We start from the raw sequence: 1,153,433 nt of genomic DNA on the forward strand, positions 1-1,153,433 counted from the left end.
ACAGCAGAGTATTATTCAGCCCTAAGAAGAAAACAAATCCTACCATTTGCAACAGCATGGACGGATCTAGAGGGTACAATGCTCAGTGAAATAAGCCAGGCAGAGAAAGACAAGTACCAAATGATTTCACTCATTTGTGGAGTATAACAACAAAGAAAAACTGAAGGAACAAAACAGCAGCAGACTCACAGACTCCAAGAAGGGACTAGTGCTTACACCAAAGGGACAGAGGTGGGGAGGGAGGGAAAAGGGGATTAAGGGGCATTGTGATTAGCACACATAATGTAGGTGGCTAATGGAGAAGGCAGTACAGCATGGAGAAGACAAGTAGTGACTCTACAGTGACTGCAGTGGGGTATGGGAGGGACTTGATAATATGGGTGAATGTTGCTCATGTGAAACCTTCATGTGAAACCTTCATCACTGATACCTTACTAAAAAATAATTTTATATATATGTAAGATATATATATAAAGGTAAGGATATTCACTGAAGCACTGTTCATTTAGAGCAAGGATTGCCAATGTGGAAAAGCATTTCAATGTCCCTCAGTATGTAACTGGTTTAAAAAATTCTAACAAAAAGACAGACAGACTTATGTGGAATAATGGTTTACATAGGAGAAGGAAAAATAATGGAGATACATATATTTATAAATAACCCCCATTTTTGTAAAATAGTGTATGTATAAACACAAAGTTGACATACAAGTATCTGTAAGATCATCAATAAAACTAACAACGGCTACCTCTGGGGGTGTTTGGTAAAAGTTGGTTTAAAGATAAGACTCTCTATACACTCTGTACTTCAAAACCAGAAAATAAAGCCACTTGCAACCATCATCCTGCCCCAAGTTTTTGTTACTTACTTTGCTTTACATAGATCTGACTGCCAAGAAAAGACCTCAATACCCTAGGTTTCCAACAATAATACATACTGATTAGTTTTATGTTATCTCAGGAACTACTTCTAACTTTACAACTAGAAGCACTGTCTAGTAATAAAATGGGTTGTGTTAATCTAATCTGCAAACCAACTGTGGAGGAAGAAAATGCAGTACTCTTTCCTTTCTCATTCTACTTTCCAACACTCTTTCCAAGCATTCTTACACAAAAAACAGGGACTTCCAAAGAGTAGACCCTTTATATTCACAGTGGATAAATACAAATAAAATTAGGTAAGCTTTTTACCTTAACAAGCGAAGAATCCATAAACTGACCAGGAGGGATAGAATCCAAGTATTTCTTGAGATCCATGGAAAGGAATTCAAAGATGAGATACAACCTGGAATCCTGCATAAGCACATCCTGAAGACTGAAGAATACAACAATTAGATGAGAAAAAAAAAAACCTAATGAAATAAACATTTTGACCTCTCAACAAAAACCTTCCATAAATTTCACAGTGGCTATCACAAAAAGTGGGGCCATAAGAAATCTTTTATGCTAACAAATATACAATGTTTTCGGAAAGAAGAGAAGGTAGCTTCACTAGTAATGAAAACCTTAGTCCTTATTAAACTAGAATCTGAACAAGCAATCTCAGGGCAACAATTGAAAATTAAGTCTTATTATACAGGAGGTGCTCTCAAACCACATGTATTCCAAAAGAATTTCTTGGTTGACAGCTTGTTGCTCAGAGCTTTCCTTTCCAATGCAACTAAATTTTAGAAATAAATGTTAAAGTACTATCTGATCTTAACAGTTGATCACTATCTCCAGCCCCTGAAAAATGGGATTTTCTCCTAACTTGGACTGTCAGGAACACAACCCCAACAACCTCACAACCAGTCCAAATACTTAAAAGAAAGAAAAATCTTTAATTTTTTATCTGACCTAGCTACCTATCTTAAAACTCTGATTAAGGGGTCTTCAAGGACCAGAGAGCTCTCAGTGAGAGAGGTGACAAAGCTCTGTGAAAAGGACTTCCTTTTCTCCCTTAGCCAGTGACTGATTTTTCAGCTCCCCAAATCTCTATCACCAAGTTCCTCTAACTCTGTTCTGCTTTAACAGCCTACTTTTCCTATGCCCAGCATTCCCACTTAATGAACACTAATCAGTGTTCTAGTCTGCTCAGCAAAGTTAGACCAGAAAGTAAACAAAATTAATTTCCACATTGAAATTCACATTTGAAATAGTTACATGAAAAAATGGTTTAAATTCAGATATTATACTATACCTGACTATATTTGGATGACGAAGTTCTTTTAAAAGAGAAATTTCCCGAATTGCAGTACTGGGAACCCCTTCCTCCTCACTTTCTAGTCTGATTTTCTTCATGGCCACCACTTGACCTGTAGTTTTGTGTCTACCCTTATATACAACTCCATAGGTACCTGAAATAGACAAAGTACATGTCTGCTATGTAACACCTTCCACAAACTAAAAAGATTTTTAAAAGTGACTGAATCCCATAGGATGTCACATGATAGAAATAAGATATGTAAGATACTTCCTATACGGAAACTTGCCATATAGGAAGTATCTTTCTCATAATTATACCCTCATCACTTCCAGAAAGAAATTGAGGGTAACTACAACCTATCACGTCTGTAGTTTAGAAATAAAATTCATGTAGTTATCACAGGTTTCTGATACATTTAAATTGCCAGCAAATTGTCAGCACAATTTAGAAAAGAAAACATATCCTTTGCAAATTGGAATATATTTCCTGTCAAATATCATACCTGACAATAAGGTAGACATAAAATATAATGTAAAGATTTGGGCTCAGGAAATAATACTAAAAGAAGTCACTGTGTGGGAATGTAAATTAGTTCAACCATTGTGGAAAGCAATATGGAGGTTCCTCAAAAAACTAAAAACAGACCATTTGACCCAGGAATTCCACTTCTAGGAATTTACCCACAGAAAACAAAATCCCAGAATCAAAAAGATATATGCACCCCTATGTGTATCACAGCACTATTTACAATAGCCAAGATAGAGAAGCAACCTAAGTGTCCACCAGTACATGCAAGAATGGATAAAGATGTGATACATATACACAGTGGAATACTACTCAGCCACAAGAAAACAAATCCTACCACTTGCAACTATGTGGATGGAGCTACAGGGTATTATGCTCAGTGAAGTAAGCCAGGCAGAGAAACACAAGTATCAAATAATTTCACTCATTTGTGGAGTATAACAATGCAAAACTGAAGGAACAAAACAGCAGTAGACTCAGATTCCAAGGTACTAGCGCTTACCAAAGGGATAGTGATTAAGGGGCATTATGATCAGCACACATAATATAGGTGGCTCATGGGGAAGGCAGTACACAGCACAGAGAAGACAAATAATGACTGTAGCATCTTATTACACTGATGGACAGTGACTGCAATGGGGTGTGGGGGAAACTTGATAATATGGGTGAATGTAATAACCACAATGTTGCTCATGTGAAACCTTCATAAAATTGTATATCAATGATACCTTAATAAAAAAAAATCACACTGTGACACTTTCAGAAAACTGTATAGAGTGTTTCATACATTCAAATATATAGTCAATAATCCTCATTCAAAAAATGGGATATTTTATTAAATATTAAAGTTCACATTATCTACTACATGGTAGCAAAGCCTTACACTTATTCAGAAGTTGATGAGAACACCATTTCTCACATATGGGCTGCAGATATGGAGTAATGTCAATTCAAGGGGTGGATACAAGCATCGGGGTAGATACAAGGAACAAAAATGTCAACGATAACGGCACTAAACTAGCTAGCTAACACAAGTTCATATACATCATACACTTTATCCCCTAGGTAAGTGCTTTTTAAATTCGTATTAGACAATGTAGGGAGATGTTGAATACCTTCACTACACATAAAAATTAAAGCTTTTGCTATTTTTCCATGACATAGTATAGAAGTTATTAAGAGTACACTTTTCTAAGGAGAGAGTCTCTTCTCTACAATAATCTTTGTCTTCTTAAATACTGGTATCATTCTAAAGATATTATGTGACATAAAGTAGGTTTTATATTATTTTGATTAAATTTGGATTAACTGACTTTTGGATAACAAAAACTATTCCAGATTAAAAAACAATAATTTTATTTTATCTCAACCATCCATGAAAGTAGGTAACCTTCTGTACCCTTAAAATCTGTACATTTTTCTAATGTATAATTTACAAAATGCAAAAGTAGGTAGTAAGCACACTCCAATCTGGCACTGTTAAGAACACTCAAGAAAATAAGTAATTTGCATAATACAGTCAAAATAAGCAGTTAATGGTAAACTCAGAACTAATTTTTTTTCTAGTATTCTTACCTCCCTCAAGTGCACAACCTCATCAGGTCCTAAAATTTACTCATATCAACTGATTTAACTTACAGCCAACACCCAATATTGAATTGAATTTCACTGTCGCAAGGACTTTATACACCTCTTTTCTTTCTAACTCTTTTTGAACCATTACTTCTCACTGAGCTACTGGAACAGAGCTTGAGTTTAACAGAGCAGTATGGTTCTACTGGTTAATATCCAAAAATTATTTATGAGATACACACATGCGCTTTACGTATATTGCACTGTTCACAAATTGAAGGTTGGTGGCAACCCTGCATGGAACAAGTCTGAATTAGCACTATTTTGCAGCAGCATGTGCTCACTTCATGTCTCTATGCCACATTTTGGTAATTCTCACAGTATTTCAAACTTTTTTATTATTATTATACTTGCTATGGCGATCTGTAATCAGTGACTAAACTGGCCAAAAGCTAAGATGATGAGCAGCATTTTTAACAATAAAGAATATATTAATTATGGTATAAACATATTTTTTAGACATAATGCTATTATTGCACACTGAATAGACTACAGTATAGTACAAACATAACTTTTATATGTACTGGAAAACCAAAATATTCATTGGAACCAAACCTGCGATATCTCTGAGGTATGTTGGTACATGGTATGTGCTCTGAAATGAACTAAACGCTATAAAATTTTTAAAATATTGCTATGTTAAGCAGAAAACCTCTAATCAACAAATGTTAGAGTGCCTGCCAAATGACAAGTAAGATTCCACATCACAGATATAGCTACTCTCTGATTCAAAAAGACATTTTCTTAAGACAGGAAAGAGTTCAAAGACTAATGTGACAACACTCAGATTTTTGTAATTCAGATGAAACCAGAGAACTTTGTAGTAATTAAATAAGCAAAGTCTGGATGTATTTAAGAAATAAAGGAACTGGGTGGTCAAAAAACTGCTAAGGGAAAAAGAAGTCAAGGGACTATTCTATATTAGAAGAAATTAAGGAGACATTGACCACCAAATGAAATACATGACCTTGGCTAGATCTTCAGAAGGTTTATGCCTAAGTATTTAGACATAAAGCACATTTCTACAAGTTATTTTAAATGGGTCAAAAGGAAAACAAAATGCTAAAACACACACACAGAAATAATAAAGTAAATGTGACACAACACTAATATCTTGATATAGGTTCCTTATATAAATCTTTTATCTGTTCTGTACATTTGGAAATGTTCAAAATAAAAAGTTCAGGGAGAAAAATATAACTTTTAAAGTCAGTACTTTAATGCTAGAATTTGACCAAGCATCCAGCAAAAGCAAAAGAAAATACTATGTGGAACTTATCTAGGCCTTAAATTATTTCTACAAGTTACTTTTTCAAAAACAATGTCCAACACATAATCCAAACAGCCAGGCATCAGAGTAGCCAAACAAAAAATAAACCAAAAACAGAAGGAACAACAGATTTCAGAAAAACACATAAAGAATAAAAACAGATAATGTTAATACTAAACATTTGAGCATCTCCTATGTGGGCGACACTACTGACAGGCCCTGGTTAAACAGTTGTGAACAAGACAAAATCCCAACCCTATTGGGGTTTACACTGTAACAAAAGAAAAAAAATATTAAGGATAATAATGAAAAGGGAGCTGCAAAATGCACTTGGACCAGAGCAAGGAGATGAAAAATGAAGCCAGTACAAGGTGGCTTTCCCAGTGAAAGAATAGCCATTGTCAAAGGCCCACAGGTCAAAGAATAGAGCATACATGCAAGGACACCAAAGAAATCCACATTTAGAGTTCTGTGGCATTAAATGAGACTAGTAAGAGGGCTACGATGTTGATAGTTATGCAAACAGTAGTCATAGAAATAATAAAGTTAACATCTGATGGCTTTCTGAGTTCAAACACTCAAATAAATGCTTTCCAAATACTATCATTTTATAGTTGACCCTTGGACCACCTGGGGATAGATTTAACAACCCCCAGGCAGTTTTAACTCCCCAAAACTTAACTATTAAGTGTCTACCGATGACTGGAAGCCTTACTGATAACACAAACACATATTTTGTATGTTATATGTATTGTATACTGTATTCTTACAATAATAAAGTAAGCTAAAGAAAAACTTTTTTCCAAATTCTTGCAAAATCTCCAAAAACTTTTCTAACATATTTATGGAAAAAAATCCTTGTATATATATATATATATAGGCCCTTGCAGTTCTGTTCTGTATTGTTCAAGGGTCAACTGTATAATCATAATTTGTGTGGCAAGCACAATTATCTCCATATGCAGAGACAGAACCTGAGATACAGAGAAGTTAAAAGGGGTACGGCCATCCCCCTGAAGAAGAATGGGGGTCTTGTGATTCCATTCTACGTACTTGAAATTATATTCTTAATTGATTCTATTTTTTGTAGCAATTAAGAGTACAGGAGTCAAATCTGTACTCTCCGATATGTCTAAAGTTTCAGAGTTTTAAAGGAAAAGGCACTTACACTTGAAGAATGCCTCTTTTTGTTCCAAACTAAAATCAACTCATTAAATTCTCTGGGGATTGAAGAAAAACTACAAAGCAGAAGACATTAGATATGCTATTAAACTTAAAATACTTAACTCACTAGCAAAATTAGCTTAGTTGAATGGGTGTGACATAGTATTTTTTTTTCCAAAAAAGAAATCATGTATAACTTGTAAATTAAAAACAAAAAAAGAATATATCTCCAACCCAACCACCACCCACAGCTGTCATTACTATCTTACTAAATTCCTTCCAGTACTCCTCCCCTGGCTTTTTAGTAGTATTCCTTGTACAAGTAGGGTTTGAAGCACACTAAAAATAAGTTGGAAATGTTCCTCAAACTGACCCTACATAAACGAGGACCCCTATAAATTGTATCATTTGTTTCTGGAGAGTTCAGAAGGATAGTATCAAGACTCCTATATGTAGAAACTTAGATACTGTTGGAAAAAACACAGAAAAGGTGCAGGGATTTTTAAACCTCATTTATGCCACTTAGATAGAAACAATCTTTTAAAACTAACGAACTTGCTGCAGAAAGAGAATGATTACATAGAAGAGTTACTAGTTTTAGACCATCTTTAACATGTATACATTGAGAGGTCATTTAAACCTAAGGTTTAACCTACTTTCTTCCCCCAACACATACAAGATATCAATAGTTTTCAAACTACAAGCATTGCTTTAAGTGTTTAGTATTAGAAGAATGTAAGACTATGGGGGTCAAAGGTTGTCAGGAAGTCTTATCAGAATAATTTCAATTCTCTTGAAATATGAATACTTTTGTATTTATTATGTAAAGAACATATATATTAATGCACATACTACTGTAAGACACCTTAAAATTTTGGATTTTAATATTTACATCTCTTCATTTCATAGACCTTTTACAACAACATTAAATCACATTTAAAAGTTTTATTAAAACCACTCACCTTCTCCAATTTTCTCTATTTTGGTATAGTCTTCCATAGTTTATCAGTATAGTAAACCCTAAAATGAGAGGAAAAATCGATCTGATTACATGCCATTAACTCAAAGGGTGGTTTTAAGTTAATGAAATACTACATGCAAAGCATTTCCAGAGTGCCTAGAGTAGTATTTATTTTCCATAAGTATTAGCTATTATATTAAAAGAACACTTGCAAGGGGAAAAAAGACACAAAAAAATTTTCCCATTTTCCTTAACTTAAAATATTGGATATATTTGTATATCCTATACTGGTTTAGTATTTAGCTTCTTCTAAATTAACCCTCAAATTCAGACATTAGGTTATTTATCTTTCCCAAACAACAGAAGAATGCACTCTTCAAACACTTCTAAGGAGCACCAGTGTGTGCCAGAGTTATACCCAAATATTCCAAAAAATGGTTTTTGACTGAATTCGTACTGCTTTATCATATTTTTATGAAGCTAATTCAAAAGAAACAACTTTTAAAGACAAGAGTAGGGAGCTAAAATGTGGTCACACTGCTCACCTATTAGAAAGATTGTTTAAAGTAGCAAAAGAATGTTGAGTGTTTAAACTTGCTTCAGTGACAGCTTTAATCTTTCTCCTGCTTTTAGCAGTCACATACACAAACATGAAGACCTTACCTTCAAGGTACTTTTTGAAAGAGCAGGAACTATCACTTAGCACCCTAAAAGAAAAGGTGAAATTCCACAGATGGAATTCTAATTAGACCCTGCACAATGTCAAGAACAAGGTAAAAAACCATATGCTGGAATCACAAAGAATATTTAAAAAGAGCTGAAATGCTGAGAACCAAATACTCAAGCCTTCCTCACCTGGTAAGTTTGCCTGTGAAACAACTTCAGAAGCCCAAAGCATAATTACCTGACTTTCTAACACACTCCTTGCTGGTAAGAAGGTCACTGAGTCACGACCTTGAAGTTCTATTTCCTACTTTCATCTTCAAAATCATTCCAGAAATAAGAAGAGATATTTTTAAATTAGCAAAATTGCACTACACCGCCAATCTTAAAAATGTTTTATTTTACTAAATGGCAATGGACGTTTAGGATGATTATCTTTTCTTCAACATCCCTATTTAATATGCCTAAAGCACAATTAAACTGTTGTGCTCACTTTGAACAAATAGCTGAAAGCTAATTCAATTTCAAAGCTGGGTTCAATTACCCTCCTTTTCATTTTCCTGTGACAAGGAATTTTAAGTAAAGGATGCAGCTTTAGAATGCCTTTGAATGCCTCTTGGGGCTCAATACTACTAGATGCGGATTAAGATACCAATGGTTTAATTAATCTGCCCACGAAAACCTCCGTAGTTTTGTAGGAAACGAGATGTGCACATTAGTACTTTAATATTAAATAAAAATTGATTAAAGTGATATTAAGACGCACACATATGTATCTGCATTTCTTAGCTTTCTACTTTTTGCCAATTCCATATATGTAAGAACCACCAAGCGTAAAATAAAAACGAGAAACAATTCAAGTTCCCTTTGACTATGACTGTTCTTTAAAAATCGCGGTGAACAAGGGCCATGGGCACTGACAGAAGCCCGAGATGGACCCCAGGTTAGTTTCATCGCATGGGTTTTCCGGGACCGCCTGGTTTGGGGATTGGCCTGGTACCTGGCCCAGCTGCAGTCTTGCTTTCCATTGCTGGAGGCGAGAGGAGAGTGCACAGGAGACAGTCCGGAGCCGCAGGGCCTAGACACTGCAGGCACTCGGAGTCAAGGCGGTGCACCCACCTGCTTCAACCACGAACGGACAGCCGCCTCTTCCCGAGCACAGACGGCCGCAACCCCCGACAGCAACTCCGCGGCCAGGCCGGGCCCAGCCCTCTCTGGAGTGAACCCTCCAAGTCTGGGCTCCCCCCAGCCTCCTTCAGCGGCCGGGCCCCGGCGTCGCTCACACGCCCAGGCCCGGGACCCAAGGGGCAGGCCCGCCTGGCCCCATGCAGACCCCTGCAGCCCAACGTGGCCTCCTAAAAATCTCTGGTTCCTAAAAACACCCCCGCCGAGGCCCCCCATACGGCCTTTGCCCCGTAGGCACGACTCTGCCTCTAGCAACTCTACCGGCTTCTTATCCCGCGGCGAAAGCAGCGCCGGCGAACCACGTCCCCGTCGCTCTCTCTAAACTTCCGAGAGCCAGCTTCGAAGCTAAGTGCGAGCAGTTTCAAACTCGCCGCGCTAAAGGGCCTTCGATCCACCAATCAGATAGCCCGTACACTTTCAAAGGATCCAATCGGAGCTCAGCCACGCTTGGGCTGGACTTCCCGAGTGGCTAGAGCGCGAAAGAAAGAGGAAACGGCGGCTGGAGAAAAAGCAGAAGAACGGGCGCCAACTGAGTCTGAGCGCAAGCGCTTTCTTTTATCTCCGGAGGGCGTCGTCCTACTGTTTCTAGTCGCCGAAAATCTACTCTTCACGGTGGGTCGGGATTTTTCCCTCCCAGCTTTGGCACAGTTAAGATTTATTGAAGTAAAATAGCTCATCACAAAAGTGATGCTACCTTTACATCCAGTTTCCATTACCTTAACTGCAAGTATTTAAAGCTAGTGTGTATTTATCTTTTCTAAATGGGTGATTTTCTGGCTGGGCCGAAGGAGCACATTTCAGTTACCTTAAGTAGATAATGGAAAACTCAACAATATGAAGAAAAATTTCCAAATATGTGTATGTATACTGCACTTTGCTTTTCTTCACTTTCTTATATTAAATTTTTTATTTAAAAATTAAAACAAAATCTTACATTTTTAAATTTTTTAATATTTCACTTCAGAATTTTAAATGTTCTTTAAAACACAAAAATGTTTGATGCATTTATGATTGTTCATGCTGTGTGACAAGTGTTTTCCTGATACAAAGGAAGTACAGGTTAGATGAGGTAATGGTATGATTTTATACATATAATAATTGGAAGGCTTTCCTGCAGGTTAGCTTCTCCTCTATTACCTAGTACTCACTCACTTGTGGTTCAGATAAGATCTCTGACCCTGTACCTTTATTTCCAGATGTCAGGAGAATCAGAGTGGGTGGAAGGAGTATTTCCAGAAGCTGTTCCTGTATTAGGAGTACTGGCGAAATATGGAAGTGCTATGAATAAATACTTAATAGATATCACTAATTCTAAACAAAATGTATCCTTGACTCAACTTCTCCAGAGCTAAATCCCAGCAATGTCATGGTCCCACCAGTACCACTGCACAGGCGGGGAAATGTGACTGGAGGAGAGTCACAGCCTCTGGAGGAGAGGGAAGAAACAGCCTTAAGAAAGTGTGGTTAATATGTCTTACTTGATGCATTTTACAAGAACATATGACCATGTGAACACACTCTCAGAGCCCTGGAAGAGGCCTTTGCAAAGGCAGGACCTTGGTACTTCATTAGGTTCATAGCAAATCTAACTCTGAAACTGCAGACAATTATAAACTTTGGAGCCAGGAGAAATAATAGGGCTGTTGAAATTATCAGGACTGTTGTCTTAGTTGAATCTCTGAAGTATTTTTTTATATTTTTTGTGGTTTTATAATGTCCCTTAAATTTTATCACAATACTGGTTATGCCTCAGATAGGCCCTTCGGCCAGAAATAAAAATTTATAGTGAGAAGTAACTCTTTAAATCTTTTTCTTTATAAAGTCAGCCAGTGAACCAGGGCAATGGATTTTAACTAGATCTCAATGTTAAATAAGTTAAGGCACCTACAGTAATTTACTTAATCAGTAAGTTAAGGAATTAACATAAAATTTCATTTGCCAGTGGTATTACACAAATGAAGTTCTAATAACTCAATAAACTGTCATCTCGAGTGATACAGGCCTGGGGTTTCCTGTTATGAAATATTATGCTTCATTTTAAATGTTTGCTATAATTGACAAATTCCAAGGAGTGAGGCTGCAATAACATCCTCCTACTGCTAAAATGATACAGAACATAATTTACTCTTTCCTCAAAAATGAAACCAGGCACTTCAGAGTCTTGTAGTTCCTGAGGGCCTCCTTGGACACATGAGTTATCTGGATCTTGTCTGTGTACCACTTTATACCAGTGATGTCATACTCAAGTATGACAGAAAAGCTCTTTTGGTTCCACTTACCAAATATGTGACTGTCTTCTGTTTGCCTTGCATTATTTGGGGGCTACTAAAGATACAGAGATAGATTAGACTATCTGTCCTCATTGAGATTGAGATGAGGGGCCAAGATAAGAAAAATACACCAAATGATTATACTTCTTTTATGCTAATTAATTTAGTATCTGCCTTCAGCTGGTACTTTAAAACAAGTATCAACTTGTAAAGTAATATCACATGCTGGTAAGACAAAAAGGGAAAGCTATCTGCTGTTCCAATGACATTTGGTAACTTCATGAGCTCTTATTATGTTCCAAGCACTAGTTTAAATAATGGGCATATGAACAAGAATCCGACACAAGCCTGCCCTCCAAAGCTTCAGAATCTAGATGGGAAAACATGTAGAAAGAAAAAAATTTCAAAGAGAAAAGCAGACCTCTTTATTCAACAAGACAAAACAAAAACTTCTTTCTAACCCAGGAATCATATTTGACTCTTTTTACAGCCACTCCCAAAGCACAGACTCAAAATGAGAAGCGAGGAAGGAGAGCCATTCAAGCAGCGAGTGCAATCCTGACCAAGAGCTCTTTGCATGGCTGTGCCATCTCAGTAGTTACAAGCTGAGGGTCCGGGGACTGTCTGGGCTCAAATCCTTTTAAATCCTGGCTCCTGCCCTTATCTGCGACTTTGAGTTAGTCACTTCATATCTCTATGCCTCTTTTCTTCAAATGACAATAATAATAGTATCCAGTTGGTGGTGTTTTGAGCATAAAATGAGGTCATCCATGCAACATTTATTTAGACCAATGCCTAGCCCACAATAAGCACATACAATTTTTCCTCATCATGTTGATCACTGTCTCTCACAGAAACAGCCCTGGTGATGGGTACTGGAACGCAGACTTGTGTAAACTGTTACGGAGTCACCGGGGAGAGAGGAAAAAAACTCTGGAGGAGGCAGATAAGGTTTCATTAATGATGCGCCCCTTGCGTTGGACTGGGAGGGAAAGCCGATGTCAATGTAAATGGAAATTGAAGGAGAGGAGCCCCCATATGAGGCGATGTATGCACTAGAACTGCAGTGTGAGAGGCAGCTGGTTTGTGTGGGGTTGACGAAGGGAGCTTCGTAAAGCTGAACAAAAGGTGCATTTGAAATAACTCTTGAAATGTGAGCACAACATTTGCAAACAGAAATGGAAGAAGGAAGCTGGTGGGGTGGATATGACTAGATGGGTGGCATTTTAGGCAGAGGAGGAAAAACAGCACAAGCTTGGAGAACATGAAGCTGGGATTTGGCTGGAGGGAGAGGGGAATAGGAGGTAAAGGGATAGAAGAGCAGAAAGGAGAGTTGGATTCCTATTGTGAAGAGTTTTGGAAGTACCTTAGGAAAGTTTACCAGCAGCACTTCAGACATCCAAATAGAGGGACTAAACGCTTTTCACTGGATTGAGCAGGGGAGTGATAGGATAACATTCTGCTTTAAACAGATAAATCCTACAGTACGTTTTAGGAAGGATTAATGTGGGAAGAGAAAGGAGCAAGAATGCCAGCTAAACAACAATTCCTTCTGGGACAACTCAATAAAAGCTGAAATTTATAAATCTCTATATACTTGTGCGTGCATTTGTTATGTGCGTATTTTTAATTGGAGGCAATGCTGTAAGGATAGTATGACTATGAATCCACTAGAGGGTAGTAGAGACAAATTGGTAGACTATAGATATCGATGTTCTCTCCACCTGCTGCAAGACAAGTAATTTTCTTGTCTGTTTTTTATAATGGTTGCATGCTTAATTCAGTTATTCCATGACTGAGAAAAATATGACAAGTACATTTAGTGGGTTGTAGCTCTAGACAAGTTAGTAAATTCAAGGAAGCCATTTTTAGAAGGCAATAAAGCTTAATTGGCAAGACTGGGAACTAATGGCCATTTAATAATTTTACCATAAGCAATAACTCATAATGGCCTTGAATGGAAGCTTTTCTTTTAAATTGAACCCTGAACATTAAAATCATGCCTCTTGATTGATTATGGTAAGGAAGGAGAGATTGGTAATAGTTAATTCTGGTGTGTATATGCTTGACTAGGTAATTAATTTAAGTTAATAAAAAGCATATCTTTAGCATATTCATTTACAGATAAAATTCTAAAATATATATTGCTATGTTTTATGCACATATATACACATACCTTTTTGGAAAGTAAAAGCAGTAAAGAGTTAAATGCCCATATCAGTTTTTTTAAACTTATTTTGTTAGTATTCCCTCTAACATTATTTTATCATAAGTAAATAATTCTACATGAATAAAATTGATATAGTTGAAAAATCTATTATAACATTTTCTACAATAACAAAAATTTAGAGTCAACCTAGAAGTCTAACAGGGAAATGATTAGGATAGGTAAATTATGGTATTTCTCTTAGCCAAATAGCACACACCCAGACACATGCACTGTGATTTCAAGTTTATAAGAGCATGAACTTATACTAGAAGGAAATAGACACAGAATTGTTCTTTTAGTGTGACGGGATCTGTGGGCATTTAAAAACACTTCCACCAACAAGTGCCATGTTGTTTTTGCAATGACCACACACCCAAAGGGAATGTGCTACTGCTAATATTTTACTTACAATTTCAAGATATTGCCATTTAACACTTTTCAGGGCTTCATAGTGAAAAATCACTGCATATTAAAACTTTAATCAGAATAATTCTCTTCAATTATCTTGTTAAAAATAGAAAGAAAAAGAGGCGGGAGCCAAGATGGCGGCGTGAGTAGAGCAGTGGAAATCTCCTCCCAAAAACACATAGAGCTATGAAAATATAACAAAGAAAAATCTTCCTAAAATAGAGACCACAGGACACAGGACAACATCCAGACCACATCCACACCTGCAAGAACCCAGCGCCTTGTGAAGGGGGTAAGATACAAGCCCCAGCCCGGCGGGACCCGAGCGCCCCTCCCCCCGGCTCCCAGCGGGTGGAGAGAAACCGGAGCAGTTTTTTTTTTTGGCGAGCGCTTTTTGGAAGCCTTAGAGGGACGGGCCCCCGTTGCTGGGGAGGCAGGGTGGCGGGACCGGTGAGGAGGTGCCTGGGAACGGCGCCGGAGGACAAAGAATATCCCGCGTTTCTCCCTGCGAGACCTGGGGGCGGGTGCCTGAGACCGGTGCCTGAGGACGGAGGAGGTCGCGCGTTTTTCCCCTTTTTTTTTTCTCTTTTTGGCAAGCGCTTTTTGGAAGCCTTGAAGGGACGGGGACCCCAGTGCTAGGGAGGCACGGTGGCGGGACTGGTGAGCGGGTGGCTGGGACCGGCGCCTGAGGACAAAGAATATCCCCCGTTTTTCCCTGCGGGACCGGTGGGCGGGTGCCTGAGACCGGCACTTGAGGACAGAGGAAATCGCGCGTTTTTCCCCTTTTTTTTTTTTCTCTTTTCTGCGAGTGCTTTTTGGAAGCCTAAAAGGGACAGGGACCCCGGTGCTAGGGAGGCAGGGCGGCGGGACTGGTGAGCGGGTGCCTGGGACCGGCACCTGAGGACAAAGAATATCCCGCATTTTTCCCTGTGGGACCGGTGGGTGGGTGCCTGAGACCAGCACCTGAGGACGGAAGAAATCGCGCGTTTTTCCCCTTTTTTTTCTCTCTTTTTGCCAAGTGCTTTTTGGAAGCCTTGAAGGGACAGGGACCCCGGTGCTAGGGAGGCAGGGCGGCGGGAGTGGTGAGCGGGTGCGTGGGACCAGTGCCTGAGGACCAAGAATATTGAGCGTTCCTTCCCTGCGGGACCGGTGGGTGGGTGCTTTTTGGAAGCCTTGAAAGGACAGGGACCCTGGTGCTAGGGAGACAGGGCAGCAGGACCAGTGCGCGGGTGCCTGGGACCGGCACCTGAGGAAAAAAAAAAAAAATCGCGTGTTTTTTCTTTTTTTTTTCCTTTCTGTTCCCTCTCTCATTGTTGCTGTTGTTGTTTTGGTTTGGAGAGTGCTTTTTGGAAATCTTAAAGGGGCAGGACAGGTCACTTAGACCAGAAGCAGGGAATCTGGGGATCTCTGGGCACTCTAACCCCCTGGGCAGCAGGGAGCACAGAGGCCCCTTACGGAGATAAATAGTCTCCTGGCTGCTCCCCCTCTAACGAGGCTCCACCATTTTGGAGGAACAGCCCCAGCCAGGCCAAGCCCACAGCAACAGTGGAGATAAACCCCAAAGCAACTGGGCAGGAAGCAGAAGCCCTGTCTGCGCACAGCTGCCCAGCACAAGCCACTAGAGGTCGCTATTCTCCCAGGAAAAGGCTACAAACCAACAAGAAGGGAAGCTCTTCCAGCGGTCACTTGTACCAGCTCTGCAGACTATCTCTATCACCATGAAAAGGCAAAACTACAGGCAGACAAAGATCACAGAGACAACACCTGAGAAGGAGACAGACCTAACTAGTCCTCCTGAAAAAGAATTCAAAATAAAAATCATGAACATGCTGACAGAGATGCAGAAAAAAATGCAAGAGCAATGGGATGAGATGCAGAGAAAAATGCAAGAGCAGTGGGATGAGATGCAGAGAAAAATGCAAGAGCAGTGGGATGAAGTCCGGAAGGAGATCACAGATGTCAGGAAAGAGATCACAGAAGTGAAACAATCCCTGGAAGGATTTATAAGCAGAATGGATAAGATGCAAGAGGCCATTGAAGGAATAGAAGCCAGAGAACAGGAACGTATAGAAGCTGACATAGAGAGAGATAAAAGGATCTCCAGGAATGAAACAACACTAAGAGAAATATGTGACCAATACAAAAGGAAAAACATTCGTATTATAGGGATACCAGAAGAGGAAGAAAGAGGAAAAGGGATAGAAAGTGTCTTTGAAGAAATAATTGCTGAAAACTTCCCCAAACTGGGGGAGGAAATAATCGAACAGACCATGGAATTATACAGAACCCCCAACAGAAAGGATCCAAGGAGGACAACACCAAGACACATAATAATTAAAATGGCAAGGATCAAGGACAAGGAAAGAGTTTTAAAGGCAGCTAGAGAGAAAAAGGTCACCTATAAAGGAAAACCAATCAGGCTAACATCAGACTTCTCAACAGAAACCCTACAGGCCAGAAGAGAATGGCATGATATACTTAATGCAATGAAACAGAAGGGCCTTGAACCAAGGATACTGTATCCAGCACGACTATCATTTAAATATGATGGTGGGATCAAACAATTCCCAGACAAGCAAAAGCTGAGGGAATTTGCTTCCCACAAACCACCTCTACAGGGCATCCTACAGGGACTGCTCTAGATGGGAGCACCCCTAAAAAGAGCACAGAACAAAGCACACAACATATGAAGAAGGGAGGAGGAGGAATAAGAAGGGAGAGAAGAAAAGACTCTCCAGACAGTGTATATAACAGCTCAATAAGCGAGCTAAGTTAGGCAGTAAGATACTAAAGAAGCTAACCTTGAACCTTTGGTAACCACGAATCTAAAGCCTGCAATGGCAATAAGTACATATCTTTCAATAGTCACCCTAAATGTAAATGGACTTAATGCACCAATCAAAAGACATAGAGTAATAGAATGGATAAAAAAGCAAGACCCATCTATATGCTGCTTACAAGAAACTCACCTTAAACCCAAAGATAAGCATAGACTAAAAGTCAAGGGATGGAAAAACATATTTCAGGCAAACAACAGTGAGAAGAAAGCAGGGGTTGCAGTACTAATATCAGACAAAATAGACTTCAAAACAAAGAAAGTAACAAGAGATAAAGAAGGCCACTACATAATGATAAAGGGCTTAGTCCAACAAGAGGATATAACCATTCTAAATATATATGCACCCAATACAGGAGCACCAGCATATGTGAAGCAAATACTAACAGAACTAAAGAGGGAAATAGACTGCAATGCATTCATTGTAGGAGACTTCAACACACCACTCACCCCAAAGGATAGATCCACCGGGCAGAAAATAAGTAAAGACACACAGGCACTGAACAACACACTAGAACAGATGGACCTAATAGACATCTATAGAACTTTACATCCAAAAGCAACAGGATATACATTCTTCTCAAGTGCACATGGAACATTCTCCAGAATAGACCACATACTAGCTCACAAAAAGAGCCTCAGTAAATTCCACAATATTGAAATTCTACCAACCAATTTTTCAGACCACAAAGGTATGAAAGTAGAAATAAATTCTACAAAGAAAACAAAAAGGCTCACAAACACATGGAGGCTTAACAACATGCTACTAAATAATCAATGGATCAATGAACAAATCAAAATAGAGATCAAGGAATATATAGAAACAAATGACAACAACAACACTAAGCCCCAACTTCTGTGGGATGCAGCGAAAGCAGTCTTAAGAGGAAAGTATATAGCAATCCAGGCACACTTGAAGAAGGAAGAACAATCCCAAATGAATAGTCTAACATCACAATTATTAAAACTGGAAAAAGAAGAACAAATGAGGCCTAAAGTCAGCAGATGGAGGGACATAATAAAGATCAGAGAAGAAATAAACAAAATTGAGAAGAATAAAACAATAGCAAAAATCAACGAAACCAAGAGCTGGTTCTTTGAGAAAATAAACAAAATAGATAAGCCTCTAGCCCAACTTATTAAGAGAAAAAGAGAGTCAACACAAATCAACATAATCAGAAATGAGAATGGAAAAATCACGACAGACTCCACAGAAATACAAAGAATTATTAAAGACTACTATGAAAACCTATATGCCAACAAGCTGGAAAACCTAGAAGAAATGGACAACTTCCTAGAAAAATACAACCTCCCAAGACTGACCAAGGAAGAAACACAAAAGTTAAACAAACCAATTACAAGCAAAGAAATTGAAACAGTAATCAAAAAACTACCCAAGAACAAAACCCCGGGGCCGGACGGATTTACCTCGGAATTTTATCAGACACACAGAGAAGACATAATACCCATTCTCCTTAAAGTGTTCCACAAAATAGAAGAAGAGGGAATACTCCCAAACTCATTCTATGAAGCCAACATCACCCTAATACCAAAACCAGGCAAAGACCCCACCAAAAAAGAAAATTACAGACCAATATCCCTGATGAACGTAGATGCAAAAATACTCAATAAAATATTAGCAAACAGAATTCAACAGTATATCAAAAGGATCATACACCATGACCAAGTGGGGTTCATCCCAGGGATGCAAGGATGGTACAACATTCGAAAATCCATCAACATCATCCACCACATCAACAAAAAGAAAGACAAAAACCACATGATCATCTCCATAGATGCTGAAAAAGCATTTGACAAAATTCAACATCCATTCATGATAAAAACTCTCAGCAAAATGGGAATAGAGGGCAAGTACCTCAACATAATAAAGGCCATATATGATAAACCCACAGCCAGCATTATACTGAACAGCGAGAAGCTGAAAGCATTTCCACTGAGATCGGGAACCAGACAGGGATGCCCACTCTCCCCACTGTTATTTAACATAGTACTGGAGGTCCTAGCCACGGCAATCAGACAAAACAAAGAAATACAAGGAATCCAGATTGGTAAAGAAGAAGTTAAACTGTCACTATTTGCAGATGATATGATACTGTACATAAAAAACCCTAAAGACTCCACTCCAAAACTACTAGAACTGATATCGGAATACAGCAAAGTTGCAGGATACAAAATCAACACACAGAAATCTGTAGCTTTCCTATACACTAACAACGAATCAATAGAAAGAGAAATCAGGAAAACAATTCCATTCACCATTGCATCAAAAAGAATAAAATACCTAGGAATAAACCTAACCAAGGAAGTGAAAGACTTATACTCTGAAAACTACAAGTCACTCTTAAGAGAAATTAAAGGGGACACTAATAAATGGAAACTCATCCCATGCTCATGGCTAGGAAGAATTAATATCGTCAAAATGGCCATCCTGCCGAAAGCAATATACAAATTTGATGCAATCCCTCTCAAATTACCAGCAACATTCTTCAATGAATTGGAACAAATAATTCAAAAATTCATATGGAAACACCAAAGACCCCGAATAGCCAAAGCAATCCTGAAAAAGAAGAATAAAGTAGGGGGGATCTCACTCCCCAACTTCAAGCTCTACTACAAAGCCATAGTAATCAAGACAATTTGGTACTGGCACAAGAACAGAGCCACAGACCAGTGGAACAGATTAGAGACCCCAGAAATTAACCCAAACATATATGGTCAATTAATATTTGATAAAGGAGCCATGGACATACAATGGCAAAATGACAATCTCTTCAACAGATGGTGCTGGCAAAACTGGACAGCTACATGTAGGAGAATGAAACTGGACCATTGTCTAACCCCATATACAAAGGTAAACTCAAAATGGATCAAAGACCTGAATGTAAGTCATGAAACCATTAAACTCTTGGAAAAAAACATAGGCAAAAACCTCTTAGACATAAACATGAGTGATCTCTTCTTGAACATATCTCCCCGGGCAAGGAAAACAACAGCAAAAATGAGCAAGTGGGACTACATTAAGCTGAAAAGCTTCTGTACAGCGAAAGACACCATCAATAGAACAAAAAGGAACCCTACAGTATGGGAGAATATATTTGAAAATGACAGATCTGATAAAGGCTTGACGTCCAGAATATATAAAGAGCTCACACGCCTCAACAAACAAAAAACAAATAACCCAATTAAAAAATGGGCAGAGGAACTGAACAGACAGTTCTCCAAAAAAGAAATACAGATGGCCAAGAGACACATGAAAAGATGCTCCACATCGCTAATTATCAGAGAAATGCAAATTAAAACTACAATGAGGTATCACCTCACACCAGTAAGGATAGCTGCCATCCAAAAGACAAAGAACAACAAATGTTGGCGAGGCTGTGGAGAAAGGGGAACCCTCCTACACTGCTGGTGGGAATGTAAATTAGTTCAACCATTGTGGAAAGCAGTATGGAGGTGCATCAAAATGCTCAAAACAGACCTACCATTTGACCCAGGAATTCCACTCCTAGGAATTTACCCTAAGAACGCAGCAATCAAGTTTGAGAAAGACAGATGCACTCCTATGTTTATCGCAGCACTATTTACAATAGCCAAGAATTGGAAGCAACCTAAATGTCCATCTGTAGATGAATGGATAAAGAAGATGTGGTACATATACACAATGGAATACTACTCAGCCATAAGAAGTGGAAAAATCCAACCATTTGCAGCAACATGGATGGAGCTGGAGAGTATTATGCTCAGTGAAATAAGCCAAGCGGAGAAAGAGAAATACCAAATGATTTCACTCATCTGAGGAGTATAGGAACAAAGGAAAAACTGAAGGAACAAAACAGCAGCAGAATTACAGAACCCAAAAATGGACTAACAGGTACCAAAGGGAAAGGAACTGGGGAGGATGGGTGGGCAGGGAGGGATAAGGGGGGGGGAAGAAGAAGGGAGGTATTAAGATTAGCATGCATGGGGGGAGGGAGAAAGGGGAGGGTGGGCTGCACAACACAGAGAGGACAAGTAGTGACTCTACAACATTTTGCTAAGCTGATGGACAGTAACCGTAATGTGGTTGTTAGGGGGGACCTGATATAGGGGAGAGCATAGTAAACATAGTATTCTTCAGGTAAGTGTAGATTAAAAATTAAAAAAAAAAAGAAAGAAAGAAAGAAAGAAAAGGGGGATTACTCCTTAACAGGATAAAACTATTGGTAAATCAAAGATCAATGCATGCTTTAAATATCCTTAATGTTGATCACTTAAAGGGTGTCAGATGATCAGCTATGGAGGTACTCTTTTCTGATAATATTCCTTTCTCTTAATTAAAAAAAAAAAAAAAAAAGCAGTTACTGTGTGCTGACCTCCAATGAGTTCTGCACAGTGGTATAGAGGGCATGTCAAAGTGTGGGCAAAGGGTCTGTTTGTTTCTACGCAGAAGATCAAGGCCTAGCTTGGATACCCAGAAAATGAACTAAGATACGATATGAGGAGGAGCTTCCGGCATCAGCACTCTCTGGAGGACTCGTGCCGGGGGATGATCATCAAAAAGCCTCCACAGGGATCCGGACGATGCTGCGGTTGTGGCTGCATCCAGCCCACCATCTCCTGGACTTGCCATAAGAAGGAGGAGGGAGATGTCTAGGCTGGCATGTGCATACAGTGAGACAACGAATTTGACTGGATCTGTACTGTTGGAACTCAACCAGGAGTTGGGAGGGGTGCAAGTTGTAGCACCCCAAAATCTCATGACTATAGACTATCTATGGTTAAAAGAACATATGGGATGTGAACAGATCCCAGAAATGGGCTGCTTTAATTTGTCTGATGGTTCAAGTACAGTTGGAAAATATCCATCATATCATAGATAAATTTTCACAAATGCCTAGGGTGCCTAAATGGTTTTCTTGGCTTCACTGGAGATGGCTGGTAATTATAGATTTGCTTTGTTTATGTCACCGTATTCCTATTATGTCAATATGTGTGTGCAAATTAGTTAGTAGTTTAAAACCTATACATACTTAAGGTACTATACAAGAAGATATGTCAAAGAAATAATCAATCCTCCCAAATCAATCCTCCCAAGTTTCCTTCATATGCTACATCTATAGCTTTTCTTCTTCCTTCCTAATTACAAACTTTAAATAGAATTCGTGCCTCATATCGAATTTACCGAGTATCATAATTCCTCCAGGTGGTAAAGATACCTCGAGACAAGTGCTGGGCATAGAAGCCACAGGGCATAAATCTGCAAAGAAGTAAAAAGCTAACCTTTGCAAACAATATGGCTTCTCTCTCACTTACCAACTTTACATTTCCCTGTATGGCCCCGGAAGATGACTGGTTAGCCAGAGACGGGTAAGATTCCTCAAGGGAGGAACAACCTAAGACAGGCACAGTCGCAGGGGGGCCATCAGGTGAGAATTTGGGGATCAACAGAGGTGAGGCTCAGAACCTCACCCCCCCTGCTTTGAGAGAAATCTTCTGCATCCGTGGATGTCTTGCTGCCCTTGTCTAGCCTGGATTAATACTTAGTCCATAGGCACACACCTGATCATCTGATCATCTACATTTGCCTTCTTACAGCACTAAACTATGTTTTCTACCTTTATCTTGCATCTACCTACCACTTCAGCATTTTATTAAAAATAAAAATAATAATAATAATAGGAGAAATGTGGGATCAACATATAAATCAAGTACAAAAATCAAATGAATATTCATATTTGACCTGATGGTTTATAGGTCATATTGCATGATCAAAACCGAAAGTTTCTGTGATGACTGCCCTTGTACTGTTCACCATGTAAGAATTTATTCACTCTGTAAGAATTCGTTCACCATGTAAGAACTTGTTCGTTATGCTTCAGAAGATTGGAGACTGACGAGAATTAGGCTTGAGATGGATTAATGATTGTACATTGAGCATTGACCCCCCTATACTGAATTTTATTGTTGTTAACAACCATTTGATCAATAAATATGAGAGATGCCCTCTCAAAAAAAAAAAAAAAAAAAAAAAATGAATAAAGTACTAATACATGCTGTAACACAAAGGAAACCTGAACACATGCTAAATGAAAGAAGACAGTCACAAATGACCACACAGTGTATGATTCCATTTATATGAAATGTCCAGAATAGACATATAGACAAAATGTCGATCTGTGGTTGCTTAGGGCCAGGTGTGGAGGAGGGGGGAGGGGTTGAGAGGACAGGGAGTGACTGCTAATGAGTACTTTCTGTTGGGGATGATGAAAATGTTCTAAAATTAGATGATGATAGTTGCACATTCTGAAATGTACTTTGAAACCATTGAATTGTACACTCCAAATGGATGGACTTTATGGTATGTAAATCATATCTTAATAAAACTGTTTAAAAATTAAAAAAAAAATAAATAAAAAATAAAAATAAAAATAATAATAATAATAGGAGAAATGTGGGATCAACATATAAATCAAGTACAAAAATCAAATGAATATTCATATTTGACCTGATGGTTTATAGGTCATATTGCATGATCAAAACCGAAAGTTTCTGTGATGAATGCCCTTGTACTGTTCACCATGTAAGAATTTATTCACTCTGTAAGAATTCGTTCACCATGTAAGAACTTGTTCGTTATGCTTCAGAAGATTGGAGACTGACGAGAATTAGGCTTGAGATGGATTAATGATTGTACATTGAGCATTGACCCCCCTATACTGAATTTTATTGTTGTTAACAACCATTTGATCAATAGATATGAGAAATGCCCTCTCAAAAAAAAAAAAAAAAGAACATTCTGAGAAAGCTGTAAAATGTATAAGTAGTAATTTTCCTGCACTAGAAGCACAATCTATGTAGCTTCACCCAAAATTAAAGGGTTATAAACTTATAGGGCTTCTAACCAAGGATTACACAGAGTTCACAGGGTTATAAGCTCTTAGTTCTAAGATGAATAAATTCTGAAGAACTAATGAACAGCATAGTAATACAGTTAATAACACTGTATTTCATATCCAAATTTTGCTGAGAGTAGATCTTAAACATTCTCACCAGGAAAAAAAAAGGTAACTATGTGAAGTGAGGGTTGTGTCAATTCACACGATTGTGGTAATCACTTCACAACGTATACATATATCATCATATTGTATGCTTTAAATATATGTATCTTTGTCAGTTGTACTTCAATTAAAAGTTAAACTTCATAGATAAAGTATATTATAGAATGCTTAAAAAAAAAAAAAAAAAAAAAAAAAAAAAAAAAAAAAAAAAAAAAAAATAGAAAGAAAAAGACAGGCAGGAAGGAAGGAAGCAAGGAAGGAAGGGAAGAAAGGAGGAAGGAATTGAGACTCTTAGAATGCATGTGCTATTGTATCTACACGCAAAACATCTCTGGAGTAAAATATAATATTTTAAAAGATTTATAAATACCTTCCTTAAGAGTAAGAAAATGCAAAAAGAATGCAAAAAGAACAGCAAAGGAAACAAATCTAAAGTGGAATTTATTCATATGCCAGTAGTACTGTGTGTTACTAAGTATCAAATAGGCATGCCCCAGTGTAGAAGCAGCAGCTTTGTAAACTTGTTCTGAAGTGAAGAAGTATAGATTGAATATACTATAGGAATATAGTATAGGAAGTATAGATTGAACTTCCTCTTCCATCTTTAAAAATATGACTCCAAAACTAAAAATAAACTGTCTAAACACTTGGAAAGGCACTGATCATTGAATTTATAGAGTAATAAAATGTTAGAGTCAATGAAGGCTTGGAGATCATCTAATGAAAAATGGAAAGGGTGTTGAGATTGTTTACATTTCCCCTATTTTCAGAGCTTCACATATTCTTTTGTTATTTAAGTTCCTGATATGTAGGAAATATTATGTATATAAATATATGTATGTGCATGGATAAATAATAAATGAAATAAATCAGTTCAAGTGTTACAGTATGGTAATAATAGCTATCTTTTTATAATATTCAGACTTATGCCGTGAACTGTGCTAATAACTTTTAAATGAGCTATTTTAAGGATGCAACAGTCCCACTGATGCAATTCAGCAGCAGATGAGGAAACCAAGATAGATCTAGAGTTTAATTAATTTGCCCACTGTTAGACAACTATTATGAGGCAGAATGGAATCTTGAACCTAGGATTTTTTGCTCCAAAACCCAGCTTCTCTACCATCACGCAGTCTTCCCACTTATGTGCAATAGAATGAATACAAAACTCTAAGATGGTAAATTATTGGAATATTATTAGCATTACTTTTGGTAAATAGGAATTATATATTTAGTCTTCTTTTACTGTGTACCTGAAAAATAACTTCATTCTCCCTATTGTCTCCTTAAAGAACAGTAGAAGTGTATCATTTTCTTTAAATAAGAATGTGATTAAACAGGGTTGAATCATTGGTTAATAGTAGAGTATTTTAAATAGTTGTTCATTATTCTTGGAACACCACAATTATTAGCTTCTGATGAAAAGGATGAAAAAATTCAGAGTTCATTGTAGGTCCAGCGTTTCTCCCATCACTAGAATTTTCCACTAAAGATAAATGGCTATTTTCAGTGTTTTTGTGGAAGTAGGCTGGGTGGTGCCTTAAGAACACAGAAATGGATTAATATATAATCCTGAGTCGATGACACACTGTCATCATTGGTGCATTTATTGCCATCTTTATTCATATAATTATTTATTTATAGTAATAATGTAATAAGCACTCATTAACCATAACCCAATATTAAAAGAGGGACCTTAACAGTATCTTACATATGCATGATCTTCTTTGCACCATCTCATTCCTCCACCACCCCAGCCTAGGTAAATGCCATCCTGAATTACCATTCCTCTGCTTGTTTTATGATTAAGTTTTGTCTTATCTGTATAGTATTAAAGAATATGTGTGTTTTACCTCAACTTTTTATTTAAAAGTTTTAAACCTACAAAAAAGTTGAGCGTAGTAACAAAAAACCCACAGAGCCTTCACCTATGTTTACCAATTGTTACCATTTTGCCAATTTGCTTTATCTTATATTTTCCTTTCTTTCATCCCTCCCTCTTTCCCTATCTCAAGTAAATTGCAGACTCCACCACAAATATTTCACCATGCATCTCTTAAGAATGACATTTTCCCAGCCACTATACAAAAGACAAAACTTAACAAGTGTTGGTGAGGATGTAGAGAAAAGGGTGCACACCTACACTGTTGGTGGGATGTAAATTGGTGCAGTCACTCTGAAAAGCAGTATGGAGGTTCCTCAAAAAACTAAAATAGCGATAATTTTAGTAATTCCATTTCTTGGAATATTTACCTGAAGAAAACAAAATCCCTGATTCGGAAAGATGTATGCACCTCTATATTTATTGCTGCATTATTTGCCGTAGTCAAGATATGGAAACAACCTATGTGTCCATCAATAGATGAACAGATAAAGAAGATGTAGTATATATACACCATGGGATGTAGTATATATACACCATGGGATATTACTGCCATAAAAAAAGAAAAAAATCCTGCCATTTGCAAAAACATGGATGGATCTAGAGGATATTATGCTAAGTGAAATAAGCCAGGAGGTGAAAGACAAATGCCATATAATTTCACTTTTTTGTGGAATATAAAAACAAAATAAAATGAGCAAAATAGCTGTAGACTCTTAGACACTGATAAATGACTGGTGGTTACCATGGGGGAGAGGTTAGGGTGGGTGGGTGAGTGACGAGGGTGAGAGGGGTAAAAGGGGTACAAAAATTCTCAATCATATTATAAATTGGTTCAGCGATGTGGTAGTACAGCATAGAAAATATAGCCAGTGGTTCTGTAACATCCTTCTATGTTGACAGATAGTAACTGTAGTAGTTGAGGGTGAGGATTTAATAATGTGAGTAGATGTTGAACCACTGTGTTGTATACTTGCAATTATATAAGATTGTATGTCAATTATACTTCAATTAAAAAAAGAGAACGCCGTTTTCCTACATAACCAAAACACCATTATGACACCTGAGGAAAGTAACACTAATTCCATAATACTCTCTAATATCCTAAACATATTCAACTATCCACTATTTTCCAAAAAATGTCTTTTCTAGATTAAAAGTACATAACATCTGAGATACACTCTGGATATAGGAATTGAATTTATGTCCATTTAGTTTATTTTAACACTCTTATGCCATTTGTTTTATTTATTTTTCATATATTTTTAAGCCAGATGTCCTGACACCGTGCCCAGATGATACATCTGAATGTTTCTTCATGGTGTCATTTACCTTGTTCCAAAATTCCCTGTATTGTATACAGCTATCTTCTGAAACTAGAAGTTATGTCTAGAGGCTTGATTACATTTAAGTTTAAACGTTTTTGGTGAGAATAGTTCATAGCAAGGTTGTGCACTTCATGTTGCATTCTGTCAAGAGGAAACTGATACAGTTTTCCCATTTTCATTTAATTGATGACTTTCAGCTCCTTCCGTTTTAAAGATACATCCACAAATTCTTTGGTACACTTCTGCTCCAGAGGTGGATCTTAATTCCCCTCATCCAGCTGCCACGCTTTAGGGGACACTCAGGCTATGGATGGAACTAAGTCTCCTGCCAAGAGCAAGCAGTGAACGATTTCTGCTTGTGTGGAAGGTTGGAAGTAGATCCTTGGCCAGGATTTGGTTATTAAGTTATATTTTTCAAAGAATTTGTCCAGTTTTCCAAATTGTTGGCTTATAGGTGGTAATGCTTTTACACTTGTGTTAGACAATTACCTACAGAATTGTGAGATAACAGATTTGTGTTGTTTTAAGCCACTGCATTTGTTACAGCAGTAGAAACTAACACATATTTTAAGATAAATTCAAACTTTACCAAGTATTTGAATATCTTTATGTATTTTGCATACTTTTTATACTTGTTTCCTTTTATTTGTGCTTTATCTAAAACTGTTCTCAGGGTGGGTCTTTGTGTTGTAAATATTCTGAGGACTTACATATCAGAATATTTTTTACCAAGCCTTTATATTTCAGGTGTATAAAAAAGTCTAGATCCTGAATCTTTTTCCTTTTTTAAAAAAATATGTTTCATCTTTCTGCAAGATTTTAGAATTTTTTATTTGATATTTTTAAAGTTCACTTAGTAGATCCAGGAAAAGTCTTTCTCTCTTTTTTTAAAATTATTTTTGTGGCTTTAATTGCCTTTTGCTTCTAGGTCTTTCATTTTACTTTAATTGAAGATTTCATCTCCTTCTGTGGGTAAAATTGCAATATTTCCAGAATCTCTAGCCCACCTTTAGTGCATCTGCATATCGACATGTGTTTCCAAGGGGTGGAGAGCTGTAGTCTATCTCCATATCAGTAGGTAATTACATGGGACAGGAGGGTTAATCTGGACCAGAGAGGTTGGGTGGAGCTCTCTTCTGCTGCAGCCAGGTCAAGAGAGAGATGGAACCACCGCTTGTAAGAAAAAAACAGGTTTCTTAAACTTTATTGCTCCTGTTGACTGATTTTGGTTTCAAAGGTATTTTGCCCTGGGGTTTCCACAGGACAGGTTCTAACATGTGGTAATCGTCCAATAGATAATTTTGTAGTGAAATAGTGATAAATTGGATAAAGGTACACAAGGAAGGTATTTATATATTGATTACAAACATATTCACTATTAAATATAGATGGAAGACAGAAGGTAAGGCTATATTGGGAATTTGAAAAAAAAGTAAGTTTGTTAAGGCATTTTACAGAAGTAAAAGTTATTCAGTTTGTTATTCATACACACAAAACATCAGACAAGAAGTTCTTATTTTTCTACATACACATGATTTTGTGTGACCTCTGTAAGGCATTGTTGGCAAAACTTTTATCTTTTGAAACTCGTTTCTAAAAGATGCATCCTTCCCAACATCAGCCTCTTTGTGGTAAGTGATTTTCCTCTTACCACTGGTTTCTGGTTGCCTTCATTCTCTGGCTGATCTCTTTCTTTCCCTCATGGTTCCCAGGAATTCATCCTGGGCACTCTCTTTTATTCTATTCTCTTTCCTTGCATAGTCTCATTGAAACCCAAGGTTACAGGTACCACCTCTATAATGGTGATGTCTGCATGCACATTTCATATCCTTACCTCACTTTTGTGTTCCGGTTTACTATCTACTGGACACCTCCAGCTAGACTTCCTACGGGCATCTTAACCTCAGATATTCTCCCCAACCAAGTATAGTCTTTCCATTTCCACCTACTCCAGAAGTTTCAGTGTTGATCTTGACTGACACTATTCCTCCCCATCCACATCTGTCTCAATATGCCCATTTTACCTTTTCCTTTATTTCCATTGTCATTGCTTCTTCATTAGTTTAGACTTTCATCAGTTGTCAAGTCTACCATTTCAATAACTGCCTAACTGATTGTCTTCCATCCTATCTCTCCTCAATTTCTGCAGCCATGAGAGCTCTTCAGGAGCTCTCCATCACAGAGATAATAAAGCCTGTGACTATTAGCATACTATTCCACTTTTTGTGCAATATAGTTCCAGTCTATATGATCTACCATATCTCCTGATCCCACACTGACTCTTCACTCAGTGCTCCTACAGGTTCAAGCAATGTGTGATTCTTCAAACACGTCATATAGCATTCTCTTTATCTGTACTTCATGTGCATTTTATGGCATGAGAAGGGTCAGCCAATGTACTGGCTAAAGGACAAAGCTCTCAAGTTTAAGTGGTAGAAGTGGAAGCAATAAATTCAGTAAATGCAATAGAAATTGAAAGTCAGCCAGAACACAAGGGGCAGAGAAAGAGAGAGAGACAGACAGACATGGAGAGAGAAGCCTTCTGGGGGTGGTGTGGGTAGCAAGAAGAGGAAATAGAACTATTAGTTCAAGTTTCATTGTCCATTATCCAGTTCTCATTGACTGACAATGGGATTGTCATCTTATGGTAATCATACCATAATTAGAAAACCTACATGCAAGTGAAAGAATAAAACATTAGGGATCTTGGACTAGTTAGCATTCCTTGGAAGAAAGTTTGGGGATGATTTTGGGAGGAGTCTGTGCTGTAAACAAAGAATGAAGTCATGAAGGGAAGAAACCGGTTTATGTATACACAGGATTAACTTGATCCTGTGCTTGGGGAAGAGCATTCTGGTACCATACACCTGTGTTTTCTCTTCTGTTTTTGGTCAGAGTCATTGTAAACTAATAAGGCATGTGGTTATGAACAGCTCTTACAGTTTATTCACATGTTTCTGTTTGGAAGGAAACCTCAGAAGTCAAAAACCTAAACTGGGGAAATGGTAGACACTCACTGCCTCCCATGGGTTTTGAACCATCTGGGCAGTTTGCTTCTAGCCAGGATTCATCCTGGGCACTCTCTTTTCATTCTATTTTCTTCCCTTGCATAGTCCTATTCCTATCCTTGACGATACAAACTGAGGAGAGAATGGTGAGGTGGAGAGGGTGAAGTCCAGTTCATCCAAACGTATCCTGGGGATTAGAGTAGGGAGCCAACTTCAAGGAACTTGTTAAATAAATGACATCTCCCCAGGAGCTGAGTGTGAAAGGGTGAGTAAGCATGAAGCTAATAAGTAAGAGGTGAAAGAAGGAAGGCAAACCAGGTACTACTTTTAGGAGCTTGATGTCAAGGCAAGTCCATTTACAATTCTGAAAAAGATTTCTCTGATAAGAATCCTAATAATTTATATGTGGATGGGTCAATTAAAGTAGTCAGTAGAGTGGCACTTTAGAAATTGTGTGCAAGGAGAAATGTGTGTGTGTGTGTGTGTGTGTGTGTGTGTGTGCATATTGGTAGGTCTGATGGTGCAAGTTCAGAGGAAAAAGGAATAGTTATATTTAATAGAAAACTTACTCTGTTTTCTTATCACATCTTTGTTTTCTGACATTCTCAACAGTCATTGGAGTAATTGTGACTGGGCCAGTCTCCTCTGCATTGGCTTAGGCATACAAATTCCTTTCCCTAACTCCGGTAGCCTGTGCGGAGTCAGAGTAATTTCCTCATTATTATTCACAACTCAGTGACCAGAAAAAAATTAACAAGCTCAAAGTATGTCTATTTTTTTATCCGGAGAAAATCTTAACCCTTTTGATTGTATCAGACCAAACAAATATATGACCAAGTATATCCATGGCATTTCTTCTTTCTAATTAAAAAAAATTTTAAAACAAGGAAAGTAAGTGGGTTCATCTTTCCTGGTCTCCAGAGGTCTGGGGATCAAAGCAAAATTTCCTCCAATGGTTCTGACAGGTGACTGGGAAACCCATGGAAAAAAAATCCTGAAAAAATATGGAGTTTATCTGGTCAAATTACCCAAGTAAAAAAAAAAGAAAAACTTACAACTGCCTTAATTCCAATTTACAGACTGAAAGCTGTACTCCAAATTTCTTTATCTCAATCACTTTGCTCACTTGTAAAGTGGAGGAATAAGTAGAGGAATTAATTGGAAGTTAATTAAATTCTGGCAATTTTAATTAAAGGGTTAAGAAACAATTAACTTAGAAGTGTTACTCAACTCTCATTAGAAGAGCAGTGAAAATCAACAAAGTAATCCAATAAATTTATATTTACTTGCAGACTTTTACATCATCACTACCTAATTAAATGAACCCCCAAAAGTGCGTTGGGGGGGAGATCATATTTCAGTATGAACAATGTGGGGAAAAGATGTCTGATATGGGTAAAATCAGATTTTTATTTCTTCTGTACCTTTAGTGTAGTGTATTCAAAACTCTCTTAATTAAACATCTGGTACCCTTGGGCAATTCTGGACAAGAAGTAGATAGAACTTCATATTTAATACACAGTGCAGCCTTGGCACATATCAAGTGAAAAACACCAGTCTCTTGGATCTCTCATCACACAAGGTCATGGAGAAATTCATTACAGGGCTCCTTTCATAATGAGTAGGTTTTATTTTCGCTAGTTAAATGATGAAGCAGTACTGGTGATTAAGGATGGGTGTAATTTGTGCTCGATGTTCAGATTGGTTTGTTAAATAGTACATGTCCCATCCCAAAGCTATATGTATCCTCTGGTACCACCCCCTTGCAAGGCTGGAATTGTTGATGTGAAGACAGCCATTGCTCTCATACTGGGACAGCACTGGGAGAAGGTGACTGGATTTTAGGACAGCTAGGTCCTTAAGATGGAGAAGATTGGGGGTTGTCTATTCAACCTGTTCACTTGATTTTCTCTTCTTCATGTCTCTCTCTCTGTCATTCCCTCCAGATCTCCCAACCACGTATAATTGTTCTCAGTCACTTTGACTCGGTCTGAATACTCAAAGGTGGGCTTTTGCTGCCTGAAAACATGAGGTTTTCACTAGGAATACTGATATTTAATGCGTGACTGCAATGGGGCTGCCAGGTCGCCTTACCCTAGAGCGGTCTTTCCCAGTCTTGTCATTGCTGACATCTGGAGCAGAATGATTCGTGTGGAGGGCTGTCCTGTGCATGGTGGCATGTTCGGCGGCATCCCAACCTCTACTTATTAGACACCAGTGGCAACCCTGCATGTTGTGAGAATGAAAAACGTCTCCAAATAATGAATAAGAAATGAAAATGAAAATAAAAATATCTCCTAACATTGTCAAATGTGCCCTGGGGGATGAATAGCACCCCCCAGTTGAGAACCACTGCCCTAGCTCCATGTCTTATTAGGAGGAGGAATGTCTGCTCTCTGGTTAAGTCTGCCGAGTGCTGTACCTATCTCTTTCCATATTTCACACCTTGTCTCAAGAGGCGAAAGGAATTCACACCCCGCCATGGCTAAACTGATCTCAAGTCAGCTACCAATAGGAGGGTACAAAATTGTTTTTCCCAGTTTAGCACGTCTCTGCCCATGTCACCCACTTAGTTGTCCATTTCTCTTGGGAATCCATCTTCTTTTCCTTACTCTTTTGCTCAAAGATAAAAATTTAAAAATGTTTTCAGGTCTCTGGGTTACTGGGAATCAAGACATTTTTGCTATATATTCCAAGTATCCCTATCATATTGTGGAAAATGTTCTCCCTGCTGTCACCCAAACACACTCCTGAACTCTCCTGAATTTTTTCCATAGTATTAGCCACACTGTGTAATCCTTGGTCACTTTTGTCCTGTCAATCATAGTGAAGGTCAGAGTTCTCCATCCCAACACACCTGAGAAGAAAACATGTCCTTAACCATAATTATTCCCATGGTCATTCTCACCCACCCCCTTCAGCCAAGAAGTCTGGCATTATCTTAAGGAAGTAGTTCTTACACTTAAGTTTACACTGAATCAAATAAGAACTTGTTGAAACACAGATTTATCATCTAAAGTCTGGTCTTCTCACCTACTGGGTGAGACCCAATAATTTGCATTTCTCACAAGGTCCAAATAATGCTGATGCTCCTTCTCCAGACACCACACCTTGAGAACCACATCCACAACATAGAATGGGAGAAAACAAGCCCTCCAAGAGAATGTGATTGGGGGAGGGTGCCCACTTACTGCAGAATAATTTCCCCCTTTTCCCAAAAGATCAATGTTTCTTGATAAATTCCATCCCATCAGCAATGCCAGCTTAGCTTAAAAAGGGCTATGAGAAAGTTCCCAGGCCTCAGGGAACAAAGGTGGCTCAAACAAAAAAATACTGTACTGCTGTTCATATGCACTTCAGTTGTTCCACCCACAGGTGAATCTACACCTGCACTGGCTTTCCAAAGGGCATTTTTAGCATATCTCTTTAGCATAAAAGAGATAACATTTGCTAGCTCAGAAAATTGTGGGTATTTATTAAGTAACTGATTACATTCAGAGTTCTCTAAAGAAATAGGAAAGAGAGCACAGACATGGAGTGTGAACACCTGGGCTTTAGTTTGGTTGAATAACCTGGGCAAATTATCTCATGGAATTTTGCAAATACTGTCTTCTCATCTCTAGGGTGAAGGACCTAGATCTATTCTCAGAGAGATCTTGCAGTGATTTGATTCTAGAAATACTTACTTAAGAAGGAAACACATGGTTTCCTGGCCTTGGAGTGGGAACAATGCCTACCTGATGTGCCAAGGGATCTGCTTGGTTTCCCTGACCAAGCTCAAATGTGTCTTCTCTATCACTCCTAAAAATGAGTCAGTTCACCACTTTTTAACATACCAACTGTGGCAGGCTGGAAATGGCCCTCAAAGTTATCCAGCTTCTAAGTGCTGGAACCTGCAAATGTTGCCTCACTTGATAATGGCAACTTTGCAGATATGATTAAGTTAATGGATTTTGAGATGGGGAGAGTATCCTGGATTATCTAGGCTGATTCTAAATGTAATTACAAACGTCCATATAAGAGGGAGGCAGAGAGAGATTTGATGACAGAGAGAAGTCCATGTGGTGCCAGAAGCAGGGGGAGAAAAGGAAATGTGATGTCAGGCCATGAACCAAGGAATAAGGCGGCTTGCACAGGTCAGAAAAAGCAAGAGACAGATTATCCCTGAGAGCCTCCAGAAGAAACCTGTCTTGCTGACACCTTGGTTTTAGCTTCATAAAACTCATTTCAAATATCTGCCCTTTGAAACTGTAAGAGTATAAATTTCTGCTCTTTACGCTATCAAGTTTGCAGTAATTTTTCTCAGCAGCCATAAAAGACTAATACACCAACCTTAGAACAGCATGATATTCTCCTAGTTTCCAGAGTGGAAGCTTTGGATGGGGCTGGTTACAAGTGGTAAATTGGAGGCTTGTTCTAATGAATTGTATTGACTGTCCTTCAACATTAGTGCTGCCTTTCTTTAGATCATAAAAAGTTTCATATTTCTTTCTTCAAATTGCAATATTTCTGACAGGCAGTCTGCCTGACAGCCAATAGGTTTAGCCCAAGGCTTGGCATATTGTGAGTGCTTCCTAAATGTGCTTCCAACTAATACTTAACTGCCAGCTTTGCAAAAGGCACTTAAGAACAAGATCTTAGCTGGTTGAAGGAGAGAGGGAACTATCTGGGAATATGTAGTGTTTGTCTAAACTTATTCACTTAGTTCTCCATGTTCCTGCCACGTGCATCCTAGGACCAGATACACACCATGTCATCAAACCCCAGAAGGACATTTTTGTTTGTTGCTATTGCAGAGGAAGCTCCATGATTATTCATTCCTGATGCCCACATTCTTCCTGCTAGCCATAGCAATACACCAACACTTCCAAATACAGCCTGTGTTTGTGACCTTGTACCTTCTTTAGCCTAGCTGTCAGTGGCAGCTCCAGGGGTTCCCTCCAAGCTCTCACCAGGAGGTCTCAGTGATAATAATCATCAGACCATCAGTACACATTTATGGAGGCCTTACTATATGACAGGGGCTTTATACACTGTCTCTAATTACTACAGTATCAGTGCAGAGCAGGTAGCATTATAATATCTTATACACAAGTTAACTGAAGTTCAGAGAGATAAACTATTTTAACCCAAATCATACAGGTGATCAGTGATGGAGCCCAGATTCAAACCACAGTCTGCCTGATGCCAAAATCTTTCCATTTTGTCACATTGCTTCTGAACATAAGAAAAGACACCCCAAGTACTTAGCACAGTGTCTGGCATATGAAAAAGCCTTAATTAATATTAGCTTTTATAATTATCATTATGTTTATGTTTATGACTATGGCTAACAGGCCAAGGGTACGTGGAGCACAGCAGCCCCACAGACACAGTGGCCTAAATCCCAGCAGATGGAGAGGGCTCCTTTGGCCTTTCCATGGCCCATGTCCCTGGAGAGCTTCAAAGCCACACAGATGCTCTTCTGCTTCTTCATCTCCCTCCTTCCATATATCCCACTGTTTCTAGAAGTGAGAAAATAAAGGAGTTGTAGCCAAAAAGTGGGAAGAATATATGCATAGAGAGGTCCTCTTAGATTGAGTCCCTTCACCTGACATCCTGCCAAATTGATTCCCTCTCTTTTTCCCTTTAAAGTTGCCTCCAAAAGGCTTCTATGACTGTGTTGACACTTTGCTGAAGCCTCCACATTCTCACATTCAAACACACATACTTTTGGCTGAGAAGCAGAGGCTCTGAGGGCAGTGAAATCTGGGGACAAAGTAAGAGAACCCTTTCCTGAAAACAAAAAGCTTTTCTTATTTTCTTCTCCCATTCAGATACTAGAACACCTTAGCATTAGAATAACTTAAGGAGAAGGTAGTTTCATGTGAAGATACATAACATTTGAACTGGGACAAAATGTTGTTATTATGATGTGGAAAAATGCATTCCTAAGAGATCTGAGCAGGGGAAACAAGCTCGCGGCTGGCACACATGGTTCCTTTCCCCCACCTCTGACATGTGGCAGACATCACCAGTTTATCATGAAACTCTTCTCCACTGAGCCCAGGACAATCAATTGGAAATTATATTTTACAGGACAATCATTTGGTATGCCCGGAATATGGTATGGCTTTGAAAATGGGGTGTTTTGTGAACTCTTCCTAAATTGTGAATTCACTTAGCAACTTCTAAATTCTATCCATCCATTAAAGCCCAAGTTCTATCCTACCCACTCAGGGGAAGTCTTTCCTAACCATACTGATGTTTGTCCTCCCTATATTCCTCTCCTTTCATACTGGTATGTTCTGGGGACTAGAAACTTGACAACAGCTTTGTCATATTTCTATACAGAAAATGGAAACATAATTCAGTTTTCCCTCTAGGTTGATCTGAATTTGTTTAAAAAAGTTTGTTTGGGTTTCATACTAATTAATGCTAATGTTATGTAAATTTTCAGGATGTTCTCTATTTTGGGAAAACTGTCAATTTTCTTTCATATATAAGTTATAGGATCTCAGAGCATTTCAAATTTTCTATACAGTGTCTAATTAAAAATAATCATAATTGATGACATTCACTGATCAGATTGTCCTCAATGTCTTCATATCATCAAATTTCATTTCTAGGAAGGATGCATCTAAATATCTAAAAGTATCACATCCTGCAAAGGAAACTGGGTGGATTCTTTGGGGCACTGAGTCAGGAATGTTCCTTTTCAAGCTCTGTGGACTAGAACCAGGTATATATACTCCAAGCCTCGTGTTCTCCTGTTTAGAGGACTCAGAATGCACTGGGTACTTGAAAAATATCCCTAAAATTCATACCTCTCATACATCTAGTAAAATATCTGTGAGAATTAAAAATGTATTCTTGAGTAAATGGATGAAAAGTGAATGAATGAAGAATGTAGTTCCAAATATCCCCAAATATTCTGGTTGCTCCTTTTTCTGTATTTCTTGTACTAATGGTGTTAATGGCTATGTGGCTTACTTAACTGAATTTTAGGTTTATCTCTTCAGCTGTTGAGATTAATGTCTTGGTAAAATCATAGAATTTTAGCATTGGAAGAGACCCTGAAGATCACCTAGTTCAATCCTTTTCTATTTTTAATGCATAAGGAAACGGAGGCTGAAAATGTTGAAGCCATTGTAAGGGCCTCCGAGTAGCTCTTCTAACTCCTGATCTTGACTTCTTACTACAACTATGTTCTTTAGTATTACAAAACAAATATTTAGAGATTCTTTTTTTTATTAAGGTATCGTTCATATGCACTCTTATGAAGGTTTCCCATGAAAAGTATTGTGGTTATTACATTCACCCATATTATCAAGTCCCCCCCAGTACTCCATTAAAGTCATTGTCCCTCAGTGTAGTAAGATGCCACAGAGTCACTACTTGTCTTCTCTGTGCTACACTGTCTTCCCCGTGACCTCCCCAACACTGTGTGTGCCAGTTATAATACCCCTCAATCCCCTTCTCCCTCCCTCCCCACCCTCCCGCTCCCACCCCTCCCCTTTGGTAACCGCTAGTCCTTTCTTGGAGTCTGTGAGTCTGCTACTGTTTTGTTCCTTTAGTTTTGTTTCATTGATATACTCCACAAATGAGGGAAATCATTTGGTGCTTGTCCTTCTCCATACAGATGCTTTATAACAGGCTCTTGAAATCAGTCACTTCTACAGTTTCCTCTTGAAGGGTCCCCACCAGTAAGATGGCGAACTTCCGGCTTCTTTTCGGGGTCCTCGGTTCCCGCCGGCGCCACCTGAAGCCCAATCACCTCTTGCCCCCCTCCCAATCCCAGCACCTAGCCAACAGCCAACAGCCCCGTAGAAGTAACACCACAATCACCCTATGCCCCATCCTATATAACCCAGCACCTTTCCCTAATAAAGCGGAACTCGCCGGTGAATTGCTGTTGTGTGTCGCTCCTTTCCTTTCATTGGTGCCGAAACCCGGGAGACGGGACACCCCAACTGGGCCCCGTCTTCCCCCAACACCAGCAGCAGCTTGCCCTCGTCCTCTTTTTCCGGCGCTGGCTCATCACACTCACCACTCCTCTCTGGCCCTTAGGTAAGTCCCCCCCACCCCCCGGGGTGGGCCACTCTTCCCTGAGCTATCGCAGTGCCATTGACCGTGATCGTCCGGCAAGGCCCTGACGCTCGGGGACGAGGAGGGAACGCTCCCCGCCTCAGGCCTTCATGGCTGCGGCGGACCCTCAGGCCCCTCCCCCGACAGCCATAAATCCCCCCCTCAGGCCTTCACGGCTGCAGCGGACCCTCAGGCCCCTCCTCCAAAAGCCATAAACCCCCACCTCAGGCCTTCACAGCTGCAGCAGACTCTCAGCCCCCTCCCCCTCCAACAGCCATAAATGAGGTGACTCCTTTGCGGATGAGAACGCTCCCTTTCCCGCCCCCTCCTCCTTCCGTTCTGTCCGCCGAAACCTGTTCGGTCTGCCGAAAACGCCTAGCGCCAGGTACCTCGTGACTCCGGCACTCTGCCTTCTTAGGGAAGTCTGGGTGACGACCCGCACTTCCCAAGAAATTCTGACTCGTATACGAGTTTCCGCAGACCACCAAGGATCATCGGGGACGCCCTTTGTCTCCTTGTGGTCTGCCTCCAGTCCGAGGATCCCCGTTCGTCTTCCCCTGTTTGTCTCCTTCTCTGTCCTTTAGCCATTTTGTCTCCTTGTGGTCTACCTCCAGTCCGAGGATCTCCGTTTGTCTTCCCCTGTTTGTCTCCTTCTCTGTCCTTTAGCCATGGGAGCCTCCTCATCCCTCCCTGAAAGTTCACCTCTTGAATGCCTGCTTAAGCATCTAGCTACCCTCTCCCTGACGCCTGATATAAAACCAAAACTTCTCCGTAAATATTGCTCGCAAGATTGGCCGACATACCCCCTAGACAATAACAACCAATGGCCCGCAGGGGGACCTCTTGATCGTAACATCACTCACAATCTCTTTAACTACTGCCAGTGCCTGAAAAAATGGAAGGAGATTCCCTATATCGAAGCTTTTCGCCTCCTAGCTCAAAATCCCAGCCTCTGCACCACCTGCTCCCCGCCCCAAGTTCTCCTAGCCTGCAAGCCGTCTCCCTCCCCTCCACACACTCCCAGTCCCTCTTCAATTACCTTTGACCCGGCCTACGAGCCTCCGCCATACAGACTTCCCCCTTCAGCCCCTCCCCCTCCTACAACCCCTCCACCCTCCGCCGCCGCTGCCGCCTCTTTACCCATGGCAGAAGCCTCAGGTCCTCTCCCTTCCCCTTCTTCTCCTACAACAACCCCTCCCCCTTCCTCTACCGCCGCCACCGCTGCCTCTTTCCCCACGGCAGAAGCTTCCCATCCTCTCCCTTCCCCTTCTTCTCCTACAACAGCCCCTCCCCCTTCCTCTATCGCCGCCGCCGCCTCCACCCCCGCAGAAGCCTCCCATCCTCTCCCTTCCCCCTCCTCCCCCATCTCCTCCTGCACCTCACCACCTCCTCCTCCGTCCCCCTCACCTTCCCCCCTCCCGCAAATCGAGCCAGAGCCTTTCAGCCCCCCTCTAACTAAGTTCCAAGAGCCTCGTCCATCTTTGCCCCCTCAGATTCGGTCCCGAGAGCCTCCCAAAATTATCGCGGCTTTGCCCCCATTACCTGTTTCCCCTGCACAGACTGAGCCAGAACCCTTCAGTCCCCCTCAGACTCGGTCCTGAGGGCCTCCCAAAATTATCTCCCCTCTCTGGGAGGTAGCAGGATCCGAAGGCATCTTGCGCGTTCACGTCCCTTTCTCCTTAGGAGATTTAGCCCAACTAGAGAAACGCCTAGGTTCCTTTTCCACTGATCCCACGACCTACATCAGGGAGTTTCAATGGACCCTCCAGTCTTACAGCCTCACGCATCATGACATTTTCATGCTCCTGGCCAATACTCTCCTCCCTAAGGAGCGTAGACGAGCTTGGGACTTCGCCCAAATGCATGCTACCGAAACCCACAGGACTGACCCCACCTGTCCCCCTGGTCCCACTGCTGTCCCCGAACAAGACCCACACTGGGATTATAACACTGCTGTGGGTCTCCACTCTCGAGATATTTTTGCCTCCTGCTTAATAGCAGGTCTAAAAAAGGCAGCTCATAAAGTAGTCAATTTTCAAAAGCTCCAAGACATAATTCAAAAGAGAGACGAAACCCCCTCCGAGTTCTTAGATAGACTCACTCAAGCCCTATTACAGTATACCAGCCTGGACCCAGAAACACCTGAAGGAAGACAGGTCCTTATGACATACTTCCTAGCTCAAAGCTACCCCAACATTAAAGCTAAACTCAAAAAGTTAGAACAGGGCCCCGCTACCCCACAGACTGAGATCCTAACAGTGGCCTTTAAAGTCTTCCATAACCGGGAGGAGGAGAAAGAACGCCGTAAACAAAAAGCTGATCAGGCCAATTTCCAGATGTTGGCCCAGCTGATAAAACCACAACCTGGGCGCCCCTCTACAGACAAGCCCCCCCCAGGAGCTTGTTTCAAGTGTGGAAAAGAGGGACATTGGTCAAGGGCGTGCCCCTCCCCCAGATCTCCTACCACCCCATGCCCCAGATGCCACAAAAAGGGCCACTGGGGGTCTGATTGCCCAACCACCCGAAGGGGAGGCTGGATGAACAACCCCCATCCTAAGCCCACCGTAGTGGGGCTGGCAGAAGAAGATTGACGGGGCCCGGGGGCTTCTCGCCCAACCATTTCCATCACCAAACAGGAGCCCAGGGTTACTTTAACAGTAGACGGTTGCCCCATCTCATTCCTCCTAGATACAGGAGCCACCTTCTCAGTCTTGCGAGAATACCGGGGCCCTACCACGCCAGCCATTACTCCTATAGTCGGGGTAGGAGGTAAACAGATTTTCCCATTAAACCCCCCCCCCTTTTATGCACGATCCTAGACAGTCCCATACCTTTCTCCCACTCCTTCCTAGTTATGCCCCAGTGTCCCATCCCTTTACTAGGACGGGACATCCTTTCCCTCCTCCATGTTTCCATAACTATATCCAATCCCACAGCCCCCAGTACTCCCTTTCTGATGGCCCTCATAGCCGACAACCCCCCTCTACCCAATGAAAGCTCCAGTTCTGCCCTTATACACCCTGTAAATCCCAAAGTTTGGGACATTACAAGCCCCTCCATGGCCCTATGTCCCCCTGCCTCTATCAAATTACGTGACCCCTCTCAGTATATTTGTCAGGCCCAATACCCCCTAACCACTTCAGCCCTCATAGGCCTCCAACCCATCATTCAAGATCTCTTAAACAAAAACTACCTCAGACCCACTCACTCCCCATTTAATACCCCCATATTAGCTGTGAAAAAAAACAACGGATCTTTCCGCCTTGTCCAAGACCTTTGCCTCATCAACATAGCCGTTGTCCCTATCCATCCCTTAGTTCCAAATCCATACACCCTTTTATTGCAGATCCCTGCTTCTGCATCCCACTCTCAGTCCTAGATCTCAAGGACGCATTTTTTTCTATTCCTCTAGACCCCTCCTCCCAAGATTTTTTTGCCTTCACCTGGACGGACCCATACACCAGACATTCTGTACAGCTTACTTGGACAGTTTTACCACAAGGCTTCCGAGATAGTCCCCATATTTTTGGACAAGTCCTAGCTCAAGACCTCAAACAGTTTCACCATGATCACCCCGAGTCCACTTTATTACAATATGTAGATGATCTTCTGCTCTGCAGTCCCTCGTGGGAACAGTCTCAACTTGACACTGCGTCTCTACTTAACCTTCTAGCTTCCAGAGGTTACCGAGTATCCCCTGTCAAAGCTCAAATCTCTTCCCCTTCTGTCACTTACCTTGGATTCCTTCTGTCTCAGCAAAGAAAGTCCATTACCTTAGACAGAAAACGACTCCTCTCTGACCTGCCCGTTCCCAAAACCAAGACAGAAATCCTTTCCTTTCTAGGCTTGGCTGGGTATTTTAGAGCGTGGATCCCTAACTTCTCCCTGTTGGCAAGACCCCTATACGACCTCAGCAAGGGCCCCCCTGAAGAACCATTATCATCCTCACCCCGACACTCCTTCATTAAGCTCCGTCAAGCCCTTGTAAAAGCTCCAGCTCTCCATCTCCCTGATTTGTCAAAACCCTTCTCATTATACATTCATGAGAGGTCCAGTCAAGCTCTAGGAGTCCTAGGCCAATATTATGGCCCATCCTTTGCCCCAGTAGCTTATCTCTCCAAGCAATTAGACCCCACAGTTCGGGGATGGGCCCCCTGCCTACGGGCATTAGCCACTGGACAGCTCTTGCAGAAAGAAGCTCATAAACTAACATTCGGAGCGCCCCTTACCATTCTGTCCCCACATCACCTAAAAGATCTCTTAACCTACAAAAGTTTACAGACTCTCCCCCCCTCCAGACTCCTGACCTTACTGTCCTCTTTCCTCCAAAATCCAAACATTTCTTTCCTCCCCTGCCCGCCCCTAAATCCGGCCACTCTTCTTCCTCTGCCCTACTCTCCTCATACTCCCTCACATGATTGCCTGGAAGCCCTTCACAACTTCCTTCCGTGCCACTCCACGATCTCCGAAGGAGCTCTCTCACACTCCGACCTCATCTGGTTTACTGATGGGTCCTCCTTTAAACATGAGGGCATCCACTACTCAGGATATGCAGTAGTCTCCCTCAAAGATGTCATTGAAGCACGAGCCCTACCCCCTGGTACAACCAATCAGCAGGCTGAACTCATTGCAGCCACCAGAGCTTGCACTCTGGCCCGGGACACGTCTCTCACATTGTACACTGACTCCAAGTACGTATTCCACATTCTCTTGTCCCACGCGGCAGTATGGAAAGAACGAGGCCTCCTCACCACAAAAGGGAATTCCATAACTAATTCAGCCTTAATTACTAAACTTTTAGAGGCTTCACAACTCCCACACTGACTAGGCATAGTCCACTGCGAATCACATCAAAAAGATGACTCCCCCATTGCAAGAGGTAACAACAAGGCCAACAGAGTAGCCCGGTCAGTTGCCCTATCAGAAAACGCACCAGACAACAATCCGTCTGCCCTTGCAGTTTTAGCCTTATCACAAGACGCCCTCTGCTCTCAGGACAAAGAGTCTCTCTTCCGCCTCTTACATGACCTGTTCCATCCCAGCCCCCAATCCTTAATCCATTTTTTACAATCTTTTTTTCCTCTCTCTCCTGAAGACAAAACCCTACTTAACCAAATCACCTGCAAGTGCACCATCTGCCAATGCTCTAACCCTAATACCCCCCTCAAAGCCCGACCCTTCCCGGCTCATCAAGCAAGGGGTAATGTCCCCGCTGCAGATTGGCAAATAGACTTCACTAACATGCCCCCTGTACGACGTACCAGATACCTACTCGTGCTAGTAGATACATTTTCAGGATGGGTCGAAGCTTTCCCCACCACTAACAAACGAGCATCCGTAGTTGCCTCTATCCTCCTCACCCAGATCTTTCCTAGGTTCGGGATGCCCACTTCCCTCCAATCAGATAACGGCCCTGAGTTCACTGCCCAAATTATCCAGAACCTCTCCAAGTCGCTCTCGCTCCCCTGGCATTTACATTGTCCTTATCGACCACAAGCTTCAGGAAAAGTAGAAAGAGCCAATAGGACTCTAAAAGACATCCTGACCAAACTATCTCTAGAACTACACCTTGACTGGGTTTGCTTACTTCCCTTAGCTCTACTCCGCATTCGAGCCCTCCCAAAGAAACCTTCCTTCTTGTCACCCTTTGAGATCATGTACGGCCGCCCGATTCTACCCCCGGGGCTCCTTTCCCACAAAGGACCAATTCCTCCCAATATAGCCCTTCCACTACTCTCTCTCCTCCGCACTGAATTGTGGAAATATCAGGATTGGCTCCTTCCTGATCCATCCGCCTCCCAAAATCCTCCTGTCTTACAGCCCGGCCAACTAGTGTTTTATAAGCCACCAGAGGATCAGCCCTCTCTCACCCCGAAATGGGAAGTTCCACACCCAGTTATTCTCTGCACCCCCTCGGCCGCCAAGCTCTCACTGCCTGATAACTCTGTCACCCCTTGGATTCATATCTCCAGGTTGAAACCAAATACCCAAGACTCACCTTCTCTGGACACCCAAGACCCATCAGTCACAATCCAGAGTCCTTCGGATACAGCCCAAGACGCTGTCTACTCTACCACGCCTCATCCCTCTGATCCCTTGAAGCTCCGCATCTCCCATGCACCCTCTTTGCCATCCATACCTGAATCATGACTTTTTCCTCCTTTACTGCTCTCTCGCTTTTTTCCCTCATTCCTATTGTCTTCCCTGCCGCCCCACCCTCCTTTGTATGGCGATTCAAAGTCAAGCAGACTTACACACAGCATCAAACAAAAGTTACTGCCCTCATTGCCACATCAGACTGCCCTCTGAAAGGCTGCTCTGAGCCTTTGTACCTCCACTTTCCTCCCTCCACTGAAGTATTCATTTACAGCTACCTTTATTCTCCCTACCTCTGCTTCCTCTATGACCAAAGACAAGCCTATTGCAGGCGATGGCAAGACACCTACGGGGGATGCCCCTACTGGTCTTGCACCATTCACTACATGGGTGACTTCCAGTACCCACAGTATTATTCCTCCAACCGTTTCATGAAATATCCCAACGGCTCATTCTCCTTATCAATCCCAGATCCCTGGGACTCTCGATGGGCTGCTGGAGTAACAGCCTCAGTTTACTACAAGGGGTCCTCGACCCCCCATGGTACCCTTCATATCTCTCGAGAGTATGTTCCCTCTCGCTCCCAGATCTCTCAAGTTGCATCAGATATCAGACATTCCGAAAAAGTCATTATCCAAACTCTTGACGGCGCCTCTTCATCTTCTTATTCCTCCTACTCTTGGTTACAGCTCATTCAAGACACCACCATCTTTCTCAACCACACCCTCAACACCGCCAATTGTTTCTTGTGCGCATCACTACAGCGCCCACTGCTGGCCGCCGTGCCCCTCAATATTTCCAACTACTCCTTCCATGCAGAAGGACAACCCCTCCGTCCCCTGGCAGACATACCCCTGTGGGAACCAGAATACCCAGATAATCTCACCATCCACCACTGTGTAGGCCCAACTCCACCCCCCTCCAGTGCACTTCACTGCCTCTCTATCTACACCCCTACCTCCGGCTCTAAGACTTTTACACAACCGGGACACTTCTTTTGGTGTAATGGCAGCCTTTTCAACTCACTACCTCTCAACTCCAATACACCCTGCATTCTCGTCACCCTAATCCCACAGCTTACACTTTACAGCATGGCAGAATTCCTTGAGCTCCAACCTCCCTTGCACTCGCGCACAAAAAAGGCTGCTTTCCTTCCCATCATGGTTGGTATCTCTTTAATCACCTCAGCCATTGGGGTGGGGTTTTCGGGAGGAGCCTTGGGTCACTCTCTATGGGCAGTTAGAGATCTCGACGCCAAACTTGAGGGAGCCCTGACATCCACTGCTGATTCCCTAGCCTCTCTCCAAAGACAGGTCACTTCGCTAGCTAAAGTCACCCTTCAAAACCGGTGGGCCCTAGATCTGCTTACAGCCGAGAAGGGCGGCACCTGCGTCTTCCTCCAGGAAGAGTGCTGCTATTACATCAACGAATCCGGCATTGTAGAAACTGACATCACCAAACTCACTGACCTTGCCTCCAGCCTCCACTCTGCTTCCAATTCCAACCCATTCTCTTCAATACTAACAAACCCCCTCCTCACCTGGCTCTGGCCCATTGCAGGCCCCATAATAGTCATTCTTCTCGTCTGTCTCTTCTTACCCTGTATAATAAAGTTCATCAAATCCCAAGTCGGAAAAATCTCTAATCAAGCTTTCAACCAGCTTTTACTCAGGAACTACCAGCTTCTGGCCACGGAAGACCCCTCACCCTCATGTGACCTCCTCACCACATGCTGAGATGGACCCCTCTCTCCGCTGGAAACTGTTCCTGGAAACAATGGCCGCAGACGCCTGGCTCCTGACACCCATATCCTCTTGGCACCATTGGAATCAACAGGTCCTCAACCTATGGTTACAGGGAACCTTCATTGATTTCCAACCTGAAGAAGTCCACATCTACTCATCCTTACTGTGGGGAGTCCTATCAACCCTTTCCTCCCAATCCTCAAACCCTCACTCCCTTCTCCGCCCCTGTTCAGCGGGAAGCAGTCAGAGAGAAAGCAACGTCCACAAACCCATAGAGGAGAAAGTGGGGAATGAAGGGTCCCCACCAGTAATATGGCGAACTTCCGGCTTCTTTTCGGGGTCCTCGGTTCCCGCCGGCGCCACCTGAAGCCCAATCACCTCTCGCCCCCCTCCCAATCCCAGCACCTAGCCAACAGCCACCAGCCCCGTAGAAGTGACACCTCAATCAATTCATGCCCCTTCCTATATAACCCAGCACCTTTCCCTAATAAAGCGGAACTCTCCGGTGAATTGCTGTTGTGTGTCGCTCCTTTCCTTTCACCTCTCCTCCCTTATTTTTTTATTTAAGACATTGAGCATTTATTAAATGACTGTGGGTTCAACACCATGAGACTACAAAGAAACATGATCCCCACTGTTAAAGAACTTATAATCTAGTTTCAAGGAAAAACATATATGACCATATTCGTGTCAGGGCATGATTATGGGGAAAAGCCCGTGGATTTCCTCTGAACTCAGCGTGAAATAAAAGTTTTTTCCCTTTTAGGCCATAATTTTTTCATTTTTTGAGACTGTTGAAGAATGGCATTCTAAGAGTGAGATCATTTCAGCAAGGCTGTTCATCTAAAGAACAGAATTTTAACCAACCACGATGTGGCCATCATTTTAAAGTTCTTTAAATGGAGCGTATCATCATCTTTGTATTGAGCTAATTGGCCAAACATAGTAGGTGTATTTTGTTTCATCTACTTATGTCCTTGGGGTTATAAATTGAGGAATGTGGAGAGAACACAAACCAACTATTTCTGCAGCCAATTGCTATGATATGTCTCATGAGAAGTGACCCCAGCCAGTCCTGGGAAGTGGTAAAGTGTGATGAAAAGAGTGGAATTTTTGTTAATAAACATCCATTCAGCAGATATTTGTAAATGTTTGAGTCCTTTGTATATGCCAAGTACTACTGAATACTCTGCTGATACAGAGTGAATAAGAGGGAAAGAGATCCCTGCTTGTGTAGAGCTTACATTCTAGTGGTTCAGACAGGCAATGAACAATAGACCAGAGAATCTGCAGAGGGAAAAGTGGTTGATGACAAAGCATAGACAGGAAGATCAGGGAAGGCTTCTGGGAGAAAAATGATCATGCAGGCAAGATCTGAATGACAAGAAGGAGGTGCCTGGGAAAGACCTGGAGGAAGTGCGGGAAGATGCTCCAGGCAGAAGGAGCACCCTGTGGAGCGGCCATAAGGCCAGGAGAGCCTGGGAACTTCTCAGAAACAGAAGTTAGGCTGGAGTAGGGGGATAGGGCAGGGGTGAGGGTAGAGACGCAGGCAGGGGCCAGGCCAGGCCAGGCCAGGCCAGGCTTTGCAGGCAGGATAAGGAGTTGGGTTTTAACTCCAAGACAGTAGAAGCCACTGGAGGGTTTTAGACAGGGCAGTCACATGGTCTAACCTATATTTTAAAAAGAACATTCTTAATGCTCTGAGATAGGAAGGAGGAAAGGAAGCAGGGAGACCAGTTAGGATGCATGGGTGGTTTTCCAGGCCAGAAGTGGGGTCCTCTGAACAAGGGTGGGGCTATCACATAGGCAGATCTGGCTACTTACTAGCTAGGTGAAGCCAGCAGAGTCAGCTTGCTATGCCCTAATTTCCTCACCCATAATAAGTAGGTAAAAAGATCCATCTTGGAGATTTGTTTTGGAGATTAAATGAGATAAATAGGTTGTTCAGCATATACTAAGTGACTTTCTACAAAGCCAAAGGAAAGCAAGCTGGCAATCCAGACCAGGAGTCAGGAAACTATGGCTCATTTGGCCCACCAGTTTTTAAAAATAAGTTTAATTGGAACATAGAAATGCCCCTTTGTTAGGTATAGTTGCTCTCATGGTACAGTAGTGAAACTGCGTAGTTGTAAAACTAACAATATGGTCTACAAGACCCAAATACTTACTCTCTGGCCCTTTGCAGAAAAAGTTGGCTGACCCCAGGTCTAGATTATAAGGAAGAGTAGCAGAAATGTAAGACAGATGTACTGTATCTATATACCTCAGAGGCAGTGCATTCACAGGAATATCAGTGGCATGTCACACACACTATTTTTTAAGTGCTTTTCGAAAAGGAAGCTGTGAAGAGGTGATTAATAAAAGGAAGCATTTGAAATAAATTTCAAATGTCATTATCACATAAACCAAGCAATAAAACATAATATTTTTATGGCACCTGTATCTTTCCACTGTTTGTCAATACTTCTGTTAAAATAGTTCATTATAGATTTATGAATTCAGTGTAAGAGAGGAAAAGTAACAGAAAATATGTGTATCAATAAATTGGAAGAGCCATACATAAAATGTAGAGTTCAGCCAGGCAATCAACAAACAACTCAGCAGAAGTAGGTACTAGGTCCTGTGCTAGGTGCTGGGATATGTAGTGGTAGACGTGGCAGTTGCCAACCCTGCTTTCATGGCCTTCAGTTTAATATTTCCTTCTGGGGACCACAGGTGGATGTCTGTGTGAATAAAGAACGACCGTCTCCTTCTTTAAGACACTTTATCTCCATCTGTCGGAAACACTTGCAAAATACTGATTTTCTTAGGGCCATCTGCCAAAAAGTTCAATACAAACAGTTGATTCTCCTGTAACTGTGATGCACATTGATGCACATGAAGCTTGGATACGGCACCCTTTTGCAGTATAGAAACTTGCTCAGTTATTAAGTGGAAGCACCAGAGGTATGTTCAGAAGAGAAACCGATGACACTATTATAAAGAAAGGATAGCACTGGGATGAAGATTGTGAAGACTTTTTCTCTAGTTCACAATTTTTACTAAGCCAGTGATCCCTAATTTTGGTTGTATCAATATCCTCACAGTGTCCACAAGAATTTCTTATGGCTCTCCAAAACTTTCAGTATGAAATTTAAGGAAGCCATATTCTATATTTGAAAAAGTGGACAAGGGGAAGAGTGGGCAAAGTGAAATTGTTAGTTATAAGATGTCTAAGTGCTCAGAAACGTTTGGTACGCTGTGAGGGTGTGGCTGGTTTGGGGCGGGCCTGGGGAGCTGTGTTGGTGTGCATCCACTTTCATCAAATCTGATATATCTATCTAGCTACCTAGCTACTTACTTACTTTTTTCTAGTTTGAACTTAACAACTCCGATTTGAAGTTCAAGATTTTATATCATCTAGTGGTATACAGTTAGAACTCCTAGGCGCAGAAGCCCCCAAATAAGGCCACTAGAAACAGCTTTACAGAACACAAAGACTGAAACAGGTAGTTCCATTGAAGCTGGGAGCTTCATGCATCTGGAGTAGGTCAGGGAACTTGATGATTATTTTTCCCCTTTGTTTGGGATGAAGATAAAACTTATGTGAATTAAGAGAGCTTGGTTCTAGTTTAGCAGAATCAAGATGGGGGAGAGTAAAGGAAACAAGAGAGAACTAAAAGGAGTGTATGGATGGGAAGAAAATATGTTAAACAAAATGTGTTCCTTTTTACTCTCCCAAATCTTGTTCTCAAGGTGTCACGTTTATTCCTTCCCTGCATCTCAGATGCCATGTCAATGAACAAAACAAAATCTCTCTTTCTTTTTCTTTCCAAAGCACCTTCAATTAGAATTAACCCAGTTCATTTCACTGGGAATTCAGGCAAAGGTCTGCTTTTCCTTATTAATCATGGCTGAAAGGTCAGTTCAATGCCCATTGCTAACTAGTTAGTTTTGCTCTATGTCAATTTTTTATATATACATTTGAGGATTGATATTGGTATTATTGATATATTATCATCCCTTTATATACAGTTTTTGAAATCACAGACCAGAATGAGTAGGAGGAATTGAGGAAAAGATATTCTAATCAAAGTATGGAGATAAAGTAAACTTAACCACACTGATCTTTTCTCTTCTGCGACTCTGCTATGAAGCTAATTAATATTATGAAGTTTATTATTACTATGAAATCTATTATCCCATTTCATAGACTTCATCCTGATGGGTTTTTTAAATCAGTAATTAGTTATCTCAGATATGTTGATTTAGATAGTGTTTCTCATTACATAGGAAATACCAGAATAATCTCTATTTCTTTCAAATATTTAATAAATTTAAGGAATTAAGTAATAGGAATCGACAGTAAGATGAATAATTTAATTATATGCTACATGGGACTGCAAAACTTAATAAACATTATACTCTTATTTCAGTTGTCCTTGATAAAAATATTGCTAACCATGATCTTTATTGTATATTTAGAAGTATGAATTCCCACCCAGTTGAGACCATAAGTGGGAGAAAGTCCCAAAAGCCACAAGACAGAAAATATTTTGGTTCAACTTTGTGCTTGGTGAGCTGTTTTCCCTCATAAAATTTACAAATTTAGGGACATATTTCTACATTCAACCATAATCCCCATTGGTAGTAGTGACCAAAGATATGTTTCTTTTATTTGAGAAATGTTTTTTTCTATTACTTGCTTATTTTATGAAATAAACACACATTCACTAACCATAATCTGAACTTAAACAATTTTTTCTCACAGGTAAAAAATTTCTGTATTAATGCTTGTTTCCTTTTTTTTACTGCAGATTCCATAGACATCATGTAAGAAATCATGTTTTTTTTCTCTTGCTAATGGCCAGGTGGGAAATTCCTACTGTTTAAACATAGTCATGAGTTAGAGTCTAATTATAGTAAAAAGTACTCTGGAAGGAATAGAGTGTCTAATTGGAGTTGTGGAGAAATACTGTGAGTGTAGAAGCAGTGAGGGAAAGAGAGGAAAGTTCACATAATCTTTCTACTGCGGTTCTGGAGATAACATTAGGTGGTTTACGGACAGCACATTAAATAATACTGAGCCATATAATAAGATACTACCTCTCAGTTCTTTTTCACTCCTTCTGTTAACAACTAGGAGACAGTTTGCATCTAGTGCCGCTGCTCATGCCCCCTTAACACTTGCTAAGTTTCCTTTTTAATAGAGAAGGCCTCAGGCAGAATACAGAATAAGACAAAAAATTAACAATATTTTGTTTTCATCATATCTGTTTAGTGCAAGTGAAAGTGGTTTTCCATTAACATCATAAGATAATATTTCTTTTAAAATAAATATGTTTAGATGAGTTAATTTAAATAAAAATATTAAGTAATAAAGGTGATGTACAATATGACAAATATCATGAAGTGATGAATTTGGAACCCACACATTGGAGTCTTCTCAAAAGAGATGAAATCATCTTTACCCAGATTTCTTCCATCCTGCTTTTTTATCTACCATTCTTCCCGCTCTCCCCTCTGTTCTTTTCTGCCCTCCGTCATTCTACAAAATGTATTGAGCCAGTATGTAATGTGTCTGACAACACGCTGGGCACTGTTAACCCAGAAATATAAAGATTAACATATTATCGTCTCCACTTTCAACTTGCTCAGTCTCAGTGGAGACATAGATATACAAAGAATTATTATACAGAGAGAAATTTGATGTGCGTGCAAAGTACAGTGTAGCCCAGAAGAGGGATAGCCATGCAGGAAGCAAGGGGAGGTATCAGGTTTCAACCTTGGGAATCAGTCCTGTGAAATACAGTCCCAGTTCATAAATATATCCTTAATTTATTCAACAAACTTCCATTGAGCAAGACATTGCATTAGATACTGGGGATTTGTAGATGAAAAAGATACAGCTGAAGCTTCAAGATTTAGATTACAAGGGGACTCAGACAAGGAAAGCAATGGTTATATAGGTCTATACCCCTTTTCTAAAACCCTTTGAAGGAGAAGTGTTTCACAATTCTGAATTTCTAGAATGTTAATATGGTGCACAAACTGTATATTATATAGCCCATACAAGGGTTTGGGGCAGTGCCCCATAGTTAAAACATATCCTATTCACATTACATGGAATAAAGACTATAAAAAACCTCACATCAGCTGAGTGTAGGTTGTTGATTTTCCTAACTTTTAAGATTTCTGAATTGCAGAAAAGTGTGGGCTTATTTTTCAAAATAATTAAAAGCATGCTGCAGGGTGTTTTGGAAAAAAAGAAAGGGCAATGAACCATATTTTAATATAAAAGTGGTCAGGGAAGGATTCCTTAAAGATGTATTTTCTAAATAGAGTCTTGCTGAATGAATAGGAGTTAAATTCACAGGGATGATGGAGAAGGCAGAGAACTGGAGGATGGGAAGAAGAGTATTCCAGGCAGTAGGGACAGTCTGCAGAAGAAAACAGGCTTGGCATTTGGAGGGGCTGCAAGTAATTCAGAATGGCTATGTGTGTGTGGTGCATCTGAGGAAGACATAGAGAGAGAAGAGCCAAGATCAGGTTGAAGCAATGGTCAGAGTTCTATTGCTAGATCTAACCTTTGTCTTGAAGGATAAAGAGAACTATTTAAATGTTTGAACAGTGTGTATGCATGAGAGCAGATGTGAACTTACAGGGAAATCATAATATTGGATGACAGAGCTGATCCTCTGAGCAAAATTGAGGAGATTGTAGTTGTCTAGGTGAGTGTTGATGAGAAACTGCAAGTTGGCAGATTTGGCACGTAGCAATTGCTCAGTAAATCTTAGCAAGTAGAAGGGCAAAGGCAGGAACATAGTGGGGATAAAGAATTATTTAGGAATTAGGATCTGATAGGAGCCAGGATCTCCAAGCTTCCTGTCCTGGCTTCAAGTTCTGTGTTGCATGGCATTCCACTTTGGACATGATGAAATTTGGGCCTGGGGCTCAGGGAAATTGTCTTAGCTGGATTTGGGAGTCAGCATGTGGTAGCTGAAGCCTCAGTGTGGATGAGATTACAGAGAGACTGAATACGGTATGAGAAGTGAGGAAGACTGAGGTCAAAATCCTAGAAAATATTTGAGAAGGGAAGGTAACCAACAACCGTGTTAAGTGCCCTTTAAAGATCAACCGAGATAAGGACTGGACAGGGAAAATAGGAGGTCAATGGTGATTTGGGAGGAGGAGTTTCAGTAGCTGAGAAGGGGCTGAGGCCCTGAAACAATGATCAAAAGAGTGTGCAAGTGAGGAAGTGGGGACACTGTGCTGACTACTGTCTTCTTAAGACACTTGGCTGTGCAGGGAGGGATAGAGAGAAGAAGGACAAATTTCCATGCAGTCAAGGGCTGTATGGAAAGGTTTTGGTTTAATTTTAGTTATTAAAGTAGGGGAGATGCTGCCTGATTCCCAGTTTTGTGTAGTCAGCTTTTTTGGTTGTGTTGCAGCCTGCCTCTGGAGAAAGTCTGTTTAACCTGCACACAAGTGTTTCTCAGAATCAGGTGGCCATCTTGAAAACCTGGGAGAATTCCACGAGAAAGCATGTCTTCCTGGGCTCATCCCCCGGGGACTGCTTCTTGTGCTCACTACCAGGGGAGTTTTTGCCCCTTCCTCCTTCTATTGTCTACCTGCTTGGCTGCTTGTCACTTGTGTGACATGGTTTTTATGGCTTTATGGGTGCCAGGCAGCTGGTGTGTATAGTACCTGTTTGTGTACGATTTACCAAGGTGATGCTTTTCCCAACCTCCACCCCACACCCTATTCTTGTGGCCTGTATTGTCTGCTTTTGATTTAGCCCAGCCAAGGTCTGTGAGCAGCTGAGCAGATAAAGGCTAGACATGTAAAGATCTAATAGGACAGGTCATTTGCCTCCATGGACCTTATAATCCACGGCATTGAAATGTCTTGTAAGTAATGGTAATAGTGGGTCTTAAACTTTTGAGGGACATATAGATCTCTTTGAAAAGTTGATGACAACTATGTACCTTCTCCTATGAAACAGCACACAGAATTTAACGTAGAATTTCAGGACGTTTGTGTACTTGCTAAATTCTTAAGTGGCTTTTAAAACTCAAGAATGTCCAAACTATAGAGTCATTGGTGCCCTATTAGTTTGTGACCTTGGCTAAAATGAAGTTTCTGAGGCTTAATTTCCAGATTGTGCAAGGACTTTGTTAGGACTAATGAGATAATATGAATAAGGTGCTTAGTACAGAGTCCTAACACAGAGCTGATACCAATAAATATTATTTCAGCTTTATGTGTTATGGAGGAAGTGAAGTAGGTGTTAAACTGGAGGCAGAGCCAAGTCACTGCTCTCTGGTTACAGAGTTATTCTGGCATTTAGCTATCAGTAGCTGATGAAAAAATTGTCAGTTTCCCACATTTCAGTCATTCCCTACCTCTAGAATTTTTGCTTTATTTCAGTCCCATCTGAACTATTACTGTCTCTACTTATTTAAATTTTAAAAACTTACATACACTTACTTGAAAATGAAACTTTGGATCCCAATGGTAAATAGAAAACCTTTTTCACTTGCCATAAATAGAAAGTAACAGTAACAATGAACAATGAAACTAAACAATGGAAACTTAACAACGCTATAAATCCCAGTTAGATATCCCAGTGCTTTCCTAGGGCATGAGCCTGGGGGGCTGCTCTTTGATACATAGGGAGGTTAGCAAGTGTTTAAAGAGAGAACACTTTCTTCATACTGTAATCAGCAGAATTGAAAGAACTGAAAAATGAGTAACTTTCTTACCAACGTGTTTGCTGTCATTTTTAATGCCCTAGCCTGCCTGGTGCACTGATTAAGTGAGAGAGGCTCTCCTGTTGGGAGGCATCATGTGCTGGGCAGTTGCCTCCCTCTGTATCCCCACCTTAATTGTAAATTCTGTGAGGGTAGCATCCTGAATCCAGCTGTCTGCCAGCCTTGGGCAGGATTGGAGTTCTGCAAAGCCTTGCCATTTGAGCTCCTAGGAATAAGGACACTCAGAGATTCTTGCTGGGTGAGGCTCAATGCCTGCCTCACACCCAGGATGGCTACAGATTTTATTTTTTAATTAGACAGGGTAGAAGAGCCAGTCTGGGTGCTGCTGGGACCTGGGTGGGGTGGGAGGCTGTGGATGTTGTTTTGAAGCTGTCGGCCTGCAAACACTGCTTTTACGTGAATTAGATACTATGGATTAATAACAACAAAGCAAACGCGAAATTGCCTAATGATTTTATTCACTTAAACTTCAATAAGCATCAATTAATAAAATAAGAGAATCTTGCCCTTTTTAAAAGTTTGTTATTATAATGGAGATGGCTAATGCAACTCGATTCAGCAGCCCTCAGGGAACAGCACTTGCTCTCCCTGACCTCCTAGAGCTGCCTCCGCTCGCCACCTCCCCAGGTAAGGCCCCCACCCCTCAGCGCCTGCTCCTGCGCCCGCGGCGGCTCGGACCCCGCGCGCCGGCCGACTGGGCATGCTCGCCGGGCGGGGCGGCCCAAAGGCAGCGGGCCCGGCCCGCCGCCGCGCCTCTACCTGAGCGGGAGCCCGCCCCCCGCACACCGGCCCGGGCGGGCACCTGGCGGGCGCCGAGGACACGGTCGGGGCGCGAGACGCCGCGCGGGGCTGACGCCGCAGGGCCGCGCTTGGCGTTGCCGCGCCGCAGCCCAACTTTCTGCTAAGAAGTCCCACATTTGGGGGCAGGAGGAGCGGGGCGGGGAGGGGAGAGCGGAGTTCCTGGAAGGAGCAGCAGTTTCAGAACCACAACATGGCCTCCTCCACCTCCTCCTCTCCAGCGGGCGCCGGGAGCACCCCTCCGGCTCAGGTGAGCTTCGCGCCGCTCCGCCCCCCTACCTGTAGCTTCCTTCGCTGCGGGGCGCACGGGGGCCCCAGGCTGGAGGCGGGGGCCCGGGAGCCGAGGCGCGCAGGGGTGCTGCCTGGAGCCCTGCCTTCTTGGGGTGGCGGGCGGCGCCGGGAAGGCCAGCGGAGGGGGCCCCGACGCCGCAGGGCGAGGGGTCCGGGGCGTCCAGGGCTAGGGACTGAAGTTGAGGCCCCGGGCAGAGGCGTGAGCTCGAATCTGCCCCAGCTCTAGAGCATCCCGAGAAAAGCAGGAGGGCGCAAGGGCAAGGACTTGGGGGCTTGTGCTTCGCAACATTTGCCTAGAAGAAAAGCGCGGCCCAGCGCTCGGGGCTCCCGCATCTCTTCGGGGTACCCGTCTTTGGGCTTCTCTGGTCTTGGCTTGTCCCTCCAGCTCACTGCCAGGCTGGACCCTTCCTCAGGACACGACCAGATAGGCTACGTGTTTGGCGCGGAGAAAATCACCTGGTTTTGAGAGTTAACCTTCGGGAAAAAGTTTTTTTTTTTCCTTAAAGATGAGTCGAGATACTTCATTTAATCCAGTGAGAATACAAAATATGCTTTAAAGATTGGACCTAGTCTAAGCGCAGACCAGTGAGGTGTCGTGCAGGGCCAGGAGGTGGTGGCTTGCCGTGGGTTTACCTTCTCCCCTAATCTTCGGGAGCTTTAATTTACATACACATGTTAAGTAAAACACACAGAAAGTAAAAACTGGTACATGATATGCAAAACTGCAGCTTCAAGTCTCCTTCTTCCCAGCCCCCAGCGGATTGCCACCTTGAAGCTCAGAAGCGTTCAGTAGCAATTTTGCAGCTGCCACTATGTGTATAATATAGGGTAATTGGTTTAAAACACTCGCGTATGTTCGTGTGTGCATACTATGTCAAGAGGGGGACTAAGAAACAGTAGTTGACCTTGGTGAGGGACCTGCGGGATGGGCAGGAGGAAGACTTATTTTCACCAACCTGTTGGGAATTCTGTTTTTGCCCTTAAACCGTGTGCATGCGTTATCTATTAAAAAAAAATACTGCCTTTTTAAAATAAGGCACATTTGAGTAGCTGTGAACACAGTAATTTACCTAGTTTCCTATTATGTATAATTGCCCTTGAAGCATACAACTCTCCTGGCCCTTACGTCTTTCCTTTAGTTGTCACTCTAGAAATCCTCAGGGAATCAAACGGAAACCTTCAAAATAAGACTCTTCGGTCTTGACAGACTTTATTGGTGGTTTTCATTGCTGCCTTGTTTCTGAGTTTTAAATCTGCTTGTTTGAGAATGTATGGCTTGTCTAATTTTGAAAGAGCCCACCTTTTCTTAAAGGCGCTGTCAGGAGTCATGCTAGGGTTATAACCAGGCCTTATTCCACCAGATTAGGCTCCTTCAGGAAGACTCTAGTAGGAAAACTGGAAGGAGAACTTCTCAGAGTGGACACAGATTGCTGCCTTTGCAGTTCTGGCATCCATATAATCTGCTGACCTGGGCTCAAACGGGTTCATCTTTAAGGAAACACATATTCAATATTGAAAGTGAATGTAGCATTAAAATCACTCACTCTGAAACAGAAACTAACCGAAATAAAGTGATCCATTGAGTTTCTTCAATACAGCTGCTAATAAGTAGAGGGCCAATTTCTCTTAGTTCTCAAATCAGTGGAGGATGAGTTGGGTTGTGAATCTGGACTATGGATGTTTATTTATGGTGAACCATTTATGATGGTTCTTTGTGTTCTGTTTGTTAAAGCATAAATAAATATCTGTTTCATAATCTGTAGAGAATGTGTGGCTCAATGTCCTCAGACAATAGAAAGACCAACGGTGTGTTTTGGGATCCAAGGAAACACTGTGGATTTTGAATTTGCATTCGTGTGGCAGTGCTGCATTAGAACTGTGGTTTTCCTTTATTCCGTATTTAATTTTTTTTTCTTTTGCAGTGTTAATGGGTTTATAGAGCAAGTGAGTCTGCCTAATTCTAGAATAATATTTTGGTAATTCAAAAGAATATACTTGTTTTGGACTCTCAGTGTTTATTCTTAGGTTGATTTCCAATTAGTAAGTTTTAAATTTAAGTTACCCATTTTTTTAAATGAGCAAGTGTATACTTTTAGAATATGTTGCTGTAGTTGTAGGGAATCATTATAATCTAAATTGGAGTTCATGTGAGATGCTAGCCTATATAAATGGTATTTATGGCATTTTTATTTTTTTGAATAAACTTAATAACTGAAATTGATGAGACCAGCTATTTGACACTTTCACTCAAGAACATTCTGAATTAATGAATTTTAATTGGAATGTTTAGCCCTCATACAAGGTCTCCAAACTTATTAGAGTCTACCCTTCTGAAAGAAATCAAGGTTACTAATGATCTAATCAGATCTGAAGTAACCTTTCCCTGTGTATATTGACTGGACTGTTCACATAACTCTACCCTTGAATTTTTCAAATGTGAATGTCATTGAGAGGTTAGGTTAATGCTAAGGTACCTGGAACAAGAGGGCCATTTAATTTTTCATATTTATCCTATGTCAATATGTGAAAACACCTTGAATTTTTAAAGTTGCCTTTTATCCATGGTATTATTGTGGTATGGCAATACAATGGTGTAACAGTTACCCATATTATTAAATTCTTACCTTCCACTAGTGCAGTTACTATCTGTCAACATAGAAAGATGTTACAGAATTGTTGGCTGTATTCTCCATGCTGTACTACCATCCCTGTGACCAACTTATATTATGATTGAGAATTTTTGTGTCCTTTTATCCCTCTCACCTCCCCCCCCTACCCAAACACCTCCCCCCATGGTAACTAACAGTCACTTCTCAGTGCCTGTGAGTCTAGTGCTATTTTGTTCATTTTGTTTTGTTTTGTTTTTATATTCCACAAATAAGTGAAATTGTATGGTATTTGTCTTTCTCCACCTGGCTTATTTCACTTAGCATAATATCCTACAGGTCCATCCATGTTGTCACAAATGGCAGGATTTCCTTCTTTTTTATAGCTGAATAATATCCCACTGTATATGTCAACCACATCTTCTTTATCCATTCATCTATTGATGGACACTTAGGTTGCTTCCATATCTCGGCTATTGTAAATAGTGTGGCAATAAACATAGGGGTTTTGTTTTCTTGGGTAAATTCCCAGAAGTGGAATTACTCAATCATATGGTATTTCTGTTTTTAGTTTTTTGAGGAACTTCCGTACTGCTTTCCACAGTGGTTGTACCACTTTACATTCCCACCAACACTGTTGGAAGGTTCACATTTCCCTACATCCTTGCCTACACTTGTTATTTACCTTTTGGATGACATAATTTTTAAAGTCATTTTAAAATTGTCTATTTTCCATTATATATGTTTTTTAAGTGTTAGAAACCCAGCTGTGGTTATAGATTGAAAGTGCTATCAAAGTTAAGTGCAGGATCTATTTTGGTATCTTCTTTCCTGATTAAATGCTAAAGGATAGCAACATCTTCAAAAGCCATAGTCATGACTGTAATACACCCTGGAGACTTGTTCTGGCATATATGAGAGTGGGCAAACTGTATCTTTCAATGGATTTGTCTATCTTTCAATGGATTTTTTCAGGAACCAATCAGGTTCCTGTTTGTCCATGCACATGAGACCAATGGCACCAAAATAATACCAATTTTTTGATGTCTTATGAAAATTACTCCAGAGTTTCCTTTCTTGGAGGAGCTCCTAGATGGATTAATTAGCAAGTATCTTATGTAGACAAGAAGAAAGTAGTTGCATGAAAGTTATATGTTTTCAGATCTGAGTAGATGATAGTATTTTTCTCAGAATACACTGTCTTTGGTACTTGATAATGTATATTAATAAACAGATTAAGTGAACTATCATTTGGAGTTAGAGCTTTAAAATGTGAAAGAAATTATTTTGATATTTCTGCCATCAGATGGTGCTTAATTACTTCCATTTTCAGATAATATTAAAAAGAGGAGAAATATTGAAAATTTGGCCTTAACGTACATCTTGTTTTCTGGGCAGGGCATGAATATTTGGATCTGACCTGGTAGAGGAAAGAGGCAGAATGGAAATGAATTTAAATGCCACTGTAAAAAAAAAGAACTGTGTGCTGCTGAATTGGAATGGTGTTTCTAAAAGTGTTTTAAAGATAACTAAGGTGATTCATTAGTAGCTATTTTGTCCCTCCAGCACTGAACTACATTTCTGCCCTGTACAGCCTCTCTGAGTAATCCCAGGGCTTAATGCCAAGGATCTGCCATACAAATGTGGGGCTTCTCTTTTTCCCTTTTCATGTCATGACATTTTACATGGAATCTGGCAAAATAAAATCTGAGTGCCACTTTGCTCTTTAGCATCAAACACAGGGCTTGACACACAGTAGGCTTTCAATTAATGTTGAATGAATGATAAAATAAATGACAACAAGGATTTGGCATTTGTATTTAGGAGCAGCTTTAACCATTTGAACAATATTTTTGAGCTCCTATCATGTGAAAAGTACTTGGTTTTTCCTCTCGTAAAATTCCGTGTCTAGATCTTTGGTATCATTTAATCATGTGTCTCAAATTTAGTCTGGGCTTTAGTGTATAATCAAGAAGGGGAAATGTTGGCAAAGTCACCTAAAATTTAAGGAGAGGTGCATCATGAAATAGACTTATACTTTATAATTTCTACACTGAAAAATGCCACAAGATGAAAACATTTGCAGAAAGGCACAGAGAACTGTTTAGAAATGTGCTGCAATTTATTCTTTTTAATGGTTGCTAAATATTCATAATATAGAGAGACCATAATTTATTTACTAATTTCCCTATTACTATTTATCTTGTTTCTGGTTTTACCCTACAGATAATGCTGCAAATAAATATCCTTATACATTAAAAAAAAAAATCCATGATAATCTGGATAGAGAAGACATATGCATCTTTAATAATAACAGTAGTGATTTCTTGTGTTTCTCTTGGTAGATAGTATATGCTTCAAAACACACCATAGGGTAGGTATTATTACCCAACTATTTTGTACACAAACAAACCGAACTTTAGGAAGGCTATGTGTGTTGTGGTTCACTATTGAACCAGTTCAGGGCTGAAACTGAATTGGAACCTCTTGAGTAGTGGTCAGAGCAATGATGGTGAAATCAGGAGCCTGGGAATGGAGGCCATGTTCTCCAACTAAATAGCTCTGTAACCTCAGAATTTTATCACCAGCTGGGCTTCAGCTTCTCCACTGGAAAAAGTAAAGAGTTGGAATAAACTGTTTCTAAGTTCTATTCCAGCTGAAATAGTTATCTATGTAATTTAAAACTATTTTAAATGTTAAAAGAGAGATGTAATTAGTAATAAAGCAATAGATTTCCTTGTTTCTCAGAAGAATTTTTTCCATCATATTTTGGCATTCCTGATGTTAGGATAATTTTACAAATGTTGGGAACTTCTTAGTTTATATTATATTGTTTGTATTTCCCAAAAAACCTGACTTTAAAGAAATTGGCTTTTCTGCCACTGATAACATCTTTTTATTTTTTATTTATTTTTTAATTTTGGTATTATTAATATACAATCACATGAGCAACATTGTGGTTACTAGATTCACCCCATTCTCAAGTCCCCACCACATACCGCATTACAGTCACTGACCATCAGCGTAGTAAGATGCTATAGAGTCACTACTTGTCTTCTCTGTGCTATACTGCCTTCCCTATGTCCCCCACTACATTATATGTGCTAATCTTAATGCCCCTTATTCCCCTTATCACTCCCTTCCCACCCACCCTCCCCAGTCCCTTTCCCTTTGGTAACTCTTAGTCCATTCTTGGGTTCTGTGAGTCTGCTGCTGTTTTGTTCCTTCAGTTTTTGCTTTGTTCTTATACTCCACAGATGAGTGAAATCATTTGGTACTTGTCTTTCTCTGTCTTGCTTATTTCACTGAGCATAATACTCTCTAGCTCCATCCATGTTGTTGCAAATGGTAGGATTTGTTTTTTTCTTATGACTGAATAATATTCTATTGTGTATATATACCACATCTTTTCATCCACTCATCTACTGATGCACACTTAGGTTGCTTCCATGTCTTGGCTATTGTAAAGAGTGCTGCAATAAACATAGGGTTGCATATGTCTTTTTCAAACTTGAAGTGGAATTCCTAGAAGTGGAATTCCTGGGTCAAAGGGTATTTCTGTTTTTGAGGAACCTCCATACTGCTTTCCACAATGGTTGAACTAATTTACATTCCCGCCGTCAGTGTAGGAGGGTTCCCCTTTCTTGACATCCTCGCCAACATTTATTGTTGTTTGTCTTTTGGATGGTGACCATCCTTACTGGAGTGAGGTGATATCTCATTGTGGTTTTAATTTTCATTTCTCTGATGCGTAGCGATGTGGAGCATCTTTCCATGTACCTGTTGGCCATCTGAATGTCTTTTTTGGAGAAGTGTCTGTTCAGCTCCTCTGCCCATTTTTTTACTTTTTGTTTGTTGAGGCATGTGAGCTCTTTATATATTTTGGATGTCAACCCCTTATCAGATATGTCATTTATGAACATATTCTCCCATACTGTAGGATGCCTTTTTGTTCTATTGATGGTGTCCTTTGCTGTACAGAAGTTTTTAGTTTGATATAGTCCCACTTGTTCATTCTTGCTTTTGTTTCCCTTGCCCAGGGAAGATATGTTCATGAAAAAGTTGCTCATGTTTATATTCAAGAGATTTTTGCCTATGTTTTCTTCTAAGAGTTTTATGGTTTCATGACTTACATTCAAGTCTTTGATCCATTTTGAGTTTACTTTTGTGTATGGAGTTAGACAGTAATTCAGTTTCATTCTCTTACATGTTTAGCTGTCCAGTTTTGCTGACACCAGCTGTTGAAGAGGCTGTCATTTCCCCATTGTATATCCATGGCTCCTTTTTGTATAGTAATTGACTATATATGCTTGGGTTAATACCTGAACTCTTTGTTCTGTTTCACTGGTTGATGGGTCTGTCCTTGTGCCAGTACCAAATTGTCTTGATTACTGTGACTTTGTAGTAGAGTTTGAAGTTGGGGAGTGTAATCCCTCCTGCTTTATTCTTCCTTCTCAGGATTGCTTTGACTATTCAGGGTCTTTTATGTTTCCATATGAATTTTAGAACTATTTGTTCCAGTTTGTTGAAGAATGCTGTCAGTATTTGATAGGGATTGCATTGAATCTGTAGATTGCTTTAGGCAGGATGGCCATTTTGACAATATAATTCTTCCTACCCAAGAGCATGAGATGAATTTCCATTTATTAGTGTTTAATTTCTCTTTAATTAGTCTTTAATTTCTCTTAGGAGTGTCTTGTAGTTTTCAGGGTATAGAGCTTTCGCTTCCTTCATTAGGTTTATTCCTAGGTATTTTATTCTTTTTGATGCAATTGTGAATGGAATTGTTTTTCTGATTTCTCTTTCTGCTAGTTCATCATTAGTGTATAGGAATGCAACAGATTTCTGTGTATTAATTTTGTTTCCTGCAACTTTGCTGAAGTCAGATATTAGTTGTAGTATTCAAGTGGATTCTTTGCCACTGATAATATCTTAAAGTATAAAAAATTTATTAGTTCCGAGGGGACTGATAGCAAGAGGACTCTCTGAATTTGGGATGGTAATTGAACACTCACCAAGACAAGGGATTCAAATGGACTGGAAAAGAGGGACAACCTAACATAGTAAATGGAGAGCATTGGGATAGCTTCTGGGCTTCTGTGAGTCCTTGAGGTTTTCATCTTTTCTTTTTTTTAAATTTGAGGTATCAATTTGGGTGCTGGTAAACTGGGTCTCCAAAAAAAAAAACACCCCTGTTTATAGCATGTATGTATTTCTTTTGTGTAAGTGCAAGAATTCTGGTCACCAATTCCAACATGAATGTTGGGGGGTAAGGTTTTCCCCAAAACAACAAGCAATTCTGTGATGCAAGCAGAGGTAGCGCCAGATCCCATAGGTTACAGGCTCAGTCCCACCACACTGCCCCCTCATCCCCTTCAGATGCCAGCTGCAAGCCCAAGTTATTACCTGGGCTTCTGGCCAACTGGCTATAGATGGGAGGTTTCAGGGACCTCCTTCTTGGGTTCTGTTTGTTAGAGCAGCTCACAAAACTGAGAAAAACATTTCACTTACAAGGTGACTGGTTTATTAGAAAAGGGTATAACTCAGGAACAGCTAGATGTATAGGCAAGGTATGTGGAAGGGTCTTGGAGCCCTCTACAAGCTTGTCATTCTCCCCAAATATCCATGTGTTCACTAACTTGTAAACTCTCTGAACCCCGTCATTTTGGGGTTTTATGGAGGCTTCATTACATAGACCAGACTGATTAAATCATTGACCTTTTGGGCATCATTCAACTTCCAGTTCTGTTCTTCTTCCTGGCAGTCTGGAGGCTGAGACTGAAAATTCCAACCCTCTGATCACATAGCTTGGCTCCACAGGCAGTCAGCCCCTGCCCTTAGGAGCTTCCCCCCATCTCATTAACATAGCAAGGCACCTTTACAACTCTTATCACTAAGGACGTTCCAAGGGTTTTAGGAGGTTTTTGCCAGGAATGGAGTTGAAGAGCAAATATAAATTTCTTATTATAAAGCACAGTATCACAAAATACTTCCATCATGGCTGATTTCAAGCTGCCAGTGGAAGGTGAAAGTGGAGTTGGGAAGAGATGGAAAGATTCGGCTCTCTTGGTAGCTGGTATCAACTAGTTCTAGCACACCACTTATAAACAGTTGAATGCACTGAATATTTTTAGCTCAATCAGTAATTTATTTATCCACAATATATTTAGCACTTTCCAGATATCAGGCACACATAGGGAAAGCATGGTTAAAAAATAATGAAATTTTTACTCTCCAGAATGTTATAATTTATCAGGTTATCTAAATGAATTTTTAAGAAAGGACTCTTGCATTCAGAACAGTTGATCAGTTCTCTTCCATTGACAACAAATTAAATATCAAGTAGACTCTCAGATGCCTGGATTAGAAATGCAAGAACTGAAGTCTGTACCTGGTTTTTTTAGACATTACAATGGGAGAACAGGATTTTAAAACCCTATTTCTATGGAGGTTAAGTTAGGCATAATAAATTTTTCTGCCCTTAGTTATGGTTGGTGTGCATGCATGTTTACTGAGGTATAATTTGTACCTCACATCTCTAAGGAATGAATGATCTCAGGTCTGAATGGGAGGGAAGTAGAAGTCTGTGGGAGAATTGTTCCTTGGCATATACTTAATCTGAGAATTTTTGAAAATATGATTTTAACTGTGGATGAAAGTTGAAAAGAGAAAACTACAAGTTTTTAAAGCAGCTTTATTGAGATATAATGTATATACATAAAATCCACCCATTTTAAGTGTACGATTTAGTAAATTTTAGAATAATTACAAAGTTGGAAAACCTCACCACAATCTAATTTTAGAACATTTCCATTGCTCTTATAGAAGTACTCATTACAATCAAAAAGCATGGTTTTAGAATTAGGAAGACCTGTGTTTTAGCCTGAGTTTTACTAGTTAACAACTGGGTGACCTTGGTAAGCTAAATCTTTGTTTCCACACCTTTGAAAGAGGATAAGAACACCTCCTTTTCAATATTTTTATAAGGATTATGAATAATGCACACAAAACACTTGGGACATAGTATTAAATAAATGGTACTGTTTATTGTTGAATTATGTCTGCATCTTTTTAATTTCTCTACTTTGTTAATATCCTGATAGCCCCTCCAATAGTCTGCCCTCTACTAAATATATCTTTGAACGTATCTTTTAAGAGAAAATATGGTGGAGCGGAAAGAGGAAGCCTGAACTCTTAGAATAATGTACTAAGGTTTTCTGGCTCTACTGTTTAATTGCTCTGTTGGGCAAATCACTTAACTTTATCTGTTTCCTTATATGAGAAAGTAGGGTAACAACATCCACATTGCAGGATTGTTCTGAATGTTTGAGGAAATATACATGACATGTTGATATAGTAGGTACTGCATAAAAGGAGCTATTATTCTGTGCTATCAGAAGCTACCATCTTTGAAGTAATTACATCTAGGAATAAAATTAATGTACAAAATTCAAGACATTGATGGAAAATTTGGTTGTGCACTGTGTGAATATTTGCTGTATTAATTTTTATATGTTAGTCCTAGTAGAGTGCCAGATACATAGTCCTTAATAAAATATTTGGTTAAAAAATACATAAATGAGTCAGTAAAGAAGAGAAAGTATTTTCCTAATTCTGTTTCAGTTTCCTCCAATATTTAGGTATCCAGGAGAAGGTTTCATTTTCCAAGCTTCAAGTTTATCTACTTATCTCCTTTCATCTGGAGGGCAGGATGGGGGAGAATGACAGTATAATTAGAAATTATAAAAATTACAACCATATTGCTTAATTTGTAGACAACTGTGTATTTTTAAGTATTTTCATGTTATTTCTTTAAATTTGTGTCTCACAGCAACCATTATCAGTAAATTGGAGTAAATAGTCTCAGGGAAAAGAAAAAGAAGGTTCAGAGGTGGACTCGTTCATTGTCCTTATGGAGCTAGTAAGAGGCAAAGCTAAATGAGAGAAGGTAAGGTTAAATAGGAGACCTTGTGTGGTGTTCCTGGCGGGAGCACAGACTGGGGCAGCTGTTCTGGAAAGCAGTCTGGCATTACTTAAGCCAATTAACTAGTTATTTACTCTGTGTTCCGGCAATTTTGTTCCTACAGGTGGACACTGAAATGTGTCCATAGGTCCTTAAAAGAACATGCCCAACATTATTCCCTGCTGGGTTATTCGTGCTTGAGGGGAGTGGGAGGTAATGTTGTGACCGTTGCTGGTTGCTAGTAGAGGGAGCATAGAATGGTGGGTGCACATCATGCAGTTATCTGCAGCAAAATGAATGGGTCTTAAGAATATAGTACTTGGTGGAAAATGTAACAGTGTGAGAGGTATATTTATCATTTATGTGGTTTAAAAATTCATAAGGATAGCATAGTACACATCCTGTAAGAACACTTATGTAAAATACTCATTAAACACATTAGAATGGCTGTAAGACCCAGTGCATGGGAGTAGGTTATGGAGATAAAAAGGAATAAATAAAGAAAATAATGATAATGTGCCATAAGCCATTAAGTCTAGGTAACTCAGCTCACTGAATGCTAAAGGTAAAACAATACATTATAACTTGTGATAATTTGAATGCTTTTTAATGTGATCAACTATGTTACCCCAGGCTTAACCAGAGACCCTCATATCGTAATGCTACATCGGATGGATGTTCCGAGTGAAATAAAATTTGGATTGGTTTCTAAAGTCAAGTGAAATTTCACATAGAAAGCAACACATTTTTCTTTTTAAAACATTTACATTATGGTGCACTTGAGTTGGTATGATTTAAAAATTAATTTCCTTTTTAATTTTTCATTTTGGATAATAGGGACCGATGTGTCATACCATTTTATTGCTTTTTACAGAGTTAGAATGTAATATACTATTTAATTCTAAAATGATACTCCAGCTATCTTTATCATTCTTCATGGATTCAGAAAATGCTCAGTATCCTATAATATCTAGCAGTAGTTGTCTGCATGTTATTCTTAAAGGATCTAAATGTGTGACTTTTTTTTTTGTGGCAGATGTAGCCTCTTCTATTGTAGTATTTGTTTTCCAAGTTAAATTTGAAGTATAAATAGATCCCTTTGTTGTTGTTGTTGTTAGCTTAAAACAATGTGGATTTATGTTGCAGTTCTGGTGGTCAGAAGTCCAAAATGGGTTGGTAGGACTTTGTTCCTTCTGGAGGCTCTAGGGGAGAATTCTTTACCTTTTCTGACTTCTAGACCCTGCCTGCTTTTCTTGGTTTTTGCCTTCACATCACTCAGACCTCTGCTTTGATCATCATTTTTAATAGATTGCTTTAAAAATTTTTTTTTAAAAACATAATGATTAATTAATTAAAGTATCATTGATACACAATGTGATGATGGTTTCACATGTACAACACTGTGGTTTCAACATTCACTCATATTATTCAAGTCCTCACCCCCTCTCTGTTGCGGTCACTGAATAGATTGCTTTTTTAACCGACCTTCCCTTTCTATTCACTGTTTGTGACCCTTGTGAAATGAGAGTTATGTAAAATGGTTGTTTTGTGTATACTGTACAATTTTATAACAACTCTTTAACAATTTAAACATCCTGTTTAAAAAAAAGTTATAGTAGTTAAAAATTCAACTCAAAATGACCAGCCTTTTAAAAAAGTTCATTGATCACGACTGTCAAGTGTTGCTGGTACTTGGTGGGCAAACTGCTAAGACAAGGTCGCCCAGTTGTTTTAATGATAGGTATGGAAGTTGGAGATAAATTGGTTACACCCTTAGGAATCTGTGTCCTTGGTGTGAGTGGTGTGCAGATGAGAATTTCAGGTTAATCCATAATATGCAGAGGAAGGCCTAGCTCTTGTGTAAGAGTTTTATCTACAGTACCATGCAATAAAATGTTGACAACAAAGAATGGATTTTAATGCTGTGTTTCATCTTTCACAACAATGTAAATGAAATAGTAAGACAGGGAAAGCATTGCTATCTGGTAGAAGGGATATAAATTCAGAGAATATGTGAAATGAGGTTCATAGATGTGATTCTAAACTGTTCTGCAACTCAGTTTTCTCATCTACAAAATGGGGATAATGGTAATGCCTACTTTATCCATCTCAGAGTTTGAAGGATCAAGTAGTATGATTATTAGGTAATATATTTAATTCAAATTGCTTAGTATTATATGAACATATTAGTATTTTTTACAGACTTTTTTCAATGTACTGCTCTTTTTCAGTTTGATAGCTTTTCCACTGAACCAGTTTAACATCTTGCCAAAGATGATAAATAGTAGCAAATAATATCTTGGTGATGATGAGACACTTTAAAGTTGATTCCTTAAGAGATCTGGAATGTTTAGCATCTCTTTGAGGTTTTGACAATTTTATAATCTTGCTTAAATCTTATTAAGTATGCCAAGAAACTGTGCTGTTTTAGTTTACTGGGTCCAACAGAGTAGATACATATGCAGTAATTAAATCTCCTTGTAGCTTTGTGCTGCATTTTGCAAAATCTAGTTGGATTGCAAAGATGTTACTGGGTATGAGATGGCATGGCTTAGATCTATGTGGATGTTCACTTAAGTCACCATTGAGTCTCTCAATGTGTGGAACTGATGAGCCTGATCCAGGTGTTTGAAGAATCAATGTAATGAATTGCTCGCCAATGTGGGAAATTTGAGTTCAGTCTAGTATTCAGAATGCATATGCACTCAGTCAAATCAGTTAACTTGTACAGAGAGTAACCTCTTAACTGGTAAGATTCCTCCCTACTCAAAGATTCTCCATGCTCTGAAATCCAAACCGTGGTGAAGTTGTCTGTCAAATCTACTTACTATATGCTGTTTTGCAGAACCTCCTAGTGAGCTTATTAGAGCTGTAGGTTTTCCCAGAAATCGATGAAGACTCCCGAGTTGCCAGATGTCTTCTGGTAATGAGTAAATACTTAATGTACATTTGCATGGATTCCTAAATGAGCCTTTTATCTGTTTGTGATCATTGCTTAAGTCAGAAATCTGAGTACTTAATGAGACATTTCTCCCCTTCTCATGTAACAAGGTACAAATTCTTTAAAGTCTATGCCATACATGGCTTTTTAAATTCAGTTTTCTCTCTGATTCTGTGCCACCCTTAACCATCTTTCACTTCAGCCATTTGAACAGTTGCCTAAATTGTCTCCTTGCTTCCACACTGTCTTCCAAGGGACAGCTGGCTGTCCAGTTATCTTTACCAAACAAAGATAGGCTGTCATTTCCCTGTTTAAAAATCATTTATGGTTACCTATTATAAGTAGGGTAAAGTCCAGACAACTTAGGGGTTACACAGAAGGTCTTTTTAAAAAAAATTTTATTAAGGTATTATTGATATATACTCTTATGAAGGTTTCACATGAAAAAACAATGTGGTTACTACATTTACCCATATTATCAAATCCCTACCCCTACCCCAATGCAGTCATTGTCCATCAGTGTAATAAGATGCCACAGATTCACTATTTGCCTTCTCTGTGCTACACTGTTTTCTCCATGATCCCCCATATCATGTCTCCTAAACATAATACCCATCAATCCCCTTCTCCCTCCCACCCCACCCGCCCTCCCACACCCCTCCCCTTTGGTAACCACTAGTTCCTTCTTGGTGTCTCTGAGTCTGCTGCTATTTTGTTCCTTCAGTTTTGCTTCATTGTTATACTCCACAAATGGGGGAAATCATTAGGCACTTGTCTTTATCTGCCTGGCTTATTTCACTGAGTATAATATCCTCCAGCTCCATCCATGTTGTTGCAAGTGGTAGGGTTTGTTTCTTTTTTATGGCTAAATAGTATTCCATTGTGTATATGTACCATATCTTCTTTATCCATTCATCTACTGATGGACACTTAGGTTGCTTCCATATCTTGGCTATTGTAAAAAGTGCTGCGATAAACATAGGGGTGCATATGTCTTTTTGAATCTGAGAAATTGTATTCTTCGGGTAAATTCCAAGGAGTGGGATTCCTGGGTCAAATGATATTTCTATTTTTAGTTTTTTGAGGAACCTCCGTATTGCTTTCCACAATGGTTGAACTAGCTTACATTCCCACAAGCAGTGTAGGAGGGTTCCCCTTTCTCCGTGTCCTCGCCAGCATTTGTTGTTCTTAGTCTTTTCGATACTGGCCATCCTTACTGGTGTGAAGTGATATCTCATAGTGGTTTTAATTTGCATTTCCCTGATGATTAGTGATGTGGAGCATCTTTTCATGCATCTGTTGACCATCTGAATTTCTTCTTCGGAGAACTGTCTCTTCATATCCTCTGCCCAGTTTTCTGATCAGGTTATTTGCTTTTTAGGTGTTGAGGTGTGTAAGTTCTTCATATGTTTTGGATGTTAATCACTTGTTGGATATGTCATTTACAAATATCTTCTCCCATACTGTAGGATGCCTCTTTGTTCTGTTGATGGTGTCCTTTGCCTTACAGAAACTTTTTAGTTTGATGTAGTCCCATGAGTTCATTTTTGCTTTTGTTTCCCTTGCTTGAGGAGATGCGCTCAGGAAGAAGTTGCTCATGCTTATATTCAGGAGATGTTTGACTATGTTGTCTTCTTAGAGTTTTATGGTTACGTGACTTACATTCACATCTTTGCTCCATTTCGAGTTTACTTTTGTGTATGGGGTTAAACAATAATCCAGTTTCATTCTCTTGCATGTAGCTGTCCAGTTTTGCCAACACCAGCTGTTGAAGAGGCTGTCATTTCCCCATTGTATGTCCATGGCTCCTTTATCATGTATTAATTGACCATATATGGTTGGGTTTATATCAGGGCTCTCTAGTCTTTTCCATTGGTCTATGGGTCTGCTTTTGTGCCAGTACCTAATTGTCTTGATTACTGTGGCTTTGTAGTAGAGCTTGAAATTGGAGAGCATAATCCCCCCTGTTTTATTTATTCTTTCTTCTCAGGATTGTTGTGGCTATTCAGGGTCTTTTGTGGTTCCATATGAATTTTAGAACAATTTTCTCTAGTTCGTTGAAGAATGCTGTTGGTATTTTGATAGAAATTGCATTGAATCTGTAGATTGCTTTAGGCAGGCTGGCCGTTTTGACAATATTAATTCTTCCTATCCATGAGCACGGGATGTGTTTCCATTTATTGGTTTCTTCTTTAATTTCTCTCATGAGTGTCTTGTAGTTTTCAGAGTATAGGTCTTTCACTTCCCTGGTTAGGTTTATTCCTAGGTATTTTACTCCACAGAAGGTCTTTTACCATCTGTCCCAATACAACTTACCATGTTCACCTTGTTTTTTCTGAAACATCTGTCCTTGTGACCATGTTATACTTAACTTCTCCAACCTTTCCCCAAATGGACTGTACCTTTGCCTGCTTCCAGGTCTTTGTACAAGTTTTCTCTCTCTTATTTTTTGCTGCTCTCCTTATTGTTTTCCTGGAAACTCCCTACAATACCTTCAGTACCTAGCTCAAATGTCCCTACTTTTAGGCAACTTTATCCTAGACTTCTGCATATAGTGACAGTCACTCTATCTTCTATAGTGTCATAGAACTACATGTACATTTGATTGTCATGGCATTTATCCCACTGTAGTGGAATTATTGATTTACTTTGTCTTCCTTAACTAGCTGGACAATGGACAGTTACAGGGCAGATTGATGTTTTCCCACCATTTTTGTGTCTGCCTTCCCCCATGTAGGGTCTCGCGCATCTGATGCTCAGTTACGGCTGTTGAACAAAAAGACACTTGGCACTTGGACAGTGCTTGCCTACATAGTCTCCTGTAGGACAGGAGGTTAAGGTTACTTTGACCTTCAAAAACCTTAAAAAATATTCAAGTCAGAAGTAGATACATGATAAGATTTTAAATATATTTCTGAAATCTGCCAAGGGTATACATAGATGATAATATCTAACAATATTTTTATCTTTTGGAAGGTGTGAGTTTGCAACCATTTTATACTAATGGTAGCACAGTGTAAGGTTTGGGTTTTGTAGTAGCCGTGTGCCTTGGACAACTGAAATTAACTTCGCAGGGACTCATTTCTTCATCTTTAAGAATCAGGTCTCACAGAGCTGTTGAGAGAATTAAATAAGATCCTCAATGGAAAGCACTTAATCCATTGCCTGGCACATGGCTACTACATGCGTGCATCTACCAATAATGTTGAGTTTACTGTGTGTGTAATATCTGTTTTAATATGTGTTAACAATATGAGTTTCCACTGTTTATTATCCTAGTAAGCAAGGGACTGTTCTCTTTTGCAAAAAAACCCAATAGATTCTTTTGCCTAAAATTCCTCTTCTCCCTTCCTCTTATTATATAATGGTGGGAATTTGTCCAACATTTTCCTTTAAAGTGATCTTTTAAAATAGAGGTTATTCATATAATCAGTTGATAATAAAATAAAACTAATCTCTGTTCTTCTTACTTATGATAGGTAACAGCTAAAGCTTATGAACATTACAGAGATCTTATGCATAAATTTAGCAAAAAGCACCATTGTCTGCTTCTTGTAGAACCCAAACCAATGCTATAATTCTTTTGATTGGTTTGTAACATTTATAACCAAATGATCTAGCAAATGGAATCATAAAGTCAGAAGAAAGGTTAGGAGAACACAATCATAGTAACATAACAAGATATTACTTATCTAGTGCGCAAAGAGCTCTTAGACATTGTGAAGAAAAGTACCAAAAGGAAATGGACAGGGGATATGAGCAGACACCTCATGAGAGAGGAAAAGCAACAGGCCAATAAATATGTAAAGAAACGTTAATGTCACAAGTCATAAGAGATTAAAATGGCTAATTTCTCTATTTGGTAATATTTTACCTTTTAGATTAGCAAAAGAACCCAAAAAGCGTCCTGTTTAGGATATTGAGGATATGGGCCTTTCCAAATGTTGCTGATTTGAGTGACAATTGTACAATTTGTTTTTTGGCTCAGGGGGAATACTTATGCGCACTATGTAAGGATATATTTACAGGGATGTTTATCACTGTGGTTTTTGTAAAGCAAAAACACTGGAAACAAACTTAATTTACCTTAATGGGACTGCTTGAATGTCTTACAGTTTCTCATAAAGATAATTTAACAATGAGTTAGAGCCACACATAGTACACTGGTAGGAGGTGCATTTTTAATTGTGAGTATACCATGTCCAGTTTTGAAAACAAGAAAGAAAAGGACATTTGTATTTGAGCATAGGTTTTCTTTTTTTTTATTTGAAGTATAGTTGATATATAGTAATATATTGGTTTTAGGTGTACATAAGCATAGATTCTTGATGGATTTGGTTACCTCCCTTGAGGAAAGAGGGGAGTTACTAGATTTTCTTTTTGCTTGATATGTTAAAATGTGCAAGTATCTTGTAGTTAAAAAAATGCAATAAAACAAAAGAAAATCAAGGAAAGAAAAATTTTAGTTAAAGGAAAAGCAAAATCTTGTTCTCTTGGACATGTTTTACTTGCACAAATTTTTATACTGTCATTTACTCTATATCTGATCATATGAATATTTCTTATTCACATAGTCACAGAATTCCACTCTCTAAAATGGCTTGGTATGTATATTTGTGGAAGTCTTCTCGGTGCTAATTAAAATTTTTGGTCCCTGTGTACAGGCCTCTGCATTTGGAACTCAGCTGGAGCAATGTAGAATGTTAATAGCTTAACCATGTTTTTATAGGGCAGAATAAAAAATGCTTCTTTCCTCTAGTTTCATGTCCAAAATTGAGGTAGTCCTTTCCTCATCCATTTTATTTCCAGTTAAGTAAATTCTTTGACTTTTTGGCTCTTCCCATTTTTCATTTTTGCTTTGCCTTTGATTAAAGTTTAGATTTTTAAAAATATCTTCTTTTATTACGAAAGCAAATGTTCATTCCTGAAAAATCAGAAAACTAGTCAAAATGCCAAATAAACCCAACTCCATCTCTTTCAAAGCAAAAAACCATGCAAATTCCACTTGTTGCCAGTCTTTCAACCCATTGGTAGCTGTCTTTCAAGCTATTCATTGCAAATATTTTCTGTTGAGTAGTAAGGAGGGTGAAGGGCTTTAATAGGGTGTATTGTAAGAAATAATTGTTACGTTCTGATCTGAAATTAAAAATTAAAAAGATTTTTTTTTCCTGATGATCAGTTGGGCTTGGGTGTGAAATGACAGCACAGGCCTGTGAAAATGAGATTGATTACATTCACAGGTCCTAGGAGAGTGGGGCATGGCATGACATGCAGAGGGACATGTGGGAGGAGCTCCAAGGGGTCAGGGTAGAATATGCATGAAGAGATTTCGCTGGTGTGACTAAATGTCATTAAGTTTCAGTTGAGGGGGGCAGGAAGAGGAACTTGTGGCAGGGACCAGCCTTATCACACTAGTATGCCTCATCACCCAGGCAGGGTATTCGTGACCTGTTCATCAGGATATTGAGGCATCAGGAAAACAGGAACTTTAAAAAATTTGCAATACACAGACAAATTGCAGTTTTCATTGCTAGAGCTGGTTGACTTGTATCTTAGTTTTCTTATCTGGAAAATGGACATAATAAATAGTACTAACCTAATAGAGGGTTGTTACCAGTACTAAATTGTAAAGCTCAGTGTTTGGTTCATAATAAGTTCTTTTTATTGCTATGGTTAGAGGTTTCATATAGTATTTTTATTATATAAGCTATACATGTTCAGTATAGAGACATCCGTCTCTGTGCTTCTGAACCTTTTTGTAGTGTGGCATATTGGGGTCCAAGGAGCAGGCTGCTCCTAGATGAAGGTGTGGCCATCAAAAGGCTGTGGCCACCCTAGGCTCTTTTTCATTGTCTTAAAGACCGAAGAATCAATAACTTCCCACTTCCAGGACCCATGTAGACCTTACAGTATGTTACCAGAAGTAGAATATGACAAGGGATGTGGACAGTTTTGTGAGGACCAAACTTCTATTTTTTTGAGGACAGCCAAATCTTCCTTCAGGTGATAGGTTATACCAGTTCATATATCACCAAAGTATACAAGAGGGCCAGAACTTCCCATAGCACCATATTACTATTTTTTTCTTTACCTTTGCCAATGTGATCATTGTTTTACTTTGTGACTATACATTTTTGATCAACGTAAAAGTAAAATATGAAATACTAGCTTTAAAGAAAGATCTTCAAGGGATAAAATACTGAGGCACTACTACCTGTCAGCCTTAAAAATCACTGTTTGGGTAAGAAGATATTGACTGATCTTCGCTTTGTAGCTCTCCTGGGAGCTCATCCGTTCACATTACTTCACTATACCTTGTGCTTCTCCCAACAGTTGTGTGATCTGTTATTAAATTGAGAATTCTACATGGAAATCTCCATTCTGAACTTTTTTTTCCCTTTAATATTGACGAACTTGAAATTGCGAGAAACTATGGAGGACAATCCATGATGTGAGAGGAAGGTTGAGACTTACTTTCCTGGCTAGGATCCAAAGAACTGTCCTTGCTATGTTTGAAATTTCTTCCTTAGCAACATTTAATCACATAGCTTACTTTGGCAATACAAAGTTTGTTTCTTCAAATGCTTGCTTTATTTATGAGAATCTACTTATACTGCAGCAATCACTTCTTTTGACTACTTTTTTTGTTTTCCCTTGATCAGTTTTTCTTGAAACAGCAAGAAAAGTAGTAAAAAAGTAAGTTTAATACTTAGAATGACATTTTCTAACTTCCTTGAATTTTGGCATTAAAATAAAATTTGTATGGGATATATGGTGTTAATGATGCTTGGTAGAGAGTATTATTTTCATGTCATATTCTTTTGTAATAGGTGCAAAAAAACTTGAATACACAAATGTATTATATATAGCAATATTGTATGATGATTCTTCAGAGGAAAATATAACATTCCTAACTCACCATCTCAAGGAAATTTCCTGATGTTGGAGCTAGGTTTATTTTATATATCTACTCTTCTAGTTTTTCTTGTACTGGGGACAATTCAGTGCTAAGGAATAGAGTCAAACTAATCCGGTCAAGATGGTCCTCAAATTTAAACCTGGGATCTTCAAATCAGAACCTTAATATCTTTTGGCCAAATGCTGTTGCAAAGCTTGAATTTAAAAAAAAATCATGAGAACAAATATAATATTCATGCTAGAACAGAGTTGCAAATATACAAAATAAGTATTTAAGAATACATTGTGCAAACTGTCAGGGCAGCTCTTTGAAATTATAGTGCCTAAAATACCTTTTATTCTGGCTTTACAAGGAAGTACAACAAAAAGCCCCCAGAATTTATTCTCTTGCTATTACCCAACCACACACCCCCTCTTTGTCTCTCTGCTTTTGTTCAAATTCTTCTCTTTGCATATTTCTTGTCCTTGTCTACCCAGGAAAGGTTTTTATATTTTACAAAACCTTTGAATATCACCTATTTTATAAAAGCTTCTTGAATTTGTGCCCCTCTCTCTCCTACCAGAGGTGTGTGTTTTAGAGCTTGCAAACCTTTATGCATTATACTTCTCATTTATCTGACATTGACACAGGGACTGGATTTACAATGGCAGAGGAAACACTGTCTTTGATCTCAAATACCAATGTATTTAAAAAAGTTAATAGATTTTTTTTCTAGAGCAGTTTTAGGTTTACAGAAAAATTGAAGTAAAAGTACTGTGACCTCCCACGTAGACCCTCCCTCCCAACCCCACACACAGTTTCTCCTAAATATCTTACATTAGCATGGTACATATTTTATGATTGATGAGTGAACACTGGTACATTTATTATTAATTAAAATCCACTGTTCACATTAGTGTTCACTTTTTGTGTTGTACAGTTCTATGGGTTTTAATGAAAGTATAATGTCTGGATTCTTTATAGCTCTATCATACTAAAGATCCCCTGTCCTCCACTTACTTACCCCTTTCCCCTCTGTCAACCCCTGGCAACCACTAATGTTTCTCCGTCTGTAGTTTTTGACTTTTGCAGAATGTCCTATACAGGCATACCTTGGGGATATTGTGGATTTGGTTTCAGACCACTGCATTAAAGTGAGTATCACAGTAAAGTGAGTCAAATGAAGTTTTTGCTTTCCCAGTGCATATAAAAGTTGTATTTACACTATGCTGTAGTCTATTAAGTGTGCAATAGCACTGTGTCTAAAGAAACAATATATATACCTTAGTTAGAAATTACTACTAAAAAATGCTAACCAGAATCTGAGCTTTCAGTGAGTCATAATCACTAATCATAGAATACCATAACAAGTATAATAATGAAAATGTTTGGAATACTATTAAGTATAGGAAGTTCCCGTCTTTTCTTAGGTTGCTGAGAGTTTTTATCATGAACGAGTGTTGGCAGTTGTCAACTGTTTTTTCTGCATCTTATTGATACCATAATTTTTCTTCTGTAGTCTATTGATGTGATGCATGTATTGTTCTTCACCTACTTTTCTGCTCCATGAGATGCATATGGCAAGTAAGTTCATGAGAAGGGTTGGCAAACTTTTTGCAAAGGGCCAGATAGTAAATATTTAGGCTTTGCAAGCCACCGGGTCTTTGACACAACTACTTAGCTATGCTGTTGTTCCTTGAAAACAGCCATAGACGATGTCCATAGACAATACATAAATGATTGAGTGTGCCTGTGTTCCAAAGATGTTTTCTTATGGACTCCGAAATTTGAATTCCAAATAATATTTGCGTGTCATGAGATAGTCTTTTTGATTTAAAAAATCATTTAATAACATAAACTTACTCTTAGTTTGTTGAGCAGTATGTACAAAGCCAGGCTGATTTGGTGCCTGCTTTGTGGTTTGGTCTGGTATCTCATCTCTGTGACAAGTGCAGTGATGGAACATGTCCATACATAATGTGTATTATTATTTGTGAGTATTTGATCCTTTAAAGTACTTTACTTTATTAATAGGTAGCAAAAGTATAAGATATGTGGTGTTCCCATTATGTATTGCTGTATAAAAAGTTATTCACAAACCTAGTAGCTTACAACATCAGTTTTTGCTGATTTCTCACAGTACTATTGGTAGACATTGTTCAGCCCTCATAGTTCCTTATGCAGACAGCCGCTGGGCTCCGGCTGGGCTGGAGTCACCTGAAGGCTCAGCTGTCTTGGATTTCCAGTAACTGGCTCTGGCGGCTGACAGTGGTGTTGGACCTTGCTCTCAGCTGACAGCTCTGTCTACCTGTGGTCTCTCCATGAGGTCCAGGCTTCTCACAGTGCCGCAGCTGAGCTTCCTGAAGGAGTCCCCTAAGAGCCGGTCAAGACCAGGTAGACTTTACAAGGCTTCTTATGACCTGTCCTCAGAAGTCACATACTATTAGTTTCACCACATTCTATTTATCAAAAGCAATAGAGTTATGGCTAATTCCAATTCAGGGGTCTGCACAAGCACACGAACACCTAAAGGTGTTTACTGGAGAGTTGTCTTTGAAGACTAGTTACCATATGTAGGCGTTATTATTTGCATTCAAAATAGTGGTGGTGTTCGGAAAAAGGTGAGGCTGCAAAACAGTTGTGTTTATTGTGGTCTTAGGGATTGCAGTCCAGTAACATGATTCGGGAGGAAACCCAAAGATACGCTCTGAGGAGAGGAAAAGGCTTAGGGTTTTTAAAGGCAAAGGGGGAGCTCCAAAGGGGCGTACATGTGTTTTGAAAGAATTACAATTGCTAGAGGTGTTGTAACCTGCATTTAGCTATATATAATTGGTTGCTAAGGCTAGTCACAGAGGTAAAAAGTCCATTTTGTTGCAGGTAGCAGATGTTTGTCCAGGATGTGTATGTTTGACAGAATACAGAATTCAAACATCTTCTGAGAACAGTTCAGAGAAGAGGATATGCATAGACCCTATTTCCTTATCTGCCCCCTGACTCTGTTTTAGTTTACTCTCATGGTCAGTGTTAACTCCATTTGTCTACATTTACAGCGGATACCTTTGGAGAGGGTAGGGAGAAGTGGGCAGAGGGGGAAAAAATAATTGGGGAAATTCTGTATTTCTGATCATTTATATTTAATAGGTGGTGGATACACAGCTCTTGGTTCTATTATTTATCATATTTTTTTAGTGTTTTTGAAATATTTCATAATAAAATCATATACTTAAAAAAAAGATGTAGCATCTTAGTTTTAAAGAAGAGCTTATACTTAGCATCAAAAGTAAATTTGTTCTTTGGAGGTAGAAAATGAAAGTTTCAGTTAGCTTTTTATTGTGGAAAATTTTAATCATATACAAAATTAGGTGGAATAGTGGAATGAATTCCTATTTACCTATCACCCAACCTTAACAAATACAGACACATGGCTAATCTGGTTTCATCTGTACTCCACCCTTTATTTGGAAGCAAGTTAAAAATGTAACATTTCAGCTCTATTATATTTCAAGTGTATCTTTGAGAGAATAGTTTTTTTCTTAAGTCTTACCTGAATCACAGTATCTAAATCTTAAATAATACCTAAAACCTCAGTCACACCTAAACTTTCAAGAGTAATTCCTTAAATATTATCAAATAACCAGGAAGTTCAATTTCTAATTGTCTTTTAAATAACATAAAATTTTTAAAAATTGTTTGCTTTTTAAAATCAAGAACTTAAAAAGATCTACACATTGTGATTGGTTGATGTGTGACATGAATCTCTTAATCTATTGGTTTCTCCTTTATTTCTCTTCAATTTATTTGTTAAAGAAACAAAGTCCTTTGTTTGCTGATTGTACCCTGATTGAATTGCTTTCAGTGATGTTGTTGAATATGTTCTTTTATTTCCCATAAATTGGTGGGTTCTTTTTGGTAGAACTTTATAGGTTGTGTGGTACATTTTTCCAGGTGGAGGCAAACTAATGAATGCTTGGTTGTCTCTTGATTGAGGAAAAATGCACAGATCCATTAAGTTTAGGAAGTGCAAAATGGTAGTATCTGATTGTTGAATTCATTCTTCTTTCTAAATATATAATTTGTTTTCTTTTGTTAGCAGAAATACTTCTGTAAAAAGAAAATCCTTACAGTCCCTAACCGCTCTTCTTTTGGTATAGTTAGTATAGGAAGTTATCAGAATAATGAGCTAGTTCCCTTGTCTGCTAGTATCTTACAGCTGTATCTCTTTGTTCCCTCACCAAGAATCAGTTTTTTAGGCCTCCAAGAATGATAGGACTAGGTTATCAAATAACTACTCTATTGATTTATTGTGTAGCATACATTTCAACAGTCTCAAGATAATATCAGTACTACTACTGACAATATGATTACTGTAAAGTGTGTTTATTCCCCCAATTCTTTTCACCTTTGTGTGTATTTCACTTGAGATATGTAAATTACTTGTTTTAAAATCATTTGATATAGTCTCTCTCGTTATGGTTAGATCTCCAAATGGCCACACATTTAAGTTTGTTTAGTTTTTGATTTTTAGGAATTTATGAATTAAAAATTAATTTTATAATTGTCTAAATTGTTTATCTTCCTTCTACCATGTTCCTTTTATTCCCCTTTAATTAACCATTTTAATTTTATAGTTTCACCTTTTCATTGTTTTTTTAACATAATAGGCCATTTTTGGTGTGTGTGTATGCATGTGTGTATGTGTGTGTGTGTGTATACATATATATATATATATATATATTTGCAACCTTCTTTTCAAAATAAATAGTAGCATGCTATACATATTTCTCCTATCTTTTTTAACTTAAGATATCCCTGAGATTCCTTCAGAGATGTAGGGTAAGAAGGTACCATAATTTTATTTAGTTTATTACTTGATGAATATTTAATTGTTCCCAGTTTTTCCTGTCGTAAATAGTCCTGCCATGAATTGCCTTGTCTTCTCATGTTGTTGTATGAGCAATATATGTCTTTTCATGTTTCTGCTAGTGTTATCTTTGAAATGAATGTCTAAAGTGAGATTGATGGGTCAGCGGGCAAATGAATATGTGATTTTGCTGAATAATTCCCATTTGTAGAGACTATACTGTCCTATAATTATGACGCTTTCTTCACAGCCTTACCTACAGAGTATGTCATCAAACATATTTTCTACTGATTTAATCGATAAAAAATCACATGTCTGCATAGTTTTAATTTCAGTTCTCTTGTGTGGAATGTTGAGCTTTTTTTTCATATGATCAAGAGTTGTTTTCACTTATTTTCAGTGAGCTGTTTCTGTAGGCCATTTTCCTATATCATTATTGGCCCTTTTCCCCTCTATTGTGAAGAAATTCTTACATATAACTGATATTCTCATCATTTGTGATAAAAATATTTTTTCCATTTTGTCATTTTACTTGTGATTTTTCTTGCCATTTGGTTTTTCTTTTTGTTTTTAGTAATCAGTTTCATCACTGCTTTTAGGGCTTGGGTCATAATTAGAAAAGTTTTCCCTATTCCTTGGTTCTACAGGAATTCACTCAGGTTTTCTTCTAGTGTTTATGAAGTTTCATTTTTTTACACTTTAATTTCTGATCAATTTGTAATTTATCTTATTGTATAGTATGACGAATGGATGCAATTTTATATTTTTTCTATTTAGTTATTAAAATGTCCTTTCCGTCTCCTGTGAGTCTGTCTTAATCAAATATTACATTTGTGTTTGTAATTGGAGTTCATTTTGGATTTAATATTTTGCTTGATTGGTTTACCTATTCATGTGTCAATGCCAAACTGTTTTAATATTAGAAGCTGTGTAATATGTTTTAATATCTCTTACAGCTCTACCCCAACTCCATCTTCTTTTGTAGGATTTTCCTGGCTTTATTGTTATGTTTGTTTTTTCAGATGAACTTTTAGAATTGATTTGTCTAATTTCAGGGGAAAAACAAGATGGGATTTTATTTGGATTGTTTTAAATTAATAAATTAACTTTATCTGACATCTTTCTGATGTTGAGTCTTCCTAACCAGGGCATGTTTCTCCATTTCTAGTTCAAGTTTATTTTAGTGACTTTAAAGTGTGTTTTATATTATTTTCTTAGTTAAATTTTGGAAGTTTTAAATTATGTGAAGACATTAAGTTAGTAAGACATTTTATTAAACAATATTAAGTAGAAAAATTGAGGATTAATCCTTTTGTGAGTTGCATTTTCTCTATATTGGAATTATTTATGCCATTGGTAGTGTCTACAGTATAACTTCTATATTTGTATTTAGTTTCTTTAAGTCATTTTTAGTGCATCTGTCTTTAAGAATCAGAAAGCTCTATACCCTGATCCAGTGAAAGAACAACAAAAAACCAAAAAACAAAAACTGACTGGGAGAGGTAGTGGACATGAGAAAGAGCTGAACAGAAACCCACCTGTGGATGTGTCTACATTTAAGTACATTTATAGGAACTCCTAAGCTTGTAGCTTTGTATCCCCTAAAAGAATTTTGAAAAGCTATTTGCGTCTTTGTACATTTTTTAATTGACATTTGATGTTTTTACCATAAATTTAAACTGTTGCAAATGATGTGATATACTGTTTATGGTGAACATTGTGACTTAAAAATGATACCATTACATCATTCTTTTGAATGTAGCCAATGAAACTGAAATAACATAGTAGATTTAAGACCTCTGGTTGGCTGTCCTTTAAAAAAATATAAATGAGATCTTTAAGAGCCCAGTTTTACATTTCTCTTTTTTTCCTCTTTAAATGTGTATTTCCTTCCCATTCCTGTACAGAATTACATTGTAATGGAATACAATTTTTTTTTTTTTTTTTTTTTGACTTTTCAATGCCCTTCTGGACATTATGCAGGTGAAAACCCTCTTTTTAGTTTTCTGTACCTAGGATTAAACTGTCTTTTACATATAAACACATGTTTTTCATTCAGTTCTAAAAGACACTGATTTATCCAGAAATTATGGAAACTATATCACCAGCATAACCTGGATCATGTTCTTTGAGCTGCAGATACAACAGCCTGAAATCAGTCTGTAGCATGAAATCTTCTGTGATTCTACTATAAATAATACAGTCCTCTGATTACATCTTGTAGACCAAAAGTCTGCAAACTATGGCCCTCAGCCAAACGTGACCCATTGCCCATTTTTTTTTTTTTTTTTTTTTTTGAGAGGGCATCTCTCATATTTATTGATCAAATGGTTGTTAACAACAATAAAATTCAGTATAGGGGGGTCAATGCTCAATGTACAATCATTAATCCATCTCAAGCCTAATTCTCGTCAGTCTCCAATCTTCTGAAGCATAACGAACAAGTTCTTACATGGTGAACGAATTCTTACAGAGTGAATAAATTCTTACATGGTGAACAGTACAAGGGCAGTCATCACAGAAACTTTCGGTTTTGATCATGCAATATGACCTATAAACCATCAGGTCAAATATGAATATTCATTTGATTTTTGTACTTGATTTATATGTTGATCCCACATTTCTCCTATTATTATTATTATTTTTATTTTTAATAAAATGCTGAAGTGGTAGGTAGATGCAAGATAAAGGTAGAAAACATAGTTTAGTGCTGTAAGAAGGCAAATATAGATGATCAGATGATCAGGTGTGTGCCTATGGACTAAGTATTAATCCAGGCTAGACAAGGGCAGCAAGACATCCACGGATGCAGAAGATTTCTCTCAAAGCAGGGGGGGTGAGGTTCTGAGCCTCACCTCTGTTGATCCCCAAATTCTCACCTGATGGCCCCCCTGCGACTGTGCCTGTCTTAGGTTGTTCCTCCCTTGAGGAATCTTACCCGTCTCTGGCTAACCAGTCATCTTCCGGGGCCATACAGGGAAATGTAAAGTTGGTAAGTGAGAGAGAAGCCATATTGTTTGCAAAGGTTAGCTTTTTACTTCTTTGCAGATTTATGCCCTGTGGCTTCTATGCCCAGCACTTGTCTCGAGGTATCTTTACCACCTGGAGGAATTATGATACTCGGTAAATTCGATATGAGGCACGAATTCTATTTAAGGTTTGTAATTAGGAAGGAAGAAGAAAAGCTATAGATGTAGCATATGAAGGAAACTTGGGAGGATTGATTATTTCTTTGACATATCTTCTTGTATAGTACCTTAAGTATGTATAGGTTTTAAACTACTAACTAATTTGCACACACATATTAACATAATAGGAATACGGTGACATAAACAAAGCAAATCTATAATTACCAGCCATCTCCAGTGAAGCCAAGAAAACCATTTAGGCACCCTAGGCATTTGTGAAAATTTATCTATGATATGATGGATATTGTCCAACTGTACTTGAACCATCAGACAAATTAAAGCAGCCCATTTCTGGGATCTGTTCACATCCCATATGTTCTTTTAACCATAGATAGTCTATAGTCATGAGATTTTGGGGTGCTACAACTTGCACCCCTCCCAACTCCTGGTTGAGTTCCAACAGTACAGATCCGGTCAAATTCGTTGTCTCACTGTATGCACATGCCAGCCTAGACATCTCCCTCCTTCTTCTTATGGCAAGTCCAGGAGACGGTGGGCTGGATGCAGCCACAACCGCAGCATCGTCCGGATCCCTGTGGAGGCTTTTTGATGATCATCCCCCGGCACGAGTCCTCCAGAGAGTGCTGATGCCGGAAGCTCCTCCTCATATCGTATCTTAGTTCATTTTCTGGGTATCCAAGCTAGGCCTTGATCTTCTGTTAGTCCATTTTTGGGTTCTGTAATTCTGCTGCTGTTTTGTTCCTTCAGTTTTTCCTTTGTTCCTATACTCCTCAGATGAGTGAAATCATTTGGTATTTCTCTTTCTCCGCTTGGCTTATTTCACTGAGCATAATACTCTCCAGCTCCATCCATGTTGCTGCAAATGGTTGGATTTTTCCACTTCTTATGGCTGAGTAGTATTCCATTGTGTATATGTACCACATCTTCTTTATCCATTCATCTACAGATGGACATTTAGGTTGCTTCCAATTCTTGGCTATTGTAAATAGTGCTGCGATAAACATAGGAGTGCATCTGTCTTTCTCAAACTTGATTGCTGCATTCTTAGGGTAAATTCCTAGGAGTGGAATTCCTGGGTCAAATGGTAGGTCTGTTTTGAGCATTTTGATGCACCTCCATACTGCTTTCCACAATGGTTGAACTAATTTACATTCCCACCAGCAGTGTAGGAGGGTTCCCCTTTCTCCACAGCCTCGCCAACATTTGTTGTTGTTTGTCTTTTGGATGGCAGCTATCCTTACTGGTGTGAGGTGATACCTCATTGTAGTTTTAATTTGCATTTCTCTGATAATTAGCAATGTGGAGCATCTTTTCATGTGTCTCTTGGCCATCTGTATTTCTTTTTTGGAGAACTGTCTGTTCAGTTCCTCTGCCCATTTTTTAATTGGGTTATTTGTTCTTTGTTTGTTGAGGCGTGTGAGCTCTTTATATATTCTGGACGTCAAGCCTTTATCGGATCTGTCATTTTCAAATATATTCTCCCATACTGTAGGGTTCCTTTTTGTTCTATTGATGGTGTCTTTCGCTGTACAGAAGCTTTTCAGCTTAATGTAGTCCCACTTGCTCATTTTTGCTGTTGTTTTCCTTGCCCGGGGAGATATGTTCAAGAAGAGATCACTCATGTTTATATCTAAGAGGTTTTTGCCTATGTTTTTTTCCAAGAGTTTAATGGTTTCGTGACTTACATTCAGGTCTTTGATCCATTTTGAGTTTACCTTTGTATATGGGGTTAGACAATGGTCCAGTTTCATTCTCCTACATGTAGCTGTCCAGTTTTGCCAGCACCATCTGTTGAAGAGACTGTCATTTTGCCATTGTATGTCCATGGCTCCTTTATCAAATATTAATTGACCATATATGTTTGGGTTAATTTCTGGGGTCTCTAATCTGTTCCACTGGTCTGTGGCTCTGTTCTTGTGCCAGTACCAAATTGTCTTGATTACTATGGCTTTGTAGTAGAGCTTGAAGTTGGGGAGTGAGATCCCCCCTACTTTATTCTTCTTTTTTAGGATTGCTTTGGCTATTCGGGGTCTTTGGTGTTTCCATATGAATTTTTGAATTATTTGTTCCAATTCATTGAAGAATGTTGCTGGTAATTTGAGAGGGATTGCATCAAATTTGTATATTGCTTTCGGCAGGATGGCCATTTTGACGATATTAATTCTTCCTAGCCATGAGCATGGGATGAGTTTCCATTTATTAGTGTCCCCTTTAATTTCTCTTAAGAGTGACTTGTAGTTTTCAGAGTATAAGTCTTTCACTTCCTTGGTTAGGTTTATTCCTAGGTATTTTATTCTTTTTGATGCAAAGGTGAATGGAATTGTTTTCCTGATTTCTCTTTCTATTGATTCGTTGCTAGTGTATAGGAAAGCTACAGATTTCTGTGTGTTGATTTTGTATCCTGCAACTTTGCTGTATTCCGATATCAGTTCTAGTAGTTTTGGAGTGGAGTCTTTAGGGTTTTTTATGTACAGTATCATATCATCTGCAAATAGTGACAGTTTAACTTCTTCTTTACCAATCTGGATTCCTTGTATTTCTTTGTTTTGTCTGATTGCCGTGGCTAGGACCTCCAGTACTATGTTAAATAACAGTGGGGAGAGTGGGCATCCCTGTCTGGTTCCCGATCTCAGTGGAAATGCTTTCAGCTTCTCGCTGTTCAGTATAATGCTGGCTGTGGGTTTATCATATATGGCCTTTATTATGTTGAGGTACTTGCCCTCTATTCCCATTTTGCTGAGAGTTTTTATCATGAATGGATGTTGAATTTTGTCAAATGCTTTTTCAGCATCTATGGAGATGATCATGTGGTTTTTGTCTTTCTTTTTGTTGATGTGGTGGATGATGTTGATGGATTTTCGAATGTTGTACCATCCTTGCATCCCTGGGATGAACCCCACTTGGTCATGGTGTATGATCCTTTTGATATACTGTTGAATTCTGTTTGCTAATATTTTATTGAGTATTTTTGCATCTACATTCATCAGGGATATTGGTCTGTAATTTTCTTTTTTGGTGGGGTCTTTTCCTGGTTTTGGTATTAGGGTGATGTTGGCTTCATAGAATGAGTTTGGGAGTATTCCCTCTTCTTCTATTTTGTGGAACACTTTAAGGAGAATGGGTATTATGTCTTCTCTGTGTGTCTGATAAAATTCCGAGGTAAATCCGTCCGGCCCCGGGGTTTTGTTCTTGGGTAGTTTTTTGATTACCGTTTCAATTTCTTTGCTTGTAATTGGTTCGTTTAACTTTTGTGTTTCTTCCTTGGTCAGTCTTGGGAGGTTGTATTTTTCTAGGAAGTTGTCCATTTCTTCTAGGTTTTCCAGCTTGTTGGCATATAGGTTTTCATAGTAGTCTTTAATAATTCTTTGTATTTCTGTGGAGTCTGTCGTGATTTTTCCATTCTCATTTCTGATTATGTTGATTTGTGTTGACTCTCTTTTTCTCTTAATAAGTTGGGCTAGAGGCTTATCTATTTTGTTTATTTTCTCAAAGAACCAGCTCTTGGTTTCGTTGATTTTTGCTATTGTTTTATTCTTCTCAATTTTGTTTATTTCTTCTCTGATCTTTATTATGTCCCTCCTTCTGCTGACTTTAGGCCTCATTTGTTCTTCTTTTTCCAGTTTTAATAGTTGTGATGTTAGACTATTCATTTGGGATTGTTCTTCCTTCTTCAAGTGTGCCTGGATTGCTATATACTTTCCTCTTAAGACTGCTTTCGCTGCATCCCACAGAAGTTGGGGCTTAGTGTTGTTGTTGTCATTTGTTTCTATATATTCCTTGATCTCTATTTTGATTTGTTCATTGATCCATTGATTATTTAGTAGCATGTTGTTAAGCCTCCATGTGTTTGTGAGCCTTTTTGTTTTCTTTGTAGAATTTATTTCTACTTTCATACCTTTGTGGTCTGAAAAATTGGTTGGTAGAATTTCAATATTGTGGAATTTACTGAGGCTCTTTTTGTGAGCTAGTATGTGGTCTATTCTGGAGAATGTTCCATGTGCACTTGAGAAGAATGTATATCCTGTTGCTTTTGGATGTAAAGTTCTATAGATGTCTATTAGGTCCATCTGTTCTAGTGTGTTGTTCAGTGCCTGTGTGTCTTTACTTATTTTCTGCCCGGTGGATCTATCCTTTGGGGTGAGTGGTGTGTTGAAGTCTCCTACAATGAATGCATTGCAGTCTATTTCCCTCTTTAGTTCTGTTAGTATTTGTTTCACAAATGCTGGTGCTCCTGTGTTGGGTGCATATATATTTAGAAAGGTTATATCCTCTTGTTGGACTGAGCCCTTTATCATTATGTAGTGTCCTTCTTTATCTCTTGTTACTTTCTTTGTTTTGAAGTCTATTTTGTCTGATATTAGTACTGCAACCCCTGCTTTCTTCTCACTGTTGTTTGCCTGAAATATGTTTTTCCATCCCTTGACTTTTAGTCTATGCTTATCTTTGGGTTTAAGGTGAGTTTCTTGTAAGCAGCATATAGATGGGTCTTGCTTTTTTATCCATTCTATTACTCTATGTCTTTTGATTGGTGCATTAAGTCCATTTACATTTAGGGTGACTATTGAAAGATATGTACTTATTGCCATTGCAGGCTTTAGATTCGTGGTTACCAAAGGTTCAAGGTTAGCTTCTTTAGTATCTTACTGCCTAACTTAGCTCGCTTATTGAGCTGTTATATACACTGTCTGGAGAGTCTTTTCTTCTCTCCCTTCTTATTCCTCCTCCTCCATTCTTCATATGTTGTGTGTTTTGTTCTGTGCTCTTTTTAGGGGTGCTCCCATCTAGAGCAGTCCCTGTAGGATGCCCTGTAGAGGTGGTTTGTGGGAAGCAAATTCCCTCAGCTTTTGCTTGTCTGGGAATTGTTTGATCCCACCATCATATTTAAATGATAGTCGTGCTGGATACAGTATCCTTGGTTCAAGGCCCTTCTGTTTCATTGCATTAAGTATATCATGCCATTCTCTTCTGGCCTGTAGGGTTTCTGTCGAGAAGTCTGATGTTAGCCTGATTGGTTTTCCTTTATAGGTGACCTTTTTCTCTCTAGCTGCCTTTAAAACTCTTTCCTTGTCCTTGATCCTTGCCATTTTAATTATTATGTGTCTTGGTGTTGTCCTCCTTGGATCCTTTCTGTTGGGGGTTCTGTATAATTCCATGGTCTGTTCGATTATTTCCTCCCCCAGTTTGGGGAAGTTTTCAGCAATTATTTCTTCAAAGACACTTTCTATCCCTTTTCCTCTTTCTTCCTCTTCTGGTATCCCTATAATACGAATGTTTTTCCTTTTGTATTGGTCACATATTTCTCTTAGTGTTGTTTCATTCCTGGAGATCCTTTTATCTCTCTCTATGTCAGCTTCTATACGTTCCTGTTCTCTGGCTTCTATTCCTTCAATGGCCTCTTGCATCTTATCCATTCTGCTTATAAATCCTTCCAGGGATTGTTTCACTTCTGTGATCTCTTTCCTGACATCTGTGATCTCCTTCCGGACTTCATCCCACTGCTCTTGCATTTTTCTCTGCATCTCATCCCATTGCTCTTGCATTTTTTTCTGCATCTCTGTCAGCATGTTCATGATTTTTATTTTGAATTCTTTTTCAGGAAGACTAGTTAGGTCTGTCTCCTTCTCAGGTGTTGTCTCTGTGATCTTTGTCTGCCTGTAGTTTTGCCTTTTCATGGTGATAGAGATAGTTTGCAGAGCTGGTACAAGTGACCGCTGGAAGAGCTTCCCTTCTTGTTGGTTTGTGGCCTTTTCCTGGGAGAATAGCGACCTCTAGTAGCTTGTGCTGGGCAGCTGTGCGCAGACAGGGCTTCTGCTTCCTGCCCAGTTGCTTTGGGGTTTATCTCCACTGTTGCTGTGGGCTTGGCCTGGCTGGGGCTGTTCCTCCAAAATGGTGGAGCCCCGTTGGAGGGGGAGCAGCCAGGAGACTATTTATCTCCGTAAGGGGCCTCTGTGCTCCCTGCTGCCCAGGGGGTTAGAGTGCCCAGAGATCCCCAGATTCCCTGCTTCTGGTCTAAGTGACCTGTCCTGCCCCTTTAAGATTTCCAAAAAGCACTCCCCTTCACAAGGCGCTGGGTTCTTGCAGGTGTGGATGTGGTCTGGATGTTGTCCTGTGTCCTGTGGTCTCTTATCTTTGTACTTGCTGTTATATCTGGAATACAATTTTATGCTAATTTTTTATTGGTCATTCTATCATAGTTCTTGACAATAAAAATATATGTACATTTAAAATAATTATTTAAAAGCTTTTTCTAACTATAAGGCTGTAAATGCTAAGAAATTTCCCAGGATTGTTGCCATTCCAATTATTAACAGTATAAAATTTACCCAAGAAGCACAAATATATTAGAATATTTAAGAAGCATTATGTTTTTGAAAAGCAAAATTTTAGGCAATTGTATTTCTTCAAGAGATGGATGGGCTTTTTAAAAATATTTTCTTGTTTGAATATTACTTATTACCAGAATAAAACAGGGTTCCAGAGCAATTCCATTCCTATTTTTGTTTTTATAGCTATAATCTTCAGAAATCTGGTTCACATGAATAGTAAATGCTAATAAAAAGTTTTATTATAACTGCGTCATTCAGTTCTTTGACCTGCTTCCACATCATATGTCAAAAGTCGCATAGCAACCTATTATCAAAAGTTACTTTTAGAAAGCACCTGATAACTGGGTTATGCCTTTGTTTGGTTTTTGTTCAAAGCAGAGAGTTGGGAATCACCTGAATTGCAAAATAATTTGATAATCAGACAATAAGGTCCTTCACTTTCTCAAATTGACTGCATTAAAACTTGAGCAGTCCTTATACTTGGAATTCCATTGATTTTTGTACCCTGGAGCTATGCGCCCTACAAAGATTGAGAGTGGGAAAGGGTTTGTCCCTTTTTTTTGTAAATTGGGGTTTATGAGAAGAGAAGAGGAAGAGGACGAGGACTGGTACTGACATATATTCAATATCAGGAAAGCATAGAAATGGAAATTGAGAATCTGGAAACTGATATATAAAAATATCCACTTTCCTGTTTGTCATCCTGAACCTCGCGGAGTACATGTAGCCCCAGTTTGAAAACGCTTATTCTGAGCAGCCCATGAGAGAAGGGAAGATAGCTGGGTTACCCTGGTCTCATCCAACAAAAAGAAGCACAATAGCTGGAGGTCAACAGAGGAAGTACAACTACGCTCAGGAAAATGTATGCTTGTATTGCTTATATAGGGGCACTCCCCAGTGTATTGATACTGGCTTCGCAGGATGTTTTCTACAAGGTAGTATGTGGTCAGTCAAAACAAAAACCCTTAGCATTTAACAGATACCCTACCAAGGATGATTTACAGATGGCAAGTAAGCATATGGAAAGATGTTCCACTTCGTATATCATTCAGGGAAATGCAAACTAAAACAGCAATGAGATCCCAGTACACATCTATTAGAATGGTCAAAGTCTGGACCACTGACACCACCAAATGCTGGTGAAGATGTGGAGCAACAGGACCCCTCATGCATTGCTGGTGGGAATGTAGAATATTATAACCAGGTTGGTGGCTTCCTATAAGACTGAACATACTCTTAGCATATGATCCATGATCAATTGCTCTCCTAGGTATTTACCCAAAGGAGTTGAAAAAATATGTCCACACCAAAACCTGCACATGGATGTTTATAGCAGTTTTATTCATAACTGCCAAAATATGGAAGCAACCTAGATGCTCTTGAGTAGGGGAATAGGTAAATAAACTAGTATATGCAGACAATTGAATATTATTCAGTGCTAAAAAGAAATGAGCTTTCAAGCCATAAAAAGACATGGAAGAACTTTAAGTGTTTATTACTAAGTAAAAGAAGCCAATCAGAGAAGGCTACATACTGTATGATTTCAAAAGCAAAGGGTGAATAAGGCAGAGTACAGAGGATTTTTAGGGCAGTAAAAATAATCTGTGTGGTAGTATAATGATGGATGTATATTATTAAACATTTGTCAGAATTCATGAAATTTATAACACAAAGAGTAAACTCCAAGGTAAACTATGGACTTTGGGTGGTTATGATTTACTGTGTAGATTAATCAGTTGTAACAAATGTTGGAGAATATTGATAATGGGAGAAACTATGCATGTGTTGGGGCAGGAGACGGGAAATGTCTGTACTTTGAATTTTACTGTGAACATAAAACTACTCTAAAAATTAAAGTCTTAAAAAAATCACACGTTGAGTTTTAATTCTGTTGAACATTGTCTATGTAGATCTTAATGTAGTTAAGGTAACTTTCATCAGTCTATTTGAAGACCACATGAATTTAGCTAGTTATGAGGAATAGAGGGCTCCTTAGCATATTCCATAAAGCTGAGGCTACTTATTCCTAATAACCCATATTAGGAATTTATATATTTCTAATAACCAAACTTATTGGGCTTAAGAGAGAGAAGTGAGCTTTTTTCCTGGTGGGAACGAGTTTGTAGTACAGGTATGTGAGTTTCTGTACTCATGTGTTCTGGCAGAAAACATTTCAGAATGCACTACCTTAAATTATTTATTCTTAAATATTTCAAAACCTCAGACAGGCTCTTGAGAGAAAGAATAGCAAATGAAGGCCTAGAGTTAGGAATTAAAGTGCAATACTATATTTGGTGTTGGTATGTTGGTAAAGCAATCTGTGTTAGCTTACAAGAGACATATGGACATTTTCTATTGAAAGGTCAAAGAGTAACTTATATTTTGGTTGTGAAAAATGGTCATCTGACATCACCTTTTGAGAACAGCAGAAACCTCCCTCTATTGGGAAAAAACATTCTTTAAAAATGTGCTCTTGGTCTGCTAACAATTTAAAGAAGTGAAAAGTGGCATGTTCCCTGTTTGCCAATACAATTCTAGGTACTTTACATTGGTCCTTTCATTTAATCCTTACAGTAACCCTATAGAGTTCATACTAGTTTTATCCCCTCCATCTCACAGGTAGGGAAACTGAGGTCTGGTGTGATTAATAGTTTACACAAGGTCACACACATACTCGTGAGTGGTAGAGTAAGGATTCAACACAGACTGTTCAACTCCTGAATCTCTACTCTTAACCTTATTATGCTGCCTTGAATATTTGGGAAAAACCTTACAGTGCAGAGCTTCCAAATCTTTGTGCCACAGCATAGTGAATGGGGTTCAGATATCTGGATCCTCTCAGCCACAGAGTTGGCAGGAGCTCCCATGCCTATTTCACTATGGCAGCGAGCAGCCTTTTCTTACTAACTGGGGTGCTAGTCTCAGTAGCATTTTCTGTATGGTCTAGAAATGGAAAAGATTTTGGGAAACTCTGCCATAGAGTTTAGAAGAGCTGACTTTTATCTGAAGTGTCTATGGCCAATGCCATACATTGGATGCCCACTAAAAATAAATTAAAAAACAACACATTGACCTGTTGAATGGACTCATTAATATAGTTTGTCTGAATGGTGGAGCAAATCTGTATGGATTTTAATCAGGGGTTATAAAGTAGTGGTTTGTGGATAGATCCGTTTGGGAGTCTCTATACACCACCCTGTGGTATAGCCCAGTACAGTATTCAAACAAAACGAGAGTTTGTGTGCTGGGAACACTAGCACATACATGGGCCAGAAACACTCCCACTCACAGTCCCTACTGCTGCTGTATATCTAGAAATTTCACACTTTACCCACCTGGCTTCAGGGGCTTTTGAATGTGCAGCTCTTGGTTAAATCACTCAAAGGAAGTGGTAGGTCATACATAGTTGGTAGGCTGTATGAATCATCTTTTGGTTATTTTCATCAGAGTCTTGGTGAGGGTCAGGGCAACAGCGCCCGACGTATCCAATAGGCAGATTGAAAACAAGCCTTGGCACCAGTCAGTTAAGAGAACCAAAACAACAACATACTCATTCCTTCATTCCTTATTGGAAAAATTTGTTTGGGGAATTTTATTTCATATCTCATAGAAAGTAACAAACTAGCTTTAGAAAACTACATTGCCTGTCATGTAAGTACTCAAATGTGTAACTTTATGTAATTGTTACAGGTAAAATCAGAACTACTTTGGATTTCTTTATGCTAATATCTCAGGAATGTTTTTAATTTGAATTGCTTATTTTACAAAGGAGGGATACTAAAATCTTGCACTGGAGAAGTAACCATCTCCCTTGGGGAGGTAGAAGAGAATATCCAGCTTATAAAATCACTTCTCAGTTCAGGTTTGTGTAACATACCTGCCTTAATTATTAAGATGGGTTGTGAATATTTAATATATCACAGTAATCCATTTCCAACTTAAAAAAACATTTTTAAAGTTCTAATATATAAAATTACTGTGAGTATTATAATGATCACCTGTGAATCAACTAATCAGCTTTATTAAATCTTACCTTTTTTTGGCCATATTTACCCCACATATTTCTTTAAAAATAACATATGAATACTGTGTATCCCTGTTTCTAATCCCTTTTTTGATTTCTTCCTCACTGTGCGCCTAGAATAACTATATTGTAAAGTTTGTGTTTGCTATTCTCAAGCATGTTTGTATACTGTTATGGCATGTTTGCATCTATAAAGAATGTATAGAATTGTTTCAAATTCCATATAAGTGATTTCATGCTCTACATATGGTTCTATACTTTTTTCCTGCTCATCATTTTGAAATTTATTTATATTTATATGTATGCTTCTAGTTCATTCATTTTTAATTGCTGTAAATGATTTCTAGAAATGCACTTTTACATATGCATCCATTCTCTGTTGATAAACATTTCATTTGTTTTTCTTTGTCTGCCTATTACATGAGATACTGAGAGTCAGCATCCTGTAGAGGCTAAAAGCAGAGACTCAGGAAATCTTTTCTGGTTCAGGTACTTGTCACACCACTAACAAAATTAACAAACTAACTACTAGGTAAAATTAGGCCCTGCATGGATCTCTGAAGACATGAACAAAGGATACTGATTAATTCAATACTGTGTACATGAGGTCCAAAAATGAAACAAAAAAGTAAGCAGGTAATAATAATGGTACCTAACTTACAGAGTAATGAGTATTAAATGAGTTAATATTTATAAAAAATTTCAGAATAGTGCCTGGCACATTGTAAGTACTTTGTAGATACTTGTTATAAAAATATAATATACAGCACTGAAAGGTCTTGAAAAATCTCTCCTTGGATACTTGAGATTGACTTTTTCTAAGATATGTAACTAGGAGGAAGTAGAATGGTGAGTCAAAGAGTATGCACATTTTTATTTTTAATTTTTTAGCTATTGAGGGTTTTTCTTCCCCAACTTTACTGAGGTGTGGTTGAAAAAAATTTTGTATCTTTAAGGTATACAATGTGATATTTTGCTGTAATAAACATTACAAGATATTGCCAGATTGGTTTTCCAACTATTGGTACTAATTAAGTTTGTATCCCCCAAATGTATATAAGAGATGACATTTCTCCACATTCATTCACCACTTGAAATTGTGAGGTTTCAAAATTTCTGTCAGTTTTTGATTGTGACATGAATCTTACTGTGGTTTTAATCACATTTCCCTAATTTCAAATGAGGTTGAACTACTTTTATATGTTTAATGGCTTCTTTATAAATTGCCTGATTATATTTGTAACTCGCTTTTTTTTTCTGTAAGGTTCTTTGTGTTTTTCTCATTATTTGCTGGCCATCTGTATATATTCAGGATCTGCATCCTTTCTCTTTTTGGCGTGCACATAAGCATTTTCAAACTGTGATATTTAGTTAAAGGTTTTTTATAGTGTTTTTTGATAAGTAGTTTAACATTTAATATGGTTGATTTAAATTGTTTTTCTTTGTTTCGTGCTTTTAAAAAAATCTAGCTTATGAAGTCATTTCTTACTTGGAGGTCACAAATATATCTGCTCTATTTCCTTTTAAAAGTATTGTAAGTTTTTCTTTTGACATTTAAGTCTTGAATCCACCAGGAATTGACTTTTATTTATAGAATAAGTTGGGATTCAATCGTGTGTGTGTGTGTGTATATATATATATATATATTTTTTTTTTTCTAGTGAGTATTACCGTGTGTTCTCTTTTCTTGTTCATTTTAATTTTTTGTTGGCATATCAGGTGTCTATGTATATGTATTTGGGTCTTTTTTTTGGGCTTTCTGTCTGGTTTTAGTAGCCTGTTTATCTCTATATCAATACCATAATTTTATAAATACTCTCTATACCTAAGGCAATTTCTCCCTCCTTATTTAAAAATAGCTAAGCTATTCATGTTTTTCCACAAAATTTGTTATTACTTTGTTAATTTTAATGAAAAATTCTATTTTGATTTTGATTGGAATTGTTTTTGAAATTACAGATTAATTTTGGTGCAAATTGATAATGGCATTAGATTTTTTCCATGAGAACATTTTGCTTAGGATATTTTTTGCTCTATTTATATTAGCCCTGGTCTATAATTTTCTTTGTTCTGTATTTTAAAAATTCTGTTTATATATTACTTTCCATTTTTATATTTTTGGAGCAGATGTGTTTAATTGGTGGGTTTATGTCTTCCCTAGATGTCTTTTGTTCTTTCTTCACATATTTTCCTCTACAGACCTCACTTGCTGGTCCCACCTCTCCCCTCTTCATAAGTAATCCTTAGTCTGTCATCATGGCTTATCTAGTCCTGCTCCTAAGGATGTAGGTCATCATTTTAGGCACTTACTTGGCATTCCCATTTTCAATTACAAGTAACATCCATTCTAAAATGTCTGCTTTTAGATGAGCTGTTTTGCCAAGCTTCTCTTCATTAGCATGGGTCCTTTCTATATAATAAATGTAGTAGATCTCTAGCCAATGCTAATAACTTAAGATTTACTATACTTCAAAGCCTCTTAGACTAAATCTGGTACAGTTACAAGGTCTTTTGTCAAAGGAAATGAAAGCAATCTGACATCAAATGTTGGCCATTTTGCTTGTATGTTGATTTTAGAAAGAGTGTTTGGCTATTATGCATCATAAACAGGTTAGACTTTCAGGTCCATTTCTGAATTTCTGCATTAATGAAAAATACAGTCTACTTAGACCATTATTTGTGTGTCCATGCTCAAGATGATAGAACTTCTTTGTGCTCTTTCTAAGGCAGCTGTGGCTTATCTAAGTGGGTGAAGTAGCTACATTTCTCCATAAGGGTTTGAGCAGTCTTGCCAAGAAAAATCTAAATGATTTAAAACACATTCTTAGTCTGGAATGTTAATAAGCATTTTCTAATAGTTGAAGGAGGGACATTAAAAGCTATGCCACATCTTTCAACATTCTGAGCTTTTTGTTGCGGCAATACTGAAAGAATGACAGTATAATAATGAGGGTGAGTATTAACCAACATGCAGATCTATCATGTTTGTCAAACTGCTTCCACCTGCCTTCCAAGAGAGTGATAGTTAATTCTCTTAAATTTAATGTGTTAGCACTTTTCCTGCTACATCTATGAGTGCATTTTTTTTAATCCCTTATAATGATTTGATAATATAGTTCTGTTGGTTAGCATTGACTAAACACACAAACAAAAATTATTGAGGACACATAACTTAAAATATTTTCTTAGACATTTAGGGGATTTCCATGAATTTTAATGAGAAAGTTTATCTGAAATAAGTATATCATGTCTTTAAAAAAAAATTAAAACAAATACCTCTTTGTGGTTAGAGCATACAGAATGGGGCATTGCTGAAGGCCTGGTGTGTAGTTTTGGCTTGGCTGCTTACTTTTTCTCTCAACCTCAATATGTTAATTTGGAAAATGAGGCTGATGCTTATGGGAACTAAATGAGTATAAAGGAGTTTAGAAAAGTATAAAATGAGAGCAATTTGCAGATTTTGCCCTCTATAAATTCAAAAATGACTTCTTATAGCTTTCTAGCTTTTACGGTGAATTTGGGAAAGGGAAACTCTTTGTTTCTAAAAGGAAACTCCACCTGTGAAATATCTTCAGAGTGAAATTGAGGAATATCTTTCTATTTCATCTTCCCCTTTGGGCAGAAGGACAGGGCACTCTTTTGTGTCAGATGGTGAGTGATATGGTCGCAGTTCGCCCTGTACTAATCAGCAAGTCAGGCGCTCTTGGTTTGGCTTCTCTTGCTGCTGCGTCCCTGCCAGAAGGGCCTGTGCCTGGCCATGGCTGACAGCCGTTCAGATACTGCTGGGTAGTGGATAGTTCAGCACTTACTGAAGGCCAAAAATTCTCATTTGTCATTTACTTAAATGTTACAAATAACCTTCAGATATCATGATCACCACTTAACTGATGTAAAAAAAAAAATAGGTCTACAGAGTTCTTGCTTACTTAAAATCTACATGTATTGAATGGCAGAATCAGGATTAGAACTCAGGGTGTCTGGTACAGAGTTACATGTGCCTTCCACTGGAAGGTGTTATGAGTTGGCCTTGGTAATATGGCTCCTTGGGTCTGTGACCTTGATCTTGGGCAAGTTATTTAGCCTTTCTAAGTCTTTTTTCTTATCGAGAACATGGAGATGGTAATGCTTTTCTCTTAAGAGCAGTTTCTAGACTCCTGTCCTTTCGCTCTTTCCTTCCAGGTGCCATCATCATTACTGAGGTTTTAACATGTCCCAGCCAGTCTGCTCTGCACTGGCTGAACAAGGCAGTCCTTCTCCCTGCATTGATGGAATTTAAAATTTAGTGAGGATACTTATAATATGGTGGTGTAAGCGATGAGGGTAAAAATAGGATATTATTGGAGGGCAAAGGAGGGGCACCTGAGACTGATGGGCTGGAGATGTAGAGAAGTTCTTGGGTTGCTGAAATTAAAGGATGATTAGGATTTAGCCAAATGAAGAGGGGGGAGAAGAATGTTCTAGGAAGAGAAAATAGTATTTGCAAAAACTGAGAGATTTGAGAGATCATGGTGTTTTCCAAGAACTGAAAGAAATTCAATTCACCCTGTGCCCCTGTAGGAAGTGGCAAGACCTGAGATGGGAATGGTAGCAGTGGGCTCTCATAAAGGGCCTTGCTAGTCATGTTCAGGGTTTTGGACTTCTGAGGGCAGTGGGAAGACACTGAAGGAATTTAAGGACATTGCCAAATGATAAAGTTTGTACTCTGGTTATTATCTGAAAAACAGATACGAGAAGGTCAAGGAGGCCAGTTTGGAGGCAAGAGATGGGGGGGCCCAAGCTAGAATAGAGGTAGTAAAAATAGGAAGAAGTAAGTATCATCAGATGGCAGACCTGGATGTGGAAAATGGAGGAGAGGAGTTGAACATGTCCAGAATTTTGGCTTGGTCAACAGCTGAGTGGGTGGTGGTACCTTTCCCTGAGTTAGAGAAGGCCAGGAGAGGAGGACTAGTATTACTGCTGACTCCCCAGATAAAACACTTCCTGTGTGCCTAGTTGCTCTAAGTGCTTTACACACACTACATTGTTGAATTCTCACAATGGCTCTATGACGTAGGCACTACTGTCAGTCCCCGTTTCATGAGGAGGCTAAGGCATGGAGAGATGAACAATCTGCCCAAGGACACGTGGTCAGAAAATGTGGGAGCCAGAATTCACCCCAGGCCATCTGGGCCCAGAACCCTGGCTCTGAACCTCTCCCCTCTGCTGTGTCTTAGGAGTGGGGAAGAAGAGTTCAGTTATGGTCCTGCTGAGTCTGAGGCACCGTCAAGACATCTAAATAGGAGATACCCAGTGGTTTGGAGTTGAGAAAAAAATTTAGCGCACAGATGTAGATTTGGTGGTGTAAGCAATGAGGGTAAAAGTAGGATATTATTGGAGGGCAACATACCTGTACATGGTAAAGGAAGAAAAGGTGGTATGGAAAGAGGAGAAGAAGGTCTCTTGGAAACACCAGCATTATAGTCATTCCTGGAAGATTGAGATTAGACAAGACTGCAGAGTCAGGAAGAGAAGCAGGAGAGTACGGGCTAGATACTCAGTGATATCACCATGGGGTAACTGGTTTTAAAAAGTTCCCAGTAACCCCTTCCTACCCCCTTGATGGCTTGGAGCCATTGGATCCTACGAGCCCTCACTGTCTTTTTCCTGACTCTGCCCTTTTTTTTCTCCTGTCTTCTATAGAGGTGGTGCCTTCTGCTCAGCCCCCAGCTGCACATTATTGGATTTTTCCATCTCTCAGACCAAGTTCTTTGTCTGCCTTGTTTCTTGACTCAGTTTGGGTATTTCAGCATGCATGAAGTCCATGGCATTTATCCAGTTTATTGCCCTCCCTGGTGATATAAGTCAAAGACCTGTGGTTTTACTCTGTATCGAACTGGGGACCCTGTGGTTCCCTTCTGGAATACTGCTCTTACCAGCCCTGCCTCCTGTTCCCCTACTCTTTGCTCTGTGATCTCCATTCTTATTTTTCAGTTCAGCCTCTTTTCTGTAGCCACCCAGCCCTTTAAAATCCAGTCTTTGACTCCTCTCCTTAGCCTACTATGTCCATGTCCAAGTCCCAGCATTAGATTAGGCTTGTTCTTATATTTTCTTCTTTTGGATCTCAGAACATTATGGAAAAAAAAATCACAGAACTGCATTGATTCCACCTTCAAAAAGCATTTTATATTTCTGAAACTTTGAAGTGCTAATCATGTCTTTTATTTTTGTCTTAATATTCAGTAATCGATAAATAATTTACACAAATACTGAATAAAGCAGAATAAAATAAATGTTTGCTAGTAGCCTGATAGCATTATCCATCATAGCTTTTATAGATTTCATTTATCAATGATGTTGGAGATATATATTGTGGTATATAAAGCTCTTTATAAATTAAATATTTTAAATATACTTTAAATTCTAAGGAGAAGAAAGCCATATTTAGTGTTTAAGCTAGACAGTAAGTCTTGTGCTTTGCTTAAATATATATCTTATGTATATTACACTTTGTAGTTTAAGGCTGCTCCAGACTTTATATGTTTTTAATTCCTCTGACCCATTTTTAAAAAAATTTTGCCCACTAAATTGTTTCTTAAGCAATAATCTGTTTCTTCATTTTTTTCCCCCCATTTTAAAGCTAGGATAACTGTCAGCATGAGAGATCCTATTTTACTAAGCTGACAATGTAATGCAAAAACTTTATCACTTTATTTTCTTGTTGGATTCTGCACTGCAACCTTAATGTACTTTGTAATACAATTTCTTCAGGGTTTTTGAAATATTTAAACTAACCCTTTGAGGTCTTATTAATACCTTTGTGTTCATGGACTGTAAGAAAAAATTATTTTGAAGTTACATTGCTTTTCCCCAGCCCATATTTTACATCATTTGTTCCCTGTCTCTGAGGATAAAACCACTAGCTCACAGATAACTACTTCATTTCCATTTCTTCCCTTAATGTACAAAGGACACTAAGACATTTCCCTACTGTCTGTAAGTAGGGCAGTCTGGGTGGCTTTGGGCAGCTGGGAAGCAACGTACTTCTGTGACAATGGATCCTTGGGAGCCTAGTTCAGTCTGGCATTTGGAAGGAGTATTGTGCTTCATCATGTAAGAAAAAGCTGGTAGTGTTTGGTGTCTTTTTTTTTAGTAGCTGGGAAAGGATTTGTTTGGGATTCTGTCTCTAGGTGAGCTTGTGAGAAACAGCTTGGAATTCAAGAGTCTCGAGAGACCAAACTTAATGCTTGATTGAAAAAGCTGGTGCTTTCATCGTTCATAAATAATTTAAAATCCTCCATAAGCATTTCCAAATCTAAGGCAATTGGACATTCCAAATACACTTATTTCTTTGAAAGCTAGGATGGTTGCAAGTGCCAGCTGCTTATTTGAGTAGGAAAACCAAATGAAATATTTAAGATGAATTATAAAAAACTATACCACTGCCATCTCCAAAAATTTTTTCTTTTTCAGTAAATTTTAAACATTTACATGATGCAGTGTATACTAATACCTTTGGACAGTAACATGTACTGATTTAAATCTAGAAGAAAAATGGTATGTTTTAATACTGTAGTTACAAACATATGTAGTCTCGCTGTTCTTTATGTGTCTTGGTTCCTCTTCTACTTAAATGCCTCACTTCTGGTGTGTGTCAGTAGTTACACTGAAATCAGTCAGTTCTTTGAAGGAACAAAAATGATTAGAATGGAGGCGGAGCCAGGATGGCGGCGTGAGTAGAGCAGTGGAAATCTCCTCCCAAAAACACATAGAGCTATGAAAATATAACAAAGAAAAATCTTCCTAAAATAGAGACCACAGGACACAGGACAACATCCAGACCACATCCACACCTGCAAGAACCCAGCGCCTTGCGAAGGGGGTAAGATACAAGCCCCGGCCCGGCGGGACCCGAGCGCCCCTCCCCCCGGCTCCCGGCGGGTGGAAAGAAACCGGAGCGGTTTTTTTTTTTGGCGAGCGCTTTTTGGAAGCCTTAAAGGGACGGGCCCCCGTTGCTAGGGAGGCAGGGTGGTGGGACCGGTGAGCAGGTGCCTGGGACCGGCGCCTGAGGACAAAGAATATCCCGCGTTTCTCCCTGCGGGACTGGCGGGCGGGTGCCTGAGACCGGTGCCTGAGGACAGAGGAAATCGCGCGTTTTCCCCTTTTTTTTTCTCTTTTTGGCGAGCGCTTTTTGGAAGCCTTAAAGGGACAGGGACCCCAGTGCTAGGGAGGCAGGGTGGCGGGACTGGTGAGCGGGTGCCTGGGACCAGCGCCTGAGGACAAAGAATATCCCACGTTTTTCCCTGCAGGACCGGTGGGCGGGTGCCTGAGACTGGCACTTGAGGACAGAGGAAATTGCACGTTTTTCCCCCTTTTTTTTTTCTCTTTTCTGCGAGTGCTTTTTGGAAGCCTAAAAGGGACAGGGACCCCGGTGCTAGGGAGGCAGGGCGGTGGGACTGGTGAGCGGGTGCCTGGGACTAGTGCCTGAGGACAAAGAATATCGAGCGTTCCTTCCCGGCGGGACCGGTGGGTGGGTGCTTTTTGGAAGCCTTGAAAGGACAGGGACCCTGGTGCTAGGGAGACAGGGCAGCAGGACCAGTGAGTGGGTGCCTGGGACCGGCACCTGAGGACAAAAAAAAGAAAAAAAAAATCGCTTGTTTTTTCCTTTTTTTTTTTTCTTTCTTTCTGTTCCCTCTCTCATTGTTGCTGTTGTTGTTTTGGTTTGGAGAGTGCTTTTTGGAAGTCTTAAAGGGGCAGGACAGGTCACTTAGACCAGAGGCAGGGAATCTGGGGATCTCTGGGCACTCTAACCCCCTGGGCAGCAGGGAGCACAGAGACCCCTTACGGAGATAAATAGCCTCCTGGCCGCTCCCCCTCCAACAGGGCTCCACCATTTTGGAGGAACAGCCCCAGCCAGGCCAAGCCCACAGCAACAGCGGAGATAAACCCCAAAGCAACTGGGCAGGAAGCAGAAGCCCTGTCTGCGCACAGCTGCCCAGCACAAGCAACTAGAGGTCGCTATTCTCCCAGGAAAAGGCTACAAACCAACAAGAAGGGAAGCTCTTCCAGTGGTCACTTGTACCAGCTCTGCAAACTATATCTATCACCATGAAAAGGCAAAACTACAGGCAGACAAAGATCACAGAGACAACACCTGAGAAGGAGACAGACCTAACTAGTCCTCCTGAAAAAGAATTCAAAATAAAAATCATGAACATGCTGACAGAGATGCAGAGAAAAATGCAAGAGCAATGGGATGAGATGCAGAGAAAAATGCAAGAGCAGTGGGATGAGATGCAGAGAAAAATGCAAGAGCAGTGGGATGAAGTCCGGAAGGAGATCACAGATGTCAGGAAAGAGATCACAGAAGTGAAACAATCCCTGGAAGGATTTATAAGCAGAATGGATAAGATGCAAGAGGCCATTGAAGGAATAGAAGCCAGAGAACAGGAACGTATAGAAGCTGACATAGAGAGAGATAAAAGGATCTCCAGGAATGAAACAACACTAAGAGAAATATGTGACCAATACAAAAGGAATAACATTCGTATTATAGGGATACCAGAAGAGGAAGAAAGAGGAAAAGGGATAGAAAGGTCTTTGAAGAAATAATTGCTGAAAACTTCCCCAAACTGGGGGAGGAAATAATCGAACAGAACATGGAAGTACACAGAACCCCCAACAGAAAGGATCCAAGGAGGACAACACCAAGACACATAGTAATTAAAATGGCAAGGATCAAGGACAAGGAAAGAGTTTTAAAGGCAGCTAGAGAGAAAAAGGTCACCTATAAAGGAAAACCAATCAGGCTAACATCAGACTTCTCAACAGAAACCCTACAGGCCAGAAGAGAATGGCATGATATACTTAATGCAATGAAACAGAAGGGCCTTGAACCAAGGATACTGTATCCAGCACGACTATCATTTAAATATGATGGTGGGATTAAACAATTCCCAGACAAGCAAAAGCTGAGGGAATTTGCTTCCCACAAACCACCTCTACAGGGCATCCTACGGGGACTGCTCTAGATGGGAGCACCCCTAAAAAGAGCACAGAACAAACCACACAACATATGAAGAATGGAGGAGGAGGAATAAGAAGGGAGAGAAGAAAAGAATCTCCAGACAGTGTATATAACAGCTCAATAAGTGAGCTAAGTTAGGCAGTAAGATACTAAAGAAGCTAACCTTGAACCTTTGGTAACCACGAATCTAAAGCCTGAAATGGCAATAAGTACATATCTCTCAATAGTCACCCTAAATGTAAATGGACTTAATGCACCAATCAAAAGACACAGAGTAATAGAATGGATAAAAAAGCAAGACCCATCTATATGCTGCTTACAAGAAACTCACCTTAAACCCAAAGATAAGCATAGACTAAAAGTCAAGGGATGGAAAAAACATATTTCAGGCAAACAACAGTGAGAAGAAAGCAGGGGTTGCAGTACGAATATCAGACAAAATAGACTTCAAAACAAAGAAAGTAACAAGAGATAAAGAAGGCCACTACATAATGATAAAGGGCTCAGTCCAACAAGAGGATATAACCATTCTAAATATATATGCACCCAATACAGGAGCACCAGCATATGTGAAGCAAATACTAACAGAACTAAAGAGGGAAATAGACTGCAATGCATTCATTGTAGGAGACATCAACACACCACTCACCCCAAAGGATAGATCCACCGGGCAGAAAATAAGTAAAGACACACAGGCACTGAACAACACACTAGAACAGATGGACCTAATAGACATCTATAGAACTCTACATCCAAAAGCAACAGGATATACATTCTTCTCAAGTGCACATGGAACATTCTTCAGAATAGACCACATACTAGCTCACAAAAAGAGCCTCAGTAAATTCCAAAATATTGAAATTATACCAACCAATTTTTCAGACCACAAAGGTATGAAAGTAGAAATAAATTCTACAAAGAAAACAAAAAGGCTCACAAACACATGGAGGCTTAACAACATGCTACTAAATAATCAATGGATCAATGAACAAATCAAAATAGAGATCAAGGAATATATAGAAACAAATGACAACAACAACACTAAGCCCCAACTTCTGTGGGATGCAGCGAAAGCAGTCTTAAGAGGAAAGTATATAGCAGTCCAGGCACACTTGAAGAAGGAAGAACAATCCCAAATGAATAGTCTAACATCACAATTATTAAAACTGGAAAAAGAAGAACAAATGAGGCCTAAAGTCAGCAGAAGGAGGGACATAATAAAGATCACAGAAGAAATAAACAAAATTGAGAAGAATAAAACAATAGCAAAAATCAACGAAACCAAGAGGTGGTTCTTTGAGAAAATAAACAAAATAGATAAGCCTCTAGCCCAACTTATTAAGAGAAAAAGAGAGTCAACACAAATCAACATAATCAGAAATGAGAATGGAAAAATCACGACAGACTCCACAGAAATACAAAGAATTATTAAAGACTACTATGAAAACCTATATGCCAACAAGCTGGAAAACCTAGAAGAAATGGACAACTTCCTAGAAAAATACAACCTCCCAAGACTGACCAAGGAAGAAACACAAAAGTTAAACAAACCAATTAGAAGCAAAGAAATTGAAACAGTAATCAAAAAACTACCGAAGAACAAAACCCCGGGGCCGGACGGATTTACCTCGGAATTTTATCAGACACACAGAGAAGACATAATACCCATTCTCCTTAAAGTGTTCCACAAAATAGAAGAAGAGGGAATACTCCCAAACTCATTCTATGAGGCCAACATCACCCTAATACCAAAACCAGGCAAAGACCCCACCAAAAAAGAAAATTACAGACCAATATCCCTGATGAATGTAGATGCAAAAATACTCAATAAAATATTAGCAAACAGAATTCAACAGTATATCAAAAGGATCATACACCATGACCAAGTGGGGTTCATCCCAGGGATGCAAGGATGGTACAACATTCGAAAATCCATCAACATCATCCACCACATCAACAAAAAGAAAGACAAAAACCACATGATCATCTCCATAGATGCTGAAAAAGCATTTGACAAAATTCAACATCCATTCATGATAAAAACTCTCAGCAAAATGGGAATAGAGGGCAAGTACCTCAACATAATAAAGGCCATATATGATAAACCCACAGCCAGCATTATACTGAACAGCGAGAAGCTGAAAGCATTTCCACTGAGATCGGGAACCAGACAGGGATGCCCACTCTCCCCACTGTTATTTAACATAGTACTGGAGGTCCTAGCCACGGCAATCAGACAAAACAAAGAAATACAAGGAATCCAGATTGGTAAAGAAGAAGTTAAACTGTCACTATTTGCAGATGATATGATACTGTACATAAAAAACCCTAAAGACTCCACTCCAAAACTACTAGAACTGATATCGGAATACAGCAAAGTTGCAGGATACAAAATTAACACACAGAAATCTGTAGCTTTCCTATACACTAACAACGAATCAATAGAAAGAGAAATCAGGAAAACAATTCCATTCACCATTGCATCAAAAAGAACAAAATACCTAGGAATAAACCTAACCAAAGAAGTGAAAGACTTATACTCTGAAAACTACAAGTCACTCTTAAGAGAAATTAAAGGGGACACTAACAAATAGAAACTCATCCCCTGCTCATGGCTAGGAAGAATTAATATCGTCAAAATGGCCATCCTGCCCAAAGCAATATACAGATTTGATGCAATCCCTCTCAAATTACCAGCAACATTCTTCAACGAACTGGAACAAATAATTCAAAAATTCCTATGGAAACACCAAAGACCCCGAATAGCCAAAGCAATCCTGAAAAAGAAGAATAAAGTAGGGGGGATCTCACTCCCCAACTTCAAGCTCTACTACAAAGCCATAGTAATCAAGACAATTTGGTACTGGCACAAGAACAGAGCCACAGACCAGTGGAACAGATTAGAGACCCCAGAAATTAACCCAAACATATATGGTCAATTAATATTTGATAAAGGAGCCATGGACATACAATGGCAAAATGACAGTCTCTTCAACAGATGGTGCTGGCAAAACTGGACAGCTACATGTAGGAGAATGAAACTGGACCATTGTCTAACCCCATATACAAAGGTAAACTCAAAATGGATCAAAAACCTGAATGTAAGTCATGAAACCATTAGACTCTTGGAAAAAAACATAGGCAAAAACCTCTTAGACATAAACATGAGTGATCTCTTCTTGAACATATCTCCCCGGGCAAGGAAAACTACAGCAAAAATGAGCAAGTGGGACTACATTAAGCTGAAAAGCTTCTGTACAGCGAAAGACACCATCAATAGAACAAAAAGGAACCCTACAGTATGGGAGAATATATTTGAAAATGACAGATCCGATAAAGGCTTGACGTCCAGAATATATAAAGAGCTCACACGCCTCAACAAACAAAAAACAAATAAATGGGCAGAGGAACTGAACAGACAGTTCTCCAAAAAAGAAATGCAGATGGCCAAGAGACACATGAAAAGATGCTCCACATCGCTAATTATCAGAGAAATGGAAATTAAAACTACAATGAGTTATCACCTCACACCAGTAAGGATAGCTGCCATTCAAAAGACAAACAACAACAAATGTTGGCGATGCTGTGGAGAAAGGGGAACCCTCCTACACTGCTGGTGGGAATGTAAATTAGTTCAACCATTGTGGAAAGCAGTATGGAGGTGCATCAAAATGCTCAAAACAGACCTACCATTTGACCCAGGAATTCCACTCCTAGGAATTTACCCTAAGAACGTAGCAATCAAGTTTGAGAAAGACAGATGCACTCCTATGTTTATCGCAGCACTATTTACAATAGCCAAGAATTGGAAGCAACCTAAATGTCCATCGGTAGATGAATGGATAAAGAAGATGTGGTACACATACAGAATGGAATACTACTCAGCCATAAGAAGTGGAAAAATCCAACCATTTGCAGCAACATGGATGGAGCTGGAGAGTATTATACTCAGTGAAATAAGCCAAGCGGAGAAAGAGAAATACCAAATGATTTCACTCATCTGAGGAGTATAGGAACAAAGGAAATACTGAAGGAACAAAACAGCAGCAGAATTACAGAACCCAAAAATGGACTAACAGGTACCAAAGGGAAAGGAACTGGGGAGGATGGGTGGGCAGGGAGGGATAAGGGGGGGGAAGAAGAAGGGGGGTATTAAGATTAGCATGCATGGGGGGAGGGAGAAAGGGGAGGGTGGGCTGCACAACACAGAGAGGACAAGTAGTGACTCTACAACATTTTGCTAAGCTGAGGGACAGTAACCGTAATGTGGTTGTTAGGGGGGACCTGATATAGGGGAGAGCATAGTAAACATAGTATTCTTCATGTAAGTGTATATTAAAAATTAAAAAAAAAAAAAAAAGAAAGAAAGAAAAGGGGGATTACTCCTTAACAGGATAAAACTATTTGTAAATCAAAGATCAACGCATGCTTTAAATATCCTTAATGTTGATCACTTAAAGGGTGTCAGATGATCAGCTATGGAGGTACTCTTTTCTGATAATATTCCTTTCTCTTAATTTAAAAAAAAAAAAAAAAAGCAGTTCCTGTGTGCTGACCTCCAATGAGTTCTGCACAGTGGTATAGAGGGCATGTCAAAGTGTGGGCAAAGGGTCTGTTTGTTTCTACGCAGAAGATCAAGGCCTAGCTTGGATACCCAGAAAATGAACTAAGATACGATATGAGGAGGAGCTTCCGGCATCAGCACTCTCTGGAGGACTTGTGCCGGGGGATGATCATCAAAAAGCCTCTACAGGGATCCGGACGATGCTGCGGTTGTGGCTGCATCCAGCCCACCGTCTCCTGGACTTGCCATAGGAATGAGGAGGGAGATGTCTAGGCTGGCATGTGCATACAGTGAGACAACGAATTTGACCGGATCTGTACTGTTGGAACTCAACCAGGAGTTGGGAGGGGTGCAAGTTGTAGCACTCCAAAATCTCATGACTATAGACTATCTATGGTTAAAAGAACATATGGGATGTGAACAGATCCCAGAAACGGGCTGCTTTAATTTGTCTGATGGTTCAAGTACAGTTGGACAATATCCATCATATCATAGATAAATTTTCACAAATGCCTAGGGTGCCTAAATGGTTTTCTTGGCTTCACTGGAGATGGCTGGTAATTATAGATTTGCTTTGTTTATGTCACCGTATTCCTATTATGTTAATATGTGTGTGCAAATTAGTTAGTAGTTTAAAACCTATACATACTTAAGGTACTATACAAGAAGATATGTCAAAGAAATAATCAATCCTCCCATGTTTCCTTCATATGCTACATCTATAACTTTTCTTCTTCCTTCCTAATTACAACCCTTAAATAGAATTCGTGCCTCATATCGAATTTACCGAGTATCATAATTCCTCCAGGTGGTAAAGATACCTCGAGACAAGTGCTGGGCATAGAAGCCACAGGGCATAAATCTGCAAAGAAGTAAAAAGCTAACCTTTGCAAACAATATGGCTTCTCTCTCACTTACCAACTTTACATTTCCCTGTATGGCCCCGGAAGATGACTGGTTAGCCAGAGACGGGTAAGATTCCTCAAGGGAGGAACAACCTAAGACAGGCACAGTCGCAGGGGGGCCATCAGGTGAGAATTTGGGGATCAACAGAGGTGAGGCTCAGAACCTCACCCCCCCTGCTTTGAGAGAAATCTTCTGCATCCGTGGATGTCTTGCTGCCCTTGTCTAGCCTGGATTAATACTTAGTCCATAGGCACACACCTGATCATCTGATCATCTACATTTGCCCTCTTACAGCACTAAACTATGTTTTCTACCTTTATCTTGCATCTACCTACCACTTCAGCATTTTATTAAAAATAAAAATAATAATAACAATAGGAGAAATGTGGGATCAACATATAAATCAAGTACAAAAATCAAACGAATATTCATATTTGACCTGATTGTTTATAGGTCATATTGCATGATCAAAACCGAAAGTTTCTGTGATGAATGCCCTTGTACTGTTCACCATGTAAGAACTTATTCACTATGTAAGAATTTGTTCACCATGTAAGCACTTGTTCGTTATGCTTCAGAAGATTGGAGACTGATGAGAATTAGGCTTGAGATGGATTAATGATTGTACAATGAGCGTTGACCCCCCTATACTGAATTTTATTGTTGTTAACAACCATTTGATCAATAAATATGAGAGATGCCCTCTCAAAAAAAGAAAATCCTCTATCTCTGGATGACACAGAATTTTACTGTGAATATCAATTCTAATACAGCCCTAAAAATGTGAAAATAAGAAATTGTTCTGAACTAAAAAAAAAAAAATGATTAGAATGTTGTTTCTTCTTTCATCCAGTTTGTTTGTTAGTATTGCTGAGCCCTCTTCTCTAGACAATAAACTTTACCTTTGCACAGGTCTCATCCAGTCTCTGCACCAGATACCTGTCCTCAGCCATGAGCAAGCAATATAGTGACCTCACTTAGCCCTCAGATACTTTTGATATGGAGAAGGCATCACTGTGCTTGTATTCTTTCATCATAGTTAGGTGCCTTTGCTTCTCAACATTTTGTACTCCATCTAGTTTCCTTTTTCAACATGACAACTGAAGGAATCTTGCTCCTTAATGATCCTGTAAACATATCATAGCCTGAGTTTTGGAACTTAATGTCAGTGTTTTACAATTAATGAGTATTATTTTTACTAAAAAAATGCAGAGATGGTTTCTTTAACAAATATAGTGACTTGCTGGTGTGTGTCATGAAAGTAGTTACTGAAAATACATAATGGAAGTTCAGTTATAATTCCATGAGCATGCACTGTATTCAGTACTATTAGTAGTGAGTTAAAATGTAGAATAAGCTTGTGTGTAAAAGTGATGATCTAATCCATATTTCAAAATTTAATAAGCATATGAACACACCCTTTTAAGTTTATATTAGTTTGTCCATTTTGTTTTATCGATAAAATGTAAAACGTTTTCTAATTGTGAGAATTATTTACTGTTAGTTAAGTGGAGCAAGTAATTTAAATTTTTTCATTTTAAAATTAGAATACTATTTTGCTTTGTTATAGGATTTTCACTTATTTTATTGACTACTTTATGATATTGTATATCAAAATTAAATAAGTCTTGCCTTTTGAGGTAGTCATATTTTTATAATTTCCAGTATATAGATGAGGTAGAAAAAGGGAATATTTTTATTTCGAGTTGAATTTGTGTTTAGATATATAAATGGTGCAATGGAACTTTTAGGTTACTGTTCCAAAAGTAGATTCTGGTTTTTGTTTTTGTTTTTCCCCAAATTATTTCATTTTCTTCATTGACAATGTTTGTGGGGAATGGTGGCCCCAGATGTGTAGAGAAATGTGAGAGCTGATTGACCTTTGCATATCCTCATGATTTCTTACCATCTTTTGGAACTAAAGTTCCATTTGAGATCAGGAGAAAGCTATGGCCCTCCCCTTGAGAAAAACACAAAGTTTAGTATACATTTCTCACCATTTTATGAACTCCCCTTTAAGAAGCCCTATCCTATAACTAGACACTATTCCTGTTTAATTTCAGAAGTACCCAAATTTAGTATATGTTATTTTCCCATTTCTACAGAACTACTTTGTATTCACTTGAAAGTATTATCAATTTTGTGCATGTTATAGAATTTATGTGTTGAGAAGAAGCCAGGAATTTTCAGGGGAGCAAATTTGTACTGTCTGATGCCCAAATTTAGAAAAAGACTGATTGTGTGAGCTGGAATATTCTTGGGCACGTGGATTGTGTTAGGCTTAAAAGAAGTCTGGGAATATTGATAAAAGAAATGGGTCATGCAAGCCTGGCCACAAAGATTTAGTGTTGGCCTCAAACCCTTGAAGTGTTGTATCTTCAAAGGGAGATAGTTAGATCCTGTCAGGATGGATACGTAAATGAAAGTAATGTCTTTCCAACTTGAGGAATGTAATGACTCCTTTTAAAAGAAAAAATAATTATTGTGGCCTGTGCTGACTTAGGTTTTTTTAATCTAATGTTACTTAAATATGTATAAACTCATACCTTGGCCTGAATACTTTATGCTTCTAACTCCTGTGCAACTGTAAAACCCAAAACTGATACCATACAAACAAAAGAACACAAATAATATAATGATATGTTGTTGCAAATAAATTGCAGCTTCAGTGCAAACACAGTATTGGCCACTGGCCTTTTCGGCATATGGCTTCTTCCAGTTTCAGCATGCCCTTGCTCCCAGGAGTTTATGCTTTCATTCCATTTTTAAAAAATCAGTTCACAATTATCTGAAATACTGCTACCTGATGTCAACTTGATAGTGAACATAAATTGGAAGAGTATTCAGTTGTAAGTTATCCACATGATTCAGAAGGTATTTGTATTAATTTTTGAGATATTTCGATTGGTGTGGTGACATAACTCAAAACAGTGGTTGCCTCTAAGAGGCAGATGGCTTTGAAATGGGCACAGGAGAAATTTCTGGGATGATAGAAACTTGTTATATATTGATTTGAGTATTTTTTCATGGGTGAATAACATTTATCAGAACTTCAAATTATATGCCTTAATTCACAATAAGTAAATTTTACCTTAAGAAAGAAAAAATTTATTATAGGTATAAAGACAGAATTTAAAACATTTATAATAAGAATTTTCATATTCTGAGAATCGATTTGAGTATTTTTAAATAAGATAATAAGAGGAGTCTAAGACTGGATTAATAATAGGAGTCTAAGACTGGATTAAAAAATACTCAAATCGATTCTCAGAATATAAAAATATATTTTAATAAGAATTTTCATATTCTGAGAATCGATTTGAGTATTTAGCTGGGACTGCAGTTGTCTGCACACTGGAGGGGTAGTTCACTCACATGTCTGGCAACTTAGTTCCAGTTGTTGGCAGGAGCCTGCAGTTCCTCACCACGTGGGAACTTTTTAGGGTGCCTGAGTGTCCTCACAATGTGGACCTCTCTGTTGAACTGCTTGAGTGTCCTCACAGCATGGCAGTGGGCTTCCCCTAAAGTGACAGAGCCAAGACAGAGTAAGAGGGGGACTGCAATGTCTTTTATGACTTGCCTCATAAGGCACATTCCTTCATTTTCATAGTATCGCGGGCTGGACTGGATACTGGGGTATAAAGGTGAGCAAGAGGCACAAAGATACACACATTCCTGGCCTTGCAGCTTACAGCCCAGCCAGAGAACGTGTACACACACATCTCTACAAGATCAATGACAAAAAAAGGGTGTTTACACTGCTGGTGGGAATGTAAATTAGTTCAACCATTGTGGAAAGCAGTATGGAGGTTCCTCAAAATGCTCAAAATAGAAATACCATTTGACCCAGGAATTCCACTTCTATGAATTTACCCCAAGAATGCAGCACTCCAGTTTGAAAAAGACAGATGCACCCCTATGTTTATCGCTGCACTATTTACAAAAGCCAAGATATGGAAGCAACCTAAATGTCCATCAGTAGATGAATGGATAAAGAAGATGTGGTACATATACACAATGGAATATTACTCAGCTATAAGAAAAAAACAGATCCTACCATTTGCAACAACATGGATGAAGCTAGAGGGTATTATGCTCAGTGAAATACACCAGGCGGAGAAAGACAAGTACCAAATGATTTCACTCATATGTGGAGTATAAGAACAAAAGAAAACTGAAGGAACAAAATAGCAGCAGAAGCACAGAACCCAAGAATGGACTAACAGTTACCAAAGGGAAAGGGACTGGGGAGGATGGGTGGGAAGGGAGGGATAAGGGCAGGAAAAAAGAAAGGGGGCATTACGATTAACATGTATAGTGTGGGGTGGGGGCACGGGGAGGGCTGTGCAACACAGAGAAGACAAGTAGTGATTTTACAGCATCATACTATGTTGGTGGACAGTGACTGTGAAGGGGTATGTGGGGGGGACTTGGTGAAGGGGGGAGCCTCGTAAACATAATGTCCTTCATGTAATTGTAGATTAATGATACCAAAATAAAACTAATTAAAAAAAAGGGTGTTTGCTAAGGCAGAAAGTGCTGCTACAAGGACAAACGGGATACTGAGTCAGAGTGTGACTGGGAGGACCCAGTTAGATGGGTGCCAGGGAAGACCTCTGTGAAAAAGTGACCTTTAAGTTGAGACCAGATAGGTAAGTGTCAGTCACGAGATGGGCTGTGGGGGTGGGAGGGACAGGAAGAGCCTGTGAGAAGGCCCCAAGGAAGGAAAGCATTTGGCCTGGAGGACTGGAGGGTAGGAGGGGTAGGCTGAAGCCCAATCTTGGAGGGTCTGGTGGATTGTAAGAAGTTGGATTTTAATATAAATGTCATGATATATTTGCATTTAGGTTCAGCTGCAGACAACTCAAAGTCCCCACAAAAGAATGGTTTATACAAGATAAAAGTTTATCCTTGCTTTCATGAAAGCAGTTTTATGGTAGAAAATCCAGGGTAATCTGGGACCCAGGCTTCTTACTGAGTCATTTATTTATTCAGCTGTTTTTGGCTCCACTGTCCTGTTGCATGACTTCCAACCAGAAGCTTCCATCATGGCCTAATATGGCTGCCACAGCTCCAGTCATTACATCCTTGATGTGGCCCAGAGGAAGGAGAGTTTAAAGAGCAAAATGGGTCCTCCTTCCAGATGATGATTTCCCTTAAGTAGCCTTCCTAGAAGTCCCACATAATACTTAAGAGTTAGTTGGACAGAATTTATTCACATGCCCTTCTTTGGGTGTAGTTTGGGTGAAGAATACCCAACTAAATGTCCTTACTCCCCTACTACTTAGGGGGAAGGGAAAATGGGTATTGGGGCAGGCAACCAGCAGCCTGTGCCACAAAAGGAAAGCCACTGAAGGGTTTCAAATCAGGAGCAACATGATGCTTTTAAAAAGGTTACTCTGGCTCTTGGTGGAAATGGCTTATGAGGGGGAAAGGGTAAAAGCAAGGGAGGTGAGAGCCTGTTGCGGTGGTTCAGGAGGTAGGTGATGGCCTACCTGGGCTAGGTGGCAGCTAGTAGTGATGGAAGTGGCTGGATTCAGGCTAAATATTGGAGCTCAGATCTCAGGTCTTGGTGACAAGATGTGAGGGATTGGGAGGAATCAAGAATGAAACCCAAATTTCCTGTTTGAATAACTATGAAGAAATAGGTGCAATTTATGGAGATGAGGAAGACCAGCCAGGGACTGAGTTTGGAGGGACAATTAGGAGGTTGGCTTTAAGTATGTTAGGACAGAGCTATCTGGGAAGGAGTGGGTGTGGGGTGTCAAGTAAGCTGTTGACTGTGTATTTCAGGAATTCATAAAGAGCATTTCAGTGGAGTGGTAGGGATGGAAGCCAGATGGGAATAGGTGAGTGGTGACCCAACAGCACACAACTGTTGCCTATGGAGTGTAAGCCTCTGAAAAACAGAGTTCATCTCTACAGGAAAATGAAAACCCTCAGTAGATTTTTGGAAAAGGCATGGTAGAGCCTGAAAAATGGGTCTTAGCTGCTGCCTGCTATGAGACAGCTGAAGAATAACTTTTGGAACAAAAGAAGAGCTTGTCAAGTGACTGAATGCTGTGATTGGCACCTTCTGTGCCAACATTTGTTAGACGTGGAAATGGTTGTGAGGAAGCTGTACCGGAAATGGGTTCTTCTATGCTTGTGGCTCACAAGTGCAGTCAATTTAAACAGGACCTGAAAGGAGAAAAACCTGTTTGATGTGCATGTGGCAACAAAACAAGTCTGATCATTTAGACCCCGTCTCGCACCAGGAGAGCATAAGGGAAAAATTGCTGGCCCCAAAAGCTAGTGCAACATCATTTCTTGTGTTAGAAGAGTTTTGTGTTTTTTTGTAAGAATCTTGGGCAAGGTTTGTTTGATAGTAACAAGCTGAGCCTGGCTGATGTGCACCTGCTTGAAACTGTTTTTTTGCAGAAAGAGAAGGTCTGCAGTGTTGCCTCCACATTTCATCTTTTCAGCAGGAATAACATCCTATGATTAATAAAATCCTGGCACTTGGCAGCAAGAAGAGCCCCCCTGGTGCCAATGATGTGAAAATGGTCCAGCAGATCTTATGTTGTAAAGCTGGTTCTTACATATCTATGGGTCAGTCGGCCTCTTTGGATTGTTGTGTCCCTTAAGTACTATAATCAAAGCCACACTCTAATCGTCCCCATTCCTATGAATGAATAGTTACTTTCCAATGTACATTTCAGGGATACCTTCTCTATTCAGAATCTCAGTTTTGTCGTGATTAATGGAGAGGAACAGAAGATCAGACCCTAAGTTAGACTCTTAATCTTATGAGTTATTTCTGGCTCCTCTTGTTAGTCTGTCCTGCTCTGGAGGAGAGGGAGATGTTTCTGAGCTTCCTTCAGCTCCCTCTCTTTAGGAAGTGAAATAGGGTTATTTGGAATAGGTGAAGGAGCAGGATTGTACATATTCCCTAATGTAGTGGTCTTCAAAGTGTGATCCCCAGACCAGCAGCATCAAAGCTACCTGGGAATCTGCAAGAAATGCAGTTTTTGCTTTTTACTCTAACCCAGATCTATTGTATCCGAAGTGGGTGGTGGTTCCCAACAATCTGTGTTTTAATGAGCCCAGATGATTCTGTTGCAAGCTGCAGGTTGAGAAACTCTTACCTAACCAAGAAGGAGAGAGATTCAAGGCAATTCCAGAATAGGGAAACATATACCAGTTCCTGGGGATAGAATTGGGCTTCAGGTTGACTGTGTTGCATAGTAGTACAAATCTACAGGTTCTGGGCCCACCCTTGGAGGCCCTAGAGACGTCCTGGTCAACCCATGTGCTTGCTGGAAGGGAAAGAAGGGAGAAGGGAGGGAGTCATGATGAGAATATGAATTGGGGTGTTAGAAATGGAGATGGCTGGAGTAAGACATCTAGGGTCATAAAGGGAAACAAAAAGGACAGGGTTGTCACATAAAAATGTACATTAAAGACGTTTCCAGAAGCTGACCCGCATTTTTATATCTAAGACTGATGTGTCTTTAGAGATTGAGAGATTTAATTTTTATGAAATTTTTGTCATTTCACTTCTTTGGTTTCCTTTTTTTAGTACTCAAAAATGGCAATAATCCTTTTTTGTTCAGTAAAAATTGTTTTGAACATGTTAATGTTTTATTCAATTCAAAAAATCTATAATTCATTTTTGGTTTTCTTTGTTGTAGTTACAAACATTCTTGTTTGACTGTGGGGACCCTTAGGAGGGGACCTTTCTACATCCCCTTAGTGGAAATGGGAATGCATTTGAATCTCTGGCATCTGCCTCATCCCTGGAGTGGAGTGCTTTCCTTCCTCCCCTCATCTACACGATGGCAGCCACATGCATGTCCTGTGTGCATGGACGCGACCAGATTTGAAACCCACTTCAGTTATGCAGGGAGCATAACAAATGGTGCTGCAACTTTTTTTTCTTTTGCAGGGAGGAGGGGCGCAGGTGGGTTATCTAACAGCATTTTCAACATGCATAGTAGTGAAATTAGATCTTTAGAGATATCAATACCATGTCAAAATATAAATTGGCCAATGTATTTGAAAACCTTTTTTTTTCTTCCTTCCCATTCTTTATTTTTATTTTTTCATTATTATTTTTATTACTTTTATTTTGATATCATTACAATTCCCATCATCAAGTCCACATCACATACCCCATTACAGTCACTGTTCATCAGTGTAGTAAGATGCTACAGAATCACTACTTGTCTTCTCTGCATTGTACAGCCCTCCCCAGGGTGCCCGCTACATTATGTCTGCTAATCGTAATACCCCTTTTTCCCTCTTGTCCCTCCCATCCCACCCATCCTCCTCAGTCCCTTTCCCTTTGGTAACGGTTAGTCCATTCTTGGGTTCTATGAGTCTGCTATTGTTTTGTTCCTTCATTTTTTTCTTTGTTCTTATACTCCACAGATGAGTGAAATCATTTGTACTTGTCTTTCTCTGCCTGGCTTACTTCACTGAACATAATACCCCCTAGCTCCATCCAGGTGGTTACAAATGGTAAGATTTGTTTTCTTCTTTTGGCTGAATAATATTCCATTGGGTATATGTACTACATCTTTATGCATTCATCTACTGATGGACACTTGGGTTGCTTCCATTTCTTGGCTATTGTAAATAGTGCTGCAATAAACATACGGGTGCACATGTCTTTTTCAAACTGGGCTCCTGCATTCTTAGGGTAAATTCCTAGGAGTGGAATTTCTGGGTTGAATGGTATTTCAGTTTTTAGTTTTTTGAGGAACCTCCATACTGCTTTCCACAATGGTTGAACTAATTTACATTCCCATCAGCAGTGTAGGAGGGTTCCCCTTTCTCAACATCCTTGCCAGCATTTGTTGTTGTTTATCTTTTGAATGGTGTCCATCCTTACTGGTGTGAGGTGATATCTCATTGTGGTTTTAATTTACATTTCTCTGATGATTAGCTATGTGGAGCATCTTTTCATGTGCCTGTTGGCCATCTGAATTTCTTCTTTGGAGAAGTGTCTGTTCAGCTCCTCTACCCATTTTTTAATTGGATTATTTGCTTTTTGTTTGTTGAGGTGCATGAGCTCTTTATATATTTTGGATGTCAGCCCTTTATCAGATCTGTCATTTATGAATATATTCTCCCATACTGTAGGATGTCTTTTTGTTCTATTGATGGTGTCTTTGCTGTACAGAAGCTTTTCAGCTTGATATAGTCCCATTTGTTCATTCTTGCTTTTGTTTCCCTTGCTTGGGGAGATATGTTCATGAAGTTGCTCATGTTATGTCTAAGAGATTTTTGCCTATGTTTTTTTCTAAGAGTTTGATGGTTTCATGACTTACATTCAGGTCTTTGATCCATTTTTAGTTTACTTTTGTGTATGGAGTTAGACAACAATCCAGTTTCATACTCTTGCATGTAGCTGTCCAGTTTTGCCAACACCAGCTGTTGAAGAGGCTGTGATTTCCCCCTTGTATATCCATGGCTCCTTTATCATATATTCTGGACTGTATATGTTTGGGTTGATATCTGGACTCTCTATTCTGTTCCACTGGTCTGTGGGTCTGTTTTTGTGCCAGTACCAAATTGTCTTGATTACTGTGGCTTTGTATTGGAGCTTGAAGTTGGGAGGTGAGATATCCCTGCTTTATTCTTCCTTCTCAGGATTGCTTTGGCTGTTCGGAGTCTTTTGTGTTTCCATATGAATTTTAGAACTATTTGTTCCAGTTTGGTATTTGAAAACTTTTAAAAATAAACTTTGAATGTACACCCAGAAATTCAATCCATAGCTAATAAAATAATGAAAAATATGCATTCTTAAATATGCATCAGTAAACTAGTGTTACTGTTAACACAGCATTTGTATATTCCCTTATTGTAATATGAGTGTTGTTGTATCATCTCTTTGCTGACTTTGATTTGCTGAGTGTTGACTGATGTGTTAAGAGCACACACATCATTTTTAGGCACAACATAGATGATTTAATTTTTAAGTCTTTTCTTATTAAAATTTTTATCCCAGGATAAAATTAAGAAGAAATTGTAGTAGGTTTGCTATCTTTAGCAAATAAAAATATAGGGTGCCTAATTAAATTTGAATTCAGATAAACAATGAATAGGTTTTTGTTGTATAAGTGTGTCCCATGCAGTATTTGGGACATATTTACATTAAAAAATCATTCATTGTTTATGTGAGATTAAGTTTGACAGGGTGCCCTGTATTTTATTTGATGACCCTAAATGAGTAATTCTAAAGTTATAGTGTCTAAGCATTATAGTCATTTGAGATTGTCCCAGTTATTAACTAAATGACTCTTGAAATAGTTATGGCCTTAGCTAAGATTGGCTGTGGGCTATGTGCAATTTCAGCCTGACTAGAGGGATCTCACTCTTTAATTCCTCAAGAAATCACATTAGAACGCAGTGAATGAGGGTGATAGATTTGTAGGGATAACTCAGAATTATAGGGATAATATTTGTTTTTTAATTGAAGTATCATTGATATACAATATTATGTTGGTTTCAAGTGTACAACACAGTGGTTCAACAGTTACCCATATTATTAAATCCTCACCCCCACTAGTGCAGTTACTATCTGTCAACAAAGGAAGATGTTACAGAATCATTGGCTATATTCTCCATGCTATACTCCTATAGGGATATCTTGAAGACCTTTTTTACAATATAATTGTTGAATAGATAATACACACACTCTTCTTTTTTTTTTCCTCTCAGGTTTTCTAATTTTATAATAAGTGACCCATTGGTGTACTTTTAAAAATTGTGATGAAATACACATAACTTAAACTTTACCATCTTAATGATTTTAAGTGTACAGTTCAGTGACATTAAGTATATTCACACTATTGGGCAATTAGTACCACCATCCAGCAGCTGCAGAATTTTTTTTTTTTCATCTTGCAAAAATGAACCTCCATACCCATTAAACAGTAACTCCCTATCCCCCTGTCCAGCCCCTGGCAGCCACCCCATTCTACTTTCTGTTTCCAGGAATTTGACTGCTCTAGGTGTTTGGGTGGCTTCCATCTTTTTGGCTATGAAGAGATAATGTGTACACATATCTCTTTGAGACCCTGCTTTCACTTCTTCTTAGTGGATACCCAGAAAGGCAATGGTTGTGTCATATGGTAATTCCATTTACCTTTTTCAAGGCACCTCTGGACTCTTTTCTGTAGCAGCTGCAACATTTTACGTTCTCACCAGCAGTGCAAAAAGGTTCTTCCACGTCCTCAACAGCACTTGTCACCTGGGTTGTTTTGGTAGTAGCCTCCTAATGCATATGAGGTAGGCACCTCTTGTTTTTAAAAAATAAATCTCTAAGAAATTTAGTACTTCATTATTGGTAGTATTATTTGATCCAGCTGCACTGGTGTGTTGTTACTTGGTTGCTGAGAACTCTTGTCCTCTCCTGTGATTTCTGGGTCGACAGGAAAATTTACTCTGGGATTAGGATAGAGAAACTGATGCCTTTTCCAGAATATCTTGATCCTTTTAAGAAAATGACTTTTTTATTCTCTTTTTCATAAATTTCCTGAATTCAACTGTCTTTATATTAAAACAAATACTAAGGACACAATCCATACTTGTGTGCAAATGAGTGTTTTGTTTGAAATATAGCCCTTCCCACTGTCACAGCATCATGGCCTCAAGAACAGGATTTAAGTCTCAAAAGATTTGTTAAAACAAAATTTAATGAGCGTCTGCTGCATGCCACACACCATGTTCGGTATTGACACAAAAAAGAGTTGACACATTTTTATTTCATTCAGTATTCATCAGGCATGAAGATGAACATGTTTTAGGTTTTCAGGAAATGATTTTGGATAGACTTGCATTTTGTTATTTTTCTTGTTTTGTGCTACCTCCAGTAGTTAATAAAATAAAAACAATACTATGTCTGTTTCTTTCAGTGTAATAAACAATGTGTTTTATAGCCTCCATTTGTCCTCAGGGAAGGACCCTCTCATTTCATTGGTGAGGAGGCAGAAGCTTGGTACTCATACGTATGTTACACAGAGACTTAACCTGAGCACCTGATTGGACTGGGAGAGCTACTAAGTCATTCTAATCAAGATTTTCACTCTTTCCTTCTGGATAGGAAACACTTTCCATTTTCCCGTTTTCTAACACAGTCCTGTAACAATTTGTCATTGGTTCTATGGTTGTCTTAAGGCTTATTCTTTTTTAAGTGAATTGCATATTGGATATAAAAGTACTTTAACTTCTTCATATTTTATTCCTCTTTCATTCTGGTAATCAACATTTGGCATCTGCAGACTTGAAAATATTTCAACTTTATTTCAAAATTAATTATTTGTGATTAAATTAAGCATTATATACACATATATATAGCACAAAGCAAATACCTCTGTAACACCTTTTGAAAATATTTTATAGGTACCTTATTCAGTGGTGATCATTACTGGAAGTTTGACTTTTATGCTTTTAAGTGGGCACTGTAGTCAATGATTTTTTTAGATTTTAGGTCTATGTGAATTCATGAGCATTCTGCTAACCATTTTGGCCTGCAGCAGTTTCTTTTAAGCTAATTTATTCTGGTTTCTCTCTGTGCTTTAAGACTTTAAATGGTTAACTTTGCATAAAACCAGTTTATACAAGGACCGTCTGATGTATCAAGGTGACCTGTTCTCAACTCATTTGATTAAGTGTTTCTTTCTCAAATGTTCTTTGCTTTCTCTGTGCACACACATGTACCTTTATCTGGATATCTTGGATTTAAAGGAAGGCCATTGCTTTTCAGTTTTTGGCTCCTTGTTTCAAAGAATGTGATGACGACTGTCATTTCAGGCACAATTATAAAATCATGCCATCCTGAAACCTCTTTTGGACTTTGCCCTAACTTGCCAGTGTTAGTACAAGTAGTTTGACACTAAACTCCTCTCATTTATTAATCCCAAATACCCAAGTTAGAAATTCTTGGAATGCCAGATTGGCATTTGGACTGAGTTACTGTCAGGGTTTATGCTGCCTCATGAGTCCTATTTCTGCCTTCCTCCCTGCCAGCCGCCGTGGGAAGCTGGTGGGTGGGCGTGCGTGAGACTGCGCTGATGTTCCCAGCATGGCTGTGTGTGTGGCCTCATGAGCCAGGCAAATCATAATGGGGGAAGACCACTACACTAGACGGCAGATGACTAGAGGAGCACTTGTTTTTGAGTAAGCCCTTTAATCTCTTTTTAGGTCCTTATTTTAAATAGTAGCATCTGCCTGTTCTAACTACCTCATTTCTTACTGATGCAAGGATAAATAAGATTTGGAAAGGCTTTGTAAATTCAAAGCCTTATAGAAAAATATTTTTTATGTATTAATTTGGGGAAATGGGTTAATGTGCAGTCTGCTGAAGACAAGAGAATTAAAATAATCTGTGTTAATCATATTTCCACAATTTCATACTGTTTTTACATACAGGTCTCATTTGAGCATTTTAACACCATTGTGAAGCAGTAAGAAATGCTGATACTGTCAGAGCTTTTCTGGGAATAAGGAAACTGAGGGGTTTGGTGCCCTGACTGAAATTCCAGGGTCAGAGACTTAGGGTTAAGACCCTGGGGGTTCTTTCCAGACCAGGACCACTGTCCCCAACCTGCTTTCCCTTCCTGCTTCTGCATAGGTAAAATAGAAAGCCATCACCTGTTGGTTGCATGCTATCTCCTTTTAGCTGAGCCCTATAATGTATGTAAATAGAGTTAGTTGCTTGAGTTGAAGCAAAGGACAAGGAATTCAGAGACCAATAGCTTCAAACCTGGAGCCATTTTCAGTAGAATTTCCTTCTCCTATGACTGCTTCAGGAACAGTAGTAACCCAGTACCCTTTCCCCATATGATGCTTACAGTAACTTAATTGAATCAGAATTTTAAACTTCCTGGTGGCCAAGGATACATACGGAAGAGGGGTTTTATGGCAGCAGTCTGATGGGGGGAATGTGTGCATTTGCATAGCAAACACACTACTTTTACATGGATTGCTTATTTATTTGGGGGTGAGTCGGCAGGAGTTACTGGAAAGAGGAAGGAGACCGAAAGGCTCACTGTCATCATGCACTCCTACATTATTTGACCTGACTTATTTCCTCATGTACATTGCTCTTCAGGGCTTTTCAAGGACCTTATGTAAGGCATATTTGTATAAACCCTCAAGGCCCTACACAGGTGTTCTGTAAATATCTGAGTGACCAAATGAATAAAACATAGAGGAAAGTCCTGGAATTGTTTAATAGTTTATCTCAAGGGCCAGTTAAGTAGTGGCTGTACTCTAAATATATCTATCCACTCAACAAATCTATGCACTCAACAAATATTTTTTTGAGTACTAGCTATGTGCTAGATATTGTTCCAGAGACAAAACAGGTTCCTATCCTCTTGGAGCTTGCATTTATGTTTTAGTTTAAAAACATAGTTATAAACATTTAGAAGGAATTCATTGGTAAAGATGTTTATTCTAATTACAACCTGCTGAGGAAATTGTCAGCACACTTTATATATTTGTCTTAATACTTAGAGTACATTTCATGAAGTGATGATAATTGTATATAAATATATATATGTATTTACTAATTAGATTGTTAGGATTTAGTTTTAGGGACCAGCTTTTACTTTTTCAATTCTCTGCAGAATTTTGTGGCAGAAAGATAAAGGTTTTGTTGTGTTTGTCTATGATCTCCATGTCCATTTATCTTTTTTTTTATCTTTTAGTGCATAACAAATACATTCATTCATATATGAATTAAGCAGAGAGTAGTTTAATTTTATAACTCAGTATATCAGTGGAACAGTTGAAAACATTTTTGCATTCCTTCTCATTGAAGAGTGATTCCACAAAATTTGCTAGCATATCATCAGTTTTCTTAATCCTTTATTTTTTCATTTTTTCTCAAACTCAAAAGACCAATAAAAAATTATGTTCATAATTTTCCTGATTTGCTTATGATTCATATTCTTTTAGAATATGTTCTGATTTCACCCAAAAATTTTACTGGATTGGTTTATGATAGTCTCTTTAACTGGGTTCTTACTCTTGACAGCCTGTGTGGTTTAGTAGTTTAGAGCTAAGACTGGGACCAGATGACCTAGTTCAAATCCCAGTCTGGCTTTGGGGGATATAAGTGCATGCTGGTGTTAGACTCAGCTCAAAAAATTGAACTTAGAAGCAATAATGCTTTTGTAGTCCGATTGAACCAGATGGAAGGTGAGGGTGAAGAGGGGCTCCCAGTGGGTGGCAGGGTGTTTGGTTTGTGTAGATACTGTTTTGAGATGCCTTTTCTTACAGCTACACTTGGAAACACACTGTTTGTCCTTCGTCTGGGAAATGGCTACTTGATTCTTTTACATCTGCAAGGTTACATAAGGTGAGCAAGTCATTACTGTGCTAGGAGTTCAGAATCCAAAGTTAAGAGACAACAGGTACAGATAAAATAGGATAAAAGTTAGAATCTCCCTGGAATTGACTGGTGTCTATAAATAGAGGTGATAGAATAGATAGGTTTTGAAAACCATGTCGTTTCATAGGTTAAGGAAAAAGAAGTTAGAAGGGTAAATTAATAGGTCCTTATAATCTGTATCTCTGGGCACAGTGCCATTTATAAACTGGAGAGGCTCCCTAAAGAGCATTACCTGGTAGAAGGAAAAAGGAATGCCAAGAAATTATAGCAGTTTTATGTCTGGCTCTTGTTCTTTCACTTTCCAAGAAACTGTGTCTTTAGTTTTATGATTAAGGACTTCAAAGTTTAAGTATACTATTTCTGTAATATTTACTTGCATAGTTACATTTTATTTTGACAGGTGAACATAAAACTGTAATCTCGACACTGGTTGCAGTTCCATTGTAGGTCATCTTCCAGAAAAAAATGCCTTCCCTCTCCCTGCCCCACTCATATCACTTCTCCCTTCATAGCCCTCCTTCACAGTGACACCAAAATCGTCTTTCTGATTATTTTATTCTTTTTCAGTAACTTTTCTTAGTGGTTTCCCATTTTCTACAGCGCTAAGCCCTCACTCCTTAGTACACTTCCCAAGATGGTTAGTTGTGTGTGGTGGGCTGTGTGTGTGTATACGGTTTTTTTAGTACTTTGAGGTGTTTGCTCATTTTCTCTCAAGATTTTGAGGAAAGACCAACTCCTGATTCCTGGGGTAACTTAAATTCTCACACTGTTCAGTTCATGCCATTTTCTTGGTCTCTAGTGCTCTCTACTTTCTGTCTAGAGGAATCTTACTTAAACATCATCTTTGCTGTGGAGTAAAGATGTTCTATTCCAGGGTGAAAATTAGTGGCTGTTCCCCTCATATAGATACCCCTATATTTATTGAAACATTATTTACAGTAGCCAAAGTATGGAAACAACCCAAGTGTCCATCAATAGATGAATGGATAAATATGATATGGTGTATATATACAATGGAATATTACTCAGCCATAAAAAGAATAAAATCTTGCCTTTTGTAACAATATGGATGGACCTAGAGGGCATTATGGTCAGGGAAATAAGTTAGAGAAAGACAAATGCCATATGATTTCACTTACATATAGAATCTAAAAAATAAAACAAATAAGCAAACAAGCAAACAACTTAAAACAGACTCATAAATACAGAGAACAAACTGGTGGTTGCCAGAGGAGAGGGTAGTTAAAGTATATATGAAATAGGTAAAGGGAATTAAGGGGTATAAATTTCCAGTTGTAAAATAAGTAGTTAAAGGGATGGAAGGTACAACATGGGGAATATAGTCAATAATATGGTAATAGTTTGGCATGGTAGCTATATTTATAGTGGTGAGCATTCTGTAATGTATATATGTGTTGAATCACTATGTTGTACACCTGAAACTATCACAATATTAAAATAAAAACATTCTCCATGGCATTTCTGCTGTAATCATCAGAGGAACACAACAAAATCTAGAGTTGCTGCAATATATAATCCACTAGGTGTGCAAAGAAATAAAAACATTTGACTTATACTCAGGCAGAAGGTAAATGACATCAGAGGCCACTTAGATCTGTAGGAAAGAATGATGAGCACCAGAGATGGTAAGTATGTGGGCAAATGTAAATATGATTACTGTTACCATAGTAAGTATGACTAAACAAGTGTTTTAGTTAGTTGTAAGTATGACAGTGTCACTCATCAGACTGAAGGGAGAGGTGTTGCTAGTTGATGAATATTTTCATCCTAGAAAAGTGTCAACATGCACATAGGTTTTGAAATATAAATTTGATATGCAGAGGTATGTGTATTCAAGAAATATTTTGGAGCCTGTATGTGGTAGGAGTGGACAGGAAGGCAAATGAAAGATAGTCCCTGTCCTGAAGCATCTCAGAGTTGAATATACAAACGACTATCATCTATTCAGAAAAATAGATGCCAGAGAAGAAACATTAACAATAAGTCCAGGGACTGCAGAAGGAGAAATACACCAACCTACCTACCTACCTACCTACATACCTACCTACTTTTCTATATGTATAACAAAAGTAATCTCTAGTATGACTAAGTTTAAGAACAAGCAGATCACTGGTTAAATTAATAAAGTAGAAACAAATCCTAAAAGTTTAGCAGAGAGATTTGGAGTAATTTTCTCTTGTTGCAAAGTCATCTGTAAATAAAAGGTGCCCAATATCAGGTTACTTTTTATCTCCTGCTCCCTTTATAAACTTTATAGCTCTTAATTTGACTGTGTGTCCACAGCATCCAGTTGTCTTTTCCTGACCATAACATTCCCCACTTATTTTGTGTATATAATAATGTGCAACAAAGCAAAGGGCAGCCTTTTTCCCCATTCACTTTAATGATTATCATTTTTTTTTGTATTTATGGAAAACTAAGGATATACTCTTTTTTGCTTAAGTTGTTTTCATCATTTTGTATCTATAGACTTTCTGGTGAGTTTTATAAGGTCAAATAGTCATCATGTACTTCTGGGTTTTAAATCTGTACTACAGCCAGCAGTTTCTAACCCAGAGGGAGAGAGGTGCTCACACAAATCCTCTTGCAGATAACAATAAGAACAGAGTAAAATAATAATTTAAAAAGAAGCAATCATAATTATCTAAAGATACTAGAAAATATCACAGAGCAGGCAGAAAGTGGGGGAAAATTTAATCTCAAAAAGCTTATTGGAGGGGGTCAGAATTGTGAGTTTGTAGCTTTCTGGCCCCATAGCCCTTTTCCCTGTCATAACTGCAGTTGGATACTACAGCCTTATTGGCTAAAGGTAACAGAGATCAGAGATCAGGGCTGAAAAATCACCTAGAAATTTAAAGGAGAATCCTGGCAACAACAGAACATTAGAGAGTGTGCAGCTAAATGCACACATGTCTGTGGGAGACTCCAGGGATCCTGGACAAAATGACTCCTCAAAAATAGGTAGAAACTAGATAGAAATGACCTTTCTCTTAAAAGATAGAGCTATGAGATGCCATATCTGTGAGTTTCCTGTTTGTTTCAACCAACTGTATTTCTGAACTGTGTTAAAGTTTATGGGCTTGAAATATCAGAGAACAAAGACCAAGCCAGCAAAGCAGTTGGAAAATTAGAGCAGATGTCATAAAAGCAAGAAAATCAGAGATGTGGGTCTTCATCTGGACATGTGCATCTCTCCTGCAAAGGAAGTGGAAAGTGTCAGATCATAAACTGACTTAAAGCATCCATCTGGAGGTGACACATTTCACTGGCTGAAATGAGTCCTATGGCCACATCTAACTTCAAAGGGAATAGGGAGATGCAATCCTATCATTAACCTGTAAGGAAGAGAAATGGAATATTTGTGAATAGCCCAAGAAATCTTATGTGGATGGTAACAGAATATAAAATAGCATGAAAACATATAAATGCAAGTTGCTTAGGTTGAAGCTTGGACAGAGTAGCTAAAAACCTTTCCCCTTAATCACCTTCAGGGGTCTCCTGAAGTTCAGTAGATTATAGTTGGAAAGCCTCTGGTTTAAAGAAAACCACCAGCCTAACAATTGGGAGAACTAGATTTCAAAGGTGTGTACTAAAACTATATTGAGCTGAATTGATTATTACATTAGATATTCTAATTTTTGGATCAATTTATTGACCTTATTGAACTTCTGTATTCTTACCCTTGGTGTTTCATCTTAAGAGCTGCACCTAGGATGTTATGAAAGTACTATTACTATAAAAATATTGATGTTATCTATGCTTTAATATATTAAATGATTACTATGGTAAAATAATTACACTATTAAAAGAACTTTAGAGATAGTGTATTAAAATTTTTTTAATTTAGTTTTTTGATAGTGTACTTTTCCCCAGCTTTTTTGAGGCCCAATAGGTATATACAATGAACATAATTAATGTATATAATTTGGTGAATTTGGGCATATGTACACACGTGTTGCCATCACCATGAATGTAATAAACATATCAGTTACCTCCAAAAGTTTCCTTGTGTCTTTGTTTTTCTTTGTTTTTCTTTTTTTATCCTATTAACACAATTTTAAGTATACAATACCTTATTGTGAAATACAGTCAGTATGTTGTACAGCAGACCTCTGGAACTTCTTCCTCTTGTATAACTGTAACTTCATATCTTTTAATTGCCTTTTTAGAGGTTGATGGTGATATGGATGGTACTTTGATGGCATGGCTCACCAATTCTCCAATCCTAGCTTGCTCTATGCTCTTCCTCCCCATGAAGCTCCTGAGACAGCATATGCCAGAAAAATGGCAATTGGACAAGTAAAATGCCATCTCTTAATAACTGGGAGGCTGTGTTAGAGTAGCCTGAATCTGTGTTTTGGGACCAGCAGGGTTAGATTGTTCTAAATAGAAAGTTAGCCAGGAATGCCCACTTCCTAAGAACACTGAGTCCCATTACACTCCCTGATGCACAGAGCCAAGAAAAAAAACATAAGAACATGCTCTGTACCTTCTTAAGGTACACTAACCTTGCCTGGTTATGATTGCTCTGGGCTCTGGCCAATAAAATTAACAAAGTCTTCTGGTTGGGGGGAGCAGGCAGAGCTTGGCCAAAGCTGGATCAGATGAATATCTGGATTGGGAAGAAGGGCAAACAGAGTACCTCCTCTGTGGGTAAAATTGCAGTATTTCCAGAATCTCTCCCCTGGCCTTAGTGCATCTCTGTATCAATAGGTATTCCTAAGTGGGGGAGAGAAATACTTCATGTCCATATCAATAGATGATTACATGGGGGAGTGAGGACATATCTAGAACAGAGAGGTTGGGTGGGGTCCCTTTTTGCAGCCAGGTCATGAGAGACAGAGTCCAGCTGAAATGGATGACTGCATGTAAGCAATAAACGGATTTCTCCCACTTTATTTCTTCCTTTGACTGATTTTGGTTTCAAAGGTAATTTTCTCCGGGCTGTGAACCTATTTTCCCCTCCAGAGCTATACCTGGTATAGTTGGCCAGATCTCTGAATCCAAAATCTGTCTTCATGGGTGTGATCCTTGGGCGGGCTGCCCCTAGAAATGGTGGGGAGATGCCCAGGACCCCCTGTAGATGGTGGGGAGGCCCCAGCAGCCGCAGCAGTAGAGGGCGCAGTTTCTCCCAGGATCCATGGGGCTCCCACTTGGGGAATTGGTCTAGGGTAAAGCACCTCGCAGATGGGTGGGCCCTTCCCCAGAGTTGGGGAAGGGTGGAGACACGGGAAGCTGTGGAATTATCCTTCCATGAGACAAAAGACTGCTTAGAGGTCCTCAGTGGCCATGTGACAGCTGGGATCTTGTTTCTCAAGGTAGTGGAAAGGGTTTGGAGGAGAGAGAAAGACTTCGGCAGGGGAGAGACACACTTCAGTATCACTTGGAGGAACTGGGCGATGACCTACAGGATGCCCTTAAGGAAGAGAGACAGTTATTGAGAAGACAGTTTGCATTCCTGGAAGATGCGTTAGCAGCAGCGAGAGAGGAGGCAGCAGGAGAAGCTGTATTGCAGGAGGCCATGGGAGGTGGGGGGAAGGAAGGAGCAGTGTCTTCAGTTCCAGAGATGGTAGAGGAGATGTTGGGGGAGAATGGGGGTGGGACCAAGGGCTGAACTGTGAAGGCCACTGCCCGAGGCACCGGCCTCTCCCGTATGGAAGGCCCATCTGGTTGTAATTAAGAAAATAAAAACACAGCAACCATGGGTTCCTCAGAGGGACAGCTGGTCCTTCTGGCACCTTGAGGAAAAGGCCTAGAAGCAGTCCTCTTGTGTGTTCCTGGAGTAACAGCCTAATGGCCCCCAAAGATCACTGTAGTCTACTCAGAACGTCCAGGAGGTAAGAGTATTTTTTTTTTTTTGAGAGGGCATCTCTCATATTTATTGATCAAACGGTTGTTAACAACAATAAAATTCTGTATAGGGGAGTCAATGCTCAATGCAATCATTAATCCATCTCAAGCCTAATTCTCGTCAGTCTCCAATCTTCTGAAGCATAACGAACAAGTTCTTACATGGTGAACAAATTCTTACATAGTGAATAAGTTCTTACATGGTGAACAGTACAAGGGCAGTCATCACAGAAACTTTCAGTTTTGATCACGCATTATGAATTATAAACAATCAGGTCAAATATGAATATTCATTTGATTTTTATACTTGATTTATATGTGGATCCCACATTTCTCCCTTTATTATTATTATTATTTTTATTTTTAATAAAATGCTGAAGTGGTAGGTAGATGCAAGATAAAGGTAGAAAACATAGTTTAGTGTTGTAAGAGAGCAATTGTAGATGATCAGGTGTGTGCCTGTAGACTATGTGTTAATCCAAGCTAGACAAGGGCGTTAAAACATCCACGGATGCAGAAGATTTCTCTCAAAACAGGGGAGTTGAGGTTCTAAGCCTCACCACTGTTGATCCCCAGTTTCTCACCTGATGGCCCCCCTGCGACTGTGCCTGTCTTAGGTTGTTCCTCCCTTGAGGAATCAGGCGGTAAGAGTATTTTACAGGGAAATTTTGTTTTATCTTTATGGCCAGTGCCCATACCTCCCAAAGCCCTATATACTGACCTATCTGTAACTCCCACAGGAAGGTGGGTGAAAGTCTGGTATATTAAACTGGGATGGTGTCCCATTCCTGTCACTATCCTATCACAGCACCACTCTCTTGCATGTATCCTACCTGATGGACAATATTTGCCTATGCTGGTGTCATGAAAACATGTCTCTTATCACTCTTAAGGTTTTCTTCTTCTACAGTCCCTATGGCCTGGACCCACCCCCTGGCTGCAATTATCCCCTTTCGTGTAATAATTGCTCTGAACTCCCTACATGTTCAGCTACTGCCTGCCTGTGGAATGGGCAAACTATGGAGTTAATCTGCACACAACTTTGAAACTATCTGAATCCTCTGGCTTGAGGATTATTATGATTTTATTGTTGTTATTGTAGGTTATTAGTCTGGTTACAGTGCTCCAGTTTTCTCTCCCAGGGTCCATTTGCAGTATTTCCAGAACTTCTCACCTGGCCTTAGTGCATCTCCATATCAGTAGGTGATTACATGGGGGAGTTAGGGCATATCTGGAACTGAGAAGTCGGGTGGGGTCCCTTTTTACAGCCAGGTCGAGAGAGCCATGGATGAGCAGAAGTGAACGATTGCTTGTAAGTAATAAATGGGTTCCTCCCACTTTATTTCTCCCTTTGACTGATTTCAGTTTTAAAGGTAATTTACTCCGGGCTGTGAACATAGTTTCCCCCCATAGTTAAATCCTGCTAACAAAAATTTTAAAGAAACTCTTCCTCAAAGGCAAACTATTTCTTTAAAATTTCTAAAACTTGTTTTCAACTGAAAGGGAAATATCCTGTGATAAATACTGAGCTTGATATATTCTTATACCATAATTTTTTATTTTGTGCAACTGATCATTATGAGCAATTGTAAAGTTATATATAACTTTCTTCCTTAGAAATGTTAAAGTCCACAGAGTACATGCTATAAAACTTAATATCACGAGGCAGTTTTTTTTACTACTTTTAAACACTATGAATTTGGGCATTTATTAAAATTGGGTTCCTTCTGTAATATTTAAGTATTTATATTATGTTTAGGTTTTATTATATGGTATTTATCAAATATTTTACTGTCCCAATTAATAGTCAATGGAGTTGTCCAATGAAATTACTGAAAACTGAAAGAAAATGTAAGGAATGGCCAGTAGATGGCAGTGTGGTATTGTACTTGAAATAGCTCCACCGATACTGTACTGCAATTTGCTATTATTAAGGCAAAGTGACTTCATATTTCGTTTGGAAAATTACATTTTAATCAACAACCAGATTTTAAGTGAGTCGAGTTCTGAACAAGCAATTTCTTCTTTGCTTTAATCTTTATTACATCATTTTGGTTGTATTTGCTTTTCCTAGTAGATAGCAAGTATCCCAAGGTTAAGAATAACATGCTGTACCTTTTATTGCTCCACAATTCTCAGCACAGCGCTAGGCACATAATTGCTTAACTACTTGGTCATGAGTGTTTGAATTAAAAAAGAATTAAAATGTTTTACTGTTATTCTTTCTATTCAAAATTTAGTCCTGTAGAGTTCTATTAGTCTGGAAAGACATACACATATGTGCGACACGCACTAATATATTCCAGTGGTCATGATGCAAACATAACATAATTTTATGTTGCAGACTAATATGTGAGCCTTTCTTGATCTGCTTCTATCCCATCTCTCTTTTGCTTTCAGCCAAATTTAATAGAACTGATGTCTGCCTACCCTTGTCTATACTCCTCATCAATTGTTGATTCTGCTATCACTTCATTTTGACTTTGTTTTCAGCACACCCCCAAACCTGCTTTTGCTAAGGTTACCAGGGATTTCCATGTAGTTAAATCCAAGGGATGCACTTCCTTGCTTTCAACAGCTGCACACACTGGGGTTCCTGGACATAAAATGTACTGTTTTACATTTTCCTCTTTGCCCTTCCTTTTCCAGCAGCAACTGCTTAGTGTTCATTGACTTCCCCGTCTTTTGTGTGAACTAAATGTTACAGTTCCTCAGGGCACAGTCACCTCTGACATGTTTCTCTTGTGTCCCTGAGTCACACCACCAACTTCTCTTCTTCACCGTGGACCCCACCCCAGGCCAAGACACAGGGCTTCACACCTGGATCAGCCAGTGGTCTCTTAATAGGTTTTCCTACGTCCAGACTTGCCCTCCACCAATCTCTTCTCCATTTCTCCAGAAAGAGCTTTTCAAAAGCAATCTAACTTCTATTAGTGAGAATGTTCTGGAAGCTCTTCATTGCTCTTAAGAATGAAGTCTCAAGTCCTAGTAACTGCACTATATGTTCTCGCTGCACCTACATTTTGTGCTCAATCTTGAGTCATCTTCCTTACCTCAGTGCACCCCAGCCACGGTAGACTTATTTTTCATCTACACCAAAGCTCTAGGCTACTTGCCTGCAGACTTCAGAGCATGTTATTCTCTGGTTCTCTTTCAGGGACCCCAGCCCAGGATCAGTTAAATACTTCTCCTTCAAGAACACCTTCCCTGTCCCCACAGACCATATTAGGAATTCCTCCTATGTTAAGTTCTCATTTCGTGTTGCATTTATTTCAGATCCTTTATCCCAGTTCTGTAAATGAAATTTTTTGTAGTCATGCATTCCTTCCTAGATTCAACTGTCACCACCTGGTTCTCTGTTGCATCCTCATTCATAACAGAATTCCTGGAACAGATCAGGCTGGTATAAACATGATAAACAGCATTTAAATAAGCCTCAGGAACTTCAGAATCATTTCATTCTCAATTTCTAAAGCTTTTAATGCTTCTAAAATAATTTCATTCTCTATTTCTAAAGCATGGATTACATATCAATTTATTAGACCAGTAACTTTGGTAAGAATATTGTTACTATAAATTTGTTTAAAATAATTCATGTCAAAGTGAACTATTTAGAATACCAAGTGTATTTTAAGAAGTGGTGTAGCGGTTTGTTTGTTTTTGGGTTAATTACTAACTTTTTTCTATAGAATACACAGCACAAATTTTAGTTTTATTTTTTATGTGTTTTTGTTTTGTGTAATAATAACCTATAACTATAGACCATATAGGTTAGATGATAAAAAAGGATTTCAAATTCTGGGCTTCAAAGAAACCTCATTAGGAATTTTTTAAAATTCAGGATATATGAGAATTATATACGTACTGGCTTACATTTCCAGATGTATTCTAAAATTAAAAAGGCATTAAGATATTGTATAAAAGCTCCATCATTTTAAAGAAAAGAAAATTTTAGTCCTAATCAACCTTGTAGACCACAATTACATCTAAAAATACACCTAAGATTTATGTCTAAATGTGAACACCAAGGAAGATCAGCAATGACTCATCATTATTTTTTTTAAACTAAAAACCAGCGATAATTCAGGCCTCAGTGTGAGAGCTTTTTTTTCCTTTTTTTTCCTAAATCAGCTGCTTTGGAGAGCTTTTCCTATTGATTTAGAAATTGTCTGTCGGCATAATAAGTATTGAATATCTCACTGCTACATGACTCATTATTACACTTTTTTTGGTAAGATAGATGATCTCTTCCATTATCTAATCTAGGAGAAGAGGAAGGGGATGGGTGGGTGAAGAGGTTCAGTGTGTGATGAGAATTATTTGCTAAGAATAGTATAATCAATCCCATAAACCAAGCTTTGATGTTTGAGAACTCTTTCCTGATGATTAGACTCATAAATCTCTTTGCTGTATTTTTCACCAATAAACATAGTACTTCTAAAGATAATTATTCTTTCATTTGGTTCAGAGAATAATTTCAAGCCTCTGGCTTTTATTCAGCAGCATATTTATTCACTTAGAAATCTATATAGCATGGACGAAAAACTCTTTGTGGCTCTGTAATGGAAATAAAAAAAATCTTGTTTCATGCTACATAAAAGCATTTTAAAAATGAGTAGAAATTTATTTTAAAAGCTGAAATAACATTTGAAGAATCTACATATTTATTGGTTGTGGTAGATGCCATGTTCTTTTTATGATACATCCCACTGTGTACATCTTAGTGGTGGTTTGTTGTCTCTGGAAGCTTCTTGCAAGAGAATGGTCATGCCTGATACCCACTTCCAGTGTGATGGGCACAGACTGACCTCATTTTTACTAAAGGGAAGTCGTTTTATAATTCATTATTCTTTTCTTGAAAGAAAATACGGGTAAGCAAAATGGAAGCTAGGTAAGTAACCCTTTTACACTATTTTGTATGGGGGTTTTTTTGGTTTCCGTTGACAGAAACCACCCTCAGATTAGCTCGATTATCATTTTGCTGTTTGTTTAGTATTTGACTCATATATTCTTTGTTTTTTTCTTTTTTCCTTTCTTTTTTGGGAGTATTTGAGTATTTCTTAAGATTGTGTTTCATCTATTAGCTTATTAGAAATACCTCTTTATTTTGTCTTACCTTATTTTATTGGTTTATTTTAGTGATCATAATCTAGGGATTATTGTATGCATATTTAATATATAATAGTATATTGTCAAAAAATAATTTGTTGCCAGTGTAGAAACTTACAACAGTAGAAGTTCATTTAATCTTCTCATTTTTCGGTGTTCTTGTTATTACGCATTTTAGTACTACCTATGGTATAAGCCGCACACTATATCATTTTTATTTTTATGTTAAACTGTCACTTATATTTTAAAATATATTGAAATATTTAAGAACAATCTCTTATATTTCCTCACATATTTACAACTTTGTACACTCTTCATTCATTTGGTTAGATATAAATTCTCACCTTTTAGGAAAGATCTGATGGTGTTAGATTCTCTCAACCTTTTATCTTTGTCTAAGAATATCTTTATTTCATCTTCATTTTTGAAAGATATTTCGCTGGATATAGGCTTCTGTGTTGATAGTTTTCTTTTCTTGGAACTTTGAGGCTAGTATTCCCCTGTCTTCTGTTTGCCTAGTTTGTGACAAGAAGTCCATTGCCATTCCTATTCTTCTGTCTCTGAACTTAATGTTTGTGTTTTTTTTTTTTTAACCTCTGGCTGCCTTCAGAATTTTCTCTATCACTTTATCATTCTTTATCAGCAGTTTGATTGTAATGTGCCCCTGTGTGCTTTCCTTAATGTTATTTCTCTTTGCGATTCATTGAACTGCTAAAACCTGTAGACTTAATAGTTTCAACAATTCTGGAAAATCTTCAGCCAGTGTTTCTTCAAATATGTTTGTACTTCTCCCCTTTACCTGAGACTCTAGTTACACATATGCTAGACTACTTGATATGGTCCCGCTGGTTGCTGCTGGACTGTTCACTTTTTCAGTCTTTTCTCTCTCTGCTTCACTTTGGAAGTTTCCATTTCTGTCTTCAAGTTCATTGATCTTTTCTTCTTCAGTGTCTATTTTGTTCTTAATCTCATCTAGTATATTTTTGACTTTAGAAATCATCTAGCATATTTTCATCTGTATAAATTCTATCTGCCTATTACATACTTTTCCATTTCTCTCTTTATTGTTACATTTTATCTTATGTCCTTGGAATATTAATAATATTTATAATAGCTTTGTTAACATTTTTGTCTGCTAATTTCTTCATCTCTGTCATTTCTGGGTCTGTTGCTTTTGATTGATTTTTGCTCCCCTGATAAGGGGTCATATTTTTGTGCTTCTTTGTGTGCCTGGTAATTTTTGACTAGATACTAGGTACCAAGAATTTCACATTGTTGAGTGTTGGATTTTGTTGTATTTATTTAAAAGGGATTGGTCCTTCTGTCTATCATGTAATTAGGTAACTTGCAAATCACTGTAATCTTTTGAGGTTGCTGTTAAGCTTTGTTAGGGTGGGTCCTGAGTAGCCTTTATTGCAGTTGTCTGTTTCCTCTAGTCAGTAAATCTGCTCTGCTGTGTTTGTGTTCTCTCTTCCTGTACTGTGGCCTGAAACTACACCCAGAGAGTGAGTTGGGCAATCTCAGGGCTGACCTCATTTCCCCTGCCTTTACTCAGGGATCATATTTCAGCACTGCTTATTTTCCAACATCTGAAAAGCATTATTCCATGTATTTTATCCAGTTTAAAGCATAAAGGAAATTCCTATAGCATTTAATCCCATAAGGGTGGAAGCAGAAATTCAAAAAAAATTATATAACTGTGCTCATTTTATAAACATTAATTTAATTTAATATTATAAAATTTCCCTCATGTCATCAAGTTTGATTTCCTATTATTCCATTTTGAGAATGATCCACAATTTAAATATTGCCCTGTTTTAGTATATTATACTTGTTTCCAGTTTTCCACTACTTCAAAGAAAGCTATGTTAAAAATACTTGGATATGAATCTTTGTTTTATTATGTCCAGCTTTGTCTTTGTGATATAGTTCTTAAAGTGGAATATTAGGTTGAAGGAGTTGAGTGTTAATGCACTACAGATGTATTGCTAAGTACTTTCTGGAAAGATTGTACCAATTTCCCATTGGCATTGTATGAGAATACTTACTTTGCCACATTCTTTAAATGAACACATATTGAATGAAATTACAGTTTGAGGTCCATTGCCAGGAAGAATAAAGTAAAGCCTATTTCTCCAGAGGGCTTATAGGTGAGTGATGGAGAGAGATAGTAAACCAGTCACCAGATTATGATAAATTTTGGAAGGAGTGATCAAATTCTGTCTAAGAAAACCCCACAAAGGAAGTTTCCATTAAGTATTTGAGGATAAACAGTTTATAATGAAGTCAGAGAGAATAATGTCAGAAGGGTTAGGAGGACATTTAAGGTGACTGAAATGTGAAGCAGCATGGCATATTAATTGAATAATTCCCTGATGCTAAAGGTGTGTTTGAGAATGTAGCAGGAAATAAAGCAGGGTTTGGAGGCAAAAAGCAGACTCTGTCTGGTCTTGAGCAAGTGAAATACACACTCCAGTCTTCTACATTTCATGGGTGTACTGAATCCTTGTATGTAGTAAAATTCAACTTCTTGCCATTAGCTTTGTTTTTCTTACTCCGTACAAAGGTTTCCAAAGTCTTTTCATACCATGGGTCCTGTTGGGTCTGAGAGTTAACACACAGCATCCAGATACTGCAGCAACTCTTTCTTGTTGTTTGTTTGTTTTTTAAGAGAATAGCTTGAGGCCTTGTCTGCTCAGTAGGCTTAATTCTTTCTTCTAAATAGCATACATTGCACTCTGTGCAGGCATGGCCCTGCCTGGAGCAGTCTTCCTTGAGCTGAACATAAGATTTGCTTTTTTTCCTTGACAAGCATGCTCACTCTGTTACCTCTTACTGACTCAGGCTTTCTCGGGGTGAAGGTCTCTTCTTGAATTTCTGCCCATTAGCACGTTAGAAAACTGTAGATATTTTGTACTTCAAAATCAATGTACTTCATGCAAAATTTAGCCATCACCCAAAAAGGAGAAAGTGGAAAAATGTCAAAAACAGACTTGAGCTTAGACTTCTTTGGAGAAAGGCCTAGTTTACAGCCTGCTGAGTGACTAATAGGTTTAATGATCTTGGGCAAGTATAGCTCTTTGGGCCTCTGCTTCTTGATTAAAGAAATGACTTGTACATTCTCTACTAGTTCTAAACTCTGAATAAATAATCAAGTGTTAAAAAGATGTTTAAAAGGATAGATGTTCATTGTGGATATAGAAATTAAGTTTGTGTTTTTTACTAAAAGCAGTGGTTAGCTATATTCTATGATGATAGGAGTTTCCAGATTACCAAAGAACTTAATAAACACAATTCTAATTTTTTAACTAATTATATTCTCACCATGATGTGTCAACTTATTTCCTGAGCAAAATATTTGGGTTGCTTTTCATTTATCTTAGACATGTAGCAGATGTTTCACTAGGAATAAACTAAAGCAGATGTTTAACGAAGTAGTTAAAGTGCTTAAATGGGTGTTAGATACTTCCTTAAGATACTTCAAGTTACAAGAGTTAAAATCAGAATAGCTGTCTGGTCGTGGATATTCATGGCCTCTTCGCATTTCTACTTCTGCCATAATTCTAAGGCTTTTCCTTGCCTTGCAGTGTGAGATAGGAGAAAGGGCTCTCCACAGCTGTGTATTTTAATTTTTGTTTAAAGTACTATTAATCTGATACTTCAGTTATTTTTGCTTAAAGAAGCTTTTTTGTGTGCCGTTTTGGGCATAAACTAAAAGAATTTTTTTAATGACTAGGAATATTTTGAGTCCTAAATAAATGATTGTGCTTGGGTGTGGGCAAATATCTCTTCATAATTTGGAGAATCCTGGTATAGAAATGTTTTCAAATTTCCTACAGATGATTTGGAGCCACTGGTATGAAAGCACTTATAAACTGATGAGTGTTCAGAAACAATTGATGAGGTTAGATTTATCCATCCTTAAAAGGATCAGCCTTAGAGTATTATACTTCTGTGTAATTGTATAGATTTTTCCATTATGTAGTTTGCTGTTCTCATATTTTTATGGACTGCTTCTAGTATGATTTGTGCTGTTATTCTAGTTACTGGAGTTTATTCATATTATAAGGAAATCAGATGTAAAATCTGAGGGAATCTTAGACCACCCTTTACAGATAGGTGAACAGAATTTCAGTGTAACCACTGTTTTGAATGATGGGAGAGGTCTTTCCACCAAAACTGTATCTGGAGGTGTGGAGTAGAGTGAAAAGTTGGAGAAACTGCAGTATGCCTGAAGTACGATTCCTGGGTAACTAAGGTTTTAGAAATACATGAATTCCCATAATTATAGTAAAACATTGTTTAATATTCAAGTAATTAGATTTCTTACTAACCACTTTATCTACTCAGGGTGTAAATCATAAAGTTGCTTTGTGGGAGAGTTTTGGGATACTTGACAATCTTGTACTACTTCCCTCTTCTTGGTAAATTATCACGTGCCTTTAGAAATTTCAACCCAACCAAACAAAACCCAAACAGGAACAACAGGCAAAAAAACTTACAAAGTAATTTCAAATATTCTAAGATTCAAAGATTTAATTATTCTGTCATTATAAAGCTTATTATAGCTTGTTAAACAGAATAAGTGAGTAAATTGCAGCTAAACCACTCCCCTTCCCAGTGGTTATAATTGAACTCAATGCAGATTGTTTTATCATTGAAATATGTATTTCTTTTGTAGACTCAAGCACAAGAGTTTATCACGTTCTCTGAGACTTATGTCCAATTTTTTTGCTCATCCTATCTTCCCCTTTGTATTTGGCCCTTAGGCTGGAACTTTGGCCAGATTTGTTAGGCAAAAACAGCTGATATTCAGTGGAATATTGAGCATTGTCAAACTAAGAGTAAGTGAACACTTGAAGGTTAGGAAAAGGTAGAGATAGAATGAGACCTGGGTGCTTCAGGTGATGTGGACTTTTAGAATATTGGTCTGCCAGAACTACTTTTTACCATGGTGTATATTTGTAAATATCCCCTGTACTTAGCCTAGAAAATCAAAGAACTGTAACATCATTGCCATCCCCACCCCAGCTCAATTCCTTTTTCCTTGTTCTATTTCATTGGACTGTCCAACTGCAATTTAAATCAACAAGTCATGACAATCTTTTGGTCTATATCCAAATTATGTATTTGTTTAGATTTGCTCAAATGTGTCTATTGCATGTGTTTATGTGCTTTGAAATTATCTACTCACTAGTGTACTCTCTGCATTAGTGTTTTTTAAGTTTAACTTATTATACAGTAATAAAAAAAACCCCAAACTTCAGCAATCTATTGTTAGAAATAAATTATTCCTCACCATAGGGTAACATATAAAAATAATCTTAATGGAGTCTTTATGACTTACATTTTTTCAATCAGAGGAGTATATTTTCAGCATTTGTTTAATATGCAGTTATGGTGTTAGATAAAATAATATTAAGCTTGCTGTGTTTTGTTCTTTTACTAGTCATGCTAATGATTATTTTAAAAGGGTATTGTGATGACCACATTGTTTTGCATACCTGATAAAACTAGAATTTAATCTACGTAGAAATCCCATTTGATTTTTTGTTATTATTAAACCTGATGTGAATATTAAACATCTAAACATGACTTTATTTGAATATATTAAACATGGGCTTATAGAATCTACATACTCTCTTCTGTCTGGAAGTAATAGAGATGAAAACTCCAAAATAACTTACAAAATTCCCAGAGCTTTAATTTTATATAATAAAAATTGGCTATGAAAGCAGCATGTGTACTTAAATATACTGTCTTACATGTTTTTAAGCCTTTTATTTTCCTTTTGTTAATAGTCAAGGTTTTTAAAAAGCAAATGTCCTGAAGTCTTTTGAACTGTGACATAGAATCTTAAATACTATATGTAAGTGTTATAAATACATTAGAAGAGATTAGAAACATAATTGAAGGGTCAGTGTCTTGCAGCTGTACAACAGTTTGGCTTTCATCTAAATGAATATATGGTATATGAATTACAAAACAATATAACACTACATTTAAATGATGTTTAAAAGAAGAAAGCCTACCTTCTTTGAGCTGAAGGTTTAATTTGGTACATACAGAGTGTGAAGGCGGCAGTTGGTGGTGGGAACTGGTCATGGGGAAGACGGACTTCACAAAAGGGTGGCACCATCCTCTGTCTAAGGATCTGGTCCTTCATTACATCTAGAATGAGATTCATGGCCAAGCCTAGACTCTGAAGCACTTCATGATAGCTAACATGGTGTTATTCCTTGGTTCATTTAGGCAGTTTTGAAGTGTAAATTTTAATTGTCTACAGCTTTACCAAAACCAGTTAAAAACACAAAGATTAAAAAATTACTCATGTGGTCACCAAATTATTAACAGGATTTATCTCTGGATGATAGGATTAGAGATCATTGTTATTTTTTCTTAAAGTTTCCCTATTTTCCAAAATTTCTACAATGCATCTTGCATTAGCTTTACCATAGAAAAGAGTTACTTCAAAATGTATTTATTTAGATACATTTTCTTCTTTGTGTTTTTCATTATCACACAGGTATAGTTAGTCTAACTATAATTTAGACCAAATAAATTTGAAATATATGGTGTTCTATAGTTTTTAGGTATCATTTTGATGCATGTTTTGAAAGAAGAGTCTGTGTTTGGATTTTCATAAGTTTTGTAGTAATGGGCACCAATTGATGAAATAGTATTAAGTATTTTTAAGGGCATCTATGACTGTGGACTGGGAAAATGTTTAATAGGAAAATCAGTACAAAACTGAGTCCTGATTGACCTGTGCATTCCCTTCCGCTACTGCAAACCTGTTTACCCCTTCGGATTTCCCATAGTAGATGATGTTGTATCATCAGCCTCCTAGTTGTTTGTGTCAGAAACTTGGAGTCAAAATTGATGCCCTCTCTTTCCTGTACCTGAATCCATTAGCAAATCTGTGTTCTCTACCTCCGAACTGTATCTCATCAACATCCATTTCTTGTTGTTACCTCTGCACTCCCATAACACAAGTCATGCTGTCATCTCTAGCCTGGGCAGCATTGCAGCCTCCTCTCTGGTCTCCCTGTCTGGTCTCTTTTGCATAGCCATAAGAACATGTGCCTCCAGTGGGAAAGCTCGTTGTGTTAGTAGCAACATTGATATTCTTCCAGGACCTCGCTTTAGTCCTGCCTCCCTGTCAGTTTTCGTATCATTTCTCCTTTCCGCATTCTCTGCTCTTCATCCCTATTGAACTCTGTGCTGTTTTGTGAACACATTAAGCTCTTTGGTAAGGTGTTAGGATGGCTGTCCCCTCAGTCTGACTGTCGCTGCCTCTTCCTAGTGCCTCATCCCTTCCTTCAGGAGGACTGAGTTCAGCCTGATCTAAACTAGCTCACCTCTTCTCGCAAGTCCTTTCTAATCATGTCATCCCAATGATTTCCTCTGTGTCACTTTCTCAGTCCTTGTCTTCTCAGTCCTTTGTTTACTCATTGTATTTTCTGACGTTTTCATCTAGAACATAAGCTTTGTGAATGCAAGGACCCTCCCCTATCTGTCTTGTTCTTTGCTGTAACACCAACAGCTGGTAGCACAGTAGATGCTCAATAAACAATTGTACATCAAAGTAGTCTGTAATACGCATGTGTTTTTATTAATTTCAATGATTTTTAATAAAAATATAAAAAGGAGCATTTTAGTTTTTTTTCTTTAGCTAAGGCAGTAAGTTTAATTTTTTTCCCAGCATGCTCATCTATATCTAGCACATTTTGTAGCAAACTGGTAACGAAGAAGAGGCAGCTATACTGCCCTTTGACAGATAAGAAACTGACACTCAGATTAAATGACTTGTGCACATTCATTTGCTGGTAAATGATGGAATAGGAATCACAGATGCTTTAATGTCTTTTAACATCCTTTTGTGAAAGAGAACCTGAGGCTTTTAGAGGTTAAGTGATCAAGGTTACACCTCACAGACTCTTGAATAGGAACTAGGAAAAGAATAAGATTAAACAAAGTGTTTCTGAGTTGCTTCTAGGATTCACTTTACATTATAGCATGTAAGTCTTTTGCAACTAGGAAATATATCTATTTTAATAAGAAAATTATGATTATGTAGTTTTAAATATGAGTTTCATATTTTCACATTATTTCTGCATTGATTTAAGTACCATATGCATTTCTTTCAGAAAATATTTCAAATATGTCATTTATATTTTCTAGTTAATGTCTTTGAACACAAATATTATTTGTTAAATATACAAAGGCATCCATAACATTTGTAATAAATGTTACATGAGCTTTCTGGTTTCTAGACATCACCTCTTTAACTCTCTGTTGCTAAGGGTTTTCATTAGTATTCCATGGAGCCTGGGTTGCCATAGAAAATGTGTAGTTGTAGAGGAGTTACCATGGCAACAGTCGCCATTATGTGTTTTTCAGTATCAGCTAGATGGAGATGACAGTGAATTTGAGTATTTGTTTAGGAGTCCAATAAAGAAAAATAAAACAAACAATATCTTAATATCCTAGTTCTCCAACAGATATTTAAAATATGATGCCTGTTACTCTTAATTCAAATAAACTAAACAAATGAAAGCTTTAAAAGCTAGTTTTTAGCAGCCATTTAGTTTGTAATCTCTGGAGATTCTAAAAATTTTAATTGCCCTAAATGTTTGCTATGCATATAAACTCCCATGCAATAGAGCTTCTTGTCAGATAAGCATAAGTTTTCGTTTTAAGTGACTCCTTTATGACCTTGAACAATAGCTGTTCAGGTACATGTGAGAAGACAAAGAGGAGGAAGAGTAGTTTTTGTCTTTGAAATGGAACTCAGAAATAAAGAAAGGAAATCACCTGGTGACTCATTGCTCAACTGTAGTTTTTCAAAGAAAAAAAGAAGCAGAGCAACTATTTTCAATAAAATGGCAATTCCCTTGGTTGAAGACACGTTTTAAACATACTATTAAAAAACCAACCCTTTAGCAATCATTTTGAAATTCCTAACCTATGACAAATGTTAGGCATTTTATGGCCGTTGTCTACAAGTAACCTTAGGTTCACCTTGATAGAGAGACACACCACGATTTTGTTACAGGGGCCAGTAGAAAAAAAATGTTAACAATTTAGCAAATTAGATGTGTATAAGAGATTTTTAAAAGATGAGTGAATTTCAAGTTTTACAGTTTAGTTTTACAATCTGGCTTAACATTTTTTTTTTAATTGCTCCTATGGTCTGACTTTGTGTCCCTTCCAAATTCATATGTTGAAACCTAATGCCCAAATGTGAGGTGAGACTTTTAGGAGGTGATTAGGTCCCTTGAAAAAGAATGGGATTAGGTCCCTTATAAAGGAGACCCCACAGAGTCCCTTGCCCCTTCTCCCATATGAGGATCCAGAGAAAAGATGGGCATCCATAAACTAGGAGTTAGGTTCTCACCAGCTGCCGAATCTGACAGCACCATGATCTTGACCTCCCAGCCTCCAGAACAACAAGAGATAAATTTGTTGTTTAGCCTCCTAGTCTGCAGTATTCTGTTATACTGGCCTGAGTGGAGTAAGACAACTGCTAAGCCTTTCCCTGAAGTTGTGGGAAGATGTGATGTTGGGACTCCTTGTCTCTGTTTTCTTGAAGCTGGGTAGTGTTGGAGGTCTCCAACAATCTTCTCTGAAAGCTTTTTCTCAGGGGGATGTGAAGGCAGCCCTTTCTACAGCAGAGGAGAGGCTCAGCACAGAATCCTGGGGTCATAATTCAGCATTTCAGAGAATGGGTGAGCATGTGGAATGCTCCTGGATAACCAGGGGGCAGCTGAGAGACAAGTGTAAAACCAAACCGTGTTTTATCAGGTGCAGTTTGCATAAAGGAAGCTTGTAGAATTGATCATATGTAAGTATGTAGGAGGTATGTAGAGTTAGAAAGCTGATCTTCTAATTCATGATGTTGCTGAATCATGTAACCCTCTTGCAAGGATGAGCTTCAAGTAAAACTGAGAGTGAAATACTCTTGAGTTGTCAAGCTGTGGCATTCTCAAACCATGATGTTCATCTGTAAGTGTCATTGACACATAATCCTTATAGTTTTACAGATGAGGTAGTTAGTAACTTAATGGATATTATAAGTATAGGATGGAAGTATTGAGTTTAGGAATAGAATAAAATTATTAGCACTTAGTGAATTAAGGTTTTATTGTTGAGAATTTATTCAAAGTATTGTGTGCATTTATTTTCTCTGCCACATATCTCAGAGAGCAGTAGTAATAGAAAGCAGTAGTTAAAAGCATGGTCTTTGGAGTTAGAATGCCTGAGTATTAGTCCTGGCCTGATCATTTATTACCTCTATGACACTGAATGAGTAAATTAACATCTCTGGGCCTCAGTTTCTTCATTCATATAATGTGGATAATAACAGTGACTATGTTATAGGTTGTTATGATGAATAAATGGATTTACATTTGTAACCTGCCTGAAACAGGACCTGGTACACAGAAAGTGCTATGTAGGTATATGTTAATAAAGGTGGGAAAAAGTAGGAAGTTTGAGGTTCAGAGTCACCTTGCTAATGACAGCTGATGAGAGGGTGAAATCTAGACCAAATCAAAGATTAATTCATGTGAAAGAAGTCAGATAATAACACAAAAAATAAGCTTGTTAATTTTTTTCAGACTTAAAATGACGTACAAGACATAAGCATAACATTAGTAGCTTTCTACACTGTATAGCCATGTTCTGTTTGCAGCAAGCCAGCACAGACTCAAAAGGATTTATTAACCTTGATCTTCATGAACTTCAGCCCCTGTATAGAGGTTTTTGGCAGCAGAATACAGGTGCTTTTCATTTTTTTTAATGGCAGAAAAAAATGAGGTAAAATAGAATTTGTTATCATGATACCCTCCCATACCTGCCTTTTTTCCCCCTTTTGATGGTTTTTGAGTCACTACTTAACAGAAAATTAAACAGAAGATAAATATATTTCCTTTTAGAACTTGCAGTTTCATTTGATATATAATTTCTTGCTATAGTTAAATTCCTTTTATGGCAATGGATCAAAGCTGTCGTTTTAAATCAGGTAGCTAGTTCACAGCCCTGATTCAAGCTCTTAATTGTTGTTGGGTATGGCCCTGGACTGGATGAACCGTTTCCTAGTCCTCATTCACGACTTTTATCTCTGTCTTCAGTCCTTTGCCTTTTTCCATAAATTTGGTAAATCTCAAGGCTCTGATCTGCTCTCTCCTGTCTTTTCCAAATTTTTCGTTTCCCTCATCCAGTCTTATGGCTCCACTTTTCGTCTGTGTGGATATCTTGACACCTGTCCTGTCATCATCTGGGTCACTCTCCTGTTGGCCCCCAGTCTGTCTGTGCGCTAGCATTTATGTGTGAGTGCCCCGCTGTAATTTCATCTTGTTGGCCCCCAGTCTGACTGTGTGCTAGCATTTATGCATGAGGGTCCTGCTGTAATTTCATATTGTTGGCCCTCAGTCTGACTGTGTGCTAGCATTTATGCGTCAGTGTCCTGCTGTAATTTCATATTGTTGGCCGTCAGTCTGACTGTGTACTAGTATTTATGCATGAATGCCCTGCTGTAATTTCAAATGGCTGTGTGACCCCAAAGCCTTGGTGCCTTTTAGCTCTGTCCAGCTCTACCTCTTAATCCCATTTCTACTGTCTTTTGAAACCTACTCTAACCCTTGAAATTCTATCAAGGGTTCTAGCATCTCCCAGGCACCAAGCCTCAATATTTTGGAAGATCTGTGAATTCAGTATAATTAGCAATAGGCAGATGCCCAGTGCTTTACTGCAGGGGATTTTAGCCATCTGGCTGTGAGTAGAATTTACAAGGCTCCTAAATTTGGATGGGAAAGGAAATGTATTTCATCTCACTAATCTCTAAGTCAAAATTTAGCTTTTCATTTAACTGTGAATATAGGTAAGAAGCCACAGTAGTGTTAATAGTACCTGTGAATTTGTCACCATTAGTAATTATGGATATTTTCATTTTATAGTTGTTGAGGATATCTTGAAATATCATTTATACTCATCAACCACTTCAAAATTACACTTCTTACTAGACTTGTCACTAGATCAAATAGCTTAATAAATTAATAAAGAAGCACTATTTTATCATAAATTTGTTTTTAAAAAAACATTCTGATAAACTGTATTTAGCTATGTTTGCTTTCCTTTACAGTCCTGTTTTATTTTATGCTTTTACAAGCATTATTTCAAGAAAGGACTCCAGAGGCTTCATCAATTGGCTAAAGGTCGGTGAGGGTCCACAGTCCAAAAGATGGTTAAGAACTCCTGTTTTCCTGTAACATGTCCTCATACAAAATTTGATAACCACTAAAGAATGGTACTACTTATTTATTTTTCATTGATCATTTTAAAAATGCCTACTTATGTCACAGGTATTATTTTAACTAATACTTTAAGTTTTTATAACCAAAGTGCCATAATTTTATAAAAACTATGGATTCTATTGAAGAATTTTTAATGTAGCATAATAAAGATTAAGAGAAAGGTTGATTTGGGCATGCTTGTATGTGTGTGTGTTACCTTCTACTGTGATTGCAGATAACACAGAATTAATTAAGCAAACTTGCCAGCAATTTATCAACCAGGATTAGATTGAAGGTATTAATAAGGTGGAAAGTGGAGATAGGATGTCATGTGGGAGGATGAGCCAGGTATAATCAGAGATCTGATTGAGCACATTCTCCTTAGCTGCTCCTGACATATAAATTAGGTACTTTGGAAAATAAACTGATTTTTGATAATCTGTAGTCATAGAGCAACGTGTTCTCAAGCTCTTTGGGTCATCTAGAGATTTTAATTAGTTATGCTTCTTACTCCTGACCTCCATTATTTTGAAGGATCATATACCTTCTAAATAAAGCAATTAGCTAGGGAAAATGATTTAGTTGAATTGTATTTACTGTCTTGCAATTCATTTATCTGTTACTTTCTAACAAACGACCCCAAAGCATAGTGGCTTAAATAGAACTCTGTTTTTATCTCTCATGGCTCTGAGGGGCTCTTGCCTGGGGTCTTGTGTGGCTGCAGTCATCCAGAGGCCACCTGCTCTGACTGCTCCAGGTGACTTTCTCACACCTTGGGTGCCTCAGTGCATCCCCTTGTGCTCATCCTCTCAGCAGAGTGGCCTGGACCATTTTCTGGGGTGGTTCAGGAGCCAAGAGGCAGGAAATGGAGCCTTTGCCTATCCTCTTAAAGCCAGGACCATAGAGGGCACAGCACATCATTTGTACCATATTTTGTTGGCAATAAGAGATTCCAGGAGGTAAAGGAACAAACTTCACCTCTTGATGGGGGTATTAGCTCATTTGCACAGGTAAGGAAGGAATTGAAGGCACCCAACTTCTCATTTCCTGTGGTTCTCCTTGCTTTCCTCCTTAAACTAGCTCTTCCTTCTAATTCTTAATTTTTATTTATTAATGCTTTTTTGATTGCTTTCTCCAAGGCTAACTCTTTTTAAATTCTTATATCTGATCAGGTCTCTATCCATTTTTGTTTTTAATCTGTAGAGATGTAGCATCAACACTTCTTCAATGCCACTGCTGTTTTTTAGGCTAAGTACCTTTCCCATGCACTGTTATGGAGGGCTGTCTTACTGGTTTCACATTTTGAAAGCCTCCAAGACCACCCTCACTTCTGGCTCCATCTGTGAGTTTGGGTTCCTGTAGCTCTCAGGGGAAGAGTGTTCCCAGCCTGGGGCAAATCCCTTATGCAACTGGGGAAACCAAAATAAGTCAAAGGAAAGGGTAGGTTGGGAGAAACTGTTTTTATTTCTCACACCTTGCTTAAATTCTCTGGCCAGGCCCTGCTCTGTCTGTCTTCTCTGGCTGCGGCTCGCGCTGTGCAGTCATGGCATGTGCTTTCTTTCTTCCACCCACCCCTTCTGGCAGGAACTCAATGGGCAGGTCTGTGGTGACTGGCAGATGCCAGATCACTTACAGTACCAGAAACAGAGGGGAGGAGAGAATGGCCATTTCCTCCTCACCCCTTGCCCCAGAGGCTGCAAGGCTCTGCAGTGATAAACAACCATTGACAAATAAATGGACTAAGGCTAGGCGGGAGATTCTGGAAATTCTGCCATTTACCTCACAGTTCCCAAGATTGTTCTTGGGTTTGATAGTCCACTAGAAAGATTCCTAGAAACTTTGAAAGCTGTTCTATGCAGAGTTATGGAATATTAACAGTGAAAGGATGCAGATTCATATCAGTCAAGGGAAGAGGTTCACAAACCAGGGCCTTGAAGAGTTCTACGGTCTGAGCTTCCTTTGTCTTCTCTGAGTGGAACCTTTTGGACAGCGCTGACTTCTCCCAGGGATAACAGACATGGAGTATTGCCAGAGACTTCACTTGAGCTGGGGTGTCCAGGGTTTTCACTCAGGTTCAGTTGCATAGCCTTGGTTGGTCACACAGATGTTGACTACTCACATGGTTAACCTTAGTCTCCAGTCCCTCCTGAGACTGAGCTGATAGCACATGGCCACAAGCACCCACCATAAATTACATTGTTACTATACCATATAGGGTGTGGCCCAAAGCTCTAAGGTAAGCAAAGACGCTTGCTGGCCAGAGTATTCCTTGCTTTAGATGCCACTTCCCAGGAGCAGGGCAAAGGCTAAGCCTCTCTTCATGCGAAGTTAATCCTTTTTTGCAGAGGTACTTTATCTCTTTCCAGCTCCACTGCACTGAACATGCTATTGTCAGATAAATCTTTCTAATGAGTTGTCTTGATCATGTGATTTTCCTGCTCAACAATTCATGATGTCTTCTTATTATACTTTGGTCCCTATGTTCCAGATTTTTAAGGTGATTTTGATAATAAATATTTTGTTTTTCTGGTCCCATAAACCAGTAAAATACCAAAGTGGTACCAAATTATTTAATCACCCTATGTTTGGCTAGCTTGTCTATACCCTTGCTGTCTTCTCAACCTGTAATGCCCTTGCTCATGCAAAATTCTTACAGTCTCACTCATGTGTCCCACTATCATAAAGCCTTCATTGCTTAAAGTGGGTTTATTTGATTCCTCTTTGGATGCCTTTCCTTGACATCACCATGACATTTGCTAAGATCTGCCTTGCATTGAAGTTATTTTTGTATCTGTCTAATTTTCTTCATTAAACAATATTCTCTTTATTACTCCTTCAGAGTAAGGATTGTGCCTTATTTCTCTTTATATTCCCTGTAGAGGCTAAGATAGTGCCTGGAACCTGAAAGGGACAGAATATGTGCAGAATTTAATTCATGTCTTTTGGAGAAGATCCAAAAAACACTTAATGTCACTGGAACAAATGCCTTAAAATGGTGGCTTCTCTATTAAGTGCCAAATGAACATTACAGATAATAGGCAATCTTAAAGTCCTAGTGGGCTGAAGTAGTTAGGGACCTTTTTTTGAGGATTTGGCAGTGTTTTAAAGAACTGAATTCACATGAGCTGATAAACACTAGCATTGTGTTCCCTGGTTAGTCTGCAGCGTTTGTCACTATTGGTAGATCAGTATTTGGGGAATCTAATTTACAGGATCTGATTGGGTTCTGTTGGTCCCAGTGTGAAAAATAATCTTAGAGAATTCATATAACTTCAGTTCTAAGCCCTCTTCTCTCTTCCCTATTAAACCCTCTCCCTCTCTCCTGCCAGAATTTCAGTATGCCTTACACTGAGAGAGACAACTCTTCTATTTTTTATTTGCATTTATTTATTTTATTTTATATCATTAATATACATGAGCAACATTATGGTTACTAGATTTCCCCCATTATCAAGTCCCCACCACATACCCTATTACAGTCATTGTCCATCAGCATAGTAAGATGCTATAGAGTCACTACATGTCTTCTCTGTGCTATATTGTCTTCCCCATGCCCCACCCTACATTATGTGTGCTAATCATAATGCCCTTTTTCCCCTTATCCCTCCCTTTCCACCCATCCTCTCCAGTCCCTTTCCCTTTGGTAATGGCCAGTCCATTCTTGGGTTCTGTGAGTCTCTGCTGTTTTGTTCCTTCAGTTTTTGCTTTGTTCTTTGTTATATCCACAGATGAGTGAACTCATTTGGTACTAGTCTTTTTCCACCTGGCTTATTTCACTGAACATAATACCCTCTAGCTCCATCCATGTTGTTGCAAATGGTAGGATTTGTTTTCTTCTTATGGCTGAATAATATTCCATTCTGTATATGTATCACATCTTCTTTATCCATTCATCTGCTGATGGACACTTAGATTGCTTCCATTTCTTGGCTATTGTAAATAGTACTGCGATAAACATAGGGGTGCATATTGTCGCGCGCCCCGTCCTCGCCGGCAAGAACAGCACGCAACAACAGCAGGATTCTTCTGCAGAAAGCTTTATTCTTCAGCTCTTTGTGAAACAAATGAGTTGGGCAGGACCCAGAGGGGAAGGAGAGGCTTGCTTATATAGTTCTCATGCTCTGACCTGGTTGGTGCGGCTCCATATGCCTTATTAGCATAACCATTTGGTGGGTCTCATTGGTCCTTATGCCAAGGCGCAATTAGCATGTAGTTTAGTGGTGTGGGATGATTTGTCATTAGGAAGTTCGGGGCCTTCCGGCTGCCCTGCATTGGGCGCTATTTTCTGGGCGCGGCTGCCAACATCTCCCCCTTTTTTGTCTAACAGAAGCTCAAGGCGGAACTTGCCAGCAGAGGCGGAGACAGAGGCCTGACCTCCATCATACTTCTTGATGCCCCCTTTTTGGAGAGGGGTTCTGGGCATCTACCCCTATGCAGTCAGGCATGCCTCTCAGAGGGGTCCAAGACCTCTTGCAGTGCTTTGCCTCGCATCCTCTGGCTGGCGTTGGGACCGCTTGGTACAAAGGGTTTGGACCTTTTTTCTCAACCCTCTTGCACCATGAGCTTCTTAAAGAAAGCTGTGATTAAGCATTGAGGTACTCGGGCCTGGTGCAGTGCCACATGGGCTCAGGGTGCAAGAGCTACCTCAAGCTAAAGCTGAGCTTCCTTCTTAAGCATATTGAGCCACACTTGGGGAGAGGCGCCAACGTCTATCACCATTAGGGCTTGAGCAAGGATCACCTTGTCCTGCTTATGTTGGTTGCGCAGTCTGCATAACAACCAGAGTAAGAGCATGAGACCTCCAAGCAGGAACACGCCCATCCCAGCCATGCCCGCCCACTCCTTGACGTGGGAGAGAGCTCTGAGGAACCAGGAAGAGAGTCCTTCCGCTACGGAGATATCTAGACGGGTGGAGTTGATGTGGATAATTTCTCGCCGCAGCTCTTCTAGTGTCCCATCGAAGTCTTGGGACCTGTTTCCTGAAAGATACTGGGACAGGTCTCGTGACAGATTAGTGAAAGCATTTAATACTTCTGTTAGTGATCCTGGCTTGTTTGTGGCTCTGTAATATGGCTGCGGCTAGGCCCACGTTGGTGAGTGGTCCTCCTATTTCTCTACAGGCTTTCAACCAAGCGTGTATCCCTTTCTGTTTCCAGGGTGTTATCGCCTGTCTGCATTCCTTGGTACATTGTTCAAACACTAATTGCTCCACTAGGGGCATTGCTTGTTCCTGATCTCCAAATATTCTGCCTGCGGCCTCCATCATACGAGCGACAAAGTCAGAAAATGGCTCGCTCAGCCCCTGAATAATTTTTGTCAAATTGCCTGATACTTCTCCTTTGTTGGTGAGGGCTTTCCATGCCTTGGCGGCGCACGTGTTTATTTGTGCGTATACCTGTAAGGGGAAGGCGGTCTGGTCGGCTACCCACTGTCCTTGGCCCGTCAGCATATCATATGACCACGCAGGCTGTCCTTCGGCCGCGTTTGCGCGTGCCTGGGTCATGCTGATATCATGCCACAATGCCTTCCATTCTATGTATTGCCCCATACTAGAAAGGCATGCCTTAGTTACATATTGCCAGTCTGCGGGTGTCATGGCTGTCTCTGTTAATCTCTCAACTTGTGCTATGGTATAGTTAGCACTGACTCCATAAGCCCGAACGGATTCTGCTAACTCCTTAACTTGTTTATGGCTCAGGGGCTGGTGAGAGCGTACACCGTTATCCTCAAATACAGGAAACATTTGTCTAATTGCCTGAAGAGTATCTGGGTGGCAAAAGGAGAGTGCGCCACTCACGTAAGGTGGCGGGGCAACGGGCGTCGGGGGACACCCTGCTTTCATTTTTTCCTTGGTCCGCTTTTCAACTTTGCTGGTTCCCTTACTTCTACACTCTGCGGTTTTATTTTCTTCCCCTTCCTCTGCGGACGTTAATTCCTCCTCAGATTCCCTATTGGAGAGTTGGAGGTCCCTCAACTCTTTCCAGGGGTATTTACTATTTTCTCCGAGGCGATCGTCACTCGCTTCTCGGGGCTCTTTCGCTTTTGCCCTAGGCGGGCTTTCTCCCTCACTCTGAGGTTTCTTTACCTTCGTTTTTGTGGCCTTTTTTCGGCCGCGCGCGCTCTCTGTTTCCCGTTCCGTTTCTGACATGCTCTCTTGGATATCTGTCAATGCTCTCTGACCTTCTTTTATTACCTTTTCACATCTCTCATCTTGCAGACAAGCTCTAATCAGTTTCCAGAGGGGCCTGGTGCCTCCCCTCAGGCTACCCTCCTCCTCCTCTCTATCAAGATCTTTCCCCAGTTTGTCCCAGCTCGGGATTGAGAGGGACCCTGAACAAATGAACCAGGGGGCCACACGGTCTATCTCCTTCACAAAAGATCCTAAGACTTTGCTGGAGACCTTCAAGTTTCGCTCTTTGAGAGCTGTCTGCAGCGCCGTGACTAATGACGGTGCATTCCCCATGGTGCCTCCTTATTTACAGAGAACCATCAACCATCATCCTAAAAAGCAGGGGCCTCTCGGAACTTACCCCTCCGGGCTTTCTTCTGACCTGCAGTTCTGAATCCTCTCCAGATGTCTGAAGGGTCCTCCCTGTGCCGGTGATGTTCTGGTTCCCGGGATTCGGCACCACTTGTCGCGCGCCCCGTCCTCGCCGGCAAGAACAGCACGCAACAACAGCAGGATTCTTCTGCAGAAAGCTTTATTCTTCAGCTCTTTGTGAAACAAATGAGTTGGGCAGGACCCAGAGGGGAAGGAGAGGCTTGCTTATATAGTTCTCATGCTCTGACCTGGTTGGTGCGGCTCCATATGCCTTATTAGCATAACCATTTGGTGGGTCTCATTGGTCCTTATGCCAAGGCGCAATTAGCATGTAGTTTAGTGGTGTGGGATGATTTGTCATTAGGAAGTTCGGGGCCTTCCGGCTGCCCTGCATTGGGCGCTATTTTCTGGGCGCGGCTGCCAACAGCATATGTCTTTTTGCATCTGGGATCTTGAATTCTTAGGGTAAATTCCTAGGAGTCAAATGGTATTTCTATTTTTAGTTTTTTGAGAAACCTCGATACTGCTTTCCACAGTGGTTGAACTAATTTACATTCCCACCAGTAGTGCAGGAGGGTTCCCCTTTCTCCACATCCTCACCAACATTTGTTATTGTTTGTCTTTTGGGTGTTGGCCATCCTAACTGGTGTAAGATGATATCTCATTGTGGTTTTAATTTGCATTTCTCTGATGATTAGTGATGTGGAACATCTTTTCATGTGCCTATTGGCCATCTGAATTTCTTCTTTGGAGAATTGTTGGTTCATATCCTCTGCCCATTTTTTAATCAGGTTATTTGCTTTTTGTTTGTTGAGACAGGTGAGCTCTTTATATATTTTGGATGTCAAGCCCTTATTAGATATGTCATTTATGAATATATTCTCCCATACTATAGGATGCCTTTTTGTTCTGCTGATGGTGTCCTTTGCTGTACAGAAGCTTTTTAGTTTAATATAGTCCCCCTTGCTCATTTTTGCTTTTGTTTCCCTTGTTCAGGGAGATATGTTCAATGAAAAAGTTGCTCATGTTTATATTCAAGAGAGTTTTGCCTATGTTTTCTTCTAAGAGTTTTATGGATTCATGACTTCATTCAGGTCTTTGATCCATTTTGAGTTTACTTTTGTGTATAGATTGGACAGTAATCTAGTTTCATTCTCTTACATGTTCCATTGTGTATATGTACCACATCTTCTTTATCCATTCATCTACTGATGGACACTTAGGTTGCTTCCATTTCTTGGCTATTGTAAATAGTGCTGCAATAAACATAGGGGTGCATATGTCTTTTTGAATGTCCAGTTTTGCCAACACCAGCTGTTGAAGAGGCTGTCATTTCCCCATTGTTATCCATGGCTCCTTTGTCGTATATTAATTGACGATATATGCTTGGGTTAGTATCTGGACTCTATTTTGTTCCACTAGTCTATAGGTCTGTTCTTGTGCCAGTACCAAATTGTCTTGATTACTGTGGCTTTGCAGTAGAGCTTGAAGTTGGGGAGCAACATCCCACCTCCCCCCACTTTATTCTTCCTTCTCAGGATTGCTTTGGCTATTCGGGGTCTTTTGTGGTTCCATATGAATTTTAGAACTACTTCCTCTAGTTCGTTGAAGAATGTTGTTGGTATTTTGATAGGAATTGCATTGACTCTGTAGATTGCTTTAGGCAAGATGGCCATTTTAACAATATTAATTCTTCCTACCTAAGTGCATGGGATGAATTTCCATTTATTAGTGTCCTCTTTAATTTCTCTTAATAGTGTCTTATAGTTTACAGGGTATAGGTCTTTCACTTCCTTGGTTAAATTTATTCCTAGGTATTTGATTCTTTTTGATGCAATAGTGAATGGAATTGTTTTCCTGATTTCTCTTTGTGCTAGTTTGTTGTTAGTGTATAGGAATGCAACAGATTTCTGTGTATTAATTTTGTATCCTGTAACTTTGCTCTATTCTAGTAGTTTTGGAGTGGATTCTTTAGGGATTTTTATAACAATATCATTTCACCTGCAAACAGAGTTTGACTTCTTCCTTACCAATCTGGATGTCTTTTATTTCTTTGTGTTTTCTGATTGTTGTGACTAGGGCCTCCAGTACTATGTTGAATAAAAGTGGGGAGAGTGGGCATCCTTGTCTTGTTCCCGATCTTAGAGGAAAAGCTTTGAGCTTCTTGCTGTTAAGTATGATGTTTCCTGTAGGTTTGTCATATATGGCCTCTATTATGTTGAGGTACTTTCCCTCTATACCCATTTTGTTGAGAGTTTTTATCATGAGTGGATGTTGAATTTTGTCGAATACTTTTTCAATATCTATGGAGATGATCATGTGATTTTTGTCCTTTTTATTGATGTGGTGGATGATGTTTATGGATTTTTGAATATTGTACCATCCTTGCATTCCTTGGATGAATCCCACTTGATCATGATGTATGATACTCTTGATATATTTTTGAATTTGGTTTGCTAATATGTTGTTGAGTATTTTTGCATCTGTGTTCATCAGGGATATACAACTCTTTTAATGTATACATACATATAATGATTCAACATGTATTTATAAGATACTGTGTTAGATGTTGGAGATAGAGTGGTGATCAAGACAGAAATAGCTCTTGCCCTCATTTTCTCCCTTAGAAGAGATTTACAAAGCCTAAGACACATTTTCTGTTAGTTTGGTTAACCTCTAACTCATTAATTTTCCAACAGATTTGTGAAACAGGAGACCTAAATGGGCAACATCTGCAGTAGCTGATATTAATTGAGCACTTACTATGTGCTAAGCACTCTATATCCATGACCTCATTTAATCCTTACAACTGAGGAAACTGAGGTTATGTTTCAGGTTTTTCTACTGTAAAACTTGTACTTTTCTCCTCTGTGTGATAGATTACTACTATATTCAGTAAGCCTGTTGCCTTTTGCTGCAGTTGACTTTGATCTTGCATTGTTAGTCTAGCCCAGTGATCAAACATATCTTTTGTTTGTGTTAAAATTCATGTGTTGAGTTGCCACTACATTGTCAGCTGAAGGAATGAATCCAGATCCATTACCTGTTCATAGCAGTCATACTTATCTTAATTCTTTTCTTTACAGAAAGTTTTTCTATTTCTTGCCTATCATCTTGGGACAGAATGAATAGATAATATTAGAAATATTTTAAAACTAGCTACAGGTTGCTAGCAATAATTGTGCCACTTGGAAATTTCTAGTAGTTCATTCTAAGTGCATTAGTTGGGCTGAGTGCAACAAGAGAATTATGACTTTTCTCAACAAGTTGGTTGACATTAAAATCAAACCTGCAACAAATTACATGACTCCAGGAAGATTTAGAATGTTGGCTTGTCAGTAAATTGGCTACTCTTTAATGTAAGAATATTAAGATTTTTGATCTCAGTATATTTATTCAAGTATATTTGAAAGGATATATTTGGAGTTTTATAGTTTCTGAGCTTTATCACAATAACAAGCTATTTGCCAAAGGAAATAAAAATGTCAAATTCAGGACAAGAACAATCTTAAATTTTAATTATCTAAATGAGTAAGGGAGATAGTGTTGCTTTTTAAAATGTCTTACTGTTCCAGCACCCTGTCCTCTGAAGGTCTCTAGGGTGCTCCGTTCCAGCAGGCACTTCTCTTGAACATATTGGCAGGTACATTTGTGGATGTCAGTGAACACATTTCATTGTGTTGGAGATATATTTGCTCAAACTGCTCTCTAATTTAGCCAATATTATTTCAATAGAATAGATTGAATGGCTAAAAGTAGGGCACTGAAGATGGAATTGGGTTTGAATGTTGCCTTCACTACATATAAGCTGGTAACTGGGTAATTTAATCTCTCTAAGTGTCAGATTCTTCATCTGTAAAATAGGAACAATCATAACTCCTACCTTATTTTGTTTAAAGAATTAAATGTGTTTTATGCTGAGCATATATTAAAAGCCCACTAGCTCGTGAGGGCTAGTCATTGTTTATTTTTGTTGGAGAAACTGTTTTCTTTCTTTTTATTTCTTAAAAAAAACAACCCCTCTTAAATAATAAATGATCTCAGTGATTAGCATTATGGCTAAACAAAACAACCACTGCAAAGAAGATCAAAAAGCGACAAACTAAATAATGGTCTCTTAACAGGGTTGTTTTCAAGATATCTTAGTTGATTCTAGTGTCAACATATGAATTTTGAACTCATATCTAATTCTTAGTGTCAAATGAAAATCTTTTGGAAACTACAAGTTACTGAAATTCTGTGGAATGTGGAGCCACACAACCTGGGTTCAAACCTAAGCTCTACTACTAATTTACTGTGTAACTTTAAGTATGTTACTTATTTCTCTGTGCCTCATTTCCTTAGTAAGATGGAGATAATAAAAATACCTAACTTATTGGGTGGTTAGGTGAGAATAAAATAATACTAGTAAAGCCTTTAGAACAGCATGTGGCACATAGAAAGAACCATATAAGGATTAACTCTTATTATTTTATACTGATGGTGCTAACACAGCCAAACTTGGTTTTCATACAGCTGTACTGATGGACATGCATTTTGGATCATAGATGGAATAATTTTTTATTGTAACATTGACTAGCTGAAATATACATAAAAATATGTCAAACATGGAAATTTTACAAATTTAAGATCTTGGAAATAGAGTCACTATGTAAAATTGTGTATAGTTATTGTATATTATGTTTAATCTTTGTCATTTAGCATTTGTAGCACTATAATAACCTCCAATCCTGCCTTTATAAATTCAGACATATTTGGCCTGTATTTTCCTGCTTGTTACCTTAGGAGCTTATTCAGTGAAAAAAGAAACAAGAATTGTGTAGGACAGTCTCAAAGTAATTACTATGGGCTTTAGACTAGTCTTGTTGAACAATTGCTGAGAAACAAACTTTGACTGCCTCTGTGGCTTTAATAGAAACAACAGAAATTTAATAACCAGTGGTTCTAGACACTGTGGGAATCAGTTTCAGAAAGCAGGAAGACTTAGATTTGACAACAGAAGTCCTGGGTTTAAGGTCTATTGATGCCATGTATTGAGCATATAAACCTAGCAATCCACTTGTTTCTTTGCTCCTCAGTTTCCTCCTTTATAAAATAATGGTGATAGTGTCTACCCTGCTGTTGTCATGGGAGTGTTTTGTAGCCCAAGTAATACCACATGTGAAATTCCTGGAAATGTGATTGTGCCTTACATTTTTATTAATGTCAAGACAAAGGTGAAAAAGTAAGCATTTTGTTTCTCAATGAACTGTGGATCCCTGGCTTGGGCTATGTGTAGAGAAAGCAGAAGGCATATTTTCTATTTAAATTCCATTATTCTAAATCAATTATAATTAATTTAATTCTATTTGATTTATTTTAATCGGTTTAAGCAGATCATTTTTCCTCACTGTGTACAATTCTGACCTGTTTGGCAGAATGAGAACAGGGGCAGCCTCCTTAACTGAGAGGGGGCTGAGTTAAGGGAGATGAGAAGGTCTTGGTGTGAAGCTGGTTACCAGGAAAAGGTGGGTGTGGATGAGTCTTTCAAGGCTTTGCCTTATAGATGAAGTTTTAACAAGACTCTCAGACCTCCTCTGGGGGGGAATAAGGGATAAGTTGCTAGGACCAGTATATTTTCGTGTACAGGGAGGTTTAGAAGGGGCAGCACCCAGGGTCGCTGTCTAGGAGAAGGAAGCAAGCCTAGCCAGTAGAGGAGCTCTCACCCAAGGGGGCAGAACCAACCAACAGAGAGTTTGGCCTGTCTAATTACCTACTAGGAAAAGCGAGGGTCAACTTTGATTGAGGTTTCTTGAAACTGCAAATTTGTCTGCAGTTTTAATTTCCTGTAGATTTATTAGTAATTGCTAAAGTTAAACTATTCTAGAGCAGCACAGAAAGACATGTGTTTATTTTGGATCGGCCTATTAGAAGGAAAACTTTCCTTTCCAAAATGCTGTGGGTCAAAGGGAGGGGAAAAGTTCAAATGCCAGCTTGGCAAGTGGCCTTGAAAGGGAAAGCAGGTGGGCCAGATCTTATTCATGTTTGGCATTTGCTTGAACAGGCATCCTCAATTTTAATGGCCTACAGATGAGGAGGAGGTATGGGGGTGCCACTCAAACCCTCTACTCTGGCTCTCTCCTTCTACTCTCCTTTCTACTACCATCCCCATTTCACCTTTTAACTCCCAATTTCTTCCTTCAAGAGTTTCTGTTTTTCTTCACAGTCCTACCCTTTTCTACCTCAGTGTTTGTGCCCTCAGAGGCCCAAAGCTAGCGAAATTCTTTGTTCTGTCTGCCTAGACGATGACCTTGGAGGAGTCGGGTCTGGTATCTCCTACTAAATTCTCTTTATGAACATTAATGAATATTGAAATATTTCTGCAGATAATAACAGATGATCTGCATTTCTTCATATCAGCCGAGAAGTGAGCCACCTTTTAGTGTATTACTTTTATAAGAATAGGTTTTATAAAGTCTAAACAAATATATATGGGTAAGTTTGTACAAAAACATGTTGCTGGGTTGGAGACTCACCATGATAAGATATCATGTTCGCAATGGAAAAGAAAAGCATTGAAACTAAACAACTTAAGTGTGCATTCAGGCCCCACCTTGTACTGGCTGTGCAACTTTGGGCAACTCATGTTACCCTTTAAAACTCAGTTTTCTCTGTGGAATGGACGTAAAAATGCTTAGTCTCAAAAAGCCAGGAGTAGAAGTATGCTTCTTTAGTGTTATAAAGAATACCTGTTTTTTAACCCTTAACCAATATCAAACTCACTTATGAGACCCTAGAACCTTTAATACAGTTGACCCTTGAAAAAAATGGTTTTGAATGGTGTGGGTCCATTTATACAAAGATTTTTTTTCAATAAAAATATTGGAAAAGTTTTTGGGCATTTGTGATAATTTGAAAAAATGTGCAAACAGTGTAGCCTAGAAATACTGAAAAATTTTAAGAAAAAGGTATGTCATGAGTACATAAAATATATGTAGATACTGGTCTATTTTTTTATTTGCTACCATGAAAGCAGCAGTAGACTATTGGTAGTAAGCTTTCAGGGAGCCAAAAGTTATATGCAGATTTTGAACTTCATGGTGGGGAGGGGTGGTCCATACCTCTAACCCTCAAGTTGTTTAAGGTTCAACTGTATTTTAACTAGTTAAAACACAAGGATATCTGTGTTTGCCATTACTTTTAAATATTATTTGGGAAGTTTTGGCCTATGTGATATGGCATGCCAAAAAAAAAGAGATAACTGTGGGAAGAAAAAGCATCCTAAGAATAATTGAAATGAAAAGTGAGTTGATATACATAAAGAACAAACAGGTGAGAATAGCCAAGAAAATCTTGAAAAAGTGATTGGAGATATTTCTCCTGTCAAATATTATATGTTCTATAAAGTTTACACTGAGTTCAAAAAATCTCTGATGGATCAGAGGAAGAGAAATAGCACTGAATCTGGTGTCTAGCCATTGACTTATTGAGCATGTATGCTGTGCTAGGCACCAAAGTAAATGCTTTCTGTACATTATCTAGTTTAATCTTTACAACAAAACTATAACATAGGTGTATAATTATCCCCATTTTACAAATAAGGAAACTAAGATTTAGAGAAGTTAAAAAAAAATACCCAAGGGTCAAAACTGACATTAGAGTTAGAATTGTACTTTAAAGCAACTACTCTCAAAGTGAAATCTTTACAAATGAACCACAAGAGTGAGTGATTTTACCAATGGTATTGGGAAAGAGGCTGAGAGAGGACCTTAGCAGAAATCACATCAAGTGCTTGCTTCACAATGTAACTCCAACAAATTCTACATGGATTGAAAAGGAGCAGAGGATAAAAGATGGTGAACTGGGGAAGAACTTTCTAAGCAGAAACCATGGAAGAAACCAGAAAAGAAATGATTGATATGTTTGCTTACATAAAATGTAAATTTCTGTGCATCAAAATCCATTATAAACCGAACCTAAATGCAAATAACAACTGGGAAGGCAAGTGAAAATATTTATACAATTATGATATACAAATGATTAATATCTGCATTGTATGAAGAGCTCTTACAAACCAATAAGAAAGCCACAAATTTCCTAAGTCAAAATAGTCAAAGGTAATAAACAGCAGAATTAACCATAAAATTTTTAAATTGCTCAGAAGTAACAATGAAGAAAAACCCTAAAATTAAAAGTAGAACTATGTTCACTATGAAATAAAAAGTATTTTATGAAAATGTTAAAGTACGTTTGTGAACCTTTTGAGAAACAGTAACTGAGCAACACCGAGCTCAGCGGTGTGATCTATAGATTCTGTGCTTTGGGTGTACAAACTATAGGCAAGTGCCTTGGGAAAAGTGTATGCCTTTTCTTCAGAAATTCCATTTTGATGAGTTTCACTTAAGGTAATTTAGCAGATATAGAATCAAAATTTTTCTGCAAGGATATCACTGTAATGTCAGATTAATAAATACCAACAAATGTCTGAACAAGTTTTGCCATGTGATTAATAAGATTGTGTTTTCAGAGACTATTACGTAAAAATTCAATATTAAGGGACAAAAGCAATATATAATGTATTTGTGGTATAATTCCTAATCTTACCTAAATGCGGTGTGTGTGTGTGTGTGTATGTATATTAAAATGGAACAACAATACGATATTATCCTAAGTGGTGAGATCATGATTGGTTTTTATTTTCTCTATTTTGCATATTTTCTACAATGAATACATAATACTTTTATGATTATAGAAAGTTATTAAAGTTACTGTTTAAGAAGGTGTTATGAAGATTAAATAAGATGTAGCTGAGAATAAAGTGAGATTTTAGAAGTGTTAATTCCTTCTATTTTCCTTTATTGGAACTGCAGAAGGAAACCTCAAATTTCAGATTTAAATTTTATGATTTGATAGAGGATTTTTAAAAATTGACAAAGTCAAATAACTTTTGTGGCATCAATTTGGATAGCTTTTGATAGAGTTGAATAAACTCATGTAAGCATCATTAGAGCTGAAGGTACAAAGTAGACTGTTCCTTTCTTCACATTCTGCATATTTACTCCCTGATACCAGTTAGAATAATTAGTATCTTGCACATATTATTCTATCATAATAGGAAATTAGCTAAATGCATTTCTTTTCCTTTGAGTACAGTTAGCATTTTGTAAAAGCAGAAAGTCAGCCCTTTGGAGTGCCTATTCTCAGAGTGGGCCCTTAGTTTTCTCTTTTGAGGTTGTAATAATATTATAGGAGTCATGTCATCTCTTGCATAAGGAGGCTTTTAACTTTTACATGTCTTGTTTATTCTGGTCCCCAGTAAATGATATTTGGGATAATGAAGTTTGAAAGAGAAAATGGGCTTCTCTTAATAACCATGAAGAAAATGTGTTACTATGCCATCATTTTCACACAGAGGAACATTTTTTTATTTTGTTTTGCTTTATCTCTATTGTAACTGTTGAAGTTGTATCTCATGGGCATATCAATTTCAAGGCTATACATTTTAAGTGTTCAGCATAACTTTGTTTTTAAAAATTCTGTTCAGATTATTGATGCCATGGGTGTGATATGCATACATGAGAGGTTTTCTTTATTGCATAACTAAGCATATTCTTTGGACTTGTTCCTTTGCTATATACTTCATCAAATTTTCTGTCTTCCTTTGTGTCCCTTTTTAAGGCATTTCCTATATGTTTAAACCCATTAATAATAGGCATTTGTAAATCCTTATCATGTTAAATATATTAAATTCTTTCACATTTGCTAAATGTTTATTTCTTTGTTTTAGGGTGGCTATGGATTCGACTATTCACAAAGCTCTAGACAGGTAAAGAAAATTAGCACTGAACTCAAATATATTTGATTTCCCTTCTTTGTTATAATTTTAAACATGGTCTCAAATGATGTATATAAGATGCTACTTTTTAACTAGTTTATTATTATTTTTTAAATTAGAGAACAATTTGATGGCTTTTGTAGTTTCACCTAGCAGGGCCACCTGGTCACCTGGGCATGTGCTCATGGGAGGATGGTACCTTGAGGGTGACCACTGTGTTCCAGATGTGATCCTTGGCTGTGCAGTTTGAGGTTTAAGTTTCTGGAATCTAGGAGTGGTCATGTCCCCTGGAGACTGATAGAGCATTAATTTCTCCATTTATAATTGCCATGAAAACCAAACGCTTGGTTTAGTGTACTTGGAAATCCCATTATGATTAGCCATTTGCTTCTAGATGTGAATTAGAGCAAGGAGAGCCAGTTTGATGATTACAGTAGTGAAAAGACCCAATAACCTAACCTGATGTGTCCATCACACTTTGAACAGGTATTTCACTCACTGAGCTGTGGTAGGCCCTTTCCCCACATCGGGATGAGTAAATGCTGCAACTCCCTGCCTTACCTTCTCTTCTTCCTGGTGTCTGCCCGTTCGTCTTTTAGTATGCTCATAGCATCCATTGGTTTTTCTGCTTAGTCTGGGAGGTCTCCCGTAAACCAGCAGGCTAAGGTAAGGGTTAGGACACAGTGTATTTGAATGACAACTCCACTTGCTTCCTTGCCCTCGGACAAGCTACTGAATCACTCTATGCTTTTTTCTCATAGGAAAAGAGGTTAATAATAACACCTAACCATAGGTTTGCAGTGAGATAAAACATTTAACTCAGTGACATAAGAACTTGATAAATATCAAATCATATAATTCATATCATTATGGCTTATTGTTTTTCAAAGGTGACTTCTGCACTCAAATGAACCGATTTTGTTAGGTCAAGTTGTGTGTAACTGCCATTTTGATATGTTAAGAATATTCAAATGCCAGCTATTTCATATAGCTAAACCCAATAATAAACTTATAATTCTATTTCCTATCTATGGAACCTTTAGTTATTTTGCTTTAACACTTATCACTACCCTCAACCTTTGAAACATAGGTGCACTAGAATTATCTTCCTTAAATGATGCTTTTGTTGTTGTTGTCATTCACTGAAATGCAGTCCTACTGACTTTTTGTCATGAACTACTCATAAGAATGATAATATAGTCTGTTGACGTTTTTGTAGTGGTTCAGTAGGCTCCTCTCCTAGGACCACCAGCAGGGTCACAGCTCTCCAGGATGTTGTCATGTTGCTGATCAGTGTTATTCGTGTTGCTAGTGATAAGCAAAACCAGATTCCTCTGAGTCCTACTCTTAATTCCATCTTACCCATGTATAATGTGTCTGACCTCTTGGAGAACTTTTGCATTTTTTGATATATTTCCTTTCCCAATAATTTTGAGGACAAAAAGTGTATCTTCATTTTCTAAAATTAAAAAACTGAATTATATGTTAAATAATTGGGCCACTAGCATAGATCTAGATCTCTAGATACAGAGTTGAACAGAGGTCTTCAAAACTTCAACGCTAAGATGGGCTTTTATAGCTCTTGCCTAAAATTCTCATGTTATATAGTTGGCTAAATAAAAATCTTGAGAGGGTATCTGAAATAATAAAGGCAGAATAAAGACAGAAATGAGGATCTTCCTGCTTCCCCCATTCCTACTGTATTTCTAAGATTCTGTGGTTGCTGAAAAGCATTCTCTGACCATGTTTTAGAATTTTAAATACAGTATATTTAATAACTGATACCATTGTAGAATGAATGAAACATTTATTTCACCTATACTCTAATGAGATCAAACATATATGTCATCATATTTTAAGCCTGAAATATTTTAATTTTTCTGAAACCTTATATGAGAATGAAACAACTATTCATGTGTGGATTTAGGGTTTTCTTGTTTTGTCCTTCTTATGTATTTGTGCACAGATCAACCTCCTTTACTTAGCCTTTAGCCACTTAAAGAGCTTTGGGAATGAATGCATGGTTATGCTACCTTCTGTAGTAACCTTATTTTGCAGTTTAAAAGCTGAGTTTACAGAAGTGCTGATTCTGTACCCACAGTGCTAGAAGACAGCTATTGGGAATGCCACACTGAAATGATTTCTCTAGAGGCTCCAACACCACCAGGAATGGAGTAGGTGAATAACTGAAACTGACTGAGGCAAAAGGAGGCTGCGAATTGATGCCTTTTATCCCTAAAGTCAAGGGTTTCTTCTACTTTACATTTTTGGTGTCTTGTCTGTGTCTCTTTTGGCCTCTTGTCTGCTCTGGATATAAACTCACCTGCCTCATTGCTTTGGAACCCTGATTGGCCTGTCAGCTCCATTTGCCTTCTTTCTTGCTTGCCACCATTTCAAAGAACATATCAGAAGACAGAGGTCTGAACTGTAATGAGCTGCCTCACTGACTGGCACCCATTCTAGCTCCTCCAGCTCTGGTTACTAATCGTCTAGCCCACTTTGCCAGCAAAAATGTCTGGGATCTCAGGAGTCAACACAGAATCCTTTTTCAGAGTTCTCATTATTGAATCCTCTCACCCAGTTAAAATATTAAAGTCCTCCTGGGATTAGAGAATGAGGACATAGTACTTCCTAGTACACAAATTGAAGGGGTGGCTTGGATGAATTCTGAGTTTAATGAAGTAAGAAGAACATCAATAAAAATGAAGGAAAACCATTTATTATGTCTGGTATCTGATTCTTTCTCCAGTTTTCCCCCACTACTTTGATGATGTATTTTCATAGAATGTGAATCAGATAACATCATTTAAGAAACCAAGGTCACTTTAAATCTTGTTTATCAAAGGCAAGTGTTTGATTTAGATGTTTGTAAATGTGACTTGTCATCTACAGATAGGTGTGCTGTCAGAAAGTTTGATTTACTTAAAAGGAAGGGTGAAGGAAAGCATTAGCTTCTCTGATAGAATTCTTTTGTCTTTGAACTGTGAAATATGAGTAATCAGGAACAATGCTGCATCATGTCAAGTGAAGTCTAATCCTGATGACACAATTCTAAGAACTGTCAGAATTGACTTATGCCCATTTTAAGAGTATAAATTACAATGAAGCTGACTAAAAATACCTGGATGATTGCTGTTGCTTGCAAAAGTTGGTTTTCATTCCACATTCAGAACAAATCAGAGCTACCACAATGCAGACCTGATGCTACCCAGAAGGTCTCCATGTGAAGAGACTGACTTACATCAGGTTCAGAGGTGAGAATGTGCTGGCTGCATCTGTTGTCATGTCTCTTGGCCTCTGACTGATCTGACTGTTGAGATATATCCTTCCTCTTTGCTCCTTCAGGTGGGCCCTTCTTGAACATGTGTGGTTAGTAGGAAGAAAAGATTCCCATTTTTGTTTGGAAATAACAGTCCCTAAACACCTTTTCATGACATTCAAGGAAGACGTGTTTGCTTTGATTTCTGTTTTAAAGAGAATAGTGTTGTTGTAGGCCCTTTAAAAAATATGTTAGGGATGCAAGTAACTGTGTGTGTGCGTGCGTGTGTGCATATAAGAGATAGATTGAGATTGAGAGAGATTCTGGAAAATAATATCATTTACAATAGTTATGAAAGTATATGGTTTACCTATGTTAGAAATCATCTTATAAATGACAAATCTTTAGTTAACTAATATCTAGGTTATCACATACAAGTAACTGATTCAACCTTAGAACCCCTAAGCTTGGAATTCTGGCTCAGGACACCAAAAGATCCATAAAGAGAAATTCTTAATTTCATGCTCTCACAAAATAATGTCTAATATCCCTCTGCCCATGAGAAAAATCTGATTTTTCAGTTGACTGTGTTTTCCAATATCACTTCAAAGTTGCTAAAAATTTCAGAAATGAAGTCTGATATCACATTATTTTCTCCCAGACATCTGATGCCATCTGTTTACTGTCTCCTTGAAGGGGGAGGAATGATCTGTTTTGTTTTCTTCCTGTAGGTTTATTATGCTATCCTCAAGTCGATGATTAGGACATTATATTTTCCCTGTAAAATGACAAAAATGTGATGGTTATACAAATAGTTAGGATTAGTTACTAGATTCAATATTTTGGTAGTTGGTAAAGTTTTATCTCTAACAATACATTTAGAGACCAACAATGAAGTCCCCTTTGTGGCAGAGCTCTTTATGGATTTATTCAGATCACATCCAAACCCATGATCATGTCTGAATCTGTGATTTCATCCAAAAGGCTTAATATGTGAACATGTCTTAACCAAGTCTCTAGAACACAAATTAGTATTCTAGGACTCTTAAGGTGAATTCTTGTTCTTCAGCTCTAATGTTTATAATGAAAGGTGTGATCCTAACGGGTAATATTGTGGTTCCTGGTCACAAACCAGAGGGTGGTATATCCTAGTGGTTGGAGTCTGGCTGACTTGGTACTAGTTGGAAATTGTGAACAAGCAGTCTGACCACTTTATTCCTTAATTTTCTCATTTCTAAAGCGGAATAACAACAGGTACTTAACCTGGTAGAGTTGTTACAAAAATGCAGTGAGAATGCATCATTCTTGAAGAAGTTCCTGGTGCATTATATGTGCTTGATAAATGTGAAATATCACCACCAATCAACATGTACATACCTTCTCCTCTTCCCTTTTCATCAATCAATGACCTTCTAAAGGCCATCTTCCATGTGGTAGGTTTTAAGAGAATGGTGCTAAAACCCAGAAATTATGAGGATTTACAATTTCTAATAGTATAGCAATGAAGCGGTAGACAAGAAGTTGGCGATGGAGCCAGGAAATGATGCTTTCAAATCCAGCTTCAAAATGGCCAAAGTTTCTTCCTGTGAATGTGTCTCTTACCCACATCACATGCCTCCATACCATTCATAATATTCTAAAAGTTGGGCCAAAGTAGATGAACAGAGTTTGAGAATGCTGATCTCCTAGTGGCCTTTATCATATATATTTGTATCATCTATCTATCTCTAATATGTGTATCACTCTATGTAAAAGTATTACTGTATGTAATATGTATGCATGTACACACAAACATGTGCACACACACACACAGTGTGTGTTTGTATAATATATATAATGATGTAAGTGAGAGCTGCTAAAACATCTCCATAATTCCAGATTCCTGCTGAGCCTCTTGATGGGAGTTCCTCTGCTAATTCATCCCAGGGGGAGGACCTGGGGAGGAGCTTTACTGTGATAAATACTGTTTACTTTAAGCTAAAATGATGGGTTCTTTTCTTCACGATAGAGTATAATGCATGCCATCCACTGCTCAGTCTGTAACTTCCAACTCAAGAGGTTATTGGAATAAAAAGTGATTCTGTTTCAGGCCAGAAAGAAAATAGGACACATATGTATTCTTTCTTGGGCTCACAAAAGCAAAAATGACTCCTGATGGAGTTGATTGTAGTTTGTCTTTTGAACCTATAACCCGACTGCTGATAAGTACCTCAGATGGTGCAGGAAAAGAAAAGGAAAAGAACTAAAGCTTACTGAGTGGCCACCATGTGCCATGTGATGTGAGCTAATTTGATTCTCCAGTGACTCTCTGAGGCTGGTTTAATCACCCCAGTTTACAGATGGGACTGAGGCTTGAAGTAATTGGTAAATAGAAGAGATCTTCTCTGAACCCAGATCCAATTGATCCCCCAAAATGTTGCTCTTTCCAGGGCTATGCTGTCTGCTGATATGTCAGATTCTAAAAAGGAGACCAGTAGTTAAAGTTTTCCATGTGTAACAGACATACCAAGGATTGGCCCTGCCTGGCCCCACCCAGGGAAGGCAGAGGGTAGTGGCTGTGGAAAATAATAACTGTGTAGGCAGGTTTCCACCTCAGCCTTAAGTTCCTCCTCTCTCTGTTCTCTGGTTTTGGGGTACTGCCTCACTCTTTGCTGTTCACCTGGGCCGTCTGATGTCTAACCTGCCTCCTACCTCCCACCAAACTTTGAATGTTTGCCAAATTTGCTTTGTAACTAGTAAAGCCATATCGGTGACAGATATTTACTTCACTTATTTATTTCCACTTTGATCCAATTTTTAGAATATCCGGCTATAATTTGAGACATGTACAACCTCCTGAGAAAAAGAGTTGGCAATTAAGATGTCAGCCTTATCAGGATTCCTGAGCACTGTGATGATAGGTACATTGAAATTATATAGATACAGCATATGCTAAAACCTCCTGGCATGTAAATATGTTGCTCTTGAATGGAAAGTCTCCAGGATTCAATAGGCACCCTCTCACAATGATTTAGGTATTTTGGGCTGAATTCAGCCTTTCTTAATAAGATTTTTTTTTTTTTTAGAAAGGGAGGAAGTGAGTGGTATAAGGAAAAGTGATGAGCTTGAGAGTCTGATCGATGCAGGTCCCTCACTGTCCGAGGGTCCCGGGCAAGTCACTGTCCTTGGATCTCTGCGTACCCATTTAGGAAGCAGATGGGATACCTGCCTCCTAGGATTGTTTATAACGCCCTGTACGGTGCCTAGTGTAGAGCATCACTGAGCAAATATGGGTTCTCTGCACCAGGACCTGAAAGGTATTGCCTTCTGTGAATGCATGCATATGGGGAAACTGTATTTCCTTTACAATTCTATATCCGTTTCATTTCAAAGAACTCTTTCAGCTCTTTCGTTTCCCTGATACCTCTGCGTGAGATAAAACTCAAACTCAATGTACGACAGCTTGTTGGGTCCGTCTGTTATGTGCAAGTGTTCTTCCTGCCAGATTTGGGATACAGGGAATTGAGAGTCACATTTTACTGGTAGACTTAGCTGTGGATTATTGCAGCACATTTATTGTGATACAGGTGATAATTTTGAAGTTGTGCAGGAAGCTGGAGTGACTAATACATGACGCAGGTCAAGACTTACAGCCATAGGAGAAAACACTCCTCAGCTGGGTGAGGGCTGTGTTCCATCTCAGGCTCCTCTTCTCTTGCTGATAAGGGCTGGCCTTTTCCATCTGCCCTACCACATTACATAAACTCAGCAGTTTCTGCAAACGATGTCAAATATGTCCAAAGGTTAACAGTTTATGAGAAGCTAGCTAGGTTTCACCTTAAGTTAAGAAACTATCTGACATACTCCCCAGTACCTAGAATTAAAAATGGCAACTGTTCTTTCACCTCTAATTCAGCAGATATGAGTGCCATTTATATATTTTTAATGAAAAAGTAAATATTTTAATCACTAAATGAGGGAAGACTTTTCTCTCTACAGAAATACATGTTTTAGAAAGGATGATGTGTATTTTTCCTAAATCATCTCATGAGACCAATAATTTGATTAATCAAAAGCTTTTAAAATTATTTTTAGTGTTACACTGTTACTGGTGTTCCAAAAGAAAATGTTCCCCAGCCCAGTTTACAATTGTGTTTATTTTCAACCATTGAAAATCTAAGAGATTCCTGTTTTTTTAAAATCAGGAAATAAAGGGAATTGAAGAATGACTGCCTTTCATTTTTTATGTTCCTTTTCTAATTATCAATATTGCTGCCCATCAAAAGCTAGTACTACATTTTCTGGTGGTTTTTACTCTTAATTATAAAGCTGTATTTTTATTTCCCCAAGCACTTTTTTATAGACAGAAATAAGATGTCACTCTCTACTAATAGTTGGGAGCTCTGGAGATAATCAGGCCACCCCTACAATGTGACTTGAGAAAGCAGGAAGTGTTACATAAAGTCAGAAAGTATTTAGAAGTTTGTATATGGTCTGTTCCTTTATCTGATACTATTTGGTTTTTAGAAATCAAGTATGAAATGGGCAGACAAGCTCTTCTTAACACAACTTTATAGACAAAGAAACTAAAGCTCAAGTTATATGACATATGCAAAGTCCCACCCGTAATTGATCTTCCTGTGACCAGAGCCCAGACTTTGGTCCCGGGCTTGTTCTACTGACTCCCTCATTAATGAGACCACATGGCACCCAATCACATCATTTTCTTGTGAGAAGCAGGCAAGCCCTGTTCCTCAGTAGCCTGGACATTAAACGTTAATGGATGGAAGCTGTAACGAAGCATAGAGATACTATCACCGGTCCACCAGTGTATATGAAACCTTCTGTGTATGTGTCTGCTTTTCCCCTTCTTTAAGATGAGTCCAGACGCATCACACCTGGTAATGTGTGGTTTTATTTTTTCCTCTGCAAAACATAACTTAGATGGAGACAGACTGAAAGCTAGTCTCTGCCTGTCAGTTGTGCTGATGTCAATAGGTTTACTGATAACGTTTAACAGGCACAAGCTTTCACGATGAGCCTCTCTGGGAATGGATTGCTCATTTTAGGGACTTATCTGGTGCTGTGATCAGCCATATTCAAGGATGGTAAAAGACACTAAAGGAATAAGTTATAATAATGTGTTTATTGGAAAACTAAGGCAGCAAAAATGGAAATACATCTTGTTCTGTTCAATAGCAATCTTGGGAACAGCATAGAGATTGGACTGTGTGGATGGTGGTGTTTATAGAGTGAAGTTCACTGTCTACCTTCTAACCCTTGACCTTAGTGACTTAGTTTTGTGGGGCTTGGGTATTTTGTTTCAATAAGGTACATTTCGTGTGGGTGTTAGAGCCTCTCCACCCACCATGGGGTCGTCTACTTAGAGCATAGGTGGTGAGGAATTATTCTAGAGGGGCTCAAAGCTTGAGGGAACTTCCTTCCAGATCTTTGTTGCTAGAAATCCCAAGTACATTATTCTATCCTCCTTTTTTTTTTTTTCTTTTGCCAGTATAGGTAACCTTGAAAAATACACTGAGTTGTTAGCTTCTATTTCCATGGCTCTGGCATGGAAATTTCTTACAGGCTAGAACTGCTGCTTAGACTGGTTGCTATGCAACCAGGAGAGTTCACAAGCTTTGTCACAAACCAGCAATCAAATGAGAGACAACATTTTCTTTTGGTTATGTATTTCTTTTTTTATTGTCATCTCTTGTTTTTGGTGTTGTGTATTTACACCCTCTGGGGAGTTTTTCTTTTGTAGAAATGCCTTTTCTAGGAGAACTTTATTCTATCTGCTGAAGAAGGCATTTTGGTTTGATCTTGTAAGATAAAAAGGTCAGCCCCACCTCATAGGCAGTAGGTGTTGAAATTAGGTCTTGAAGCAGATAAAATAGTTCTTACAAAAACATGATAGAGGCAAATACTGTTTTAACTGTTCTTTTATTGAGAAAACACACATGTAGCTTTGCATTCTTCTCCTTTGAGTTTCTATTTATGGTATGTGTGCTTCTCTGACATAAATCAGTAGCTTTGAATCTGCAATACTTTCAGTTCTCTTGTCCTTGAAAAGTCACCTCTGAATGGAAGGTCATTTAAACCTTTGTAATCAGGATTTATTCTGACTGAATTCTTTGGAGTCATGTTTTATGTAAATCCTTCTTGACCTTTACAGATTTTGTGTTTCAAATACTAATGAAACAGCTATTAAACAAATGCTTGGGTAAGTGCTTGTAACCAATGTTTGCATTTTCATTTATCCATTTTTATTATCCGTTGATGGGTATTGAGTGAGACTGAGGGGTGTGCCTCAGAACTATTCACAGTACCCCTCCACATAGAGGAGAGGAGATGGGAAGACACACAATACAGACCTTCTGCCATTGTCCTGAAGGTAGAAAAGATGGATTGTAGAAACCGCATATCAATGAGCTTGATATTGATGTCTGGCAAATTGTAGTCTGGCATATTGAACTAATAGCTTGTGATGACTAAGAAGTGGTGATAATTAGGAGCCAAGATGATTTCACTAGGAAAACTCATGTGAAATTAAACCTGCTTTCTTTCTGATGATTTTACTATGCTGGTGATTCATGTAACACTATAGCCACTGTATATGGATTTTAGTAACACATTTGATGAAATTTCTTATGATAATCAACATTTCATTTCTCTAGTCCCTAGCTTCTATGCTTTGAAATAGTACTTAGCATTTTTTTTCCTGCAAATGGCTTTCTGTATAAATTGTTTGAAGAAGTTAAACAGAACATTAAAACTGATATGGTTTTGCAATTCAGGGATATAACATTTGCATGTAGATATTACCATTTGCATTTTCCCCGTGTATTTGGCCTACTGTGGCAAAAAATTTTGCTTTTTATCTTTTAAAGTCAATATTTGAAGTTTTGTTGCATGAACTCATGCTCGCGTTTTAGGATAGAGCAATTCAAAGCATTGTGGCCTCCCAAAGCAGGTGGAGTTCCAGTTCCTGTCTTTGTCACTGCTGGGGTTTTGCAGAGGGAGTGTCCATGCTATTGGAAAAAGGCTTGGTATTAACTCATATTAGTTTCTACACTCCCTTTGAATTCTTTATAGAAAAGTGGAGAGTGAGCTTTTTTAAATCAAGCCATAAAACAGTTGCTAGGAGTGCTGATTTATTTTATTTCTTCAGCCTACAAACGTGCTGAATAGAACCCTTCATTGGCTTGAAGACACGTGGGACAAATGCATTCTTGTCATGTGTTAGAATCTCACACTGGGCTTTTTTAGACCCTTTTGGTCAATTTATGAAGCCTATGAAACCCCTTCTTAGAAGGAAAAATTTAAATATGTAAAATAGAACATAACAAGTTAATTATGTTAAAAGAGTTACCAAGATTAAAAATTTTATTAAGTAATAGATAAGCAATATATATACTTATTAATACATTAGGTACTACCATCTAGCAGAGGGTTTAATATCAGCTGTATTTTTGAAATCATGATAATTTAAGCAATAACATGAGATACTGCCTAGCTATAGTATGGTTAGAAAGTATTATTTCTCTTGGTGAAATAGGTTAAGTGATAGGTACTGTTAATGCTGTGTGTCTTGTATCATGCCTATGTTTATAATACAAAGAGACGCTGTATTTCAGTTAGATGTTAGTGAAAATAAAGATAGGTTTCTCCCCATCCAAGAGTCTATCCACAGACCCATTAGTGAGGGGAGTAGCCACATACCCCAGTTAAAATACCCCTATTTACTTGTTCACCACTGTAACTGTAATATTCACAAAAGTAATTGTCTTAAAAACAAAGTATAAAATATAATATTAATATAGGATTATGGTATATACTTTCCAAATGACAAGCTCTCTGGGATTAGAATCCTTGTGGATATTCCAGCTGATATGTGTGGTGCAAGCTATATTAAGCATGTATAACAGCAAAAACAGATGAGTTTCAAATGTGTATTATCTGTGTGGCCTGATTATCAATATAATAGAACAGAAGATGCCAAAAGTTTGGGCCCTTTGCTCTTCTTCCATTATATTGTTCAAGGAGCACAAGAAATAAAGTCATAGTTTAAATGGGAAAATTTAATCTAACCCACCTGTAAGAGGCCAAGAGAAAATGCCCTGTTCATTAGTGAATAATGCCAGTAGTCATACTGACAAACTTTTGTACAAATAATAGCACTGATTTCAGGTATTTGTGAGTTAAGAACACTTAGAGTCATGCCTGACACACAGTAAATCTGTATTAGTGCTATTATTACTGTTGTAACATAAGTTACTATACTAACTCCTACAAATTTGTTGTGGAGGCCAAAAAGCTTTATTTCTTATTTCAAAGAACCGTATTTACATATATGACAGTGATAATTTAGGGCCTTATCAGCCCGTGATTGTGGAAAGATGTCAAGGACATATTTAACTTATTTTCTGAATAGGTAATACATGAACATTATATAAAATCTATAAGATATATAAAGTGTATATATAGTGAAAAGTCAATCCTTTTTGCTTCCTTTTACCTAGGTAGGTCCCCTTCCCAGAGGCAATATTTTATATATAAAAGTAATAAATTCATCATTAAAGGGAAATTTTATACGTATGTGTACAAGTTTGTGCATGCTATACACTGTACTTCAACTTGATCATTATCAATAAATAATATATCTGAGATAGTTATTTATAGAGTTGCCTTGTTTTTAAATAAAGTTTTTATTTCAGAATAATTTTAGACATACTGGAAAGTTGCAAAGATAGAATGGAATTCCCATATTCATTCTCCCTAGAATAAAAATCAGGTCTAGAGTTCTAAAAGATACCTCCCCAAATCTGTCCTCTCCCTCCATATACATTTCTTATTTTGAGATACCTGTCTTTAGCTGCCCAGAGACCTCTTTTTGTCTCTTTCTTTATAATGTCCTAGTTTTTCTTTTGTCATGCCTGTACCAAGAGCTGAAGTCAAAAATAAATAATGGTTACTTTATAGGATTTGTTGATAGTCATAGATTATGATTTCTAAGCTGCTTATCTGACAGCAAATTACTTGCTCCAGGTGTCCAAATAAGGAGATGGATCTTCATAGAGCTTTGTTTTTGAAATTATCAATGTCTAGGGATGCTGCTGTCATATCAGAAGTGACATCTAAGGTTGTAACATAAAACTTTAGTATGCACTCACATATTTGGGGGCTCTTTATTCAGTTAGCAAGGATTGAGCTTCTGCCATGTTTTAGCCATGATTTGATGGTGAGTATGACAAATCACGTGCATGATGTGAGATAGACCATGTGTCTTGTAAGAGATACAGACAATAAACACATTAAACATTCATGGAAAAGATCATTTTAGAGAGTGGTAAGTGCTTGGAAGAAAATAACCAAGATTAAGTGCTAGCAAATTACTTGGTCAGGATGACAGTTGTGTCGCGGCTGCTTTTGGTTTTGCGGCCTGTGAAGTCCTCAGGAGTTGGCAGTTGAACTGAAGCCTAAGTATGCAAGAAGCCTAGACACTTTCAAATCTAGGAGAAAAACATTACAGCAAAATGTGGAGTTGGGAGGGGTTCGGCGAGTTCCAGGAACAGGAGGAAGGCCAGAGTGGTGTAAGCGAGGACAGAGGTGGAAGGAAGGTGCTGTCGGGGGAGGCAGGGCCAGGCCGTGCAGGGCTTCACAGGCAGAGTTGCCTTTTATGGAAAGTCTCAGGATGGCTTTAAGTACGGGAGTGACATGATCTGATACATGTGTTTTAAAAGAACCTTCAACTTGTGTGGAAAATGAATGGCAGGGGAGAATAAAGGAAGCAAGAATATAGTTAGGGGCCACTGTAAGAGTTCATGGAAAAGGTGGATAATGGTTTGGACTAGCAGTGTGAAGGACAAAATATTGGGATATATCTTGGGGTTAGAGGTGCCAGGATTTGTGGATAAATTGCATTAAATTATTACAGTAGAGGTGAATCAACAAGAAAGGTAAGGTGTGATACCATATAAATGTCCTCAAATATAGATCATCTTCCGTGTGACTCTAATGCTAAAAAAAATTGGCTTAAGAAAAGGTTTGCGCACGTTGTATTTTCAATTAATGCTTTAAAAGAGACTGGTGTCAAATATCTACATTAACATACTGGGAATAAGTTAAGGAACCATGTGTACTATAACTTAATTCACACATCAGAAACAAGAGGAAACTTGGTTACCAAGTTAATGAGCTCTTAATTTTTATTATCTAATAAGTCTACTCTAACCATCAAGTCCACAACAGTAAGAATTTGTCTTTAGGGGTTACTAACAAATTAAGGGAGTTAATCATCCCATTTATTTGGTCATTACTGCTCAGGAGATTCTCATCTTAGTAATAACATTTTTGATGTAATGGTCACTGTAAATTGCTTTTATGTCACAATGGTGGTAATATTTAGCAAGGCAGAACTTGTTTCAATCATATATTGATGCTGAACTTTGAAATCACTGAGAAAACTTTTCATTTTCGTAGCATTACTTACATGCAAAAATGCCTTTTGATAAAAGGTTTTACAAAGCTTTCTCTGGCATGAATAACTAAATGTAGTCACAGTTTTGACATTTTGACTTTTATATCAAATACAAGTTCATTTTATGAGGACTTGGACTTTACTATTGTAAGAGTTGGTTTGTTTTAAAATTTCAAGGTAATAATTTATTTGCTATATGAAGACCATTATTGTTCATGTGGCTATTAGTTGAGGTCAATTTAGTATTTTTGGGTCAAGTAGGCAATATAGGGGCAATTTACTTTTGTATTCTAGACATAAAGGTTTGCTGAGAAACTGGTAAGATAAAGAGAAGGGAATTTTTTTCCTCTTTAATAAATTTTTATAAAGCATTATGTAAGTGGATGGATGCCACCACAATTAAAAAATGGGTGTTGTTGATCTTTTAACTATCTATGGATTTGTGTTTCTTGTCTGTTCTTAGGGCAGGTGTTAATCTGAATAGCATTTAGTTAACTTGTGTCACAGTGTACCAGTAATTCCTGCATCACTGGGTGCTTGATTTTTTTTTAAGAATAAGATACTATAAGTTGAAATGGGTTTCCCTATCAGAATATAAATTAGTTTAAACAAAGAATTCTGCCCAAGTGTATTATTTGTTTTGCAATTGTGTTGAATTTATCATTTGGAGTGTAATTTTGTTGTATCTGTGTGGAATATTTTTTCCTATCATCTGACTGAAAATTTTAGGAGTATCTTAATGAGTAAAGTCTGGTAATAGGAACTAAGCTTTGAAAGCTACTTTAAAATATACACTTTAAGAATTATGAAAATACAGTAGTATGAAAATTGCTTCACTTCTTCTAAGGAAAGAATGTTTTGATATGTCACCTGGTTATTCTTAAGAAAGAGTTGTGTTGTGGTTCTCAGAGCATAATGAAATTCTGTTCTCAAAGCAGCCCAGTAAAAAACCAAACCAAACCTACAGTTGCCGTTATAAATGATGTTGACCCTTCGATTAAATTTACTTGGGCAAGGAGGAAAGCTCTGCAGAAAGTGTCATGATAAATATAAAGATGACAATTCAGCAATCCTCCCATAAAGAATTTAAATCTAGTTGTGGAGTGAGGGTCCTGCTCATGTTCTGTCTGGAACACCTTCTGTGCATGCCCAGAACACGACATGCTAGGAGGACATACAGTAAGACAGATTAAGTTCAGTCAGAAGGATTCCACAGAATTTGGCATTTGAATTGATTCTCGAGGGAGGTGTAGAGTTTAAATAGGTGGAAATGACAAAGAGCTTGAGAAAAGGCACTAAGGATGGAACTGACCACACCCCCCTGGTCCCTCTGTTCAGGCAGGGATTGTGCCCGCCACTTCACTGCACAGAGTGCCCTGCAAGGAGAGGCTGTTGCACAAATACACTCTCATCTGTGGAGAACATATTTATACACTGACAGTATGCAGATCAGTCATTGAATTTAAATGAGTTAAACCAGGTTAACGTAGTCACATAAACTATATTCATATTATTATACCTTGGCAATCTGTTCTGTACCCTTCACATCACATTTGCAGTTCCTGATTTGATTGCTATAAACCGAAAGGAGAAAGAACATCTTTAATGGCAGAAAGAATTCATAAGGATTTTTCGGGATAAATGTTGATGGACGTCTCTGAGATGAGTTTTTGGTTTCTAGTCTCCTGGTCTAGGAGTCTGTAAAAAGACAATTCTTTTAATGTTTCTATTTTCCAACATTTAGGAGCTCACTTTGGTGGAGAAGCATGTTAGGAATTTTAAATGAATATATTTAAGTTGCTGTATTTTCTTAATCAGGAAAATTCCATATTCAGAGGAAATCCTTTTATATGATATGGAGTCAATTTTTTAAACTGTAAATAGTCTTTTTTATAGTTTACTGGTTTCAGAAGCTTGTTTCTTATGTATCTGATTTAAGTTTGGGGTTTCTAGTCTCATCTGCTAGGCGTCTATGAATGAACAGTTATTTTCTGCTGCCTTTTTCTTGTATTTGAGGCTTACTTTAGTGGTGGGGACCATAATAAGAGTTTTAAAGAGTACATTTAAATAGCTTTATTTTTTTTTGGTCAGAAGAATTACATATTCAGAGTGAGTGCTTTCATATGATATGGATTCTTTTTTTTTTTTACTTAAATAGTCTTCCTTTAATTTACTGGTTTCAAAATTGTCGTACTTTTGTATATTGGATTTGTGTAAAGTGGAACTTGTTCAATATGCTGTTGACTTCATATTAGACCATTATTAGATCATCCAAAGGAAAAATCTGTGGGTACCTGTCATCATTTTGTTCTAATATCCTATGAAGTTTGGAGGATAAATAATTGGGAAACTATTTTTGACCCAATGTGAAGGTACGAGTTTGTTCAAATGGAGTCCACAATAAGCTAATGACTGAAAGAGTCTAAATTTGTTTCCATGTTTGATTAGAACAAGCATTTTTGACATATATAATACTGCCCTTATAATGACCATAACAGTGGTTTTATGGGGGCAGATTTTAATTTGTGTTGGTGTTTCATTATGTTGAGTGTTCAGCCATTTCACAGCTTGTTAAAGATCTACTTTAGGCATTTGTTTTTCCTTATGAACAGTTTCCCAGTATCTCATTATTACAAGAAAACATAGTATGTAGAACAAATTCACGTGTGCAAAACTGACAGTCCTACAAGTATTAGATTCTTACTTGCTTTATGGTCTTCTTCATGTCGGATGAGATCCATGTATTTCTCTCAGATTTCTCTTCTCTTCCTCACTAAACCTCTTTGCAGGACTGCCATACATGATGTTGCAGGCCTGCTGTTAGAAATGTTACAAAGGCTAAGAACCTTACTCTGAAGAATTATGTGAAAAGAAAAGATTCAGCATGAACTGTCAATCTGTTTTCTCTTGCCTTTTAGGTTCTTTGACTTCCTTGTTGGCACTATCTTGGGGAAAATGTGGAGCTCTTTTACCTGCCATTAAAAAAAATTGATATTCAAGGATTTGTTTGAGTTGACAGGCTTAGTGCTTAATATCAAGATCTGAACATTTAATTTTTCTCTAGGCTATTCCATTCTGTCAGATGCCAAAGGTCCTTTACCTTGAGAGAAGTAGTAACAATCTAAAAGATTCTATTATGCCAGAATCAGCCTGCAGTTGCTAATGATTACCTTAAAGGGGCAATTACCATTCCTGTAAGGTGATTGCAAAGCAGCCAGAGAGCACGTATTTCTCAGACAAAATTAGACTCTCCCAAGTTCCAAAGACCTCATCATAGTCAAGTCATTGCTGTGTAATCCTACTTCAAACAAAAGTATACCTGAATAAACATAGGCTTGCTGTGAATAGAAATTTTCTGTAGATAAAATACAGGCCACAAAATGGCAAAGAGCTGCAAAAAAATTCTCTGTACTTGCATATTAGTTTTATAGATACATATGTATGTCACAGAGGGATATATTCCTGTCATTCTAGGTAAAATGCAAGTAGTGAATAAGTTAGTAATATTGTTTTGCAAAATTTGTAATAATGAATGACTTGACATTTTTGAAAGAATGAGACTAAAAAAATTAGGTGACCCATTCTCTTAGAAGTTAATGAAGTCTTTAACTGAAAAAAGATTCGTGTTTAAAGAATGTGCCTGAAGGACCTAGCAGCATATATATTGGGTCATTTAATGATTATTAAATGATTGGGAACATGATTATTAAATGTTGCCTAGTCTGATAGAACTGAAAGCTGCAGTTCAGAGATCAGCCTTAGATTGTGCCACTTTTCCTTTTCTGTAGCCACTGCTGTCACTATCTTCAGATAGAAAGATTGAGGGGGTTATAGGGCAAAGGTCAGAAAGGTAGGCAAAAAGGTTTTATATAGGTAGTGGGACAAGTTAGGGAGAGAGACAGAGAGAGGACAGACTGATTATTTTAGATTATTCTAGTGTTACTGACAAAAACTGTGGTACTTCCTTGATAAACTTGAGTTATAAATCTCCTCTCTGGGTATTGGGGCATTTAACCAATGCCAGGATGTAGGGAAGAAAGCTGCAATGGGACTATATCAACATGTAACTTATTCAAATTTGAATTTTAGAGCATGTGGAAAGTAGCTATTGGTTCCAGGAATATTAATACTAATATATAATGTAAAGCACTAAGTAAGTGCTTTCACTATAATAGCTTTTGGGTCAAAGGTTACAAACATTTTACTCACAGAAACCCAGTCAGACACCTTCATATTTGTTTCAGCATCTAGGTTTTATGTCAGCAAAGAAAAAAAATAAAATAAACGGCTTAAAATTTGAGAGGAAAATCTACAGTTCACCAGAGTTCCCTAAACAGTAGTATTTTTTCTTAGAATGCTTTCATCAAAATTACCTTTAGTACATACGTAATTTTCTTGTACTAAACCCAAGTTTGGCCAGCCAGCCATCCTTAAAGATCCTAAGGGAAATGAATAAACACAGTTTATACTTGTGAAAATATTGAGAATGCTCAGAAAGCAAGAAGAACCTAAAAAAAAATCATGGTTTTTTAAATCATTGTCTTTTTCCTGATTATGGGTTAAAGAATTTTATTTCCTAGATGAAAAAGATTTGGAGCTATTTGTCCTACAGCTGCATCTGACACCTCTATGGCATCCTCAAGTACTTGACTCTCTTTATAGTGAATTCTTAGAGATCAGGGCAAGACATTCTGAGGGAGAAATCCAGGAATAACATTTTTCATAAGGCAGTCATTTATATGTTTTGATGAAAACACATTTCTTTACTTCCTAGCTGCAGGACAGGCACAAAATGTTTTAAAAGAGTAGGAAAAAAATTGTCATCAGTTCCTTAGGTTTGGGGTACTTAGAATGGTGAGAGTTAATGAATAGGTGCATAAATCTCCTTAAGATGAATTGTTGTGTTTACTTTTGTCTTTCTAGGTACTGCGTAGCCCTTGGCAACTCTAAAGATTTCTATGTGATGTTGCTCTCAGTGAAGACATAGGGGCTCATTCATACCGCTTAACTAACGGAAGTGCTGAGTAGTTTCAAAAGAGAGGGAAGCAATGGGAAAGCCTTTTCTTTCTCCCCTTTCTCTCCACCAAGATATATGCCTTTGGAGAGTAGGTTGGGGGGCACTTCCCTTGGGTTCATTGTGGAATGTTATCTTCACATATAGCTTCCTGTAGCATTTGAGCCAGCCAACATCCCAGAAAGTCTGCCAGAATGGTTGGGAGGAATGTGTAAGGGGAACGTTCTCAAATTTTTGTCTGTCTTAAAGTAGTTCCATCTAAACTTTGAGTAACTCAGCTACTTAATTATTCACTGAGCTCTTCTCCAGTCTGTCTGTGCTTTCACATGTTAACTGATTATTGTTGGCTTAGGTACCATAATGCTCATCTTTATGCTTACCTTCTAGTTCATAGCCCTATAAATTTTACAATTAAAATCATATAAGTGTATTGTTCTTGATTACAAACAGCAACCTAATCCTGGCTAAGTTAAGCAGAAAAAGAATCTGTTGAAGGATATTGGACAGCTTGCAGAATTGAATGGGAGCCTAGAAAACAAGGCTTGGAATTATGGCAGAAGCAGGGGAATATGGGCAAGATAAGTAATATAGTCAAGTCATGCCATAGAAACTGTTCTGGTTAGGACTTTACTCATGGAACTTGCTGTGATTGCTGCTGGACATTAAACTCTGTGTGCCCTTCTGTGACTAACCTGCTACTGCGCCTATGCTTTGTATCTCTTACTCTCTGTGCACATGTGTCCTTATGAGACTCAAGGATAGCTTCTGGGTCTCCAGGAACCCTCAGTAAGATGTCCTCAAAATCATTTCCTCTTGTATATCCTTTGGTTTGGAAAGGTGATCAGCATTCCTGCAGGCTAAATTGTGGAACATGGCCAAAGTGGATGTGATCCTAAGGCAAGACACTGAGTGTATTGTACCATCCCTGCTAGGTAAAGATGACTGCGTCTCATGTTTCTGCATCTGGGGATCTAGCATTTGCAGTCAGTGGTTGCACAATGGGTTTCAGGGCCAGGATCAAGTCGTTCTGCTAAGCAGACCATGTCTAGAGTGGCAGGTGGAAGTCCATTCACCACCTGATTAAACATACGATAACCTGCTGCTCTCTTCAAGATCCGTTTGTTTTCTGTACAAATTAGGAATCACCATCTCTGCATCTCTTAGGTCTTTTAGGCTGTCATTAATCTTTGCCATTCCTTCAGGGATTGTTGTATTACTTTGATTATGATTTTGATCACAAGGAAAAGGGCTTCCCCTGGACTGTTCCCACCAAAATAATCCCTATCTCATGACTTGGTGGGTTTTCTTCTTAGGAACATCTCTATCAGCTCTGCACTTGAGAACAGAGGAAGTTAGCAGAGCATGGGTTTGCAGTACCACTGGGCTTTATGTAAGGCAGATTGGTTCAAAACTGCACTTACAACTTGATTCCCAGAAACCTCCACATTGACTGTTAAGACAGCAGTTCTATGTGCCCATTAGTTCTGGCTCAGAGTCAGTGCCCAGTAATTCCTATGAGGCCTGGATATTTTCCTTCCTCCAATGTCTGTGCCTGCTAATGGCCACAGAGTCCTTTGAGGAAGACTAGACAGCAGATTCATGAACTGTATTTATGATGTCACTGAAGATATATAAAACTTTTGTTAAGACGTTCATCATTTTAAGGTTGACCTTAAAAATATAGTAAAATAGAACCATTATATCTGAAATACATAGTTCCCAGTTATTCGTGTGAATTGGCTGCCATTTCCATTTATCTTGACCAATCTTCTTTTCAGGTAGTTTTTAACAGGGATCTATTTTCACTGTAGTCTAGGAGAGTTTAGAAATTATAGACTTAATTCTTCCCTCCCTTCTTTCACATAGATAGGTAGCTGTTATCTTCCCGGGAGGCAGTGCTCTCCATTCCTGGTAAATGGACAAGAAACTAGGAGTAAAAGAGATGGAAAACTGCCATGCTGTCTTATGATTAATTCTTTCGAGTTGCACCTGCATGATGTTGATTTATTATTATTTACTTACTTATTATCAGCATACTCTAAACCCTTAGATTTGAGAGGCAGTATTGCATATGGCTAAGAACTGGCTGCACTGCCTTTCTTTGAGCACCAGTTCTGCTGCTTACTAGCTTTGTGACTTTAGACAAATCATTTAAAAATGTCTCTAATCCTGTTTCTTCATCTATAAAATGGAGGAAATAGTGCACGTTTCAGAGGCTTATAATATGGGATATAATCAGATAATAATTGTAACATATAGCATACATTCAATAATATCAGCTAATATATTTTAAAAAGCTTTTTAAATTTTTAATTATAGCAACAAAAGTAATAATACTAAATGTAAATGCTTTTAACTTCCATACTGGATTGTTACTGCTGCTGGTTTCCATAGGAGTTCATTTATCTGGCATATATTTCTTAAATATCTACTATGAGCAAGACCCTATACTGATTTTTTAAAATTTTGGTATCATTAATCTACAATTACATGAAGAACATTATGTTTACTAGGCTCCCCCCTTCACCAAGTCTCCCCCCACATATCCCTTCACAGGCCCTATACTGATTTTTATAGAGCATGCTAACCTTGACCTCAGGTTGCTACATGGCCACTGTGAGAGGACACTGAATAGTGGAAAGCTATGTTAGTAAAACACTGGGCACATAAAAGTTGTCCCTTTTTGTCCTCCTATCTGAGTTCCCTCCTATCCTGACTTCTTCAATGTACTCAAGTTTTGCCTCCATAAAATCTTCAAACACTAAATCAACATTGTTGAACAGAAATATAATGTAAGCCATAAATATCACTATGTAATTTAAAATTTTCTAGTAGCTTCATAAAGAAAATGGGTAAGGTGAATGAGATGAAATTAATATTAATAATATGTCTATTTCATAAACATATCCAAAATAGTATGATTTCCATGTAATATAAATAATTACTGAGATATTTTACATTCTTAATTTTTCATACCATCTTAGGAGTCCAGTGTGCATTTTACATTTACACACATCTCTTTTCACATTCATTACCTTTCAAGTGATCATTTGCCACATTTAGTTAGTGTCCGCTATAGTGGACAGAACAGGGCTAAATTACTTTACCAGGTTCCAAGAATTAACCATGACTTCTTCATCAAACAACTTTGGACTATTGTCAGATCCTCACCTGGAAGGAGAAATACAGAAAGAGAAAGAATGAAATGAAGTTACCCAAAGTACATTTTCAGTATACCCTTTTTTCTAAAGTTCATCCATAGTAAACATAAAAAAAAGTTGGGGGAGCAAAGACAGTGTTGTCTATTTTCAGAAATCCAAGTAGCAGCTAACAATTGTCAGGGAAGAGATTAATTGTGGAAACTCAGAGGAAGGTTATGTCTTTTGTTATTATTAGTTGGGAAGAAAATCAATAGCTATTTAGTGATGCTGAAAGGAAGCTGGTGGAAATAGTAAATTTAAAAAAAATGAGTGTGATGTTACCCATAATAATTATAGTTCTTCCATCTGAGACCTTTGAGTCAGAACATATTTGTTCAAAGGGAGAAATTACAGGATTTTTTCTTTCTGATTAGAGGTATCAATGTCTTTTTTTTCTCAAAACTAATTGTGTGGTCCACTGTGGTATGAACTCAGTTGCGTGGAGATTAAGGCACTCTCTTCTTTCACACCATCTGTTGCCAGAGTTTTATCATGCTTCAGGCCACAGTCATCTGTGATTTCAGTTGTCATCCATGTGGTTGTGATCCAAGTCACTGTGCCATCTGAAAGTTAAAAAAAGTCTCTCAATAACTTAATTTATTACAACAGTCACATAGACCATGCTTATGTGATGTCATTACATAGAGAAGAAGAACATACATTTAATTTATTAGACATCTGAGTTTGGGATCAGAATCACTAAGGGTTTACATGAGATTAATTTTCAAATTTTGCTTAAACATTTTATTATGAAAATTTCCTGTATGTGCAAGATTAGAAAGAAAAGGATGATGGACATTGATGTAAAACCTTTAGCTCAGCTTGAACAATTATTAACTAATGGTTAACTTTTTTAAATCTATAGCTCTGTCCCTAACCACCTCAAGGCATAGTTCCAGAATCATTGACAATTCACCAGTAATTTTAGTATCTTCAATGAAACATCACATCACACCTGAAGTTTAATAATTTTAAAATAGTCAAACACTCAAGTTAATGCTTTTATTTCCACAATTGTCTTTTTTTTATAGTAAGCTTGTTTGAACAAAGATACAGTCAAGATGTACATATTGCATTTGGTTGATAGGCTCAATCCATTGGCCGCTTCCAATCCTTCCTCTCCAACCCCACCTCCAGTAACATATTTGTTGAGAGAAGTAGGTAATTTGTCCTGTAGGTTTATCACAGTCTGGATTTTGTGGATTGCATCCTTGAAATGTTGGTTATCATGTGCCTCTATCTCCTGAGTTTTTTTGTAAAATGGTACTAAGGTCAAAAGTTTTGACCAATTTTAGCTTTTATTTATTTTGGTAAGAATATAGTGTAGGTGCTCTTGTGTATTTTCATGTGGAAGCACATAATGCCTGGCTATCTGTTTGTTATGTCGACACTGATGAACATGTTCATGTGTCATCTGCCTGAACCATCCAGCCTTTGTAAAGTTCCCCATTGACTTTTCAGCAAATGATTTTAGCAGCCATTGATCATCATTGCTTTGATCCATCACTTCATTTAAGATTGCAAAATAATGATATTCAACTTCTGTCATTCCTCCATAATTTGTTAGCTAAGATATTTCTACATAGAGGAGTATTTCTTTTTCAACAGTTTTGTTAATTTGAGGTAAGTTTGTATAGTAAAGACAGGAATGATATTTGATACTTTTCCTTCATTTAGTAGTTTTCAGAATGAGTTTGTTCCCTAAGGTATCCTCCAAAGGCAAGTAGTTTTTTTTGGTATCATAATTCATGGATTTAAACATTTTTTAAATTCCAATCTAGTCTATTTACTTTTCTTTTTGGTGTTCCCTTTCTGGCTAGTGGAAGCCTTTTTGAGTCAGGCTCTGAGTCCCTTTAATGTGACCCCAGTGGACTTCTACAGCTTCTTTACTTCCTGGGGAGCCAAGATGTTCAGGCTCATCTTAATATTTCTCTGCTCCAGCTCTTGAATCAGCCACTTCTCCAAGGAATCCTGGTTTCTGTAAGTGACTAAATGGTATTTAGAGAACACACCTGGACACCTTACATTTTAAGCTTAAGGAATGTTCAATTTGGAGCTTGTGTTAGTAGAACTCTAGTGGAAGTAACCTAACTGCAGCAGCTTGATGCAATCTAAGTGTATTTCTGCCTATTTGTTGGGAAATCCTCCATGCAGTGACCCAGGGATCCAGGATCTTCTTGTAACTCCAACAAGGTGTAGTGACTCAAAATCTTTCAGCTGAAAGATGCAAAAGGAAAAGTGGAAAGGCACCTAATTTTGAACAACTTTGGCCTGGACATGATACACATTATTTCTACTCTCATTCTGTTGGTGAGAATTAGTCATATGGCCCCACCTCAGAGCATCATAATACTAAAGGTTGCTCCTGGCCAGGGAACTCTACACTGTAGCAGACCACACATCTTCATTAAATGTCAAGTCATCTTTGCCAGAGGCCAACCCTTTCGCCATACAATATCATGTGTTCTCCCCAACTTCCTCCAAAGAGACAATCCAAAGTCTCAGTCAGTTACTGCATCTGCCTTGAAGTATAGTATCTTGCCCCAACCCAAACTGATAATAGTACGGCATAGGAAAACCACAGTAAACACTCCCATTTGGCAAAGAAAAGAAGGAGATGGGGCACAGGTCACTCGCCCATAGAAAGTTTGGAATACTGTTGCGTATATATTATTAGTCTTTCTGCTCTGATATTGGATGAAATTCCTTGATTATGTTCCAATTCTACTCTCAGTTGCTTCAAGCAATTCCCTGTCCATTGCTCTCTGTGGCTCTTTCCTCCAGTCCCTGGAAGGTTCATCCTTACTCGTTTTCATACCTGTCCACATTTGAAGTGGTTATAGAAGACTGTGCCATCTAGGGAGCTATTCAGTTTTTCAGTCGGTTTCCTATTCTTTAAAGTTGGAAAGTAACTTCGGAGATTTGAAGTTTTTTTTGTTTTTGTTTTTGTTTTTAAGGCTGAAAGTCTCCTAAGTCTTTATTCAGAAGAGGCTTTGATTTCTTTAGCAATACAATTCTTTCATAACCTTGGAAGAGTCATGATCTGTATCCTTCCAGTTAGTTCCATATGCTGGTAACCTCATCTAAACATCTGTGAATGATTAGCTGTCAAATCTTGTTATCTTGGCTTCTCCATTCCTCATCCAGGAGTACCTCTTGAGAAGCCACCTAAAAAAGCAGGGAGAAGGCTATATTCTTTTTTTTTTAATTGAAGTATGGTTATAACACTATATGGTTGTAACACTGTATGGTTGAATCAGTCAAAGGGAGAAATAAAGTGGAAGAAAGCCATTTATTGCTTACAAGCAGTCATCCACTTCTGCTCACCCGAGTCTCTTGCAACCCAGCTGCAGAAAAGGAACCCCACTCAACATCTTGGGGCTAGATATGCCTTCATTCCCCATGTAATCACCTATTGATATGGAGATGGACTACTTCTCTCCACCCCTTGGAGACACCTATTGATATGGAGATGCACTAAGGCCAGGCGAAAGATTCTGGAAATGCTGCAGTTTACCCACAGCCCACCACTCCAGAAAACTCACCTCACAATCTACTCACTCCCCATCTTCTGCAATGGCCCTTTGTGAGAAAACTGAGTGCTGTGACCAGACTAATAACATACAGTAACAACAGCAATAAAATCATGATAATCCCCAAGCTGGAGGATTCAGCTAGGTTTAAAGTCCTATGCAGATTAAGTCCACAGCTCACCCATTCCACAGGCAGTCAGTAGCTGAACGGTAGGGAGTTTAAAGCAGTCATCATGCAGCAGCTGTAGCCAGGAGATGGGTCCAGGCCACAGGGACTGTAGAAGAAAATAACCTTAAGGGTGATAAGATACTGTTTTATTGACACTAGCATACGCAAATCTTGTCCATCAGGTAGGATGTATGCAAGAGAGTGGTCCTGTAATAGGACAGAGGCAGGAATGGGATCTCATCCTGGTCTAGTATACCAGACCTTCACCCCCTCCCTGTGGGAGTTACAGGTAGGTCAGTATATAGGGCTAGGGGAGGTCCATGCACTGGGCATAAAGATAAAGCAAAACTCTATAAGATGCTTTTATCTCTGAGACATTTGGGGTACACTACCATGATCTTTGGGGGCCATTCTGCTGTTACTCTAGGAACATACAAGAGGTCAGCTTCCAGGCCTTGTCCCCAAGGTGCCAGAAGTTCCAGCCATCACTGGTCCATGTACTGAGATGTCCAGGGCTAAGTCCACTCAACAAAGTCTCCAAGGTTTAATACAGTTGGGGCTGGCAGCAGGATGTTGCTCACTGGCCATGTTCTGGCTTCAATAACTCCTCTTTGGTTTATACATACAGTTGTATAGAAGAGGCAGCAATGTGTGTTAGCATGTCCACAGGGCTCAAGGCTCCTTTTCCGGGCTTCACATTCAGATACCGTAACACAGCCCATAAGTGAACTGACTGGCCTTGTAGACTACTGGTGTCTAACTTCAGGCCAGATTTCAACAAATCATTGTACCTCTCTATCATGCTTGCCCCAGTTGGATTATATGGTACATGAAACTTTCACTTTATTCCTAATTGCTACATACATTCTTGTAATGCATGTCCAGTAAAGTGGGTGCCTTGAGTGCTCTCAGTAACCTACAGCTGGCCATAGGCAGCAAAGAGGTGCTCTAGGCCCCTTTTGGTTGTTTGCTGATCTGCACGACATGCAGGGAAAGCAACCAACAGTCCAGTAGCTGAGTCCATACAAGTCATGGTATACTGGTATCCTTCTGATATGGGCAGAGGCTCAATATAGTCCATCTGCCACCTGACAAGGGGTATCGGCCCCTTTACTATTGTCTGTGTTGCTGCAGGCCTTGGAGTAAGTCCCTCTTAGAGCCTACCTTCCAGGGTATGCTGACTTCTTCAAAGGTCAATGGCAAGGCCCCACTGATGGGCTACAGCCCACATTGTCTTTTGCCTCATGTGCAGCAGTTGCTGATGTAACCATTAGATCACATCAGAGGCAGGTTTTCCTTCAGGCCAACACACCTGGGCCTATGTGTCTGCTTCATCATTCCCTGGGAATGCCAAAGGCAAATGGCCAGTCACATGATATATGGTAACTGTCTTAGTCTGACCAGAGGCCCATAGGTCTTGCCACAGCTCTTGCCCCCAAAGGGGCCACTGACCAACCATCCAGTTAGCATGGTACCATGTCAAGAGTCACAGGTTCAAGCCCCAATAAACCGCCCAGCTGTCAGTGCAGACAACGATAGGGGAGACCTACTAAGTGATCATGAGCCATACTGCCCACAATTCAGCCTATTGGCTGCTCTTCACCTCTCCATCCTCCACCCATATTGTCTCAGTCTTAGGATGTAAAGCCACAGCCCTCCACTTTGGGAACTGCCCACGACTGGAGCCATCTGTATACCAAGCATCTTTAGGTACAGGGGCTTTTCCCTTTGGATAAGGACTCTCTGCTACCAGTGGCTCAAAAGCAAGTTCTTCCTTCTTTATACTAGTATAGGCCACTGGCCCCAGTAAGCATTGCAGTTCTCCACTTAAGGGGCTAGTAACAAGGGCACTAAGCTGCTGTAAACATGTGCCCCATTTGACCAGTGTAGGTGTCTATGCTACACCACTCCATGGCCTTTGGGTCCAGTCTTACACCCACCCTGCGATGGGATAGATAGTTATTGCTTTGGTCAGAGCTGTTCTGGTGGTGGACTCTGTAGGTAGCAAGGCATGGTACACAGCAGCTAGCTGCTTCTCTGTCAAGGTGTACCATACCTCTGCTCCTTAGCATAGTTGTGACCAGAATCCCGTAGGTTGGCGTGTCCATTCAAGCCACTGCAGAATACCCCATCCATAACTACCTTCCATTGCATCTACATCTAGGTCACAGGGCCTTGCTGAGTCCATTACTTTCAAGGCCTGTACACCCTTGACTGCTTGCTTAACAGCAGTAGAAGCAGCTGCACATGTCTCATCCCAGTCCCACCTGATGCACTTTTGTACCAGCCGGTGTAAGAATTTGTGCCAAGTGCAGGATAAACACTCTTCAGTAGCCCAAAAGATCCAAAAACTCTTGTAATACTGCCACAGTGGTAGGGATAGGGAAAGCCTGGACCTTGTCTATGACTGCTTCAGGAATAACTTCAGTTTTACCTGACCGGAAAACCCCAAGAATTTTGTAGACAAACCAGGTCCCTGAACCTTGGTGCTGTTCATAGCTCATCCTTTCTTCTGTAGATGTTGCAGCAGTCTAGGAACTACCCCTTCTAAATCTGCAAGAGAATCAGATGTGAGCATAATATTATCAATATAGTGATACAGCCGCACTGTTTGCAGTTTCTTCCATGTCCATCTGTGGCTACAAGTTCATGACAAATGCTGGGACTGTGGAGGTATCCCATGGAAGGACAGTGAATGTCCACTGCTGGCTTTCCTACGTGAAGGCAAACTGTTTCTGACTTCTCTGTGCTATGTCAATAGAGAAGAAAGCATTAGCAAGGTCCACAACATAATGCTACAACCCTAGTTCATGACTGAGTGTGTCCATAAGGGCTGCTATAGAGGGGACAGCAGCATGTAAAGGGGGTGTGACTTTATTCAACTCCCTGTAGTCCACAGTCATATACTAGGAGACATCTGGCTTCACTGGCCACACTGGGGAATTAAAAGGGCTATGAATGGGCTTTATGCTGCCCACCTTCTCCAACTCCTGCAGAGTTTCTCCAATTTCCTTGTGTCCCCCAGGCAACTTATACTACTTAGTGTAAGGTGTATGGAGCACCAGATTTCTCCTTTCTATGGTAAACAACTCCACACTGGGGCCCTGGGGGTCCATATTATACATAATATTTTTCATGCCTAGCTCCCATGACACCTGCTGGAGGTCTGCTTACGTTTTCCAGTTAGTGGATAAGTATGGCAAGTCACCCTAATTAGGTCACACTGCCCTAATGGCATCTGTCAGCCAATCCAGAAGTGACTGATTCCCTGAGGTGTGCCAGGCATTTTGTAACCACTGCTGGAGGGAAGGGTAAGTCATCATGGAAGCCAGTCTTCCCATTTCAGAACCCAACATAAAATGTTTTCCACCCCCATATCCCAGAGATGCAAAAGCCATATAGGCAGAAGTAACCATGGCCTCTGCCAAAACCAGATGCTCATGTCCACCAGCTCATCCTGGGTATAGGCATGGAGCATGGAGTGCTCCACAACCTGGGGAAGGGGTGGCTTGTCCCTCTGAGGAGCCCATAGTTGCTGCATTTTTTATTTTCTTAATTACAACTGGGTGGACCTTTAATACGGGAGAGGCCTGTGCCTCGAGCTGTGGCCTCAGCCACACCCTCTCATCCTCTTGCCACATGTCCTCTACCATCTCCGGGGCTGAAGGCATTGCTCCTTCCTCCCCCTCCCCCATGACCTCCTGCAATGCAGCTTCTCCTGCTGCTTCCTCCCTCACTGCTGCACGCATCTTCCAGGAGCATGACGTGTCTTCTCAATAACTGTCTCTCTTTCTTAAGGGCATCCCATAGATCATTGTACAGCCCCTCCAAGCGATGCTGAAGTGTGTCTCTCTCCTTGATAACACTTTCCACTAACTTGGGAAAAAACATCCCACAATCACAGATGCTACATGGCCAATCAGGGTCTCTAAACAGTCTTTTGTCCATTGGAGGGCTAATTCTACAGTTTCTGGAATCTCCACCCTTCCCCAATTCTTGGGAAGGGCCCACCTCTCTGGGAGGTGCTTTACCCTAGAACAATTTCACTAGGGGCTCCTCAAGTGGAAGCCTTACAGATAGGGGGCTCCTGGATGAAGCCACATGCTCCACTGCTGCCAGAGGTAAGGGTGAGTTTTCACCTCCCATCACAGCAGCCACTGGGGCCTCCCCACCATCCACAGGGGCAGTTCCAGGTATCTTCCCACCATCTCTAGGGACAGCCTGCCCAAGCATCACACCCATGAAGACAGATTTCAGATTTGGAGGTCCTGCCGACTACTTCCAGGTGTAACTCCTGGGTTGGGGGGGAATACATTCCCAGCCTGGGACAAATTACCTATGAAGCCAAAATCAGTCAAAGGGAGAACTAAAGAGGGTGAAATGTGTTTATTGCTTGCAAGCAGTCATCCACTTCTGCTTGCCCATGTCTCTCCCTACTGGCTACAAAAAGGAACCCCACCCTAGGTCCAGATGTTCCTTCACTCCCCAGTGTAATTAACTATTGGTATGGAGATGGACTACTTCTTTCCAACCTTTGGAAACAATTTATGTGGAGATGCACTAAGGCCTGGTTAGAGAGTCTGGAAATATTGCAGTTTTATCCACAATGGTTAATATACAATCTCATATTGTTTCAAGTGTACAACACAGTGGTTCACCAGTTACCCACATTTTAAAATTCTTACCCCAATTAGTGCAGTTACTATCTGTCAACATTGATTGATGTTAGAGAATCATTGTTTATACTCTCCATGCTATACTGGAGAAGGCCATATTCTTAATCTGATTGTTGCCCCAAGACTGAGTGTTAATGGGCTTTTGTCCTTAAAGTCTTTCTCAGTCTTCTGTCTTACTCTTTGGGGTCTTGAGGCACTCAGTTTTTCTTCCCTTGCAAGTCCCCAGATTTCTGGAGTTCCTTTGTCCCATTCTTTTTTATTCATAATTTTTACCTAAGCTCATCTCTTTCTTCCAGGACCTAGCTAAATGTTACCAGTAACAACCAACACATGCAAACATAACAGGGCGGGGCAAGCACGCAGTCTGACTTCCAAGTTTTACTAAGATTTGCTAAGGGTTTCACCACTGCACTCACTAGGGATCTCCAGGTTTCCATTTCCTTGCTGCCTGCTGCCTGACTGCTAGGCCAATTTTAGATGTTTGCTACGGCAGCACCTCGTTTGAAGGCACTAATCTCTGTATATGCTAGTGTAATGCTAGCTGTGTAATAGAGACTCTCCTAGAAGTAGAAAATTTTAGAACTAAAAAAGGACTTTAGAGATCATGTAGTACATCCATGTCCTCTTTGTTCCAAGAATCAGAAACTAAGACAAAATATAGTTGAGACTTGCCTAGAGCCACAGTGACCTGGAGGCTGTACCATTACCAGCCTGACTGGGCCTTGCTGATCTGTGCGTCTTTGCTCCTTCAGCTCTTAGCTCAGCGTGGCACATATGCTTAGTAAATATCTTGAAATGAATTGAAAATGTGAAAGTCTCACTCTGTTAGGGCATCACTCAGCCTAAGGCAAAAAGAAAAAGGCAACTAAAGCTTCAGTGAAATTACCTCAAGGAAGGTATAGATTAGAAGACCTATATGACTTCCTTATATATCTGTGTATTTTCATGTTTTTAACCTTAATAAAAATGCTAAGGACATTTTGATAACATAGTTATGAGTTGTCTGTGCATTGCAATAAAATGAAGTACAACAGAAAGAGGTAAAGAGATATGCCTATTCTCTACCTTATACCACATAGATAGAGAAGACAAGCTTGAAGTCAGTTTCTTTGGGGATATTTTCCATCTTTCAAGCCTGATGGGATAGGTCAGATTCCTTGTGAAGGTGTTTGTCCACTTATTTGAGGACATTTTCACTTTTCTGATGAGCTTATCTTTCATTTTTAAGTCAAAGTCAGTGTAAAAGTTGAATCTGCTTTTGTGAAAATTTTTTACAGACTCTGTTAACAACAGAGTTGAGTAGTAAAGACTGTCTGCATGCTGAGGTTAATTGTATGGAATACTTTCTTAATAACTTTATATGATGTTGTAGTGAATATATTACAGAGAATGAATAAATTCTCATGCAGATCATACTATATAGATTGTGTCAAACTAACCCTAATTTATATGTTAAAAATCTTGTTCTTTTAAAAATCTTTATGGAGAGGGTTAAGAAGGAGCAGACTTTGTGCATGTTTATTATTGTAATGCTGGGTTTAAGTTTACTAAAGATGGCTTTCCAAAAAGTGGTGTGTGTATGGGGGCTGTTATCTGAAGAGGACTTTTTAGAAACTGATTTAGATATCAGTTGTGGTTCCCTAATCACTTACTCATTGCTCATTTGGATACAGAGTAGAGGCTGTGATTTTTCATTTCTCTGATTCTTAGGCCTATATATAAATTATCTTTACTGATTATCTTGATAGAGTTGAGTACAGTCACAAAAATAATATTAATGAAATAAGAAATCAAAGTGATTAGTAAACATGAAGAGATTCAATTTTTTATCAAAGAAGTGCATTTAAAAACCCTGCATAATAATATTTTTCTCTTGTCAGTTTCATAAATATAATAAAAGATTGATGTTAACTTATGCTGATGAAGGTGTAAGTAAACACATGTCTATATCACTGTTGAGGACTGTTTAGATTGATAATGAATGATAAACTTTGGAGGAATGTCATTCTTACTGCTTACCCTGATAATGACATGATACAAACATCATTGGCTGGAGGCTAGACCTGCCTTTAATTTCAACATCATCTTTGACCAAGGGGCTAAATGAGGCAACATCCTGGGGACACAGATGTGGGAAGGAGCGAGGCAGGAGGCTTCTGGAGCAGCTGCCATGATCTTCATTCTACAAACTCCCTGCTTCAGTAACCAATTCCTCTTTCATTGTAGCTTCTCTTTTACATTTTTATTGTTGCTGCTAGAAAAATCTCTCAATCCCATTCCTTTTCCTGTTCCCCAAACAAATGATTTCAGGCATTTGTGCCAAAAATTATGAAGCAAAATGCAGTAACAGGTAAGAGGTGTGAGATATACTCATCACTATATCATGACGGTTTTAGTCAAGGTAGCATTAACATTAGTAAAATGTTAAGGTATTATTGAGATAGGGCTTAAGTTAAAGTTTTTAAAGATCTGATTTTTTTCCTAATCCCTTTTATTTTAGCACTTGAAAGAATAAGGGACTCAGTACTACTCTGTTGGTTGGAATGTGAAGAATTAAGAAGCTGCTGTTTTCAGTGGACATTTAATGAAAAAAGACACCAGTAGAGTTGTATCTGGCCATCTTTTGCATAGCTTTCCACAGCAGTAAAAGAAGATCCAGCAGAGCTATTGACCCCGTTGGGGTGTGAACCAAAACACAGCATCCTTAGTTCTTAATCATTTGAATATTAGCATTACAGGAGATTATCTTTTCCAAAGCCAGGGAATGTTGTTAGAATCTGTGACCATCGTTCTTTTAAAATCTTTTCGGATCTCTAGTATTAAGTAAAACACATGAATTCAGGGAAGATCAAAAGAATGACTCATCATTCAGTCAGCTCACAAAAAAGATGTATGTATGGTATGTAAATATCACCTGGCCTCTAAGGAGAATTGTTAGCCTTGTAAAAGAAGATTACCCTGCCCAGCAAATCATACTAATGAAAATGCAAAGGCTCAGGGAAGAGAATAAACAAGCAAACCACCCTTTTTCAGGCCATATCTCTTGGAACATTCTGTCTTTCTGTGTTTTACTAATCCCCTTTGATTATATCATTATATTTTAATGGGAACACGACTGAATAGTCAGAAAGAAAGAACACCCAGAACAAAACAGGAAAATCCTGCTATGGTCCAGCCTGAAGGGTTCTGGTGTATTGTCAAAAATGGAATGAGTATATTAAAACTATAATTTCACAGGTAATGTTACTTAGAGCAAAGCTAGGTTTAAAAACATTAATTTTTTTAAAAAAGGTATTAGTGAGTAGTACAGATGACCATTAGATATGGTAAAAAGCATATGGGTATTTGAAAATGGACTGAAAATTGACTCACTTCATGGTTTTATCCTACTTTACTTCATTCCCACACTTCTGAAATGTTCAGTTGCTTTAAGCAGATGTAAAGATGTCATTGGGTGTTGTTTTTCAATATGAGGACTCAAGGCTAGAAACTTGAATATGCAAAGCATGGTTCTCCCGATGTTTTTACTCATATTAGAAATATCAAGACGTTGTGTGAAACATAATGACTTTGCATAGAGATAGAAAATGGAATGGTGTAGTTGCCAGGGGCTGGGGAGGAGGAAAGTGGGGAGTTGCTGTTTAATTGGTACAGAGCTTTAGTTTGAAAAAATGAAAGAAGTTCAAAGGTGGATGGTGGTAATGGTTGTACAACAATGTGAATGAATTAAATGCCACTTAACTGTACACTTAAAAATGGTTATGATGGTACATTTTATGTTATGCATATTTTACCACAATGAAAAATAATATAATAAAATTAGTATTTGCATTAAAAAAGCCATAATGAATTTGATATATAAAATTATACTATGATAATTTTCATATTTATGAGTCATCACTAGGAGTGGCCCAGAAGTTTGGGAGCTGTGGCACATTGCTTGAGGCAGTGGGTAGGCTGGAGGATTGAGCAGCAGTGGTGTGATGGTCAAGGCATTCCAAGGACCATCCTTAGGCCAAGCAGCCCCATGTCCGAAAAGAATGAGCAGCTTGGCTTATGAGACAACCACCTATTTCCTGTTATACTTTTTCTCCTGTTTCCTTGTCTCTCAGCATTCACATCAAATAGGGCAAAGTGAATACCAAAACGCCACGTGAAGGTTCCGTGAGATGCACCCGGTTACCCTTAGTTACATTTCTTTCTTAATTTAAAGTGTATGCATGACCTTTGAGGACTAGTTTGCTTACCTCTGAGTAGTCTCTTTGACCTCACTGTGGGTTCACTTTACCCTCTCTGGCAGGTCCTGGTGTAGTGGAAAGGAGGCCCTTCATCAGAGTTGTGCTTCCCGTCCCAGTTTTGCTAGTAAGTGGCTGGGTGACCTCAAGGAAGACCTGTCAGGGCTACAGGTGGATGGAGAGAGAACAGCATCTCAACATTTCAGTCAGCTCTAAAGATTCCAGAGTTTCCAAAAACTGACTATTTAGACTGCAGTCTTGTCTTTTGCTTTATAAGTATTTTGAACATTGTGGATTAATGAATTCTATCAAGAGAATGTCATTAGTAAGATTTAGCGACTACTTTAGCTTGCCAACTAACAGTGTAACTTACAGTAAGTACATGACGTCCCAGCCTTAAAAATAAAACTAGTCTATTCATATAGGCATTCCTGCTGAACGTAAATGGAAAGATTTTATTTTTTAATTTTAAATGTGATGTACTTTAATTTTAGTCAAGAAATGATATTCAGTGTTAGTGTTTTCAAATGCATTTTGTGCAGAACATAACTGAAAAAACTTGCTATCCCAGCTCCCTTCCTTCTCCTATGGTAAGCCACTTTCATTTTAAAAATAGATCTGTTCTACAAGATTTAACTTGGCCCTGGTTGTTGTCCTCTTATGCGAGTTATTCAATTTAAAAATAGAACTATCTCAGTAGATCTGTATCAACTAGTGTACGATCATGTCTATCTGGAGTAAACTCTTGTTAGGCAGTCAGTTCTGTGGAGCCATGTTTGGGAGCGTTATAATCCAATTGTGTTTTCCTTTATGGTGACCTGACAGAAGAATTTTGTTTCCAAGTTGATAATTTTGGTAAATTTAACTTGTAAGTTTTTTCGTAAGCTAAATTTAAATTCCTGAAGGGCTGAGGGAATCTTACAATTTGGATGAAAACAGATTACCATTGGAAAATAGTTAACATCTTACATTTTTGGAACAAGTAGTCCCCCCTCAACTGTTTTTTGATCAATCAAATTACTCTTGTACCCAGAGCAAATTAATTTAGAATGTTTTGGTACACTTTCAAGCATATTAAAAACAGTATTTCTGTGAATGCAAATTTCTAGAGTACAAGTGTAAGAAGCTCCATTAAACAATAATAAGGAATAAATTTTTTATTTATTAAGTCTAAGTTGTTTGAATTTTCAACCTTTAAATGAAATTTGATGGTCTGATTTTACAAAATGAAAATGTTTCATATTGTTAGAAATTAAATTTCTATTGATTTGTGATTTTTTTAAGGCCTTGACAAGAAACTTTTTCCCTTATAGACTTAGGGATTTGCTCATCTAAAAAAAACCCTGCAACTTATTAAGTAACAGAAAATGAGCATAAAACATGTTAAGCATCACATATCTTTAGTATTAAAGCATATAATGTATATATATTTTAATAGGCCTCATACTCATAATCTGGATTCTCAATAAGTAGTTGATAACTTTATTAGTCAAGTATACAATGTGACATTTTAAAATTAATTTTTGAAACTGGGCTCCCTATCAGACCTGATTATGCAGTATGACATCTTGAAATATATTGAAATAGATTTATGAGTTCCTTATAAGTAAGGATAATTCCTTTCTAACATGATTTTTTGTAGATTTTTGCTACATAATTCTGTGTTTAAGAGTCTTGTTTTTTTTTCCACCCAACCACCAGAGAGCACTTTAGCTTGTAATTTAAGCATTGTGAATGTAAGTCAATAGTTAAGATCATGTTTTAGAAAAGAAATGGGCAGTTATCTTCAGTCACAGCCTCATTCTTTCCTGTCAATTCCAGTTTATTTCATTCATTCCATCAAATATAAACTTTTCATCAATATAAACACACTTTTATAATTTAAAAAAGTTATTATAATGGCATTTTTACCAAACACATTTCCTGGATGTTTACTTGGCCAGAAATTTTCATGTTAGTTGCATTTTATTTTATAATCCTAATTAATTTGTACATTTTTACAAGAATGGACTAAATTTAGTCTCAATTGGTATACACCTTTGATTTTTTTTTTAAGAGGCCTCATACTCATAGTCTGGATACTCAGTAAATGGTTGTTGACAAATGCTTTTCTGGGGAGGTGAGTTAGACACCAGGAATCAAAACGTCAGGATTCTACTATAAATGGATACACTATCTTGATTGCTTGACCAGTGAAGACTGCAAAGATTTAGATCATCTGACTTCAGTCTACTTGCTTACATCCTTTAGCTTGTATAGAATTTGTATAAAACACTATCTCATCCTTGTCCCCCAAAATATCTGTAACAAACCCAAGCTTACATGATGAAAGTTAATGGACAGAGACAGTTAGGGTACTACCAGTTACCCACATTTGCCTGTGTTTTGAAGATGAGCAAAGGCTGAGTCACAGCACAACTTGAAAGGTTTATTCTGCCATATTATAATTTTCTACCATGTATGGCAAGAAGAACATTGAGAAATTGTAGCAGAAACTGGAAACCTGGTAGGTAGCCGTTCAAAGTCTGAGGAGAAACTTGATACATGGGGGTTAGATGCTTGACACCATTTGGAATTCTGGCCACACCAGATTGAGATGGGTATCATTGTAATTAAATAATGTGGAACCTTACAATGGAAAAGTAGCTTGAGTAGCTAGCCTACAATTTATAAAATTCAAGTTGTGCTTTGCAGGGCCACTTGTACCCCCGTCACTGGGGAAGCCATCTCAAGCATTCCTCATACTCAGGTCTTTCTGGGGGGTGGGGACGACTGCATCATTTCCTCAAATCAGTGCTAATCCTCCCCCACACATCACTGACAACTAGTCCTTGGGATGTGGTTTTCCCTGTAAGTCTGTTGTACTTTGTATTATTTTAATCCAATTTCTTCTGAGTAAAAGTGTTAGAGTTTCTGGTTTCTGGTCCCCTAAGGGTAGATCTGACCCTGCTCCCCATTTTCTTCTCCCTTTTCTACTTTTCCTCTCTTCCTGCTCTATATTCATGTCAGTTATCTGCTCAGAGAGACCCGTCTTCATGGTTACCTGTGGTAGCTTGTGGATCCTTGGTCTTTCATGAGTCCAAATATATCTGGTACTCTTCAAGAGATACTTAAAGCAGTGTGAAGGGACATGATCTGAGTGACACTGCCCTAAACGTGGTCAAGAAGCACAGAATGTTTCTGCCACATAGCAGCTTTGCTCTTAGTATCTCTGGAATATTCTGGAGGGCCTCTGGTTTGATGGTTGGTCAGTCAGCTGGTCGGTTGGTATATTCATGGAATGAAACCAATGATTAAATGTGAATGATTGCAAATTGGGTATGAGGCCTGCTGTGATTAGCCCTTCATTAGAAATCTTTATCTGAAGACTGGCAATTTGCCCATCTTTTTGCTTATCACATAAAAAAAGTAATCATGAAGGAAGTGTAGCCTCTGTTTCTCTAGTAGTAGTAGTAGGTATCTTTTGTTGTTTGAATCATTGAGTGTTTTTACGAACTGGTAACCCGATCTTTTATCACTCTGCGGACTGCCTCCTCCTCTGGTATGCCCTGATGCATTCGACACACGAGTTCACATGGGAGGCTAGCAGCACTGAGAGAGCAATTTACATTCGGCTGCCCAGCCTGTGAGGAGCAGCAAATCACCCTCTGGGAAGGCTTCAGAGACTTGTCAGCAGTCTGTAGCTTATTTCTGTGTGTGAATGTGAGTGTGTGTGTGTGTGTCTGTGTGTGTGTGTGTGTCTCTGTCTCTCTCTCACCATTTACCGGCTGGAATCACTGTGGAGGAACAAGCAACAAAGTCTTGTCAAGATTTTATCTCAGGGTAATGATTAGTTAAAAATGAAAGGCTAAAAATATTGATTTTCGTTAGCAGAATAATTGAGTGTTTGATGTAGAGAACACCCAGTTTCTTCCTGAGGAAGGCTGCACGGGGCTGCATTAGCAGCCCACGGTTCTCTGACAGCAGCAGGGGCTGGGTTTCAGCAGCGGCTGCTTGCCTGGGGAGCACCCGTAAATGGACTTTGGTTTCAATGCTTTGACTCTTTGTCGTGGTTTTGGATGTTGGAATACGGGCGGTGATCTCCTGTCTCTTACAAACTCACCTGATTTGGAGGAAAGATGAGTGAAGAACCAAAGGAGAAAAATGCAAAACCTGCTCATAGGAAAAGGAAAGGAAAAAAGGTAAGAAATGAATAAGCAACATGTTCTCTGTATTGTTCTCTGGCTCTGGGGAGGAAGTAATCTTCAGGGTGGATTTTTAAGAGATTGGGTTTTAAGAAGCTGCTAGAATCCGAGTGCTTTTGTTTTTCTGGTCTATTCATGGATATGTTCTGTGTTGGAGAAAAAACATCACAACTCGGATACATTGCTAAAATATTTAAACAGTTAAATATAGTCATTTAGATTTCACTGAAGTGGTGTGTTTTTTCATAGTGATATTCAGGATTATTAAGTAAACACATGTCCTAATTATGTGGGTGGGTGTGTTTTTTTTCCTTTAAATTTTCCAGAATGCTTGTTAATCAACAGGGTACAATTACTAATGAATATTATTATGGTATAGATGTTTAGCTTTAACACGTATTTTAGGCAAACTTAGGGAAACCTGTAGTTTTACTTTAAAATTACAGCACGGAGGTGAACTCCATTTTAATTATTGATCAGTTTATGGCTGACAAATCTCAGATTTGCAATAGACTCTGCAGTTGTATAGCTGTATGCCTGATTTGTCCATTATAATTTATAAAATTAATTTTGTTTCAGTGTAAATTGAAGAAGCTGCAAAATATCGATAGATCATTATTGCAAACCTGTAGATTCATTTTGGTTTTCTTGAATGTATAATCTTAAAATGTGCCTCTAACTTTTGAATATATTTTGAATTGGGGTTGAGGGGAGGTAATTCCCTAGCTCTGGCATTTGTTTTTGATCCATTGTGGTTTATAAACTGGATTCCACAGGGCGTGCCACTGATAGATAAGACAGTTGTGTATCTGTAACAAAGAAAAACAAATAATCTAAAATAGGATTATAATTCATAGCTATTTAAGGAAAATATGTACTATATATTTTAGTGTACAATTAAGATCTTCAGATATTATATTTTAATTACTGTATAATTAAATATAGGTCTGCTGTATATAATTGTAACTCTTTGAAGTCCTTCCTTGACCCAATGTTATGTATGCTCAGCCAATGGACACACAGTAAATGAATGGTTATAGTAGAGAAGATGAAAATTTCAATTCTCTTGAATTGTCAGGCACTTAAAATTTTTTTCATAATCTCTTTATTATTTATGAAAAGATTCATTTGAATATGGTGCTCTTAAAGCAACTATCAGCAGACTACTCTGAGGACAGACACATTTATGAGCATGCCAATATTCTAGGGCAGTGGTTCAATACCCTACAGATGGTGAAGCTTTGCAGACTGGCTTCAAGTCAGCCTTGACTTCTTGTAGATTGTCTCAGCAGGGGTTGGTGGTGTTGCAAAGGTGCTAGTCTGATTTCCCAAGGGAGCAGGTCACAGCTGCACAGCACAAATGATTTGTTTAATGCCTGGCATAGTGGTGCTGGTTTCAAGGAAAGCTGTCAGCTTTGCTCATGTTTATGAGGTATGGCCTTAGTATCTGACAGGCTCCACCATGATTCTGAACACAGAGTGTCACAGGGAGCCCAAACAGACATCTTGAGCCACGACAGTGTAATCCAGATTAAAGTGAGCAGCGGCTGGGTCTCTTATAAGTCACTGAGCTTTTATGTGGAATCCTTTAACATGGGTGTTTTTTTCTCTCTTCCTTGAAATTTTCCCATCTGTGTTCCATTTCTCCTCACACAGGGTTATCCTACTCAGAGCACAGTGTTAAGTCAGGTGCTTTGAGCCCTTTTCCCTTCCATTCTCCACTCTCCCAGCTGCTGCCAGGGTACTCTTTATGACAGCCTTCAACATCACACTGTGCCCCAGTCCCTTCCAAACGCCCCACTGACTACTTAGTGAAGTCCAAATTCCTGACCATGGAGCTTGAGGCCCTTCACAGTCTAACCTGCACCCACATCCCAGGCTTTTCCCCTCTTTACCATTAACTTAATTCATACCTGAATTCATCCAAACTGGAGTCCTTACTAGTTCCTGAATTAATCCATTTCTTCTGATGTTTGTCCTTTGTCCATGGAAAAAAGCATTTCTGTGCCAGCCTTCTTGGTGAAATCCTATCCATCCTTGAAGGTTCAACCCAGATCGTGTCCTCTTCTTGAAATTTGTCGATTCACACTGGTTAGAAGTCACCCAGTCTTCTGGTTTGACATGGTACCTTGTACTTCCAGGACACTTAAAACATGGTGCTTTTTTTTTAAACCTATTCTATTCCCTTGTCCACATTGAACCTACCAGTATTCACTTCAGGAGGCACTCAGCAAGCACCCTCTATGCAGTTGACACTAAATAGATGTCCCATTGATTGTTCTATCATTTACTGACCAGTCTTCACCAAGAATGTTCAGTGTTAAGAGAAGATACATATCAAGTAGGAGATATCTTTTAAATGAAGAGATCTTTTCTCCCCATATTTTCTAGATAAAGAATATAATTTTTATTGTTTTTTAAAAAATATATGCACATACATATATATCTTTGTATATGTGTGTGTGTCCATTTCCTTCTGATCCAGATTTTCCAGAACGTCTCTGGGTGTTCCAGGTGACCTATACTGCAGCATTGGTGGGTGTGGTCAAATGAAAGCATTTTAAGGGGGAAATATATGCAACCTGCCAAATTCTGTGGCAACAAGCTCTTCAAGTAAATATTTCCTAATTATTTATGAAATTATTTTAATATAAAATTTAATGTGGAATCATTTTGTTAGGAATGTATCTCAAAATGGCCTTAAAAATTATGTGTTTGCATTGAGTGTTTTCAGAATAAATCACATGCATAGGGCCTTTGGGTATAAAGTCTCTTCATGAGACATATTTAATATTGGAGTCAGCAAGATAAATGTGATGGAATCATTATGTTTTTCCTTTGTTAGGAATAGTAAATATTTTATATTTTGCTCAGGAATATAAGGATTCAAACTGACATTAGGAAACATCCTAATAATTTCTATACTTTGTTCTAAATGTGAGGAGGGTTGTGTGTGTGAGTGTGTGTGTGTGTGTGTGTGTGTGTGTGTGTCTATCTATCCATATCCTGTAACTACTTATCTCTTCTTTTGCTGGTCACAAAATAAGGATTTCCTGAAAGTCAGGAGATCTGAGTTCTTATGTAGTCCTGCTTCTAACTTGATAACTTAGAACAGTCAAACTCCTTATCTACAAAATGGGCTCATGTAGCTGACACAGCTATCAGAGATATTATGTAAGTAAAATAGAAATAATAAGACCATGTTTTCAAAGAGTTTGTTTTTCTTTTTGACATCTTAGTATACTTTTTTAAAAACTGAAATATGGTTGATATACAATATTATAGTGGTTTCAGGTGTGCAACATAATGATTCAACAATTCTCTACATTACTAAATGCTCACCACAATAAATGTAGTTACCGTCTGTCAACATACATAGACAATATTATAAACTATTATTATAAGCTATATTCCCTGTGCTGTGCTTTCCTCCTCATGACTAATTTATTTTATAATTGGAAGTTTGTACCTCTTATCTCCTTTACCCATTTCACCCATCCCCCGACTCTCCTCCCTTAAGTCAGCCACCAGTCAGTCGGTTCTCTATTTACCAGTCTATTTCTGTTTCATTTGTTTGTTGGTTTCAAAAGAGATTTTAAAATGATAACACCAAGACTTAAAATGGTTGTCACTGAGGAATTTCAGACTTGCTCTGGAGTGACTGATTTGGTAGAAAGAAAGACAGATGAGGACATACTGCCCCATGGGATGTTACACTGCCGGAGGGCCTGCCTAGGTTGACCATCCACCAGTGATTTAAGTGTAAAAAGTGACATTTAATTATTTTATTTATTTAGCATCTGTATTAGGTTGGGCTGCCTTAACAAAATACCATAGATGGGGTGATTAAACGAGAGAACTTCATATATCTCAGAGTTCTGGAAAAGTGAAGTTGAAGATGAGGGTGCTGGCGTGCTTGGGCCCTGGTGAGAGGGGCTCTTCCCAGCGTGTGGGTGGCAGTTCTCGTTGTGTGCTCACATAGACTTGCCTTGGTTATGCAAGAGAAGGAGAGAGGTTGTTTTCTCTTCATAAGGCCACCAACCCTGCTGGATTCGGACCCTGTGATTATGACCTCATTTCACCTTAATTACCCCCTAGAAGTCCTATCTCCAAATATGGTCACATTGGGGATTAGGGCTCAACCTATGAAATTAGGAGGATGCTATACAATCCATTGGAGCATCCAAGGAAGAGTGTATTGTCCAGGATCCCCAACCTAAATATGCTTAATAAAACATGATGGTGATTGAAGTCTTTTCAGTCAATTTAGTTATTCGGCAGATGTTATGTGGTGGAGAGCCTTCAATTACTGTGGTGAACTAATCCGGGTCAAAAGTATTAAGGGACCAAATAAAACTGAATTCAGGTTGCACTGATGGCCGAAAGGAGGGAGTGGTGTATTCCATCTGAGGATATTAGGAAAGGATAAACAGAGGAGGGCATGATTGAATTGATGTTGAGAAGATAGGTTTCCCAAGTATTCTCCAGAGGGTCAGAGTCTTCCAGATAGTGTGTGGGATAAAAGAGAAAGATTTGAAGTTGCATGATGTCTTTAGGAATCTAAACATTTGTTTGTGTGGTTGGGCTGTAGAATCTGGGGATGTGTTTTTGCAAGATATGAGAATAGAGAAAAAGATAAGGACGGTCTCAAGGAGTTTGACTAAAAAATCTCTTTTTTGTCTGGTGTTCACTGAAAGGCTTTGAGCAGATGAGTATTAATGTCAAATTTGCTTTTTAGAAAAACATCCCTAGTATTTGGCAGAAATGCTAGGTCTTTATTACACCACCTTTCCATCTGGTAGGAATAAATGTCATATAGTGTATTGCCAATGATTACTGTGGACTTGGTCCCTTCAGTGTTTCATTCAATGATTTTTTTTTTTTAGTGGCAGATTGGATAAAAATTTTTATATAGATCTTACTATGTAAAGAGTCCCATTGCAAGGAGTTTGCTTATTTTCTAGGGAACTTAAGAAAGGAATTTTCACAATTTTAGTTCAGTTGCCATTTCTGTCTTAAGAATTCAAAGTAACTTATTTTTACTTGAGTGAGTTTTATAGTTTGTGTTTCTTCTGAGCATGGACTTCATAACTTTCTTTCTCTTTTTTTCCCATGAGCTTGTCCCGTGTGTAAAAGCTGTACTTGTTTCTTCTGTGATGAAGCTTAAATTATCTAAATGTATATCCATTTTTTGAGGGAGCATCAAGGGAATGTCCATTTATGATTTTCATTCAATATTCCTAATGCTGCTGGATTCTTCATTGATTCTAGGGTGTTTAGTTAGGGTGCCTTGACTGCATGGTGCCCTCTTAACTAAGGTAATTGTGAGATGGCACACTTGAAGTCCACAGTAGCTGTGCTGACCTATAGTTTTCATTTAAAATGTGTTTGGATATTGCTCAACTTGTGCACTGCTGCTCTACAAGCAAGTAACCTCTCGAAGCTTTTTGTTGGTGAGCAGGATGAGTTTATCTGAGTTATGGATCACCGAGCATGATCACATGTCCATTGTTCTGTGACTTCTGAGGAGCTAATGATATACTTCATATCAAGTGGCTTTTGTATCTTTTTCCATTTCATTATATATATCACTGTCAAATACTTTTTTTCCTCTTTGTTTTGGATAAGTAGAATATTTTTAATGTTTTTTATTCTCTTAATATCCTTTCCCAGCACTTATTAAAATTTTCACAAATGCTGCCAGCTTTATAGTTAATAGATACTTAAAATGTTTAAATGTCTTATACATCCATATCCATGAAGCAAAAATTTTGACTCTTCTGATAATTAATTTGTAGTGGTATTTTCTTGAACTTAGCATTGGAGTTTGCTTATTTTCGTATGCAGATTCCCTGTTCTCTTTGCTTGCTCAGGGTATTTATGCATTTGGAACTTCTTTTTGTAGGGAGCAACTGAATGGATTACGAGAACCTGGGAGGCTACTTCTTGGTTTCAGAATTTCATAAAATAATAAACCCTCAATGTAATACCACCCTTTAAAAATCAAATTTATTGAGGTAGGTTACCTAGAGATTTTCTTCAATTTTTTGTTAGAAAGAGGGCAGAAGAAACTTGATATAAATTTATTTTATGCTTAGCAGCTTTGGGGCATGGAATCTGGACATGACTTTTAAAGTTAGGCACCGATATTACACAGGCTTACAATCCCTTCTCCATAATTCCAAAATTCAAAACGAAAATGGAAAATATTTGCTAACTTCTGTAGTCTCAAAAGTCTGACCTGACCTGAACTCAATTGGGCAGCAAAACCTGTTCTGACCTTATGTGAAGCTATTTATAGTTTTTATTTATCCTACCTAGTGTGAATATTCGTAGGTTTAGCTGCAGAAGTAACCATTCTTTGCTTATGGGCTGCCATTCCAAGACACTGCTGGGATGAGTCCATAATATTAGTATATGCCTTTCTAAAATCTGCCAAGGTCTGAGCGCCAAAGCTTTTTCTGGCTGCAAGGATTTCAGGTACTGGATTGTTACTCTGTGCTTAGTTCTGAGCTGGTATTGCTGATGAGCCAATATGGCCAAAGGTTAGCTTGGGATGAGGGTGGAAGGGGCTTGTTTTAGTCCTTGATAAGTTCCAGATAACGTGGTTCTGTGTAATGCTGGGCGCTGTTTCAGAGGTCCCTAATGCAGTTTCATCCTTGAAAGAAAAATCATTTCCAGGAGCATTCTAACAGAATGCTTGCTTGGCAATAAATCTGAACAGTTGGACTGGGTGGTTTTAAAGATGATATTTATAAAGCTTGGTGTTCTTTTCTTTTTTTAAGTAGTGCACTGTGGCTTCTCAATAAAAAGAAAAAAAGTCCTGATACATTGCTTAGGAAATTCTTAATTTTTGTTGTTCATGACCATGACCATTTGATGTTGTCATAAAAAATGACTGGTGTGTATTTTCTGAAACAAGAGATACAGACTTTGGGGTAAATTACCATTTGATTGAATCATTGTGCCTACTTGCCAAGAAAATAATGTTAATCATATGAGGGATAATTAATTTCCTGCAATTAGCACATAAAATGACTTTCTTGTCCATATTAAAAATTGCCACTTATGGGTATATATATATATACTTTTTATATATTTATGTTTTTATTAAGGTATCATTGACATACAACCTTGTGAAGGTTTCACCTGAGCAACATTGTGGTTACAACATGGTTATATTTTTTATCCAACTTGGTTTTAAAAACTTTTCATTCTATTTTTCCTCTCTGATACACATAATAGTAAATATAATTTGTTACGTGGCTAAGATAATAGCTTAAAATCTACAAATTTCTCTCAACTTCTTAATTCCTCTATTAATTTTATAACTTTAGTCACTGAAATCTATTGGCCCTCCCACCATTAGGGAACTAATAAAAGCAAAACATACTTGAAACATGCTGTCACAAGACATCTGATTAATATTTAGAGATAGCAGTGGATATATGGCTATAACAGTGTCCTTAAGAAAAACAAAACTCTAAATCATTTATGAAGTCTTGGTGCTTGAATGGAGTTTAGATTGTGAACCTCAGAACGTGTGTGTGTGTGTGTGTGTGTGTGTGTATGTGTGTTAAGGTATGATCATGCAAAGCTATTAAATAGATCTAGTTAATCGTTTTAGTTCTGCCCCAATACCATATCATTTATTCTTGCAATAAATATTTTTTGAGCACTTCTTATTCTAGGTACAAGGGATTCATTAGGCGACAGGATAGACAAAAAACATAAAGGGGAGGACTAGCAGTAAGTCAATATAAAAATTGTACAAGAGGCTGTTGTAATGGAGAAATACCAGAGCTCAAAGAAGGGCCAACTCCTTTAGCTAGGATGGCAGGGAAGGCCTCGCTGAGCTGTGACCCAGGAGTGGTGCATATCAGGCACTTGGTGAGCTTAGGAAGTAGGACATTTTAGGCAGTAGGAACCGCTTAGGAAAAGGCTGTATGGTACTTAGCTCTTAAGGAAAGAAAGAACATCACTTCAATAATGGATTTTCCCAGTTGGCATGAACTTTAAACATTTCTGCACACAGCTCTAAGATGTTTATTTCCTCCCAGAAGTCAATGTTTTGTGAATTTCAAGGGTAAGGATGATATTTTAGGGAGTCAGCTGGGTATACGTGGTACCTGAACAGTGAAGCACTCAGTGAACTTGTGAGAATGATGAACTTTTATTCTACTTTTCACTTTCCCTTTAATGCTATTCATTGTTAAACATGTGACTTAAGAACACCAAAGTATTAAAAAATTTCTTGAAGTAATCCATGTCTCTTAAGCCTCATATTAACAGTTATTTTCCCTCTTGGTACAGAGTCTGCTTGATAGAAATACAAATGCACACATCATAAACTCAATTTAATAGACCCTGATAGGATGTTTGTATACAATAATCTTTGGAGGTAGCATATAGGTAGCCTACAAAATATACATTGCCTTAGAATATAGGCTGCATAATTCCAAGCATTTGTGTCATGTTGGCCAGCACTTTGTGAGTATATAATGAGAAATTAAACAATAATTATGGCAAACCAAGCTAATTTATTCCTTGACACAAAGCTTAACCTCTAGATAATTTATCTGGGAACATTGCATAATTTTTGTTCGTTATTTTCATGATCCTGGCTTGTTTATTCTTTACATGCAGTTGTTTCATCACTTGATAATTTACCTTGGCATTTTTTCATAAGTGAAAAATCTTTGTAACTTTATCATGTTATGTTAAGTGATGGCTTCACCGCTTTTTAACCTAGTTCATTTTAACATAGAAGGAACATCAAAAATACATAAAGAAGTCGAACCACAGTAGTCTGAATATTGATGAAAAAGATTTCGTGTGTAAATACAGGTCTAATGAAGTGAATCATGTATTGAAATAATTATATATGAATAATTCCAAATTTCTTTTTAAAAATGAACATAACTGCATTTGTGATTTTATGGATTTTTCACCCTACTGCCCCACAGAGATGTTTATCAGAAATTTAATGGATTGCTTCCTTCTGTAAATGTGGGATTATTTCACTCAATCTGTTGTTTTGGACAAATAAGGAAGCACAGGAAACAGCTTGGTTTCAGATATTCAAAATTCCCTGTTCTGACCCATTAAGCAGGGCACACCCTCCTCAAATGTTCTTTATGTCTTAAAATTAGAAAAAAATCCACAGGGCATTTATGAAGCTAGAATAGCAATAATAGGTTCCAGGATTCCAGCCTTTCTTTTTAAGAATTTGCTGGATAAAGCTTTTGGTGAATTCAGTTATGTGACTGTGCTTGAAATAGGTGCTAGTGACTTGCAGCAACACATTAGTGCTTGAGAAATTTTCACTATCTTTCACAGAATTTTACTATTTTAAGGAGTCTTTAGACCAAAGCTCTGAAAATGAAGGAAATTCCTCTATATTACCAAAGTGTAAAAACTACAAAATATAAATTTTAATCATTAAAATTAATGACAGATTTTACCTCAGTAGTTCACCTGATGAAAGGGTTTTAACACTAATGAATCCCTTATCTTTGTAAAAGTTCCTTTGGAGATAAGTTTTTAGGCAATATGTTACAGTACTTTGTATAAATATAAATATGCCAATTATAGTTTTGTTTTTAGAAAGTAGGTGTACTAATGGGGAAGACAGTGTAGCACAGAGAAGGTAAATAGTCAATCTGTGGCATCTTACTACATTAATGGACAGTGGCTGCAATGGGGTATGGGTGGGAACTTGATAATATGGGTAAATGTAGTAACCACATTGTTTTTTCACGTGAAACCTTCATAAGATTATATATCAATAATACCTTAATAAAAAAAAGTAAAAAAAGAAATAGGTGTACTAAGGTAGCTGCATCAAATTAATGTATCAACATGTAACTTCTGTCTTCTCCTTTTGAAGCTTTTCTGTAATCTTTAAAGTGAAGGTTCTTCTAAAAATATTTTGACCATGGGCTTTTGTCCAAGGAAGCTTCTTTGCATGGTAAACCGGCAAGAACTGAGAATGGAATCATACACCAGAGTTTGTATCCTTGTTCTACCATTTAATAATTATTCAAAGTTAACCAAGTTACTTAAATTTTCTAAGCCCTTGTTCCCTAATCTGTAGAATGAGGATATTTTGATTATGTAGAGATCTAGCATGAGGATTAGACACAGTATACGCCAAGTGGCTTGCACAGCTCTTGGCCGAAGGTAGACATACAGCATAGAGCAGCTGTTGTCATTAGTATTAAAAGCATTGCTAGTATAAGATTAGTTTCGTTACTACCTATTTCTTATGAAGAAGAGCAAAATTTGAGGAATATAATTATAGTCCATTGTCTCTCCAAATCTGAATGTTTGTGTATCATTTTAATATGACTTGCTCTATTTCTTTTATTAATCAGAATAGCTTGTTCCATGATGATAAAACTCAATTGTAATGTTGACTTGCTTCCTCTTTAATAAGAAAATTAGAAATTAGTCTTTCAAATATAATAATCTGTTAAAAAATTCTTTTAAATTGTTTCAGAAACTTACATATTTACTGTCTCTAAGATTTTTATTTAGAAATAGATTTATGGAGTATACTGCATTATAATCATAAAATGTGACAGAGATAGTATTATTATGTATTTGTGCAATATTAAATTAACTTCTGATGGTCGGGGAAATGCAAATTAAAACCACAATGAGATATCATCTCACACCAGTTAGGATGGCCAACATCCAAAAGACAAGAAACAACAAATGCTGGCAAGGATGCAGACAAAGGGGAACCCTCCTACACTGCTGGTGAGAATGTAAATTAGTTCAACCATTGTGAAAAACAATATGAAGGTTCCTCCAAAAACTAAAAGTAGAAATACCATTTGACCCAGGAATTTCCCTCCTAGGAATTTACCTTAAGAAAGCAAGGTCCCTGATTCAAAAAGACCTATGCACCCCTATGTTTATTGCAGCACTATTTACTATAGCCAAGATATGAAGCAACTTAAATGTTCATCAGTAGATGAATGGATAAAAAAGATGTACCTATACACAATGGAATATTATTCAGCCAAAAGAAGAAAACATGTCCTACCATTTGCAACAACATGGATGGAGCTAGAGGGTATTATGCTCAGTGAAAGCAGCCAAGTGGAGAAAGACAAGTACCAAATGATTTCCCTCATTTGTGGAGCATAAGAACAAAGCAAAACTGAAGGAACAGAACAGCAGCAAACTCACAGACTCCAAAAAGGGACTAGTTAGTGTTTACCAAAGGAAGGGGGTTGGAGAGGATGAGTGGGGAGGGAAGGAGAAGGGGTTTAAAGGGCATTATGATTAGCACATGTAATGTAGGGGGGTCATGGGGAAGGCAGTACAGCACAGAGAAGACAAGTAGTGACTCTATAGCATCTTACTACGCTGATGGACAGTGATTGCATTGGGGTTGGGGGGGACTCGATAATATGGGTGAATGTTGAAACCACAATATTTTTCATGTGAAACCTTCATAAGAGTGTATATCAATGATACCTTAACAAAAAAATTCTGATGGTACATTTCGAGTAGGATTTGGGTTATTGACATTATTGTATGAGCATGGTAGTGTCTATTTCATTCTGTGTTTACTCTAGAAGTCATTGTACTCTGTATTTTATTTAACCATTTAGGATGAGGGAACAAGGTGGTACATAAGAAAGGATGATGTGTTGTGTTTTTTTTTTGGGTGTGGCATAGTGGCAAGAGACTGTGGTACAAGGAACAAGAGATTACAGATCAGCTGACATTCACACTGAAGACATGACAGTATATATGAAAATATAAAAATGTTCATTGAGTTTATCTGTGTGACACCCCCTCATTTTCTAATATCTGAAATGGGCTTGAACCAGATGATATCTTTGACTCGTGGGTGTTTGAGACACTACTTCCTATCAACAATATAGCACTCATATTTTCAAAGCAGTAGTGTAATAGGTGAGATTTCGGATGGTGCTGTATGTTTGCTGAAGGGAGACAAAGGCCTACAAGAACCTTTTTCTAGTTATCGTCTTCTGTTCAACATCTCTAATGTTATTTTGTCTCTCACAATGCAGCCACCTTATTTACTAATTTGCAGTCTCATTTTTTTTATTTTCACAATCGAAGTATAAAGAAGACAAGGAACGTTTCCTAATCTTTTCACCTTTTAAGTAGAATCCCAGTTGCCATTCTATTATTATATTGAACACCAGTGCCACATAAAAGTATGGGATCTAAAGTAATTTTAGAAAGAACACCCTATTTAATGGCAGAGTAAGTATTTGGAATCTTTCATTTCTGGGCCTTTCTTAGAAGTGCCCTCAGGGACGGTCCGTGCTTTGTTTACATCTGGATCACAATTTGCCACTTTGATTTTTTTTTCCTGTGGTAAAATTCTCATAAAATTTAGCATTGTAACCATTTTAAAGTGCAATTCAGTGTCTTAACTACATTCACAATGTTTGGCCACCATCACCACTGTCTAGTTCTAGAACTTTTTCCTCACCCTTAATGGAAACCTGTACCTGTGAACAGTCATCGCGTATTCTGTTCTCCTGCCAGCCCCTGACAACACTTGACTGATTTGCTTCCTTTCCTATGGATTTGCCTATGTGGGATACTTCATGTGAATGGGATTTGGCTGTAAATAGTTTGTGTCCTTTGGTGTTTGGCTTCTTTTACTTGGCAGATTCTCAGTGTTTATTCGTGTTGGGACATATATCAGTATTCTGTTCCTTTTCTTAGCTGAGCACTATTCCATTGCATGGGTATTCCTCGGTTTGTCTGTCCATTTATCTGTTGAAGGATATTTGGGCTGCTTCTACCTTCTGACTCTTGTGACAAGAGCTGCAACACATATTTGTCTGGGTTTTTGTTGAAACACCTGTTTCTAGTCCTTTGGGGGACATACCTAGGAGTGGAATTGTTTGGTCATATAGTAATTCTATAAACATTATACAGCTTATTGAGAAACTGCCAGAATGTTTTCCTTTGATGGTTTTTATAGTTTGATTTCTGTTGAATTCTTATTTATGTATCTTATTACTCATCCAGTCACATGGTAATATTCTTTGTGTAAAATATAGTGAAAATTTGTATATGTTCATCATAGAGAGATGGAGATGGTGGGAAGGGGTTTATGGAGAAAGACTGTGACACTAATGTGATGCAAAGAAAGAGAGCTTTTAATGAATGGAAGCAGCTTTGTCTTAGAGTATAGAGAAAAAGTTAAAGTATTGTGGCAACATTCCTTATGAGGACTTCAACTTGAAATATGAACTTTGAGTATGGGTAGAACTGAGAAAACTGCAATTTGTGTTATATCCAATAGCATAAATTATTGACTATCCCAGAACAGAGTGCATGGAATGGACTCTGTTCTTTACTCAAGGCCAGAGAAATAGATGGTGCATTTTGTCACATCTGGCTTAAGGTTTCTCCCAGAGAGAGGTAATTTTGAGACTTAAAATATCAGATGCTCTGTGTGGTGCATATGTTTATGGTTAACGTTAACGATGGAGCAAGTAGTTTATAATTCTCATTTCATAGTGTAGCTTCCATCATCCTCAGCTGTTTCTAATTGCAGATTAACAAGGAATGAATATGAATATCATTTTTAATATCCAGAGTGAGAAGATGCCCCTGTGCAATGTCACAAAGGGGTTTCCGAACCATGTGAGCTGTGATTGACAATTGTAGCCACTATTTTATTTCCCTTTTTTTGGGCAGAACCAGGTGAGCTACACCTAAGAGCCATTGAACATGTGATTGTAATCACATATCAAAGCAACCAAGTATTAGCCACTTTATTGCACAGTAGACACTGCAGGAAAGAAAAGTATTTGGAAGATAATTTGCTTATGAGTCCCATGATCTTTACAGAAGAAGCAGGAAAATTCCCCAGATACTAGGTTTGTAGATTTTCTTATAGGTGCAGTAGGTTTTTATTCTTTTTTATTTTTTTGGTGATACCCAACCTCATGAAAATATGCAATTAGCCAAGTTATTCCACATTCCTCATCCCATAGGGCCTTTCTAATCATGACATGTGCTGCATACTGAAGATTTAGAATGAACTATTCAAGAAGGCCATTCAAAGTCTGTTTCATGGTCTTCAGATACAAATAAAATGTGGTGGTCATACTGGAATGCTTTAAAAGTTTTTCTTGTTTTAAATTTATTTGTAACTGGAAATTTTTGTAATTTCTATTCTTCTCATTTTTCTCTTTATTTTTTACCCTCTTCTGTAAGAATTTTAGACTAAAGTTAGATTTAGCAAAATTACTCAGTTCTTTACATTTTGTTACTTCATACAGCAAATTTCTAGGATTCTGCAGCAAACTAGATTGATAAAAAAAAGTCTAAATCTCATGTATTCGGAGTTCATTACTGATAGTAGCAAGTAAATCTATTTTCACTAAAGTACTGAGGCAAATTCACAAGGTGTCCAAGATCTTAACAAAACATATGTTTGTACTCTTTCATTATATATAAAACTTTAAATCCAGTAATGTTTATATTTATAGTTAGAATAAAGGCATTTTGTTGAAAACTAACATAAGTATATTTTATTTGGTTGGGAAAGCTCAAAATGAATATTTAAAAAGTGTTATATAGTTAATCTTATTAAATATTTTGTTGAGAGCACAAAAATTAGCTTAGATTTTATAATTACAGAATTGGAGATGTATGAAGACTCCTATTTCTAATTGCAGGTTAACAAGAAATGAATATTAATATCATACTTCCTCAGTTCTAAGCAACACAGTATCTTACACATGTCAGTGTCTCTGAAATTGGGGTGTATATAGTCCATGAGTTCTTAATCCTTGTCACTGTCCATACAGCAGTCATGATGTAATTGTCATTACCTACATGTGCAAACTTGGTTGTTAGCCCCAGTGACATGACTGCAGTGCCTCAAACTTTCAGTCAACAAACTAAGGATCCTTTGAGGTAAGAATTTGCAGAAAAGGTGACAGTTGGTTGGGAGAGCATCCCAGAGACAGCTGTGGAGCACTTTAAGAAATGCTGCATCAGCCACCATTTCGGTGTCACAGAGGTTGATTTTGAGTGTGAAAACACATTGATGACTCAACCTCAAGGCTTTGATGATACAGAAGAGTAAGGCTCGGAATGTGCAGAAGTTTTAATAGTATACCTTAATCAGTTTATTTCACTGATATCTTCCTGTCAGCATGTATACGGTCATATATGATAAAAGTCTATGAATAAATGAATCCAAATAATTCTTTTCAAAACCAGTAAGTTCGAAAGTACATGTGATGTTGCATTGCATCATAGTTTAATTGACAGTAATTTTTTTCTTTATGTTATATGAAAAATGGCACATCTCATAATCAATGGTATCTAGGTTAGATGAGATCCTATACTGAATAATTAACTTTTCAAATTGAAGTGCAAAGCTTAGAAATAGTTTGTGTTTCCATGACTAAAATTAGAAACTTAGTAGAATTAAGTTTCAGCTATAGGCTATAATAATACTGTCCCACTAAATTATAATTTTTAAAGTGCTATTTAATTCTGGATGAGAAAAAATTTTTTTCAAAGTTAAGCCAAATTCAAAATAAACATAAGGACTGTACATAATCTTCTTTTCAATTTCTTTCACTTAAATTTATAAATGGCAGCCCAGGGGTCTGTAGTGTATACCAACTTAAACTTGTAAATAAGAATAAATTAAATGTAAAAACGTAATTGAACAGCCTGGAAGTTGATTGGCTTTCACTAATTTCTTCAGTAAATACAGTTTCATCAGTAATAGCCCTTATTTCAATTGTATTTTATTTTAAATGTATTTGTCCTCTTCTCTGTTATTTAATATATTGGCCATACATTTTCATCTTCATGTTTGAAAAGTATTTCAGTGCTAGATATCCTTGTATATTCAGTTTTTAAACTCATGTATTAAATATTGTTAAGTTGAAAATACAAGCAAAGAAATCCAAAGCAGCCATTTTATTGTGTGAGGCACTGACAAGAGAACCAGGATCATGATATTGGCAAAATCTATGATTGAAGAAATAGTAGATGTTTAAGTAACTTTGTGTGTAGGAAATGCCTCATAAATAAATTATTAAATCTTCTCAAACTGTGGATATGTTGAAGTGATGTGACCTCACTTCTGAGGAGACAGTCAAAAATATTTGCACTGATGTGGTTGACACACTAATCAGAAATATGAAAGGGAACAATTTTCAGAGCTATAAATGAAACATTAAAAATCTTGCCAGTTTATGAAAATGTCACAGAGTTATAAAGAAAAGGTCACTTCGCTACAGCAATGACTTCTCCAAAGGTAGATTAGCTGCTATAACATTCTCTGTTCAAAAGCAAAAACCAAAGGAACAAAACAGCAGCAGACTCACAGAACCCAAGAATGGACTAACAGTTACCAAAGGGAAAGGGACTAGGGAGGGTGGGTGGGAAGGGAGGGATAAGGGGAAAAAGGGGCATTACGATTAGCACACATAATGTAGCAAGGTTGGGGGGTCACGGGAAAGGCAGTATAGCACAAAGACAAGTAGTGACTATAGCATCTTACTACGCTGATGGACAGTGACTGTAATGGGGTATGTGGTGGAGACTTGATAATGGGGGAGTCTAGTAACCACAATGTTGCTCATGTGATTTTATATTAATGGTACCATAATAATAAGAAAAAAAGCTCTGTTAATGCTTTTCTGCTGGATATGAAAGGTAGACACATAATGGTAGAGTTTAAAATAATTTATTTTTATATTTTTATATTACTGTTTTTTAGTCTGCCACTCTATCTCATGTTTATCTTTTAGAGAACATATTTTATTGCCTTTTAAAAATACAAGTAATATGATTTGTCTTAGAAATGACAGAAAATACAAAAAAGTAAAAAAATGGAAAAAGCTGTATGAATATTTTTAAACTTCTGTTTCATGTTTTAGACTTTTTAGGAATGACTATCTTTCTAGACTATTCAGAAAACTCTAAACACACATATTTTCCCCTTTCTTCTTATAAAGTAGCACATTAGCTTGAAATTTTTAGAATACATTTTATATCAAGTAAATGCATTTTATTCTTTTACTTACAGGAAAGGAATCTGTTAATGAAATAATTAAAATCTACTTAAGAAAAAAAAAGCTGCTGTATATCTTTAATAAAACATGTTTTTCTTTAGCACACAGAATGTTTTTGTAATATGAAATTAAGTATTCAACTTATAAATATACTAACTATATTTGTATAACACATAAATATACATATAAATATGTATACATATAAGGTTTTATAACCCTGTTATTATTTTTAAAAATGTTATGGTACAAGTCACACATGATTTTACAGTCAAGATTTTTAGTTTCAATAATTTCCTTTTTTTACAAAATATGGCAGATTACCAAATAGTTCTGTTGTTTGGGTTTGAATAATCTAGTTCACATCAACACAGAGTTTCTTTATGAAAGCATACTGAAGTGCTTTTGCTTACTTCTTTGAAGGCATTCCTATCCTCTACTACTCTCCTTGATAATATGCTCCTTATAGGTACCTGTGTAGACAACCCAGAGTATTATGCCACCTAGTGATCCCATTAAGAATTCCGATTTTTCAGTCAGCAATCCAGCATGCATTGAAACCTTTCATAGTACACATCTTTATAAAAATGCTTTTGAACAACACACATATGTGTATTGTTTTGGATCTTCTCTTTAATTTATATCCCCAAATGTCAATTACGGCAGGAATAGTTAGATTGGATTTAGAAAAAACTTCAACATCAATTTCTATCCTTCTGACTTAATAAGAAATGTGATAGTCTTCAATAGATTCTAGGTTAAATGACCAAAATGTCTAGAATTCTGGGCATAATCTACTTTGTGCTTGGAATAAAATTTAAAATGAGTTTTAAAATACATTGTAAGCATTAGTTCAACTAATCGTGTATTTTAGGTGGAATTATTAGGTCTTTTCCCTGATGGAGGAAAAAGAGTTCTGGTCTTTGAACAGCATTTATATTAGTTGTAAGAGAAATGTTGCATTATAGTATTCATACTCTCAAGAGCAAGAATAAAATATAAAGCAATTGTAAATTAGTAGTAAGAACACTTTAATGACATACCAGAACACAATAACATTATTGAATCATAAGCTGTAAGCCAATGATTAATTATTGATGTTTTAAACTATAGTTTTTTAAACCTATTTCAAAATTGCTAAATATTTTAGACTCATGGTTAGTGACACCTCTTGGAAAACCATGGTGTTTCTGTGAACATGCCAGTGCTCATCATGCCATTTGAGATTTGTTGTGTGTTTCCTTTGCAGTGCTTTGTAATTTTAACTAATAATTCCTTTTCATATAAATTTTTTTTCCTAGAAATTAAATAAAACATAGGACTGTGATGTTGAGATGGTCCCACCACTCCCTACTGCACATGCGTGTGTGTGTATGTGTGTGTGTGTATTTGGAACAAGTCCTCTCTTGATCATATGCATGGCAATGTTTGATGAGATTGGTTTCCTAGAGAACTGTGTAATTTAGAAGGACTGATAATAAAAACTTGGTTTCTTACTCAATTTCTTTTGCAATTAGAATACCCATGATATTGCAGTTGTGAATTGGGCAGTGGTAATTTCTGTTATTTGTGTGATTGGGCTTTAAGTATAAAGTTGTAGATGAGGTGAGCTACTCACTCTCAGCTTCAGTTTCCTGATCCATAAAAATAGGGATAAAGTGATGTCTTGTCTGTCTTATGATATAATTTTAATAATTAAAGGAGATTGTGGATATGAATGTGTTCTGTGGTTTATAATTGTGGAACAATAATATAAGTTACATTTGTAATCCTACACTAAGGTATTTTAAGAATTACCTATATATGAAGAATGGAGTGATAAAATATTACAGCAGTGGGAACTAGTACAACATGTTTAACTACTTAAGTATTTAAGTGAAAGATGTTAATAAATCATTTTAAACCATCAAACTTAAAGTTACTTGGTAGATCTGTAACAATGGGTTTGAGACTTGGGTTTGACATTCATTGGTCATATAAAACAGATGGTTTGGTATTTTCTGAAACTATGTATCATTATTGGATGTTGTGGATATCCCTGTGAATATCTTTAAAAACTTAACTTTGGGAAGTTTTCCTCTTTGGTAGAAAAAAATGAGAACCTGTCCATAGGGCAAAGGTGCTCATTATGCCATTTGAGATTTATTGTGCGTTTCCTTTGCAGTGCTTTATAATTTTAACTAATAATTTCTGTTCATATAAATTTTTTTCTTAGAAATTAAATAAAACATAGGACTGTGATGCTGAGATGGCCCCACCACTCCCTATTGCCTGTGATTCTTAAAACAGAATTTTATATTTTTAAAAGTTTGAATAGATGAAAGCCTACCTTTTGCTCTCTGTCCTGTTCTTAAACACATTCTTAATCTACTTAATTAATAGATTAATCTTAAACTTACACACATACTTACTACTTAATAAGGGCAACTCCCTTTTCCCTTTTTTTCTAAATAATACATATTTTCTGGTTATCTAAAAAAGTTAAAAGAATCTCATTGAAGGAAACATATAGATGAGGGGGACCAAAATGCACAAACTTCCAGTTATAAGTTAAGTCCTGGGGATATAATGTATGGCATGGCGACTATCATTAATGGTACTGTACTGTGTATTTACAAGTTGATAAAAGAGTAGATCTTAAAAGTTCTCATCGTAAGAAAAGAAAACTCTGTGTGTTGATATGAACTAAACATTCTGGTAATCATTTCACAGATATATACATATGTCAAATCATTATGTTGTACACCTGAAAGTTGTACAATGTTATATATCATTAAAAATAAACTAAAAAAGGGCAGCATATGCAAATACAGTGGTTAAAAATATGTCTGGTTTCAAACCCAGGCTCTGGCATTTGCCAGCTGTGTGACCTTAAAGTAGTTCACCTCTTTGTGATTCAGTTTTATCTTCTGTAAAATGGGGAATAATATTACATACCTTATAAGGTTGTCATGAGGATTACATGAGTTAAAATATCACTCGGTATTGTTTGAAAAACGATAGTTTTTCCTGTTTGTGTGTATTCTACCACTTACCACTGCAGACCTTAGGCTCAGTTGTGTTACTGGAGGGTTAGGAAGACAGTGCAGGAATAAAGAGGCAGTTGAATAGAACAGAATGTTAGTTATTGCCAAGTTACAGTCAGTAGGGAATATATTCCAGTATTACTTTGTAAATTATAAAAAGACATCAAGATGTTAGCTATTATATCTGTTATATCGTTTGCCTTCTGTTTTCAAGAAGACATCGCAAGGCTTAGCGTGCTGGTTTGCAGAGCCTGTTCTCTCTCAGTCTCTCTGAGCTGAGGCCTCTATATGAAAACTCATTATAGCATCATCTTGTCTTATAAGTGGATAATAACACAGACCTCGGATTGTGCCAGTTTTCATATTCTAGTGGTATAAACTGAGGTAATATTGCTATTGTGCAACATCCTTAATTATGGAAATTTTAACTTGTAGTGCCCTGCCTTTGTCTATCCTGATCTCTGACCTTGTGAGATTGCACAGATACACAATTTCCTGTACTTTGACTTGATAAATGCTGTAGGTTAAATCTACTGTTTCTTTCAATCCCTTGAACATCTTACTCTGAGAATCACAAGGACATCTCTTGCCATCATACTTGCAGGCTTGATGGCTCCTGAATATTTGTTTTTCAGGTTTTGTAACCAATGTCTCTAACACTTGCTAGCACAAAATTGACCAGAAGCCCCAGTTACCTAGACCTATTTTTTTCTTGATTAGACTTAGAACCATAGAATTTCAGTCTTGAAAGTATCTAAAAAACAAAACAATACTGTTCAGTAAAGACACCAATACTCTCCAGAGAGCCAGAGTTGAAACACAAGAGAAAAAAATTGTTGTCCCTGAACAGATAATCTCTAAGGCTGCTAGTTCTCTAATCTTACTTTTCTGTCCTTTCCTGTGACATTGATCTCTTTCTTGTATCAATTCGTTTCCATTTTCTCTCATTCCCTCTGACCTTGCTGATGTCTTTCTAGGACCACAGATTTTCTTTATACTCTTCTTCCCTTCTTCCCACCCCAGTGCCATCACTATTCACCATGATACTGACTTCCTTATATATATTTTAGACTTGTGATGTGGTTGTTTAATTTTTTTTAAAGTATAGATCTTTATAGGTAAATTAAGAGAGCCTCCTGGGGAAGAATCAAGAAGGGACAGTCTTAAGCAGAAGAATGTTTCCCTCTTTGGCATTTTCAAAAACCTTATCTACTCCCTCTATTGCTGAATTCATTAGAAAATCAGATACTCTGCATCTACCACTGCATTTCTTGAGGATTTTTAAATGGATTTGTGTTAAAATATAATTTTTGAAACATGGAAGCAATACAGAAGCAACATGGAAATTTGTAAACATCTCTAATGAATATGTAGACTTCTTCAGATGTCCCAGGTTAGGCAGTAGTCTAGATTAACACAAAGAAAATGATCAAGATAGCCTTCTCAATGAGAAGAAAAGTGGTTAGAACATTAATTTTATGTTATTTTGATTGTAGCATGTATTGCTTTAGACTAAAATCTAAGTGTCATTTTTGAGAGAGTTGTCTAATAATATTTTCATATTTGTAACTGCCACTTAGAGATAGCTTGAAGTTTTTGCACAAAGTCATTATTTTTTAAAGGAAAATTGGTTAACCTGCCAGAGGTAAAGATTATTAATGGTGGTTAAACATGAGAGAAAAATGGAAAGCAGTATTTCAACTGAAGTCCTGAAAAAAGTAGGAATGCACAAGGGTAACAAATGAGACTATTATATTCTAAGTTTAATTGTTTAGGGTTTAGTTATCATCCTTTCAGTACTCTTTGTTACCTCTCAGAAATTATAATGATGTCCTAATCTTGAATTCTAATATAACTGCATCAAAATCAGATAGTCTGTGGAGTTAAAGGGTCATTTCTCAAAAAGGGTTGAAATATTACAAGCCTAATATTCCCTTGTGCTAGGACACAGTGAGTGGGCTGATAGAGTAAAGTGTGCACGGGTATTTAATGACATCATCCTATTCACTGGGTTGCTTTTCAGGTGTTGCCTCTTACCCAGTACAGTCTGCTTTCTGTCCATTTCTGGGCATAGTCCTCACATATAGCTAGAGCCTGCTGTATGTTTTGCACCATAGCAGGCCACCAATAGAGGTATAGACAAAGCCGTCTGCCTGCCCTGTCTCCTTACCCTCAAGGAATTTACCTTTTTATTGAGCGGGTGGGAGGTTAAGCAATAACAATAAACCCAGTAGCCTCTCAGGCAAAAATGGAGGGATGGACTCCATGTCCTACTGCTGTTTAGGAGAGATGGGAATGAGTCTGGGTCCAGTGGGTAGGGAAAGCTGCATGCTAGAGCTGGGATTGGAACTGAACCTTCAAGGATTTGACAGTTTTAAATACATTGGTGGGAGAAAGTAGGCATTGTGAGAAAAGAATTTGTATTAACAACGAACAATTGAAAACTGTTGAATTAACAACTGGAAATCTTAAGGTAAAATTTTAAGATAAAAAAACTTAAGAATAAGTAATATATGCACATATAAAAATCAAAATATATAAATAATGGGTATATCCACAGTGATAAGGAAATCCCTTTCCTAAGAGGCACTTTTACCAGTCCTTCCAGAAATAGTCTGTGTGTACTCTGTGTGTGTGTGTGTGTGTGTGTGTGTGTGTGTGTGTGTGTGTGTGTGTGTGTGTTTGTGTGTGTGTGTGTATTCATCTGTCTGTATTTCCTTCCTGGACCTGACTTCTCCACAGATATATACCTTGTCGCTGTAGCTCCTCCTAATGTATGGAAGTGTGTCCCGTAAGTACTTTAACCACTCACCTACCGATGACATTGGGCTTCATTTTAACCTTTAGCTTTTGCAAATACTGCTATAGTAAGTATCTTGCACATTTATTCTTGTGTGTGTGTGTCAGTGAGATACATTCCTAGAAATGGAATTCTTGGAACAAAAAAATGTACAGGTTGGGCCACATTGGCCTCCAGAGAGTACCTCCCATTTTATCCCATACTTTCCTATCAATAATGTATGGGAGTTCCTGTTTCCCCACAGCCCTGCCGTCACAGATGTTGATATTTGTCAATACTAAAGGTGAAAAATGTAGGTCACTGGAGTTAAATTTGTCCTTCTTAGTTTCATGAGACTTTAAGTAATACAAATAGTATGGCTCCTCATGGACTATTTAAAACATGACATTTTAAAAAGATTTGTTAATATTTTACTAGAAGGATTACTCATTGGATAAAGTTTCCATAAGAGCTAAAAAAGCCATTCTGAGGGCAAACTGAATCATATTGGGTATGTGGGGTACAAATTACCTGTACATTTTTCTGGTTTCCACAGTTTTAAACCCCATTAAAATCAGTAAAAGGAAATAAAGTGTTTCACACCTCAGTCTAGTGCTGAGGGGCTCTCAATTGAATGAATGACCAAGTGCATGAATGGGAATCTTAACCTTTAGAAAGGTGAGATTTCGAAGGTTGAAAAGACAAGTTCCCTATTCCAGTTTATTTTCTAATCATCTAATTATTTTAATTCTCTCTATCTGAAGATCAGTCAAGGACAGAATGCGGGAACATGCATTTTATTACCCTTGGTGTCCTGAAATCATAAATAATGTACTAGTAGATAAAATGTCTCTGTGTTTCTTTGTGTGGTTCCCACCCTCTTCTTCATATCCAGACCTGCTAGGAGGCATTTTGTAACTTAATGAAGCTGCAGGGTCTATCTGTCTAGTTGAGAAAAAGAAAAACCCTGCTTACAAGGGCAAATACACCCAACTGAAACATTTTTAGTCTTTTTTCACGTTGTAGATTCGGGTACTGCAGGGGCTGCTGTCCTCAAAGGAAGGATTAAGGCGGGAATATGCTGCTGTAATGATGATGTGGACCTCAGACACAGTAAAATAACCAGACAATTGCTGGGGGTGAGGTGGAGACTCGTATATTTTTCTAAGCAAGCAAATGAGTCCAAAATTCTTAGGAAGGGGAGAAGAGAAATTTTTTAAAAGTTACAGCCAAACAGTTGGTGATTGGTGTGTGGTGTTCACAAGTATGAGGTGAAGTGAGAGGACGGTTCTTGGCACGGCTGTCACATTCCTAAATAAACTACAAATGTATTTACAAATTAAGAGTGCACGAGTCTACGCCGCTTATTCCCAAGGAAGTGGATTTGGGGTTGCATGCTCACAAATGGAAGGCTCTCCCAGGGAGCTTTGCCTGCACTACCAGATAAAAGAATCCTCACAAAGAAGGCAGAACTCCAGTCACCTGTTTCTGAAGAAAAGTCTCTATTTTATTTTTAACCTAGGTACAGTGATTTCCCAATTTAGCCTATTGGGGGAAAGTGTGTTAGGGAGGTATGATAACCATATTTTTCTTTCCCCAAAGGAGCTCCCTCCTTTCCCAAAGCCATATTCTAGCCTAGAAAGTAGCACTACTTCCTCTCTAGCTGCACTTTCAGGAGTACTCTAGAGCTTATGGGTGTTATTCCTAAGATATTTATAGCCAAGGGAGTTAAATGAAAGCTGGGTGCTGTGCTGGAAGGAGGGGGTTATTTTTAGTACTTTCAACACTTTGTGCCTTTCTAAAACTGCCGGCTTCTGTGAGCAAGATGTAAAATCACTAGGTTTCTTTCTTTGCAGGACTGTAGTGCAGCTAAAAGAGAGAGAAACAAAGAAAATGTATATTCCCTCTCATTTCCAAACCTGAGTTTTCTTATAGCTTTCATATAGTTGAACATATCTTGTACTTTCTGCACAAGCATGAATTGAGTGTCATACCTTTACTGGTTGACTGATTAAAAGAGTGATATGTACTTGTAGAAAATGTTAACAGTGTAGAAAATGACAAATCAGATAATGCAAATCCCCCTTTAATCCTGATTTGATGAAGTCTCTTCAGTGAAGAACTTGGAAGAGAGCCTGAGAGATTTTCTTTGCATTTTCTGATTACATGTGTAAGAGTATACACAGGCATGCTTATTTATGAAACTAAGATATTATATGTTCTTTCCTGATGCTTTGCTTTCATCCTTTTGCCAATCTATTTTGATCATCATTACATGCCCCTACATGCAGGACACCTGATATTTAACTATTTCATGTTCTGTTATAACTATACCATACTTTAGTGAACCAATTGACTTTTAAAGTAGATTTATGTCATTCCCAATTTTTTACATCCGAGGCTACTGCAGCAAATATCCTTGTACATGTAAGAGTGTGTACCCAAGCGAAGGCTTCTGTGATGCGTTTGGAGTGAAATTTCGATGTGCACGTTAAAAAAAAGCTGAAGACTTTAAAATGAGCAAATTGGCACTGTCATGGCAGGCTTTTAAAGGTAGAGTTATTTTAGGAAACCAGGTAGAACTTGCAGCCAGTGGCCACATTGATGAAAGGTCCCATCAACTTTCCATTCAGAGTGCCATGGTGCCCAAGTCCACCCGATCTGCTGAGTCTCCGGGCCATTCTCAGCTATCCTTTGCGTTGCTCCTTGCAGCTCTCATCTTGCTGCCTCTTTACCTTGCTGTCATCACATCTCCATGCCATGTACCTTTCTCACCATCTGCCATACTTTCTCTTAACTGACAGTGTTCAGGATTAATTTGATAAATGGATTCATAATGTGCTTCCAGAGGGAGCTAGGCTAGCAATTTAATCCAGTTGTAATAACCATGTTTTAGAAAGATAAACCCATTCAGATTACTTCAGGCAAAAGAATGGAATTTATCAGAAGGATCTAGCCTGACCTCCTGAACCACGTGGGCTTCAAACACAGCTGGACCTCAAAAGAGACTAGAACCAGAAACTGGAAAGCCGTGCAGAATTGCGGTCATTCCATCTCCCCAGGACGGTGGGTTTCTCATCTCTACTTCTCTGTGCTCATTTCCTTCATTCTCCGGATGATCAGTGATCTTGGCTCACCAAGCAGAAACAAGCCATCCCAGGCCATCTCTATATCACTGCCACATTCAAGCAGTTTAAAAGATAACAGTTTTGGAGTCCTAACTCCAAATTCCTAGGACAGAATATGTTACTGGTTGGCTTAGTCACGTACTCACTCCTGGGGATGGGAATTAGGTGAAGGAGCATCATCAAGCTTGAAGGTTTCTTCTTTTTATTCAGTTCCTTCTTCTCAGATGTCATATATCAGAGTGCTTTCCTACGTACCCAAAGTGTGCCCCTTTCCACAACTTTCCATCTTGTGATTATGCATTATTATTTTGTGACAATTGATCTTGAGCTACTTATTTTTTGTCTTTTTTCTCCCATTAGAGTGTTAGCTTTATGGCATAAGGGAACATATTCATTGTATTCATTCTATAATCCCAGGGACTAAAATAGTGCCTGGTTCACAGTAGGCACTCAAATACATGTTGAATGAAGACACAGATGGACAGACCCAAAAGATGGTGCTCTATCTTGCAGAAGTTGTCACTGGGGGATTTTTAATGGATAGTGAAATTTTGCACTTCAGCTTCTCCGAGAGCTGTTTTCTCCTATAACACATTTGACTGTTTCTCTGATTTGGAGAACACTGTATTTCATAACCTCCCATTTTAAATAGGGTTTGCAAGCTTCAAATTGCTTTCAGCTGTATAATTTAATTTTCATAGCAACCATACTGGATGAGTAAGTCAGGTATCAGTTTGTTTGGTAGAAGCATTAACTGAGATGCTGGAGAATTGCATACTTTGTTCAAAGCCAAACACCTAATAGATAATGGATCTCATTCTAGAACACAGGGCTTCTGAGTCCTATTAAGGTTAATCTCAGTAATCCCTAGCTCCTAGGATTAATAATTTGAAGTTAACAAGGACTTTTAGTTCAGACCCAAAGGTACTATTTCTTAATAAGGTAAAACAAGGGACCATGTCACAGAAATCACTGGTATCACACCATATGCCTTTAAAAAAAATCCTATGGAATGATTTTATATGCATGAAGCTTCTTATAGTAAGAGTCATATTTTCATGAATTTCTATGTTAATATACTGCCAATATAATTGCAGCACTTCACTTGTAAATCAATGTGTTGGTTTCATGTTTGTATTGCTGGCCTGTTTTATGCTTCCTTGGTCATGGATATCTGAAGATGTACTCCCAGAGAACAAATGCTGTGGTCCTGACATCCTCTTTTCATTTAGCTTCTGCCACTACTCATTCCCTCACAGTTAGCAGAGAGAGTACTGTGTGTTGTGTATAAGGAACTTTATGAATACAGCTGGGGCCAGTGAAATGTATAGAACCAACAATAAACACCAAATTGAAGTCTATACACCAAAAGTTTGTTAGTAATTGTTTTCAGTGACCATGACATAGAAATTATAATTTTAAACATACCACTTTTTTTGAGAAAGTATAAACATGCTCATAATGGACACTCTTGGTGTGTGACTCATTAACAAAAAATGTATATTACTGTCTATAGGGAAGGAAAATCACTGCCTTTGGAAGTTTTAAATGCAGAAGGAAAAGTCACATTGAAAAATAACTGCAGAACCATCTGTATGTTACATGTATATGAACATTGCTTCTTTGTATCTGGCCCAGTATCTAGTGGATTTCATAGCATATAGAACAGACTGTAAATGTTTGTTGAATGACTAATATATTAAAGAAAAATGCCCAATGAAGCGGTAGGCTTTTAAGAGGCAATGCAGGGCCAGGAAGGTGAGTATTTCATAGGGAATTAACGTGAGTAATGATTTCCTTTTCCAAGGAAACAAAAGATAATGTATTATGGCATAAAATCTGCTGACAAACACATAGCTATGAGGAGCTGGCATTTAAGAATCTTGTGCACAAGACCACAAGACTAGTGTACCAGACTTTTCTTAAGTGGTACACAATCGGTTGTTTTAATTTGAGTTTCTGTAGAATAAATTTCCCCTTATCTCTTAGTCTTGTTCACCACTCATCTCTTTTTTTTGCCTTACTCGATTTTAATCATCATCCAGAAATATCTACTCTATTTCTAAAAGCAGCTGTCAAAGGACATGTGACCTTACTCAAATATGAGACCATGATTGGTGGCCTCATGGTTAAAGAGTAACAAAATTAAGTATAACCATGTTTGCACTGCTCAGAATGAAATGGTATTTTTCTGAAAGTTAGTTATTTTATAAAAGAGTTTTGAATTTGTCCATTATGCTGATACATTTTAACTTTATTCTAATATAAGAATGACTCATCATGAATCACACATTATAGGAGCATCTTAGTCATTATACACAAATGAAATGGTGACACAAAAGAAAATGAAATGTCACCTTGTTTGTTCCATGATGGTAAGTGTGGCTGTATTTCAGATTTTATTTGAGGTTATATCATGTGGCTCATGCAATTACAATTTCATCATATTTTTGAAAATCAAATATAGATTTTTTTATTTCTGTGAAATAAGGCTGCTCAATAATTTTTATTTACCATTTGGGCAATACTTTATTTTCATAATATAAAAAGTCATAAGTACATTTTATTTCCATAGCATATATTAATTTTCATTTTCTTCTGTAAATTTCAAAATTAAACTTCTCATTTAGGCTAGTGACTTGGGGTATTATGAATATTATACAGTAGTGTGTGTATATTCAAAGTGATGATTAATCTGGTGGTTTATGTGGTGAAGTTTGTACTCAATGTTGTCACTTCGTCTGTCTTCTGTACATGAGATATCTATGTGACAGGTTCTCAGTTGAAGATGATCTCCATTGTTCACTTTGAAAGTACTTTTATACCATAATCAAAATAATTAGTATGTTCAAGAAATACATGGAAAATCTAAAACTACATTTGCATTAAATTGCTAATTGTTTAATACATCACTTTTTAATATTTTCCCCAAATCCTAAATCAGTTGTTAAAAAGATGAATAGTATAACAATGCCATTTCAGAAAACAAGATAATTGTTTTCATTCTACAAAATGACAGTCCTGTAGTGAAAACAAAACTCTGGTTTAGTTCAATGTGGAGTTTAAGATCTTCTCCCTAGATTTTCATTTCTTACAAGTCTTTCCACTGATAGGTGATTTTTTTGTGTACCATTTTTTTCTGAATAATTTTTCTTGAAGCTGAATGTCAACATTAGCATTTTCTGGCTCTTGCTGAAGCAGACATTTAGGTTAATGCTTCTGCTGGCTTTGTTTCAGCCAACTGAAGAACTTCGATTGTAATTATTGGCATTACTTTAATTTAGAAAAGTGCCAGTCCCTTTTCGTGAACATGATTTATTCTTGCTTAAATCAAATTAAAAGATTTTATGGCCAGCAGACCTGTCTTTTTGGCTTTTTAATTCTTGGATGCACTATTTCTTCAAGAAGAAGGAACTGGAAGAAAGGAGACATGACTTATCATTACAGATGAGACAGATTCTGTTGTGGAAATCTTTGTTACTAATTGATCTGCAGCTAATTGGTTGGAAGCTTCTTGCTTACCCTTCCTTTCAATGGCATAACTGGCCTTCTATTGTTATTTATAAAATTCACCTTTTTTTGAGTGGTATAAGAAGATCCCAGAAAAGGGAATTTTGTGCATAAAGTTGTTTCGGGTATGTTTTAGGATATTCAGAAATGAATGTCACTCTCCTTGAACAGGAATGTTATAGAAGCTTACCCTATTATTAGGTTTTTTTAATGAGAGCAATCTTTTTATGTTTAGCTTATAAAAATTTTATTTGAGAGAATTTTGGGAGGAAAGCAGATGAATTGCAGGTGGCATTTGTGTCATTTTTGGTTATCATTGTAACTGTTCACAACTTGTTAAATTTTTCATGCATGCTTTTGAAATTTGTGCATTATTCTATAAAACAAACTTTCTGGGCATTAACAGAAGGGATGCAGATTATTACATCTTTAAGATAACTGTTAAAGTTTTATATAAAATGATCTGTGATTAGGATTTTGACAAAAGATAATTATGTATTTTTTATGATAAATTTGATAAGAGAGAGAAATAGTCTGTGAATTCCTGAAAGATGATGTGATCTCCTTGGTAAAAGTAGTTTTTAGTCATTCCTATCAAGATCACAGCAATTTGTAAAAATACTAGTAACCATGTAGCATTCTTTTCTGCAGTGTTAACAATTTAAAATGGCTATTTGCAAAAACAAAATAATTTGTTATTGAAAGCTTGAATTTAAATAACGAATTGGTATTTCCAGAATATTAATTGTGATTGTTTTGGCTGGAGGTTTCAAACAGGTACTTTGCTAATATCTAGAACAGTGTTTCCCTACCATTATTTCATTATTGCCCACCTAAGGAGTTGCTTCAGATACTTTTTTTTTCTCATTGCCACTTCCTGTAAAATTCTAAAATGACAAATAAATAAATAAATAAATAAACAAATAATTTGAAAAATGCCTAATGTCTAAGACTATTTCACTCTTCTTCCCTAAGAACCAGTATATTCTCTGTGGGGAGCAATATCGCCCCATGAGAATGTGTGGTCTAGAGCAGAGTCCACTCAAGCCAAGAAATCACAGCTCCTTCCCTTTATTACTAAGTAATGTGGGGAACACATAATTGTCTTACTTAAAGCATCAGGCTTCCTTGTCATGTTACTCCACTACATATAGCTAATAAGTATTTGCAGCTTATGATTCAAAGGGAAAACAAGGGTGGTCTGCTCAGATAAGGGGCTTTCAGAGCCTCCTGAAGTAAAGGGAACCTGTAGGCAGAAAGGACTAATTTGGTTGGTCATTGAATTAGAAATTTCAGATGACCTTATCTTTCTTCTACTGCTATTAAGCTAGGGACGTGAAAAGGAAGGAATTTCCCAGTCTGGATTTGGCTCATGTAACTTATTAATTTAATAACTGGGCTAAATTGGAAAGCCCAGTAATATTGTGTGATTATGCAACTGCTACCATCAGAGCCCAATAAAGCTTTGTTGTTTTTAAAACTACAAATGCTATGACTTACGGTCACCAGTCTATAGTGACCTGTATTCTTAAGGGCAATGCTCAGTGGTTTGACAAAAAGACAAATGTGTCTCAAGGTAGCAGCTGTGCAGCCCTAGCTGTGGTGAGCACTGCCAGCCTCCGGCGGTTGTGTGGGTATTTACCCAGCTGTGAGGAAATGGCGTTTGGTTTTGAGGAGCTTTGCAGGCTTAACAGTGGAGGCCGGTTGGCATAGGTTGATCCTGCTGGGGTTCTTTTCTTGAGTTTGTACTTTGCTGAAAGGCTAGGGAAGTCTTTTTCTGTCCTGCAGCATGGGGACTTTTATCACAAGCCAGTTGTTCCCAAGTGCAGTAATAAGATACATACATTTTCCCCATACTTGAAGAGAGGAAGTTGTCATTTTAACTGTTATGCCCAGCTTATGGCTATGATTTCAGACTAATTACAGTTTTCTCACATATAATAGCTCAAATGCAGAATTTTTTAATAATTACATTCCCAGGTCACACTGACAAGCTGAGAAATGGAAACTGTATACCTTAGCAGAAATTTAGGTTGTTGCAAATTTAGTGCCCTGATCTACTATAATGAGATGTATTATTTTTCTTGAGTGCTTATTTAATTTACACATAGGACTATTTGAACCAATTTCAAGTACCAAAAAAGTACATGGTAAAGACTTCTTTGACTTTTTATTGCAATTTAGACCCTTTATCTTTTATTGTATAGATGACCCTTGACCTATGCAACTTTAACAGCATAGTCCTAGCATTTCCCAAGTGGTCCGGAGTGTGATCTGTATTTTTGCTGAGACATGGATGTGTCTGGAGTCCCAGAAGGCTGTTGTACAAAAGCAAGGGACTTGGTGAGCAAGTCCATGTGTCCACTCAGGGCCAGCTGCCCATTGCACCTTAATTGTGTATATTCTTTGTTGCATCCACATGTGGAAGAAATTATATGCTCGGAAGATCTGTAAATTTGGGGAGCTATAGATGTCTCTCTAATTTTACATATCAGTACTCTATTGTAATTGTTACTATTTTGGGATATTAGGGAAAAGATTCTTAGCATTAACAGGAGAGTTTAATATGGCCCTCCAGAGAATCACTTCCATAGTGATAGGTTGTGGCATAAAACCTCAGGTACGTCAAGTAGAAAAAAGAAGTTGAGGAAAGAGACCAAGCTGAATGAGGCTTGAAATACAACAATAGAAATAAGAACCCTTAATTCTTTATTAAACATTTTCGTTTGTCCAGTGTTACCAAATCACAAGAAATCTTGTTGATATCTAAGTGGTTGACAGAATGATTTTTTTAAAATTAAGTCTTTCTTGCAATTAGGTGAAAAAAAGAAGAATGGTGTAAAGAGGCTTGAGAACAATCTATCTCCTTTCCAGTTTTCTCCTCCACCAGTTAATTAGTATTTTTACATGATAAATTTACCATTGGAATATGAAATGGCCATTTTCTAAATGTTATTCAGCCAGCTCATGACAAAAATAACATGCATTACAAATAATGGGATCAGAAACAAATTCAGTTTTGCTCTGTGCTTTGTTCCTCCTTACTTCCTGCTCCTGTTACTTTTACCAATGTCACTGAAACTTCCCCCAGAACCCACAGAAGTTTTTTCTTAACTCCTGTCATGCTACTAAATCCTTACTATTCTCTAGCTTTACCTCTTGCTCCAGAGAAGCACTTCTTGATATGTGTGAGAGTGTTTTAGTGGATGAGACAAGGAGAGTGCCCAGGCTGGGCTGCAGAAGAGCCCAGCTAGGGAGCGTGGAGCCCCTGTGCTGGAGGAGAAATGGGTTCTTCTTGACTGTGGGCAGCTGCTGAGCACCTTCCCTGCTGTGGTTCAGAGCTTCCCCAGCTGAAACATGGTGGGATTTTCCTGGATCACACATACCCGGTCCAGCTCTAAAGTTGTGAGTCGTAGTAATTCTGTCATTTGGTCACTCCAGGGAGCTGCTGCCATCTGCATCTGGTCTTGTAGCCCAGTCAAATTGGGCAGTAAGGTCATTGGACAGAACAGACAGGAGCTGTGCTGATTTTCAACCTTGAGAGTTCAATTTCACATACAAGAAATGTTGGCGGAACATCTTCAGGGATTAAATTGCAATCCTACATGTTACACTCTTTATTTTACACCTTTTCTTCTGGATGAGAAGAACTGTTTGCAGCCCTGGCCAAGCTTTCTTACACATTCCTCAGGGTAGCTGTTGGCATTTGGCTACACCCCTTATGAATTACTCTCACCAGGTGTGCCCTCCCAAACACTGCACAGCACAGCCTGCTCAGCTCAAAGTTCTGTCTCACACCTGTACACATAAAATTTTGTATCTTAAGTCAGAACATATTATTATATGTAGTGACTGTACTTAGGAGCATACTTGAAAAGGACATGCAGCCTCCTGGTTGAGAATGAGTGGACTAGAAAGAGAAGTGGTTCTCAGAGTGCTCAGACCAACAGCATGAGCAACTATAGCCCCTGGAACTTGTTAGAAATACAAATTATCAGCTTCTCATCGCCCATTAGCTGAATGAGAAACTGCAGTTGGGATAATGCAGTCTGTGTTTTAACAAGCCCTCCAGGTTATTCTGAGGCCTCCTGAAGTTTGAGATCTGCTGTACAAAGAGAATTAATACCGCGCATACACTCAACTGAGAATCTTAACCAACTGTGAGAAGTAAGCATGGGAGGGGGGGTCTCTTAAGACTGCCATATGCAAAATAATCTCAGTCCAGCATTTGTATTGATCATGTCAGACTTTGGTTTTAGGGAGTGATTATTAAATGCTGGTTGTATGTCAGATTCAGGCTTTTTAAATGATACACATCCTATGTTTCATCCAGGATATTGTAATTCAGAATAGGATGGGTCCCAGGAACCTGTTTTAAATAAACTCCTCAGGTGTGTCTACAATCTGTCTGAGAAGTGTTTGTGAATCACCGATCTGGACATTGTGCTTCTGAGTGAGCATTAGTCACCTGGAGGGCTTCTTTAAACAGATTCCTGGCCCTGCTCCCAGAGATTCCTCTTCAGTAGGTCTGGGATGGGACCAAGAATCTGCTTTTCTAACAGGCTTCCAGGTAATGCTGGCTGTTGGACCTCAGACAGCACTGATCTAGAATGCAGCGATTCCTCCTGAGCTCCCAAATAGATGTCATACTTGACTTGCATGAGCTCACTCTACGATGTAATAATCTCCAAGTCTCCTATTTATTATTATTTTCCTTATTTTTTGAAATAGCTAATATATTCACATAAATAAACATTCAAAAAGTACAAAAGAATATATACTGAAGTGTAAGCACCTCTAGCCAGCAGCCACTGATTTTTCCTCATCAGAGGTAGCTAATATTACTGGTACATTGTGTATTTTTCCAGAGATATTTATGTCTACATGGGCACACACACACACATATATATAAATAAACACATAGTGAACATCCTTTTTAATTAAAATGCTACCATTTGCTGCTCTGTACCTTGATTTTTTTCACCTAAATAATTCATTGTGTGAATCTTTCCATTTTAGTACTTGGAGGGCTCTCTGGTTCTTTACCATGGCTGTCTAGTACTCACTGTATGATTGTCTGAAATCTACTTAAACAGCCTCCTACTGATGGGGACAACTGAATTTCCTGTCATGGAGTCCACAAATAAACTAAAGAGCAGATGCCTGACATCCTGACACCTCATGTTTGAGCAAATTGCCTCATTTTCTCCATTAGCTTCTGAAGAGATCACTTTCTGGCATTGTCCTATAATTATGATCCCACTGATTCTAAATAAACAAGAACAAAGTTTGGTTTTGATCAGTGGAAAGTAGAATTTTAAAAAATTGCCATGAAAATATTGAATTAAGAGTTCTAGTGGGTAAAGAAGGTTGGAAAGTAATATTTATTGTGTGTTCCTTGGGAGCCAGGCCTTCTGACTAATGAGTTCTCAAGCTCAGTCACTAGGAGGTGACACTTTGGTAGATGTTATCATGTTTCTCCACTGAAGTGGAGCATCTGGCTTAGAGAAATTAAGGTTTACAGCTAGTAAATAGTGGAGCTAAGGTATTAACTCATGTCTTATTAACTCCAGTACTCTGTGCATACTTTCATGACTGTTCTCAGTGTGGTGGTGTGCGTAGGACTGTGTGCCCTCCTTGTCTGTGTGGCCTCCGCACCTTCCTTAGCAGGACCAGGCTCCAGCGGAGGTGAATGAGGCTCTGAGGCCCCCCAGGGAAGGAGGAGGCGCTCTCTGAGTCCCATGCTCTTGTCCTGCCTGCCTGGCTCGCTCTGTCCCAGTCAGACCCTCTACCTTAGTTTCCTTGTCTATAAAATGAGGATAAAAATTGCACCTACCTCATAGGGTGTTTGTGTGTCGGGGGTGTGGGGGGTGTGGGTGTGGGTGGGTGTGCTTGTCTTAATGGAATTGAGGATTAACGGAATTTACAAACAAAGTATTTAAATCAGTACTTGGCCTATAGTAAGTTTTAGTTATAAGTGGGACACTGAAGACTAAGAACTTTTTTTTATAAGAACAAAGGAATAGTTTTATGGCTTTCCATGAGCTTTCTTTCATGATCTAAGTTAAGTAGGAAGATCCTGACATCTCCTTTTAAGTGTTCATCGCCTAAGGATCTGCCCAACAGAAGCCACTGTCTGGGCCCTGAGGTTGGCTTCTGTCTCGGGTGGGGGCTGAATGGCAGGGTTCTCGCAAAGGCCGGCCTGCCTCAGAGGGTCAGGCCAGGGGCAGGCTTTCTTGTGACTCAAGTTTTGTTTTCTTCCCCTTCAGAGGCAGACAGTGGGATGGGGAAATCCCAAGTCCTATTTAATGCCAGCTTTGATTCAATTTCTTTTGAGAATTCCCTCCTTCCCACACTTAACTCCCACTCAATACCCAAAAATATTAATGCCTAAGAAAGAAAGCAACTTCTTTTAAGTAAGTACTTCAGAAATGTCTGTCACATATCTTTATATATTTGTAAATTATTTAAAAAATGACAAGGCTGGTGTTTGTGTATAGACTGTGACGATGTCTAAAAGCTGTATTGTCACGTCTAATTTATGCCAATACTTAGTGGAAACCAAGATGAACTGGTTCATGATTAAAAGCTGTTTGATGTTTTTAAGGCACGTTTTTTTCTTTTTTTTGGAAGAATGAATGTGCTTTCAGACCACATGAGCAGATGAACATGTGTTTGAACTTCGCCATTTTTGCTTTTGATAGGAGTCGAGTGAGCTCAGCACTTTATGAGGATTAAAAGTGCCTATCCTGGAGTGTGTGCACATGAGACCAAATGTCATCAATCTTCATTTTCAAAAGTAAATTGTATCGATTAAACCTCTATCAGTGTATGGGGGTGGTGCACGGAATATCAGTTCGTGACTAACAGCCTCTTCCATGGTGTACATCTGGGAAGACAGTCCTTTGGCTCCTGGTTGTGACTCTCGTTTTTACGACTCGTCATTTGAGAATATTTTGTGATCCAGTGTTCAGGGCCTTCTGAAAGCCTTGGCTTGGGAAAAGCATACATAGGCCTTCTGATTGCGTGCTACACTGGCCTATCTGTGACTGCGTTTCGGTGCTTTCTCTTCCCTTTATTGTCTATCCCCAGTTTATCTTGGAAGAGCAGCTGCTTCTGCATTCCCTGTGCACAGCCCTTCTGTACACAGCCTGTTGCTCTCATGGTATCCTCAGTGGGGTGGTAGATTACAGCCTTCATGATGTTGATGAACCTGTCTTATCTTTAACAGATGGCTCAAATGTGGAACTCATGAAAATGTCTGTATTGGAGCAGCAGCTTGGCATTAGTATAAATGTTAGTGGCAGCCATCTCTGTTCTCTAGGCCAGTGTGTCCACACTATTTTGGTCTACTTAATTAGTAAAAAGTCACATGCATTCAATAAATAGCAGTAGTTCCCAACAGTGGATGATTTTGCCCCCCCTGGGGAACAGTTGACTATGTCTGGAGACATTTTGTTTGTTGTAACTATGGAGGGGGTGTATTACATCTGGTGGGTAAGGCCAGGAATGCTGCTGAATGGACTGATGCAGGACAGCGCCCCACAAACTGTTCTCTGGTCTAAAATGTTGATAGTGCTTTAGTTGAGCAATGCTGGTAGATAGGTTGAACCATATGAAATTGTACACAATTTCTAATTATATATGTTAGATTGAACCATATGAAACTGCTGATATCCTATCAATTTTTATTCACAAAATGGCAGTTTTATACATTTCAACACAGTATGTATAAATATAAATAGTATGAATGCTCTACTAATAAATTATTTATATTATAAAATTAACAAAATAGCCTATTTTGAAGAGGCCATTAAAGTAAATATAGAGAGCCTTCTACTTCTTTCTTCTTATGTCCCTGTGGATCATTTGCATGTACCCCATCTTGGAGAGTACTACCCTGGACTTTTGTTTAATTTGGAATTTGATGTCTTTACCATTGATTTACTAGGCTGGAGTGTATTATATTGTGCTCTTTGGTCCAGTGAGGGTTCTTTAGGGGTTCTTTGCTGTTATCTGGTGTGACTGGCTGCTGCTTGTAGGATAGACCTTTAGGAACCTGGGCTCTGATCTTGTTTGGCACCTCGATGAGAACAACTCTCCCCAGCAAAGGCTTAGCTACTGAATTTCCATTTAGATTGCATTTGAAGGAAAGGCCTAACAGGCAGAATTACACCTTGAAAACCACTGCACCAGACAGTAACCTTCTGACGTACAGGGCCTATCTCCTTTCTGTCTCCTCAGTACATAGCACATAGTAGCTGCTCAACAGATGCTCTTTTGAATGAATTCCAGAGGACATTCTGTTTGAATTGAGGAGGACTTTGCATTGAGAAGAGGAGAATCTTTTCTCTTAATAACATCTGAAAAATCTGAATTTCCCAACGTTCTAATTCTTAGGGAGATTTATATGCTGTATTTGCTTTATGGTTTATCAGGTGTCATTTATTAAGGATTCATGTGGGTGCAGGTGTTTCTGAACCCCCTCTCTTATATTCTTGTTTTGCAGTGAATATGTATCATTAAAAACAAAAGACTTCTCCTGCATATGGTTGCATTTTGGAGATTCAGTGCTTATCACCTTAGCACTTAAGCAATGAATAAACATTAGTCATAAGTAAGGAGCTTTTAAAAATGTAGATACCTCATCTGGAGTAGATCTCTAATAAATATTTTAAATGGTTCTTAGGTGATTCTAGCTTTCAGTCAGAGCTGATAGCCACTGATGTAGAAGTTAAATACCATATGTTTCCTGCAGCTTCTTTTTTAATATAATTGCCTATCTAGCACCTTATGTAAAAGGTCTCCAGTATCTCTATATTTAAGTAGAAATAAAAGCAAGATATAGGTCTGTATTGTATGTGTATACATGTGGTTGTACACACACATACATATATACATATATATATATACACATATATATATATGAAATGGATGCACACATACCTTTATTCAGAAAAGAATTTATGAAGGGATGCACCATAATTTTTAGTATTTATCCCTTGGGTGGGATTTGGAGATTGGTGTGGAAAGGAGACTCACTAATTTAAGAAAAGATAAAATCCTAGCCTATAGAGTATACATTTCTGGTACACAGGGAAGGACATGAAAATGACACCTAATTATATGAAATGGAAAATTATGTACATTAGAATTATAATGAGATAATATTGTTACTGCTTAGATGGTATTAACATTGATTGTATCAGGGATTTGGAGTTTAGAAGGTATGATCAGCTTTCTATGTTAGTTCTGATAAGTTATAGGGAGAATGGAAGTTCCTATGGCCAGGATCCTCACCTGACCCTAAACTCTTGATGATGTAATTGTCCTACTACTAGGCTACTGCTTCCACACCTGTGGGCAATGAACTCTTACTGACTGAGTCACTATATAAAGAGCTCCGCCCAGTGCTCTGGATGGAGGCAGAGACCGAGGTGGATTAAGGACCTGCAGACTGCTGGATGCAGACGTCATTCTAGTGCCTGGCCTATTGCCTTAAGAATAAAAGCAGGTATAAACCCTTTTACCCCAGGAATGTTCCATTGCCATTTCTCAGTCTCACTGAATCCATAGTGAACTTGCCCAGAGCTGAAACCCTCAGGCAAGATATAGGGCTATCTCATTTTTAAAAATGAACTTAGAACTATTCTACAGTGTAAATACTATATATTGTTGAGCCTTGAACAATGCAGGGGCTTGTGGTACCAACCCTCCACACAGTCAAATATCCATGTATAGTATTTGCCTCCCCCAAAACTTAATTACTAATAGTCTTACTGTTGACTAGAAGCCTTACCTATGATATAAACAGTTAATTTACACATATTTTGTATGTTGTATATATTATATGATGTATTTTTCATTTGTTTTAGTATGACTGTTCTTATATTTTGCTTTTTATGTGATAGTTTTCTTTATTTCTCAATATTAATCTTTTTCTAAGTACTCCACTGTAGACCTCCCATTCCTTTTCCACTGCACTGATGTAATTTCTTTGGAAATCTGTTGAAGAAAATACTAATTTGGCATTGGGAAAAAGCTGACTAGCCTCTTTAGAAAGACTCTGATGTATTCCTATCACAAAGCCTTTTTTATTTTTTCAAATTCCTTATAGACAAGCGTATCATAAAGAGTTGTTTATCTCAATGGGCTGGAATTATCACTACTGACATTTTTATGAGTCACCACAAAATGGAAAGAACGTCTGTGTGATGGAATGCACAATAAAAGGAACTCCAGTGCATGGAATCAGGGCGTCAGGAATTCCCTCAGCTGAGTTTGATCCTGTCTGTACAGTTGCGTCTGATTTCATGACCCATAACATCAGTGTAATCATTCTAAGGATCTCACCTCACAGTATTCTTGAGGACAATTAAGTACATCTGTTGTGTAGCAAGGAAACTAAAGGTTTCAAAAGCCTGTGACTATGAAGAGTGATGATTGCACTTGATTTCAGAGAGGACTCTGATAACTAAGGTAGGTTTACAAGTGAAAAATACTATTAGGATAGGGAATTTGCTCATGCTGACTTGTTTTTTCATATTATCATAAAACAGTACGAGTTTCTGACAAATCCCATATGAGATGGGCTAGCTCATATTATGTCTTCTCTCTTTGCTCTTTAAAATTAAAATGTCCTTTTTCTGCAATCTCTGAAATAGCTCGATCATTTTGACCTGGGTTTCCTTGACCCAGCACAGGCAGTCTGGCCCAGTTCCTTTTTTTATACAATTAGTGTTACAGATTTCATAACTATGTCGAATAATTCAATGATGGTGACCAGCATTTGTGAGGTACTTGATATTTAAAAAATACATTACCCCATTTGCTCCCCACAGCAACACTAGTGATATAGGCATTCTATACTCTCCGTGTCCCTAACTCAAGGAAGTTAAATAATTGTCCAGATTCACATAGCTTATACAGATAGAGCAAAAAGACATAGTAAAGGAGGAAAAAAACCCTTTTGTTGGCTCCAATAGTTGACAAAATCTAACAGGTCACCGCTCAAACAAGGTTTGCAACTACAAAGGACAGGACCCATGTCTCAAATTTTCGTACAATATTTGCATGGCTTTCCTGAGCTGCTGAAGGATGGTGGTGGTTATTAATATAGGGAATCTAATTTGAAACTTTTACATGGTGAAAAGTGATAAATAAAAGCAGGTAAAACCCTTTTACCACAGGAATGCTCCATTGCCATTTCTTGGTCTCACTGAATCCATAGTGAACTTTCCCAGAGCTGAAACCCTCAGGCAAGATATAGGGCTATCTCATTTTTAAAAATGAACTTAGAACTATTCTACAGTGTAAATACTATATATTGCTGAGCCTTGAACAATGCAGGAGCTTGTGGTACCAACCACCCACACAGTCAAATATCCACGTATAGTATTTGCCTCCCCCAAAACTTAATTACTAGATTAAGTTTTGTTTCAAGATGTATGTTTATGTTTATAGCAGAATCTTCTGAGACTTTTGCTCAAAATGCACTTCTGTTTACATTTATAAATTGCACTGTAATTTAAACTGAACCAATTCCTCCTATAATTTCCCATTAAAGAGTTGCCCTTTGAGGTGGGGTACTGCTAATGTCAGGTGAAATTATTGTAAAATAAAGTGCTTAAATTTTATATGTTTAGGTGTTAACTATCACAATGATGTAAATGAATAAATAAAAACTGACAAAGGACAATGTGTGCTTTATTATTGATTCAGACTGTAGTGGCCAGTTACTTGACAAAACAGCTCACTTAATGGGTACAGTTAATCATGTGAACTGTAGGATCACAGACTCTTCATACCTTTGTTGTGGTTCTGCCCTTTGACCTTGAGAGAGTGGACTCACAGGAGTTTGAGGTGAATAGAATTTTGCTTGACTGTGGTCTCAGTTTTGTCTGTTTTCTGCCAAGGATGAATGGATGGCTTACTTGTCTAAGAGCTTCAGCCAAGTTTATACTCTTATGACTACCCTCTTCATTGCTAGGCTCCAAGATGCTGCCTAGTAGAGTGTTTCTCCATTTTGCCTGATCACTAAAATTACCAGGGATGCTTGATTATAGTTCCCAAGACCTTTGCTTGGAGACAGGATTTTAGTTATAGAATAGGCGATTCTTGTTACCATTAATTTGTAACCCCTTAGTTATACCATCATGCTTAGAGCAGGAGGTTAGTAGACCTCGAGATAACCAAGATCAAGATGGTAGGGGTGGGAAAAGGAAAGGGGAGGCCCAGAAAGAATTGGATTTCTCATTCCCTTGTGGATATAGTTCCATAGCATCCCTCTGATTTAATACAAGAAAAGACTGGGTCAAAACGTTATATACCTTTTGAGTAGCACATGTATGTTTGTACATATGTGTGCATTGGTACATGTTTGTTGTTTCTAAATAGCTGCCATTTGTTAAGCACCTGGTTGGGCCCATGCACTATGTCATCTAATGCTACTACATTTTTTTTTATGGTGGTAACAAAAAGAGTACATGACCACATCTTTTATCAATTGAAATATATATATATATGATAAATTACTTTTGGTAAGAAAATGTTTTAACTCACAAAGCTCTTTTGTACAAATCTACTTATGTGTACTCTGGGCAAGGTTGTGAAAGACTTTGAAATGGGCAAAATAATTACTAAGTGTCTTTTCAGTAGAACATTGCATAGTGTCTACAGTATTCTTCCAAGTTATCTAATTCTCTAGAGGTGTGTGTCTTTCATTATCTTTTACAGGTAGGTTACAGAAAACTGATAGTAAGTCAAATAAATTTTGTTTTATGGGGACTCAGTTGACACCATCTGCCTTGTGGGGGAGGCCAATTTAATATCCATTAATTCATTTCAGCATTCAGATTGCTTCTATATGTGTCTGTTCTTTGACCTGGTCATACAATCCTCCTGGTTCCTTCATTCATTTAATGACTTCCATAAGATCTTTGAAACTTGTTCATTTTATATTCGTATAAGAATCATCATTTTAACGTTTAAAAAGATTATCTTTTAATTCATTTCATCTCTATAAAGCCTTATGAGGACATATAAAATAGGCACTATTATCTTCATTTAACAGATGAGAAAAATTCAGCCAGTGGATGGGATTAGGAACCCCTAATCATCCAGATGATGTGGAGGAATCCTTAGGAACTTTTGGTTATGCTGGACCAGAGGATTTGGAACTCAGCAGTTTAGAGTGGGTGCTCAGAGAGGCCAAAGGCAGACAGTAGGCAGAAATCCAAAATCTGTATCAAGGATGGAAAGTAAAGTGTGCAAGATTTAAACAAACAGGAGTTGTAGGATACAGGATAGAGGAGCTGAAAAGTCTGAAACTCAGCAAAGGACAGTAAGGAGCCCATGATCCAAGCAGAAATCTGGCCAAAAAGCATACGTTGCTTACAAAAAACTCTTATCTTGATATGGTGCCTTTGGAATTCCTTTGTGTTAGCACCATTATATGGTCCTGTGTCAGCAGGAAACAGCCCCAGCATGGGCATTTCAACCAAGCATAAAATTGGAAACACCTGGCCCAGGGGAGGAGCTTGTGGGCTGAGATAGGCAGAGATTCCTGAAAGCTGGGTGAGGACAATGGCATTCAGCTGGGCTCAGCTGCAAGGCATTGCATTGATTTTTAAGGCATGTGGTTTATTTCAGAAAACTGCGAACATTCCCCAAATCCCTGTGGAACTGACATTTTCTCACCACTCTGGTTAATCAAACTATTTTCAAAGTGAAGAAACTTCTCTGGCCAAGCTATCCTTAGTCTCTTGATGGTAGCAATGGTTAGCTGGTACCTGGTCTTTCTTCCCCCTCACTTAAATTATCCCTCAAGTTATGTTTGCTGCCATTTTAATTAGGAGGCAAGGTAGGTATTTCCATAGCTTTCATTATCTGCTATGGAGAATCAGGAAATGGTGATGTTTTGGAAGTAATTTAGGAAATGTGGGTTTTTTTGTAATTTCTGTTTTTGGGTAGGACCATCTTCAGATTAAGGCAACCCTCTCACAGGTTAGATCAGTTACATTACAAAGGAAAAAAATGATTCCAGATCAGGCCCTGTGTCACTGTGAGGTACTGTGAAGGATGGTTTAAAATGAAAGATGTTAAAGTGACTTGGGTGCTTTATTCCATAATATAGCACCCAAGTCACTTTCCATAATGGTAATTCCATTACCCAATGGTGCAGCCACTGTTTTCATTAAACTCTAATTTTAACTACAAGATCTTGCAAAGGTAACTCATGATGATTACAAATGAACTTTAATCAGACCTGTCATGAATTAGCTAATTATTTTTTGCATGCAGACCTTAACCTCTGCTCAGAACTCCAGGCTTTATTTAAACTCCAAGATCCTTAATACAAGTATGATTTTTTCCCCCAGCCTTCTTTAATCAGCAACCAAAGTAAAAGCTAATTAGTAGAGTACTTCTTTGCTGTAGACACATTAGCTTTTCGCATTATGTAATATATAATACTTTCCTTTCTATGATGGAAGTCTCTGTACTTGATATTTTAAAAAGTTATTTGCAGTATGATATAATTCATTTTTAAAATAATACACTGTGACTTAACTCATAAGGCAGAGTCTTTAGAACTCAGGGGATATAAACACACTGGCCATCTTCTACAAAGAAGAAAAGAACCTCCCCCCCTTATAGTTGATATACAAAGAAAAGAAGTCCACGATTATTCACAGGCATGATTTTTGTTGCCCCCATATAGATGAAACTTGACTGTACTAGCCAAAGGGCTATAGCTCCTTTTATTTTTGAAGTAATGGGTTTTGTAGAAAAGAATGGTTGGTTTACTGCTGAAACAGTACTCATGATACAGTGTCGAGCTAGCTTGTGAGTCAAATTTTGAAAAACAATTCATCTCAGAATTGCAAAATGGAAAGATGATTAGGACTTTGGGGTCAGGTATGAATTCAGAGAATTTCAAACATGTCACTCTACATTTAATTGGTCTCTTAATATAGAAAAGCTGTTTTCAGTTTTTACTTTTGCCAAGGGGTCGTGTCATAGAAATTCTAGGAAGGACAAGCTTTCCGTTTGTCAATCAGTATGACTTAAGTGACAATAGTGGGCTGTAACGCTATAATAAGTACTCAGGGAGTCATAGAGGAAATAGAAATCCTGTGCTTCTACTGGGGTAGTTTCTGACCTAGATGGCAAGGCAGGATATATGAACAAAACATTCCACAGAGGAAAAATGTTTCAGGGTTGTTAGTATACTGGAATTTGCATACAGATGGGGCAGGCAGGCTTCTCAGAAGATGTTTTGTCAAAAAATTTTCTCATCTTCATTTGTTTTAGTCCTTTGAAATGAATCTTAATTACATGATTTCCTTCCATCCCTGTGCATAGTTTGGGATGGGAATAAGATTTAAAACCAATAGACTTGAGTTTGAATCTTAGGCCCACATTTTCTATCACATTATTTGATCATGTGTGTGTGCTTTTATTAACATTGCTTAAATTGAGACCCACGGTCAGAACACGATGCCTGTCGCTTCATGACAAAGACAGTTCAATGTCAAAACCAAACCTTTAACCATCTTTCTGATCCTACATACACACTGGGCTTTGATGTCATTTGTATTTCCCGGTGTTACCTCTACATTCTGTGCCTTTGTTCTTACTGTGGTGAGGTATGAAAGTAACACCCAGAATATAAGCTCTTTGAAGGCAGTGACTCAGTCTTTTTTACCCTATATCCCAGTACCTAGAATGATGCCTAGCACATGGTAAGTATTGCATACACATTTGCTGGCTTACTTGAATTAGAAAACCTGGGATGAATGCCCAGGCTTGTTCTTAGCTACTTGTCATGTCTCATCTTCTCTGAGAATCCATTTAGAAACATTTGAGAATGAGAAGTAACTTTGCCATTGGTGAAACGAAGGGCTGGAACAAGATAAATTTCTTTAAGATGTTTTGCAGCTCAATTAGTGGAAAACGTTTTCTCCCTCCTCTAAACCTCTGGAACATATTTTAATTTATCCTTCCTTTTTATTAATGTTTCAACCATGATTGAACTGCAGTGCAGGGCTTAGTGTGAACATGGATTGCGTTTCCTACAGCACCTGCCTGGAGCCTTAAATACGTAAGATACTCGGGCTTTTTTGGTGAGTTGTTTGGATAGCTGGCAGACCTTGTCTATATTGCAAAAAGTACCCTGAGGCACACAAGAGATGTCAGCCTCTTTGCTGGAGCTTGTCATTCTTTATTCTTACCCAGGGCATTGGGTCTGGGACAAGGCCCCTCTCAGCTCCTTAGATACTGCATCTTTGCTTTTCTTTATTCTCCATATGCCTACAGCTAGGAGTGAAGCAAAGGTAAGGTTCTCTCACACTATGTCTCTAGCATACCTACAGAAAAGGCTTTATATGATGAAGGGAAAAATCCCTTAATTTCCCATCCCTGAGGCAGGAGGGAACCCATAGAAAGGAGACTGGGAAGTGAGCCAAGGGTGAGACCGGGAAGCCTCCACTGCTTCCCGCACGAGCCTGGGTTCTTTGATCCTTTTGGATCAGCTGTGAATTATCAAAGTGCTACAGGCTTTGTAAACCAGATTTGTACAATGGCTTGGATAATTAAAAGCTGTTTCCATGAACAAATTTGTATTCAAGCCATTGGTAGTCTTCAGGTGACAATACTGCCTGACATTAACATTAATTAGTATGCATGTGTTTATCTGAAGGCTGAGGAGAGTGGTTTCACCAGCAATGAGATCTGGGGTTGGGAGGGAGGGGAAGGTGGTGACCAGATACTGGTTAGTCTGTAGTGCTCAGCTAGACCGCTGTGTTCAGGGTCCCAAACAGGGAGGAGCTTTAAGACTCATTTGGGGCACATATTCTAGGGGCTCTCCCCTGGAGATTCAGATTCTGCCATAGGGATGGGAATCTGGATTTTTAACAAGGGCCCCAGGTGGTTCTAATGATGGGAAGTGAGAGACAACGTGCTGAGTGCCTATCCCTGGTATTTAAAGAAGCTGGTTTGCAGGGGTTAGACCAGAGAGGGTGCAGTTCAGAGGGAGTCCTGAGCAGCAGGGATACAGCCCTTTTACATGTCACACCGAGTGCCTCATCTGGGAAACAGGAGCTTGCTATTTTTTCCCTTTTGACATTTTTTGATATGCATCGTGTTATTTAATGATGAAAAAAGTAAGTGAATTTTACATAAATTATTTGATGACTACACCAGAAATTTCTGGCAATATGGAATAAGTTCTATGATTTCTTTCTTGCCCAAAGCTTTAGATTTAGATTTGGCTCAGGGGATCTCTAGGGAAGTGTGACACTAAGGTATTTGGGCTACTCTAACAGCCAACATTTGTTAACATTTACTATGTTCCAGGACATTAGTAAGCAAACCTCCCTGAGACATAGCGCTATTCTTACTTATTATGAGACGGGAATGGAAGTCCTAGATGTTGAGCAGTTTGATTGAGGTTACACAGTCGGCTAATGTGGTTCGCAGGTTCTTGCTCCTATGTAGAATCCTCTACTCAATGCTGGGGAGGAAGTCTCCAGGGGTTGGCCCCTTGGAAGTAGTCTTGTCTTCCAGAGACTGCACCTTTCTCTGTTTCTTGTTACAAAATGTCTTATATTGATGTATATATATTACAATTCACAAAGTACTTTCAAATGCAAAAAGTGTGATCCCCACAACAATGCTGAGAGGCAAGTTTTGTAAAAGAGAAGACTGAGTCTGAAAAAGGTAATGCCTTGTCCAGGGTTGCAGTTCTTTCTTTTTTCTTTTTTCTTTTTTTTTCTTTTGGTATCATTAATCTACAATTACATGAGGAACATTGTATTTACTAGACTCCCCCTTTCACCAAGTGACCCCCACAACCCCCATTACAGTCACTGTCCATCAGTGTAGTAAGATGCTGTAGAATCACTACTTGTCTTCTCTGTGTTGCGCAGCCCTCCCTGTGCCTACCCCCACATTATACATGCTAATCGTAATACCCCCTTTCTTTTCCCCCCTCCTTATCCCTCCATTCCCACCCAACCTCCCCAGTCCCTTTCCCTTTGGTAACTGTTAGTCCATTCTTGGGTTCTGTGTTTCTGCTGCTCTTTTGTTCCTTCAGTTTTTTCTTTGTTCTTATACTGCACATATAAGTGAAATCGTTTGGTACTTGTCTTCTCCCCCTGGCTTATTTCACTGACCATAATACCCTCTAGCTCCATCCATGTTGTTGCAAATGATAGGATTTGTTTTCTTCTTATGGCTGAATAATATTCCATTGTGTATATGTACCACATCTTCTTTATCCATTTAACTACTGATGAACACTTAGGTTGCTTCCATTTCTTGGCTATTGTAAATAGTGCTCGATAAACATAGGGGTGCATCTGCCTTTTTCAAACTGGGTTGCTATATTCTTAGGGTAAATTCCTAGAAGTGGAATTCCTGGGTCAAATAGTATTTCTATTTTGAGCATTTTGAGGAACCTCCATACTGCTTTCCACAATGGTTGAACTAATTTACATTCCCACCAGCAGTGTAGAAGGGTTCCCCTTTCTCCACAACCTCGCCAACATTTGTTGTTGTTTGTCTTTTGGATGGTGGCCATCCTTACTGTTGTGAGGTGATATTTCATTGTAGTTTTAATTTGCATTTCTCTGATGACTAGCTATATGGAGCATCTTTTCATGTGTCTGTTGGCCGTCTGAATTTCTTCCTTGGAGAACTGTCTGTTCAGCTCCTCTGCCCATTTTTTAATCAGATTATTTGCTTTTTGTTTGTTGAGGTACATGAGCTCTTTATGTATATTGGATGTCAACCCTTTATCGGATCTGTCATTTATGAATATATTCTCCCATACTGTAGGGTAACTTTTTGTTCTATTGATGGTGTCCTTTGCTGTACAGAAGCTTTTTAGTTTAATATAGTCCCCCTTATTCATTTTGCTTTTGTTTCCTTTGTCCAGGGAGATATGTTCAATGAAAAAGTTGTTCATGTTTATATTCAAGAGAGTTTTGCCTATGTTTTCTTCTAAGAGTTTTATGGATTCATGACTTACATTCAGGTCTTTGATCCATTTTGAGTTTACTTTTGTGTATAGAGTTAGACAGTAATCCAGTTTCACTCTCTTACATGTTTAGCTGTCCAGTTTTGCCAACACTACCTGTTGAAGAGGCTGTCAGTTCCCCATTGTATGTCCATGGCTCCGTTATCATATATTAATTGATCATATGTGTTTGGGTTAATGTCTGGAGTCTCTAGTCTGTCCCAGTGGTCTGTGCATCTGTTCTTGTGCCAGTACCAAATTGTCTTGATTACTGTGGCTTTGTAGTAGAGCTTGAAGTTGGGGAGCGACATCCCCCCCACTTTATTCTTCCTTCTCAGGATTGCTTTGGCTATTCGGGGTCTTTGGTGGTTCCATATGAATTTTAGAACTATTTGTTCCAGTTCATTGAAGAATGTTGTTGGTAATTTGATAGGGATTGCCTTGAATCTGTAGATTGCTTTGGGCAGGATGGCCATTTTGATTATATTAATTATTCCTAGCCAAGAACATGGGATGAGTTGCCATTTGAGTTATTTCTTTTTATTTTATTTTTTTGACCATCTTCTAAGCTTAGTTAAGCTTTTGGCATAGGTAACAAATACACATGGCACAAAATCGAAATGGTATGTAAGGTGTGTGTAAAAGCCACCCTCACTTTGCCCCTCTATGTTTCCCAGTCACTGCATTTCCTTTCCTCGAGGCAAAACCAGGGCTGGAAACCAGCTTTGCTGACCGCAGTTCTGTGACTCCCCGACTGCTGTGTAGTTCAATTCCAGTAATCTTCTGTCTGCAGTTTTCCCGCAAAGTTCGAGTCAGGTTAGTCAGGCGCCTAGTGGTTTGACAGGTGGTAGCAATGTCTTCCTATATGTAAAAAAATAACGTGGTTCCTCTTGCTTTGGCAAATCTTTTCACACCGTCTCTACCCTGCCCCCACCAGGCACTGACACTCCACACTAAAGTTGATCACGGTTAGAGTTTTCCTTTCCTTGGAAATTGAAGAGGTGGATAATGCTGGTCTTACACCTCTGATAACTGCAGACCTTGTGAAAACAGCCAACTGGAGGAGGCTGGGAATAGAGCTGCTCCAGGCTTTGAGCCTGCCAGCTGTGTGGGATCTTGGGCATGTATTCTGATCTACCCTGATCCTCCATTTCCTCATGTGTGAAATGGGTAGAATTGTGAAGATTGAATGAGATTTATCCTGGCTTTCAAAAGCTGTCCTCTCAGTCTTATGAAATTGCGTTAGAAGTAGTTTTTCCTCCTGCTTAAGCAAAATGTGATATTTTCCTCTTTGTCAGAGCCACTTGTATAAACTTTTAAGACAAAGCAGTGCTCTCTACATGTTGGTCTTCTTCAGTGTTGTGTGGAATCCAGTCCATTGACTGTTGGATTGAGGCAATTTAGTACATCAGTGCTACCTCCTCGTTGGCTACCCTAAGTGGCTAGCTCCGAGGTTCTGACACATTTGATCATGTGCATCATGTTATCCCTGTCCTTGCACCTTTCCCTCCGAGCACCCGCCGTAGTTGGTACCAACTGGTTCATTTGTTGGCTTCTTCGCTTGATTCCCCCTAAGGGGAAGGCAATTACAACTGCCTGAGGTCAGAGGACACACTTTATTCCCTGGCGCTAAGGCAGTGTCGGCATGTACATGGCCCCAGAGACAGCAGTGAAATGAATCATTTTTACCCATGTAATGATATGGTATTTGGTCTCTGTGTTCAGGAACTGGTCTTCTAGTTTTCTGTTAAGCTGCTTTCTTTGACTTCTCACTCTGAGCAAAGGAATTTCTTCTGTCCCAGTGCTATAATCATGAATCCTGCCACCATTCCTTTTGAAAACAGTAGTTGGTGTTGGTAAGGGATGGTAGTGGCTCTGAAACGCCCTGCTGGCTGTGAGCACTGGGAGATACACAGCTTCATAAAAATCTCAAGCATTGCTATCTTAATAACTTACATCAAAGCATTTTACTAAAGTGAATTAAGCATCATTCTGTGCCTTATCTATCATGGACTTACTTAGAAAAATTATTTCCTTCTTTCTGGTGGGCAGAAAAAATCTATATGAACATGATCCTCCATGGATATATCACTTCTTATAAAATCTTTATTTTTTACCAAGAAAATGAGTTTATTTGGGAATAGCAAAATATTGCAATCTGGGACATGCAAGCTAATGCAAACCATAAGCATGTCCCTAAAATCTTAATTTTACCTTCATTTCAAGCCAGACCAGACTGGACCCTCCTTAATGTTCATGGGATGGAACCACTGGGGAGTATTTATTGCCTGTGCTTCCTGCAGTCGCACTTTATTCCCTAAGTAATAAGAAAAGTGAAGAGTAGTTGATAAGTTGATTTAATCATTTCTGGCCTTGTTTGGCCTATGATGTCAGCTTCTTTTTGGAAATATTCATATCTGCATCACTCCAGAATGTGTAGCATAATACATTATTATATATTATCCACTGTAGGTTCCTGGCCAGAATGTTTTGAAAAATAAATAGTATTTGTCTAGTATTTTTATTTATCACTAAGCCTATGTAGCTTTAAGTTCATATTCCTATTTAATTGAAGTAGTCTTTTTTTCTTATAAAAAAAAACTTAGCAGTCTTGTTATTTTAAAGCCTATTTAGTGATCTACTTTATCAACCAAGGATCCAACTCTTAACAGTAAACTGACATTTTACTGAAATGTCTAAGAGAAGTAGCTTATTGGATACACTTATTTGCTGGTTTTTTTAAAAATTTGATTAGGGTAGGTTGACATATTTATAAGAACTTGGAAACCAATTACTAGACTAGGGATATATTTCATGCTCTAGTGACTCTGTTTTCTTCTTGGAGAGTTTTTATGGGTGATCTCAAAGAATATAGGACCCTGTAAGTATAGTTACAGTGTAAGACTGATAGACAGTGAGGGAGAGTACAGAGAACCTAATTTGCTTTGTATTTTGTTTGTTCAATTTGGACTTGAAGGAAGATAAATCCACACAAGAAAGCGCAAATAGGAAGGACTTACCTTTAAAGCATTGAAGAAATGGATATTGGGGAATCCAACTGCAAGAAGTAGCATTATTCTGTAGCATTACTGAGGAATCTTCAGGCTGATATTATGTGTCTCCTCTTTAGTCTGAGTTTTGTGATTTTCAACTCAGCTTTCCTGTTCATCTGCCTTGGTTTTTCTTGACAGACAGACATTTTTTTGTCACTCATCTATTTCTAGTGGCCCAGCACAGCCTCCCATAATGGTCACCTCAGCCTTGATTGGCTTGCTGGCTTGGTTTCAGCATTTTTAGTTAAAACTTTAGTTGTGATTGGGCTACAATTGATCAGGTGTCTTTGTTTCCGTCAGTTTTGGGTAGGGTTTGGGGCATTTAGTACTAATATAGTTGCCTAGGCCCACTTCTCCAAGAGGGCCTGGAGGAGAGGTGGATTCTCTATGAAATGTATGAGAACAGAGAGGCAAAGATCAGCTTTCTTTTTTATTGTTGACTATCCTTGATCATTTTAGTAATTTCTAGTCTTCAAAAATGCATATCTGAATAGATCACTGCAGAATACATGGAGTGTTCCTATATCCCACGTCACTTAGTTCTTGGAGCAGTGCAGTGGGATGTGTATCCTGGTTTGGTAGGTGAGAAAACAGGATCAGTTCTGTGAAGTGCATATTTCAGGGCACTACCTCTGTAGCTGGCAGACATGGGATTCAAGTTCCCTGATCCTTGTACTGTTCCACGGCCTCTAACCCAGACTTTGATTCATATGCATGCAATTAATTAGGCAGGTGACTAAATACTCGGTTGTTGTTTTGTTTTGCATTTGTTTTTTTAAAGTGATGTTTTAAAAATTGATCTTGCCACTCATAGGCAATTTTGAGCAAAGAAGTGTTAGAAATAGGGTTGATAATCAACCAAGTGAACCCCAGGGACGCATGTTGATTGCTTAATACCTGAACCTGACAGTTTGTTTATTTTTTATTAAACCGTGAATATCACTCCTGATTATTGTGGAGTTTTTTTTCTCTTTTGGAAATTTTCATTTTTTTATCAACCTGCTGACTGATCTAGATACACTTTTAAAAAATCTAATTCTTTATTAACTACTTCTTACTATGCCTTTGTGGTACTATATTTAAGAATGTCTGTTTAAAACAACAAATATTTCCCCTCCCATGAGTTCTCTGTACTACTTAAAAAATATTATGCAAATGGGGTTTCTAATTTTGCAAAGTATGTAGAAGGCAAACAGTAAAGTATATGTAGGGAGAGGTTGTTATGTTACCGATTTGAAGCCGTTTCGCTTTCACCCTTGGACCCATGTTTCATTTTCAACCTTTATTCCTCCCCCCACCCCATTCAACACTAATCCCTCTTCTAGCCAAACATCTCTTAGCTTTCAAAGACTCCTCCCCCTTCGGGTTTCGCCTCCTGTGTTTCCCTTCCTCAAGGAAGCCTCGCTGGTTCCCTCTGCCAACTGAAAGTGGTCCCCTCCTGTCTGAACTCCCTTGGATGGTAGCACTTACAGTAGAACAAGTAGTTAACCACTTACAAAGTGGAATCCTGAAACTCTGCTTTTTAAATATCCCCAAACCTTGTTTTTTATGTTTAAATATCCCCAACTAGTTTTTAAGGTCTTGAGAGCAATAGCCACATCTATAGTCTTTGCCTGCCAGAACACCTCACAACTAGATGTATCGTATTTATTGAGCAATATTGAGCAAAATCTGTGGGTCAAGTCCTTCATTAAATACTGGAAAGACAGAGGTAAATGAGCTGCTCTCTCTTAACAATTTCCTGAGGGAGGCAGACAGAGGGTTTAGTGAGGAAAACACCAACAGAAGTGTGTACCTCTTAAATCCAGATTTCTTTGATGTTTTTATACATTATCCCATGAACTGAGATACAGTTATTGTTTTTAACATTAAAGTGGTTCATGATTAGAAAATTCCTTATTGCGGGCTTTTGGTGAAAAATTAATAAGCATGAATCATCTAAATTATGGAAATAATTGTTGGGTTTTTTTCTATTTTTAGTTTACCTTATGTGAATTCTGCAGATCTCCCCCAACACAGCCTACTAATATTATTTCCATGCTGTACTTATCTGTACTTGTTTATATATATATATATATATATATATATATATATATATATATATACACATTCATATTCCAAATAGTTTTCTTATGCCTAATACTGTTTTGCATCAAAACCATAGTCAATAATATTATATAAAATTTTATTCCTGCAAGAACAACTTCTTCAGATTTTTAAAATTTTTGTAAGAATCATCTTCCCATTAATTTAAGACAGTAGGAATGTCTAAAGCCAGGAAATTATTGATAGCATCCTATGACAGCTGCAAAATCATTTTCCTTGTGTTGCAATGAACAATTGATTTTGCTTATGAATTTTATTTTCTCCTTCAGAAATATCTTTTTGCTATTTCTGCTGCATGAAAATAATCCCTGGCATATATACAACACTTTCCCACTTGGTGGTAACTTTTAACATTTAAAAACAGTAGGGTTTTTTCACTAATTGGAGGAACATTTCCTTTCCTAATTCTTTATTCATTAGTTTAAAAAAGAATTCCAAGGAATATTAGCATTGCTTGTTATAGGGGGCAAAAAGAGTTCAAGATATGAGAGAGTGTGGGTTTTCGTTTTCTTTTTTATTGAAGTATCACTGTTATACAATCTTATATTGGTTTCAAGCATACAACACAGTGGTTCGACAGCTACCCCACATTAAATCCTCACCCCACTAGTGCAGTTATTATCTGTCAGTGTTGGTTTTCAATGACTGCCTTAAGACAACTGATGCAAAATGACCCTTTTCGACTCTGGTTTTATGGGTTTTTTGTTTCATTTACTTCCCTATCTCTAGAAAGGTTAAGGCGACCTTTTTCTATGTGGGATAAGACCCAGACTGATGTCTGCATGTTTTACTTCTTTTAATTGATGGAAAAGGTAAAACTTCTCAGGAACCAGCAGGTACGTCTGCCCATGAAAGGTGATTTCCTTCAGTGTTGCTCAGTGAAGTCGGGCACTCTCCGCTCTATGGAGAGCTGCTCATGTTTCCAGAACAGGAAATTCCAGGATGGCTGCTTCAGTCTTGACTCAATGGGCCTGTGCCAGAGATTTCTTTACATTGGGGGTTGAGATCTTTAAATGTTTCAGAAATTCTGTCACTACCAGGGACTTTTGAATCTTTGTTTAGAATGAAAAATATTCTGTATACCAGTCAATTTGGAAGTCTCTTATTTAAAAAATGTACTTTATTAATGTCCTGCTGACAGTTGTGTGAAGTGATTGGGGACTTGGTAGGTTAAGAAGCCAGGGGGCAGTCTGGTACTGGGGTGAACTGGGATTATCATCTCAATTTTCTACAGAGAGTGGAGGTCTTGTACTTGGGTGAATGTGTATAATAAGCTGGAGGCCATGTGCAGCCATCTGTAAATGCTTTGAAAATATTCTGAGACACATGGATAGCTATTTGCACAAAATAACTCCTGTATTAAATATACTCTCCATCAGATGAATTAAGCATTTTACCTCTAGCTGCTAATGGCTTTATTATGCAATTCTAGAATGGAACTTCATTAGTAGGATGAAGCATAGATGTATTAGTGCTATTCTTTTACCACAATAATTACTTATAATCTTGTGTAATTCATGAAAGACACAAGGACTTCCTAACCTGCTTTTTCTGTTCCTTAGTGTGACTCCTTTTCATGTCATATTCCCTCTGTAATTCTCTGACTAAAAGTTCTGGCCATAGAAACAGAATACCCATCCCAGACATATTTCTCATTGGCCAGCATTCTCTTGCTAACAAATTTAGGACAGAAAAGAGAAGAGACAAGACACAGTTTGGGCAACTTTGATCATTTTTATTTATGCTAAAAGCAGCCTGTGAACATACATGCTTCATTTCTCTGCAAAGAGTTCAGATGGTATTGCTTGGAAGGAAAGATTTTCTCTACCCTTCAAGATTCTTCTTGCTGGTTTAAGAATGAAATTCATGTGAGACAGATTAACAGAAAATCAAATTTGATTTTGTGTGTATGGGAACCCCAGATACATGAGAGGTTCAAAGACAAGGTAAAATGAGGTATATATGCCATCCTGAGCTAGGAATGGGATAGAGGTCTGGGTCTTCAAAGGGGAGAAGGGTAATTCACAAGGGGGTAAGAACAGCAGATGTTTGGTAATTAGATGTTTGCTCTGCCATACAGATAGGTCACTCAGATAAATTTTATCTCTGATAATAACCCTTATTTTAGGAAAGACCCCCGTTTAGACTTTTTTTGGTAGTTAAGGGAGAGGCAAAGTTTTTTTTGAGCCTTCAAGGTCTCAATTGCCTTCAGCTCAAAATTGTCTGTATGCCTAAGTGGCATATGTTAAGGAAGCTTGTTCTGAACCCCTTCAGTATCCAGAACAGTCCAGGTGTATGGAACAGAGACCTAAGGTATAGATCATACAAAAGGTGACTAGGCCTGATGAATCTTATTTTCTGCCTTTAAAGAAAAATGTTCCAACTCAGTAGACATGTATCTCATGTATAAAGAACTAGCTGGACCCGCCAGCCATGCACTTTGATGGAAGCAGGTGGTCCAAAGAATGTCTTGTGGTCTGGATACTTGGGCTGGAATCCCACTGAATAAGCCATGTTGATTTTGGGCCTCTCATGACCTGTAGAAATACTACATTTCTAAGACTCATTCCTTATCTGTAAAATAGGAATAATACCCCATTTGGAACGAATCCTAAGAGGATTTTTACTAATATAAATTCAGCTGACATGCAGAAATGCTTTGCGTTGTACTTGGCACATATTAGGTAATCAATGACTATTAATTAAATCAGATCCTTTCTGTGACTGGCTTCAATGAGAAGGATATTCGTGGATGAAGAAAACACATGCCAGAACATACATAGGAATATTTTGCTCTTCAGAGTCTTCAGTCTAGAAAGTTCTTTGCATATTCAAGAGATACTTGTCTTAATATAGATGTATATGTACAGCTATATCTAATTGTCAGAGATCTATGTGATAACCTTAATGAATGCAAATGTTATGTAAGGGTAGATTTGCTTTTTTAAAAAAATTTTGACACCACCTGAAAGGCTATTCCAACCAAGTAGTATGGTTTTTAGCCCAAAATAAAATGTTACTCTAAAGTAATGAGACCATTCTCTGAGAGAATTCATATATATGGAGAAAGGGAGAGAGAAGAGCTTTGAAAAGAGGTTTATATGTCTATAAAAGATTCTGCTATGTATATTCATTAACATTTTATATTACCAGGTATCAGTCCTAGGGAGAATCCTTGAAGGAACTAATGTGAGGCTAGTTTTGTAGAGCCAGTCTAAGGACAAATAATAATTGGATACTTGCAAACTTTGATCCATTGAAGCATTTTATTTCTATCAGGCACTTACTGTTAGTAGTTTAAGGGAATAATCTTCTATCTTACAGAAAACCACTGTAAAACCATATTGTCATTTTGATGGTGTTTGAAGTGCACAATTATAGACTACATAGTCTTTCAGTAACATGTCAAAATGAATCCCATGAGGAAAGAACTTGATGTCTTGTGAGTCTGTGAAATCTGATTTGATAATACTAAGGAAGTATATATCTTTATTCTAGCTTTGTCATTCTTGGTCATGTGTCTTTGAACATTGATGTCCCTGTTTCTTCCTGATTTACAGAAAATGAGAATAATAGTAGTTCTTTAAGGAGTTGTTTAAAAACAAAATGAGTTTGCACATGTAAAAGGCTTTGGTTCTTGGCATATGAGACAAGCTCAAATATTAGCTGTTATGGTATTAGAAGTGGTTCACTAGTGGGATTTTCTTTTGCTCATTATATGTCCTTGGTGTATCACCATTTTGGATATTTCCTATGCTTTGAGACAAAATATTTCCATGCTTAAACATACCTCTGCAGATGTGCACACTGAAGTATGTAAGGGCAAGATACTTCAGAGTGATGGCGTTTGCTCTATTTATGGCTCCATTAGCTGTCGGTTGCCTAGGAGATCATTGGCAAAATTCCAGCAATAACTAGCACCATTTTATTTCAAAAAGACAGAGCTGCAACTGATCTAGTGACAATCATAAGACACTTTCTGGGGAAACACCCTCATGATTTTAAGAGATTTCTATTTCCATTGCATGTTATATTATCACATTTGCTCCTCAACCCACTCTAGGGGATTGTTTATCAACTCATCTTAAAGAAAATGCTGACTCTACTTCTGTATCCAGTTAAGTTGTACCTTGTACCTGTTAAGAATTCACAGTTTGTTGATGGGGGAAGAGGCCTTCTGTTTCCAAACGACATTATTACAGGCCACAAGGTTATATTTGTCTTTTTCTGTATCACATAATCTGCTTTAAGTCAAAGTTAATTAGTAGAGATGTGAGGAGCTAATTGTGCGTACATGATTAGAGAGTTTTAAACAGTTGCTTTTCCTTTTACAGGTAAGTGAACATGGCATTGGGCGTTGCTCAATAGGGTTCCTGTCTGGCTTTTACTTGTGTTGCCATTTTATGGACTAAAACTCAACAAAGCAGTTAAACAACTACTGATATGCAGGGCCTGTGCCTACTGTCGGAATGTGTGTTCCAAGAGAGATGGTAAGTGTGTGTTGTCCATTTGAACTGTACCTCATGATAACAAGCTGGGCTTCCTTTCTCCCTCTTCCCAGCGAAAGTGGCTCTGTTGGTTTAGTAAGCGTCTCTTGTTGGCACAGCTGAAAGAATGAAAAATGAGACTCACTTTGCAGGCCTGTTGGATGTGTTTTCTGGAGTGCAAGTTTTACCAAAATGCTGAAATCTTCTGATGTTGTTTGTGTTTTAAATGAATCTAAACACAGCCTATTAGATTTCACATCTGGCCAGGCTGGAATGAAACTTAGAATATTGTGATACTAGTGATGTAATTGCCATGAAATGGGCTGTGTAGCTTAGGAAAGAAAAAGTCCAGGCTGAAAGAGAAGGGTCTGAAGTCCCATTTAAAGTAAAACATTTCTAAATTAATAGTTTCCTAAGGACCAGAGTATTATTAGATCTTTTTCTTTGATTTAGAACTGTAAATTCAAAGTGTAACTGGAATTCCTTTTTAAATATTAAGACTGTATTTACTATGTGAATGTTCAAATATTAGACCTATATTTAGAAGGGGATCTAAAAGCATTTTAAGCTAAATAGGAATGTAAATTCCTACTCAATTCACTATTGAAAAGATACACTATCATTAAAAGCTTTAAAGCTTTAAGTATCTTTTTAGTATTATAGGATTGTTATAATGAAATCCTTTAAATATTTCCATTGTTAATTCTCTGCAAGCTAAGTCTGGTGACACTTCTGCTTTTTTTTTTTTTTCCTTGAAATTTATTGTTGTTTGCTCCAATAAAGTTCTCAGCCAGCTTATGCTCTGACCCAATAAACTTCTTAGCAGTTCTAATGCTGTGGATTTCACTGGGGTATTCTTCATCACACAATTTTTCAGTTCAAAGTCTTGTCTTTATCACTGAACTGCTGAAATCCAAAGCCTTTTATCTTGGGGAAATAAGAGTTTTTTAAAACCCTCTGAGAAACTTAAAATACTTGGTAAATTTGTTTGGAATATATGGTTCATACCGGGTCATCTTGTTAAGTTCTAGACGATGCTCCAGTCGGGTCTTTCTCTTTAACAGAAGTTCAAAAGTAGCCGTGGTTGTTGATCTCGGGTAAGCTTTCTAGAGCTTTGGCATTTCCTCGAGTTACTTTGTTGGCAGTTTGTGTCATCTGTGCAGTCTTCTGAACCGTCCTGATGGTGACCAAGCTGCGTTCCTTGTAGGAGATGATTCATTTTGGTGGCCTTTATATCAAGACAGTGCCTTTCTTTATTAAAATAATTCCACTGGACAAGAAGGAAATAATTGTATTTGCATATTTTCCTATGTCAGTGGTTCTAATCGGTTTTATTGTTTACATTTGAAAACAAAGTAATCACCCAGTTCCTTTTCTGTTGGGTTCTTATGAGGAAATGGATTTGGGGTTTAGTATGAATATGCATTATTACCTAATTGGATGAGGAAACTTGATCAGGTGGTTATAGAAGCAGGTTGTTTTTGAGGGTTGACTGGACAAGTGATATACCCCACATGGCAATAGTCACCTTTTCACTGTTTAAACAATGATGGGTTAACTGATCAGTTTGGGATTATAATATACCTATATCTGTTATAGACAGATATAGATAGAGATTTTACTGTGTTTGGAAAACACAAAGCTGAACTTTTCTTAAAAGGAGAGTTTTTTCTAAAATTTCAAATTCATTTCAGAGTTTTCTGATATAAATACTAGAAATTTGGGGGATTCAAAAGACACTGGAAGATTGTGAGTTAATTGATTGGAGTGGGAACGTGAAGAGCCTTGCTTTAGCTCTGAACCCTGTCTCTGACAGATTTTTGTATCATGAGTAACTATGAGTATTACATAATAAATAGCTACCATTAAGTCTGGAAATGTCAGCAGATATGAGCTTTAACTCACGGTCTTAACCGGGAAGAACTTTCCAAGAAGAATTGCTAATACTTAATTGGAACAATAATTAGCCCTTGTGAATTAAAATGTATTTCCACTAGTTTGTCTTTAATATCTTGGTGGACAAAACAAGATTAACATTTAAACAAACTTTTAGTCAAATAACAAATGCATTTTTAAATTCTGTACATAAATTGTTAGCTCTTTCTAAAACATAATCTTACATTTTATTTTTCAAAGATCATGCATTTTATAATGCTGATACAAAATTTTATGTACAATGGTTTTGTACTTGTAGAGTTCTGGATTCTCTTTAAGTAGGACTTTTTCATAGTAAAACGTTTATCATATGCAAAAGAATTATCTAATAAATACCATCACCCCAGATTTATCAGTTATCAACATCTTGCCATAATTACTGTCCTTTTGTGTGGGGGGGTGGGGGGTGCTGATGTATTTTAAAACAAATTTTAGATAACATGTTATTTACTCCAAAATACTGACATGCATGTCAAAAAAAACATTTTCTTACATAACTACAATTATTATTACACCTAAATATTTCATAATCATTCCTTCATACCCTCTAATACCTAGTCTATACTCAAACAGAAATTTGTTCATTGCCTCAAAAATGACTTTCTGTAGCTAGTTTGTTTGAATCAGGGTCCAAACCAGTTTCTACTTGTGCATTTGGTTATGTCACTTAAGGTTTAAAACTTAGAACAACTGTCCATTCTCCCCTCCCTCCCATTTTTTTTTCTTGCCATTGACTTGTTACAAAACCTGGTCAGGTGTCCTGCAGAATATTCTGCATTCTTCAATTTTCTTATTCCATCTTATTAGTGTCCTTTAATTTGTTCTTCCATCACCCATACTGGTACACTAGAAGTTAAATCTAATTTTTATACTCACTTTTAGTATTTTTATTAAGAATACTTATTTAGTATTTTCAATACTAAATTTTCAATAAGAAATTTTCAATTTTCAGTTTCAAAGGTGAGGCTTTAATAGACCCTTTCAGTATCCCAACCACATTTTTTTTAGTAAGTAATTTCATTTCATTCCATTCTTCAAGTAGACTTCTTACTACAATGTTTAAAAGTAATTTTTTTCCAGAAAAAAGCTCATTAAGTCTTACTTGTAATTAAATCATATAGACTAAGTAGTCAAATTGATGCATGAAATACCAAAAGCAAAGTGGACTCTTACTCTCTCCAAGTTTGGCCATGCATAAAGAAAATTGCATTCCCCTGTATCTGTCATAAACTGTAAATGACCAGCCAGGTAAAACCCACTGCCCACATACTGCCCTCTTGGGAGCATGTATTTTCATGTTATAGAGAGCTCCTAGTGAGATAGACATGCCATTTGGTCTTTGATGTCCATCAAGGTTTTACTCACATCCCTATTTTACAAGCTCATGTTGTCAGGTTTTAGTAAACATCTAACATGTGTCACTTAGGAAGAAAATCACAAGAAATCATGATGATAAATTTTTGTTTGCAGACTTTGCTAGGTCCATTTTGTTCCCTTTGTATTTTGACATTTTAGTTAAATTTCTTACCTACTTCTAGTCATTATGTGTGAAATTCTCATTGTTAAAGTCATTCTTTCTGGAATTTCTCTAAGTGTGTTATTAGAATGCAGTTAAGGTACACATCACCTGGGAAGGATAACAAGTCTCACTGTCACCTAACCAAGATGATGGTTCCATGAGCACCATCCAAGGAATGTTTTAATCTTGGATGTATATCTCATCTGGGAAATACTGCCTGGGGCTTTGGAAACTTGGAGGGAGTAGCTTGTGAAGGTAGTCTCATTGTAGAAATGGAGAACTGCAAAAGGAGAATGTAAAATCTAATAGGATTATTGCCTCTGGTTTCTAATAAGTTTCAATTATATTGCTAGTGCCTATCCCAGGCTCTGTGTCATGTGGAAGTAAAAGTGGATTAGAAGTAAAGAGATACTGAGTTCCAATCCTGTATTTTAAACAGTATTGCTTGGTGGTCAAGAGCGCAGGCTCCAGATTTGCACTGCGTGGATTGAAATTGCTGTTCTTGCACATGTAACCTTAGGAAATTTACTTGACTTTCTGAGACACCTCAGTTTTCTAATCTGTTAAGTGGTGATAATGATTGATTTTGGTCTTAGAGTTTTTATGAGGATTTAGTGAGACACCCACAAAAGTCCTATACAGTTCTCAGATAAGGAAATGACTAATAAATATCAACATTGTTGTTCTATTGATGTTGTTCTACCCTCATAAAGAACTTAATTGTAAATCATGGCAGAGAAATATATATATAAGTTGCACTCTTAGTTTTTAGGTTGACTAATGATAGTTTCATCTTAAAAATTGCCCTCTGTATGCCAGAGTCCTACAATAATAAAAACTAAACTTAAAAAGTTTAAAGACCAGTATGTCAACAGAAGCACAAACAGCCTGTTCCCTGATTATTTATGTACTTCAGTAAAAATAGATAGTAATTTTCAAATATATATGAAAGTTACATATATAAGGCTATATACTTAAGTGTTTATGTTAAATTTTTCCTTTTTTCTGATACAGTATGATGAACCATCAAAGTTGTAGTTTTAACAGTGAACCAGAGAGCTTTCTTTGTTGCCAAATGGTCTACCAAATGTGTTATGTAGATATCTCATTAAATCTTTACAACAACTGTGTAGCTTGTCCCATTTCAAAGATGAGGAAACTGCGGCCCAAGGTCCCACTACTAGAATATGGATGATCCGGGATAACTTAGGTCTGTCTAACTCTGGAGCCATTAGTTGTCTTCTGCATGCACTCTCTCCTTTCTGGAACCCAGCATCAACTGAGGGGCTTCTTATTGGCTTCGGTTTGCCTGTGTGATTTGTTACCGTGAGGGAAGAGTAAACGCTTGCATCTGGTGGTTGGGGAGCTTTGCTTATGGCTGTGACCTCATGCATCGTCACTGCAGCTCCGGTGCTTTGGTTACAGTCAGCTCATCCCTGAGGCTTCAGTCAGCTCTGTTGCTTTAGTGAAGCCTTTTCTAGCTAGTCAGAAGTTCTAGATAGAGAAGTTCTGTTTATCTTTTGTTGAAATTAGGATATTCTATAGTCATGTAAGAGAACGTTTGAAATGTGTCCTCTTTTTAAGGGCTACTTTTCATTTCTAAGTATCTCCCCCATTCCCCACCACCACCACATGAGCAACTATATCTCCATTGGCAACTCTGGTTTATAATATGGAAAGAAAAAAGCCCTCCCCTTGGGAAAATGAGTTCCTTGTCATGTCGGCTGCATCCTAGTAAGATGTAGATAAGAATGAGCACTCCTGTCTGAACTTTGTCCTCTCCCCACCTCCTGTCTGCTCTCACCCCCCACCCTCCCCACTCCTTTAGTCCTCTTGGGGTTATTGTAAAGTTAAAAGCTCTAGAAATATATTGAATTAGACTTGGTAGAGAATCACCTATTGGTAAAGAGTATTTTTGAATACAGAAGTCTCTTTTTGATGGGGCCCTTTTTTTCTACTTCTTAATGACCCAATTTAATGATTACATAATTAAGTTGAGACTATAAAGTCCTGGAAGGCAGATATTTATATGGCTTATTTTCATCTCTCAAGGTAGATAGTATTTTCAAATAGTAATACTTATTTAATAAAGGTATAGAACTACCTAATTGAGAAGCTTTATGTATGTGACACGCTTCAAGGGGACAATTTTGCTTCTTCAAAAAAAGGTGTTAAAACCCTCTAGAGCAATGGTTCTCAACTTTGGGCACTGTAGGAATCAGCAAAGTACCTGTTACAAGATGCAGATTCCTAGATCTCACCGGCAGAGATTCTGGTTATATGGGTATGGGGCAATGCCCAGGAAACTGTTTAACCGCATCCCAGTTGCTTATGTGCTAATGATCCTCTTACCCCACTTTGAGAATCACGGCTCTAGGATTGCTTTGTTGTCTCAAAACCTTAACTCTGTTTTCAAACGTTGTTTCAGAGAGCCTGTACTTACTGTTACAGTAGGGCCTGGAAGGCGTGAAGCATTTAAATGGCTCTTGGAAGCCTCCCAACATTTCTGTATATTGTCTCGTCCCCCACAACTCTGTGTGTGTGTGTGTGTGTGTGTGTGTGTCTATATTCGCAATTCCTTCTACAAATTGAAACTTTAATTTCTTTGTCCTGCTTAGCTACCTGTCTCCAAAAAAAACCAAAGGACTAATTTGAGGTTGAATATGTGTGACTGACAGCTGCTTAATATGTCATCCATCCCTGAAGTTCAGTTTGAAAACCTATATGAATACCTAGATTTTTGCCATGAGAGTTAAGACAGATCTGGAGGATACAGATGGGGGCAGAAATTATTGGGGTCAAAAATCATTCTTCTTGGAACTACTCTAATCACACAACACTTAGGGAAGTAAGATGAATCTTATCTGTAGTATTATATTATCAGTAAATAAACCAAAACTAGATTGTACCTTTTCTGGTCAGTAACAGATATAGCAGCTGCTCAGGTAATTCGTCAAACTCTCTGGTTTCTAATAAGTGCCATAGTTGTTTGTTTTATAATGGATGGCATTGAGTTAACCTAGATGTTCCTGAATTTAAAATAATCTGGTTGGTATCTGGGTAGGAGGGATTGTGAGTAGTCTGGCTGAAATACGATAGCATTTATGTCGATAACCAGTGAAGCTAAGTAATGGGTACATGGTAGTTAATTACACAACTCTCTCTACACTGTGTTTGAGGTTTTTGAAAAATAATAAGGCAGTAAATTAAAATGAGCTCAAAATATCCATTCAACTTGGGCCAAGCTTTCAATTTTTATTGTCTTTGAACTAGTCGCTCGGAATTGTTGCATTCTGATTCTCTCAAAGTTTGTCTCCTCTGTAGGCCACGCTTGCACTTTGTAGGAGCCTAGGAAGGGGGAGAGGGACCAGCATTTGGGGGCACATTTTGTTTTGAGTAGCCTTTATTAAAGTGATGTTTTTCCTCTGTATCTCACATTTTAATCTGAACAGAAAAGGTCAAACCAAATTGATGTTATGATATTTGATTCCTTGATTGTGACATTTTATAATGTCTTACGAATTGTGTATAATTTTTAAGAGGTAAACTTCTTAGTTTTTTTAACTATTTATGAAAATACTGCATGTGTAGTTAGCACTATAAACTATGTACTTTATTGAAGACTGATAATTGCTACTCGTAGGTGCCCAAATAAAGCTGAATATGAGCTATCTGTATTTCTTTTTGCATGGTATAAGCAAGATTTCCTGTGACTTTTCAGAAATGATTTATATGGCTTTATTCATGACCTTTGAGGGGGAATGCATATTTTTGTCAAGTAACCAAAATACTAATTAATTTTTATGAACATATCTAGGCTGCTAGACCCTAGGAGGGAAGGAGCATGTTTTCATCTGTCTTCCCATGCAACATCCTGGAGGACAATATAACAGGGACTCTGGCTATAAGAATGAATGAATGAGAAGTGGTTAAAAGAATTGCCACTTTATCATACTGTGATTAAGAAGGTAATGTGACTGGATCGTTTTAACCAATCACTTGATATGACAAGCATATATCCATTGAAATCAATCATTTTCACTGGGTTAGTATGAAGTGCTTCTAATCTTTTTCTTAATCTGGCAGTATTGATGTTTGTACAAATATATTTTATTGGCCACACTGAAATTTGGTATTTTAATGGAATGCAGTACTAATTTTTTGAATGGCAGTCTATGTGGCAAAAATCAGTTAAGTCAGTTAAGGACAATGGAAGGGTATAGAACGTTGAATAAAAGAAAGTGAATGCATACATTACAAAAGTTGTTAAATGTAAAAATAACCTAACTTCAGATTTGCAATTGTATTTGTAAATATTCTCTCCTAACCAGTAACATACCCAGATTCAACATATTTAAAGAACTGCACAGCATCAAGGAACAGTGCTTTGTAAGTGGGAATTTATTCTCTTAAGAAATTCTCTTTGATCTACAAAAGCTCAGGAATGTGTGAAGGGCACTGTTGTAATCCCATATGGAAGGTGAAATACCCAGTAAAATTCAAGGACAAAGAAAGGAATAAAATGTCTGGTGGTAGAGGTGGAAATGGGCAAGAGGCCTAGGAAAAAGCTTGAGAAAAGAGGGTGAGAGGCAATTTGGAGACAGAACTGTGGGTGGACCGTCAGGAGTCTGATAGTGATAATGGATGTTCCCATGGAGGGAACACACAACTGCAGGTAAAACCTCAGAAAACATTTGCTTTTACTGAGAGATGCTGCAAGCTCTATTGCCAGAGATACAGGGGTGAAATTTTATTGGGGACTTAGAGAAACCGTATTTTTTGTCTTGCCGAGTCTGTACTTCACATGGTGTATCTTAATACCCCGTGTTATGATTTAGGATAGTGCCTTTCCATCTTTGGGAATCAGAATCACCTAAGCAGTTTGTTAGAGTTGTGGAGGGGACTTGAGCATCTGACTTAACATAGATGGCACAGTTCTATTTATTAAACATTTTTAGTAGGTGAATATTATTACGCAAATTCCCAAGCGAAAGAGCCTTCTCATTGTTCATTATGAGAACCGCCAGAGCCATGTATGCAAATACCAAAACAGAGAATAAAAGCTTAACGGATCAATCAGGCATGACTTGAGTTCCCCTCTAGGATTTTCCTTTATGGACTTTTATGTTCACTTCATATTGCAAACTCAGAGCAAAATCTGCACACATGGCTTCCTAGGACTTCAATTTGTGTGTTATATAGTGTTGGCTTTTGGAGTTGAGCACTTTAAAATGTAAGGAATTTCCAGGGCAACCCCAGCCACTCTGAGTATGCCCACTAAGAGGGCTGATACCAGCTGTACATTTATTACACTTGTGCTACTTTTTTCCCCCCCAAAGTGTGTGTTGTATTAAAAACAAAATTCTTCCTGCAACGAGTCCTTTCTCAGGGAGAACTGAACGTCAATGGTAATCTATCTGAAAGTTGGTAAATTAAAAGGAGGTAAAGACTAGATACAAATGGGTGAGATAACAGGAGACCCAGGCCTTGTTCCTCCATCTGCCTCTAAATGGCCTCCATGCTAAGCAGTTTATCCTCACCATGCCTTGTGTTTTTCTCTTTTATACATTAGGGTGATGTGTGTCTTTCTTTCACATAAATAACATTTTATCTAAAAAAAATAAAATCAAGTAATACCAAATGGGAGTTCAATCTGTCTCTTACCTTAGAAGGCTCTCTCTCACCTTATAAAGTAATTAGAGTAGACTAAATTGAGCCGTAATAATAAAAAGGAAAGCTAATGTTCATATGAAAGATTTCCTTCTTACTGTCATTTTGGAGAAAAGTGAGCAGATTACATTTACCCAGAGATGGAATACCGCACATATTTCTAATTCAAATGAAATAATAATTATAAAGATGTAAGCACAATGCATTTAATTTGCTTTGCTTGTCTTAACAATGGTTTGTTTTGAGCTTTTCTTCAGTTATTTGGTAGCAACCAAGTTGTTCAAAACAAAGGAAAGGGTTCCTTCATGATTCTGCCATTCTGAATGTAGTGAGAGTCTTCTGAGAGTATGTTGGTTTAATACACAGAGAGATGGAAGGACATGTTAATATCAATACTTGTTACAGAACCTGTAAGCACCACTTGGGATTTACTCAGAGAAACTCTTGGGGTCAATAGATGACTAGAGAGTTTGGCAGGAAGAGTTCCATGTTGAACCTCAGTGGTGTATTGGTCACTCCCCAAATAATAAATTATTCATCAGGAGAAGCAAAGACTCATTCTTGTTTGTATTTATTCATTCAATATTGAGCTTCATCATGTGCCAGTCACTCTGCTGACCCTGGGTATATAAATTAGGAGCAGGTTGTTTTGCTCTTAAAATTCAGTGTCTAGGGGAAGAGGAAGAAAGACAATAGGAACAGTGAAATGCACACACACCAGAGAGCTGTCCTTAATTTAGATTACATCAGCTATAAGAACACCTATTAAATGCCTTTTAGAATAGGGATTTGCAAAGAAAAGTTAATTATTAAAGATAAGCCTCTGGAGTCTTCTAAAGAATTCATAACTAACGGTTGCCTCTCTGCTTGATGCTTGATGTCTTTTTAACTCTTTGTCCCACTTCATATTATAATTACATAATTGAAAATACACTTTTTTCTTCTCTTAGACTGGAATTTGTAGTAAGATTATACAAATTTCCTTTCTAAAATAACTAATAAAAATTACATCCAGTGCTTTTCACAGTACTTCGTAAGAAGGCAGTGGTCATGTCATTGTTTGGTCTTGAATCAGACTGTTGGCCTTTTGCTTTTCGCTGTGTGCACAATGAATAATTGAGCCACTGCACTAGAATTTTGAGACTAGCTATCATGAGTCACGGGCTCTGAATTATTTCAGTGTAGAACTTAAGCAAGAGGTCAAATGGAAAATACTCTAGAAGAGCGCTTCTCAAACTGTGATATGTCAACCAAGCAACATGCAGATTCTGTTTCAGCAGGGCTGGGTGGAGCCCACAAATCTGCTTTTCCCACACTCCCAGTTGGTGCCAAGGTGCCAGCCCATGGGCCACACTTTGAGTAGCAAAGTTCAACAACCCTGGCATAAGTCTTAACCTTAGGGGTTTTCACATAATTTTATAGGATTTTGACCTTGAGCTATTAGTCTTGATTTATAAAGCTTTGGATGGAACTTCTGAAAATTGCCCTCTTAGTCAACACTATAAGAAAATTGTGAGTTGCTATTGATCTGAACCTTTTGCAACTTCATGGATATTTCTTGTAGGAGGTAGTGGTTTTCTTTACAAAGAATGAGGAATGAGGATTTACTTGTTTTTTCTTGTCTTGTATCAATCTGACACTTTGGTAGAAAGGGCAATTTTAGATTTCTCAGTTCTTTTAAAGTTATTGTTATCTAGGTTCATAAATGTCCTTGCTAATCCCTGTAGAATTCATCTTATTCTGCAGTGATCTTTTGGAAAGATTAAACAGTCACTTTTGCATTAGACTATATTTATCTAGCTATGCCATCAAATCTATGTTATACATAATAACTTTTAGTAATACTCTAAAAATATCAAATTGTGACATTAAAGTGTCAAGATTCCTACATTTTAAAGTATATATTTATTGAATGTTGTGGAGAAACCGTCTCCCATAGTAACTAATTAAAAATAAAACCAATCAGATTTTTATGCTTCTTCTTAAAAATTTGACATTTATGTTATTAGAACCAGCTTTGATTTATTCCACAAACATTTACTGCAAATTATATGCCAGCCATCAGATTAGGCTTTGGAGAGAAAACAGCTAAATATTTAGTAGTTTTATTCTTGTGTATTTTTTAATAATATGATGCAGGATGTCAGGAAAAGAATGCCTATGTCGAGGCTTTCAAAAACATACATCAGCGTGAAGAATGTTTCAAATATATGTACAGACACATAATTCATAGATTGGACAATGTCTTTTATGCTAGTCTTTCCATGTTGAAGTTTTTTTCTCTTGATGTCAATAATAGCATTCTCTTCCTGTTTCCCATTTAATGATTTCCTTCCAACTCCAGTGTGGACGTCTTTTATCAGTCAGGATGTTTTCTACTTCAAGGAATAGAAACCTGACTCAGTCTAGCTCACATATTAAAGACAACTATTTTTCTCACATAGTTTCTATGAATATTTTCTCACATTCACTACAAGTCCAGAAGCAGCACAAATGTTAGATCTGGTTGATACATTAGGGCAGCAATTTCATTAAAGGTCAGGTTCTTTCCTCTCCTAAAACAAGGAAACATTTCCCAGATTTCTCCCACCATACTCTCTTTGGCCTTAATTGGGTCCTTATCTATCCTGGTTACTAGCAAGAGAGATGACAATATCATGACTGATCTGATCATTTGTGGTAAAGTAGATCAGATGTGGGCCATCAGTTACAGTGTGTCCACTATCCTGTTTCTCTGCCAACATTGAAATGTTATATTCCCAAGGACTGTGTTTGAGAATCTCCTCCATTCTCACTGTATACCCTCTGTGCATAATTTCATCCACTCCCGTGGCTTAGCTCCCACTTGTGTGTGATGATGGTTCCCACATCTATATATTCAACACAAACTATTTTTAGAATTTTGTGACTGTACATCTAACTTCTTGCTGGAAAATTCATCTTGAAAAGACAACAAAGTCTCAAATCAGTATAGTCCAAAAAATAACAACTCCGGTATTCCCAACATGGCAAATTATTTAACCGAAAATCTCAGGCGTCATCTTTGACCAGTCAGTCAGTAACCAGTTTTTTTATTCTCCCTTATCTTGGTCTCCCTCCTCCTTCTGTGTCTCCGTTACCACACTTTGGGTTCTTGTCCTTTTGGGTTAGGAGTGTTGTCTTCTGGGTAGTCTCACAGTTTCCACCCCTTACTACTACCCCTTGCAATTTCTTCTTCACATCTACTGAGTCAACTTTCCAAAGTTATATCTGATCACAGTGTTTCCTGTTTACAGCCAACTGTTCTTTGTGAAGTGAAATTCCTTACCATGATATATCAGCATCTTCTGTATCCTAACCTCATCTGTGCCATGGCATTCCTTGTAACCTCGTCTTCAGAGCCTGCATTTGTTACCTCATCTTATTTTTTCCCCCAAACATGCAGTGCAATTCCTGATAGTGCCTGTGTTCATGTTGTTTCATTTCCTTATCTTTTTATATGTCAGCTCAATCATTATTCCTTCATTAAAGACTTCAAAACTCTTCTACTCCTTTCTTAATCCCCAGGAGAACAGAAGAGGAAGAGGAGGGGGAGAGGGAGGCAATGACTAATACATATTTTGCTATATAGAAGTACATACATATAGTATAAATTATATAGTATATAACACTATTTTAAGAGCTTTCTACATATGAAGCCATACAAACACTATGAGGTAGGAACTGTTATATCTCTAACTAATAGATGAGGAAACTGAGTCTCAAAGAGATGAAGCCACTGCCCAAGGACAGAGAGAGTAAGCAGTGACACTGGGATTTGACCTAGGACAGTCTGGCTCTTGGATCTGTGCTCTTAGTCACTTTACCTTACTGTCTCTCAATCATTTGATTGTTTTCTTCTTAGGCAGTATTTTACCATGTATTTTTATTCTTGCACTTAATGTATTTCATTACTCTGTCTTTCCTGTCTAATTTCTCAACCTACACCAGAAGTTCCTTGAATGCAGGAGTGATTCTTATTCACATCCAGTCCTAAACAAGGTAGGCACAAAGTGGTGTTAGGAAGGGAAAGAATGTTTGGTATAGTATTTATGGATAAAGAAATCAGTCATACATTTTTCTCACTTGAAACTGTTATTTAGCTTTGTGTTTGTAGTGGAAGGGTTTTTGATTGAACTGTTTTAGTATATTCAGGCAAGATGTCTTCCTGCATTTTGCTGAGTCTGAAACTTAGGAACAGATAACTTATTTGGGACACATAACCCAGGTTCCCTCACCATATATGTTTCTTAATCAAACATTAATCACTCTCCAAAAACACAAACACATGAATGTATGTGTATGTAGTATGTAGCCCTAGTCATAATATAAAAAAACCTGGAACCAGTCTAAAGATGCACCAACAGAAGAATGAGCAGACATAGTTCAGTGACCATGTGATGGAATACTACTCAGCAATAAAGAATAAAGAGGCGTGCACTGACATCATGCCAGATCATGGGTGAATATCAAATGCATTATACTGAGCAAAAGAAGGCAGACACAAGAGAGTACATACTGTTTGAGTTCATTTCTTTGAAGTTGTAGAATAGGCAAAATTCTTAGTCCTATATCAGATCAGTGGTGGTCTGACAAGGTGACGTGGAACCAATTGAAAAGGGGCAGAAAGGTACTTACCTGGGAAATGGAGATGCTTTCCAACTTGTTTTGGGTGGTATTTCCATGGGTTTAGATCATTATCAAAACTTACTAACCTGAACCCTTAGAATCTTTGCATGTTATTTGTATATATTAGTCATATCCCAATTTTTAACACTGGTGGAAGTAGCTAGCAAGAGGAATGGATTTTAAGATGGGGAAATAACAGCAAGTTTGTATGCTACTAAAAATGATTCAGTTGAAGAAAACATACTGATGAATAAAAGAGAATGGAGAACTAGTGACATGATGTGCCTGAGTAGGAGGAAGAATGGAATCAAGTGCACAAGTGGAGGGACTAGCATTAGAAAGGTCATGGACAAGGCAGGGTAGATAGCTGCAAATGATGGGAGATGGTTAGTTGTGTTGTTCTGAGTCTTCCCAAGTCCTCTGCTTGACTCTTCTCAGAGAAGTAGGAAGCCAGAGCAGTAGTTCACAGTGGGCGTGGAGAAGGAGGTGCAGGAGGTTTGAGGAAGTGTAGAGCAGTAGTTGGTGGAAGCATCATGCAAATTAAAACAAATTTGCTGGGCTGTGCCCCAGAGTTTTTGTTTCAGCAGGGCTGGGAGTGACTCTGAGAATGTGCCAATGTTCTTAGATGATGCTGATCCAGACAAGACTTTGGTCTTGAGAACCACTGGTGTAGAGCTTTCATTCCTAATTGCCAAGATAGGTGCGCTTTGAATAAAACATGATTCATCTAAGGTGTTAAAACTTTGGTTAACTAATGGGCGTGAGGTTTCTTTTGGCGTGAGTAAATAGGCCAGGCTCATCCTAGGCCCCCTCTGATTTCATCAAGAGAAAGCAGTGAAAAGCAATGGATGCCAGAGGTGAAGTAGAGGTGAGCACTAGGAGGAAAGGTCTGGAAAAGGAGAAGCTGGGATTACTAAAACAAACCTTGTTAGGGTCACCTTGGTTCTCTGTGTCTTGTGCCCTGGTGAATAAATGTGAGCAAGAAAATTAATTTGCCTGTTCAGCATATGTGAGCATGGCTTTGGACTACAGAAGGGCTTTGTTTTGGTTTCTACCTGTATAAGATTTGCTTTAGGAAGTTCATTATGGAGACATTACATTTTTTTTTAATGTGGGTATTTATCTCATTTGCAAGTACATGCTTTCCTTTGGACCTAGTATATTATTATATATCTTATATATTATAAATAAGATCATGTGAATGAGATTATAAAACTATTGCCCATGAAATTAATATTGGAAGAACTTTAAAATCACATATATTCATATATATAAATTCCACTGAAAAGCAATGGTGAAATGTGATTCAAACTATGCATATGGTATAGCAGTTAATAGGCCTGTTTATTATCAGAAAAGGCTAGAAGAAAATGTGTTAAATATTAGCTATGCCTTTTGTGACCAGAGACTTTTATTTAATTTTTCTGTTTCTTAATGCTTTTAAAATGAGTATAAATTATTTTCATAACATTTAAAAACCACATTCATAATAACTAATAACATATAACAACAGAACAAAACATTAAAATTAAGTTTTAGGGTACTGGCCTTGGGATATTATGTATGAACAAATAAAATGTCCCTGTCCTTTCAGAATTTATACATTGGGATGTCAATGATTAAACTCACCCCTTTGCAGTGGAAGCTATTGATTGTAGTGGATATCTCTGCATGGGGTGACTGTACATTTACATTTTGGTTTGAAATACTACTGTTCAAGTTTGTGTAATGTGCCCCATTTGGATTATAAATTTCAAGGTTTTGGAGTATGGCCATTATAAACTCATTTGTTTCAAAAACAACAACCTATAATGGAAGTGTTGTTATTTTGCTTAGAATAAATTGTGAAATGCATTTTTTAGTATAAAAATATAGTATTTACTATCTCATTGGAGTCTTCGTAAATATGAGGGAAAAATCACCAACCATGTATGGTAATGTCAGATTATATCAAATAGGATCAGCTCTTTGATTTAAACAATTTAATAGCCTTCAGCATACAGTATATTAGTCTTACATGTGAATAAATAAGGTCTTATATAAGAATTTTTTTCTAAACCTTTGGTTTAAAAATATTTTTTGGGCAATAAGAAGGAATGAGGCACATGCTACATTCTAGTGTGGATGAACCTTGAAAATTAAACATAAGTGAAAGAAGCCAGATACACGAGGCTAACATGTTATATGATTTCTTTTATACAAAATATCCAGAATAGGGAAATCACTAGAGACAGAAAATAGATTCATGGTTACCTGGGGTTGGGGTGGTGGAGGGAGAGAGTAGGAGGGGCTTACTAATGGGCATGAGGTTTTCTTTTGGGGGTAGATAAGATGTTCTAAAATTGTGACGGTTGTACAACTCTGTGAATATATTCATTATACATTATAAATGGGTGAATGGTACAGTATGTGAATTTCAATAAAACTGTTATAAAAAGTTGTTAAAATTTTCTCAACACTTTTTTAGGAGCTCTTTTTTTAAAGTGTGCTGCATCTTATCCTTCCTTGGGTGATTGATTTATGGCACTTCCACAGACTTTCCCTAAACTGTCCTTTCCTGCTGGCCTTCCCACTCCTTTCTACAGCATGTGTAAACTTGTCTCAGAGCATTTATACTTTGAAATGAAAGAGAACTTGGCCTAAGGGAGTTTCTTAAACTGAGTTACTTTTGGCAAACACTTTAATTAGCTGATAAGCAAGGAGGATCCAGATGGTCTCTATCTCATATAATTAAACACAATAAAACTTATTTTAAAGTCTCTATTCCTCCCATATGTTATTTTTTCCTATGCTTGACTTTTGGTGTAGTAGAAAGAACACTCAACCTGAATTCTGTTCCTATGTACAGTTTTTCTCATCCCGTAAGAAGAAATTTTGATCAGATGCCCAGAAATTTTGATTAGATATCTTTTTGCAAGGGTAGCCTATGAACCAGCAGCATCAGAACTTCCTGGGGAATTTATTAACAAAAGTAGATGTGGATCCAAGTTCCAGAGATTCTTGGGAGTCACCAAATGTACTTTACCAGTCAGAGTTTCTTGGTTGGCAGGTGATATGTGCATTTTACCAAGTTATTCCTCCCTCTGCCACTAAATGATTCTATGTGCATGAAAATTTGAGAATCACTGTTACTTGACTAAAGTTCCATTTATCACGTTCAGCTATTGCTCATATCTGCTCTGTCTCGTTTGGTTTATTTTTCTGGGTATTAGGAAACTCCTTTGCTTTAGTCTTTGCTTCATGAAGAGTTGGGCCAAATGCTTATCTGAGATACTTGACTTCCTCTTGAAGACTTCTAACCTGCTTTTTTTCTTTAATTTTCTTTATATGTCTACTTGTTTTCTTCTTTCAGTACATCTTGGGTGATTCTAAGTGATATGTTACATACTAGATTTTCTGGGTATTCCACGATGAATACAATATAGTTGATGCCTTCAAAGACTTCCAGGATAGACTTCTTACTACATGGTTTAGTTTTTTTCCCCCTCTAAAGAGTTATGTCTTTCAAGTTTTTCCTCCCAGCCCCCAACTGCTCATAGCTATAACTTTCAGAACAAATAACATATTTGCATAAACTTTGGGAAGAAATACATTCAACTCCTAAGCTTAAAAATTTAGCATTGAACATAGATAGCATGGAATTCTAGTAAAAAAATACTTGTTTTTGTTATTGTAAAGACTAACATTTACTATGTAACTTTTAGGGATTAAACTATTTTGAAAAGCATCTTATAAGTTGTTCTACTGTGATATTCCATGACCTGTAGTATTTTAAATACTAAATAAATTATTGATTGTGGATGGATTCCAGAATAAAATAAAGTTTGAAATTCAGTGCTTATAAAATTTGATCATACTTTTATTGCTATTAACCATAATTTTAATTGAAGCTTACTGTATTTAAAAAGGATATACAACTCTTGTTGGATATTCCTTTCATTGATTAGAGTATGAGTGAGAAGTATGCTTCCCATTGCATGTATTTATACCACTACCAGGGAATTGCTGTTCAGAAAGATTGCTTCCAGTGTGTGGGTAAAACTTTTCCGTTTGCACAACTAGCAACTGAAGTGTTGGCCTAGAAAGATAAGAGACTCCATTCTTGAGTTAAGTTTACTTTTCAATCTGAGTAGGACCCTTTTCTTCAAATCCTCTTTCCTGCTCTATGAGTTTCCTCTTTCTTTTTTCTCCTTCATTTTGCCAAGTCCTGTTTATAATCTCTTAATTAGTTTCCAAAAGCCAGTTTTTTTAATGTACTGCTAAAATTTACAGTTGATTTAGATAGAATGTTCTCAACATGCCAATTGTGCTCATATTTTCCACACCATTCTGTTACCATTACTCTCCTAGCAAGCACAAGCTGAGAATGCCAGATACTGTTCTGAATGTTAGAGATACACTATGAATCAGAAAGCCACAGGCTCTGCCTCAACAGCTCACTCAGCTAATTATAAATCAGTACAGCAAAAGCACAGAGATTTGTTCATGGGGACAATGGGAACACTAAGTGGGAACACCTAACCCACTTGGGGAGATCTGTGCTCAGGGTTGATTTATCAGCAGCATCTTTGTCACCTGCCTGCCTCCCTCCATTTCCCCTAGGAGTCCTGTGTCTCTTGTTGGTGTCCTTAGAATCCCCTTACACAAATCTGTCACAGAACTGAGCTCATTGGTGCACTATTCCCTGAGGATAATCCCTTGCACATGACTCTGAGATTCCCTGCCTATTTGCATGGCCTCATTCATATCTGATGAGAAAGGCCAGAAATAGACTTCTTTTTGCTGTTCCATCAGATTTGTTGAGATTTGAGACCTTCCTAAAATTGGAAGTGTCATAATCTATGGTGAGCACAGGTTTCCTGAACAGGTGTAGAATTGCAGAGAAACAGATTTCAGCCTGTAAGATGTTAAAACTAAGGGAACCATGGATGGCATGTACCAGAATCCAGTAACAGCACAGATGATGAAACTGGGACTCAGAAGTTGAGTGTGACTTGTCTGAATTTACATAGTATGAGTTATATCCTGCGTGATACCCTGTGTCTCCTCATTCATCACTTATTCCAGTGCTCTTCCTTCTACCATACTACTTTTCTAAAATTAGTGGCCCTTTATTATTTTTTATTATAATGGATTATATCACCAGATGTAACTTTATCAATGTTATGGTTAAATAAATTTCATTTTTACAAATGCAAAAATATATACACACACATATGTATACATATTCATTATTATTTTACTTAATACACAGGGGAAAGTAACATTGGGGTCATTTTTAATAGTTAATATAATCATGTAACTTCTGAAAAGTTTAGCTTAGAATTAGAAATTAGAAATTCTCTTTTTTTTATTGAGGTATAATTGACATGCAGTATTAGTTTCAGCTGTACAACTCATTGATTTGATATTTGTGTACATTGTGAAATGATCACCCCAAAAAGTCTAGATACCATCTGTCACCAAACAAAGTTAATACAGTATTATTGACCACATTCCCCATGCTATGCATTATATCCCCTTGACTTATTTATTTTATAACTGGCAGTTTGTACTCCTTGATCCTTTTCATCAGTTTTGCCCCATACTTGGTAACCACCAATCTGTTTTCTGTATCTATGAGTCTGGGTTTGGTTTTATTTTTTAGATTCTACATATTAGTGAAATCACATAGTATGTTTTTCTCTGACTCCACTTAGCCTAATACCTTCAAGGTCTATTCATGTTGTTGCAAATGACAAGATTTCATTCTTTTTTATGGTGAGTAGTTCCCATTGTGGAATATATATATATATATACATACATACACACACACACACACACACACACACACATAACCACATTTTCTTTATTCATTTATCCATCAGTGGACCCTTAAGTTGTTTCCATTTCTCACTCTTGTAAATAATGCTGCAGTTAGGAAAGGGATACACATATCTTTCTGAAATAGCATTTTCATTTTCTTCGAGTATATATCCAGCAGTAGAATTGTGGGATCACACAGTGGTCCTACATTTAATTTGGGGGGGGCAACTTCATACTATTTTCCATGGTGACTGCACCAATTTACATTCCCACCAACAGTGCACAAGCATTCCCTTTTCTCGACATTCATGCCAACACACTTTCTTTCTTGTCTTTTTGGTAATAGCCAATCTGAGAAGTGTGAGATAATATCTCATTGTGGTTTTGATTTGCATTTCCCTGATGCTTAGTGATTTTTTGTATGTGTGCCTGTTGGCCATCTGTATATCTTCTTTGGAAAGATGTTCATTCAGATCCTCGGTCCATTTATTAATTGATTGGATTCATTGTTAATATTATCAAGTTGTATGAATTTTTAATATATTTTGGATAGTAACCCGTTGTCAGATGTATGGTTTGCAAATATCTTCTCCTATTCAGGTCACCTTTGCATTTTGTTGATGGATCCCTTTGCTTTGCAGAAGGTTTTTACTTTGATGTGTCTGTCCCATTTGTTTGTTTTTGCTTTTGTGCCCCTTGTCTTTGGAGTCAGATGCAAAGTAATGCTAAGACTGATGTCAAGGAGCTTACCACCTCAGTTTTCTTGGAGGCACTTTGTGGTCTTAGGTTTTACAATTAAGTCTAATTGATTTTGAGTTAACTTTTGTATGTGGTGTAAGATAGCAGCTGTCCAGTTTTCCCATCACCATTTATTGAAGAAATTATTTTTTCCCCTTGTATATTCTTGCCTCATTTGTCATGAGTAAGTTTATTTTGGGGCTCTCTATTCTGTTCCATTGATCTATGTGTCTGTTTTTATGCCAATACCACACTATTTTAATTCATATAGCTTTGTAGTATGGTTTGAAACCAGGGAGTGATACCTTCAGCTTTGTTTTTCTTTAAGATCATTTGGCTGTGCGTGGAGTCTTTTGTGGTTCTTTCCAAATTTGAGAATTTTGTTTTAATTCTGTGAAAAATTCTGTTGGATTTTTAATAGCTATTACATTAAATCTGTAGATTGCTTTGGGTAGTATGGACATTTAAATAATATTCTTCCAGTCCATGAGCATGGAATATCTTTCAGTTTACTAGTGTCATCTTCAGTTTCTTTTGTCAGTGTTTTACAGTTTTCAGAGTATAGGTGTTTCACTTCTTGGCTATATTTATTTCTAGGTATTTTATTCTTCTGATGTGATTGTAAATGTAATGTTTTTGTGATTTCTCTTTCTGATAGTTATCAGTGTATAGAAGTGTGACAGATTCTTGTATATTGTTTTTATATTCTGCAACTTTACTGAATTCATTTATTCTAACAGTTTTTTTGGTGGAGTCTTAAGGATTTTCTGTATTTAGTATCATGTCATCTGCAAATAATGACAGTTTCACTTCTTCCTTTCCAACTTATATGCCTTTACTTCTTTTTCTTCTCTTTTCCCCTTCTAATATTTCCAATATTATGTTGAATAAAAATGGGGACAGGGGGCATCCTTGTCTTGTTCCTGACCTTCAAATGCTTTTTCAGTTTTTCACCAAGTATGATGTTACTGTGGTTTGTCAAATATGGCTTTTATTACATTGATGTACATTCCTTCAGTATCCACTTTGTTGAGATTTTTTATCATAAATGTATGTTGAATTTTGTCAAGTGATTTTCCTGTACCTATTGAGATGATCATATAATTTTTATCCTTCGTTTTGTAATGTGCGTATCACACTGATTGATTTGCAGATGGTGAACCATCCTTGCATCCCCCAATAAATCCCATTTGATTATGGTTATGATCCTTTTAATATGACCTTTTAATGTATTGTTGAATTTTGCTAATATTTTGTTAAGGATTTTTGCATCAACGCATGAGGGACATTGGCATGTAATTTCATCTTTTGTGGTGTTCTTACCTGGTTTTGGTAATAGGGTAATGCTGGCCTTATAAAATGAGTTTGGAAGCATTCTCTCCTCTTTAATTTTTTGGATGAATTTGAGGGTAAGTATTAAATCTTCTTTGAACATTTGGTAGAATTCACCAGTGAAGTTGTCCTGTACTGGACTTTTGTTTGTTGGGAGATTTTTAATCACTGACCCGATCTACTTACTAGTGATCAGTATATTCAGTTTTTCCCTTTCTTCCTGATTCAATCTTGGAAAATTGTAAATATCTAGGAATTTTTCCATTTCTTCTAGGTTGTCCAATTTGTTGGTGTGTAATTGTTCTTAGTAGTCTCTTGTAATCCCTTGAATTTCTGTGGTATCAGTTGTAACTTCTCTTTCATTTATGATTGTATTTATTTAATCCCTCTCTCTTTTTTCCATGGTGAGTCTAGCTAAGGGTTTGCCAATTTTGTTTATCCCTTCAAAGAACCAGTTTTTAGTTTCATTGATCTTTTATCTTTTTAGTCTCTATTTCATTATTTCCACCCTGACCTTTATAATTTCCTCCCTTCTAAAAACTTTGAGATTCATTTGTTCTTTTTTTAGTTCCCTTAGATAAAAGTAAATTGTCTACTTGAATTTTCTCTTGTTTTTGAAGTAGGCTTATATTGTTATGAATTTCACTTTAACAACTGATTTTGCTGCCTCTCATAGAATTTTGGTATGTCATATTTTTGTTTTCGTGTCTCTAGGCTTTTGTGAAATTCTCCTTTGATTCCTTCTGTGACCCAGCAGTTGTTTAGTAACATGTAATTTAATCTCCACATATTTGTAGTTTTTCCAGTGTTGTTTATATAGTTGACTTCTCATTTTGTACCATTATGGTCCAAAAAGATGCTTGATATGATTGCAATCTTCATGAAGTTAAAGTTGTTTTGTGGCCTAAAAAATTATCTGTCCTAGAGAATTTTCCATGTTTATTCTGCTGCTTCTGGATAAAATGTTCTATGTATATCTATTGAACCATGTGGTATAATGTGTCATTTAAAGCTGATGTTTTCTCATTGACTTTTCTGTCTGGAGAATCTTTTCATTGATATCAGTGGGGTATTAAAGTTCCCTACTATTACTATGTAGTTATTTCTCCCTTCAGGTCTGTTAATATATTTTGGTGCTCCTATTTTGGGTGCATATATATTTATAATTGTTATGTCTTCTTGCTGGGTTGACCCCTTTATAATTATGTAGTATCCCTCTTTGTCATTTATTACAGTCTTGGTTTTAAAGTCTCTTTTGCTTAATATGAGTATAGCTACATCAGCTTTCTTTTCATTTCCACTTGCATGGAGTATCGTTCCATTCCTTGACTTTCAGTCTGAGTGTCCTTACTTCCACAGAGTCTCTTGTAGGCAGTATATATAGATGTGTCTTGTTTTTATTTTATCTATTCAGTCACTCTTTCTTTTGATTGGCGAATTTAGTCTGCTTACATTTAAAGTAATTGATAGGTAGGTCCTTGTTGCCATTTTATTAATTGTTTTCTGGCTGTTTTTGAAGTTCTGCTCTCACTTTCTTGTGCTTTCACTGTTCCCTTACAGTTTGATGACTTTTTAAGTGTTATATTTAGGTTCCTTTCCCTTTTCCTTTTCTGTATTTACTATCATTTTTTCTTTGTAGATAACATGAAGTTCACAAATGAATTCCCATGTATATGACTGTCTATGGTAACTTGATAGCAACTTAAATTTGAACACATTCCAAAACTCAAAGTTTTTGCCTCTCCCATGTTTTCTGTTTAATGCCACATATTACATCTTTTTATTTTATATATGTAACTAATTATTGTAGTCATAGTTAATTTTATTATCTTTGTCTTTTAACCTTCATAGTTGCTTTTTAAGTGGCAAATATATTATCTTTACTATATATTTACCTTTACTACTTTAATATTTAGACTTTTATTTACCTTTACTAGTGATATTTATACTTTCACATACTTTCATACTCACACTTTCATATACTTACATTTTATACTAGTGATATTTATACTTTCATATCAGTTAGGGGCTTGTCCTTTCAGCTTAAATCCCTTTAACATTTCTTGTGAGATCAGTTTAATAGTAATGAACTTCTTTAGCTTTTGCTTGTTTATAAAATTCTTTATCTTTCCTTCAGTTCTGAGTGATAACTTTGCCAGGTAGAATATTCTTTGTTGGAAGTTTTTTTCCTTTCAGTACATTGACTATGCCATGCCTGTCTCTACTGTCCTGAAAAAAACTTCTGAGAAATCTGCTAATAGCCTTAGGGAGCTTGCCTTGTATGTAACATGTTTTCTTTTGCTGCTTTTAAGATTCTCTCTTTAACTTTTGACATTTTAGTTATAATGTGTCTTGTTGTTGATCTCTTTAGGTTCATCTTATTTGGAATTTTCTAGGCTTCCTGAACGTAATATCTCTTTCCTCTGCTAAGCTAGGGAAGTTTACAGCCATTATCTCCTCAAATAAGTTTTCTGCCCTTTATCTTTTAATCATCTTTCTGAGACCACTTTAATGTGAATTTTATTCTCCTTGATGTTGTCTTATAGGTCCCTTAAGTTATCTTCATTTTTTAAACAAACCATTTTGTCTTTTTGATGCTCTGTCTGGCTGAATTCCATTGCTCATCTACCAGCTCACTGAACTATTCTGCTTCATTCAGTCTACTGTTGAACCTCTCTAGTATATTTTTCAGTTCTGTTATTATAATCTTCACTCTGTAACTTCTGTTTGGTGCTTTCTTATGTTTTCTCTTTGTTGAAGTTCTTACTGTGATCATCCATTCTTCTCCTGAGTGTGATGAATATACTTATTACCATTCTTTTTAATTTTTTACCAGACAGACTACTTCTCTGTCTTACTAAGGTCTTTTTCTGAGGGTTTTGTTTTGTTCTTTTGTTTGGAACATATTTCTGTTTCCTCATTTTGTTTGACTCTCTGCTTGTTTCTAAGTATTGTGCAAAACAGCTACCTCTCAAGTTTGAGGGAGTGGCCTTGTGTAGGTGATGAAGCTTCTCATTCAGCCTTTCCCTAGATCTTGGTTGTCTCTTGAGTTCTTGTGGTTGTCTAAATCACCTGATTTATTTTTGATATGCCCCCATTGTTAAAGGTGTGCCAAGACCTGTAGTAATCTAAGGGGAAGAATCTCATTTGGCTCCTAGTTTCAGGGTGATTGGAAGCCAGGCCCTCAGGCAGCAGCTTTTAAAGTACACAGTCCTCTGGGGATACACTTGTAATCCCTACTGACCCCGAGACCAGGAGTTCTGGAGGTGTACCCTGGGCAACAGTTGCTAAAATCTGGACTCCAGATGAGTGTATAAATTTATTTCTAAGAAGTCTCCTTCAGCTGTAGTGAGGCCAAGGGGGTGTTTAAGGATGGTGTCTCCCTGCTTACGTTCCCTGGAAGTACCTCCTTAGCCTTTTGATGAGTGTGAAAACTGAAGCCTGTTCTTCAGTCTTTGGGGTTAGTAAATAGGCCTTTTTCATAGGAAGACTAGTTAGTTACACAGTACTGTGTTTCGGTCTGTTGTCAGCAGTGCTCTGGGAGTTGCAGCTGGCCAAGAACTTTCTTTCCACTTGTTACCTTCATGTGAAGTTCAGGAATATCAGTCCCCTTGGCTACCAGGCCCAGGCTATCAAAGGGTATACTCTGTGGTTTGTGTGTGACCCACTTGTTTTAGCTAGGCAGCTGGAGATTGTGAGGGAAGAGGCAAGTTCTTTGGCTTCAGAAAGGCAATGGGAAAATGTCTGAACTGCATGTACTCTTGGGCTTCAAGAATGCTTCAGGAGAGAGTGATTGTGCATCTGCACCAGCTGTGCACTGGGAGCAGGAGGAAGCTGTGATTGTTAGCACTTGGCAGCCAGGGAGCGGGAAAGTATGCTCCTACCGCACTCCCCCACCCCAGCAAGGCCACACAGAGCCACAGCTGCTCACCCTGCCTGTGTTGGCAAGGTCACGGGAGGTTGTGCGTCAGCGCTCATCTGCCATGCTAACAAGGTAGCGAGAGCCTGCAGAATGGCATCTGCCAGTGCCTTCTTCTCCAGGGAGAATTTCAGCTGTCCCCTGCACCTGCAGCAGGTGCTATTAAGGTAGTAAATGAATCTCCTATAACTGAGGCATGTTTCAAACTGCTGTTTTTTTTCCACTGGATCTTAGGAAGAGAGCATAGTTTCCTACAGTATTTTTGGTCCCTTGGACATTAGCCATATTGGTTTTCTAAGCCAGATGTTTTGAAGGCTCTTCTCTCTGTTGTAGATCCTGTGATCTGGGGTGCCTGATGGGGGCTACCAATCCCTTTATCCTCTTGTAGAATCACGGGACTGGTGAGGTCTCACCCCATTGTGTCCCACGCTTGGGGTGGGGCTTTGGTAAGACCTGTCTCTGCCTCTCCTACCACATTAAAAGATGTGGTCTTTTAATCCTTTGTTGTGGAGAACCAGTTCATCTACCTTTCAGATCTTTTCCAGAGGGAAATGATCCATACTTAACTATAGATTTGGTGTGTCCATGAGAGCAGGTGAGTTCAGGAGCCTCCTGTTCTGCCATCTTGTGGAAGTCCAGCCAGAGAGTCTCAGTTCTGTGGCTTAATGTGTGAGAGCTGCAAGTTGCTTGGATTTTGTGTTTTTATTTGCACAGCAATAACACTGAGTCTATCCTCAGGGGTAAAGAAATTAGTCCTTCTAACTCGTTACACATTACTGTTTCTCCTTTATGTGTGTTACCTAAGCCCTTTGCTTAATTGTGATAATGAACAGCCTAGACTTTTTCTTTTTTAAGAGAATAAAGTAATGAACCTCTACATACACATCATTCAACAGTCATCAGTTCACTGCCACTCTTAGTTCATTTGTCTCTCTCATCACATGTCATCTGCTTATTTATTGCTGGAGTATTTTAATGTGATGTCTAAACATTATTTCACCCGTACATACTTTTGTATGTATCTCTAATAGATAAGGGCTCACAGTATTTCTTGAAAACTATTATTTCATATAAGAAATAATTCTCTGATATCATCTAATACCCATCCATTCAAATTTCCTCAGTTGGATTTGAAGATTTCAATAGAGAATCCCTTTGACTGGCTTCCTGCTTTTATTAATTAACTCGATAAAGCTTCACATTGTTTTGTGCTTTGTATGCCTAGCTGTTAGAGACATCACTTGCAGTTAGTTCTCTTTATTCTCTATTCTCCTCATTGACTTTTAGTTTTCCTTGTGATCTCTTTCTGAATTGTCCCATCCAGCATCTCTGTTGAATGTCTTATACATTTTTAATAACTTCATATTTAATACCATTGGTAGTGAATTTTAGCTGTATGTTTTATTGCTTATTTAGGATGTTAGTTTAATAAAGGAAAAAAAAAGATATCTCTAGAAGCATGCATGTAGCATCAGGAGGTAAAAGCCCAGGGTCCCCATGTTAGGATTACTCTAACAGTGTGAATTTAGGCAAGTCTCCTAGTCACTTTGAGTCTCTGTCTGTGAAATGTGGAGAGTACTGCACATTGCTTTATCTTACTACATGTATTTTTTGAAATTCTACACAAGCCCTTTTTGGCCTAAGCCCTGGCATAGTTACAAATTTTCTCCTTCTAAATTCATGGTCAGGGATATAGACAAGCATTTAGAATGTACATTTGCCCTGGGTCTGTGGTGAGAGGGCGTTCATCCATAATGGTTCCTGGGAGGCTGAAGGGAGAAATGAGTAGAAAAACATTTAGACTTGAAAAGCTTGTGTCAGTAAAAGCAGAGATGTAACAAAATGTACTTTAATTTTCAAATTGCTATGGCATTTTGATACAAAAGATAACTGCCATTTCTTCTTTTTGTTTTTATAAGTATACAAGAAGAGCTGAATGGAGCCCATGAAATCAAAGCTGTGTTTTATTCCATATCTCACTATGCTGAAAGTTATCTTTAAGAAAGGAGAAGTTCAAGAAATGGCAAAGAGCATGTTATTTAGTAACTTATACTAGAGATATTATATGAGATGTGTGTAAAAATTTTTTGGAAATGTTACTTAGGTATTTTCATTTTCAGAAATAACTTTTTCTGATAGAAATATTCTAGGCAGAAGTCACTTTGCTTACCATGAATCACAATTTTTTCATAGTTCCCCTCACAGGAAGAATTCGTGCTTTAGGGTGATTGAAAGACTGGGCCCTGGAGTCAAACAGACATTGTTTCAAATCCCAGCTCTGCGACATATGAACATTTCCTGGAAGTAATAGATACACAACTTTGCTAAATTTAGGTTTTTTATGTACAAAATATAGAGAAAAATAATTACTATAAAGTGTTGCAAGGATTAAAGAGATTAGTGCTGATATCCACATCGAGCACTAGACAGGCATTGCTATATGTCTTTCCTTGACACTCAAAATTTAGGATAATCTTGTGATTCCTTCTTTAATTTTTCTTGATAAGCATGGTTCTGTTTCATAATCTCTTGTATTGTGCTTCTTTTTTCTTGGGATTGGTTTCTTGATAAAATCGTGTTTTTGTTGTCTTTCTTTAATAAATGAGACATCTGAGGTTGGTAGAGGGTAGTTTGTTTTGATTAGGTTTCTGAGAACACTTGCAAATCTGATGAAGGAGATTTTATTTTAACGTGGTTGGTGATTAAATGACGGAAAACTTTCGGCTTGGGAATTAGAAGGTCTGGGTGCTGCTGGGAACCAGTGTACTGACCTCAGGCAATTTGCGTAACTTCTAGATACCAATGTCCTCCGTTATGAAGGCGTTTGGAGTAGGTGATGGTGGAGAGCTTCAGGCTCCAGCCTTCTCTGATGATTGTGCAGGTAGAGCTTCACCGTTTGAGTTGGAAAGAGCAACACAGAAGCAAGGCTAATGGGTGGGAGTTCAGAGTGAAGGAACAACAGTAGATGACAGAAGGCATTACTTTTCAGAATGAAGGTATGGGAGTGGGAGGACATAAGAGAATTGAACAGAAAAGGAAAGTGATGCCAGGACTTTTATTTTTTAATTACAAAAAATTTTTTTTGAGCCATGCCAAGGTTTCATAGCAGTGGCTGCTAGTGCTCCTGGTACTTTTTCTCTTTCGTTTTTTTTCCTTTTCTTTAGGGAATGTCATTCAGTGAGTATGGACTATAAACCCAAGTTCTGGGGAACCCCTGTATCTCCCTCACTGGAGATACAGTGTATTTGGGTGTCTGCTAGGCTGCAAATGGGAGTATGGTGTGATTGTGATGGCTTTTGCTCTCATGTTTAATAGGAGTCTCAAATATTTGTGGCTTGTGTGTGTAGCCAGTGGAAACCATGGATTTTCACCTAATAGCCAGGCAGCAGAATATAAGACATGGTTTGGGCTAGATGCCTTATCAGTCATGTGACAGGTATGAAATCACTTTTAGAATGCTTTAAAAGCATTGTCCTTACATTGCCTGGTGCCAGTCTTTCTGCAGAATTTCCAAAAATCCTCATGATGACAACTTGAGGTTGGCATAGGTAGGTAGAAAAGCTACTTGCTACTCTGGTAAATAATATCTGTTGTTCAGGCTTATTAAGGTCACTTTGAGCAACCTTTAAAGGAAAGCTTCATAGTGATGAATAACCAGGGATACCAGATAGCTCCTCAGGCAGAGCTTCACCAGACAGCAGTATCTCAGTGAGGTTATTAGCTTCTGAAATCTGGCGCTTAGCTTGGGAGACCAGAAACGTCATTTGTTAGTATGTTAATTGACAGTGTAGTTCAGGGGAACTGCTCCTAACAAACCAAATCTACAAGATACTAAATATAAACCTATATGATACTTTATAATGAGACGTATGAATGGACTCAAGACTTCTGTCAACTGCTGCCCAAAGGAAAATTCACCAGGAAAGACCATTGTTGTCAGAGCTTGCATGGACTTTGGGGAAATAGTTGATGACCTTCTTGGCCAGTATCATCAAGTTGTAGTTATCACCTGTAGTTCAGGGACCTGTCCACCAGAATCACTGAAGATCCAAACTGGATGACCTTGGGATCACATTTCCCCTGCCTCATTCTCATGTTCATCGTCTTATAGTGTCTTGTTTATCATTGCATCTCCAATTTCTAGCAAAGCGTTTATCACATATTTGGTGAATAATTGAATGAATGGTAGGTGCAAATATATTAACTGGGATTTTCTTGAAATGGAGTTACAATCAGTTTTGTTTTAGTTTCCACATTGCTCTTTCTTTTGTCCCTTCTGATTGCAGTCGAATGGTCCCAAATCTCTGGGTGACAAATTGGGTTACTTTGTAATTGTGTCCACTAAGTATTGATCTTTCAGGTTTCATTCTCTTCTCTCCCTTCTAAACATTCTCTCTACCTGAATTCATCTGTTCCCATCACTTTGAATACCTTTAAAATGCTGATGACTCCTACTTGTAAGCCTAGAGGTCTTGAGCTCTCATGGCTATTTCAGACTGAACTCAGCGTGGTCCCTCAGATATGCTCCACTGTAGGATTCTGGTTCAGTAATGATGCAGGTGCTCATGCTGGAATCTGAGAAGCAGCCCTGTTTTCCTACACTCTCTACTCATCTAATCACAACCCATGTGGCAGTGTTCAAAGGCAGCCTCATTTTCTAAGCAACAGTCTTATTTCATCCAAGCCACGCCTACCATCTTTTTGTGTTTATGGCTAATCTCCAAATGTACTAAAGGTAATGTGGAGGAAGAAATCAAAGATAAAGAAGACAGTGCCCCTCCCCTCAAGAAACTTACAAAGGAGAAAGACATGTTATGCAAATGTTGGAAACAAGTCAATGTGTAGTAATTAAAAGCGTTGTGAGATCCTGGAGGTAGCTTTGGCTGGTATTAAAAGGTTTCAGGGAGATGATTGTATGAGAACTGAGCCTCAGAGAGCATAATTTTGATTAACATAGTTAGCAAGGTCCCCATATATGTCACCAGTCTCTAAAAAGAGATATTTAAATAGGAGTATGTCCACCTCTTTGGAGCTGTTTAGTTCCACTGCTGTCTTGTAGTATGGAAATAGATTCCACTTGATGACTGAAAAATATTTAGCTGTTGTATAATAATGTAATTTGATCTTAATGATTTCTAAAACCCTTAAAACCTGGAAAGGAAGCAGTCAGCATATCCTTTCAAAATACGCTTTTTTTTTAAAGGAGAACAGTCATTCAGTTGCTATGATCTGTTTTCATTTATTAAATGTCAAACAATTGCTAGTACAACCAATCACAATTTTAGTTCAGCTTGTTAAAAATTGATGAATAAAATAAATATTGAAAATGACCTTAGTTGCATATATCTAGAAACATTTGTTTAATACAGTTTAGGTACTGGTTGAGGAATAGCTGTGTTTTCTAAAACATCAACAATGTTAATAAGAATAAAAACAACCATTTTCATAAGCCAAGACCAGTATTATGTACTTTTCATGTGCCACCCAGAACAACCCTACAAAGTAGATATTATAATCCTTATTTTCTAAGGAAATTAAGTTTCAGACAGTTGGTAATCCCAGTCTTCTGATTCCTACCTCTTAACCGCTAACATGGCTGCTATTTGGTTTCTCAGTATTTGTGTTGATGAACTTTATTAAGTTTTGCTTCTTTTAATGAGAGTGGTTCCATTAATGACAATGATTAGCTCCAAAGCATTATTTTCTCCTCTCACCTTCCTAATACTTACCAGACTGACAATTATTTGACTGAACTTTTTTATTTGATTTGAATACTGGACTGAACATTATTATCAGGGCATGTTCAAGTATCAGAAACTTATATTTTTTCTTATGTGTTTTTTTGTCCCAGAAATAATTTGCTCATATTAAAAATTATCTGTATATACTTGAAAGAACTGCCATTTTTTCCATCATCAATTCTCCTTAAATATTGATGTCAGATTTGAAACCTAGAGCTATAATGGTAATGTCACGAAATCCTATTAGTCACTTTTATTCCATTTGGATTATGTTTTTTACCATTGTATAATAGTCTCTAACATGAAAAAGAATGATATAGCTATAGGATTTTTAAGCATTGCTGAAAATGTGTGACTCTTATGAACAGCATCAGAAAATATGAGAAAGGTCAATTTTCTGAAGTTTTGAATTTGAATTTTTAATAGGACCACCAAAAGGATCCCTTGATCAGACTAATGACATATCCAGATTCATTTGCTAAAAATGTTGAGTGTTAGACTCTTTGGAAAATGTCCTGTCATAAATGTTACAAGAGAAAAGCCCACCTCTTGGAGAATGAGCTCATTGTTAACTCCTCATCTCTTTTCCCAAATGAAGACTGCTATTTCTTTTCTCATTAAAAGAAAATCTTAATTAAGCGGGCAGTGATAGTTGATGTCTTATGTAATTATTGAGTCTAAATTTTAAATTTTACCTGTCTTGGTATTATCCTGGGGTGTCCTTCCTGTGGGATAATTATGAATGGAATGAAACTGCTTCAACTTGTCCATTTTCAACTTCTTCCTTAATCTTGTTGTTTTATACTATGGAAAGAATGGGGACATACATTAGACTTCCCTAAATGATTTTCAAAATGATTCTACCATCTTTTTTCACTTACCTGTTTTCTCAGTCATTTTGATAATTTATGTGTCAGAATTTCCTTTCTAAGAGCTTTCTACATTTGTGTGTTTTTCTTTTTGATTGAAGTGACCAAACTGGAGCCAGCACTCAAAGTCTTGCTGCCCTTTTCGGTTGTAAGAGCCCTTCATATTTTCTGCTCTTCTTCATACTACCGTGTGTGTGACGTGCATACTTAAATTGATGCTTTGCACTTACCTGCACTTTGTGTCTCAAGATCTTTTTTCTTTAGAAGCTAGAACATAATTCAGGGCCTAATAGTACAGAAAAATGGTGTCTGTGATTTTTTCATGTGTTTCCTTTGTTGCGTTTTGCTACTCATTCTATTTAATCCAGGTATTTGGTCTTGAGAGGTCTCATTCCAATTCCAGTTGAGCATTATGATCTTTCCCTTATCTGAGCACAAATTGGCCATTCCCCTTATATTTCTCATTTGTTGCCATATTATTCTCTGCAAATTAAATCCCATATTTATGAAGTATCCAGGGGGAAAAGTTTATTTTCAAAGATGGTAGAGCATCAAAGGCCCTCTCTTACGAACTCATCCCAAGTACCTGCTCATTGTTGAAATTAAAATGTGTATCTTAAATAATTTTCTGTGACATGCAGAACTGTAGAATTGCATATGCTTTTAAAAGGGAGTTCTCTCGAAGAATAGAAGTGACTTTTTTAGGTGAGTGTTGTGAAAAGAATATTTGCTGGCCTGATTTCCTTTAGTGGGCTACCTTTAGCAGTTGTGAAACTGAATGCTCATAAGCAACCTTTCACATTAACATAGGAGAAAAAAATTCTTTGCATTCATGGTAGTATTAAGTTACCAACTAGAGCTAGAAAGTGCATGGTTGTTGTTACTCATTTTGCTTTCATAACCCAAGTTAATTTTTAAGTGATGGACTCATTTTAGAGATGAAAAAACTGAATCCAGATGTTCATTGACTAGTTCAGGTTGATACAGTCTATAAATAACAGAGCTGGGATTTGCATACAGACTTTGAATATAAATCTAGCATTCTCTCCATTAGAGCAGAACAATGATTTTGGAAATTGCCACCGTAAACCTCATCAGCATATGGTAAGTGTCTATACATAATTTTTGGCATTGTATAAGATAGTTTAAGATAGCAGAGTAATTACCCTTAGGAATCTATAATTTTATATGAAGTTCTTTGTCAATTGGGACAAAACCATTTCTACTTTCATTGTTCAATGAACAAGTTAAAATAATTTAAAAAGGGATGTAATAATCAGCAATGCCTGGAGAAATTATGTCACTGTTTATCTCACAAGTAGACACTCTATGTGATGAAGTCATGTGTGGGCTGTCATATAGTTTGAATGTTGATGGGTCTTGTGGTTACTCCTTTGGTTCCTTGAACTCTGCCTATCTCCCTCTTCTATGAAAAATGTTCTGGAGAACATATTGAGAGCCCCATTGTTCTCTTTTCCTCCATTCAAATTCTTTTAAAATGTTTTGTTTATTTTGTTTGGAGATTGTTACAGTTCATAACAAACATCTAGGTATCATGTTGTTTCTCTTAGCTTCTCACAGCTGAAGACAAAATATTGGCAACAATAAACCATGAAGATGAGATTTCTGTTAAGTCCTGTTTTGAATTAAGGAAAAATTTCCTTTCAGTTACTTTCCTCTCTGTACATCTGTCAGAGATATGTGTGGGATTATAACCACTTACTTTTTTTTATTGAAGTATAGTTGGCATACAATATCCTGTTAGTTTCAGATGTATATCATGGTTATTCAGTATTTGTATATATTATGAAATGATCCCCATGATGAGTCTAGTTACCATTTGTCACCATACAAAGTTATTATGATATTGACTATATTCCCTGTGCTGTACAATATATCCCCATGACTTATTTTATAATTGGAAGTTTGTATCACTTAATCCCCCTTCACCTATTTCACCCCACCAGCCCTTCTTCCCTCTGGTTAACAGTTGACCTTACAAGTCTGTTTCTGTTTTCTTTTGTTTGTTCATTTGTTTTTGTATTTTATGTTCCACATGTAAATGAAATCATATGATATTTGTCAGGCTTTGACTGTTTTCACTTAACAAAATAACCTTCTAGATCCATCTATGTTGTTACAAGTGGCAAGATTTCTTTTTTTATGATTAATTTGTTATATAGTGTATGTGTGTATGCATATGCATGTATATGCCACATCACCTTCATTCATCTATCAATGGGCACTTAAATTGCTTTCATACCTTGGCTATTGTAAATAATGTTGCAATGAACATAGGGGTGCTTATTTCTCATCAGACTGTTGTTTTTATTTTCTTTGGATAAGTACCCGAAGTGTAATTGTGGATACAGTTTTCCATAGTGATTGCACCACTTTACTTTCCTACCACAGTGTTCACTTTTCTCCACATCTTCACCAACACTTGTTATTCTTTGTCTTTTTTGGCAGTAGTCATTCTCACAGGTGTGAGGTGACACCTCATTGTGGCATTGATTTGCATTTCCCTGATGCTTAGTGATGTTGAACATCTTTTTATGTGCCTATTGGCCATCTGTATATCTTTGGAAAAATGTCTATTCAGGTCCTCTGCCCACTTTTTAATTAAATTGTCTGGTTTTTTTGATATTAAGTTGTATTTTTTCTTTTTACATATTTTAGATATTAACTTATCAGACGTATGATTTGAAAGTATCTCCTCTCATTCACTAGGTTGCCGTTTCATTTTGTTAATGGTTTCCTTTTGCTAAAAGCTTTTCAGTTTGATGTAGTTCCATTTGTTTATTTTAGCTTTTATTGCTCTTGCCTGACAGATTGATTTGAAAAAATATTGCTGAGACTAATGTCAAAGAGCTTACTGCCTATGGTTTCTTCTCAGAGTTTTCTAGTTTATGGTCTTACATTCAAGTCTCTAAATTCGTTTGAATTTATTGTTGCATGTAGCTGTCCAACTAATGGCTTACACTTACAGCTGCTGCTTTTAGGTTGAGCTAGAGTATCTACTGGCACGCTGTGTATGTCTTCAGTGCTTCTTGGCTACAATGGAACCAGATTTTTAAAAATAACAATTGCATGCCATGAAACCAAAATAAATGTGGTGGCAAGATAGACACGTGATAGATATGGCCAGAGTCTCTGAGATATGGATCAGTGAAGATGCATCCATACATAGTTGAGAGTGATGATCACTTACTAACATTTTTTCTTCTATGAGGAGAAAAATATTCTAAACTTTATAACTGGGTTTTGTTTACAGAACTGGTAAAATTAACTATATGGCCTCCTTTTTAAAAATAGTTTTGTGATACAGTTGTTTGGGCTAAGAAAAATTATATGTAATATAAAAATAAGGATTCTTTCCCTCTTAAAAAGGTAAAATCTGAGTTCTGTCAATTCTGAAGTAGGACTAAAACAGGTCTGCAAAACAGGTATGACAAACCAAAGCCAAAATTTATGGACACAGCTAACACTAGTAAATAGCAAATGCGACTCTTACCTGTAATTGGTAACCATAGTTACTGTGTGATTATTATTTTCAACTTGGATTTATTCATTGGATTTATTTCATCTTGGATTATTTTATAGCAGAGAGATGATAAAGCTTGTCTTGCCATGTTTTATCCTGTATGAGTTTTCAAAGAAGGATTATAGTTGGTAGATATGAGTATCAGTGGGATCCATTTGCTTTTATAAAAAAAGTTAAGATTTGTTTTCAAGGTTTCATTTTCATTCAGCATTGGTATATAATGGTATGTATGCCTCAATACTTTTGAATGAGTCAATGCTACTATCAAGTTCTATGAATTTTTATTTGAATTTCTGATTGGATTTGAACAGTGGCTTCTAAATGGCACATATTTCAATAGATGAGTCAATGAAGGCTTGGAGTTATTTAACAAAATAACATTTAGATTTTATATGTGTATATATATACATACACTATATGTAAAATAAAATATACTATATGTAATATGTAAATATGTAAGACATAAGTATATATAATATATAAATATGTAAACTTATATATTTATGTATTATATTTTAAATATATGTTTATGTTTCTCTTTTAGATATTTTAGATTAAAAAATCTTGTAGAAAAATTTAAATGTAGAAAATATAAAGGAAAATCTCCCATGTTCCCTTATGTAGAAATAACTACCAGCTACATAGTAGTATATATGTACTAAACAAGTACATACACACACGTTTCTTTCAAAATAAGCATGGAATATTTCAAAACAATATAATTGCATACATTATAATTAATTTTAAATTTATACTTGAAAACCCCCTAAATCCTACGGAGCCTCTTACTAAGTCATATTCTTTCTTACCCAAAAGAAATTCAGTTCTAAGCCCTTTGAAAGCCCATAGTTGCTGGAGGCCAAAGTATGAACTCACCGATCCTGAAATCATCCAGCCCTACTGTTGTATGGCGCATCCCTGAAATTTTTAGTGTAAAGCTGGAAAATGTGTGTTTCATTTGATTACACCCACTGCTTCTGTCCTCGGCCCTCCCGCTTTCAGAGAGAGCAGAGTCACATTAGCCCGCTCTGTGTCGGTGACTGCCGTCTCCTCAAAGTAATGTAAGCAATTTAAAGAAACTTTTTCCTTCTTCTGTGACCCTGGGGTGCCTGAAAGATCTCTAACTGACTGTGTCCAGAGCCCTGGGGAGGCAGGCAGGGGGAGCGCTGGAGCCATAAAGACGTTTGCACACCATCATCCCTCTGGGTATGTAGTCATCTCCTTTTTTTGCATTCCTCAGACTTTTTGAAAAGCTCCTTTTAGACACCGAATTTATATTTGTTCCAAACTATAGAAAGTTTAAGATTCCTTTGGAAGTTTTGGAACTTTTTCTCTTATTTTAGAAGTTATGTAAACTTGGCATTCCATCTATATGTCAGCATTTGTTTTGAGAGGACGGTATGTCAGGCCATTACCACCCACTCCTTCCTAGGCTAAACATGCACTCTAGGGAGACGCCTGCCTTTATCCTTGGGCGCTCGGACTCCCATTTCTCCAGCATGGGTACTTGAGGTTAAGAAGCCACCGAAGTCAGTCATTCATTGAAATCTAGTAACAGGATGGGAAAGTGGTGCCCTTTCTCAGCAGACCTTCACGCTCACCTTCTTGCTGTTCTTGTGGTAAAGTCACATTGGAGACAAGAGCATTGTTGCCTCAATAATTTTGATTCATATTAGTAAATACAAAACCCTTAAGTTATATATTTTATATTTGAATATAGAATTAACAAGTAGACAGGGAATACATAGGCATCTGGAAATTTGAAGTACTATGAAGTAGATTTGTATACTGGTGTTTCTTTATCAAATGAATAGCTGTAGACTCTTAATGTAGTTGTTATTTGTAAAAATGTGGAAAACAGAAACATAAGGGGAAAAAAATCAGTGGCACTCCCATTACTCAGCCAAAAAATCACTTTTCTAGGTATTTCCTACCAGATTTTTTTCCTTTCCAATATATGAGTGTGAATGTCTGTGGGTGTGTATAGACATGTCTGTGGGTATTACAAAATTGAAATCATGTTTTGATTCAGTTTTGTATTCGCTTTTTGATATTTTAACATTTATTATCATTAAATATTCTTCAGTTGTGCTGAAAAATTCTCAGTTGTGCATCCTATTACTTACACATTAAATAATAACCTACATTACTGCTGTGTGTGGGCAGAGGGTAGGGGAATCTCACCCACGGTGTATTGTAGGCTTGGTAAATGGTTCTTGCTCCTATTATCAGGGTTTTCAAGTTGCTTTCCTACAGTTTTATGTGCATGGTGTAGAAGACAGAATGTACTCACTGGCAGTGAGTGCTCTGATTTTACAAATACAGGGTAAATTCGAAACCTCAGTTTTTCTCACATTATAATGATAGGTTTTTCATTCACCAACTATTTCATGAGTTTCTTCCACATGCTGGGGAGAGTGTAAACAGTAGGGACAGAATAAGATACAGTCCTATGCTCAAGGAATGTGCAGTTGCTTGCTTCAATCTTGGTTTAAAGTAACAGTTCTGTTGCTTAAGAACTAATGAGTATTTTAAGGGGAGAAATATTCATTGGTCTGATGTTTGTAAATGTTGCAACTATATCCCACTGTTGCAGACTCACAGAGCTTTTTTTTTTTTTTTTTTTGAGAGGGCATCTCTCATATTTATTGATCAAATGGTTGTTAACAACAATAAAATTCAGTATAGGGGGGTCAACGCTCAATGTACAATCATTAATCCATCTCAAGCCTAATTCTCGTCAGTCTCCAATCTTCTGAAGCATAACGAAGAAGTTCTTACATGGTGAATGAATTCTTAGATAGTGAATAAATTCTTACATGGTGAACAGTACAAGGGCATTCATCACTGAAACTTTCGGTTTTGATCATGCAATATGACCTATAAACAATCAGGTCAAATATGAATATTCGTTTGATTTTTGTACTTGATTTATATGTTGATCCCACATTTCTCCTATTATTATTATTATTTTTATTTTTAATAAAATGCTGAAGTGGTAGGTAGATGCAAGATAAAGGTAGAAAACATAGTTTAGTGCTGTAAGAAGGCAAATGTAGATGATCAGATGATCAGGTGTGTGCCTATGGACTGAGTATTAATCCAGGCTAGACAAGGGCAGCAAGACATCCACGGATGCAGAAGATTTCTCTCAAAGCAGGGGGGGTGAGGTTCTGAGCCTCACCTCTGTTGATCCCCAAATTCTCACCTGATGGCTCCCCTGCGACTGTGCCTGTCTTAGGTTGTTCCTCCCTTGAGGAATCTTACCCGTCTCTGGCTAACCAGTCATCTTCCGGGGCCATACAGGGAAATGTAAAGTTGGTAAGTGAGAGAGAAGCCATATTGTTTGCAAAGGTTAGCTTTTTACTTCTCTGCAGATTTATGCCTTGTGGCTTCTATGCCCAGCACTTGTCTCGAGGTATCTTTACCCCTGGAGGAATTATGATACTCGGTAAATTCGATATGAGGCACGAATTCCATTTAAGGGTTGTAATTAGGAAGGAAGAAGAAAAGCTATAGATGTAGCATATGAAGGAAACATGGGAGGATTGATTATTTCTTTGACATATCTTCTTGTGTAGTACCTTAAGTATGTATAGGTTTTAAACTACTAATTTGCACACACATATTAACATAATAGGAATACGGTGACATAAACAAAGCAAATCTATAATTACCATCCATCTCCAGTGAAGCCAAGAAAACCATTTAGGCACCCTAGGCATTTGTGAAAATTTATCTATGATATGATGGATATTGTCCAACTGTACTTGAACCATCAGACAAATTAAAGCAGCCCATTTCTGGGAACTGTTCACATCCCATATGTTCTTTTTTTTTTTTTTTTTTTTTTTTTTTTTTTTTTTTTTGAGAGGGCATCTCTCATATTTATTGATCAAATGGTTGTTAACAACAATAAAATTCAGTATAGGGGGGTCAATGCTCAATGTACAATCATTAATCCATCTCAAGCCTAATTCTCGTCAGTCTCCAATCTTCTGAAGCATAACGAACAAGTTCTTACATGGTGAACGAATTCTTACAGAGTGAATAAATTCTTACATGGTGAACAGTACAAGGGCAGTCATCACAGAAACTTTCGGTTTTGATCATGCAATATGACCTATAAACCATCAGGTCAAATATGAATATTCATTTGATTTTTGTACTTGATTTATATGTTGATCCCACATTTCTCCTATTATTATTATTATTTTTATTTTTAATAAAATGCTGAAGTGGTAGGTAGATGCAAGATAAAGGTAGAAAACATAGTTTAGTGCTGTAAGAAGGCAAATGTAGATGATCAGATGATCAGGTGTGTGCCTATGGACTAAGTATTAATCCAGGCTAGACAAGGGCAGCAAAACATCCACGGATGCAGAAGATTTCTCTCAAAGCAGGGGGGGTGAGGTTCTGAGCCTCACCTCTGTTGATCCCCAAATTCTCACCTGATGGCCCCCCTGCGACTGTGCCTGTCTTAGGTTGTTCCTCCCTTGAGGAATCTTACCCGTCTCTGGCTAACCAGTCATCTTCCGGGGCCATACAGGGAAATGTAAAGTTGGTAAGTGAGAGAGAAGCCATATTGTTTGCAAAGGTTAGCTTTTTACTTCTTTGCAGATTTATGCCCTGTGGCTTCTATGCCCAGCACTTGTCTCGAGGTATCTTTACCACCTGGAGGAATTATGATACTCGGTAAATTCGATATGAGGCACGAATTCTATTTAAAGTTTGTAATTAGGAAGGAAGAAGAAAAGCTATAGATGTAGCATATGAAGGAAACTTGGGAGGATTGATTATTTCTTTGACATATCTTCTTGTATAGTACCTTAAGTATGTATAGGTTTTAAACTACTAACTAATTTGCACACACATATTGACATAATAGGAATACGGTGACATAAACAAAGCAAATCTATAATTACCAGCCATCTCCAGTGAAGCCAAGAAAACCATTTAGGCACCCTAGGCATTTGTGAAAATTTATCTATGATATGATGGATATTTTCCAACTGTACTTGAACCATCAGACAAATTAAAGCAGCCCATTTCTGGGATCTGTTCACATCCCATATGTTCTTTTAACCATAGATAGTCTATAGTCATGAGATTTTGGGGTGCTACAACTTGCACCCCTCCCAACTCCTGGTTGAGTTCCAACAGTACAGATCCAGTCAAATTCGTTGTCTCACTGTATGCACATGCCAGCCTAGACATCTCCCTCCTCCTTCTCATGGCAAGTCCAGGAGATGGTGGGCTGGATGCAGCCACAACCGCAGCATCGTCCGGATCCCTGTGGAGGCTTTTTGATGATCATCCCCCGGCACGAGTCCTCCAGAGAGTGCTGATGCCGGAAGCTCCTCCTCATATTGTATCTTAGTTCATTTTCTGGGTATCCAAGCTAGGCCTTGATCTTCTGCATAGAAACAAACAGACCCTTTGCCCACACTTTGACATGCCCTCTATACCACTGTGCAGAACTCATTGGAGGTCAGCACACAGTAACTGCTTTTTTTTTTTTTTTTAAATTAAGAGAAAGGAATATTATCAGAAAAGAGTACCTCCATAGCTGATCATCTGACACCCTTTAAGTGATCAACATTAAGGATATTTAAAGCATGCGTTAATCTTTGATTTACCAATAGTTTTATCCTGTTAAGGAGTAATCCCCCTTTTCTTTCTTTCTTTCTTTTTTTTTTTTTTTTTAAATTTTTAATCTACACTTACATGAAGAATACTATGTTTACTATGCTCTCCCCTATATCAGGTCCCCCCTAACAACCACATTACGGTTACTGTCCATCAGCTTAGCAAAATGTTGTAGAGTCACTACTTGTCCTCTCTGTGTTGTGCAGCCCACCCTCACCTTTCTCCCTCCCCCCATGCATGCTAATCTTAATACCCCCCTTCTTCTTCCCCCCCCTTATCCCTCCCTGCCCACCCATCCTCCCCAGTTCCTTTCCCTTTGGTACCTGTTAGTCCATTTTTGGGTTCTGTAATTCTGCTGCTGTTTTGTTCCTTCAGTTTTTCCTTTGTTCCTATACTCCTCAGATGAGTGAAATCATTTGGTATTTCTCTTTCTCCGCTTGGCTTATTTCACTGAGCATAATACTCTCCAGCTCCATCCATGTTGCTGCAAATGGTTGGATTTTTCCACTTCTTATGGCTGAGTAGTATTCCATTGTGTATATGTACCACATCTTCTTTATCCATTCATCTACCGATGGACATTTAGGTTGCTTCCAATTCTTGGCTATTGTAAATAGTGCTGCGATAAACATAGGAGTGCATCTGTCTTTCTCAAACTTGATTGCTGCGTTCTTAGGGTAAATTCCTAGGAGTGGAATTCCTGGGTCAAATGGTAGGTCTGTTTTGAGCATTTTGATGCACCTCCATACTGCTTTCCACAATGGTTGAACTAATTTACATTCCCACCAGCAGTGTAGGAGGGTTCCCCTTTCTCCACAGCCTCGCCAACATTTGTTGTTGTTTGTCTTTTGGATGGCAGCTATCCTTACTGGTGTGAGGTGATACCTCATTGTAGTTTTAATTTGCATTTCTCTGATAATTAGCGATGTGGAGCATCTTTTCATGTGTCTCTTGGCCATCTGTATTTCTTTTTTGGAGAACTGTCTGTTCAGTTCCTCTGCCCATTTTTTAATTGGGTTATATGTTTTTTGTTTGTTGAGGCGTGTGAGCTCTTTATATATTCTGGACGTCAAGCCTTTATCGGATCTGTCATTTTCAAATATATTCTCCCATACTGTAGGATTCCTTTTTGTTCTATTGATGGTGTCTTTCGCTGTACAGAAGCTTTTCAGCTTAATGTAGTCCCACTTGCTCATTTTTGCTGCTGTTTTCCTTGCCCTTGTTCAAGAAGAGATCACTCATGTTTATGTCTAAGAGGTTTTTGCCTATGTTTTTTTCCAAGAGTTTAATGGTTTCATGACTTACATTCAGGTCTTTGATCCATTTTGAGTTTACCTTTGTATATGGGGTTAGACAATGGTCCAGTTTCATTCTCCTACATGTAGCTGTCCAGTTTTGCCAGCACCATCTGTTGAAGAGACTGTCATTTTGCCATTGTATGTCCATGGCTCCTTTATCAAATATTAATTGACCATATATGTTTGGGTTAATTTCTGGGGTCTCTAATCTGTTCCACTGGTCTGTGGCTCTGTTCTTGTGCCAGTACCAAATTGTCTTGATTACTATGGCTTTGTAGTAGAGCTTGAAGTTGGGGAGTGAGATCCCCCCTACTTTATTCTTCTTTTTCAGGATTGCTTTGGCTATTCGGGATCTTTGGTGTTTCCATATGAATTTTTGAATTATTTGTTCCAATTCATTGAAGAATGTTGCTGGTAATTTGAGAGGGATTGCATCAAATCTGTATATTGCTTTGGGCAGGATGGCCATTTTGACGATATTAATTCTTCCTAGCCATGAGCATGGGATGAGTTTCCATTTATTAGTGTCCCCTTTAATTTCTCTTAAGAGTGACTTGTAGTTTTCAGAGTATAAGTCTTTCACTTCTTTGGTTAGGTTTATTCCTAGGTATTTTATTCTTTTTGATGCAATGGTGAATGGAATTGTTTTCCTGATTTCTCTTTCTATTGATTCATTGTTAGTGTATAGGAAAGCTACAGATTTCTGTGTGTTAATTTTGTATCCTGCAACTTTGCTGTATTCCGATATCAGTTCTAGTAGTTTTGGAGTGGAGTCTTTAGGGTTTTTTATGTACAGTATCATATCATCTGCAAATAGTGACAATTTAACTTCTTCTTTACCAATCTGGATTCCTTGTATTTCTTTGTTTTGTCTGATTGCCGTGGCTAGGACCTCCAGTACTATGTTAAATAACAGTGGGGAGAGTGGGCATCTCTGTCTGGTTCCCGATCTCAGTGGAAATGCTTTCAGCTTCTCGCTGTTCAGTATAATGCTGGCTGTGGGTTTATCATATATGACCTTTATTATGTTGAGGTACTTGCCCTCTATTCCCATTTTGCTGAGAGTTTTTATCATGAATGGATGTTGAATTTTGTCAAATGCTTTTTCAGCATCTATGGAGATGATCATGTGGTTTTTGTCTTTCTTTTTGTTGATGTGGTGGATGATGTTGATGGATTTTCGAATGTTGTACCATCCTTGCATCCCTGGGATGAACCCCACTTGGTCATGGTGTATGATCCTTTTGATATACTGTTGAATTCTGTTTGCTAATATTTTATTGAGTAGTTTTGCATCTACATTCATCAGGGATATTGGTCTGTAATTTTCTTTTTTGGTGGGGTCTTTGCCTGGTTTTGGTATTAGGGTGATGTTGGCCTCATAGAATGAGTTTGGGAGTATTCCCTCTTCTTCTATTTTGTGGAACACTTTAAGGAGAATGGGTATTATGTCTTCTCTGTGTGTCTGATAAAATTCCGAGGTAAATCCGTCCGGCCCCGGGGTTTTGTTTTTGGGTAGTTTTTTGATTACTGTTTCAATTTCTTTGCTTGTAATTGGTTTGTTTAACTTTTGTGTTTCTTCCTTGGTCAGTCTTGGGAGGTTGTATTTTTCTAGGAAGTTGTCCATTTCTTCTAGGTTTTCCAGCTTGTTGGCATATAGGTTTTCATAGTAGTCTTTAATAATTCTTTGTATTTCTGTGGAGTCTGTCGTGATTTTTCCATTCTCATTTCTGATTATGTTGATTTGTGTTGACTCTCTTTTTCTCTTAATAAGTTGGGCTAGAGGCTTATCTATTTTGTTTATTTTCCCAAAGAACCAGCTCTTGGTTTCGTTGATTTTTGCTATTGTTTTATTCTTCTCAATTTTGTTTATTTCTTCTCTGATCTTTATTATGTCCCTCCTTCTGCTGACTTTAGGCCTCCTTTGTTCTTCTTTTTCCAGTTTTAATAATTGTGATGTTAGATTATTCATTTGGGATTGTTCTTCCTTCTTCAAGTGTGCCTGGATTGCTATATACTTTCCTCTTAAGACTGCTTTCGCTGCATCCCACAGAAGTTGGGGCTTAGTGTTGTTGTTGTCATTTGTTTCTATATATTCCTTGATCTCTATTTTGATTTGTTCATTGATCCATTGATTATTTAGTAGCATGTTGTTAAGCCTCCATGTGTTTGTGAGCCTTTTTGTTTTCTTTGTAGAATTTATTTCTACTTTCATACCTTTGTGGTCTGAAAAATTGGTTGGTAGAATTTCAATATTTTGAAATTTACTGAGGCTCTTTTTGTGAGCTAGTATGTGGTCTATTCTGGAGAATGTTCCATGTGCACTTGAGAAGAATGTATATCCTGTTGCTTTTGGATGTAGAGTTCTATAGATGTCTATTAGGTCCATCTGTTCTAGTGTGTTGTTCAGTGCCTGTGTGTCTTTACTTATTTTCTGCCCGGTGGATCTATCCTTTGGGGTGAGTGGTGTGTTGAAGTCTCCTACAATGAATGCATTGCAGTCTATTTCCCTCTTTAGTTCTGTTAGTATTTGCTTCACATATGCTGGTGCTCCTGTATTGGGTGCATATATATTTAGAATGGTTATATCCTCTTGTTGGACTGAGCCCTTTATCATTATGTAGTGGCCTTCTTTATCTCTTGTTACTTTCTTTGTTTTGAAGTCTATTTTGTCTGATATTAGTACTGCAACCCCAGCTTTCTTCTGACTGTTGTTTGCCTGAAATATGTTTTTCCATCCCTTGACTTTTAGTCTATGCTTATCTTTGGGTTTAAGGTGAGTTTCTTGTAAGCAGCATATAGATGGGTCTTGCTTTTTTATCCATTCTATTACTCTGTGTCTTTTGATTGGTGCATTAAGTCCATTTACATTTAGGGTGACTATTGAGAGATATGTACTTATTGCCATTGCAGGCTTTAGATTCGTGGTTACCAAAGGTTCAAGGTTAGCTTCTTTAGTATCTTACTGCCTAACTTAGCTCGCTTATTGAGCTGTTATATACACTGTCTGGAGATTCTTTTCTTCTCTCCCTTCTTATTCCTCCTCCTCCATTCTTCATATGTTGTGTGTTTTGTTCTGTGCTCTTTTTAGGGGTGCTCCCATCTAGAGCAGTCCCTGTAGGATGCCCTGTAGAGGTGGTTTGTGGGAAGCAAATTCCCTCAGCTTTTGCTTGTCTGGGAATTGTTTAATCCCACCATCATATTTAAATGATAGTCGTGCTGGATACAGTATCCTTGGTTCAAGGCCCTTCTGTTTCATTGCATTAAGTATATCATGCCATTCTCTTCTGGCCTGTAGGGTTTCTGTTGAGAAGTCTGATGTTAGCCTGATTGGTTTTCCTTTATAGGTGACCTTTTTCTCTCTAGCTGCCTTTAAAACTCTTTCCTTGTCCTTGATCCTTGCCATTTTAATTACTATGTGTCTTGGTGTTGTCCTCCTTGGATCCTTTCTGTTGGGGGTTCTGTGTACTTCCATGGTCTGTTCGATTATTTCCTCCCCCAGTTTGGGGAAGTTTTCAGCAATTATTTCTTCAAAGACACTTTCTATCCCTTTTCCTCTTTCTTCCTCTTCTGGTATCCCTATAATACGAATGTTATTCCTTTTGTATTGGTCACATATTTCTCTTAGTGTTGTTTCATTCCTGGAGATCCTTTTATCTCTCTCTATGTCAGCTTCTATACGTTGCTGTTCTCTGGCTTCTATTCCTTCAATGGCCTCTTGCATCTTATCCATTCTGCTTATAAATCCTTCCAGGGATTGTTTCACTTCTGTGATCTCTTTCCTGACATCTGTGATCTCCTTCCGGACTTCATCCCACTGCTCTTGCATTTTTCTCTGCATCTCATCCCATTGCTCTTGCAGTTTTCTCTGCATCTCTGTCAGCATGTTCATGATTTTTATTTTGAATTCTTTTTCAGGAGGACTAGTTAGGTCTGTCTCCTTCTCAGGTATTGTCTCTGTGATCTTTGTCTGCCTGTAGTTTTGCCTTTTCATGGTGATAGATAAAGTTTGCAGAGCTGGTACAAGTGACCGCTGGAAGAGCTTCCCTTCTTGTTGGTTTGTAGCCTTTTCCTGGGAGAATAGTGACCTCTAGTTGCTTGTGCTGGGCAGCTGTGCGCTGACAGGGCTTCTGCTTCCTGCCCAGTTGCTTTGGGGTTTATCTCCGCTGTTGCTGTGGGCTTGGTCTGGCTGGGGCTGTTCCTCCAAAATGGTGGAGCCCCATTTGGAGGGGGAGCAGCCAGGAGGCTATTTATCTCCGTAAGGGGTCTCTGTGCTCCCTGCTGCCCAGGGGGTTAGGGTGCCCAGAGATCCCCAGATTCCCTGCCTCTGGTCTAAGTGACCTGTCCTGCCCCTTTAAGACTTCCAAAAAGCACCCCTTCGCAAGGCGCTGGGTTCTTGCAGGTGTGGATGTGGTCTGGATGTTGTCCTGTGTCCTGTGGTCTCTCTTTTAGGAAGATTTTTCTTTGTTATATTTTCATAGCTCTATGTGTTTTTGGGAGGAGATTTCCACTGCTCTACTCACGCCGCCAGGCTCCGCCCCCTCACAGAGCTTTTTAAGTATCAAAAAGTCTTGCATTTTAAGTGTCTAGGAAAACCCCACCCTCTATTCAGCTTAATTAAATCAAGCATTTGTTGAACGTATCTACTGTCAGAATTCTTTATCCCAGCACACTAGGGTTCTCCCATATTTTTCTAGTGGGTGTAGTACATTATTTAGTGCCACTATACTTTGGATTGTTTTTATTTATGAAATCATGTATTTGTTTTAGGTCTGGGTTGGAGGTCGGGTTGTTCCTGGAGGAATAAATCAGTGTGGGTGGTGTAAAATACCAATGGACATTTTTCCTTGCTTTGAGTTAGTTTCAGTAGCATAAGGACCATCAATACCAATGTGCTCTCTTGATATTTCAGTACTACTTGATAATGGCACAGAGGGTTGCAATAGTTCTTAACCAGGCATATCTGCTCGAAGATAGGTCAGTTAGTCTCTGCCTTGCATCTCTGGAGATCTCTCTTTATAAGCCTGTCGTAAGTATGACTTGAAATGGCGAATTTGAAGCCACCTGATCTGATAAGATCTCACCTCTCCTTGTCTAAAACTTTACTTTTCTTTCTCTGAAATAAATTCTGAGAGTGCAAGGGCTTTCACTGAGAATGACTTCTTATCAAATATTAATAGTATTATTAATTTGGTTTTGGCTACTTTTTGTAACTCTGTCCTCAAGAACCTTTATTAGTAGTACAGGCAAGCTCCAGTATCCAGGGGGGCACCATTTAATGAAAACAGTATTGGCAGGTGTTTATAAGTCAGTTTTCCATTTCAGCTGACTTACTTATTTGGTTTCCCTGTGTGTTTCTGGGTATGGTGTTTCAGAATGTGTCCTGTTTCTGAAACAATGCAGGCAGTGGTTAAAAATGTATTTTGATGTATACATAGTATGGGGAAATTAGTAGTTTCTTTTCCTATTGATGGGAACTTTAAATTATCCTAATATCGTTGAAAAGCAGGTTGGCAATTTTTTTGATAGTTAAAAGGTATATAGTCTTGGAAAACCTTGACTCCTAGAAATTTATCCAGTGAATATTCTCATAAAAAGATACCCCCAAGATAGTAATCGAGGATAGTCATTTCAATTTTGTCTTCCTGCAAGACATTACATCCATGCAATTGAACACCAGACAGCTTTTAAGAAGTATAAATACCTCTGCATGGGAAGATCTCCAGCGTGTAATAGAAAGTGGATAAAAGCAAGATGCTATGAGGCTTATACAGAAAATACCTTTTATGTAAAAACAGTAGCACTAACAAAAAGGTTATACATACATATACCTGCACATATGTACATGGGTATGTATGTATATAGGTGGGTTTTCTTTTGTTCAAGTTCATGCTACATGCAACTGTTGACTCTGTTTTCCTTTGGGGATAGGCACTGGATGACTTTTATTTTGCTTTTTATGTTTTCCTGTATTTGAAATTCATAATGAATTACATTTATTACTTTTTTTTTCCTTTGGAGGTTATCTGCATGTTGTAATTTGAGGTCTTTTTTGTAAGTATTAAATGAGATTTTTTTTAAAAACCCAGAGCAGTGTTACACTGATATTATTTTTAAAACAGGTGTTTCAGAAATAATAAGGGCCAAAGGAGCTGAAAGAGAATACGCCATGGGAAGTCAGAAGAGTAGAAATCAGGGGAGAGATTTGAGATTTCTTTGGAAGTGTAAGGGGAAAAGGGTGGCTGTTCTTAACTTGATTATATTTTCTTAAAAACTATGCTTCATTCTCTCTGTAAATCTCACTTTTTAGTTGTGTTTCTGTTTACTCTTTGGTTTCTTTATTATTGAATCACTTCTGTACTCTGTGCTTTTGCATTTTCTCCCACTCCCAAGCATTGGTCCATGTAGGTCTTTACGTTTTCACTCCAGGTGAGGATTGCATTGAGGAGCAGGGATTTGGGAGGTATTACTAGGTAAACATCAGCATTTATTATGTGCTTGCTACTAGCTGACTGGATGGTTGATGCCTTCCAGCACAATAGCCTAACTTGTAAACTTCCTAAAATGTGTATACTTGTCCTTATTAAACAAAACTAATTCTGATTTATCCTTAGGTTGAGACAGTGGTTGCTGGATTTTTTTTCAAAAATTGGTTATGAAAGTGCTTAATCAAAGTATTTCATTGATATTATTGGAAAGTGTGAAGTATTGATTGTATGGTAGAAGAAAAAATTGACTTGCAAGAAATTGCTGTGTCTTATTTATTGTCATGATTATCTCACTTAATTTAACAAGCAATAGCTCCCCTACTGTGTGGTGGTATAATTGAACAGCTGAGCTGTACACAGTCACCCACACTGACTAATCCCTGTCCAGTTAAATAACACCAAGCTATGAAATGCACACTCCCCCTGTGTGATAGTGTGTGTTTCTCAATGTACAAATACTTAATATCCCACCATTTCTGTGATTTTTTTTTTTTATTTTACTTGACTGGTTGGTAAACCAAAGAAAATCCAAAGTGCTTTGCTCTCCAATAAGGAGGATTATTATAAATATTTCCTTATCTACACAAGGAAAACAGTATTCAACTCTAATTCAGGGCCCTGTTGACTTTTCTGTGTCACTAAGTCTAAAGTTAAGAGTTTAGGGAAAAGAATTGCACATGAGTAAATAGGTTATCGTAGCATTTATCTGTGTCTATTCAATCTAATTTAAAAGCTTGATGCCTAGGATGCCTCAGGTCCATATATGCATCACAGATGATTAGATGAGAGATTGGTTACACTGGCACAGATTCATTTTCCAAGCTGGTAGATGAAAGGATGGGACTCATTGATAATGTATTTATAGCTGGTTTTAAAAATACTAATAAAAGTACACACTTGTAAAATAAATACTATGTTCAGCTTATGTTCAGTGTGAGTTAAAAGTAGTATACAGGATATGGGTGAAGGTAGTAACCACAGTGTTGCTCATGTGAAACCTTTTGAAGATTGTATGATACCTTAATAAAAAAAAAAGTAGTATACAGGATGATGACCACAAAAATTATTAAAAAATATGTTGATCAAGGCAAGTCTGTCTGAGAATTTCATTTTAACATTATCTTTTATTTAATGAATGTGTGGTATGTAATTACAAATAATACTAACGAGTGTTTACTGAGCCGTATAAGGTATGTGGAAGTGCTTTACTTATGCTGCAATTGGCTCATTTTCACCTTAATATTGGCCATATCATAGCTCCATTTTAAAGGAAAATAATTCTACCAAAGTTTATCCAGCTAGTAAGTGGCAGAACTGGGATTTGAAACCAGGCCAGCATATTTTTGTGGATGAGTCAGTAACTATAGTAAATGAGATTGGTTAGGGGACTACAGGAAATGGAATAGAAGAGAGATGGTCTGATATCTATAATGTGGTTTTGCTATTTTAGAATATTTGTAGAACATCAGATATCCATACTTAGAAGAGCCAAATTGTTGCTATTCCTTTTTCTTTCAGAAACATGATATACAAAAATCTATTTTGTTAAATTCACTAATCAGAGTTTCCCCACAGCCTAATGGGTAATAACCATTTTAAGTATATCTGGTATTAGATTACCTATATATATGCAATTTTTGTATTTGTTTCCATTTTATCTATAAATATAATTGTTTTAACTTTCTTCATTACTAATTTCAACATTAGGTATATCTGAATTTAATTAGTTTATCTTTTATTAATTAGCAGCACTGTATTAGATTCCCCCCAACTTGTGTCTTCACGAATAGCTTATAAAAATTCCAAGTAATAAAATTATATTTTTGCTTCTAAACTGGTTTCCTTTTCCTTCAGTTATCTGTTGTTCTCTGCTATGAAAAACAGTCTGAGTAGATATTTTACATGACTTACTGGGAAATATTTCAGTTTAAAAAATACTACAAGATAACCATTTTTACCTTTAAATATGTAAAAATTGAATGTAAGGTATGTTTTAAATGTTTCTTATAAATATTAAGGTGAAAAATCTCATGAAAGATTGATAATACCAGATTGTGGCTAAATATACATTTGTTAGTAATTTTGGTATTTTAATGTAATAAGCACAGACTCATTTGGCAATTACTTTCAATATCTTCTGTAAGGATTGGAGCCGTACTTCTCTGTAGATGTAATGATGGTTCCCTTAGGCATCATCTGATTTCTGACTCTAGATTTGCCTTTTCTGGACATTTCATGTAAATGGAATCATACATTCTGTGACCTTTTGTGACCTGCTCGTATTACTTAGCATAATGTATTCAAGTTTCTTCCATGTTGTAACATGTATCAGTACTTCATTCTTGGGCTGAATAATATTGCACTTTAGGGGTATACCACATTTTATTTATCCATTAAACAATTGATGGACATTTGGATTGTTTCAACTTTTTGGAAACAATACTGCTGTGAACTCTCACGCACAAGTTTTGTGTGGACCTACGTTTTCAATTCTTTTGGATATATGCCTAGGAGTGGAATGGGTGGGTCCCGAGATAATGCTATATTCAACCTTTTTAGGAACTCTCAGACTATTTTCCAAAGCAGATGCTCCATTTTACATTCCTGCCAACAGTGTATAAGGATTCCCACCCATGTCTTTGCAATAGGGAATAATTAAACCTATTTCACCATTGTTTTGAAGATAAAATAAGATAACGTATGGTAAGTGGTTAGGATGGTTTTGGCACATAGTGAGGGCTCAATAAACGTTTCTTTCTTTGACTTATCAACATTAGGAAGACCTCTCTTATCCTGAGCCAATATCTTAAGGTGCTAGAATTCAAATGAAAATGAACAGAATGAATCTACTACCTTTGCCAAAACTGGCCCTTCAGATGCTGGAGACAGTTACGTCCTCTTTGTCAAAGACTGTCTTAACAAGTTCAATCTTACCCCAATTAACTTTACCTTTTACATAAGTAGACTAACATATTCTTTCTCACATAATTAAAGAACAGTTGAAGAGTGAAAGATGTGACCCTTAGTATAATGAAGGGGCAAGGGCTCTTGGCTTAGGATCTACTCCCATCTCTGCCACTGTGAGTCAATGAATTGTTCCTTTGTATCTCTGTAAAATAAAGACTCAGATGAGATAGTGTGTGCAGTCGCTTCCAGTTCTACTTAATATTTGTATTCTAATATGGCCAGAAAATACAAATATCTGGAGTATTCACAATGAAATACCCTAACCTTTTATCTAGGTCTTTTTTTTTTCCCTATTGAAAACTATGTTCCCATTAGGAACTCTTTCATCATTGTAAAGCATTTTGTCATGTATCAGTATTGAATTCTAGAATTCCAGAAGTCATTTGCAAAGGCCTATCCTTGCCTGCGAATACAGAGGGAATGTTTGGCCAAGGGAACAGAAGCAGCCTAGCTTCTCCCTCTACTTCAGCTAATTTCTACCCTTTTGCTCATTTGAGTTTGGTTTAATTATGTCCCCAAATTCTTCAAAAGAAGTGTCTTTTCTTCTACACTCAAAAGTTTCCTGCCCTGTGGGTACCATAATGATGACTAATCAAGTATATATTTTTACTGGACATTGAATGGATGTGAATTTATATGTTATTCCAAGTAACCTAGAAATTTTAAAAATTGCTCTGCAGTTTTGTGCAGGGTACATAGGAATTTTTATGGTCCACACATCCTCAAGAAATTGAGTTTCTTCCCAATTAGACCCAGGGGAAATATTCCTTCAAATGCTTCCTGGAATTTTGAAACTCACTAGTAAACCCCTCTGCAGTTCTCAGTAATAAATGAAGAACTTCTCTTGAGAATTTAGTTTACCATAAAAACATGGGAAGAAAATAGAATTCTGCACATTTACTTTGGAGGCCTAACAGATGTAGGGTGTGGCCCATTTATTTCTAGAGAGAGAATGAGCTGCAGCCAGCAAAGGAACTTTCTTATAAGTATTAATTTTTAAAATGTTTTAGGGTGGAGATTTTGCATTTTTCAGTATTGTGGGTCTAAAATTATTTTGACACATTGCAACCAAATTATAAATGACATTTGTGTTACAGTCTTGTTAAATATTTGCCATGAAGTAATTTGACATTGGGGGATACCAAGTAGAGTTAAACAAACAATATACTGAGTTTTTGAAGACAAGAAATAGAGCAAAAATGTTCCACCTTTATTATGATAAAGGAGAGAAACAAAGATACTTTGGACAGTCGCTCTTCAGTTCATGATGTTAAGGTGTTTCTTCTATGCAGCATGGATCACTTTTAGATAATGTTTAAAATGCTTTAGTCAGAGAAGACTCTGGTAAAGACTGCCTATCTCCCTGTCCTTATAAGATAAGACTTTATGAATCTTTGACAATTATGACAGAAATCTTGGAATAATTAGCAGGCTATTTCTTGGTCCACTATCATCAGTTTCCAGAAAAATTGCTAAGGAAAAAGTGCTTGTTAATTTGAAGTGCCACATTTTAAAGCAAGAAACCAACAAAAAAAATATAAACACAGAAGAAAACTCCCCAGTAATTTCCTATATAGATTTTTTTCCTGAAAAAGTAATGCATATTGTGCTCACTTCTTAATTAGCTCAATGATATAAGTTGTTCTAATTAATGGTGACAAAAGCACCTATTAGCACACCCAACCGCTAACGTTTTCATCTCCCAGCAGATTTCTAGTTGTTTCTTCCTTAATGTGTATGCTGTCCCTGCAAGGGAGAATCAAAGTTTAATGCAGTATGGAGATAAATTGTCCATGTTAAACAATGCTAATATCCTGTGTTTCTGGATCATTTCAAATTTTCAGTGGAGTGTATCTCTTGGCAAAAAAGAAGGAATCTTAAAATACTGAGCAGAGAATTACAGTGTCTTCTTGATGGAATGAAGCCACATTCCTCATGGAGACTGTACATGTAGGGCTCCTCTCCTCTGTACAAATATAAAGTCTTCCTCAAGGAGGAGGAGTCAAGTCTATTATGTTTGTTCATTAAATTTAGGCTCAGAAAAAAAATAGAAATGGAAAGTATTTGCAAAGAAACTCTATCAGCTGTCTCAAATAGAAAATTCTTGTTTTTTTTAGTGCAAGATTATAAAACAATTACAGTTGAGAATGAAGTGGAATAGTTTGGTTATGTTGACTTTCCTTTTATAGGGTTGCTAACCTGATAGATCAGGGGATTACAGTGTATGTTCAATAAGATCATTTTTGATACTCTTACAGAAAAGATGGAGAAATGCTAAGAAGACAGAACATGGCAAATAGTTGAATGATCTTACCTAAAGATGGAAGTTTATAAAAACATGCACAGTGTTCTGTCTTGGATCTTGACCTAGATGCCATTTTTGTCAGTGGCCAAGACAAAGAGCTCTGTAGTGTACATTCCCTCCAATCTGGGAGGGCAGGAAATACATTGACAAAAATATATATATAACAAGATCTGGAAAAGTAGATCAAAGAGATGAATTTTAACAGGGATGAATGTGAGATTCAATAAAATTTACGAAACAAATCTAAAAGAAGAGAGAAATTTCTTAGCTATTGAACCTAAGGTAAAGAATGTAGGGCAGTTCTTAGCTTTGGTTATACATTAGAATCACCTGGGTGGATACTTGGGGAGCTTTTAAAAAATGCCAATACCTGGGCACCATTCCAGCCAATTAAGTCAGAATCTCTGGGGGTGAGGTCTAGGTACTAGAATGTTTAAAAATCTCCCCTGGTGCTTTTATTGTGCATCTGAGGTAGAAAACCACTGAGTTTGTTTATTTTGTAGATAGATTATAAATCCAGTAAGGAATTAACAGTAAGATAATACTGTCTCTTAAAAAGTAAAATTTTTCTTGACTGATCAGGTCTCATTTAGAGTATCATATAAAAATCAGAAGAACTATACAAAAATGGTGAAATGATAAAAGGTTTTATTGAAGAACGCTTATGAAATTGTAAATGCTTAGGTGCTTAAAATAAACACATAAGGCAGTAAACATTTTTAAAGAAGATACCTCAGTGTGTATACTTTTATATTCATGGTTATCAAGGAAAAGCCTTCTGGATTACTGCTCTGGGAATGTTACAAAAAATATTAGGCTAGATTCTCTATAGAGAATCAGAATATTACAGACTTTCTTGCAAGAAATAGGAGCCTTGCTAAAATGAATCTTTTGACAGCTCGGGTTGTGCACATGCATCATCTACATCAACAGACTAGAATGTAGAAGTCTGACCTTCCAATTATGGAAAGCCACTGATTTCTGCCAGCTCTTGACCAACTCTCACAGCATGCCCCTCCTTAGTGAATAATGAAAATCTCTTCTTTCTTCTTGAAGCCAAATCAGATGGCACAGCCGTAAACCAGCACTCCCGCTGCCCTTCCTTGGACTCCCTTGGGCACCCAGACTGTGGAGGACTTCTTTCCCAGCTGAGCAGTATTCTAAAGCACCTCCTCTTTCTTGTCTGTCTTGAGGTAAACAGGCAGCTGGGACCGCCTTGGTGATGGCAGGAAAGGGAATAATGTGAGAGGAGGCTATTTTCACTTCAATCTCTTTACTCTGTCAGGACTGAAATGTGTGAATTTATATTTGATTGCATGATTCTTGACCTTGCCTAGTCTGAACTTGCAGGGGAGTCATTTCAAACACTTGTACTGATATTGAGCCACTCACACAATAGATAAACTTGCCCTGTTATTAACTGGTCCTCAAGGCATTGATTGCTTTTTTCTGAGGATAGTTTTGCTGTGATTTTTGATGGGATGTTAGAGTAAGGACACATACCTACACTAGGAAGTCTACCCAAATATATTTTAGAATTCACTTTAGACAAATCTGTATTGGACCCATCCTGACAGTCTTTATTCTTCCTGTTTTGTTGATGTGTCTCCAGTATCAGCAGGTAGAATTCTCCCTAACAGATGTTTGGACATTCCTGTCTGTTAGCAAACCATCTATGCACTGAAATTATCATTTGGATCCAGTTATTTTTATGCTGACTCTATTTTAGTAACTGTAAAGCATTATTTATTAACATGTTGGTAACTTTAATTATAATTATTATTTAGCAGGGTAAAGAAGTACCATAGGAAGTATAACATTCATTCATTTTTGTTCAGGTTTGAGAAAAGAGTTTCCTCCTTCAGACATGGTAAAGTCAGGAAGAGGATGTTCAACTCCTTGAAGGGAAGGGTCAGAAAACAGGGCCTTAATTCTAATGAATTATTAGCAGCCTATGATTGGATGTGATGCTAGGGAGAGACCATACAACAAAAGGCAGTGGGACCATTTAAGGTAGATGCATGCACTGGGAAAAACGGGCACTCACTGAGGGTCCTGTGACCTGGGCTCCGATCATGTCCTTCTTCTGACCCATCATTGAGAAGTTATGACTCTTCTGGGTTTCAGTGTCTCTCTGTAAAATGAGAGTGTTTGACCAGAATAATTCTAAAATCTCTTCTCACTCAAAACCTCTGTGGAATCATCATTATAAAGCCGTGTGCCATTTATGCATAGTATTATGCCATAGAGTTGTATTATAATAAGACTGAGCAGTAATTTTGATGTTCATCCATATTATAAACTTGCTGTTACTCTTGCATTGTGTTATTGGGAAAATGTATGAAGTAAATTATCAGGATTATGGGCAATAAGGACTCTTTTCGAGGGAGAGGTAGTATTTTCAAAATCAGGAAAACTAAAACATTTTCCCCTCAAGTTCTTAGACTCTTAAAAATATTAGTGAAAATTTATGTATCAACATAAATACAGGTATAAAATGATGCAAAATAGATAACTAGAAGAATACAGTCTGAATAGCCCCCTTCAGAAAGGCTTAGAAACACCAGCCAGCCTAACTTAAATGCCACAGGAGACAACATATCAGTTTTTATGAAATATTCAGTAGGAAAACTGAAATTATGTATCTTTTGAAACTACATGATTTCTATTATATTTGAATGTTAGGCTCCTGCCCTCCTGGGATGCCAATTTTAATTCTGTGAAAATTGGTTAAGAATTTGCATTGATTGTATCCAGCTAGGACAATTGACAAAATTACCCAGATGTTCTCTTTTTTGGGTGGTGGTGGTGATTGCTGCTGTTTCAAGAGAATTCTGAAAGATCATACCTTTTCTAGATTGGATGTGTTTGTTTCTTTGTTCTAACACAGTACTTCCTGGCAGTTACCTTTTTGTGCTTTTAAATTGCTTAGGTAAGTACCATGCAGAGTCATATTTTCTCCCTGGTTTCTAATGATTCTTGCTTTCTTAAACATTGCCTCTCAGGTTTTAGTTTGCTGAATCATTGCCTATGCCTCTGGGAGACATGTAGTTATTTCCCAGAGGGTTCAGTCCTGATGAGAAGTGATTACCTACATATTCGCAGCTTAGGTATTTCTGCTGTTTGGCTTCTTTTTAGATAAATCACGGTTGCTGCAGAGCAAGTATACAGCTAAGCCCAGGGATAGGTGATTTCATGGTACATGTGCTCAGAGGAACTGATGGCATGCTCTGCACTGGCTTTTATCTTTAGACCTATTACAGGAGTCAGAGGGCAACAGTCATAAAAATGTTCTGCCATTTGCTCTTTTGAGGTGTTGGTTTCAGTTTTCTCAGGCTTGTGTCTTAGCACTCAACTCCTCTAGTGAAGCTCCTGCCACCAGAGGCATGTATTTCAAAGACACAAGTTCAGGGAGTTTTACAAAGACTAATTGGAAACATATCTAAGAATGTCTAAGCATACTGAGAGAGTACATAGGTTTCTATAAGCAGTATATTACTGCGCATGTCCTCACCTGAACAGTCTGTTCAAGAAAGGTGACTGATCTGAAATCACTTTGATTAATTAAGGTCATATTCCATTAAAGTGACATTTTACTTTCCGTGTGATAGTCAGGGAAAGCCTTATGGAAACAGTTTGAAACATCATCATGCATCATTAAGAGTTGACAAAAGAGGTCAGAAAGAGAAAAGATCTAGAACAGTGCTTCAGCTTTGAAAGCAGATATTATCATTAGACAGAGGAGGGTCCCAGGTAAGTACAAAAACAGCTGAGGCTTCAGGATCTGGGAAAGTCCACACTATCTCACTCATCTCATCCAGGTATGTGATTGTAAGGTTGAAATTTCTAGTTAGTACAGGACCCAGTAGTGGTTTCTGAAACCTGCCAGATCATATGGGGTTTTGAAGTGAGGAAAATGGCGAAAGAGACTGGCAGATGTCCTGTTCATTACAGATGTGGACAACTTTTAGATGGAGAGACTGAAAATATTGGCAAAGACTTTTGACTCCTAGACAAGCAACTTAAAAGTCCATTAAATGTCATAGGAACAGAATCTTGTATTATTGTTCATATTTCTGACTCCTGAAATAGGTCTAAAGATAAAAGCCAGTGCAGAGCATTCCACCAGTTCCTCTGAGCACATGTACCATAATCCCGTATTATTGTTCTGTCAATAAAAGGGAATGGATTTGTTCCTTTGTAAACCAGCCCCAAGGTAATGTTGAGTACTTCTCAGTTTAGGCTCCCTCTGATATATGCACCATCACTCATTTGGATGTATTGTATTTTGTGATACCTTTTAGTTTGCTTTGATTTCATAGTTAAAAAGCCTAACCCATATTTTAAGAAGAATAGATATGTCATCTGCATTTTTTTGCCAGTAGCTTAAAGCCAATCCAAGCATCTTTGACAAATGAGATACATATCCACAAATTCCTTGTTTTTGAGGTATGAATAATGGGCTTCTTATTTTCGCTACATTATTTATAGACCCTAAAAAACATAAGCCCAATTTTCGTATCTTCATGCAGCCAAAATTCTAGTGAAATGACTGGGACCTTCATGTAACTCTAGCTGATGTTAACTTCCTTCTGCTACCATTCCCTTGGACTACCCATTGCTATGTGGCAAATATTTTTACTTAAGCTTATGTTTTTGTCATTTCCCTTTCATCTACTCTGAGTAGTATTGCAAATTCATAAGGAAGAGTAAGCTTTCTGCTTTTATCTCTCTGCTCCCAAAGGCCAGAACCAATCTTCTTCTCCCTCATGTTCTTGTTGAATTTTCTCAGTACAGCTGTTACAAAATACAACAATTGGATGTGATGTCATCATCAGCTGGCATTTGTCTGTTTCTTTCTCTAGGTTGTGAACTCTAATTTTGAGGGGTGTGGGTATCTTACCATTTTTCATCACAGTGGCCTGAGCTGTACCAAACACATAGTAGCACCCTAGTAAATGTTGAATTGTATCTTCGTTAAGGGGACGAATGGAACACAACTATGGAATATGGATCACCTGGGCTGCTAAAAAAAATTTCATTTTCTCAAGTTACTTTGATGGCAATTTGAGATCATTGGAAGAGGCTAGTTTAATGGAAGAATATGACAGAAAAGAGCACTCTTCCGTTTCCCAGCAATCTCCTTCCTTACGCAAAGGAAGCCAATTCAGAGACAACAGTTTTCGTATAGAATAGTACAACTTGCCTAGAAAATTTTTACATATGAGAACTAATAATAGGAACCTATCATTTTTTCATGCTGTGTGCTAGATATTTTCAGAGGTGCTCTCCATCTCTCTTTTAATCCTTATATAACCCTATGAAAAAGATTGAGTATTCTCCTATATAGAAAGAGCGGTTAAGTAACTTAGCCAAGATCATATTAGAAAGAGCACTACAGACCCATACTTGGGGCTATTTCTGATCCAGATCACATCTTCTCTTAACTATATCACACGGCCTCCCACCTCGTCTCACAACTGATTCCTTCTCAGATTCATCTAGTTGCTGGAAGGATACAGCAAACGAGGAAGAGTGAGGACCCAGAGATCAGGCGGACGTGAAGGGAGAGCTGCTTTCTTGTACCCTCAGAGCCCAGACCTTCAAGGAGGTCATCCTGCAGGAGGAAGCCATGAGGCCCCACCTCTTTTCCTCCCAGCTTCCCCTTCCCCGTGGGTTCCTTCCCCTCAGGCACCTCCGCCCCAAGGAGTCGCTGGTGATCCCTTTATCCAACGACTCCGGTGATGTGGGGCAATCTTCTCCTTTGGCTCTGTTAGCATAGCTATGACCACTGGAACCTGCTAATGCTGAGCAGAACAAAACTGACAGAAACAGAATTTAAAAGCACATTAACCATCTAGTCTATGAGCTCCAACCTTCTGCTTTAACTGACTTCAACTTCTGCCCATTTCCTTCAAGACTAGAAGACCCTTTTCTTTCTGCCCATTTCAATACCCATATGCATGGTAGTCCTAGGGTTTGTTTTTTTCCATTATAAAGACAACTTTTCTTTACTTTTAGTGTACAGATGATGTTTGTTACACATGTAAATTTGCTGGCCTTTTGTAATTGCTGGGCTTGTCATTTCCACTCCTTTCTGGTGTCCACAGTTTAGTTCTGATGTTTAGCTGCTTTCTGTGGCAGAGGGTACTGTCTTATCACCCTTTTCTCAGAGCCCCTCCTGAGTATTTGTCACATACCATGGTTAAGGGGAAGGTGGAGAAGGCCCTCTTTGTCTCTTCTCTAAGGCTGTTTTATAGGTCCAACCTCTTAGAGATATACCCTTTCAAGTGATTACCTCCAAGAGTGAAGGCCCAACCTGTAGCCTGTTGGCTAGAAGAGAAAAATCCCAACTAGAGTTAAGAGTTGAAGGAAAATTAGTACAAGGCCCAGGCTCAGGATAGAGAGGGCAGGAAGAGGAGTCCTATTTAGTGGTGGACAGTCAGACCATAGGCTAAGGTGGGTTAACATTAGGAACCTGACAGAGCAGGAAACAGAGAGCTAGTTTTGCAGATTGGGGTTTGGGAGTCAGACCCCAATCTCTGAGTTGACTCTCACCAGGCAAGACTTGAGTGTTGGAGGAACTTGGGTGGAGGATAAAAGCAAGGAGGCCAGCAGCTAACACTGGGGTGATGTTGGCTGCAGAGGGCCAACAGTGGTTCCAGCACCTGCAATGAGGTCATCCTGTTGGTGACCACGGTGCCTCCGATGTGGGGATCAGAACGATACATGGAAAGGAGACACATAGTCTCCTTTACAACGGTCAGTTTCAGTCTCATTATCATGTATAGTTTGATCACTGGTTAGTTCAGTTAGGTGAATAATGTCGGGAAGCAGTAGGAGGAAGGGAAAAGTGCTAGAAAGAGTACATTTCCTCTCTGTGGGATCAGGCTAGGAGTAGATAGTTTGAAAAAAATATATATCGATAACAGTTTTAATTTTGTTTACTCATTGGAAAAGCAGCCCTATTAGTATTATGTTTGTAATACAGAATATAGAAACTAAAGTTCCATGGGATCTTTTTGGCTAGTAATAGGAAATAGTGATTCACTGCAAGGAAGTGAATCAGAATTTCCGAGGGCAAGTGAGCTATTTTTGCTTATCCAAAGGGGGCACTAGTGGCTTGGCTTCTAACTGGACTTTTTTACAGCTTTCACAGGCATTTACTTCCCTGGTTAGACACAGGAAGGAAGCGTGTGCTCTTGTAAAGAACGCCTGGCAGGTATCCTCCACTAATTAGAGGGCAGTTGACTCAGGCGTTTTAATATAGATGGACCTCCAAATTATGTTGCATGCTTGACATTTTAAAAAGATGACATGCTGAGCCAAACCAGCTGTGAAGACCTGGCATTTCCTTCCAAGGCTGCTCATAAAGTAGATTCACCTTTGGACAGAAAGAATTTGGATAGATTGAGGAGGGAACTGTTTTAAAATTGTGTCACAAATGCTCTCACCCATATCATCATCAAGCCTCCCAAGAGGAGTGACTCTTAAAGGAAGTTAGAGTAGAAAAAAGATTGACGCCATTGAGAAAACCTAAGGAGGGTTTCTTCTTATACCAGCAAACAAGATTGAGTTGACAGTTGCCTCCTGAGGGCCAAGACGGGTGCCAGAGCCTGAGACAGTGTCAGTCTATTCACGCAGTCACAGTATTTCAAATGTAGGGAATTAAAAGAATCTGTAACGAGACAGGCACATAACTAAACTTACAGAGGTAGGTATTTTATTAAAATCAAAGTAATTTTCAAGTGTGAAGTGGACAAAGAGTTTAAAAGTAAAGGAAATAAATTTTAAACTGTGTTTAAACAATAAACATAATAGTTTTAAAGGGACCAATTATTAACTATTTAAAAACCATAATGAAGCACTCCTAAGTGTTAGTGCTTTGGAGCCTTCTAGCGCATTAACTTTTGTTGCCTTGTGGAATTATTTTGTATTGAATTAAATTGGATTGCATTGACTACAGGTTGTATCATCATCTGTGTTTAAACAAAGACTATTTTGACACATCAGGGTGAAAAAAATTTAAAACTATTATTCTTTGAAAAATAGACAGCTTGTTTGTAGTTGGCATTATTCAGTATTGTACAACCTAAAAGAAAATACAGACATAATTTGAATGCTGAAACAGATACTATTATCTATAATGCTCATCTGAGATTTTGGGGTAAATCCAAGTAACCTCATTATTCTCACCAATTAACTTTATAGTAATAGATAGCAAAATTACACCTTGTAAATTATTTTTAATAATTAAAAACTTCTTTTGTCCTATGCATTGAGGGCTTCATATTAAGATTTTGTTTGAAAATGGTTATATTGCTTTAAAAACATTTCAGCAATGATATTTTGGACCCACTATACCAAAGAGTGTTACTTATTGTAACATACAGAAATGTAATATTCACAATAACTTAGAACTTTTTCTAATTTCAGAATGTGGCCTTCTTTTTTCCACTTTTTCAGTTTGTTTTGGGTAACTAAAAAATTATTTGCACACTCAGACTTAGTGCTGTATAAGGTTTTATTCTCTGAACGTTAGGTTCTTTTGTGGCTGAATTTTCTCAGTAATAACTCATTCAATTAGTGCTTCAGACCCTGAAAGCTTATTTGTGAACTCAAACAACCTCAAGTAGAGAGAGAGATTATTTTATCTTTGATTTTCAGGTATAGTCAGGCAGAACAGAGGAACCCTTTTATGTGTGTGTGTAATAAAAATGTCATCCCAGGGTGTCCTACTTCTGGCAGAGCCAGAGTGGCCTGTTTTCATCCTGGTGTGTTGAATGGGGCTTCTCTTTGGCAAGGGGCACCCCGTAAACCAACCTCCCTGGCCCTCTTCCCTGTTTTAAAGGAAGTTCTCTTCCTGTCCTTATCAGTGTCGGGGTTACAGTTTCAAGGGGCTCTGAAACCATGAGACACATGAGCGATCCTAAGAGGCTGGGCATGAATAGAAACTGAAGGAACGAGCCCGAGGGCACTGTGTGGACAGGAAAAGAGAAGGAAACCTGTCATTCAGAGTGTGCCTTCTGCTGACTCTCTGTAGATTGTGCTTTTTCACCCCCTCTCATTTTCTGGCTTATATAAAACAGTACATTTTAATGACAGAGGCTGATGTTATCAAAAGATGTAGTCCTTGAGATGTTTCTACCCTGACTCAACATGACAGTTCGGTATTTATAATTCCAGCTGCTGTTAAGATTTTGTAGATGAAACAAAAATACAAAGGAAGCATCCATTTCCTTGTGATTTAAATCCACACTTCCAAAAAAGAAGGGAAGAGAATGGTGGATAAAAATGGTTTTAAAAAGACCTAATTTGCATATAAGAAAACATGCCAGCTGTTTGATTCATTGTTAGACTTAAATGATGAGAAACCAGTAAACCTGTCATGTTCTGTTGGCTGAAAATTTATATTTCCTTTGTTTTCAGTGTCTGGTTACTAACACTAACAGTAACCAGGCAACCAGATTCTCATAAATCAGTATAATAGGAATATCCCAGATAATTATGAATAGGCATAAAATTTGAAAAATTATGTTACAGCTATTTCAGAAATGATCACAATCTGGGAATTCCTATTTATATTTTCTTCAGCTGTTTCCTATTGCCGGGGTCTAGTGTCACAAAAGGTACATCTTCAGTCAGAGTAAAAGAGAAAACAGGGAAAGCTGGAAAGGACCGTTTAACTTTCTCAAACATTTGTGTAGCCATGTACTCTTGTAAATCTTTTAAATCCTGTCCAAATCCCAAGGTCATTTACTGTTTAGCTTTAAAGTCTCAACGACATGGAGAATTTGGTAGCAGCATACAGAGAGAGATATAAACTTGAGACGTATTTTAATTTCCTTTGAGAACAGAACACAGTGAGAACAATTTAAATGGCTGTAAAGTTACCAAATTAAACAGAAATCTTAACTTGAAGGAGTTGGAATGGATTATTCTAAGTAGGTCTTAGCATGTGTTCTCCAGAAAGGATCTGCAGCATAGTGGTGAAGTGTGGGATGTGGGGGAAGGGGGGATGGGGAGGGTAAAGAGTGCCTACTGTGTGCCAGTATCTTGCCAGGGTTGTTTCCATCCAATCCTCACAGCCACTTTGTAGACTCCGTATTATTACTGATACTTTATGTAGGAGTGAACAAACTCAGCGGTTAGTAATTTGCCTACATCTTCACAGCTAGCAAATGCTGGAGCCAGGATTCAAATTCATGTCTTCTTGTGTCTTAAAGCCATGCTCTTTAACCACCCTACTGTATAGCTTTTCCTAGAGATAATGGTCATTAGTTCGGTTTTCATTGAGGCAGATACCATATTTAACTTGCTGAGCTCACATGGTGAGCAGTTCCCCGGGTACCACAGGAAATGTGTGGACAATGATTTGTGTCCAGGCATATGTAATGGCACTCTTCCTCAAAAGCTACAAACACTTGAATTCAGCTTATGTGAAACTTTCCAATAGTCACAAAACAATTTTTAAAATATTTGAAAAATTTAAATATGAAATCTCATAATTGGACTGCATTTGAATTTCTCAGTATCCATATAAAGTTCTGAAGGACTTAAAATGAGAAGATTGGTTTTGTGAATGGTACTTGGCATTCATCACTCTTTGATGTTAGGCAGACTCATTACAAGGACTGTCCTTCCTGTTAAGACTTCTAAGACATTGCAGGCCAAAAGAATATTCCCTGTGGTCCCTCTCCATTTTACTGGGTTTACATTATCAGTGATGTTTCCTTTGAAAGACCATGAGAGAGTACTGGCTGGGACTTCGGCCATTCTTCAGGGTGGCTTCACCATTCCTGTGTTCCTCTTCGCAAGCTTCAGATTGCCATTCTTATTAGCGCCCCTGTCAGAAGGTGGACATCTCTAGGAGAATCCTGTCCACCAGGAGAGGATGTGCTGCACTGCCGGACGTCACTTCTGATGCTCACCAAACATTTCTCTGGGTGAACAAGATCGCCGTTGCTCTTGATGGTGAGCAGCCATTCTTACATCCTGCCAGACCTTCATCCCAAAGGAGCCACCCTGGTTGCTCTGAGGAAATCACAAAAGAAGAACCACTGGTGCTGCGGGTGTACAGAACCCTGGTGGCTACATTAAGACCAGTAAGGGTGTGTGCCTGGCAGCTTGATGGCTGCGAAACAGTTACTTGAAGACTGTTCCTGGAAAAAGGGTGGCTAAGAGTGTTTCAGAGTTTGATCAGTTCACTCTGCTGATCTGCACTGTGCTCTCTGCTAGGGGATAGAGGTCACTTCTCTTACCCCCAGGATTATCAAGATTTCTTCTGTAAGTTTAAAGGTAACATTTTCAATGAATTTACAAAAATGTATTATTCTGGTTTTGGTTTTGTTTTTCCCCTAGAAAGCAAAGTACTAGAGAGTTTATGGAGCAAGACAGTGTCTGACACCTGTGTGCTGGTAGGACACTGTTTTTAGATGTGACCTTGCCGCAGGGTGGCCACTCTCTGCTCAGTGTCCTAGAAGATGGTAGAAACCCTTGGGATACACTTGTCAAATCCTTCAGTGATGGCAAAAATCACTCAGCTCCTTAAGTGACTTTTCTATCTTGGGCAAGGCTGAAGGTTGGCGCCGCACACACCAGCAGAGTGTGAGTCCTGAGGGCAAACGGCCTGGGGACAGTGGTGCTCGGAGCTGCCCAAGGCCCCACACGACCATGAGGCCAGCCAGTCCTGGGGGTGCCCGGCAGACTGGCCAGGCTCTGTGCTCATGAACACACTCATGGGTCAGGCAGTTGGGAATATAAGGAAGAACAGGAAAAAAAAAACATGATTCCACATTCTGGGTGGGGGTGAAGTTTGTTTTGCTTTTCCCCATTGTGAGGCAGCCTTGTGCAGTTTCTATACTTTTACTGGACCCCCATATATTGCTTAAAGGCAAGGCCATGTGAAACAATAGTTTGAGCACTGGACCAGCTGCCGAAAGGGCTGGGTCTCAGCTCTAGCCCTCACCAAATTCTAGACCAGTGGTTTTGAACAAATCGCTTGCCCTCTCTGAAACTTTAGTTTAATGCCAATCTCTTTTTAGCGATTTTATGAGTTTTCTGAGGCTGCTGTAACCTCACCACAAACTGGATGGCTTAAACAACAGAAATTAATTTTCTCCCAGTTCTGGAGGCAAGCAGTCCAAAATAAAGGTGTTGATGGAGTTGGTTCCTCAAGGTGGCTGGGTGGGAGAGTCCGTTCCCTGTTGCGAGCTGTTCTCGGCTGTTGGCAGCCCTTGGCAGTCCTCCGCTTATTGTTACGTCATTCCCATCTCTGCCTCATCTTCATGTGGCCTTTCCCCTGTGTGTCTCTGTGTTTCTCCTCTGTCTTTCATAAGGGCAGTATTCATTGGCTTCAGGGCCCACCCTAACCCAGGATGATCTCATCTCAAGATCCTTAGTCCACTCTGCAAAGACCCTATTCCAAGTAAGGTCACATTCTAAAGGTCTGAGTTGGGTGTATCTTTTTTGTGCTTAGCTCACTATAGGAGTGGTAATCTCTACTCTCCCTACCAATAGGCCTGTGTTAAACAAAATTAAGATAACACACATGTAAGTGTTATGTAAAAGGTGAAATGCTACATTTTATTTTTGTAACTTTCTAACTCAGAGCCTTTAAGTGCCTCGTTTTATAGAAGAATGCCCCTCTCCTGTTCTTGTATTCCATTTCCATGATGATCTGATCCAACACTATCTTTCCAGAGTCATTTCCTGTCATATTCCCTGATGTATCTTATACTCCAACCCCAAGAGATTATTTTTGGAATAACCATGCACTTTCATCCTTTTTAATTGTTCCTACTTATTTTTCCACCTAACTTTGAGCTCTTTTCTTTCCTACTTATCTTTCAAGGCTGGGCTGATACCCACTTCTTTGGCCAGCTGTTCTTCCCCTAAGTTAAAATTTATCCAAGAGTGCTGGAGCTAGCTCACACTGAGTGGAGAGATGAATACTGATGGCTAAATATTCAGCAATACTCTGTCAGTATGAAATCAGCTATAGTGGGAGTATTTATACCAAGGAAATTGGCAAATGCTACAAATGAGAGCTTTTTTATTTTGTTTTTTTCCAGCACATGACTGAATTTTTTGTACCTCTGGACCTCCATAGAATGTTGTCTTTACCTCTATTTCTTTTCAATTTTTTTAAACTAGGGTATCATTGATATACAATCTTATAAAGGTTTCACATGAGCAACATTGTGGTTATTACATTCACCCATATTATCAAAACCCACCCCACACACCCCATTGCAGTCACTGTCCATCAGCAAAGTAAGATGCTATACAGTTACTACTTCTCTGTGCTATACTGCCTTCCCCATGGCCCCCCTACATTATATGTGCTAATCATAATGCCCCTTAATCTCCTTCTCCCTACCTCCCCAACCTCTTTCCCCACCCCCTTCCCTTTGGTAACCACTAGTCCCTTGTTGGAGTCTGTCTTTACCTCCATTTTAGCATTTTAAACATTATATATTTTACTTAGTTTTTAACTAGCCAGCACTTCTGCTAGATTATGAGTTCCTCAAGTCCAAAGGAATGTCCTGTATTCTGCAGAGCTTTTTTTTTTTATCTCATAGCACCTGCTATGCACTGAATGGTGTTCCCTGAAGTTCATATGTTAAAGCCTTCCCTTGCAATGTGGCTATATTTTGGAGATGGGACTTTTAAGGAGGTAATCAAGGAAAAATGAGGTCTTAAGAGTGGGGTCCTGACCCAGTAGTACTGGTGTCCTCATGAGAAGAGACACCAGAAAGTGAGCTCATGCTCGTCTCTGCTATGCAAGACACAGTAAGCAGGCAGCCATCTGTAAGTCAGGAGGAGAGCCCTCACCAGAAGCCTATTGGCTGGCACCTTGATCTTAGATTTCCCAGCCTCCAGAACTCTTAGAATAAAAGTCTGTTGTTTAAGCCACCCAGTCTGTGGTGGTTTGTTAGAGTAGCCCATGCAGTCTAATATAGCACCTAGCATATAGAAAATGCTCAGTAAATGTTTGTTAAATTGAGTAGGATAAATAAACAAAGAGAGAGTAATGACAACCAACATTTCTTGGCCCCTTCCTCTGTGCCAGGAGTTCTGAAAAGCAGGTACTATTTTAGACCCATTTTATAGATAGTAAGGGAGGCTTAGAAAGGTGAGTAGTTTGTCCAAAGTCATATACCTAGTAGTAGGTGATCCCAAAGTCTGATTCCATAGCCTAAGTTCTTAAATACTATGTTGAATATTTTCTTGAATAAAACGAAGTTTCCTATCCCGGACCTCTGCTATTTAATAGAGTAGCCACTAGCTACAGATGGCTATTGAGCACTTGAAATGTGCCTAGTCTGAATTGAGAAGAGCAAAGCACAGAGCAGATTTCAGAGACTTTGTATGAAAAAAATGAATGTTAGATATTGAAACAATAATATTTTGGATATTTTGGGTTAAATAAGATATATTCATTTTTACCTTTTTAATGTGGCTCCATTATATTTCTATAGAAATACAAACTGCTGTTTCCTAGGACCTGGGAACTCAAGCTGCTCTATTACTATACTAGCATTCATGTATCCAAAGAGATCAGTCTTAGTGCAGGGCCAGGAAATGATAATTCAGAGACAGTTCCACATGTCCCTAACCTCCTCTGAAATTTGCCTTTTGGTCATCTCAGTGGCCTTTGAGACCAGGTATTTGCTATAGAAAAGTGATAAAGATGAGAACTTCAGTCAAGTTGGCATTTTATGAAAAGTTCAGGCAGCCAAGGAGTCATGAACAAGGTCATAGCCGTTGCCTGGAATATTATCTCCAAATAATCTGTGAAGATCAGTTACAATAAATCTTGTGCCTGCTCACTTGGAGGGGAGCCACAACTCAAAAGAATGTATTTCAAAGGAGTTAGTAATCAGTTCCTCTCTTCCTTTGGAGGGCAGGAAGCTGCTCCCAGGAAACACAAGATAGGCCATGCGAAAATCCCACAGCTCTCCCCAGTTAGCAGTTTGAGGTCACAGAGATAGGAGTCAGTTCCAAAAAGATGAGTAGAGAGAATATACAGAGCAGGTAATTAAGACTTAGTCATTCTGTCTCCTCCGGGTTATCCCAGGAGGCAAATAGTAAGAGAAGATGTATGATTTGTACAGATAGGTCAAATCTTTGGAAAACAAAATGGAACACCAGTAAGTGAATCCACTGGCCTCCCTAATTTGTGTTTCTATGCCAGAGGAGTTCTCAAAATGCTGCAGTCTGAAAGAGGAATGATAAGATGCGGAAGCCCTAATTTTCCTGCCTTTCTAATGAAGAAATAGATTGTGAAAATGTTATCATGACATTTCGTGCCTGTCCAGAGTGCTGTAGTTTCATGTAATTATTTCGGATTTTCTTCAGTGCTCGAAGGGTCTCTGATTGTCAGCCCCCAGAAACATCATGAATCTCCCTGATTTTGCAGGCAGAGAGCCTAGGTAGACATCTGTACCCAAGCTGGACTATTTATGGCTCTCTGACTCGCAGTTGCACAATGTGCCAGGAGGTATTTTCCTGCATTGCTTGTCTGGATTTCCCCAGTGCATGGAACTGAATTCTATCTAAACTCCTGTGTGTTGAATGAGTGGGCTAAAGGATGCCAGGGAGGATTTCATTTGGTGGGATGACCCATCTGCTCCTTCTTCATTTACAGGGTGTGATGTTGATTTCAAGGGTCCCTATATGTATCGCTATCATTACTCTAAAGAGAACAAAACAACAGAGCTTTAGAGATGGTGAAGATTATTAAAATCATCTAATGTCACTCCCTAATTTTTGAAGTAAGTGACCCAGCAAAATTACATCCCTCAAGAAGGGTCACACATCCAGGTCTTCCTGCTGCCAGCCTACCACTCTCTCCACCATACTGGTCCCTCCTCTTGTACTACACAACCTCTGAGTCCACATTTTATTCACAGGAATAAACTGGAGGGCAAGAACCTGAAATCAAGGTCAGGAATAAGTGGCTGTTATTTTTTTGGCATTAAATGTAAAAATCCATGCTTGATGAATTTAGCCCAGGGAACACCTAGTCTCACAAGGACTTTGAAACTCCCTGCTGCATCTGCTTCAGAGGCTGATATCATCTGTGTCAGTTCATATGGATCACAAGAACCAAGTTGCTTTTACTGGACAACACAGGCCCTTCTCCTTTTTGTTGAAAAAAAAAATAAAGTGAACTTTAGTATCCTTGAAAAAGTATGTTTCCTTGGGGAGAATTATCCTTTCTACCTGTCATAAAAGTGCTTCTATTTTTGTCTTTCCTGAACCATCACCATCCTTTCAACGTAGTCAGTGTGGATTCTTTATCTTTATTCCCCTTTTGTCCTGTGCACAGGCTGTGACATTTTTAAACTACTTTACAGTAACATGCCTCATTTTCTTGGCGATTTTTTCCAACTGGGGTGGCGGGGGAGCCCCCTAGTCTCTGAACACACAAGTCTCCCTTTTCCCTCAAGTACAGTAACTGTGCCCAGATGCCTGGGATGTGGTTGTGTGGCAATTGGCAGGGCGGTTGATGTGGGAGAGTGCCCAGTCTCACACGCCGCTGGGATTTCCTGCCACTTGTGGAATTTGTTCCCTGTTACCTTTGCTAACCCATGAAGGCTTGTTTTTTAAGCAGCCACTTCCTGCTTCCGCAGCACTTCTCATCTACAAGACACAAAGTAATCCGAGGATCAAATAGAATGACTAAAAGGCCAAGGAAATTAATCTTAAGTGGCACTGTACTTTCAGATGCATCTTGTCATGTGAGTTTTTTCAAAGATGTGTTCATTGGTTATGGTAGTTTAGGGGCAAGGCTTAATTTGTCTTAATGATATAAAAATACCTTGCTGTATCCTAGTCTCTCTTCCTTAGATAAACCCCCAAATAAAACTTTGAAGTGGAAGCTGCTTTTAAAACAGCCTTGCCATTGCTATTTGAAAAAATAGTATCAAGCTTGATAGCCTGTACCTGTTATCCACCCTTGGTTGTACAGAAAAGCTTAAAAGAACAAATATTTTGTGGGATAAAGGGAGAATAAAATACCTTGTTTTGATAAAGCTTTGTCACTGAACATCATTCTGACCCAAAAGTAGTCACCAAAAATTCTCTAAGCCTCTAATTCATCTATAAACTGGGAACTCCTGTTAATTCATGCTAATTGTAGGAACTCAGAGATAAAGAGGGTAGGGAAGCATGCCGAGAATATTAGATGCTACCCAGAATTAATACTAATTGATCCCAAGTCAAACTGCTTAAGTGCTGGAGATGAATGAGTTCCCAGTGTGTAATGGAGCACACACCCTGATAGGCAATTTTCTCAGTCAGTTGGCCCTCGATGGATGTATCCATTCTGATGGCATTTTTGCCTCCTGGGAGTGTTTTCCTTCATGGCAGGCAAGGAAAATCACTCTTTAAAATATACCTCTCCATGGTTTAAAATTCCAAATGGCTAGCCATTGTCACAAGTACCAGGACATTAAAGCACCTAGACACTGGTTTTTCTGTGCTCCCAAGGGCCATGATTGCTTCTGCTTTCTTTTCTGTCTTGTTCCTCTGAACAAACAGAGGGTAAGAGCAGCACTATCAGAGAAAATGTTGATAAATGTCAGTGGTTGCGTCAGGCAGGTATAAAACACATGAGCTTTCTGGATTTGCATTCTCCCCTTCATATTCCATGTTCATATGAGAGAACCTTTGTCCACCCGCAATGTCTCTTTCTTGTCATTGATTAGTGTGCTAATGAAAAGCCTTGGGAAACAAGATGTAACCCTGCATCAGCCCCTGCAGCAATTTCCTTTATAACCTGGATGGACCAAAAAGCTTGAGAACTGTATGGTGCATTGTTTAGGTTACTCTGATGATTGGAAGTTATCCAAAAATTCATATTTGAAGCTGTTACTGCAGTTATTTAGAAAATTTTGTTTGCTGATGATGTGTGAAACTTGCATTTGAGAGTGAGACATGTAAGAGCATGAATTGTGTTTACATATGAAATTCTCTTCTCATTTTGTAATAAGGTAAAAAGTGGAGCAGTCCAACTAGAGACTAACCTTGAAACCCTGAATTTTTTTTAAGTGATTCCAGTTTAAAAAGCATTTATTGTGATCCTAGGATGTACCAAGCACCATGTTTCGTATTTTACCTAAATATAGAATTTCAGATTAATTTTTTCTTGTAATCTGCAGCATTGCACTAATTTGTGCTTCAAAACTGCTTTGAAGTCAAGTTTATTAAAGGATAAAACTACCTCTCAAGATACTGACTTTCTCTTATCTTACTTTTACTTGCACAGCTATCTAATTGTGATGTTAGTAAAAGGGATTCATTTTCAAAGCAGTGTAAATGCAAAAAAATATATGTGATTAGAGATTTATCAGCATCAAGATTGTGCTGGATTCAATTTAAATAGATACAAAATTGCAACCAGAACAACACAGAAAATTATGTCCTCTAGATACCACATGGCCATCCATGACCTTTATGACACATTCACATTTCAAAACTTAAATATATGTTGTTAAGCATATTAAAGAAAAAATAACATTATTTCTTATCAGTTTAAAAGCTTGCTTTAAAAGAAAAAAGAGCAACCACTCCCTCTAGTGACAAATTATAAATTAGCAATGAAATAACATTTGATTAAAATTCTGAACACTGGGATGATTGTGGCTGAAATCAACAGATTAAAATGTGGAAAAGTGGTTGATTGGAAATGTTTATTTTGTGTTTTTAAGTTTAAGCCACTGCTTATTCAGTCTGTCTCTCCTTTCATTTTATTACTAGTCTTTACCTTCTTAATAGTTACCCTTTTTTTTTTTAGAAGCATTGTGCCATGTGAATGAGTTAAAATGTATAAACTTGGCGTTTGAGTTGGAGCTATTTCATGTTGTTTTAACTTAAGTAATACTCAGTTTTACTCTTTAGGGTTAAATAGTTTAGTTCTGATACTGTAATCATTTGCCAGAATTTCCCTACTAGTGATGCACAATACATGGATAAAAGGTAGATGGAAAAAAAAATTAACTCTTATAATCCCTGTACTTAGGAATATCATTGTTAACATTTGAGAGATATATGTATATGTATGTATACATATATATATGTATGTATCTTTTCTCTTTTTATAAAAAGTTCTGATATTTTCATGCTAAATGTCAGTGCATACAAAGCATTGAGATGGCTTTCTGATGAACTGAAAATGAGTTCAAGGGCTTAAGATATCTTGGTAAAATGTAAAGTCAAGCAAATTGTGATGTAAGTACCTCTGAGATGGATGTGGACCCCAAAATTAACAATGGCTATCATCTTGCCTGACACATACCAGGGGGCTCAGTAAATGTTTGCTAACAGGATGAGAGAGATAGCCTCACTATTAAATCAGAGCTTTGCAGGGTAGGAATAAGCTAACTCCAGCAGGGCTTTTGTGATATACTAAACCAACAGAGACATCTATTTTCTGATTGCCCCCAAGCTCTGTAGGTATCACTACAGCATTCTCCTAGAAATTTCAGGGCTTTTATTTTTAAGCTTCTCTTCAGGGCACTTTTCCTCAGAAGGGATAGTTTTAACTTGGTGTTAATTGCTAAGGATAACTTTGGGGATTCTGAAATCAGGGAGCTCAGATTGAGAGTGAGCACTGAAAGATGTGACTCTGGAAATTTGTGGTTTGTTACGTTTGAAAGACGAATCTCTTTTCACTCCGATTGCAGTTTCAAGGGACCTAGCTAAGGAATCAGGTGCAGGGCATCAGACACCAATGATCCGTCCTCACCCTGCTCCCCTGCCTTACTCCACCACACACACACACACGCACACACGCACACACACACGCGCGCACGCGCGTGCACACAGACGTACGCAGTTTATCCTTTGTTTCCCTATCTATGTGTTTCCTCCAGTTAGCCACTAGGGGGAAGTAGTGTGAATAGTAAATGAACGCAAATGGTTAGGAATTAGAGATCTTGTCTCACTTACTATAAACATAAAATTATATATATTTTATTATGTTAGATATAAAATGTTATAAACCTGAGTAATTTTTTAAGCACTATACAGATTTTTTCGTTCATGTAATTGCCTTTGTATATGTGTGTGGACCCTGCATATAGCATTTCTAAGAAAAAAAATACCAAGTTTAAGAAGTAGAGATTAAGCTGCAGAAATTTCACGTATTAGCAGAAATCCAGAGGAAAAAAAGACTGTAGCTCTTAATGTGAATTGGAGGGATCACTGGTATGAATTCATCATGTGTTAATAAAAGTAACGCTTTTATTTAGATTTTTAAAAAAGTGTATTAGGATTGTAGTCCTGGGTTTTCAATTCTCAAGAAATTTTGTTTTCAGGCTATTTTTAGTGATTTTTCTCATCTCTGTAATATCAGTAATGATATTTTGATTAATGATTATAAAAAATAGCACTGTTCACTGAAAAACGAATCTAAACAATGCAAGAAGAATGATTACAGAGGGGAAATCATCCACAACCCATATTACCCCTGAGACGTGACCACTGTTAATGCTTTGGTGAATATTCTTCTGAACTTTTCCCTGTTTCCTGCTTCTCCGCTGTCTCTCTGTTGCCCACCCTCCTGCCAACAGGCAACAACGGTTAAGTCAGAATTGCCAGCTCAGATCCATCTCCTGAGGGCTACTCGAATGTCCCACAACCTCCTTAGACTCAATACTATTTTAAAACCAGTTTACGGAGAACCATCTCCTTTTATCTTTCCTTATACACTGTCTCTAATGCTAGTTACAATTGTTGAGGCAATCCACTCATACACTATACTTCCTACATAAATGTAGGTTATTGGATGAAATTAATGTATTTTTTGCTACATAAGTCTCTTAAACACTGGGACCTCTCAAACTCTGCAAAGGAGTCACCCAAAGAGCTTGGTAAAATGCCAATCCCTGTTCCCCAGTCCGGGAGATCCTGAGTCAGTGGGTCTTTGAGTAAACTTTTAGGAATCTGCTTTGTTTCCCAGATTGCACCCCCCCCTCCAACTCCCGGGCAGTTTGGTACAGCTGGTCTCAAGCCTGCAGGTTGAGAAGCTCCACACAAAGTCAAAGACAAGCAAGTGAACATTATTTAAGTTGTTGTTCTCTTTATCTTTCTCTCACTCCCACCCTTTTTCTCCCCCCCACACAGAAATTGTTGGAGTAGCCAAGCTTGTGAATACCCCCTGACAGCTTGAGTGTTCTGTATAACATGGACAGCTCAGCAGGGAAAGACATATTGAAATGTACTTTGTACAGATTGAAAAAATCCAGAATATGGAATGTGTTAATTAAATGATTTTTTTCCTGTGAAGTGAAATTTGTGGCAATTTGTTTAGGTTTTCACAGAGGTTACACAAATGCCAGAAGGAAGAATGTCCAGCTAAGGTGGGAATTTAGAAAAAAATTAAAGTATAATCATGAACTGTAGGAGCTTCAAGGACTTCAGAGGTCATTAGAACTAATATTTGTATTTCATGGAGAAGGGAACTAAAGCCCAGGGAGGTATAGTGTCTTGTCCAAGCCCACCCAGCAAGTTATGTGGTCAGAATCAGATCTAGAACTTAGTTTTTCATCCTAGAGCACCACTCTATCTAGTACTTGTTCTTACCCTAGACTGGGCAGCATTGCTGAGGCTCATAGGGTTTAATAACAAACCCCCATGGTATATGGTTTCAGTGTTTTGCAAACCTTACATTTTGCAAATATAAATTCTCAAACAAGGTCTACTATGCATTATTTGAGTAAAAGTTTTTAATGCTAATCTCTACCATAGGACTCTGTTTAGAGTAGCATTTTTGATAAATAAGATTTTCCCTTCCCTGATACTTTATAGAAATAGCTATACTAAACCACCACATTGAATTATATTTACTATAGCAATTCACTGGCTAACATGTAAAGTCAAGGCATATAAAAATTAACCTTAAAGAGCTCTTAGGTAATATATCATCTCTCAACTTTCCTTCAGTTTTGGATTATATCTTTGTTTCTTCGGTTGAACTGCTTGTATTTTCAACCCAAGAGAAAGGTCCCCACATCCCGGAGATCTGAGGTGTTTGGAGGGCGCAGTGGACTCTGCTCACTTAATCGGGGTGGGGAGGGAACATACGCTCATTCTGTGGAATGGCCAAAGATCTCTTCTACACTTTCACAGTGGGTCTCTCCCAGCAGCGGAGGACCCACTCATTTGCTCTCAGTGTGGGGGGTGGAGCAGAAGCAAAGTGTCGCCACGGGAAACAGCCCACAGCTCTGCCAGGGTTTTCTCCGTGGTGCATCACGGAGAGCAGAGTTGTTGTTCCTCCCCAGATCCTTCCTTGGGTGGTACTTGCTGGCTGCTCAGGACTCTGCAGAGGTGGTGCCCTGTTGGTCTTCCTGTCTTACAAGGTACTCCCCCCTAACCCACCTTAATCTAGCCACCAGTCAGACCCATCATTGTGTGGTCATTAAGGACCGAAAATGGCTTCTACCTTCACATTTGCCATCTTTCTCCCCCTACTTTAACTTTAAACTAGGCTTTCATTACTTTATTTCAAGAAATAGCACACCAGTTATTGGAATGTCAGGAACTAGGATAGGTGCTTAAAGGGACAGAGGAGAAGAGGAAGTTGGAATAAATTTCAGTTGGAGGCTCCCATCTTGTCCTTTAAATGTCCACGTAATGGCAGGCAGAGTTGGAGCTGCTACTTCAGAAAGTAGAGTTCCTGGAGTTTTATATTCCTGTCTCCCTGCCCACCCCAGACTCACTCCTCAGACCACACATGTGTGCATATAACTTTGGAGGAGAACGACCTGTTGCATCCAGTTATTTTTAAGCTAGGTAGGCTCACCCAGCACTAGTTAACTTAAGAATCAGAGAGTGGAAAATACACATAGTCATCATGTACGGGGGTCGCTATGAATGTCTGGCCAAGGCAGGTTTCTGTCACCTGTCAGCTTTACTAGATAATTAGGTTCTCCATTTTGAAAAGTAGTAAATAGTGTCTTGCTGTTATATAAAAATTGTCAAATTTAAAAGCAGCATGGAATCTTGGAGTTCATAAGAATCTCAGAGCTAACTCACAATAGTGTGATTAAGTGGGAAAATATGCATTCTGGAGGCAAACGGTCAAATCAAATCTCACTTTCTGTGTAGTCCTAGATAAAGATATATAATCTTTTTAAATCTGTTTCTTCTGACAGGACAATTAAGGTGAAGTGACCTAACATGTAAGCTTGTAAGCTTGTTATGAGTACTTGTTATAGGTGAAGAGATTAATAAGTTAATATCTCTGCTCCTCCCTACCCCTTATATTCAATCTAGGAATCATTTCCACCATCTCCTCCTGCTTGAATATTTCAGGGACAGAGAGTTCATTCATTCTTTCCGCAGCTGTTTGCATAGTATGAGGGCTTGCGTGTGTTCATTCACTCTTGCATTCAAAAGTAATTACTGAGCCCCTCCTTGAGCCGGGCATTGTGCTAGAAGTCTTTTCTTTATGTTGAATTCAGAATCAGTATTACTGTAACTTGTGCACTTGGACCATCCTCTGGTCCCTGCAGCAACGCAAGGTTCCCACTTGGCAGCCCTTTGGCTAAGAAAGGACCATCCTCATGTTCTCCCTGCCTCTTTTCTCCAAAGAAGTGTATCCTACTGTGGTCTCCAGCCTCTCACTAGCCTGTCCACCAGCATCTGGTTACATTTTTATTATTTATTTTCCTTAACACTTGTCACCCAGAAATCCTGCCCCATCTACAGTTTGGCTAATGTTGAGTCCTCTAGGACAATAACTTCTGATTAGGATTGTCTCCCTGGTGTGATGCATTTGAAGACTACATTTGTTTTTGGTTACTTTTAGATAATGTGAATTTTTTTTTTTTTTTTTTGAGAGGGCGTCTCTCATATTTATTGATCAAATGGTTGTTAACAACAATAAAATTCAGTATAGGGGGGTCAACACTCAATGTACAATCATTAATCCATCTCAAGCCTAATTCTCGTCAGTCTCCAATCTTCTGAAGCATAACGAACAAGTTCTTACATGGTGAACGAATTCTTACATAGTGAATAAATTCTTACATGGTGAACAGTACAAGGGCAGTCATCACAGAAACTTTCGGTTTTGATCATGCAATATGACCTATAAACAATCAGGTCAAATATGAATATTCGTTTGATTTTTGTACTTGATTTATATGTTGATCCCACATTTCTCCTATTATTATTATTATTTTTATTTTTAATAAAATGCTGAAGTGGTAGGTAGATGCAAGATAAAGGTAGAAAACATAGTTTAGTGCTGTAAGAAGGCAAATGTAGATGATCAGATGATCAGGTGTGTGCCTATGGACTAAGTATTAATCCAGGCTAGACAAGGGCAGCAAGACATCCACGGATGCAGAAGATTTCTCTCAAAGGAGGGGGGGTGAGGTTCTGAGCCTCACCTCTGTTGATCCCCAAATTCTCACCTGATGGCCCCCCTGCGACTGTGCCTGTCTTAGGTTGTTCCTCCCTTGAGGAATCTTACCCGTCTCTGGCTAACCAGTCATCTTCCGGGGCCATACAGGGAAATGTAAAGTTGGTAAGTGAGAGAGAAGCCATATTGTTTGCAAAGGTTAGCTTTTTACTTCTTTGCAGATTTATGCCCTGTGGCTTCTATGCCCAGCATTTGTCTCGAGGTATCTTTACCACCTGGAGGAATTATGATACTCGGTAAATTCGATCTGAGGCACGAATTCTATTTAAGGGTTGTAATTAGGAAGGAAGAAGAAAAGCTATAGATGTAGCATATGAAGGAAACTTGGGAGGATTGATTATTTCTTTGACATATCTTCTTGTATAGTACCTTAAGTATGTATAGGTTTTAAACTACTAACTAATTTGCACACACATATTAACATAATAGGAATACGGTGACATAAACAAAGCAAATCTATAATTACCATCCATCTCCAGTGAAGCCAAGAAAACCAGTTAGGCACCCTAGGCATTTGTGAAAATTTATCTATGATATGATGGATATTGTCCAACTGTACTTGAACCATCAGACAAATTAAAGCAGCCCATTTCTGGGATCTGTTCACATCCCATATGTTCTTTTAACCATAGATAGTCTATAGTCATGAGATTTTGGGGTGCTACAACTTGCACCCCTCCCAACTCCTGGTTGAGTTCCAACAGTACAGATCCGGTCAAATTCGTTGTCTCACTGTATGCACATGCCAGCCTAGACATCTCCCTCCTCATTCTTATGGCAAGTCCAGGAGACGGTGGGCTGGATGCAGCCACAACCGCAGCATCGTCCGGATCCCTGTGGAGGCTTTTTGATGATCATCCCCCGGCACAAGTCCTCCAGAGAGTGCTGATGCCGGAAGCTCCTCCTCATATCGTATCTTAGTTCATTTTCTGGGTATCCAAGCTAGGCCTTGATCTTCTGCATAGAAACAAAGAGACCCTTTGCCCACACTTTGACATGCCCTCTATACCACTGTGCAGAACTCATTGGAGGTCAGCACACAGTAACTGCTTTTTTTTTTTTTTTTTTTTTAAATTAAGAGAAAAGAATATTATCAGAAAAGAGTACCTCCATAGCTGATCATCTGACACCCTTTAAGTGATCAACATTAAGGATATTTAAAGCATGCGTTGATCTTTGATTTACCAATAGTTTTATCCTGTTAAGGAGTAATCCCCCTTTTCTTTCTTTCTTTCTTTCTTTTTTTTTTTTTTTTAAATTTTTAATCTACACTTACATGAAGAATACTATGTTAACTATGTTCTCCCCTATATCAGGTCCCCCCTAACAACCACATTACGGTTACTGTCCATCAGCTTAGCAAAATGTTGTAGAGTCACTACTTGTCCTCTCTGTGTTGTGCAGCCCACCCTCCCCTTGTTCCCTCCCCCCCATGCATGCTAATCTTAATACCCCGCTTCTTCTTCCCCCCCCTTATCCCTCCCTGCCCACCCATCCTCCCAGTTCCTTTCCCTTTGGTACCTGTTAGTCCATTTTTGGGTTCTGTAATTCCACTGCTGTTTTGTTCCTTCAGTTTTTCCTTTGTTCCTATACTCCTCAGATGAGTGACATCATTTGGTATTTCTCTTTCTCCGCTTGGCTTATTTCACTGAGCATAATACTCTCCAGCTCCATCCATGTTGCTGCAAATGGTTGGATTTTTCCACTTCTTATGGCTGAGTAGTATTCCATTGTGTATATGTACCACATCTTCTTTATCCATTCATCTACCGATGGACATTTAGGTTGCTTCCAATTCTTGGCTATTGTAAATAGTGCTGCGATAAACATAGGAGTGCATCTGTCTTTCTCAAACTTGATTGCTGCGTTCTTAGGGTAAATTCCTAGGAGTGGAATTCCTGGGTCAAATGGTAGGTCTGTTTTGAGCATTTTGATGCACCTCCATACTGCTTTCCACAATGGTTGAACTAATTTACATTCCCACCAGCAGTGTAGGAGGGTTCCCCTTTCTCCACAGCCTCGCCAACATTTGTTGTTGTTTGTCTTTTGGATGGCAGCTCTCCTTACTGGTGTGAGGTGATACCTCATTGTAGTTTTAATTTGCATTTCTCTGATAATTAGCGATGTGGAGCATCTTTTCATGTGTCTCTTGGCCATCTGTATTTCTTTTTTGGAGAACTGTCTGTTCAGTTCCTCTGCCCATTTTTTAATTGGGTTATTTGTTTTTTGTTTGTTGAGGCGTGTGAGCTCTTTATATATTCTGGACGTCAAGCCTTTATCGGATCTGTCATTTTCAAATATATTCTCCCATACTGTAGGGTTCCTTTTTGTTCTATTGATGGTGTCTTTCGCTGTACAGAAGCTTTTCAGCTTAATGTAGTCCCACTTGCTCATTTTTGCTGCTGTTTTCCTTGCCCGGGGAGATATGTTCAAGAAGAGATCACTCATGTTTATGTCTAAGAGGTTTTTGCCTGTTTTTTTCCAAGAGTTTAATGGTTTCATGACTTACATTCAGGTCTTTGATCCATTTTGAGTTTACCTTTGTATATGGGGTTAGACAATGGTCCAGTTTCATTCTCCTACATGTAGCTGTCCAGTTTTGCCAGCACCATCTGTTGAAGAGACTGTCATTTTGCCATTGTATGTCCATGGCTCCTTTATCAAATATTAATTGACCATATATGTTTGGGTTAATTTCTGGGGTCTCTAATCTGTTCCACTGGTCTGTGGCTCTGTTCTTGTGCCAGTACCAAATTGTCTTGATTACTATGGCTTTGTAGTAGAGCTTGAAGTTGGGGAGGGAGATCCCCCCTACTTTATTCTTCTTTTTCAGGATTGCTTTGGCTATTCGGGGTCTTTGGTGTTTCCATATGAATTTTTGAATTATTTGTTCCAATTCATTGAAGAATGTTGCTGGTAATTTGAGAGGGCTTGCATCGAATCTGTATATTGCTTTGGGCAGGATGGCCATTTTGACGATATTAATTCTTCCTAGCCATGAGCATGGGATGAGTTTCCATTTATTAGTGTCCCCTTTAATTTCTCTTAAGAGTGACTTGTAGTTTTCAGAGTATAAGTCTTTCACTTCTTTGGTTAGGTTTATTCCTAGGTATTTTATTCTTTTTGATGCAATGGTGAATGGAATTGTTTTCCTGATTTCTCTTTCTATTGATTCGTTGTTAGTGTATAGGAAAGCTACAGATTTCTGTGTGTTAATTTTGTATCCTGCAACTTTGCTGTATTCCGATATCAGTTCTAGTAGTTTTGGAGTGGAGTCTTTAGGGTGTTTTATGTACAGTATCATATCATCTGCAAATAGTGACAATTTAACTTCTTCTTTACCAATCTGGATTCCTTGTATTTCTTTGTTTTGTCTGATTGCCGTGGCTAGGACCTCCAGTACTATGTTAAATAACAGTGGGGAGAGTGGGCATCTCTGTCTGGTTCCCGATCTCAGTGGAAATGCTTTCAGCTTCTCGCTGTTCAGTATAATGCTGGCTGTGGGTTTATCATATATGGCCTTTATTATGTTGAGGTACTTGCCCTCTATTCCCATTTTGCTGAGAGTTTTTATCATGAATGGATGTTGAATTTTGTCAAATGCTTTTTCAGCATCTATGGAGATGATCATGTGGTTTTTGTCTTTCTTTTTGTTGATGTGGTGGATGATGTTGATGGATTTTCGAATGTTGTACCATCCTTGCATCCCTGGGATGAACCCCACTTGATCATGGTGTATGATCCTTTTGATATACTGTTGAATTCTGTTTGCTAATATTTTATTGAGTATTTTTGCATCTACATTCATCAGGGATATTAGTAATGTGAATTTTTAATGCCTAATAAACAAATGTCTCAGCACACTCTGAAGTCAGTTTATAGCTCTGTGAAAAGAAGTTCTGTTAGAAGGAACAGTGTTAAGGGAAGGAACCTCTGACTGTTGGGTGCTATGAGGATTGTGCACTTTGACCCCAGTCTATATTTGACTGAATCAAAATTAGACTGATGCTGTGTGGTAGCAGATTCTCTGCAATACCATGGTTATGTCTGTTGTTATGTTTCTAAGTCCAAGACAACAGTTGTGGATTACAATTGGAAAAAATAGACTAGACTTTTCAAAATTAACTTTTGCATTTCAAGAGACCCAAGAAAGTGAAAAGATAATATACAGGGGAGATATGTTTGTAAATAACTTGATGAATCATTAATAGCATATTTACAAAGCTGTACAATCATCACTGTCATCAATTGCAGAATGTTTTATTACTCCAAAAAATCATACCCTGTTCGTTAGCAGTCATTTCCCATTTCTTCCTTCCTCTATCACTTACCAACCACTAATCTACTTTCTGTATCTCTGGATTTGCCTGCTCTGGACGGTTCATATAAATGGACCATACAGTATTTATCCTTTTGTGTCTGGCTTCTTTCACTTTGCATAATGGTTCAGTATTCCTCCATGTTATAGGAGGTATGAGTGTTCTAAGGTGGCATATTACTTGTCCATTAAAAGGAATATAGATCTGTCACATACTATTTACCTATTCATCAGTTGATGGATGTTAGGATTGTTCCTACTTTTTGTTTAGTAATTTACTACAAACATTTGTGTGGAATATGTTTTGAATTCTCTTGGGAATGGAGTGGAATTGCTGAGTTATATGGTAACTCTTTGTCAGATTTTTTTGAGGAGCTGCCAAACTGCTTTCCAGAAGGGCTGTAACATTTTACATTTTCGCCAACACTGTGTGTGGCGTCCGGTTTCTCCATATCCTTGTCAACTGTTACTTTGCATATCTTTTTAATTATAGCTTAGGTCCTAGTGGTATCTAATTGCGGTTTTCATTAGATTTCTTGGATAGCTAATGATGTTGAGCATCTTTCTTATCCTTGTTGGTTATTTGTATCTATTCTTTGGAGAACTTATTCTGATCCTTTGCTTATTTTTAAATTGGATTATCTTTTTATTGAATTGTAAGAATTTTTTTGTGTGTGTATTCTAGAATTTTTAGCTGAGGAAGATCTTTGATAAAGGCAAAGATTTTGGTTACTAACAGTCATGCAGAGAAAAGATTGTATAAGGAAAGAAAATGCTTGAAGTAAGAAGAACTTAATAGGCTGACAGAACTACTCTGGTTTCAAGGTATAAAGTATGCATTTTTATGATAAATGGATCATTATTTCCAGTTGATATCAGGCCAGAAAGAAAATAAAATTTGTTTACAAACTTTCAAAAATAAACATTCCAACAACCAACACAAAAAAAGATTTAACCCACAATTCTATGTCTTGTAATATCAGAAAACAATATGTTTTTTAAAATCTTAAGCAAGGCATTATGACCTTCTGTGACAAGCCATGTTTCTTCTGCTATTTCAATTGTCACCATTACATTAATACTTATAATTCTCAGGAGTGAGGTTGGGCCGTAGGAATGGTGTCAGTCAGGTGATTCCAGCCCCTTTTCAGTAAGGTTTAACTATAGCACACTGCCTCATGCACTCCCTCTGCTACTTCTGATGGACGTTATCGCAGGGCTTTACAATAAAATCCTGTTTGGAAACACAGTGAACATGTTTGAAAGGAACCCATGTCTACATGAAACTGGAATTTGTTTTACATTAATCAAAAACAGAACATCAGTGAGTTCTTTAGTAATTTGGAGAGAGAGAAATTCTAAAGTGTAAAGTCATTGTAAATATGTAGATTCTGAACCCATTTAATTTGAGCATCTGCAAATTTGCATGTACTGTACAAAATAATGAAAGATCAAATATGGGGGGGGGGGCAGGTTCCTATTAAGTCATGCTTTTTCAAGTCTGATTGTATTCTCTGAATATTCCATAGGATGGCAGTGAAGGAAAGCCATATACTGTTAAAAATTCTAGTCAAGATAAACATTCTGGCATATAAATAGGGCCTGTCCAAGAATTTAAGACTATACCTACACGAGACTGTTTTCTGAACTAGGAGTTGATGATAAACCAGATGAGGTTTTTTAAATAAAACAAAAGTGGTTTTTTTTTTGGATGGTGATTCATCTACAATTTGGGAGAGGGGAACTTTGTTTTCTAATCCACAGATATTACTTACACAGTGAGTTCATGTATTTTATTAAATAGATGAATTGATTTATATGCCACATTCCAATATCTCCATAGTGTAATAATTGGACCATGTTGCTTCTAATATTGTATATATGGACTGTAATAATCACAGATAGGAAAATATACTTTCAAAAACCAAAGTTATGAGCTCTTCCATGTGTCTGCATGTTGAATATTCACAAGTATTTTTTTTCAATATTGAACAGTATTCAATTTGAAAACTGGAGAGAAGATGTCAGCACAAGTGCTTTTGAGAAGGTAAATCACTAGTTTATCCATTCCCATAAAAAGACAGGAGACGAAGGGGTGCATGCTCAGTTTTTGGGTGGGAGTGGCAGTAGTGGGTTGTAATCTCAGGGAGGAAGCTGGAGTGAGGCGGGAATGTAGCAGGTGGTGTGTGGCTGAGCAGGGCACAGCTCCACCTCACACATGGCTGGCTGAGCAGTTTCTGTGCCGACTCCTGCTGTTTGGAATACTCTGGCCTCTGTTAAACTAGAGTTTCATCAAATATGAGTGAGCACAGAAGTGTGTTTTGATAGTCCATAGAGATTTGGAATGTTTAACCAAGACCTTACTTACTGTACATATCTTTAAAGGCATTTTTTAATTATTTGCTTATACACTCTTATGTGCATCACTTTTATGAAACAGTTGACTGTGTTTTTAACTTAATGAACAATACATGTAGTTGACATTTCTGTGAATTATTACAAAGACCATTTGATATATGTCAGGTTTAGGAAGTTTTACCAGCTGAGAAAATGAATAATAAGATTGAGGATTATTCTGTGGCTCATGCAGTTCTTGCTGGCAGCACTTGACGAGGAGGGCAGTGCTCATCTGAGCTACATGTGATTTCTACTCAGGATTTGGAGACAGATCAAGAACCTGGATATTTTCCAGGTGATTATATCAGTGATGCTAGAATGTCTGTCTGAAACTGTCGGGAAGCATAATCAGGTAATGACACACCTTTCTCCAGGTCCCTTCTCTGCCCTCCACTCACCCTCAGGTTACTTAACGGTTTGTTACCACTCTTTTCATTTTTCTTTTTAGTGTTCCTGCTTTGTCTTTTTTTTTTTTTTAACCTTTATTTTTTACCTATGGTTCCTGGACAGTTAGGCTATGATTAGTACTTGAAAAAAAGTACCATTTAACTTTTTTTTTTTAATTCATTGTAGACTTTATTTGTTAGAGCAATTTTAGATTCATAGCAGAATTGAGCAGAATATATGGAGATTTCCCACATACTTTCTTGACCCCAGATACACACAGCCTTCCAAGTGGGGTAATTTTTTTAAGGAGCAGTGGGGTTAGTTCCTGTTGTCCAACTAAAAGAAACTCCATCTCCATGGCTAGTCATTAGCTGAAGCTAGAAAAAAAGAAGGGGATTTTTGATGGTGTAGTGGCCTGACACAGGAAGAAAAGCCCAGGGCAAATTTTTAACTTGTTCATAAGGCTGTAATAGTTTGTCCTGTAAATGACTTTCTCAGAATGGTGGTGGAGTCACACTGGGATAATTCCACTTGGCAAGAACTCACTGTGCTCTCTTTATTACTATAAGATCTTAGAATAATGCTGATGAAAACTTTATTCCCGAACTCATGCAGGGCCTCCTCCCAGGCCTCAACCTTAATAGATGAGAATTGCAATATTTGGTCTCATGCTTGTTCAGCTTTTGTAAAGGCAAATCAGAAGTTTTAAAAGTTGTCCATTATTTTTTCTTTATTAGACAAGGGAAATACCCTATTCTTCTGTGTCTAGTCAGTTCCTTTAGTTAATAAGGAATAAATCAGATGTCTTTTGATGAAGAGTGCAGTGAAGGTAGTTAGCTTTATAAGTGTTAGCAGGTGCCACCCTGAATCAAAGGAGGGCCGAGGATGTATTGGTGACAGTGTTTGGGATCCTGTCAGCCGATGCCCTTCAGAGAAGACCTTTCGGTCAATTCTGTAAGTTTATCCTCAAGAAAATACAAAATACCTTATAGGCCAACTCTTTCCCGGGCAGTTAGGACACTTAATTCTCAAGGCCCTCAAATAAAGCAAGAGAAAAGCTGGTTTGAAGAAAAATAAGCATTCATATGTTAATAGCAGTTGTAGCCCCAGAGGCCTAGCACAGAAGAACTGCCCTTCTGCCTCCTATGAACATTAGGCCTACTTGCTGTGAAGTTATCAATATGCACTTTGCAAATGGCCATCAGAACAGTGTTTAATGATGACCTCTTTAGACATAATTTGGGCTGCTTTGAGGTTCTGATTTTTTGTGTCAATATATGAGATGAGATAGGATAGAATATGACAGAGACAGTGTGTGGTCCATCCAGGTGGCTGGGGCAACAGGCTAACAGGCAGTTGGGTAGGAATAAAGTCAAAAGGGCAGAGACACATGAAGAATCACTAAATATATTGTTGGACAAGGGCATTTCTATACCCGTTATCATTCTAGAATTTTTCTAGAATCTAAATTTGTTAGGTTCTAGCACCTATGATAAATCCTTTACATGCATTAACTCATTAATCATAAAAACAAATCTATAAGGCTCACATTTCTTTCCCTGTGTTCATAGATGAGGAAACTAAGGCTCAAAGAGGTTATATTCCTTTAGTGTTGGGTCAATAGCTAGCATGGAGTAGAGTTCAAATCCACATCTTTGATTCCAAACTTAAGGTTTTGAGTTATGAAAGATGTTTTTGAAACTGTATAATACTGATACTTCCAAGAAACATGGAAACAAGAGTTCATTATATTTCTCTCATTTTCTCCAAATTGATTGACTATATATTCTATTACAATACATAAATGATCTGGGGTAAAAAAAACATGTGGTTCAGGCTATTATAATAAAGTACCATAGACTGGATGTCTTATAAACAACAAAAATTGATTTCTCTCACTTCTGGTAGCTGGAAGTCTGAGGTCAGGGCACTAGCATGGTCACACTTAGGTGAGGGCTCTCTTCCAGGTTTGACTCCTGACTTATGTCCCCATGTGGTAGAACAAGAGCTGGTTAGCATTCAGGCCACTTCTTTAGTTCCCTTAGCACTAACCCGATTCACGAGGTCTCCAAATGCCATTACATTGGGGGTTAAAGTTCAACATAGGAATTCGGGGGTGGGGTGGAAAGTACAAACATTCAATCCATAACAAAACAATAGTACCATATTTAACTAGGATGCTATACCCATAGATTCCCCAGGGCAAACTCTGTTCACTACCAGTGTTGCCCTGCAATTACTGGTAGCCCCCTCTTTACTCTCAATAGTGTTTCAATTAGGACAACAAATTACATGATTACCTTATATATAACTTCATGTCTGCTGGAGCAGATCTGAGAACAGAAAAGACCTGTTAGGTTGGAGTCTGAGCAGATAGCTACCCTTTGCTTTTGCTCTCCCATGGATGGCCTAGCCCATCCCACTTGAGGCATCTTTAGAAGAATGATGACTTAGCCTTTGGACTGTCTTGAGTACCGATGCAGTTCCGTGAATTCTGGGCTTGTATTCCCTTGCACTATTGTATCTAAACACTTCGGTTCTCCCACCTTTATTTTCTTGGTAGCCAGTCTTCTGGCCGTGTCAAACTTTCTGTCCAGACTTCGAAGCCCACAAGCCATTAACCACTCTAGGTCCAATTAAGGGCGCTGGTCAACAGTAAAACTTTAAATAATTGCTTCTCTAGTAAACATTATATTCTATGGCCCAAAGAAGATAAGTAACATTTCTAGAAATACAACGTCATATGATTGTCCACATACACATATTTGGAACCACGTAGGATAAACATATTTTACCAGTCATCACAGTCAAGTAGGACTAGCAGTTTCCAAACTTTTGTTTCGCCTTGGAGAAAAAGAGTATGAGGATCCAAGTCATGGTAGTTATTTTGTTTTGTTTTGTTTCACTTTATCTGCATTTTAACTCAAAAGGGAAGAAATATTGCATGGATACTCTTAATAGCATTTGCATATGGTCTTCATTGTTTTCAAAGGAATTTTGCATATGTTACCTTATTTGATCCTCTAACACTTTTGTGATTAAGGTAGGGCAGGAAATTTTATCTGTTTTTGTAGCAGAAGCATCTGAGGCAGGAAGAGGCCAAGTGACTTTCTGCCAGTTGCAGCTGAATCCAAGGTCCAAACTGGAAACTGCCCTTCCAGACCAAGGCTTCCACCAGACCAAGGAAAGCCTTGACTTTCCATTTCCATTTCACTAGCATGTTGAGCAAAAAGCTTAAAAAATCAGCTTACTTTAATTTTACTCTCTCCTTGCTTTTCCTACTAAAAGAAAATACTAATCTATGAACAATGTTCTCAAGAAAATTATATCCACTCTATTTGGAGTGAGGGCACCCTTTTCTATGTGGAGTAGTTACTCCCCCTTTCCCCCTTGTCTTTCCGTTCTAGTTAACATCACATTACAGAAGTCTCTTTCACATCCTCTCTTAGTTTTTCTCTTAGTTTTTCAGAGAAGCAGGTAGGAATACTGGCTGCTTGGAAGAAGAAGAATCAAAAAGCACCTCAAGTTGTGACAAGTGACTCAGTGGTTGTCGGTTAGTTGGATCTGATGGACTTCAGAGGTTCAGGATTGTAACTCTAAAACTCCATGGCTTCATACCAAAGATGGGGGCCTTGGAGCCTGTAGTCACATTAATTTTTGGCAGTGGAATTACAGCCAGATTTTAATACTACACTTTGGAGCTGCCAAATGTATTTGTTGTCACTGTTATCCAGTAAAACACACAAATTCTAAACACAAAGAGCAGAGCTTTTCCTGGGGATTGGGCAGGAATTGATACTGAATTGCCTTCCACACAACACAGAACACAAGCGAAGCCATGTCTTCCTACCAAACAGGGAAATCTCTCCTGTTAGAGTTTCTCCTTTGCCCGTGCATGTTTAGTGCAACTAGATGCTGTTTCCAAAATGCCGTAACCCATTCTGTACCCACGGAAAAGAGGTTGGAATCCACCCAAGCCCTTTCTATTGAACTTACAAAGTGGGAATAGGGGACAGTATTGATTTATTCAGGGAAGCTCATAATGTCTCATATGCAGGCCCTTCTTAAGTCTTATGATGTGATTTCCATGCTGATGGAGTTTCTGGAAACAAGTGTTACATGACACTCAGTAAGCCCGTGTTCTCAGGATTGTGTGTCATTCTTACAGTCTGGCACACAAAGAATGAGGCCACAGTACAGTGCTGAAGCAATCAAGTCACTGAAAGGTTAACTGAGGACCAGGGAAACCATGGGGAGCAGCTTGAGAATGTTTTAGATAAATGGCTTCTGAAGGCTTGTCTATCTTGGTACTGAGCCACTAAAGCAAGTAATAGTACCCTGAAAAATGCTGAGTTGTGTTTGCAGAGCTAACCGTACTTCAAGGGAATGTTGAGCCAGAATCTGGGAGCAGTTCCCCACTCTCAGGACTTGATGGAACAGTACTCCTTGTGCTTGGTTATGTTTCAGACAGCTTCATTATTTCAACTTCATTTTTCGATAGGCTTGTTCAATTCAGCGATAGTCCAAACAGGTTTTCTAGAGACTTTATAAAGCTATGAAGAGTTCATTGCCTAGACTCACTACATGAAATTGCGATTCAGTCAGTCTTAAGGATTGGGCATTGGCGGAGATGAAGCATTGGAAAAAGAGATGCATAGCTGGTCTGCCGGACTCCTGCTCTGGAGAGGCCATAGCAGTGCTGATTGCCCTCTGAACTGAGCACTGGCCACCGCCTCAAGAAAGAGACATGGGTGCCTGGCAGACTTGAGGCCCAAAGTGGTCATTAGTCGCCATGTTGTCTAAACGCTTATGCAAATGTGTTTCTCCCAGAAGGAATCTGCATGGTGCTCACCTACTCGTGGAATTTGTAGAAAATCTGGATTCTGGTGTGGCTCTACATCTCAGCCTACAGCTAACCTGGTGACCTTGGGAAAGTCACTTGGCTTCTCTGGGCGTGAAGATTTGATGCTATCAGTATTTTCCCACCTTTTTTCTTTTATTAACCCATGAATTTTTTGTAGAACATTAAAATTTCATGCCCTTGTTGTTTTTTAAAATCACAAAATGCCCATGGTGACTACGAACAGTATTGTATTAAATAAATTATTTTTGAAAGATATTTGACACACTCAGTTCTAATATGCTGTATCTTTTATTTCCCAAGTTTGAACCTCAGAGGTATCTGAGGGCTCTGAAAGCAAACATTCTGTATCGTAAGACCCAGTGATACAAAAGTGCTTTTAAAAGAACCACCCTATCTTTTCTTATCTCTGTGCCTCATCAGTAAGAATAACAAGAAAGCTCACTTTACCATTTACTTTATTTTGGGTATGAACTACCCTGAGCTTTCAGATGCCCACACACATATAGTTCAGAATCAGGGTGTGCCTCCCTGTCTCTCTCTCTCAATACTGGTTAATTTGTACCAGAAAGAATTGTTTATTGCAGTCATCTTTAATAATCTCTGATTGCTTACTTAATTTAGATGTCGCACTTGTATTGATTTGGTTATCTGCATTGGAATTTAGGTATAAATATTGCCCTTAGTCTATGAATTATTCTCAGATTGACGCTTTGTCAAATGCTGTTTTCCATGTGGTAATGCATCCTTTATCACTTATTTTGCCGGCCTGGTTGCATAGAATGTTAGAACTGGACATGAATTCAGAGTGTCAGATTCAACCCTCTCGTTTTTCTAGGTGACAAAACTGAGGCTCCAAGTTCACTACAGCTGAGCCTGTCAGAAATCAGTCATAATGATTTTGCTTAAACTGCAGCCTCTCCCTTAATATGATTATATGGCACCTACAGTTTCTCACAGATGCTATTTGCACCAGCTGTTCTTTACGTATTGGCTTCTTTACTTCATAAATGTATAACTTAGGTGAACAATCGAAGACTCTGATATTTGCTTTGCTAAAAGCTTCTAAAGCTATAAATAAATAATTGTGGGAAGATGCTTGATGGCCTTTCAGTTGAAATAATAATCTCTAGGATTGGTAGAGTTTCTTTCTTACAAGAGCTAAAAGCACCTCTTACATATTAGTACATTAATCTTTCATCCTTGTGGAATTACAGATTTGATTATCTGGATACTTCAACAAAACTTTGAACAAGCTTTTGTTGAATGACCCACTTATGCCCATAAACCAAACCTAAATTGTTGGGTTTAAAGAAATTATAAGGCAGAGTCCTGGCATTCGACTACTTGTCATAATAAGATAGATCATTATGAGACACATCAGCAGACTCTGTACAGTCACTGCAGAAGACAGTTTGGAGGTAGCCACTAAATGTGGGGACACCCAGCTGGGAGCTAGTGGGCTGTAATATAGACTCTTATACTAAAGCAAGGAGCTGGCAGAGAGAAGAGAGCCAGGTTTATGTTGGAGAACAAGGCATCAGTGGTACAGAGGGAGTTTTACTGGCCACACTGGAAGCAGCAAGCACAGGGAGACCAAGGGAGAAATTTAGAGATTGTGGTGGGCTGCAAAGATTAAAACCCTGATCACCTGAAGAGGAAGAACATTAGTTTCAAACGCATTACCACTTCAGGCTTTTCAAAGTATTTTTACCTCTCTGTATAATTTCTAAGGTTTGTTCTCAGTCTGACAATCTACTCTTTTTTTTTTTCCCTTCTTTTTCTTTTTCTTCTTTGGATGATTAGGATTGTACCCATTTAGGCAGATGGGAAAACTGAGGCTCAAAAATGGGGCATTCTCAAACTTACATGGTAAATCATAGAGTAAATAAATCTCACCTCTCCTAATCTGCTGGTAACTCACACTAATTATTCTTTCTCTTCAGACCCTTGTTATCTATAAGACTATTTGAACTGCAACACAGGACCCAGTCCTTTAAATAGCTTTTGCTGACTCACCTCAGTCATTCCCTTGCCTGATAGAGAGGCCCAACTTAACTTCATTATCTTTCAAGAGCTACTTGCTATGACAAAAACTTAAAAACATAAATACATACTCTTTGCTAGGGTTGGTTATTTAAGCAAGCGCTTTAACCACGATAAAACTAGGTCATTTACCTGCTAAAACCCTTCAGTAGTTCCCTGTTTGCCTAAAGGAACAACCCAAAGTTCTTCGCTGGACATACAAAGACCCCAACACTTGACCTCCAGCCAGCCCTCCAGGTTCCTTTGGCACTCATCTACTTTGAAATATACTGCCACCCTGCCTGTGTTTCCACCAACTCCCTATGAAACATGCCCTTTTCATATCTCTGCTTCTTCTGTTCTCTCTGCCAGGATATCTTTCATCTCTATTATTAATACGACCAACAGTTACTCATCCTTCAAGGTTCCAGCTCAGTGCCTATCGCCTCTGAGAAGTCGGCCCTGAAATGTACCTCTTTCTAGTTGGCCTAAAGGCCCCCCTTGGGGGCCATATAGCCTTTGTGTATACTCTTTTATAATTGAAACTATACACAGAATACATCAAAATAAAAACATCTTCATATCTCATTGTTCACCATGAGTCATCACTGTGTTAAAATCTCTGCAATCCTTGTAACACTTGGCATGTGGGAAGCAATCAGAAAAGGTTTATTAAATAGAATCAATGAACCTAGGATAGAGGTATTATCTAGATTTTTCATGTGATAAAATTCCTTTTCAAAGTGATTCACTGATTTCCTAAAGTTCACAACTAGGAAATGGGGGAGGGAGCTACCTGCTATACCACACTGCATACCAAAATTCTGTCTGAATTTTCTCTCTTCTGCCAAATTGTAAGGACAGAACTTAAGGTCCCCAAATACAATGATAGCTTTTGTTTTCTCATTCCCTAAAGCCCAGCCTATTAATATAGTACATGTTTAATAATGTCCAATGAAATTGACCCGAATTCTCTTCTTATACCCCTTTACATTATTTTTATTTTGGAGATAGGGCCCATCTCTGTCCTTAAAATAATGACTCTTCAGTATATATTCAAACTATTTTATAGCTGACATTCAAAAAAGACGGTTTTTTCCCTAAAATTAGTTTTCTAGTCCTCTTACTGGTGACCTTGTCCTCTATCCCCCAGTGACTAAGTATAATGAGAGTCGCCATATAATTGATCACACTTTTGAGACTGAAGGGGAGTGTTATAAATAATTACACCAAGAGAACAGGTGGGACTGAACTGCCCTGAGCAGCCCAGGACATGTGGTCGTGTGGTCACCCTCAGTATATTGAATCACAGGTAGGAGAGACTTAATCCAGTGCTTTCAGCCAAACCTGTAAATCAGATTTACGTTGTCTTCCGAGTTCCCCGAGTTGTAGAAAAGCTCCAGCAGTCTAGCACACCTTCTCAAAATGCAGAATTCCCAGAAGAAATCTGGAATGGCCAAGGAAGTAATAGGTACTTGCTAATATTAACATGCTTGCATGGAACTTGAAGTTTATTTTTTATTAAAACCACCACTAGAGGTAATTTTATGGAAGAGTTGTTTGTAAGCAGTGCTATAAAACTCAAGTTGACTGTAAGCTTTCCATAGGAAAACTGCCAAATTCGGATCGTCATGTCAAATGTATATGCTGGGTCTTCATACCTTTACTAGAATGCCTGTCTGGTGACATCCTGACTCACATAATGGGTCATGAAATGCAATGGAGAATAGGGACCAAATGATTATTAAGAGAGATAATGTTTGGTAACATGAAGCCACTGGCAAAGATCAAGTGTTTTTTTCCTGGAATATACAGGAGCTTTGCTTTGCGGGTACATGGGAGATACAGTAAGGCAGTTGTCCTCCAGTTGTCACTCAGACCTGAAGAGTATCCATGGGAAGACTAGCACAACCACAGGCACTTTTATAAATACTGTATCATTATACTTTGATTACTGCAAGTTCTGGTAGCCATACTAGAGTGTGCTGTGAAAACAAAGGGATTGAGAGGTACTATTGCAAAGTAGGAATTCCACACTACTCTGTCCAACCTTGTATTAAGATGTTTCTGACTCAGAGGGAGCTGTGGATATTCTCTTTTTTTTTAAACCACCTTTGTCAATAATGAAGGTTATGTGCAGCTCCTTGAGATGAAAATAGACCACAAACAAGTTTTTCAGACTCTCTCAACATTTATCTTCGTTGCTTATCCTCTTGGTCTACAAATAAATTTAGGCCATATACCTTTGGCGACTTTCACTAGATTGGTTTTCATGTGGACTAATCTACCTCCCTAGAGTTCTTTGGGAATTACTTGGAGGTGTCACACACCTGGAGGGGCAAAATTGACATTAGCGGGTGAAGGTCAGGGACAGTAATAACCTGCACAGACAGAATTGTCCTGCACAATAGAACAGTGCCCTTCACCACATGTTGATGGTGCCTCTTTCTGCAATGCCTTGGAGAGTATATATTCTGTATATTCTAATTTGGATACCACAAACTCTGTATGGTAAAACAAAGTCTTCAGGTTCTAAAGTCACTTTAAGTCACTCCCGGATGAGCTTTTTATTCTGTTAGTCTTTTTTTCCTCCCATTTTTTAATTGTAGTAAAATTCATTAAACAGAAAATTTGCCTAAGTAAGTATTTTTAATTGTTCAGTTTGGTGGCATTGGTTATATTCACAATGTTGTGTAACTATCTCCACAATCTATTTCCAAAGCCCTTGTATCACTCCAAAGATAAACTCTGTGCCCACTAAGCAATAACCCCACTCTTGCCCAAGCCTATGGTGACCTCTAGTCTACTTTCTGTCTTTATGAATCTGCCTGTTATAGATATTTCATGTAAGTGAAATCATACTATGTCTTTTTTCATGGGGCATAATGTTAAGGTTCATCCATGTTGTAGCATGAAGCAGAATTTTGTTCCTTTTTATGGCAGAATAGTATTCCATTGCATGTCTGTACCACATGTTTATCCATTCATCCGTTAATGGACTCTTTTGGCTATTATGAATAATGCTACAGGGAACATTTCACATGCAAGTATCTGTTTGAGTCCCTGTTGTCACTTCTTTTGGGTATATACCTAGGAGGGGAACTTCTGGGTTATATGGTAAATCTGTGGTTGAACTTCTTGAGAAAACACCAACTACAGTCTTTTGGTTCACTTTTGGGAAAGGGACCATCTCCACCTCTCCAAGTCTAGAGATGGCCAGATGCATTATTAAAGCTTGCTATGATTTTTATCTCAGAATCTGTATCTTATGTGTAAACACGGCTGGGGGCAGGGTGCAGGGAATGATGTCAGGTCTAGGTAATAGTTCATTTTGACTAGTACCTAGTCAGTACTAGGTAATAGTAACTAATACAAGGCACAGGTTGCCCTGGAAATATTTTTTTCATATTTGCTTACTTTATGGGACATACACTTTCTCGGTTCTGGGTGAGTTTGTACTGCATTCATACAATAAGCTGAGCAGTGACTGTACCTCTGGCTGTACTACCTGTGCTCTGAAGAGGAGAGGTAGTAGTAAGGCAGCAGGTCTTATTTTCTGTCTTTTGATTTTTACTCATGAAGCTCCTCTCTTCAACTCTCTCCATCCTGAGGGTACATACTTTATGTATCCCAGGCTTTTAAAAGGGTCAGACCTTGAATGTGGTGTTTGCAGAGTCAAGAACTGGTGAATAGGATGAGTGATTTGTAAAGCATTTTGTTCTGTCTTTAAATAGCCTCACATGGACATTCAATAAATTGGGTGATAAAATAAGCCTATGGTACTTGAAATCAACCCACTTAGGGCGACTATATGGGGCTACTGTTTGGGTTTCCCTGCTGTGTGTGCATGGAGTTTCCACCATCAGGAGCAGCCAGTACCTTTTGCTTAATGGTGTCAAGGCAGATATGTTAGTCAGAGATTGTCCAGAAGTTCAGTTTTTGGCAGTTAGTGAGAGGTCATTAACTGATTTACTACATCTGAGACTGAAATTCTGATGGGAAAGCAAAGGTAATGGCTGTCAGAAGATACATATTAGGATGGATGGAGAAAAGCAAGGGTCAGAGTGGTCACACAGATGAATGCTGGACTTACTGTGTTGTGCTCTGTCTTGCCAGTGGGTTTCAGCCCCAGACAAATTCACTTACGGATTCAGTATGACCAAAGAATATGACAGTAAAACATTCTTGGGGTGAAAGGGTTTATTACCTGGCTTGTTCTCCGGTGGTAGGTCGAGCACTAGCATCTCTGCCTCCACCCAGAGCACTGGGCCGAGCTCTCTATATAGTGCAATAAAAGCTTATTGCCCATGGGTGTGGAAGCAGTAGCCTAGCAACAGGCCAGTTACATCATCAGGTGGTTTAAGTTCAGTGAGGATCCTGGCCATAGGAACCCCAACTTCCCCACAGCTCTGATACTGTGATTTTACTGACATCAACCTTCAGGGACAGCTTAGTCTTACCAGAAAGTAGGTGTTCCTTCCTGAAGTCTGTTTTCTTTGAAAAAAGCAAGCAGCTGACCAAAAATCTGAAATCAGAAGGCAGGCTTTGGTAGGCAGGAGAAGGGACTCAGTTTCCCCCTGCTTGGGGCAGGCCAGGAGAGCACGCACCGTCCCGGTGGAGACTCTCCTTTCTTATGACACACTCTTGTCTTTAGAGATGCCTTATTTTAGCAAAAGTGAGATGAGTCCATGGAGGAATGTGAGGTTTCGTGGCGGAGGGACTGGGGGGTGTGGAGATTTTCTACCAGCCCTGGAGGGCAGGTGGGCTTTAGACAAGAGAGCCTCCTAACAGACTCAGGCCTCCCATGGTAGACCCAGGTCCGCTGACCCACTCATGGGCTCATTCCTTCCTGCCAGGTCCCACGGCTTTGAATTCCTCAAGGTATAGACTGTCAGAGAAGGGGGCCTGTGAGAGGATGTAAAAACCCCTCTTCATTTTATAGATGAGAAAAATGACTCACATTCCATGCTCAAGTTCACATTTCAATCTAATGACTAAGGCAGAGATGAGCTGAGGTTTCCAACTCCTGGCCCAGTACTTTTTATATTAAATGCATCTCTACGGATGTTTTAAAACTTGTGGGACATAGAAATGTTTCCAAAACCTTAAACTTCATTTGAGCACATAGATGTTTATATCCAGTAGAAGATTGATTTCAAACATTAGCCTCATTGAAATAATCAAATTGAGAATTTTTATTTTATTTAAGACTTGAACTTTATTTTTCATATTAAAAACATTTGGGAGAGAATTCTTTTCTCTTAATAGAGATTGTAAATACAGCTCTAACATTACCCTTATAAGACTTAATAAAGACATGAATTTAGACACTGAGTTTTGGTCAGTTTAAAAAAATGTAACTTTATAAGTTCTGAAAGTTTCTACTTAGAGGTGCCAGGTAAATTATGGAATGTCCATAATTTTAATGGATTTAACAGCTAAATTTTAATGTCTGATAATAAATAATTTTCTCTAGTATAAGTATGTGTGATATCTGGGACATACTTACTCTAAAAAATTTTGTTTCTCTGATATTCAGCACTAACTGGGAGTCCTGTGCATTCTTTGCTAAGTCTGGCAGCCTTATTTCTATTAAAATTTTTGACAATTATTTTATTTTTAGACTTTACTATATTTTTAGGTTTTCTTATTATATTTAGGTCAACAGTTTAGGTCCTGGGTGTTATGAAATTAAAAAACACATCTTCCCTTCAAGGAATGGTTAGAAGACCTGAATAAATGATGTTAATATTGTGCTAAGTGCACCCCTGAGGGCAAAGGGAAAGGGTGCACTGCCATCTAGTAGTTCAGAGAGGCTGCCCCAAAAAATGATACCTGGGCTTAGGCTTAACAGATGAGGGAAGGTAACTACATGATGAAACCAAGAGTTTCAGGTAAAAGCAAAGGGTGTAGTGAAAGCTGCGCAGCATGAATCAGCATGGTGTGGTGTTTGTTGAGGATCTAGTGAAAATCAAAGAGTGGATAGAGCTTGAAGCACTGTCAGAATTGTACTTCAGACAGACCATTCTGGTGTGAGCTGAGGGTGTCTCAGGAGGATGGGATTGGAGGAATGAAGGTCAATTTGGAGGCTCTTGCAATAATTTGCCTCAGAAATGATAAGTCAGAAATTGAAGGAGAAGGAACAGACCAAATCTTCCAGAAGAAAAATCGCCAGTCCCTGCTTATTAGTTTGATGTGGGCCTCACCAATAGCAGGTGATACCTGGATAGGTGTTTTCTCTTCAGGACTGCAGAATTGTGAATGTGCACATACAATTTTTAAAATATTCTTTCCATTGTTATTGATAAATGCATTCGTTTTCTTTTGGATGACTATCTTGATGGTGTGTATACATGAGTACCTGTTTACCAGGTGGTGAGAGTGGTCGAAGAGTATTCAAGAAGACACTGTACTCGTACTCATTTTCGCAATGTTCCTTCCCCCAAATTCTGTATAGGGAGTAGGATCTAATTTATTTTTTTTGGTCCTCCTTTTGGCATCGTCTGCCTGCCATTGTGTTCCCTTCTAGTGGTACCAACAAGCTTTCATGCACACCACAGATGTCCATGAGGGCTATCAGCCACTCTTTCTGCAGGATGCTGACCACGTCACAGTCGACACATCAACCTTTATATCCTTTTCTGGATCCATTGTTCAGCCTCAACCTCCTCCAAACTCAGGCATCTGTTTTTGAGTTTAAAACTATTACATAAAACGCCAACGCTGTATAGAATTCCCATGTTCCCAGGAAGCAGGCCTGCACAGTCATGCTAGCTTGACAAACAGATGAGCTTCTATATATGATTTTATTCTAGATTCCAGGCCCTGGCCAGGTTTATGACTTTCTCTAACCCTGGAGGCAGTTTTTCTTCTCTGCTGCCTCTTACACAGAGGGTCACTCAGCGCCCCCTGGAACTCCAGAAGCCTCCCAATGAAATTTGTTGACTGCCCTCTCAGTCATTGTGGGTAGGTGAGGATTCTTCAGAGCATGCTGACATCTCCGAGTGATTCCTCTCCAGTCCTCAGCGGCTCCTCTCAGCCTAACCACTTAGAGTCTGAAAGTGAGGAGGGAAGGGAAGGTTGCAAAACTGGCTGACTGATACTCCCTCTGCAAATGCTGTTGAGGCATCTGACATCTCACGCTGAAAGGTACACACAGCTGCCCCACCTTTAGAAAGGGAGATTGAGCAGTCTCATTTCAACATCCTGTTAATCGTGTGCAGTTTTGATGTGTGCAACTTTGCCAGCATTGTACCTCTGACCTTTCCCCTGTAGTCCATTGCATGGAGGAGACAAGACATACTCATTTCAACCCTACCCTCCCTCCAAAGCCCATTCTTTAATACTGGCTTCTTTCTCTCATCTCCAAAGGACATCTCCCCTAGAAACTGTTCGTCCATTTATTTGTACCACCTTTCCTTTTTGTAATTATTTATAAGATCTAGTATTTTCCTGTATTTTGGATATGCCTTGTGTTTGTTGAATTGTCTGAAGATGGATCTTTATTATATAAATAACTTTGTACACTTCTGAGGAATACAGACTTGTGTATTCCTGTTATGTTCTGGAATCTCTTCAACGTGAGAATGGGGAGTTCCTTCTATAGCCCAGCAGAAAGTAGGTTTGGGAATTTACTGAGAATAGGATTTAATCTCTACTAGCAGAACACGTCTCTTGTAAGCATGTTTTACATGATGAACATAAATGTTTCTAAATTAAAGTGCCATTATATCTGTGCTGTGAGAATAATAGAAGTCATCTTTTTCAAATGGCAAATGTTTTAAAAATTGGGGCAAAATAACCATGCCTGTATTACATATTTCCTTTTGTGCAATTTTATTATGAATTATATAGCACTTGAGAGTATATTTTAGTTTGGTGTATATTCATTAAAAACAGCATCATTATGAATAAAATCTTTCTCCTTTTCCCTCTGTAATAAAACTGCTTTTCCTCCATGCCTTTGTGGGATCACATACTCACTTCATTTTACAGAACCTCGTAGATTTCCCTAAAGTTAATGTGTTAGTTGATGGTGAATGATGCTGTTTTGGAATTCAAGAGATGGGCCTTAAAGATTTTTACACAGTCTCCAAAGAGAAGAGAAATTAGTAACTACCCTGGGAGCTAGATGAGAACCTTGTCAGTATAGTAAAGATCTTATATGTCATCTTTTCAAATCTCATTCTGCAGAGCTTTACCTCAGATACTTGATGTGGAAGTGTTACAGGTGCTAACAACATAACATGGTAGCCGCCACTTCTACATATCATGAATTCTTCACTTGTGTACTATGCGGTATAACATCAGAAGAGGAAAAAGATATCTTTTATGATGTCTTTTTAGTAAATTGGTCAAAATAAGGTTTTCATTCAAGGTCATAAAACTTTAGTGAGAAAAAAGTGGTTAGGATTGCTACAATCCTTTTTTATAAAAGGGGTCAAGATTAGTACCATAGAAAGGTGATAATTATTTTGTACTTCACATTTCAGTTTTGTTTTTTTTTGTAGATAATTATTTTTTATTGAGGGGTAGTTGACACACAGTATTACATTAGTTTCAGGTGTACAACACAGTGATTCAACATTTATATACATGATAATTCTAGCTACCAGCTATCATGATATAAAGTTGTTACAATATTCTGACTATATTCCTTACGCTATACATTACATCCCAGTTATTTATTTTACAATTGGAAGTCTGTACTTTTTTTTTTTGAGAGGGCATCTCTCATATTTATTGATCAAATGGTTGTTAACAACAATAAAATTCTGTATAGGGGAGTCAATGCTCAATGAACAATCATTAATCCACCCCAAGCCTAATTTTCGTCAGTCTCCAGTCTTCTGAAGCATAACGAGCAAGTTCTTACATGGAGAACAAATTCTTACATAGTGAATAAGTTACATGGTGAACAGTACAAGGGTTTTGATCATGCATTATGAACCATAAACAATCAGTTCAAATATGAATATTCGTTTGATTTTTATACTTGATTTATATGTGGATACCACATTTCTCTCTTTATTATTATTTTTAATAAAATGCTGCAGTGGTAGGCAGATGCAAGATAAAGGTAGAAAACATAGTTTAGTGTTGTAAGAGAGCAAATGTAGATGATCAGGTGTGTGCCTGTAGACTGTGTGTTAATCCAAGCTAGACAAGGGCAATAAAACATCCACGGATGCAGAAGATTTCTCTCAGAACAGGGGGCGTGAGGTTCTAAGCCTCACCTCTGTTGATCCCCAATTTCTCACCTGATGGCCCCCCTGTGACTGTGCCTGTCTTAGGTTGTTCCTCCCTTGAGGAATCTTACCCGTCTCTGGCTAACCAGTCATCTTCCGGGGCCATACAGGGAAATGTAAAGTTGGTAAGTGAGAGAGAAGCCATATTGTTTGAAAAGGTTAACTTTTTACTTCTTTGCAGATTTATGCCCTATGGCTTCTATGCCCAGCATTTGTCTTGAGGTATCTTTACCACTTGGAGGAATTATGATACTCAGTAAATTCGATATGAGGCACGAATTCTATTTAAGGGTTGTAATTAGGAAGGAAGAAGAAAAGCTATAGAAGTAGCAGGCGGGAGAAAACATGGGAAGATTGATTATTTCTTTGACATATCTTCTTGTAGAGTAACTTCAACATGTATAGGTTTTAACCTACTAATTAAATTGTGCACACACATTAACATAATAGGAGTATAGTTACATAACCAAAGCAGACCTATAATTACCAGCCATCTCCAGCGAAACCAAGAAAACCAGTTAAACACCTTAGGCATTTGTGAAAACTTATCTATGATATGGTGGATATTGTCCAACTGAACTTGAACAGTCTGAGAGAAATCAGACAAATTAAAACAACCCATTCCTGGGGATTGTTCACATCCCATATGTCCTTTTAACAGTAGATAGTCTGTAGTTGTAAGATTTTGGAGCACGGCAACTTGCACTTCTCCTAATTCTTGGTTGAGTTCCAACAGTATAGATCCAGTCAAATTTGTTGTTTTACTGTAAGCACAGGCCAGCTTAGATATCTCCTTCTTCATTCCCTTGGCAAGTCCAGGAACTGGTGGGATGAATGCAGCTACAGCTGTAGCAGCGCCTGGATTTTTGTTGAGGTTTTTTGATGATCATCTTCTGGTATGAGTCTTCCAGAGAGTGCTGAGTTGGAAGTTCTTCTTCATATCGTATCTTAGTTCATTTTCTGGGTAGCCAAGTTGGGCTTTGATCCTCTGATAAACACAAACAGACCCTTTGCCTACACTTTGATATGCCCTTTATACCATTGTGTAGAACTCATTGGAGGTTACCACACAGGAACTGTTTTTTTTTTTTATAAGAGAAAGGAATATTATCAGAAAAATGTACCTCCATAGCCGATCATCTGACACCCTTTAAGTGATCAAAATTAAGGATATTTAAAGCATGCATTAATCGTTGATTTACAGTTAGTTTTATCCTATCAGGGAGTAATCCCCCTTTTCTTTCTTTTTTTTTTTTTTTTTGTTATCATTAATCTACACTTACATGATGACACATTTCAGTTTTTTGCACTCCGATTTTACTCTTCCACAAACTGGGAGAAAGATTATTAATGAATAGACTTAGTGGATGATCCATCCTTATATTGATTCATTAGTTCTTTCAATTTTTTATTGAATCTTTATTATGTACAAGACACTGTACTTAAATGGGAATAAAAATAAATAAATGAAGTATAGAATCTGCCCTCCAGTGACTTTAGGGAGAGATAAGATATGAAAAGTTTTGTTTGGAATCAGAGCGTAAGCGAAAACAGTAAAGCTAAATTTCAGCATAGCGGTTTTAGCAGTTTAGGTTATGGTGATTTAGCAGAACACAGGAAAGCAAGAAAATTTGTCACACTTATACCAAATTAAGGATGTTGAGTTATGTTACTAATGAATGCAACTTTAATTTTGTTTAACACTATCTGCCAAAATAAACTTTATTCCCTATAACTTAAAATGTGTATATATATATAATAGTTTATTATGTACAGTTAATTCCACTGTTTTGGCTGCAATAAAATCGATTTTGAAATAAAAAAAAAATAGTCTGATTTTAACCTTCCAAATGACAATCAAATCGTTCAAGTATTTGTTGCATATTTTCTCTGTGTTGGGTGCAGTAACTAGCAATGAAGATACCATAATGAAAATGATAGACAATACCAGCTCTCAGGGAGCTGTTACAGCTACGCCTTCCCAACAGCTGGGGTAGTTACTGGCAAAGAGACTTAACACTTGCATAGTTTATCCACCTAGTACTTGTGCTAATCTCCGCCAAATGCTTTCTAAGTACAGCCAGTGAGGACTCCCCCTTCTCACATGCCTTATCAGTGTCACTGTAGGGCTCTTTTCTCTCTTGGTTCTTCTGGGGTGCTCATAAGCCTTTTCAATATTCAAAAGTAGTTGCTCTTCAAGAAAAGGTGTAGGACCCATTATAAGTGGGTAGTACACAGTTCTGATTAATTGCCCTGGCATGGCAGCTCTTAGTCTATTTTTTAATCAGACACTGACAAAGCACTTACTGGAATAAATGCTTTACACATACGAATTCTTATCTTCATAAAAATATTGAGTAGTTCCTTCCACATTTTGGAAGTGTGGACAATGAGGCCCAGAGAGAACAGGCCGCCTGTCTAAGGCCATTCTTCAAGTAGGTGGCAGGCAGCCCCAGGTCAAGCCGAGGCAGTCTGATCCTGGAGTCTGGGCTCGTCGCTGGTACACTGTGGTGCTTTTCTTTTATCCCCCTAGTATTTTGAGACATAATTGTTTGATAAGGACAAATATTCTTGTTTGTTTGTTTTGTTCCTCCCCTTCCTTCTTCCTGCCTTCATTCAACAAATATTTATGAGAAACTCCTATTAAGTGTCAGGCACTCTGAGCTCTGTGGAATATACTCGTGAACAAAAACAAACACTGCACCTTCCTCTCGGTGCTTCCAGCCTGGGGTCAGTAAGTCAGGCATCCATCAGATAGTCACACACAAAAACTGAAAGGTTGCCCCTGTGCCTGATGCTTTGGGGGGAGGTGTGTGGTTCTACAAAATCTGCTATGAAAGGAGTTTACTTTGTCAGGCTGTCAAGGATATGATACTTTACTGATACCTGAGGGTGAGGAGGCATCATCCGGGTGAGGAGGGGTAACAGGGGGACTGGCAGGAGGCAAGAGTAGCTAGAGCCTGAGGAGTGAGGGCAACATGTGCCAGATGAAGCGGGAAGGGAGGGAGGGGTCGGACCAGATGGTCTGTGGTGGAAGGGAGGTGGCAGAAGCCTCTGTCCTCCGGATGACGGGGTCATTCGCTAAGATGAAGAACAGTGGTAGACCTCTGAGGGCACATGATGGGTGTCCTTTGGGAAATTGTTGAGTTGGGCACATCCAAGGGAAGGTGTCAGATAGGCAGTTGAGTTTTGGGGTTGGAGATCAGAAGAGGGTCTGAGCTGTGAGTCATCTAGGTGATAACTGAAGCCGTGCGGATGGATGAGCTGGGCTGGGCAGAGCAGGAAGAGAGAGGGCCCAGGATGGAGAGCAAAGGACCCTGCTGGTCACTGGGCAAGCAGGCTGGTCTGCAAAAGAGACAGAGGGGCCAAACTCCCAAAAGTTACTTCCTAAGCTTCAGTTTCTTTTTTAAAAAAGGGGAAGTAAGTCAGCCAAAGCTTTCTGTATTCATCTTTTACTTGATCAGAAGAGCACTCACTTTAAAAAAAAAAAAAAGTAACATGCAAGTAAACATACTCTCTACAGTGTGACAGATGAGGAATGTTTGCCGTAAGTTCATTTCAGAAAGGAGTCAATGAGACAGATAAGCACTGTCATTTCTTCCTGGCCTTTCTAGAACTGGAGACGTTGCTATTTGAGAAGTTTCATAAACTAAACTTTCATACAAAACAAAGTGAGGCCACCTGGCTAGAGTAGTGAAGGGAGACTTTTCTTAAAAAATTAAACTAAGAAAAGAGGACTACGGAGAAATCAGCCATAATGCTTACTATAGTGGAAGCTATGCTTGTAGTTTCAGGAAGAAGGAATTTGATCTTAGCTGACAACTAGCAGTAAGGATTTTACTTTGCCTTCCTTCCTAGATATATTGACATTCTTTACTGCTTAATTAGGACAAGAGTGTCAGGCAGAAGCCACATGTAATAGCATTGCTCCATACCTGTCTGTTCTCTGGACTCCTTATTGTTGTTAATTAGTCAGTGCACCCAGTGTTAGTAGCTGATCTCAGAAGCACATCTGAGAAGGTGGGATCTTTATGCAGAAGGATCTGAGTGAGTGTAAAAACCTGACTAGGGAAGGGAAAGGGGAAGAAAGAAGAAACCCCAGCCATAGGAGGAATGCTCCAACATCAGGCCCAGTGACTGATGTGTTTTCTACATATGCAGTGGGAGGAAGTATCTCTTCGATTGCACATTATTCTGTAAAGGAGTTTATAGACTGGTGCTCTCTTTCCATTCAGTCCTCCGGAGTCATTCTTCCTTGTTACAATGACAAATATCATGAGCAGCATAGCTGACTGTTAAAGCTTAACAGCGAAGTTCAAAGTTAAAAGAGTGTTTCATAAGAGAGGGAGTCCCTAATTCTTTTGCCTTCCTTCCACAGATTAATTCTAGAGAATCTAGGAATAAAATGAGAAAAAAAATCATATAGTGGGTATGTTGGAAAATAAGTTGACTGACCAGATGGTGGTGGGGGTTGAGGGTGAGAATCAGCAAAAGTTATTGATCTTCCACTGTGCACAGAGTAGTGCAGGAGGTATGGGAGATAAGTTATAGGAAATGAGCCTCCTGGCTCCATCCTTCACAGAGAAGTAAGTAAGTGGCAGAGATAGGACAGATGTATGGAAAAGGCAAAGGAATACAGAAACACATGAAATAAGGGACATCAAATGTACATTCGCCCACTGATATATTAATTAAGAGATTTGGATAATTTGTACCCTCACAATTCTGCAGAAGGGAATACATTAGAATTATCACTAGCATTTTGCTGCCTCCGTTGCTTCAAGGTGTTTGGTAGAGGCCAAAGGTAAAAGAGGGTAAAGGTGCCACACACTTAAGGAAAAGTGCAATTTTCAGTGGGATTTTGGATATGACACACACAGCTTGGTGCCCAGAAGTAAGTGAACTCATGTAGATTAAAGAAGTGGCTGGAGAAAAACTCAAAAGCTGGAGTCAACCACTTTGTTTACTCAGCAGGGGAATGATGGGGAGTAACCGGTTCCTCCATGTGATAGAGTAAACATGGAGGGCTGTCAATGAATTTCTATCTGACAGGTAGTTGACGTGGGAAAGTAGCCTAAGAAGTGCAGGGACAATCATGCATTTCCATTTACAGTGCAACTGTTACAGATTTACTGAAAAAAAAGTCTACTATGGTTGAGTAATTTGATTGAATAACATTAAGCAGATTCTTTTCTTGCTATAATTCATCTAGGCCATGACATGTAGAGGCAAAAAAAGCAAATGGGAAAGAAGCAAGGTAATGAGAAAAAACAACATTTATTGAATATATGCTATAAAACAGGCACTATGCCAGTTACTTTGTAAGATTATCTAATTTAATTGACATAATCCCATGTTGTTTGTAAAGCACAGGTCAGACTGACTCAATCAGTTAGCCTGTTTTTGTAAATAAAGTTTTATTGGAACACAGCCATGTCCATTTATTTACAAATTGTCTATGACCACTTTCATGCTACAAAAACAGGGTGCAATAGTTGTGGCAGTGACTGTATGGCCCAAGATACTCACTCTAGGGCCCTTTATGAAGAAGTTTGGTGTCCCCTAAACTACTAGTTTGCCATGTACTGCTCTGACACTGGGCAAGGCCCTGTATGAAACAGTTTTTTCAGCTAAAAACTATTAATGATGCCAGCCTTGTCTATTTTACAGGGTTCTTGTGAGAAAGTAGTGAAAATTGTATGGAAACAAAAGTGGTCTACCATGTAGCATCAGTTTCTTTCTCCCAGCATGCTATCAAGAGAATTTTGAAATACATAAAAGAGCAAAAAGAATTAAACAATGAACACCCATATGCCTACCACCTAGAGTTTACATTTAATGTTTTGCTGTATTTGTTTTATTACCTATTTATCCAGGTACCAATCTCCATCCATCAATCATCTTTTTATGCATTTCAGAATTTCAGAGTAAGGTACAGACATCAATACAATTAACTGGAGGTCAGTATATGTTGGTTTTTTTTTTAGGCAAAATGTATGTACAGTGGAATCCACAAAACCTAAACCTTGATGAATTTTTACAAGTGATCCCTATTGAGATATAAAACATCACTATCCCCCCAGAGAATTCTCTCATGCTCCTTCTCAGTCAGTTCCCACCTTACCCCACTCCCAGAGACAGCCATTGTTTAGATTTTTTTTTTCACTCAGCCTAATGGTGTTTGAGATTCAGTATGCTGTTGTGTATAAGTAGTTTGCTTTTTTTGTCGTTGCACAGTAACATTAATTGTATGCATGCACCACAGTTTGTTTATCCATTCATCTGTTGATAGACACCCAGGGGGTGTCTCCAGTTTTTAGTTATTATGAATAAATTGCTGTGAATATTCTTAAACAAGTCTTTTGTATACATATGTTTTCTAATCTCTTGTGTAAACATCTGGGAGTGGGGTTGTTAGGTCACAGTAGTTTTATAAGAAATTGCCAAACCTTTTCTCTGAAGTAGTTATACAGTTTCTCACCCCCACTAGCAATGTATTAGAGTTCTGGTGGTTTCCCATTCTTGGCATTTGGTGGTATCAACCTTTTTAATTTTAGCCTTTCTGGTAGATGGTGGATCTCATGGTGGATTTAATTTGTATTTCCCTGATAATTAATAATGATGAGCAAATATTCACTTCTTGGCCATTTGTAGACATCTGGTAAGGTTGAACTACTTTTAGTACATGGTATGAAGTAGAGATAAAGATTCATTATTACCCATATAAGTATGCAGTTGTTCAGTTTGTTCAGAAGATTTTATTTTCCTTATTGAATTGCTTTGTACCTTTATTATAAATAAAGATTTAAATGTAGGTCTATTTCTGGATCTATTTATCTATCTTAACACCAGTACCATACTCTTTTAATTATGGTGGTTTTATAGTAAATCCTAAATTCAGGTAATGTATGTCTTCCAACTTAGTTTTTATTTTTCAAGATTGCTTTGGGTATTCTAGGTACTTTACAATCTCATTCAAGTTTTTAAACAAGCTTGTCTATTAAGAAAAATTGGTGGTATTCTAATTGGGATTTCAATGAACCTGTAGATCTAAAGAACACGGGTATTTTAATAATTGGGACTTTCAATCCGTGAATGTGCTACATGTCTATTTATTTAGATCTTTAATTTCTCCCAGCAATGATTTCAATATAGTTTCAATGTGGATGCCTTTCATGACTTCCACTAAATTTATTTTTAAGTATTTCATGGTTTTGATGCTTTCAAAAACAGGGTTTTTCTTTTTCTTTTTTAATTTTATTTTCCAATTGTTTGCTGCTAACATATAAAATATGGTTGATTTTTTGTATGTCATTCTCGTATTCTGAAACCAAGCTAAATTCATTTATTAGTTCTAGAAGTTGTTTGGTATATTAGGATTTTCTATGTAAACAATCATGTCATCTCTTCCTTTCCAATATTTATGACTTTCTTTTCTTTGCCTTATTACACTGGTTAATATGTCCTCTATAATGTTGAATAGCAGTAGTAAGAGTGGACATACTTACCTTGTTTTTACTCTTAGTAGGAAAACATTTGGTTTTCACTGTGCATGGTAGCTTCAAAAATAAATCTGGGGAAATTTCCTTCTATTCCTAATTTGGTGAGGTGTTTTGTTTTTCTTTTAAGTAAATGATTGAATTTTGTCAAATGAATTGTCTGCACCTGTTGAAATGATCATCATGAAATTTTTCTTCTTTTTTCTTTATGATGCATTTTCTTTGATTTTTTTTTGAATGTTAAATGTGCATTCTTGGGGTAAAGCCCATTCTATTGCTAAATTTGATTTTTGTTAATAATTTATAAAGTATTTTGGACCTATCCTGATGAGAAAAATCATTCTTTTATATTTTGTTAAGTTCTTTGTCAAGTTTTTGTGTTAAGATCATGTTGCCCTCACAAAATGAGTTGAAGTGTCTCTACTTCCCCTGTTTTCTGAAAAAGTTTGTATAATATTGATATTTCATACCTCAATATTTGATAGAAACTCACAAGTGAAACCCCATGGGTGTAGAGTTTTCCTTGTGGGGTGGTTTTCTATTTCAATTTCTTTTGAAAAATAGCCCCCTAAGATTTTCCTTTTCATCTTGTGTCAGTTTTGATAATAACTTCATTTTTTAAAGGAACTTGTCCATTTCACCTTAAATTTTCAACTTACTAGCATAAAGTCATTCATGATATTCACTTACCTTTTTAATATCTGTAAGCTTTCTAGTGATAGTCCCTAGTATTTATTCCTAGCATTTATAATTTGTATTCTCTGATCCTGTTGGTATCAGTTACTTGTGCTGAACAACAAACCATCCCAAAATTAGTGACTTAAAATAACAACCATTTATTTAGCTGTGGGTGGGCCATTTGGGCTAGGATCAGCTAGGCAGTTCTTGGGGCTGAGGTAGGTTCACATGGGGGTCTTTGGCTGCCAGTCTGCTAGATGGCTCTACTTGGGGGCTTGTGGGGCTATGGCTGAGGCATTGGGGATGATAGGCCATATGTCTCTTATCCTTTACTGGGCTAACCCAGGTGTATTTACACGGTGACTCAACCATGTTGCTAAAGAATGTAAGTGTGCATACCCTCTTGAGGCCTAGGCTTGGGATAGCATAGAATTGCTTTTTATCCCTCATATTCTTTTCACCAAAATAAGTCACAAGAACAACCTGAATTTACAGGGTGGAAAAATAGACTTCACCACCTATTCCAAATTACCGTGTATTGGGCAAGGGAGAATTAACACCATTTTTGCAATCTACCACATATTATGGTATATTATTATAGACCATTAGTTACAAATTTGGCAATTTTGTGTAGTATGATCTTACCAATAGTGTGACACAATAGTCTTCATGCTTTTGGACTCTACAGAACATTAAGTTCTTTGGCATCTCATCAAAAGTATCAACATTTCTCTCATTAATACTTGGGAAGATTCTGTATGTCATATGCAAATTAAATCTGTGAGGTACCATCACATACCTATCAAAATGGCCCAAATCCAGAACACTGACAATAGCAAATGCTGGTGAGGATGTGGAGCAACAGGAACTCTCATTCATTGCTGATAGGAATGCAAAATGGTAAGACAGTTGGACAGTTTCTTACAAAATTAAACATACTCTTACCATGTGATCCAGCAGTTATGCTCCTTGGTTTCTTCCCAAATGAGCTGATTATGTCCACACAAAAACCTGCACATGTATGTTTATGTCCACACAAAAACCTGCACATGTATGTTTATAGCAGCTTTATCCATAATTGCTAAAACAGGGAAGCAACTGAAATGTCATCAGTGCATAAATGGATAAATAAACTGTGATAAATCCAGATAACAGAATATTGTTCAGAACTAGCAGGAAATAAGCTGTCAAACCATGGGAAGCCATGGGAACTTTAAATGGATTATACCAAGTGAAAGACACCAATATCAAAAGGCTACACTGTGTGATTCCAACTATATGACAAATTTAAAAGACAAAGCAATGTAGACAGTAAAAAGATCAGTGTTTACCAGGGAGAGAGGGATGAACCATCAGAGCACAGGATTTTTAGGACCATGAAAATACTCTGTATACTATAATAATGGATAATTGTCATTACATATTTGTAACCCAAAGATTGTACAACACCAAGAGTGAACCTTAATGCAGGCTATAGACATTGGATGGTTATGATGTGTCAATGCAGGTTCATCATCTTAACAAACAAATGTACCATTCTGGGGGATGGGGGGATGATAATGGGGGAGTCTATGCATATGTGGGGGCAGGGGGCATCCGGGAGCTCTCTCTACTTCCTCCTCAATTTTACTATAAACTTTTAGCAACTTCCCTAAAAAATAGTTATAAACTTCTCTAAAAAATAAAGTATACTTAGAAAAAAAAATAAAAAGATTCTGATTAATGTTTTTGTTTTATAAATCATTATGTATTTTGGTTATCTACACAATTCCAAAGCAGTAAAGATTCAAGCCTTTTTTTGGGGGGGGTTCCTTAATACTTTAAAAATTTATAATGTGACACTGTAAAAAATGTGACTTTGGGCTTAAAATACAGCTTGAGTCTTAAATAATTCTTAGCTATGAATCAGGTAAATTGTAGGTAAAATAAAAGGCAAGCTATTTACCTTAGCATAGGTATATATTTCTCTAGGGTTCTCATCCTGTTTGTTGACAGAACAATTCTTGGGCACAGAAAATGTAAGTAGAGTTGAGAATAGGATGTTAGAAATGGTAGTTTAATACCCTAAGTATATATTTAAGTGCCTACCTATTAGGTCAAATTTGTTTCACCTTTACGAAAACCTATGTATAGAAATATATTCTAAGTTACGTTATGGATGTGTGAACTCATGGTGACGAGTAGTCATTTACAGTATTGCTTCTCTCACAGAAAAATCGGAGTCAATCTAAATATCTCATAAGAGGGGTTTGATGTTTTAAAAATACAGCATATTCATCACCTGTAACATTATGCAATCATTTAAAAGTTATAGAAGAGTATTTAGTGACCTGCACTAGATGGTAATTTTATATATATATATATATATATTTATATTTAATATATAATCTATAAATATATAATATATAAGTAAATATATTTATATATTTAATATATAATACATATTTAAAAGCATATTGTGATGCTACTTGTAAGGTTATATTTTTGGTAAGATAGTTATATGTAAATATGTATATATATAAAAAATTCTTGGAAGAATATACCAAAAAATTTTAATGGTGGTTATTTCTGAATGATGGAAATATGACTTTTTTACAGTTTTATTGAGATATAATTGACGTACAGTGTTTTATTTTGGGTATACAACATGATGATTGGGTATATGTACATACTACAAAATGATTTCCATAATAAATTTAGTTAATAACCAGTATCTCCCATATTAAACATTTTTTTTCTTGTGATGAGAAATTTTTAAGATCTACTTTCAGCAACTTTTAAATATATGACACACTGTTGTCAACTTTGGTCACCATGCTGTCCATTAGATCCCCAAAAGTTATCTTATAACTGGAAGTTTGTACCTTCTGACCACTTTCACTCATCTCACTCAGCCCATTTCTGAGTTCTGAATTTGTTTTATTAGATTTCACATATAAGTGAGATCATATAAGTCTTCTTCTGCCTGACTTATTTCACTTGGATAAACCTTGAGGGCATTATGGTATGTTGTCACAAATGGCAGCATTTCCTTCTTTTTCTATGGCTGAGCTGAATAATATTCCATTGTATATATACACCATGTTTTCCTTATCTATTCATCCCTTGATGGATACTTAAGTTATTTCCATGTCTTGACTGCTGTAAATAATGCTGCAGTGGACTCAGGAGTGTAGGTATCTTTTCAAGAGACTAATTTAATTTTCTTCAGATATAGACCCAGAAGTGGAACTGCTGGATCGTGTGGTAGCTGCGGAAACTGCAGGCTGTTTTCCACTGGTTGCCCCAGTGTACATTCTCACCAGCAGTGCACAGGGGTTCACTTGTCTCTACTTTCTCACTTGCTATCTGTTGTCTTTTTGATAATAGCCATTCTAACAGACATGAGGTGATGGAAATATGATTTTTTTCTGTTTTTAATCTGTGATTTGAAATTTTTAGGATGAATACACGTTGAAGACATAGGGAAAATAAAATGACTTTTTTGAAAAAGGTCTATGCAGCTACAGTTCTCAGAATTATTTGTATTTTTTTTATATTTTCCAGATAATAAGAGCTATTATACTTTATAAAATCTACAGTTACCTAAAACCTGAGATGATCTACTTAGGCAGCAGACTGGTTTTATGGCCACTCTAGTAGAACATGGCATTCTGAAATGCAGTAGTTAGTTCAGGATTTTTGTTTTTGCTATTAACATTCACCAGTATTCATCAACACTGGGGAAATTCTTTTCTAATAAGCATTATGTTTTATTTCAAAACATCACGGTTGAGAAAAAGACTTGTGAAAGGTTGGATTGGAAGCAGAATCAGCATTCCTACTCCTTCCAGACACAGGTATTGTATCTGTGATAAACTACTGCCATAATTCTGTGCTCATCTTGTCAGTCTAACTGAACTCCCTGGCAGGGTGACACACATTACATGTATGTAGTTAAGTGGTATTTCTATTTAGCAAATCCCATTATTTTCACTATTGTCATGTAGTGGAATGGTGGAATGTAGACTTTGGCCAATTTCACTAGATTTTAGTACCATGGCTGCAAAACAAAACCCTGGATTGGAGATGTTGATGTACATTTTATTCCCCTTGAACAGACTATTCAGACCAGTTTCCATCTAGGAAATAGTGAATGTAGCATGCAATCTGTAATGCAGAAGCATGTCCATGAGGGCATATTGAAACTTTCTGGGGCCCATATTAACTTAGATTTAAATTAGGCTGGAGAGAATTTTTAACATGGGACAAAATGTTAAAAGTCACCATATCTGCCAAATAAACCGCAATTTAAACATTTTTACTGAATTATTCGGTTTGCTTCCGGAAGACACAAAGCCTGCCTGGGCATGCAGAGGTGAGTGCACCATTTCTTGGGGTAAAAGGAAGCCCTGGGAAGATTCCACACACCTTGCTAACTGTAGCTGCCCCAGGCCTGCACCGTTTCCTAGGCAGCCTTTTTCCATGTCAACACCTGCTCATTAGGAACTGGACCAAGACTCCCGAAGAGCTCTCAGATGGCCTGAATTTTGTCTCTCTGCCAACGTGCACTAGAATTTAATAACAACCTTGAGGTGAAACTTGGGACTTTTCTCATTGCTAATCCCCAAAACAATCTGGCTTTCCCCTTTCTCTGAATGACAGTTAAGTGGGCTAGGGGCTGGGGATGGGGGCAGAAGAAGGGGAGCAAACCTATCTTACGTTCCTTTAAAGGACAATCCAGTCTCCTTCAGATCATTTCTTTTAGATCATAGGCATAAGTGTGTCCTTTCCATAGTTTCCACATCTTAAAAGCAAGATAGTTGTTTGAAATTTGCACCATTCATTAACTATTGACAGACATCCAAGTTTTGTTCTTTTAATGAAATAATGCCAAAAGAAAGCATTTAAGTCTGTAATCATGATTCTGATATTTTTAAAAGTTATTCATTTTCTCTTTAATTTTCCATTAGGTTTAGTACAGTATTAGAAATACATGAGATACTCCATAAATATGTGTTTATTCTGGTCCTTTGCTATACAAAGGAACTGAAGTCATTTATTAGGAAATAAAAACAATATAATAGTAAATTACAAATAAAGTATAAAGGATCAGAACTTCTTCTGCCATGCCCCCACCCCAGGGGAAGAAATAGAACATACATAGTAAACTAGATATCCTATTCATTGCATAGAGAGTATCATATTTATCATATAAATATGCTGTTGGAGGCTCACTCCAGGGCAGATGCCGATCAAATGGAATGGCACATGCAATTAGCTGTGCTACTTAAAATTGTTTTTGTACTCGCTCTCACTTCACTGAGTACTTGCTGAATTTGGGTGTCTTAAAAAATGTGTAAGACTATGCTACTTCAATAAAGGCCCAATAAATATTTGTCAATGAGAGAATTAATTTTAAAAATTGACTTGTCTGTACATATTATAGAAAATGCCCCCATAGAAACATACATCTTTTCATCACTCAAATGACAAGTATGTTCAAATCAGAGGATAGATTTCCATGGGTATTATCCAAATATGCACACATTCACACAGTACTTACATGTATGCACACATATGCATGTGTGAATATACATGTATGTGTATATACATGTAAATATTCCAAGTATCAGGTTTGATCTTACTGTCCACTCACTCACTTTAACCTGAGACTCTCAGAACAATACGTCACCAACAACCTTAGAGAGGTGAGCAAACTATGGATCTCGGGTCAAATCCTCCCCTGTTTTTTGTGTAGCTAAGCTAAGAATGGTATTTAGATTTTTAAATGGTTGAAAATAAATCAAAAGAAGGATAATATTTGATGATGTGTGAAAATTACATGAAATTCTAATTAAAGTATCCATAGATAAAGTTTTATGGGATCATAACCACATTCACTCGGCTACAAGCTATCTCGGGCTGCTTTTGCACTACAAGAGCAAAGTCAGGCAGGTGCCACAGATCAGTTGGCTTTCTGTCTGGCCCTTTACAAAAATGTTTGTTGACCTCTACCTTAGAAAATCCAAAAAATGAGTAAGACGAAATCTTCCTGAGTCAAGCCACACCTCACAATATTTGAAAGGCCTTCTCCCCACTCTATCCTTTTCTTTAAAGAAAAATTGGAAAAGAATGAGATAGGTCTCAACTTTCCCCCTTTTTTAAAGGGCCTTATAACTTTTTTTCCCAAACATAAAACCTTGTATCCCAAATAGGATGTTTTGACTATTCAAACTTGACTAACTCCTGTGATTATATCCTGCCATGATAAAATAGAAGGACAAATAAATAGGTGCAAATTTGTGGACACATAATAGAAAGTTTATAGTTAGTCTAATTGATAGTTGGCCTTCTGAAGCAACATGAAAGAGAAAACCTACCAAAATTTAACAAATTGTAGGACAAGTAGGAAGAAGAGGAATCCTAAATGCGCCTGAGTGCCCGTCTATGGGACAGCCAGCACCAAGTTGATAATGCCCCATGTTTACATGTTTTTGTCTTTTGTAGGGATTACATTGTTTCATAATCATTAGCTTTTTAAACATACTGGTAAGAAGCAGGTGTTGGTATTCCCATTTTACAGAAAGAAGAGGTGATAAACTCTGCGTGTAGCTCTTCCTATGGCAGTAAGTCAGTGCCAAATACAAAAAAATCAGTGTTTTTTTTCTTTTCTGACAGGCATGAATCTGTATCTGTGCATGATTGATATGGTGCCCAATATGATTAGAAAACTGTGGCCTGAGTTTTAGTGTGAATAGCTTACGGATTTCCTTTACAGTATCTGGCATAGTGTTTAGTTGTTAACCTATCCTTGGCCACTTTAATATGACCTCGTGAGTCAACTAATCAGATACTTCATTCTCTTGAAATAAAAACCTTTGCTTTCTTGTATGTGCCACTCTATCCCTTATAAACAGGGTCAGCAAATGATCTGAGTAGGAGAGCAGTTTCCTGAATTTTCAGATCTTATCTCCTTAACACCTTTAACTTTTCGTTACCCTCTTAAAAGAAATGTTGTGAAAGTGAACTTTCTTCCCTTCCATCTTGATCAGACACACACTAACCCAAGAGGTATGCTTACATCAGTCATTGCATCCTTACTGTAACTGCATTTCAGCATCACAGAGTGTATTCTGGGAGAGATGCTTTATAATTCCTTTCCTTTTACACATAGGGAACCAAGGACTGAGGAAGCAGAGTGACGTCTCTAAGGTCTGAGAGCTGTTTGTAGCAAAGTTGGAGTAAGAGCTCTTTTGTCTTGCTTGATATCATTGTCTTTCCTTTGGACCATCTTAAATATGATTAGTATATAAACATTAGATAACAAGGGTTTAATGAACCATCTAAAAATGTCATTTTATAAAGTATGTAATGTTATGTTTGGCTATGAAACAATGAGAAGTATCCCCACAAAGATGCTTAGGAAAATTTATCCCATTCCTTGGTGGTCTTACTCCATTAAGCTTATTGGAATAGTTATTGAATTATCTATTAATAAAAGGTGATGGAAGCTACAATTATCCAGATAGTTTAGGAGGTAAGTGATGCAAAAACATTGCCTGTCATCTATCTTCTATAATAATGCATTTGAAATAAGTGTATTACTTGAGAATTCACACTTACTATCAGCTACTGCAATCTGCGTCTTGGTTTAGAGAGCCATTTGGGGGAAATCCACCCTAATAGAGTGGGAGACTCAACTCAATTGGCTCCTCACTATCTTTGATGTATTTTTCCTGGATAATCTAAAAATGGAAAGAAGAAGGGAGTCCATGAACAGTTGTTCCCCATCTACTCACTTTCAGTTCAGTCATACTGCTTGGTTTCCTTCATAACTTGGTAGTATCTGAAACTGACCTCTTCATTTATTTATCTTGTTTACTCCCTCCATCCCATACTCACAAGAATGAAGCTGCAGAATAGGGCCTCATCCGTCTTACTATTGTATCACCAGCACCCATCAGAGTACCTGGGCCATAAAGGGAATTCCATGTCATCAGTTCAGTGCATAAGCAGTTGGTCAGCTGGGCTAGAGTGTGAGGGGTTGACTTGTGAAATTGTAAATTCTGTGGGTGGTGAACAAGACTCCCTACCTGCCCGAGAAAGCATTGTTCTGAGTGCTGATCTCCCCATTCTATTTTAGATGCCATGTCCCTGCTTCCACAGCACCCATGCATGTGTTGGAACTGTTGGTTTATTTTTCTCTCCTTCCCACTGATGACCTGAGGGCAGGGACCAAGTCTCATTACCTCTGTGGCCCAGTACCGAACACAGCAGAGGGAGTGAGCGAGCCCATGCGGGCCTGAGTGCGTATGGCTTTGGTGCTTCGCCTCTTCCAGTAAAAGGGAAGTGTGACAAGGGACAGTGAAGTGTCTCCCAGTGCTTGTCTGGAGAAATACCTGCCTTCAGGATGATAATTTCTGGAAAATTAGACTGTCTTGCTGTTAATATAAGCTCTTTATATAGACAGTCACTGTCCAACAGAAGTATAGTGTGAACCACACATATAATTTGAAATTTCTGATAGCCACATTTAGAAAGGTTTTTAGAAAGTGAAATTTAATATATTTTAATTAATTGAACATAGCCAAAATGGCCTCATTTCAACATGACTCAATATATAAAAGTATTACAGATGTTTTACATTGCTTTTTTTCATACAAAGTCTTGAAATCCAGTGTTATTTTATATCTCAGTTTGGATGCTTAATTATCATATCACTGGAAAAACTGAATCTGCATTTTTTAAAATAAAATTTAAAGTTAAGGGTAGATTCCTATATCCAAATTGTTCCAAACACACTTAAATGAGTTCCAATATCTAAATTCATTACAGTTTTAAATTTATTTTTTAAATTAAATAACATTTAAAACTCCCTTCTCTGGACATACTAGTCACATTTCAGTGCCCAGTAGCTAAATGTGACCAGTGGCTACTGTATTGGCCGACACAGATTATAACTCTTCTTAAACCTTTTCTGTGTATCTTTCTTTATATCCAAATACCTACAACCATCTGTCACCTCAGATCACAGCATTTTGGGCTCATGAGAAGATGGCTTCCAAGTCAGTCGGCCTAGCTACCTCCTCCCATAGGAACAGGAGCCCAGAGGGAAAGTGGCTTGTCCGGTGCATTGCGTTTGCCTACCACTCTTGGCGCTGACTCTGCTCCCAGTGCTCTGCCTGGCTCTACCGGCCTCCTCCTTGGGGTCAGACAAAGATCAGGGACTTCGGGGGCTTCCATGTACAGTGAGAGACTCCTCTCTCTGCTGGCCAGTGTGGGTGTGATGAAGAGACTTGGGGAAGCTGTCCTGTGTGCCTGTGCCCAGCTGCACATGTGAGGTGCCAGAAGCAGCTGGCTCCCAGCACTGAGATCAGGCCTGTTAGTTGGACAGCCAGTGTGCTCTAGGGATGGAGGCACATGGAGAGCTGAGACAGATGGAGCTGCGGGCAGGGCTTGTTTATCCGAAGGTGCCACCCCTACGAGGAATATGGGAAGGACCAACAGTCCCTCAGTGTTGTCCAGCCAGTCTGGCTTTTTTTTTTTTTTTAATGGATTTCATGTTGTCTGAAAATGAAGAATACTGTGCGACTATGAATTGAGAGTTACCCAGGGCACTTTTTTGTCATTTACAGCCACTGACAGGTTTAGTGCTTGCTTGTTCCCCATGTTGTTCAGCACCTCCTCAAGGTCTCTTGACATCATCTTTATCTAGAATGCCAAAATTAATGAAATGATGATAGATCCATTTTTCTTTGTGAAGGAAAAATATTTTGACTCCCTTATGGTGAGGCTGCTCTGCTCTGAGAAAACTGAAGTGGGTGCAGCACGAATAGTTTTCATTACATCAAAACACACTTTGCTCATTTCCAAGAGCCAGGGGTTAGGGTTGGGGAAGTGCAGCCTCCCTGGCAGGCAGAAACCATTTTTCTTTTTCTTTTCATTCCTGCCTACTAGTTTCCACTTCTCTACATCACTAATATATTTTCAAAATGTGCAGCTATCGTAACCTCAAATGAACCAGGCGGCAGTATCATCTCCATAGAGATCATGTATGCTGTGTGTCGACTCAGCTCAACAATGTGGAGACACAGTATAAAATGACAGCTGAGAGTAGTCAGGTTATTAATTGGATGAAGTAATAGTCCAGGTTTGCCTTGGAATCCTGGCAAGGTGTATGCCAAAATTGGGGAGAAAAATTTCCCAGGCGTGATATCTTAAAACATCCCAGTGAATTGATGTGGTTTTGTTTGCAATGCAATATTTAATCACAGGTTTTTGATTCATGAATTGGAAATCATTTAGGGTATAAATGTTATTCCAGTGATTTTTGCTTGCTTTGTGCTAGCTTTTATGCTGTAGTAATGCATGGACAGGAAGTATTCTAAATGAAATATGTCAGTTCTGGTAAAAAAAAAAAATCAAAGAATTTTTAACAAAATCATGAGGCAGCTTTTAACAGGAGGAGACATATTGTTGACATGACTTCTGGTAACAGAGGTATAAGCAAGGAAAGACCAGGGCCCCTCCTTGCCACAGTGTGATGGTTTTCAAATTGTGCTCACTCAATCTGCCTTCTGGAGTAAGGGTCAGGGGGCCAAAGAGCCAGGGCTCTAGGATGCCATTCCTTCAGTTCAGTCAAGGAGCTCCACTGTTATATTTATTGTAACTGCCTTTCCTATAGGGCTTACTCAGAGAAAGATTTCTGCAGCTAATGAAAGTTTTGAAGATCACTCTTTTAGGGACAATCTTTTGCATTGCTGGTTTAGGAATTCTTATACATGGGACTTTTTATAAAACCAGAACAGATTTTTTTTTTCCTTGAGAGAAGTAGCTTGAGAATTACTTTTCCTTAAGCTTTCAATAGCTTTGACATTCCATGCACAGGCCAGCCTATCCTGTGTAAGTCCTGACCATTACACCCTCATGGCCAAGGTCTGGGAGTAGGACTGGAGAAGTCCCCTGTATCGGAGTGACCCTTTGCATTACTGTTTCAGATGGGGTGTCTGCGAGAATGTTACTTCTGTATCTCCCTCTTGCGGTCAGAGACCTGCCACTTAGCTCAGATACAGGCGTTTGTACTAGCTTTGCAACCAGTTTTACTTTGCAGATTCGTACTAATTGTGTAATCTCCCAGAAGAGAGCAAATCTTGAGACCTTATTTGGGAAAGTGTTATAAGTCTTCAACCAAAGAATAAAGTTGTTAAAGGTTGTTTTCATGTTCGGCTGAAAAGGACTCGGCTGAAAAGGACATGTTTTCTAGAATTACTGAAAGAAGTGTTAATTCCGTTTGGGAGGGATGAAGCCCTAATACTTGTGGCTACCTTTAGTTGAGAGTAAGTACACAAGAAGCTTGGTAGTTACCCATCAGGTGTGCACTGGGTATGGAGAGAGGGACTAAGACTTTAGTAATTTAAAAATCACAGTCTCAGACCCACAGGGCTTCCTGACTTGGCAGTGTTAGCATTGTTAAAAGTTCTTCTAGTTTAGAAATGGACAACAAAAGCCCACCTTTGCTGTAAGAAACAAAATCTAAACTAGTCCTGCTGTAGAATTTATTTTTGATGGGTTAACCACTTTATGGCAAAACCCAAATTGACAAAAAAATTATATTATGGCAGCACAAAAGTCATGATGAATTCTCGACTTTGGAACATTTTTGGGAAGCAAAAAGTTGTTCTAGAGAGAAATGCGTTGAGAAACACGAATGGCCTGTTTTCCTAATTTCCAACTCTGCTCTTGCTGATAAAGATCAACGGGCAAGTATACCTTTGCCAGCCTTGGACAGAGAAGGTTACCTTGATCAAGTGTACTTACATAAATACATTTTCAAGTATCATTAGCGCCTATAAAGAAAGGGGAAAAACAAAAAAGGTCCAGGAGCCAGTGGGAAACCAGCCAGTTTTTCAGCTGGCTGTCCTCTTCAACTTGCTGAGAATAAACGAAGGAAACTTATGAATGTTCCTCAAAAGTCCTGGATGGTTTATAGGAGAGAGCATACAAAAGTTCTGATTTTTGTTCTTTTCTCCACCACCTATTACAATAAAAATTCTTCTGGTAGAAAACACTTAATTTTATTACTGATCCAAATATGATTTATCGCTTTTGGAACAGTTGCAGTTAATTGGCCTCCTTTCTGTCAGATGATGGTTTCGCGGGCAGCGGAGACCCTTTCCGGAACTCCTCCTCAAGAAGATGGTCTGTGGGAAAGCAGGCGCATGCGCATCCGAGTACGCGGGAGGCTCTAGGGAGGTGTTTGGCCGGAGCATGTTTCACGTGGTTCACGGTGAGGCCGAGAGGAGTGGGCGTCTTCCTGTGGTAGGACCGGAAGTCTCTGGCGGGGCCTTCCTCTTCTATTGTCTGTCACTTTCTGACAGAGACCTGTAAGGCTCCCTAGGACGGGAGGAGGGGGAAGGTCTTTGGTTTCCAAATCAGAAACATGGTGAGTGAATGTCCTTTGCAGCAGCTCACAGTTAGGGGCTTTTATGAGGCAGGAGGACGGCAGCACCAGAGACCCCACCTAAATCAGTGGGTGCCCACTGTGGACTTTCTGAACCTGCCTTCACATGTTTCATCAGTCAGTCCTGCAAAGCCAAATGCATGGATCTCCGAAGTTACGGACTTTTGTCTTGGAAGCATATGTACTAAGTCTTCTCAAGAGAATGTGGTCTTTCTTTTTTCTCCTCATTTTCTTTGTGAATTTAGAATTTCTTATGAGGGCCCGACTGTTATACTGACTGTTTTAGGCCCAGTCTAACATCTTAGCCATTTCTTACTAAAGCTGCGTGACTACCACCTGCGTATAAGTGTTCCTGACTTAGTAAATTTCTTCCAGTGCGTTCATCCTCACAGAAGATAGCCCAGCAGGCTTTGGGCACTGCCGCTTCACTTCACATCATGAATATTCAGAGGCTGCAGTCAGAGGACCCAGGTGGCAAAAATAGTAAGGTGATTGAAGCAAACTCTAATATGAAAGCCCAAGTGTACATTTCAGCAGGACAGAAACCCTGATAACAGCCCAGATTCCCCGTGCTCTGGCCATTGGACCACATGAGAGGAGAGTCCTGGGGAACTCCTATGAATCAGGCATCTGTTCCGTACGCCAGCGTGCTCACGTCTTTCTGTACAATGTGTTGTAATGAGCGTGTTGTTTTTAAGAGACAACAGGCCCTTCTGTAGTCCTCTCCCACAAAATGCATTTAGGCTGATAGTTCAGCATAAAGGACCCACTGTTGAGACCGGCAATGCGTGCATTGTCTTCCCCATAATGCAGTCAGGATCTCTACAGCAAAATTTAGGGTATTTTGTGAAAACTTATTTTATATATTTTTGTCACCATCTGCAGTTAAACTACAGTAGGAGCTGCTCCATTCTCTTAGGGGTTAAATTATGCTCTGTGCAGATCTAGTGGCGATGTATAAATTGCAGTCCTGTCTTTTTTTTTTTGAAGGATTCTAAAATAGGTTTTCAGAATTAGTGCTGGATTTTTGCTCCTGCCTGTGTGGTGACTCTTGATTTTTTCCCTTCAGAGAAGCATCCTTTGCAGCATTCCCCCTTCTGAGGAATCACTTAGACACTTCCAGCTGGTGGCCGGGGATACAGCCATAATACAGCTTCCTCTGTCCCAGCTGTCTTTTTCACTACGGTAAATGCATTACGATGGCTGCACTCTCATGTAAAGGTTCAGGTAGAGGAAGGTATAGGATGAAGTCTCGACACCATCATTTGGGTTTTTAAAGCTTCAGCTTCTACAGCCTCTTTGCCTTTTGAATGTCCTCTTGCTTCTAGTCCAAGGTTTCTCCAGTGATTGGAATGCTGCCGTAAGCCTGATTAAAGGTGCCTGAGGATATCACCTTTTACAAGGAAGCCCTGCGTGCTTGAGAGGATCTTTTTAAATGCATTATGGCTCATGCAGCCTCACAATTAAAGAAAAACAGGGATTTAGAAATCAATGCTGAAGAAGAGACTGAGAAAAAAAGGAAGCACCGCAAACGGTCCCGGGATCGGAAGAAAAAGGTAGCTATGTATGCCAGAGCATATATCTTGCCTGGATTCCTTTTGTTTTAATCTTCTCTTGGCATCTGGTAGAAGAATGAAGGGGCTATTTTTACAGGACACATGGGGTGTAAGTGGGGTGTGTGAATTAGGAACAGATGATAAAAACCCTATGGCAGAGCATGGCCATCGGATGGGCTAGGCAAGGGGATGTGTCCTGTGGGGTGATTGCAGTGCCGATGCGGAAGGGCTGCTTTTACTTTGCACAGGCGTGGGCAGGTTTCCATGACACAGAAAGGTGTTGCAAGGGAGTCAAAAGTAGTTTCTTCCCAGCCCAGTCAAGGTTAAATGGACTGCGGTGACTTAGGTTTGAGGGAAGAGGTCAGAGAGCCAGATTTTGTACTTCTGAGAGGTCTGTCTTGTGGAAAAGGAGCTTTTGTGCTAGAACTGTGTCACATGTGTGCATTTCTCAGGCAGATCTGTGACCTTAAAGACATAGCAGAAAAGTCCTTTCCTGCTTAGCTCTTTTTTCCCTCTTTCTCTCCTTTTGCCTCTTATCTCGATGAGATGCTTTTACTTAGGTTGTGCCATGGAAATAAGCTGCTAGACATAACTTTCTTTTGTTAAATAAAGCTAAAATCACAGAGGTTTGTTTTTTTCTCTGTTGGGTGAGTGGTGATCCTGAATGCCGGAATTCCCATGACATAGCAGGGACTTGCAGCCTTCAGCACTGATTGCTTCTGAGCAAAGCATGAGCATTGACTATCTCTTACTGATACTCTAATGCTGGGGAAACAAAAAGAGGAATATTCTAGGTCAGTTGTGTTTTATTACCGCCTGAAAGTACTTACTATGTGTTTGGTGGCTGTGCCCTTAAATATGACTCCTAGGTACCCACATGGGAGTGAGGCCCCAAAACACTTTGCCTCCATGACAATTAATAAAAATTGACTAAAACTCCATGATCTGAGTACAGAAGTCAGGTCACAAAGCATTTTTATGTCTCTTTGTGTGAATTCCCAAGGGAAAGATATTCTTAATTTGCTCTGAGCAGTGAGGCATGTGCTTTGTAAATGGCATGCAGATCTCATCCACACATGTACCTCTCCTCAGGAGTGATCACTAATATTTTGGGTGCCTTTGCCCTTTTCTTCAGAGTTTAGGCATACAAGGGAAGCCTCACTGCCTTTTGTTGCATGGTAGACTTTATGAGATTGACCGAGTCTGGAGGGCTACTGTTATTTTGCAGCATGATGTTAAATATAAATAGTTCTCACTTCAGTATTCTTATAAATCAACCTCTTGAATATATTTTCCCAAAAGTAAAAATTTAAGGTTAGAAAATTCTATGCAAGCACATTTCAAAGTCTTGCACAGCAGAGTTGTCATGAAATTGCTATATTCTGCTTCTGGTCTAATGGTATTAAGTCTGTCTGTGGGTAGGTCACTATTGACTGCCCCCTCTCCCTCTCCACACATCTTTACCCACCCCACCACAGTAAACTGGCTTCCCAGAAACAAGGGTAAAGGTACATAAATTTGTACAAAGACACAATGTCCTCATTGCTGTCCATACCCTATCTAGGAGTTGTAAGCTGAGCTGGGCTTACCCACAGCATTTTGTATGGCAGCAATGACAGCCTGCTGCGTTGGGACCAGGGCCCTTGTTTGACTTGGAACCCAAATAGGGAAGGGGTGAGGCAAAGGGAGCTTCTGGACTCACTGAGCTGAAGCAAATGCTTTATTATGAGTACAACAGAGTCTGTCCAATGTAAATCTCTTAGCAACCTGAAGGGAACATAGAGAAATATCAATATCACTATGTCATTGTGCAAGCAGAGTTAAACGTTTTGTTCTCAGGACACTCACAGAGTAGACTCAAAAAGTGGCTCATGTTGTACTTGTTAGTTCCTAACACAGTATAATATGTATATTCCCTATTAAAAGAGACTTAATATTCATAGAGTGATTTCATGAACTACTTTTCATGGGCAAAGTTAAGATTAAATTACTTTGAAGGCACAATCTAGATTTCTTTCAGTGGTATAGCATATGTAACACTGTCTGCAAAGTGAATTGATTCAACTTCGAGTTTCTCTTTCTGCCTTTTTCAGAGGTCCGAATTAAGGCTTGTGGGTTACTTTGCTCCATTTTGTAGGGTCCATGTCATTTGGAAAAGCTCCCTTTAACAATTTTGTGGATTCTTATGGAGATTGTTGCCCTTGGTCATATGCAAAAATATCCTCCAGGATCTTTTAATTATATAAAAGTAATGCTGAGTACTCTCATGAAATCAAATCGCAATATAGAAAAGCTTGAAAAAAAAAACTTAAGGTGTTTCTAGTTTATAAACTAGGGAATTTGGTTCACGCTACCCCTGCAGTTTGGGTTTGAACAAGCCCAAGGTGAACCTTTCCTGAGTATATCAATATGACACAGCATTGACAGTGTGGACTATTGTTAAGTCGTATTATCAAATCATAATATGTAAAAATAACATCAGATTCACATTTCATCAGTTTTTAAAAAAATCCAATGAGGTATACATTTGGTCTATTAGGAATATTGATAACCATGAATAAGTGATTACCAGCCCAAAAAAAAAAAGAAACTTCTAGGAATTTATAATTAGTTGAATTTTAATAATGATGTGTCTTTTTCTTGGCACAACAACATTAGTGTCAAGAAAAGGGAAATCTTCCTATTTGTTAAAAAGGAATACATCTACATGGATGAACCTTTAATCTTTTATCACCAATTTTTCTAGATGAAGTAAAAAAATGTTTTTTTTCAATGAGTATCTAGTTTTAAACTTTCTTACTTCTGCATTTCCAAATCTCCCTTATTCACACCTTCTCATTGCTTTCCTATGATGTATTTTTCCCCTTGACTCTCCTGTCCTGATGGCAGCCTTGGTTGGCTGTAAGTGGAAGACATGCCAAGGGTAGACAGAGTGCCTTTGGGCAGGTTAATATTGGATCCATGCCCTGACTGAGCAACTTAAAGAGAGGAACTCTTTATATCTCCTGTGCCCAGCAGGGTCCCTGGCCCACAGGTGGCAGTTGGTAGGTGGCCCCAGCTACCATGAACCCATAAGGGCTAGAAGTCACAAATGCTCTTCAGCCTGACACTTTCCTTGGACACTGGCTTGTGGTATTGAGCCTCAGGAGCCTACAGAAGTTACCCAGTTCAACTCAGGTGGGCTCAGAGAAGAGTCAGTGAAGCTGAGTCTTGAAGAAGGAGTGACTGGGATAGAAAAGCAAGACAGTAATTACATGCCCAAATGTTACCTATGTCGTTTTGTACTCTCTCTGCATAAACTACAAAATACAATCCAACAGTGAGGAACATTAGGAGAAATGACCCTAATTTATTCAATAAATGTTTTTTTGATGTATGCATGTATACTTGTATGTATTCACTATCTCTAGTCAAAAAATTTGATATAACCTAAGGAAATTTATATTAAAAAGAAATGTATATGTGAGACTGTCACAGGAATATACTGGGATAAAGGGGTAATTCTATCTATGATTAATACTTTTTCTGATTATTGATGTCAAACTCATAGAGCTCTTCATTGGCAGTACAGGAATGAATATTCATTGCTTCATTTTTGCATTCGTACATTCATTCAGCAAGCATTCATTGAGTGACTTCTGTGGATCAGGCATTGCATTCAATGTTGCAAACAAAGGTAAACAAGGCATACTGGGAACAGTGCAGTAATTTCCTGCACAGGGATCAGAAAGATAAGAGCACCGTTAATCAGGTAAAGTATGAATAGGGAGCCTCAGGAGCCTACAGAAGTTACCCAGTTCAACTCAGGTAGGCTCAGAGAAGAGTCGGTGAAGCTGAGTCTTGAAGAAGGAGTGACTGGGATAGAAAAGCAAGACAGGAATCACATGCCCAAATGATGGAAGTAGGGAACACTGGAGTGTATGAGAAACATTATTTGGGCACAAAGGGGACATGACTGTATGTCAGAAAAAATGTCTTGGAAAAACGTATGCCATCATTCAGGACTGGCAATTATCCTGCTCAAAGGAGAGAGGAACTTGAAGGACTTTAATGGTGGTAGTAGAAAGAGGGCACTGAGTGGCTTTATGGTTAAAGCCATTAGCCAAGCCTCAGTGTTACAGACAACAGCTGAGAGAACAATCAGGAAGCACTAATAGTGATGTAAGCATGAGAGATGGTGAGGGTCTGAACTAGGATGGAGACTGTGCCAGTAGAGAGCGGGGGTTACATACAAAAGATATTTAAAGAAAGACTCAATAGAACTTGGCAATGGATTGTATGTAGGATGTGAGAGGGAGAGATCAGATTCTAGGGTGACTGCCAAGTTCCTGGCATGAAACGGAAGATGAAGAATTAAATTTCCAGATTCATGTCTTTTCTCCCAGGAAATTTACTGACCATTTAAAATGCGCCAGAAAGGGTTTATAGGGGGAGGCTCATTAAATTTTCACAACTGCCCCACAAAGAATTTTTATTATCCCCATTGTACAGATGAGGAAACTGAGGTGTGAGCCTTTAAACTGTTCCCTCAATGTTCCTACACTAATTAGTAGTAGAGCTGAAATTCCAATTTGGATAGTCTAACTCTCTAGCTTGTGCTTTTAACTATTGCACTATACGTAGGTAGTTAATATTTTCACAGCTACACAGCAAAGTGGACTTAATTCAGAGATTCTTCTAAATGATAAGCTATTTCTTAGACATCTGGAACCTTAAATAACAAGTTTTATGTCTCTGAGTAACCCAGTACTGTAGTATGTCTGCTTTTCTTACCCTGTGCAGTTGATTTTGATGTTTTACCTTAAGGATTTTTTTTTTTAATTTGGAAAATGAAAATTCACCAACACCAGGATTTCAAACTCTCAAAGACACGTTGCTGTAATAACACAACCATCTTAGGTGCTCGCTCTGTACCAAGCAGTGTGCAGAGTGGTTCCCGAGGATGATTCCATTTTTTTCTCACTTCTTTATGAGGCAGCTGTTATTTTCATGCCCATTTTTCATAGCTAAAGCCGAAACTTAAGGAAAATAAGTAACTTGCCTGAGGTCATACTGCTTGTGAGAGGTGGGCCTAGACTTAAATTTGGGTCATAGGACTTTGGAATCTATTTAATTACTGGGTTATTGTCATGCAAATAGAGCTGTCTCTTTAGGGGTTAAAAACCACTGGCAGATTTGAGGATTTTAGGAGGCAGGAACTATTGAGGACTACCTCTTGCTGTACAAAGCTTGGTGCTTCCTGAGGGTTTCCCCTGGCCTTGTTACCTAGGTTCCTCTGGCACCCGTGACGTAAGATGGCAGGGAGAGTGAGGATTTGTAGTGCAGCAACTGGACTTTTCAGGGAGGGGATTGTGTGGACCCTAATTAGGTAAAGGGAACCTGCCCTGTTTGCTGCTCTGTGTACATAGATCCCAGATGTCTAGGGAGCCTGGCCTCTCTGTCAGCATCCTGGATAGTTTGCACTGTAGTTATGTATTTACCTATGTGTCTCATTCTGGGGACTGTGAGCTCCTTGAGGACAGAGGTGTTGTCTTAAGCACCTACCGCCAGACTGGGGCTTGCAGAGTAGGTGGGTGGTCTGGAAGGAGGCAGGAAGGTTGCTGGATAAGAGGCAGTGTCATGGAATGGCAGGAATGTGGCCTGTAGAGTAAGCCTGAGTTCAGCATTGGCAATACCCCTTAGCTGGGCTAACCATGGGAGAGGTATTTAACCTCTCAGGTCTTCCGTCTTTTTACCTGCAAAATGACTACAGTACTAGTGTGTACTTGGTCACAGGGCTGTAATGAGATTTCAGTGAATTAGTATTAGGATAGTGCTTGGCACAAAGACCCACATAGTGGTAGTTGGTGTGGTGGTGGTGGTTTTAATAGTGAACAGACAGATGAACAGAAGCATGAATAGACTGTTTCCAACCTGAGCCTTCAGAGATTTTTGCCAACCCTTCAGTCGCTAAAGCCGCCAGGCAGGTGAGCTCCCTAGGGGCCTGACCGGCTGCTGCCCAGTCTCCACCCTCCCACCATTTGGAAAGTGGATGGAAGAAGGCTTAGTGTACTCATAGGAAAAGTTGTAAACCTTTGTCCTTTGATGGTTTCATGGTATTTAGGAGTAGAGAAGCAAGTAAATCAAATTGTCAGTTGATTGGTTTCTGTGTTCTCTGTTACTGTTGTGGTGCATCTTTTTTCTCAATAAAGTCATCTGTTCATTAAAAAAAATTAAAACTTTCCTGCTCTTGATCAATTAATTACCATTATAACCAGTGCATGATCATGTTAGATATAGATTATGCATTTATTAATGTATGAATATGTTATTTTAGAATTTTTATTTTCATCACCAATGTACTATAGCTGTTGAACTGTTTCTCCATTACTCTTCAAACCCCTAATCTTCTCTGTCTCTTAATTTTCCTTTGGCAAGAGGATATATTATTGGGTGTGTATGTATGTTTTATTGAATCCCAGTGTGGAAAAATGTTAGCTTTTCAAAGCTATGCTTTAGGAAAAAGAATATGGCAATGTTTTATTTTATTTCTAGTTAAATTATTAGAAAAGTTTACATTAATCATATCACATTTTATTTGCATCTATTCACTTAATAAAAATGTATTGTGCCCCTACATAGTGCCTGTCACCATGCTGGAGACTGGTAATATAAAGGATGGGACCCGTGGGCCCATCCACCTGCTCTCTTTTAGATTCTTTTAGTAACTCTACACAGGTAGAGGTGAATAACTGAAGGGAAAATATGAATATTTTTTGGTGGGACACCTATGTATGGGATGCCTTTTGCATTCCTTGTTTTATTTGAATTTATTTTAACACTATGCCATAGTTTTACCTGCAGTGTACAGAGGCATTAGCTTAAGCTTAAGTTTGGTATGTAACTTGCTTCAGTCATAGAAATAGCTGGGTTTGGAACCAGTGTCTGTAGTTCTGAGTGCCTTACTTGGACTATCAGAACCTCTGCAGGAGAGGCTTTTTAAGGGAAGTTCTTATTAATAGACATCTCTGGTGAATTCTTACATCAAGAGAAGAATTATCACTTTTGCAATGTTAAAAGTTAAGTTCTTTTATAATTGGAGTTTTTATAAATTTAAAGTTAACTGTAAAAGCTAAATATTGTATATCATTGTACTTCTACATTTCAAATAATGAAAAGGAATCTAGTCACTCAAAAGCAATAGAATCACTAGCTATATCTGTTGCTTTATTAATAAATGAAATATTGAAGAAAAATGTCAAAACAATGTTACACTATCAGTTACATAATCCAAATATTCTAAAGAAATACTTGTATGGAAAGGTAGCATTTAAAAACAAGCAATCTGCAACAATCTTACGCAAATTGATGCTTCTAGTTTGTGTGAATTAGAGGAGTTGAAAGCAAAGCAGTGGACTTGAATCTTTTGCATAAAATGCAGTTATTCTGGTAATTATCCCATTCATTCAAGATTATGCTGTCCTGGACCCAAGTGGCATGATGAAATGAGATGGCCCATCATTGTCAAATAGAGGAGCTGCCTTTAAAATGTATAGATTTCAATTTAGATTTAATTGGTTCCATTAAATTATTTCTGACATAGGTGACCTTCTACTAAATAGGATCATATCAGTTCTGTTTGAATTTAAATGAAGCCCATTAGAATGGGTAGAGTAGAGAGACTAGCATTTATGTCTGCCAGGCCTGTAGATTGCCTTTTGACAGAACAAAAGCCAACTAGTACCATCACCATGCAGAGGAAGCATATATGGACTGCAAGGAAAAGAATGGGGAGACTGAACTTGGCCAGAGAGGCTTGGCAGGGGGGAAGTTCAAGATTATCTAGCAATTGGGAGCCAGTGACACTGAAACATTTATAATCTGCAGGTAGGTAGCCCTAAAAACTTTGTGACTTCACCAATATGAGCAGCATTATTTTATCCTAATGAAATACCAGTTCTCTAATAGGTCTGTACAGTTGAAGAGGGTAAAACATGGTAGATTTTGGTTAGTAGAAGGTTTAAAACATTTATAAAGCAGGCAAGCAAGAAGAGAAAATTGTGTGTTAGGGTGGAGGGGGAAGCTAAATATTATAATCCATGGAATTGGAAAGAATAGTCTTTGGGTCTGGATGTGAATGAGTTCATATTGTGGCTGCTACTAATTAGCTGTGTGGATTTGAACTAAATTTCTTTGGGCCTCAGTTTCCACACTGGTCATATGGGAAGATTAATCCTTGCACTGATATTGTAAGGAATAGAAATAATATAAAGGCATTTTGCCAGATTCCTGGCATAAAGGGAGTGCTTAGCAAGGGCTTCCAGCTTCCCTTCTGAGTCTGGGCTCTAAATGTTATCAACTGACTGTAGCTGAGAAGGAGGTAGAGAAACTGAGATTCTTCTAATAACTTTTATACCTAGTAAGCATTCAGAAAATTATTTGATGAATGAAACAGCCATTTGAGTTCTGTAGTTCAGCTCTTTGCAAACTTTGCCACAGACCTCAGGGAATTAAGTCTGTCATTTTGAGAAATACAAAGACTCACATGTTAAATACATTTTCCATTCATGAACTCTATTATTAATTAGTTTCTCTCAGTAGTTAAATGATATCTTAGGTAGATATTAAAGCCTAAGGTCCGTATGTACAGATAGCAGAAGTATAATTCTTTTACCAAATTTTATTTTGCAGATTTTGGCATAGATGTTGAAATACTTGTAAGAGAAAAAGTACTTACTTTGGCTGAATGAAACAATCTTCAACAGAAACTTTATTATAATTACTGAAAAGAAACAAATATTACCTGTACAGAATGTCTATTATATATATATTACCAACCAATTTATCACCCCCTTGAGGTGATATCACCACTGAAGAGGTGTTATTAATTTACAGAGTAGTTGGGGACTGAGGAAAGAATGAATAATCTGACCACTATAGAGTTATCACCGTTATACCTGGTTTTAGAGCCCACATGGGCTTATTGAATATCTTTCTTTACCAGCACCCTTCTCCCTTCTTCTTCAGACTGCTGTTTGTAAGGTTCTCTACAAAAATTTCGGTCAGATACAGCAAGTTACCCTGCTCCAGACTAATTTGGCCTACTTCAATAACTGCCATGTAGGATTATCAGTGTCTCTAAACATTTCCGTTCACCCTAAACCAAATAGACTGAATCTGAAACTTGGACATCTCTCCTTAGACATTTTGATTATAGAATCTATGTGATTTTTCACTTTACCAAGAAGGATAGTGTAGTGGGGTACCTAACAGCAGAAATATATGGAGCTGAATTTACCTTTCTTTCATTGTATGAGCTATATTTCATTGAGGAACTACAGTGGTTCAGGAACTCTATTGAGAGCTTGAAATAGATTATTGTCTCCTATGCATGAGTGTCTTTGTGAAGTGATACTCTCTTCTTTCCCTTGACAATTAGAACAATGAGTGAAAAACCTTAACTTGGGGAGGAAAGTGGGCAAAAATTGGAGTCTCAAAAAATTATTATTCAGAATAACTTTAGACCTTACTAGCAAGCCTCAGTTTGAGTCAGTAGGAAACCCGCTTCCAAAACTTCGGTTCCATTTTCAACAAAATAATTGGTAGATGCCAAAGGCTGTTATCTGAGTTAATACTTCAATGAACCCTCGGAGTTAGACCATGTTACTCTTATTCTACAGATAGGAGACTAAGGCTTAGAAATTGAGTTTATCAGTAACAGCAAAAAGCAGAGTAGAATTTGAAACCATGGCTATTAGACCAAGGCCTTTCACCCCATTGTATTATTCTGCTTGCAGATTATTCACTGGTCATATAAATTTCTTGCATTTGGAGAAGGTTTTTACTTTCATTATTTTCTGACCAGTTTTTAAAACATTTTTATGCCTCTCTCTTCATTACCAATGTTACCGTTCATTCATTTTATGTGATAAATACTAGATAAGAAGTGCTTTTTAATAATGATGCATGACTTAAGCTCTATATTTTTATCTTCACATGTTTCATGGGGATGTTAAGTAGCACTGCAAAATAGAGAAATTTTGAATCAAGTGAAAAAAGATAATGACTGACTTTGGTACTGTGAATTTACAGTAACCTAGGGAGGCAACATTTGTCAAAGCCTTAACCTTGAGTAATACATTTTGTTTTCAATTAGTAAATCCCCCAAATGTCCAGTATCATAATTCCTAGCCACATTCGTATTACTTGGCTGGTTCAGTGTGGAAGAGGGGGAATGTGCTGGAAGGTTCTTAGGTCACTGAATCCCCCACATTACTGCTCTTCCCTTTTCTATAAAAACCTGCTGCCCCTCTGTGCAATGGGTTGACCACTGCAATCTGGTTCAGTAACATAATGAGTGTATTTACTTAGTTCTGTCAACACTCAAAATACATTTGCTTGGCCTTAAGTAACAGGAAGATAACCATATTGATGTTTAAGAATGCTGAATGTAATTAATTTTTTCCTTTGAAAAATAGCCAGTGTTAATGATCCCTGCTTTACTGTGTTTCTTCAGCAGAAGTCATTCTTTGCCATCTAAAAATAAATGGCTTCATTATGCACATTTATTCCATCCCCATTTGTACCAAATAGGAGTACTATATTAATACTGGTATTTCAGGCATGTGAAACTCACACATTCACTTACCTTCATTAGTATAAAATTAGTGCTCCTGATAATCCTTCTTAATTCCAATCTGTGGTTTGTTTCAAAGGTTTTGATTGTGCCTCATCTTAGCTGAAATTGGATCTTTGAGGATGACTATGAACACATTTAAATCATATATGTTTTTTCTCTGTTGACTGTGCTATTAACTGGCTAAGGTGAGCCTTGGTCTTGATTTTCCATGGATGTTCAGCATGGTTGAGGTAGCCTGGCTTTCTCTTGTTCCACTGTGTGTGGGTCCAGATCCTGGTCTTTCTATAGGTTCTCCATAGAAGAGCCTTGTCTTCACTGGCCAGTTGAAATTTGATTTTACATAATGTGTTTCAGTGGCTTTTCCATGGGATAAGATTAAAATAGCTATATAGCCATCCTCTTGACATCTGATGAGCTTTATCTTTAAGTTGGATTTTTTTTTGCAACATCAGGAAGGGAAAGTGTTCTTAGGTGCAATTTGGCATCCTTGGTTTTTGACCTGCTTTCCTAGTGCTTCATTTCAGCTTTAGTAGAAACTAAATTATTAATATGATCTGTGCTGTATCTGAACATAGAGTTTAATCTAGCCTTTTTTTTTTAAGTGATGATGGGGATCTCTGAAATAATAGGAAAAATGGATTTTTGGAGGCTCTGTGGAATAAGCAAATGGTCCAGGGTGTGCACTGTAGAGTCACATAGGCTGGGAGTTTGAGTCTTGTCACTGTCACTTTGCTGCACAGTTTCAAGTTGGTTACTTTAACCTTTCTGAGCCTCTGTGCTTTGGTCCACAATAATGCCGATTGCAAAGAGATGTTAGGAAGACAAAATTAAACTGAAGTGTCCAGTACAGAACAGTGATTCAACACATGTTAATTCCTCCCCCTTCCTGACTCCTTTCCTCTTTCTCTCTTCTATTTGGAAGAAATGAATTTGTTTTATGCAAAGCTTACATAGTGAGAACTGTCAGATAAAATGGGAGAAGTAGATTTGCTAAAGTTAATTATAAGCTGGGAGTAAAAAAATAAATGTATATGCATATGTGTGAGTAAAATATATACTTATATAAAATATAATTATATATACATATGTATTCAAATATTTATTCATATATATATATTTCTTATTTGTTTAATTATATTCCACATAGGATAGTTAAACCCAGAGCCAAATTTCTGTTAATATCTGTTAGGAAGAAATGTGTTTTCTGGAGACAGCAATGAACATGCTTGGGATGTAGGAACACTTGGGTCCTGTGGAGGAGCAAGTGGTCTTCCCAGGACCTCTCAGTACAGCTGTAGCTTACTCTGCCGTCACTGCATCCATGGCAGCTGCCTGGGTCTGCTTCGTAGGCTCTCTCAGCTGAGTGATAAGCCAGTCCTCTTTCCCTGGGTAGGCCCAAGTGAATTTACCTTTGCCTTCAGGTAAAGGTCCCCCACTGCAAGCTGCTCCTTGATGCCCAGAGCGAAATCCACTTGGAGGAAACTAGTCAGCAAGAGTCCAGTTTCAGTGACCCTGCTAAGCGTGCTTCCAAGGCTGTCCCTCATAGGCATTTCCCAGGGATGTGTAAAGAGAAGTAGGCAAACCATGGGCAGACAGGTTTTCTTGCTAAATACTGCTGTCCAATCAAAGAAGGCGTCTTTCAGAGCTTTTGATGGCATTTACTATACCTGTTTTGCCTCTTTTACTGCCTGCTTGATAACATGTAATATACTAGGGCCCTCTGTGAGTTCTTTTACCTTAGTTTTTCTCACCATGTAAATAATTGATGTCCATTGTATACACAGTGTTCAGCACAGAGAAGCTAAGATCACCCAGAGAAAGCATTACTGTTACCATTTTGAAATATGCTTTCCCAATATTTTTCCATGCATATATATTTTCTTCTCTCTTTTTCCCTTCTCTTCCTTTCCTTCTTTGACCTTTTCTTTCCCCTTTTCTCCCCAAATTAATGGAGGTGAGATAATAGCAATACCTTCGGTTTTGTAACCTCATTTTTTCCCACTCAAATATGTGAGCATATGTCCATGTCAATAAATATATTTCTGTAATATCTTTAATGGATCTATTATATTCTTCTTTGTGTACCAAAATGTATCCACCTAATCTCTTATTTTTGTATATTTAGTTCATTTCCATTTTTGTTATAATGAAATTATAACAAATTTTGGTTTTAGTGCAATGAATCATTCAGTGCAATGAACAGTTCAGTTTCACCTTTTACTGAAACCACAGTATTCTCATTTTCTGCTCTCCTTCTTTCTGCTGATTCCTTAGCATAGCACTCAAGGTCTTCCTCTTGAGCCAGAGCCATCAGTTACAACCTCATTTTCCACAAATCCGCTAGTTGATCTTATTTCTCATTGTAATGACTCTCCCTTCCATTGTCCCCAGAGCTCACTCCACGGGCCCACCACTGGCCTGCGTGACTCTGCCTGCAGTTACCTCCTTCCCTGTTCTCCCTCCCACTGTCAGGGCTCACCTCCAATCTCATCTTTTTCCTGAGACACCAGTTTACCCAGGTGGAAATAATCTCTTTCCTCCTAACTATTACAACTGTTTGTACCTCTTAGGAAGCTTAAGACACTCTACATGGATTTAGAGTCTTTGTATATGAAGACTTATAGATGCAAAAAGTCCCAAGTTTTGATTTGGAATCTTGGCAAGGAGCTAAGTTTGTGACTTCAGCTGCTTTCTCCTTGTCTGTTTCCTGTTGAGGCACCTGATTCAGTGGCATGGGGAGTCCTTCCTAGCTCCAGGAGTTCTCTCAGGCTCATATGGACTACAGATTCTTTGGAGCAGGAACGCTGCCGATTCCGGTGTGTTTGCTTCTAGGCCCCCTGGGTTCTGTCCTGTTAAATGAATTAATGAGAGTGGCTACACACCTCTCTGCCCAGGACTCCAGGCTTTTCCTCCAGCCTTCGTTAGCTCATCTGAGATTTTTTGAAGTGTGTGGCTCTCAACCAGCAAGAGAAGAGGTGGTGTCATTCTCACCTGATGGTAGTGTGACCAACCAGCCTGCTTTTGTCCAAATGGGTTTCCCAGGATGTGAGACTTTCTGGGCTAAAATCAGCAATCTTGCCCCTCTCCGCAAGGGTATATTAAAATGGGTGGAATGTGTTGGTGGAGGGGAGCAAAGAAGAGGTCCTCTGCCATCTGTCTCTAAAACTGTCAGCTTTGCTTTGAGGGTCTTTGAAGGTTTTCCCTCCATCTGTGATTACAGTACCCCTCTTTCTCCTGTAGAAGTCCATTTCACATTTTTTCATGTCCGGTGTCATCAGTGGACATTATTTCTTCCTGAATTTTCTGTCATCTCCTGATTGTTTAAGCACAGTAGGACCCTCCCATATGCCATGGCATAGCATGTATAGGAAGGTGCATAATATTTAGCTTTGGACAACTCCTCATTTCATTGTATAGGGTCCCATCTAAGATCTGATTTCTTTTGCTTTGTTTTTATCTCACTGACCCTTTAACTCCCTGAATTGTGTGTTATATTCACCTTCTCGTGTTGATTATTCCCAGCTTTGACTTGCCAGAACGGCCTCCCCTCCTCCTCCTGCTCCTTCCTGCGCCACCTGAGCCAACGGAAGGACACGTCAACCTTCTTCCAGTCTCATCCCTGGGGAGGCCCCCTGGCCTGTTTGCCACTTTCCATCAGGCAATGGGGGTTCTGACATATGCATAAAGAACTTTATTGTTTTCCAATTTAATTCTACTTTATTTTCTCATGTCCTAGTCAGAGGGAATTTGCTGTTGTTTTATTAGGAAACATTTTGATGCAGGCCACTAAAAAGCTGCATGACTAAAATGTTTTGTGCATGAGAGAATCAAATTTTACTCATGTACATGACTGAGAAAACAATTTCAAATTGTTTTACAATGAATGATATAAAAAATATATATATTATGCCTCCATTTTCATACCAACACTCAAATCATATTTGATACATTAGTAATGACTTTCCTGGATTACAGATTAAAATATATGACTCAATCACTTCACTAGAGTGAGTGAATGATTTCATTTCATTTAAATGAAAAGAGCTCTAGAAATCTGAAGCTAAACCTGTAAGACTTCTGTAAAGGACAAATATATCAGTTTTGAAGGGCAGGGCTGTGTGGAAAATTCCCCGAGAATGTCTAGAGCCATGGAATCTTAGAGGTGGAAGGGACCTTTGAGGTCACTAGCCAAGGCCTCTGCAGAACCTTCCTGTCCTTGACAATAGCTCTATGAATTGCTTGTCCGTCTCTGCTTATGAATTGCCTGTGACTGGAATGTCCTGCCTCTAAACATAGTCCACCTGTTTTTGCACAGTTCTAATTGTTAGAGTATAGCCTCTTATTTGAGACAAAATCTGGCACCCATGGGTGTTATGCCCTCCCATACACTCATGTGTTGGTGTTGCATCTTCTCCAAGCTGCATCATGTCTCCGGCTTCCTGTTTCTTTAGCCAATGCCCATCAGACATGGTTGCAAGTCCCCTTAATTCCCCCTTTAGCCATCATGTGGTGTCCTGAGTTGACATGGTATTTCATGTGTGGATTTTCCAGCTCATAATATATTGACATAGCACAGCCTCAGCTGTTGTCACAATATGTAAAAGGGACCAAGGTCACAGTCATGTAATGGGGAAGACAGTTGAGAGCGTGTTCAGTCCCTTTTTGCAGGAACTTTCTATTTTGCATGTGGATTTTATCCTTCTTTAACTTTTAGCATTGTCTCTAGGTTAGCATTGAAATATGTGCATTTGACTGATTTGTAAATACTTTGGAACATTTATAAACAGCAGCTAAGTATAGGTTTATAAAGTTGCAAAAGTGTTGTGCCTTCTAAAACATTATTTTCTGTATTTTCCATTGTAATGTCCCCCATTACTTTGTTCTTCATACTTAGAAATTATTTTCTCAGTAATTATTAAGTACCAGCCATGTTTCCTGAATTGTTCTTTCTTTTCCTACTTGGCTTCTGCCCTTCTATTTTTGGTTCTACTTTCTTTGCTTCTATATCATAAAAGTATTCACTAGAATTCACTAGAACAGATGGGAATACTTCAATATCAGTTGCATACCAGGCAGGAACAAATCATGTAATGTGTTAAGCTTTATCAAAGGTTGATTTTTCATGTCTCAACCAAATTAATGGATAAACAGTTGGCTTCTTAAAAACTTTTCTGGACTGAATCCTTAGAAACTAAAGTACGTGGAACTATGTTGACAGGAAAATTAGCCAATAATAAGGGCATAAAAACAAAATTCTGAAAAATTTTTTGTGCTGTGAATATGAAACACATTGTTTTGATTTGACAACATTTCATTTCAACAAATATTTATATGTCTTATATAAATAAGACATGCTTATAGTCCTCTGGGAACTGGTAGTTTTAGTAAGGGAGACAGATAAGTTTGAAAGAATTGAAATAGGTTTATAGTTGATACAGAGAATGTGTAAAGTGACAGAGGCCATATGAAGGGGCATATCTACCAGGGTAGAGGGCAGGGAAATGTGCACATTGAAACACGTTGAAGACTGAGAAGTATGGGCAGATGGCGTAGAGAGCACAGTTAGACGGACTTCTAGGAGGTCAGAAATGATGGCTCAGTGTGGGTTGGAAGAGAAAAGAAGGAGCCAAGAAGGATATGTCAGAGATGTCCATTGTGAGTTTAGTTATACCTTGTATTAAGGAAGGAATACAGAGGGATTGGCTTAATCTTTGTGTAAGAAACATTGTTTCCTTCCTCCTGTTTTCCCTTATTCCTGTCAACTCTTAATAGTATTTCTACAAAGTAAAAAATGTTATGTTGATTTGACTTTTAACTTGGATTTTCAGTACTAGTTCAGAAATGCCAAAGTTCTATACTTGGAACACCCAAGAGACCAGGAATACACTGAGCTGATAAATTAAAAACCTGGAGAATAATTACCAAATTATTTTGAGAATTGCTGTAATCATTGCTTTTGACTAGACTGTCATTCATTGGGCATGATGAATTTAGAAACCCTAGTTAAAAGGCTTCTCAGATTTAGATTATGACAATCTCATGACAAGAACTGTGATATTATATTCATGCTCTCTCATATACTTTAAGTATTTGATATATTCACAATAAACCTTTTAAAACAGTGACATGTTTTAATGTGTTCCATTTTTTGAGCAATGTATTCATACTGATTTTAAAGAGAAGTAAAAAAATAGAAAATCATCCATTATAAATTGCATGATCAATTTATTATCCATTTCTTTTATATAACATCTTTAAGTGTTTAATTTTAAGAAGTTAAGAGATATGAAAAAATATGTTGAAAAACAATTTAATAGAGTCATTTTTTCTTACAAATATGTTCATTAACAAAAGTAGGCATAATTACACTTGAGATAAAATAATGTTTTGAGAGTTTGCAAAACTGATTCTAATAACATGTACTAGATGCTTTTTTATTGAAGAACCATTCATATGTAATCTTGTATTGCCTTCAAATATAAAATACAGTTCAGTAGTTATCCTTATTAATAAATCCTCACCCCCACTAATGCAGTTACTGTCTGTCAACATAGCAAGATATTATAGAATCATTGGCTGTATTCTCTATGCTCTACTAGTATCCCCATGACCAACATATTATGATTGAGAATTTTTGTGCCCCTTTATCCCCTTTACCTTCACCCACCCCAGCCCCTCCCCAGCCCAACCCTTTCCCTGTGGTAACTACCAGTCACTTCTCAGTGTCTGTGAGTCTACTGCTGTTTTAACATGCATTAGATATAACTCTTCTTAAATTGCTATTTTAACTGAAAAAATAGTTCAAGTTTGAAGCTGCATCTAAAAGACTTATGCAAAAATATTAAAATGCACTCAGTTGACTTTCTATAAAACAGTTTTGGGAAGTATACATAGTATTTTGATGAAAAATGTTGTTTTAATATTAAAGCCCAAATAATCAGGAAAGAGTGTCATTACCCCAGAATTTTAGATTAATTTTTTTCTAATTCTTATATGTGCCTGTTCATGTGTGTTTGCATTTTTTATTTCATTAGCCTGACAGCTGTATATGAGTATTTGCAGTTATTAGTTCTCTCAGAAATAAACAGATATATAATCTAATAAAACAATTTAGCTTAGTTAAGAGTCAAAGTAGACAAAATGAGAGAAAACAATCTATAGCTTGTAGATTTTTAAAAGATAAAACAGATATCTACTGCTCAATGTAATATATAGTTTTGTTACGCAGAAGTTCCCTGGATAGTATGATGTAAAATACATGATAACACTTGACAATTTAAAAGAATCCTTTTATATCAGAATAATTGTGTTTTAATGTGTCTGTCTTTGATGTCTGCTATCCAATTACTGTAAAATGAGGAACACACGTATTCTATGGGGAGAGGTCTTCCTACACTCAATGTTTTGTGCTGTGGACCACAGCTGGAACATTTACTTCAGGTATGATTCGAAAGTCCCAAAGTCCCTTGTGTCATAATGGAGAATGTGGCAGGAATGCCTAACCCAGAATTTTAGCTTGAACTTGCAATTTAATGTAGGGTTTTTAATTGCATTCTCAGTGGTATTTCCTTTCATCTCTTAACTATAAACTGTTCACAGTCATGTTTTAGCCAAGTGTGGCACCAGGAATCCCTAGGCTTTCATATAAATATTGAGCAAAAAGTGTCCTTTTTATTTGCCTTACAATTATATTTCCAGAAAATTCTGAAAGGAACTTTGTGCTTAGAATCTTAGTGTGGCTTAATGCTTTCAGGGAGAATTTTTTAAACTGACTTACAATTTGCTTGAATAAAATGTAATGATTCTAAGTGTACATCTAATCAGTCTTGACAAATGCATAGTTTAACCCATTCTCTCAACAAGATATATGACATTTCACGGCCCCTGGAAGTTCCTCTGTGCCATTTCTCAGTCAGTATCCCTCCTCCCCTTGAAGCAGCCAGTGTTAGGATTTCCAGCACCATTGTTGAATCTTAATGTTAATTCGTAAAGAAGGATCTTTAAAACTATTTTCCTTTTAATGGGTTTTTCCCTCTTGGGTAATCATTGAGAAGTACAAGGATAAGCCAGGAACAGGGATCTGAAATTTGGCCATGTAGAATTTCAGCACATTGCTTCTGAAGCACATGAGAGTGCTCTGTGTCAGATTGTTACTGAAAGAGGAGAGGGCCATTACCAGCCTGTCAAAAAGATTTCAAGTAATTTTATTTCTTGTTGTATTTTAATTTGGCTTTATTGTAATTCCCACTTCTGGTGATAATTTCCAGCAGTGTTTTGTGCTTATACCTTAACTTTGTGAGGTGTGTCCAACCTTGTGCAGAGTGAAATGAGTGATCAATTAATGAAAATTTAGTGAGAATGACCAAGAGATGTCATGGATGAAGCAGAAAAGCCCAGTAAATGAGCTTTTCCCCTAAATGTAGAGAAGCAAATGTTTGCCTTGGTATCCTCTAGGCCTCGTGGGGTGATAGGAGAAAAAATCAAATATTCTTTGCGTCTATTTCTTCTCCATGAATTTGTGCCATTGCCTCCAAGGTGAGGCACTAGCCTTTGGTTCTCATAGTAACCAGACAAAGAGTACTTCTGTTCTGTCTTTGGAGAGAAAGGGACGGAGCGGGGAGTGTGTGTGGCATTCTGTATTGCCCCTAGAGGTTTTCCCTTCCCTCCTTTTAGCTAATGTGCTCTTCCTGATAAATAAAATTCAGAGTCAGGGTGGAGTAAACTGAACAATGCAGAGGGTGAAAAGATTCCAGGATAGAGGACTACCATTATTTCAATATTGTAGCACATGGAGTATAGAATGAAATTGTGCTGCTGTTGTAATTTACTCTCTTTATTAAAACAGACAAGCATTAGGCAAGCCATAAAATTTCCATCTGCATTCACAGCAGGCTCCCACTGTCCAAGATACAGAATCCCCACACCCCAGCCCAAACACCCAGGACTGAAACATTTTAATATTGGAGACTGACAGGGTCATATTTAATTTCTAAAAGTGATGGATCTCATCTGCTCTTTGGATTGCTGCATCCCTTTTAAAGGGGAAGCTCGCCTTCTGTACTTAAATGTCACTGAGGACATGGGACTTGGGCCGGAAAGGCTCTGCAGTGCAGCAGAGGGAAATAAATGCACAGGCTCCCGGCTCAGTAGTTCGCTTTCTTCACCTCACCAGTCTGATCACCTTGAGAAGGAAAACAGAAGGCATTTTTTTCCACAGTGTGTTGATGCTTAGTCCAGAAGTGAGGCGCCCATTGTCATTTTAGCACATTTTTCTCCATTGCCAGAAGGGACAAAAGCTTTTAATAATGGGGAATTGCCATTCCACGGTATGTAAAAGGGAAAACCTCCTTCTCGGGCTAGAGGAAGAATTCATCTTTTCTTTCCCTAATTTCAAAGCCAAAAACTTGCTTGACATTTTAGGCATAGAAAGCATGAAGTCTGAAAAAGATGTTTAAAAATGTAAGTTCTAATCTTCTTTTTTAGCAAACTGTTACCCCACTTGGAGCATATTCTGTTTTCAATTTTTTATAAAGGCAGACTAATGAAAAATTTAAATACACTCTTTTAGGAGCAAGTCTCAGTCAGCTGTCACGCCAAGCTCCCCTTTGGAAGGAACAGTTATATAAGGCAGTATGTGCCATCTTTCTAAATAATAGACATCTATCGTTGAGTCCAGAGCTCTAATGCTTGCTCGTCTCTCCCCGAAGACTTCATGATTATGGTTTTTCTGCCTCAGTTAACTTGAGTATAATGGAAAATTTTAATAATGTTACTGTCTCAGAACAACATTGGCCAGGGTGAGGGGTGGGGTGTAGGGGGTTGTCCTTACCCTGGAGGGTAAAATACTGTGTCCATACAGTGACATAAATATGTGAATTTAATAAGAGTAAAAATGATGTTAGAGCACATTAATCCACGAGATGAAGTGATAGGATGCTAGAGTGCTTTGAGAGGGATATCTGAGGACACTGAAGAGGGAAATGATGGAAAAATAAAGGTTTTGAGATCTCAAAAGATGTGTATTGATTTATTTACAAAAGACTTTCAAATACATTATCACATTTGGTCCTTGTAACTGTGAAAAAGGATACTCTGATTTCCAAGAAGTTACATTACTTGTTCAAGGTCAGTTAAGCTACCAGGTTATTCTGAATCCTGAGTGATAGTCTCCCTCCCTCCCTCCTTCCCTCTACATGTTGGAGCATAGAAAATCCTCATCAGAATGTGGCCATCCTGGGCTAGGCAAGCTTGAGTCCTTAGGGTCCTGTGTTTCTCCAGAGAACAGTTTAAGCCTTGAGACAAAGGAGTGGTATTTGGGCCCATATTTAAAGTATAAATATTGTGTGTGCATGTGTGTCTGTGTCTGTGGATATCTCCTATATGGGACTAAAACTAGAGATTAAAGGAAATTTTCGTGCCTTGATGATTACCATACCATCAACTTGCTTTCTATACCAGTTGAACCAGTTTACACTTCTGCAATGTGTTGACCCCATTACAGCCTCTCCAGCAGTGAACATTAACGTTTTCTTTTCTTTGCTAACTTCACAGTTGAACAGTGTTCATGTCATTCTTGTTTCATTTTGCAACGCATGATTAGTGCAAATGAGCTTTTTTTTCATGTTTGTTAGGCATTTGCATTTTTCAATTGTGGATTGCCTGCTCACATAACTCACATGTCTCCTACAGTTGTCTTTTATTTATTTATTTTTAACAATTCTTGTCTTTCAGTTCAGCAGTAACTAGGAAGTCCAGTTCACATGGTTATAATATTACCGTAACATGCCATGAACATGAAGAGATTGAGTCGGTATCAACATAAGACATTAAAACTAAGATCTATTTTTAAATAACCGATTTCCTAATTAGTGAACTACAATTGTAGAAACCCAGAAGGTACTGATATTTAATATTTCAAATACAATACACAAGACCAAGTTAGGGCCAGAGTATGACCTGCTTTGAATAACTGTTCCCAGAATTTCTTTAAGCCAAGTGAATGAACACATCTATTTTGTTGGTTCCATCTAATTTATATTAGAAAACCAAGATGATATCTCTGAACTATACACTCAGAATACAGTTACAGTAGCTATTCATTTTTTCTCTGGCACCAAATGAGTGAAATAGTTCAATAACTACTCTCCTATGTTATCAGAGGAACAACTTTGGGCATATGGCTATTTCAGGCATGTAACTGTGGTGAAAGCAGGGATGAAAGATCTAGCCCTGCCCAGATAGTCCCTGCAGGCCTGGAGGAGATGCTGAAAGTGTCCCCTCTTGTGGCAGAATCCCTAGCATTAAGGTAGAAAGGGGGAGACAACAGTTGGTTTTTGATAAAGAATTTCCAAGTACAGTGATACAATCCTTTGGTCTTATAAATTAAGTATTTCGCCTTTGACAGGAGATGGACAGCTGAGGTTTGGTGCTTCTTAACAGAGATTAAGTGTGTATGAAGTTGTTCCAGCAGCTGTGTGTTTGAAATTAGTAGCATCATCAGTTATATTATCACCCTCACTGCTGTTAAGGGTCAGCTCTGAAGTCGGAGTCCTACATTTCCTTATTTCCATTGCTTACTAACTTGTGTGACCTTGGGTTCATTAATTAACTTCATGAAGCCTGTTTGCTCATCTGTAAAAAACATGGACACTAGTAATCCCTCTTGCAAGGTGATTGTTGGTAAAATTTCCTGGATGGTCAATGTAAAGTGTTTCAGAAGTGCTAAGTAAATCTCTGATGCTTTCTTACAGTTCCATTAAAGAGAGTACTTCAGATTAAATCTTGGTTGAGAGTTTCATACCTAAGCTTTTTATTATTAGCCAACAGAAAGTATCTCTTAAATATTAGGCAACCAAGAGAGAAATGTTCCTAACAGGTGGTAAATGCTTATAACCTCATTCAGTATGGCATAATACAATCTTCCCTTCTAGGAGAAGATTGCCCTATGTCTTAAAGATTTATTCTACAACAAATAGTTGAAAATTGTTCCGTGAAAATGATGATAGATATCGGTTTTGATTAATTGAATAGAGAATGGAATTTGAGTGATTTGAGTGATCTTCAAATGCTTTCATCTACAATCTACTTCCTAAGAATGTATCCTCTATTGTTTTGTAGCTCATTAGTATCATTTTGCAATTTACATGTGTTTTATATTGAATGATACCTATGATTTGAAAAAGCTAAGTCCTTTATAAAGAACATCTTGTTTATACAAAAGGTTTTCCATTTTCTTTTTTCTTTCTTTTCTTTCCCTTTTTTAAACAAATATTTTAGCTCCTACTTGTCAAGCAATGTACTGACAGATTCTGGGATGTAGTGGTAAATATCAATCGACCCATTGTTTTCTTAGGTTGTAAAGTCTGCTTCTCATACCTTGAAATTTACACATTTATTTCACACTCAAATATGTAATGATTTTTGGTTATTTGCTGTTAGAGAAATAAAGCCACAAAATAGCACCTGCTGGGATATTGTTCCTCATTCTTTGAGAGTATAGAAAATGTCCCTGTATTTGTGTTTCATTGTTTTTGTTATATTCCTCAAAATACATGGTCCCTCCCCATTTGTTTATGATTTTATAAATTGTCCATTTTAAAAATGATTGCCTTATTTTCTCATTACCTTGAGAAACAGTTTACTGGACCATTTGATTTGTTAGATGATAGTGTGCACATTCGTTGTCTTATTTTTCTAACAAATTATATGCATATTTTACCATTAGTTCTTCTCATGAGACACCTTTTTATATCATTTCTAGATCACTTGAGTAGCCTTGAATACCTTTACTTTTTGACTATTCAGTTGGCCAAGATACATAATCTAGGTGCTGTTGTTTTATTTTCTCTTAAATTAAAAAAAAAAACTTCCTTCCTTTTAACTCCAGTGGGCTGATAGCACTTTGGCTAGTTAGCTTTAAAAAAAATTGGTCTTATATTTTCATATAAACTTCTGATATTTCTGTCACAAGGACACAGGTTATAGAAAGGACATTAGATGCATACAGTCCCCTTGCCTGGTTGTGCTGCCTTCTTCACTCTCACGTTTGGTTCCTACAGTATCTTTGGTTCTGCAATTCCTGCTTGGGTTTGTTTGTTTTGTTTTTGGTACTTTGAAGTTGGTGCATCTTAAAGAAATCATAGTGTTTCAAATTCATTATCAGATAGTGCCAACATATTTTATTAATAAGAACGCACTCATGTGCCCTGTCCAGCCTTTACGCATTGGAGAGCTTTGCCCTGTATACCTCGCCATGCCTCCTGAGCTTTCAAGGCCATATGTTGAGAGCATAAGGGAGTTGTTGAAGTCTGACGTTCTAAACCTGTGCAGGCCTTCCTATGTGGCCCTATCTCGGTCCCTTATTCTCCATGAATAGTCTTGCCTCTACCCAGAGACCATCTTGGCTGGAGGAGTGATGCATTGTTAGGAATGCCTTCAGCAACAGATAGTGGTATGTCTGGCTAACAGTGGAGTAAGTGAAGAGAGGCTTCTTTTTCCCACAAAGCAAGCAGCCTGAAGGTTAGCTGCTGGAGCTCATTCACAGGTGCAGGGATATCACTCACGCTGTGGTTGCATAGTGCTGAGCCTTCCATCTGCCTTCAGTATAAAAAGAAGGCATTTGGGGGGACCAGCTTCTTCAGTGCCCTTACCAGAAAAAGGATTTGCAGAAGCACCTTGCCAACTTCTGTCTGACCGGCCAGAACTGCATCTTCTAGACTTCACCGGCTGCAAGGGAGGTTAGAAAAGGGAGTAGTTAGCCTTTCTACTATGGAGGTAGCAAAAGAAGGGGAGATGGGCTACTCTGTGGTGACCAGAGAACAAATCCACTTCTGCCCAAGGTAACCCCATGCATTCACCCTCCCAGGACCAGCTCTCGTGTCTCTTGTGTGAAGACTTTCCTGAATTTCTTAGAGCTTTTTCCTTTGAACCCACCTGCTCCTGTAGTTGTCTTCAGCTAGACTGAGTGTGCTCCCTGGGCAAGGACCAGAGACCACTCATGGCACCTGACAGAGAGTGCTCAGTGAGGTTTGCTGGAAGAATGAATGAATGTGTGGGCTATGCGGATCCCCTGGACATTGCCTACAGCCAGCTGCTGCTGGAGGTGAGCAGAAATTGCTGAATGAGGAAATCTTGCTTCCACCTGATATTCCATCCTCGTCCGTGGGCATCCCCTGACGAAATGGGAAACCACAACTCTGGCCGCTTGTATTCATTAAGGTACAATGGGGAGCTTTGTGCCAAAGCCCTGCTGGCTCACAGGTGATAGGAACGTTCTAGTTTGGGACACTAGGCTTCCTGCCTTCCTAGAATTTTTATGTACAGTTTTAAGTTTCATCTCTTGATCACCTAAATCTTAGCTCAACGTAACAATTGAAATGAAAAATTGCACAGAATATCTATTTGGAGAAAGTATTCTGGGTTGTGCTTCAGTAGACATATACTTAAGATATAGTTTATACTTACTGGAATTTATCCTAAGACAATATCCAAGACTTTTTGGGGTTTTTAAAAATTCAAGTACACTTAACATGGTATTAATAGTTTCAGGTGTACAGCATAATGATTTGATATTTATATACATTACAAAATGCTTACCACAGTAAGTACAGTTATCTGTCACCCTCTTAAATTAACACAATATTATTGATTATATTCCCCAAGCTGTATCCTCCTTTCATCCCCATGTCTTATTTATTTTATAAGTGGAAGTTTGTACCTTTTGATTGCCATCAGCCGATTTTGCTCATCTCCCCACCCTTCTCCTCTTTGGTAATCCCCAGTTCTCTGTATTTATGAGTCTGTTTCTGGATTGTTGTTTATTTGCTCATTTGTTTTGGTTTTATCGCATTCCACATATAAGTGAAATCATACGGTATTTGTCTTTTTCTTCATGATTTATTTCACTTAGCTTAACACCCTTTAGGTCTATCCATATTGTCACAAATGACAAGATGCGTTCTTTTTTTGTGGCTAATATTCCAGTGTACATGTATATATGCCACATCTTCTTTATCTGTTCATCTATTGATGGACGTAAATAATGCTGCAGTGAACATGGGAGGCTGCATATATCTTTTTTTCATTAGTGTTTTTGTTTTCTTCAGGTAAATATCCAGAAGTGGAGTTACTAGATCATGTAGTATTTCTATTTTTAATATTTTGAGGAACTTTCATATTGTTTTCCATATTTTCTGTACCCGTTTACAATCCCACCAACAGTATAGGAGATTTTCCTTTTTCCCACATCTTCACCAATGCTTATTACTTCTTGTCTTTTTGATATTGGCCATTCTGACAGGTGTGATGTGATATGTCGTTGTGGTTTTGATTTGCATTTCCCTGATGATCAGTAATGTTGAATATCTTTTCATGTGTCCATTGGACATTTTTATGTCACCTGTGGAAATACGTCTGCTAAGTTCCTCTGTCCATTTTTTAATTGGATTCTTTTTGTTATAAAGTTGAATGAGCTCTTTATGTATTTTGGATATCAGCCCCTTATCGACTATGTCGTTTGCAAACATTCTCCCATTCAGTTCATTACCTTTTTGTTTTGTTGATGTTTTCCTTCGTTGTACAGAAGTTTTGTTTTATTTTTACAGCTGCATTTTATAGTATAATTTGGAAGCATTCCAACTCATCATTAGGAGTTGGGTTAAACAGATAAGAACACTATGAAAGCATGAAAAATTATCACATAGGATATCCTAATAGCATAGAAATGTTGCTGAGTATATCAAGTAGGTTATTTGTATGTGAGGCATAATCCTCTCTGTTTTCAAAGCTGTTTTATGCATGCATAAATGTTTTTCACCAGAATGGTAGACAATGATTATCTCTATGTGGTGACTGTGTTTAAGTTTTTGGACAATGCTGTGTGTTTGTATTATAATCAGGAAATACAGTTTTTGCAAAAATTTCACAAAAATATGCTTTTGGTTGATAGAAAAAATAATATGAGGTACCTAGCATACATGGAACCTCTACTGACTAGAACCAGATATTTAACAACAAACCTGAATTAACAGACCCTTTTCTCTTTATCTTCACAAGAATGGAAAGTCAGGACAAAATGAACTATAATTAGGAACATATCTTAAATAGAGTTTTCAGAATAATGTCTTGAAATATATCTCAATTTCCCCCAATACCTTATTCTACTACAATGAATAATATCCATGTCTCTGAACTACTGCCATTTCCTTTCTTACTGAATAAGGTGGCTGAACTATATTTACACAAGTGGGCTAATGTATTTATGAAATGTCTTCAACATCAAGGACAAAACAAAAGACTATATGCTGGGAAGTCTTGAGTTAAACCAAAAATTAAATTCATAATTCCATTCCCTGAGTATTCCAATTAATAAGGCATTCATCATAGAAACTTTGAAGAAGTGATTTAAAAATTCCAATATATCATGTTACTATTACTAAGGATCACAAATATATGTGAAAACTTCCAAGAGCAGTTCATTTATGTTATTATATTATTCTACTTTTTTTAGAAAAGATAAGGCCACATATCAGTTCTGTGAAATACTGAATAACTCTCTTAGGTAGTTGAGAAAGAAAAGAAGGTTCCAGAAGAAAGAGTTCAAAAACCAGAATTGATCCAGTATTTTGGATTCTAGATTATGTCTGGTATCACTCATCTTCTTGTTGATAAAAGCCTGCATGTGAATGTAGAGTTTTCAGACTAAAGACTTGTGGGTAAAATTGAAACATTTCCAGAATATCTCACCTGGCTTTAGTATATCTGCATATCAATAGGCGTTCAGAGGTGGAAAGAAGTATGGCTTTAGTGCATTTGCATCTTTCCTCAGGGGTGGAGAAGTTCATCTCCATATCAATGGGTGATTACCTTGGCAACAGAGGGCTTATCTGTACCTGAGAGGTGAGAGGGAGGGCCGGTGTGGTTGCTGCTGGAGTAGGAGAGAGAGATGGGCCAGAGGGAAGTTTTATAAGACCCTTTCACCCCAAAGAGCATTTTGCGGTCAATTTCTTTGGTCTCACTGAATCAATAGTGAACTTGCCCAGGCTGAAACCCACTAGCAAGACAATTGGCGCAGTCGGTAGGGTTCCTCTGAACCCGAAATCTGTTATAATGGGTGCCCAAATCTGTTATAATGGGTGCAACGTTTGGGAGGGCCGCCCCTAGAAATGATGGGGAGAAGTGGCACTTGCGTCGAGGGACATGTGTCTACACTCGTGTGGTCGTGGAGGCGCCACCACAGCTGATGGCCACGCTGACCCTCGCCTGTGGCCCGAGCCTAAGGCTACTGCTTCTGCCACTGCTGCTGTTCTTGCTGCCGGCCAGAGCCTGGCCACACCATGAAAAAGAGCAGAGGTCTGGGTCACCTTGATAGAGAAGCAACTGGCTGCTGTGTACCATGCTTTGCTGGCTACAGAGACCATCACTGGAACAGCTCCGACCAAGGTAATAACCACCTATCCGATCATGGGGTGGGTGCGAGACTGGACCCAAAGGCCACGGAGTGGCGTGGCACAGACACCTCAAAAGACAATGTGGGCTCATTGGTGTGGCTTGTCTTTCACCTTTGAAGAAGTCAACTGAGCCCGGAAGGAGTGCCGTGCATATTGTGCATATCAGCAAACCATCAAGAGGGGCCTAGAGCGTCTCTGCAGCCTATGGTCGGTCGCTGGTTACTGAGAGCAATCAAGGTACCCACTTTATTGGACATGTGTTGCAAGGATGGGTGCAGCAATTAGGAGTAAAATGGACGTGGCCCTGGACATTTCAACACATGAATCGGCGATGGCTGGCTCTTCTGGCACCTTGGGGAAAAGGCCTGGAAGCTGTCCCTCTGTGTATTTCTGTAATAACAGCAGATTGGCCCCCGACAATCATGGTTATTTGCTTCTACAGTCTTTGTGTCCTGGATGCGTCCCCTGGCTGCAGCTGCTGCATGATGGCTGGAATGGACAAGCTTTGGACTTAATCTGCATAGTCTGAATCCTCTGATTTGAGGATTATCAAGATTTTATTGCTGTTGCTATTACATGTTACTAGATTGGTTGGAAGAGGGGGATCGAGTAAATTGTAAGGTGAGATTTCTAGAAGGGTGGGTTGTGGGTAAAACTGAAACATTTCCAGAATATCTCACCTGGCTTTAGTATATCTGCATATCAATAGGCGTTCAGAGGTGGAAAGAAGTATGGCTTTAGTGCATTTGCATCTTTCCTCAGAGGTGGAGAAGTTCATCTCCATATCAGTGGCTGATTACCTGGACAACAGAGGGCTTATCTGTACCTGAGAGGTGAGGGGGAGGGCCAGTGTGGTTGCTGCTGGAGTAGGAGTGAGAGAGATGGGCTGGACAGCAGTTTTGTAAGACCCTTTCACCCCAAAGAGTGTTTTGTAGTCAATTTCTTTGGTCTCACTGAATCCATAGCGAACTTGCCCAGGCTGAAACCCATTAGCAAGACAAGGCTAAAGGTTTAAAAATGTATTAATTGATAATGTAAATCTACCTGGACTTTTGTTTTTAATTAATTTGTTTTTAATAGTTTGTCTTTAATAGTTTAAACAGATGTGATATTTTTCATTATCATTAATCTTCCTTAGAAAGTATCTTAGTAAGTATCTCTCTGTAAATGTCAACTTCCTTTTTCTTTTGTGGATAGATCATTGGAGAAACCAATAAAAGTAATTCTGAGTTTCTCTTTTTAGTAGTGTTTTGAAAAATTAGATTCAGTTACTTTTCTTCCAAAAGATTTCTTTTAGCTTCTATAAATCCAGCTACCTACCTCCCTGGATTTCCTGACAGTAAAAAGGAAAGGAATATTTTAGATAGTACCCTTCATTTGCTCCTTACATGGTACAACTCCAGGGGAAAATGAGTTTCCAGCCTAGGGCAAATTACCTTTGAAGCTGAAATCAATCAAGAGGAGAACTAAACTAGGAGAAACCCATTCATTGCTTACAAGCAGTCATCCACTTCTGCTTACCTGTGTCTTTTGCAACCTGGCTGTAAAAAGGCACCCCACCTAACCTCTCCATATGCCCTTACTCCCCCTACCCTTGTAATCACCCATTGATATGGAGATGGACTACATCTCTCCACCCCTTGGAAACACCTATTGATCTGGAGATGCACTAAGGCCAGGCAAGAGATTCTGGAAATATTGCAGTATTACCCACACATGGTAATAAATATTTTATGTCTGCTTTATTAAAATGAAATAAATAGCACACTCCAAGTTTCTTGACCTCTTAGCTGAGTACTCCTATTTGTTCAGCTCCCTGGAATAAACCAGTTGTTGCTACTAAAAGTAGATCTGCACTTAATTCCTTAAGTTCTTGGTCAAAACAGGTGAATGGAGTAAGCCCAAAGCTGCAATTGTCTCTTGCCCTGCCCCCACTCCATGGGAATGCAGGCACAGAGTGCCAGACACACTGAGATTTAAACTTGAGGTTTTAAAACTCTGTAATTATCAGAACTGTTTTCTTGGATTCTGAAAAAAACTAGGTGTTTTGGACTTTTTTCAGAGTTGGTTAATTTATTATTTCTGCTTTACATAGTTCCAGGAGTTAAGTCAACCAAAAAGAGTGGTAGAGGGTGAAGTTAAATTGAACCTTGATATGCCTGCTCCACAGCTAATTGAGCTACATCAGCAAGACAGTAAGACATGCATGCATGTATGATGGTCACAGGTCCAAATTTGAGACATGAAACAGTCATCTTTAAGTGTCTGAGTGATTTCTAACCAATGGAACTCAACTAGGGGGTAACTAGAGAACAGAGGATGACCAAGCACAGGGCTCTAGAGCACCCCAATATTTAGAGATCTAGAAGAGGAGGAGTGTAACTCCAGGGGAAAAATCCTAGGGCAAAATATCTCTAAAACCAAAATCAGTCAAAGGCAGAAATAAAGTTAAGAAACCTGTTTATTTCTTACCAGCAGTCATCCTGTCTCTTGACCAGGCTGCAGCAGGAGAGAGCTCCACCCAACCTCTCTGGTCCGGATAAGCCTTCAGTTCGCTCATGTAATTACCTATTGATATGTAGATGGACCACTACTCTCCACCCCTTGAAATACCTATTGATATGCAGATTCACTAAAGCCAGGCCAGAGATTCTGGAAATACCATAGTTTTACCCACGAGGAGAAACCAATGAGACTGAGAAGCAACACATAGGTTAGAAGCCCCAGTAAACTCGAATGATTGTCTAGCAAGGAAAGTGGTTTATGAAGGAGGGTGTTGCCACCCATGCTAGGTGTAGATTCCTGGAGATCTTACTAAGTGAGTTAAAGAGAGAAGAGATAAGGAAGTGAAAGGACATTATATTGAGGCATTTTATGGTGAAGGGGATTAGAGATATGAGGTAATAGCTTAAGGAAAAGTGAGGCCAACGGAGAATATTTTGTTTTGAAGAATGGTAGGCATGGGAAAAGCATCTTATTGATAAAAGGGGGATTGTAGAGATGAAGATTGGCAAGGCAAAACAGAGAGAGTATAATAATAGTAGCTTAGAAATCAAGAGAAGCTCTGAATGATAAAGGGGAGCCAGTGTCCATATGGTAGGGTTGACCCCCTCCACCAGTACTGTTGCAGAAATAGAAAAAGCAGAGTACCTGGAATGGATTCAGGAAGGTTGCTGGGAGTGGTGACCAGAAGATGATGTGGTACTCATCCCATTTCATCTGTTTTCTCCATGAAGTAAGAGACAACTGAGAATGTGGGATGAAGGAGGTTTTGGAGAATGGACAGGTGATTGAGAGTGAAATTATCGTTTTTTTTCAATAGGAAAGCAAATTTGCTAAGAAAGTTTTATAAGCCCATCTGTCACTATGGAGAGTTTGTTCAGGATTTTGGCAACAAATCTGAAGTGAAATCAGTTTGTAAGGTCAGGTGGTTTTCTCTGGGATTGTTCAGTTGGTCAGATCCAGGTGCAACTGGATTTGCTTAAACATGTCCAGAGGGTTTTCCAGAAAGATATGGTTGAAATCCTGAGGGCATAATATATAAAGGGAGTGGTTGCAATGCCTGGAAATGGAATATAAGCTGGTAAAGAAATTGAAGACAAAATAGGGGTGATGGATTGTGAAAAAATGAGAATGTCTGTGAATCTGGAGGCCCATATGGAGTGGAGTACTGCAGCAAGTGAGCCAAGAGAGACAGGGTGGAGGTGGATGACTGAGAGGCTTACAGTGTTTACTTTGGAGGCCATGCAGTGTTGGTCATATGGTGCAGTGTGTGACCTCATGAATGTATGCCTGAAGAGGACTGGAGAGTGCGGGAGGTCAAGGAGATGAGAGGCCAGAGCCTTGAAGTAAGTGCATGAATATTGATGCTGCTAAGACAACTGCCAGGAACACTAATGAGAGAAAGATGTTGGGCTATGGGATGCCATCCTCAGAGATGAAGGGGATGTGATCAGGATGCCAGTAGATGAATGCAACAAGGAAGGCTAGTGGGAGATAGGCTGAGGCCTCGGAGGGTCTGGGTTTTTGAAGGAGGAAGGAGGAGAAATATTTGGAAAGCTGCAAAAGTGAGCAAGGACACCTACTTCCTCTACCAAGCTCTGAAGTGTGTGAAATTTAGAAGTAAAACAGACCCCATGTGAAAGGATTGCAGAAGTAGCGAAGGGAGACAGCCCATTTCTGTTAGAATAATAGAGCCATCAATGACTTCACTCATTTGTGGAGTATAACAAGAAAGCAAAACTGAAGGAACAAAACAGCAGCCGACTCACAGACTCTGAGAAGGGACTAGTGATTACCAAAGGAAAGGGGTTGGGGAAGGGTGGGAGGGGAGGAGGGAGAAGGGGATTAAGGGGCATTATAATTTGCAATCATAACATAGGTAGGTCATGGGGAAGGCAGTATAGCACGGAGAAGACAAGTAGTGACTCTTACTACGCTGATGAACAGTGACTGCAATAGAGGGGGTGAGTACTTGATAATATGAGTGAATGTTGAAACCATAATGTTGTTTATGTGAAACCATCATGAGATTGTATATTACTGATACTTTAATAAAAAAAAAGAATAGGGCAATCAGAAAATGCAATGAGTAGGAGTCTTGGATTTCAGAGTCACCAAGGTGACTGGGGATATTAGGCTGGATGGGATTGCACTTGGGGGTCTCCCAGTGGAAAATTGGTAGTCCAGTAGCGCTCAGAGCATTTAGCTGGGGCTGCTACACAGATGTTCTGTCCGCCAGCCCCTGGACATGGGGGTAAATGGGCTTCTTCAGGGAACTGTTCTAGTAGGCAGGTAACTGAGCTGGGGTACCCAAGAGAGGAACTGGGGTGGTTATTCTCCTCAAGCCAGTAGATGCCTTGCCCACTGGGAACATGCAGCCAGAGGGTATCTCTGGACATATGATCTTTCTGTTGACAGTAGAAATACCACTGACTGCATGTATGCTGGATATAAATACATGGACAGCATATAAATACATGCTCAGAAGCATGAATACTGAACTCCCAAATGACTTCAGTGAACTATAAATTATATACGTGAACTAAGAATGTATTTCCTTATTTTTCATTAAGGATTTACCAAACAATGTCAAATTCAATTTTCTATTGAATTTGAAAATAGTATCTGACTTTTTTTGTATAATGAATTTTAAGAGAGGCATAAAATTCTCAGGGGAGTCTGTGAATTTGGGGTAACACTCAAGATGGGCAAGCCAGAATTCTAAGGAGACTGTAGTGCTCACCATCCATTAGGTCATTTCTGTTGGAAAAGTGCATTCTGTTCAGTGCTATTTCCTTGGGCTCCCATATAAGCTGCCCAGCATGTATTTCATTCTTGCCTGTGAACTGTTTTTGTATCTGTTGCTGTTACTAGACTGTAAGGTATTTGAAGGCAGGCAATGCCAGAATCATTTATATGATCATCTCCACAGTGCACTGCCTGACAAGCCCTCTGAAATGCCTCATTTCTGCTCTTGTTCTTTCTGGGAGTGCATGAAAGGCATCATGGGAAGACAGGAAGGAGAAATGGAAAAGGAAGAGGAACCTATAGGTCACATATTCCCCCCAAATGTTTTAACTTGCTTAAAGTTATCAGAGGGCAAGATGGCCCTGACTAAATGTAGGCATCTGAAGGAAAGGAGCCTGGAAGGTGATCTTGGAAATGGTCTTAAAATGCATCTGTAATTTGTGAGGAAAGAAATATTATAGTATTACTGCTTTGTGGTCTTTTGTGAGCATGTTGGAGATAAGCCTTCAGGGAGTTGTTTAGCCGCTTGTCCTGCCCCTCGATTAGAGTGATATTTTCTGAACTACCTTTAGCGTCAAATGCCTCACAGGCACCAAATGGGATGCAGTTGTAGGAAAATCCCTTGCCCATTGCAGTCTTACACCCGAGAGCATGGACGGTAATAACCCACATATGAACTAGTTATGCCAGGAAAGGCCCCTGAGGGAACGTGCTATCAAGACATGATTCGACATGCTGTTGCAGTGTTGGCAAAAGCCAAACTTGGATAAAAATACCTGATCACTGATTTCTTCCTCTTTAATGTCTTTGGGGGGAAAACAAAGTTACTGCCTTCTTGACCAGATTTGTTTTCAGTTAAACTTTTTGGAGAGATAGTTGGTTTTGTTTTTATTGTTTTGTTTGCAAAATAATTATTTAAACTTTTAAAGAGTACAGATTGTTAAAAGAAAAAACTACTAATTGTGAACAGTCTCAACACCCAAAATTAACTTTTTTTAGTATGTAGTGTATTCTCTTTTATTTATACAGTCTTCTTTTCTTTGTCCCACTTTTTTAAGTGAACACTTTTTTTTCTAAAAACTGTCCTTAATAGGTTAATTTGAAATCTGTTCTTAGATCAAGCCACAAAATACAAGATCTTACAGTTCTAAAATTTCGAAGATTATCAGATTCAGGGCTATTTCTTTAGTAGAAATATTGAATGTGGAATTCTCCCTTTGGAGAATGTGAAGTTATAAGTATCTCAAAATTAATATAAAAGGAAGGGTATCTTTTTAATTTAAAAATCCATAAGCATAAAATAAACTTGTATTATAATAAAAGTTTCCACTTTTTATACAATAGCATTTTGCCCGGGGTGGGTGTGGGGAAGACCCCTTTAAAATAAGATAAAAGCAAAGAATTAACATTTAACACCCAACTTGTATCACATCCCTTCTCTTAATCAGTATCTAGGCAAGAGCCAAGAAGAACTGGGGCAAGGATCTATTTTTATGTTTCATGTTCTTTATTTCTGGTATTTGCAGGAGAAATGATGGCAAAGAATTTCCTAACTGCTGTTCTTAACCCCAGTTTATTTGGAAAGTGTTATTAAAAAATAATACTGCTTCTAATTTTTCATTAAGGATTTACCAAACAATGTCAAATTCAATTTTCTACTGAATTTGAAAATTGTATCTGACTTTTTTTGTACAATGAAGTGGTAATGAAGGCAGTTTATGAGTGAGAACAATTTTTCAAGCAAGTTAAGGCATATTCCGTCTCTCATTTTAAAGAAACCTATAATTCTTGGATAACCATTTAGTAATCTAAAATGCTTGAAGCACTGTCACTTATCTCAAAAAAAAAAAAGTTTCTCACATCTTCTCTCACATAACTTCTAGCAAATATGTCATCAGGCTGGGGAGGGGAAGAATGGCTTAAATCCCAATGCTTTGTTTTTGCAATCATTGAACAATTCACAATTCACAAAGAATTCAGTGGATAAGTCTAGCTGATTGTAGACAGTTCAATAGAACTGAAAAACGGGCTGATTATTAGATTGTGTTAGATCATATACAGTGCTCTTCAGGAAACAACGCAGGCTCCATGACATCATGGAGTGCATGTGGGTGTGGAGATGCAGAAGCCAAGCACCGCCACTCCGTGCCTGGTGACAGGCTGAGTGGAGGATGGCCACGACGTGCGTGGCTCTCCTGGCCCTGCCTGCTGACTTCTACTGGGAGGAATTAAAGGCTGGGGTCCCCCCGGAAAATCCTGAGAGACGATTGCAAAGATTCATGGGATGAAACAGTAGGTTTCTGAGGCAGCTTTTGTTTTAGAATTGGTCTTCATTCTAAAAATCGCCCCTGTGGTCTTGTATTCTTTCAGTGGTTGTTGAGTATTCCCGATTTCCATCTTCCCCCAGATGATGCAGGGGCATAGAGGCTAGAATGGGTGCTGGTCAATTTCTGCCCATGCTGCTCAGCTGGGTGCAGTGGGCCAAAGGTGCCAGGGACACATAGCATCTTCAAAACAGCTCCCTCACACACAAGTAGTCTCAGTTTGTATTAATCAATCTGCAAAATTAGTGATAAAAGGAAGATTGTGGGGCACGAAATCCTATACACAGTAAGTATTATGAGACTCCAAGGAGCTATGCTGGGCAAAGGAAATCAAAACATTTTTACAAAGGAGTTTATATGTAAAGAAATTGAAATAAATAGAAATGTAATTAGATGATGTTCCAACCCTGGCTTATTACACTTCATACTATAATAGTCATGTGGACTAAATAATTGAAGGATTTAAGATTCACAGTGCCTGTTTTTCATTATTCATATTCTCTTTTTTCTCTCTCCTCATCCTTTTCACCTTCTTTTCCTTCTTCCCTCTACCAAGAGAATCCAGTACAATTTAAGTTAAATATGAGCCTAATTCAATGGCACTGTGCATGTATACCTATAACAACACCGTACTTCCCTTCCCCAAGTCTTGGAAATTTTACTTGAATGAAAAAGTAAATTGTTTATAAACTTACCTTTTCTGTTAGCTGACAATCCCACACTCTCTCTTTTAGGAAGAGAAAGAAGGAGGTTAGATAAGTATAGAAAGAATTGAAGGTGATCCAGAGGATGCAGGGTTATTCCATGAGCACATTATAGGAAGAAGGTTCTCACCTGGGCTCTCAGGACCATTATTTTATCACTCAATGTCGGACCATAGTTTCCTGGGATCTGGTGCCTTACTGGCACAGGTGCTTGCTAAGTTGAACTTCCAAGTCCTGCAGTTACTGTGTAATTAGAGAATCTGCACTTGTCTAAATGTGGATTCTTCCTTCAGCCAGGTCACTCACCTCTGTTTGTGTAGGTGTGTAAATGAAGTCCAAAGGCGACTTTCAGTGTAGCCATTATTATTATTATCAAAAGTGGGAGGCCTTTTTACTCGGGCTCAGTTTTTTCAGTTTGCTACTTATTTTAATCCATAACTCAAATGCATATGAGAAATAAATTGCCATTGTGCCCCTATGAAGTATTATTATTATTATTTTTCATTTTAAATGCATTTCTGGCTGCCTTTAAAACATTGGCATCTGAGCTTTTTGTTTTATAATCCTCATTAGAAAGCAGTTTTTAAAGCAATAGGGATGTACCTTTTCATTCCTATGCTCGCTATGCTGTTCTGTGGGACCCTGCCTAACTCTGAATCTCCATTCCCCCTTGTTTCCTTGACTCACCTTGATCTCTACAGAACTGTAGTTCGCCGCCTCTTTATTTTATCAGCCATACAGTTTTCTACTAAAACCTCAAGATAATAAGGCTCAAATTAAAAACCAACACCTTGACATGGTCTATATAGTTTTTGCATATTTTAGCAGGATTACCTGGACTACAAAATGCAAATGGATCTTTTATGGCCTCTCTTCAAATAGGGAACTTCCTAAATGCTCCTGCCCTTGGGTAAAGCAGTCTGTGATAGCACTGAAGTGAATAATTCTATATTTGGCAGTTACATGTCAAAGCAAGTCTGGGAAACGCAACAGATGTACGTTCTGGGTGACTGCCATTAGTGTGCATCTGGGAGTTATTTACTGGTTATTGGCAGATTTGAGGGTGGGGGATGTTGAAAGAAGGGAAACTGAGGACTTTCTCCCTCATTCCTCTATCTCCTGAGTGATTGTCCCCAAAGAAAAATCTTCTGAGTCTGAATCTTTAAACAAACGTTTATCGTTAATGTTTGTGGTCCTGTTTACTGCAGGAAGCTTTTGGATTGGAGGTCTCCACTGAAGAGAAAAAAGTAAGCCTGGTCTTTTTCACTGTTTAAAGTCTAATTGTTTCTAAAAGAAAAGCATTTGGGGAAGTAACTTTTGTGCCCTCTGAATGGCATTGTCTGCTTTTGTGAAAGTCAATTTAGGGGATTTTCTATGTGAAGCCAATAAAGCAGCTTCAGTAATTGGAGCTAAACTATTCTCCTTGGAGAACAGCCAGGTCAATGGCCTGGGAAGTAGAGAAGGGCACAGGGACCAGGGACTCACAGGTTGGGCAGCAGCATTGTTATCTTCTCCCATCTGGTGAGGAAGGGGCTTCTGCAACTACAAGGACCCTGAGGAACCCAGCTCAGCTTTTCTAGCACTTCCATCCACGAGACACTTCTTAATCACTGACCTCAATTGCTTACACTGTAATGTTTCTCCTCTTCCTGTTCCTCCAACATTCTTTCCCTCTCCATTTTCTTGTGATAATAGTTATATTTGTAACATTCCACAGCTGCTTTTCCTTCAGAGATAGGAGCTGTGGCTTTAGATAGCCTGGGTTAGATTCCTAAATTCTCTTTCCTGGAGAAGTAGGATTGAGAGGATTGGCCTGAACATCCTAAGGGTCCTGCTTCATCTACTCAGAGACACGTTTAGAATAGATTCTACAAATTACTTAATATCTTCCTGTCTTCCCTCCTTTGTAACATACCAAGAGTTAGAAGGCCCAATATTGTTTGCTCATGGTATAGTGAAGATCTTTTCATCCTCTAACATTTTTCTAAAACATTCATCTAAAGCTTTAGCTCCTTCTATGCTCTGTTCCTTTAAACTGAGCCCTCCCTAATCCACTCCCTCCATACCTATTCAGTCTCTTCTTAAAGCCAGAACCTTTAGCTACCACCTAAGCTCCATAATTAATTAGCCTACATTTATTGGATATTTACTGTGTGCTCTACTGTGCATATTATATTACAGATACTTGTGTGCATTGTTTTATCTCCCCTACTGTATTATAAATTACTTAAAATCAAAGACAAGGCACTATCAGTCTTTGACTCTCCCCAGTGTAGTGGCTGCACATAGTGAATGCTGAATAAATGTGGCCAGCAAGATGGTTTTCAATCAATCTGAAAAAATGTAAATAATAGACAATGTTAGTTATTAGGAATGTTCTGTGAGCACTATTGTGCCCTACTCCATTTGTTCCAAGAAAATACATATAAACTGTATTGGTTTCTTGTGTTTTTTTTTTTTACTTGTGCTATTTTCTTGTCTTATCACTTTTTCCCTCCACTTAACCCTGAGAGATGTGACTTGTCCAGAGACCCATGTTGCTTATTTTTTTTAATTTTATTTTCCCTGATTATTTATGCCTATTAGAAAGGAGAATAGAGATGGTGGGAGTCCCTACTTCTAAAATCATTCTAGCTCCTTTTCTAATGATTGCTGCAATTTTTATATTTTCTGCTTTTTTTTGTACTTAGAAAGAAATAAGGTTTACATGAGCTTTTAGCAGATAATGTGAATTGTTTGTATCCAAAGAATCTGAGTTATTTTGAGTCCATATTTATGTGAAGAACTGATTGCATGTGAAGAGGATTAAATTTTTCATATATTTTGGAGTATTTTGGTATGTTTAAAAAAATGTTTGTGGGGGGGTGGATTTTAGATGCACTAAATATTTCACGAATTTGTTTATTAAACACCCATCTTCCTCAGCATCAAACAGTTATCCCTACCTAATCTTTGCTTACTGTTTTCATGAGAACTGAAAGATATTTCCTTTAGTTTTGAATTGCCCCTGTCAGAGCTGTAACACATGAAGTCTTTGTACTTCTTTCTCCAGAAGCTGATGAAATCCAGCATTCAGAGTGTGTATATAGATGTCTTGCAGAAAGAGATCTTTTTCTGATTTCTTTGATTGAATTCATGAGATCACAAGTTAAATGAAAGGTTAAAGTTCAACTAGCAAATAAAAGGCCAAGTGTAACTCCAAACAGTTTGTACCAAAAATGTTCTGCGTTTCTCTCCTTAAGGCAACTGTTGCTCAGCTAAGTTGTACTGGTGTTATCTCCCTTCTTGTGTTTCTCTCATGAGCCCATATTGTCATCACTTACTCAGTCCTGGAGTAAGGCTTCTTCAGAAACCAGTTCATGCTAGGGAGACTGAAATGGCAGTAGAGAGCTGTAAATGTGTGTGGGAGATGTGCACTTTGCTCTGGCATCCCTTCTGTCTTTAAAATAATAGTCAAGGATCTTTTAGCTGATCTTTTAGCATTATCCATGTTCCTTTTTACTCACCATACAATTATTGAGAATTTATTGTATGCCTGTTACACTGTACCAGGCATTGTGGGTCATCAAATGCCAATACTACCTGAAGCAGCCAGGTGCTCTTTTGGCTAGTTCTCGGACTTTCATACAGCAGGTAAGACAAGTACATGAATGATTAAAACCAGAGGATCCAGTATTCTTGTACTACCCAGACTCAGAATGAACTAGCTGGGGTGATGAAGACTTAATATGTGAGAGTTTGCTTAGGGAATACCAGAAAGCAAAATGGAGGAGTCCTCTTTTGCCCTTTATAGAATTTGTAGTCCATCCTTGCTCTGTTGCCAATGAGGCTAAAAAGAATATAAGAACCTAAATCATTGTAGGAAACAAAGTTTTTTCCTGACTGACACGTGTAGTGCAGGGGAAACAGCACAGCACAGCTCAGTGTTCAGGAAGGGGCTGAAGGAAGAGAACTTGCTTACAAGTTTAAAGTCACACCTGAAACCTCAGAGCCCATTGTTCACTTAGGTTAAAAGAAGCTGGGTTTCAAAGCAGTCACACATTAAATGTTTAAGGCAATCGTTCTCAAAGTTTGGTCCCCAAGCCAGCAGGATCATCATCACCTGGGACCTGATGAAAATAAGAATTTTTAGCTCCACACCGACTAAATCAGAAATTTAGGGGTGAGTCTCAGCAATCTATGTTTTAACAAGAAAATTCTGATGCACAGTAAAGTGTGACAATCACGGTTTAAGCTATACCTTTTTTCAACATTGCAAATCTTGTGAAGCAAAAGGAGTTGATTTGTAATAGTACCAATTCTCCTATGTGGTAATTTAATCATTCATTTATTCACTATTTATTGTCAAGCACTTTGACAGATTTCAATAATTTTATCCTTACAAGAACCCTGTGGAATGTTTTTACTTCTGCCTTACAGATGAGGGAATAGGGGCTCAGAGATGTTAGGTAACTTGTCCAACACCACACAGCACATACCTGTCTTGGGATTTGACCCAGGTTTCTGGACACATACTCTGAAAATTAGACAAGATATCCCACTCTGAGGAGTTCATGGTCAAGGAGGAAGACAAATACAAAAGCAGAAGATAGAAAACCCCATTACCTCTGTGTCTTTTCATGGTAGTAAAATTAACCTTTTCAGCATACAGAGTTAACCAAAGCTAATGTTCTCTTAAAAAACAAAAATTCACAAAAAACCTTCTCAACAAGAGGTAAGGTAAAAAGATAAAGTATATAGTCTTTTTGTCTACAGTTTATAATCATAGAACACTATATAAATGGCCATATTTTAACTCCATGAAGCTTTTGAACACCTGCTAGTAGGCAAATTCATTCAGTAAACACATGTCTAGCATGTACAGTACTGCATTAGGCACTGGATAGAAACTAAAAAAAAAAAATAATAGATGGTCCCAAGTCACTTAAAAGATTCTTTGTATGAAATCATTAGAAAAATAGAATGTCAGGGCCTAAGTGATATGGTGTAATAGTGATTGGGTAAAGAGTGAGATCAGCGAGGGTCAGAACATAACATTTTCTCTAATTTAACCTGCTAGTGTTTTCTAGGAGAATAAATGTTACATAATCAGCAACTTGAAGCCTGTCACTATAAGCATAGGGCAAAGAGGCATGCGTAGCTTACTCTCAGTAAATGAGAGACAGAAAGTGTTTGTTTGTATGTATGCATATTTGCATACATATTTTCCATTTGTGAGAGTAGTTATTTACATGTAAAATTGGAACAATAATTGCAAAATTCCTCCCTAAATAGATGTATCTATACATTGTCTAACAATGTATGATAATATTCCTCCTTTTCTTCCTCAACAATGGGTGTTTACCCATATTCTTTATTTCTACCAATTTTGTAGGCAAAATAAAATTATTTTTGCTTATTTAAATATAAATTTGGGTCATTTTTCATATGCTTATTTTGTCTTTATGTCCTTTGCCTATTATCTTTCATTGGTTTCCTTATTTGTAAGAATTTTTTGTGCTATATGGATGACAGCCCTTTGTTGTATGAGTTGCATGTATTTCTTCCTTATGTTTTTTTCAACCTTAAATTTTTTGTGTGCTGTATAGAAATGTTAGATTTTATAAAATTAAAAGTTTGTACACTAGTGTATAAAGTTTGGTGCCTGTGACTTTTGGATTTTGTTTTCTCCTTAGAAAATCCTTCTTCACAACTATTAAAATAACCACATAAGTTTTCAACTAGTTGTCTTTTAGTTTTATTTCATACACATATTTTTAAGAAGTCTGAATTTTCTGGGTGGAAAGAATGAGGAAGGGACCTGCCTTCATTTTTTTTTTTCTTCTAATGGCCAACCAAATACTCTAGATCCAATCAGTATAAATAATCCACTGAATTCAAATCCAAGACACTCTAAGACAACAAGTTGAAAACATGTGACCATTTTAATAGTTTTGAAGTAGGACATTCTAAGGAGGGAACAAAATCCAAGGACATACATGTATATTATATAGTAAGCTTCCAAATTTGCTTGAGTGATTTTATTATTTTTTAAATCAGTTTATCAGACTTTCTAATGTCTTTCTCAATTTAGGCTGTGCTCCTAGAGTGAATTGCTACTTAATAAGGGAGAGTAGTTTGTGAAAACGCTTTCCATGAACGTGCTTGCAATGTATTTTATGGAGAAAGGGTGAGATGGAAAAGTAGTAAAGGGCATTTTCAGCAAGAATATGAGGTTTATGTTTTTTAAAGACAGATTCTCCAAGAATGTAAGGCCTGTGAAGGCCCAGAGCAATGCCTAGAAAAGTATACATTCTCCATAAAAATTTTGTGAGTGTATGAATTGGAACTCTAATATTATCATATTATGACTGTTCTTCACTTTCTGAAAGATTAACATACTTCATCCAGATAAAGAAGTAATGTACCTAAATGGATATGTTCCAGCTCTTTTGGGTTTGGTACAATGTGTCAAAAGCCGTAGAAGTTTTAATAGTCTTTAACCAAGTAAAACTTGTTTCTAAGCTTCTAACTAAAGGAAAGAAATCAGAAAGGAAGAGGAAAATTACATGTATAAAAATTGTTTATAGTACTACTCTGTATATTAGTAAACTATTGATTGCAAGTAACCAAAATGGCCAATAACAGAAATTGCTGAAAAAATAATACAAAAGCAAAATCAGGATATGGTATACCAACTAAAAAAAAAATACGTGTATGCATTTATGGTAAAAGTGTTGAATGAGCAACATCAAAATGATTGGTTGTACTGGGAATGACATATGGGACTCTATTCCCCTATTTTTCAAAATGTTTATAATGCCAGCTTTTACTTGTGTAGTAATAAAATAAATGGCATCGTAAATCTAATTTAATGCTTGATTGAGGCACAGGCACACATACAACACCCTTAACTGGGTATTGTTTCACAATACTGGCTGCTGATTCAACATGTTGAGCTTTACGTAAAGAGAAATGGATAAAACAAAGTGACATCTGTAAGCATAAGCAGGATACTTTATTGAAGACACACCTATACAGAGGTCAAAAGTTCTAACCTTTTGAGAATGAGGAAGTCCAAAGTGATGTCTACTTTCTATGCTTTGTTTGCACACCAAACCTCTTTCTTGAAATCCCTTTGTTCTTCCAGTTAGCCAAACATTTAACTTGAATTTACAGATTAGACAAATTGTGTGCCCTTACCTATAGATTCTTTCTTGGCTATGAAATAAGAAAGCGTGAACTGCCTCCTGCTAATTATCCATTTCTTTTCTGGGGAGGCTTCAAGTAAGCTTTATTTCTTAAAAAAAAAGGAAAGTAAATAAATATAACAAATAGCTCATAATTTTAAAAACAGATGCTTAAAAACTAGTCTCCTTGAGTTCTCCTCCTCAGTGATAACCATCCTTACATCTTTTGTGTATCTTTCCAGATATTTTATGCACGTGAAAGGACATACATGTATATGTATTCCACTATGCCCCTTCTTTTTTTTTATTTAATTAAGTTATCGTTGATATACAGTCTTATGAAGGTTTCACATGAAAAACATTGTGGTTACTACCTTCACCCACATTATCAAGTCCCCCCCTCCATACTCCACTGAAGTCATTGTCCCTCAGTGTACTAAGATGCCACAGAGTCACTACTTGTCTTCTCTGTGCTACACTGTCTTCCCCGTGACTCCATGCACACCATGTGCACTAATCATAATACCCCTCAATCCTCTTCCCCCACCCCTCCCTTTTAGTAACCACTAGTCCCTTCTTGGAGTCTGAGTCTGCTGCTGTTTTGTTCCTTCAGTTTTGCTTCATTGTTATACTCCACAAATGAGGGAAATCGTTTGGTCCTTGTCTTTCTCCGCCTGGTTCATTTCACTGAGCATAATACCTTCTAGCTCTATCCATGTTGTTGCGAATGATAGGATTTGTTTTCTTCTTATGGCTGAATAGTATTCCATTGTGTATATGTACCACCTCTTCTTTATCTATTCATCTACTGATGGACACTTAGGTTGATTCTGTATCTTGGTTATTGTAAATAGTGCTGCAGTAAACATAGGGGTACACATGTCTTTTTGAGTCTGAGAACTTGTTTTCTATGGGTAAATTCCTAGGAGTGGAATTCCCAGGTCAAATGGTATTTCTATTTTTAGTTTTTTGAGGAACCTCCATATTGGCTTTCCACACTGGTTGAACTAATTTACATTCCCACCAGCAGTGTAGGAGGATTCCCCCTTTCTCCGCATCGTTGCCAGCTTTGTTGTTCCTAGTCGTTTCTATGGTGGCCATCCTAACTGGTGTGAGGTAATAATCTCATTGTGGTTTTAATTTGCATTTCCCTGATGATCAGCAGTGTGGGGCATCTTTTCATGTGCCTGTTGGCCATCTGAATTTCTTCTTTAGAGAAGTATCTGTTTATATCCTCTGCCCATTTTTTAATAGGGTGATTTGCTTTTTGGGTGTTGAGGTGTATGAGTATCCCCTTGCCGGATACATCATTTACAAATATATTCTCCCATACTGTAGGATGATTATCCATTTCTGAACTGTGTTTTTTAAGTTGGATATGCGTAGTAAAATCCTATTTTTGGTCAAATATCTTAGCTATATACTTGTGATCTAAAATTTGTTCAGAGTTTTAAAGTTCTGTATTTAGTACTGATAGCAAATGTGAAAGATATAATATATTTTTGGGGGTAAGTGGGGAGTGATGACATTTTTAAGAGGAGCATTCTTTGTGATGGACTGCATCCATGTGATTCCCGTGGGCACACAGACCACTCTAGCCTCCTTCCCATGTGTCCTTGTGGTGCTCCTCAAACCATGCCTGTTGCACTGCTACTTTAATTGCTCACATCCCCCATCAAATCCAGGTCATCTCTGGCATCAGGACAAGCTGGCTTACTAGCTGTATTAGCTATATTTCAGTTTTATTCTTCATTTTCTGCTCCCACAGGAGAGCCTTTATGGATGACATTTGACTTGGCTTCCATGTGGAATATGAAGCTGTGGACATGATATCAGACACCTGAAATCAGTTTAGTTGCTTTGAATGCTTTCTTTCCATCTGTTCAAATCATTACCTGTTGGGTTTTGGATGTTGAAAGCAGATAAATCTAGGTGGAAATGGCAGTAAAGAGCAAGCAGGATTGGCTTTTACGGGGTTGGTTTAGAGCAAGTGGGTGTTTGGATCTGCCTTTACCTCTGTCTTATATTATCCCATGACAACAACATTTCCCAAAGTGTCTTCTCTAAGTGTTAAACAAAAATGTGGCATAGTGAGCCTGGGAAACAGCTAAACTTACTGTAGTTCTCTCCAAAGCCCTTCATTTCTAATGAAAATCATTCATCTTCAAGAGAGAGATTGGTATGTAGCATTTCTCTACGGGAACCCCTTTTTTCATAAGGCATCTCAAGGAATTAGTCTGATTTGGAATATACTGTGGACAGTGCTGCCTTATTAGACCCACAGGTCTCCTGATCCAGAAGACCTCCTTTCTGCCTAGATTCAGCACCCTGCCTATTACGTAAGTCGTCCAGTTTGATTTTCAGTCTTAGCAAACCATTATTCACCAAGTTCCTAGTCCTGACTTGGACCCAAGAAAGCACTTTCTCCTCAGCTTGTGCACTAGCTTGTAAGAGCTCCATGTGTATGACCAATGGTGTAGGCCAGCACTGCCAGTACCATTTTGCCTCTGCAGAGAGCTTGTTTACTCACTGTCCCAATAATATGATTGTGATTTTCATGCTTCCTAAATGCTTGGTTTCTCTTGTTCTTCTCCAGCTTACCCTAGAGATAGTGACCACAACCAACCCACTCCTCAGAAGGTATTTTCTCTCTGGAAAACAGGGACATCTAACAATAAAACAATTGACTCAGTATTTCATGATTCAATATCTGAATTCTTACCTGCTTCAATAAAAAGTCCTTTTTTTGGAAAGGACTGTTTTAGAATATGGCAATGTAGGAGAACATTTCAGTCTGATTCATGTTTTAAGGACAAATTATACCATTCTTGGGGACAAAAGCCTTGTCATATTGCAGAATCTAGTCAAGCACAGTATATTGACAAAGAGTGTATATTTAATAAAAATATTTACTAATCAATTTTGAATATGAAAGCTTCCTTCCTTTGTTCCTACCAATTCAATTCCTTTTTTTCCCCTTTCTCATGAATATGTAATTTGTCACTCAGAAAGAAACAAGTTTATATTTATCTTTCTGGAGGTGTCCTCAGCTAACCCACCTTTGAGACTCTTTATTTTGTAAAACTGACCACAGTACCCTAGAGCCTGACATTCTCAAAGGAAGCCTGTGCCTCTTGTGATTAACCCAGTAATGGGATACTTAAAAACCAATCTGGATATTTTTAACCTAAAATTAGTACTTCCTGTTTCCTTTAACTAAACTGAGTATTTTGCTTAACTGTTCATTCAGCAAACAATCAGTTGATGCCTATTCCTTTTAAAGCACTGTGTCAAGCACAGAGCAGAACACAAAGATGAGAGAGCATTACTCTTACCCTTAGGTGCCCACTCTTTAATTGGGAACACTGAATATACACATTGGTACATAAAATGCAAAGCAGAGGCATTACATATAACAGAACCACAGATACAGTCCTTTTGGAGGTGGGTAGTTCTCTTAATATAATAATCATATTTAGGTTATTTTCATGGAATCTCTGATATTATCCAGTGCATTAATGATGCATCCCAACTGGTGTTGCTGGGAGGAATATAAAGAAACATGAAACCAGGTCTGTGTCCTTGAAACACTTGATCAGGAGACAAGCCATGAATGCAAAAATTTAGGTAATAATAGAAGAGGTAACCAATGTAAGAAAGATATATGAGCTGTCATAAAGCAGAAAATGATAATTACCAGATGAATCAATTTGCACTTCAAAAACCCTCCCTACTGGCTTCCCATTGGTCTTACATACTTCCTCAAGAAAGCAGAATGTCCCAGATGTTTAATAATAAAAGTAAGAAAAGTGTATTACTGAGCAGCCCATGTCAAGGCTGGAGAGAGAAGGTCAGAATTCTCAGGAGCAGAGCTACTGGTTTGGAGCAGATGCTAGAAGGAATAAGAAGCAGACAGGACAGAATAATGATTTACAGTTTCTTTCTAAATCTCGAGTTTGAGTCCCAGGTCTACTACTTCACACATTTTGAAGGCTTGGGCTAGTTTCTTAATCTCATTTTCCCTATTAATAAAATGGGAATAACAATAGAATTTATAGAGTCATTGTGAGGATCAAGTGAAATACTGCACAGGAAGTGTGTTCAACAGGGTTTACACAGACTAAGTGCTTAGTTAATGTTGACTGCTCAGTGCCGCTTCCATTTTTACCATTATCTCTTCTGTCTTCCATCTGTGAAAAGGATAGTAATAATACCTTCACATAGCTTTTTTGGTGAAAATTAAATGACATAAACATGCAAATGCTTACCTAGGACTACAGCTTACTGTCATACAATTTATGCATTGCATATCTCCAAAGGGAACTAATCCCCTCTTAACAGAGAGAGGTCTAGTTATCAGTACGTTTTCTTGAGGTGGGAGCGAATCTTTCCAATTTGCGTAAAGTCATCATATTTGTTAGCAGTGGGCTGGTAAACAGTGAGTGCTTATTAAATACTTGCTAGTCCTAACACTGCTACTACTGGGGCCACTTTGAGAACCCCTAGTATTTTTACATCTATTACTGCTTATGTTCCCCACTCCCAAAGCTTCAACTCTGTCTAGGAAGAAGAAAGTTGTCTGGACAAATCAGAAAGACTGCTCTGATTTTATTATTTCATTTAATATTTTCAAGAACTGTGTAGGCTTAATACTGTGTTTTGCATCTTATAGAAGAAGAAAATGTTCTGCTTTTTGCTGAAAGGCCTATGGCCCCCAAGTGGTAGAGTGATAACCCTGATCTGATTTTTTTTTTTCCATTAACAGATAGAGCCTGTTCAAATGAAATGGCCATCTTTGCTTTAAATGACAGAGAACTGTCTCCCAACACCATGTGAGAAGATTTTGGCTAAATAAGTATCTGAATGTGAAATGGTGACATGTTCATAATCTAAGTTGGGCTGCAGAGAAATTCCCATCAACGTGAGCAGGTAGAAGCCATAGGTAGTAGTCTCCCAAGAGAGAGATCCTGGGACTCAAAGAAGGCTCGCTGATGTTTTATTTCTCTGCTAGTGTTTTCATTTTGCTCCACAGCCCAGAAATATTCTTGGCCTCTGAGTAGATTGCGTTTTCATAGCGATGCGGAGGATTTAACTCCCACAGATGTTAATGGAAGCCATAAAGCTGTGCAGCACTTTCAAAATGTACCACTTAATGTCTGAACCTTTTAATCATGCTAGAAATTTTTTTCTAGCAAATAAACACAAATCTATTTTTGTGCTAACAAAGAAAAGAAACAAGCACACATTCTGTTTCACTCAGCTTTTGGAGTATATACTAATTCTCTCTTTGGAAATTCACCAAACATCTGTGAAGCTTTTCCCCCAAACTCGATGGCTTCCAGACTTAAATACAACTCCAGTTTATTTGGAGACAACAAACGAAACAAATAGAACCTTCAACATTTTCTACGTTAAACTCCTATGGGGAAAACTTTTCTAGGAAGGGTCAGAGGCCAAGCCTATATCAGGGATTTAGAAAATAAACAAAGATTTTAACAAAGGATGTGGAATTCTACCTTATAGATTCACCATAGTAGACAGTAAAAATTGGCAGTAGATCCTGCGAGGGCTGGGGACACACCATGTATGCCCATTGCTTCGCATAAGTTGATATTTCGTGGATGTGTCCTGATGCCGTTGACAATACAGAAAAACAACAGAAAGATACTATATGTTGCTCAATTTGAGAAATTAGTTTATTGTATATCTTTCTTTCAATATCCCTGGATCAGAAGCATCACATCACCTGGGAACTTGATAAAAATGCATGTTCTTAAGCCCTGATTCAAAGTTACTGAATTAGAACCTCTGAGACAGGTGTCCAATAACCTGTTTTTTATAATTTTTTTTAACCCATCCAGGTGAGTCTGATGCACATGGACATTTGAGAACTATTGGTCTAAGTCAGACCAAAGTATTGAATTACCTGAGTACTATTTGTGTGCCTCCTGGGTGGGTGGAGTTAATTATAACCTACTGCCCCTTCTTTACACTAGTTACCTGTGTTCCCTTGTACTTTGTCAGATAGCCCTCTGTTTGATGCTGTACTGAACCTTATTGTGCAGAGAAGTGAAACCCAAGACTCAGGAAGAAATTAGAAATGGAGAGAGAAAGAAGGGAACAGGTACCTGGATCTTAGTACAGAGGTGAAAGAGGTCGGACACCAGCCTTCTTCCCAACATCTCACAGCAGCAGTTGAAGCATTTTTAACTATGGGATTGAGATTAAAAAATGGGGCTCGGCAAAATATCATATGGAATGTCAAATATAAAAGCAGGTACTAGGTTAAATCCAGTGCTACTTTATTGACAGTTATGTGCAATCTGCTTTTAGCTTCTGTACCACTGCAAGAATACATATACCTGCTGTCACCCTTACCATGCTTCATGGGAATTGCTTGTTAACCTATGTCCATAACTCTGTGAAGGTTGTCATTAGTCATTTTTGATATCCCTTAATACATGCTTAATATATATTAGGTGCTCGATGAATTTCTGTTGAACTGGGGCAAGCACCTCTGGTTCGGGGCAGCTGCATGCTTACCAAGTGTGATGTCACTGAGAGCTGAAGGGAAACAACACAAACTAGGCAAAAGCTTGAGATTGTGGGATCAGAGGGGCAGCCTGCAACTTAACAGGGAGAAGAGTGGGAGCCTGATAAGAGAAAATGCTGTGATTGGGAGTATGAAACTGGATTTGAAAAAGGAAAAGAAAGGAAATGGTGGGAAAATGTGGTGTTTAGAGGAAAACAGAGAGGGTTGTGTATGAAGAGGAGAACTCAGATTGTAGTGTTTAACAAGAATAGAATGTTCAAAAACAGAATGGAGCAGGACGGGGGTGGTAAAGGCAAGATGGGATGGAAGATATGAAATACCAGGAGTGGTAGGAGAGGATATAAACAGCATGGGGGAGGAGGTGGGAGTGAAAATTTTATATTTTATTTAATCAGCTAGACTTCAGGACTTTAAAGTTCATTGTTGTCTTATGGCTTCATCATCGAAGGATAGTCCAAGCCACACAAGAAAGCCATTTGTCAGTGTCCCCACAACTGCCTTCTCTTCTTCCCTGAGAACCTCCACTGGATATTTTTGTCCATGGCAACAAATACTGTTTCTCTTCACCTGGTTTTAGCAGCTTTCTCTTGATGATGAGCCTCTGAGCAGCAATCTGTTTCTTCGGGCTTGTTAAGTAGGTCCCTGAAAACCAAAGGTGAAGGGCCCGTGGGCTTCATTCAGGAGCCATCTCCCATTTCCTGGACTGACAGTAAGGAGATTGGATGTGTGCCAAACTGGTCCAAGGAAGGATTCCTTCTGTTTATTTCAGCCTGGGGTACTTTGTGCAATGCATACCTTCTTCCTGCTTTGGAGGTGCTCTCTGCCCGTTCCCATGGTGCAGAGGCACCTGAGCTAGGGGATCAAAAGCATCAGTTGCTATCAATAGATAAGCAAGCTATTCATTTTAAATTGTCTTAAACAAAATGCATTGTAAATTTTAAAAATATTTTATTGTTATTTTTTTCCCCTTAAAACACATGTTAATTTTAGAAAATGTAGGTAAGCAAAGTGTACATAAAAATTTCTCTTAAGTTCCACCAAATTAGAAATAACCATCATGGCACTGCTGTTTGTATGTATGTGTGTGTGTGTGTGTCCTAAACAAGTAAATGTGCTCCTTGAGAAGAATGCATTGAGATAGCATATTGGCCCTACTGTTCGTATTCTGCATTGTGAGCTATCAGCTGCTGTGAAGTTATTGAATGAAGGATCCATTATGAGGAAGTGAGATTCCGGGTTTTCATGTGCTCCCTCTTTTGTATCTTTTTTCTCCTCTCAAGTTCCTTCATGTCCGACTGCAAATATGCCCAATTCTTTTGCAATCTAAATTAAGCCTGGGTTGCTGAAGGACCTTATCCAATGCCTCCTGCCCCCATTTTAACATAACTTTTTGCAAGAGTTCTCTGGAAACAGCCCTCCCCCCAAACCTGCCCAATGTGACTTTTGCCTATCTATGCCCTCAGGCACCCTGCCCCACAGAACTGTTAAAAATATCATCCACAATACACCAGTGATGATCAAACTTCAAAATCCAAAAGAAATTTTCTGCTCCTTTGCTAACTGTGCTTCTCTGTTGCAGTGGGCATTTAGGGTCACTGTATCCTTTTTTTTTTTCAATTTGGCAATATATTATTGTTTTATTGAAGTGTAGTTGATACACAATCTTATATTGGTTTATATCAGGGCTCTCTATTCTGTTCCACTGATCTATGGGTCTGGTCTTGCGCCTTTACCATACTGTTTCGATTACTACATCTTTGTAGTATAGATTGAAGTCAGGAAATATAATACCCCCAGCTTTGTTCTTTCTCAGGATTGCCTTGGCTATTTGGGATTTTTTGTGGTTCCGTATGAATTTTAGGATTATTTGCTCTAGTTAATTGAAAAATGCTGTTGGTATTTTGATAGGGATTGTACTGAATCTGTAAATTGCATCTTAAAATTATAGTCTTGTGCTGTCTGTGGCTGAGCCTAAGTTTACATTCCATTTCTGCCACCTAGAGATAGCTGTGCAGCTTTGAGCAAGTGTCTTAACCTCTGTGATTTTTTTCCCTTGTTTGTAAACTAGGGATAATAATAGAACCCACTGCATAGGATTTTTATAAGGTTTAAATGAACTAAAACTTACAAATTAGAATACTACCTCAAGAAATAATAATGATGTCCTCCCTTGTTCATTTCATACTGATGAGTTTCTTAATCAAGACTAATGGGTTCATTAAAATTCTTATCATTCCATACACAATTGCTCAAAATTCTAGATTCCAAGAACTGTCTTTATTGCCTGGATTTACACAGCTTTGGCTTTTGTCCTTATTTGCTATTTTATACCTGTTTGTACAGGCTGATATTTTGATGGGCTGACTTTCTTCACCCTCTCTGCCAAACAGCAGATATGGGCCAAGTTGACTTTTATCATTTGCAGGGAATAGAATTTTATAGATTACCCGGAAGAGTATAACTCAGATTAAGTGCTGCTAAAAAATATTCCCTCCATTATACAGAAATAATTTGTTCTATAGAGTGTGTACATAAATATATAAACTTTATATATTTATTCATTATTTATATTTATAATTTAAGCATATTTTATATACAAATATAGTTTATATTAAATATATATTTGTATCTTTATCATTCCTCTGAGAGTATAAAAACTCTGCTCCCACCAAAGTATATTTTTGAGCTGCTGCCCAAAAGCTTCATTCCTCTGTACAGAAAAAAATTTTTTTTGTGTGTGTGTGTGTGTGTTTGCATTTCATAGTCCTATAGTAGCATCATCTTTTGAGAAAACAAAAACTTTCTTTTTTTAGCTGCTTAAAGGTTGGATGTGAAGTAGACAACTTTGTCTTTAAAACCTCATGCTTGGTCCTGGCTGCTTAAGGACCCCTAATGCCAACTTAAGAAACATCCTGTGCTCTGGAATGTGCTCTTTTTCCTTAACAATGCTCAAACAGACACACACACACACCCTTTCCTAAAGTTCCATTTTCTCTTGGTGACATAAGTTTTAATAGATGACCAATCTCCAGGACTTAATCTTTCATAAAAATCCAAGTGTTGCCTTGAAAATGGCACTAACAGTGGAAATTTAAGGCCTTAGAAGATCAGTATTTCAAACCTCTGAGAACCTGAGGGAAGTGTAAGAGTCTGTCTTCCATCTGCAGATGTACCTTAACACCTAATAGACACATAATTTGGAGGGTTCTTGAAACTCCTGACTGGCCCATGGAGTCCAACTTAATAAATACAAAATTTTGACTTCAGGTGATTATTTTTCTATACCCATAAAATGCTAACTTCTACACATCTTCATCACTAGAGGGGATGGTCCTTGGCCCTCTTTCCAATTTTAGGATAAAGCACTTACTGTTTTCCCTAGTTAATTTAGATAAGTAAATTTTACTTTACTGATCTCAAAAGACTTCTGAAATTCATCATCTGATATAAAAAACTTGTGGCAAAGTTAAAAGATGTGGTTACTTTCCCTTTCCCCTGCTGGAGCAAGGGGCGTCCCTGTCCCAGAAACCTTTGCACCAATTAGAGAACTTGCCAGGGATAGGAAGCAGTATTGCCATTCCTGCCGCTTCTCTGACTAGCATATATCTAATGAAGAAAGGGGATGCAGGATTGCTAAGAATAAAAATTTAACTACACAAGTAAATATTTTCTGAAGGTATAGGGGAAGGGAGGAGAATTACAGTGGCTATGGGATGCTATATTGTGTAGAGCGTTTTTATCAGGGGATGTAGTTTTCACTGAAGTACACTTTCAAATTAAATAACAAATATTATTTAATGTGGTCAAATGATAAATATGTGAAGCCATGTTAATTTTATTAAGTGTGGGTAAATATCTTTATTAGGTGACAAAGTACAATAATTGGTACCCAGCATGCCCAAGACCGCAAACATTGTGTAAAAGCTATGAATACTAATAGAAATTAACCTAATTGCTGTCACCTGTTTTATTAACCTTTTATAGATTAGTGCTAATTTCTGCTTTTTTGAAATTCCAATGAGCATTTAGCCAGGAAGCGAAAACAAAACACAGCTAAATAATACATCTTCTATATCATTGGTGCACAATTAATAGGAATAAAGAAAATAAAATACAATTAGAAATTAAATAGTATCCAAGATTCAGAATAGCAGAATATGTGTGGTATTTGGCCCCTTCTGGAGAAAAGAGAAGAAAATTTAAATATTCTATGGCAATTTGGGGACTGTAAATGTATATCCACATGAGCCATTTTAGAGTTCTTCATCAGAATCAAAAGATTAAAGAGACTTTAAAGAAATCTTTAGCTGTATACTTTTTAATATTTCAACTCCTGAAAAGGACACATATGTATATTTTAACTGTATATAACACCCTGCCAAATAAGCCTACAACTTGCTCAGTTAAAACACTGGAATGATATAGGTTATTCTTATGTCTGTTTATCCCCCCAGCACATCCATTTTCTTTGTGTTGTAATCACTTTTCACAGCTCAGTGATTTCTCTGATCATATCTTAGCACACTGATTCTCAGAAGAGTGGAAATGAAACAGCATTTCAGAAACCCCAGAGGCAGCACACAGCCACCCATCTCAAACGTGCTCTTGTAGAAGGCAATTATCAAAATAGAATGAAGCCTTCATCTAATATGGTTTAGAATTTAGAATAGGGTGCTTTTATTTATATATTTGTTTTTGGTCTTTCCTGAGTGTCTGCCTGTGTTCCTTTTTTTTCCCCTCAGTAGCTACTGCCAAGCAAATGTGGCAATACTGACAGTTGCCACTTTATGCAGCCTTTCTATTCCCTTCTGTTCCCCCTCCATGTGTCCCTCTAGCTGGGCCAACTATGAGGCAACTACAAAGACGTACAACTGGCAGAAATTAGTAAATATTGTTCCAAAAGTTAGAAAGTAAGATTCATTATATGATGCCTACGTTAGAGCGATGGAGCCAACATCTGCAGAAAGAGCTTTTGCAAAAATCGTAGTTGCAATTAGGTGAATATGTACTTGATTTAAGGTAAGCTTCTAAAGGAAAGCACTGTGTACCATTTTCTCTCCAATTGTATTGAAGTATTTTGCATATAATTAAGCTGCATATGTCTTCAGCAGGAAATCTCTAGTTGCTCTGAATAAAGCCCTGAATTGTTGCTTTCTGCTTTTCTCAATTTAGGAACAGCACATTAAGGAAACATGTCATTTGTGTGTGCTTGTAATGGTGGAGATAGAGGAGTCTTAATTAGTTTTAATCATGAGGAGAATGGTAACTAGATGATTTCCATTTCTGCTTAGCTTAGCACAGTAGAAGAGCTTGGACTGCAACAAAAAGAAATCAAGTTACATACATGGTAAAATCTCCTGATGCAGTGAGTTGTTCAAATGAGTTAAGAGACTAGATCTGTAATTCATTAAAAAATAGAAGGTAATGACCCTGAGGTGACAGGAAAGATGAATCAACAACTTCTTTTTTTGATTTACTCTTTAGGATAGTTTCTCTGCAGAAGTAAGCTATAACTAATATTCGTATCTGAGTGGAGTCAGGTCACCTTTCAATTTTAATTGATTGCTTCTCATGATAAAATGGTATATCTTTAATTTAGAATGTTAACTCTTGTTAAATCTCCTGGAAAAATTAATTTGGCTTATTTATTAGCCTGTGGTAACTCAAGGACAAGCTAATGTATTTATTGAAAAGAATGACCTGTGTGGGTTCACAGTGGAAGAGAGGTAAGCAAAACACAGATTCTGAATCACAAGCAAGACTGATGAATGACCTGTATGGGGGCTCCAGTGACCGTCTTTTTTTTTTCTCTTACTCTTTTTCTTTTTAAATGAAGCTGGTTTAAGTTAATGGTAGGGTTTTTGTCTACTTTTTTGACATCTTATTTACAAAACTTATAGAAGTAATCATTCCCATTTTGTAAATACTTAGTGCCTGCACTGTATTCTACAACAGAGATATATAATCCTTTTATTTAACCACACTCTGTTATTAGACATTGCTTTTAATTGTTCCTTTTTACAGATAATGTTGCAATGAACATTTACTGGTAAATCTTTGTCCACATTTAATATATATTCTTGTCACAATAACATTTCTAACTCCATCTTTGTCCGTTGATCTAAAATTGATACCACCCAATAACTGATTTCATAAGCCTACATATGTCTATGGAAGCAATATGTGGTGATAAAAATGTCACTGTATTTTTTTATTAAGGTGTCATTGATATACAATCTTATGAAGGTTTCACATGAGCAACATTGTGGTTTCAACATTCACCCATATTATCAAGTCCCCCCCACACACACCCCATTGCAGTTACTGTCCATCAGCATAAGAGATGCCATAGAGTTACTGCTTGTGTTCTCCATGCTATAACCTTCCCCATGACCTACCTATATTGTGAATGCTAATTACAATACCCCATCAATCCCCTTCTCCCTCCCTCCCCACCTGCCCTCACTAACCCATCCCCTTTGGTAACTGCTAGTCCCTTCTTGGAGTCTGTGAGTCTGCTACTGTTTTGTTCCTTCAGTTTTGCTTTGCTGTTATACTCCACAAATAAAGTGAAATCATTTGGTACTTGTCTTTCTCTGCCTGGCTTATTTCACTGAGCATAATACCCTCTAGCTCCATCCATGTTATTTTCTTCTTATTGCTGAATAATACACCATTGAAAAATGTCACTGTTTTTATTTCTTATATTCCTTTACATTGTTTCATTAACTGTTCTCTTTCCAAAGTATCACAGCTACATAGACTTCAGTTTCTTATCTCGGAAATATCTACTTTAAATGAATCAAGCCTCAATTTGAATAGACAAAACAGACAAATTTAACAATGATTGCACACCTTTTAGAAAAGATTCTTTTTAAAGAAAGTCACTAAACAGTTCATTGATATAAACCCAAGTATATTTAAAATATAATTGAATTCACCAAATTTCAGTGTATGTATACCTTCTTCAGTATACAATTATTTGAAATAGTTGTTTACAAACCTGATTGAGGATCTAGGTTGCCTGAAGAGTGCTTTAACAATACAGTTTACCAGACCGACTAAATCAGGATACCCATGGGGTGGTCCTAGAGAATTGGTATTTTAAAAGTCTAACCAGTTGATTCTGATGATCAGCCAGGGTGGAGACCTATAGAGCCATCTTTTAGCCCATATACTATAATGTTTTTTAGATTAAAAAAGGCATTAAGCAAAAAGGAGGTAGGTAAGTGCCATGAGATTCCATGAATTAAGACACACAGTCTTTGAGCCTCTCTTCTACTTCCAAGAAATCTTACAAACTCTCCCATATCCTCACCCATACTCTCTTTTGGATCATTAGAGGGTGCAATGAGGGATTCCAGATCTAGAAGATTGTGTAACTCTTACAGATTATTTTTACTTCACTTATGAAGTGAAGAAAAGATTAGTAGAATGTGGGAGTCAGTACAAAAAAAAACAGAAAGGATTTTGCACAAGGCAGTATTTACCAACCATCCTATTGTTCTAAATTTACACACTAATATGTATTATATCTATCTCCTTACAAAGAAAAAAAACAGAGCTTGTTGTCTTACCCAAGAAAAAATTATTTGCTCCCTGCATATCACAAAAGAGAGGACAATCTCCCTAAATATTTATTTACTAAACCCAATTGCATGCACTAAATATCAGCAGCCCCGGGCACCTATTAAACAATGGCATAGACGTGAGAGCGATCATAACTTGACATCTTACACTCCATTAATCACACAATTAAACCAATTGATCTGGCTTCTCCCTTTATCCTTCGCCATTCCATAAACATTTATTTGAAAGCCACATACTCAGATAAAAATTAATATATTCAATCCCAGCCATAGTGACACTTACTTTTTAATATGGGAGAGGACAGTCAAGCTATCCACACCTACAGGTATACTTTGGAGAATTGTAGATTCGGTTCCAGACCACCAAAATAAAGCGAGACAGATGAATGTTTTGTTTTCCTGGTATATATAAAAGTTATGTTTAAACTACGTAATAGTCTATTAAGTATACAATATAGCATTATATCTAAAGAAGGTGCACACCTTAATTTAAAAATACTTCTAAATAATGCTGACCATCATCTGCACTTTCAGCAAGTCATCATCTTTTTGCTGTTGGAGGGTCTTGCCTCAATGTTGATGGCTGCTGACTGGTCAGGGTGCTGGTTACTCAAACTCTGGGTGGCTGTAGCAGCTTCTTAAAATAAGAAAACAATGAAGCTCACCACATCAAGTGACTCTTCATGAATGCTTTCTCTGTAGCATGTAATACTGTTTGGTAGCATTTTTCCCCCAGTAGAACTTTCTTTCCTAATTGCAGTCAGTCCTCTCAAACCCTGCTACTTCTTTATCAACTAAGTTTATGTAATATTAAAAAGCCCTTTGTTGTCATTTCAGCGATCTTCATAGCATCTTCACCAGGAGTAGATAACATCTCAGGAAACCACTTTCTTTGTTTATCCATATGAAGCAACTCTTCATGCATTAGTTTTAGCATGAGATTGCAGTAATTCAGACACATCTTAGGATCCACTTCTAATTCTACCACATCTGTAGCTACTTTCTCCACTGAAGGCTTGAGCCCTTCAAACTCATGCACGAGGTTTGGAATCAACTTCTTCCAAACTCATGTTCATGTTGATATTTTGACTACTTCCCAGGAATCATGAATATTCTGACTGGCATCTAGATTAGTGAATCCTTTCCAGAAGGTTTTCAATTTATTTTGCCCAGATCCATCAGAGGAATCACTATCTGGCAACTTTTGGCCTCATGAAACATGTTTCTCCAATAAGACTTAAAAGTTGAAATAACTCCTTTATCCATGGGCTGCAGAATGGATATTGTGTTACCCAGCTTGAAAACAATATTAATCTTATTGTACGTCTCCATTAGAGCTCTTGGGAGACCAGGTGTATTGTGAATGAGCAGCAATATTTTGAAAGGAATCTTCCTTTTCTGAGCAATGGGTCTCAACAGTGGGCTTAAAATATTCAGTAAACCATGTTGTAAACAGATGTGCTGTCATCCAGGCTTTGTTATTCTTTTTATTCTGCACAGGCAGAGTGGAGTTTGTATAATTCTTTAAGATTTTCTAAGTGGTAAATAAGCATTGGCTTCAACTAAAAGTCACCACGTGCATTTGCCTCTGTCAAGAGAGTCAGCCTGTCCTTGGAAACTTTGAAGCCAGACATTGACTTCTCCTCTCCAGCTATGAAAGTCCTAGATGGCATCTTCTTCCAAATAAGGCTTTTTTGTCTACATTGAAAATCTGTTTAGTGCAGCCACCTTCATTACTGATCTTAGCTAGACCTCCTGGATAACTTGCTGCAGCTTCTATATCAGCACTGGATACCTTACCTGCACTTTTATGTTAGGGAGATGGCTTCTTTCCTTGTATCTCATGAATAAACTTCTGCTCTGCTAAACTTTAAACTCTTCTTCTGCATCTTCCTCACCTCTGTCAGCCTTCACAGAATAGAAGAGTTAGGGTCTTGCCCCAGTTCCGGCTTTTGCTTAAGGGAATATTGTGGCTGGTTTGATGTATCCAGACTACTAAAACTTTATCCAATAAGACTGTTCTGCTTTTTTATCATTCATGTGCTCACCAGAGTAGTACTTTTAATTTCCTTCAAGAGCTTTTTCTTTGCTTTCACAACTTGTCTAGCTGGCACAAGAAGCCTAGCTTTCAGCATATCTCAGCTTTTGACATGCCTTCCTCACTAAGCTTAATCATTTCTCGCTTTTGATTTAAAGTGAGCCATGCAACTCTTTCCACTTGAACACTTAGAGACCATTATAGGGTTATTAATCTGCCTGATTTCAGTATTGTTTGTCTCAGGGAGTAGAGTGGCCCAAGGAGAGAGAGAGAGAGAGAGAGAGAGAGAGAGAGAGAGAGAGGAATAGCCAGTCAGTGGAGCAGTCAGAACACACACAACATTTATCAACAAAGTTTACTGTCTTATAAGGGTGTGGTTCATGTTGCCCCAAAACAATTACAATATAACATTGAGGATCACAGAGCACCATAAAAATATAATAGTGATTAAAAAGTTTGAAATATTGAGAGGATTACCAAAATGTGACATAAAGATGCAAAGTGAGCAAATGCTGTTGAAAAAACTTAGCCTGTAGACTTGCTTGAAGCAGGGTTGCCACAAACCTTCAATCTGTGAAAAACACAGTATCTGTGAAGCACAGTGAAACAAGGTTTCCCTGTTCCTGTTCATGTGAACAACTAAACAGCATCAACAAGAGGGTCAAGGGAGGGGAGGTAGTTCTGTGATTTGGCTGATCCTCAGAGCACAGGTGGTGATGTTAGGAGACTGCTTCTAGGGCTCTCTCTGTGGGATTGAAAGGAGAAGAGAAGGGTGTGGTAATAGAAAATGGAGGAAAAAAATTCCTTTATGAAGTCCAGATACTTAGACATGATAGACAAAGGATCTAAAATTAAAAGTAGGTGGAGTACAGACTCCTGGTGGAAACTTCTCAAGGTGATAATCAGAATGTCATCCTCAATCTTGAATGAGATGAAGTGTGGAAGCTTTGGCCATGCAACAGCCTGACACCAACTTGGGCTTTCTGAAGCAAAAGAAAGATCCTGGAGCTCTCTTCTAGAAGAGAACTGGAGAACCAGGCTTGGAGAACAGAATCAGTGAAACTGTATTGTCCTGCTACATGTCAGCAGTGACCAGTGTGAAAATCCTCAGATTTATCTCAAAACAAGTTACCAATGATTATGGTTCACTGTAGCAAGGAAAGAAAGCTTTGGAGGGTCGTATCCTGGTGATTAAGTGCCCCAGCCAGAAAATAATGTGTAATTTTCACCCACAATCCATTGGCCAAAATTAGTCTTGTGTCCTTCAAAGGCTACAAGGAGATGCTATCCTCCCACAAGCACAGAAAAACAAGAAAACCAGCACTATTTACAATAGCCAAGAAATGGAAGCAACCTAAGGGTCCATCAGTAGATAAATGGATAAAGAAGAGATGGTACATATATACAATGAAGTATTATTCAGCCATAAGAAGAAAACAAATCCTACCATTTGCAACAATATGGATGGAGCTAGAAGGTATTATGCTCAGTGAAATAAGCCAGGCAGAGAAAGACAAATACCAAATGATTTCACTCATCTATGGAGTATAAGAACAAAAGAATACTGAAGGAACAAAACAGCAGCAGACTCACAGAACCCAAGAATGTACTAACAGTTACCAAAGGGAAAGGAACTGGGAAGGATGGGTGGAAAGGGAGGGGTAAGGGGAAAAAAGGACATTGAGATTAGCACACACAATGTAGGGGTTGGGGCATGGGGAAGGCAGTATAGCACAGAGAAGACAAGTAGTGATTCTATAGCATCTTACTACACTGATGGACACTGACTGTAATGGGATATGCTGTGAGGACTTGATAATGAGAGGAATCTAGTAACCATGGTGTTGCTCATGTAATTGTATATTAATGATACCAACATAAAAATAAATAGATAAATAAATAAAATTTAAAAAAGAAGAAAACCAGATCCAGGTGTGTGTTTGATGCTCTGTGGTGACCAGAAGCAAGGCCCAGGAGTCTTGTCTTGGTTGGTCTTCTTTTGGTACTTCTGCTGGAAGAGGTGCAGCTTAACATACCCAAGACTCTGTCACTGTCTATGAGGTTTTCACATGCCAGGGAGGAGATGTCCGATTGGCCTAGCTAGTTTGAAGTGCTTAACATTTCACCTGTGTAAGCAGGGTACATCATGGACAGTAACAATGGTAAACAAAGTTAAACCAAAAGGGAATCAAGATACTATTAGAAAGCAGCCCAGCATATGACTGTGAGGTGTTTGTTAGACAGTAAAAATATCCATCTCAGTTGAGAAGCCACTCGGTTCAGTGTTCATTGAATATTTATGGACAACCTACTGTGTGCTCTTCTAAGAACAATGACTCTTGTAGGGAGCACAATAGGCAAAAAGTCCCTCTCACTGAGCTTATGTAATGGCCAAATAATCATGGGTGGTGGATTGTTGGGGGGTGTGGAGAATATTCTGCTATTGTGAGGACAGGAAAATATTATATGGTCTAGGCAGCCAAAGTGAAGGCAAAAAAATCAAACAGGTTTTATAAGGCTTAAGGGTCTTTGTTTTCCTCATTCCTGGAAGATTTCTAACTGCAGCTGACTGGCCATTTATTGCAAGTATTGTTAAGTCGTTCTTGGGAAACAGATGTGGAATGAGAGAATTTGAACAACACTGTCATCAGGAAGGAGACATTTCATCTTGGTAAGAGAGGACTCCATAGGCCATCTGGAATAGAATCCTAAACTGGAGAGCCATAGGGCACTCTGAGGTCATGACGTCCTCAGGGATCCCTGCCAGCACATCTCCTCACCCACTGCCAGCACTTTGTCCCAGCGAGAACTGTCCGTACTCCTGTCCGAGGTCATGCACTAGATCCTTCTGCTCTTGCCAACTCTGAGTCCTCACTCCAGCATTTTTCCCTTCTCTTTGTGTTACAGTTTTTCTCTGCTTTGCGGGTAGTCCAGTTAGCATTCTCATGTGTAATTTCTCCTTTCATTAAAAAAAAAAAAAAAAACTCTCTTTGCCCGTCTTCCACTAGCTACCATCTCACTTCTGTCTCCCTCTGTGATTCAATTCCCTAATGAGTTGTTCATGTTCACCTGCCACCAAGCCTCCACCACCTCCCTCACGAGCCCTCTGTGAACACATGCTCCCTTGCCACTCCACCAGCACTGCTCTCACCAAAGATGCACAAGGCCTCTACATGGCCAAAGCCGATGGTCAATTCTCAGTCTTCATCGTGCTTGACCTGGCATTTGACACACAATCACTTCCTTTTCTTTGGAACACTTTCTTCACTTCTAGAACATCTCTCTCCCAAAATTCCTCCTACCTTGCTAGCTGCTTTTACTCATTCTCCTGACTTATCCTTCATTCTCTCCAGCTTCTAAATGTTGGCATATCCTCAAGCTCCATCTGTAGATGACATTCCTTTTCCATTTTTCTTTCTTTTTTGGTCATCTTATCCAGTCTCATGGCTTCAAAACACAAAACCTTTGTCAATATATTAATAACTCCCTAATTTAATATTCCACTCTAAAACCCAAGTAGCCTACTCAGACTCTCCATATGCATGTTGGGATAGATATATATTGCCCCCATATATATTACCTCAGAACTCATGATTTCCATGCATTTGGCCTGACTTCCAATTGCAAATATCTGTGACTGCTGCAAGATATTCTCTGTCTGCTAGAGTCTACATAGCCTGCTTCGCCCATGGATAGGACTGAGTTAACTTTAAGAGTGCTCTTGAGCCAGTGACTAATGGAGGTTGGTAAATGCTCCAGCTCCCTCACTCCTAGGGACCTCTCTGCCCCTGCATAGAGATACGTTCTGTTTCCCAGAGAGTTCTCCAGAGAGACTGAGTTCCATTTTCCAAGCTTCCAGCTGGCTTGGTAATATACTCTATATGGAATCCTTCCTATACCTGTCTCTTCTCTCCAGTCCCCTCTTTTGTGTTTCCTGAGGTTATCAACCTAATAACCTATTTGAGGCTTAGGGTCTGCTTGTAGAGAAATCCCAAATTAAGGCAGACAACTCTAATATGTCCCAAACTAAAGCTCAGTATCTTCATTCCAAACCTGCTCTTCCCATAGTTTTGCCTGTCTCAGTAATCAAGTAGTTCTCCCAGGTACAGTTCAAAAACTTTGACATTTGTCTTCCTCTTACACCTCATACCCAATCAGCCCATCTACCTTCAAAATTCAAACACTTGTATTTCTCAGTAGGATTTCACTCTCTGGCATAGCATAATATTCTACCTTCTAAAAGTGTTTGTCTCCAGACAATTAAATGTAATTCCATGAGGAAAGAAATGTGCATTTGTATTGTTACCTGTTATACCCTTAGTGCCTAGGAGAGAGTCTGAAACACAGTAAACGCTCAAAAAATACTTGCTGAATGAGTTGCATGGATGCTGAAAAAAACAGTTAGTGAGAAAAGGCTTTTGGGATGAAAGGGTAAAAAGACACTACACAGAATGCTTGAAAACCAGTTTTTTCTAAACCAGACATCTTTGTTGTTAAAATATTTGTACAAATAGAAAAAAAGTCCTCTGGGGAATCTCAGGTACCCATGGTTTACACTATAGGGATCTTATGACAGTAAGGTGCTATGTTCCAAAGGCAGGGATATCAAATGACTAATGAATCCTTTTTAATGAAGTTTGCCTCCTCCCACCTCCATCACCCAAGCAGGTTTACATTTTTGTTCAGCTCCACAGAAACACCCCTATTCATGGGGGTATTTTGAGAACAAATTTGCAATCACCAGGATTACTTTAAGTAAGCGAATTACTCCCAGGGTCAGTAAATGAACTGTCCTCATGACCCTGATGATCAGTAAGGGTCGATTGAGGCACAGTGGCATAGAGGTTAGGGCCCTGGGCTCTAAAGTCAGCCTGCCGGTTTCAGTTCCATCTTTGTAGCTCACTAGTGGCATGACTGTGAGAGGTTATGTGACCTCTTTAGCTTCAGCTTCTGTACTTGCAAAATGGGGGCTAACAGCAGTGCCTACCTAATGAGGCCCCCGAGAGTGAGGGAGCTGGAGCATTTATCCACCTCCTTTAGTCGGTGGTTGAAGGGTACTCCTAGACAGAGTTGGCTCAGCCCTGTGCTTGCAGAGTTTGGAGCAGAGTGCCTGGCACAAAGTAAGTCCTGAGTAAGTGTGAAATGTCCTTCTCTGGTGTATGTATTTACCTGTTATATGTCCCAGTCCATGCTGTAAGTTCCAAGATATAAGCTGAGCTTTCACATCGCATCATTATTATGTTTTTATAATGCTTTCCATATTTTTTAGTACTTTCCACATTTAATGTTCAAAATATCATCTCTGTTATCAGAAGAGTATGTACTATTATCTTGACTTAGGAATTGCAGCAAGTTTCCCTGTAGTTTATTATAGTATGGCTGGGGACATTGCAGAGGAGCTTGCTAGGAGGAGTTTGTCACTCTATACATACCAGAGATTCCGACTCCCTGCCACACCAGGCCACTCTTACAAATGGGGGTGGAGGGTAGAGAAATGGAGACAGATTGTGTCCAAAGACTGAATACACCCTGTTCAGTGGTATTTCACAGTTGTGTGCAACAAATAAACCTTTTCTCTCAACTCACATTGCCCCAAGAGTGGACAGGTTTTGTCACATCCTGTCTGTTCCCTTCAGATCTTTGTAACCACTGAGACTCTGCAATGCTGTGCACAAAGCAGCCTTCAGGCAGGTTGGTGCTTGGAGTACTAGCCCAGGGAGGGCTGGGTTGTGAGCTTCTGTCCCTTAGCCAGCCTATGTTTCTCTGCTTAAAGAGTTGACTCAGACAATGGGGAGCATGTGGGACAGACTTAGGATGCAGTCATACAAACAGTTCTAGGCCTCTCCAGAGGGAAATTACAGATGGTGGTAGGGCCATTGTCAAAAAGGCAGGTACAGAGCTGGCTGCTTTACTAGTCTAGGAAAGAAAGCAACTGGAACTGGAGAGAAATTCACTTGAAGGCATTTACACAAGGAGAGCCTTGCTTAGATAGGCGTGATCTGTGTGAAGAGGAAGCAGTGAAGGCTGAGGAAAAATAATGTCCATTTTCTTTAGGAATTCCTCTAAAGCTTGGGAAGTTAGAGCAAATAGGGGGAATATAGAAGATTTAGGTTATTAGTAATCATCTACAATAATGAATAGGCATGATTCATAGACAAGATGGAAGTAGTAATCTCAGGCTACTCTGTATACTATCTCTCTCTCGAATATATAATTTTTTTAATTGAAGATAATAGTTTTTTGTAGCCAAATAGAGAAAAATTTCTTCATAGCATAGCTATGTCTGCAAATGCTTCACTAGTTAACCGAGTGTAGAACATATTCAAGAATATAAGCTCCTTGGGAGCAAGGCTTCACTCACTGGCTAGCCCAGCACTGAGCACAGTGCCTGCCATCTGGTAAGTGTTCGTTATGAACTTGTTGAACCATTAAATGAATACACTTTAAAGCAAGCTAAGGCTTAAATAAAATGTACATTAATATTCTACATATTAGGTATGGAATAGAAAACAGATTTCATTATAAAAACCTACAGTGCCATTCAATTGTTTTTCCCCATCTGGCATTCATTGCATTGTTTCCTTTGTAATAATAGGAGATTATTAACATGCAGATGTTAGAAATTCAGAGACCTAGTTCTAGTCCACCCAGATCCAGTCCAACCACCTGATCTGGGGAGAGGTTTTTAATCTGTCTCTGAGCATTAGTTTCCTCATCTGTTAAAGAAGGATTATAGCACATGCATAGTGTACATCATACCTAAAGTCCTAGTGATAATCAAATGAAACAATAAATGTAACAAAGACTCGAACTATAAACATCCTTTTGCAAATGTGTAACTTCTAACAGTCTATGTTTTTTTCCCAAAGGTAGGATAGGAATTTTCTAAAGAGTCTGGTAATATTTTGCAATAATCAGTAATCATTTGTATTAAGATCTCGGCTCACCACTCTTACTTTCCCTCATAGTGAAGGAGGGAGAGCGCAGTCTTTGATTACCAAGTGCCTAAGGCTCTGTGAGGCCCTGTTGCTGGTGAGTAAAGTGTTCTTCAGAACTTGGAGGCATTAAATGGCATTGTACTTAGGATCATGCTGATCTTAAATACCACAGGCACTTGGGGGAAATTGTCAGTCTTTGTTAGGTTGAGAAAATTTTCTTCCATAAATTATCAGTATTTGGTAATTTTCTAAACCAGATATTTAAGTATCAGATCACTATTGGCATTAAGAGAGAGTGTTTTGAAAGGGGGCTGGAGCGGAGTGTGTTGGGGTTGGGGGTGGGGTACCAGCCATGCAACCTTTTCTTCTTCCTGGCATTCTGGCATGGTGGTTCTTCAGTTATTCAGTCTGAACTCCTTCCCAATGCCCATATGCAAAAGCAGAATCTGCATTTTATTTTCCAGCATTCAGAGTTCCACAAAAGCCTGTAAGGTTAAGACTTCCTGGTCTGGTATATTACCCTAGAATTTTTCTCTGAGCCAACTTGCATATTGCCATAAAAGGTGTACAGTAACTCAGGGCTGTGTTGGCTTATGCTTTTAAAGTCAATCTCATTATCTATTATCATTGACTTGAGAATCTGATTTTAGAAATGCAAATTTTAAACTGTTAAATTTGTAAAAGGATATAATTCAATATAAATTTGTAAAGACAGGTACTTTTGAAAACTATTTTAAAACTGGGTGTTTAGTAGATCACTTGAAAACTAGGATTTAAAAATATGAAATAGGTTCAGATGATCCAAGGCAAATTATTTGCATAAGTTTCACGTGGTAAATGATATTTCTTTGAGGATTTTGTGTATTGATTCTATGACCTTATGACTATGTCAAAATTCTTTTATGAGCTGATGTTTGGAGCCATAACTACGGCCCATTATGTAGCTGATAATGGTATTTCAGGCAGCCTTTCTCACTTCAGTTTACTTATTTATCAGATAGGGATAATAATACTTTATAGAAATGCTGTGAGTATGAAATCAAATTTCTTTTATCCAGTGAATGGGTTTTTTTAGTAGACATATTATAAAGTAAGTTATATAACATGATAGAAGGTCATAAGTGCCCTGGAAAAAAATTAAGCAGGCTAAGGAGGATGGGAGATGCTAGGCAGGGGGTGGTTATGAAGGTTGTTTGGTTAGGACTGTCTGACTATGCAAAGAATCTAGCACATACAAGGTATTTAGTAAAGGTTGGCATGCACATATATGGATAAAATTTGCCCCTGTCATGTGAAAACCCTTGTAATACATGGAGATGGATGGATGGATAGATAAGCAATATATATGATACAGATGTATGTGAGACAGGGCTGTATGGTTTTTTTTTTTGGTTTTTTTTATGGCTGATTTGTTTTTTCTTTTTTTTATTATTTTGCTATCATTAATGTACAATTACATGAACAACATCATGATTACTAGACCCCCCTCTATTATCAAGTCCCCACCATATACCCCATTGCAGTCACTGTCCATCAGCATAGTAAAATGCTATAGAATCACTACTTATCTTCTCTGTTATACTGCCTTCCCCATGTCCCCGCCCCCTACATTATACATGCTAATCGTGATGTCCCTTTTTCCCCCTTATCCCTCCCTTCCCACCCATCCTCCCCAATCCCTTTCCCTTTGGTAACTGTTAGTCTGTTCTTGGGTTCTATTAGTCTGCCGCTGTTTTGCTCCTTCAGTTTCTTCTTTGTTCTTATACTGCACAAATGAGTGAAATCATTTGATACTTGTCTTTCTCTGCCTGGCTTATTTCACTGAGCGTAATACCCTCTAGTTCCAGAAATGTTGTTGCAAATGGTAGGATTTGTTTTCTTCTTATAGCTGAGTAGTATTCCATTGTGTATATGTACCACCTCTTCTTTATCCATTCATCTACTGATGGACACTTAGGTTGCTTCCATTTCTTGGCTATTGTAAATAGTGCTGTGATAAACATAGGTGTGCATATGTCTTTTTCAAACTGGGCTATTGCATTCTTAGGGTAAATTCCTAGAAGTGAAATTCCTGGGTCAAATGGTATTTCTATTTTGAGCTTTTTGAGGAACCTCCATACTGCTTTCCACAGTGGTTGAACTAATTTACATTCCCACCAGCAGTGTAGGAGGGTTCCCCTTTCTCCACAACCTCACCAACATTTGTTGTTGTTTGTGTTTTGGATGGTGGCCATCCTTACTGGTGTGAGGTGATATCTCATTGTGGTTTTAATTTGCCTTTCTCTGCTGACTAGTGATGTGGAGCATCTTTCAATGTCTCTGTTGGCCATCTGAATTTCTCCTTTGGAGAACTGTCTGTTCAGCTCCTCTGACCATTTTTTTATTGGATTATTTGCTTTTTGTTTGTTGAGGTGCATGAGCTCTTTATATATTTTGGATGTCAACCCTTTATCAGATCTGTCATTTATGAATATACTCTCCCATAGTGTAGGATGCCTTTTGTTTCTATTGGTGATGTCCTTTGCTGTACAGATGCTTTTCAGCTTGATATAGTCCCATTTGTTCATTTTTCCTTTTGTTTCTCTTGCCTGGCGAGATATGTTCATGAAGAAGTTGTTCATGTTTATGTCCAAGAGATTTTTGCCTATGTTGTTTTTTTCTAAGAGTTTTATGGTTTCATGACTTACATTCAGGTCTTTGATCCATTTTGAATTTACTTTTGTGTATGGGGTTAGGCAATGATCCAGTTTCATTCTCTTAGATGGAGCTGTCCAGTTTTGCCAACACCAACTGTTGAAGAGGCTATCACTTCCCCACTGTATGTCCATGGCTCCTTTATCATATATTAATTGACCATATATGTTTGGGTTAATATCTGGACTCTCTATCCTGTCCACTGGTCTGTGGGTCTGTTCTTGTCCCAGTACCACATTATCTTGATTACTGTGGCGTTGTAGTAGAGTTTGAAGTTGGGAAGCCCCCTGCTTTATTCTTCCTTCTCAGTATTGCTTTGGCTATTCAGGGTCTTTTGTGGTTCCATATGAATTTTAGAACCTCCAGTACTATGTTAATAACAGTTGGGAGAGTGGGCATCCCTGCCTTGTTCCCAATCTTAGAGGAAAAGCTTTCAGCTTCTCGCTGCTAAGTATAATGTTTGCAGTGGGTTTGTCATATATGACTTTTATTATGTTGAGGTCCTTGCCCTCTATACCCATTTTGTTGAGAGTATTTATCATGAGTGGATGTTGAATTTTGTTGAATGCTTTTTCAGCGTTTATGGAAATGATCATGTGGTTTTTGTCCTTCTTTTTGTTCATGTGGTGGATGATGTTGATGGATTTTCGAATGTTGTACCATCCTTGCATCCCTGGGATGAATCCCACTTGATCATGGTGTATGATCTTCTTAATGTATTTTTGAATTTGGTTTGCTAATATTTTGTTGAGTATTTTTGCATCTGTGTTCATCAGGGATATTTGTCTGTAATTTTCTTTTTTGGTGGGGTCTTTGCCTGGTTTTGGTATTAGAGTGATGCTGGCCTCATAGAATGAGTTTGGAAGTATTTGCTCCTCATCTATATTTTGGAAAATGTTAAGGAGAATTGGTATTATATTTTCTCTGTATGTCTTATAAAATTCCCCAGTAAATCCATCTGGCCCGGGCGTTTTGCTCCTGGGTAGTTTTTTGATTACTGATTCAGTTTTGTTGCTGGTAATTGGTCTGTTTAGATTTTCTGTTTCTTTCTTGGTCAGTCTTGGAAGGTTGTATTTTTCTAGGAGGTGTGACATTTTCAACTTTTCTGCATCCTCCCCCAGCCCTCACCATCATATATATTGTTAGGCCATGCAAGGAAATAAGAAAAGCATAGATAATGGGTTTTGAAAACTGGAAATTGTGCATTAATGTAAGAAACCATTAGTACATGAATCATATCACTTTCTTTACATTTTTATAATTGTGTGGTATTGGAAGTCAAACCTAGCAGGGGAGGTTTACCTTTAGACTTAAAGTCATGAACCTTTTTGACATGCCCTTCAGATCTGGAATGTAAGTGTTTTCCTTTCAGATCTGTCCTTCATCATGTACTTCCAACTTCTAAATTAGTTTTCAACAGAAAAAAGATTCACAGTCTTTTGTGAACTGCTAGATGTGTGGCTCCATGGTGGTCTCTCAGACACCACCTGTCAGCTCGAGTCAGATGGGGACTTCATGTTCAGGTGCAGCCTGTGCCTTCTGTCAGCAGGACCTACACTTCTGCATGAGATGTTATTCTCCCAAGGAAAGTACGGCTCATGTTTTCAGGCCTGATTATGCTTTTACAGTTTTATATTCATGTGACGTTCCACAGAAATGAGCTTATTCCTTTTCTGGTGAGCCACATATCACTCATATGACACATATTCCCAGGACTGTGCCCACTTTTACAATTCTTGCCTGGCCCAGACCAGGTTCTTTTTATGTAACACAATTGAAAAATTGCTATTTTTAAGGGTTAATTCAGGTAACTCCTTTTGGGGTTAGTGTTCTGCAGATTCTCTCTAGGATACCACAGGGATAGAGAACTTGCATAATGTACTTGCAGAATGAATAATGGCAACTATTTACAGTGTTACAAAGTTGAGAAAATGAACAATTTTTCACAGTGCTTACACAGTGCCTGGAATACAAGTGTTCAGTTAATATTTACTAGCATTACATATGTCTGCCTGTATTGAATATACTTACTTGATGACAAGTATATAATTAGAAAAATTTGGCTTTTTACTTGATTCTCTCAAGATAGCCTCTAAACCAGAATCTCCTCCAAAGTAGTTGTTACTTATTATTCAAGAACTATTTCCTGAAGAGCAAACATTGTTCTAGATATGAGGGATACTGCAGTAACCAGCAGGCAGCTTCTTGTCCTGGAGGAGCTCACACATGGCAGGGAGAAAGACAATAAACTAATAGAGTTACATATTAATTCACATAGAGATAAGAACCAGTAAGAAAAGTATAACAGAGTCAGGGCCCAGAGAAATGGGTGGGGTGGGCTGGAGGTACTGAGACAGGGACCATGGACCTAGACAGAATAGAGTGAGGGCCTCTGGGAAAAAGCAAGGCAGGATATTTGCAGTCAGAGCAATGTAACTCCATGCAAGGAAACCCCCCTAGCAAAACTCTGTGTTAAACATTAAGCTCTAGAGTCATTCTTCAGTGAGACCAGTTAATATTCCCCAGATAAAGAAGAGTAGCACATGTTTTATTATGCTACTCATTTGTAATCATATGTAAGATTCACTTTAGCATGCTAAAAGGCCCAGGCCTATGTACTGTCTTTCCTCCTTCAGATCTGATGAGGTGATATTGCAAACTGGGCAAGTAATTTAGCATGCAGACCCAGCTGTAAACAACATAGTAAAAGGCAAGAAGGATTCCACCTTAAAGATGAGATTGCATTTTAACACCCAGGAAGTTTAAGAAGTAAGATTCTTAACTTACTCTTTAGCAAGCAGACAATACCTCAGCCCACCTTGGGGGCTGGACAGACAGCCTTTTGATATGCTCCTAGACCAAGATGCCAGTATCCCCAGGAGAAATCAGAGCAGTAAATTTCTTGTGTTAAGTTAATTTTTGATATTCAGGGATCACTTAACAAGTCCACACTCCTCAGCCTTTTATTCAGTTCCCTAAAATCCTCAACTACCCATAAAACCCCTAGACAACACACCGCTACAGGCTTTCTTATCCCCTCCTGGCATGAGCCAGGAGCTCTGTCTGTCCTCTCACTGTTTCTCTCAATAAAAGTCTCCCTGGCTCTCCTACCTTGACTGTTGGCTAAGTTCATTCTTCGACTCTGCAAACAAGAACCCCGGCAGCAGTACTACTATTTTATAGCTAAAATGTTGAGGATAGATGTCTCTGACAAGGTGACATCTGAGATGCTGTGATCAATTAGAAGTGATTTATAAACTGTGTTCAGTGTCATCTGTTGAATTATTTATTCTTGGGTTTATTTGAGACTTTTTCTTTTTGTAGAAATATTTCTGTAAATATGGAACATGTTATAATACCTGAGTTTAAAGAGCACAGTTTGAAACTAGAGGAAGGAATATTTTTATGGAGGTGCTGGGTTGCCGGGGGAGGCCATGGTCAAAGAAAGAGCAATTGAATATTCAAGAAAATCATGTGATTGCTCATTAAAGAAGTTCAGGAGAAAATGAATGGCCCCAGAGGACAGGAGAAGAGATAAGCTTTGCACAGCAGGAGAAAACCTATATATCCCAGCTTACCCTTTACTGTGGTAAAGACAGCTAATGATAAAGGGAAGTCAGCACTTTTCCCTCCTCTTTGCCCCAAATGTTATCCACCTAAGTGAGACTCTCCTTTTTCAGTCCTATGTTTTAGGATATTACTGTATACACATGGTCCCACCAAAATACACTTATTCCTTTTCCTGTGACTCACATTTTACTCAAGGTCATTGGCTTCCTGTAACTTTGAGACTCCAAAATCTCTTGAGGATATTTTTCCAACAGTAGTGTTGACTGAGCGTGTCATTGCCAGGCCCAGGGAGGGAGTGCCATTTCCAAACTGGGCATGCTCGGTTCTGTTCTGGCCAGTTCAGCAAACAGATTTAGGCATTGTGCTACAGGAAAGAGGTACAAAGGGCAGTTGGCTGACTGTCCCTGGAGATTAACCCCTATGAGGCTGATCTTCCCTGCAGGAGCCCAACAGGGGCTATTCTAAAGCTTGGGGAGGACAGGTACTTTCAGTGGGGCCTCATTGAGGGCTCTCAGTCACAGACCTGACTGTCTGCAAAGTCCACTGTCTGCTGAGGGCAGGCGAGGGAACTGGAGCAAACTGCAGAGGAAGGGCCCAGCTAAAGGTCACAGCTTTGGCTCAGCTGCAGCCAGTTATTGCCACATGGAAATAAGGGGTTAGTTTTGCCAAAGCATCCAGTTTTTAAAAAGGCAGAAATCAGGCTTTTTATGTGAAATCTCCTTATTTGTAAATATCAACAATAAATTGGAATTTAAAAAATTTTTTAATTAAAAATTTTTTGAATGAGGGTGTTAATGAAGGAAAACGAGGAACCCATTAACAAGCAATGTAACTTTGGACAGGCCATTTTCGTGTACAGATTTGCTCTCTCAGGAAAATTGGGGCCCATGGTCTGAGACTCCTTCCAGGTCTAAGATTCAGTGTTTGCCTCTTGGAGACCACAACTGAACTGCTGGACATGACAAGGTCAATAGGTAATGAAACTGTGCCCACCAGCATTCAACAGACATTCATGGAGGGGCTTTGTGCCAAGCCCTGTGCCACACACCATCCTTTAGGCCTCTTTATGTGGATAAAGAAATCTGTTCTTTCCACCCCTGAAATGCAGGGTACTTAGCCCCTGGCTGGGCTCAGAATAATGATTCAATAATTGTTAGCTTTCCTCTCCTCCTTCTTTGAGGCAATCCCATGGAGGATAATTCCAGAAGTCATTTTGCTTGACTTTTTCTCTCTGCCTAGGATATGCTCATCTTCTGTTAGCAATTTTAAGTCCCTTCAAAAGCTAGCTCAAGTCTGTCCTTTTTCATTCCTGCCCACAAATTCTGAACTCTGGTTGTTTCATTCACTTAAAAATATTAATTGAGCATCTGCTATATTCCTGGTCTTGTTCTACCAGTGAAAAAGACAGACAAAGCCCTACTTTCACAATATAAAATTGGTGGCTTGAGGGGAAAGGAAGAAACAAACTATGAACTAGTAAATGAGAAACTTATCAAATAGTGCTATATAAAAAATAATGGTGACATGGTAGTTATTTTAGATTGAGTGACCAGGGAAGACCAATCTGAGAAGATGCTGTTTATTCTTTGGCCTCATTGACAAGAAGGAATCAGCCATGGGAGACCTAGAGGAAGGGAGCATTCCAGGCAGAGGAAGCAGCAAGTACAAAGGCCCTGGGACAGGAATGAAATTAGCATTTAGAGGGATATAAAAGAAGTCTGCATGGCCAGAGTGTAAATTGGGAGGAGGAGGAAGAGGTAATAGGCAATATCAAATAATTTGTTTAAGTGTAGGTTATTTAAAACTGTTTTATGCAAATAAGTTTTCTTTTCCCCGAATTGGAGTATAATTTCTTTAAAGAAGGGAACTAGGACTAATCTTTTTTTTGGACTTTGCAGTACCTACTTGCTTAGTTAATATTTACTTAATTGCCTGAATATGAAGAACTGACATGTCATTTAGTGTGGCAAAGAAGAGTCACATTTCATTTATGTGGCCTGATTTAGGAATATTCAAAGTAGGTGCATCTAATAGCTTAGAGGTTAGAAGGGGTGCATTCTTGTCCAGTTGCTGTGTTCAGCAGTACGCACATGAGGACAAATGATCTTCTCTTTCTTCCTCATCCATCCATGTTCTGTTTTGACTGCATGTTGCTTTTGAGCCAGTAGCCAGCAGTTTAAGAGATAAAGAAGCGGGGATATTTCCACAAGTCTTTGATATTCTACCTCCACCACCACCACAAGGTGGCCTTTCTCTACCGCGTCTGGCAGTGTGATGAGAGTTCTTACTCCCATCTCTGCTGACTTACTGCTGCTTCCCAGCCCCCTTTGCCCTCTGCTGCCTGAGAGATTAAAGATGGTTGGAATGCAGGCTGGGTCATTAAGTGTTCCCACCCCTTAGGACAGAGGCCATGACACAATGCCAGTCGTTTCTGCAGAGCAGCGGACCAGCATGTGGCTGGTTCCCTTGACCTTTTGAATTCCAGAGCTGAGGAAAAGAACACTGCAGATAGGATGCTGTGTGAAAATATTTAGTTCTACCCCCTTTTTCAGTTTCTGTGGAAAAAATACTTTCAGTAGAAAGGAGATAATGTTGGTAATTCTATCATTTCTACATGTTTTAGACAGTGGGCATTCCTTGTGTTAGAATCTGGGACTCAACATGATAGCAGATTGCACATCTGTCAGGGACAGGCACTGGGGCTCCTGAGTCCGGAGTGGCTTCTTGGTAACTTACTGTCACACTGATTTATGAAATTGTTCACTTCCTATATCTCTTGGACTTTTATCGATGAATGCATTTTTGCTTCCCCAATATTAAACTACTATTTAATCTACTATTTAATCTTTACCCTAACATATCCAAACCTACATAATTTCTTCCAAAGAATAATTTCTAGAATATAGTTAGTGTTTTCCATTCATAAAAGACAGCCAGTTGTCTTTAAAGAATTATCCACATTTAACATGTCTCATGTGATGTGTGTGTGTGTTTATTACAAAAAGCAATGCCTGGAAAAAGGATCTTAGTTTCTTCCTTTTGCTTGTAGATGAAAATCTGTCGTCCCAAAGTCAAACCCAGGAGGGGAGCTTTGCAATTATAGAGTAGAAGATTCCTGGAAACCCAGATCATTTTGTGTGTGTGTGTCACACACATGTGCATTTTAACTCTCTGCTATAGATTTTTAGAGAAATTGGGTACACTGATTTCTGTCAGATAAAACACAATTTAGGAAGCTGCTAAATGCTGGATTGTGGGGGTGATTGATTTCGCACACCTAGCGCTAATCCCCCTTTTTATCTTTGGTCTTCCTTTCTCATGGTTTAAATATTGTAAAGGGTTAGTATATTTCCACAAGTGTTTTTCTTTACTTCAAGTATTAAAAAAAAGAGTATGTCAGTGTTTGAAATGCAGAGAAAACTACATATGCCTGTTATTCCAGCCTTCTAATTCATCTTCAGAAATGTGCGTGGGCATCACCTTTTCTGAACACCTGCTGGGAGTCATGTGTCAGTGTCCAGATGTACAGCTGTACGCTCATCACCTTTAAAGATGTTGTTCTTACACAGTTAAACGCCGTCAGAGTTCATTATATTTTCAAATCAAGCCCAAATTATGCATGGCAGTGAAACATAGTCAATTTCATCTAGCTAAGAATATTTACATTCAAGGGAGACCCTCAGAGAAGGGGAAGAAAAAAAGTAGTCATTTCCTAATCAGGTCTGAATCGTACCTGCTCCATGTTTACTGTCTGAGAGCATAGAAAATAATGCAGAAATACCTTACTGGTCTGCTTCTTCAGGCTATCCTGAACACAACTCTGGTAGTCTAGAAATAACTTGCCTTTCCTAATGTGATTCGGGCTTGCAAAATCCAGTGTGCCTTTATCATTAATAGGCAGCACTTTTTATAATCTGTCATATGTAAAGTATGCAGGTGTTGAGAATGCACATTGATATGAAGTGCTAATAACAAGACATTACCACACATCATTCATTCTCTTGTGTTTTGGCTGAGGAGCCCTTTTTATTCTACTGCCTCATTTGCATATAAAGCCATTTGCAAAAGGAATGAAGGGAGGGCATGTTGGGTCCATCTATGTTATTTCTCCTGGAGTACAGATTTTAAGGGAGTGTGGTATTGGGGCTTGGGGAGTCGGGTATGTGTGGATGAGAGTAGGAAGCTGTGAACTCATTGGCAGGAGCAGCCCCTGAAGGAAAATTCTCCCAGACATCCAATGCGAGAGAAATTTGTAGCTACTTTCAGTAGCTATAAGCCTATCAAGGGTTCAGTGAATTGGTCATGACCACCATAGAGTCTCTTGTTTTAGTAAAGGTAACCCCCAAGACAGCTGGGGTGTGTCCCAGCCTAGATAGGGTATCACTGGGTTTTGGACGGTGGAGGCTTGAGGCCCTGGGTATGAGGACAAAGGGGAGGTGGAAGCACCCCCTTCACCACTTTGCTGCCTCTTCAAGTTGAGTTCCTGACCCCAAGGTCCCACAGGGGTCATCCAGAACCAGGCTCCTCCAAAGTCAAGGGTCTCCTGTGCAATCTGGGTCTTTAAACTTTTCTTTCTTCCTTTGTTTTGTCTGTTTCTCTACTGATAAAGGGAGAGTAGACTATGCCCTGATGAAGATATGGAAAATATTGAATACAGCCCATCCAGATTACTTTGCTGTTTAAAAGCTCCCTTGTAGATTAGATCATTGGCCTTCTTAAAAGCTCAATGAGCTGCTTTTTCCATGTGTTCTGTGAATAATGTCTATGTCATGGTCTCAGTTTGAAAGAAAGGGGAAAACAAGAAAAAGAGCACACTTTGTTACTACAAGTTTTTGGGGTCATATTGGTGATGTAAATGCTGTCATTATTGTTTTCTTTTTAAAAACATTTTATGTGTTTGCCAAATATTAAACAGAAAATTACGTAGAATCTAGGTCCTATGCTCAATATTTTGTGTGTGACACACAGAGGATAGAGAGCATATTAATCCTTTAAATTATTGCATGGAAAGCTAATGTCTAAATGCGTTCTGGGGTTTTGTGGGGTTTCTGCCATGTTTCAATCTCAAAGATAGGACAGCATACTAGGTATGCGGGTATCTTGCCAATGGGTTTTAGCCCCGGGCAAGTTCACTTTGGATTCAATGAGACCAAAAAATGACAATGGAATATCCTTGGGATGAAAGGGTTATACCCAACTTTATTCCCACTGTGGCAGGTTAATCACTAGAATCCCATCCACTCAAAATGAGTCTGTATGCAGCAAGCCTGTCTCTGCCCCTGGGCCTCTCTGCCCTCATAGCCATCTCAGTCTCTGTCCTCAGTGCTGCCACCACTCAAGTCTTGTCTCTGCTCTCCTGCAGCCATGCAGCCGTGCCACTGTGTCACTTTGAGCACTGCATGGAGCTCTTTTTATAGAGTCAATAGCAACATATTGCCCACGTGTGTAGTGAGCTAGCTGACCAGGGCCCGGTGAGAATCCTGACCATAGGAACCTTCACTTTATCCACAGTGGGATACATCACTGCCTTTCAAAAATGTGTCATAGGGATACAGCCTCCAAACCCTTGGCTCTAGATTAGAGGTTAGCAAACTTTCTCTGAGGACAGATCATAACTATTTTAGAATTTAGTATTTGTGTGCCATACAGTCTCCCACATATTCTAGTAAAATTTGGTTTGTGAACACTGAAATTTGAATTGCATATTACCTCCACATGTCATGGAATGTCATTATTCTTTTTTTTAGTGCTTAAAACAATACCCACTTATTTCCTCATGGTACTTAGGTCAGAAGTCTTGATACAACGTGGCTCAACTGGGTCCTCTGCTTAGTTTTATAAGGCTGAAAGCAAGGTATTGGACATCAGGCTCTGTGGGGAGAGCCATTTGCATTTGTTTCCTTGAGGTCTCATTTCCTTGCTTGCTCCCAGCCCACACCAGCCTATTGTCTTAGATTCTGCCCTCTGGTCCTTGCACAGGGCCACCTACCTCAAAGCGGCAAAGATACTTTAAACCTTTCTTAATGCTCAGAATCTGACTTCTCTCCTGCTGCATCTCTTCTGCCCCCAGCTGGAGGGAGTTCTCTGCTTTTAATGGCTTGTATGATTGGATTTGGACCACCTGTCTGATACAGGGTAGTCTCCCTTAATTACATCTTCAGCCACCCCCCTCAAGCCCTGAGCCCCCCACCCGCTTGGCATTTTCACAGGTTCCAGGGATTAGGGTGTGAATATCTGTGAAGGCCATTCTGCCCACCGTAGTGTATGTATTCTAAATTTTCTTGGAAAATTTTCTTGATAAACACCCAAAGTGGAATGTCTGGGTTGTATGGAAGTGAGTGCTTAGTTTGGAATGTTATTATTTTTTTAAATTAATTCAACCACTTAAAAAGGCAAAAGTCTGTTTTCATTCATGAGCTGTACAGAAACAGGTGATGTCTCAGTTATGGCTCTTGGATTATAGTTGGAAGACTCCTCCTGGTCTAGGTATCAGTGACACTCATGACAAACAAACCTTCATAATTAAGAAGTTGGTTTGTGGGCTCCCCATTTTCAGAATGGACACAGTAGGAAGGGGGCCACCTCTCCAGGCATTTGTCTTCTAGGTCTTGAAAGGGTTAAGGCAGAAATGAGACTTTAGGAATTTCTGGTGCACTCACAAAAATCCTCTTGCCCTTGCCTGAAATGGTTTTTGACACTGGAATTATCCCTGAAATCCACTAAATATGCAGATATCGCCAGTCTCTCCCTTGGTTCCTCTCTGCCCCATCCCACCTTCCTGAACATCTCCTGGGTACATTCTGAATATTTGGTTAGAGGTTGGTGACACAAAGATGCAGACAGTGCGTGAGCATTCACAGCCTGCCGGCCGAGCCAGCAAAGTGCATGGAGGATCTCACACACAGGGAAGGTCTACACCAGCCAGACCTCATCCTCTGCTCACTGGCCAGCCCCAGCCAAATGACTCATGATTCAGGGTGGCTTGACATAAGCAGATACTGGATTCTTGGCTCCTAGTTGGGAATATGGATTGACGGGAAAGGCCATAAATTCAAAGCTGCACGGTTTTAAAATACCCATCCAGAAAAGTGTTACCAGGCTTCGCTTTGAGCTGGTGGCTCTTCTTACACTGCCTGATGCAAGTTTCTGTCCCTTAGTCTGAGCCCCCACATGATAAATACCTGAAGTGACACTCATACCATCATTCTTTGTGAGCATTACGTCCTTCACTGAGCAGTATTAGTTCACAAGTTGAATCTCATTTTGTAAATTACACCCTAAGTCTTTATGCTTATTAAAGGAATCCTGTTGTGAATTCTAGGCCCAGCATATCATTGTTGTGTACCTTCATGGAACCTCTCTGCTCTTCCATTTCTTCATCTTTAAAATGATCTTTGAGATTATGTGATTTACTGTACTCTTTATCTTTTGTGTAAAAAAGTGTGTTTTTAAATATTGGGTTTCCTTAACATATGACACAATTGATCTCATAAAATGAGGTAGAAGGTGGTAACATCATAACCCACTATGGAGCATTTAGTGTTCTCAGTAGACCCGCCAGAGCCCCAGTTCAGGCTACACCAGCCTCCCACATCACATCAGCCCATGCTTACCATTTGGGGATCTTAACTTCTGTCCCTGCTTCTCCTTTTGCAGCTGCAGTATCTGTGACATGAGCAACGATAGCTTGGGAGACAAAATGTCCTGGCCAGAGGGTGGGTTGAAATACACAATTATGGGAATTATTACTCTTTTTATTCAGTATAATTATAGAGTGTTTTTCTCTGAAGAGCTCCACAGAAAGGTTGAATCAGTTGGGATTATTTATGCTAGGGAAGAGAAGATTGGACTAGAGGGGAATAACTCAGTAGTAGTTTAGAATATTTGGATAGGGAGCTTTGATGCCCTACCCAGATCTGGACATCTTACTCTCTGATTTCCACTGTGGATGCTAAGGACCCCCTATAGGACCTGAAGGACAGATCCACAGGCCTGCACTTCCAGGCACCCAGTGTTCTGATAGACCAGGTGTGACCTTGCCTTTAGAATGAGACAGATTCAAGTCCCAGCTACTTAACTAGCTGGTTACTTTGGCCAGTTACTTAAACTTTCTGAGCTCTAGTTTGTTTCTCACAAATGTAGAAAGAATGATTGCTTCATAACATAGCTATGATGACTAAAAGAACATATGCAAGAAATTAATATAGTGCCTTGCATGCAGAGTGCTTAGTAACTATTAAATAATAATAATGGCAATGGCTATGATTGTATTATTATTAAATTGAACCATATGAAATTCCTGACACACACATGGATTTGACCTATAAAATGGCAGTTTCATGTGGCTCAACATAATATTAGTATAAAATCCTACCCTGTATATATTATTGTTATTTTAGCATTATTAATATTAAGCTTACCTACCCACTCCCTTATCTATTTTTCCCACAGCAGTTATCCTAATTGTTGGTATTCAGTAACTTTTTATATTCATTGCTTATGTCTGTCAGCCCCATCCCTGCTGATATATAAGCTTCATTAAGGTAGGGATTTTCTCTATTTTGTTCTTGCTCTTTTTCTGCCCATCCCACCCTAGCACCTTAGATGACCGTTAGGCTCTCAGTAAATATATGTTGAATGAATAGAGATTGGCCTTCCTAAAGTTGAATTCAGCCACTGCGGACACTTTCTTTCAAACCTTACAGGTTCAAGGGAGCTGTTGACTAGAACTGTTATAAATAAAACATAAATGTAAGTTCTTATGCTGATAGGTGCTTTAGGGCTTTGACTTTGAGTTCAAGTATAAGAATAGTAAAAAGTTGCTTAAGTATATTATGTACCCCAAATCTGTAAAACTACAATCAGCTAGTTAAAAAACACAATTCAAAAAAATACCCTAAATTGAAAAATAATAACCAGAAGCATTCAGTGAATTCATTTGTTTTTTTTTCCTGGTTGTACACGAGCTTTGTATCATACTGTATTTTTACAGAACTCATTGATTGTATTTCTCAGATGGAAGGAAATTAGGTTTGTAAGATAACTCCCCTTGGCAGTACAATATGTATGCTTTCACTGTGTGTGTGTGTGTGTGTACACATGCATATGCATACATATATCCAGTAGTAGAGCTAGCATAGCAAAAGAAATTCAAAGTTTGAGAAGCCCAATAGTGAAGAGCAGGCCTGACTGAATTCCAGAGACAGAGGAGAAAATGGTGGCATTGTCTTTGGAAGGAGTCACAGTAGCTCTGCTTACGGAGGAAAGTGCTGATAAGCAGAAGGACAAAAGCTGGTTTCATGAGCGATTCCACACAGCCAGGGTTCACTCCCAGCTGATTGCTCTGCTATTTTCGGTATTCACATATCATGACTAAATACACAGAGCCTGACTGGAGACCACAAATATGGTAAGTCTGTGGGGAGTTCTGGGAGGTACTGTGTTATTTGTAAGGACCCAGACACCTTCCATACTCTGCCCCCCACCCACCCTCTGCTTCAAAAGTTAAGAAAATTCTGACCAGTTCCTATCCTGTTCCTAGGAGGTTGGGGAAACATTTACGTTTCCCAAGGCAGATATTTTTAGACTCAATGCTCTGTCCAAAGTGTTAACTAATTGAGTTATCAGGTTTCATACTTGGCCCCAGAGAATGGCAGTGGAAGAGGGAGAAAGCTTCCCAGAACAAGTAAGCGTTTAGTTACTGAATGAAATGCATTTTCTTATAGGAGTGTTGTTTTGGCTGAATAATTTTTCCTTTCACAAAGTGTGTGTTGCCAGATAGGAGGGAAGCTAGTCTTTCTGTACCATGGATTTCCTGAGTTCAGTGTGTGTAGGATAGTGGGCTATCCTTTCTGTATTTTGCTCGGATCTGGACTCTAGGTACGTTTGGCCTCTGATGTAATTTGGAGTGTACTCGGCTTAGGTCTGCTTTAAGAGGATGCTTAATGAAATGCAAAAAGATAGTGGGCAATTTGGTGTGCAGGAAGGGCCCAGTGGACCCAAGAATGTAAGAATATTTGAATGTTCACACTTTTCTCAAGGGAAATCTGAGGGGTTCTAAAACTCAGCCTTTTCTGGTTTATTAATCACAAAGGGAATGTGAAATGTTATAGTTGGGGGAGAAAACATCATAGAGTTAAAATTCATTTTTGAAACTCATGTAAATAGTAGATGGGGGATGTAATTGGATGTTAAAAGTTAATTTTATTTGTTTCAGTAGAATTGTACATAAATATAACTATGTCATCTCATTTAATCATTTGAAGGAATTAGCATAGTAAGCTATTTTCCCCTTAAGGGATACTGTATGGGAAAAGGAGGTAAGTATTTGCTTTATGTTTATAAAATTTTGAAGTATTTTGATTCTGAGGGTTTCATAAAATATTATTTCAATAATGGCATAGTTCAACATTTCATGTGATCTCTTGTTTCTACCAGTGTCTTTTCAATTAGTAGCAGTTTATCTGTGAACACATGTGTACTAGGAATTAAAGGGAGTAGTATTTTCTATTACTATATTAAATCTTGAGTATAAGATGAACGCTTTGTATGAAATGGTCATAATGACTAGAAGACATTTGAAATAAAATGTCTTCTACATTTATTTAGTGCTATTTCAAACAGGTAGACAAACATGCTAATGGTTTTGGGAAAAGAGCTGTCATTTCATAGTGTTACAGAAGGCAATTTGGAGAACTCTCACAATTTTGAACTTCACTTTAAATGGAATCAGTTTTAATTTTTGTGTTCTTAGAAATAGGTTAATCTTTTATCAAAGAGTATTATTTCATGAACTTTATGGAATGTTGCTATATGCTAGTGTAGACATTTATGAGAATGTAATCTGAGTGAGACTTTGCAAACATTCTGTGTGCCTCAGAGAAAGGCTTTTTCAGATTGAACTGAGATTCATAATAAGATATAAGTATTGTTCATGCATTCCAAGCATTAATTGTAATTTTCTAGTAATAAGCATATTGGCATATAAGTCCTAAAAATCAGGTTACATCACTCTAAAAATAATCAACTCAGCCATCAACATTTAGGAACTGTATTAAAGGTTGAATTTCCAACATACATTCTATTCTGGTAGTTGTGAAACTGAAAACTTCACATATATATCATCATAATGACACTCACTCATTACCTAGTGAGATTTAGCCTTGAGAAACACTAATTACTAGGAAGTTCTGAGCAAAGTGGAAATATAATAAATCTTAGAGAATGTACTTGAAAAACTTTGGCCTTTTATGAACTGAGTTAATTTTTTTAAAAAAAGATCTGAGATCCAAAAGGAAGCTCAGAAAGCAGACCATCTTGTTTCTGCCTCATGTCAGAATATATCAACTAAATGGTGAAAACATTTGATCTCAGCCCATATGTGCAGTGTTTACTAGTTTGGTGGGCATGCTGTTTAAAAAACGTGTAATAAAATGACAGCCTGAATTTGAAGGCATCCTGCCCTAAGCAGTGACTCTGGAAGGGTACTGACCCAGTACAGGTCACACAGAAGTCCCATCACATAGAGTAGCAGATACAATTACTGTACTGGGTTTAATAAGAATTGGAATAATTTAATAAGAATGGAATAATAAGAATTATTCATCTCCTGGTTTCATCTGTGGCTTGAATGGAAGACTGAACAGTTTATCTGCATGAGCTGAACTATGGATAAAATCCTTGCAAAGAGGGTATAGTAGATAATTACATTTTCACAAATGATCATTAATACCTTCTTCTATTTCTGTTTGGCTTGTTGTTTCTATAGTATTGTTTAGAGATTTTCTACAGGATGGCTTGGTCTGTGTTTTGGGAGAATCTTTGATTTTACAACTTGTCCTTGTGAAACAATCATGGCACAAACCTTTTAGAAAGGTAGATGTGTGTGTGCTTTTGCCAAGTTTAGAGACTTTCATGGGTCACTAATAAGGGTTTATGGAAGAACTAGTTTTGCCATAAATTATGAAAAATTAAGTCTTAAACTTTTAAATAATGCTCATAAAGACTTGAACTCTAATATTGAACAGTGCTCAGATTTAGTACAATTTTAATGTGCATTTTAGAGTCAGCTTAATAAGATCTTTCAGTAGCTGTTTTTTTCTTAAATCCTATAAAAGAACTCTGTAATATCAGACAGAAATTCTTGGTATTATTTCATTTTCTATCTTTTAACTCAGATGTGTTCTATTTTATATATCTGGTTTTCAATAATCCATTAATAAGTACCTAATTCATCTGTTAAAAGGATCCCTAATTTCAGTGTTGATGATTTTCACCTTAGGGCAAGTGGGAAAATTTATATAGTCAAACTCAAAAAAAAGAATTACAAGACATATCTTTTTGCTGCTGAGACTATCTATACAGTTTCTTGTTTTGAAATGGAAACTTTTAATTATGTAGTAAATATATTTACTTATCAATTACATTTGTTTTCTGATGAAAATACACAGATACTACCACCTCTCAGTTATAAATTTGGACAAAAATCAAGTTGAAGTGATAAATAAAAGACAGAAGGAACTTAAAATACAAGTGTCATGTCTTTTTGAACAGTCATTATCTTTGTAATGTTAAGGCATATTTAGTCACAAGATAAAAATATATTTGCCAGCTCTTAATCCTAATATAAATATGTATTTGCTATATGTATTTTTTGCTATGGTCCGCAGAATATATTGCAGAAGCTCATACTAAAAATTAAACTACGTCTTCTAATTAAATTACTGATAAATTTATTATTAGGTTACATAACAAGATTTCAGAGAATATTAGGCACATATCTATAGTTACTTATTAATTATTTCTTAAGCACAAAAATCTATAAAGAATTTAATTCTTTAATTTTAGGTGTCCCTTTTTCCTCTTATATGAAAGATCTGCATAGGTATTCAAGATAGATAATCATTTCCAGAGACTAATGTTGGGAAGTTAATTCCATTTTTCTTTGGTTGAGTGATGAGTGATGTGACCAAATTAAAAAGTAGAAAAACTCAATAATGTTAAAAATTACCCTGTAAAATCTGGATATGCATCAGTGTTATTTAGTCTTTAATTCTTGAATATATGGTGTTCTAACTCAGCATCATTCTAATATTATTGATTTACATGTTTCTGTAATTCAGTGATAATTCTGATATATTTTGAAAAGACTTGCATCAGTAAGATAAACTATACTTTGAGTACTATAGCTTTTTAAATACTGATGTACCTTATTCATGTTTTGATTCCCAGAGTCTGGCACATATTAAGCACTCATGAATACACGTGTTAGAATTTAATTTAACAAATCCTCATCTTTGAAGAGCATAGCATCTCGTCTGAATGAAATTGGTATTGCTTATATAGCTGAAAAGTAGCCAAAACTGGTTAGTGGATCAGGTTTAAAATAATGTTTGCGCTTCTAGCCACTGTTTAGTCTTATAATAGATACTATTTTAAAATACTTTAAACAGGAAAAACTGTATGAGTTAATAGTCCATTTTAGTGACCAAAATGAGACTTATTTCCAGCCTAGAAATTTCCCAGAATACAGGATTTGTATCTATAGTTGTGTTTACACAACAGTGACAAGTTGTCTGTAAAGAATTTCCATGCTATCTTTCTGATACGGAGGCACCACTTGCAATGGGATGTGTTGTTTATTTCTCACATGTCATTTCCAAGAACATTAAGTTAACATTCTGAAGACAGAATTATCCACTGGAAAAGTGTGGTAGAGTCAAAGGGTTTGGAGTGTGTGGATATGGCAAATGGGAAAGATCCTATCTAGGAAGAGGACTGAAGCAAGGAAGCGAAAAGACAATAACCAGATGGTGACTAGAATGATCCTGGTCTTTACTTTGCAAAAATAACAGCAGTGGACTTATTCATACTTTGTCATCCTATTCAGTCTTGACTCTGCCTAAATTATTCTGGTACAAGGTGGTAGGCCTTGGTACCATAAAATATGTCTTTGACACCTTTGCTGTGGACCAGCCACTCTCAAAGTGTGGCCCAAGAACCCATGGATGTCCCTGAGGCCTTTCCAGAGTCCCTATGAGATCCTTCTTTTTTTAACTACATTATCTATTTGAGGCTGAATTTCCTTCACATACTTCAGCCAAAACAACACATGGCCAAAGACTAGATGCAAAAGTAGATGTGAGAATTTGTCTTCTGTTGTCAGACATTGAAGAGATTTGCGAAACTGTAAAACAATACCAGTCTTCTCACCATTACTGTTTGTTTTTGAAAATTCATTTTTCATAAGATACATACTTTATGTTACCATGTAATGAGTGCTTTATTATCTTAAAACAAATATTTGTTTAATTCTCAGCTTTATCTTCTAAATGGTAAGTAGGAATAATTATAACTCTCGTAATCAAAAGCTCTTTGGGGATCCTCAGTAATACTTAAGAGTATAAGCAAACAAGTTCGAGAACCACTATTCTAGACAGAATGCAATGTGAACATTCTCTGGCCTGGTCTGTATGCTTAGTGTAGTTGCTGAAAACATCGGTCAAAGTCAAATTCATGAGTTCAGTCCCGGTGTGACCAGTTATGTGCCACACAGTCATACCTTAGCCAAGCAAGCTAAAAATAAAAATAAAAAATATTTTTAAGTGATAATTGAGGGCCGACTATGTGCTAGGCCATTTTTAACTGCTTTGTATATATTATCTCCCCTTAATCTTATCAAAGGCCCTACAAGTTAAATTGTACTGCTATTCTCATTTTACAGAAGAGGAAACTGAGCTACAGTGTGTTTAAGTGTCTTGTCCAAAGTCACATGGTTTGTAAATTGTAGAGCCAGGTTTTGAACTTCTGAAGCATTTTGGCTCCATAGTCTGAACTCTGCAATTGTCAAATATATTGTCCTGCTGATAGATAGAAACTGATTCATCACTTACTCTGTACATTTAAAAAAACACATATGACATGCTAACCCTGAGTTAGCACTTATGTTCATACATGAAGGGCAGCTTCTTACATCTGAGTGTTCACTCTCAATATGCTCATGGTCTTAGTTGTTACACTGTAATTGAGCTGAACATTTCAAAGTTACCACCATGCTGTAACTGCTTAAAACTGTGCATTCTGATGGTTACCTTAACTTCAGTATAAAGTCTGCTGTTAAATGTTTCACATTAGGTAATAAAAAATAACATCCTTCTTTATCTTTACTGGATATTTTCATTGTACTTTTTAAATGACCTCTCCCACATCTGGGCACTATTTGCTCTTTCTCTCTTCCATTTTATTGCATTCAGTGTAAAAATGTTAAATCTTTTAATTACAAATCTTGCCCTCGAAAAATTAAATGTCACTTGAAGATTATTTAAGATTCCCCAGTCAGTCTATCTGTATGCCTGTCTGTCTCTGACTTTCCCAGTGACCTAACCTTATTTTAAAATACATTTTTTATTCATTCAAATGACTCGTTTAGCTATATATTTTTTTCACCAAGGTCCCCTAAGATCCCTTTGTTGATAATAGACAGAAATAAAAATGAAAAAGCTATAGCTTTAGCACTTTGAAAGAGCTATAGCACTTTGGTTTATTGGTTTTAAAAAGAGTCAGTATGAAATCACCCTCCCCACACCCCCCCAAGAAAGGCAGATAGTTTCATATACAGCCAGGCCCCAGCAGCACCAGCTGGCACACATTTTAGGATGATAAATTCAAGAACCCTTCCTCTCGCCAGCTACCACCTCCTCTCCCTCTGGTGCTGTGGGCCTCACCCTTCAGTTCCTCTGGGCTTTCAGCCCCAGGCCTCTATCTGACCAGGAAGCTAAGTCCAGCATACTGTGATTTCCTGGCTCATCCCCACCAGATGAAGTATATTTATTCACTGGAAGAAAATAGATATGTTTGCAGTATTAAGTCTGTCCACATTAAGAACTATTTATTTCCTGATCTTAAAAAAAAAAACTGTTGGGGAAGTGTTCATCTACTCAAGTAAATACTCTCTTTTCTCCTGATACCTAGAACAATTTTAGCTTATCACTGTTTTCAGTTGCTATATTTAAGATGTGAATAGTTCCCTGGATTAAATATTTTAGGACTCATGCCAATACCTCCTACATAATAAGGATCTTTAGGCATGAAGCCCTGACATTCTTGTTCTGATTCATAACATACCAAATAAATGGAAAAATCCCAAATGGCTGATGTGTTTTACATAATCTACCATGCATATAATGCTAGAAGTAACTGTGGTATATATATTTCCTAAGTTATAAATAGCAAGATCTTAGTATTACAAGGTCCATTTCTAAGGGATTGTACAATTTGTTGTTTAACCAAGCTATGCAACAACCTGGTATTTGTTTTATAAACAAAGGTGCCCACAGGCTCCCAAATTTTGACTGTGTAATACTATCCCACTGGAATCTCAGAGTCACTTTATTTGATGTCTAAAGAGACAAAACTGTCATTTTTAGCCTTCTTCACCTGTGAGGCATGGGTCACAGGGTTTAGATGCATTATGACACACAGGATCCATGGGTAGCTATGTAGAGTCACAACATGGGTGGTAGTCTGGGGAAAGAGGTTGGACCAGTTGTCTCTGGAGATCCCAACCATCTTAGGAGTCTGTCATGGAAATCTTCATCAAACTCCTTTTTCTAGTTCAAACCCTAACATTGTGGACTAATCCGTTCTTGTTCTTGTAACATGAGGTAATGGGAAAAACATTAAATTCAGGAATCCCATATTCTATTTTCAGCAATTTCCTAACTAGTTAAGCAAATCATACCTGTCTTTGCTTACTGTTTATACAATTTACCTGCCTCAAAAAATGTGCAAAAAAAGAAATGTACATTTTTTGTTAATACAAAGCAAAGCTTTTTATTAAGACTTAAGATTTGACTATTTACCAGTTTACTAGTTCAAGGCTATGTATCCTGGGATTATTTAGTACATACTGTTGAGGTAAGCCTAGGGCTTGTATATAAATGAGTCTCATGCTCTAACACAATGTAAATGAAGGTGCGATGAGGCATATGTGGGTGATCTTTCCAGGGGTGGGAGAACCTGATGGCTTAGGATAAGCTGCTTCCTCAGGCAAATAATGTAGTCCGGAACGTTCATCAAGTATTTTATAGACAGACTTGCTCATGGGAGAGCAAAAGAGAATATCTTAAAACACAGTGGGAAATAATGGAGACAGATGAATTAGACGGAGCACAGCAGAAGAAGAGAAAGGAATGATTGATAATGAGGTAGTTTAGGACCCCAGTGGCTCTACATTTTTTTGTTCAGCACTCGCCCCTTCTACCTAACAAAAGGAAAAAAGCTTTCTTGTTTTGGAGAGGCCGTCATCCACGAAATGTATACCTTACAAACCAACGTTCACTGCTATGTTACTTTGTTTGCATTCTTGTCTTAACTCAATGGGGAAACTAGTTCCCTGAAATAAGGATGATTAAAACTTCCAAAAACACTAAATCTTCCTCATTATTAATATACCATCTTGTGGATTAAGATAGAAAAAAATAATAGAAAATTCTCCAGGACTGTCATATGTTCTGAATTGCTGAGCACAGAGTGGGCTGCAGAGAGACTTGTTTTTTTCCCAAAGTGGTGTATTACCATTTCTTTCATGTGTCTTTGTCCCAAGAGATAACCAGAAACATGTCTGAACACAGCAGAGGTTTCAGACATGCCTGGTAATGAATACACTTGCTAAACAAGTGGCTTAGAAATGGTGGCTCCATCTATGACTACTTTCCAGGCTTACTTATTTGGGTCTTTATGTTTCAGAATAAGCGAAGATAAATACTAGATGAATTTTGAGGTCAGCATGTCCTTGTTGCACAATTTCACAAACACACCCTGTCCTGAAATGTCCTCGAATGGAATAAAGAGTTCATTTTGTTTTCATTTTAAACTTGAAAAATATTTTGGATAAAGAGCTACACCTCTTTGTACAGCCTTTTAGGCACCCTGGCTGCAACAGAACTATTATTAACCATTTTCCATTTTTGCTAAGTTGGGAAGCAAACCATTTACCATTAGCTGTAAAAGTACTCTGCCCTTGCGCAATAACGGAGTTTTTAGGGAGGGAGGAGCTCACCTGTCATTTATTCAAATCACTGTAGTCCCTCAGTTTCTAGTATCATTTACAACTTTCTAACTAACATGTGATAGTGTCAGGACATAAGCTGTGTCCAAGACACACTAAGATACCCTGAAATGTCTATGGTGTCAGCAAAGCTCTTAAAATTTAAATCAAAATGATTTGAAATTCTGCCCCATGCTAATACGAATCAAAACAAAAGATGCCTATATTGACTTCATATCATTAAGACATACAAAACTCTTCTGCCCTGATACATATGGTTTTATTTTCCCGAGAAGCAGGTAAAACTGGTTCTTTAAAATCAAACTGTATGTTTTCAGAAAATTTCAGACAAACTCAAATCCTGTTGTGGAGCTGAACAGAATCAACTTTGAGGAATATTGGACATACCTACTCACCACTAACACCCGACATGCACTTTCTTGGGATGGGATGGGATGGGATGGGATGGGATGGGCATCTTTCTTCTATTTATTTTTATTTCCAACCAGTCTTCAGTAGAGTTTGGGGGGCTCTGAATTCTGGGTGAGGGAAGACATTGCAAGGGGCCTGGATTCTGGATCTTCCTTTTGATGCAAACCAGATCATAGTAGACCGACTTGATGACAGTGGGTTTTATCAGCATGACAAGGTAAATCTCTTAAAAACAATGCCTTTAATAAAACAAAGGCCTGCCAGCACTGTTTATTTTTTTAATGGATTCCCGCTCTCCTCTACTTGAAGATAAAAATGGGAATGTTGTTTTGCCTTCAGCTCTAGAGGGTCCACTGTGCAGACTCTGGCAGGTTTGAAATGTGCAACAGCAGGCGCCTTCTGGTGCAAGTCCCAGGGCACAGTTTCGAACCATGCCTAACATGTGTTAGGGGACGGTGACCTCATTTTCAGGGATGAACCGAGGTTACTTCCAAACAAAGTCCTTACAAACAAAGGCAGCCTTGTTGCAACTGGAAAGAATCTGTGGAGGCAGCCCCTTGTACTTGGAGTGGTTTTGACAGTGATGATTACAGATAAAGACAGCAGAGAAGCATTTTTCTTACTGGTTAAGTCCCCACCTGCCTCTTCTCCTTCTCTTACTGGTTTATAGATGGGGAAACACTGGTTTCTTTCCAATAACTATGTAGCAAATAAGAAAAGAATGGAATCTTTTTAATTCAAGATCTTTTCTCACTAAAAGGGTTCAAGTATTTTCAAGTACTTGCTATGCTAAAGATGCACACACACACACACACACACAAAATAAAGTGATTTATTTACTAAAATAAAGACCCAATCTGCCTTTGAGGAAATGCAAAAGAGAAAAGCCCAGTCCCTTAAAGATCTGAGGTTTTTATTGACAGGAGGCAGATTGTTGCATGAATGTCACAGTTGTTTAGGTTGTGCAGTTGGTCTCATTCTTTTGAAATTGGTCAGAAGTTAGATCACTGTGCAAGACATCTATAAAATAGCGGCACGTAATATCTTACTCAAAAATATCTGGAAACACTGAGCTGGCACTGTCTAAATAGCCATGTCCCAGGGTATAAGCAATGATTCTGGTGGGAAAAAACATCCCTCCTTTGTCGCTGTTTACCCCCTCATAGGCTTGGGCAGCACTTGGCCCCATGTCCTATCTCAAAGCCTAAACTGAGAAGAATGTGACTCTAATGTCACTTGACTTTTTTATTGAAAATTGTTTTATTCCAGATAACCACAACAGTCTTGGATTTTGAGAAGTTCTGCAAAGAAGCTCCATTTATATTTTTAAAACTTTGTTTGAAATCACTAATTAAGGAGCAATGTCATAGAGGACTTTGGGATTTTGATAAGGAGGCTCCTATAAATGTAAGTCCCCTTCCTGATGGAGAATAATTTATAAATCTGTTCTACTTCCCTAAAAAATACTGCCTGGTATTACCAAGAAAAGCCTCATATCTTTAGTTTCTGGCTATAAGAGTTTTCTTTAAAAAGCGGGGTCATGGAAGAGTAAGAGAAAGTGGGAAGAGGTGGTTCACCTAATTCAGTGGCTCTCAGCCCTGACATGCACACTAGCATCGCTTGAGTTGTGTTCACCCAAATGTTCCATCTCAGACTCACTGAATCTCTCTGAGGCTGGGGCCTGGGTGTTTGTCTTTTTTTTCTTTTTTAATCTTGCCCTGGAGATCCTTGAGACATAGCGGATTGACAACCATTGACTTCCAGATCTTTTTGTTTCCATTTTCTCCACATAAATCTGCTGTCAATTAATTGGCCTAAAATATAGGTTAATGATTTTTTCCCACTCCTCGAAACCCTCACTGTCTCCTGGTATCCTTATGATGAAGTTAAATCAGATTAACCTGCCATTCCAAACCTTCTGTGGTCCTCTCCATTACTAACCCTTTCTGCCTCCTCCCCCCCACCCCCACCCCCCACTGCCCCTGGGTTCTCTTTTCCAGTGGAGATTATCTTTGCCGTTCCTCAACACTTTCCATTTCTACGTCTCTGCCACACTTTCCCTTCTCTCTTCTTTCCACTGACCAAGTCCCTTCTTTAAGTCCTGCCTCTTCCTCTTAGCCGTTTCCTCAGCTGTATCCAGGATGCAGAAATGACTTTTCTCACTGAGCACCTATGGGCTTTGCCATGCCAGGGGTTCTTGTACTATGAATTCTCATCCCTCATGCTGGCTCCAGTCTGCACAGCTAGGTGATAAAGTCATTCATTGAAAGCCATAACTGCATGCTCAGAGTCGAGGCCAGGAGCGCACTGCTGCTTAGGGGCTAAATAGTGAAGCTATAATCCTGGTGATGGAATACATAATGTAACATCTGTTTGGAAGATTTGTTTTAATTTAATAGTTAGAAAAGATATTTATTACTTCAAGACCCAGACTTGTGATTTCATCTTCAGCACACCCCACAGTGAAGTGAAGAATGTAGATCTAAGAGCACAGATTTATTTGCTTTCTGGATATATCAGCAGAGATACCTTGGTTCTCACACAGAGAAAACAGTACCCTTTCTCTATGTGCCATTTTAGAGTTTAAATGATACCTAATTAAAGTGCGTAATCACAACAACCTGAACCACTGGCATGACTATGTCATGGCAAAAGCTCGGCTGACCTTTCACAATTACATTAGTACATCTGATGCAAAGTTGGAAAATCAGTGCTCTTCCGGGGCCATATTTTATGAACTGTGACCTGAAAACCGGGCCATGTGGTGTGTTCTTTTGGGCTACACAGATAATGCTTTTGGAGACTTTTATTAGAAGCTTTATTTGAGGTGTCTTAGAATCTTCTTTAAATTAACTTCTTAAAAAGTAGAAAGCATGGTTAATAGAAAATCTTTTATATAGCAAAATTTATATCATCAATTCATTAATTTTTTAAATGGTTAACAGCCAGGAGTCATAATAGGGACATAAATTCATTAAATATCTGAGTTTTACCTTAAGTCACATAAATGTGCATCCATTTGCCAAACAAGGAATGTAAAGATGAGACCTTTTCTCTGAGTGTGGATTCCTCTTACTGTGATTTTTGTCGTTCCACACCATAAATGCTTTTTTCTGAGAGTTCTAGTTTCAGTATCTTTAAAGGAAAGTTAGAAAGTAATCATGACGTATTCTGAGTATAGAATTGTTCTGGATTTTTCTGATTTTTAGTCCTTTCTAGTCATCTCATCCTTTTCTGATTCAGCAGCAACATTTTTAGGAACTTCTTTAACAGGTCTTTCCAAAGCATTTAATTTAGTTTGCAAAACAGTACCCTTTCTCTATGTGCCATTTCAGAGTTTAAATGATACCTAAAGTGTGTAATCACAACAACCTAAACCACTGGCATGACTATGTCAGGGCAAAAGCTCGGCTGACTGCTAGCAGGAGCAGGTGGGTGTAGGAATGCTGGGAAAACATCGTCTGCATTTGGTCATCATCCTGTCAGCAGTGGTGAGTGAGGGGAGAGATTGGTTAAAGAGCAGTGACCATATCCAGTGGTGTGTGTAAAGTACTAGCAAGCTACCTGCCATTCTGGTGACTCTAAACAAATGTTGCTGCTGTTTCTTTCCTTCTTTACTCAACAAATACAAGTCATTTTTCTTCCTTTATGTGACTTTATGTGTTAAGTGGAACATTTAGCCAAGGGAGGCTTTAGAGAGTGGGGATTAGGGGTAGAGGTCTAAAACCGATATGAATTCTAATCCTGGCTCTGCCAGTTTCTAGGAAAATGCCCTTGGGCAAGTTACAGAACCTGACTTTTCTGATCTGTAAGATGCAGATGGTAATAAAATAGACTTCTCAGATCTGTGAAAGTGAGTTTGTGGCAATCTATGGGAAAATGCCTCATATTAGAAGTGTTCAATAATTATTAGTTATGTTGACATAGTATTAGATAGCAGGGCTCTTAAGTGCCTTATGGCTCATTAAATGCAACAGAATGCAGGCCATACCTGCTTATTCTCTTTGATAGTTACCACTAAAGCAAGTGTGTGCTCTATAGGTGATCCTAGTAGGTGTAACAGAAATCAGGCAGTGTGCCCAAGGTGAATTAGAAAACCGAAATAAACCCAGACCCACTGAGCCCCTCCTTTGTCTTCTCTTGAGGTTTGAAAGAACCTCTTGAGTCTGTCACTAGACACTCATCTTTCTTTGGTGAAATGAAGAGACTGGGGAAAATACAAAGCAGGTTTTCTTGTTCCCATTTAAGTTGGTGTAGGTTTTGGCTTCTCTCAGGAATGGTTAGAACATTGAGCTAGCAAAAGGCTCAGCATTTCTTTGTTCAGCGCTTACTGAGAGTCTGTTCAATAGAACTAAGCCCCGAACAGGACATGGACCTACCCTGAAAGAGGCCAGTTCATCTTGATGGAACAGCTGGCACATAAGCAGAACAACCCAAGTATCATAGGAGTCCAGAGGGGGAAGGGCTCATGTCTAGTGTTCACCAGGGAATATAGCAGAGATGGATGACATTTGAGCTGGACGTAGGATTGAGTAGGTGAATCTTTTGATACGAGAAGGGGGAGCGAGAGGTGGCGGTGAGCATTACTGGCAAAGGAATATACTGGGTGAAGTCACAGTATCAGGAAATTATGGGGCCTGTCAAGAAATAATAAGCCTTTGGGAAATAAAAGTTGTCTGTATTGCCTTCAATATCAGCATTTGTGTTTTGCTTCAGGCTGAAAGTGTATGTTGGGGCAGGATTTAAAGAGCCTCAGAGGCTATGCCATAGAAATTGATTGATTATTACTGTTTAAAAACAGACATTTTTTATAAATGAAGTATGTCATCAAACATCAATACAAAAAAATGGATAAAATAGATCTCTTTGGGGTGAAACCAAAGACAAGCGTATGGAACTCTGCTTCATCAACCTCACTCTCCCTGTCAGTATTCTTGAACCCTTGGGCTCCACCGGTGTCGAGGAAAAAGCCTTGGCTTGTTATCAAGCAGTTATAGGGATCACCCCTACTGCTTGCTTATTAGCTCTGTGACCTCAAGCAAGCCATTTAACTTCCATGACACCCAGTGAATAATGAAGGTTCCTATCCTGATTGAATTTTTAAGAAAGGAACACAAGTGCCTTTCTAATAATATGTAATAATATACATAAAGGGCCTCTTAGTGAGGGCCGTGACTTATGTGTAGCAGGCACTCACTACATTGCAGCTGTTGTCCTGGTCCTGATTTTCTCAGGACCCTCAGTGGTCCCTCATGAGTTCCTAAACAGTACTCAGTGCTTCTGCAATACTCAGCCAGGGACAGTGTGCTGACTTCAACCTCCTGGAGGTTTTCAGAACATGGCTAGGGCCTGAGCTGGGCCAGTAAGATAGAGGGAAACTTTTTTTTAAAGATTAAGCATATTTCCAGCTATAAGAGAAGCTAAGATGTTAGGATCTTGACCAGCTTTCCAAAGAAGGGCTCATTGTCAGTCTGCAGAGCTACCTGTAACTTCCATTCTTGAGCTGACTGGATGTGTGGGTGTTTCTTTTATGATTTTTCTTTAAACTGTTCATATATGTTCTATGTACTCTTTTGTACATATTGTATGCATTATAATAAATACTTTTTAAAAAGATGGGAGTTATTAAAAGCCCCCAGAGATAGGATATTTGATAGGATATATACATGTAACTTTCCAGAGGATGGTTTGAGGGAAAGAATGAAGATGAAAGAAGTAATCCATGACTCTCACCTCTCATCACATGAAAAAAATCTGTGACTGTGTATGTAACAGAGGTTAACTAGACTTAGTGTGGTGATCACTTTGCAGTATATACAAACACCAAATCATGTAGTATACATGAAGCTAACGCAATGTTCTATAATTATAATGACTTACTCCTCAATAAAAGGAAAAAAGGTTCACACCAATGCCTGAGTGGCTAGGAAATGTTAAATCCAAATAAGAAAAACAAGGGAATTTGTTGTTCACATCCCTCGCATTAGTACATCCCAGTCCTAGTTGCAGTGGCAGACACGTTACATGTTCTCAGGAAATGTTCTTTGTCGCTGTTGAGGTGCGGGGATTGTGGGACGCAGAAGTGGCCGTGTTGTGGGACACAGGTAGGACTGGCGCTGTAGAGTGACAGACTGAGAGAGTAGTGGAAAACATATGTAGTGGTGCGGTCACTTTGGGAATGAGGACAGGAAGGAAAGAAATGTGAGGTCTGAAAGTGGGAAAGGCCCATTTTTCAGTGATGGAACAAAAAGGAGTGAGCAGATGAGAGAAGTGAAAGGGTCTTCAAGAAAGAGGTCATCAGTGATATCAGACAGTGCAGCGTTAGGAGGGGACAGAATTAAGTGATGGGGTTTGGTGGAGGGTCATCAGTGATTTTGTACAGGGAGGCTTTACTCATTTGTGAGAAAGGCCATATTCATATTACCAGGGGCCCAAACGTGAATTAGTATTAAGAATATAGAAGCAGTGAGACTAACCTAAACCAGTCCTTCAAAATGTTTACTTTTTACAAGGTAATTTTTAAAAATAATAATAAACATTTATTGACTGCTTGCAGTGCACTCACAGATAAGCACCTTCAATGAACTATTTAATATCATCCTAATAGTATATTATTTTGTGCCCATTTGACAGCTGAGAAAACTGAGGCATGTCATGTTAAGGTACTTGCCAAAGGTTACAGTTGCATAACTGGGATACGGACCAATTTACCAGTTCAGTACACTGAAAAATAGAGATCATCATTTGCAAACAGGGCTAGTTTAAAAAGTGGAAGAAAAGTTGGAGCCGGGAGCAGATGGGAGGTGGTTGTTTTGTTCTCATTTGTTTTGTTTTTTTCTCATTTGTTTTTTTATGTTTAAGAAACACCTGAGTATATTGGTAGACAGAAAAAGGAACCTGCAGCTTTTAGGAAGGATCATCTTATCCTTCATGGGGTTCCCAGATAGTCAGGAAGATGAAATAAAGGAATTGGTAGATAAGTATGAATAGGCCCTAGAGATTGTTTCCGGAGGCTTGGGAGCAATGGAGCAAAGCTCTGTTACTCACTGTCTTCAATCTGCATTTCTCCTGGAAATCCATTGTTATAGCCTGATCGTGAGCCTTGAAATAAACTCAGTGAAGGACTTGTGGCCCAGAAAGGATATATCTGAAAGTACATAAATGGTTAATTCAGTGGTTTGGCAGATTGACAAATGGGTAAATAAATGGATGGAATGATCAATGGAAGATGAATGAATGAATGAACCAACAGTTACTGAGCATAAACTATAGGACAAACACTTAATGAACCCTTTCTTAAAGTAGTGATTAACAGCCTAGACTCTGGAGTCAGACTGTCTGGGTTTATATCCCTGCCACTCACAAGCTATGTGTCCCTGGGAAAGTCATTCATCCCTTCTGTAGCTCAGTTTCCTCATCTATGAAATAGAACTTGCAATAGTGCTTCACATGTATCACTTTCCAAGGGCTGCCATAAGTGGTGTGGCTTAAAAACAATAGAAATTTATTCTCTCATGAGTCTGGAGGCCAGAAGTCCTAAATGAAGGTGTCCCCAGTGTCACATTCCTTTCAGAGGGCCCAGGGGGTCATTCTTCCTTTCTGCTTCCACCTTCTGGTGGCTCCCAACATTCCTTGTCTTGTGGCAATGTAACTGCATTCTCTTCCTCCATCTTTACACATTCTCTCTCATGTGTCTAGGTGTCCCTTTTTTTTTCAAATTCAGATATGATTGACATATAACATTAGGTTCAAGTGTATAACATACTGATTTGATATTTATATGTCTTCTCATCCTTTTATAAAGACATTATGCATTGGATTTAGGGCCCATTCTAATCCACTTTGACTTCAGTTAATATCTACAAAGGTTTTATTTCCAAATAAGGTTATGTTCTAAGGTCCCAAGAGGACTTGAATTCTTGGGGGGGGGCACTATCAACCCCCTTAACTGCTTCATGGAAATATTATAAGGACAAGGTTAATTTTAGGACTTACACAATTAATAGATATTATATTAAGTGACTGATATTATTAATATAAGTACTTGTAGTAGTGTCTAACATATGATCAGGGGTATGAAGCATTAGTTATTACTGAGGATGGCACTCAGGAAATGATTCTTTCTAATCACTGCTTTCTGCTGCATAGTATCCATATTCCAGTACAGGTGGAAATGCTGAGTTATTAGATTAATCCATAATAATGCTTGACTGTGCCCTTGAAGCTATTTCACATGGTTCATATTTCTTTCCTGTCTAGTAAAATGACTAAGTAGACAAAACATTAAATAGTGATGAAAGAAACCTTCATTTTCCAAATTCTTCCTTCAGATTTTGATCATCTAGGGGGAAAAAAACACTGGCCAACCTACATGCTTTAATTTTGTGCCAACCAGCTTCTGAGGCAGTGACCTCTTCTGTATAACTCTCCACTGGGCAGAGCTCAGCTTTTTGTGGGACCTAATTCCCTTTCTTAGTAATTTGCCTACAGCTGGCTTTAAAAAGACATTGTTTAGACAGAATGCTCAAGATTTACAAAACAGGCTGTAGCCTGTAGCAAGAGTAGCCCCTAGGTATTTGATGAAAAGACAGCCAAGAAATGCAGCACATTGATATGGAGCCTAATACAAAATGTTATATATATATATACATATTTAATATTAAGGAAATAAACAATAACATATAGATTCTCTAGGCAGAATTTGAAAACAAATAGTGAAGACTTCATTATTCACCCTACCACTTATGCAACATGATTTGAAAAAGTGTAAAAGTTAAGACAAAGGCTAGTGAGTCTTATATTAGACCACATCTGTTTGGTTCACCTCCATCCAGCCAGGTGTCAATATTCACAACGAGCACATGGTCAGTACTCAGCAGCTGTCTGTGGAAGAAAGATGGGGCTGCGTTTCTTGCAGGTGGTTGAAAAATAAAAGGAGGGACTTCTTGGTTCTTCTTCTGTGGTCATTAATAACTTCACTTCCTAAGCTGTTTTTCTGCAAGGCAGTCTTCATTCCCCTCTTCTTGCTTTTCCTTTGTATTTTCCTCACCCTTTTCCCCCCTTGCTTTTCTTTGTGGTATAAAGTGACCTATGTCTTGTTGTATTAGTCATGTCAGTATGTAATACAGCACTGAGAAAAGTGAAGAAAATAAGTTTTTGCCCCTTCTCTTCCTTCTAAAGTTCTTGGGTGATAAACTGGATAAAATAGGTGATAAACCACCTCAGAGAATTATTTGATGCCAGGGTAATTGGGTGAAGTAGATATAGTGAAGGCATTCACCAGAGAATGCTCTACCATTAGAGTAGCTGTTCTTAGATATGAATCTATGAGCAGGTTTTGCATTCCTGAGCCATATGAAATAGTGCTCAAATTATGTGTGCATAAGCATATTTGATGTGTCTGTGCAGATTTGGGGTGCAGTTGCTGAAGGAAAATAATTTATTCTCAATTTTTGTATGCCTCAAAAGAATCTGAACTCCAAATAGAGAACCACTGTAATAGAACATTTGGTTTATACTGTTTACATTCTGTTTTGTTTTAGAGTTTCTGGTGGAAAAATTATTAGATTTTGGAGGAAAATGAACAGTATATAAAATTTCCACCTTTCCAGATCTGGAATCAATACAGGGGCTTTCCTTGAATTATGTCACCTCTTTTTCAACTTATTTAGCTGCTGTTTTATGTACTCAAAGTTAGAGTTTGGGATCCTTAACTCACAGTTATTATATCTGGCAGTTGAAATATCCAGTCAGTCTGATGTCACTTGTTCAAAGCAGATCAGAGCCCCTCTGGGCAAGCTCACCGATAAGTCACTGCACAGGCACAAAGATGATGTTTTATGGTACAATGAGCCATCCTTGCACAGCTAATTTATTTCTAATGTACTAACCAAATAAAAAACTAACCTTTTCAAAGTAGTAAACCTCTATAAAGACTTTATTTCTCTTTAAATTCCTGGAAATGAGTTTGTCCTTAGATTTTAAACTGTATCTCTTTTCCTCCTCTTACTTAATCCTATGCACCTATTAAATGATTTGCATGCTTGACTCAAATCCCAATTTTATTTTAGCAATGCCTACATATGTTTCCAGATACCTGACTCAATGGCTTAGTTTATGATCTGTCGTATTTAGCTTTGCATCTTAGTCGATTCTCAAGTTAAATAGCTGTTGTCCTTAATAAAACTTCCTGTTATTGTTCCAGGTAATATGTTAATTAATACAGTAATTTCCACACGATTTACTTATTTATTGATTCATTCATAGAACAATTATAGGTACCTGCTGTGTGCTAAAGATGCTTCCAGTTGCAGGGGAAACAGAAAGGTGAATGTTATAAATGTAGTCACTGCCTGTGCTAGGTCAAGGCATGTGGCAAGTCAGGCAGGCCAAAGATGTATGCCTACTCAAGCCTACAATCTTTAAATGAATTGGTTTGCTATTTATTTAGAGCAGTGGTTCTCAACTTTTGCCCCCACCCCAAGGGAAATTTGGCAATTCTGGAGACATTTTTGGTTGTCAGAAATTGGGGGATACTGCTGGTACCTAGTTAGTAGAAGCCAGGGATGCTGGCATATATTTACACTGAACAGGACCATTCCCCATATCAAAGAATTAGCAGGATCAGAATGCTGATAGAGCTGAGATTGAGAAGCCCTGGTTTAGAGGAAGGAATATTCCTTCAGAGAGGCATATTGCAGTGCCTGGGAGGGTGGAGACCCTAGAGGCAGTGCTCTTTCCTTTGAGTTTGAGCAAGTCAGCTCTTAACCAAAATGACCCACCCTAGAACCAAAGACCCTTCTGAGGGATGGGATTTCCTTCCTCTCAATTACGTGTCCAGAGATGAATTAGCATTCCTCAAAGACTGGCATCTTGGCAGCTTCCCAGTGGCCTACTCCTTAATCTGCTTCTGTTTGTTTGTTCTTAAGGGGCTTATCATTTAGGGAGGAAGAAGGACAGGTAGATGGAAACTGTGATGTGTGTAATAAATACCGAGAGAGCTCAAGGATGGAATTAATGCTTTGGGAGTGTGAAGGAATTAATCTCTGCTTGGGAGGTCAGGAAGGCCTTATACACGAGGGAGCATGTGAACAGGGGCTTTGAGGGAGGTATTTGCAAAGTGGTTGAAAGAAGACACTTTCCTCTTTTAAGCCATACCCTGCATGATTGCACTTACAACTAGAGAAGAGATGTTTTGGGCTGCCCTTTGAGGAAAACCTGCTTCTGTATTGTTCTAAACTGAGTGAGCCTCCTTTACAAATTGTGCAGACCTAACTTTGCAGTCTTTCATCTCTCTTCTTTCTATTAAAGATTTCAATAGGGGGTGGTTTCAACTATGCAACTGTAGGCATTAGAGTTTAGCAGTAGGTCAGCTTTCAGTGAATGAATTACAGATTTGGTATTTCTTGTTTTAAAATTTATGTGTATACATTTATTTGCTCCTGCAGTTGACCCTAAGGTTGTGGCCTTAGCTGGAATATATGGAAAGCACACTTCACAATCTGTGTGGACATTTATAAATGCTTTTCAAATGCAGTTTGTGTTCTAACCCATAACTGTTTTTTAGGAAAATCTAAAAGAATATTATGACCCACGAATTCCTGTTAAACTAGCATAACAACAGTAAATGTTTTTGTGAAGCTATTAACTGAAAAATTGGTCATGATAGTTAAATACAAAAGAATGCAGTAGACGTTACATTTCTGGTAAAATAGAAGAGTGAACTTTTCATAATATAACCAGCAGGAAGTTGTGGCATTTCTCTTTACTCTTAGGAAATTGTATGTTGACTTAGGGTGCCAAAACATTTTGGGAAATTCTCTCTTTCAGTTCAGAACCAGTTATGACATCACATAAGGGGTAATTTTGTATACTTAAAACTAACTTTTAAAGAGTTTCTCCATTTCCTGGTGACTTTACAAAGACCTTTTATTAGTATTTTCATGTTAGAAATACAAGAGTTCAATTTTAAAATCTCAGTTTTACTTTCATTCCAGTTTGGACTATAAACTGAGTAGTTAGAAACTACATATTAGTTTCATTGATCATCAAAACATTTTTCTTTTTTTCTTTCAGTCTGATGCCAATGCAAGTTACTTAAGAGCAGCTCGAGCTGGACATTTAGAAAAGGCTCTTGACTACATAAAAAATGGAGTTGACATCAACATTTGCAATCAGGTTAGTTGTGGTTATCGTTGTTCAATTCTGTAGTTAAAAGTTTTAAAATCCAGACTTTAAACTCATGAAATCTTTTGTTAGATATTACTAAGACTTTTCCTGGACTGCCAGTTTTTTTTTTCTGTTAAATTTCACCAGCTTAAATTATCAAATTATTTTCTACTTTGTCAGAGAAGCATCTATAAATGGAGGTATGCATCTTTTAATGAGTCCTAAAACTTAGTAGGTAATGATAGCAGAACAACCCACCTGATTTTTCAAGTACTTTTATTCCTAATTCAAATTCCTGCACTGCACACATGCAAGTGACTGTTGGTGGGATATTATCTGCAGAATCCTAGATAGGCTGTTTATTGCTCTATTTTCAACCTGATTAGTAAAGCTTTCCCTTTACTTTTCATCAGAATGGGTTGAACGCTCTCCATCTTGCTTCCAAAGAAGGCCATGTAGAAGTTGTTTCTGAACTGCTACAAAGAGAAGCCAATGTGGATGCAGCAACAAAGGCCAGTATCACACAGTTCAATGCCTTTTATATCACTTGACAAATTTGAGGAGTTTTCAGGCCTCAATAAGAATCAGGACATGCTTCTCATGAGATACTTATCAATGTGGTTTTCTTTGGGGAACTTAAAAACATAAAAGGATTTGATGTTTGGAAAATGTGGAAATGGAGAAAGATGGGTGAGTTGATGTATCTTGTTTTTCACTTTATAGAAAGGAAACACAGCATTGCATATAGCGTCTTTGGCTGGGCAAGCAGAGGTGGTCAAGGTCTTGGTTACCAATGGAGCCAATGTCAATGCACAATCTCAGGTAAACTACCAATTCTGTTGCAAAGAAGTTTTGTTTTTATTCTTTACAAATAATGTTCTTTGGGTCAGGTGCTTTCTTTGTTCATATATCCTCTAAGAATATAATACTTAAGAGCTATATTCAATTAATACTTCCATTGTTGTAGATTATTTAAATTCACAGAGCTCCTTATTTGCAATGTATGTGTGGGAGAGGTAGAGATTTGCTAGTTGTCCATCTATGAAAGTGTCTGACTGGTAGTTGTAAACACAGATGTCTAGGGGATATCTGTCATGCAGAATCTTACACTATTTTATGATGCTGGGTCAGGTCTAGTCTCAGTATTTGTTAACCTATAAAAGAACTGGGAATGCCTGGAAATGAGGAAATGCTCTTTGAAGTTCACAATATACAGTGCTTTTATCTGTTTGAAAAGGGAAGACACTGCGTTCCTGCTTAGTAAAATGTCATTGTTCCATGAAACAGATTAATAAGGAAAAAGCCAAGTAGAATAAACTTTAAAAGTCCCCAAACTTTAAAATTTCCATGTTCTTTATAATAGATATACACTAATTATTCATTCAGTGGGTCCTCCTGTAAGTTTTCAGAGTCTTGCATGAAGTTCTAAGGGCACCCGTAGATTATCATTTGGTAGAATCTGAATCTAAAAGCACTAACTTCACTTTAGTGGCTTAAAAATATAGGTCCTCCTTATCTAAACTTTTTATTATTTGAGTCCCTACAGAATGAGGTTGTATAGGGAAGCCAATATCATCATAACATACAAAAATCCGCTATGGACCCAACCACATTTAAAACTGGCCCCTCTGCAAACATTTCTCCTGATTGGGTGCTTTCACCCACCCCTGTTCACCAGTGTCTACCCCCATGGTGTTGGTTATTGAACAAATTGATCATAGAACAAAACTGCAAGTTTTCCAAAAGAAACAGGATTTCATGAAGTCAGAGAACGTGATGTTGGAGAACCGCTGGGCACACAGCTAAGCCGTGGGTATGTGGCTTTCTGGCCTCATTAGACCAGACAGTGTATGAAGAATTAGGATGATTTCCTGATTAGTGTTTCAAATGAGAATGATTTAAAAATCAAAAGATTAAATGAGCCAAAAAAAAAAATTAGGTGAGGCCTTGGGTTCTCAAATACTTTTTTTTGCAAAGGAGATTGTGTTTTTGCTGATGCCATAAAAATAAAAGGTGAAGTGAAGGATGTCAAGCTATTACGTGCTTTTGTTGAAAAAGTTTACTTTTCCTCCACAAAAATCATATTTGGTGTAGTCGTTCATTCTGAGAACTCATATATGAATGCAGTTATAACCTTCATTTAGTTAAATAATATCAACTTGCTTCTGCACTTTCTATTTTTGCCTTCCAAGGTGAAGTCTTAGCCTAACGTTTTGCGTTATTGACTATTGCCTTTTGATCTCCATTCTAAGTGCATTTGATTTCCTCAGCCTTTTTAGAACTGGTTAGCTTTGGATAACAGGAGCCTCCTAATGTTATGGGTCCACAGAATTGCAGTGATTTCTCTCTCATTACTACAGCCATAGCAATGATCCCTCTGATGCCATTAAATTTCAGAGTCATGGAAAAGAGACTGAACAGTGTTTCCAACCATATGATTTCTTGTATATCTGTTCTAATTTTTTCCAGTTCTCTGTGTTTGGACCTTTGTTACATTCTGGTTCCCTATGAGAGTTCACTTGGAGTAATAATGCTTTTCCAGAAAGGAATAATATAAGGTTGGATATTGACAAGTATAGTCCTTTGAGAGAGTTACACACCAGCTGACTATAAGAGAAGTATCACACTTTAAACCAATTTTTTAAAGCCCCTGTGACTTTTTACTGGAAAATGACTAGTGTTAAGCTCTGATATAGTGGGAAAACTCTTTAATCCATTTTCATTTCTATTTCTTTTCCGCCCAAGGGAGAAAAAAATAAACCCCCTTCTCTTAAATGTTGCACACATTCTTGACTAACGTATGGAGCAGCCATGGTTTTAGACCTTGTTGGCAGTGTCTGGGAGAAGCTGAATTGAAATACACCCCTAATTAGATATGATGTCCATTATACACATTCCCTCCTGACAGTGAAGTGAGGAAGAAGAACACAGGCAGTGGGAGTCCCTGTCTGTCATAGCTGTGCACAGCATGCCCTGCCACACGGTTCACAGTAAAGCGTGTCCTGGACATCAGGATGCCTGCCTCCTGAGCCTCCTCATTCCGTGGTAGAATGAGTCTGAGGTAGCCCTGCAGCAGCATGGAGTTTCCATGCCAACTCCCGATGGCAGCTTTGAATAGGAACTCTTACAAAGGACAACAAACAAAATGCCGTGAGATGAGTTTATATTCCATTTAGACATCAGCACATATAATATCACAGAAATAACAACAATCAGGAAGGGTAGCATCCCTATCTAAGTGAAATTTTAGCCTATAGGCAATATTTTAGCCAATAGCCAATCAAGAGAGTGTAGAGAGAGTCCCTTACCTTCCTTAAATATAAAAATTCTCCTTATCTTGAAAATAAAAATGACGTGGGACAATACCAAATTCTAATCTTATAAACTGAGGGTCTGTAAGCTATGAATTTGTAGATGTTATTTTAAATTGATTCATGTCACTGCCTTGATCTTATATCTTCCTAAGTTAGTAACTCTTTCTTTTATTATTTAACCTTCCAGGAATCGTTTAGGCCTACCCTGGGAAAGAAATCAGGTTCAATAATTAAATTGTGATATTAAAGAACTCTACTAAGATTAAGTCCTTAATCCTTTGCGCTAAATACAGCAACAATAATTAACAGTGTTTCCAATTGGAAAATCTCAAAATGCCACATCAAATGATAACACTCTTTCTCCTTCTCTGTCTTTATAATATAAGACACCAACTATGTTTACAAAGAAGCAAAGTATGTTTTGAATAATATTTTTATTATCAAAGTATCCTAAATGGACAGGTTTTCATAGTGGTGTTAACAAATACAAGACCCTTTGATTAACAACCAGTGTCTCCTTGGTCTTTCTGTATGTTTAATGTTTATTGTGGTGGGAAGCTCAGGCCCTGATGAAGTCAAACAGCAGGTTTGGGATGTGATCCAGATAAAGTCTCTCTGATCTTTGACCTTACAGCATACCCTCTAATCTAAGAGACCTTCACAGAAATTAATATTTTATGTAAATCAGTGCAAATCTATCACCATGCTCTTAACAGTTTAATTAAGGGCAGCTGTACTAAAGCTGGCCATAGGACACTAGGATGGATAAAAAAATTTCCTGGATGAAATTTAAGCCCTTTAATGAAGCAACAGGAGGACTTATTTTATTTTGTTTTAATTTATTTTCATGGGTATTAGCATGCCTCAGTACTATGTGTAAAATTCTAAGTCTGCAGATTTGCATTCTTATAATAACACTACAATAAACATTCAGAGCAAGGTACTGAGTATTTTGGATAAAACCAGACATCAAAGAGCATACTGGCTCAATCTTGAGCTGCTCTGCCTTTGGAGAATTGGGTCTATTGTTGCTACAGAGAAGAAAATGTAAACTGGGTACACACATACATTCCTTTTGGCCAGGTATTTGTTTTGGAAATTTCCTAAGTTAGAAAATTAATACAAAAACAGTGGTATCCTTTTTTACTCTTAAGAGAAATATAACATTCTGAAATCTGAACATTCTCCCAATCCAGGTAGTTTTTCATAGAAAATCATTCCAGCTGGTGACAGTACATTGAATTACTTGTGCTTTTAACCTCTTTGTGCTGAGAATAATTTTGAATGATGACACTGTTCTGGAATTAGAAAGTGGGGATAGTTGCCCGACTTTGTGAATATACTGAAAAAAACCTCTAAATTGCTCACTTTAAAAGGTTGAGTTTTATGGCATGTAAATTACATATCAATAAAAATAAAAGTGAAAAAAAAATGAAAGAATATCACTTAAGAAAATCTCTACTTTCAGGTTATAGTCAGAGGATAGCAAGCACTCAAAAAAAAAAAAAAAAGAAGAAGAAGAGCCATGTGGAAAACAACTAGATATGCTCCATCTTGCTGTGACTATTGTCTACATGTTATTTCTGACTAATTGCAGTTATGCACTTTTCACTCTCTGCCATTGTGGAATGATTTAAAAGTTGTACTTCTACGCATCATTCTTTGGAAGCTTCAGATCTATAAAAACAGCATCCTCTATATCTCAGGGCCTGATTTTTGTATTTTCTTCCTGGGTCATGAACTCTGATTTTGGAAAGCAACCTTAGGAACAGTGGACATACATGGGATAGAAGGTAGACATTTGTAGGTAAACCAGTGTTTCACAGGTAATCAAACTATAGCACACTTCTTCCCTGAGGTTTAGAGAATCCACTGACATAAACTGTCTAGTTGATATTTATGTTTGAGGGAATAACATCTTTTCTGGAATTTTTCCTTAAGAAATTCTAAAATCTGAACCTTCCATCTGGAAATTTGGGCTGATGAGGAAAGATGGATACGTCTGGTTCACTAAGCTATAAGAAAGTCCACACTGGTTTTCACCTTTCTTTTCTAATATGTTTGATTGTTGTTTTTTCTTCTGTCTTGGTTTTTAAGGCATATTTAAATAAACCAATGATTAAACTATCTTTTATTTTGGTCAAATGAGAAAATAGCAATACAATAGGGCCATTCTGAACTACCTTTCTGTTTCTCTAGGAAGAGTGACAAAGAGGAAACACACAGGCACATGCACAGACACATGCACACACACACACACACACACACGCATACACAAATTGTGTTGCAGTTATTCCATTTTTAATGTTGATAAAACCTTTCATGATAGAACAGTAACAGTGAACTTCAGGGATGTTACTAAGTAGATAAAATAAAAGGAAAAGGCTAAAATGTTGTGTCGTATTCTACTCCCTCTAATTTTGTGTCTCTAATCTTGAGCTTGGCAACTAGATACCCTAGGTTGTTACAATTATGTGTAAAATAGCGTAAGTAAATAGGACAAATCTCTGATGGCTAAAGTATATACACTATGTAGATTTGTTACATGACATCACTTTTATCTGCTCAAGGCTCTTTTAATTTTCTTTCTGATTATCACCTTTAAGCCAAAAATGTGAGGTCATCAGAGTCTGAATTATGAATGATTAAGGTAATCATATGCTAATTAATATTTATAATGATGAAGCTAAACCTCTTGAATCATAAAAGTTTGAGTAATATTTGGTAATAATTTATTTAGAATATATTTACACTTTCATTCTTTGAAAGTATGTAATGCCTACAATAAAATTTCCAGAACATGCAGTTAAACAGAACTGCATTCTGAAAAATATTTTCACAGAAAATTTGTTATATTTTGAAAATTACCTGTTTTGATGTATATATTGTGCAATAAAATTTAAAGTACTACAGTATTTCATAGATATGAAATGCATTGTTCTAGAGAGCGAAGATATATATACAACGTAAGAAGCTTAAGATGTAATATACACATTCATTTGCTTAAATCCAAGTTCTTTGGCATCTGGACACATTTCAGACAAACCCAGAATGTGTGCATGCATGTATATTATGTATGTATAAGTATGTGTGTGTATTCTGAATATCAAAACACCATGTTTTTGAAAAAAAAAACGCAAGGAAGGAAACTAACAAAAAAGAGACCGCTAAGTGAATTCTACTTTGAAATTGAAGTATACTCTTTTATAAATTGGTGTTTATAAATTATAAACTGTAAGTCACCCAATTTGTGATGTATCTGAAGTTATTTGAAATTAATATAAATTCTTTCTTAAGTCAGACCTATTTCAGATGCTTGATTTTATGTGAAAGTATTACATCTTTTGTTTAAAATAGATAGTTACTGCTTCGGATAAAAAAATTCACTGGACAATGACCAAATGTATTTTTCTTCATATCCTCATATCATCTAGTAAAATCCTTTATTCATGAAAGGTAATCAATAAATGGCCAATGACTAAATGAGTATGCTTATCTAAAGTGTATATATTGGTATGAATTATACTTAGACCATTAACAGGCATTACGCTCAAACTAAGAAGTTTAATTGTGCATTACACTTAAAAATTCTGCTTAAACTATTGTACATTAATTTTCAAATAAATATGAACATCTACATTATAATATTATTAAAATTATGTATGAGCATTTTCTGAAACATGCAATATCAGTACAATGGAAAAATATTCTCTAAAGCTACACGCAAACATTTTACTTATTTTGCAGAATGGGTTCACACCACTGTATATGGCAGCCCAGGAAAACCACCTGGAAGTTGTCAAGTTTCTTCTTGACAATGGTGCAAGCCAGAGCCTAGCCACAGAGGTAAGACACTGGTTCTTTCTATGGGGAAGTTCACGTTTATAAGGGCATTTTGTAAATCTGGAATAGTGACGTTAAAAATTTGTCTGATTGGTCAGTTGCAATCGTATATTAATGTGGGGGTTAATAAGTTTTTATAAAATACGTTAAAAAGTCTATTTTTAAAAAATCTTCCATTGCAGATATCTTGTGCTCTTAAATGTCTAGCTGTACCCTATAATTGAGCTGTTTATTTAATATTTACATGTTTGCTTGAGAACACTTTTCTGTTTCTTATAATTTTGCCTCAAAGACACACACTCTTGAAATATTTTTGTGGTAAAACATAAATTTCAAATATTTCTTTCCAAATATGTTAGCATAATTATAATGATTGTATTTATCTATTTCTCAAGTTAACTAATTAAATTTATTTCACACTTTAAGCAAAACCTAGTATATATTTTTCTTTCCAAAGAGTTTCTTTATTTTTTTAACATACTGATTAAGATATAATTCACATAACACAAGGTTTACACATTTAAAGTGAAATTCAATGGCTGTTATGTATCTGCAGAGTTGTGCAACCATCAGCATAATCTAATTTTAGAACATTTTATCGTCTCCAAAGAACCTTACCCCCTCCTTCATTAGCAGTCATTCCCCTTCCTCCTCAGCCCCTGGCAACCACTAATCTACTTTCTGTATCTATAAACTTCCCTATTCTGGAACTTACTGTAAATAAGACCATAAAATATATGGTCTTCTTTGCTGGCTTCTTTCACACTGCATAATATTTTCAAGGTTCATCTGTGCTATAGCATATATCAGTATTTCATTCCTTTTTCTTAATTTTTTTTATTTTGGTATCATTAATCTAAAATAATATGAGGAACATAATGTTTACTAGACTCCCCCCCACATCAAGTCCCCCCCACATAACCCATTAGTCACTTTTCATCAGCATAGTAAGATGCTATAGAATCACTACTTGTCTTCTCTGTGTTGCACAGCCCTCCCCGTACCCCCCACACATTATATACATATTAATCATAAGGCCCCCTTTCTTCTTCCCCCCGCTTCTCCCTCCATTCCCACCCAACCTCCCCAGTCCCTTTCCCTTTAGTAACTGCTAGTCCATTCTTGGGTTCTGTGATTCTGCTGCTGTTTTGTTCCTTCCGTTTTTCCTTTGTTCTTATACTCCACATATGAGTGAAATCATTTGGTACTTGTCTTTCTCCACCTGGCTTATTTCACCAAGTAAAATACCCTAATACCCTCTAGCTCCATCCATGTTGTTGCAAATGGTAGGATTTGTTTTCTTCTTATGGCCAAATAATATGGCATTGTGTATATGTACCACATCTTCTTTATCCATTCATCTACTGATGGACACATAGGTTGCGTCCATTTCTTGGCTATTGTAAATAGTGCTGCGATAAACATAGGGGTGCATCTGTCTTTTTGAAATTGGGCTGCTGCATTCTTAGGGTAAATTCTTATAAGTGGAATTCCTGGGTCAAATGGTATTTCTATTTTGAGCTTTTTGAGGAACCTCCATATTGCTTTCCACAATGGTTGAACTAATTTACATTCCCAGCAGCAGTGTAGGAGGGTTCCCCTTTTTCCACAACCTTGCCAACGTTTGTTGTTGTTTGCCTTTTGGATGGTGGCGATCCTTACTGGTATGAGGTGATATCTCATTGTGGTTTTAATTTGCATTTCTCTGATGGCTAGCAATGTGGAGCATCTTTCAATGTGTCTGTTGGCCATCTGAATTTCTTGTTGGAGAACTGTCTGTTCAATTCCTCTACCCATTTTTTTTTTTGAGAGGGCGTCTCTCATATTTATTGATCAAATGGTTGTTAACAACAACAAAATTCTGTATAGGGGGGTCAATGCTCAATGCACAATCATTAATCCATCTCAAGCCTACTACTCGTCATTCTCCAATCTTCTGAAGCATAATGAACAAGTTCTTACATAGTGAACGAATTCTTACATAGTGAATAAGTTCTTACATGGTGAACAGTACAAGGGCATTCATCACAGAAACTTTCAGTTCTGATCACGCATCATCAACTATAAACAATCAGGTCAAATATGAATATTCGTTTGATTTTTATACTTGATTTATATGTGGATCCCACATTTCTCCCTTATTATTGTTATTATTTTTATTTTTAATAAACTGCTGAAGTGGTAGATAGATGCAAGATAAAGGTAGAAAACATAGTTTAGTGTTGTAAGAGAGCAATTGTAGATGATCAGGTGTGTGCCTGTAGACTATGTGCTAATCCGAGCTAGACAAGGGCAATAAAACATCCATGGATGCAGAAGCTTTCTCTCAACACGGGGGGGGGGGGGGCGGGTGAGGTGCTGAGCTTCACCACTGTTCTTCCCCAATTTCTCACCTGATGGGCCCTCTGCGACTGTGCCTGTCTTAGGTTGTTCCTCCCTTGAGGAATCTTACCTGTCTCTGGCTAACCAGTCATCTTCTGGGGCCATATAGGGAAATGTAAAGTTGGTAAGTGAGAGAGAAGCCATATTGTTTGAAAAGGTTAGCTTTTTACTTCTTTACAGATTTATGCCCTGTGGCTTCTATGCCCAGCACTTATCTCAAGGTATCTTTACCACCTGGAGGAATTATGATATTCGGTAAATTCGATATGAGGCACAAATTCTATTTAAGGGTTGTACTTAGGAAGGAAGAAGAAAAGCTATAGAGGTAGCATATGGAAGAAAACATGGGAGGATTGATTATTTCTTTGACATATCTTCTTGTATAGTACCTTAAGTATGTATAGGTTTTAAACTACTAACTAACTTGCGCACACATATTAACATGATAGGAATACGGTGACATAAACAAAGCAAATCTATAATTACCAACCATCTCCAGTGAAGCCAAGAAAACCATTTAGGCACCCTAGGCATTTGGGAAAATTAGTCTATGATATGATGGATATTGTCCAACTGTACTAGAACAGTCTGAGAGAAATCAGACAAATTAAAGCAACCCATTTCTGGGATCTGTTCACATCCCATATGTTCTTTTAACCGTAGATAGTCTATAGTCGTAAGATTTTGGAACGCTACAACTTGCACCCCTCCCAACTCCTGGTTGAGTTCCAACAGTACAGATACACTCAAATTCGTTGTCTCACTGTATGCACATGCCAGCCTAGACATCTCCCTCCTCATTCCTATGGCAAGTCCAGGAAACGGTGGGATGGACGCAGCCACAACCGCACCATCGCCCGGATCCCTGTGAAGGCTTTTTGATGATCATCCCCCTGTACGAGTCCTCCAGAGAGTGCTGGTGCTGGAAGCTCCTCCTCATATCATATCTTAGTTCATTTTCTGGGAAGCCAAGCTAGTCCTTGATCTTCTGCATAAAAACAAACAGACCCTTTGCCCACACTTTGACATGCCCTCTATACCACTGTGCAGAACTCATTGGAGGTCAGCACACAGTAACTGCTTTTTTTTTTTTTTTTTAATTAAGAGAAAGGAATATTATCAGAAAAGAGTACCTCCATAGCTGATCATCTGACACCCTTTAAGTGATCAACATTAAGGATATTTAAAGCATGCGTTGATCTTTGATTTACCAATAGTTTTATCCTGTTAAGGAGTAATCCCCCTTTTCTTTCTTTCTTTCTTTTTTTTTTTAAATTTTTAATCTACACTTACCTGAAGAATACTATGTTTACTATGCTCTCCCCTATATCAGGTCCCCCCTAACAACCACATTACGGTTACTGTCCATCAGCTTAGCAAAATGTGGTAGAGTCACTACTTGTCCTCTCTGTGTTGTGCAGCCCACCATCCCCTTTCTCCCTCCCCCCCATGCATGCTAATCTTAATACCCCCCTTCTTCTTCCCCCACCTTATCCCTCCCTGCCCACCCATCCTCCCCAGTTCCTTTCCCTTTGGTACCTGTTAGTCCATTTTTGGGTTCTGTGATTCTGCTGCTGTTTTGTTCCTTCAGTTTTTCCTTTGTTCCTATACTCCTCAGATGAGTGAAATCATTTGGTATTTCTCTTTCTCCGCTTGGCTTATTTCACTGAGCATAATACTCTCCAGCTCCATCCATGTTGCTGCAAATGGTTGGATTTTTCCACTTCTTATGGCTGAGTAGTATTCCATTCTGTATATGTACCACATCTTCTTTATCCATTCATCTACCGATGGACATTTAGGTTGCTTCCAATTCTTGGCTATTGTAAATAGTGCTGCGATAAACATAGGAGTGCATCTGTCTTTCTCAAACTTGATTGCTGCGTTCTTAGGGTAAATTCCTAGGAGTGGAATTCCTGGGTCAAATGGTAGGTCTGTTTTGAGCATTTTGATGCACCTCCATACTGCTTTCCACAATGGTTGAACTAATTTACATTCCCACCAGCAGTGTAGGAGGGTTCCCCTTTCTCCACAGCCTCGCCAACATTTGTTGTTGTTTGTCTTTTGGATGGCAGCTATCCTTACTGGTGTGAGGTGATACCTCATTGTAGTTTTAATTTGCATTTCTCTGATAATTAGCGATGTGGAGCATCTTTTCATGTGTCTCTTGGCCATCTGTATTTCTTTTTTGGAGAACTGTCTGTTCAGTTCCTCTGCCCATTTTTTAATTGGGTTATTTGTTTTTTGTTTGTTGAGGCGTGTGAGCTCTTTATATATTCTGGACGTCAAGCCTTTATCGGATCTGTCATTTTCAAATATATTCTCCCATACTGTAGGGTTCCTTTTTGTTCTATTGATGGTGTCTTTCGCTGTACAGAAGCTTTTCAGCTTAATGTAGTCCCACTTGCTCATTTTTGCTGTTGTTTTCCTTGCCCGGGGAGATATGTTCAAGAAGAGATCACTCATGTTTATATCTAAGAGGTTTTTGCCTATGTTTTTTTCCAAGAGTTTAATGGTTTCGTGACTTACATTCAGGTCTTTGATCCATTTTGAGTTTACCTTTGTATATGGGGTTAGACAATGGTCCAGTTTCATTCTCCTACATGTAGCTGTCCAGTTTTGCCAGCACCATCTGTTGAAGAGACTGTCATTTTGCCATTGTATGTCCATGGCTCCTTTATCAAATATTAATTGACCATATATGTTTGGGTTAATTTCTGGGGTCTCTAATCTGTTCCACTGGTCTGTGGCTCTGTTCTTGTGCCAGTACCAAATTGTCTTGATTACTATGGCTTTGTAGTAGAGCTTGAAGTTGGGGAGTGAGATCCCCCCTACTTTATTCTTCTTTTTCAGGATTGCTTTGGCTATTCGGGGTCTTTGGTGTTTCCATATGAATTTTTGAATTATTTGTTCCAATTCATTGAAGAATGTTGCTGGTAATTTGAGAGGGATTGCATCAAATTTGTATATTGCTTTCGGCAGGATGGCCATTTTGACGATATTAATTCTTCCTAGCCATGATCATGGGATGAGTTTCCATTTATTAGTGTCCCCTTTAATTTCTCTTAAGAGTGACTTGTAGTTTTCAGAGTATAAGTCTTTCACTTCCTTGGTTAGGTTTATTCCTAGGTATTTTATTCTTTTTGATGCAATGGTGAATGGAATTGTTTTCCTGATTTCTCTTTCTATTGATTCGTTGTTAGTGTATAGGAAAGCTACAGATTTCTGTGTGTTGATTTTGTATCCTGCAACTTTGCTGTATTCCGATATCAGTTCTAGTAGTTTTGGAGTGGAGTCTTTAGGGTTTTTTATGTACAGTATCATATCATCTGCAAATAGTGACAGTTTAACTTCTTCTTTACCAATCTGGATTCCTTGTATTTCTTTGTTTTGTCTGATTGCTGTGGCTAGGACCTCCAGTACTATGTTAAATAACAGTGGGGAGAGTGGGCATCCCTGTCTGGTTCCCGATCTCAGTGGAAATGCTTTCAGCTTCTCGCTGTTCAGTATAATGCTGGCTGTGGGTTTATCATATATGGCCTTTATTATGTTGAGGTACTTGCCCTCTATTCCCATTTTGCTGAGAGTTTTTATCATGAATGGATGTTGAATTTTGTCAAATGCTTTTTCAGCATCTATGGAGATGATCATGTGGTTTTTGTCTTTCTTTTTGTTGATGTGGTGGATGATGTTGATGGATTTTTGAATGTTGTACCATCCTTGCATCCCTGGGATCAATCCCACTCGGTCATGGTGTATGATCCTTTTGATATACTGTTGAATTCTGTTTGCTAATATTTTATTGAGTATTTTTGCATCTACGTTCATCAGGGATATTGGTCTGTAATTTTCTTTTTTGGTGGGGTCTTTTCCTGGTTTTGGTATTAGGGTGATGTTGGCTTCATAGAATGAGTTTGGGAGTATTCCCTCTTCTTCTATTTTGTGGAACACTTTAAGGAGAATGGGTATTATGTCTTCTCTGTGTGTCTGATAAAATTCCGAGGTAAATCCGTCCGGCCCCGTGGTTTTGTTCTTGGTTAGTTTTTTGATTACTGTTTCAATTTCTTTGCTTGTAATTGGTTTGTTTAACTTTTGTGTTTCTTCCTTGGTCAGTCTTGGGAGGTTGTATTTTTCTAGGAAGTTGTCCATTTCTTCTAGGTTTTCCAGCTTGTTGGCATATAGGTTTTCATAGTAGTCTTTAATAATTCTTTGTATTTCTGTGGAGTCTGTCGTGATTTTTCCATTCTCATTTCTGATTATGTTGATTTGTGTTGACTCTCTTTTTCTCTTAATAAGTTTGGCTAGAGGCTTATCTATTTTGTTTATTTTCTCAAAGAACCAGCTCTTGGTTTCGTTGATTTTTGCTATTGTTTTATTCTTCTCAATTTTGTTTATTTCTTCTCTGATCTTTATTATGTCCCTCCTTCTGCTGACTTTAGGCCTCATTTGTTCTTCTTTTTCCAGTTTTAATAGTTGTGATGTTAGACTATTCATTTGGGATTGTTCTTCCTTCTTCAAGTGTGCCTGGATTGCTATATACTTTCCTCTTAAGACTGCTTTCACTGCATCCCACAGAAGTTGGGGCTTAGTGTTGTTGTTGTCATTTGTTTCTATATATTCCTTGATCTCTATTTTGATTTGTTCATTGATCCATTGATTATTTAGTAGCATGTTGTTAAGCCTCCATGTGTTTGTGAGCCTTTTTGTTTTCTTTGTAGAATTTATTTCTACTTTCATACCTTTGTGGTCTGAAAAATTGGTTGGTAGAATTTCAATATTGTGGAATTTACTGAGGCTCTTTTTGTGAGCTAGTATGTGGTCTATTCTGGAGAATGTTCCATGTGCACTTGAGAAGAATGTATATCCTGTTGCTTTTGGATGTAAAGTTCTATAGATGTCTATTAGGTCCATCTGTTCTAGTGTGTTGTTCAGTGCCTGTGTGTCTTTACTTATTTTCTGCCCGGTGGATCTATCCTTTGGGGTGAGTGATGTGTTGAAGTCTCCTACAATGAATGCATTGCAGTCTATTTCCCTCTTTAGTTCTGTTAGTATTTGCTTCACATATGCTGGTGCTCCTGTATTGGGTGCATATATATTTAGAATGGTTATATCCTCTTGTTGGACTAAGCCCTTTATCATTATGTAGTGGCCTTCTTTATCTCTTGTTACTTTCTTTGTTATGAAGTCTATTTTGTCTGATATTAGTACTGCAACCCCTGCTTTCTTCTCACTATTGTTTGCCTGAAATATGTTTTTCCATCCCTTGACTTTTAGTCTATGCTTATCTTTGGGTTTAAGGTGAGTTTCTTGTAAGCAGCATATAGATGGGTCTTGCTTTTTTATCCATTCTATTACTCTATGTCTTTTGATTGGTGCATTAAGTCCATTTACATTTAGGGTGACTATTGAAAGATATGTACTTATTGCCATTGCAGGCTTTAGATTCGTGGTTACCAAAGGTTCAAGGTTAGCTTCTTTAGTATCTTACTGCCTAACTTAGCTCGCTTATTGAGCTGTTATATACACTGTCTGGAGAGTCTTTTCTTCTCTCCCTTCTTATTCCTCCTCCTCCATTCTTCATATGTTGTGTGTTTTGTTCTGTGCTCTTTTTAGGGGTGCTCCCATCTAGAGCAGTCCCTGTAGGATGCCCTGTAGAGGTGGTTTGTGGGAAGCAAATTCCCTCAGCTTTTGCTTGTCTGGGAATTGTTTGATCCCACCATCATATTTAAATGATAGTCGTGCTGGATACAGTATCCTTGGTTCAAGGCCCTTCTGTTTCATTGCATTAAGTATATCATGCCATTCTCTTCTGGCCTGTAGGGTTTCTGTTGAGAAGTCTGATGTTAGCCTGATTGGTTTTCCTTTATAGGTGACCTTTTTCTCTCTAGCTGCCTTTAAAACTCTTTCCTTGTCCTTGATCCTTGCCATTTTAATTATTATGTGTCTTGGTGTTGTCCTCCTTGGATCCTTTCTGTTGGGGGTTCTGTATAATTCCATGGTCTGTTCGATTATTTCCTCCCCCAGTTTGGGGAAGTTTTCAGCAATTATTTCTTCAAAGACACTTTCTATCCCTTTTCCTCTTTCTTCCTCTTCTGGTATCCCTATAATACGAATGTTTTTCCTTTTGTATTGGTCACATATTTCTCTTAGTGTTGTTTCATTCCTGGAGATCCTTTTATCTCTCTCTATGTCAGCTTCTATACGTTCCTGTTCTCTGGCTTCTATTCCTTCAATGGCCTCTTGCATCTTATCCATTCTGCTTATAAATCCTTCCAGGGATTGTTTCACTTCTGTGATCTCTTTCCTGACATCTGTGATCTCCTTCCAGACTTCATCCCACTGCTCTTGCATTTTTCTCTGCATCTCATCCCATTGCTCTTGCATTTTTTTCTGCATCTCTGTCAGCATGTTCATGATTTTTATTTTGAATTCTTTTTCAGGAAGACTAGTTAGGTCTGTCTCCTTCTCAGGTGTTGTCTCTGTGATCTTTGTCTGCCTGTAGTTTTGCCTTTTCATGGTGATAGAGATAGTTTGCAGAGCTGGTACAAGTGACCGCTGGAAGAGCTTCCCTTCTTGTTGGTTTGTAGCCTTTTCCTGGGAGAATAGCGACCTCTAGTGGCTTGTGCTGGGCAGCTGTGCGCAGACAGGGCTTCTGCTTCCTGCCCAGTTGCTTTGGGGTTTATCTCCGCTGTTGCTGTGGGCTTGGCCTGGCTGGGGCTGTTCCTCCAAAATGGTGGAGCCCCGTTGGAGGGGGAGCAGCCAGGAGACTATTTATCTCCGTAAGGGGCCTCTGTGCTCCCTGCTGCCCAGGCGGTTAGAGTGCCCAGAGATCCCCAGATTCCCTGCTTCTGGTCTAAGTGACCTGTCCTGCCCCTTTAAGATTTCCAAAAAGCACTCTCCAAACCAAAACAACAGCAGCAACAATGAGAGAGGGAACAGAAACAAAGAGAAAAAAAAAAGGAAAAAAAAGGAAAAAACAAGCAATTTTTTTTTTTTTTTTTTTTTTGTTCTCAGGTGCCGGTCCCAGGCACCCGCTCACTGGTCCTGCTGCCCTGTCTCCCTAGCACCAGGGTCCCTGTCCTTTCAAGGCTTCCAAAAAGCACCCACCCACCGGTCCCGCAGGGAAGGAACGCTCAATATTCTTTGTCCTCAGGCACTGGTCCCACGCACCCGCTCACCAGTCCCGCCGCCCTGCCTCCCTAGCACCGGGGTCCCTGTCCCTTCAAGGCTTCCAAAAAGCACTCGGCAAAAAGAGAGAAAAAAAAGGGGAAAAACGCACGATTTCTTCTGTCCTCAGGTGCTGGTCTCAGGCACCCACCCACCAGTCCCACAGGGAAAAATGCGGGATATTCTTTGTCCTCAGGTGCCGGTCCCAGGCACCCGCTCACCAGTCCCGCCACCCTGCCTCCCTAGCACCGGGGTCCCTGTCCCTTTTAGGCTTCCAAAAAGCACTCGCAGAAAAGAGAAAAAAAAAAGGGGAAAAACGCGCGATTTCCTCTGTCCTCAAGTGCCGGTCTCAGGCACCCGCCCACCGGTCCCGCAGGGAAAAACGGGGGATATTCTTTGTCCTCAGGCGCCGGTCCCAGCCACCCGCTCACCAGTTCCGCCACCGTGCCTCCCTAGCACTGGGGTCCCCATCCCTTCAAGGCTTCCAAAAAGCGCTCGCCAAAAAGAGAAAAAAAAAAAAAAAAAGGGGAAAAACGCGCGACCTCCTCCGTCCTCAGGCACCGGTCTCAGGCACCCGCCCCCAGGTCTCGCAGGGAGAAACGCGGGATATTCTTTGTCCTCCGGCGCCGTTCCCAGGCACCTCCTCACCGGTCCCGCCACCCTGCCTCCCCAGCAACGGGGGCCCGTCCCTCTAAGGCTTCCAAAAAGCGCTCGCCAAAAAAAGAAAAAAAAAAAAAAAAACCGCTCCGGTTTCTCTCCACCCACCGGGAGCCGGGGGGAGGGGCGCTCGGGTCCCGCCGGGCTGGGGCTTGTATCTTACCCCCTTCACAAGGCGCTGGGTTCTTGCAGGTGTGGATGTGGTCTGGATGTTGTCCTGTGTCCTGTGGTCTCTATTTTAGGAAGATTTTTCTTTGTTATATTTTCATAGCTCTATGTGTTTTTGGGAGGAGATTTCCACTGCTCTACTCACGCCGCCATCTTGGCTCCTGGTGAAAGTTAAAAGTTTTTTTAACCATTGGTATTATCTTACATAATATAGTTTATTCTTTAAACTAATCTGGGTGGAACATTGAGATCCCTTGTGAAGCGTATCAGTAGAAATCTGTTGCTAATGATAAAGGACCAATGTTTGGGTGTTCTTTATTTTAAGAACAATAATGAATTAGAATAGATGCAGGGTTATACCTTTCATAATATCACTTCTCTCACTTGTTTTACAGTATGTTTCCTGATTGACACAAGAATGATGGCAATAGAGGAATCACATATAGCATCTCCCAGCTTTTGAGATCATGCCTTCCCAAGAAACCATTAAATAAATAAAGAAGCAGTTCACACAGAAAGAATAAAAATGATTATAAATATATTAAAATAATTCACCTTCACTCACAAAGAAATATTAATTTATTAGATCAGATAAATTAATTAATCATATACTGAAAGAGATCCAGTCTTTTGCCCATGGGATGAGGAAAAAATTTGAGGGGCAGAAGAAATCAGAACCTTTCAACAATATTGGTGAAGTTGATCATTAGTTGCAGATTTTTGCAGAACATTTAGTAGTAACTATCAAAAATATTTATACACTCTTTCACTTAGGAGTTGAACTTCTAAAAATTCTTATTAAGATATACTAGAGGAAAATGCAGAACAGTATATAAGAAGTTCATCAATGTAATTAGTATTAACAATTTTTTTTAAACTGGAAAGGACCTAAATATGTACCAATAGGAAACCTGTTTAATAAATATTGCTATATTTATACAGTAAATGCTAGTCAGCATTATTAAAAATGAGTCAAGACCATATGTACTAATCCAGAAAAATGGTCATAGTGTATGTATAGTTGTCAGTGGTTTGTTCTGAGAATTAGGAGGGAGCCTTACTTTCCACTTTGAGTACTGCTGGAATTTTTTGTCATGAGGATGTATTATTTTTATAATAATATTCTTAAAGCTAGTTAAGAAATTACTACTGGTTAATAACAAAGAACAAACATGTAATAGGCGCAGAGCAGTTTCTCACTTCACACCTGGGAAGAGCTGGCCTGAGTGTAGGGCTTTCCATACGACATGCAGACTGTGTTGGTATGTAGGAAGAATGAGGATGGGAAGGGGTTTGGTAGATAAGAGAAAATCTGTTACCACTTTTGAATGGAAATACTAAATAATATAAATATCGTAATGAAAGGGATTCCATAGTATTTTCTTTGTGAAGGACAGAGCATTTTTTTAGACTGTGATGTACAGATCACTAAGTATCTCTCCTTTAGAAGCAAACATGAGCCTAACTTACTCTTAATAGAACTGAATTACCTTGTAAATTAATCATCAATAATTCAGTGAGTACTCCAATATTTTTTTAACCTTTCCTGGTCCAAAAAGAGACACTACAACTAACTTGAAAATAGTATGTGAGATCTTCAAACCACTAATTCAGACTTTTGGCAAAGGATATATAAAAAATATTTTTACTTGTTTATATTAATTTAATTTCATGTTATCTTTTTTTGTAGTTTTAAGAAAAAAGCAATAAGTAAATGATCTAAGAACAAGTCACATCCATGTCTTCATAAGGGTTGCTGGTACATAACTACATAAACAGCTATCTGATTATCTAGAGATGTTAGAACCTTTGGATTTTTCTCTCTTCTTTTGGGTTATGAGTATTAGGGAAAAAAAGAACAGTAAGAAGTTAAGACATTTTATTTGCACAATGTTCTGTGATATTACTTTCTTCTTAACACTGATATTGGTGTAATATATATGGAAATCTGTATTTTCAGAACAAAGGGTAATCGAAAAATCATTTAGATGGCAAATGTTAATTTATTAAATCATATGATATTACCAAGTTCCTGCAGTACATCTTTCATATATACCTTGTATATATGTATCAAGTCTTTGGCATGATTGTGGTTTTTTAAACCTTTTCTCTATTAACTGTGTATTGCATAATATATCTTTTCCATATCTATCTTCCTTCTTCTGCTAAGTAAGATTCTCCAGCATGAAGTAAGTTTATTTATTCATTTACTCCTTAAGTAATTATGAAGCACCTATTATGTACCAGATATTCCACAAGGCAGTCAAGGGTCTCAGGGAGGTTCTGTCACATTTGTTTTTTGGCGTGTATTTTTCACTTAAGAATAACCACACAGAGCAAACCAAACTATTTAAATTTGGTTTGGAAACAAAATCTGTAGCTCCTAATTTTAGCTATTAACACCTGTGTCTTTAATTGGCTTATGTGAGAACACGTTCTTGTTGGTGCCTATGGTCTCAATTGCAGTTTTTCTGGTGCAAAGTAGTTTCCTTTATGTATAGGCCCTGTTAACAATTTCTGTCAGTGGAAATGTAGCCATTTATTTCAGAGTGGAAGTGAACTATCATTTTTACCCTTAGATTTTGTTCAGATTTTAAAAGTGAGATACAGTGTTCACTCTGAATATACAGTTTTCTTTTTACCACTCTCTTCTTTAAAAAATGTATTTTTCTCATGGCATAAATGAGAAAGCACAATAAAAGGCTAAAAGAAGAAAAAAACACTGTTAATTTTCCTTAGCAATAGTCTTTTCTTTATTCAACCAGATTTTTTGTACATGTACACATATATTTATCTTTATGAAAATGAGACCATATATTTACAGTTATGTAGATTACTTTTCTCATAACACCAAATAACATTATATTCTAAACCCTATGTCCTTAAGTGCTACCCATGTGATATCATTTTGGTGCCATCTTGGTTGTATCCATTCTTTCTGTTATCCTCCTTAAGGCTGCAGGGAATGTCCTTCTGGCCTTGTGAATGCTCACCCTTTTGCTCTTTTGGTTCTTGGAAAAGTTGAAAGAAGCAAGTGGAATTTAGCCCAGTTTTGAAGCATGGAGAGTAGATAGAATTTGTATTTGCAGAGGAAGGAGGATAACATTTCAGGGTGAGGGATATAGCATGAGTATAGATGCCAGGGTAGGAATAGTCTACATGTCCGCAATTATTAGAAAGGAGACTGGAGGAAAGGATTTATGTGAAAGAGCCAAGGCAATATTGTCTGTCCCTTCTGTGATTTTGGCCAGCATTTTGGGCATCCAAAATTTGCACATAAATGTGTTGATTGACATACAAAGAAATGGTAGGAGCCTTTATCTGTTTTCTAGAAAGGAAAAGAACAATATAAAAATGGTTTTTAGGAAGCCCAAAACATTGGTATGCAAGTAACTAGTTTTCTTATTTTCCCTTACAAAAGCCCTTCTATTGAAAATAGTCTTCAATTTTATGCCACAAAGACTGTAGCATAAAATACCATGACCCAAATAAAATAATTTACTTGCCTGTTCTCTAGCAAAAAATAATTTTTAAATGTTCCCTTGATTGTATAAGGCAGATAAAGGGTCTGTTGCTATTTTTTTTCTGTAAGTCCCAGGGCACTGCAATGGGAAGACTCAAAATATACAGATATTTGTGTATGTCTGAATTTGTTCTACTCATATTTTGCATGATCCCTATGTCTTCCCCCTTCATTGGTTAGAAAAGCCAAGGGTCTTTCATATAGACCTTTCTTAAAATAGCAATGACTATAGTTCGCTAATTCACATATACAGAATGAGCACCAGACATAGGCTAGGCAACGGGGCACAGTGATGAGCCAGACAGGTATACTCCCAATTCCAAAAGTCAGTGGAAATTTGTACAGCTTATTTAAGTGAGCCCCTTTGAAAAAAATTCCTGGATTTAACCTGAAATGTTATTGTTTTCACTGAGATTATTTTATGGATATTGAAATTATAGCATCTGTTTCTTCTTTATGTAGTACTTTTGTGCATTTCCAAAATCTACCCAGTGAATACGTATCACTTTTTAACAGAAAAAAAACAAACAAACATATACTTACTACAAATTTCTTATTACTATCTGCTTTGGTATACACACACACACACACACACACACACACGTTTACTATCTTTTCGCATATGTGTCTACCTGCATATGTTAACTTTAATAACCCTAAACAAAAATTGGCACTTAGTCACATTATTTGTTAATCAAAAAAATAATATCCACTGTGACCAATCATGGCCCATCTGTTTATTTGCAGGATGGCTTCACACCATTGGCAGTAGCTTTGCAACAAGGTCATGATCAAGTGGTTTCACTCCTGCTAGAAAATGACACTAAAGGAAAAGTGCGTCTTCCGGCTCTTCATATCGCCGCCCGAAAAGACGACACAAAGGCTGCCGCCCTTCTGCTGCAGAACGACAACAACGCGGATGTGGAATCAAAGGTGCGCCCCTGGAAAGTGAGACTGCCACACGCGACTGTCCCATGTCAGGTGCCCAGATTTTAAGAACACCTGGTCTCCCTTTTGGGAAGCATATGCCAAACATGTAAATTCACTAGAAGGAATAAGAATACATGTCCTTGTCAGCCATTTGAAGGTACAACCCCCTTAGCATACAAAGCTAGGGGGTACCTGTCGCGGCTGCCCTATGCATGTGAACAAGGAGGCCGCCTCCAGAAATCAGTGTGTCTGCACCTGGTAGTTAGTTTCCTTCCTTTTAGCATGCATTTTAATGTATTTAATGCTTCAGCTCAAGCAGGGTGAAAAATGACAAAATGCTAGCAATAATGAGCACAAATAAACCTTTGGTTGATATCTAAGTCAACAGGCAGTGCACTGAATATTGATCAGCTGCAGAGAGCGTGCCAACAGCCAGAGTCCCAGCCAAAATTCCCATTGTCTTGACATGTATTACTTGAAAGTCTCTGCAAAGGAAATGTGGCATTTGGAATAGTCGATCAGTATAGCCCTTCATTCAGTCTAGCTTTCTTTCTGTGCCTCTTGTGCTTCCATCAGAGCCGTCATCCTCATTACTTAGCTGTCATGAGCTTTCTGCATCCATATCACCAATAGCAAACTAACCGTTCATTTTTTCCTCCTCTTTGCTTCCAAATGTGTTAACCTAGATGGTGGTGAATAGAACAACAGAGGTATATATATATATATATATAAATACAAATACATGTGATCTGTATCTGCATCATCATTTCCCCATTTCTTAGTGCTGCCGCCTCATTTCTTTCCCTCCTTCTTTGCGTTGCCTTCCGTAGGCTAGATACCTGCTTTTCCCCCCCGCCCCCAAAGTAGCATGTGCCAAAGAAGATAGTAGTTTGATTACCAGGGCTTTCTGCAGCTGAACCTCGTGTTTGAAAGGAAGAATGAGGAGTCCTTGAAGCTTAAGAGTTTTGCAATAGTGTGTGTGAAATGACTTTGGGTACTTTAGATGCTTATCACCTATACCTAAAGCTGCAGACAACCCTGTCATTCTACTCATCCAGGACTGATTCTTTAGAGTTCTGCATGACACTTCACCTTAGTGGTGTCAGCAAAATGGAAAGGTACCTCAGAACTGTACCAATATGAGCCACCCTTCCACTAGAGTCAGTGAGATAGCTAGCATGGCTAATGAAGCTTGCTAACATCTTAGAAATGCATCTAGTTCCTAAGGTTTCAATCTTTGGGGACTAAGTGAATTGCTGCATGTTTTAGCATTTTTCTAAGGAAGTAAAATGACCTTGGCACGAATAATCCAGAAAAATGTGTTACCGAATAGACATCTGCTGATAAAGAGATGAACTTGGGGATTCTTTACAGGATGCAATCACCCATTACACAAGACCAATTATAGTAGTACCTCTTCCCCCAAAATTGCTTTTGTCATTAAAATTGGCATTTACTGCTGTTAATTTTACTCTATATTGAATATTTAAAACTAATTGAATTTTGACAGAGTTTTAATGGGCAAGTCTGTCATCAATAATGAAACAGTGGTGCTAATAGAAGTTTCTATGAGCTACAAAGATTTTTCTTATCATTCCTATTTTAACTTTTGGCAATGTTGGCTTCTGTATAGTTCTGCTACTGGATTACTAAAATTGTTCAATCTCCACCCTTGTTTCCTTCCTGGCTATTCTTCTGCCTGTGAGTTTGGCATTTATTTGAAACCCTATGAGCAATTGGCACTAATTGAAAGAAACCTAGTACAGAATGGAATGTGGACCTCAGCATATTTTGCTTCCTCATTTGTATTTGGGCAGGCTCATGGTATTAACATGTCAGACAAGGGGCCAGCAGGAATCAGTTGAACATCTGCTGTGTTTTCTTTACAGAGTGGCTTCACTCCGCTCCACATAGCTGCTCACTATGGAAATATCAATGTAGCCACGTTGCTGTTAAACCGAGCGGCTGCTGTGGACTTCACTGCAAGGGTAAGAGCGCTGCCATCGGGCATGCCTGTAAAGCATTGCAAATGATTCCTAGCCCTCCTTTCCCAGCATGAGGAGGAGGCTGGGACCAGTGACCTCCAAGGGGCCTTCTGTTGGTGAAGGCTGTGGCTTTGGTCCTTATCTGAGTGCGTTTTCTTGCTTTTCTATAGGTGTGCCTGTTTCCTAGTAGAAAAAGTAACCCACGATCAGGGTAATTGCATCTTCTATATATTCACTTATATATTTAAGTAATCATGACTGGAAACTACAAACTGTTCCCCAAATTGAAATTTCTGAGACTGCTGGAAGTGGGTCAGATTGCGCTAATGGCGCTCTAGACAGCAGGGTCTTGACCTTACAGGTGGGAATGTGCTAGAATATCTGGATGAGGCCCAAACTTCAGAACCCAAATAATAGAGACCATCTTTTGCATTTATTCTCTGTCCTTACAGCCTTTCCTAATGAGCATTAGAGTCTATAACCTGAGTAAGGTCATATTCATGAAGAAAGGAATTACGGTATCATGTAGACCATTGGACAGCAACTCAGACGTCCAGAGTCTCTGAGTACTGCTCTGAATGTAAAAACCAGTCTATTGCTTGGCTTGTTCATCAGGAACATCGTCATCACAAGTAGAAATGAAGTAGGAAGCTGAGCAGAGGAGTAGCTAAAAAGTGTGTGCACTTGGGATTTACACTCCCTGGGTTCAAATGTTGGCCTTAACTTTTCTTTCTGTGCCTATCAGTTTCCTCCTTCATGAGGTGAAATGATGTGAATTGTGAAATTAAATAGTAATGAAATAATACCTGCCTCGCTGGGTCACTTGAGAATTCAGAGAGAGGGTGTGTGTGAAGCACTGAGCACTCAGCCTCACAGAGCAGGAGCAGTGGTAGCCTCAGCACTGGGCTTTAGACATAGCATTTGAAGCATTATTTTTGCTAAACCTAACTTTTTGTAGATGAAAACAGGACTAGATCATGTAAGGTGATAGGGCATAATACTAGTACTAGCAGTAGCAGGAAAAGTGACCCATCTGTGAAGTAGTTACTAGGTGGCCCATAGCAGGCTAAGCATTTTTAGCTCGTTTATTCTTCTGTCAAGAAAAGTGTTATTTATCCCTGTTTTACCCAAAAGGAAACCAAGGTGTAGAAATAAGAAGTAGCTGGTCCAGGATCACAGAGCTAGCAAATTTAAAAAGGCAGGATTTCAGTCCTCCAGCTCTTAACCACTCCAGTATTATGTCTTCCTTAGGTAACTTTAGGGGCTCATTTTTCACTACCTTCTAATAATTCATTAGTTCTATAAAATTAATAAAAACTGAGATTGTACTCATATAAAAGCTATTTCATACCCTATTGTCATCAGCTTGCTAAAAGCCTTTTTCGGTTTAAATGTCTCAAGAATGCCAGTCAGCTCATGTCACACTAGAGCTTTGCTCTTACTGCATTAATTGCATCCTTAGAATTCAGTGACAGGGCAGAGCAGAGGCCTAGTTTGGTATTTTCAAGGACAAAGTTAAGCACTTCTTTAAGTCAAGTATAAACAGGGCATGTCAGTGTTAAAACTGAAGTTCTTGTCTTTAAGATGCAGTTTTCTGGTTTTCTTTCTGTAATTTATAATATAATGAGAACCTCATTAAGTCACGTCTTCTAAATTAGGGCATTTGGAAAATTCATGTCAGGGTAGTGTTTGAAGTTTGTGCCATTGTTCAGAAATTTCCTGATGCTGAAAAACAAAAAGATTGGGTTGAAGCAATTTAAGTGGACAAATTATAGTATTTTCAGATTCCTTCAAGCAATTCTGAGGCATGCATTTACATTAAAACAATGACTATGGTGATTGTAGTGATGCTGATTTATCTATTAAAGATCAGTGGCGACCGCAAACCCATGTCGTTAACCTTATCTGAGTTACCATATATGATTTAAAATAGTAATATTATACTCATGTTTAAATATGTTAAAATTCAGACTTTTCCTCAAGAGCATTTCCTCCAACAATTCCTAATTAATGAGACCTACTAGCATCCTGAGCTGAAGGCTGTGGTGACATTTAATCACTTTATAGGAGGCCTGTGCTGTAGCTTATGGTAACTCTGGGAGAAAATCCCAGGAAAAAATACTTTTGAAACTGAAGTCAAAGGGAGAAATAAAGTGGGAGAAAGCCATTTATTTCTTATAAGCCGTCGTCCACTTCTGCTCTTCCATGTCTGTCACCACCCTGCTGCAGAAAAAGGGACCCCAGCCAACCTCACCCTTATAATCACCTATTGATATAAAGATGGACTACTTCTCTCCACCCCTTATAAACACCTTTTGATACGGAGATGCACTAAGACCAGGTGAGAGATTCTGGAATTATTGCTGTTTTACCCACACTTACACACGGCAACCTGCATTTCCCCCTGCAGCTGGTGGTGACTGATGACTTGCTGTAGGGTATCTGAAAAGAACTGGTCTTCATTAAGTGCTTAACCTGAGACAACTGCTAATTGCCCAAGAAACCCATTTTATGTTCCAAATCTCTAGTAATTCCATTATATAACAATCCTGCATCTATGCTCCTGTACCAAAGAGGCCTCTCCCTTCCCAACTTCAGTGGGGTCTTCCCAGGTCAGGAATATAGCCAAAATGGCAGTTCAAAGATGCCCTGGAACACAGTTAGGACCAGATTTTACCTGGCCAGAACAGTAAAGGAAGGATCATTAAGCCATGTTTGCTTAAAAACTAGCTACAAATCATCACCATAAATCTTATGTTTCAGGAACCAGGTTTAGATTGAGATATTGATTAGATGATTAGAGGTAACTTTAAAAAAACAACAGGAGCCACCTTTGTCTTAGGGGGCTGTGATTTCTGTTTCCTGGCTGTGACAAATCCTTAAAGAAAGGCAGATACAGTCATCTAGTTCTTAGTGGGCTGAGGATGTGACCTAGAGAATGGCGACCTGCTAGCAAAGAGAGCTGGGGAACAGGAGCAAGAAAAACTTCCTGGTGTGGTTTCCTGCGAGTAGTAGATGTGCATTTCCAAAGCCCAGCCAAGGCAGAAACAAACGCAGGGTGCCTACAGGGAGTGCACAGTAGAATGGATTGCTTCCTATGCATCTCTGCAGGGCTAGCTAATTTATGCAACCATAAAGCAGATCCTAGCTAGTGGCGATTTATACCCCCAAGTTGCAATTATGGTAATTGATTTACAGCATATTTCCCTGTGTTATTAGCACCTTTCCTTAGGTTTTTATTATGTTGTCAGTTTTGACTTTTGTATGGTCTAATTTTGCAATGTCTATGTGAAATATTCTGACATCTTAAATCTTTCATTTTGGATTCTCCCTGAAGACCTGCTCAGCCTCACGGGTCTACAGCAGGGAGTAGCTACTGAAGGCTGCCCTGCCACATCCACATTCCTCATTCTTTGAATTGAGTCTGCTGAGGTGTTGACACTGTAGAATTTATGGGTGACCCTTGCTCTCCCAGCAAATCACTCTGACTCTCTTGGACAAGACAATGAAAGACACACCAGAGCTGCTCCTGGTGATCATTCCAGTAAGAGCATTATGACCTGGAGTAACTAAGGGCCTGATTGTATTCTGTGGATGCCTGCAAAGTTCCTTGTATTATTGAAGAAAATAGGTTAATACTTTGCTGGTGAAGCAATTTTCTTCAAATATAATGGACCACCTAACTTAATCTTCACGTTTGTCACTGGCCTTTCTCTTGTCTATTATTCAGCTTCCCATTTGGGGAAGACAATTGAATAAAATATCCTTTTATTGGCCTTGTTATTTAGTACTTTTTGGTTTTGAGCTCTGAAAGGATGAGGGATTTATGTGTTTGAGTGCTAAGTCTCAATTGTTTTCAAAAGGATTTCAGGTGCACTACAGACTAATACACAAAGGAAGACGTGTAAGGATGAAACAGAAAAAGTAAATATTGAATAAACAAACCAGTGAACATAACTAGAGAATAAAGTTAGGCCTTAAGGGCTTTGAGGTATGCAGTGGAAAGGAAAGCACAAGTTATACAGTTTCCATTTTTTGACAAACGAGATCTTATAATTATCTATAGAGACAATTTTGTGTATGTACGTAATAATTCAAATATGTTTTTTGTCATGTGAATCCTTCTGTTAAGAACAGTGAGTTTTCATAGTTGATAATATCTTCAGTCACTACACTTCAAAAGACTCAGTTCCTACTGCTCCATACTGCCTGTTGACACTAAATCTCTGTCTGTGAAGGCTCCTTGCCCAGGGAGCCAAGGAGACTGTGGTCCAGGTCCTTGGCCTTTGTGGTGTTCTGATGGTGTCTGGCAGAAGCTGGCATGTGTGTTTCAGATGAGTGACTAGTCAACAAGTCCATTGCATTGGACTGCCTTTCTCAAGTGTCGGCTGTTTTGAACAAGGTTCTGCCATGTGCTGGGCCACAGTCAGAACTCAAGTTACACAAAAGGTTACTTTATTTAAAATATTTTAACTTTTTGTTAAAGTGAGAGCAGTATTTTCAGATAGCTGAACTACTAAACCTATTGATAGAAAAATGAACATGTCAGACTTGGTATTTTGCCCAAACAAGAGAACAGCATGGTTCAGCCAGTGCCTGAGCAAACCAGTGGCCATGGATAAACATTATCTGGAGGTTTCTGTTCTAAATTAAATCCAGTTATCTAGCAAATAGTAAAGAGCTTCTCTGGGCTAGACCTGGAAATTCAGGCTTGCATAACCTACTGTCATTACCCTGCTAATTTGTTGAGGCCCCAGAGTGCTAACCCATACAACCCCATTTCTCCCTGAATTCCTCAAAGCACAACTACGTCTATGCTGTAATGTCAAACATGACTTTTCTAAAAATTTAAGGATTTACAAAGGGAATTCATATGAGAAAGGCAAAGCTGAATAACTGGTTCTGGGCAACATTGTCCCCAAGCCCGTAGATGGTGACCCCTTCCTTCTCATACCATTGGATACTACTCTCCTGAGCCCCAAGAGGCCACTGTGTTACAGAGGCTGTTCTTGCTTTTCCCACCAGTGGGAACCTTTTTTATTACGTCCCTTCTAGCCAGAGTCCAAGCCCCTTAACCTAGTCTTTGGACCCAGTGAGAGGCGAAGCCCTGTTTCCTCTATACCTGGGCTATCTCAGTTTAGTAGCCACTCCCTACTGCATACTAACTTCAATTTAAATTAAATTTAAAATTCTGTTCCTCATTCTTGAGAACCACATGTTGGGTACTCAGTAGCTGCATGTGGCTAGTGAATACTGTATTAACACAGTGTACATAACATTTCCATCATCACAGAAAGTTCTTTTGAACAAAACTGAGATAACACCAGTCTCAGACTGTCCTCCCCATCAACAAAATAACTATCTCTGAATGTAACTTTCCTTCTAAGGAAAATAATTCTTTAAATATGCACAGAGCAACTTTATTCCTAATAGACTTGCCAAAAGAAGATTCTTGTCTTTCCCATTATGTAACCAGAAACCACAATCATCACCACCATCAATTAAACTGAAACCTTTCCAAGAGGAATAAAAACACTACTGGAAACTTTAAAACAGTAATTTCATCCCAGTTACTGCTATGGAGACTTTGGAAATATCAGAAATTGAGATAAATCTCAAGACAGCTCTCCAGTTGGCAAGAGATGATTCCACAGGGACTTAACTTCTTCAAATCTCAGGTTTTTAATCTGCATCATAGATTACTACCCTCTATAATAGGTTTCTGCCCCAACCCCACTATGTGTATTTGTTGCACCCTGCACTTCCTCTCTCATGGTTGGTGGTGAATATTATTTACATGGTATTGTTTGCCTTGCACACTTTGTCCCCCAGATGCCTTGAGGCTGAGATGCCTCATTCAGTCCCTGGCTCCAGCTCCTCCCTGGGAACATACTCTCCTCGCCTAGTCAATAACCTCTTCCCAAGTGCTCACCGTGTGTTTGGCTCTGTGACAGTGAATTTAACATGAACATAATCTTTCAGTATTCGAGTGAAGGACTCAGCAACAGAAAATGTGTTCCTTGCCATTAAGATTTTTTTAGAAGAGGTAGGCATTTATTTTAGAGAACAAGTCCCAACTGTACTATACGAACATAGGACCTTTGTTTTTGTTGCCTGACAACCTTTTGTCTTTCATGAAATGAAAGGTGAAGGTACTTTTGACATACCAATGTCATGAAGTGATGTGCCGTTGATATACCAGGGCAACCACGAGTGTTCAACTGCATCCCATTAAGCCAGAGCGCTACAATGTGAAAACATCAGAGACCCTGCCTGTAACTGAATAAGTGCTCAGTAGATGTTTATTTTCTTCCTTTCTTCTGTAGGTGAAATTTATAGTAATAATGCTTTTTAAGATAGCTATGATTTATTGAATACTGATGAAGTTCCAGCTTCTTTCTTAAGCATTTTGCATGTATTTTCTTAACAGCCCTGTGTGAGCTGAAGTAGGGATGTGATTGGAAATACATCTCCCAATCCTTTTCTTCACCTCAGTTGCAAAACTGAATTCCTCAAGCACCAACCTATGTATTATTACACATTTAGGAATCCCTAGGGTATAGCCCTACCACTAGAAAAGACTCAATATATATGTACTGAATTCAAGAATGGATGAACAAACAACAACTTCCAGCTTCCTTATCCACTACTCCTCAGCACCAGCACCTATTTAAGCCTACTTTCTTCAGCCTCAGTTCCCTCCCTGACCTATTAGAGTCCCAGGCTGATTCTCCCCTGGTGTTAGGGAACTTCTTCCCCACAGATATCAGCTGCATTAGAGGAGATAGGAAATCCATAGGATTCGAATGGTAGGATTTTAGGCAAGTGCACCAGACCCAAGTATTGACTGTCAGATACTGAGGGGCAAGTCTGCTTGAGCAGCAGGGAGTCTTTTTGTTCAGTGGTGTAGACGGCCTTGGAAGACAAGCCCAGAACAAAGGGCCGCTGCCATGCTTTGCTCAATAAAGGTGTTTTACGTAGGGCCTCAGGTTCTAGGCTGTGAAGGCCAAATCCAGGACCCAGATGGTGCTAGAAAAGACGTCAGATACTCAAAGATGACGAGGTGAGCATCAATCACTTCAGTATAAGTGTGACCTTTGTGATGGTTTTATAAGGGTGCAGGACTTCTGGAAACTCTGGCTTGTATGGTGGTGCCATTGCAAATATATTTTTAAAATATATTTCCTGCATTTTACAATTTATTATTATAATAAAATAGAATAAAGCAAACAAGAAAGAAAAACCACTCATAACAGTTCTATTATATTTTTAACATTTAGATATCTATCCTTTACAAAGACCAACACATACACATAAGCACATTCATTTTTATCAACACATATTTTCAAATACAGACTAAATTAGTTTTATCTCCTAGGATGATAGGGTCAGCAGCATTAAAGACAAAGGCATTATTTAAATGGGTTATATTAACCTCCTTTAGAATGTAGACTGGGCTTTGGAAGACCTAGCACAAAAATGTGAGTTATGGGTAAGTAGTCATGTGGCTTCTGTGTTAACCATATTCTTGTATCCATGGTGATATTAACATCTCAGGAGGAACAAAACCAGCAAGTGGAGGGCAGTGTGGGGGAGAATGTACCCTTTATAAAGAATTGACCTATACAATATTATTCCTGCCTTTTCCATTTAATTCCTGGATGTCACATCAAAGGAGAATCTCCTATGTAATTTTTAAAGGAGTATTTTTATTTTAAATTCATTAGTTTTGATATTATCAACATCTTGGTATGTGATATGGGAGCTGTGTTCTTATCTGAAGAGGTGATGTTTCTAAGTTGCAGCAGCATGGCATGAGAAGGGTCCTCAGATTTCATGCTGGACCTCTGGCTCTTTCCCTGGCTGTGTCATCAGCCAGTGATGTGATCCAGGGCAGGTCCCTCCACCACACAGCCTACCGTTTCCTTGGCAGCCAGAGGAGAGAGAGTGCAGCGAAGCACATGCCCTTGCCCTCTGCCCCGCCACCTGGTCTGACAGTGACAGAGGCAGCCTTTGGCCCCCTTTCCCCTTTCACAGTGGAGATTCACTTTAGTGCAGCACCAAAGGAAACAGCGTCACAGCCAGACTGTTGGAGTCCCTCACTGGCCCTGCGGCTCACTTTGTGCTCTCCTGGGTGCGTTATTTATGCTTCAGCTTTATCAACCATAAAATTGATCCAGCAATAAGACCTAATGCATACCATCATTGTGACTGGATAGAAGAATCTACATAAACTGCTTAGCACAGTGTTTGGCCCAGAACACATGGCAGGGGCCCTGGCTGGTGGTGGTGGTGGTGGTGATTATTGCTTTCATCCAGCAGGAGACTCATCACTGTAAGACACAGATTCCTGCAAAGCATGACACATGTCAAGCAAGTAGCATCCTGGCAGCTCTATAGAGTACCTCTGGAGGTAGTCAGAAAGGCTCCTTCCCAGAATGCCAGAGCGTCATTGTTTGCGGTGGTGTTTGTCAGCGTGAGGTCAGCCTTAAAGAAACCATCAGTATGACATTGTTTGGGACAGTAGGGACTCTGATCAAAAAAATCATAGAAATTGGAAGGTATATATTTCTCTCTGTTTCACTTTTCCTCTTTGAATTTGTGCCATGCTTCCTACTGTGCTGCTCTGGAATTGTTGCTCTAGAACATTTTTAAATGACCCGAATAAATCCTATTTTGAAATCCTGTGAAATGAAGTTCTATTAAGGTAGGAGTTGGCAGAGCTCACTTTATTTATTTGCACTTTAAAAGAGAATTATTCATTAGCTGTGGAATGTTCACTTTCTCTGGGGACTGCACAGAGCAGCAAAGGGCTACTGGTGCCCCTCTGCTGGACATTCAGAATACTGTTCACCCTCACAGTCGGCAGACAGCGCTTTTGAACCAGCTCAGATGCACCCTGATACTCTCCTAAACACTGCAGGTTCTGCCATGAGAAAACAGTGCTCTTCTTCCTCTGGTGGTTAGGAGAATATTCCAGAAGGGTGAAGGGGTACCGAGAGGAAGGAGGTTAGGACTTAGCAGAACCAAAAGGTTGTCATAAAGGGGTGCATTTGGGACACGTGCACAGTCATTTACACACTCTCTCCCAAACCAATGTGGGCCGTTACAAGAAAACAAGTTCAGGTAAGAGGTGAGCATGGACTATAATAGTTTGAAAAAAAATATAAAAGCTAAGCTGTAATCAAAATATAGGGAGTAGAAGCAACTCCAAGGAATGCAGACTGCAGCCCACTTGCAAATGTGAAATGAGACTGGAGATGAAAAGTTAGTCCACCCAGAGGGACGTGGCTCCCTGAATCTGAGTCAGGGCTGGGAGCATTGGCCTCCATCCTGTAGGTGGGAAGGAGTAATTGCAGGGTTTTTGTTTTGTTTTGTTTTGTTTTGTTTTGTTTTGTGTCTAGATATAGTTGACATGTAACATGGCACAAGCTGAGGTGTGCAGCATGTTAATTTGATACATTTATATTGTAATATGATTACTACAATAGTATTGACTAACACATCTATCATGTCACATAATTATCATTCCTTTTTTGTGTTGAGAACAGTTAGTGTCTTAGCAACTTCAAAGTTTATAATACAGCATTGTTGACTGTCATCACTATGCTGTGCATTAGATCCACAGAGCATATTTATCTACTAGTTGCAAGTTTTTTGCCCTTAAACACATCTCCCCAATTCCTCCACCCAACTGCTAGTTACCACTGATCTACTCTGTTTTTCAGTCATTTTGGGTCCTTAAATGGAGATGTGGAATGATGACAGTAATATTTAAGATGCATTATGACATGCATATGAAGGAGAAATAAGGAGACCTGGCCTTGAGCTGTGGCAGGCCCCAGTTACGTATGAAAATGAGCTATAGGTGAGGAGAAACATGTCACACACCTGGTGTGATGCGCCTCTCCTTAGAGATAGCCTCTCCAGAGTCCTACTAGGTCTACTAGTCTCAACAGGAGAAGGGGGAGCACCACTCAGATGATCTGGGAATTTGTAGAGGCACTTTTGGTTGCCACCATGCCTGGCATGTAATGGGAGAGGGCCAGGTACCAAACTGTCTTCTGTGTGTGAGGCAGTCTGAAGTCAGTAGCAATGTCCCAATGGAAACGCCAGCAGTGCCCCCACTGAGACATGCTGGATTGAACAACAAAGAGATGGAGTGGTGGGATATCCCAGGATGGGGATGGAGGACCCTGAAGTACACGCTCAGCCTGGGGTTACTCTTCGGAGGCATCGAGCTTCCCCCCAGGGATGTCCCCTAAAAGTAGTTGGGCCAGAAGAACCTGAAGTTCCTTTTAGTTCTTATTACTGAAGCTTTCAAATATGAGGTGGACATATTCACACCAAGCTAATTTGATAACAGTGTTCATGGATCACTGGGTACTATACCAACTTTCCTATAGGTTATTCCATTTATTCCTCACGGTAACCCTCCAAGGTGTGGGTATGATTTGATTTTAGACTGGGAAGCAAGAAGTTAAATGACTTGTACAAAGCCACACAGCTTTAAGATGGTAGAGCTTGAGCTAAGAAACAGTAATGTAAATAAGTAGAGTAAAATTAGACAATAAAAAATAATAAACTACCCTTGGACTGGGTAATTCATAATATTTCAATGCTGGAGGCAATGTGTACTGGGCTTTAGACTTAATTCCGGGCTCATCACAGGAAAACCACAACAGATAGATGAGTCTGTACTAGCCGGCGATTCATTCTCTGCCTGTGCCAAAGTTGTAAAATGAATATATACTTTTTAAAAGATTTCAAAGTTTTTTTTTTAATTTGCCAAGAAATCCATTACACATTTAAGAATATTTTAATAGATCAGTAAACCTAAAAACTGATGCATCATCAAATTTATTCCTAAATATAGTGGATTCGCATTTACACCACCTTTTATTCGTCTCCATCAGTTCTGTATTTTGGAATCCCTAATAGTCATGCTTTGAAATGGACTGTTGATATTTACTTAGTGGCATTATGACAAAAAAGTATGATATTCATTTTCACATAAGAAATACAAGGCAGGCTTGTCTCTACAAGGAGTGAATCTGTCTGAGTTTGAAAATTAAAAACCAGTTTTTCATAGCCTTCAAATCAGAGCCTTGCCGCCAGTTTTTCCCAGCTGGCCAGCAACCTCGCATTCCCCTAGATTCAGATTTAGTACATCTGTGGTGGAGACTTGCAATCTGTGTTTTTAACAAGTCCCTGAGGTGGCCCTTCTATGCAGTCACAATTAGAAAATACTGACTGAGGCCATGTTATGAAAATTTCTCTCTTATATAAATTGTCCAAAGCTGACCAGTAACTCATTTGCTTATAGCAACTGTCTCTATGTTTATAACTCCTTAATATAAACTTGAATTTACATAATATTTTACAGCCTACAAAATACTTTTATGTATACTGCATCATTTGAGACCAACCCACGAGAATAGACATTTTTACAGATGAGCAAACTGTGATCCCAAGAAATATTTTGTCCCAGAGCCTACTGAGAAGAAAATGGAAGAACAGGGATTTGAATTTAGACCTTCTGTCTCATGTTATTACGTTTCAGCATATGACCATTAGCCAGTGGCAGCAGTGCCCCGATGGAAACTGAGGGTGTGGGGTACTGGCCCCTGAATAGAGGGGGTGTTCATAGTTTCCAGAAGAGCAGCTCCCTCTCCTTAGCACAGGTGCACTGCATAGGGTAAGGCAGTTTGACCAGACTTTGTTCCCAAGCCATTTTTCTTTAGAAACTCCAAAGGCATTGTTTTCTTTCCTTAACATGTTTGATACTTCAAGAATCCAATTTACCCAAAGACCAAATGAAGGCAGGATACGTGAGAAATAAACAGTTTCAAGTTCACTTGACATCCGAAGAGCCTGTAAGAGTGATTTATTTTGGTAATGGGAAGGAAATATATTCAACACAAATGGGAATTTAGTTCCAGATATATCAGAAATAATATAGGAGTGGGAAATTTACAATTGGAAAGCCATGTAATATTTTTGTTTTTACAAATTTTTGAGGATTAGAAAAAGGGATGGACTTTTAAAAAAATTAAAGTTATGGCATTCATTAGAAACATTACAGGAAATCTAATATTAGATTAACTCATTTTAGAGAATTAAAAACATTGTTAACAACTTTCCTAAGTATACAGAAAGAAATTGATTATAATTGAATGTTTAATATACCCATTTCAGGTCAGTTGCTATGTTTCTCAGATTATTTGTAGCTGGGAAGGACTTTCTTCCCTGTAACACAGAGCACAAGCTCCTTTTGAATGAGCATTTTTAGTGACGCCTTGAAAGAAATATGGAAGCCATGAGTTCTTATTTAAAGTGACAGTTGAACTGGCCTCTTGTTTAGACTTTGAATATTTTTATTAGCTTTAAAATATGCTGTTTCCTTTTGGTTGGACACTGGATATCACAGCATTTTCAGTACAGAAACTACGCTACTTGGATTTAGAGCTAGAGCAAATGCTGGCCAAAGTTAAGAAGAGATTCACTCTCTACATACATTTCCTCCTACATGACCCACTGGAAAGAGCCAGCACAGCTTTTGGAATGAGACAACCTAGATTCAAATCCCAGCACAGGTATTTCTAACCATGTGACTTAAGGTGCCTTCCTGCTTCCCTTTCTGTGAATTTGAGTTAACAGCATCTATTTCATGTGTCGCTGTGGACACTGAGATGATATATGTCTCATAGAGTCTATACAAAGTAAGAACCTAGAAATTTATAGGTTTTTTTTTCTCATTTCAGTTACATTTGTTCTCATGTAAAACAGTTGCTTGATATAAATCAGTAGATGTTGGGTTTGTTTTTTATCTTAGCAGAACTCTATTTTTTCTCCCCTAACAAATCCTTACAGGTTAAAAAGGAATTAATTGTTTCAGTCTTCTATGGCCAAATATTCCTCATTGCTTACAGGATTATGGAAAATCTAAAATGTATACTGAAAAAGTATTGAAAAAGCACATACTGAATACCCATTAGGATGGCTATTGTCAACAGTAACAAAAATATGTTGGTGAGGATTTAGAGAAATTGCTCTGTTTGTGGGCAATGTAAAATGGTACAGCCCCTATAGAAAACAGTGTGGAGGTTACTCAAGAGGTTAAATATAGAGTTATCATATGACCCAGCAACTTTTTGCTGGGTCCATATACAGGAAAATGGAGAACAGGGTCTCAAAGTTACAGTTGTACACCAACGTTCATAGCATTATTCACAACAGCCAGAAGAGTGGAGGGAACCCATGTGTCTGTTGATGATGAGTAAACCAGATGTTGTAAATACATAATGGGATATTACTCAGCTTTAAAAGGTAGGAAATTCTGATACATGCTGCTGCAATGTGCATGAATCTTGAGGACATTACGCTAAGTAAAATAAGCCAGTCACAAAAAGACAAATACTGTGTGATTCCATCTATATGAAGTACCTTGATCAGTCAAATTCACGGAGGAGAAAGTAGAATGGTGGGTGCCAGGGCCTGGGGAAGAAGGGAACTGTGAGCTGTTTAATGGGTACAGAGCTTCCGTGCTGCAAGATGAGAAGAGGTCTGGAGGCTGGTTCTACAACCATGTGAATGTCCTTAACACTACTGAACTGTGTACTTAAAAATGACTAAATGGAAATTCTATGGTGTATGTATTTCACCACAATTTTTTAAAAACTCTTAATTTAAAGCATAGTGAAAACACCATGATGTCTGAAAAACCCAGGAAGCTGTAACTTCCTATGCTGCAGAGGTAGAAGAGGAGTTTGTAATTGAGGCGAGAGATCCAAGACGAGCCTCAGTCCCGGTTTTCCTGCGCCTCTAGCAACCCTTGGGACTATGTACAGCTGAGGGCATGTTGGGGGAGAGTATTTTCTCTAAATATGCTGTCTCTTCTCCCACTGCTAAATCACTTTCAGCAACTAGTAGAAGCCTGGCAGGGCCTTATCTAAATTGTTGGTGAGTCTCTATTAGTCCCAAGTGAAAGCCTCTTGACAGGATAAATGACAAGCAACCTCATATTAACCTTAAAATGAATAAATCACTTTAGGTGTTTAGAGCAGAGCAGATCCAGATATTCAGAACCTGATTTCACCACAGACATCAAATATCTGCACACTTGCTGCTGCTTCTTGGGGAGCCCAGCCCTGTTGGGTTCCCAGTCCAGGGGGACTTGGTTGGTCCCTCTGGGAGGAGTGAGGCTGAGGACGTGTCACAGGCATCAGTATCTTCAGTGTCAGTTTCTGCAAGACCTGTGTGGACTTAATCTCCTTATCCAGAAGTACAGAGAGAGAAAAGCTGGTGTTGAATAAGCCAGCAGTTAATGAAACTACAGAAGGAAAAAAGACTGTCTAAGAAGACCAGTTTCATTTAATTAAAGCCTCATGAAGTAAGAAGAAAAGAAATGTTTACTAACAATAGTGGACATATTAATAACAGTTGTTATAAGGGAAATTTCTGAGTTTATTTTATATTTATATATATATTTTTAGAAAAGCTCTAATACATGTCAGACTGAAGGCTGGAGTGTTATATTCCATTGTTTGAAATTTTTCTGGGTATAACCTAGAAATGTGAAATCCTCATTAAGAATCATTTATTTGTGTATATATTTCATAGATTTTTTTAAGGAATTAGAAAATGGGCATTCTTTTTTTTCCCACGCAAGAGACTTTATTATCTGAAGGAGAGAGTGGCTGTCCCAGAGGGAGGGGGTGGGGAGAGAGAGAGAGAGAGAGAGCAGCAGAGAGCAGAGAGAGAGAGAGAGAGAGAGAGGGAGAGAGAGCAGGGAGACAGAGACAAACAGAGCAGCGAGACAGACACAGAGACAGAGAGACAGAGAGGAAAATGGGCATTCTTATAAAAAGAAACAAGGTGCTGATGGATACTACAGCATGGATAAGCCTCAAAAACATTATTCTAGATGAAAGAAGCCAGACACAAAAGGACAAATATTGTATGATTCCATTTATACGAAATGACCAGAATAAGCAAATCAGAGACAGAAAGTAGATTAGTGGCTTCCAGGAGCTGGCAAGACAAGAAGACTGGGAAGTGACTGTTGAATAGTGTGAGATTTCTTTGAGGCATGATGCAAATGTCCTAAATAGATACCGGCGATAGCTGCACAACTTTGTAAATGTACTAAAAACCACTGAATTGTACATTAATATGATCAGTTTTACCATGTGAATTTATCTCAAACTATCTGAAGATTTGCAGTGGAAAACAGTAAAATTTACAGAAAAAAGCTTTTGTACTCTCAAAGAAATTAAAGGGAACATAAATTCTATATTTGTCTACATTGTATCAAAATCTATATGACTGTTAAATATTATTATCAAATGTTTGTAGAGTAACTGCTCTGTGCCTGAAGATTGGCAGATATGATCTTGTAGGGGAAAATCTAAACTTTTCCCTCTATCCTCTTAGGTTCTGTTGTGGGATGCTGCAAATTAAACTGACAACAATTAACAGAAGAAAGGTTTTTGTATGCATACAGAGGTCTTAATAGAAAAGAAGTGAAAACCCAAAGAGGGAATTAGACCCTAGGGGCTCATATACCAAGGGAGTTTGGGCTTCTAGGAATGGTAAATTATGGGAAGACAAATATATATATATATAAATATATAATGGGTGGGTTGCTAACAGAAGATAAGTGTTATTTAGCAAGGCTTGTTATGAAGATTAAAGTCTAGCCGTCTCTCTTGATAAGTCATTAAATATCATCCTCCTTTAGGTGGCAAGGGAGAGGGAGACATCTTTACAAAGGGAAATGCATGCCCGGCTTTTAGACAAAGGTGGAAAGAACAGAACTCAAAACAGTCTTTATGTCAAAGTGGCATATTACTGGGTGGCATACTCTGATCTTCAACCACTTTTCTCAGAGACTGTAAGACTTTTCAAAAGGTATATATCTATAGGATAAACAAAGATGCTAATAAGCCTAGCTTAAATGTTTTCCCTGTACTCTCTTTCTATGAACTTGTTTACTGGTCATTTTTTTCTGCTTATACTAGGGATAGTGATAAAGTATGAAACTAGAATGAGAAAGCATACAAACCTTATAATATGTGTGTGTTTTAAATGCAGACCAGTAACACTGAAATTTTCCTCTTCAAGCATCTTGTTTTGCCACTTCGACTAACTCTTTTTAAACCATAGTGGTAATTTACAGGCAAAACTTATTGCGTACAGGGGGTAAGAATTAACAGAAGGTACAAGATTCCCTTTCAACATTGAATTACTTTAGAATTTGTATTCAATTGACATAGTATCAAGCATCTATACAAAATAATCACATTGTTTGCTTTCTCATTATTTTGAAGATTTTAAGTGCTGTCATCCAACTACTCGTTTACTTAGTGATAACCTTCCCATTTTTAAGGAAGAGAGATGAGGAGGTTCAGGAAATAAGAAGTCAACTGTCTTTTATATATTTAAATGGTAAGAAAAGTCTGCCATTTATCCCACGTAAAGTAGAAAGTGGCCCTGATTTCACTTTGGGGAGTTGCAGAAACAATTGTGCTTTGGCAATGATTCATAAAGGACCTCGACTACTGCCTCAGCTAGGGTTCACAGCAGCAACTAAGCAGGAAGAAATAGGCCAGCAGTTCCAGCAGAGGTAGCTGTTTCTTCCAGGGCCCTGGAAGTTTTTTGAAGTATGGCATTCACATATTCCATCAGGTACTATCACATATATCCTGCTATGTACCACATGTATCTATCATGTTAATCAGCCACAGTTCTGCCCCTTCTGCCCCTTCCTCTTACCCTGGCCACAGGCCTTATGAACTTTCCACTGATTTAGCTGTTAGCTGTGCTGAGCCCACATTTCTCTTGCACCTTTTGCATCCATCCTGTGAACTGCCCACTTTGGCACCTTTTTAAGAGTCTACTAATTATCTCAGGTCTGCATGTCTTTTCTCTCCAGTTTTATAATGTCATTGTGAAATGCGATCATTTTATACATTTTTATATGTATCTTTTATCATTTTTATTGAAATTTAGTTTATATACAATATAATATTAGTTTCAGATGAACAACTTAGCAATCTATCAATTATATACATTATTAAATGCTCACCATGGTAAGGTAGTTACAATCTATCACCATACAAAGATATTACAATATATTATGAGCTATATTCCCTATGCTATACTTCTATCCCTGTATTTAAACATTTTTAAATGTTCAGATGGTAAATAATAAAAAGAATAATAATAGCTAATACTTTTATAGTGTTTACTAAATGCCAACCACCATTCTTAGGACTCTACCCTTATTAACTCATTTAATCCTCATGACCATTCTGTAACATAGATATTATTATTAGTCTATTTTAAAGATAACAAATCTGTGATTCAGAAAAATTAAATAAATTTGCCTGAGGTTATGCAGCTAGGATGGGGCCCTCTTGGGATTTGGACCTAAACCGTCTGGCTCCACAGCGTTAGCTTTTAACTGTTATACTACCTGACCACAGAACTCTCTTTATCTCTTAGCACACTATTAGGGGCTCCAAGAATGCACTAATACTAAGAATTGGTGATATGTTTGCACTGCTTAGAAGTTCAGGGACAGCATGCTCTAGTCCAGGGAAAGAAGTGTGAACTTTGGGGTCAAATTACTGCAGCTTTGTGATCTTTGGCAAGTTAGTGTAATTTTTTGAGTTTTGGTTTTCTCACCTATAAAATAAAAAGTACCTCTTTCTAGAAGTAAGTTATTATATGAACTATAGTTATATACTACAACGGTACTATATAACATACCACAACATATATTACTATATAAGAGTATGATGGAATATACCAAATTTGTAGAAATCCTGACAGATGTTAGCTTCTCTGGGTGATTTACTTCTTTTTCTTTTTTCCTGAAAGTAGAAGCCAAAATTTGTTCTTCCGAATTGAGATTTTTGTTCCCTAACTTCAGTGGTTGGTATCTTCCAAGAAGTATAGGATGTAGCTGAAAAATCTTATTGGAAAATTATGATAGAAGGAGATTAGCAGAGCAGAACATGAATAAACTGTTAAAGAAAAGAGCACAGAAATCACATGGCATTGAGAACACAGACCCACACAAAGAGGATCCGGCAGGATCTGTGTTGTTTCATGAAGTACTTGATTAGGGTATTGGCCCAGAAATTTGAGAGAATTAAACCTGCTGAGCAATGTAACTTTGTTTTGTTAGAATTCTGAATATCCAAATCCTGTTAATGTTTTATATAAATATTTTTACGGCCAATTTCTTTCCTTCTTGTTTATCAATTACATGTGTGTGTGTGTATGTGTGTGAGTGTGTCTGCGTACGTAATTGCTTTTTTTGTTTTTATGTACCATCTTCCAGAAAAGGTTGAGGAAAAGTAAATACAAGAGGAAAGCCTTGGTTAGTCAGATTTGCACTTAAGTTTTTTACCATGGATAGTTATCACATCAAATAGATAAATGGAAAAATTAAATGAAATAAGATGCTATTGTGCTGGAGATGAAAATAGTAATTTTTAAGTAAGTCCAAACAGCTTAGTGAAAGGGAAGGAGAAATACCTAAGAATTGAGAAACCTGGCTCTTGGACAAGCCTCAAGCTCTGTTATTCAGGCATTCTCTTAACATCCCTGGTCTCTTCCTTGTCTTTGGTATAAGAAAAATATTCAATTAATAAGCTAATTTAGACAAAATTAGAGCAGTATTACTTTTGTTTGTACTATATTCAAAACTTCAAAACTTCAGGTTGAATTTGCTTTAATCCAAGCTTTAATTCAGGTTTCTCCTTAGAACACACAGATATTTAGCTCTAGCCATACTTAATTTTCTACATTAATGAGAAAGAATTAGTAGTACATGTTTACCTTCAGGATATTTCCAGGCTCAACAGATTCCTTCAGAATTCAAATATTAGGAAAGTTTAGTAGTAGGCAAACCTTTCTGTGGCTATCAGAGTGAAGAGTGCAAGTGGTAGGACCTGGGGCAGAGATGGCGATAGGCTGCAGATTAGGTACTGATAACAAAGAAATAAAACTAGTTTTTCACTGTATATTGTACAAGTAAACATAGTAGAAATTTTTTAGAAGAGCATGAAGAAGCAAAATCATCTAATTTTACCACCAGAGATAGATGGCTAGCATTGCGTTCAAGATCTCCACAGCTTTTGAATGTGTGTGTGTATATATATATATATATATATATATATATATATATATATAGAGAGAGAGAGAGAGAGAGAGAGAGAGAGAGAGAGAGAGACATAATAAAATGAGAGCATTTACTTAATAATGTATTTCCTTTGTTATTATTTATCACAGTCTACCCTCAAATGTTATATCACTTTACATGGAATACGAGAGCCTGACAACAGGATTGTTGTAATTCTTCCCTCCCATCTATGTGTGGTTGGTGTTGTGCATTTTACTTTTGCGTTTATTATAAACCCCATAATCCATTGTTTGTTTTAGATAATCATCTTTTATGTTTACCTTCTCTTTTGCCCTTTCTGTATTTCTTTGTGTAGGTCTAAGTTTCTGTCTGGTATCATATTCCTACCACCTGAAGAACTTCCTTTAATATTTTTCATATTGCAAATCTGTTGGTAATGAATTCTCTTAGCTCCTGTTTTTCTTTAAAAGTCTATTTCTCCTTGATTTTTAGAAGAACTTTCACTAAGTTTAGAATTCTCATTTATCAGGTGTTTATTTTCTGTATTGAAAGATGTGACTTTGTTTTCTGCGTTGAATAATTTCTGATGCTGTAATTATTGTCTTTGTTCTCTCTCTGAACTATGCCCTTTTTTCCTCTGCCTTTCTTTAAGATTTTTGCTTTGTCTTTCATTTCCAACAATTGAACTAATGTGTTTAATAGTGGAGTTTGCTTGTTTATTACCATGCTCTATATCTTTGAGCTTCTTAGATATGTGGTTTAATATACTCCATTACTTTGCAAGAATTCTTGACTATTATCTCTTCAGATATTTCTTCTGCCCCATTCTCTGTCTTTTTCCTGTGCTGTTTCATATCATCTCACAGGTCTGGGATATTTTTTGTTTTCCGCCCCTTTTTTCTCTTTTGGGATCTTTATACTGACATATCTTAAGTTCACTGTTCTTTTCTTAGCTTTGTGAAGTCTGCTGATGAGTCCACCAAAAGAATTCTTCATTTCTGATACTGGGGCTTTTCATATCAAGTGTTTGTATTTGATTGAAATTCCCTATATTTTGATGCTGGTAGTTTACCTGTTCTATTAGACAGAATGCTGGATATTGTGTGTAAAGTTGGAGAGACTGAGGTAAACAGTATCTTTGTCTGGAAACGGGGCAAGCCTCTTCTTCCTTCAGGCAGTACATGTAGAGGGTTATAATATAGTTTAGTCAAGAGATGAGTTAGTTGCACTGAGTTTACATTTTGTTTTCACCACAGACTGAAAATTCCTTCAGAGGAGGGTGATTTTCCTTATGCTTAGGGTGGGGGAGGGGGCCAATATTTTGACTTGGTGTTAGTGCTCCTTGCTCAGCTGTCCCTGCTCGCCTACAGCATGGAGAACGTCCCTCGGCCAGCTCCTGCCTAACCCGGCAATTGACTGTGATTGCTTGTTACTTTCTGTTAGGCTCAGGCTGGGCCGAGGCGTCTTTGATTCTGGTTCCGCTTCAGTCATCGAGAGTGTGTCTAGGCCTTCGGGCTGGGTCTGTTTCAGCATTCCTGCCCTTTCTGCTATGGCAGCCAACCTCTGTCCTGTTTCAGTGGCTGTAGATTTATATGCTGTCAAATTGCATCCCAGAAACACATATAAAGTTATATTTCACAAGCAGCAAATGAGGATCCACTTAAACAAGACTTTCTGTCTGGAACCTCACTGGTGTCCTTTGGTGATTCGGGACCCTGTGATTCTATCGCTGGGTCAGCAGTGAGAATGCAGCACCAGGCCTCTGCCTCTGAGGGCAGAAAGTGCTTTTATTGGTTTGTTGAGGAATTGGAATATAAATGTGCCATGAGTGGTCTAAAGATACAACTTTCATTTTTATTTATTCCTAGTTGACAGAAACAGTCGCTACACGATTCAGGAATGCAGAAGCATATATTTCCTTCCGAAGTTCCAATTGACAGAAATAAGAAACAATGGTCTTTAGACAGAGGCAGTATGATCCTTGACTGAAAATACCGCTGCCCAAGGGTTGAGAAAACTGAATTCTGATCCTCATTCTGCCTCTAATTAGCTGTCTACTAATATAAAATGACTGACCAGTTCTATTCCTCAATTTATTTGTCAGATAGGGTTATTGTTACTTATATTACTTCAGTAGATTGTTGTGTAGAGAAAATGAAATTAGATAAGTGTAATTTTCTTACACTTTACACTTTTTAAGGGCTATAGAAATACAAAGTTTTCTCTAGGAAGGGTTAGAGAGGTGTAGAAAAATGTGGGAGTCAGAATTTCACGGCACCCTTTTGACTTCTACACATCACCGTATTAGAGTGCATGAATATGGAAGAGAGCAAAATTAGAAACAGAGTTCTTCTCACTAAAATTAGCCTACTTGTGATAAAGGTTAATTAGGTTCTTCTCAACCAGACTAGGGTACATTTTTAAAGGGAAATAAGCCCTGACTCACACTGGGAAATGATGAGGTCTCTGTGTCAGGTCCCACTCTGGGCACAGTGAGCTCTCCTGTTAGACTGGTTTTCCTATAGACCTGCCCTGACGCTCCCCACACTGTCTCAGGTCTAGAGTTCACTCATCCTGCTTGGGTCGTTAGAGTGGCCCACACTTCTACTCAGGTAGCGGAGATAAGCAAGACAATAACAAGTTATCATAAAGTTTACTTCATTCACACCAAAAAATAGTCCACATCAAAAGGACCAAAGCATACAAAATACACAGCATATATAGTTTTTTTCATCTTTTGTAACTTGTTACTCACAGTTGAAACCTTCAGCCATAAGCTGGAAGGTGTTGAGCAGGGGTCAGTAACCTACTGCCCCCAGGCCAAGTCTCGCCCACCGTCTGTTTTTGTAAATAACATTTTATTGGAATGTAACCATTCCCGTTTGTTTCCATACTGCATATGGCTGCTTTAGCACTACACTGGCAGAGTTCAGTATTTGCAACAGAGATAAAATGACCTAAAAAGACAGAAATACTTGCTGTCTGACCGTTTGCACAAAAAGTTTGCTTATCCTTGGCCCACAGCAATGATATTAGCCTTGTCTACTCACCACCAGCATCGCCAACACAAATCTGTTTTACTCAGGTCTCTTTCTTCTTCTTTCATTTGATAAATTAATTACTGATTTACACTTCCACACCTAAGAATAACGAGATAAAGAGTTGTTCAGATGGGAGAATGTATAATGGCTAAAAGCACTGGAAACTGGGAAAGTTTGTAAAAATACAGGGCAAAAAGAACACGATAACAGTACTCCATGAGGATGCCATCAGCCAAATCCAGAATATAGAAAATTCTGTAGAAATAAATTGCCCATTTTTTTCAATAAATATATAGGTTTGGAAGACAGAAGGTAGAGTAGAGCACCTGTGGAGCTTAAAAGACACTTAAGGGATGTTTAAGCCTATTGCAAGATAGGGATCTTCTAATTTCAACAGCCCCACTGGGATAATTGGAGATAATGGGAGAATTGGAACACTGACAGGGTCTTAGTGTTATGAAAGAATAATTTTTACCTTGTTAAATATGATCATGGTGTTGGCATTATTTGTTTAAAAATATCCTTACCTGTTAGAGATAATTAAATTGCAATATTTATGGGTGAAATAATGCCTATTCTCTTCCTCAAACTCTTTTAGCAAGAAAAATATAGTAGGGAGTATAGACAAAATAATATTGGCAAAAGGTTGATAATTATTGAACCAGAGTAATGAGTAGATTAAGCTCATCATGCCTTTCAAACTTTGTATGTTTGAAATTTTTTATTATGAAGTGTTTTTTAAAAAACAAGTTTGAAACATAGTTTAATTTTAATCCTAGTTTTGTTTAACTGTCTCTATATCTGTAAAATGGGCATTGTAAATCAGATTGTATGTAGCATTATAAAGATTACGAAAATTAAATAAGATAGTGAAGAATTTAGCACAGTGCCTAACACAGGGAATGGTCAATACCTGGGAGCTGTTATATTGTATTTGCCATCAAATGACAAAATGAGCCTAGTTCATTTATCATGTATTTGGCTTTTATGCACAACAGACCTTAAACCCATATTGTCACTATACAGGGATAAGGAGCCAAAATCAAGAATGCTTTCACTGTATACACGTATTTCCTTGTCAGTCTGACAACAATAATGGCATCTATAAGATGCATGGGGAAAAGAACGTTGGTATCCAGGGGATCATAATTGAAATTCCAGATTGTCCTAACAATATGTCTTCTGCAACGGCAGTTTTAAAAAAAGCATGATTTCCTGTCAGATTGATAATAAATGCCAAGAACACATTTTAGCCCAATACACATGGGAAGTCCTGTGACTAAGTATGTACTGGCAGGAATTCTCTCTCCTCGACAACTTGGCTCAGATGAACCCAGAGCAGGCTCTGAGTAACATGGTATCCCTTGAACTGAGTCTCATTTGACTTAATCAGCCACTTCTTCATCAATCTGTCAGCCTGTATGCATCAAACAAATTTGTAGGAAAACACACTGAGTTGAAGGTGCAGCATTTTAGAGCAAAGGAAAACCATCTTCTTATCCATCCACCACCTCAATCAAATGAAACATGGGCCTCACCCCACAGAGTGTGTCCCTTAAAAGTCATCCATTTTGGGGTCTCCTTCTAGGCAAACTTACTGCCAGAGAGAAATGTGGGGAAGTATTCTGTTCACCATGGATGTTTAAAAAAAGAAAAAGAATGAGGACATGTGGGTGAGGTTTAGGAAGTAAGGTTTTGGTTGACCTGAAGATAAAAAAAAAACTACTATTTTTTTTTTCTATTCTTTCACAGAATGACATCACTCCTTTACATGTTGCATCAAAAAGAGGAAACGCCAATATGGTAAAACTATTGCTTGATAGAGGAGCTAAAATCGATGCCAAAACAAGGGTAAGCCTGCAGTTCATATACCAGCTTCTACTCATTTTCAGGAAATAGGAATTCTTCTAATACCTTTTCATTGGCTCAGCACTGCCTGTATTTTTGTTTCATTTGTTGTAGTCTCTTAGAAAACTACTGGTAAGTTTGTTCTTCTAAAAATGGGATGACAATCCATAGTTATAAATCTTTAGTACATGTTTAAATAGTATATGGCTTTAATTATAGAAACTAAGGCCTAAGATCTGGAGTTTTTGTTGAGTGAAGTTTTAAGAATTTGATCACACTGCCGCTGCACGCAAAGCTACTCGGTCTTTTGTCCTTAACCTGAGAGTTATTCTGTTCACTAACTGATCCCTCTGCCTTGGCGTACTGCTGGTGGGAATATAAAATGGCACAGCTGCTACAGAAAGCAGTATGGAGATTCCTCAGAAAGCTAAAAATAAAACTACCACATGATCCAACAATTCCACTTCTGGGTTTTCAATTTCAAAAAAATTGAAAGCAAAATCTCGGAGCAAATATTTGCACACCCATGTTCACTGCAGCATTATTCACGATGGCCAAGAAGTAGAAGCAGCCCAAATACCCATTAACAGATGAATGGATAAGAAAAATGTGATCTGTATATACAGTGGAATACCATTCAGCCTTAAAAAGGAAGGAAATCCTGTCACATGCTGCAACATGAATAAGTCTTGAGGACATGCTGAGTGAAAGAAGCCAGTCACAAAAGTACAAATACTGTGATTCTGCTTACATGAGGTATCTGGAGTAGGTAAATTCATAGAAACAGAAGTAGGATGGTTTGCTGGGCCCTGTGGGACAGAGAAATGGGAGTTTTTGTTCAGTGGTACAGAGTTTCAATTTTGCAAGATGAAAAAGTTCTAGAGATGTTATACAACAATGTGAATATAGTTAACAATACTGAGCTATATACTTAAAAATGGCTAAGAAAGTAATTTTATAGTATGTGTTTCTACCACAAACAATTTTTTTAAAAGCCCAATCTGTCTAGCTAGGTGTTTGGCATGTTGCTTATTTGGTTTGATGCTTTATGAGTAAGAGAAAGAACAGACTCACAATCAAGTTTGAATCCCAGATGCTGGGTTAGCTAGTTGACTTCGATGGCTGTTTAACCTCCTCCATGTAATTTCTCTATCTGAAAATAAAGAACAGTAATGGCCACCTTGAAGAGCTGTTGTAATGATCAAGCTACTGTTTGTAAAGTGTGTAGGGATAAAGTAGAGCAGAAATAAATCCTAGCTGTAACGTGTTACTCAGAGGTCCAATCAGCATTAAACTTCCAGCTAAGGGACTTTCTTTTTCAACATCTCATATGTGTGTGTTATAAAGTGTGAGCAAGGGGAAGGCTGGTAAAAAGGTGGTCTCGCCACAAATATCCACCTACCTAAGGGTTTTGGATAGTTTTCCTTGTCTCGTAATTGTACTTCCTATAATTCTGTGCTTCCTCCTTTCCAGAATACTGATCTCCATGTTTCTAAAACTGGTCTGCTCACCAGAAAGCAATTCTTAAAGCCCCTTGACCTACTACTTTATTTATCATTCTCTGCATTTATTCACTCATCCAGTCAATGACCGCATGCCTACTGGGAGCCAGACCCAGCTAGGTGATAGAGCAAGGCTATGAGATGCTTACCCTGCCCTCCTGAAGCTCATGGGTAGTTCGTCCCTGTAGTCTGACCCAAAGACATCCCAGCCATGGGTATTTGGCAGGAGACCCAGACTTCTTTTTCCTGATAACTATTGAACCTGAAAACCATGTACATACCTCGGAATAAGCAAGCTTTCCAGAAAGGAAGAGTGAAGGAAGATGAAGGTCAACCCCTAAGGGACTGCCTGCCTGGGGAAGTCAATTGTATATAGGTCTCACTGAATTGACTGTGTGTTATTAATATGTTAATTGTAATATGTTAATTATTGATATATCATTAATTATAGTAACTAATAATTACCAGGATGCTAGAAGTCTTTCTTTACATGGAACTTCCACTAAGTGTGGGCTATTTAAAGAGGTTGTGAGGACTAAAAGAGAATTATCACTTGTGCCACTGATTGCCACGTAGAGCTAAAGGATCCTTTGTAAATAGGGAGAATTTCTGTGAAAAGAAATGAGAGATACTGAAGCCAATTGGGAAAGAGAAGCTTGAGAAGATATACCTGGGTCTCCAGCTGGGTTTTTAGAGGGTGTATGGATTAGAAATGACCATATTTCTCCCTTTCTTGATATAGTCATCAGCCACCAGAACAGCAAAAGTCCTTGTCAGGCATTTTGCATCATTTATTTATTAAACACTTGGTGTATTTGGTACAATGGGAGGAGAAAAGGGTACCTAGGAAATCCAGGCCCTGTCCTTTTGGGGCTTATCATGTCGCAGGGGAGGGCCGGGATCAAAGCATAAAAATTCTTCTGGATAGAAGTTTCAGAGATATGAATACTTTACCTATGCATGTGCAGCACGCAGAGTGATTTCTGTGGCACTTTTCCTCCCTGTTCTGAAGGGCTCTCTTACTCCAAACAAGATGTAGACTGCTTTTTACCATCCATTCAGTTTCAACATGATTCTCCTGCGTTACATGACTGTCGTGTGAATGTGAAGGAGGAGACAGAGAGGTAGAGAACAGAAAAGCCTGTCATTCCTCTGTCACAGTCCTGCCTGGAGTGGGGATGGGTGTGTCAGTTTGGCACAGACTGAATCCCTGGCAGACTAATGGAAGACAGTGCAGTACAGATCCAAAATATGTAAACTATTTTGTGTTCTCCTCATCAAAGCTTTCTTTCTCTTGCTGAAATGACTGAGTAGCAATTGGGTATGTGGGTGAAAGGGGGAAAGCTAGCTAAAATGTCAGAAAGCCTTGGGACAAGCCTAAAAACAGAATGCAAAATTTCTCATCAAGTTTTAACTACTCAATCCCGTAGCTCTTGCCAAAATAGGTATTGTCCACCTCCTACCAAGTATGTACTACTGTTGTGGCTACCTTTTGCATCAACAGTCTGACCTGGTGCTCTTCAGTCACCCATGTTTGGAGACAGGAAGACATCTCTGGACTTTACCACAGCAGACAGCACACAGGGACCTCATTGGCTTGCTCTGTTCCCTACATGGGCTGCTGACCTAATAAAATAAAAGATTCAGTTTAAAAAGCAGACTTTAAGAGTCCATGTGTGCAAGAAAGTAAACTTGAATTGTGGTCAGGCAGGGTAACTAAAGTAGGATCTGAGCAAGATCTTACCAGTTGGAAAAGCAGGATGAGAGTAAATTTCATTTTATCCCACTGCCTGGTCTCTAGTCTGAAGTGTGACTAGCAAGTGACACTGTAACTTTAAGAATAATTAGGTACTGTATAAGTTAAAAGGGTTGTACATGTCAGGGAGACGTCACCAAGATGGCGAGGTAGGAGACCTCAGCCTCCATCCCTCCAAAAAGTTCAATGATTAGACAGCTATCCATGAATGAAAACATCTCTGGGAGAGCTCAGACATCCACTTAAGGATCTTCAATGACATAGTGGGAAAAACCCTGAGAGTAGCTGCACATAAAGGACGGGAAGAGCAGCCTCAGTTTGCCCACATCACCCGTCTCCTGGCCGGCACCACTGAGTGCTGAGGGGATTCTCCAGCTCAGAGCTCCCCTCACCATGAAATGGAGAGCGGGGAGCAGCCCGCTTCCCCAGCCTTTCAGGACACTGCATGAAGGACCGGCTTTGGGTTTACCCTACCCAGACACAGGCAAAGCTGAGATGAATAGAGGTGGGAAGGAATAAGGAAGAGAGGCAGGGGCTGCCTGTATCAGCCATGCAGTGGGAGTGGCTGCTTCCCAGGGGCCCACTCTGCCAAAGACCGCAGCAGCTTTCACCACTGAAGTCCCAGTGGGCAGTACAGCTGCCGTGGGCCACCTGCATATTTCACTGGCTTTTTGCCCCACAGATACTCACATTTGGGGACTCCAGCCACCTGAAGTCCTTCCTGCTCCCTACCCACCCCTCTGCTGCTGGAGCCTAGGAGCCAGCCACAGCAGCAGCCAGCCCAGCCTTCTGTGGCTGTACAAGTACAAGACACCAAGTGGACCCCATGGCTGACACCCACCACTGTGCTTGTGCTTGGGGCTAGTCCCTCCAGCCATGCACCTACATGGCCCGGCCTGGCCCTCATCCCCCGCCTCCGCCATTGTATGTGTGTGTGCATGGCCATGTGCTGCTACCCCAGGAGCACACACCAACAACTAGGCCTTCCCAGCTGCTTGTGGGCTTAATTTGGCTCTGTCTTTAGCCACTGGCTCCACCACTCAGCAAACTACCCGGCTATGCATCTGCACGTGCCCAGCCAGACCCTTAAAACAGGCCTCCACTGCCATGAGCACACCCACAGGGAGACCCTACAGCCACAAGAATGCACGCCAGTAGCCAGAGCCCTCACAGCTCCTTGTAAGCTAGATCTGCCTGTTTCCTGTCCCTGGCCTGCACCTCTGGGCTCATCTGCAGCTGGGCACCTGCATGCCCATAGCCTGATTTCCGGCAGCAGCCTCCACTGCAGTGCATCATGACAAGACCCTACAGCCATGGTAATGCCCTCTGGCAGCCGCCCCCACAGCTGCCACTGTTCCCAGAGTCAGCCCAGGGCTCTGCAGCTATCCCTGGCCTCACTATGGTGCATATGTCTGAAACCAGCCCCTGCCACTACACAGGCACCTGCAGCTGGTCCTGCAGCCAGGGGTGTGCACACCCCCAGTTGAGGACACCACTACTGTCTGCCAAACTCCCTAACCACTGGGCTTTGAGGTGCCACTGTGGACCCCCATGGTGTTTGCCAAGGAACATGCAGTTATCAGTGCCGTGGCCCCTCATGGCCTGAGCAGATGAGACATCACACCCCCTCAAATCCAGAACCACCTCGCACCTGCATTTGGCACCCTGCACCACTAGACCTGGGGTTACAGCATGCCCCCACCTTCAGGTGAAGGTCTTTCCACCTTCAAAAGTTGCAAAGACAACCCATAAAGTCTGGAAGAAGTGACTGTTTCTTTAAATGTGCATACATCTATACAATGGTACAGGGATTATGACGAATCAGGGAAACAGGACTCCAGAAACATAGTAAACTTCTAGCAACTCACCCCAAAGAAATGCAGATATGGGAATTGCCCAACAAGAGATTCAAAATAATTGTCCTAAAGATGCTCAGAGAGCTACAGAAAAATCTATGAACAATTTAACTAAACCAGGAAAAAAATGCAAGAACTAAATGAAAAGCTCAACAAAAAGAAATCACTAAAAGAGAAACAGAAGTTTGCTTTAAAGCATACAATGACTAAATGGAAGCATTCAATAGAGTGTTAATAGCAGACTAGACCAAGCAGAAAAAGGGCATATGAAATTATCCAGTCGGAGGAGCAAAAGGAAAAAGAATGAAAGGAATGAAGAAAACCTACAAGACTTTTAGGACAATTGAATGAAAACAATCTCCCCATCATTGAATTCCCAGAAAAAAGACTCACTGGGGATGTAATAAATTGGGTTGATGACACCATCCCAATGTGGAGAGTTGTGAGGATCAGCATGGGCAGGAGACTAAACAAAGGAGTGGGTGCCCCTGGAGAACAGGAATTGGAGGTTTTTTAAGAAAAAAAGTATTAAAAAGCCCCTACTGGCTTTTTGCAAAAACAAACAATAGAACTTAATTATTTAATTAATAACAAATTAATATAGCATTTAAACTTCATTTCCAAAAGATGTTTTGTAATGTTTCAATGAAGGCCAGCAATCCCACTTCTGGGTATATATCCAAAGGAAATGAAATCACTGTCTCAAAAGGATATTTGCATTCCTGTGTTCACTGCAGCATTATTCACCATGGCCAAGACATGGAAACAGCCTCAGCGACCATCAACAGTTGAATGGATAAAGAAGGTGTGATATCTATACCAATATCAATATATATACCTATCTTTCTTGATGTATGATGGGGTTATGTCCTGATAACCCGTTGTAAATTAAAAATGTTGTAAGTCAAAAATACATTTACTGCACTTAACTTACTGAGCATCGTAGCTTTGGTCTAGCTTATCTTAAACATGCTCAAAGCATTTACGTTAGCCTGCAGGTGGATAGAATCATGTAACGCAAAGCCTATTTTATAATAAAGTACTGAATGTCTCCTCTAATTTATTGAATACTCTACAAAAATTGAAAAAAGAGAATGGTTGTAAGTGTATTGGTTGTTCACCCTCATGATCATGCGGCTGACTGGAGCTGCAGCTTGGGGCTGCCCTGCATCACAAGAGAACATCTAATGCATGTCACTAGCCTGGGAAAAGATCAGAACTCAGAATTCAAAGTACATGTCTACTGAATGCATATTGCTTTTGTAGCTTCATAAGTTGAACCATCATAAATTACATGGACCATATTCATGTACATGGAATATTATTCAGCCATAAATGTAAAAGGAAATCCTTCCATCTGTGACATGGATGGACCTTGATGGTATTATGCTAAGTGAAATAAATCAGACAGAGAAAGACAAATACTATATGATATCATTTAGTTGTGGTATCTAAAAACATCAAACTCACAGAAACAGAGTGAAATAGTGATTACCAGAGGCTGAGGGCTGGGGGGCAATGGAGAGATATTAGTCAGAGGATATAAACTTTCAGTTATAAGATGAATAAATGGAGAGGTCTACAGTACATCATGGTGACTATAGTTAACTACATTGTAGTATATACTTAAAAGTTGTTATGAGAGTAGAACTTTAATGTTCTCATCCTAACAACAACAAAATTTATATGAGGTGAAGACTGTGTTGAGCTAATAATACATATGCATGTATCAATTCATCACATTGTACGTCTTAAACTTAAACAATGCTACATGTTACTTACATCTTAATAAAGCTGGGGGACAGGGGAAGATGATTATGCATGAATCTTCCTGAACCAGTTTAGCTAGGATCAGATGAACCAGAGGCTGTGGTTCTGTGTGTATTTAGCTCATTTCAAAAAAGCTTTTCCTATTTTCCTAGCCCTATGATGCTGACTAATATCAACTGGCTTATTATTGTATTCTCCTACAGAACGACAAAAGTATGTAGAGTATTTCTAATAATGATGCAAATGTACTGAGATATAAACACATATCAAGGCATATTTTTCAATCTGGCCTCTATGCCACAGCCTCATTTTAAAATGATTTATGAAATTTATTTTTTCAACAAGATCTGCATGGCTTTATTTGTTCCTGTGTGGAGTGAAATGCTTTGATATGAAGCTACTTATGATACCTTCTATTTCTTTTCATTTAACTCTCTGGGCACAGCTAGCATGTGTATTTGTGTACTTACTGAGGAAAATACTTTGGAACCAATGGTGTCCTGTCATTTTCATTTTCTTTTGCATCAGTTCACAGCCAAATCAGAGGCTCAATATATGGACCCTAAGTTAGAACCATTTTAAGACTTTGTGGCATCTTCCAAGTTCTCTATCTCTTTTTACTGACTCTTCTCCATGCAGTAACAAAGGCAACCATGCTTATATTTAGTGCTTCAAAGAAGAGTCAGGAGTTCCAGGTAGAGTCAGAAATAACAATACTGGAATTCCCAGAACAGGGCCCTAATCATGTTTCTCCCGACTTTCAGCCTTTGTAGAAGGTGCCACTGCCCATATCCTCATACAATCTGTAACTTCAACATTACAGCCAACGTCACACCTTCACCCCTCAGATGCCCACTTTCATCTTAGTGGGCATCTGTACCACTTAGCACACTTCCTGGCACATACTAGGTGTTTCATAAGTATTTGCTAATAATATGGAGAAAAGATACACTCCTTAGTGTTACATTTGCCAAAATGTCTTAATTTATTTGACTTTATAATGGTCCTGTGGTAATGTAATTTTGCCCCCTGAAGTTAATGGCATCTAATTGATTCATAAGTATGAGGAGATAATTATGCTCAGGTAGATAATAAGTTTTCAAAATACCTCAAGCCTATCGGTTGTTAAATTCTTACTGTTCTGGCACGGTGTCAGAAGGTACTTGGATGTCCTGTAATTTTAGCCTATTCTTTCCCAGATATGCAACTGGTTATATAGTACTCAGATTAAACATAAAGGGAAAAGAAATATTGAAATTGACTTCTGCTTTCCATTATAGTTCTAGAAGTGTGATTGCCTTGGTTAAAAGTAAATCCTTCAAGAAAATATTAAATTTTTTGGTCATAAAATAGTCTCGGTCAAGCAGTCTAATGCTATACTTCCTCTTTCGAGTTCTAATGTAGACATGTTGACAAGAGCATTTGAAATAATGCAGAAGACTCAGTTTCTACATCAAGACTAATTTAAAAATATTCCTTTGTCATTCAAATACATATTAATTTTTAATTTTATATCACAAATGTTAAAATTAATTGAAAGTATTTATTTGAATTCAAAGAAGGAAAAGACCAGGGATACCTTCCCCTCAAGTTTGCTCTAAACTTCTTTAAAAAATTAAGTCTTAGTAAGAAAAAACAAAGGAAGAGCCATCATGAAATGCCCTTCACTTTCCAAACAGGAAAGTCTCTTTGAAGGAAAGCATGTTTTTGAGATTTGCGAAGGGTTTTGAAAAGATGACAGGAGATTTTTTTACACTCTTTCTCCTACTGAGTTCATGCCAGATTAGAAACCTCTTTTTCCTTTCCAAACTAGAGATCTAAATGTACTGGGTAAACTTCATATGCCACTGAAGCCTGGTTCTCTTAAAGAATCTACAAAGCAGGCTCAGGACAGCAGTTTTTTAGTTAATTGCTATGTGTTTCCAAGTGCTGGTACTCAGAAAGTAATCTACTTTTCTCCTATTTTCCCGTGATGTATGTTGGTAATGCTCACATCCCATTTCCTTTAAGTTACTGTAGTCAAGTACTCTATAGTTATCAACCATAAACATCTTTATTTTCCTTCCCAAAAATACAATAAATAAGTCATTATTGTTATTTTAATTATGAACCTTAATTTGAATTGTTTTTTTTCTCCATGTAACATTTTCTAAGGACTACATAAAAAGCAACTCTATATATTTGAAATTGTATTTTATAATAAGTTATTCAGTTTCTACCTACTGGAAATAAGAATTCTGTTATCTATTCATAAAAGGAATATTACTAAACACAAACTATGATGGTATAGTGTGTAGAAACCACATGCTCATTTTTTTCCCTCAAATGTTTGAGAGCTTTGGCTTCAAGTAGTGGTGCAATAGCTTATAGTGAGTTAAGCCTGCTGAGAAAAATCATAAACTCTGGAAAATGTTTTTTTAAAAACTTATTTGGAGCCCCTGAAAAGCCATCAAAAGCAGGGGTAAGCTGGAGTGAATTCAACTTATGAAAGAATTAAACAACACAGGATGAAATCTATATTTATATGGCGGGTACTCCCTAGCAGCACAGTGAATTGGGATAGAAACTCATGCAGAAAGTCATAGGTTCTTTGTCTTGAGGACAGAATATCGAATTTGTGGCTGTGAGAATGGCTGGATATTTAGAGGCAAAAAACTGCAAGTAGGGAACCACAAAGGGAGCTGCTGAAATCAACATAGAAACTCCACACAATCCTTGGCTGACCCTTGAACATGTGTGTGCACAATAAAACTGGAAGGAGGCCAGAGGAAAATGACAGCTAAGAGATTGAAAGCTGAAAAGAAAGTGCAGCAGCTACCCGCTGCAGGAGACACAGAATTAGCATATCAGAGAGACTTGACACCATCTTTGGCTTTTTACTGGAACTCCAGAAGAATTTCTGCCATTTTAGAAGTTTTACCTAGACCCCAGGACTACAGGAATCTGTAGGAATAAGGACAAAACTGAAAAATACTTGTTCTTGGAAGCTTAAAACCAACTCCCTATACATTCTAGAATTTTTAATAACGTATTATTAACAGCATCCAACACATGATTTTAAAATTAGTTTTAAAATTACTTTTAAAATTAGAGAAAAGAAGAAAATGTGACTTTTAAACTCGAAAGAAAAGTTAGATAATAGAGACCCACAGAGAGCTCGGATGTTTGAATTAACTGACTCTATGATGAGTGTTAATCTGAAGGAAAAGATAGATATAATGGGTGAAGAAAAGAATTTCAGGAGGAATAAGGACACCTTAAAAACAATAGGTAGAAGTCCTACAGTTGCAAAACATAATATCTGAAATTTTTTAAAAAATTCATTGGATGTGATAAACAGCAGAATAAATGAATACAAAGGAAGAAAGAATTGGTAAACTTGAAGATGTTATGAAAATCATCCAATCTGAAGAACAGAAAGCAAGAAGATTAAAAATCAATTTAACACCATGGCAACAGCCTGTGGAATAATAGCAAGCTAAGTACATACAATGGAGTCCAAGAGGCTGTAGGGTAGGAAAAGAAGTCTTTATTTATTTGCAGATTTAATCATAAACTGCAACCCCCTGACCCAGCTTACAATTTAGCACACCCCAAGGGCGATAAATAAAAAGAAAACCACACACTCTGACACACATCATACTGAAACTGCTGGATGTCAGGTAAAAAAATTTTAAGCAACTAGAGAAAAAGAGGCATTGTAAAAAAAAAAAAAGCCCCAAAGATGAAATAATACTGTAAATGAAATTATAATATTGCAGAATTCTCATATTACACATGAAGTTATACAGTACTAATTCAATACATAATATATTAATATTATTACCATATAACAATATAATGAATAATGTAACATTATTTAGACTGATAAGAATATATTGTAATCCCCACGGCAACCACTAAAAAAAAAAAGTTTTAGTTAAAAGCCAAAGGAAGAGATAGCCAAAGATATTTATGATGTTCAATGGTTAGAATACTAAATACTCAACCCTAAAGAAGACAAGATATTAGGGACAAAAAACACAAACAACACAGTGGAAAAATGCACAACAAATAGCATAAGGCAGTTTGTTCTAGACTCCAGGAAAGCTGTAGTTTTCCAAGCAGAGAGAACAGAAGGATTTTTACCTTATTTTAGTTTAACTTTAACCATACAGAATGCATGGCAGGACAACAAGGAAGGGAATTAGAAGGAGGTATTTCTGTCTCTATATATAAATGGCAGAAATGAAATGAATTCTTGATAATAAAAGGAGACTACTTGTATAATAGAAAGAATCCAGTCCCTCTGATGGAGGCAAGCCTAAGTGTAAATTCTAATTCCAACCAGTTACTCCCATGTGACCTTGGGTAATCTTCTGGAGCAGCTTTCTCTTCTGTCAGTAGAACTTCTCATGCTTTTCTCATGAGTTGTAGAGAATCAGTAAGATCATAAATATAAAGTGCCTATGACAATAGAGGGGTTTCAAAAAATGTTATTTCAATTCCTTTTAGGCCAAATCTAAAAACTGCCTATGATGCACAAAATGAGGATACAGTCAGAATTTTTAATGAAAAATACAGATCTGAGAATAGCTTTTCTGTTAAACTGTAATTGATGTCCTTTAATTTATCTCTGGCTATAACTCCCCTGAGCTCTATCTACCTTTTCTTTATTGTTTTCATTTTTCAATTAAATATCACATTCTGGTTTACATCCATGATATAGGGGAAAGACAAGAAAGGAACTAGAGGATCCAAATCAAAATAAGTATTTTTTTGAATGTACTTTCCAGGTCAAGAATTTGTGTCATTTCAGTATCGGCTTTGAGCAAATTTGACCTCTTAAAGACATATTTTGGGTTCAATATTCTTAGGTATGATACCTTAATGTTCTGCTGCATGCTTTTCAGAAAAACCAGACATGAAAGAAAGTCTTTTTGACCTTCGGGTGTGTGAGATTTTGTTCTTAGGCTAACACAAGAGAGCATTTTGTTCAGCCAGTAAAGTGCAGCTCCCCACTGCACCAATAAGATTACTGTCACTGAAAGGAAATATGAGATCTAGACTAGCCGGTTTGCGTTGCTTCATAATTCTGCCCAGGGGAATACTTGTTCATTATGTTGGTGCTTTAAAAATCCAGGAGCATTGGAAAAAAAATTGCTAACCCCGTGCAATTTCATTTCCCTCCCATAATGTTACTATGGCAACCCAGCATCCCTCTCTTCCTCTCTCCTGTCCAAGTGCATATGCTGCCTCTAGAGACACCCTCCCTTGAGCCCCCAATATTGCCTTTGTCCAGTATTTTTCAACTGGAGGTTGACACAATTTTTTTAGCTGGAGGCTGGAGCTAAAGAAACTGCCTTTTGGTCCAGGACCCATTCTAAGTGACAACATATATTGTGAATTCCTAGAGTTGGGAGTAGGTAAGAATCCTTATTTTTATTGGAATAGGCATTGCTTTAATTTTAGGGAAATTGTATTCCAGAATTCACTCCCATGCTGTAAAGCACAATAACCAAAATAGCTTTTTTTTTAAGCTTATATTATTATGAACTAGAGGGAAAAAAATCTTACATAGAGCAACTACTCTGATACTTCTTATCTTACTATCCTGAGAGCTAAAAAGACCAAGTCATGTTCTTTAGTCTAATTCCAATATACAAGCCAGTTACCCATTGAGAATTTTGTTCCTCCTGCAAGAAAAGACAAGATATTTCTGTAGCACTTATGAAGTACAAAATTAGACTTAAACAGGATAAAAAGGAAAGAAATTTTTAAACAACTAATTAGCAAACATTTTTAAAAGTCCCATTCACTTTGTCATTTGTATTAAGTGACTTTTATGGACACGGTACTGAGTTACTGTCTCTGAGATTCAAATATCCCTTAAACTAATAACCTTGTCCTCAGAAGCAGACTAGTTGAAATGATAATGCATGCCTATAAATAACTAAAATACCAGGGAAAAAGTTATAGGTTCCCCAAAAGAGGTTCAGATAAAATAAGGCAGGAGTCCTGAAGGTAGAATGGTTACATCTAGTTTTGGACAAGGAAAGAAACACTATAGTTGACCCTTGAACAGCATAGGGCTTAGGAGTGCCAAACCCCATGCAGTGGAAAATCAGCCTATGACTTTGGACTCCCCAAAAACTTTACTAATAGCCTCCTGTTTGTTTTATGGTAGTGAATGATTAAATAGGCTAGTATCTACATCTACTTCATGACATAAATGTTTGGTATTTCTGGGCTATGTGGCCCACCTGCAGGTTTTTTCGAATTGTCACAGATCTCCAAAGATTTTCCGGTATATTTATTTGAAAATCTGCATGTAAGAGGACCTGTGTGGTTTAAACCCTGTTGTTCAAGGGCCAACTGTACTTTTAAAACATTAAGGTTTGGGTCTAGGAGAAAGTGGAGAGGGAACTTTCAGGACTGTGGGCAAAGCAAGGGAACAATAAAGTGAGAGGCTTTAGTCCAGAGCTGCCATTTGTTAACCGGGGGAGAAGTGAAAGAAATTAGCAGGCCAAGTACAGCAGCGATTGATTTTGGAAGACCGAACGCTAATCTGAGGACTTTTGACTTGACTGAAGGATGAATAATAGTTATTAAAGATCTTCCTGAGCACAGGGATATCCTAATCAGAGCAGTGCTTCAGGAAAGCCATACCTATTTCAAACCCAAAGAAATTAGTTCCAAATTTAAATGTTTAATATTTTCGTCCAAAACATAGGTATTAAGTCAATGCCTGTCCATTTTCCTCTTTTTTATTTAACTGAATGAAGTGTGAATCACTACATGGGAGTTATTTTTCATTCTCACTATGGATCAGCTTGTCTTGTCTCGGTCTCCTTTGTGACTGTAAAAACTGTGATGATAAACTAATTAAAATCTTACATTAACTCTAGGCACTAGTTTTCCACTGACCTGTGAAAGTCCCAGCCACCAGGCAGGCACTGCCTGTACAGCCAGGCTGACACAACAGCTCATACAGCTTCCTAATGAGGCATCTCTCCTGCCGGGATTCTGGCTGTTTGAAGAGCCATGCATTTTTTTAAAGTTTCAGAGCTAGTTTGCAGAAGTTCCAAAGGAGTCAGCCACTTGTAATCAATGTTTAAACCACTACGAGTAGAACTACAGCTGGAAGAGCCGTATTTTTTAGATAGCTCTTTGCAGGTGAGCTTGAACTGCTGGGCCCTACCTTGGAGAACTAGCCAACTTAATCAAGTTAATAAAAGGAACAATGGCCAGAACAATGGCTCTTCACAGCTCTTGCACTGAAGAAGAAAAAAATTCACCTTTCCTAGCTTTGCCTTTAGATTCTTTAAGTTTTTAATAAATTAAACACCAGAGATCAGAGATAGCAGCTGCAGCGTGTATATAAAGGAAGACTAAGAGAGACTGGAAGTTTGAGCAGAGAGGCTTTGTCTTAGTATCATTTCCCAAGACATGCTTGGTGGTCTTACACAGTCGGAATTCAACCTTTGCAGCCTAAGATGAGTAATTCAACATCTCTGAGCCTTAGTGTACTTATTTATAAAATGAACTATTATACCTCCCATATTGGGGTAGTCAGGATAAAATGATATAATATCTTGAATTTGCTTCAAAGTCATGAAAGAAAGGAGAAAAGTTTAGGATGTAGATGAATCAAATTGATCATGAGGTAACTTAGACGCTTACTACACCATTCAGTCTACTTTCGTCTGAAGACGTTTCAAATTTTCTATAACTAAAGCTTTTTTAAAAAAGATGAAATCAGTGAAAATGTGCATCTGTTAAGAACATAGACACCAAAGGATTAAGGGTTTAAAATGGATTTGTTATTAGACAGCCAAACATGTTACATTCAGTATGTAGCATTTTGCTTTGGGAAAGATAATTTTCAAGAATAAATGAGTTGGGCTAAAATAATTATTTTTTCTGTCTACATAGTTCTGTTGAAAATGTCTACACATACTGGGTTGCCTCTTATATCTTAGAGTAGGTAGGAGAAAAATGAAAGAGACAAATTTGACCTTTTGGTTCACAGAAGACAATCACTATACTGCAGGGCCTGTGTGAAATGCTGTGGGGTGTGTGTGTGTGTGTGTGTGTGTGTGTGTGTGGTGGAAAATAGATGTGGTTGTGTTATTTGTCCTAAAAATATTTTCAGGTTTCATATTACTGGGAAGACATTTGGACTTAATGGTGTTTTTTATTCTCTGATTTTATTTTATTCTATTTTATTAGTAAAATGCTATTTGCAACTTCAAGGACTATTATATTGATTTACTCTGGTTTAGAAGAGCTAATGTTTTAAATCAGCATAAAAGGCAGAATATTTAAATATGCTCAAAGAATATTCAGATCAACATATGTAATGTTTACAATTCAAGTTTCATTTTTAAGGCATTTTAATTCTGAGATTTGGCTGGTACTTCAGAAATAGGGTTGTACCTTTACATTATACATTATGATAATTAGGCTCACTTTCAAGATCTCACACAATCTAGAAAGTGATTTGAATACACTGAACCACATTTTGATGTATTTAAAAATGTGACTGTCCTTAGGGTGGGTGTTAAGTGTCCATTGGAGGAATCTTCAAGTTGGGGTATACAGACTCTGGGGTGTGAGATAGTCTCCCCATAGGGTTTGTGGCTGCTTGGATAGGTCAGGAGAATAACATTCCACTACTTAACTCCCTGCTGAGTCTCCTTTCCCACCTTACCTGTGATACAACGTCTTTCTCCCTAGCTCTTACTCACTCTCACCCACAGCTCCAGGGTGCAAAACCTCTCTGAGCAGGAAGGTAAGGTGAGGAGGAGCTAAGGGGAGGAACTTAAAACACTGGTATCATGTTAAGAACTGCCTGACTCTAATGATCGAACAACAAATTCTTTGGCATATTGGATGGTTAGGAATTCTATTGCTGCCAGTAAAAATGATGGACCTAATAGCATTGTCTTATGAGGGATCATTGACAAAAAAAATCACCGTTAAAATATTATATGATTTTTGGCATGTAATCTGGGAGTTTGGAGAATTAGTGATACTGCTATAACAAAAGTCCATCTACTTAGTTATGCAGACAAAATGTCTCAGTACTAACATTTATAAGAACAAAAATTGGAATAGTGATGTTGAACCCTGTCTCTTTCTAGCAGTAACTAATGAAGTCTAATAATAATGCATTAGCAGATACGTGAACTGGTTGTGAAAAAATACATCTCATTAGAAGAGGAATTCTTTATAAATTCTTATTTAATCATAAAATCTGTATTTTTGTTTTGATCATGTTTGAATAATTATAATGATAACTCCAATTAGGTGATATATTCTTGATATTTGAAGTCTTATGTTCTTAGGAAATCCTTAAACCTTTTTTAAATTTGAATTTATATATTTTCATAGCAGAGAAATATACAGTAATCAATGAAAAACACCCAAGTAAAATTACATGACATTAAAATGAAATGATGTGGGTAAAGTGGAATGGAAATAAAAATGCAGAAGGAAAAAGCACCAGTGTGGAACGCCTATTACATATTTTCCTATTTTAAGTTTGTGTTATTTTTTATGGTGGATGCCAAATTACTTATAGCATTTAGATTCCATGGGATAGTCAAAAGAGTCATGGAACAGTTATATTTTTAAATGTCAGTTTTCTAATAACATAGAAACTTACAATTACTTACAAAAATTATTAAAATTTTAGTTGAAAATATGAAATTATTTTATGAGATAAGTGAGCAGATGTTTGAAATTCACTGGCCCACAGAAGGCTGGACACTACACTTACAGAATTTCCCAGCGTCTCTAATTGAAGGATGTCTTTGTCCAACAGGACGGCCTGACGCCGCTGCACTGTGGAGCAAGGAGTGGCCACGAGCAGGTGGTGGAAATGCTGCTCGATCGCGCTGCCCCCATTCTTTCAAAAACCAAGGTAATTTCTTTCCAAGTTTTTGGACATTGACAGGATTTAACTTTGCATCCCTGTGCTGATTATTTAGCCTAGCCTTTTGAATTATGTAGAAAAATGACAGAGTCTCAATTTAGCAATTAGAGTGGCTGCTTCACCAAAGCATTAGAGACCCTCAAGATAAGTTTGGCTTTATGAAGGCTTTAGATGGAATGGACTCTACCACAAGTCATTTCTTAGGTTGTTTTTGTTTGTTACAGGAACACTTACTGCTTGATTTTACTCTCTGATATTTTCACAGCTCAGAAATGATTGCTTATCATTGAAGGAAAGCCTCCAAGATTTATAGTCTCTCAAGTGTGGGTGCTATAGTCTTTCTCCATTCCTCATTTTATTTCTTGAGAGTTCACAGATTGGCAAAGAGGTCAACAATATAATTTAACTGATACAACTAGAAACTGGAAAGATTACACTTTGTTTGGCCCTTTGGGGAAGTTGACATACTCTGAAAGGAACATATGATGGTTGCCTGAAAAAATTAATGTTCTGCTAAGTTTTTTAATGGTAAAACCATTTGACACTATTTGAAAGAGAATACTTGTATACATCTTGGGACATATGAACTGCCTCAGAGTCACTACTGTTTTTATTAATCAAACCCATGATGTTTGGAAGCTGTATTAAGCTCTATAAAGAGCTTTACTTCCTAGACATGATCAATACAATAGAAGCACATGTTACTCCTGCTGCACTCAGGTCGCCGTTGACCCAACAGCCCTACCGAAGCTGGATAGAACTGAGCCGCTCTGAACAATTCCATCCCTCATTTGAAATGCAGGGTTCAGATCGAGCCATGGGAGGTGTTACCCAACAAAATTGAACAGCCACAGTTTTTCATTGTATGTGGTGACATCTGGCCTTTTGAGTACTTCTCATCTAAACCACTCTATTTGCTCTTTTTCACTTTCACACAGTCTATAGCTATCTTCTTCCCACCCCACTGCCACCTCCTGAGCCACCTCATCTCTCCCGAACCACTGTCAGAGCTTCCTTACTGGTCCTCCACTCCCCCTGGCTCCTTTCCAATCCAGTTCCAATCCATTTTGCAGTCAGAGTGGCCATATAATTGTCAACCAAATCATGTCAGCCTCCTTCCTAAACATCCACCAATGAATTCCCATTGTTCTCTTGAAAATTAATTTTCATTATATCCAAAAAGTACAGGCACACTTAGAAGTCAGGTTGTTTTCCCATCCTTATCTCCTATTGTTCATTTCATTATTATGTTTTTTCCTAAGAAATATTGGTTTTTTTTTCTTCTGCGCTTTTAATATGCAAGAACAGTCTCTTGTTCTTTGATAGCTTCTTTTCTTAAAACATGCAATTCTTGTTTTATGGATACAATAGATCCTATTGCCTTTCTGAGAACATTCGAGATACCTTTTCTTTAATTTTATTCTGCGTCTCATCTGTCCCTAATTCCTCAGAGTTCCTTTTTTCTCTTTGTTGGGTTTGTCTCTCTCTTTCATATTGGAGGTCTCCCAGCAATGTCTATATCTGACCATAGGTATCAGGCACTAACATTTGAGTGGAAGCTCTATAGCTGTGTAGGTGGGCTCCACTCATATGTCAGGTGACAGGTCAGAGGAGTCCTCTAATGTCTCTGGAAAGTTCAGGTTTTTTAGCAAGGAATTCTCCAGTATTTTGCAGTGTACATGTGTGTGAATATATTTAGGGTTAAGAAAAAGGAAATGAGGCTATCAGTCTCCCTGTCTTCTATGCATACTTTAATCAGAAGTATGTTAACTAATATTTACATAGTGATTACCCACATACCAAGTTCTAAGCACTTTTCATATATTCATCCATTTACTACTTAGAATAACTCTATGAGGTACTAGTATTACTATTATACACATTTATAGATGAGGAAACTAAGACCCAAAGAGAGAAAGTAACTTTCTCAAGATATGTCCACTAGTTGCAGAACAAGGATTTAAACCTAGGCAGCCTAAGTCTAGAGACCATACTCTTGGCACTTAAAATGCCCTCCCTTTTTCCGTGAGCACCTGTTCTCGGTCCAGAGCCTCACCAATGCCCTCTGCTCTGCCCTGACTACCTGCATCCAGAATTTCTCTGGTTCACTTTCTCCAGAGGCTAAACTGGTTTCCTGCAAGGTATGAAGGAGCAGTCACCTGGCTTTGCTGGGTCAGCGGGCCTGGAAACCTGACAGCTCCATATTGCAGGTGACCAATCCTGTTTTCAACCCCAAACCTCATCTTTATCTTCCAAAGTACTGTTTCCATAGCCCTGACCTCTTGGGCATTTGAGCAGTAAACCAGTTGTCTTTAGTACCCCCAGCAGTATGCTGGACCTAGATTGGTGAGCTTATTGTGGAGCCTGTCTTCCCAATTTCATATTCAGTAACTTCATATTGATAGCTTGGAATTAGTCATAGTAGGCATCTTTACACCATGAAAACTGACAAAAGCTACATCTCCGAGGTTTTCGTTCCCAAAAGCTGTTGTTCAACATTTACCAGCACTCCACTGATTATATCCCTCCAGAGATACTAAGTCTCAGCCTTTTTTCTTCTGCTAGATGAGTAAATGCACTTAAATCCTCTTTTCATTTCCTAAAATTTGCAGACATCACGCATCTGTTTTTGTTTAATTTTTTCCCCATGTGGGTGTGTGGGTGTACATGCACACAGGTGTGTGCCCTCGTGGACCTTACCCGTTAAATTCCTTCAGCTTTAGAGTGGTTTGGGAAAGGATGGAAACGCATACACGTCACATCCACCATGTTTATCTGGAATTTCCCCCTGCACTGAGAAGAAATTCCTTACCAGGATTGGACTGCCTCCCTGCCTCATCTGCTCTCATTCTTCTCCTTCCTGTCTTCCAGCCAACCAGCTTTCTTTCACTTTCTCAAATATGCTGTTTGTTCTCATTTCCTATCCCCTCAGATTGTGTTCCCTCAGCTTGCCCTAGATCTTCACAGTCTCTGTACATTTCTCAACTCAAATGTCTTCCTCTCAGAGAGGCCTTCTCCTTGGTTTATGTACCTGTTTGCTATCTCTCTCTTCAGTAAAAAAAAAAAAAAGAATTTTGCCTTATTTAGTACAGTTCCCCCAGCACCTAAAGCAGTGGTAGCTGGCATATAGTAGACCTTCATTGAATATTTGTTGAATGAATACTAAGCGAACAAATACATTTCTAACTTTAAGACCATCTAAGTCTTCAAGTCTCTCATTCTTCTGAGCCAAGAAAACCCATCACCTTGGTCCATATTTTTAGCTTGATGGATGCCATATGAACACGACCCCTCTCTACAGGGCAGATGAGCATCACTCTCTTCCTATCCCTTCCCAGGGACCTAACAGTTACCCACTCATAGATTGGTTGTTGTGTGTGTCCTTAGGGAAGCTCCTTCTTTTGTTGACACTGCCTCCATTTCTACTAAGTCATTTGTCCTTTCATATTGTTTCCTTGTTTACTTTGTGTTTTCCTCTAGGACTATCAAAACATAAAGCAAAGGGATGTCTTGGCAGGAAATAAAATAGTACATATGCTGGTGGGTGGCAGTATCTCAGATGAGAAATGTTCCCATCCTTTGTTGCACTTTAGTTTTTACTTCGGTTCAGAACGTTTGAGCAGAATTTTCTAGGCAGAAATATCCTGACAGTGTATGAAGTCTTTAAATTTACATAAATATTTATTGATATCTTTCTCTACATGCAAGGCTCTCTGGCAGCATGGGTAAATTATAACCCATGAACCTCTTGCTCTCAAGGAACACAGATAATCGAAACATATGACAGTGAATGAATGAGGCCATAAGAGTCACGAAAGGAAGGCTTGCATGATTCTTCTTATCTTGAAATCAGGTTTAAGTCATTCATAGGTTAATTATGGGAAAGATGTTGGCTCGGAAGACTCAGAAACACCTAGATCCTCAGTGCATATTTAATATATCATTATTTCCAAAGTTCACTGATGATAGCTTTTTTGGAAACTGAATTTGCTGTCACTTTTTTCTCCCAAAATATGTTAGGGTAATTAAAAGAGCCTTTTTGGATAATTGGATTCTCTAGGAATTTCCCAGGATCCTCCCCCTTGCCTCCATATTTAAAGGAGCATGCTTGAATAGACTAACATCCTTAAAGGCTTGTTCTTGCCTTCATTAGGAAACATACACTGAATGCTAAATGTCACTCTAACCTTTTAAAAGTTTTATTTTCCTTTGACCCCATTCATATCTTCTCTCAGTTGTCTAAATGAACTTTTAACTCATTTGTTTTGCATGTGATTAACCATGTCACTGAGCCCAGTTGATTTAAACTAACTGAGGCAAGCTTTTAGTTGAGTTGGTCAAAGCCTCAGCTTCCCTCATTTTAGACACAAGGGGGCACCAGATTGGTGGACAAGGAAAAGTTTTTGTTCCACACTGATGTAAAATGAAATGTGTTGTATTCAGACCTTTACTTTTTTAATTGAGTCAATACAGAATTCAATATCAAGTATTAGTAATACAGAAGGACAAATAAAAAAAACAACCTAATGAATACCAGTCTGTTCTTGCCTTTATTATTATCCTTTTCAGACTTAAATATTAAGAATTCCAATTCACTGAGAATGCAGTAAATAATGGACCTTAATGCAACTCACACTATTTTTGAATTAAAAAAAGAATTATTTTGCAAATTGGTTTTTGATTGCTATAAGGAGTGGAAGGACTGGTTTTAAAAGTAGCTGAAGTTCAAAACACATTGTCAGAACCTTTAAAAAAGAGGGTATTTCCGTATGAAAAATGAGAGTTTTCATCTGTTCATATCTGTGCTGTATTTTGAGTTTGGCACATTTGCGTTTAAAAGGTAAAACAATAAATTTTGATTTTCTGATGCGTTACAGAATGGACTGTCTCCATTGCACATGGCCACACAAGGGGATCACTTAAACTGTGTCCAGCTTCTCCTCCAGCATAACGTGCCCGTGGACGACGTCACCAACGACTACCTGACTGCCCTACACGTGGCTGCCCACTGTGGCCATTACAAAGTCGCCAAGGTGCTCTTGGACAAGAAAGCTAACCCCAATGCCAAAGCCCTGGTGAGTGGCTGAGCTGGCAAAGCCAGCCTGTGTCATCTTGCTGACAGCCTACTACTTCTGCACAGGAAGGGATTACTTTAGAGGAGGCAAAAATGGAAGTTCTAGTTAAGCAAAGTGAATTTCGCCAACTTTCTTAAATATCCCTCTGAGAAATTATTTCTGACATGAACAAGGTTGATGCAGCTAAATCATTAACCTCTTTATGGCCATGTCACTAATTTTCTTGTATAAGTGAAACCCAAGGATTATGCAAGTCTAAAAAGACTGAGGTGGTCAGCCTTATCTTATCATAGATAAAGTTATAGTTTTGTGAAGTAAAAGTTTTTTCCGAGTTCTAAAAGCATGAGGCAAAAGGATCAAAAAACTTGATCTTAATTAAATATGAGAGGTTTAGGAATTTGTGAACTGAAATTTTATGTTAACCATGTCAGGTAATGAAATATTGCCTGTCATATCCTTTTCCTACTGGTTCGAAACAAAATTTTGATGTCAGTGTAGTCTTTACTCCTACAACAATTTGCTATTTTAACCCTTTAGCTATATTATATATAGTTTGGTTTTCTTAACAAGATGGTGTTTGTTGCCTTCCAAAAAATAGATGGTTCCAATTTAGTAAGCTGTTTAAATTTGGTTCAGAATAAACACTCAGGGTTAGGAAAAAAATAAGTCACCAAATGTGAGGGAAAGCATGTGAGTTTACTGGCAATTTTGTGGTACAGTCTGTCGTCTGAGGAGCCGTTTTAGGAAGGGTCTCTGCTCCCACGCAGCCGGCGCGCTTGCCGTGTTGGAACGGAACAGACCCACAGACGCCCTGGCGCTCCGAGGGCAGGAGGGCAGGGGACGGCGAGAGGGCAGGGAAGAGGAGGGAGGAGCTCTGGACCCCTGCAGCTGTGCTGCCACTGTGGTTCTAAGGGCTTTTACCAGAGCAGCATTTCATGGAGTGTTGATCTGCCTTGTGTATCAAACATTTCTTTGAATTCTGAGCAAAGAGGAAAAGAAATTAGCGATCATGACTCATTTTTCCATACAAGAAAAAAAAAAGCCTTAAAACAGGGTGTGGGCTCTCACTCTCATTTTCCACTGACTCTGAAGATTTCACAACACACGGAGTTTGTAGCCAGCCCATGATGGAATGGACTATGGCCAGGTGACTTGTCTGAGAACATCCATGTGTTCAACCTGAGCTTTTGTAGTGGACCTGAATATAGTTCAGTATGGCAACTGAAATGTGCTCTGTGGTCTCAATTATCAGGCAGCACAAGTCAGCAGGTAATTTGTTGAAAAGCAGGTTCTTTTAATAAATTAAATATTAAACTAAATGGTCCAAATAACATTGGGTTTTTTACTTTCTGCTTCCTTGGAGTAAGCACCTACTTGCATCTTAAAGCTGGAAGCAATCAAAACATTCTAGACCTGATCTTGTAGTTGCCCTAAAATGCTGCCGAGAAGTCAGAATGGATATTAGTGAAGTTTTGGCTGTGAGGACAGATACTTGGGTACAGATGTTTTTAGTCTGTGTTTGGAATGAGGTAGAAGGACAGACATATGAATTCCAAAATAAAATAACCTGAGGAAATGTATAACCATTTTGCCTTAGCTACCAGGAGATAGTGACAAAAATTCACTTCCTGTTCAATTACCAGGGTACCTTGGGTTGCTAAGAGCAGCCAGACTACTATCCTTCCAGAAAAGAATCTACATTCTGCTTAACCTCTCATTGTTTCTGCTCATCCCCAAATCTTTACAGAACATCACTTTAGCAAAAATATTTTACTGCACAGTGGAATTGGATTTCAGTGGAATGTAGTCATGTAGATATGTGTCTCTGTCCTTTTCAGAATGGCTTTACCCCCCTGCATATTGCCTGCAAGAAGAATCGAATTAAAGTAATGGAGCTCCTTCTGAAACACGGTGCGTCCATCCAAGCTGTAACCGAGGTGAGAGGAGGAGGATGCTGGGCGCTCCTGGGTGCTGAGCGTATAGTCAGTCTCAGCAGCCAGTGCCCCAGCCCCATCCCCAACAGGCTGCTAATGTTGTTCTGTGTGTGATTGTCACCAACTGTTTTCTGAGCCCTTCACCCAAGAGGCTGTGAGTCCAAAGGAGAACAGACAGGAGTATGGGTGGGTGAATTCAAATACATCACCATGCCTGGAAGCATAACCCAAAATACATGCTTCATGCTCAAGGGCCAGAGGGACTATCACTGAAAGTGTAACTTATATGAACTCTTACAATGCAGTATTTCTCACCTGGGGGCCATTTGCTCCCCAAGGGGCATTTGGCAATGTCTGTAGATATTTTTATTTGTCATAAGTAGATGGTGCCACTAGTGTCTAGGGGATAGAGGCCAGAGGTGCTACTAAAAATGTCACAGTGTAAAACAGTCTCCCACAGCACAGAATTATCTGGCTCAGAATGTCAGATGTGCCAAGGTTGAGAATCCCTGCATAACACAACTTGTGGGTATTTGTAAACTGAGGATTACACTCTATAAAAACTCAGAATTAATGAAACACATTGTTGTTGAGTTGTAAAGCATTAGCTCTAGGTTTCTTGGTTAACAAACGACACAGAGAAACACTCTATAAGGATCAGGGTGAACCTTCCACACACCAAACCAAGCCTGGCATCTACCCTCCAGGCTCATCCCAGCCCTACCTCACTAACAGCACCCCAGCCTCTGGATTCTAGCCATTGGCATTCCCCTAGAGCGGGCACCCTTGGGTTCACGTCCATATCTCTGCACCCTCCACATGGCTCACCCTCTTCACAGGGCACATCCTTCAGGACCAGGCACATCCTGGGGCCACCTTCAGGAAGCCGCCCCTCACTGCTGGCCTGGTCCAGCGACTCCTCCTCAGGACCCTCTCCTCTTCCTGTGCATATTTCCATCAAAGCACTTAGCCAGGTGGTTTACTTATTAGCCAGCTGTTCCTCTTGTCCCCGAGAAACTGCAGGCTCTGTGAAGACAGGCCTGATTCTCACTGGTCTTTGTATGTCCACCACATAGTAGACCCTGTTGATCATTCAATAAAGCCTTGCTGAATGCATGAATAAAGACTGTGGGATTTATAGCAAACATAAAAATTGAGATGATCCCCTCTAGTGATTGTTGCTTTGGCTCAAATTCTTACCTGCAAATGAAGTATTTGCCTTGATTTGTAACACAATTTTTAAACTATTAAATGGTTAAAAATACTGATTTGCTCTTTTATCAGTCTTATGGCTTCATGGTAGGCACCCCATTAATTTAAATAATAAATTTATTCTCAGCACATGGCAACCTTTTTAAAGATCAGAATGGGCTCTGAAATAAAAGATTTTGACTGATGTTTGAATAAATGTCCAGAGAGGTCTGCCAGTGAGGAGAAGGTCCCACTGCCAGCCCTGTACTCCCTAAGAGTGTTAAAAGCAGTACAGACCTAGATGAGGGCTTTGCTTTGCACTTGTTTTAATGACTTCCCCTGCTGATCGAAGACAATGCCAAATTATAATGTGATTCTCCTTTTCCTCATTTTCCTCAGTTCCCTTTCTTGGAAGTCAGGGCCACCCCAATTCTTCCTCTTCTGTCTTTTACCTTACTTTTATTGTGTAGAATTACTTTCACATCTGTTTTGACATTTCTCAAATTTCTGTCGAGGTCAGTTATCTCCTTCTCACTCTCTTTTTAAGAAACAGGTGAGCTTTTCTAAGCCACGTTCAGTATTTTTACCAAGTTATGATGTTTGTGTTGTAAACAGAATTAAATTCTGAAAAATTAAACATGAAATCATTTTATATCAAAAGTACAAGTGTTATGGGAGTGTGAGGGGGGGATTTGAAGCATACATGAAAATTAAGTTCTACTCTTGTGACCATGTTTACATTAATTACATCACCTTAATTTATAATACTCATAAAGTTAAATAATTAAATGAAATAGTTAATGCCGATTTGCTCATCTTTTGGAAGGATGGTTTTGTGTTAGGTTCCATGTTCTCTCGTGTAGTATAATCAGTTTGTTCTGAGTGCATAGCAATCATTTTTAAAGCCCAGACTAGGATCTAAAATAAAAGCTGATGTTTTACTAACTTGTATATAATCACATGTCCCAGAACAACACACACACACACACACACATACACACACACAGTCATATAGATAAGGAAGGCTTAGTAGCAAAGTGAAAAAAAGAGACCTTCAAGTTATTTCTCTCTAAATTTTTTTTATGGGTCTATATAAAATGTATGAGATAAATCTTTAATTGGTATGACATAAGCCTTTCATAATTGCAAAACTTGCTTTAGGCAAATGATTATTATGTATTGATACATTTTGCCTATAGCATCTGTGACAGTGGTAAGTGGTTGCCTGATGTGTTCACTCAACAGTTATGTTAAAATAAATGGAGAGAGGGAGGAGAGGAAAAGCGTAGGAGAGAGGAATGGAGGGCAGGCGGGCAGACAGACCCTTCTTATCATAAGCTCACAAATCACCTTCCCTCTTCCCCCCACCCCGGCAGTCGGGCCTTACTCCAATCCATGTTGCTGCCTTCATGGGGCATGTAAATATCGTGTCGCAGCTAATGCATCACGGGGCCTCACCAAATACCACCAATGTGGTAAGTATCCTTCCAACACAGGTTTAATGGTGAGTATGTAAGAAACTGGCAAATATTGCTCTAACCTACTTATTTTTTGTTATGATTAATTACTATTAATGTGACTATTGAAAAGGACAGAATTTGAGGGTACCTGTGATTTCCTCTATTTCAAAGGTCAGATCCATCCAATCACTAATTAACCATAAATTGTTAGGACATATGGACTGTGTCCATTAACTTTATAGGTACATTATTCTTTAAAAATAGTTGCTGTGGAGGGAAGAAATTTTTTGCAATGGAAGATTTAAAAAGTGCTGCATGTTGAGGAGGTGATTCAAACTGTATCATTACTGTAATCTCAAGTAAATTCAAAGTAATTTCTTTTAGTGTGCTTGACTATGTTATAGCAAACCCATGGAACCCAGTTCACAGATTATTGGATGATACTGTTTTCCCACACTAAGCATTGCTCTGCAGAACCATGAGACTAGCTTCAGAGTAAATATCAGAGGAGTAACTTATCACCCCAGATCTGCATGGGGCATTCGACATCCTTTACAAGGTTCTGAGTTTGACATCATTGTAATAATAAGACATCAGGCCACAAGGATAGAAACACTAGCTGTGCTTGTGAGCACCAAAGAATTAAAAATAAAATAAGCAACATTCTGGCATAGAAAATGCAAGCCATAAGGTCCTGCACGCTCACCCAGAGCTGGGCCTCCAGAAGGCCCTGTGACTTCTGGCTGTCCAAGTCAGCATATCCATGAGACAGACACAGACCTGCCTCACCACTGAAATACACTGTTCCCTGATACTAACACCAGAAAGAGAATGTTTTCTCTCAGAAGGATAATACCATAAACTACATCCTCAACATCTTTCCAGGAAACAGTATAAAGTTCATGTGGAATGTGTCTTTGTCCATCCTTTCGTGGAGGTGGGTGACCCATAAAACAAAGTTCAGTTTATAAAATCAGTGTTTAGCTGCGTATCACTTGTGTGAGAGAATGTATTGGGTTTTATGACTTTTTATGTTTTTATCTATGTCTTCTATATTGCTTTCATTTTTATTAAATGAATGAATAATCTGAATAAAATTCTCCTTGGTAAACTGGGTGGGGGAGGGGGTGATTGGGGAGTCCAGTGGCAAAGAAAATGACCCCCTGGGATAAAGCCCAAAGACTGGGATGTACTGAGCTCTTGGGATAAAGCAGGGAATGCAGACCAAAGCTGTTAAGCCAAGCCTGGCTCTCGGGTGTGTCTATGTTGCCCTTGCAAGAGTTTTTGTTTTGTTTTCATTTCTGATTTTGTGGTCAGCCTTTAAAAAGTGTACACAAATATCCAGACTGCCCCGCTTTTGACAAATAGGACTGTGTGGCGTGATGTGGCTAGCACCCAGCAGAGCCACCACAGCAGTACGCAGAGGCCAGCAAGCAGCTGCCTCTCACGGGCAGGGTGTCTTGTCCAGCATGTCCCACCTGCCCTACTCTCTCCTTTACCTTCCTGCCTGGGCCCTGTGAGCACTAGCCTTTCAGCCCCTGAGGAGGCCACACTGTAGATTAGTAAGGAACATGGCTGACACTGCTGGTAACTAACTCCCTAGGGCTACAACCAGTTCTTCCATCACAAACCAGGATTCTGTGAAGTTCTTGTGTATTTAATTTTCTATCTTTACTAGTTTTCAATAAGGAAGTGCTTAGAACTACTTTTCATTTTTAAAAAAACCTACATCATAAGCTTTATGCAAATAGAATACACCACTCTTCTCGGAGCTGCACTTAATCACCTTTGGCTCATGTTCCCCAGAGAGGAGAAACCGCGCTACACATGGCAGCCCGGTCCGGCCAAGCTGAAGTCGTGCGGTATCTGGTGCAAGACGGAGCTCAGGTAGAAGCTAAAGCTAAGGTATGTGTAGTAGATGTCAGTGTTTGCTACTGAGGGAAAATCCCTTGATTAAAAAAAAAAAACTTCCAACACATGCATGATCTCTTTAAGAAACCCTCTTTGGGGTTGTGATTTGAACAATCTCCAATCACAGAAGTCTCTACCCAAGTGATATAAAACACCCCTTTCCCACACATTTGTCCATTCAATTGTTTAACAAAATTAAGAAGAACAAAACCTTTGTGCCAGAAAGAACTCTGTGTCCTTGGCACATTGCTAGTCCCTAACAGATTAGGAACAGAAACTAGACTTGGTCCAGTGTTGTTCACACTTTATGGAGAAGGGCTTATGCCCAGAGCTTCTAAAACAAGCACGATTTGGAAGCATAATTGAGCCCCTTTGTTTGACTTACATGTCACCTGTCACAGCCACAAAAGGGAAAAGGAAGTTTTTACTTTTTCTCTAAAAGTTGTGAAACTATAAACCCTGAGACATGGACCGAAGTTGTTTCAGGGATCTGCCTTTATGTGGAAGTAGAATGTCAAGGTTGAGTTTGAATGCTTCGTTCTCTGCTGGATGTTCAGCCTCCAGAAGAAACGTGCTTACCTGTCACTATCAGGGTGGATAACTGGTCTCGTTATCAAAATGGGAGTTCAGGTCAGGAACCATAAATAAATACATAAATGCCTCAGTCATTTAATTTTAACCTATAGTATATAAATGTACATTGATTTGCCATCTGTTTACATGATCTGCAATTTTCTAGTTTCATGTTAAATAGAAAAGGGACATTTGTGAAGCGGTTCAACAATAGAGTATTTCTAGGCTTTATAAATTTCCCCAATGTGTTTAGCTGCCTCACCATATCTAATTTGACCATAATTGATTTTTTATCAACTTCAGGGCTCTCCAAAGCGTTCAACTTTGGGAAAGTAAAGCCTTTCCTTTCATATTCATATTTTACCTGTTAGCACACTGTGTCATTATATTATAATTAATGCAAATACAGTACAAGTGTGAAGTAGCTAGTATAAGCATACTAGTGTGTGAACAAGCACAACTAGAGCTTTGAGAACATAAAATTCACAGATGGGTACAGAGGTTGTGCCATTCTGCACAGCAGACGACAAGCCTCAGGTGCCCAGTGTACCCTGGTACCAATTGGTGCATTTCAGGGAGGATCTAGAAACAGAAGCCAGGAAACCATTTCTGTAAGGGGCCTGATTTCAGGCTTTGCCTGATGCACCATCTCTGTCACAGTTTCTCAACTCTGCCATTCTAGAGTAAAAGCAGCACCAGACAATCCATAAGCAAATGGGCATGTCTGTGTTTTAATAAAACTTTATTTATAAACACAGGTGACAGCTGGATTTGGCCCCTGAATTATGGTTAAGAGAGACTATATTCTACACAGACTATAAGAAACCTGACATTATGAGTGGTGTTAGTTACATATCAAGCCTTGTGTTTCACTCACAAGCTGAAGTTGAGGATAGGATTCACTAAGGGGGAGTATGTGTCATGGTTAAGTCTCCCTTTCTCAGCCAGACTGCCTGGTTTGTACCCTCCTCCACCATTTACTGGCTGTATAACACTGGCCAGTTAACTAATATCTCTGCCATACTTCCTTTTCTAGTTTCCTCATATAGAAAATAGGAATAGTGGTGCTTGCAATTCATAGGATTGTTGTGATGAATGATGAATTAATGTAGGTGGAGTACTTAGAGCCTGGGCCATGTAGGTGCTCACTAAATGTGTGGTGGTGGTGGTGGCAATAGTAAAGTTTTATGACATTTTTCTTTGGCAACTTCTTCTGTTTTCAGAATATGCATTTTTCCTTGTGGCATCTCCCCTAATTTCTCTTCTGCTTCCTACCAGTTGTATAGACCCCCTTGCTTTGACCTTGACGATCAGCCCACTTAGCTTTCCAAAGCAGTGTCCTGTGCTCTAGCCTCTCTCTCTACCTTCCCAATGTGAAGTACTTGCCTGAACTTTATCACATTCCAGTAGAGGATTTCTTTTCGGAGGCCCACCATAGGGCTTCTTTGAGTAACTTAGGAAAAGATGCCCCTCCCACTGGGGGATAAGACCCTAAGGGTACAGGCCTTAGTGAATGGCTCATGCCTTTGAGTGAGCTGCAAGGAAGAGCCCGTCCACTCCAGGCAGATGCAGACCATGCATGCCAGGATGTGTAACCTGACAAGCAGAGGCTAGGCTGGCTTCCGGCCCCATCAGCCCTCTTGGTAGGGAGCCTTTGTGCAGGGATACCTGTACAACCCTGTGCTGCCGGCCTCTGCCTCTACTTGTCACATGAGAGCATAATGACTGGGGAGGTGTAGTAGCCCTCCAAGTTATTTGACTTTTATCAGGATACATCTCCCAAAAAAGGAGTCATTAGAGGTTAAAAATTAGTGGATTATGGCAGGCAGTATCATATCTCAGTTGGTCAATGCTTTTATAATACTTGCAATATAGGTAGACCTGCCTTTCACTTTTCATACTAAGAGGTTACTCTAAAGGTATTTAAGGCACTTGGATTCACTGTCTCTACTTTCCTGGACCTTAAAGAAAGAGATAAATGAGATTCTTTGTAGCATTCAATCAGAGTTGAAAGCAGCCTTTGATACTAAGCGAAGTGTGCTGACTATACCACTGTTTTCTCAGCTCATCAGCCTTGCACTTCTACCTTATCGTTTAGGATGACCAGACCCCACTGCACATTTCTGCCAGATTGGGAAAGGCAGATATAGTACAACAGCTGTTGCAGCAAGGAGCGTCTCCCAATGCAGCCACAACTTCTGGGTACACCCCACTCCACCTGTCGGCCCGAGAGGGCCATGAGGACGTAGCCACATTCCTTTTGGATCACGGTGCATCTCTGTCAATAACAACAAAGGTATGAAGGAGAGTCTCAGAATCCTTCTGTGTCCCCTGGAAATACATCCTGATAGGCACAGAAGTTGTATAACAGCATCTGTACGTGGGACTCCGGGGTGGTCATCAGCATGGCCAGCAGAGCCCTGGGGCAATAGGGTAGTTTGGTGTGTACGTGCGCACATGTGTGTTTATCTTCAGTTTCTCTGTACATTATCTTCTAAGGAAACCTTATTGATATCTAGAGCCAGATGTTTCTTAAAAGTTATTTGATAGAATTAAATGGTGGTTTAAAAACAGAACCATAGATTTCTCTTGCTGAGGCCAAGTATACCAACCACATTGTCAGAGCTCAGTTGGTCAATGCTTTTATAATACTTGCAAATCAGGAGTTAAATGTTTCTTGGGTTATTTTTGCTTGTTGTTCTTTTGTTGCTATTGTCTTGCCTGATTAATGGTTTGATTTTTTTTAATCTTAATTCTGATGCCTTAGAGTAATAACCTACCACACAGTTGCTCTGTAGGTGCAGAATGCAACATTCAGAGTTCATTTTCCTGTGATACCATGTAAACCTAGCAAGTGTGATAGAAAGATGGGCTGTGGTGTGCCCTGGAAAGCTAGAAAGTGGTGTTGTATCTCTCTTTTTTTGGATGCAGAATAGAAGCATTGATGTATAATCAATGCTCAAAATAGTTACAGTAATGACAAATACTTAGAAAACTATGTGAGTAAATGGTGACTAACTCAAACTCCCTCCCAACCCCCCGGGTTTCTTTAGGCTCTTCCATATAGTTAAGATGCAAGTTCCTGGATCTCATTTAATATGTGAAACGGGTAGTGGAAATGAGATTTTGAGTGTCCTAGTCCCTCCATCATGCCAGCTGCCCACTGGCTCTAGCTGGCTATAGTCTCATGAGGTCAAATATGTTGATGACCAGCCAGTGCCTGACTCTTGCTGACTCATGCTTGGGACCCTCCCCTAAGAGTGCATGTTGATTGGCTGATACCCAGATCCTTGCAGGACTACGTAGCAAGGGGAAGCAGCTACTTAACTCTGAATATCCAACTCCTGCATATTTATTGGACCAGTTATTATTATTGGACATGAGTTATTATTCAGTTCACCTGCGAGAATCTGAATCAGAGTTCATTTTCCTGTGATACCATGTAAACCTAGCAAGTGGTGTGTTGTGGTGTGCCTGGAAAGCTAATGGACTTTCCAGGACTAGAATATATATATGGAGCATATATGAAGGTATGTGTGAACATGCAGCAATAGGGAAAGGGGAATAGAAAGGCACCAGTCTGGTGATGGGAGATAATGAAAGGGCCAGATTGGCCCTGAATTTTCCCAAGCCCTCCAAATCCAAATTGCATCTGCGCCTGTGTAACCAATTCTTCCCACTGTGTAAAATCCCAAAATGGCCCTAGAATAAGCCCTATATCCAGCTCTCTAACTTTATCTTGGTCAGATACCTGATTAGTCCCAGAATTAGTGATGTGTGTGGCTCAGTCAGTAGGATGAGAAAGATTAAATATTCTGCTCATCGTTATTGATAAGGGGATTCTATTATCTACCAATCTTGGTCTGTAAATACAGGCTTAACTGTTCTTCATCATTAGAATAATTTATCAGTTCCAAAAAAGCAATGCCTTTGTGTCATTTCTACCATTCATTACTTTTGTGTTTCTTTTTTCAGAAAGGATTTACTCCCCTTCACGTGGCAGCAAAATATGGGAAGCTTGAAGTAGCCAATCTCCTGCTACAGAAAAGTGCATCTCCAGATGCTGCTGGGAAGGTATGAGGTCATGGGCCACCCTGTAAGAGGCCACTTCCATGGTAACAAAACAAGCACTTGCTAATGCACCAGCGGCCACCAAAATGGTAACTAACACATAGTTAAGTCTTGTAGGATAAAGATCACTTTGGAAAAAAGGAGGTGAATGCTGGGGTCCAAGTATTGAACAAACTCGAATTTAATTTATGCTCTGTGTTGTATCCAATCTAATCCCATCTCCTAAATCTAGGCCTCTCATGTTAAGACACTTTTTTGTTGTTTCTGCACGTGTTTCCAGAGCGGGCTAACTCCACTGCATGTAGCTGCACATTACGATAATCAGAAAGTGGCTCTTCTGCTTTTGGACCAAGGAGCCTCACCTCATGCGGCTGCAAAGGTACCTGTAATTCAACAACTTGAGGAGAGTAGCAGGAAGTGTCCATCAGTCTCCATATGTACAGTTACTTTTGTTTTCATCTGCAGCACCCCCCCTTTTTAGGCATCTCCTAAAAATCAGAGAAGTATAAGCTCCTTGGGAAATCTGTGCCTTCAGCTATTAAGTCAAATAATGTGGTAGATGCTCAATAAATATTTATTTGTCAATTGAGTTTCCTTGAAAACCCAAAACATCCTAGAGCCTGGGGAGGTAAAAAATTGAAGTACTCTTTAGACAGGTTAAAAACATAAGCACAGCCTGGGGGAGTAAGGAAGAGGGAGAGTAAGGAAGTTCTGATTTGTCAGTTATAAAATATGGGTTACATTTTCCTGGCCATAAAATATTGCCTTTGAGTTGTTTATTGGTGCTTCATAAAATAGGTTGGGAGGTTTTGCTTATGTGTTTTTATCGTTGCTAAGGAGAATCTCTATTCTTATTGTTCAGGCATTTTTGACCAGTAGACAACCTAGATTTCTCAGAAAAGACATGCATGGAGTGTATGTCTGTAGTTAATACTCTGGTATTCTGATTTGAGAGGCAAATCATAAAGAAGAGTTTTTTAAAACTAGGTTAATAGAGTGCTGTTGGTTTAATAAGATCTCTACTGTTGAACAGGTGGCTATGATGAGAGAACACTGGAAAAATATAACCACACCTTAAATGCTGTCTAATTCTTTCACTAAATACTATTGACTGAAAGAACTGCTGGCATTCCTAAGGCTTTTTACCTCTTTGTTTTACCCTTCCATTTTGGAGCAGCTACAGTACTCTTTTAAACTTAGTGTTTAAATCAAATTTCTTGTACACACAGATCAATAAACTAGGGCTGTTCTAGATGACTTAGGGTATTTTAAGAGGTAACGTTTTAAGGTACTTCCTCCATTTAGAAAGTGTATTATCTTTGGCAGGAATTTCTCCTCAGAACCTCTTTTCCTATATTTCTCAATCATTTCCTTTTCTATCCTCTCCAGAATTGTACCCAATGAAATCTACAATTGCAAATCAAACCCCAAGATTTGCTTGTCATCTAATTGTGACTTTCCCCCCATAATTTCTGACTCTGACATACATTCTTTCTATCATAAAGCAATGCCTTGACTTTCAATAAAACTTTATCTTAAAAGGAAGAATAGCATTACTCATGATAGCCAAAAGGTAGAAGCAACCCCAGTGTCCACTGGGGATTGAACAGATTAAGTGTGGTCCATACACACAATGGAATATTACTCAGCCTTAAGAAAGAAGGACATTCTGACACATGCTACAACATAGATGAACCTCAAAGACACTACACTAAGTGAAACAAGCCAGTCACACAAAAGGACAAAAGTTGTTATGATTTCACTTATATAGAGATAGGAAATAGAAAGCTGGTTGCTAGGGCCTGAGCAGGGGAAGGAATGGGAAGTTAGAGTTTAATAGATAGAGTATCAGTTTGGAGATGGATGGTGTTAACTGTTGGAGAACAGTGTGAATGTACGTTACACAATTGACTACACTCATAAAAATGGTTACAATGACAAGTTTTATATAATGCATTTTTTATAATTTTAAAAATGAGAAGAAAATTTATAATGAAATGTAATGATTGTCCATTTCATCATCCTTTTGAGCCTGGTCCACTTACATTATCAATGACCCCAGGTTTTTGCTAGGCAACTGGTAAATAATTAATTAGTGAACTGTTCCTTCCTGACCTGAGAATAATAATTTTGACACAACTAGTGTCAAGCACTTTGAATTGACAAGAGTTATAAAATAATAAGTGAAGTAAAATGAGTCCAATTCACCTTTCTATCCACAAATAACTCTTTAAAACAGGTTAATAGTTGGTACATTGCAGTTCATTTCCAGCTTTATATTTATCAAACAAGGCTTCATGGTTCCATATCAGCAAAACATTTTTGACAAAGAATTGAAAAGACTTACAGCAGTCTTTTAGCCTTAGGCATATCGTTTATAGTCAATTGACTACAGGCTTTCTAATGGAACATTACTTTTCATTCCCCGTAGCGCAGACCTCCATGAAGAGCCCCTGTAGTGCCGTCTCTGCCACATGTGCAACCAGCCGCACTTTTTGAGGCAGTGATCCTGGTCAGTTTTTTCTAGACTCTGATACTGAGCAAAGCCAGTTCTGTCCATTAAGGATTGGCTTCATCTTCTAGAAAAATGACCTACCTACAGTGGTTTCAACTGATGAGGCTGTTTTTCTCATGTCATAAACAGTGTGGAGGTAAACAGTTGTTGTTGTTGGTTCACTGTTTCCAGAGTGTTCAAGAGAGATCCTTGTGATTTTTTTTTTGGACTTTCCATCCAGAGATTGTTTTTGCTCTGGCTGCCAGGTCCACTTTTTCAAGCAATACACGGGAAAGAAAGTCAGATATTAGTATATTCCCAGAAAGTCCAGCCGGCTATTTCTCCTTACAGCTCATTGGCCACTTCTTTCTGCAAAGGAAGGTAGGGAGTGTAGCTTTCACCTGGACACCGTGCCAGTGGCTTCTTTTTTATTAAGAAAGGAGAAAAATGCATATAGGGTGGGCAGAGTAAAGTCTCCTTTACTTCAGGGAAGCTCCAGCATTTTTTAATTCTGGCAGTGGTCAGAAATGAGGGACAATAGGGCATGATTAGCATATGGATGGACAGCAGTGACTTCAGTGTTAACCCTCAGTTCACATATTGTTCTTAGAGTACGTGATGTTTTTGTCTTTCCTTTTCTCTTCTTTTGTAGAATTGCAAGCATATTTTCTTACTCATACATGTCCTAGAAACATGATGTGATTTTAGGTAATGGGAGAGGGGAGAAAGTACTGAAAAATACATGGGCTTCTCTAATCCATTTTAGCCAGATCTATGTACTGAGGCAGGACACTGCTGGAAAGAGGATTGGCTTGAGTTCAGGCATAACCTGGGCATTGATTATGGAAAGGATTGTGAGCCTTAATTTATCATTTGTCACATTTCTCCTCCATAAAATGTGCAGTGTAACTATTGATATCAAGTACGAGAGACTGTGAAAGTTTTTGGAAAAGATATTAAGGTATAATGTAAGTATGATTACTTCTGATAATTTAAGATTACATTTGCTCTTTTTCATATTGAAATACAAAAGCACATATGGCAGGCACTTTGTCCTTTATATCAAGAGGCAGAAATATTAAGATTGTACTACAGTCAAATTTCTCACTTCACTATTTATTTCTCTTCTGATGAATTAATCTGTCTCCTTTAGTGTGACAAAAAGAATCATTTTACTTTCCAGACATTAGAAAGAAGGTAGGTAACTTAGGAAATTCCATTATAGGTCCTATGTATTGCTTGAACTATTGTTTATTATTTGGAATATTTCTTAAGTCTTTCTAAGATTAATTTTCCATTCTAAATTAATGCCATAAATTTTTTCCTTTGCTTTGGACTTCCCTTTGTGTCTCAGGTAAGGAGCTCAGTATACACCCCTCAGTAATCACGAGTAATATGTCTGGAGTTGACATGCGTTACCAGGAGGCCAGAGCTTTTCTTCATTCACGTATTTTAGAACCTCAGAATTTTTGGTGGAATTGGAAATTAGAGGATTCTCACACATCAGAGGATACTGACCTGCCTTTAGGTGTTAAGAAGTGACTAACTCAAAAGTTATGTTAAGTAGCAAAAGCAGAAAAGGGTAAGGTGGATGACAAGAAGCTGAACTCTGACTTTAGCTTGCCTCTGCCACTCTAATCAGCTATGTTAGACATACCGCCTAATCAGATTTCCTATTTTTGCACCACTTTCTGAATTTTCTTTTACACAGAGGTGGGGATGTTAGTGAAATAGCTCACCCCCCTCCCGTCACTGACAGTAGAGCTGGGCTCAGTCCAAAGCTCTGCACTTGGCTCGGAAGGCAGTCTCTTCAGGGTGTGTCTGAGTAGAGGGCCAAATGCTTCCCGGGTCAGCTGGGGTTTCCAGATGGTAATAGGTCAAAACTAAAAATAGGGATATAAAATATTCTAAGCTGGTGCATCCTGTTTGGCAGAGGCTGGTTTCATAAGAGTCTGGAAGTGGCATTTCCCATTTCATGGGTTTATATCCAACATCCTAAATTCTCTACAATTGATTAAAGCAACTGTCAAGTGAGAAATGCTATCACACTAGGACATTTCAGTGAATTCAATATAAGGGTAGTTGCAGTAGGCTGGCTAGTGAGCGGTGCAACAGGTGTTTCGACCCACCCATATGGCTTGGAAAGGTTATGACTGCTCTGTTGTCTCGATCTGTATCTATTCCTAAGTGTAATTCTTGGATTCTGTTTTCTTTCTCTAAATCTTCTTGTCTATTAAAAAAAAAACAATTCTTTTCTCTTAAGTGACTGTGAGTCAGAACCTAGTCTCCTAAAACAGGGGATCTTTTTTCTCACAGGACTCTGAAGGCTCCTGGGCACAGCTCATTAACAACTTGCCACTGAAAGTTCGGCTCCCTCTGCCTCAGCACCAACCAACGGCCACAGATAGGAACATCCCACAGCATGCCAAAAGTTCTAGGAAGCTTGATTCACACCTGAGGGCTCATTGGTTGTTAGGAGGCACTAGGGATAAAAAGACACAGTACCTGCCCTTAGCAAATTTATAGTTTAGTAGGAGGAGACAGATGTATAAATATCTCCAAGATGTTGGAGTCAGTCAAGCTGGGGTAGGTGTAGGAAGGAAGAGGGTAGGTTAAACATCTCAAGAGGGTTTGACCCTTGAGCTACATCTTCCACTGAAAAATGCTGGCCCTGAGAGCATGTTGGAGAAAAGCATCCCTGGTAGGGTGAGGCAAGGCAAAATCATGAGCTGTCTGTTGTTTGGGGGACCTGTGCTGCTGAAGGGTAACATAAAAACTAGAGTTTCCTGAAAGAGGCAGTCAGAGGGGCAAATGGGAGTAGATTAAAGCATCTTGACTACCATGAGAGTTAAAGTGTTCTACTAATAAGCAACAGATGGCCATTAAAGGGGTTTTAAAGGTGGAATAATGGCTCTGAACATGCCCCAGCCATACCATTTTGGGTGTTGTTTCCTAGTTGGGTTTTCTGTCATTCCACATTTAAATAAAGCAAGTATTATTGAGCACCTACTAACATAACTACCTGTAAGAGGGACCTCTGCATCCCTTTTATAAAACTAGTGGTCCTCCGACTCTCTTGCACTGACCTGTGTGTAGCGTGTTTTCCCTGTTTAGGAATGTGGGAGGTATGAGGGTACTGCATTAATGACACGGCTTGATTTATCAATGTTGGCTTACTTGATCATGATTTTTTAAACCTCAAAGAAAATCACTAGAAAGGGAAGCATACCTTTTGAAAATGCACTGCACACATTTTTATCTTGTTGCTGGACATGTGACAAGTGATTTGTGTTGACAGAATGGTTATACACCACTGCACATCGCTGCCAAAAAGAACCAGATGGACATAGCAACAACTCTGCTGGAATATGGGGCTGATGCAAATGCAGTTACCCGGCAAGGAATTGCTTCTGTCCATCTTGCAGCTCAGGAAGGTCATGTGGACATGGTGTCACTGCTTCTCAGCAGAAATGCTAATGTGAACCTGAGCAATAAGGTAATTTTTTTCTCTGTGTAAAGCATACAACACAACAAAACCTCAGCTCTCAGAAAGGCTACTAAGAAGTCATGAAAAATTCAGATCAAATAGAATGTGCAAAGTGTAATATTTCATAAAGATGTTTATCAGAATTTATTATAGCAAAAACTGGGGAAAAAATCAGTTGAATCAGTAAGAGAATGGAAAGTTCATAATTGCAAAATCATACAACTGAGTAACATATAGCCATACAAATGAAGTCCACCGTTTTTCTAGTAACATGAAGTTTTGTTTCAATTCAAAGAACAAGATTGTTACTTCATCAAAACATAGCAAATAAGAAGTTGTTTATTCTAGCCTATTCATTCATTCCACAAACTTTTTTGGGGTAACTTCTCCTTGCCTGTCCCAGTTTTAAGTCCTACTTTTCAAAGAGAAATGATTCTGCCCTCAGAGAGTTCATTTTAATAACAGTAATTTCGACTGGCTATTTTATTTGATAGATTGATTTGCTAGTCTTTGTATGCAAGTTAACACTTCCAAGGAACTTGTAAAGTCTCTGTTCCCAAAATTTTACAGATTCCCTTGATCTCATATCTGACATCTCCATTATTTTAGTGAAGAGTTTTGTGAAGCAAAGTGAAAGTCCAACCCATAGCTGAGCAGAGACATACATGTTAATATAGTTAACTGCCTCTCATCGCTTATAGCAGAAAATTTGGGTCTGCTGAGCTGCATATTAATACCTGAGTCTGAGTCTGAGTCAGATCTCTCCAAAACACAGGGCGGATGTTTGTGAATCATCACTGCAGACAGCACAAAGCCTGCTAGCACTCCCAAATGGTTAATAATCCACACTCCCCAGGATTTAGCTTCTCCTCTATTGGGTAAGGGTGGTACAGCCACGGCATTTCTCCGCCATAGCTCAGATATTGGAGTAGAGATTCAAGACAGCAATAGTTTTATGGTAGCAAAAGACAAGTACTTTAAATATTTTTAGTTTATGTGGCCTGCGTTTTGGAATCACAGAGGCTCTGGATCTCCTGGGTGTAAATCCTTAATCTGACTTTTATTTGATATGTGACTTGATTGGACAAGTTATGTGACCTCTCTGAGGTATAGTTTCATCCTCTAGTAAATGAAGACAACATTTACTTCAGAGAGATGTCATGAAGGCTAACTGAGGTAGCATTCAGTACCTTATTTTTTTTTATTAGGGTATGATTGATATACACTCTTATGAAGGTTTCACATGAAAAAACAATGTGGTTACTACATTTGCCCATATTATCAAGTCCTCACCCATACCCCAATGCAGTCACTGTCCTTCAGTGCAGCAAGATGCCACAGATCCACTATGTGCCTTCTCTGTCAGCACCTTATCTTAAGTAGCAAAGGAATAGTTGTCTTAATTTTGGACTTTTAATTATTTTGGGAGAAGGTTACTCTGCACCAGTGTGAATTCCTAAGGTTGTAATTTACAAAATTCTGTAGACCGAAAGACATGCTCAAAAGAGCAGGGAAACCTATTTTCAGTTTTAGTATCTTGAAAATCCTTTATGATCTTTGCCAAGCAAACACATTTTTCATTTGTTTCTGTTGTACCAATTTGATTTTCTCCTATCTTTCTTTCTACTGCTTTTAGGAATACATGTCTTGGCATCGATGGGAATCACAAAGCAATTTCAAATAATCATTGTAATTAGGATTTGTTTGAGCTTTGAATTTCTAAAGTTCATGTACTAATATATAGAGAGAGCAAACTTAGTTTGCTACAAAATTCAACTTGTCTTAATGAGGTAGAGGACCTGGATTTCTAAAATTGAAGCACATTCTGGAATCCATTAGAGTAAATATGCTCTTATGTGCCCAGAATATTGTATCCCATTAATTCTCCCAGAGCCAAATAGACCTTAAAAACTAGTAAAAAGATAAACATTTTGAGTATGTACCAAAGTACAATGTGACTTTCTCTCTTTTTTTAAAATCCTTCAGTCAACTGGTTGCAATATATATCCAGCCTTCGATTTACCTTGAAATCATAGAACGTTTTTTGGCTGAAAATACTTTAGAAAGAATTTCTCACTGTTTGCTTTGGTAGCCTGGCCATTTCCAAAGGAATTCTGAGGACCACCAGACACAGTAAACCAAGGAAACTTGGAACTTCGAGCCACCTTCCTGAATAAATGATATGTCAGCAGAGACACTTCCAAGGAGGTTTTAAAAAGCAGATCAGCTGGCTTCCCATTAGCACACTGTACTTATGAAACTCTCAGAACTTCACAGAACCTAGAAGTAGTCTAATAGGAAGTCATTTATAGATCTTTGCTTCCATTCTCTGTTGTCATATTGTGTATAAAGTATTAAATAAGCCCTGATGTGAAAACAGAAAATCAGCAGGGCATTATTAATCATAAGGAACTCTGACAGTTTTCTTCAAGTTCTTCATGAACTTCCTTTCAGACACCAGTCACTCTCCCTCTGCTCTTCTCCTACTATTTAACACTAGACTTTATTTCCTTGTTAAAAAAAATAACAACATATACACATATATATGTTAAAAGAAAGATTTAACTTTCATGAAAATTTATGTTGAACTAAACATTTTTTATTTTCACTTCTTTCCTCACTAGGCACCAGCAGTTCCCTGTAGCTTTAAGGAAAAGAGACCTTGAACCTAAGTTACTGCCGAAATGCTAGTATTTGATTTGATTTGATTTTGATTTTGGTGTTCCTACTTTCCCACATAGATTTTGCAGACCATTTGCACAGCTAACAGAAGATTAAACAGAACTGTTGCTATTCTGAGCTGGTGGTGTTATCTCTGTTTGAAATAAATGCCTGAATGGGTGAAACGCTGTAAGAGATTAACAGATAACTTTTGAATTCAAACAGGGCTGTTTCAACCATCACATTTTTTTTAAAGATCTTTTTCATCAAAATTGTGAATATAAAAATAAGTTTTCTTTATTTAATTTGTCCTGTTGTACCTAAAAATGTTTGCTTTTTCCTCTGATTCAGTGACTTAGTAGGTGGATTAAATGCTAGACAGTAGTCACCTGGTTAAATAAAGATTGAAGATACAGTATTTTCCTCAGCAAACTCACAGTGGTTTGAGGAACACAGACAAGAAAACAGTTTAAAGGCAGGATGGTGGTGTTCATAATAAAGACAAGCACTTGAGGGTGTGCATGTAAGTGTAGCAGTGAGGCCTTTTGTGAGACCAGGAGGGGGAAGCAGGAGAGCTGGTCCAGCTCCATGCTGGAGGTGGAAGTCGTGGGGGTACATGAGTGCAGACAGGGGACCCGGGAGAGTGGGCACGTGCCTGAAGTCATTCCCCAAACTGCCGGGAACCACTCTGTACAGTATCTTCAGAAATTATGAAAAATCTCAAACTTAGAATGGGTGCTCATGACACTTTTACAAAACGTTGTGGCTGAAAATATGTTTCCTCTGAAGCGAAACTTGGAACATTGCTCCACAGTTACATCAGTGTTTGGGTGGCACTGGTTTTGGCCCTGGCTTGTTTTTCTTGGATTTCAAATGAGCGCATCAGTCCTCCTTTCCGCATTTCCTCGTGATGCAGTTTGAGCTTCCTCCAAAATTCTGCAAATGTTATTAAAGAGTCAAGAGCAAATGATCTTCCCAAGTCCTATAATTTTTTTGACAGAATAGCAACCCCTAAGTCAATCATGTTCAGCATCCAGCGAGCTCTATACCCTTTCCTGATGCTGCTCTGGCCCCACTCCTGTCCTCCGACAAGCAGGCTGATGTTATCACTGCACAGCTGCTAAAGGAGGAAGCCCCCAGGACTCAAGATGCTAGCTTCTGTGCTCATAGTAGGTGAAAGAAAAGAATTTGGAAGCACGTACACAAATTTATTTTCTCTTAAATATTATCTGTGAAAATATACAACTACAGAGGATTTTCTTAAACCAGAGTACAGTCTTAGTGATTATTTTTTCTTAGCCATTAGAACAACCACATAGCCTGCATGTTCTGTGGTATAGTCAGTTTTAAATACTGAGTCTCATTAAACCCATACACCATCTAAATGACCTGGAAATTCTCTTGATACAGCATTCATACCACATTTCCCAGGCCATGTTTCCCACCCAGGAGCAACATACGGAAAGTATTTGTCAGCCGAAAGTATAAATACTTAATGGAGAAAATGTTATCATCATAGGTCACTCAATTTATGAACAATTTTTGTTTTACTAATTTCTGCTGAAGTTAGTGCCATTAGTAATATATTAAGACTTCTGCATGATGTTGTAAGAAAAAGTGTCTATTTTAAAAAATGAATACTGAAGTATGTAGGGGGAAAACAGTATGATGTCTGATTTGCTTTAAAATACTTCTGCAAAGAAAAGAATGAACAAAAAGGAGGGCTGGATGAAACAAATAAAGGAAATCCTTGATCAATTCACAGGTTCAGTCTGTTCCCTCTACTTTTAAGTATATTTAAAAATTTTCATTAAGTCTACAGATAACAGGGTTTCTATAATGCTAGTATCTAAACTTATTCTGTACTTTTTTGACATACAAATTCTAGGCTTACTGTCCTAGAATTCATAAAGTGTGTCTCAGACATGCCTGTGTGTACTACATTCCCGTCTATAAGGTGACTGTACTTTGAATCTTTGCAGAGTGGCCTGACCCCGCTCCATTTGGCTGCTCAAGAAGACAGAGTGAATGTGGCTGAAGTCCTCGTAAACCAAGGGGCACACGTGGATGCCCAGACAAAGGTATACAGAAAGAGTGTGCCTGTACAAAGTGTCACTTGGTGACTCCTGTATGGAAGGAAGTGCAATTTTATCGGGAAAAACAAATCTTCCATCATATCTATTATATACAATGTTTCAAGCACATATCTGTGTAGGAGACGCCAGAGCCCGGTTATAGTATCCCAGGTGCTTTTCTCTGTAATGGCCTGGGTGCTTTATCCTAAATGAGTGTAGGTGTCTTCCTGTGTTCACACTGTTGACACTTGTTAGAACAGACGTGTCCTTCCAGGGCAAAGTGTTGAAGCTTGTACCTTTCTTAGTTTTTGTGGTTGACAAAAAAGTGAATATAGAAAAATTTGTCAGTAATTTGTGACCTCTTTGTTCAGGCATGGCATAGTCTATAAAAAGAGGGTAAATTAAGTTTTATTCAATTATTACTCAATTTTTAAATTTCTTCTGGTACATGTGCTCACATGCAATCTCTCTCTGAGGCAAAATGTTCTGTTGTTAAAGAGGAAAAAAAATTACTGATGAATGTCATTTAATGCCACAGTTTCAAACTCAGATAAGAAAAACTAATGTTTTGTGTCTTCATCAAAGATACGATTTCATATTAATCTTATTTCTCTAAACATTTTCTTTTGGTGCTTAGCTTTGTTACCTCTTCATATCAAATTTGTTGAATGTACTCTAAAATATAACTCTCCTCTCTGTATGTCACATTTTTGCCATAAAAATGAATGCTTATTAAATATTGTTAACTCAGACATTTTTGTGTATAATATAGCTAGATAGTAATAGAATAGAAGTATCAGCAGGAATTAGCCAAGGAAAAAGGTATTGCAGACATGGAGACCAGACTGGATTTATCAGACAAGCACAGAAGGAGCAGCCCTGAGTTGACCACACCCTTTGGACATTGTTCCAGCTCTCTGCAGCTGTGGCAACTCCACCCATACTGTGTTCTCTATGAAAAAGACATTGCCTGAAAGGGAACTGATCAGACAAGATCCTTTATGTTCTTTAAACTCTGTGTTAAAATAATAAAGCAAATATAATGGTCCCTAGCCAGGATAGCCCTAGGAGAGCTATGAAGTAGGCACTATAGGCACTGCTACCACTTCCCGCTCTGAAATTACTTGTTCCCTTTAAGTCTACACAGCCTTGTTTGGTGACCTGGTTGCCCAGCAATCCCTTCACTATGTTTCCCTCCCAGACTTTTCATTCTAAAAAAATCTCATTGTCCTTCGCCTTCAATGCCTTCCAGGAGCTGAGTATGTAACAGAGAAACCAATAAAGGCAATAGGAGTGGCTGAATGGTTTCTATTACTTTTCATTTAGAAAATAAAAGCATTCTTAATCCTGAAAAAAAAAATCAGGCTGCATTTAGCCTTATACTCTTTATTTTGCTTAAATACTTTTATCAAGAAAGAAATCTGTACTTTAAAAATGTGCAATTTCATGGTAAACATATTCACATATTCACTTGTGTTGTTTTATTTACACACACACACACACACATGCACATAGACTTACACACTTTTTACTTACCTTTTCCTTTACAGATGAGAAATTCTGGAAAGGAAGGGCAGGACTAAGTTTCTCAATACTTTTTTGCCCCAACATGGCCAAGGCATACACTGAATTTCAGTCAGAAAGGGTCAAGGGCACATTGAGAGGAGAGGAAATGGTGCCATGAACCTTTTGCTCCTGATTGGCACTCGTGACCTTTTGGTTTAAGAGTCTTAGGTCTCTCCCAGGGTTTCCTCCTAATCCCACTCAACTCACAGTCAGTCATCACTTTTGTGTTTGGTCTAGTATTTTTGAAGCACATACCTTTTCCTACCCTTTACAAGTGGTGCACTTCAGAAAGCACTGCCCTGCCTTCTAAAACTCCTTGTCCCTTCTTTTTCTTCTCAGCAAAGATCACAGCACCAAAAGGAAGTGAGGCTATGATCATCCTGTAGTTGAAGAGAACAGAAGTACAAAAGAGATGGGTTGTTTGGACTTGTTTCTTAATCTTGTGAATAAGAAGCTTATTGTATCCTATGAATTTCTAAACTCTCACTGGTAAAGATGACATCTCCAAGTAGCCTAAGTAGAATATATGGTATCATTCAATTCATTGGCTTAAATTAAAAAATAGTAATAATAAAAACATCCAGAGCTATTTCCTCTTGCAAGGGAGAAGATGGGAAAATCCCGGTAACAGCTTTTGCAGCCCTCCCCCACCCCACCCCCAACCCCCCCGGCCTGCCGGCCCTCTGCGCCTCCTCCTCGCTTTGCATTTGAAGCCCACCGAATGAGCTCAGACCGAACCATACTGCTGGCCACGGGGTTTAATGCTCAGTGCTGTCCAGTTGAAATGAAGCCATTCCTATCACTTTGTAAAGGGGTAATGTCCTGAAGCATTTTATTTAGACCACCCAAAACACATGGAAGCAGTGATTCTTAGTGGTACTGATTAGCAAATTAATAACTGCATTAGATTTCTTTAAATGTATGTAAAACCATGAAAAAATATTTGATGCTTACTCATCTCACATACATTTCTACAGCTCTCCTACTAGTTGCAAAATTCTTAACTGGGTGATATATTACTTATTACCCTCACAGAAATCACTGAAGGAGATATAAGATAATAAAATAGCAAAAACATTAAATAGTAACAATAATAATAAAAGCAAAATTGATTACTCATTTTCTCTGTGTCAGATACTGTTTCACTTTGCCTTTATTAATATGTTTATTCCTTACAACCATTCCGTGTGGCTGGTAAAATTAGTGTCCCTATTTTACAGATGAATAAGCTGAGGCATAGAAAAGAAATTAGTTGTATAAGGTCACATAGCTCATTAATTCAAAGCCTGACTTTGACCTCCATATATAAATAAATAATTTTAGAGAAGTTGGCATTAACTGAATTCTTTGCAAAGGTGGGGTGTGTAGAAGGGAGCTAAAGCTGGTTCTGGATCATGGGAACATGAAAAAAATTGGGGCATTTCCCAAAATACTGCTGGAAAATGAGGATGAACTCATAGGCTCTTAATCTTTCTGGCTAAGCAAATTCAGCTTTTTCCTGTTTGCACTAAAAATACTTGAAAGGTTTTAAACTGAAGAGTGGTAAGATCAGTCTTCTGGTTTACAGAGATCATAGGAGACAATGCGAAAAATGAGTTGTAAAGAGTTTGAAGAAGTTAGAAGACTATTACTGAGATTCAGATGAAGAATAAAGAAGGCCTAAGCTAAATGGCAAAAGGGAAGTTGATGACCAAGAGAAAATTCTTAAAGGAGTACACAGTAGGATGTGAACTCTGTAAGTTGTCAGTACAAAGACACAGGAAATAAAGAAGCTGGTTGGGGAAAGAGGTCCATGAATTCTGTAAAGGATGTGTTGAAGTTTAGATTAGGTAGGTGCCACCCAGGTAGAAAAATCTAGTAAGTAACTAAAGTTTTGGTCTGGGATATAGCAAGGAAATCTAGACTAAAATTCTATTTGGGAAATTATCAGAATAAATGTATTAGTTGAAATTGTGAATGTAACTGTGATCATTGAGAAACCGTGTGCAGGAAATCGAAGACAAAAATCCCTGGGATCAATGATATTTAATGTGGTTGGAGGAGGTGGAACAATAGTAGGCAGAAAATAAGGAAAGAATATGTCATGGACCCCAAGTTAAGAAAGACTGTCCAGATGGCTATGTCAGGTAAGAGAAACACTAAAACGTGCACTGGACTGACACTTGGGTTATTTGAAAGTAGTTTTGCTGGAGTAGTGGAGATGATGAGATGTGGGGAAAATGAGAATGAAGATGACTTTTTTCAAGAGGCTTAACTTTGGGAGGATACACACGTAGAAATAAGACAAATATTTGAAAGGGGTGCTTTTTTATTTCTAAGACTGTAAACATATAAATATGTTTGTAGACTGAGAAAACAGTGCCAGTAGAAAAAGGTTAAATTATAAGGGGTGTCAGAAATGGGATGGGGGTGGGCTAGAGATAGAGATGACAGTCTACTTACGTATCTCCTATCAAAAATATTCTTTCCATATTCTTTGACTCTTCTGTAGTATCCGGGGGAAGGGTGTTATTCCCCCACTCTGATTTCAGAGGGGAACAATACAGCAAAAAACCATGGGAGAAACTTTTCAACCTTTTTCTCCTTTTAATGGGCTGAGACTTTCAAGTATACTACTTCTAGGGTATTAAATACTGAGGCCTTATTTTCTAAAGAAAAAATTACTGTTTGTTACTAAATGTACTTTTTCTCAATTAGCTATACTGAAGTAAAATTACAAAAAAAGTTATAAAAATATCTTAGTCTTCTGGCTATCTTTACCTGCCATATTATCAAGTAATAGTGTAACATGTGAAAGTAGAGAAATCTTCTTAAAACAATAGCATTAACATAAAAATTGAAAAAAAAGTTTAACTAAAATAAACCAAGTAAGAAAGTAGTTATAGTTGTGAGTGGGTGTATTCACAAAGGAAGACTACGCCAAGCACATAGAGAACCACAGATTTTAGGAGGTGGTGGAATAATTATGGATTTCCCACTCTTTCTCCCTCAAACCATGTTGTGTGGTAAGATACCTAACCACTGCTCAACAATATACCTTGCTAAGACACCATAGATAAGAAACATCAGCATGAATATTCCATCTGCACCTGTTTGCTCTTCCTACACAAATAGAACTTTCAGTATTGCCTAAAGGAGGAAAAGACTTACCTTTATCTTGTAATGGTGGTATAAGTGGACAATAGTGAAGGAGGCAAAGTATGTGAACTATGTTTCTTAGCTATTTAAGAAAGAATGATTGATTTTTCCAAAATGTATCACTGCTACTTGGAAAGAATTTTTCCAATCACATCTCTTAGGGCATATTTGTGCAAGTGCCATTTAATAAGGGAATTTTGTGCCCCTCAGTGAATGGAAGCCTCTGTTTGGTTTCTCTAAAGGTGAACTGAATCTTACCGGCCATGCACATGTATTTTTAATAAAATACATCAATGTTTGTAAAACAGCAAGACCAGCTTCCTGGCCTAATAAACAAGGAAGAGATTATTTCCTACTAGTAGGGAATAAGCTCAGAGATTTAATGGGTGGGAGATGTAGAGTGGGGAGCAGATCAGGTAGGTCCTAATAGTCCATTATAATGACTTAAGGTTTTACTAGGAATGAGATGGGAAGCTTTGTGGATGAATAGAAAGTATACATTAAGATATTTAAAATGATTAAATTTATTTTTAAAAAATCGAATGCATTTAGCACAATTGCTATTGGAAACTGTTGAATTTTTCCTTAGGCTTGTTGATTAAAAACATGAATTCTTTAATATTTAGATTTTTTAAATATTTCTGTATTTTTTTTTACTTGCAATCAATCCTCTACTGCTGAAGTTGGAATAATGCTACTTCAATTAGTTAAGCTGATTTTACTGAAAACTGGAGAAAACTATACTTCCCTTGCTAAGCAGCATTCTGATTACTAATGCAATATCCTGAGCTCCCCAATATCAAGAAAAAATTCTGCCAAGTAGGCAAGTGGATTCTGGTCACCAAAAACATAGCCCCATCATGCATGAGGTAGCTGTAGGGGCTGTAAATTGAGCTCATATATACGTGGTTATGGTGAGCTTACCAGCAGGAGTCTGGGCAGGGTGGGCACTGACAGTTCAGTTTGTGGAACAGAATCTGACCAGAGTCTTCAATTTAGGGCAGCACATCCCTGGTGAGATGCATCACCTTCCATAATCAGCTGACGTCTGGGGTCACCCCCTTTACAAATTAAAATTTGTATCCATTTGTTGGGAACCTCTTCATCAGTGGGCCACTGTGACAAGTACACCATAGACGGGACAACCTTTTTCTCACGGTTCTGGAGGTTGGGAAGTCCAAGAGCAAGTGCAGGGAGATCTGGTGCCCAGTGAGGCGCTCTTTCTGGATTGCAGATGACCATTTTCTAGCTTCTCATGGCATCCTCACTTGATAGCAGTTCTAATCCCATTCTTATAAGGGCACTAATCCCATCAATGAGGGTTCCACCCTCATGAACTAATTACCCCCTACAGATCGCATTTCCAGATGATATCACACTGGGGATGAGGTTTTCAGCATATGAATTTCAGGGGATGCAAACACTGAGTCTGCAGCATAGAGTCACCATAAAGACACATTAGTGCCGTCAGATATGGGATACAGACTCTTGAAAATATGAGACCTCCCAACCCCTGACCCACGACCATTTAGAGATGTTAAACTCAATGCTCTCCCTCTGGTGCTGCCAGTGTCATAAACATAGATTGAACATGGGCACTGAGGTTGCATATTGGTGTCTGTTACAATGTGGCCATCTAGAAAGGTATCTGAAATATCTCTATTTTCTTTTATTGAAGTGTCATTGATATATGAAATATCTTTATTTTTAAAAATGAGTATACACACACATATATGTAACATTTTTAAAAATATTTTTACATTCTTTATAGGTAGAACTTACAGCTCCTCAGGAATCAGTGGATATTAATTTGATCAACCTTCCATTGTTCTGTCTAAATCAGGGGTTTTCAAACTGTGAGACTCCAGCTAGGTAGGCAGAAGACTTTACCTACAGCATATATACCAAGATCAGGTTCAAACTTCTTCAACCTCCTGAGCTCACACCAGCCTCCTACTTCAATGTTGCCATGCTTCCTGTCTCTCTCATGCACTCTGATAATCATTTACTGCCAGGCATTATCATTTAGCCACTTACAATTTTTTTATCTCAGTTGTGCGCCTCTGGATAGTAGAATGTTCAATAAATTCTAGTCTAAGTCTGTCCATATAACACTGTTCATGTCCACCCACAAGAAACCTCTCAATCAGTCTGTCCAGGCTGTCAATTGCTCCGTCTTTCCTTCATACCTTGAAAAGTAAGTATGAGAATAAAATGAGTTGAAGCAAGAGAGCCTTTTGGGAAGTTAAATAACAATTTATGGCTGATGTGGTATTGTTTGTTATCCCTAAGACTAGTTCTGAGAAGGGCATTTTTTTTAACAGATGGAGAAAAAACTTTTTGCCAGCTCAAAAAGAAAAGTTACATAATGTCTGTGCTCCTCCTGTTAGGATAGCTATGACTAAACTTACACTTATGAGGTTTCTTTTTTTCAAAAACATAATTACAGATGGGATACACACCACTCCACGTGGGCTGCCACTATGGGAACATCAAGATCGTTAATTTCCTGCTCCAGCATTCAGCAAAAGTTAATGCCAAAACAAAGGTAAACTCCTTTCTCCTTTGCATCCATCAAAATCATTGACTTTGTGCCCAAGGAAGTAAGAGCATTTTTTCCATCTTCCTTCGACAGAATGGGTATACACCGCTACATCAAGCAGCCCAACAGGGACACACACACATAATAAACGTCCTCCTTCAGAACAGTGCTTCCCCCAACGAGCTCACTGTGGTAAGAGTGAAGGGCCAACGAAGTGGGGGTGAAGGGGAAGTGGCCTGGTGCTGGTGTCTTCCTACTACATCTTTTGTTGTGCACCAGTGTTGCTTTTTTACTTTCACTGATAGGCCTAAACATAGCGTTCAGTAGGGAGAAGGGAAGGACAAAGCTATATTGTGGGCTGTGCAGAGAGAGAGATGTGATTAGTGTTTCACACTTGAAAACTACTAATCCATTGCCACCTAGTAGGAAGGACATACATAAGAAGAAATACATATTTGTTTCCTTGATTACTTAAAACTATTATAAAGCCTCTTGGATTCTATCTGTAGCAGCCCAGACTCTGCTGCATGAGTAGGAGCAGGTTAGGTGGATTTTGTGCAAGGTATGTCTCCAGTGAAATAGCATTGTGTGTGTGACACTGGGATGGGGCCAATGAGCTGCTCATCTTGTGTTTTGTACAGTGAAATGTGTGGAAACATACAGGCACTGAGATGTGTGGAATGGCTCCTTAATTCCTTGTCCACATTTCCTTCTTGCTAGAATGGGAACACTGCCCTAGCCATCGCCCGTCGGCTTGGCTACATCTCAGTGGTTGACACCCTGAAGGTGGTGACTGAGGAGACCACCACCACGACGGTAAGCAACGCGTTACACTAAGAGTGGTTCTAGTACTGTAGATTTCCCAGAGCTCTGATAATGAATACATTATCATCATTACTGTAAAAAATATTTTACATTGTTATAAAAATAAAACCTTAGAGGTAGGGTCAAAACTGATTTTTACTACCACTCTTACTTCTCTTCCACTTACCTCCTGGAACTTTCATAGGAAAAACAATAGGACATTTTATTAAAACTTAAAGGAAATCTTTACCAGGAGGCCTTAATGCATCAGAAACTTTTACAAGCTACAGCCTCTAGAATAAGTCATTTCTTTTGAACCCCATCTGGCGCCTGTGAACTGCATCGGGTTTTGGTAACTTAGGAATCAAGAACAGATATTGCACCATATCAGAGGCTTATTCAGGTTATTCCTGACTCCATGACTCAACCCACAGGCTGGAGACTGACTCTGTACAATGTAAATTTAGGACTCAGGGACATTTGGAATTACCAGCTCTGCCTCCTTTTCTCATCGGCCACCCTCCAGCATGAAGAAGGCTTAGCGTCTGAAAACAGTTTGTACACACAGTGCTTCATATTTAAAAACATGGGCTGAGGGACTCTATAACTACCTACCAGTTGAATTATTTGCTTATGTGCAGTCTTCAGAATCTAAAAAATAAGCCTGCTGATCACAAGAGAGAAATTATAATTTGCAAAAGATAGTAGCTTTAATGGACTAGAGCAATGGTTATCAACAGAGCATGTTTCTAACTTCAAGGTATAGTTTGTATAGAGATAAATTCCCACATATTGCTTTCATATACCTCTTGACCATTTCATTATCTTAAAATCTATTTTCTCGAGAAAAGGGTTAAAACAATGTTCATTAACATTAATTTTATAGCTACCCCGTGTAGCTCACTCTGGGGGGGGAAGCAGAGGGAGAAGGAGGAGGTATTAAAACAATGGTCAAGGGTCACAATGCTATGAAGGATTTGAATTCACTGCAATAAATATGTAAAGCTTTTGTTCCAAGTTAGAGAATTGAAACTTGTATATTAGTTCAAAATATAAATCTTACTTGTTTGAATGTAAACAACTTTGTCACCTTTTAAGAAAATTCAAAATATTTGTTTGATATCAAAAAAGCTCTGGGAAAAAATAAGATTACAGACAGAGAAAGTAAAGTTACAGCCTCAGATCTACTGAGAGACCAGGGTTTTAAGGCTCCTGTTCCCCATAAAAGATAGAATATGTACAGGGATCATGCCGTTTCATTCTCAGTGTCATCGCTGACTCTGTCAGGTGACTTTCTGCTAGACAGAGAAATCAGGGCTCATGCTAACAGGAAAGGTCCAGTTTACCAAGTGAAGTAAATGAGACTTCCACCAAATGAAGTGCTCACGTTGATTAGAAAAGAGTGCCTCAGAGTCCCTAAGACTTGCCCAGAAGTGTGGTGTTTGGGACTTTATTTCAGGCTGAGACACCACCTTGTCAGCTCTGCTTTAGCAGTTCCATGTTGTCTAGCTTAGATGAGGATGATGCAATTCAGGGTGGAGGCCTTGATTTCAAGCTAAGTAAATAGCACAACCTCCACCACAGATGGATCTTTGCATGGACAGTTACAAAAGCCCCAGCAGCCGTTGTCTCTGTATGTCACACAGTTGTTTTACAAAAACCCTAAAAAGAAGACTGTGTCTTCCATATATATGTGTGTGTGTGTGTGATGTAATTCTGAGAAAGATGCTTTTGTTCATGACATTACAATCACAGCAGAGTTGGAAGCTGATATTCAATAGATATGAATTAAGCTATTTAGATTGCACTGTTTAAAATATTTAATTCCCCCAGTAGCGATGAGCAGAGCACATCTGTCACTCAGATACTGCTTTCTAATCCATTGTCTAATAAAGGGAGCCAAGACTTCTTGGAGAAATGGCTGAATCTAGAACTGGGGCAGGAGACACACAGGATGAGCCTGGGACATCTTGTAGTGCCAAAAAGCAAGAAAGTTCCCTCCCACCAAATAAGTAAATAAAAAACCACGCATACACAGAATAATAGGAATTTGCCAAAGGGACACAGGAATCAACAGAGAGTTCCCAATGGCCAAAGCTGGACTGGTTGGAATAAATGAAATAAAATAGTATTAGAGTATAAGGCAAAGTATAAGATAAATATCCATGCATCCATACGGATATAGAGAAATGACTGAATAAATAGGAACAATGACACAGATTTCTCAGGCAAAAGAATTCCAGAAAATTTATGGAATACTTCAGCCTCAAGGAGGTAGAACATAATTCCTAACTGCAGAAGTGTGAGCTGAGTATACTGACTTCCCTCCAAAGGGAGCAGTCTGGAAGTGAGGGGAACTGGAGAAACTTTACAATGGAGAAAGCTGACAAACTGCCTCACCCAGGTGACCAAGCTTAACATCAGTGCTGGTAAACTATGGCGATAGTATGTACCATTGATACAATGTTATGCAAATGAACTTGGCCTACGTGGTCATCCTCCTGGAAACATACAACCCCAATATAATCTTGAGAAAAATGCGAGACAAATCCAAGTTTGGGATCTTCCTGCAAAATACCTGGCCAGCTCACCTAAAAGCTGTCAAGGTCACTAAAAAACAAGGGGAGTCTGAGAAACTGTTGCAGCCCTAGAAGGCTAAGGAGGCCTGACAACTAAAGATAATATGGTATCCTGGATTGGGTCCTAGAACAGAAAAACATTCAGTAAAAACTAAGGAAATTGAAATAAAAAATATAGACTTTAATTAATAATTTATTTAATTATTGGTTCATTAATTATGACAAATATGCCATACTAATGTAAGTGTAACTATATTAGGTATATAATTAATGTAAATGTAATTTGTGTATAGGGGAAACTTGGTGAGCATGCTGTACTATACTCACAATTTTTCTGTAAATCTAAATCTGTTCTAATATAAAATACAAAAATTTTTCTTAATATTCAATTGCATTACTACATGCTGGAAGGGATACCAAATAATGCTTTATTACAACACAAGAATTGAGGACAGGGGATGTAAATCACATTTACCAAATATTGTCCCTGAGAAACAATGAGTTTGTGCTGTATCTTAGTTTTAAGAGCCTAGCTTGTTTTCAATTGGCTTATTTAAATATGTATCTTACTTTGTACCATTAACCTTTCATATGCTTTGGATTAAAAGAGAACACATTTTAAAACTAAAACATTAAGTCATTAATTTTTTCTAACAAGTAATGCCATCAGTGTCTTTGGGACAGATACAGTCAATATAGGTGAAAGAGCAGGTGAGATTCAGTAAGGCCTTTGTGATATATCATGCTTTAAATGTTGCAGTTAAAATGATGTTGCAAATGTGTGATCTCTAAAATTCTTTCTTCACACACATACTTTTAACAATTACAGAATTTATGCTGTCTTAATGTTTTGATTTATTCTGGGAATTCAAATGTGCACATTGGAGGGGAAGACAAATTAGTGGCTGGCTTGACACAAGCAATGAAAACAGTTCTTATATTCATGTGGCTCATCTTCAGCCACAACTTTTGATGGGATGGGGTAGCAGGATGATCAGACCATGAAAAAATATACCGGTGAACTAGGAGAAGCAGTATCTCCCTTTTTCCTTTGAAAAAGCCTTATGAGAGACCAAAATATCTTAACCTGGTGTGCTTTGCTGCTGAAATTCTTTTGTCTTGTATTCATTCTGTGCGGTGTACATGGTAAGGACATTAGAGCTACAATTTTGATATCATTTTGTATGTGGGAACTTAAGGGTCTTCAACACAGAAGTCCCACAATAAGCCAAGTTATTAATTTAGAAAGAAATTAATAGTCTCATTAAAATGTGCATTATGCTTACACTAAAATGCCTGGGTTTTTTTTTACTAGACTATCATTGAGAAGCACAAAATGAATGTTCCAGAAACAATGAATGAAGTTCTTGATATGTCCGATGATGAAGGTATGAAAACGCGCTTTGAATTCATAATAATTGAGTGACTGTGTATTTGTTTCCTAAAGAAAGTTAATTACAAACATGTTTTTAGAAACATTGATCATGTTCTGTTGTAGTATCAAGAGTATGCATTTTTCATACACTCACATTGTTCACTTAAATCATGCAGTTCGTAAAGCCAATGCCCCAGAAATGCTCAGTGATGGCGAATATATCTCAGATGTGGAAGAAGGTATTTGTGAATTTTTATTGTGGTAAAAACTTTACTGGCTTTATCTTCTATTTCTTATCTTTGAAATGTGACACTTCCTTGAATTACTAACTTTTCATTTTATCTTGCAATTATTAATTGATGTATCATTTAAATAACATGTACCTGGTAATACCGTCTTCTTTTCGCCTCTTTGAATCCTCCTCCTCAAACCTATTTTCCAACTTGAAAATACAAGTGTCACTAATTATCTGGATTATGTTTTTATTGTTTCCATTTGTAGAAAGGGAAATAGGATTAATGTTTATAGCTGAAGTATTTTTTTAAATAAATAAGAGAAGGTAGCCTTACAGATAAGGTATTAAATGCCCATTCTAAAATATACTCTAAGCTTTGTAGTTTTTGAACCTGAAAAATGAAAACTCAACCTGAAGAAAACTGCTTTCAAAATGCGAATTTTCAATATTGATTTCATAAGAGATCAAAATAGAAATGATTGTAGCTATATTTCATGTGCTTAAAACAAAGTGTTTATTTTCTGCCCTACTTAAAAATCAATGCATTTGACCACATCATGACAGACATATTAAAGAATGACATTTTTCAAAGATTTATTGGAAAGCTAGCATTTTCATAGTGCATAAATACCGTAAAGATGGCAAATTTTGGAGTTTTACTGAAATAGTGAAATTTTACTTACACTAGTATTAATAATTGTTTCTTTCTTGCATCATTGGTCTCTCTAGAACCACATTCTATCTTATTTCCCCCTCCTTTACCATTTCTCATGTAGTATTTTCCACTTGGATCAGTCTTAGTGCTGCTAGTCTTTGTCTACTTTTAGGCAATCTTCCCTATTTTAATTATTGGTTCCTTCTTTGATTTGTACAAATTTAATTGCAAACCTACATAGTGAAAAAGCATATCTGATCCAGTCACTTTAATTTTTAAAAATTAATTCAGTGACTGCCTAATGTAAGGGTCTTGTGGCTGAGAACTGCGTGCCAGGAAGAGCTACATTCTTTAAGCACCTGTCTCGTTGTTTTGATAAATGTTAAAGACTTTTACTCATTTTTCTTTCTTTTCTTCTAAAACATCAGCTATATGTTTACCTCTGTCCTATCTCTGATTGGATATTTGTATCATCTCTAGGATTTTAAGAATAACATGCCTTACTGTCATACTACATTTCAATGCCTTCTTATGCAACATTTTCAGACCAATTTCTTTGTGTAGAAGGTAAAGGAAAAGTGATGTTCTCACATAGATGTGTACAAACACAAAACACATCAATAGTACATTTTTCAAACGAAATTATTGTGAAATATAATAAACACTCACAGACCTAAAACTATGCTAGTTTTTAACAAAATGTCCCAAAACTGCAGCACGGATGAGAGGCCAAGTTTGAATCGACTGTGTAACAGCCTTATATATGTAGTCACCAAATAACCAAACCAATACTTTGAAAAAAAATTTTAAAACAGGAGAAATTTTGAATCCCTTCATTTGAAAATAATTTATCTAGCTGTGTAACTAGAAATGACAATCATGTCCTTTAGATTTATCTCAGATTGGAAATTTAAAATTCAACAGCAAACTTAATTCTCATTTTACCCATCTTTCTCTAGACTCTTTGGCCCTTGCTTTGTGGGTGTGCTCATGGGCTTTTGGAATTGCGTGGCGTTTGATCTCATAATGTTGTAGACTTTAATGTCAGAAGGGGTTGCTTAAAGGCCACTCAGTGTGAACAACAGCCATCTGGTGCAGGAGTCGCCTCTGTAAAATCCTCTGCTGATGGGAGGCCCTTTGTCCAAATGATGGGAATTCCCAGACTGCCTATTCCATCGTGAACTGCGATGACCTTAGAAATTCTTTATTTTATTGAGTGTCCTTTTCACTGATTCAGTCTTCTTTTCATTAATTAAAGCTCTGATACAGTTGGCAATATTTAAAACAAAATCTGCCTCTTCATGCGACAATCCTTCTGATCTTTAAAAACACCTTCATTTTTCTTCGTGTTTTTTTAAATCTCAAGCTATATGATCACCACTGTTCCCTCGCCATCACTGCTGGCTCCTATGCTCATCCCAGTGTGCCCATATCCACCTTACGTTGAGGTGACCAGAACTGAACACAGAACTCCAGGTATAGTCTGATCAAAGCTGAATGTTGCCGGGCTGTTGCTTGTCCATGGAGGACATTAAAAATCTGTTAAAAGATCAAGATATTTTTGAGATTATGAAGCCCACTTAATTTGTCCCTAAATTTTGGTTACGTGAGCTCTCACAAAAAGCCACATTGCCCTATCACGTATTTGCATGATTCTCTGCTGCATAAACTAGCATTTCTATATTACTCCAAATCCCAAAGCAAATCATTTTGAAATTTTAATTCTAAAAGGCTCCCTGCAACTTTAATGATAGTTTTTACTTCTGACTCATTTGCCTAATAGTTGCCCAAGCTTTTGCTACTTTAGTTGAATTTGGTGCTGCTGTTTTAGTAAGCCCTAATGGACAATAAAACTGTTTATTTCCATGAAATAATGGCAAATGTTTATTTCCACAAAACACCAGGATGTTTTGAATATCTGTCTTAACAAGAACTGGTAAGAGATTATTGCACTGCTGAGGATATCAGCAGCTTTTAAAAGCAAATAAAAATAATAAGCAAAAAAATGCTGTTAGTTTTTCTCAAGAAAGAAAAGAAGAATGAGTTTGTTTGAATATGGGAAAATATAATCTTAAATTATAAAAATCAAGTAAATATTAAGAGAGCAATGCCAAGAGTGGCCTCTCTTTTCCTTCCCCATCTTTCTCTTTTCCTTTTTCTTCTTTGCTTTCACCTCCTTCTTTGGTCCACTATGAGAAATCAGTATAGGTGGAAGAATGTTTGGATTACTTCCACACAAAAAATGTAAGGAAAACAAATGTAGACAGTGTTATCAGTTAAGGACCCATGGGAGCAATGGAGCCAAGTTACAGAGTAGAGCAAAGGTCAAAGAATCAGCAAAGCAATGCAGAAGGAAAGGAGGTAAAGCAGCCTTACCTAGGCAGCTTTTAAGCCCACACATTATACAGGTAAGGGGTAAGCAGAGCTGATTCCGTAAGTATCTTGGTGCTCTGCCTTCTTAACCAGAAAATAAGTTGCACATATACAAACTTAACATTGATTCTAGTGCCAGTTGGATTCTTAATATTTTACAGTTCAGTTTGTAATTAAAAAGGAAGAAAAGAAGAGGGAGGGAAGGAAGAAAGAGAGAGAAAGAAAAGATAGAAGAAGAGGGAAAGAAAGAAAGAAAGAAGAAAATAGAGATTAAGATTCAAGGTGACTTCTGGTTGGGGTCCCTCTTCCAGGAGATTTCACAGTTGACTGGTTCAATGCTGATTTTTAAGTTCAAATTCCTACAGAAAGTATTTTGTAAATTTTAAGAATTCTATAATATGCTATTTTAGCTTGCAGAATTCTAGTGGGTTGGTTACAGTAACAGATTTAAATAAGTATAGATGGGACATAATGAGAAATGGAATTAAGGCATGGAGAGTAAAAACCAAAAGGGCAGCTCTGTGAAATAGGACTCAACTCTACAGGTTTATGATACAACGGGATGAGGCAAACCCTTGCTAGGAAGAATTATTTAATTCTCAGCCACTTACCATTTTCGTAGGGCTGTAAAATCTCTTTCAGGTTCAAATGCAGACACTAAATATTAAAAGAAAAAAAGAGGCTAAGGACACGTGGCAGAAGGACACATGATTATCAGATAGATACAGATTTGAGATAAAATGAAGCAATAAAATTTCATCAAGATATTACAGAGATGTAAGGGATGATGACAGTCCTGCTCAGCTCACCAGTGTGTCAAATCCAGTGCCCTTTGGAAGTCACAGCAAATTAAAATCTACAGATTTTGAAGAATGGAAAAGGCAGGTCAGCATCATATAGCCCATGTTCTCCACTATATTGATGAGGAAGCAAAGCCCAGATACATGTGGAGGGGCTTACCCAATCAGGGTAGGCACAGAGCCGTACAAGAAGGCAAATCTGACAGTCTGTGGTTTTAGCTCATGTCTTTTATTGCTACCCTAACATGATCTGTTTCCTTAAAGAACCAAAGAATGTATTTTTTTAAGCTTCTAAAAAATGTGTGCTTAGGAAAGGGAACAAGTCATACTCTTAGAAATTATCACAAGGTAATACTATTTTTTAAAGACCTTGGTAAGACTACAGTAGAAATAATATACCTTCCTTAGACCATCTTGGCAAAAGAAATATGCAGCCCAAGGTGCAAATTCAAGTAAAATAAATGTGAACATAATTTAGAATAGGTTTTAAGAATTACAAGCAAATAGTTGTAGTAAACATATCTTGAGTATTCTCAATTAGGAGTGAATAAGCAGAATTTGATTTGGCACAATCTGAAACTCAGAAAAAGTAGGAGAAATGACTATGAGAGACATAAAGCTGAATATCAAGAAAACCACTAGGCAAATGCCTCTAAGGACCTCTTCTCACCAAATTACTCTCCTGCTGTCCTAATCTCCTCATCCTGGTAAATAAAGACTATTATGTTTTTAGCTTTGTAGATCTGAAGAAGCCTTAGACAAATAGCTTGCCACAGGTGGTCATGGTTGTTACACAGGAGTCGTTCTTCACCTGAAATTTTACTATTTTACAAATACCTGTTAAAATCATAATATTTGGCCTTTGCCTGACATTTGTCTGCTTACAATTAATCTTTCAAATAGATATTATGTAATTGCATGCTACTCTCAGCACTAAAGTCAAAATGAAATACCAGAAGCAGAGACCAAATATTATTCTCTGTTGTATGCCGAGATCCTAGTACACTGCCTGGCACACAGCAGATCTTCAGTGCATGTTTGGACAGTGCATTCAAGTGGAGGGAGACTCAAGGAAAGACAGTTGGACAAATTTCTGAGAACAGGAAGGATAGAGAAAATTTGCCTGCCGTGCTCCCTTTTCCTTCCATTAAACCCCATCTCACTGAGGTAGGCCTAGGCTATGTACTGAATAATAAACAGCTTTATCTTGACTCTCCCAAGGTGTGTCTGCATCTTAAGGAATAGTTAATGAATTTAAAAGAATTTCCAGCTAAAGAAAAACATCTGTGGGCTGGGATAGAGGAACTTTATTCTACAACAGAGCCTGTGCTATCTTCAGTATCCTATCTTTGGAATTGGAATTGTCTAGAGATTTTTACCCATACTGTCCACTTACTCTGCCATGTCTCCATTTAAATTCTCCAGATATATTAACTTGTCATGCCCTAAAACCCTCCAAAACAGTCTCTTCCCACCATTCTCCATCTCAGTAAATCACCCAAGCCAAAACTGGTCACCAAGTGTGATCTCCCTTTTCTTACCACTCATATCCTCTCCATCAACAAGTCATGTCAGCTCCACTTCCAGAATACATCTTATTTCTCTCTTCTCCACATCCCCACTGCCACCAGCCTAATCCCACCCACCAGCATACTACAGGAGCCTCTTCACACATCTCCACTTCTCTTCCCCCATAGACTCAGCTTTCTGCACAGCATCCTTGGCAATCTATTAAAAAATACAAACTGGATCATGTTCATTCCATTCTCCACTTTAAAACCTTCCAAAGCTTATAGATTTTTAAGATTCTTTTAAGTTGTTGCATATAACTGTAATGCATTAATTTTCATTTCTATATAATATTCCATTGTGTGCCTGTACCGTAATTAAGTTATCCATTCTGCTGATAGAGATATGGGTTGTTTCTGATCTGGGGCTCTTGCAAACAAAGCTGCTAGGAACCTTCTTATGTCTGGCTCCTGATACTCACATGTATGTGTTTCTGTACGGTGGAGACCTAGCATTATAGTAGCTGTTGTTGCACATTATGCAAAGACAACAGAATTCACCAAAGAGTTACACTAGAATTTATGAAATTAGATAGTGGAACTATATTTTTTAAAAGCAAAGAAAAGAGTATCAGAAAGAAAGTGATTACCATGAGGAGGGAAGCAGAGGCTGTGGTTAGGATGGTGGGGGCATGGGGGGTAGGGGGGCGCTTCTGAGGTGCTGATCTAGTTCTTAACCTAGATGATGTTTATTTTAGAATCATTTGTTAAAATGTGCATTTGCATTTTATGTATTCATCTGCATGGTTGCTACATTTCATGCTAAAAGTAGCCACCACCTCTAATACAGATACCCCCAAAAAAGTTGAAATAAACACTAGAAGTCAGTGCAGGGGCTTTTTGTCAGCTCTCTGACCTTAACCTCTACTCTAGCATCAATGGTACATGGTAATTTAGATAACTGTCCCACAACTGTTGGGTTATTGTAAGTTTTAAAAGAGATCATGTATAAAGGATTTAGCCCAAAGATCTCAATAAATGTTAGTTACAAGGTACCCCAGCTTGCTTACTTTTCTCAAAGTAGCTGAGAGCATTACTATTACTATCATTCCTAAGTTATACTTAGTCCTAATTTCACACTCCACAAAGTATTATTAGTCCTAATTTGCATTAAGGAATATGAGCTCAAAGAGTTTAAGACATCTGGTCAGGTTCTCAGAGCCAAGGAAATTGGAATTTGAATTTAGTTTTTTGCTCCAACTTTCTCCTCTGTGAGAGGTAAAAATGACAAGGAAATTCAAAAAAAGGCCTCCAGAGGAAGCAGTTTAATAGATACAATGTGGACAAGTGGACAGTTTTGGAAGGGCTAGAAGTATAGACACTGGAAACAAGTGTTGCAAGTTCAGAAAACTTTCTGGTGAAAGTGTCAGAAACAGCAAAGCAGGGGAGTCACAGGAGCCCTGGATGAGGACCCAGGAAGAGCGAGGAAGAGAAGCAGTTTTAGAAAGCTCTGGGCACTGTGACATTCAAAGAGGAAGAGAAATGCCAAAGGATCTGGCGAGCAAGTGAGCGGCGGAGGACGCAAACCAGAAGAGGTTCTAGCGGAGGCCCCTGAGAACTTCCCGGGAAAGGCCCAGGCAGACAGGCCAGGCAGCGTGGGACCCCATGGCCTCATGGCTGTAGACATAGAATAGAGTAGCTCAGATGTAGTGGGGCGGGGGGTGGGGGGGTTGCTTTTTGTTTTCCCCAGCTGTGGTAGAGCGAGTAGCTGGAGTGGCCTGTGAAGGAATGGGAACAGGGATTGCTTTAAGAGATGGCCCGTAGTGATAAGCATGCCTATTGACTAAGAACAATAGGCTGCTTTTTCATTCTACTAAAACATGTTGTAATTTTGAATATGCTCCCTCATCCCCAAATTATTTTAGTCCCTGCCCATCTACCTGGAAAGTCTGACCTGCTTCATGTGGAAGTGGGTCCTAATCTGAGCACCTTAGCCTCCCCCTCCACACACTGGGACCCTTATACACGAGGAGGAAAGTGGAGTGTCAGCATGGAGAACAGGTGGGCATTGGGTGGGCAGAGAAGCCAGGGAAGACACAGATGGGAAGGGTGGGCTGACCACCTGGACGAGGAGGGTGGTGAGAGTAAACTGACACAGGCTCTGCCTGTCTTCACCTGGTGTGTACACATCTTTTAGGCAGAGGTGGGAAATACAGAGCAAACCAACAGGTGGGTGTTTTTTTGGCCCTGCACAAGGAAAGGTGTTGGAGAGAAGGAAGGAGGAAAAGGTCAGATCCCAGCCACCAAGTATACACGGTCCAAGTGCAGCGAACCTGCTTCTGTTTCGTCCACTCAGTCCTTTTACACCTAAGTAATGAAGAGCCCAGATTAATGAGATCTGGATACAGGGATGAGGCTAGATGAATAGGTACAAAAGAATGAATAGAACCAGTTGGCATGGCACTGCCACCTTGCGTTGAGCTACCTGATTTCTCTAAGAACCAGTATTTTACTACCTGATTTCACAGGGGTAGTAATTTTTTCATTGTCTAGTCTTTATATGTGCCATAGATTTTAGATAATGTGAACAGTGTAAGTAACCTTGTACTCCTTTCTACCTGCATTCTGTTAGTCCTAGGTGTTTATTTGACCAAGTCAGTGTAATATCCAATCTTACTTAGATGATTTAAGGGTAATTTCTGGGTTAGGATTAAGGAGATTGATAAAAATGTGAAAAAGTTATAGTGTCTGTCTCAGTGTTGTCTTTTTCTACCTTTTACAGAAAAGATATGGAATTCTTTTCCTTTCTGAGATGGGTTTGTTTATTAACCCAACTGAGATCACAGGGGACATTTTTCATTGCTGCATCTGGAAAAGTTCCAACACTGAGTCATACATGGTTACTTTAGAAACTATATGTAGCCTGAATTAAGGAGCAGTAAACTGCTATCCAGTTTTTAAAAAGAAGCATCTCCAATCATGAAGAACAGAATAATGTATATATGAGTAAAGAATCAAATTGACTTTGTTCTCTTTAAAAAAAAATCAGCCTGAGCAGAAAGTCTTTTGTTCTGCGGGGTAACAGCAACTTGTTCTTGGTGGTGGTTACCATTCAAGCCTGATACCTTTTTTGGCCCCTTATAAAGCAAGGATCTTACGGGCACCTAGACCTAGATAAAGGAAGAAAGAACACAGCAATGGCCCTCCCACCAGAGGTGCATGAATCCCTTAAAACTATGCATACTTCTTTAGCCTTCCTAAAACCACCTATTTCATACATTGTACATCTAACAATTTTCTCGACTCATCCTATTATTCTCTTCAGAAGGAAAGCAAGAAAATATTATATTCTAAAACTCATTTTTTGCAAGAACAACCACTGCCACCAGGAAATGCAGGAAAACAGAGGGTTATAAGTTCAGGCCCAGCGTCTGCTGCTTCCTGCCTGCAGGGCCCATGGAGAGCACAGGGCTGGGAGAGAGCTAGTTCCCTCCATTCTTCCTCTTGGTGTTGGGACTCTCAGCCTCTCTCTGAGCCTCCAACTATCCCAGAAGATAGTGAAGTCATGAGTGTCACCCTGGTCCCCCAGCTGGACGACACAGGAATGCTGTACTACACGCATGAACTCCTTGAAGTAGACATACCACGTCACTGCCTCTCATCAGCCTCTCAGGATATTCACAGGGAACCTGGCTTGATACAAGCACTTGCTCCAAACTGCAAAATGATAGGTGAAATATATGCAGATTTAGAATTGAAGTAACTTTTTCCCATGATTTATTGTGTAATCCTAGGAGAGAATAAAACTTTAAAAAGTAAAGTTTGTGTGGATGGGGTCCTAACACTACCATACTCCTATTCCTTTCTGCTCTTGCTTCCTTACTTTCCTGAGAATGAAAACACTGGGGATTGAGGAAAAAGACATCTGAGCACATACAGTCACTTGGATTCTCCATGATAAAAATTTATTGTCTAAAATTTATTGTCTATTAGGGAAAATATGTATCTTTTGTATAAAGTTTTGAATTGATGGAATATATTTTCAAGGTTCTCAGCATTTGTATATCCCTTTTTTGGACCTTCAAAAAAACAAAGTAAGCTGTTTGATCTGTCTCATCTCTAAAGGGATTAATGGCTCAACAGGGAGTTGCTTAGCTCCTTTGCTTTCTTTTGAGCTTTTAGGATACTTTGTAAATTCTCTAGCACATCTTTTGTCACTGTAGCACCATGGTTAAAAGTTTGGATTCTGCAACCTGACTTTGTGGGTTCTAATCCAACTCGACCACTAACTAATGTATGAGTTTTGAAAACAGAACCTCTCTGAATCTGTTTCTTCATCTGTATTAGGGAAATAATAGTACCAGCTTCTTAGGGCTGAGGATTAAATGAGATGTGCTCAGTTAGTGCAAAGTCTAGCACATACGAGGCACTAAATAAATTGTAGCAAACAGGAGTTAGTAGTGCAGTATTTCTGTTTGTGTCCTGGTCTTAACCTCTTTGGAAACTAAATGCCTCAAAGGCAATAGTTAACTTTCCTCATAACAGAGGTCCTAACCCAGTGCCCTATTGTCTCGCTACTCAAAGTGTGGTTTGCAGCCACCTGGGAGCTGTTACGCACACAGAATCCGAGGGCCTACCCTAGACCTATGGAATCAGTGTCTGCATTTTAGCAAGGTCCTACCTTGCTCTTGATTTATTGAATTCAGTTGCTGAAGCTGGTATTTTAATTATTCAAGTAATTCCCTCCAGGAAAATAGATATTTAGTTCTGTAGAATCGATATTGCCATTAGGTAACTGACCTTGATTAGCAAGGATTCTTTAAACCCTTGGTCATCAAAGTGGGATCGCTGAACCAACAGCATCAGAGTCATTTGGGAATTTGTTAAAAATGCAAATTTTCAGGAGATTCAACTACATCCTATAGGTTGAGAATAACTTTTTTGGAACATTGGGGAGGGCCAGAAGTACCAAATTAAAAATGTGCGTCTCCTTCTTCCTGCTTTGTTGTTTCATTTCTTCTGTCCCATTTCTTAAGCGGGAAGTAGGGTCAAATACTGTGGAGTATTGAGTTTCCTTTCCATATTTTCTGGATGTTTGTTGGTGCAAATATACATCGTAATATCTGCCTGGCAGACCTGAGTATGTCAAATACCTGTTCTGGGGTATGGAACACGCAGCTTATGTGAGTTATCTCAGTCCCTGTGTTTTGCTTTCTTTTTGTTTTATTTTGTTAATTTTATTCATTTTTTGAATAGGTGATAGATGCACATGGTATAAAATTTCCAAAGTACAAGAGTTTATGGTGAAAAGTAAGTTTCCCTCCCTTCCCTCACTTCATAATATAACAGCCATCTCCAAAGGCAATCACTGGACTTTCTTGCACACATTGATTGAGCAGCTGCTATGTGCCAGGTGCTGTTCTGGGCAGTGGACATGGAACAAAACAGACAAGAATCCCTGTCATCAGTTTACATTTTGGTTCCCAATTTCTTGAAATATTTTTTCAATAGCACAACATAATGCAGTAATTAAAAGTAAGGTTCTGTAGTTAAGTCAACTGATTTTGAATTCAGTTTTTCCCATATTCTAAGTGATGCTGGCTTATTTACCATTGTGAACTGGGTTTTCTTTTATCTTGAAATGGAGATAACAATTCTGTTTTTTAACATTATTATCAATACTGCCATTAGGTAACTGAGAATTAGGTAATTGTGAGAATTACTTCAAGTAATACTTATAAAGCACCAAACAGTGCCTAGAACATAGTAAATGCTCAATAAATATTAGTATTGATTGTAATGATGTGATCTCATTCTACTAGTCTATAATGTAAGCTATAAATGGTTGAAGGTTTTCACTTCCTCTCTGCTGTGTGATAATCAAAAAAATCACTTTTTTCAGAACAAGCACAGTTAATTTAATTCTTCTAAATTCTGATCATTAACTGCTTGTCTGTAAGATGATTTGCTGAGTTCTATTAAGAAACCAACTCCTAATAAATCACTAATGTGTAATCTGTTCCTCTTTATTCTTTCTAATCTAGTTTTTCTTTTTTTTAAAATCCTGTGTAATTTTGAAGATTTCCATTAATTCACCTGGAGGTGTTTTATTAATTTCAGCTTTATAATGTTATAAAATACATAACTTGGGGAGATTCTACATTTCACAGCAGAGGAATTAAGCACTCTGGGCAAAGTTTCTGGCAATATAATATGGCATAGTTACCTTAAGGAACTTTCTTTACGATTCTAGTCTCCAGCCAGATGGGAAAACAGCTCTCAACTCCTGGAAAAGCAACAAAAGTATTCCTTGATTATGGCCTAAAGGGGGAGACAATTAGAAAAAACTACACACAAGGAAAAAAGGAAAGAAAAGAACTCCTAGAGCATGAAAACACTTTTAGATATTAGGCCAAGAACTGTTTCCTTTATTCAGCATAAGAAGAATTATTAGTGGGCATAATGTAAGGTTGCAAGAAAGTTGGTTCAGGTATATTCCACCATGCACTGACATAGACCCTTGACTTAGAATCTAAAAAAGAATGAAGGTACACCTTTTTGACCAACCATAGTCCTGATAATCATGTAATATGTTCTCTGTCTTTCTCTCCTTTATTCCTGATTCTATTTTGTATTATTTCCTGGTAGACTAAGTGTATAGATCTTTGAAAGGTTGACTGTGGTACAGGAAACCTCTTCTCCTAACTTAGGCATGATAGGAGGACTAAGAAGAGGGAATAGTTGGGAAATTAAGTGAAATGCCTCTGAATGGCTTTTACTATTTAGTTAGTAATGGAATCAAGGTAGATTTGGGGTGTTTTGTGTTGTCCTGTAAACTTTTCCAGTCTCTGGTATTTTATTGTCAGTAATGGGTTAACAATAATAACAGTACATCAGTACTCATTATTTTGAAAGGCATAAAGTCAATACTAAATAGATGAGGCCTCTTCTAGTGGCATTAACCAGTGTACTTCTACTGGACTTTTGTCTATACTAATCATATAATGCACTATGGAACTAACTATAATTTATTCGGAATGCATTAGGCATCTGTTGTGTGACCTCTTTGACTTACCTTTGAACCTTGTCCTTTTTCATTCCTTTCTGTTTCCACTACTTATTATACCCACTTCTGAACTCAGTGGTGTAATTTATTGCCATCATCTCCCATGGTTGTGTGAGTTAACTGGGCTCAGCGGAGTTCTTGAGCTCTTTCATGAGATTACAGTTAGATGGCAGTGGAGGCGGAAGTAACGTCAGGATGTTCCTTGTGGCTCTTCATTCAAAGGGCTGTTGCCTCCACTAGAATGTCTGGAACAGCCAAGGACTGACTAGGATTCTCGCTCTTTCCATGCCACCTCTCCATATAACTACCTGGACTTTCTTTACAGCACGGTGGTCTCATGGTAGTGAAATTTCTTAACAGTGGAATTGGCTTCCCCCAAACAAGTGTTCCAAAGAGACTTAGGCAGAAACAGCAAAGTTTCTTTAAAATCAAACTCAAAAATCATGCAAAATCACTTCCCCTGTATTTTATTGTTCAAAAATTGAGCCACCCAGATTCAAGTAAGGGTAGTTCATTGGGCCATGAATACAAGGAAACGTGGTTCACTGGAAAGGGCAGCAACGACATGTTTAAACACTAGATACCACACCCTCTTTGCCAGAAAATAGCCAAGTTTACCTATAATACAACTGTTAAGCGACTGTGTGAAATACTAGGAAACATAAACCCACACAAGTACTTCTTAGGAAGTGAAAATTTGTGGTTCTTGGTTATATATATATGTTTATACATTTTTTTGACTTAATATATCTGATGTATGAGTGTTGTGATTCATAGAATTTCCTTTATTGGCTTACACAATTTGTACCTGTTGGTCAGAAGCTTCTACTAATCAGATCTTTTTGGATTATAGAATGGTTTAAAGGCAGTTCACAAGTGACTCGGTGTAATTCACCTAATAGTAGTGTGATGTGCTATACAATAATTATAGAATATTTTGTTTATTGAAAGGAAAATGAGTTTTCTTATTATCATTCATTCATTCAATCAGCAAATATTTGTCGAGTGATGAACCAGGCTCTGGCTTAGGCCAGGGAGAGCAGGGACATGCCACTGTGGTTGCATTTTTGCTCTTACAAGTATCAGTAGTAACAAATTTAAATGCTAACTATATGAGTTTATTTTGGGGCACTGAAAGTTGTGTTACAGACTAAAAATACCAGTTAGTGCTAATTGAGCCCTTACGTTGTGCATTATTTTATTTAATTACCCCAAAGAGATCTTAGGATAGAGGCAGGGTTACTATCCCAGTTTTGTAGAGGTTTAAATTGTGACTTAGAGTAAACGTTGTTCCAAAGGTCACCTTATCAGTAGAAGATGAAGCTTGGATTTGAATCCAGAGTACCTACTATGCAAAAACTGCATTAGAATAATATCGTTGCTTTTATTTCTAAATTCTGTGCCTTTTAAGAAGTGTTTTGACCATTCTGAAGTGATAAATACCTAATTATTTAATGTCATAAGGCTGTTTTTATTAGTCTTTGGCCAAATGTATTGACAGCTCCCACTCCCATCCCAACTCCAAGATTCTTTTGGTTTCAGTGACCATTTCTTAAGTCTAAGAAGGATGGGTAAAGAATAGAAACTTAATTTTATTGGCATTTTGCTGTATATCAGTCATCAGGCTTGACATGCCAAAAAGAGTGGTGCTAAGTTGCTGTGGCATGTAGGTAGGAGGAAAAGCACACCACCACCTTCTCCCTTAGTTAAAGCAATCATGAATTCCAAAAGTATTTATGGGGCACTTACAATAGGCCAGGCCCAGAAAAAAATTGGTTCCTAATCTAGGGCATCTCACTATCCAGCGGGAGAAACTAAGCAGATGTTTTTACTGGCAGTTCACTCAGATAAGGGAAGCTCATGTGAGGAACACCTAACAAGACAGTGAGTCCAAGCTGGGAGGAGTCCTGGAGAGAGTCAGATTGGAGAAATCACTCGGGTGAAGAAGAGGGGTAAAGGTTTCATCAGGAGAGTGCACCCTGTGTAATGGTTCAAAGTCTAAGGAGTTTCAGGAATTCTGGGGACAGAAACAATTCTGTATAACAGAAGGGTAGGATGTGTGTCAAGAACAGTGGCCAGAGAGAGGCTGACCAAGATGTCAGGAAGGAACCTTCTCAGTGCAGTCCTTGCAAGAAAGTTTGAGTGACAACCATCATTGAGTAAGGCTTTGCTCAGTAATTTGGAATTTAAGTGCAGGTACGGAAAACAGGTTAAGGTTCAGGTATTTTCTCCGTTTTAACCATGACCTCCCCTTACATTCTTTACAGAGTTGGAAATCCCTGTTTTGCTTGGGAATATTTTTTAATATGCACAAAGCATTATAAATGGCTCCCTGTCTATGTCTGCATGTTTACAATGTTGATTATGGCCTGCTGGTCAAATTAAAGCACCAGGCATCATATCATCTTAATATGAAATGAATCGTTTATTTATTCACCTATTTACACATTTATCCAGGAAAAACAAATCTGTTTCCCACTTTATCAGTTCTACAGATTCAAATTCTGTGTATTTAGGTAACACTCGAAGAGAGAGATGCACCATCCTGAAAGAGTGCCTCACACCACTTCCAGCAGTACAGTTTCAAAACCCTTTACTTACTTTCTAGCCTTATTCTCTGGCTATTCTGAGAAAAAAGCAATTGCAGTTGCCCCTCCAGCGTAGCCAGATGGAAGATGCAGAAGTCTCACTAGTTTTTCCTCCCCTGCCAATATACACAGGGTGGAGCAGGGAGAAGAGAGGCCAGGAGCCTCAGAGAGGGAAACAGTGTGACAGCAAAGTGACAGAGCCCCAGCCCAGTCGGCCTCTCCCCTGGGGGGCAGGAGCCCCTCCCCCCCCCCCCCCCCCCCCCCCCCCCCCGCCCAGGCCCAGCGCCCTTTGCCTGCTCTCTCTCTCTCTCCAGGGACCTCAGAAAGCGGGAGAACCAGGTCCTCGGAGTGTGTTAAAGCCCTGAAAGAACTTGTCCCCAAAACGAAACAGACATCCCCTCGCCTTTGTCAGCTGGTCTCACTTCTCCTTTCCTCCAACAACCCTTAATAAAAAGCAGCAGAGGTCAGTGTATTCTCCAGCGCTTCTTGGAGAGTCAGAGAATCTCTGCGGCTTCCCTCTGCCCCACAGTTTCACTACCTCAGCTCTAGGGCAGGCCCTCGCTCACTCCTTTCCCCCCTCCTTCCACCTGACAGGGACCATAAATAACCAAGGCTCCCGTGTTCCCAGCAGAGAACAAAGTTGAAAGTTTGCCTGGAGCTCCTGCCACTCCCCGCCTTGGCCACCTCTTTGTTTTCTCCTCCTGTTTTTTTCTCTACCTGCGCTGGCCGTTTCTTCATTCCTGTTGGAGAAGAGGCGCCTCCTAATTAGGCGCAGCTCCTCGCCCTCTTGCTCTCCCTAGGTTTAAGGCCGGCTGAGTTACCCGGGTGGGCGCCGAGCCCTGGTATCAGGTTACCGAAAGTCTACCCTGGAGCAGCCCCGATATTTACATACAAATAACTCAAGGGCTTGCATTTCTGTCACCATTCGGTCCTGCTAGAGGCTGTCAGAAGAGTTTTCAATCCAATCAGAAGGAGTTTTAAAAGGATGTCTGCGGAGTGATCAAAAGTATCTTCATCTCAAGTCGCCAGTTTGTGTTCCCTTCTTTTTTTTTGGTCCGAAATATTGAAGGTCCTTGATGAGTAGGAAAAGATGTGTGACTCCCCAGCCGCCTGCGAGGAGCCGGAGATGCTGAGAGGAGCTTGGCGGTGGTGGTGAAGAGGTGGATACCACCCAGGGATTGGCGTGTTTGGGCTGATTTGGAGGTAGTTGCTAAATCACTGCTTAAGGAATTCCTGGAAACATCAGGAAAATATTTGATCAGCCCCGCCTGCTGGAAATGGCTGTCCCACAGAGTAAGATCTTTCCTTAAGTTATACTTGGTGTGTGCTGTTTTTGTTTCACAGGCAGTGGATGTGCAAATAGCCCAGCTGTAAATAGTTACTTAAAATAATCTCTTGGTACTGGGTAGCTGTAGACAGTTAATCTGTTTAGTTTTTACATTTGCAAAAACAGTAGTTGACAGTGTATTTTTAGACGATTGGTAGTTTTAAAGTTGAGGTCTTGTGGTTTCCTGTGTTTAAATGAATGGAAATTATAAATGGTACTGAATGAAGGAATTGTAAAGTATAGCTGGAGTGGATGAATCACTTACCTTTGAGAAAACATAACATACACACTTTTGAAATCTTTCTCGGCCAGCCGAGCTTGTGTCCAGAAAGAGAATGAGAGTGATGCAAAGGAGACAAGTTTGCCTGTTTGCAAAAGGAACTTTTCCACAGTCTGTGCTACATGTTGAGAACGATGGGAAACATCCCAGAGGGCAAAAGGCAGCTAAGAAACCTGCCCTGTCACTTTTGGAATGTGGTTTTTCCGTGTGAGGTCATGTTATACATATGTAGCTAGTAAAAGTATTTTACATAATTAACTCTGTATTGATGGGTAAAGAGCAATTTATAGTCCTTCCAAACTGCTGACCTCATTTGATCTCTGTAGAAGGTAAAGCTCATTTCCAAAGTGGGTTTGCGCGGGGGTGGGGGTGGGGGCAGCTGGACTTAGTTGTTAATTTGATAGGCTTAGAAATAGTTCAAAACTGTTGTGTTTCAAGGTTCCCCAGTCAAGCAGAGTTCAGGTTAAATTTTTTGCTAGTTTTTTACGTAAGCTCCAAACTGAAATCCTGTGTGTGAGGACCATTAAACAAAAAATCTCTTCCCTTCCCCCACGTAAAATTTCCAGAACAGTAACGAAGAGGTGGCTTTTATTTTGTAGCCCATGTCCATTCAAACAAGCTGCCCTCATCCTGGTGAGGGTTTGAAGGGGAGGAAGTAGATGGGGAAATGTCTTCATTTCTTAACATTGGTATTTAACACTTGGAGCTCTTCTACTAAATTCCCTCTTCAAATTATGAACTAACCTCTGCCTATACTATTAACTTATAAACCTTATCCAGGAGACTAGGGGAAGATGAATATGAGAAAATGGGTGATTTGCTGATGACCAGAGGAGTGGTTTTCTCCACGAGGGACACCTTTTCAAAAGGGAAGCTTCTGATTTGGGCGTGCTCTGTACCTCCACAGGTGAAGACGCAATGACCGGGGACACTGACAAATATCTTGGGCCACAGGACCTTAAGGAGCTGGGAGATGATTCTCTGCCTGCAGAAGGCTATATGGGCTTCAGTCTTGGGGCTCGTTCTGCCAGGTATTTTTACTGTTGCTGTTTTTTCATAGTTCATTTCAAGCAACCATGATTTGTCATAAACCAAAATCGTTTTCATCGTTCACATTATCTCCAAGTGTGCTCTGGGAATGAGGATGTGAATTTGGTGAAATGTTCTTATCTCCAGTGTACATGCTCCACTATTGTCTCTCGTGGTTTTCAGTCCTTAATTTTATGTGATTGGAAGTATTAATCGTCTGTTCTTCTTTTCCCACCTTGAAGTCATGCTCCTTTCCAAGCAGTCATGCTTCAAGCATAGTAGCAAAAGAGTTCACTGGCAAAACTGGGAGAACCAATCTGGGTTGCATGTTTCAAAATTAAATTTGTTTTATATTGAATGAAAGATTTTATTTTCCAGTAAATTAGAAATATTTGTGTTGATTATTCACTGTTCTCTCTTGCTGAAGACTAATTCATGATTGAGACTTAAAAGAGAGCACTCATGTAAAAATAATTACATATTATTTATTAGAATTGTCTACCAAGTGTTTGAGTATCTCTTCTAAAACTATGCCAGGAGTTTGTTTACAAGGGGCATGTTAGGAGTGTAATAAACATTAAAAAAAAAAAAAAGCCACATGCAGGAATGATAGCAAATTCAGGCCTAACCCGATACTTAGAACTTTTATGTGTGGAAAACCTTGGTTCGAACTTACCTGACACTGATTGAAAGAAACAGGACCTTGTCCAGAATTTGGGAACTTCTTTACCCTGGTTGGATTAACAGCATGTTTGCTGACAGTCAGTTATTTTAAAGCTAATAATTAAACCTTCTAAGCCATAGCCCTGGGGACATTTTCCTATAGTTTAAGAATCTGTTGTAAAAAGTTTCATTGTTTAATAGTGAATGGCACTTCCCACAAAGTAAACCTGGGAGTTGTTCTCAGTGTCCTTGATGTGACCAGTTTAGATACTGAATCGATTTTTCTTCATGCTGGTCTTTTTTTTTTTTTTAATAGTATTGGGAATCTCATGCAACTCAGAAGAATGTTTGCATTATGAATGCATTTATAAAAGGTCTTAAAGATCTTACTGTAGCAGTGTCCTTAAGAAAAGGAAAATAACTTTTAAAAATATGTAATATTCAAATAATTACAGAGCAACAAGTTACAGCTGAATATATACAGAATCTTAAAGGATCTAAAAAATTCTGTGTAGAAACTTAATGGCTTTTGTAATCCAGTAATGAGCTGATTCTCTTCCTCAGATAATATATAAAAGATGCATTTTGTGACTCAGTCATTTATATATAGAAAACTCTTAGCAGCTGACAGACATCCAGTGAGAGCTGAAACCAGCATATTGTCTCGTATCATTTTTTTTTTTCCAAGGCAGTGCTAAGCTTTCACACTTCTGGGTTTGACTGCACCAGTATTGTCTGCTGCTATTATATGTGACTCATTTTTTTAACATTGGCAACTCATGTTATGCTCAGAGGCAAATACTTTTAAAATCTGTCAAGCCAATGTATTTTTTTAAAGCTCTGATAGAGTATCACAGATATAATATTCTGAGTGTAACATTTAAAAAGGAATACATTAAATGTGTAACTCATTCAACCATAACATCTTTTTCTTTTTTCCCTGTCTGATCTTGTTGCTTTCCACTTCTCCTGTTTTTCCCTAAAAATACTTAAAATAGTCCCAAGATCAGGTAAGAATTATGGCACTTTTGCAGTGTTTCTCTGCCCTTTCGTGACTCATTTTCTCATTTTTGTTTTCTAAAGCATTGGACTGTGTTGTGTGCTGCATTGCGCTTTTTTTTTTTTTCTGCTCAGCTTCAGAAAATCAAGTTTTGTGATTCTGAGAAAATTACCAAGTAACTAAATGTATAAGAATTTACTTATGCAAAAAATTGACTGAATACTTAAGGAATTTGTTTCCCTTAACAAAGTTTGTATAGTGCATGAAGTAACTAGAGAAATCTCATGGGTTTAAAGAAAAAGTCTTGACTTGAAGGCTGTTTTCTGGTTGCTGTTTTATTTGAGTTGTGGTAGTTACGTTAGTATACGTTAGTATAATGAGGCATGTGTAACACTTCCTGTATTTAACACTTAGGGTATAGTGATGGCTACAAATAATATAGTTGACCTTAGTTAAAAACAATCAGATGCTTTCCACACCCCCATGCAAATTATCCCTAATTTTAGTAGCCAAAAGTACTTCAATGGATTAAAGATTCAGAATGAAGCTTGATGGATCTAATGGGCTCCATCTGTTGAGTTTAAGTTGGTCTGGAATGATCAGGAGTAAGAACTTTAAACATTATGTAAAATGAAGTCATCTTTAGGCTTTTCCATTAAGAGCTACCAATTCTAGGCTCTGTTCTTTAGTTGGCATTCATGTACAAGTTAAAAGAAAACAGAATATTTAAAAAAAATCAACAAATCTTAGATATATTTAAAAACAAGTTAAAATAAATATGTAATAATTCTTTTAAACTTTTAAGTCTTTGTTCACATATACAATAAAACTGTTCGCATGTACCACTGATGTTAACATATACCATGCAAGCCATAATTTAAAGAAACAAATGTCCAGGGAGAGAACGGAAGTTCCCAGTGCCTCTCAAATCAATTGGGCAAAATGGAACCTTGCTACAGAAGCTTAGAAGTGGCACTAATAGTATAGCCCCTAGCCACATAAGACTATTTAATGGGTTAAAATTAAGTAAACTTAAATTAAGTAAACTTAAATTCAGCTCTTTAGTCACAGTATCCTCATTTCAGGTCCTCAGTAGCCACATGTGGCCAGTGGCCACTAAATTGGACAGTGCAGACTTAGAATATGTCCATCATTACGAAAAGTTCTGTTGGGCAGAGTAGAAAGAGAATTGCTGTTTTTAGGACACAATAAGCTTATGTTGCATTTGAGAGAAGGTAAGGGGCTGAAAACAGGAGTAAGAGAAAACAATGGTTGCAACCAAGACAGGAGGGGAAAAAAGCAAGGGTTCTGGATCCTATGATTGTGCGTGGAAGGCCTGACTGTGCAAGGGTGAGAGGCACGTGGCTTACTAGGTACGCTCCTCTGTGCAGGCACATGATTCCTTTTTCTTTCTTTCTGTTTCTATATCTAGTCTCTAATATTGTGCCTTGCTCATAATACTAAGTAAATATTTGCTGAATACACTAATAATGACTGTAGAATGGTCTTTTTGGGTTCATAGATGCCCCTGAGATTCTGGTGAAAGCCACCGTCTAGAGAGCATTCCTGCCCATGTGTGTAGGTGCTGAGAATAACCCCTGTGATTCAGGGGCCTCTGTATCTTGGTATGAAAGTTCCCACTGTTGAGTCATCTTCAGTAGACACTGGGGAAGAGAAACTGGGGCAAAGTAAAAAACACTCCTGATTTCCCTCTTCTTTGCCCTCTTCTCTGTCCAGCACACACAAAGCCAAAGTCTGATGCTGCTGGATTCTAGCAGCGACTTTTAGTTCACAGTTTATTATTTTACCCTATGTAATGGCAGGTGCTAACTTTCCATGGTACTTGTCCCCCACAACCCACCCTTCCCCCAAAAAGTGACACAAAACAGAAGGACCCATCTACCAGACTCGTGGGCTGCCCCACCACTGTGGAGCCCAGTCTAGACCACAGCTTTGACGTTTCACGTTCTGCAGTTCTCGTCCAAGGAGGGTGGAGTAGGAAGCCTCCTTTGTAAAAGGGGGCCAAGCCAAGCCGCTGTAGGACAGCTGGCCCTGGCAGGGGGGATGGCCCCAAAGCAGCTCCTCACAAGCCCCCATCCTCTGTGTCCTTGGAGGCGCGATCACAAGGCAGCCTGCCAAGGCTCCGATCATCCGCAGTCCCTCGTGGGTGCTTGCAGGGTTCCCAGGGTCCCTTACTCTACTGGGTTTATTTTTTTTGAGACGTAATTGACATATTATATTAGTTTCAAGTATTTAATATAACAATCCAATATATCTATATACTGCAAAATCATCACAATAAATCTAGCGACCATCACCACACAGTTACAAATATTTTTTCCTGTGATAAGAACTTGTAACTCTCTTAGCAACTTCCAAATATGCAATCCAGTATTATTAACTACAGTCACTATGCTGTACATTACAGTTTATTTTATAACTGAAGGTTTGTACCTTTGGACCCCTTGAACCCATTTCGCCTACCCCTGGACACCCTATAGGTTTTTAGTTGAGAGGTCAGTGTGGTGAGTGGCGCTTCAGGAGGCTTATAATCTGGGAACTTCAGGGTCTCTGTAGAGGATTTGGGAGAGGCTAGAAAGAGCAAGGAAGGACAAAAGGACACAAAACAAAAAGGACACATGGAATTTGAATTTTTCAAGCCAAGAAAGGTGGCAAAGATCATGGAAGCTGCAGTCATAACACTACTTCCTTGCTCATGTTTCCCACGAGTGACAACTCTAACCAGAGCTCTCAGTAGGTCAAACCCATATCTAGTTCCCAAAGACTATAACAGACCCATTTATAGCACACACATAATTCTGTTTGATAGTGTGAGCTTGACAGACAAGGACCAGAAAGAGACTATTAACATAAGGTCTTACCATAGGAAAATCTCTCAAATTATCAAATTATCTGGAGTCTCTGGTTCTTCACAATTGTTACATTGGTTCAGCTGTTACACTGAAACATACATAGCTTTCATGCATTTCATCTTCTCACAGATTTAACACCAATTGGCCTAAATTTTAAATGAAACCAGATCATGAGATTGTCTAAGTTTAAGAGATCTTCTCAAATATAAGGGATTTTATTTTTGATGATACGTTCTTGAAAACAACTTTTGTTGATATTTTTAGCCATATTGCCTGTTCTTAAAGTTGCATGCATTAATTTTCTTTTGTTCATCTCATCATCATTCACCACTCTTGAATGGTTAACTGTAAATACAACAGCCTCCGCTCCTTCAGTTCGGATAGGTCTTACACCTTGAACAGAAGCTCCTACGCCCGGGACAGCATGATGATCGAGGAACTCCTTGTGCCATCTAAAGAGCAGGTATGTATTCTTTTTCAAATACTCCTCAGTTGTCAAACTTGCATTTGTTTGATTTTGCATTTGTAAATCTTCTTGTACTACCAGTTGAGAAAAAAAGAAGTTGTACCGTAAGCCCCATAAACCATAGCCCTTTCTGCTGCTGGAAGGTGCCTAAAAACCCAGAGAGGAATGCAGGAAGGCCTCACAAAGGCATGGATACCTTTCTCATCTCTTGGTCAAATCAATTTCAATTTTTAAAAATAATAATTGGTTGCTGACATCATCCAAATGAATGTTTGATTTTGCTCAACAAACTATGCGTGTTGGAAATTGCTAGAACTGTTCATAGGAAGTAAAGATTAGATTGATCATGTGTTTGATCCCTTAGTTTCAGAGCTGCCTGTGATGGGCCTTCTCAAGATGTGATAAAATATTGTTTTCTGCCATGATGTCTGGGTTCATTTGCTGTTCGTGCAATTTCTTTCAATGATTGTGGTTGAATAGATACTGGCTAAATATAAGAAGTTCCAGGAACATAGTCCTGTTGCACATAGGCTCAGGATGGTTCATTATACTAGATAAATACAATACCTGGTTTTAAATATGCACAATTATGAGTTGATGATAGATGAAACTGTTTGGACCAAAAGACTAATTTTGAAGGTGGCTTAGGATATTTAAATAGTGTAAATAATTGATGAAATCATCATGGACCTATTTATTCATTGCACAATCAAGGTAAATTGGAGCAGATGAATAAGTGATTGTCTCTTTTCAGTAATCACCAAGTTAGAGCTTAAGCTGGTTGGGAGTCAGAGCTTTAGGACTCCCACATGTCTGGAGGTGCTGACTTTCAGACATAAAGGTGTACATTGAACTTCACAAGGACCTAAAATAAATATTTTACTACCTTATGTTCTCTAGAACATTCTTAGCAATCAGGGCTTACAGAGGTGAATACAGTGTCTATTCAGCGTTTGGCTGGACAAAAAGCCCTTTGTAGAATGATTATAGGTACGAGAGCATGTCGTGGTCTATGTGGGTGATATTAGCCCTTGTCTCCAGTGACACAGCTCAGTTCTGTGCTGTAAGCTGTTGGCCAGGTGTTGGTTGAGATTTTTCTGAAGAGCTCTCTGCTTGGCTTGCTGTGGTCATTATCCTGGTCAGACAGTCCTGATCTCTTCATGTCCCCAGTTGAAATGAAATATTAGGGGTTATATTGATAGCACAAATATAGAAATGCCTGCTATTCTCCATACCCTAAGGAACCCCCCCCCACCCCCGAACTGCCAAAATCGCAGGTGGAAGGAGATTCCTTGCATATCTGGGACACTTTGCTCATATATAAAACATGTGCCTAGTTCTATAATGGAATAGCAAATTATTGATTGAACCTAGCTATGGTTTATATTTCTGAATATATGTACTTTCGTGGGGCCTGAAATTGGGCCCACCACCATCATCATTGTGACTCACCACCACGACTGCATCACTGCCACCATTTCCTCCACCACTGTCAGCACCACTAGTACTGCCATAGTAACACTGCCTCTCAATTTCTGCACATCAACCTTAAAGTGCAATATAAGTGTTTGTGATGCCACAAGGCTGCAAACAGTCTTCTGAGGATTCTCATATCATTACCTGTTAGCAACTACCGAGACCCCCTTACTCAGGTAGAATGGAAGGGCAGTATTTACACAGAATGAAAGATTTATGAAAATAAAAATAAAGGATAAAGAGAACTTCTGAGGTAAAGCTGACTTTCTCTGGTTCAGCATATGGCTGCTTCAATTTCAAAAGCCACTCTGTGGACATCACAGACACTTCTGTAGACCAGTCAGAGGACAGATGAGCTTAGGACACCTTGAAACCTTCACAAATAAACCTTACATTGGTAAATAAAGAAGCAGGAAGTTGCTTTCTTTAACGACCACAGAGAATCCCATGGCCTGGCAGGCATTCCTGTGAAACTCGCATGTTTAATGAGCACATAGCATTACTTACGGCCACACAGTGCCATGATAAATTTACCAGAGATTTGAAAAAATGTGAAAGGCATAAAGACATTTTAAGGACAACTGGGGGCATTTGAAAATGTTAGGAAATTATTTCTGATGTTCTGAGCAGTGATTGAAGTTGTACAGGGGTCTGTCTCTATTCCAGGACACCCTGTGTGCTGAAGCTGTTAGGAATGAGGTAATCAGTAAGTAAGCTATTCGTTATCAAATGGTTCAGACAAAAAAGTCTGTATGTGTGGAGAGAGATGGGGGGTATAGAGGAAGCAACTACAGCAGGATGCTAAATGTTAAATCTAGGTAGGCTGTATAGAGTATTCCTTATACAGTTTTTTCAACTTTTTTATTTATATGAGCACCTTTACAATAAAAACTTGGAGGAAAGGGGAAACAATTCTGAGAGAAGGGTATTAACTTACTTGGTCACTAATGTCTTATTTCTTATAGAAAAGAAAAAAAAATAATTCCTCAAAAGAGGCTTTAAAAGAGAAGAGTCCAGTTAATGTGCAAAACTAATGAAAAGAATTTACTTCAGAAGTACATTTCAACACTTTATTTAAGAATTAAGTGATGAAAAAGGATTAGTTTTGGCTCTTATGCCTCTAAGTCAGTATTTTTAAATTTTGAAGTGGACTTTCTCCACTGTATGGATTTTGTCGGAAAGCATACAAGAAGTTTTAAATATTTGGAATTCCTAAAACAACTGTACATGACTTACTGTTATATTGTAAACTGCCCTGTCATTGCTCTGTTTAAGTAGCTTTGACAAGGAAAGGTGGGAAATAAATAAAAATTAACTTCCCATGTGCTTCCTTTTTCAACAGCAACCCTCACCACACAAAGTAGAGCTGCCCCTTCATTATTCTGCTGCTGACTAATCAGTTTGCACATTAACCACAGTTAAAGTACAGTTGAGACACAGGATAATTAGCACAGGCCTGACCCCCACCCACTCTCCTGTGTTCCTGAGAACCTGTGCTGACTGAAGGCAGGTGTGGCAGTCAGTCAGAGCTGGGGAAGGGGGTTGGCAGAGCTAAGCCCATCCCCATTCCTGGCTGGGCCTTAATCATCATCAGCCTGTACACCACCTCGTTCCCTGGAAAATCAAGAATGGACTTGTTCTTACTGTGATACTGGGTTATCCACGAACTCCTTTACCTTATAATCAAGAGTAACTTGCAGATATAGTTCGAAAAATGTATATGTAAATCATGTCTTGCATTTGTCAGAGAAGGCCTTTTGTTGAAAGTGGTGGCCCTCAGCCACTCGTGGGAAGCACCTGGAAGACTACTGAAAAGACTTTCGCCAAGTGCCTGAGACAGTGGGCCTGGGGGGGGCCTGGGCATGGGATTTTTAGTGCCTCCAGAGTTGAAAGCCACTGATTTCTAGTCACAGTTCTTAATTAGGGTCACACATTGAAATCACTGGTGGCTCTTTGGAAAACATGCTTATGGAATTGGCATCTCATCGGCTTGGTTCCTGGGCACGTGTATTTTTTTTGAAGCCCTACAGGTGATTCTGGATGCATATCTAGTTAAGAACCACTGATTTAAAGCAACTCTGGCTGGGATCTTTTTTGTGTATTGATCATCAGCATCTAATATATTTGTGTTATAAGCTCAGGTTTGGGTGTGTCAGGTTGTCTAGAGCAACATCTGTCGTTAGAAACATTCCTTTCCAAGTGGGAAGTAATAAGTGAAGAAAAGGGATGACTCTGAACTGAAGCCTGGTTGTTTAGGGTGAATATGATAGGCTGGTTCTTTCATTTCCTCTGACATAATTCCTGAAAGCAGGTGTTTGGTATGGATTATGTAATTGGCTGTGTACAATCCAAAGCAGCCAGTCCTCATTACATAAAGAGAATCCTAATCAGTAGACACTATAAGCACCAGAAGATTTGGTGGAGCGGTTTATGGTGATGGTGGTGAAAACAGGTCATTTTGAGCTCCTACTATGTGCCAGGCACTCTTCTAGCTGTTTTACCAGTATTAACTCATTTGCATTTCACAAAAATCCTTTGAGATTATTTCTTAGCTCCATTAAAAAGATGAAGAAACTGAGGCACAGACAGGGTAGGTGACTTATTCCAAGGGACACAGCTGGTAAATGGCAGAATCACTGGCCATATGGTTTCGGGTTGTCTCCTTTTAACACCATACTGCACTAGATCCCTGCGTTGCTCAGTGTGAGAAGGAAGCTTGCAGAGGGCCCAAGGATGTTATACTCTGCTCTATGAGACCTCATGCTTGGTAGTGTTCTTAATGTGGGTGTGCCAACATCATCTTTATCCACTTTTTTTTAGCATGAAGGATATTGTATTATACAAGTATTTTTCATTATGCTTTTAATTCTATTAACAAATTCTTATTTAATGTGCTTTAAAAGAAACTGGCAATATGTTCAGCAAAAAGTTAGGGAGAAAATTACTCTAAAAATTGTGACCTATGAAGCATCATTAAAAGAATGAAAATATTTGTCCTTTACATCATATGAGGTACAAGTCATGATAATGCTCTAAAAATATCTGTAAGCTTCCCAGTTAATTATATTTTTTTTGAATGAATAACCCTAGAAGTAGTTTTAAGACCAAAGGATGTATGCTGTAGGCAGAAATGTTTGATTCAGCATGACCTCTGATAGTTATTCAAAGATGGGAGAAAAGCAGAAATCGCTTAGGAAAATGTGTTGTTTCTGCCTGCATACACGCATTCCACTTTCTTCAGATGGCAGTGACAGGATCTGATGGTCTAACCTCCATCCCCCTCCATTTCTCAGTGTTGTTAAGGAGCTGAAATCCCTCCTCTTCTCTGAGTATGGGCCCCAAACCTGCCCATTCAGAGCGTTCCTTTTCCTGATTACAGAGATGACTTTTGCGTGAAATGTAAATCTAAGCTGGTCCAGTGAGACCCAAATTTGAGACTTTGGCCTTTGGAAGTCGCTAAGCTATAAAAGTGATGTCAGCCAAGAGATGCTGGGGTGGAATCCTGAAGACTGGTGATTCCCACCATCTTTTGAGCCATGGCTGAATTCAGCCACACCTGAAGTTAGTACCACCCAAGATTTCCATGCCATATAAGCAAGTAAATTAACTTCAGTCTCCTCTTCTCCTGGGACCCAGGTGTCTTAAGCCAGTTTAGTGTGGGTTTCTGTCCTCACCAACATGCTTGCTGTTGGTGGCGGTCACACTTGGCATGAACAGCCACATATCAGGGGCACCATAGAAGAAAGTCTTATAGCATTTTAAAGTGTCATTCAACCTTGAGATTCTATTATGCTTTCTCTCTAGGAATAAATAAATCTCATTTTAACCAAATAAAAAGAAAATGATCTATGTTTTAGGAGAGTAGCTATAAACTTGGGTGTTTCCAAGCAGAAACTTTTAGAAAGGCATTCTTTGCCAACTGATTGCTAAGGAATGAGTACCTTCCATTTCCTCTCTTTGCTGCTGGTATAGGGGTGCTCTGTGTATGCAGAGAAAAAGGGCAGCTGAGAGCCCTGTCCCTCTCTGAGTAGACTGCCTTCATTTTGCAGGCTTCCCGCTTTCAGACCAGATCTGTCCACAGGGTTTATATCTAAAGGAACGAGTGGCAGGGCTTCAGTGACCAGTTTGGGTTTAACTGGTGTGTAAGAGGTTGCATGTGGCTGTTTGAACAGGAACTGTGGGGATAATTCTCTAGTCAAGATAGGAGGCTTCAGTCTAGCGTGCACATACCTGGAGGCAGCTGTCCACTTTCACCTGTAACACTTCTGTTATTTCACAGCGTAGCATTGTAGAATTTCAGATCTGTTAGGTTAGACCTGCTCTTTACGAGGCTAAGGTGATCTCATGTATATTTGGTCATACATTGTGCTATGTACTACTTGCTACACTGGCAAGTAATGTGAAAAGTGGTGGATTCTTCAGGAGAAATTGCACGTTTATTTTTTCAAGACCTAGGCAATTCTCAGTACCCTCAGTAAAGGAAAAGGAGAAAATGCCTAATCCAAAAGGCTGGTTATGCTAATAGTTTTTCTTCTCTACCTCTCAGCCCCACCCCCCCACACACCTTTTCCCAGATCAGCAGATCAACCTTACTATTTTTTTCATTTAAGACAATTTCTAAATGGTTCTTAGAAATATGCATGGTGGCAGAAGGTAGCCAGCCTGGGATTAAAGATTTGCTAGAGATAGTCCCCTGGCAGATAAGCACCTTTGACTAGTGACATTTAATATGCTGCTTTTTCTCTTGAAAGTGCTTTGCCAGCAGTACTTGGATGATACATTCAACACCTTTCACAGATTGGTCAGCAAGATTTTTTTTTAAGGCAGAGGAGTTGGTGTGGAGACTGATTTAAGGTAGTAGTTCATTTAGAAGTCTTGAGTTGGATGTTGACGTGTTGACCAGCTCAGCTTCCCAGTGACCTTGATTCACCTCCTCTTATTGAAGTTGGTAGCTAAATTATCTTGAGTCAGCCAGATTTGGAAATTCCAAAGAAACCAGCTCCATCATGATTTGTATTCTAGTCTCAAATCAGCCTTAGGAGTTATAATAGTTACCTTCAAGACAAGAAATACTTCAGGAAAAGAGAAAGACCTGCTTTAGTAAGTCTTTAATTTTTATTTTGCTGCTTGATTCAGGCTTTCTTTTATGGAATCCAATTTTTAAGTCATACAACACGATGCTTTGATATATGTATACATTGTGAAGTGATTTCTTCAAGATAATTAACCATCACCTCCCACAGTTAACACTGTGTGTGTGTGTGCGTGTGTGTGTGTAGTGAGAACACTTGAGAATTATTCTCTTAGCAAATTTCACATTATTAACTGCAATCAACATGTTGCATTAAGTTTTCAGAATTTATTCATATTATAACTGAAATTTTGTGCCTTGTGACCAATATCTCCTCTTTTCCTCCACCTGCCAGCCTCCACTCTATTCTGTTACTGTGAACAGAGATGGAATTCGTTTCTTAAAAGAGTATTTCCAACTTGTGTTGGATGACCAAACACATCCATTTTAGAGTGCCATTTCACTTACTGTCCACTGTAGATCACAGTATTTACAATATTTAGTGCAGTGCCTGCCACATTTTATTAAATGGATCATCTCACTTCACGTTTTCAGCCACCTTCTGGATTAGGTTTTATCATTACCAGTTTACAAAGAGTGGGGCGGAGAGGAGCTGGAGCCCATTCTGCTGCTGACCCCTAGTCCACAGCGCCACTCTAGCAAGTGAAGGGCGGCAGCCTGATAAAGCATATTCCCCATGGGAAAAGACAGTATTTAGACCAGTGTTTTCACAGCCAAAACCCCGCAGTTGCTCATTACTCCAGCAGGCTGCTCTCCCTATAGTCTGTTACGATAAAGGCTATCCTAAAAAAGCTACATAGAGGGCTGCAACGTTACATAAATTTGAGAAGTAAATTATCTTCAATTATAAAAAATTGGGACTATTAGGGTTTATTATGATCTGTGTTTTTGTTTGCATAGCAATTTAGAATTTTCAAACCACTCTCACATTATTTGGATCATTCCATTCTCACAATGAATTGGGACAATTACTATTATCCACCCACTATCCTAATACAGAAATGGAGTTTCAGTGAAGTTTTTGACTTGCCATTCACTGGATTATGAGGTGATGCAGCCCAAGTCAAACTAAGCCCTCTGTTCTTTGTGTCAGGGAACTGGCCCCCATGTGCCTCCTGCTCTGATCCTGTCTGCAGCGGCCACAAGGTGAAGTTATCCTGGACAAGCCTTGCTTTTCTTGGGCTCCCCCTCTGGTTACATCATGCAGCCATTTCTCAACTGAATCATGTTTGCAGGTTCCCAGATTAGGTGCATTGGGTTTTGCACATGACCTGTTATGTGAGGCCTACCTGCTGCCGTTAATATCAGCATGTCCAGGCCGCCAGTTCATCTGCAGGACCACCTCCTGCTGGCTCCCCAGGGCAGCGGAGCTGGCCGGGAAGGACCTCACCTGGTGTCATCCAGCACGGCTCACAGTGGACAGCCTGGGACTAGCTGATGTGGGGTTAGTGGGATTTCTTACTCTTCCCTGCCCCTGGACGGTTCTTTCCATGCCTCGGCAGTTGGGTGAGTCCTCCCATGAAGACCGGTGGGTACTTGTTCTCCTCTTTCCCCCCATATGTAGGTCTAGTGAGAAGCTTTTTGGGGAAAGGATTAAGCTCCTGGAGACAGTGATACCATCACTAGTCAGGCATTGGCCTCTATTGAACAATGTGCATTTTTTTTAATAGTATCTTTGACAACCCTTCCAAGGTGAAAAATTAGGTGTTTATTCATATTTTTAACATGGGAGTAAAAGGTCTTAAGTCAGTATGAATTTTTCCTTAACATAGTGTTCTACCAAAGCCACCTGCTGCTGGGTATAGCCTGAGCTGTCAAATTTTTTAAGTATCGCCCACTGAACCTCAGTTTATGCATCTGTAAATGGGTATAATGTTACCTCCCTGGGGTACTAGGTTCTGAGGATTCACAGAATGAATGAATGTCAAGGCCTAGGCCAGTCCTGACATTGAGCTGATAAACAGTAAATTGTGGTATTGCTACTAATTAAAAATTTACACATTTTTGAGTCACTCTGAGTCAATAAATAAGACCTGCCATTTATAAAGCTCATTCTTCTAACTGACTGGATATAGGAATCCTGGGTAAAAACCATAAAGCACTCCTGCTGGCACAGGAATGTTTTTTTCCTGTGTGATTTCCACAAATAATAAGATTTTAATATGTGAATATGAATGAAAGTTTTTGAAAAATAGAAATGACTACACATATAAAGAGACATTATTAAAATTGCTTGACAACACTGACCTTGGTGAGTGATTTTGGGCACACGTTTTTATTTATTTAATCTCCATATCAACCAATCCTCAATTTGAAAATGAGGAAAATGAGACTGAGAAAAGTTAAGAAACATGCTAAGGATCATAAAACTAGTAAGTAATGTTGGGACATCTCCAAAGGCAAGTATTTCCTTCGTTCCTGATGGAGACCAGGTTGAGGTGGGCCTGGTGTCTGAGCCAAATGGGCCTGCTCACAGGGCCTCTGAAGTAGACCCCCCTACCCAGGGCCAGCATCCCTGGCCAGGTCGGGCAGACCCCTCATGGAGGGAGGCTTCAGGGAGCAGAGGAAGTTGTCTGCTCTCTCTGACCAAGCTCAGAACCTGGAGAGTGAAAACTGTATTTGAGCAGTGCCCACCCAGCTACCTTTCCCAAATCTATCCCTTAGATAAATCACTCCACATTTCCAGGGCCAAAGTGAATGTAAAGGGACAAGTAGAAGCCCAAGCTTACACAATTGAGTTGCCTTTTCAAAACAGAAAACTTAAGATTGAGAAAGAAGTGTTCCCCGTTAACAAGTGACAAAGACAATTTTCAAATCCAAGTCAGAGTCAACCTCAGAGCAAAGCTTTTCCATTAAACCCTGGAAACAGCCCTGTATGTTGTGTGAAACTGAAGAGCCAACTTTAGTTCATCCTCTCTAACTGTCGTCATGTGTGGTGCTCTGTTGATCATTTTAAACATTATTTGTTCACTAATCAAATGAAGGAAAAGCTGTTTATTGGTACTAGGTGCCATGCACAATAACATGTCAGAATGCTTTGAAATTCATAATTGTTTCTTTACAATGTCCCATTTCAGTTTTAAGTAAGTGCTAGTCTGTAGAAATACATGTTCAGAGACAGGTAACTTGGAAATGAAGCTACTAAATCACTCTGTTTCTATAAAAACCACAGGTTCAATTGAATTGCCTTATTTTGTATTTAGATACAGGAAATACAACTGTGCATGTAAACTGCACTGAAGGAGGACCAGTTTGAATTTAGGTTATTAAAATGGTTAGGTTGCTAAGCAAACCACTATGAAAAAAAAAGTGGGACAAATATGGGGACATAGAGCTCATTGTTCTGAACAAGTGTATTTGTCCATATTCATTCATGTTATGGCAAAGTTTCAGTGGCAAGGAGCTTCGAGGGTAAAGGATTTGGGACTCCAAGGGCTGTGGAGTCCCAGCGTTCTGTCACACCCCGGCCTTGATAAATATTATATGATGGTGGTGATACCTTTTGTGTGATATAATTCATTGTTTCAATAACTAATGTCACCAGGGCATGTTTCTAAGAGTACTGAAGGTAAATAATTTGCTGTAATTACCAGGGAGGAGTGATATTATTTATTTAAAAAGTGGGTTCTTTGTGAAAAGTAACTCAGTGCCCCAAATGCAGAAACTGTAATTTGCTAAAAATTAATGAGTAGCACCACTCATTTTATATTTATATATATATATAATTTTGGTATCATTAATATACAATTACATGAGCAATATTGTGGTTACTAGATTCCCCCTATTGTCAAGTCCCCACCACATACCCCATTACAATTGCTGTCCATCAGTGTAGTAAGGTGCTATAGAATCACTACTTGTCTTCTCTGTGCTATACTGCCTTCCCCATGCCCCACCCTACATTATATGTGCTAATAGCAGTGCCCCTTATTCCCCTTCTCTCTCCCTTCCCTCCCATTCACCCCAATCCCTTCCCTTTGACAACTGTTAGTCCATTCTTGGGTTCTGTGAGTCTGCTGCTGTTTTGTTCCTTCAGTTTCTGCTTTGTTCTTATACTCCATAGATGAGTGAAATCATTTGGTACTTATCTTTCTATGTCTGGCTTATTTCACTGAGCATGATACCCTCTAGCTCCATCCATGTTGTTGTGAATGGTAGGATTTGTTTCCTTCTTATGGCTGAATAATATTCCATTGTGTCTATGTACCACATCTTCTTTATCCACTTATCTACTGATGGACATTTAGGTTGCTTTCATATCTTGGCTATTGTAAATAGTGCTGCGATAAACATAGGGATGCATATGTCTTTTTGAAACAGGGCCCCTGCATTCCTAGGGTAAATTCCTAGGAGTGGAATTCCTGGGTCAACTGCCACTTTATATTAAATAGTTTGTCATACTCTGAAGGTTGGTTGGTTGCGGTCTCTAAAAGCCAGTAAAACTGTTAAATAAGGCCAGACTAAAACCCACATTCATTCTTCAGCTAATCCATTAAGAATTTTGGAACTTTCTGAAGTGGTATATTTGGTTCTGTGGACCCTTATTATAACACCCATGATCACACATGCATACACAGAGTGTGTCCTCTCTCACTGAATGCAGAGAAAGCTGTTCCTCATTCATTTTTTTGCATTTTCTTAGGACCCAGATAGGATAGTGACTTGCACATGAATCATCTACAAATTATTTTTCAATTTGATTTCAGGGCTATTTTTCAATCTTTGTAATTCACAGTAATTTTTTAAATTTAAGTTTTATTGTTAAGGTTATACAAATGAAAAGTCATGTCATTTTGTAAGACATACTCATTAGGAAAAAAAGAAATACCCCTATCCTTCCACCCCTATTTCTTCTCTCCAGAGACAACTGCTAAGGACACCTTTAGATGACCCCTATTACATGTTATCATGTTTTAACTACTGTGTATATGCTGCTGCTTGTTGGCTTTTCTCCATTTGAGGAATGATTTATTGACTCCCTCAGTGGGAGATGAAGCTTTAAAATTTTGAATACCTCTTCTCTCCTGTCATGCATACTTCCTATCCCCCTACTTTCCCAAAACAGATGTGTTTTATTTTAGTTATACCAGTATTTAGTGCTCCTGTTAATATGCTTACATAAAAGTTATTCACAGATGTGAAGTATATTATGATTAGATTTTTTTTTCTTTTCAGCTAATATTTTGCTTTTCCTAGAGTTTTTTCATTTGCTTTGTGTTCTCTGTGTGCTTGCTGGTCCAGCCTACAAGCTCCTCCCCAGTGGTGCAATTCTCTTCTCAACATGTTCACACTCATTAGGTGTCTGTAAATTTCATCTAGTTAGTTCACCTCTCTTAGAGCTTCCTTGCTTGTTAAGTTCCTTGTAAGCTCCCTGCACAGATGTCTTCCCAGGTCTTCCTTTTTCATCACCATGAAAATTCTCTATGTTCTTACATTAGACCCTATGTCTTCCTTTTTCCTGGCTTACTCCTTCATTTTGGTGGAGTACATCTTCCGACAGTTTCCTTACAGAATACATGCATGAGAAATACATTTTTTGAGGTTTTATGTTTCTGGAAATATCTTAATCCTATTTTCATACTTTTTTTGGTTTGGCTGGTTATAGAAATGGCTTGAAAGTGATTTCCTCTCAAAATATTGAAGGAATTGCTCCATTGCCTTTTAACTTCAGTTTTTGCTGTTTTAAGTCTGGCCATCTGTGACCATTTCTCCTCTCTAAATTTGCAGGATATTTCTTTGTCTCTAGGTTCTGAAATTCCCTGGTGATATGCTATGCACTATAGTGGGGCTCGTAACCCCCCAAGATGCTGGTCACTCAGTGCGTCCTTTGACTTTGGAACTCAGGTCTTCAGCTTTAGAAAAGTTTCTTGAATTGTTTCTTTGATCTCTTCTCCATTTCACTATTTTCTCTTTCTTGAGTTCCTCTGGGTTTTTTTTTGGAGAGGGGAGGAAGAGGATTTGCAATTCCTGGAGTGATCCTCTGCTTTCTTGAGTGTTCTCTCCTACTTTCTTTTTTTAAAAATCTCCCCCTAATTTTTAGGCTTTTTTTGTTTTCAACTTTACTATTATTGTAATCATTACTTTCTATGAGTTCTTTTTTTCCCTTAATATTTTATTGTTTCATCGATTTAAAAAGATCTCACATCTCTCTGGATATTAACAAAAACTTTTAAGTTTTCTTCTCTCTGGAAAGCCTCTGTTTCTTCCCATTTTGCTTTGTTCTACTTGCTTATTTATTATATTCTTCCTATTAGGTACTTTTCTCACTGGCTAGTAACTCTGCTCCCTGCTCACCAGCGGGCTCATTGGAAGCTTGCTTGGTGGTAAAGGGCTTGCCAGCCATGATATGTACTCAAGTAATAAGCCTGGGGCATTTCACTGGGAAATACTAGACAAGCTTCGCCATTTTCTGCCTGGAGGCTCTGTCCCTAAGGGACTGCCTGGAAAATCAGTAAAGGAAAAAAAGGCTTGGGGTCTGAACATTCAGTATATAAAGTTTCAGTTAATCTCCATTTTTCATTATGGTGCCTCTAACCTTCTAATCTTCTGCCTCTGGTCTCTACACCCCCATTCTTCTGCCAGGGATGACCATGGGGGCACATTATTTAGCAACTGATATGCCAGTGAGGGGATTATGGGGATCAGATCACGTTTTAAAGAGACTTTCAACCAATCCTTATTTTATTCTCATTGTCCGTATTTATGTGTGTTACTGGACTGTCATTTTACTAGGGTTGCAATAGGAAACAGATTTTAAGCAGGACAAAAATGGAGGTTGATTTTATTTTTGGTCTATGGGATATGTTTCATCAGATTTAGAACATTCTTAGCCATTGTCTCTACCAATATAGCTTCTGCCTCGTATTTCTGAGTCTAATTGCACATATGTTAAAGCCTTCTACTGTTTCACATGCTTTATTTTCTGTATTTTTCCACTTTTCAAAATTAGCCTTCATTTTGTGTATTTTTCCATTTATGCTTCCAATTTACTAATCCTGTTTTTTATTTTATCAAGAACTGACATTGTATTTAGAACAAATTCTCATTTGATTCTTTCTTACATATATTCTAGTGCTTTGTTAAATTATCCACTTTTTCATTTATTTTCTTTCTCTTTCTCCCTATTTTCTTAAACATACTGATCATACTTATTGTAAGGTTCTTACTAACTTACTTCAAAATGTAGGATGACCGGGGAGTCTGTTTATAGTATCTGGATTTTTTTCTATTTTTGTGCATGTGCTCTGGCGTGCTTGGCCATTTTTCATTGCCATGACACACCCATAATGACATATTCCTCCTTATAGGGTTCACCCACCTTCTGTTAGACAAATAGAGTGGTGGTTGATTATTTTTATCCAATCAAGATTTTGCTGAAATGAGGCTGGTTTGCAGTCCTGGGAAAGCTCAGCCTATCTCTGGTTTATCCCTGGGCCTTCAGTGTCCTTTTTTGAAATTCTGGTATAATATTCACGTCCCTCCTCTTACAAGTCCCAAACTATAACCTTTTTCACATGACACTGCCAAAAACCTCCATTGTGACTTTTAGAGATTTTCTGAAATCTCTGGGGAAAAAAAACCTATCATAGAAATCAGCAAATATTCTTAACCAATATCTGTAGCATGCTTGAGGTTACCCAGGCCTCCACCAAAACTCCTCTGGTTTCTCTATCCCCCAGCAGCAGCCCCTGGGGGTGCAAAGCTGAATTCTGTCTGCACTGGTCATTGACAAATGCCCCCAAGATAAAAATGTCAACAGAAAGTCAGTTCAGCTCTTCAAGATCTTTCCTCTCCAGAGCTTAGCTCCAGGTCTCTGTGCCTCAGCTGTTCTCCTTGGGAGATGATCCCCACGTTTATCGGTTGTACTTGGCAGCGGCACTAGGCTGCTGCTGGCTACTCTCCTCCACTTGGAAGCAGAAGTCATTAAGATTGGTTTTTTTTTTAATTATGAGATTTGGGAAAGAAAGTTACAACTGTAGGATGCATTTGGAGATGTGTTGAAATGCTTAAAATCATGATTAGAATTACTTCTGTGACAGCCCTTTTGCCATGTCAGTTACTCAAGATGTTTTCTCACGTAATACAGCATATCACTAACTGTTATTGTCTGATTCCAGAAACTTCAGTGTGGGTCCATGGAGGAGTATATCTACGTTGTTTGTTTTGAATGTTAGAACTGTCTTGACTTAATAGAGACAGACAGGTATATTTTGCAGAGAAAGTATTTTGTGGGAGTTGTTGATGCAATGTATTATTTTATTTTTCAGCATCTAACATTCACAAGAGAATTTGACTCAGATTCTCTTAGACATTACAGCTGGGCTGCAGACACCTTGGACAATGTTAATCTTGTCTCAAGTCCTGTTCACTCTGGGTAAGTAACCTGAAAGTCAGTTTTCTTTATCCTATTAAGTTAACATTGCATTTATTATCTCTAGCTCTAAATTCATATTGACAAGTTTCAGATGTATGAAGTATTGAGCTTCTATAGGACTTCATTAGTGAGTATATAGGACATAGTTGTAAAGTAAGTACTGTTTATAAGCAAATCTGTACTTCTTTTTTTATTGATAAAAGTACTGTGTTAGAAAGGAAATGAAAAAGCATCAGTGCATAAAAATTTCCTGGCTATTCTGGTATTACTTTTAGGTCTTTAATTTTCCTTCACACATACAAAAAAAGATAATCATGTCTCTTGATTTTGCTTTATTCAAATGGATTTTTTTCTGAGTATCTGATTTTCCTTTCTAATAGAAAAATGAAATATGCAGGTATTTCTGTTAACTTGTCTCACTGATTGCTTTTTGTGCTTTGCTTTGAGTGAAAAAGAATTTCACTGAAATATTTAGTTTTTAAATAAGCAGTACACTGTGGTGTGGTGTCATCTATCTTTTCATACAATACAGGACTTTGATTTGACAAATGATTTGTTATGTGTGATTTTCAAGTTGTGTTAAATTACAACTAGAAAAAGGGAAATGGATTTTAAAATGAAAATAGTGAAATTCACTTTTAAAAAGTGAATGTACCAGTATATGTCAACCAGAGGGCCATGGTAAAAACCACCTCAAACAGGCTCCTGCTTGCTGCCCCGTGGGTCAGCACCACTAAGGCAGGAGGCTAAAAGGTGATGTTGTGACTACTCAGTTGATAGTCAATGTGTTTTTGGCTATAGACTTTTTCACTTGTAGATCACTAAAACTGGATAATTGATATCCATACAAATGAAATAGAAATAGTCCGTTAAGGTGATGAAAATTTCAAGGTGTTTTCACCTCTGAAATTGGCATTCTGGCCATAAATAGTTGTGATCCAGGACAGGGACAGATTGATTTGGAATTAAATAAATGAACAGCAATAAACGTTTGTGAAGTGCTATATGCATTATGTGAAGTATTTTCCACTGTTCTTTATTAAAATAAATTGTAATAGCTAACATTTACCTAGTGTTTTTCATGTACCTGGCATTGTGCTAAGTCTTCTCCATGTATTATCTTATTTAATACTTTTTTTGAAACTTAAAACGACACTATGAGAGAGGTTTTACTCATTATCCCCGTTTTGCAGACTCAAAGTCCAAGACACGAGGTAATGCACGTTATTTAAAGTATTCCTAGAAAATTGTGGCTAGTAACACCCCAGTTCTGGAAAACAAATCACTTAAGTATCATTCAAATGGAATAATTTACATGAAAGTGCTTTGTAAACTAAACTACATGGGGTCTTTGGGTCATTAACATTACATTTCTTTAACTCAATTAGTAAAACCTTTAATTATAATAATACATTTTTTTAACTGATTAAAATAGTTACATGATTAATATTGGATATGTGTTGAGTCTAAATTGCAAAAGCAAAAACCAGTCAGCATTGAGAAGGAAAATACAAAATGCTTGGAATTTATTCAATGGACAGACATATTGAAGAGTTCTTTGAATCAAGTTTGTGAATTGCCACCATGTTATAAAGGGATAGAACCAGCACTTAGTACTCTATATAGGAAATTAAAGTAATATACTAGGGCTTAATTAGCAATCTGAGAAATTGAGGGAGCAAAGGATAATAAGAAATGAACTTTCCCATACCCTGGAAACAGTGTGGTATTTGAATATGCAAATTATCACTCCTTCCCCTTGAATTTTTTGAAGACAATAAACTAATTCAGGAAAGCTAAAGAATGGCACTAGTGTAGGCTTATTTGAAAGGCAAATGCAGACTTGATACACACCTGAAAGTAATCCACTCAGGCCAGGTCTGTGAAGTCACTTATCCAGCCATTTAAACAGGCATTTTTCCAGATTGTCCCACCGATGCCAAATGCCTTGGTTTCATTTTCTGAAGGTTTTATTTTTCTTTTGCTTATCATTGACATTTTCTGTTGCTTGCTTCTAATATGACATTAATGTTTCCCATTTGCTCTCTAAATTATTTTGCAGCTATTCTTCTCCACTTCCTCAGTATGATTCAAGGTGATAACTGTGTCCTTTATGTGAACCAACCTTTTTTGTATTTTTCATTTATGTGAATTTTTCTCGCAGTTAGATTGTGTCAATGTCTGTAGTGTATCAGCATCTGTCATCCCACTGTTCCTAAAACTAGGAACATTCGTGTGTTAGTTTTAGGATCATTTGTAGAATTACTGCTTTAGTTTAAATATTAATAAAATGTAACAAGTATGATTAAACATCACCTTTTGATTTGTTTCTAAAAAGTCATATTGCATGAAATTTTATTTTGCACAGAATAAGGAATGAATTTGGAAAACAAATCACTGTATTTCGTAATGCTGTTGAATGCTAGGGCCCATAATCTGCTTAACATGAACTCCTACCTGTCCTCAGTGTCTTGGCTCTGTAAGGTTGAAAACCTTAGAGCCATAAATGATCCGTGATGAGCGCCAACTATGTACTGGGTGCTATGCACAGAGAAAGAGATTCTTCCAGTTTGTCTTTAAAACCTCCTAAACCATGTTTTTTCCATTTGGTTCTGATATTCTTTGTACCTGGGGCATTTTTATATTGACACTGACAACCTTACTGCTTCTACCTTCATTCTGCTCACCCCACAAGTGTTTTATATATACATTTTTTCATATACATATTTTTTTCATATATATATGTATATACATATATATTTAGTATTAGTAACCAGGTCTGACCTGGCAGTTTCTAAGTGCACTTAACAAAATAATTTCGTTCATAGGTTTATTCAGTAAACATTTACTGGGGGCTTATTGGGTACGATAAGTGTGCTCAGCTCTGTAGGTCAAGTGACGACCAAGGCCGACCTGATCTGAATTCCTGTCTGTACTGACCTGGGCTGTTAGCTGCCCCGGCAAAGATGGCCCTCCCAGAGGCAACACTCCAGTGTTTATTTGTACCGATACAACTGCATTTTCAAAGCCCAGAGTTTATCTTGAATCATTTTTAATCCATTCTGTTACTATTATTTGCAATCACAGTTGATTTTAACTACTAAATACTGGGATCAGATTTTGTCTTAGGCTTCTTTGTAATAATCCATTTTGTCTTCATTATTGAGTAGAAGTGGTTGATAAACATGTACATATCTAAGAATATGTAGACTCCCCAGAGCAATTTCAAGTGCTCTTTGTATCATTTAGCACTAGAGACAATTTACATGGACACTTGTGCAAGTGAACAGGTGTCTTTGACTAGGGTGGAATATTTCTGTTTTGTTTTGTTTTTGAGGATGTCAGTCTCTTCCCCTCTTACTTTGAATACTGTAGTGGTCCCAGTCTCTCAAAATACATATAATGTCATAGGAAATGTAATCCATATGAAACTGGCTAAATCCAAAGTGAGCAAAAGGGTGTGAAGTTCATTCCACCTCCCTGATGAGCGGAATTGGTTTGGAAATCTGATGGCCTGAAAGATGATCCCTGTGGCATTGCTCTTTCCATGGGAAAGGCAGGTCAGTTTGCCTTGTTGAAGAGGTTACTCTTCCAAGGTCAGGAGACATCACTCTTTAGAAAAGGGTCCCCACCTAGGACTTCCATGCAAGCATATTAGAATTGTTTTTAGATGAATAAGTAGTAGAGGATTTTGATGGATGGGTTTATTTCTCCGTAAAAAAAAATGTTATAGGTATTCAGACAATTTTCTGGTTACAACATTTAGTGTTCCAGTAATAAGCATATTTTCAGATGTGCAAATTAGAATACAAAGATATGTGTTTCTGCTCCCTTGTCTGACTTGCACTCTTGCACCGTGCTGGGCTCATTGGTTTGTGTTCCCAGAGGGCTATGTACCACTGACCACGGCAGGAGGACCCAAGGAAGCCTTTTTTCCATGGATTTCCAAGAATTCTGATATGCTATTACCTACATAAGACACAATTAATTTCATTACATTTTCATATCTACATACAAATCATTTTTCCTCATTAGCTTCACCCTAAAGGCCAGTGACAGAGTCATGTGAGTTAAAGACATTTTCTAAGAAGTCTAACTTACATTTTTGTATTGGTGTAGAGGTATTCAAATATAGACTAATTTAAACAGTTTGTAAAGCCAAATTTAAAAAGATTAAATCCCTTTCCATCAAAATCACCTTAGCAAAACTAGTCATCTGCTTTTATTCTTACATTCTGTTTTGTGATAGTAAAAATTAGAATGTTGGTATGATTAATTATACATTCATTTTATGATTTGTACATGTGAAGACGTACTGTGGAGTTTCATCTTACTTGTTGTGGAGGGAGATCTGTAGCCAGCCTATGGCTAAAAACACAGTTGAAGTGTCCCATGAGTACAGATTCAACAACCCACAGAGACCACACACAGTGGTTTTCCTTTTGTTTTGAAATTCATGATAGTCCTTTAAAGCCAGTTTTTATTCCATTTTAAGACATTCACTATTCCTTCAATTTAAGCATCTGACAGAGTGGTTGGCTTCTGTTAAGGGGCCATGTTCCACTAAAAATGAGGGGCCATGCCCCACCAAAAGTAAGTTGTCATGTTCCCGTTTTTGTCCAGGTCCCAGGTTAAATGCACGCTTGATGTGACTCCACTGTATTTGCTTCCAATTTATTTATAGAGAGAGGAAATGATATCTACCTTGTCTGTTGCTTTAAACTTAAACATTTAGTTTCAAAGCCTACTGTGAAGATGGTCTGTTTCCACCCTTGATTTGGCCTCTCTCTCCTCCCCAAAGGTTTCTGGTGAGCTTTATGGTGGATGCACGAGGCGGCTCCATGAGAGGAAGCCGTCACCACGGAATGAGAATCATCATACCCCCACGCAAGTGCACAGCCCCCACCCGAATCACCTGCCGTTTGGTAAAGAGACATAAACTGGCCCACCCACCGCCCATGGTGGAAGGAGAGGGATTAGCCAGTAGGCTGGTAGAAATGGGTCCTGCAGGGGCACAATTTTTAGGGTAAGTTATTTTGTTAATTTTAATCTTGGCCTTTATACCACATCTTTGATTTTCTTTGCCCTTTTTAACTCAAGTATTTAACTATTAAACTACTTAGTTGTACCATTTTGATTGACTACATCTCTCCCATAGTGTCAGAGGTTACAAAGCTATGTAATTCTATGAAGAGCTAGTAGGCTGATACTTCCTTAACTCAGCTTGCTGGTCAAAGCTTTTACTAACCGAGAAGCATGTTCTCTGCTCGGTGAGTGCACGGAACCCCAGAACCCCCATAGAAGTCAAGGCACCATTCTCAGGCAACAGTGTACATGCTGGAATTGTATCACCACATTGAATAAATGACTATATGGGGTTATATGTCTTTTTAAAGATAATTTTTAAAGAACCAATCCATTGTGATACGGTATTTGACAAAAAGGAAAAATCAATTTAATTCATGTTCTGAGGTGGCACTTGGGTGCAAATCAGACAGGCTCTGTCATGACTGACAGTTTGTTCACGATTTCCCCTTCTTGTTTCTCTTCCTGCTGCATGGATGTTATTCAGTAAACTGCATCTTCCTACCAATCCTCCCCCTGTAAATGAGGGTGAGAGCTTGGTTAGCCGAATCCTGCAGCTTGGGCCTCAAGGAACAAAATTTATTGGGTAGGATCTTTATAGACAAGATACAGAATGTCTACAATTCTTTTCCCATTTTCAATTTTTTTCTGTCACACCCATGGTCTTCTTCTTGTCTTAATTTAATTTTTACTTTTTCAGTTTTTAATGCTTTCAGTTGATGTGTGTCACTGAAAGGAAAAAAAGTCATAGTGGCTTGACTTAATGTAGCACTGCTGCCTCTCTTGTGCTTTTCAAGCATGCGGAAATCACTGTAAGCTTTCTGCTTTCATAACTGTGCTTTTGAAAACCTTTCTTTAATTTGAAAAGTTTCAACTGAATGTAACAGTTTTAAAGACAGACTGATAGTCTAAGTTTAAACCAATGTAAGAGAAGGTATTTGCAGGCTTTGAATCAACCTTTGCTATAAATGATATCTATGTGTGTGTATGTATATATGTAAATATATATACATGTATGTGTGTGAAGCTACATTATTTTAAAATTTTAAAAAGTACTTACATGTACTAAGTAACCTTTATGGTCTTTGAGAAGAAAAAATCATCAATAAGGAAACTGATTTTGAAAAACTTTGGGAATACAAGATATTCTTATAAAAAAACAAATAGGTGGTAGGTAGAATTCTGTTAAAATTACTTACTCCTTTGTTTTGTTTTTTTTTTGTTTTTTTTAAGCTGAAACATGTTGGTTTTGTTGTCTGCCTGTCTGACTGGTTGTTCGCTCTGGCAGTCTGCATGAAGAAACCTGTTATGAAAAGTTATGCTTGGCTTCCACCTTGGTCAAAAACCCTTGTCCGTGCCTCAGTATTGCTGAATGTCATACACGAAGTCACATTCCTTCAATATTTACAGAGACAGTATCTGACGCATTAACCTGCAAAGATTGTATCTCCTTCCTCCTCCCCGCAAATTTCATGTCTAATCGTCATGAGTGACAGTTTGTTCACGATTTCCCCTTCTTGTTAAAAACTATGGTAAATATGTTAATAACTCTTGAAGTTATTAACACTTCCTGTTTCTTCCTCTCAAAAGTAAAGGCAATCGAAATGATTGTAAATCCTTAATTTGAATTAGTTACAATTATCTATTGAGAATGAAATTATCCTTTATCCCATTTTGGTTGAATGCGTTGGTAATCAAAGTCCTGTTTTTGTATTTTGATCACTATAACTACTCTCCTTTTTTTATGCTCTTACCTATTTAATTAAGCCTGTATCTTCTATCATCCCATATACATAGATAGAGAGGTTAAGAGATGAGGTTACATACAACCTCTGTAGGAGAATAACGATACTGTCTACTTAAATGCCATAAAATAAAGCTGCACAATCCAACTACATAAACTGTGTGTGATTGTGGTCTGCTTACTTCCATCCATCTTTTTTAGCATTGATCCTATTTTAAAATTTAACAAAATTATTCCTGTGCTTCATGGGTAATCTTCAATTTGCTGCCATCCTTTCACATTCTTTTGCAAAAGGACACTGTCAAAAATTAATGTCTCATGATATGAAAATTTCAAACTAACAAGTGCTTTTTCAGGAAGTTTACATATTCTCTGCAGGTTAAATGAGGGCTAGAAATTAAGCTGCCCCATTACCATTTCGCAAACTGAAAAATCAGAGAAACTGAACTATACAAGCCATGAAAACTGACTGTTGGAGGGAGTGGATTGTTATATTGCTTGTTTGCTCAGGGAAAAAAAATTACTGATCTTTCAAAATAGGAAATTCACAGAATTTCATTTTAAAGAAATGACTGTGTCCTTTTAAATCATTAACACTTTGTATAATATACACCTATTGTGTTTTTAAAAATGGACCAACTTTCTTTCTTATGGTCTATTTTAATAACTTTCATTTCCTTGATTCAAAATTCCTGTTCATATGTGCTGAGTATTTTCCCCCCTGTTAAGTCAAATGCCTAACATAAGGTAGGCCCTCAAGAATTGTTTGTGAATGAATGAATGATGGCATGTTTTTGGGCTTCTAATATATTATTTAATTAGCAAATGATTCTGCAGCTTTGAAATCATTTCCAACCTTAGTGGCACCTCTGATATTTCAAATGAATACTGTTAATGAAATGTTTTTTAAAATATGATACTACAAATATATTTAATTTGATGCCAAAATAATGTGGATTTTTCTTCCAGCCCTGTCATAGTGGAAATCCCTCACTTTGGGTCTATGAGAGGAAAAGAGAGAGAACTCATTGTTCTTCGAAGCGAAAATGGTGAAACATGGAAGGAGCATCAATTTGACAGTAAAAATGAAGATTTAACTGACTTACTTAATGGAATGGATGAAGGTAATTACCATGAATCCTTGCTTCTATAAATGTCTACAGGCAGAAATCAAAGCAGTGACTTCACCAAAAGCAACAGTACTTGAATTTCACATGTTTGTATTTTAAGCTGGGCATCAGATTCCTTAGCATTTATTACTATTTCTGTATCTAAGGCATGAAGTTCTACTTAACATTTTTCCCCACAATACTAACCTACAAACATGCTGATGATTATTTCAGTCTTTAATCAAATATATCAATCTTTCCAAAACCCAAGAAAATTTTCAATGAGAAAAATGTGTAAGGAGGGGGCTGAAATAATAATGGAAGGTATGCAAAGCATGCAGGGCATTTTTAAGAAAATTCTTTCACATTTCATTTTGGGAATTATTATTCCCAGACCATTTCTTTTCTCCCAATTTTCTCTGGTTTATTTCAGTATTCTTCAATGAATCCATAATTTTTCTTGGGCTAGCATCAATTGTTTAAAAAAATAAGTTTCAGGCTAATTATTGAAGTTTGTGGTGTCTCAGTGTCTTATTCTTTGACCTAGCAAGACAGATACATAGCTGAGTGTGAAGTTTCTCATACACACATTCTCCAGGCTCTCTGACCTTAAGAATCATAGGGTTTTTCTGGACATTGGGAATAGACTTGTTTTGAGAGTCAGTACTTGATGCAGTTTTCCTTAAAAAATAATTAGAGACCAAGCCTAACATAAAATAAAACTAATCTCTACTTTATACTGCCTAATCCCTACAAATTCAGCAATTTCTTTAAGTAACAGCTTCATTGGAGGTAAAATTCACATACCATAAATTTACTATATTAGCATTTAATTCACTGGCTTTTAAAGAGCATCCAACATAGTCTCTCCTTGCTTTGAAGTGTGGACAAAAGAGCCAGATAGGCATAAGGGTGACTGTGGGCAAGCTCTTAAAGCTTGTGGGCAATACTTCTATAAAATGGAGATTACTTTTCTTACTTCGGTGAGCTGCTGTTGAGAAAAAATAAGTATGTATGTGGCACACTTACATAATATACAGCTCTTGTCACACAGTAAGCCCTTGGTAAATATCAGCTGTTATCACTAATTATTCACTCTGTAGAAAAAATTGTCATATCAAAGGTTTTGTTTAAGATACAGTCGCAGCCAGCCAAGAATTTAAAGATGTCTTTACACCAAGGTAGAGGGAAGCTAATAATTGATGAGTGTCCAGCATTCATGAGGCACTGATAAATGCCCTTACATATGAACATTTTAAATGAAAGCATAGCACTGCAAAGTAGGTAGTATTAATCCCACTTTATAGATGAGGGATCTGAAGTTCAGAAAAAGTCAAGTAACTTATCTAAGGTCACCCCAACTAAGTAGCAATGCTGGGCTTGAGATCTAGTTCTACCTGTTTCAAAGACTTAAATGTATCCCACTTGTTTTAGTAATGTGTGTCCTATGGAGAAGGAAATAAATCTAAAGAAGAAAACTCCTACAAACCTATAGATTTAAAGATCTAAAAGATAATTTTAAATGTTATCTAAAGAATAGTTATTTTAAGTGTATATTTTTTAAAAATTAGGTTTATTTATGGAATGGACTTCCATTATTACATAATTTAAATGAGTATACATTAAACATTTATCCATAATACTGATATTTATATCACATATCATCTAATAACTTCTGAGTTCTCATGGATAGGAACATGCAATGATAAATAAGATTTCTAATTTTTATTACCGAAACTTATTTTAAAGCATGAGATACAGTCATTTCCTTATAAGGAAATTTATAAGAAGACACGATCAAAAGTTTCAAAAAGAATAAATCATAAGAGAAAGAATTATATTAGCATTTCAAAACCTGTAAAAGAACATGCATGATTGCAGATAAAAAATGTCAAAGATAAGAGAAATGAGTTTTCCAAAGAGGATAGTTTAATTTTTTAAGGAAAATAAAATATAAAAACATTACCATTAGTTTAGTATTTCTTATTTTGTGTGTGTGTGTGTGTGTATGTGTGTGTGTGTGTGTGTGCTTTGCTTTATTTATTTATTTATTTATTTTGGTATCATTAATATACAGTTACATTAGCAACATTGTGGTTACTAGATTCCCCCTATTATCAAGTCCCCACCACATACTCCATTACAATCACTGTCCATCAGCATAGTAAGATGCTATAGAATCACTGCTAGTCTTCTCTGTGCTATACTGTCTTCCCCATGGCGCCCCCCTCCCCACGTTATGTGTGCTAATCGTAATGCTCCTTATTCCCCTTGTCCCTCCCTTCCCACCCATCCTCCCTAGTCCTTCTCTCTTTCATAACTGTTAATCCATTCTTGGGTTCTGTGAGTCTGCTGCTGTTTAGTTCCTTCAGTTTCTGCTTTGTTCTTATACTCCATAGATGACTGAAATCATCTGGTACTTGTCTTTCTATGCCTGGCTTATTTCACTGAGGATAATATCCTCTAGCTCCATCCATGTTGTTGTGAATGGTAGGATTTGTTTCCTTCTTATGGCTGAATAATATTCCATTGTGTCTATGTACCATATCTTCTTTATCCACTCATCTACTGATGGACATTTAGGTTGCTTTCATATCTTGGCTATTGTAAATAGTGCTGCGATAAACATAGGGGTGCATATGTCTTTTTGAAATAGGGCCCCTGCATTCCTAGGGTAAATTCCTAGGAGTGGAATTCCTGGGTCAAATAGTATTTCTATTTTGAGTTTTTTGATGAACCTCCACACTGCTTTCCACAGTGGTTGAATTAATTTACATTCCCACCAGCAGTGTATGAGGGTGACCCTTCCATCACATCCTCACCAAAATTTGTTGTCTTTTGGATGGTGGCCATCCTAACTGGTGTGAGGTGATATCTCATTGTGGTTTTAATTTGCATTTCTCTGATGGTTAGTGATGAGGAGCATCTTTTCATGTGCCTGTTGGCCATCTGAATTTCTTCTTTGAAGAAGTGTCTGTTCAAATCCTCTGCCCATTTTTTAATTGGATTATTTACTTTTTCTTTGTTGAGGTGGGTAACCTCTTTGTATATTTTGGATGTCAACCCCTTATCAGATATGTCATTTATGAATATATTCTCCCATACTGTAGGATGCCTTTTTGTTCTAATGATGTCTGTTGCTGTACAGAGGCTTTTTAGTTTGATATAGTCTCACTTGTTCATTTTTGCTTTTGATTCCCTTACCTGGGGAGATATGTTCAAGAAGAAGTTGCTCATGTTTATATTCAAGAGAGTTTTGCCTATGTTTTCTTCTAAGAGTTTTATGATTTCATGACTTACATTCAGGTCTTTGATCCATTTCGAGTTTACTTTTGTGTATGGAGTTAGATAGTAATTTTCTTTCATTCTTTCACATGGAGCTGTCTAGTTTTTCCAGCACTAGCTGTTGAAGATGCTGTCATTTCCCCCACTTTATCATATATTAATTGACCATATATGGTTGGGTTAATATCTGGACTCTCTATTCTGTTTCACTGGTCTTTTCTTCTGCCAGTACCAAATTGTCTTGATCACTGTGGCTTTGTAGTAGAGCTTGAAGTTCGGAAGCGAGATTCCCCCTGCTTTATTCTTCCTTCTCCGGATTGCTTTGGCTATTCGGGGTCTTTTGTGGTTCCATATGAATTTTAGAACTATTTGTTCCTGTTCATTGAAGAATGCTGTTGGTATTTTGATAGGGAGTGCATTGAATCTGTAGATTGCTTTAGCCAGGATGGCCATTTTGACAATATTAATTCTTCATAGCCAAGAGCATGGGATGAATTTCCATTTATTAGTGTCCTCTTTAATTTCTCTTAAGAGTGTCTTATAATTGTCAGGGTATAGGTCTTTCACTTCTTTGGTTAGGTTTATTCCTAGGTATTTTATTCTTTTTGATGTAACTGTGAATGGAATTGTTTTCCTGATATCCCTTTGTGCTAGTTCCTTGTGAGTGTATAGGAATGCAGCAGATTTCTGTGTATTAATTTTGTATCCTGCAACTTTGCTGAATTCAGATATGAGTTCTAGTAGTCTTGAAGTGGAGTCTTTAGGGTTTTTTATGTACAATATCATGTCATCTTCAAACAGTGACAGTTTGACTTCTTCCTTACTAGTTGGATGCCTCGTATTTCTTTGTTTTATCTGATTGCCGTGGCTAGGACCTCCAGTACTATGGTGAATAAAAGCAGGGAGGGTGGGCATCCTTGTCGTCTTCCTGATCTTAGAGGAAAAGCTTTCAGCTTCTTGCTGTTAAGTATGATATTGGCTGTGGGTTTGTCATATATGGCCTTTCTTATGTTGTTGAGGTACTTGCCCTCTATACCCATTTTGTTGAGAGTTTTTATCATGAATGGATGTTGAATTTTGTCGAATGCTTTTTCAGCATCTATGGAGATGATCATGTGGTTTTGTCCTTCTTTTTGCTGATGTGGTAGATGATGTTGATGGATTTTTTAATGTTGTACCATCCTTGCATCCCTCAGATGAATCGCATTTGGTCATGGTGTATGATCCTCTTGATGTATTTTTGAATTTGGTTTGCCAATATTTTGTTGAGTATTTTTGCATGTATGTTCATCAGGGATATTGGTCTGTAGTTTCCTTTTTCTGTGGTGTCTTTGCCTGGTTTTGGTATTAGAGTGATACTGGCTTCATAGAATGAGTTTGGAAGTATTCCCTCCTCTTCTGTTTTTTGGGAAACTTTAAGTAGAATGGATATTATATCTTCTGTATGTCGGATAAAATTCTGCAGTGAATCCATCTGGTCCATGGGTTTTGTTCTTGGGTAGTTTTTTGATTACCGATTCAATTTCATTGGTGGTGATTAGTCTGTTTAGATATTCTGTCATGGAAGGTTGTATTTTTCTAGAAATTTGTCCATTTCTTCTGGGTTATCCAGCTTGTTAGCATATAGATTTTCATAGTATTCTCTAATAATTCTTTGTATTTCTGTGGTGTCCATCCTGATTTTTCCTTTCTCATTTCTGATTCTGTTTATGTGTGTAGATTCTCTTTTTCTCTTAATAAGTCTGTCTAGGGGTTTATCTATTTTCTTTATTTTCTCAAAGAACCAGCTCTTGGTTTCAGTGATTTTTTTCTATTGTTTTATTCTTCTCAATTTTATTTAACTCTTCTGTGATCGTTATGTCCCTCATTCTGCTCACTTTGGGTCTTATTTGTTCTTCTTTTTCCTGTTTCAATAATTGTGAATTTAGACTATTCATTTGAGATTTTTCCTCCTTTACATAGGCCTGGATTGCTATATACTTTCCTCTTAGAACTGCCTTCGATACGTCCCACAGAAGTTGGAGCATTGTACTGCTGTCATCATTTGTCTCCATATATTGCTTGATATCTGTTTTAAGTTGGTCCTTGATCCATTGATTATTAAGGAGCATGTTGCTAAGCCTCCATGTGTTTGTGAGCCTTTTTGTTTACTTTGTACAATTTATTTCTACTTTTATACCTTTGCGATCTGAGGAGTTGGTTGGTAGAATATCTTTTTTAATTTACTCAGGCTTTTTTTGTGACCTATTATGTGGTCTATTCTGGAAAATCTTCCATGTACACTTTAGAAGAATGTGTACCTGCTTCTTTTGGGTGTAGAGTTCTGAAGATATCTGTTAGGTCCATCTGTTCTAGTGTGTTGTTCAGTGCCTCTGTCTCCTTACTTATTTTCTGTCTGGTTGATCTGTCCTTTTGAGTGAGTGGTGTGTTGAAGTCTCCTAAAATGAATGCATTGCCTTCTATTTCCTCCTTTGATTCTATTAATATCTGTTTCACATATGTCGGTGCTCCTGTGTTGGGTGCATAGATATTTATAATGGTTATATCGTCTTGTTGGACCAATCCCTTTATCCTTATATAATGTCCTCCTTTGTCTCTTGTTACGTTCTTTGTTTTGAAGTCTATTTTGTCTTATACAAGTACTGCAACAGCTGCTTTTTTTCTCCCTATTATTTGCATGCAGTATCTTTTTCCACCCCTTCGCTTTTAGTTTGCGTGTATCTTTGGGTTTGAGGTGAGTCTCTTGTAGGCAGCATATAGATGGGTCTTGCTTTTTTATCCATTCTATTACTCTGTGTCTTTTGATTGGTGCATTCAGTCCATTTACATTTAGGGTGATTATCAATATGTATGTTCTTATTGCCATTGCAGGCTTTGAATTTATGGTTACCAAAGGTTCAAGGGCAGCTTCTTTACTGTCTAATTTAACTCACTTATGCTATTATAAACACAGTCTGATGATTCTTTATTTCTCTCTCTTCTTTTTCTTCCTCCTCCACTCTTTATCTGTTAGGTGTTTTATTCTGTATTCTTTGTTTCCCTTGCCTGATATCAAGGAATATATGGCCTTTATTATGTTGAGGTACTTGCCCTCTATACCCATTTTGTGGCTGATTTTTTTGCATTTAGTTAGTATTTAGTTGTTCTGCTTCCTTTGCTGTTGTTTTATTTTGTCTGGTGACAGCTATTCAGCCTTAGGCATACTTCCATCTAAAGCAGTCCCTTTAAAATACACTGTGGAGATGGTTTGTGGGAGGTAAATTTCTCAACTTCTGCTCTCTGGAAATTGTTTAATCCCTACTTCGAATTTAAATGATAATCTTGCTGGACACAGTATTCTTGGTTCAAGGCCCTTCTGTTTCATGGCGTTGAATATATCATGGCATTCTCTTCTGGCCTGTAAGGTTTCTGCTGAGAATTCTGATGATAGCCTGATGGGTTTTCTTTTGTAGGTGATCTTTTTTCTCTCTCTGGCTGCATTTAATAGTCTGTTCTTGTCTTTGATGTTTGCCATTTTAATTATTATGTGTATTATATGTCTTGCTGTTGTCCTCCTTGGGCCCCTTGTGTTGGGAGGTTTGTGGATTTCCATGCCTTGAGAAACTATTTCCTTCCTCAGATTGGATAAGTTTTCAGCAATTATTTCTTCAAAGACACTTTCTATCCTTTTTTTCTCTTTCTTCTTCTTCTGGTACCCATATAATGCAAATATTATTCCATTTCGGTTGGTTACACAGTTCTCTTAATATTCTTTCATTCCTAGAGTTCCTTTTATCTCTCTCTGCCTCAGCTTCTCTATGTTCCTTTCTCTGATTTCTTTTCCATTAGCAGTCTCTTCCACCTCATCCACTCTGCTCTTAAATCCTTCCATTGTTTGTTTCCTTTCTGTTAACTTCCACCTAAATTCATCCCTTAGCTCTTGAATATTTCTCTATAGCTCCATCAGCATGCTTATGACTTTTATTTTGAATTCTTTCTCTGGAAGATTGGTGATTTGAGTTTCACCAAGCCCTTTCTCTGGTGTTTGAGGGATTTTGGTCTGAACAAGGTTCTTCTGCCTTTTCATGATGATGGGAGTGGTTGCTGGCAAGTGGCGCATGTGTCAGCTTGGAGAAAAAAGTCCTTTCCTGCTTGCCAATCACCTTGCCTGACTCTACTGTCTCTCAGTTAACCGCACACAGGGAGCAGCTTCTGGGTTAATCTCCTAGGCTACGGTGGGTGTGGCAGCCTTAGAGATGGCCTAGGGCAATGGCAGGGGTCATAGCCCAGCAGTACATGTTCTGCCACGAGAACAGAGCCTCTTCTTGCCTCCTGGTCTCCGCGCCCATCTCTGCTGTCTGTGCCAGTCAGCTGTGCACAGGGAGCAGCCTCTGGGTTAATCCCCTAAGCTGCCATGGGTGGGCAGCCCTCAGGATGGCCTAGGGCACTGGCAGAGGTTGCCGTTCAGTGGTGTATGTTCTGCTGCAAGAACAAAGCCCCTTCATGTCTCCTGGTCTCTGAGCCCATGTCCACTGTCTGTGCCAGTTAACCATGCGTAGGGAGCAGCCTCTGGTTCTGGGCCAGTTAGCCACGTGCAGGGAGAAGCCTCTGTGTTAAACTGTGTGGTTGCTGTAGGCAGGGCTACTCTCTGTCTGGTCTGCAGCAATGGCAGAGACAGCTGGTTTGCTTGCAGGTGCCAGTGGAGAGGAAGGAACAACAGGCTGCTTATCACCATGAGGGGTCTTGGAGCTGCGTTGCCAACCAGGGGGTTATGGCACCTGAAGTTCCTTAAAGTTCCCAGGCTGCTGGGCTGAGTATGGGAGGATGATTTTTTCCACCTGTTAAAACCCTTGTCCCTTTAAGACTTTTAAAGCTCCTACTTTTCTTTTGTCCCAGGGCAGCAGGCTGTGGGAACCTATTCTCTGTCTTAATCTCAGATTTTGCTTTTCCGCTTCTCTAATATCCAGAGCACCATGCAATGTGTGTCTGTACTTCTGGGGCAGATTACTAGGGCTGGTTATTTAGCAGTCCTGTGCTTCCACTCCCTCCCCACTCTGATTCTTTTCCTCCCACCATTAAGCTGGTGTAGGTGGAGTGCTCGAGTCCTGCCAGGTCATGGCTTTGTATCTTATCATTTTTCATGAGATGTTGGGTTCTCACAGATGTAGCCTGGCTGTTGTACTGTATCTTCTGGTCACTTTTTTAGGAATAGTTGTATTTGTTGTATTTTCAAAATATATATGGTTTTGGGAGGAGATTTCTGCCACCCTGCTCATGCTGCCATCTTTTCCTCTCCAGTCTAGTATTTCTTAAATGCTAATGTACATTACTCATTCTTAAAATGTAGCATCTACTACACAAGGATTTTCTTTAACAGATAACTACCTTGATATTCTGAATTTCTGAGGCAAGGTGGCTTAATCATCTGGAATCATCTGTGTCTGGCACAGTGCTGGTTCAGGCACTCAGTCTTGGAGAGTGGGCATAAGGGGGACCCTCATTAGAATATGTGGAGGAAAGCTTTCATTAGACTGTTTCCTGTGTGACTCCAAACTTCATTAATGTTCATCTCCAGGAGAAAAATGTTAAAGAGGAGCATTTACTTGAGGAAATATTTACAGAAGTAACAAATATTCTAGGAAGAATATTGACTATTCTAAGGCCATGCTGTCCAATAGAACTTCCTATGGTGATGGAAATATTCTATGCCTGTGCTGTCCAACAGTAATCACTAGACACATGTGACTCCTGAGCACTTGAAATGTGACTCATGCAACTGAGGAAGGTACTTTTTAGTTGTCTTTAGTTTTGATGGATTTTAGATAGTCCCATGTGGCCATTAACTACCTCACTGACACTGCAGTTCTAGCAAAAATACCAAATATAATTGTATGTTCCCCTTCATTTGTGAGTATTGATTATGGTATGTCCTATGAGGCAGAAGAAGAATTTTTTTTAATTTTAAGGTTTATTTATAGAATAGACTTCCATGATTTCATTGTGGCACATCTTCACTTCGTTTTTAAGAAACCAGTTTTCAAATAGGAATTAGTCCTATCTTTACTAAGACAAATGATGCCCCAGATGCTACCATACTAAGAGCGTCTGTCAGATGTTTTTAAGAACTGATAATAGAGCCCTTTGGCCTAGATTCTATGTGTTTTCTTGGAAAAAGTAGGCAGTTTCTTTGCTACATTTTTAAAGACCAGGTAAACTTTGGTTTCCTTTCAGATGATTAGAAGGAAATGTAAATACTTCCTGGATTAAAGAGTCAAGCACAGGAAGCCACTACAGCAAAAATGAGGACTAAATTTTCATGGCACAGCAGTTTTTTCCATGTATTAAATTTAAAAATAAAAATAATGAAGGAACCATTACATACATTTTATAAATGAAGCTCAATCAGATTTTTTATCAAGCTCAAGCTTTACTTAGCACCACTCTTCTCCTGTCCCCAAAAACACTTCATTCTTATTGGAACATCACCTGTGTAAAAACAGGCAGAAATAAAAATTGATCTATCTCTGAAAAATATCCAAAGTTTCTTTTTCCTTCAATGTCCAACTAGTCAAAGTATCCATAGGAAGAAAAGCACAAGCCCAGTTTAGAGGGTTCCATGTTATTTTCCATCTTGTCTACTCTGCTCCTGGATAGTTATAATTAGCAAGGAAAAAATAGTATATAAAATAAACCAGACCAGATTACTCAAGACTTCCTTAAAGAAAAAGAGAAATATTTACTGTTTTAGTTCACCTATTAATTTCCCTAGTTCATAACAATTAAGCCTTATAGGTCATCTATGACATGATGTGTGGACATCACATAGACTGCAGTTCCCATCCTGGCTCCACCACTTACTAGCCGTGTGACCCTAACCAAGCATTCAATCTCTAGTCTAAACTTTAGTTTAAATCTATCAAGTGAGGATACCTCATAGGGAACCACTGGGGAACAGATAAGCTAATGTATATCAAGGCCTCAGCATGATGTCTGATAGATGAGAACCACTCAGTGTTACAGTCACAGCTGCTTGTACAGCAAGTGAGGGCTGAAATCTTGTTCCACATGCCAAGATATCTGCTCTGGCACCACTCTGCAGGACAAAGGGGCACTCCTACATAAATTCCTCAAAGCTACTGCCTAGTTTCCAAGCCATGTATCTGCAGGACTATGTCCACCCCAAGTAGCACCCTTTTCCGAATCATACAAAGACATCACCAGGGCTAGCGGAAGCCCTGGTCACTATTGATGGTGACACTCACCTCACCACCAAACAGTCAGGAAATAGTAAATAGGTCTAGACCTCCAGCTCCAAACCTGGTTGTTCGCTACAATACTCCTTTCCTTTGTCTATATATGTTCTGCAGTGAAGGGTGCCTAAGGAAGTGCTTTGTGTAGAACAGAAATGTTACACAAATGTCAGCTGCTATTTAAACTTCCTGTTGCTAATCAAGGTGCCCTCTTAGTTATTGTATAACTCAAAAGGATATGATATGTGCTGAGGAAAAGTTGTCATTGCAAAATAATGTAGAATTTAGAGTTCTTTCTGTCCCTAGCAAGCCCAGAGACAAAGCATCATGATTATGCTAATAAGCAGACCAGAAAAACACAGGACAGTTGGTCTTGTGAAGAACCTTCTAATACCACCAAGGTATCATGTGGCAGGAGCAACTTTTCTCTTTGACAGCAGACATAGATCTTGTTCTAATACTTGTCAATTCGTGTTTTCTCAGTAGAGAAAAAGACAGCACAAAACAGAAAATACTCATTCTGCTCCCTGCCCAAAGCACCATTTTTAAAGTGCATCAGACTGAATCCACTTTGTAAGTTCAAATAAAACCTTACCCTAATTAAACTCACAAAGCTCTCCCTCTATATCTATACACACACACACACACACACACACACATACATATATATATATATATATATAATGGATATATAATGGATTTTACATTGTAAAAATGGTTTTTTACATTGTAAAAATTTTATATTGGATACATGTTAAAATGGTAATATTTTGGATATACTAAATACAACATTAAAATAAATTTCACCTGTTCCTTTTTAGATTTTAGTGTGGCTATCAGAGTTACATTCAGACTTGCATTATATTTCTTTAAGACAGAGCTGCTCTTGACAGTGGGTAGAGTTTGTTTTACACATCTAGTAGGTTTTAAAATCAAAATTATTGCTACCTAAGTATCACAACAATGCTTTCAGAATATATGAGTCATGCTATTGTTTGAAAATCCCAATCACTATATTGAAACAAAAAGTTGCTAAAGTTCTCCAAACAATGTTGTAATGCTAGGAAAATATTTTCTTACTTGTTGTCATTGCTTAAGTTTCATATGAGAACAGGTGAGATTTTTAAGATAATACATTTTAGATTTAATAATTATGCTATTTTGAATTGAAGCAGGGAAGAAAAGTTGATACTTATATGTTATGTAACAGAAAGTACATTTTCCATGATTTATTATCTAACTATATAAACAATAGTTTATAAACAGACTTCTCAGTTAAAAATTGCTACTTTGGTTCATTTCACTTGAACATGTTTTTAATTTGTCAGCTATGAGACAAATAGTAATTTTGAAGAGTCAAGTTAGATTGCAGAAGCCTAAAGCATTGAAAAGTGAAATATGTAGCTTTATGTTGTACACAGCACCATCTGTTGGAGAAATCCATTAATAATTTTGAAAGATTCTGGAGGGTAAAGTAAAATTTTGCTTAACCAAATTGGGATTGTGGTTGGAATATAAAATAAAAAAGCACGCCAAAATTGTTAATTAAACCATAACAAAATAGTTAACTTGCTTTCAGTTCATTGCCATAAAATTGTCTCTTTAAATCAATTGAAGAATGCCCATGACATTGCAAAAGGAAAAGAAACTACCTGAACAATTAATTCTCCCACACTTCATGGTCAGAAGTGGAAATAGGATAAAAGCAAATAAGCCTTAATAATGCCAAGTTTCATCTATGTCTGTATATATGGATTTGCCAGCAATTATGTGTCTATGAAACACTAGGACAAAGTGATGACATCAGGCACCCTGCCCCACATGTCAAACGCACTGGGGCTCTTAGCCTTCTGAGGACAGTGAAGCAGGTGTGAGAGGTGGGGCGTAAGCCTCCATTACCATTAGTGTTGATGTGAATAGCCAGTGTAGCAGGTCTAGGCCCCATGGAGTTCACATTTACATGATCTGCTCAACATGCGGTGTTATTGACTTACGGTATTTAGCCTTAAGACATTATTTATGATCCTGATTTTGAAGATTGGATTATACTGTTCTTTGCCTGGGTGTAATAGTAATGATTTAAACAAAGAGTTGAAGAAAGTGATGGGGCCAATGCCTGAAAGCCATGCCTTTTTATTTTTATTTTCACAAGTGTTTTGTAAAGTAAACAAATTTGGAAGAAAATTTTTCTAGAAAAAGCATGAAGAAACAGATGCAAAGAATTTGAGGCTTATGTAGTCATGAAGGAAAACCTTAGAGTGATTATTCCAAAATGGCTAAACATCCTCTCCCTCACTTGTCTTCTTCCAGGAAGCCCAGATTAAGTTAGATCCACCTGGTAGATACATCCAGAACACCTGACCTGTCTTCAGTAGCAAGTAACTGCCCTTTGCTGTCTTCCCTGATGTCTGTAAGGTCCGTGAGGCCAGGGACTGGCTCTTGCTTGTTGACAGCCATTATGCCTGCTGCTTATAACAGCTCTTCATTTCATCAAGATTTGATGAATGAATGGGAAACATTTTGTATCCATGTATAGGCCCCCACTTTTGGTGATACATTTCCTAAATAATTCAGGGACCCATACCCAAGACAGAAAGCACCTTTCTAAAGGAAGGGATATCACAACCGAATGGGAAGAGGAGGCCTAGGGGGCAGGGGAAGGGTACATAATGATTAAAATTACTTTCTAAAAATAACCTTAAGATACGTAATTGGCAGAAATAACATGGATTACTAAAATTGGAGGGAAAAGCAAACAGGTAGATCATTGTTTCCAGTCATTCTGCATTATTAGCACTCAATTCATTGTGCAAATCTAAATAATAAAAAAGGTTCCTACCTTGGATAAAGATATAAAATAATACTGATCCAGACAGACATAAAGCAGATGCCAAAACTGAGTAAGAATATGAGTTAAATTACTAAAATTGTAGATACACATGGTACCTCTCTGGACTGTCTTTGCAATGTTTCATGAATCTATAATTATTTCAAAATAAAGTTGAAAAAATTTGAAAAGATTTCTCTGAAGAAGTGTCAAGTTATATCATTTAAATGTCTCTTTCCCTATAACATCTTGGGTAGACTTGTTATAAAAGTTGCCTATTCAGATGGGCCTTCCCTTTAATTCTGAAGGAATGAGTGCCTATAGGTTGCTGAAATAGTTCAGAGACTATATCACAAGTGTTCTGTTGGTCCATATATTCTACAGTCAGAGTTGAATATTATAGATTTATCTTTTATTTCCTTCATTTCCAATTTATCTGATATTAAATATTCTAGTGGTGAAGTTTTAAGAAACACAATGAAATTGAAATGATAACAAGCAACTCAGATTTATACAATGTAGAGATACAAAACAGGTAGTATGATGCTTTTTTAAAAAATCCGACCTTATATTTGCCACACACTGGCTCTCTAGTTCTCCTCTACTTCAAAGCTGTGTGAACTTGGAAAGAATCTGGAACCTAAATTATGTGAATAGGACTATGCTAGTGATTTTCTATCATTCATTTGTCATGTCCACCCTAAAGGAAACTTCTTACTCAGATCTTACAGATAAGGAACACAGGGCTCAGAGTTTAGGAACTTGTCCCAGGTCCAAGCTCACTGGTTGGAGAGGTGGATTTGAAACCACGGCAGCTGTTTCCAATGACTTATCACAGATCTAAACCAGCTACCTTGCCCTTCTAAGGGCATTCTAAGAATCCATTTTTTCTCACACTTCATTATCAAATATTCCATTTTTAGAAAAGCAAGCTGAGCAGAATATTCACCTGATCAGAAATTAAACCCTACATAGAGAAATCGTCACTTATGAAATCGTAAGGCTGTATTCCTTCTATAGAATACTCACACTCAAACCAACCAGGTCTCGAACAGCCTTCAAAAAACAAATTTGACAGACAAGCAAAAGTTGAGGGTATTTGCCTCCTACAAACCACCTCTACAGGGTATCTTAAAGGGACTGCTCTAGATGGGAGCACTCCTAAAAAGAGCACAGAACAAAACACCCAACATATGAAGAATGGAGGAGGAGGAATAAGAAGGGAGAGAAATAATCATCAGACTGTGTTTATAATAGCTCAATAAGTGAGTTAAGTAAGACAGTAAGGTAGTAAAGAAGCTAACCTTGAACCTTTGGTAACCACGAATCTAAAGCCTGCAATGGCAATAAGTACATATCTTTCAATAATCACCCTAAATGTAAATGGACTGAATACGCCAATCAAAAGACATACAGTAATAGAATGGATAAAAAAGCAAGACCCATCTATATGCTGCTTACAAGAGACTCACCTCAAACCCAAAGACATGCACAGATTAAAAGTCAAGGGATGGAAAAAGATATTTCATGCAAACAACAGGGAGAAAAAAGCAGGTGTTGCAATACTAGTATCAGACAAAATAGACTTCAAAACAAAGAAAGTAACAAGAGATAAAGAAGGACACTATATAATGATAAAGGGATTGGTCCAACAAGAGGATATAACCATTATAAACATGCACCCAATACAGGAGCACCAATAAATGTGAAACAAATACTAAGAGAATTAAAGGAGGAAATAGAATGCAATGCATTCATTTTGGGAGACTTTAACACACCACTCACTCCAAAGGACAGATCCACCACACAGAAAATAAGTAAGGACACAGAGGCACTGAACAACACACTAGAACAGATGGACCTACTAGACATCTATAGAACTCTATATCCAAAAGCAACAGATACACATTCTTCTCAAGTGAACATGGAACATTCTCCAGAATAGACCACATACTAGGCCACAAAAAGAGCCTCGGTAAATTCCAAAAGATTGAAATCCTACCAACCAACTTTTCAGACCACAAAGGTATAAAAGTAGAAATAAATTGTACAAAGAAAACAAAAAGGCTCACAAACACATGGAGGCTTAACAACATGCTCCTAAATAATCAGTGGATCAATGACCAAATTAAAATGGAGATCCAGCAATATATGGAAACAAATAACAACAACACAAAGCCACAACTTCTGTAGAACGCAGCAAAAGCAGTCTTAAGAAGAAAGTATATAGCAATCCAGGCATATTTAAAGAAGGAAGAACAATCCCAAATGAATAGTCTAATGTCACAATTATCAAAATTGGAAAAAGAAGAACAAATGAGGCCTAAGATCAGCAGATGGAGGGACATAATAAAGATCAGAGAAGAAATAAATAAAATTGAGAAAAATAAAACAATAGAAAAAATCAGTGAAACCAAGAGCTGGTTCTTCGAGAAAATAAACAAAATAGATAAGCCTCTAGCTTGACTTAATAAGAGAAAAAGAGTCAACACACATCAACAGAAACAGAAATGAGAAAGGAAAAATCACAATGGACCCACAGAAATACAAACAATTATTAGAGAATACAATGAAAACCTATATGCTAATAAGCTGGAAAACCTAGGAGAAATGGACAACTTCCTAGAAAAATACAACCTTCCAAGACTGACCCAGAAAGAAACAGAAAATCTAAACAGACCAATTACAAGCAATGAAATTGAAGTGGTAATCAAAAAACTACCCAAGAACAAAACCCCCGGGCGAGATGGATTTACCTCGGAATTTTATCAGACATACAGAGAAGACATAATACCCATTCTACTTAAAGTTTTCCAAAAAATAGAAGAGGAGGGAATACTCCCAAACTCATTCTATGAAGCCAGTATCACCCTAATACCAAAACCAGGCAAAGACCCCACCAAAAAGGAAAACTACAGACCAATATCCCTGATGAACGTAGATGCAAAAATACTCAACCAAATATTTTGCAACCAAATTCAAAAATACATCAAAAGGATCATACACCATGACCAAGTGTGATTCAACCCAGGGATGCAAGGATGGTACAACATTCGAAAATGCATCAACATCATCCACCACATCAACAAAAAGAAGGACAAAAACCACATGATCATCTCCATAGATGCTGAAAAAGCATTTGACAAAATTCAACATCCATTCATGATAAAAACTCTCAACAAAATGGGCATAGAGGGCAAGTACCTCAACATAATAAAGGCCATTTATGATAAACCCACAGCCAACATTATACTGAAGAGTGAGAGGCTGAAAGCTCTTACTCTGAGATTGGGAACAAGTCAGGGATGCCCACTCTCCCCACTGTTATTCAACATACTACTGGAGGTCCTAGCCACAGCAATCAGACAAAACAAAGAAATACAAGGAATCCAGACTGGTAAAGAAGAAGTGAAACTGTCACTATTTGCAGATGACATGATATTGTACATAAAAACCCTAAAGACTCCACTCCAAAACTACTAGAACTAATATCAGAATTCAGCAAAGTTGCAGGATACAAAATTAACATACAGAAATCTGTGGCTTTCCTATACACTAACAATGAACTAATAGAAAGAGAAATCAGGAAAACAATTCCATTCACAATAGCATCAAAAAGAATAAAATACCTAGGAATAAACCTAACCAAGGAAGTGAAAGAACTATACCCTGAAAACTACAAGACACTCTTAAGAGAAATTAAAGAGGACACTAACAAATGGAAACTCATCCCATGCCCCTGGCTAGGAAGAATTAGTATCGTCAAAATGGCCATCCTGCCCAAAGCAATATCAAATTACCAATAGCATTCTTCAATGAACTGGAACAAATAGTTCAAAATTCATATGGAACCGTCAAAGACCCCGAATAGCCAAAGCAATCCTGAGAAGGAAGAATAAAGTGGGGAGGGATCTTGCTCCCCAACTTCAAGCTCTACTACAAAGCCACAGTAATCAAGACAATTTAGTACTGGCACAAGAACAGAGCCACAGACCAGTGGAACAGAATAGAGACTCCAGACATTAACCCAAACATATATGGCCAATTAATACACGATAAAGGAGCCATGGACATACAATGGGGAAATTACAGTCTCTTCAACAGATGGTGTTGGCAAAACTGGACAGCTACATGTAAGAGAATGAAACTATTACTGTCTAACCCGATACACAAAAGTAAACTCCAAATGGATCAAAGACCTGAATGTAAGTCATGAAACCATAAAACTCTTAGAAAAAAACATAGGCAAAAATCTCATGCACATAAACATGAGTGACTTCTTCATGAACATATCTCCCCGGGCAAGGGAAACAAAAGCAAAAATGAACAAGTGGGACTATATCAAGCTAAAAAGCTACTGTACAGCAAAGGACACCATCAACAGAACAAAAAGATATCCTACAGTATGGGAGAACATATTCATAAATGACAGATCCAATAAAGGGTTGACATCCAAAATATATAAAGAGCTCACACGCCTCAACAAACAAAAAGCAAATAATCCAATTAAAAAATGGGCAGAGGAGTTGAATAGACAGTTCTCTAAAGAAGAAATCAGATGGCCAACAGACACATAAAAAGATGCTCCACATTGCTTGTCATCAGAGAAATGCAAATTAAAACCACAGTGAGATATCCCCTTACACCAGTAAGGATTGCCGTAATAGAAAAGATAAAACAACAACAAATGTTGGTGAAGTTGTGGAGAAAGGGGAACCCTCCTACACTGCTGGTGGGAATGTAAATTAGTTCAACCATTGTGGAAAGCAGTATGGAGGTTCCTCAAAATGCTCAAAATAGAAATACCATTTGATCAAGAAATTCCACTTCTAGGAATTTACCCTAAGAATGCAGCACTCCAGTTTGAAAAAGACAGATGCACCCCTATGTTTATCACTGCACTATTTACAATAGGCAAGATATGAAAGCAACCTAAATGTCCATCAGTAGATGAATGGATAAAGAAGATGTGGTACATATACACAATGTAATATTACTCAGCCATAAAAAAAAAACAGATCCTACCATTTGCAACAACACGGATGGAGCTAGAGGGTATTATGCTCAGTGAAATATGCCAGGTGAAGAAAGACAGGTACCAAATGATTTCACTCATATGTGGAGTATAAGAATGAAAGATAACTGAAGGAACAAAACAGCAGCAGAATCAGAGAACCCAAGAATGGACTAACAGTTACCAAAGGGAAAGGGACTGGGGAGGATGGGTGGGAAGGGAGGGATAAGAGTGGGGAAAAAGAAAGGGGGCATTAAGATTAGCATGTATAGTGTGTGGGGGGCACAGGGAGGGCTGTGCAACAGAGAAGACAAGCAGTGATTTTACAGCATCTTACTATGCTGATGGACAGTGACTGTGAAGGGGTATGTGGGGGGGACTTGGTGAAGGTGAGAGCCTAGTAAATATAATGTTCTTCATGTAATTGTAGATTAATGATAACAAAATAAAAAATAAAGAAAATAAAAAATAAAAAAATTCAGTGGTCAATCCATCTGTTCTGGGGGTTTTGATCTTGTGTAGATTTTTGATTAATGATTCAATTTTGTTGCTGGTGATTGGTCTGTTTAGATTTTCTGTTTCTTCCTTGGTCAGTCTTGGAAGGTTATATTTTTCTAGAAAGTTGTCCATTTCTTCTAGGTTATCCAATTTGTTAGCATACAGATTTTTATAGTATTCTCTAATAATTCTTTGTATTTCTGTGGTGTCTGTCTTGATTTTTCCTTTCTCGTTTCTGATTCTGTTTTGTGTGTAAATTCTCTTTTTCTCTTAATAAGCCTGGCTATGGGTTTATCTATTTTGTTTATTTTCTCAAAGAACCAGCTCTTGTTTTCATTGATTTTTTTCTATTGTTTTATTCTTCTCAATTTTATTTAACTCTTCTGTGATCGTTATGTCCCTCATTCTGCTCACTTTGGGCCTTATTTGTTCTTCTTTTTCCTGTTTCAATAATTGTGAATTTAGACTTCATTTGGGATTGTTCTTCCTTCTTTTAATAGGCCTGGATTGCTGTATACTTTCCTCTTAGAACTGACTTTGATACATTCCACAGAAGTTGGAGCATTGTGCTGCTGTCATCTTTTGTCTCCATATATTGCTTGATATCTGTTTTAAGTTGGTCCTTGATCCATTGATTATTAAGGAGCATGTTGCTAAGCCTCCATGTGTTTGTGAGCCTTTTTGTTTACTTTGTACAATTTATTTCTACTTTTATACCTTTGTGATCTGAGATGTTGGTTGGTAGAATTTCAATCTTTTTTAATTTACTCAGGCTCTTTTTGTGACCTAGTATGTGGTCTATTCTGGAAAATGTTCCATGTGCACTTGAGAAGAATGTGCATCCTGCTGCTTTTGGGTGTAGAGTTCTGAAGATGTCTGTTAGGTCCATCTGTTCTAGTGTGTTGTTCAGTGCCTCTGTCTCCTTACTTATTTTCTGTCTGGTTGATCTGTCCTTTTGAGTGAGTGGTGTGTTGAAGTCTCCTAAAATGAATGCATTGCCTTCTATTTCCTCCTTTGATTCTATTAATATCTGTTTCACATATGTCGGTGCTCCTGTGTTGGGTGCATAGATATTTATAATGGTTATATCGTCTTGTTGGACCAATCCCTTTATCCTTATATAATGTCCTCCTTTGTCTCTTGTTACAAAGTCTATTTTGTCTTATACAAGTACTGCAACACCTGCTTTTTTCTCCCTATTATTTGCTTACAATATCTCTTTCCATCCCTTCACTTTTAGTCTATGTATGTCTTTGGGTCTTAGGTGAGTCTCTTGTAGGCAGCATATAGATGGGTCTTGCTTTTTTATCCATTCTATTACTCTGTGTCTTTTGATTGGTGCATTCAGTCCATTTACATTTAGGGTGATTATCAATATGTATGTACTTATTGCCATTGCAGGCTGTGGATTTATGGTTACCAAAGGTTCAAGAGCAGCTTCTTTATTGTCTAATTTAACTCACTTATGCTATTATAAATACAGTCTGATGATTCTTTCTCTCCCTTCTTTTTGTTCCTCCTCCATTCTTTATCTGTTTGGTGTTTTATTCTGTACTCTTTGTGTTTCCCTTGATTGGTATAGTGGATGGCTGATTTTATTTTGCATTTAGTTAGCATTTAGTTGTTCTGCTTCCTTTGCTGTTGTTTTATTTTCTCTGGTGACAGCTATTTAGCCTTAGGCATGCTTCCATCTAGAGCAGTCCCTTTAAAATACACTGTGGAGATGGTTTGTGGGAAGTAAATTCCCTCAACTTTTACTTATCTGGGAATTGTTTAATCCCATCTTTGAATTTAAATGATAATCTTGCTGGATACAGTATTCTTGGTTCAAGGCCCTTCTGTTTCATGGCGTTGAATAAATCATGCCATTCTCTTCTGGCCTGTAAGGTTTCTGCTGAGAAGTCTGATGATAGCCTGATGGGTTTTCCCTTTGTAGGTGATCTTTTTTCTCTCTCTGGCTGCATTTAATAGTCTGTCTTTGTTTTTGATCTTTGCCATTTTAGTTATTATATGTCTTGCTGTTGTCCTCCTTGGGTCCCTTGTGTTAGGAGATCTGTGGACTTCCATGATCTGAGAGACTATTTTCTTCCCCAGATTGGGGGATTTTTTAGCAATTATTTCTTCAAAGACACTTTCTATCCCTTTTTCTCTCTTCTTCTTCTGGTACCTCTATAGTGTGAATATTGTTCCCTTTGGATTGGTCACACAGTTCTCTTAATATTCTTTCATTCCTAGAGGTCCTTTTATCTCTCTCTGCCTCAGCTTCTCTGTATACCTATTCTCTTATTTCTATTCCTTTAACTATCTTTTCCACATCATCCAGTCTGGTCTTAAATCCTTTCATTGTTTGTTTCATTTCTGTTATCTCCCTCCAGAATTCATCCCTTAGCTCTTGCATATTTCTCTGTAGCTCCATCATGCTTATGACTTTCATTTTGAAGTCTTTTTCAGGAAGATTGGTAATTTTGTTCTCACCAGGCCCTCTCTCGGGGATTTGAGGGATTTTGGACTAAACTAGATTATTCTGCCTTTTCATGGCAATGGAAGTGATCACTAACAAGTGGAACCTGTGTCAGCTGGGAGAACAAAGTCCCTTCCTGCTTGCTGGCTGCCTTGCCCATCTTTGCTGCCTGTGCCAGTCAACCGCACACAGGGAGCAGCCTCTGGGTTAATCCCCTGAGCTACCATGGGCAGCGCAGCCCTCAGGATGGCCCGGGGCACTGCTGGGGTCACAGGCAAGCAGCATGCGTTCTCCCATGAGAATAGTGCCCCTTCTTGCTTTCTAGACTCTGCACAGGTCTCTGCTGCCTGTGCCGGGCAACCACACACAGAGAGCAGCCTCTGGGTTAATCCCCTGAGTTGCCATGGGCGGGCAGCCATCAGGATGGCCTTCGACACTGGTGGGGGTTGCAGGTGACCACATTTTTGCAAGAATAAAACCCCTTTGTGCCTTTCAGACTCTGCGCCAGTCTCTGGTGTATGTGCTGAACAACTGCAGGCAGGGGGCAGCTTCTGAGTCTGGCCCAGTTAGCCACACACTGGGAGAACTGTCTGTGTGGTTGCTGTGGGTGGAGCTGCTCCCTGGCTGCTCAGCAGCAATGGTTGGTCAGTCAGTTTGCTTGCAATGCCAGCAGGGGGAAATGAACAGCAGGCTGCTTATCACCGTGAGGGGATTCAGAGCTGCATTGCTCCCCCAGGAGGTTAGGGCGCTTGAAGTTCCTTTAAGTTCCCAGCCTGCTGGACTGAGTGTGCCAGGACAATTTTGTCCACCTATTAAACCCTTGTCCCTTTAAGACTTTTAAAGTGCCCGCTTTTATTTTGTCCCGGGGCAGCAGGCTGTGAGAACCTGTTTGCAGTCTTAGTGTCGGATTTTGCTTTTCCATTCCTCTAATATCCAGTACACTGTGCAATGTGTGTCTGTGCTCCCAGTGCAGATTCTGTGCTTCTACTCCCTCCCCACTCTGATTCTTTTCTTTCTACATGTGAGCTGGGGTTGGGAGAGTGCTCAGGTCTCACCGGGTCACAGTTTTGTATCTTACCCTTTTCCGTGAGATGTTGAGTTCTTGCAGATGTAGATGTAGCCTGGCTGGTGTAGTGTATCTTCTGGTCACTCTTTTAGGAATAGTTGTATTTGCTTTATTTTCAAAATATATTTGGTTTGGGAGGAGATTTCCACCACCCTGCCGTCTTGAGCACCTTTCCTCCTATGTTTTTAATTCAGTTTGGGTAAACATCCACTAAGTAAACAGTAATTTCTGAGTTATAAACACATGGACATAACAGACTTTACTGTGGATTAAAAAATAGGGAAACTAGAGCCACTTTTCACTTACAGTCTTTTTAATGAAAAAAAAAACTTAAAAAAAAGTTTTTTATTAAAAATCTATTAAAAGAACAAGCAACCATCTCTTTTACTGCATATATTTTAGAGCAAGATATTTAAAGAATTATGCAGTTATTTGGTATGAAATGTGACTCTGATTGTTAATTGATTTCTTTGTTTAGTGGCTACTAGTTGAATACAAAGTCCCAAGCCTCAATATCAAACATTATTTAATTCTGAATTTGATTGTAATTACTTCAAATTTTTTGAAAAAATATAATTTTAATACACATTATCAGAATTTTAAATAGGATAAAAAGCCTTTGGTAAGGTGCTTGTGATGATGGGTGATGTGCCCCAAGTCGGGACCCCACCATAGCTGAGTGTTGAGAGCCCTTTTCTTAGTCCCTCTTTCTCAGCTGAATCTTGAGTTACCTGTTTTCAGACATTCCACTAAGATCATTTCATTTTTGTATTTCAGTTCCCTTTTTTGAAAGTAAAAAATAGAGAAAAAAATATTCTTGAGTTAAATCTATATTAAAACACTAAATAGTCTATTGTATTATTTATCACATGTATGTATATTATATATATTATTTAATACTAGCATTAGTATTGTTACCCATGCAGTAATGCTTGGCTGTACATTCATTATGATATATAATTTTCCTCTTCTCTTCCCCCCCTAATTTTTATGTAAATTATATGAATTTACACATAGGAATGTAAAGATGTGATTAGTCAATTGTAATCACATTATTTTTGACTTTTCCATTTAATATGCTTTGGAGATTTGTATAATACCTTGAGCCCATCCTTTTTAATACTGCCTTATATTCCATAGTATGAATGTATCATAATTTATTAAATCTCTGTACTATTGATGGCCAGTAAGATCTTGTGAGCTTATGATTTTATTACAAGATCTTAGATTTTCAGGTCAGGCCATAAGAAGTGAGTAGTGACTTTACTAACTGGTTTTCACCTCCTCATCTGCCTCCTTACATTTACTTACTACCTACATCATCTGTTTCTTTACTTACGCAGATATTCCAGCAGGTAAGAGCCTAGATTCAGCTGTAGCTTTTGAGAGATTATGCTGCTTTTTATAAGCCAGTATTTAAATTTTGGGTTTTTTTTTTTACATTTCTGTTGACTTTAAATTCTCAGGAAAAAAGTGAAAATATTTTAAGTTCACAAACACAATATAACCTGATTAAGAATATAGCTTAGTTAAAAAGTTATCTTTTCTCAATTTCATCATGCAGAGGTCTGGGAATTTAAGTAATTCAAGAAGGCAATGCATCTATGGTTCTGTTTAAGGAATGGTGCATGAGGATTCTAATGCCTAAAATTCTCACATTATTTGTTCCTCTGGGTTGAGTATCTTTAAAATGCCTGTTAAGATTCATATTGAAGATGAATAATTAAGCAAACTTTTAATGGAGACAGAGAAATTGCTAAAAGCTTTGAAACACAGAGGGTCCCCAAACACTGGCAAGTCCTAAAAGATGTCAGCAGTTGAGTGTATAGTTAGAAATCTGAGCTGCTCCATTTCCTGCTCATCTGCATCTGAGCTGTACACACTTGCTTTTTACTCAGGGTGACTTTAATGCTTTATCAAAGGTCATGTAAGTATGGCCAGGCTACCTCCACTATAAAAAGTGGCAGTTCTTCTCAATCCATTGCTCTTACAGTTTCCAGGAGTGATACAGCTTTCTCTGACTCCTCACATATGTAGGTGCACATACCCACAACACTTACACACACACACAGCTAAGAAGTTGCCTCAGGCCCTCCAGTAGGTCCAGACTGATCTCAAGTAAACTTCATACTCACAGGTTACACAGCCTGTTACATGCAGTTAGGAAAAACGTTTTGTTTGAAGAATCTAATTTCATGGCACAGTCATCTTAGCTTGCTTGCACTCTGTGGAGTCCTAGGCCATCTCTATAAGAACATAATCACAGATGGAGGCTTAAATAAAAAAAGTCTACTTAGATGCAGCTGATGTGTGGCAGAGCAATTTAGGCAAATGATCCAAACTTTGTCAGTTGCAAAATGGGTTATGACTCTGAGAATTCAGACTTTTTTAAATAAGCCAAATTGTGGAAAGGGAAATATATCTGCTCTGTATGGAAAACTTTTATTTTCTGTCAATTGCTGAATAAATGAAAACTTAGCCAGAATATTTTTCTGAGCAAACTCTTTGGGTCTTTGCTGTTTGTCCATACCAACCTTCCTTCCTTTCTTTCTTTTACTTACTTACTCACTCACTCACTTACTTTTTTCCCTTCGCTAGGGACTTAGTATTTAGGTTTGGACAGAGGAAAGGGGAAGGAGATAGTTAGGAAACAAAAAGGACCAAAATTCCAGTTCCATTTTTGATCTGGATTGAACTGTATTTCTCTCCTAACTGACAGTTTGTTCAGTGCTCCCATCTCAGAGTTAGATGGTTCATCCTTAAAATGAGCTGTCACTGAGCCAGTTCCCTAACATCCGGGCTACCACTGTACACATTTCTGTTTGGCATAAGCCATGATCTCAGCCCTGCATATCTGATTAAGGAGCAGACATGTTCATAGTTAAGGGATGGTAGGACATGTGCTGTTCTATCTGAGGTAAGAAGGGAGGCTTATGTGAGTAGCAAACAACTAAAATAAAACCAACACCACTCCCTGAAGTTTGGGAATTTTCCTTTTATTTTGTAACAGGTTAAACCACCCCAATTACATAAACCCAAAAGTCATACTTCTTGTTCTTTTCCCTCTTCTCCCCTCCTCACTTCCATTTCCCATCCCTCAGAACCAGTGCTAATAGCCTAGAATGTTCAATTCTCTTACAAAAATAATACAAATGTGATCACATTTTCCCCTAGAAAGGATCACACTGTGCATATTGCTCTGCACCTTGCTTCTCCTCACTTTATACACTCCACACGTCAGTCACCACCTGCCTGGCGCCCTCCTTCCCTCAGACCTCTCTTCTAATATCACCCCTCAGAAAGGTGTTTCTGGACCATACCTCTTAAATAAGAACCTCTGCTGCCCATGTCCACTCTCTGGTCACATTCTGTTTCCTCCCCTCAATTTTTGTCTTCATATTTGTTCAGCAGTGTATGTCCTGCCACCGATAGAATGTAACCTCCGTGTGAGCAGTGACTTTAGTTTGTTCTCTGTTGTATCCCCAGTGACTAGGCCAAATACTGCACATAGTGGGCCCTCAGAGAATAGTTGGTAAGCGAATGCATCAGAATCATCCTATTTACTAGCTGCAGGAATGTCTAGAGTGTGGATGCATCCTGACTTACCTAACTATTCCCTTACTGATGGGCATGCAAGCTCTTCATGCTTTAGTCATTCTAAGCAGTGCAACTTTGCATGTGTTAGTCAGAGAGATGCCAGAAGTGGAACTGCTGGCTCCCAAGACAGGTGCATTTTCAGTTTAAGTAGGTGATGCCCAATTACGTTGTCAAAGATTATTGCCATTCACCCCCCACCTGCAATGACTGAAAGCACCTGTCTTCCCAAAACATTCTCTGTACAAGATGTTACCAGTATTTAATCCTACCAAGAGGTGGGTGTAGAGGGAGATACCGTTTAATTATCGAGTTTGAGCATTTTATTGTATGTTTTTTAGCCATTTTTCAGCCTCTGTGGTTTGGCTGTTTATAACATTTTGCCATTTCCTATTGGCTTGTCTGTTATCTCTGTAACAGATGTTGGCCCTGTTGGTATGGTGGGGGCTGAGCTGTGTGTGGCTGTCCTCTCTCTCAATCTGCCTTTTGTCTTCCAAGTTTAATCTCTTGTCACACACACTTTACATTTTCATATAGCCAAGGCTTCTGGGCTTCCAATTTTAAGTAGGAAAATTTGTCCTAACCAAGGCTAAAACATATTCTCTTGTTTCCTTGTAATATTTTTATTTTTTTAAGTAGTTTAAGTCTCTTGTCCAGTTTGAATTTTTATTTATGATTTAGCTTTGTTCTTTCAAGTAGAATTTCAATTGTGTCAACACTACCTTTTAAAATAAACTATCTTTCCCCCACTGATATGAAGTTTAATATATGACTTTGACTTAAATATATTCATTAAAAGATAATATATATGTAAGTAAATATATTGGACTTACAGTATACTATGTATGTGTATATATATATATTTGTGTGTGTGTGTACACATATATAAATTGCAATCTATTTCTTGGTTCTCTGTTGCCTTCCTGAGCTATTTGTCTATTCTTATATATCTGTTTCTTAGATGTTTATGTCTCTCTATATAACTGTTATGATACTTCTAGGTAAGTTTTAAAATCTTATAAGGTGAATTTTCACTCATAAATCTGTATTTCCAAAATACTCTTGGCAAGTCTCAAATACTTATTTCATATGATTTTTAAAATCACTTATTTCAATTAAACCTACCATAATTCTGCATATAGTCTGGCTTTTAAAAGAAGACCTGCCTGGCTGCACTCTGGGGCATGGACTGGCATAAGGGGTGGTGAGTGGCAGGGAGCTGATGAGGAGGCAGGCTCAGTAGTCTAGGCAGGCTCTAACAGGGCCTGAATAAGGAGTGGCAAGAGAGCAAGCCATTCCAAAATAGAATCCCCGGACTCTGACTTTTAGGTATGAAGTACAAAGAAATTGAGTCAAAGGAATTAGACTACAAGACTGGGCAAACCCCCTTCTCAGAGTTAGGACTACGAGGGAAGGAGGAATAGATTTGGAGATGGACAGAGAGGAAGATGTGTCCATTTGTAGATAGGCTGAGTTTGATGTATGAGGGCCAACAGTGGGCATACAGAAATTGGTAATGATATTAACCATTTGGGTAATATAAAAATATTTTAAAGAGGTTTTCAAGTAAAGTTCCAGAACTTTTCAGATATACTTATGTCCTTATTCACTTTCTTGTGAGCTCCTACTCTTTCCTTATTCCTACTTTTGGTGACTTGAAGGCAGAAGGAGGTATCATTTCTTGAAGAGTAGAAAGTTGTCCATATGTTTAGATATTTGTTCCTCTTCAGTAGAAATGTCTGTCTATAAATACTGTCTGTGAATATCTTTATAAAATTTTTGCAAAAGTTGATACTATTTTAAGGCAAATTTTTATAAAAACTGTTTAGGTGACTGAATGTAATTTTAACAATTAAAATTACCCAAGTTCGTCTCAAGGTATTGTGTAGAAAGGCTTATTCTAATGGCTTTTTCACTCATTTGTCTTTTCAGAACTTGATAGCCCAGAAGAGTTAGGGAAAAAGCGTATCTGCAGGATTATCACTAAGGATTTCCCCCAGTATTTTGCAGTGGTTTCCCGGATTAAGCAGGAAAGCAACCAGATCGGTCCTGAAGGTGGAATTCTGAGCAGCACCACTGTGCCCCTCGTCCAGGCCTCTTTCCCAGAGGGTGCTTTAACCAAAAGAATCCGAGTGGGCCTCCAGGTAATGTTCACAAAGAGTTGTTTTCTTTGGTTCATGTAGAAAGCATGTGAGCATATTCCACTCTCGATAATTGTTGTCATAATTCATCCTAATGACATTGCTAATCAAAGCATTAGGTCATCTTGGGAATGATTAACCCTTTTTCAAATAAAAAGCCTTAAGAATCAAGTTAATTTAGTGGCTTATTAAATAAGGAACACATTTTAGGGTTTTTTTGCTTAAAAGTTGATTTTTGATCACTTGGTTTCTGATGAAAGATCTTTTTTTTTTAACCATAGATTATTGGTCTCAGTATGTGTAGCAGCAAAAGCATCAAAAAGAAACAATCCATATTTTATTTGGTTTATAATGTGGCACATCATAAAAATCAGTAATAGTGAAATGTACAAGCTTTCAAATTTTGGCTTGATTTAAGTAAACCATAAATACTGAGTTTTATCCAGACCAGTTGGAACTTGGTTTGGAAAACTAACTGAAAATGTTGGCAAGAATGGTCTTTCTTACATTTATTTATTTCAGTTAGACCTTAACCAATACTTTTTTTTTACTTCCTGAATAAGGAAAATAACCTGAAGCCACTTTCTTTGTGTTAATTAATATAGTAATTAACAGTTTAATGAAAAGTTATGTTCTTTTTGTGAGACTGGCCTCTCATGTCCAAGAAGTTGGGTTTCTCAGAGTCAAGCACTCCACAGTCTTAGGAAGGCCTTCAGAAAACACATGGAGCTAAAGAAACCACCTTCCATTTCAGTGGTGTGAAGTTCCCTTCAGCCATCTCCCATACTAACTACTGTACCAAATGGTAAAGAAACCATACGGAAGAAGTTAGGCTTAGTAGACTAGAATGGAAATCCTCTGAAATCTTGAACACCTTTTTTTTTTTTTAACCTAACTGAAAACTTCAAGTTTTACATGGGTACAGGTTGCTTTTATAATGTTTTACCGAATGTTCTGCATAAGTTTAAAACACACTGAACTCAATATTTGTTGCCCTTTACTTGGGATTAGACTAAGAGGCTTCTCTGCTGTGAGATCTGATTTCCTATTTCAGACAAGGCCATGCTGTCTGTGTTCTTCTGGGGAAATAGTTGGGCTCACTAGTTCAGGTTACAGTGTTAGGCTATTTTGGGTTTTGTTTATTTGTTTTTTAACACCTTCCTGAAATAGAAAGGCTGAAGAAGAAAGACTTTTCTTTGTTGTTCTTATTGTCTAGTTTTGTGTATTTTTCCTCCTCACTTAAAAAGTCAACTTTTTAATGAAAGAAAAATGTCCACTTTCATTTAAGATCTTTTCTTCATCTCTAGGCCCAACCTGTTCCAGATGAAATTGTGAAAAAGATCCTTGGAAACAAAGCAACATTTAGCCCGATCGTCACTGTGGAACCAAGGAGGAGGAAATTCCATAAACCCATCACAATGACCATACCGGTACCCCCACCCTCAGGAGAAGGTGTAGCCAATGGGTACAAAGGGGACACCACTCCCAATCTGCGCCTTCTCTGCAGCATCACAGGTTTGGTTAAGTTGTTTCTGTGTTTGCTATTGATGCTAGCATGTCTGTACGAAGATATGTCCATGAAACATCCATGCCAACATTTTAAGACTAGAAAAAAAAAAATTACTTCTCTGTCACCTCATCTCTATTATCCCTGTAATCATTTCCTTAACATGGTGATATCATGACTCATTTAAAATTCAGTGATATCATTTTTTCCTGCTATTAAGTGTAGTAACAATAGCACCCTTTTAAGGTTACTGAAGTCCTGTTGAATCTACTTGAGCACCTAGGTAATCTCTCTGACCTAGACAGAGGTTGCAGACCTATCAACACCCTTAGATACCAGGAAATTGGATGGACTTTGGCGAAAACATTGCTTCCACCACAGCCCCAGGAGGAAAGAAAAGCAGAGTACATGATTATTCTCATCTACTTTACTCACCAGTGTAATCCAATAGATGAAATATGCAAGACTTAAGAGAACACATTTTGTGATAAGCCTCTGGAATCCAGAGTTCAATTTACCATTTGATAAACCTAACAGGATTTTTAACTGAAAGCCCAAGATTAAGATAGGTTGTTTTTTGGTTTTGTTTTGTTTTAAGCATATTTTTAATGATTGATTTCCCCTTTTACCTTGGAAAGTTAAATGACTCAGGCAGGACAGAATGAGCTGCTTGACTTTCTTGATATTCTTACCTTTTTAAGAAATAAAAAATAAAGGAAGTATATTGTTTATTTGAAATAACAAATCTCTGCACTTATAATATTTACTTATAACTTGTGGTTGCTCCAAGTTTAAACCATCCATTAGTACCCCAACAGAAAGGTAATTTTGAAAAATCTAGTATCTTACAAGGAGATAACTGTAAGCTAGTAAAAGGAGAACAGAAAGAAGAACTACCTTTAGTACATGTCATTAATTGAAAGTTGAAGTTGTACAAAACATTGGTATGCAGGAAGATAGGATGACAGTGAAAATTTTACAAGAAGCTTCTCCCTATAATAGAGTCACCATATCTGCTGTTGTTTCCCCAGGGGGCACCTCACCTGCTCAGTGGGAAGACATCACCGGAACTACTCCTTTGACATTTATAAAGGATTGTGTCTCTTTTACAACCAATGTTTCAGCCAGGTATGGAAATAAAGGATTGCAAAGGCATTAATAAGAAGTTCTTAGTAATTCATAAAAACAGATAGGATTTTCCTTTCTCTCCCACTGTCTCCCATAAAAATTCTTGCTCCTTCCAATGGTAAAATAATAGATTAAATTTTTAAGCAGGAATAGAAAGGAAGGCTTATCGTGGATATATGTAAGAAGAACTTTACGGGAAAGAAAAGAGAAAAATATCCTTGGCATTTTCTTAGCAAAATTGTAGCAAATAATTAACTTAGAGTTCCTGTGTTTGATAAGAGTAAACATCTTTGCTCATTGTTTGAATGAACAAGTTAATGTTTTGTTCATTTCCCTTATATACTCCAATTTTTTTTAACGGTGGTCTTTTTTCAGGTTCAGATTTTAAGTCACCTCATTTTCATACTTCTTTTTGGTTTTGCTTTGTTTTGTTTTTGTTTCTGTTTTTCTCAGATTTTGGCTTGCAGACTGCCATCAAGTTTTAGAAACTGTGGGATTAGCCACACAACTGTACAGAGAATTAATATGTGTTCCATATATGGCCAAGTTTGTTGTTTTTGCCAAAATGAATGATCCTGTAGAATCCTCCCTGCGATGTTTCTGCATGACAGACGACAAAGTGGACAAAACTTTAGAGCAGCAAGAGAATTTTGAGGAAGTTGCAAGAAGCAAAGATATTGAGGTACCTTGTTCATAAGTTAATTCAGTTACATTCCCCAGATGGGATTTTATTCTGGCTATAATAGCACTCAACCGTAAATACCAAGGACATGACTGATTTCAGTTTTTGTTTGAAAAATCTGATATAGATTCATTCTCAAACTATTTTGTGTGTCTTTGAGGTTATCTTAGTTAAAAAGTGTAGTACTAATGAACCAAAGCCATAGCCTCCGCTGTCCTGTAGCTGCTGGAGTTATCTTATTTTCGTGATCACTGTCTGTGCTGCTCTACCACGACTTTCCTTTCTTAAACCTGTGTCTGTGAGTCAAAATAGCTTTCATAGGCTATGTTAAGTGATGGATGTCAGGAACTTCCTCAAACATGTTTAAAGTTGCTAGAACAAAAATAAATATGTAATTCTGCCTTGTGTGTTTTCTATCACAATTATGAATTGTGAGCCAACAGAGTTCTTTTTGTGGCAAATAGCACCATACGAGTAGTTTCCTAATAAGGAGACAAATGTCACACAGAAACATGTCAGTCTTTTAATATTACGTGACTTAAAATCTCAAAGTTCTTTGACTTACATTAACGTTAAATTCTGTATTTTGTTTACTTTAAAGGTTCTGGAAGGAAAACCTATTTATGTTGATTGTTATGGAAATCTGGCCCCACTTACCAAAGGAGGGCAGCAACTTGTTTTTAACTTCTATGCTTTCAAAGAAAACAGATTGCCATTTTCCATCAAGGTAAACCATCTTCAAAGAGACTCTGAATTTTTTATTAATGAAATACAAAGAAATAAGAAATACAAAGAAAATATTCTAATGATTTACTTAGTTTGAATATACCACCAAACTGGAATTCACAGGCACAAGGTCAGATTCTATCCTAGTTCTTCCCAAGTGTGCTTTTGAGCCAGGAAAGCTTTATAATTAATAGAATCCTTACCTTTTCAACAGCTAAATGATTGTTTATGTTGAAGCAATGTTTTTAAGATAAAACAGTCTAGAATAATAAAATGTGTCATACCTGATTAATGCTCAGTAATCAAACCGTGGTTGAAATCCAGATTCAGTATGCAAGCGTCATCTTCATCTCTGATGGAGCCCAAGACGTTCTGAGAGACCATCTTCCTCCCCAGAGAACTGAAGGACATAGGATGGGGTTTTATTATTGTTGCTGTTGTTGATAAAACTGATGCTTTGAGGAAAAAAAATTATTAGCCAGGAAGAAAATGCCTATAACTGAGACTATGGATTGTCAGGATTGGGCAAACAGACACAGCAATCCTGCATTGAAGCCAGGAGTTGGGCATTCTAAATCTTGCTGAGTTTAAATGTGACCACCTTGATTGACATGTAACTGTTATCATCTTTTACTTTTCCTGCCTTTCGAAGGGCTCCATAAAACAAGCATACTTAACTCATATACAGACAGGAATCCTTTGAAAAGTCTCTTTCTGTAACTGTCAACTACCGAAATTCTTCTAGATTAGAGACACCAGCCAAGAGCCCTGTGGTCGTCTGTCTTTTCTGAAAGAACCAAAGACAACAAAAGGACTGCCTCAAACAGCTGTTTGCAACTTAAATATCACTCTGCCAGCACATAAAAAGGTATTTTTAAATACTGGTTTATTTTAACTTTCTTTCTCTGATCTTGAAGAAGTGTGGGCCCTTGATATACAATTAAGGAATGCTTTGTAACATGATTAAAGCTCTTGAAACAAGTTTTTAGTAGTCTTTTTGTGTAGATTAATTAAGTCTCGTTACGTGCTGTTAAAATCTTACGGTTTTTTGTATAATGGAGTCTTCTGTATATTGCTTCTGCTTCTGGTAGTTCACAGATTTTTATGCTTTCAGTAATGTCACACATTAATTTGCCATGAATGTACAGGTCTTGATATTTTTTGTTGGCTTCTTTTGATTTGCTTTGCTTTCTTTTAAATCAGCCTGCATTTTTGTGCTCCCTACTCAGTCCTTTTCATATCCTGATATTCTTTTCCCTGCTGTCCATTATAATATTCCTTGTCTCTGCAATGCATCTTGGAATCAAAAGGAGACAGAGTCAGATCAAGATGATGAGGTAATATGAACACTTCTGCTTTTACTCTATCAAACATAGAATAGAAATTGAATCTCTGTATATAAAAGAAGTTGCAGAGGGTTGAAGTGTGGGAAATGTATACTTTTGCAGATCTTAGCTTAAGTGAGATAAAGAGTATATATTAATGGTTCCATCTTCTTACACATATACATAAGAGGACTTGAGTACATTCAGTAAGATTATAATTCAGCTAATGATTTTTTTAAAAGGAACTAAAGTTCTTTAAACATTTTAAAATGTGGTAGATTGGCATGTATAAATATACATTTGTACATATTTTAACCTAGTATCCACTGTGTTACAGCTTTTAAATCAAGATCATGGGTAGTATATGAAATTTTATTGTACAAATCAACACTTGCTTCACTTAATAAAAAAATATATGCTTAATGGCTATTGATAAATGTTTGATATTCGACTTTAAGAAATTGGCCATTTTTTAAGGACGTAGTTGACAAATAAGTTTTGAATGAATTTTTCCTTTTGTCTTCTAATATTTCTCCAAACTATATAACTGGATTTTTAAAACTCACACCTCAGTAATGTTGAGAAGAATCAACAACCTTAAGACTCAGTAATATTATTTCAGATAAAACCATTAACTTGTTTTTAATTTCCTCATTTATACTTTATACCTATTAACATATATAAACAACTGCAATAATTAGAATAAACTTTGTGTGCCCTTTTCTCCTTGAATGTACTCACATACAGTGAGTGTACATTGTGATATATGTGCTTTCAATATGAATGAATTTGGGAAAATTGACTGCTCAGCCTCAGAAGTCTCTGTAATGCTTGTCTTTTATTTGTAGTTCCCTGTAGTCTGCTGTGTTGGTGCTCTTATATTTGCTAAACAATGGTTATTTGGTTGAGACCATGGGGTGGGCTTGTAGAATCACAATAGAAATAACATTTTCATAAGAAAAATCCATAGGAAGAAAAATATGGATAAACAAGATACCAACATGCCATCCTACAAAATGTTTCGAAACAATGAAAATGTCATAAGAAAGCTGGACATAGTCTTTCCTTTTTTTGTTTGTTTGTTTGTTTGTTTTCTTTTTCAGACCGAGAAGACAGATAGAAGACAGAGCTTTGCATCTTTAGCTTTACGTAAGCGCTACAGCTACTTGACTGAGCCTGGAATGAGTGAGTTTTCTTAACACATTTACTAATCTTTGTGGGTTTTTATAAGAAGAGACATTTTTTTCTATACATTTGGGGATCATTTGAAAACTTAATGGCAAAAGAAAAACTGCCTGCAGGAAAACTTTTTTGTGAAATCTAAGTAATATATTATATATAGTTGAAAACAGGAGATACAAACACCCCTCAATCATAGCAAAACAGGTTTTTTTAAAACTCTTAACTGTCTTTTTTTTTTTTTAGAAACATCTATTACTTATCTTTAAAAATCTTGACTTCACTTTGATTGTTAACTATGCTGGGAGCTAACATTGTACCAATGTTGCTTTATGTCTGTGCTCAAAAGAGAAAATACTTTTATGTATGCAAGATGGTAGAAAGGATGATAAAATAACTTTGGTTGTCATTTCATTTCTCTTAATATAGGTAGGTCATTATATCTTAGTCCTGATTGTTTTTCTTCCCACTTTGCAAAAATTATATTTTTCTACCTTCTTGAGGTAGTACTTCTTTGCCGATTTCTTATTTCTTCCTCCTCTCTCTGTCCCTCCCCACCCCTCTGCCCATTCTCCCTGCCCTTTATTAAATATCAGTTCTAAAGCCAGTCTTTACTAGATTGGTTAAACCCTCTTCCCTCAATGATTGTTAATTGTTATTGTTAACTTGTTAACTGGCTTACAAGTATCAAGGTACAGATTCATTCACTCATATTCATTCATTCTGTCTCTCCTCCATCATCCTGTGGATATCACCTCTGGTGATCACTACAGCCCTCAGGATAACTCCTCCACCTGGAGGAACTAAGAGTACTGAGAGAGGCACTATGTTTGATTGATGTGGAGTGGTGCCGCTCTAACTAGCAGAGGAGAATTTATATAAAAATTAGTTTTAAATTAGTGAATCATTTCTAGATTTTTCCTGTTACAATTACCTGAGTTCAGGAAGGATTGAACATTTATTAGTAAGATCTACGACTTTGGTTTATCCCACCTTTCCTGAATTCATTTCCGTGGGCCAACGTAGCATAATAAATGTCCAGCTAGGAAATGACTCCACTGCCTAGCTCACATGATGTTCGCATAATCTTCTAGAATCTATAGCTCCTTGCCTACTAGGGAAGCTTTTATATTCAGACACAAAAGAGGAAGCATGAGAGAAATCAAACCCTACCATATGCATGAATGTTCTAGATCCTAAGTTTTTCCTCTAGCATAAATGCCTTCTAAAACTGTAAGGGCTAAAATTAACTGCCATTGTGCTACAAAGCAGGGAAGATATGTGTGTGTGTAACTAGATGGTTTTTCACTTATACTAAATACAACTAAATCTCCTGGTTAGAAGTTTTCCTTGGATACTATTTTGCGCCAGGGCTAAGGCTCTCCTAAGGTAGCTGGTTGAGACTCCCAGGTAACATCCTTAAGCTTTGGGCAGGCTCCATGGACTTCAGGTCAGAGGCACCTCTGGGTAGGTGAGCTCCCATCTAATTCTGATCTCTAAGTTATTTGTTTGGCAGTTGCAAGGTCAGATATATGCTAAGTCAATTGAATTTTTCCCCCTTATGAAAGTTTTGCTACTTTTGGTTAGCTTCTATTAAGGTGTATATAGCTTGTCTTCCTTGACTTTTGACAGAATAAAGAGGGTACTTTTCTGTTTCATGAAAGGCAGCATAATGGTGGTAAACAGAGGAATTAAATGGACTAAGAAGTGACTAAAAGACACCTAAGGAAATGTCATTGCCCCTGAATTGGTGTTAGAACTCCAAGTCAATACTTTTCTGTCACTATCCTGTCCTTTCCAACCAACCTCCCCAAAATAATTCTGGTTTAATTCAGTGCCTGACATCCAGAAATTCCCTTTGTTATAAAGTATATCACAAAATATGTGTCATTAAAGCATAAAATGTGTAACTGATCCATAAATTGGCTGCTTCCTACCAAGTATAAAACTGTAGACATGGATCATAACACTTACTTGCTTGATGGAGCCAGCCTTTGGTGGTAAAGTAGAGCTGCTCTGCCAGCTTCTGGTAGTTATAAAAATAAATTCTCGAGTCTTTGCACTGACCCCAAATCACTGAATTGAAGGAATCCCTAAACCTTCCATTTGCGTTGTGGAGTTTACAGAGGAGTTAAGCAATGTAATGTTGAGAATTATGGCTAGGAGGGGTAAAGAATGGGTTTTTCCTTCGTTCTTCCACTTTTCTTTAGAATATTATGTAAGTTTAGAAAAAGACATGTTCTGAATATTTGAATTTAAATGTACACTAGGAATGAAAATCTTCACCCTTGTGGGAGTAGCTGCTAATCCAAGGACTGGATTGTAGCAGTGGCACGAGCAGAGCATGAAGAGGAGCATAAAAGATGAAGCAGATTCTCATTTCCTCTTCGCGTTTCACTATTACTCTGAACCAGTGCTTTCTGGGAGCGAGACTGTACTCAACTTTGACATAGACCATTAGCCCTTGGCAGGCATCCCAGACCTCTGGCCAGCTCGGTTTGTCTGTCAGCGTTGTGGAAGTAGAGAGGATTGAGTGTGCGTTTGCTCTTCCCGAGGCAATGTGCTTACCTCGTTTGTGTGGTTTTTGTCCCATTGCCCAAGAATGCTGGTATTAAATACATCTTGCCTAGTGATAGGTCTGCCTCATGGCTGCTTCAGAGTCTGGGGTATCTGTGAGTCCCATGAATATTCTGGGAAGGCACCAGACTTGGCACCTTTGCCACTGATAAACATATATACAGATATATACTATATCCTGCTACAGACACTTAAATATGGGGTGTTAAAATTATGATTGTGCTTTATAGATTTTCCCTGTGATACCTTTTGAGAATTAAAAGTATAATAGATTATGAAAAAAAATCTGAGATGAACTATGTGCTTTTCATGCATAATGAAAAAAACACCAGACATGGATATATTTAGTTGCAGATTTTTTTTTAATATGCAGTATTAAATATTTTCCTAAAATCTCAAAAGGTACCAAGACTCCACATCTCGTGGAAAAAATGTACTCTTCTTTCTAAATACTCTTGTGGAAGTATTTTTAAAGTTTATATATTGTGCATAATATGGCATAAAAATTGTATTACTTCAGTGGCTTGTTTGCCATGATATATTGTGCATGAAAAAATGTTTTCAGTTGCTTTGCTTGCTTATTATGGTAACCATGAAACACATTTTCTGGGTTTTTTTCCCATTTGTATGTGTTTACACATGCATTTTAAAAATCATTTCATACTTTTTTTTTTTCACCAAAGGAATATACTGCATGGAAAAGATAAATGCAAACATTCCTTTTCTTTGTTTTTTTCTTTTGAAGTTCTGACTCAGAAAATTTCTTGCTCTTATTGGCTTTTTATGGGTGTGAAGTGTAACCGAATCATGCATGGAAGATACAGATTTAAAATCCAGTGGCTTCACAGTTTGCACATCAGTTGCCTGTCACTTAAAAGTTATTTTAGAATCTGCATGAAATAGGCTTGAGTGGTTTTCTAAAAAACAGTTTTAGATATTTAATGTATAGCTACTCACAATTTATGGTTCTAAGTAGGTGCAATCTGTGTCACCTAAAGGTTCAAGAAGAGGGAACATTAGAAATTACTAAAACAAGAGTTACCTGGTTGCACAAAACCAACATGTACCTGTACAGGCAAAACAGAATGGCTACTGATTTTTCAAAACCAGCACATAAGAAAGTCAATAGGAAGTAAGGGACCAGTTTTCCATTGTGATTATTTTTCTCATCCTTTCCTCATGTTTTCTGTTTTTCCATTGTTGGCCTATTTGGTTGCAATGTGCTTTTTCTGTCTTTCATTTCACATTGCTCTGTTTTTTATTGATTAATTTATTTTTAAGCTTGGATTGGTTATGTATGTAGAAAATTTTTTTCCTCTTTTACTTAATTGTTCGTTTTGCCTCTTCCACTCTTAAATCATGCAAACAATTGTACTTGCTTCTGTAATATTTCAAAGTTTACTGACCAATTTTTTTCTCTGGTCTCTCTGTTTCTCAACCATTTTTGTTGATTTTGTGTTTGATTTCATTTTAAAATTTAAGAAACAGTTGAACGGAGTGCAGGAGCAACAAGATCCCTCCCCACCACTTACTCATACAAGCCATTCTTTTCTACAAGACCATACCAGTCCTGGACAGCAGCTCCGATTACAGTGCCTGGGCCGGCCAAGTCGGGCTTCACTTCCTTATCAAGTTCTTCCTCTAATACTCCATCAGCTTCTCCATTAAAATCAATATGGTCTGTTTCGACTCCTTCTCCAATCAAATCCACGTTAGGCGCGTCAACTACATCTTCAGTTAAATCCATTAGTGATGTGGCATCTCCAATTAGATCCTTTCGGACAATTTCTTCGCCAATAAAAACAGTGGTGTCACAATCTCCGTACAATATCCAAGTTCCCTCTGGTACCCTGGTTAGAGCTCCCGCAGTCACGGAGGCCTCACCTTTAAAAGGGCTGGCATCCAGTTCCACATTTTCCTCTCGAACCTCTCCTGTGACTACAGCAGGGTCTCTCCTGGAGAGGTCATCAATAACTATGACACCCCCGGCCTCCCCCAAGTCAAACATTAACATGTATTCCTCAAGTTTGCCATTTAAGTCAATTATCACATCAGCAGCACCACTCATATCTTCACCTTTAAAGTCAGTGGCGTCGCCAGCCAAAGCAGCAGTTGATGTTATTTCATCAGCTAAAGTTACCATGGCCTCTTCTCTCTCATCACCTGTGAAACAGATGCCTGGACATGCAGAGGTAGCATTAGTTAATGGATCTATTTCCCCTCTGAAATATCCATCATCTTCAACTCTGATTAATGGATGCAAAGCCACTGCCACATTACAGGAAAAAATGTCTACAGCTACAAACTCTGTGAGCTCTGTGGTTAATGCAGCCACGGACACGGTTGAGAAAGTGTTTTCTACCACAACAGCAATGCCGTTTTCCCCACTCAGGTCCTATGTTTCTTCAGCACCATCAGCTTTTCAGTCTCTAAGAACTCCTTCCGCAAGTGCACTCTATACATCTCTTGGGTCGTCAATATCTGCAACTACCTCATCTGTAACTTCATCAATAATAACAGTGCCAGTATACTCTGTAGTCAATGTTTTGCCAGAACCAGCATTAAAGAAACTTCCAGACTCAAATTCACTTACAAAATCAGCAGCAGCCTTGCTGTCACCCATTAAAACATTGACTACGGAGACGCATCCTCAGCCCCATTTCAATCGAACTTCATCTCCAGTTAAATCATCCATGTTCCTTGCACCCTCTGCCCTTAAGTTGTCTACAGCATCTTCTTTATCTTCCAGTCAGGAGATACTAAAAGATGTGGCTGAAATGAAAGAGGACCTCATGCGGATGACTGCCATACTGCAGACGGATGTGCCTGAGGAGAAGCCCTTCCGCCCTGAGCCCCCAAAGGAGGGGAGGATGGATGACGAAGAACCTTTCAGAATTGTTGAGAAAGTGAAGGAAGACTTAGTGAAAGTTAGTGAAATCCTTAAAAAAGATGTGTGTGTCGATAATAAAGGACCACCCAAATCACCAAAGAGTGACAAAGGACATTCTCCTGAAGATGACTGGATAGAATTTAGTTCAGAAGAACTAAGGGAAGCACGACAGCAAGCCGCTGTGAGCCATTCTCCGTCTCTGCCCGAGAGAGTGCAAGGAAGAGCAAAGGCCACCTCTGAAAAGGATTACAACTTGACCAAAGTCATTGATTACCTGACAAATGATATTGGGAGCAGTTCGCTGACCAACTTAAAGTACAAGTTTGAGGATGCAAAGAAGGATGGTGAAGAGAGACAGAAAAGAATTCTAAAACCCGCGATCGCTTTGCAGGAACACAAACTCAAAATGCCTCCAGCCTCCATGAGGCCTTCCACCTCTGAGAAAGAGTTATGCAAAATGGCTGATTCCTTTTTTGGAACAGATACCATTTTAGAGTCTCCAGATGACTTTTCTCAACATGACCAAGATAAAAGTCCCTTGTCTGACAGTGGCTTTGAAACAAGAAGTGAAAAAACACCTTCAGCCCCCCAAAGCGCTGAAAGCACTGGTCCGAAGCCACTTTTCCATGAAGTCCCCATCCCTCCTGTTATCACAGAAACAAGAACTGAAGTGGTTCATGTCATCAGGAGCTATGAGCCCTCAGCTGGAGATGCTCCCCAGGCCCAAGCAGAAGAGCCTGTGTCACCCAAACCTCCACATACCTTTATGGAACTGGAACCAAAGCCCGCCACTTCCAGTATTAAGGAAAAAGTTAAAGCATTTCAGATGAAAGCCAGTAGTGAAGAAGATGACCACAATCGAGTATTGAGCAAAGGCATGCGTGTTAAAGAGGAGACTCACATAACCACAACCACCAGAATGGTTTATCATTCTCCACCAGCCAGTGAAGGTGCCTCTGAGAGGATCGAAGAAACCATGTCCGTCCATGACATTATGAAGGCCTTTCAGTCTGGGCGGGACCCTTCCAAAGAACTGGCAGGTCTGTTTGAACATAAGTCAGCAGTGTCTCCAGATGGTCCCAAGTCTGCTGCTGACTCCTCAGCCCAGCATGCAGAGAAGGACAACCAAATGAAACCCAAACTGGAGCGTATAATAGAAGTCCACATCGAAAAAGGTAACCAAGCTGAGCCCACTGAAGTCATTATTAGAGAAACCAAAAAGCATCCAGAAAAGGAAATGTATGTGTATCAGAAAGACTTATCCCGGGGAGATATTAACCTAAAAGATTTTCTGCCAGAAAAACACGATGCTTTCCCTTGTTCAGAGGAACAGGGTCAGCAAGAAGAAGAGGAACTTACTGCTGAAGAGTCACTGCCTTCTTATCTGGAGTCTTCCAGAGTAAACACTCCTGTGTCCCAAGAAGAAGATAGTCGCCCTAGTTCTGCTCAGCTCGTATCTGATGACTCTTACAAAACATTGAAGCTTTTGAGTCAACACTCAATAGAATACCATGACGATGAGTTGTCAGAACTAAGAGGGGAGTCTTACAGGTTTGCTGAGAAAATGCTTCTGTCAGAAAAGCTAGATGTATCTCAGTCTGATACTGAGGAATCAGTTACAGACCATGCAGGACCCCCTAGCTCAGAGTTACAGCGGTCTGATAAACGGTCCAGAGAAAAAGTAGTCACTGCCCCCAAAAAAGAAATTCTCTCCAAAATCTGTAAAGATGTGTCTGAAAATGGTGTAGGTAAAGTGTCTAAAGATGAGCATTTTGATAAAGTGACAGTGTTGCACTATTCTGGCGATGTTAGTAGTCCAAAACATGCCATGTGGATGCGCTTTACTGAGGACAGATTAGACAGAGGCAGAGAGAAGTTGATATATGAAGATAGGGTGGACAGGACTGTGAAGGAAGCTGAAGAAAAACTGACTGAAGTGTCACAGTTTTTTCGTGACAAAACCGAAAAGCTAAACGATGAGCTGCGGTCCCCAGAGAAAAAGCCACGCCCTCGAAATGGCAAAGAGTACTCGCCTCCATGCTCTACTGGTAGCAGCCCTGACACAGCCCTGCTGCCAGGACTGGTGGCGCCCAGTGACGAGTGGGTTAAGGCAAGGCAGCATGGCCGTGACAGACAAGGCCTCCCCGCAGCCAGCGAGAGCAAGGCATCCAGTGTGCCCAGCAGTCCAGAGAACAAGGATCTTCCCCAGCAGACTGAGGACAGCAGGTCCACCGAGGAAGCCAAGGAAAGTACTTCACAGAGCAAAGCACCAGAAGGGCCCCAGTCTGGGTTTCAGCTCAAACAGTCTAAACTCAGTTCCATTAGACTAAAATTTGAACAAGGCACACAGGCAAAAATTAAGGACATGTCTCAAGAGGACAAAAAGCCTGATAGCCAATCCAGGATCCCAGTTAAGAAAATCCAGGAGAGCAAGCTACCTGTCTACCAAGTTTTTGCTAGAGAAAAACAGCAGAAGGCCATAGACCTCTCAGAAGAAAATGTGTCTGTACAAAACGACTTTATGTTGTTGAAAGCTAAAGATGAGCGTGCCCAAAGCAATGAGATTATTGTAAATGATTCTGGCTCTGACGATGTGAGAAAACAGAGAGCGGAGATGTCAAGTAAAGCAATGCCTGACTCTTTTTCTGAGCAACAGGCTAAAGACTTGGCATGTCATGTAACCTCAGATTTAGCAACTAAGGGACCATGGGACAGAAAGGTCTTTAGAACATGGGAAAGTTCTGGAGCCATTAACAATAAGCCACAGAAAGAAAAACTTTCACACATGCTTGTTCATGATGTAAGAGAGAATCACACTGGTCACCCTGAGAGTAAAACTGTTGATCAAAGAAATGAAGTTGTGTCTGTGACTGAGAGAGAACACCAATTGTTAACAAATGGTTCTCTCTCAGAAATTAAGGAAATGACTGTAAAATCTCCCTCCAAAAAGGTCTTATACAGGGAATATGTTGTAAAAGAAGGAGAACACCCAGGTGGACCTCTTGAACAACCTTCCAGGAAAAGTGAGAGTCCTGCCATGTCACACATCCCAGTCAGAGCTGCAGATGAAAGGAAAATGCTATCTTCTCATATTCCTGATGGTTTTCGCGAGCAGCCGGCATTCCCAAAACATGAACTATCACAAAAGTTACCCCAATCATGTCTGAGTAAAGAGACAGTTGAGACACAGCACTTTAATTCTATAAAAGATGAAAAAGTTACCTATTCAGAAATCAGCAGAGTTTCCAAACATCAGAGTTTTGTAGGCTTATGTCCACCTCTCGATGACACGGAAACCTCTCCCACCAAATCTCCTGATTCTTTAGAGTTTAGCCCAGGAAAGGAATCTCCTTCTAGCGATGTATTTGACCACAGTCCCATTGATGGATTGGAAAAAGTTGCACCACTAGCCCAGACAGAGGGAGGGAAAGAGATAAAAACTTTACCAGTTTATGTCAGTTTCGTACAGGTGGGGAAGCAATATGAAAAGGAGATACAACAGGGAAATGTAAAAAAGATCGTAAGTCAGGAATGTAAGACAGTCCAAGAGACTAGGGGGACCTTTTATACAACTAGACAGCAAAAGCAGCCTCCTTCTCCCCAAGGTAGTCCAGAAGATGATACTCTAGAGCAAGTTTCCTTTCTAGACAGTTCTGGGAAAAGCCCTTTAACCCCAGAAACACCCAGTTCAGAGGAAGTGAGTTATGAATTTACGTCTAAGACACCAGACTCACTCATAGCTTATATACCAGGCAAACCCAGCCCAATTCCCGAAGTTTCTGAGGAATCTGAGGAGGAGGAGCAGGCCAAGTCAGCCTCCTTAAAGCAGACTACAGTGGAGGAAACAGTTGAGCGTGAAATACCTAACAGTGTGAGCAAAGACTCTAACCAAAGATCCAAAAATAACAGAGTTGCCTATATTGAATTTCCCCCTCCTCCACCACTGGATGAAGACCAGATCGAGTCAGATAAGAAACATCATTATGTCCCTGAAAAAGAGGTTGACATGATTGAAGTCAGTCTGCAAGATGAGCATGACAAATACCAGCTGGCGGAACCAGTCATCAGAGTGCAGCCACCTTCACCAGTTCCTCCTGGGGCAGACGTCAGTGATTCGAGTGATGATGAATCTATTTATCAACCAGTCCCAGTTAAAAAATATACCTTCAAATTAAAGGAGGTAGACAATGAACAAAAAGAAATGACAAAATCCAAACCTTCTGCTGACAAGCCTTCTGACCAGAAAGAACTGGAAACTAGTGGATCTGGAAAAGATAACGAATTTGGCCTTGGCCTTGATTCACCTCAGAATGAAACTGCCCAGAACGGGAACAATGACCAGTCCATCACGGAGTGTTCCATTGCTACCACGGCAGAGTTTTCTCATGATACAGATGCCACAGAGATCGACTCTCTGGACGGCTATGACTTGCAAGATGAGGATGACGGCTTGACAGAGAGTGATTCTAAACTCCCAAGTCAAGCCATGGAAATTAAGAAAGATGTGTGGACCACAGAGGGTATTCTGAAGCCAGCTGATCGCTCCTTCAGCCAAAGCAAACTTGAAGTTATTGAGGAGGAGGGAAGGATGGGACCAGATGAAGATAAGCCACCTTCTAAAAGTTCTTCATCTGAAAAGACCCCTGACAAAACTGATCAGAAGTCAGGGGCCCAGTTTTTCACATTAGAAGGCAGACATCCCGACAGATCAGTGTTTCCTGATACTTACTTCAGTTACAAAGTAGATGAAGAATTTGCCACTCCTTTTAAAACAGTAGCTACCAAAGGTCTAGATTTTGACCCTTGGTCTAATAACCGAGGGGACGATGAAGTTTTTGACAGTAAATCCCGGGAAGATGAAACTAAGCCATTTGGTCTGGCTGTGGAAGACCGTTCTCCAGCAACGACCCCTGATACAACGCCAGCCAGAACACCAACTGATGAAAGTACCCCAACTAGTGAGCCTAACCCCTTCCCATTTCATGAAGGAAAAATGTTTGAGATGACTCGCAGTGGTGCAATTGACATGAGCAAGAGGGATTTTGTTGAAGAAAGGCTCCAATTTTTCCAGATTGGTGAGCATACTTCTGAAGGGAAGTCAGGGGACCAGGGGGAAGGGGATAAAAGTATGGTCACTGCCACACCACAGCCACAGTCAGGGGACACCACTGTAGAAAACAGTCTAGAGAGAAATGTAGAGATGCCTACAGTCGAACCTAACCCCAGCGCCCCGACCAGCGGAGAGTGCCAGGAAGCCCCCTCCAGTAGTGGCTCCCTGGAGAAAGCAGCAGCCAGTAACACCTCTAAAGTTGACCCCAAGTTGCGCACGCCTATAAAGATGGGAATTTCTGCATCTACCATGACCATGAAGAAAGAAGGCCCTGGAGAAGTAACAGATAAGATAGAAGCTGTGCTGGCCAGCTGCCAGGGGTTAGAGAATGAAGCTGTAACAGTGATTTCAAATGCAGCCAATAGCCACATGGGCACTAGGCCCCAAGAAAAACATGATTTCCAAAAAGATAACTTTAACAACAACAACAATTTGGATTCATCCACTATGCAGACAGATAGTGTTATAAGTAATGTAGGTCTGACAGAACATTCTGACTCTGCACCCACTTGTACCACAGAGAAAGCTATTCCAGTGAAAAGCTTATCAGGAAAAAAGACAGGGGTGCCACAAGGACACTGTGTAAGAGATAAGCAGAAAGTTTCTGGAGAGCAGGAAAAGACAAAGCAATCAGTAGGAATTAGGCAAAAATCCAAGCTTCCCATAAAGGCCACTTCACCAAAAGTTATCTTCCCACCAACTCATACGCCAAACATTAAAGTGAGCAAAATGAAGAAGGTTAGTCAGTCTGAGAAAACCAAAACGCTTACCTCTTTTTCATGTGTAGATATGAAGTCCAGAATCCCAGTAAAAAACACACACAGGCATGACACAGTTTCAGTTAGAAAAGCATATGCCTCACAAAAGCAAGGGCAGCCAGAAAAAGGCAAGGCCAAACAGCTCCCATCCAAGTTGCCAGTAAAGGTAAGAGCCACCTGTGTCACCACCACCACCACCACAACAGTTAAAGTTAAGAAGAGTCAGCTTAAGGAAGTATGTAAACATTCCATTGAATATTTTAAGGGCATTAGTGGTGAGACCTTAAAGCTTGTGGACCGCCTCTCGGAAGAAGACAAAAAGATGCAGTCCGAGCTGTCCGATGAGGAAGACAGTACCTCAAGAAACACATCGTTGTCCGAGACTTCCCGGGGTGGCCCGCCTTCAGTTACAACGAAGTCTACTAGAGATAAGAAAACAGAGGCAGCACCTTTAAAATCAAAGAGTGAAAAGGCCGGCAGTGAGAAAAGGAGCAGTAGGCGGACTGGTGAGAATGAAGGCAGTCAGGTTTCTCGAGCGCTCTTTGCTCACATCCTGGAGAACGACCATAGTTTGTAAACACTTTCCAACTTGTAGACTCTAGTGCATGACCTGTTGTGATTGCCTGTGGAGTGACTTAACCGTAGTTTCTCATTCTGTCATTGTCATCTGTATGTGCTGTACTCTTCTTTCTTCCTTTTAACAAAACTACACTGTAGACAGCTAGGGAAGCATGCTGAAGATATTGATGTCATTCAAGATGGGCAACTATTTTTTTAATGTGCTAATGAATATGATTCTGTCAAAGCACAGGCACAGATGTTGAAACCCCATCATAGTGTTTGCACCAGCCCAACAATTCTGTAATTGTTAAGTAGCTAACTTGTCAGCATGTTCAACCCCATTACATTGAGCATCCATGTAGTCTGACATTGGCCTGATGCAGGTGAAAATCAAGTGAGCCATGTGAAAAAAGAAGTGTTCATGTAGGTGATTAGGACACATTTAAGTGTACAGTGTTAGCATTAGTCTCTGTAAAATCTGAGTACTGCTAAAAGTAATTTTCCAGTATTGTATCTTTCTTGATGATTATTTTAATTAAAAAATTGTGAATCGTAGGTCCTCAGAGTCCATGTGAACGAACAGATATCAGGATGGCAATAGTAGCCGATCACCTGGGACTTAGTTGGACAGGTAAGTATGTATACTCCTGAATGAAACAAATACAGATGCTTAATTTCTTTGGCTTATGCACAAGTGGCTCATTATAAAAGAAAAAGACAAAAATAAACAACAAATAAAAAATATTTTTATCACCTGTAATTCTAGCTACCCAGAGATAATTACTGATAATACCCAGATATAGTATTTTGCTTCTTTAAAGGTGAAAATAAGGTTCTATGTCAATTGGGTAATTCTGCTTTGTAGTTTTGATGTTAATGGGGCCCCAACTCCTTCATCAACTACATCAGAGAAATTTTAAGTTTTATAGGTTGAGTGGATTTTTTCTTTTTTAAACAATAATAGGTATTTCATTTTCTCTAAAGTCATCTTGGTATACCATCAGCAACATACATTCTACTCTAGGGAAACAATTAGCTACACTATTAAAAGGGAATGTGAAACTAGAATATTGCAAACAAGGTCAGCTAAATTGTTTTTCTTTGAATGTCCTAAGTCCCACCCATCTGAACACATTAAATCCTCCTCTTCGGCATAATGCTAATAAACGGGAGCATAGTGGAGCTCTAAAAAGACAGGCGGTCTGAGTAATCTTTTCCAGGTTGTTGAGAGTTAATAGCAATTCACTATGTATAAATGTTGCTAACATAAAATTAATAATTATATTTTAACAGTGAACAGTATAATCTGAAAATATACTGGAACAAATTTTTATTTTGCAACATTATATGCCCATAAAACTATTAGATTAGATTATTAGATAGAATCTCAACCAAATTTAAGATTTAGTCCTTAAATTTTTGAGAACATGTGACATGAGAATACCCAAACATAAAGTCATAAAACTGTAAAATTCTTAGTGACAGTGTGTCTTTGCTCTTCATTGAGTCTCTATAGAAAGAATACAGTTGGATCATGAAGGCTTTTTGGGTAGTAGGGAGCATTGTCTCTTGAAACACTAAGAGATGAAGAACTTAAAATTTAGCTTTTCTCATTTGAATTGCAATATGTTAAATGAAGATTATTAGGAAATTTAGCATTTAGAAAACCAAAATTTACATCTGTCCCTCAGGACCACTCATTAACATCTTAATGTACTTTTATTCTTTTTTTATAAAAAGCTCTTAAAATGTTATATATACAATGTAATTTTTTTTACTTTGTAGTTCAACATGTCTACAAAATATTCTCTGATCTGGGTTTTAATGGGTAAATAACATCCAAAAGACATAACTTTACAATGGTGTGTTTCTAACTGTGGGTCACAGTGCACTAGTGAGTGAGTCATGAAATCAGCTCATATTTTTTGTTTTTAAATGGAACAGAATGGAGATGAAAACATGTATTACATGTAATAAGGCAGTTCTGATCTATGAAGATCTGGTTTCATTATTTAAATGCCATGATATACAGTCTATTCTAACTGAAGGCTGTCATCAAGAGTTTGCAAGTCACTGCATTATGTTAATTAACTCTTCTCCTTTGGTTCAACACCTGGATTATTTTCAATTCTCATTAGTACAAGCCTAAAATAAACACTCATGTATTAAATCATTGTGTCCAACCCTGTGTATTGTCATGATAGATTTCTGGAAGTGAAATAATTTGGTCAAAGGATATGGACTTTTTTAAGCCTCTGAATGCATTTTGCCAAATTGTTGGAAATACTTCTTAAGCAGCATAAAATCTCAACCAATTCCTTTTCAATGGAAGGATTTCTTCCAATTTCTTCTTACCATTTAGGGTAAATACATACCCAATAAATTTTTGTAATGGCACAAAAATATACAGTGAAAAGTAAGTCTTTTTCATCTTTGACTCCTAAATTATCCTCTCCCAAGGCAGCCACTAATATTCCTATCTTGTGTATCTTTCCAAGGACACAAACACTGTGCACTTAACTAGAGTGAGTGTGTGGGTATATAAATTTAGACAGAAAGCTAGCTTGCTTTTACTTTTTTACACAAGTGGCAGTGTACCAGAAACAGTGATCTGGCCTGGAGTCATCATTTAACCTACCAAGTGGAGTTCAGAGAACTTAGAGGCATACCAAGTAGAATACTATGTACTTGATGAAGACTGCCTAGGGCAAAGCATACCAGCACCTCTTATGCCATATTTGTGAAGTGCAAATCCCTACCTATCTTGTATGAAGTTTGCTCACATTGCAGTGAATCATTTAGCTGAATTAAAAGAACCCAACTCTTTGACATATCAAGAATATAAAACAATCTCTAAAGGGACTCTCGTTGCAGCTAAGTAATTACCTCCAGAGCATTTAGTCACTCGCTGTGTATGATCACTACTTTCCTGTGAAATCAAGTATATAAAGGTGAATGCCCAAGGCTAGACTTCGGCTTTATTATAAAATTCCTTTCCCTTTTTTTAACAGTTGAATGTTACTATTATGAAATACATGTGATAAAAGTAGAATATGAAATCTTAATAACTCTTTTTCTTTTCTACAGAACTGGCAAGGGAACTGAATTTTTCAGTGGATGAAATCAATCAAATACGTGTGGAAAATCCAAATTCTTTAATTTCTCAAAGCTTCATGTTATTAAAAAAATGGGTTACCAGAGATGGAAAAAATGCTACAAGTATGCTGAAATTATATTACTTTAACTTTCAAAACTGCATATATCCAATATTTTAGATGAGCCTACTACTGATAAATCACAGTGCTCATAGCAAGCCTTTGAAGTTATATTTGTTTACTACTATTCTAAACTTAGGTCTTTAGGAAGCTTTTCAGAAAGCAAGTAGTAGAGAACTTTTTGCATTTTGTCTGTGGTTCTCTCTGTGACCATGAAAAATTAAAATATAATTTTAATTATAAGTCAAGTTAAGTCATGGGGCAGTAGTCAGAAAACTGAATTATAAGTTAATGTATAATTATTAGAAAACATAATTATAAGTTAAGTCACAGGACAGTAGTAAGAAAACTGAAGTTACTGCTGCTGTAGCTAGAGATTGATACACAAGAAGGTGGAGAAGGGAGAATAGGATCAGATCATGTTGTGCAGCTGGTCTGTGATAGCAGGAAATTCTCTAATATTGTTGGGTTGGGTGGTGTGAGATTGGGTGGGGTGGGAGTACTATACTATGACAAGTGTCAACCCACAACAATGTGGAGTAAGTAATTGGGTGTTTGCCTGTGTCAGTCTGATCCCTTAGTAAGTGATTAAAATACTAAGCCTCAAATATGTGGGTGACCTCTTTTAACAGTCTAAAAGGAGAGGAACATGTAAAAATTTTAACAGATCCCCTTACAACTAGGAGTCTACTTACTTTGAGGCCCAATTGCTCTGCACTTTACAATGGCATCAGTGTTGCTGTCATCACACACAGCTCCACAAAGTGATTTTTCCGACCCTAACATGTGTTACCTGTGGTGGCGAGCTTCCTGAGCCCCCTGGATAGTGGTGTTGCAGAGCTGTGGTACAGAGGAGCTGAAGAAGTGGCGAAGTGGCAAGAAAGTCATGCCTGTGTGTGGATATTGTGATGTGACTAATGTCATTGGGTTTCCAATCTTTTTTTCTCCTTTTTCAGCTGATGCCTTAACTTCGGTCTTGACAAAAATAAATCGAATAGATATAGTGACTCTGCTAGAAGGACCAATATTTGATTATGGAAATATTTCAGGCACCAGAAGTTTTGCAGATGAGAACAGTGTTTTCCATGACCCTGTTGATGGTAATTGAATTTAGTGTTCATATTTATTTAATCATTTGATAAAATTTGAAAGTGCAGTAGGACAAGGCAGTCACTTAAAACCAACTAAATTGTGATTTGCTTGACTTAATTTCTCATTTTCACAGTATTTTATCTGCTAGAGTCTACAAATAAACACTCTGACATAACAAATGATAAATGTCACATAAAATACAATGAGGTAGCAGAGCAGAAGTTGACTGAGTTGGTGTTTCAAATATTTTATATGAACAAATGGAAGAAAAGTTAATATCTAGAGAATGCATTACTTTTTTCATTTGCATATTAATCTAAAAACGTAGTGAACTCTTTTATTCATATATTGCTTGACTACATAAGCAAGGTTCTGGGTCAGGTTTAAGCATGTACTGAAAAAGTCTAATGTATCTCTCAAAAAAGTGCTTTAGTTATTTAGCATTATTTTAACTTCATATGCTGCCATTTGTTGCTTGGAAAAATCCGACTTGATCTATCATATAGGAAGCATAACTTCTTAATTCAATGAGCATAGATGTCACTAATAATTCCTCTTTCACATTAATTTATGATGTTATCTTTTCTTCATTATGTAAATTGAGGCTTATTTTCATCAAATTATTAAGAAAAGTGTAATATCTTACTATGTTTTCCAAGATGCTTGTCTTCTTTCACAAATGGAACTTTTCCTTATAATGAATTTTGAGTAAAACATGACTATGGTGTGGAGGCAGGAAGAAGAGCTAAGGGAATTTTTCTAAGTTTTGAAAAATTTTATAGTGATTTTCTTCTATTTGTAATCTGGCAAAGTTATTTTAACAAGAATAAGTAACTTCTGATTCTGCATATATTACACAGTAAAAGAACAATTCTTAGAAAGTTTCTGTTACTGAAGTCAACAGAAATTTTAAAGCATATCTTGTTATCCATATACCATAAAAATAATGGGTTATAATGCTAAAGTGGTTTCTTTTTATAAATACCATAGAACCCTGGAAAAAGCTCTCTTCAAGGTTTTGTCTTATATATGAAACCATATATCGGTAACCAAACTCTCTTTGCATCTAGATAAAGATAGACTGTATTACATCAAATTCTGAGATATTGCCAAGTTACAGTTTATAGAATGTTTTAATATTCTTCGATGGGAAATATTTTTTAAGAAAAGAACTCTAATAAGATCAACAGAAAATAATGGAAATAGGCATGAAATTATCATTTAACATTTTAAAACCAAAATATCATTAAATAAACTCACCAGGGATTTTTTTTCTACATCTTAATATTTTATATTCTTTAGTTTTAAAATCTGGAAATTTAGTGATATATGAATGAAACAAATCTCACTTGTTCAGATTACAAAACTCATCTAATCTTAGCCAACTTCTTAGTAACAAAATGTTCACTTACCTATAGCTATTTGAATCAACAACAGATATTAAGCTGGTATTTATCTTGGACCGATGGGAAAATGAGGATTTAGTTTTGTAGACTGGTAATTCAGAAAATGTGCCTGGTTGCCTTTTTTTCCCGTCACTCCTCTTCATTGAACTTTTGTGAAACTTCCTTTCCTCACCATGACCAGACTCTTGTTGACTTTTCTCTCTGCTGAAGGAGAAAAATACTCCCTTCATCCATGTAGACAAGTTTAAAACAAGGCAGTTGCTCCCTCCTCCTCCTCTGTGTAGGCTGGTTAATCAACCTGTGTTGCATAGCATTGCCATGAACATGCAGGAAGCCCTGTGCAGGTGGTTTTCCTCCTGTCTCTGTTGTGTATCATTTTTTTCTCTTTATTTGATTCATGGTTCTGAGTGGATCCCTATCACCACGTCCACCAAGACTTCCATGTACCCCACAACCCTTTCACCTCTGTCACATTGTGATGCCTGAAAAACCAAGTGGATTTTTTCCTACTTTGTCTACTTTTTAAATCCTTTACCTAACATCTTTTTAGATTTTTTCCCCTCGTGCTACTGCTCTAAAATCTAATAATCATTTCTTTACAAAGATTGAATTTATTTTGCTTTGCTATAAATTTCATGTGGAAAAGTAAGAATTACAATTGGGTAGCATTGCTCATACATACAGTTTTGAGAATAAGTTATAAGTAATCATAAAAACTGGTTTCTTATGCCTTGCTGTATTCAGTCCACCACAATATGGATTTTGCATGCTAAAAGTAGAAAGATAATAAATTTGGCCATGGAATAAGTGTATTTTATATAAGGACAATTAAATTTATATCAGATTAAATTAGTCTATATATTTAAGACTTAAATATACTAAAAATTGTTTTTTATTAAAATTAAAATTTTGTTATTAAATAATTAAAATTACCAAAACTGATAGAAACAATTTATATCTTAATTATTCTATTTTATTATAGTTTATACTAGTCTTTTATTTCATTGTATTACATTTAATTGTGCTAATTATCAACTTTATTCTATAATTCATCATACATTTTCATACCTGATATAATTTAAGTCATTCCATGTGTTTTTATTTGATGTACTCTAATTCATTCCAGTCAGTCCAAATGTACTGTCTTCCATAGGTTGTCCTTCCCTTCAAATGGAACTGGAAACTCCCACAGGGTTGCACTACACACCACCCACCCCTTTCCAGCAAGATGATTATTTTAGTGATATTTCTAGCATAGAATCTCCCCTTAGAACCCCCAGTAGACTGAGTGATGGGGTAGTACCTTCCCAGGGAAACATAGCACATTCAGCAGATGGACCTCCAGTCGTAATTGCAGAAGACACTTCCTTAGAAGACAGCAAACTTGATGACTCAATGCCTTTAACAGAAATGCCTGAAGCAGTGGATGTAGATGAGAGCCATTTGGAGACTGTATGTCTGAGTGAGTATTCTCAATACCTCGGAAGTATGGCTGGGGTCCCATCACCAGAGCCAATGAAACAGACTAGGAAAATAGGAGTAAGCTCTGAGCAGCAAGAGAAAGGAAAATCTGGTCCTGATGAGGAGATGACGGAAGAAACACTCAAATCTCTGTTTGAGGACATTCAACTTGAAGAAGGAGTAGAGTCTGAGGAGATGACAGAAGAAAAAGTACAGGCTATTCTTAAACGTGTTCAGCAAGCAGAACTGGAAATGTCTTCAATTACAGGTTGGCAGAATGAGACACCAAGTGGAAACCTAGAGTCCCCTGCTCAAGCTCGGAGAATAACTGGTGGGTTACTAGATCGACTGCATGACAGGTATGGCTCTGCTTCAGAAAAAGGAAAGTGAAACACAGGTTACATGTTAATATTTATTTTAAATAAATGCTTTTTAACAATTACTCTCTTCCTAGATTACCATCCCAGTTTTGGGATAATAACCTGCTTTTGAGATTGGTTCATTCTGCTAATCTGGAGAGGGAAAGTTCCATTAAACTAAAATATAATTCTTAGTCTGAAATAAAATGCAAAAACTTTTACATACATGCCAAAGATTTTTACTGTAGAGGACTACTCTTTTCTAGATTATTACTTCTTATATTATTCTTTTCACATAGCCTTAATGCTTATTCAAAATAATATAGTAAATAAAAGTCCAAGTCTTTTAGAAATATAAACATTTCTACTGTTGCCTGACTTAAAACAAAAATATGCTTATTATGTAAAATTTTAAAATACAGATTTAAAAAATCAATACAACTCCATCCTCTAGCAATAATCACCATTACAATTTTGTCAATTTCTTTTACATACACTTTTTTAAATATTTTGACTTAGAAAATGCAGAGAAGCAAAAAGAAAAGTCATCTGTCCTCTTACCATACTAAGAACACTTAACATTTTATATATCCTTCTTTTTTTCTGCATGAACATTTTACATAACTTGCAACATGGCAAATGTAATTCTTTACTCCAAATAATATTGCCATGAAAGAAATCTGATTATTACCAAGATAATTCCCTGATTGTGAATCTTATTCTTTTTATACTGGCCTTATTCTAGAAAGGTGAAAGTCTAGTGTTCTCCAGACATTGGTTCAACTCTCACCACCATTAGGTTTGCATTTTGTGACTTCAGATAAATTCCTAAGCTCAAAGAACATCACTTTACCAAGCTTTAAAAATAAGACTACTGCTACTTCCCTAAAACAGATTTACTGATTGAAAAAAGAAAGCCCGTAGCATACCTACCAAATGACTGGTACAAATAGTCTCTTGATAATGGTTAGCATTACTTTTATTGATGCACACAGCAAACAAATATTTTTTACTTTGGTGGTAACTAGTGGTAATTTGAATGCAAAAACTGAGGTCATTTCAAAACCATATTTTCTTATTGTTGATAAGCTTCTTGCTCAATAAAAACTCCAAAGAGAGAGTTTGCAAGACTCCTTTTGAGGAACGGTAACATCCTACCAAAAAGATCATTGCAAAGACAACAGATAGTACTAATTTTGCTGTCTACATTCAATATAGTCACATAATTTACAGTTGCAAAGTAGGAAATAGAGGTAAATATAGTTATTCTATAGGAGCTTCACAGTATGCTGGGACTGTTTGTCCTTCCACAAAAAGAATAGGGTGTGCTGTTAATTTTTTTTATAAATATATTTAATCAGAATTGTATTTACAAGAATACATACATATAATGTATATAATACATATATATGTATAACACATATAAAACACTACAGTAGTTATTACCTTCAGAACTCTACAGATGACAAAGACATCTGACAAAATAATAAAAAGTTTACAAGTAAAAGTCTATTCTGAAACTAGTAAAAATTAGAAATCAATTTAAAAGAAAGTTTTGGAAGACAAAGTTTTTGAATAGTTGGAAGGAACACAGTCCTCACAGGAAGTAAGAGCAATGAGCAAGCACCAGCACCCTGACCAGTGAGAGACAGCAGAGGTCAGGAGGGGAGAAAGATGAGAACTAAATAAGGGTAGTAGGGTTAGAAAAGCATGATGGCAGGATTCACAATTGGAAACATATACAAAGACTGGGATTTGGGGTTCTAGGCATGCCAGAGCCCTAATCACAAGAATTCACTCTCTACTCTGTCATCAGTGTTTTCACTGGCAGTATAAAAACATTTAAGATATCCTCTTTTAAACTGGTGGATCTGAAACTCAGGATATGTCCATGAATCTCTCAGGATTACTTCCTAAGATACAGAATGCAAATAGCTATAGAAGCGCAATTAGACCTAACAAAGCCAATGACAGCACAGCCAGCCAGGTCAGGAGTTGGAGTGCAGGGGATGCCTGGCACCTGTGTAGCACCTCACCTTTATACTCCCACACCCATGAAAGCCCCTGATTTTGAAATCCAGTGACTGAATTTTTCATGCCTTTCTATCTTATGCCTTCAAAAGCAGTTTAAAACATGGTTGTTTAAAATATAGTGCTTACGAAGCCCATTTTCAGCCATATGTTACCATTGTAAATTTCAACAATTTATCATTTGCAGCCCTGACCAGTGTAGAGATTCTATTACCTCATATCTCAAGGGAGAACCTGGAAAATTTGAAGCAAATGGAAGCCATGCAGAAGCCACTCCAGAAGCAAAGACAAAATCTTACTTTCCAGAATCCCAAAATGACATAGGAAAACAGAGTGCTAAGGAAACTCTGAAACCAAAAATACATGGATCTGGTCGTGTGGAGGAGCCAGCATCATCATTAGCAGCATATCAGAAAGCTCTAGAAGAAACCAGCATGTTTGTAATAGAAGAGCCTAAACCCTGCGTGCCTGTCAGTATGAAAAAGATGAGTAGGACTTCTCCTGCAGATGGCAAGCCAAGGCTTAACCTCCATGAAGAAGAGGGGTCCAGTGGGTCTGAACAAAAGGTATGTCATCTAGTTACCCAGTAGGCTGTCATTTAAACGAAGTACTAATGCTTCACTTCTTTTGATTAATCTTGTAGCACTGGGTCCAAGGCTCTTTACTATTTCCAAATTATAAATGCATGATTGAAAATTATAACACTAATGGTGGGTGTAAACAAAGTAAAGTAAAATGTATGCTATTTTATCATACCTTCATTCATTGGGTAAGAAGAAGAAATAAGCATCTCATATAGCCATTTTCAGGAGGGAAAAGAACTACAGAGATGTTTAGCAAATAGCTTGAGGCCCTGTATTAATTTTGTCATCTTTCTTATGAAAGTGGAATTATTCTGAACCTTTTTGGTTATTATGCATAACAGAGTTTATAGCATGTGAGCCATCTAAGATGTTCTATAGGGTCTGTTGTCGGAAAGTAAGTTTTAAAAATTGAAGGAACAGTTCCCAAGCCTAAAATAAGGTGTGTAAATACTACTGTTGGTTAATATCACTTAGAAATTTAAAGTGTCACTTTAGGAATTTTTAAACCTTACTGTCATAGAATAATTTACTTGCTCTTTGTATGTATGTTTTTATGGTGTTGTCTAATAGATTTTTTTTAGTTCTTTGAGGTTTGTCATTTTTAGATATTAAAAAAAAATCTTAAGCTGAAATTATGACTCATAGATGGAGATAATAAAAATCAGCTCTATTTCCTGTGCTTTTGACTGCTTTTTATTCTCTCAATTTTTGTGTCTTTTCATGAACCACTCAATATATGTAGATTCAGTTACATGTCTTTGGAATAGTAGCACTTCAGTTTTCCCTAAAACATTTAGTTTACCTAAACTATTGAGTCCATGATTAATTTGAGGTTTAGAAAAAATTACAATAAACTCCCAATCATTCAGGAGTAACTTATCAGTTAATCATATCTTTTCCTTTCCCTTCCACAGGCTGCCTTTTGACCATTTTCTAGCCTGTTAGGAGGGAAAGTGAGAGGAAGTAAAATTCTCAGGCCTTTCTTTCACTTCCTTCCTGACAAGTGTGGTTTTGAATATTGATTTTTGTCTTTTAGTTAACTCCTAGCATATTTAAGCAGTATGACTTTGGATGTTGCCTTTTAAAATGGGTCCACAAAATATAGGGAAAAGCAATAACATAGTGATGTTTTAACTATGAAAATTTATTCTGCATAAGCCTATTAAAAATCAGTAGAGATGTTTTTAAAGTAAATTATAAATAAACACTCCCATGTGATACGTGTGCAAAAATAGTGGCCATTGCAGAATAAGGGAAAAGGCATAAAGAAGGTTTGAAAATGAAAAATCTTAATCCTGAATGGAAATTCAGCTGAGTTCATCAGTAATGGGAAACAATTATTACTAGAAAATGTGTTCAAGATTTCTTATGAATGAGTTTGTGCCTTTGGTACTGGTCATTGTTCCTATAATGCAAATGGCTTCATGAGCATCAAAATGTATAATGGAGTCTAAATTTCTAGGAGATATGGGCCTGACCTCACAAAAAATCCAAAGATGTTAAGGATGTTGTCTTTTGTGGCTAGACCATAATACAGTAGCATCATCTAGGTCATCTGATCTGTGATCTCAGAAAACAGCCCCTTTTTGTCCCCTAAAAAATCAGGTCAAAAGTCCGGCTGCGGCTCTTAAAAGGATGACTGCCTGCTGTTACAAGGTAAAATTCTGCTATTTTCCACCTCTTTCCATGAAGCAACCTAGGGCAAGGAGAACTGAGAAAATTCCATTTGGTCTCCTAGTTATACTCTTTGCTAGTTCCTAGCGAGCTCTGAAGGGAATCCTGATCAAGATTCTACTGCCATCTTCTCTCCACCCTACACTAAGATTACAGCGACTCCAGGGAGAGAGTGGAAACTGACACACTGGCCAAATAGCCACTTTTTTTTCCTATTAAAGGGCTGGTCTCAGATGATTCTTGATAAGATGATGATATAACTGACATCTGGTTTGTTGTTAGTGTTTGCATAACAAATGTTATTCTGCTTTTAAATTTACCCAAGTGAAAAACTTCCCCTGTTTAATGTTCCATGCATGGATAATTTAGATTGAATTTCTCTTATCTATTAATCCCTGAATGCTGATTAGTTCATTCTTTTTTTTAACAATATGAATTCCTCATACATTTTTCTGCCTTTTGGGCCATTGTAGGGCCTCTTTTCACAATACTTAATCATTCTAAGTGTCCTGAATTGATAGTTCTTTTCTTAAAAAATTTAAACATAGTAAGAAAGTTAGTAGCCAATATGCAAGGAGTAAGAAATTTGACAATTATTTTCTTATGACAACATATTATTCACTAGAGTATTTTGTTCAGATGAAATTTCCTACCAAGTTAAGGTTGATATTACCGTAAATAAGTTTAAAATAATAAAGTAAGTTTACCTTTGGTGGAAAATGGACTACTTTACTATCTATTTGACTAACATTTCATACCTCCTGTAATAATTTTACTTTTCTCCCCTATTTTTACCAATACTTCCATTGTTTTTTCAAGTAGATATTAACTATAACTTCTATCTCCAGAACTATCAGATTTGGGGTAACAAATCTAATTCTAGAATTATTTTCAGAATTCTACCTTTAAAATTTAGAAATAAAATCATTCAGTAAATACTCTTCACCATGATATTTAAGAAGAACCCAAAGATATTTTTCCCTTTGAATTATAAACTGTTTGCCAGTTAGCAGTTTTTCCTTATTGCTATCCTTATTACCTAAAGGTAACATTTTGTGCAGTTACTGTATTCCTGTCCAAACCACCATATTATGATCTATCAAATGATTATTCTGTTCTAGTTTCATAATAATTCTAAGACATCAAGCTTTCGCATGTTTCACATCATTCATCTGAGTAAACTCTTACTGAGTACCAAGTACATAATAGATACCAATTAGCTAATCCATGTGGCAAATTATGCTGATACAAAGTTGTCAAATCTGATCAAAATTTTATAAAAATCAGAAATACTGTGTCTCTTTCTGTAGATCACGTAAACATGGCTCAAACTATACATTCAAGTCAAATATATATAGACTTAGTTAAAAATGAATATTGATGTTTCTTCAGACTAGTAATAGTATGCAGTTTGATGCCAAAGTTTCTGTAATTTTTATTTTTAATAATTTATATGTAATTTAATTACCCTGAACTATACACACACACACACACACACACACATACAATACACAGAGCAATTTCAATTAAACTCATCCTCAGAATTTTCTTCCACTGAAATTTGTTGAAGATTTTCATGAATCTACATCATGATTTTCCTTAAGGCAGAAAACCAACAAGTAAAAGTAATTCTTTTTTGATTTCCCTTCTCAGAATGTCTTTTATTTTAAATGTGATGGTAAAATTATACTAAAAATGCATTTATCAGGACTTGAAAGACAGTGAGAGTGATGCAAGCTCAGAGGAAGAACGGAGAGTCACTACCCGTGTTATTCGCCGGCGTTTGATTATAAAGGTATCCCATAGCCAGATCATTGTGTGGCACTGCTGTATTATTAGGAAGTCCTATCTTGTGGTTTTGAAAATTCAGCATGCTTGGTAACTAAATGGCTCTGTATATGTTTCCTTGCACATCTGAAAGCTTATAAAAACAGCCACCAAAAGGAAAAAGTCATGTTGCATGGTAGTGAGTATTCTGTTTAGGCCTGTGTTTGACAAGTGACAGTTGTAATTTTATCTGAGAATTCTTGGCATTTGTATTCTGTGTTCCCTGAAGACACGTACTACATGTGCGAATGAAGATTCTAGTGAGAGAACAGTTCGTATCAAATGAAATGTTCAATTGAAACCTCAGAAGCTATAATGAGGTATAAGGTAAAATGAAGAAGAAAGAACATGAAAGAATTAAAAGGCTCAATTCTCAGTCTCAAATTCCTACTGCCTTAGATGAAAACCAGTTCTTCATTTCATACCAATCAATGAGTGAGAATTTGGAGTTACAGCCTGGCACAGTTATAAGTGCCATAATGCAAATCAAGCAAAACCTTCTGAAATAAGTTAGATTTTAACTAACATACAAAAACAAACAAACAAACAAAACCAGGCTGTATTTTTAAGTATAGGAAGTAATTTTTACTATAAGTGAAAAATATAATTCCATCCTGTTACAGCACAGTTGAACACTGTGAATAAATCTTGATTTCCCTGACAAAGGCCTTTTGAAGCCCTGACCTTATGCGTAGTAAGGTCCAGCAGAATGCCTCTCGCAGTCTGCTGCTTGTCTTCATCACTCTGTCTTTAGTGAGATCTTTCTTGATGTTAGAATAATTGAGCACAGAAACTAAGAAACCATTTTCAATACACAGGCCTTTGAATGTGGTCCAAATAACTTCAGGCTTCTTGGTTGACATCTCTGCAGAGAAAGAAAGGAAGGAAATACTGATTGAAAATCACAAAATGGATGATGAAAATCTGTCATCCATTTCTAAAGTGTCAGGAGACCCCAAAGAGAGCAGAGAAGTTAGCTTAGGTATCCAAAGTTTCTTAATCCTGCAGCTTGTACTTTTCATGTAAATCAGATGAGAAGAAAATCTGACAAATCTGCTCTAGTAGTTTTTCTAAGATTCTGGAAACATAAAGAATAGAAGTCCTTGTCTAAATTTTAAATGATCTCCAAATCAACCTTGAGTTCAATAGGCAGCTATCAAAAAATGCATGGATTAATTCTTTGAAAATTCCATACAGGCAAACACAATTACCTATTAGTATCTAGCACATTTGCAACTATTCAGGCAACTCCCACACATTCCCTGGGATTAAGGGGAAGAAATACTTGACTTAGTTTTTCTTAAGGCATTAAAGCCATTCTCTTTCCTCTTTCCAGAATATATGTCTTCAAGAATTGATATTTTAAGGTGAAACATCTAGAAAAAGCACAGACATACAACAGTTATGCTTAACCTATGACATATTCATGTTGCATCCACCTCATTTCTTTACAATAGCTGCTCATTATTGAAGTTGATGCTCCTCTAGATATAGGACAGAAGAAAATAAACATAATCCTGCAAAAAATATGGGAGGAAGAGGGTAAAGAAGTTTTACTAGGTAGAATACAAAAACAATAAAAACATCAACCCTTGCCCCCATGCAGGTCACTGAGGGTCATTTCTTTTGGTCGCCTAAAATTCTACACATGCATTAGCAAGTTAGCTTTTAAGTAGTAGTGTAAACGCATACATTTGAGCTTAATATATGATTAATCGTATATACTGTGTTAACATTTTTATTAAGAGCTTAAGTTTAAAAGACCAAAATACATTATGATGTTATAGGCTTCATAAAACAGAGGAGTCTGCATTCTCTCCAAGTCCCCATCTTCTTGAAGTTAATGTAATTTTGGGGAAGTTGAGTGGAATCATCAGAGAATGGGTTTTATAACTGAGAAGAACATTGTATAAAGATCAAACAAGCTTTGAGAAATGTCTTTTACATGTAACAGAGCAATCAAAAGCTAAATAATAACTAGAGTTAATTAGAAGCTATAACAAAAAATCTTTATGAATTAAATATATAAGAATCTTTCTGGTTAATATTTTTCTATTCAAATTTTTGGGGCAGCTGTTGCCTTTCTCTTTACTCCATATGTTCGTGTCTTTCTAATGTAAAGAAGAACTGAGACTGCAGTAGTGTATGATAAATATGACATGGAAACCATCTATGTCAAAAACATCTAAAGAGAATGTTAGGATGTAAAAGGATCATCGATATTAAAATCACTAGCCTTCCTAGATGACAAAATTGAGTATTGGAGATGAGTCAGTTTACCCAAAATCACACAAGGCAATAGCATTTCTGGGATCAGAATCTAATCCATATCCCCCTAGTGAAGTTATCTTCTACCTGCTTTTTCCACAATAGTATATTCTTTCTCATTCCTAGAAGGAATAACTGTCCTTGACTAAATTAGGCACTTGGCCATTTAGACCCTTGCAGCAGCAGAGAAGAGAGCAGCACTGCCTGTCTTTCCAGGAAAACTGTTTGGCCGGAATGCCAGTAGTTTGACCTACTTCATGGAGGCAGTCCAGCATATGCACACTGTTTGTCATAGTAACCCTCTTAGCACTCAGAATCTCTGAGCTGAAAACTATTTTGGGGTTGTCCCATCCCTCCCAGGGAACTCAGTGAAAGCAGGTAGGAGTACTCTGGATTCCATTACCACAAATCAGTCTTCTTAGCCACTCAGTTTGCATCAGAAACGGGATGAAAGTACAATTTTATGCTTTTTCTCGTTAATTTCATGTATAGATAAATTCATTTTACTTTTATTTTTTACAAGTAATATTTTGAATCCTTGAGGAATGAATGAAATTAACAAACTCTCCCATTTGTTTTGGAAATTTTTAGACTTCTATAAGCATATTCGTTTAACTTGATAATATCACAGAGGTTGCAAATGCTTGGAAGCAGTTTAACCAGAACTGCAAGTTTGTTTACATTATTTGCTTAGCAAATTCAGTGATTACAAAGGTAAACTTTAAACCATCTCACAGCCAAACTGTTGTGAACTTTGGTAAGATTGAAGTAACTGAATATTTACTCTATAGCTAAACTGTATTTCTTTTCTACAGTTGAACTTTTCGATTGCTTGATTTGGGGAAAACATACATGTAAACTCTTATTTCAAAAGTATGTGAGTTCAGTCTACCGTTTCCCAGAGGTAACCACTGTTCACATGCTTCAGATGACTTATATACATACATAAATAGTATATAAAATATACATGCACGCACACATCCCAAGCAAGTGGGTTTCCCAGAATATAAAAATGGGGGTTTACTATACACACAGTCTAGTATTATTCCACTCTAGGAGAGAGGAATAAAAATCATAAAAGGCAGTGCTGCCAGCAGAGATCCAAAGGGAAGTGCAGTTAGTCTTCACTGGTGACCAGATATGCTTTAATTTTCCTCTGAAATAGGAAAGAAAAGGGCGAGGGGCTGTTGTCAAAAATAATGTCACTAAGACCAGCAGAGTATTTTTACTTAAAATATGAACTATTTTCAAGAGCTTTAGAAACTATGCTCTCTCACTAAAGAGAGACCCCAAAGGATTCTCCTTGGTCCCACTCATTCTCTAATACATTCGATAGAATTAAAAATGGATGAATTTTTTTTAACTTTTTTTGTGATTCCTTACTGTCTTTCCAGTCTATCTTATCCATTCCATTATATGTTTCTTCATAATCAGATAACTTATTTTGATCTTATTAAAGCACTAATTGACTATACTTAATGGCCATTTAAGAGATGTATCTCCACCTGTGTATGAATTTTCAATAGAAAACAAATCAAAATGCCTACATACCAGAATAGACCTCAACAATTTGTATAGCTTGTAATTTTTAATAGAGCTCTGCTTTTTTCCAAGGCTACTGGTATAAATCAGTATATGTATTCATTATGCTTCTAAATATACCTATCTCACATTCCTTTCAGAAACTGTCCCATTAATTGACATCTTTCTCAAAAAAGTGAATTCAAAACATACCCAATAGAATTCTAATTTACTGGCATTTTCCTGGGATCCTCCAGTTATCTTAACACTCAAAAAGCTGAACATTTTTCAAGGGTTACGTCAAAAGTATTTTATTTATTCATTTTTAAACTATAGCAAAACCTTCATGACCTTTTATTGGCTTTTCTGCTGTCTTTATTCCTTTACTTTAAAGATACAAGGAAATTATATTTTTTCCAAAAAATCTGAAACCAACTACAGGAGATATAAATAAGATTCCCATAAAAATTCAAAAAAAAAAACTGCAGAGTTGAGTGTGCTTAGGCATGAGGCCTCTACATTTTTCTGCTTTCCTTCCCTCTCTTAACTGGGCCAATTGAAACTAATCATAAGCAAGATTCAAGTTGAGCTCAACATAAGTAGCAAGTAACATCTTATTTTATTTTCATCCCATATCTATACCACAGTGAGGTAAAATAAATATGTCCCACCCATTGTCATGACCTTTAAACCTACAATCCATAAAAATACAGAGTCATTTTGTAAAATGAAAGAATGAAAACAGAATTTTTTAGCAAAACAAGATAGTGTTTTAGTTGTTACTGTCATTTTAAACCATAACAGTCTTTCAGTTGGTTGTGACTTAAAGCAATCACAGATTTTTCTCACCATTGGCTGGCACTGATAAAATTATCAGAGCTACTCACCTTTTCCATGACAATAATACTGAAAATTAGAATCCTGGCTCTCAGAAATGAGTTGTCTTCTTTGTGATCTGCCATTTTCCCTAAAAACAAAAAATAAAACACAGATGTGCAATAACTACAGTACTCTATACTGTAGCATTATTCAGGTCATCTATTCAACAAGAAGTCTAACAGGTCAGTAGGTCTCTAGAACAGGTCTGCACTTGGATGTTTGTCCTTTTTACCCTTAACTATAAGTGGTGCTAATCTAAAGCTGAATACCAGTGAGGAAGAAAATGTGTTGCAAATACAGTCCTATTTTTACTGAGTGGCTTTTCTCATTACACAATCATAGAACTAATAGATTTCAAGGAGCCATGTAAACCTACCAAGCTGCCTATGAGCAGGAAAATATGAACCAACCTTGGAGAGTTAAGAATTTATTCCATTTCTTAAACTCACCAGAGGAAGATCTTTGACAGTTTCCTCTTCTCAGTCAGGTAACAGTCACTAAACTGAAAAGGATATCATCATCTTACATTCCTTTAGTACTGGTGTTTTTGTTTTGTTTTTGGCAATGGAGATTGGATGGCCAGTCATCACGTAAGATTCCTTCACTTGAAGATAGTATTCTGAAACTGTACTTCATCAGACTTACTCTCACTAAAGACCTATGAAAGGCTCAGCCTTTAAAAAAAAAAAAAGTAAGATTTTCTCTGCAGCCTGAACTTTTATCATCACAGTCCTTCAAAAAAATGTAAATATTACCCTTAATAAATACATTTTTAAGTGAAGCTAACAAAGCATGATAAATATAACATCCCAACTAAGATACTATCTTAATTCAAATTAGACAAAATAGAATCCAAAAATGACTTAAGATAGGACTAACAAAGAAACCCTATACTCAAAATGAGATGATCTATTTAAAGCTCTAATTCTTGGCTAAAATTTTTTTCAACATGTGAAATTTTTGACTTGTAGATAAATATGTAACTGCTTTCTCTAATTATATATTTTCAAGTTCTTCCATCTTGGAGTTTGTTGCTAACCATCATTCTTGTACATACTTGAGGTTTAATGCTTTGACTGTTAGTGACTGCTATCAGAGGAGTCAGCCTCTTCCCCTTGCAATGGAATTGCCAGTTGAATTTATACCTTCTTTTTTCTAAAATTCCACAGAGCATGTGTGTGGTGTATGGAGTGGTGTGGTGATCTGTTTAGTATGTTGCTAATCTGTATGCCACATCCTTTAGGGAGAGGAAGCAAAAAATATTCCTGGAGAATCTGTGACAGAAGAACAGTTTACTGATGAAGAAGGCAATCTCATCACAAGAAAAGTAATCATCACTGATATTTCATGCTTCTTTTGGAATTTAGATTTTCTACTATTTGCTTGCTGTAGTGTCACCTCTTGAAACAGAAAATGGAAAATCTCTACTTTTCACTATTGCTTCCTACAGATCACTCGGAAAGTAATAAGACGAATTGTTACCCCACCAGAGAGAAAACATGACGACATGGTAATGGAGAGGGACTGCCAAGAGAAAGTAGAAGATTAAAGCTTTGTGAATTCTGTAGAATATGCTGCTAAAAGGCTGGCTTCTGCAGTGTGTCAGCTTTAAGTGTTTGCTGCTTTTGATATGCATTTGATCAGGGCCAAAGACAGACTTTTCTTCCTAACATTTCTTAACATTATATATTACTACTTTCTTCAGAGTTTTCCACAGAGATTACAATGCGCTGGTTCGAGCACATGAGAGAAACCCTCTATCATCACTAAACACTTATATTTATAACAGTGTCTTAGTGCCCACCCAGTGCTTTAACTGCAGCCAAGTGCCTCCCTGGGATGTTGATGCACAGCACTCGATGGAGAGCACTCGTTTCTAGCAGATGCACAGGGTTTAAGTGTTAGAATGGCAAAAAGCTCAGTTCAAGATCCTTATATCAAGTCTATACATTTCCCTTTCCAATATATTCTACAGGGAAATCCAATTCACCCATCTTGACTCGAGGAGGGGTCTCCTCTTTGGGTTTATGAAAGCCCATTTCCAATGTCCAATTAAAGAACCAAACTTATCACTAAGTAGTGTACTTTAACAAATGAATCTCCATCTCCTAGAGAAAACATCTCTGGTTATCTTTTCATTTCTTTCCTTTTCTCAGATCTTTATTCTTTTCATTTTAAAAATGGAAACTTCATAGTTTCATAGTGTTTACATAAGTGAAATGATAATTTCTCAGGAGGACTAAATTAGAAAACTGGAGAGGCTTCTGTGTTTTTCATCATAAATAGGAAAAACTTGAGTGTTTGTACAACTTTGCCCTCAGAGAGGTGTGTTCCTGGTGCTCAGTGAAAAGAGGTCTTATTTTATGGAAAATGGGTGTCTGCTTGGTCTGGAGTAAGAGGGGTTTGGTAATTCCAGAATTCTTTTTAAAAGTCTTGTCAGATCAACAGTTCCACACTGCATTACTGCGAGTGCAGCTATGTTGTCTTCATTCTGATGGGGCTCTCTGTAGCTTGCCTTGATGCTAGGCTGTGTGGTTAAGCCAAATAGATGGTATGTATTTTTGGATATAAAGTTCATGATCAGTGCTTTACTAAGAAACTTCAGTCTCATTATAGATCACTTAAAATTCTACTGGCTTAAAAAGGCATAAATTACTAATATGTTTTATTATCAATATTGAAGTGTCTTGACAGTTTTAGTGATAATTTCTTCTAGTTTGCTATATGACTGGACAGGCTGCTCATTTTTTTTATTTATCGCTAATCACTAACATACTGCATTACTGCGAGTGCAGCTATGTTGTCTTCATTCTGATGGGGCTCTCTGTAGCCTGCCTTGATGCTAGGCTGTATGGTTAAGCCAAATAGATGGTGTGTATTTTTGGATATAAAGTGACAAAGTGCTTTAAACTGTGTTTCCCTTATCTTAATCCAGCCTCAAGGGACCAGAATGAGACCTGCTTTTAAACTAAAACCTTTTCACTGTAAAATCTTAATATTTGCATTCCTTTTAAAGCAGGGAGAAGGTTACAAGGTGAAGACAAAGAAAGAAATCCGGCATGCGGAAAAGAAGACTCACTCATAACAGTTAATGGTTAGGCAAGGTAAGTGTGCTCCCATCAGTAACAGGACTTAACTTCCCATGAAACTTCTAATTTCACTAAATAAGTGATTTAGATCTTCCTCCTGTTTTACACTGCATTCCAGCTCTTAATATCCAAATTTTTTGTAGTTTTATATTTATGTATGCATATGTACACTAAAATTGACCCTGTTCACAGTCCACAAACTTTCTCCTCACAAATTAGTCAGTAATTTAAATGTAAATGATGTCTGCAAAAACAAATGTAAACAGTACTTTTTGAGTGTAAGAAATGCAGTAGCATCATACAATCTAAACTATTTGGCAACAAATAATTCTTACAAATGTACTCTGACATTTGTATTGATCCAGCCTTTCATCATTTTAGGAGAACAGCATCTGAGAATATAGTTTCAATTGAAATATAGTGGTTGCTAAGTTTAAATAATTGAAACCCTATACACTACTTTATATAATATATAAACTAAAACAAATTAAATAGGAGGTTAACATACTATTTTTTACTTAAATGTGTAATGAGCTTTGTTTAAATATGCCTGAGCTTTTCCTCACAAATATTTTCCTTTAACATTTTCTAAATCTTTGTCCTATTTCTTTCTACATATTTACAATTAGGCCATTTGAGGTGAAAAAGCAGATAGCACTTTGAAAATTCTCTGTGAGTCTGTAAGGTAAAGCCGGGTGATTTCTTTGGAGCTGTTCACCAACAGTTCTCTCACCCCATAGGTCAAAATAATAAGGAGCTAACAGATTACAGTTTTCACTTTCATACACCTGCTGTTCCGCAATTACCAGAATCCTCATGTTTGTAGTGCTGAGGTAAGGAACTGAAAAATCTAGTCTCTTGCTCCTAATTTATTATGTGAGGTAACTAAGGCTCAGATAAATTCGTAACCACTCCCTCCCAAAAAACCTTATCATTTGTTTATTCACCCAAAGATTTATTTTACCTCCTCTCTGTGAGGCTTTCTGCATAGGCACTGAGAAATCATTGGTAAACAACCCTGGCAGGGTACCTTACATGCTGGAGATTTAATGGTAACCAATCATAACTAAACACATCAGTATTTAATGCATTGACAAAACTACCAAGAACTACAGAGTACACAGGGAACAATAATATTGACTCTACATACTCTTCCAAGTGTTTCACAGGTGCTCTTCATTTAATTCTCACAACCAGCCCTTTTGGTTAGGTCTTTCATCATCCCCATTTAACAGGTGAGGACACAGACCCCACAGGTTGTCTTCTTTCCTACAGATCTCTAAGCTGTTCTGTATCTTCTAATCTAAGATCATCTACATATTCAGCAGCAGCCCTCTAGCATATTTGTTCAATTTTACCTCAAAATATTTTAATCCAGTGGATTAAAATCCAATTTAATATCAGTGGATGAAAGAAACTTTCCTTTATTGTTTATTAGGTAATAATCTTTTGTAAATATATGACCATTCACATTTAGAGCCCCTTTACTTCTTAGCTACTATATACAAAGTTTGTAACACACATTGTGTAGGTAGTGAGGGGAGTATAATGATTTAAGATATTATCCTAAGGGTCTGTCACTCTTTTGAGGGTACTGCTTCCCACTATAACTTAACAGTCCAAGAGGCAAACATGATCATAAGTAACACACATCAAAATATGTAACTATAATAAGATATATTTACAAAATGCTTAGGGAATCCACTGGAAGATGTAATTAACTCTAACAGAGGAGATCTTGCAAAGCCTCTTGAAGTGCATATTTGAACTGGGTTTTGAGGAAAAAGTAGAATTTGAGACAGCAGTATGAAGGAGCATATGTTCTGTGCTCAGAAGTTTGGTTCCTGCTAACACTGGGGTACTCCTGGAAGTCTTGTGGTAGGAGAGTAATATGATCAGATGTGATTTAGGTAGCCGTAGTGGTGGGAGTTAGTTGAGAACAGTTTAAACGAAAGACCTCAGTTATGAGATACAGATGAGGGTCTGAACTGGGGCAGAGAACGAAAAGGAGAGGGCAGATTTGAGGAATATTTTAGCAGTATAAAAAAACAGGCTAATTCTATACAGGCATACCTCATTTTACTGTGCTTCTCAAATACTGCGTTTTTTATAAATTGAAAGTTTGCAGCAACCCTGCATCAAGCAGTTTCAACAACTCCATTTTCCAATAGCATTTACTCATTATCTGTGTCACATTTTGGTAATTCTCTCAATATTTCAAACTTTTTCATTATTATTATATTAATTATGGTGATCTGTGATCACTGATCTTTGATGTTATTATTATAACTGTTTAGGGGTGCCACAAACTGCCCATACAAGATAGCAGACTTAACTGATACATGCTGTGTGTTCTGACAGTTCACCTATTCCCCTCCCTCTCCTTGGAACCCTCCCTATTTCCTGAGACACAATATTGAAATTATGCTAGTTAATAAACCTACAATAGCCTCTAAGTGTTCAAGTGAAAAGAAGAGCCACACATCTCTCACCTTAATCAAAAGCTCAAAATCGTTCAGCTTAATGAGGAAGGCATGTCAAAAGCCAAGTTAGGCCAAAAAATAGCCAAATTGAGAATGAAAAGGGAAAGTTATTGAAGGAATTTAAAAGTGCTACTCCAATGAGCACACGAATGATAAGAAAGCAACAGAGCCTTATTGCTGAATGAAGAAAAAGTTTTAGTGGTCTGGATAAAAGATCAAATCAGCCACACCATTCCCTTAAGCCAAAGCCTACTCCAGAGCAAAGCCCTAACTTTTTTCAATTCTGTGAAGGCTTAGAGAGGTGAGGAAGCTGCAGAAGCGAAGTTTAAAATTAGCAAAGGTTCGTGTTTGAGATTTTAGGAAAGAAGCCATCTCCGTAACATAAAAGTGCAGGTGAAGCAGCCAGTGGTGGCATAGAAGCTGCAGCAAGTTATCCAGAAGATCTAGCTCAGATCATTAATGAAGGTGGCTGCAGTTAGCAACAGTTTCAGTGTAGATGAAACAGCCTTATATTGTTAGAAGATGCCATCTAGGACTGTCGTTCCAGAGAGGAAAAGTCACTGCCTAGCTTCAGAGAGGCTGACTGTCATGAGAGACTGATGCAGCCAGTGCTCACTGACCACGCCAGAAACCCTAGGGCACTTCAGAATCAAGCTAAATCTTCTCTGCCTGTGCTCTTTAAGTAGAACAACAAATCCTGGATGACAGCATGTCTATTTACAACTGGTTTACTCAATATTTTAAACTTACTGTTGAGACCTACTGCTCAGAAAGAAAAAGATTCCTTTCAAAATATTCCTGCTTATTGACAATGTACTTGATCAAGTAAGAGCTCTGATGGAGATGTATAATTATTGTTATTTTTGTGCCTGCTAACACAATATGCATTGTGTAGCTTGTGGATCGAGTCATTTTGACATTCAAGTCTTACACATTTTGTAAGGCTATAGCTACCATATATAGTGATTCTTCTGACACATCTGGACAAAGTAAGAAGAAAACTTTCTGGAATGGATTCACCATTCCAGATGCCATTAAGAACATTTGTGGGGGTATCACACTCCCTCACTTCAAGCAATACTACAAAGCTACAGTAATCAAAAGAGTATGTTACTAGCACAAGAACACACCCACAGATCAATGGAACAATATACAGATAAACCCATGCATACATGGTCAATTAATATACAACAAAGGCAAGAATATACAGTGAGGAAAAGACAGTCTCTTCAATAAATGGTGTTGGGAAAACTGGACAGCTGCATGCAAGAGAATGAAACTGGATTACTATCTAACACCATACACAAAAGTAAACTAAAAATGGGTTGAAGACCTAATATACATAATACATGAAGCCATAAAAAACTCTTAGAAGAAAACAGGCAAAAATCTCTTAAACATAAGCATGAGTAATTTCTTGCTGGACATGTCTCCCCAGGCAAGGGAAACAAAATCAAAAATGAACAAGTGTGACTACCTCAAACTAAAAAGCTTCTGTACAGCAAAGGAAACCATCAACAAAACAAAAACACAAATCAGAATGGTCGCTATCCAAGAGACAAGAAAGAACAAGCATTGGCAGGGATGTGGAGAAAAGGGAACTCTCCTACACTGTTGGTGGGAATGTAAATTGGTGCAGCCACTATGGAAAGCAGAATGGAGGGTCCTCAAAAAAATAAAAACAAATACCATGACCTAATAATTGCACTTCTTGGAATTTACCTGAAGAAAACAAAATCCCTGATTCAGAAAGATATATGCACCCCTACGTTTATTGCCACATTATTTACAATAGACAAGACATGGAAGCAACCAGCATGCTCATCAATAGGTGAATGCGTAAAGAAGATGTGATACATATATACAATGGAACGTTATTCAGCCATGAAAAAGAAATCCTGCCATTTGCACAACATGGATGAACTTGGTATTACATGAAGTAAAATAATCCAAGCAGAGAAAGACAACATATGATTTCACTTACATGTGGAATCTAAAAACAAAATAAAATAGCAATAGACTTATAGACACTGAGAAGTGACTTGGTGGTTACTATAGGGGAGGGCTTGGGGTAGGTGGGAGAAATAGGTGAAGGGGATAAAAAGGCACAAAATCTCAATCATAATATAAATTAGTCATGGGGATGAAAGTACAACATAGAGAACATAGTAATTCTGTAATATCTATGTTAACAGTAACTAATTGGGTGAGCATTTAATGATGTATATAACTGTTGAATCACTTGTACATTAGAAACCAATGTAATATTGTATATCAACTAGACATCAATAAAAAATAAATTTTAAAAATTGTGATTAATGGGAAGAGGAGTTCAGAAGTTGATTCCAAGCCTAATGGATGACTTTGAGGAGTTCAAGACTTCAGTGGAGGAAGTAACTGCAGAAGTGGTAGAAATAGCAAGACAACTAGAATTAGAAGTGGAACCTGAATGTGACTGAATTGCTGCAATCTTATGATAAAACTTGAACAGATGAGGAGTTGCTTCTTACGGATGAGCAAAGAAAAGTGGTACCTTGAGATGGAATATACTACTGGTGAGGATGCTATGAATATTGTTTAAATGACAACAGAGGACTTAGAATACTACATTAACTTCATTGGAAAAGCAGCAGCAGGGTTTGAGAGGACTGGCTTCCATTTTGAAAGAAGTTCTGTGGGTAAAATGCTGCCAAACAGCATCGCATGCTACAGAAGAATCATTGGTGAAAGGTAGAGTCGATGGGGCAAACTTTATTTTTGTCTTATTTTAAGAAATTGCCGCAGCTCACTAACCTTCAGCAACCACCACCCTAATCAGTGAGCAGTCATCAACATCATGAAAATTCATTGAATAGCTGTTTCTCTATGTTTTTAAGGGTTTCTTAAATTTAAAAATTATAGTTAAATGACTAAAACAAATTATCCATTTTCTAAGTTGGTTTCTACTGCATTTGGGTTTGAAAGGCATGCAGAACCCAAAGATAGATTCCTACATACAGATGCTTCCATCTCAGATCCATTAACTAAACCTAGAAAGGGAAGAGGACTCAAATTCTATTTCTGAAATGTCATCATGACTGCTCCTGCCCTCACACCTTTCCATCAGATGGCGCTCTCATCACAGTTTATACAGAGTGTCAACTTTTATAAGGCATACATACGGTCTCAGCCAAGGCTCTCATGCTTTTTGTAGAACACTGTACTTTAAGTCTTCTGTCCAATGAATGACCTTCCTACACCACATGTGGTTGGGGCCAATGCATTCTGATTACATGACCGAGAATGAGAGTTATCCTAAGGGGAAGTAACTCTCAACTTTTTAAAAAAACTATCACCCAAATCATACCTGACTGTAAGTGGGCATAATTAATAGCATTTTTTAAATTATAGAAGCATATCAACTCTTTCTAGAAAGGTAACATTCACTTGCATTGAGATGATAAAACCTTGCTTTTTACTGCAAGATTAACCCAGGAAGTTGGATTGGTTTTTGGAAGATATGACACAAAACAAAAAGTTCAACTGGGTTATGGTAATGATTGCACATCTAAATAAATTTACTAAAAAAAATTATCAAACTATATTTACAAGAGATTGTATAGTATCAAGCTATGTCTGTTATTACTTATATATATCAATTAAGCTGTACAAAGTTAAGGAGATAGGTTCAATTAGAGAAAACTGCAGAGGTGTCTCCCTAAGAAACAGGGAGAGCACTGGACTAACATTATCAGAGGACCATCTAAGAACCCTAGTGCCTGGAAGATTAGGAGTAAGTGATAGTAACAGAGGTGAGAAAATCCTTATCTTACCCCGATTTGCCTACCTTCTGGAACATGGCCTGCCCAAATGAGTCACTTTCCTTCTTTGGAACCACTGCATGGTCATGGGAGGGAGGGAGATGTTGAAATCACCCCAGAAGAAATTGATACTTTCATGTTCTTGGCTCCAAGCTTTAGTGACGTGGAGCATGAAGGTCAGTAGCACTTTTAATACAGAAAAGGAAGCCAGAACTATAGTGAGGTAGACAGAGGAAGTGCTGTCCTAACATGTTTATATAAGCCAGGGTATCCTGGGTGATCTATCTAAAGAGAAGGAAACTTATCTGGGGCAAGTAAAGAACCTTAAGGTCACTGGGAACATGCTTGGATTAGATGCAGAATTCTAAAGATTCTCCTAGACACACAAAAAGTGTCTTTTGTTTATAGGTGAGTGAACAGGGTTGTTCCTAAAATTGTTCATGCCTTACTTGGGTTTTCTGTAGGGGCTATGTTTTGTTCTTAGGCAGGCAATCAAGTTTGTCACCTCTTCACATAGAATACAGAGGAAGGCCTATATGGGGAAAACTATGTTTTATGGAGGAGTTCATACCAAGAAGAATACTGATCAAAAGTATAAAGATGTTGTCTTTCTCTGCCTGGCTTATTTCACTGACCAGTACCAAATGATTTCCCTCATTTGTGGAGTATAACTCCAAGAAGGGACTAGTGGTTACCAAAGGGGTGGGTTGGGGGTAGAGAGAGGGAGAAGGGGACTGAGGGGTATTATGATTGGCATACATGGTGTTGGGGGGGGGGATCATGGGGAACAGTGTAGCACAGAGAAGGCAAATAGGGACTCTGTGGCATCTTACTACACTGATGGGCAGTGACTGCAATGCAGTGTGGGGGAGACTCGATAATATGGGTGAATGTAGTAACCACATTGTTTTTTCCTGTGAAACCTTCATAAGAGTGTATATCAATAATACCTTCATTTAAAAAAAAAGCTTTAAAAAAGTATAAAGAAGTTGATTGCTTTTGACATATTAAGAGTGGTTATAAAACACTGATACTTTATGCAGATATTATCCAGTAAGGCAAGATGACCTTAGTGGAGCTTCCATAAAAGAGTTCAAATTAACTTATCCTGTTATGACTGATGTGGGGCAGAGGAAAGGAGGTATCCTTTGCAATGGTAGAACATAGTCTTTAATTTCAATTTGCATATGGAAAAGCAACTTCATAGCAATGAAGTAATAACACTGTTCTCCCTTTTTAAAAAATTAGTTGCATTCTGGGAGGGTGTGAGAACTTTCTATAAAACATGCATAGCAGACATAAGTGAGATGCTCTATCCTGACCCCATATCCCTGGCCCTTTGTGCCCGTGAAAACGCCAGACCCTTGATGTTTTGGTGTTGAATGAAATCTCAGAGAGCACCTGTCAGCCGCCTCATTTTACAGGTAAGACTAAGTCCAAAGGGCTGTAAAGAGCTCTCCTGAGTACCTGAGTATCAGAGACAGAACTAGAAGAGGGTCTTTAGGACTCAACCTCTAAAACCACAAATAAGTAAATATCGTTCTGTGGAGATCAAAGGGTCCCATGGAAAGGTCACTGCCATCAAAAAGCTTTCAAATACCTCCAGGGTTTGTCCTTGAAGAAATCTAGCAGATAACCTCTGTCAAAAGCTCGTGTTAAACAACCCCCTTACTAAGTAGAGGGTACCCGCTTTCTGAGTTTTTTCTGTTGAAAGGCAAAGAAGGCTTAGTAAAGTTCTCTTGAAAAAAAGAAAGAAAAAGACAGAAAGCTAAACTCACTACCTGCTGTCTCTCTTTCCACAGGATGGTGTTTTTACTGCCAGTATTGAGAAATTCATGGATGATATGTCAGCAGGAAGTAAAAATCACAGCGATGGGGGTGTGTGTTTGCTGCTTCCACACTTTAGTGGCATGATTTTTTGTATGCAAAAAGAAAAAGAAAAGCACCCACATTTTAATTTAGCATGAGCCAATTTACAGAGCATGGAAATTCACTTTCATTCCCAGGACTGGCGTGTATGCAATTAGCAATGCAGTGTATATCCAAGAAGCCATGCTGTTAACAGTTTATCATAAGTAATTTGGTGTCACTTAAAAAAGGAAGAAATTCCTGCCGCCATAAGTGACAGAAGGAAATGGGACGATCCAATCACAGAGAAACACTAAAATACTAAATCCACAACAGCTCGCCTTATTTTTCTTGGACCCAAACTGTCAGGGTATAAACACTATTTGTTTCTTTTTTAAAACATCTATAGTTTTGCTGTAAATAATAACACTGTATAAATTCTAACAGAAAAATAGAATAAATGTTGATAAGGCACTGCCTCTTAGAACACAAACAGAATATTACAGATGCATTTAACATAATAGGAGTCTCAAGTGACTTCAGCCTAGAAGAGGAAGAAGGGGTTCTGGGTGGGGGTATCTTCACTGATTCTTGTATATTAGCAATTATAATGTTTGTATATGCAAAACTGCTAGCTTGATTTAAAAGAAAAATCTTTAAAATCTGCAAATTTAAAAAATTCCAAAAATGAGGAATTCTGTAGTTCTGTGAAAAAAATTTTTCTTCAGAATACTAATATTTTGATGCATGTGTATCACCTTATTTTGATTAAATCTTTTCCAATTTTGCAAACACTACAGTATACTGCAACACAAAAGATTTTATCTGTAAACACAAAGCCCTTCATCTAATATTTGTTGCTATTGCCAATTTTTCAATGAAATGACCTAAAAAATGAAAGAAAAAAAAAAACCTATATGGTAGTTGCTTTAGTGGGGGGGGGGTTGCTGTTAGTACTTAAAAGGGGGTAATGCTTGCCGCTTTAGAGGTGGATGGTGCTTATAAGAGGCCCCTGTCCGGGGTGTTTAAAATGGACTGAACAGAAATCCTTAGCTGGTAGAATGGCAGCACGCTGTAAAAATTATTACTGTATTGTGTACTGGCTATAAGATGTAGACACCTTTCTGTAAGCCAATCATTTGTAATCATTCTAGCAGTGTCATATTAGGTTAATAAGGCTGCTGTGTTTTAAAGGGCATTTTTTTATTTGGATTTTGGTGAGATTCTTTTACTTGTTCATTATATTCATATAAAATCAGCATTCATTGACACATAACTCTAATGACATATGTATGAAAAACCATACACTGGATGACCTAGTCAATTATTTAAGCATAAAATAAATTGTGTTAAACTCTTCACCTATCTGTGCTTTACAGTGTCCTTGTGTTCTCTGGCAAAAAGGTAAATGTCTAACTCCTTGTTATTTGGCCACATGAGCTCTCACTGTGATTCTGCCTCTGTGGTCACTAAACAGGTGACAGTCCTTAACATTCAGTTCTGCCTCATGAACTCCCAATTTATATAAATTCTGTGTATTTTGTGGAGGAGCCAAGAATTAGGAATTAACTGAGAAGTGATCCTTGCCCACATCAGGTTTAGGCTGACCCCCAGAAGTGGGGACTTGGCACAGACACATGTCCAGGGATTGTCAACAGGCACCTCCAGGAGCCATCCAGCCTGCAGATCCTTTTAGTCCATAAAGCAATTGTTTGTTTTATGGTAGACATTGGAGTTTGCAATCAGATACTACATGATAACACGGGCAAAGACCGTGGCTGTTTTCATTTTCATTCAAGTCCAGAGCCCAGCACAAAGTAGTGGTGATAGTAGCAACCGTTATGACCAGTGCTGACACTATAGTGCTTATTCTACACTAGACTCTGTTTTAAGTACATTACATTTATTAACTCAGTCCTCATAACCACGTTATGAGGTAGGTATTATCTTTGGTAGTAGTCCCTTTAGTAAGCGGGTGCTTAGAGCCATTTGGCTATGTCACATATTGCCTGTTTGTTAAAGATTGCCTAATGGGATGACTTACTCCCAATAAGGATTCAATATCAATGCTGAACACATGTATAATGAATCTACTTTGCATAAACAATGGAGCTAGACTGCATTTGTATGGTATCCCAAGTAAATGGAACATGCCCTATCCCTGCACCAAAGTCATATGATGAGCTAAGACCCCTTAAAAAAAACTTACCTCCAAAGCCTCTTTGGAAAACAAGGATCAGAACCCAGGCATCCTAACTTCCCATCTAAGAGTTACTAATTTCTGACTCATAGTCTCGACAAAAGATGTTTATACTGAACTAGTAATTCAATGAATTATCCTTATCTGGGTATTAAATGGTTATGTTTTTACAACTGAAATTTTGACTTTAGGGATATATCATGATGGGCTAAGCTTCAGGTCAAGGAAAAATTCATAAAATTACTTAAAGAGAAGTATCCAAATAGGATAATCAGTATTTTATTTGCATATATGTATATATGTATATGTTTATATATGTATGCATGATTGAATGAGGGTGTACATTATATAATCCTAATACAGTTTTGGCCTTGCTGGCTTATAAAAATGTATTTAAGCTTTTCCTTGATTAACATTGTAAAAGATTTAAAAAAAAAGGAACTGTGATTGATAGATTCCTGATATTTGCTCTGTTTTTCAATTTTATATTCCTACAAAATTCCTGAGTTTGTGGAATTAAAATGTATTATCACTATTGCCAAGTTATGGCGATATACTGTGCAGGGTTATTTCACCATTTTTAAGAAGGATCTATTTCACTGAACACATAAGCAGCCAGCCTTCTTTCCTCTACTAATAAATTCTGCCTTGGCATAATGATGTTCCACTATGTTCATTGTGGTATCATCCTGGGGTTCCATCAAGACTAAGGTTTTCCTCCAGAGTAAATAAACAAACAAACAAAAAAGCTGTTTGCTTGCCTTTATTATTATGAGCATCAGGTCACATTTGGCTGTAGGAATATGTGAGAAGCCCAGAAATATAAATCATAAGAAGGATAACTCATCCCTTAAGTCTAAAGAAGCCAGTTATCCAAAAGCTAACTTCCTGTCTGGGTGAGTTAGTATTCTTGATTTGTTAAAGAGGTCCTGGCATATTAAGAGGTGTATAGTTTCCTAGTCATAAGGCACTGCTTCTCTTCCATGAGTTGATGACAAATAGTCCAGAAGTAACATTGAGTAACATTTCTAACATTGAGATTTGAGCCAAATTTTACAAGAGATCTTTAATAATAGAGATAAAAGACAATGGTATAATTTATTTACATGGTTACCTGGCTAACCATGTGCCAATACAAAATAAATAAATAGCAGTGTGGACTCTGGTGAGTCCTATCCTTGGTAATAGGCCCAAAAGCCTTCACTTATGTAATAGAATTAAATACAGACAGTTCAAAATAGTGCAAAATGAAATTTTATTATGTCTGCTGCATTCAAACTGATAGCAACAAATAATATGTACAACAAGGTGAACCTAGAGTGAAGAAATTCTATTCCTTACCCCATGGTGCTTCTTGAGTTGAGTAAACACCCCAAGTGTTGACATTTCCAAGAGGACATCCTGGGATTCCTCACCAATTCCAAAGGAGTTCTTAGGCAAAGTAGAGATGAACATAGAGGATTCTAAAAACAGTGAGAAGAACCACTAGGCCACAGGAGGTACCCCAGAAGCAAGAACCATTAGGACTTTTTCTCCAGGTCTACCTTAGAACTTCCAGTTGATACCCCAGAAATATAGGTTATCTCCCTGCCTAATTTCCCCCAACAACCTTAATTGCCACTTCTCTTCTGACATCTAACTCAAGCAAGGGAATAATTCTGAGAGCTGGGAAAGATGATTTGCCAGCTTTCAGAAGCATTCCAACATGTGAGGCACAGCACCAGATCCTCATACTACTGTGGGCAGCACCTTTGTTTTGTTCTCTGCTATACACACAATACCTAGAATAATGCCTGACACCTCATATATATATGTAAGCACCCAGTATTTCCTGCATACATGAATCAATCAATCAACAAACAACAGAGGGCAAGGAACAATAAATGGGAACTGTTCCTCTCTGCACCATCTTGTACACCATTTTCTTTCCAGGCTAAACCAAATTAGAAATACAACTTGAAAAAGCTATATTTGAAAAAAGTGGCTAAGTATAAAAGAAAGTATTAAAGTATAAAAAAATATATAAAAAGTGGCTAAGTTTAAAAGAAAAAGTACTGACGGTTCTTGCTTCTGGGGTACCTCTTGTGGCCTAGTGGTTCTTCTCACTGTTTTTAGAATCCTCTATGTTCATCTCTGCCTAAGAACTCCTTTGGAATTGGTGAGGAATCCCAGGATGTCCTCTTGGAAATGTCAACACTTGGGGTGTTTACTCAACTCAAGAAGCACCACATATAACATGCAAATACAGCAAATATAAAGGAAATCACAGCTTTTGATTCTAATGACTTCAATCACCAAGAGCTAACTTGTGCCACCATACTTAACTGGCTCTTTCCAGTTGCATAATCCCCTTGTTAGCCACAAAGTCTTAAATAACTGTGTTTGAATATACCAAAACCTCATGAGCAAAGAGCACCTCAGTAGCCCTGCTGACATCTTCCCCATGGCCATCAGCTATTATCCTCATCCTCATCACCGACAGGCCACTGAGAAACCAGGCAAGAGTGTAGAGAATCCATCATAAACCCTCATCTCTATGAAACAAGTCACCTTAGTCTCCTCTCTTTCAAACATGATATCCAAATTATTTCAGAAGTTTTGACTACCTCAAGATTCACCCTTGGTGTTGCTGTTTGCTAGATTCATAAAGGACCAGAAGATCCAGAAATTATACCCTCAAAGCCCTTGGACCAAATTCAGCCTGCAGAAATACTTTGTTTGAACCATATACAGTTTGAAGAAAGATAGCCAACACATTTTTTTTAGTCAGAAGATCTTAGAAGAAAAATGGATTGTGAATTCTCTTTAAATCTGAAGACATTACAATACTGTTTCTGAAACTCCTTATGACAACCAACTGGAGCAAAACAACATATACATGACACCTGTGGACAAGTGTGTGCTTTATCATTCACCACAGTCCCTCCTTTCCCTCTGGCCTGTAGAACCCAATCTACTTTATTTATTTCTATTCCCAGTCTCTGATCCGACTAGGAAGAAGGAGAAGGCAAACTAATATGATCCTGCTTAAATTCTCACTTCTTTTTGGTAAGAAAACAGTTATGGCAAAAAGGGGGGAGAAAGCAGTGTGAGAACTGAGGCAGAAACCTCCTCTCAAAAACATATATAACATGCAAATACAGCAAATATAAATAATCCTGAAAGAGCAATCCAAAGACTGCAAAACAGATTGCCTACATCTGGGGAAAAGAGAAGACTTCACAGAAAAGGGTAAAGTAGCAACGCAATGATCCAGTGAGACCCAAGCCCTCCCCCCATGCCAGCTCACAGGAGGAAGGAAGAGAAATGGAGCAGGGAGGGAGTAGAAGCCCATGACTGCTAAATACCCACCTCTGGAGATCTCTGTGAGCACAAACCCACATTACATGGTGCTCTGGAGATTAGTGGGGTTGGAAACAAAGTCAGGCAGAATACTTGGAGAGACTGAGATTCCAGCCACTTGAGAATGGGTATCCACAACTGGCCCCCCAGGACAAAAAAAGGGTGGGCACTTTGAAAGACTTCCCAACAGCACAAAGGGTGCTAAAGGGGCAAAGATGACACAGTTTGGTGCTTAGGAGAAAGGACAGGTGGGCAGAATTGTCCCAGCACACTCATCCTAAAAGGTTGGAAACTTTTAGGAGCTTCAGGCGCTCCATCCCCATGGCTAGCAATAGAGCCCAGTGGGCGCTCTGCAATACACAGCCTGCTGCTCCTTGTTCCTGGAAAGCACCAGTCCACATACCTGCTGCACCCACATCACACCAGGTCAGCTGGAGGGTGGCCCTGCCTAAGGCAGCTACAGAGGCATAATGGAGAGGCTCCTCCCTGTATGCACAGCACACTGGACCTGGCAGTGGAGGCAGGCACTGCAGCCAGAAAACAGGAAAGAGCTCGTTCCTCCTGGAAGGCACTGGTGTCGCTCGACTGGGTGACCCCCGCCATTGTTCCAGGTGCTCCATAGTTCCAGAGAGTAGAGCTTCTGGGTACTAGAGGGTTTTGCCTACACAAATTTATTATTCCGCAGGAATCACTAAAATGAAACAGCAAAAAAATGTTGTACACACAGAATTCAAAGGCCAGAAGGAGGGCAAAGTGAAACCTATCTTCTAGATAAAGATTTAAAAATAAAAATCATAACCATGATCACAGAGGCACAGAAAAATATTCAAGATCTCAGGGAGGACTTCAAGAAAGAGATAGAAAATTTGAAAATACAGTATCTGAAATGAAACATACAATGGAGGGATTTAAAAGTAGATTAGATGAAGTAGACGAGATGGTAAATGAAATCAAAATTAGAAAATAGGAATACAAAGAAGCTGAGGCACAGAGAGAAAAAAGGATCTCTAAGAATGAAAGAATAATAAAACAACTGTGTGACAAAATCCAAATGGAACAATATTTGCATTATAGGAGAACCAGAAGAAGAAGAGAGAAAAATGGATAGAAAGTCTCCTTGAGGAAATAATTGCTGAAAACATCCCCAATCTGGGGAAGGAGATAGTCTCTCAGGACATGAAATTAGAGATCTTCCAAAACAAGGGACCCTAGGAAGACAACACCAATACATATAATAATTAAAATGGCAAAGATCAAGGACAAAGAGAGAGTATTAAAAGCAGCCAGAGAGAGGAAAAAAGATCACATATAAGGGAAAGCCCATCAGGCTATCATCAGACTTCTCAGCAGAAACCTTACAGGCCAGAAGGGACTGGCATGATATATTTAATGAAATGAAACAGAAGGGCTGCCAACCAAGAATACTCTTCCCAGCAAGATTATAAATTAAATTTGAAGCATGGATTAAACAATTTTCAGATAAGCAAAAGTTGAGGGAATTAACCTCCTATAAACCATCTCTACAATGTATTTTAAAGGGACTGCTGTAGATGAAAGTGCTCCTAAGGCTAAATAGCTGTCACCAGAAAAAATAAGACCACAGTAAAGGAAGTAAACCAATTATTAACAATCAAATCCAAAATTAAATTGACTACCAACAAAGTCAGTCAAGGGATACACAGCGAGTAGAGAACATGACACCTAATATATATATAAAGAGTAGAGGAGGAAGAAGGAGAAAAAAAAAACAATCTTTAGACTGTGCTTGAAAGAGCATAATAAAGGAGTTAAATTAGACTCTTAGATAGTAAGGAATCTGTCCTTGAACCTTTGGTAATCACAAATCTAAAGCACGCAATGGCAGTAAGTACATATCTACCAATATTCACCCTAAATGTAAATGGACTGGATGCAACAATCAAAAGACACAGAATTACAGCATGAGCAACAAGCAAGACCCATCTATATGCTGCCTACAGGAGATTCACTTCAAATCCAAAGACATACACAGACTAAAAGTGAAGGGATGGAAAGAGATATTTCACAAAAATAATAGGGAGAAAAAGCAGGAGTAGCAGTACTTATATCAGAAAAAAATAGATTTCAAAACAGAGAATGTAACAAGAGACAAGGACATTATATAATGATAAAGAACTCAGTCCAACTAGATGATATAACCATTATAAATATCTATGCATCCAAAATAGGAGCACCTAAATATGAAACAAATACTAACAGAATTAAAAGGGGAAATAGAACTCAGTGCATTCATTTAAGGATACTTCAACACACCACTCATTCCAAAGGACAGATCAACCAGTCAGAAAATAAGTAAGCAGATAGAGGCACTGAACAATGCATTAGAACAGATAGACTTAACAGACATCAAGAACACTCAACCCAAAAGCAGCAGGATACACATTCTTCTCAAGTGCACATGGAACATTTTCAAGAATAGACCACATACTAGGACACAAAAAGAGCCTCAGTAAATTCAGGATTGAAATTGTACCAACCAGTTTTCAGATCACAAAGGTATGAAACTAGAAATAAATTATGAAAGAAAACAAAAAGCCCACAACACATGGAGGCTTAGCAACATGCTCATAAATAATCAATGGATCAATGACCAAATAAAAACAGATTGAGCAATATATGGAGATAAATGAAAACAACAACTCAACACCCCAAAACCTGTGCAATGTAGCAAAGGCAGTTCGAAAAGGAAAGTATACAGCAATAAAGGCTTACCTCAAGAAAGAAGAACAATTTGATATAAACAGTCTAAAGTCACAATTAATGAAACTAGAAAATGAAAAACAAATGAGGCCCAAGGTCAGTAGAAGGAGGGATATAATAAATATAAGAGCAGAAATAAATAAAATTGAGAAGAATAAAACAAAAGAAAGAATCAATGAAATGAGGAGCTGGTTCTTTTGAGAAAATAAACTAAACAGATAAAACCATAGATAGACTTATCTAGAAAAAAGAGTGTCTGCACACACAAACAGAATCAGAAATATGAGAAAGGAAAAAACACTACGGACACCATGTAAATACAAGGAATTATTAGAGAATACTATGAAAAATTATATGCTAACAAAATGGATAACCTAGAAGAACCTAGGTCAACTTTCTAGAAAAATACAACCTTTCAAGACTGACCCAGGAAGAAACAGAAAAATCTGAACAGACCAGTTACCAGCAATGAAATTGAATTGGCATTCAAAAAACTACCTAAGAACAAAAGCCCTGGAAAGATGGCTTCACAGCTGAATTTTATGAAACATTTAGTGAAGACCTAATACCCATCCTCCTTAAAGTTTTCCAAAAAGTAGAAGAGGACGGAATACTTCCAAACTCATTTTATGAGGCCAGCATCACTCTAATACCAAACCAGGCAAAGACACCAAAAAAAGAAAATTACAGACCAATATCTCTGATGAACAGAGATGCAAAAATCCTCAACAATGTATTAGCAAAATGAATTAAAAATACATCAAAATGATCATCACAATCAAGTGGGATTTATTCCAGGGATGCAAGTATGGTACAATATTCGAAAATCCATCAACATTATCCACCACATCAACAAAAAGGACCAAAATCACATGATCTTCTCCATAGATGCTGAAAAAGCATTTGACAAAATTCAACATCCATTCATGATAAAAACTCTTAACAAAATGGGTATAGAGGGCAAGTACCTCAACATAATAAAGGCCATATATGACAAACCCACAGCCAACATCATACTTAATAGCGAAAAGCTGAAAGCTTTTCCTCTAAGATCCGAAACAAGACAAGGATGCCCCCTCTCCCCATTTTTATTCAACATAGTACTGGAGGTCCTAGCCACAGCAACCAGATAACACAAAGAAATAAAAGGCATTCAGATAGGTAAGGAAGAAATTAAACTGTTATTGTTTGCAGATGACATGATATTGTACATAAGAAACCCTAAAAAATCCACCCCAAAACTATGATAACTAATAACTGAATTCAGCTAAGTTGCAGGACAGAAAATTAATATACAGAAATCTGTTTCATTCCTATATACTAATGATGAACTAGCAGAAAAATCAGAAAAACAATTCCATTTACAATTGCATCAGAAAGAATAAAATACCTAGGAATAAACCTAACCAAGAAGGTGAAAAACCTATGCTCTGAAAACTACAGGACACTCATGAGATAAATTAAGGAAAACATCAACAAATGGAAATACATCCTTTGCTCATGATAAGAATATTGTCAAAAGGGCCATCCTGCCTAAAGCAGTTTACAGATTCAGTGCAATCCCAATCAAAATACCAACAGCATTCTTCAACAAACTAGAACATATAGTTTGAAATTCATATGGAACTGCAAAAGACCCCAAATAGCCAAAGCAATCCTGAGAAGGAAAAACAAAGCTGGGGAATTACACTCCCTGACTTAAAGCTCTACTACAAAGCCACAGTAATCAATACAATTGGGTACTGGCACAAAAACAGACCTATAGATCCATGGAACAGAACAGAGAGCCCAGATATAAACCCACACATATATGGCCAATTAATATATGATAAAGGAGCCATGGATATACAATAGGGGAAATGACAGCCTCTTCCACAACTGGTGTTGGTTAAACTAGACAGCTACATGTGAGAGAACGAAACTGGATTATGGTCTAGCTCTATACACAAAAGTAAACTCAAAGTGGATCAAAGATCTGAATGTAAGTCATGAAACCATAAAACCCATAGAAAAAAACATAGGCAAAAATTCCTTGAATATAAACATGAGAATTTTTTTCCTGAAAAAAATTTGTCTCCTCAGGCAAGGGAAACAAGCAAAAAGGAACGAATGGGATTACATCTAACTAAAAAGCTTCTGTGCAGCTAAGTACCCCATGAGTAGAACAAAAAGGCACCCTACAGTATGGGAGAATAAATGACTCATCCAATAAGGGTTTAACATTCAAAATATATAAAGAACTCACACCCAAAAACCAAATAACATGATTGAAAAATGGGTGGGGATCTAACAGACACTTCTCCAAAGAAGAAATTCAGATGGCCAACATGCACATGAAAAGATGTGCCACATCACTAATTATTAGGAAAATGCAAATTAAAACTATAATGAACTATCACCTCACACCAGTTAGGATAGCCACTATCCAAAAGACAAGAACATAAATGCTGGCGAGGATGTGGAGAAAAGGGAACCCTCCTATACTGTTGGTGGGAATGTAAATTGGTTCAAATGCTGTGGAAAGCAATATGGAGGTTCCTCAAAAAACTAAAATTAGAAATACCATTTGACCCAGGAATTCCACTCCTAGGAATTTACCTGAAGAAAACAAGATACCTGATTCAAAAAGATATATACACCCCTATTTATATGAGAGCACTATTTACAATAGCCAAGATATGGAAGCAACCTAAGTGTCCATACTAGATGAATGGGCAAAGAAGATATGGTACATATACACAATGGAATATTATTCAGCCATAAAAAGAAAACAAATCCTACCATTTGCAATAAGATGGATGGAGCTAGAGGGCATTATGCTCAGTGAAATAAGCCAAGTGGAGAAAGACAAGTACCAAATGATTTCCCTCATTTGTGGAGGTTAACAACAAAGCAAAACTGAAGGAACAAAACAGCAGCAGACTCACAGACTCCAAGAAGGGACTAGCGGTTACTAAATGAAAGGAGTTGGGGAGGGTGGATGGGGAGGGAGGGAAAAGGGGATTAAGAGACAATACAATTAGTACACACAATATACGTAGGTCATGGGGAAAGCAGTATAGCACGGAGAAGACAAGTAATGACTCCATAGCATCTTACTACACTGATAGACAGTGATTTCAATGGGATGTGGGGGGGGACTTGATAATATGGGTGAATGTTGAAACCACAGTGTTGCTCATATGAAATCTTCATAAGATTGTATATCAATGATACCTTAATTTAAAAAAAGAAAAAAAACCAGCTACCTCATTTTCATCCTGTCTCTCAGCACGAACAGGGAAGTGGAATAAAGGAATGACTGAGAAGAGAAAGATGGATCTTGTGGTTCTCCAACACAATCCATCCATCTCATTCAACTTGTATTCAGTGCTTGCTACTTTTCAGGGGCTCTCCTAGACACATGATGCATCAGTTCCCTGCCTACTACCTTCAAAGTGAGGAGAACACAAACAGTCCCTGTGTGAAATCTAAGTTAGGGATGTTCAATTAAGGAAACCCTAAAATGACTTTTGAAAAATAAACTACTGCAGCACATAAGTAATGCATGCTGAGAACCAAGGAAGACAAGAGAGGATGGAAGGGAATAGCCCTGGGGCTGCTGAGTGCAGCGATTACACTTTCATATCACACCTATGGTTCACAATTGAGACTCAAGGCCTGACAAAAATGTCAATTTTAATAGAAAACTTTGCTCATCTCACTTCCAAAGATTCTGGATTTAGGTAACACGAGTTGAAACCTTGAACACAAGCATAATGTACTTTACTTTCCATACATCAAGTCCATCATAATTCTGACTTCTTCACAAAGACTCCTCTGCTGATGCCAAAGCCACACTGGTAACTCAGGTAAATCAAGTGAGTATCATACAATTGAGCACTTAAGTCTATATTCTTGATGGTTTCTCTGAATATCTTCTTGCTCTTCAAGAACAAGGGCTATGTTTTCATAGTCCCAAGAGCAGAGCTGGGTGCCCAAAGGGTGTGTAATAAACACTCATTTTCACATGTCTAATCGTTTACTAATTCTCTATGGCTAAATCCCACTAGACTTCAGCTATGCTGCATAACACATTGATGGCTCAGTCTGGGTGCACACCTCGCCCGCTGGAGGTCAGTGCTTGGGTGCAGAAAAGAACAGAGTCATTGCTGCCTCACAGCCTGATTCACTAACACTGTGATCATGGTCAGTGCGCCTTGCCTGGGTAGAATCTAAAGTAAGAAGTAAAGGGTATCTAAGGAAAAGCCTGTGAAATCTTAACCCATTCACGGGCATATAGATGGGAAGGGAAAGGGAAGGAAAGAGGAGCGGGCGAGAAGGGAGGAGAGTGGAGGGGATGAGAAAGGAGGGGAGGGGGAAAGGGATGGGAAAGGAAGAGAAGGAATATAGACATGGCGTGACAGCTGTAGCCATGGTAAACTTTAGAGTAACTCATGTATTTGCCTATGATCAGACTTTGAATATTCAAGTTCCCACAGGCCAAAGTGGTCATATTCTCAAATATCTATGGACGACAGGCAGGCCCATTAAATTAGGCAAAAGGGTTGTGGTAGACTATATTGTACATACTATTGGTTGCCTCCCCCTGCAAGTGGATTACACTTTCTCAGCCCGTCTGCAGTCACAGTGCAACTTGCCTTGGCCAATGAAAGAAGTGCAGATGCTTTAAGAGCTAGTACATTTTTCTTCATGCTCTCTTTCCTTCTACTTTAGTACCAGTGATGCTCCATAGACAGACTGCTCCCTGGCCTGATACTGGAGTGAAAAATGATGTGGAACAAAACCACAATGGACTTGTAATTTTACCTTTCCAGTAAGCCATTGAAACTTTTCATTCATTTGTTACTACAGCATAACCCACAATTAATATACAAGTCAGGCAGAAGACATTAAGGGATGGTGGGTACTGGGTAAGCACATTCCCTTCCCAAAGAGAATATAAGCCTAGCATGCCAGATTTTCAAGTTTTTTAAATGCTGGCAATTAATTTGGTTTTCTTCTCAGTAACACCGTGTGAATCAAACAAAAGCCTATGGGCCACCAGTCTTCAACCTCTGTTACTGGCCCTTGGCATTTGTAGAATGAACACATACCTGGATCATGCTATACAAATGTATTGAAGTGTGATTTTTAACTACACACTCGGAATCTGGTGTGCATAAGCAGAGTTTAATTCCTGAGTCAGTCTGAAGGACCACCAGCATCCCACCACAGTGCAGGTTGGTTGTTCTCTATTTCAAATGCTGAAACTCTCAAGGGTTTGAAGGAGTTACTTGGCTTTTTAACTCAAATTTTACCACATTCTAGTGAAGAGTTCATCTTCACTTGTGCATTTGGGCCAATATGGCTCCTGCCTACCTCTACAGTCACATCTCATGCCATCTTATTCTCCCTCACTATGTTGCAGACCAGTGATAAAGTCTAATCCATGGACTGGTCTTAATCTGAGAATTATTCCTTGCCTGTCGGCAATGAGATAAGAAACTTGATCCAGAATGTAAACAAACTATATTACTAAGCATATTCTTTAGTTCAATGACAATATACACTATACATATCCTATATCCTAAGCATTGAGCACAAGGTCTGTTACTAATAGGCACTCAAACATTTGAGTAAATAAATGAGGGATGGAGGGAAGCACGAACAGTATGGTTTAGGATTATATCTGTCAATGTCAGGAAAAACAGCAACATCTTCAGTGACTCATCATGAAGTGTCAGAAAGAGTTCACTTTGCCTTTGAGGGTTGCTCTGCTTCCACCCCACCAGTGAAGAATCCTTAGAAAAGCGTCCTAACTCAACGCCCCCTTCACAGCATTTTATGAGAGCTTCAGTAGAGATGTCAGGAACCATCACAGTGTTTTTCCATCTTGTGCTAAGGTCATGTGATAGGAAGGTGGTTAAAGTTATTTGGTCTGTGTCACAGCATCAGATCTTCAAATGACTCTTTGAATCACCCAAACAGCACAGCCATTAAACTGGTGCCAGAAAAATGAGCCATCTTTCTGGCTGAAACACAAATCTTGCTGGTGGCAAGTGACAAAAAAGAGCTACTCAGACTGCCCAAGTGGCTTCATTGTATAAAGGCTGCAGTGCTTCCTACCCTGGAGAAGTCAACCTGTAACTGTAATCTAAATTCTCCTTTGGCTTCACAAAGGTACAAAATCAGATACTATGGGACCTGGGGCAAGGGATAGGGTAGTAGGGACTGTGGGAAACTTCACATACCCTAACTAAAAACACAGTGGTTGGTTAGTTCTAAGAAAACATTACAATGCAGGAATGCAGGCCCAGAAATGTCAGCTCTTTTGATTTTTCAGAAGAAGCTGGAAATTTATATGAGGGATAAAAATGTGGTATGGGTATATACAAGTATGAGTATATATCAAATTCAACTCTAATGCTATTTATTTAGTTCATACTATGTCCAAGTCACTGTCTTAGACATCTATGTATGTCCCAGATATAGCTATTTATTAAAAATAAAAATGAACAAAAGCCAGGACCCACGGACTCAAAAAGCTCTAATTTTGTCAGAAAACCAAGACATGTTCTTAAATAGAACATAAGACAATATGGGGAATGCTGTGTATTAAGTGTGTATAAAGCACATTTACAGTCCTAACATACAGTGAATGCTACATGTGTTGGCTGCTGCTGTTATGACTATTGTAATACTATAGTATTACTATATCATTATAATCATGATTTCAGGATTACGCTTGACAAAATGACCTGGAGAAGGCCCAGCAGACAGTCTTGCACTTAACTAGGCATTCAAACACCAGCCAAATGAAGGAAAGCTTGGTGAAAGAGCAGCATTTGAGTTGGGACTTAAGAAATGAGTAGGAAAATTTTAACACATGAAGAAAGAGGCTTAGGCAAAAGGAACAAAGAGCCTCTAAGGATAAAGGCATCCTCGAAGACTGGACAAAGTTTGTTCTGGTCAGAACCTGAGGAAAAAGAAGAGGAAGCAAGGATAGAAAGAGGAACTCACCGTGAAGAGCCCTGAATGCCACTCAAGACTCCATGTGGCTCACAACAGGCACTTGAGCTCAGTGTAAAGCCTGCTCTGCACAGCCTTCTAGATAGGAGTCTAGTCAATGACTACTCAGACAAAGAAGAGACTAGTTTCCAAATTTTAGATATTCAGGACATGCAGAGCAGTTCCATGTACACATATGATTTTATGCTGTGCTTGTTATTTGACCTCGGGCCCCTTACTTAACCTCTATATTTCCTCATCTGGAAAATGCGCATGATAGTTTTATCAACCCAAAATGGTGGAAATGAGATCATCCACATAAACCACTTCAAAAAGTATTTAGCACAGACTAAAGTGCTCCATAAATGCTACCTGCTTTTCATTATTCATGTATTATGCCGAGAGGTAAAACAGAGGAAAACGCTTCACTTGGGCCCTTTGTGAGCAGTGGTGTAGGTTGGAGGCCTGTCACAGTATCCTTCATGCTCTAGAATGTTACATGCTGCTTCAGAGACCAGGGGACTTCCACTTGGGGAGTCTTGTAGTCCCAGCTCCACCCCCACTGCCTCCAAGCAGCCCCCTTTCTCCCACCTTTGCCCCTAAACAAAGGGGCCTCCATGCCCAGCCCAGAGATGAAAAACGAGCATCATGTTGGAAAACCACCCACCTCCACCATGCTCCCGCACCTCTCTCTAGACAGTCATTAACTCCTTTTCTAAAGCAAGAAGGTCCCCTTAACACAATCGTCTCCAATCTCATTCCTGTTTCTCCAAATCCACTTCCTTTGCTCCTCGAGAAAAGAGAAGTATTTTTTTTTGTTTCTGTTTGCAAAGGTATAAAATGTGTGTATCTGGAGTAAGGAGTGGAGGCTGAGTCATGGGAAACTTGTGTCCATAAGTTTTATGAGTTGGGCCCACAATTATGCCAACAGATTAATACAAAAAGATTTTGATTCTTAGATGATTTATCTACCTCTTCATCATCCAAAATAATATTAACCAACTCATAAATGAGAGTGGTAACCAAAGCTTACCAACTCATAAATGAGAGTGAACTCCCTACAAAAATCAAATAGGGTATTAAAATGGGGAGCTGCTTCTTCCATGTACATACTGGGCAGAAGTCCAAGCCAGGAGCATACAGAGGTACAGGTACATATGAGAGACCATCTCACAAAAAAGGCAGCAAAGTCCAGGCCACCATCAGGACTGGCAATTTGGTATTCTCATGACACTGGGAAGCTTTTGAAAGCAATAACCTAGAGGCAAAGCTGAGGTTGACAAACAGGCACCTGGTTGGGACAAGAGGCAAATCAGGAAACTGGATTCAAGATTCTTGTCAAATACTTTCTCTGTAGCTTGGGCCTATCTCTACTATACCTTCAAAAGTGGCAGCTTTTACACTAGGAGCATCTTAAAGGCACCACTGTTTCAGACACAAGTCCTCTGCCAAGCTCAAGGTACCTCAACAACACAAGTTGTTTTAATGGTACTGCATTAACACTGAATGGTGGCTTTATTAGAAATTATTCAAAGCCTATTTGCTTTTCACAAGTGTCTGTCATCTTGGCCAAGGGACAAGGCATTCTTAATTTCAGTGCTTTGTTGCCTTTATTTCTTTGCTACTATGTAGTCAATAGGAGCAAGAAGAGACATTAGGCTCTAAAGTTTATTCTCTCCCCACTCTCTAGCTTCCAGGTGCTGTAAATTTTCCTTGTTTTTTGGTTTAAGTCTGTTTAAAAATAACAGAGTGATTAAGTACTGGTTAAAGGGAATTGTCCTGTTGTCATAGAGGTCTCTGCACAGCAAAGGAAATGATGAAAAGGCAACCTAATGAGTGGGAGAAAATATTTGCAAATCATAATCTGATTAATATCCGAAATATATACAGAACTCATATAACTCAATAGCGAAAAACCCAAACAATCAGATAATAAAATGGGCAGAGATTTTGAACAGCCATTTTTCCAGAGAAGGCATATGAAAAGGTCCTCAGCATTACTAGTCATCAGGGAAATGCAAATCAAAACCACAATGAGATATCACTGTTAAAATAGCTATTATCAAGAAGACAAGAAATAACTAAAGTTGGCAAGATTATTGAGAAAAGAGAACCCTTATGCCCTATTGGTGGGAATATAAATTGGTATAGCCACTTTGGACAAGAGTATGGAAATTCCTCAAAAAAATTAAAGATAGAACTACCATATGATCCAGCAATTCCACTTCTGTATATTTACCTGAGGAAAACAAAAACTAACTCAAAAAGATACCTATATTCCCATATTCACTGCAGCATTATTTATAATAGCTAAGATATAAAAGCCACCTAAATGTCCACTGATGGATGAATAGATAAAGATGATATGACATGTAGATACAAAGGGATACTATTCAGCCATAAAAAAGGAAGAAATCCTGCCAATTGTGACAACATGGATGGATCTTGAGGGCATTATGCTAAATGAAGTAAGTCAGAAAAAAGAAAGACAAATACCATATGACTTCACTTATATGTGGAATAAAAGAAAAACTGAACTCACAGATTGCTGGTTGCCAAAGGTGGAGGTGGACAAAAATGAGTGAAGATGGTCAAAAGGTATACTTCAAGTTATAAAATATATAAGTCCTGAGGATCTATTTTACAGCATGGAAACTAGAGTTAATAATACAGAATTTCATCTTTGAAAGTTGATAAGAAAGAAAATCTTAAAAGTTCTCTTCACAAGAAAAAAATCTGTAACTATGGATGATGACAGATGTTAACTAGACTTATTGTGATCATTTCACAATCTATACAAATATTGAATCAGTATGTTGTACACCTCAAACTAATACAATGTTATATGTCAATTATGTCTCAAAAAAAAAATTCTCCTGAAGACATCAAGCAAGTAGAGGCAGTGTGAAGTGAAACAGTTATAGGCTTCCCAGTGTAACAGACATGGGTTCAAATCCTGATGCTCTGACCTACCTTGCAAGGGTATTTGAGGACTCAATATATATGTAAAAATCCTTCTCCAGTAATGGTATTATTATTTTAATCACAGACAGAGTTTTAACCAGGAATTAAATTACTACAGACCTTCAGACTCAGACTGAACACCTGTGAAGACATAGCAAATGAATAATTTTAAAGGTTCCTTGTGCTGTAGTAGGAACACAGCATGCTTGGATAGTAACAAAACGGATATGTGGGGAACAGGAAACAAGTGGATGGTGAGTAAAAGACATTCTTTATATTTAAATGTGCCCCATTATAATTGTTCTGAAACTACTTGTATAAAAGACATATGTTTCACACTGTTTACAGAGAAATTAAATTACTTCAAAAAAGGGGATGAGAGGTGATCCAAGACGGTGGCATAGGAAGATCCTGAACTCACCCCCTCCCACAGACACACTGAATCTATACCTAATATACAGCAATTCCTTCTAAAGAAGAACTAAAGGCTGATTGAACAGCTTTTGCACAACAAACAATAGAGAAACCACATAGAGATACAGAGACACTGTAATCACAGGAACCCTACTCCCAACACAGCAACTTACAGTGGTCAGGGATATCACTTAAGAGACCCTTACACAGATTCACCTGCCCTGGGCCATTGTGAAAAAACAACAGTTTAAAGAACAACTAGACCGTAGGTAAAGAAAATCCACTTACCAACTTTAGAGCAGCAGCCCAACTAGCAGAGAACTAATGGGACTCTCTCCAGGATCAGAAGTGCTGGTGAGCACCATATTTTACATTCACTCTCATTCTTGATAGTGCAGATGGGAACAGGGTCTAGGCACTTCAACTGGCATAGTGGGGCTGCCCCAGTATGACCCTAGGACCCCAGTCCATACCAGCTCTAGACATCCCCCCAGTATGGTGCACCCCAGAACCCCCCCCCCCGACTGTACCCACCACAGCTCCAGCTGTCCCACCAAGACAGCCACAGCACAGCATACCCTGGAACCACCCCTAGCCCACTGCTGCTCCAGCCATCCTCCCAAGGGAGGCCCAGACCCACTCCAGCTCTAGCCAAGGCAGCCCTGACTTGTCACATTCTCGGACATAACCAGCCCATCCTTGATCCAACTACCTTGCCAGTGCAGCCCTGATGCAGTGCACCCAGGACTCCTTGGACTGTGCCCACTCCAACTCTAGCCATACCACTGAGCAGCCACAGTATGGAGTGCCCCAGTGCCCCCCAGCCCATGCCCACTCTAGCTCCAGCCATATTGCCAAGGAAGCCCCAGTGTGATGTAACTTGGGATCTCCCAGCCTGTGCCCACTCCAGCTCCAGTGGTAGGGAAGCCCAGCATGGTGCACCCCAGACTCTCCCACCCCATGCCCACTCCACCTCCAACTGTACCACCAGGGTGGGTAGAGCATACCCAGGACCCCTACTGCTAGAGCAGTTGCAATGTACCCCAACACACCCCACGCCCAGTCCAGCACCAGCCAGTCTGCTAAAGCCACGAAGCACATGCAATTTACACAGAGGATGTCTTCCACAAAGCCACTTCTTCAAGACTAGGAGAGGGAGCTGTTTTGACTAATTTATAGAAACAAAGTTAAACAAAATGAGGAGAGAGAGGAATATGTTGCAAACAAAAGAACAAGATAAAGCCAGGGATGTTTATGTGAGTGGTGGCAGGAGGGTGGGGGTGGGGAGTGGGGGGAGGGGACCTGATAAAACATAGGTAAGTAATTTATCTGATAGAGACTTCAAAAATAATAGTCATAAAGATGCCCACCAAACTCAGGAGAAGACTGGAGAAATACAGTGAGAACTACAACAATGCATTAGGAAATATACAAAAGAACCAATCAGACCCAAAGAATACAATAGCTGAAATTAAAAATACACTAGAGGGAATCAGCAGCAGACTAGATGATACAGAAGAACAGATCAGTGATACCAGAAACAGAATAATGGAACTCACTCAATCAGAACAACACAAGAAAAAAAGATTAAATGAAGATAGTTTAAGGAACCTATGGGACAATGTCAAGCATACTAATATTTGTATTATAGTGGTCCCAGAAGGAGAAAAGAGAGAAAAGGGGGTAGAAACTTATTTGAAGAAATAATGACTGAAAATTTCCCTAACCTTGGAAAGGAGACAGATATCCAGGTCCAGAAAGCACAGAGAGTACCAAACAAGATGGCTCAGAGATACACACCAAGACATACCACAATTAAAATGGAAAAATTTAAAGAAAGACTCTTAAAGGAAGCAAGAAAAAAAAATAGCCACATACAAGGGAAACCCCATAAAACTATCAGCTGATTTTTCAGCAGAAACTTTTCAGGCCAGAAAAGAGTGACAGGGTATATTTAAAGTGCTGAGAGGGAAAACTTAGAACCAAGAACATACTACCTAACAAGGTAGTTCAGAAGTAAAGGGAAATAAAGAGTTTCCCAGAGAAGAAAAAATAAAAGTAGTTCATCACCACTAACCAACCTTACAAGAAATGTTAAGGGTCTTCTTTAAGCAGAAAAGAAAAGGCCATTGCTAGAAATAAAATATATGGAAGGAAAAATCTCACTGGTAAAGGCAAACATATAGTAAAAGCAGTGAATCATCCACTTAAAAAGCTAGTAAAAAGACTAAGACAAAAATAGTAGTCAACTGTAACTATAATAAGCAATTAAGGGATACACAAAATTAAAAGATGTAAAATATGAACCCAAAAACATAAAAAGTAACCGTGGGGAGTAGAAATGTAGTGAGTTTAGAATGTATTTGAACTTAAGTGATTACTAACTTTATGAAGATTGCTATATATATAGATCAATATGTGTGTGTGAGTGTGTGTGTGTGTGTATAAACCTCATAGTAATCACAAACCAAAAATTCCAATAGAGACAATAAAATAGATAAAGAGAAAGGAATGTAAACATAACACTAAAGAAAACCATCAAGCCACAAAGGAATAACCCAAGAGAAGAAAGAAACAGAACTACAAAACAACCAGAAAACAATTTTTAAAATGGCAATGAGTATATAATTATCAATAACTACTTTAAAAGTAAATGAACTAAATGCTCCAATCAAAAGACACAGGGTGGCTGAATGAATAAAAAAGAAAGACCCATCTATATGCTTCCTACGGAGACTCACTTCAGATCTAAAGACACACACAGATGAAAGTGAAGAGAAAAAATAGATATTCCATGCAAATGGAAATGAAAAGAAAGCTAGAGTATCCATACTCATATCAGACATAATAAACCTTAAAGCATACCACAATTAAAATGGAAAAATTTAGGGAGACTCTTAAAGGAAGAGTCTTTTACTGCAATAAAAGACAAAGAGCATTACATAATGATAAAACAGTTAATCCAAGAAGAGAATATAATATTTATAAATAATTATGCACCTAATATAGGAGGACCTAAATATATAAAACAAATATTAATAGACATAAAGGGAGAAATAGACAGTAATACAATAATAGTAGTGGACTTTAACACCTGACTTATATTAACGGATAGAACATCCAGACATAAAATCAATATGGAAACATTGGCCTTAAATGACACATTAGACCAGATAGACTTAAAAGATATGTACAAAAAATTTCATCCCAAAACTGCATAGTACACATTCTTCTCAAATGCACACGGGACATCCTCCAGGATAGATTGCATTAAGCCACAGAACAGATCTCAGTAAATTTAAGAAGCCTGAAATCATGCATTTTTTCAGTATGACCACAATGGTATGAAACTAGAAATAAATTACAAGAAGCCACAAACAAATAGAGCCTAAATAGAAAATAGGTCAACAAAAAAAATTAAAAAGGAAATGAAAAATTACCTTTAGACAAATGAAAATGGAAACATGACTTTCCAGAATCTGTGGGACATAGCAAAAGCAGTTCTAAGAAGTAACTTCATAGCAATACAGGCCTTCCTCAAGAGATAAGAAAAATCCCAAATGAACAACCTAACTTTACAACTAAAGGAACTAGAAAAAGGAGAACCAACAAAGTCCAAAGTTAGTAGAAGCAAGGGAATAATAAAGATCAGAGCAGAAATTAATTAAAATAGAGACTGAAAAAAAATACGGAAGATTTAGGAAACTAAAATTACTTCTTTGAAAAGATAAGCAAAAACCAATAATCCTCTAGTCAGACTCATTCTTAAAAAAAGAGAATGGTCCTGTGGGTAAAATTGCAGCATTTCCAGAATCTCTCACCTGGCCTTAGTTCATCTCCAGATCAATAGGGATTCCAAGGGGTGGAGAGAAATAGTCTATCTCCATATCAACAGGTAATTACAAGGGTGAGTGAGGGCATATCTACACCAGAGCGGCGGGGTGGGATCCTTTTTCTGCAGCCAGGTCCTGCAAGACACGGGAGAGAAGTGGACAACTGTATGTAGGCAATAAACAGGTTTTCCCACTTAATTGCTCCCTTTGACTGATTTCAGTTTCAAAGATGCTTTGCCCCAGGCCTTTTCCCTGGATTACATCTGAGAGTAATCAACAGGACCTCTGAACCTGAAATCTGTCTACATGGGTGCAACCCTTGAGCAGGCTGCCTCTAGAGATGGAGGGAAGACGCCCAGAAGCACCCCTGTGGATGGTGGGGAGGCCTGAGTGGCTGCAGCAGTAGAGGGTGCAGCTTCACGTGGGAGCCCCCTATCTGTGGGGCTTCCAATTGGGGAGCCCCTACTGGGGAACTGGTCTAGGGTAAAGCACCTCCTAGAGGGGTGGGGCCTGCCCCAGAATTGGGGGAGGGGGGGACACCAGAAGCTTCAGAATTAGCCCTCTTTGAGATAGAAGACTGCTTAGAGGCCCTGAGCGGCCCTGTAGCAGCTGGGATTGTGGGATGCCTTTTCCCCAAGAGAGGGTTATAGAGGAGAGAGAGAGACTTCATCAGGAGAGAGAGACAAACTTCAGCATCACTTGGAGGAGCTGGGATGCTCTTAAGAAAGAGAGACAGTTACTGAGAACACAGGTTGCACTCCTGGAAAATACATTAGTAGCAAGGCAGCTGGAGAATCCATGTTGCAGGAGGCCATGGGGGAGGTGCAGGAAAGAGCCATACCTTGAGCCCTAGAAATGGTGGAGATGTTGGGAGAGGATTGGGGGTGTGGCCAAGGGCTGCTCTGTAGCCGAGATCAACGCCCCAGGCACCAGCCTCTCCTGTATTAAAGGCCCGCCAGTTGTAATTAAGAAAATAAAAATACAATCACCATGGGCTCCTCAGGGGGAGGAGCCACTCACTCCCCGGGTTGTGGAGCACTCCATGCTTCACCCCTATACCCAGAATGAGCTGGTGGACATGAGCATCCAGTTTCGACAGAAGCCACCAGAACCTCTGCCTATGTGGCTTTTGCATCTCTTGGATATGGGGGTAGAAAACATTGTCATGGTGGGCTCTGATATGGGTAGACTGGCTTCCCTGACAATTCATCCCTCCCTCCAGCAGTGGTTGCAAAGTGCCCATCACACTTCAGGGAATCAGGTGTTTCTGGATTGGCTGACAGCAGCCATCAGGGCAGTTTGGCCTAATCAGGGTGATTTACCATACTTACCCACTAGCTGGAAGATGTATGCTGAGCTCCAGCAGTTGTTACAGGAGCTGGGCATGAAAAATATCATCCATAATATGAACCCCCAGGGTCCTGATGAGGAGCTGTTCACCATAGGAATGAGAAATCTGGTGCTCCATACAGCTCCCCCATCTCTGTTTGGGTGGACTGTGAATAGCACCAACGTTCAGAGACCTGGTTTGTCTGTAAAATTCTTGGGGGTTGTCTGCTCAGGTAAAACTAAAGTTATTCCTAAAGCAGTCATACACAAGGTCCAGGCTTTCCCTACCCCTACCACTGTGGCAGTATTACAAGAGTTTTTGTGTCTTTTGGGCTACTGAAGACTGTTTACCCCGCACTTGCCACAAATTCTGAAGCCCTTATACCAGTTGGTATGAAAGGGCATCAGGTGGGACTGGGATGAGATGTGCAGCTGCTTTTACTGCTGCTAAGCAAGCAGTCAAGGCCACACAGGCCTTGAGTGTAATGGATTCACCAAGTTCTTGTGAGCTAGAGGTTCATGTAACTGAAGATGGTTATGGATGGGGCCTTTGGCAGCAGCTTGAACAGACACAACAACCTATTGGATTCTGGGCACAACTATGGAAAGAAAGAAGCAGAGGTCTGGTACATCTTGATAGAGAAGCAACTGGCTGCTGGGTACCATGCCTTCCTGGCTATGGAGCCCATCACTGGAACAGCTCTGACCAAGGTAATAACCACCTATCCCATCACAAGGTGAGTGCAAGGTGGGTGCAAGACAGGACCCAAAGGCCATGGAGAGGCATGGCACAGATGCCTACACAGACACCAAATGGGGGACATATTTACAGCAGCATAGTGCCCTCTCTACTAGCCCCTTAAGTAGAGAAGTCCATCGCTTAGTGGGGATAGTGACATATACCAGTGGAAAACAAGAAGAACTTGCTTTTGAGCTACTGGTAGCCAAGAGTCCTTATCAGGAGGGAAAGGACCCTATACCTAAAGATGTTTGGTATATAGATGTCTCCAGTCATAGGAAGCCCCCAAAGTGGAGGGCTGTGGCTTTCCATCCTAAGACTGAGACAATATGAATGGAGGATGGAGAAGAGAAGAGTAGCCAATGGGCTGAGTTGTGGGCAGCAGAGCTCATGATCACCCAGGAGCCCTCTCCTATAGTTGTCTGTACTGAGAGTTGGGTTGTCTATTAGGGCTTGACCCTGTGGCTACCAACACAATACCACACCAACTGGGTGGCTGGTCACTGACCCCTTTGGGAGCAAGAGTTGTGGCAAGACATATGGGCCTCTGGCCAGACTAAGACTGTTACAGTCATGTGATTGGCCATTTGCCTTTGGCATCCCCAGGGAATGATGAAGCAAACACATTGGCCCAGGTGCATTGGCTAGAAGGAAAGCCTGCCTCTGATGTGGCCCAATGGTTACATTAGTGTTTGTTGTACATGGGACAAAAGAAAATGTGGGCTATAGCCATCAATGGGGTTTGCCATTGACCTTTGAAGAGGTCAGCAGAGCCCAGAAGGAGTGCCTTGTGTGCTCTAAGAGGTACTTACACCGAGTCCCGCAGCAACATGGGATAATAGTAAAGGGGCCGATACCCCTTGTCAGGTGGCAGATAGACTATAATGTGCCTCTGCCCATATCAGAAGGATATTGGTATGCCATTACTTGTGTGGACACAGTTACTGGTTTGTTCATTGCTTTTCCTGCACATCGTGCAGATCACCAAATGACCAAAAGGTCTCTAGAGCATCTCTTTGCAGCCTACAGCTGACTGCAGGTGACTGAGAGTGATCAAGGCACCCACTTTATTGGACATGTATTTCAAGAATGGGTGCAACAATTAGGAATAAAATGGAAGCCTGCAAACACCAACAACACCCAGCATCAGCACTACGCAGGTCCAACCCAAAGGCTGGCAGTGGGATGAGCTCAAAATTGTCCTTGCTTCTTTGGGACAGTCACTCTAGATAGAAAATTCAGCGTGAGATTGTCTGACAGGCTTGAATTCAGGTTGCGTCCTAGTAGCCAAGGGTCAAAAAATTCCAGCCTTTACAGTTTGCACAGTTGGAGATGGAACCCCCAGCTCCTACTGGACTCATCAAACAGAAGGTCCCACAAAATACAAATGTTCCCCCACAGATGGTGCTCTTTTGTGACAGTGGTTTATATACTTTGCACCTTCACAGAATACTTCAGGAGGCTAACAACAAAAGGCACAGATTCAATGGGTGTGTGGAAACAAAGGAAAGGAAATTACAAACTATGGAACAAGTCCAGAAAGGCCTTAGGAGATCCTGGGAGAGGTGTGCTAGAAAGAGAAAGGAAGAAAGTGTTTCCTATGGTTTCTGTTACTCTTTTCTCTCACATCTTTCTTCCCATGTTTCTCTCTCCCTCTCTCCCTATGCATTTTCTTTCATTCCCAACAGTGTGAAAAGTATAAAGAGGCACTCCCAGCCCATGCGGCTTCTGGAGCTTGTTTGCCCATCTGCCTGGATCAGTTTTCTTGAGGTTTATATATAAACGACTGCTAGTCTACAATGTTGAAAATTCTGACAGTACTAAAAGCAAAAGCCTCCAAAATCTCACCAAGATATGATGAATGACTGACTGAGTTCAAGTGTTGTGGTAGGAATGAGCCTAGCCTGAGTCATCAAAAAACTTGTTTTCTGGTCCAAGGTTTTGCCTCTTAGAGATGAGATTACTAAAGGATGCCCCCCTAACTTCTCTCTTGGTGCTCCAAGTGGCTAGAGTGACAAAAGACTATATATGAAAGTTGGGGTGCTTCTGGACAACCAAATGGATTCATTCATCTATTCATTCATCAATTTATTCACTGAGAACTTACTACTATCTGATAAGCATAGTGAATAAAACACAGGCTACTACTTCAAGAAGTTTATATCCTCATAGTTTATTTAAAGTTTGAACAGAAACTCAAATGCCTTCAGCAGCCAGAAAGACAACAGAGCCTGTGAAGCAGCTATTTGTCTGTCAGTACTGAGCGCTGGAAATTGATTCAGGCTCTCACCAAACGCAGGTCCAACCCAAAGGTATTCAGTCTATTTTTTTAAAAAGACATATATGTAAGTAAGTAATTAAAATACAGGATACTGCATACAGTGAAGTGTGTACAAATTAATACAGAATATTATGTGATTTATTCTGCCCAGTCCAGTAATAAGGGTGTAGAAGAAAGTTTCCAAGAGAAGATAGTGTCTGAAGGTTTGAAAGAACAGTAGGAAACTCCCAGGCAAATAAGTGGGAGAAGGGCATCTAAGGCAAAGTGAAGATCATGTGCAAAAGCATGTAGGACCGAAACATGCACTGTGTGATGGGATCTAGAAGATGTGTGAAGTGATGAAATCCAGATGGAAGGAAGAAATGAGATGAGAGGACAAGGAACAATCAATGGAGGTCCTGTTACTACTAATAACAGGCAAGTGGGAAACAACAGAGGGGATTCAAACAGGGAACTGAGAGGACCTGGAAACAGCTGCATGGATAGATTAGAGAAGCGTAAACTGGAAGGAAGAGAGCTAGTAGAAGGATGGCAACAGGTGAGATGATGAGGCTCTGAGTGAAACAGTTGTAGAGACAGACAGGTGCTAATCTAAGGACTATCAAAGAAGTAAGGCTAAGAAAATGTAGTGATTTAACAGAACACATCTGTGAATTAGCTTAGTGCACTGCCATTGAACGAGATTTATGAGAATCAGGGAGGTAGGAAGAGAAGGATAGTGCACACACATAAAAATCAACAGAGGAGACAATTTTAAGCAGAGACAGATGTCAATAGTATGAAATATTATAGAAAGATCAGGTAAGTTAGAGGCAGAAACACGTTTGTTTAGGTTTGGCATTTGCAAGGCATTTAAACATTTTGGTAAAAGCCAGTTTAATGAATGGTGAGGTTACCCCAAAACAATATATCTCAGAAAAGGCACAGATAAGTAGAGGCCACAGGGAAGAGGGTCACTGTCCCTGTATGATAGACGCAGGAAGGAAAAGATGAAAAGGCCTGATTTGATGACTCGTGTTTTGGCACTCACACATACATTCCTCCTCCTTCTAGTGATAACCTTTATTTTTCTTCAGAGAAAACTCCTCAATCCCTCAGAATCTACTTGGTTGGAGATGGTGTTTTGCCAATGGCTTTCAGCCTCAGGCAGGTTCACTGTGCATATAATGTAACCAAAGAAACGACAGTAGAATGTTCTTGGGGTGAAAAGGTTATACCCAACTTTATTTCCACAGTGGCAGGTCAGTCACTAAAATCCTGTCCACTCAGAGCAAGTCTGCATGCAGCAAGCCAGTGTCTGCCTCTGGGCCCAGTCCTTGTCCTCTGCTCTGCTCTCCTGCATCCTCACAGCCATAACACCACGTCAAGCAGAGTGCTGGGCAGGGCTCTTTATATAGAGTCAATAACAATGCATTGCTCACAGGTGTGTAGTGAGCTAGCCATCCAGGGCCAGGTGAGAATCCTGGCCACAGGAACCTTCATTTAATCCACAAATGAACATTCCCTAACCACCATATGGACACATGACCCAGGCCTAGTCAGTCAAAGGATTCCATTTCCTTGGCTATAGCAATTGATTCACTGATGAGCCTATAACCCAAACCAGACCATGGAGACACAATCCTTTGCTGTTTTTTTACATTTGATTTGGTATGAGTTGTTTTTTTGGTGGTTTTTTCTTAGAGCTTTTGGGTTCCCTTACAAGTGAATTACTACACTTGTAGGATTTAAGCCTGGAGATGCTAGAGACTAGCAGAAGCAGAAGACAGGCCTAGGAACAAGGCCAACACAGAGGAAAGTAGAACTGAGAGATGGATGGAGAACAGAGGAGGTGAGAAGAGAGAAATACAAGATTCTGATAATATTATTTGAGCCCCTGAAGCTAGCCATACTCCTACATTTAAGTAAACTGAGCCAATAGATCTTACTTTTACTTAAGCCATTTAAAATGGTTTTCTATCTCTTCTAACCTGAAGAACCCTGTTTGAAAAAGCAGGTGGAAAGCTATTGGAAGCAAACCAGTCCCAGGGCAGCCTTGCCTCAGGCCAGCTCTGATCACAGATCTCAAGCTGGCCTCATCCTCCACTCTTACTCAGTCAACTAGTAGTTTAGGAGCCTTAGCCATCCAACTCCTCCAGGGTACTGATTCACCAAGGAAAAGTTGTGAGGAACCTTGCAGAATCTCAGCAGCCTGGCCCTGAGCCAGGACCGTACTGTTGCTGATTGATCAAGGTTTCTGGGAACCAGCTGTGAAAAAGAGAAATAAATTACAATTCCTAGAATTTTCCCCAAACCCCTGCCACTCTGCATTTCAAGCAGATACTAGGGCTTCTATGCAGTTCTGCTGTGCTCGACTCCAGGAGCACCAAACATACTGAAGTTACAGGAACAACAGTGTAGATAAAATGAAGGTCCCTGTGGCCAGGATTCTCACCTGGCCCTGGTTGGCTAGCTCACTACACATGTGTGGGCAATATGTCATTATTGACTCTATATAAAGAGCCCTGCCCAATGCTGGGTGGCATGGTGGCACAGCTGCAAGACTGCAGGAGAGCAGAGCAGAAGCTGGAGTGGTGGCAGCGCTGAGGATGAGGACTGGGATGGCTGTGCAGACAGAGAGGCCCAGAGGACAGCTGTGCAGGCAGAGGGGCCCAGAGGCAGAGACCGGCTTGCTGCATGCAGACTTGCTCTGAGTGGACAGGATTTTAGTGACTGACCTGCCATTGTGGAAATAAAATTGGGAATAATCCTTTCACCCAAGAACATTCTACTGTCATTTCTTTGGTCACACTGAACCCATAGTGAACTTGTCCAGGGCTGAAACCCACTGACAAGACAAACACCCCTCTGGAGCTGTGCCCTGTTCAACCTGCACAATCATATGCAATGATTCTGGCAGACCCTCCCTAATTAACTAATTAACGTTAGCATCCCTGGACCCTACAGGACAGTAAGACTTTGCAACTCTGTGAACTATAGAGCAAGGTGAGAAGAAAAGAAGCCATTTGCAACAGCTCAGTCAGCCAGAAGCTTTAGAGTTTCAGTTCTTCAGCAATGAGCCGGCTGAGTTGCCTGTGTGAAACCACCTGTCCTAGTCCTCGGAGCTAAGTGTTGGGCAGGATTCCTGGCCAACGTTAATGCAACATTCCGTCTAATCTGAGTCCCCAGTCATACATTCTCTTTCCCACAGGGACTGTTAAGCAACACTGAAAAAAATAGCTGTTCCTCAAGCATGCACCTGGATTTTTGGCAAAAGTGTTGAGACCATTTATAGGAAATAAAAACCTAGTAGACCTAATTTAAACGTGGAGCAGAGTCAAGTCTTAGGCCTTATTTAAACCCTCAGAATTCCACAGTGCCCCTTTCTCCTCCAGATACGGGACACAGTGAAAACAGGTTCAGACAGCTTCCTCATATGCAAGTTCTAACAAGAATTGCCCCAAATCTTTCCAAGATGTGGTACTGAGTCTACCTTTCATGATACGAACAGTGTGTCTGATGAAGCCTAGCTACAAGCTTCATCATCTGTTCCATGTGTGCAGGATAGAGACATTGTCTGTAGTTCTCCAAAGCAGAGCAGGGTCTCAACGACCAAGCAATCAATCCTAAACCTCAATTAGGGCAGCATTCTGATAAGAATGGTATACATTTTCCCCCACTAAGAAAAATTTTAAATTCTTTTCCTTCTGTCTGCTGTGAAGCTGCAAAATATTAAGAAATCATTTTCTCCTTAACTGTATCCACTACAGACAGTTTATTTGCACTCTTGGGTACATTAGATTGGAGGGTTTTGTTTTTTTTTTTTGTTTTTTTTGTTTTTTTTTTTTTAATTAATGGACTTTATTTTTTGGACAGTTTTAGGTTTGTGGAAACATTGAGCAGTCGGTACAGAGTTCCCATAAACTCCTGATCCCCAGTTTTAACAAGTAGTAACATTTTGCAATTATATGGTATATTTGTTACAGTTGATGAGCCAATAATGATACATTATTAACCCAAGTCCATAGTTTACATTAAGGTTTGTTTTTGTGTTGTTTATTTTGTGAATTTTTAGACTGTATTTTTTTTTTTGAGAGGGCATCTCTCATATTTATTGATCAAATGGTTGTTAACAACAATAAAATTCAGTATAGGGGGGTCAACGCTCAATGTACAATCATTAATCCATCTTAAGCCTAATTCTCATCAGTCTCCAATCTTCTGAAGCATAACGAACAAGTTCTTACATGGTGAACGAATTCTTACATAGTGAATAAACTCTTACATGGTGAACAGTACAAGGGCATTCATCACAGAAACTTTCGGTTTTGATCATGCAATATGACCTATAAACAATCAGGTCAAATATGAATATTCGTTTGATTTTTGTACTTGATTTATATGTTGATCCCACATTTCTCCTATTATTATTATTATTTTTATTTTTAATAAAATGCTGAAGTGGTAGGTAGATGCAAGATAAAGGTAGAAAACATAGTTTAGTGCTGTAAGAAGGCAAATGTAGATGATCAGATGATCAGGTGTGTGCCTATGGACTAAGTATTAATCCAGGCTAGACAAGGGCAGCAAGACATCCACGGATGCAGAAGATTTCTCTCAAAGCAGGGGGGGTGAGGTTCTGAGCCTCACCTCTGTTGATCCCCAAATTCTCACCTGATGGCCCCCCTGCGACTGTGCCTGTCTTAGGTTGTTCCTCCCTTGAGGAATCTTACCTGTCTCTGGCTAACCAGTCATCTTCCAGGGCCATACAGGGAAATGTAAAGTTGGTAAGTGAGAGAGAAGCCATATTGTTTGCAAAGGTTAGCTTTTTACTTCTTTGCAGATGTATGCCCTGTGACTTCTATGCCCAGCACTTGTCTCGAGGTATCTTTACCTCCTGGAGGAATTATGATACTCGGTAAATTCGATATGAGGCACGAATTCTATTTAAGGGTTGTAATTAGGAAGGAAGAAGAAAAGCTATAGATGTAGCATATGAAGGTAACATGGGAGGATTGATTATTTCTTTGACATATCTTCTTGTAGAGTACCTTAAGTATGTATGGGTTTTAAACTACTAACTAATTTGCACACACATATTAACATAATAGGAATACGGTGACATAAACAAAGCAAATCTATAATTACCATCCATCTCCAGTGAAGCCAAGAAAACCATTTAGGCACCCTAGGTATTTGTGAAAATTTATCTATAATATGATGGATATTGTCCAACTGTACTTGAACCATCAGACAAATTAAAGCAGCCCATTTCTGGGATCTGTTCACATCCCATATGTTCTTTTAACCATAGATAGTCTATAGTCATGAGATTTTGGAGTGCTACAACTTGCACCCCTCCCAACTCCTGGTTGAGTTCCAACAGTACAGATCCGGTCAAATTCGTTGTCTCACTGTATGCACATGCCAGCCTAGACATCTCCCTCCTCATTCCTATGGCAAGTCCAGGAGACGGTGGGCTGGATGCAGCCACAACCGCAGCATCGTCCGGATCCCTGTGGAGGCTTTTTGATGATCATCCCCCGGCACAAGTCCTCCAGAGAGTGCTGATGCCGGAAGCTCCTCCTCATATCGTATCTTAGTTCATTTTCTGGGTATCCAAGCTAGGCCTTGATCTTCTGCATAGAAACAAACAGACCCTTTGCCCACACTTTGACATGCCCTCTATACCACTGTGCAGAACTCATTGGAGGTCAGCACACAGTAACTGCTTTTTTTTTTTTTTTTTTTAATTAAGAGAAAGGAATATTATCAGAAAAGAGTACCTCCATAGCTGATCATCTGACACCCTTTAAGTGATCAACATTAAGGATATTTAAAGCATGCATTGATCTTTGATTTACCAATAGTTTTATCCTGTTAAGGAGTAATCCCCCTTTTCTTTCTTTCTTTCTTTTTTTTTTTTTTTTTAATTTTTAATCTACACTTACATGAAGAATACTATGTTTACTATGCTCTCCCCTATATCAGGTCCCCCCTAACAACCACATTACGGTTACTGTCCCTCAGCTTAGCAAAATGTTGTAGAGTCACTACTTGTCCTCTCTGTGTTGTGCAGCCCACCCTCCCCTTTCTCCCTTCCCCCATGCATGATAATCTTAATACCCCCTTTCTTCTTCCCCCCCCTTATCCCTCCCTGCCCACCCATCCTCCCCAGTTCCTTTCCCTTTGGTACCTGTTAGTCCATTTTTGGGTTCTGTAATTCTGCTGCTGTTTTGTTCCTTCAGTTTTTCCTTTGTTCCTATACTCCTCAGATGAGTGAAATCATTTGGTATTTCTCTTTCTCCGCTTGGCTTATTTCACAGAGCATAATACTCTCCAGCTCCATCCATGTTGCTGCAAATGGTTGGATTTTTCCACTTCTTATGGCTGAGTAGTATTCCATTGTGTATATGTACCACATCTTCTTTATCCATTCATCTACCGATGGACATTTAGGTTGCTTCCAATTCTTGGCTATTGTAAATAGTGCTGCGATAAACATAGGAGTGCATCTGTCTTTCTCAAACTGGGATGCTGCGTTCTTAGGGTAAATTCCTAGGAGTGGAATTCCTGGGTCAAATGGTAGGTCTGTTTTGAGCATTTTGATGCACCTCCATACTGCTTTCCACAATGGTTGAACTAATTTACATTCCCACCAGCAGTGTAGGAGGGTTCCCCTTTCTCCACAGCCTCGCCAACATTTGTTGTTGTTTGTCTTTTGGATGGCAGCTATCCTTACTGGTGTGAGGTGATACCTCATTGTAGTTTTAATTTGCATTTCTCTGATAATTAGCGATGTGGAGCATCTTTTCATGTGTCTCTTGGCCATCTGTATTTCTTTTTTGGAGAACTGTCTGTTCAGTTCCTCTGCCCATTTTTTAATTGGGTTATTTGTTTTTTGTTTGTTGAGGCGTGTGAGCTCTTTATATATTCTGGACGTCAAGCCTTTATCGGATCTGTCATTTTCAAATATATTCTCCCATACTGTAGGGTTCCTTTTTGTTCTATTGATGGTGTCTTTCGCTGTACAGAAGCTTTTCAGCTTGATGTAGTCCCACTTGCTCATTTTTGCTGTTGTTTTCCTTGCCCGGGGAGATATGTTCAAGAAGAGATCACTCATGTTTATGTCTAAGAGGTTTTTGCCTATGTTTTTTTCCAAGAGTTTAATGGTTTCATGACTTACATTCAGGTCTTTGATCCATTTTGAGTTTACCTTTGTATATGGGGTTAGACAATGGTCCAGTTTCATTCTCCTACATGTAGCTGTCCAGTTTTGCTAGCACCATCTGTTGAAGAGACTGTCATTTTGCCATTGTATGTCCATGGCTCCTTTATCAAATATTAATTGACCATATATGTTTGGGTTAATTTCTGGGGTCTCTAATCTGTTCCACTGGTCTGTGGCTCTGTTCTTGTGCCAGTACCAAATTGTCTTGATTACTATGGCTTTGTAGTAGAGCTTGAAGTTGGGGAGTGAGATCCCCCCTACTTTATTCTTCTTTTTCAGGATTGCTTTGGCTATTCGGGGTCTTTGGTGTTTCCATATGAATTTTTGAATTATTTGTTCCAATTCATTGAAGAATGTTGGTGGTAATTTGAGAGGGATTGCATCAAATCTGTATATTGCTTTGGGCAGGATGGCCATTTTGACGATATTAATTCTTCCTAGCCATGAGCATGGGATGAGTTTCCATTTAATAGTGTCCCCTTTAATTTCTCTTAAGAGTGACTTGTAGTTTTCAGAGTATAAGTCTTTCACTTCTTTGGTTAGGTTTATTCCTAGGTATTTTATTCTTTTTGATGCAATGGTGAATGGAATTGTTTTCCTGATTTCTCTTTCTATTGATTCATTGTTAGTGTATAGGAAAGCTACAGATTTCTGTGTGTTAATTTTGTATCCTGCAACTTTGCTGTATTCCGATATCAGTTCTAGTAGTTTTGGAGTGGAATCTTTAGGGTTTTTTATGTACAGTATCATATCATCTGCAAATAGTGACAGTTTAACTTCTTTACCAATCTGGATTCCTTGTATTTCTTTGTTTTGTCTGATTGCCGTGGCTAGGACCTCCAGTACTATGTTAAATAACAGTGGGGAGAGTGGGCATCCCTGTCTGGTTCCCGATCTCAGAGGAAATGCTTTCAGCTTCTCGCTGTTCAGTATAATGCTGGCTGTGGGTTTATCATATATGGCCTTTATTATGTTGAGGTACTTGCCTTCTATTCCCATTTTGCTGAGAGTTTTTATCATGAATGGATGTTGAATTTTGTCAAATGCTTTTTCAGCATCTATGGAGATGATCATGTGGTTTTTGTCTTTCTTTTTGTTGATGTGGTGGATGATGTTGATGGATTTTCGAATATTGTACCATCCTTGCATCCCTGGGATGAACCCCACTTGGTCATGGTGTATGATCCTTTTGATATACTGTTGAATTCTGTTTGCTAATATTTTATTGAGTATTTTTGCATCTACATTCATCAGGGATATTGGTCTGTAATTTTCTTTTTTGGTGAGGTCTTTGCCTGGTTTTGGTATTAGGGTGATGTTGGCCTCATAGAATGAGTTTGGGAGTATTCCCTCTTCTTCTGTTTTGTGGAACACTTTAAGGAGAATGGGTATTATGTCTTCTCTGTGTGTCTGATAAAATTCCAAGGTAAATCCGTCCGGCCCTGGGGTTTTGTTCTTGGGTAGTTTTTTGATTACTGTTTCAATTTCTTTGCTTGTAATTGGTTTGTTTAACTTTTGTGTTTCTTCCTTGGTCAGTCTTGGGAGGTTGTATTTTTCTAGGAAGTTGTCCATTTCTTCTAGGTTTTCCAGCTTGTTGGCATATAGGTTTTCATAGTAGTCTTTAATAATTCTTTGTATTTCTGTGGAGTCTGTCGTGATTTTTCCATTCTCATTTTTGATTATGTTGATTTGTGTTGACTCTCTTTTTCTCTTAATAAGTTGGGCTAGAGGCTTATCTATTTTGTTTATTTTCTCAAAGAACCAGCTCTTGGTTTCGTTGATTTTTGCTATTGTTTTATTCTTCTCAATTTTGTTTATTTCTTCTCTGATCTTTATTATGTCCCTCCTTCTGCTGACTTTAGGCCTCCTTTGTTCTTCTTTTTCCAGTTTTAATAATTGTGATGTTAGACTATTCATTTGGGATTGTTCTTCCTTCTTCAAGTGTGCCTGGATTGCTATATACTTTCCTCTTAAGACTGCTTTCGCTGCATCCCACAGAAGTTGGGGCTTAGTGTTGTTGTTGTCATTTGTTTCTATATATTCCTTGATCTCTATTTTGATTTGTTCATTGATCCATTGATTATTTAGTAGCATGTTGTTAAGCCTCCATGTGTTTGTGAGCCTTTTTGTTTTCTTTGTAGAATTTATTTCTACTTTCATACCTTTGTGGTCTGAAAAATTGGTTGGTAGAATTTCAATATTTTGGAATTTACTGAGGCTCTTTTTGTGAGCTAGTATGTGGTCTATTCTGGAGAATGTTCCATGTGCACTTGAGAAGAATGTATATCCTGTTGCTTTTGGATGTAGAGTTCTATAGATGTCTATTAGGTCCATCTGTTCTAGTGTGTTGTTCAGTGCCTGTGTGTCTTTACTTATTTTCTGCCCGGTGGATCTATCCTTTGGGGTGAGTGGTGTGTTGAAGTCTCCTACAATGAATGCATTGCAGTCTATTTCCCTCTTTAGTTCTGTTAGTATTTGCTTCACATATGCTGGTGCTCCTGTATTGGGTGCATATATATTTAGAATGGTTATATCCTCTTGTAGGACTGAGCCCTTTATCATTATGTAGTGGCCTTCTTTATCTCTTGTTACTTTCTTTGTTTTGAAGTCTATTTTGTCTGATATTAGTACTGCAACCCCTGCTTTCTTCTCACTGTTGTTTGCCTGAAATATGTTTTTCCATCCCTTGACTTTTAGTGTATGCTTATCTTTGGGTTTAAGGTGAGTTTCTTGTAAGCAGCATATAGATGGGTCTTGCTTTTTTATCCATTCTATTACTCTATGTCTTTTAATTGGTGCATTAAGTCCATTTACATTTAGGGTGACTATTGAGAGATATGTACTTATTGCCATTTCAGGCTTTAGATTCGTGGTTACCAAAGTTTCAAGGTTAGCTTCTTTAGTATCTTACTGCCTAACTTAGCTCGCTTATTGAGCTGTTATATACACTGTCTGGAGATTCTTTTCTTCTCTCCCTTCTTATTCCTCCTCCTCCATTCTTCATATGTTGTGTGTTTTGTTCTGTGCTCTTTTTAGGGGTGCTCCCATCTAGAGCAGTCCCTGTAGGATGCCCTGTAGAGGTGGTTTGTGGGAAGCAAATTCCCTCAGCTTTTGCTTGTCTGGGAATTGTTTAATCCCACCATCATATTTAAATGATAGTCGTGCTGGATACAGTATCCTTGGTTCAAGGCCCTTCTGTTTCATTGCATTAAGTATATCATGCCATTCTCTTCTGGCCTGTAGGGTTTCTGTTGAGAAGTCTGATGTTAGCCTGATTGGTTTTCCTTTATAGGTGACCTTTTTCTCTCTAGCTGCCTTTAAAACTCTTTCCTTGTCCTTGATCTTGCCATTTTAATTACTATGTGTCTTGGTGTTGTCCTCCTTGGATCCTTTCTGTTGGGGGTTCTGTATAATTCCATGGTCTGTTCGATTATTTCCTCCCCCAGTTTGGGGAAGTTTTCAGCAATTATTTCTTCAAAGACACTTTCTATCCCTTTTCCTCTTTCTTCCTCTTCTGGTATCCCTATAATACGAATGTTATTCCTTTTGTATTGGTCACATATTTCTCTTAGTGTTGTTTCATTCCTGGAGATCCTTTTATCTCTCTCTATGTCAGCTTCTATACGTTCCTGTTCTCTGGCTTCTATTCCTTCAATGGCCTCTTGCATCTTATCCATTCTGCTTATAAATCCTTCCAGGGGTTGTTTCACTTCTGTGATCTCTTTCCTGACATCTGTGATCTCCTTCCGGACTTCATCCCACTGCTCTTGCATTTTTCTCTGCATCTCATCCCATTGCTCTTGCATTTTTCTCTGCATCTCTGTCAGCATGTTCATGATTTTTATTTTGAATTCTTTTTCAGGAGGACTAGTTAGGTCTGTCTCCTTCTCAGGTGTTGTCTCTGTGATCTTTGTCTGCCTGTAGTTTTGCCTTTTCATGGTGATAGAGAGAGTTTGCAGAGCTGGTACAAGTGACCGCTGAAAGAGCTTCCCTTCTTGTTGGTTTGTAGCCTTTTCCTGGGAGAATAGCGACCTCTAGTTGCTTGTTCTGGGCAGCTGTGCGCAGACAGGGCTTCTGCTTCCTGCCCAGTTGCTTTGGGGTTTATCTCCACTGTTGCTGTGGGCTTGGTCTGGCTGGGGCTGTTCCTCCAAAATGGTGGAGCCCCGTTTGGAGGGGGAGCGGCTAGGAGGCTATTTATCTCCGTAAGGGGTCTCTGTGCCCCCTGCTGCCCAGGGGGTTAGGGTGCCCAGAGATCCCCAGATTCCCTGCCTCTGGTCTAAGTGACCTGTCCTGCCCCTTTAAGACTTCCAAAAAGCACTCTCCAAACCAAAACAACAACAGCAACAATGAGAGAGGGAACAGAAAGAAAGAAAAAAAAAAAAAAGGAAAAAACAAGCGATTTTTTTTTTCTTTTTTTCTGTCCTCAGGTGCCGGTCTCAGGCACCCGCTCACTGGTCCTGCTGCCCTGTCTCCCTAGCACCAGGGTCCCTGTCCTTTCAAGGCTTCCAAAAAGCACCCACCCACTGGTCCCGCAGGGAAGGAACGCTCGATATTCTTTGTCCTCAGGCACTGGTCCCAGGCACCCGCTCACCAGTCCCGCCGCCCTGCCTCTCTAGCACCAGGGTCTCTGTGCCTTTTAGGCTTCCAAAAAGCACTCGCAGAAAAGAGAAAAAAAAAAGAGAGGAAAAATGCGCAATTTCCTCTGTCCTCAAGTGCCGGTCTCAGGCACCCGCCCACCGGTCCCACAGGGAAAAACGTGGGATATTCTTTGTCCTCAGGCGCCGGTCCCAGGCACCCGCTCACCAGTCCCACTACCCTGCCTCCCTAGCACTGGGGTCCCTGTCCCTTTAAGGCTTCCAAAAAGCGCTCGCCAAAAAGAGAAAAAGAAAAGGGGAAAAATGCGCGATTTCCTCCATCCTCAGGCACCGGTCTCAGGCACCCGCCCGCCGGTCCCGCAGGGAGAAACGTGGGATATTCTTTGTCCTCAGCCGCCGGTCCCAGGCACCTGCTCACCGGTCCCGCCACCCTGCCTCCCTAGCAACGGGGGCCCGTCCCTTTAAGGCTTCCAAAAAGCGCTCGCCAAAAAAAAAACCGCTCCGGTTTCTTTCCACCCGCCGGGAGCTGGGGGGAGGGGTGCTCGGGTCCCGCCGGGCCAGGGCTTGTATCTTACCCCCTTCGCAAGGCGCTGGGTTCTTGCAGGTGTGGATGTGGTCTGGATGTTGTCCTGTGTCCTGTGGTCTCTATTTTAGGAATATTTTTCTTTGTTATATTTTCATAGCTCTATGTGTTTTTGGGAGGAGATTTCCACTGCTCTACTCACGCCACCATCCTGGCTCCGCCCCTCAGGGTTTTGTTTTTTAACCAGTGAGAACTTCTACTTATAACTAATGATCTCCTCACTTCACTTGCCTTTATTCTAAATAGCAGAAGTATTCACCTTGGATGATTAGTGCTTATAAGTCTGTACTGCATGTTTCCGAAGAGGCACTGTTCCAAATGAGAACTGCATTTACAATTGGAGAGGCCCTTATTTTCTCTCTTTCTGTCTCTCACATGATGGGCTTTCCCAGATCAACATAAAATATTCTGCTAGTTTGCATCTGTGCAAATCAAAACGAAAAATATTTTGGTTCCCTTCGGTATTTCAGAGGTAGGGATTATAGCCAGTAGATAATAGTAAGAACAGCTACTATTTATTAAACACCTAAGATATATTTTACTGGTAATATCTATAATCTTAGAAAAACACAGCAAGAGAGGTAGTATGTGCCTCAGAGAATTATCTTGTGTTACAGCTGAGATTTAAATTCACATCTACCTAAACCCAAAGCCCAGAATCTTAAGCCATGGACTTAACTCACTAGGTTAGTTCAACCACAGAAAGGACAGACATCTTTAGGTCATAGAAAACTGGAATTGTATCAACTTGACATCACACAAAGCAGAGTGACTGGGTAACCTGACTGTGCCAAAGGAATAGTAACCATTACATTTATAATGATTATGCACTAGAGGACGAGGTCCTGCTTCCTCTGTCAACAAACCCTGATGGCACCATTCACAGCAAGGACAGAGAAGGGAGGTAATGACCTATAGCAGATCAACAGAGCAATAGCAAAAAGCAGATGCCAATCTTCATGATAGAATCCAAAGTATGGAGGCAGCCAAGTATATGATATTCAGACATAAAACATTAAGTTGAATAATGAAGCACCTAAGTGGAAGCACTTGCGAGGCTAAACATTTCCTGCCTGGTAATGAAAAACAAGATTTAGACAGCCATAACTGCCTGCCAATGCAAAGCACCTTTTAGAAACCACACTGATGATTCTATCAATGTCACCTGAAGTACATACAGGATAATGGGTGAGAAGCAATCCTTCACACCTTCAGCTCAAACAAGTTAGCAATAGTTTACCAAAAACAGATGAACAGGTATGGCTCTCATAAAACTTAATATAGTGCTAGAAGATTATTAGGTGGACAGAATAACTGGCATTATATTATACTGCAGACAGATTAGCTCAAATACATTCAAATTAAAAAAAATTTTTTATAAATACATCTATATTTAGGAAAAGCTAAACTTATCCTGGAATTTCCTACATTAAAAAAAAAAAAAAAACCCTTGCAGATTTTGGATTATGAAGTACCTGTGTCTAATTCTAAATCTGAGTTCCAAAACATTAAGAATTAAGAAAGACAGGTGTTCTAAAATAAAATTATATCTTATTTTTTAAAATCCCGAGCTGATTTTACCATCACATAAAAGGCCACAGTGTAATAAGGAATCTTCTATTTTTTAAAGAGACAGAAATAAATTATCAAACATATGCTTAAAAACTACAGGGAAAATCTAACCACTGAGGCTCATGGACCTGTAAAGAGTTGAAGAGTTGAATTGTCAGAGAATTTGTGAACACCTTGAGTCTTTTTGTGTGTTTGTGCATAAGTGTAGGTGGAGGAGAGCAAAGAGAGTTTGTAACATAAAAGTCTCAAAGAGGTACATGATCCATGCAAGGATAAACAGACTATAGTAAAGTATGAGAAAAACTGAAAAGCTTGCCAATTATTAGAAGCTATTACTATCTCTGATTGGAGTCTAAAACAAGAATTCACTAAAACCGAGATATGAAATCTCTGAACTATAATACCCAGAAGAACAAATGATCATGCTGAGGTGATAAAAGAGCTCACTCACTCTATCTGTGGCCCTCAGTGGCATCCAAGAGCTGACTGTCCATCAGGCCCTCCTATCGCCCTAGAAAGGACTAAGAACAAAATAATAAGGAATTTGCTTTGTTTTTCTGACTGCAGGACCCTATCAATTCACAACAACTGGAGTCAGTCCAAGCAGCGTGCTGGAAGGGGATGGGTCTTGTAATTCATTTTTATAGACCAAATGGCTTCTCAATAATTTATTGTCTGTGCGATGAAGAAAAGTACAAATAAAATGTAATTATAAATCTACACCTTCTTTAAGTATCAAGGAAAGAACTAAAGACAGTTAAAAAGGGAAATGATGACATAGTTTTATGAGCTAAAAATATGTTTTCTAAAATCAAATGCTGCCCCTGTTTCTTGAACTAAATGTCCTTGAAGGTGCTGAATTTGAAAAGTACAAAAAATTGGCACAGCGGGTAGGGAGGGATCAGAGAGAATTGATCATATCTGGGCAATGTATACAGTGCAATCTTCCCCAGAGAGAATCTTTGACGAGTTCCCTGTGAAATTTTTTTGTCTGCTACTTCTTGTTAACATGCAGAGCTGTATCACTGTAAAATCATATTTGAGCCCCTCATTCCAGGAAGAGTTCTTCACAGATGAAGGAAAACAAATAACACACATGAGGAGGATGAGGCTCACATTACTAAGGGCTATAAGAAATAAAACTCAAAACAAAAAATAAACAAAATGATTAAAGACTTTAAAAAAAGAGATACAATTAATCACTGAATAGATTTCACCAGAATCTGTTTCTGTCATTGCTTCAATTTATACATTTGTGGCATTTTGACCTTAAGAAGACATTTTCCTTATAAGATTTTTATTTTTTTCGTTTTTCAGCAAAATTTTGTGTCACTTATTTTCTCAGATGCATTCCCAATAGTTACCTTAAAAGGTTACTAGTGTAGCTCTGGCCTGAGTAGCCCTCCACAGCACTTTCCACAATTGCAGGAGCCAGTAAGAATCCCAGCCTGCACTAACAGCCAGGCTGGAAGCTGATTCCCTTCCTACGTTGCCAGTGTCACAACCAAGCCCAATGCATAGAGGTGGTTCTTACATATTCCTAAAAAAAGCGACAACAGATAACATTTCTATAGAGCTTACTGTGCCAGGCACTGTTCTAAAAACTTTTACCTCTCAAAATCCCTCCATAGTACCCCATCTTACATTTGAGGCATGGGAAGCTTTAGTGACTTCACTAAGGCCACAAAGTAAGAATACAGTATCTGTGGTTTAATTCTAATAACAACCCATTCACACAACTAGCAGGCAGCAAAGTCAGAATGAAACTCAGACTGATTAGTGCTCTTTCCCCATGCCTTTTTACAGGCCACGAACACAGCTTCAGTAGCATTTAAATCCTTTACAAAACTTCTTACTTTATTTCTTTTTGACTTAGAGGAAATCAAAGACCATTCTTTCAGACGTAAAATAAAAGACCTAGAAATAAAGCTCCCTGGAAATAAAAATGGTCTCTAGATTTCTTGCTCCTCCGTATGTGAAAGATTAATAGAGAAGACTAATGTGCTTGACTACTTCAACCTTTCCTGGCAAGAGCAAACAAGTTTAAAGAGTCATACACACTCAAAATATCAACAGCACAGAAAAGCAGTTTAAAATACATATCAATGTCCTGGCAAGAACAAAGGAATTTTAGTTTACTTCACTTAAATTCAGTTAAGGGTGAAATATATTGGCTCTTTATTTCTAACAAGCCAACTATTTACTTTGGCACATACTGGAGTAGAACTTGCCTTATGAAGCACAATGTCATTTATTAAAAAATGCACTTATCCCTACATAATAAGTGCATTGCATTGACTTCAAATGTTCATAACCTTAGAGTGAAAACAGTATGTTTTTGGCAGAATGGTTTTAGGCTTAAAGTTAGAATTAAACCAAGGCTGAGACAAAGAACTTGCTCTAGGCAATTCTTTGCAAAGCAGCCAAATTTTGCTGTCAGCACCTCTTCAGTTTACCTACCTACCCTGCCTCCAGGTGTGTTCCTAGGACTTACATACTGTTTCAAGGATGTTCACCATCAGACCCACCCCAAACTATTAGCAATGCCTCTCTGCAAAGTCCAATGAGCTCTCTTTGTACGACAAAGACTCACTTTTCTTCTTAAGTAGTGAGAATGATGGGGCATGTTTTTGAGGGGAGAGGTATGAGCTGAAAAAAAGGAAGATATTGCTACATATCTCTCCAATATCCACGCATTCCTTCTATATTTTTGTAATATAAGTCCCCTGCCCAGCTAAAGAGTACATAGAATAGCATTAATTCCACAAAGCCATGGCCATGTGACTGACCTAAATAACAGGTGACAGGATGTAGACAGGATGGATGCAACTTCTTTAAACATCTTAAAATGGAGCCACTTAGCCTCTACTCTCTTTTTCTTCTTCCATGGATGCTGGAAAGCCAGTTTCAAATATGTAGATGAGGGTAAACTCCCAGGGAATGGTAGAACAACAAAAGAGAAGGAACCTGGGTCCCTGGATGTCCTCAAAGAACAAAACTGCCTACAAATCCAAGACCATCTACCTACCACTGCATCACTGTGAGAGAAAAATAAACTTTAATTCTGACTGAGCCTCTGTTATTTTGACTCTGTAAATTGATCCAGCATCCTAGGTAGGTAGTGTGGGCAAAACGAGAAAAGCAAGCACAAGAAGACCCCCCCACAAGTGATATACACACACCCACACAAAATCCAGTCCCCAATTTCTTCATCTATAAAAGGGAATAATAATCTCTTTCAATGTTACTGTGAAGATTAAGTTATATATGTAATGCATCAAGTAGGCATGTTTTCAAACAAAGACAGCTTTTAAAAAATTAGAAACTTCTTACTTCAAACATCAAATACTCTTTCCTTCATACAAATCCAACTGTAAAATATCTTCTTCAGGGGAACCTAGAAAGATGGAAGAGTAGAAAGCATGAGGAATCTGTCTCTCCACCTAAACAACAACTGCACTGGCAGAATTTCTCTGATGTAAACAACGATTTGGGAACTCTGAAGTCTACCGAAGGCTTGCAACTTCCAAGGACTGTAAATTGTGGTTAATTTTGGCCAATTTCAGCTGTTAGTAGAGTAGCAGCCACTTAACCCCATGGCAGGTAGCTGTGACCATGTTCTCAGATCAACTAGCACACAGCTTACAGGAATCACAGTGGGCATAAAGGGCCAAATTCTCCAAATATCAGGCATCTGTGCTCTGATCACTGATCACTGCTTCTGAGTGAGTTAGGGAATTTAAAGGGCTGGCATACTCATTTTTTCTTCTTCCTTTTTGGGTGGCAGACATTAAGACAAGGTCATTGAAAAGCAACTGTATATACAGGTAAAATTAGGAGGTGTCTGTGCATGCCTAGCAAAAGGTATCCACTCAGAAAAGACTGAAGAAGACCTTAAGCTTACACCTCAGGCTAATTCTTGGTACAGATATTACCTACAACAATAACAAAAACAGCAAGCCCTGGGGAACAGAGAGAAACTGATTTCCAGAGTTAACACATTACTGAAATCAGATGTCCAGTTATCATAAAAAAAAATCACTAGGCATTCCAAAAAAGCAGGGACATATGGCCCATTTAAAGAAAAAGTACAAATCAACAAAAACTCTTTCTGAAAAGAGAGCTACATTTCTGGAGCTACAGAAAAATATTCAAGAATGCATGGAGGAATTCAGGAATAAGATACAAACATTAAAGAATACAGTATCTGAAATGAAACATAAAATGGAGGAATTTTAAAGCAGATTATATAAGTAGAAGGGACAGTAAATTAAATAGAAATTAGAGAACAGGACTACAAAGAAGCTGAGGCACAGAGAGAAAAAGGACCTCTAGTAATGAAAGAATATTGAGAGAACTGTGTGACCAATCCAAACAGAACAGCATTATAGGGACATCAGAAGAAGAAGAGAGAGAAAAAGGGATAGAAAGTGTCTCTGAGGAGGTAATTACTGAAAACTTCCTGAATCTGGGGAAGATGACAGTCTCTCAGGCCACGGAGATACACAGATCTCCCACCACAAGGGACCCAAGGAAGACAACATCAAGACATGAAATAATTAAAATGGCAAAGATCAAGGAAAAAGAGTATTTAAAGCAGCCAGAAAGAGAAAAAGATCACCTACAAAGGAAAATACATCAGGCTATCATCAGACTTCTCAACATAAACCTTACAGGCCAGAAGGGAGTGGCATGATATAGTTAATGCAATGAAGCAGAAGGGCCTCAAACCAAGAACACTCTACCCATAAAGATTATCACTTATATTTGAAGGAGGGATTAAACAATTTCCAGATAAGCAAAAGCTGAGAGAATTTACCTCCTAAAAATTATCTCTGCAGTGTATTTTGGAGGGTCTGCTATAGATGAAAGTGTTCCTAAGGCTAAATAGCTATCACTAGAGGAAATAAGACTGCAGTAAAGAAAGACCAATTAATTACTAAGCAGATATAAAATCAACTCAATCACAGCCAAAGTCAATCAAGGAATAGACAAAGTACAGAATATGATACCTAATATGCAAAAAATGGAGGAGGAAGAAAAGGAGGGGGAAAAAAGAACCTTTAGATTGTGTTTCTAATAGCATACTAAGTGAGTCTTTAAATTAGACTGTTAGATAGTAAGGAACTTACCCTTGAACCTTTGGTAACCAGAATCTGCAGCCTGCAATGGTAATAAGTACATACTTATTGATAATCACCCTAAATGTAAATGGTCTGAATGCACCACTCAAAAGACAGAGTCACTGAATGGATTAAAAAACAAGAGCTGTCTACATGCTGCCTACAAGAGACTCACTTCAAACCCAAATACATATACAGACTAAAAGTGAAGGATGGAAAAATATAATTTCATGTAACTAACAGGGAGAAAAAAGCAGGAGTTATGCTACTTGTATCAGATAAAATAGACTTTAAAACAAAGAAGTAACAAGAGGCAAAGAAGGACATTACATAATGATAAAGGAGTCAGTCCAACAAGAGGATATAACCATTATAAATATATATGCACTCAACACAGGATCACCTACATATGTGAAACAAATATAATGGAATTAAAGGGGGAAAAGAACGCAATGCATTCATTTTAGGAGACTTCAACACACCACTCACTCCAAAGGACAGATCTACTAGAAAGAAAATAAGTAAGGAGACAGAGGCACTGAACAACACATTAGAACAGATGGACCTAACAGATATCTATAGAACATTCCACCCAAGAGCACCAAGATACATATTCTTCTCAAGTGCACATGGAACATTTTCAAGAATAGATCATATACTAGGCCACAAAAAGAGCCTCAGTAAATTGAAAAAGATTGAAATTGTACCAAGAAAGCCCACAAACACATGGAGCCTTAACAACATGCTCCTAAATAACCAGTGAATCAAGGACCAAATAAAAACAGAGATCAAGCAACATATGGAGACAAATGACAAGAGTAACTCAACACCACAAAATTGGTGAGATGAAGTGAAGGCCATGCTAAGAGGGAAGTATACTGCAATACAGGCTTACCTCAGGAAAAAAGAGCAATCCCATATGGGCAGTCTAAAGTCACAATTAATGAAACTGGAAAGAGAAGAACAAATGAGGTCCAAAGTTAGTAGAAGGAGGGACATAATAAATATCAGAGCAGAAATAAATAAAATTGGGAAAACTAAAATAATAGAAAGAATCAATAAAGCCAGGAGCTGGTTCTTCAAGAAAATAAAGTAGATAAACTCTTAGAAATACTTATCAAGAAAAAAAGGGAGTCTACGCACATAAACAGAATCAGAAATGAGAAAGGAAAAATCAGGATGGACACCACAGAAATACAAAGAATTATTAGAGAATATTATGAAAAATTATATGCTAACAAACTGGATAACTTAGAAGAAATGGACAACTTTCTAGAAAAATACAACCTTCCAAGGAAGGATAGAAATAGAAAATCTGAACAGACCAATTACAAGCAATGAAATTGAACTGGTAATCAAAAACTCCCTAAAAACAAAATCCCTGGACCAGATGGCATCATCACTGAATTTTATCAAACATTTAGTGAAGACCTAATGCCCATCCCTCCTTAAAGTTTTCCAAAAAGTAGAAAAGGAGGGAATACTTCCAAACTCATTTTATGACTCTAATACCAAAACCAGACAAAGACACCACAAAAAAAGAAAATTACAGACCAATATCCCTGATGAACATAGAAGCTAAAATACTCAACAAAATACTAGCAAGTTGAATTCAAAAATACATAAAAAGATCACCATCATGATCAAGTAGGATTTATTCCAAGGATGCAAGTATGGTAAAATATTTGAAAATTCATCAACATCATATACCACATCTACAAAAAGAAGGACAAAAACCACATAATCATCTCCACAGATGCTGAAAAAGCATTTGACAAAATTCAACATCCATCCAAGATAAAAACTCTCAACAAAATGGGTATAGAGGGCAAGTACCTCAACATAATAAAGGCCATATATGATAAACCCACAGCCAACATCATACTTAACAGAGAGAAGCTGAAAGCTTTTCCTTTAAGATCAGGAACAAGACAAGGATGCCCACTCTCCCCACTTTTATTCAACATAGTTCTGGTGATCCTAGCCACAGCAATCAGAAAACACAAAGAAATAAAAGGCATCCAGATTGGTAAGAAGTTAAACTGTCTCTGTTTGGAGATGACATGGTATTATACATAAAACACCTTAAAGAATCCACTCCAAAATTACTAGAAAAATTGAATCCAGCAAAGTTGCAGGATACAAAATTAATACACAGAAATCTGTTGCATTACCATATAGTAATGATGAACTAGCAGAAAGAGAAATCAGGAAAACAATTCCATTTGCAATTGCATCAATGAGAATAAAATATCTAGGAATAAACCTAACCAAGGAGGTGAATACCTATATCCTGAAAACTACAAGGCACTCATGAGAGAAATTAAAGAAGACACCAATAAATGGAAATACATCCCATGCTCATGCATAGGAAGAATTAATATTGTCAAAATGTCCATCCTGCCTAAAGCAGTCTACAGATTCAATGCAATGACTATCAAAATACCAACAGCATTCCTCAACAAACTAGCTCTACTACAACGCCACAGTAACCAAGACAAATTGGTACTGGCACAATAACAGACCCACAGGTCAATGAAATAGAATAGAGAGCCCAGATATAAACCCAAACATATATGGTCAATTAATATATGATAAAGGAGCCATGGATATACAATGGGGAAATGACAGCCTCTTCAACAACTGGTGTTGGCAAAACTGGACAACTACAAGTAAGAGAATGAAATTGGATTACTGTCTAACCCCATACACAAAAGTAACTCAAAATGGATCAAAGACCTGAATATAAGTAATGAAACCATAAAACTCTTAGAAGAAACACTGGCAAAAACCTCTTGAATATAAACATGAGCAACTTTTCCCTGGACACATCTCCTCGGGCAAGGGAAACAAAAGCAAAAATGAACAAACAGAACTACAGCAAACTAAAAAGTTCCTGTACAGCAAAGGACACCATCCACAGAACAAAAAGGCATCCTACAGTATGATAGAATATATTCATTAATGACTTATCTGATAACAGGTTAATATCCAAAATACATGAAGAACTCACATGCCTCAACACCCAAAAAGCAAATAACCTAATTGAAAAATGGGCAGAAGATCTGAGCAGATAATTCTCCAAAGAAGAAATTCAGATGGCCAACCTGCACATGAAAAGATCTTCCACATTACTAATTGTCAGGGAAATGCAAATTAAAACCACAATGAGATATCACCTCACACCATTTAGGATGGCCAACATCCAAAAGACAAGGAACAACAAATGCTGGCGAGAATGAAGAGAAAGGGGAACTCTCCTACACTGTTGGTGGGAATGTGAATTAGTTCAACTGTTGTGGAAAGCAATATGGAGGTTCCTCAAAAAACTAAAAATAGAAATACCATTTGAGTCAGGAATTTCACTCTTACGAATTTACCCAAAGAAAACAAGATCCCTGAATCAAGAAGACACATGCACCCCTATGTTTATCACAGCACTATTTGCAATAGCCAAGATATGGAAGCAACCTAAGTGTAGTAGATGAATGGATAAAGCTGAGGTGGTACATATGCACATGGAGTATTACTCAGCCATAAGAAGAAAATGAATCCTACCATTTGCAACAACATGGATGGAGGTAGAGGGTATTATGCTCAGTGAAATAAGCCAGGTGGAGAAAGACAAGTACCAAATGATTTCACTTATTTGTGGAGTATAACAACAAAGCAAAAACTGAAGGAACAAAACAGCAGCAGACACAGACCCTAAGAAGGTACTAGCAGTTACCAAATGAAAGGGGTGGAAAGGGTGGGTGAAGAGGGAGGGAGAAGGGGATTAAGGGGTATTATAATTAGCGCACATAATGTAGGGGGGTTACAGGGAAGGCTGTATTGCACAGAGAAGACAAGTGATGACTCTATAGCATCTTATTACATTGATGGACAATGACTGCACACCTGAAATCACTATAAAATTGTATATCAACTAAACTTCAGTTTTTTAAAATTATGTTATATATTTTTTTAAATTTTACTATGCTTAACATATTCATTCTTCTGTGTATAGGTATGCTGTTCAATAAAAATTTAAAAAGAAAAAGAAAAGAACATAGTACTAATAAATGCTTCAATGTAAATGAAGCTTTACAATATTAACTTTATAAAACATACACTAAGTAAAAGCAGCCAGACATAAAACACCACATATTATATGACTCCATTTACACAAAATGTCTTGAAAAGGCACATTTATGGAGACAGAAAGTAATTCAGTGGTTGCCTGGGGATGGAAATGGGAATGATTGCAAACTGGACTGAAATTTCTGTTTGGAGAATGGTAATGTTCTAAAACTAGGTTGTGGTGATAAAATTAGTTGCAGAACTTTGAGAATATATTTTAAAAAGTTGAACTATACACTTTAAATGAAAGAGTTTTATGGCATGTTAATTATATATCAATAAAGCTGTGAAAAATGCAGGTGAAATGGACAAATTCCTTGAAAAAGGTAATTTACCAAAGCTAATACAAGAATAGAAAATCCGAATGAAATTAAATATCAATGATATTGTATCCTTAATTAAAAACCTTCCCACAAAGAAAACACCAAGTCAAAATAGTCTCAGTGATGAATTCTTCTGACCATTTAAGGAAAAAAATACTGCTCTTTAAAAAATCATCTAGGAAAGAGGAGGGAATAGTTTCCAAGTAGAAAATAGTTATTGTGTAATAACGAAGTTTCAATTAATTAGGAAGATACATTGAGATTATTATATCTATATACATCTAATATTATAGCTCCAAAATAATTAAAGGACTGTCTACAAAATGATAAATATGCTATTATGTTGAGCAATTTTAACATAGCAAACACTACCTTTCCCAGTGATAAACACCAGGAGTGATAAGTCACATTGATAGCATATACCCCTGGATGATGTGCTAACAACACTTTATTTTTGTGGCCTTTCCCACGGAGCCACTAACACCAATGTAACCATGAGAGAAATATCAAGACAGTCCCAAATTGAGATACATATTACAAAATAGCAGAATAGTACTCCTCAAACTGTCAAAGTCATTGAAAACATGGAAAGATAAGGAAATTGTCACAGAACAGAAGACACTAGGATAGTCAATGCAATATGTCCTGAATTGAATTCTGAAACAGAAAGAGGACATTAATGTTATATATTATGTGTCAGTTATACACTAGAAAAACAAGTAAAATTCTAATAAAGTCTGGAGTTTAATTGTAATGTATCCATATTGATTTCCTAGTTGTGACAAATGCACCATGGTAATGTAAAAGGTGAATGTTAGGGGAAACAGACATACAGGGACTCTGTGCTATCTTCACAACTTTTCTGCAAATCTAAAGCTACTCTAAAATGAAGTTTATTCTAAAAAAGAATTTCTGTTCGTCAAAAGACACCACTGAAAGAAGGAAAGGACCAACCACTGACGCCACTGACTGGAAGAAAATATTTGTAATAAATATATCTAATAAAGAACTCAATACAGAAAAAGTACATTTTATATATACACAGACACACACAAAAAAAACATCCAGGGGTGTACCAAGGGCAGAGCAGCGGGAAAATTGCCTTGGGTGCAGAAAATAGAAAGATGTATTGTCTGCGGAGAATGCAAAAGCAATAAAAAAACTGACTAAAAGTCAGTCTGCACTTTATTACCATGCCCTGGACATTCTAAACAATGTCACAATAAAATATTCATCTGGAAAAACAGCTTTTGTTGGTGTGTTCTGAACTTAAATTATGATGTACAGAGTGAGAGTAACCTAAGACCCTTTCAGAGAATCTATGGGGTAAAAATACTTTCAAAGTAATACGAAACCTGATTTGCTTTCTCACTGTGTTGACTATGTGTGCTGATGGTCCAGAAACAAGTCGGTAAAATTGCTTACTCCTCAGTCAAGGCAGTGGCACAAACTATATGAGTATGCATTGAATTCTTCACTGCTATATACACTCACAGCTACCGACAACAACAAAAACCTAGTTTTATTCCAGAATAGCCCTAATAGAAAACATTTTATTAAATCTTGACTCTTGAGCACCCATCTTTCTTATGCAATGAAATGGGAAATAAAGCACTTCCGTTGTCTCATGCATTAGTGATTATTTGAATTGTGAGCTAATCTAGCTACGTTTTTTCTGGAATGCCATTTCACATGAAAAATACAACTCATGGTCTATAGCTGTTCAGACCTAGTTATTTGAAAATGAACAAAATAAGCTTAGCATTTTAGGGAAGACAACTTAAAAATTTGCTACTTAAAACCTGAACTTTCAAACAAAATTGAATGTTGGAAATGTGTGTCTTGCTACTGTGAACTTGCAAGTTTCTGTGAGCTTACAGACTTCTGAGGAGATCCGTGGTGATAATAACAAATGTGGTGTTTTTGCTACTACAAAAGGAAATGTGTCAACATTTAGAAAAATTGCTGTAACTCAGGAAAGTAACATTTTCCGAATCACCAATGCATAGTGCTACAAAGTCATGAATGAGTAAAAGGATTCATTCAGAATGTAAGCTAGACCAACAGATTTCAATATAACAGAGTATGAGAGTTCATTTATGTGGTTTCAGAACACATTATAACCAACCTATAAGAAACTACTTCCTGTCAAGTTCTGGTGTAGTTTCAAAGAAGAGTATCTATCATTATTATTTAAATAGGCTATTAAAATACCCTCTCTTCTTCAACTATGTATTTTATATGCAGCCAAATTCTTCTCACATACTTTAACTAGAACAACACATTGCAACAGATTAGATGTAGAAGCACACTTAAGACTCCAGCTGCATAAATGTAAACTGATGTCACTCTTACCACTAGATTTTGTTTTGGAAAATTAACTATCTTTATAAATGTGTATTATGTATGTTGTGCAACAGATTTATTAAGTACTTCTAATATGGAAATTTAATTTAAAAATAAATGTTTAATTTTTCCTCAGTTTTGATTATAAGGTAAATATCAATAGATATAAAACATAAATAGAAGCAAAGAGCTCAACAGTTTGGAAGAGTGCAAGTCCTAAGACCAGTAAGTTTGAGCACTTCTATTTTAAACAACTATTATTCTTGAATTGTACTAACACTGTAAGTATCAAATTAGCACATCTTTATTAATTTCTCTGTAAAAAACATTTTATTCTATGTGGAAGTTAATTCAAAGAACTTCACTTCTACTGTTAGCCCACTACACACAGACTCAGCTACATGCATTCATTGCAGAGAATAAGTTCTTAACAACTCAGAATCATTCAAGCTTGCTTCACACACAGTTCATGTCTCCACTTCTGTGGTACTTTGTATTCCCACATTTAAACAGTAGATTCAAAATAAAACAACAGAACAGTGGTCATAAGAATATCTAATATTTCAGAGAAGAACAGACATGTAAAGATCATACTTATAAAGCAGAATGAAATAGGGCCAATGAGAGGCAGGATTCAAGTTTCACTGCATGTAAGGGCTAACTTCTCCTCTGAGGAGCAAGGAATGAGTATGATTCTGAAAGGAGGGGACTTGTGTAGTGGGGGCAGGATCTTACAAACAGAGGAAGCAGCTTCAACACAGACGACTCTTCCCCAGTTTCAATTCAGAGCACATTTATAAAGCAAAGTCTTTGGCTAAAGACAGTTCCTGGGAACAGGTGCTCGGTTAACCAAACCCACAGAGTACTCCCCAATCAGAGGGAAATCCAAAAACCTTACAGTGCTGGGATAGCCGCTGATGCTATCCTCAAGGATAAGTCTTGGCTCTGAGGAAGTTACCACAGAGACCATCTAAATCTTATGCTTTTCCTTAGTGATGGCCAAGAAAACCCAGAGATACCTATTCAGAAATATTCTGAAATATGGCTTTACACCAAAATAGATGACTAGGTCCTTTGTAGAAAACAAAAGCAATGGTGTTTATGCCAGAATATGGAGGCCAGGGTTGTCCAAAAATGCAATTTTTGATAAATATCTAGTCACTACTTACATTTTTTCACTTTTCTAATTTCTTAGTAAAAAGATGTAGAGCTTAGAAAATATGGAATATATGTAAAAATACAAAAAGTAAACTTAAAATCACCCATAAGCATTTTTTTCCTTTCACCATGGGAAAGAGTATAAAGGAAAACATGCAAGCCTTTTCCTCCTCCCCTCCAATCTCACCAACCCATCCCCAAGCGGTCTCCCTTTGTTGATCTGGTCCTTATCAGCCCCGCCTCTCTTGTTTGTACATTTATTGATTCAACAAATATTTGCTGAGTGGGCACATTAGGCCAAGCACTGTTCTAAACGTAGCTGTTTCGTTGGTAACTGAATCTGGTAAGTTTCTTTGGTAAAAAGTTACACTGTAGTGAGTTGAGACCCACAATAAACAAGTAAACAGAGGGAATAAACAGAAAAATACTAACTAGTAATAAATGTTACACAGAAAATAAGGTGGCGATATTATATCTGAGACTAAATTGTGAAGATGAAATCAACCTAGTGGAGACTGAGGGAAGATAATGAGAACAGGAAAGGGGAGGAACAAAAGGCCGTAAGGTAAATACGGTAAGAAGGCCAGTGTGGCCCTACAGCGCAGGGAGTCATGAGTTAAGGGTGGAAAAATGAGCCAGGAACCCATCACAGAGCACTCAAGGGGAGGAGAGTGCCAAGAGTCTGGCCTTTAAGCACAAGAGGAAGCCACTGAAGAGTTTAAACAGGAAAGTGATATGCTCTGATCTGTATTTTTCCAATTTTTACTCTGGTTTCACTGTGGAGAATATATTTAAAGCAGACATTCCCAACATGAGGTCCACAGACATTTCCAAATCTATAGGTAGAATTCAGAAGGTTCATTACCTTGAATGGGAGAAAATTACCTGACCCTGCCCCTTAAACAAGTAAAAATCTCAAAATTGTTCTATTTTGTCTATCTTCCAATTCATTTTCCTGAAATATAAAAATGATCCTCTCTGATTTCCAGAGTGCCACAGTGGCAGAATTCTCAACAAGACAGGAAGTCTCTTATTTTTTGGTGTTCTTGTTTTTTTCTCTTAATATAGTGTTAAAATCTAAACCCTATTGGAGACCTACTGACTGAAGAGGCTTAGATTCAAGGACAAACCTAGTCTTATGCAAGTGACCACACTGAGAGTGACTTTGGGATCAGCGTAAGAGGAGTCCCCACAACTTGAACCCAGTACTTCCACAGCCCACAGCAACTCATCTCAGATTCTAGCTCCCTGCTGCCAACTGCCAAAGAGAAGCAGATGCAAAAAAACACCTTGTACTAGGACAGGAAAGTGGGGCATGGAAGCACACCTACGGAGAAAGAAGAACTTAAATGCTTACTAAAATAGTTTGCTTAGCCATGTTTCCCAATCACAGGCACTTATTAAAAATACTAATTTCTGTGCTCCACCCCAGACATATTGACTCAGAGTTTTGTAAAGAGTCCCCAGAATCACTTCTGTTGATTATAATTATCAGCCAGTTGGGAAAACACTATAAATATCTGTGAGGAAAATCTAGAAGACCCCATGGAGCATGATGCTTAGCATGCCCAGCCAGGAAGCACAATCTTACTCCATTAGCTCTCACACATGGTTTTTGGCTTCAATAATGGTGGGCACTTTCATTGGCAGAGTAATAGAAGAGTGACTAGCATATTAATAAACTAAACAATTTATATTCAATAAAACCACTGAGATTACTGACACTGAAAAAGAGAATGACTTCATGTATCTTCCACTGTACCCTTTAAGATGTGAAATTATTTCTTTTCATGCTCCCAGAACAAGTGGACTCCATTTAGTGTGGCCTAGGACCATACAATTTATTATATGACACTTTGAAACCCTCACAAAAGTGATTAATATGTGTGCACTCAGAGCTCTGAGTACAGTCATTTTTTAGATAGTCTATTGTTCCTACCTTCAGAGGACCAATTTGCACGTGTGTGTGTGTGTGTGTGTGTGTGTGAGCTTTGTAGGAGGAAGGTCTGTTTTTCAAAAGAATTAAAGAATTAGAGAATCTCATCCAGTCTCATGGCTTTTATTCTATCTATACACTGCTAGCTCCAAATTCTTACCTCTAGACCTGACCTCTCCTGAACCTCAGATTCCTATATCTGTTTATCTGACACTACTCTTACACTTGACCCTTGAACAACACAGGGGTTAGGGTTATCAACTCCTGCAAAGTTGAAGATCCACATGCAACTTTTTACCCTCCAAAACTAAGTACTAATAGTCTGCTGTTGACTGGAAGCCATATCTATCATATAAACAGTCAATTAACATATAAACAGTCAATTATATGTATTAGCAACTGTATTCCTACAATAAAGATAGAGAAAAGAAAACATTTTCTTCAACTGCTGCAAATCTCAAAAAAAAATTTCTGACATATTTATTGAAAAAATCCAGGCATAAGTAGACCCACACAGTTCAAGGGTCAATTGTACTTTAATATGCTTCTAAAACTTCACAAGACTAAAAACTGAACTTTTGATCATCCACTGCATCCCTCTTTCTTTTCCATCTCAGATGATATCAACTCCTTATTTCCAGTTGCTTCATTATCCTTGATTCCTGTTTCTCTCCCACTCTACAGCCATTAACCAAACCTTTTCACTTACCCTTGATAATATATCCAGAACCCATCTGCTTTTCAACACTTTCACCATAACCACCCAAGCCACCATTAATTCTCCTCTGGATAACCATAGGAGCCTTCTAACTAGTCCTCCTTGCTTCTGCATTGGCCCCTCTGCCAATTGCTTTTACATAGCAGCTGAAGGGATTTAAAAAATTTTTATTCTGGGAAATTTTAAACAAATACAAAAGAGGGGAGAATAGTTTCAACAATTATCAGTGCATGGTCATTCTTGTCTCATCTATATCCTCATCCACTTCCTTCCCACAGCAATGTAACCCCTGTTCAGACTCTACAATGACTTTCTATCTCATTCGCAATAAAACCTAAAATCCTTCCGGTGTCATGTGAGGGTTCTCGGTCTCCCTCATCTCTCTGCCCTCACTATACTTCTTGCTCCCTCACTGTCATGTTAGCTCCTAGCTATTTCTCAAACACAGGATCAATAATGTCTGGGGCCTTTGCACTTGTTTCCTATGCCAGAAAGGCACATTCCCCCATCCCTTAGATATTTACCCTGTGTGCATGTTTCGTTTCTTCCTTCAGGTCTTTACCTATAGTTTCCTTCAGCCTGGTTTTGCTAATTGCCAACACTTGCCAATATTCAAATATTCCTCAGCCCTCTAAGATCTTACAAACTGGCTACTTGAGAACTGCATTTTAAAGTCTGCATTGTTTGCCCCTCAGCTACTAATTCTTTTAAAATTATATGTATGTAACTTCCATACAATAACTTACCTAATGCAACGCTACAATCCTTTATAAAAAGACACTCTCACTTTCCCTGAGCCAACTGATATGCTTCCCCATTGCCTGTAGACCAACTGGTGATCAACGTATATACCTACGTAAAGAAAGAGTATGGTCCAGTCCTTCCTGAAGGTCCAAGTAACTCATTTGTAATCCACCGTGAGAACTTTGAGTTTTATTTTTAATGCTGCTCTACAACATGGTAAGAGTTCAAGAGATGTTCATTATTAAAACTGACTTTAACAAATAAAAATTAGTTGTAAATATACTTAATTACACAGAACTGAACACTTTAAAGTGGTTAGAATAATGTTTTATACCATGCATACTTTATCACAATAAGAAAATAAAATTAAAATTGGGCACTTCAGGAGGCCAGAATCAGGCGTATCCTGGTCATCGCTGGAGGCGTCCTGGACCCCGTCCCACCTGCACCTGAGGGATCGGCTGTCAACAGTCAGCAGGCCAACCCGTCCTCCCGGCGCCTGTCTCACGGGATGGGCCTGGATTTCGAGTACTTGCCTTGTGGCCTATTTTCACTTGCAAGGATACTCAGGTAGCAACCCACCATTCTCCCACCTCAGTACCCGGGTGAAAGCAGTTTTGTGCCCAACTGTGAGGAACCAGAGAAGCAACGTCATCTTTCCCGGTGTGCTCTGGGCCCCAGGGCCTTCTGGGAGTGGTCTGCCCCCTCGGGCCTGCACCTGCGCAGTTCTCTGCGGGCCTCGGCCATCGTCCCCACTCTCCCACCACTGAGCTGCTCGCCACAGGGAGTTACAGAAGCTCCAAGATGCAGCTCCTAATCTCATCTTGGCATGGGGCTCTTTTAGGCTGACTGGCACCATTGCCAGGCCCTGTTTTCTTCATCATGCAAGCTATATCACTGGACAGTGACCCTTGCTTTATGTTACCTTATCTGATCCTTGGACACCCTGGCTGCTTTCCTAAAGGATTCTTAAAGCAAGCAATTCTCTCAACTAGGAAATTCCTTTAGACTGGTGACCGTGTGGTTCAAAGTACTTTGATGGGATGAGCCAAGATGGCGGCGTGAGGAGGGCAGCAGAAATCTCCTCCCAAAACAATATATATTTTTGAAAATACAACAAATACAACTACGCCTAACAGGGGGACCAGAAGATACAGTACAACAGCCAGGCTACATCTACATCTGTGAGAACTCAGCATCTCATGAAAAAGATGAGATACAAAGCTGTGGACCCGAGCACTCCCCCAACCCCAGCTAACTGGCAGGAGGAAAAGAACAGAGTGGGGAGGGAGTGGAAGCACAGGACAGCTAAATAACCAGCCATAGTAATCTGTGCTGGGAGCAGAGACACACATTACATGGTGTACTGGATATCAGAGAAACAGAAAAGTAAAATCTGAGAGTGGGTCCCCACAGCCGGCTCCCCTGGGACAAAAGAAAAGCAAGTGCTTTTTGAAAGTCTTAAAGGGACAGGGTCTTAACAGCTGGATGGAATCATCCTGGCACTCTCAGCCCAGGAGGCTGGGAATCCTAAGGAACTTCAGGTGCCCCAACCCCCTGGGGGGTAACCCTGAAGCCCCTCACGGTGATAAGCAGCTTGCCATTCATTTCCCCCAGCTGGCACTGCCCCGCCACAGCCACAGAGCAGCCAGAGAGCAGCCACACCCACAGCAACTGCCCAGAGTCTTCTCTCAGCATGCAGCTGCCTGGCACAGATAGAGGAAGCCGGGGCAGGCACGAAGGGTCACTATTCTCACAAGAGAGCACACCTGACGTGCCTGCCACTCCCCGCAGGGCTCTAGGCTACCCCGAGGGCTGCCCTGCCCACAGCGGCTCAGGGGATTAATCTGGAGGCTGCTCCCAGTGTGCATGTAACCAACACAGGCAGTGGAGAAGGGCAAGGTGACCAGCAAGCAGGAAGGGATTTTGTTCTCCCAGCTGACACATGCGCCACATGCCTACCACTACCTCTATTGCCATGAAAAGGCAGAAGAATCTGGTCCAATCAAGAATCACCCAGACAACCCCAGAGAGAGGTCCTAGGGAGATAGATATAACCAATCTTCCTGAAAAAGAATTCAAAATAAAGGTCATAACCATGCTGATGGACCTGCAGAGAAATATGCAAGAACTAAGGGATAAAGTCAGGAGGGAGATTACAGAAATGAAACAATCTCTGGAAGGACTTAAGAGCAGACTGGATAAGGGGGAAGAGACTGTTAATGGAATAGAAATCAAAAAACAGAAATACAGAGAAGCTGAGGAACAGAGAGATAAAAGGATCTCCAGGAGTGAAAGAATATTAAGAGAACTGTGTGACCAATCCAAACAGAACAATATTCACATTATAGGCGTACCAAAAGAATAAGAGAGAGAAAAAGGGATAGAAAGTGTCTTTGAAAAAATAATTGCTGAAAACTTCCCCAAACTGGGGGTGTGGGAATTTATATATAAACTATAAAAATCATATGTATAATCACATTTGCCTTGATGGTTTGTTTATAGTTCATGATTTGTAGTCAAGACAGAAACAGTAGCCAAGACAGAAACAGTTTCTGTGATACGAGTGCTCTTGAATTGTTCATCATGAGAACTTGGATGTTATGTTTCAGAAGGTTGGAAACTGTTGAGAGTTGGACTTGATTAATGATTGCGTATGGAAACCCCAATACAGAATCTTATTGTTGTTAACAACCATTTCATCAATAAATATGAGAGATGCTTTTTCAGCACCACTCTTGCACTGTCATGCCTTAAGTCCACTGGCTGGTCCTTAGGTCTTCAAAGAACAATCGCGTCTCTTCCCTCATCTGTGAGGCCAGAGACAAGAAAAGAACCCCACAGGGGGAGGAAATAGTCTCTCAGACTATGGAAGCCCACAGATCTCCCAACACAAGGGACCCAAGGAGGATAACTCCAAGACATATAATAATTAAAATGGCAATGATCATAGACAAGGACAGAGTATTAAAGGCAGCCAGAGAAAGAAAAAAGATCACCTACAAAGGAAAACACATCAGGCTATCATCAGATTTCTCAACAGAAACTTTACAGGCCAGAAGAGAATGGCATGATATAGTTAATGCAATGAAACAGAAGGGCCTTGAACCAAGAATACTATATCCAGCATAATTATCATTTAAATATGAAGGAGGGATTAAACAATTCCCAGACAAGCAAAAGTTGAGGGAATTTGCCTCCCACAAACCACCTCTACAGGATATTTTAAAGGGACTGCTCTAGCTGAAAGCACTCCTAAGGCTAATAGATGTCACCAGAGAAAATAAAATCACACCAAAGAAAGCAAACCAACCAAATACTAACTAAAGGCAAAAAATAAAATCAACTATTCACAAAAGCAGTCAAAAGAAACACAAAAGAGTACAGAATAAAAAACCTAACATATAAAGAATGGAGGAGGAAGAATAAGAAGGGAGAGAAATATAGAATCATCACACTGTATTTATAATAGCTTAATAAGCAAATTAAGTTAGATGGTGAGATAGTAAAGAAGCTACCCTTGAACCTTCAGTAACCACAAATGTAAAGCCTGCAATGGCAATAAGTACATATCTTTCAATAATCATCTTAAATGTAAATGGAATGAATGCACCAATCAAAAGACACAGAGTAATAGAATGGATAAAAATGCAAAACCCATCTATATGCTGCTTACAAGAGACTTACCTCAAACCCAAAGACATACACAGACTAAAAGTGAAGGGATGGAAAAAGATATTTCATGCAAACAATAGGGACAAAATACTTTGACAGCCTCCCAAAAAAGACGACTTGGTATTCTGTAATCTGTTATTGAGACATCCACTATGACCAGATGTGATCTTTAAAAAATAAACAATGAACTGTATTTTTAATGATAAGAAAAAATTATGAGATATCCTAAAATTAAGTGACATGAGGGCTGGAGAATGAGGAATAGAGACAAGGGCTGTAATCTAATCAGAATCTCCATGCTCCTGAATGAAGTCATTTCAACAACTACCTAGAAGGCCCCCAGAACCACTGCATCCCTCTTACACGTGAACGGTCCCTGACCATCACCTAACAAACAAGCCTACTCTATGGGGTAATCACCAATCCCTGGACTTTCCCCACTTCACATTTACCCCTTTCCTGCTTTCCTTATTTATAGCCAATTTAAATGCAAACAACTTTCTTTCCATGAGACTGTCATTGGCTAATGCCCTGAGCAGCTCAAAAGTTTGTTTTTATCCATTTCTGTTTCAAGACCCTTGGGTTTCCAAAGAACCTGATGTCTTTCTAAGTTTTTTTTTCAGGTAAGTTCCAGGAAGAGATCTAAACCAGTTTGGTCCACACCACAGGAGCTACACCTGCACAGATAAACCAAGAAGTGTGCAGAGTTACCTTTGCCTCATAATCATAATAAAATCCCTGACCAGGAGGCAGCTGTAACACAAAGCTAGGCACAACAATGTATGTAGAAACATGTTTTCAAACTGCACCTCTGCAAGCTCACACCTGCTTTTACATGTGATTACAAAAACTTTCCTTTTAATACTCATACCCTAGTTCCAATAAAAGAGACTGTGAGTAAAATGAGAGTTTCTCTGGCCAGAATTCTCACCTGGCCATGGTTGACTAGCTCACTGCACACCTGTGGGCAATACATGACTGTTGACTATAAAAAGAGCTCTGCCCAGTGCTCTGCATGCAACGTGGTGGCAGGGCTGCAAGGCTGCAGCAGAGCAGAGCAGAGGCTGGAGTGGTGGCAGCGCCGAGGACAGAGGCCCAGAGGATGGCTGTGTGGGATGACTGTGCAGAGAGGCCCAGAGGACAGCTGTGCAGAGGGGCCTAGAAGCAGAGACTGGCTTACTGTATACAGACTTGCTCCTAGTGAATGGGATTCTAGTGACTGACTTGCCACCTGGAAATAAACTTGGGTATAACCCTTTCACCCCAAAGAAACGTTTTGCTGTCAATTTCTTTGGTCACACTGAATCCACAGCAAACTTGCCTGGGGCTGAAACCCATTGGCAAGACAGAGACTTTGGAAATGATTCCCTGTGGTCTCCTTATTTGTGGCAAATAAAAGTTACTCTTTGTGACAGCTACTTCTGGTGAAGACTTTTTATTTCAGCTCACCAAGAGCACTCACGTCTGTTTGTAACAAGATGTATAAATGCTCTTCTTGAGTCTGGCAGACAAGTTGTTTCTGTTCACTAGCCTTGATGCCAGTGAAGCAGAAATTTCCTATCCCAGGACTCAGTCCTTTTTCTGGCTCGATTTTGTAAAGGCTCAATAAACCCTTTTATTTCAGAGCTCTCCAGGTCTCTAGAGTTTTTGATTTATCATTAATAACAATGAGTTAGCATTTTTTAGAATATTGGATGTGGCAAGTATGGTAATAAGTGATTTACATGCATTGTCTCAAATTTTTAACAGAATTTCAATAAATTAGAAAGCATCTACAGTCAATTCAAGGGGAACATTTAAGGTAATCAGAGCTCAGATTTCTAGAGTACTGACAGTGGTCTTAGCAAAATAGAAGAAACAAAGAAATGTCATCAGAGTTAATATTTTTAATAAAATGTGTATGGTGAGAGAATTTCAAGAAACCATATAACAAGTAGTATCAGAATATTATTTTGACAAAGTGGTGAAATGTGGTTTGGACTAGGGTACAGAGCAGGGAATATGTAACTCCTGAACAAGTACAGCCAAAGAATATTCACTCAATTAGTGTTGATGATTGATTAACACTGAATACTTCCTATGGGCTAGTCACCAGACTAAATTCTTCACCTACTGTAATCCAACTTAATCCTCACTACTCTATGGGAATATTATAACCATTTCTCTGTTTTACAAACGAGGGAGCTGAGGTGCACATTAGTTGAACTTCCATGGTTGGTCACATAGCTAGTAATTGATAGAGATGGGACATGAATTCTAGCAGATCCATACCTGTGCACTCATACTTAACCATCATGCACACTGCATACTGCCTCAACAGTAACCTGACTAGAGTACTTCATCCTTTTACACTATTGACTATCAATTTTTATTAATAATTTGGATGATGATGCAAATGGTGCACTGAGCAAATGTAAGCATAATCTAAAGCAGCAAAGAGGAGCTGAAGTAGGAGAATTGGGATTCAAAATTATTTCAATAGACTTGTTTGGTGCTAGAACAGATAACAATTGACATTTGCAGTTTAATGCAGGGTGTGTCAGCCTCGGTGACATAGACATTTTGGGATGGATAATTCTTTGCTGTGAGGAGGTGTCTTGTGCATTGTAAGATGTTTTAGCAGCATTGATGGCCTGTACCCACTAAATGCTAGTAACATCTCTCAGTGTGACAGCCAAAAATATCTCCAAATGTTACCAAATTTAACTGAAAAACAGCCATGCCAAACACGGTGGCATGGCTGCAAGGCTGCAGGAGAGCAGAGCAGAGGACAGAGACTGAGACTGCTACAGGGAAAGAGACCCAGAGGCAGAGACGGGCTTGCTGCATGCAGACTCGCTCTGAGTGGATGGAATTATAGTGATTGACCTGCCACCGTGGGAATAAAGTTGGGTATAACCCTTTCACCCCAAGAATGTTCTACTGTCATTTCTTTGGTCACACTGAATTCATAGTGAACTTGCCCGGGGCTGAAATCCATTGGCAAGACAGTCATCTACAAGAATTCAGTTGATTCCACTGTCTCCAGGCTCTTATTGTGCACAAGTGTGGGAGGCAAAATCTCCTCCAGTTGAGAACCAGTGATTTAGTTGTTGACCACACATTGTTTTTGTTCAATTCTTATAATTCTGGTAAGAGGTAAGTAGAGTTGAAATTGAAAACAAAGTTATCTGATTCTAGGTGCCAGGCTCTCAACAAAATGAAATTAAGCAGAGATGAAAGTAAATTCCTGCATTAGAGCCAAACAGCAACAAAAAACAGAAGCCTGTGATGAGGGAATTAGGAGAGTTAACACATGTGGAAGAAAATATGCTTTTAAATGAGTAAGGACTAACTAATTGTAACAAACATTTGTTGAGGGCTTATGCTTTTTCAGATTCTGCTATGCGCTATGTACACAAGTTCATTTAAACCTCACAGGTAGCCCCATAAACTAAACAGTATTATTCTATTTTAGAGTATGAGGACATTGAAGCTTAAAAGACGTAAACTAGCATAACCTAGTGGCAGAGGTAAAGTGACAATGCTATGATTTGAATTCAAGCCGTCTAACTTTAAAAATCAGTATTACTCTTTCATAGACACTACACATGCGCTGAACTCACCATTGCAATGTGGCTGGAGAGAAATACTGGAGTATATCAATAAATGTCCAAAACATGAGAGGTTATCGTCCTTTCCTGTTCTGATGTTTAGGACATACACAATACACAGATGTCAGCTGGGATTGCACAGTCTCTTAAGAACCTGATCAGATTTGTTTGAAACTGTTGTCCACATCTCAAGGAAAGTCAAAGTCATTGTGGATAAAGTGAAGGTTCCTGTGCCCAGGATTCCACCTGGCCCTGGTTGGCTAGCTCACTACACATGTGTGGGCAATATGTTGCTATTGACTCTATATAAAGAGCTCCTACCCAATGCTGTGGGCAAAATGGTGGCAAGGCTGCAAGGCTGCAGGAGAGCAGAGCAGAGGACAGAGACTGAGACTGCTACAGGGGAAGAGACCCAGAGGCAGAGACGGGCTTGCTGCATGCAGACTCGCTCTGAGTGGACGGAATTCTAGTGATTGACCTGCCACTGTGGGAATAAAGTTGGGTATAACCCTTTCACCCCCAAGAACTTTCTACTGTTATTTCTTTGGTCACATTGAATCCATAGTGAACTTGCCCGGGGCTGAAATCCATTGGCAAGACAGTCATCTACAAGAATTCAGTTGATTCCACTGTCTCCAGGCTCCTATTGTGCATAAATTGTTTGTATTTTGCACTACATCAACCCAGATTAGGAGCTAAATCCTTTGCTGAAGTTCACAAATCAAACAACCTGACCCAAAACCTTCCGGGACATAGTAAATTTCACTGAAGTCTGTTACAGATTAAATGTGGCAATAGATGCTAAAATCACAAACTAGACAGCTCTTCAGGCAGGAAAATATCAGGACTGGATATGCTTTATTCAAAAAAGAAAAATTAGAAAAGTATGGATCCAAAATGGAAACACTTGTTCCCAAAAACAGCAAACCAAGACTTAATTGAAAGCATGTGATCTTTAACCAGTCATTCTGGAATTTCCTGATCAGCGCTAGTGAGATAATCTACATGATAGACCCCCACACAAACACTTCCCCCAAGGAAGGTGACCTTGCCTGAAACAATCTTTTCTTTCACTAATTCTACCTTGTCCCACCTCATTTCTGCCTATAAAGTCTTCCATTTTGCACAGCTCCTGGGAGCTTCTTTCTGCTTGCTTGATGGGATGTTACCCAACTCAAGAATCATTGAAAAAAACCAATTAGATTCAAATTTACTCAGTTGAATTTTACTTTTTAACAGCTTCCTCTCCCTACTCTCATCCTCATCCTCTCTTCTGAACTATTAATAATCCTTCCTTTATTATGAACAGCAATCTGCTCTTCTCAAAGTGCAAGCATCTTTTATTTTTCAAATAGGAACTTTAAATCTGTGTCACATTTGAAATTTCTTCTTTGTTCTTCTTTAGTGGCTGAGCCAGTAGTTCTCAACCAAGGGCAAGTTTGTCCCCAGGGGACATTCGTAGATGATTTTGTTTGTCACAACTGGAGTGCGGTCAGGGTTGTGTCATGGGGATTTAACTCAGAAAGGCCAGAGATGCTGCTAAATTACTCTCAATGCACAGGATGGTCCCCCTGTAAAGGAGTGCAGAGAGCATTAAGAGTCAGGAAAAAGAACTAATAAAACTTAGCTAAACCTTAACAGCAGACCATTCCGGAATAGTAAGAGATTCAATGTCTAAACTTAGAGAGAGACCAGATCAAAGGAAGAGAGAGCGAGAGGCCTGCCAAGGGCTATTTGAATCCTAGTTTACTAAATCCCCATGGTTTACAACCCTGATATCTACCCTGGCAGGGCCCTTGCTTATTTTCATACTGCTTCTCACTTTAGGTCTCTGTATCTTAAACCGGCTAATAGCCTTTGTTAGGGAAAGAGTGAGTGCTGTTCAGGTGCTAATGCTGAGACCGCAGTCTCATTCACTCACACAGCAGGAAGAAACAAACATTCCATGATTGGAATGGTCAAAGGAAAGTGGGGAAATGTAGAATCTAAGCATTAGTAAGATTAGTAAATTAACATAAGCATAGCCATCTTAGAAACCTAGAAACCATTTTCTGAGAGTGTGACTCAGAGGAAAAAAAAAAAAAAAAAACAAAAAAAAAACAAACCCTGGGCCTGGGTAAGGCCTTGAAAAACAAGTTAATCATGAGCACCGGGTGGTGGGCAGCTGTGACCCTTGGTCAGCTAACCTTGGTCAGTAAATCTTACATACCAAGCTTATCGTGCAGAACCTCCCTAACCATTGAGGAGTAGTCTTACCCTGCCCTTGCTTAACCCCAGGATATATGTCTTGCAAGAATAATGTATAGTTATAGAAAATTGCTATGAGTTAAGTGCTTTGAAATTGCTATATAAACCCTTAGCTCAGAGTGCTCGGGGTCCTTGTTGAGACCCGCTGCGTCGGGGCTGACTTGGACCCCAACTAGTTGGCTGAATAAAGACTTTGCTTGAATTTACATCTCTATGCCTGTGTAGTTTGTTCTCTGGGGAAGCCTCGGAAGCCTGCACCCTAACATTTGGGGGCTCGTCCGGGATTCGAGCGGCTTCCCTGAGAACAAAGGACAGCTGGAGGCAAGGTCTAATTGTCCGGACGGGGCAGTGTAATTCGAGGGTCGCCCCCTCGTGTCTGCATAAATCCATTATAAAGCGGGAGTCGCCATCCCGTGTATGGTCTCGGGTTAGTGGTCCCGAGTGAGGAAGTCCGGGCTGGTAGTCCCGGCCCCCAGGTTAGTGACCCTGGGTAAAAGTCCAGGTAACCAATCCTGGCCCTAGGGTCCGAGTGACTCGGCCTTAGGAAGGCAAATCCGATCGGCAGAAAACTGGCACCCGAGGAAGAAAAGATCGAGCTCGTCACCCTGCGGCAGTCCGAGTGGACGCCCTTCGGGAGAATTACGAGAGTTTTTGAAGACCCTGAAAGTGGTGAGTGTGGTGCGCACCAGAGTGAGAGAAGGACCGGTCCGAATGAGTGCAATCAGATGTGGTGTGTATGTTTGGTGTTATCATTGATTGTTTTACTGTGTTTTGGTTTTGGTTTATATTTCTTTTTGCACTTCTCATTTTAAGTTTCCTTGTTCTAAGGTTCTCCTGCTCTCTCCGTTCCTCCTTTCTGCCACTATATCATTCCCCGCGGGCACGGGTCGGGCAATTAAGAGCCATTAGGGCGCCCGCCGCTAGAAGACTCCCGTGACAGGATAAGGGGGTCACAGCCGCGAATCCCAGATAAATTCGCGTCCCCCGCGGAAGAAAAACTGTGCAACGACAGGCACTCGTTCACAAGCACATACAACAGTCATTTTGTTTGTCTGTTCCTCCTTTCTGCCACTACATCATTTCCTGCGGGCACGGGTCGGGCAATTAAGAGCCATTAGGGCGCCCGCCGCTAGAAGACTCCCGTGACAGGATAAGGGGGTCACAGCCGCGAATCCCAGATAAATTCGCGTCCCCCGCAGAAGAAAAACTGTGCAACGACAGGCACTCGTTTATAAGCACATACAACAGTCATTTTGTTTGAAGTGGCATCTTCATCCTTCGCCTTTGTCTCCCTCATATTCTTTTTCTTCTTCTTTCTCACCATGGGTCAGACTCAGGCTACTCCTAAGAGTCTGATCCTCTCCCATTTCCCCAAGGTCAAGGAACAGGCCTTAAGTATGAGCCTTGGCATCAAGAAGGGTAAGCTCGACACCTTTTGCTCAATCGAGTGGCCTTCCTTCAGAGTAGGCTAGCCGGCCCAGGGGTCTCTTTCTTTGGACCTTATTGGCAAGATCAAAGCCATTATCTCCCGGCCAGGTCCTGAGGGCCACCCTGACCAACTTCCCTATATTCTTGTCTGGGAAAATTTGGCCGAGAATCCCCCTTCCTGGTTGGAGCCCTTTTTGGTAGAGAAACCTCATACTGACCCACAAAAGACCTCCGTCCTAGTTGCCCAGGAAAAATCAAAGCCCTCTGATCGCAGGGCCAGAAATCCTGTGCGCCCAAGTGCGCCGCCTGTCCTCCCCGACAGTTCTCCTCTTTACCCCCTCCCGTCGATTGAGCAGCCACCCCCGTATGCAGAGGAGAGGGGTGAAGCTGCCGGGGAGATAGAAAATGCGGCTAGGGAACCCAGCGGGAACCAGGCGGCTGCAGCTTCCCCAGATTCTTCAGCAGAGGGAGGCGGGAGGCCGGAAAGAGCTTCCTCACACTCCCCCGCCCTGGCCCCACGCTGGGCGCCAGGTAGAACTGGAAGAATGCAGCTAAGGTCTAGAAGGGCCAGAGAACAAGAAGGGGAGGCTCCCTCCTCCACCTCAGAAGGAGCAGTGCCAGTTCTGCCTGTGCGTGCCATCGGTACCGGCATTGCTCAGCAATATCAATATTGGCCCTTTTCATCTAGTGACCTTTATAATTGGAGGACTCAGAATCCTCCCTTCTCAGAGGACCCCAAGTGTCTTATAGGTTTAGTGGAGTCCATTATGTTTACCCATCGTCCCACATGGGACGACTGCCAGCAATTACTCCGCACTCTCTTCACAACTGAAGAACGAGAGCGTATCCTCAATGAAGCCAGGAAAAATGTCCTCAGAGAAAATGGAAGACCCACTACCCTCCAGCCCATCATCGACGAGGCGTTCCCACTTATGCGCCCAGATTGGGACTTCGGAACTGCAGAAGGTAGGGAGCGTCTCCGGGTCTACCGCCAGACTCTGATGACCGGTCTCCGGGCGGCCGCCAGACGGCCCACTAACTTGGCTAAGGTAAAAACTATTGTTCAGGGGGAAATGGAAAGCCCAGCCGCGTATCTGGAAAGGCTGTTTGACGCTTACAGGCAGTACACCCCCATAAACCCGGAAGCAGAAAAACATAGGTCAGCTGTAGTCCTCTCATTCATCAACCAGGCAGCCCCCGATATCCGGAGAAAACTCCACAAGCGGGAAGACCTAGGGGAGATCTCTATTAGAGAGCTGCTGCAGCAGGCAGAGAAGGTCTTCAATGCTAGAGAAACTCCGGAAGATAGAGAAGAAAGGCTGAGGAAAGAGAAATGGGTAATGCAGGAGAAAAATAGGAAGGAAGACAGGGAATTTCAGAAAAGGGAGAACAAGAAGCAGAAGGAAGAGATGGCCAGGATATTCCTGGCCGGAGTGAAGGAAGGCCCTAGGCCACCTCAAGGAACAGGACCCCGTCAATCCCGACTAGGACAAGATCAGTGCGCCCTGTGTAAGAAATATGGACATTGGAAGAGGGAGTGCCCCCAAAGGAGGGAACAAGGGAGAGGGAACCCTGTTAAGACCCTGCACCTAGGAGAGGAGGATTGACGGAGACGGGGCTCGGCACCCCTCCCCGAGTCCTGGGTAACCCTGTGCGTGGAGGGGACTCCCATTGGGTTTATGGTAGATACTGGGGCACAGTATTCAGTTCTCAACCAGGCCCGCGGCCCCCTAAACCCAGGACGCACAAGTATAGTCCAGGGAGCGACAGGGTCCAGGAAATGTGCCTGGACTACTAACAGAAAAGTGGACCTAAGAAGGCATCAGGTCTCTCACTCATTCCTGGTCGTACCCGAAAGCCCCGCACCATTGCTGGGCAGAGACTTATTAACCAAGGTCGGGGCTCGCATTCATTTTGAACCTGAAGAGATAAAAATCATGGACAAAGAAGGGCAGCCCCTACAACCGGCGCATGTGTTAACTCTTTCCCTGGCCGATGAACATCGTCTGTTTCAGGCGGATCAAGAAAAGGGGGGCCAGGGAGAGATAGACTCTTGAGTACAGAAGTTCCCTTCCGCATGGGCTGAGACCGGAGGAATTGGTCTCGCTAAACACCTATCCCCGGTTGTTGTTCAACTCAAAGCCGCAGCTCTACCCATCCGAGTCCGGCAATATCCAATGCCAGAAGAGGCTAGGGAAGGGATAGCACCCCATATCCATAGACTGTTAGAGACAGGAATCCTTAAGACCTGCCAATCTGCATGGAATACGCCTCTGCTTCCAGTGAGGAAGCCTGGCAGTAAAGATTATAGGCCAGTGCAAGACTTGCGGAAAGTCAATGAGAGAGTAGAAGACATCCATCCTACAGTGCCCAACCCTTACACCTTACTCAGCCACCTGCCACCCACGCATGTGTGGTATACTACTCTGGACCTGAAAGATGCCTTCTTTAGTATTCCACTCTCTGAAGTTAGTCAGCCTTTGTTTGCCTTTGAGTGGCAAGAGCCAGGGGGAGGAAGAAAAGGGCAGCTTACCTGGACTAGACTGCCTCAGGGCTTCAAGAACTCTCCCACCTTATTCAATGAAGCCCTAAGCCAGGACTTGGAGCCCTTTCGCAAGAGCCACCCCCACGTGACGTTGTTGCAGTATGTAGATGACCTGTTGCTGGCCACAGAAACCCGTGAAGAGTGCGAAGAAGCCACGGGGAACTTGCTGGCTGAACTAGGTGAACTGAGATATCGAGCCAGCGCCAAGAAAGCCCACATCTGTCAGAGGTCAGTAGTCTACTTGGGGTACACAATATCTAATGAGGCCAGGTGGCTAACACAGGCCATGAAGCAAACTGTCCTGGCTATCCCCATCCCTTCCTCACCCCGGGGAGTGAGAGAATTTCTTGGCTCAGCCGGGTTTTGCAGGCTCTGGATTCCAGGGTACGCAGAAATAGCCCGACCACTATATGAAGCAACCAAAGAAGGGCCGGGCTGGCAATGGATGCAGGAACAACAAGAGGCGTTTGACAGACTAAAAGAAGCTCTCCTCCGGGCCCCCGCCCTATCTCTGCCAGACCCAGAAAAACCCTTTATCCTGTTTGTAGATGAAAAGAAAAGAGTAGCTAAAAGAGTTCTGGCTCAGCAGCTGGGCCCGTGGAAGAGACCTGTGGCTTATTTGTCCAAGCGGCTAGACCCAGTGGCCTCCGAGTGGCCACCTTGTCTGCGTATCCTAGCAGCCATCGCTCTACTGGTAAAAGAGGCAGACAAGCTGACTTTTGGCCAAAATCTGAGAATAACAGCCCCACATACCGTGGAAGAGATCCTCAAGCATCCTCCAGGCAAATGGATGACGAACGCAAGACTCACCCACTATCAAGGGCTCCTACTAGATTCTCCCCGAATCACCTTCTCTGACCCGGTAACCCTAAATCCTGCCACCCTTCTGCCGGACCCAGATCTGACGACCCCCATCCATGACTGTAGAGATATCCTTTCCGAAATTATCCAGGTGCGAGCAGACCTGAAAGACACACCGTTACTGAACTGTGAGCTAAATTGGTATACGGATTGGAGCAGCTTTGTGCAGGAGGGGGTCAGGAGAGCAGGGGCAGCAGTAGTAACCCACGATGGGGAAGTTGTCTGGAGCACAGCTCTGCCCCCTGGCACCTCAGCACAGAAGGCGGAACTTATTGCTCTCGCTGAGGCCCTGGAAAGAGCAGAAGGAAAGCGGGCCAACATTTACACAGATAGCAGATACGCCTTTGGCACTGTCCATATCCATGGTGGCATCTACCGAGAAAGAAGATTCCGTTCCGCGGAAGGGAAGGGACTGAGGAATCTGCAAGAAGTCCAAAGACTATTAGCTGCTGTCGAAAAACCTAAAGCAGTAGCAGTTATACATGTACCGGGCCACCAATCAAAGAAGACACCCGAGGCCATCGGCAACAGCCATGCAGATGCAGAAGCTAAAAGGGCAGCCCTCTCGGACTCTCTTGTGCTTGCGGCCCTCGAAATACCCATACCTGAACTGCCCGCACTGCCGCCCAAACCTGAGTATTCCCCTCAAGATCTTGAATAGATTAGGAAACAAGTCCCGGGGGAAGTGTTTGGAGAGGGACATTGGGGTAGGGACCAGGAGGGTAGATTGATCTTGCCAGAAGCATTAGGACAGTACCTGCTTGCTAATCTGCATAAGTCCACCCATCTAGGTGGAAAAAAACTGCTCAGCCTTTTCCAGTCTGCGCAGTTGGTGTTTCCCCACCAGAATGAAGTGACTCGCCAGATCATGAAAGAATGCAGTAGCTGTGCAATGCTAAGACCAGCCCCAAGAGGGCTGCACCCAGCAGGTACCCGGGAAAGGGGGAGGGCTCCAGGGAGGAATTGGGAAATAGACTTCACCGAAATAAAACCAGGGAAGTATGGATACAGGTATTTGCTAGTTATGGTAGATACTTTTTCTGGGTGGGTGGAGGCCTTTCCAACCAAGCATGAGACTAGCCAGATAGTAGCAAAAAGATTAATTGAAGAAATCATCCCCAGATATGGGGTCCCTGAAGCAATAGGTTCCGATAACGGCCCGGCTTTCATTAGCAAAGTCCTGCAAGGACTAGCCCTAGCTTTGGGAGTAGATTGGAAGTTACATTGTGCTTATAACCCACAAAGCTCTGGGCAGGTAGAGAGAATGAATCGGACCTTGAAAGAGACCCTTTCTAAATTGGTATTGGAGACTGGTGGGGACTGGGTGACTCTCCTTCCCTTAGCCATCTTCCGCGCTCGGAACTCCCCCTATGTACATGGTTTAACTCCATTTGAGATAATGTATGGGGCCCCTCCACCTATAACTCGACGAGTGCAGCTTCCCGATGCAGAGGACCCGGCCCCTGACTATCTGAATGTGTTGCAAGTTCTTGCTAAAGTGCAGCAAGAAATCTGGCCCCTGATCAGAGCATATTATGAGGGCGGGAAAATTCCGAGCCCGGAACATGGCATAGTCCCAGGGGATATAGTATAGGTCAAAAGACATCAAGTGAAGACTCTCGAGCCCAGGTGGAAAGGACCTTATGTTGTATTGTTTACCACCCCCACTGCTCTCAAAGTTGATGGTATCGCTCCCTGAGTACACCACACCCACGTTCGAAAAGTCCTGCCTCATAAAGACCCAGGGGCCTGTAAGGAAAAGTAGAAGGTGCAGCAGCATCCTGCCAATCCCCTAAAACTACACTTAAGCCGAAGATGAAAGAGATCCTGCTAATAAGCTCCTTAGTATGGATCTTCACGAGAGCCACATCTGTGGGGATCAGAGGCACCAACCCCCATCAACCAAGGAACCTGACCTGGATGCTGATTGATAGTGACAATAGGAAAGTCATCAACTCCACACAACACAGTGCGCCAATCGGAACCTGGTGGCCTGACCTGTATTTCTGCTTTCGACAGATCAACCCCGTTTACCGATCCATCCCTCCAAATTTGGCTCGCTCCCATGGGTTTTATGCTTGCCCAGGAACAGGTAAAGGAAGGCACTGTGGGGGGGGGCATGACTTCTTTTGTGCCAGCTGGGACTGTGTAACCTCGAACGATGGGGATTGGAGATGGACAGTTACAAAAATCGATTCTGTCAAATTTACTTATGTCAACAAGGGCATCCCTCGTCACCAGCCTATGACCCTTTACAAAACCAAGGCTTGTGACAAGACAGACCAGGATTGGGTAAGAGTTCAATTCACCGAGACAGGCAAAAACACTGAGGTATCGCGCTGGATAAATAGACTAGCGTGGGGAATAGTGTATTATAAATATGGGGGGCATGCTAGCTCGACCCTCATCATTAAATTAACCGTGTCAACTCCCACCGCTGCCATAGGTCCCAACTCGGTTATAAATCCCCAGAAACCTTCAATCCAGGACAAGGGCCTGAGCAAAAAGGATGAGAAAATGCCAACCAGAACGCTTGCTCCAGAGCCCACGGGAGGACCGAGTCCATCGACCTCTGGGTTATGGGCCCAGCACACCCCCTCCGGGTTAGATAATCCCATGTGGGAAATGGTGCAGGCAGTTGTAGAAACTCTTAACCACACCACTTCCTCCCTCACCGATCCCTGTTGGCTATGCTACCCAGGTTCACCCCCCTTCTATGAGGCAATTGGGATAAATGGCTCCTACACTATCAACAACTCCCATCCCACTTACTGGGACGGGAGACCGTGGGGACTTACAATCGCTCAAGTCTCAGTCGTTGGTACATGTGTAGGCACAGTCCCGACGACCCAGAGCCAGTTATGCTCCTCCTATAATAACACTATGTGGGAGCAGAGAAAGTGGATTATACCCTCCTCGGGCTGGTGGCTCTGCTCAAAGACAGGCCTCACTCCGGCCCTATCCACCTCTGTGTTCAATGCTAACAGTGAGTTTTGTGTGCTGGTGGCCCTTCTACCTCGCCTAATGTATCATTCTCATGAATCTCTCCTTTCTTATTGGGAAGAAAAGCTGAACCCCCACCGGAGCAAGAGGGAGGTTGTTACCGCCCTGACCATTGGAACCCTCTTCACCCTAGAGATGGCAGGGGCAAGCACGGGGGTTGCAGCCCTTGTAACTCGAGAAAAGGGGCTCACAGCCCTGAGGCTGGCAATCGACAGAGACCTAGAACAACTCCGACAGACAATATCAGACCTAGAGCAATCCCTCACCTCCTTGTCCGAGGTGGTCCTACAGAACCGAAGAGGCCTGGACCTCTTGTTCTTAAAGGAAGGTGAGTTATGCGCAGCCTTAAGAGAAGAGTGCTGTTTCTATGTAGACAAAACAGGTGCAGTCAGAGATTCCTTGGCCAAACTGAAAAAAGATTTAGAGAAGAGGCGTAAAGAATATGAAAGTAGCGAAGGCTGGTTTGAGTCTTGGTTCAAATACAAGCCTTGGTTTGCTACCCTTCTCTCGGCCGTTGCGGGGCCGCTCGTTATCCTGCTGTTGCTGTTTACGATTGGCCCGTGCATAATTAACAGGCTTGTTAAGTTTGTGCAGGAAAGAATTGACACTGTCCAACTCTTAGTCCTTCGTCAAAGGTATCAGGACCCAGATGCCGCTGTGGAAGATTCCACAGTCTAATCAAGAAAAGGGGGGAAATGTAAAGGAGTGCAGAGAGCATTAAGAGTCAGGAAAAAGAACTAATAAAACTTAGCTAAACCTTAACAGCAGACCATTCCGGAATAGTAAGAGATTCAATGTCTAAACTTAGAGAGAGACCAGATCAAAGGAAGAGAGAGCGAGAGGCCTGCCAAGGGCTATTTGAATCCTAGTTTACTAAATCCCCATGGTTTACAACCCTGATATCCACCCTGGCAGGGCCCTTGCTTATTTTCATACTGCTTCTCACTTTAGGTCTCTGTATCTTAAACCGGCTAATAGCCTTTGTTAGGGAAAGAGTGAGTGCTGTTCAGGTGCTAATGCTGAGACCGCAGTCTCATTCACTCACACAGCAGGAAGAAACAAACATTCCATGATTGGAATGGTCAAAGGAAAGTGGGGAAATGTAGAATCTAAGCATTAGTAAGATTAGTAAATTAACATAAGCATAGCCATCTTAGAAACCTAGAAACCATTTTCTGAGAGTGTGACTCAGAGGAAAAAAAAAAAAAAAAAAACAAACCCTGGGCCTGGGTAAGGCCTTGAAAAACAAGTTAATCATGAGCACCGGGTGGTGGGCAGCTGTGACCCTTGGTCAGCTAACCTTGGTCAGTAAATCTTACATACCAAGCTTATCGTGCAGAACCTCCCTAACCATTGAGGAGTAGTCTTACCCTGCCCTTGCTTAACCCCAGGATATATGTCTTGCAAGAATAATGTATAGTTATAGAAAATTGCTATGAGTTAAGTGCTTTGAAATTGCTATATAAACCCTTAGCTCAGAGTGCTCGGGGTCCTTGTTGAGACCCGCTGCGTCGGGGCTGACTTGGACCCCAACTAGTTGGCTGAATAAAGACTTTGCTTGAATTTACATCTCTATGCCTGTGTAGTTTGTTCTCTGGGGAAGCCTCGGAAGCCTGCACCCTAACACCCCACAACAAAGAATTATCTGATCCAAAATGTCAGCAGTTCCAAAATTGAGGAGCTCTGGGCCATTGAAGAATGGAAGTTTCTCCAGAAGAAAGTCAAGGGCAGTAATGAAAGAACCAAATTGTAGCAAATGAGGAATGGCTGAAGGAGCCATAACTGCTTAACATGGAGAAGGGGAAAACTTGGGGAAACTAACGGCTCCTGAAAATTTGAAGAGTCAGGGGCCACACCAGCTTCAGAGAAAGGATGTGGTGCTTATAGTGTAGCAATTTCATCTAGGTAAAAAAAGACTATTCTAAGAGGACTGGCTGCAAATGAAATGGGTGACCCCTTGTCAGGACGTAGAGGAGAGTCAAGTAATAAGTTGACCTTAGCAAATTTCCATTTTTGTTGGTTGTAAATGGTCACATACCAGCAATTTTCATAGGACTCAACCTAATGTTATCGAAGCTTTTTTCACTCAGGGATTCAATAAACTTTAATGATGTCTATGGATTTTCTCAAATCAAAGCTGGTTAGGATTTTCAGTATTTACCATGACGGTAGGATCATTTTAGGGTGGCATCTCAGAGTCTTGAGCCTGTCTTTCCTTCCTGTCTATTTAACTTATATTCTTGAATAATTTTAGTATCTTGGAGAATTATTTTCTTCCCATGGGCACCTGCCCTGAAATAGCACTCCAGAAACTATCGCAGTTCAGATAAGGTTTCTGGTTTTAGGCAAGGAGCTTGATCCATGTTGTGTGTGATGCTAAGAAACTAAATCTTTTACTCCTCTTCCACTTTATCTCTTTGGAGCTGAAGTTCTACATATTCTTAAGTCTCTGATATGATTATATTAGTTGTAGAAAATAACATCCAGCTAATTGAAATAAAATTTGAAGCTTTCTCCGCCTCCCATGTTTTTTATGAGAAATTTAAATATGCAGAGAGGTTGAAAGAATAGTACAATAATTATCCATACACCTACTATTTATATACAGCAATCTCTTTTACATTTTGTACTTTAAAAATATTTTGTGTGTGTATATATATATATATACACATAGCTAAATATATAAAACATAAATATATAAAAACAGGTAATTTTAGCATCTTTTTAAATGTTTATATTTATATATACTGCTAAACCATTTGAAAAGAAGTTGCAGACAACATATCAATTTACCTCTAAATACTTTAGCATGAATCTCCTAAAAATAAGAAAATTATCCTACATAACCACAATGCTGTTATCATATGTAAAAAATTAACACCAATTCCCTAATATCATCCAACATCCAGTTAAAATTCACATTTCTCTGACGATCTTAAAAAGTTTTCCATCATAGCTGTTTTTTTTATACTAGAAACCAATCAAATCTATCCATTATAGTTGGCTGTTATATCTCTTAAATATCTTTTACCCTAGAATATTGTTACAACTCTTTGATGACATTGAGTATTTTATGAGATCAGGTAAGTTGTATGATAGAACATCCACTTTCTGGATATGATTTGTTGTTTCCTTATGGTGTGTTCAACTTGATCATCTATAACCTGTGTTTATTATAAACTGGAAATTAGATCTAAAGACCTAGTGGAGATTTGGGTTAATCATCTGTGGTATATATACTTTACAGATGGTGCTATGTTTGTCATATTGCACCCTATTAATAGACACACAATATCTGCCTATCCCATTATTTGTGTTTCTAAGTTTAATGACTTGGTTAAGGTGGTGACTATCAGGTTGCTTCATAGTAAAGGTACTTTTTTCCTTTATTTGAGAGATACGCTTTGGCATCATGAGACGATCCTGTTTTTTAACAACCTTCCAGCCAATTACTTAGCACCTATGGATGACCCTTGCCTACATCAGTTATTTCATGGGGGCAGAGGAGATGCAGAGTTCTGATTTTCTAATTATGTCATCTCTTCTACATTTATTAGCTGATACTCTTTTATAAAGGAGCATTTATCCTCATTAACTGAGGCTGAACTACATTTTCTTCAAAAAGGCATTGTAAATGCCTAATTCTTTCCTTTTAATTAAAAAAATGAGGCTTTTTAATGATTTCTTAGTAAGTTTCTACTCTTTGAAATAGAGTAAAAAATCTCAAACTGAAAGCAAGAAACTGTTTCTAATCTTCTCAATAAAAGAAGAGGAAAATGGAATTTTAATTACTGCCTATAAAATGTAATTTATTTCTATAATTATAATATCATTACATAAGAATTAAACTGAAAATTCACCATCTTCAACAAGAGTTTCAAAGAGCAGTAATTAAGTGCCTAATAACTCATTATCACATACTACTGCTGCAAACATTACTCTAAGAATCATATTAGGATATCCTTCATTAAAGGAATGAATAACCAGTTAGAACAAGTAGAGGTTGATTTGCAAACATGTAAAATTGTTACCTTTGAAATTATATTTATTGTCCTTCATAGTCCAATAAAGTCACCTTACTTAGAAAGTCAAATCACAAAGAATTGTGGGAGAAAATAATATATATATATATACAAAGGTTAAAAAGTGAACTGGATTTCTTTAATAATTAATTCATCACTTCATATAGTTTCAAAAAATCAAAATTTCAGTAGAGAAGACATATTGTCCCTAAAATTTACTTTGAACTAGGCTACAATGACATTGGAGTAAGCTCCAGTTTCAGGGAATGTTATGAGACCTAAAATTATATACATATCACAATAAAAGTAAAACCTAAATATCCAATACCATATCTGTTCTGTATTTCCCAAATCACAGAAATATGAAGAAACTTTTTTCATAAGTGTACTACTTTAAGGGAATACTGTACTGATTTTGCCAACATTTATATGTTGTTGTTGTTTTTCTTGTGGGGAATAAGGAACTCAAGGCCTTTAAAACTTTAGGTTCATAGTTTCCTGGAAAAAATTAATGTATTCCTAAGTGGTTAGCCATTCCTGAGAACCTTACTAATATTTCTTTTAAAACTGATACCCTTTCGGGGAAAGAGAAAAGCAAGAAAAAATAAAGTGCTCACAGTGAACAACTTGAAAACACCAAAGGATAAAGGCGACATCCAGATGATACAAACCTCTAGAGAATTAGTTTTGACCAAATAAGCTTAATATTAAAGGAATGTTTGATTCTACCTCATTCTTCCTGACAGACATGTCAAAATTGATCCATGCATGCACACCAAGGAAATAAGATTGAATTTCAGCTCAGGATCATCCATGGCACATACTCTTTCCCAGGTTAGGGATCATGGTGGTGGGTGGGAGTGAGTCAAGTCATCCACCAGTCTTCCATAGCTTTGCAATGTATTTTTTAGTGCTACGTGAAGGGGAGTTGGAGACATCTATCCTTTGTCCTGAATAGACAGGTAGCCAGACATGAGCAGGGAGGGCGAAGGGGGACTTTGGCCATTGTTTATATTTGGCTGGTGTTTGCATTCGACTGGATGCTTGTTTACATTCTAAACATTTTGTGTAAACTGTTCTCTCTGGATGTGGAAAATAAGAATATAGAAACTAGACCGGCCAAAACTGGCTGGTTCCAACATGGAAGAGAAATAGACTCAGACTTTACCTCAAAGTACATTATATGCTCATTAGTATGCTAAAAATCACACCCCTTGAAACCATGACAGTTCCAAGGCAGACCATCTAAGGACAAAAACAGAGCATCCCCCTGTTTCCTGGAAATCATCTCCCTATCCTGAGAAAACCCCACCTCCCTGGATTGGACTTTCCAACATTGCTATTCTGTCAATTCTGCTAAAATGTTTGTTGTGAAAAAATAGCCCACCCCTGCTTGAACTCCAGCTATAAGTGCATCCAGCCCAAACCCCACCACACTGCTCACCTCTCAAGCCCACACTCCTCCCTCGAGGACTTTGCTTTATTAAACTACTCTGCTTGTACCTGCTCGACCTGCTCATGAATTCTTTCTTTTTTGATATATTTTTAATGATGTTATAATTGATATAGAATATTATATTGGTTCCAAGTGTACAACATAGTGATTTGATGGTAATATACATTATTAAGTTATACCCCCAACTAGAGTAGTTACTGTCAACATAGAAAGATGTTACAGAACTATTAACTATATTTTCTATACTGCATTTTTATCCCTGTGATTAATTTATGCAATGATTGAGAATTTTGTGCCTCTTTATCCCCTTTGTCTATTTCACCCACCCACCCCAAACCCTCCCTCATGGTAACCACCAGTCACTTCTCAAGTGTTCGTGAGTGTGTTGCTGTTTTGTTCATTTTTGTTGTTTTTTGATTCTACCTATAAGTGAAATCATATAGTATTTGTCTTTCTCCACCTGGCTTATTTCATTTAGCATAATACTCTCCAAGTACATCCATGTTGAGCAAATGGCAGGATTTCTTTCTTTTTTGACTAATATTCCATTGTGTATATGTACTATTATCTTCTTTATCCATTCATCTATTGATGGACACTTTGGTTGCTTCTATATCTTTGGCTATGGTAAATAATGTAGCAATAAACATAGGGGAGTATACATCTTTTTGAATCCAAGATTTTGTTTTCTTAGGGTAATTCCTAGAAGTAGAATTACTGGGTTGTATGGTATTTCTATTTTCAGTTTTTTCAGGAACCTCCATAGTGGTTGTACTAATTTACGTTCTTACCAACAGCATAGGAGGATCCCCTTTTCACCACATCCTCACCAACACTTGTTAATTCTTTGTGAATTCTTTCTTAACCAGAGTCAAGAATCATCTCCTGGGTTGAAGTCTCACCTAGCACACAGGTAGGTCTCCCTGGATTGGACTTTCCAACATCACTATTCTGTCAATTCTGCTAAAATGTTTATTTTGAAAAAGAATTTATTCCAATACAATTGATTTATTAGGGAATGACTTAAGCATAATGCAACATTTGCATCTCATTTCTGTAATTTTGTCTCTGAAAACACTAGGTGAATGTAGAAAACTGCAACCAAATAAACTGAGCTCTGAAATCTATTCGCCTCCACTTTACACTGAGGCCACACTTCCCAATGAGTATTCCCAGCCGGACTAAGTGAGACAGAAATCTAAGGCAGGCCCATTCCCAGAAGAATGGGGACTCATCTGACATGTCACCTTGGTTCAAGAATTCCCCATCAGGTTTGCTGAAAATTTCTTAAAACTGCAAAACTTAAAAATACTTGATATTTTTCATATCCAATGTTGCCTCATCTCTTCTCTTCTCCACCAGGGTTAGATCTTGCATTGTAGTTTGACAGCTCTCCCTAGCCTCCTCTGGCTCCCTTCTCCTCTTCCCTCAGAGGTATTTTCCCCATTATATCTCTAGTCCATCTTATCCTGTCTTCACATTTACTTCTCAGAGTACCATTCCTAGCACAGGTATCAATGGGGCTATAAATGAAAAAAAAAAGTGGTCATGTGTTGGTAACTGTTGAAAGTAGATGATGGGTATATCTGACCATCTGCTGTACTCACAAATAAACAGTAAGTCCATTGTACAGTCTATTTTAAATGTTTTAAAACTTTAGAATGAATACTTCAAAGACGAAGGAAGGAAGGAAGGAAGGAAGGAAGGAAGGAAGGAAGGAAGGAAGGAAGGAAGGAAGGAAGGAAGGAAGGGAGGGAGGGAGGAAGGGAGGGAGGGAGAGAAAGAGAGTAACAAACCTGTATGAGATGGTTACTCAGGCTCAACAGAAGCCTTTGTGATCACTGGTTCATCACATGACATGAATTTAAAAAACAACTGTGAAGCCTTCCTTTTTGTGTAAGTGACCTTGAACAGCTGCATAATTGTGTCAAAAACTAGAATAATGTTTTCAAGGTTAATCCATGTTGTAGTATGTCTCAGTACTTCATGCCTTTTAATAGCTGAATAATATTCATTGTGTAGATACAACACATTTATTTATCTATTCTGTTCATTCACATTTGGGTTATTTCAACTTTTTGGCTATTATGCTTAATGCTGCTACAAACATTTGCTTCCAAGTTTACATATGGGCAGATGCTTTCAATTCTCTTGTGTATACACCTAGGAATGGAATTTCTGGGTAATATAGTAACTATATTTAACATTTTGGGAAACTTCTAACCTGTTTTCCAAAGTGGCTGCAAATTTCACAACCCAACCAGCAATATATGAAAGTTCCTCTTTCTCTACTCCCTCACCAACACTTCATGTATTTTTGTTTCTTTCTTTCTTGGTGGTATGAAATAGTAGCTCATGATTTTGATTTGTAGTTCCCTAATGACTAAAGATATTGAGCATCTTTCCAAGTGCTGTTAGCCATTTGTACATTTTCTTTGGAAAAATGTCTGTCCAAATTCTTTGCTCATTTTTTAATTGGGTAATTTATTTTTTATTGTTGAGTAGTATTAGTTCTTTATATAGTGTAGACTCATTCCATTATCAGTATATGAATTGCAAATACTTTCTCTCATTATGTGGGATATCTTTCATTTTCTTGATGGTGTCTCTGAAGCATGAAAGTTTTAAAATTTTTAACGAATTTCAGTTTGTGTATTTTTTTGTTATGGCATGTGTAATTTTGTTGTCATATCTAAGAAACCAGTGTCTAATCCAAATTCATGGTGTGAGGTAAGGTCCAACTTCATTCTTTTCATATAGATATCCAGTTGTCCCACCACCACTTGTAGAAAAGGTAATTCTTTCTATATTGTATTGTCTAGGCACCCCTGTTGAAAACCTAATGACCATAAATATAAGAGTTTATTTCTGGATTCTTAATTCTGTCCTATGGAGATATAGGCCTATCTTTATGCCAATACCACATTGCCTTAATTACTATAGTTTTGTAGTAAGTTTTGAAATTGGAAATTGCAAGTCCTCCAAATTTGTTTTTATTTTCAAAACTGCTTTGGTATTCTGGATCCTTTGCATTTCCGTATTAATTTTATGATTACCTTGACAATTTCTGTGGAAGAGACAACTAGGATTTTGCTAGGTATTGCTTTGAATGCACATGAATTTGGAGAGTGTCACTAAATACTGTCTTCCAATCAGTTGTATGTCTTTTCATTTACTTAGGGCTTTTTTAAGTTCTTTTAGTAAGGTTTTATAGGTTTTAGTGTATAGTTTTACACTTCCTTTGTTAAATTTATTCCTATGTATTTGTTCTTTTTGATGCTGCTGTACATGGAGTTTACATTTCATTTGTGGTTTAATAGCAGTGTATAGAAGTAAAACTGATTTTTATATATCTGTCTAGAATTCTGCAAACTTATGGAATGTATTAGTTCTAATAATTTATTAGTGGATACCTTAGAGTTTTCTATATAAAAGGCCATGTCATCTGTGAATGGACATGTTTTTATTTCTCCCTTTCCAATCCAGATGCCTTTTATTACTTGTTCTCATCTAATTGCTCTGACTAGAATCTCCAGCACAATGTTTTTGAGCTGATGTGAGTGAGCTTGTAGATTGGTGGTGGGTCACAGGGTGAGCAGGGGGGTTGGCTGCAGGCTCTGGCTCTGTTCAGGATTTAGTCTGGTTGTGCTTTTCTGGGTTCAGCTTGATTCAGCTGTGTTTCACTGTATTCCAGCTCTGGATAGAGGCTCCAGACTCAAGGATGCAACTTGGGTTTAGTTCCATTCCACATGCTCCACATTCTCTTTGAACCTATAGCTGTCAATGATTGGTGAATCACAGGAGTGAAAAACTAAGCCCAAACCATGAGAATACCTTTAAAGCTCTCTGCTCATGTCAGTGTAACAGGAAGTACATTCTGCTCATGGGATAATGACACTGCAAATGTTAAGTATTAAAGCAGTGGATGTATGTTTTTATTAGAGGGGAATGAGTAACTGGGACTAGTAGGCCCAATTAAGAAAAAGTACATATATAGGCATCAAGATGGAGTTAGGGATAGGGTAGAGAAAGTGCATTAGATCCTTAGAGCTCTTGTTTTTCCTGCTTATGTATTTCACATGAACAGTGTTTTTCAGATCTGCTATTTAATCAAATTATTTTATTCATTCAACAAATATTTTCTGCTTTTGTGAGGTGCTGCCTCCCCACAGCTCTCCCCTTAGAGGTTCCAGGTTTGACTCCCTTGCTCCCTTCAGATCTAGGGGTGGTAGGCCCCTTGCACTCCTCTGTTTGTGTTTCTTTACATTCTGCAGTGTTTTTATTAAACTGTCCTCAAATTATCCCAAGTTGAGACTGAACTATGACTGACATATCTGTTAATAGTTTTAAACTAATAATGCCAATGTAATTACTAAGAATAAGTCTCCTTAGTATGAAGTTGCATACTTATTGTAATTCTTTTTGACCTAACAATATATCCCTCCAGGAATACACAGCCAAAATATTGTGTCTTATAGTGTATTACTTTTCTATTGCTGCCATAACATATTACCATAAATTTAGCAGCTTAAAACAAGACAAATTTGTCATCTCACAGTCCAAGATGGCTTGACAAGTTTCTATGCTTCAGGTTTCACAAGGGCAAAACCAGTGTTGACTGGCTTGGATTCTTTATCTGGGAACTCTGGGGAAGAATCCACTTCCAAGCTCACTCCAGTTGTACAAATCAATCCCTTGCAAATATACAATCGGTCCTTCATTTCTTTGCTGGCTGTCAGCATCGGGCCACTATTGGCTACCAGAAGGCTCTTTCCAGTTCATGTACATGGGCTTCTCCATCTCAGTGCCAGCAACAGGAGACTGAATCCTTTTCACACTTGGAATCTCTCTGACTTCCCTTTCTGTCACATCACTTCTGTTTCCAGTCAGAGAAAGTTATCTGTTTTTATGGGTTTGTGTGGTTAGACTGAACTCACCTGCATAATCCAGGATAATGTCCCTATTATAAGGTCCATACTCTTCACTACATTTGCAAAGCCCCCTTTGCCATTTTAATGTAATATATTCATATGTTCCAGAGATTAGAGAAAGAACATCTTTTGAGGGGCTATAGCTCTGCCTATTATATATAGACACTCAAAAATTTCTTCTCTCTGTGGTTGTGCCATCCACTTGATATATAAATAAGATTATTTATTTCAGTTTGTTTTTTTTCCACTTGTTTCAAAATAATTTTAGACTTACAGAAGAGTTGCAAAGATAGTACAGAGGATTCCTGCATTCTTTTGTTTGAGTTAACTTCTGATTTGTAGGAATTCATTTGTTTTAAATGAAAACATCTTGTTTTATTTTTTAATTATGCAAAACATTTACATGGTTCCAAAATCAAAAGTTGTATAACCAGGTACTTTTCAAGATTTGGCTTGCATACCATTTTACCTTCCTTTTTTTATCTTCTTCCTCTTAAGAAACTATTCTCCTTCTTCTACTAATCTGCTGATATTCCCCAATGCTGATACATCCCTCAGCCTTTCTTACCTGAGATAATTATTCTTCACAGGTTGTTCCCTTCTTCCTCCTATGTCTTCCTTCAGGAGATGAGGGAAATACTATGATGGAGCTTAATGACATCCACTGCTCAGATAAGGCAGAGATTGGCAGAGGCTTCAGATGAAACATTCGGGGAATATCCTTAATCACCAACCATGTGCTCACCTCTCTCTGAAATCAATGGATATCAAGAAAGCTTATCAGCATTAATTAAACTCACCATATTTCTTATACTCTAAACCACCACTCATAGTAAAATCTACCATCAGTTAGTAACATTTTGAAGGGAATAAAAAGAAAACTTCCATATTAAATGAACACATAGATTATAGAATATATCCCAGTTTCAAAAATTTAAAAAGGATAATAAAAATATAAAAATACATTTTAGAACAAGAAATATGTTCTGAATCATTCTGTAGGTAGATTATATCCATCCTGAAAACCCTCTTCTTTCTTCTATTTGCATTCCTCAAAAAATATTTTTAAAAATATATTTATCAGGAAGATACCACAGCTTGAACCTTTCTTGGAAATACCTGTTATAATATTTTTAATTAAATACAACTGATTCTTCTTATCATGCTAGTTGTGGTCTATTCTCTTTCTCCAAACAGAATAAGTGGATTAGCCGACACTAATGAATTAGGAGCCATTGGTGCTTTTTTTTTTGCATTTTATTTATATATTTATTTATAATTTTATTTTGGTATCACTAATCTACAATTACAGAAAGAACATTATGTTTACTAGGTTCCCCCCTTCACCAAGTCCCCCCCACATACCCCTTCACAGTCACTGTCCATCTGGGTAGTAAGATGCTGTAAAATCACTACATGTCTTCCCTGTGTTGCACAGCCTTCCCCGTGCCCCCCACGCACTATACATGCTAATCGTAATGCCCTCTTTCTTTTCCCCGCCCTAATCCCTCCCTTCCCACCCATCGTACCCAGTCCTTTTCCCTTTGGTAACTATTAGTCCATTCTTGGGTTCTGTGATTCTGCTGCTGTTTTGTTCCTTCAGTTTTCCTTTGTTCTTATACTCCACATATGAGTGAAATCATTTGGTACTTGTCCTTCTCCGCCTGGCTTATTTCACTGAGCATAATACCCTCCAGATCCATCCATGTTGTTGCGAATGGTAGGATCTGTTTTTTTCTTATGGCTGCGTAATATTCCATCATGTATATGTACCACCTCTTCTTTATGCATTGATCTACTGATGGACATTTAGGTTGCTTCCATATCTTGGCTATAGTAAACAGTGCAGCGATAAACATAGGGGTGCATCTGTCTTTTTCAAACTGGAGTGCTGCATTCTTAGGGCAAATTCCTAGAAGTGGAATTCCTGGGTCAAATGGTATTTCTATTTTGAGCATTCTGAGGAACCTCCATACTGCTTTCTACAATGGTTGAACTAGTTTACATTCCCACCAGCAGTATAGGAGGGTTCCCCTTTCTCCACAACCTTGCCAACATTTGTTGTTTGTCTTTTTGATTATGGCGATACTTACTGGTGTGAGGTGATATCTCATTGTGGTTTTAATTTGCATTTCTCTGATGATTAGCGATGTGGAGCATCTTTTCATGTGCCTGTTGGCCATCTGGATTTCTTCTTTAGAGAACAGTCTATACAGCTCCTCTGCCCATTTTTTAATTGGATTATTTGCTTTTTGTTTGTTGAGGCATGTGAGCTCTTTATATATCTTGGATGTCAATCCTTTATCAGATCTGTCATTTATGAATACATTCTCCCATACTGTGGGATACCTTTTTGTTCTATTGATGGTGTCCTTTCCTGTACAGAAGCTTTACAGCTTGACATAGTCCCACTTGTTCATTTTTGCCTTTGTTTACCTTGCCCAGGGAGATATGTTCATGAAGAAGTCACTCATGTTTATGTGCATGAGATTTTTACCTATGTTTTTTTCTAAGAGTTTTATGGTTTCATGACTCACATTCAGGTCTTTGATCCATTTGGAGTTTACTTTTGTGTATGGGGTTAGACAGTGATACAGTTTCATTCTCTTACATGTAGCTGTCCAGTTTTGACAACACCATCTGTTGAAGAGGCTGTAATTTCCCCATTGTATGTCCATGGCTCCTTTATCATATATTAATTGGCCATATATGTTTGGGTTAATGTCTGGAGTCTCTATTCTGTTCCACTGGTCTGTGGCTCTGTTCTTGTGCCAGTACCAAATTGTCTTGATTACTGTGGCTTTGTAGTAGAGCTTGAAGATGGGGAGCAAGATCCCCCCCCCCACTTTATTCTTCCTTCTCAGGATTGCTTTGGCTATTCGGGGTCTTTGACGGTTCCATATGAATTTTTGGACTATTTGTTCCAGTTCATTGAAGAATGCTGTTGGTAATTTGATAGGGATTGCATCAAATCTGTATATTGCTTTGGGCAGGATGGCCATTTTGACAATATTAATTCTTTCTAGCCAAGTGCATGGGATGAGTTTCCATTTGTTAGTGACCTCTTTAATTTCTCTTAAGAGTGTTTTGTAGTTTTCAGGGTAGAGGTCTTTCACTTCTTTGGTTAGGTTTATTCCTAGGTATTTTATTCTTTTTGATGCAATTGTGAATGGAATTGTTTTCCTGATTTCTCTTTCTATTAGTTCATTGTTAGTGTATAGGAAAGCCACAGACTTCTGTGTGTTAATTTTGTATCCTGCAACTTTGCTGAATTCTGATATTAGTTCTAGTAGTTTTGCAGTGGAGTCTTTAGGGTTTTATATGTACAGTATTATGTCATCTGCAAATAGTGACAGTTTGACTTCTTCTTTACCAATCTGGATTCCTTGTATTTCTTTGTTTTGTCTGATTGCCATGGCTAGGACCTCCAGTACCACATTGAATAACAGTGGGGAGAGTGGGCATCCCTGTCTTGTTCCTGATCTCAGAGGAAAAGGTTTCAGCCTCTTGCTGTTCAGTATGATGTTAGCTGTGGGTTGATCATATATGGCCTTTATTATGTTGAGGTACTTGCCCTCTATGCCCATTTTGTTGAGAGTTTTTATCATGAATGGATGTTGAATTTTGTCGAATGCTTTTTCAGCATCTATGGAGATGATCATGTGGTTTGTCCTTCCTTTTGTTGATGTGGTGGATGATGCTGATGGATTTTTGAATGTTGTACCACCCTTGCACCCCGGGGATGAATCCCACTTGGTCATGGTGTATGATCCTCTTGATGTATTTTTGAATTTGGTTTGCTAATATTTAGTTGAGTATTTTTGCATCTATGTTCATCAGGGATATTGGTCTGTAGTTTTCTTTTTTGGTGGGGTCTTTGCCTGGTTTTGGCATTAGGGTGATGTTTTGGCTTCATAGAATGAGTTTGGGAGTATTCCCTCCTCTTCTATTTTTTGGAAAACTTTAAGGAGAACAGGTGTTATGTCTTCTCTGTATGTCTGATAAAATTCTGAGGTAAATCCATCTGGCCTGGGGGTTTTGTTCTTGAGTAGTTTTTTGATTACCAATTCAATTTCATTGCTGGTAATTGGTCTGTTTAGATTTTCTGTTTCTTTCTGGGTCAGTCTTGGAAGGTTGTATTTTTCTAGGAATTTGTCCATTTCTCCTAGGTTTTCCAGCCTGTTAGCATATAGGTTTTCATAGTATTCTCTAATAATTCTTTGTATTTCTGTGGGGTCCATCATGATTTTTCCTTTTTCGTTTCTGATTCTGTTGATGTGTGTTGACTCTATTTTTCTCTTAATAAGTCTGGCTAGAGGCTTATCTATTTTGTTTATTTTCTCAAAGAACCAGCTCTTCATTGATTTTTGCTATTGTTTTATTCTTCTCAATTTTATTTATTTCTTCTCTAATCTTTATTATGTCCCTCCATCTACTGACCTTAGGCCTCATTTGTTCTTCTTTTTCCAATTTCGATAATTGTGACATTAGACTATTAATTTGGGATTGTTCTTCCTTCTTTAAATATGCCTGGATTGCTATATACTTTCCTCTTAAGACTGCTTTTGCTGCGTCCCACAGAAGTTGGGGCTTCTTGTTGTTGTCATTTGTTTCCATATATTGCTGGATCTCCATTTTAATTTGGTCATTGATCAATTGATCATTTAGGAGCATGTTGTTAAGCCTCCATGTGTTTGTGAGCCTTTTTGCTTTCTTTGTACAATTTATTTCTAGTTTTATACCTTTGTGGTCTAAAAAGTTGGCTGGTAGGATTTCAATCTTTTAGAATTTACTGAGGTTCTTTTTGTGGCCTAGTATGTTGTCTATTCTGGAGAATGTTCCATGTGCACTTGAGAAGAATGTGTATCCTGTTGCTTTTGGATATAGAGTTCTATAGATGTCTATTAGGTCCATCTGTTCTAGCATGTTGTTCAGTGCCTCTGTGTCCTTACTTGTTTTCTGTCTGGTGGATCTGTCCTTTGGAGTGAGTGTTGTGTTAAAGTCTCCCAAATTGAATGCATTGCATTCTATTTCCTCCTTTAATTCTGTTAGTATTTGTTTTGCATATATTAGTGCTCCTGTATTGGGTGCATATATGTTTATAATGGTTATATCCTCTTGTTGGACAGAGCCCTTTATCATTATGTAATGTCCTTATCTCTTGTTACTTTCTTTATTTTGAAGTCTATTTTGTCTGACAACACCTCCTTTTTCTCTCTGTTGTTTGCATGAAATATCTTTCTCCATCCCTTGACTTTTAATCTGTGCATGTCTTTGGGTTTGAGCTGAGTCTCTTATAAGCAGCATATAGATGGGTCTTGCTTTTTTATCCATTCTATTACTCTGTGTCTTTTGATTGGTGCATTCAGTCCATTTACATTTAGGGTGATTATTGAAAGATATGTACTTATTGCCATTGCAGGCTTTAGATTTGTGGTTACCAAAGGTTCAAGGTTAGCTTTTTTACTACCTTACTGTCTGACCTCACTCGCTTATTGAGCTGTTATAAACACAGTCTGGTGATTATTTCTCTCCCTTCTTATTCCTCCTCCTCCATTCTTCATATGTTGGGTGTTTTGTTCTGTGCTCTTTTTAGGAGTGCCCCCATCTAGAGCAGTCCCTCTAAGATACCCTGTAAAGGTGGTTTGTGGGAGGCAAATTCCCTCAACTTTTGCTTGGCTGGGAATTGTTTAATCCCTCCTTCATATTTAAATGATGATCGTGCTGGATACAGTATCCTTGGTTCAAGGCCCTTCTGTTTCATTGCATTAAATATATCATGCCAATCTCTTCTGGCCTGTAAGGTTTCTGTTGAGAAGTCTGATGATGGCCTGATGGGTTTTCCTTTGTAGGTGACCTTTTTACTCTCTCTGGCTGCCTTTAATACTCTGTCCTTGTCCTTGATCTTTGCCATTTTAATTATTATGTGTCTTGGTGTTGTCCTCTTTGGATCCCATCTCTTGGGAGTTCTTTGTGCCTCCGTAGTCTGAGCAACTATTTCCTCCCCCAGTTTGGGGAAGTTCTCTGCAATTATTTCTTCAAAGACACTTTCTATCCCTTTTTCTCTCTCTTCTTCCTCTTGTACCCCTATAATGCGGATATTGTTCATTTTGGATTGGTCACACAGTTCTCTTAATATTGTTTCATTCCTGGAGATCCTTTTATATCTCTCTGCATCAGCTTCTATGTGTTCCTGTTCTCTGGTTTCTATTCCTTCAATGGCCTCTTGCATCTTATCCATTCTGCTTATAAATCCTTCCAGAGTTTGTTTCACTTCTGTAATCTCCCTCCGGATGTCTGTAATCTCCCTCCGGACTTCATCCCTTAGCTCTTGCATATTTCTCTGCAGATTCGTCAGCATGTTTATGATTTTTATTTTGAATTCTTTTTCAGGGAGACTGGTTACGTGTGCCTGTGCCGATCCTTTCTCAGGTGTAACTATCTTGGTCTGGACCAGATTTTTTTGCCTTTTCATGGTGATTTCAGTGGCTGTAGGCAGGTTGCGGGTGTGTCAGCTGGGAGAAGAAAGTCCTTTCCTGCTTGCTGGATGCCTTGCCCTTCTCCGCTGCCTGCACTCCTGGAGCAGCCACCGCATTAGTCCCCTAAGCTGCTGTGGGTGGGGTGTCCATCAGAGCAGTGCGGAGCCCTGTGAGGAGTGGCAGGCATGCCAGGAGCGATACTCCATGCTAGCAGCGACCCTGCCGGGCAGCTGTGTGACAGCAGCAGCCTTTGCGTCTGGCCCAGTCAGCTGTGCATTGGGCTGGGATTCCAGTAGGCTGCTGGGAGCATGCCTGCTCCCTCTGGCTCTGCTGCAGGTGCGTGCAGGGCTCTTCTGTGGAGGCTTCTACCAGGCTAGGAGCCATTGTTCTTAAGGGAATACAGAATTAGGTTCCGGTGAGCCTTGGGTCACAATAGTTTCATCAACCCATCAATATACAACTTTTTTTATATGTGTTTCTCTTTAAAGACACCTTATTCAATATATTGTTCACCCATTAACACGAAACTCACCCACAAGAGTATAACTCATGCCTGAAGGCAGCTTATCTTACATACATATTTTCTTCCTAGGGCACATCACAGCTGCTTGCGTTTACAAATATGGGGAGAGCACTTCAGCACTGTACTGGAGGGCCATTTTAGAGTGAAATCATCAACAAAAAGCTCAAAAATGTGAATCATGAGACCCTGAACAGACCCTTTTTATATTATAAGAACTGAAACAAAAGGCAGAGTATTACTTTCTTCTACCTCTCCTGGGAGCATGAGTTTTCAGATAATTCAAGTTTTTTAACACTGCCCGTGTCTGCAGATGACCACAAAAAGCACCAATGTATTGATTTTGGAATTAACAATAAATTTTAGGCAGTAGGCAAATTTGAAAATATGGAATCCATGAATAAAGAGGATCAATTGTATTTCAAACATACAGAAAAGTATTGAACAGCCTGGCACGTACAATCCAGCCTTGTCAATCTTAACAGTTTTTACATTTACAATATCCAATCCTTTATATGTGTGTATTTTTTTAAAAGAAACAAAACATTGCTGATATAGCTGAAATACTCTGTTATCTTCTTTCCTTTCCTTGAGGTGACCATTATCTTGAATTTAATGTTTATAAATGCCTTTATATATTTACCACATATGTAAGTATTGACAAATGATAATTGTTTTGCCTGTTTTTGAACTTTCTGTAAATTGTATCACAGGTACTATGTTTCTGCTACTTGTTTTGTTTCCCCTTGATGTTTTTGAGAATTATCCATGTTGATACAGATTGGTGCAGAGAATTAATTTTTCTTACTATATAGAAAGAGTTTACTCCCCAACTGATGAACATTTGCTCCTTTGTTTTGCTCTTACACACAATTCTGCAAACATTCTTTTTAATGTTTCCTTGTGTACACGTGTGATTATTTTCTAGAATGTACACTAAAGAATTGAATTACTGCATTATAAGAAATATGCATTTTTAACTTTATCAGATATTACTAAATTGTTCTCCAGTTTACACTTCTATCACTGATGAATGAGAAGAGAATTCTCATTGCTTCATGTTCTCACCAAAACTTGCTTTTGTTAGATTTAAATTTTGTTGCCAATTTGAAGGCAATGCAAAGGGTATCACTGCAGTATTATTTTGGATTTTGCTTATTAGTAGTGGGATTGAGAATTCTGTTATTTATTTATTGCCAATTTGGTTTTCTGCTTCTGTTGAATTGTCTGATCAACATCCTTTGCCTTTTTTTCTTAATGAATTGTCTTTTTTCTTATTCACTTGTAGAAATTGTTTATACATTCCAGATACTAATGCTCTGTCAATTATATGAGATGCAAATATCTTATCTGCTATGTGTAGTCTTTCAGGGACCCAGGCTGACAGGGGCTCTGCCATTTTGAACTTAGGTCCTCTATGGTGGACCTGGGGAGTCACCATTACAGTCAGTCATAAAGGAAAAGAGCATGGAGGAATGTGTCTGAATTATTTTATTCTCCATATATGGCTGACATACATCACTTCCATTTACATTCCACTCTGGAGAACATTGTCATATGCCCACACCTACTGCAAAGGAGGTTGAGAGATATTGTCCAGTTGTTTGCCTAAAAAAGGAGAGAACAATTTTGGTGAATACTTAGCAGTTTAATAGCCTTTAACTGTCCTTTCTTTTTTTTTGCTTTCACTGTCCTTGTCTGGTTTGAGTGTCAGGTTTATTATCCTCATAAAATAGTTGTGAGTTATTTCCTTGTTTTTTATTTTCTGGAACAATTTGTATATGACAGGAATTATTTGTTCTTTGATTGTTTGGTAGGACTCTATTATAAATCTCTTAGACCTCAAGGAAGAGGTTTATTTTTTGGAGGAACATTTTAAACTTCTGATTCAATTTGTTCAGTGGTTACGTTCAAGTTCTCTATTTGTTCTTGGCAAATTATTTTTTTCTACAAAAATTGTACATTTTTGTCCAATCTTTAAATTTTTTTCCTTAAAATTGCTTGTATCTACCTTCATCTTTTTCTTTTTAGCTGAATCTCACTGTCTGAGATTTTGATACTTTAGCAACATCACACTTTTTTGATGGGTAGATTTTAAATTATCATTGTTATAAATGTCTGTTAATTTTCATATTTAATTCACTTCTGACCCACAATTTACTTAGAAACTATTTTAAATGTCTAAGTACACATATCATCTTTTCATATTTTGTTAATAATTTCTCATTCAAATTGCATAATAATCAGAAAGCTTGATATTGTTTGGAGAGGAAAGAGATCATGGTTGTTGAGGTATGTTAGGCATCTTCCCTTTCCAGTGGGAATTGTCTATCAGGGCAACAAAATAATCTCAGTGAATGTGAAAAGGCTCTTCTTTACAAAAGAATAATAATTAATACAGAAGTAGAAGAAATGATAGTGATGCCGGGGTTCTTGTTTATGAAGCCAAAGAATGAGCTTCACAAACACTCAAGGTAGGAGAGCAAGGTACAGGCTTTTTTTTTAGAGATAAAGTGAGAGAATAGAGCTCCCAGCTCACACCAGGAGGGGACAAGAGAGCCCGTAGTGGTGCGTTGTCTAGGGGGTTTTATAGGTAGTTGAGGATTTTTCGAGAACATGAAAAAAACTTAGGGGTGTGTACTTGCATCACCTGCCCTACCCTCAAGGTGGGCTGCAGCAGGGTCATGGGTTATGCTGATACCCTTGCAGAACACTCAAACATTCCAGGCCAAGTTGCTCCTGGCTTTTTGACCTTTAACTGATCTCACTGAAAATGTCTATATTCTTAGGTATCTTTCCCTAGAGAATTAGTGTGACTTTGACTTTGCATAATGCTTAACAGAGTTTCAATGGGGACTTCTTTGCCCATTGTTATATTGCTCTGACTGTAAATATTTTGCCCTGCTTTTCCTGGAGGCCCTCACCCTACTGTGACTACACTCACTGTCCCTGTCTTATTCCCCCCTCTACAGATAGAAACTCTAGCTGCTGCTAGGGAAAGGGGGCGACGACCGCTCTGGCTGTTTCATGCTGAGAGGGGATGCAGTAAGGGGTGCAGTTAGGTTTTCATCAGTGGTCAGTGAAGAGGGCTTCAGAAGATTGGCACTTTTATTCTAGGTTCTATTTCTATTACTTATTTGCAGTTTTGTGGCTTCTAGGCAAGATAGAACAAATTGCGTTATTAGGTTAAGTGACAATATTTGGAGTTGGATTTTTTTATTTTGGAAGGACAAACTTGATGAGATTAAGAATGCATGGTTGAACATGAGAACTAGAAATAGTAAAACTTTAATTGAAATGATAGAAAATTAAAACATTTGGAAAATTATAGCTAGATATTTTGAAGAAGCTAGAATTCTAGATTTAGTTTATGTCTTAAATACTAGTATTAGGATATAGTATTGTTAAGGCTGCATTATTGAAACAATACTTTTCTCTAAAATTACTTTCATTTTTATTAGAAGTAACACTTGGCTTTATTATTTGCATAAGTGCAGCAAGAAGAGCAATTGATTACATAGGCTCTTTTAAATGTGCTTTGCTGGAACTTTTTGTAAGGAATTTTAGATTGAACTTTTAAAGGCTTTTCAAGGCTAGAAAGGTAAGCTAGATTTGCTATCAGGTTGTGCTTGCAGTATTTGTAGATTTGGGCAAATTCTTCTCTTTTCGAGGTTTCTAAGATATTTTTGAGGTTCTTGCACCTGCCAGGAAGTGACTTTTTCTACTCACCTGGTAAGGCTGCTGGGAACTTTGTAAGCAAGGTACTGGGCTAGTTCTTCTAAGGGGCTTTGTTGGCTTTATGAAGTTAACTTTAGTTCCTTAAAGCTGTTTGTTCATATCTGAGTTTACGCACATGTTTCTCAGGTATGACATTCTAGTCAAAGCTTTGGTAGTACAACTTGTATTTTTAATTGGTCTTCTTACAAGGAAAGCAGGTTTTTGCTGAACTTATGCAAATAAACATACTGCTATGAAATATGAACATAGTCACTGAGAGTCTTTAAATTCTGGAGGGATTAGGTGGAGAGAAAGATAAGTTTTAATTCTGCTTATGAAGATAGTTATTTAATAAACTGTTGTCAGCTTAAGAGAAAAAGCTTAAAACACTCTCAGCAACATTTGAAACAAAAAGTTACAAAATCATCTTTAGTTCACTTAATTTTATGTAATTAATACTTGTTATGCTTAAATCTAGTTCTTTACTAGTTTAGGGGTAATAAAACAGTGACTATAAATGACAAAAGACTTACAAATGACAATGGTTAAAGATCTGATGAGAACTTACTGTAAGATAGTTGACATAAGGAGATGCGGATATTTGTGTAACACAAAACATTCAGTAACAAAGTATAGCATTATTCTCTGACAGTGATTTTCAGGTAATTAAGCAGGTAATTATATATTAGATAAATAAGTTAAATTAGCTAAATACTTTCTCCAATGAGAAAAAATTCTTCTGACATGTTCTAGGGGCTTTTTGGAAAATATCAGAGTTAACTAGAGGTAAAAGTACTTTTTGAATTTGATTTCGGGAAGTTGTTAGAAGAAAGTTTCTTTGGCACTTGCTTAAATAGGATTAAAGGTTGCTATGAAGCAATACTTATTTATTTAACTAGAATGACAACAAAATACTTCAAAGGCAAATAAAGAAGGTTACACAGTTGTTAGCAAAGTTTAGCTTTTAGTCCTTTTAATATTAAGATCTCATTTTTTAAAATACTCTGACAACTTGCTGAGACTTTAACCAGGAGAAACTGCTTTGATAAAAACTATTAGAGAACTTTTTGCAATCTTTCAATATTAAGAGCAGACTAACAGTTAAGAAATCTTTGTCTTTTTAACTGAAAACAAAATTCTAATTTTGCTGTGTACTTGATACTGAGATTCATTTGCTTTAATTTTATATAGCATGACTATATTAAATTTTTCTACAAACTTTTTATAACTTTCTTCTTACATTTAGATTCTCTCTCTAAATAAACAGCTGTACTTTAGAACAAAGTTACTTTTTTTTATCAAGATACATTCTTTAGCATGCAGAAATGTTTTCTTTATTACTTTAAGTAGTTTTAATTAGAACTGAAAACCATTAGGTACTTTAATTTTTAGTGAACACTGAGAAGCAGACTATTGTAAACTGTTACACTAGCATTCTTTGACAAATTTATGAATACATTTTATAATTTTTGTAACTATGAGCTTTACAGCACAATCTCTCACTAAGCAAAAAAGTTTATTTTTAACTTAGCAAAACTTTAAGGTTTTAGGTTATCACAAAAATTTCAGGCTGTAGGTAGGTATACACACTGTAACACAATTATTAAGGTGATCACTTGCTACACTTATTTAGTTCACTCATTCTTAACTATGCTAGATTACTTACAAAACGTTTACTGAATATTAGACAGTTAAGCTTCTAAGCATTTTATTCTTGAAAGATTTAGCAGATAACATCAACTTAAATGACTTCAGGTAAACTTAGGCAGCTGATAACCATAAGGACATGTCTGTTTCAGTTCAATTTAAATTAGCATTAATGCTTAATATTTTCTATTAGAATTTTCTGGAAATTTTAGAATGCCTAATTTTCACAAGCACTTGTCTTTAAATTAATTTTATTAATACTATCTGGAGGTAGAAAAATTTTTCATTTACATGCTTAGACACACAAACATACAGATTGAGACATAATGACTACAGTTAGCAACACTTCATAAAAGAACATATACACAGACAGATAAACTGATACAGAGATTTGAGTTACTGATATCTAATTGCTTTTCTTTTTAGCTTATTTGACTAAAAGTATTTCAGTTTTCAAGAATACACTCTACGGGTGAGCAGTTTATATAACTGGGTAAAGTTTAGATGGCCCCAGACTGACCGGGCCTATGAAGGCTCTGAATTGATAGGGACTGTGTGTCTCCAGGTGGCTGGAAATGAAATGCAAGTACAATTCTAGCTCCAATCATTTAACGTCAGGCTGTATTGCAGAAGATAAATTTCTTCTGTTTCAGGGAGTCTAGTTTAAAAACCTTTCAATTTTTGAAGATAATGAACCCAATAAGTAGAATAGATTTCCACCAAAACAATTTAGAAAACTAGTTTTATATTGTAGTAGTTTACAGGACTTTTTTGACTATTTTCTTTCTTTGCATTAAAATAAATTTAGCTGCATAACTTTATATTGTGTATTTCTCTCAGGAGCCAAGCCTTTCTAATAGAGAGCTTTTATTGAGGCCGGGCTTGTGTGCAGAAGATCAAGCACTTTTTCAGGGTCTGGGGATCAAATTTGCTCCCAGTTGTTTAGAATGCAAGCTAGATCCATGTCTGGCTTTAAACTTGAAGAGGAAGCTCCCACCTGGAAGAGAGAAAGACAAGGTGTGTGACACTTGGTCAGCCTTTTCTCTGTGAGGGCGTCCCCTCCCCTTGGAGCCTGGGTGACAGTGACCAATCACCTCCTCTGCCATGCCTACTGGATTTAACCCTCCTTACCAGTGTGGCCTGTACTTTGCCTTGATTCCCTTCTTGCATTCCCACTAAGCAAGAGTTGCTTCAGAGCCCTGGATCTAGTGGGAACCTCACCAGTATGCTCTTACTTTATGCTTCTGGGAGTCCTGATCCAGACCCTACTTTCTCTGCACAGGCTTTAGTATAGTCCACTTGGGCTGCAGATAAGGAAATGCCATAGCCCCAGGAAGACTGCCTCCAAGGAAGAGAGATCAATAGAATAGAGCTATGGCTAGAATTTAAATGGGGCTATTTACATGTGCAGTTATGGAGTTTATGCTACTGCTTGGGATTTAGCTAGTCACCCACTATAACAAATTTCATCTGTGAAACAAGAGGTCAGGGGGTCATCTGCGACTCTCGCTTAGGCAGCAGCCTAGCCAGAAGTTTGCTCAGCGCTATGGATCAATCAGCTGGAGCCAAGATCTCAGGACTACTGTCTACTAGTCCAGTCTGCCCTCAGAGTTCACAGATTAGGATAGGAAAGTAGGAAATCAGCTCAGCCACTCCCTGACATTTCCGTCTGTCCAGGGGCAGGGGATCAAGGAGCGGCAGACACCAGGAAACCTTTTTCACCGGGAAACCTTTCACCAGAGACTTAAGACTGGTAGCCGACGCTAATCATCTTTTAAGTGGCTAACGGGTGCCCAGATACACTTTTATGAGATAAAAAGTACAGCATTTAGTCAGGAATAAGAGTGAAGCATAGGTCTCTTACCTTGCGGTGGTAAGCATCAGGTTCCGTGAAATTGATGAAGTTAGGAGAGTTAGGAATGCCCCCTGCCTCACTCAGAGGCCAGGGTGGGCTGAAGAAGCAGGCTGGAAGTCAGAGACAGAGAAAGAGAGATGCTCCTCACGGATAACCAGTCGGGCTGTCAGGGTCTGATTCCAGACACGCAGGCCTTTGAGAAGCCGCTGAAGTGCAGCCTCAGCCTAGACTCTTGCAGTTGCCCACGATTTTCCTCAGTCCCTCGCATCTAAGGAGATGCCTCTGAAAGGGAATCCTGGCCTCCACTCAGGTGACATTCCCGGCTCCCAAGGGAGACGGGAGATCCACTGAGGGAGACGCAGGGGAACCTGTCGCTTGAGACTTTGAGATCGGCAGCTGGGCCAGTCCCGTTTATGTGGCTGATAAGCGCCCAATTTTGTGTGCCATAGACAGCTTCTTTCTATAAGGACAGTGAAAGAAAAGGCAGGCTTGGATGCCAATACTCACCTCTGAAGTTATCCCGGACGAGCCCCCAAAGATGATGCCGGGGTTCTTGTTCACGAAGTCAAAGAATGAGCTTCACAAACACTCAAGGTAGGAAAGCAAGGTACAGGCTTTTATTTAGAGATAAAGTGAGAGAATAGAGCCCCCAGCTCACACCAGGAGGGGACAAGAGAGCCCGTAGTAGTGCGGTGTCTAGGGGGTTTTATAGGCAGTTGAAGATTTTTCGAGAACATGAAAAAAACTTAGGGGTGTGGACTTGCATCACCTGCCCTGCCCTCAAGGTGGGCTGGGTCATAGTCTGATTGCCAGGGCTGACAGCAGGGTCACGGGTTATGCTGATACTCTTGGAGAACACAAACATTCCAGGTCAAGTTGCCCCTGGCTTTTTGACCTTTAACTGATCTCACTGAAGATGTTTATATTCTTAGGTATCTTTCCCTAGAGAATTAGTGTGACTTTGACTTTGCATAATGCTAACAGAGTTTCAGTGGGGACTTCTTTGCCCATTGTTATATTGCTCTGACTGTAAATATTCTGCCCTGCTTTTCCCGGAGGCCCTCACCCTACTCTGACTACACTTACTGTCCCTGTCTTAATAGAACTAGACAATTACCATCTTGCAACACTTCAAGAAATTACTGATGGAAACTGGGACCATCCATGTATGCTGAGACCAATAGCGCAAGTGATAACAATGATACTGGGGTTCTTGTTTGCGAAGTCAAAGAATGAATTTAGCAAACACTCAAGGTAGGAGAGCCAGGGAGAGGAGAGGCTTTTATTTAAAGCTAAAGTGAGAAGACAGAGCTCCTGGCTCACACCAGGAGGGGACAAGAGAGTCCATAGTTGTGCATTGTCTAGGGGTTTTATAGGAAGTTGAGGATTGTTGGGAATGTGATAAAGGGCTTAGGGGTGTGGACTTGCTAAAAGTGGTCTTAGGATGTTAGTCCTTGATGAGACATTAAGTCCCTTTTAGCATGCTAAAGTGAATCTTACAAATGATTAGCATAATACAAATATGGGCTGTGCTGAGATACTTTCCTTTATCTGGGGAATATTAACTGATCTCATTGAAGAATGACTCTAGAGCTTAATGCTTAATACAGAGTTTTGATAGGGGGTTTCCTTGCATATTGTTGCACTGTTCTGACTGTAATTATCTTGCCTTCCTTTTTCCAAGGGCCCTCACCCTACTCTGTCTAAACCCATGGTCCCTGTCTCAACAGGAGACAGAATGACAATGTATCCATTGCCAAGATATCATCCCATCAATTATTTGCTGGGAGCAAAAGGCAGTGGTGAAAGCTTGATGTCATCACTTCAATTCAGTGGCTAAACCTCAGCATGTATTTTTAGTCAACAACCAGACATCATGTCCTTCCTGATGTCATCCAGTGTGAAACAATAGCATCACCTATGAAAAATTCTTGCCAAAATGTCTAACCTGAATCTAATAAGCTTAAATTCTGGTTTACAGAATACACAATGGGCAGAGGAACACGTTAAAACAATATAAAAGAAAAAATTGGGCAAATCTGGAAATGAGATATTCTACAAATGTCTCCAGTATTTTAGTGACATGAAAAAAATAAGGGAAGGCTTTATTAAAATAAAAGAGGCTGAAGAGACAAAAGAACCAAATCAATGCAAAAATATGTGGTCTTCGATTCCATCTGGCCTCTATTGCTGCTATTGGTTTGAATAAGCCAGTTATAAAAGACACACTGGAGACAATTGGGAAGATTTTGTATCAGTAGGGTATTGTGTGATAATAAGGGAATTACTGTTAATTTTATCAGAGATGTAATTATATCATGGTTATGTAGGAAAATTATTTGGGGTGAAACATGATGTTTCTGTTTTACTTTAAAATATCTGAATGTACAGCTCTCCGTAGAAAAAGACAACTGCTCTATTTCCTACAGGATGAGATCTAAACTCATTCCTGTGGTACAAAAAAATGCATCAAATCTGGTCTCAAATTACATCTCTAGTCACTTGATCTCATATAGCTTATGATATGACCTCAATAAATTTCTCACTGTTACTTGGTCAATACCATGGGCTATTTTTTTTTCTTACTCAAAACGCTTTTCTCAGCATTCTCCATTTAACTGTTAAGATTGATGCCCAGTTATGTGCACATTTGCATATGCCTGTTCACCAAAACCAATATTAAACATTTTATGGTGGCAAGTATTGGCCATTATAAATGTATAAAATATAAACTGAAAGGACATATATCTATCATAGAGAAGAGGCTGGAAATCAAACTGAGTGGTTGTTAAAGGGGACTTAACTTAGTTTTCTACGTCTTTAAGAAAAAAGAAAAATACTAGAAGAAATATGACCAAATGGAAAAACTTACTAATTCAGGATGTTAAGACCATGTGTTTTCTTTTTAAATTTTAAAAACTTTAAAAATTTTCTCTTTAAACAAAGAAAAGCACATGTCTGCTGACTGCATTACTTTGAACCCCAGTCTTTCAATTTATCAGTTGATGAACTCAGATAATTTTCTTAATCCTTTTAGCCTGAGTTTCTTCATCTTTAAAATAAGGATAATAACTCAAGTAGAATTGTTGTGAGGATTAAACAAGTTAGTGCCTGTGATGCACTAAAGCTTTTAGCCAGTGCTTGGCAGAGTAAGCATCTAATAAATATGAGATATTATGTGTTCAGACATGCTTTTTGGCCAAGTTCATTGTCAATTGGTAAATTGTGTGCCTGAATACTTACTCTGTAATTGGGTGCAGGACTATATAAATAAAAATAGAAATAGAAATACATTTGATCAAGTTTGTTCATTGTGTTCATATCTTCCACATTCTTTTTGGTTTTTAATTTGCTTAATCTTTGAACAGAAAGATGTGCTATAATCACCTACGATGATTGAGGATTTGTCAATGTAGCCTTATAATTCTGCTAATTTTTAATATGTATATTTGAGGCTATATTACTAGGTGCATAACATTTTTAATTGTTATATTTTCCTGGTTTTTATTTTAATTATTAGGTGTCTACTTTCTTTTATATCTTATAGCACTTTTGATTTCTTTGAGGGGCCAATTTTAATATAGCTTCTCCAGTTATCTTTTGGTAGGTATTTGTATAATGTAAATTTTTACATTCTTTGCTTTCAAATTTTGTAAATCCTTCATTTTAATGTCCTATAGTCTTGAAAAAATATGACTGGATTTTTTTCTCTTTTTGTCCAGTCTGATTATCTCTGTGTTTTTATAGATAGGTTCAATTACAATTATTGTGCTTCCTGATATATTTGTATAAATTTCCACAATCTGTGTGTGTATGCATGTGCTTTCTATTTATTCAGATTTTTTTCTAGTTCTTTTCTCTTTTTATAATATTTACCCTCCAAGTGGGTTGAGCAAGTATTTGCTGTTTTCTTTTATTCCTTTAACTGATTTGAAAGTTAGAAATTCCATTTCTTTTCCTTTAGTAGTTTACTTTAAAATTTTAACATGCATTACTCAACTTAAAAAAACATAAGGGGTTCATTATCTCTACTCTCCTTTTGAACATAAAAAAGTCCTTAAAATGCTTTACCTGAAATTCTTCTCTACCCATTATTGTTTTCCAGTATTTTAGCTCTCCATGATATAGTATTATTACTATTGTCAGCTTTAAAGCTTTCATTATTCATCATTATTATTTTATATTTATATAGTCAGTATTTGTTTAGCTGTACTCAATTCCTTCCAAGTTTTTTTGCTCACAGTTCTTTCTTACATCTTGTTCCTTCTAGAAAAACATCTAGAAATTCTTTCAGCTAGATTTGTTAATGGTAATGTATTTTTCTTAAAATATATTTAATTTAGTCTTATTCCTGAATGGTTATATAGCTGTGCATAGATTCTTAGTACTATTTTCTTAGAAATTTGTTATTACTATATTGTCTTCTGGCTTCTATTGTTGATATTAAGAAATGTGTTTATTCTCTAATTGTAGGTAATTGTCCTTGTAGGTAATCCCTGTTTTCTCTTTTCTCTCTGGTTTTATATAAGATTATTTTTATTTTTTGCATTTGTTCTTCAGAATTTTTACCAGTATGTTTGAATTTCTCTTGACATATCTCTATTTTTATTTTTCCTATTTCATTCTCATTTTACCTCCTGAATATGACATTCATATTTCTATCAAGTATAGAGAGCCCTTATCCATTATCACTTTAAATATTGCTTCTCCATTCTTCCACTTTATTCTCTAATTCCTGAATACCTAGTAAATGTACTTGGACCTTTGTGGATAAAATGAGAGTTCCTGTGGCCAGAATTCTCACCTGGCCCTGGTTGACTAGCTTACTGAACATCTGTGGGCAATACATGGCTGTTGACTCTATATAAAGAGCCCCGCCCAGTGTTCTGGGCACAGCATGGTGGCAGGGCTGCAAGGCTGCAGGAGAGCAGAGCAGAGGCTGGAGTGGTGGCAGCACTGAGGACAGAGGCCCAGAGGATGGCTGTGTGGGACGACTGTGCAAACAGAGGGGCCCAGAGGCAGAGACTGGCTTGTTGCATGCAGACTCGCTCTGAGTGAATGGGATTTTAGTGACTAACCTGCCACTGTGAGAATAAAGTTGGGTATAACCCTTTTACCCCAAGAACGTTTTGTTGTCATTTTCTTTGGTCACACTGAATCCATAGCGAACTTGCCCAGGGCTGAAACACATTGGCAAGACAACCTTTCATTCTATCCTCTAAGTCTCTTATATTTCTGTAAGTCTCTGTGCTGCATTCTAATTTCCTAAGATCTATCTTTTACTTTGCTAATTCTTCAGCTGTGTCCATCTGCTAATTAATATACTTTGAGATGTTTTTAAATTTAAGGACTTAATAAAATTAAAAAACTGCTCAAGTGGCAATTCAGGTGTTCCTAACTGAAAGAAGAAAATGCTAATAGAGTGAAAACAATGATCAGATAAGATTCCACCATATCGGTGTTCAGAACAAGACAGAAAGGACACTTTATAGCCACAAAAATAACTAAACATCCTTCTTAACTAATATGAGTGCTTGCTGCTTCTTTGCCAATGATAACTCTAGCCCTGCTTAATACCATACTTCTTAGATGAAAATTATCAAGATATGTAATCATTGAATTTCCTCCACTTCTTGAGAACACCTGATCCAGAACTGCCCCATGCTTTGTTAAGCCCTGCTTAGAATCACCAGTGCAAGCACAAATTCTGTATTTCCCACAATTGCTCTAATGTCTATTCTCCTTTTGCTGCAGCAAGCTAGATAAAGTTGGCTTTTTTTTTTGTCTGCTGGTGTATTTGTGTTGTTTGGCTAATGGGTTTTAACCTACTATATTTTTAAGTTACAGATGTTCTGTTTGGTTCTTTTGTAGTTGTGATCCTTCTGTCTTTATTCTGGCTGTGTTTTACTGTCTTATGCTTTCTAGTCCTTCTCTTATGGCTCTAATTAAGTTTAAACATAATTAATTTATCTAATCCAACTCTAACCAACATTTGTCTTAACTGAAGTTCTAGGAATACCATCCTGTTCTTTATTGTTTGCTAATTTTTGTTCAAGATGGAGAATTTCTCTGTGTGTTTTTAATTTTAATTGTAATCTCACCTTTATTTTGAGACTGCTTCCAGAGTGACTTTGTGCTAGCTTCTGCCAGGTACATTAGGGACATTACCATTCCTTTACCAACTATTTTGTCAGTTGATTTTTTTGGTTGGATTTTACATAGAGTACAGATACCCTTTTTAAATATGTTTGATGATATTTGACAAATGTTTATATTTGTGTGACCAGCACTACAGCCAAGATCAAGAACATTTCCATCAGCCAGAGAGTTCCCATGTGTCTTGCCAATGGGTTTCAGCCCCGGGCAAGTTCGCTATGGATTCAGTGTGACCAAAGAAATTGAGAGCAAAAAGTTCTTTGGGGTGGAAGGGTTTATTACCCAGCTTGTTCTCTGGTGGTAGGTCGTGCACTATCGTCTGTGCTTCCACCCAGAGCACTGGGCCGAGTTCTCTATATAGCACAATAATAGCTTATTGCCTAAATGTGTGGAAGCGGCAGCCCAGCAACAGGCCAGTTACATCATCAGGTGGTTTAAGTTCAGTGAGGATCCTGGCCATAGGAACCCCAACTTCCCCACACCATGCCAGTCCAACTTTTAACATATTATATCATCTTAGGGATTTCTGGACCATATAGGTAACATGAAGTATATATGTAAAGTCTCTAATTCCATGAGGTTTAGGTGTAGATTATAACTTTTCCAAAGAGTTTTTTAAAAAAACTCTGAATCCAGGCAAACAAGCTTCCTTGTCTTCCTGTTTGCTGGTAGGAAGACTCTCCACCCCTGAGTTCAACTTTTTGGTGCAGGGTAGCTCTTTGACGGTCTGGCATTTTATGGGTGTCTTAGTTACATCTGTCTGCCTCATAATGCCCCAAGGCATTAAGTACTATCCTTGATGTTAAGTACAAATATCATGATTAACAAGACCCACAATGCTGCTGCCTCAGTTTCAGCTGCCAGGTATACTATACTGGTTTATAGTGCACTGCCTCTTTTTGATTCATATGTTTTATTGAATATAGAAAAGTACATAGATCATAAATGTATAGCTCAATACCTTCACACATGTGAACATAGCTATGTAACAAGTACCCAGATAAAGAAAATGAACATTGCTAGAAATCTCTTAGTATTCTTTCCAAATACTATCTCCTCCCAAGGAGAATCATTATTCTGCCTATTATTTGAATCATAATTTGAATCATAATTTGAATCATAATTTTGCCTATTATTTGAACTTTATATAAATGCTACCCTACAGCACATACTCTTCTATGTCTGGCTTCCTTTGCTTATAATTATGTTTGTGAGGCTTGCTTATGTTGTTTCATGTAGTTGTAGTTTATTGATTCTTATTGCTGAATATTATTCCTTTGCATGAACATAATAGGATTTATATTGTAGATGGATATTTAGGTTGTTTCCAGTTTTCCTCTTTGCTTTTGGAGCCTGGGATTTAATTTCACTTTCTTCCAAGCACTACTGTGCAGTTAGTAGGACTTAAAAAGCATTTCCTGGTAAGCAATTCTGTATTATCTGTGTCAAGACAAGTTTTTGGTTTTGTAGGCTGCCAAATCACCAGATACATAAAGCATGTTTTATTTTTTCATTGTTGCAATTCTTACAAGTGATTCTCATCTGGTTTGCTTTAGCTGATGATTTACTTCTTTAGACTCCTATTTGTAAGAAAATGGTTTTGATTCCTGTGAACCAATAATGGGTGAACACAAATGGGAGGATAGAGATGAGATATGTAATTAATCTTGTAGTCATGATCTCTTTTGTGGGTAGGACACTGCATATGCAAAGCTAGTTTGATATTAGTAAGTGTAAAATATTGAAAAAAGCATGCTAAGGAAATGGGATGATTGAAGACAAGTAATAGTAGGAAGTATGGATGTGGTTGTTTGGGTCCAGGATCTCCTGGCTAGTTGACACTGGGAATATGAAACAAGACAGAGGCTTGTGATGGCTCTGTGGCCTGTAATCAGTGTGCTGCCAGAAAAGCCACTCCAAAGTGGGTTTATGATTCTATCCCAATCCTGATGCTCTGTGATAGCAGCTCATTCTCTGCTCACTCCCATTCTTTTCAAAACTGTGGTGGTGAGTCCTGCAACCACCAAATCCATTAGAGTTTGAATGAAACACTCATATCTGACATTAGTGTAACTAGGTATGTACAGCCATTAAAAATTAAACAGTAAATTTCCCTGTGATTTATGGCATTATTTTAATTTTATTATTAAAACTTCTGAGGCCATAGAGTAAATCAGCTGCAGAAATGGCATTAGATAGAGATTTTGATGTTGTGCCTTTAAATTAGACTGTAAGGTATTATTTTCCTTGGTTGTTATATTTCTACATCTTGAATTTAGGACAAAGGTAAATTTCATTATTTCTCCAATGGAAATGATTATCTAAATTTGTCTCTTCTTCCTCCAGGCAGCACACACTACCATTAATCCTTCTGATTCATTTCCCCCAGAAAGCTGAGAAGGAGTTTTATAATGATATTGGTTTGTAACTAGTGTTTCCATTGTAATGCTATTACTGAACCAATGTTGTGATAAATGGTCTGTTTATAAGGGGAATCACTTTTACAAGAAGTAGAAAATTAGACACGCTTTTGCTTTGCAGTAACAATATAAACCACAGTGAAAAAATATTCTCCAGTTTATTCCCATCTGTATCAGCAGGGAGGCTTTAGGAGATGGTTTTTACCCTAAAGTTCTGCAGCCTACAACTACCATGTCAAAATGCAGTTTTCCTCCATATCCTATTCAAAACCAAGACATTTTAAAGCTTACGGTAACTGTGCCCTTTAAGAAACTCAGGCACTTTAAACTGCATGCCTCTGCTGACTTCAAGCAGTAAGTGGCCTTTCTCAGGCAGTTAGTTGATGATAAAGTTGAGAGAGAGCTAACTTTCCCCCTGCTCTGCCTGGAAGGAATGTTTCTGTTGCAATAGCTCTAAAAGTGGAGTATTTAAGATACTATGGGTTAGGGAACAATAGAAACTTGTAAAGTATGGAAACCAGACAGCTCTTAAGATTCTATCACAGTGCTGAATAAAGTGGAAAGAATGCTGTTAAATCTGCGTTGCCCCTGTGGTGCTGCTCCCTGTTAGCTTTATTCTTCCATTTCACCCAGCATGTGAGTTTTCCAGAAGGCATTTCCAATTTAATGAGCTGCTTGTCTCATGTACCAGATACCCAGAAGGAAAAGTCAGCGACACAAATAAGTTTCACTGGAAATTAAAGTGGATCACTTCGGACAGAATTATTTACATTGGCTGTATGGTTCTGAAAGGCAAATCCAACTTTTTTTTTCCTCTTGCCACACCACCAGACTAAGTTCAGAAGTCTTCTAGCACTAAACTGAAAAATAGTTAGGAGAAATTTGGGGTTTAATTGCAGTTGGCCTTTCTGGGACGTCTGCTGAAAGCAGCCATCTTGGTAAAGATGACGTCATTTGAAACACCTGGAGTGGTAGTTTATTCCCAAGAACAAGTTTCCATTAGCCATTTAATCACAGTTTAATCATTAGATTACGTTGAGATTTAAACACAATGGAGGAGAGGGAATAAAAATCATTAAAGCCCCCTCTTTATCCTTCCTAACCCAATAGAAACTTTTCCAAAAGTTCAAAAGAATAGAAACAATTTGACATCTTTTTTGGGGATTTGTTTTGTTTTAGTCTATTTTGTTTCCACGTGTTTGTGTTCCTATTTACTAAGGTTGGATAATAAAACTAGCTGGTCAGTTTCACTTTCCATTTTTTATACACAAGTGAAAGCTGTTTTGAGTCAACAGTGTAAAGATGTTTAGAATCATCTCACCTGCTGGGCCAATTTCCTGAAAGCTTTTCTTTGGGAGGGGAGAGGAGGCACATAAGTTTTTGTTTTGAATTTCTGATGCTTCAAAATTGGAACCCTGAATTAGACCACAGTGGAGTAATTCATGTTTTATTGCCCACCTATTAATATTTTCTAGGAGTGGGCAAGATGATAGTAAAGAAAGGTGACTATATTCCTACTTAATCATTATTTATATATCCTATTTCTGTATCTGCACTTTGGAAATTCGGCACTTTGAGAGATGTTTTAATCCACAGAAAGGTTTCTCTTTTTGGATTAGATAAATGTTAGTGTCTTAATTCCATTGCGTGATAGGTCCTGGCACTGTTTGCAAGATGCAGAAAGGAAAAACAGTGGCACCTTGTTTAAACAACTGAGTACAGTATGGCTTATTAGATAATTAGTGGGAGGAGTAAAGAACGCGGGTCTCCTCTGCAAATTCTTTCTTAACGAGGTTAACCTGTGACTGCCGTTGTTTTACCGCCCCCCCTCCCCAACCCCTCCTCGGCTTCTTGCAGGGGAACTTTCTGTTCTTTCAGCGCTATCCACAGCTTCCCAGTCAAGCTCACTGAGAAGATATAACTGAAAGGGCTGCTTGTATATTTGAAACAGACAGACGGAGACACGAGCACACACAGTCTGTGGAAGAAGGGTGGTGGTGGTCAGGACTCGGCGGGGGGCTGGACGCGGGAATCGAGTTGACCTTTCCACGTGTCCCCAGCACCTGCGAAGCTAGTTGGGCGTTGGGTTTTTTTTTGCAGGGGCGAGCGCGAGCCCGGAAGAGGCCAAGCGGCAGTGGGCTTAGGTTAGGGGGCAGGGAGGCCCTCCCTCGCAACACGTGCGGCCGGCAAGCAGCTGGCGCGGAGGCTGGCCTGGCCTCGCTGCTCCGGCAGTGCCAGCGCGTCCCCAGCCGGCTGGACGACGGCGCGCGGCGGCGGCGGCGGCGGCGGCGGGCGGGTCCCCACAGCCTTGCGCAGGCTTTGCAAGGCGGCCTAGCGAGCGCGCAGGCCCGGCGGGAGCGAGCCCCAGTGCAATACTGCCCGAGCCCGGGCGGGGTCTCTGTTCTCTGGCAGAGGAGGTCTCTTGGCAGCGGGAAGCTCCCTCTCTTTCTCTCGCCGCCGCTCCGAGTCTGCGCCCTGGTGCCAGGCGCCCAGCTCGGCGCTCCTCTGTCTTCGCCCGGCGCCCACTCATTCGCAGCCCGGCTCCGCCGCCGCCGCCTCCCTGCTCCTCCTCCTCCTCCTCCTCCTTTCCCCAGCCCGCCGCGGCCATGGCGGACAGCGCCAGTGAGAGCGACACGGACGGGGCGGGGGGCAACAGCGGCAGTTCGGCCGCCATGCAGTCGTCCTGCTCGTCGACCTCGGGCGGCGGCGGCGGTGGCGGGGGAGGCGGCGGCGGTGGGAAGTCGGGGGGCATTGTCATCTCGCCGTTCCGCCTGGAGGAGCTCACCAACCGCCTGGCCTCGCTGCAGCAGGAGAACAAGGTGCTGAAGATCGAGCTGGAGACCTACAAACTCAAGTGCAAGGCTCTGCAGGAGGAGAACCGCGACCTGCGCAAAGCCAGCGTGACAATCGTGAGTGCCCCCGGGGGTGCGCCGCAGCGCCGACCACCGCCCGCCTCCGGGGAGGCGGCACCCCGAGCCGGGCAGCCCCCGGGCTCCCCCACTCGCAGGGACCCGCAATGAGCTCACTCTCTGCCAAGCCCTGCCGGCTCCTGCAGGGTGGGGGAGAGAGGGAGGTGTCCCCTTGGGGCTGCGCGGGCCTGTCTTCCCGGGGGTCCAGGCCCCTCGCGGGGTGCAGGAGAGGGCTCCTGGGACAACTACCCACGCTCCTTTTTCACGTCTGGGGAGGAGGCCCCTCCCGGGCGTAGCTGAAGGCTGGCGGCGTGGCTGGGGGGCGGGGTGGGACTTTTTTCAGTCCTAGTATGCTTTAGGGGTGCGTCCGGAGTGTGGGGACCTGTGGGCTGGGAGAAAGGGAGGGAGCTGGGGCCTGTTCCAGGGGCCTGGCTTGGGGTGCGGGGGGTGCGCAGCTGGGCTGGGCACTTCGTTGGCAGCAGGACGGCTCTCGCTGGATCGCCCGGGGTGGGGGCGGGAGAGAGTGCCGGGAATCCGGGAAGTGGAGTTTTCTGGCCAGGATTGAGATGGAAGGGCGGGTACCGGAGCCACTGTTCCCACCTCGGTTGGAAGTCCGTGCATTGCCTGGGGGCGGGATGGCGGAGGCGGTACACAGCGGGGAAAATGCTGTTATCTTACACTGGCCTGGACAGAGTGAAGGGGTATGGAAGCCAGGACAGGCTTAACGGTATCGACTGACTCCTTTGCTGATCAAGATGTACGGTGTTTGCTTCATTGATGGGGTGTCTAGGGGTATTTTGCTTCTGAGTCCAGGTACTTGATGGGAGAGCAGTCTGTCCTGTTACCCCCTGGACCCCGAGGCTCCCTCGAAGAGGGTAAGATTAGATGTGTAGTTCTTCCTCCTAGTCTATCAGGCCTTTTGAAAGGCCTCCGTAGCCTGTAATGAGGCTAAACGTAACTGGAAAAAGTGTATATTGTGTGCTCACACCTAACATCCCTGTCAGTTAACCACATTATTAACATGCAGAATCCCCATACAGACAACTCTGTTAAGATCAAAACAGTTTCCCAGCCAGGCGAGAGAGGAGAATGTCAAGAAATCAAAGGGGTAAATTACCATAGCTGCTGCAGAATTGCTGATTAGACTGAACCTTTAGATGGACAAAAAGGCATGAATTTGGGGATGGGTCAAAGAATGCAGTCCCCAGATGGGTCAAAGATTGCAGTCCCCAGATGAAATAGGGCAGGTTTAGAGTGACCCTGTGCTAGGAAAAAAATCTTCAGTGGAGGAGTGTGTACGTGTGAGCTAGTACTGTCTTCCCTGGGGGTCCAGGCCCCTAGCGGGGTGCGGGAGAGGGCTGCTGGGACAACCACCCACGCTCCTTTTTCACGTCTGGGGAGGAGGACCCACACTCCGGATGCACCCCTCAGGCATACTAGGACTGAAAAAAGTCCCCCAGTACTAGCTCATTCACAGGAACTGGATAGCATTATGAATTTGCTTAGAAATCACATTTCCACCAAAGTTTCAGTGTGATTGGCAGACTAAATAGAAATTGATTGTATGTTCAAATCCAATCCTGGTGACACTTTGCATGTTCAAATCCAGTCCTGGTGAATGGAATTGGAGCAGCATTCACCTGTTTCCAGACTGGAAAGTTCTTGAAGTGCCCTTTTGGTAGGAAGGAGGAGGAATTTGCAGAGGAAGATACTTCTAAGCCTCCTCTGTAGCTTTCTTGGTGGAGAGATATATCTCTGCTGAGTGGGGGTTTAAGTAGAGGGGGAAGTTGGTGGAAGCAGTTTGATTAAGGTTCGAGTTAGTAAATTGGAGGGTTGGAACTACAGACAAGTACTAAAACATATAAAAGAGAATCTCTAGCCTCTTGCACACAGTGAGCAGCTCGAGCTGTTTTTGTTTGTTTGGGAGGGAGAATGGGGGTGGGGTGGGGATGCTGTGAAAGGGTTATCTGTTTGACACTTGACCATATTATAAGTAGGTCTAAATTGTACACAGACACATTGGCTTTGCATGGACAAACTTGTTCATTCCTGGTGTATAAGATCAGAGGCCTTCTGAACACTTGGTTTGAAGAATATGTAAGGTGGTGGCTTTATTTCTTAGCACTTGCTCTCCACTAAAACTGACATCCAGCCAAATATACTTTGTGAAATGTTCTGTGGCCTTACTGAGTGAAGTTTTAAAATTGTTTAGGTGATGGCCTACAGGCCTCGTTTCTTTAGTCTCTGATTAATATAGTCAGGGAGACAGGTAGGAATGCTTGTGGTTTACTTGGTTCCTAGGACTTGGTAGGTTCAGAGAAAAGAGATTCCTTTAAGCTTTTGTGAGTTTTATTAACTGGCCTAAGACCCGGGTTGTGTTGGGGTGTTTGACTTTTCAGGTATGTCGTTTGTGGGAGGAGAAATGTGTGTGACTAGGTGAACTGGGTCTGTGGATGTCAGGAGTCCATTGACCAGCACCATGTTGTAGTTTGTCAGGGTTAAGCTGCACAACCCTTGTCAACTTGAGCTGAGAGCCTTTTCCTAGTAGCTGCCTAGGAGGTTTGTGACAAGGCCTGGTTATTCAGTTAAGTGAAAGCCTTGCTAGCTATTTCATGATGTTAGTTGATTTGAAGAGAAGATGGCACCAGAAGCCTACTGCCTTCCTGGCTCTTATTTGTTCCTTTAATTATAATATTAACTTTCATATTCTTGAGTATTAAAGGTGAATATGGATGTCTTTCATACTCCCAGAACATGTTCAGGGAGTTATGTTGCTATTTAGCCACACCCTGGAGAAGAGAGAAACGCTCCCCACCCCCCCCTTTTTTTCTTTTTAAACATACTTTATTTTTTAGAGCAGTTTTAAGTTTTCAGGAAAACTGAGGGAAGGTACAGATTTCCCTTATTCTGCCTGGCCTTTCTCTCCTCCTCCTCTGTCAACATCCCCACCTAAGTGGGACATTTGTTACAACTGATGAACCGACGTGGACACATCATAGTCAGCCAAAGTCCATAGGGGGTGACATTAGGGGGTCACTGTTGGTGTATCGTACCTGTTATGGGTTTGAACAGTTGCTTAAGGATGCATATCTACCATTGTAGCATCATGCAGAGAAGATCCAGTGCCCTGAGAATCCTCTGTGCTCTACCTTTTCATTTGTCCATAACCCCTGACAACCCTGATCTTTTTACTGTCTCTATAGTTTTGCCTTTGCTGGAATGTCACGCAGTTGGAATTGTACAGCCCTGCAACCTTCTCAGATCGGCTTCTTCCACTTAGGAATATGCATTTAAGTTTCCTCCGTGTATTTTCATGGCTTGATAGTGCATTTCTTTTTAACATTGAATAATAATCCATTGTTTGGATAGACCACCATTTATTTATTTACCTACTGAAAAGACTTGGTTGCTTCCAATTTTTGGCAATTATGAATAAGGCTGCAGTAACCATCCGTGGGCAGGTTTTCCTGAGGACATAAGATTTCAGCTCATTTGGATAAATACACCAAGGAGCACAATTACTGGATTGTATGGTAAGAATATCTTTAATTTCGTGAAGAACCTGCCAAACTGTCTTTCCAGAGTGGCTGTGCCATTATGCATTCTCACCAGCAGTGAGCTTGGGTTGCTGTTACTCTGCGTTCTTGCCAGCATTTGGTGGTGTACTGACAGTAGCAAATGGATTTCTGATAGGTGTGTACTGATACCTCATTGTGCCCTCTTTTTTTAAGCCAAGTCCAAAGGTCAGTAGAAGCTCTTAACGGTCATTTCTGTCTCTTTTTTTGGTATATAAGTCATATTCCAATCAAGCTACACATGTAATAAAGGACTGGTTTTGTGGGTCTGTGTTCTCAGCATCTGTGTGATAGAGGTAAACATCATCTGTGGGGAAGAATCAACTGTGGGAGGCCCTTCCTCCAAGTACCCGGTGCATCTGGAAGTTACAGCTTGCCCCTAGAGTGTTTTATTTGAGGTGTAGAAGTGGAATGCTGTGTTTTGAATGATGATCCAATTTCTCCCAGTAAAACTGCAGTGGAACCAGGCTGCTGATTATAGATCCTAATTTCTTTGGAGCAGAGAAAATAAACAAAAACCAAATGCTCAGTCATCCTGTTGAGCAGCTTTTAGATGCTAGGCTAGATAGAGCTGGCTTGTACTGTGGCTGAAAATGTGGTAGTAGATGATCTGATTCAGTGTAGTGAGAGGTAGTGGTGGTGGTCTTGGAGAAGGTGAGGAAATGCAGTTGTTCATAGTAATTGGATGGCATCAAAGTTCTGCACGAGCTGCTGGTATTAGAGTGTAAGCAGGGCCTCGCAGCTGGTGTGGCCAGTTCTGTAAGGAGTGTGCCTGTTCTAGACTGATTCAGGCCTTCAGCATGTGTTTGGTTGGAAAATAAAGGCCTTTAATAAATCACTAGTATTTAAATGCCTTTTTTCTAACTACAAGTTCTTCATTAGAGAAGTTTAGGGACATAGAGAAAGACAAAGTTGTTTTGAAGTTATAGTAGAACAACATGTTGATATGACATGATTATAAAACTTGGCTATTTTGAACATCGATAGTGTAATGGTTTCAGTAACGAATAAAAAAGCCACCCTATAGTTAATGCTGTGGATTTTGTATTACTTACTCTGGCACCCTAATATACTATTTTCCATTTTTAAAGACTTCATTTTGGCAGACTCTCTGAAGCTATCAGATCAACATTGCCCTTGTAAAGAGGTGTAGTGTGTGTCTCTTTTTCCTGTGTTAAAAAAAATAAAATCTTAGATTCTTATGGAAACACCCAACTGTAGACACAACTCTGAGAAAAGTATGACCTCACAGTTAGGTCTAATTTTACACAAGTCCAGTCTTCTTAAGGAGGCTATTCTTAGATTTCTTTTGCAGATAAAGTTCTTCACATTTGTGTGTTTCATATAGTCTGTTTGCATTTGATTAAAAAACTCCACAAAACCTTAGAGGAGATTGTGACAGTGTTATACAATGTTCTCCTTATATATTTTGCCAGGGATGGGAAATAGTTCAGAGAATCGTTAGTATCTGGTTTGTGGTGACTCTTATTCAAGACCAAAGAGACTGACTTGGTCTCTTAAATAGCTATTACTTGTTTAAAAACGTTAAATGGCTCCCCATTGTCCTCCAGTAAACTTTCTGGTGGTTTACCAGGCTCTGCATGATCTGGCCCCTGCTTGCTTCACAAATGTGCCTCTCACATTCTCAAATGCTAGTCCTAGAATTTCAGTAGGAGTCCCTGGCTCCTCTAGGATGTACCTCCTGCCCTTAAATTGTTTTCCCTACTCCTCTCGTAACTCCCAGTAGACTGTACCCCCTCTCCCACCCCTGCTCCAGTGTGCACTGGCACTTGCCCTTTGCCAGCCACACACTGGGTTATGTGCCAATTCATGTGGTCCTACAGGACCCATCCGTCACTCTTTCCCCAATCCCACATCACAAAGGTCTCCCTGGTAGATGTGTGAATTCCTTTGGGGGCAGAATTTGCCTTGGTGACTCCTGTTCTTTAGTGCCTGGCATGCAGTAGACACTCGGGGGTATGTTGGGTTGACTTCAGAGGCTTTGGGTGATGAGATGTTTTATGTCTTTCACTGGGTGTGGCCGCCAGTACTGTCTCCTGACCTTGTGCTCAGAGCCATTTTCCTGCATGTGCCCTTTACCCCAGTAAACACCATCTTCACCCTAGTTGGTTAAGCCGACGGGATGGCTGAATGGATACACTGTACATGCTGGGGGAGCCACTGTAATCAGTGTGTGCTCAAGCCCTTCTAACCATAGATGATGATGTAGGTTACCTTGTAGCATGTATCTAGGTGCTCATGATACCTCTCACCTCTGAAAGGGGAGGAGGTTTCTCCACGTTCACCTTTCCAAAAGTTTTTGAGCAAGGTTTAGGGGAAAAAGTGGCCTTGCTGTAAGTTTTGAGATTTGACACCTCAGTTTTGGTAGTGGTGACAGATCACTCCACTTCTCTCTCTCTTTTTTTTTTTTTCCAGTTTTATCAGGAAAAAAATTGGTTTTATTTATTTGTTTTATTAAGGTATCATTGATACACATTCTTATGAAGGTTTCACATGAAAAACAATGTGGTTACTACATTCACCCATATTATCGAGTCCCCCCATACCCCATTGAAGTCACTGTCCATCAGTGTAGTAAGATGCCACAGTCACTACTTGTCTTCTCTGTGCTACACTGTCTTCCTCATGAGCCCCCCACATGATGTGTACTAATCATAATACCCCTCGACCCCCTTCTCCCTCCCCCCCTAACCCCTCTCTGTAACCCTTCCCCCTTGGTAACCCCTAGTCCCTTCTTGGAGTCTGTGAGTCTGCTGCTGTTTTGTTCCTTCAATTTTGCTTTATTGTTATACTCTACAGATGAGTGAAACATTTGGTAATTGTCTTTCTCTGCCTGGCTTATTTCACTGAGCATAATACCCTTTAGCTCCATCCATGTTGTTGTAAATGGTAGGATTTGTTTCTTTCTTACGGCTGAATAGTATTCCATTGTGTATATGTATCATGTTTATCCATTCACCTACTAATGGACACTTAGGTTACTTCCGTATCTTGGCTATTGTAAATAGTGCTGCAATAAACATAGGGGTGCATGTGTCTTCTTGAATCTAAGAATTTGTTTTCTTTAGGTAAATCCTAGGAGTGGAATTCCTGGGTCAAATGGTATTTCCATTTTTAGTTATTTGAGAAACCTCCGTATTGCTTTCCACAATTGTTGAATTAGTTTACATTCCCACCAGCAGTGTAGGAGGGTTCCCCTTCCTTGCCAGCATTTGTTGTTCCTAGTCTTTTCGATGTTGGCTTTCCTAACTGGTGTGAGAGATCACTCCACTTCTTACGACTTTCTTTAATGTGGAAATGCCCCACAGCCACCCCCTGGGAAACAACTATGGACCATCCTATGGGGAGATGCATCAGTGCACGTGACCTGAAGCTCCTATTGAGACAGTGTCTGCAAACAGGATGGGGAGACTTGCTGAATCCTTGGAGAGGGCCATGTGTGGCTTGCACAGTAGAGTTTGGCTGGGGCAGGGTGTGTGTGATACAGTGTCATACACAGTGTACTTGCATTCTTTTTTTCTCCTTACGTCTCACTTTGCAAAGGTAATTGTCTCTACACCTAGAAATGCTAATCTGATCTTTTAAGCTGCAGCCAGGCTGAGCAAGGAGTAACTGTCTTCTTCCCTGTTCCCTCCCATAGTGATTCCTTCCCTCAGTGGGTAGGTGTTCCTTTTTGTTTTCCATCACAGTGTAGTTGCTTTTAGATAGATTGAATTATTGTCAAAGCCGGTGAAGTAAGTGCTCATAGGTTCAGTGTGTTTCTGCTTAGTGGTGGTTGAAATTTTCTTGACAGGCCAACTAATGCTCTGGAAAATATTTCTAATCAAGAGCATCTTGGAGTGGTGTTACTTTACAGACTCTTCCTACTTCCTCAAGACTGTCAGATTTTCTTATCTTTTATGGTTGTCAAGCCCACAGCTGTGCATTTTCTCCCGGTGCTCCTACCAGTAAATTGCAAACATCAGTTTGTGTAGGCCTTCTCTTTTAGAGAGAAGAATGCTGTATCAAAAAAAAAAAGTTATTTTCTTACAGTTATTTAGAATTAACTCTCACCCCTTTTTATTGGTCCATAGATATGATGTATGAGGCACAGTTTAGTGATTAAAATTCATTATAATTCTCACTTGTTTCATGCTGGGGAATTTTTTGTGATTCCCCTCCCTTCCCCCTTTTGCCTTCTCAGAAAGGCACAAAATGACATGTGATAAATACAGCCTAAAATTGGCAGGATTCAACTTCCCAGTACTTAATGAACGGCCTACTGTGTGCCAGATACTCCGAAATATCCAAAAGGAATGTAAGGGCTTCTCCAGCACCCTACCAAGGATTACACGTTCATTCAGCTTGGCCCTGGCTTCCTGCTGTAGGGAATTCAGAGCAAGGGAACGGTGCTTCCCTCTCCAATATTTGTCAGTTCAGACGGTTGTGAGACACAGATACAAGCAACATACACAGGGGAGCAAGAGAGGAAATTCAGGCTGACTGCTGTAGGGGTTCTCACGGGGTTACACCTTCCACCTTTCAAAATGAAATGCCTCTAGCTGGGGGAATACCTTTAAGGGAAACAATGTGTCATATTCACTCTCAGTTTAATTATCTTGCAGTTTATTTTGTAAGGCAGAGTTGGGGAGAGCTGTTGCTCAATTTGTCTATGTCAGGGTGGCACCAGAAGGCTTTCTGTTTGTTTTGTAATTTTCTTTTTTATATGGTGATGATTGAAAAGAGATGTCATTGATGCTTTAATTTCATAATTTGCCTTTAGATCAAAATTATCTATTTGGTTTTTCCTCTATTGCTGTTGTACTCTGGGGCCCACCCATGTTCAATTCATGGAATTTTGCTGGATAGACTGCATTTCCTAACTCATTAATCCAAAATGTAAAAGCAATGATTTCTTATATGAAAGTTAATTAGGGATACTAGTTTATGGGCAATTTGAAATTCCAGTTAAAAAAAAAAACAGTGTTGATTGACAGGATAATCTTCCAAACATCTGTTCCAGATCCGAGCAGCCTCTGTGGATGCCAGGTGTGTATCTGGTTAATACCCTCCAGGGCATCTCAGGGCACTCTGGAGCAACTGAGGCCACTTGGTGTACTGAGTAGCAGAGTTGGGATGTTCAGCCAGATATAGGTCATAATTCAAAAAAGTTTTTCATAGAAGGAAAGAGAAAGGTGAAAAGAATAAAATCATTGAGTGTGGATAAGCTAGAGAAAGTTCTTAGAAATCTAGTACCATCTTCATTAAACACTTCATGTACTACTTTTATAAGTGAAACAGTCCTCTGAGCGACCAACTTTTTAGGGTGAATTAGAAGGGCTAAAATAGTCTTTTGAGAAAAAATAATTGATTTGGTGTTTAATTATAGAAAGAGCTTCTCAACTCATGGAATTATTTGCATGGAAATGGTGTTTTTTTTTTTCAATTATCTTAATATACCAACTCAAGTAATAACTTCTGTTCTATTGAGATTGTTTTTTGGGGGGCAGGGTTCTTTACTAGACAGGCCTTAATTTATCTAAACAAAGACATTTGCTAAGAGTCAAAACATTATGTCTCTGCTTTGTGTAGTAGCTCCTGATTATAGAAACACTGAAGATAGAGGAAAAAAAAATCGGCTGGTTGATTTTTAACATCTTTGTTGACCAGAGACTATGATTTTAAATATATACTTCATAAAGTAGAGATTTTGACTTCTTCAGGTCTAGATCACTACCTAGTAAGGTGCCATGTCCTTTGGGAAGTATTTAACTGTTTCCCATCATTTTGAACCTTGAATCCATGTAGCTTATTGAGAAATATTTTAGGTACCTAGAAAAGAGGGCTGGTGACTTTTTTTAAAAAAAAATATATATATATATTTTTATTAAGGTATGATTGATATACACTCTTATGAAGGTTTCACATGAAAAAACAATGTGGTTACTACATATACCCATATTATCAAGTCCCCACCCATACCCCAATGCAGTCACTGTCCATCAGTGCAGCAAGATGCCACAGATCCACTGTGTCCCTTCTCTGTGCTACACTGTTCTCCCCGTGATCCCCCACACCATGTGTACTAAACATAATACTCCTCAGTCCCCTTCTCCCTCCCTCCCCACCCACCCTCCCACACCCCTCCCGCCCTCCCACACCCCTCCCCTTTGGTAACCACTAATTCATTCTTGGAGTCTAGGAGTCTGCTGCTATTTTGTTTCTTCAGTTTTGCTTCATTGTTATGAAATCATGAGGAAAATCACTTGGCATTTGTCTTTCTCCACCTGACTTATTTCACTGATCATAATGTCCTCCAGCTCCATCCATGTCGTTGCAAATGGTAGAATTTGTTTCTTTCTTATGGCCGAATAGTATTCCATTGTGTATATGTACCACATCTTCTTTCTCCATTCATCTACTCCAGTGACCTTTTTTTCACAATTTTTTTTTGTGGTAAAGTATAAACAATGTAAAAGTTACCATTTTAAACATTTTTAAGTGTACAGATTCAGTGGCATTTAGTACATTCGTAGTGTTGTGAAACCATCCGCACTGTCCATTTCTGGAATTTTTTCTTTACCCCAAATAGAAACTCCATTTCCCCCTACCTCCAGCCACTAGTAACCTGTAGTCCTAGTGACTTCAATTTTATTTTTTAAAGGAAAAATTTTCTATTATCTACAAAAGCAGCTAGCTGCTTTTTATATAATAGTTCTGGTGTTGAAGTTATGAATTTGGACCTAAAGCATAATTCAAGTGCTGTTAATATCTTGCTCCGACTTCAATTCTTATTGCCTGCTGACTGTCCTGCATAAGGTTCTTTCATTCAACAGACATGTATGGCACTTCAGTCCTGTGCCCATGGGCTTGGTACAGTTTGTCCTAATTTGCATTTAGAGTCAGCATTCAGATGTGAAGAACATTGGGAGAGAACAATCCGCAGTGAAGCCTTGTCCTCCATGAAAGTGAAAGGACTTGGCCTTAATAGATGAGGGTTGCTTTTTTTTTTTTTAAATGAAATGTATTGTTAAGTGTTTACGTTCCTTGATATCATTTTGAATCAACCATAATTTAAGAAAGTCTGAAGGCAAGGAAAGCTTGAAGAAATGAAAAACAATTCTTATTTACTAGCATCACCTCACTTCTGAAACATTGTATGTTGCTGTGTTAATAGCTGATGTTTATCCACTGCTTACTATGGGATGGGTACTCTTGGGTGGGGTTTGCGTATATCATCTTATTTAATCCTCACCACCATCCTGTGTGATCAATACTATTTTACACATAGCTATAAACTTGCAGATTTAGGTCCTGACAGGTTATGTAACCTGTCTGAGATCCCGTGGCTTATCAGGTGGGGCTGGAATTTGAACCTGGGTGGGTCTTAAGAGCTTAAGCACAGCTTGTGGGAGGGTGGGATATAGATTTCGGAACAGTTTTATCTTCCTTACGTAGTGGGTGTTTTTCTCTGAGTAGCTCCTACACTGCTGTGTTCCTTCAGTTAGAGTAGTCAGGGCTGCCCCCATCACCAGGCAATTCCCAGGATGCCAGGCCTCAGGGAGTGTTTCCAGGGTGGCAAACTCCCTGCCTTGGAAAATAAACAGGGATGGAGAGGGTGCCTTCAGTGCATGGGGGCCAGCCTGTGCACCCCTTTCTGACTCTGTTGCCCTCCAGTTCTGGGCCCTGTCTGTTGCATTCCATGCCCTGTCCAGTGTGCCCTGGAAGGTTGCCTCCTGCTCAGTGCCCAGTCATCCGGGCTCCTCCCCCCCCACACCTGCCCCCATCCCAGTCCAGTATCAGCCTCTTTGTACTTGTGTTATAACTTCTACTTAAAAATAGTCTGCCTAGCACAGTAATAGTGGATTTTTTTGAACAAATGTATTGATCATCTACTGTGTGTCAGGCAGTGTGCCCTATAAAACAGCATATGAGAAGTTGGTTATGAGGGGGCCTTGACTCAGTCTGGGAGTGGGGACCATACTCGAGGAGGGCTCCCTTTCTTAGGAGGTATATTTTTAAACTAAAACATGAAGGGCAAATTGAAGTTCATCTAGAGGAAGTTGACTATGGAGGTGGTGACATTTCCCCTGTACTTGGGCAGAGTCGGCTTGGCGGAAAGAAGAAAAACTGGGGAGGAGAGTCAGGCCTGGTGGGCAACTCTGGTGGGCTCTGCTCCCTGGGTGCTGTCCAGGGGCTCACTAGAGAAGAGGGAGTGGGGAGCATAGGAGCCTGTTTGCACTTTAGTAATCCATTCTGGCTGCTTAGCACCAACATTTGTTTTCTTCTAAACTATTTGAGGACGGGTGCTTTATCATTTGTCATCTATAAGATTATGTGTCTTATTCCAATAATAGCTTACATGTTCCAGCTTATTGTGTGCCCTGAACAGTGCTAAGCACCTTATGTTTAGGGGCTCATCTCATTCTCACAGCAACCCTTGGTGTTGCTATCTCCGTGTCCCAAATGGAGAAAGGGGGTGCAGGCATCTCAGCAACCCCTGGAAGATTGCAGTAAGTGGTAGATCAGGAACTTGAACACAGGACGTCTGGAGGTAACTTGCATGGTGACTGACACATAAAAGCCCTGCCATTTGAAGAAAATTCTTCATTTTCCCACAGCCTTAACACAGTAGTTGCTCAATAAAGTTCATGGAATTTACTTTGGCGGGTGCCCAGGTTTACTTTTTATAAACTTTAATGAAGTATAACATGCTTACAGTAAATTGCACAAGCTTTGAACATGCAAATGTATTGAAAAACACTCAATGAATTTGCAAATAAATTCACCAGTGAATCACACCTGCTCTTATCAGCACCCTTCACCCCTGAAGCTCCCTGTACTCTGTTCCAATCATTACCCACCAAAAAGTAACCTTGTTCTGGCTTCTGTCACTACAGATTCCTTTGTTGAGTTTCAAATTTAGTGTAGGTGATTTTGTACAGAGTGTATTCCCTGTGTATCTGGATTCTGTAATGTGGTATCCCAGTATATGCGTTTACTAATATTAAACAGTATCCATGTTGCTGCATATAGAGGTAGTTCTTTTTTATTGCTGTGCAGTATTCCACCGCATGAGTATCTGTGGAATTGTTTTGGGCTTCAGTGTCTGCCCCCTGGGCACCCCAACCCCCTTGTCTCAGTGTTGATCACTGGGCATTGGGACACTGTGAAAGGGCACCAGGCCCTACAGAATGTGGGTTCAGTTAACAGAGGTTCTAGCTTCCTTACTACTTAAGTTATATTGCTTTCAGAGCCTCTGAGCTTCGGTGGAGCTCTGGAGCCTGGCTTCTCAGGGCCTGTGATATTCCTGGCACTTGGGGATGCCTGGGAACTCTGCCCGCATCCTAGGGTTGGGGAGTCAGGATTAAACCAGCCTGTGTGGCTAATGTAAAAGTAACAGGACAGCAGGAGGCTATGTTTCCTAAAAGATGCATTTTCCTTGTAGGTTGGTTATAGGGCTGTTTCCATTCTATATTGAAAAAAGAGCCAGCATGTGTCCTTCAGTTTCGGTCTGTAGCACTGGGCAGCAGACACTCAAAGCTTGCTTCTCTGTCATGTGACTTTTGACCTTGTTCTCTGAGGGTATGGATTCCAGAGGGTGGACTTTGATGGCGAGACACAGGTGCCACTCCTGCTTAGCTGCTGGTCTAAAGAACAAACCAAAACCTGAATGTCTTTGAAACTGACTGACGTTGCAGACTTGCAGGTTCCAAATGATGGAAGCACAGCCCAGCTCCTGAGCCAGCGGCAGGTCTGTGGGAGGCCAGTTGTCTATGATTGCAGGGAACTCCTCAAGTAACCCGTTTTTTCCCTGTTGCCTCTGGATCTCTTTCTAGTGGTAGAAATGGTAGCTGGGGGCTTGCTGAAAGTTGAAGGAACACGCTCTCACCAGGACACTGTTGTGGTTTTATTGTTCTGGTGGGATGGCTCTTGGTATGATGAGGGGACGAGGGGGACAGTTTGTGCTTCAGGCCTCAGGTGGTGTTGTAAATAAACAGATTAAAGCCAGCCTTCCTGAACCCAGGGCAGCCCTGACCTCGTTTGCTGTCACCTGTGTCTTTTGGTTTCTCTCCGCCTCCCTCCTGTGCTACTTGGAATGCCTTCCCATTGTTTTTCAGGTACGGAAGGTCAGCACTGATGACTCTCAATCCCTTATTGGTTGGTTCTTTCTTGGCCCGAAGCCTTGCAGCTCTGGGCCTTTGGTGTCCGGTGGGTGATGTGAAAAGGCAAATGGAATTCACATGTTAGCCCACAAATGAAAACCAGGAGGCTCTGCTGCTTTTCATAAGTACAGTGTATTCTTCCTCTAGTTCCCAATCCCTGTGGGTTACACTGCTCACCTTTATTGTTTTCATGCTTTTACTTTTATGGGCTGCAAATTAGCATTGGCTATTAGGCCCTCTGTGTAATTATCCCTCCTCTGAGTTCTGTTGATTAACTCCTTTCTGTTTTTCCACCCAGGGTTCTTTGAGAGAACTTAGTGTAAGGCAGAGAGACATGGGATCCAGATAGGGCTGCCAGATTTAGCAAATAAAAAGACAGGGTGAGGAGCCATATTTAAATTTCAGATAAACAATGAATAATTCTTTAGTATACATAAGTCCTAAATGTTGCGTGGAACCTATGCATACTAAAGAATTATTTCTTGTTTATCTGAAATACAAATTTAACTGGGTATCCTGTGTTTTATATCTGGTTATCCCCAAACCCATAAGACTTAAAAAAAATATCTCAGTTCTCCTCCTCCTAGCTCTGTGGTATTATGGCATCTTACCTGGCTGCTAAGCCACCATGCCTTCATCTCTAAAAAGGAATTGTGATACCTTAGCTTTCAGGTGAGGGAACAAACCATATGACTTAGGAAAGCCCTCACTGTGCCTTTGAGCACACACTCTCCTTTTCCCTGCTTACCCAGTGATTATGAATCTGCTTCTTGCCCATCTTCTTCCTTTCCATCCTCTACTCCTTCATGAAGCCAGCCCAGCATCCTCTCCTTCAAGTGGCTCTTCGGGGTCTTCCCAGGTTACCTCTCTCCCTCCTCAGGCTCCTTTCAGGTTGCTTTCACTTTTTCTGCCCGTGTACCATCGACTTCCTTATTTCTTCCTCTCTGGAAGCCATCTTTGCCTCTGTCTCTCAGGTGTCTCCCTTTCTTTGGTCACATGTTACCAACGCCCTTGTTTCATTTCTCCTTTCCTTCTGAGCTTGAAATGGCACAAGGGTATGGGGCTTCTGGGCCTTTCTCTCTTTGTGGGGCCAGGCAACAGTTCCCATCCTTTTGGTTTGAAGCTTTAGTTTTCCCCTCAGTTCACTGCGAGGGCTCATTTAGAATTCAGAGATTGCAAACTGGCAAGCCTGCATTTCGCCTGCAAGGAAGTAGCTTGGCTTCAGTTTTCAAAGACCTTTGAAAGAGAATGTCTTAGGAAAGACCTGACACTCTAGTTTGTGTTGGGCATCCCTGTCTCTGTTACTTCTCACCTCTGCAGCTTTACACGCCTTTTTACTTCCTGTTCTGATGGCGTTGAGCTTGAGACCCCTCGAGCGGTGCTGCAGGTAATGACTAATGAAGCTAATGTGCACTGTTTGGTTTTGCTTTTGAAATGAAACCAGAGGGCACAATTATCTGCAGCTCTGCAGATTGAGAGAGTGGCAGTACGGAGAATTTCGCTTGCCAGGGTCATTCAGGTGGCAGGTGGCGGGGCTGGGCTTTGCCAGCTTGCCTCTGGAGGCCATGTTCTTAATCACTGTGTTGTGTATCTGTGAGGGCCTATGAAATTCCTTTAGAAGTTCAGAATATTAACACAGTTTTGTTTGTCTTTTTGAAATTTACAGTCCAATCCCTTGCCCTGTCATCTGGGCAGTTGCTCTAATCCTTGGGTAGTGAATCTTTATAATCAGTTTCCCCTTAAAAGGGTCCTCCTTCTGTCCCTTAAAGATGTTTTCAAGAGTTTTCTATTCCTGTGGACTTCCTCTAATGTTCACAGATTATGAAGTATCCTTGGCATTCATTTAACTCAACAGACTGTGGCTGCCTACTAAGTGCCAGCTCTCTCTATATAGTTGGGGTGTCCTTTAGGAGCAGGGCAGGGTATGAAGACCGAGTGCCCTGTCCTGGGCTTGGGGCGGCCAGAGCCTGAGAAGACCTTGGGTTGTTGTGAAGGAGCTCAGGCTGGTAGGAGGGAAGAGTGAGTAAGCAATGACCACACTGTGGCTGAAGGAAGATGGTAAGTTGATCACCCAGCAGTCACCCAGGAAGCCATGCAGAGTGAGAGGGAGAGAATTTAATACAGAGAATAGGTTGTCCCAGTGGTGAAGTTGCTGAGAAGGGGGGCATGGAGACAGCCCAGGGGTTTGAAACATCAGGAGAGCACTCCCACACCTCACCTCAAAGACAGAGGAAGGAGGTGGTGTTCGCAGAGCACAAAGGCAGGCATCACCCAGGAACCACGGCGGGCTTTGAGACAGGCCTGCGGCCCAAGGTGAAAAGGAAAGGAAACACTCTCCCTTCTTCCCACCCTCCAATTTCTTGCCAGTGCCCCTCCGTGACTGAACCCCGCTGGAAGTTAGCTGACTTCAGGGGGCTGGGAGATGTAGCTTGCAGAGGTCACCGCTACCTTGCAGAGCAGAAGGGCAGTGGGACTGGCTCAGGAAGAAATGAAAATGGAATGGCTGTGTTTGGCATGGGCAGACGTTGAATACTTCACAGATGACAGAATGTTGGAGGACTTGTAGGCATTCATTTCCCCGGGAGGATGTGCGTGAAGGGCATTCTAGAGAGAAGGAACTGCATGGACAGAACCATGGTTGTCTGAAACTGCAGGCTCCTCCTGAAGTCTCCCCTGCAGCCCTGGGTGGCTGAGCTGATAACTTGAGACCTTTCCCTTCCCTTTCTTCTGCCTCAGAAGCCCCTTTCCGTAAAATGCTTTCTCATGTGGCCCTGTTGTCATTTATGGCTGATACAAATTTTCCCACAGTGGGAAACTGGGAGGTGAGGTGGGACACTGCACCCCGAATATCAAGACCAGCTGCTTCTGACCCAGTATCATTACCACTGGTTAATAGCTTGGGAGGCCTCGCCAGCCCTGAAAGGAGTTCATGGCCAGTGCTGGTGACATTTGGCATCTGGGTCTCATCACGCCCCAGGGCTCTGATGAGGATGCTGATGCCTCGGGAGGAGAGAGCTGCTCAGGTTGGTGGCTTAGTGGCCTTGCATCCTAGCCCCGAAAGTCTGGCACTTGCTCATGCTGTTAGAATATATTTCTCACATTCCCCTGCTGTGAAATTTATTTTTATGATGATAGAGGATTTTGTTTAAACTTTTTTTATTACGGAAAATTTCAAGCAAGCACAAAAGGAGAGTGAATGTACAAACTACCCAGCTTCACCCGCTGTCAGCACACAATCCATCTTGAAAATGTTGCATCCATAAATAGTTCAGTTTGTACCTCTGGTAAGGATTTTATAACCACCATACATACCACACCTAAAAAAACAGTAATATGTCCCCTAGTGAATTTGTGTTTGAAAAGTCAAAAGCAGAGGCGTTTCTGGAATCAAATGTGTTACCCTTACTTCACCTCTGCTGTAAGCCTTTACCCCTCTACACCCGGGCTGCTGGCCCCAGCTCTAAATCTCCTCTTCCCCACTAGTGTGTTGACAGCAGGCTTTGGGACTTTTACCTGCTGCCCTGTTACTTGATACTAGTGCCCCAAACATACCAGTCATGCTGGTTCTGCTCTTGGGAAGGTATGCTCTCTGACTGGCTACCGGGCCCAGTGGTACACAGTGGCATGAAGCTTAGGTCACTGCCTTGTGCATGTGGGGTAAGAATCCTTGCTTTTGTGGCTCTGCTGCAAGGAAATCCGAAGTGAACCATTTCTTGCATGCAGTCTTCCCAGGGAGCTTTTAGCTGGGAGATGTCTGATGAGCATCCTGGAGGAATCATGCTGTAGGAGGATGGGCTGGTATCTAGGGCTTCTAGGAAAGGCTGGTGCAGTGTTGTGTGTGAAGCCGCACAGGCCTGGAGAGCACCAGACAGGAATCTGTGGGCAGTGCGTGCAGACGATGTCTTCTGGACAGGTAGACAAATGAGCATGTTTGACCAGAATCTCCAGCTCTGACATGTACAGCTTGTGCAGCATCTAGAAAATGGTTTCAACTCAGTTATTTCCCTTGAGTCTTGCAGAAAGTCTGTGGGGTAGGTGGTGGGAGCCTCATCTTAAAAACAAAGGATCTGGGCCTTAGCTGGAATTTATTAAATTATTGGCCATGGAACAGGGTTGGAAAATGGGACAGGTGAGATTGCAAGGTGGATGGCCTGATGCTCAGGCCAGGGCTCCTTGGCAGAGAAGGAAAAAGGGGTCTGCTGAGTAAAGGGGACAGTAATGGCTTTGACAGTAATTCATGAAGGAGAACGAGGTAAAAGGTAGCATATTTCCTTTTCCCAGAAGCTATCCAGATACTTGCTGGGCCTCAGCAAGATGGGCCAGTACACATGGTAAGGAAGCCTCAGCGGGGGCTAGGGCAGGGACAAGTCTAGGAAAAGAAATGTGGACAGTCCAGCTGTTGTAATTATCCTCCAGGGGATGGTCCATATTATTTTACTTTGTTCTCACTTGTCTATGTCAACTAGTGTTTAAAGTGGGCTGCTGACTTGAGGGTTTGAGACTTCGGTTATTTTTGCAGCCATTTCTCTTTGTGGGAATAATTTGGCCTCTGTAACCAGTAGCCTTTCACCTTAAAGTCTGTAGTTCCCAGACTTTGCTGTCTATCAAAATCACCTGGAACTTTAGAAGTCATGATACCTGGGGTCCATCCTTCAGTATGTAGAGATAGGAACCAGGCATTAGTATTTTTTGTTTTTAGATATAAAACCATCTTTTATTTTCTTAATTCTTTGAAAAGCAGCTGTTTGAGACAAAAATGATGATGTTGTATTTGGGAGTTTATAACATAGGTAGAAGTGAAATATATAACATTGATAGCACAAAGAAGGAAGTTAAGTGGAATTATGCTGTTTTGAAGTATTTACCTTTTAGTTGAAGAGGTAAAATATTAATTCTAGGCACACTCTGGAAAGTTGATGCATATCGCAATCCCTAGAGCGATATGAAAAGGTATAGCTAAAAAAACGCATAAAAGAAATAAAATGAAATATAAAATTATTCAGTTAGCCTTAAAGAAGTCAGGAAAGGGGTAATAAAGAAGAAAAGAGGATAATAGAAAACAAATAAGATAATAGACTTAAATCCAACAGTATCAGGAATTACATCGAACCTAAATGAATGAAATCTTCCAATTAAAGGCCAGAGGTTATCCAATAGGATAAAAACAGCAAGACTCCATTATTTGATAGTACAAGCAACATGCTTTAAATATAAAGACACAAATAGGTTGAAACTAAATGGATGCATTACTAAGAATTATAAAGCTTGTGTGGTTATATTAATTAAAAAAATTTTTTTTATTAAGGTATGATTGATACACACTCTTATGAAGGTTTCACATGAAAAAACAATGTGGTTACTACATTTACCCATATTATCAAGTCCCCACCCATACCCCAATGCAGTCACTGACCATAAGTGCAGCAAGTTGCCAGAGATCCACTATGTGCCTTCTCTGTGCTACACTGTTCTCCCCGTGATCCCCGACACCATGTGTATTAACATAATACCCCTCAGTCCCCTTCTCCCTCCCTCCCCACCCACTCTCCCACACCCCTTCCCTTTGGTAACCACTAGTTCATTCTTGGAGTCTCTGAGTCTGCTGCTGTTTTGTTTCTTCAGTTTTGCTTTATTGTTATAGGCATTAGTATTTTTTAAAGATTTCCAGGTAATTCTAAAATTGCTTGTGAGCCAGCAACAGTTTGGGAATCAGTGGTCTATATTTTTGTGAGTACATACTAATTTCACTGGAGGCTTGAAAAAAGCTTCCTTTTTCTTTTTGTTTTCCCATTAGTTTTTTTTTTCAGCTTTATTGAGATACAGTTGAAATATAACTTTGTGTAAGTTTAAGTTGTGCAAGATGTTGATTTGATAGACAATATTTCAGAGTGATTACCATGGCATTAACACCTGCAGCATGTCATACAGTTGCCTACAATGTTCTTTTTTTTTAAATTGCATTTTTTGCACAGAAAGGGCATCTCATGGTATACTCTTCCCTTTTCACATGAAAGGTGGTATAAATGATTCTTTGTTGTGCCTTTCTTCTCTTCCACTGAATTATATTTTGGAGATTTTCCCATAATAGTATGTTGATTACTCTTCATTCATTTTTACAGTTGCATAGTAATCCATTGTGTGGCTGTCGCTTACCATTGGGCATTTAATTTTTTGTCTTTGGTCTCAGAGGCAGTGTTACAGTGACCTTGAAGATAGATTCATTTTATATGTGGGTGAGTTTATCAAAGGGATACATTGAATTTGCTAATGTGTACCTAGTGCATATTATGTACCAGCCACTCTCCTAAGTCCTTTCCTTGTATTGGCCTAATCCTCATCTGTGAGGGAGCCAGTATTAATATGTCCAATTTACAGATGAGGAGAATGAGGCTCAGAGAGGATTGATGACTTGCCCAGAGTCACATCCCAATGAGTGGCAGAGCCAGAATTCGTAGCCAGGTAAGTTGACTGTAGAGGAATTCCTTTCCTTGATGATACTGCCTTTCTGTGTAAATTCCCAGAAGTGGCATTGCTGGGTCAAATGTGCTATATATATGTAATTTGAATAGATGTTGCCAAATTCCCCTTAACAGGGCTCGTACTGATTTGTACTTCATTAGCAGAATGTAAGGGACTGCTGTGGCCCTGTATCTATCCCATTTTCATCAAACTTAGATTTTGCCAATCTGATAGATGAAAAATGGCGTCTGTGTCACTAGTTTAGTCTGCATTTCTCTCAAGGGGGTGGGCAAGCATCTGTTTATATGTTTGTAAGAGCATTTGTATTTCCATTTCTGTAAATGCCTAGTTCATAGTATTTCTCAGTGGTCTATTGGGAGTTGGTTTTTCTCTCTTACTCATTATTCTCAGCATTGTATATATTACATAGAGACTTGCCCTGTTTTTCTAATTTTGAGTCACAGAAAAATTTCATACTTACCATTTATGTTTGGACTTGGGTTTTAGTGGGTTTTTTTTAGCCACAATGAAGTTCTTAATGTTTTTTAATGTTACTTCTACTCTGTAGGACATACTGTTATGGTAAACTTAGTGGTGAAAGTTTACTGTGTATTTATTCTTTTGAAAAGAATGTAGGGCAGACTTGTGTTTCTGTTTAAATGATATGCAGTGTATTTAAGAGACTCAGAAGTCATAGAGGTAATGATGCTAGATATTCTTTTAAATTGCATTAAACTACTTGAATTCATTGGTGAGTATTACAGGAACATTTGTTTTTTTTTCCTCTCATCTTTCTCTACAGTATCGTTTTATACTTTATATAAGATCTTGAATTAGGACAAACCTTTGATAAATTGGTCAATTACTGAGTTATTAGCTTATTGGACACTACTATTGTAGCCTTTTTCTCTCTCTAGAATTTCTTAAATGGACATAAGTTTAATTGGAATTGTTTCTCTCCTGGTTGGTTTCAGACTCTGTTTATCTGGTGGTTTTATTTTACTCTGCAGTATTTTCCATTTCCCCTGTTCAAAGATAGGTTTAAAGCTCTGAACTTTAAATTTAATCTTCTTCCATATCAACCAATTAGCCAGTCATCTTTGTTACTCTTGTAGTATTTCTGAGGCTTTCTGTGTGACAGGTACTGTGTTGGAGTCTAGGGCAGTCTCTGCCTCTTGGAACCTGTATTCTAGGGGGGAAAATAAGACATCAGGCAACAGATTTCAAGTTACAGTATTCAAATTGTGATAAATGATGCTTTGAAAGATATGCAGGTGGGTCTTGGGATATGATAGGGGAAATGGAACTCAATTTGGACAGCCAGGGAGAGTTCCCTGCAGTGATATTTAGGCTGCCACCATCTGACTGATGAATAAAAGTTAACCGTGCAGAGAGAGGATTGGTAACAGCGTGTTCTGGCCAAGGGAACAGGCCATGCAAATATCCAAAGCGGCAGAAGCAAGGCAAGTTTGAGGAACTGAAAGGTGAGTGTGGTCAGAGTACCATCTGGATGTGGCCTGATGAAGGATCTGGGAGTAGGCGGGGCCAGTTTTGATAGGGTTTTAGAGTCTTCTGACTCTACTGAGTTTTACTGCAAATAAACCCTGAACCATTAATAAAATATGTAGGACACTCATTTGAAGGGAAGAGACCTACTCTTTAGCATTCTCTCTTGCTGTCCTTAAATGCCTGAGGTGTGAATAACTTAAATGTCACTTTCTGCTGGTCTAATGCCCATTTTTACAAGTCCTAGACCAGAGAAATCAAATGACCTACCCAAGTCCACATTGGTAGCAAGACATAAATTGTCAGAACTTCAATGCAGGTCTCCTGGTGTGTAGGCTGTGTTCTTTGTACTCTGTACTGTTTCTTCCCTCAGAAAACGTGTTTTGATTAAAGATTGAAATATGTTCTGTGTGGTTTTTTTCCCCCTGATTTGTATGAGAAATCTTATGTATAAAAATTATGTTACTTGAGAGTTTTGTGTAACATTTATTCAAAGTGCCATACAAAAGGGGACAGTGTCTTCTAGAATGTGGGATCTGCTGAGTCCTTGTCTGTGCTTATAATCCTACAGCTTCTGTACATCCTTTAGTATCTAGAACATCTAATTTAGGGAGCAATGCTTACATATGTGCCTTTTAAGTTAGGAATAGGTTTTTATTCATTCCAGCGACTATTCTAATCTAGAACTTTCTTCAGGTGAATAAATTTGGCCTGCAAAAATGGCTTTTTTTTTAATCCATTCATTTTTAGTTTTTCATTAGGATATATTTTGACAGTAGTCTTCATGTTTTAAAATCCAATGTGGCAGAAAGATTTACTGCTTGTTAAGGAAACCTCCTACTTGGCTGGGGGACTGAGCAAGGAATGAAGGTGTGAAGACTTATAGATACACAGTAAAGGTAACCAAAATGGCTATTTCCCTTCCTCCCCCTGGTTCACACTTTGTTCTGTGCCCATTCTAAGTTGAAAGGTGAGTAGGTGAGTAGCCCATTCTTTGCTTTTTTTGAACAAGGGAAGAAAAAAGGGGGAGGTGGTAGAGGTATCTGTAGAGTCCTAGATCCATAGGTGGTAGACTCTGCTTGTCCTCAGTGGGATTTCTTGGGATCTTACTAATGTGTCCAGGAGTCCTTTAAATCACACCTGGAGGGAGTCAGACTCTACACTTTGCCGTATTGGAACCTGTGCATTTTTGTGTTGTAGTTAACTCTGAAGTGTCTGGTGTACATTTCACTTCTGGCTGCTTATGTTGGAGATGGAAAGGGAACTGGAAAGAAAAGGTGGATTTGCTGGTAATGAAGTGGACCAGAAGCTGGGGCCAGAGTGGAGCTTAAGTTGAGTGAAGAGGAACAATTAATACTGTAGTCTTGGATAGGCAGGGGTCAGTGTAGGAAAAACCCCTCTTGTGTGGATCAGCTGCCTGTGAAGGTGAATAGAGAACAATCAGGTTATCTAGGGCGTGGTCTGGTCTGCAGAGGTCACAGGGGCTGGAACAGGGCTTCCTTACTTAGCAACTTGAAGGTAGAGAGCTCTTTGTTTCCGGCCTTGGGCTGTCACATCTCTGCAGATTGGTAAATTTCTGTCAGCAGGTGAAGACAAGCAGGAATATCCTACTGGCAGAATGTCTTCTCTGTGTTTTCTTTACCCGTTTCCATCATTAAATACTATTAACTGCTCATCTCTTGTTCTTCGTGCTGAACCCTCTGCTGTTACTCACTTTGTGGAGATCCTCTCTGATGTATATTTCACCAATACAATATGCTTAGGTCCCGTGTTAAAACTGAAAAACATAAATAGGTTTATATTTTCAGCAAAGGTACATTTAAAAAATTATGCATTTGGAATTTAAGCCATACAAAAGTGAAAGTTAAGTCCCTCTTATCCTTGACCCCCAGCTTGTTTCCACTAATTACTTCTGAGCCATTTTCTTAGTGCTTTTCTGGGCATACTCTATGCAGGCACAGGTGTGAGCCTATCTTGTCCCCCTTTAAAAAAATACACAGAAATGAGAGCAGATTGCTCCCATTGCTCTTCTGTATCTTGCTTTTTTTCACTGTCAGTGGGCATAGAGCTACCTCATTCTTTCGAAGGGCTCCCTTTAAAGTATCCATGAAATGGGAGTACTGTCTGATTTAACTCTTCCTCTTTTGATTGTTTTCAGTTGTTGCCTTACAATAAATAGTCACAACAAGCATCCTTTAAAAAAAGAAAATTCAACAGAAATCTTAGCAATAATTTGTATTTATTTGTAGGATAAATATCTAGGAGTGGAATTCCTGGCTCAAATACTGTTTGTTTGTTTGTTTTTCTTTTCTTTTTGTCTAGGTTTATTGAGGTAAAATTGGCAAATAGAAACTGAATGTATTTAAAGTGTACAACTTGTGTTTCGGTGTATATACATTGTGGAATAACCACCACAATCAAGCTAATTACTCTATCAATCGCCCCAGCCTCCAAGGTTTTTAATTTGTCTAGGGTCTGAGCATCAGCATTATTTTTTTAATTGAAGTATCATTGATATACAATCTTATATTGGTTTTGAATATGCAATGCAGTGGTCCAACAATTACCCAATAGTATTTGTTTCTCATTGGTATTCTTTTGGGCAGTATTAAGTCTTTTCTTGCTTATTGTCATCTTTTACCGTTTTGTCTGTTTTGGCCTTTCCCTTGTCCTGATAACAGTAGCAAAGAATGGGCTACTCACCTTTCAACTTAGAATGGGCACAGAATGAAGTGTGAACCAGGGGGAGGAAGGGAGAAATCGGGGGAGGAAGGGAGAAATCCATTTTGGTTACCTTTACTGTGTATCTACAGTCCTTTCACCTTCATTCCTTGCTCAGTCCCCAGCCAAGTAGGAGATTTCCTTAACAAGCAGTAAATCTTTCTGCCACATTGGATTTTAAAACATGAGCAGTTATTTAATCATGGAATGGGAGAAAAAAAAACAGAGAAAACATTTTGAGGAAATTGCCGGTAGGATATTCCTGCTTGTCTTCATCTATGGCCTTAAACCCACCAATGTGCAGAGATGTAACAGCCCTGGGCTGGAAACAAAGAGCTCTCTACCTTAAGTGGAAACATTTTTTTTATTCTTTATTGAATTTTGAAAGGACTGGTTTCCCTTAGAAATACCTGCCCTGTACATATATATGTTTATATAAGTTTTTTCCCCCATACCTGAAATTTAACCAACTTTTTTGGCAGACTCTTCTTTTGCCTAAATTACTTAGTAGTTGGTGAAAGAACAAAGATATATGACTTTTATTACCAAAGTCTCCTTTTAGTAAGAATCTGCAGTGGGTTGATTTTGGGGATTTCAAGACTCTTTCGGGTACTACTGAAGACCTGTCTTCCACCAGCATGGATCACTCCCTCAGGTCACATAAGAAGGTGATGGTTCTTTGTAAAATGTTAGGAAATTTTAGGAAATTTGTTCAAAGTTTGGTATCTCTGTTGAGGTTTTGAACTTTGACAACACATTAAACTTTTTCTGGTGTGTACTGTGTTCAAAGTATATAAATTCAGTTTCTTAAAACAGGCTCTACCCTAATCACCATTGGTTCACATGATAGGACTCTTAGCCCCATGTTCTCAATTATTTTAGGGAGTTTTAGAGTAAGGTGGATATCCTCATTAAGTGCATGATCAGTTGAGTTCATCCCAATTTAGGTAGGTTGAACCAATAAAAAAGACCACAGCTTTTAATATTGCGGTCCGTCCAGTTAGACAGGATTTATAATTCAAGCAACTTGCATAGAACTTACTAATTAGTTGTTTTTTTCCCCATCGTTAACCATATGCGTACATGGGTTCAGTTGATAGAATAGGGAAGAGCAAAGAGAAGAAAAGGGGAAGCCTGAATTTCTAAATACAGACCTTTGGAAGGGTGGTGATGGCTCTCATGAAAGGTACTAACCACCGCTTCAAGTTTTCTCTTGTGATAGTTGGGTGGTCTGTTACAGCCAAGTACAGTTTTTGACCCTTTCATAATTTGCAAGGTATTGATGCTATGATCTCACTTGGAAATCGCAAAAGGGAGAGTTTATTTCCCATTCTAGCTTCTTGTCCCCCAACTTCCAGTATCCCATGTCACTAACTGCTTACGCTTTCAGAACTAATATATTATGTGGTCATTGCAAAGACACATGGTGTTCATCTCGAAGACTAGGATTCTGAGGGCTATTGGTAATAGGAGAAATGGAGACGAGAGAGACCTCAGTGGGCAGTGGACCCAGCTGATTACTTAACTTGAAAGATGTTATGAGTCCCTGTTATTCATTGTTCTTTATGGGTAATAATGATATATCTCCCCTATTTTCTTTTTCCTACTGGATTAAATACTTTTTTTTTTTTCAATTAAAATGTAGAAGGATTGCTACAGTAAAAACCCTTATACTCCTCACTTAAATTCACCAGTTTTTAACATCACACACACTTATCCCTTCCTCCTTCCCTTTCTCTCTCTGTCTCTCTGTTTCCTTTTGCCCAACCATCTGAAAGCAGGTTTCAGGTACCAGGTCACTTCATTCCTAAGTATTCAGGGTGCACCTCCCAGGAACGGGGACGTGGGAGTGAGAAGTGCTTGGAGGCTGCCATCCGCCCACCCAGTGGCCCCCAGGTATGCACAGAAGAAATTGCTTTCTTAGGTCTTCACACCAAGTAAAGCTCCTCGGTGTTTGGGCAACAAAAACTGCTAGGCAGCTGGGACACTCAGAACTAGATTTTCAAAATGCATAGGACCTATTTATAAGCATGTCTGTAACTTGTAGCTTTATTTGGCTCCTAGGTTTGTTTTTTCCCCTCTCATCATCCATGCCTCCTCCACTTTTAAAATCTTATATATTAATGTAAAGAACTCAAGTGAATTTTAAAATGAATTGGTACATAAAATTGAGCTCAAAGTGAATCTGAAATTGCAGTTGGCCCTCAACTGACCCCTGAGAAAGGAATGGGTCAGAATTGGCTTGCCTCATTATGCTGCTTCTGGGACACCAAGACAAAGCAGATGGAATTTCCCCCACCTAAAACCCTAGTGCTTTCTTTTTTCTTTTGAATATTCTGCCTTGGCGCTCATTTGAAAGCATTTTTATTGTATTCTTACAGGATGTGTCACATTCTGGGACACGCCTGTGCCCCAGAGGGGGCCCCTGTGTCACCTTCTCATTGGGGTAGTTGACGCTCTGACCTTCTCTGAGGAATAGCTCTGCCTACTTTGCGCTGGTGGGATGTTGGGCACCAGGGACCGATGACAGTGGTGGAAAGTGAGCACCCCTTAAATGGTTAAATCTGTGAGAACAAAGTGAAGACAGTAGAAAGGGTACTGATTGAATGGTACAGACAGTGCTGTTGGAGTTTGCAGAATGGACGTGGGTATTACCTGGAATGCTGGGTATGTGGAGGTGGTCAGAAGGCGTGTGCGGCTGGAGGACCCTGGGTGGGGAGGGAGGAGATGAAGGCAGTGTGGAAGGGGTCAGTCTGGTATTGATCTGTGCTGTGCCATCTCCTCCAATCATGTCAGAGGTGGCCACCCTGCCCGAGCTGTATAAAGGAAACTGGGCAGAAACTGGGGGGCAGGTCATCCATCTGGTTGAGTCACCATGTCCTGTGCACCAGGCACCAGGCTAGGGACAAGCATTATGTCCGGTAACCCTCAGAAGAGCCCTGTCGGGTATAAGTGGTTATCCTCATTTACAGATAGAAAATGGAGCCCAGGGCAGTTAAAAAACTGTCCTAACTGGTGGACATTTAGGTGCTACCTCTAGAGTCGCAGTTAAGTGGAGATGGCGCTGGGACGTGCTACATCTTCATCTGTCCCCTTTTAAAAAAAAACTTTAAAAAGTATAACTTACGTAATTATGTATACGCTGAGTGTGTCGTTTTATGAAATTTCAGATAGCAGGCATTTGCATAACATGCACGCTGATCAAGAAACAGAACATTATTAACACTTGGACCCTGCTCACCCCCTTCCAGTCTTTACCCCTCCAAGAATAACCACTGCCTTGACTTTGAACTCTGTGTGACCGGGATCCTCCAGTTCATACTGTCTAGTGTTTGACTTCTTCTGCCAACATTATGTCTGTGAGATTTGTGCATGTTGTTGATCTCTTCCTATTTGAGATTAGTTCTCAGGGCCTAGAATGTCTAGAGAAACCTTTTATACTAAAGGGCCGTACAAACCCCTTAGTGTACAGCTGGTACTCTCAGAACTTGTCAGTTTGGAAAATGTAGTCTATTAGGTTCATCATAGTTTGCTATGTCTTGAACTTTAGGAGAAAAAGTTGTCTGTATTTTCAGAGTCCTTGGTATAAAGGATTTTCTATGTTAACAGAAAAATGCCTCGGTATTTTTAAAAGAATGGAGTAAAAATCTGGATGTATTTAGAGTCACTGCCAGAGATGTTTTGTCTCAGAGATATAATGTGCTTTTATGTAATAACTAGGATTTTGAAAAGTTAGTTTGGAAATGAAGTTAAATTTGGTTTTATCAAAATGCAGGCACATGTAGGAATCATGATGGGAAAAGAAACTGGAACTTTGCAAGGTGAAATTTGTGTTCTTTAGCCAAAGATCATGGGGAACATGCCTGTCGTTGCGTGAATACAGTGTATTACTCATTGCAGGGAAGGAGGACACCCCCTGGAGTGTAAGAAGGGACTAAAAAGAACCTGCTGTAATTTTGGGGTTTTGGTTGGGTAATCTTGGAAGGGTCTATGAAAGTACAGGTTCTCTCTAGACTGGGTATTTTTTAAAAAGCAGGGCAGGTCTGTGAGTGGGTATGTCTATGACTTTTATCTGTAGAAAGGAGAGATTAGTCAGAAGAAAGCTGTTAATTGGTAAAGAAGCCACTCATTTTAGCCTATAGAGGGGAATGTTGTGGGCTTCACAGTGATCTTGTTTTGTCTTATTGTCATGGTCTCAGAGTGACCTTGTTTGATGTGAATGTTCTGTGAGATTGTTTATGTCCTGCAGGAGAACAGCGTGACCTAGCTATTAAGTGTCCTATCCATTTGTAATAACATTGAGGTTTAGCTGTGAACAGCACATCAGCTCCTGAATATCAGGGGTTGCTGATGTTTTTTCTTTTTTTCCTTAAGGAAAATTTCTAGGCTTCTGTTTTTCATAAATCTACATTTTATAATATGGGTGTTCTTAATATAGGATTGACCTTTAGTAGATACTTACTCCTTAAGATACTAAAGAGGGCTTCTGAGCAGAAAGTATATTTAGAACATTACCCTTTAGGTGCTTGTTTTCAGGCTTCTTAAATGACTGGTGTTGTTCTGGGTAGATTGGTTTTTAGAGGTTTTAAGTAATCCTTGTGAAGTCATACAGACCTTTGGCAGTTGCTTAATTGAACTTGGCCCTTCTCTCCTTACCTGGTGACTGAGGGTAATTAAGACAGTGACCCAAATTTATTAAAGTCCCCTTGTGGTGCAGTGGTTCCATCTCACAATGAGATAATACCTGCTAATTTGTACTGCACCTGCTTCCGAAGAGGATTCCAGGTGGGCAAGACCATTGACGTGCCTTCCCTCTGAGCACTCCAGCCACGTTTTGTCATCCCTTTACTTTTCCTCATGGCTTGGCCTAAATGAGCTGTCACAGTTGTGAACCAACTCCTTGCATACAAAGAAAAAAGTTCTCTGAGAGGGGGATCTTTTTTTTTTAAAGAAATCTTCATCTAGGGATGCCCCATTGAGGTATTGAAATGCCTCATTGTGATTGCTTTTTGTTTTTAAATTGAAATATAGTTGGTATACAATATTATGTTGGTTTCAGGTGTCATTGTGATTGCTTTTTAAAGCAAGGTTTGAGTAGAAGATACATACATACTGTGGCAAGCCCTGTGTTCTGCTTGGTTGTGAAAAGTGAGGGGCTTGTGTGTCACGTGCTGGGTCACCTTAGGTTCCTGACTCTTTCACATGGGCTGGGAATGGGACTTGACTGGCACATTCTTTTCTGATTTTCTTGTCTAACAAAACATTTAACCTCTTGATTTCTGGCACCTCCTTTTTGCTGCTTGAGTGCTTGTAAATGTAGCCTTATCTGTGAGCTGCAGCTGTATATGAATTCTCATCTGGTTTCATGGAGCAGACTGTGACACTGGCTGGTGAGAATAGTGAGTTTTACCTTGTTACATGCAGCCTGACAATATTCAAGAAAAGGAAGGGAAAAAGATAGTGGGGAGTATTTGAATGAGTTGAATAAGGGCTTCAAACCAATGCAAGTGGGTGAAAAAAAAGAGGAGCTAGAAGGTAGATATTTTTGCTGTCAAGCATAGTACTTCTTGTGTATGTTTCAAGGCATTAGTTTTATTTTTATTGAAATATATGACTATCCCATTGAAATGCTTTGAACTGGCATTTAAATTCCAAAAATACCCAGATTTAGTCATGTACACTTTGCTGATATCTTGATCTCTGTGTTCCTTGTGTTAATACCTCTATTTTGAGTATTATAACTTTACAGTAAGCTTCTTTATGCCCTATGGCGAGTACTGACGCCTTGTTTCCAGTATTATCATGGCCATTATGATTTTCTCCCCACATGTCACTTCCCTTAAATCCTGTGGGGATTTTGGATTGGGGAGAATTTATTTCTTAAAAAATCTCCTGTTTATCCAATTATTAAAGTACATATTTCTTTCTTTATTTAGAAACCCTCTAGTGAGGTTTCTAAAAATACTTCCCTTCATATGAGATTTCAGGCTCTCAGTCTTTTTCCTTAGGTGCCTTGTTCTTGCCACTGTGAGTAGGATTTTTTTTCTATTTTGCTTTCTCAAATTTAGGAAAAATGTTTTTCTGTGTGTTTAATATGTTGCTTGGCTTCTACCTCCCTGCTGAACAGTTACTGGCTCGTTCTCTGGCACTTGATGACATCTGGAATGACAGATTTGTGTCCTCTCTTTTCTAGATATCTCTTACCACAGAATGAGGTCATACTTACACTGATGTGACATGTTCAGCTGTTTATACCTACCAAACAGGAGAGTGCTGGTTTAAACAGTGTTGGCTTACTCCATGAGCATTTGCAGGCCCTGGTCAGTCTCTCCTGCCCTCAGTTGGCTACTGATATATCCTTGTCATTTCGCACTGGTGCATGTTTTTTAATAGAACAGCATTGCCTAACTGTCTCTCAACTGAATAATAATCAAAGGAACTTTATGCCATTTCCCACTTACATGTTGCCCTTGGAAGTTAACCTGAACATAAGAAACACCACCTCTCCCCGTCCCATATTTCCTTTCTGTTGATTGCGTTAGCTGGGATGTTCTGTACAATGTTGAATAGTACTGATGATAGCAGGCAGGAATCCTTCTATCTTTTTTCTATTGAAGTATTGTTGATATACAATCTTATATTGGTTTCAAGTATTCAACACAGTGGTTCAGCAGTTACCCACATTATGAAATCCTGACCCCCACTAGCGCGGTTATTATCTGTCAGCATAGGAAGATGTTATAGAATCATTGATTTTATTCTCCACAGGCATCCTTCTCTTGTTCCCAACTTGAATGGGAGTGCTTCTAGTGTTTGATCCTTGAATATGTTGTCTGATGAAAGCTTTGGAGAGAAGTTTGGACACAGGATGTTTGTTTTGTTGCTAGCATGTGTGAACAGAATCTTATCAAATGTTTTGCATTTGTTAGGATATTATTTAAAAAATCTTAGTGTAGTGAAATACAATAATTTATCATCTAGTGTTGAACTCTCTACACATTCCTGAGATAAACCCTACTAGGGAATCCTTTATATTTATATATTACTGTATTCATACTTATTCTGCTTATTTCTGTGCACATACTATATAAAAGTGGCGTTTGGCCTTTTGTTGTACAGTTTTGGAAGCATGGTATTTTCAGGTAGCTCTCATTGATATATATTTTTTTAATTAACAAGCATAGTTATATAACATGGCAGTTATCTTTATCTTAAGTTTGGAATGTGCCTGTAAAAAAAACACAAAACACCCCCGGCTGGTATGCCTTTTATATAAGAGACACTTTTAAAAAATGTCAAAAGCTTTCATGATGGGAGAATAGGGGTGGCACATAACCTGTTTAGTAAGGCAGCTGGGCATGTCACACATCAATGGTGATGCTTTTCAAAACATGACAGGTGTGTCCACACATTCATGTCTGTGTGTGCCCACAGCTCACACACATGCTTGGCATTGTGAAATTGCTCCTTTTGTAAGCAACCATTATTTTTTCAGGATTGCAGAATTTACTTTAGTATTTTGGTAGAGTATATAGTGCCAGATTTTGTCCAAAAAGCAATGTTCCTAGCATGACACCAGATGCATTCAGAATGCCATGTGGCAGGCATGGAGTGGTCAGAGCTTTTGGCTGGTCAGTTTCAGCTGATTTGGTGTCTTTGCAGGTCTTAAACATCAGAGTGAGTGCAAGGGTTTCTGCCCTACCATGATATATGTGTTCCCAAAAGATTTTGCATTCTGCAAAATCACCCACCAGAAATATTCAGGCTTGAGGGAACAATAGTGTGCAGACCACCCACTCAAACTATGCCTTGTTATAATTGGAGAACTAACCAACAGGTTTTGGTATCTTGGGAGATACAGCTTGGACTTTGGAGTAATTTTTAACAGACTAACAGCTTTCAAATGAATTGCCAATTCCTGAAGTGCTTGCTTTTTGCCGGGGACACAGCCTTTGGAGACAGAAGAAGGTAAAGGCCTTTGTCCTTGAAGTTCACCTGGACAGGAATCTGAGCTTCTGTGCTTCTCGAACCTCCTTTTTCCCTCCGTGTGTTTTTCCTTATCACTCAGAAAGAGTTTATCCACCCCAGGTCTTACCTGCTTGAGTCGCTGAGGAGCCCTTCACAGCCTCCCTACATGAGCAGATCTCTCCAAGGCTTTAAATATTTTTTTTTCTGATGATAAATAAGTATTGTAGAAACTGAAGAACAGGTTCACTATACAAAGACTGTGTCCTCATCCCTCCGAACCACCTCTCGCCCTGGTTTGTGTGCTTTTAGTCATTTGTAATGCATCTGAGGTGTGGTGTGAATCTTGTAAGGAAGCACATTTGGGATAATATTGTTACTCCCAGCCTGTTCTGTCGTAATGAGCATATATCATGACAATTGTCACTTGTTCTTAATTATGGCAGCATAAATATTCCACTGTTAGACTCAGCTAACATCACTGTTTGCATTTCCTGTTTCAGCTGTAATGAGTTTGCACATATTTAGTAGCTTGAAACAACACAAATTCATTATCTTATAGTTGTGTAGGTTGGAAGCCCAACATATGGGTCTCACCGGGCCCAAATCAAGCTGTAGCAGGGCTTCCTTCCATCTGCAGGCCTTAGAGGGGAGTCCCATTTCCTTGCCTTGTCCTGCTTCCAGAGGTCTCCTGTATTCCTTGGCTGGTGGTCCTTTCCTCTGCCTTCGAAACCAGCAATGGCAGGATGAGCTGTTCTGATGTGGTATCTCTCTGACTTCCTCTCTGCCTCCATTTTCCATTTTAAGGGGCTGCTCTCATTACATTGAGCCCACCCGCATATCCCAGGGTAATCTCCTTATTTTAATGTCAGTTGATGAGCTACTTGATTTCCATCTCTTAATTCCCCTTTGCCATGTAAGTAATGTATTCCCGGGTCTTGCATTTAGAACATGGGTATCTTTAGTGGGTTGGTGGAGGGGCATCACTGTTCATGCTGGTCTCCAGTTACTGATAAATTGATTGTTTACATTCAGATGGATGGCACTTCAGTCCCTTATCTGTGGGGCCAGATGTGTTTTAGAATGAAGGTTTTTGGTAGTTAGGATGGGGGTGTGTTCATTTCCTAGGGCTGCCATAACAGAACACCACAAACTCGGTGGCTTAAAACAATAGAACTTTATTCTGTCATAGTTCTGGAGGCTAAAGACCTGAGTCAAGGTGTTGGCAGGGCTGTGCTCCCTTGGAGGTGTTTAGGACAGGACCCTTCTGTGCCTCTGCCAGCTGGTGGCTCGGGCCCTCCTTGGCTGCAGCTGCAGCCATGCAGCCTCAGCCTCTGGTCACACAGTATGTCCTGTGTGCATCTGTGCTTTCCCTTATAAATGACACCAGTCCTATTGGATTAGGGCCTACCCTAATGACCTTAGCTTAATTTGATTACATCTGCAAGACTTATTTCCAAATAAGGTCACAGTCACAGGCACTTGGGGTTAGGGCTTCAATATTTCCTTTGGGCGGGGGACACAGTTCAATCCCTAACTGGGTAAGGTGTGGAAGGTCCTAGAGAGCACATGCCCTGTATAACAGACCACCTCCAGTGGGTTGGAATAGCAGTCCGTGGTCAAACACATCAGCGAGACATGTCAGCAGTTACACTAGGACTGATGATAAAACTGCAAAACAGCCTTAGGTCATTTCAGACCAGGCCTGCCACCAAAAGAATGCTGGTCAGGCTGGTTGGCTTCCTGCCAAATGGTTGCAAGCTTCTGGTTTTCACAGTCTTTTGGATTTGGAGCTTCGTTCAAAGGATTGAGGACCTGTGCCAGGTTTACACCTTAATTCCTAGCAGCAGATTAATGAGCTTTCTTGGGAATTCTGTCAGGGGAGAGTTACTCCTCCTGTACTATCTGATGTTTTCTTTTTCTTACTTTGCTTGTGTGGGAAGTTATCCTCTGTGACTGGATGCACAGACTCAGCCCTGGGTATCAGGAAGTATTGTAGTTTGATCGCTTTATCCACATGTCCAACTGGAATAGAAACCGTATGCTGTCTGTTAAACCCTTGCTGAAAGATTAACCTCCTCCTCCTCCCTCACAGAAAAACGGAGAATCTCGGTACATCAGCAACTCCCAAATCAGTCTGTCTTCCCATTCAACCAAAGCTTTATGTCTTTCCCTTCTCCAGAGGTGTTGACTTCCAGAGAAAGTCAGCGTAGAGCCAAACCCCTAGACACCTTTGAATGAGCAAGCGGACATTGAACAGGGAGAAAATTGGGTCCACTTTCTTGTCTCCAACTGTATGGGAGACAGACACAGCTTTGTAGCTGTGAATGTAGGAAGTAGTTTGCCTGAATCGCACATCTTAACTCCATACTGAAGCCCAAGGCTGGGGAATCTGCTGGAAGGAACATCCAGCTAGTACATATCAGACATTGTGTAAGGCTGTTCTTTGTAATGATTCTTATGGCAGAGGTATTGGAAACATCTGGAATGTCAGGATGATTTGGGCACATCAGTGAGATAGGTAGGTTATTTGTGACATCAAAAATAGTTTTGGAGGAATATTTAGTTACAGAGAATACTTACAGTGTAATAAGTGTAGTGAAGGGGTACAGTGTGCCTATAATGTGAACCAATTTTGTCAAATGTATAAGCATAGAGTTAAGGGATGGATAACAATGTTAGTAGTTTATAATAGACTTACCTGTTCTGTACTTGGGAATTTTCTACTTTTCTGTGATCTATTCTTTTTTTTCTTCCTTACTCCTCCCTCTTTACCCTCTAAGTCCCTTGATCCAGAGGCCGTTTACTTTTGGGTAGAAGTGTACTCCCTTGTATTGGGAATAGTTCATAGGAGTTGCTGTTCAAAGCAGGGCAAGACCCACCCCCGCCCTCCAGGGCAGGATGATGATAAGGGAAGAGCACTGAGTGGGGAGGAGGGAGATTAGTGGGTTTTAGGTTTCAGTTTCCACTTCCCCACTGACTGGCTGTCTTCCTTGGCCTTGCTGTCCTCTGATGCCAGCAGTTTTTCCCTAGAGTTCCTCTCGAGTATGTGACTGATTTTTCTCTGCTGATGTGTCATAAGGGGGCTTTACAGTATCTCACATTTTACTGAGGGTGAAATGTTTGTGGCTGAGGGAAGAAGGAAACTTGCCAAGGTTAATTAGTTGTTAACAGCAAAGCCAGGATCAGAGCCGAGGTGTCCGGGTGGCCAGCGCGACGTCCTGTCGCCTGCTCCTGGCTCACCAGCCGGGCTGCTCGTCACAGCCTCTAGGCACCATTCCTCAGAGCTGGCCCTGCATGTTGGGGGAAGGACAGGGCATCAGTAGTTTATGTTTTTTTTTTCTTTTTTTAATGAATATTAGGTGATGCTAATGTAGTCTTGATAATGGGCTTTGGGAATATCTTGCCTACAACTTGGGGGCACTTTCAGCATTACTTGGGCACAGTTCTCTTAATTTAAAGAATATTTATATACATGGTATTCATATGTATATAATAAACTAGTAATTTTATTAAATGAATGTGTTTTATATATCCTTGTTAAAACTTTACTCATGGGATCATAATACATATACCCTAGCATTTTGCCTTTTTAATTTACTGTATCTTGGGGCAGCTTTTAATTTCTAAACTTAGCTCTGCCTCTCTTCTCATACTGATGAGTTTGCATTTCAGGAATTGTATTAGGGCAGAAGCTAGACTGCTGAAAAGGAGACCCCAAAAATTAGTGGTTCTGAGTTTCTTTTGCTCTCACTTAGCAGCCCCAGGTCCCATGAGGTTGTTCTCTGGCCTTGGGGTCTCCCCATCTCACTGTTTTGCTGTCTCCTGCGGGGTTGACGTTGCCTGTGTGGTAGGAGCTGACTCACAGCTACCAGGTCTGATTCCAACCTGTGGGAAGGAGGAGGAATGAGCGTGGATGACAGCTCCTTCCTTTTTAAAGCTGTGACTCCAAAATTGCAGGCATGCCACTTCCGTTTCCCATCTACTGACCAGAAATTCATCTTATAGGCTCACCTAGCTGATAACGAGGCTGGGAAATATAGTCTAGCTAGTCATGTGTCCAGCTAGAATGTGAGCAGGTCCTGCTTTCAGAAGGAGGTAGAAGAAAGTTAGTCCCGGGGTGGGTCACACAGCATCTGCCACAGTTTGCACATTATCCGCAGTGGTGATAGGGTGGAAGAATGGAAGTTAGAGCTGCCTAGTACAGGGCTGGTTTGGTATTGACAGCATCTGTGAAAGCTGATGTGGGGGTGTGAAAGGCTGAGAAGGGTCTGGAATTACTAGACTGTAGTTCCTCCAAGAGCACCTCCAAGAGCAGTGACAGTATGTTAATCATTTTTCTGTCTTGAGAACCTGACCCAGTGCTTTGACCATCAGCTAACCAGCAGAGGAGGAGAGGGAGCAAAGGTTGGGAGATTAAGAGAAGGCTTTCCGACATCTTACCGAGTGCCCATTTATCCAGTGTTTGAGTGCTTGCCATATGCCAGGTGTAGTTCTTAGTCCCTGAAGCTGCATCAGTGTGGGCTCTGCCTCACAAGCTCACATTTTGGTGAGGAGTGACAGGGAGACAACGAAGTAAAAAATAAAAAAGAAAAGAAAGGCAGAAAGATAAACTCCCCTGGCAGTGGAGACTCCAATGAAAAGAATGCAGTGTAGTGGGATGACAAGAGACTAAGGGCTGGCTTCAGCTTTGCTGGCAGAGACAGCCTTTTGGGGCAGATGGGAAGTTAGGTAGCCAGCTCTCTGTGTGGCAGAGGGTCTAGCTAGTGCCCAAGTCCCACAGCAGGAATCATGAGCTGAGCATGTGTGGGACTACATTTGCTGGGGTGGCCAGACCTAGGAGCGTAGGGGGCAGAGGTGGGCAGGGGCTCGATCATGGGAGGGCTAGTTGATGTTGGGAAGGAATCACTATTGCTGAATGTGATGGGAAGCCACCAGAGGGCTTGACGGAGGGCACTGAAGTGATCAGTTTTCTGATCTCTTCAGGGAAACACCAGAAACACTCTAAAGGGACTTTGGGTACAGAGTGAAGCATAGATTGTATGTGAGCAAGAGTGGCAGAGTCAGCAGAGCCAGTTAGGTGGCTGTATAAGCCTGGTAAGACATGATGGTGGTTGGGTCAGAGGCAATGAGGAGAATGGAAAGAAACATTGTGGATCTATTTCAATTAGAAACAGGGCTTTCTGATGGATTGATGGGCACAAAGCAATGAGGTAAAGGAAAACCAAGGTTTACTTAAGAGATGTGTTTGGGGCTGGTTGTGTTTGAGGTGCCTTTATGATCTGAACTTGGAGCTGGTAAGTAGATACGTAGTTGAGTCTGGACATCTGGGGAGATTATTCTGGTGACGTGGTCTCGTGACCCTCATAATCAGGTTACACTTAAGTGCAAGACTTTGGGTTACAGCTTAATACCACCACACTAAGATCGGTAGGTCATGATAGGTGTGAGGTGTGCTCTTTCTGTGGCTCCCTGTGGCTTATGAAAGGGCATTTGTTTTAGATATAGGGTGTGTTGAGGGTCTCCAAAGCCACCCCCAGGTTTGATGATTTGCTAGAAGTCACAGGCCTCAATATGTAGTCTTACTCATGGCTAAGGTTTATTATAGCTAAAGGCTACTGAAGAAATTAGCACAGGGCAAAGAAAGGTGCATGGAGCGAAGTCTGGCAGAACCTGCCCAAGTTTCCAGGAGTCCTTTCCCAGTGGAGTCATCCAGGATATACGTAATGCCCCCAGCAATAAGATGTGACAGCATATGGGAAATGTTGCCCACCACGAATGCTCACTGGAGATGAAGCTCCCAGGGTTTTCATCAGGACTGACCTGTAGACACTCTGCTTAGCATGTACTCCCAAGGGAAAGCAGGTGTTTGTCACAGGCCATACTGTGTATCAAGTTTTGAGCCACTTTTATGAGGGCTTAGGAATCCTCCCAAATCCAAGTTCCCAGTCACCAGCCAAGGACTAACCTTGTACGCTGCCTTTGGAGGATGGCAGTTCTGTGTGCTATGTGAACGCCTGCCTTCATGCAGAGGGGGTGACTCCTTGTCCTGCAGTTTCTTTGCAGACGTGAACTCACATCCTCGTTGGCCTTATTGTAGCCCTGCCCCCATGGTCCTCTTTGACATGTCACACCTTTATTTGCTGTGTGAAAGAGGAGGGGAGAAGACCAGGTGAGTGCAGCTGAATCACCAGAGCTTGCAGTCAACATACACGAACAACACATATGCGTGTGTGCCGTCAGGACGTACGCAGTCTCCTGGTTGCAGCAGTGATGGTACTGGCCAAAAGGGGCTCTTCAGCAGTTCTTAAAGATTACCTGCCAGTCACCGCACATTTGGTTAGTCTGTGTTGGGGAAAGGAAATTATAGGGTAGCTCCTCCCAAAGATGAGATGCTGTGTGACAGCACAAATCATGCAAATCATGTTGGCATTAGTTGCAAGTCAGTGGGTTTGGCTTCTGCAGTGTGATGTTTTATCCCTGGACTGTTGGAAGGCATGGTTATTGGAAAAGTGGGGAGGGCATAGAGGTCTAAGAGCTTTGGGGCCAAGCCAGGGTTTAAGTTTGATGGTAGGTAGCCTTGATACTTAGTAGCTTGAATCCTTGTGCAAGTTTGCGGGACCTCTCCCCAACCCTTGTTCCCCAAGTATGATATGGGGCTGAAATATATGGAGCCAATTTGTGGGTTAAATGAGATAAATGTATGGAAGAGCCTGCTATAATGCCACAAATATAATCAGTACTTAAACATTGACTACCATTATCATTTATTATAGGAATAGAGTCCATAGAGTTAAATATTTGTTTATAAATACATGCATACATGTGTGCACACAGATTTACACACATATGCATGTAATTGTTTTATATTTGTGTGTATTTACACATGTATATATGTGCATGTATATAATATAAAGTTTGTATATTTGCGTATGTTTATGTTCTTCATTATTCAGCAAGTGTTTGAGTGCTTATATGCCAGTCCATTTCTTCTGTTACTCTGGTGGATAAAATGCTTAGCTTTTTAAAATGTGCAGCATAATCTCATTTTGAATCCCTTGATTCTTCAGGCTATTTTATGCAGCCAAGATCATTCCAAGGCCAATTGCTAAATGTATGGATTAATGACATTACTTTCCTTTAATTGCTAGGAGGATTATATACCCCTCAGGGTAGGGATGATGTCTGTGGTATACACTGCATATCTCAATGGCACTTCCCATGTAGGAGATACTTTGTCCCATGTGTTGAATTAAATTTTAAAAATCTAATGACTGTAGTTGCTGCTTCTACTTGTCAACTGTTCTGATTATTATTAATAATACACTAAACTTATTTATTATTCTGGGGGAAGCAGATGGGGATGCCTTCTGGGAGTAGGGCTGAGGCTCACCCCTACCCATGTTAGAAATAATGGGGATATACTTAGAAAACAGGGTTCCTGGGGTAGGAACCTTCGAGTTAGGCACGTGGTGAATGGTGCATGGCCAGTATTCAATCAGGAATAATATCCATTTGCAGTCAGTGTTACCTGCAGGGTGAACCCAAGTGCCAGTGAGTTTGTTCTTTGCTCAGATTTTTGTTTTGCTCTGTCGTTTTTCATTTCCTTCATGATTTCTCTGTCTTCGGGAATGTACCTGTGGGGAGAAGAGCAGGAGAGTTGGATTCCTGTCTTCTTGCCTGTGTGTGGCCTGCCTTTCTGTTCCATAAAGGTCACTTTACCGCAGCTCTGCCTACTGATTCTTCTGTGTACGCCGGGCTTGCGTGACCCCTTCTGCCCAGGCAGCAACTGAGTAGGAACACTTGCTTTCCAGGCACGGTCCGTTGCAGACATTTCACATTCCTGTTCTCCAGGCGTCTGTCACTGCCCTGGCACCAGGTTTGGAAACCTCAGGGTGTTTGGGGATAGATGGAGGAATAGAGGGCTTGGCTTCGGTGGTTTTCTTGTGAAAAAATGAGGCCTCAGTTTTAAGAATCCGTCTTCCAAGAGTGATGGGTAGCTTACCTCATGGCTTCTGAGCGAAGGCATGCCCTGGAGGTAGGAACTGCATCAATGTGAAGATCATGGATTTAAGTTAACCAGTGCTGTGAATCCTAAACACAGAACACTGATGTGCTCATTTCTTCTTTTGTCTGTCTGTCTCTGTTCTAATTTGTGACACTTGTTCTTTCTTAACAAATGTGTGGCTTGAGACTCGTAGACACAGACAGTTTTTGTCTGAACTCATATTTACACTTTGCTTACTGGTTTGAGGAGGTTACCCACCTGACACTGCAGGACCGATTTCAGTTTTAGGAAACTGAGTTGTTACTCCATTGTGAGACTCTTCATTCTTTAGTGCTGTCAACAAGCAAGGAAATGAGTTTTAGCAATACAAATGTTTTATGTAAAATCAAAAAGAAAAAGCTTCTAACTTACACGATGTGGTTATTGGCAATGCGGATAGTCCTCTTCACGCTTGCCTAAAGGACTAACGAAATTCTAGAGTTGCTTCTCTCACAGGCCGATGAGTTACAGAAAAACCCTGCAAAATTTTAGGAAATCTGTGCCTTCAAAAGAAGGCAAGAAGTTTTGAAAAAAGGGAAGTGTCTTGGTTGAATGTGGTCAACTGACAATCACAGGGACACTGTTTTACTGCTCCTCCCCATTATGAGGTGGGGTCTATTTCCTTACCCCTTGATCTGAATGATCTGGCTCAGGTGAACCTCTGGCTGCATTCAGCCGCATGAGTGAGCACAGTGAAACTGGCCAAGGAATCACCAATCAACCCAGGGTTGATGAAAATAGTATTTCCTATTTTTGATAAGTGTTATGTTTTGGAATGGTTTGTTTTATAACAATAGATCACTGGTAGAATGAACTTCTGGATAAAAATGCTCAGGGAGGGATCCTAGTATGCAACCCCATCCTCTCAAAAAAGAAAAAAATCAAGGTTGGAGTTATTCTCTACTGGGGTAGGGATTTAAAGCAATTTGAATATACCACCAACCTAGTAAGTATAGCAGTAGGAGATAAGGATTTCTGAGAGGAAAAATGAGAACATACCAAAGAAAGTTTTGAAAAAAGCTGCTTTAAATTGGCTCCATATGGAGGGGGAAAACGTCTCCCTTCATTCCTCTTGTACAGGATCTTACAGTTTTAGAATCCAGATTCAGGCTACTTCTTTTTAGTTGCATCTTGATATGAATGAGTTTTTGAAAACTGGTTTTGGGAATTTAACCACAATTCACATTGCTGGAGTAGCAAATGTTATCCTAACAACCAACTTTTAAATTAGAGCATTTGTAACTTTAGAGCACTGAAGTTGGGGCCGGCCTATATCCTATAGTAGAGTGGACATTTGAAGAATGGGCTAGCAATTCTTCTAGACTTAGCAAAGTGATAAATATTAGACATGCCCAATAATTATTTTTCAAGTCAGTTAATTGTTACAGTGATGTAAAGTTAGGGTTTTTTCATGTTTAATGATGATACAGATTTGTTTCTAAGTCTGTTTCTATCTAATGCCATTCAACATTTTTTTGCAGTTATTTCTAATAATATGATTAGAGAAAGGGAATGCTTTTTTTAAAAACAGCTTTGTTGACATAATTTATATACCATAAATTTCATCCATCTAAAGTGTATTATTTAATGGATTTTAGTATATTTTCAGAGTTCTGCAATCATCACTATAATCTTGTAGAAAATTTTACCACCTCAAAAAGAAACCGTGTACCCATTGCCAGTCACTCCTCATTCCTCCCCGCCTACCCCCATGTTATGTAACCATAAGTCTTTCTACCTCTGTAAATTTGCCTATTCTGAACATTTCATGTAAATGAGATCAGATAAAATATAGTCTTTTGCATTGGTCTTCTATCACTTAACAATGTTTTTGAGGTTTATCCATTTGTAGCATGTACCAATACTAAGACGACTTATCCACCATGGATATATAAACATTGTTTCTTAACATTTTTATTGTATAATAATTTTATTCAAACAAAAATAACAAATGGACCATATACCACATCTAAGTTATACAACATGATAAAAAAAAAAACCCTGGATTCCCACCACTCAACTTAAGCAGAAGAATGGTACTGATACCATTGCATCACCCAGGACCTTCATTCCTATCTCACAAATGTATCCTTATGCAATATATCATTTATTTGGCTTGTTGTTTTAGTTTGAATAAGAATGCATGTATTTTTCTGCAACATTTTTTTTTTCAGTCACCATTGTTTCCTGAATTCATTCACGTGTAACAAGCTATACTTCTGATTTCACTGTTTTTTAATATATCATATGAATATATTTCTCTTCTGATTAGGTTATTGGGATGTTTGCAGTATTTTACTTATTAAGAAAAAAAATGCAATGAATATTTTTGAACTGCCTCCTTGTACACATTTTTCTAGGGCATATACCTTGTAGTAGAATCAGTACATAGCAGAATATAAGAATATTTAATGTTTCAAAATACTTTACCAATTGACACTTCCATTTTCATTCTATGAAAATTCTAACTGGTCTGCTTCCTCAATGCTTGATATTATCAGACTTCTTAATTTTTGCTAATCTAGGGTATAGAAAATGATTGTAATTTGTACCTGTTTGATTACTTATGAGGTTGATTATGAAAATCTTTAAATTGCCATTCAGATCTTAATTTTTCTAAAATTCCTACTTATGTCATTTTTCTCTTGGAGGTTCTGTTTCTTTATAGTAGTTGTTTATATATTCCAGATACCATTCATTTGTTTGTTACATGTATTACAAGTATCCTGCAGTTTGAGGCCCTCCTTTTTACTTTTATGAAGTCCTTTTCACTTTCTACCTTCAAGATTTTCTTTTTCTCTTTGATTTTTCAGTTTGATATGATTATTAGGGATGTGTGTCTGTTTTCTGTGGTTGTTTTCTATGTATCCTGATTAGGACTCTTGGAGCTTTTTGGATTTATAATTGGTTTTTGTGAAGTTTGGAAAATTCTTTGTCATTCTTTCCAAATAATTCTTTTGGCTTGCTGTTTCTCTTCTCCTGGGAGGCCAGTTACACTATTAGACCATTTGATATTGTTCCATGAATGGTCTGCCCCTCCCTCCCATTCTTTTTTTTTTTTCCCTCCAATTCTTATTTGTTTGGATAATATCTGTTGGCTTACCTTTCACTTTAATGAGTCTTCCTAAGTTGCCCAAGCCTACTGATTATCCCATTGAAGTGATTCTTCATCTTTGATTCATGTTTTTTTTAATTCCCAGCATTTCCATGCAACTCAGTTTCCATCTTCACTGAAATTCCCTGTATATTCATGCATGTTGTCCAACATTTCCATGACATCCTTTAACATTTTAATCAGTTACTTCTAAATAATTATATGATAAGTCCTTTATCTAGGTTATCTTGGGGTCTCTTCTGTTGATTATTTTGTCTCTTGAATAGATTTTTCTGTTTGTGCATTTTTATGATTTTTGTCATTTTTGATAGAATGCAGACATTGTATATAGAAATGAGCATGTCTCCTCTTCTGTTAGGAGCAGGGCTGAGTCAGTCTAATCAGTAATTGAACTAGGTTTGAGTTTTGTGTTGGTATTATTTTTGTCGTGCCACAAGCTTGAAATTCCTTTAGCGATGGGCTGCTGTCACTTTTTACTTAGACTGGGGCCTGTGGTAACCCACTTTCCAAAGTGTTCTTGTCCATCTTCTCAGCTTTTTGCAGTGCCTGAATGCCTCGGCTGCGGGTCATCTTCATGCCCTTGCCCATCAGCAATAGATGACTGTTGATGGTTCTTATTGTAGAGGAAGAGGGTGGTCCCAGGCCCTCTGGTCTAGTCTTAGGAAGGTTTGTGTTCCTGGACCATGGAGACATGGTATTCTCACACAGTTCCTCCTCTGTGGCCAATCTCTGACTTGGATCCCCTCGGCCCTTCCCCCAATCCCCAGCCCCTACCCAGTGGATCTTTGCCCTGAGCCTGGATCCTGGGGATTGGGGGGTTTGCTGTTTTTCCCAGAGTGGCTTAACACCCCACCCCCCTTTTATTTTGAGATTGAATTCATATACCATAACATTCATGCTTTAAAAATGTGTACAGTTTGGTAGTTTTTAGAAAGTTTTATGTCACCCTACTTAGTTGCAGAACCTTTTTATCACTCCAGAAAGAAACCCACACCCGTTAGTGGTCAATTCTCTTTTCCCGCTACCTTCATCCCTAGTCAACCACTAAAGTACTTTCTCTCCCTTTGGATTTGCCTATTTGGACATTTCATATAAATGGAATCTAATTTTTGTCCATCAGTTTGGGTTTCCATTTTTTTGGCTGGTATGAATAATGCTGCTATGAACACTTGTATAGAAGTTTTTACATAAATATAGTATTCTTGGGGATATACCTAGGAGTGGAATTGAGTCAGATGGCAACTCTAGGTTTAATTTTGAGAAGCTGCTAGACCGTTTTGCAGTGGTTGCCTCATTCTACGTTTGTTCTCCCCAGCAGTGTCTGAGGTAATAGCTATAGTTTATAATAAGCGTCTGTCTGTGGTAGGACAAGTGTCCTCCTGATGGTCTTCTTCAGGAGTCTTGCCTCTTTTTGGCCTCGTACTTTAACACAGATTTTAGAATCAGCTTGTCAGGTGTCTCGAAAAACACTTGATAAAATTTTGATTAAATTGCCTTGAATTCAGAGCTGTTTGGGGAAGAACTGACATCTCTACATTAATAAGTTTGTATATCTGTTCATTTGTTTTTGTATAGTGAGTATATTTCAGTCAAGACTTACTTTCTTCTAGAGATCTTTGACATCTTTTGGTGGATTTATTCTCAAGAGCCTTAAAGTTTCTGTGACTACTAAATGATAACTTTTGAAATCTGTGTTCTATTTGTGGCTGGTTTCTACAAAATGCCACTTAGTCTTGGTCTTTTTTCTAATTACCTGAATTTTCAGTATAGTTTTACAGTTTTTAAATAATGCTAATAATAATAGTTTGTTTCTTTGTTGCCAATCTTCCTGTTTTTCCTTTTCTCTTTTTTTTTTTTTTGTGCTGGCTAGAGCTTCCTAAAATCCTAAATTCTAAGATGGATATTTAATGTAACTCCCCCCCCTTTTTTTTGATGTGGGGGGATAGCTATTGTTTGCATGGTGCATCTTTTTTCTTTCCGTTAATCCTTATAACCATCTGTGTTAGTCACGGTCTGGCAGTGTTAGTTTACTTGTGTTCCTTGTGATTACTGTTAACGTCTTTCTTCTTTCTACCATCTTTCTGTGCCTTTTTAAATTAAAAATTACTTGTGGTTTAAATGTTCTCCATTTCTGTCTTCTTGCACGTTGTCCTTGAAATTTTGCCACACATAATTAAATATATTTGATCTTTTCTTTAGAAAATATAAGGGCCTTAGAATATTTTAATTCTCACCATTCCCCTTTGACTTGTGCTATGATTGTTCAGTTTTTTAGTTCTGACTTCACAGATTAGATGTTATCTTTGTTAGATTTTCCTACATTTTCACCGTCTTTGCTCACCATTTCCTTGTGCGTTGTAGACATTTCTTCTGTAAGTCTGTCCTGTAGAGGCTCTCTTATGTAGGTCTGTTGGTGATAAACTCTCAATTTTGGATTATATTGGAAATGTAGGTTTTGCTTCTTTCTCGAAAGATAGTTTTTCATGTTATCCTAGTATAGTTTTCCAGTTATTTTCTCTTAGCATTTTGAGGATATTCAACTGTCTCCTTTCCCCATTGATGTTGAGAAATGGTTGTCTATCTACTTGTTTCTTTGTGGACCATCTGTCTTTTAGACTGTTTTAAAATTTTGTCTTAATGTTGTACAGTTTTATTAAAATGTGTCTAGGCATGGACTCCCCTGCATTCTTTGTGCTTCCTGTTCTATAGATTCATCATGTCTTTGATTAGTTGTGGAATGTTCTCAGATTGTGTTTGTTGGTAGAATTAAAGCCATTGTCTCTTTAAATATTCTCCTCCTTGTTTTCCCGTTACTGTTCTTTTTAGTCTTTAGTTAGATGTGTGTTAAATCTCTATTTTCCTTCCCATGTCTATTAATGTCTTTCACATTTTCTATCTTCTTATATCTTTGTGCTACAGTTTCATTTAACTTTTAGGTCTTTCTTGCAGTCTTTACTTTGCTATTTGGCTGTGTTGAATTTGGCACTGAAATAGAAATTGGAAGGTGAATTTAAACATTTATTTCAGAAAGTTCTGTTGTCTTTTTCAAACCTGCCTGATCTATTTTATTAGTCTTTTGCTGCTTATCCACCATATTTTATTTCTTTGTAATGTTTTAGATAAAATTCACTTTATAGTTTAAGAGAATTTGAATATCTGAAGCCTTTGCCGATAGTGAGGGTAGTGTATATGTGTGGGGTTGTAAATAGATTGTTTCTGTTAACTTGCTCATAATGGTTTGTGTCCTTGATGTGTGGTTTTATTTGGGAGTTCAATATGGAATCCTTCCACCTTCTGTGTATATATATATATCCAGCTTTGATACTTCGTTTAACCTTTACACTACATACAAATCATACTCTTTTAAGTAGTTCCACTGTATTTTTTCCTATGGATGTGCCATAATTCTGCCCGTTTCACCTTTTAGTTAAATGAGGGGAGATTCTAGAAAACTTGAGTGTTTTCTTTTTTATCCTCCTGTACGTGTCTCCTCCCCAAGCCTTTTTGTAAGTCTTTCTAGTGCTTGCTCATGCAAGGTACTATGTACATTATTTGAACTTATCTTCACAACCAACCCAGATGCGTGCCATTGTTCTCACTTTACAGAGGACAAAACAGTGGCCCAGAGAGGTCACATGACTACCCTGGGGTAACACAGCTAGAGGTGGGCACAGCCAACTTTAAACCAGGCAGTCTGATAGTGTATATGATCCTATGCCAAGCCAGTGATACTCAAAGTGTGGTGGATGGGCCAGTATTTTCATTGTCCCAGGCCCACAAACAGATAAATTCATAATCGGTGCTCTAGCATAAACATTTAGCAACTTCTTTCTAGCAGTTTCTTATTGCTCTGTATCCAAGTAAAGGATCAGTGGATGCATTTTCTTGAACCAGGTGTGACCAGTTTAGGTGCTGAATTCAGGGGCTGAGGTATATATGAGGATCTGCGTTCTAGCCATGGGTAATAATACACACATAGAGGGATATGTGTGTTGCTCCACTGTAGGTTGGTGGTGAGGACTCGTGTTTCCTGAAGCTGGTCTGAGAGGCAGTACAGGTTGATGAAACTTGGTAACTGTTAGGGTCCTTTTTACCATCAAGGTTCTCTGAGTTCTTGTCCTGAAAGTCACCCATTGTTGCTATTGTGTCTCTCTTGCTCTGCAGTCCTGTGACAATGGCCTAGGCATGGTATTTGGGGCAGAATAGCACAGTTGCAAGAGCTAATAATGATTCTGCTCTGGTCCCTATGCTCTTAGTGATCTGCTGGCAATACTGTAACTGGAATAAACAAGTGCTTTACTTTATTGACTATTAACTGCTTTTATTATAACCTAGTGTGCGGTATGTGGAAGTGCATAAAGAAACTACTGCTTCTAGAGATTAAGTGGAAACTTGTAATTCTCAGGCATGTAATTGAAATCATAATCATTTCCTTAGTTCTTCTAAGAGAAGAAAACAAAGGTTTTTATGGGCTTGTCTTCTGTATCACCTGCCACCCACCCCTGCACCACTGGTATTTATATGTTAAACAGACAGTGTAGAACCAACGCAGGATAGTGGTTTGGGTTGATAGACCCATTAGGATGATGGATATTTAAGAGACATCAGCCATCGGTCATGAGGAACATCTCCCAGAACAATCCACATGTGCAGTGGTGTGCCTCCTAAAATGACACTGGAGAAAGAACAGTGTTTATTTTAGTTGCTGGGCTTTGTGTTGGGTGGTTCCTTGCCATTGTAACAATTTGGTTTCAGATACTATTTCAAACTGAGATGTTGAGATCCTTAAAATTTGAATTGTAAGTGTCTGATGGAACAGAATAGTAAATTTAAATTAGAATAATACATTTAAATAGATTCCTAAATTTAAATAATTAGAATAATAACTGGAGCCTGTCTGGATTCTGAAGCATTAGAGCTTCAGGGTATCTTAGTTTTATGATTTTTTTTAAATTACTAAAACAAGTCAGCAATCAACTTAGACGTAATTTCTGCAAACAAATGCAAATGTGTTATCTTGATAGTCACTTGAATTTCTTCCTGATTATATCCTTTACCTACTGGCTGCTGTCAAATAGATACTGCTTTATTTTTTACTTTGGGAAACTGACCTTTTTCTTACGCTTGACAGATCATGAATTGCATCATCCTACATGAGTTTGGTTATTTGGGCACTTGGTTTTTCTTGTTAGCAGTGAGTGCTATTGAAAGTTTTTGAATTCTCCTTTCTGTACTAACCCTTGATTTCCAAAATGCCACCGATAAAGAACAGAAACACTAACTAATCATATTGGAATCTCATCAAATTTGTGCCCTGGTCATAATAGCAGTGGGTCAGAACAAACTGTTTTCCTTATCCACAGAAAATTTTACTCCCAAAATTATGGTTGCCTAAGTATGTAGTGACTCAAGATAAAATAATTTTTCCTAATAATTTTTTTGGTTTTTATTTTTCCCAGAGGACTTGGTACATTTCTCCCCCCTCCCCTCGCCATTTCTTTTTTGTTTCCTTTTTTTTAAATTTTAATTTTTATTGGACTGTTGGTAGGATGAGAAAAGAATGAAGGAGAGATGCTTTATTCTGTAGTCCAACAGACATTAAATGATTACTGCTGGGTGAGGGGCAAAATAGCCGAACTAATAAGTGAATAAGGTCGTACCAAATTCACTCTCTTTCTAAACATAGCGACTAGAATCATATTGAATATAAAAATATAATTGTATTTTTTTTTTATTTTCTGGAATTCAACTCTACAAACATGCAAAATCGCAAGAAAAGATTTCCTCCTTCCAAGAGTTCCTAATTTTTTGGTTCACAGTTTCTTTTAAGAGTTTACAGAGTTACAGGTAAATGCTGATTCTTTTATTTAGTTTTTGAAATTGACAGCTTTATTTTTGAATTTGGATATGTTTGGGTATGTTGAGATTTTTGAGCATTTCAGATACAAATGTAGGGAAATACATTGATAAAACTGATGAGATTTTGTTAAGGTAGCCTGTTTAACTTCCACTGTCCACCCGCCAGGGCTTTGCAGACTGTGACTGGGGCTGGCTGCTTTGCTCCCTGGCCACCGTCAGCGAGTTTCTTGGTGTCATTCGGGGGAATAAGTTGGAAAGATGATTTGTTGTGCACTTTGAATAAAAGGGCTTGTTTTGGAGTAAGGGGATGAAAAAGCCCAGGATCAGGATTAAGATTGAGTTGATAGTGCACGTAGCATGGGGAAAAAGCTACAGGGAGAAGTCAGCATGGATGCCAACTGCTTTTCTGGGATGCATGGCTTGTATTCTGATCATTGTATCCTAGCTGGCAGTACACGGGATCTGATCTTTTAAACATTTTTTTCTCAGAGGCTTGCCTTTTGTCCTCATTTATGTGTTCGTTCTTAAAATCTGTGACCAGTTAGAAAAATGGTGAACTAGGGTTTTATGTTTTGGGGAACCTGGGCTCTTGTTTTCCTATGGTGTTTCTGTGTATGTTCAGGTGGCGTGGGAGGCAGAATAACAGCCCCAGTTAGAACTGAGAAGTAGCAAAGACTTAAAGGAGGCCTGAGACTTGTGTGAGGACCTGTTAACCCTTTTTTAAGTTAGATAGGCTTTAACAAGCTTCCGCAGAACAATTCCTCATGTGTTTCCGGGGTCCTGAGAGTGGCACTTTCTATTAATGGGCTTTGCCTAAAAATAAGTGGCTATTCTAAAAATGGTGAATAATTTTGTTTACTCAAGCCTTGCAACCGGTGATCTGTCGCTTACTTCCGAAGGCACTTAGAACAGATCGCGTGCTCTTCAGCATCTCCCTGCCCCCATCCTTTCTCAGTTGTGCTGCTTTAGCTGGAAAGAACTGTGGAGGAAACCAGGTGCTCTGTGAAGTAACATACCCTGTTAATTATCAGAGTTCCTTTTTGTAATCGAGGGATAATTCACATACTGTAAAATTCACCCTCTTAAAGTGTACAATTCAGTGGTTTTAGCATATTCACAAAGTTGTATAAACTGTTAGCATTCATTCCGGAACATTTTCATCACCCCAAAATGAAACCCTGTACTCATTAGCAGTCATTCCTACCCCCTACCACTCACCCCCAGTCCCTGGCAACCACTGATCTACTTTCTGTCTCAGAGTTCTGTTTTATGTTGCACTGAAATCTGTTGTCCCCCTAACTTAATGGCCAGAGAAAATGGGGGAGGGAAGGGCTGGGCGGAAACTGCACTAATAAACTGTTAGGGCCTTGCCTCTTATTTTCCGCCTCTCACTTCAAGGCCCCGGTGCAAGGGGGAAGGTAGTCTACTGAGTCTGGTTCTCTTTTACTGCTTGGGATTAAATTTATTAGTCGTCTAAAATATTGAAGGTCTGGCAATGTGTGAGAAGTTGAGTCTTACCTGATAATGATACTAATTTATGGCAAACACCTTTTGAATTCTAAGTGTGGAATCACCAGGAAAAAGCATTAGAGTTTATCTCGATCTTTTTGTTCTGTAACTTTTAGAATAATCAGAATTCAAATCATATAGGACTTTGTCAGTCAAAACCAGAAAAACAGGTAATTTGAATAGATTGTGGGGCTGAATGCAGATACATGCCAAGTATGCTTTCATAAATACTTTGGATTCCTGCCCATTGCCCTAGTGTGAGATGTGAAATATATCAGTTTTGAAGGTGAGTGAGGATTGATTTAAAGGGGGAGGAGGAGCATCAATCCTTAGCAGTTTCCCTGACTATAGTGGAAAGAGTAAGACATGAGAAGTGCTAAGGAAGTTAGGTGTAAGGGAATTATCAGAGTTCCTTTTTGTAATTGAGGGATAATTCACATACTGTAAAATTCACCCTCTTAAAGTGTATAGTTCAGTGGTTTTAGCATATTCACAAAGTGGTATAAACTGTTGTACTCATTCTGGAACATTTATATCACCCCAAAAGGAAACCCTGTACTCATTAGCATTCATTCCTACCCCCTACCACCCACTCCCCAGTCCCTGGCACTGGGGGCCTGGGAAGTGCTCATGGGTGCTCTTGGCTGGTAATAAAAATTTATTAGCTGTGATGTCCTTTGGTGCTCAGCTCGGCTGGCCTATCCCAAGTAGTTTTATAAGAACTTGAGAGTGGGACTTCTCCCAAAGTTTCCATTTTTTATGTAGCTCTTATTTTCTGTGTAAGTACTACATGTGGCCTTCCTGTAGAATTGCTTGGTAAGCAGTTCCAGAGATTGGCATACTTCCTCTAGGCCATGGTGATGGGGAGCAGGAAGGAGAGACTCCCCAGAAACCACGGCTATTAGGGGCCAGGTGTTGGGGAGCTAGTGAATATGTACAGAAATCTAAACCACCGGACTTGGGAGTGGTTGTCAGACTTTTTACAGTACAAGGTGGTAATTGTTTAAGGCAGGTGTTCATTTGTCTCCTACCCTTCTGGCTCTTGTATTATTACAGTGACAGGTCCTGGAGGCTTGGCACTAAAGGAGCTCCCTCCATTTGGCAGATAAAACAGGAATGCATTTTGGGGGGATTAATGCATCAAAATGTCATGGTTTAAAAAGTGCTTTGAATAGAATTGAACCTATTTGAAACAAGTACTCTCTTTCTGAAAATATTAATTTCCTTCACGGGTGGTTAGGTTTTTCTGCTTATTCTGTTAAAATATAGGTGGGGATTGGAGGATCTACAGGAAAATATTTTCATCTCCATTAAATTATGCCAGGTCCCAGTTTCTTCTGTTTTTTAAAATTTCGTAATGCTTGTCTTTGCTCTCATCTCTAAAAATTTCCAGTAGAAAAGTAAATAAAGTAAAAAATGTGACTGTGCTCATCCACCCTTACCCTTTACCCCTGGATTCCTGCTATTCTGCAATAACTGCTTCTTAGCCATTTGGTTTTTTTCCTTCCAGTAACTATTCAATGAACATGTAAATGAATCCATATTGCTTTTCACATTGCATGTCTAGACCCTTTCAGTAACATCCTAAGGACATGACATGATTTTACTTTTAATAAAGTTAGTTGAACTTTGCCCTAGTAAATATGTTGCCTAGATACTTAAGCTATAAACCTTTGAGATGTTATGACTTGCAGAGTTATCATGAACTGATGCACATACCGCAGATTTGGACCTATGTCCCATGTGAGAGGGAGATATCTGTGTTCTGGTGATTGATTTGGGATTGCTCCCTAAAACTGCCAAATAATCTCGGTTAATTTCTTTGAAATATCTCTTTAAGAGGAGGGAAGCCATACATAGTACAGGGAAGCCATTAGAGTAATAGATTGCTTTTCTGGTTGCTACTTAGTTCCCTTTTGTGCTTCTTGGGGTGTGTTGGTTCATAGTTAAAAATAGAGCTCTAATTAAAATGGGGGCCTTCTCTGGAAAAAAGAACTGTATTTCAATTAGCAAATTTCCTGTTTCCTTAATATATATTTTCTTGTTCTCTTTGTATTTTTTTAAACAGCAAGCCAGGGCTGAGCAGGAAGAAGAATTCATCAGCAACACTTTATTCAAGAAAATTCAGGCTTTGCAGAAGGAGAAAGAAACCCTGGCTGTAAATTATGAGAAGGAAGAAGAATTCCTCACTAATGAGCTCTCCAGAAAATTGATGCAGGTAAATTATCTTTTTTCTCCTCTCATCTTCCCTGCCTGTTTTCCTCTCCAGGAAAAAAATGACTTTGATAGAGCACTTTGCTTGAGATATTCACTGATGAGGCTGTAGCTGAGTTCTTTGGAGATTAAAAGTACCAGGTAAAGATGGCAACAGTGAATACTCAGGATTGTGGTTCCATTGCTCATCTGCTTAGATAAAGTAAGATTTTTTATACCCTGAGCACTTCAGGCAGTTGCTGATGAGCCTGAGGCCTTAGTGTACAAGTAAATGCTGGGTATAGTATTTTGGAAAAACGAGGATTGACAGCAAATGTGTGATTTCTTTCTCCTTTTGTATTAAATCTCATGAATACATACACTTTTTTTTGGCAGCCAGAAGTGGGCCTGCTCTACTAAAATATAAGGATATAAAGTGAAATGTCAATTTTTGGGTGGGCAGGGGAAATACCAGTATCTGTGATCCATAATTAAATTTACAAGCAATTGTGGTCAAATTGGTAATATGTTACTGAACAAATATCAGACTGCTGTTAAAACTGAACATTAAAAAAACTTAATATTAATTGCTATTAGTATGTAGAAGAAGACACTACACAAAACATAGGAAGGTTTGCTTTTTGTAATTCAGAGGGTCTCTGCTCCCCTTCTTTTCCTCCAACTTCCCCAAACCCTAATGGTAAAGTTCAGATGTAAAATTTGTTGAGGGCAAATATTTTGTGGGTTACCTAGTATGAACTTAAGAATATATAAGATAGTGCATTTTCATTGTTTAACATAGGTTGTCCAAAATAGTGAGCAGAAATAAATCTATTCCAGGAGGACCATGATTACCATTTTGTGAGATGGCTGTGAGAGGTACAAACACTCCTTTGTATTTTCTGTTCCTTGGTGTCACTAAAAATTTCATTCATTAATTTGGCTACAGTATATATTTTAGTGTTATAATAAAAGGATATTTAAAGCTTTTTAAAAAACTACCTGAATTCTTTTCTTACCTTCCAAAATAGGTAATCCTGCAAGAGAAAACCAGACACTTTGGTATAGAGACTATAAAATGGTCCAGGCAACTTTTACCCCATCCTTCTTTTATTTTTGTTTTTCTAAGTACCGAATAAAGAAACTGTTTCAGTCTTGCACAAACTTTGATTTACATGGTAGCTGTTGAAATGTGAAGAATAGAGGTACCCAGGCATTGTCTAGAAGAGATTCATGGCAGAATTTCTGCACTGAACCTTTTTGTTTATTCATGTGCATTCTGATTTAGAGGGAGAAGGTTAGTTTGACCTTAGACTGTATCTCACCTTGGCAGCATTAGATGACATATTTTGCATTTTGCTTCTAGAACTATAGGGATGCAATTATGGTTTGTTATGCTCAGTTTAGTGTGTAATCAGGTGCCCTAATTTTTAACTACAAGCAACATTTTTTTGTTTTCAACTGACATGGTTGTTTGTGTTTGGAGTCTCTGAGTATGAAGTACATTATAAAGCAGTCAGGACCTAGGCAAGTGATGTTCCTTTTCCCTTTAAAGACTCATCTTCATCATGCATAGTCTTGTGTGTAGTTTATAACCAGCCTTTCATTTACTTATTATCATAATCTACCTATTTTCCAAAGACATTGATGTCCCTTAAAGTAAGAAACTAAGTGAAAACATGAGGGCTATGTGCAACCCTTGGCAAGAGGGTTTGAACTTAAAACTTAAACTTTGAGCATCCTATAAATAAATCTGTAATCTGGAGAAAAATAGTGATTTTTCTTCATAATTCTTCTATCTAAAAAAGTAGTTTACTTGGTCAGGAGAAAAAAAGTTTTCATACATTAAAAACTTAAAATTTTTTGAGGGGCATGGATGTTTACAAATAGACTGAATAATGCACAAACTGAATAAACATAATAAACTGTCTTCTCCAAAAGTAGTATAGAATGTGCAGCCCTAGACTTGGTGTGGCCGTCTTAGATTTGCCCTCAGATCAAACCAAGTATCAAGGTATGATGCTACCCTTTGGGTACCTCTAGGTGGGTCTGTAGCTTGTTAGTGATCTAACTTGGAGGATGTGGACAAATGGATGGTCATCCTATCTTTGAGACAATCTCACAATACCAGCTTGGCCCTTAGGCTTTTTATGTATATATTTTATAGTAAGTTATACAAAACATACAATTTTCCATTTCAGCCATTCTAGAGTGTATAGTTCACTGGCATTAAGTACATTTACATTATTGTGCAGCCACCACTATTCATTTCAGAACTATTACAAATTGAAACTGTACCCATTAAACAATAACTTCTCATGCCTTTCCCACCCCTATCCCACACCCGCATCCCCATCCCCACCCCTATTTCCACCCCCACCCCCCACCCCCTGCCCTGGATTCTTAGGCTTTTCAAAGGAGAGGGATGGCAGGTAGTTTGAGATTGAGGTCTCTGGCAAGTTCTAGAGCTCTATGTGTTCTGTGGCGTAGTAGGTGACCTCCCAGTTGAGACGGCAGGTATCACAACATGCCATTCTGTGGTAAATCCCCAGGAAGCCTTCCTCTATTCTTGGCCAGTTGCAGAGATCTTACATAGCTGCAGGGAAGGGCTGCTGGCCTGCCCAGCCCAACCCCCAGGCTTTCATAAAGGATTTCAACCAGTCCTTTGTTGAAGGCTCACATTTTCTGCCACCCAGTGTGCAAGAACTGATCTCCATCTGGAAGATCTTTAGAGTGATTGGTACCAACAGACTTTCCCAACTGTGTAATTACTTTACTATGACTCTGATTATGTTTGCTTCTGGATAGGACCTGGCTATGAAAAGCCTGCCATGAACAATTGTGCTGCAGGTGTCACTGGTGACGCGCAAGTCAGCTGACCTGCTCACCATCAGAGTGTTCAACATTTTTCACCCAAAGGCCCCTGAGAGGCTATTTATGGAACTGTTTTGGTTTTGTCACCAGCCTTTAGGTGGTGTTTCTCATAGTGATTGGACAATGCTTTTATGTGCATTTCAAAGGAATTCTTTGGGCCTGAGAACAAAATGAGATTATTGCTGTAGAGGAGACAGCTCCCTTACCATCTGCTACAGGACCTAGCTAGTATCGAGTACCTTTAAAAACAGAATCAAGTTTATTTAAGGAAATCCCTTTGCCCTTTTAGCAGATCAAGTTTGGGAGATGGAGGAAATAATTCCAACTATGTTCATCCTCACTGAAACAAATAAAAAACACATGCAGCTTTTCTATATATCCACAAGGAGGACAAAATTATATCTTGATTTTGTGAAATCTGAAAAATCTTCATCCTTCTAAGGCTACACGGTAGGATTCATTATCTAACTGGTGAGAATTATTATGAAAAGAACGTCCTAGGACTTACTAAGTCCAACACTAGCCTCTGTCAGAACTAAATTCAGCTCTGGAATACCTTCAAGAGAGGTTGTAGTTTAATCACAATTTGTAAGTAAAATATACAAGAAATATTTTGTGAGCAAACTCTTCATCAGAATTTGACATATACCATGTGTATTGAAAATAAGCCTAAAACTATTTCTAAAACATTAGCTATAATTATACTCGGTGCAGAGTTTATAGGTTACCTTAATTTTCTTGTGCCCCTTTCTCATTTTGTAAAACATGTATTACTTTTTAAAAAATTGATATTGAAGTATAGTTGATATGCAGTCTTATATTGGTTACAAGTATACAACACAGTGGTTCAACAGTTACCCACATTATTAAATCCTTACTCCCACCAGTGCAATTACTGTCTGTTGACGTAGGAAGATGTTATAGAGTCATTGGCTGTATTCTCCATGCTGGACTACCATCCCTGTGACCAACTTATATTATGATTGAGAATTTCTGTGCCACTTTATCCCATTCACCTATCCCAGTCACCCACCCTAACCCCTCCTCCATGGTAACCACCAGTTACTTCTATGAGTCTAACATGTATTATTTTTGTAATTAGAAAAAATCTTATTTCCTAGAAAGGAAGTTTTAAATTCTGATGCTTGTGTTGTACTAATCTTTTGAAACCTTCTCTCCTAACATTGAGAGCTCAGAGACCTGAAATGGTAGTTGCATCTGTGTGTCATGGACAGCAGTGCACTGAAGCCCCCTGCAGAGTCAGGCTCATTTGCAGGGATAGAAAGTTCTAGACTGCCCAGATCATTAAGACCTAGTATAATTAGAAAGGTCTAATGATGAGCTTGACTGTCTTGTCAGTCTTTGTAAGATTCATTCTACTGGCCCTCAGTCTTAAAACATCTTTTTAAATCCCTAGTTCCTCTGCCTGTTAGCCACCAGTCACCAGTGCCAACTGGAAGACTTGTTGCTGAGAGTGGTAATGGTTTTAGCAATTGTGTGTTCTCACTTGCTTGTATGTAAGCCTGATTGATGCATCAAGTTCACTTCCTGCTCTTGGGCAGGCCTGCTCAAGTTGCTGCCTCTGCTCAGCTAATACCACTGCCAAAAGTTAGTATTTTTTTCTTTTAAAACTCTGGAACAGGACTGAGATAAGAGTATTGGGTGTGTGTGTGTGTGTGTGTGTGTGTATACACACACACACACACACACACACACACACCCAATACTATATATATATGTGATTCTTTTCAGTCTAATCCCACTTTCAAATTTCAGATCCTAGAATAACAAATAGATTCATAATTTTGTACTTTGATTCACAATTGAAATTGGATATGGACCTCACAAAATAATACTACTACTATAGCTATAATAGAAATTGTTATACTCATATGCTTATTGGAGGCAGGGGGCACATTCTTACTGATGATTGAAAGTACTTAGGGAATAAAAGTGTTCTGGAGGTCTTGCTAAGTGGCTAATTTTTATTATTATTGACTTGGTCCCTGAGGTTTGAATGCCACCTGGGATTAAGGTAGTTGAAATTTCCTAGCATCTTTGGAAAGATGATACATAAAGGAAAAGGAGGGAGTTTTGGGAGGAAGCTGTCACCACCTAATGATTTCTAGCAGAGCAATTCAGATGGGGATGTCCTGCAACAGCATAATTTTTCCATCTCTGCACAAGAATAGAACAGGAAGACTTTCAGTAAGTCCTTGAGTCTGCCTGTCCATTAAGGCTTGCCACCTAATTTACCTTCTTGCTCTCCTTCTTCAATTCTGGAGTAGTTTCTCCTTACAGTTCCATCTTCTGGCTTCGGTTTTCTGGAGTGCACACTTCCCTAACTCCAGAAGGACCGTGTCTCTGGGTAGCAGGTGTGTCTGCAGGCATCAGAAGTGAGTGTAGACTCCCATTTCCCTTCTTAAGCATGTACCAGAATCTGAGGCTGCCTTTTTTGCCCCAAGTTTTCCAAGTCACTGAGATATAGCAATGAAGTGACTTCATTTTTGCAGGCAGCAGAATCACATGTCAGAACAATAAATACATATGAAACTATTCAGTTAATTTTACAGCTACATAGGCTAAGGCTGCTATTGCAGATACTCAGATGAAAACTTGTTTCTCCCTATGGCAGGGAAGAAGAAGCCCTGAAGTGATGTTTTTCATTAATGTGGCAAGACCAGTGACCCTCTTGCCGCTGGTTTTTAGTTTTTCAGGGCTGTTAATACTGGTCAGGAAAATTTGTTCTCATCCAGTAGTTGGGGTAGAATTATTGTTGTTTCAATTTTTTTCTTCATTCCAAATTATCTAAACCTTAACTTTGTCTGTTACCTTTGTTTCTTTTTGCAGAGCAAGGGGCTTACACATTGTGTTCACCTTACATGTGCAAAGGGCTCCTGGGATTTTTTTTAATGCGTTTTAAATGCTGCAAATACCAGAGGCCAAATTATAAGCTAGAATTTTCCAAAAAGCTCTCCGTTCAACATAATTGACAGAAAAATACAATATCTTTATGCAGATCTTAGTCTTAAGAAATCGACTGAGTTTCTTTCACAGTGTGTATGTGACTGTTGACATTATGGCTACATTTGGTGTACCTGTATGAATTCCCAAAAATGTAAGGGCAAGAGTAAGGGCTTAGAATCTTCCCATGATGGCTTCTTTGACAAAATGTGGGAAATTATAGGTAGAGAGAAAATAAAAATAAAATGAAAATGAAAATGAAATTAGAAATAATTATATGAAGATGGTGTGAGAGGTTGCTTTATTCACCACAGTTAGCGGTGCATTGTTATTTCTAGTTGAAAAAGTGAGTCTTGGTTATTGCAGGATACTGGCTCTGCCATAGATGCCCTTTACCATCCCTGAAAATGCTTTTCAAATTATTTTAAACTTCGCAGTTACAAATGTTGCAATGTTTTGCATTTCTTGGGTAGGGTCTTTTTGATTTCCAAAACAGTTCATAGTCAGCCCAGTCAGTTATAAAATGCAGTTATATCCTGTTGCTAATTATCTTCATGTTCCTTTTCCCTCCTCTTTGTTCATAAACTAGATGAGAAAAATGTGGCTTTTATTTTAATTTTCAGTCATGTCTCATTTAGAATGAATTCTTTCTTTGGGCTAAACATTATGTCTCAGAAGAAGAAAATGCTAGTTTTTACAAAATGTTGTTTCAAGGCAGTCAAGGCAGTAAGCTGACTGCAGAGCCTCAAGGACTTACCTTATTTGTGAAGCATCTTTTCTTAACCTTCCTTGTAACCGTATTTCTTTAGGGGTGTTAATGCTTTAAGCAGCATCATGCTGTTGGAAATTCAGTAAACTCAAACTTAGCCCTTTATTCACGGAATTCTGAATGGATGGGAAGGTTGTTGTCCTGCAGCCTTCTGCACAGAAATGAGGGCTTGGTCTCGGTGTTGAGAATGCTGACAAGAAAATAACATTTAAAAAATAATTTTCTGTGAGGACCTAACTATTTTTTTCCCCTGGCAAAAGTTCTATGTGCTTCCCCTTTAGAAAATGACAGAGTAGAATGATTCAGATAAACCTCACCGAGAATGAATAAAAGCTAGGTGGGATAGTTTTACATTTTTTATTAAAAGCATTAAAGCTCTAACAAGACAGTGAGGAACTGTTGCAGGGAGATCTGGGGAAGCATGGGAACTGAGAGAAGACCCCAGGCCCCACAAGGCTGCTTTTTGTCTGGAGAGCACTTGCTGTTCCCTGCAGAAAAGCTGGGAAACTGAGTTGTGCTTTTGGTAGTTGTGTGGAGCTGGGGTTACAGAAGGCAAAGCTGGGGGCTGGCCAAGGTGGGGACAGGGACACTCCCTCCCCCCACGTTAAGTGGAATCATGAAGGGCTACAGCCTCAGGATGACAGTAAACCAGTTTTGCTTTGGGTGAACTAGAGAACATGAAGCTTTGGGTTGGGATTAAGGTAGACCCAGATTTATGGTGCCTGGCAGAAGAAAATGGGATTTTTTTGGAGGAAGATACCATTACCATAGGCCACAAAAAATTTCAAATACATTGTCCAGCATACAAGGAGGCCCAGGCACATGGAGAGTTTATGAATGTAGACCAGTACATACAACAGAACAGAAATGGACTTCACAGATACTTTAGATGGAATTATCAGACACAGACTACAAAGCAACCTTGCTTACTGCATACACATTCAAAGAAATAAAAGCCAAGCTTGAAATCTTTGTGAGGAAACAGGAAGTGCATCACAACTTCTCTTGCAGACATTCAGAAGGTAAGTGAATAACTCATGAATAACTACATGGCAATACATTTGAAAGTTCAGATGAAATGGACAAATTCTTAGAATAACACATAACTTCTACAACTGAATGGGGAAGAAATAGAAAACAGGAGTTTTTTTAACCATTAGAGAAATTGAATCAAGGATAAGCAGCCCTTCCTAGCAAAAGAATTCCAGGCTCAAATGGTTTCACTAAAAATTGTACCAAACATTCAAGGATGAAATAATTCCAATTTCTTATAAATTTTAAAGTTAAAAAAAGAAGCTTCCCAGCTTATTTTTAGCTTAACATAATCTTAATGCTCAAACTTAACAAGTATAGTACAGAAAATGCAAATTATAGTGAAATACCAACAATGAGCAAAAATCTTAAATATAAGGAAAATGAATCCAACGACATGTTAAAAGGATAGTGTATCGCCAGGTTGGATTTATACAAGGAATGCAAGGTTAGTTTAAACAATGGAAAATCAGTAAATGTAATTTGTCACATTCACAGAATAAAAAGAAAATATTATAATCAATTGTTAGATGGAGAAAAAGCACTTGATAAAATGTAACAATTCATGGTAAAATCATAGTGAACCAAGAATAGAACTTAAACCTAGGGTGTCTACAAAAAGCTTACTCAAACATTCTGTTTAATTCCAACAAGTTAGTGAGTTTCCACTTAAAATCAAGAACAAGAGAATAATGCCTGCTACATTTAGTTATGTTCATCATTGTAGATTCTAGCCAGTACGGAAAGACATGGAAGAGATAAAAGATACAAGGATTGAGAGGGGGAACTAAGATTTCCACTTATTTATGGTTGTGTAATTGAAAAAATTTTAAAAGAATTTACAGGTAAATAATTAGAATTAAAAAATGTATTTCTGTATACTAGCAACCAGTTCAATGTGAACATTTAAAAGGTAGCATCAGAGACAATGAGAATGTATTAAATGCTACAGAAAAAAATGGAACACTATAAAGGGTATGGAGCTGTTGAAATTTTAAATAAGTTAGTCACTGAGGGACTATCAAAGCAAAATTTTGGAGAAGAGGAGGCTAGCCGTGTGGATTTCTGCAGGAAGACACTATGTGGGATTGGGGAGGGAGGTAAGCAAGTAGTGAAATGATCTTGCTTTGTTATTTTAAGAAGAGATTATGGAGTGGGGGCCAAAGTGAGAGCAGGAAAATCTATTACAAAGATACTCTATAATCCACACCAAGAGACCTGGTGAATTCTTCTAGGATGATAGCAGTGAAAATGGTGACCACTGGATTCTGGATGTATTTTGAAGGAATATCTTATAGGATTTGAGGGTGGATTAGAAGGATAGGTGTGAGCAAAAAATAGGATCAAGGAAGGCTCAGAGGTTTCAATGATTGGAAGAGTAGAGTTACTGTCCTTTAAGATGGGAAAAACAGCAAGTACAGGCCTTGGATCAAGGAGGTCAGAAGTTCAGTTAAGATGTCTAGACGTCAAAATGGAGATAGCAAATAGGCAACTGAACAGAGGATCTCTAAACAGGGAAGTCAGGGCTAGAGATATAAATTGGGGAGTGTTGTCATTAATTAATGCCTAGAGGAGATGATCAAATACATGTCCTAGGAAGTAACATAAAGAGAATGCAAGGACAGGCCACTCCCAAGCCAGAGTGGGAGAAGATATTTGCAACATTCATAACCAATACAAACGTACAAATAAGAAAAATGGACAGAGATTTGAATAGACTTTTCACATAAGCGGATGGCTGAGTGGCCAGTAAACAAATGAAAATGTACACAACCCTGTTAGTAGGTCAGGAAAGGTGAAAAAAATCACAGCAAGATATTACTAGAGAATTTTTGTGCATGCTGTTAGAGAATGGAAATGGTTACAGACATTTTTGAAACCATTTGGCATTTCTGAGTGAAGTAAATATTCATTGTCTGTGACCCACTGGCTCCACTCCTGGATGTATTTCATAATGTGTGTACATGTGTAGCACATGTATAGAAGGATGTTCTTTGTGGCATTGTTAATAATAGTAAAAAGCTAGAAATGACCCACATTTCCCTCATCTGTAGAGTGGATAAAATGCCATACACTCATCCAACAAGATACCATATGGCAAGCAAAATACAAATCACAATTAGATTCAGTAACAGGTGAATGAAATCAAGATTATTTAACAGAAAAAGCTAGAGAAAAAAGAATACAAAATCAAGCAAAGTTAATGTTGGAAATAAATACGTAGGCAATACAATGTTTTAAGAAAAAAGATCCAAGGTAGTGAATTCTGTAGGAATCAGAGTGATTACCTGTAGCGGGTGGAGGGCTCTGATCTGGAAGGGAGACACCAAGCTGTGGGGGATCTGGCAGTGTCATCTCTCTTGATTTGGGTGATGGTCACCTGAGAGTACTGTATGTACATATATACACTTATGGTATCCTTTATATTGGCCTACTTGTTTTGCTTATCCTGAGGCTTAATTCTAGGGGGAAACAGTCCATAGCAAGTGAGGTTATTATCCCCTACCCAAGCCAATATTTGCAGAGATAAGGCATTTTCAAGATGCTCTGATGTACTACTGAGTAAGTCCTGGTTACTCCTGTTCACGGACCTGCAGTCTGAGGGTGTTTGAGAATATACGCTGCTGCTCAAAGGTGCAACACACATCAGGGATAAGGCAGGAGGCTTTGAAGCCAGAGTCCTGGATTTTAACCCTGATCCATCCCTTACCAGTATGACTTGGGCAGGTTATCATACCTTTCTAATCTGTGGTTTTGTGCTTTATAAAGTTCACACGGTAAGATCTACCATAGCGTTATGGTGATTAAATGCATTAATGTATGCAAGGTGCTTAGTACATAGTACTTAATGCTTTAAGTATTCGCTGCTTCTAGAAGTTACTAATAGAAAGGATACGAGAAACACGATGAAAATGCACACAGAGTGCAATGTGCTCATCATGGCGTAAAGGCCGGGAGTGTACATTACGCTGAAGGGTGTGGGGAGGCGCTGTGGAAGAGGTCTTTGAGCTGGACCCCAGGTTCAGTAAGTTGAAAGGAGGGATTCAAGCACTCTAGGCAAAGGCTGCGTGGGACCTGGGGGCAGGAAGTGTGGGCAGCTTGTTTAGAGTGGCCCACTATAACCAGCAGGGCTTGCAGTCTGTAAGCCCCTGAACCAGAGTGCTCCCCAAAAGTCTTTGCCTATCATGATGGGCTTCAATTTTATATTAATTTTTAGTAGGAAAAGACTCTATAGAAAGAGACATGAGCTGTGCCTTTAACCACAGTTACTACCACTCCCTGTACTTGGATCCATCCATTCTTTGTTTGCTAGATACCTGAACCCGGAAGGCATTTCTTCTGCAAACCTTAGACTGTCATTTGGGGTGAGTGTAAAAATAGCACAAGAAAAGCGTGGGAAACTTGCTTAGGTGCTGGATCATGAAAGGACGTGAATGTCATGCTAGCAAGTTTAGACTTAACTCTGCTGGTAGTAGGGAGCTGAGTAAAAAGATTGAAAGGTTTGAGCAGGGTGTAGAAGTCATAGGACTTTCCTACGGATGATACACTGGGTCTGGGGAGCTCCATTAGGAGGTTTTGGCACTGGCCCAGTGCGGAACCATAAAAGACTCAAAGTAGATTGGGGCTCTGAGCACAGCAAGAAAAGGGTATGTTTGACAACTGTTGCAGAGGCTGATGTAGTGCTGTTTGATGAGGGACTGATAAAAAATATAAGAAAGACAATTGTTGATGGAGAATAAAGGTACCAGTAACAGGAGGGAGTTAGGAGGTGGGAGTAAGTGTCAGCCCAAGAGGCATTTAGTGGTGGTATACACCTGAGTTTGAGGTAGGAGACTGACCTGCTCAGGCTGCTGAGCAGTTAAAAAGTTGGTTCTTAAGAGACTCAGTGTTGAGAGAGATGGTTTTGAACCTTTTTTCAAAGCCTGTATTAATAACATGATAATTGTTTTTGATAATCCAATGGCTTATGTAGTGATGGTCGTATGATGGCCTTTACTCAGCCCCATGCAGAGAGCACTAGTCCTTGGTAATTGTCAGTAAACCAAAGATGTCGCTTGTGGCACTGTGGGTCGTACACAGAAATATTAGTGTTGACTTATAAAACGTGAGGTAGGGTCAGCTTGGGTTTATTCTCAAGTTGCGCTGAGAAAGCTGAGTCCTGGGGCTGGTGCCCGAAGGCTTGCCTCTCTTGGCATTGGTTGGACTGACAACACCCAGACTTAGAAACACTCTTTGCCCCGCCTGGGATTTCGCACATCTGCGGTGTACTGGGTAAGAGGCCCCACTCCACAACCAGCCTACATGTGCACCTGTGCTGACTGTCTCAGGTGGTTAGCTTTCAACGCCTCTACTTACCAGAGAGAACTTTGCCCAGAATAAGTCATTCGGTGAGGAGTTCTTGAATCTCTTATGTAAAAGGCTCGCTCACAGAAGTGGCTCCAGAAAGCCTTTGTAAATTATAAGAAAAACAACAATTTTTGGTAACTGAATGATGTTTAAGGCTAGCTTGTTTTATATCAAATTAATGCTACACTTGTATTTTTTAGTGGCTTGGAAGTTTGCTTTGGGAGTCTATGTGTAATGAGTGGATGAAGTAAGAAAATGCTCAAGTTTTAGTAGCTAGAATTTATCTTTGCTTATGTCTTTGCAGTTATATTAATATATTTTTCATGCTGAATCCTAAGGAACAAATCTTTATATAACTTTAATTCCACTGAAAATGTGCTACTAGGTGGGGGAAATCATCTGTTCTATAATATCATTTCCAGTCTACAGGGTTATTTTTTGTTAATGGTAACAATATATTGCTCAAGTTAAAAGTTATAAAACTGATATCATCTTTGTGATGGGGTTTACAGAAAGTATATTTTCAGAAAATTTATATTTTGAAAAAAAATTTAATCTACTTAAGGATTTTGCTTTAGATATATGAAATAAACTCACACTTTTGCCTTAAAAACGCCTTAATAGAATTTGCTTGACTATTTACTTCTTAATTTGAATGATTTTGTTCTAGTTCAGAATCTCTGGCCTTACTGGAAGATTTAAAATTGCTCATAAAGCATTAAGACCTCTGATTAGAAATTTAAAATCATGCCTTGAATTTCATGTCCACATTGAAGATGCTCCTGAGAGATAAACTGGAGTTTCTGATAGCTAGTCTTGGGTCAACCTAATAAACTAGGCTTCCGTTTAGGTTTTTGTTTGTCATGTCATGAGCTACAGTTTTAAAACAGACAGGTGGACTGGTGGTGTTGGTTCAAGCCCCCTGGGAGCAAGATGGCTTGACTTTATATGGTATGTCTTTATAACAGACAATTTCTGAATTTTTCTCAGGCAATTATTATGGGGCAGACTCTCTGGTTATTAGTTCCTCAGATGCCTCCCCTGCTCTGCTGCCTCCTCATCTGAATTCTCATCTGATTATTTGGGTGTGTGTGGGGGCGATCTATATTGCTTTTCTGTCTTTCTCCATTTTTTTGGTGGTTTCTCTGTTGCAAAGAAGAACCCTGTTTTCTGTCTGTAGTATTCTGTTCGGAAACTGCTCTGCCCCTAAATTACCTGTCACCTGAGAGCTGGCAGACAAAACGGGCAGCAAAGCTGTATGCCTGAGCCCTGCCTTTTGGGCACAATGGAAATTACGAATCTTCGGCGAACTAAATTAGATCTCAGGGTGGCTTGATTATTTTCCAAATGGGTTAGTGTGACCCAGGGGCCTCACTTGAGTTCTGCTTTTCTACAGCCCTCCACTTTCCTTTTAGGGTATAGCTCCTGAGGGCAAGAGCCTCTTCAAATTGAGCACATTTATAGATGTTATTACTCGTTTGATCTATATTCTTAAAGGAAATACGTAATCAGATAGTCCCAGCATTAGACCCTCTGTCTACGTGGAATCCTGTCCTGTAAGCCGGTGAGAACATTACCTTTTCTCAGAGAACATTCTACGACAGATGCTGCTTGGGGCAAGTGATTTTTCAATGTTGGATTGCATCCTTTATTTTAATTTACGTCAGGGCCGAAGCCTAATGCTAAAACTAGAAAAAGGAGGGGGGATTCTTCCTAGTAAAAATGGCAGCAATGGAAAACCTATCAGAGTCAAGCACAGCTAATGTAGAAAAGCTATGCAAATGGTTTAAAGGACTTAACACTAAAGTTCATTTTTCTAAAACCAGTAGATACCATTTAAGCTTGGTGTTCATAAACTATTTCAGGACAAGGATAATATGTTAACTGCAGATTTTCCCCTACCTCTAACACCTGAAGGTGGAAGATACACAGGTAATGTTAACAGATGTAAGTGTTAGATGAAGATGTACAAGTTTTGCTGTCTTTTCTCATAAGTGATGTTGATCCCATTGGGGTCTTTTGCGTCTGAAATGCTGAGAACTCTTCTTGTTCTCAGCCCATTCCTTTCAGTTCTTTTAATTACTGTGTGGTCTCGCAGAACGTGATTTTATAGAGCTAGCTAAAAATAGATTGTCACTGTAAGCACCTCCTTACAGCTGCATTTTTTTTGGGTCCCTGCAAGTTTGACCAGCTTTTTTTGGAGTCGCACATCAAAAACAGTTGGAGGAAAAACAGCATCTGTTTAGTCAACATTTCCAGTGTTAGAAGACTATGTTCAGATTTTAAACTTTTTTGAGGGGGCCAAGAGTTCCAGTGCTTTCAGAGCAGTGGAAATTATGTCAGTTGTAGAGGGGGGGAGTTAGTTGTAGCCATTTTGGGGTTGATCAGGCCAGGCCAAGCCTTCTCTGTTATCTATTCATCGCACCCTGGGTCAGGTTTACAAAGAGACAGAGGCTTGCATGCATAGCTTATTGTTTTCTGTGTTTGATCATTTGACTCTCCAAATGCCAAGGGTGCCTTGGTGGCAGAGGAGCCTGAAGATGACCCCTTTTAGGTCTGCTCGGGATAGTGGGGGAGCCCTGGTTTGGATTCAGAGCAGGGCCTGGGTCTCAAGCCCTGCTGCTTCCCAGCTGAATTACCTTGGTCCAGTAACCTGTTATGTTACATATATAATGGGTGGCCATGCCTGCCTAACATCTGGTACATAGTGTCTGCCTGAAGAAGCAGTTTTGAAGGTAAAATTAGAGAATGGTGTCATCTTAGACCTCAAAAAAGACCGTGTAAGCTTCATTGGTTTTAATAGCTTTTACTTCATCTCCCATTTGTTCTGAAAACACTGGGCCCTGTGACTGTCATTCCCTCCAGCCCCTGTTATGGATCAACAGAATCGCCTAGTTGAGAATGTTGGAAAAAAGGCACAGTAGTTAATGAGAACCCTGGATGTCATATGTCTACTGCATTTCTTTTATTCCCTTTTGGTTTTGAAAGTTGGAGTACATTGAATTTTTTTTCCTCTTCCAATGATACCATACATAACCTTATATTTTAAGTACACAAACAAGAGGCCATCTCCTTTGGTTTTTAGGAAAGATGTAGGTGGTGTATGTATGGTTTCATTACAGAGAGATAATTGTACTGATTTTTGTCAAAGCATCCTTACTAGTACACTGAGAAACAGCCTTCAGAATAGTGTATGCTGTGACTGTAACATCTCTTCCCTCCCTACATTATGCAAGTCTGAGTAAACTGTAATTCATTTAATGAAAACTGATAATGCAGAATTTCTGTGTTTATTTTATTAGTTTTTATGTCCAATGGTATAAAATTTAAAAAGTACCAAAGGAGATCTATCTATCTATCTATCTATCTATCTATCTATCTATCTATCTATCTATCTATCTATCTATCTATCTATATCTATCTATATCTATCTATATCTATCTATATCTATCTATATCTATCTATCTATCTATCTATCTATCTATCTATCTATCTGTCTGTCTGTCTGTCTGTCTGTCTGTCTGTCTATCTGTCTATCTGTCTATCTGTCTGTCTGTCTGTCTGTCTGTCTGTCTGTCTGTCTGTCTGTCTATCTATCTATCTATCTATCTATCTATCTATCTATCTATCTATCTATCTAATCTATCTATCTATCTAATCAGTACATTTCTTTCCTCACCTCATTCCCTAACCTCCCAATTCCTCCCTGCAGAGGCACCACTCAGATGTTTTTAAAAATTGATATGTGTCTCATCAGAATTTGATGCTCAAAAGTTTTGCCCTATCATTTCTCGGCCTTTTAGCTAAGTTCATATGCCTATGTATACATACTATGATTTCTGGCTGTAGGTTAGAGGACCCTGGGAACAGGTTACCTGGGGTACATTGGATATATGAGCAGGAATGAATAATCTAACTTTTGTGATACTGTCTCTTAACTCAGTCTGAATAAGCTTTTGGAGCCAGTATTTCTGTGGCTTTTGAGTGTCTTGATTTCTACATCTGCTTTTTTTTCATTTTTCAGTTGCAGCATGAGAAAGCTGAACTAGAACAGCATCTGGAGCAGGAGCAGGAATTCCAGGTCAATAAACTGATGAAGAAAATTAAAAAACTGGAGAATGATACCATTTCTAAGCAGCTGACATTAGAACAGGTAAGAATCTACAGTTCTCTATTTTGTCCTCACATCAACTTGTTCTTTCAAGCTTTATGATACCCTGAGGAATGTAAGTGAAAAATATTTTTCAGTCTTTTCTTCCCACAGTGGAGACTTCGTTTCTGAAGTGAGCATTGACAGGTCTACATCGCACCTGACACCCTCTCACACCCTTTCTTTTTTTAACCACAATTAATAAAGTTTCAAGAGGTAGGTTGTGATGTGCTGATTATGGGCAGGAAATGTTAGGTTCTTTTTGAAAAGGGGGAAGAATGTGTTTTTAACCACAGGATAGTTTCTGTGAAAGTTTCTGAGACAGTGTTGAACTAAAACTTTTCTTTCAAGGGTTCTTCAGAACAAACAATTCCCATTTTTCTTTTTTGAATTACTAGCAACCTTATATGAATGCTATCTTCTCCCAGCTATGTTTGTTGATACAGCTGTGGAGTTGTAGACTGGGTTGCTCAGCGTGGTTCAGGGACTAGGTAGCTATATGACCTGGCATTAACTCCTCTGGGCCCAAGTTTTCCATTTGTAAACAGAAAAGGACAAACTAAAATCAGGAATGGCAGGCTTAAAATGGTGCAAAAGGTGGAAAGTAATAGCACACAATGCTTTCATCCGTCGCCCTTGGCAGACACTGGCATTTGAGCGCCGTCCTTGCGTTGCGAGTCCAGACCGGTTCTTATACTCCTTTGACACACACAACTGTGGGCAGCCATTATCAGTCCATCCAATGTGGTGTGTCAGACAGTACCTGTTATCCCTGACCTAGGTGCTTTCTCATGCTTCTAACCCACCTTGATGTCCACAAGTTTTACTTTCCTTATTACAAATTTTAACAGGCTGACCATAGTGTACTGCTTGCTATCTGGTTTCCATGTGAAATTCAGTATATTAATTAAGATCTTCCCAGTCCCAAGGCTCCTTAGGAGCCTGTGAATAAATCAGAGAGAGAAGCTGTTTTTAATTTGGATCCTGATTGCCATTTTGATGATTTGGCTAAGCTTTTCGTGCAAAGTCATCTGATTTATCCCAACTTTGGGATATTTTCTTGTATCTTAGTCCATGCTGACCAGTTCTTAAATCACCAGTTTCATTATAGTACCTGAGAATGAAATGGTGATGGGCATGTCAGGTTTGAGAGGAAGTCAGGATTTTTTAGAAACTCTTTAACTGCCTTTTCATTTTTTTCCTTGCCATCTATCTACCTATATCAAAGGGAGGAATGTCACTGCATTTTCTAAGACTATGAATAATGACCCTGAAAATTTTCTCCAAAAGGGAGGAATGTCACTGCATTTTCTGAGATTATGAATAATGACCCTGAAAATTTTCTCCATCCTTTCCTGGTAAAAGAAGAAAAAAGTTCCATTTTCAAAGGTTGGCTGTTTTGTACCTATCCAGCGTAATCTGTTCTTACCATTTACCTTCAGTATTCAAATGCAATGTCTAAACTTAGAAGACTTCTCCACCCACCTGAAGTTTAAAAATATTTTATTCCAAAATTTACCTATTTAATTCCTAAGATAGGCAATAACCAGTTCTGGTCCAATTAAATCTGAAGATTCTTGTTCAAGGCCCTGGTGCTCCAAGTACTTGTTAGTCAAGGGTTACCCAGGCAGCCAGTGAAATTCTCACAGTGGTTGGTGTTACAAGAACTTCCCTTGGCCAAGGCTTTTATGGTGACGGTTGTGAATAATTCAAATAGTTTCTTTCTGATTTATTCACAGGCTCCTAAGGAGCCTTGGGACTGTGGCTGTGACCCCCAGGGTTTAGCTGTGGCCACAAGGTGGAGATAGTGGCCTAGCATCAAGGCAGGAGTGCAGTCTAATTTCTAAGGTCCCTGGGAGAGGATGGGTTGGTGCACCATCTTCAGGCTCTTGGAGGCCTTAACTGAACCCCTTTAAAATGATGTCCAAAACACATATTCTTTCCTAGATAATGATTTCATGCCCTACTTTCTTGGTGTACTTCAGACCTCAACAGTAAAGAAATGCATTCCCATAATGGAATATGTGCATTGCAAAACCTTATATTGGAAAAAAGCCTCAGATCCAGGATACCAAGTCCCTATGTTAATTAAGTTGGAGAAATTCGGCATAAAATTTACCCCCTTTGTTTTGGGTATGTCCAGAATGATTAAATGTTGGGAGATTTTACTCTGCATTTTGTTTAGCTACAAATAGTTTTAGTTAATGTCTGGAGGAATATATTTTTCCTCCATAGAAATAAGTCTCTTTTTAGAAGTTTCCAAGGATGTGATCTGATCCTCTCTTGTGGTCATCTCTTAGGATTATCATCTGTACTATATACTCTGTGTCATAGTTTATAGTATATATCCTGTACTATAGATTATTACCACAAGAGCAAAGGCATGTAGTACACTATACATTATAATGATTTCTATGTAGTACATTCCTTGCTCTTCTGTCTGGCAATAAACATACATTTATTGAAGTATAGTTGACATAATCTTTTAATAGTTTGAGGTGTACAACACAGTGATTGAACATTGATGTACATTACAGAATGCTCACCACGATAAGTGTAGTTACCATCTGTTACCGTGCCACATTACTACGTCATTGACTGTACTCCCTATGCTGTACCTTTCATCCCTGTGACTTGCTTTATAACTGGATGTTTATATCTCTTAACCCCCTTCACTTGTTTTGCCTATCCCCCCACCCAATAACCATATTTTTTAAGCTGTAAGCTGTTTGAAGGCAATTACCCTACATGTCTCATGGCCTGCCGCTGCTTTGTTGGAGGAGCGTAAGTGTGGATTTGGACAGGTGACTGGAGAGCAGTCATTTGTATTGCAGAAGATGGTACAGAATAGTGTTCAGGTCCTGGACTTGAACCAGATGTGGATCTGTTTCCTCTGCTTAATATCTTAGTTTACTTCTTTTTTTGTCGGGTGGTTGTTGGGGGGATAGCTTCATTGAGATATAATTCATACACTATAAAATTCAACCATTTTAAATGTATAATTAATGAAGTTTAGTAATCCAGAGTTGTATAACTGCAATCACAATCAATTTTTAGAACAATTCATTGCCTCACACACATACACACACACACACACACAAAAAAAAAAAACCCTGTCCACTTGAGCTGTCATCCTCAGTCCTCTATTCCCTTTAAATAACCACTACTCTATGTTGTGTCTGTATGTATTTGCTCATTCTGGACACTTCATATAAATGGAATCATATAGTATGTCATCTTTTGTGACTGGCTTCTTTCACTTAGCATAATGCTTTTTAGCCATTTTGTTGCATGTATTAGTACTTCATCCCTTTTCCTGGCCAAATAATATTCCACCATATGGATATACCACATTTTGATTATCCATTCAAAATTTGATGGACATTTGGATTGTTTCAACCTTTCGGTTATTATGAATGAACATTCTTGTACACTTTTTTTGTGTAGACATCTGTTTTCATTTTTCTTGTGTATATACCTAGGAGTGGAATTGCTGGGTTAAATGGTAGCTCTAGTTTTATCTTTTGGAGGAATTGCCAGACTGTTTTTCAGAGTGGCTACACTATAGATTGTAGCATCCTGGTGAATGTGAAGTGGTATCTCACATTCACATCACTGATGGCTAGTGATGTTAAGCTGTTTTTCAGGGGCTTACTGGCCATTTATGTATCTTCTTTGGAAAAAATGTCCACTTGAGATCTTTTTATTATTGAATTGTAAGAATTCCGTATATATTCTAGAGACAAGTCCTTTATCAGATATATCATTTGCAAATACTTTTTCCTGTTCGGTGTGTGCTCTTTCTACTTTCTTGATAATGTCCTTTGAAGTGTAGAACTTTTTAATGCTGATGAACTCCAATTTATCTATTTTTCTTTTGTTGTTTATGCTTTTGGTGCCGTATCTTAGAATCCATTGTCAAATCCAAGGTCATGAAGATTTATCCTTCTAGAAATTTTATACTTTTGACTTGTAAATTTAGGTCTTTGATTCATTTTGAGTTAATTTTTATGTATGTTATGACATAGTGGTCCAAATTCATTTTTTTGCATGTGGCTATCCAGTTGTCCCAGTCAGTTCATTTTGAGCCTCAGTTTCCTTATCTGTAAAATGGCAATGATAGCAAACCTGTGTTAGATACAATGAATGTGAGAGAGTGTAAGGTGGGTTGCATAATTCTGCTGCATAAGCACTCAACATGAGGGAGCTACTCCTATTAGTTTTAAAATAATCCATATTTGAACCTCATGGATTGAACCTGCAGAAAGGATATTGAAATATCTTCTGCCAGGGATTTTTTGGCCACAACAGATTTGTTTCATAGGTCTAGCTTGGGTTGTAATGATTTTTAAGTGGTTATGTGCCAAAAATCGTTTTGTTGGTATTTTGCAGTATATGCAGTGTATTCATAGGATTTGGGAGCTGGAGTACCTCGTTGTGGGGAAGAATACCTTTGCCTCCAAGACCCTAGTGGGAACATGAGACAGTAGGGAAATCATGAGAAAATCCAGAGGCAGGGCATCATCAGATCTGCTTCCAGGGTTTGGGACAACAGATTCCTGCTCCTGTGTCCTCTTCTCCAAGAACTCACTGCGGAGGAAGGGGCCTGGTGGGACTGGCTGCTCTGGGATAGACTGGTTTGGCTTGTTAGTGGCCCAGCCTGCTCACACTGCTGTTTCAGAAATGGAAATTCAGAGAGAGATCAGTAGGCTTCCTCAAGTCACACAACTAATGAGTTTCCTAACCATTTATTTAGTTACCCATTTGGTTTTTATTTAGCATTCTGAATGCTTAGCTCTAAAAGACAACTTATAAGTAATGTAAAATATGTTCAGGAATTTATAATTTTGAGGTCTTTGTAGCACTAATAATTAGTATTAGTCTAATAAATTGGATTAGTCTAGTCAACATGATTATAATTCTATTATTTGCTCTTTTTAACAAAACTGGTATACACTGCCCGTGAACCCTTATTGAAGATTTTTGTTTAAACATGTGGTCCCTGTTATCTCTTATTTGGTATTCACATTTTCTTAGGGAATTCTAAGAACATTTAAAACTTGGAGTATTCTCTTAGTGTCCAGAAACTTTGATCTGAATGTTTTCTGCCGACTAGGGAGGATTTTCTTCTCTGGAGAAGGATAACTAGCGTTAAAAGACACACATTGGCTTATTAAGTGGAATTCAGCTCAGCAGATATGAGGGCCTTTTGTGCAATTGGTACAGAAAATTGTGGGAAAGAAGGAAACAGTGGCTGGAAACCAATTGACTAGATACTTAAACATTATTAGATAGTGTAACTCCAGGGGGAAATCCCAGGGCAAAATACCTTTGAAACCAAAATCAGTCCAAGGGAGAAATAAAGTGGGAGAAACCCATTTATTGCTTACCAGTGTCTCTTGCGACCTGGGTGTAGAAAAAAAAAGGGGGGGGACCCCACTCAATCTCTCAAGTCCAGGTATGTCCTTGCTCACCCTTGTAATTACCTATTGATGTGGAGATGGACTACCTCTCTCCATCCCTAGGAAACACCTACTGATACGGAGATGAACTAAGGCCAGATGAGAGATTTCTGGAAATAACTGCTATTTTACCCACAGATAGTACTAAAGGAAAACAGTGGAATAAACCAGTGGAGACTTAGTCCTGTCATTCAGCTAACACTTACATGCTGATCAGGTTGCCAGCCATGTACCAGACACCTTATTTTTTTCTGTTTGGCCCAGTGTACTTTTCTCAGTTGTTGCTGGAATTTGGGGTATCTTCTCTTATCTGAGAAATATCCCCCTCTCCCAGAGCACAGACACCCCCATCTAAAGTTGGATTTCAGGTTGGAATGGTAATTTCCTTCATTAGCATCATTTATAATGACATTACCTTAGCCCAGGTGTTGAGGGACTCTGGGTCCAAATCTCCCTTCCATCTGAATAAACTGTGTTGACCTCAGGCAAACAATTTGACCTTTGTGAAACAGACATAATATCTAATTCACAGGTTTCTTGGGAGGAATAATTTTCCATCCTGCCTTTCCTCACACTCCATACATATTAAAATTCTTTCATCCCTCCCATGCAGAATTGTTCCAAAGTGGACTGCGGGAGTAAGAAGTCCATGTATGTGGTAAGGTAAACCCAGTACACTGATGTTTCATGACCATATATGTGACCGGGACAAGTTTTATAAAACTGCTTAAATGCTTTGCACTGATTTTTTGTGCAATTCTACTTCATTTTAAGCAAAGTGGAGGTCACAACTAATTCACAGCCCAGTAATGGGTGATGACTTGCAGTTTGGAAAACATGCTCTGTTCAAGTCTTACCTACTTTTCTCCTCCAGTCAGTTAGGGGTCTGTGCTGTAAAGTATTTCCATAATATTTAGTCCTTCTCATGGTACACTTGGTACACAAAAACCAATCAGCAAACATTTTCTCCCTTATAAATTCCCTGTAAGGAAAGGGGCGAAGGTACAATGTTGACCTGATCACAGTAAGCTGTCCAAAAATTGTAGCTGCTGCCATTAATAATGAAAAGTTTCCATCTCATTTCTGTGGTACTTTGCCCATTTTCTAGGAAAATTAGCATGCATTGAGCCTTAAATGTCTGTCCACCCTCCTTGACCTGGTCTCTTCAATTTATGTTCCTGTGGCACTGGTGACGTGGCTCCACTGATTTTCTTTTTTGCCCGTGGAGCAGTGAGTGTTCTTGAATGGCACACATCCTACAGTGATGCAGCACACCTTTGTTTTGTGCCTGCTGTCTGCCACAGACTCTAAGAGGATGGCATTAGGTCCCTGGCCTTGTGCGGCCTGGTCCACAACGTGGGCAGTGACGAGGAATGCTCTGTGCAGTGGGGCAGCGTCACCGCCACGGTGAGCTGCTTGCCCCTGTGACCAACTGAGAAGGACCTGAAGCTCCTTGGCACCTGGTTTAATTGCTTGTTAATTGACACACACAGGTTGGATAGATCTAAGTCCAGCCTTGTTGCCGTAAAGTAGATATTCAAGGTGATAGAAATGGGAGAGACAATGTGCAGAATATGTGGGTGCAGACACTGCAGAAGTGGAGATGCTGAGAACACCAAAAAGTGCTCATAAAGACGTGAAGCTGAGTCCCTCCTCTTTGTTACTGGGCAGGGAAAGAGAAGGGGTTGTAGCAATCTGCATATATGGTGTCTCTGAGGACCAAAACTTGTCTTTACAGTGTGTGGCTTATAGAAGGCAGCTGCATAGCCTTACCAGGGCACATGTTAGTGCTAATGGTGCCCAGTGCTTACCTTTAACTACTAGACAACATCAGGAGACTACAGAGGCTGGACAAGACCTCAGCTTCCAAGGGTAACTGCAGCGGTCACACCCACTTATCCCAGTATCTCTTACCATCTGTAAATGTAGCAAATCACAGAGGCTGGGGTTTAGAATGATGAGTTTCAATCCTCAGGACAAAATTTAATTTTTGTTCTTTTTTTTTTTTCTTTATAGTACAAGGAAGCATTTAAATTCTATCAGAAATAAAGAAAAGTTTTAGGTTTCCATCTCTTAGAACAGTGGTTCTTAGACAAGGATACAAGGTGGCCTTTTTGCCTTACTTGGCCAGAAGGTAATTGATTCAAAATACAAACCAAACTGACATCACAACCAGTCCACATACAATTTTGATGCTACTTGTTTAGTAACGATAATATCTGACTCTAGTGAGTTACACAGATAATCTGTGAGTCCTTGTATTTTAGCAGTGAACTGAGTGGCTGGTGGCATCCTCTGTTGATTTCTTTGTTACGAGGGAACAAGATATTTCTTAAATTCATGAGTAGTGAGGCCTACTGGGTCATATTAGAATTCCATTCATGCTAATAGCTGCCCTTGCAAATTCTGGCAGCGGGAGGAATTTGTTGTATGTAGTAACTCTGGGTTAGCATCTGCTGGTTTCTATGTGCCATTTTTTTTTCAAAGAACAATCATGTTCCTCGAGCATTCACTTATGTTAGGAAGATGAGATTTAATGACCCCTATGCATACTTTGAAGTTTGATTTCAAAAACTGATTTCAAATTATGAAAGTCTTGAAACCTTTTTAATAAACGTTTGTATTATAAAAATAATTCATTGCTCTTTCAAGTAAATTTGGAAAACATAGTACTAAAATGGAAAAACATTACCTAGATTGTAATTCCCACCCCCCCCAACCAAAGAACTGGTATTCATACATTTTCTTCACTTTCCCCTCCTCTTTCCTTTTTTATAAAACAATAATGTATCATAATTTGCTGCCCTGCTTTTAATTCTTTTTTTAATAAAACACTTATAGTCTCTGTCTGCATATTAGACAAGCTGCATTGTGACACAGCCGGGCATCATCACAGTCTGTCCTAAAGTCAGGTTGGTGGGGACTTCATTGTAGCAAATCCTTGAGAATGTCTGGGTTGCCTGAGAAACTTGGATACAAGCATTCTTCCTAGTGCTTACCTGGGGAGGTTGGGAAAAGCCTCAGAGCACAGCTGAAAAGTAAGTGGGATTTTATGCCTTGGAAGCAGGCAAACCAGCGGCAATACTCAGTTATCAAAAGCAGCGTCAGCACGCTCTCTTTTCGGTTGATTTGCTTTGTAATCTGGGAGCAGTCAGGATGTTGTAAAGCCAGCTGAGAGGCCCCAACTCCAGATCTGGGGAAATAGACTGTGACCTCTGTCAGGGGCATAGAGAAGTCTCTTTGCAAGATGTGGGAAAAAACCCAAAAGCCCAGAATTCCTTCCCTCGACCCCATTTCAGTGAAGTATAAAAACTCACTGTGTTCCATCTTGTCAGACTTCATTTTGAAGCACCAGATAACACTTTCCATGTGGATCAGTTTGTACAGATGATGTTACATGATAGCAGGGCAGAAATTCAAAATGTGTTCACTGTGTAAAGAGCAGAGCCCCTCATTATGATCCGGCAGTGTGTGTTTCTGGTCATGCACTGGGGGAAAGACTTTGCCTGGGAAATCAAAGGGCCTTGGTATGCTACAGAAAGGGCAGTAAAATCCAGAGATACCGTACTGGACATTCTAGTTGCTTGTAATTTTGAAATGCATGAAATCTCTTTCTTCATGATCAGAACAAGAATCTGGTTGATCACTTAGGAAAGGTGTTCCCTTTAGCTGAACATACAGGGCAAGTGAATGAGTAGCTAATGAAATCCAATTCTCTGTAATAAGGAAACGGGGGTGGGGGGTGGGATGCGGTAATGACTAGAAACAATTTCTTTTATCAAGGCAACTTTTTGGATAAAGCACATCAAGGGAAGTTTCCCTAGCATTACTTTCTTAAAGAAGCTTATTTGAGATAATGGAATAATGGTAGCCAGTGGTGTGGCAGTGTATTTGTAATACACACTTCCTTCCCAAGGATTACTCACTCTTAGTGTAGCAAAGAATGTATACCTGATACTTTGTATGATGCCTGCTTTCCATCAATGGTAGTTATTTGGTAAAAGAGTCCCCTAGAATTATGAACCCAGTATGCAGATTTGTGCTTATGTCAAAGTGATGAAAACTTAAAGATCCAGAAACCATATAAATCTGAGTTAATTGTACATGTGTCTATTTCATAAAAACATTTTGTTTCTCAACATCGTTGAACAAAAGCAAAATGTATTGAGCTGGTGAACTGAAATAGTGTTATTTTCACATTTTAATATTAATTAGATACTAAAATTTTCCTAAAGTTATATCCATTTCAAACAACTTTAAATTTTATAGGAATGCAGTTTTTTTTAAGGTATCATTGATATACAATCTTACAAAAGTTTCACATGAGCAACATTGTGGTTATTACATTTACCCATAATATCAAGTCCCCCCACACCCCATTACAGTCACTGTCCATCAGCATAGTAAGATGCTATAGAGTCACTACTTGTCTTCTTTGTGCTATACTGCCTTCCCTATGACCCCCCCCCCCCACATTATGTGTGCTAATCATAATGCCCCTTAGTCACCTTCTCCCTCCCTTTCCACCGGCCCTCCCCATCTCCTTTCCCTTTGGTAACCACTAGTCCCTTCTTGGGTTCTGTGAGTCTGCTGTTGTTTTGTTTCATTAGTTTTTTCTTTGTTCTTATACTCCACAAATGAGGGAGACATTTGGCACTTGTCTTTCTCCGCCTGGCTTATTTCACTGAGCATATACCCTCTAGCTCCATCCATGTTTTTGCAAATGGTAGGATTTGGTTTCTTATTGTTGAGTAATACTCCATGTGTATGTGTACCACCTCAACTTTATCCATTCATCTACTGATGGACACTTAGGTTGCTTCCATATCTTGGCTATTGTAAATAGTGCTTCAGTAAACATAGGGGTGTGTATGTCTTTTTGAATCTGGTATCTTGTTTTCTTTGGGTAAACTCCTAGGAGTAGAATTCCTGGGTCAAATGGTATTTCTATTTGTATTTTTTTGAGGAACCTCCATATTGCTTTCCACAGTGGTTGGGCTAATTTACATTCCCAACAGCAGTGTAGGAGGGGAACACAATTTTTGAGAAGAAAAAAGTTGTAAGCTGTGGTAAAGCAGGTTGACCGTGGGCCATCTGGAAAATCCTTCCAGGTAGCTATGCTTTCACTGTCATTTATCCTCTAAGAGTTTATTGGTTCATTCTCTGTTGTAATATCTATAAACTAACATCCTAAATTAATGGATGTACTATTAAATTACATTGGAAATCATCAGTTTTTAAGATTAGATATCTTAAATATTTTTGTTACAAATATAGTAAACGGTCATTAAAAAGTTAGGTGGGGGCAGGAAAAGATAGGAAGGTAAATTATCACCAACATTACTTTGGCTCAAGGGACAACCCTATTTATCTTATTATGTAATTCCTTATGATTTTCTTGCCTGTTTTTCTTTTTTCTCCATCAATATATTTCAGATGTACATAAATGCATATCTTTCAACTGTAATTTTTGGCCTTCTAGATATGAATTGATTAACATTTCTCTCCTTTTCTCTCGATCTCACTGACAAACTTCTATTGGCTCTTTCTGTGCTCAGCATTATACCATCCATGGTGATGACCTAGAACTTGTTTTTAATTCTGAAACCAGCTGTAGCTTAATTAATCAAAGAGGTACCTCAGGGGCTCTGTGATCTATGAGCACCTGTCTTAACTCATCTGTAACACAAATTAGCAGACTTCTTTAAAAAAGTTTTTTTCCCAGAAGACAAGGTCAAATGTCTTCCAGCCTTGGAGGAGAATTGCCAGGGTCGAGCAAGTGCCACTAATGGCCTGAACACCAACAGAGGCAGTGTTTAAGTTTTACTTGCTGTGTCTGTTGCATTGATCTGTGAAGGCTTTGCCTCAGAGCAGGAACCACTGTGTGTTGTTCTTGGCTGCTTCATGTCTGTTGCACATGATACATTTTAACAGCCCCCTGGGAAATCCTATGAGTCGCTTCTTTCCTATGTATACGAAAACCTTGATTGACTCAGATGTATTGGCAAAGTAGAGTGAAATGAGGTAAGATTCTTTTATTGTCTCTTGCGGTAGAAACAAAAACTAACAGCTCATCCAGGCTGCTGTAACAAATAAAATAATGGACTGGCTTATAAACAACAGAAATTTATTTTTCACAGTTCTGGAAGCCGGAAGTCCAGGATCAGGGTACCAGCTTGATGGGTTTTGGTGAGGCTCCCCTTCCGGGTAGGTGGCAGACTGCAGCTTCTCGTTGGAGCCCCCTGTGGTGGAGAGCAGAGAGCAAGGTGCATGGATTCTCAGGACTCTTAGAGAGGACACTGATCCCATCCCGGATGCCCCATACTCATGCATCAGCTCAGCCTCATTATCCCCTAAAGGCCCCCACCTCCAAATGCCATTACTTTGAGGATTTAGGCTTCAATATGTGGGCAGAGGGGCATATTCGCTCCACTGCAAAAACTGTTCATTTTCCTGATTTTGATTTTGGCATATTTTGAATATTGTGCTTTTTATTTTCCCAGGTGATTCTGACATACATCCAGAGTCGCCACTTTGAACATCTGTGGCATTACATAATAAATCGATAGGAAATTGAGCTGAACTACTCGTGACCTTAAGATACTATCTAGCTGGGAAGGTTTTTTTGGGGATTGTTGTTATTAATCCCCAACATCCATTTATTTTCTTAGGATTTGCTTCTTTTTCTTTAAAACAACAACAAAAATCTAGCCAACTAAGAGTCTGGTTAATGTAGGTCTTAGAGTCTTAGAGGACTCCACTGTGTTTTCTTTTAGACACTAGATGCACCTTATATCATGTTCATCCTAAGTGCTTTTTACTATATGTTGTAACAAACTTTGTGGCTGTATTGTGTTTATATGATATCTCTGATTACATGGTTTTTCCTGTTCCCTACTTTGGTTAATGGGCTGCCTTCCCAGTTTGTTTTTAAAGTCAGATGTTTGGGGTTCAAAATATGTCTTCTCATGTGAATGATGATAATATAATATGGTAGTCAGACTAAAACTTTTCAGTGTAGATTGAAGAAATCTATTAAAACCATTCAAAATTCTATAGTTGAGCACAGTGGTTCGGCTTTAGTTCTTCTCAGGCTTTTTTGCCAAGCATTCCTTTTATGCGCCTCTGGGTGAACCCCAGCGTCACAGTTCTCTTTAAGTGGGAAAATGGTACGGTAAGAAGTGTAGCAGCGCTAGAGCTGGTTCTCGGCTGCCCCCTACTGGTGGTCAATAACAGCCACCGAGAAGACACAGGTAGGTTGGACTGTGAATTCAAATGAACGAGCTGTATTTTTATATACCAAGCTTATCCATTAAAGAAGTTCTGTATTTATGTTGAGAACATAATATGAACTCTTGGTGTGACATTAATTAACCTGCAATGGAAGGGAGAGCTACTGAAGAAAAATAAAAAAATTGACAGGCTATTTTACTGACTTAATTACAATAAGTCTTTTCAAATGAATATTCTACAAATCAGCTGTATCCATTGGTGCTCACATAGGGAGCAGTTGGAAGGGGCTTGGGTTGGCCTGAAAATTTGATCTTTGGCGATGGGTGAGTGGGTGCCTGTTGCATGAACATTGAATTAAAAAAGTGATCAGTTATTAGGAAGGAGGTAGGGGAGAGTATTACAGATAAAGACCCGCATAAGGAAAGCATGTGTCACTGTGCTGATGTTTCCATTCATGTAAGAATTACAGCTGCTCTGTAAACTTAGTATACATCATCAGGTTTGAGGACTGTTTGATACCAGGGTAATGCAAGCACTGGAAAACTGCTTTTGTCTGAATTGGCAGAACTGGCACGTGTATTTTGGCTCTTAACATAGGTTGTGGAAATAGGAGGAAAGGAGGTGGAGGGGCAACTCTGATAACTTAAGGGGGAGTTAATCATAATCATAATTAATACCATGTCCTTTAACTTCTCTGCCCTTTAATGTCAGTGAGAGCCTCAGCAATGCTGAAAAGTTAAGATTTTTGAAACTGATAAAATAAGACAGGAAACCCTGCTCTAAGGCTCAAGATGGCATGGACTCCGATAGCACCACTGGTCTCTGTGGTGAGATGCCCTAAGCTAGGGCCTCCTATGTTGTCTGCTTCATGGAAGTGACTGAGTAGAGCATGCTGGTCCGGTAAACCCAAGTTCCACCTTCAGGAAGCCTTGGTTCCCTGAAGTGGGCAATAAGTTGATAAGCTGGTAGCTCTACCAGCAGGTGCCAAAAAGAAGCTGAGATCATGCACATTTTCAACCCATTTCTTTTGCTTTCTTACGTGTTTCCGCATACTCTCAGACTAAGCTACTCTTTCCTCTGCTTCTCCAGGAGCCATTGGCAAAGGACATATGCTCACAGAGCACAGCATAATTTACCCCAAATCTGGCTTGCCCTTCCAGATCTGCTGCATTTGCCATGGTGTCTGTTACCCATTCCTATCCTGGTCGTTCGCTTTACCTGTCATCTCATAGTCCCAGATGAGTCACCTCATCTCCTAGGCTAGTGGTTTTCTCAGCTCTGAAATGAAAGGGTAGATTTAGATGATTTCTCTTGCTGCTTCTGCTCTAAAAAATCTATGACTGAACTAGCTCAGACTGTGAAGGCAGCTACCATCCGAGGTTGACAGAGAATGACAGGGAAGGAACCTCAGAAGTCACGGTCATAGATGGGGACATGGAGGCTCACAGCAGGCGAGGACCTGTCCAAAGACATATGCCTAGCACGTTGTACATGGGTAAGGGCAGCTTTGTCTTGATTTTGTTTTTCAGGGTTATTGATTAGGATTATGCAAGACTCTAAAAGTAATTGGGCATAAGTTTCTCTGCTTAGCATCTCTGCTACAAAATGCTGCCTTGCTTGAGATTTTCTTGCCTACCAAGTATCCCTTATAATGCTTTTAGTTAAACATGGTTAACAGGGTCCTTAGAAGATAAATGCCTTGTAATTTTGTTAAAAAAAATGGCTGTGGATCGTATTTCAAACTTGGTCAAAAATGTGTTCAGCTAGAGCATCCCAAAGTTTAAAAGGAATTCTGTGAGGTGCTCTGGGGTGTCTCCTTGGTGCTGCAAGTAGGAACTGTTCCACGTGCTGAGGAGCATTTGTGTGTTAGCGTGCTCCCAGTCACAGCACAAAATGCTTCTGACTTATTCTGACTTCCTGCCACCCCTTCCTCCACTCCCCCCCCAAACTCCAAACAAAAGAAATATTTTGAAGCTGTATTTTCAGTTGACGATATGCCCTTTATTCATTCACTTGTTCAGTGAAGTCTGCTTTGGTTGCTTTAAAAGACAACATTTTATACATGGTATTGGTCTCCCTTTACTGCATATATACAGGGATTTTTGACAATGACGGGCTTGCCCCTGTGGCCTACAGAAATGTGAAGTCTGCCACGCTGGCATCTTTACAGCTGTGCAATCAAAGATAATTTGTTGGCTCAGTGATTGGAAAGGTGAATTGCTATTGGTTGAATAGAGAGTATAGAGGCAGTCACATAGCCTTTCTCTATTTCTAAAAAAGAATTCATGTTAAAATTATGTCATATCTCAAACATACAGACAAGTACAATGATATAACACCTCTACCTGTCACTGTGACATCTATTTATCACTACTTTGTATCCCTCTCACCAGACCTCTTTTTCTTTGTATCTCTTTCACCGTTACTGAAGTATATAACTTATTGGTTCCATTTGTTCTTGACTCCACTAAAATTTAAGTTCCATGAGTGCAAAAATTTCTGACTCCTGGGTTCCCTGCTTCTTCCCTATTAACTAGTGTGTGGCATTGCTTCTAATATTTTAATATTGCTCAGTACTGATTGATTAAATGAATTTTTCCATCTTTATTTATTTTTGTGAAGTAGAATGCAGTTTGGGGTTCTCCCTGCAACTACGTACCTTTCCCCCAAATCAAATTTTCCTTCTTTCCTACCTTCCCGGAGGTAACCAGTATTATAATTTGGTATTTATCATTTTCGTGCATGTTTTTATATCTCAGGACATATTTAAATGCATCCATTAATCAGTATATAGCATTGTGTTTGAGAATTTGAATTATTTATATAAGTGGTAATATAACTTTTCTGGTTTAAGGTTGAACTATAAGCAGGACTAGGGGGACAAACCTAGGTAAGTTCTGGTGTGATGAAAGCAGAACTCCCCCAAACCTTTTTTAAAGAAGGGTTTTCATGTCCTTGAATAAATGCTGAAACAAGCAATGTGATTCACGTACCAGACAATTAAGCTTTAACATCAAAGAAAGAAACTGGCTTGGTTTTCTCCATTAAAGTTTAAGACCTTACATGGACTTATTATATGTGTCAGAAAATTAGCCATTTCTGTGCAGTTTTCTCCAAGTAAGGTGGTCTACTGGTCCAATCAAAAAATCTAACAAAGTCTAAGTGGCCTACTATTTTAAGTAAAATTTTTTTCCTTCCTTTAGTTGAGACGAGAGAAGATTGACCTTGAAAATACTTTGGAACAAGAACAAGAAGCACTTGTTAATCGTCTCTGGAAAAGGATGGATAAACTTGAAGCTGAAAAGCGGTTTGTTTAGTCTTGCTGTTCAGTATGTGGTGTGTGTGTGTGTGTGTGTGTGTGCACGCTTATTCAAAGGGTGCTGTTCTGGGTGTAACTGAGGAATTAACAGTGGGACATTTAAATTCCTCGGTTGATGCACATCATTTAAAATTTCCAAATGAAAAAAATGTTCAGAGCCTTTTGAACCATTTTCATGTTTGTCACCTCTTTGTGCTTCTCTCACCGTCTTAGTAGAATTTCTTTTCATTTTGTATTAAAGGCTATGAAGAAATTAATGTGTTATTGCACACCTTTAAATTGCTCAGTTTCAACTTTTTACCTTATTGAACTGGCTTCCACAGTTGTTTTCTGAAGTGCTTAGGGTATGTGTTATATATCGTTAATTATTACCCATCTCATTATATTTTAGGCTGCTGAGAGTTTATCAGTTTAACAGATGATTTAAACAAAAATTGTCAACTGTTTTAAACTTGCTGTGAAGAAATACTTGTACATACTTGAGGGTAGGATTTTTTGTATTAAGTATATTGTCTATGTATGTGAAATGTTATTCAACAGCAAACATTTCTTGAACCTCTTTGTGCAAGACGCCTTCAGGCCTGTATTTTAAAGTACTGCATACTTCAGGGGTGGGAGGAGCAGGGCTTGAAGGGTGGCAGGGAGAGTCTGTATGCAAGTTGGGTGTATCTGTATAGAAAGGGAGTTTCTTGAAAATGGTCATTAATCTACTTCACCAGGATTTTAGATAGCTAACCAGAGTCCTTTTGCTGTAAGGATTTGGTTTGGATGCACATCCATACATTTTTTAGATGAATAGGTATTCATCTCAGGATTTGCAAAATACAGTCATATCATAGGCTTTAAGAAAAGTGAAAATCAGAGGTGTACCTATCAAGCTGGACTTGAGTCAGCTATGCTTTGCGTTATTGTAATGGTAGTTTTAAGGAGAAGTATGAAAGGTTACTTAACCTAATAAACATAGGGACCATTGCAATATTTAGCATACTAGTTGTCTCATCAAGAACAGGCCTCAAATTCACAGTTTGCACTTGGCCAGACTCAAAGGTAGAAAGTCGGAAACTAAACCAAACCAACCCCGGCAGCTTATAAAAGGGGATGTAGAGATCTGCCACCAGCCCATCTTTCTTTGCAGAATGCAGTTGGAGGTTTTATGTATATTACCAAATTACTGTGTTAAATGATATGAAATTATCATTTTGTAGGTTAAAAGCTGTTGGATTAGTATTTTATGTGCTTCCAACTAATTTTATGTTCTCTACCAACTAATGACAGTTGGTAGAGAAGGTGGCACCACTGATCACTAACCCAATAACTTACCTTTGCAATGGCCAGAAGCAAAGGGCCTTTAGTCCAGTTTGCACACCTGGAATTTTTCAAGAGTGAAATTTAGAAGTCGAGTCTCTTCATATGATGCCACCCTCTGAAGGAATTCAGTTGGTAAGTTTCACCTGAAAGTGTGAGAGTGGAATTTCTGCCTCTCTTTTCCCTCAGATAGCATATCCAGTATTTAGCCATCACATAATTCTGATTGCTACTAATTCTGATTAGTAGCAGCAGGCATACTAATCAGAAGCAAATGTTAGACATGTTTTCAGTAATGTTTAATTACTAGCAGTCATTTAAAAGACAAAAGGGAGTGTGGAGCCCTCAGCTTTGCCCATTGACCTGAATACTAGGTAAGGAGGACCAGAAGCTAACGTAGAATGGGTAGAGAAAGTTAAGCAACCATGTGAATTTTGGTGATTAACAGGAACTTGCTATCAAAACAACCCTCCAGCTGGTATGTTGTTTTGTCTGTTAACGGCAAACTGTTTTTCATGGTTTGAATTTTTCTTTTCAATGAAGGATCCTGCAGGAGAAATTAGACCAGCCAGTATCTGCTCCCCCATCGCCTAGAGACATCTCCATGGAGATCGATTCCCCGGAAAACATGATGCGCCACATCAGGTTTTTAAAGAATGAAGTGGAGAGGCTGAAGAAGCAACTGAGAGCTGCTCAGTTACAACGTATGTAGCCTCTGGATTCACTGGTCCGGAGAATTAATCCGTTTCCCAAATACAGGGTCTTACAGATATTCACCATTGAATTTGCACGAATCAAATTCATACAGTATTTCATTACCAGTACATGTTTATGTAAGTTTATGTATCATCCTGGAATAGATTTTTTTGGGAAAGTACAGTAGGTTTGGGCAAGGAGCTTCGAATATTTCTAGAAAATAATTCATATAATGCCAGGAGGGTGCTGAATCACAAGTATTATTCTAAGTCTTCTCCCCTGTGTTTGTCTCTAGGATTGTGCTGACAAAAATATTGCAGGAGTCCTCAGTGTCCCATTGGGGACTTCAGGCAGAGTGTTTATTTCCTTACTATAAAATTTTAGCCTCAGCTGACATATGTTCCTGATACTTGAGGAATAACTGCTTTTGAAATGTATACATATTTTGGAAAAAGTCAAGATGTTGAGTTGGGAAACAAAGGGACTAGATTTCTGAATACTGGATTAGGTCATTGTGCATTTGCTTGGGTCTCCTTGGCTGCTTGAGTTTGTTTGAATCAGTAATGTAGTGAAAGGTGAGCAGAGAAAAAAGTCTCCCTCTCACCCGTGATCTCACAGTTATGCATTTTTATATATTATTCCAGATAGATATACATGTATGTATTCCTTACCTACAAATAGCACAATGAGCATGGTTTGTTGCATTTTTCTATTTCACTTACTGAATCTTGCAATTTTTTCCTTGCCAATACTTACAGAGCTGCCTTACTCCCCTTTTTAAAGGCTGCAGAATATTTAATTATAATGGCTACAGCAGTCCCAAATTCTCCATTGTTTCAGTTTCTGTAGTTTCTGTCTCCTGTGGTCAGATGAAAAGCAAATGGTCTTCCTTCTGATGTAGTCAGAGAGACAGTAGGAGTCTAACACTGTGTCATGTCTGTATCATTCACCTCACTTCATCTCATCCCGTGGGCATATTTTTACCTCACATCATCAGAGAGGGATGAGTACAGTACAATAAGATATTTTGAGAGAGACCATATTCACGTAAGTTTCATTACAGTGTATTGTTGGAATTGTTCTGTTTTATTGTTGTTGTTAATTTCTTATTGTGCCTACTTTATAAATAAAACTTTATCATAGGGTTGTATATATTATATATATAGGAAAAGGCCTGTACATAGAGGGTTCAGTGCTATCCACAGTGCCCACTGGGTTCTTGGAATGTCCCCCATGGATAAAGGGGGACTGCTACACACTATTGTTTAGTTAACTAGTCCCATACAAAGGACCCTTTTTGGTTTTGATGCAACCACAATGAACCTCTTTGTTCACAACATTTGGTACCTGTGCAGGAACACCTTTAGGATAGATTCCAGGAAGTAGACTTGCTGAGTGAAACAGTGTGCATTTAGAACCTAAGTGATTCTTATCTTTACATCTTCTCTAAAGTTCATAGCAAGTCCTAGTTTAGTAGTGCATCTAGGCTGGTACATCAAAGTTATCCTTAGAAAGTTTAAAAAACATGGGTGTTGGCTTCCTATTGCTGCTGTAACAGAAGACTACAAATTTTTTAGCTTAAAATAACACAAATGTATTATATTACAATTCTGGAGGTCTGAAGTCCAAATGAGGTCTCACTGGGCTAAAATGCAGGTGTCAGCAGAGCTGGTCACTTGCAGAAGGCTGGAAGGGAGAACCTATTGCCTTGCTTTGCCAGCCTCCGGAGGCTGCGTGTGTTTTCTGCTCAGGGCCCCTTGCCTGCACTGGCATCACTTCTGCTTGGCTTTCTTATCCCATCTCCTTTTCCTTGACCCTCTTGCCTGCCCTTAGGTGGACCCTGCAATTACATCGGGCCCAGCAGGTGATCCAGGATAAATTCCCATCTCAGGGTCCTTAACTTGATCACATTTGCAAAGTCATTTTTGTCCACATAAGGTAACATTTTCACAGGCTTTAAGGAATAGAATGTAGGTGTTCTGGGGTGGGGGGAGTTGTCTGTTATTCTATCTAACCCCATATAGGTTTCTGGGCTGGCTTTAGGGATGGGTAGGGCCTGGTCCTCTGTAGTTTTGATTTAATACAAGTAATTGTGATGTATACCTGGGGTTAAGAGCCACTTCATATATTCCATGGAAACAAATCAATGAGTTCTTAAATATTAATTATTTTAGTATGTTTTTTTTTTCTGTGTGGGAGAATTGTCTCTTGCTATGCTTTTGTGAACTCTTTCCCCGTGCTGTCAGTTTGCATTTTTCATGGTCATGTATACTTGCCTTATTGTGCCCCAGACAAAATTTTTAGAAGAAATTTTAATTCCCACTGCTTCCTTCCACTGTACTATTTGGTCTTTGAAGAGACCGCAGGTAACAACAGGAATGTCTGTAAGTGCTGTTTTGATTTTGTGAGGACAGAGAAGGCTGAAGTGCCAGACGCAGCGGGGTGGGGGTTGGGGGGGGCACTTACCTGCTCACAGCTGGTTTGGATTGGGTTTAGGGGATGGGTTAGTTAGTTTTCCTCATCCATTTGCTTTTCCTCCTCCTTCGGTCAGATAACTGGGACCTCCTTGGGATGTGCCAGAATTTGAACCTTTTCTCCCAGCAGTTCTCAGCTCTGGTTGAACATTAGAATCCCCTGGGGAGTTTTCAGTGTACCAGTGGAGAGGCTTCATCCTCTGGGATTCTGACCTAATTGGTTTGGGGTGCGGTCTGGGCATTGGTATTTCTAACCATAAACTTGAAAGAGAATACAAAATGTATAGGCCACCTTTGGATCCTGTGGGAACCACCTCGCGGGAGTCCGTCAGGAAGTCACCCTCAGTTGGTGCTGTCTTTGGCTAAATGTTGCAAGATGGCTGAAGATGGGGAGACATAAGCTGTGGCCCCTAAGTCCTAGGGGGTTCTGTGGAGAAGGTAAGAGCTTCGAAGACACCAGTCTCTGGAAATCAGGTGTAGCTGTGTGCCAGCAGGGGGCAGCCAAGGAATGCCATGGTGTCAGCCCAGCCATCTGTGCCCAGCTCTGAAACACCCAGAGGTGTTAGGCCTAGTGCCTGCTCATACCTTTGGCTTCAGAGTTAGTTGCTCAACCACCAGCAAGTCTTCCAGCCGTTACTCCAGGTGACTGACATTCTTGTCTATAGATCATTGCTTAAGGACCTCTGCTGATTTCCCTAGATGCTAAAGGATTTCTACTTTCTTTGAAAGACAGTGGTTTCTCATAAATGGTGATTCTTAAAACCTTGTGAATCCTCAGTGCTCTGAAGCTTTCCTATTTTTGGAAAAGAAAGTCAACTCGCTCTGACAGCTGCCCTTCTAGTTCTAGAAACAATAAGTACTCCAAAGGGCCAACCTAGTGCTTCCTGTAGAGCTAGTGAACAATTCTGCCTGCGTGCATATTTGGGAGGAAATAATTTAAATCATTTGTATTAAAAGTGTATTTTGTAAATATTTTCCCAGCATGCCTTCAATTAAAGAAATTTTTGCATCTGGATTAGACAGCAGGGTTTCTGATTATATTGGAAACAACTGCGGGGTTTAGTGTTTAGAGCACATAATAGTTTTTAATAGTTTCGGTATTTTTATTTGAATTTCTAAAATAAGAGCTTTTATATATTCTGTAATGATGCTGTCTTGAAATCACTGAATACTTATCATTAAAAGTCATTATTCTTTAAAACACTAGACCTTCATAACATTGCTGAAAACTGAAACTAATTTAATGGAGTTGGGAGTTGGTAGGGTCAGTTTGTGGTAGAGAAATGATCAGTATGGCATTCAGCTCCTTCCTTTTTTCTTTAAAGGTAGTAAGGTTAATACCATGGAGTGGTAACTCATGGGACTCTCTTAGATTGTGGTCATGGCCAACTCCAAGTTTGCAGTTATTTTACAGAAGAGAAGTCGGTGGAGATTTTGCTTTTCCCAGGTTCGTAGGCTGACAGGGAAAAGGAAGGAAGCAGGAAGATGGGTAGACACTAAGTTTTGTTTAGGGTTTTTGTAGTTACTTAGTAATAATGGATTGTTTCTGAGGTAAACCAGGAAAGGGGGTGGGGGGCCGTATTTTACTATTTATTGGAATGGTGCTGGAGTTTGCCACCGAATCCTGTAGAGTAATCTCAGAAGGGCCTTGTGAAAGCTGCAGGGAACCCAGCACAGCAGAGCCTGGAGTCCTATGAAATGTCACGTCCACATTCCAGATTCCTGGGAGAGAGAATCTGACGGGCTCAGCCCAGGTCCAGCGTCTAGCCCAGAGCCAGCTGTGGCCCTGGAGACCAGTGCTCTGGCAGAGACCTCAACACACAGCACAGCTCCTGAGGAAGGGGTGCTATTTGTCATAAGCAAGATGCTGCCCCCAGTGCCTAGCTGCATACGGGTCCTTACCTGCTGTCTGGCTCGGAGAGGCAGAGAAACAGTCACACACATGCCAACAATTAAACTTACTGGAAGTATTCATCCAAAGTTGTTTACTATGTTTTTATCAACAGAATTCTATTTGGTTCCTGTTTCTGTGAACAGAAACTGTTGCCCAGTGTGTTTTAGCTCACTGTTGGCAGTGCCCCGTGGGTGAGCTGATGAGTGTGACAGGTGCCCTGTGTCTGGTGCCTAGAGGGAGCCCCTGGGCAGAACCGGTTTCCCCGACTGGCCCTCCCCTCGGAGCCCGGGCTGTGTAGGGGGCTCCAGTGGCTGCTCAGTCCACCCTTAGCTACAGCTCCCGCATTCCCTCTTCCACTTAAAGCACTTTAGAAGGCACATCAGTGGGAGTGAAGGGGTCCAGACTCCCGGTGCCACTCTTCATATTTTTTTCTAAATGCAGGTCATTGGTAAACTTTCATACTAGGGGTAAACTTTAAATCAGATCTCTGTGTGAGAGCATGAGGATCCTTGCCTCCCAAGTCACGGGAGCTGGATATCATCATTTCGAGTTGCGAGCACAACTGCGTGAAACATGGTTTAATTGAGAACTCTGGCTTTTCAGACTCAGAGAAAATGGCGCAGTATCTGGAGGAGGAACGTCACATGCGGGAAGAGAACCTGAGGCTGCAGAGGAAGCTGCAGAGAGAGATGGAGAGAAGAGAAGCCCTCTGTCGACAACTCTCCGAGAGCGAGTCCAGCTTGGAAATGGATGACGAAAGGTGTGTCTGTGTCTTATGAGCCCTTGTAAAACCCAAAACCAAACCAGAACAAAGCCAGGCTCTGAGAGGGCTCTTTACATCCAGTTGGATGTGGAAGGAGGTGGCGTACACGTGGACCTGCCATGCTGGTGAATACCCCGGGATCAGCGTAGGTGCTGACAACAGGGCAAAGGAAGCAGATTGGCCAGTTTCCTTTACACAAAATGATGAAAAAAATTGCCTTTCCAAAGTCATTTGGTGGGGACAGAGATGAAGTCAGGGTTATGTGCAGAGAGGCAGTTTTCATTTATTTGTGAGTCTGCCTAATCCTGTATTACGTCTCTTTAAAACACGGGAGCATTTTAAGTCAGAGGTACAGATAAGGAAGCCATAGTACAGCCTGAGGAAATAAATACAAACAGAGAGTGAAGGAATCAGCTGGAGACAGCTGGCTGGGGTGGAAAGCCGGATACCTCACCTAACTCATTGGTGACTTTGGAGCCTTTTTGCAGCTACTTCTTAAAAATAAAATGAATGTAAAAAAAACATTTACCTGCTCAACCCTCAGTATCAGACCTCTTCATTGTCCCACTGAGAAATGGGCTGAAACAGGAAAGTCTCCTTAGGTTAACTAGAAGAAATGCTATCAACATTTCTCTCCCATCCAGGTTCTCTCCCCCCCGCCCCCCTTCCCCTGTCCTGTACCTAATCAATACTTGGTAGTAAGGTGATCATTAAGATAAGCAGCAAATCCAGATTGAAAAACATTGTTCAATCAGCAGAGAAACACAGCAGTTGGAGAATTAGCCTTTCACAGAGCCAGGTCATTTGTGCAAGGAGGTTCTCTGTCCTGGAGAAGAGATGCCCTGGCGTTACGTGGCTGGTATCTCAGTGTGAGGAGTGGGACCAAGCTTCCTCCAGAGACCGTCCAACATGTCTCTGAGCCCAGGGTCTGCTAATGGCAGGGCTGAGTGGTACTGGCTGTTGATGCCAAAACTCAGTTTGCAAGCCTGCAGGCAATATTAGCACGCCAGAAATCTGTTCCTATTACTAAACAAACCCAAGGGGCTGACGAGGTTTTCGATCAGTTTGCGTGGACAGTGGTATTGACATTTCAAGAAAAATCAGAGATTTTCTATAATGAAGGTCTATATTTTTATAATTCAAAAAAATTATAAAAATAATAATGGGTTGTGTATACATGTTTCATTTGAAAAAAATAAAGATTATTCTTTCTCAAAAATTTGTATTATAAAACTATCATCTTTAACTCTGAATTTCATTGATTTCTTTCTGATACTGTCCCATCTTCTCTGAAAGCCTTATCCTCTAAAAAACATTTGACTAAAACCATCAACTAGAATACTAATTTCAACTAGAAATTTTCCTCTGCTTGTTCACAAGTATAGAAGACTGTGTGTTAAACCCCATAGCACCTTGTACTTCATTTTGAGTAAGACACGCTCTGAAGGACAGTTTCTTACTCCAGTGACAATACCGAAGCTACTTCTACCTTCCAGATAAATTTTTTTTTTCCAGAGTGGATATTCACTCCAGAAGGTTTGCCTCATCTTCTGAAGGTCAGAATTTCTCAGATAGAGCATAGCAACCAATAAAACCTCTGTACCTGCTGGGAATGATGATGCCACATCTGAGAGAGAGAAAGTAGGCTCTTGTGACATCTACAAGCATGATTATTCCTTAAATTAAGACCAAGAAGTGGTCTTAGCTGCCTAGCTAGATGTACAATACAAGTTCAGCCTGGTGCCACTGTGATGTGGGTATGGTGGGCTGCTCTAAAGAGGGAAGGGAGCCTTCGCAGTAAGGCTACTTGAGGTATGCATGTCAAATTTGGGAGCTTGGTTCTCTTTAAGTCGAATAAACCAGTGTAGAAATGGCCATGTTAAAGTTCCTCTTGTGAACTGAGACTATCAGGGCTGAGATCTCCCCTGGGATAAAGATGCCCCCACCCACCATGTGTCCATTTCTCCCTTTGGCCATAAGCCGGTGAAGTTTAGCTTATTAGCAAGTCTCTCAAACAGAAATTTTCCTCTGCTTGTTCACAGAGTGAAAGCTGATGTTTCTGTCAATCACACTTGAGGATTCACAGGTCTGATATGACTTCCGAGTCCAGGAGAAATTAGACACGATGTGGTGTGGCCAGGTGTGACCTGACCTGCAGTCGGTGTTCAGTGCTGGGGTCTGTCATTATGTTCTGATGTGTGACTGTTCAATAAGGCTTGCCTTGTAAACACTTGACATCCAGTTCATGGGCATATATATCTTTAAGCTTTAATATGATGACACAAAATTCAGAGGGCTTGTTTGGGTTTGAGTTTCAAATAACAATTTAAATGTAGCCAGTAAACCTGGACATGTCTGTAATTCTTGGGACAGCAGAGGCACCTTTCTGCATAGCTGTGTGGAGTGATGAAAAGCCCAGCCCTCCTGGCTGTGTGGTGCAGCTCTGTCAGCAGGCCTCCGTCCTGAGTTAGAACATCCCGGTTCTCTAACCTGTACCCCTGGGAGAGAGGTTTGCCAAGCAGTGGAGCAGCAGGCCTCTGGAGTCCATTTTATCCATGTCTTCTGGCTGCCTCATCACTCTCTGGACATTTGGGAGTTTGACCTCAAGATGTGAACCCCAAACATTTTCTCACAGGAACTCCCTAAAGAGAGCTGTTGGCACACAGGTGTTCTGATCATTTCCCCCTGCCCCTCTTAGGTATTTTAATGAGATGTCTGCACAAGGATTAAGACCTCGCACTGTGTCCAGCCCGATTCCTTACACACCGTCTCCGAGTTCAAGCAGGCCCATATCGCCTGGTGAGTACGTGTTCTCGGCCGCTTCTGTCACTGGTTTAATAGTGGTCCCCAATGTGTTCCCTTGTAGCTGTGAGTAAAATTGCAGTATTTCTAGAATCTCTTACTTGGCTTTACCTGGGCTGAGAACACACATCCCCCAGAGTTAAGGAGTGTATAAAAATCTTGTAAACAGAGAACAGCCATGTGTTTTTCAGAAACATTAAAAACAAATCACTATCAAGAATGAATCTTGGTTTGAAATTTTTTTAGCACAAATGTTATAATGTCAGGTGGTATTTTTCTTCTGTTTCTTTTATTTTTTTTAACCTAAAAGCAATTTAACTCCAAGAAAACCTTTTTAAAAAGACTGTCTTTGACTATGATTTTAAATGCCAGTGGATTGACAAGAAGCCTTGGGTAGATTTCTAAGATGCACCATAGCACAGCTGTTAAGGGTTCCCTGTGTCCTGCGTGTACTATCTCATTTTCTCCTCAGAATAATTCACGTAACATTTTCCCCAAGTTAAAATTGAGGAAGCAGTGATTCAGAGTGGCCACATAGCCAGGAAGTGGCAAGGCGGGGCATGTCTTGTTTCCAAAACCTGTGTTCTTTGCAAGCTGCCTCCCAGTATTTCCAGTGATTGGCGAGTGGGACTCGGCCTTAGTAGGCAGGCCATTCACCAAGGAACTGGCTTGGCTTCTGCATCTGGCTTTGCTCCTCAGAAGCTTTGCCCTCAAAGGCGTACTTGTCTTCATTTGACCCCGAAAACTCTCTCCCCAGGGTCTCTGGCTCAGTACCAGCACAGCGTGGGGCTCTTGGGCCAGGAGGGCAAGTAAATGATCCAGCAAGGAAGAAAGAGGAAGCAGGAGGGGTGGGGGTGCTGGCCAGTGGAGTGGAGGGAGGAAAGAAAAGGTAGTGGGCTAAAGGATCGTGTCTTGTGACTGAAATGACGAGACTGATTTTCTGTGCTTGCTGGTAAACAGATTTTAAACAGTTGGGGGGATGGTGGGGGTGGGGTGGGGAGGAGGAGTTTCACAGCAGAATAAAGTGAGGTGAGTGGAAGGGTGGCATCAATGAAGGTTTTGTGGTTTGGGAAAGTTAAAACAGCTTCAGGTTTAGTATGACATCTCATTCTGTCTGTCACAATCATTAAAAACAAGGGACACCATTCGGATCGATGAAGGAGAAGTGCCACAGTAATGCAGGCTGCTGCAGCGAGGCATGAGGAAGAGATGGCTTCGTTTTGTGAGTTTAGGATCCCGCCCAGCACTATCCACTGTGACTTTCTTTTCTTAAGAGGAGAAATCAAAGTCCCTCACATAGCATGGTAGCTTTTGTCCACTTGGGGCTCCCTGGCATTCAGCAGGGTATGGAGGGGATGTTTGCAGACTAGAAAAGCACTTTCTGTTGTGGGTCATGGGAACGACCATCATCCCTTGTTTCTGCTCAAAAGATGTTCCTGAATCTGTGTCTCCTGCTCTCCAGTGGCCTGTAAGTCTCTCTGAGAGCTGCTCTTCCTAGCTGCCTCTCCGTTTTCCCCAAATGGCACTCGGGTTTCCTTACCATGAGAAAGGTCTTCTTTACCTTCTAGTATATTAATGTAAAAGGAAGGTATGCAATAGAAGCAAGATGGAAGGTAGCTTTTATAGTTGATGGTGATGCTGATTCACATTAACTATAAATTAATGTTCTCTGATTTATTTAAACCCAAAGAAATCTTTAGAGGTAATGTATTTTCCAATTCACTAAATGTAATGTGGTCATTAAATAAAGAAAAAAGTCAGACCTTGGTTGGTAATATTAACTTCTGTTGTAACAAGTATTCTGCAGGAAGACATGTTCTCTCTACATTATTTTGGTTTTCACATACCTCTGTCTGTAGTGTGGGGCCTACTTGTATAGACAAGCTATTTCAGTTTTCCTGTAAACTATAGGATAAGTTTTCTTTCAGCCAGCCCTTGTGAGAACCTTTGTATTTTAAGTTCTGTAATATCATCAAAGTAGATTTTATCTCCCATTTAGCCATAGACAGTCCACTGCAGCCCTGTAATAGTACATAAGCAAAAACCTGAATTTTCAAGTTTTCATTTCACTTTAGTTTTTACTGGAAAAATTTGTGGTTCTCAGTATTAAGAGTATCAAATCACTTTCTTAGTGAAATTATGTTGTTCGGATAATAAGAGTTTTCATTTCCCTTGTAAGCATTTAGGCTCTTGTTCCATTTCTTCTTAGCATTTTTGGTTAACATTGACAGTCTTGCATTTTTACCAATTTTTTAAACTATTTTAAGTCCTATTTCAGAAACTGATTGAAAGATACATTTCGTAAAACTTAGGAAAGATCTTCTGGATTTTATGTGGAGTTACATATGTGGATTACATATGGGGAGTGTATTACTTTCAATGATTGTTTTTCAGGTTGTCCATTCTTTTCTGTAGCCTTAAGAAAAAAAGACATTCCAATTAGTTTATATTGATGCCTAAATCAGGAATGGGAAATAATGAACTTTAAAAAAGGGTCTACACAGTGTAGCACAGAGAAGACAAGTAGTGACTCTGTGGCATCTTACTACACTGGTGGGCAGTGACTGCAATGGGGTATGTTGGGGGGACTTGATAATATGGGTGAATGTAGCAATCACATTGTTTTTCTTGTGAAACCTTCATAGGAATGTATATCAATGACACCTTAATAAAAATAAATTTAAGAAAAAAAAGCTCTGTACCCCATAAGCAACAAGCATGCCCATTGCCCAGATCTTGGTTTCTAATTCCGTTCTCCAGTGAAAAAGAACTAGAGATCCTTGGAGAAATGGATGTTCACAGGGCATGAGACAGGGACTATATAAAATGAACCTGGGAAAGAAAATCTGGTAATGCCAGTTAGGAGTGTTCAAAATACAAAAAGATGAGAACGTGTCAAAGAGACACAGAAGCTAATGAAAGAGTTCCCAAAAGCCAAAATTGGAGCAATTTGAGCAGTAAAATAAAGAAATATTAGATGATAACCCAAACATAAACATCCACAAGTCCATACTAATAGAAATGACTGACTGAATAAACAAGGGAGATGAAGAGAACAATTTCCCATACAGAGGAATTCCAAACAATTTATGTAGATGCTCTGCCCTCAAGGAAGTAAAATAACTCCCCACTTTTTAAGTGTGGGCTGTACTAGGGACTTCCTTCCAAAGAACACAACAGGGAGAGTGGGGAGAAAAAGTACTTTCACAATGGGGAAACTTGATAAACAGTACCTCAAGCCAAGATAAGGTCAACACCAACAGTACATCATATCAGTAATATGTACCCTTTGATATGATGATCTCTGTGGCCTTCCTCCCAAAAGTTCATAACCCCAGTATGACCATGTGGAAGACATCAGACAAACCCGAATTGAGGGACAGTCTGCCTACGAAATACCTGATCAAAGTACCTCAGAACTGACAGGGTAGTCAACAACAAGGAAAATCAAGGAACCATCTCAGCAGGATGCACCTAAGGAGACATGACAATTCAGTATAATAGGGTATCCTAACTGTAATCCTGGAATAGAAAAGGAACATTAGGTAAAACCTCAGGAAATCCAGATAAAGTGTGGACCTGCATAGTTAATAATGTGGTAGTTGTGATGGATGGACCATACCATAAGATGTTAATAAAGAGGATAGTTTGGAGCCAAATGCAGAGCCTTTATGATAGTCAAAAAAAAAGGGAAATTTTTCTTAATTTTTCTTTATTCAGGTAGGCAATAGGGAGTCCTTGAAGGTTTTTGATTAGCAGTTTAATAATAAATCTTGTAAGCACTAGAAAATAGGCTAGATCTTATTTTTCTTATTATGAATTGAACCCCTTGAGCTTCTCTATCTGGAGATAAGGATCCACTTTCATAGCCTTTCTGAATGCCATCACTTTCCTTAGAAATAGAATTAGGTTTGTATTTCCCAGAGTTGTTTGAAGAAAACATCTTCCGTCCCCAAGCTGAACAAAGTCCTTGTGATACAAATTAACATCACACTAAATGACCACCTAGCTCTCAAAGACTTGAACTTTACACCAGACCTCTACTTTGTAATAAACCCAAAATCCACAATTGGAAATGAAAACATGTCACATGGAAAGCAGCACTCATTGATAGCCAACCCAAGAAATAAAACAAACCCTTAACATTGGTGTTGAGGGCACAAATTCTGGGACTGGGCAACTAATGGTAGTCAGTGGCCGCATGTCCCAGCTGTGGAGGCCAAAAGGGGGGTATAGAAAAGCATCTTCAATTCAAAAGGTAAGTGGAGTTCATGTGTCTTGGCATCTAACAGCTGCTCTGAGATGCAAAGTGATTGACAGTAGTTAGTTCTATCCAGACTCCCCAAATTGCTCCTTTATTTTCATTGTCAGTTGGTTTATTCATATGGGACCACTTTGTGCTAAACCTGTGGTAGATGCTGTGAACTCAAAGGTGTTGATAGCTACATTTACATTGTGAGAAATAAGTGGTGCCCAGGGCTGCTGAGGCAGCATCTGGGTGATGACCACTTTTAGAATGAAAAATAGAGCTGTTTGGATCCCCACTGAGACCGATATAATAGAAAGTAGAGTCTAGGCATGTGTGCCTTTAAAACACTCTGCAGATGATTCTAGGGTCTCAGGTGAAGACTATGTAGAAGTGGGCTGGGGTGGTTTTTTCTTTAAATACCAGTTTTTTATATGGGCATGTATAGGGCTTTTGTTTTCTTCATTGACTATCCTGAAGTTGCAAAGTTCTCAGTGGTGATTTTTGCTTACCTTTATGGCTGCTACATGCACAAATGTTTTGTCTCATTATTTTTGATGCATCTTTTGACACTTCCCCTTACTGGCATATGATTTTTACCCCTTTACTCTATTTTTCTACTTATTCTTCTTTTTATGTCTTCCTACTACTTTACTACATCTTATTTGGACTCCTGGCAAGGCATGATTTTGTTTTTTCAATTGGGAGAAGAACATTTAAAATGAGATCTACCCTCCTTAACAAAACTTTAGCTGTGTGATACAGTATGACTAACTATAGGCATGATGTTGTACAGCAGATTTCTAGAACTTACTAGACCCATTAATTGAAACTTTCTATACCCATTGAACAATTCCTCACTTCCTCCTACCCCCAGCCTCTGGCAACCACCATTCTATTCTCTGCTTCTATGAGTTTGACTTAGATACCTCATATGAGTGGTATCATGCAGTATTTGTCCTTCTATGACTGGCTTATATTAGCATAATGTCCTAGGTTTATCCATGTTCTCTCTAAAAATAATTTAAAGGCTGAATAATATTTCATTGTATGTATATGCCACATTTTCTTTATCCACTCATCTGTTGGTGGACAATTAAGTTGTTTCTACATCTTGGCTATTGTGAACTATGTTGCTATGAACATGGGAGTGTAGATTTCCTTTTAAGATCTTGATTTCAATTCTTTTGGATAGTACCCAGAAGTGGGATTGTTGGAATAATATGGTTGTCCTATTTTTAGGTTTTGAGGAAACTCCATATGGTTTGCCATAAGGACTACCCCAATTTACATGCCTACCAACAGTGCATAAAAAGTTCCAATTTCTCTACATCCTTGCCAGTGCTATCTTTTTCTTCTTCTTTTATTAATAATAGCCATCCATACAAGTGTAAGGTGATACCTCATTGTGGTTTTGATTTTCATTTTCCTGATTAATGAAGTTGAGCATCTTTTCATCTACATATTGGCCGGTTGTATGTCTTCTTTGGAGAAATGTCTAATCAAGTCTTTAGCCCATTTTTTAATCAGGTTATTTATTTGCTTTTGAATTATAGGAGTTCCTTATGTATATTGGATACTAATCCCTTATCTGATGAATGGTTTATAAATATTTTCTCCTGTTCCAGAGCTCACCTTTCTGATGACTATTTCCCTTTGCTGCACAAAAGCTTTTTAGTTTGCTGTAGTCCCACTTACCTGTTTTTGCTTCTGTGGTGGTGCTTTTGGCTTCATACCTGAAAAATCATTGCCTAGACCAATGTCATGAAACTTTTCCTCTGTGTTTTCTTCTAGGAGTTTTTGGTTTCAGGTCTTGTTTAAGTCTGTAGTACATTTTGAGTTGACATTTGTGTATGGTGTAAAATAGGGGGTCCAGTTTCATTCTTTTGCATATGGGTAGCTAGTTTTCCTAACACCATTTATTGAAGAGACTAGGTACACTTTCCCCATTGTGTTATCTTGACACCTTTGTTGAAGATCATTGGACCATTTATGTCTGGATTTATTTCTGGGCTTTCTGTTCTGTGCCAGGACTTGACTTTTATATCCCTTCTTATCCAGCAGGCCATTTGACAAGCCTACGACTCTTCTTACTCGATTTTATTTTTATGGGTGACTGAGAACCTGTGCATTTTAAAACCTTATAGATGGTTGAAGACACCAGATTAACTGAATACAAAATAATACTTGTTTCAGGTCTTTCATATGCAAGTCACACAGTTGGTTTCACGCCACCAACTTCACTGACTAGAGCCGGAATGTCTTATTACAATTCCCCGGGCCTTCATGTGCAGCATATGGGAGCATCCCATGGTATCACGGTAAGTCTTCAGGGGGTTTCCTGATGGTGGTAGTGACTGGTCCTCTTTGAGCTATCAGCACTGATGCACTTGAACGTTTACCTGTCTTCTTCTTCCCCCATCAGTCTATCTTGAAACTGTAGTGACTTCCCAACAGTTTGACACTGAGTTCCAGTGTTGAGATTAAAACCCCTCCCAGGAGGCAAGATTTCAACTTCACTTTCTGTGAAAAATGCCTTTTTTGAAATGTAATTGGACCTCTGACTGATGCCTCAGTTGAATGCTGGCCAGCTACTTGCCATCATGAATTAGTGTTTGTTGCCATAATGTCTAAAATATTTATTGTCTGTACCTTCACAGTTCACTGAACTTCAGTATACTTCCTGAAATTAGCCTTGTTTCTAGTTTTACTCAGAATTTTCTCTCCTGGATTAAGAAGGAACCTCAAATGCACCAGGTTCAGACTCTACTCAGGGGAGTTTTTTCTTTAGAGCCAGTTATTTAGTTGACTAATAGAACAGTTGGAAATGTAGCTAATAAGGGTTTGAGAATAGGAGAGAAATTGAGCATTTTTCCAAGAAGGAAATCTTTGAAAGAAGACCCCTGTTCTACAAAAAGCATTGTAAGATATTTCTGAAGCTCTTGGGTCGGCTTGATGGACTTAACGTAAAAGCAGAAATGCTTCTGGTTGAGCTGTAGCTTTCAGGATATTGAGAACATGGTTGAAGGAACTGGGGACATAAATGGACAGATTTACGGGCTGGAGGTGACCGCTGCTTTTAAATTTTAGGACTGGCATTGAAGGGCCTAAGTCTCATAGTTTGGTCAAAGCAAGTTTCATAGTAATTCTGTGTAGTTCTTTTCATAGGTGCAGGTGTAAACTCTACCCTGTTGAAATGTGAATTTCTAGTTCAGAAACCCATAGGAATAGACAAGGAAATCACTAGATTCTCGTCTTCACTGGTTCAGCTTTTCACTAGCCTCAGCTCCAAGCCAGGCTGTGTTAGAAATAAGCTGCCTATCCCCAGACTGACACATCCTGTCTCCTCTACAGAGGCCTTCACCACGGAGAAGCAGCAGTCCTGACAAATTCAAACGGCCCACACCGCCTCCGTCTCCCAACACACAGACTCCAGTCCAGCCACCACCACCGCCACCGCCCCCTCCCGTGCAGCCCGCGGGCCCCTCCGCGGCCGCTCCGCCACCTGCGCCGCCACAACATCCAGTGCACCCCGCGCCCCAGCCTTAATGCATGTGCTTAGTCTGAATCTCACGCTGGGACTCGTACAGCGGAGCCGTCTACTCAACGCCAAAGGCTTCCTTCCCTGGCATATTTGGATCTGACTTATTTGCACTGAGGTTATCTAGGCTTCATTATTAAATTGTGTTGTAAATGTTTGTCAGAAATGCAGCCGGTGTTGTGGGTCTACAACACTAAACAGACAACTTTTTCCATCAGTGTTTTACTTGAATCTACATGTACGTCCATTCCCTGGCTGGAACATATGCTATTCGATATTTGGTAATTCAGCAACAGTGGCAATTTTTGCTTGGCCCCAGAGCTTCATTTTCCTGGCTTTTAGGTTTGTAAAATAAAAAGGGATATCTTTTTTATATTTTTTTCCATAAATTTGCAGAAAAATTCTGGATTATATACCCCTACCACCCCCATTATAATGGTGTTTACCAAACATACCAATAATTTAGCACTACAATTCAGACCTTTGGAAATCTAGCTTTCAGTGTAGGTTGGAAAGTTAGACGGATCAGTGCCCAAGGCAATGTAACGTTTAAGAGAGCTTTCTACAGATACACATTTTAGAGGTTATTTTCAATATCTCTTAACATCTGTGTCTCTGGTGAAACAGATAGCCTAAGGTAATGGATCGTATGGCTGTACCTTTTCTGCATACATGGGATGGATAATTATTGTTTATTAAGATGTCATTCTTTTTTTATCTTTAATGTTAATCTACCCAGATTGGCCCCCTCTGAGTTAATTAATGTTGTCCTCCCCACTAGTGGTTGCGATGGCTGATTAGAACATGCTGTTTGATTTCTGCTGCAGAAGGCAATGTGATTGTAACAAAAAACAGCTATTTTCCCTTTCTATTCTTTGTGTTCCTGTAACATAAAGTTCGAACAAATATTTTAAAGGTGCAAAATACTATTAGAAAATACTATTTGAAATGAACATTATAGGAATATCTTGGCATAATGGCCACAGAATACTTTATCACTTGGCAAAACAGACATGTGGAGGAAAGCAGCACATTAGCATTGATGACTGCTTATTTCGCCCAGTATAAGCAAGTGCAGTGTACAAAGAAGTATATTCTGAATACATTATTTCCATTCATTTAGCACAAATAAATTGTTTGGTTTCACTTTGAAGTGGAACACTGTGAGTCGCTCTTTTCTTCATAATTGCAACATCTTTATTTTTGCTTTTCAGCAGTTACTGTTTTGTACTTCCGTAGTAAAGTGATTTTTACCACCTGTGTTTGCATATTTATATATGCTGTGGATGAAAATAACTTACTAGAGAATGTATATTTTATGATGAGAATGTGTATCTGTTGGATATAATCAGAACTGAAAATTAATTTATCAGTAATTTTTAAGAGTCCATGTTTTGTGACAACCATCTCTAATAGCTAGCTCTTTATTGAACACACTCCTAAAAAATAAGGAACCATAACATTGTAGATATTTGATATTGTACAGTATAGAAACCTCCATTTTTGCCTTCAAATGCATATTTAAGAGTTACAGAATGAAAAAAGTCTTGTTGGATAATAGTGTTTGACTAGCATTTTAAGAACTTGAGAGTAAAAGCAACAATAGGATTTTCACCTCTTCCTACTTCCACCCTAAATGGAGAATGTCACTCCTCAGTCATTTGGGAGAGATCATACGTCTCTATAAATTTTACTTAAAATACCTATGTAATATACGTAATCATAGTACAGTTCTCACATATTGGCAAGAAGTTTGACATGTAATTATAGCTTTAGACTTTAGTTTTTTAATTCAGTCAGATGGTGTCATAGGAAACCCGGGAATTTCACCCACAGTTCACTGTCCCTCTGGGGACATTGCCATTCCTAGGAATTCGGAGAGTAGGCAAACACATTTTGCCTTCATGGTGCATTCTCAGTTTTTTTTATAGGAGAAATTTGGTGTATGTTTACAAGGATAGTTTACGAGAGGATGGATTTAAGGGCTGTTGGGTAGTATCTTGCACTCAAACAGGGAAGTCCTTATGTAATGATCTCTCCATTTCCGTCAATTTAGTTACCTCCTGAAAGCACAAAAGTCAAAACATTGCCATATGGTGAACGAAAAAGCACTTGGAGCAAACAGTCCCTGAGAAGATGCCTTTTCGAGGCAGGTTCTTGGCATTCAGACTGCAGAAATGCAGTGCTGCTTCCCCTAAACTAGTCGTTTTCATTTCAGAGTAAATCATAGCTCCTTTTCCAACATAAATCTAGTTACCTCTCCCTGCAGACATTTCAGAATTGACAGAACAAACACTACTATTTTGAATTGATGCTGTTCTATGTCTTTCTAAAGTGTTTTATGAGCCCAGGTGGAGGCTGTCACACCTGGGCAGTACCTGCTGGGGTGATCTCTTGACAATTGTTTAGCTACCAGGGACCCACAAGGTTCAGAGCCTTAGCCCATCAAGGCATGAGCCCTTCGCCCATGGGAAGCTGACTCCGTGGGCATTTATCACAGGGGCTGATCTGCCATTCCTGTTGCCTACTTGCCAGGGTAACCCTGAACTGACTCCCCAAAAGCCTTTGTAGAACCAGTAGCCATTCCAAAGGCAAGTGGGAGCAAAGGTAGCTTCAGGAGCTTCAGCTTCCTGTCTTACTGACAGAGACCCTTGGCTACCACTGTGCTGCTAATGGGATAAGTACTCCTTTGCCAGATTGCCATGCCTTTTATACAAAACCAAATTAGCTTACCTAATACCTGACACCTCTCTGGGCTCTGAACTGCTTTCTCTTATCAAACAGGCTGGCATTCTGCACAGAATCCTAGAATTCTGGCAGATGGTGGAAGTGTTTAAGATTTAATTTAACCTGTTCCTTTTTTAATGTAAAGGAGTTTTAAGTTCTGAGCTCCTGAGATACCACAACCATGGAATGAATGTATAACCAGAGTGTGGCTTTGACACCAAGTGCTGCTGTTCCTTAGTAAGTGGCTTCTGATTTGAGCAGAAATAATTGATAATAGGAATTTTTATTAACTGTTCAACTAGAACATGTATCACCCTTTGTTAGGTAGACACAAACTTTTCCTGCACGAAGCCTTGCTTGTAGAGGGTGGCCAATAAGGCAAGAAAAAGCAGTGACTTGTGCTTTGAGAGCTCAATATTTTTATCTTTCCAGTACAGAAGAAATATTTCTGTGTAACTCCATCTTCTGTCTAGTACTTGTCTTAATAGGTAACCACACTGAAAACTTTGTAGTGATGACTACCAAAGAAATACATAGTAAAACAACCTTTTATTTCCAAATAATTAAAGAACCAGCCATTGACGCTGCTACATGAGTTCCATGCTTAAGAGCCATTGTAAGAAATTAAGGGGTTTTTAGGTTTTTTTTGTTTTTGTCAAGTTTTTCTTTTCTTTATTTTTTGAGGAAACATACACACACAGCTGTCAGCATAGAATTGTGGGAAGCATTTTCCAGAATGCTCAGCAGTTGTGGTTTAACTGCCAAGCCCTGATTGCCTCTCCATAGGCAGTGAAAGGAATCCTATGTCCATGATAGTGTGGGTGCTGTGTGTGTGCACGTGCGTGTGTGCATTCATGCCTTAACTCGGGTTACTGCTCAACTTTATTCATGACTTGGCCCGCACCGTCATCTAGATTGTATGTACATCTCGATCTGAACTTCATCCTGGCAAAAAACAAAGTTGCAGGCACAGGAGTTTAAGAGTGCATTCTTCCAGAAGAGTATTTGATCAGGTTGACCCTGAGCTTTCTTGGGACTATATTTGGAACTCAGCGTGGAAAGCAAAAGTGGACTGTCAAGTGGAAAGACATCAACAAGGAAGAGAGGAGAGCCAAGTGCTAGCATGTCTTTTGCTTCTGCATATCCGTGCACACTGTGTGTTGTTCATGATAGCTTGTCTACAACTTGACTAGGTTGGAGTTCTGGTAATAGTGGCAATCTTGACATACTTGGTCAGAGTTTAGAGAGATGTAAGACTTCCAATTAATGTCTTATTTACTTTATGTTGATTAGTCTTTGATACATGTGCTGAATCAGAAACCTAAATAAAGATAATTTTTTTAAATGGACCTCTTGCCTTAAACCCTCTCTCTTTTTTTCTGATCTTAGATATAAAACAAGTATATATATATATATATATATATATATACATGTTCATGATACGTATTCACACACTTACATTCAGCCTTTGGATATTATAGTTTGTATATAGGTAAGCTTTTTCTTAAGTTTCAAACTCCCTCTGCTTGGTTTTCCCTTCCTACTTTGTAGGAAGCATGGTTTTAGAATAAGGTCTAGATTTGAATACCAGTTCTCTGGCTGGGCCAGTTACTTGACCTCCCTGAAGCTTAAGCTCCTCACCTGTAAAATAAGATTATTATATGCCTTGCCAAAGTGAGAAGTTGAGATGAAAGGCTCTACTAAGTACAGTCCCTCATACACAGTAAGATGCTGCCTAACCCTTTCCATAGCCATTCGTTTAGGAAGAAACGTAGAATGACTATTTGGAGTGGCATCTTAGACTTGTTTGGGGGACAGTATATGGCTTGTTAGGTGAACTAGGCCCCTAGGAATTCAGAGACCATTTTCTGTGGGGAAAAGCAAAGTACTTAGGATCTTATCTTAGGAGCATAGCCTTAGAAATACTATCTTCAAGAACCCTGTTGTGATACCATCTTAATGAGTGCTAAACTGTTTAGGCCTTTTTCTGTGTAAGAGTGTTAAACCTTGACTCTCTCAGGCTTCAGCAAGATTCCATCTTAAATAGTGCTAATGAAGAGTTTCTAATTTGGTCATTCATCTGGCTAAGTGACCAAAATCTCAAAATGCCCCTCTCTACTCATGGCAGTTAGGTCTTAGTATTTGATGAAAATGTCGACCATGGATATTTCCAGGACCTCTGAATTAAAGTCTTGACTTCCATCTGCCAGCTTCAGTTTTCTATTCTGTGTAATGGGGGTAGCCATTCTTATTTCAGGTAGAGTTTAAGTAAACAGGTCTAAAGAAAGCACTTACACAAGTGAGTAAAATTTAAGCTGCATGTGCTCATCTTTTTTCTTTTAATACCTTGTGGAGGCTATGTGTCCACGTGGTGCTTCTAAAATTGAAATGGTTTAAAAAATTGTAAAACTATGTAAATCTGGGTCATTATTTTAATGTATAGACTATTCAAATTAAATACATGGGGAGATGCAGTCATCTTCAGTCACTAATGTGTAATCCAGACCCAAATATCTTCACATTCTCTTAGGAAATAGAGGAAAAAAATAGAGTTTGGTAAATTATGATTTACGTCTAATGTTATTTTGACACAAGAGTGAATTCCTGTCCTTTAAAGTTTTCTGTTCTGTCTTATTTATCATCCTTCATGCTGTTATTACACTGAATGCTATTGAACTAAATACATTAACATCTTCCTCTAAAGATCGTATTTTCTGACACCCTAATAATTTAGTCCAAATTTCAAGATTACTAATTACCGAAAAGAGAACTTAACTAGTCATAAAATTTTTCATCTTATAAAAAAAAAGAGAAGGTAAAGCCAGACTCAGAAGTGAGGCAGATGACAATTAGTAGACAAGGATGCTCATTAATTAGCTAACGAAGCTATTATGAGCATTCTCTACATATTCAAGAAGGCAGAAGAATGCATGAGCATGATGAGGAAAATGGAAAATATAAGAAAGACCCAAATTGAACTTGTAGAGAGAAAAAAATACAATATCTGAAATTCAAAACAACAAAGAATACTTGCTTTAATTCTTGTGGATCTGCGTTTGTGCTATTGAAAAGTACCTTTAAAAGGCAGCTCCTGAAATACAAGATAAGCCTCGTTGACCTACTTTCATCAGACCCTCCTCGCAGGGGGACAGCTTTGCCTGGGTTCCAGTGACCCACTCCCCGGGAATTATGAACCTTGGGAACTGACTGCTCCTATGAGGCACTTTGAGGTTGCGCACCGGGCCTCAGGTTAAGGTAGCCGTACCTGTGAGTTCAAGTCTGGTCCAAGTCCAGTTTACTGAGCTGTGGTTTCCTCACTTATAAAATAGGAATGAGGTTGGGATCATTAGGATCCAACGAAAATATTGTTAGAACTTTGAGAGTATAAGGTTCTTCATATTATAACTTCTTAACTACTTCTAATATTTCATTCATTCCACAAATACTTTTAAGATACGAGTTAGGCCAGCCATTGTGTACAATGCTGGGACTGCAGGGGAGAGACGACTGCCGTTTCTTTTTGGGGCTTATGGTTTACAGGAGCGGTACGTGTGACGGGGATCAGCAAAACATTAGAGGAGAGGAGGGGTCAGAGAAAACTCCAGAGAGACTGATCTTCAAGTAGATTATTGAACAAGTAGGAATTAGGTGAAGGGTGTCTGGGACGGAGGGAGCACTGTGGGTGAAAACCTGGAGGTAAGGGCATGGATCCAAGTGGTGACTATTTGGATTCCTGAAAACAAACAGACAAGGACTTGGGTGCAGGGAGCTTTCTTGGAAGGTGATTCCAGGAAGCAGAATGAGAATGTGGAGAAAGCAGACCAGTAAAGAGTGTGTTAATGAGCCTGTTAGTGTTGTGGAAAGCTAGAGTTCAAGCCCATGAATTCTCCCCAAGGAGTAATTTAGAGTGTGGTTCATTCACACCCATCCCACTGAAGGACAGGAATGCCAGGACTAGGATCCACCAGCTCCTTTCACCTATTTGTTAAAGGTGCCCCTGGGGAAAATGACTCCCACGTCCTGATTTTCTGGGTTGTACAGGAGGCTTCCTTGAAAGCCTGAGGCAGCAGAGCCAAGAGTGGCACATCGGCAAGGTGCGTGAGTGTTCACGGCGAGTGCAGGAAGGCCAGCGGGGCGTGTTGTGTGGCATCGGGTCTGCTACAGGTGGACTGGGGGTAAATATGTTCCATCATTAGCTGCGGCCTGAAGTATTCATGAAGTACAAATTTTTTCCCAGGGTAGAAAAAATACAGGATTTTTTATTTTTCTTTTTTTCCCCAGATTTATTGATAAACAATTGGTAAAGAACATTGTGCAAAGGTGAGGTATACATTGTAATGATAGTATATATATATATATATATATATATATATATAATGAAATGATAACTGCCATAAGGCTAGTTAACACATGCATCACTTCACATAGTTACAATTTATGAAAAGTTGAAATAATTTTTATTTTAAGGTGAGGGAATTTTTACCTAAAGAAATTCAGTTCTTGATTTCTCTTGAAAAATCAGATGACAGCTGGGCCTGGCCCACCCATTGCCCAATCAGCCAGGACTGAGCAGTGGCTGCGCTGGAGAGCAGAGAACACCTTCCCCTCTTCAGAAGCACGGTGGTCACTCTGCCCACCATATCCATTATCACAGTGTGGTCCCTGAAGGCTTTTGAGTCTGTGAACCCTGACATAGGGTATTTGAGGAATGAAGGAAGATGGCTATGACCAGAGCTTGTGTGTATGCCTGAGAGAGAGAAGGGGGACGAGTGTGGGAGAGGGAGGTGAAAACTGACCGTTTTGGAGACACCTGCACTGGAAGTTCCCTGCACAAGTCCAGCTAATAATAAGCTGGTGGTGGTATGTAGACACACAAGGGACTGTGGCAAGTAAATCTCTTGTGAGCCTTACTGGGAAGGTTGGCCAAGATTTGAGATAGGATTGAAGTGTTTCTGGATTCTCTTCGCTGTGATAATGTCTCATTTGTCCCTTGTTCTCTCCCAATTCAACCTGTAGCGTGGTTTCAGCAGGCTGAGTTGAGGATGGCCCTGCCCATGAGTCTAGGATCAGAGAAAAGATGAGTCAGACAGAAGTGTGTTGATAAGTGTTTAACGATCTGCTCTCTGGGGAGAATAAGCCATTTTGTGTTGCTTGCCAATTTTCATCATGTAAATATTCCCCACCATGGCTAATTTCAAACCACCGATGTGAAGTCACTGAACTTGAAATGGGAGATGTGCAGAAGCCCACCATTTTATAGTATTTCCACCATGCAGATTATATTGGATGTAAATAACCTTAGAAGCATAATAGTAGTAGAACAATTAGGAAGTGGGGTAATTTGAATACTTATTACTTTTAATATTATATAAGCTGATATAGTTTAATTTTTCATAGTGTCTGTATTTAACAAACCAGCTCACAGAATACCTGGAAATTTAGCAATTGGATCTTGTGAGCCTTTTGAACCAGTTGTAGGATACCTCTGGGCCAGGGGTCAGTAGATGTGCCTACGTCAGAAGGCTGTGGTGTTTGTACACCCCATTGCAAGGGCAGTGGTGACAGTGGGGAATGATTGATTTGGGGGCCCTCAACCCTGAGCATAGGTGCAGGCTCAGCAAGTGTGCATCTGGACTTGGCAAAGGACAAGAGGTTGGGTAAGACTCCATCAGGAATCTGAAGGCGACTGAGGCAGCTGCTCTTGTGGGAAGGGTCCCATGTGACAAGTGCAAGATTGTTGCATGCAGCATTCTCAGCCATCCTCAGGCAGTGCAGTCCCCTCTCCCAGACCCCACTCTACCATCCTCTCCATCACCCGAGTTGCCAGCCAGGACAGGAGGCCAGAACTTAATTCCGCAGAAGTGTAAGTGTTACAAGTGGGGCTGAGGATTGTGCTGATGACCATTTTCCGCTCGGCTATACTTGTTGGTAGGCAATCTAGGCTAGGCTGGCTGCCCCTCATCTCGTTCCTCTTTGTCTTGGCCAGACTGTAAGCTGAACAAAACATATAAAGTCTAACTGACTTGCCCAGAATCATGCCATAAGTGGTATGGCCAGATCTTCTGGCTCTAGATGTGTGATCTTAGCAAGGGCAGGAACAAAGGGGTGTATCATCGCAAAGCAGTCCTCACAAACTCGAGGAATCCCAAAGCAGTGGTGATTGGCAGCTGCCACAAAACCTGCTGCATGTGGCTGAGGATATAGGAGCAAAGAAGTGGGACAGGGAGTTGGTTCACATTTGAGGGAAGGGAAGTCTGTAACTTTGTTTGGACAGGTACTCAACTTATTTGTGTGTATATATGTATTGGGGGACTGTGAGCTCAGAAGCAAAGAGGCCTGCCCCTCTCCACACTCAGCCGAGCACCTGAGAGACCAGCAATGCTTGAATCAAAGGAGAAATGGATTGAACATTCCCTGGATAGTAGGTATTAAAGAATCATCATTAATTTCTTTTCCAGTTATGATGGTGGTATTGTGGCATCATTAATTTCTTTTCCAGTTATGATGGTGGTATTGTGGCTAGTTCCATTTTTTTTTTTTTTAGGTTTTTCTCTCAGCTGATGGCAATTTCCCTGAGAATCTGGGCTCCAAATCCATGAGAAATGCCAGGACCTTGGAATGACGGTGCTGGGAAGGCCACAGAAACAAAAATCCATTGAGGGAAAATTCCAGGTTGACCATGAAACCTTTCCCCAGGGCTTTAGTCAGATTATGTATCTGGAGGAGCTTTTTCCTTAAGCAGCAGTTCAAATGCTTCCTCAGCAGAGCCAGCAGGGCCCTGATTGGGGTTGCCTGAGCCGTCACAGGGTCCGGCTGGAAAAGAGCAGAGCAAGCAGCAGAAGATGCGGGCCTTAAAGTGGATGAAGCCTCTTCTGACTCATGACTTTATGGGAATCCCCAAATCTCTTAATCTTACTTTGCTATTTTTTCCTTTTTAGTGATGCCTAAGATGCATTCAGCCTGTTTCTTATCTTTAAATAAAAACAGTATTTTTAAAAGATCTGCATCTTTTAGAAGGACAAAGATAAAATATTTACAAATTTTGGGTTTGCTTTAAAATTGTTCATGGGGGTGGGGAATGGATGTGGGTACAGAGAGAATAAGATGGGCAGGATGTCAGTTGCCTAAATTAGGTGAGAGTTAGCTATACTAGTCTCTACTTTTGTGCATCTAGGATTTTCATAGTGAAATATTCAGAAATAAAGGAGAGGGTATCTAGAGATTTCAAGGATGGAAAGGAAGAAGGGAGTTTTGGGAAAGAGTGCTAGAGAGGCCACCAGAGAAAATTCTATTTGTTGCAGGAAGGCAGGATGTTTTATACAACCCTCCAATATGAGAAACATGGTGAGAAGTTGCTCCAAACTGTGCACAGCTTATGGGTTTATGAGTTGTTGAATCTGGGCAACTGGACTGGAGTTGTTCCAGGTTAATTTTATTCTCCCTGGTTCTTGTCTCCACCTAAACAAAGAATTGAAAGGCAGAGACACAGCAGAAAAGCAGAATGAAAGTTTTATTTGAATACACTCCAAGAGAGGAGTGGACCAGAGTCAAGGTAGACACTACACAGAACTTTTAGGGGAGGGTCTCTTTATCACCACCTGGCTGGGAGGGACTTCTTTTGAGTAAGGGTGAGGTCATTTGATTGACAGCTCTAGTTCTACACCCATTCCCCTTGGTGCCCTTGTCTTTTCCCAAAATGCACACAGAAAAGTCCATGGGGCAGTGGGGGGTGGGGAAGTGGGGAGCGGGGAGCGAAACCACAATTTTATTTAACAAGATTATGAGGAGGTTTGGGTGGTTCTTAGTTTTGTTCCATTGCACCTGCCTTGAGTCCTGGTTGGGGCCAGTTTGGCCTGGTCCAATAGTCAGGAAGTCATCTCCCTGCAAAGCCTGTGTTGTCCTCACGTGGGTCCACCTACCTCAGCTGTTTGGGCAGGTTTTCCTTGCACTTTATCTCCCCCTCTCCCAGGTGCTCTTCTATGTTTCCACCTAACAGGGTGATTGGTATCCCAGTAAAGTTAAACACAAGAGAATGATCTTTACTGTATTCCCCTCCCCTCCACATACACGTTTCCACAGCTAATCAGGCAGGAGGGTTTCCCTTTGGCTTGGGAAGAGCCACAGCTTGCAGTCCTCCCTTGGGGTTCTAACTTTTAGTCAAGATACAGTGTTGCTATCAGTACCTTTTGGGGTGATCTTATGGAACTTCGGGGCCATAAGAGGTTTGGGAGTCCTGAAGAAGTACATTAGTAATGAGGTTTCTGCAGAAATCATCTATAATTAACTGAGTATCAGGTGAGACCCCCATGAGTATGCCTGAGTTTAAGAATGAGATGAAGCAGAGGAAATCAATGGGCTTTATTTTACTTTGGCTTTTCAATCTCTTTGTGGAAATATGAGGCTCAACTTTGGGGTGCTTTTTAACTTGTTGCCCTTTCTCTGTGTCATGTTAGTGCTCATGACTCATTACATAAGCCTTTCAGATTATAGAATGTGTAACCCCAGGCGGGTCACACAATCGGGCATAAACCAAGGTGGGATGTAGAGTAAGGAGTCAGTCCTCTGAAAGTCTGGCTGTGAGGTGTGCTCGGTGCCCAAAGGTGCTCAGACCTTTGGGAGCTGCTTCTAACTTGCTTTTCTCACTAGTCCTAGGTCAGCACTTAAGGATAGTAATTTTAAAACTTTTAAATGGCCACATAGGTTGCACATTTCTCATACTCTGAGACCTTCTCTAAAAGGATCATCACTTCTTAAGTCTGTTTAACCAATGGTTTAATAAAACTAAATGTAAAGAAATGTAGGGTGAAGGAAACCTCTAATATTCTCTGCTCTCCTAGCTTCTCCACAAGGGTAGACTTTGTTAATTTGACTGGGTAATAGTCTAGGACAGTGAAAATGGAGCCATGGAATTAGCAAGTTTGATTCAATTCTATGGGTACCCAGATTTCCAGCCACCATCCTAATCTGAGGAACTCTGTCTTCAAATTTCATCCCCTCATCTGAAAAGAAGTCTGTGGTTTCCCTGGACATAAAGAGAATACTTCAGAGATTAGCTCAGCTCAGCTACCCAGAGTTTAATTTACTGCAATGGGAATTGTAGCATCTTGGAAGAAAAGGACTTTATTTGTAAGCCAATTAAAAACCAAGTGCTTTTTTATGTTCTTTATTCTCTCTGTGCTTTAGGAAAACAAGAGCCTTAAACTGACATTAAGAGCCTCAATTGTTAAAGAAGTTACCATTTTTTCTTAAATAAATCACTATTCTAAGAGCAGGATATCCATGTGATTTGCCTTTTTTATGCCTCAAGAGTCTCTCCAAATGTTAGGGAGAAAATACCCACATTTTGAACTCTGAGCCAGGTTCAACTGAAATATCTATGAGCCCATACCCTGAGTTGCATTTTTGCTTGTTTTCGCATGACAAGTGGAATTATCTGTAAGCTTGGATGGGGGTTCATGGCTCTGAAGCAAAGTTCAGCCACTATGTAAACAGGGCACTAGCACTAAGCCATCTTGATCTCCCAAGGTTAATTGGTTTCTGAGAATTTTACTTCAAGATTTACCCTCTTGTCAAATCTGGCTACAGAGTGACCAGAGTAAACAGTCCAGCTGTGATTTCCTGAGAATATCTTACTTGCTTGATTAGGTGTGGCTTCTTCTTTTTTTTTTTTTTCATCAAAACATATTTTTGTTGTAGCTCTTTATGTATGTTTTGAGAGTGTAGGTGAGATAATGGGCCCTGGAAACTAAGTGCCTGCTTCCAGATTCTGAATCTAACACTTAGGTCCTTGGATAAATTGCATAACCACTCATAGTCCAATTTCTCATCTTCCTCATAGGCTTGTGTGGAATAAGTGTGTTACAATATATAAAGCTCTTTGAAAAGGCATTTTGAACTTAGGACAAGTTAAACCTTTAAATATGTGAGAAATATTATTATATATTCCTGTATTCCATGGCTTTACTGCACCTGGATTGTCATAAATTCTGATGATAGATGTCAACTTAGCTTGTCAGACCTCTAAATTTTTCTCTTTCAAGATTCACTTTCTTGAAGTGCAATTAAAAAAAGACAATGTATTCCTCAAAATCCACTTATTTTATTTTTCTTGGCAGTAGTAGTATATGAATGCTGCATCTAAAATATTTAAGATTTTATTACCTTTCTGAATTCTTCCAAGTTTTATGTAACCTCCTTTGGAATGCTGTGATATCTTAAGAATTACATTTGTGCTTGATTCTTATCAAGTTTCCACCTTGAAAATGCAATGACCTATCAGTCAGTCCTGAAAAGTGAACAGAACTCTCCTCCTCTGGCCTGTTTATCAGCCATACAACTTTTCCCCAACTTGCCCAGAAATTGAAACTGAATTAGAATTGAGCTGGATGGGGTAGAGACCTTGGGAACAGTTTTTGATTACTGTTCTTTGTCATTTCCTTCTCCCTGCACCCCACCATGCCCAAGCCATTCTCATCTTTTAAAAAATACTGGGCTGATTAAGGACAGGAAGTTAGCTTCCTGGTAAATATTATCAAGGACTGAAGAACAGCCCTTTAGTTGCCTGCTGCCAGTTACCTTCGCTTTGGATAAGCCTTCCTATAAGAAGCCCGCCTCCCTTACGCAAACAAAGCTGTGCTCACGTGGACCCTATGCATTTGCTGAGTGACAACGAGAACAAGGCTCTATCTTTACAAGTATTGTTGAGAGAGGTGCAGAGCCTGGAGTTGGATGAACACTTCCTTCCACTGCTGCCCTGTGGTCACTTGGACAGGCCCTGGGCTTGTGAGAAGGAAGTGTGTTGGTTCCTAAATTTCATAGTTTGAGGATTTGCTTAGTTTTCTTACCAACTTCACTGACTCCTTCATTCAACACACATTTATCAAGCCAGTCTCTGCATATTAACAAAAATCCAAACCAGCTTCTTGGAATGAAGTTAGGGGGAAAAAAGACTTGAAAACACCTTAAATACCTAACTCCATAGGATGTTGTTTTTTCATTTCTTACCCTCATTTGCAGTTTTAAACTATAACCCTTTTTGAAATTTAAGAAATAAATGTGAGAGATGCTCCTCCAGCAATAAAAATGGATGCTAGAGGAAAAATATTAAAGTTTGTGTTATATGTATTACATCTAAATGAATGGAATAAAAGGAGTTTTCCCGGGAGAAGCAACTTAAGTCAAGACACATATATTTTTGATGTGGAATGTTCTAGCAGTTCTAAAGTCCCACCCTCCCACCTCCCTTAGTTTCTTGATTTTCCTTGTTAGTCCTCTTTAAGGGTTAGGGGCTTTGATGTGAGAGGCAGAAATCATATCCCTGGGAAAGACCCACTTCTTCAATTTGGGGTGTGCTGTAAAGTGCATAGACTGGGCATCAGCAGACAGTTTCATGTCTCCTTCGGCCACTTGCTTTCTTCCTGTGGTCCTGGACCAGATCCTCAGCATATCTTGGCATCAAGAGTCTAGCTCCATGCCTGACACACAGGATAAGCTCACAAAATCCTTGTCTTTCTGTACCTGACCTACCCAAATTGCCTAAACTAGAAACGTGGAAGGTGTCTTGGACTTCTTGTAGTCTCTCCCTACCCAATTCTAGCCAGACACTAAATCCGGCCAATTTTACCTGCTAAATGTTGCTTAACCCATCTTGTCTTCTGCACTTCTGCTCCAGGTCAGCTCAGTCCTTATTGCTCCTTGGACTGTTGTAGGAGATGGTTTCTTGCCTGCTTTTCTGGCCTCAGATCCTGCTCCACCAACCTCTCTCCCACAAATATTTCTAAACAAAAGCTGACTGTATCCTGCCCTGCTTAGAATAGGCCCCTCTTGCCAATAGAATGAAGTCTTTAATATAATATAAAAACAGCAAGCACTGTCATAGTTCTTACTCTGTGCTCTTCAAATGTTCCATGCATGTTAACTCACTTAATCCTTGCAACAACTTTACATGAGGATGACTATTATGATCAGTTTACAGATGAGAAAATTGAGGCAGAGAGAGGTTAAATAACTAGTTTGGAGTTAAACTGCTAGTAAAGCGATGAAGCAGAATGTTCGTTTCTATGGGTCCCTGCTTAGTCTCGGTTTTATCTCTGGCCACTTCTGCCTCATATTTTATCCTACATGCCATTCTTAGCCCCCCCAGATCAGCTCCCTGTCCTCCCTATGTTTTGTTCCTCTTCTTAGTTCTGCCTGGAATGCCTCTCCCCATTGACTCCTTGGCAAATTCCTACTTCTCCTTTCTGACTTGGCCCTGGCATCCCCTCTTTCAGCCAGTCTTCCCACCTCGTGCCCGTCTGTTTCCCTTGTGCTCTGTGCACACCTCCAGTTATCTGAGGGGCTGCTTTTTGTTAGAAATGGGGCAGTGGAAACAAAGATCCAGAAGCAGTTCTCAGGATCTTACAATCAATTTGGGGAAAAGAGGCAAGAGCCCTGAAGCAGCTTCGCATGAGCAGTCCAGGCAGGTAAGCCCAGGGCCTTTGTGGGAGGACATACAAGAGGAGGAATCCAGCCTGGAATGCAGGGAAAGCATTTCTAGAGGAGACAGTGTTGCAGCTGGGAACTCAGGGATGGAAAGAAAGTCACAGTGAGGAATTAAAGAAAGGGAAGGTTTTCTAGATAGAAGGCACAGCATTGATAAGCTTAGAGTCAAGCCAATGCATGGTAGTTTTGGGAAAATTGCTTTATGTGTTTATTTACCATCCCACGCACTTGGCTGAACTCCTTAGGGGTGTTGAATCTATTCTGCCTGACTCAAGGAGGTCTTAGTGGACATTATACTGGAATCCAGACACCAGAATCTCTGGGCCTCTGTCTCACCATCTGTTAAGTATAAGGGCCGTGGGGAGATGACTAAATCCTATGGCTCTTCTGAAATTCTATGAACCACATAAAGAAACGAAACCAAACAGGAAGATGTTCTGAGAAGCCAGAAATGATGCCCAGGGCCTGATTTTCACCTATTGGTGAACAGAGATGGTGATAGGGAAGGCAGTTGAGGCAAACTTCGCCACTGTCTGCTTCTTCTCCTATAGGAGAGGAAAGCCTCCTGCTACCATCCCTGTCCTGAGGGCAGAATCATCTGCAAGGTTGGTCTGATGTCTGAAAGCCTCTTACAAGCCAGGGTTCCTGTAGAAACCTGAGAGGGGAATATACAATGGCCAGGCTATATATAAAAACAGAATTCTGACCTAGGACCAGCCCAGAAAGCCAACCTACTAGCAACAATAACAAAGAAACCAAAGCACAGCACCTTTGGGACTGGCCCAGACAGCCAGGTCTCGATTGATAATGAGCAGCCTCCCTAGTTATTGCATCTACTACTAATTGATGACCAACAGGAGAAAGCCAATATACATCCCTAGCCAATTACACAGGCCGCCCCTCTTCTAGTCAGCCTGCCTACACGCTCCCATGCCAACAGCCTCCCATCAAAGCATACCCGAAACCTTTCCTGTTACCAGTCTGAAGCATCCCCAGCCTTCTTACCTTTGAGTCTCTCCCAAATGGAGGCAGTGGTGGCCAACTCCCTTGCGAGTAAGCTCTGTGTAAATAATAGCCTTTGTTTGTTCTCATTGGGGTGATTTTCATTCATTTTCACAGACTGAAAGGGGTTCCCTGATGCTCTGGGTATTCTGCTTATTTTTTTTTCACACTTGGATCCATTTTCCTCTTCTTAGAAGGATGTTTTTCACCACAGCTGAACATTGGCCAGGATTGGCATGTCTGTACTGGAAAGAGCCCTCTCTTCTGTGTGCTCAGAGATAGCACCTGGATTCCTCATTCTGCCCTTGGTATTTTGACAGTAAGACCTTTAGCCTTCTTATATCTCTACTTCCTTACCTTAAAATGGGACAAAGAAATTACTAAATCCATGGTCCTCAGGGTTTCCATCAATCTAGTGGTGCACCTCTAAGTGCTTTCTCACTAACCCCAGTCAAGTAAAAATCATCTAGACTAAGGTTTGGAGAGACTTTGGAAAGACGGAGGGGGACTATTGCAATAGGGAGAACTCTCCCAACAGAAGATCTCCAAGAGTCTCCAGAGTTCACATAGACAAGGGTGGTCGGAAAAAGCTGTTTAGTGTTCTGATGCTGGCTCAGGTTGAAGGTGAGTCAAAGTTCAAGAGGGGAGAAAACTAACATTTTGTCAGGTCATGTTAGCAGGAATTTGTCCAGATTGGTCAGTGCAGATAATTCAGCTAATCATTTATGAGTCAAAGAAGGGGAACTTGGAGAGCCTGTGTCTGGTCCTGTCCTAGGTAAACAAGGGGGCATCTACAGGTCTTATCTAAGTCACATGAAGGGTGATTCTTTGCCGTAAGCCATTTTGGAGCACATAAGGCTAAGATATCTTAAGTGCTGTTTTCTGGGAACATAGTGCTCAGGTAATGTTCAACATTGTTGTCCACTGATGGATGAATGGATAAACAACATGTGGTATATGCATTCAACAGAATATTATTCTGCCTTAAAAAGGAAGGAAATTTTGACATCTGCTACAATACCATGAATCTTGGGGATATTATGCTAAGAAAAATAAGCCAGTCACAGAAAGACAAATACTGTATGATTCCACTTATATGAGTATCTACAGTAGTCAAATTCATGGAAACAGAAAGCTGAGTCATGGTTACCAGGGGTTGAGAGGAGTTCCTCTTTAATGGGTATAGAGTTTAGTTTTGCAAGATGAAAGAGCTCTGGAGATTGATTGCCCAACAATGTGAATGTACTTAACACTATTAAACTGTACACTTAAAAATAATTAAGATGGTAAATTAATGTATGTATTTTACCACAATTAAAATAATTTTTAAATTGCTGTCAGTCTGCCTTTTTGTTCAAGATGAATAAAAGTCATTCATCAGGAAGCAACTCAGAAGTGATCTTAAAATCTCCTGAGTGGGAAGAGGCACCTAAGAAAGTCTCCTGAGGACTCTTGTGAGTATTGTTCCTGTAAAATCAGTTGAACCACCTGCTGAGAGGTGGAGGCTAAGATGAGTTGTTTCAGAGTCCTACTGATTAGGCACCTTATGAGAGGGATGACTAGTATGAAAAAGAGAACTATTCATATAAATGGTTATATCAAAGTAAAGAGCCAGGAGGAGTTAGACTCTGGTGGTATGCAGTCCAGAGGATTCCCGAAGTAGGTGAGGAAAATCTTGTAATGCAGTGCCACCGCCAACTGGATTCGTTGAGGCTGAGATTCAGTGTCCTTGGCAGCGCTGACACATCCTTGCTTGTTTCTCATGCAAGGGCATGCATGGCCTGAGCATTTTTCCACACTTCTTTGGTAGCCCAGACAGTGCCTTTTCCAGGGAGAAATCTGGCCTCTGCAAGGGCTGCTGTGGGGATGGGCGAGGTACGTATGGAGTCACTGGGGCTTTAGATCGCAGTACCTCCTCCTGTGCGGGGGAAAAGCCGCTACAAGGCCGCCCAGAGTCCCAGCGAAGATCTGGGCAGGTATTTTAGTTCTTTGGATGCCAAGGCAAGAGGGAAGGGAAAACACTTGGAAATGTTAGCTTGGATGGTTGTAGGCAGATACTGAGGGAAAATTTAAAAATCAAGAATTTAATAAGGTTTGGCAATGTGTGTAGGGTGATAGGATTTAATCCAATTTACAGATGCTCCTATCTGTCAGTTACTTGTAATTTACAAAGAGGCTCAAATTAGCTCAAAAACAATGAGCAGAGCCAAAATCTGATAACTCTTGGCGTATGCTATCCTTCTCCACTGAAACACAAAAATTGTCTCTACAGTTACCCCTCTTTTAATCAAAGATACTCACAAAGAAAGCTTTTTTTTAATTATAAAATGAGCTGGTCTCATTAGATATGGCCTGATTATTTACACAGGAGCAAAAGGAATGGCAATTTAATGTATAGGCCTTTTAATGTTTGCTTTGCTGGAAGTTTTCATAAGGAATCTAAGAATGGACCTTTAAAAACTTCTTGAGCCTGGGAAACCAATCCAAGAACTCACCATCAGATTTCACCTGCATTACTCATAGATTTGGGTGAATTCCTCTCTTCTAGAAGTCCCTCATATAGCCCAAGTTTCCTGGACCCGCCAAAGAAGAGAACATCTTAATCACATGTAAGACTGGGAACCCTGTAAGCCAGATATTAAGCTGGCTTTCCTAAGAGGGCTTTGTAAGTATTGGCTTCATAAAGTCAACCTAAGTTTCTTAAAACTAACCGGTCATATCTGATTCATTTGCAAATATAACATTCTGGACAAAGCCTTTGTTGTATAACCAATATTTTCTACTGTATCCAGTTAATAAGGAGGTCAGATTCTTATTGAACCTATGCAAATGATTATGTTGCCATGAAAATAAAATAGGCAATAAGAGCTTAGAAAAAGATAAATGCTTCATGTATATTTTTTGAAAGGAGAGTCATTGAAATTGTTATAGATAGCTTAAGGGAAAAAAGAAAAGAGTTCCTTGTATCCAGAAAACAGAATATTAAAGTAGCAACATTCCAAACAATACCCACATCATCCCTTATCAGCTCATTCAGTTCAATGTAATTCTTGTTCTGCTCCATCTTGAGTTACCAGTCTCATGAACCCATTAGCTTCCTCATCAGAGTGCTGGAAATACTGACTCAGTCCAGTGGTAAGGTCTCAACGATGGGCAAGCAGTGCCATCAAAGCCTGTGCTCACAGGTACTTGGCTTCACCCTCTTCAAAGGTTTAGGGCTTAACACACGATGTGCCTCAGAGACCATCCTAGGTTAAAGTCAAAGCACTCCAGCCTATAGCTGATTTGCAGACACGTTCAGGAAAGCATCAGTGTTAAACAAAAAACTATCTGAAGATGATGAAAGACTTAAAACAGCTGTGCTTAGCTTACTAACGATCATTTTAAAAAGTGAAAGATTTGATGAGTCCATTACAAAAAAATGCAGTTGACAAGGAAATTTGTCTCTGTGACATGCAAAACAAAATAAAATCAATCTAAAATCAAAGTGACAAAAAAAGATACTTAAAAAACAGGAGGTAACATGACTGTAAAGAACATTTTTTCTTCCAAAAGTAAGAAGGCTTTAAGTAATCAAGGACATGATAAAGTATTCTGATAGGGGAAGTATTCTGATAAGACACAGAATCTTTGCTTTTTAGACAGATTTCTCAGAGGGCAAAGAAAAACCTTACACAACCTCTTAAGAAACAGATCAATAATCCAAGAATATTTTGGCTTTTAGCAGAGAGAAAATGAGTTTAGTTTTGCATTAATGTAATATTTGATTCTTAAGCTCATTTAAAGAAAATTTTATAAATAAACCCATCAACTCTTAGCATTGACCATGACAAATAAAATTCCCTTTTTATGAACTTTCTACAACTTTTGATGTCCATTCAGATTTTGTGCTACACATTCCTCTTTCTCATTCTGGAACAACCGGTCATTTTACTTTAGGACAGAGCTACTCTCCGTTCCCTTAACAAATTCACATCCTGAATACCTTGCATACAAAGTTATTTTTCTCTGCAATTATTTCTCCCAGAGAGTCTCATTCACATATGTGGATCATAACTCTTAACCACAAACTTCTATTTCACAGAGATAACTACGAGGTGGGTAATTGTTAATTGTCTGTCATTTGTCTACATTTTGTAGCAGAGCTCATAAATATACCTCTCACAACTTTTTATAGCCATATACATCCTTACAGTACAACTTCTCATCATGGCAAAAATTAACACATTCATTCACAGACCAGTATGTATAGAGCCTTAAAATTATGCTTAATAAGTATATTTCAGTATTTGTATCTTATTAGAAATGATGTAGCATAAGTTTTAAGTCACCAAAAGATATTGGAGACTGTCTTCTAGAAAACATAATTATTACTGAAGTAAAGTCTGAATAAGGATTATATTTGGCTGAACACATATTGACAGTTTCATAATCTTAAACAATGGGTGGATATAATGCTACTTTACTCTGTCAGTGAACCTGTATAAATTTAGGAAGAACAGATCCAAACAGAATAAAGTGTATGTTTGTATTATATTTGACTCTGATAACTTAGAGGACAGCTGTTTTTTTTTATTTTGGTATCATTAATCTACAGTTACATGAGGAACATTATGTTTACTAGGCTCCCCCCTTCACCAAGTCCCCCCCACAAACCCCATTACAGTCACTGCCCATCAGCATAGTAAGATGCTGTAGAATCACTACTTGTCTTTCTGTGTCGCACAGCCCTCCCAATGCCTCCGCCACATTATACATGCTAATCGTAATGCCCCCTTTCTCCCCCCCCATTATCCCTCCCTTCCCACCCATCCTCCTCAGTCCCTTTCCCTTTGGTAACTGTTAGTCCATTCCCGGGTTCTGTGATTCTGCTGCTGTTTTGTTCCTTCAGATTTTCTTTGTTCGTATACTCCACATATGAGTGAAATCATTTGGTACTTGTCTTTCTCCGCTTGGCTTATTTCACTGAGCATAATACCCTCTAGCTCCATCCATGTTGTTGCAAATGGTAGGATTTGTTTCCTTCTCATGGCTGAATAATATTCCATTGTGTATATGTACCACATCTTCTTTATCCATTCATCTACTGATGGACACTTAGGTTGCTTCCATTTCTTGGCTATTGTAAATAGTGCTGCGTTAAACATAGGGGTGCATCTGTCTTTTTCAAACTGGGCTGCTGTATTCTTAGGTTAAATTCCTAGAAGTGGGATTCCAGGGTCAAATCGTATTTCTATTTTGAGCTTTTTGAGGAACCTCCATATTGCTTTCCACAGTGGCTGAACTAATTTACATTCCCACCAGCAGTGTAGGAGGATTCCCCTTTCTCCACAACCTCACCAACATTTGTTGTTGTTTGAAGACAGCTGTTTTTATTAAACCAACAATATTAAACTGGATTAATGCCCTAATGGCAAATCATGTAGTGAGTGGGAGAAGAGGAGGGAGGGTTGAAAGACAGGAAATTACTGTTATGGAACAAATCGTGTCCCCCGCAAAAGGTAGGTTGATGTCCTAATTCTGGTACCTGTGAATGTGGTCTTATTTAGAAATAGGGTCTCTGCAGGTATAAGCCAAGGATTGCCAGCAATCACCACATGCTAGGACAAGGCAAGGAAGGATTGTCCATTAGAGCCTTCTGAGGGAAGATGGCCCTGCTGACCCCTTGATTTCAGACTTCAAGCTTCCAGAGCTGTGAGACTACACATTTCTATTGTTTTCTGCTGCCTAATTTGTGGTATTTTGTTATGACAGCCCTAGGAAACAAACTAGCTCGCAAGCTATGGGACTAGATAATTAAGTCAGACACAAGTCCTTAAGGAAGGCAGGAGAGAGAACACTCTCTGCAGTTCTCCTCTAACGCTCCTTGCACGGTCCTAATCTGCAGAATCCTCCCTAGCTCAGTCCTCAACTGAGGAAGCAAGAGAACTGCCTTGGAAACTCTCCACTAGAGAAACAAAGGGAAAACACAAGAGGCCTTGCAGAAGAGCCAGAGAAACTCTCTGCCTGAAAAAAAAAAATTGATGTAACTGCTTAGCACTTTGCAACAGACAAATACTAGAGCACTGGGCTCAGGCGTTGTGACTCACCATCGTGGATCCCAGGTCCCCAGAACAGTCAGCTCTCCATCTGAGACATGGCACCAGGAAACTGTAAAAACAAAAACATCCAGATTTTGGTAAGAAGAGACTTTATTTGAAAAGACTATTGTAGGTGGCTGCCAGGGGCTGGGGAGGCACAAGGCTGGGGAGGTGCAAGGAGGAGCAGAGATTTGCTGTGTAATGGGTACTGAGTTTCAGTTTTGCAAGATGACAAAGTTCTGGAGATCAGTTGCTCAACAATGTAAATATACTTAACACTACTGAAGTGTGAACTTAAAAATGGTTAAGATGGGAAAGTTGATGGTATATATTTTGCTACAATTAAACAATTTTTTAAATATTGTAAGAAAAGACATACTACTGGGGAGTGACTATTTTAATTCAGAGAACACTCTGACCACAAGATCTCTAAGCATCTCAGAGATCAGGCAGAAAGTGCTTCTTCTTTTATAAAGAGGAGTAAACAAAGCTAGAAAGAGCTGAGTGTCGGGAGACAGGTGAGTGGATTGGACCACTGATCAGGGAATGTCTTTGTGCTCAGCTTCCTGGGAGAGCCAGTTAAGGAAGGGCAGTTCTGTATTCCTATGCTGGTTCAGACTGAAGGGGGTGCTGAAGTCCAGGGCACATTCCGGAGGGAAGAAGCTTGAGCAGAGTTTGATGAAGGCGGATTGGTGGTGGGTATTCGGGCCAGACTGGTCAGTGGGGGCAAACTGTTCAACTGATCATTTATGAGACCAAAAATGGGAATTTAGAGGGTATGTGTCTGGCCTTGTCACAGGTCAACAAGAGAGTTATCACCAGACTTACTTGAGTCATTTAAGGAAGGGTGGGTCTTTGCAGGAAGCCCTTTCCTGGAATACACTGGGGCAGGGGATTTCTGCTTCCAGGAAGTGCAGGTGAAGTTCAACATTATCACCCCTCTGCACCTGCTCTCTCCCACTCCTGCAGTCCTCACCCTGACAGTAAGTGTCTGAGCCATGAGCTTTGGAAGGAGGGCTCCACTGAAGTTCACCTGTCCTCACGCATAATGGTTCAATAAGTGAGAGCTATGGTTTGTATGTTCCTGGCATCATGCTGGGGACATGGCATACCTTATGTCACTTATTTCTCAAAATAAACCGATTCACTGGGTGGAGGTTTTAATTGCCATTTTACAGTTGAAGAAACTGAGGTACAAGTCACATGATTAATATCACCTTGTTAATGTTCATCACATAAATAGTGTATTTGTTTCCTAGGGCTGCTGTGCAAATGACCACAAACTTGGTGACTTAAAACAACAGAAATGTACTGTCTCAATGAGGGAAACTAGAAGTCCAAAATTTGGATGTCAGTCACACCGTGCTCTCTCTTAAATCACTAAGGAGGTGTGAGGCTTTGCCTTTTCCTACCTTCTTGGGGTTGCTGGCAATCCTTGGCATTCCTTGGTTTGTGGATGCATCCTTCCAGTGTCTGTTTCCTCTGTCACATGTGTTCTCCCTGTGTGCGCCTTGGTGCTCAAATTTGCCTCTTATAAAGGACACCAGTCATTGGATTAAGACCCACTCTAATCCAGAATGACCTCATTTTAACTTGAATACATTAGCAAAGCCCTAGTCCCAAATAAGGCCATATTCACAGGTGTTGGGTATTAAGACTTGAACACATCTTTCTGAGGCACACAATTCAACCCATAACAGTTTATAAGTGTTGGAGCTAGGGTTCTGAACCCCTCCCTAGTCATTGCAGAGTGGAGTCTGGGACCAGTAAAAATGACCCATTGGGAGTGCTAAGACAGTATTAAAATGTCCATTTATTTTTTATTTTCATCTTTTAAAATTTTCTATTTGTGTTTTATGATGTATGTAATGTATTTACATAGTACATGAATTATGCTCTATAAAGACATATATATTCAGTGAATACTCAAAAATTTACAACTAACTGGACTCTGAAAAAAAAGTTTAAAGCCCTGTACCTGCTCTACTTCCCCTAACCCACCTATTAAACCGGTGGTCACTCATGTCTTCCTCTCTTTTTAATAATCATCTCAGCAGAATACTACTCCACTGTTTGAGATTCGCAGTGAGGTGTTCCCAGTCCCCCCCCAGCACCCCCAGGACCCACAGAATTTTGTTGAAAAGGGCTTAGTTTGAAAAAAAGAACAGTTACCAGGCTTGAGCCAAGGTGACCCGAAGCTAGAACCTTAAAAATGAGGCAATTTGGCAAGCATTTGGTTTCTTCAGTTTCTATCTTTACATATTTCAATGACTTTTGTCTGATCATCAGTTCTTTTTAACACTTTAGACAGACTGACAGAGCCAGTGTTTAATGTAAGTCAGGTCTGAAGATATGCTTTTAATGGTCTGAACAATTTGATGTCAGTTGTCAAGGGTGGGGAGGCATAGACTTAAATACAGCTTTTCAAAAGAGGGGACCTATTGCAAACCAGTAGCTGTCATGATTACACTTCCGTTCTTCGCACATCAGTTCTACAGGTTTCCCTTTATGTATGATACCATCCAAGACCCACCTTTTCCCCCAACACACATGCATACACTTTTCCAGGAATTGTTTTGGGCTCTAGAAAGACTGATAGACTCATAGGTAAACAAATCTCAAAAAATAGAGAAGGTGCATTTGAAAATCCATTTATTTATGTATTTTAAAACAGGGGAAGTCAAAGTAGACAAGGCAAAACGTGTACATTTGAAAAGAGATTCAGATATCCATGGAAAAGAATTGTTCAGAAGAACAAAGGATAGTATAATGTGAAATGAGTGACAGTATTTTTCAAGACAGTGAAACGTTAAGGATATTTTTGTTAGTTGATTGTTCAACATTTAGAACATTTGACATAAGGGTCTACCAATGGCAGAGGGGTGATACCCTCCTCATGGGTTATTTGAGCTTCTGTGTGAACCTAAGTATATTTTTGTTATAATTTATCCCACCTGTGTCTGTCAATTCCTTTCCACTTGCCTCCTCCCATGACGGTCTGGCTCATGTTTCTTCATAAAGCTGTAAGCCAGTTATTAATAACAGCCCAGTGAGTCTCCCTTTCCACCTAGGAGCATATGGTGTTTTTCACAAAAGAGAGAGATCATCTCCTTGACTTTGGACTTTGCTTATTGAACCCCTAAACAGTAAGTTTTGGTTTTTAAAATACGTGGCATTTTTAAGTGTTGATGTAAGAGAAAAGTTTAGTAAAACTTCTGTTTGCTTTTGGTAAAGGGAGAATATAGTAAATTAAAATTTAGACTCATAAAGCCTGTTTCTCCTCCCTGCATTTCAACATCTTTCCAATTTTTATAAGGCCAAATGTAAGAAAGATTAATGAATTGGAGTTCTCTTCCTTCCATTTCCTTCTGGTTAAATAAAAGCAGGAGGAAAAAAGCCAGGGATTAATAATATCTAAATTACTTGACCAAGCCTTGTAGCTGTACTTGGTATTCTTGTCTCCTGGCATTTCCTCTCCAAGGCAAGATTTCAAAGAGAAATTTCACAAATGGAAAGAATATGCAGGGAGACTTGGGTCTTGTCACTTTCCATGTTTGAGATTTGGATCAGAGAGGGCACCTGTCGTCTTCCACCAATTCATTGCCTTCTTTTTTGGCCAAAGGCTGTGTCTTTGCAGCCTTCTTTAGGAGGGTTGCTGCTGAGAGTCCTGCAAAGTAGGTCACTGTGCTTTCTGTCTGGAAAAGGAGTACCCAGAAGCCCATGGAGGCCTGTGCGCTGCTTGACCTCCTGAGCAGAGCTGGAGCCTGACACTCCTGTCCTTCGCCAGGACAGGAGACTTGTATAGCTTTCTGCATTGTTGTGTGTGTTCAATTCTCTTAAATATGTGCATCAGCCTTCAAAACAAAATGTGTAAGAGAGGCATTACAGTGAATTGAAAGGAGGCAGATGCTGGCCTGGTGTAGAGCCCGGGCTTGGACTGCTAACAAGTTGTGTGCCCTTAAGCAAGTGCTCAACTTCTCTGAGCTTCTGTTTCCTCAGTGGCAAAGTGAGAACTGTAACCTGTTATACAGGGCAGTGGGTTTACTCATAATGTATGTAAGTGGCCAAGTATGGTAACATTATTTTTGAAATCCCTCATTTGAATTTGTCCTGAATTTCTTAATCATCTCTGATTTGTTTCAAATTCAAATCTAAAGTTCCAATGTGATTTTTGATGGGAAACAATAAACTGTAGACACAATTACTGGTTTTTACTGCTTTTAAGAACTTCTTCTTTAGGACAGTTAAGCCATTTGAATGCTGAGGTTTGAGGCATTGAGGTTGGTATATGGTTAACAGTTTTGGACATTAGTCTACAGCTAAAATCAATGATGATCTCCCAAAACAATTTCAAAGCATAAGCTATTGTTTTCATAAACTTACTTGCTTTACTATAATCAGTAATCTAAGATTTTTCTTCCATTTATGTACTTCTATGATTCTAAAGGGCTGGTTTCACCCTTGCTAGATTCGACTCTGTAACTGGACAGACAGAAAGGAGGGTTGTCTCAGAGGACCTGCTTCCCTAAGTGTTCCCCTTTAACCCAGCAGGTAGGGTGAGATTTTGTTTTCCTTTATAAGCTTTCATTTTGCAAATGTTTGTTTAATTACTACTGTGTGAAAGACACAGTACTAAGTTGGTAAGTGGTCAATAAGCTCTAAATATAGTAGGAGAAATAAATCATTTCATGAATACTCTGATATGTCAGAAAAGGCTTGTTCGAGAAGTACAGACAGGGTACAGACAGGCCCTGGATTCCACAGGGTCGTTACACTCAAACCTTATTCCCTGAAAATGGGCGTTGTTGGCCAGAGTTCCCCTTGGAAAGCTGTACATTCTTGAAAAATAATTCAGTACCCTCCCCAGGTTCAAGTGCTTGTGAGGCATAGAACAGCACCTTAAAGTTGCATCTCATCCTCCCACCCTGCCATTTTTTTTATTGAGCACCTATTTTGTTCTAAGCCCTGTACTAAATGCTTGGAATATAATTCTGCCTTAAAAGAGGTTACAGACATTCACTTAACTTGAAATTCTTCACTCCAACCTACTTTCTAATAACATTTAGCTAGATTCAGAAATCAACTCTATGTCTTAATGGATAAAAAATCACCCCCAGAAGTGAATTTATGCAGTGTGTTGCAGGCCAAGAAAGTAGTTGAAAAGATTTTGCCAAATGTATTTCAGAACTCTGTCAGGTCCAGCGATTCTCCACTGTTCTCCACCTTGTTAGGATATATGACTTCTGCAGATAAAAAACAAAAGTCTAACAAATAAACTCTCAGTCCCACTCCTGCTTCCTCATACTATGCAAAGGACAAGTGTTGGACGGCGCTGCTGTGTTCAAGCTTCCTCTTGAAAATCTTGCAAAGCTGGTTCATAGCCAGGGCTCCAGGCAGTTCGTCTGGCCTTGTAAAAGTGCACTACAGCTGTGATTCATGGAGAAGGCTGGGGAACTTGGCAGGGAGAAGGCAGATAATATTTTGATTATTTTGGTCCTAGAACATTTCCTAATGTTAAGTGCTTGTAACCAAGTAATTTATTTCATCTTAGTGGCAATGTTCAATCTCCTATTTGGGGCAGGAATGTGGCAGTGGGAAATCTCAGCTTCAGGAGTCTTGTTAATGGATAATTAAGAGGTGATGTTTGTTAATGTGTAGAAAATTAATTCATTTTAGGGCCAGAATATTTACTTAAAACATTTGAGGCATGGTCATGGATATCCTAGGAAGGCCCAAACTGGACAGGTGTTGACATAGAAAGAAAGCATGAGAAATAGAAGTTGAAGAGAAGTAAAGTGGTTTCACACAGGTCTGGGATCCCCCTGCCCCGTGTATGATCAGGTGGACGGTCCTCAGTGCTTCCAGGCAAGCCACTGCCCTCCTGCCACAGGTCTGTGTAACTTTCCAGTGATTTCCGTTTTTTAAGTCCACTGGTGTCCTCTCATCCACCAGAGTTACTCATCTCTCTTCACTGTGGTTGGGCTGCAGGGAAGTGGCCATCCTTCTGATTCCGCTGGTTCATTGTACCAACCGCTGTTTTATCGCCTGCCAGGCAGCATGCTGGGATCTTGACTTGCCTTTTTATCAATCCTGAGATACTGCAATGATACCGTAGCTTTTACCAATCCAGAGATACAAGCTGACCTCCATTCAAATCACTGGTCATCCCCAGTGTGTGACCTTGACACTTACTTAGCCTCTCTGGTCTTCAGTCTCTCCAACTAAGGAAATTGGAGTGTTAAATAACTCATCCCACAAGAATTTATGAAATTCACATCAAAGTGTATGTAGGTCCTTCTTAATGGTAGTTATGAATAAATCCTCTCAAACCCCTGCAAGACAGATATCTCTGTTCTCCAGATGAGGTACTAGGTGAGCTTAAGTGCCTAGTCCAAGGCTTCAGAGTTAATACCAGGCAGAACCAGGACCTAAAACCAGTTCCATTTGGCTCCAAACCATGTACTCTCTCCCCACTTCACCTTGCTGACTGACCATCTGTAACAAAGCACATGCGTTTGCTTTCAGTAGAAGTCCACTAGGTCAAGTTCTGTGCCTCCTGAGTCTCCCCTGCTGAGTCTTCCAGTTTTCATTTGTGACTTTATCCTGGACTCTCTCTTTATTTTACACTGGCCTGAGTCAAACAGCTGGGAAGTTATCAGTGTATCTCCAAATAGCCAAGTCCAGTGAAATGCAGAATCCAGTTTGTCATAAATGTCAAAAAATTGCTAAGGCAATTATGATCGTAGCTTTGCAGGAAAATAACTGTGTAACCTCAGGCAAGCTGCTGTAGTTCTCTGGGCCTTGCTTATCAAATTAGACATTTACAAAATCTCAAGTATTTTTCCCAGCACTAACATTTCTGTAATATCTCAGACCTTTTCCTACTGTTGTTTTTCTTAGCTGCAAAGAGAAAAGTCTCCTTGAAATCATCTCTTAATCAGGAAACACGGTATAATCATCATGCCTGCAATCATTTAAGTGTAAATCATATGCCATTTAATCATCATCCTCATTCAAGCTTCTCTCATACAAGCCTCATATCATTAATAAATTAATTTTTCAGATATGTTTTAAATTTCCTTTCTCACATAATTCAGCTTTCGGAAGAATCTAAAGGACCCCTAATTAGGCCAGAAAACAGAACTTGAGCTCAAATTGTAGAAACTTACAGAACACACAAAATCCATTTATCATTGAATATGCCCGAGTTTCCAGTTAACTTCTGACTGACTCAAATTTGAGTTTATGTCTACTGCCCTGCCCACCAGCATCCATTTCTGGAGTCATAAGAGGATAAATCTCCAATATGCCTTAGAAACAGTAGCCTTCCTACCAGGACACTCCTGTCCTAAAACCCCCAAGGGTCAGTGTCAAAGTTTTGTTGCCTTCTAACAATTTCCCTGGATTTCCTAATTATAAGCAAAACAAAAACAAAAACATCAACAAAACATAATTTCCAAGTGATTTCTCAAGTTTCTAAAAGATAATTATTGAGCGTAAGTTTTACGGGAGAGACATTTTCCACACAGAGACAAACAGAAAGCACCCAACTCTTGGGATTTTATTTGTAAAATATTTGCTGGGAAACGTAGGCTTAATATATGTATTTGACTTGTAATTATCATTTGAACAAAATGAACTTTCCATCTTTGGAGAAAGCTTCTGCTTTATTGCAGTGGTGAGTTGCAATATGTTGTAGAAAAGCGGGCCATAAATTCTGCCTGATGAAGTCAGGATGGCTCACAGAGGAGGCAATATTGGGTTTCAAAGGATGAGTAGACATGTGACAGTTTAAGTTACATGTTGATGTGCTTAAAGAGGAACTGAGAATGATTCATTCAAGGGGTTACCATCTAGGAGGTAATATACTAATAATAGTCACATTTATTAAATGTTTACTTGCTACATAAAGTATTATCTCATTAATTTTCACACTACCCTAAGAAGTAGGTACTATAATTATCATCCCGATTTTATACAGTTGCTAACTGAGGCATAGGAAGTTAATGTAACTCATCCAAGGTCTCATGGAAAAGCAGCAGATCTGAGTCAAACCCCATCTGTCTGATTCCAAACCCCTCTCTCACCCATCATGTCCTGGAAACATTCCTGTTATTTCTCTGCCTAGTTAATGTTAAGGAGGTCAAGGAGAAGCTTGTCAGTCATAAATTGATCTGTAGGTGGATCACAGATTAATAATAAACAAGAATAAAACTGCAGATAGTAAAATCTAATAAAAAGTAGATTTAAAAAACTGTACTTTGAGCAAACCTGGTTGCTAGACAGTAAGCTCATAATGGTAGCCTGTGATAGTTCTGTGTACAAAGATTAGATTGTTTTGATGTGAATAGATTAACCACTGGCTGTTGTAGAAATATTCTGGCAAATTCAGGGTTATGAGGCCCAGAGGGGTGACTGAGAGACTGTCTATCCTGTTGTTCAACCAGCAGTTCACATATGCAATAAGGAGTCGGGACTGAAAAGGAAAAGTAGCTTTTTTCATTTCGGTATAGTCGATTTCCATTGTATTACAGATCTTTTCAACAGTAATTTTTAATTTGAAAATGTTAATAAATCCACATAGTTGAAATGTAGTTGAAAGAGGGTGGCGTATGGGGACTAGAGTCTGGAGTGTGTGTAATCTAAGCTCTAGCTCGGAATACTGAATAGTCTCGGGCAGCTCCTTCATCTCCCAGGAGTGCTAGTCACCGCCTGGCACACCCAAACCCCTCAGTAAATGGTACTTATTGCACTTTGCTTAAGTGACTTGTTAAGCAGAAATGGGCAAATTTCAATAATGTCTCACTTTGCAACATGTGTCTCTAGGGAACTTTTGTCAGTATTATCTTGACCATCAGATATGGATGGGAACAAGGAGTAGATTAGCAAATTCTTGTGAAAAGAAAATATTTTTGAAATGTGACTTGTGTTTAAGACTACAAACTTGAATCCAATAAAAAGTATTTTTCTTTTGATTGGAAAAGAGACTTTGCAAAGTATGTTCTGTTCTTTGTCTTGACCAAGAATCCACACCTAATAAGGGGAAATAAGAGAGGTTGAGAGAAATTGTGAAAATGGTGTACTAGTAATATTTCAATATAATAGAGGTTTTTTGGTTTGCTTGGCATTTTTTTTTTTTGCCACGGGACTAAGCCATTTAGCATATGCAGTATTCTTATGGACCCAAGAGTCAGAGTTGATTTGAGAAACACTGTTTTGTATAAAAACTGTAAAACCTTTAAAGGCAAGGGCCTACAAGCTGATGGCAGGGCAAAGAACAGAGGATAATGAAGTTCAGCTCTCAGAGACCAAAGGTTACTGCCTCCTCTGCATTCGTCTAACTTCGTGGGATCCCACCATTCAACCATTCCATGAATGCTGAACAGGCAAATTTGAATTCGATTATTTGCACTCTTGAATGGAGTCAAAAGAAAACAAAGATGAATTTTAAAAACTAGTTATAAGAGTATTTATTCTATTTTCAGACATTCTATAAAATAAAGGAAAAGGAAGAAAACAAAGGCATTCAAAAGGGAGGGCCAATTATTTGTGGCCATCTGAAATTGCAATATGAAATACATTTGCCCCCAAAATAACCTAGGATGTGGCTATATCAGAAATTGCAGTTGGTATTTTAGCTATGATTTTTAAATACAACATTCAAGAGAAGACCACAGTCTTGAGAGAGTCACACTCAATACATCCTATCACACTTTTAGAAGTGTCCTAAGTTGTTTGAAGTTTATTTCTATTTTTGGTGCATATTTTATCCAATAAAAACTCTAAGAACTTTTTTTCCCTGTAAATTGCTGCTGTTAAATAATTTTCCCCACGAAAGAATGTCCCTTCAATCCCAATGAAAAACCAAGCTTCTCACTATGAAAGTAACTGATACGGCAGAATGTAAAGCAAAGTCTGTTGACACTCATAATTTTAATGTACAATAAAATCTGAGTGTGTTAGTAAACTTGTGACATAAATTTGTGTCCTTTTAGATCTATAAACATATCTAACATCAGAGAGAAGAACCAAGTAGGAACCACCCACATTCTTGTTTCTCATGAACATTTTGAATGAAATAAGACTATTTTCTTTTGCAAAGAGACTTAATATGAACTCAAGGAAAATTAAATTTGTCAATGAAATATCATAATGAAAATATGTAACTTACATGATCATTTAAGCTCCCGAGTTCACATTTGTTAAAATGATTGGTTTGACAAAATCAGCATACATAACTTTTAACAATATGAAGAGGACTAGCAGTTACAGGACTTACTTTCTTCAGTTTCTGAAGTTACATAAGTGACATCCTTTTAAATGAAAAAAGGAGAAAAATCACACATAGTTCACCCAAATTCGACCAATATGACCACTATTGATATTTGTAGGTATTTCTCTGCTTTCTTTTCTAAATATTTCAGTTGTGAAGTCTAACATACATATAGAAAAGCACATAAAACTTTCATGTGGAGTTTAACAAATAGTTAAAACGTGAATGCTGGTGTACCTCCCAGTCAGGACAAGAAATGAAGCACTGGTGGAGCTCCCTCTCCCCACACGTCCCTTTTCTTACCCTCTCTAAATTCACCACTATCCTGATTTTATGGTAGCCGATCTCTTTGCTTTTCTTGGTAAATTTACCACCTACATCATGGGCACCATATACACAACCCTAAGCCATGCACTTTACCTCTGTGTTCTTCTACTTTACATAAATACATTTATATTATGTGTTTTCTTTTGTGCCTTGCTTTTTAAGACTTCAATATTATATTTGAAAAATTTTCCCCCATTTTCATAGGTAGCTGTAGCTTAATTTTCATTATTGTGTAATATTCCACAACATGGCTACATCTTTCCACCTATTAATGGGCATTTGAGTTGTTTCTAAGTTGAGGGTATTACAAACAATATTTTGATATGTGTTTTGGTACAGATATCCATGCATTTCTTTAAGGTATATACATAGGAGTGTAATGGGTAGTCATAAGGTATGGGTTTTAATCATATTTTAATGTAATTTTGTAAGTAATATTTCTATAATTTCAGGGTTATAATAACCATCATTTTATTGGATAAATAATCTTCCATTTGCAACTGAATTTTAAGCCTGGTCTTTTGCAATAAATTCATTCCTCCATTTTCTAATTTGTTTGTAAAAGTTATAAGGAATCTTAAAATGTATAGAATTTATAACAGACACAATCTCATGAGTTATGGTCTTACAGAGACAGAGAAGTTTTATTTGTTTTGCTCATTGTCATGGAAGATATTGAAGCAAATATATTTAAAATAACTTTTAGGGAATTATTTTTTTCTGTTGAGCTATATTTGACATGAAATATTGTGTAAATTTAAGGTGAACAACCTCATTGATTTGATACATTTATATTGCAGTATGATTGCCATGGTAACGGTAGCTAACACCTCCATTACATCACATGAATATAATTTCTCCTAGTTGGCAATAATTAAAATCTAGTCTTAGCAAGTTTAATGTTTATAATAAAGTTTTATTGTCTGTAACCACTGTACTATGTATTAAATCTCCAGGTTTTTTATCTACTAGTTGCAAGCATGCACCTTTAGACATCTCTCCTATTCCCTTGCCCCTCAAGAATTATTTTGAAAGCATGGTGAATGTTGGCGCTGCCAGGAAAGTCCTAGAATTCAGCTTAACTTTTTTGTTAAAGGTTCACTTTTTAGCTGTACAATTCTGTGATAAGTGGAAAGTAAAGCATCACATTTTCCACTCTTCAGCATCTCCCTCCAGACTTCTCTGAGAATTTCTCCATGCAGGCTCTTGGCCTCTTCACTTCATACAGTACCTCCCTACCCAATAAAACCATTTAATGTGCTTTGACACAGGAACCAAGGTTGCTAAGAGACTGCCTGTGCTGAATGTACTTTGTTCTAGCAAGAGAAGACAGAGAGAAAAGCAAAGAGCAGGCTTACCTACCACTACGTGGGATTAATCAGGTGAGAAATGGGTTTTACTCTTCAGTCCCCACCAGTTGTCTGGACTTTCTCTCACTTCTATTTCAGTCTCTCTCTTAATTGTTGTTTGAGAAAATGGAAGGTACCCTTCAAAGTACAGACTAAAGAAGCCCAAGCTGGAGGCTGAGGTTATAGGAGAAGGGAAGGGCACTTTGCAAACTCATATGTTATTCTTACCCCTTGTTTGTGAAACATAGGCAAAAGGAACTGTTGGATGTGGGGTAAATTCTTGGTGTTTACTTTGCCAGCAATGGCTATATAATTTGGGATATGTCACTCTCTCCTCTAGGAATGGGACTAGTTATTACAGAGATGAATCAAAATTGCTTAAAGTGGGGATATAAATCTTGTCTCTCTCCCCTTTCTCTTAAAGCTCAACCCACCTTTTTTGGTTTTTGAGTGAAAACAGAAAATATTTTCCTGCCTCCATCTTGTTGCTTTAAAGAGGATTGAGTGTATATAAGGGATTTTGATGTAAGTCTTTGAAAGTTACTTATTTGACTTCGCTTTTCTGAAAAAAAGACTTAAGAATGGTTCTAAACTCTGACAAGCATTTGGTAAAACGTTCCAACTGGGTTAAGCAGATCACAAATAAATACTTTTTAAAATTCTAGAGTAATTAAAGAAAAACTATTTTAAAAACTGCTTAACGCAAAACTGTGGAGGAAATTAAATGTTTTGTGTCTTAAATGACCAAAATACAAGAGATCTTCTTGGGACAAGATCAAGGAAATGGAAAAGACTTTTTGTTGTTTAATTTTTAAAATTTTTGATTACCTGCCTTTTTCCATGTCTTCAAATACTTCCTGGTAATACTGACTATACAGCTTAGAAGAATGGCAATTTCACTGATGCCAAAAATGTTTCTTTTAGAAAGAAAGGCAAGTTTGGCATGTAGATAAATCCATTATTATGACTTAAAGTGGTCAAGATGAATGGTGGAAAATATTTTGTTTCATTGGTTGGCTGCAAATACATACAGACTCCTGCTTGAAAGGTATTTCTTCATCACTCTTTATAGTGAAAATACTAGATGAAAATTAAAGAACCAAAATTATAAACATGTCCATTTAAGGATTCTTTTTTCTTTTTTTCCCAGGGAGCAGTAGCATTCTGGATATGATGTGTAAAAACTGGATATTAATTTCTACTTCTACTCCTGCAAGTCTGGAAGATGAAGTTATGGGAAGACTTTTAAAAATTCTGTTTGTTATATTTGTTGACTTAATATCTGTAATGTGTGTTGTTATAACTTCTTAAAAAGCTAACATCCCTTTCTTTACATGTAAATATCATATTGAATTCCAGTGAATAAAAACTTGTAGCTTAATGTGTAGGGTGATTTTAATATGATGGCATCTCCAGTTCCTCTAGAAACTAACAGTTACAATAAAAGCAATATTGTGTATTGTTTATAAAACATTCACATAAATTGAAGTGAAGTTTTTCTCCCCCAAAATCTATAGTACTGAGTCATAAAACTTCTTTATTTTTAATATTATTGTTACTTGACTAAAATGTGAGGGTATAATTATGAGTGAAGTTGATTTTTTAAGGATGCATACCTATGTGAAATTTTATGTTTCTAACTTTTAACACAATGAGCTTAATATATGACAATCTTTCCATAGGACATACCAATAGTTTATACTCAGACATAATAATTTCATCTGTGTGTAGGTAAATTGTTTTTCTTAATCCTAGGTGATTTTATGTTTCTACCAACAGAAACTTAGAGTTAGGAATAGAAATACTTAAAAGAGATTCTTTTAGGAAAGTAGAACTTTTAAGAGTGGAGAGAAAACAGGGCACAACCTGTGTTGGTTTTCTATTAGGGACTAAATGCTCACAGTATGTCACTTAACTTAGGACTCATAAAAATCCCACCAAGTGGTCCGCATATTACAGATGATGAAACTGAATCTTGGAAGAATTATGCTATCTTGAAACCATAACTAGAAAGTGGCAGAACCAGGTCTTGGGGCTTTACAATCTATAACATCATGTTGCCCCCAAAGGTAAATATTAAGACAAGAGTGGTTAAAAACCAATCTGTAGAACTCAATTTGTTTTCACAATAATGTTTTATTCGAGATCCTATGACTGTGTTTTAGTATTCATTTTATTATTTATTTTCTTATTCCACATTAAAAAATCTTTAACGAGAGAGATTGTGCACCCTTTTCTCATATCCAGTTTGATCATGCGGTCTCTTCCTGTTTTCTTGATTCCCTTGCTTTCTGACAATGTTAAGATACAACTGTTGAACATCTGCTTTTTAAGCTTTTAAAAGACAGGTCTCTCTGTCCTTTAGACTTTTCGACTTTTTATGTTGGACACACAAGCTTCACAAAATCCTGATTCCTTCCACGTGATGACCATCTTCTCGGATTTGGCCCAATCATTAATGCAATGTTTCATAAGAGGCCTAATGAAGGATGAAAGGAATCCCGGACCTTTGAGACTTCTTTCTTAACTGACTCTTTCTTAGCCTGCCAGCAGCAGTGTTATCTAGTTACCCATAAGCCAAACAGAATCAAACTGTTATAGCATTTGCTGTAACAGAAAATCCTGCTTCTTTTTTTTTACAATACAGTGTCAGATCCTTCCTTTTGGATAAAGGGTCACCTCCTATTGACATGATGGGTTTCTCCCCAGCTCCCTCTGTTTGTCAGGTTACTGACAAGGGAGTAAAGTCACACCCATCTTCAGGCAATTGCTTCTTTTTCCTGTGTGCTTGTAGGCGATAGACGCTGAATAGAAGGATGGACTCATAACTCAGATTGCCTGGGGCCAAATCTCGGTGTTTCACCCCTTACAGTTTAATAACCCTATGTCTTAGCTTCCTTACCTATAAATTAAGTGCTTGTGTCATAGGTTTGTAGAGAGGATAGAATGAGATGACTGGTGCAGAGTACTCAGCACAACTCTTGGCATGTGGAAACCCATAACCTTACAGACTGGCGTTGCCAGCATCCTCAGGTGGGAGCAGAGGAGGTGTGGCTTGCTTCAAGCTAAGTGGTAGTGAGCCTCAGGCTACACGTCCTCCCTTAAAAGGACCTCAAATTAATCCATCCTAACCCAAGCATGTATCTGTGTTCCACTGCCCCCAGCATAGTTCTGTAGGAGATGTAAGTCTAAACTGGTGGGCTCTGCAGCCCATTTTTTGGTTATGTTATTTTGGGACCTGGCAATTTTAACTAGTGTGACTTGAGACAACAAAAGCTACTTGATAAATATCCTTTTTCACTAAGTAATCAGCATCTGAATATGCAATTTCCTATTATAATTGGAAATAGGTTGTTTTTTTCCCACTCTTCAAAAATATTTGTTCTGTTCCTTTTTGCCAGGCATGGTGCTAGGCAGCCAGGTCAAATTAGAGAACAAAACATAGTTCCTGCTCTCATGGAGTTCATAATCTAGTGGGGAAAATGAATGAACACCCAAGTGGTACAATTCTAAGTGGAGGAAGTATTAGGATGGACACATCGGGGTGTTATGAGGGGTATGGAGAAGGATGTTCTAACGACTACCTGAAGCAGCAACTCCTGGGAGCTTGTTAGTCATGCAGAATCCTAGTTCCCCCTAGAACTATTGAATTCAGAATCTTTGTGGTAATCAGATCCTTAGTGATTCATATGCACACTACAGTTTGGGAAGCACTGTTAGGGGAAGCTCACTGTACTAAGTGTTCCTACCATCTGGCTACTGAACAGCTATGTGACCTCTGGGCAAGTTGCTTAATCTCTCTGGGTCTTATACTCCTTGTCCATCTAAACAGAACCAAGAAAAAACAAAAATGGCATTAACACTATCTGCTTTGCATGTCACATAGAAATATTGTGAATGTTAAATGAACTGGACTGAAACTTACATGAAAATGTAGCAGACAGGAGTTACAGAAATCTAAGACCTTGCTATAAACATCAAGAAGACAGGAGTAGCTCTGTGCGGTAAGGGACCTGTGTCTAACTTCAGTAGAATTGAAAAATGATTGTTTTCATAAATGGCAACAATATCCATGGTATGTATATATGTATGCAACCCAGGTTAGGTAATATGTTTTCTTCAGGTGGATTTCTGTGGGTTTTCATAGAATTTAATGTCCACATGTGTTGGTTTAACCAACCCCCTAACTGAACTGGATGGTTTCTTAACTTGCCACAAGTAGATATGCATTATCTGGCCATGAGCTCGAGTCTACATGCTTTTAATTGCATAATCTCTCTTGGAATCAACGCAGATGGCCGTGCATCATTCCCACTCTATGATGCCTTGAAGAAATTATTGTGAATTTGCAAAGAGAGGTCAGAAAACGTCTGCTAGAATCCTTGTTATTTATAAATGATAATACCTGGAATTGAGGGCACTATGCTAAGTGTTTTGCATACAGGTAATTTAGTCTGTTCTAACAAACCTATGAAGCATTTCCATTTTGCTAATGAGGAGATGCAGGCTCAGAGGAATGAGGTAAAATGCCCAAGTTCATACAGGACTTCCTGATTGTGGTGACACAGCTAGGAAATGAGAGAACCAAGACCCTCAATTCAAAACCGCCTGCCTCTAGAGCCCCAGTCTCCCCCATTTAGTCATTTTGCTTCATATCCAGCAGGGAAAGTTAATTATCTCACTCCCTCCTCACTGGATGGCAGGACATTTGCATTAGGAAGAAGCTTCCCAATCCTACACTCAGGGAGTCAATGTGTAAAATGTAACCTGCTGTATATACCCTATTGTGTCACAAAATCTTCATATGACTATTTAGTTTACAGATAACTCTTTCTCTTTTCTAAGACATCAGTCTGTAATAAAATGGCATACATACTGTTCAGTCATGAGCCCCATTGTTTTGTTTTACCAAATGTGAAGTCAGGCTTTATAAAAGGGAGTCTCAGATCATTGTTCTCTAGTCAATGTACAAAGAAATTTAAGTTGTGTCCATAACATCATTTTAATGTGAATTTTTTAATAATTGAAAAATCTCACATACCATTTCGAGTTGTATGTTTCCAAGGAACTCACAAGTGACATTCTGGTAAATGTGCCAATTGCTTGGGCTTAAGAAAAACATCTTTTGAATGACAAGCACTCTGCAGTTTATGAAGCACTTAGTGATTAAGTATTTGCTTGAATGAACTGACTTAGAAAAATAAGCCAGATAGCAGTTCCTAGCTCTGGGGCATGACTGAGATGAACTGCTTCTGTAGAGACTGGGGTCCAGGTTTGAGAGAGGGTCTTAAAAGTGTGGAGTTTGTGCAACCACACCCACAAGGATTTTTTGTTCTGGGCTGCTCTCTGCGTGACTTATTTGCTGGCCTTACTGGGAGCAGTCCTACTAACTGAGCGAGCTGAAGGCAAGTTGCCATTTAGGCCAGCCTGGGGTCAGCAAGGAGCACCAGCTTATTTATAGTCCCACAGGAAAGGCATGCTCTGCCATCCGACCTGGGACCACGGCGAGAGAAGATTAATGGGAGAGCACAGGAAGTCCTTGGTGGCCAACTGGGTTTCCAGCCTGAACCATGTGCCCTTTCAGCCAAGAGGTGGCTACACACTATTCTCTGGAGGTTCCGTGTCTCTGGACTCCCTTCAAGGTGTGATTTCAAGGTACAGAGACTGACCTTTTGGGGGTTGTTTACAAAGTCGATTATGACTTGTACCACGGAGATTATTTGTTCACTAAATATTTATAAAGCATTCACTACTTATCTGATATCATTGCAGGCACAGGGAAATATGATGGTCCCTGTCCTTGTGGAGCTTGCCTTCTGGTGAGGAAGGCAGAGAACAAACTGATAAACATGCGAATTTCCGATGGTGCTAAGTGCTGTGGAGGAAATGAAACAGAGCAATGAGAGATCTTATGTGGGAAGAATATTTTAACTAGGAGGATCTAAGAAACCTTTCCTGAGAGGGTGACATTGGAGCAGAGGCTTAATTGCCGAAGAGCCAGCTTGTGGAGACCTGGGGAAAGACTGAGGAATTCAGATGCAGAGGACAGCGGGTACAAAGGCCTTGAGGTAGGTAGAGCTCAGCAAAACATTAGAAAAGCCCGTGTGATTACAGCTTAGTGAACAAGTGGGGAGTTAACTTTTCAGGATTGATAAAAATCAGCTTCTATATAACTTCTTTGACATTTGTCCCACAACTGGATGGTTAGGGTAACTCTCTCATGGCAAAATATGGAAACAGTGTGAGAACATCTGGTGTTCTGTGTTCTTCGTACCAGCACACATCACAACTTACATTAAATAATGAACCCTCTCTGTAGGGGAGTTTTTTTAAAAATCATAAGCAGGGCAAATATTGCATCTTCTGTAGTTTCAAAAATAACAGCTTCATTGTGATATAATTCAATTAACTCAATATAATTCAATCAGTGTAATTAATGAGATATGCCATATGATTCATCTCTACTTAAAGGGTCCAATTCAATTATTTTTAGTATATTTACAGAGTTCTGTAACCATTGCCACAATCAATTTCAGGCCATTTTCATCACTCTAAAAAGAAACCCCATACCAATTGGTACTCATTAGCAGTTATTCCCCATTTTCCCCCAGCCATCCCTGACCCCCAGCCCTCCAACCTCCCACCCCTACCAGCCCTATGCTATTACTAATCTACTTTTTGTCTTTATAGATTTTCCTATTCTGGTCATTTCATATAAATAGAGTCATATAATATATAGCCTTTTGAATTTGGTTTATTTATGGACAAATAATATTCTATTGTATGGATGTACCACCTTTTAGTTACCTGTTCATTAGTGGACAGACATTTGGATGGTTTCCACTTTTTGGCCATTATGAATAATGCTGCTATGAACACTTATCTACACATTATTTTGTGATGACATGTGTTTTTATTTATCTTGTATTAATTTCATTAATGAAATCATCAGGTACTATGGTATCTATGCTTGTAAACTTTTAAGGAGTTGCCAGGCATTGTACAAAGCAGCTGCCCCATATGCACAGTGCTTGAAAAGCTTCTCTCTTAATCTCTAGGGGAAAAAGAACATTTTTGTCACCCTGGTAATCCTGAGGATTTCAAATTTTAAATAGGTAGAATTTAAATAGGTAAATTCAAAATTTAAATAGGTAAATTGAAATAAAGGTTAAAGATAAGAGCATTTGCTCTCTTCTTAATTTGACTTGAGTTTTAAGACCTTCATCTATTTTCTTTAAACATCTATTTTATGCTACCTAGCAATCACAGTATATTATTTGGGTTCTTTATTACCCCTTGCACATAAAAATGTTAATTACCTAAGAAATTCTTCACATTTCTTTCAAATACCTTAGGTCAGATCCTAAAGATCCAAGTTAACATGAGATACTTTTACATTGATGGAGATTAGATGAATTCAACTAATATTCACTGGATATAATACTCTAAGCCATGTGTGGTTGTGGGCTGGGTATTTTCCTCCCTGCTATATATTTTAGGAGGTTCACTTTATTAGTTGGTGGTTGGAGAAATACTGTGTAGTACAAATGATTCTTACAGCTCATTTTTCATAAACATAGCAGACGGAGTTTTTGGCTTTTGGTATTCATTAGCTGCACACTGCTCCTTATAAAATGTCCGGGCTGCACTTAGTGATTCAAACTTGTTGGAGACTATAGTTGTCAGCGTGATTAGAATTCCATTAAGTATTTCTTTTCACACCCCACAGCAATGTTCATCTCTTGTTTGTTGGGGTATTGTGATGCTTTTGGCTACAGAACCTTTTGAAAAATCATCTTGACCGGCCAAAGTAAAGTTGAACTAACAGCCTTTCCCAGAATTACATCTGAGTCAGAATCCAGCTCTTTAGCTCCTTTGGATCATAGTTGACAGAAGATGAACCCAAGTTGACACCTGAGAAATGACTTAAGTTTTCTTGGTTAAAAGACTGGTTTTAGACCTAGTTGGTTGCTGAACTTGGCTAATTTCCTGGACTGGTTATTATAACTGCCTGTTATTACAGAAACTCTTCTTGAATGAATCTCAAGAATTCAGATGCAGATTTTGACAAGATACCCATAAAGGATATTATATATGACAAACATTCATAATCATTTTAAAGTTGTCAATGGGCAGAATTTTCCAACTATGTACAGGAGAGGTGGGATCAGACCCTTAGTTGAAGTTCTTCGTTATACTTTTGAAAACAAGCACTGACATAGGACTGGTTATTCTAGCATTTTATATGGCTTAATTGACTGACTCTTCACAATTGTTGTATGAGATGGATATTATTCTACCCATTTTACAGGTGAGGAAACAGGCACAGAGACTATAAGGAACCTCATCAAGATCACAAAGCTAATAGGCAGTCCTGGCTTCAGGGTGAGTGCTCTTATCCTGTACTCCTTCTACTTCTTATGGAACCTACTGGAGCTTTGGTGTCTTCATCTGAAAAATTAGTAGATTAAATGCTACATCGATTGTGAGGTTGTACCTGCTAATCGCCAAGGCCTATTCCAGTTCTAAAATTCTGATTCATATCAGCAGTCTCAAAAGAATAATTCATGACTGTGTGTGGCCAAGAGAAATAATCAGGGCACAAAGTATCCCAGGAGTGCTGAAATACCCAGAAGCAGCCTCTTTGAGCCCCCAAGGATGTCTGGAGGACCAGGCTCCATGGAAGGAAATTATCATTATACATGATGAAAGTTAATTCAGCTTTCACTTGGTGGGTGCCAGATTCTGTGTGATCATCCAAGTGTTTGCTCTGTAGGTTGTACCATTTAGGTTTAGAAGTGTAGTGATTTTCTCAAAGTACAGAGTGATGGATTTGATTATTAATGCCAGGGCTCTTGGCATGCCTCTGTCTGAGCTTGTTGTTCATCTGACATTTAATTGCTATTTGCTGCTTGTTGCCAAAAGGATCCGGCCCCTTCCTTCTAAGATCTCTTTAGCTTAATAATCCACCTTGATTTTTCTTGGTTAGAACAGGCCTATTTCCAGTGAAATTTTAGTGTTTACTTTGGAGGCACTGCTACTCATACTGGTATTTACCAGGTTTCCCACTTTTTGCATTTGTTGCATACATACACCCACCTATGATCGTATCTAAATGATCATGTCTAAAAGAACTTTAAATCTGACGGAAGAATTTTGTGCCACTTACAATTGCAAAATCAATCTTGGAGATATATTTTATATAGGGAGTTTCTTGAAATATTTTATGTTTTATTGGAACAACGAGATACAACATTTGAAATTTGTACTATGTTAGAGGATCCTGCAGTAGGAGACTTACTTCCTTAACAGTCCAGCAATTCATTATAAGCTTTTGTGGGAAACCTGGAAATCATCCCAAATCTTTCTTTTTTACTTATCTCTTTATCAGTTGCCTAGTGCTTCTTACTCTCTCAAACTGATCCACCTGTTTTCATAATTTTATAGGTTTTACATCTTCCTAATTTTGCCTCAGCTATTAAATCAGACTTCTACTCTTCTCCTTTTCAAAACATTCTCCAGTGTGGTTTGTAAGAGTGATCATTTTGAAACACAAATCCAATCATGTCATCCCACCATTTAGAATCCTTCAGTAGTTCCTGTTTGCTTCGTGGATAAAACCTTCATACGGAGACAAGAACTCACATGGCTTAACTCATTGTGGAGGACATTGCTTTTGTGTTGGCCAGTCAATGTCCCAGTTTGCTTTGGAAAGTTACCTCTCCTCTGGTGAGTACTCTCAAAATACACTGTCTCCCCCTGAGAGATGGTTATAGTGCCCAAGCCAGGTCAGTCACACTTTCTCTTCTGGGACTTAGAATATTGAAGAAAATCCTGCAAGGATGGAGGAAATAGTCAGAGCTCATTCTTTTCCTGATGTGGCTACATAGCCCCTGCCAGTTAGATCTCTAGGGACCTGAGTCCTGTCCAGTTCTCCATTTATGCCAGCCTGACAAGAGATGGCAACTGTTGCTCACAATCAAAGTCCTATTCTGGTTTATGTTCTACTTCCCACAAATGCTTCTACCTTTAATCATTTGTAATCATCCTTTGTAACTCCCTATCATACCACGTCACACTTTGCAAATCCTCCTTCCTCTGTCTTGGGATGCCTCCCTCTCAACTCAAGCAGGCTTTCCATCTCTGTTCCCTTAACACAGCACAGTTACCTGAGCTGAGGTACTTTGTGCATTCTAGTAATTATTTACCTGTCAATCTTCCTCCCAAGACTGCAAGACCCATTGTTTTCATATAATGCCTGGCACAAAATAAGTGATTAAGGATCATTTGACAAACGAACAAAGGAATTGACAGTATATATTGTAGTTTATGCATGGGGATCTATGCACTAGACCACAGGTGTGACACATTTGCAGAATTCAAGAAATTGATGACAAGTTGTAGGTCATAGAATCAACAACAACTTTAAGGTACTTGCTGATGAGATTAAGGCAAATTGATCAAAGAAGAGTTGCTGATGATCACCAAGTCTTGTGACGAACACAGAGCCTTTATTTTACTATGATTTTTTAAAAACTAGGTAAGTAATTTCAAAATGTTTTTAATACAACTTGGTAAAAGAGAGTGGTGGTAATGGGGTGGGTGGTAGGCATACAGCATATATACATGGAGTGCTTAGCACAATGCCTGGTGGTTCTAGTCATTCTCTGTTTGTCACTCTCCCCAACCCAGTGCAATTTCTGCCCACTGTGCCCTGCCCTGTGTCTAGGAGGCTGGCCTCTGGGCAGCATTTCCTGGGCTCCCTTAGTGCCTGGCTCCTGCTTGGCTTTGGTCAATGATAGGTGCCACCAAGAGATTTGGGAGCAGGAAGAGAGGCTCATGCTCATTTTGGCACTCTGTCTCTGGCAGTAAAATTAGAGCCCTTCAAGTGGTCCCTCCTTTGCGGGTACTGCTCTCCCAAGCATTGGCAATGCTGGGTCTTCCCTTCATTACTTAACATCCAAGAGCAGTAACTACTTTTACCATCTAGTTTTTGGGTGTCTCTTGTTTATTTCTTTAATCCTGCCCACATAGCTATAAATATTTTTTCCCTTAAGAGTCCTTCACTTGACTACCTGGGATAAATTCTGTTTCCTGTTTGGATCTTAACTAATACACTGTTTATAGTAATTGCTTAAAAAGATGAGCTATTGTTATATTAAACTATTAATAGCAAATATTTACATTAATGAAATTGATGATTATTATTAAATGTTATTATGACATTAAAACACATATAGCTAATGAATAGAAAGCAGGATTTACATTATCTTTAAAAGAGAGGACCTCAAACATATTTCACTTCTAAAGCTGGTTGTTTTGCCTGAAGTTTAGAATAACTGTCATGTACTTATTGGAAAAGTTTCGGAAGCTCTAATGGGGTGGGTGGGGTAGGCATACAGCATACCTGTCTATGTGGGCACAGCCAGGGGTGAGTGGATAGGGGAAATCCACCCATCCTGTTAGGTTGATTCCACCTGTATCAATTTCAGTCTAGAGTTCAAACTCTTATGGAACATGTTTGACTTTATCTTTTTCCCTTCAAGGGTGTATATTTTTTTTGTAATTTTCTGTGTCATGGGTTAACTGCATCTTCTGAATCATACCCAGTTAACCAAAGTTGCAGCATGTTAAACAGAGCTAGGTGATCATATTTTAAAAAAATGCTTACTTGCTGAAACTATGGAGCAAAGTATTTGGACTATCCACTGATTTGGGGCTACAGAAAACCCTGTACATAGGGCAAAGGTCATGCTTTTTCTCCTACATCATGTAATGAAGAAGAGAAGAAGGGGCAAACTTACCATTTGGAACTGAAATACTGTTTGGAACTGTCTGAAACTTCGCTATATAATATGCGTAAGTCAGATACTTAGGCAAAGGGCCATTTAAAAAATTGGCACTATTTCCACAACAAAATTCAACTCAATGGTCTTATGTTTATTTTAAAATGATATTCATCAATTCCACCTGTATTTTCACAAGAAGAAATCGGACCCATTGATACATTTGAACCTGACAGACACCCCTTGTGAGGAAAACCCTTCTCTAGTAATCTATTATCAGTATGATCACATCATAGATCATAGGAGCTGAATTTGTAACATACATGATTCCATCAGTGAATTAAAGTGTGGGAAATGGTCTTAAACTATTGTGCACACCAGGGAATTTTTCCTTCCCTCCTTCAATACACTTATGGAGAACCTACTATGTGCCAAACACCATGCTGGATCCCAGATAAAGCTGTCAACCAGCACAGAGAGAGGCTGTATAGTGCAGTCTTCCTCTGGACTCACACTGCCTATGCTTGCTGCCACTCTCTGCCACTTTGACTTTGGACAGCTCCCCGAGTCTCACAGGGCCTTAGTTTCCCATCTGTGAAAAAGAAACACTAATCCAAAAAGACATAGGTACCACTGCGTTCACTGCAGCTTTATTTACAATAGCCAAGATACAGAAGCAATGTAAGTGTCCATCAATAGATTGACAGATAAAGAAGATGTGGTATATATATATATATATATACATAAAAAAGAACGAAAGCTTGCTATTTGTGACAACATGGATGGACCTAGAGGGTATTATGCTAAATGAAATAAATTAGACAAAGAAAGACAAATACCAAATGATTTCACTTATATGTGGAATCTAAAAACAAAACAGAAATATACTCATAGATACAGAGAACAAACTGATGGTTGCCAGAGGGGAGGGGGTAAAGAGGATGGGTGAAATCATTGGAAGGGATTAAGAGGTACAAACTTCCAGTTATAAAATAAAGACATGGGTATGTAACATACAGCACAGAGAATATTGTCAATGATATTATAACAACTTTGTATAGTGACAGATGGTAACTAGACTTATTTGGTGACCATTTCATAATGAATATAAATATCCAACCACTATGTGGTGCCCCTAAAACTAATACGATATGATATGTCAATTTTTTTGAATAAATAAAAAAGTAGAATAGAGATTGATCGACTAAGGCAACTGAAGACTTTCAATGCTCTGCTGCAGCAAAAAAATTATTGACAGTTTGAGCATGCATACATTCATTTGTTCATTTGGTCATTGATTCATTCAACAAAACCTCATTTAGCAAAGTTCTACTCTGTTGGTGCCCCTGTGCTCTAGGGAACACTAATGAACAGGATGGATCTGATACTTCTCGGGGGTTTACAGTTTTGCTGTGCAAATAGACAATGAGCACATTACAGATGTCACGAGTCCTACAAATGGAGATACACTGCAAAATGCAGATAATAATAATAATAATAATAATAGCACCTTCTTTTTAGGTTGATTGTGAGCCTTAGACGAGTTAATACATCTGAGACATCTGTCCTTGGTGTTAGCTTTAGCTCTAGTCTTCAATCAGTTTCTAAGATGCCGTGGGAAGATCACAGGCTTAGCAATAAGCCAACCAGGGCCTGAATCCTTCTCCATTACTTACTGATTAAGTGACTCAGCAGGTAACTTGACCTCTCTGAACTCCAGTTTCCTTATCTGTAAAATGAAGGTAGCAACTCTTAAGCACATGAGATTGCTTTGAGGGGTGAATGAGACAGCATAATTCTTGGCAACCACCCACCATGCTCTCAAAGAAAAGCATTCATCCTCTTCCTCCCTGCTCCTAAGATTAAAAATCACTTGAGCCAGTTAGCATGAAGAAAGTAAAGGCAAGAAAAAAAAAAAACATTCTAGAGAACTGCAAATAAAAATAGGGTACAGTATGTCTTTAAGGCCATTTTTAACATTTGAAAATGCGACCTTTTAAGCTAAAGCTCTATAAGTATGAGAAGGAATAATTTATCACTTCTATTATTTCCTGATCTTTTATCTGTTAGAGTAAATGGAATGTAATTAATTAAATGAGCTTTAGATCTCTGAGATAACTGCTATAAAAACTCTGAATTCCCTTTTCTTTAATCATGTTTATTGTAAAGGGTAGTGTCTATGTAGCCCTGCTCTGGTTTAATAAATCAGGAAGGAAAGGCTGGTCATCTGGGCAGGCGCTGGTGACTCAGGTGCTGTGCAAGCGGCCCATCCTCCCCCGACCCACGGATGCCTTCACCTCCCATCTGTGTTTCTGGCTTCCTTGCTGGGATAAGAATCACAGAGCAATTTTAGGTTAAATTCTCCATTGTATTCTTTAAAAGATTGAGACAGCAAATGGTCTAGGAAGGGGGGTGGTGCTTAGAATATTTCTCAAATCACATACCTCTTGATAAATCCTCCATATACTAACACAAGGCAGAGACAGCACTCCTTTGTTTAGGGCATCGTCTCTGTATCAATTTTCCTTTGAATACTTTCCCTCAAGTTTCTTTCTTCCCAAGGAACTTTCATGTAAATCCAGCTTATTTAATGACCTGACGTTTTCTTTCTCACCATCTTGCTGAGGCACACTGACTTCTGGGCCCAGTAGAGACCTGAAGGCCACGGGCTGCACAGAGCAGGAAAGCCAGCAACCTAAACTTACCTGACCCTCACCCCCCAAGCATTTCCTGGGGACAAAAACTCTGGATGGTAGGGAGGCGGTTTTAGTCTTGTGTCTGCCAACCTGCTCTCCACCTACCCGCTGCTCTGGGGGGTGATTAGGAGCACATCCCTAACTTCTCTAGGTCAAATTCCATTCACAGTGTCAGGGTAGGATTAGACTTCTGAGTTTTCTTGCATTTCTAAATGCTCTGCTGAGGTGTGACTGAACAATGAACCTTCACAAGGGGGTGGGGGCCATTTTCACATTCTAGCGTGGCATTAATTCCCTAAGCCAGCCGCCACTGCCCCCAGAGCTGGCTTCCATCCTCTCTTAAGTTCTCTAGGCTGCCTTCTGCCCACTTCATTCATTACATTATCAATATGGACCCCCATCCACTTGAGTTTTTGACCCCTGGGATCCAATCTTGCTGAAGTTGGGACCATGCTGTGGGGAAGAATGAGCTCATTTCCGGTTTTGAGCTGCGACTTGCAGGCTGGCCTGAGTAGCCGTGGGAGTGCTGGCCATGCACATTCTGTAAAGGAATCTGGGAAAACTTGGCGAAGATGAAGACAGGGACATGGCAATTTCAGAAGCTAATTGGTAAACACAGAAATATTTTTCAAGCAGGGTTTCCTTGTCCACAAACTATAACTTTTTATACAATGATTGTTTGAGCAACTATCAAGGTGACATTTACTTTGATCGTTAGGGGATATTTAAGTCAAAGAAAAAATTTCCTGAAAACATCTTTGATTAAAACATATAGAGAAAAGTACATAAATTATTCAGTGCATTATTACAAAAGTAAACACACTTGAGTAACCACAAAGTGGGTCAAAAATAGAACACCTTCTGTATCCCCTTTCCTTCTCAGAAATAAGTTTTTGATGGTGTAGACAGCATTACTTCTCCAATTTTCCTTCCAAAAACTATTCCTGGAACCTCCTCCTCCCCATCCTCCATCCTTACTGTTACTTAGTCCCATTTTTATCCCTCTTAGGACAAAACAAAATAATATCAGGAGAACTGACCATTCTCTTCACCATAACCTACAAGTCAGTAAATTGGGTAGAAAGAAGTGGTGTGCAGCAAAAAGGATGAGCAGACATTTTAATATCTGTAAGAAAACTTGACATGTGTGGCCAAGGTCCATAGGTTTTTTTGAACTCTGATCTCACGTAGACTTCATGATGCGAGCAAAACGAGAAAACTGAGGCAGCGTAATCTGAATTTCAGAAACCTACCCTTTGCCATGTGTAGGGTCTTTGCCTCTGTCGGAACAGAGGTGTTCGATGTATAAAGGGAATTCTCATCCCCGTGATGGCTGGCCCAAGCCCCCTTCGAAAAGCTAGCGGAAGGTAGGCGGACCTTTCCCAGAAGTAAATATACACACAAGAACACAAAAAGCGCGTGTCACTTTAGGGGATTCCCACTCCCAGTGCGCCCTTTGTACCTCCGTCGCCAGCCTGCTCCAATGACTCTCTGTGGGGATTCACTGCCCACCATCGCAGCGCCCACGCCCAGTACCCCTCAGTTAAAGACGGAAGTGTCAGTGTATTACTAGGGCAGTCCACCTGCGCCGGACCGCCAGTCTTCAGGCTTCCCCTCTCTCGCTCCGCACGCCGAGCGCACTGCGGGGCGCGCTCCTTTTCCGTGGAGCTGTCACAAAGGACAGCACTTGGCATTCTCACCCCTCACTGCCCGGGAATCCCGACTCCACAGAGTTCTGGTGCCCATTTCCCTGGGATCATTGCCAGCTGGGTATACAGCTCCGGCCAGGAGGGCGCCCAGCACCCCCAGGAGCCTGGGAGACCAGGGGCGACTCGCACTCATCTCCAGACCTCGGCTCCCCGAAAGCGCACAGTCCCTGGCGGGCCGGCTGGCGCGAGCACGCGGCGGGCGGCAGGGGCGCAGCGGCGCCGGGGGACGCGCGCGTGCTCACCGAGGGGGCGCCTGGCCCGCGGTGCCCGGCTCTCCCGCGGCCTTGGTGACCCCCGCAGTGCCCTCCCTCCGCCCGGCCCGGCCCCGAGTCGCGAGAGCAGGAGCAGCGCCCCTACCGCCTGTTTTTCCATCTCCATCTCCTCCTCCTCCTCCTTCCCCCCAAGCCACCCGCGCAGTCACAACCGGTTCAGACTGGCCAGGGTGCCCCGCAAAGAAGAGAGAGAGGGGGGTAAAAACACTGGGAATAACTTCCCAGGGAGGAGGAGGAGGTGGAGCCCGGCGGAGGGGGCTGCTCCCTCCCTCCCTGTGGCGGCCGCAGCAGCGCGGCTCCGCGGGTGCAGAGGGTGGTGGCTCCGGGGCTGCGTGTAGCGGGACCGATTGCCCAATACTCCGGCAGGGGCCGGGCCCTGGCCCGGGCCCCCGGATATATAGCCGCTCGGCAGGCTCCGAGCAGTAGGGGAGAGAGGCGGCCGCGGTCCGCACCGCACCACCCGCCCGGCTCGCCCGGCCCCCCCCCGCTGAGGCCGGTACCCAGGTAAAGGGCTGCAGCTCGCGGGGTGGGTCCCAAGGGTCGGCGGCCACCCACCCGAACTGCCTAGCCTCCCTGAGGCGAGAGGTAACTCCTCCGACTTTGACCAGTAAAAGGAGGCGGCGAAGTGGTTTGGAATGGGGTTCTTTAGCGGGGAGTCTAAGAGTGTCCTCGGAGCGCTCGCTCCCACCCCTTGACACCCACCCCCTTTTTGATGGGTGCTTCTCCGTCATGGGCAAGTTTTCTCAGGAGTCTGAGGGCGGCATTTTGCACGGCGTTGGAAGAAAGAGACAGAGGAGAGTAAGACGGTCACGGAGGAGCACGGTGCCCTCGAAATTCCCAGAGGGCAGCGTGGCCGCCATGTGCCCTGGTTGGGGGCCGGTGCACGCAGGTGCCCCCGGGAGGGTCGGAGTTGCGGCGCCCCGGGAGCTCCCGGGCTGGGAAGGAGGCGCGGGGCTAGGGGATTCTCCTCTGCTGCGCCAGGTGCAGCACCGTTGGGTCGGCCCTGGGCGAACGCGCGAGCCCCGTATCCGTGACCGCCGCCAGAGGTACCCGCGCCTTGGCCGCCTGGCCATCGATCAGGAGGCAACTTGGAAGGACTTGGTGCCTGAGGCTCCATCTGTGACTCCCGCCTTCTGTAAACTACTGCTTCAGCAGCGCCCTGAGGCTTTACAAGAAGCCGATGACCACTTAAAAACGTGGTCATCAAAAAACAAATCCATGTTTCTTGGGATGTCAGGTCAGCACAGGCCAATCTGTCCTGGAGGTCTCAGCAGTATTTACACTAACTGTTATTTATGTAGAAAGATATGTAATATAAAAATTTTTGACCAATTCCCTGGGTCAAGGAAGTTTGGGTGTTTTTAAAAAATTTGAATTACCTGGATAGTAGTTCAGATTGCAGGTGGATTTTCACCACCAGCCCCCACCCCCCAACAAAGCAGGATTTTCAGTTGTTCCATCAAATTCTGTTAATTTGGTATGTCCTAACAGTTTCTTAGATTTGGGTTGGCTTCAGCTGTGAGAAATTGTTCTGGCTGGTTCAGGCACAGGCCTGAGAAAGTTAGAGAGGATTCCGAAGTGAAAGCACCTGATTGTTCATTATATAATTACTGCTTCTTTTAAAAAACATGTGAATGCAGGTAACAGGGTTAATACCATATCATCTCCAGAAATAAATTACTTTGTTTTGGTTTTCTTAGGCCCTGGGAAGTAGAAATCACATAATAAAATAGTTGAACTTGCAATTTTGCAACAACTCATGCTTTTAGTACCATTGACTGACAGAGAACATCTGTCTTTTTCTCGACTTTTGTGTGTAGGTGAGTGGGGTAACAATGACCCTTCATATCTATAGGATGAATACAGGGCAGGACAAAAGATATGGGGAGGTAGGTAGATCAAGACACTAGAAAATCTTTTCCGACTTCTATGACTGAAAAGATGGTGGTGACGGTCTGCATGGCTGGTGTCTGAATCTGTAACAGGGCAGACCCTGAGGCTTCTGGGGTGGATCTGGCCATGCAACTAGAGCTGGAGGATGACAGATGTGTTGGGGTTTTCCAGCTTTATTTCCTCACCGCAATCTTTTGAACCCCCAATTTCCGTAGTCTTTGTCTCAAGTAAGATAGCTCTTGAGCTTAATTCATAGAATGCAACTGCGTATAGAAAGTGGGCAAAAGAAACAGTGTCTTGTTTATATAACTGCAGCTTTCCAAGAACGTTTCAACTAGTGGCTTTAATTTTAATTAAAGAGTGCAAGAGTGAATATATTTAGAACTAGTTGGCATTCTCTATGAGAGGTTCTTTGTAGGCATCAAAGTATTTCTATGGATAATAAAATTGAACTATAACCTAAAACTGAGTTGAAGGAAAGAACACATGGTTCCTGCCTTCAAAGAGTTTAGCCTAGTGGGAAGATAGGCATGTTGACAATTACCTACAACACAAGATTGCATAAATGGAATCATATGGCAGCAACATAAATAGTGTGCTATTGAATGGGAGAGAAAAGGGGAGATTCATTCAAAGTTAAGAACTGAAAAAAGTTTTGTGGTAGGTGTAGTTTTTGAGCTGGGACTTGAAGAAGGAAGAGGATTTCCTTAATGGAGAGGAGGCCTGTTGGAACAAGGGATTAATAGCACAGAGGTATGGAGGTCAGGTGTGTTCAAAGGAAGCAGAGCAGTTTGAAGTGGCTAGAACCTGAAATTTAAGACAGGGAAGGATGGCAGGTAGAATGGGGCTAGATTATGGAGAATATGACAAACCACGCTAAGAAATTAAAATGTGATTGAATATTATTATTATTCTTATACTTATGCCAACAGTGTTAGCATCCTTAACTGTAGTTTACACCTTGAGGTTCAGTTTTGTAAGCTGCCTCCTAAAATAAGTAAATGAATAAAATTTCAAAAGATATTTGCTTCCTCTAAATGTTACTGTAAATGAGCAATGTGTTCCAAATAGCCTTTTTGATGCTTTATTTAAATCCAACAGTTCTTCCCCCCATATCTGCAATCTTACAGTATAACAACTCTTAGTATGAATAAGACTTTGGATAGTCCACTATTTGAGGCAATAATCTGAATAAAACCACTTTCTATATTCTATTGCCAATAACAATAATAATTATTATTAATGTTTATTAAACATGATATTTCAAGTGAACCACATACCTTATTTTACCTAGGGCAGCATGATTTTTATTTTAGACTGTGAATTTTAATAAGTTCATTCAGCTAAGTAAATAATGGTTCCAAGATTGGAACCCAAGAAGTCTGTCTTGAACTATGGTGCTATCACATAATAATGACATAATCCATAACTTTTGCTAAGAGTAGTTAGAAACCGGGCCTGCTACCTGGAGGAGGAGTGTTTCTCTATTTTTTTCTTTGCATTGTCATTCCCATGATTCTGATTTTATTTTATATTTTTAAAAATTGATATTTAATTGATATATAACACTATGTTACTTATACGATAGCATAACAGTTTGATATATGTGTATATTATGGAATGATTACCACAAGTCTAGTTAACATCCGTCACAGCATAAAGTTACCATTTTGTTTTTTTGTTTGTTTTTTTTTTTTGGTGATGAGAACTTTTAAGACTTCTCAACATCTCTCAAATATATAATACAGTAGGTTAACTATAGTTATGCTGTAATTACCCATTCTGATTAATTTTACTTTATAGATTTAATGATGATGGAACCTATTTCAATGTTTCAACACATCTTCAAACTATTAATGATCTTGACTTTTATGAAAAGAAACTCTTAAGCTCTTTGGGGAAAAAATGGGATATGGGATGAGAAAAACATTAGCAAATGTAACTTCATTAAATACAAAGACCAGAACTGCCAGATCCTCTGAAAGAGTGTCAGTTTCACATATTTTTCTCATTATTGCCAATAAACCCCCCACATGCATCAGATCTTTTTGTATTTCAGCATCCCACATATGTTGTCATGTGTCTTGTTTTTTTATTCAGACAGTGGTATAGCAAATATACTAGTTTGTACACGACATCCTGAAGTGTATATTCAGACAACAGACTGGAGTCTGCATAATCATGTGTAAATTATGCAAATGTATACTAAGCAAAAAACATGCTATCTACATGCTAGTGTAGATAGCAACATCATAGGTTTCTCCACCAGAACACTACTACTGCTTGGGCCAAGCTCTGTGGGAGATAGGGTGTGTGGACGAGATATCAGCTGAAACAAGATGGTGGCAGCATAGGAAGCATGATCTGAGTGTGGGATCCAGGGAGATGATTAAACCAACGTGTATCTAAGGGTCTGGCCCTCATTTTGCCTATACTTAACTCTGTTAAATCTCTAGATCTTTTCAGCTTATCTCAGGCTCTGATTGGCTTAAAATTCTACTGTTTTCTCTCCAGAGCCTGAGAGCAGAGCTTGGAAATAAGTGGCTGCTCACTCTTTTGGTCAGTAAGGGGTCTTGATACTGGTCTCTCCCCTCATGTGACATCTCTAAGCTCAGTTTCCTCACACACATGAGGAAATTTGAGGAGTTGAGAAGATTGGTGGCAGCAAGTTTGTAAGGTTCCCCCAGGGGAGATGGCATCATAGCTGAGCAAAGCAGACTGGGGTTTGGCAGTGAGCACAGGTCAAACTAAATGCATGTCCGTCTCCATCCCATGTCGGGGAGATGTCAGGGAGTGGAAGGAACTGGAGAGAACATGCCCATTCAGTGAGGGCCAGAGTTACTCAGTTCCAGCCAATTGTTATGTAAGAAGGAGGGCCTGGTGTTGCCAGATCTGACTTTTCCAGAGAATCCGGAAATTCAGATGTTTATGTGAAAGCTTCCAGTTTTACAACATGGTAATTCACTCAAAATTGCTAAAAATACAATAAAATGAAAATTGGGTGGGCCAAACAAAACACCTCTGGAGATCCAGAGATCAGATTTGGCTTGAGCTGCCATTTGCTGGATGACTTACCTGGTTCCTTCTGGCTTCAGGCTTCGGTGATTCTCCCCTCCACCCATGCTGTCTCTAACCCGTTTCTTCTCATTGGCTAGAACAGATTCCAGTACTCAACGTATCTAAATTAGGAGGGTTTTGGTGGAGCTCTTTGGCAAGTGCTGGACTATAATATATCCATAAGGCTTTTAAATTCAAAGAATATCCTTTTACCATGGCCATGCTGTTGACATACTTCAGAGGCCCCAGAAATTAATAACTTGTGTTAATTATCCCTTTTCAGAGACAATTAGTGTGGTTGAATTCCAGGACCCAGGGCTGTTTTTCTAAACATTTTCCTTCCTGCTCTTCCTTCTCACCCCAATGTGAGATAACCAGCTTGGGGAATGGATCCTGGTTTCCGCTTGGACAAGGTGTGTTGATAGGTTTGACTTTATGGTACTCAGACAAAGAAATCATCATCTTTATCCTGGCATGATTTCACCATGTAGTCTGTCTCTTTTCTTAAACATAGAGCTATCTGGGGATGTCCTTGGATTGCAACTAGGTGAATAAGTTAGGATTTTGTTTAGTGAAATTGTATCAAAGCAGCAATTTAGATTTTTTTTAAAAAAGCATATTTATATGGACCCCCAAAATAAAAATGAAGACAAATGCAATGGATTTGTGTATGATTGTGATCCCAAATAATTTCTAACATCTCTGGTTCCTAGGATAACTATGCAGTGAATTTTTTTTAAGCTGGGTTTATTTGATTTAACTGGCTAAGATGTGTTCTTTGATTTATGTCAACAAGTTATTTTACAAACAAGTGAGCCTGATTCTGAAAAGTTCAGAACAGATACTGACAATGGGAAAGAAGCATGTGAGTAAATACAACAAGAATGGCACGTTCAGGGAAACCACATACATCACTGAGACTGAGCTGATTGCGAAAGGACAGACAGAAGGCTCTGAATGACAGTACTGAGCCTAGGTGTCCTTGTCCTGGCTCCAGCGATGAGTCAACCCTCCCTCGCACTTCACAGAGTGTGTGAACCATGTCTGGATATTTAACATTAAAACCAGATCTGAAGGAGTAAGTTAACAATCTAATCATCAAAGACATACCATCTGATGTTATATGGGTAAAAATTTTTGATTTAAAAAAACAGTTTCTTGATTCTTACCCATGTATTTGGCTAGCCCTTCAGATTTAATGATGGATGCAGGCTCTAGGCTCTTGGAGGCAGGCACCATATCACCTTCTCTCCACAATACCATCTAAACACACTCACTTCATTTTCTTCTAAATGCACAATATGTTCTAAATGCACTCAATTCATTTTGTGGAATGAAATATATTGGATTTATAATTTTAATGTACAGGAGATTTAGGTAAGTAGGATTTCTGTGCATTCATTCACTGATTTCAGAAAGATTTGTTGAGCTTTCATTTTGTGCCAAGCACAATTCTTAGTGCTAGGGATATGGGATAACCGTGTGGGTTAGAGAACTTAACAAATAATAATATGCTGTGGTAAGTGTTATAATAGCAAGATTGCCTGAATTGGTGTGAGATCTTAGAAGAGGAATGACTAACTATTGAAGAGTCAGGATGTCAGCAACTAGGAAGAGACATTTAGGATAAATCTTGAAGGAAAAGCATGAATTAGTCAGTAGACAAGTAGGAAAGAGGCATTATAGCCCTCTCTAGCAGTTGGTGGGGACAAAGGAGTCAAAGGCATAGATGAGGGAAAGAGTATGGCTTCAGGGCTGAATTGTGACAGTGGCTTGGGGAGCACAGGTTCGTGGGACATCTTAGTCTTGGCTGGGGGCTGGATCACTGCAAATCTTTAGAGGAAAACAGAATCAGGTAACGAGTTGCATACTTAAAGATCTCAATGCCTAATATCATACAGGTAAAACATGGATTTATAAAAACTAATGTTTTCATTTTTATTTACAGTTTTTGAATAACATCACTCATGGATGAAGTTTCATGAGGACAGGAACAATCATCTTTGACTTTCCTGAGTGGTTTAAAAATAAATTAAACAAAAACTTGTGCTCTGCTAATGGATAAGGTGTGGGTGATAAGGAACCATGGAAAAATTTGAAAGGTTGGAAGCAGGATTTGAGGTGATCAGAAGCATGGTTTGGAGAGATGACTGGCAGCAGCCTGAGAGGTGAAGTGCAGCAGGGAGAGTGTACACAGAGGGGCCATAAGTAGGTAGCTGGGACAGCCCAGGGATTCGCAGAGCAGATGGAGAGGAAGACTGATTGCAGAGCTTTGTCTGAAGGCCCTGTTGCTGGTTGGTGTGGGACGACGGGAAGGAGGAGCAGGGAGCAGAGGAAGGCGAGGCTTTCTAGTTGGGCAAATGGAAGTATGATCATGTTAGTTTTCCAGATGAAATTCAGGAGGAAGAATCATGGATATGCTCAATGTGAGGGGTCTGAGCACATCCAGGTAAGAGCTTGATGTAGAAAATGTGAGAAATGTGGATCTGGAGTTTTGAAGAGAGGTTCAGGCTTGAGGATGGAGGCTTCAAACTCCACCCTTTGCATGTCTACAATCTTTCAATAAGGCTAGAGAGAGTTGGTGGGGCTCAGTCAAGTCTTTCATTTCATGCCTGCACACTAGGACATACAACTATGTAAAGTGACCTGTAGTGCTCCTTTTACCCAGTAACCACACACTGAAACCATGTGGATCCCTTTAACAACCTGGCCTTAACTCCAGAGGTCCTGTTTTCATTGGTCTCGAGTAGTCCCAGGCATTGGTCATTTTTCAGCTTCCAAGGTGATTCTGCTGGGCAGCCAGGTGTCAAATTCTCTGCAGGTCTTCGTGGGTGCTTTGCTGATTCGAAACATGCTCATGTGGGGTACAACCTTGAAATAGGGTTCTTTGTTTGCTCTTTGGATGCACATAGAGTTACCAAGTTTTCTTGAGAACTAGTTTAGAAAGGAAGATCTTAGGAGTCTTTGGAATAAGGAAGGGGACTGGGCTGGGAAGAATGCAAAGACAGCCGTGACTTCATGGAGTGCTTTAGAGACAAAGCTGCTGCTTCTAAAGTTGCTTGCAGCCCTTGATAGCTCTGACGATTAATGCCAACAGTACCCCAATAACTGTCCCACAGCATCTGGGAAAGGGGTGCTAGTAAGCTAGGGAGCTTCCTGAGAAGAAAAGGAAGGAAAAAAATGGAGAGAAAAGAGAGAATGACAGAAATGAAAAAAAAAGAGCACCAGCAAACCTGGTTTGGATGCAGTGTCCCAGTTTGTTTTCTCCTGGCCATCAGTGACCTGAGCATTCTTGGTGACCTAGGAGCAGACCTGTCACCGCGGCCCTTCCTCACTGATACTCCCCTCTTCCTGTTTGCTGGCTTTTTCTTACTGTCAGGAAATTACCAGAGATGCTGAAAAATGCCATTTCCATACCTATTTTTTTTTGAAGGTGGAATTTGGTAGTAGTGTGTGTGTGGGGGGGGGCACAGTTCTGGCATGTAAGGAGGGGAGGTGTGGATGTTCCGGCCAGCTGGAACATAGGGATAATACTTTCAGATTTTGAGGGATCTATGTCAAGATAAAAAAATTTTTAAACAATTAATTATGTTCAAAAATATAAAAAATAATGATAATTTTATTGAGATTACTGTACCAGGCACTGAGCTAAATGCTTTACACCCACTAATTCATTTAATCATCTCAACAGTCTGATGAAGTAAATCCTATCATTCCCCCTACTTCATACATGAGGAAAGTGAGGCACAGAGATTTTTTTTTAACTATTAGAGAAATTTTTTTTCTTTTGGTATCATTAATATACAATTACATGAGCAACATTGTGGTACTAGATTCTCCCCGTTATCAAGTCCCCACCATATACCCCATTACAGTCATTGTCCCTCAGCATAGTAAGATGCTATAGAATCACTACTTGTCTTCTCTGTGCTGTACTGCCTTCCCCGACGCACAGAGATATTTAAGTAACTTATAAGGGGCATATTCTTGCCCAGTACCAGAGCTGGATATGCACTCAGGTTACCTAGGATTCCAGCCCAGGCTTTTACTCATTATGCTAAATTTTTTAGAGCATATGTCTTCATGTATGTACAGATATAAATCTCTGTGTGTGTGTACTTACGTGCAACTCTAACTATTGACATACCAGAAAAGTGGAAATTCTACCAACCATTCTTTGGAACCGCGTAATACCATTACCAAAAGATCCCAGCTTCTCCCCAACCACCATCCCTAAACTGAGGGGTTGCTTTGTTAATTTGAACAAAATGATGGAGGTGACTCCATCATTAGGTTGATGGCTTTATTTTAATTCTCACCACTGTCATCAGTGTTATCATCACCACAAGGATCTTCTCAGAGTTTCACCAGCCAACCTCATGCCTGCTCTACTGGGGACGACAGAGGCTGGCTGGAGCGTGCGGCGTGGACCCAGGGAGGAGGGACGGCCCTTTGGCACTGGCTGCCTGGAGGTTCTTGGAGCTGCTCTTCCCTGGGTCTTTCCCTGGGCTTCTGTACAGCAGGATGGCATTTTGGGTGGTAGAGTGATTCTCTAGAGGCAGTGGCTAGGCTTGGCCATTGGCACAATGGAAAAGAGGCAGAAACAGACCTTTTCTCTTCTGGCTGGCAGTATTGCATACTTACTTTCCTGGAGCTGCAAGGGTGAAACTGTGCTCATTCTCTAGCCAGAAACCAGCCAACAGATTTTGGGTATTTGCCACATCAAAGTGTGGGGTTAACAGCATGGCCACCACCAGTGGGGAGAGAGCCAAACATCACAAGGCAAGAGGGAGCATACAAACGGCCATTCCTTTGCGCTCCCTCTGCTCTCCAGAGTGCTGAGAAAAATAAAAGTCATGCTCTCCTGAGAAGGTCCAATTATTCTGCTCTCTTGATTTGTCAAGTTTTGACTCTTAGGAGAGAGATGCTTACTTTTTCCATAATCTTTCAATTCGCTCAGTGTATTAGCACGTTAGGGGTTGTTGGGTTTTTTTTAGTTGTTTGATACACTTTCTTACACCACTTCCACTATTTTCATTTAAAAATACTTTTGCAAATCTGCAGATAAACTGATGCAATCATATTTTAAATTTTGTATCGTGGACAATGGTCCCCTTTTACATTTTCCCAAACATAGAAAATAGTTTTTGTCATGGTCATCACTCCTATAAGAATTTTTGCTTTTCTGTCTATTTGAAACCTAGATGTGATAATCGAGAGATTTTGCTTTGTTCTTGACAGCCCAGAGGTAAAGAGGTAGAGCTAATAGAACAGCTGAGTGCCAGCTGCTGCACTGGGGTGCATAGGCGTGGGGCAGAAGAGTTTCCATGCACTCCAGGCACCCCCTTTGCCCCCAGCTGCCTTTTCTCTTCTTCCCTCCCTCTCCTGGGTCCTTCCAGTGGAACAGCAGATGGGCAGTTGGTCAGAGGATGCTCTTCTATCCTATACGGTAGCAATTCTCAGCTTTGCCTGCACATCAGAATGATAGGGTCCGGCTCCATCCCAGAGCAGTCTTGAGATTCCTAACACACTGACAATGCTTAGTCCATGCACCTGAAACTTGAAAGGGTATCAAATCCTAGCCATAAACACCACTTTTGAATTATTCCAAATTATAATCTGCCAATATCCAGGCCTTGGTTTAAATGTTCTAAGTGTTAAGAAATAAGTAAAGACTAAAAAAGTCTTAGAAGCCCTAGATTTCTAAATGATTTAGTAATTAGTGCTGTAGAACTCTGGTTTAACTAGTAACTACTGCTTAGAAAATGGCTATCAAGTTACCAGAAGTCCCTTATGGTTATTAAAGTAATAGCTAACATTGATTAATTTTTTTTTTTACTGTGTGCTAAGCACTGAGCTTTGCACTTTAAATCCACTGTGATCCCATCTTATAGATGAGGGAACTGAGGCCCAGAGACATTAAGTATTTGGCTCAAAAACATATGTTAAGTAGCATAGCCTGGATTGGAACCCAGATATAATGTAATAATGAAGCTCATCATCATAACCATTACTCAGTTCCTACCATTTTGGAACCAGAGACTAGAAAAATGTCCTCTTTCTTTCTGCCCCATCTTTATGTAAAAACTAAGAGGAGGAAAGGGAAGCTATTAAGCCATTGAAAATGTTGTTAACTTGCTCCATTTCATTTTGTTTACATCCTTCTTGTGTATGTACATAGAACAGCCAAAGATCACTGTTTATTTTGGTTTTGTGTTCTCATTGCTGAATTTATGTTTTGTTCTCATACAGATTCTTCTTTTATGACGTGTAGTCATTCTGGCTCCCAAATAGAAGCTTTGCTCTCTGTTACTCTTTTGTGTGAGGAACCAGAATGCAAATGAAATAAGCAACACAAAATCTCTTGGGTTTATTGTCCTGCTATAAACCTGTTTCTAGGTTAAAAATCTGGGCGGGGGCATTGCAGAATGTGTGACATGGTTGGGGAAGGACCATTGGCCTGAGGGAGGGACCTCATGTTTATGAAAGGCCTCAAGCAGATAATAATTTTAACTCCAAATCAGGCCATATATATGGGCATTGTAACCATGTATATGTTTATAGCATTTCTTTTTATTCTTTATAAGGTCATCTTTAGTAAAGTAATATTTACATAAAATAAATTCAATAATCATAAGTGTATAGTGTGAATTTTTACAAATGTATATAGTTGGAATTTGTAGTGATTTTTTAATAACAGCTTTTTAAAAGTATAATTCACATACTCTATAATTCATCTATTTAAAGGTTACAGTTTGATGGTTTTTAGTATACTTACAGACTTGTGCAACCATCACCATGATCAATTCTGAGACATTCTCATCACCCCAAAAGAAAACATACCTATCACAGGTTGCTTCCCATTTTCTCCCAAACCTCCTAGGCCTGGGCAACTAGTAATCTACTTTCTGTTTCTACACATTTGCCTATTTTGAAAGTTTCATATCCATGAGAATCATATAATATGTGGTCTTTGTGACTGGCTACTTTCATTAGCATAAAGTTTGTAAAGTTCATCCATGTTGTAGAATATGTCAGCACTTCATTCCTTCTTATAGCTGGATAATATTCCATTGGGTTGATATACCACATTTATCTTTCCATTCATCAGTTGGTGGGCATTTGGGTTGTTTCCACTTTTTTGGCTGGTAGCATTAATTTTTAAAGTATAAACTTTTTTTTATATCCTCATTTTGTATAAGGATTTGTATTTGTATTTTTTATATCCTCATTTTGGCTTTTTTCCCCTTCAATATTTAATGCACCAGGAGACTGAAGCAGATTAATCTTCTATTGACTTCTGAGACAACATGACTAAGGCCACAACAATTGGATTTGCAGTTGTACTAAAATTATCATTTATAGTTCACTGCCTTTTACATCTATTTCATATTGTGGAAAATGCCTATAGAATTGCAGATCTAGAAGTATGTGTGTGTGCATGTGTATATAATGAGTATGACTCAATATGATTTTACAAGGAGTTTATTTAGAAGGTAAGGCAAGTAAGTTTTTCTTTTCCTTCAAAATGTGATATTGATATATAACTAAATTTATTTTACTTTAAAAAAGAAATCATAAACTGCATGATTACAAAATGTCAATAGAAAGTAACAAAATTAATCCAGTGACTAGAACTTTTAAAGGACTAACATTAGTGTTAATGGACTATGTTTGCTAATATATCATTCAACAAAAGGTCAGATTTGCTTGAAAGTTTATGTCTTTGATCCAGAGGAACTTACATTATTTTAAAGCTTCATGCTACTTTATGCTATCAAAAATTAGTCATAAGCGTGTTGACACTTTAGTAACTGTTGAGTACAGATAACTGCGTTTTCTACCTCTCAAACATTGTAAAAGGAAACTGAAAAAATAGGAAAGTGAAAGGAAACATGGAGTGATAGCGGATAGGAGGCAGATCCAGAATGAGAAACAGGCATGATTACTGTACAGCTTAACTACCTTTCTGATGCTTGTCTTCCATTAAGTGAAATTTAATTAATTTTGTTTGAATTATGAGCCTCAATACATATTAAAATATATTTGTTCACCTCTATCTTGCCAGAATTCCAAAGAATTATTATTTGCTTATCTTCATGTTTACTAGAACACCCAAAGAATGATTTATTTACCTATGTTTTTATGAGAACTCCCAAATGATTTTTCTCGATTCCCAGAATCCCTTTACTCAAACTGTAGTGGTGGAGAATAAATGATAGATGTTTGGGGGTGGGGAAGCCACAGTAGGGAAAGAGCAGCATCAACAGAAGAGCTGATTGTGACAGAGCAGGTCTGCTCTTTATAAAGCTTGTTAACTGTATTGGAGTCAGAACTGAAACAATTTCCAGTAGCTTTTAAATGTGTTTTATTTTAACAACTTTATTGAAATATAATTCACATACGATAAGATTCACCAATCTAATGGTACTGTTCAGTGAATCTTATTCAAGAACTGTGTAAACTGCACCACAATCTACTTTAAAAATATTTAAAACTTATTTTAAAACATTTTCATTACCCTAAAAAGAAACCTTGTGACCTTTAATAATCACTCACCATTTCCACCCCTCAAACCATTTTCCTTTTCATCCCCACCAGCCAGTGTATGAGGGTTTCAATTCTCCCCATGCTGGTCCATGGTTTAGAGTCTTTCATATAATGAGTGACATAAATATAACTGAAGGAAGGTCGTGAAGCCTGGTAAGACTTAGGCTTTTCACACACCTCACAGATTACCAGATCAAGACAAAAATCAACCTGGAATCAACCTTTTTTTTCCCAGGATGAAGTCAAATGATCCTAAGCTCTTATTAAAATACAGGGCTTCAGCACCAAGTAATTTGGCAATGAATGAGATTCAAATAAAATTTTTCTGTTTTTACCTCCTTCTATAATTCAAATGAAATATACATCTAGGAATCATTATCAAAGTATTTATAGATAACATTCAAGGGGTTATTAAAGAGTGATTATTGTGGGGAACAAAGGCCAAGCAGGAACTGTCAACTGGTAATAAAATCAAACAGTTGTCAATCTCTCGGAATTTGCCAAAAAATAGTATAGTACGTATGTATACATTACAGGAACAGAAAGCTTCTGTGTCACCATTAAATGTTCATAAATGTCAAATATGCAATTCTATTTGTAGGAGACCAGACATTTCAGCCGGTGTTGAGTTGAGGGAATAACAAAGGATTGGTGTTATTTGATCAGAACTAAATGCAATCTAAGGTATTGGAGCTTAAAAGCTTTAGCATGAATTTCATGTAGACTTTCATCAATAGTTTTTTTTATTTTCCAAAGGAAGTGTCTTGGAGTTTGCTCAACTTTATTTTCCTTCTAACAAAACAAATTCTAGGTTTGGGAGATATATTCTCCTTTATCCTGAAGATGATCTAACTTGTTGAATAATGATACTTTATTATGGTTAGTTTTTATGCTCTCCTCTCCTCTCCAAGGGAGGTTTATAGTATGTGGAACATAGTTAATGTTTAAGTGCAAGATAAATACACTTAAATTATGTTACTGTTAATTTTGTGACATTCTGTTAGACCCTGTAGTGTGACTAAACTGCCCTAGATTATGGTCTCTCAAAATGGCTTGTAACTTTGAGTTTTATAAGGTGTTTTGGGAAAAATCTGGATTTGTTAATAGTCTGGTTAAGAGATTCCAAATTCTCAAAGAATGTAATATACTGTAATGTGTACGTTTCTTAGTAGTGTATTTCCATATAGGCATATGAATAAGAACCTAACACTTTGAATATGCTCATAGAACACTAGTCCAAATAAAATGACACTCTCTGTTGCTTAGAGATCTTGCTGTTATTTAGGAAAAAAATTCACCACTTAGATAATATAAATGGGTCATTAATGCCAGGATTTATTATGTAAAGTGGAAAAGAACCCTATCTTGGGGTTATAAACACAGGACACTTTCTTCTTCTTAAATTTCAAGTGGGAAATGCCACGTTTCTAATGTTATTTTCCTCTGTGAGTCCTCTAAGACACGCCCTCTTTACTTTCCACCAAACCTATCAGGCCCATCCTGATTCCACACCCATGTTCACGCTGTTCCTCTTGCGGGAGCCACCCTTTCATGAATCTCCCATTGTTCTCTAGAACCAACCAACTTCATAAGGCCTTCCACTCCTGTTCCCACATTGATTGCTTTCATTTGCCTCTGACTTCTAAACATTTCATATCCATCCATCTGTTTGGCACTCAATTATATATTCTCTGGTGTATATATATCTTACCTTCCTAATTGGGTTAACTCCTAGAGGGCAGGCCCATGTTCTGTTTTTCTTCTGATTTCCTTTGGTATCTAGTGCAATGTAATTTAAATTGTGAGTGATCAAAAACTTTTTTGAATAAAGATCATTTTTTGTAATGTTATATTTCTGTAAATATTAGGATAAGTCGGCTTAGTGGAAATTTCAGTTAATTTAGTGTTTTCATTTAAAAGAATGCCAGAAAAGAGATTTTACCATATCAGATTATCAGATATGAAGAAGGATGAATAATAAGAAATTTTCAGAAAAAAAGAGGTATGGTACATTTATATTTCCTATATTATGTGGTCAGACTATACTCCTAAGCTTAACCTTTGGCCCAAATGGCACCAAGTCAGGTACAGAGAGGCAAAATAATCAATTTGAAAATTATTGCACACTCACCATATGCTCTGTTGCAAGTAAAAGAAACCAATACCAGCTAACTTAAAAAAATAACTTACTGAGTTAGCTTACAGAGTAAAATGGAAGGCTGGAGAAATAGCTTGGGTATCCCTAGGAGTTGAGTAGTAGGAACTGACAGAGATTCTCTTCAGTGCACTGCCATTGGGATCAATAAGCACCAAATGTTTTTTTTCCCTTGTAACATTTCACTTAAGATTCAGGATCCTGGAAGAGGAGTCCTGCTGGCCTTGCTTGTGCCAGTCAGGTGCCACTCTATGGATCAAGATCAAGGAAACTTGATTAACAGGTGCAGCAGCCACCTACCCATAAGGAAGACCCAAATCCCCAAAGGAAACTGGGTACCATTATAAAAGGGGGAAATGAAGGCTAGTCTACTTGTGAAATCACCTTCCAGAATATAGACTGTCAGAGAAATCACAGGTGAGAAAGTTAAGGAAAAAGGGGAAAAAACTAAAGGAGAAAGGTGTTATCCTGACAGAAGACAAAAAAACTCACTAAATGGCATTTTCTACTATGTTTTATTGAGACTACATGTATCTCAAACTATGAGAAAATTAAAGGTCAGAAGCTGTTAGCCAACTCTATAAAAACTTGTCTTTCTAGTCAGAGTTTATATACATGGGAGCTTTGTATTTCAAAGATTTGCTCTCCCAAATATTTACTGTGAGCAATATTTCTCTGGCTCCTGTCCTGTGTGTTGAAATGTCACCCAAGGCAAAGCATGGCAAAGGTATTTTGTGTATAAAGGCATTTCTGTCTGCTTAGATCTGAAAACTGACAAGGGAGATACTCTTCACCCTTTCATGCCTCCCCCTCCTCAGAAATACTGGCTTTATTCATGACTGTGGTGCTATGCCTATGTAAATATTATTTTCCCTGAAGTGCTGTATTTGAAGATTTACATGAAGGGCAATGTCATATGCATTTGTTCTTTTACACACTTTTAGTCTCATTGTATGTTTGGCTATTGATATCATATATTATCTAGTCTAGGGAATTAAGACTGTATTTTCTTTAAAAGGGATTTTGAGCAGGTATTGCAAAGTACTAAACTGTCATTAGAAGGGCCAGAATTATATTGTTTACTTTTACAATAACATAGGTCCTGGAGGGTAAACTCTGATGAAGGGACCTACTGGATTGTTTCAAAGGATTTTGCTCTTTGGAAGTTTGAAGTATTCTGTCTGCAACATGATCATGTGGTTTGAGAGATCAGACTTTTAAAACTAAATTTTCTACAGTTTTGTGCAGAAATTGTAACATCTTTTAGTTTTCAGTTATGAAATATTGAAAGTTAATTTGTACCAGTGCCTGTGGCAGGTGATGACTAATATTTGCTCAGTGTTCTGTGTCATAGTGAAGAAATTCACTGAAGCTCAGGTAAATTGATGGTGTAACTATAATTCTCTTAAGGTAGCCAAGTGCTTCACCATCTAATTAGGGATGGGCATGAATGGATGAATGATATTCCTACCATCTTTGCCTATTATGAAATCACAGCCAAGAGAATGACTTGGCAAAAGCTGTGGGTGAAGAAGACTGTTGAACATGATTGTAAACCTGTCACAATGAACAGACACCTGTAGGATTAAGTGGGAGGCCCTGTTGTGGGTAGGGAGGTCAGGCCTTTGGCCTCCAAATCCATTGCCATGTAAACTGTTTTGGAATTTAGAAGGAAGGAACATTTTCAAATTCTCTTAGAATATCACTTTGATACTAAAACCTGGCAAAAATTCAAAACAAAAACAGACTTATTTCACTTATGAATTTAAAAATCCCCCCTCCCCATATTAGACTGACATAATCAAGAGTACATGAACCAGGAAAGATTTAATCCAATAATTCAAGGATGGTTCAATAGTAAAAAATATAGATTTTACTATTTAAAAGTTATAAGGAGAAAATTATAATCATTTCCCTATGCACTGGAAATGCATTTGATAAAATATAATAGGCATTCTTTATAGTAATACTCCAAAATTGGAAAATATGAATACTTCTTAACTTGGTGAAATAAATCTATCTAAACCCCAGAGGCAGTACTGTGGCATTTGAAGGCATTCCTACTAAAGTTAGGAACTAGACAAAGATGTTTACTTTTATAATTTAACAGTATTCAGGATGCCTTGTTAAATGCAAAAGTAGAAGAAGGAAATTAGAAGTATTAAAATTCAAAATGAGGTAAAACTATTACTGTTTGTAGATGATTATATAACTGTACTGAGTTATATATTGTATATACCTAAAAGAATCACAAAAATCTGCAAACCAGAGGATTTGGTATGGTAATAGGATATAACAATAGCAGATAGACATCAATAGCTTTTATGCATACAAACAGAAGACAAGTCAAAGAAATAACTCCAGTTATAATATTAGGAAAAAGGATAAAATGCCTAAAGATTAAATAAAAAAGAAATGTTAGGAAAAACTTTCAACATTAAGAACACAGTAGTAGACTGGAATAAATGGAAAGGCACACCATTTTCTTACAAAGACAACATCATAAAAGGATCAATTTTCCTTAAATCAACTTATAAATTTAACTCGGTCGTAATTGAAAACACCATCAGATTTCTTTAAGAACCAGACAAGCTGATTCTGAAGTACACTTAAAGAAGTAAACAAACAAGAAGAGCCAAAGAAATATTGAAAAGGGTGTGCAGTGATGAAGAGGGAAGGAATGTAGTCCCATTAGATCTTAAAATATATTGAAAAGACTTAAAAAATGACTTAATTAAATTAAGGTATTCATTAATGGTGAGCGAATAGACAGATCAATGGAACAGAATAGAAAACCCAAAACCCAGAAATAGACCCATATATAAACCAAAGAATTAGATAGGAATTACAAACAGCTTTTTACCTATGAAACAACACAATTCAGAGAATGAGGAGAAATGAAACACTGTTTTCAAGCCAGCAAATTGGCAAAAACCCAAAAGTTTCACAGCACATCCAAAATTTCTGGGGATAATGTAAGTTGGTTCAATCCCTTGAAGACAATTTGGTAATACTAAGTACAATTACAATGTACATGTCTCTTGACCCAGCAATTCTTTTTATGGGTTTTTCCTAACAGGTATGCACATATGCAAAAAGGCAATGTATATATATAAGGTCATTGTTTCTCATTATAAACCATTGGGACTGGTGACAGAATTAAGAGAAAGTCCTATACTGGAGCATAAAGCAGCAGAGAGAAAAAAAATGAGGAAGGTCACTATGCTTTGATGTGAAAGATATTAAGATATTTGCCAAGTGAAAAAAAAGTAAGAAACATACCAATGTATATAACATAATAAAAATTAGAGGAAATCTGTGTCATAGTCAGCTTATGTATGCATAAACAAACTCTAGTTCGATTTGAAAGAAATAAGAAGTATTGGTTACTTGTGAAAGATAGGGGAGTTACGTAAGAAAGGTAAATTTTGACTGTATACTTTTCATCCTTTCTTTCACTTTTGAAACATGCATGTTTTGCCTATTCAATAAGTAAATAAATAAACAGCCAAATTGTGAGATACTTTGTGTTTATTTCAAAAAGACTAAGGAAGCTCCCTATGTATTGATATGGAAAAATTTCAAGGATGGTAAGTGAATAAAACAAGGTTTGGAATAGAATATACAATAAGCTACTTTTTGTCAAAAAAGAAATATAAGACTGCTTGATTGGTTTTGCTTGTATATGCATAAAGAAACTGGGAAGATACTCAAGTTGGTGAGCACTGTGGTGCTATCGGTCCCCCTCTAGTCCCCCTTCAGGAATGAGATGCTTTGCCCAACTGCTGAGAGGGCTGCTGGCAGAGGACCTTCAGCTGACAGCCCCTATGGGGGATGATTCCTGATTTGAAGAGAACCACCTCACCAAGGTTATGCCCTCTTCCTGGAGGGCCTGAATCCAACAAATGGTTAACATGGGGATGTGAAGGGCCAGGTCCCCATGCTCAACTCAAGCAACTCTGAAGGGTCATCTAGCCTTAGAATTCCCCTTCCCTAACATTGCATGGCTGCATATCTTGTCCCTCTTCCATGCCCTTCTTCCATAGGAAGAGAGCAGTCCTAATTAACATTCTTACTAAGTCTGCTTCCTGGGGAGCCCAATGTGTAACAAGAAACCCAAACCAGTGATTTCTGTGCTTGGGTAGGGGTGGGAGCCTGGTGAATGGGACAAGGCTGGGAAGGAGACTTTTACTCTGTGCCTTTTTATAATTAGTTTTTTTTTTTTTTGTGTGTGTGTGTGTGTGTGAATTATATGGATGTATTACTTATTCAAAGCATTAATAAAAATTTTAAAGTTAATATATCAGTGATATTTTACACTTTTCCATGTATATTTTTAGAGGAACTTTTTGTTTTAATTTATGAGGAGATATTTTTAATCCAACATACTGTGCCCTACTACACTCTAAATATGCTTTTCTTTTTGTTTGTTTTTGCTTAGACCTACAGAGAAACAGCTCCTTGATCTCACCTGACAATGGAATTTAAAAAGTCACCAGATGGTGGATGGGGCTGGGTGATTGTGCTTGTCTCCTTTTTCACTCAGTTTCTGTGTTACGGATCTCCGTTAGCTGTTGGAGTCTTGTACATAGAATGGCTGGACACCTTTGGTGAAGGGAAAGGAAAAACAGCCTGGGTTGGATCCCTTGCAAGTGGAGTTGGCTTGCTTGCAAGTAAGTGCACATCTCTATGCTTCTCCTCACTCATGAATCATCTAATTAGATTTGCTAAATCATTAACATGGTGTAAGGCATAAAAGCCTTTTTTAGGAAGTATAATTCATGTTTTCTTGTTTTCATTGAGATTGTAGAACCACCATTTCACTGTAATAAGTCTATGTGAAAATACAGGAATTCTGTAAGATATTCATTTATTTGCTAGTATGTGCTAGGCTGTGTGCTAGATGCTGTATATGAAAGGATGAGCAGTAAACACATGGTTCCTGCTTTTAAGAGGCTTGTAGTCTAGTGAGAGACATTCTCCCATGAGTAAAAAGGACAGAGGGAGATGAGGGCAGCCATCCAGGTATGTTCAATGAATTCTGATGACTGAAGGACCAAATGATCAGCAGTTTTATAAGCAGTTTCTATATGATTCATAATGACTCCTCTCTGATTCAGATACACTGTGATCAAGTCTCATGTCCTGCATTTGTGTCACCTGTGTAAGAATATTTGACATGGCATAGAGTAGTCCCATCTCACAGTGATGATGCTATTAAGGATTTTAATACAGTGTTATGTATGACATATATATGATGTATTTTGTCTGATTTTCATATAATGTCTCCGAAAGTAACATTCTTGATAAATGTTGACATATGTCGTAGCAGTGATTCCTAACATGTTTAAAGAGAATGGTAGAGGGGTTTTTATTTTCCTTATAAGGATTAAAATCATTTGACATTTCAATTTCTGTAGTAATGTAGTTGACCCTTGAACAACGCAGGAGGTTAGGGACACAGACAGTGCACAGGTGAAAATCGGCATATGCCTTTTGACTGTCCCCCGAACTTGGCTACTAATAGCCTATTGTTCACAGAAAGCTGTACCCAATAACATCAATAGTCCATTAACATTGTGTTATCTGTAGTATATATTCTTACAATAAAGTAGATTAGAGAAAGGAAATGTAGAAAATCCTAAAGAAGCCGCCCCGGGGTTTTCTTCTGGGCCTCGGCCACTGCAGCTGCTTTGTGGGTTGGAGGCCTGAAGCAACCCGGGTGAGCGGAGGCGGTGGTGGGGTCCCGCCGCCTGTGCACGCTGGCCGACCTGACATTGCAGAGCTCACAGCGGGGCGCAGGCGGAGCCGCGGCACGGAGGAGCAGGAGGACCCCTTTAGCCTGGCCAAGGAGTCCTGCTCAGGATCTGGACAAGTGAAAGGTTCACCTGGTGGAGCAAGTGCAGAAGTTCTCACTCAACAGAAAGCACTTGACATTGACCGGATGAAGCGTGAGGCTGTTTGCCGAGAGGGGAGAGAAGGGTTTTTGTTTGGGGCTAGGTAAGGTTTGGGCTGCTGCGGAACCCCTCCTGCTCGGTGGTGGCTGCCTGGGCGTCACTGCCAGGTCACGCCCCCCTGCCCCAGCAGAGAGCTGTCTGCTTTCACTTCCCTTCTCTGCAACAACGAGCAGACAGGCATTGGTGCAGTTCAGGGGAGCTGCAGGTCCGTTCTTCTCAAATCCCCCTTTTGCTGGGCCATTCCCTCCGCGGGCTCCCAGGGCCTTGCGGCCACCTAACTAAGGAGCAAGTCTGTCAGGTTGGTCTGCTTTTTTTCCCCACGGGCCCTGGCCTTTCCCCACTGCCTGAGGCCCACGATGGCCCACTGGGCATAGCCTTGTGTTGTCACATCAGGTGCTGTGCCTTTTCCTTAGTACTTGTGTCAGCCAGAATGTTTAGTATTTTAAGAAAACCAAACTTCCTTGCTTCCCTAAATATTCTGAGGTTAAGGTGTTGGTTATCATAGAACATTGAGAGGCTCCCGCCACTTTGAATGAAGACCTGAATTGAACCAAAAAAAAAGTACATTTATAGTATTGTACTGTATTTGTTGAAAAAAACCTGTGTGTAAGTGGACCCATGCAGTTCAAACCCACATTGTTCAAGGGTCAACTATAGTTTGAACTCTGCAATAATATTTGTTGATCATCAATTTAACTGACTTGGAACTATTTAAGCACAGATGTGTTAAGATAGTAACCTAGATGCGGTCAGTAGCCTGGGGTCTCTTCCTGTGTCTGTGAACTTGACATGACTCTTTAAGCAAATCATAATCCCTATTATTATGGGGAAAATAAGGACATTGCATGTGGTGATTTGTAAAGTATTTTTCAGCTCTGATTTCAAGAGAACAAAATGCATTAACTATTCCTTCTTTTAATATATTGTCTTTCCTAATCACTACAAGGTTCTTCTTAAAACAAACAAAGCAAAACAAAAACAACTGCTTCTAATTGATCTATTGTTGACTTGATCTTGTTGAATTAAAACAAGACTTAAAAAACAATGCTGGATCATCTGGCCATGTCAGATAACTAAACATAAACAAATGAAAATAATGCTGTCATTATGAGTTCAAGATAAACAGGAAAAGTTTGCCTAAGATTTGTTTGAAAGCATGTGGACTGTTTGTAAAGCTTTCAAAGTACAGTGGATGATAACTGATAGGTTAATAAAGGGGTTCGAAAATATTGGTTTCTGGAAAGCGGTCTGGTATGAATAGTAGAGAATTTAAAAAATGTTTCCCAAGTAATCACCATTCCTATTAGCAAATACTAAGATAAATAGACATGTAATTAATTACCTTGCCTTCCAGCAAGGGTCAAAGAATAATTGCAACACTATCTCAACTAGCACATACTCAGAGAACAAAGCTTCTTTTCACAATTCTGTCTAGGTAGAAGTTGAGGGTTCAGGAAAGCTGAGATTTCCTTAAAAACTGATGGGGCACTCGTGGTCCAAGTTGAGGTAGAGACTATGAAAATGAAACTGTAGCTCTGTGCTTTCTCCAGCTTCGCTGTTTCAAGAACAGGAACAACCCCCTTAATTTATAGGCAGGACAAACTACATAATTTGTGAGCCCCAGTGCAAAATGAAAATGCAGAGCCCCTTCTTTGAAAATATAAGGAATTTTAAGACAGCAACACAGAGCAGTAAATCAAGTGCATGGCCTTTCTAAGAGCTGAATCCTGTGCAGCTGCACAGGTTGTAAGCCTATGAAGCCAGTCCTGCTTTGCAGCAGCTGGGGAGGGAGAGCATCCCACATCCCATTGTCATTCTGGCGAGGGTCATCAGAGGCTGACTTCAGGAGACTGAAGTCAGGCTAATTCAAGTTCTGGCTCTGCCACTGTTCAGCTGAGTGATCTTGTGCAAGTCACTTAACTTGCACAGTGTCATCAGCAAAATGAGGTGGCATTGAACCAGCTAATCAAAGCTTTTGAAGATGAACACAAAATAAGGAGGGCTCAAGAATGAGGAAGTGGTGGGAAAAAAAGTGATGGCTGAAGGGCTACCACTTATGGTTTGTGTATGTGTGTGTACTTCAGTTGGTGTCCACTAAACATATGTTATGTTGGCCTACCTGGGCTCTTCATAGCAAAAATTAAGGGACAAATCCTGAAAACTAGTATTTGCAAGAGGGATCTAACAATGTGTGAACCACATTAGCCCTTTGCTTTGTTAACAACTTTGTTGTACAGAGAAACAAACAGATCAATACTACCTTAGAAATGAGGAAAGTGTATCTCATATTGGTGACCCAGATGGTTATCAGTGGTTCTTAGCCAGGAGATAGAATCATCTTTAGAAAAATGTCAGCATATTGTTGTCTGGATTTGATCCTCATACATTCTAATTCAGTCAGTTTTTGATGGGGCTCACATACATGACATTTTTTAAAGCCCCCAAAGTGATTTTCAGTTGGGAACTACCACTGGCTTAAGCCCTCTTTTGTTGCATTTCAATCTTGTACTTTTTGATAATTCTCCAACATAGAATTTGCTTTGACTTGCTTATAAAGGGAGCTATTATAGATTTCTGCCTCAATGTGAAACTGCTTAAGCCATGTAAATCATGAAAAATAAATTGTGTCCAATGACTCTGGTTCTGATGAAGAAAAACACATAAATAGACATCTTTTCATTTTTAAAAATAAAAGGTAAGTTATACATATAAATATACATATTTATATACATACACCTTTTAGATAAAAGGGAGCTTTACATATGTAAATATATAAATATATATATTTGCTCTTCAATTCAGGATTACGTGTGAATTACTTGAGCTGGGCTAAATGCCAGTTTCCTACCCATCAGTGCAGTGGGAGGGATGAGCGTTGCCCCAAGAGTCTTCATTTTAACTAGCTCCCCAGAATATTCTGATGCAGGCAGGCCTTATCGTATCTGAGAAACAAGAGTTATTTTCTTTACCCAGTTTTGTCAGAAAAGGCACAGTAGGTGCCATTCCCAGTTCTGAGATCTGACCTCTGGAGCTTTACCATTGAACAAGGTACAGAAGAATAAGTGCATTTGCCAGGCAACATACAAATTGTACATTTCTTATACTTTTCCCTGAAACTCCCCTTGTGTGCTTGTCTCAGAACCAGCTACTTTCACATACGTGATCTTGGCTGATGATTGTAACAGTGCACTGAGGTAGGCATTATTATCCTCAGGGTTTAGTGACCTGCCTGAAATGTAGCACATTCACTAAGAAGAAGCATGACTCCCAAGTTCTGGCTTTTCTAACCTGTTAACCTCATCTATCTATCTATCCTCATCTTTTCTTTTTTTAATTTTTAAATTTTTTTATTAAGGTATCATTGCTATACACTCAAACAATGCGGTTATTACATTTACCTTTATTATTGAGTCCCTCCCCATACCCCATTGCAGTCACTGTCCATCAGTGTAATAAGATGCCACAGAGTCCCTGTTTGTTTTCTCTGAGCTACACTGTCTTCCCCGTGACCCCACACACACCATGTGTGCCAATCATGATACCCCACAATCACCTTCTCCCTCCCTCCCCAACTGCCCTCCCTGCCCCTTCCCTTTGGTAGCCACTAGTCCCTTCTTGGAGTCTATGAGTCTGCTGCTATTTTGTTCCTTCAGTTTTGCTTCATTGTTATACTCCACAAATGAGGGAAATCATTTGATATTTGTCTTTCTCTGCCTGACTTATTTCACTGAGTATAATAACCTCAAGCTCCATATATGTTATTGCAAATGGTAGGATTTGTTTTCTTCTTATGACTGAATAGTATTCCATTGTGTATATGTACCACATCTTCTTTATCCATTCATCTAATGATGGACACTTAGGTTACTTGCATATCTTGGCCATTGTAAATAGTGCTACGATAAACATAGGGGTGCATGTGTCTTTTTGAATCGGAGAAGTTGTTTTCTTTGGGTAAATTCCTAGGAGTGGATCTATCCTCATCTATAAATTGGAGATTTTAAAGGTTAAAATGAAAAACTTTATATGCTTGTTGTGTAGAATAATTGAGATAGTGCTTAATGGATGGTAGGTACACAACAATATTAGTTATTAGAGAACAAGAATCACCCACAAATAAAATTACTCTCCTGAGCAGTTCCAACCCAGCTGTAGAACCTGCAAAAGAAAGGGACCCTTCAACATGAAAGACAAAGACATTTCCAGGGGGGTTGGCAGGAAGGAGAACTGGAAATTTGCCAAGATTGTGCCTAAGTGTCTAGAATTGGAAGGCCCACACCTCGTCTCTGACAAGCCTAGATTTGGGCAGTAGCTCACAGTAGCATATTCAAACTATGCAAGACATGCAGTTCTTAACTTTACACTCCTCATAATCTTAATTATTTTCCTTTGAAACTTGAGTAATTGAGAAATTACTTCTTCCTCTTGGCTGAATTATTTGTCCAGATGATACTTGGCATGAATGAAACTGGGTGTCACGGATCCTACCTCTTTGGATTTTACATTGTAAATGAGCTCTCTATCATTACATACATCCATAAAGTCTCCTCCCTGCTAGGGATTCAGAGATAGAAGATATTATCAATGCTTATAAGGGATTTGCAGTTGCAGGGAAGAGATAGATATATATATTTTTTTGAGAGGGCATCTCTCATATTTATTGATCAAATGGTTGTTAACAACAATAAAATTCTGTATAGGGGACTCAATGCACAATCATTAATCCACCCAAGCCTAATTCTTAACAGTCTCCAATCTTCTGAAGCATAACGAACAAGTTCTACATGGTGAACAAGTTCTTACATAGTGAATAAGTTCTTACATGGTGAACAGTGCAAGGGCAGTCATATCACAGAAACTTTCGGTTTTGATCATGCATCATGAACTATGAACAATCAAGTCAGATATGATTATTCGTTTGATTTTTATACTTGATTTATATGTGAATCCCACATTTCTCCCTTATTATTATTATTATTATTATTATTATTTTTAATAAAATGCTGAAGTGGTAGGTAGATGCAAAATAAAGGTAGAAAACATAATTTAGTGCTGTAAGAGGGCAAATGTAGATGATCAGGTCTGTGCCTATAGACTAAGTATTAATCCAAGCTAGACAAGGGCAACAAAATATCCACGGATGCAGATTTCTCTCAAAACAGGGGGGTGAGGTTCTAAGCCTCACCTCTGTTGATTCCCAATTTCTCACCTGATGGCTGCCCTGCGACTGTGCCTGTCTTAGGTTGTTCCTCCCTTGAGGAATCTTACCCGTCTCTGGCTAACCAGTCATCTTCCGGGGCCATACAGGGAAATGTAAAGTTGGTGAGTGAGAGAGAAGCCATATTGTTTGAGAAGGTTAGCTTTTTACTTCTTTGCAGATTTATGCCCTGTGGCTTCTATGCCCAGCATTTTTCTTGAGGTATCTTTACCACTTGGAAGAATTATGATACTCAGTAATTTTTGATATGAGGCATGAATTCTACTAAAGGGTTGTAATTAGAAAGGAAGAAGAAAAGCTATAGAAGTAGCAGACGGAAGAAAACATGGGAAGATTGATTATTTATTTGACATATCTTCTTGTTGAGTAACATAAGCATGTATAGGTTTTAACAAACTACTAATTAAATTGCGTACACACATTAACAGAATAGGAATACAGCTACATAACAAAAGCAGACCTACAATTACCAGCCATATCCAGTGAAACCAAGAAAACCAGTTAGGTACCCTAGGCATTTGTGAAAACTTATCAATGATATGATGGATATTGTCTAACTGAATTTGAATAGTTTGAGAAAAATCAGACAAATTAAAACAACACATTCCTGGGAACTGTTCACATCGCATATGTTCTTTTAACAGTAGATAGTCTATAGTCGCACGATTTTGGAGCACTGCAACTTACCCTTCTCCTAATTCTTGGTTGACTTCTGACAGTATAGGTCTAGTCAAATTTGTTGTTTTACTGTATGCACAGCCCAGCTTAGATATCTCCTTCTTCATTCAAATGGTAAGTCCAGGAACCAGTGGGATGAATGCAGCTACAACTGCAACAGTGCCAGGATCTTTGTTGAAGTTTTTTGCTGATCATCTTCTGGAATGACTCTTCCAGAGGATGTTGATGTTGGAAGTTCTTCATATCGTATCTTAATTTGTTTTCTGGGTAGCCAAATTAGGCTTTGATCCTCTATATAAACACAAACAAACCCTTTGCCCACACTTTGATGTGACCTTTATACCATTGTGAAGAACCTATTGGAGATCACCACACAGGAGCTACTTTTATTTTTTTTTAAGAGAAAGGAATATTATTAGAAAAATGTACTTCCATAGCTGATCATCTGACACCCTTTAAAAGATCAAAATTAAGGATATGTAAAGCATGCATTAATCATTGATTTGCAGTTAGTTTTATCCTATCAGGGAGTAATCCCCCTTTTCTTTATCTCTTTATTTTTTTGGAATCATTAATCTACAATTACATGAAGAATATTATGTTTACTAGGCTCTCCCCTATACCAAGTTCCCCCCACAAACCCCATTACAGTCACTGTCCATCAGCACAGCAAAATGTTGTAGAAACCCTACTTGTCTTCTCTGTGTTGCACAGCCCTCCCCTTTCTCCTACCCCCCACATTATGCATGCTAATCATAATACCCCCTTTCTACTCTCCCCCCCTTATCCCTCCCTACCCACCCATCCTCCCCAGTCCCTTTCCCTTTGGTACCTGTTAGTCCCTTCTTGGGTTTTGTGATTCTGCTACTGTTTTGTTCCTTCAGTTTTTCCTTTGTTCTTATACTCCACAGATAAGTGAAATCATTTGGTATTTCTCTTTCTCCGCTTGGCTTATTTCATTGAGCATAATACCCTCTAGCTCCATCCATGTTGTTGCAAATGGTAGGATTTGTTTTCTTCTTATGGCTGAATAATATTCCATTGTGTATATCTACCACATCTTCTTTATCCATTCATCTATGGATGGACACTTTGTTTGCTTCCAATTCTTGGCTATTGTAAATAGTGCTGCGATAAACATAGGGTTGCATCTGTCTTTTTCAAACTGGAGTGCTGCATTCTTAGGGTAAATTCCTAGGAGTGGAATTCCTGGGTCAAATGGTAAGTCTATTTTGAGCATTTTGAGGACCCTCCATACTGCTTTCCACAATGGTTGAACTAATTTACATTCCCACCAGCAGTGTAGGAGGGTTCCCCTTTCTCCACAACCTTCCCAACATTTGTTGTTGTTTGTCTTTTGGATGGTAGCCATCCTTACTGGTGTGAGGTGATATCTCATTGTGGTTTTAATTTGCATTTCTCTGATAATTAGCGATGTGGAGCATCTTTTCATGTGTCTGTTGGCCATCTGAATTTCTTTTTTGGAGAACTGCTCAGTTCCTCTGCCCATTTTTTAATTGGATTATTTGCTTTTTGTTTGTTGAGGTGGGTGAGTTCTTTATATATTTTGGATGTCAAGCCTTTATTGGATCTGTCATTTACAAATATATTCTCTCATACCGTAGGGTATCTTTTTGTTCTATTGATGGTGTCTTTTGCTGTACAGAAGCTTTTCAGCTTAATATAGTCCCACTTGTTCATTTTTGCTTTTGTTTTCCTTGCCCGGGGAGATATGTTCAAGAAGAGGTCACTCATGTTTATGTCTAAAAGGTTTTTGCCTATGTTTTTGTCTAAGAGTTTTATGGTTTCATGACTTACATTCAGGTCTTTGATCCATTTCGAATTTACTTTTGTGTATGGGGTTAGACAATGGTCCAGTTTCATTCTCTTACATGTAGCTGTCCAGTTTTGCCAGCACCATATGTTGAAGAGACTGTCATTTCCCCATTGTATGTCCATGGCTCCTTTATCAGATATTAATTGACCATATATGTTTGCGTTAATGTCTGGAGCCTCTAATCCATTCCACTGGTCTGTGGCTCTGTTCTTGTGCCAGTACCAAATTGTCTTGATTACTATGGCCTTGTAGTAGAGCTTGAAGTTGGGGAGTGAGATCCCCCCACTTTATTCTTCTTTCTCAGGATTGCTTTGGATATTTGGGGTCTTTGGTGTTTCCATATGAATTTTTGAACTATTTGTTCCAGTTTGTTGAAGAATGTTGCTGGTAATTTGATAGGGATTGCATCAAATCTGTATATTGATTTGGGCAGGATGGCCATTTTGATGATATTAATTCTTTCTAGCCAAGAGCATAGGATGAGTTTCCATTTGTTAGTGTCCCCCTTTAATTTCTCTTAAGAGTGCCTTGTAGTTTTCAGGGTATAGGTCTTACACTTCCTTGGTTAGGTTTATTCCTAGGTATTTTATTCTTTTTGATGCAATTGTGAATGGAGTTGTTTTCCTGATTTCTCTTTCTATTGGTTCATTGTTAGTGTATAGGAAAGCCACAGATTTCTGTGTGTTAATTTTGTATCCTGCAACTTTGCTGTATTCCGGTATCAGTTCTAGTAGTTTTGCAGTGGAGTCTTTATGGTTTTTTATGTACAATATCATGTCATCTGCAAATAGTGACAGTTTAACTTCTTCTTTACCAATCTAGATTCCTTGTATTTCTTTGTTTTGTCTAATTGCCATGTCTAGGACCTCCAGTACTATGTTAAATAACAGTGGGGAGGGTGGGCATCCCTGTCTTGTTCCTGATCACAGAGGAAAAGCTTTCAGCTTCTCTCTGTTCAGTATGATGTTGGCTGTGGGTTTATGATACATTGCCTTTATTATGTTGAGGTACTTGCCCTCTATACCCATTTTACTGAGAGTTTTTACCATGAATGGATGTTGAATTTTGTCAAATGCTTTTTCAGCATCTATGGAGATGATCATGTGGTTTTTGTCCTTCTTTTTGTTGATGTGGTGGATGATGTTGATGGATTTTCGAATGTTGTACCATCCTTGCATCCCTGTGATGAATCCCACTTGGTCATGGTGTATGATCCTTTTGATATATTTTTGAATTTGGTTTGCTAATATTTTTTTGAGTATTTTTGCACCTACATTCATCAGGGATATTGGTCTGTAATTTTCTTGTTTGGTAGGGTCCTTGCCTGGTTTTGGTATTAGGGTGATGTTGGCTTCATAGAATAAGTTTGGGAGTATTCCCTCCTCTTCTATTTTTTGTAAAACTTTAAGGAGAATGGGTATTATGTCTTCTCTGTATGTCTGATAAAATTCTCAAGTAAATCCGTCTGGCCTGGGGGTTTTGTTCTTGGGTAGTTTTTTAATTACTGTTTCAATTTCTTTGCTTGTAATTGGCTTGTATAACTTCTGTGTTTTTTCCTTGGTCAGTCTTGGAAGGTTGTATTTTTCTAGGAAGTTGTCCATTTCTTCTAGGTTTTCCAGCTTGTTATTAGCATATAGGTTTTCATAGTAGTCTTTAATAATTCTTTGTACTTCTGTGGAGTCCGTCGTGATTTTTCCATTCTCATTTCTGATTCTGTTGATGTGTGTTGATTCTCTTTTTCTCTTAATAAGTTTGGTTAGAGGCTCATCTATTTTGTTTATTTTCTCAAGGAACCAGCTCTTGGTTTCATTGATTTTTGCTATTGTTTTATTCTTCTCAATTTTGTTTATTTCTTCTCTGATCTTTATTATGTCCCTCCTTCTGCTAACTTCAGGCCTCATTTATTCTTCTTTTTCCAGTTTTGATAATTGTGATGTTAGACTATTCATTTGGGATTGTTCTTCCTTCTTCAAGTGTGCCTGGATCGCTATATACTCTCCTCTTAATACTGCTTTTGCTGCGTCCACACCCCACAGAAGTTGGGGCTTTGTGTTGTTGTTGTCATTTGTTTCTATATATTCCTTGATCTCTATTTTGATTTGTTCATTGATCCATTGATTATTTAGTAGCATGTTGTTAAGCCTCCATGTGTTTGTGAGCCTTTTTGTTTTCTTTGTAGAATTTATTTCTAGTTTTATACCTTTGTGGTCTGAAAAGTTGGTTGGTAGAATTTCAATCTTTTGGAATTTACTGAGGCTCTTTTTTGTGAACTAGTATGTGGTCTATTCTGGAGAATGTTCCATGTGCACTTGAGAAGAATGTATATCCTGTTGCTTTTGGATGTAGAGTTCTATAGATGTCTATTAGGTCCATCTGTTCTAGTGTGTTGTTCAGTGCCTGTGTGTCTTTACTTATTTTCTGCCTGGTGGATCTATCCTTTGGGGTGAGTGGTGTGTTGAAGTCTCCTAAAATGAATGCATTGCAGTCTATTTCCCCCTTTAGTTCTGTTAGTATTTGTTTCACAGATTCTGTTGCTCCTGTGTTGGGTGCATATATATTTAGAATGGTTATATCCTCTTGTTGGACTGAGCCCTTTATCATTATGTAATGTCCTTCTTTATCTCTTGTTACTTCCTTTGTTTTGAAGTCTATTTTGTCTGATAGTAGTACTGCTACCCCTGCTTTCTTCTCTCTGTTGTTTGCCTGAAATATGTTTTTCCATCCCTTGACTTTTAGTCTGTGCCTGTCTTTGGGCTTGAGGTGAGTTTCTTGTAAGCAGCATATAGATGGGTCTTGCTTTTTTATCCATTCTATTACTCTATGTCTTTTGATTGGTGCATTAAGTCCATTTACATTTAGGGTGACTATTGACAGATATGTACTTATTGCCACTGCAGGCTTTAGATTCATGGTTACCAAAGGTTCAAGGTTAGCCTCCTTAGTATCTTACTGCTTAACTTAGCTCGCTTATTGAGCTGTTATATACACTGTCTGGAGATTCTTTTCTTCTCTCCCTTCTTATTCCTCCTCCTCCATTCTTTATATGTTGGTTGTTTTATTCTGTCCTCTTTTGTGTTTCCTTTAAGTGCTTTTAGTGGGTAGTTGATTTTATTTTTTACCTTTAGTTAGTATTTTGTTGGTCTGCTTTCTTTGCTGTGATTTTATTTTCTCTGGTGACATCTGTTTAGTTTTAGGAGTGCTCCCATCTAGAACAGTCCCTCTAAAATACACTGTAGAGGTGGTTTGTGGGAAGCAAATTCCCTCAGCTTTTGCTTGTCTGGGAATTGTTTAATCCCACCATCATATTTAAATGATAGTCGTGCTGCATACAGTATCCTTGGTTCAAGGCCCTTCTGTTTCATTGCATTAAATATATCATGCCATTCTCTTCTGGCCTGTAGGGTTTCTGTCGATAAGTCTGATGATAGCCTGATGGGTTTTCCTTTATAGGTGACCTTTTTCTCTCTAGCTGCCTTTAAAACTCTTTCCTTGTCCTTGATCCTTGCCATTTTAATTATTATGTGTCTTGGTGTTGTCTTCCTTGGATCCTTTCTGTTGGGGGTTCTGTGTATTTCCGAGGTCTGCTCTATTATTTCCTCCCCCAGTTTGGGGAAGTTTTCAGCAATTATTTCTTCAAAGAGACTTTCTATCCCTTTTCCTCTCTCTTCTTCTTCTGGTACCCCTATAATATGGATATTGTTCCTTTTGGATTGGTCACATAGTTCTCTTAGTATTGTTTCGTTCCTGGAGATCCTTTTATCTCTCTCTATGTCAGCTTCTATGCGTTCCTGTTCTCTGGTTTCTATTCTGTCAATGGCCTCTTGCATCTTATCCATTCTGCTCATAAATCCTTCCAGAGTTTGTTTCACTTCTGTAATCTCTTCCGGGCATCTGTAATCTCCCTCCGGACTTCATCCCTTAGCTCTTGTATATTTCTCTGTATCTCCGTCAGCATGTTTATAATTTTTATTTTGAATTCTTTTTCAGGAAGACTGGTTAGGTCTGTCTCCTTCTCAGGTGTTGACTCTGTGATCTTTGTCTGTCTGTAATTTTGCCTTTTCATGGTGATAGAGATATTTTGCAGAGCTGGCACGAGTGACGTCTGGAAGAACTTTCCTTCTTGTTGGTTTGTGGCCTTCCTCTCCTGGGAGAGCAGCAACCTCTAGTGGCTTGTGCTGGGCAGCTGCACACATACAGGGCTTCTGATTCCTGCCCAGCTGCTATGGAGTTTATCTCTGCGTTTGCTGTGGGCGTGGCTTGCCTCGGGCTGCAGCTCTAATATGGTGGAGCCGCGTTGGAGGGGGAGCGGCCAGTAGGCTATTTATCTCTGTGAGGGGCCTCCATGCTCCCTGCTGCCCAGGGTCTTAGAGTGCCCAGAGATCCCCAGATTCCCTGCTGCTGGACTAAGTGTCCCGGGACGCTTCCGTCTGGTTTTGGGGTCCCTGTCCCTTTAAGACTTCCAAAAAGCACTCACTTTTCTTTGTCTCCGGGGTGCCCGCTGCAGGGACCCGCTCATAGGTCTTACTGTTCTGTTTCCCTAGTATCCAGGACCCCACACATGCACTGTGTGTCTGCGCTCTGGTGCGGATGGCTAGGACTGGGTGTTTAGCAGTCCTGGGCTCCCTCTCCCTTCCCGCTCTGACTCCTCTCCTCCCGCCCAGAGCTGGGGTATGGGGCGCTCTGCTCCCACTGGGCTGGGGCTTGTATCTTACCCCCTTTGTGAGTCGCTGGGTTCTTGCAGGCCTGGATGTGGTCTGGATGTTGTCCTGTATCTTCTCGTCTCTCTTTTTAGGAAGAGTTGTCTTTGTTGTATTTTCAAAAATATATGTGGTTTTGGAGGAGATTTCCGCTGCTCTACTCACACCTCCATCTTGGCTCCACCCCTAAGAGATAGATATTTTAAGAAAAGGTTATTGGTTATTTGAGACTTCACAAATAAGAAGAGAATAGCAAGGGCCAGGCAATCTCCGGAGTTTTACAGAGATAGGTTGTGAGGTGGGCCAGACAGGAGGTTGAGCCATGCAAGATTGACGATCAGAGAGAAGGTAGTCCAGGCAGAGTCTCTGTATATGAAGGCCTGGGGTCTGCACTGCAGATAAGTGTTCTGGCTGGAGAAGGAGGGTTGTGTTGGGAGATAGGATGATCTGTGTCAACACATCCCCCAGTTATTCAAGTGCTAATGTAGGGGTTGCTGTGAAGATGTGCTCAAAGTCCATAATCAGTTAACTTTAAGTAACTGAGATTATCCTAGATAATCTGGATGGAACTGATTCATTAAATCCATTAGAAGACTTTAAGAGCAGAAATGTGCTTTCCTAGAAGAAGAAATTCTACCTGCATGCTGTAGCTGCAACCTGCTGCAGAGCTCCAACCTGCCTTTTCTGTGGCTTGCTGGATGGGTGCTGTGCTTGCCTAGCCAGGCTTCACGGTCGGGTAAGCCAATTCCTTTTGATAAGTCTCGATAACACATATCTCCTGATTCAGTTTCTCTAGTTGAACCTGACTGATCTGGGAGGAATGGAAGGTGACTGAACTGGAGGGCTTTCCTGGCCTTGCACTATTTTAAGATGAGCTAAAGCACACTTTGTTTGGTTAGTCACCATTCTTCAAATTCAAGAAGGGTGGGGCCATTTTTTAGAGTAGAGTTGCTGAAACAGCAGGAGATCTTTTGTTCTTGATTTTTATACTCTAAGCAGATTTAAAATTCTCTCCCCACTTCCCTTTTTTGCTCATAAATTTCTCCAAAGGGCTTCAGATTGATAATTAGTCAGTAAATCTATCCTCAGGTTAGTACAGTGAGTCAGTATAGCCAATCTGACTTGCTGAGTGGGTTCTGAGTTCTGGCGGAGCTGAGTTTGAGCATAGATAAACAATTTTATCCCCAAGCACTGTTAACTCCTTCAAGTAGGACTGAATTTCTGTTTCTACAAGGACTCTGTTGTGTTGGCTGCCTTCCAGTGTGCTAGGCATTTCCAGGATTGGTGAGAATAACTGGGATTTGGGAAAACTTAGTGCCATCTCTGTGTGTCACCAAACCAACCAGTAGACAAGGCGGGCCATTTACATGAGAGCAAGGATTGGAGGGGTGTAGGTCCTCGTGACCTTCTCTTCCTCAGGGAGATGAACCTGAGACTCCCGGTCTCAGCAGGAGCAAGGAGTGAGGACCCTATCAGTTTGTTGGGCTCCCTGCATTGTAGGTAGAGGGGCAGGACTCTCCTGGACCCAGCCGGCTCTGTCAGGAAGTCCTTGCAGTGCTGCAGGCACAGAGCCTGGTTCCCCCTGTTTCACTTCTTACTGTATCATCAGCCCACTTCAGCTTCAAGGCAGCAGGCCTGGCTGTCCTACTACTCTTGGGACTCTGAAACTTTCTGGGAGAGAGAAGTGCATGGAAGTTGATTTATTTCCCAAAGTGCCAAATTTCTTTCCCCAAACTACCTTATAATAATTACTAATTGGAAAACCACATTATATTTCTGTTCCCTCCATTTAGAATAAGTTTTCTTTACATAGCCATACTTCATAGCCCAGGTCAAGGCTCCGTTCCTTGGCTCATGGGGCTCCCCTTTTTGGAAATTGTAAAACACACGATTTGAACCTTTCTTTTGGTGCCTCATGCCCATGGCCTTGGTTTTTAAATTAACTCTTGGTGTGTGCTTATTTTGCCTTCTGGTTTAGATCCTGGGCTGCATGTGCTTCTCTGTATCCTCTTCTACCATGATATGAGGTTCCCATGCTGTGCTGTCCAGTACAGTCGCCACTGGCCACAAATGGCTACTGAACACTTGAAATGTGGCCAATTCAAGCTGAGATGTGCTTTAAGTATAACAATTCCCCCTGGACTTCAAACAAAAAAGTAAAACAGTACAAAACAAAAGAAAGTAAAATATCTCATTAATGCTCTTGAATGTTGAAATGATAATGTTTGGGATATATTAGGTTAGATAAAATGTATTATGAAATCTAATTTTACCTTTTTATTTTTCTCATGTGGCTACTAGAAAGTTTAAAATTCTGTATCTGACTCACATGGTGACTCCTTGTGTTTCCACTGTGTAGCACTACTCTAGTTGGATGCTTGGTAAATAATAAAGGAGTAACAATGATCAAATATTTACTTTTTTGTTTGATTAACCCAAACCTAAATATAATGTTACTAACATACTTCTAAATTTTAAGAAGTGTATTCTTCTTCTATACTAATTTAACAGACAGCAAAATTTAATCCTATTAAATTTACCCTAGAGGCCACAGGAAACAATTTCATCACTTTCTTGTAGATCTTTCTTGCTTCCTTAAAACAACTTATTCTTCTCATTTCTGAGTTCTCCAGTGACCATAACAAAACACATTTTCAGTTGGAGTTCCATTTTCATTCCTTTATCATTTTCTCCTTGGCTGAAAATTACATCAATCAGTCTGATTTGTAAATGTTAGTTAAAAAATTATTTTATATTTTTTGTTTTGTAGTAAAGAGGTTGCAGTGCTCAAAATCCCATCTTTATCCTCCTTTCTTCACTCTTCACTTTGTTTTATAGGTTATCTCTTTGATACACAGGTTCTCACCATTTTGAGTAAAAGTGTCAGCATCATGCAAAAAATGTTGCCAGGCCACCATGCAGGAGAGTAAAATATCTTTTAAGCCCGGAGTTCCATTGCCTAGAAAGGCTAGAGTGGTTCACCGCTTAGTGCCCTGCACTGTCACCTGCCATCCTTAGACCATTCTTCTGTGCTGACTGCCAGCTCTACTAATCACCATTTAGTTCAGGATTTTTAGTTCAACCAACCAGTCAAGATTAGTCTCCCAAATAGAAGGTAGTGATAGTAATAATGTAATAATCCTAAACATCAATGCACATACAACCGTAAGTTCAAGAAAAATGTTCATTTTAAGAGAAATAAATATAAAGGTAATAATATTGTGTGTGTGTATGTATCACATTTTATTCTGCAGTTTTATCCTTCTTACCTTTTTATTAAAATATTCCTTCTTTAATGAAATGGTAGTAATAAATGATGGTTTTACATTAAAACAAATGACTTTACTTGTTAAAATAATAAATTGGCAACTGGATGATAAAGGTCTCCCCCTCCCTTTTTCTAAAATTTTGTAAGTCCCAAGGGGTGGAATCACTGGTTCATATGATGGGTTAACTAACTTTTGTTCCAAGGTCCCTTCTGCAAAGTGAAAGACCTGAGGCATAAGAAATCTCCCCTGAGAGTAGTCCTTTCATTTAATTCACCTCCTGAAGCTAGTCCAGTGCTGGGAAGAAAACTATGGCTTAGCAGCTTGGAAAACTTGCCTGTGATTACAAAGAGCTGACACCTAAATGCATCATGTTTTGAGGCTGTGACTTAACGGTCACTTCCAGTTATTGATGAAATATGGAGCTATTTTGGTTTTAGCTCCATGTAAATAGAATCTAAAAATTTAGATTCTGAGGAGGAAAGAAAACTAATATGCTCTAAACTTTTAAACTCCAAAATGAGCACAAGTGTTATGTTTTCATCTGCCATAAATTCATAAAACTGCTTAAACATAAAATACTAACAAAAGTAGTTGGTGTTCTTTACTAATATTTTGACATCTAGAAACAAATGAAGGTGCCAATTGAAATACTCAGTTGGGTTGAATTTGGGGCTGCTTTGGCCTTAGCACTGTCATTGATTTGCTATGGATTCTTGGCCAATTTACAGGATCTTTCTGAGGTCCAGTTTCATTATTTTTAAAATAAGGTTTTTGGGACTCTTTTCAAGGCCTCCTTTAGCTGTAGAGTTCTTTGTCTTTAATCTCTGACTTCAAGTTATTTTTCTCTAAGTTTGCAGCAGGTGACTGTGTGAAAATAGAGAAGTTTAAAAAACAGTTTCAATTTGCTGTTTTTATCTATCAATAAATTTCTGCTCAAATCTTCCTTAAGCTTAATTTGCTTTTTCAAAGAATTATGTGTTGGGCAAAAATTATTTAAGAATTTATCAAATAATTGATAATAATATTACATGTTTTATAAAATAGTGGTTTTGCTTGTACATGCTATGAAAATTATTACTCTTCCTCCCCACCCCCAGCTCCCCAAACTCTGGGTCTCCTCGAGGAGTTAACATGTATTAATGAACATGGATTAAAATCCTACTTTGAAGATGGCACTTGAAACTTATCAAGTATGCCAGTAATAATCTGTATTTCAATTCTGCTGTGCTTATTAAATTTCTTAACACTGACTCTCAATGTCAACACAATTTGGTAAACAATAGAGAAGGGTCATGCCTTTATGAAGTCAGATACCCATTTATGAAATATGACTCTTAAAATCATTTTTATTTTTGGAGTAATTTTCATTGGGTATACAGACAGCTCAACTATTGGATGATAAATTTGGTCTTTCAATGAATTTTCCTTTTAAAACCCTGGCACAGAATATCCCCCTCTGTTGTAAAAATACATTAGTCTGCTTTTCTATACCAGCTTGCTCAAGATGGCCTGAAATGGCAGGGGCCAATTCATGACCAGGGAGGAATGTGGGAGAGTCATAGGGGTGAGACCCCTATGGTGTCTCAGTGGTCAAAACCTGGTCGTAAATATGCACTTAAGAGACTCTCTGGTATTGGCAAGAATGTTGGGCTTGGGGTAGTTGGATCCTGGCTCTACCACTTACAATGAGACTAACATCATTTCTCCAAGGTTACTAAAATCTTTTTTAATCGAAGTAAAAGGTATATACAGAAAAGTGTGCATATCATGAGAGTGTATCTTGATGAATTTTTTACAAACTGAACACACCCGCATAATAAGCACATTCACATCAAGAAACAGAATGTGAGTAGTGCCCTGGAAGATGGACTGTGCTCCCTTCTGGCTGTAACTCCCTGTCTGCTACCAAAGATAACCACTATCCTGACTTTTAATGATAGATTAGTTTCGTATGTTTTCGTACTTTTTGTAAGTGAAATTACACAGTGTGTACTTTTTTTGTGTTGGACATCTTTCACTCCACATGTTTGGGAGATACATCCATGTTGCTATGTGTGGTTGTAGATCATTCTTGTTTCTATACCATCGTCCCTTGTATGAATATACCAGATTTTACTTATATATTCCACTGCTCATGAGCATCTGGGTTTCCAGGTTTGGCCTACTATAAAGAGTTCTGCTATGAACATTTATGTATATTACTTTTGGCATATGTGTCTCTGTTGGATGCATACATCGAAGTGGAATTTCTGGGTTATATGGTGTGCTACATTCAGCTTTAGTTGATGATAGCAGCAGTTTTTGAGAGTTGTGGTTTCTCCACATTGTTGTGAACACTATTTGTCTTTAGCCATCCTGGGGAGTGTGTTTTTGAAAAGCTGGGGATAGTAATTCACACTTTGAAGGCTGTTGTCAACTCAGTGAAGAGGTGTTTTCCTTTGCTTTCAAATCCTGGGCTCTTTCTTCCACCGTGAACACGGACAACCTCTCTGAGTTCCATGTAAATGAGACTATTGGGATGAATAATCCTTCATGTCCTTTTATTTCTAATATGCTAAACTCTGTAGTTGTAGCTACTTCCCAGGTACAGGGCTAGTGGGGAAAACCTGCACAATCACTTAAGTCCTGTTACTTGAGCAACTGCATATATGCATATGAACAGATGCATAGAACTTGTATGCATAGAACAGATCCAGGGAATGGTCACTTTTACCTGTCAGTCTCCAGTACACTTCCCCAAATTCCAGGTTATGGGTGGAATGCAGGACAGTTATCACTGACAGACCCATACCTGGATGGGTAAGGTCCTTCTCCCTGTGGCCCCCCTGTCAGAATATTCTCTAGAAAGGGTGTAATCCCCTCACCCCAACCTGATTCCTCTGTTGTATTCAGTCAATCATCAAGTTTATTTTCATCCCCACCAGTTGTATGACCGGCCTTGTGCTGGAGAGAAGCTCTGGGTAGGGAAGGTGGACGGAACGTGCAGGAGACAGAAATCCTCAGAATAGTGTGATGGTTAAGATGGTGGATTCAGGAGCCAGACTGCCTGGGTTTTTACTTCTTCCTCTATCACAACTCTGGTGGCTGCTGCTTCCATTCTCATGGCCACAGAACTAGCTTACTTGGGCCAGGCCTTGTGATCTGCATTACATCTGTGCTCTTCATTTGTCCTCACAGGAACACTATGAGGTGGGTACTATTACTATTCCAATTTTCAGGTGAAGAAATTGAGACACAGATGGATCAAATAAGTTGCCTGAAATCAAACTGTGGCAAGTAGGTGAGCTCAAATTTGAGTAAGACTCCAGAACACCCATTTCTTAATTGCGTGAACTTGCCATCCTGAAACTTTAATTTTCTCATCAACAAGTGAGGGTAACAATAGTATCACAGGGCTACAGTGAGATTAAAATGAAATGAAATTGTTTATGGGAAGTATCTCTCACATAGTGTCTGGCGTATAAGTAAAAACATAGATGTTTATTATTAGTGTTGTTATTTTATGATGGAAAGAATAATTTTAAGCTTACAATGGGGTAGATCATATGATTGTGGGAAGGAAATTATTGTTAAGTAAGTGAAGGTTTCATGTATTATTTTAGGTCCTGTCTGCAGCCTCTGTGTTTCTTCATTTGGAGCAAGACCAGTGACGATCTTCAGTGGCTTTATGGTAGCCGGAGGCCTGATGTTGAGCAGTTTTGCCCCCAATATCTACTTTCTGTTTTTTTCCTATGGCATTGTAGTAGGTAAGAAACCCGGTCACTGTAACCTTCTAAGTTGAAGAGTTAAACATCCTTTTATCAATATTAGATTTGTTATTCAGTTAATATAAGAAGTGAAAATGCTCAGTTATAATTAACTTTCAATGACCATTTCACCAAAAATTGTTGCTTTAGTAAGATGCCTGCCTGGTGACTCAAAATATTTGAAAGGATAAATGAGTATTAACAATGCACATTATGATTTCTTGCAAGGCACAGGAAGGTTTTTCATTTCAGCACTTGCCTCTAAAGCATGAAAATGGGAAAGATAGGGGAAGCATGAATCTTATCTGTTATTGACATCTGTCACTTCTCACTGCCTTAGGAAGTGGTCTTTTTCCTAGGGAGTGGTTAAACAGCCCTCTTCTGAGCTGTTTGTATTCTAAACATCCTACTTTTCCAGGGTCCCAAGTCACAAAGTCACAGCAGAAGTAAAAAGTAGATTTTTAAGACATGGAATTATTATTACTTTTTTAAAGCCTGAGTAGTGGGAATGATTGATGGTACTCTTGGTTACAGGGGAGGAAAAGTAATGGGCTCAGGGCCTGAGAACACTGACAGTTGTATGGTGGATGCTTTTGTGATTTGTTGTGCTAATTGGATTCAATGTTAAACATCACCAGTCTCAATATTCTTAAGAGCTGTTGATAAGGAATTTGAAAATGATGATTCCAGCTTTCAACGTTTTTTTCATAGTGTCTAAAAGAATCCAATTTTGTTGACTACCAATATTCATCTTTTTTTTTTGAACTTGGGACTATTTCTCTAATAATAGATTATAGAAATAATAGCAGTGAATATTCATTGAGTACTTACTATGTGCTAAGTGCTCTATCTGATCTCATTGAATTTTTATAAGAATCCATTTTATGGAGAGAGAATGTGAAACTCAACAGAACTGAAATTACTAACTAAAGCCACATAGCAAGGACACTTGGGGTTGAATCTACTCAGTCTGAGTAGAGCTTGACCTCTTTACCTTTTTGTAATTGTTTTAGTTGCTTTTAGAATCGTAAAGTTCATTTTAAATTTAAGTATATACCCTAATACTACTCAAATCTAAATCTAAATAAACAGTTCACATGTTAGTTCTTTGAGTACAGGTAGAATATGTTTGATATTTTCTATTCCCTGCTTAATACAGTTTTGAATCTGTAGATGCAAATCCTGTAAAATTTGAGAGTCTTTGTTGAATAATTATTTTGCATTCTTGTCTAAAATCATAAAAATAAAAATGTAAATGTCTGGGTTTATGCAAAAACAATGGCTGATTCCTTTAGGACAAGCCCCTTTGTACATAGTGAAAGGAAAGGAGCGACACACAGTAGCAATTCATTGGAGAATTCCGCTTTATTAGGGAAAGGTGCTGGGTTATATAGGAAGGGGCATGGGGTAATTGTGGTGTTACTTCTACGGGGCTGGTGGCTGTTGGCTAGGTGCTGGGATTGGGAGGGGGGCGAGAAGTGATTGGGCTTCAGGTGGCACCGGCGGGAACTGAGGACCCCGAAGAGAAGCCGGAAGTTCGCCATCTTACTGGTGGGGACCCTTCATTCCCCCCCTTTCTCCTCTATGGGGTTGTGGACGCTGCTTTTCTCTCTGGCTGCTTCCTGCTGAACAGGGATGGAGACGGGAGTGAGGGCTTGAGGATTGGGAGGAAAGGGTTGATAGGACTCCCCACAGTAAGGATGAGTAGATGTGGACTTCTTCAGGTTGGAAATCAATGAAGGTTCCCTGTAACTATAGGTCGAGGACTTGTTGATTCTAATGGTGCCAAGAGGACACGGGTGCCAGGAGCCAGGCATCTGCAGCCATTGTTTCCAGGAACAGTTTCCAGTGGAGAGAGGGGTCTATCTCAGCGTGTGGTGAGGAGGTCACGTGAGGGTGAGGGATCTTCTGTGGCCAGAAGCTGATAGTTCCTGAGTAAAAGCTGGTTGAAAGTTTGATTAGAGATTTTTCTGACTTGGGATTTGATGAACTTTATTATACAGGGTAAGAAGAGACAGGCGAGAAGAATGATTATTATGGGGCCTGCAATGGGCCAGAGCCAGGTGAGGAAGGGGTTTGTTAGTATTGAAGAGAATGGGTTGGAATTGGAAGCAGAGTGGAGACTGGAGGCAAGGTCGGTGAGTTTGGTAATGTCAGTTTCTACAATGCCGGATTCGTTGATGTAATAGCAGCACTCTTCTCGAAGGAAGATGCAGGTGCCACCCTTCTCAGCTGTAAGCAGATTTAAGGTCTACCGGTTTTGAAGGGTGACTTTAGTTAGCGAAGTGACCTGTCTTTGGAGAGAGGCCAGGGAATTGGCAGTGGATGTCAGGGCTCCCTCAAGTTTGGCGTTGAGATCTTTAATTGCCCATAGAGAGTGACTCAAGGCTCCCCCAGAAAATCTTGCCTCAATGGCTGAGATGGTCAAAGAGATACCGACCATGATGGGAAGGAAAGCAGCCCTTTTTGTGCGTGAGGGCAAGGGAGGTTGGAGCTCAAGGAATTCTGCCATGCTGTAAAGTGTAAGCTGTGGGATTAGGGTGATGAGAATGTAGGGTGTGCTGGAGTTGGGAGGCAGTGAAGTGCGCTGGAGGGGGGTGGAGTCGGGCCTACACAGCGGTGGATGGTGAGATTATCTGCGTATTCTGGTACCCATAGGGGTATGTCTGCCAGGGCACAGAGGGGTTGTCCTTCTGCATGGAAGGAGTAGTTGGAAATATCGAGGGGCACAGCGGCCAGCAGCGGGCGCTGTAGTGATGCACACAAGAAACAATTGGCGGTGTTGAGGGTGTAGTTGAGAAAGGTGGCGGTGTCCTGAATGAGCTGTAAAGAAGAGTAGGAGAAATTGAAAGAGGGGCAGGGATAAGAAGATGAAGAGGCGCCGTCAAGAGTTTGGATAATGACTTTTTCGGAATGTCTGATATCTGATGCAACTTGAGAGATCTGGGAGTGAGAGGGAACATACTCTCGAGAGATATGAAGGGTACCGTGGGGGGTCGAAGACCTCCCGTAGTAAACTGAGGCTGTGACTCCGGCAGCCCATCGAGAGTCCCAGGGATCTGGGATTGATAAGGAGAATGAGCCATTGGGATATTTCATGAAGTGGTTGGAGGAATAATACTGTGGGTACTGGGAGTTATCCATGTAGTGAATGGTGCAAGACCAGTAGGGACATCCCCCGTAAGTGTCTTGCCATCGCCTGCAATAGGCTTGTCTTTGGTCATAGAGGAAGCAGAGGTAGGGAGAATAAAGGTAGCTGCTAGTGAACACTTCGGTGGAGGGAGGAAAGTGGAGGTATAAAGGCTTAGAGCAGCTTTCTAGAGGGCAGTCTGATGTGGCAATGAGGGCAGTAACTTTTGTTTTATGCTGTGTGTAAGTTTGTCTGACTTTGAATCGCTATACAAAGGAGGCTGCGGTGGCGGGGAAGACAATAGGAATGAGGAAAAAAAGTGAGAGAGCAGTAAAGGAGGAAAAAGTCATGATTTGGGTATGGATGGCAAAGGGGGTGAACGGAATTTTGGAGGAAAGAGGACAGTAAGGTCAGGAGTCTGGAGGGAGGGAGAGTCTGTAAACTTTTGTAGGTTAAGAGATCTTTTAGGTGATGTGGGGACAGAATGGTAAGGGACGCCCTGAATGTCAGTTTATGAGCTTCTTTCTGCAAAAGCTGTCCAGCGACTAATGCCCGTAGGCAGGGGGCTCATCCCCGAACTGTGGGGTCTAATTGCTTGGAGAGATAAGCTACTGGGGCAAAGGGTGGGCCACAATATTGGCCTAGGACTCCTAGAGCTTGACTGGACCTCTCATGAATGTATGAGAAGGGCTTCGACAAATCAGGAAGATGGAGAGCTGGGGCTTCTACAAGGGCTTGACAGAGCTTAATGAAGGAGTGTCAGGGTGAGGAGGATAATGGTTCTTCAGGGGGGCCCTTGCTGAGGTTGTATAGGGGTCTTGCCAACAGGGAGAATTTAGGGATCCATGCTCTAAAATACTCAGCCAGGCCTAGAAAGGAAAGGATTTCTGTCTTGGTTTTGGGAACGGGCAGGTCAGAGAGGAGCCATTTTCTGTCTAAGGTAATGGACTTTCTTTGTTGAGATAGGAGGAATCTGAGGTAAGTGACAGAAGGGGAAGAGATTTGAGCTTTGACGGGGGATACTCGGTAACTTCTGGAAGCTAGAAGGTTAAGTAGGGAGGCAGTGTCAAGTTGAGACTGTTCCCACGAGGGCCTGCAGAGTAGAAGATCGTCCACGTATTGTAATAAGGTGGACTCGGAGTGATCATGATTAAACTGTTTGAGGTCCTGAGCTAGGACCTGTCTAAAAATATGGGGACTATCTCGGAAGCTTTGTGGCAAAACTGTCCAAGTGAGTTGTTCAGAATGTCTGGTGTATGGGTCCGTCCAGGTGAAGATCAAAAATCTTGGGAGGAGGGGTCCAGAGGGATAGAAAAATGCGTCCTTGAGATCTAGGACTGAGAAGTGGGATGCCGAGGCAGGGATCTGCGATTAAAGGGTGTATGGATTTGGAACTAAGGGATGGATAGGGACAACGGCCATGTTGATGAGGTGAAGGTTTTGGACAAGGCGGAAAGATCTGTTGGGTTTTTTTTTTTAACAGCTAATATGGGGGTATTAAATGTGGAGTGAGTGGGTCTCAGGTAATTTTTGTTTAAGAGTTCTTGAATGATGGGTTGGAAGCTTATGAGGGCTGAAGTGGTTAGGGGGTATTGGGCCTGACAGATATACTGAGAGGGGTCACGTAATTTGATAGAGGCAGGAGGACACAGAGCCACAGAGGGGCTTGTAATGTCCCAAACTTTGGGATTTACAGGGTGTATGAGGGCGGAACCAGAGCTTTCATTGGGTAGAGGGGGGTCGTTGGCTATGAGGGCCATCAGAAAGGGAGTACTGGGGGCTGTGGGAGTGGATGTAGTTATGGAAACATGGAGGAGAGAAAGGATGTCCTGTCCTAGTAAAGGGATGGGACACTGGGGCATAACCAAGAAGGAGTGGGAGAAAGGTATGGGATTGTCTTGGATTGTGCATAAAAGGGGGGGGGGGTTTAATGGGAAAATCTGTTTACTTCCTACCCCGACTACAGGAGTAATGGCAGGCGTGGTGGGGCCCCAGTATTCTCGCAAGACTGAGAAGGTGGCTCTTGTATCTAGGAGGAAGGATATGGGGCGACCGTCTTCTATTAAAGTAATACTGGGCTCCTGTTTGGTGATGGAAATAGTCGGGCGAGAAGCCCCCGGGCCCCTTCAGTCTTATTCTGCTAGCCCCACTATGGCGGGCTTAGGATGGGGATTGTTCATCCAGCCTCCCCTTCGGGTGACTGGGCAATCAGACCCCCAGTGGCCCTTTTTGTGGCATCTGGGGCATGGGGTGGTAGGAGATCTGGGGGAGGGGCACGCCCTTGACGAATGTCGTTCTTGTTCGCACTTGAAACAAGCTCCTGGGGGGCGCTTGTTTGTAGAAGGGCACCCAGGTTGTGGTTTTATCAGCTGGGCCAACATTTGGAAGTTGGCCTGATCAGCCTTTTGTTTATGGCGTTCTTTCTCCTCCCCCCGGTTATGGAAGACTTTAAAGGCCACTGTTAGGATCTCAGTCTGTGGGGTAGCAGGGCCCTGTTCTAACTTTTTGAGTTTAGCTTTAATGTCGGGGTAGCTTTGAGCTAGGAAGTCTGTCATAAGGACATGTCTTCTGTCAGGCGTGTCTGGGTCAAGGCTGGTATACTGTAATACACTTGAGTGAGTCTGTCTAAGCTATGTCTCGGAGGGGGGTGATAATTTTGGGAGGCCCTTGGGACTGAGTCTGAGGGGGACTGAAGGGTTCTGGCTCAGTCTGTGGGGGAGTGATGCGGTCCAGCTGCGCCTAGTCGAGCAGGTCCTGAAGTGCGGAAGGGGGGTGAAGAAAATAAAGAAAGAAAGAAAGAACTGGGAGGGCTGACGCTCTCACGTGTCGCCAGCCAGCAGCCCAGCTGCTTGCCTCTGCCGCACCAGTTGGGCTTGAACTCACAACTCTAAGGTTAAGAGTCCCATGCTCTACTAACTGAGCTACAGCAGGGCTCCTGTTAGTTGCTTATGGAATGCATAAACAGAATGTTCTTTGTTTTCTATTCCTGCCACATCGGCAAGTAGGGGAAGGGCATAGCTAGAAGCAGGGGTGGTGTTTCTATGCATCTTCAAGGTCTCCCTATTTTTAGAGTGAGGAGTCTTGGCTCATCTTCGAGGAGAAGATATGTTTTTGTGGACAGATAACTTCCAAGGACTGCACTGGTTGTTCTCAAGCTTGTGCTTTCTCATGCTGCGTTCGGGGAAGGTGCTTTCTTATTCTGCTTACAAACATGTGAGAAGACAAAGGCGGTCTCTGACAGGGGAGAAACAGGTGATGAGGGCAAAGACGGAGGAGGCCCCCGGGACCTAGTTAAAGGGGGGCTGAAAGGCTCAGGCTTAATCTGCAGGGGACTAAGGTGGAGGAGGTGAGATGGGGGAGGAGATGGTGGGGGAGGAAGGGAGAAAGGCTGTTGTAGGAGAAGAAGGGGAAGGGAGTGAACGGGAGGCTTCTGCGGGGGCGGCGGCTTGCAGGCTAGGAGAACTTGGGGGGGCGGGGGGAGGAGGAGGCGGAAAGCTTTGATATAGGGAATCTCCTTCCATTTTTTTAGGCACTGGCAGTAGTTAAAGAGATCACGAGTGATGTTAGGATCAAGAGTTCCCCCTGCGGGCCATTGGTTGTTATTGTCTAGGGGGTATGTCGGCTAATCTTGGGAGCAGTATTTACGGAGAAGTTTTGGTTTTATATCAGGCGTGAGGGAGAGGGTGGCTAGATACTTGAGCAGGCATTCAAGAGGTGAACTTTCAGGGAGGGATGAGGAGGCTCCCATGGTTAAAGGACAGAGGAGGAGACAAACAGGGGAAGACAAACGGAAATCCTCGGACCGGAGGCAGACGGCAAGAAGACAAAGGGCATCCCCAATGATCCTTGGTGGTCTGCAGAAACTCATATATGAGTCAGAATTTCTTAGGAAGTGTGGGTCATTACCCAGACTTCCCTAAGAAGGCAGAGTGCTGGAGTCACGAGGTACCTAGTACTAGGAATTTTCAGCGGACGGAACGGATTTCGGCAGGCAGAATGGAAGGAGGAAGGGGAAAAGGGAGCGTTCTCATCCACAAAGAGTCACCTCGTGTATGGCTGTTGGAGGAGGGGCCTGAGGGTCTGCTGCAGCTGTGAAGGCCAGAGGCGGCAATTTATGGCTGTTGGAGGGGGGCCTGAGGGTCTGCAGCAGCTGTGAAGGCCGGAGGCGGCAATTTATGGCTTTTGGAGGGGGCCTGAGGGTCTGTAGCAGCTGTGAAGGCCGGAGGCGGGGAGAGTTCCCTCCTCGTCCCTGAGCGTCAGAGCCTTGCCGGACGATCATGGTCAATGGCACTGCGATAGCTTGGGGAAGAGTGGCCCACTCCGGGGGGAAACTTACCTAAAGGCCAGAGAGGAGTGGTGAGTGTGATGAGTCAGCGCCGGAAAAAGAGGACGAGGGCAAGCTGCTGCTGGTGTCGGGGGGAAGATGGGGCCCAGTTGGGGTGTCCTATCTCCTGGGTTTTGGCACCAATGAAAGGAAAGGAGCGACACACAGCAGCAATTCACTGGAGAATTCCTCTTTATTAGGGAAAGGTACTGGGTTATATAGGAAGGGGCATGGGGTGATTGTGGTGTTACTTCTACGGGGCTGGTGGCTATTGGCTAGGTGCTGGAAGTGGGAGGGGGGAGAGAGGTGATTGGGCTTCAGGTGGCACTGGTGGGAACCGAGGACCTGGAAGAGAAGCCGGAAGTTCACCATCTTACTGGTGGGGGCCCTTCACATAGAAAATTAAATCATTATCCCATTGGTATGATTTTGGTATTTTCCCTAAAGTCTGGACTACACGTTCAAAATTTCAAGGGACTTTACTCCTACACATGGTTTCAAGGTTAATTTAGGTACAGCCTTTGTGAGTACAAATCCAAGTTGTTACTGGCTTAAGAATTGATGAAAAGTGAGTGATACCATAGTGATGCCAGGGTTCTTGTTTGCAGAGTCAAAGAAGGAACACCCAAGGTAGGAGAGCCAGGGAGGTTTTTATTGAGAGATACAGTGAGAGGACAGAGATCCTGGGTCACCTCAGGAGGGGACAAGAGAGCCCGTAGTGGTGCATTGTCTAGGGGTTTTATAGGGAGTTGAGGATTTTTGGGAACATTATAAAGGGCTTAGGGGTGTGGACTTGTTAAGTGGTCCCTGAATATTTAGAATTAATTTAACACAAGCAACGTCCTGCTCTGATTTCTCCCTGAGATACCAGCATCTTGGTCTGGGAGCATATCAAACAAGGCTGCCTACCCAGCCCCCCAAGGTGGGCTGAGGTATTGTTTGCTAAAGAGTAAGTTAAGAATCCTACTTCTTAACTTCTTGGGTATTAAAATGCAATCTTATTTAAGGTGGAATTCTTCCTGCCTTTTACTATGTTGTTTACAGCTGGGCCTGCATGTTAAATTAGTTGCCCAGGTTGCAAATCACCTCATCAGGTCTGAAGGAGGAAAGACAGCACATAGGCTTGGACCTTTTAGCATGCTAAAGTGAATCTTACACATAATTACAAATGAACAGATGCTACTTTTCTTTATCTGGGGAATATTAACTGATCTGACTGAAGAATGACTTTAGAGCTTAATGTTAGAGTTTTGGTAGGGGATTTCCTTGCATGTAGTTAAATTGCTCTGGCTGTGATTATCCTACCTTGCTTTTTCCAGAGGCCCTCACCTTATTCTGTCTAAGCCCATGGTCCCTGTCTCAATAGCATTTGCATTACCTAGAGATAAAAATGAATTTTTAAAAAGAAAAAAATTATCTTATACTATATGTCTAAGATTTACATATATTTTATTGTGTTGGAAGAATATTAAGGATATATATAGAAAGAAAAAGAAAATTAACTCCCGTAACTAAATTTCAAAATTTCTATAGCAATGAAGAGAGCTTTACCAACCTGTGAAACTGATTTTAATTTGGATATGTTGTTGGAACCTTTCAATAGTTAACCCTGCCATCCCTCCCCACCTGTATAAACTCATGATACTCAATTATTAGATAGGATTTGATACTAGTCTTAGTCTACTCTTTGGCTGCTGCTGGCAGTATTGGGGTTACAGGGCTTTCCTTACTATGGTAACTCATACTCCAAGGCCAAGGAACAACTATAAAGGGTCATGCCAGTTACCATGTACGTGTGCTGCAGTTAAGTATCAGGGACCAGGGAAATGACCATTGAATGTGGACCCACTGTGAGCCAGACCTGGGCCATGATCCCGTATATTCTTGACTCCTATATGACCCCACACTAAGGGAAGGTCATGTACATGCTTCAGGCCCTGAGTTAACAAGCTGGCTCCAACAGTGTATCCAAAAATGCTCAAAAGGTGTCCTACTGTCCCTTGTGTGCAGTTAACTCAAATAAGTGGCTATAGTTATCTTTGGGGAAAGAGTCAGTGTTTCATTGTCTATGTATTTGTCTCAGCATTTGTTGTAATATCCTTCCTCCTGGAATCCAGACCTCACCTTCAGTTAATGGGTCTGGGACAGAAAAAGAGCTCAGGTCCAAGGACTATCGATAACTCTGATTTGGCAATAGGTCCTGAATCCCGGTGACTGAGAAGAAATTGTCAGCTCATGAAGAGAGCACGGGGCTTTGGGTCAGGACCCATAGTTTCTGTGAGCTTGAGCAAACCCCTTGATCTCACGAATGACTGCCCCCTCCTCTGTGAAGGGAGGCTAACAAATCTACCTAAGATAGGTCTTGTGAGGGCTAAATGAAGTCAAGCAAAATATAAGTAAAAATAAAAGAAATAAAAGAATTGAGTTGGGTTTCAATTAATTAAAAAATTGCTCACTCTGGTAATTATTCTCTGAAAATGAGTCCTTGCTAGCAGGTTATTAACTTACCGTGGTTGACTTCTTTAGGTTTTATTTCATCAGTAAACTCATACTATAGGGCTCATAGAATATTTGTGGGATAAATAAATAGGATAATATTTCCATTCTGTCACCATTTGAAATAGAGTATCCAGTTGAAAAGGAAGTGACCAGAAACTATTACACAATCTAAACCCATTCTCCTTTCTGTATTATGAGTTCCTTAGAAAAAACAAAAACATTCAATCTAACGATAACATTCATCGAGCACAAGTTCTATGCGAAATTGTATTCTAAGCACTTTTATTTGTCTAGAATTAACTAGATGTTCTCTTAAGATAGACAGTATGGCAGAGGGAAGGAGCAAGCGCCAGCCAGCAGTCTCCTGGTGGACCGTGAGGGTTGACCTAATCCACCTGCCAGCTTGTGACTCCAGACAAGTTACTTAACTTCTGTTTTGTCATATTTTAAATTGAGTATAATAATAGCATCCATCTTATAGGATTTTGTGGATGATGAGATAATGCAAAAAATATTAGCTAGCAGAGCCATTATTATTATCTGTGACCTCAGAAAAATACTCAATCTCCCTGAGCTTCCATTTTCATTTTTTATGAAGTGGGCCTAAAATGACTTCACAGAGATATTGTGATTGTTTATGAGATAATGTATATAGAGAGGCACAAAGAGGTGTTTAATACATATTTGTTCCCATCCCCTTAAATTCCTTTCTTATCTTTTATTTCAAGACCACAGCAGCAGTTTTTGCTGCTGAATGAGCTTTTTTAAATGAGAAGTATTTGTATAGAAGATTTAGAATTTAGAAAAAGAAAACAAAGTTGTATGGTATGTTTAATTACTACATGAAATATCAAAAGAATACTATGGTAAAAGAGTTGGGATAATTCTGTTTCATCATTTAATTAAAAAAATATCATCTTGAAAGTGTGATGTTATCTTAGCTACCAGATTTCTTTTCTCTTACTATCATCTTGACTTTTGGAAGAAGTCAATTTTCTCCTCCATTTTCTTGGTAATATCTGCATATGGACTGTATCTGAATCACCCATTGATATCAGGGGAAAAAACCGCATTTACAGATAGTCTGGTTCTCCTACTCTAAGTACGGCAGATGAGACAAAGGTCCTTTCCTGTACATTCACTTTAGCAGTTAGGGTTTTATGAGCCTTTTTTTTCTTTGTTTTGTTTTTAATGGTTATATCATTGAAGATAGTCTTTCATCTTTCATGGATGTTCAGTTATAATAAGGAACTATGATTTTCTAATTAGTTGAGGCTGTATCTACATGACACCATAGTACTCAGATGAAAAGGGAAAAAAATATATCAATGTAATGGTATATTTTTAGTACTTATATTCCAAGCACAGATACTAATCTTTTACATTTTTTATGTCTCTTAATTCTTAATTATTCTGTGAGATTATTTCAAAGATAAGGAAACTAATAATTAGAGAGTTTAAACAAACTCTCAAATTCCCAAAGTCACCCTGCCAATAAGTGATAGCGTTGAACCAAAGCCTGCCCGATTCCCAAGCTTGTGCTCCTAGGCAGTCAGTGTGATGTTCAGGGTAATCACGTTATGCATATAATGTTTAGAGCCACACCAATCAAAAACCTAGCCAACTGGGTGTACTTTTAACTTTCTATGCAGATGTGTTAAGCTAGAAACATACAGTACCTAATTTGGGATACTCTAAAATTACTTATCTTTTTCAGCATTTTAAGTTACATTCTTACAACTTCATTTCCTAAATAGATATTTCTGGAATACTATATGCAATTTGGTTAGGATGATAAATCATATTGGCTCAGCTCTTCTAAGAGTTGTTCAAAAGCTTCTTCTAGAACGTACAGAAAGAGAATTCCCCCAAATGACCATGAGGCAAGTCCTCGCACCTCAGTGACAGCTGCCACGGTTTGCCCAGGACAAAGGGGCCTCCACACTGTGAACCACTTCCAGTGGCCAAACAGGGAGAGGCCCTGGGCACTCCTCCTCTTTCCCAACACAAAGTCCGGGTCTGTAGCTTCACCTTTATCACTTTTTAAGATTGCCATCTTAGAGTGTTCTGTTAGTGTAATGTTTCCTTTTCATAAAAATAATTCTGCAGGGAGAAATTTTCATATGTAAGCACAGGGGCTCAAAAGTTGTCTGTCAATTACACACAAAAATATGTATATAATGAAAATATATTTAAGAATGACTCATAGACACTTTTTAAATATGTACATGATTTCAAATATTTTATTGTTTGTCTCCCTAAAATAAATCAAAATTTCATTTTGTGTGATTTTATTCATATGCTAGTTCCTTAGAGATGCTTGCTTTATATATTCTGAATTAGAAGCATTTTACATTTTTAGAATGTTTTACTTTAATTATGTTTTCTACTTATAACTCTCATATCAGCTTAATTGATCTAGATTTTTTTTTTAGTTTATAGACAATGATGAGAAGGATGAGGCAGTTCCGAGTGATTGCTTAAAGCATCATCCTATAGGGCACAGAAGTTGTAAATTAGTTGTAACTTTTTTTCAAACCCTGTAATTCTAATTCTTTATTTCTAATGATGTTATCCTATCACATGAATTATTGTGAAATTAAAAATAGTTTAGTATTTTTAAAGCAAGATTTAATTTTTGGTCTAAGTAAAGAACCAGCATCATTTAATTGGAAAGCAGATCAAAAGATATTATTTTTAAAATATGTGTAAACATTTGCACACATACATGCACACATACCTATAGTGGGTGTGTGTTTGTTATATCCACAGAGAAAATGAGATACAAAAAAGAGAAAAATGCAAGAAAGGGACAGAATAAAAAGAGATAGGAATGGTTGAAATTAGCCATTGAAATTGGGGAAGTCAAATGTGACGTGTGGGAAAAGGTAATAGAATGACTTCTCTGGGGAGGCTCATACAGCAGACTTAAAAAACACATACTCTGTGCGAGGATTCAGACCTGAAACCAGGATACGCGAATGAGTAAGACACAGCCTGCCCTCAAGTCACTCATTGTCCAGTTGGGGGAGTTTGCTGGTAGATACGTTACTCAATTCAGGAAAACAATAGCAGTAGTAAAATGAAACCAATGTTCAGTGTTGGTATAGTATGTACAAGTGGGTGAGAGGGCTGCTGAAGGAGGCTTCATGTAGCAATTTATACTTGAGCTGGGTCTTGAAGAACAGGTAGGATGTGGTCAGATGGGCACAGGTTGGCAATGGAGTGAGGGTCTGGTGGGAGGACATTCTAGGAGCTCAAAAGCTCAGAGGCATGGGATACAATGCATAATAGTCTTTTTAAAAAAATTGGTTAAGGAATGCCCAAGTCGTGTAGGGAGTTGCAAATATGTCAAAACATGGTGTGCTACAGAGGCAGGATGAAAAAGGGTTTTATGTAGGCTTTATTGCAGGAGTGTGATGTGATTAGAACTTTATGATAGCAGGTTAGAGACAGATTGGCAGAAAAGTAGTGGAGGCTGAGACAATGATTAGCTAGGCCGTGGTTCAGATCAGAAAAGATGAGGAGGTGAACTGAGGCAGTTCCAGTGCTGAGAGAGAGAGAAGGAGGCCGATAATTTAGGCAGTGGGTGTGATAAAGACCTTTGTGTCTGGTCTGATCTTAGGAGATGCGGGAAGGGAGGCCTCTGAAGTTAACAGTCTTACCCAGAGGTATGAAATGGAGCATAAGGTGTGAAAAGGAAATATTAGAATATGCAAATATATCTAGTGTTTGCCTGTGAAAGGGAAAAGATTGTATTTTACTACTGTTTATGCTTTGAATTGTTAGAGATGGTTAGTGTAAAAATTACTATGCTTATACTGGAGGTTGATGCTTAGAAATTTTTCACTAGTAGGAATCTGATAAAAAATTATTGGAGACCAAGAAATGCTTTAAGGCTGTAGCTTCCAACCTCTAAATTCTTGGGACCCTTTGTGCTCTTTTACTTAGGGTCCCAAGAAGCTTCTGACTCTATGGATTATATTTGTTGATATTACTCTGTTAAAATGTACTGTATTAAAAGCTGAGAAATTTAAAAATATTTGTTTAGTAATTCATCAAGGTAAATACAAGCCCAGTATGTGTTAATATAAATAACATACTTATTATGAAAAGTAATTATTTTCCAAAACAAAACAAAATTTACTGATGAGAGCAGCCCTGTTTTATACTTTTGTAAATCTCTGTCATGTCTGGCTTCAGAGAAGACATCTGGTTTTCATATCTGCTCTATACTCAATCAGCTGCAATATGTTTTTTTGATTTAAGTGTATGAAGTAAATCTGGTCTCACACAAAGATGTAGTTGGAAAAGGAGTTTTTAATAGCCTTTTTAGATAACTGTAGATATTCTACCAAAACTAAGTGGTAGTTTTTCCAAAGGTTAATTGCAATGTGGAACCTGATGCCACATCAATATGCTTTCCATACTCTGTTATATTAAATCCATTTATTTTGTACTTTCAGTTGATCTTCATTAAAGCCTGATTTTGTGATACCATGAATTGATTATTTGAAAAATGTTGGTTCACTGAGTTATGCAAGAACTTAAAATGTTGCTGTTTCCTTATATGTCAAAAGTCACTTTTGTTAGTATCACCAACAAAACCTTTATGTATTAGAAAGCTATCAAATTCATGGTGATGGACACAGTTTTCCAAAATTCTAATTTTGGTAGAAAACTCAAAATTATCATTGGTAACAAGTACTTTCAGTTGTTTCCTTTGTTAGTGTGTCTTCAAGCAAATATTGTCAAAAACTTAAGTCTTAGTAAACATTGTTTGTCAGGCATCCTTTCAAATACAAACAGGATCACATGGAAAAAGTGTCTCTTTTAGCTGGCTACTAAAACAATCACGTAAGTGCTTTTCCTTGCAACTGTCATAATTCAGATGAAACATTTCTTAAAAAGTTTGTTGTTTTTACTGTAAGAGTGTGGTGATGAAGCATTTAAGGTGAAAAGATTGGCACCAATACCTTGATTTGTGCTAAAGCTCTTGCAGTTTTACTATCTCTTTTGTACCATCTTCATAAATGTAAGCATGATGAAAACAACAGAGAACATGTTAGTATTAGAGTAGTCCTCCCTTATTCATGACTGATATGTTCCAAGTTATACGTATGTACATACATACATACATACCTATGCTAAAGTTTAATTTACAAATTAGGCACAGTAGTAGCTTAAAATCATAACTAAAAATAGAATAGCTGCAACAATATACTGTAATAAAAGTTAGGTGGATATGGTCTCTCTCTCAAAATACCTTACTGCACTGCACTCACCCTCCTTCTTTTGACAATGTGAGTTGATAAAATGCCTATGTGATGAGAAGAGTTGAAAGACATAAGCACTGAGACACAGCATTAGGTTACTACTGACCTTCTGATGACATATCAGGAGGATCGTCTGCTTCCGGACAGCGGTTGACTGTGCGTAACTGAAACTCCGGAAAGTGAAACTGAATAAGGAGGGACCGCAGTTTTATGAAAATAGTTTTGAATTCATGGGTTCTGGTAAAAGATGTTGGGAACTCTAGGGATTCTTTAATAACTTCTGGTTTAAAGTCATCCTGATACAGATGATGCTTCATTCTGGTTTTTGAAATGTTTGAGGAAAAGCCACTTCAAATTTCTGCTCCATTAAAAAATAAATGAGATAAGCTTATCTGAAACCCATGGCCTTGAAGTAATTTTTAAAAATGTCTTTCTTTTTAGTCTAAGGTTAAAACTTTAAAAGTTGCTCTTTCAGCTTTTCTGGCATTGACATTTAGTGATCAGAAGTGTATTTTTTTTTCTTGTCCCAGTACCTAACATTTGACAGAGTCCTGACAATCAAACCACAGGAAAGGAAATCCACGCCCCCTCCAAAGGCATTCTGAAGTTTCAGTTAAGGGTGACATTGTTTTGGCTTCACAGTTCAGAAACAGTTCTTATTTCATATCTTGAAGTATCCTTACAAATAATGACAACTTACAAATCAATCCAATTCATGTTTTAATTAATGAGATAGTATTTTTCCCTAAATCATACAAAAAGTGTGCTCATTTTAAAAGATTTTTTTAAAATGTAATTGTTTTCTTCTATCTCATTTTTTTAAGAAAACTTTTTTGGTAACCATGAATGTATCTGAGTCCTGGGTTGTTTTAAATGTTAAATTCCTAAAATATTTATGCAATATACTTGTTAAGCCCATGCATTCTTTCTAATTAGTCCCAGTATGAATTTAAAGCAATGAAAATGATCTTAGTAATTCACCTAAGGGGCTATGAGTAAAATTTGTTTTTAGGTTACTGAGTGATTTTTATATGTGTTGTTTATAGAGTGATCCTCAAATCCTCAAGAGGATGTTATAAAAGAAAAGCAAAAAGTTATGAGTTACAGCCAGAGGAACATTTTGTGAAAACAAACTGAGGTTATCAGGTACTGATCATTGGGAGGAAAAGATTAATAAACAAAAGCCTTGGAGAAGATCTGGGAATAAATATTGCTCTTGAGTCTCAAGAAAAAGAAATTTTGTTGCATTTTTTTAATTACAAAGAAATTTCAAATTTATAGAAAAGGAGAGAATAGTACAGCAAAACAACGAAATGCTCACCTCTTACACTTAACAGTTAATATCTTATTGTATTTGTTTCCTCCTTTTTTTTCAAATATACTTTAAAGGCATTGTTACTCCTAAATAAGGTAGTTTGCATGCCTAAGAGATAAAACATACAAATATATATACATTTTACTGTGATGGGGTGATTTGAGAACCCCAGAGGACCTGCCCAAGCGCCTTTGTTTTACAAGCTTCCAAGCTCTAGCAAAATAGCTTGGAATGATGAAGAGAATGTATAAAATTGTTTAGAGGACTTTGAGAAGGAAAACACTGAGTTGAGGGCAAGAACTTGGAAGAGAGACAGAGGTATTGAATCGGCAAGTTTGAATTTTGCTATTTGGTATGTGATTTAACCATTTTCTCTATTTTCCCATAAAGTCTTAATTTAAATTTGTGGTATTCGTTCATGATTTAGGAATTGGATTTTTTTTTTTTTTTTTTACTTAACCCTGACTGTAGGGATTATGTGAGTGAAAGCTGAGTCTGCCCAAATGTGTCCACTGGAGCTGCACAACTGACATGGAAGGAGTTTTAGCCAGTCAGTAACAGAATGTCCTATTGGAGATACTTTATGATGCCTTTTTTTTGTTTTTTAGTAATGTAACAGAGTGTGTCTTAATTTATGCAATGTCTTCTTATGGTTAGGTCTCGGATGTGGTTTATTATACACTGCAACAGTGACCATTACGTGCCAGTATTTTGACAGCCACCGAGGCCTTGCCCTTGGCCTGATTTCAACAGGTACGTTTTCAAAATAAGTGCAGCTCTGTCACTATTCAGCCTTCTAATCAAAGTTAAAAGTTGCCAAGCACAGGTGATTAATCAACCATCCCTCAACTACTACTCAGCACAATTTTTTAACTCTATTCCTAGAAGGCAATTTTGTTTTCCACTATAAATATGAGCATAGCTTTAAAAAAAAACCCCTTAGATACATATATGAAAAATCTGGGACATTAGATGTCCAATATAATAAAGGAAAAGAAAGCTTAAGGCCCAGTGAATTGAGAGGCACATGGCCAGTGAAAGCTTTGCTAAGGGAAGCAGAGAGCACCTTACATTGGAGAAATTTAAGAAAAATTGAAGGAAAATGGAGACCCTTAAGGCCATTGTCAGAAAGGCTGATGCTGACATCTCTCCATCTGTATTTATTGTAGAACTTTAAATTTTTCCAGGACTCTGTCAATAACTCTTGTTATTCCTTTAATAATCAAGAGATGATCCCTGGGGTGGGAGGAAATGTAAATATGAAAGCCTCTGGACTCTACGATATTTTAAAGTGGTGTTTCACTTTTCAGATAGATTTTTTTCTAAGCTGTTTAGAGAATTTCTCAAAATTTTCTGTGGCCCAATATTTTATGAGTTTGCTTAGGAATAAAGCTGCCAAGTTTAGTAAGTGTTATAAGTTTACCTCTGCTACTTGTTTATGAACAGTTATTCCTGGGAAGTCAGACTGTCAGCTGCGCTGAGTATGTTCAGTGGTATATGTGGCCACAGGATCCAAACTATGCTTTGTTCCTGAGGCCGACCCGGTGGCACCTATGTGACTCCAGATCACATTAAATTGAGCTGGCTATTTACCCAAGGCACTTTAAGGAAGCATTTCCATTACTTAAGAAATGTAAGTCATGGCTTAAGAGGGGATAAGGCCAGAGGCCAAGGACATGGCAATGCGTAGCTGGGAGAGGAAACACAAAAAAACAGAAGATGGAGAATCCAGAGCAGTTGGATGCAGTTTAAAGAAGCTGACAGGCTCTCCCACAGGTGTAAGAGAGAGAGCGAGAACAGGCATGGCAGCTTAGAGGACAACAGGTCCTCCCTCTGCGATGCTTTTTCCCTGCTGCACCTACACTGTAATGTAGTGACAAGCACAAACAAACCCTCGGGCCAGCCCTCCTGTTTCGAATCCTGCCTGCATTATCCACTAGCTGTCTGGTGATGGACAAGTTCCTTCACTGTTCTGTTAAGTTAACTGTCAAGTTTTCTGAACTGCAAATTGAGGTGAAGGACAGCACTCATCACATCAGGATACTGGGAATATTGAAGGACCATACGCGCAGGGCATGTGGCAAGGACTCTACAGGTGTTAGCATTGTAACTGCCACCTAGGTTTCCCTTAATGCCCAATTTATCTGTACTGAAAATCTCGGAAATTGTGTGGTAAAAGACTGGTGCTTGCCTGTCACTCACTCTAGAGAGGAGGGCATAAGGCCTTGGGCTGTGGATTGCCTGTGGACAGTCAAGATGTGGCAGAATTAAGGATTTTGCAGTTTCACTTCATAGGGAGCGAGGTGAGGCACATTGGGGAGAAGCATGGATCCACTATCCTAGTCCATTTGGGCTTCTAGAACAAAGTGCCATAGACGAGGTGGCTTATAAACAACAGACATTTATTTCTCACAGCTCTGGAGGCTGGAAGCCTGAGATCAGGGTGCTGTATGGCTGGGCTCTGGTGAAGGTCCTCTTCTAGGCTGCAGGCTGCTGACTTTCTGCTGTGACTCACGTGGTAGAAAGGACAAGGAAGCTTTCTGGGGTCACCTTTAATAGGGACTTCACCCTCATGAACTGGTTACCTCTTTAGGGCCTCACCTCCAAATATCATCACATTTGGGGTTAGGGTTTCAACATATGAATTTGGCAGGGACCCAACATTCGGTCTATAACATCCACCTTCAATGAAAGAGATGATACGTAAAACAAAACTGACAGTAGACTATATTTTTCTAATTGAAAAGAAACCAAAAATTAAAAAAAACACTTGATATATTGTGGCCTAGTTAAAAAAAAGGAACATGTGCATAAAGCAGAGGTTTTAGGGGTGTGGTCTTGCTTCATGGTGAATGGGTTGGTCAACTAATGCCCATGGGCCAAGTATGGTCCTGTCTGTTTTTAGATAGTTCAAGAGAGAAGAATGAATTTTACATTTTTGTATACTTAAAAAAAAAACCAAAGGAAGAATGTTTCATGACATATGAAAATTACATGAAATTAGAATTTCAGTGGCCATAAATAAAGTGTTACTGGAACACATCAATGCTCATTCCTTTACCATTCTTCTCAGGCTACTTGCACACTTCAAGTGCAGTTGAATATTTGTAAGAGAGATTATATGGTCAACAGTGCCTTAAATATTTACTCTCTGGCACTTAATAGAAAAAGTTTATTGACCTTTGGTATTTACGAGTTAATCAAAGCATGAGTGTATCTCTTACTGTTTCAGATTCTCTGAAATCAATTAGTACTTTCCTTCTTTGTGATAACTTGTAATTTAGACATGCAGGAAGCATAATTAGAGCTTTATTTCACTTTTCCCTTTACACTGGTGATTTTTAAATTGGGACTTTCTTTTTGAAGATTAAAAATTATAGTTTTATAGGTACACAGTTGCACGAGAAAGTTCTAAATTGCTCTTCATTGCCCCAAAGGAATTCCTGCATCTTTCTAAGCAGTGGCTGCTTTCTTGTAGAAACTAGTGTGCAACATGCAATTTGATTTTGCTGCCCTGCCTTCTGCTTAGCATATTGTAGGTGTTCACTAAACATCTTTTGGATTGATGTGATATGTTTCTCTCATATTTCATGATGTTGACAGGTAAACTTGGTTGGTGAGCAATGGGGATATTGTTTATTTCCTCAACTTAAGGTCAAAATATAGAATTTTCAAAACACCAACAGTATTTTTAAGTATCCAATGATATGGTACTTAGTTAGAATTGTACAAAGATATGGTGGACAAAAATATGAAATAACAGTGAATAAATGTGCATACAGTACAAAAGTAATGAAGTATTCTTTCTATTTTCAATCCTTTCAGTTTTTTTTCTGAAGTGCTTTTAACTTTTGAAGTATGCGCCACTTTTAAAAAGTTATGGGAAACACTAGATTTGTCTATATTATTATTTCTCAAAAGTACTAGCAGCCAAGAAGATACTCTCTGAGTAGCCACAAAAAGATACTATTTTAGCTGCCATTACGTTAACCTGAGTTTTTACTTAACATTTGCAGGCTGATTTTTTTTTTGTCTTTGGGAATGAAAGAATTAATTTTTAAAATGTTAGAAAGGTTCAACTGTGGCCCCAAAGAAAAATGTTTTCTTACAACTCAAAGAGCCATTTGGTTATTTGTAAGAATTTTTGATGAGATGGGTTTTTACTGAAAGCATGGCATCCTGTTTGAGTTGTGATACAATTTGGTATAGACCATTTAAAAGATATGATCAGCCTAATTAGACTTTTTTTTTTTAAGATCCATTTATTTTTTTCTGGGTTTTTCACGTGGCATTTCTCAATAATGTATACATTTTAAAATACTCAACTTTAAAAAAACTGAAATCAGATCCAGATGAGAACCCTGCACATTAATTGGTGTGTTATAACTTGCCATTCCAGAGTGTTTAGTATGATTTGTGCTAAAAAGCTGGCATGTTCAGGGTGTTGTATGGATGTGCAAACCAGGAATACTTTGTAATTTAAATACCCGGCCAAATTCACTTTGCTTTTCTCAGTTTTCTTAATTTATTAAAAAAGAAAATCATTCATGTTGGTGATTCAGTAATGGATTTGAACTATTACAAATATCTTGAAACTAAAATACACTCTTCATCTCAAAAATAAAATATGAAAATTTGCTTTTCAAATGGAAATAAATATATAATATGGTGCCTGGCACATAAGAAGTACAAAAAAAGTAGTTGCAGAAGGGATATGTTAAGGATATGGACTGCTGGAGTCAGACTGATTGAGAGTGAATCCTCCTTATGCCATGTACAGCTTTGTATCTGTGGCAAATTTCTCAACCTTTCTAGCACCAGGTCACTTCATGTGGTGACTGGGAATAATAATAGGACCTACCCAAAGGAATCACTGTAAGGGTTAAACAGAATGGTGCAATGTCAAGGGTTTAACAAGTGCCTGAACTATGAATGCGAATCTTAAATATCCTATCAGTATTACTGTTATTGCTATTATCGCTGTCTTCAATATTCTTGCTATGATTTTAGTATGAAGGCATACATGAATGCCAGTATAAAAAAGAAATTGGATTGTGGTACCAATTATGCTTGTTCTGAGATCCCCAAATTATAAGAGATTAAGATTGAACAGTTCCCATTTCCTTTTTAGGTTCAAGTGTTGGACTTTTTATATATGCTGCTCTGCAGAGGTTGCTGATTGAATTCTATGGACTGGATGGATGCCTGCTGATTGTGGGTGCTTTAGCTTTAAATATATTAGCCTGTGGCAGTCTGATGCGACCCCTCCAATCCTCTGATTGCCCTTTGCCTGAAAAAACAGCTCTGGAAAATGTACCAGATAGATACTCCATTTACAATGAAAAAGAAAAGAGCCCAGAAGAAAACATAAATATTATTGAAAAGAACTACAGTAGTGAGGAAATAGGCAAAAGCACTTTAGCCAATGGTGACTGGAAACAGGAGAGTCTGCTTCATAAAAACCCAGCAACAATGGCACACATGAAAGAGACTGAAACATACAAAAAGAAAGTTGCAGAACAGACCTATTTTTGCAAACAGCTTGCCAAAAGGAAGTGGCAATTATATAAAAACTACTGTGGAGAAACTGTGTCTCTTTTTAAAAACAAAGTATTTTCAGCACTTTTCATTGCTATCTTTCTTTTTGACATTGGAGGGTTTCCACCTTCATTACTTATGGAAGATGTAGCAAGAAGTTCAAATGTGAAAGAAGAAGAGTTGATTATGCCTCTTATTTCCATTATCGGCATTATGACAGCAGTTGGTAAACTCCTTTTAGGGATACTGGCTGACTTCAAGTGGATTAATACTTTGTATCTTTATATAACTACCTTAATAATTATGGGCCTGGCCTTATGTGCAATTCCATTGGCCAAAAGTTATGTCACCTTGGCAATACTTTCTGGGATCCTGGGTTTTCTTACTGGTAACTGGTCTATTTTCCCGTATGTGACCACAAAGACTGTGGGAATTGAAAAGTTAGCCCATGCTTATGGGATATTAATGTTCTTTGCTGGACTTGGAAATAGCCTTGGACCACCAATTGTTGGTAAGCTATTTATCTTAAAGTCAACTCACTTTTCTCTCCTTCTTTGTAACATCCCTGTGTATAGAAATTCAGATGGTAATAGTAGCACCGTTTAGCACAAAAAAGATCTGCACAGATATCTCATGGTAATTATTTATTCAAAAGCACTTTGATATAGTTGAAAAAGCTCAAGGATTTGTGTTCATCTTTTATTTGGGAAAAACTCAAAATGCCTGCTTATTCTTGTCCAAATATTTGAGAAATTCTCCTCTGCTAACTCCCAATAGGACACTTTAGAAAGGTGGGATAACGTATATCTTAATCCTAAGGGTATATCACATTGATAAGATTAGGGTGTGGACTTCATCTGCATGCTCTATCAAATTCACTTTTTCTTCCTTTCTTTACAGGTTGGTTTTATGACTGGACCCAGACCTATGACATTGCCTTTTATTTTAGTGGCTTCTGCGTTCTGCTGGGAGGTTTTATTCTGCTGCTGGCCGCCTTGCCCTTCTGGAATACATGCAACAAGCAACTTCCCAGGCCAGCTTCAATGCCCTTTTTGTACAAAGTTGCCTCTAATGTTTAGAGGAATATTGGAAGACACTCTACTGTTTCCCCATGGCACAATTTCACTGTGGCTGACTTTGAGTGAATTTTTAAAGACGTATCTTATTTTCTTATTATATGTATAGCCTCTATCTTCTTTCTTTTTTTCTTTTTTCCTTTTCCAAGAAGCAGGATTCTTCTGTTTTACTATTATTCATGATTTTTGACTTTGTAAACATCTCGGCCAGCCTCAGAAGGCTTTCTCTGTGCAAAGAAATAGAATTTCTCTGCAGACTCTATTAGTTGCATTGCAAGACACCAGAGGGGACTATTCTATTTTAAAACTGATATAAGCAGCATGATATGTGTGAAGGCCACAAAGGACTAACTCTTCTCTGTGTTAGACTAGCTAGTAAATAGAATACTTCAAGCCAGCCAGGAAATGAAAATGGTTACTAAAATAGCATTAAGAATTGCCATGGAGCAAGCTGATCATTTTTTAAAACAGATATTTTAAATCATAGTCACTAGTTCATTATTCTATTTTGTTTACCTTGATGAAGCACCCTATGTTTGGTGCCCACTGAGATTAAATCATTTCAATTCCTAAGGCATTTGTTTGCTGAGATGCAGGCAATCTCCAAGCAGAGTAGCCTCTGTAGCCTTTCTTCATGGTTGGCTGGCATAACCTGCTCACTTTTGTCTGTCAGCATCTACTCAGTTGCTATTTCCATGAAGTGCTGGTTTTACCTGTTTCCAAATTGGAAATGCATATTTAAACCATTCCATTTTGGCAAATGGGAAACATCCATTTGCTTTGGCCACAGTGGGGATGAATTATAAGCCTTGCAAAACTTCGTGATGAAGAATTTACTTGCTACTATCAGATTTTTTTACCACTATCAAATTTTAATTCAAGGGCAGAACTAAAAAGTTTGGGTGTGTGTCTATGTGGGACATGGCAAGGGAAAGAGCAATAAGAAATTGATACCCTGATCAAATTTTATTCAATCATAAGAAAAATATTCTAGGAAGAAAATCAAAGTTTAATCAGTTGACATTTTTCCAAAGAAATATTTTTTAAACTGTTAGCATCAGAATCCTCTAGGTCTTATGAAAAATATTGTTGCCTGAGTACTACTACTCTTAGAAATTTTAATTCTGTAGGTCTAGGCTGTGAGCCAAGCCTCTATATGTTTAATAAACTCTTCAAGCGATTCTGATAGCACAGCCAGGGTTGATTGAGAATGATTGTTTTAAGACTGGCAATAGAGAAACATTTGTTCTCTTCACTGAAAAACACAAGAACAATAAGGGTTTTTGTCTTTTTTTAAAAAATAAATAGCCAAGTAATAGGAGGCACTCTTCCTATTGTGCCAAAATTGTCTTTTCATTTCTTTTGAAATATGTAAGGTTATTTTATACTTCTATGTTGCCTTTCTTTGAAGGCGCCTGAAGCACTTTATAAGCATGGATCCCCACAACACCTCAGTGAGGTAGGTAATAGTGCTTTTCTATGTTTTACTCCAGTAAACCTGGAGTGTGGGGAATTTCATAACCGTTAATCCTACTCAATAACACAGTAACGGGGCTCCAAAGCACCTTGGACTTCTGTTCCATACTCAGACTTCTGGAAAGTTTTCTGTACCTCATTCTTTAGTCACTGTCAAGGTTAGTCAGTGTGACATTTAAAAAAATGTAAGTGTTTTTGTGTTGAAAGTTCCTTTTTGCCATTATATGTTCAGGAAATCCAATAACCCGAAAAAGTTTAAATGTATGACATCCCCACATTCATCAATGTTGATAATTGTCCAAATGTCTACTAATATCATCCTGTGTGTGCATTATCTGTTGTCTACGGAATGAATTTTAAGTTACAATAAAATATTTTTTTGTTTCTTTTGCATCGGTGTGGTTGCCTTTTCCCTTCTTAGCCAGGCCTCCTTCTCCCCAGTTGCAGTGATGCTTCACATGAATGTACACACATAAATTACCTCCTGTGCACCTCAGACCCCGGAATCTGGGGATTGGATATCAGCATATTCAAAAGTCAGTTTGCTAAAGTATTTTGACCATTGCCTTCCAAGAAGGAAACGTATCAGTCCCTGTAAGATTCTTAACAATGATCTCACCAACCATTAACAGAATTCTTAATGTGTTCCAAGCACATTATATTATTTGCCACTCATAATAGCCCCCATGAGATGGGGATTATGATCCTCATTTATGGAACAAAACATAACTGTCATGATATGAACAACATATCCTTTATATATGTATATGTGAGGCATAAAAGTATTTTATATGTCCAAAAGCACAGTGAGAAATGTTTCCAGTAAATCCTTTGATTTCTAGCATGGCTAGAAAATGAGACCTAGCTGGAGTAGGCTATAAAACCAATCCTTTAGTGACTAGAGAGGTCATGTTTTTATAAAATATTCATGAATTGCCCACTACCTAAGAATTAGCATTTTTAAACACAGTTAAAATTTCAACACAGTGAAATGATATTGATTAGAATATAATCTTTTGTGACTCAAAGATATTTTTAGCATTCTAAGAACTCAGCCTGGGGCTGAATTGGGGAAACATGTGAAGTAAATATATTAGAGGCCCTCCTCCCTGTTTATACACCTAGCTCTTCCTTGCAGCCTCCTGCCTCTCTCTGTCTCTCTCTCTCTCTCTCTCTGATGAGCCTCCTAGGAGCCAGCTGGTGACCTAATTTTCTCCAGGGTGACCACGTCATCAGGTGAGAGGTTTCAGCCACCAACATTAAAGGCCCCATGAGGATCAATTCCCAAGAAGATCCAGCCCTGGGAGGTCATCACTGAATGGTGCGTTGGCTGGAAGTCGCATGACCTCAGGGAGCCTCAATTTCTAGCAATCAGTATAGGATTATCTTAACAAAGGACATTCCAGGAAATACAGAAGGGCCCTATTTTGAAGGGAAGAATGTCGATTTTTCTTTTACTTAGATGGAGTGTTACATTAAACACATAAAATATGCAATTTACATCAGCAGTGCCATATAATTTTTCCCTCTAATAACAATCTAAGGACCTTCTGCTCCACAGTCAGTTGCATCTGAAGTATGCCAGTTAATAAGATGCCTTTTTAAGTAACGAGTTTAACCACAACTGGTTAAAATGAGAGATTTATGAATAAATGGGTAATATTTGGAGATGCAGTATACACACTTGCTAAGATTATAATTCCTGGGCCAGTGCCTGTGGCTGGGTGATTGTGAGCAAATTATTTAGCCTCTCAAAGTCTCAGTTTACTCATTTGTCAAACACATCATAGGGCTATTGTGGAAATTGAATAAGATAATGCATATGTATGTCCGGATCATGTCCAGTAAATATTGGCTATCATTATTATTTTTTGTTGTGCCATTTTTCTTTAGTGTGTGACTTCTCAATACCTGAGGGAGATATCAAGTGTTCCTGGGCACAGGTGTGGGGTAAATGTTGGCATTGAAGGGCCTCATTTAGAAGAAGAATAACGAGCCTTCTGTCATCCCTAACTTGTACAACTGTCAAAGCCCCTGTCCTCCCCCAGGCGTGTTCTTCTCAAAATCTTTTTTCCTTAGGGATTCATGACTCAGCACATTTTTCTGGAATTGCCATTCAGACACAAAAAACAAAATACATGCTGTTCCTCCACAAATCAAATAGAATCCACTTTGTAAATTAAACTGCTATGGGAATTTGAACTTTTATTTTTTTTCTTAAGAACTCATCATCTGAGCTACTTGGAAGTTGGGCCTGAAATTGGGCAGAAAGCAAAATGCTCCTATTTGTTTACTGAGCACTAATTGGCTTCAGCTCAGGGCCCTTAGGCCTTCCCAGTACGCCTGAGATTTACTCTTGAAGGAGTATAATTCCTTGCCAGGTCTGGGATTCTATTTCTAGCAGTTCTCAGACACATTAGTTGCTTTTTACTACATGCATTCCTTGTCCTAAAGAGTCATTACTTTTTGTTTTCTCTCCTTGCAAATATATATACACATACATATTTTGAAAATTTAATCCATTTTTTTCTAGTCTAAAATCTCTGGTAAACAGTATGTTTTCAATAACAAATAATTAATGGTGGTCAAAGTGTTGCTCTGCTGTAGGTCAACTTAAAGCCACATAATCATAGAACTATGCCTGTTTTTAATTCCTGGAAAAGTTCCTGTTGTGATGAGGCAAGTCATTATTCCTCCATCTTAGATTAGAAAATTTGTGAACATGTACAGCACTCATCGGCCTTTCTAAGAGTAGCTCATAACAGTGAGAAGACCAGGTGGGACTGGCTCTATCAGCCTCTCAGAAGTGATGGGACAGGTCAGCTGCTCCTTTGCACATGGTCTCTAAGGCTGCTGGGAGGGTGCCTTCTGAGAACTCCTGGGCAGGATCACCTTCTGAAGAAAATGCATCTCCCTGAAGGTCAAGCAGGAACAAGGGCTCAGTGGAAGAATCATTTGAGGCCAGTGAATGTGCCTTGCTACCCAGAGTCAGGATGGGCCAGGTCCCTGGAGAGAACTGTAGTGTTGGTTTGTGCAGCGAAATGCACTAATATATGGGACCTTCATCTGTCCAAGATGGAAAACATCTGTAACTACCAAGGGGCATTTTAGCAGTCACTAGCAGAGAGGCATAAGCAGGGACAAGAGCTGCATCTATAACTTGTTCTCAAAGCCCTGGGAAGTGGTGTGAACCAAGGGAAGTTGACAACAGAAGCATCTCTCTCTCCGGCAGCCTACTCTGATGAAACTGGGGAATGGATGTCCTCAAGAAACCTGGGAGAAGGTATGCGTGTGTGAGGGGAGGGGATGGGGAGAGGGAGGGTGAGGGAGAGGGAGAGGAACACATATGTCTTCATTACTTCATTACTGTTACTGAGATAACAGCTGTGAAACATCTCAGGAAAACCTTGTTTCAGGACTTAGGGCATCACAGTTTTTGCAGAAAGACCTGAAAACTGAAAACCTCAGGGTTTTGTTTAGTTAAGCAGAAGCCTCCTTTCATCTGGGCTTCTATAAGAAGCTTGAGGTGGACTTCCTTTGTGAGTTACTGGCTTCACCTTAGAGGGATTTGCCTGCTCCCATCCTCAAGGGATCTGCGGGAAGAGCATGGCTCTAGGTGGTAGAGGAAATGGCAGCTGAGTCTGGTTAGCCTGGTTTGTCTGGATGGGTTCCGTGAGTGGGAGCATACCCCCAGGACATTGGTGGAGTGCTGAAGGCTGTTGTAAGTGCCTGGGGCCTGGTGAGGTGGACATCAGGGGTAGGAGGTAACAGGAAAATAGCCTGGAGCAGAGGAGGAAGCCTGGCATCTGGAGTCCAACAGAGCAGGCTTTGACCTCCTAGCTCCGTGTTACCATCTGCATAGGTGGGTAATCTTAGTTGGGCTTGTTAAACTGCCTGAGCTCCACTTTTGTAATCAGCAAGCTTTACTGTTGGAAGGTTTAGCAATAATAGATGCAAAATGTCCAGCATGTAGTAGTTTCTAAAGACAGAAATTATTTTGGACTCCTGCTCTTATAAGTGGTATATTAGAATATAAACCCTGATATCATAAAAAGTAGGAGGTATATGATAAAATGGTATGTGTATATATATAGTAAATTGGATTCTTGTTTCACTGGTAAATGGCTGCGCCTTTGTCAAACTATTGCTCTGCAAACAATTGTCTGTGTGTGTGTATGTGTGTGGTGGTGGTGGTGGTGGTGGTAGGGGGCAGCAAATCACTCCTGGGGGCTATCCTAGATGATAGAAATATAAAAATAGGTAAGGAAGGTTCTTTCCCCAAGGAAGTTCACGCTTCAGTAGGAGCAATTGCTATTCAGTTAGGTGTAAATCCAGAGAGCACTTTTAAAAATGTACTTGTTAACTTATGTATTCATTCAACAAACTGTTATTTAGCACACCCCCTGTACTAAGGGCACAAAGGCACTGAGGTAGTGGTGATGAACAAAACAGATGCAGTCCTTGTGTTCAAGTGATTTCTTCAAGCAAAAAGTAGATTCCATGGTACTCTAGAATTTGTGCTTTAAGGTCTATTCTATCTATGAGATTGCCCTGGGGAAGAAAAAGGTATATACATTTGCTGTTGTAGTGCATGCTGGGGTGTACCCCCCTAGACATCCTTTCAGGACCTAAGTACTTGGTCCTCCATGGGCTGAGCTTGGCTGCTGAGGGCTCATAGCTGAGGGCTGCTCCAGGAACTGCCTACCGCTAAAGGGATTACACTCCCTTCTCAAGGGAAGCTAGATGCCAGAGACCCTGGCCTCAGTGACTGATGAATGGTCTCCTTGACTCATTTGGGACAACCCTGAAGCACCAACCGAGTTGTATAGCTTCCTGCAGGACTGAGGACTATAAGATTTAAGATCACACATATGGTGCATATTATATATTTATTGGGCAGTGCTATTCTAGATTTGCCATCCAAAAACATACTTAAAAATTCCTACTACACATTACATTTAGCTGATATGAATCTTACATCTCTTTTAATTTAAAGATTTTCCTTTGCTTACTTTATTGAAGAAATCAGATTATTTGTACTATAGAGTTTCCCACATTCTGTATTTTGCTGATTGTACCCCCCTGGTGTCATTTAATATATTCTTTGGACCCAGTACTACCTGGAAACTGGTAGTAGTTATATCTTGATCACATTCAGGGTTGATTATTTGGTAAGAAAAATTCACTGGTGGATGTGTACTTCCATCAGGGTGCTCTAAATGTCTAGTTGTCTCCCTTTTGTGTGTGTGTGTGTGTGTGTGTGTGTGTGTGTGTGTGTGTGTGTGTGTGTGTGTGTGTTAAGACTGAGCACTGGGTCCAGTATAATCATCCATTATAAATTTCTTCATAATGGTTTCTTCACCTATCGGCTTTTCCAGCTATATGGGAGCATTGCCTATGCTCATTATTATAATAGAGGCTGCAAAATCATGATACTCTAATTCTACCATTCCTTCATCTATCTACTGACATAGTTCTTTAAAGAGAAGATTCCCCTTTTCAACTATCAGTTTCCTCAGGAACAGTGGATACAGGGAAACCAAGATATGTATTTGATTCTTTCTCTTTGTTTACCAGTTTCAGAAAAATTAGTTGGTTTTCTGGCCTCCAAATTTCACCAATGAGACCCTCTCATCCCGTTGGGGGAAGATATCATTACAAAGTCATGGATTTTTAATTTGAGGGGGATGAGGGGTTTCCAGCAATTGTTTTTTGATGATCAGAATTACCCATCAAGCTAACTCCTGAGTCCTAGTGACACCACTCAGTAGTTTTGCTAGTTTTTTTGCTTCCTGGTATGACAAGATGTTTTAGGCTCATCTTACATATTTTCTATCCCAGGTCTGGAATTAGCCATTCCTCCAAGGAACCCGTGGGGTGGTTTTTAGACCACAGTCTGGGTATTTGGGGTGCTCATTGCTAGTGGACTGGAGACTGTTTTTACAAAATAGGTATTTTTGCTTTTTTTTTCCAATAGAAAATGCATTATGAGTTAGTACCAATAATTCTAATATAAATTGAGGATCGCATATTTTTACCTAACTTCACTGATGTTATATTTAAACTCTTCTTTGATGTTGAAAATCTTGATTTTCTAATAATAATATTTTCCCTATCCTATCCTGTATGTAACATTTTCAAAATAATGATATTATTACTAGTAACATGATTACTGAGACAATTTAAGATTGCTTTGCAGTTCTTTATGTCCTTATGTTGGAAGGAAAGGACTCAGCTTGAGGTTGCAGGGAAGTCAGATATAGTGAGACGAGAGACCACAGTCAAGAAAGCAAAGTAAGTTTTAATACACTGCATAGAGCAGCAGAGCCGGCCTGCCTCAGATAAGACAGGCTGGTGTGGATGTTCATTCTGAGGCTTATTTTATGTGGTTTTGGCAGTGCAGAGAGGTCCTTGATTGACAGCGGTCAGCTCTCTCGGCTTGTTCTGAATGGTGAAATGGGACAGGGGCTGTGCTGTGCCTGTGTCTCTGATGTTTCTTATCTGGGGGGAGGGTCCCTGGACATTTCCTGAGGCACTCTTGGACCCTGTGGCTTCATCTGATTAACTCTTTGAGTCATTCTGGCTTTCTGGTTCTATTTGATCAACTCCCTGAGTCATCTTTGGGAAGCCCTTTCTCTTTTTCATCCTGCTCATTTCTGTCTTTCTGCCTAACACTTAGGGTACCTTATTGAGGATGTGCACTCAGATTATTATGTTTCAGTCCTTTGACAATGTTACTTTCTGTGTGACTAAGTCACTAATTTGATACTCACTTAGGTTTATTTGTGCAGTTTTAATTTGCATTTCTTCTAGCATGAGTGAGGTTGAGCCGAGCCTCTGTTCATATATGTAAGGGACATTTAAATTTTTTTCTTTGTAAACTCTGTTTTTCCATAGGGTTATTGGTCTTTGTATTACATATGTTTAGGAAGTCTTTATGTATTAGGGATATTTGCCCTTCATCTATACTATAAATTGAAAGTGATTTTTCCCAAGTTGTCACTTGTCCTTTTACTTTGTTTATATTATCTTTTGCTATGTTGAAGCTTTTATGTTTATGTTTGACACATTTTTTTACTGGATGTTTTCAAACTGATTTCAAATAAGAATTTATATAGTTTAGATATTAGCTATCGGCATGTTTTAAAACTTTATTTACTTATTTTTGTAATTATACAGTTTACATGTTTTGGGGTGAACTTTATGGATGCTTCAATTTATGACTTTTGAAGAGGAAAAGGAAAGGAAGGAAGAAAGGAACAAAGAAAAAGAAAGAGAGAAAGATCTGATAATGTTTTAAGAGTATCGTTCTGGTTTTTGTGTTCAGAATGGACTACAAGAAGACCAAAGGGAAGCAGAGAGACAGGTAGGAAGCTGTTGTGGTAACTCAGCTGGGAAATGAAGGTGACTTGAAACGGATTGAAGATGGTGAGAAGTAATCAGATTCTGGATGACCTTTGAAGGTAGAGCCAAGATCTGTTGATGGGTTTGATGTGAAAAATGAGAGAGAGAAGCCAGGATTATTCCAATGTTTTTGGCTCCAGCAATGGAAATGATGGAGTTGCCATTTGCTGAGATGAGTGAAATTTTGCAGGTTATAAAATAAGAGTCCTGATATGGGTCTGCTAAGTTTCAGATATCTATTATATGTTCTGGTGGGGATGTTGAACAGGCAATTGGACGCATAGGCATGAAGTTCAGGGTCACTCACTGTGCATTTGGGGATTATCAGTCATACAGAAAGTATTTGAAGTCACAAGTCTGGGTGACGTCACTAAGAAGTGAGTGTAGATAGAGAAGAGGGGCAAGGACTGGCTCTGGACATTCCGTCCTTTAGAAATCTGGAAGATGAGATGTACCCAACAAACAAGGCTGAAAAGGAGCAAAATGACAAATAGGAAAAAGAGAGAACAGTGTCCCTGAAGCCAAGTGAAGAAAGTGATTTAAGAAGGAAGGAGTGGTCAGCTGTGTTAAATGATGCCAGTGGGGTCACGTAAGGCAAGGCCGGTAAATGCATCATTGGCTTCAGCAGTGTTCATTTGGTGATCTTGATAAGCAGTTTGAAGGAGCAGTCAGCACACAAGTGTCTTATTACAGTGGGTTCAAGAGAAATGGGTGGAAGTGATGGGACACTTTGAATGCAAGCAAATCATAAGAAATTTTCTTCTTAGGTATGAAAATATTGTTAACTCTGTTGACTGACTTAGGCCTGGTGCTAAGTAGTCTAAAATTACTGTTCCTGTTCCTATGTGAAGTTTACATATAAGGCCAAATAGTTTTGCTTTGTCTCACAGCCAGAAGTGAATTACTGACTTTGATCATCCATGATAATCACCTCTGTTGATGACCTGAGAGAGTGGGGATAGATCATTACACTGCAAACTCATCCACAATCCTGGATAAACGACCTGAAATGTCTGTCTGATTGACAAATGATCCCTGGCTTTCTTTTCAGTGAAAGTTTTTGCTACTGTATTGCACTGAGTGGGACAAGACATTCCTGTCAGGCCCATGGGGTAGGCAGGCACTCTGAATGAGGGTGGAAATTCAACCTCCTTTTATTGTACTGCACTGCCTTGTTTACAAAGTGCTCTCTTATCAGTATCTCACTTGATCTTCATAACAGCCATGTAATGTAGGTCAGGCAATGATGCTATCACCATTTTACAGAGGAAAAAACTACAGATGCCAGGGCTGAGGAATTGCTTTAGGGCATAGAGCTGCGGTGATCAATTGCAGAGTACTTCCAATTATCTATCTGTTATTTAGTCAGCTTCTGCTAGCTCACTCGGCCTTACTGTCCTCCCCTTGAGTGAGCAGCAGCCCAGACCTCCTCCTCTGGATCATGTTTTCCTGGTACCAGGAAGGGAAAGAAGGGTGGCATTTAGCCCTCACTAAGGTACTTCAGCAGCCTGAGTCTGCTCGGCCCTGCTTCAGTGTCTGAAGTTATTCGCTCTGGCCTGACCTCTGCTCTCTTCTCTTGGGCCCTTTCAGATTGTCCATTTTTCACAGATTGTGTCTCAAGTTTTGATGGGAGGTGTCAGGCCTACCAGAATGTGCTGGATGACATCCATTTCTATTAAAGTCAAGTGTAGCTACATTTAAAACCAAGAGATTAAAGCATTAGATGAAATGACAGGTGGCCCTTCATTTCGTGTTCCTGAAATTATATAACTTCTCTTCCATTTCCAAGAATGTTCCAGAACTAATTTTAGAGAGTGTACTTAACATTGCATTTAGTCAAAACAAATGAAATACATCTCTATATGTTATGCTAGGATGGGAGGGTGTTAAGAGTAAACTTGGAACTGCAGTGGTAGGATTGATGAAGCTGAATGGTTTCTGAAAGCTGACCCTTCCTATTTAGAGATGGTATAATGGCTTTCAGAAGGCATCAAGGTGAGATCCCTAGTATCTTCAAGCAGCAAACACTGAGTGTCTGAGAATCTGCAGATTGTAATCAGCACTGGGCTGATTACTGCTTACACAATAAGGTGTATTTACATATGACAGGTTTCATTATTTCAGGTTAGTTTCCAATTTCCTGGCTGTAGACTGACATCCTGATTTCAGAGTGGAGGTAGAAATTCCAGTAATCACACCTGACACTTAGCCCTGAGAGACAGGTATAAGACACTCTGCAGGAAGGAATGGTAAAAAAGACCATGGGAAAAATGGATGGTGAAGCCACACATAGTCTAAGAGAGGTCTTCCTCCACTCCAGCAACAAGTATGTATCCAAGAAGCATGTGATGGGGGCAGGAGAAAAGGGTAAGAGGATTGCATGCCCCTGGGAGACCTCAGATCAAATAGTCTGCCTTAAAAGTAGTGAACATGCATTGGTGAATACATGCTGATACAGCCACTCTCACACACTCATGATAACAGATACTGGAGTAAATTATTCATAGATAATTTGGCAGTATCTATCAAACTTAAAATATACATACTCTTTGATTGAGCAATTTCACTATGAAGAATTTATCCTAGTCCTGTAGATGGGTGCAAAGATATACCCAAATGCTCACTGCAGCATTGTTTGTAAGAGCAAAGCCAGAAATAACCTCAGTGTCTAAGAAGGGAATTTGATAATTGCATTATGGTATATTGATACAGTAAATTACTGTGTAGCCATAAAGGCAATAATAGACTGAGATGGAACATGTCCCAAGACATAGTAAGTGAAAGTGTATGTGTGTGTGTGTGTGACACTTGTACATTGTGTGTCAGTCAGTATTCCTAATAAGTGAAAGTGTATGTGTGTATATGTGTGTGACACTTGTGCATTGTGTATCATCAGTATTCCCTCAGGAAACAGAATTTTCCCCAGATGTTTCAAATATTGAGACTTAAGTAAATGGACTGTGGGCAGAGGTGTGGACAGAGGCACTTAGACACTAGCACCAGTGGGAAGCCACTGCCACCTTTCGTGGGTTCTTCAACTAGGTCCCTCTTCAGGGCATATGCACCCATTTGCAGGGGCTGGGAATATCAACTGTTGCTGGCTCACAGCTGGCCCTTCACCTGGTTATCCTCAGCCACTGCAGGGCATAGCTTCATTCAGGTCACATTCCCTCCTGGGAGTGGCCATGGCCAATGACTGTCTGATATGGGGATACAAAAGCCCAGCCCCCTTTCCGCAATCTGGGACAGCTCTGAAGGTCCATTCCAGCTCCAGCGCTCCCTGCAGCAGCGTCTGCAGCCTCGCTGAACTTTATGTTAACTTTTCCTTCTGGCCAATCCTCCTTCCTTCCTTCCCTTATAGGTGTATCTCCCCAAAGCATTCCTCAATAAGCCATCTGCAGGCTCTTCTCCATCTCATTCTGTTTCTAGGAAACCTAGTCTAAGGTACATCCCTGGAGCTGAAGAGGCTACATGTGCTGGAGCCAGAGTTGGGGTTCATGCAGGAGCTCTAAGTATGGAGGGGTGTACCTACCACCAAGGATACAGGGCCAATGTGGAGGAAGAAGAGATACCCAAACTCTTTCATACTGCAGTCCCCTTCTACCATCTCTCACTGGACAAACCCAATTGGAAACCAGCTAGGTTTCCAGTTAGGTAAACCAGCTAGGATGCCCAGTTAAATTTGAATTTCAGATGAACAACAAATAATTTTTAGTAGGAGTATGTCCCATGCAATATTTGTAGTTTTATTTGCTAAATCAGGTAGCCCTGATCCCAGTTGTTGCATTTTCAGTATTTTTGCATTCTTTTTTAGTGCTGGTACTCTATAGTTTGAATGTACCACAGTTTGGTGATCTTTTTCTGTTGTTAATGGATAGTTGGTTGGTTTTGGTTGTTTTGAATAAAGCCGCCGTGAATGTTCTTTTACAAGTCTGTTTGTGGGTATACATTTTTATTTCTCTTTGGAGAATCTATAAAAAAGTATAATTGATGGGTTGTGAAGTAAAAATGCAATTTTTGTGATAAGAAACTCCCAGTTTTTCATTTTACACTCCATGGAAGAATTCTGAGCGGAAGAGTGACATGGTCAAATTTGCATTTTAGAAATATCCCTCTGGTCTCAAGATGGTGGTAGAAGGTAGGGGGCAAGACAAGGCAGGGAGGCTGAAGGAGGCCATCTCAAAGTCCAGGTGAAGACGGTGGATGCTTTGCTTGGGGTGGAAGAGAGGATGAAAACGGAGATATTTAGGAGGCTGACTTAATATACTTCTTGATGGGTTGTCAGTGAGATGTTAAGGGGAAAGGAGAAGTCTGGTATCTGGCTTTCCTGAAGGTCATTACCTAGAACTGGTAGGGATGATGTCTGCTGTATTCACTAAACTATAGTTAGTATGGTGTCTGAACATAGTAGGCTACAAATAAACATTGTTTCCCTGACTCTCATGGCCCATGCCTCTAAGGAGAAAGCTCCCAATTCTTAGATGACTGCATTTCCATCAATATTTTTAACTAGTAGAAATGGGGTAAAAACCACATACAGAGAGCTGCTATAATACAGAGGAAAGGGAATATGACATTTAATTAATGAGGATTAACTTGGCCAGGCAGTGTAATTTTAAATTCCTTTTAGCATCTGAATTTCTTCTAAACTCACATGATCATAAGATTCAGAGGCAGTATCTCACCCACTCCCAGGAGAAGCAGCCTGTGACTTTGGAGATTGATACTCCTAAGTTAAATCCTCTTTTGGCTTCTTACTAACTATGTGACAATTTCCAAGACATTTAACCTCTCTGAGCCTCTGCCCCATCCTCTGTAGGTTAAATAAAGTGCATGTATATTTACCTCAATAAACTTTCTCTACTTGTCTTATGTATCTTTCAAAAACAGGTTCACAGCTGTGTCCTTCTCACTCACAATTGATTGGCAGTTGTGCTTATCAAATCAACCCCCAAAATCAGCTGCTTGAGGCCTCAGGTGTGAGCTGTGACCACACCCATGCAAGGTGGTGCCATTTTCCTTCAGTGCCAAGTCTCATTCCCTCCTCAAAGCTTGTACAGAGAGGGGCTGGTGAGGGTGACTTTTCTTCCAGGCTAAAGTTTTGCATAGTCCCCTCTTGATTAATCAGTACCTCCCACTTATGAGGAGTAGCATTTTGTAGTGTTTAAGAACATGGTCTTTGAATTCACATAGACCATCCAGCACCTATTTTCTGTGTTATATTAAGCAAGATGTTTACCCCCTCTGAGCATCAGTGACCTTTTCTGAAAAGTATGGATCAAAATAGTACTATGGCTCAATATGGAATGATGATTAAGGTAAGGTTTGGAAGCTCCTTAGTATGGAGCTTGAGACCTTGCGAGCACTTGATAAAGGGTAGCTACAAGGCAGGCCATGGTTGGGGGCTCTAAGAAAGGCACCATCATCCTTATTAGTCAAGGGCACCCTGCTTTGTTACTATGGGTTCATATTGGCTGCTCCTGCCTCCTCCCTCCCCTAGTGGAAATACCTGGGAGTCCAGAAAATCCCAGGAAGCACCATGCATTTAGATAGACAAGCTGTTTCCTCCACATCCTCTGTTAGCTCCAGAGCAATTGTGGTTAGAGTTGAGAAAAATTCCTGGAGTGGAGAGTCTTTATTTTCCACAGCAATGAAAACCTAGTTGTGCTTGTGCAGGTGTAGGGCCACAGGTCTGCTTCCTTTAGATCTGCTGACATGTGTAGATCTCCCCCAGAATCCTAAGCCCTTAAGTGTGCCAAGTCATCCAATGCCTTGTCCTGTCAAACTGACAAGGGATTCATCACTGGTGAGCCCGGGCAGCAATACCAGCTCTTCTTCCAATGATGTAGGTGTAAATAGCTTCATTGCTAAGGCCTGTTGTTGCAAGGATTATGTATTATCTATGATCCCAAGAGAAAACTTTCCTGTATCCTAGAATTTTTGAGTCAAGTGAGAGCTTGGAGAGGCATAGACATCTATAAATGAGAAACAAATTAATGAGGATTCAAAGAACCTAATCAGTTGAGATCTTGAAGCACGGAGTATAAGTGACTTGGGCATTTTATGCTATGAGGATTTCCAACAAAATAGTTAAATTCTAGATTCTAGCATCTTTCACTGCATAAAACCTTCAGAGATTTCCTGTTCCTTGTTCTTCCCAAGTAGCTTACCCCAAGGGGAAACTGAGTTCAAATCTCTTCTGAAGAAAAAGGCAGCCTGCTTTCTGAATGTGAGGGCCTGATCTGCAGGGCCACTGTGTGGCCTCCTGAATGCTCAGGAGACTTTCCATGTCTTGCCTTCAATCAACATATATCCAAAGGACACATGTGCAATATAACATATGTGCACATGCTCACAGTACTGGGAGCAGCGACTGAAAACCTGGCTAAAATTTGTCCTGTACCCTTGAACTCATATTCTTCTTGGAGAGACTGCCACACAATTAGAACACAAATTGATAAATGTCATGAGAGACAAAAGCAAGGTTTATAGGTGTGAGTAAGATGTAGAGTTATTTGACAACTGGCAGAGTCACTACAAAGTCTATTTCTCACCAACAACCATGGTAGTGAGGTGAGGCAGGGACATGGGACAAGCATCATCGTTAATTTGTCCTGCCTGTGATGAAAATGGTGAGCTATAAATAGTATAATAAGAACAGGAGGGACTCCAGCTTAAGGCTGAGTTGCATTTGTAAAACCAGGGAGTTTGGAGGCAAGATTCCTAACATATTTTATGGTAATCAGCTAATAACCTACTCTATGTTGAGGCAGGGCAAGTAGTCCTAAATGATATGTCTTCACTGCTTGAGGGTAACCACTATCTTGGAGAAGAACAGGATCAAGAAATTCCTTGTGTTAAGTTTCTTACAGAATATCTGCAGGACAGACTATGGATGGTGACATAATGTCTCTCACTGGAGACAGACATCTTGAGACCACATATCAAGCCTATACGGCCCCCACGGTCCTTTGCCCCATTCTTGAAAGCCTTAAAAGACCAAATGCTAAGCAAGCCCTTAAGTGCGCTTCCTCTTGGAGATTGCCCACACTCCCCTTTCTTCAAGTGTGTAGTACTTTTACCTTAAATAAAGACTTCTCACTGCTCAACTTACTGCATTTGGCTCTGCACTCCTCCAAGTCTCTTGGGAGGTTAATAAGAGACCCCTTTTCCCCATGGTAAGTGTCTTTGTTATTTCACTATTTCATTCTATTTTCTAGACTTAAGCACAAGTCTTCTCTCTCTCTGTTCTGCCTCAGACAAGTAGGGAAGGGCTACTAAGATATCTGATTTGGGCTTGCTAGTTCCTGTCGCCTGGGGTGGTGGAGGGAATGAGGGGCTTACCATGAGTTTTACCCAGTCAACCTACTGGGTATGAAAATATTTCAGTATTCTGCAATAGACATGGTTGGGCCCACACCTTGCTCTACAGTCCAACAGAAATACAATGTGAGCCACATATGTAATTAAAACAAATTTTAAGAACCAAAATAAAAAGAAACAGGAAATTAATTTAAATAATTTGTTTCACTCATTGGATCCAAAATGTTATCATGTCAGAATGTAATCCATACACATGATTACTGAGAAAATTTACAGTTTTTTGAAATCCTGTGTGTATTTTAAGCTTAAAGTCTGTTGCAGTTCAGGAAGTACTCATCAGCCACATGTGGGGACTATATTGGGCAGCACAGTTCTTGAAAGATTGTGGGAATGTCTGTCTTTCCTTCTCTGCACCCTGGCTTTTGGCAGTGGTGACCTCGCAGTTGTCTAGAATTTCCTACAGGATCTTTCTCAAGTTTCTTTCACTGCTTAGCCCACCTGTAAACACACAGAGCCCTTAACAGGTGTAGATTTGCAACAGAGACATAGTGGCTTTTTCAGCTTTGGGCTCAATTACATTAATTACCTGGCTCATTGCTTTGTGCTGGCTTCATTACCAAACCAAAGCACAGCTTAATTGCTCCTTAAGCGCCTTTGAATTTTTAGACCTAATTTACCTGCAGCCTCAGGCTCCTGAAACTCTGGCACCTGTGGATTTGCTAGTTTAAGTGGGATTTGCGGAGGCTGAGGCCTTCATCACTAGGTCCTTCCTAGTCCACATTTTCCTTTTATATTCAGGTACTGAGATAATGAATCTTTGCCTTCCTTTTTACCCTCCTCGAAGCAGGAGACACCCGCAAGTTTAAGATTTTCTGTGCTTCAGCACCACCTCGTGGGTTAGGAGAAAAAGTCCAGAAGTAGACTGCATCCATCTTGGGTCATTGAACATAATTAACAGCCTTGAAGGGCCATCTGGCTTATGCTGTCTCCTTCAGTCTAAGAGGAAATGAGATTTGTTACTGAATATGGAATGCCTCCTACAGGCTAAACTGCCTGCTGAGAAATCAGGCAGTGTGGTGGGTCCAGTATGAACTGAACAGAGAGTCATGCAGAGACATAAATCCAGGCTGCTACTGTTGTATTATTTAAATTGAATTGTGTCCACATTTCACAGATGACTTGGCTCAGCCAGCAAACTTGGCATCTCTGTCAGTTGTTACTGTAAAATGTTGAGCTAATGTTTTCAGTTGCTCCAAGTTAGGAGTTAGCTCCTGACCATTTGATGGTACACCCTGGAAACTTACTCACTTCGTGGATCTGTAACCAACCAACCTGCAGCTGAATTTCACCAATAGAGCAGCGTGGCCAGCAGAGGCTGAAAATGGCATTAGAAAACTGATCGATGCAGCAGCAGCATTACTGATGTCCATAAATTTACACGCATATTTTCTTGCACATATATTCCCGAATCTCTTCATCATTTGCTTTTGGGAAGGTATATGAGCTTGCAATTTTCTACCTGGTCCAGAGACTGCTTGATTTGCCTGTGGTCACACCTTTGTTCACTGGCAGAGCCCTTTTGATTAACTTGCCACTCTTATTTTAAGATTGACTGCTGCATCCCACGAATTTCCTAATAAGAATAAGTCACCAGGTTTTTGCCTACATATGCTTGGACACAGAGTGATGAATAATGTTGTTATCCTGGGGATCTCAGTCTCCTAACATCAGAAACTTAGCTTGATTGTGGTAATCTGTTTGTAATGCACGTGCATATGAATTCAGCACATTTTACAACTTAAGTATGTATAATTTTTACTTCTCAATGATATTAAAGCTGGGGGTGGGGTGGGGAGAGAACCTTAGGGGACTCGTCAACTAATGTCACCAGTTCAAATCCAAGCTCTACCCTTTATTAGCTGGGTCTCTTGGTCACAATGTCTATTGGTAATATTTCTGTGCCTTAGTTTCCTCTTCTGAAAACAGCTGGGCAGCTCTGACCTCATCATCTATGTTCTCACCTGAGATTCTACCATAGAGGCTTCATTCCTACAGTAAGCAGGAGACCTCAGGAGAATAACACAGTCAGCTCTTAACCTGTCCTTAACATTTTCCCAAGATTTAGTTGAGAGGAAGTGTCAGCTGAGACTACTTGGGAGCAAAACAGAGTGCAAGAGACTCACAAAGATAGATAGGCTTGGAATTGAGAAGAGAGAGTGAAAAGGTGTACCCTGCAGAGTCCTGCACACAAGACTCATGACTTTTGGCTGTGCATAGCTTTGCTGACCCTTTCATGTCTGACAAGTGAGCTGGAGGTCCCCTGACCCCCAGTGGAGATCCTTCCATGTTAAGAAATACACATCTATCTACAGGACTCTCACTACATATTTCGACAAGAGAACGACTGTACTTAACAGGACCAAACGGTCTGTGCTCCTGCACCAAGTCCCCCAAATTAATGGTTTCCTGTGTTGTAGCCACCTACCAACCAGGGTCAGATGGTACTTGCAATTCCAGATACTGCATAAAAACAGAAACAGCTCTGACTTTGAAGGCTCCTGGTTTGGAGCCAGCACTGTGGAGTCCTGCCTGCTCTTGGCCTCAGTGGTCACATTTTTGCTAAGGCTTGTGGGTTGCCATGCCAGTCACATCTGTTTGTGGAGGATGAGAGTGGCAGGAAAAGAACCTCAGAACTCAAAATGCCTTCTCTCCAGGTGGTCTCAGCACCTATAGTTCCTGTGTGAATCTCTCCTTTTAGTTAAAGCATTGGAAGTCCTTAAAAGTATAATTCTGCTAAGGGAGCAATTTAAACTTTTATCTGACAGTTTAACCTTAGTATAAAAGTGCATATTGCAAGGACTTTATGGAAGATGAGTTTTGATGGGGGTAAGTAGTATGCTCCCAGATGGAAAATACCAAAATGCGATACTGCAGAGGGTAGGAACATTCATTCTCAGCTGAGATACATATATATAGATGACATATGGACATATATGATATAGAGAACAGGTAATGAGTTATGAGCAGAAATCACTGCTACATGGGCAGTGTACTCTGAAGACTGAGACTATTTGCCAAGCATTTATTTAGTTTGGACTACCTGGCAGCAACCAAGCTCTTCTGTTGGTCCTTGTAGCATGAAGAGGAGGTTTAATGCTTGCCATGTCTTTCCCAGAGTTGGGTCCTAAGGGCGTGTTCAAACCTCGGTGGAGGGGCCGACTTGCAGTCAATGTTGGCCAGGAAGTCACAGACCAAATCATTGGAAAGCAAGACCTAGTTCAGGAAAAGACCAAAGATACGTGAAGAGCTGAGCATCAGGCCATGTGTTTGCCTGCAGCTGGGTGGAACTTGGCAGAGGGAGCAGCCTCAGTCTCCTTTGAATTCTAGGGTTTACAAACAAACCAGGAGAACCAGGAAATTCAAACTTCTCTCTTTATAGGAGACAGAGTGGGGCTCATACTCTAACTTTGTACTTTCTTAGGTGTATTAACTAGGATGTATGGGTAATATTGTCTCATATAACAGGAGGTTGGGATCTAGGGCATTTCAAGCTGGTAACGCAGCTCAGCTGATTCTCTGAGGTATTCAGTTCTGTCTGTCTTTCTGCTTGGCCATCATCAGTATGCTTGTTAGCTTCTGTCCTCAAGAATACCCTCTCATGGTGGCAAGATGCTTACCATAACTCCAGGCATCACATTGTCTCACAATTATAATTAAAGGGAAAAAAGAGAGGGACAGTTTCTTCTCATGTACTCCTTTTTATGCAGAAGGGAAACATATCTCTGAAGCCCCTTGAAGACTTCTCCTGAGTATCACTGGCCTGGCCCTGCCTGTGACATTTTTAGCGTATAGAATGGGTGGTGGACTCTGCCAGCAGGGAAGGAATGAAGGTCCTGTGGTCAGATAGGCAACTAAATGTCTGAAACACAGGGCAAAAACTGTAATATCTCTATCTTAAGTTTCTTCATCCAGAAATTGGTATTTCAGAAGTATGTTCTTATATAGCCTGAATGTTTGTGTCACCCTGAAAGGTTCATATATTGAAACTTAATCCCCAATGTGATGGTATCAGGAGGGGAGGCCTTCAGAAGGTGATTAGGAGAAGTCAGCAATCTATATAGCCAGGAAAAGGGCCATCATCAAACCTGACCCTTCTGGAATCCTGATCTCAGACTCCAGCCTCTATAGCTGGCTCTGTTTCATAAAGATATGACCAGGGTTAAAATCCCCCATGTTAAACACAGCACAAGAAAAATACAGACACATATAGTCATGTATGTATACATGTACAGTCTTCCTGGAAGGAGGGTATAGGGGCCATGGATATAGTGCCCTGAGAATCCAGAAATGGCAAGGACAGTTTTGATTCTTGAGGAGGGATAGAAACTTAATATACAAAAAAGGAAAGAAATAGGAAATATTGTTTTGGAAACCAAAATATAAATATTGATCCAGACAGACATGATCAACTTGTGTTAGAAATCATTAGATGGATGGTTGAAGGACAGCTGAACATTCCATAGTGCCAGAGTAGTATCACACAGATATGCACTTAGGTGCAGGCGAAAACTCACAGGCCAACGTGATGGCAGACTGTCACCACCCCCGTCCGGGGGTTAGGTTTTGCTACCAAGGGTGTATGAAGTTATGTCTGACATGATATAACTTGAATCTCTTAAGTTTTTAGATTAAACTTCTATTGCACAAGAATAGCTAAACAACACTGCAAGGGAGCAAACAAATCTAAATTCAGAAGGTGGGACATTCTCCGGGATACTTGGGGCCACCTATTCCATGAGGCAAGGGGGTGTCAAAGCAGGTTAAAAGAGACCAAAAGGAAGAAAAGAAGCAATGTGACCACTGTCCTGGGCTGGGTATTGGTTTGAACAAACCAGCTAAAGGACATTTGGGGTCAACTGGGAAAATCTGAATACTGTCTGGATATTAGCGGAAACAGCAACGTTGAGATCATTGCTTAAAATATAGATAATAAAATAGTATATGATCTCATTTCAGTTAAACACACTTATAGGTACATATATACATAGAAAATGATCCAGAATGACATGTACGAAGTTAATAGTGGCAATCTCTGCATTGTAAGAATGTGATGTTTTTATTTTTTAAGTCTTACTTGTTTGCATTTTATTGTTTTCTATAATGCATATGTTCTGTATCTTTTTATTTTTTTGAGAGGGCATCTCTCATATTTATTGATCAAATGGTTGTTAACAACAATAAAATTCTGTATAGGGGGGTCAATGCTCAGTGCACAATCATTAATCCATCTCAAGCCTAATTCTCGTCAGTCTCCAATCTTCTGAAGCATAACAAACAAGTTCTTACATGGTGAACGAATTCTTACATAGTGAATAAGTTCTTACATGGTGAACAGTACAAGGGCATTCATCACAGAAACTTTCGGTTTTGATCACGCATTATGAATTATAAACAATCAGGTCAAATATGAATATTCATTTGATTTTTATACTTGATTTATATGTGGATCCCACATTTCTCCCTTTATTATTATTATTATTATTTTTATTTTTAATAAAATGCTGAAGTGGTAGGTAGGTGCAAGATAAAAGTAGAAAACATAGTTTAGTGTTGTAAGAGAGCAATTGTAGATGATCAGGTGTGTGCCTGTAGACTATGTGTTAATCCAAGCTAGACAAGGGCATTAAAACATCCACAGATGCAGAAGATTTCTCTCAAAACAGGGGGGGTGAGGTTCTAAGCCTCACCACTGTTGATCCCCAATTTCTCACCTGATGGCCCCCCTGTGACTGTGCCTGTCTTAAGTTGTTCCTCCCTTGAGGAATCTTACCTGTCTCTGGCTAACCAGTCATCTTCCGGGGCCATACAGGGAGATGTAAAGTTGGTAAGTGAGAGGGAAGCCATATTGTTTGAAAAGGTTAGCTTTTTACTTCTTTGCAGATTTATGCCCTGTGTCTTTTATGCCCAGCACTTGTCTCGAGGTATCTTTACCACCTGGAGGAATTATGATGCTCGGTAAATTCAATATGAGGCATGAATTCTATTTAAGGGTTGCAATTAGGAAGGAAGAAGAAAAGCTATAGAGGTAGCATATGGAAGAAAACATGGGAGGATTCATTATTTCTTTGACATATCTTCTTGTAGAGTACCTTAAGCATGTATAGGTTTTAAACTACTAACTAAGTTGTGCACACATATTAACATAATAGGAATATGGTGACATAAACTAAGCAAATCTATAATTACCAGCCATCTCCAGTGAAGCCAAGAAAACCAGTTAGGCACCCCAGGCATTTGTGAGAATTTGTCTATGATATGATGGATATTGTCCAACTGTACTTGAACAGTCTGAGAGAAATCAGACAAATTAAAGCAACCCATTTCTGGGATCTGTTCACATCCCATATGTTCTTTTAACCGTAGATAGTCTATAGTCGTGTAAGATTTTGGAGCGCTACAACTTGCACCCCTCCCAACTCCTGGTTGAGTTCCAACAGTATAGATACACTCAAATTCGTTGTCTCACTGTATGCACATGCCAGCCTAGACATCTCCCTCCTCATTTCAGTGGCAAGTCCAGGAAACGGTGGGATGGACGCAGCCACAACCGCAGCATTGCCCGGATCCCTGTGGAGGCTTTTTGATGATCATTCCTTGGCACAAGTCCTCCAGAGAGTGCTGATGCCGGAAGCTCCTCCTCTTATCGTATCTTAGTTCATTTTCTGGGTAGCCAAGCTAGTCCTTGATCTTCTGCATAAAAACAAACAGACCCTTTGCCCACACTTTGACATGCCCTCTATACCACTGTGTAGAACTCATTGGAGGTCAGCACACAGGAACTGCTTTTTATTTTTATTTTTATTTTTATTAAGAGAAAGGAATATTATCAGAAAAGACTACCTCCATAGCCAATCATCTGACACCCTTTAAGTGATCAAAATTAAGGATATTTAAAGCATGCGTTAATCTTTGATTTACCAATAGTTTTATCCTATCAAGGAGTAATACCCCTTTTCTTTCTTTCTTTCTTTTTTTTTCCTTTTTTTTAAATCTTTAATTTACACTTACATGAAGAATACTATGTTTACTATGTTCTCCTCTATACCAAGTCCCCCCTAAAAACCACATTACAGTCACTGTCCATCAGCATAGCAAAATGTTGTAGAATCACTACTTGTCTTCTCTGTTGTTGTACAGCCCACCCTCCCCTCCCTCCCTCTCCCCGCCATGCATGCTAATCTTAATAGCCCCTTTCTTCTCCCCCCTCTTATCCCTCCCTGCTCACCCATCCTCCCCAGTTCCTTTCCCTTTGGTACCTGTTAGTCCATTTTTGGATTCTGTAATTCCGCTGCTATTTTGTTCCTTCAGTTTTTCCTTTGTTCTTATACTCCTCAGATGAGTGAAATCATTTGGTATTTCTCTTTCTCTGCTTGGCTTATTTCACTGAGCATAATACTCTCCAGCTCCATCCATGTTGTTGCAAATGGTAGGATTTTCCCTCTTCTTATGGCTGAGTAGTATTCCATTGTGTATATGTACCACAACTTCTTTATCCATTCATCTACCGATGGACATTTAGGTTGCTTCCAATTCTTGGCTATTGTAAATAGTGCTGCGATAAACATAGGGGTGCATCTGTCTTTCTCAAACTTGATTGCTGTGTTCTTAGGGTAAATTCCTAGGAGTGGAATTCCTGGGTCAAATGGTAGGTCTGTTTTGAGTATTTTGATGAACCTCCATACTGCTTTCCACAATGGTTGAACTAATTTACATTCCCACCAGCAGTGTAGGAGGGTTCCCCTTTCTCCACAGCCTCGCCAACATTTGTTGTTGTTTGTCTTTTGGATGGCAGCCATCCTTACTGGTGTGAGGTGATACCTCATTGTAGTTTTAATTTGCATTTCTCTGATAATTAGCGATGTGGAGCATCTTTTCATGTGTCTGTTGGCAATCTGTATTTCTTTTTTAGAGAACTGTCTGTTCAGTTCCTCTGCCCATTTTTTAATTGGGTTATTTGTTTTTTGTTTGTTGAGGCATGTGAGCTCTTTACATATTCTGGATGTCAAGCCTTTATCGGATCTGTAATTTTCAAATATATTGTCCCATACTGTAGGGTTCCTTTTTGTTCTATTGATGGTGTCTTTCTATGTACAGAAGCTTTTCAGCTTAATGTAGTCCCACTTGCTCATTTTTGCTGTTGTTTTCCTTGCCCAGGGAGATATGTTCAAGAAGAGGTCACTCATGTTTATGTCTAAGAGGTTTTTGCCTATGTTTTTTTCCAAGAGTTTAATGGTTTCATGACTTACATTCAGGTCTTTGATCCATTTTGAGTTTACCTTTGTATATGGGGTTAGACAATGGTCCAGTTTCATTCTCCTACATGTAGCTGTCCAGTTTTGCCAACACCATCTGTTGAAGAGACTGTCATTTTGCCACTGTATGTCCATGGCTCCTTTATCAAATATTAATTGACCATATTTGTTTGGGTTAATGTCTGGAGTCTCTAATCTGTTCCACTGGTCTGCGGCTCTGTTCTTGTGCTAGTACCAAATTGTCTTGATTACTATGGCTTTGTAGTAGAGCTTGAAGTTGGGGAGTGAGATCCCCCCTACTTTATTCTTCTTTTTCAGGATTGCTTTGGCTTTTCGGGGTCTTTGGTGTTTCCATATGAATTTTTGAATTATTTGTTCCAATTCATTGAAGAATGTTGCTGGTAATTTGATAGGGATTGCATCAAATCTGTATATTGCTTTGGGCAGGATGGCCATTTTGACGATATTAATTCTTCCTAGCCATGAGCAGGGGATGAGTTTCCATTTGTTAGTGTCCCCTTTAATTTCTCTTAAGAGTGACTTGTAGTTTTCAGAGTATAAGTCTTTCACCTCTTTGGTTAGGTTTATTCCTAGGTATTTTATTCTTTTTGATGCAATGGTGAATGGAATTGTTTTCCTGATTTCTCTTTCTATTGATTCATTGTTAGTGTATAGGAAAGCTACAGATTTCTGTGTGTTAATTTTGTATCCTGCAACTTTGCTGTATTCTGATATCAGTTCTAGTAGTTTTGGAGTGGAGTCTTTAGGGTTTTTTATGTACAGTATCATATCATCTGCAAATAGTGACAGTTTAACTTTTTCTTTACCAATCTAGATTCCTTGTATTTCTTTGTTTTGTCTGATTGCCATGGCTAGGACCTCTAGTACTATGTTTAATAACAGTGGGGAGAGTGGGCATCCCTGTCTGCTTCCCGATCTCAGAGGAAATGCTTTCAGCTTCTCGCTGTTCAGTATAATGCTGGCTGTGGGTTTATCATATATGGCCTTTATTATGTTGAGGTTCTTGCCCTCTATTCCCATTTTGCTGAGAGTTTTTATCATGAATGGATGTTGAATTTTGTTAAATGCTTTTTCGGCATCTATGGAGATGATCATGTGGTTTTTGTCTTTCTTTTTGTTGATGTGGTGGATGATGTTGATGGATTTTTGAATGTTGTACCATCCTTGCATCCCTGGGATCAATCCCACTTGGTCATGGTGTATGATCCTTTTGATATAGTGTTGAATTCTGTTTGCTAATATTTTATTGAGTATTTTTGCATCTACATTCATCAGGGATATTGGTCTGTAATTTTCTTTTTTGGTGGGGTCTTTGCCTGGTTTTGGTATTAGGGTGATGTTGGCTTCATAGAATGAATTTGGGAGTACTCCCTCCTCTTCTATTTTTTGGAACACTTTAAGGAGAATGGGTATTATGTCTTCTCTGTGTGTCTGATAAAATTCCGAGGTAAATCCGTCTGGTCCCGGGGTTTTGTTCTTGGGTAGTTTTTTGATTACTGTTTCAATTTCTTTGCTCATAATTGGTTTGTTTAACTTTTGTGTTTCTTCCTTGGTCAGTTTTGGAAGGTTGTATTTTTCTAGGAAGTTGTCCATTTCTTCTAGGTTTTCCAGGTTGTTGGCATATAGGTTTTCATAGTAGTCTTTAATAATTTTTTGTATTTCTGTGGAGTCTGTCGTGATTTTTCCATTCTCATTTCTGATTATGTTGATTTGTGTTGATTCTCTTTTTCTCTTAATAAGTTTGGCTAGAAGCTTATCTATTTTGTTTATTTTCTCAAAGAACCAGCTCTTGGTTTCATTGATTTTTGCTATTGTTTTATTCTTCTCAATTTTGTTTATTTCTTCTCTGATCTTTATTATGTCCCTCCTTCTGCTGACTTTAGGCCTAATTTGTTCTTCTTTTTCCAGTTTCAATAATTGTGATGTTAGACTATTCATTTGGGATTGTTCTTCCTTCTTCAAGTTTGCCTGGATCACTATATACTTTCTTCTTAGGACTGCTTTCGCTGCATCCCACAGAAGTTGGGGCTTTGTGTTGTTGTTGTCATTTGTTTCTATGTATTCCTTGATCTCTATTTTGATTTGTTCATTGATCCATTGATTATTTAGAAGCATTTGTTAAGCCTCCATGTGTTTGTGAGCCTTTTTGTTTCCTTTGTACAATTTATTTCTAGTTTTATACCTTTGTGGTCTGAAAAGTTGGTTGGTAGAATTTCAATCTTTTGGAATTTACTGAGGCTCTTTTTGTGAGCTAGTATGTGGTCTATTCTGGAGAATGTTCCATGTGCACTTGAGAAGAATGTATGTCCTGTTGCTTTTGGATGTAGAGTTCTATAGATGTCTATTAGGTCCATCTGTTCTAGTGTGTTGTTCAGTGCCTGTGTGTCCTTACTTATTTTCTGCCCAGTGGATCTATCCTTTGGGGTGAGTGGTGTGTTGAAGTCTCCTAAAATGAATGCATTACAGTCTATTTCCCTCTTTAGTTTCTGTTAGTATTTGTTTCACATATGCTGGTGCTCCTGTGTTGGGTGCATATATATTTAGAATGGTTATATCCTCTTGTTGGACTGAGCCCTTTATCATTATGTAGTGTCCTTCTGTATCTCTTGTTACTTTCTTTGTTTTGAAGTCTATTTTGTCTGATATTAGTACTGCAACCCCTGCTTTCTTTTCACAGTTGTTTGCTTGAAATATGTTTTTCCATCCCTTGACTTTTAGTCTGTGCCTGTCTTTGGGCTTGAGGTGAGTTTCTTGTAAGCAGCATATAGATGGGTCTTGCTTTTTTATCCATTCTATTACTCTGTGTCTTTTGATTGGTGCATTAAGTCCATTTACATTTAGGATGACTATTGAGAGATATGTACTTATTGCCATTGCAGGCTTTAGATTCGTGGTTACCAAAGGTTCAAGGTTAGCTTCTTTAGTATCTTACTGCCTAACTTAGCTCGCTTATTGAGCTGTTATATACACTGGAGATTCTTTTTTTCTCTCCCTTCTTATTCCTCCTCCTCCATTCTTCATATGTTGTGTAGTTTGTTCTGTGCTCTTTTTAGGAGTGCTCCCATCTAGAGCAGTCCCTCTAAAATACACTGTAAAGGTGGTTTGTGGGAAGTAAATTCCCTCAGCTTTTACTTGTCTGGGAATTGTTTAATCCCGCCATCATATTTAAATGATAGTTGTACTGCATACAGTATCCTTGGTTCAAGGCCCTTCTGTTTCATTGCATTAAGTATATCATGCCATTCTCTTCTGGCCTGTAGTTTTTCTGTCGAGAAGTCTGATGTTAGCCTGATGGGTTTTCCTTTATAGGTGACCTTTTTCTCTCTAGCTGCCTTTAAAACTCTTTCCTTGTCCTTGATCCTTGCCATTTTAATTACTATGTGTCTTGGTGTTGTCCTCCTTGGATCCTTTCTGTTGGGGGTTCTGTGTAATTCCATGGTCTGTTCGATGTTCGATTATTTCCTCCCCCAGTTTGGGGAAGTTTTCAGCAATTATTTCTTCAAAGAGACTTTCTATCCCTTTTCCTCTTTCTTCTTCTTCTGGTACCCCTATAATACGAATATTATTCCTTTTGGCTTGGTCACATAGTTCTCTTAGTGTTGTTTCATTCCTGGAGATCCTTTTATCTCTCTCTATGTCAGCTTCTATACGTTCCTGTTGTCTGGTTTCTATTCCTTCAATGGCCTCTTGCATCTTATCCATTCTGCTTATAAATCCTTCCAGGGTTTGTTTCACTTCTGTGATCTGCTTCCTGACATCTGTGATCTCCCTCCGGACTTCATCCCATTGCTCTTGCATTTTTCTCTACATCTCATCCCATTGCTCTTGCATTTTTCTCTGCATCTCTGTCAGCATGTTCATGATTTTTATTTTGAATTCTTTTTTAGGAGGACTGGTTAGGTCTGTCTCCTTCTCAGGTGTTGTCTCTCTCATCTTTGTCTGCCTGTAGTTTTGCCTTTTCATGGTGATAGAGATAGTTTGCAGAGCTGGTACGAGTGACAGCTGGGAGAGCTTTCCTTCTTGTTGGTTTGTGGCCTTCCTCTCCTGGGAGAATAGCGACCTCTAGTGGCTTATGCTTGGCACCTGTGCGCAGACAGGGCTTCAGCTACCTGCCCGGTTGGTTCGGAGTTTATCTCCACTGTTGCTGTGGGCATGGCCTGCCTGGGGCTGCTCCTCCAGAATGGTGGAGCCCTGTTGGAGGGGGAGCGGCCGGGAGGCTGTTTATCTCCGTAAGGGGCTTCTGTGCTCCCTGTTGCCCAGAGGGTTAGAGTGCCCAGAGATCCCCAGATTCCCTGCCTCTGGGCTAAGTGTCCTGTCCTGCCCCTTTAAGACTTCCAAAAAGCACTCTCCAAACCAAAACAACAACAGCAACAACGAAAGTGAGAAAAAAAAATAGGGAAAAACGCACGATATTCTTTGTCCTAAGGCGCCAGTCTCAGGCACCCGCTCACTGGTCTTGCTGCCCTGTTTCCCTAGTATTGGGGTCCCTGTCCCTTTAAGGCCTCCAAAAAGCACTCACCAAAAAAAAAGGGAAAAACGCACAATTTTCTTTGTCCTCAGGCACCGGTCTCAGGCACCCGCTCACTGGTCTTGCTGCCCTGTTTCCCTAGTATTGGGGTCCCTGTCCCTTTAAGGCTTCCAAAAAGCACTCACCAAAAAAAACCCTCTCCCGTTTCTTTGTTCTCTGGCGTCAGCCTCGGGCACCTGCTCACCGGTCCTTCCGCCCTGTTTCCCTAGTATCCAGGACCCCACGCATGCACTGTGTCTGTGCTCTGGTCCGGAATCCTGGGGCTGGATGTTCAGCAGTCCTGGGCTCTCTCTCCCTCCCTGTTGACTCCTCTCCACCCGACAGGGGCCGGAGGGGAGGGGTGCTCAGGTCCTGCTGGGCCGGCGCTTGTATCTTACCTCCTTCATGAGGCGCTGGGTTCTCACAGGTGTGGATGTGGTCTGGATGTTGTCCTGTGTCCTCTGGTCTCTATTTTAGGAAGAGTTGTCTTTGTTATATTTTCATAGATAAATGTGGTTTTGGGAGGAGATTTCCGCTGCTCTACTCATGCCGCCATTCTGGCTCCGCCTCATGTTCTGTATCTTTAATAATAGCTTTTTAAAAAGATTGTTTTAAAAATTATTAAACCTAATGAACAGAGGGGAGAGAATGGAAAAGCACAAACTACTTAATTCTCAATTTTTCTGAAAGCTGGCTTGATCTAGAAAAATAACTGTGAAGCATAGCTGTATTGTTTATTCTCACACCCCTTTTCATCTCAGGAGCAATTGTTGAAGTGGCTGGAATTGGCTGCCTTAAATATTTGCTGGACTGTCACACAGTTGTAATCAATCCCGTTACTTCCGTCCAGCAAAGGCATTTTCTCTGGAGGGTTCCTGGAACATATTTTAAAGCCTAAGAACTGCCAGTACAAAGTATGTAGAATGCTTTTCTTTTTAATAGTTGGAATGAATAGCCTCTCCCTATTCCTGCCCAAGAAAAGCTGAGACTCAGACTCAGGAAATGATTACTCAAGGATGGACGACAGCTAGCTGGAAGACAGGAAAACAAGTCTCCTGATTTTCTTTCTCTTGATTAATGAATTAATTTATCATATATTTATCATTTCGTCTATGTGGGTACCTAGGGGATACAGTGAAGCAGGCACTGTGCCTGCCCACAATCCTGAACCCCTCTTAGAGGAGTGCTTTGTTTCTCTGAGACCCTTGTCTTATTGTAATGAACCAAACATCCAAATGTACTTGTATGAATTTTCATATGATAGATGAAGGATTCTTAGTTTAACATCAAAGTGTACCTTCCTGCTCTTTGCTGGGAAGTCAATAATCCAGTGGTTACGTGATGAAAAATGAAAGAGAAAGTGTTCTGTGCAAAATCAGGGCACAGTGCATCCCAGGGAAAATGTTCTTTATTGTGTTCCTTGACACTCAAACAGCCCTCTTAAGAGATTCAGGGTCTCACCCTTTTATCAATTAATCTTTCTGCAAGTACTTCTTAAATGAGTATTGCAGGCATACACAAGTCAGATGTGGCTGGAATGAGAAAGGCTGAGTTCAGCATTTAATTTTTAATCCTTTCTATTTTCCATAGTGGGAGAACCATCTCCAGAGGAATGGAGCCGGACATAGAAACAGATTGTTCCAATAAACACCATCGATTGATTCAGCAGCACAGGCAGGGCCCATTTTTCTCTGGAACACTGTATTTGGTAACTCCGTAAAATACATTCTCTGCATTCTCTAATAGCCTAAAGTATAAAGATAAATATCCATGAGCCCATACTGATATGTGTGAATGTTTGAACAAATTAAGAAATGGGGGAGAAAAGGCAAATCTCCCATGTAACAGGTTTCCAAATAATTTATGTAGATACTACAACCTTCAATGAGGTGAAGCATAACATACCGTTCCTTAAATGTGGGCTGCATGTATGGACTTCCTTCCAAAGACTAGTGTGGGAAGGGAGTGGGAAGAAAAGAGGAAATGGGCAATAGAGAAACCTACTACTAGGTTTCTACTTTAGCCAGTTGATCAAAGTCAACATCAATAGTTAGTTACATATCATGGTAATAGTATATAACCTTGGTATGATGTGATCGAAATGTTCCTTTACCTTCGTGATCCTCCTCCTCAGAAAACCTGCAACTCTGGTTGAATCATGAAAAAAACATCAGACATATCCTAATGGTGGGACATCCTACAATATGGCTGACTAGGAGTCCTCAAAACTGACAAGGTCATCAAAAACAAGGAAAGTATGAGACACTGTCAGAGCCAAGAGGAGATTAAGGAGGCATAGTAACTGAATGTAATGTGGCATCCTAAATGAGATTCTGGAATGGGAAAAGGACATTAGGTAACAACTAAAAAAGCCTGAATATATTATTGACTTCAGTTAATAATGCATCAATATTAGTTTGTTAACTACAACAAATGCACCCTCTTAATGTAAGATGTTCACAGAGGAAACTGTGAGGTGAGTATATGAGAACTCTTTTATTACCTTCTCAATTTTTTTCTTTTTGTAAATTTAAAACTGTTCTAAATAATAAACTGTATTTTTAAAAAATGAATTCTCTACCAAGGAGGTCTGGGGAGATCTTGTAGTAAATCTTATAGATGAGCCCTGCAGATGAGTGTCCTGGGGTAGAACTAAATACTTTGATGGCCCTTGAACACTGTATATGGCAACACAGTCACTTTTTAAGAGCAATTTCTTTAAAAGATTAGCTTTATGGGATGACATATACATACTCTAAATAGTGCATATGAAAACAATGGGCTTTTGTATAACTTATTTTTAAATAACTTTTTTTCCTGATTACAAAGGTAATAGATATTTCTTGGAAAGTTTGAAAAATATAAAAAATACAAAGATGAACAATTAAAGCCATCTCAAGACAGAAGTTTTAATGCACAAGACATTGAAGAAAGCTGCATCTCTTTCTATAGACAATTTCCATGTGAAGCAGCTGCTCCTTATGTCTTTTCTCAAAGGCTGGGGCTGCCAGGAGGGCCTGCAGCTGCCAGTGTGAGAGAAGGTCCTGGTTCCTTCCATCCTCCTCTCTTTGCCACATCCCTAGCATCGGGAGGAGAATTGCTAGTTAAATTATCTGGAATTTTACTCCAGACCTGAAAAAGTTAGGAATTAATAACATGATAGGTATTTGCTCTTTCCAGCAAGTGGAATGTGTAAAAATTACAGTAAATAGATTATTACCATACATTATACTAAACTTCTGTCCCTATTTGGGTATTTTCCTAAAAAGTGTTTTTTCCTTATTCGAAGTTATTGTGGGAAAGCCAAAGAGAGTATATTGAGAGATTGAAATGGGATTGTGTATATGAAAGGATCTTTAAAAAGCTCAGTACAAAGGTATGTTTCTTTCTATTTTCTTATTTTTACTACCTGTAAGAAGGGCCAGCAAAATTTTTCTATAAATAGTAAATATTTTAGGCTTTGTGGGTCATGTGTTAAAACTATTCAACTCTGTAGTAAGAAATCAGTCACAGAAAATAACAAAGGGACATGGCAGTATTCCAATAAAACTTTATTGATAAAACCAGGTGGTGGGCCAGATTGGGCCAGAAGGTCATAGTTTGCCTGACCCTGGTGGATACATTTACACCCATTAGACCCTATATGGAGACTTAAAAGTTTGATTCCTTTTACGATGGTAGCTTTAAAATGCCCTGTTTGTACAGTCCTGCACAATCTTTGTTCTGGTTCGATCTTCAGAATTTAAGATCACTGTGTATATACCACATCTTTTCTTACAAGTTCCAAATGATATCTGCCCAGATCCAAAGCTTTTCTTACCTTAAAGAATATTTGCTACAAACTGTTTCATTAAAACCTTCTCTTGGAACAACAATGCAAAGAGATTCTCTTTTCAATGCCTGTATTTTGGGGATGAGCATCCCTTTTTCCAAAGATTCTTTACAGCCTACCTGATTTACAATCATAAATAAGATGTATTGGGGTAGGGGTCCCCACATTATAAGGTGTCCCCAGACATTCCAATATTGTGACAACATTCGAGAGAGAAAAAAATAGTATCAGTTGGATATGTACTTGAACATAAACACAGCAACATTAATTGCAAGATAAAGTCACAGTTTGGCATTTTTAAACCTCATAACATTTTTGTTCAGATTTAAACCAAAGACAAAGACAAATTCTGAGAGCATATCAGCACGTGCTTCTTTGGCTATTTTAACTATGCTATGTTCTTGTTGGAAGGTAGAGTTAGATCAATGCAGACAACTAACAAATGTTTCTCTACTGACGCAGTCATTTGGAATCAATTCGAGTTTTATTTTGGCTGAAGAGGGAGTGAATTCTTGGGAAAAGTGTGCTGTACTATGATATCAGCAGTGTATATAAGGGATGAAGTCTGCTGTGAGGTTTGAGAGTTTCTGTCTTGGGGATGTTTGCTATTTGAACAGATGTCTAAATTGTTATTAATATGATTGAGGTCTTCCACCCACTTGTTAAAAAAAGATTGGGTCTTGGTATATGAACTCAATAGGAGTAATATGAGAAAAATTATTCTTGCCTGCTATAAGTTAAATAAGATTCTCTAAGAATATTCAGTAAGAAGAGACATTCCAAATATTGATGTTTTAAAGGAAATTATATTTGTGTTGCATTATTACTGAAGGCCAAACCTGGCCTATGCTAGATAGAGGCAAAAGCAGACCTACAATGTAGGGCTTCTAACTACCATGAAAGGATCATTTCCACCACATCCAGTATTTTTGCTTTAAATACCTTTTCTGCAGACTTTTTTTCCTGCAAGCATTTTTGCTACATAACTAATTGGCTTTAAGGCAATTTTGCCAAAAAAGATTAAAAAAACCACAACTCAGTGACTGTTGGTTTCATCAACTGTTTGACAGTTTGTTTTCATTTCTCCATTCACACACTATTTCCATTTTTACCCTCTATAAATCTTGGCCCATATAGTGGTCTATAAGTGGCACAGAGTTTGAACCCACATTTCCCACAGAACTGTGGAATGCCTATCTAGGGATGTATGGCAGTAGGCTAGGAACGGTGTAAAAGGCTTCAGAATGCAATACAAAGCTCAGTTACAACTCTGCATATTGGAACCGGAATATGAAAACTTATACTGCTCTTAGTGAAAGAACAAATTTTTTTAGTGAGAAAAAAAGTGTCATACTGAAAGAGGATATGAATCAACAACCAAAAAAAGAAAAAAAGAATAATATTAAAGGTTTTAAGACAAGTGCTTAGTTAGGTTTGTCCACAAAATTAGATCAGTTATTTGCACAGCGTTGCCATGAATCTACACTATACACTTTGAATGTATTCAAGTATTTTACATGAAGTTGTTGTAATTTTGTTATTCATTTTTCATGTTTCATTACATCCTTTTAAACCAATGTCTTATTTTTCGTGATGTTACCTTTTATTGCACAATTGCCTTATGGCAATTAGTTTTGCGTCAAAGACGCTTCCAGCAAAACTCTTTGGAAGTGTTTCCACTACGCTGTTGGTGTGTGAGGTATGAAGGTCGCTGGACTCGTTTTGGAGCCTCAAATATATCTTAATTTACTGCTAGAGCTCCATGTTCTTTTTACTTAAAAGAAGTAAGTAGCCAACTTTGGTATCAAAAATGTAAATAAACCTCCCTAACCACCGTCTTGTGAAGATAAAACTACATTTTAATCAATATAAGCAAACATAAAAATTGCTATATTGTACGATCCAGGTCTACTGTATTTAAAAAAATTGTTTAACTTTTAATTTTGAGATTATTGTGCATTCATATGTGCCTTTAAGAAATACTACAGAGGGATTTCATATACCCTTCACCCAGCTCTGTCAAAGGTAATATTTTTCATAATTACAGTGGGATATCACAGCCAGGAAATTAGTAGTGATACATTCCGCTTACCTGATTCGGATTTCAACAGTCGTACAGGCACTGTGTCTCTAGTTCAGTTTTATCACCTGTGTACATGGTTGAGACTACCACCACATTTAGGATGCAGGATGGCTGCATCACAAGGAGCGCTCGTGCTACTGTTTTATGGCTAAAACTTGCCTCCCTGCCCCCCTCCCTAGCTCATGGCAACCACTAATCTGTTCTTCATCGCTATGATTTTGTCATTTCAAGAAAATGGACTCATATGCAATATAAATGGACTCATACAGTACATAAATTTTTGAGATTTTTTTTCACTCAGTATAATTTTCTTGAAATCCATTCAGCTTTATTACTGCTATTCCATCATGGGGCTCATTTAACCACATGATGCTCGCTTAGCCATGTACTGGTTGAAAGACATTTGGATTGCTTCCAGTTTCTGGAGATAATGAATAATGTTTCTGTGGACATTTGTGTACAGCCTTTTGTGTGAACATGAGTTTTCATTACTGTGGCATAAATGCCCAAGAGTAATTGCTGGATATCATGGTAGGAGCATGTTTATTTTTGTAAGAAGCTGTCATAGTCTTCCAGAGTGGCTGTACCATTATATAGCTCCCCTGGTAATGTATGGGTGATCTAATTTCTCCAAAGTCTGGTCAGCATTTTGGGTTATCACTATTTTTTACTGTAGCCCTTTTGATAGGTATGTAATGAACATTGGGGTTCTAATTCACATTTCCCTAGTGACTAATGAAGTTAGACATTGTTTCATGTGCTTATTTGACAAATCTGTATATCCTCTTCAGTGAACTGTCAGTTCATGTCTTTCGCTTATTTGCTAATTTTTATTTAAAATTTTATTTTTTTACTGTTGGGTTTTTAGTGTTCTTTATATATATTACAAGTTTTAGATATTTGGCTTGCAAATCTTTTCTCATGGTCTATAGCGTGTCTTTTCATCCCCTTCACAAGAGAGTTCACAGAGAAAAATGTTTGTTTTTTTTCTTTGATGAAGTCCATTTTTCAGTTTCTTACCAGTCTTTCCTCTATGGATCATGCTTTTGGTGTCTCATTTTATTTTTATCCCTATGTTTTTGAGGTATACATATTTGCAGCTAAAAGGAAAATTTGAAGTAGAGCATTGTTGTAAGTTCCCCATGTTTTCATACTTTCAGCTATTTTTCGTGTTGGATGAACTTGGATTGTTTGCTTTACAGCCAGTTCAGCAGTGCAGATAATGACTAGAGTCCTGGTAAGCACAAACAGCATTTATTAAGATATTTTCCTCCTTGTGCTCATAATTTTTCTTTCTTGGGATTTTTAATGGTTCTAGTTTTGGGGATTGCACTAGTTGGTATGTGCTCCAAGCTGCAAGCCTAGGAAATGTATAAAGGCTTTTATCTTATTTTATTATAGGGAGTCTGTATAGCATACTGGAAAGTGCATGCACGGAATTCCAAGGCAGCCATGTCCAGACTTGAATCTTCCAAGCTATATGAACATTCCATGCTTCTGTTTTCTCACCAGTAAAGTGGGGATAATAATCCTAACTACTTCATAACGTTGCTGTGAGAATAAAAGGAAATAATGCATTCAAGGCACTTTATAAAGGATCCGATATACAGGTATGCTAAATAAATATTGCCTCCTATGATCATAACCTTTCCTTTCTGTATGCATTCATTTCCAAATTATTTCTGTCTGTAGTGAAGAGTTTCAGAGTTCCATAGCTATTCCCATCCCTTTTTCAAGGTCTTTAAGGAGACTCGGAGGTCTAAAGGAAAAAGCACTGGTGGTCTTTCGTCCCCTAAGGGGGTGAAAACAATGGGCTTGTGCATGGGAGAGAAGCAGATCTTTGCTTATTTGCAGAAGAGATGTTATCCAGTAGATATGTCTTCCTTTGCAACTGTATAACAGAATATACATCGCTATCAAGTTGTCCCCTCAAAAGTAAACCAGAGACAAGGATTCAAGTTATTTGGAAGGTGATCAGATAAAACACTGTAGACGAGTTGGCAAATTAAATGAAAGGAAAAGCAGACATAAGAGGATGTATTATCAATGAGATATCACAGTAGACAAAAGGAATTTAATTCCTCTGAGGAGTCCTGTGACAGTGTAGATGTGACTCAAAGATGTGACTCAGAGTTATCCCACTGAAGGAGTGAGAATCTGGGTATTTACCTACCAGTTCCCCTTGACATTGGTGGGTAGGTGTTCCAGGGTTGGGGTGGATTAATTTTCTGGCACTTCCCATCAGCTCCAGGACAGAGAGAGCCCTCAGGCAAGCCATTAGAAGTATTGGCATTTGGAAATTGAGCCACAAAAATCTGTCAGTTGCATGGAGGCAAGGCTCTGGTGGTTTCTGCTACAGTCTGTTCCTTGCCTCTCACACATCCACTTGTGCCTTATGTCAACTTTACTCTGTCTCATACAATTTCTTCAAGTCTATGGCCAGTTACAAAGAGTTAGTGGACAAGCTATAGCCCCCACTGTTGCAATTGCAAATGTCAAGGACATAACAGACATTTATCATCTCCTTCCTCCATCATCCATTCTAAGTCCCTCTCACTCTCAGCCAGCACTTGAGCACGTGGGGGTTATTTACACAGTGGGGTAAACCACACCTTCATTTCTGAGGGGCCTGGGCCCCTGCCTAGTAATTCAGTGAAGCTGTAATTGTTACAATTGCTCATTTATGTTTACAAGAGGGCATGGCAGCATCAAGAATGGCTCCAAAGAATTCTCTGGGTTCCAGATCTGTTCCTTCTTGCTCCATTATATAGCAGTGATCCTATCTACTTATAATTATCAAAGACAGTGGCTCTGGCACTCTAGAACTCCTTTCTTTACCTGCCCACGATGACTGATTTTGCCAGAACCCTTACTGTCCTCCCTGGTGGAAGCATTTACCTTCCCATAGGCTTATCCATATTCTTATTCCCTAGACATCAACGAATATGGGAATTTACCTGGGATAATGATATCATCTTAATTATGTGCCTAGGAACTGAGAAAATGACCCTCTGAGAGTGAGACTTGGGCCAGCTTTCTGTTTACCATCCAATCCCCACTTCACTCCTGCTCTCTAAGAGGGGCCTTATGGCGATTTGCTCAGACGCTGTACCACACAGTCCTCAAGGGCTCTGGTCATTCCCTTCTCCTCAGTGTGCAGTTACATAGGTAACAGTCACATAGGTAAATGGCTCTAAGTCATTTGGGGTAGGATTAGGGACTCCTCTCTACCTGCTCTGGCGCTGCTGGGAAAGTGCCTTCAGTGGCTTCAGTTGATTAGCTCTGGATCTGAGAGCTGATTCTAGCTTAGAAACCAGGCCAGAGTTGGAGTGTTTATTCACCAGCTCCCATCAATCACTGGTTAAAGGCTGTCCCAAGGAGCACGAGTTCTCTGGCATTCCTGGTCTGCCCAACAGGAGAAGAGTGGGCTCCTGTGGTCAGAGAACACCCGTAGGCAGAGAGTTGCAGGTTTTGGTGGTGGGAATTATGGTAGGTGTGCACAGAAATGGTAAGCACAGAGGGCTCGCCAGATGTGGGGCACAGGCCACGTTGACAAATACACTATTTTGGAACAACTTGGGCCATGTATTAGCCCCCTGGTATCAGAGTTCACTGGATTTCTGTGTCAGCTAACTCTAGCATTTATTTTTCCCTACAGACTTTATAAACTGTGGCTAGGATCTATCTTTTTCTCTCTGAATTAACCAAGCTCATTAATACAAATCATTATAAAAGCCACGCATATAATCATTGAGAAAATACTGTGATACAAGGCATGGAGTAAGAGCTGTAGGAGCACCAAAGAGAAACTTGGTATATCAGGTTAAGAGAAGGAAATAGGCAGAGGCCTCGAGCACCTATGCTGATTCCCTTGTCTCCAGTCTCAGACCGTTCCATTGAGACAGATGAGATTTGAATATCATTCTAACTTTTTCAAAAAGAAAGATGAATAATAAAAAAATTAACACATTCAAGGTTACATCATGACTTCTAGGAATAAAACTATGCTTCTTGATTCCCAGGTTAATATTCTGATACTTGCTACACTAGTCTTTATCTCACTTCAGTTGCTGTCTCAAATCATATTGGTAAGCTCATACTCCACAATCTGTTTTCTCTAGGGGAATGCAGAATGACAGGCTATCTATCATCCAGCTTTGCTTTAGAATGAAATGTGACATTTATGTAACTACAGTAATATATGTATGCTGTAAAAATGCCTTGCAGCCTGAAAATGCTACAAATAAATTGGAAAATGAAGACTAATGTGCTACTGACAGGTTATAATTTTCAACTCTCTTAGCATGAGTCACACTCCATGTGCCAGGACTCCCTTGAAATGGAGTTGACAGTTCTCCAGCATTAAGCAGGAACAATAGAATTCATCTCACACATTTTAAATGTCTTGCACCCACCACCACAAGTGACACATGGAACGTGGGACCTCTTGTTGGAGGAGTGAACCCAAAAGCCATGTAGCCTGACAGTAATATATTCCTGTAAATTATGTTTCTATCCAGTTTGTTGTTACTGAAATTTCCCTTCTAGGAGTATTTTACATCAAATGGCCCTATAACACCCTTCCAATGATATTCCCGTGTAGAATGCTGGGAGATTTGTGTATTGGAAGTGCCAAAGCTTTATTCTCAGTATCCAAAGTAGTTCAGCAAAAGCTGCTTATATATGTGTATATATATGTGTGTGTATACCTATCTATCTCTATCTACCTACCAACTACCTGTCTAGAGTGGAGGGGATACATACATGAATAAAAACTTGATTTTTCAAGGGCTTCATCTACTCTGTAATTAAAGATAAAGGATTGTGAATAAATGATTGTAATCATTTAAATTCCCAGAGAGTTTCAGGTGCCCCATCCAGACCATTTTATAACTTTTTATTCCAAATCCCTGCTCTTTGTTCAGACAGCGAGTGAACATCCAATCCTTGCCCTCTTTACCCTAATGAAGCACAAAAGTGAAGTTAATTGGAGGAAAAGGAATGGGTTCGACTTCTTTTGTCACATCCCAGTCGGTCACATGTCCTATAGCACCATTGGTAGATTGCATTAAGCTTCTATATCTCTTTGAATATCTAAACTTAGAGCTTTATAGAATCTACTTTCTTCTTGTAGTTTGTGAGAATTGGGATTATAATTACACTTTCCTTCTCTCTGATTCCACAATGATTACCAAAAGCAATACTGCCTGCAATCCCCTGAACTTGTTCTTTGTCCAGCTTGAAATTCATTTAGAACACCTAGATTCCCATTTACAACCTCCTTATCTATCTATGGCTTCAATCCCCTTGTAGCAATATTAGTTTTGCCTTAGTGTGACAACAATGCTTTTAGACAGAACAGATGGAAGTAAAATAGAAGCTGAATGAACACATTCGTTCTTGTAGTTTGTTAGTATTAAATCTTTGTCCCTAAAGCAGATGTAATACAACTTAAAACCTGAAACAAAGAAAGCAACAAAAATAAAAAAGTAAAAATCAAAACACTATTATCAACAATATTTCTCCCTCTACCCCAACATCTCCATTTAAAAAAGTCACATTAGCTAATTTAAATATTTACTTCATTTTGGGTCTATCTGTTCTGATTTGTTGATGGATTTTAATAAGCCACCCCAAATGATACAATTTGTCTTTCTATTCTACTGAAGAATACTATACCATCTTTATTTTTAGTATTTTCAAGGCCTGCTGCTGAACCATTTATTTTGAATGATGATTGGTAAATTGAAATTGCAGAATGACTAGGACTTCATTACTTCCCAGTGTTGGCTTTGGAATCTAAGACTTTATGTTCCCATTTAAACACTTCAATGACCTTTAGCAAGCACATCAGCATCTTTGAACTTCAGTTTCCTCCTCAAAAAATGAACTATTAGGATTAAATGAAATAATATGTTTGAAGGCCTTAAATGGGGTACCTGCCACATGATAGGGAATCTGTAAACTTTCACCTTCCCCTTACTTCTCTAAATGAATTGTGATGGGATTGAAGCAATTAGTTGTGAAGCATTATGCAAAGTTAATTTTTACAGATCTTTATCTGCAAAATTAAGGCCATAAAAGTAAGGCAAATTCATTAATCAAGGTTCTGAATACTCAAAACCCCAAACCTCTCAGGACTTCAAGCTCTCAAGGTGTATTTCTCAGTCTTTTCCCAAAAAGATTCATTTGTCAAAGTTTGTAATTTATGGTGACTGATATCAATACTGTATAGTTTGTCAGAGAGCCTTTTAATCAATATGTAGTTTCTTGTAACCAATTCATATATCGAAAACTCAGAGAATTATGGAAATAGCTCTAATTGCCAGCTCTACATAAACTAATATGCTGCACCCTAAGAAATTTTCTTAGGGGATGAGGAGTGGAGATTGGTTCTGATCTCTATTACTCTTTTAAATCAGGCTGGAGGGAAGGTTTCTTCTATTGTCTATTATTTTACTTCCATTATTGAACAAGAAGTATCCATGAACTTAACACAAAATGCGATAAGATGAAATAGAGAACTGAATGAAAAAACTAGATCTAAAAAGACTGAAATCAACTGTTTAGATAAAAAAAAATGTTTCTGATAAAAACCCACTTTGAACGAGGTTAAGTAAAAAAGAGGAATTTATTGGTAGGATACTGGGACACTCATGGGAAAAGCAAGCCATGTGGATGTAGGAAATACATCCTTTAGAAAGTTACTCCTTTTAGGGAGTAATAGCTGGAAACACAGACTAGAACACAGTCAGAACTTGAGTTCTGCCTCCCATCTCTGGTTCTGAGTTCTCATCCTTTTCTCTTTCCATAGACTGACTTTCTCCACATGGCATAAAACAAGAGCTGGTGGCTTCTGAGTTTTTATCTTACTACTCCATTCAGCAGAGAAAGAATAACACTACTCTTGTCACCTCAAAGGCCAACAATCCTAGGCAAGGTGGTGGTGGTTAGTGCAGCTTAGGTCAGGTGCCCACTCCTGAATCAATCAACTGTAGAGAAGGGGTGAGAGCTGGTGAAAACGTGGCAGTTCCTATGGAGATGATTCAGGTAGAGTGGGAGGCAGGTGGGTGGTTACTGGGTAGAAAAACAATAGGTGTTTTTATGATTGGGCCCTGCTATCTCCCACATCCTTGTACTTTCACCATTGTGAATGCTGCATTAATGTCTTTCATCCATAGGCTTTTGCTGATACTGATTTTTACTCCTGAAATGCTATTTTTCTTTTCTTCTCCTAGTTATTGCTGTTTCCTCTTTTATTTGCAACTTAAATATATTGCCCACAAGAAAGCCTTCTCTGGCCCTCAAGTCCAGGTTTCAACTTACCCTGTGCTAAAGGATACAATTGTAGCCTAAATGTCTCACACCAAGACAGATATCATATTGTCTTTAACCCTAAGTAGGCTATAAACCCATAAGGGCAGAGAACTCATTTATCTTGTTTATAGCTATTTCTTTAACACTTGGGTGAACATCTACTGTGAATAATTGTTCAATAAACAATTGTTGAATAAATGAAGGCATACTCAAAGAAACAAGGAATGAGCACATTTTAAGAGTTGGGTAGCCTAGAGAAGGCAGTAGTAACGGTAAACTATACAGAGAATTTGAGAGTTTCTTGAATAATCCTCATAGCCAATTTAGAACATGTGCTCTATGTCTGGAACTGTGCCCACAACTCAAGATACTTTATTTCACTTCATTTCTATGCGTTGAGTTTTAGAATTCCCATTTTATATCTGAGGGAATTTAAGTAATGTACCAGGGTTCTGCTCCAAGTACACAGAATAGCTGGGTTTAAAATTCACTATCTGACTCCAGTCCTTGGGTTCTTAACCATTACCCTGCATCAATTTCTTTGTTAGCAGCTCCCACACGAGAGAAGAATGGACTATTTAGATCTTTCAGCCCTTGAAATCTGTGTGGCACTCATTTTTCAGGAAGGAAGGAAATCTTCCTAGTATCATTAATATGTTAGCTGCAGGTTTTTGGCAATTGGATAAGTTGATAAATTCTTATTCTTCCTGATAACGAGTGAAAACATGAAAAGTAAAATTAGCAATCATAGCTTGATCATGAGAAAGAAAAGTTATTAACTGATTACTCATTTGTTGAAAATGTTGAGATTCAATAAGTACAAATCATGTAGAATAAAAGATCTACCAAATTTGGTTATTATTTTCATTCTTTGGTTTTATTATGGAATAAGTAAAATTTTTGAGAATCTAATGAATTATTGGTACTAAATAGTTCTTAAATTTAGAAACAATGCCATAATTACCTAAGTTTTTTCATTTGCTGTATTCTAAGAGTTTAGGTTTACATTTAACAAGCTTGCAGGTGACACCTAATAATCTGAAATTCTTTCAATTCTGTCTTTGGTTTATTCTGATGTCAAATTTGTCTTCAATAACTCCCTAGAAAGCAAGTTTCTTGTATTCCCCTCTGCTCTGTCATTCAAAATAGATGTGTGACAAGTGAAAATTTAGCCTATCATTCAGATGGCCTTTTCTTTTTGGTGCTGGGTAAATCCAACTCTAGAATAAAATATACCAATGATCCCATCATTCAGAGTGACATGCCATTATATAAATATGAAGGCTAAAGGTGGGCATGTGAAACTGACTTCCATTTATGCATTAATATATTTAACTATGATCATTTCCTGATCTTGTAATTATGCAACCACAGATTTGGATTTTTGAGTATAATTTACTAGAGCTATAATTCTTGATGAAGTTGCAGTAAGTACATCAGCCTCTGATTAATCAGAGTGTGTGTTCATGTCAGTGTTTAAGCTTGTGAGTAGACACATTTATATATACCTTTGTTTTTGTCCTACCTTACCTGTAAATTCATAAACTTTAAGAGGAAAAGTTTATTCATCCTTTCTGTTTCTTTTATGCCATGTTTCACAGTGTCTGCCCCCAGTAGTGCTTTAGCACCCAAGGGACACTTGATAGCAGTGAATAGCTTATACTTCTCTCTTCGGTGTATAACTGTTTTCAGAGAAGTAATGTTGGAGTTTTGACGTCATGCTCTAATCCATATTCAATCTTTGTCATACATGAGTCTGTGTGTTTCCAGAAGCTACTGGTGGCTTTCCACACAGCAGAAGGAGATTGTAAATCGGATTGTGTATGCTCACTGAGCATCAAACACTTTACGCTTTTTCCTCTGTGGAGCCTGTACTTGTTATTCCTTCTACCTGGAAAATTTAGAAAATTCTTCCCCTTCTATGGCCAGCTCCTACAGTTATTTACGTCTAGCTCAAAAGTCACTTCTTGGAGAGGTCCTGAAATCATTTTTTTTCTCTTGCAACTCTTCTCCCATCTTTGCTTATTTATAAATATATATGGCATTCATTCAAGAGTCATTTCATACAGAGAATAAAGAGGACTTCATCTTTCAGTATTTTAGAAATCAAAAGCAACTTGAAAAACCATTTTTTTCCAGTTGTAAAATTAGTTCATGCTTATTAAAGGAATTTGAGAAACAGAAAAGTAAAGGAAGATAACTAAAATCACCTGTAATTCAATCTACCAGAGGTAACTATTATTCATATTCTGCTAGTCTTTCTCTTTCCCCCCCAAATCAATAAGGTTTTTATTATATTTTAAAAATACCACAAATAAGTCTAAGGAATCATCTGGCATCTTGCAGTTTCTGTAGCTGTACAACTTAGATCTCAGTCTTCAGCCTGCTGAACTGTTCGTTTTTCAGAAGCATAGGTACCATCCCCAAATTTTCTGTTATCTTTATTTTCAACTGTTATGGCTTGCTCAGTCAAAGCTGCTGAATTTGGTACAAATTCAATGTCATATCCTTTAAGACTCAGCTCATCTTTCTCAGCTTGAGATACTGAATGCAATGCCTGGCCTCATCCAAACCCTGCAGATGTATTTTTAGCCCAAGAAATTTTGGATTTCAGCAAGAGAATCATTCTCCTGAGTAACAACATTGCTGGGGAAGTGAGCATACACAGACCTCATCTTGTAAGGGAAGCCCAGTGTAACACCCTTGATTATGTTCTGTGTGTGACTACAGATAGTGCAAACAGAAGCCAGTTCCTTCCTATTTCACCACCCTTTGTCAACTGGAGCCTCTTCTTTTTCTTTCCAAGGAGATTGAGTTCTACAGTGATCTGATTGAAGTCCCTCTGCAGAGTTCCCCTGGGGTCCTTCATAATAACTGTGTGTCCCTTCAGAGTGATGTTGACATTTTCTGGAATGTCGACAGTCTGGTTGCTGAGAATGGTCTTCATTCTTGCTGATGAGATGAAGAGCTAGTCTCTTGCTCTTTATGTGTACAATCATCGATATCATACACTATTCTTTCTGTTTAGGATTCCTATCTTGTGATAATCTTCCCTGATAATCTAGACAGTATTTATCTCAAAATAGCTCTTCAGGGCTTTAAAACTCAACCAGTTCCAATTGTGTATTAATGTAAACTTTCCACCACATTCTAGACATGTTTTTCCTTATCTGCTCCCCATATCATGCACAGTTCTATCCTGTGACTTTTGCTGAGGCTGTGATCCTCCCTGTAAGTCTTTACCTCTTTTTCAGAGAGAAGAATGACTCCAGAGTTTTTTGCCTAAGCAACTTGAAGAGTGTTGCTGGTCGATTGTTGGCTAATCGCCATAAAATATATTAGGAATCTTACCTCCTAATTCCCTGGTTTTTAAAATGGAATTTTAGCCCAAAGATGGAGTCCCTCCTGTTAATATACTATTTATATCTTGGCATTTTCATCATAGGCAGGGAAGGTTAATCTTGATGTGTGTTGCACGTCCCTGTTGTACTCCGTTCTCTGAGTTCTGCCCTCTGCGTCCTTGCCCATGCTGCCGCCTCTTCCTGGCTTCCTTTGCTGCCCCAGCCTTTCTCTTCTATAACACCTTTTATTTTGAGTGAATTCTAATGTGTTATTATTTTTCTCTCTATTAAGGCCCCATGAAGCAGGAAGCAGGATTCTTTTTATTCCCAGCATCTAGTGTCCTATATGCTCAGTAAATATTTGTTGGTGGTGATGATAATGATGTTGACTAAAAATCAGATTGGTTCTCAAGGTTCTCCTTGTGATTAGATTCTGAATTTTCAGATCTATTACAGCAATGAATAAAACCTAAATTGCTCTCTATTTGGAGAGCAGGGCTGTGATCAGGAAGAGTAACTCCCAAATAATGTAAGTAAGTCTCTCCTCTTCTCTGATGTAGTTATTACCATTGCCAGGATTTTGAGAAAAGGCATGGGCAGTACCAGGACACTGCCAACAAGTTACTGTTTATTACCATATGCTTCCAGCAGATGATTAGACATTAAATATATTTTTAAAGTTCTCCCAAGAATTTCACATTTCATTCTTTCTCTCAGCTGCAGAAGGACAGGAGGTTTGATTTGCTGTTTCCCCCCACTGCTCTCTGATTCACAAGGATAAATTTAAGAAGGGAGCAGGGACTGATTTCTACAAATTGTCAAAGGCATGCTATTAAACGTTAATGTATTTCTCTAGCCAGGTTTGGGACTAATGTAGCAATAAATTGAATGAAGATGGCTCAGGCTGTTTACATAATGAGAAACCAGCTAATGTGGAACTAGAGAAGGGGTTTTTCTAGGGGAGAAGGGCAGGAGTTAACAGTGTTCACTGTTTCCAAAGCATCCATGGTAACAGGAGAATCCAAGAGGCAAGGGAGTGTCACCTTTTTAGTTAAGCTATGGCAGATCAGATCTCTCCTGCTGAGAGTCTCATTGCTGTTTCTGGGCTTTGGGCCCAGCATGGGCATGTCAAAACTGACACCTTGGGCACCTATGGAAATTCATGGTCAAGGAAGACAAAGTTCCTGGTTCCTGTCGCGTCAGGCTGATGCGTGTAGGCTCTAGGTCAGGGTTTGGATCTTAGTCTTATCACTTACTGACTTGGATAAGTTGTTCAATCACCAGGTCTCACTTTCCTTCTTTTGGGGCTGACCTCATTAGAGTTGTAAGGATTTAATAAAGCCAGAGCTGGAGAATGCAAAAGAGTGACTAATGCATAATATATTCACAATAAGTGGTAGTTATTTTACTGTTACTATTGAAGAACTTTTATTAACTCTACTCATAAATTGAGGAAAACTGATTCAGGAGACTTCCTATATTTTCTCCTTTATGCTTTTCATCTTCCTTTCTGTCTGTTTTTTCTCCCTCTTCAATCTCATCTTCTCTTTAAGCTTTCATAATTCTATTAGGCTTTCTAGAGATATAGGACATGATGTAGGTTTTTATTGTTGTTGAGTGTAAATAATAAATGATAATGTAGAATATAATACAGTGGGATAACATTTAATTTCAAGAAACAGGGCAACCGTTGCAGAGATTTTCTGACCATGAGAGGAAAACAAATGGACTTCCCCTTTCTGGACTTGAAAATGACCCACTGTAATATGAAAATTTGAGGTAGATGACATGTGCCAGAGCTTCAAATGTGCCAGTGTTTTCCCGTCACTAGAAATGAATCAGATGTGATAAATTGTATGGAGCTGGCTCTGACCATCTTAATACTTTATGAGTGCTCTGGCATCTAAAGAGGGATGGGAAAGGGCAGGCCTCTTCCTGGGGAGTTTTCAAGGGAGGGTGGGTCTTCCTGCAGAGGAGCAGATGTGACCAGTAATCAGTGCTGCGCTGGTCATGGTGAAGCTCCAGAAGGCATGTCATAGGTCAGCTAACAAGCAGCTGGTCTGAGGTCTGAAGAGTCTGGCACCTCACTGAGGTGAACAGATGGATGCACTGAGGCAGGTGACATGCTGAGCAAGAACAAGGGAGTCTCCCGGGTGACTGGGGGTAGGTCATGGAATGCTGCTGGTTAGTATGTCCATACAGTAAACAATTGGGTCAAGCCATTTGTTGACTAAGAACTGAATGATCCCTGAGCTCACCTGAGAGAGGCAAGATGGTGGAGAGGAAAAGGTATTATCTTACTCCCATCTGTTTCCTGCATGGACTGCTTACTGACTTACAAACGGGGAAGCTCTCTTAATGTTCTGGCCTTGGTTTCCTGATCTGTACAATGGAAATCTGAGTATCCGCCTTTCAGAGCTGTTGTGAGGATTAGAGGCAGCATGTGCTCAGAAAGTAGAAGTGATTACTAATAACTTCCTTGTGTTTTCAGGAAAGAAAACCAGTGCTAAGGAAGGTAAGTGATTGTGTATTGGTTTGTGAGCTACATCAGTGCTCCAGCTGTCAAGTGCACAAAAATTGTGTGAGGAGCTTGATAGCCTGACACATGGCAGGCCTCCAGTAAATTGCAGTTGCTGGCATTATCAATTTAGGCCAACTTCCAAACAAGTGTGCTTCCATTTGATCACCTGAAGCAGCCCTAAAGGTGACCTGAGAGCTTTCTGGGAGAGCCAAGAGCCTTTTGACAAAGTGTGGAGCTGTCCCCCTTTAAGTCTAAGCAGGGTGGGAAGGTTCTGCAAAGGACATTGGCTGAGACTTTCGCAGGCAGGATCCCCAGGCTGTTCCTAGCTTGTAGTTTCTGGGGAGTGGTTATTTAATGGGTCTGTCTTTAGCAGCTCCAGATGTAGGGGAAAAGCCAGCTGTGGGCACTCAGTGCTGTTGGAGAATCTTTCCCGAAGGTGGCTTCACAGAAGCCACGGAAGAGGAAGGCCAGCCAAAGTAAAGTCCAGCCCTTCTTACTGGTGTTCCAAGTAGGCAAGTTTACAGCTCAGAAATGTGCAGACTGTTCTCTGTGGCCCCAGCATGCACGTAATTTTCAAGTTTTATGAGACATTCCAGTACTTACAGTGATATTAAAATTTAATGTCTATGCTTTGCTTATTAGCTAACAGTAGTCTTTTAGAAACAGAACTAGATACCATCTTAGGCTTCTCAGGCATCTGCTTGCCTGGCCTCCTGTTTAAGCCCTTCTTGCACTGAGCTGTCAATGACTGTTTGAGCAGACACTCATTTGGTATCTTTGTCATATGGCTTAATATAGCCTTTACTCTCTGCAGGTGTACCAGATAGTTGGACGTTCCTTTCAAGAGCCAGTTTATGGAATAATTTCCTATCATCAATCTTTTATCCTAACATCCTAATGTCATTATTACTCTACTGTCCTGGCTTCCTGTTAGAGTCACAGCAGGATTAAGGATAAATTCTATATTTCACATTAGTAAGTTCAGGTACCAGGGAAATCTATGGCAATAGATATGAGAGACTCATTGCTTTTCAAGGCAGTTGACAAGTGTTTAGGCAAGTGCACTGATTATACAGAAACAGATTAATCTCTGACTGAAATCCAAGGCAAAATTAGGAAATCAGTGAAACTCAGGTTCTGAGTTTCATGTTCCTATCTTCAATAAAATCAGCCTTAGGAGTTAAATAGCTTCTCCTTTATTGGAATATCCTATATCCATGTTTTTCACAGAGCCTTCTGAGGACTCCCTAAGTCAGATCACCTGGTTAGCTTATAAATAATTAATATCATTTGGCACCACCCAATCCACCTGAACTAGAGGCTTTTTAAGTAGGGACATTAAGGTCTGCATTTTTAATAAACCCACATGGTTTGGAAACTACTGACTTATTCAAGGACAATAGTTGGAATGGTTAAGAGGAGACTATGAATGGATTTCTAGCTGTAATTTATTTGTTGGGGTCTACATAAAATTTTATTTGCAAAAAATGTTTCCATGACTACAAGAAGAATTAGAACATCTGTGGTGTAGTGGGTAGAGACTGGGCTTTCTTGGGTTCGAATCCCGACTGCTGATTGTTTGTCATGTGACTTTAGGATCTCTGGCAAATGACTGCCGGCTGCCAAGGGCAAGCCAGCCTGTTTTGGTAAACAAAGTTTTATTGAAGCAGCCTTGCCCATTCATTTGCTATTGTCTATTGCTATTTTCAGCTCTCATGGCTGAGCTGAGTAGTTGTGACAGAGATGTATATAGCCTGCCAAGCCTAAAATGTTTACTAGTAGGTAGGCCCTTTAAGAAAAAGTTTACTGATCCTTGATTTAGGTGAACTAAAGTCTGTCTCAACTTTAAATTTTCCCATTGATAATATGGGATTAATAGTATTTACACAGATGTTGAAATAATCAAAATTATAAATAATGAAAAATTCCTAGTATGGCTTCCAATAATGATATTGGCTAATATTTATTGTGTTTTGTGTGCTAGGCACTGATTTAAACAGTTTACGTGGATTTTCTTATTTACTCTTTCCTACAATTCTGTGAAGTTTTCTTATTATTCCCATTTTATAGATGAGAAAATGGAAGCAGAGAGACTATGAGTAATCTGTCCAAGTTTGTAGAAACTGCAGCTGGCTGGTTTAAGATTGATCCCAGAGACTATTTCCTTCATTGCTGTGCTGAATAAGGATAGTTTCCTGCTGTTTCTTCCTCTCCTGAAGTTGGCAGTGTCTGTGTGCTCACAAATTATAAAATAAGCTCCTGAATGTAAGAAGATTCTGAAGTAGGAAGGGGATTCCAGAGTTTACCCTGTACAACTCATCATTTTAAAGTTGAAGAAAGTAAGACCCCATAGTTAGGTATGTGCAAAACCAGGGCTTGTACCCAGGGAAGCCCTCACTTACCAGTCAGTTGACAATATTACACGACTGATTGTTCCCCTCTCTAGGAAAGCATGACTAGTTCTTTGAGAAGTTGAATAAGAACTAAACACTTTTATTGCCCTCAAGGTTCATAACCCTTTCAAGAGCCTTAAATGCCTGCTAAATTCAGACCATTTTCTAAGGTGGCAATATTGTATATATCATGTCTCTGTCCCTCCTCACCCCCAGGGATTCACAGTTTTCAGTGGTATATAAGGGTATGGCCATTTAACTATTAAAATACTGAAATCTTTCTGTGTCAGTTGGAAATCATGGCTTCCTTGAACCTACTTAGTACCTTTCAACTAAACTGTCTGAAGCCCTCTCTCGCCCCTCAAATTCCCACAAGCCAGCAATTGAAGAGTTAACCTCTGGCAGCCTAAGGGGTTTGGAGCACCCTCTCCAGACCCTGTGCAAGTGCAGAGCTAATTGCTAAATTCAGTAATTTGATTATTAGTTCAAGTCTGGCATTCACTTCTTTGGTATGATGAGCTGAGCTGAGTCAATCATATTCTCTCTCTCAATAATTTGTACCTAGAAGACAGGACAGTGGAACCTTTAACCAGGAGCTGGAACTTCAAAAGGATTGCGAAGAGGTTGTGGCCAGGGTGGGCTCTGAGCATGGCTGAGCTGAGGAAGCTGAAAGTCAGTGAGCTGCAAAGGCTGGAGGCGGGAGAGTGGAGATAGGTCACATAAATAGAAACAGTGACACCATGAGAGAGAGCAGATGGCCCAAAGAGGGACAGAGGGAGCAGTTGGTCCTAAGATCCACATCAGTCACTGGCTATTTTCTAGTTCCACGAGATGTGGTATCAGTGTCTAAACCAAACCCCTTTTTCCTGAATGATTCTGTTCTTGAAATAAAAGCCAGACAAGTCAGTATGGTTTCAAGTCAATAGTTATTCATTCCGCTTAAATTAAACTGCAACAAGAGAGCCATTAAAATCATAAAATCTATTGCAAGCAGCACCATACTCTGGGTAACTTGGGTAGCATCTGCATTTCTGGCCCGGGCACATGAGCAGATAGACACTCACTGTGTCAAGGTTAGATGAGGTTAGCAGCTGAGGCCTAGAAGGCTGAAGAATGCTTTACTCTCTCATTATTGGCCTTGATTCAGGGCTGACCCTGAGCATGAATTACCACTTTTAATAACCAAATGGACATTGAAATGGTAATTCTAAATGAAAAGCCTCAATCTAATACAGTTTGCCTTTGAGAATACTAACTTGAAAATAACATCATATTTAATTTAAGCTAAATTAAATACAAGGAACAATGGAAAATAACTAGCAAATGCCATTTGTATCACTGCTTTTCTATGGGTGCACATACACCTGTATAGTCTATCTGTAATTTATTACTTCTTGGGAAACTGAAGACAGTTGGTGAGAGATCTGTCATAACTGAATCTTTTCAAATGACCATAAAATGTACTGACATACAAAGACTTTAAGTAGGGATATTGATAATAGGCAAAACTATTACAGGGGCTACACCAGAAAAGGAGTGTCAAGGTGATACAATACTCAGGAGAAAAAAAACCCTTAGCTTAATTTTTGAAGCCCTAATACTTCTTTGCCCTCTTTCCTTCACACTTTGTGCCTCCCTCTCATAGGCAGTCCTGGGGCTCACCTGTCTTACCTCCCTTTCCCGTCTACTCACAAAGTCTAAATCTCTGATGAATCCATGTGGATAAAATGAGAGTTCCTGTGACCAGGATTCTCACCTGGCCCTGGTTGTCTAGCTCACTGCACACCTGTGGGCAATGCATGGTCATTGACTCTATATAAAGAGCTCTGTCCACAGCTCTGGGCACGACATGGTGGCAGGGCTGCAAGGCTGTGGGAGAGCAGAGCAGAGGCTGGAGTGGTGGCAGCACCGAGGACAGAGGCCCAGAGGATGGCTGTGTGGATAGAGGGGCCCAGAGGCAGAGACCAGCTTGCTGCATGCAGACTTGCTCTAAGGGAATGGGATTCTAGTGACTGAACTGCCACCTGGAAATAAAGCTGGGTATCACCCTTTCACCCCAAGAATGTTTTGCTGTCAATTTCTTTGTTCACACTGAATCCATATTGAACTTGTCTGGGGCTGAAACCCACTGACAAGACAATCCATCAGCACCCACACCCTCAGCTTTCCCAATTTCTGTTCTGACTGAATTGTTCTTGCATTTTGCATAGCCTCTTGCTCCATGATGCTTAGAACACATTACCTTGTTTTGCAATGTCTGAGATACGTGTTCTACTTTTACTGTTAGATTGTAAGCTACCTAGTGTTTTTTTTACATTTTTTCCCCTGCATATCTGAAATATATATGTCCTCCCTCCCCATCCTGTACCTAATTAAATTTTGCTCATCTTTAGATGATTGTTCAAAAGATCCTTTTTTGGGGAGCCTTCCTGGAGTCCTCAGACTGTTAGGTGCCCACATAGTTCCTTGTTCTTTTTGTTGTGCCCTAGATATTTACATAATTATACAGTAAATGTCTGTCTTACACTCTAGACCAGCTGGGGCAATAGGAAACATACAGTCTCCCAGGCCCTGGAGATTCTGATTCAGCAGGTCTAGGAAGGCCCTGGCTGGCCTGGGAATTTCTACATTTAGCAAGGACCCAGGTGATTCTTATTATGAGAAGTTGTCAGACATTGCTATAAGTCCCCAGAGACTCAGACTCACCTGGTCTGTAGGTCCTCAGAGACAGATTCAACTGGTCTGGAGCAAGGCCTTAGCAGATTGTGAGAATAGACTATTTTCCGTGTTCAGTTTCTGTTTAGTGTCATGTTTTTTGTAAGAAGCCTTGCCCTTTTTTCATAATATGTTGCTTTTTTGATCCAGACTGATGAGAGTATCCAACTTCTGGGTAAGGAGAGCCCCTAGCAGCAGCCTTTTCTTATTGAGGGCCTTGGTCATTCCTGTTCTACCTGCTGTTCCCTTCCTGGCTTTCCAAGTTGTGCTCTTAGGCACCCTCTTTGCCTATAGAGTTTGTTACGGCTGTGATCACATTTCCCCCACTTCTGTGTTGTGCGCTCAAGTTGTCCTGGGGTAAAAATTCATACAGGGCTTTGGTTAAAAGAATTTTGGGAGACTGTATTGGCCATAGAATATTTCCCATGCAATGGGCACCAAGCAATAGTCTGGGATAAATATGATGCATAGAGATAGAGACAGCCTTTCAGAGTGATTTTAAAAGCTCATACAATCACTTTCCAAGTCTCCCACCATTTCCATCCTTCTCTTAGCACGTGCAGGTAAGTGAGCACATCGGGATGACAAATGAAGGAGCTGGGGAAACACGCTGGGGAGGGCTCGCAGCCTTCAGTGTTTGCCTTAGAAGCACCTGAGCTCATCTTCCCCTTCAGAGCACTTTTATTTTCTGCTCTTCAGCATCTACTTAGAAACACTGAACTCAGAAATGAGTTCCCAAATTTTGAGAAACCAAATTATAAAACTCTCTTTTAAATATTTTGGTAAAAATTTATTTCCATTTAAAGCATATTATTGACAGTTTCTTCAGAACTTGTTTTTCAGAAGAAAATTCAGATTATAACCTAAAGATTATTAACTTTACACTTATACACTTAGAGTTGGAAATTTATGGGCATGATGACCTTGTAGGACATTGACCTGAAAATAAGTATTCTCTCATTAGTCACCACTATCTTTTACATCAAAACTTATTACAGATAAAGAGCTCAATACACTTGTTTCTTCTAAGCATCTTCGAAGCTGAACAGCTGTGTCTTGAACGTGGCATTCTTTTCCACTGGAACCTGTGGCTCTCACCACTACAGGAACATTAAAGTGCCATTTAGGTTTCATTCCACTTGATGTCAGTATTGTGCTCCCAATCGCTGCTGTGTTCCTGTTTTTGTAACTTAAAATGTTAATTTGGGAATCTCAGTGGAAACATTCATATAGTAACAAAATTGGAAGATGCCAGGGCAGTCCAGCCCTGCTCCAGACACCCCCTTGATTTGCCAGCTGCAAATTCATTTTGCAGCAAACTCTGTGGCCTACTCAGTACAACTCCTTTGCCTTGACATCTTTTAATATTAATACCCTCTGAACCTTTTCATCCTTAGAAATGCTTTTGAGACAGGACTTGTAGTGACAACTTAGCATCACATAATAGTGACAGAGGGTTAGCAAAAGGGGGGCCTGGAAGACATTTTAAGTCCAGCTGTTTCTCCTTGTTGCTATTAGCACAGTCCATTGGATTTTTCTTTGAAAGAGATTACAATTGTTTGAGGTAAAAGACATGTATACAGTGGTTCTCATCCTTGGCTGCATATTAGGATCATCTAGGGAGATTAAATAAGATCCTGGTGCCTAGGCCATTACCTAGAACAGAGATGGAAATCTCTGGGGGCAGAAGGGAACTCAGTTATAAGCATTCTTTTTAAAGCTCTCCAGGTAACTTTGATGTATAGCCAGATGGAGGACCACTGACCTAAAGGAAAATTTGGAGTGCTTGAGCTACCTGTAAATACAGAAGAATTTCAGAGTTAAAATAGGCTAAAAATGAGCCAGATAACAGAAAAGCTGGTTTCTAGTTCCTTCTATTTTGTTGATTATCAAAATAACTTTGGACAAGTCACATCATTTACCTTAGATTCTGTTCTGTAACTGGTGTAAGAACTAAAAGTCATAGGATATGACAATCATTTGAAAAGAGACTTTGCTTCACTTTTTATTATTGTGGCGATTTTTGTAACCATATCATTCAGTTTTATTGTATTCATGGAGTTTAAAGAGTGTCCTCTTCCCTCTTTCTGGATTTAACCTTTTCAGTATGTTCTGAGCTTCATGCTGATGCAGTAGAAGTAGAATTTCCTAGATGGGTTCAAGGCAGAAATCTGTATTTTTAAAAACAAACTGTAGGACTTCCAAGTCTGGACAAATGGAGTAAACACATTTCTCCTTAGCCTTCCCACTAAATACAGCTAAAAACTTTAGACATTGCATATAAAACAAACAGAAGGCTCTGAAAGGTGGGGAGAAGAAGGTAGACTGCTTAGGGACCCCAGGATTTAAGAAATGACTTGATAATTCTCTAGGATTTTTTTTTTTGTTGCCACCTTCATATCCTAGATGCATTGCTAGAGAAGCCTACCACCCAGAAACTTCAATAAGCACAAATAAAGTCCCCAGAAAAGCCTGCTTTCTCTTATCAAATGACTGTGAAAGGTATAGTCTGTCAAGACAGAAACTGTTTGACAATAAATGCTCCACTCCAGGAAAACAATATGGAAGAAACCATGTCACACCCTTACTTTGTGGAAAAGTTTGAGATGTCTAGGCAGAGCATCTAGACCTCTACCCCAGAGTAGAGGTAATGAGGTGCTTTCCCCTTGTCACGCTGAGGTGGTGTTTGAGGAAGCCAAGTAGGAAGCCTGTATTTCTATCCCATCTTGTGGTGATAAGGCATCCCTCCTTGTACTCCTACCCTCACAGCTCAGTGGAGGCCACCCAAGAAGCTTGAATTTCTACTTACAGCTTAGTGGTAATGAGTATTCCCTGACCTCTCCACCATGTGGTGTGAGTGGAGACGGAGTGGAGGTGTCTGGACTTCCATCTCCTCCTCCCAGTGGTAAAAAGGAAGAGAGTTGGTGTGTTCCTTCCATCACTGGTCCAGTTTCAGTGTAGGTCAACTGAAACAAAGCTTTCAGTTAAGATCTAGACTCTAAAAACATAACACTCAAAATGTTCAGAATACAATATAAAAAATCATTCATCATGCCAAAAACCAGGAAAATCTCAACTTGAATGAGAGAAGAAAATCAATGGACTCCAATAGAAGATGACACAGATGTTAGAGTTGTCTGGTATTTTAAATCAAACATCTTAGAAATGCTTGAATGCGCATTTATGAAGTTACCTGAAACAAATGAAAACAAACTGTTAAGGTGATGTTTGTCCATCCCAGTGTTTGAAAATCACCAGTTTGTGGAGTGTAGGCTTTGAAGAGATGAGGCAGCTGGCCGACTAGGCCTTTGTTTCTTAAGGTCTGAACGTATCTGTGAGGGCCTACGCCTGCTTCAATAATCTCTTGAGTGCCTCCAATTTATTTTTTGGCAGTATCATTTAACCCTTTTAGATTAAACAGTAGCAAATGAAGTACTCAACCTTGTTGGTCTTTTTAGCTAAAGGTTTAAGGAACCAAGAAGCAGCGTCCCTTTGCAGGCCCAGAATCCAGTTGTGCAGCCCTGACTAACTCCTATCTGAGTTAAGCTAAATCTCTTGATAGGGACCATCACTTCCCTCATACTCACTGCAGTTCTCACAGCCCCTTCATCCTCTGCTTACTGCTTTACTCCAGTGTCACTTTAGGAGAGTTTAGTGGGGATTCAGTGGCAGTCATTTTCATGGCAGTTGGTAAAAAATGGGGAAGAATGAGGAGATTTGGTGGCCTTCTTTCCCTTTCCACTTCTACCACTTTTAGTGGGCACTCCAACAGAATACTCCTTAGCAGCTCCCCACCACTCCCACCTCAGACCCCATCCAGCTACTTTTCTCAAAAGTCCCAAACTGCTGCAATAAAATGCCCAAAAAAGCTTAGGTCTATGTTTTCTTTTGAAACATAAATCAATATTATTAACCCATTTGAACATAAGTCTCACTAATAAACATGTCATCTGGCCTCCTTCATCTTTAGGATCCTGTAAGAGAAGAAAGATGGGTGCAAGTTCCCCTTGATTTTCCCACCATTGATAACATTAAAATAGAGTTTTTTTAGAAGCTCAAATGGACTCTAGTTGGGAAGAAAGGGAAAATCCTGTCACAATGCCTCAAAACTTCCCTCTTTCCAATTAGGTGCAAAGTCACTGTTCCATTGTCTTCTCAGAAACCCATAGTACCTGTGAATGAAAAGGTTCCTTCCTGCCCTTCTAAGGGAAAAGTGGGAAGTCATCTAGAAGCACTAACATTTGCTGATGTATCTGGGTCAAGTTGCCACTTACGTGCCTCATATTCTGAACCTTCTGAATTTCCTACCTTATCAGATTTATGTGACCCCCAGGGATAATATGGAAGCATTGCTGTCTATCAAGTAATCAGTTTTAGGCTGCAAAATATTGTTCAAACAAAAGCAGGATTGTTTTTAGTCTTGCCAAGCCCCATGATGATTCCTGAGACCAGTGTTCTGTTGTCCGAAATTCTCTGGACCATCACCTATTCTCCAATAAGGAATGGTTGATTTTCCAGAGAGGAAGTTGGGCATCAGGTCAATCCTATAATGATAATGTTCCTCCACCACACTCTATTCAGTAAGTTGAGTACAGCTAGTTGATTGCTGACCTTGTTCATATTGTCATTTTTGGCAAAAGCCTAATCTGCTAACAGGAGCAGATAGGGTTTAGGAAGGAGAAGAGTAAGCAATGGAGTTGAAGTTTTTTTTTTCCTGGTTTCTCTATATTTGCTTATGATAATAAACCAAAATTTTCCTTTTGCACCTTGGTAATTCCTATCTTCCATACCTCCTTGCTCCCTGCCACACACTAACTTGTTTTTGGTTACTACAGATTAATGTATCTCTTAGTTTATTTAGGTTACTTTTCATTTATTTCAGCAATATTTTATAGTTTTTAGGATAAGATCTTACATACCCTTTGCCAGGTTCATTCCTAAATATTAGATATTATTTTGATGCTATTATAAATGGTAATTTAAAAATTTCAATTTTTGGTGTTGCTGGTGTATAGAAATACAATCAATATTTTTGCACTGCCTTGAATCATACAATCTTGCTAAATTTACTCATTAGTACTAATAAGGTTTTGTGGATTTCATCAAATTTTTCTATATAGATAATCATATGTTAATGAATAAAGAGAATTTCATTTTATCAATTTTAATTTCAATGCCTTGAATTGTTTTTTCTTACCTTATTGTACTGGATAGGATCTCCAGTGCAATATTGAATAGGAGCAGCGAAAATGAACATTCTTGCCTTGTTTTGGGTTTAGGGGAAAACATCCAGTATTTCACCATTAAGCATGATCTGTAGAGTTTTCAAAAATATACTTTTTTCAGACTAAGGAAGTTCTTTTCCATTCCTAGTTTGCTAAAAGTTTTAATGAAGAGTGAATGTTGGGTTTTGTCAATTGAATTTGTGTTTCTATTGAAGTGATCATGTGATTTTTCTGTTTTTAGACAATGTGATTTTCATTGATTTTCAAGTTATAATATCTTTTACATAATTACCCCACTTAATTATGATGTATTATCCTTTAAATATATTTATTTGATTTGCTAACATTTTGTTAAGAATTTTTGCAGTATATGTTATGAGAGATATAGTTTTTCTTTCTTGTAATGTCTTTGCTAGTTTTGCTATCAAAGTAAGTGTCCTCATAGAATAAGTTGATAAGTGTTCTTTCCTCTGTAATTTTCTGGAAGACTTTGTGTAAAATCAATATGATATCTTCCTTTGTAGAATTTACTAGTGAAGCCATCTGGACCTATAGTTTTCTTAGAATATTTTTTAACTGAAAATTCTGTTTATTTAATGGATATAAGGCAATTTAGGTAATCTAGCTCTTGAGTCACCTTTGGCAATTTGTGTCTTTCAGAGTCTGTCAGTTTCATCTAAGCTATTGGATATATTGGCATAATGTTATTCATATTATTCTCTTATTCTCCTTTTCATATCTATAGAATCTGAAGTGATGTCACCTTTCCATTTTCTGATATTGGTAATCTGTCCCTTCTGTACTTTTTTCCTGATCACTTTGGCCAGACATTTATTCATTTAATTGATCTCTGCAGAGATCAAGCTTTTAGTTTCATTAAGTTTCTGTATTGTGATTGTTTTCTCAATTTCATTGATTTTTGTTATTATTTCCTTTTCTCTGTTTAATTTGCATTTTATTTGCTCTTCCATTACTAGTTTTTAAGGTGGAAACTGAAGTTATTGATTTGAAACCCTTGTTTTTTAATATAAGCATTTAGTACCATAAATTCACTTATAAGTACTGTTTTATCTGTATGTCACAAATTTTGATATGTTATCATTTTAATTCAGTTCAAAATAGCTTATTATTTCTCTCTTATTTCTTCTTTGACTCATGAGTTACTTAGAAACATGGTTTTTAGCATCCAAATATTTACAGTTTTAAGTAATCTGCTTATGATGTGCCTTGGTGTGTGTCCTTCATGTTTCTCTTGGACTTCATTGAGCTTCTTCAGTTTGTGGGTTTATAATTCTCACTGAATTTGGAAAAATTTCAACCCATTATTTGTTGAATTTTTTTTTTGTTGTTGTTCTCTTTCCTTCTTTGGGGACTCCAAATACTTATATATATATTAGGTGTCTTGAAACTCTCCCACAACTCAGTGATCCTCTGTATTTTTATTTTTTAGTCTTTTTTTTGGTATGTATTTTATTTGGATAGTTTATATTATTATATCTTTAAGATTTCTTTTTTTTCCTGCAATGTCTAGGTAGTTCTTACTTCTATCCAGTGTTTTTTTTTTTCATCTCAGACTTTAAATTTAGTTTTTATCACTAGAAGTTAAATTTGGATCTCTTGCTATATTTTCCATGTCTCTGCTTGTTTAGTGTTTCCTCTGTATTCTTGAATATATGGAATAGAGCTGTAATAATAAGTTTTAATGTCCTGTCTGCCAATTCCATCATCTGGGTCCAGTTTGATTGATTGACTTTTCTCCTCATTATGGGTCATGTTGTCCTTTCTCTTTGCATGCCCAGTAATTTTTTTATTAGATGCAGACATAGTGAATTTTACATTTGCTAGTGTTGCCTGGCAGCTTCATTTGAGGAGATCTTTCCCGGTGTACTATGTGAAACCTCAACCTGGATGGGGAGGATTTTTTGACTATGATTGAGAAAAAATTCTCAAATGGAATGAGTGTAGATAAGGAAGGAATTCATTAAAGCGAGAGTGATAGTGAATGGCAGCAGCCACACATGCAGTAGAGAGCAAGGAAGAACAGAGGGAGAAAAGGAAAGTACATTGAACTGCTCGGCATAGAGCAGATCCCTGGCCACCTACTGAAGCCAGGGCTTAATCTGCACAGCATGGGAACTAGGCCCCCACCATCCCAGGATCTGGGGGAGCCACAGAGCACTGGATGGAGTGGGATTATGTTCTGAGAACTCCCCAAAGGCAAAGAAAGGAGATTTTGGGGCAGGATACTAAAGAGTATGATCATATAGCTGCAATCTCATCTGGGTCATCCAGGTGACAGGAACTTGCAAACCCAAGTCAGACATCTCAGTAGCCCTTCCCTGCTTGTCTGAAGTAAGACAGAGAGAATGAAGATTGTGCTTAAGTCTAGAAAACTGAATGAAATAGCAAAGTCACAAAGACACTTATCACTGGGAAAAAGGGTCTCTCAGGAACTTCCCAAGAAGCTTGGAAGAGTGCAGAGGCAAAATGCAGTAATTTGAGCAGAAAGATGGCTTTATTTAAGGCAAAGTACACGCTTGAAGAAAGGGCACTGTGCGCAACCTCAGAGAGGAGGTACACTTAAAGGCAGGATTCTATCTTTTAAAGATTTCAAGAATGGGGCAAAGGGCTGGGCAGGTGTAGGTTTGACATATGGTCTCATGATGTCTGTCTCTCTTGAGAGACATTATGTCACCATCCATAGTCAGTCCTCTAGATATTCTGTAAGATAAACTTAACACAAGGAGTTTCTTGATCCTGTTCTTCTCCAAGAGAGTGGTTACCTTCAAGCAGTGGAAACATAATGTAAACATACCATTTAGGGTGCTTGCCCTGCCTTAATGTAGGGTTGGTTGTTGGCTAAGAACCATAAAATAAGTTAGGAATCTTACCTCCTAACTCCCTGGTTTTTAAAATGGAATCTTAGCCTTAAGATGGAGTCCTTCCTGTTCTTACTATACTATTTGTATCTTAGCATTTTTCATCATAGGCAGGAAAAATTTATACTAATGCCATGCCATATTCTTGCTGTACCTCGCTAGGATGTAGTTGAGTTACTTGGAAATGGTTTGAATCTCTTAGGTTTTGCTTTTCAAGATGTTTAGGTGGAATCAGAGCAACATTTTTTCTAGGGTTAATTTTTTTTTATAACTGAAGCAACATATACTTTTCGAGTGCAATGCCCAGTGCTTCATAGATATTGAAGTTTTGTACTCTGACTATTAGTAACAGCTACTATTTTTGGCCCTATGTGAGTGTCAGAGATTATTCCCTGTCATCCATTTGCGTGGTTTTTTCTCCAGCTTCAGAGAATTTTCCACATTCATGCACTTACCAGTATTCAGTGACTACTTCATAGCAACCCTCTTTAAATTCAGAATTCTCTCTTGTGTGTCTCTCTTCTGTCTTGTACTTTGACTTACAAACTGTAGCTGCTGTGGTCTTCTCAGACCCACTTCAGTCTTCCCAACTCATACATATTGCTGGGCTCAGCCTGAGTCTCTCCTTCCTGCTCTGTGGACTAAAAACTTTCCCCAGGTAGTAAACTGGGATAATTGGGGTCACTGTCTTTTGTTGCCTAATATTAAATATCTTAAGAACCATTGTTTCTCACTTTCTATGTATTTTTTTAGTTGTTTCATTTGAGAGGGTGAATTCTATCCCTGTTGCACCTAAGTCCACAAGATGTAGGTCCCTTTCAAAAATCACAAGCTTATATATCTTTGTCTGGGCAGCTATTTCGGAGTATCATAGACTAGGTGGTTTGTAAACAACATAAATATATTTTTCATGGTTCTGGTGGCTAAGAAGTCCAAGATCAAGGTACCAACAGATTTGATGTCTGGTGAGAACCCACTTTTTGGTTTATAGACAGTGTCTTCTAGCTGTAATTTTACAAGGCAGAAGGAAAGAGAGGTCTCTTATAAAGACAATGATCTCATTCATGAGGGCTCTGCCTTCATGATTTAATCACCTCCCAAAGACCCCACCTCCAAATACCTATTACACTGGAGTTAGGATTTAACATATGAATTTCGGAGGAACACAAGCATTCAGACCATAGCAATATGCAGTAAAGTGAATTTTCAGTACACTTCAAAACCCTTCTTTACTGAAGGAGACTGATTCATTATTATATGTAAATTGTTCAGAGACAGGAATAGGCCCCCCTTTATCATGACCTAAAATAAAGCAAACAAAAGGAATCACACACCATGTCGCTCAGTCAGGTGATACCAAACCCCACATTCTCCAGGTCTGATTCTTAGTTATGGGCATTCATGCAAGCTGGGGCAGGATCACCTCCTAATTTGGCATGTGTATTTTTGTGTGAAATAGTTGAAACACATACTGACAACTTCAAGGTACTTGGGAAGTTGAGAATGATAAAGAATTTCTACTCTAATGTAGAATTTCCTAGTGGGTGTTCCATGAAATCCCCAAGTTTCACAAGATGTTAATAAGTATTTAGGAAAAATACCAACCACAAAATATAATTTCATGGTCAAATAAGATAGGGAAGTTTATAAATAATATTGTCCTCATTAAGGATTCAAATACACTGGAACTCTGAGAACTACTGCAGTTAGCTTTATGTAAGATAACTAGGGATTTTTAAATAATCTCTCCTTTTTGCCTTAAGTATAATTTCTTTTTTTATTTGAAAACAAGATACTTGGCTTTAATAAAAACCAAATCCATATATATACTAAAATTATGGAAATAAAATTTTTATATATATATCCACAAAGTCATTGAACTGATACTGCCTTTGGTTCAAGTCTTCATCTTGAAAATTGTAACTTGAAACAAGATGGAAGTATTGTTTACAAACTGACTTGAATTCTCAAAAAATACTGCATGTAAAAAACTCAAGACTTCAAATTTTCAAATTTAAAATTTAAAATTTTACCCATCATTATGCCTGGTGATACATGCTTAGCCTGGGTACCTACTAAGCATTTAATAAATACATGGTAATTAGTTCATTCACTCAGTACATTTTCATTGAACACTTATTATGTCAGGGCATGCACTAATAACTGAATACACAAAGTCAAATAAAAAAAATCATCTCTGAATTACAAGGAGATTGCCATCCATGGGAAATGACAAAAATGAATAATCATTGCTCAATAATCCAGAAGGACCTTTTTATTCATTCATGCACAGATATTACCATATACAAGCACTGCTGTAGGATCTGGGGGATACAGGGACAAACAAAAAAGATGGAGTCTCTGTCCTAAGGAGCTCATGATTTGATGGTGAAAACAATTTAGAAAGCGACTGCATACTTTGGTAAACAGATGAGGAAACCAATACCTGAACAAGAAGAGGTTAGCTAGGAGAAAGAAGCTGGGTACCAAGGGTGTATTTGTTCCTATGCAGAAAGCATACACAGACAAATTTCTGAAGGTGGGAAGGAATAAGGCTGGTCTTACAGTAGCCAAGGACAACCAGTGTGGCTTGAGCAAAAGCAAAGGGTGCACTCTAGAGAAAGAGGCACACTAGGTCATGCCTATTTTGAAGGCCAGGTTAAGGATTTTGGTTTTAAGAGCAGAAGGTAGGAAGATAGTGACAAGAGTAGATCTACCTTTTAAAATGATCACTTTATAATTGTACTGTGGTTATGTGAGAAAATTTCTCTGTCTTGGGAAACATATACTGAGGAGTTTAGAGGTAATGGGGCATGATTTATGCAATCAACTTTTAAGTGATTTTGGAAAAAATGTATACATGTGCATGTGAGGGGGGCGTGAGCAAAAGGGGCAAAATGTAAACAATTGTGTGACTGATGAAGGGTGTGTGTGTGTGTGTATATATATTTATATTCTTTGTACTATTCTTGCAACTTTGAGTTTGATAGTATTTCAAAATAAAATCACGAAAAAGTCATTTTGGTTGGCATGAAGAAGAGATTGCTAGGGCCTCAGGAATGCGCCACGGAGAGATGATTTAGGAGAATGTTTCAGTTAGTAACAGGCAAGAGAAGCCAGTGGTCAAGGGCAGTGGCAGGGCTAGAGAGATCACTGGAATAATTAGTGTTGGTTGTGAGGGGAGGGCGGGGAGGGTCTGTAAGCTGAACAAGTTAGTCTGGGTTCAAGAGCTGGGCCAGGAGGTAGGGAGGTGGGTAAGTCACTAACTTGTAAGAGGAGGCTTCTGGTGCCTTGGCCCTTTGAATTTGCTAGAGATTTGCAATCCCTAGAGGGGCATGATCAAAGTTGATACAAGGCCCAGGTGCTTAAAGAAAGAGCAGTAGCATTGTTTACTCCACACATTTTAGAATGTGTTAGTACAAGTACTTCTGTTTTCTTTATGTGAGAAGTGATGCTTTGTAGCTTTTCTTAACTAGACTTGGTTTTTCACTTTGTGCTCTCTACTCCTTCTCCCTCCCTACCACCATCGCCCATCTCAGCTGCTGCAGGAAATGTGTGTATTTTCTAATAAGCGTTCTTAGAACTTTGACCAGACATTAAGAGGTAGTTTCTTGCAGTCCTCAGTGGCCTTGATATTTCTGGGGTGATCTTTGTTTGGCAACATGATGTGAGGAATAACAACCATTTGTGGTGAGTACCAGACCAGTTTTACTCATTGGTAACCACACGGGCCTCCAGCCTGTACACTTTTAGCCATGCAGAGTCACAGTATCCTTATTTTTGCATAGCCCTTTCTATAAACCACCTCCTTCTACTTCCAGCATCCTCAACTGAAGTTAAGGAAAATAAGGTTTAAAACACCATTTTAGTGCCACATATATATAGCACATTCTTTCTTGTCAATTTTCTTATTTTGAATTGATGTATTGTAGTCAGAAACCTTTTGCTATGACAGAAACCTAATTAAAAACTAAGCTAAAGGGGAAATATTTTGGCTCATATAACTGGGAACTCAAGGGTGCATCTTGCTTAAGGCATAGCAAGATTCAAGATCCTGGGGTTTAACTGATTACACTACAGCAATCTGTCTCTCTCTCTCTCCATTTCTTGCCATGAGTCTCAGATTTTGAGGTAGACTCTCTCCTAGTGATAGTAAAAATGGCTTATAAAATATTTAGGTTTTAAAAAATATTCTCTATCATTTATTTATTTATTTATTTATTTATTTATTTATTTATTTATTTATTTATTTATTTATTTATTTATTTTCATCTCTGAAACTGTAGTCTTTTTTTAGCTTTACAATAAAGGATCCCAGAAAAATGAAAACATATGTTCACATAAAGATTTAGACTTGAATGTTCATTGTAACATTATTCATAGTAGCCCAAGTATCTATCAGCTAATGAAAGGATAAACATATGGTATATTTATACATGGAATATTATTTGGCAATTAAAAGGAATGAAGTACTGATATAATCTGCAGTCACATGATGAGCCTCAAAAACATTATATAGTATAGAAATTATATAGAAAGAAAGAGCAGTAGCATTGTTTACTCCACTCGTTTTAGAATGTGTTAGCGCAAGTACTTCTGTTTTCTTTATGTGAGAAGTGATGCTTTGTAGCTTTTCTTAACTAGACTTGGTTTTTCACGTTGTGCTCTCTACTCCTTCTCCCTCCCTACCACCATCGCCATCTCAGCTGCTGCAGGAAATGTGTGTATTTTCTAATAAGTGTTCTTAGAACTTTGACCAGACATTGAAAGGTAGTGTCTTGCAGTCATCATTAGCTGTCCTCTAAGCTTTGCACCCTATTGTAGACAATTAGCTGTTCACAAAGCTGTTAAACAAATGGATTAGTGGATAAATGTGTGAATGAAGCAAATGTAGCAAAACATCGGCAGTTACAGACTTTAAGCAGTAGGTACATGGATGTCGATTACAAAATACTTTAAACTTTCCTGTATTTTATAATATTATATTATAAACCTTCCATAATATTATATTAAAGTAAAAACATTTGCCAAATTCAATTCAATGACAATCACATGTATAAACAAATGTCACAATATACAAAAGGTTGACCCTTACACTACTGCATCAAAGATTTCACTTAGCCTTTTTGCCTATAATCCTTAAATGAAAAATACCCCATTAGAATTTCAGCATAGTTTTGACCACAGCTTAACTGATTATGTAATTAATGTAAATTTCAGTATTAAGTGGGATAGAGTCACTGGGTCCCACTTTGTACACGGGTCTCCATGGCGGCTAATGCTGGTGACTGACCATCTGCTCCCTCTTCAGAGCACCCCCTTTGGCTCTCTCTGAGCCTCCCTGGCTCTGTGTTCTGGGGGCCCCACTAGCATATAAGCTCTACAGGAGAGGGAGTTTGTTCATGAACGTACCCCAAGAATGCCAAACAGTCAGCTCCCAGGAAATAGTTGAGTGAATGCATGAGTGGGGTTTCCTCTGAAAGTGACTATGAACTTACTTTAAGATTTTCACTGTTATCTTTATCAGTGTTCCACTGGATCCTTTGCCCCTAGTCTGCCAGCTCCTTAAGTGTTGCTGGTTCACTGGGCACAGCTCCCAGGTTTGCCCTCTTCTTACTTCCCAGCTAGTCTCTGAACAGTCATGTTCATGCTTGAGCCTCCATCAGTGGAAACACAAGCCCTGAGGTTAAGTGCTCCCCTCTTATCTCTTTAGGGAGATAGATGGGAAAACAAGTATGCCTGAGCAAGGTAGGAAAGTGGGGACAAGTGATAAGATCAAGTTCATCAGAGACTGCTGGTGCCCTCAAGTCTACGGATGGTTCAGGGAGGGCTTTCACAGAGCCAGAAATGGGGTCAGAGTCATGTGCAGCCCATCTTACCAGACTTTCCTTCCTCTTTCCCTGTGTCATCTAACCTTTGCACCCTATTGTAGAGAAGCTGCTGGGAGCCCTCAGTCCAGTTCACAGGATCTTTGGACTGTTTCCCTCCCACCAGACACAGCCCCACATGATCTACAGGCCTCTATCCAACCTGGCTTTGTTTTGCCACCTCAGATGGTTTCCAGATCTTCAGGAGGCACTTAGTTACATGCATGTCTAAAAGGACTTTGCTGATGTTCGTCAGTGATTCCCAAGAAGGACACTGCAGAGGTCTAGGCTGTCTACCATAGTCTGTGTTCACTATAGAAACACACAGGCATTTGCTTAATATGGGCCCTCAAAGGACAGTTAGCTAGGTACCACTTGTGGTGTATCACCTCCCCAGAGCTTCTGGAGAGTCAAGCTCTCCATTTTTTCATATAGGAACATAGTAAATGTGTCACAGAATTCTATCCCAGATTCACAAGTAGGGATGGGAGGTGAGGGTCAGGAATGAGGGAGAAATTCAGGATGCAGGCCAGGCAAGGTAAGATTTTCTCAGAGAGGTAGTGGGGTCCAAGTTTAGATGAATATGCTTTAGCTGCTGTTGCCAGCCTTCAGTTCCTGACTCAGTAATCAACAGCATAAATCCACAACCACAGCGTTTCATGAGATAGGCCGGTGGTGCTTTCTTCAGTGAGCTGATGGCTTCAGAGACTGGAGAATAGAGGTTTTGTTAACATCAGTCTGTTGGCTTGGAAAGGAGATCACCGTGGTAAGGTGAAACTTCTGAACCTGTGTAGCCACTGATCTGTTCTCTACAGGGTTTTCCAGCAGCTGAGATAAGGCGACTCCAGCAGTGATGTGGTTGTGGATTTATCCTTCAGCAATTTTGTGACCTGCTGCCCTGCTCTGTGCTTTATTCGATGTGTATTTCCTCCTCCTCTTTTAGGACTCACCACTGCATTCAGCTATCCAGCCCTGGGAGGATGGCTGCAGCTGAGGGGGATGAGCATCCATGACCTTCAGCACAGAGACTAGGCTGGTTGTGCCCATTGAGGGCACCCTTGGACTCCTTGTAGGCATCCATGAGCTCCCTGCTGCTCCAAATCACTTGCTATCCCTACATAGTAGTCTTCCGTGTCCCTGGGGTTGATGCCTTCCTCCTCCTCCTCCTTCTCATCTTCCTCTCGGTTTGGTCATAGTCTTCTTCACTGCTGTTAGATCTCTGGCTGTTCATGTTCCTGGACCAGCTAAGCTGCAGATCAGGAAAGTAGTTTCCCCTCCCCATTCCTCCCCTCAGTTTACCAATTTCTCCAATGCGTTAATCTGCAGCCCTTGATTATCTGTCAGGAAGATGTCACTCTGTGTCACTCCATGCCCTGTGATTTCCAACCAGAGCCTCAACTCCTTGGCTGCTTCTGGCCTTTATGGGTCAGACCAAGGGCTCAGGTTGGGGTGCAGTGGCAGAGGCGGACACTGATGCAGGCCTGTGCTGCTTCCCCGTGACTGCTTTTATGAGTGAAGCATCTGTAAGAAAGCATTTATTTTGAGAAAGCGTTATGGCTGATGATTCCTATGCCATCCTCCTCTCTACTAGACTGAGGAAATGGGAGCGCAGAGATGATGTCCTGCCTTGCCCTTTGTTCTCTCATGGTATCTTTTCTAATATTCTACCCTAGAAAATCGTCAATGAACATTTATTGCATTGAATAATGATGATCCTTATGTACTGTATTATCCTAAAGCTTTCTGAATCTTATCACTGTAGAATTATAGAGCTGGAAGGAACTTCAGAGACTTATAAAATTCCCATGATTTGGAAAATGACAAAATGGAGACCCAGAGAAGTTAAGTAACTTCCCCAAGTTGCACAGCTAGTTGGTTGTCAAAGCTGGCAAAGAAAGTTTAGTCTCCAGGCTCCACTTGGTATGGTGCTTCTCACGACTGAACATTTTAGTTAACTGGGACTTCTCATTCCATCAAATACCAGATTCCACAGAAAGAGACTTGTCGGCTCCCCACTGCCTCCAACCCACAGATTAGGAGGGAACGCGATGGAGTGCTGAAGATCTGATAGGCCAGCCAGGGGACACAAGGCGTCACAGCGCAAGAGTAATGCCAAAAAGGCACTCCTCATATTTATTGAGCAAATGAACCCAAACATCCAAAGAATTCTGAGTAGGGGGTTCAACACATGATCAACACACAATCATTATCTGACCTTGAGTCCAGCCCTAGGGCATGACATTCCTCAAGGACACTGAAACCATGTGAGGGCAGTCACGAGTTGTAGGAACTGTTTTGTCTTTACTCATTCTGTTATTGATCATGTATCAGGAGTTGTAGGAGAAACAATCAGATCATATGTATTTGTACATTTGATTTCTGTATTACTTGATTTCTGTATTAATCCCATTAATCCCACAAGACTACAGTGAAGCATACCCAACACTAACCTACCAAAAGCAATGCAGTTAGCCAAAGTATCTTCCAATATTTGTGTGCTTTCCAGATAGTTATTATCTAACTTTGCAAAGCTGACTAAAATCTTTTAGGAGACGTGGAAGACATTTAATGATATTAAAGACTCACTGAAGGGATTTGCCTTGGAAATTCTGCAGTTTATCCATCATCATTGTAATTATTATGCTGTTGTAACTCAGAGTTTGGAGGATTATTCTTAAAAAATTTTTGTAGAGAAGCTTGGAACAATGAAAAATGTTAATAGTTAACAGTATGAATTACAGTCATCTGGAAAGTATCCTGAAAGACTCAGAAAATTTTCTTACGGACCCAATTGCTGGAAAACCTGTACCTGCAGAGCCTAGCCAGTGTTTATTTGTACATTATGTGAGGTAGAGAAGGCAGGGAAATGGATGTAGCAGTGGGAAAGTCACCATCCTGTGAGTAATGAAGAATGAAAGCAGGAAAAAAAAAGCCCAATTCCAAGAATATCAGTGCACCAATAGAGACTGAGTAGGATGTTCAAATAGAAAGTCAAGTAGTAGAAAATCAGAAAGTTCACATTCATCATCTCCTTTTCTTTCAAACTAAAAATAAGATATGATAGAAGCAGCTTTGCTCAGAGCTAGAGAAGTAGAAACTCTGGAAAATAAATTACCATATTTGTTCACTATCTTTTACTGAAATGTAAACATAAGTCAACACTTGTAAAGAACCCTGGATGGTGCCTCTGCTTGTGAAAGGTAAGGCTGGGAAACCTGGCATTACAGAAGCTCTGTGAGTCTTGATAAGTCTCTCAATCAACTTCTGCTTTTGAAATATCACTGTGCTCATGTTAATGAGACACAGTTATGTCAGCAAGGTTTATTTCTAAAGTATTGGTATTTAGGATTTTGATAAAACCTCTCAGTGGTCAGATGAGATGGCAAAATGGAGCTGGGTGTTGGCAAGAGTTGGGTGACACCAGGAAGTCTCAGCCAGGGAAGCAGGTGGACCTGAGTTCTACTTGTGAGGCTGCTGCTTACAGTGGTATGTCTTGGAAAAGTCATGTGACCTGCCTGTTGTGCCCATTTTCTGGCCATGGCATGGGGTAGAATAGATGACTTAGAGGTCTTGTCTGATTCTAACATTCGATGATGCTTTCTTCTGTGCCTTGTGGGAAAATCTTTGCACAAATAAAAATCAGGCTTCTGCTGTCTTGGGGTCTTTATGTATGGTTGTTAGGCAGTTCAGCTGCTCTTAAAACTCCCTTTAACCTCACTGAGTGACTCCTCCACCCACAAGTTTCTATTTGATAACTATTTTGTTTTAATAGACAGGAAAGGTCTGTTCATATAAGCAAATCCTCTTTAATGGATTAGCCAACTAGTGTGTCACCTTCCTAAATGGGAAAAAAATACCTTGTCCAACATAAAATATGTTAATCCTGGAAACGTCAAGCAATAGTAAAGGTGTGTGTGTGTGTGTGTGTGTGTGTGTGTGTGCATGTGTGTGCACATGTTTGTGTGTGTGTTGCTTGTAGGTGAACAAAATTACAAGTCTGAGTGGTCAAATCAAGTGTTAACTGAAACACTTCAGTGAAGTTCTTTTTGCAAACCATAGGTGAAGGTTAACCATTGTGCACTTGTAAGATTTGGGTTGCAGAGACCCTCTAACTAGCTCATGTAAAGGAGGTTTAAGAATTTATGTTGACGAGTGCTTCTAACCATTTCTGGTTTTCTGCTGCCCAATTCAAATAGATTTTTGTAGAAATAACACTTAAAATTTTTAATATGCCTCAGTTTATCTTTTAACAGTTCTAGTATCAGAAGAGGGAACTGAAAAACCCTGACAAGCCCCAGGAGCATTGAGCAAGCAGGCATAGGTACCACCTGTTAAGCCTCTTGAGCCTGGGGCTTTCTTACTGTGGGTGGAGGTCATGGATAAATCCCTCTCAGATCCTTGATCCTAGCTCCACAGCTTTTGTGTTACAAGCTTTCAGACTATTTGAGCATTTTTTTTTTCTGATCCGGGTCCAAGAACCAGTTGTAGTTGGACTGGCTCTGACTTAGAAGCCAGAGTGGGTCTATGGATAGCTGGGTCCAACTTAGAAGCTGGACTGTGTCCATTGTGAGACCTCAGGTGAATAAAATTTTGTGTTAAGGCTTATTAATAAGTAGGGTATAGCCTTACTAAAGGTAATCTTGAATTACGGAGGTCGTAGTGGAGAACTTTTAACCTAGATAAGCTTATCCATGTATGAAGTACCCCAGAGAAGAAGGGATCTCAGGCATAAGGGGTAGAGGGAAAATCACTTTCCCTCCTTTATGGTTTCTGGTGACCAGGATGAAACCTGCTGAGATACCCCACTCACTCCAGAGCCTGCAGATGGCATCTTGGGTAAACTGGCAGAAGGTGGCAGTAAGGATAGGAATTCTTACCAAAGGCAACTTTCCCAGATCTTTATCTATGATGCCTGGTTGAGAGAGGAAGGTAAAATTTCACACTGTCCCTTCCTTTACAAATTCGTATTGGCAGGAAAAAATATTGGTTATCCATCCTTCCCAGGGACAGCTGTTGCCTTCTTGTTAGCCTTTTGTGTCCTGAGAATTTGGCTTGGCAACCGTCAGGTTGGGGGCCCCCAAAATATGGCTGGAGAGTTACATGGTTGTATCCCGTTTGCAGCTAGATATGGCTGGACAGAGTGTAGGCTACACTCCATTTGTGGCTAGGGTCCTACTACCTATTGCCACCTCTCAGAATTGTCTTAATTTCTCTTTCGGTTATCATTGGGAGTGGCTCTGGATCTTGGGAGGGTAGTATCTTTTGAACTTTCTTTGGGGACCCCCCTTTTGTCCATAGGGTTGTTTATTACTGCCAGAAATATTCACTGTTTGTGCTAGTTGAAACCTGACAAGGTATTTGAAAGGGTATTTTTTAAGTAGCTCTGTGGTCAGAAGTTGGCCAGATTGGAAGTTGATATTTAGAGCCTGATAGGCAAATTTTTTTTTTTGGCCTTCTCTCCTAAGCTAAAATGAAACTATGGCAAAAGGAAAAGAAAAACATTCTGGAAAGCCATTGTGGAAGGATTTACCAAAACATGCCAAAGAAGTGCAGCTCTAAATCTAGAAGATTAGTTGAAGATCTTCTCCCCAGTATAAAGAAGCAAACTGACGACAATGTAGTTGGATGGCTATGTCACTGTCTTGATATCATTCAGGTTTGTAACAAACTCTGAGAAATTGAGAACAACTGTGCTTCTCTTACAAATTGAGTCTTCACAAGAACAGAGATGAAACTCTAGTTGAAAGCCCACCTATTCTTTTTACCAATCCCCAAATCTTCCCTATTCATCTCAGAAGGCTTGCAGATAGTGTAAAAGATCTGGACTTAGTGAACAGAAGTCTTTCTTGGAGAAGTTTACATCCATTTTCTGTACCTTTGAAATGTAAATGTTCTACCTGGCCTTCTTGAGGAAACCAGAGCCATTCCTTGAAATGCAACCTTTAGGGAGGTACTTCTTTTCAGAAAAGAAAAAAAAAAAGAGGATCTTTGGACATTAGGCAAATGAAAAATCTTAAAAGTCATTAACACAAATATTAGTAAAAGCTTTAGTCATCTGAACAGGTAACCTTAACTTACTCTATCTGCCAGAAACACAATTTGCACCCAACTATTCTTTTATAAACTAGAGCAGTTATCATACCTGTTTCATGGCTAAAACTATAAGATTGCTGGGTCTGTACGTTTATGTACATCTGTGGTATATATTTGTGATCTTTTTTTTACCTCTGAAAGGTATTGCCAAAATTAATTTGTAAAGACTTCTGCTTAATTAGCTTAAAGACAAACAAGCACTACTATAAATGAGGTATACTCTCCGGAATATAGAAACTATATGTTTTTCAAGTTCATGTGATCTAGGATAACCTTTGGTAAATAAAAGCTAGTTTAAGTTTGTTGATGGAATTAAATTAGGCATGTCTTTTGAGTTATCGGCATCACATATAATACTTTTATTCTACCTTGGTTTACTATTAGTCAAATAAACTCATGTTATCTCTGTTAAAAATTTGTCAGCAAGAAAGATAATTCAAGATGATGATTAGCTTTAAATGTCTCATGAAATTTTCATGAGTAATCTAAACATAATTGCTAAGAATAGGTGAATTAAATCAATGTAAATTAAGAAAAAGGTTTATAAATGAACTTCTCAACAATAATTTGCATTATGGTATGTTTGCTTAAAAATAATTTTCAAAATATTTTTGAGAACCAGAAACTTAAAATTATGCTAAGTTAAATGACAGAGATCCATTAACTTATCATATCATTTCCAAGTAAGATAAAATATTGAAACATTAATTACTAAACATAGGTTTATCTACTTTTGGCTTCCTTTTACAGTGGAGCTAAATATATTGGGGTTTATTAGTAAACATATTTTGTCATATTGAAAAAATTACAATGAGGAAGAATATTCTTCTAGAAATTGTGAAATGTATTTGTAAATTTGCCAATCCATAGAATGCTAATGTAACAGACAGTCCACCATTGCTTACTTGCTAGTTTTCACTAAGAATAAAGCATTTTAAGGGTTAAGGGTTTCAATCAATATATGTAATTAAAACTATTCAGAAAGAATAAAGGTGAAAGGAAACAACTATATAGAAAAATAGGTAAGAAAGTTGGCTTACTGGTTGTTCCACAAAGAGGAAAAAACAGGATAAAATATTTAAAACATTGTAAAAGGTTTATGGAAAAAGAAATCTTGGAAAAGGAATTTTATGTGTGTCAAGCTGACTAAAACTGTCATGGATTTAAGTTTTTAAATAATTAGTTTTAATATCAAATGTACATTGGTGAAAAATTAGAATTTTGGTTTTCTCCCTGTTAAAAGGACAAAGATTGGTCTTATCTTGATATGCAATTGTGAAAGGTGTTTTTTTACTTTTTGGGTTATCTTCCTGGAAAGGAAACATTTTGTGTCTTATGAAAATTACTTATTGTGCTTCACATTGTCTTTATCAGGTCTTTTATTGCTTGAGAAAATCCAGTCTTTTCAATATTAAAAGAGCTAAGTTTTGTTCACAACTATGTAACCTTCTGCATATGCCTTTAAAATCTTTTGTTGTCATGAAAAGACATGGCTGCCTATTTGGTTGATGCTGTGGGTGGGGAAGTGGCCCATAGAAGGAGGCAGGGCAAGCACAGTAGCTCCTACAACCAAGGAATGTTTCACAGCAAATCAAAATTTTCAATTATGATCTCATTTTATCCACTAATTATTCAATAATAATATTGCAATTTAGTTTGGCAGGGATTATCTCCATTTTATGATTGAGAAGTCAGAAGTTCAGAGAGAGTGTGGTTGATACAGATTAGCAAAGTATATTATCCGTACTTTTAATATCCTTTCTCAATCTCAGAATATTAGAGAGGAGAATTAGATTCTAGTCTAACCATTTGTCCCTTCACTTGCACCAAGCACCTTTTTACATGTATGCAGAGACCCAGAGAGGTCACCATCAACTGTACACTATGGAACTTACCTATTATATTTATTTGAAACAAAATTAGAAACTTTAGGTTATATTTAATTCAAACTTTGTTAGAGTAGCAGGAGTTCACTGTTTTAACAAAGCTGGTTGAATTATAATGTTATTCTAGTTTTCCTTATCCCATTTCCTCTTCCCTTTACAAATAAATAATTTGAGTTCACCGAACAAAAATTTGAGGCTATGCAATAGGATTTTTCTGAGTTTCTCAAGAGTCTTTAGCTGTTATGTGTTCTAGACTCTCAGTTTAGCTGGGTGGGAGACAGGAGGGAGGGAATGTGGGGGGTAGTGGTTAGTTCATCCCAACCAAGATCCCATAGCAATCTAAAACATTCCGTGATGTTGCTGCTAATGCAAAGAGCAAAGCCTCCTTTATTTAAATTAAGGTATCATTGATATACACTCTTACAAAGTTTTCACATGAAAAACAATGTGGTTACTACATTCACCCATATTATTGAGTCCCCCACATACCCCATCGCAGTCATTGTCCATCAGTGTAGTAAGATGCCACGGAGTCACTACTTGTCTTTGCGCTGCACTGTCTTCCCCATGATCCCTCCCATACCATGGGTACTAATTATAATACCCCTTATTCCCCTTCTCCTTCCCTCTCCATGTGCCCTCCCCAACCCTTCTCCTTTGGTAACCGCTAGTCCCTTCTTGGAGTTTGTGAGTCTGCTGCTGTTTTGTTCCTTCAGTTTCACTTTGTGTTGTGCTCCACAAATGAGGGAAATCATTTGGTATTTGTCTTTCTCTGCCTGGCTTATTTCACTGAGCATAACACCCTCTAGCTCCACCCATGTTGTTGCAAATGGTAGGATTTCTTTCTTATGGTTGCATAGTATTCCATTGTGTATATGTACCACCTCGTCTTTATCCAATCATCTACTGATAGACACTTAGGTTGCTTCCATATCTTGGCTATTGTAAATAGTGCTGTGATAAACATAGGGGTGCATATGTCTTTTTAAATCTGTGATCCTATTTTCTTAGGGTAAATTCCTAAGAGTGGAATTCCCAGGTCAAATGTTATTTCTATTTTTAGTCTTTGAGGAACCTCCATATTGCTTTCCACAATGCTGAACTAATTTACATTCCCACCAGCAGTGTAGGAGGGTTCCCCTTTCTCCACATCTTTGCCAGCATTTGTTTGTCTTTTGGATATTGGCCATCGTAATAGGTGTGAAGTGATATCTCATTGTGGTTTTAATTTGCATTTTCCTGATAATTAGTGATGTGGAGCACCTTTTCATGTGCCTGTTGGCCATCTGAATTTCTTCTTTGGAGAATTGTCTGTTCATATCCTCCACCCATTTTTTAATAGGATTATTTGCTTTTTGGCTGTTAAGGCATATGATTTCTTTATATATTTTGGATGTTAAGCTCTTGTTGGATATGTCATTTATAAATATATTCTCTCACACTGTAGGATGCCTTTTTGCTCTGCTGATGGTGTCCTTTGCTGTACAGAAGCCTTTTAGCTTGATGTAGTCCCATTTGTTCATTTTTGCTTTTGTTTCCTTTGCCCGAGGAGATACGTTCAGGAAAATGTTGCTCATGTTTATATTCAAGAGATTTTTGCCTATCTTCTAAGAGTTTTATGGTTTCATGACTTACATTCAGGTGTTTGATCCATTTTGAGTTTATCTTAGTGTATGGGGTTAGATAATAATTCAGTTTCATTCTCTTGCATGTAGCTGTCCAGTTTTGCCAACATCAGTTGTTGAACAGTCATTTCCCCATTGTATATCCATGGCTCCTTTATCATATATTAATTGACCATACATTCTTTGGTTTATATCTGGGCTCTCTAGTCTGTTCCATTAGTCTATGGGTCTGTTCTTGTGCTAGTACCAAATTGTCTTGATTGCTGTAGCTTTGTAGTAGAGTTTGAAGTCAGGTAGCATAATCTCCTCAGCTTTATTCTTCCTTCTCAGGATTGCTTTGGCCATTCAGGGTCTTTTGTGATTCCATATGAATTTTAGAGCTATTTGCTGTAGTTTGTTGAAGAATGCTGTTGGTATTTTGACAGGGATTGTATTGAATCTGTAGATTGTTTTAGGCAGGATGACCTTTTTTACAATATTAATTCTTCCTATCAATGAGCACAGAATGTATTTCCATTTATTGGTATCTTTACTTTCACTCATGAGTGTCTTGTAGTTTTTAGGGTATAGGTTTTTACTTCCTTTGTTAGGTTTATTCCTAGGTATTTTATTCTTTTTGATGCCGTTGTGAAGTAATTGTGTTCTTGATTTCTCTTTCTTCTAGTTCATTGTTAGGGTAGAGGAATGCAACATATTTCTGTATATTAATTTTGTATCCTGCAACTTTGCTGAATTCAGATATTACATCTAGTAGTTTGGGAGTGGATTCTTTATGTTTTTTTATGTAGAAGTTCATGTCATATGCAAACAGTGACAGTTTAACTTCTTCTTTACCAATCTGGATGACTTTTATTTCTTTGTGTTGTCTGATTGCCTTGGCTTGGACCTCCAGAACTATGTGGAATAAAGGTGGGGAGAGTGGGCATCCTTGTCTTATTCCTGATCTTAAAGGAAAAGTTCTCAGCTTCTTGCTGTTAAGTATGGTGGTGGCTGTGGTTTTTGTCATATATGGCCTTTATTATGTTGAGGTACTTGCCCTCTATACCCATTTTGTTGGGAGTTTTTATCATGAATGGATGTTGAATTTTGTCAAGTGCATTTTCAGCATCTACAGAGATGATCACGTGGTTTTTGTCCTTTTTGTTGATGTAATGGATGATGTTGAAGGATTTTCTAATATTGTGCCATCCTTGCATCTTTGGAATAAATCCTACTTGATCATGATGGATGATCTTTTTGATGTATTTTTGAATTTGGTTTGCTAATATTTTGTTGAGCATTTTTGCATTTATGTTCATCAAGGAATTGGTCTGTAATATTCTTTTTTTGTGGTGTCTTTTCCTGGCTTTGGTATTAGAGTGATGATGTCCTCATAGAATGAGTTTGGAAGTATTCCCTCCTTTTCTACTTCTTGGAAAACTTTAAGGAGGGTGGGTATTAGGTCTTCTCTGGTTGAGTGATTTTGTTCTTGGGTAGTTTTTTGATTACCAATTCAATTTCTTTGTTGGTTCTTGGTCTGTTCAGATTTTCTGTTTCTTCCTGGGTCAGCCTTGGAAGGTTGTGTTTTTCTAGAAGGTTGTCCATTTCTTCTAGGTTATTGAGTTTGTTAGCATATAATTTTTCATCATATTCTCTAATAATTCTTTGTATTTCTGTTGTGTCTGTAGGATTATTCCTTTCTCATTTCTGATTCTGTTTGTATGTGTAGACTCTCTTTTTTTCTTGATAAATCTGGCTAGGGGTTTATCTATTTTGCTTATTTTTTCAAAGAACCAGCTCCTGCTTTCATTGATTCTTTCTATTGTTTTTTTCTTCTAGATTTTATTTGTTTCTGCTCTAATCTTTATTATGTTCCTCTTTCTAATGACTTTTGGCCTCATTTGTTCTTCTTTTTCTTGTTTCATTAATTGTGGATTTACACTGTTCATATGGGATTGTTCTTCATTTGTAGGGTAGGCCTGTATTGCTATATACTTCCCTCTTAGCATGGCCTTTTTCTCTCTGTGCTTCAGCTTCTTTGTATTCCTCTTCTCTAATTTCTTTTACATTTACCATCTCTTCTACTAATCTACTTTTAAATCTCTCCATTGTATGTTTCATTTCAGATATTGAATACCTTAATGATTGAAATCTCATTCCTGAATAAGTCCCTTAGTTCTTGAATATTTTTCTATAACTCCATGAGCATGTTTATGATTTTTATTTTGAAATCTCTTTCAGGAATATTAATGAGTTCAGTTTCACTTGGCCCTTTTTCTGGTGTTTGTGGGATTTTGGTTTGAACCAGGTTTCTTTGATGTTTCATATTTTTATGTGGCACCCTCTAGTGGCCAGAAGCTCTACTCTGTGGAGCTGCTCAGCCCCTGGAGTGATGTATGTTGGGGGTTGCAGTGGAGTTGTGCTGGTGCCTGGGGGGAGGAAAGAGCTGTTTCCTGCTTCCCGGCTGCTGTGCCTGTCTCCTCTGCCAGAACCAGTGGGCTGAGCACAAAGGTGTAAGCCTGTATGCTTTGCATTTGTAGCTGCCATAGGTGGGGCCTCCCTCGGGCTGGCCTGACACCAGGGCAGGGGCTGCTGGTTTGTGATCTGGTGCCAGCTGGCTGGGAGGAAGGTGCAACAGGCTGCATATCATGGTGGGGGGCCTTGGAACTGTGTAGCTAGCCGGGAGTATGGAGTGACTGCAGTTCCTGAAAGTTCCCAACGTGCTGCGAAGAGTGCATCTGGACAATTTTGTCCACCTGTCATTTCTCCTGAGCAGCAAGCTCTGTGAAACCCTTGCCCTTTTAGCAGCCTTCTCACTGTTAGGAAGTCTCTCAGACTGCCCACCTTTGTTTTTTATCCCAGAGCAGCTGGATGTGGATCCCTGTTTTCCACAAGTGGCTTGAATCTCAGTCTCTCCAAGTATTCCTCCTGTCTTAGCTTTCCAACCCCACTAATCTCCAGAGCACCATGCAATGTAGGTTTGTGCTCCCAGTGCAGATCTCCAGGGCTGGGTGTTCAGCAGTCCTAGGACTCTACTCCCTCCCTCCTCCATTTCTCTTCCTCCTACTAATGAGCTGGGGTGGGGGAAGAGCTTGGGTCCCACCAGATTGTGGATTTGGTACATTACCCTGTTCTGTGAGGTCTATTCTTTTCTCCAGGTGTATGTAGTATGGTGCCACCTTCTTTCCTGTTGCTCTTTCAGGATTAGTTGTATTAACTACATTTTCATATTGTATGTGGTTTTGGGAGGAGGCCTCTGTCTCACATTTTATACCGCCATCTTTAATCCAGTCTCTCAAGAGCAAAACCTTTTTAAGCCATCCCAGCCTCACCAGCACTGATCAACCATACACAGCAGGAAGAGATTCTCAGAAGGCATCTCCTTTAATATATCAAAGTCTTTGAGGCTTTCACCATATCACAACAAATACAGTTTTAAAAGTATGGAAAAGATGTCCACCTGCAAGATTTCCCTTTAGAGACTTGGATTTAGAACAACCATGATGTCTGCTTTTTATTTTTTTTTATTTATATTTTTTTTGAGAGGGCATCTCTCATATTTATTGATCAAATGGTTGTTAACAACAATAAAATTCAGTATAGGGGGGCAATGCTTAATGTACAATCATTAATCCATCTCAAGCCTAATTCTCATCAGTCTCCAATCTTCTGAAGCATAAAGAACAAGTTCTTACATGGTGAACAGTACAAGGGCAGCCATCACAGAAACATTCGGTTTTGATCACGCATTATGAACAATAAACAATCAGGTCAAATATGAATATTCGTTTGATTTTTATACTTGATTTATATGTGGATCCCACATTTCTCCCTTTATTATTATTACTATTTTTATTTTTAATAAAATGCTGAAGTGGTAGGTAGATGCAAGATAAAGGTAGAAAACATAGTTTAGTGCTGTAAGAGGGCAAATGTAGATGATCAGGTGTGTGCCTATGGACTAAGTATTGATCCAAGCTAGACAAGGGCAGCAAAACATCCACGGATGCAGAAGATTTCTCTCAAAGCAGGGGAGATGAGGTTCTGAGCCTCACCTCTGTTGATTCCCAATTTCTCACCTGATGGCTCCCCTGCGACTGTGCCTGTCTTAGGTTGTTCCTCCCTTGAGGAATCTTACCCGTCTCTGGCTAACCAGTCATCTTCTGGGGCCATACAGGGAAATGTACAGTTGGTAAGTGAGAAAGAAGCCATATTGTTTGATAAGGTTAGCTTTTTACTTCTTTGCAGATTTATGCCCTGTGGCTTCTATGCCCAGCACTTGTCTCGAGGTATCTTTACCACCTGGAGGAATTATGATACTCGGTAAATTCGATATGAGGCACGAATTCTATTTAAGGGTTGTAATTAGGAAGGAATAAGAAAAGCTATAGAGGTAGCATATGGAAGAAAACATGGGAGGATTCATTATTTCTTTGACATACCTTCTTGTAGAGTACTTTAAGTATGTATAGGTTTTAAACTACTAACTAATTTGCACACACATATTAACATAATAGGAATACAGTGACATAAACAAAGCGAATCTATAATTACCATCCATCTCCAGTGAAGCCAAGAAAACCATTTAGGCACCCTAGGCATTTGTGAAAATTTGTCTATGATATGATGGATATTGTCCTACTGTACTTGAAGAGTCTGAGAAAAATCAGACAAATTAAAGCAGCCCATTTCTGGGATCTGTTCACATTCCATATGTTCTTTTAACCGTAGATAGTCTATAGTCGTAAGATTTTGGAGCGCTACAACTTGCACCCCTCCCAACTCCTGGTTGAGTTCCAACAGTACAGATCTGGTCAAATTCGTTGTCTCACTGTATGCACATGCCAGCTTAGACATCTCCCTCCTCATTCCAATGGCAAGTCCAGGAAACGGTGGGGTGGATGCAGCCACAACCACAGCATCGCCCGGATCCCTGTGGAGGCTTTTTGATGATCATCCCCTGGCACGAGTCCTCCAGAGAGTGCTGATGCCGGAAGCTCCTCCTCATATCGTATCTTAGTTCATTTTCTGGGTATCCAAGCTAGGCCTTGATCTTCTGCATAGAAACAAACAGACCCTTTGCCCACACTTTGACATGCCCTCTATACCACTGTGCAGAACTCATTGGAGGTCAGCACACAGGGTCTGCCTTTTTTTTTCTTTTTATTAAGAGAAAGGAATATTATCAGAAAAGAGTACCTCCATAGCTGATCATCTGACACCCTTTAAGTGATCAACATTAAGGATATTTAAAGCATGCGTTGATCTTTGATTTACCAATAGTTTTATCCTATCAAGGAGTAATCACCCTTTTCTTTCTTTCCTCACTTTTTTTTTTAATCTTTAATCTACACTTACATGAACAGTACTATGTTTACTATGCTCTCCCCTATATCAGGTCCCCCCTAACAACTGCATTACGGTTACTGTCCATCAGCTTAGCAAAATGTTGTAGAATCCTTACTTGTCCTCTCTGTGTTGTGCAGCCCGCCCTCCCCTTTCTCCCTCCCCCACCATGCATGCTAATCTTAATACCCCTTCTTCTTCCCCCCCTTATCCCTCCCTGCCCACCCATCCTCCCCAGTTCCTTTCCCTTTCGTACCTGTTAGTCCATTTTTGGATTCTGTAATTCCACTGCTATTTTGTTCCTTCAGTTTTTCCTTTGTTCTTATACTCCTCAGATGAGTGAAATCATTTGGTATTTCTCTTTCTCTGCTTGGCTTATTTCACTGAGCATAATACTCTCCAGCTCCATCCATGTTGCTGCAAATGGTTGGATTTTTCCACTTCTTATGGCTGAATAGTATTCCATTGTGTATATGTACCACATCTTCTTTATCTGTTCATCTACCGATGGACATTTAGGTTGCTTCCAATTCTTGGCTATTGTAAATAGTGCTGCGATAAACATAGGGGTGCATCTGTCTTTATCAAACTTGATTGCTGCGTTCTTAGGGTAAATTCCTAGGAGTGGAATTCCTGGGTCAAATGGTAGGTCTGTTTTGAGCATTTTGATGAACCTCCATACTGCTTTCCACAATGGTTAAACTAATTTACATTCCCACCAGCAGTGTAGGAGGGTTCCCCTTTCTCCACAGCCTCGCCAACATTTGTTGTTGTTTGTCTTTTGGATGGCAGCTATCCTTACTGGTGTGAGGTGATACCTCATTGTAGTTTTAATTTGCATTTCTCTGATAATTAGCGATGTGGAGCATCTTTTCATGTGTCTGTTTGCCATCTGTATTTCTTTTTTAGAGAACTGTCTGTTCAGTTCCTCTGCCCATTTTTTAATTGGGTTATTTGTTTTTTGTTTGTTGAGGCGTGTGAGCTCTTTATATAATCTGGAAGTCAAGCCTTTATTGGATCTGTCATTTTCAAATATATTCTCCCATACTGTAGGGTTCCTTTTTGTTCTATTGATGGTGTCTATTGCTGTACAGAAGCTTTTCAGCTTAATGTAGTCCCACTTGCTCATTTTTGCTTTTGTTTTCCTTGCCCGGGGAGATATGTTCAAGAAGAGGTCACTCATGTTTATGTCTAAGAGGTTTTTGCCTATGTTTTTTTCCAAGAGTTTAATGGTTTCATGACTTACATTCAGGTCTTTGATCCATTTTGAGTTTACCTTTGTATATGGGGTTAGACAATTGTCCAATTTCATTCTCCTACACGTAGCTGTCCAGTTTTGCCAGCACCATCTGTTGAAGAGACTGTCATTTTACCACTGTATGTCCATGGCTCCTTTATCAAATATTAATTGACCATATTTGTTTGGGTTAATTTCTGGAGTCTCTAATCTGTTCCACTGGTCTGTGGCTCTGTTCTTGTGCCAGTACCAAATTGTCTTGATTGCTATGGCTTTGTAGTAGAGCTTGAAGTTGGGGAGTGAGATCCCCCCTACTTTATTCTTCTTTTTCAGGATTGCTTTGGCTATTCGGGGTCTTTGGTGTTTCCATATGAATTTTTGAATTATTTGTTCCAATTCATTGAAGAATGTTGCTGGTAATTTGAGAGGGATTGCGTCAAATCTGTATATTGCTTTGGGCAGGATGGCCATTTTGACGATATTAATTCTTTCTAGCCATGAGCATGGGATGAGTTTCCATTTATTAGTGTCCCCTTTAATTTCTCTTAAGAGTGACTTGTAGTTTTCAGAGTATAAGTCTTTCACTTCTTTGGTTAGGTTTATTCCTAGGTATTTTATTCTTTTTGATGCAATGGTGAATGGAATTGTTTTCCTGATTTCTCTTTCTATTGATTCATTGTTAGTGTATAGGAAAGCTACGGATTTCTGTGTGTTAATTTTGTATCCTGCAACTTTGCTGTATTCTGATATCAGTTCTAGTAGTTTTGGAGTGGAGTCTTTAGGGTTTTTTATGTACAGTATCATATCATCTGCAAATAGTGACAGTTTAACTTTTTCTTTACCAATCTAGATTCCTTGTATTTCTTTGTTTTGTCTGATTGCCATGGCTAGGACCTCTAGTACTATGTTTAATAACAGTGGGGAGAGTGGGCATCCCTGTCTGCTTCCCGATCTCAGAGGAAATGCTTTCAGCTTCTCGCTGTTCAGTATAATGCTGGCTGTGCGTTTATCATATATGGCCTTTATTATGTTGAGGTACTTGCCCTCTATTCCCATTTTTCTGAGAGTTTTTATCATGAATGGATGTTGAATTTTGTCAAATGCTTTTTCAGCATCTATGGAGATGATCATGTGGTTTTTGTCTTTCTTTGTGTTGATGTGGTGGATGATGTTGATGGATTTTCAAATGTTGTACCATCCTTGCATCCCTGGGATGAACCCCACTTGGTCATGGTATATTATCCTTTTGATATACTGTTGAATTCTGTTTGCTAATATTTTATTGAGTATTTTTGCATCTACATTCATCAGGGATATTGGTCTGTAATTTTCTTTTTTGGTGGAGTCTTTACCTGGTTTTGGTATTAGGGTGATGTTGGCTTCATAGAATGAGTTTGGGAGGATTCCCTCCTCTTCTATTTTTTGGAACACTTTAAGGAGAATGGGTAGTATGTCTTCTCTGTGTGTCTGATAAAATTCCGAGGTAAATCTGTTTGGCCCCGGGGTTTTGTTCTTGGGTAGTTTTTTGATTACCGTTTCAATTTCTTTGCTCGTAATTGGTTTGTTTAACTTTTGTGTTTCTTCCTTGGTCAGTCTTGGGAGGTTGTATTTTTCTAGGAAGTTGTCCATTTCTTCTAGGTTTTCCAGGTTGTTGGTATATAGGTTTTCATAGTAGTCTTTAATAATTCTTTGTATTTCTGTGGAGTCTGTCGTGATTTTTCCATTCTCACTTCTGATAATGTTGATGTTTGTTGATTCTCTTTTTCTCTTAATAAGTTTGGCTAGAGGCTTATCTATTTTGTTTATTTTCTCAAAGAACCAGCTCTTGGTTTCGTTGATTTTTGCTATTGTTTTATTCTTCTCAATTTTGTTTATTTCTTCTGTGATCTTTAGTATGTCCCTCCTTCTGCTGACTTTAGGCCTCATTTGTTCTTCTTTTTCCAGTTTCGATAATTGTGATGTTAGACTATTCATTTGGGATTGTTCGTCCTTCTTCAAGTGTGCCTGGATTGCTATATACTTTCCACTTAAGACTGCTTTCACTGCGTCCCACAAAAGTTGGGGCTTAGTGTTGGTGTTGTCATTTGTTTCTATATATTCCTTGATTTCTATTTTGATTTGTTCATTGATCCATTGATTATTTAGTAGGATGTTATTCAGCCTCCATGTGTTTGTGAGCCTTTTTGTTTTCTTTGTAGAATTTATTTCTACTTTTATACCTCTGTGGTCTGAAAAATTGGTTGGTAGAATTTCAATATTTTGGAATTTACTGAGGCTCTTTTTGTGAGCTAGTATGTGGTCTGTTCTGGAGAATGTTCCATGTGCACTTGAGAAGAATGTATATCCTGTTGCTTTTGGATGTAGAGTTCTATAGATGTCTATTAGGTCCATCTGTTCTAGTGTGTTGTTCAGTGCCTGTGTGTCTTTACTTATTTTCTGCCCTGTGGTTCTATCCTTTGGTGTGAGTGGTATGTTGAAGTCTCTTAAAATGAATGCATTACAGTCTATTTCCCTCTTTAGTTCTGTTAGTATTTGCTTCACATATGCTGGTGCTCCTGTGTTGGGTGCATATATATTTAGAATGGTTATATCCTCATGTTGGACTGAGCCCTTTATCATTATGTAGTATCCTTCTTTATCTCTTGTTACTTTCTTTTTTTGAAGTCTATTTTGTCTGATATTAGTACTGCAACCCCTGCTTTCTTCTCACTGTTGTTTGCCTGAAATATGTTTTTCCATCCCTTGACTTTTAGTCTATGCTTGTCTTTGGGTTTAAGGTGAGTTTCTTGTAAGCAGCATATAGATGTGTCTTGCTTTTTTATCCATTCTATTACTCTGTGTCTTTTGATTGGTGCATTAAGTCCATTTACATTTAGGGTGACTATTGAGAGATATGTACTTATTGCCATTGCAGGCTTTAGATTTGTGGTTACCAAAGGTTCAAGGTTAGCTTCTTTAGTATCTTACTGCCTAACTTAGCTCGCTTATTGAGCTGTTATATACACTGTCTGGAGATTCTTTTCTTCTCTCCCTTCTTATTCCTCCTCCTCCCTTCTTCATATGTGTGCGTTTTGTTCTGTGCTCTTTTTAGGAGTGCTCCCATCTAGAGCAGTCCCTGTAGGATGCCCTGTAGAGGTGGTTTGTGGGAAGCAAAATCCCTCAGCTTTTTCTTGTCTGGGAATTGTTTAATCCCACCATCATATTTAAATGATAGTTGTGCTGGATACAGTATCCTTGGTTCAAGGCCCTTCTGTTTCATTGCATTAAGTATGTCATGCCATTCTCTGCTGGCCTGTAGGGTTTCTGTCGAGAAGTCTGATGTTAGCCTGATGGGTTTTCCTTTATAGGTGACCTTTTTCTCTCTAGCTGCCCTTAAAACTCTTTCCTTGTCCTTGATCCTTGCAATTTAATTACTATGTGTCTTGGTGTTGTCCTCCTTGGATCCTTTCTGTTGGGGGTTCTGTGTAATTCCATGGTCTTTTCGATTATTTCCTCCCCCAGTTTGGGGAAGTTTTCAGCAATTATTTCTTCAAAGAGACTTTCTATCCCTTTTCCTTTCTTGTTCTTCTGGTACCCCTATAATATGAATATTATTCCTTTTGGTTTGGTCACATAGTTCTCTTAGTGTTGTTTCATTCCTGGAGATCCTTTTATCTCTCTCTATGTCAGCTTCTATACGTTCCTGTTCTCTGGTTTCTATTCCTTCAATGGCCTCTTGCATCTTATCCATTCTGCTTATAAATCCTTCCAGGGATTGTTTCACTTCTGTCATCTCCTTCCTGACATCTGTGATCTCCGTCCGGACTTCATCCCATTGCTCTTGCATTTTTCTCTACATCTCATCCCATTGCTCTTGCATTTTTCTCTGCATCTCTGTCAGCATGTTCATGATTTTTATTTTGAATTCTTTTTTAGGAGGACTGGTTAGGTCTGTCTCCTTCTCAGGTGTTGTCTCTCTCATCTTTGTCTGCCTGTAGTTTTGCCTTTTCATGGTGGTAGAGATAGTTTGCAGAGCTGGTACAAGTGACCGCTGGAAGAGCTTCCCCTCTTGTTGGTTTGTGGCCTTCCTCTCCTGGGAGAATAACGACCTCTAGTGGCTTATGCTTGTCAGCTGTGCGCAGGCCTGGCTTCTGCTACCTGCCCATTTGCTATGGAGTTTATCTCCACTGTTGCTGTGGGCGTGGCCTGGCTGGGGCTGCTCCTCCAAAGTGGTGGAGCCCTGTTGGAGAGGGAGCAGCCAGGAGGCTATTTTTCTCTGTAAGGGGCCTCTGTGCTCACTGTTGCCCAGGGGGTTAGAGTGCCCAGAGATCCCCAGATTCCCTGCCTCTGGTCTAAGTGTCCTGTCCCACCCCTTTAAGACTTCCAAAAAGCACTCTCCAAACCAAAACAACAACAGCAACAATGAGCGAGGGAACAGAAAAAAAAAAGGAAAAAAAAGGAAAAAACACGCGATTTTTTTTTTTTTTCCTCAGGCACCAGTCCCAGGCACCCACTCACTGGTCCTGCTGCCCTGCCTCCCTAGCACTGGAGTCCCTGACCCTTCAAGGCTTCCAAAAAGCACCCGCCCACCGGTCCCACAGGGAAAAACGCGCGATATTCCTTGTCTTCAGGTGCCGGTCCCAGGCACCCGCTCACTGGTCCTGCTGGTCTGCCTCCCTAGCACTGGGGTCCCTGTCCCTTTAAGGCTTCCACAAAGCACTCGCCAAAAAGAAAAAAAAAAAGGGAAAAAGGAATGATTTCCTCTGTCCTCGGGCGCCGGTCTCAGGCACCCGCCCACAGGTCCCGTAGGGAAAAACGCGCGATAATCTTTGTCCTCAGGCGCCGGTCCCAGGCACCCGCTCACTGGTCCCACCGCCCTGCCTCCCTAGCAACGGGGTCTCTGTCCCTTTAAGGCTTCCAAAAAGCACTCGCCAAAAAGAGAAAAAAAAAGGGGAAAAACGCGTGATTTCCTCTGTCCTCAGGCGCCGGTCTCAGGCACCCGCCCACCAGTCCCGTAGGGAAAAACACCCGATAATCTTTGTCCTCAGGCGCAGGTCCCAGGCACCCGCTCAGTGGTCCCGCCGCCCTGCCTCCCTAGCAACAGGATCCCTGTCTCTTTAAGGCTTCCAAAAAGCACTCGCCAAAAAAAAAAAAACCGCTCAGGTTTCTTTCCACCTGCCGGGAGCAGGGGGGAGGGGCGCTCGGGTCCCGCCGGGCCGGGGCTTGTATCTTACCCCTTTCGCAAGGCGCTGGGTTCTTGCAGGTGTGGATGTGGTCTGGATGTTGTCCTGTGTCCTCTGGTCTCTATTTTAGGAAAAGTTTTCTTTGTTATATTTTCATAGCTCTATGTGTTTTTGGGAGGAGATTTCCACTGCTCTACTCACACCACCATCCTGGCTCCACCTCCTCTGCTTTTTATTTTTATCTCATGGCTCCTTTGTGTATTTCTCTGGCCTCTTCCTCTTTTGGGCTGTCCATACTCAGACTGCCTAGGACACATATGGGTGCATATTGTCAGTAAAATTAGAGCTGCTTACCTGGTAAGTAATAGCAGAACTCCATAAAAAGCAATGTTCATGGCAAATCTGAAGTTGCTTGTCAAATTTGAACCAAATTAAGAGGTTAGGTGAAGTGTATCAAAATAGGTTTGATTTTACAAAACAAATCAGACCATGTGCAGTAACTTACCAATCCAGAAATTCAGCAGTTGGGAACTACTTGGGAAAGGAAATGGTTAAGAACGTTTGGAAATTTTGCATGTAAGAAAAAAATGTAGGAGAAGAAAGTGGTTCACAGAATGCAGAGTGAACTGCAGTGGTCTCAGATTCCAGCCATGGCTATGCTAGCATCTAGCTCCCTCCACTAAATTATGGAGCTATGTTCATTTCTCAAGGTAAGTGTTTTTTACTAGGTGATCACTAAAGTCTCCTTTAATTCAACAACATTGTGAAATTTGTGACAGGAAAACCAGTTCTGCCTGAGTACACATTTCTTCTTTGGCCTGATTGCAAATTCTGTGAGCTTAAGAAAAACCTAATTAGTTGGTATTGAGAAGGTTATTCACATTGTATTCTAATCATCCTGGATATCTTGTTCTGTTCATTTAATCTCCTTTCCTACTTTTTCCTGAGGAATTTGAGACTCGTACCTGACACTTCATAAACTAGATATCTAGAGAAATGATACATATTTAAAAAACTGGTATCACCTTTAAATGTGCTGCAAAAATGTTTTAATTCTAGGAAATGAAAAACCAATCTGTTTTATACTTTCATTTGTATAATAATTTAAATGCAGCAGGGATTGCTTATTGGAGCTCAGAAGAAAAGGTAGACAAGAGCTCTATTTATGTGCTTATCTTGCCTTTAAATTAACTCCCCTCCCCCCACTTTTTGCCTGAGTCTTTGGTTGCCATAGAAACTAGCATAGCCTCCAACTGAGATTCCTGTGAGACTTAATTGCATTCCACATTTCATAAACTTTCTATTAACCTTTGCCTGACAAATATGTGTATGGTGCAAAATGAATTAAATAGTTTAAAGTGATATATACATTCAGGTTTCCTGTGTACAATTCTCTCTTCCAGTCAATTAAATATAATAATTGTGATAGTGTTAGTGTTGATGTGTTTTTCCTGTTTAGAAAATTCCAGATTTAATATACACATATCTAAGAGATCAGGATATTTCAAAAGGAAGGTTCATAGTGGAAGCTGAATATGTCTGTATGTTTGAATATATTTAGATATGCTGTGTCTATGTATCTCTATAATATGTATGTGTTGAACACTATTTAACATATGTTATCTCATTTAATCCTCATAACACCTCTATGTAACAGTGTAATGTCTTCACCATTTTATAGTGGAAGGAATGGAGATTTAGGTTGTTAGTAAGTGGTGGAGCTGGGATTAGAATCCAAAACTGTCTGATCCCAGAACTCGTAAACCTTCTGTGTGTATCTGCTTGTATGCATCTGCCTGGGCACTGTGTGTAGGGTTCTAGAGACAGTCTCCTTTTACTAGGTGAATCATTCATTCATAAGGGCAGAGGAAATGAATAAATAAGGCCCAGTCCTTGCTCTCAAGGAGAGTATGGCAATGGGGCTTCGGGGTAAATGAGAGAAAAAACAGGCGTCAAAATATAATTATGAGTTGTTAAGACTTACAAGACAGGTGTCACTAGCATAAAGCCCTAGCCTCACTACACTGTCATGTTGAAAGACACAATAGCTTGACTAGAATGATTAAAAAACAATTTAAACTCTATGGAAGGTTTTTTAAGAATGCCAAAGGCAATTCCATTTGCATAGGAAAACAAAACATCTGCTTCCTCCCCTCACCATATATCTTGCACCTTCAATAGCTACAATAGGCACATGCATACTGTTTTTGCATTATTCTAGTACCACTTGTCAAAAGCTCTCTGCTCTTTCACTGCATGCTCCCCCAAACTCTCAGAAAGGTGTCCACAAGTTATGCTTGTTGTTCTCCATTCCTTCTCAGGCTCATCTCCTTTTTGTATAGATTGGCCTCACCTCTGATTGCTTTCACTTTTATTGTTCTTCCATTACTCAAGTTTTGTGTGAAGACTTGCCTGGGAACTGGCCAGAAGATGGGTTTCTCCTTAAAGGAGAGATGGGTTAAGGAAAATAAAGCACACACAACTCAGTATCTTTTTAAAAATTTTTCTCATGGAGGAATAAACAAAGTTTAGTAAGAGTCAGAGAAGGGCAGGCAATCATTCTTGCCTGGGGAATAAGAGAGGGGGATTCACAGAAGCTGGTCTTGAAGGATGAGGGGGTGTTTTACAGGTATAAGAGGGAAAGAGGCATCCTAGGCTGAGGGAGCAATGTATGTGGAAGTTCATAGGGATCCACAGGCATAGTGTGTTTGAGGAATAGATAGATAATTCTTTTTGACATAAATCCTAAATATTTAGAAACAAAAGGAAAATATGAATTAGCCATTTTGGAAAAGCCAAGAAAGTGTAGCTAAGAGGATAGAGGAATTTAGTTCAGTCTTTTTCACTTTACTGTCAAGGAGTGAGCCAACAAATGCATTTAAATGAACCTCCTTCTGTAAGACCACTTGCTTTGAGAGCTTTTTTGCAGGGGCTTCCTTCTGCTCAAAGGGTCCCAAGTGATGGGATCCACGAGAATACTTCTGATGTTCTAGCATCAAATAGGAAGGTTTTTCTATTAGGTTTTATCCAGATAAATTCATTATTCATATTCAATCAATGAATTTAATAGAGAAACATCTTTAACCCAGTATATCTGCTTTATTGACCTGTCTCAATTTTTGGTTGTCACATTCCCCATTAACCTATGTTAAATCTCCCTTCCTTCCTGGATATCAGACTCCTTAATGGCACCCTAAGAAAAAAACCCATGATTTCCTGGTTATTAGAAGTCTGATCGCTTTGAAACTTCAGTCTCATGTGTGATTCCCTCATCATAGTTCTTATTATAGGACTGTGGTGTGTATGTGAGGGGTACGACCCGATCTTTTACTCTGTATGCTCACACTGGGGGGCAGAGTGAGCTTGCTTAGCTTCCTCCTCTCTCTCTTCTGGGCTCCAACCCTTCACTGTGTTGGAACAGGGAGGAGGGAAAACAAGGACAAGAGTCCCTTGCTTAACCCCTTGGTTGTGTTCTCTCTGTCAGTTATTGATGCTTTTCTGGCCACACCGACCGCCTGGCCACTGATTCTGTTGCGCTGCAGGTGAATAAATGCTGCAAGAGGCCTCGAGGGGGAAACCTCCCAGTGCTAGTTCTGTGCCTCTGATTCACCTTCTTCCACTCACTCTGCTCCCAGCCTCTGCTCTCGGCCCTTCCTTGTCCTTCATATCCTGCTGCTACCGTGATTTCCTTTTGTAGTCAGAGACTTCCAGGTGGCTCCTGGAAAGGTGATTCAAGCTTAGCTACTTGAGTGATGTCTACTTGACCCATGATACCTCGTACATTTTTGTCAATTCAGAGTAAAGCTGCTTAGAAAGTAAAGAAATTAAAAGCACACTGGAAAGGAAGAAGGTAAAACTTTTTTATACCTGCCGGTGACGTGATTTATGTAGAAAACTCTATGGAATCTAATAAAAAGCTACTATAATAAATGAGTTTATGAAGGTCAGTAATCAAAAATTAATCATGTTTCTATAGACTAGCAATGAATATTGAAAATTAAAACATCACCTCTAGTAATATCAAAAACAAAAAAATATTTAGGAATAAACTTGACACAAAGATGTGCAGGACATGAACACTAAAAATTATAAAACATTGCTGAGAGAAATTGAAGAAGACCTAAATAGTTGGGGAAAATCATCTTTATATATTAAAAAACTCAATATTGTTAAGCTGTCAGTTCTCACCAAAATGATCTATAGATCCAACACATTCAAATTGGAAATCCCAGAAGTCTTTTTGTAGACATTAGCAGACTGATTTGAAAATCTATATGGAGATGCAGAAGACTTTAAATAATCAAAACAAATTAGAAAAATAAGAACATTGAATGGCTGACAATACCTGATTTCAAGACTTACTATATAGCTACCGTAATCAAAGCAGTGTGGTATGAGTGTTATGATAAACAAATAGGTCAATGGAACAAAAGAGAATACAGAAATAATCAATACATAGAAACTGATTTTTGATAATGATACCATGACAATCAAATTGGGAAAGGATGATTCAAGAAATGATGCTGAAATACTCAAATATTCATATGCCAAAAAAAGAGAACTTTCATCCATATATAAAAATAAACTCAAAGTGGATTATAGACCAAATTTCAAATGTAAAACTGCGAAACTTATAGAAGAATACATAGGAGAAAGTCTTAGTGACAGTGGGTTTGCAAAGATTTAAATATGCTACGAAATACATGCACTCTAATAGGAAAACCTATAAATTGGATTAAACAAAAATTAAAAACTTCTCTTGAAAAAGCACTGTTAGGAAAATAAAAAACAAAGCAAGTCCCCACAGACTTGGGGAAAGAAACTTTCTATCTCTTTGGATCTTTCTCCTCCTCCAGGCACTAATAAGCGAATATTCTTTCATTTGGAGTTGTCACACAGCTCTCTTAGTGTTTTTCATTCCTAGAGATTCTTTTTTCTTTCTGTTCCTCAGCTTTGTTGTTTTCCTGTTCTCTAATGTCCATCTCATCGATTGTCCCCTCTACTTGCAGCTGTTATTCATTCCCTCCATTGTATATTTCATTTCAATTACTGTATTCTTCAGCGCTGAGTGGCTCTTTTTCAGCTTTTGTATCTCTGTTGAAGTCCACCCTGAGAGCTTCAATACTTTTCTGCAGATATGTGAGCATATTTATGACTGTTACTTTGAACTCTTTATCTCTATGATATTCTCTTAGAACTCAATCATAAAAAGAGTGACAACCCAATGAAAGACGATTAAGAGTTAAACAGAGTCTTCATCAGAGAAGTTATAAGAATGGCAAATAAGCAATTAAAAATGAGAATTACTGACTTTAGTCTTTAGGAAAATTCAAATTAAATTCACAATGAGATGACCCTAACATTCCCACTAGAATGGCTAGAATTAAAGTAGTTGACCATACCAATTGTTGTTGAGGATATAAAGCAACTGGAAGTCTCATATGCTGCTTGTGGGGATGTAAAACATTATAATCCCTTTTATATATAATTATATAAAAATTATATAATCTATAATTTAGAAAACAGTTTGGTAGTTAAAAAGTTAAATGTACACCTAGCATATGACTCAGCCATTCCACTCTAACGTATTTATCCAAGATAAATGGAAGCATATGCCCAAACAAAGACTGTTAGTTGAAGACTGAAAACAACCCAAATGTCCATAAACAGGTGAATGGATGAGCAAATTGTGTTACAGCCACACAATGGAATACTGCTCAGCAGTAACTAGGAATGAACTCTTGATACACATAGCAACATGATGAATCTCAAAATACTTATGCTGAGTGAAGGAAGCCAGAGAGAAGTATGTTTCCATGTAAAATTTTGGAAAATGTAAAGGAATCAATAGTAATAGGAAGCAGATCAATGGTTGTCTCAGAAAGGTGTGGAGAAGTTGGTAAAAAGGCAGGCATTGATGGCTAGTAGTGAGGAACTACAAAGATACAAGGAAATTCTGGGGTGATGGATATGTTCATTGCATTGACTGTGATTATGGTTTCAGTGGTGTATAAATACATCAAAACTCATCAAATTGTATACTATAAACTGATAAATCACTGAATTAATATGAAGTCAATATAGTGTATAAATTATATTTCAATTAAAAAATGATAAAAAGTTGGGTACTATAAATATGTAAAGTTTATTATCTGTCAGTTACATTTCAGTAAAGCTGGGGGAAAGTTTTTAAAAACAGGAAAAATATTATATATTTTATGATCTCATTTTCCTAAAGATTGTATCACATATACATGCATGCATTCATAAAGAATTGGAGGAATATAATCTAAATTAATACAATTATTTGATATTCTGAGTTTTCCAGATTCTCTATAATGATCAGATATTTCTTTGTGATGAGAATCAATTAAAGTTATTACTAGTGGGTGGAGCATAGGCAACATTCTTATACCATAAAACAATGAACAAGACTCTCAGAATTAATTGTAGGATCTTAAAGACTAACTAGTCTCCTCTCCTCAGTAACAAAAATTTTTAATGGCTGTATTTTTTTAAATTAAAATATAGTTGACATACAATATTATATTAGTTTCAGGTATACAACATAGTGATTCAACATTAACATATATTACAAAATGATCACAGTAAGTCTAGTTTCCATCTGTCCCTTACAAAGGTATTACAGTATTATTGAGTACAAGCATACCTTGTTCTGGTGCACTTAGCTTTATTGCACTTTGCAGATATTATGCTTTTTACAGAATTGAAGCTTTATGGCAACCCTGCGTCAAGCAAGTCTATTGGCACCATTTTTTCCAGTAACATTTGCTCACTTTGTGGTAATTCTCACAATATTTAAGAAGTTTTCAGTTTTACTATATTTTTTATGGTGATCTGTGATCAGTAATCTTTGATGTTACTATTGTAATTGTTTTGTTGTGCCACAGACCACATCTGTTTAAGACGGTGAACTTATTTGATAAATTTTGTATGTTTTGACTGCTCCACTGATTGGCATTCCCCATCTCTCTCCCTCTCCTCAGGCCTCCCTATTTCCTGAGACACAATAATATTGACATTAGGCCAGTTAGTACCCAAAAATGGCTTTTAAGTGTTCAAATGATTGCATGTCTCTCTAAATCATAACCTAGAAATGATTTGGCTAGTGAAAAAGGCATTTTGAAAACTAAGTCAAAAGCTTATCCTCTTGCACCAAAAAGTTAGCCAAGTTGTGAATTCTGAAGGAAAAGTTCATAAAGGAAATTAAAAGTGCTTCTCCAGTGAATACATGAATGATAAGAAAGTAAAAGAGCCTTATTGCTGATAAAGAGAAAGTTTTAGTGGTCTGAATGGAAGACCACAGCAGCCACAACATTCCCTTAAACCAAAGCCTAACCCAGACTAAGGCCTTAACTCTTTTCAGTTCTTTGAAGGTTGAGAAACATGAGGAAGCTGTAGAAGTTTGAAGCTAGCGAGAAAGTTGGTTCATGAGGTTTAAGGAAAGAAGCCATCTCTGTTACATCAAAATGCAATGTAAAGTATCAAGTGCTGATGTAGAAGCTTCAGCAGATTATCCGGAAAATCTAGCCAAGGTCATTAATGAAAGGAACTTGACTAAACAACAGATTTTCAATACAGATGAAACAGCTTCTATTGGAAGAAGACACTATCTAGGACTTTCACAGCTGTAGAGGAGAAGTCAAGGCTTGGCTTCAAAGCTTCAAAGTACAGGCTGATTCTCCTGTTAGGCGCTAATGCACCTGGTGACTAGTTCAAGCCAATGCTTATTGACCATTCCGTAAATCCTAGGACTCCTAAGAATTATGCTAAATCTACTCTGCCTGTGCTGTATAAATGGAACCACAAGCCTGGATGACAGCCCATCTGTTTACAACATGGTTTACTGGACATTTTAAGCCCATTGTTGAGACCTATTGATAAGAAAAAATTTCTTTCAAAATATTACTGCTCATTGTTTCTTGAGGTAGGCCTCTGTTGCTATGAATTTCCCTCTTAGAACCACATTTTTTGCATCTGTAAATTTTGGTATTTCATATTTCTGTTTTCATTTACCCCTATGTGGTTTTGATTTCTCCTTGGATTTCTTTTGTGACCCAGTGTTGTTCAGTAACATGTTTAATCTCCATGTGTTTGTAGTTTTCCATTTTTTTGTTGGTCATTTCTAGTTTTATATCATGGTGATCAGAAAAGATGCTTGATATGATTTCAGTCTTCTTGAATTTACTGAGACTTGTTTTGTGTCCTAACATGTGGTCAATCCTGGAGGATGTTCCATGTGCCCTTAAGAAAAATGTGTATTCTTCTGCATTTGAATGGGTTATTCTGTACATATCTATTAAGTCCACCTTATCTAATGTGTCATTTAGGATCTAATGTAACACATGTAATATGTCATCCTTATTGATATCATATTTGGATGATTAATCCATTAAATATAAGTGGGGTGTTCAAGCCCTCTACTATTTTTTGTATTTCTGTCAAATTCTCCCTTTTGGTCTGTTAATATTTCCTTTATATATTTGGGTGCTCCTATGTTAGGAGCATCTGTACTTATAAATCTTATATCTTCTTGCTGGATTGACCTCTTTATCATTATGTAGTTTCCCTCTTTGTCTTTCATTATAGTTATGTTTTGTCTGATATGACTGTATCTTCACCAGCTTCCTTTGTCTTCCCTTTTGCATGAAATATCTTTTTCCATCCCTTCACTTTCTGTGTCCTTACTTCTGATCTGAGTCTCTTGTACGTGGTATACAGATACATTTTTTTAAATGTATTCAGCCACCTTATGTCTTTTGATTGGGGAATTTAGTCCATTAACATTTAAATAATTATTGGTGGGTGTGTACTTATTGCCATTTTGTTGTTTTCTGCTGTTTTTGTAGTTTCTCTCTGTTCCTCCTTTTCTCTTTTCCTGATCTGATGACTTTCTTTACTGTGATGTTTAGATTTCCTTCTCATGTTCTTTTGTATATTTACTGTAAGTTTTTGCTTTGTGGTTACCTAAGGTTAACATATATCATCTATGTGTATACTTTGTGACTTAATATAGTGACTTAAATTTGAACATATTCCATAACTATATTCTTACTCTCTGTGATGTCATTTTTTACATCTTTTCACTTTATGTATCCCTTAATTAATTATTATAGTTTTATTATTTTTGTCTTTTAATTGTCTTACTAGCTTTATAAGTGATTTGTCAACTGCCTTTATATTTATCTTTTCAATGAGGTTTTTACACTGTATATTTTCTTGTTATTAATTAGTACCATTTCTCTTCAGCTTAAAGTAGTCTAATATTTCTTGTATGGCTGGTTTAGTACTGATGAAATTCTTTGGCTTTTGCTTGTCTGGAAGCTCTTTATCTCTTTTCCAAATCTGAAGGATAGGTAGAGTCTTCTTAGTTGTAAGTTTCTTCCTTTCAGCACTTTGACTATGTCATGCCACTCCCTTCTAGCTTGTAAAGATTCTGCTAAGAAATCTGCTTATAGCCTTATGGGGTTTCCCTTGGGTATAACAATTAGATTTTTCTCTTTCTCCTTTTAAGATTCTTTCTTTTTAATTTTTGACATCTTAATTTTAATGTGTCTTCCTGTATCTCTCTTTGGTTTAATCTTTTTTGGAACTCTGGGCTTCATGGATCTGCATGTCTGTTTCCTTCCCTAGGTTAGGGAAGTTTCCAGCCATTATTTCTTCTAATAAGTTTTCTACCACTTTTTCTTTTTTCCTCCTTCTGGGACCCCCATAATGCAGATGTTATTCTGCTTGTTTTTGTCCTAGAAATCCCTTAGGTTATATTCATTTAAAAAATATTTTTTCTTTTTGTTGCTCTGTGTGGGTGAATTCCATTGCTTTATCTTTCATCTCACTGATCCCTTCTTCTAATTTGGCCCAGTCTGAGCACCTCAAGTGTATTTTCCTGTTTGGTTACTATATTCTTCAGCTCTGTGACTTCTGTTTGGTACTTTCTTATGTCTTCTCTCTCTTTGTTGAAGTTTTCACTGTGTTCATCTGTTCTTCTCCCAAGTTTGGTGAGAATCTTTGTGACCAGTACTTTGGATTCTTTATCAGGTAGATTACTTATCTCCACATCATTAAAGTCTTTTCATGATGTTTTTTCTTATTTCTTCCTTTGGAACATATTTCTCTGTTTTCCTCATTGAGCTTGACTTGCTGTGTTGTTTCTGTGTATTAGGTAAAACAGCTACCTCTCTCAGTCTTGAAGGAGTGGCCTTGTGTAGGTTATGATCCTTCTCATTTAACCTTGCCCTAGCCCTTAGCTGTCTCTTGAACCTTTGTGGTTATCTAAACTATGTAATTTATTTTTTGATATGTCTCAATTGTTGAAGGTGTGCCAAGATCTGTCAGAGGTCCAAGAGAAGGAATCTCATTTAGTACCACTTTCAGGCTGATGGGAAGGCAGATCCTCAGGAAACAGCGTTTAAAGTATTTGATGCCTGCAGTCCTGTGGAATCACAATCATAATCTGTTGGCTTCCAGATCAGGAGATCTGGAGGTGTCTCCTGGCCAACAGTTGCAAAAATCTGGCCTCCAGATGAGTGGATAAGCTCCTTTCCAGGCAGTCTCATCAAGCTGTAGCAAGGCCTCAGGGGTGCAAAAGGACAATGTCTCTGCCTGTGGTTCCCGGAAGCACCTCTTTAGCCTCTCAGTGTGTGGGAAACCTGAAGTCTCTCCCTTATACTGAAGCTCTAGATGAAGTAAATAGGCCTTTTTCATAAGAAGACTGGAATTATCTTTCAGTCTGCTGTCTGTGCAGTGTTCTGGGAGGTGGTTCCCTGCCAAGAACTGTCTTTCTGATTATTATAGTCTTAAATTCTAAAATGCCAGCTTCCTTGGCCACCACAGGCAGGTGGTCAAGTGGTGTCCCATGTATGCATCGCATATGCCATCTGGAGTTAGCAAGTAGAGTGTAGTGGACAGGGCATGACCCTGGCTTTAAAAAGGCAGCAGGGGAGTGTTTTGCCTATATGTGCTCCTGTCGTCTTTGGCAGTACAGTGGGAGAGTGCCTTGTGTGTTCACGTCCTGGGTTTTGGCTGGGCATGGCAAAACGCTGTGACCGCTTGCTCTCACCAGTCCCAGCCAGAGGATGGAGAGGGTTGCAACTGTTTGCACTCACAGACTTTAGCTGGAGAGCAGGAGAGCTCTGTGACTGCACTCACCAGGCCCAGCCAGGGAGGGGGAGAGCATTACAGCTGTCCACACTCTTCAGCCTCAGTAAGCGCCATGACTGCTCATCCCTATATGGCCCAGCTATATGGTGGCAGGAGGGTTCCACATCTGAGCTTGCCTGCCTGTGCTAGCAGGCTATGTAGAGAGTGTGACAGTGATATCCACCAGCTTCCATTAAACCTGAGAACATCCGAGCTGATGCCCCCAGATCACTAGAAGAGTCTTCACATACAATTTAGGTGCATTTCACACTGCTGTTTTTCTGCTGGGTCTCAGGTTGAGCAAGACTACACTCCAGGCCTCCAAGAGGGGAATCTCAGTTTCCTATAACACTTTAGGACCTCTGGATCTAAGTCCTGTTGGTGTTCCAAGCCAAATAATCTGGGGGCCTTGTCTCTCTGGTGCAGATCCCAGGGGCTGAAGTTTCTGACATGTGGTACCTACCTTTCTCTTCTCTGAGAGGAGCAACTATCTGGTGAGATCCCTCTCTACCATGTGTCGCTGCACAAGGGGTGGTTTTTTTTTGCAAGACTGTATCTCTGCTTCTTCTATTTATCCTGATGTAGTTTTTTTCTTTGTTGTGAAAAGCAGTTCAACTAGTTTTCACATCTTTTCTAGAGGGATTTGGTCCATAAGTAGCTGTAGATCTGGTGTGTCCATGGGAGGAGGTGAGTTGAGGACTTGCTGGGTTGCCATGTCAGACCCCCTCCTAGTCATTATTTTTGTAGCCACTAAAATCTTAACGTTTCAGCATCTTTGAGGTATAGCACCACTGGGAGCTTTTGTATCTCTTCATCCTGAAAAGTGACTGAGGACCATTAGAAGGAATCAGTCAGGCTTCATGTGTCCTCCCTCCAGACAGGATAAATAACAACCCTGAGATTTTATTATCTGACTTATATATGATTGGGATTCTGAGGCTTGACAAAGGAATTTGTTCATTCCTGAGGAATTTGAGGCCATAAAAGCAAAGTTACATAAACAACAGAGAAGGTACAAACTAGATAGGCATGGAACCTATTAATATCTATCCTTAAGTAATAAGGAATTTGAACTTTTTTTTTCCTTCTTAGCTAAAGAACTGAGAAGTTAACGATTCTGTGGGGAAGTGTTTGCATATTTCAGCAGTCTCTGCCTCCTAGGAGGAATTTGCCAGGTCTAGTAGAATGTCATAGCACTACTGTATCTGAGAACAAATATTGAAGAAATGTGTCACTATAGCTGGGATGAAATCTGAAAGTCATTTTCAGTCTTTTTCTAACTTTATTTTTAATCAAATCTAGATGGAACAACATGGACCTCAGATTAACTATATGAAAATGCTCATTTCTTGTGGAAGCATATTAGTTTCTTGACTTTAAAGCTTCTAAAAAGATACAGCAAACCCTACAGAAAGTGAGGCTAAAAGTCTGTGCTATATCCTGTTCTTGGTTTTTTTCTTCTTACCTATCCTTAAAATACAGCTTAAATTCATCATCATTATCAATTTTCTGATTCATCAAACATTTATTGACCACTGAATGTGTGCAAGAGATGCAGAAGCAATATTGTGTGACACAATCCTTGACATAAATAATTTTACAATTTAGTCGTGGAGATAGTTGAAGTGGGTTTGATAGTGTCCCTCCTCCCCAAATTAACGTACCTCCTGGAACCCCAGAATGTGACTTTATTTGGAAATTGGGTTGTTGCAAATATAATTAATTATGATGAGTTTATATTGGTTTACTGTGGGCCCTTAAGCCGGTATGACTGGTGTACTTAAAAGGAGAAGAGACACAGAGACATAGACCTGGGGAAATGACATGTGAAGGTAGAGGCAGACGTTGGAGTGATGGATCATCTACAAGCTGAGGAGCTCCAGGGTTTGCCCATGACCCGGAAACTAAGAGAAAGGCATGGAACCATCCTGCTCTAGAGCCTTCAGAGAGAACGTGGCCTTCCCTACAACTTGATTTCAGACTTCTAGCCTCCAGAACTGTGAGAAAATACATTTCTATTGTTTTAAGCCACCAAGTTTGTGGTACTTCGTGATGGCAGCCTTGAGAAACTAATGCAAAAGTCATAAAAATAAAGCTCCTGTTATTAAGCACTGGCTGTATTCCAGGCCCTGGTCTTAGAATTGCTTTTGCTCTAACGTATTATCACTATGACCTTTGGAAGAGCAAACAGAATCAGAGAGGCAGAACTTACTCAGTGTCACTCAGCAATTAGCTCTAACTCTGGTTGATTTGACTGCAATGACTGTTCTCTTAGTCATGGGATGGAGTCCTTATGGGCAGGTAGAAGGCAATGGCAACAGTCTAGGTGTCCATGAAGAGCTGAATGGAGAAAAAAGCAGTGTTGCATCCATAAGATGAATACTCAGCAGGGGAGGAATGACTGCTACATGCAATGATATGGCCAAACCTCAAATGCATTAAGCTGCACACAAGAGAGTACATACTATATGATTCATTTATACGAAGTCCTACAGTAGGAAAAGCTAATGTATGGTGGAAAAAAATCAGAACAGTAGCTGCCAACTATGTGGTAGATGCTCTGCTGGGAACTGGACACTGAGGTCCCTGACCTTTGGTGGTTCAGGGTGCTGGCTGCAGGTCCAAGACCTGTTCCTTGCACACTGGGTGACATGTGTGTATATGCAGTTGAAAGTGGAAGAGCTTGTAAATGCTGCCAGAACAGGGACTGTGCCAGTTTTGCTCACCATTGTTTTCTAGTGATTGCCACTGTACCTGGCTTATAAATATTCGTTCCTCAAATATTTGTGGAATAAGAGAATACATTTACAAACTTGTTATATCTAAGTCTTGATGTTCATTATCCCTGAATTCCTGCAATTTGTGCCATGTAAGTTAGCACTTGATTATATACCATACAGTAGTGTTCTCTAATGTGTGTCAGTTTTTCACCCCAATCATCTGTACTAACACAGAGAGCAAGTGAGTGGAGGAAAGTAGGAGTCAGGAAGCACAGGCAAATTAGGAGGTTCCCAGGAGATTACAGAGATTGTGCAGCAAATTTACACGATGGCTTGAAGACTCTGCCCCAGTTCTTTTAGAAGTACTGGGAGGTTGTGATGGTAGTTTAAACTAAGTACATGAATGTATCTAACACTGTGCTGGGCACCAGGCAAGAATGCAGGGGAAGCAGGATACATGGTCTTTGGCCTGTGGGACCTTATCTCCCATTGAGAAGGGAAGGGAAGCAAAAATGTAAGCAGTGCACTGCTGGGAAATGTAGGAATATCACCATTCTCACTTCCTGGGCTCAGGGAAGAAATCACCACTCAGCTGTGGCCCTCTTCACACTAAGTCCCATGCTGGCTCAGGATGTTCTCCCACCCAGTCCTTTAGTGAGCCATGCTGAACAACCGGAATCGGTAGGTGAGATGAACACCCCAAGGCTGAGAAGTTGAAGGAAGGCAGGTCACGTTGAAATCGATGTGGGTTTCAAAGGCTGGGGAACACTTCATGGAGAAGGTGAATTGATCTGAGCTTAAAGCATATGTTTCACACACTGGCATCTGTACCAATGGTAGATCTTGCTGCCCAATACTGAAAGCTTGGAATGTCCATGCGGACTTCAACCTTGGAAGCTCTGTGTGACTGACTGGCTCCAATTCCTACCAATCATCTTGGGTGCCGACTTCTCCAAACCAAAGCTACCCCTTGGTGAGGCATCCATTGGTGGGAAGTGGGGCAACCTTTGACCCTGCAGGGAATGGGTCTGGGTTACAGTGGCTGGTTAGAGCATTGCTAAGGTTCTCTGCTGCTTAATGTGCTTCAGCAATGACTTCCCCAAGTGAAGCATGTCTGAAAGGGGAGAAAACCAGTGTACTGCTGTTCTTCCTCATGCCACAGAATCCCTAATGCACCTGGAGCTTCTCTGTTCCAAGAAGAGGGCCTCACACTGTATGGTGCTCACATGGTATCCTGCAACTGAAGGACTGAGCCTCCAGCCTTATGGTCTAGGTGTTCCTGAGGCAGAATTTGGACAGACAGTACCTCCACCTAAAAAGAGCTGTTGTGTTGGCTTGTTTAGAAGCACATCTACTAGGGAAGGGGAAGAAGAAACTATCTTTAAAGTTTAAGCCTTAACAAGCCTTTTGTAGCTATGGAACCTTGTCAAATAATGAAGGAGGAAGGCTTTTTTTTTGCAATGTTAAAAAAGAACAACAATCTTTTTGATTCAGCCGGCACCAACCCTAGTCAATAGTTCTACTTTACACTTTGCCTACTTCCTAGAAGTATAGAAGATGGCTTGAAATAAAAAGTCAAGATTGTTGAGAAAGAAATGAAATTCAAAATGTGGGTAGATTTGTCTCAGGAGTTATTTTCTTTCCTGCTCTTTTGTGTCCTTTGGGGTTTTTCCAGATGCTGGTGCCACCATGTCACCACTCCTGGCAATGCCCTGAGCTCCCCACCTGCTGTCCTTTTCCTCTGACATCTTAACAGGAAATTTACATTTTAAAATTAGATGATTGCTGATGTAAAGGAGATATTTTTATTTAATCTGTGATTAGGTGAGAGTCAGGGAGATGAGATTTTATTGGGAAAGTCTTAAGTAGACCAATATTCATATCACAGGGCCACAACTTATTCTTCTAATGGTTAAGATGACCTTGATTTTGATTTCTGAAACCCTATATCCAAACTTTTCCAGAAGGGTCAGTGTTTGTATTGAAATAGACTCATTCTCTGTAATAAAACCTCCCACAACTTCTTTTTACTGACTTAATGGCTTTTCCTAGAACAGATAGATGAAACCAGAGGACACAGTCTGGCCATAAAAGACATATTGATTTAATCAGATTTGCCAGAATACAATTGCAGGGTAAAATCTGAAAAGTGACTTGAGAAATCAAGATGCTGCTGAGGCAGTTTCTTGTCCAGGAATTTTTTGGCTGCTTCTAGTTTTAAATTCTTTCATTTTGCATTTTGGGAAATGACTCTCAAAGCTAAAATCCTAAATGCAAAAAGATAAATCAAATGCAGTTTGCTATGAATTCTGATCATTTCTCTTGCATGCAAAACCAAAAATGAATTTCTCATATAATAATTTTGCCTATTAAAAAAATAAGAAACAGAATTAATTGGGTTCTATAGAGGCCAATTTTAACTGAGTTAAAGGAAAAATATTTTCAAGTCAGAAAGGACCTTAGAGAACATCTTACTACATTCCTTTTTTCTATCAGACCAGAAAGGGTGAAAGTCTTTCCTGAGAACACATAGCAGGATGGGTGAGGACTGTGGTCAGCCTCTTACCCAATACGCACTCAGACTTATCAATTCTCTGACCTTTCTGGCTGTTACTGACAAGGCTGTCTGTTGCTATTTACATAAGAATGTCTCAAAGATGAGATTTTTATTCCTTAGAACTAAGAGATGAAAATAAAGGAGTCATGCCACACCGGTAGCATCAGCACCCAAAGGACCTGTTGGTTACATAAAACATGAAAGCCTGTGTGCTGAGTGAATTCACCAGATGTCCTGGATGGCCTTGTTATTGGAAAGAGATTTCTGTGGTCTTTGCTTGGTGTGGAAGTCTAAATCAACAGACACAGACATGGAACCCAGAGGAAGGCCCTGTCAGAATGGAGCATTGAAATATTTTGAGATCATAGCAAACATCACAAGGGCTTGCAGCAGTAGGATAGCATGTGTAGTGCTGGGACAAACCTTTCCTCAGCCATGCCCCAGGACCTCAAGCAGACTGACCCTCAGAGTCACTGAGAAAGCTGCGGCCATTCTGGGTACTGAACTGAGTCCCCTTGAGGCCACAGGACACAGCTCCTTCCTCCCTTGTCATTTAGAAATTGCATGTGGCCAGGATACAAATCATGGTCAGCCTTCAGGTCTGGTCTGAACTTCATTCAGCATAATAATTTAGCTAATGGATTAATTTTAGAATGCTGCAAATGTTCAAACTCATGCTTTCATTTGCATTTTTGTAATAGAGACCAGTTTGCTCCCAATACATTGTTTTGTAATATTCATATTGTGATATCCAATAAGGATGTGTTGATTTTTTTACTTGAAGGCTTACATTGAAAGAAGTCTAACATTTTTGCTCTTCTCATCTATTATTCATTGAGTGTATTCCACCTGAACAGAAAGACACATCTGTCTGCTTTCTGTCCAACTCATTGTTGCTAACAGTTGTCAGGGAAGCACAAACCTTAATTGATGTGTTCCAGCTGTGCAACTTTGGAAATCATACTTCCACTGAAAAAAAGGTTGGTGGGTTTTTCTAATTCTTCTTGCATTAAAAAAATAACTTGTCACAGGATTCTAATTTTTAATTTTTCAAAAAGATTTAAAATTGATAATGAATCATACTCTTGCAAACACAAGTGAGTTGTATTGAAAGGGAGCTTCAGATTCTCAAAATAATTGTCAGACTTTCATAGTGGCTTTAAATACCCAACCTCCAAACCAAACACTGATATTTTATGCATTGAAAGCAGAAGCTTCCCTTCCTCCTCCTCTTCTTCTTCCCTCTTCTCCTTTTTACTTTTTAAAATAGCTTTACTGAGATATAATTCACATACTATACAATTTACTCATTTAAAGTGTACAGTTAAATAGTTTACATTTTACTTAAAAATGGAACACTGCTACCTCTTTAGTTACTACCCCATTGAGACCCCCACTTAACCCAGTCCTAGGCAACCACTTATCTACCTTCTGTCTCTATAGATTTGCCTATTTTGGTGTTTTATGTAAATGGAATCATGCAATATATGGTCTCTTATCACTAGCTCTTTGTTTTCAAGGTTCATCCATGTCATAGATTGTATCAATGCTTCATTCAATGGCTGTATAATATTGCATTATATGGATGTACCACAATTTGTTTATCCATTCATCTGCTGGACTTTTGAGTTGTTTCCATTTTGACTGTACCAATGACTAATGCTGCTCTGACCATTTGTAAACATGGTCTTTGTGTGGACATGTTTTCATTTGTCTTGTATATATACCCTGTGAGTGGAATTGCTACATCATATGGTAACTCTGTGTTTAACCTTTTGAGAAACTGCAAGACTGTTTTATAAAGTGGCTACACAATTTTACATTACCACCAGCAGTGTATGAAGGTTCCAATTTTTTACATTTCTCCAACACTTCTTCTCAAGTCTTTTTTGATTATAGCCTTCCTAGTGAGTAGGTAGTGGTGAAGGCTCCTTATGGCTATTTTAAAAGTCTTTCAGTGATGTCTTTATCTTTAAGCCCAATTGGGTTTCTATCAGTGAGAAATGAAAGCAGGTAGCACCGACTCACATATTTCCAAACATGAGCTGCAGGAGCACAGTGACTTTGTTCATTGCTCTGTCCCCAGTGCCTAGAAAAAGGCCTAGCACACGTTGCAGGTAGACATTTGTGGAATAAATGACTAAATGAGTTCATGGAGAGCCTACTGTGTGCTAGCTTTGGCATGGATGAAGACATTCCCCTGCTCCCAAGGAGCTTGCCTATTTGCAGGGAAGAGAATGGCATTACTCCTGAAAGGAAGTTCCTGACAGAGAAAGGTATATGTTAGCAAAAGTGTACTCATTTCTAAGCTAGGAAAGTCATAGATGGTGAAAACCTAAGCATCCTTGGTCTCAGCTGATTTGTGAATCCTGGCTTCTGGGAAATGGTTAGAGAAAAAGAATACCAGGAACTCTGTGTTGAGGGAGGTAGCCTTCCACATAGTAGCTGAAACCTCCCCAGACAGTATGACATTGTTCTCTCTCTCTACCTCTTTCTCTCTCTTTCATCACACCCTTCCCCCTCTCTTTCTCTCTTTCTCTGTGTGTGGGTGTCTGTGTTTGTGTATGGCTGTGGACTCAGAATAAACCATTGATCTTTGAACAAAAATGGGGGTTAGGGACACCAACCTCCACACAGTTGAAATCAAACCTGTGTATAATTTTTGACTCCCCCAAATCTTAAGTAGTAGCCTATTGTGACTGGAAGTCTTACCAATAACATATTTTGTATGTATATATTAGCACATATTTTGTATGTTGTATTTATTATATACTGTATTCTTATAATAAAGTAAGCTGGAAAAAAGAAAATATTGTTTTCAAATTATCACAAATCTCCAAAAATTTTTCCAATATATTTAGTGAAAAAAAATCCAAACATAGGTGGCCCTGCATTGTTCAAATCTGTATTGTTCACTGGTCAATTGTAATATGATTCTTCTCTTTAATATCAATTTTTTAGTGGTTTTTCCAATTTTGGCCATTTGCTTTCTATCTTCCTCTTCTATCTACCTACCTACCTACCTACCTATCTACCTATCTACCTATCTTCACCACCTCTAACAGCAATCTTAGTAGCCAACTCCAGTACATTTTATATACCCTCCTGCAGACTTAATACATAATAACCAATCTAAATGAATACATCATCATTTACTTAATTCTCTTGCTATTATTTGGTTTCTATTTTTGTTACAAATAATGCTTCAAAGAAACCTATTCATGACTTTTCTTCTCCAAATTTGGATTTTTAAGAGATAGCAGTCCAAATGATTTCCTGTCTTTAAGCTTTCTCCTCACAGTCATTCATGAACCCAGGCCCCTGCAGCTGTGGCTGCCAATCCCCAAGGGCCTCTGAGTCTTCTTTCAGCCAGTAGAATGGGAAAAATCATGAAAGTATTTGCTTCCTAACCACAGAGCTCTGCAGTGGCATCCATCCTGTTTCTATTCCATTGATGGTAGGTTGCCACATGACTTCTGGTTGCAGGAGCTTCTGGCAATATAGTCCCTGGATGGGCAGACACTTTTCAGGAACAACCATATTCTCAAAGGCAGACCATGAATTTTGAGTGGACAATTAGTCTTCTCTGCCATTATAGATTTTTAGTGGTATGATCACTGTTGATTTTGATAACTTGGTACATTTTGCCCACTAGCCCCTGCCACCCATCCTCACTGAAATATTTTCATTTTATTTATTTCTGAGTATGAAAAAAGATAGACATTTTGTAGTAGTCAATCAATTCTGGTAATCTATTCATGAGACTTGTTTATTATATGTAGAACTAGTGTGGCTATTTACTACAGTATTATTTTTCTTGGACTAATTCAGCCTGTCACTTTTAGTTTTAATGCTTATACCACTTTAATTATTTTGACTCCTGTTACTATGAAGTAATTGATTGAGACTTTATCAATGATGGAATGTGAAATAGC

The 1,153,433-nt window shown here is 38.9% G+C and overlaps 5 protein-coding genes, 3 long non-coding RNA genes and 1 pseudogene across 31 annotated transcripts in view; 4 read left to right on the forward strand and 5 right to left on the reverse strand.

Moving 5' to 3' along the window:
• CDK1 (cyclin dependent kinase 1) overlaps positions 1-9,991 on the reverse strand; it is a 15,384-nt gene extending 5,393 nt beyond the window's left edge. Inside the window, exons 1-5 of one of the 5 annotated variants that reach the window (XM_017645315.3) lie at positions 9,846-9,930; positions 8,400-8,443; positions 7,738-7,795; positions 2,179-2,335; positions 1,191-1,314 (exon numbers count right to left, since the gene is read on the reverse strand). In XM_017645315.3, the coding sequence (XP_017500804.1) occupies positions 1,191-1,314; positions 2,179-2,335; positions 7,738-7,774 (318 nt within the window). In that variant the 5' untranslated portion in view covers positions 7,775-7,795; positions 8,400-8,443; positions 9,846-9,930. Of the gene's footprint in view, positions 1-1,190; positions 1,315-2,178; positions 2,336-7,737; positions 7,796-8,399; positions 8,444-8,640; positions 8,717-9,399; positions 9,783-9,845 lie in introns of those variants that run through there. The other 4 variants (XM_017645316.3, XM_073241005.1, XM_017645314.3 and 1 more) reach the window with 4 other exon arrangements.
• Positions 9,992-55,939: 45,948 nt separating this feature from the next.
• On the forward strand, positions 55,940-717,251 carry ANK3 (ankyrin 3). 9 transcript variants are annotated; one of them, XM_073241006.1, is made up of 53 exons: positions 55,940-56,292; positions 118,987-123,741; positions 125,851-125,929; positions 165,546-165,584; positions 490,207-490,308; positions 490,713-490,811; positions 491,023-491,121; positions 497,361-497,459; positions 512,101-512,286; positions 512,970-512,993; positions 514,173-514,271; positions 538,218-538,316; positions 555,006-555,104; positions 559,994-560,191; positions 562,030-562,128; positions 564,693-564,791; positions 566,583-566,681; positions 569,359-569,556; positions 571,236-571,334; positions 571,612-571,710; positions 577,124-577,321; positions 581,956-582,054; positions 589,202-589,300; positions 589,388-589,486; positions 590,015-590,110; positions 593,993-594,065; positions 594,229-594,291; positions 604,880-604,933; positions 611,792-611,915; positions 616,810-616,912; positions 631,751-631,857; positions 636,659-636,883; positions 639,656-639,810; positions 667,702-667,913; positions 669,218-669,425; positions 670,449-670,545; positions 670,999-671,227; positions 671,829-671,954; positions 672,699-672,821; positions 673,264-673,290; positions 674,382-674,463; positions 678,517-686,298; positions 686,910-686,984; positions 689,441-689,572; positions 690,525-690,668; positions 693,796-693,886; positions 696,105-696,483; positions 698,107-698,157; positions 699,884-699,970; positions 705,914-705,997; positions 706,121-706,180; positions 707,687-707,774; positions 715,845-717,251. In XM_073241006.1, exons 2-52 carry the CDS (start codon positions 123,686-123,688, stop codon positions 707,753-707,755), a joined length of 13,524 nt encoding a protein of 4,507 aa, XP_073097107.1. In that variant the 5' UTR covers positions 55,940-56,292; positions 118,987-123,685; the 3' UTR covers positions 707,756-707,774; positions 715,845-717,251. The 9 variants fall into 9 exon arrangements, with proteins under 9 accessions (XP_073097107.1, XP_073097111.1, XP_073097112.1 ...); XM_073241010.1 differs by lacking the exons at positions 55,940-56,292; positions 512,970-512,993; positions 604,880-604,933; positions 673,264-673,290; positions 678,517-686,298 and adding an exon at positions 693,220-693,528 and having other exon boundaries at positions 120,679-123,741; XM_073241007.1 differs by lacking the exons at positions 55,940-56,292; positions 118,987-123,741; positions 125,851-125,929; ... (1 more) ...; positions 512,970-512,993; positions 604,880-604,933 and adding an exon at positions 381,490-386,759.
• Positions 153,259-156,197, reverse strand: LOC140850413 (uncharacterized). The gene is made up of 2 exons (XR_012133238.1): positions 155,769-156,197; positions 153,259-154,227 (listed from the first exon to the last, which is right to left on the reverse strand). It is a non-coding gene; the product is annotated as an uncharacterized lncRNA (long non-coding RNA).
• LOC140850412 (uncharacterized) lies at positions 594,328-609,545 on the reverse strand. The gene is made up of 3 exons (XR_012133237.1): positions 605,850-609,545; positions 597,927-597,972; positions 594,328-596,481 (listed from the first exon to the last, which is right to left on the reverse strand). It is a non-coding gene; the product is annotated as an uncharacterized lncRNA (long non-coding RNA).
• Positions 700,733-815,846, reverse strand: LOC118969190 (uncharacterized). 3 transcript variants are annotated; one of them, XR_005057116.2, is made up of 5 exons: positions 815,638-815,846; positions 801,481-801,663; positions 705,120-705,344; positions 704,679-704,758; positions 700,733-700,867 (listed from the first exon to the last, which is right to left on the reverse strand). It is a non-coding gene; the product is annotated as an uncharacterized lncRNA (long non-coding RNA). The 3 variants fall into 3 exon arrangements; XR_012133236.1 differs by lacking the exon at positions 705,120-705,344 and adding an exon at positions 738,361-738,507; XR_005057117.2 differs by lacking the exon at positions 705,120-705,344.
• A 10,155-nt stretch (positions 815,847-826,001) lies between these two features.
• On the forward strand, positions 826,002-933,677 carry CCDC6 (coiled-coil domain containing 6). The gene is made up of 9 exons (XM_017676703.3): positions 826,002-826,615; positions 879,606-879,755; positions 895,741-895,869; positions 911,765-911,868; positions 913,729-913,889; positions 918,853-919,009; positions 921,711-921,811; positions 928,257-928,381; positions 929,415-933,677. Exons 1-9 carry the CDS (start codon positions 826,313-826,315, stop codon positions 929,607-929,609), a joined length of 1,425 nt encoding a protein of 474 aa, XP_017532192.3. The 5' UTR covers positions 826,002-826,312; the 3' UTR covers positions 929,610-933,677.
• A 21,198-nt stretch (positions 933,678-954,875) lies between these two features.
• On the forward strand, positions 954,876-965,220 carry MRLN (myoregulin). Of its 5 annotated transcripts, XR_012133239.1 has the most exons (6): positions 954,876-955,036; positions 956,359-956,441; positions 963,762-963,872; positions 964,264-964,364; positions 964,764-964,887; positions 964,990-965,014. XR_012133239.1 is itself a non-coding variant. In XM_073241017.1 (5 exons), the coding sequence occupies exon 5, from the start codon at positions 965,010-965,012 to the stop codon at positions 965,148-965,150; it is 141 nt and encodes a 46-aa protein (XP_073097118.1). In that variant the 5' UTR covers positions 954,877-955,036; positions 956,359-956,441; positions 963,762-963,872; positions 964,264-964,364; positions 964,990-965,009; the 3' UTR covers positions 965,151-965,220. The 5 variants fall into 5 exon arrangements, 4 of the variants coding, with proteins under 4 accessions (XP_073097118.1, XP_036859005.2, XP_036859003.2 ...); XM_073241017.1 differs by lacking the exon at positions 964,764-964,887 and having other exon boundaries at positions 954,877-955,036; positions 964,990-965,220; XM_037003110.2 differs by lacking the exon at positions 964,264-964,364 and having other exon boundaries at positions 954,877-955,036; positions 964,966-965,220.
• A 146-nt stretch (positions 965,221-965,366) lies between these two features.
• On the forward strand, positions 965,367-1,046,384 carry SLC16A9 (solute carrier family 16 member 9). 6 transcript variants are annotated; one of them, XM_037002965.2, is made up of 9 exons: positions 965,367-969,494; positions 969,612-969,907; positions 972,151-972,224; positions 973,423-973,568; positions 1,000,399-1,000,630; positions 1,021,216-1,021,359; positions 1,038,561-1,038,656; positions 1,043,035-1,043,952; positions 1,044,342-1,046,384. In XM_037002965.2, exons 5-9 carry the CDS (start codon positions 1,000,435-1,000,437, stop codon positions 1,044,518-1,044,520), a joined length of 1,533 nt encoding a protein of 510 aa, XP_036858860.1. In that variant the 5' UTR covers positions 965,367-969,494; positions 969,612-969,907; positions 972,151-972,224; positions 973,423-973,568; positions 1,000,399-1,000,434; the 3' UTR covers positions 1,044,521-1,046,384. The 6 variants fall into 6 exon arrangements, with proteins under 6 accessions (XP_036858860.1, XP_073097115.1, XP_073097117.1 ...); XM_073241014.1 differs by lacking the exon at positions 973,423-973,568; XM_073241015.1 differs by lacking the exons at positions 965,367-969,494; positions 969,612-969,907; positions 972,151-972,224; positions 973,423-973,568 and adding exons at positions 980,485-980,806; positions 996,149-996,374.
• Positions 1,046,385-1,089,163: 42,779 nt separating this feature from the next.
• Positions 1,089,164-1,089,739, reverse strand: LOC108385946 (large ribosomal subunit protein uL6 pseudogene; annotated as a pseudogene).
• Between the last annotated feature and the right edge of the window lie 63,694 nt (positions 1,089,740-1,153,433).

The sequence above is a fragment of the Manis javanica genome, chromosome 7, assembly GCF_040802235.1.
Source record: "Manis javanica isolate MJ-LG chromosome 7, MJ_LKY, whole genome shotgun sequence".
NCBI classification, from domain to species: domain Eukaryota; kingdom Metazoa; phylum Chordata; class Mammalia; order Pholidota; family Manidae; genus Manis; species Manis javanica.

What these genes read in the sequence shown, in the direction of transcription:
- ANK3 (XM_073241006.1), top strand. Translation starts at nt 123,686, where the DNA reads ATGGGGGAAGACCACTACACTAGACGGCAGATGACTAGAGGAGCACTT. An exon ending in ACGCGGATGTGGAATCAAAG is followed by an intron (nt 512,287 to 512,969) that starts GTGCGCCCCTGG and finishes GTGTTAACCTAG; the next exon opens with ATGGTGGTGAATAGAACAAC. An exon ending in ACCCCAATGCCAAAGCCCTG is followed by an intron (nt 560,192 to 562,029) that starts GTGAGTGGCTGA and finishes TGTCCTTTTCAG; the next exon opens with AATGGCTTTACCCCCCTGCA.
- CCDC6 (XM_017676703.3), top strand. Translation starts at nt 826,313, where the DNA reads ATGGCGGACAGCGCCAGTGAGAGCGACACGGACGGGGCGGGGGGCAAC. An exon ending in AGCAGCTGACATTAGAACAG is followed by an intron (nt 895,870 to 911,764) that starts GTAAGAATCTAC and finishes TCCTTCCTTTAG; the next exon opens with TTGAGACGAGAGAAGATTGA. An exon ending in GAGCATCCCATGGTATCACG is followed by an intron (nt 928,382 to 929,414) that starts GTAAGTCTTCAG and finishes TCTCCTCTACAG; the next exon opens with AGGCCTTCACCACGGAGAAG.
- MRLN (XM_073241017.1), top strand. Translation starts at nt 965,010, where the DNA reads ATGATGTGTAAAAACTGGATATTAATTTCTACTTCTACTCCTGCAAGT.
- SLC16A9 (XM_037002965.2), top strand. Translation starts at nt 1,000,435, where the DNA reads ATGGAATTTAAAAAGTCACCAGATGGTGGATGGGGCTGGGTGATTGTG. An exon ending in TTCCTATGGCATTGTAGTAG is followed by an intron (nt 1,021,360 to 1,038,560) that starts GTAAGAAACCCG and finishes TCTTATGGTTAG; the next exon opens with GTCTCGGATGTGGTTTATTA. An exon ending in CCTTGGCCTGATTTCAACAG is followed by an intron (nt 1,038,657 to 1,043,034) that starts GTACGTTTTCAA and finishes TTTCCTTTTTAG; the next exon opens with GTTCAAGTGTTGGACTTTTT.